This window comes from Canis lupus, chromosome 31, assembly GCF_003254725.2.
Source record: "Canis lupus dingo isolate Sandy chromosome 31, ASM325472v2, whole genome shotgun sequence".
Classification (NCBI taxonomy): Eukaryota; Metazoa; Chordata; class Mammalia; order Carnivora; family Canidae; genus Canis; species Canis lupus.
This window is the reverse complement of record NC_064273.1, coordinates 21,784,558-22,937,990: the sequence shown is the minus strand read 5'-3', so window position 1 is coordinate 22,937,990 and position 1,153,433 is coordinate 21,784,558. Positions and strand designations below refer to the sequence as shown.

The window sequence follows — 1,153,433 nt, the reverse complement described above, 5'->3', positions numbered from 1 at the left end:
GGTCTCTCTTCACTCATGCTGCTATCAACTCCCCACTGACACTGCCAGGTCAGCCTTGCTACTTCCATGCCACGTGCTAACTATAGTTGCTGCTGCCACCCCAGCAGCCTTTACTGCCAGAGCTCCACTGCGGAAAGAATGTTCTCCCTCAGAACGATTTCGAGTCTATACTTAAGCCTGCCCACACTTCCCACATGTCTGTCCAAACAATATGGTTTCTTCAATTTCACAATTTACATTCTCTCTCTCTCTCTCTCTCTCTCTCTCTTTCTCTCTCTCTCTCTCTCTCTCTCACACACACACACACACACACACACACAATGACCAGCTTCTCAGGGAAAAGATCATAGTTTTATTATTGAGTGCCTACCATGTGAATATGTGAATTGTATTTAATCTTCTCAGCAACCCTGTAAGTTATTTTACAGACTAGAGAGTTAGTAAATAAGGGCAAAGTGGAATATTATGTTTATTTTATACTCAACAAGAGCACGCCTCCATTGACTAAAGTCTGGTACTTCCTACTGTGAGTATATATGTTTCAGTTACTGCCTCTCTCAAGGGGAGGCCCTACATTCTTAGGAACTTTGTCCCCTTTAGAAGCTGACACACTTTGTTTTCTCAGGAGTGTAACTCTCAATGTTTTTTTTTTTTTTTAATTTTATTTATTCATGAGAGACACACACAGAGAGAGAGAAAGAGAGGCAGAGACACAAGCAGAGGGAGAAGCAGGCTCCATGCAAGGAGCCTGATGTGGGACTCGATCCTGGGTCTCCAGGATCACACCCTGGGGTTCAGGTAGCACTAAACCACTGCGCCACCGGGGCCGCCTACTCTCAATGTTTTAAGAGCTTCTCTGGATGTTCCTACAAAGTGATCCTATAAAGACTATCCCTTGATAATAGAGGGAAGTCTTATGTATTGTAAAAAATTCATATCTAACTCTATCTACATCTATATATACAGCCATAGTGAGCTGTAACAGGCCAACATTGTTCCAAAGTGGGTTCCTGATTTGTCCAGGACCCCACTGATATGGTTATCAAAACTAGCCAAATCCCTTCACTGTTGGGTCTATGATTACCAGTCAACTTTCCAATTTCCAATTTGGCTTCACAAATCCCTTATCCAGGAAAGAAGTATGCCAAGGATAAATGGGAGCATTTCAATTCCTGAAAAGATCTGGTCTCATTGGAATTCTATTTCAGGATTTCCAAAACCTCAGTTGACTTCATGTTACTTTTACACATTTTGTCAAATCTGTATATGACATGATTCATTATATATTTAACATTTCATTTAGAGTCTCTCTTATGCTTTGAACTTACATAATTTAGGGGAAAAAAACCCAAAACTTTGGGCAACTACCTAAATCATGTTAATGTGCCAGTTACATTTTCAAGTTCATATTTAATGCCTAAATAAAAATGTTTTAAATGTCTATTAACATACACCTGAAATCATCTCAGGACCTACCAGTTGGCTATAAAGTACCTACCGCAAAACACAGTTTAGGCTTATAAATTTGTCATTAGTCCCTGGTGTATTGAATTAGTATCAATATACAATGATCATTTGGTAAATTAGAAATACCAAAAAATCTTGGGATCCCTGGGTGGCGCAGCGGTTTGGCGCCTGCCTTTGGCCCAGGGCGCGATCCTGGAGACCCGGGATCGAATCCCACATCGGGCTCCCGGTGCATGGAGCCTGCTTCTCCCTCTGCCTGTGTCTCTGCCTCTCTCTCTGTGTGTGTGACTATCATAAATAAAAAAATAAAAAAAAAAACATTTAAAAGAAATACCAAAAAATCTAACAAAATCTATATTTCTTAGTTAAATTTATGTTCCTGCTATGTTGCAGACTTTAACATGGACAAACCTAGAATAAACACTCATCCTTCCATCATATTTTTCTTTCTTTTGTCTCAATTTCATTGACTTGTTTGCTTACTTGGGCTCCTAAAATATCCTTTGATGCAGGGAAGAAACATGCAATCTGCTGTCTTTCTTATATCTCTTTTCAAGCTATCAACATTTTATAATCTTCTCTTGTAATTGATTATTGGCCAATTGATTTGCTATTAAATTAAATTCCACATTTTCTCTAATTTCCCTGTAGTTCTTGCATCAAACTTATTTTCAAAACCAATATTTTTTATGATTTTATGCATAATTGAATGGAATACAAGTACGTAGTTTATACTTTGACAAACCAGACCTAAACCTAAAATAGAGCAACCTTATATTTCCCTAGAATTTGTGAGAAGTATGTTCTTTCGATTAAGGCTATGAGAAGTGATGTAAGTCTATTACACTCAATAGCTTTTCTTTCAATTTGAACCATGGGTTTGTAAGTTAATACTAATATCATCCCTAGGAATTTCCTATTTTAAAGCATTTGCAATTAAATTTTCATCCTCTAGCTACCTTTTGATTTTTTAAATAATTGTAATAACCTGTGATGAGTAAACATGTAAATTCTCAGAAGCTTACATATATATATCTAAGCTGCCGGATTGAAAGCTAGAGTTCATGCCATTCTCTTTTGATTTCCCACTATGGTTTGAGGTGATTTAATAATTACTACAAGCTTTTGATTGTCATTAGAATTCAATAAACAAGTATTCTTGGAGCACTTACTGTAAGCGTGGCCTCTGTGCAAGTGAGCATTGATTGGCATGCTATCAGGCAACAACCCAGCTAGATAGATTTTGGAAAGGCAGAACAAAGCAGTGTTAAAAAAAAAATAACAAGATCATCATTTTGCATGTGGAAGGGATTTGAGCCTTTCCTGCTGAGTCACTAAGGCAGGTTAATTGCAGCCAGAGTACACCTGAGGTCAAGAACACATATCAAACTATCAATTCCTGGGAAAAACAAGGATTACCTTGCTGGCCTGGTGTTAGAAACTCTGAAATCATGATGTAATATGAAGTAGGTGCAGTAAGCAGGAATGAAAAGCTGAAACACAGGAGATATAAATCAGATCACCAAATTAAAGTCAATATGGGAGTTCCACAATATCTGATAGGTCCTTTGGCCACTACTTCTTACTTAGTAAGTATATTTTGAAATTTGTCAGAGAACTCTCCACTACCCTCTGCCATTCCTAAGTAGAATGGGTTGAGTTGTGTAATTCAGATCTGTTTGATGGCTCCAAAGGAAACTCCAATGAATACAATATGTCCTGGCTTGTTGGCTGTCTTCTGACCAACTCCACAGCTTAGATCAGTCACAACTGAAAGGCCTATTTTGAAAATGTCTCCTCTCACCCACCGGAGAACAGGGAGTTTCAAATAGTTCTACTTTCAGAGCCTAGAAACAGGTACAATTTCCTTCAAGTATTTCTGGCCTCCAGGCAAAGGTAACTTTGCCAAGGAACAGTCCTTAATTTACCATCATTCCTTGACTGCCAAGGTCAAATATATTGATATTCCCTTGGAAGTCCAAAAGTTTGTTATTCCATCCAGTATCTATTCCCTCTGTAGACTGAATTCCCACACTTAGGCCCCATCCAAGTGATGGAAAACCAATGCCTAAGTACATAATTTTGTTCTTCCTTTCCCTGTGCCACACAGGGACCTAACACGTGCCTGTTCGAGCCTTCTTGTTGGCTTTCTTTTTCTGCTTGGACAGACATCCCAGAATCCTGACCTCATGCATGCTAAACAAACTATCCATACTACCACATACTGAAATGGTTGACCTACCCAGTTCTGACTTTTTTTATTTTCGTAGAATTAAATCCAAAACCTTTGTACCCCCTCTTAAAATGGCTCCACACGTCAATCCTCTTCCATCCCAAACAACACAACATTCACTGGCCAGATCAAGTTTTCCAACCCCCACAACCCATATCAGCATTTTGAAAATTGTTTTTTCTTCCCAGGCAAAGGATCTAGTTTATGCTTGGTGCCAAAAAGAAACACACACACACACACATACACGACACACTAATAGACACATTTTTTTCATATTTTATTTCTAACAAGTTGTCATAGCCTTAAAGTCTCAACCATTTTCTATAAGAAATTCCTCATTTGTTCATTAAAATAAAAATAGCTATTTATATAAATTATAATTATAGAATTTATTTTTATATTCTATAATTTATCTTGTATATTCATATTTATAGTTAACAAATATATTTCAAATCATTCAAGTAAATTATTTTAATGGCTCAAATTATCACTTTATTTTAAGAGTGGAAACAAATTCTGTTAATCTTATTTGAAGGTTACTCTCAGAGTAGATGCAAGGTCACAGCTTGTGGAGGATTCTGCATCACCAGATACAGCCTCCTTTGAAATCCTTCTGGATTCTTCCCAAGAACTGGCAGAGCAAATCTCAACTCAGCACCAGAGATCAGGTGATCTTGGCTATTATTAGAATCTTCTCCAGAGCTTCTCAACAGGCACTGACCCGAGAAATAAATATATAAATAAATACTCATTAATTCCTACTTTCTACAGATGCTTTAAGTGAAAACAGAGCATATTTCTACAATATTAGGAGAATAAAGCGAGATTTCTTTTAAAAAATATATTTTATTTATTTATTCATGAGAGACACAGAGAGAGAGAGAGAGAGAAATATAGGCAGAGGGAGAACCAGGCTCCCTGAGGGGAGCCTGATACAGGACTCAATCCCAGGACCCTGGGATCATGACCTAAGCTGAAGGCAGACACTCAACCACTGAGCGTCCCAGGCATCCCTGAAATGAGATTTCTAAAGCAGCTACTACATGGTAGTTTAAAATATGAGGCCATCATGTATTTATTATAGGTAATATTATATGTTGTATATTACTTTATTTTATGTAACGTAATAGGGGTCAGCAAACTTTTTCTGTAAAGGGACAAAGAGCAAATATTTTAGATTTTGTAGGTCATAAGGTATTATTTGCAACAAATCACCTATGCTGTTGTAGAATGAAAACAGCCATGGACATATGTAACCAAATGTGCATGACAGTGTTCTGATAAAACTTTATTCACAAAAGAGATGTGGCCAGCTAATGGGACATAGACTATAAAATATTTGATTATATGAAGACATACATAGTATGTAATGTAATATACATTTTTACTAGAAAACATCATTTATGTTGTTTTCAATATATTGAATCATATATAATTACCTATGAAGGAATAGGAATTATTCCATTCCAGAAAACACTGTGACCAACCATAATGTTATACACTTTTCTAAGTTGCTGTTATTTTCTACCTCATTGGTAGAGTCAATTAAATTCAAAGTAGTTTCTTTAAAAATAAATAGGCTATTTTATGCAAGATCAGTAAACAATTTGTTACTTTTTTAAACATTTAAATTAACCATATGATCTAATTAGCAAATTAAATAGATAACAATTAAAGGCATTTTTCTAGTTTTAGTTTTTAATGGTCTATTTAACACCTTCATTTTCTTTTCTTCTTTTTAAACAGAGGATAAATTAATTAAACAGCTCAATGGACTGAATATTAACAAGAAACACATCTGTGATCTTCACACAATGCAATTTAATTACCAGTACAACTTGCAATTTCACATTCCTCGCTCAGTGGTTCTCAGTTTTCATGGTACATTTATTCCAGTGTTTGTCTTTTCTTAGGCGATGTCTTAGACAACCGAAGATCAGATTTTATATGCATTCTAGTATTAACTCCCAAAGTATTAAATGAAAGGAATTGGCCCCTTCTCGACAATATACAGGCATATAGCTCATGGATCGTGGAAACATTAATTTTGCAGAATATCAGACAGATATGTTATGTATATCATTTGTTCATGCAAGTCCAGGATCTTTCCAGAATACCCCCTCTCTGATACCTTCAAATATCATATTAAGGGGGCAAATATAGTTCTCTATGTTAAAGTATAAGAAAAACTATCATAATGACTTTCTTTATAAAAAATATAAACTAGTATTCTTATTAGATTTTCTCTAGCGGGAAGGGAAATCACCTTTCAGTATCCCTTCCTGGTCTCAAACTATTATATCATTTTCATCTTCCTTGGATCAAAAGATATTCATATCACCTAGTCTAGATTTCCTTGGGTGAAAAAATTGAAAATCAGTTGAAGACCATTACAAAATTATCTGTTCTGGTTTGGAAAGAAGTTTTTCAGAAACAGGATGGAATTTAATATCATGGATAATAGATTTAGAGTTTATAACTACTTTTTCTCTCCATAAATGGTTTCCAATGATTTATATTTATTTTAAAGCATCATATTTTCAAAAAATGTTATCTCGTATCTCTCCACTAGAGCTTCAAATATCATGTACATATAGGAATTCTTTTTTTTTTCTTTCTGAGATAAGAAAAAGGAGAGATTCAAATATTCCCACCTTTAATTTTCTGCATCACTTTCTATTTGAAACTTACCAGTGATGATCACCAGCCCTCTATGATACCCAAACTCATGACTTGAGGGCTCTGAGAGTATCCAGCTCCTGTTGGGAAGTTCTGGGCAACAGGTCACTTGGTGTCCCATGGTTGGATATTCTGTCTCTATCAGGGCTCAGTAGCATTTCAAAAGCTGCTTTATTAATGATGGGTACCTCCCTTCTGCACACGGCATGAACTTGCCCCACAACACTAGGAATTTTCATTGCAAGGCTCTTTTTAGAGTTTGCCAGAGACTCCACATGAGCTCTTTTTGTTTTGTTTTAAATCACAGATATATCTAGAACAAAGGAGTCTATCGGATCCAACTTTGCATTATGGGCATAACTGCCTAGAGTGGCCACAAAGTCAAATCTCTTTATGCCACTTACAACTAGAGACCTACCATACCACTTAATAAATGGGCTGTGGAGTATAAGTGGATTTGAATAATCCTAGTAGGTTTGTGCTTCTGTTTTAGTAGAAATAAATGTGAAGTTCAGTAACTTGTCCTTGACCTTGAAAAGGAAATCTCAGGCTGCCACAGACAACTGGAGCCTCTAAAATAATACCAATGCAGTAGGATTTTGAATGTTTTAGTTTATTTTCCATCCTCTGCAGTAAATATTTCTTGCCAAAGCATGTGAAATTACTTGTCTATCAGTTCCAGGCAACATAATGTCATCAAATTGTGGACCAATGAAGGGTCTGCAAGATATCCGGATGGACCAAGGCACTTTGGACCGTATATTGTGGTCAAGAGCAGACATAACGTACCTCTGGGACAAGACAATAGATAAACATAATTAAGTGTTATGGGTGAACTATTATTTTCTAATCCTACTTTCTAATGACTTTGAAAAATAATGCATTCACTGGGTCAGTAGCCACACCAGAGGCTATTCATCTGCTTTAATGAAGATACCATAGCTGACACAGAAATTTTTATTTGGGCTACTATTAACTAAGTTTATGGTAGTAGTTATTGTTCTGGTTGTGAGTAGCGTGGGCTAAGGGATGCTAAGGGGGTAAGGAGTTGATGCTGCACATAAGGAGGGCAACATTGTCCAACACATTTGAGGGCTCCCAAATGGAAAGGAAATAGAGTGAAGTTATGTTTCTCTACAAGAGAAGAGCAGGACATTTGTGTAGGCTCAGTGAGTGCAAGGAAATCTGTAAGTGCCAGGTTCTTAAGAGCATCTCCATGCTAAGATTCAGAGCCCCACTCTTTCCTTATCAGAGTCTTTATTTTGGCATCAATTTGATGAGCTGATTATTTATTCACTTCTGAAGCTCTACTACTCTTATCATTGTAAGTCTAGTCTTTAAATTGGCCATTTCTCAGGCTAGTGGAGATGAGACCTTTAAAAACACTGCCGTTGATAGCCTCTGACTTCCACATGTCTTTCTGGATTTGTGTTTGACCTCCCGGAACCTGTAATTTTCACCTTTGAAATCAAGAGCTATAGTCATCCAGTATCACAATTGTCCTAATAACTACCTCCCTATACTTCTCAAACATTAGACACATTGCACAGGCCAGTTCTTCACGTCCAACTGCCTCTTATTCCAGTTCACTCTTATTGCTACAGCATTCCAGGGAATGGTGACACTCAGTGGTGTCACTATCTTCAGTGATGTGGTCCTCATTGTCATACAGCCAGTGGGAGATTTAACTCCAGAATCTCATCTTAGAGACTGCTTCCTAGGGTAGATTCTTGACCAAATCTCTTAGATGAGATTTTTCTAGAAGCAGAGAGTAAAATAGAAATGTGAATGCATGTGCTATATTGATGGTTTAGTCTTTAGGAAAAAAAAAACTCATAAGAAAACAAGAAAAGAAAATGTAAGGAAAAGAAATTGCTGAACAAGGATGTGACTTAAGTAAAGTTCAACCTTGACCTGATCTATGGGGTTCCCTTGAGTAAAAAATCACACCACTGGGTTATCTGACCTTGTGGCAAGAGGATCAGGCTTTGTACATTTGTATTAGTAAGACTTCGCTATGAGCTATCCCTGGTCGTAATAGTGGAATACAACCTTTTCTGATGTGAAATTTTCTAATATTCTACATATATTTATTTCTTGACAGAAGATGTGAAATATAACAACCTTTATCCCTTTATTTAATAAATATTTATTAAGCACCTGCTTATGCCAGCATTACATGCTGATTCTGTCCTATTATAGAGAGCTCTTTTATATGTAGTCGTAGCAGGAACAGTAGATTCTTTGGGCCCAAAATGATTATGCATCACCAAAATATTTTCCAAAGCAAAGTAAGTTTACAGCTACAATGACCTATGCTGAAAAGATTCTATGAGGTGATAGATATATGATATATATACATGAGGTCATATCTCCATACCACAGAAAATGGAAACATTCAGTCAAATCATCAACACAACATACTTTGCAGATTATATACATGACTGAATACAAACAAACTTAAGTAAAATCAGTGTCCTAAAATGTCACAGACTGTCTCCAGGATGAAGTGATTCAAATCCAGACTTGCTGAAAATGATCAACAGGTATGTTTGCAAGACAACTAACACTTAGGGTTATTATACTATACTTTAGAAAACCATACGTCAAAAGAAATACAAATGTGCTGAATGCTGAAAGAGAGAACCCATTGCCATTAGTGAAGAACAGAAATTTAACTATATTAGCCAACTTTAGACTGGGGATTTAAACTAAGAAACAAAGGTGATGTAGCATAGTTTCTCTGTGTGTTTAAAAAAGTGTTTTGTCAGTCCAGATTACACTGTAGAACATATTATTCTAAAAACCTTAGAGGCTTAAACAACAGAGAATTAACTCTCAGGTGTGCAAAATGATAAATATGGATCAATGGGAGTGGCTGTGTTCTCTGGTCACTCAGCTTGTTGAAGGATTCATCACCACATTATGACATTGACTAAACACAAGATTTCTGTTTCTGGTGATGGAGCAGAACGAGGAAAATCACATATTAGCTCTTAAGTGCTCACTTTGGAAAGTGACGTGTCACCTTCAGTAATAACCCTTTTACCCCATCTACCAACTCTGTGTCCCCAAGTCAATAGTAAAGTACTCAGAAATGCATATTCTAGGAACAGGAGGAAAACCAGAAATATTAGCATTCATTAGTATGTTCACAGTAAATATTTCTAAGTTTAAAAATTGTACACGTACTAGCATCTCTACTGTGGTCTCTAATAAATGCCCCTATTAAACAAAATCAGAGGGTTTTTTTTGGAAAATAACTGATTAAGGTCCTAGATTGGAAATGCATAAGAAGGGCCTACAACAGCTTGTCTTACCTGAGAGCAAGGAGACTATCAGAGTGTTCCAGGTTTTAAAAGAGCAAAATTATATTGAGCTTCAATATAGTAAAATCTGCAATTGATTCAAATTCATCAAGTATGCTAAAATCCATGAATTCCTAATGATATTTAGAGGAAAAATAGTCTATCACATTTAGAAGATGCTCACCGACCAGCTCTATCTTCTGCTATTTAATAAAGGGAAAAATAAGTATTTACTATGCCTTTCCTATATAAGTTGTACCTCAGCATAAACAGTCTTGGGAAAACCTCTCCATAAAAATAGTCCAAATTAATAGAAATGGAAAGAATGATTGTATTAGAGAATCACCATTTTGCTAAATTCTAATAAAATAATGTAAGTAGACAATGATTACCATTGGCTTCTAATGTCACAAAATAAGAGACAAACACTATGTCACCTGATAGAAGTCACATGATTACCTATGGAGGGGAGTATTCTTGCCCCAAAATTGGAGCTGGAACTTGATCAGACATCTGCATCCAACTACTTACAAAAAGAAAGAGAAACATATTAAGGACTTCACAAGCTGCAATCAGCAAAATCCAAGACATGGGAAAACTGTACACGTCAAACAATCTTGTTTATCCAACAAGTAATTTGCAAGGATAACAGAATGGAAGAGGAAGCTGATAGAAAAAAAGACTCAAGAGACTCCACCAGATGCAAAGCATGGACTGTTTTTTGGAACTTGTCTCAAACAAGCCATCTAGAGAGAAAAAATATATATGAGTAATTTCTAGAACTAAAACCTAAATTAAAAATCAAGGAATTCTCACTTGACCCAATTCATTGGGTAAATTGATTGACAAAATTATCAGAATGTCTCTATTTTCTAAATGAGCTCAGACTAGATTTTAAAACATACTCCATATTCTATAGTTTATTCTTGTTAACTTTGACTTTGAAAGATCCTTTCCTCTACATAAATATCATACTTTCAAAATCTCATTGCTAATTATTTCAGAAAGAAGTAAAATTGGGGGGGGGGGCGGGCACCTGGATGGTTCAGTGGTTGAGCCTCTGCATTTGGCTGAGGTCGTGATCCCCTGATCCAGGGATCAAGTCCCACAAGCAGCTCCCCACAGCAAGCCTGCTTTCTCCTTCTCCCTATGTCTCTGCCTTTTTCTTTGTGTCTTTCGTGAATAAATAAATCACATCTAAAAAAACAAAAAAAAAAAAGTAAAATTTTTGATTAATTTCCTGAATGGTATCATTTAATTTTATCCACATCTGTGTAGGAGATACTCCTTTGACTGTATACCTCTTTAGCTTAATGACCCTGGCTTATATACCTTCTAATCACAAAAAAGTGCTGACAGTGGCAGCCAGTATAACTCATGTCATGTAGTATCATTTGATAAATAAATGATCAAAAAAATAAATGAAAAAATGGTGTTCACAGAACATCCTCAGGTAACTGCTTGCCATGAAACCTGACTCCTTAATAATCGACTTAAGTTGATTTTAAGTCTTCTCTCCCCACACTTTCACTCCACTCCATCAATATTCTCTATTTAAGGAAGCCAAAAGCTTAATTTAAAAACCACTGCAGGAAATATAACTGATTTATAGTAAATTGAGTCAGAAATGTTGAAGAACAACAAAACCTCTTGGTATTGCCATGTGCATTTAAAATTAATAAAGAATTGTTCTGTCAAATTTAAGAATGATTTTTTTAGAATAAACATTGTACTATTATATATAAAAATTGTGGAAGAAATTGTGAGATGTCAGAAAATTGTCAAATTTTAAGTGGCCTTCTTCAAACACATTTCAGTGCCAAACACATGTGAGGCAAAGGAATTTCTTTTTCTGTTTTAAGGGATAAGTTTCAGGCATGTATTACAATATTATAAAACTGCCTTTTGGGCAAAAGTTGCAGAACGCTTATACTTTCATGACTGTGACAAAGCTGTCATGGTTAAGTTATCTAACCATGAGCAACTAAATCATCAAACTAAGGTAAACAAAAGCCAATGATTCTTTTTTACTCAACCTACCTTCATCAGTTAACTATTCAGGACTATCCCTAACCAAATAACATGAGCATCAAGGGTGAAAAATAGAACCATGAGGATTTCTATTGTTTAATGTTGAAGGATTGTTTCAGATATGAAGAAATAGAAGTACAAATACCTAATTGATGCCTTAAGATCAATGCCATATTTTCTCTCTTTTTCCTAATTAATGAAGTAAACACTGGATATTTTCTTTAGAAATTATGCAATATCGGGCAGCCCGGATGACTCAGCGGTTTAGCGCTGCCTTCGGTCCAGGGCATGATTCTGGAGACCCGGGATCGAGTCCTGTGTCAGGTTCCCTGCATGGAGCCTGCTTTTCCCTCTGCCTGGGTCTCTGCCTCTCTTTCTTTGTGTGTGTCTCTATGAATAAATAAATAAAATCTTTTAAAAATTTTATGTAATACCCACCGAGCCTCATAATGTTCAACCATATGAAGTGTTTATTTCATAATTCAATTGTCATGCTTTTCCTTGTTCAATCAGGAAATTCTAATCCTAATAACTCAAAAGATACTGTTCTGATTACATAGATTACAATGACAGGCAGTCCTACACACAAAAAAACTAAGTTGTTGTCTTGGCACTATATTTGTTCTGTCTTTCTGCAGTAGAAAGAAGTTGCAGAGATTTTCTCTCAGACTAATTACTTAAATGAACTGTTGACTGCAGTTTCATCTGAAAAGATACATTTAAGAGAAGACAGTGACTCTACTTGACACCCTTCACTTAGGGACTTAAACAGGATTAACACACTGAAGGCTTCACGTCTTCTGAAGAAGGAAATGATGTTGGAAAGGTAAAATGAAATGAGAAAGTTCAAGGGAGTGCTTCACTTCACCCTTATGGCATGAAGTAAATATGTATGGAAATCTTTTCCAATGTTAGTATTTTTCACAACAAAAGCAAAGATTGAAACATTGAAGCTATTTTAAACACATAGCTATTTATATCATCATTGGAGTGTTATGTCTGAAGTCATAATAATACTTAACAATAAACTTAGGTAAGCAATTTCTGTGAAAAAAGGAAGAAATATTAGGTAAGAAAGTATAAGTGTTGAAACAAAATTAACCCCAGTATCACATAAAGAAACATACATAAAGGCAGGATATGAGCTTACTAAAGTAATTAAAACAAATATAGAAATGATATACATAAAGGCAGGATATGAGCTTACTAAAGTAATTAAAACAAATATAGAAATGATATATAATAAATATGGAAATGTAATTAAAAAGAAAAGAGGATCTTTGATTTTGCCACTAATGCACGTGTATTTCTTTGAATAAGGGAGTTTAAAATTATAGCCATTTATATAATTTTGCTTGGTTATTAATGTTATTTGGTTAATGTTATTTTTCAAATTTACATTATTACCATCTATAAGAACAGATATCTTTAACAAAGGGATGAGATAGAAAGAAGCTAAAAAAAATGGAGGTCGATTCCTTTTCATTTAAAACTGCAATAAATTTTGTTACACTGTTCACCAACCTGCAGAAAACCTCATACACTTAGTTTTCTAGAGAAAGGTATGAATTAATTTATACCTATATGTATAATTTATAACACATACTTTTAGGTTAAAGTATTTGTCAACTGTGTTTGATAAATTTTATATGCTCTTCTACTCCCTGGTACACACCTAGGTATAGCATTACAGTGAGCCAGTTTTAGATATACTTGAAATTAGGTCCAAATTTTTAACAAGAACATGGATTTAAATGTGTTCCTTAACTAGATAGGAAAAATTAGTCTCTAGGAAGATCATTTGTGCTATTCTCCAATAGGTAAAAACTCTATGGACCAGGGCATTATGGTTAATGTTAAGACTAAAGCATGAGAACTTGGTGCAAGGATGAAGTTTGCAATGAGCATTTGCACATGGATAACACCGAGAAAACCAAGCTCATTTGAAAGTGTTTCCTAGTATAAAGTTCTACATAAGAATGGATTGTAAGCGTCTGGCTTTTGATGGGAAGAGTGTTCAAAGAGGTCATAAAGAGCTAGTGAAAGCTTGAAGATAAGTGAGTTATACAAATAAAAAGAGTGACTGAGATGGTCAGTTCAGAATTACTGCCCTTGGAAATATTAAAGGCAGAGATATGAGGGCAGACCTGTTTCTATAAACCAGCCAAAAACTAATAAAACCTAAACAAGTGAGCTAACAGAAAGAGAACGAAAGAGACTTCTCAGGAGATATTACACAGGAAGTAGAACTACCTACCTGAATCCTAAGCCCATCATAAATCCACTTCACAGGACTCTTCCTACAGAATAACTTTGTTCTTCAGACTATCTCACAGAGTGCTTGTATTAGTTGAGCTTCCTTTGTTCACAAGCAATGGAATTCTAAACATGACCAAAAACTGAATTCATTGATAAGCCTTGGAATAACTCATAGGATCATGGAAGTGGTAAACCATGCTTTCTGATATTACTTTACTGTTATTGCCTATAACAGATCATTTTCCCCCAGAAGTAGATTTTAATATGGAAGAAAAACAAGGAATGAGTCCATGATTCATGAATGGAGAATGCCATAAAGTCCTGGCAAAAGCTCCTAAGGGAAGGAAGATGATAAATAAGGAGAATGATGGCCTATTGGTCAAAGTAACATACTTCAAGAGATTGAGAAATTCAAGATTGTCAAATGTGCCAAAGTAATCTTGCAAATTGGCATGACTTTATTTGTCCACTTCAAAGAGCTGTACTTAATTTGACAGCATCACATTCATTATACTCTTGATAATTTTAATTATAGTATTGTCTATAATTAACATGTAGTTACATGTTTCCTACATGTTACTTTGATTAGGGTTATTTTACAGAAAAAGGACTGGTCTAGACATACAGACATACCTTGAAGATATTGCAAGTTTGGTTCCAGAACCCTGCAATAAAGCAGATATTGCAATAAAATCAGTCAAATGAACTTTTGGTTTTCCAGTATATATTTATAAAAATTATGTTTATACTATATTGTAATCTATTAAGTACGAAATAACATGTCTAAAAAATGTACATAATTTAAAATTACTTTATTGTTAAAGAATGCTACCATTATCTGAGCTCTCGGTGAGTTATAATCACTGATCATAGATCAGCATAACAGATACAATAATAATAAAATGTTTGAAATATTGTAAGAATTACCAAAATGTGATAGAGACCCAAAGTGAGCAAATGCTGTTGGAAAAATGGTGCCAATACACTTGCTAAACTCAGGGTTGCCCCAAACCTTCAATTTGTAAAAAATGCAGTATCTGCAAAATGCAAGAAAGTGACACGCAATCAAATGAGGTATTCCTGGATCTACTCTATGAATATATTATGACTTAAAGATTCAAATGCTGAACTACTCATCCTGAATTCAATAGCTTTCCTGTCATAATCAGTGGCCTTTTACTTATAATGTTTCATAAATTTGCCTTTAATTATCTTAAACATGGAGATCATGCAGTAACTGTTCATTAATGCATACCCCCGAGACATTTAGCAACATACTAGGTCTTATAAATTTTCTGGAAGGCATAATGGAAGCAGTATGTACTCTTAGAATATTTCATTTGGGAGGGAATTTATCCTTCTTATAAAAGAATGAGTCCAAGATACAAAAATGCTCAAGTATAGATAGAAAGATGTTAGAGAAAAAGAGCCACAAAATCCATGAGAAGTACAACAGTATAAAATAATTTGTCATTGATATTTTTAAAAGTTTGCAATGGAGAATTTCTCAGAAGTCTCACAGTGATTGTAAACATTCACGGGAGATAGAAGAATTCTATAAATATACCAAAGCTCCCTAACCTGCATGGAGTGTCTTTGCTGATTCCAACTCAAGGGAATTAAAAAAAAATCAAAATGAGCTTCTTGCACTCAGGGAACTTACTAGTTTAGATGGAGATAAGTCATATTTCAACTGAAATTATGAGACTGAAATAGTCAAATAGCAGCAAAATAAGAAAGTATGTGTTTTATTCATCAGAGAGTGATCAGCAGGAGTTGGAAGGGGTGGGAAAGCGATACAGAGAAGGGTTGTTTAAATTGGATGTTGATAACAGGGTAGCTGTTTCATAGATATTTCATAAGGAGAGCAAAGGAAATGAACTTTTTAAAAATGTACTTTACAATCTTTGACGATGGAAAAGTAATGTAATTGCCCTGCATCTCCATTTCCTGTCCTTTAGACAAGAGTTTAAAACATGGCTTGGCCCAGGTTCCAAAGCGCAGAACCTAATGTAAAGCTTACACACTAAGGCTCTGGGGTGTGGGGGTGAGGAATGGGAAGTGCAATGTTAGGGCAAGGGTGAGGGACAAAGGAAAACAAGGCAGAGAAGGAAGGACACAAATAAAAGGTGGGAAGTAGTTGAACTGGCCACAGCTTTGAAAGGAAAACACATGGTTAGACATGAAGAAGGGTCTCCAGGGAGATCATACCTCCAGATTTCAGAACAGTCTATCAGGTGAAGGGAAGAAGGCGAACAAATATGCTAGCTACTTCCAGTTTCTTGTCTCTCCAGCACAGAAACAGGTAGACAAAGCCCAGCCAATGTGGGCATAGTGGAGTCAGACTGGGATCCCAGCAGCAGGACAGCTCCCTTAAGAACAGCTACAGCCTAGACTGTGGCGAAGGCCAGCCTTGCTCCCAGGGAGGCAGAGATAGGCCCAGAACTAAAAGACTGGTGGTGATAACCTAATGTCTTGCCCATGACAGGGGGAAAGGAACAGGGCCAAAAGGAGCTGGGGGTGGGCTAAAACTGAGTCCAATACAGATGAGATTGTTGTCAGAGGCTTTTACCAATTTTCAGATTTTGAAACCACATGGGTCTCTTCATATGAAATCCCAGAGTGCCCAATACTTCATCAATTGAGATGATTCAGTAATTACAGAAAAGCCCATTAATTTCCCATTGGCACCATTCCAGTGAATAACAAGAGTTCATTATACTTTTTTCCTTTCCGTAGTAATTTCTGAGTTCTATGAAATCAAGTCAAGAAGTGAAATACAGAATCGTGTGCTAAAAACAAGATGTGCTACAGAGGCAAATCTGACCTTAGTCCTGAATTACATAGACAGCCCCTTATTGCTAACAGCTGTGCTGTTTTGGGCTCACCATACAGCCCCACTTTCTCCTAGATGTGGAGTACCAGAAGCAGCTAATGCATAGAGATGACTTCCTTGTATCTGCTAGATATATTTGCAGGTAAACAAGCAACTATGCTCCTTCAAAAAAAAAAAAACAAAACAAAACAAAACAAAAACAAAAACAAAAAATACACACACACACACACACAACACACACAACACACATACACACACACACACACACACACAAAACCCAATCTGTATTTAGATGAAAAAGATTTTTGACAGTGTTTTTAGTTTTATAATCCTGTCCTACACAGTCATATGGCTCCATGTAAATCCTCAATTCTAGGGAATCCACCAAAGCCAGTCCATTTAAAGATTAAGCAGTAAAAACAGAAAGTAAATCCATGAGGTATGGTTAATGACCTCCTTGTTCTCTTGGTTGCTTTTGGAAATGCACACAAATAATTTATGTAATAGGCCACACTTCTTCATGTCAGGGAAGGGATGGCCTGATGACCAAAGCCTTTCACACCTGTTTGCTTAATTCTCTTGTTTTCTCGTGGGTGAAAAGAAGTGGAAGGGATAGTCAGTATTTTTGTGAATCAATGTGAATTTCACCCCTGAGTTGTGCAGGGTCCAATCTGGACCAGCTTTAGGGTAACCTTGGGAAGAGAGTTCACAAGTCCCAGGCAGCAACATTATATCTATGTTAGAGATTACTCTGTTTGCAAGTGAAGTGATTGGTATTCAGAAATGAATGATATGTTCAAGAAAAAGTGAGAAAGTAGAAAATAGCCCAGATCTTCTGACTTATCTTGCAGCATTATTGTGAATAAACCTTCAGAGAAAAGAAGGTTTAATGAAATATCACATATTATAATGATATGCAATAGGTATCAGCATAAATGACTGATTAAAATATAACTTTGAAAAAAAATATAACTTTGAATAAAAAATGATTCTGTCTCACAGTACACTGAATGCTCAGTCCAGACACCCCCAGGAATCATGCCTCCTTCCTCACCTTGGAGAGGGAATTGTCTTTTGAGAAGAGGGAATGTTCTGTGTTTATTCTTCAACTATGCTTTTGCTCTATCACAGCTTTATATCCCTGACCCTTGAGGCTATAGTGCATGCATTAGAGTGTTTTGTTCACATCAGGATTTAACATCAATCCAAATTACAGGAATATGAAGGAATTAACAAAACATTGGACAGAAAATAAGGAAGAGAGAAGGTAACTCAGTCCAATTTGCTCAGTAAAATGGCCCTCTCATTAAAGCATTTACCATAGGAGAGCTTGAAACCATTAATACAGGTAATAATCAGAAAAGCAGTAAGCGTAGCTATTAATAATTTAAAGCCAACATAGATCGAATGCTCATTTATTACCTGGCATGGAGCTAAGTGCTTTACATGGACATTATTAGTCCATTTGAGAAACTGGTGAGGTAGAAACCATTACTCCTCTTTAATAAGTGAGAAGCTAAAACAAAAAGTTGTGTGTGTGTTAGGTGGAGGTGAGGGGGTCATTTCGATTCAATCTACCTTTATTGAATATCAGCTATAATACACAGCAACTTTATGTTCACTGCCGTGTGGGACAAAGATAAATGACACACGGTTCCCAGCTCAAGTGATTTGCAGTCTGGAGGATTAGAGAGGCCTGTGCGTAATTGCGGGACTGCGGATTTAATTTATTCACATTCTCACAATCTCCCATTATTACAGAAAATGGATGATCTGAATATGAAAACTAAATGAACTGTAGTTATGCCTGGTGATGGTTAAAGAAATATGTAAAAGTAATGAACCTATTACAGGCAAATTTTAAAGGAAATTCCACCGGTGCGCCAAATAAAAGCGTATTAATAATTACTCTTTACTCCCCACACAAAAAAATGAAAAAAAGGTAAAATTAAGATGCTAATTTCATTTAAAGTCACCTTCCATTCCATTATCCAACCAAAGATATTAAACAAATGGAAAGCAGACATAAAGAGGGATTTTAGGACACATTAGCTTTAAAAAAACCAGTTCACAGCTGTGTCACATATCCTCAAAAAGGTGTGGGTTTGAGAAGCCAATGGCCGATTATGATCACAGAGCAACATTGTTTGAATGACTTGACACTAAATCTCAAAGAGGTAACTGGGCAGAGCAATGACTCCAGAGTGAATTGCATATTCTATTGGAACACTTAGCCACACGGCTGCCAGCCTAGAGTCCCATTTAAGTGAAGGAGATTGCAGAGTTCTTAAATATCTAGGAAAATCTTGGCATGTGGGCTCAGGGCACTTACAACCCCTTGACAGTCAGATAAGGGTCCGTCCAATGTGAATCGATCATCAACACTCCCAGCAATCTTGTTCCATTACCTCATTGCTCTTGATATTTACTAGAGTGACAAAACTTTACTTCATTTTAAATCAGATTATCTTAAAGGTATTTTACTATTTTGGGAAAAAGCAAAGCATATTGGTAGACAAAATGGAGAACTCTGAAATGAGATTGTGAGATGATCGGTGAAGAGTGGCATAGTTTTCCCTCTAGGAGAGAAAACATTTGCGGATTGACTAATTGCTTCAGTTAATATATGCTATCACAGCTACACTTTCTATTCAATTAGCTTGACTAAAATATATATGCTTTCTTTAGATAATTTTATTCATAACTGATAGGTGATGTGTATTATAGTCAATGGCCAGTGGCACTGGCATCACCTGGGAATTTGTTAAAAATTACCAGGTCCTACCCCAGGCCTACCATAATCAGAAACTCTGGGGATGGGGTTAACAATCTTTCTAAGATGTCCTATAGGTGATTTAGACATATGCTAAAGTTTGGGAACCACTGTGAATGTTCTCCAAGACCAGAAAAGGTAAACCAATTCATATAACTGTCTTATAAAAACTGGCTTATAAAAGACAATCCAATGTTTAGGCCATTGGCTTCTTAGAACTTCAGGCCCCAGTTAAAAGCAATCACATTCACATTTGTAAATCTCTATGCTGGTCAAACATAATTATAGACTTCATTTGACCCACTAGCCAGCCCTTAGTTTGCAACCTCTGTTTTAAAGGCATAGGTATTTAGCAACACAAATTTTGAAAACATTTACAATTTTAAGACAGATTTACCGCAATTTACAGGAAAGAAAATATTTTACTTGTAGCTCATCATCCTGGCACACACCTTGGAAGCTTATCTCATACCTCAAAGCTCAAAATTGTCAATGCCCAACCAACAATTAACCTGGTTACATGGTCTGATGATCATACAGAGATAGAGGAAACTGGCCCCCACAGATTAATGACAATAGGCATGTGTGTGATGGGTCATTCAGGACAGGCTATATAGTTTTTAGAGGTCAAGTGGAAAATGAAAAAAAAAAAAAAAGAAAGAAAGAAAGAAAAGAAAAAAATGCATGCTCCACTGCCCCGTCAAATTTCACTCATAAAACAGAAGGTCAAGGAAAAACTTATTAAGAACTTCAAGATTTTAGCTGAATGGTAGCATTCTGAGCACGGAGCTTTGTGTGACATTTCAGGTCACATACATATGAAGCCAGCCTTGAGTCCAGTGATCTCTTTTGCCTCCTGTCAATACTATTTGCCCATATTGCCTGAAAATGGATAGGCAAAATCTAGGAGATTTGTAGGAAGAGCAGCTAAGGTGCAACAATCTTATATTATAGGATATATGATATAATTGGTTAAAACTTGAAAAAGATTCCAAATATAATAATGAACATCAAACATATATAATCCATCTTACCATTTACTTCCAATAAGACTTTGCTCTTAATTATATCTATATGTGGACTATCTTAGGTTGAAAATTTCACAAGGATAGAAATTTGCTGTTCTTAACATGTCACTTCTGTGACATGATTGGTATTAACCTTTAATTTGTTATACTGAGAATGGCATTTAATAGCCAAATTTTCCAAATGAGTAAATGAAAATTCTTGGAAGCTTATACAAATTTTATCAGGTCACATGGATGCTGAAAACATTATTGATAAAGTCAATGCACCGTCCAGATTTCCCGAATTACTCCCAAAATAAGAAAAAAAGCTTATACCTTTTATTTTTCTAGGGAAAAATAAAAATGTCAATAAACACTTGCCTACTTAATGAGATTTAGGACACTTTCAAGTCTTCCTTTTACCTCAAAATGACACATAGCTCATATTGCCTAAAATTTCTTTCAGTGTAGAACCATTCACTTGATCAAGGCATTACATTGTCAACAAACACATGCTCCTGACTTCATACTGTGTCAGGGCAAAACACTATTTCAGAATTGAGCAAACTATTGATTTCACAATAGTATCTCATTGCTTGTAGAACAAAAACCAAACATCTCATGATGGATTAAGGACATTTTTTCAAAGCAGGCCCCTCCCTACTTTTCCACCCCATTTCACATCATCCTGCCACTTGTAGACCATTCTCTGGACACACTGTCCTGGAACAGGTAGAGTTATGTTCTTCCTATGATTACCCAACTGACTTTTATTTGACCTTCAAGTCTTAGCAGAAAAATATCTCAGAAAGGCTTCCTTCAACATTCCTATATATCATACTATCTCCATCACCTATCCCCTGCCACAAGAACAACTAGAATCCCTCTTCATTATCACCATGGTTACCTCTGTCTTGGCAATCACTGCAATCAGCAATCCTGTCTCATTTTTATTTGGCTCCTTATTATTTAGGTGTTTTCCCTGTAGAATATAAATTCCTTTAAGGCAGTAACCCACTGTCTTGTATATCTCCATATTCTTAATGATTCTAATAGTGTCTGGCTCAGAGAAGACATTATATATAGAGTGACAAGTGCTGAGTAAAATATAGAAAAATATATTTGATTCTTCAGAAGGACAGTTAGTAAAAGTACATACATGTAACAGAAGTCGTGAAGAATAAAAAAAAAACTGTAGAGAAGAAGACTATATACAACCCAAGATTGTGTTGCTAAAGGAGGGATAATGTAGACAAGGACCTTACAAAGAAGGTCATGGTATGGCAAACAGGCAGATAGATGCTGAGACCTTAGAAGAGAAGGAGCAACAGAAAGGAAAATTGAGAGGGAACTAAAATGCCTCGCCATGGTTGTAGTCCTATTGAAACTTGACACTATTTATGAGAAAGCATCTGTAAAATACTTCCTCCTTCTAAGAATGCTGGTAATTGGCTTTCTCGTGAATTTATGCAAATTAAGCAACACCTAGTTTGAAGGCTGGAAACCTAAAAATCTCACTTGTTGACAGAAATCAGCAAATCAATAACAAAATCAGGTTTTAATCAAAGCTCACAGATCTAGAAAGCATTAGCTTTGGGCTTGCAGTTATTTTCAGAAGATACTTCCTCAAGCTTAAATTTCAAAGCCAAATGCTACCTTCATCTACCTCCTTCACACTCAATTGTGACTTTTTAAAGTGCTTTTGAGAAGTTTTCCTTGTTTAGTCACATCGTGGAGGAACTTTATTTTTAGTTTCGACCTAAATCAAATAATGTTGAACCGTAGCCTCTTTGTAAGTGGGAGGGGGTAGGGAGCAATAATTTTCCCTATTTTAAGCAACTTGAACTCTATCTGCACTCAGAAAAACAGCACTCTCAATAACCTGAACATGCAAACTTCAAAACTTGGCAGTGTGAGACCATCTGATGGAGGAAAAAAGCAACCAAAGCCAAATCCCATGAAAAACTGTCTCGTACTTTAGAAGTCACCCAAATTTAAATAGCATGTCTTGACATGAGATGAAGCCCAATTTCCTCTATTAAAAAAAAAATGTTATCTCCATTTACAATGGTTCAATGAGAGGTAGTGCAGCTAGAAGGTTAGCTTTAGGGTAACATAACTATGACCATACAAATCAGAATGCTAAAGCTAGGCTGCCCAGTGGTACCCTCTGAGAAATAGCCTCTAATTACCTCTCCCACAAGTAATAGACAACAATCCAGGTATCATCTTGATGTTGATTTTGAATTCTGAAGTCTGACTTCAACTATCAGCATCCTTAAAGTTATCACTACGTTGATTAGTATTTGGGAAAAAGCTAGCCAAAATATTATGAACTTTATTATCCTCAGGAATGGGACTTGTTCCAGGAGTCAGTGACTGAGTTTTTTACTCCTCTTGGTTTTTATCATAGTTTATAAATTAATACTCTGCATATACCAGTGGGAGCAGCAGAAGAGTGAAAATAATTTATAGTTACACATCATGAGTGTTCCATCCTCAGTAGCTGAGAACAATAGGGTGTTGCAATTTGTTAAACTGAACTGGAGACTGTTTAAGAAATAGCATACAATCAACATGGAGAATATTCTCTCACTAATCAATTGTAGACTTAGTCATGAGTCTCTATAAACTCATCCCAGGGCATTATGATTGTAAGATGATTAAGAGTTCAGATTAGTATCAAGCAACAGAGGGGTTTGAGTTCCAACGCTATCACTTATTTGCTATGTGAGTTTAGGTAGATTAGAAACCTAGATTTTTTTTTTTTAAAGTAAGCTCTATGCCCAACGTGGAGCTTTAACTCATATGACCTTGAGATCAAGAGTCACATGCTGTACTGGCTGAACCAGCCAGATGCCCCTAGAAGTCTGGATTTCTTGATCTTAAAGTTGAAATGAAAAACATCCCAATATCCTAGAATTCTGAGAAATAATGAAAGCCTCAATGTTACAAAGTGCTTGACATAGGTTCTAGCTTTCCACAGAATACTTAAACACTAGTAGAAGTAAAAATGATTGAAGTAGTACAAGTGATAGCAGAAGCAATGTTAGTAACTGTAAGACATTTCATATCCTTCATGTAATTGTAGAATATGTCATGTAATTGTAGAATAACCTGGATTTTCTTCAGAGATCAACTACATAAAAACATTCTCGTTATTGAATATTTCAGGGATGTCATTTGACTCAAGTAAATTAATGCATCCAAAAGATGTTTTAGGTGTTTTGTTGTATTCTGGTCTGTTGACCATATCTCACTATAGGGTTGCTGCTTATGTGATTCACTGGGGAGAATTTCATGAGATATTATGTCAGGAAAACATTTTCTAGGAAAAAAGGACAAGAAATAGGTAAGAGATGCATCATCTCCTATAAGAAATATAAAGATGAATAAAACCTCCCTTGCCATCAAGATACATTCAATTTGTAGCGTATAGGATAAAAAGAAAATAGAAAAAAGTGCAGACCAACATGCATCTAAAAAAAGAAACACAATATACAGTAGGGTTGAGAGGAGGAAAATGTACTTAATTGGTGGAGTTAAGAAAGAAGTCATGAAGGAGTAGAATGTGAGATGGATTCTTAGAGACTGAGCAAGGAAACAAATAGCACGATGGATAGGGGACAATCCTCCACAGTTTGTTGCATTTCTGTAGGTCTTGTGGGCACTGGCCATCCTTGTTCCAGATCATTTTTTCTAGAAGGTGAGTATAAAAACAGCTTTGGGAGCCACAGTCTCTCCCTGTGAAACAGAAGGCAGGTTTATTTGCTCTCCAGTAAAATAAAGGTAATGTCTCCCTCTGGGGCAAAGGTCAGGCAGGTATGCTTACAGCCAGCTATAAATGATCTGGGTGTCCAAAACTTAGAGCCCTTCAGGTATGATGCAAACCTACTGTGTGTGCAGCATCCACTTGCGTCTCTCCAGGACACCTCAATGGATACAAAGGAGAACCAATCTGAACACGTTGCACGATGAGTAATAAAGTCCTTTGTCATATTTTTAGTCTCTGGAATCATATTCCTAGAAGCTAAACACTGCCTAACAATTAAGTCAGTACCTTATATCTTCAGGGTTTTCTATTTTTTAATAGTACCATACTAATTATAGTATCAGTATCTGAATTAATTAATTAAGTTTATACTAAAGTACCCAACAATAGCAAACACGACACAATCTAACTCAACACTTGAACAGTTTATATCCTGTTCATGGAAAGCTGTCAAAAAAACAAACTCTGTGTACCAAATAGAGCAAAACAGAAAGATGAATTTATTTCAGGGGTTTGCACTTGCAAGCCAGAAAATTCAAGGCCATGGGAACAGTGAGTTCTGAGTTGCTCCCAAACTAAGGGATTTTTATGGGATAAATGCAGGAGCTATTTGGCTTCTTCAGCTGATTAGTTGCCTACTGGTGTTCTTTCTCATTTGGATAAGAATAGCTGAATCAGGGGAGCAAGGAAGTCCAGACATGGTGTGAAAAGATTTGGCATTTGAGGATTGGCTGCCATCTTCTGCTGATCTCTGAAAAGAGTGCAAATTCCTGTTAGATGAGGTTAAGTTTCTTTCTACTTCATACCCCTCATTGAGTATCTTCCATTTTTGTCCCTGTCTTAGCAATTCAATTTTGCTTTGGTTCTCTAAGGCTAACTGTGGGTCACAGTGACTATCCAAGACAACTCATCTCTATTTGGTGAGCCAGATATCAAGGCTGCTTCGGTGGTCTTGTGGCACCTCCATTGCAACCTGACCCTTCACAATTCCCCAGAGAATGCTGGAGTCTCATGTGAGCAATCAAATGTCTCATCCTAGAACTCATACAAACAAATATAAACATTCAAGATTATATCTGATGTAAGAACTGATAAATCATAGTATAAGCTTCAAGTTGCATTATTTCTTTCTACATTCTACATGTATAGTCCTAAACAGTATTTAATAGCAGTGACAGATAATTCAGATGTACTTTGAAGATGTCGCTGAATACTAAATGTTGTTTAAAATCCTTTTTCAAGTCATATCTACTAAGAGAATAAATTTATAGAGTATTGTGTGTAGCAAAACATGTTTATTAGGCAAAACAAAAATAAGCCCAGAAATTATCTTTCAAACACTATCTTCCGATGGTTATTTTAATGCTATTCTGAATGCAAAAATCAAAGTTCTGTAGAACTAATAGAAATGGATGACAGACATTTCAATGTAACAAGTGGAAGGGGGCCTTGTAGACAAAAGAGGAGGGGGTAGGGAATGCATGGAATGAAAGGGGAGGCAGTCTTTGACAGCCTCTCCTCCAGACTGAGCAGTTGCCTGAGCAGTTAGTAGAGGAACCTGTCAGATACATTACATCTCTTTCTTTGCAGGAGATTAGGAAACTGTAACAAAGACATAACTGCCAGCAGCTGCCAAATATCTCTTTATTTCCCAAGATATCTAAATCGAACTCTCTTTCATGATTGGTATTCTTTATTGCCAGTCTTTTTTAAGCCATACTGATTATTCAGCATGACTCCGAGACTGTGCCCCATGGTATGTTGGGGGAGAACTTGAAGGAAATGAAAATACTCTTTTTGCATTGAATGGGAAGCCCTTCAGCCAACAGTCACAAAACAAATATAATGACTACAACTGTTCACATCTGCAGACGCCAATACCTTCAATAAATGATCTTTGCATTTTTTCACTCTTTAAAATGAATATTATAGTGATAGTGCCCATCACTATATATGGAATATTGCCCATCGCTATAAATAAAGGTGATCAAGCTAGAGTGTAAAGATGTCTGTGAAAGTCACTAGCCATATTGATGTTGGTAATTGCCTTGGTAAGCCATGGCAAAAATGGTTGCATCATCAAACATGAAATTCACTTTTAAGGTAAATGAGTTACTCATACAGGAGTGATTGGGGAAAACTGACACAAATCAAGAGGAATTGGGGAGTTATATACGTTTTATTTTTCTTGTTGCTTCTTTTGGTGACTGTTAGAGATGGGGAATATAATCCCTATCTTACAGATAGTATTTTATCATTTATCATTATTTTATAGGTTTTAGTTTCAAATGTTAACGGACATTGAAATATTTATGTTTCTTTCCATTACAGGAAAGAGAAATGGGAATATGTTTTAATGTGAGGGTCACATAGTCCTGAGTAAGCAAATCTAATGTTAACAAAATCTTTATTCAGTTTTACGTACAATTATTTACATAATTATTATTTACATAAATAATATTTACAATTATTATTTAAAGAAAATTAAGTTTTAAAACATGCTAATCTACATATCTACCATGATTAGAGCAAAATATAATTTTTGTTTATTTTAGGTGATTTTAATATGCCCTTCCTGCTATCAGAAATCTTCTCCCTTCATAGCCTCGTGGGTCACTCCTTCACTTCCTTCTGGCCTTTCTTCAAACATCACCTTATCAGAGAATCTTGCTAATCACCAATATAAAACATCGTCCAGTCACTTCAGCTCTCTCTCTTTCTTTTTCTTTGTTTAACTTCTTTTCTATGATTCTCACACCATGGAACAAGGTATTTATCCATACCTTTGTTTACTGCCCATCTTTTGACCTCACACCAGAAAGTAAGCATCATGGTATCATGCACTCTGTTTTATTCACTGCCTTATTTCAAACCCTAGAGCAGTGTCAGGCACAGAGATACTCAGAAAGGTTTTACTGAGTAAATAAAGAATTAATCACTATATTGTACACCTGAAATTAATGTAACACTGTGTATCAACTATACTAAAAAAGCAACAATTCTGTAAAAAAAAAAAAAAAAAGATTATATTATTCATAATGGTAACCAATTAAAAACCATTGGAAAAAAAAACCAAAAACAACACACCAAAAATGAATATATAATTTGAGCAAGATTTAGAGACACAAAATTGTAGGATACCCATTTTGGGGGACATCTACTCAGCATCTTTTTCTTTCCAGAAATTGCTTCTCTTCTTCATGTCCCACCTACCTCTTTGCACCCATACATATGGTTTTATGTTAGCTCTGATATGTTCTGTTAGTTCCTAATCCTATAAATGGATTTGTCTAGTGATCATTACCTCACAGAAGATAGACAGTCTCCTCCAAGATTCCACACCTGTACACAGCTGATAAGTCAGGAGTGGATGTCAGTCCTAAGTGAAATATTTAGGAGCTATAGAAGATAGAGTCCATCTCTTCTTGTTTGGTTAAAGTTTAGATAGTTAAGGTTCTAGAATTGTTGACTGGCTTGTTTTATGGAGAAAGATGGTCAGCTGTGAGAAAACAAAATGAAGCCAGCAACCTCGAAAAAATGGTGGAATCTTGAGTCAAAGTCCATATTCCTGATTTCCTCAAGAGTACCTCAAGCAATAAAAATAGTTTTCAAAAAAAAATAATAAAAAATAAAAAATAAAAATAGTTTTCAACAAATTCAGGAAAGGAATAAATTTGTACTTAATTATTGATCCAAAAAAATTAAACCATTATTTCATTTTTAATAGTGTATCCAGTATTTGTTTCTATAGAGGTAAGAGCAATGTATCTATTTTAACATGGGTGTGATTTTTCTACTACTTTGCTGTTCTAGGTCAAAAGAATTAGGTATATTCTCAATTGAGATATCAAGACTGAGTATTTTATTGTTATTGAGTAAGAACTTTTTAAAAAAAGATTTTATTTACTTATTCACGAGAGATACAGAGAGAGAGAGGCAGAGACAGAAGCAGGCTCCATGCAGGGAGCCTGACATGGGACTCGATCCCAGGTCTCCAGGACCACACCCTGGGCTGAAGGTGGTGTTAAACCACTGAGCATCTGATATAACCAACACAATGCTAAATACAGTGAGGTAGATTTCATTTCATAGCGATAAAGTTATTTGTGGAACTTTATTTAATCATACCCTGACTTAACACTAAAAGAAATAGATAAAAATGATCATTATTCTCATTTTGTATAAATAATAATAATAACAATAATAATAATAATATAATAGTGATTATTCTAAAACCTAGTAACCAAGCCCCAGAGAGAATTAATTAATGGGAGAATTTTTAATCAGAGAATTTACAAGCCAAAATGGGCAGTAGAATTCTAAAAAAAAAAGAGAGAAAAATATAATTTTCTAATGCAGCAGGGAAAGATGTCTCAGTGCAAAATTTTTCTGCTCCATAGCTTTGTCAAGCTAATCCATTGTGTACAGACACTGTAAGTCTTATCTTATGGCCATTTCCATCATTTTGTCTTCCTTCGTAACAACCAATTCTACTCAAACATGAGTTAATCACCTCCAACCAATACATGCATTTGCACGGCTTACTCTCTCCTTATCCAATCTTGTATGGATAATCCATGGGTTGAATTGTGTCCCTTGAGTATCCCTATGTTGAAGCCCTTGCTTCTAAGACCCCAGAGTGTAGCCTTTCTAGATGTTAACGATGTTATTCATACACTTTAGTAGTATCTCTTTCAAAGTGTGCAATTATTTTCATTTTTATTCTTTTGAAGGTAATGTGTCTTAATCTGAAGATACCTTTAAAATTTACTCTATCATTGTTTTCAGTAATTTGATAAAAAAGGTTGGATGGTTTGCCCTTCCCTCCTTCCTCCTTTCTCTTCTTCTTTCTTTCTTTCTTTCTTTCTTTCTTTCTTTCTTTCTTCTTTCTTCTTCTTTTCTGTGTACAGGGTACATATATGCAGGCATGCATGCAGAAAAAGTCTTCAGGTTTGTATACTACCTTTTTTTTTTTCCTTTTTTTCTAAGTGCATATATGTTCTCCTGCCTGTTTGTTGAGATTCTTGGAAATGTGACTTGATAGAGTTTTCATCAAATTTAGAAAGGTTTTGGTTATTATTTCTTCAAGTATTTTTTTGGCTGTCTCCCATTTTAGAGACTTCCATTACACAGATGTTAAACCATTTAATACTCTCCCAGAAGTGGCTGAGGCTTTATTTTTATTAGACTTTTTCTCCCTGTATTTTATTGGATAGATTTTTTTTTTACTATTTCCATTTTTAAATATCTGCTTCTCCCTTCTCCTTCCCTCTTGTCTTCTTATTATGTTTATGTGCTCCTTTTAAACAGGGTCCATCAGAAGGCAGAGAGAGTAAGGGGAAATGTGGGCTAGAGTCCTTATTATGGCTACCCTAGACAGAAATTGGATGAGTAAGCAGGTTTCAGATTGACTAATTTGAGTAATTTCACAGGCTCTGAGGCATAGGAGTTGTCACTAGTTGTCTGGTACCTGGACCTCAGGTAATCAGGATAGGGGAAAAGTGGCCCTGAGTAAGAAAACCTAGAAAATGAGGTGGTTGAGGTGTGGGCTCTGGATTGTTTGACTCTCATGTGAAAGACAGGCTTATAGCGAAGTCCTTTACAATCTCTAGAAATTGGCTGACCCTGACAGGGGTTCCAAGATGTCAAAGCATCAAATACAAAAACTAGAAAGCATGGCTGTTATTACAGATATCTCTGCATCTGTTTATATTTATTGATTGATCTTCTTGTTATGGGTAATGTTTCCTTGCTCTTTAGAATGTTTCATATGTTTTGACTGGATGTTAAGTATTATGAATTTAGATTGCTCAGTGTCCAGACTCTGTTGACTTTCTTTAAAGACTGTAGACTTTGTTTTGGTAGACAGTTAAGTTACTAGCATATTAGCATTATACTTTTTGATATGTGTTTTTAAGCTTTGCTAGAATGAGTCTAAATAGACTTCACTCCAAGAAGATTTCAGCCCTACTACCAAGGCAGAAATTTGCTTTACTTTATGAGATAATTTATTTCTCTTTATTAATGAAAATCATGAATGCTGTACTATAAAGAACTATGCCAGAATTGTGCAATAGTACATGAAAAAGGGGAGACCCACACTACTTTCTCACAAAACTATTCAGTGGAGTTAAGCATGTAAACCAAATGCTTGACAAACAATAGTACATGAAAAGTAAAATACTGTACAAAGTTTTGACCAACAATAAAATATGGAAGTAAGAGATTTGAGTTACAATGGATTCAGAATGGTAGAACTCAGAACAGTTTGGTAAGACTTTACAAAGGTGTTCATGCTTTAGAATTTTAAAATCTATTATATTTTGCTAGCCTCGTGTTACATCAAATTGTAGAAATACAAAGACAAAGCAGGGGTACCTGGTGGCTCAGTAGGTTAAGTTACCAACTATTGGTTTCAGCTCAGGTCATGATCTCAGGGTTGTGGGATTGAGCCCCACATCAGGCTTTGCATTCAGTATGGAGTCTGCTTGAGATTCTCTTTCTCTCCCTCTCCTTCTGCCCATCCCCCCACTCTGCTTGCCCCCCTCCTCCATTAAATAGATAAATCTTTAAAAAAAAAGATAAAGGAAACATCCCTGCCTACAAGGAAACTATCATCTTTTGAGGTACAAAGGCAAGTAAATAATGCTGTTAGAAAAATAAATCTTTTGTGCTATGATAGCAGATTTATAAGTCAGTCACTAGGCATCAGGGAAACCTCCCAAGAGGAAGTTGTATTAAATTCAGTCAGATAAAGGTTCAAGAATATTGGAAGATGGGTTATAAGTAACTCATAGCAGAGAAATCAGCAGGTGTAAAAACTTAGAGGAACCAGTGGAACAAATAATATAGTAGCATACGGAGGATAAGAGTTTGGTACTGCTGGAACATGGCAATCAGAATGAATGTTATTTGGCACATAACAACACTAACTAGGCAGGGGCCAGATGATGGATCACTTGCAATATATTATGAATGAGTTTGTATCTTGACCTAAGAATAATGGAATCTCTCAGATAGTTTTCAGAAGTGCCATGCTACGAGGATGGGAAGAAGCATGGTGAGCTCCACAGACATGAAGCTCAAGACGGTCATCTGAGATTGTGGCCCATGCTGATACTTGAAGGAAAAACAGAAGATTCATTGAGTGTATTAATTTTTTAGGGGGCTGCTCACAATTTTGACACCAGTCTCTTTATGGTATATTTCAAACTATGACTAAATGAGTCACCTAAGGTTATATGTTTACTTTATATGTTTACTTAGGTCAACCTGCAGTAGGCTGGTGTCACATAGAGGAATAAGACAATCCTGCCCTAGAGTTGCTTGGCAAGCATTTCAGTGGGGAATAAACTACGTATGAGAACAATGCAGGGAGAAAAATGTGTGCAGTCTCCATGAGAGACTGAAATTGAGGACAGAAGTGTAGATGGTCCAAGTAGAATAACTAGAATTTCTTAGGTAATAAGGTGTCTGCTCCAGACCTTGGTGTAGAAATTGGCAAGCATGGAAAGGCAAGGCCAACCTAGCTCTAACCTACAGGCAATCTCTACTGGAATAGACATCTGTAACCCAGGATGACAGGATTCAGAAAGTAGAAGACTGTCAACTTAGAATCTAATATCCAGTCTTCCATACTCAGAAGTCAGGCCTCCTAACATTACATGGAAGTCAAAGGCAGGGGATCCTGGTCAATAGAATCCTAGTAAATACAGAGTGAGAAAGAGAACAAATCTGAGAGTAAGCCACTAACTTTCAAACAAGGATTTTATATTATATTTCCCAAATATTTTGTAACATCATGATAATTTACAGAAGAAAAGGGTGTATCCCCTTTAGAATATTTGCTAGTCTTTACACAATCAACAAATAGGCCAAAGCATCAATTTTGCACTGTGCTTGAAGATTCCAATTTATCACTGTTTTGCATGTCATCAGTTTTTGTCAGAAAGGTGCCAAGACGTCATAAATCAAGTAACTGGAAAATTAAACAACCCAAAATTCATTAAAGACACTAGGCAAATACTTTGTATGAAAGCCAAATCACATGGATCAAATATTAAATTACAATTTTTTTCTTAGCAAAAAAAAAGAACAGATTGAAAAGTTACTATGCATTTTATTTCTCTCAAAATCATTGCTAAAATAAAGCCTACATATTATTTACATTAGATCCTGTTGCAGCATTCCTCTGCAAATGTAAGTTAAATACATGAAAAATGTATTTCATTCATTACTGAACAGGGTTAAAACAAGGACACCTGTTTTAGGTGAATCAGGCTGCTTGGGTTCTATTTCTGTTCCATCATGTATAGTTCCATGACTTCCATTTCTTTTTCTTAATTTCCTTATATGTAAAATATGAATAATAACAATATATACTTTATACATTTTTTCATAAAGTTTAAACTAATTGAAGCATTTTGTATACTGTAGTGAGTCTATTCTAAGTACACTATTGTCATTTCCTCCGACAATTATTTCGCTGCTGCAACTCCTCTGTAACTACTACTATTGTTACCATTGTTACTATTGCTAAGTGTGGAATTCACTCTCTTCCTTTTTGGAATGCTAGTAAACATTTGCTTTTCTCCAGTTTTCCGGAACCTTCTCAATCTCTACATTTTCATTCAAATCCTGATCAAATTACATACAATTATTCTAAACACAAGACTATTTATAATTTAAAACATCCGAGATGTTTGCTTATTCAGTGTTCTTATATCTTGAGTTTAAATTATGTCCATTCCTATCACTTTCCTTCTGTAGATCATTCAGGCCAGATAATTTACGAGAAAGACAGGGGTTTATTTGTTTTTCTTTTTATCCATCAGTGTTGCATTACCGAACACAGAGAGTTTATCTTTCTCGTTCAGTATATTGTGGTAATGGGGGAAAATATTGTTTGTATGATTCAGCTCAATTGAGAATATTTTTCTGCCTGTCTTTTAACTATATTAGTGTATATAATTTTATAATACTCTTTGTCATCCATTTTCTATAACTTTTCCTTTTAAATAATACCTAGGATTTGTATTTTTGCTACATGCCAAGTGCTAGTAAGTTTGGTAATTTTTTTACATGTATTATTAATTTAACTTTCACAAAAACCTAAAATGTAGGTAAAATTGTATCTTCTACTTCTTAAATGGGAAACTGAAGCATTGAGAGGTTGAGTAATTTGACAGTATCCCTCAGTGGATCAGTACAGTCGTTGGGATTCAAAGCCAGGTAGTCTGGCTCCAAAGCCTAAACTCTTCAGTACTGTATTGTTTTATTTCCACATTTAATGGCAGAGATATCATTTTAAAATCTCATCTCCCATTATTCAGTCTTGATAACATTTGTGATTACAGTTAGAATTATATTAAGTTTATCTCTTCTCCTAAAACATATCATCTTTCATAATTTCAAACAATGGAATTACTTTATCTGAACATTTTAAAACCTGTCTTCCAAAACATGGCAGCTCACACTGCACTCCTTTCTTGCAAATCTTTACTATTACAAACAAACAAAAACGGCATAGTCTCTTGTCCTCAAGTTTCTACCATCCTCTTCTGTCCAGCAACCAATCAATTACTCCCTACTGATGAGAATTATGTAGACTGATGTCTCTATTCCTTTCTTCTGCCTCCTTTCAAATAGGATTGGAAAAAGTCAAGATCTTTTCAATCCCTCTGTATTCAGTTGAAAGAGATTTTGTGCAAACAGGCTGTTAGTTGAAAATCCTCCTCAGAAGACTAATTCATTTTTTCACTAGTTTATTACCTGTGTCAGGAATGCATCACTCATTTATTTTAGCTGCAGGAAACCCAACAGGAAGTTTTATATCACTTCTCTTTCTCTCTCCTTTTCAACTGCACATAGTATATCCTCTTTCTTTAACTCACGTGTTCTGTGCAGTTCTATACTTGAGGGATTGGTAAAGCCCATGCCTCTTCAATAAGCAGGCTTTAAACGAAATCCCTTTACACCCTAGATCATTTCTAGCTTGCAGCCTTCAATAAAGTGCAATCTCTCTGGGTATCAGAGTCAATAGATATTTATCTCCTACAATGATTCAAAACCTTGATCAAAAGGACCAGATGCCCAGAATGGAATCGTTTAGTGAACCTGGGGACTTAGGACCTATCTGTGGGAGCGTACACCAGCCAAAGAATGCAGGCAGTGTAGAAAAATATGTGGCCTGAGTTAATGGGAAAGTAACTAATCTTACCAGCAAGGAAAAACAGTGGCAAAAAGAAAGTGAGAACAGGAAAAGAAAACAGAAAATGTTCGGGTAGAGTGAATAAGTGCTAAGTAAAGAAACTGCAAGAGAGAAAAGGAATTTGAATGGATTTTCAAAGCCTGTGGGAAAGGTCAGTAAAACTCATAATAACTAAGCAATCATTAAACAAGGGGCATTTGATCAAGACAGCAGAAGTGACACATAAAATAATTGTGAGGCTGGGTTTTCTCTCCTAATTGGATTTTCTCCCATGAGAAAACAATTGGCGGTGTAATCTAAATCCCCCTTGTTGTAGAATCCCATTATCAAATGTTTATATATAACAAAAGACTAGATTGCCTTATGTTTTCTGCCAAACCATTATATTTTTCCTTCCTTTCCTTCCTTTCATATTTTCATTTATTGACAATTGTGTTATCTGCAGACCAAATAACTTTGGGGAAGTCAGAATAAGAGATTAAAAATATGCTTTTGAATACGGAGAGCAAATTGATGTTTACCAGAGGGGAGGGGGGAGAATAGATGAAATAGGTGATGGCAAATGGGTGTATTGTTTGTTTGTTTGTTAATTAATTTATTTATTTGAGAAAGAGAGAGCATGTGAGTGGGGGTGGGTAAAGGGAGAAAGAGAGAGAATTCTCAAGCAGGCTCTCCAGTGAGTGTGGAGGCCAACACGAGGCTCAGTCCTAGGAACCTGAGGTCACGACCCGAGTTGAAATCAAGAGTGGGATGCTTGATCGACTGGAGTCACCCCATCATCCTAAGAAGGGCACTTGTGATCAGCACTGGGTAATGGATGGAATTGTTGAATCACTGTATTGTACAGCTAATATAATACTAATATAACATAACACTGTATAACTAACATAATTAACTGGAATTAAAATAAAAACTTAAATAAATCAATTAAAATAAATTAAAAAAAATATGTTTTTGAAAAGTAGATTTATCCAAAAGTTATTAATATGCAAAGTTCAACTTACTATAGTGCTAAAGGACTCTCCCAAACATCTATCTATGCAATTCCATGATTCCAATAAGGAAAGCAACAAAGTGAGCAAGATTGGGGTTCCCTGTTTCCCCTCAGGTGATGTTTAAAGAACACTATATTGTGATCATTGAAAGTAAGAAACAATTCGCATGCAGTATCATCTTATTGTCCTGTCCTATTATCAATCAAACTATATGTTAAAGCATCAGAATTATCAAAAAGGATCAAAACCTCCTGGAAGGAAAGTCCAGAAGGTTTTCATTCTTTTTTTTTACGGCTCTGCTCACAAGTAGAAAGCCAATGCAAAGTCTTATACAAGAGAGTGATGGTGCCTGCAAACAGAGACCTCCTACAAAGGAAGTCCAGGAGTTTTCCACTCAAACTTGAATCCTGGTAGATGTAAGAAGGAAGCAAACAAACAAAAAAAGGCAAAGAGGAAAGACATAAACTTTTGAGGAACGAACTCTGAACTTCAAAGAAAACATTTAAAAATCTGGCTTATTCAAGAGAATGATTAAGAAAAGAAATGGAATGCACTCATAAAACCCAATGTTATTTTAAAACTTTAATATACAAAGAGACATTCAAATAATTTATAGCTTTTGAATTCCCCTAAATCACATGTTTATAATAAAAGAATAAGAATTATGGTTGTTTTCTAAGAAAAATTATGCAATTGCGCTGTCCAGTCTTAGGAAATTTTCTTTCTGTTTTACCACTTCTCATAAATACACAGGTATTACAGTGCACATGCTTTTTATTTGTGACTCTGTTTTGAAATAACAGGTGGTCTTGCCAGTTAAGATAGCAACAAAGGAAAAGATAGGTAGTAACTCTAAAAATCTAATACCTGCATCAGTATTCTAACATCTAATATGGCACATATTATAAAGTGAAGTCAATTTTTCAGTTGACAAAATTACTTATCCAGGCTGACAGAGTGCTAGTAAATAGAAATGTAGAAACACATCAGTCTATGTACTTGTTAAATCATCATCATCATCATCATCATTATCATTATCATCATTATCCTTTCTGTCATTATCATCAGTCTGGAAGGAATGTGGAAAACAGACTTCATCAACTTTCCATATTCATGAAAGACCAGAGTGGAAAGGTGGTTTAGTTTCCTGAGGCTACAAGCAGTTATCCAATATTTGTGAATGTCTCAAATGGAGATGTTGTCTTTTCTGAAGTCCATTTCTAATAACTAAAATTGGTTTTCTAATAGCCAGATATCAGCAAGATTTCAAAAATAGAGTTATTCTACAAAAGCATTGAGGGGAAAATATTAGATGTGTGTGTGTATATATATATATATATATATACACACACATATATATATATATGACATTGATTTCAAATCCAGTTGAATACTGAAATCTCAGGATGGAAATTTTAAGAATTTATATGCCCAGACCCCAATCCTAGAGAATTTACTTAAGTAGGTGTTGAGTGAAGATTTCCCTGGGTGGTTATATTGAAATAGTAGCACTTGGAAAGTTGGAAATTCAAAATTCCAGGCACCATGCCAGATCTACCAAACCAGAACCTCCTGTAGTGGGATTCAGTAATTCATAGTTTAAAAAGCCCTCCAGGTGATCCTTATACACGCTAAAGTTTGAGGTTCAGCACCCTACCCTATCTTATAGAGCTACTTGAACTTGAAAAGATGAAATAAAAAGGCACTTGGATAGCTCAGTGGTTGAGCGTCTGCCTTTGGCTCAGTGTGTGATCCCAGAGTCCTGGGATTGAGTCCCACATCAGGCTCCCTGCAGGGAACCTGCTTCTCCCTCTGCCTATGTCTCTCCTGTCTCTCTGTGTCTTTCGTGAATAAATAAATTTAAAAATCTTTTTAAAAAAAGAAAAGATGAAATAAAACAAAAAACAAAGGAAATATCAATACAAACTATTTTCTATCTTTTTTAGTTTAGCTGACCATGTCTCTGAGCCTCATTTTATTACAGATGGTTTATGTAAATACCTATGTTTTAGCAGCTGTGGAGTAATATCCTGGGTAAAAGAAATTCCCAATTGGCTAAAAATTATTTTTCAGGAACTGATATTTGTTTGATAGTTTACAGTGGTGTGCTCTATAATAACAATTTGTCTTCTTACATTGTTATCTGGGCTACTGAAATGCTTCATTTAAAATGCCTCCATGGGGGAGCACCTGGGTGGCTCAGTTGGTTAAATGCCTTTGCTTCGATCATCCTGGAGTCCCAGAATGGAGTCCCACCTTCCATCCCTGCTTGGTAGGGAATCTTCTTCTCACTATCTCTCTGCTCCTCCCCCCAGTCATGCTTTCTGTCTCTCTCTCTCCTTTACTCACTCTCTCTCTCTCAAATAAAGAAAGAAAATATTTTTTTAAAGATTTTATTTATTTATTCATGAGATACACAGATAGAGGGAGAGAGAGGCAGAGAAACAGGCAGAGGTAGAAGCAGGTTCCATGCAGGAAGCCTGATGTGGGACTTGATCCCAGGACTCCAGGATCATGCCCTGGGCGGAAGGCAGGCGCTAAACTGCTGAGCCACCCAGGGATCCCCAAGAAAGAAAATATTTAAAACAAACAAACTATCCACCATGAAAAAAAAAAAAAAATGCTTCCATCAGGTACCTGGGTGGCTTAGTCAGTTAAGCATCTGACTCTTAAGTTTGGCTCAGGTCATGATCTCAGGGTCCTAGGATAAAGCTCTGAGTCTGCTTGAGATTCTCTCCCTCCCCCCTGCCCCTCCTCCTCCTGCTCACAGGTGCTTATTCTCTCTCTCTTTCTCAAATACATAAATAAATTTTTTAAAAAATGATTCCATGGTCATACCTAGCCATCAGGTACCTCCCAATGTACCCTAGGAATACTCTGCTTGCCTGTTGTCTATGGCTGCTTTTGAGTGACAAAGTTGAGTAGTATGACAGAGACCATATGGCCCACAAAGCCAAAATATTTACTATTGTACCCTTTTGAGAAAAAGTTTGCTGGCCCCATCAAATCTAACATATCCAAGAACAAACTGTATAATTATATTTTCATATTTTTCTTCTTAGGAGGAAAACAAAAGTACATTCCTAGCCTAGAGTAAATTGGTACAAGGTTTGGATTCCAGGAGAATGAGATTAAATTCCCCATGTAAGATCCTGGCTATTTATAACAAACCTGGGTGGATTCTATTGACCATGCCCTGTTCTATTTTAATGACATGAGTAATTTAGGCACCAATGGTTGGTGGTCAGATCCTATTCATTCCTAAGAGGACTGTTGTTTTGATAAAAAGCAGACATTTCCCTCTGAAGAAACTACTCTGCCTATCCAAAACCCAGTTTCCAGCATCACCAAACTGTGTTGATCTGACTATTAAAAAATACTTAATCTTACAAATAGGCAGGGTGGATTTGATGTATATCTGGTTCCATATCCTTCTAAGACCTCACACATATGTCAAAAGAGGATTTTTCCCCCAAACAAAAATCATACACCCACAAAAATAAAAAGAATGAAGGAGAATTAAACAGCAACACAATGCGATAAGTTGAAAAACTTACAGACAAATGCTAACTGAATTAGCAGACCATGGAAAGAAGACCCCTCAGCTGGCAGTGTGACATCCCTCCATAGGCCAGGATCTGGAAAGCCTCAGAAACTGAAGATAGGGGACAGGTGGAAGAGGTCAGGAGGTACTTACCAGCTGGGATTTTATTTTGATTTACCTACCATTTTAGGAACACAGTATCTATTGTTTGTTTTGAAATATATGATTTATAGAAGTCTTAGCTTCATTTATTACCTCAACAAATTTTTGTGTGGACTATAGATGTATCTACCCATATTTCTGATAGTTATTTCTAGATCTATCTCTTTGTAACTTTTTAGATAACAAAATAAGTATTTCTAACACCAAACCAGGGATCCCTGGGTGGCGCAGCGGTTTGGCGCCTGCCTTTGGCCCAGGGCGTGATCCTGGAGACCCGGGATCAAATCCCACGTCGGGCTCCCGGTGCATGGAGCCTGCTTCTCCCTCTGCCTGTGTCTCTGCCTCTCTCTCTCTCTCTGTGACTATCATAAATAAATAAATTAATTAAAAAATTAAAAAAAGTGCATAACACCAAACCAGAAAAATCACACCACTTGAAATTCTGGGACCACACAATGTGATCATTTGACTATGTTATACATCTTTTAAATAAACCTGTAACTTTAAAAAACAAAACACAACCAACTTTTCAATGGCTTAATGTAATTGAAATGTATTATGTTTCACATAATTTACCCAAGCATGTGTTCCTGGGATTGTAGATATCTGCCCCATCTTCTTATTAGGCAGCCAGCTGATTTTGGTTCTGCATTTCTACCTCCTGGCTGCCCAGGTTACCCTCTGCATGAAAACCAGGTGATGGAGTAGAGAAGAAAATGAGAACCTTCAGGCCAGAAGTGACCATACTTATCTCTGCTCACATTCCATTGGTGAGAATTAGTCACATGACCTACCAAACCACAAGAGAGCCTGCAAAGAAATCAAATCCCAGGTGAGAAGCTGTCTCCTACTAGCAGAATGATCTCAGGGGTCAGAAACTATAGTCTGGGGCTAAATCTAGGCTGCTGCCTATTTTTGCATGGCCTATAAGCTAAGAATGCCTCTTACATTTTAAAATAGTTATTAAATACATAGCTCCATTATGTCCTTTGTTTTACCTATTGGCCCTCAAAGCATCAAACGTTTGCCATTCGGAACTTGACCAACATTTTGTTGACTCTTCCCTACACTATGGGGGAAACCTATGACTTGGGTTTTTCAGCCCTTGTAGCCTACAGACTTCTTCCCACATAGAGAAGACTTACATCTCTCTGAGAGAACCACCGTCCAAGGAGAGCATTCAATTCCAAGTCTAGGATCTCTACCCTCCAGTCCAGATACAGCTTCTTATGATCCAGGAAATATTGAAGTGCAAGTTATCATCCCACCTTCACTCTCATTCCCACAGTCAATATAAAATGAGGAAGGAGGGATGGCACAACATTCATCAACTTCCACAACAAGGAAACACAAGAGGCTCAAGAGCAACATACACAGTAATAATTGGAAACCACCAATAGGTATGAATGCCCTAGCACTGGAAGCTTTTCCTTGAGTAGAGTCTGAGGAATGCCTTTATCCATCGTTCTCTTCAGCCCTTGGCTCTGATTTCTGGAAGCTTCTTTCTTAACATTACTCTCCATGGCCACAACTGAAGTAGGCATTTGGAAGTATGCCTTCCTAGTGGGCTTCTCAGATTTCCTAGCTCACTTCCTTCATGCAATTTTGGGGACCCAAGTGATGTGTAAAGACTCCAAAACTCAAGGATGTCTTTTGTTTGAGTTCATGGGTTCTTTGTAATATAGTCCCCTTCAAAATACTGAAGGCATCTGAATTATGGTTAGCGGATAAAATGCGGGATGCCCAGGTAAATTCTAATTTCAGATAAATGAGAAATAATATTTCAGTATAAGAATGTCCCCTGTAATATTTTCTGTAAGTATAATATATAATACCTGAGACATACTTATGCTAAAATGCTGTTTGTTGTTTACCTGAAATTCAAATTTAATTGGGTATTATGTATTTTTATTTGTTAAGTCTGGCAATCTTATCCTGAATCCTTTATGTACATTTTCAATAATAATACCCAAAGTGTTTTCTATATTTTATCATCAAACCTGATTCATGTCTTGAATTCGTAGGTGTAAGTACTCTGTTTCAGGTCTGTGGTGGCTACATTGTTGTGCCAATACGCTGGAGAATAAGATTTATCATTAATATGATCTTTGACACAATGCTGGGTCTTAATGGTTCCTTGAAACTGAAAGCTTTTTAGGCCTTAACTCTTTCCATTTGGGTAATGGAGGCTTTTCCAATCCTGAGAGGCCCCAAATTCCTGCACAGTTATTATTATTTCCATGTATGCTCTCAATCAGGCCAATTATTACCTGACTTCATCTATTTCTTTGTAATAACTTCCTAAATTCATCAAATGATAATCAGTATAAACTTCTCATATCTGACTTTTTCCCACCTTTTTCCTCTATAGGCTTAGTAAACAAGTAGTTGGTGTTCCAAAGCATTACAGGCAATATCTTATCCAATGTTTTTCGCTACAGAATGTGATTCTTTCTATAGCATACATTTTTTCTTTAACTGCTGGCTCACTCAGAAGAAAGAAAGAAAAGAAAGAAAGAAAGAGAAAGAAAGAAAGAAGAAAGAAAGAAAGAAAGAAAGAAAGAAAGAAGAAAAAGAAAGAGAAAGAAAGAAAGAAAGAAAGAAAGAAAGAAAGAAAGAAAGAAGAAAGAAAGAAAAAGACCATAATATAAGTTACTGTCTCTTATTTTCAGAATCAAAAATAATATTAAACAGTATAAACATGTAAAATTTCCCCAGGAAACAAAGTTTGATTTGTCCACATAGAAAAAAAAAATACAATTAAATAATACATTAAAATCATTCCATTTAACAAGACTGATTTCATACTTTTTAGTTTATACTATATGTAAAGACTTTACCTAAGATTTTATCAGAAATGTGTGGATATCTGATGTGTAGAACATCTCTTCATGTTAAACATTTCCGATACCAAAGAGCCTAAGAGATTCCAGATTTTGCAAACTTTCTCTGTGGTCTTGAGTTCCAGGATGTCTATAAGATATGGTGAATACAAAATATCATGAAAATCACTTTTTAAAATTCAAATGGGCTTATAAAGTCTCCATAACCAATATGTGAACAATTTGAAAGCAGAGAAGTCAGAATCAATGATACATTTAAATTTCCCTCAGATCCAATGTAATTTAATTGAAATTAATCATAAAGTCTTTCCAGAAGAGTGATAAAGAATTCTCATGCCAAATAGGAAGAAACATCTGAGAGAGACATGTAAAGGAAAACCCCATGATCTAAAATTAAAATTTAAAAACAACCCTGCTGGCTCTCTTGCATAAATCAACCGTGATTGTCCCACAATAATTAGGGCATTCACCTTGTGCTTCTTTCCAGTCTTGCTAATGAGTCTATCCACTTCCTATCATCTGTTTCCCGTTTACGTCCCTAGCCATCACATCTATATATCTGACCTGACCCTTAGATGTGCATGTCAGATCTGTGGTCATAAAATACCTTCCCCATGGCTGAAGTAATCCTGCCTATGTAAGGAAGAAACTCACAATTTGGGTTCATGTAAAATAATCCCTAGTGTGCAAAGCTATTTGGCTCAATATCTCTGTAATCCACAAGAACAAATTAACAAAAATGACAGAGCAAGCAGTTGACAAGGCCCTCCTTACATGTTACAGCTCTTATTCCAAAATTTTTTAAGAAAACACTACTTTGTACAAGGCATTGTTTCAGCCAATGAAAGTAAGAGAGTGAGATGTTTTCTCTGAGCTAATAGGAAACTGACCCAGAAGTGAACTATAGCAAGAAGCTTGATTTGGCACTTAGGAAAGAAACCTCTGACCACTAAGCCAGAATCCATCTTTTCACTGCTGGACTTAAAAAATAAGGATCGTAAGAATTACACAGGTGCTGCTGGTGGGCTAATTATAGGTGCCAAGTCAAATGAGTCTTTTCTGGCATCAAGTCAGTTCAACTTTATGACACTTTGACTCTGTTATAAAAATACATCCATCCATTAGCCAGAATGTTATGCAAAATGTGCAACTTGGTACTGTACGCAGCTTAATTTGTCTGACGTTTACCAGTTAACTTAGCACCTTTCCAGATTAGGTAGCAATAATATTGTCCAGAGATCCACAGATAAATCTGCCTTTAATAAAACTGCCACCAAACCAAATGAGAGTTTCTCAACCTCAGCACCACTGACATTTATAGACCAGATAATTCTTTGCTGTGAGGGGCTCTAGTGTGGATTAGGGGTGTTTAGCAACATTCCTGGGCTCTACTCAATAGATGCCAGTAGCATGCCCCCAGTTATGGCAATCAAAATTGATCCCAGATATTACCAAGTGTCTGGGGGGGGGGGTGTGCTATCACTCATGTAGCACAACTACTAGATGGTTGACAATTACTCATCTAGCACAAGCATGTTACACGAGATGTCTGCAAAATTTCTGGGGCCCACTCCAAAATAACTATGTGGGCCACTTGTTCAAAAATTTTAAGAATCTCAAACCAAGCATGAGTCTTTCTAAGCATGCAGCTCCTCGTGACTACACAAGTCATAAGTTCACAATGTTGGCCCTGATGTTCTGAGTCCACCCCATTCTTCAACATCACAATGCTAGCAGCACACATTTGTATAGTTTATAGCTTATAGTAGCCAAGCTCACAGCTGTTGACACCCCACATCCTTCCCCCACATACTATATTGTAGTGACTTTCACCACCACCTCAATTCCAAACCATTTATCCACAATTTATCTGGTTTACCTTCTTCCCAGGTTTTCATCTCTACCCTGCTTTCTGATTTCTTCACTTACATGGTCACTGGAACATAACAAGAGCCTCTTACTTAATAGCTAGTTCTTCAATTAAGACTCTGCCACAGACACTCCACTCATTACCAAACAGTTGGGCTGTCTTGGGCAACTTCCCCTCCCCACTTCCTGTCACCTCTCACCTCCCACAAAAGGCTTACATGCATCTCTACATTTCTACCACAGCCTTGCTTCAGAAGACTCCAAAACAATTCATCCCCATCAGCCTAATGAACACAATTCCATTAAGGTAACTTGTTCATTTTGACCAAAAACCACCATTTACTGAGCTTTTTCTACTGTGGTAAACTTTACTGCTTGAAGTGATATTACATCAGCATTTTGCAGACAGAGAAATCAAGGTTCTGAAAGATTTAAAATAAAATCTAAAGCTTGCCCGAAATTACACAGTAAAACTTAGGATTTTGAAGATAATTAACTCTAAAATCTTTAACCATTGCCTCTCCTCCTCCTAACTTTTCTGCCCACAGTGGTGTGAATTTTTTTATTATGATTCCTTCCTATTTCATCCATTAGCTGTGAAGATGCATTTCAAACACAAAGGAACACAATTAGAACATTCTTAGCATGGTATTTGTGAATGAGTATTCAACAGGAAGGAAATATTGTGACAGGCGAGTCTGACATTGATGGTCTAATAGATTATCCTTTCTCAAAATAGAAAACAAAACAAAAAAGAAATCCCAAGATGGGCTTTCGTGAAGATAGAGGCCTTCTTTCACACACACATAAACACACAAATGTATTTGCTTTTATTCCACAATCGATTAGCATTAATAGTCTGTTTCCAAGTATGTTATAATGAACTCACCTAGGAATATAAAAGTAATTTTAGCAGTAAAAGATATTTGATTACATGAGTAATCAAAATTCCTAAGATACTATTTCCCATTTATTTGATTTTAAAATTTTTCTTCCTATATTTTCACTCTCAAATCTTGAACTCTTCTTAGCAACTTTTACCTCAAAATTCTTTTACACTGTCCAATGAGACATTTTCCCTTTTGGGATATATGCATATTAGCTTTCAGCTAAAATTTATGATTCCCCTGTTTCTATGTCAATGGTGTTTTAGAAGTCCATTCAGCTGAAATAAATTTCTATATGCTGGGCTCCTATGCCACCAGTCACTTATGGTAAATGCCAACCACTAAATTTAGCCATTGTAAAACAATCCCACAAGAAGAGAAGGGAAAATGTAGAATAATGTAATAATGAACATCTTTGTATTTTTTCCATGTATTGAATCTGCCACAACCATCTGTAGGTCACAGGCCCTGCACGGGAAAAACACTACATGGTCCAAGAATGTGTGAGAAAGTAAAACCATTCAGCAGCCAACGTCAGAAGAGTCATTTGTTTCCTGCATATGGCCATTCCAAAGTATTGAGCACTTGGAGAAAGTCTAAGAGGGATAGAAATTCTTTTGTCAACTGAAACTCCTAAAATGTGAGGAGTCTAGGGGCATTTGATGGAAAGAAGTCAGCTCATAGATCTCTTCACTAGGACAAAATGCATAGTTATATGTACAAAAATTAAATTTGGGAGACAGCTGACCACAATATAAGATGATTTTTGGATAAATGATTATAAATTATGAAAATGCAGTCATATGTGTATCATCTTTCATATGGTTAAGAATCATGAAAAAGAAAACAAAAGCTAAAATAAAGTGATGAAAAGCTACTGATTATCTTTTTAAGGACTCAAACAGAGTTTGAATACAGAGGAAAAAGTCAATACCACTTTCGTAGTAGATATGTTAAGCCAGTCAGTCACTTTTCCTGTGAATTTCATCTACTTCTATTTTCCAGAAATTGTTAACGTCTCCTTCTGAACCAACTTTCCACTTCTTCAGCATATTCACTTCATCTTAGGTTGCATAGCTCTACTACTCTAAAAAAGTCATAAAAATAAAAGATCTCTCTCTCCTTCCCTCTTCGTACAGTGAAATTTCTACAAAGGGTATTTGAATTATTATTTTTTTAACTCTCATTTTCTCCTTAACCAACTGAAATCTGGCTTTTGGTTCGATTTCTTATGTATCAAATTCCTTCTCAGGTCATAACTTTTTTGTTTGACCTTTAAATTTCTAATCAATGGTCAATCACAAAAGCGTTAGCAGCAGTTTCCTCAAGTTAAAACCCTGGCTCTGATACTTATTTTCTATGCAATCTTAGATGATTATTTAACTCCTTGGAGCCTCAATTAAGAGGTGGTAATAGTAAACTACTAGGGTGTTATGAAGGTTCAGTGAGAAAATGTGAGCAAGATAAAATTGCAATAATTATTGATGGTGTTGTTAATATTATTATAATAAATAGATTACTAATAACCATTACTGTTGAGACTTCCTTGCTTCTCAGTTTCTAGGATAATAAAGCATCCTGTTTTGTTTCCTGCTTCTCTGGTTGTTTCTTCATTGTCTCCTTTGTCGCCTCTCCCCTCTGCTCACTCTTGAAATATTGGGTTGTGCCAGGACTCTCACCTGGAGCATCTTCTATGTCCATACTTTCCCTGGCCTCATGTACTTCCTAAATGCTGTTGACTTTCACAATATGCCAGCCCCAGTCTTTCTTCTGAGATTCTGGATCTACATATTTCACAGAATAAGGGAATCTCCACCTCAGTGTCCATAGACTCCTTAAACTCAACACAGACAGGACTGAGCATATCCTCCTATCCCCTCACCCCAGAGAAGGGTATGCATCATCTTTAGTTGCTATTATAGAGAATGGAAGTCTTATTTCTCTGATCCAGTTACCCCAAATAGAAATATGGTATGGAAGAGGAAGAGTCATCCAGGACTCCTTTCTCTCCTGAAAGCCCTAAATTAATATACCTATCTCAGCCACTCGTTTCTCCTTTTGACATACTCAGCCCTCCTCTTAGTCCTGCTGCCTTAGGTCAGCTTTCCATCAACTTTACCCAGATGACTAGAAGTACCCTCACCTGTCTCCTTGTCTCTGGTCCAATTCCCATCCAATATCCCTCCCTTTTACCGCCAGGATTACTTTTCTAAAACCCAAATGAGATCACATAATTTACATTTTAAAAAGGTTTAGATGTCTTCACATCCACACAAGATGTTGTAAAAATGAAAGCCATTTCTGGCCTGGGCCCTATTAATCTGTCCTCCCTTATTTCTTCTCACCTTCCCAGGTCAAAGATGATCTCATCTGTGAAACTGATTATTAATCTTCATAGCTCCAAACTGCTCCTACGCCCCATATCTTCCAGGTAAAATTAAAATGGCTAAGAGGCTTCAGAATCTTGGCTGTCAGACTTTTCAGATATTTGTCCTTAAATGTTACTTAATCTCTCTATATCTTCTCATTTGTAAAATTGTTATAATAACAACATCTATCTATGTAAAGGTTCTGGTACCAATTCCAAAATGTGATTCTTGGCTTATCAGCTGGCTGTTCTATAATTCAACTCTGCTCTGACACTATACTTGGGGATAGCATCAGATCCCACAAGGTAAGCGTTCATTCCTATAAGAACTGCCAGTAATAAAGCCAGTGCTTCTGACCAACCAGCTACAAATCAGAGGTTCGCAGAACCCCCTCTCCAGGTTTGATTAGTTTGCTAGAATGGCTTACAAAACTTAAAAGAAACACTTTATTTACTACATTACCAATTTATTATAAAAGGATGTAACTCAGGAATAACCAGATGGAAGAGATGCATAATACCAGGTATGGGGGAGGTATATGAATCTTCCATGCTCTCTTCAGGCACAACATTCTCTCTGAATCTCCATGTTTTCCCCAATCCATAAGCTATCTGAACCCTGTCCTTATGGGTATCTAGGAAGGCTTCATTATATAGGCATGATTGATTAAATCATTGGTCATTGGCTATTGATTAAACCTCTAACTCCTCTCTCCTCTGCAGAGATCAAGGGGGTAGGACTGAACAGTCCAACTTCTAATCACATGGTCGTTCCTCTGTCAACCAGCTCCCATCCTTAGATACTTCCCAAAAGTCACTCCATTAGCATAATGAAAGACAGCTTTATTGCTGTCCTCATTTGAGACATTCCAAGGGTTTTGGGAACTCTGTGCCAAAACCTGCATTGAAGACCAAATATCGGGATCCCTGGGTGGCTCAGCAGTTTAGCACCTGCCTTCAGCCCAGGGCGTGATCCTAGAGTCCCGGGATCAAGTCCCACATCGGGCCCCCTGCGTGGAGCCTGCTTCTCCCTCTGCCTGTGTCTCTCCCTCTCTCTCTCTCTTTCTGTGTGTGTCTCTCATGAATGAATAAATAAGTAAAATCCTTAAAAATAAATAAATAAATAAATAAATAAATAAAAAAATAAAATCATTAAAAAAATAAGTGAAGACCAAATATCTATTTATTATTTTAAGTTACAATATCACAATCTCATAATGTCCTTCCTAGATAAAAGCAGTATAATTTATGTAAAAATAATTAGCACAGTGTGCAGCACTCAATGAGAATTCATCAAATAAATGTTAATTGTGATAATTATCATAATGCTTTTTTTTTTTTTTTTTTAGTCTCTCCAACTTTATTATAGGACGTGTGGGGAGGAGAGGGGAGTGCAGACAGATGGCAAGAGGGGGCTGGAGGCCCTCCCCCACCATGAGCTTCAAGGCACAGTGGGGGTCAGGAAAAGGTATGAGATGAAGATCAGAAAGCCAAAGCAATCAGTGCCTTTCGTGAGACAAAGACTGCTCACTGTGGGGTGGGCCCTCCTGGACCTGTACGAGGGGAAGAGCCTGCTGGGTGGCAAAGCAGAGTCTCTGCTGACTCTGTGTGGCTCATGGGACTGGCTGTGGCCACCCATGCCTGGAAGCACAGAGACAGACCTAGGTGCCCTCCCTCTGGTAAGGGGAGTGGAAGCACAGCCTCCCAGAAGGACACGAACTTGGTTGAGCTTGCTGGCTCATGCCTCATTTAGTCTGGTCATACATCTTCCCACTAGAAGATTATTTATGTATCCTCTGCAAGTAGCACACTGTCTGGCACATAATAGTGACTTCAATATTTGTTGAATATATGAGTGAATGGATATATAAATCAATACATGAATTAACAAATTCTGGATTGACAAGTAGAAATCAAATGTTTGTTAGGTGTCCAATAAGTCTTCCACAGACTTCATCATTGACTATTAAGACTTATTTGAGCTCTAGTGTTTACCCAGTTCTCCTTCCTCTCTGACATAAACCAAGAACATAAAAATGAATAATAAAAAAAAAGGTGACCACGATCCTTCTCTCACGTAGGAATATGGTGATAGAATGAGGATGTAATGAAGACCCACCAAATGTCAAGGATCTTACTTTGAAAATCTGTATTAGTCACGGTTCTCCTAAGAAAGAGCTCTCTGTATATGTTTTTATATATTTTTATTGCATTATTGATTTATTTTAAGAAGTTTATTTCTTAATGATTTAAGTAATTGGCTCATGCCATTTTGAAGGTTGTTAAGTCCAAAATCTGCATGGTAGGCTGGCAAGCTTGAGACCCAGGAAAAAACTTACATCGTGCTTGAAGTCTGAAGGCGGTCTCCTGTCAGACACTCAAGGACTATGTTAGGAGGACTTTATTGCCCTCTTGTTACAGATTAGAACATTTAAATGGAGAGCAATCACAAAGCCACTTAGCAGTTGAGCTGGAATTCAGTCCCTCATCTCCCTGATTACCAAACCCAGTCACTGTCCATTAAACCACACAGCAATTCTCTAGTGATTTCCAAAGTCCCCTGAAGAAAAATATAAGCAAATAACTTTACAAAAGTAAAGAGACTGTGAGCTTTCTTCTTTTCTTGTTATTGTTTTTGTTGTTCCGAAAGGAATGACCATAAAGTGCAAACTATTTCTGGCATGCTAACTCCTCCATGGGACTTCAGAAAACAAGGAAAAGCAAAGGGAATTTTATTTTCTCTGAAAGCAGATGGAAGATGTGAAATGAATATCTCTGTGGTTTTGACTTACAAGATATAAAAAAAGTAAATAAAATAGAATTCTGACCAAGAAAGTCCTCAGTTTTGCTCATCTGTCCCCTGAGGTATCTTTTAGCTTAAGATCCCGAAGAAATCTGTTCTTGATCTCCAAAAAAGGTCCAAGAGAATAATATATTAATCCTTTGGGACCTGCAAATTTTAGTATCTCAGTTACAAATCATGGTCCCTTAGTGATAGATATTAGAGATAAGGCAAATCCATTGGCAGAAAAAGTTGAGGAGCACAGGTCACAAAGATCTCTGCTTGAATATTTTGCCCAAAGCTAGCCTTGGTTCTATTTTCCAATCTTTAACAAATTATGCACTTTATTTGCACCAACCTTCTATAATGACTTTAAACCACATTGGGCAAAATGCAGTTTAATCATATTCCCTCAATCTCCCTTTTAGCTAAGTCTAATATTTCTGTCTCCACCAGAGCTTCTATATGATTCAGAAGTGGTGATATAGCAGAATGTTGTGACTTATCTCTTACATAGAATTATTCACCTATCCCTAAGACATTATTGTCTCTTTTTTTAAATTCAAGTACAATTAATATACAGAGTTATATTAATTTACTGTATATTCACTGTCCACAAGTGAACAATATAATGATTCAACAATTTTGTGCATTACTCAGTACTCATCGTGGTAAGTGCATTCTTAATCCTTTTTACCTATTTCACCCTTCCTCCCATCCACCTCCCATCTGGCAACCAATCTGTTTGTTCTCTATATTTAAGAGTCTGTTTTTTGTTGTTGTTGTTGTTGTTGTTGTTCTCTTTTTTTCTTTGTTTTGTTCCACATGTGAGTAAAATCGTATGATTTTATGATCGTATGATCGTAAAATTGTCTTTCTCTTACTGAATTATTTCACTTAACATTATATCCTCTAGGTCCATCCCTGTTGTTGCAAATGGATGTTCTTTTCTATTTCTTTTTTTTTTCCTTTCTATTTTCTTTATATATTTTGTATCCCTGATAGCTGAGGGTTTAATTCTTCCAACCAGGTGATGTTCTTTCAAAAGTCACTCACATCTTTGTTGATTTGGAGGAAGGACTGTGTAAGATTTAATCAGTAAGGTATACACTAGAATTCAGGCTACTGAAGCTAATAGAAAACCAGAAATAACTGCCTATATTAATTCTTAGTCTTTCTATTAAAGAAGAGCCAATATGTAACCCCCAATTATGCCACTTTGGCATATTGATTATTTTGAGTTGAAGGCAATCAAAACCTAGCTGACTTAAAAACTTTTACCACTCCCTTAACTACCTAAAAGAATTTAGATAGGGAGCCTGGCTCAAAGAGAGAACTATTACCAGAGATAACTTTTATCTGAATGGCCTATCTATATGGCAGACAAATGTCTAATTACCAAACATCTGCTCTTCTTTTTTTTTTTTTTTTTTTTTTGTGGATTACCCTCCTCCCCTTTGAAGCCCCAGGCTCCTATTCCATTTCTAAGTTCAGGATGGCTTATAAACCTCAATTAGGATTGGTCCTTGGGTCTCATATTCTTATGGGGCTCCCATACATGCATAAGCAAATTTGTTTTTCTGTTGCTTATCTGTCTTATATCAATTTACCAGCCAAAGAATCTAGAAGAGTAAAGAAAATAATTTTCCTCCCCTACACTAGCAAAATCTTCTTTCCTGGTATTAATGAGTTTTGCAGTTAGAGTTGCTTCTCAGCCACTCAGCATCTGATGAAGACTACAGATTCCAAAATAACTGAAACAAGCATTAAGGTGCAGAAGAGAATAATAAAAACACACAGCAAGCACTGAGCTGCACTTACGAACTTGCAGCCACAATCTGGAAGTTTGTGCTAAAAGTTGGAAACTGGGAGGATATTGACCTAAGCTCCTTTCCTATTTACAGGAAACTAAAGTAACCATATTTACATTGTAGCTGAGAGTAGGAAAACAGAGAGAAAGGGCTACTTGGTAGATGAGTAGACAGGTGCTATATCACTATTGAAATAAAGAGTTAAACATTTCATCAGAGTGAGGTTATTTGTTTGGTTAACCAGTTTTGAATACCTGTCACAGTGAACAGAATGCTTATGCCACTTCATCGTCATGGTGTCAGTGGTCTGTCACCAAATTGCATAATGAAATAGCAAGACCAGAAGGGAGGCAATTACACTGATCTTGATCAGTGTGATGGTAATATTTACTCCTAAATGCATGCTCCTCAGTTTCCCTTTCTGAGTATTGGATAAATATGAATGGATGGATAGATAGAGAGAGAAAGAGAGAGAGAGAGAGAGAGAGAGAGATATTTGAATGTATATTGTCATTCAAAACATTACCACATGAAGCTGCATATATTTTTATGACAATGTCTGCTCACTACACACTAGGTATTCTTTTTGGGGAATTGCCCCCCAAGCAAATTTGTTAGCCATAAATCATGCTTTCTATTGACAAGATAGAAAGATTTATTTGGTAGTTTTTGATCAAATAAATAAATAAATGTCCAAATTAATTATCAATTTAGCTTATCAAGTATCAGTTCAGCTAAATATTAAAGGAAATGCAAATCCTTTCTTGAAATACAAAATATCTGCTGACTGAGATTGTTTAATAGTGATGTGAAAGGTGATGCTAAAATGGAAATTCATATACTTATTAGTATTTTAGCAATGGCAGAAGTATCAATTAAATACACATAACACCCCTCAAAATAATTATTCTGAAAAAAATCATCACTTGTTTAGAGTAATCATTACAGTCCTGGGATTAAAAGTGCACGTAGAACCTTGAGCAAATTATTTTATATCTTATGCTTTAATTTATTCATCAGTGTAGTGAAAATAATTATTCTTACATCTTGTTATATCTCATGAGACTATTGAATGAGGAAATATCGTGGAGTATGACAATGCTTCACATCTACAAAGCATTCAGGAATGCTCCTCATTCCTTGGAAATAGGTGCCTTGCAGCAATCATACTTCACATAGACCATGCACCAAAATTTGTACAAATTACAAAATCTGTGCTAGTTCATGTAAGATACATTCAGTTATTGAAAATGTATTTAAAAAATTGAACACGATGTTTTGGATCCCATCAGCCAAAGGTTTAGGAATTGAATCATGGCTCTCTCTAAAATCTGAGGATGGAGCTTTCTATCACTAACCAAAAGTTGGGACCTTTGATCTGGCCTGCACTAGCACATGCTATGACTTGAACTTAGTCTATAGATTTTGACTGATCTAATTGTGTCTCAATGATTTAACTATGCAGTGTCCCTGCTCATATGCACACATACGTGATGAAGTAATCAAGTTTATTTATGCACATTGTCACTTTTTAATTCTAAGAATTATAGAAGACTGTTTATGAGAAATAAATTAACTGATATTTTCTAGAGGCATGCATATTAAGCTCCTTCAATGGATATTTTTTTATATTTACATCCATGATGGTTAATTTTATGTGTCAACGTGACTAGGTCACAGGGTGCTAGGATGTTTGGTTAAATATTATTTCTGGGTTTGTCTGTGATGCTGTTTCTGGATGAGATTAGCATTTAAATTAATAGACTAAGTTAAATGAATTGCGCTCCCTAATGTGGGTAGAGTAACCATCCAATGCTTTGAGAGTCTAAATAGAACAAGCAGGTGGAGGAATGGAAAATTCGCTTTCTACCTGACTGGCTAAGCTGGAATAGCAGGTCTTCTCCTGCCCTCAAACTGGGATATATACCATCAGGGCTTCTGGTTCTCAAGTCTACAGATTTGGACTAGAACTACACTACCAGCTTTCTTGAATTTCCAACGTGCAGATGGCAGATTATGGAACTTCTCAGCCTCCATAATCATGTGAGCCAACTCCTTATAAAATGCATATATCTTTTATAAATCTCATATTATGTTTATTTTATATTAAATCTAATAAATATATGCTTTATAAGATTTCTCTGGGGAACTGTGATTATTACAAGATTCTATATCCCTGAAGAGCATGTTAAAAAGCTAAGCTTTAGACATTTTCACTTGACTTTCTTCCTGTGAAAAGGGAAGATTTACCTTGTCCACATTCATCCACCCCATAAGCCCAACACACACATACACATAAACTTCAGTCTGTCCATCAATCCATGATAGTTATACTGTTAATTTGTTTAGAACAATAATCGGTGTTATTGATCCTAAGCTCAGCAATGTAGACAAGTTATTTTTTTCCTTCTTGCAAAACATTTATCTTTCCTGAAGTTTATATTTGCTTTGCTTTGTTTTTTATTTAGTTTACTATCCTCTTATCTTTTATTTATTTCCAGATGCTGTGCCAAGCACATAAATCTCTTCTTGGTGTGGTACATTTAAACACACTAAGTATCCTAAAAATGTAATCTTCTTTTTTTTTTTTTTTTTCTAAAAATGTAATCTTAAAAAAAAAAATCTTTCTCGGTTCATTCTGATGTGCTCAAAAATAGAAAGCAGTTGATCAGGCCTACTGCAAAGCCACAGTTTTTAGACTTCTTTCCCACCTTCCTGGGAATTCCTGTTGCCTCCTTCTTGTGCTGAATCTTATGGCTTCTTGTTTCTTGGTTTCCTCCCTGAGTTCAGCAGAAACACCTCTTGAAAACGTTGCATGGTTATGAAAGATAATTTAAGTTCTTGCATATGTTAAATTATCTTATTCCTAACCTCACACTGGATATTTGTCTAAGGTATTACAGATGTTTGGTTTTAGATAATTTTTTGTAAAACATTTTGGAAGTATTTCTCTGGTGTCTTCTGTTTTCCTACATTCTCCTTAAAAATTTGATGACATTCTGGTTGTCATCCCTTGCATAAAACTTTCTTTCTGGAAGCCTCTAGATTTTCTTTACCTCAACTGTTCTAAAATTTCACAATTATGCTTCTTGGTCTGGGTCTATTTTCACTCACTTAGCAAGATCTTTTAAATTAGAAAATGGCTGTTCCTTAAAGTTAAATATATTTTAAATATATCTGTCTTTGATAATTTCCTTCTCTCTCTTTTTTCAATTTTCTTATTATGAAACTCCTCTTTTTGGGATGTTGGAAGTCTTAAATTAATCATCTAATTTTTATCTTTTTTATCCTATTTTGTATCTCTGTCTTTTTGCTCTGATTTCTAGGTTTCTTCAATGTCATCTTCCAACTCTTCAACTGAATTTTTCATTTCCATCAATATATTTTTAACTTCCAAGGGTTCTTTTATATTTTCTGAAATGCTTCAAGTTCTTGCTCTGTGCTTTGATCATCCCTGTTAGAAGACCAACCATATTCAATTCTTACATATTACTCATTTTTATTTTTCTCTATCATTTCCTTTTTTTAATTGTATTGCTGTTATCTTCTACATCTTTCTATTTGTCTTTGTGGGTTTATTGTTTTTCAAATAATGTATTTGCCCGCCATTTCTTTAAGGGTTTGAAGAGATCTCTAGGTCAATTTTTGCATTCATCCCTCCATATTTAACCAACACAAATAACACTTGCCTCAGAAGTTTTTCTCCAGCTCTCATATTTTAGAATTCAAATTCAGATTTATCTCCAACACAAATAAACCGAAAGCAACACATAGACCTCTGGTTCCTCCAAGGGCAACTCGGTCCCCACTACCTAGCTGAGTGCATAATCCAGTTTCCTTTATCTTTTCTCCTTCAGTTTGTATCCCAGTCAAAAATCTAGACCTGTTCTCGAGTCTTCTTTCAAAAACATGTCTCCGTTTGCAAATGCTCTAATATTTTTTTTTTTTTTTTTTTTACTTATTTGAGAGAGATCGAACAAGGGGAGGGGCAGAAGGAGAGGGAGAAAAACATACTCCACTGAGCAGGGAGCCAGACATGACCCTAAGTCATGACCTGAGCCAAAATCAAGTCAGACACTTAACCAACTGAGACACCCAGGCACCCCTGCAAATACTTCTTGATTACCTGTATGCCAGTTCTGTCTAATAGATGCTTTAAAGTGAGCCACAAACACAAACCACATACCTAATCAAGTCTTCTAGAAGCTACATTAAAAGAAAGTAAAAATAACACATGAAATTAATTTTAGCAATAAATTTTATTTAACTTAATGTACCCAAAATGTTATTTTAACATTTAATCAATATAAAATGATTAATGAGACATTTTACACTTTTTTTCATACTAAATATTTAGAATTTCATGTGTATTTTACATTTATAGTGCCTTTCAACATAGACTAACAACATTTCATGTTTTATATGACCAGTGGGTACCACCCATATTGGACACCACAGTTCTAGGCACTTGCCATACAAAATCTAATAAGTATGGTACCAGCCCCCAAATAGCTTATGGCCAAGTAAGTCAGACACACAAGTTTAAAAAAAAAGGAGAGTACTGTATGATAACTGCAGTGATAGAAATTTATCCATTGAACAAACAAACAAAAAATGTTCCTTAAAAAAGGGTGCAGTTCCAGGAAAGCATTCTTGAGAAAAGGCTGCTTAGTTGATATACTTAAAAGTAAGTTCATATTATCAAAGAGTACTTGCAGGACATAATGCTGGAGAGTTAATCAATGACAGATTTTGCCAGCATTGCAAGCTAGCTTAACAGTTTGAATTTTAACTTGAAATTATAGGGAACAAACAAATACTTTTAAACTTGGAAATATTGTGACCAAATTTATGTTTGTAAAAATATTCAAGTTGTAATGGTAGCTAATAGATGGGAAAAGAGCCAGATTGGAAGCAATAGATGAGATAAGAATCTTGGGCTGTTAGCCAGGCACAATGGCATGAGACTGAGCCAACAACAGTAGTTGTTGGAGGAGAGGAAGGTAGAAAAGGTTGGAAACTCTTGAACAGGCTAGACTCACAACTTTGTGGCTGTTTAGGTGGTATGAAGGGAGAGAAGCAAAAGGAAGTGAGTGGGAGACATTATTATGACTTCATTTCTAACGTTGGGAGTGGGGAAGATGGCTTCATACATTGAAATATGAATGACAGGAGCAAGAGCAATGGTTTGAGGTTAACAACAATATACCGCTTTCAGGATATGATTTTCTGTTGGAAAACCCATTAAAAACACCCATTCAGTAGCTACATGTGGGTTCGGAGCTCAGCAGAAATATGGAAAGATAGGTAAGACAGTATAGACACATACAAGAATTTTCAGTGACTTAAAATAAGCTAGGATCTCAGACACAATGTGGATGTTTTTAAAAGAATGAAAAGTGGAATGAAGTGAGAGGACACTATATGAGCCTTTTTAATGCAAACACTAAACATATATGTGCAACAAGATAAAAATGAAACACTTTACCAAAGACTTGCGTGTATATTTTACTTGGCAAGACATTCAATTTTCCATGCTGACAATATAGTAGATAAGTTTCTTAAATAAACTCAAGAGACAGCCAAAGCACTATTATTAAATTTTCTCAAAAGATGATTTAAAAGCTATTTGTACAGTTCACCAACATGTGTTCAAAGCGAGATCATATAGCTGAAGGAGGGAAAGGTTTGTGTGCACCAGTCACCTTGGGTGAAGTTTGTGTCCCTCTGTGCTGTGTTTACTTTTAACAACTTGACGCTAAATGAGAGGGTTTCTTCCTCCTGACAATAAATCCATGGTGTCTTTTCCAGCACCGTCCTCCAACTCTCTGAAGCTAACTACCTCGAGTTAGCCTTAGACTCCACAGATTGAAGGGTTCAGTCCACAGGACTGCCCCCCCACTTCAGCAGCCAAGTGCAAGGCCCACAACTCCCATACTTCAGGCTTACATTTTCTAAATTGAGGGTCCCAAGATGCTTTCCTCAGGCCCAACAGTGCAAAAACAGCTCACAGAACTCAAGGAAGCACTTTCTTTACCATTGTAGTAGTCTGCCCCTTAACCACAGTTTTGATTTTCACAGTTTCAGTTACCTGAGGTCAACAGCATTCCAGAAGCAGGTGATCCTTCTTCTGATGTCTAGTCTAGAAGGTCAATAGCAGCCTAACAAGCTATGTCACAAGGCCTGTGTCATTCACCTCACTTTATCTCATCAGGAAGCCATGTTATCATCTCACATCAAGAAGGGTGAGTGTAGTACAATAAGATATTTTGAGAGAGAGAGTGACCACTTTCACATAGCTTTTGTTTCAGTACATTGTTATAATTGTTCTATTTTATTGTATTGTCAGTTACTGTTACTAATCTCTTACAGTGCCTAATTTATAAATTAAATTTTATGCATAGTCATGAATGTATAGGAAAAAACATAGTATATATAGGGCTCAAGACTCTATGGTTTAAGGAATCCACTGGGGATCCTGGAATGTACACCCAATGAATAAGGGGAGCACTATTATACTGGCTTTTTTTTTTTTTTTTTTTTTTTTTTTTTATACTGGCTTATTTTAAAGGATACAGCTCAAGGGTAGCCAAATGGAAGAGATGCATAGGGCAGGGTATAGGTGAAAGGGCTTAGAGCTCCAATGTCCTCTCCAGGCACACCATCCCTCAGCGTCCGGAAATGTTCACCAACTTAGAAGCTCTCCAAACTGTCTGAGGTGTTAGGAGAGTTTCATTACATAGGTATGATTAATAAAATTATTGGCCATTGGTGATTGAACTCAATATCCAACCCCTCTCCCCTCCCTGGAAGTTGTGTGATAGGGCTAAAATATTCAACGTTCTAATCACATGGTTGGTTCCTTGGGCAATGATCCTGAAGCTATGCAATGAGATGACCAAGAGTCATCAGGTATGGATGAAAGGTACTTATTAAGAATAACAGTTAGATGCACCCCTCCCCACTATCAATCAGGAAAGGGCTAGTGTTTTAGAAGCTCTGTATGATAAACCAAAGAGCAAATATTCCTTATCACCATTCCCCTAATCAAGCTCTCTCTAGAGCATTCTTCAGCATTTTGTTACCTTATAAAGCTCAACACCTTGATATGCTCCCTCCAGAGGAAACAATAATAGATTTGAAAGCATTTAGAATAGTTTGCAATCCTGGATTATGTGAGACATTTAAGCATCACTTTCATTGCTTTAATTATGTAATTAAAGATAAAGCAATAGCCATAGTAATAAACATAAAATGAACACATACCATGTGTGTAGGGCCTGCAGGTGCCATGTAAGTACCTCTCACAGTTAAGATTGCTTAAACCTCACCGGCAAGCCAATAACATAGGGGCTATTTTTATGCCTGTGTGCAGTTCTTTTGCTGCTTGCTCTCGGATCCTGTCTTCCCCCTCCTGCTCTGCTCTGTTGGGCAAGGAGAGAGGCATTTCCCAGGCACTGCTTCATTGGTTTCTGGCTGGGTTCAACCAGTGGGAGGCACTGTGAGATCAGAGGATGGAAGGAAAGTGAAGCCAAGATATTTCTCCCTGGAGTCTTAGGCTGCTGCAACCGCCTTTCAAAAAGCAGCTCTTGTGGGATACAACCAGCAGCACCTTCCCTGGACTGGTTCCCCATCTGCCCAGGATCTGAGACAATCCAGAGACTAGCACAGCAGAAAGTCACCAACACCCCAGGGATGGAAGGGCAACAGGAGAAGGTGGCATTCCCAAACATCAGGGTGTGAAAGAGGACCCAATTATTGCCTGAACTACCTCCATTTTGACTTAAGTGTGTTTCTTCTAACTGATTAAATTCTTCTTTCCAGCTTATCTCTTAACTCAGGCAAAAATCCCTGTGGGAAAAGGGTTTCTTGAAGGCAACCCAAACTAACCCCTCCAGCAACAACTGCCCTGATCTGTGAGGCCCCGTGTGATTGACCCCAAGACAATCACTGACCTGACCTTTACTGCCCAGATGCACGTACACCCCCTGCCTTTGTTTTACACTTTACTTAGATGAACCTAGAAATATTTTCAATACTTGAGAGATAGATTTGGGGACAGTAGTCTGCTATCTTCCTTATGTTGATCTTTCTGAAATAAATTGCTTCCCTCCTTTCACCACCAGTGATCTATCTGCCTTTGGGTTTTGTCGGTGGTAAGTAGCTGAATCTGGTCTGTTAGGGATGCCCAAAGCCAGGTGCTCTTGGACCCTTTGGGTTCCAGTTACAAATATTTCTGCTTTCCTAACCGAACAGTGATATATATGTAACATATGACTTCTATGCTGTCTTACTATTCAAGAGAAGGGAGACTAGTGCTTAGGGAATTTGAGAGCCTAAAACTAGTAAGTTCTCATCGTTAGAAAGTAATTGAACCAGGGTTTGATCTTAAGTTAACGGGCGCAGGGTTCTATACTCTTAGCAATATACTGAAGTGAACTGAGCCACTCGAAACTATACTGCAGGTAAGGACAAATTATTTTCCTCTATCCTTCTACTCCTATAATAAAAAGACAGATTAACAGGAGAAAAACAAACAAAAAAAATTGAATATCAGTATCCCTCTTGTACATAAGGGAGATTTGCAAAAAAGCTGAGTAACTTCTTGAAATGGCCCAAGCCACCACCTTAAATAGCATCTTCAGCTTTAAGACAAAAGAAGAGGTTGGGGAGAAGGTCCCATTATGGGAGATTCCCAGTAAAACATAGTAAACAAGGGTAAAGTTGTTATAAAGATGTAAATCATGGCCTTCTCCATTGATAAGAGTTTCTAGAGATTTAGAGCCCATCCTTCTCTTCCTGGTACAAAGAATGAGGCAACCTTCTACATGGAGATTTTTCTTATAAATGTAAATGTCCTTTACAAAAGGGTAACTTCTACTCTGTTCTCAGAGCTTCTTCTATGTCTGCAGTTTCTTAAAAATAACCAGCTCAGGATAATCTTTATGCCAAAGAGGTGTATTTTGGGGTGGCATATTTTGCTCCTATGCAATGCTAATTGAACTTAAGTGGTTTAACAGAATACACTAAAGTGATGGTCACACTCCACATTCATATGTCACTTCTTATATGTCAGACGTTGTTCCAAGCCCTTTATATGTATAGATTTACTTAATCCTCATTACCGCCTTGTGAGGTAAGTACTATTATTAACCTCTTTTTTGCTATTTTTATTTTTTTTAAGCAGTTAAGAACGGACATTGCATTTCAATAGTGCTTTCAAGTTCAAAAAAGTACTTTCATGCATATTTTCTCTCTCTCTTCTGACTGGTTATAATATAACCCTTCAATGGGCATTAATCATGTGCCCTATATTAGTTTTCCATTGCTGCTGTAACAAATGGCCACAAATTTAGCAGCTTGACATAACACACATTTATTATCCTCTGGTTGTGTAAGTCAGATATCTGACTTGGGCCTCCCTGGACTAAAATCAAGCTGTTGGCAGGACTGCATTCCTCCTGGAGGCCCTTGTACAGAACCTATATCTCCTTGTCTTTTCTAGCATCTAAAGTAGAAAGTTCATGTCCCCTTTCCTCCATCTTCAAAGCCAGCAGCAGCAGGTCAAAATCCTCTCACACTGCTTCACTTTGACTCCTCTTCAGCCTCCCTTTTTCTTTCTTCTTTTTTTTTTTTTTTAAGATTTTATTTATTTATTTATTTGAGAGAGAAACAAAGAGATCACAAATAGGAGGAAGGGCAGAGGCAGTGGCAAACTTCCCACCAAGCAGGGAGCCAGACATGGGACTTGATCCAGATTCCAGGACTCAGGGATCATGACCTGAGTGGAAGGCAGATGCTTAGCCGACTGAGCCACACAGGCATCCCTCCTTTTTTCACTTCTAAGGGCCTTTGTGATTATATTGGTCCCTTCTGGAAAATCCAGGATAATCTCTCTATTTTAAGATCAGGTGATTACATCCTTAATTCCATCTGCAATCTTAATTTTCCTTTGTCAATAATATATTCACAGATTTCAGAGATCTTGACTTGGACATTTGGGAGGAAAGGAGGCATTATTTTGCCTACCATGTGTCTTATATCTTTTTATGATAAGCTGATTATTTCCCTGCTAGATTCTGAGCTCTTCATGAGCGCATCTTATACTCCCCTGCTTTCTTTATAATCCCTTGCATAAAATAGGCAATCAATAAAAGTGAAGTATCTGATTCCTTTATTGATGCTGGTCAATTTATAGGTTCTAATAAAGAACTTGTTCTGTCCTGTGTGATAAGAAACTGCAACATGATACATAGAAAACTCGGTGTAAGCTGTGCTTCTTTTATTTGTTCTATACAGATCAATAAATGTAGGCGGGGGGTGTGGGTGACTAGGTGGTGGGCACTGAGGTGGGCACTTGATGGGATGAGCACTGGGTTGACAAATTGAACACCAATACAAAATAAATTTATTAAAAAAATGTATGTAGACTATAAACTGGTGAGCACCTTGAGCTATTGCTGAAGTATATCAGGAAGAATGTTAGCATCGGCCCATAAAATGAGAGAAATGAAGAAAAGAGCCCCAAAGTGATGCCAAGCTATAGATGACAATGCAAAATGGCAGCAGCTTCCACATGACCTGAGTTGCATCCCAGTCTGAAAGAATTTTAGTAACACATTTTCTGAGATTTCTTTCCTTGCATGCACTCAAAAATTGGGCCTTCTCATCTCTCAGCCCCACAGCTGAGATGTCAAACAATCTGGTTTAGCTCTTTCAGATACAAACACGTTGTGAAAGATTTTAGGACAAGAGTTCATTTGAGGTATAACTCAATAGTTTGTAGTTGAGGAATCTATATTTCCATATCTCTCGTATGCAGTATAATGCATACAATAGGCTTGTCACTCTGAGGAAGAATTAGAAAATCGAATATGACAGCAGAGGATTATCTAAACCTTGTGGGGAAGAAAGAGAAAGGAAGTGAAAGAAACAAAGGAAGCTGGATTTTAGATTCACAAAGTTAACAGGCAAACCAAAGGCCTGCTGGGAAACTCTTAGAACTTTCATGCCTAAGTTATAAGAGCATGGAATTAGCCTAGAAATGGCAACGTGTAAGGTAAGAGGGAGTAAATGGGGTGAAAACTAGCTACCTCCATTCTGCCCCCAGAACTGTGGTTTATGCCAGGCTGAAGAAGAGAGTTCACCATACTTGGCTTCCTTGTTGCCTCATGGGATGTGATCCCAGGGGAAGCCTAAGAGCATTCATCATCTTGGAATCACACGCTAGTGAAATTGGAAAGATTTTAGCCACCTGGTGGCTCCATATTACAGATGAGAAGCTCTAGAAAGCTTATGTTGCCAACATTTACATAGCCTGTTCATGACACTTGCAGGCAAAATACCCAGTGTCCTTAACTTTAGTGCTTCTTTGGGTACTTTCTATTCTGAAATAGATTTCAAGTATGTAAAAAACTGCCAACATCTCAAATGACTTTATTTGTAAAATAGTCTCTGGAAACACCACTCCAAGTTTTAAGAATGTACCTGGTAAAAGGGAAATGGCCAAAATACAACATCCTCTGGGATAAGAGGAACATGAATACAATACCAGGACAAAGTGTTGCCTTAAATGCAAAGAACACACTTAAACTAGTGACTATCCCTCCTTGCTGTAGTGTCTATAGATTTGGTTTTGTCTTATGGGCTGATCTATCCTCTGTTAGTTCTAAAATTAAGAGCAAAAGAATCACTGCCTTTTAAACAAATAGGAACAAAGAGGATCAATCATTACAAAAGACAGCCTATTTTCTTATTGGCAAATGTGTTCTGTAACTTTTGCCACCGTATCTCAGGCACTTTATCCGATCCCTGGCTCCATGGACCTTGATTGCTGCTAAGTTGCCCCAAGAATAGAATTTCCTTCATGTCAATCCAACTGTACTTGGCTCCTGTTCCTGGCATTGGTTCTTGGCCATGAAATTGGACCTTCCTCAAGGTATCAGATGTTGAGAATAGAATCTGACACCTTTGCATTAGCATTTATCCAAACTCTTGGGTCCCAAGAGAGTAAATGACATCATTTTTCTTCTCCTGAAGAAGATTTGACATCTGATCACTGGTATAGGAGGGTGGAGGTGGAGATTTCTGTTTCCCACATACATTTCAGAACTGGCACCTATAAAACATTGTATTTAATTGAGTTTTGGTTGGTCTTGGACAGTACATGGCACAGCAAAATGAGACCATTTGTCTGGTTAAGGTGAAAATCCCAGGCATAAGTTTATAATTTTGACTTCTGGGAAATATATTAGCCATTTTCCCTTAAGTCACCTAATTGCTGCCACCTATATAAGTAATAGTATTATAATAAGTGACCCACATCCACTAGAAAAATAAACCTTCTGAGGTTGGCAAAATGGAAGGCTATAAGGAGCTGTGCTCCTTGGTGATATGGTTTAACTTTCAAAACAATAGTAGGTCTACACCTCTGGACCTATTTTTAGGTGGATAATAATTATCCTTTTACTTTTATCCACTGCCATTATTACTTGGCTTTACCTACAGCTGAAAATATTCTTCATCAATACAGAGTATAATTAATAAATGTAATGTAAGTTTTGGATTTTATATTTATAAATAATTATTTTGTATTTAAAATTTGACATATATTATTCTTATTTTCTGGTATATATATTTAAGCAATAATTTCTATTATACTAAGTAATAATTTCTCTTTTCTATTTTTTAAATAACTTAAATCAGTCTTCATATCCTTGATAAAATATTAAAATATGAATATATAATATATAATAAAATATTAAAATATTTTGGTGAAAAAGACATTAATATGATGGATTTATAGCTAAAAGTGTAGTGATTAGTGACTTATTTACTTCTTTATGGTGTTTTCAGACCTACAAGACAGATCTTTCCTTTTCACCATTCAACTAAGTTCATAGAACTGTCTACTATATTTCATTTTTCTGATCTCTCATGTAAGATTTTCAAAGCTCTATTTTACCTCTAAGTAAACTAGTAGGCATTCCAGAAAGATAGAACAAAGACATGGAGAAAATTATTGAAGAAATAATTCAAGAATTCATTCAGAATTGGAGGATGCAAGTCTTCAGTCTTAAAAGTCCTACTCAATGCCCAGTAAAAGAAATTTTAAAAATCCACACTGAATCGCACCAGGATAAAATTGTATAATATTAGAAGTTAAAATGAAATTTCTAATATTTTACCTCGTCGGGGTATGGGTCACCAGCAGTGGAAGAGCAGTTAGAAGACAATGAGATAATGCCTTGGAAATGGAAGGGAAACTCATTGATAAGCAATGTATGGAATTATGACTACTCACAAATCATCTGATTTCCTTCTTTTTCCAGGCATGTTGTAGGATTGCACTTTTCCCTTTAATATTTGATGGGGTGTTGGCACTTGCTTTGATCAATGAAATATGAATGAAATATTACTTCTGGGTGGAAAGTGTATACCCAGTAATAAAATTATTGGATCGTATGGTAGTTCTATTTTTAACATTTTGAGGAACCCCCATACTGTTTTCCACAGTTGCTGCACCAGTTTACATTCCTACCAACAGTGCAAGAGGGTTCTTTTTCTCTACATCCTCACCAATACGTGTTGTTTCTTGTGTTTTTTATTTTAACCATTCTGACAAGTACAAGGTGATATCTCACTGTGGCTTTGATTTGCATGTCTATGATGAGGAGTGATGTTGAGTGTCTTTTCATGCATCTGTTGGCCATCTGTATATCTTCTGTGGAGAAGTGTCTGTTCACATCTTGTGCCCATTTTTACTTGGATTATTTGTGGGGGCAGGGAGTTGTATAAATTCTTTATATATTTTGGATACCAAACCTTTATCAGATAAATTATTTGTAAATATCTTCTCTCATTCAATCAGTTGTCTTAGTTTTATTGGTTGTTTTCTTTGCTGTGCAGAAGCTTTTTATTTTGACATAGCTCCAATAGTTTGTTTTTGTTTCCTTTGCCTCAGGAGACATATCTAGAAAAATGTTACTATGGCCTATGTCAGAAAAGTTCCTGTCTGTGCTTTTTTTCTGGAATTCTTATGGTTTCAGGTCTCACATTTAAGTCCTTAATCCATTTTGAGTTTATTTTTGTGTATGGTGTAAGAAAGTGGTTAAGTTTTATTATTTTGCATGTAGCTATCCAATTTTCCCAATGCTGTTTGTTGAAGAGACTATTTTTTCCCATTGAATATGCTTTTGAAGATACTTTCTTCCTTTGCTGAAGATTAATTGGCTATAATATTATGGGTTTATTTCTGGGCTCTCTATTCTGTTCTGTTGATCTATGTGTTTATTTTTCTGCCAATACTCTGGTATACTAGGACTCCCAGTTCTCCATAGCTTTTTCAACCAAACCTACTTATAAAATCTATTCACCAACTCAAAACATTTGGACCTTCCACACCAGGGGTATGGGAAGTTGATTGGTTTTGGTTGCTAGATAGATTGTAAATGTTAATGATCTTGAGAGTATAAAAGAAAAGATTTGGTCAATGGAATATGGTAGCAGGAAGAAGAGAGACAAGATACAGTAAAGAATAGGATAAATAGTACTCTTAGCTTAAATTGAGATGTAGAAAGCTAGTGGAAAAAAATAAATTAAAGCTAATAGTAGGAATGCCTGGGTGGCTCAGTGGTTGAGTGTCTGCCTTTGGCTCAGGCCATGATCTTGGGGTCCTGAGATCAAGTCCTGAATCAGGCTCCCCAAAGGGAGCCTGCTTCTCCCTCTGTCTATGTCTCTGCCTCTCTCTTTAGGTCTCTCATGAATAAATAAATAAAATCTTTTTTAAAAATTGAAAAAAAATTTAAAAAGAAAGCTTATAGTAGCTACAAAGCTGACTACTTGAGGAACAAAAATAATAATAAAGGTATCAACATCCAAGTGCAAGACAAGTAAAGATTTTGAACTAAATCATAGTCTTTCATACTGAGAAGCCAATAGGTTTTATCTGGAAAATGGAGAGATCAAATAAGAGATACATAATGACAAAAATTACACTGGAAAATAAAAATACAAACCATTGAAAAGATTTTCTTTATCTTGTGAGGCTGCTGATTGGTTGGAAGGAGGCCATTGCTTTTATTCATAATCTTCTGTGTTATTGGATGACTAAACATGCATATGTATGAATTTGATAAAGCATAACTTTTTTTTTTATAAAGCATAACTTTTAAAAAACAGGCATCAATACTTGCTGAATGAATGAATAGAAATTATTATGTGTTATAACTGTATAAAGTAATCTAAATAAGTTAGAGAAATCTCACCTTTTTAGAGGCAAAGCATTATGAGTCAAAAAATTATCTAAAAACAAGCCAGTGAGAGTAAGAATGGTTATTTAATTTACATATAAAAATCTAGGGGGACACCTGAGTGGCTCAGAGGTTGAGCATCTGCCTTTGGCTCAGGGCGTGATCCCAGGGGTCTGATATCGAGTTCCATATCAGGCTCCCAGCAGGGGAGACTGCTTCTCCTTTTGCCTATGTCTCTGCCTCTCTCTGTGTGTCTCTCATGAATAGATAAAGTCTTTTAAAAAAATCTATTCAAACACATTAGACAAAGACTAATATGAATAATAATAAATAATAATAAAGTTACACAAGATCTTGTGTGAGAATTCCACAGGCTCATTAAATGCATTAACAGTATCATATCTTTGAATTTAAAATTGAGTCTATAGCCTTTTGGAGTCATCTAATCAAATTCTGGAGATAATTGAGAACACATGGTGGTATGGAATGTGCTGATGATCTAAAGTTCTTGTTGGTGGCACAACTCTGTATTCCTCATCTTCTAGAAATTCTGATGAACTGCTGGATGATGGGCCTAATGGAGATGAGGGAGTTGAGACTGGCAAGAGAAACATGGTAAAGAAGGAAAATGGAGTAGCATCTAACTAAGGAATATAGTTCCAAGATTTACTGGTAGATCCTGATCCACTAACTGGATTTTTTTTTTTTTTTTTAAGTATCAAGCTGCTTTCTGAAAAAAAAGAAAATTCCATTGTTTCTGTATTCTCTGCCTTTTTTATTTTAAGACTTATTTATTTATTTCAGAGAAAGCACGGTGGGGGAAAGGGGAGAAAGAATCTCAAATAGAGTCTGTGCAGAGCACGGAGACAGATGTGGGGCTTGATCTCACAAACATGACAACATGACCTGATCCAAAACCAAGATTTGGATACTTAACCAACTGATTCACTCAGGTGCCCCTTCCCTGCCCTTCTAACCAACACTGCACCCTAACACATTTTCTTATTGAACCATTTTCTTGATAAAGATTGGAAATGATAATTGTCAGGGACACAGAGGGAATATACTCATTTGATAAAGTCATGTTGTCTTACCTTAGGTATGGAAAAAAAAATTAGAGTGTGCAAACAACCTCACAGTATTGGGAGTAATAACTGTGAGGCCACTACCTTCCCAGTAGGAGGTGGTGTTGGAAGTCCATCAGTCACAAACTTGCTCCTCACATGATAATTTTGGATTCTTACACAACCAAACAAAAGTAGACTCTGGCACAATTGAGCATCAGTCCTCAGAACATCATCCCAGAACAGTTTTTCTTTATCTTCAAACTGATACAAAATACTGATGATATTCTATTCCATAAAAGTTTATTTTTATTAAGATTAGGCTTTCCCTTTGCTCAAACCTAAAACAGGTCATAAATCTTGTAACAGTGTCTATATCCATGGGGAATGTTGGCTATTGTCACTGAAACAAGGAAAACCTATTTTCCACAAAAGACTGGAAATACAGTCCAAAAAGACTTAATAGAAGAAGGTAACTTTCCTCACTGGATCCCAAGAGTTAAGATTCATGTTAGGAAGGATGGAAATAAAGAACTTCCTTGAAAGCCCTCTGAACCACTTAGAGGGCTATCGTATTCTTTTGTATCTTCAGCAATACCAACAAGAGTGCTGAATTCATAAAATTATTCAAAAAGCACTTCATTGAATGGGATCCATATCTAAAAAATGGTTAATAGCAGTTAAAAATGGCTCAGCAGTTGAGCATATGCCTTTGGCTCAGGGTGTGATCCCAGGATCCGGGATCAAGTCCCACATTGGGATCCTTGCAGGGAGCCTGATTCTCCCTCTGCCTGTGTCTCTGCCTCTCTTTGTGTCTCTCATGAATAAATAAATAAATCTTAAAAAAAGAAAGGCTGATATAATTATATGGTAAATCTTATATAGAATTAATGTGTTATTAATGTTATCATATTTTATGAATACAATTATGTGTTACATGTTAATATATAATGCATATTTTAATATGTCTATCATATATATATAATTTCCTGTCAGCAAAAGGGTGCTAATCAGTCCTATGTCTTTGTACATAATAATGTTCCGAGCAGCATTCTTACCTATGTGAAGTACTCAGTGATGTAACCGTCTGGATATATAACTTCGTCATAAACTCATGAATCTTCTGTGAGTTACTTCTAATTTAATGTGTCAAAACATATGTCCTCTTCCCATACAGCTGAGATTCCTCCCCAGCATGAGCTGAGAATTTGATAGTGTTAACTGAATGCAGTAGCCAAAGGACTAATCATGATGTGATTTCACCTGAAAGGCAGCACTGAGACATGAACTCTCAGGACAGCATTAGAGAAAAAGCTCCAGCATTTGAGTTACTCTTTTATTCTAACATAAATCAAAAATGACCGAACACTGTATTGCAATTTCCCCCAAACGGAATTTATCTTGGAATGGAGACAAAACAAGAATGACTTACAAACTGAAAGACGTTTTCCATTATATTCTCAAGCGATGCAAGCATTCTCTTCAGAATGAGACTGAAAACTCTCTCGGTGCCTTCTTCCCTAGCTTTAGGGAGTTACCTCATAGAGAAATTGTTTGCTACTACATGGAAAATAACCAACATGGATTATCCCCATAGAACAAAGAAGCAACACTATAAACTCAAGGGACAAGCAACAAGATCTCATGAGAGAGCAAATTCCTTAAGAGGAACTTTCAAAATCCCTTTGTTCTAGGTTTATCAGCGTGGGGGAACTTAATTTCATGAAGCTTTAGCAAGCAGGAGAATTGTGGCATACACTTGGCTACATTCAGATCTTAATCCTTCTAAATTGCTCTGTCGTGTTTAGAAAGATCTGCTTACAACCGTCATCGTGCAAGTGTAAACACAAGGGCTCTCAGATCTTTCTTTGTGCTTCAGATCTGCCAGACATCATTCAGGTCTCATTTTACAGGCAAACCCTTAGTACCACCACAAGCTTCTTAAAAAAAAAAAAAAAAAAAAAAAAACCTAACATGAGGTGCATGTACGAATCTGCATGTCTGGGTTTCCCTATAAGGGCATTGGATTTTATTCCCATCACAATTCTTGTTTATAGCTCACTGAATTTATAGCCAACCTCTTAAACATCTGCAGTCGTCATTTTCCCCCTCTTTCTTAAGGAAAAGCACCACTCTCTATGGAACGTTAAGCAGTTATTTTCTCTTAATAAGCCTTAAAGGGAGATGTTCTTCTGTGTTTCTAACCACTGAAGTAAGCAAACATAAGACTTCTATGCCGTCAAGAGAATTAGGATGAGGGACTTGACAGTAGACCTTTAGTATTTCTGGAAATTTCCATTAGCTGTAAGTCAGGAAAACAGGGTTTTAAACCCACAACTTTTATTAATTCTCAGTGTGGCTGTCAGAAGATCTCTTCCTTTTCTTTGTGTTTTATAGAAATACAGACCATTTTACAGCCAGGAGGAACCTTGGAGTTTCATCCAAAACGACACTTTCACTCTAGAGAGAGGGTCCCATATCCCAAGACACTAACTGAACCCCCTACAGCAGAAGAGCTTCTCTTCTGATCTCATTTCACAGGGCACTTACCACTCTCTCCGCTATGTTATGACCCAGTTTCCTCAGCCAAGGCTTAATGATAGGTTTCTCGTCACAAGTGCCTTGGAAGAATCACACAAAATATTTGAGCAGGAAGTACATCGAAAAAAAATATTAAGTGTAACCAGAATGTAAGCTGTTGCATATTTTAAAGTTAAACAATAACCGTTAAGTTCAAATGGTCTCTTTACAGGTAATTTCAGGTGTTTATAACAACACAGTATTATCAAGAAACAGATTGTCTTTCATGTTTTTGTCATGATTTGTCATTGATAAATATGTACTTCATATACGGATTGCTATGAACTCAGTTGTAGCCCCCTTGCCCAATTCATGTTGAAGCCCCAACCCCTGTATTTGGAGACTGGGCCTTTAAGAGGTAATTAAGGTTAAATAAAGTTATAAGGGTAGAGCCCTAATCCAATAGGACAAGTGGCCTTATAAGAAGAGGAGATTTTTTTTTTTCTCTCTCTCCCCCCCCGCCCTTTCTCTCTCCAGGCACAGACACAGTGAAGAGGCCATGTGACCACATAGCAAGATAGCAGCCATCAGCAAGCCAGCAAGAGAGCTTCCACCAGAAACTAAATAGGCTGAACCTTGATCTTTGACTTCTACCTTTCAGAACTATGAGAAAATATGTCTCCATTGCTTAAGCCACCCAGCCTGTGGTGTTATAGCAGAGACAAATACACTACTTCAGAGAACTACAGAAAAACATAATTTAAGAAACATTAGAGCAGAAAATACAAACTTTAAGCTGAAAAGAATTTGGAAGGATCTACAAAGTTAGGAGGGCACATTTGTTTTTAAGAGTTCCTTCCCATATCACTTCCTGACACTCTGGTTTTTAAGGCTTGCCAATATGACCCAGTGACAATAGCAAAAACAACAATCCAATCATTCTTATCATCATGATTATTTTCAAGAGAAAAATGTGGCATGCCTTATTCCAGATCAGTAAAAAATGTTGTTGTGCTGTTGTTCTTGTTGCTAAAAATACAGCAGTCTGGGGGAAATGGGGAGGGAGAGATTTTCTTTCCTTCTTTTTATTTTTTCATCAATAAAGTCAAGAATATCCTTAAAGAGAAAAATTATCTTTTGTGAGTTGCTTCCTCCCTCTGGTGAACTCTGGATGGGTTTCTAACTGAAGCTGGACACCACAATACCAAGCTCTCTCACCCAGTACTAAGTCTTTTAACAGATGAAACAGCCTGAGTACTAATTATGTTCAAGGCATTTTTCCCTCTTCCTCTTAAGCTTTTAGTTTCATAGATAGATAGATAGATAGATAGATAGATAGATAGATAGATAGATTCCAATACTGCATTTCTCTTCTTTGTTGCAGGAAAATCCAAACTCTTTTTCAAAGATTAGGTTATCAGCCAGTGACTTTTCTTTGTTGAAATGACAAGTCTTTCTAATGAGGAGGTGCCTTTCAAGGTGAAACAAGATGCCTTAAAGCATTGGGTCCCAAGGTCTAGATATCAGCAAACTTTATAAAGATAAGCAAACTTGCAACTCTTTCACTACAGATTTTAGTACTTATTTCAATCTTTCTTCCTGAAAAAAAAGAGAGACAGAGAGAGAGAAAGAGAGAAGAGAATAAAATATCCTCTTATCCTACCCCCTCCCCCAAATAAACAATGGTCTCAATAGCAGATTTCCCTATTTTAAAATGCCAGAGTTCTTTACCATGTTATTTTATTGAGGGAAAAAAAATAGAAAATATTTTCATTGTTCATTAAATAAATTAAATAATCTTCATGTTCCTACTCCACTGACTGAGCTCTTGATTATTTTCATCAGTTTGAACTATGAAGCAAAATCTAAAAAACAAATGTGAGCAATTTAGAATTTCCTCAGTACTTTTCTCCAGGTATTTATTGTAACCACAAAAACATTAAAGGATAAGGAAGCACATGTTATTAAAATAATACATATCATAAAAACATTCTTTCTGTACTGTTATTGCTTTGTGTGGACTTGATTTGGAAGAAAACTTTTGAGCACTAAGCAAAAATAAAAGAAGGGGTATGGTATTCATGCCAGTTTCCTTTCCCAGTTCTAGTAGGAAGGGATTCATTCAAAGTCCTCAGAGAAGCAGAGATGCCTACTACAGTGGGGTCTCACCACCTGTAATGGCTTTGATATGATGCATGACTCTTTCTTTCCAGCCCAGGTCAGGACACTTGGTTCCCAGGGCTCCTGCTGCCTCACCTCAGTCCCAAAGCCCTAACCAGTCCTTTGCCCTAACCTCAGAATCCCCTTCTTGCAGCCTTCCCCTAAAAACAATCTAAGACCCTACAGTCTTCCTGAATCACTGTTCCCTAAGTTATCACCTAGGGTCATGCCTGGGCAGCTCCACACCTCCCTAGGCAATTTATTCCTTGATTTCTCCTCCTCAAGATCTCTCTCCTCAACTCCAATGCTCTTCTCTAGACGCACCCTCTATTTCATTGTGTCAGTGAGGCCCATAACTGCCTCAGATCCTCAGTTCCAAACTTTAATCCATTTCCATCTTCATCCCTGGGAGAACTTTCTCTAATTCAAGTTTTCTCCTTTCTTGCAGAACTATGAGAACCCCACTCTCTAGCCCTACCTTCTGTTCATCTCAGTCCTTTGGGGCCAGGTACATGCATCTCTGTTCTTCTCTGGCATTCCTAGACTCCCTCTACCTTTGAATTCCGGGAATAGCTTTTTTGTGTGTAGCATCATGGTCCCTCCTGAATTTTCACTTTTATTTTCTTATGCACTAATTTTCTTTTAAAATAGATGCATCTAAATCAAAGATAGGTTCTTTCCAGAATGATATAAATATCATAATAGGCTTTTTAAAGGTAGAGTACAAATTATAATTGTGTGAAGTCTGAGATACACCAGCATGAAAATTATATTGAAATTAGAGGCAAGAACATGGATCCCATAAAGGATTAGTCTGTATTTGCTGTTTGGGCCTAGACAGTTATTTAACTTTCTTGAGTATGCTTAGATTGTCTCTGGACAAGATGATTTCATTACCCTTGGTTGCTTCTGTGTCCTATCCCAGAGAAGAAACCTGAGACTATATTTCTCAGGACCCTTTTATCTTATTTATTTATTTATTTATTTGGACCCTTTTCTCGAAGGGATGCCTAGTTCCTGCCTGACAATAGCAGGCATTCATAGTGCATTGCTTGGGGATAGCATTTGGGGAATGTTGGGTTAGATTTTGAGGCCAATGTACACAGGAGGTGCTTATCTCATATATGGCAGTATGTTCTAAGCTCTGATTAGGAGGCATCCACTAGCCTGTGAGGCATGACAACTAGTCACTAATGTCAGGTTTATATTGATTTCTAGGTGGGAGTAAATGGATCATTTTCCTGCTGCCTTGAAGTATGGGGTCAAATAACTACTTGTGGCCAATGTGTATGGGTGATGGGTGAAAATAACTTCTACAATCAGCAATGTTCCAGATAGTAAAGGACCCTGAGTGAAAATGCCAATCTCATTGATGATTTAGTGTAAGTGAAGAATAAACCTTTGTTTCATTTTTAATTTTTTTCAGATTTATTGAGGTATAATTGACAGAATTATGTATGCTTAGGATGTACAATGTGATGATTTAGTAGAAGTAGACATTGTAAAATTAATACCATAATCAAGTAATTAACATATGTATCATCTCATATAGTCACCTTTTTCTGTGTGTATGGTGGTGAGAACTCTTATGATCTACTCTCTCGGCAAATCTCAAGTATACTACACAGTATTATTAACTATAGTCACCATGCTTTAAATTGGATTCCCAGAGCTTATCTTATAACTTGATGTTTGCCCAATATCTCACCATTTCCACCACCCACCAGCCCCTGGAAGCCACCATTTTACCCTCTGGTTCTATTAGTTCAGTGTTTCCCAACCCTGGCAAAATTTAGATATTTATATTAGAGAAAACCAGATAAATTTTGGACTCTTGGCCACCAGTCATAGTTGAAGATGGAATAAAATATGGAGAACCAATAGATGAAGTGAAAGTCTGCACCTTGAAAGATAAGACCACACTAGGTCTCCTTACAAACAGCTCCCCAGATGAGCAACCAGGATTATAACTTGTAGACACGAAATAAGATTCCTTTCTGGAGAAAGATGTTACCTAGCAAAACAGTCAATCCAGATTATGCTATAGGAAAATCCAGAGTTTCCTGTTTCTTTTTTTTTTTTTTTAAGATTTTATTTATTTATTCATGAGAGACACAGAGAGAGAGAGAGAGGCAGAGACACAGGCAGAAGGAGAAGCAGGCTCCACGCAGGGAGCTGGACATGGGACTCCATCCCAGGTCCCCAGGATCACACCCTGGGCTGAAGGCGGTGCTAAACCGGTTCTAATCGCATTGTAGATTTATTTATTGTTTAAGAAATAGAAACAATACATGGAGCACAAAGAACTTTCAAGAAACAAAAATTGTGGTGGTGGGGCAGCCCCGGTGGCGCAGCGATTTAGCGCCGCCTGCAGCCCAGGGCCTGATCCTGGAGACCCTGGATCTAGTCCCAGGTCAGGCTCTCTGCATGGAGCCTGTGTCTCTGCCTCTCTCTCTCTCTCTCTCTCTCCCTCTCTCTCTCTCTCTCTGTGTGTGTGTGTGTGTGTGTGTGTGTGTGTGTGTGTGTGTCTATGGATAAATAAATAAAATCTTAAAAAAAATCTTTAAAAAAAATTGTGGTGGAGTTCCACAGACAGACACTTGGAATAAGAAGACAAATCTATAAAAATATTGGAAACATGTAGCAACTTCAAATAACTCTAGAAATAGAAATGAAAAAATACAATAGCAGAAATAAATATTTGAATAGAAGTTGAAGATCAAATTTTAAGAGAAGATGACTTATAATCTGGAATTATCCAGCCAGTTTAATTCTCAATCAAGTATGAAGGCACAACAAAGAAATTTTGGGAAAACAAGATCTCAAAGGCTAAATCCCTTCCCTATCCTCACTTTTTGTGAATCTAAGAATATGCATTCCATTAGTTAAGGAAAGAAACCTAGAAGAGAAAAACATAAAATCCAAGAAGCAGAGGGCCCAACAACAACAAAAAAAGAGTAAGGAAGCACTAGGACCACAGTGAAGGCAAACCTCAGGATGACAACTGTCCAATAGGTCCAAGTGCAGACCATTCTGATTACAGTAGGTAGACAGTAGGTTCAAGGAGACCAATTTTTAAATAAAAAGTATTTTAAAAAGACTCTGGGGTATTATAGAACACAATATTTGGAGATCTGACCCTCTAGTACAAGAATTTGGAGATAATCATTGGCTGTCACATGCAAGCAAAACTAGACAAACAAAAAAGTCAAGAAAAATAAAGAAAAAAATACTAAAGAAAGAAAATAAAACCATGATTCACTTGAAAATAACACTTAGATAAACACACATTATGATCATCAATTCTGAACTTTTCCAATTCTGACACAATTATGGTGGGATGAGAAGTGGGGGTAGATGTGCACATGTTTGAAGGACAGAGGGGTTGATGGGAACTATTTTTCAAATCAGGAAATCAGTAGTACTACTTTAATTAAAATTCAAGCAATAGCAGTACAGCACATTATATAGAAATATGGAGGACAGTATCAGAAAAATATCTAAAAGATGTGAACATGAATTCCTCTAGGGAATGAGAGTAGTTTGTAGTGAGAAATTATTTTCTTTTTGTAGCTTTCAGAGTTTTGCTTAGTTATAAACAGTAGAAAATAATTTGACTTTTGACACCATGTGCATTTTTAAAATTAGATTAAAAGTATATATATTTTTAAAAGACCCTGAGAGGGAAGGGACATGAAGTGTTCCCAGCACTGAGAGAAGCCTCTAGGGAAGACAGCTGGAAGATTGAACGGGGAGAGCCAGAGACACAGAGCTGGACCAGGATGGGCAGTGCCTTGAAGGACATGCTGAAAACTTAGGAATTTGCCTTAACATCGATGAGATGCCTTCCTAAGTTCTCTCTATCTATATATATATTTTTTTTAAATTATTTTAATCAATAGAGATATGTATCAATCATTTTAGAAAAATCTCAGAAATAACTGAAAGCTAGATGTTCTTTAGGAGAGTTTCTGAGATTTTTACCTGGGTCTTAAAACTCATAAACCAAAGAAGAAGGAGAAGGAGAAGGAGAAGGAGAAGGAGAAGGAGAAGGAGAAGGAGAAGGAGAAGGAGAAGGAGAAGGAGAAGGAGAAGGAGAAGGAGAAAAAGAGGAAGGAGAAGCAGAGGAAGAGGAAGAAAAAGAAGAAAAGATGGGTGGTTGAAACTGTAAGATCCTAGTTTCTGTTCAGATAACAATATTCTATCTGATGTAAGTTGACCAAGTAAGCATGTTCATGTAAAAATGAGACTAGAATATAGTATATTTCTTTCTATTTCAACCCCCATGAAGATGCACCTGGGTGGTTAGTCATTTGAGTGTCTGCTTTTGGCTCAGGTCATGATCTCACGGTCCTGAGGGAGCCCTGGGATCCCTGCTCAGTGAGGAGTCTGCTTCTCCCTCTGCCTCTGCCTCTCTTCTCCACTCATGCTCTCTCTCTCAAATAAATAAATACATTCTTAAAAAAAGAAAAGAAAAAAGTAAGCTATTTTTCTTCAGGGAGTGATTATTACCTGTAAATTTTGATGAACACTTTAACTTCATTCCAAGCCAAACAACATTTATTGCTTGACTGATGTTTCACCTCCCTTCCTGGATTTAAATTTTGATTCCTTGTTTTCAAAATAGTCTCTGAGTATCCTAGAGCTGAAACTGTCATAAGATGACTGGTTTAATCCCATCAATTCTCAACTCAAGTCCAGATAGGAAAAGTGACTTGCCAAACACTATATATTAACTTAGTGGCAAAACATGAACCTAATTCTTTTGCTTAGTTCAGATCTCTTTCCAATATATCAACTCAGGGCTATTCTATTTACCTAGGCAAGGTAGTCATAGTATCAGTGGCCCAGTAGTTTTCCAAGGGCATATCATAAAAGTTTGAGACCTGGGATGGGTAATATATTTACTGACAGGGGCCCGTGGGTGGCTCAGTTGGTTAAGCGTCTGACTTTTGATTTTGACTCAGGTCATGATCTCAAGGTCCTGGAATTGAGCCCTGCATCAAGCTTTGTGCTGAATGAAGAGTCTGCTGGAGATTCTCTCTTTGCCCACCCCCAACTCTGTACTTGCTCTCTCTTTCTCTCTTTAAAATAAATAAATAAATCTTTAAAAAGTTACTTACATGATTTGAAAATATTTTTTAAAGTACAAAACTGAAATCCATAAATAAATCATTAAATAGCTAGAAAACATTAATTTTTGTCAACTACCAGTTACAACATGGCTTTTACAGTTTTATATAGTTATATGTTAATTTTATTAAGTGCCTTTCATAAGAATATGTTCATTATTATATAAAATTTGATCCTCTTATTATATAAGTAGATTAAAAAATGATTTTTCAAAATCATTTCAAAATCAAAAATATTCATCTATCTACACATACACAATTTTTTCCCAGGTTAAGAGTGTAGTGATTAGTAAAACTTAATCTAATTCAAGTTTTGATTTGCATCTATATAAAAATCCCAGATATGGGCAGTCCTGGTGGTTTAGCGGTTTGGTGCCGCCTTCGGCCCAGGGTGTAATCCTAGAGACTCAGGATCGAGTCTCATGTCAGGCTCCCTGCATGGAGCCTGCTTCTCCCTCTGCCTGTGTCTCTGCCTCTCTCTCTCTCTCTCTCTCTCTCTCTCTCTCTGTGTGTCTCTGTCTCTCATGAATAAATAAATAAATAATAAAATAAAATCTTAAAAAAAAATCCCATATAATTAAAAATCACCAAGTTTGGAGTTTTTTGCCCTCATTATCTGGATTCTTATCTCTAAACTAGGATACGGAGCATACAAACCACATGATCTCTAAATTCTCTTATGGCTCTGAATTCCCATAATCCTTTTATGATCCTTCCCTTCTGAAGATCTGTCCTGAAGAGAAAAAAAAAATGTTTTTTTTGCTTAATTCCTTTAGAGGACAGAGCAGTGGATTGGGTCAAACACTCCCCGTGTGTATTGTTTGTGATGCCCTGAGTTCCTTCCTCTTTATTGCCTCACATGTTTGCTGATGTCAGGGGTTGGCCTGTGGATCATAAGCTGCCACTGCCACAGCTTTTCCAGATGTTGACATATTAGGCAAATGTATTCTTTGTGGGAGCAGTTACTGCTGTGGGAAGAGAAATCTTGGAAGTACATTCCAGTTGCAGCCTGATTTAATTGAGGTAGTAAACATCATGGGAACAATGGTTGACATTGGCCAGGCTCCACCATAAGGAGGTGCAGAGTCACAGGAGAACCAGAGGGGAAGTGAAGAGAATAAGGCAAAACATATGAAGCAGTGAGAGGAGGAGAAGAAAGAGCGAATGCCAAGAAAGCCAGACACATAAACAAATGAGTAATGCTTTTCATTGGTTGTTCAAATGTGAGTGAGTGAGTGAGTGAGTGTGTGTTAAAAGTTCAGAGAATAAATTATGGAATAAAAGATTCTACAAGTTACTCTCTTTGCGTTTGTAAGACCCCAGCGTCACATTATTCTAAGATGCTTGTCTTTCAATCCACTTTTAAGAGGATTAATTTAGGGGCATCTGGGTGGCTCAGTTGATTAAAAGTCTGCTTTTGGCTCAGATCATGATCTCAGGATCCTGGGATCAAGCCCCTCCAACCCTTGCCTTGGGCTCCCCATTCAGGGAGCCTGCTTCTCCCTCTCTCTGCCCCTCCCCCTTCTCGTGCTCTCTCCCTCTCTCTCTCTTTCTCCTCAAATAAATAATTAAAATCTTTTAAAAAGAGAATTAATTTGCACAATGTAAAAATTACAAAAGCTCTTACACAATTAAATCCTAACATTTTCACCAAGTTAATCTAATTGCCTTCTCTGCGACAAGGTGAGGGGTTTTTTCGCCCCATTAAAGAGCTTCTTTTGCTCTCAAAGCAACAATAAATTATCAGTGGCTGAAAAGGGTTACGATGGTTTCAGTCAAGTTTAAGGCCTACATTTTCCCTCCATGAATAATAAGGCCTTTCACAAGTTAATAATTTTTTAAGAACATGAGTAAAGTTTTTTCTACTTCTCTGTTTTCAAAAATCTCAGTATCTATTAACATTCTTTACACATTCTTATAAACCTATGTTATCAAAGCCCTACTTTTTCCTTTGTTTCGGTGCTTTTATAACAAGCTATTCAGGAATCTTAGAACCTCATATCTTTTTGAAATTATCCACACATTATGAAGCAGTACTGTTCATACAAAGACTTTGACAGTTGCTCTGTCCTATCTATTCAAATTTCCCCAATTTTTCATGTTCCATCTTTCCCGTGTTGCTAAATATATAAATACTTCAACTAACAGATGGCAAATGGAAGCACCAATGGGCACAGAAATCAATCCAAAGGCTTTTAAGCATAAAATGTCCCTGAGGCAAGCAGCAGAAGGAAAAAGAAAAGGAAGCTTGAATGTTTTCAAACGGAAGAAAGGACTAACTGTCCTTTCTTGTAGTTCGGCGAACCATTTGATAAATTGAGCAAATAAAATTGACCGACTGAGAATGATTTCATTTTATAGTTGGAATCACATTAAAAGTGGAACTGGGATTTTGGGTACCCCGTGTGGTAAAAACTAAGTAATGGACTCTTGTCTTGAATGCTATTATGTTTCATTGAAATGGGGTGTAATGCATGGCTCTACTTTTCAGGATTTCTGAATTCCTATATTACAGTCTTCTAGGCTCTGGGTTTTAATGCTTTTGGTATGCCTTTACTCGGTTTGTGGAGTCTTCAAAACTATCAAGGAAAACATGGTAATATAATCCTAAAATATAACCTTTCCCTGATCATTTTTCTTAATATTCATTCATCTCAGATGGCTCTCTGCTTAATATATAACTATGAAGATATTAAGGTAAAACAGTTCATACCAATATATTTTAAATAGTTTCAAGTGTTCTTCAGGCTGGATGTAATGGCTGGTGAAGGAGAAACATACTCGGTTTCTTTATCAGCTAAGAATCTAATTCAATCTTCTGAGGGATTTTAAAAGTTTAATTGTAATCTACATATCACGTTACAAAAAAAAATTAATTCCTAAATTATTTCTTTGCTGTATAATCTTAGAGGATAAAAATAAAAACTTCTACCAAGAAAGCATGAGCAGTAGGTTCTATATAATAAGAAATGGCTAACACCTGACTTAGATTTGGACCTATTCTTTGTTGTAACTCTTTACTGCCCTTTATTCTAAATGCTCTTTGAACTTTTTTTTTTCCTATTCAGATTGCATCCTCTAAAACTACAAAGAAATTTTGATGACAAGTGCATTAACTTCTAGAAGGTTACAGAGGAGCATAGGCTAGTGTTTTGGCAGCAGTGCACAGTGGGGATCCTTGGGTTCCAGGTCAGAATCCTGGCTTAACCAGATCTCAGTAGGAGGGAAGATTAAAAAAGAGAAGCAAAACTGAAATCATGTCCAGTTAGAAAAGTGCTCCGAACCTAACATAGGATTAAGGTATCTAAAAAGAGTGGTTAGAAGAAGTTCAGGGAAGATAAAAGGATGATAATAGACCAGCCGGAGAAGACAGGGCATGAAAACATGCCAGCAGAGAGATCAGCAAGGACAAGTTTCAAGTAAACAAGAGTTTCACTAGCTCCAAGAGCTGAAAGAAACTCAGTCTGGAGCTCTGTAAACAGCCAAGAAGCAGAAGGGGAGGACAGAGCCATAGGCAATGGGCTGTTGATCGTTGACAAAAAGATTTTTTTATTGAAAGTGATTGAAGGGTTTGAAGTAAAGGAGTATGTATTAGTTATCTATTTCTAACAAATGTCCCAAAACTTAGAGTTTCAAGACAACAACTTTTATCACTCCCTATTTCCTACAGGAATCGAAGTGCAGTTGACCTGGGACCTCTGGCTCATGGTTTCTTACAAAGCTGCAAAGTCCTGGCTGAGGATGTAGGCATCTCAAAGCTTCACTGGGGAAAAATCACTTCCGAGCTCACTCATGTAGTTGTTGGCAGGGTTCAGTTTCATGTGAACTGTTGAACTGAGAGCCTTAGTTTCTTGTTGGCTGTTGGCTGGAGGCCACCCTTACTTTCTTGCCCCATGGGTCTCCCCATACGGTAATTCACAGCATGGCAGCTTGATTCTTTGGAGGGTGTGATTGAGAAGAGCCAGAGAGAAAGAGCAAACAAGATAGAAGTCACAGTCTTCTGTAACTTAAGCTCAGAAGTAATGCACCATTACTTTTGCCATATTCTATTCATTAAATGCCAATATGTCCATTCAACTCTTAGGGGGAGGAATTGAACAATGGCATGAATATCAGGAGATGGAAATTATTGTGGGCTATCTTAGAAGTCTGCCTACTACAAAATATCATCATTTTATGATTTTAGAAAGATTACTAGCTCTATGTGGAGAATGGACTGTAGTGATCAAAAGTGGTGCAGATGATGTAGGTACAGCCTATAGAACTTGCTGATGGATTAGATATGGAGGGTTTGAGGAAGAGAGAGAGGATCTAAGGATATCTGGCTTCAGTGAGTGAGTTGATGATGAGGTACTTTTGGATGAAGAAGACATGCATAAAGAAGGTCTAGAGTAGAAACCAATTAGCAATTTATTCATGAAAAATCAAAATACATTTTTAAGAAATGTTTACTGACTGTAATATGTTGCCTAGTTCAAATATACTAGATTATTTTTCGATTTTATTTAGAAGTCTAAAAATATTGCAAAAATTTATTTTTGATTTTTTTTCAAGATTTATTTACTTATTGGAGAGATAGTGCAAGAGCAGAGGGGAGGAGCAGAGGGAGAGGGGGAAGCAGACATTCTGCTGATCAGGGAGTCTGACATGGGGCTCTATCCAAGGACCCTGAGATCATGACCTGAACCTAAGGCAGACGCTTAACCAACTGAGCCGCCCAGGTGCCCCAATACTGTGAAAAATTTAAAAGTGTATGTGACTTTGCCTGAAATTAAACTGTTATTCTACATGGCACCACAGGGAAGAATAAAAACCCATATAAATTACAGGAAAACAGATTTTGGATTAGCATAAGAGTCCTCTAAAAGCACATAGAAGTCTATAAAAAATTAATAAATTGCATCATAAAATAATGAACTTCCTCACCTGGAGGTGTTAAGAGAGCATTTAGAAAAGCACGTATCAGGTAAAGTCTGTGTCAGGTAGAAGCTGAATTATCTCTAAAGATTCACAAATCTTTTGTTCAATGATTCCATGAAGTGCTGTGCAGAATTATAATAAAATTATTAAATTATTATATGCATAGGTTATATTTTATTCCATTTAAGTAAGTTCACATTCATAAATTCTTCTCACCTGAAGCTGCTGTATGCTATGCTCCGACATGGATTTGAGTTGCAAAAGAAAGAGCAAGATAACAGGGTATGTTTAATCCAACTTCCTTTGATGCTGCATCTCATGCGATAGTAAAGTACATTAGGATGATCTCAAGATATTTACACACATGCACATCACTGTGTTCTATAGTCACTGAGAAGACTGCTAACAGTTCCACTATCAAAGAGATATATTTCAGGCCAGTGATCCTTTCCACACCAAGTTCACTTGTAAAATATCGTTGAGGAATGGTAAGGTCATTTCCCAGAATGTCATGGGTATAAAGGTCCAAAACGTTTGCACTCATGCAATTTGAGAAGGTGAGAAATTTGACACAAGGAATGGAATGCATTAGCACCATATCCAGATAGTCATTCATCCTCACCTTCTAAATGTGGTAGAACAAGACTACGGGGCAGCTAGAGCATATTTCTTTTTTTTCTTTTCTTTTTTGGTAGGCAATTACAATTCATTTTGTGTTTTCTTTTTTGTGCTAATTTGTTGTTGAAGTATAACATATACACATTTTGTATAGAAATATAGCAAATCATCTCTTGGTTATGATTGGTTTGCATTTATTATATGAGAATACGGTTGCCATCTTTATAATAATGAGCTTTCCAGCTCACAAAAATGTCACATCATTTATTTTTTCATTCATTCTTGTTCCATTTCTCTCAATAATTTTTATGTTTTAATTATCTGTGTAGAGACTTTTCCATTTTCTATTTAACTTATTCTTAAGCATGTGACACTTTTTGATAGTATTGTAAGTGGCTTTGTAAACATAACTATCACTCTAAGAGATTGCATAAATCCAAGAGATTGAATTTGAATTGTGTACAAATTCACAGAAATTAACCCACCAAGTTCACCACTGTTGTGATTTCCAGCATCGCTGATTAGTTTTACTTACTTTGGGGAGGGAGACTCTATATAAATGGGATTCTAGAGTATAGAAGATACTGTCACAACTGACTTCTCACAAATGTATAAAGCCACTCATGCATGTCATGGCCATGGAAATAATCTCCAGTTTTGGAGAGAAGCTTTAATAATTTACCTTTCAAATTTAGATCTTCAGTTCATCTGGCATCTTAATCCATCTGGAATTAATTTTTATATAGGTGAGACGTGAAAAAAAGTTTAATTCAATTTTTCTTCCACCTGAATATCTAGTTGATTCAGCATCATCTACTGAGAACTTTTTTTTTTCCCATAGAAAGACCCAATTTATCCAGCCTCGTCTACTGAAAATATCCATCTTTCTTCCCTAACATTCCAGTGGCACCTTCCTTATAAATGCTGTGATTGCTGTAGATAGTATGATGCATCATTGTTATAAATGGTAGGGTATCATTATATGATTATAATGTAGGGTATCATTCTGGATCCTTTCTGGGGTTACTGGATTATTTGTCTGTGTCAATATCACACATTTTTACTGTAACTTTATAATAAAACATTGTATCTGGTAGTGTACCTCCCCCAATTTATTTGTCTTTGGTCTTCTTAGCTCTTTGAATTTCCACATACATTTTTGAATCAGTTTTCAATCCACACAGATAGAACCTTGCTGGCATTTTGATTGTTAGTATATGGCATGTACTATTTGTGGGAGGATATAGTTGATATCTTTAAATTATGAGTCTTTCAGTCCATAAACAAGGTACATTTATTTCATTTAATTGCTCTTTTTCTTTTCTTTCTCAGTAATGTCTATTTTCTGTGTAATATAATTTTCTGTGTAAAGGTTTTGCACATATTTCACTAGATTTATTCCAAAAACAGATACTTGCTATGTTTGATGCTATTGTGAAGCATATTATTTGAATATTTCATTACTATAATAATTTTCTGTGTAAAGGTTTTGCACATCTTTTCTGTGTAAAGGTTTTGCACATCTTTCACTAGATTTATTCCAAGAACAGATACTTGCTATGTTTGATGCTATTTTGAAAGATATTATTTGAATATTTCATTACTATTTGTCAATTTCAAACCTATCCTGAATCAGCCAACCAAAAGAGTCAAGAGCAAAATATATATATATATATTTTAATCAATGAGTTTTGACATGATATGTTAAGCAGGAATAAGCAGCTGTATACAGTGTTTCTCAACAGCTCAATGAAATTTCCCTTTAATACTAGTTTGTCCACAAAGTGAAAAATAAAAAAGAAATGGATATTGACTTTATCAATATATTGATAAATATTGTTTAATTTTTAATTTAACAACATTAACAAATGTTTAATTAATTTTTTCAATATATTGTTCCACATCTAATCAGATGATCCTATATTTTCTCCTTTAGTTTATCAATGCAGTAAGTTACAGTGATTTATTACAAATGTTACACTGCTCTTCCATGACTCAAAAAAAAAAAAAAATACTGCTCTATGCACTAAGGCAAGAAGTTTGCTAATGTTTGGGTTTCAAATTTTTTGTCTATGTTCTCAGAATAAATTTGTTTGCAAATTTCCTTCCTTAAAGTGCCCATGCCTTGTTTTGGCATCAACATGCTTGCCATTAAAAAGTTCTGGGAAGGGCAGGCTGGGTGGCTCAGCGGTTGAGCACCTGCCTTTGGCCCAAGGCCTGATCCTGGAGGTCCCAGGATCGAGTCCCACTTTGGGCTCCCTGCATGGAGCCTGCTTCTCCCTCTGCCTGTGTCTCTGCCTCTATGTGTGTGTGTGTTTCTCATGAATAAATAAATAAAATCTTTTTAAAAAAGTTCTGGGAAGGATTCCCTCTGCCTCTGATCCCAAAGGTCTTTTTTTTTTTTTTAAAGATTTTATTTATGATTTTATTTATTTATTCATGAGAGACACACACACACACAAAGAGAGAGAGAGAGAGAGAAGCAGGCTCCATGCAGGGAGCCCGATGCGGGACTCGATCCCGGGACTCCAGGTTCATGCCCTGAGCCGAAGGCAGGCGCTCAACTGCTGAGCCACCCAGGGATACCCCCCAAAGGTCTTTTTATAATAATAACGATATTATCTCCCTAAATTTTTGGAAGGATTCAAATTGAAATCTTTTTGTCTGAGAGTCTTCCTGGTGGAAAGCTTAAATTGTGAATTCAATTTTTGAAAGACACAAAATAATTTACATTCTGTCCTGTGTCAGTTTCAGGAAGTTGTGGTTTTTAAGACATTGGTTCATTTATATTTAATCATTTTATTTATAATCTTAATTGTTAGATCTTGTCCATATCTATTTGATAGAGATATATTCTTTTTATTTTTTTTAAGTTGCACCATCTCTCTTTTCTTGTATTTTTTTTTTATTTTAAAGATTTATTTATTTATTTATTTATGATAGACAGAGAGAGAGAGAGAAGCAGAGACACAGGCAGAGGGAGAAGCAGGCTCCATGCAGGGAGCCTGACGTGGGATTCGATCCCGGGTCTCCAGGATTGCGCCCTGGGCCAAAGGCAGGCGCTAAACCGCTGCGCCACCCAGGGATCCCCTCTTTTAATCAAGAATAGTTTGTTAGGTTACAATTTTAACACTTTTCAACTTTCAAACAACCAAAATTTATCTTTATTTTCTCTGCTATGTATTTGTTTTCTATTTCATTGATTTCTGTCTTTATTTTTTATGAAGTCATTTCTTCTACTTCATTTAGTACTTTTTCTCAGTTTCTTCACACAGAAGTTTACATTGCTGTTAATTTTTCAGACTTTTTCTTTTCTTGTTAATATATATCTACTGTTTTTATGTAACATCCTAAAAAGTTTTCATGTGATATTGTCATTACATCTTAGTTCAAACTATTTTCTCATTTCCATGTGATTTCTTCTTTGGCACATGCATAATTTTAAAATGCATTGCTTAATCTTCAAAGTTGGGGGGGGTTGTTATTTTTGTTTTAGTTTTGTTAATTTCCCTCCCAGCTTAATTATATTTTTGTCAGAACATATTCTCTATGATTTCATTTTCAAACCCTTTGAAATTTATTGGGACTTGCTTTGTGGCCCAGCATGTGGTGACCTATTTTGGAAAATGTTCCAAGGACACTTGAAAAGAACTGAATTTTGCAGTTGTTGAGTGTAGTGTGGTGTGTGTGTGTGTGTGCAGAGAGAGAGAGAATTACATATATTATATAGTATTTATATTATGTATTTATAAACTATAACAAATTGTTTAATTATGTCAAGTTGTTTAATTATTTACGTTTCCAACACTGAATTTTTGTCTGCCTCATCTATTAGTTACTAAATATGGTGTATATAAATCTCAAATTATGACTGAATTCATCTTGCTGTCCCATAAGTCCCAGAGGATTTTTTTTAAAGATTTTATTTGTTTGACAGAGAGAGAGCATAAGTATGGGGAGCAACAGGAGAGAGAGAAGCAAGTTCTCCGCAGAGCAGGGAGCGATATGGGAGCTCAATCTCAGAATCCTGGGATCAGATTCTTAACCAACTGAGCCACCCAGGAGCCCCACAAAATTTTTATAACATAATACATATACAACTATGTATACAAATTTAGACCTTATAAATTTTTCTGTTGAGTATCTCTATGAATAATCATTTCTATAAATACTTGACTCATATTACTAGTTTTACAGCTTTATGTTGGTTACTATTTACAGTATTCATCTTTTCCCTCATTTTTCTTTCAATTATTCTATGCTCCTATAAGATGCATCCCATGTAAGCAATCTACAGATGTTTTATTTTTTAATTCAGTCTTTATAATTAACATTGTCTATGAATTTAGATTAATTTCTACCGTGGGTACTACTTGCATTCTAATTAGTCTCATCAGTGTTTTGTTTTCTTCTCTTCTCATTTCTTCCCTTTTCTGGATAAATCAAGTATCTTTATTTCTACACTCCTCATCCTCTATTAGCTTCGTAGTAATAAATTCTATTATTATTATTCTTGTTTTGTGGTTGTTGTTAAGGTGCTTTTGCTATTGTGGTAAAATATATACAACACAAAATTGATCCTTTTTTCCAGCATAGAGTTCAGTGGCGTTACCACGTTCACATCGCTGTCCAAACATCACCACCATCCATTTCCAGAACTTTTTCTCATTTTCTCAAACTGAAACTCTACACTCACTGAACAGTAACTCCTCATTTCCCTCCCACCCCATGTAGTTTTTGGCACCCACCATTCTACTTCTGTCTGTATGAATCGGTTACTCTTGGTACCCAGGAAAAGAGGCATCATACAGTATCTGACATTTTGTGACTGACTTATCAAGTCATTTAGCATAATGTCTTCAAGATTGATTTATGTTGTAGCACATGTTAGAATTCTCTTGCTGTTTAAGGGTGAATCATATTTTATAATATGTATATATCACGTTGTGTTTAGTCATTCATCCATCAATGAACACTTGGATTGTTTCCACCTTTCGATAACTGTGAATACTGTTGTTATAAACTCAAGTGTACAAATGTCTCAGAGGCCCTACTTTCAAGTTTTTGGGTTATATATTGAGAAACGGAGTTGCTGGATCATATCAAATTTTAGTGTTTAATTTTTTGAGGAATCATGATATTACTTTCTCTGGCAACTGCACCATTTCATTCCCACTCAGCAGTACACAAGGGTTCCAGTTCTTTCACATCTCCATATGTTTAATAAATTTGATTCTCTATGATATCCTCTTTTTTCATTGATTTTTTTTATGTATTGGTGATTTTTTAAAAATTACATGTCTGATAACTTTCATAGCTGAAGTTATATGGTCTGTTTTTATTGTCTGCTTTGATTTCCATTTTTTCTCACCTTCTTCCCCTTCAAATTTAGTAATATATCCGGAAAAGAATTAATCAGATATAAAATATTTTAGAAAGGGCATGTGGTTGTAAAAAAATTTTGCAAATGAACCTGAATTTCCAAAAGACTGTCTCCATTAAACAACGAACAAGGGCAGCCTGGGTGGCTCAGGGGTTTAGTGCCACCTTTAGCCCAGGGCCTGATCCTAGAGACATGGAATCGAGTCCCACTTTGGGCTCCCTGCATGGAGCCTGCTTCACCCTCTGCCTGTGTCTCTGCCTCTCTCTGTGTCTCTCATGAATAAATAAATAAAATCTAAAAAACAAACAAACAAACAAAAATCCACAATGGATATTTAAAGGGACCGGGTGTCAGGAGAACTACGATAGAAAATTAATAAAATCACTAAGTCTACAATGAGTCTTTTCATGGTGAGAAAGAAACAATGTTCTCACAGGATTATCTTACACACAAGAGATCTATCATCAGACCTCACCACTGCAAAAGACAGAGAAAGTTGTTTCTGTTAGGAAGCCAGAAATTATAGCTGAAATCCCAAGTATAACATTCTGGGTTTTTTCTAGAAAACCAATAGGAGATTTTATATAGAGATAGACATAAAGATAGGTAAATGGATTGATAGATCAATAGGTAGGTAGGGAGATAGATGATAGATAGATGATATATAGATAGATAGATAATAGATGATAGATGATTAGATAGATAGATAGATAGATAGATAGATAGATAGATAGAGATGATAGATAGACCTACCTAAAGAAATTTACCATAGGAAATTGGCTTATGTAATTATGGAGGCTGAGAAGTCCCAGGATAGTGGATAGTACAGTTCTAGTCCCCAGTCTGAAGGCCTGAGAGCCAGAAGAGCCAATACTGTAAGTTCTAGACTGAGGCCAAGTCCAAAGGCAGGAGAACAATGTCTCATCTCAAAGACAGGCATAGAGAGAGAATCCTTTCTTATTCAATCCTTTCTTCTACTCAGGCCTTCAGTGGACAAACACCTTCACAGACAAACCCAGAAATAATGTTTAACCAAATATCTGGGCACTCACTGGTGGCCCAATCAAATTGACACGTAAAATTAACCAGTATATTAGAATTTTTTTTACAATCTTTTTCTTTTTTTACTTTTTTTTTTTAATTGAGGTATAATAGCTAAGATTTTACTTATTTTGGGAGGAACCAGATCTGGAAAGCAAACCCTTTCGTACTCATTTGCTTTATCGCGCTTTGTTTTGTTTTTATCTCAGGATATAAAGTTATTTGTTTTCTCTGACTAGAACATGATGAGCACACTGATCGGTAATTCAACATGAAAGGAAAGCTAAGTGTCAGTTTTGCATCCATATACCATTTGTAAGTTCATATCTAGCCCTGGAACAGGGTGCTTCTGTTCACTGCTAATTGGCCCACTTATAGTAGATGGGAAACTTAGACTGTGACATCACTAACATTCTAGCTTATTAGGTTAGAGGTCATGGAGTGCCCAGATTAACCACTATATTGATAGCTACTATATCTATTTTGCCACCAAATCTTCATAACACCTCAAGGTGACACCTGGGTCTCAGCAACACAAACTCTAAAGATCTGTTTTCAAAGATCTAGTTAATCAAAAGATTTACTAAAACAAAAGCAATGTTACAGTAATGAAACATCAGGCTATGATTACCTTCCCTTAATTAAACAGTTAAATAAATTAGGTGAATTTAATTTAAATTAGGTGAAATATAATTGACTCTGGAACAACGCAGTTTTGAACTGCATGGGTCCACTTATATAGGTTTATTCAGTAAATATAGTATAGTATTGTAAATGTGTTTTCCTTAGGATTTTCTTAATAACATTTTCTTTATCTCTATCTTACCTTATTGTAATAATATAATACCTAATACATCTAACATACAAAATATGTCAATCAACTGTTTATGTTATCTAGAAGGCTTCCAGTTAAGTAGGCTAATAGTAGTAGTTAAGCTTTTTAGGACTTACAAGTTATATGCAGATTTTCAACTAGAGGTAGTGGGACTGAGTTGGTGCCCCTAAACCCTGTGCTATTTAAAGAGCCAACTGTAGTTGAACAAATTACTTTTTATAAATTATCCATCTCAAAATTAAAATTTTGTATTTCATATATATAGTATATATATGAAAGTTTCATATATATATTTTATATATATACCATATATTTGTACATATACTATATTATAGTATAGTATATATATACTATGTATACACTTCATATATAGTATATATACAAATATATGAAATATATATAGTTTCATATATATAGTATATATATTTAATTTCATATATATATATAGTATTTCATATATATTTAAACTTTAGAAGATTATTCTAAAGAGAGATGCCTGATGCCTGGGTGGCTCAGTCAATTAAGCATCCAACTCCTGATTTCGGCTCAGGTCATGATCTCAGGGTTGTGAGATCAAGGCCTGCATTGGGCTTTGTGCTGGGCCTGGAGCCTCCATAAGATTCTCTTTTCCATCTGCTCACCACTTTCCAAGAAAGAAAGAAAAAGAAAGAGAGAAAGAAAGAAAGAAAGAAAGAAAGAAAGAAACAAAGAAACAGAGAAAGAAAGAGAGAGAGAAAGAAAGAAAGAAAGAAAGAAAGAAAGAAAGAAAGAAGAAGAAAGAAAGAAAGAAGAAGAAAGAAAGAAAGAAAGAAAGAAAGAGAGAGAGAGAGAGAGAGAGAGAGAGAGAGAGAAAGAAAGAAAGAAAGAAAGAAAGAAAGAAAGAAAGAAAGAAAGAAAGAAAGAAAGAAAAAGAAAAAGAAAATTAAGGAAATTCCTATGCTAGATAATGAGGGTTCTTCATCATATGAAAGAATTTATCTCTCAAGATTATTTCTTAAAAATATATTTGAAAGAACAAAATGTTCCATGATGAAATCATAATAAAATCTGCACATTAGATATGACAACTCCTATGTAAAACATTTCTGCAAGAATTCCAAAGGCTCTACTAAAATGTCTGGCATTTCTGTAAAACCTTAGTAGATATTTTTGGTATAACATAACATTACCTCAAAGAATTCCACAAGCTGTCCCTCCCCACATCTGTTAGCAAAGTTCTTGTCAAATATGGGTCATGAAATGTGGCTGAGGGCTGCAACTCTTTCAGTCAAAACTGGTGATGTAAAGTTGTCATATATTACAATTGTGTCCCACAAGGGAACTAGGAGAGTATTACTTCAATCCCTTTAAAATTCCAGACGAAGAAGTAGATTTAGAGAAAGTGGAAAGATGTTAGGTTTATACAACTAGTTAGTGGCAGAACTAATCCCAAAATAATGCTATTCATTAGCTTTAAAAACTTCCGCACAGACATACATTTAAAACAAGTTTATACCCTGAAAGTCTAGACAGGTAAATAGTAGTGATTCACAAGAAGCAGAACATGTCTGAAGCCATCCGAATTTTTCAGTCTATGTAGAATACAACTATGTTTCTTTTAATGTAAAAATAATGTTTTGTATATCTTACCAATAAAAAAAAAAAACAAAATTCAGGCAGAATAAAGAAAACTAATACAGTATGGTAGACACAGAGTCCAGTTATTTTGGCTTTCTGGTTGTTGGTTTTGTTTTTGGTTTTGTTTTCACCCTTGGCAGATTAACACTCCCTGTAGAGGAGACATTTATTTGAGTTTCAGAAGCAAAGAATGACAATATGTGTCCTATGTCATTAATTTGATCAAGTAGAAGTATATTTGTGGGGTGGGGGTAATTTTTAAGAAGTCTAGGAAACAACAGAAATAACATAAGACATCAAAATAGACATTGACACAATGCCCGCGTCGTTCTGCAGATTGACAACGCCCGGCTTGCTGCTGATGACTTCCGAATCAAGTATGAGATGGAGCTGGCCATGCGCCAGTCTGTGGAGAGTGACATTCATGGGCTCTACAAGGTCATTGATGACACCAATGTCACTCAGCTGAAGTTAGAGACAGAGATCGAGGCTCTCAAGGAGGAGCTGCTCTTCATGAAGAAGAACCATGAGGAGGAAGTAAAGGGTCTACAAAACCAAACCGCCAACTCTGGTTGACAGTGGAGTTGGATGCCCCCAAATCTCAGGACCTCAGCAAGATCATGGCAAATATCCAGGCCCAGTATGACAAGCTGGCTTAGAAGAACTGGAAGGAGCTGGACAAGTACTGGTCCCAGCAGATCAAGGAGAGCACCACAGTGGTCACCACACAGACCGCTGAGATAGGAGAAGCTGAGATGACCCTCATGGAGCTGAGATGGACAGACGGCCCAGTCCTTGGAGATCAACCTGGACTCAATGAGAAACCTGAAGGCCAGCTTGGAGAACAGCCTGAGGGAGGTCGACACCTGCTACATGATGGAAATGGAGCAGCTCAACGGGATCCTGCTGCACCTGGAGTCTGAGTTGTCCCAGACCCGGGCAGAGGGGCAGGTGCCAGGCCCAGGAGTATGAGACCCTGCTGAATGTCAAGGTCAAGCTGGAGGCTGAGATTGCCACCTACCTGTCGCCTGTTGGAAGACAGGGAGGACTTCAGTCTTACTGATGCCCTGGACAACAGCAACTCCTTGCAGACCATCCAGAAGACCATCACCCGCAAGATCGTAGACAGCAAGGTGGTGTCTGACACCAACGACATCAAAATTCTGAGGCATTGAGGCAGCAAAACAGGATACCCTTTGAGGAGCAGGAGGTCAATAAATGGTTCAGAGGTCAAAAAAAAAAAATAGACATTGGCAAATCTAAAATGCCATATATTTTTTATTAAATTCTACTATTTCATGAATAAACTGACTGACTTGGCATATTTTTCTCATAACATAAGCACCAAGATATAAGTTAGGGAAGAATGGAAATGTCAGCCCAAGGCTAGCCCACTAGCCCCATGCAAGACCCTTAATGCCTATCCCTACTATTTTGTATTTCTGTACCCAATTCTTCAGGGTTCAAAACCCATCATTCTATTCTTCTTCTCCCCAGTCAGCTGAGGCCCAAAGCTGCTAAGAGGCATCAGAATTGTCCATATCTAAGTTTGCATGGATAGAAATGAATTGTCTCTCTTTATTCCTTCATTAAAATTCCTTTCTTAAGTCTGAAAATTTCAAGTAGATGTTAGGAAGAAAGCAACCTGATCAAATAAATTCAAATAAAGCATGCATAGCTAAATATTAAATATAAACATATTTTATATTTACCTATATAAATATAGGTAAATAAGTTTATACAGTTATATACAGTCTGGTTAAACTTCCCCAGGATTAGGTGTAATTTGAAAGGAGAACCGAACCTTAGCTCAAATGAATTTGCAATTAGCCGAGAATCTGGAATTTCAAACATAAAAGTAACGGGAAGGGGCTGGGAAGGTTATATGGTGGTCTTCATGCTGTCAACTACTCAGCTGTTCTGAGTTGTCATCACCTGTGGCTTTTGAGGCTGGCTTCTTCTGAGCCAGTTTTCATACCAGGGGAGGGGGAAAGCCAAATAGCAGGGCTGCCTCAATTTCAGAACTCTTCCTTTCTTTCATTAAGACCACATTTATTTATGAGAGACACAGAGAGAGGCAGAGACATAGGCAGAGGGAGAAGCAGGCTCCCTGCAGGACTTGATCCTAGGACACTAGGATCTCAACCTGAGCCAAAGGTAGAGGCTCAACCACTGAGCCACCCAGGTGACACCAGAATTTTTTCTGTCTGAGGTCTTTGTGGCTCCCTATATGATAATGCTCCTGTATGGCCTCAGCGCTCGTGATTCAGAGTTGCCTGCTTCATTGCCCTGTAGAGGTTTCTTATGACACGATTGCTTCTCGTGCCTTCTGGGGAAGAAAGTTCTGAGCCAGCTCTCTTCACGCAGTAGTCTGGCTTTGCCTGCAACTTGTCTGTAGAAAGTTATCAGGGTGCTGTGCCTGGTTTCACTTCTGCAGCCTTTCAACTGCTTACAAGGAATGATAACAATTAATTCCGTTTGTAAGATGGGGGCAGGTGAGAGGGTTCACTTGATATGATAGAAGTTTCCTCTAAGGAGAGGTTATTAATGAAAAGATTGCTGATTTGAGTCCACATGTAGTCCTTGAGGAGTTAAGCAATTTCACCTGCTAACTGGCCAATGTGGATGTGGATAATTAAAAGCAGGCAATTCAAAAAATATTAGCAGCTAGCAATTTGAAACCTATAAGAAGGGTGTTGACCTATCTTCACAGTGTTTCCACCCTTTGGGTTCCCTGGAGAAATTAAGAAATATTGGCTGATACTGATCCTTGCTGTAAAGAGCAACTTTTGTGGGTTATTCTGCCAAGAATCTGTTGTTTTAAGCAATTCATGAAGAAGGCCGGATTGGTATGCATTCTCCCTACTTGACTATTTCTGGTTTGAATTATTCCTTGCAACAATCAGTTCTGGCGGAAGGGTGGATTTACAGTGCACTGGTATTTAGATGGTGGGAGTAGGGGGCTGTTTCCAATTCCAAACTATATTGGGGAGTAATTAGTTGCAGTGGAATAGATCGTTTTAGAGATAAGGCCGATGGCTTCCTCTTTAAAATGCTTTTCATCAGCAAGATTGTTTTCTTTTAAATGTAGTCCATCACCCATCTCTTTTGTGTGCGTGTGTGTTTTTCATTTTCCAAACTCTAACAAACAACACTTTGAAGGTTACACTTAAAATAGATGTTTATTTACATGTGTAAAAGTACATAGATAACATTTGTAATCTGACACACCAATGTACAAAAAAATTTATTCTGCAATTTAGGGGAAAATCTTATTTTTGTCTCTGTATTTGTACAATGAAGAATTTAGAACTTTATTATTCTCTTTATTGTTTTAAAACTCTTTGTTATTCATCTTTCTCTGCAAGATAAATTAGTGGCCTACTAACATTCTTGCACCATTACAGAAGTCTTATTTCAAAAAAGTTCAGATCTTATCCAATTACCAATTACTAGAAATAAAACTGTTAACTAGACATTTTTTTAAGGCTTGGTGTTGTGATAGTATCATTTTCTGGAAATTAAGCCACTTACGTAGAACTGTCAAAGAGAACCAGGTTTATACTATTCTTTTGGAATCTGGGTTTACGAAATCCCTAAGATGGTCTAATAAATACCCTCTGTGAGTTGAAGATTTTGTCATTTTAATCTTGGCCTCCCTTTCACAGACATTTCAGATAAACTGAACTATCAGGATTGGAGATCTAAATTGTCCACTTGAAATTCTTGTTACTGAATTATTTATACTTGAAACATAGGTGTTTTAATTAGTCATGTAAGGAATGTATATATTTTCTCAGTACTTTCTCCAGACACCAAACCAACTGAAATTTTGCTTTTCAACATAGCCTACCATAAGAGCAAAATTTTAAATTTTGTAAGCTTGGGTGCCAAGCTGCCAATTTTATAGTTATCCATTATAGTTACAATCTTTTTTTTAAAGATTTTATTTATTTATCCATGAGAGACACAGAGAGAGAGGCAGAGACATAGGCAGAGAGAGAAGCAGTCTCCTCTCAGGGAGCCCAATGTGGGACTCCATCTCTGGCCCCGGGATCAATCACACCCTGAGCTGAAGGCAGAAGCTCAACTGCTGACCCACTCAGGTGTCCCTATAGTTATAATCGAATAATTTCACAGAAATTACACAGGGATGTGATGAAGTTTAAAATGCAGGCTGAATTTTTCATCCATCTTAGCAATAGTCAAAATGATTCCAATAATAGTAATTTAAAAATAAGGAAAAATATTTATTAAACAAATTTCTACTAGGTCTTATGATAAACATTATATATACATTTAATAATGTGTAATTTATCTCCAAATAACAAAGGAAAAATAAAGGACAATTTTAGTCTTCCTCTAGACTGATAGAGATGTGGAGCATCAGAGAAGTCAGACAATATGTCTGAGGTTTTACAGTGAATAAGAAGAAAGGTAATATTCTGTCTGTATTCCTCACCACCACACCATTGGATTTTGTGAATATCATCAGTGAATCCCAGAAGAAATAATACAGTTGATCCTTGAACACCACAAGGGTTAAGGACACTGCCTACAGTCAAAAATCATGTATGAATTTCAACTCCCTCAAAACCTCTGCTACTAATAGCCTACTGTTGGCTGAAAGCCTTAGCAATAATATAGAAAGTCCATTAACTTGTACTTTGTATGTTGTGTGTGTTACATACTGTATTGTACAATAAAGTAAGCTAGATGAAAAATGTTATTAAGAAAACCATAAGGAAAAGACACATAGGGGTGCCTGGATGGTGCATTCAGTTAAGTGACCAACTCTTGGTTTTAGCTCAGGTTATGATCTCAGGGTCCTCGGATCAAGCCTTTCTCTCTCTCTCTCTCACTCTCTCTCTCAAATAAATAAATGTTTTTTTTAAAGGAAAATGTATTTACAGTACTATAGGTTTATTTACTGAAAAAACAAAACAAAACAAAATAAAACATTTAAGTGGACCTGCACAATCTAAGCCTGCATTGTTCAAGGAAATATCTGTATATTAATCCCCTGAATAAAAGAAGTACTTATACAAGTAGATAGAAGGTAGGCTTTTTAATTTTTTTGGGGGGGTGGATTTTATTTATTTATTCGTGAGGGACACAGAGGGAGAGGGAGAGACATAAGCAGAGGGAGAAGTAGGCTCCCTGCAGGGAGCCGGATGTGGGACTTGATCCCCAGACCTGGGATCATGTCCTGAGCTGAAGGCAGATGCTCGACCCCTGAGACACCCAGGTGTCCCAAGAAGGTAGGTTCTAAGGAGAAAAACAAGGTAGAGGATAAGGATAAGGAGGGTCTGGCTTGGGATGGGACTTCCATTTTAAGGAGAAAGGACTACAGCAGCATTATGGAAAAGGTGTCCTTGTGACTTAAGTCCTGTGGCTTTGGGGGTGGGAGAGAGAAGATATCTGAGGGACAGGAAACTTTCAATGAAAAATCCCTAGGGAAGCAAGATTCCTGGAGTGTTTGAGGAGAAGCAAAAAAAAGCCAATGTGGCTGAGTGGTAATAAATAAAAATTGGGTAGTGGAAGATAAAACTAGAAAGGTAAGGGGTGGCGGTAGGCAGACATTCATAGGCCTTCATAAGTCATTGTTGAATTTTGGCTTTTGTTTGGAATTAAATGTGAAGCCATTGGGAGGATTTGAAAGGAGAAATTATATGATGTAACTTGTATCTTGATAATATCACTTAACACCTGTGCTGCAAATAGGCTAGGAGATGTGGGTTGGTACAAAAAAAAAAAAAAAAAAAGTGATTCAGCTACAGTTGTTCAGTTGAGAGATGTCAATGTCTCAGATCAGAATAGCATCAGTGAAAGTGGAAGAAAGTTATTTTGAAGATGTGCTAGTGGTATTTGTAAGTAGATTGTGCCTGGGATATGACAAAAAGAGGAGGTGAGATGGGGTGGGGTCTGGAGCACAAGTGGAGAGTTTGGTGTTAGGCAAGTCCTTTCTTGGGGGTGAAAGTTTGTTAAATTTCAAATAGAAGTTCATCAGTTCAGTGTGAAAATGTTAAGAAGTTCTAGAAGCTGAAGGAGATACAAGATATAAAATGATCATCTGGGAAAGTGGAAAAAGTAAATGGACCAGCAGATAGTAGGATTCCCCAACAGCTTAAAGTTGAGGATTGTAAATTTAATATGAGATCATATAGCAGAGTTTTGTGTTTGATTCCAGCCCCATTGAGACACAGGTGCAGGTATAAAGTATTTGGAGAGTCAGATTTAACCGGGTTGGGGTTTTGCCAAAGAATTGATTATGGGAAAGAGTGACAAAGCAGTCAAAAAGTATATTCAAAGAAAAGCTTTTAGTTGATTATAGAACTTAGGCTCAGTAAGAAAAAAAGTGAGAACATTAGGTAAAGCAATCATATAATTTATTTTCTAAACTAGGGCACTATTCATTCTTATACTGAGATAACTAACAGGTTTAACCCAACACTCTCTTATGCAAACCAGAGCATATGGTCATTATAACATGAAGGGAAATTGGACAAGGAAAAGACCTTAGGATTGTTGGACTCAGAGCCCTGGAAGGGGCGGGCAAAGTGGGAAGTGAAGGCAGACAGTGATACTTGAAATTGATAGTATAGAAGGTTTGCAGTTGTTAACAACAAAATCATGCCTACGTTTAAAAAAAAAAAAAATATCATGCCTACGTGGATGAGTGGCTGAGCAGATGGAGGGCAAAATAATTGTAAAGGAAGTCAAAAACAGAGAGACTTATCTATGGAAAGGTCCACACAGTTGTTTTCAAGCACAAAAATTAGGAAAGGAGTACTTTGGAGCGAGTGGTATTTACTAGAGGCTAATATTTTCAGAGAATTAAGGGCTTAGTTTTAGGATCAGTAGATACTTGCCCAATATACAGTAGATAATGTTATAATATGAAGACTTGATATTTAAAACTGGGGGAATTTAGAGAGGAGGAAGTAAGATATGTCCCAAAGCTTTAAAGAAGCAAAGAAAGCAAAGAGCATGCCTACTCATCTCTAGGCCCATAAGACCAAGTTTGTTGGAACGACTGAGCTGCCACTTGACCCCACAAGAGAAGCTGTGTGCCAATGAGCCAAGCTTCAGAGCAAAACGGTAGAGAAAACTGTCATAAATCTATTAAGGTTAAAAGGAATTTGGCTGTGTCATCAGAATGATGGGAAGGACGAAAATAATGCTGAGTGGGAGGGATGGAAGTAGGGAGTGGGAAGTGGGCTCAGAATAACAATGTATGCTCTGGAGGGAGATTAGACATAGAGGAAAATGAGACGACCGACATCTCAGAGATAAAAGGGGTGATGATATTGGGCCTTTCAGTCCCAAGGCAGATAATTATGCTCAATCTATTTTCAGCAAAAAGAAGCACAGGGGTAGAGATGTGAAGGATGGGCTGCTGGCAGCCAGTCCTCTTCAGAACAGAGGTATGGTCCTACCACCACCCTAATATATTAATTGATTTCAAAAAACACTTTCAACCTTGTACATTTTCCATATTTTTTATCAATTAATATATTAGGGTAAAGTTTATTACTGTTAATAGATTGATAAATGATGCCCTTGCAGGTAATATTTTTATTTAAAATTCAATTTTATTTCATTTAAAGCCTTCTATTTTGTTTAAACCCAAACATTTTCTGGAAGGACATATCTCTGAATTTAAAATCGTGACGTTGTGTAAAAATCATACAGAAAAGCATCGTACGTTGCTGCATACGCAGACACATAATGCTTTGTAGTAACTAAATCTATTTTGTTTTGTATTGTATTTTAAGGAGTCTTTAAGACTCTCGGTTTTTTAATCTAAGAAAATAGTAATACAATTTTAATTTGGGGCAACATTATTACCTATTTAAATATTTTAGTAAATGTAATGCCATTGGAAAAAAGTCATTTAATTAGCGTATATTTGAATAAATTATTAATTAACAGACACTGCATAATACATTCAATTTTCTAATTAAAAAACTCTGCCAATACTTAATAGTGTGTTACTTATTTTAACATATTGAAAGCTATTTAGACTAAAACCCTAAGTCAAGGGGAACGCAAATATTTGGATGACTAATAACAGCAAAGGAAAAATTCAGTTTGGATACCTCTGCTTTTTCATTCAGACAAACAGAATGACAAAAATAAAGTTGTCTGTGTAAATGTATGGTTATTAACTCATTTTCAGTTACTCCTCAGGACAACTGATATTTTATCTCTGTGTTATTTAGCCTTTGAGGGAGAAAAACAAGAATGAATTCCAGGTTATATAACTTAACAAAGCAAAACAAAGTTCACATAATTTTGTAAAAAAAGAATAACTGGATCCGTACATTTAGTCGATGGCTAAGACCAGTGATTCTGCATTCCTATGGTTTCCACTTTGACATTGTTATTTACTCTTGATTCTACAAAACATTGTGTACATGTTTTTTCTACGTTTGTTATCTTCATAGACCTTGCTAATAACTTAAGAATTGTTCTGCCAATACATTGTCACAAAATTAGTGGGTGATAGTCTAATATCTGTTTCAAAAAAAATGAATATGAAAATAGATTGGTTGTAAATATATGCTTTAACTAGTTAAGTAGAGGGTTATCCCAAAGTACTCACAAATGACTATGCTGTTTGCTGTTTTTAAAATATGTGTTTTATTATACTTTGAAGAGTAGAGGATCTCTTTAGATGCTGTCTTAGTATGAATGCCAACAGGAATTGCTTGTGGCTAAGACATTCCTTCCCACACAAGCCCCAAATGCCAGGGCAGATGTCTTCATAACAGGTTAACATCTCCCTTAAAATGTCCCCTTGCTCTGAATGGCCAGTGTGAAATTTAAAAAGAGTCAGAGTAGGATGTGGGAAAGCAACAGTACAAAAAAATATGTAAATAGCTTCCATTCTTCACCTAATTTCAAATGCCTAACTTTGGTTCACTACTTCTTTCCAATCTTTGATGAAGAGAAGAAAAACTATCAATCGGGTTCTTTCAAGGAATTATGGAAAAATTCCCTCATCAACCACTTCAGATTTGTCATGTGCTTTATTTTTTTATATATATCCTATAGATATGATGTCAAAGACCCATCTATATCATAGGTAATAAATATGGTTCCAGAAATTCACTGTGGAAGCCAATGTAAAAATATTTTACCCTTTATTCTTAGCTTGGGTGTTGGGATGGCGTTTCTGCTGGACGATGAGTCTCCTGAACACTTCCTCAGTTGTGAGTTTCCTAAACAATCTTAGGATTGCCTGCTTATAGCAAAGCATAAAGATAAGACAAAATGTATTCTCAGCAGTTGATATAGCCTGTGTCTTTTAGACAAGATTCAACAGCTAAACTGTTCCCCATTTTTTTTTTTTTTTTACTGTTTTTGGACCTCTAGTCTTAAGAGGGTATGAATGTCTCTGGGTCTCCATTAAATTTACTAAGATTCTTGTTTTAAAGTTAGGGAAGTAGATAAGGGACTAGGAAAAGGTGTCTTGTTACCCATAAGTTAATCATGTGAAAACTTTGAGCAGGAGCTATTAGGCTCAGGCAATTGGTGCCTTCAAAATGGAAACATTTTGTAAACTCACCCAGCTTTCTTAGGAACATATTCTCTTCCAGAATCTTCCCCTACACACACACACACACACACACACACACACACATGCGCGCACACGTGCACACACACACACACTTGGTATTTCAGTAATAAATGATACAGCCATCACTCAGATTTTTCTAATTGCATATCTCAAAAGAGAGTCTCTTCCCACAGTAAGTGGAATCTGAGTATAAAGAGGAGATATTGTGTGAGCTACTGACTTTTGCTTAAGCACTTCTAACAAGTTTTTAAAAGATTAGTATTACTAACTCTATCGGTTTCCAAGGGCTGCCATAGCAAGCATCATAAGCTAAGTGACTTATGCAACAGAAAGTCATGCCTCACAGTTCTAGAAACTAGAAACAAAATCAAGATGTCAGCAACATTAGTTTCTTCTGAGGGCTATGAGGAAGAATACAATCCATGCCGTTCTCTTAGTTCCTAGGGGTTTACCAGAAATCTTTGGCCTTCCTTGGCTGGTGGCAGATTATCTCCAATCTTCATATGGTGTCTCCCTGTGTGCCTGACTGAGACAAAAATCTCCCCTTGTTACAAAGTCACCACCAGTCCTATTGTACTAGGAGCACCCCCTATTCTAATATATCCTCATCTACAATAATTACATCTGCAATGGCTCTATTTTCAAGTAAGGTCACACCATAAAATGCCAAAATTTAAGACTTAACTGTATAAATTTAGGGGAGACAAAATTCAAACTCTAAAACTGACCAATAGATCCTTGGAGGTGGCAACTCTGATTCATCATCTGATGCTGTTTCTAGTCTCCCAAGTTCAAGTTTCTCCATTCCAATTACTTATTTATATTTGGAATACTGCACTCCAATGCATTCTTATCTTCTCTTTGAACCAGAGCATTTACTTATTTATTCAACAAAAATTACATTTATTAAGCATATATTATCTTCTAGGCACAAGAGACAATGTGTAAAACAAACACTGAATGCTTCCAGCTCTGATAGACATTCAAATTTGAAAGTCAAGAGAGCTTAGAGAATTTTGTAATTGAGAAGTTTTAGATATTAAAGAAAATCACATTTGTCTTCTACATACAGAACACTAAGGAAGAAGTCAAGAACTTGTTTACTTGAAATTCCGTGCCTTCCCTAAAGTTTAATTTTTCATTCTTAATCATCAGTTTAGGGGACAATCTGACATTCCAAAGGGAATAGTTCCTAGCAAGAGGAAACAGACTGCAAGAGTGTATTTTTGAGGGCTCACTGAGCATCTGTGGTCCAGCAGCCACAGACAGATTTTTTTTTTTTGCTTGGATTATATCCTTAAGACCTTGAGCAAATGTTGCTCAAAAATGTGAATGGAGAAGTTTCACTCTAGAAATGATTTTCCCTTTTATGCTTTGTTCTTTGCCACAAGCAGTTTAAGAAAACCATTCTTCAAGAGGCACACTGGGATAAGATTCAAATGGACCACAGAGTGAATGGAAATCATGCAAATAAGGAGGAAGAAGAAAAATGCATTAAGTACCAAAATGGCAACAAGGATACAGAGAAGCTGGACAAGACTGGAATCTCTGTCTTCATGGTGACGATGGTCCCAAGGTGAGCAGAAAGATCCAATTCTTAAAATAAGAGTAGATAGCTTAAAATCACTATTTGTCATGGGTTATTAGGAAATATCTGTATGAAAGATATCCTTCATTTTGAATTTTTTATTGTTTACAATAAAAAAATTTGACATTAAAAAAAAATAATGTCAAAAGAAACTAGTTTCATTCAAGAAAGACCTAAAAGTTTTAAGTATCTATTTCATTGGTATTGGAAATTCCAATGCAAGAATATTTTTTTCATTTTCTAGGAGGGTCTAATGCAATAATGAATCATCTAGGACACAAAACTGAGACCCTACAGCATCCCAAGCTGAAAGCAGTTAAGAGATGTTTGTCCCTTGGTCTGAAAGGGAGAAACATTAAAAAGTCATTGATCTTGGGAAGGGAATGGAGCCATAGCTTACCTTGACTAGGTATTGTCATGTTTTTCTGCAAAATGAATACAGCTGTCTTCACGTCCACCAGAAATGCATGAAGGCTCCTTTGATTTCCTGTGGTTGGAGACATACGGCTACTTCTGGCTAATAAATTAGAGGTAGAAGTGCCATATTTAATTTATTTGCCAATCCAAAGGCCCACCCCACCCCATCCCACCTCCAATCCTACCCACACTCTTTGCCCAGAGGGATCTCCTTTTCCCACTAGCATAACCAACAATGTTTAATTTTGGTTGTGCTCTATCAGCCTGGGTCTCTGAGCACAGTGAGCAGAAGACTGCTGTTGACACTACAATATACATATAGCATGAGCAATAAATAAACCTTCAGTGATTTTAGCCACGAAGATTTTGGTGTTATTCATCTTCATAGCTTTTATTAGTCCATCCAGACAGACTCCATAACCATATCAATATTTGACATTAGTTGGATTTGTAATTCTTTCCAGTCTTAGTTGTATAAGTTTACATTCTCATTATTGTTTTAATGTGCATTTCTCAGATGCAAAATATTCTGTGTATCTTACGATATGATTGTGAGATTTTTGTGTTTCCTCTTCAATTTTGTTATTCATTGATACTTCCCATTTTATATTGCTATCATTATATGCATTGATTTTCATGAGTTTTACTCATGTTTTTTGTTTTTTATTAATCTTTCTTAACTTTTAGGCATTTCAAATATTTTCTTTCAGCCTAGTAACTTATCCTTAACTTTGTGCTGTCCTTTTTGGAAAAGAAATCCTTAATGTCTATAGCATCAAATTGTTAATAATTTTGCCATTGGTGTTTTGTTTAAGAAATCCTTTCTGATCTCTAGGCCAAAAAAATAGATTCCTAAAAAAAGAAAGAAAGAAAGAAAGAAAGAAAGAAAGAAAGAAAGAAAGAAAGAAAGACAAATAATGAATTGCTACTTTTTCTTTTAATAACTTTATAGTTTTCTGCTTTCCGTATATACTTCTTTAATCAATCTAAAGTTTTATTTTCTTCCATAGAAAGAGTACTTTTCTCAACACCATGTATTTAAACAATCTCACCTTTTACCATTGATTTATAAAGCCAGGTTTCTTGTGTTCTAAGTTCTCATATATTTGCAATGTGATCATTGACTCAAATTTGTTAAATAGTTTCCCTTGGGGATCTTATTTGGCAAAAGCAAGAACATCTTGCTTTTGTATTTCATGGCTGGCAGTGCCCACCCATAGCAATTGGAGCAATGCAGATGAACACAAACACTTCCATCATTGTATAAAAAACATTAGTTGATAATCTCTTATACTGGATTAAATACATTAGCTGAACATGAAAATTGCATGAATATTCTACACCATGTTAGGAAGAAGTGACATATAGAGTGTTTGGTTTGAGCTCCTAGAAGCAAAGCCAGAGATAAGAATTTATATAGAAGGAACTTATTTTTGGAGGTAAAAAAGCCCTGGTAGCAAAATTGGGAAGACAGAGAAGACAGATAATAAATGGTAGCTACCACTGTTGGGACTGGAGCTTAACTTCACTGGGAAAAACTCTGGGATTCATTGCAGAATACAAGCTTTGCAGTTATACATGAGGGATGAGGGAGCTGGTTATTTTCAAACAACAAAAAACATTGTTTCAGAGCTGTATTCCTGGTCTTCAGTGGGCAGCAAAGGAGTTCCAGCACCAGGAGAAATCTCTTTGGCACAGAAACTCACAGCTGATAGTATATAGGTACATGGTGTGTGTGCACTGAGGAAGCAAGGGTGAACATAGATCATGACCATTTAGCTCTATTTAATAGGAAGGGAAATACAGGACCTTACAGCAGGACTTCTCAAGTTTAATTAATAAATGTACCCTTTGGAAATACTGACAAAAACCCTACAAAGTGAATACTGTTAATATTCCTATTTTATGCATGAAAACACTAAAGTATAGATAGAGGTGTTGGGGATATATCCTAAGATTTCAGAGCCAGGTTTGTTTTTTACCATTTCTTTCAGGAATTCAGATCACTGGGATATTGAGACTTTTGGTATAAGTATTTAATTGCTTGTATTGATCTCTCACTACATTTGCAAAATACTCTGTGTGGAAAAATTTTATATGTGTATATATATATATATACATATATATATATATTTATTTATTTATTTATATGTATAAAATCACATCAATAGTGAAAATGTTTTATTTCTACAAAACGAAAGAAACAAATAGGTAAGATGTGAAATCCAAATGCCAAATTACTTTATGGTTGAAATGTAATAACACAAACAGGAAATATTATCCAAGCAGAGAGCGGACCTCATATTTAATGTTCTCTCTTCTTATTTCCTCACATTACCCACAATGAAAATAGTATTGCAAAGCTCTGACCTAAGAAGCTATTTACCATACTTTGTCCTTAAAATCTCTCAAATCAAATCTTGGGTTTTGACTTTTTAAAATGTATACACAATGACAGCTTTTGAAAACTATTTTCCCCATGCTAGTGTTTAGTTACAGTCATTAGCTGCTCTTTCTTAAAAAGAATAATACAGTGTGGCAGATTATCCTCCTGTTTATAGGACTTTAGATCCATGGCCAGCCTGTTTGCAAAATAGTCTATGTTAGACAGTTATGGATGTTCTCCACCTGTACCTTTTCCCTTGGGTTGATAGTAGGCTCTGAAATTCTTCTCTTGGATCTACTATCTGAAAGCTAATAAAAGAAGACAGGGGCTCCAGGGTGGCCTAGTCAGTTAAGCATCTGACTCTTGATTTCGGCTCAGGTCATGATCCTAAGGTTGTGGGATTGAGCCCCACATTGGCTTCTGTGCTCAGTGGGGAGTTAACTTGTCCCTCTCCCTCCTCTTGCTGGCTCTCTTCTTACTCTCATGATCTCTAAAATAAATAAATAAAATCATTAAAAAATATACACATAATGTTCTTTGTCATAAGAAGCTTTTAAAATGTAACACACTAAAATTTTATAGTTTTTTTTAATTTTTATTTATTTATGATAGTCACAGAGAGAGAGAGGCAGAGACACAGGCAGAGGGAGAAGCAGGCTCCATGCACCGGGAACCTGATGTGGGATTCGATCCCGGGCCTCCGGGATCGCGCCCTGGGCCAAAGGCAGGCGCCAAACCACTGCGCCACCCAGGGATCCCAAATTTTATAGTTTTAAAAAAAAATTCCCCTAGGGAAAGTGATGTTTAATTACCAATATTTCACATATTTCTATCCACATTCACATGACATGAACTCCAACCTGGAATACTATAAATGACATCATTGGTGATGCAATATATCTTTATTTGTGTGTCTTTGTGTATGTGTAAGAAAGATATTTTTACAAAAAGAACCTTATTTCATCACTGAAAAATGTATTCCATGCTGTTGTAGATTGCTAAAAAAAGAGAATTGAGGTAATGCTCCCAGAATAAAACAAAAAAACACCTAGCAATTGCCAGATGTAGAAGTTGAATTCAGGATTACTGATGCTAATGTTAATGTTACATCAGGTTCTTCCCAATAAGCCATGTTTTAGGACCATATTTCCAAGTGAAGTATGGGACACTCTCAATTTAAAATCCAGCCTGCATATATAATCTTATGCGAGTTCTTTCCGATGCCTGTAAGTGATCATTCATTTTTGGGTATTTGCTTCTCAAATATGTCTACCAAGTGGGGCATAAGACAGCATTTAACAAAGATGAGATGTTTGTGTGATAATTGCTACAAAGAATCTCTCTCAGGAATTCTTACCAATGAAGTAGAAAAGGAAAAATATGCCATAAATGTGCCAGCTAGAGAATACGTTGGAAAATAGTTTGTTCTCAGAAAGTAAGTGGTAATGCGGGTGATTGCAGGGACTAGTATTTTTTGTACACTGCTGTTACTTACATATTGCTTTAAGCCATATTCTGCTAGGGAATGGCACACATACAAAAAGCTAAAAGACATCATCTCTGGTTTCAAGAAACATGCACACATACACACACATGTGCAGACATATAATCACTGATGATTAGTGAATAATTAGTGCAGACATGTTTTAGAAATTCAGAAGAGATAATTCTGTGGCCTGATAAACAGTAGTGGTAATTTAACAGATTCCTAAAATGAGATTTCTTAAGAAAGCAGCAGAAATAAAATAGAGGTTCTTGATAAATTTCTCTCCAAAAAAAATCTATTCATGGTTCAGAGAGCCACAGGATTCTCAGTAAGATAAGATGCCAATAAACACTGTTTAATAAACACAACTTGCCAGTAAATATTGTTTAATAACAAGTCTTTATTTCATGCTGGATACTCCCTGAAATCCAAGGACAGAATGCTGGCAGGGCCATTAATGAAGAGGTTTAGCATCATCTAATTATATTGCAGAGACTGTTGTTATGCCACAGACATGTTAAAGGGACAAGATGATCATTTTATGGGGATGGGGTAGGCAACGAAAATATTCTAACCCATATAAAGTTTACCTGTAATTGTCAGATGGCATTCCTTTATTAGCAATTAGAACTCCTCTAAATTTCATTTGGCTTTTTCTCTTCAAGTATCGTTTGGCCATCTGTTATGTCTTCTTTGAAAAATGAAATATCACCTCATATCTGTCAGAATGTCTATTATAAAAAAAGATAAGAAACAACAAGTGCTGGCAAGGATGTGGAGAAAAGAGAACCCTTGTGCACTATTGATAGAAATGTAAATTGACGCAACCACTATAGAAAACAGTATGGGGTTTTCGCAAATAATTAAAGTTACAAATACCAGGACACTTGGGTGGCTCAGTGGTTAGGTGCCTGCCTTTCTGCTCGGGTCGTGATTCCGGGATCCAGGATGGAGTCCCACATTGGGCTCCCTGGGAGGAGCTTGCTTCTCCTTCTGCCTGGGTCTCTGCCTCTGTCTCTCTGTGTCTCTAATGAATAAATAAATAATTTTTAAATCAATCAATCAATCAGTAAATAAAATTAGAAATACCATATGCCCCAGTAATTTTGCTACCAGATACTTACCCAAGGAAAACAAAAACACTAATTCAAAAAAATGTATGCACCCCTATGTTTGTTGCAGCATTATTTACAATAGCCAAACTATGAAAGCACCCCAAATGTCCATTGATAAATGAATGAATACAGAAGATGTGGTATATATACACAATGGAATATTACTCAGCCATAAAAAGAATGAGTTCTTGCCATTTGTGACAACATGGGATGGACCTAGAAGATATTATGTTAAATAAAGTAAGTCAGACAGGAAAACACAAACACAATATCATTTCACTTATATGTGGAATCTGAAAACCAAAACAAATGAACAAACAATCAAAGAAACAAATGAAAAAAACAGACCCTTAAATACAAAGAACAAACTGGTGGTTATCAGAGGGGGAGTGGGAAGGAATATAGACAAAATAGGTGAAGTGGATTTAGAGATACAAACTTCCAATTATAAAATAAATAAGTCACAGAGCTGAAAAGTACAGCATAGAGAATATAGTCAATAGGATTGTAATAATGTTGTTTGGTGACAGATGGTGACCATGCTGATTGTAATAAGCATCGAGTGATGTGCAGAACTGTCAAATGTATAGAATTGTTGAATATGTTGTGCACCTAAAACTAATAATAACATTGTATGCCAATTATATTGTAATAAAAAATAGGTAAAAATAAAAATGATTGGTGTGATTTTTTAACCAAATCAAGGTATTTTCCAAATAGTCATAGTAAGGCCTGTCAAGTGGGAATTCTCTCAATCTAAAACCAAGGAGCACTATTACAATAATAATAATTATTATTAAAGAAGTTTAGTTTTAAAGTCTGATTCTCTTTCAAAATCTTTTGCTACTAAAAAAAAAATATTTTGCTACTGGTGAGAGTTTATATCACCATCCTCACGGGGGCTAATCATTCACTTGAAAAACAACTGAAAATATGTATTTTGAATATCTACATATGAAAGAATTTGGGATTAAAGCAACTGCCTCTTTACCTTGAAAGAGCTGTGTGTTTGAAGTAAAAGTATCACTTTAACTAGAATCATTCAAATAATTTGTTTCCACTCCCCTTCTATTTTGTCAGTGTATGCAGAAAATTTGTAAATAAAACCATTTTATTAAAAAAAAAACATTTTATTCAGATTCCAAACACACACTAACATGCACTCACAAATACACACATTCACATACATCCATAACCCCTACAATTAAAACAAGACTATTCCTTTCCAAATACCAGCCTTTACAGTGAACCAACAGAACATTAATGTGCTTGTGCATGAGTTAGAGATAAAGCAGCTTCTCAAACCCATGTGTGGTGTTTATAAGCCCATGCCATCTGTTTACCACTGAACGTTTCCTAAGGCCACTTCCCACCACTTTTAAGACACACCATCAAAGGCAATAGCCAACTGCCATTCTAAAATGTGAATGTTACAAATCATTCCACATTAGCAAAATATTTTGCTCTTCAAACTCATGTTTGAAAAGCCACATAGCAAGGGCAGAAACAACAACCAAAAAGGCATAATTTCTAAATAGCAAAAGTAACAAGTTCTCATTATTGCTCTCATCTGGCCATTCAGTGTAATTCTTTCTTCAACTTCACAAAAGCTCTGGCCGGCCATTCACCAATAATTGTCAAGATGTCAGCTAATAAACTTTATTTTAACCTTAAGTGCAGTTGGATTTCAGTGTAAGATTCTAAATGAATTAAAATCCCTTAAGACTCACAGAAATAAATATCCTTTGGAGAAATTTCAAGCATCATAATCGTTGGTGAAAGAATATTTGGAGCAGGAACCTTCCCAGAAACCACATTCTGAAAACATTTGCCTGCTTGACTCCATTTCACTGAGCTGGGGGCAGCAGGGTGATGGAGAAAGAGCCTTGTTTTAGCTTCAGAAAGAACGAGATTCCAGTAGCGATTCAGGTATTGATTACAAACATGACTATGGACAAATGATAAAACCTTTCTGATAATCAGCTTAGTTAAATGCATAAGGAGAATAAGAATATTTATGACTTAAGGTTATTGTTACAATTGAATGTTTAAATGCATATGAAGTGTCTAGTGGACAGTAGGTGCTTAATAAATGACAATTAATAGCCATAGCATTCATCCATTTGCATCTTCAAATAAATACCAAAATGTGATCTTTATTGTCATAATTTTGGCTTTTTTTTATCACTACAGTTTAGCATTCCAGTCTTTAATATTTATAAATTTGAAGTGAACTTAAAGAAACTGGCTGCCATTGTCTCTTTGTTTTTGTTTTTTGTTTTTTTTAAGATTTCACCTATTTATTTGGGGGGGATGGCAGAGGAAGAGAGACAGGCAGGCTCCCTGCTGAGTAGTTGCTGAACACTTGTCTCCATCCAGACCCTGAGATCATGAACTGAGCTGAAGGCAGACACTTAGCCACTGAGCCACCCAGATGCCCCCCGTTGTTGCTTTGTTAATGTGGAACTTTTTCTCAGTGATTAAAAACATGTTCATTGCCCTCACACCTGTCAGAATGGCTAAAATCAAAAACACAAGAAACAACAAGTGTTGGCATGGATATGGAGAAAAAGGAACCCTCCTGCCCTGTTGGTGGGATTGCAAACTGGCACAGCCACTGTGGAAAACGGTATGAAGGCTTCCCAGAATTACCCTATGATCCAGTAATCCCACTACTATTTACCAAAAAAATACAAAAACGCTAATTCAAAGGGATGCGTGCTTTCCGATGTTTATTGCAGCATTATTTACAATGGCTAAACTATGGAGCAGCCCAAGTGTCCACTGATAGTTGAAAGGATAAAGAAGATGTGGTGTATATATGAAATGGAATCATGCCATTTGCAACAACACGGATAGAGCTAGAAAGCATAATGCTAAGCAAAATAAGTCAGTCAGAGAAAGGAAAATACCATATGATCCCCCTCATATGTGGAATTTAAGAAACCAAACAAATGAGCAAAGGAAAAAAGAGAGACAAACCAAGGAACAGACTCTTAACTGTAGAAAACAAACTGATGGTTACCACTGGAGAGGCGGGTGGGGGCGGGTTAAATAGGTATTAGGGATCAGAGAGTACACTTATCATGATGAAAAAAATAAAAAAATTTTCAAAAAACATGTTCATTGCTAAGCACTTTTAATTTCTACTCTGTAGTGGCATTTTGGATAGAAATGGAACAATATCATTTGCTTCTTGTATTTGAGTATAATGGTATAGGAATTCTACATGCTTTTGAAATCAGATTTTTTTTGTATAATCTGAGAAGAAAGTGACAGAGGAAATACACACATAGAGGATTTTATGTTGTCAATAAATTCAATATCATAAAAGTACGCCTCTATTTAAAGCACCTTAATGCTTTATTTGTATAACTAGAAAGTCAAAAGCAGGGAAAGATCGAAAAGAAATGATTTTTGTTTGCTATTTAAAATTCTGCTTGGAAGAAGCATTGTTGCCAAAAAAATAAATAAATAAACAATTTTCTATTTCATGAAGGGATAACCTGACAGGAATTGTTTCAGAAACCATTTATCCATGAATTACGGATATCTGACTATGATATCAGGATATGAACCAAATTTAGGTATATATTGTTATACTTCAAAACAATGAAGAAACTAAAATTTTGATATCAAAACTTTGTTTTGTTTTGTTTTGTTTTCCTAGTCTGTTATAAAGTTTCTGAATTTGTGGAAGTCTGGTTGATATAATTTCTGTGAATAAATTTTTTATGGGATTCGGCAAGAATAAAAATTCCTACCATTTCAAGCTTTTTCTATGCTCCAGATACTGTTCTATGCACTTCATTGAATCCTTAGAACAATCTGTAGGATAAGCATTTCTATCTTCATTTTTTAAAAGAGAAAACTTTATTTTTAGAGATGAAAGAGCCATGTTTTTCCATTATCACAAATATAGGGCCAGCACCCAAAGCTAGTGAATCTGATTCCAAAGCTTTTATTCTCCTTAGATGCCCATGAGATGACCTCATTCATCTTCCATATAGGATAGCTTTTAGAGGGTTTTCACCTTCTCTGGGAAGCTGATGGTAGAGCTGCCAGCTGCGGTCATGGTCAAAGTGCCAAAGATTTCTTGACCTACAAAACAGCTCTCATAAAAGTCTGTCACAGCTTAGTGTGTGCAAATCACCAGAAAATTAAGAAACAAAGTAAGAGCTTTACCTAAAAAGGAAAAAGAAAAAGAAAAAAGTCATACGTAACATCTGGGATGAGCTGAGAGTCTGTGTGAACAATTATGTGTGTTTGGTTTACAACAGCGAGACTGGTGTGTATGTGCTGAGGGGAAACTAGATGAACATAATAGATAGATGATGATTTTTTCAATCATTATAGCTTCCATTGGAATCCCATTATGCTTTCCAGGTGTTTCTCACAGTCATCCTATAATGCAGATAGGGCCAGAATGATCCCTTGTGACAAAATAAATATCAAACTTAGATTGACCAATTGACTTACCTAAGATTACATCACCATTTGATAATGTTGATAAGATAGTGTAGAGGTTCTCAAACTTTTGGCGTGAATAAAATTTAATAGGAGATCTGTTAAAATTCAGATTCCTAGGTGCAACCCTAGAGATTCAGATTCCTGGGTGAGACTAGTATCTACACTTTGAACACTACCTCAACTGTTTTTGTGGCAAATGACCCCATCTGTGTTTGAGAAACAGAGCTTGTCGATGAGCTTCTTGGTCTACAAATGTTAAGCTGATTAAGGACAGTCTTTAAGGAAGAATTATGGCCTGGAGTTTCCTAGAAATGTCAGACTTCCCAGTGGAAATATTACTTACAGGATTTAACAAAGTGTTTATAATGGTTTAAATCAAGCCATCTGCCAAGGAAATAGCTACCCAGGACAGTGGGCAAAGAAAGGCGTCTCAGATACCAGGTCCTGGGGACATCACAGGGAAGCTCTGTTCACAGAGAAAAACGGACTTACTGATCACATAGCTAAGTATCCCAGACAGACCAGCCTACCTTCTCAGTCACTATCAGGTAGTGGATATACCTAGGGCCAAATCCATTGTCTGGTTTTCTCCCCCTTTCTTCTCTCTTGGGGATGGCTGACTCAATGAAAATTGTCCTAAGGGAATAATTGTTGGTGGTCATAAAAAACACATAGAGGAGAATTAAATCAAAAACCTTTTTGAAAACGTTTGACATCTTTTCTTATAAAGACTTTCCTGATCCTACCACCTGAAAGCAATAATTTCTTACCCTCATTTCCCATTGCACTGGATTCTCACCTCCAATTGACTCCATGATTGCTCTGTGAGGCATATTAATTTGCATGTCTTTCCCATCCCTGCTTATGACTGTGGGCATGCTATGGGCAAGATCCGTTGTGGATTCACTGTTTATACCCCAAGTGTGTGCAGCACATAACTGGAACTTCCCTGCTATTGTGTTCTGAAGATTTAAGCTAGTGAAGGTTTCATTTGCTAGAGAGTAAGTAACTTTTGCAGAACTGCTATTAACAGCCATGAAAAGATAAATTGAGGATCTTGCCAAGCAGGTGATATTCCAGAACTTATCCCTGCCAAAGAAAGAAATGAGTGAAAATCTCATCTACCAGATATGTTTTTCCTCTGATCTGAGACTTAAGATATCACAACTTGTGAAAACAGTGAATCTAACTTTAAGTACTTAGAAAGAAAATATTATCATTAGGGAAACTAGGATTCTAGGATTTTAACTCTCTTCAGGGGAAGGGAAGCAGAGTTTCCTTGGACATGGACTTGGCAAGAAGAAATTGGTTAAAGGTCTTGGCTTACCTGCCAAACCTTAACCTGAGCTTGGTTTGAGGGGAGGGCAGTGTACAGATCTTTGCAAGGCTAAGTGCATCCACTTAGTCTAAAGGTCAATTGTCCAGTAAAGATGAAGATAAATCTCTTTCAGCTATTGCAATAATAAAGACTGGAGGGTTGCATGTGGTGGTCAGAATGTTCTTAATCCTTTGTGCACTTACTGACGGTTCATGGAGTCTAGTGCTATTTAACAAGCAGTGAGGCCTCTGAGTTCTGTCTGTGGCCTGTTTGGCATAGGAATGGCATGGTCAATGCTAAAAGCTGTGGTTTGGTCTCAGTGACATCTTGGTCCAATAGTGTATCTTGGCCCAATATGATGCATCTTAGACAATTTGGTTAATTCCCTTAGTACGTCTGTTCCAGAGGTAAGAGTTTGTGGTGTCTTAGCAGTGCTTGGAACCTGGTAACATTTTTTCCTTGTACTTTAGTCTGGATAAAGTTTTAGCTAGACAGGTCATGGTAAAAGCTTGTAAAGATCTAACTGAAATGTGTTCTACTATTCCAATTATGATAGCTTTTGGACTGTTGATTTGGGGCAATAAGTAGGATTTAGAAATAACTCAATTATGTGATTTATTTGAGGGTGGGAGCAACATTACCCTTCTGGTCAGTTTTACTATAATTTGTAACCAATGCTCAATTTAGGAGCTCCTCTTGCCCTGCAGGTCATGCCTACCTAGGGAGATCGTGGATCCAATAGCCAAAGTCTAATGCAGCCTCAGTTCTATAGCCCTTACCTTATGAGGTCTCTGCTTGGTAATAGGATAATAGTGCAATGGTGAACTTAGAAGGCCTTCAAGTATATTGATAAAGCCTGTGGAGTCATCAAAAAGAAAAGCCATCAATTCCTAAAGAATTCTCAGCATCTACTACTGTATGCACCTGGATACTTGCATTTGGAATGCAAGAAGAGATACTAAAAACCTTTGCCACTTTTAGAACTTGTGTTCTTTCAAAGGGTGTGACAATGTGTAGTTTGCCACAGTGACGCCATTACTCTCTAATCATTAGTGGTGGCCATTAATAAGGTCATGTGGGTGCCACATTTAGGACCTGGTCATGATATCCAGTGATTATACACCCATATTACTGTGTGGAATGGAGTAATAATGGTATAGCTAAAAAAAAAAGCTAAAAACAAAATAATAATGATATTGCTTGTAGGTTAAGTAGTCAAATATAGCCATACCTGAATCATCTGGGTGGTATAGTTGTACAATTTTAGGGTGAAGATGTAGTATTGGCTACATTTTATATAGATTATAACTTTTTTTTTAGAAGGTGACTAAACATGAGAAACTGATGTTTTTCCTATGTTAAGACTTATCTGGGAGTCCAAATTTCAATTGCTCTATTAAATGACATGCATATTTTGGCTTCTACTCTTTACCTACTCTTCTAAAATATCATATTCCGGGCAGCCCTGGTGACTCAGCAGTTTAGCGCTGCCTTCAGCCCTGGGTGTGATCCTGGAGACCCAGAATCGAGTCCCACATCGGGCTCCCTGCATTGAGCCTGCTTCTCCCTCTGTCTGTGTCTCTCTCTCTCTCTCTCTCTCCCCCTGTGTCTTAAATAAATAAATAAATAAATAAATAAATAAATAAATAAATATCTTATTCCTATTACAGAGTGAAATTTATCTACTTCCCAGAATATACATAACATAAGTTTTTGGTGTCCTGTCCGATTCCTTTTACTGAGTCAGTGTATTTACCCCTCAAAGCTGGAGAAGTTTGCTGTTAACAATTCACACCAGCAACCTTCTCCAGAAAAGCACTATTGGAGAATGGGAGCAGACTCATCTGAAGATGCAAAGGATTGCTCCATAGTTCATAGCCAATGACTAATAGAACAGGGATCTAATATAATCCAGTCCCCCTTGCCTCTGGGCAGGGCAACCTTGGCAATGTGATTCATGCTCCAGAATGTTCCGTGGGTCAGTTCAGACTTTTGCTGAATAATGTGCTTACCTAGCTTCTCCCCTGGTCCATCCTGTTTTCCTCACTCTATCAGTAAATCACTTGCATAGGAATTTCAGTCTTAGTTCTCTTTCTAAACACATGAAATAGGGGTATCTTGATGGCTGAGTGGATTAAGCACCAGACTCTTGCTTTTGGCTCAGGTCATGATCTCAGGGCTTTGAGATCAGCCTGTGAGGCGCTCTCTCCACTCTTAGCAGGGTGTCTGCTTGGGATTTTTTCCCTCTTCCTTACCCTTCCCCTCTGCTCTGCCCCTCCCCTCAACATGAGTGCATGCATGCGGGCTCTCTCTCTGTCTCTCTCTAAAATAAATACAATATTTTAATTTTTTTAAAAAATAAAATAAACACATGAAATAAAACAGGTTAGAAGCAGACAACCTGAGATAGAAATGAAAAAAGAGAAAATTTATTTTATTTATTTTATTTTTATTTATTTATTTTTTTGAGAGAATTTATTTTAAAAAGAGAAAGATGTAATTGTAACCACCAAGGCTCAACCGCCAACTCATCATACATACATTTATCCTTTTTTGGCCTATTAAACAATAACTTCTCCATGGACACAAATCTGTAAGATCTATAGTTAGCAAAAAATTCTGTTTTTTTAGCAAGGGGAATTGCTTATTAAATAAAATCTCACTCATACACTTACTGGAATTCACAATCAGTAAAAAGGAATATTTATTGGTATGAATTGATTGGGTAAGTTAAAATTTATGGCAGAATTGATCAATAAGAAAATGGAACTGTGTTAACTAAAAAAAAAATTAAGTGTGGATAATGCACATCTGTTTCTATTTCATATGAACCAAAGTAAGTATTTTATTTATTTCTTTGTAGCATTTTTTTAAAAGATTTTATTTATTTACTCATGAGAGACACACATAGAGAGGCAGCGGGAGAAGCAGGCTTTGTGCAAGAAGCCGGATGTGGGACTCGATTCCGGATCCTGAGATCACACCCTGAACCGAAGTCTGACGCTTAGCCGCTTAGCCACCCAGGCGTCCCTCGTTGTAGTATTTTTGAGAAAATATGGACACACAACAAGTAAGCAGTTGTAATGACGCTAGTTTTTAGTGCTTCACTTTGTAATCCCAGGACATTCTTAACCAATTCGAAATCTTGAAAAAATTCCTAGTGAAAAATTCCTGTTTCAAAGTTGAATGACTTGAAGCCTAAAATGGCATGCTTTACCTATAACAAATGTTGATGATCATTATCAAATTGTCATGATGAGAGGTTATGAGAATACCCCTTATTTCACAGGTGAAATTAAGCTGTGATTCAATTGTCCATGGAATAAGTGCCCTGATATTTTTTCTCTGGTTATAAATATGGAAGGAGTGTTTCTTCTAATATGTTACCTTACCACTTATGCATTAGACTGTTTTATTCAAAACAGTGCAATACTAAAACTTCTTAATAAATATTACATTTATTAGACATTTAAATTTTCATAAAGATACTACAGAAAAAAATGCCAACACTCCTTCCACAAGAAGAGGTTCTTTTAAGGGATATGCAGGATCAGGTGGTGAATTATGCCTGTAAGAATCAGATCTGAGGATCATGATCCAAAAAAAATTTGATGCAACCCAGTGTAAAATGTGAGTGTATTCTTCGATGGCCATGACCTCCAACAGGATAGTCCTTCTCAGACTTATACTGAGCATTATGTTTCCCATTCTTGATTAGAAACCTGACATTACCCTGGTATTACACATGCCCATTGAACACATACAGTACATGTCAACCAACAATATCTGAGAAACAGCAAAAATAAACGTTGCATGGGTGTTGAACCACCTAGAACCATCCAGCCTCGTAATTATGGTCAATACTGTGTCCTCTTTGTTTCTTCGCTAAACAGGAGTCTTTGATGGCCCTTTCAATATGTCAAATTATTTTCTGCTTATCCTTCCAAATCCATTTCTCAAGCTTTTCCCCTCAGGCTTCTTTCTTTGGAGGCCAGCCTGCATGGATGATATTGGTGGACATCATCGCCCTCTGGTTTCTGTTGGATTTGGCCAATGAGAGGAGGAAAGTAAACTTAAGACATGTAACCTCCACAGCTATTTTCTTGTGCGGTGCCTCAGACTAGCTGCCTTCCTCAACCAAAAGGCAGATTCTTGCAGGTAACCCTCTTTATAGGCTTTTTCATCTGCAGGTTCTAGAAATTAATCCCACTTCTTTTCCTGACATACATGCTCAACTGTTACCACTGTTATTACCCCATTACTATGTTCTTTCTTTTGATTGGCAACATCTTGCCCGTTCATTTGCAAACAGTCCCTTATTAAAGCTTCCTGGAGTGATTATCATTAAAATGTTACTTCTTTCAGGCTGGCTAGCTTGACTGTTTATCAACAATACCATGCTCACTTTCTATGGGATTTTAAAGATAGCTGAAGTTTATCCCTGAGCTCAGTGTCTAGGATTATATTTGTATATTGTCATAGTTAAGTGGATTTGATTTTGTTTATTAGAAACTTGAACATGTATGCATGCTAAAATTGAATAATGATTACTGGATACCAAATATTTTCCTAATCTTATGGGGATTTACATCTACATAACTATCTTTGGAATTAAGGTAATTTAAATGAGGTTCATACAAAGCACCCAACACAATTCTTCACCCTTGCAGGTGGCAGTGTGGAGGCTAGCTGGGGGAGAAGATAGAGGCAGATGGTCACAGGAGTCATGTTAAAAGAGACCTGTTGAGATGATGATGAATATGGCCACAGTGTGGCGATGGTGGTAGAGGTGCACTCAGAGAAGACATACTGGACAAAAATTAATTTGAATGTTGATAGGACAAACTAAGATGAAAGAGGAAAAAAGTCAATACTTAGTACAAGAACTAGTGTCTGTAGACCTCAAGATTGAACTTCAAATGAAAATTTTTAGTTTATGTGGAAAAAAATGAAAAGAATCTGAATGAATTCTACTTGAGGACTAGTATTGTGTTCTTTTCTGGAAAAAAGTTTCTCTTAGGGAGTGGAAAGGGCAGTGAATTCCAAAACAAAGGAGTCTAGCAATTAAGGACATAATATAAAGAATTTGTTCCCCCTTGATTTCTAGCATACTTTACTCATGTGTTACTTGTTAGTTATTTGAACGGATCTAGCTTTTTGTTGAATTAGGCAAAAGAAGCAATATTCATTTCTATTAAGGTTAATAAGACAAATGAAAACTACATTTTGCTAACGTTTCAATTTCTTGGCCCATCTAAGTTTCAAATTTGGTTCAAAATTTTTCACCTAAGTCAAAGTACAAAAGGGGAAATATTTCTGGATTGGCTAAGGCATAGATGTAGAATAGCACACAGATATTGTGAATATAAAATAATTATTCAAATCTATTTTATGAGTTATGTATAAATTAATAAATAAGTAAGTAAGTAAATAAATAAATAAGTAAATAAGAAACATATGAACTGCATTTCCCTGGAAATACACTTGGAATTGAAAATTAAAAAGAAAAAATAACCACTTTGGCAAAAAGCTGACAAGAGTTTGCCAAACCCCAACAGTTGGAAAAATAGCTTGAAACATTTGAGGAACCCAAACATGGATGAGTTTGCCCTAGTTAGAAGGCCTTTTACGGTCAGATGAATGTGGGTAACAGTGGAGGAGGTAGGATGGAAAAATAAATCATGAACAACACATAGTTTGGCATTTTTCCAGCCAATTTAATGGAAATCCAGATTAAAAGATTCCACAGAATGTACCTGACTCAAACTTTCACACCAAACAGCATCAAGAATTTCCTGGGTAGTTGACCCAATTCAAAATTGTAAGTGTTAACAACTTAGTATATTCACATTGCCTGGCATCCTACCCTTTCAAGTATACACTCTGAGACTTAGTGACCAGGATTTCAAAAAGCTCAGCAAAAAGTATATGAATGACCACATGAATAGGCGCTCTGCAGAGAAGGAAGCACTAAGAGGGCAGGTAATATATCAGAAGTGAATTCTAATTTAGTAATTAAAAATTCTGCCCATGGAGAGGAAAGTACTGATGTCCTAAAGGCAATTCACAAATCTGGACAGAGAACCCATAGTTACCTGAATACTTGCCAAGGAGAAACATAGAAGAGAGAAGTGCTGGTTACTAGGAAAAAAAATTACAATGGAAAAAAAAAAGCGAATGAAGAAACAGAGCACAAAACTGAGGCTTTTGAGAAATGCTAAGAATCATAAAAACTTATCATCCCCTCAACAACTATTTATACTCTGAGTAAGAACCAAACAGATGAGATATGTAATCGATTTGTGGAAGTTGAAGAAGTGAGATTCCCAGTCTAGAATAAACTACCATCTTATATTTTGTTTTCATGTTCCCTATCAAAGGAGATAATTATCAAACTCAATCCCTTGAGTGATTTCATTTCATTAAAATTTCAGCCTCAAATTAGCAAAAAAAAAAAAAAAAGCAATGGATATTGACTTTTCGACATGTTACAGTGTCTAGGCCTGGTAAATTGTGTTGTAAGGGCTTGAACAAAACTGCATGACAAGCCAAGCCCCTATATATAACCTTTGGTAATTTGTGGAAAATAGGAAAACTTACAGAGAATAATATATTTATTTTCATTTTCCAAGTGCTTGAGAGTGCAGAGTGAGGATTTCAATGTTGATTGGGTGGTAAACTTATGGGAAGTACTTGCAATATTTTAGAAAATTAGTTCAAAAATAGTTCCTATCATGAGAAATTTAAAAATTTAATTCAGTTTGACTTATTGGAAGTTTTCTAAGAGAACCTGGGAAAACATGTGTAGGAAGTGACAATCACTAGATAATATCTCATATTCATGGTTCTGGGAGGGAGTTGGAAGAAAAGGAACAGACATGGAAAGAGATGTGGAATAATAATTGATAAAACTAATTTCAAATAAAATGAGATGGTATAATTCAAATAAATTTTTAATGAGCAAAAAGTAAAAACAATGTGATGATATTATTTATTAAATTAATCATAAAATTCAAGCTCTACAGAAAGTCAAGTATACCAGAAATATAGCTCATTGAGTGAGACATCATGCATTGTTTATTCAGCATTAGGAAAATGAAAGCCTACTGTTTGTTAGAACCTGTCTAAACTCTAGAGTACTCTGATGCTTTAATTTTATAAAATTAAGGCTATGGTCAACTAAGCTATAGTCCCCAGTTATTCAAACAGTGATCTAGGTATTTCTGTGAAGATATTTTATAGATGTGATTAACATCTATAACCACTGGCTCTAAAGAAAGGAGATCATCTTTGGTAATCTAGGTGGGCCTGATTCAATCAATTGAAGGGCCTGAAGAGTAGAACTGAGCCATTTCTGAAGAGGAGGAACCTGTGGATTTCAGCTTCACACAGTGCTTGGATTTCCAGCCTGCCTTCCTAAAAGCTCACTTTAGGGATTTTTGGAGTGACATAGCCAACCCCTACAATTGCATTAGCTGGTTCCCTGGCAAAAAAAATCTTAATATATATGTCCTATTCATTATGTTTCTCTGGTGGAAGCTTAACTGATACAGATTTTAGTTCCAGCAAGTAAGATGCTGCTGTAACAAATAAGTAAAGCCATTTAAGTGGCTTTGAAATTAGATAATCGAATAGAAGGTGGAAGAATTTTGAGACACATAATAGAAAAAAACCTAGACTGCCTTAACCAAACTGCTGGTAGAAATAAAAATGTTAAAGCACTTCTGGTAAAATTCAGAAGGAAATAGGGAGCACGTTATTGGAAACTAGAGGAAATGTCATTCTTGTTATGTAATGTCAGTAAATTTAGCTAAACTGTGCCCTACAGTTGTGTGGAAAGCAGAACTTATAAGTGATGAACTTGGATATTTACCTGAGGAGATTTCAAGCAAAGTGTTGAAGATGCAACCTGGTTTCTTCTTTCTACTTCTAGTAAAATATGAGTGAAAAGAGGTAAATTGAGGAAAGAACCATTAAACAAAAGGAAGCAAGTACTTAATAACTAGGGATATTCTCAGCCTATCCAGATTGCAAAAGATGCTAAAAGTAGCAGGTTCATTGGTAGGAAAGTATGCTATGAGGAGAAGGCAGAAGCGTGGCCAGACAACTTTCTGCTCATGCAAAAAGATGAGGCATATGACTCATGGGTCTCCTTAGCCTTCTCAGGAGAACATAGGGAAAAGATGGGATTGCCAGGTAAGATCTTTGGAGGACACTTGTCTAAAGGAGTGAATCCCCATGACATATACCAGAGAGTCACAACATTTTTTAAGAATGTTATATCAGCAAAAAAAAACTGTCAGGACAAAATGAAAGAGGGTTGACAGACTTCAAAAATTCTAAAAGCAGGAGATAGGCTGGTAACATGACTCAGTTGCAGACATGTGTTACCATTCTAGAAAAATAAACTATAACTCCAAAAGCAGATCTGTCTCAGAGGCTATAGCCATGGTTGTAAAGCCTGGAACAGTAGACACAGATGCAAGAACCATAGGCCTAGAATAGAGCCATAGACATGGAGGCCAGAGACTCCAAATCCACAGGAGGTTATTCCCAGGCCTTGAAACCCAAGGGAATATGTCCTCCTTCAAAATTGCATAAGACCAGTGACCTTTGTCTTCCTTTCATTTTATCTATTTAGGGATGAGAATTTTTATATCTGTTAGACTATGTCTGGCCCACCATTATATTTTGGGAAGAGATCACTTCTTTTCTGCCTTCACAGGTTAGCAAGTAGAGAGGGATTTTGCCTCAGGGTGGATCATATCCAGGGTCTCATCTATTCCTGATTTAGATGATTGAGGTGATGACATTTGGGACTTCTAATCTGATGGTATTTAAATGAGATTTTGGACTTGAGTTGATGCTGTAATGAGTTGAGACTTTTGGAAATGAGGGGATAATGTGACTGCATTTTGTGTTGAGATGGATATGACACTGGGGGACCAGAACAGAATAGTGAATTGAATAGTGGTCCCTTAATTCTTAGAACCCCTGTTACCTTATCTAAAAAAAAAAAAGGTACTTGCAGATGTGACCACATTAAGAATCTTGAGGTGAGGAAATTATCCTGGTTTATCCAAACGGGTCCCTAAATCCCATCATATATATCCTTATAAGAGGGAGTCAAAGAGATTTGACACAAAGAAGAGAAGGAAAAGTGCCCAAAAAGGCAAGAGATTGGTGTGGTGAAGTCACAAGGCAAAAAAAGCTGAAAACCACCAGAATCAGAGACATGAAAGAGATTCTCCCCTAAAGCCCCCAGAGAAAGCACATTCCTACCGACACTTTGATTTTGGTCTTGTGATACTGATTTTGGACTTCTGGCCTTCAGAACTGTGAGAAAACAAACTTCTGTTGCCTTAAGACAACTGGTGACCATTTGTTGAAGAAGCCACAGGAAATGACTACAGGTACCAACAAAAGGAGAGGATTCCTTCACAGATATTATCACAGTCTCAGGGAGGCCAGACACACATGTTGACCCCTTGCAAGAAGAGCAGGTGTACAAAAGCAAGTGTACAAAAGGTGTACATCCCATCAGGGGTGTAAAGATGGCTTTCTCCTTGAGTCAAGGAGCATATCACAGCAATGTTTTTAGCTGTAATTCCAGGTTAAATGCATCCTCTCCAACTAAATAAGAGAAAGGAGATCATTAACCTAGCAGGGACAAGAAGGAAAAGGGTGTGGGGGCAATGAAAGAGTAAGAGATGTTTGAAAAGTGGAAAAGAATCCTTTTCAACTAAAATATGGACTGGATGAAAGGAATGTTAGCAATGAAGTATAAGAGGCAGTCTGGGTCCTTATTGTTGATGGGCTTTGATTTGGTACTGAAGATTTTAGACTTATTCATGTAAGAAATTCTGACACAGTCAATAGGAGCTTATGAAATATATATATGTGTGTATATATATATATATATATATATATATATATATATATATTTGTATATTTTTAAATGTGTTTGCCCTAGAAGCTAGGCAGAGAAGATACTAGAGTGAAGGCTGATAGAACTGATGAGTTAAAAAACAATTGCAATACTCCAGCTGAGATAATATGACAAAAGTGACAGAGAGGAAGAGATGAATTTCATTATTTTTTGAGGTCAGATTGCCTGGACTTGCTAACCAAATTAAATGTCAGGAATGAGGAGGAATCCAAGGTTTTGCTTTGTTTTGTTTTGTTTTCTGCCACAGATTGAACGGATGCCAATGTTATGAACTGAAAAAGGAACGATGGGGGAGCTTGCGGGCTGTTTACTCAATTCATTCATTCATTTAATAAATATTTACTGTCCACCTACTTTGTCCAGGCTCTGGGCTGCTGATGTTCAACTTGGGCTGATTCCAGGACCTTAAGAAGGTCAAACAGTACAAAAAGGGTAAGGAGAGAAACAAGTCACTCAGGCAGTGTTTAATTTTTTGTGTTTGTTTTATTTCACTTTGGTTTTTGAGTGGGTGGGCAGTGTGGAAAGTAGCAGATAGTAAGTAAAGAGGTTATAGATGGGAAGGTGGTGAATGTGCCAGTAAGGATGTGAAAGAGGTGAATCAGCTGTCAATAAGAATGTTCTCTTATCTTATCTCCTTGAGCACAAATGCAACTTGGTAACTTTTTAATGACTGATTGACTTTGAAATGTTTTGGCTAAAGCCAAATATAAATGACATCCCAGGGGATCCCTTGGTGGCTCGGCGGTTCAGCGCCTGCCTTTGGCCTGGGGCGTGATCCTGGAGTCCCGGGATCAAGTCCCACATTGGGCTCCCTGCATGGAGCCTGCTTCTCCCTCTGCCTGTGTCTCTGCCTCTCTGTGTCTCTCATGAATAAATAAATAAAATTTTTAAAATAAATAAATAAATGACATCCCATATAAATCTCCTCCTCCTCTTATATGAATTTTTTAGACTGCATCATTAATAAAAATATGTAATTATCTATGGATATGAACATTCTAGTATGTTTGCAGCAGCTAGATAATGAGGCACTCTCAGTGTTGCACTTCATTAAAATTCTAGGAGCAAAGATAAAGAAGTTCAAATGAAACTGCATTTGTAATTTAGTAATCCTTACACAGTAAAATGGTCTATATAAAATGATATGCATTTACATACAGTGAGATACTTATTACTTTTATATACTGTCCAAACACATTTAAAAAAATAGCAGTCTAGGAAATAAACCAGAATATTCTACTTTTGATGCCCACTCATGATGATGCAATTGTATAGGATTATAAAGGCAGTATTAGTATGCAATAAACAATGATTATTTTCTTTTTTTGCTTGAAAGCCAGGACCATTCTTAGTCTATGGGCATGGTGATTCTTTTATATTGATAATGAATGAGTATCTAATGCTTCACAGGCCAATGACCACATACAAATGTCTCACAAGTCTGATGTCTTGGTTCAAAAGAAGATAAACCGAAATAATAGAGAAATTGTCCATAGCAATAATTATGTACATGGTACTTGGCATCCTTTTTGCTTTGTAAATGGCTCACTTTCAGGGATGTAAAAAGGGCCATCCATTTCCTGAGTGGAGTTTAAACTTCATCATATTCTCTTGGGAGGTACTCCATTGCATTGCTATTCGTAATTCTGCAGCAGAGAAATTTCTTTAATTTTTTCTTTCTTTTTCTTTTCTTTCTCCTTTTCTTTATTTTATTTTTTCAGAGGGAGAGAGAGTACACAAGCTGGGAGGGGGCAGAAAGAGGGAAAGGGAGAGAATTGCAAGCAGTCTCCATGTCCAGCACCAGCCTAACATGGGACATGATCCCAGGACCCTGAAATCATGACCTAAACTGAAATCAGGAGTCTGACACTTAACCAACTGAGCCACCCAACTGCCTGGAGTAATTTCTAATTATTAAAGGCCTCCAAAGTACCTGGCACTCTATAAAAATAACTTCTATTCCACCCAATAACATTGCTAAAGAGAAATGTTATTGTAATAGATAAGGAAACTGGTAATTTTCTCATTTTAATGGATGAAAAAAATATTATTTGGACATTTTAATAGATGAGGAAATTTACCTGGCAGAACGGAGATTCAAACAAACACATGATTCGTCAACCCCACACCAAGTTATTCCTAGCACAGCAAGCTACTTCATAGACACACTATTTAAAATAGCCAAATAATTAAAATACATATATTTGGTGTGCCTGACTCAGATTTAGTCCTTTGAGAAAAAAATATAATTTTTCTATTACAAACTTCAGCATATTTATGGATGTTGCCTTTAGTTGGTTTAAAGGACATAAATAGAGTACACTCAATTCAACTATAGGTGTCATATCTTTGGACTTCAAAATGTATTGATTTATTCTTAACCAAAAGTATAAAAATTACCATAATGTTTCACCTAAATAAAAACTTAAACAATTCTTTTCATTTAAAAATTATTTTTGTTGTTCTTTAACCATGCAGGACTGACCACATGTATTTATAGCCTCTCTCTTACTTTCTCAAGAACACACTGAAATGAAAAGATTAACCAATTTATTGTCCTACCTTCCTAGACCATCCTGTCCCCTATATTTCTCTCTCCTCAAACCTCTGACACCTCCTCCCCTTTCTTCACTCAGCTAAAAACCTTGCTTCCTACAAATTAAGAAAATAGGACTTTGACAACTAATGATTGTATCCAAACTTTTATTAACTCTTGGGTATGAGTAGGAAGGCTATTTAAGAGATCAATCTTTAGCTACTGTAAGGAGTCCTTGTGTGATTATCAAAATTGGTAAATCATTATTAGCATACCGCCAATCAATATGGAAGTCAATATCAAAATAAATAGCTAAACTTTTTAAATAGTTCCTTCTGAAAAGCAGACCTAGTAGGTGTGAAGGTCAGGGAATACTGTTTTTGACTCTAAGCTCTTTAGTATTTACTTAAAAATCTATATGATAAAAAATAAAATTGATAAAATTACAAAATTAAAGGCTGGAATAAGATACACAAAAATTATAATTGCCTTACTATTAAGATGTTAGTCTGGGTAATAATTTTACCAGGTTTCTCTCAACATTTTTAACTATTATATAATTCATATAAGTTGCCAACAAATCCATATACATAACAAATTCTTTTGTATTTTATTCTACTTTAGAAAACATTTTAAGGGTTTGTAAAAGAACTAACACAGTAGTGGAAGGGGAGAGAATACATAAATTTCTGTTTGTATATATTAAATCGTACTCCTGTAGCCAGGACAAGAGCTTATCCTCTGTTGGGCCCACTACTGGACAGGACACATGATGAGAGGGGATAGAAACACTTTCCAGGATTAATGGAGCTGCTGGCTTTATCAGTAAATGCAATATGCCAAAGAAATTACATATCAAGTAGGGTTTTCAGCACTGCAAAGGGAGTGCACTAGGAGAACGAAAGGCCCAGTTTCTTACCTGCAAAGCTAATGATCTAAACCTGGTCCAGAAAAAAAATAAAAATAAAAAATAAACTTAGACCAGGAAAATTCTCCAAGGTGGTAAGGATCTCCCAAGTTTTCTTGGTAGACAGTAAGCTGATTTCAGAAGACTGTCATTCACACTTCACAATGACAGATAAGCCATCAGAATCATCGAGAATTGTCCTTGACAAGGAGAACCTCAAGGCACAAGGAATTGGCTAGATTTCTGAATCTCTGATTTTAGGTCAATATCACATCATCTATAGCCAAGAATCAAAAATGAAGATAATTTTTTTAATGAAGACGAAATTTGTCTTTCAAAGACTTTGCCTTCTACTCTATTTTTTTTCTAGACCACTATAAGAACAGTCCTTAAATGTACAGCTAATCACCTGGGCCATAAATGAAATGATCCCAGTTGACTGTGGTTTTCCCATGGATGTAACGTTGTAATAAGGGAATATTTCCTAATCAACATCCTGGCGCTCAATTTCTTTTTTCATAAAATGGTAACAGATTCTCTCTTAAAACTGTTTCACATTAAATTATAAATTTCTGTACTGCACAGTGTAAAAGTTGAACAGTATAGAGAAGTTGATATATTTGAATAATGCAGTAACTAGACACACAAGACTACTTAGTTTACTGAAGATATAACTGATAGAAATACTTTGTGGATAAAAATAAGCAAGTAAGGACCTCCTGAGGAGGAACAATATTGTATATTAAGGAACAAGATTTGGAGTCAGGAAACGGATTAGTCTCTGCTCTGCCGCATACCACTCTTTGGCTTTTTCCAAGTAACACATGATTTTCACGTTTTAACATACCTGTAAGCAAAATAAAATTTATAGTGTCCTTGTCATAAGGACGTACCCAAAATGACTGCTATAGTGACTGTCACAAGTAAATGTGACAGTAAATATTTGGATGTTGGGACCACTTGGTAAAAAATTAAAGTATATGTGCACAAAAGTAAGTAGCAGATCTTTACATCATGTGTCCTACATGATTATTATTGATTATTGGTAAGGAATATTTGAGACCAGGAGTCAAAGAACCCAGCAGAGGGAGTTGTATAGGCTCTCAGGAGACCATCTGAAGTCTTAAGTATTGGTTCATGTCAGAAAACAGACATCAATGACGTAACTGTGAGTGGCCTCCTGCCAGAGTTCCCAGTAGTTGGCAGAACATGGAGCATGTGACTTATCATAAGTCAAATCAACATAAGAGAGGAACCACCTGTTGTTTAAAACAAGTGCCTCATTGAACTTGTTAAAGCGTGAGAAAACTCAGGGAAAAAGTGATATCTCTAATGCAAAATGCATAATCCTCTCTCTACTTTCTAAGAATTCCCTTTGCTACTCCTGTATCTGTTCAAAGTATCTCTTCTAAGCTTCCTCTTTAGAGAAGACCAGGAGCTGGGAGCTGGGACTTCCTATGGCAACACTTTACCTAGGCTCTGCCTTCTTTACAACTTTGTGGATATCAAAATAAAATGGGGTGGTATTTCTCTTTAGCTTGGTATATAAACTATACTAGAAGCCCAATGCTACCTACTTAGCCTGAGTGCTGTCCCACGTATTTTAACTTTAATTCAGTTTCCTAAACCAAACACCGTCACCATTCACAAAACCTTTTATATTCTCTTTCCCTTCAGCTTAGCTAAGGGGAAACTCTCTCTCTCTCTCTCTCTCTCTTAAATTTATACTTACATTTCTGTTTCACTAAAAAGCCTTCTGGACTTCCTACGAACTCCCCTTTCCTTCAGTGACTGGGTGAAGGACTCTTAGACCATGCAAACACCCTGATCTTAGACATCCAGTTTGTTGTTTACAAGACATCTGGTCCGTAATATTTTTGTCATAGCAGTCCAAATGGACTCAGACAGAGGCACATTGGATGAATTAAATCTTCGGTACCTTCTTCCAAGTCATTATCTGCAGCTGTATGGAGAGTGTATGATGTATTGCATATAGTTTTATTTTCTGTATATTGTGAGCTCTGGAATCTTGAAGAAGAAGAAGGAAGAAGAAGAAGAAGAAGAAGAAGAAGAAGAAGAAGAAGAAGAAGAAGAAGAAGAAGAAGGAGAAGGAGAAGGAGAAGGAGAAGGAGAAGGAGAAAAGGAGAAGGAGAAGAAAAGATAAAGATAAAACCTTCTGACTATGGAAGCACTGCCCATCCGAGGACCAGCCTTTGATATGCACGCTAACTAAGCCAGAGCCATACCTCCTCTATGTAGCTCATGGTCTACAGGAAACAGTATTCCTCTGCCTTAATCCCCCCATGGCCATATGTCAGGCAACCAGGGACCTCACCTATGGCCCAAAGCCTGATGAAATACAAATTAGATAATCTTACACTCTTTATCCTGCCCTGCCTTGCCTTCCTGTGGAAACTCCAATAAAGGCCTCAGTGCTTGCCATCTCCTGCTTCTGCATCCTAACCAACACCTGCTATTCCCTCTGCCACCCCTGCGAGGCAAGCTGTGCCTGTCATTTCTGGGGTAACTCTATCATTAAACTGTTTTTTAATGACGTAGACCCTTCAGTATCCTCAGTCAGAACCAGGCACAGAATATGAGCTTTATATTTTAACAAAGTATTTTTTTATTTTAAACATTTCTAAATTGTACCTTTTTATACTCACCTCCTCTCTTTTTTTAAATTGTACCTTAATGCTGTCTCATAATATCCTGTTCTTTCAAGTAGAAATTATTCATTTATCTCTCCACGTATCCTCAGAAACTCTATAGTTTTAATCAACTGGTTCCGTGAAATGCATTTCACCTCTGAAATTATATTCCTATTTTGACTGTTGATTGTGTTGGCTGTACATTTTAACATTTGATTTTTAAAAAAGATTTTATTTATTTATTCATGAAATACACATAGAGAGAGAGGCAGAGATATAGGCAGAGGGAGAAGCAGACTCCCCATGGGGAGCCCCATGTGGGACTTGATCCCAGGACCCCAGGATCACAATCTGAGCCACCCAAGTGCCCAACATTTGATTTTTGTGTCTGTGTCTCCCACATATTTAGATAAGGAGGTGTTGTTTGCTCTTCCCTTTACTTCTTCCGTGCTTATGCATCCCTGTTCATGATCATTAGTTGTGACACCCTGATATTGCAGATTTCAGCATTCTTGCTAGTGGAGGCACTGGGGGCATTACAAATATATTCACTAGGTTCCATTTCTGATGTCTGAGCTTAGATCTATAACTAACCTTACAATACAGCTTACTACAAACCATTGCTGCAAGTAGCAGGTACTTGCCATTTTCTTAAACCCAATGTAATGATCTAGGCATGCTAGAAAGAGGATTTAAGTTGAGGCTACAAATAGCGAGGCTGACTCCAGACTTTCTTGCATTGTAGACACTTTGGTTTTACTCCTATTACCCTGCAGAAGCCAATGCCCTAGATGCTACTGCCCACCTGTCCCAGAGTCCAGAAAGCTTATGGCTTTATGACTCTGAAATTATTTCTGATCCAAGGAGACATTCTTTACAAAATACCTATTTCTCTTTTCCTATTTTACCTTATCCATTTTTGTTACATTTTTTAGCAGGATATAAACATGTCTAAGTATAAACCTAGTATAAGTTTATGTACCCATACCAGTAACTCACATAAGCTTTGTGTGCCTTCTTGATCATAAGTCTGAATCCCTTGTTAAAGGTAACACTCTCTAAATCAATAAGAATACAGCTTATTTTTTCAAAGAAAAAGCATAATTCGGTAAATATTAAGTTCTGGACTATCACTTCATCTCCAATAGCAGCAGTGTAAATACTGGACACACATACTGGACTAAGCTTTGTACAGAAGACTCAGCATCTGCTGGGTTTAGAGACATGAGAAGGTTATGAATTATCACAACCATCTCTTTCTGAGCAACCTGAGAAATAGGCCATAGAGCCTGTTAAGGATTAAAATATAATTGGCACACAGGGCCCTTGGGTGGCTCAGTTGGTTAAGCATCCGACTCTTGACTTTGGCTCAGGTCATGATCTCAATGTCATGAGATCAAGTCCTGCATCGGGCTTCATGCTCAGCACGAGATGTGCTTTCGATTCTCTCTCCCTCTACCCCTCCTGCTCATGATCTTTCATTCTCTCTCTCTCTCTCTCTCTCAAATCAATCAATCAATCATATAATTGGCACAGCATAATTGGAACATGGCTTGAACTAGATTCTCCTTCCTTCTGACTTCCTTGTTTAGTCTTTTGGACCTATTTTAGGAAAAATTACAAACAAGATATTTACCAATCTTACTCTACTCAACTTTGAGCACAGAGAACTCTGCCCCTCAAAAAATAAAAATTAAAAAAATTAAAAAGTTCATCTGTGTTTAACGGTCTTCACCATGTTAATTATTCCCAACTGGGAAATCTGACCAATCCAGATTGGTCAAACCAGTTTACTTTTTCATTTACCTATTAGCTGATTCTCTCTTTTTCTCTGGGGAGAAGTTAGCAAGAGATGTACATGAAACAAGAGTGTCCTTCCATTTATATCTTAGAGCAGCACATTTCTTAATTTAATGAATGGGTGACATATGTGCAGAGCTTCTGAAAATGCAGATCCAATGGGTCTGAGGCAAGGCCTGAGATTCTGCATTTCTAAAAGCTCCCAAGTCAGGAAGACCCTGGTTTCAAGTATCAAGTGCCTAGAGCAGTCTTTTTCAAGCCCTTTTGGAAGATCCCCAAGATGAAAATTATTTTTATAATAACATGAAGAAATTACACTGGAGTTTTCCCGAAGGTACATAACATGTGATGCTATAGTGATTGAATATAGAAGCAGATATGAGAATCCAAATATCTTCTACAGAGAGATTTGCAAAAATACAAAACAATACCACTCACACTCACTTTACTAAACATTTTTCATTTTGGAGAATACAGTTATTTTTCAAAAACAATATATTACCTAAACTAGCACTGAATAGGCTTGCTGCTGTTATTAGTAAGTGAATCAACAGATATTTATTTTTAAGGTCTCATTTCTATCATCATAACTATTAGCAGATATAACCAAATATTGAGGACTGCTCATAAACCAAATTTTTGGAGGTTCTCAGTAATTTTTAAAGGGATAGCAGGCTTGAAAATATCTGAGATTCACTGCTATATAGAGGGTGGAAGTTTATTTTCCCTGTTTCAGCAGAAAAATCAAGAAAGAGAAAGCCTCCGACTCTATCCTATCAAAAAGACATTGAGAACCCACACATTTTAAAATACTACCTTAGCACAAAGTCCTTGTGGGCATTTTTGAAGGAAAAAAATAAAAGAATTTGGCCATGCCTTACACTCTTTTTAATGGAATGTCAATAAACATTCAAGGAGTTCTTATTCAAGTCCCTTAAGGTTGGGAAATGACGGAACAGGAAAACAAGTGAGTCTTAATCCCAAAATACGCTACATTGCCACAAAAGTAGATGAGTCAGTTTATCCTTGGCCTCTTTAAATTCCCATGTTTTCTTACCCATCTCGTGGATGAGTATTTGGGGAGGTATTTTCCTTATTGAACATATTATTTCTTCTTACAAGCTTCTCTTCAAAACATTTGCGGGGCAATGAGTCAAATAATGCATTGGTTGACTTCACATATGGCAAAAAATACAAGGATTTTGGAAACTTCAAACCAACATATTTACTCCAGGCATGCTTAATCTAATTGCCTGTGTCTTGCCTTCCCCACACCTGTAGCTTTGTAGAAAAGTTTGCACTCTCTCCTTTCCCTTCAACATCACTTTATCAGCGATTCACTGTGCTGCACTTTTTGTGTGTAACAACACACTTCACCGTCTTGCGACTTTTTTCAAATATCTTTGTCGTTGGTGAGTAAACTCTGCATTGCGCTAACCACCTGGAGGTTCTGTTCCATCTGCCTCCTTTTCTTATACCTCCAGGCAGCATAAGTGGAACTGTTCACATGGTAGATCTGAGCCACCACTGGATTCTCCTTTCAAGTGTTTCCATTTTCTTCTGTCTGAAAGCAGATGCTTATTTATGTCCTTGTCACTCCTACCACCACCAATAACAGCCTCCTTTGAACAAAACCTTGTAGGTTTGTTTGGTTGGTTTTCATTTAAAGCAACAGAAACTTATTTTCTCACACCCTGGAAGCTAGAAGTCCAAAATAAAAGTGTCAAGCAAGGCCACACTCTCTCTGGAGGCACTAGAGGAGAATCCTTCCTTGCCTCTTCCTGGCTTCTAGGGGTTGCCAGCAATCATTGGCCTTCCTTGGCTTGAAGCTGCTGTGTCCCTCTAGCCTCTGTATCACGTCCACATGGCCATCTTCCCTGTGTGTGTGTGTGTGTGTGTGTGTGTGTGTGTCTGTCCATCTGTATCTGAGTTTTTAGGACACCAATCATTGGATTGAAGGCCTCGCCTAACTCCAGTATGACCACATCTTAATTAATTATATCTGCAACAACCCTATTTCCAGATAAGGTCACTTTGTGGGGTTTTGGATGGTTTCTTTGGAAGAAACAAAGAGTTGTGGTTTTAGTTTTTGCTCAATCTCTTTACGTTAGCTGCTTGTTACTCATACGTGAGAATGAGTATTCAACACAAAATAAACAAAACCCAGAACCAGAAATGCCAGACAACTGCATAGGCTGACCACATTTCAAATTATGAATTGCTGTGTACCATATACATCAATTTTTCAGAGAGCCACCCAGTGATTGGAAGCGTGAATAGCATATCCACTAATCCTAAGGATCTGATAAGTTACATTATGTGGTGGGAAAGACAAGCGTCAATGAGTCTTCCCTCAAGTCCTGCCATATTGTTCCTACCTGAATTCTCTTCTGGATATAGGGATCTAGAATGCAGAAGTTTCTATTAAATTGAGTTAGAGTCATGCTTATTTTCATAAACTATAATTCTTTTTCTTTTCCTTCAACTGGGGCCAAGATCCAATATATATATATATATATATATATATATATATATATATATATATATATTTTTTTTTTTTTTATTTGCTTTGTCTCTCCTCATTTAAATCCTGTGGGATTGATTTAGTTGAAATTAGTTAAGTACAGATCTGATGTTGCTGAGGTGTTGGAGGCACATATGGATAAGGGTAGCTGTCCTTATACCCTGTGATGGCAGTATGGCATGTGTCAGGAGGGATAAAAAGACAATCACATAAACAACTTTAATGTTGTAAGGAGTATAAACACCAAAGGACATGAATAAGAAAGATGCATTGGTTGTTTTAGACTCCTCTTTACCGTTCACACAAACAGGGGAGTTAATAAGCAAGAGAAGATGCATCTCTCTAAACCCTTTTGGAGTTTCCACTTTTCTGCATCAGGCTTTTCTTCAAATTTGGCAGCTGGAATGTCTTAAATATCTTTATTCTTCATGGCTTTCATGATTCTCTTCCAAAACCTCCCATCAGGGCAAAATCAGAGATACACTCTTTGAGCCAAAATTTAAATGGATACAAAAGAGTTAAGACCCACAACTACTAATAGTAACAATACTAATTGTAATAATATTGTTTATTTGCTATGCACCAGGCACTTCACACCTATTTAAACTCTCACTCTTCATAAAAGCTTGTTGAGGTATGTGTTACAATAGTCATATTTTTGCAATGAGGAAATAGGTGTACAGAAGTCTAAATAACTTCCCCAGGATCACAGAACAGTGCCTGGGCTGGGATATGAGAGTGGGCATTTGGCTTGTTGCTGTGTTTCTCTTCTTTTCTTATCTTATTTTGAGAAGTGTACAGAAAGTTAGCAAAAGTAAATTTTCCTCACCTTTTGACAGAAGAACTTTGTCATAATGTAGAAAGCTGGTGGTTTGCTCTGACTTCTAAGAGCCACACAATTAGCGTCTATCTACACTGCAGGGTCAGGCATGGAGAAAAGGCAGGTGAGCCAAACATCTCTTCAGAGCACACATTCAGAGAGGTGTTAGGTTAACATTATGCTGCAAGATTTTACAAACATTTGCGGTAACGAACAGGATTAAAGAGACCTAAAATAACAGAAACATAATTAAAGTCTCCATTTTAATCATAAATGTGAAAATTCTGTGTTAGTGTATCCACGAGAGAAAAGGTGTTGGCAATTTTGATGCAGACCAGCATGAGACATGCACAGGTGAGTAACACAGAACCGAATAACAGAAAAAGCACTGATAGAACAAATGTCACACACTTCTTAGTTACCCGAGACTATGATTTTCAGAATAATGGGATAAGCCTGAGAGCTAACATCAGAGTCATAATACTGAATATACATTCTTATCATTTTCAATGCAAAAGTATTTAGACTGTGTACTGTATACAAAGCATCGAGTTAATGACTGGATAGAAGAGGACAAAAGAGCAGTGTGTAAAGTCAGATTCCGCTTTAGGTGACAGAAATCCTAAATAAAGTAGCTTACACAAAAACAAAGATTTTAATGACATTGCTGGATTCAAGGCCTCTAAAGGTATTATCTTCTCTCTCTTTTCTCTCTCTTTTCCCTCTTTCCACTGCTTGGCTTCCTTCTTAGTCTTTTCCCATGTGGTGGCATCTCTGCCTAGATGGGTTTTCCCCCTTTCTTCTTCTTGGGGTCATGCCTGTTTCTATTTCCCAGCTCCAACCATCACCTGACATCTGGGTTGGATTATATGGCTAGTTCTGCCAATGGACTGTAAGCAGAATTGAAGTATCAACTTATAGGCAGAAGCAGATAAAAGGGGCTGCCTTCTTACTCTCTCTTCCTGCCATTTCTAAGTCGGCTTCAGAGGCAATGGGTGGAGGCCTGGATAGGGTCTTAGGATGAGAGAAGCTTAAATTCCTGAATGATTGCATGGAGCAGCACTCCATCAACCCACAATGAAATATAATGATTAAAAATTAAAATTCAATTGGGTAAAACCACTGAGGACCTGAGAGTGTTTATTGCAGCAATTAGAATAAACTGAATAAACTTCAATTGTGAGAAACCATTGAGAATTTATGGGTGTTTATTATACCAATTAGATTTCTCTTTTTAATACAGGGCCCCTATATCTTCTAATCATGGAAAAAAAGTACATTTAGTTAATCACCAGGGCAGATGTCACCAGTGCGACTCCAAAGGGCAGAGCTCTTTCTGGAACCAACCATGATGGCCATGTGTGTGAGGTACTCTGAATTGCCAGGTTTGTTATCAAGTGCCCAGAGCTGTGGGAAGGGGACAAGAAGATCATCATTATTCAAACATGTGGATTGGGTTTCTCTGAAAAGGTGTGCCTTTATTATCACAGGAAGGATGATTAAGAAGGGTGGCAGACAAATTTCAATAAACACATGCACACATACTTCAAAAATAATTAACATACATGTTTTGTATAGTTAACACGTATCTATTCAAGCCTCCAACTGCCAGTTACTGAGCTAGAAACTGGAGTTATAACATTGATAGAGACAAGCAAGGTTCCTGTGTTCACGGAGCATGCATTCCAGTGGAGAAGACAGACACAAAGAAATAGACGGAGGGGGGCACCTGGGTGGTTCAGCTGGTTAAGCACTGGACTCTTGGTTTCAGCTCAGGTCATGATCTTAGGGTCATGGGATTATACTCCACATTGGGCTTCTGGCTCAGCACAGGGACTGCTTGAGATTCTCTCCCCCTCTCTGCCCTTCCCTCCCTCAATACCCACTACACACACACTGTCTCTCTCTTAAATAAATAAATAAATAATAATAATAATAATAATAAGAAGAAGAAGAAGAAGAAGAAGAAGAAGAAGAAGAAGAAGAAGGAAAAGAATTATTAGAGGAAGAAGAAGAATCAGAAGAAGAAGAAAAGAGGAAGGGTGAGGGAAAGGGAAAGAGTATGAAAAGACGGAAGGGAGGATCCCTGGGTGGCTCAGCAGTTTGGCACCTGCCTTTGGCCCAGGGTGTGATCCTGGAGTCCCCGGATCGAGTCCCGCATCAGGCTTCCTGCATGGAGCTTGCTTCTCTCTCTGCCTGTGTCTCTACCTTTCTCTCTCTCTGTGTGTCATAAATAAATAAATAAATAAATAAATAAATAAATAAATAAATAAATAAATAATTTAAAAAAAAAAAAAGAAAGAAAGAAGGAAGGGAGGAAGCCAAGAATAATTCTGAGATACTGAGCTACCTTCAGCATGCCAAAAGTTTACTTGTGCAGGAGGGACCCAACCATGAGACTTGTCAGTGATCAAAGGCAAAACAAACTTTACAATCGAATGGGGAGAGGGAAAGACAGAACCAAAAACACCCTGTAGTCTCAAGACATTGTTGTGCATTTCTTGGAGGGTAAACTGGCTAGAAGCTAACAGAGCGGCTAGAGAGATCCTCTGCTATTTAATCCGCTAGCAATTTTTTAAAGTTCTTTGTAAATTTTCTGAAAGTTCTATAGGATTTACCTGTGGAATATATGTGAGAGGCTTCCTCTGTGCCATATCTGACAGTTTCCTTCTGTGAATACCTCCACCTTATTTAGTTTTAATCTGCACTATTTTCCTCCAACTTTTCTCAAAGAAAGCCACTTTACATGCTAAAATGAAATAATGACAATGCGATTAATACTTTGGCAGAAATAAGTGACAATCTAAAATGCAGAAAACCATGCTAGAAATTATTTAATTACTTGTAAATATGTGTTTAGTGCTCCACATCCAACTACTGGTAATTAATTCTAAAGTTGTGAGGCAAAAGAACGCTTTCAGGTACCCTTCAACAGAGTCACCTAAAACACCTGGCCTTAACTGTCATGGACCATGGAAGAGCTGATAACTTTTGTGGGCAAATCTGTTGAGTGATGTGGGAAACAAAGGAGAAAGAAAAATTAAATTTCCTTACCATTCACAGCCCATTGACAAATCCTTGAAACAGGCAGAGTGACCTTCCTCTAGGGACTCAACTGCCTCCATGTTAATACTTTGCTAAGGGCAAAAGGCAATCTTAGCCCAACCCCTAGGATCCTGTAAGTCTATTTTAATATATAAAAATTCCTTTGGAAACCTCCTTTATCTTTACCCACCCCTAGATATATATTGGCAATCATCTCCCAAGCATATGACCCACCAATATACATCTGGAGGGCTTCATAACTTAGGTTTTATTAGACAGTAATAATGACCTTTCCCCCAACAATAGCTAGCCCCCTTCAAGTCCTAGAAACATTGCTTCCAAAATTTCTCAGAGACTTACCCTATCCTTAACCCCCTCCTAACTTGAAAGTATATAATGGGCCATGAGCCCAGTGAAACTCTTGCTGCCCACGGGTCCTGTCCCCGTGCTTTAATAAAACCACCTTTTGGCACCAAAAACATCTCAAGAATTCTTTCTTGGCTGTCGGCTTTGAACCCAAGTATCTTTCCTACATCAGTGATGACTCCTTCTATGGGATGACTTTGAACACAGATAGAAGTCTTTTTTTTCTTTTAAGATTTTATTTATGAGAGAGAGAGAGAGAGGCAGAGACACAGGCAGAGAGAGAAGCAGGCTTCATACAGGGAGCCCATCGCGGAACCTGATCCCAGGTCTCCAGGATCAGGCCCCGGACCAAAGACGGCGCTAAACCACTGAGCCACCTGGGCTGCCCATAGATATGAGTCTTATGAGTGACAACTTTATCCTTTCCTACCCAGATCTGTTCTCCAAAAATTTGATGTCCCACTTGCCTGAAGGAAAAGGGGAATTTTGGTTTTACCATATACCTGGACTGTAAAGGGTGTTGATGGATCGAGAGAGGATCCAGAAATGAAAAAAATGAAAAAAAAAAAAAAAAAAAAAAGCAGCAAAAGCAAGAGTCTGGCTTTTGGGAAGAATGCAGGAAAATGTGGCCAAAGATTAGTTCCCTGAACTATAAATCAATCAAACTCTACTTCTCTGTCTCTTCCTGCTGGCTTCCTGATTCTTTCAAAGATCAGATGTAGCAATCATGTTGGGACTCTGGGGTGTTCCAGCTACTAGTAAAAGGAAGTTTCCCACAGTCTCAAGTCTGGCTGGCTGCAAAGAGAAAAGGAGGAGGATTTTTTTTTTTTTTTTTTTTTTTTTTTTAAAGGAGGAGGATTGATGGTGATGGACATGGAAGAAGAGTCCTCCCTGGAACTTAGGATCACATCTCCATTCAGGCAGTAAGTAATGGTGGCACTCTTGCTTAGTGCTTCCAAAATGATTCTGGGGACAAGAGAGGGGTATAGGAGGAGAAGCACCTCCAAAGTAAAAGAAGGTAAGTAAAAACTTCAATGCCTTTATCTGAACCCCTATCTTGATAGAGGATCATCTGCTCTTCCATCTGTTAGTGCCTTACTAGGAAAGGTATGTGTTAGAGATATAAATATTAGTCCAGAGACAGTCATTACAAAATGATACTGGGTATCTTTCTTAAACCACCAAGGCAACTTGCAGTGACCCCAGCATCATGGGTGGGAGGTGAGCTTATGATTACTCAGTTCCTGTTTCTATTTCCTGCCTGCCCCAAGGAAGGGGGTGGGGGAAGTTAGGCAGTAACCAATTGGTATTTATTTATCAACTTTGTTTAGCCTAAGGTCAGTGTCTTACTTTACTGACCAGAATAAGGCAAATGCATTTAACATGGAGAGACTGAATAGTGTCCAGGAAGACTGATATTCCAGAGCTTGAGGAAGGTGTTGTTACCATGAAACCTTAACTTAAAAAAGCAAACAATTAACTGTTGCTATGAAACAACAGGTCCTACCTACTGCAATTACTACTCATTAAGGAATTTGAAATCTTTGCTTAACTTTGCCATCATGAAGAAAAAATAAAAACCTCAAGTGTTTCAAATTACTTTAGGCTGGAAATTCCTGATTTTCCATGTGTTTCCAGTAAGGTTTGATTTTGAGATGATTTCCGGAAAATAAAGAGCAAAAAAAAAAGAACTTGGGTAACTCATAAAAGCCAAGTAATATGCGCATAATTGTGTGAGAAAAGCTAAAACAACATTTCACAGCTGGTCAGCATAAAAACTGACTTGTCGGTTTTACTTTACAGATAGCACCTGTATGTCTTAAATAATACACATATACATTATTCATTTGAAGACTTTTATACAGTATAAAATTTCTGTGTATAAGAAAAATAAAAATCTATCTTTCCAAAAATTTTTTTTTCATAAAACTGCCTCTGCAGTGTATGCTATCCATCACAAGAGAGAGTGTTCTATAATACAATATCCTTGGCAGATAGCAGACACAATAGTTTTATCAGGAATTGCAGTAAATTTCGCAAAAGAAACAGAAAACAAAACAAAACAAAAAACTCTATTATGCCTGTCTCCGGAAAGTTTTCTTTGCAAAGGGCAAAGAGAAGTTGGTATAATCTCCTCTCTTATTCCTGCTCTGCTCAGGGCTTCCTATGCACAGGTTAGTGCAGCCTAGACGGGAAACTGAGTTAGGGGTGAGTGTGTGTGCATGCACACACATGCTGATGTGTGTTGTATGACCAATGTGTGTGAGATTGCACATGTGTATTAGCGTGTCCAGATGCCTGATAAACCACTGTGGGATAGAAGGGGATTTGGAGAAGGAAGTAAAGGGCTGGAAAAGTAGAGGAGGTCTAATCAGGTAGTTTCTCCTCTAAAAATTGAGGATTCATATCAAAGCTAGCATGGTAAATACACTCCTTTCCATATTCCCAAAGCGCACTCTTTGGTTTGGTTTTGTGGTAAGAACATTTAACATGGAGGGTACCCTCAATACATTTTTAAGTGTACAATCGAGTATTGTTAACTGCATATAGAAGCTCTCTAGAACTTATTTGTCTGGGAGAACTAAAACTCTGTACTCTTTGAATAGCAACTCCCCATTTCCCCCTCTCCCCGGGCCCTGGCAACCATCACTCTACTCTCCACTTCTAGGAGTTTGACTGTTTTATAGACGACAACATGGATGAACCTGGAGAACATTCGACTAGGAGAAATAAACCCATCACCAAAGGACAAGAGCTGCATAATTGTACTGTATGAGGTGACTAAAATAACCTCTAGTTGTTTGTTTGAGATTTTACTTCTTTATTGGAGAGAGGGCTCTAGTGAGCACAGGTGGGGAAAGGTAAAAGGTAGAGTGAGGGGAAGAAGCAGACCCCCTACTGATCAGGGAGTTCCAGAGAGGGGCTCAATCCCAGGACCCTGGGGTCATGACTCGAGCCAAAGGCAGACACTTAACCGCCTGAACGACCCAGGTGCCCCTATCCTCATTTTGAAGCAAATTTTTGAGAACTAGAACTTGCAAAGCTGAGTGGCACCTGAGGAAAGGGCTGGCCCAGAGTCTTTAAAGCATTCAGAAAGGGCCTTATGCAGCCTGGGGGGCAGGAGCGGGGGCGGGGGGGGGGGGGGGGGGGGGGAGGGAGGAGGTTTCTGTTCCCCGCATCTGCCATCAGGTCACAGGGGAAATGATACTAAGGAAGCTCAAAATCCAGCAATGCCAGGGGTAGGGATCTTGATGCAGGAAAGGAAAATTAGTGCACAGAGTAGAGAGGCTGTGATTCCCCTCCATGGGAGGTAAGGAGCAGGTGTTTGGCTAGAGGGGAATATTTTATTATCAGTTATTTCCTCACCCTTACCAGTAAAATCATGGATGGGGGAGGGGGAGGAAATGACACTTTAGCGAATGGAAATTTGAGAAAATACTACTTAAGGGGATACACAAATCCTATAGACTGAAGCCGTCCTGGAAATACATAGCTCAGAGCACCTGCAGGAGTTCCTCTCTTGCTTTTTTCTCCTTCCTATTTGAATTTTCCAGCTTGGACTCCAAGTATCTTCTGGTATGATTGATTCCATCTCTGAACTGTGAGCTTCTCTGAACATTAATCATGAGTTATCCAGGTTTATACACCTCCAGAGAACTTCACGCAGCACTTGGCAGCCAGCCCTCAACGGATATTTGTTAAACTGGATAGATTTTAAGAGGTATTATAGATTGAACACCAATCATTGAGGGAGTAAAGTCTTTAGGATTTAGGAGAGCTGGCCACTAGTGGACTTTTTATCCACTGGTAATCACTGTGGTCTCTATTCCCATCTTCTCATTAGTAGATGGAGGAAGTTGCCTTACATGATCTCCAAGGTAACTTCCCACTGTAACGGTCTGGCATAGGAAGTCTCACTTCCTTTTGGAAAATGTAAAATTATATATCAGGTGTGATCACATCCTCCATAAATGCAGTAAAAAGGTCTCATGAAAAATGCACAAATAAAGGTGATTTTTTTTTTTTTTTAGAATAATGAAAGACTGAAGTAGCAATGAGTCCACCTAACAGGATTGCTAATATATTTTAGCTTTCTACTGTAAAAAGAAAATAAAACTTTGGACTACTCTCATCCAGTGCAAATTACTTCCTTGGACTGACAAGACATTCATTGTTCTGGAACATAGCACTTCATCTTAATCCACTAGGGTAATATTTGAAAAGTATTACCAAATGAACTTCCTAAAGTAGCCAAGTTACTTTCACAGAAAAACAAAAATTATACCCAAGAAGAAATTTTCTCAATATGTAAGAATTTACTCGTTATATTTATATGCTGTATTAGCACTTTTCTTTGCGAATATGTGTTCTAATAAATATTTAGTACTTGATACTCATGTTTGGAGCTTTATCTGCTTCTGTTCTGGTCTCCAACATATTTCTAAACATTTGAATAATCTGAGTACAAATGTCACTATGTAATTACATTTAAAGGCATAAAACTCAGGGGTGTGATTTACTGAGAAATACAGTTTTTTTTGAAAGAGAAAAACTTTCACAAAGAAGAAAATTCAGCTGGAATTCCCATAAATGCTAAATAAGACCGCTCCTGTCTGTGAATGCAAGTAAGGATAGTTAATGAGTGTAAGCGACTGTCATCCAAAATGCTTATCTCTCAAAATGATCCATTGAGATTAACGATGATGACATGGTTAAAATTACTAAATCAAAGTTGTTTTAGAGATGATGTTTAGTGCCAAAAATTGGACTACTTTTCAGTGAAGTTGGTGTGAAGAAGAAGAAGAAGAAGAAGAAGAAGAAGAAGAGGAGGAGGAGGAAGAAGAAGAAGAAGAAGAAGAAGAAGAAGAAGAAGAAGAAGAAGAAGAAGAAGAAGAAGAAGAAGAAGAAGAAGAAGTTGTTGTTTGCTCTCCATAGACATCAGGACCTCGAGGCTTGAAGGCTGTTGGAGGGACAGAGAAGACTGCTGGAATCTGGGTTCCCCTTTACATCCTGATCCTGAATATCTCTGGTTCCTCACAACATCCAGCTGGTAGGATTGGCTTTGGGCTATTGACCACAGAGAGACTGAAGGGTTGTGGGGAAAAAAGGCCGGGGGGGGGGGGGGGGGGGGGGCTGGGTGGCGAATGATGGCCTTAAGCAATAGCAATTTCCTACCAAGTCTGGAGGTAGGTCGGAATCCACTAGGGGCTGTTGGTTGGCCAGCGGTCCCCAACAATCATTTATACACACACACGGGGGGGGGGGGGGGGGGGGGACACTAATCCTCAGGATATGCTTCACTCTGCCTCCCAGATGCCTGACTCCAGAGGGTGCTCTAGGCACTGGCCAAGGCGCATCACTGCGGCAGGTCTGAGATTCCCACCTGCCCTTCACCACCACTCCCACTCCCAGAACCTCCAGTCACCCCAGGACCCTCTGGTCTTCTCCCTGAAAAAGTGATCAGATCTGGGGGAACCACCTGCAGCCTGGGTTCCACAGAAGCACCCCTGCTCTCCTCCTCATCTCTGTAAATTAAAGGTAAGGAAGACAAGACTGTGCTAATCATACTGAATATTCACTAATTAGCGGGAAGAATGAAGGAGGGTGGCAGGTGCTGCTGCTCTTCAGTCGTAGACCTTCTAACCATTCCCAGATCGCTGGCTAGGACGTCCTGGGATTGTCCTTCCTTCCTTCCTGTTAGAGTTCATAATTAGAGGAAACAAAGGAAAAATCTAGTCTCAGTGACCATGCCACTCACCTACTAATAAGCACCCACCTGCACCCCGCTCTGCCCCAGTCTTTTCTTTCCTTTTTTTTTTTTTTTCTCCTAATAAGGATTTCTGAGAATATTGATGGTAGGTCAGGGCCTGGAGCGATGAGCGGTTTTAGGACAGATCAATACACATCTGGGTATCTAATTCCCATTTAAACAGGAGGAAGAAGAGAAAGTGTGGGCACAATTTTTTTTTTTAATTTTATGACAAAGAAAAGAAAAAGCTCAGTTTTCTGCCACAGTTATTAACTCTTTCTCGCCCTGCCTTCTTAAAGCAAAGCGGAGGAAGTTCCAATGACCCAGGAGCAAAGGGCGCCTTGCGGGCACCGGTGAACGGCGCGCGGGGCCGGGGCAGCCGGGGGCTCGCGCACAGAGGCGCGGAGGGCCCGGGGCGGGGGCGCCCTGCGGGGGCACCGCGCGCTCTCCCGGCCCGGCCCGGCCCCCCTGCTGGTGGCTGCGGGAAGTCAGTCCCCGGAGCCCGAACCCAAAGAGCGTCCCGACGCGAAGGCCAGGGCGTGAGCACCGCGGACACCCGGCCCCCGGGCGGCGGGAGGAGGCGGGAGGAGGCGAGAAGAGCGCGGGCCGAGGGGGGCGCACGGGAAGCCCGAAGCCCTGGGCCGGTGCGCGGAGTCGCCAGGTCCGCGCGCCCCGGGAGCGCACGGGCGCGCGGGGACCGGAGAACTTGGGGCAGGAACTTCCTACCGAGGGAAAGGAAAGCGGGCGAGAAGGAGGCAAGGAGAGGCTAGAAATGTCTCAGTAACTTAAAAAAAAAAAAAAAAAAAAAAAGCACCAAAACACCCCCTTTCGGGAGATGAGGTAAGCCGGGGTTAGCCAACCCCGATTGGTTGTGAAATAATCAGACAACCCCGGAGCCACTGTGGCTTTAAATGAGGCCAAGGAAATCTGTTTTTCTTACCCCAATACTCCCCCCCCCCCTCCAGTCGCCCTTGCTCCCTCCCCTCGTCCCTCCTTCCACCTCGCCGGGTCCTTCCCGGTCTCCCTTTCCTCGATCACCCCCCTCGCCCGCCCTCCCCCGTCTGATTAGGCGCGGACCGGGAAGGGTGGGAGGGGTGGGGGAAGCTCTCCCTTTAAGAGGCAGCTTGCAGTGACGAATTGTTGAAATTGCCATTGCAGGATGGCATGCCGCTATAAATTCATTGTTCCACCTCCTCGCATCTTCACAGCGCTCGCGCTGCTCTCGGCGCTCGCAGCGGCCGACTGGGGATGACGGCGGCAGGAAGACGCTGCATCCGAAGGGACCCGGACGCGCCGCTCCACTGGCTCCCCGCAGGCCGCCTCTTGCGTTTTTTCCTTTAATTTTTATGGCTTTCCCCCCTCTCTTTCCTTTCCTCCTCCTGGTGCTCGTAGAGTCAAGGAAACCCACAAAATAAGAAAGGGAGCGGGCTCCGGAGCTTGGACCCCCGCTGCCGGCGGGTGCAGAGCAGCAGGGGGCGGGAGGCAGCGCGCACCAGTTGCCCGCCGGGTGCGCGGCACCAGCCTTACTTTTTTCTTCGTGCGGCGCTAGCGGCTGCATTTGGGGTTGGATTGGTTGTTGTTCTTGTCCCCCACCCCCTGACCCCCACCACCACCACCACCACCACCACCACCTTCCTCATACTTGCGGAAGCCCCCAGAGCCCGGCTTTTCTTGTCTTAAATTTTCCCCCCCCTCTTCTCGGAGCACCAATCCCAACATTTTGCAAAGCAACAAAGAAAAGTTCGCACGCTGGCACTGAGGCCCGGGACAGGCTGGCGCTGCCGCCGGGTCCCCGTCCTTCCGACACTTGACTCGACCTTGCAAGCCAGTGCGTGTGTGTGTGCGTGTGTGTGTGTGTGTGTGCGCGCCCCCACCTCCCGCCCCGGTGACTTCCAGAGCGAGTAACAGATACCCATCAAGTCCCCGTGGCGCGGCCCCTCCCCGCGGGCAGCGCACTATGCTGCTCGGGTGGGCGTCCCTGCTGCTGGGCGCGCTCCGCCTGCCCCCGGTCGCGGCCGGCCCCGCCGCGGCACCTGCCCAGGATAAAGCCGGGCAGCCTTGGGCTGCAGCAGCGGCCGCCCAGCCCCGCCGGCGGCAGGGGGAGGAGGCGCGGGAGCCGGCCGAGCCTCCGGGCCACCCGCACCCCCTGGCGCCGCAGCGCAGGAGCAGCGGGCTGGTGCAGAACGTCGACCAGATCTACGCGGGCGGCGGCAAGGTGGGCTACCTCGTCTACGCGGGCGGCCGGAGGTTCCTCCTGGACCTGGAGCGAGATGGCTCGGTGGGCGCCGCTGGCTCTGCGCCTGCAGGACGCGGCCCGGGTGCGCCCCGGCGCCACCGGGACCACTGCTTCTACCGCGGCACGGTGGACGGCAGCCCCCGCTCGCTGGCCGTCTTGGACCTCTGCGGTGGGCTCGACGGCTTCTTCGCCGTGAGGCACGCGCGCTACACCCTAAAGCCGCTGCTGCGCGGGCCGTGGGCCGGGGCCGGGGCCGGGGCCGAGGCCGAGCGAGTGTACGGGGACGGGTCCCCGCGCATCCTGCACGTCTACACCCGCGAGGGCTTCAGCTTCGAGGCCCTGCCGCCGCGCACCAGCTGCGAGACTCCCGCGTCCCCGCCGGGGCCTCGCGAGCGCCCCCCCGCGCACAGCAGCCCGGACCCACGCTGGTCGCCGGCCCCGCGGTTCCCGGCCCCGCCGGCGGCCTCCCCGGATGGGGGCCGGGGACCCCAGACGTGGTGGCGGCGGCGGCGCCGCTCCATCTCCCGGGCCCGCCAGGTGGAGCTTCTCCTGGTGGCAGACGCGTCCATGGCGCGGATGTATGGCCGGGGCCTGCAGCATTACCTGCTGACCCTGGCCTCCATCGCCAACAGGCTGTACAGCCACGCCAGCATCGAGAACCACATCCGCCTGGCCGTGGTGAAGGTGGTGGTGCTGGGTGACAAGGACAAGAGCCTGGAGGTGAGCAAGAACGCGGCCACCACTCTCAAGAACTTTTGCAAGTGGCAGCATCAGCACAACCAGCTGGGGGATGACCACGAGGAGCACTACGACGCGGCCATCCTGTTTACGAGAGAGGTAAGTGCAGCCTGCGGGGCGGCCCGGGCGAGCGAGCGAGCAGCGCTGGTGGAAGGAGGCAGGTAGGTCGAGGTTTGGGCCCCCTGAAGGCCTTGCTGCTCCCACACACCTGCTGTCACCAGGGATTTAACTGCTCGTTGGGGAAACCCAGCCAGTCCTCAGCGCAGCTCCTGTAGTCAGTTCCTGGCCCCAAATGACTAGACCTTCCTTGAGTTTCTATCCATCAGGCAGGATACTGAGACCTGGAGTCCTGGATGCATAAATAGGATTAGAAGGGGGCTAGAATGCTTGGGGGAAATGTGCGTAGCTAAATGGGAAGAGGGGGAAAGCAAGTGTGTCTTCGGAATGGGGAATCTTTCTTCTTGACATTTGAGACGAATGTCACTTTTTATCCACGCCCTTCCTTTGTCAAGGATCCATACCTTCTTACTTGAGCCAATTCTGTGACAGAAGTTGAGGAAGGACTTTCCAAAGGAAAAAAATCCAAAGATTTTTTCCGATCTGGCTCCTTAATGGAGTTCTTACATGTTCACCTTGTGGAATCAATCTCGGTTTCCAGAGAAGGACGGAGTTCAGGAGGGCAGGGAGGATACAGAAACCTAACCTCGTCAGGTGCCTTTGCAACTCCTTTGCCTAGTCTTCCAGTCACCCAAGCAGCGCCTGTCCCTCCGGAACTGCCAGCGAAGGGTCACAACCAGATTGCGTGTTTGGGTTTCAGAGGAGTATGTTTCTGAAGCCCCAGTGTGGAAAGATCTGGGCAAAGAGTCAAGACATGAGGAAGGAATGTTTGCCCAGGATTTCCCTCTTTTAAGAAAGATGGTTACAGGAAGGGAAAGAAACTGATCTTCACAGGCCCAGAGGTTCTGGGAAGAACACGGTATCTGTCTGCCCAGTCATTCCCTCACCACGTTGAGCATACTCAGACCCAGAGTCTGGGCTGGTTTGTCAGTCTGGCTTGTTCAGAGCTCTGAAACCCACCTCGTGACTCGCCTCTGATTGGCAGCTTGAAGTCATGCCTCTCAGATGCCTGGTAAGAACTCCCTTCTAAACCTCATTCTTTAAATGTTTGGGATCCATCCAGGGTAGCTGAAGGATTTGAAATTTTGAAATATCATGCAAAAGCATGGTACGAATCGGAGCAACCAGAGCTAGGATAGCAAATGCACTGATGGCTTGCAGAAAGCTTCAGAATCCTGCAGCTCTACTACCTAATTCCCTGTTTTTACTAAGACACCCCTGGTATAAAGGAAGAGTGTTGATAAATTTGGAATGGAGAAACACTTGTGGTCCGTGGGGTAGACATAAATGAAAACCACATGTAAACAAAGGTGCCAGAGGGCAACCGTTTAGGAAGAACCTGGCAGCACATGATGCTATGCACAATGGAAAATCTTTCTTCTCATTAAGTGATCTAAAAACCATCCTTTAATTTCTCCGCGCTACATTAATCTTTGAAACGGAAGGGCATTCATTTTGTAGCCTTCCATATGAAGTGAAGTTCTCCTGTAAAACTAGCCCTGTCTTATTTGGTTTCCAAGTCTTTTTTTTTTTTTTTTTTTTTTTTTTTTTTTGGTAAGCAGTTTTCCACGTCTGGATTTCTTGCTTTGCTGCATCACAAGAAGCTGCCAAGAAGAAGGCTTCAGAGAGTTTGTGGAAGGAAGTTCTCTAAAGACAGAGGAAAAAAATACTTTTGTAGGCACACTACTCCAAAGAGTAGGTCATTTTAATAGTTCACTTTCATTTTTGAATACAGATGCACATTTTTGAATACAAATGCACATTCCATAACTTTTAAGACCAACACAAATTAATAGAAGACCCCATTCCTCCCTACCTCCTGCCCCATCATTTTCCTAACTGCTTCCCAGAAAAAAAGGAAAAGCTAGTCAGTGGTTCTGAATGATCTACCGCTTTTTCTGGGTGTTTGTTTTATCTGGGTAGCTAACAATTCCTATTTTCCAAGCTCTGAAACATATCAGTACATTTTAAGTAGATAAAAGCAAGGAAGAAAGAAATTAGCCTATCTTAATGTTAATAAGTATTATAATAACATACATTTTCCAAACTAGTCTGCACATGGAAAATATTTTACACGGGCCCTCCCTGGCCTCCCTGCCAAGCAGAAGCATACTTTTGGTAAAGCAAATCTCATTTAGCTTGCGGTTGGTCCTCTGGTATATACATCTAACTTGAGGGGAACCAAATATTTGAAAAAGCATGTGTATTGTGAATATATATACTCAATGTAAAAGAATGTTGTTGATTAGGGGGCTGAGAAAATTATTACAAAACCCTTAGTGGCATCCATTAAGAGTGCTTCAAAATGTCAAGTTAAGCTCCATCTAATACTTCAGAATGTGGAAAATAAGAGGACTAGAGCAGAAATCATCTGAGCTCTTCTACCAGAGAAATCAGATATCTTAAGACCTAAGAAAAACGTTCATGGCTACATTTTTTTTTTTTTTTTTCAATGAGAAATACCCTGAGTTGGCACCAGGGTCCTACTTTTACAACTCTGTTTTGAATGTAAGAAGTAACGTTGCTTAGCAGCCAGACGCCAAGCCATCAAATCCATGTTTTGATGGGCTCTGAGCACTGTTCAAATTTTGTGTCCAGATGTCTTCTCTTAAATTGCTTGTTTTTCGGGCATGAAGCAAATGTGTGAGGATATGTTTTCCACCCCTGTTTACTAGCCTAGGCCACCTTGAACGTTGCGTCTGGGAGTGCTAGTAATTCTTTTATCAAACTGACACACTTTACAGTACCCCGGTACTCTAATTAGAGAAACTTAGCACCAGTCAATTTTCTGGCATAGGAGCCGTTTTCATTCTGGAATAGCACTCATGCTGGAATTCACACCACTTCTGCCATCAAACAGTAGAAATCTGATCTCCCCAGGATTTAATTTTGCTTTCCAGAATCCTTTCCTTGTCCCTGGCTTCCTCTTTTATTTTAAAATAGGTTCTTTAAAGACAAACTCTTAAACCCACTTTGGAGACCACGGAGCCTTTTTTTAGAAACCATATCCTTACCTGCCGGATGACAAAATTGGAGGTTGTTTAACCCCCCCTCATCCCAAACTTCACCTGGATCAAAAGTACTGGATTAAAAATGAACCAGCTACAGACTCTGTAACATACAAGGCCCATTCACCTACATTAACTATGATTGTGCCAGTTAATTGGCAATCGTCTCTCGGCTAACACCTCTCTTTTATGTTTTGCCTTGCAGTGCTGGGGAAGGACCCCACAGAGAGCATTCCTCCTCTACCAGCCAGTCCCTTGTTAGGTTGTGACAATAGGGAGCCCTGAGGGGAAACCAGAAGCTAGGAGGAAGCAGCAGCAAGTACTGTCTCTTATTTGCTTGCTGACTGGATTGACTAATCCCATTGCATATTTGAGTTCAAATCCCTTTTAAAGTCTGAAGTGAACTCTTAGCCAGGATTCCTAGCCTATAGATTAATCCCAATCAATAAAAATCTAAATAACTCAGAAATGGGAAGACTGGGAACAGATTAAACAGCTCTAGTTGACATTTTAAAAACAATGTAAATTGCAAATTGCTAAGAGAATAGATCTTAAAGGTTCTCATCACAAGAAAAGAAATTCTAACTATGCATAGTGATGGATATTAACTAGACTTATTGTGGTGATCATTTCACAACATAGACATATATCAAATCGTGTTGTACACCTAAAACTAATATAACAAGTCGATTATATCTCAATGGATAAATAAATAAATAAAGTGAAGGATATTCTGAAAAAAATCTAATGTCGATTAGAGACAACACAGCACAACACTCAGGACTATGTCATTCTCTCTCTCATTCTGAACACCTTCTATGTGGGAGGCACTCATTTGTGCAGCTGAAGGCAGCAAGATGGAATATACCTTCTCCCTGCCCACCTGGGCTTATCACCAGGAGAAAGAAAGCAGATGCAGACATAAATACCTCTACCGTTAGGAAAACTTGAGTAAATGTTGTGGCCGAGTTAGAAACAAAGTCTCTGAAAAGAGACTGGAAGAGTAATCAATTCTGCCTATGGAACTTTATATAGGTTTCACTACAGATGTACAATTGAATCAGCACTCAAAGCATGGATAGATTTATTTGGATTCAGGCAGGTCTTACTGAGCATTTCTTATGTACAACCCATAATCATAAACCATTTTACAATTAATCCTTTCGATAATATGCAACCATACTATCATTGTAATTGGACAAAGACATTCATGAAAAGAGGTAGTTTCCTAAGAGTAATAACTGACAAATGGCAGAGACATAATAGTCCTGTCTAGTACTCTCTTAACAAAATACTGTAACTAATTTATTCAATCAATATGTTTCTAATAAGCAGAGAGGGATTCAGAAATTTGAGATGTGACCCCTTTCCTAAGAATCTGTTCCAGGAAACAGGTAAGGAAATGGATAATTCTTGTATAGCATGATTTTTATGATACGTGTGATCATTAGATATCACGCAAGTACATTAGAAGGTTGCCTAAACCATCTGAGCTCAATTTGGAAGAAGGTCTAGAAGTTAGCCACATCCATGAGGAGGAGATAGGCATTGCAGACTTGCCCAGCTATCCTGTGCAGTGGCCCAGGGGCACCATGTAAAATGTAGGTGGTTAGAAGTGATATTATCGACAATATGAGGGCAGAAGGGTAACAGAATATAGTCTAGAGAAGATGTTAACAACTAGCTCATAGAAGAAACTGTATGTCATGTGTGAGAGAGAGAGAGAGAGAGAGAGATCTCAAGTTCTTTTCTTCTAAGGAGGCTAATCCTATTGGATCAGGACCCCACCCTTATGATCTCATTTAACCTTAATTACCTTCTTAAGGGCCCTGCCTCTAAATATAGTCACATTGGGAATTAAGGCTTCAGCATATGAATTTGAGTTTTGGTAGGAAGACACAGGTTAGGCCAAAGCACCTCACTTAAGAGTTTAAAATATAAATCCAGCGGGAATCTGTGGAAAGAAAACAGTAGTGACCAGAAGCGTATTCTGGAATGAGCCTTCCAACATGAGTAATTGAACTCAACCCCGGGGGATAGCCTTTGCAGGCTATTTCAGTAACCTGGAGGAGACTTGAGATGTTCAAAATTTAAACACTGAACTAGAAATTGAGAAGTAGAGTTCAAATCAAGAAATTTTAAAATGAAGTGGAGGTGAATTAATTAAGCCTTTCCAGCAGAAGGAATGGGCTAAGGTTTGGTAACAAAGTATTGATAAGATACACAAATAGTGGACAAGAGGGGACATAACAGTGCAGAGGAGGCTGACAGGAAGCCTGGTTTGCATTGGGCAAGATTGAATGCATTGTGCAGGCTAATCAGATCTGGGCTCTAGAAGGTAATTGACTAACAGCATACAGGCAGGAGAGTTATGGGAGACAAAGGGACTGGTTAGAGCCTTGGATGATGATGCAGGCAGGAAGGAATAATGGAAGGAAATGAGGAGTAGCCCGTTACCTGAGACATCTGGCTGATGGAATCCATGACTTACAGTGGCCAGTCAGATGCATCAGGAGAGAGAGAGAGAGAGAGAGAGGTGCAAGAAAAAGATGTCCAGGTTTCTTATCCAGTACTTCCATTTCCTTCTTTTCTGGAATATATTTCTCAGGGCATTTTGTAAATTCAGTATGCTTCTAAATTACCGAGTTTTACCAAACACACTGTAAAGATAAAGATCATGCCATAGTGTTTGTCTCAGGAAAGGAATTTACTTGACCAGGCACAGATTATAAATATAAAAGACAACAGTGGTGTCCAGAAAAACACATGTGATGATTTACCAGTACCATGGTGAAGGTGATTCAAGAATTGGGGTGTTCAGATATAGGTTTGAATTTTTACTTCACCAGTCTCAAGTTTGCAACTTTGGATACTTACCGCCCCGAGCTTTAGTTTTTTCCACCTATAAATTGGAGTGTTTTCATTTAATACCATCACAGGTATAGTTGGAAAGATGTAGAGATCACCTGGTCCAAATTCCTTATGTTAATGATGAGGCAACTTTGTCTCAAAGCATATAAACAACTTATGTAATGACTCTCACTAATAGCATTAGAATTAAAAAGTGATCTGCTTTGTATTTACTGTGTCTGATTAGCTTCCATTCCTGATCACCAAAATGACTGTTTCAAGCATCTCCTCCCCACTCAATCCTTAACTTGCTGCCTCCCTCTTCCCCTTTTTTATGTTTACAGACAAAATGTCCCATCTTGGAACTCGGGGCCCAGATGGTCTTTCCAGCTTCCCCTGATTGCCTTCCACACAACAAATCCTATATTCTCCAGTCATGGCAAATTTCCTGTCTTTCCCCAAAATAGAACTTGCCTTTTACCATTCCGTGATGTATTGGCCAGGCTTTCCTAGTTAGGACACCATTCCTGTAAGACCATCAGACTTCTAATCATCCCTCAATATCTAGTTACCTCCTTGGAGACCCTTTTATTGATTCACTCAAGGAGACTTTGTCCGTTCCTCTTCTGCATTCCCTCAAAAATCTGTGCAAAATAGCATGTCGTAATCTGCTTCCCTCTTGGCATATCTGTTTTGCTCACTAGATCATGATGTTTCTTAAGGTCAAGGTCAGATCTTATTTATTTTTCACAGTGTCAGCACTTAGTATAGCATCAGCAGATTGTGGGCGCACAGTCATTGTTTTAGGAATAAACGAACCTGGATCCCTTGGTCCCTAAATCAGCTGGACTCTGTATGTTTGATATTACCTAGTTTTATCCAGAAGCACAGATAGGGATTGTATAACATGGGCAATTATAATGGTCAGACTAACAGGCATGATTAATAGTTTCTCTTGGGATCTAAATCAAGAGCTCTATTATTGGGGATTGCTATAAAGGTAGCCAGAAAGGCAGATGACACCTCAAGAATTGAATGCATAGGATAAATATGAAGTATGGTATGTAAGTGCATGTTTGTATAATACATATGATTAAAATATGTACCACAACAAAATAATTCTTCTATCGCTAATCCCTCTTCATAAAAATTGGGAAGAGAGACAGACATCGAAGGCTAGTTTAACCTTCTTCTGTGCCCTTCTCTTGAGCTCCATGCTTGCCCTTATGAGGTGGTGATGCCAATAGAAACAGAAGTTGCTGTTATTTAATTTCACATTCCACCATACAAGGTATTCTTGGTTAATTTGAACTGCCATTGCTGCAACTGTGATGATTTTTGCTCTTCTCACCTTGTGTTTCTTTTGGCTCCTTCCCTCAGCATATTTATGCTGCTTGAAAGACCAACCTCCCAGTCAAAGCGAGAAATCCTACAGCTCCCATTACTCATTTCACTTTGCATATTCTTATGTCTGCTTGGTTCATTTTCCCCACCCAGTGCTCACCACCGGGATTTGCTAAATTGTACTATCTTCTGGGCATCTACTTCTCAAGTAGATGTTGTTGTTCCCTGCCTCCTACTCCATCCACACGAATAGATGTGGGTGCTACTACTCCTTCTAAATTCCATGACAAATCAGATATTGACATATTCGTAATCCTCTAAATGGCCACACTTGATGAATGGTCTCATGTCAATGACCTCCTTGTCAAGTCTTGTTGACTGTCTCAGCTCTATTTTTGAGTTAGATACAATGTCCCAGCCATATCTCCTGGCCAACACCACAAGCCCACCTGTTAAGTCTCTGCATACTTTTGCAATCCTCCCATTACTAAATCTTCCTTTGCATTGCTACCTACACCATAGTGATAAGATTTTGATCTTGCATGAAAAGAACCATCTTTGACATAAGAAGATATAACTTACTTTCAGATTTTAAATTGACCAAGCAGAAGAAGTTTTGTCAGCACTTGTAATTTATTTTATTTTATTTAGCACTTGTAATTTAATTACCTTTTACGTAGGTAGCATATGTAATGCACACTTTTTTAGTCTCCCTACCTCCAAACCCATAAGATGGTTGGATGGTTGGATGGATGGATGGATGGATGGATAATAGATAGATTAGATAGACAGATGCCATTGCCCCTATAGTATCCTTACTCCTGTTCTGAATTTAAAAAAAAACAAAAAAAAAACAAAAAACAAAAAACAAAAAAACCTACAAACTTCAAATAAGGCTTGCACCTGTAAATGTTGTTATAAATCTCCACCAGCAAATAGATATGAGTGTGATAGCCTGTATTCTTAATAATTTGATGCACAAGACTTAATACATTGAAATGAACATTGGATCACAAAGAAATACAGACATGCACTGTAAATCTTGAGGATTCAAAGAAATACAGACATGCACTGTAAATCTTGAGGATTCAACAATAACGGTGGTGCTAAGGTTTGAAATTGTGTGAATGGAATTGAGAGGTTGCCAGTTTACATAATTACAGTTACAAAAATATATAGAGTATGGCCATGTCGTCAAGGGGTTTAATCAGTGTGGTTAAAAAAATAACAACTGCTTCTGTTCATAATTTTGTCACATGCACACATTTCTATGGCAAAGGGCCAAATGCATTTAATGCAATTCAAGGATAACAAGGAGAATTGATAGCCTCTAATGAGCAATTGCTACCAGCAAACAGAGAGATATTAAGTAAGAATCCAGTTTAAACGCTATTCAGAACAGGAGGGTCATTTCCATTCACTGTGGCTCTTCATCTGAGCTTATTAATGACATATGGAGTAAGAAGGGAAACAATTCTTGCATTTTATTATTTGAGGATAACAAACCCCAAATTGTGAAAATAAACATAAATCTTCTTTTTAAAAAATGTGTGCAGAAATAACCTATGGTGTCTAGCAATGACAACTGAGTCTTTCGTCTTAACGTTACTGAAATGATTGGAGAAAAGCTGGATTAAAAATGTATTGTACTATATTATTATCTCAAAGACTGATTATTATGCAAAAGTGTGTTCCAATTTCAATTTTAAAAACTACTAATTTGTTCTCAACAGCTGTAATTTGAGATCCCACGGGATGACATATGAGGATACACAGGAAACTTGGGGAGGCTATTGCTGGTTTGGTGACTTGATTCACCAAGGCTACTTGGCCGAGATTTCCACTGTCTGAAGCTGTAATAACATGGTGGCAGCAATGTAATTCATCACAGCTGGGATCTCATAATATATGGAATACAATAAGGACCTGAAAATGTACTAGAGAGAAGATCATAGGGTTATCTCTTTTAATATATTTTGCGTTGGGTGGATTTTTTTGCAGCAACACAGGGAAGAATTAGAAGAGTTGACATTGACTAGGTGACATTGGTTATGTAGTCATAACATCTTGTGCTGACTTCCAGGAATCTGTTGAGATCTTGCTAGCATTTGGCATATTGAAGATGCGCGAGGTCTGTATTGCATCTAACTGTGTTACAATTTACCTCGATTAAGTAAATCAATTAAGTACAATTTACCTCAATTCTTTGAGTTTGTAGCCTAAGCCAGACATTGTGGTCATTGGGGACACAAAGATGGTAGCTATCATCACAACCGGTAAATTGTCATCTTTCATAATAACTGATTTTTTTAAAGAATTTATTTATTTATTTGAGAGAGCGAGAACAAGTGAGGAGAGAGACAGAGAGAGGGAGGGAGGGGCCAACACCCCTCTGAGCAGGGAGCCTGACATGGGGTTCAATCTCAGGACCTTGGGATCACGACCTGAGCTGAGGGCAGATGCTTAACTGAATGAGCCACCCAGGTATCCAATAATTGATGTTTTTTTTAAAAAATCCTTTCCTTCTATAATTATTTACTTATGGCTTACTAAGATACTGTCTTGCTTTTTTGGATGTAAACGAACACAATGATAATTAATTGTCATTGAAAACAGTAGTCAAGTGCAAGAAGTTTTAGTGCCTTTTAATACTCAAGTAGCGTATAGGGGAAAGCTTATCATCACAAATCTATCATGTCAGAAAATCTGGGTTATATCTTCTCTTTATAATTCATAACTTAAAATCGTCTTGTGATCTCTCCTTCATCCAAATCAATCATTTTTTAATGATCGTTTTAAGAATGTGTGATCATGTTTTTCGTTGAGAATCTCTTAAGAGCCATACAACTTCTCACCAGAAAAAAAATGCATACACTCACTTACATAAACACAACATATTACATATATTTTCTGCGCGTTGATCAGATGAAGAAATCTGCATGAGGTCTACATCTTCAATCTGCATAAAATGCTAGGAGTTAAAGTGCATACATTTTTGAAGACACAACCTATGAAATTACAGCTCTATTTGGAAATTAAGAGATGATCTTTCAAGGAATTACGCTTTTGGATTACAACGGAGTTTCCCATTCCAATTACTGATACACTAATATTTTGTCACTAATAAGTGGTTGCAGTTTGCTCCTGTGATGGAAAATAAATTATTAGGCCAGGCTTCTGATAAATTTAGCATGAATTTAGGCCAGGATATTAGGGCTTCAGTAAGCCTGACTAGATGTGAAAGTGATCCCTGACATATGTGCCTGCACATATGCGGTACCGCTTTCGGAAAGCTGTGGCTGCTGTTTTAAGGGACAAGCCAAAATCATAGGACATCTTCTGTGCCTCCGGGGCCCAGAGAAGTGTAGAAGAACCGATGCCATTAGTTTGTCTTTGGTGCATTTCAAGAGCTGAACAGGTGCTACCATAGACATATCCCACCCTTGCTGTTTGGAGTGAGCAAGTGGCTCTACAAGGTGGCTCCTTCTGGATGTGAATTGATTTTAACGATTTCTTTCTTTCTCCTGGGCAGGATTTATGTGGGCATCATTCATGTGACACCCTGGGAATGGCAGACGTCGGGACCATATGTTCTCCGGAGCGCAGCTGTGCTGTGATTGAAGATGATGGCCTCCATGCAGCTTTCACCGTGGCTCACGAAATTGGTATGCAGCGCCGTTTCCCTTCCCTCGCCAAATCAAACACTCGTAACAGCTGCAACGGGAACCCAAATACTTGGCAATTAATTCCAGATTTCTCCAGGTTCAGATGGACTGTTGGGGATTAAATTTGTTTATATTTGCACTTTTAGGGTTAACTAGTTGGGGGGGAGGAAGGCAAAGTCAGGCACACGGTAGATGTTTCCTTTCTGACAGTGTCATTTAGAAGTTTAAAAGAAAATTGCTACTGCTCCTGTCTTTTTAAGCATCCAGCAATGACTCTTAGATGGAATTTGTCACAGTTGATTATGGAATGCAGGGATGTCCCTCTTAAAAGTTACTCAGGGCTCTACTGACTCATCCAAGGCGAATCAGTTTGCACAGAAATTTGTCATGTTTATTCCATTGTGAGTGATACGAGCTCCTGTCACAGGTAAACAATAGCTTATGGCAAATAATCCTTTCTCCTTTTTTAATAGCAAAGATAGCGAAACCAAGACCTGCAGGCAACAGGGTTCAAATGTCAAATGTCACCCGATTTGCGAGCCGAAGGAAACACACCTAAATCTTAAAATTAGAGATTTAGCACTGAATTCCTGGTTGAAATATATCCCACCAGTTAATAAATGTACTTCTCAAGCGATGAGCCAGGCTCCTAGGCATATGCACACTTTAGTACTTAGAATTAGACATTAGAATCAGACACATCTGGGCTCACTGCTTGCTAGAGTACTTTCTACTGTGTCACGTGGGTCTTATTATTTAAACTCTCAAAGCTTGTTTTCATATCTGAAATTTAGGAGAAATGGTGCTGATTTCATGGAGTTATTTCAGGGACAAATTAGGTAGGTCATAGATACCAGCTGTTATTTACACTCACACTTCTGTTTTTGCTTTTTAGTTAACTAGCTTATTTCATTTTAAATGTATGTATCACCTTTTAGCATCATCCTTTTTGGAGCAAAATATGGTCTGATGCTTTTTTGCTGCATTTTTATTAAGTGGATTCAGTTTTTAACCTAAAATCATAACTTTTAAATAGAAACGAAAGCTGCTTTTTTCACATTCCTAGTAGTAGGCAGAGACCGTTTCACAAGGGGTAGATTTCTAGCTGCTATATTTTCTTTGGAAAGTTAAAATAACTTCAAAGATGTAATTGTGTAAGGCTGTATATTGCAGCAGTGAAATAGCAATCGGTAGTTAAATTTCAATTCTTAAGTATTAATCACAACCTTAATTTTCTTAACTGACACTCTTCTTACCATCTAAGGAAAAAAAAAAACACACAAACATAAAGCCTTAGCATGAATAACCATCCAACTGATATAATTTAACTTAACACGTTATTAGTTGGACTTCTTTAGCTTGAAGATGGAGTCCCATTCCTGCTTCCACGGTCTCCTCTTTGTCTCATGCAAGAGATTCAGACATCGAATCTCTGTCTCTTGACTAGAAGGGGACTGATAATGACACATGACTCTCTCTTCTGCTGCTCTAAAAGACTTAGCATACCTGAAAAGCTTTTTAAAACACATATGCCAGGGCAGCCCCCGTGGCACAGCAGTTTAGCGCCGCCTGCAGCCCAGGCTGTGATCCTGGAGACCCGGGATCGAGTCCCATGTCGGGCTCCCCGCATGGAGCCTGCTTCTCCCTCTGCCTGTGTCTCTGCCTCTCTCTCTCTCTTTCTGTGTGTGTGTCTCTATGAATAAGTAAATAAAAAAAAAATCTTAAAACACATATGCCATCTGAACTCCTGGCCTGCGAATATGTTTTCAGCTATCTCTCATTCGTACCTATTAGCTGATAAAATAATACAGCTCAGTATAGGTCCTTAGTCACTATTTATTACATATCTATGTAGGTACATGAGTGAGTAAGTGGGAGAAACACAAGAGCTGCCCAAGGCAACATTCAGAATGTGCAGTGGAGGCTAAGAAGAATTAGCCCAAATATCAGGAGGATTGTAATTAAGCAGAGATGGTTTCAAAAGTACACCAGCAATTGTTCAGAGTCATGAAAGTTCCAAAAGAAAGGTTCTAAATCCCTGGGTAGGCAGAGGCGAGTCTGTTTCAGACTGGGTAAACAACATAGTTGAATTGTGGCATCAAGCATCCGTAAGATTACAAACCCTAAATCCTGATCTTCTGCAGAAGGGATTATAGATTTCTTGAGGGAAGGGCTACTTCTTCCTTTAACCTGCAGTGATCTGTGCTCACACATTGATAGCATTTGGGAAGTTTCTCTGTAAGAATACCATCGTGGCAGTAAATGCACCTTCTTTGCACTCACTCTCAAGGCAACTGGGCTGCCATGAAGTACCTTCCACTATCACCTTTCCCAGCCCTCTGGAATTCCTAAACCAAGGATTGACATAGGCAGACCTTACAGTCTGAAAGGTAGGAAGACAGGTGCTGGTGAGAACGAATGTCTTATTTAAGCCATATATGTACAGTAAGAACTTTTCTTAACAGTATTGGACAATTTTACAAGGGAACAGTGCAGGAGAAAATGTAGGCTTCTCTGTGAAAAATCCAGCCTGAATCTTTGATCCATGACTATGCCCTGGGTTCCCTTTAATTTCTTGGTTGGGCCAGCTCTTATTTCCTTCTTTAGAATTCTCTAGGATCCATTCTTCAGTCAAACACTGCCTACTTAATTTGTCTTTCTGCATTACCTATAGCCAAATCAGAGATATTTAAGATTTGGGGTTAATTTCCCTTTCATAAGCGGATCTGGCTTTCATTCGCTTTATTTTCTAATTGCTTTATAATTCTCTAATTTCACTTTTTGCCTAAATATTGTGAGCATGTGTTACAAACTATGAGCCTTAAAGAAATTAGAGACAATAACCTCCCAAAATATTTCCTAATCATCTGTCTGTGATTACAGACACTGTGCCTCTGTAGCCAGTGTGATTTTTGGTAATAATACTGCTCACTGATCTGCTTCCAGTGTTTTATTTTTAGATTGTTGCATGAAACCATGGGTCTGAGCTAACCATGCTCTGGATTCTAATTCCACTCCTTTCTTCTCACGTAATTTCCTCCTGTCCCTTTTATTAGGCACTTACCACTTTCCAGGTTGGGAAGTGACCTCAGTTTTGCTAGAGTGCTTTGAATCTGCTTGAGCCCATTCCCAAACAGGCAGTCTGCTTCATGTACATGGTGTAAATATGTGACTATGCTCAAAATGGAAAGCATGGAGAAAATTCCCAGGCTGTTCCATTATTTTTCTACTTTATTTCTTCTATCCAGAATAAGAGGATATATTTGATGAAGAGTAATGCTTTCACTAATGACTTAAAGTCTCTCATGCAGGGCCCTGCCACTGCTTCTCTCAGCACATAGTGGTTTAAAATTCAAAGTTGTATTTGTTGTTGTTTTTTTTTTTTTTTTTTTTTAGATTTTATTTATTTATTCATGAGAGACACAGAAAGAGAGGCAGAGACCCAGGCAAAGGGAGGAGAAGCAGGCTTCATGCAAGGAGCCCGATGTGGGACTCGATCCCAGGAATCTGGGATCAGGCCCTGAGCCAAAGGCAGATGCTCAACTGCTGAGCCACCCAGGCATCCCTCAAAGTTGTATTTGAATCAAAATTTCCTTTGATCTTTATTCCCCCATCTAAAAAAATTTTCCTAACTTGAAAATTAACATGTAAGATAGAGGCAAGTCTGAAGTACCTATGTTACACCTTCTCTGTCCATCATGAAAAAAAACCGGAATGTCAGTGAACATTTCTGAATGGTGACTCTTTTCCTGGACCACATGTCTATGAACACTTCTCTTTTCCTGCTAACTGTTTCTTTAAAAATTATAAAAATAAAAAGAGCTAGACTTGGGAGGTCTCTAGTCAACTGATGCCAATATTGGCTTTTGGACAATGGATTTGGTAAGTATTGACTGTACACAGGCAGTAATAATTTGTCTTCCCCCTTGCTGTTCTGTATGTGTAAACATTAACCAAATCATTAGGACATTCTAAAAAGTTGCTTTACACTATCGAGAACACAGTCCCCATCCCTATGCCTTGAGTGGAGGCAAAAATCTGGTTATGGCCATTTTACAATCCAAGTGTGAACTGTAGAAAGCTTTCAAATGAATGTAAGTTTGCATTTTGAGTTTATATTTTTTAACTTGTCAAACTTTTATGATTGGCTTGTAATAATAAAAGATTTCACCTGCTGCACACATGGCTCTTCAAAATAATAATTTTATTGATGTTGGGCCAGCTTCTAATATGCTAGGGGGAACAATCTGATTTTATTTAGACTAATGAAAGCCATAATTTGCAAACTTGCTGAAGCTCGGCTTTATAGTAGTTAATCGTAAAATGTGCTAAGTGAATCTCTCCACCATGAAAGACTCCAAACGGCTTCCTAAGCTAAAGTCAGGCGATTTAAAAAGCCAAAGCCAGGAGTGCCTGGGTGGCTCAGTCGGTTAAGCGTCTGCCTTCGGCTGGGGTCAGAATCTCAGGGTCCTGGGATCGAGCCCTGCGTGGGGCTCCCCTCTCAGTGGGGAGTCTGCGTGTCCCTCTCCCTCTGCCCCCAACCCCACCCTCTCGCTTGTGCATGAGAGTGCTCTCTCTCAAATAAATAAATAACATCTTCAAAAAAAAAAAAAAATCAAAGCCAAGTATTCAGCTAGAGGCTAAGGAAGTGGCTGAGAGGCAACAGCATGGCAGCCTGTGTTTTGCTGTGGTTAGAGGAGGTCTCTGGTTGTGCTGATCTGTGTGGGACTGGGCTCCCATGGATGATTAGATTAAACACGGCTGTGTTTTGAAAAGCTGCGGAGGCCCGAGAAACACCATGGACCGAAGCCGATGCCCAGAGTCAGATGTCAGGACTGACTTTGAGATGTGAAGTGAAAGGAAACGAGGATTAAACTTGGTATTTACCCCCAAACCTATAGCTTTAATCAACATGAACTGGGCTTTTTTTTTTTTTTTCCTCTATCTAGCCTGGAGCAATGCCACACTATGTCTTTCTTGGCCCCCAGATGAAAGGTGGGAATGGGCCTTTACTATACGTCCAGCAGCGCTAAGAGATTTAGTGTTTAGTATCACTTCTGTATTTTTTTTCATCCTATCCGAATTTCCATTTCTCTCCAGAAGGCCTAGAGATTGCCTGCCACATGTGTGGAAATTCAAGTTGAAGGTCATATAAAAAAGAAATCTATCATGAATGTCATGCATGGTTTCTTTCCTTCTAACGATTAGCAAATTTCCCCCCTTCTCTCCCAAATCGAGGGGGTCTAGTAGTATCAAAATTTAATAAAGCTACTTGAGATTAGAGTACCTGTAAGTAAAAGCATAACAAAGCCAGGATAATGGTGAGAAGAGTGAAGTTAGCTTACAGTCCCTGGGCCTTTGATATTTGTCAAACAGATTTTCTAAGCACTTCGCATCTCTTATATCATTTAATCCTCACAAAATCCCAGGGGTCAGTACTCTGAGTGAGTCACCCAAGAGAGGAAGAAACTGTCACGCAGAGGTATAAATCTTTTAAGAAATTTCTAAACCTGTCTGAGGTCAACAACTAGTAAACTGCTAGAGTAAGATTTGAACCCAGTTCCCCTGGCTCTAAAGCCCAAGATTGTATTGCTATCCTTTTTTTTTTTTTTTTTAAGATTTTATGGATTTATTCATGAGAGACTTACAGAGAGAGGCAGAGACATAGCAGAGGGAGAAACAGGCTTCCTGCAGGAAGCCTGAGACAGGACTCGATTCCAGGACCCTGGGATCACAACCTGAGCCTAACTAAGGCAGACACTCAACCACTGAGCATGCATCAACCCTGGCGTCCCTGTTGCTATCCTGTAATGGTTTGTTCGTGTTCATTTTCCAGGAGATAATCCTGAAAATTTGATTCAAAAGGATATGGATGTGTAGCTAGTTATAGGTAAAAACATTCAGTTTTCTTCCTCCCAAATTATAGAATGGATACAACATTTACCATTTATGTTTAATGTTTCGAAGTGGGAGTTTAAGAACTTTATGCCTTCTACATAAGGATGTGCATTTGAATAGACATTATGATCCAATTGTTGGAGCTCCTGGTTCTCTCCAAGGATTCTGGATTCTGATCCCATGTGAGCTATTGGCTCACTCTTCAACCCCTGGCAAGACCTTCTTACACCTCAATAATCCCAGCTGGAAAATTAGGTAAAATAAAAACATGACCTCATTAAGAAACAGATGCTTCATCTGAGCAGGGTTTTCTTAAATAAACACATTACGGAGCTTCTTGTGACATTTCTTTTAGGATGTGGTGCTGTGTCCCCTTGTCCATTGGTCAATCTGGGGTCAAGAGACAAGAGTTTGAAATTCTGTTTAATTTTCAGACCAAAGTTTAGAAAAACAAGCAAATTTTCTTCCTGAGGTTAATGTGATAAGTCAGCCTTAGTTGTACAGTGATACGTGAGCTGAATAAGAAGTTGGACCAACATTTTCCTTTATAGTAACCTGTCTTCACCCGATGTACAGGATCTCAGATTTTCTAACATCAGATTCATCTGTGAATTTCAGGAGGCAAGATACTTTTTAAGTCTATATTGTGAATATCAGAGATAAAATTTACCTAATTAAATGTCACCCATTTGTCTTTAAAAAGACAAACTTCATCCTATCCGAACTTGAGAAATTACTGAGTGACTGATTATTTGCTAATTCTGAGATAACAGTGTAATTCAGACTCTTACCCTATAGACTTTGCTTTGACATAATTTACTGTGAAATTCACTTCCTTAAGGTAATCCAAATAAACCCCTTCCTGATGTCACACTGTGTCGTGGGCACCCATTAGCAAGACTGTTGTATTTGTGATAGGGTTTAGTATCTATTAAGAATAGATTAGTATTTTCTCCAAAAGCATTTGCAGTTTACATGTTGAATTTTAATAATGATTCCAAAACGCAAAGATACAGTTCTGAGGTCTGCATCACATGCGAAAACATTGGATTACACAGTTGCACTATTCTTTGGGCTTCCCTCTCACTCCTATAATACCTTTTATTTTCCTATTTCATATATAAATACCAATGCCATTAACAAGTGCACCCACTACTCAAGTGTGTTTGTTCCTTAATTGCCTCAGGATTTGAGGGGAGAGGTTTCCAATTCCATCAATCAAGAATTAAAGATTGACTAAGAAAGATAGCATCGTCAACAAGATTACTTGGCGAAAGCAAACAAACTGTTCTTCAATTGTTTGCTTGTCTACAAAATACAAATACTAATACCTCCAAATACAAATACTAATTCTTCCTTAAAGTGAGACTTTGTGGCCTCTACTTAAAACTCTTGACAGTGAATTGTCGCCTTAAATCTAGTATCTGCATTGTCTCTTCTCAGTAGGGGTTTCCCTGCCAGAACTTGGTTTAGCTTCTTCAAAACTCTTACCTTCGGGGATCCCTGGGTGGCTTGGCAGTTTGGCACCTGCCTTCGGCCCAGGGCGTGATCCTGGAGTCCTGGGATCGAGTCCCGCATCAGGCTCCCTGCATGGAGCCTCCTTCTCCCTCTGCCTGTGTCTCTGCCTCTAGCTCTTTCTGTGTCTCTCATAAATAAATAAATAAATAAAATCTTAAAAAATTCTCACCTTCAAAACTGCCATGACTCCTCTTCACTCTGCTTTTCTACATTGACTTGAGAAAGAAATATCTGAATTGCCTTTCTCTGTGGGTTTCTTGATTCTTTCACCCTGCCCCCCTCCAAGGACTTCACCCCTCAATCAATTCTGCTCTGTACTGCACTAAAAACTCATCGTGAGATATATCTCAATAAAACAACAAATTAGTTTAGGGCTTGCAAGCATTTCTTCCAATGATTCTTTATTGTTCATGTGCTGTCTTCTTCTCTGGGACACATTTGTGTAAATCCCAGCTGTGCTAATCCTGCCAGAGGCTGCTTATTGGAGAAATGCTTAGCCTCCAATCCACATCTGTAATTTTAAACTTCTCTGTGGGTGATTGATGAACAAACTCTCCCTGGAAAAGGCAGATGTTCTAGGAGATCAGTGACATCACGATAAATTCTGATTAAACCTTCCAAAACACCAACTCGAAATGAATTATATTGTCAGCTACAGCATATTTTAAATTTCCTAGATTCTGGATTCTTCTGGTAATGAGCTTTTAGTATCATGGTGTGTTTTCTCTGATGTGAGCATCCTTTTAAAAGAGCATGTGTTAAAAAAAAAAAAGAGCATGTGTTTTTATATGTATCTTGCCATTTCAGGGCTCAAAGATATGGGCTAATGTCAGACTGACATTAGGTGTCTTAGCATAGTGGTTGGGGGATCACATTTGAAAATAACCACATCTTTTGCTGTTCACAGGCCTTAGTATGACTGTCACGTCTCTCCTGAAGAGCATCCAAACATCTCTCACATTGATCTTCCATTTTAATTCCTGTCCAGCTCCTGAAGGGAAGTCACATGGGTCTCTCTCACTGTGCCCTGGTTCCAGCTACTGGAACCAGCTGCTGTTTCTGTGGGTGCTTAAATGTTCTTCACATTGACCATGACTCCTGTTGTCCTTGAGAGAGCATGCCTCTCCCAGCCAGCTGACAGACTTTCTTCATGGAGGACAAAACATTCCTCCAAAGAATCTGTCTCTCAGTTGACCCTCAAGCAGTCCATTCCTGACTCACTTTTGCAGATCTCACAAAACTCACATCTTCATTTAGCTCCTACTGAAGTAGAACTAAGATTTGTTCATGCCCAGAATGGCAATCTTTTCTGGTTGCCATACGAAAATTCCTTATACGTATCTTTGGCAGCAATTAAGTCACGTTGATAAATTAGTAAATTTAGGAAGCATGAAATTCACAATATTATGCCAAGCCACATGCCAAAAGATTCATAAAACGATACCAAAATATTTTTAAATAAACGGCTTTGCTTATATAATTGAAATCTTTTTTAAAAAATTAGATGCCTCACCATTCTGTATGAAAGAAAAAAAATGAGGTACTCTGACAGGTTTCTCAAAGCCAATTTGGTGTTTGCTACACAGCCTGTATTTTAAATCAGAAATCTGAAATTTACTCTCCAAATGAAGTGAGAATCACTTGGATGCTATAAAAAAAATTCATCTGGAAAGTGCCATTTGTTTAGATACATTTGGAGGAAAAGACTGTTGCTTCATTAAATAAGTGTGGATATCTTATGAAATAGAATGCAAAATCACATGCTTTTCTAAAACATAAAAACCTGGATTCAAATAAATGTTATGTGGCATAGAATGCAAAATCACATGTTTTTCTAAGACATAAAAACCTGGATTCAAATAAATGTTATGTGGCAGAGGTCACCTCAGGCCACTTCCCCTCTCTCTCTTCTATGCCAGGGGAAAAAAACTTAAGTGTGAAATTTCCACACAAATCCCACAATGTTAGCTGATAAAGATTCTATGATGGAAAAGTTCAAGAAGCGCAGAGTGCCCTCTCAACGAGTGTTAGAGGTGCTTGGTAACTTTAAGCCATTTTGACCGGGGCATGATGAAAGGCTCTGTTTTCTCTGAGTTGCAGGTGGCATGAAAAAAATCAACATACCACCCCAAAATTGGATGAACTCCTGCCGGTTTTTTGTATGTTATTTGGGACATACTTCACAGACTCTGATGCACATTCACGCTACTGAGCAAATAAAACGTGAGGGCAGGAGGGTTTCCCACAGAAAACTTGCTAGGCTGGCAAATGCTATGGAAGTAAATAACTGCATAAATACCATAAAAATGTGGAGCTTTGGAAGGTCACTGAGCCCTAGCCACTTAATTTCAGCCACAACAGCAAGCAGCTGCTCGGTGGACAATTTTGTTATGAGGTGTTGGTGATTTAACAAGTTGGCCAAAAGTAGTTGGAATGTGGCATGAAAGATTTCATCTCTGTTGGGTTTTACTGTTGCATACTGGACTTTTTTATTTTTTATTTTTTGGCAGAATGGCCAAAGTCCCTGCCTCTGGCATACAGGAACCCAAAGAAAATGCATTAATCACTTTTCTGTAGTATTTTATACACCCTTTTTAATACTTTGTGTATGACTCTATAAAGCTTTACAGAAAGAAAGAAAGAAAGAAAGAAAGAAAGAAAGAAAGAAAGAAAGAAAGAAAGACCCCAAGCAAGCGACAAGGGTCTACTTGTCTGCTGCTTCGAATCTCTACCAACTAACGTCCTATTTTTTTTTAAGCAGCATTAAATAAATTATTTAATTATTTAATTATTTCCATTATTTACTGGAAAATGTCATTTTATCCTTAGACTATGTGAAAATTAATCTTATATAATAAAAAACTTTTGATTATAAGAATATGGTTGGGATACCTAGCTTGGTAGACTAGCCATGCAATGCAATGTGGGATTGCAGATACCCATCTCACTGAGCAGCTTGAACAATACTTATCTTTCTAGCATTTGTTTTCTCTTCAAGCTCTAACATTCCATGATGGGCATCTTGGTATTTTAGACATGTCTTCAATATGCCATTTACTTATGGGAAGAGTAAACATGCAGAACTTTCTAAATAAATAATTGAAAGGGTGAAAGCAAGTGTACCTTTGCCTGAGGTCTGCAAGTTCATAATTTCACTTCTCTTTCTTTTCTCCCCTGGTCATGTTTTGGATAGCTACCTATTAATTCGGCCAAGGAAATAGAAGTCACTGATATTCAAAAACCATCTATTAAGTGTTTGCAACTTGCAGAACATTGAGTTAAATGCAGACATTTCCACAGTGGATGGAGGAGATGCACTCTGATCTCATGGGGCTCATGGTTGATTAGAAAAGGCGGAAAATTAGACAAGTAATCAAAATAATATGCAGTGAGGGCTATGACATAATTCCACAGTTGCCTTGCAAATTCTGGATTCTAAATAAGGCCTATTTCTCCATGTCATTGAGCATGTGTGATCCAGATGGATTATGGGAACGTCCACTCCTCAGTGTAATTTTTTCAGTTTTCCCCTAAATGTTCACCGAAAGTGACTGTTCTGACTACATACAGCTTTAATTTCCCTGGGGGGCCCAGTCTGTGCATGAGAAGGCAGTTAAAATGAACTCATGTACATTTGGGAGGGAGGTGGGAAACCCAGTGCTAGTGTAATTGTCACAGAAATGTAGAAATGCAAAATCATTCATTATTGCACACCTTCTCTTCTCTGCCTTAGGACATCTACTTGGCCTCTCCCATGATGATTCCAAATTCTGTGAAGAGAACTTTGGTTCCACAGAAGATAAGCGCTTAATGTCTTCTATCCTGACCAGCATCGATGCGTCCAAGCCCTGGTCCAAGTGTACTTCAGCCACCATCACAGAATTCCTGGATGATGGCCATGGTATGTGTCATTTAAGACAACATGGGCTCAAGAACAAAACTTAGAGGGGATTCTTACCAGTGTTACTTTATGACATCCTCATGAAACCCACCATGCCCTCTGAGACGATGGTTGTTTAGATAGGGTCAGAAAAGGAGCAGAGGGAGTGTCTGTTGGTGTATGATGCCAACGTCCTTGGTGGCATTATAGCTATGGTATTTTTTGCTTTGGAATTGAAAAGTTCAAAAGAGAAGCAGTGTGGGAGACCACACAGAATGCCTAGCCAGTGCCCTGAAAGCCTGGCTTTTATTCCGTCTTTCACCACTAGCTTCCTGTGAGAATGTTGGCAGACATCTTGTTTCCCTGCTATTAATATATGACTCTCAGAATTATTTGTTACATGCCTATTATAGGGGTGTGGTTAAAACGTAGGTGACAATTCTGTTGGATCCTCTTTACGGCAATGGAAAACAAGGAAAGGAAGCTCTTTAGATTTGCGTTCACTGGAAGGATCTGGCTTCATCCTGACAGCAGATTCTCCAGGAAGTAGAGTGAAAACAGCAGAACAGAAAGAGAAAATCAATCTGAATAGTGGGGAAACACTTTAAGCACTTCAAGAAAAAATCTTTGGCTTTATCCACTAGATAGAGTCCAAGAGCATAACCTACTTTATTAAATTCTATAAATCTAGGATTAGTTTTGTAAATTATGTAAAGATACCAAAGAAGTCACAGTTTCTAGAAATAATAAATTCTGGCCCTTAAGTAATCTTCAAAACAAGATGTTGCTAATTTCCTATCATCCCTATGACTTGAAACGACTAGAAGCATAGGAGGATAGATGCGTTAGAGTTGAAGTAGTTCAAATACAGAAACCATGTAGTTCAAGTTTCTCATACTATAGAAATGGACATATTCTCGTTCCTTTTTTTTTTCCTCTTAAAATGTGTCTCTCTTCCAAAACTGGTGGTTGAACTGAATATGACAGAAATTTTTTATCATAATAATCGTCCATAAAGTTATCTCATGACGTATAGTTTAGAGTTAGCCAAAAAGAGCCTGTGGTAGTAGTTTTTCCTAGTTCCACAAAGTTTATGGCCTGATATTTCATAATATCTTAGTGCGCTAGCCATCGTGAACTTTGGCTATGTAATGTCAAAATAATTGATGTATTCAACTCTTTTCAGACAAAAAAAAACAAATTCTGCCTCACAGATTTTGGTCTCTCACAAGCAAAATCTGTTCACTAACAGTTTTGCCACGTTAGTGGTGGTGTTTTAGCTACTTTAAACTTTTTAAAATAAAACATCTTATTCCTGAGAACAATCCAAGCTTAGCCTGGTTTAAAATTTCCCTCAATACAAACTGTTCTCTGCTCATTGAAAGGACATCCCAGTAGCTCAAAGATTTAGAAAAAAAATACTAAGAATCAGTGTATTAGGCTTTCCCTTTAGACTAATAATAAGTGGTGATTTTCTGCATAGCTAAGTTTACAGTGCTGATTTAATGCTGATAAAGTCCTGCAATGAATGTTTACCTAATTATCTGCCTATCCGCATTGATCAAGTCAATATCTAACAAAGTCCCTCTTGGGTGGAACCCTAGTATCCACTCTTAATATTGCTTTTGTTGCGTTTTTGTCAGGTTTTCTGAAAATGAAATAACATTAATATTTTGTTTCAGAATCACACATTACACATTCCAAAAGTTTGAGCTAAACGTTGAATCCCTAAATGAATGGATTTAGTTGCTAAGGCAGCAAATACTTATGGCTAAAATGGGACCAATTTTTTTTTTCCTGTGCAAGTATTAGGTCAGCTAATTACAATGCTGTGCAGAAGTTTGTTCCTATTGCCATAATTTTGGAGTGATTCATTTATTTCATGTTTGTGGAATTCATGATCTTACTTTTTGTGCAGTAAATATGCTTTCAGTATTGTCTTCATTTCTTAACATGACTTCAGTATTTAAAAGAGTCCACATTTAGATTTTTAACGCTTTTGCAACAAATCTACATATTTTATACGTCTCGCTGTGTCCATCCCAGTGATCCTGATGGCAGATAACAACCAAGAACATACAGTTAGTAGATGTAGATTTTATTCACTTTTATTCACTGGCGCTAGTAAAATCTTATCTGAATTTCCCATGGATATGTTAAATAAATTGAGGAAATTAGCGAAATTCTTGGAACAGCACAGTCTCATAGTCTACTCATTAATTAACTCATTTCATCAAGCTTCGACTCTCTCACTTTTGAATATGTTGGTTAGACAGTCTTGTATTATAACCAAAACACACACACACACACATACACACACCAATTTTATCAGTAGCCTATAATGAATAAAGTCATTTTAGAATATAGAGAGCCAAAGAAGGCAATAGTACAGTGGCAAAGCTCAGTTATGCTCATTTCAAAACAGCACACACAGATACTGAAGCAGGGGGATGCTCTAAGCACTGTCATTTAAATGTGAATTCAAACAATTTAGTAACTTTTACACTGCCACCAAAAAACTGACATAACTCAGTTTAAGTAAAAGTGTGATGGGAATTAGTAAGATGATTTTGAGATGGTCGAGGCTCTGACGTTTCAATTTCAGAGTTTAGGAGAGAACCAGAGAGAACATCAAAGTCCTAGAGGAAAGGAAAACAAACAAACAAACAAACACATCTTTCTTAGAAGACTTGACTGATACCAAGAAACCATATGGTAAAGCCCTTTTACTTTGCTCATAGGATATCACTTGGATTTCCATCCAGAGCCCATTCATTCAGAGTTAATAGAAATGGTTCTACAGTTTTTCAGTATTAATTTTCGAGGCCATAGCAATTTTAAGCAATGAAATAGTCATGGCAGAGGGCTGGGGCAGGGGTACTTTAGACAGGTAGACTGAGAACAAGAAGGGATATCATTTTACAGTAATAGAGAAACCAGAAATGCTGTAAAATGTAGCCCTAAATCATTAAAAGCTCAGAGGCCTGGCACCTTTTTCCCAAAGGTCAAAAACCGGTATCACACCACCATAATCCCTTAAGGTACCTCTGTATTTCCGTATCAATACTCAGAAAGAAGTGATTTGCAATTATCAAGAAATTGTGATACTAATATAAGGGAGAAAAGCCATTGATATTTTTAGGGATATGCTCTCACAAAATGTATGCAATTCTTAGATGGGACCTAAAGAGTTCCTTATCTGGAAAATCCATTTATGGATAATAGCTCATCTGTCTCCCTCTCGCCTCCAGCAGTGCTAGAAAAAATGAGGTCTTAAAGCACAACTAAATTCAAATCATTTGATTTGTTTTTAAAACTATTAACCATAAGTAGCTGGACATTCGTAGTGCTCTCCCACTGCCAAATTTAAATTCGTTAATACTGAGTGCTTCCTGATGATTTGGTTCCAAGCACTATGTAGCAATTCAGTTATGGTTGAAAAGTCAACGTGCACACTCTAAAATAACTATGCCTGCAGATTTGTGATTCAGAAAAGGAGAAGCCATGTCTCAGGGGAACACCCCACCACCAGCCTTGCCAAGATACTTGTAGACATTCTGCAGTGTTTGTACAAGTTAGCTTTAGGCAAGCTGGCAAGGTCTGTGAGCCCCAGAATTGAAGATAAGCCCTGGCAGGGGAAATTGTGCAGTGAAAGCAGGTTATTGAATTTCCTTTCTCAAATGCTAATAACCTTGAAGCCAAGAAAGATAGCCGTGTCCACTGTATCCCTAAGTCCCCGGTGCCAGGTGATGAGAAAGGCCACCTCCCAAACAGGCACAGCTCAAGAACCCCTTTGGCACCGACTGCTAAGGCAAATCTAGAGACAATTTTGAAATATTAACATGCGGTATGTTTAAAGAGCTAAGTTTATAGCCGTCTACTAAACATAGGACTTTGGAGATGAAATGGTGTTAGAAAACCAGTTCTCTGAATCCTTTGTCGGTGTAGACTATAGGCTGGTAATAAATAAGACCTTAACATTCAGTATGTAAAGTAGTACTCCTAAAATTCAAAGTCCATCATGATCATATCTTGATTTACACAATAAACATGTTCTTTGAAAGAATCTGCCAATAAGACATATTTTAAGAACATGGTGACCTGTGTTTTTAAAAAGGAGACTTTTTCATCTAATTTCCTTGGCATTACCTTTGCTCAGCAGGGCACTTAGAGCTTGTGACAGTTTCACAAAGAGACCCTTGGGATTGCTTTTGGTCAGCAACCATGATCTGTACATTTCCATGTCCTTAAGTTTTCTCTGTCAGCTGGTCCATAATGCATCGGTTTCTCTTTTATGTTAGGCATTCAAATGAAGACGTTAAAGAACTTTGAGTTGCCAGGCCAGGGAGATATGCCTGGAAGTAAGAGGGGAGAGTTTGCAATGGACGAGTTTCATTAAGAATATCAATTGATAAAAAAAAAAAAAAAAGAATATCAATTGATCTCTGATACACCATGGATATTTAGGCCAATGCCTAGTTTCATGCTTATGTATTGGAAAGGACTGAAGTAATCATAGTGTTAGAAACAGATAAGACAATATGAAAAAGAATAGAGAAGGACTAACTTGGGTCTGATAATTTTCATTAATCATTAAAATAAAGGACAAACAGTGCTGGCATCAGATACAAAAAAAGCCAACAATTTTTCTGCTCCGTTTCCCGGGGGGGCATGGCATAACTTCCATCACCATTAGCATACTCTGTGGCCAGCAGAGATTACCACTTTCTTTCTTTTGTTTGTCACAAGTCACTGCCTTTTGCTTTTTAATTTTTTTACCTTCAAGCATTTAACTGAACATGGATGGTAAAAACAAATATGCAATACGGACACATTTCTGTTGTCTTTCTTTTGGAAACTACCCATTATTATACTAGGAAATGTTAAAACAAAAGAAAAGAAGGAAGCAGTGGGGGAAAGAAAAAACAGGTTGGCAGTGTGCGGAAAAGGACAAACAGGCAAAATATTGGCAGCAAAGCCCAGATAGGATCTCAGACTAGGATAAAGTGAAAAATATTTGGAGTAGATAGAAAGAAGTGGTTGAGAATAAAAGCCAAGCAGGTTAGGAAAAGTCAGCGGTAGATTGGCTGCCTTTAGGGCTCAATACAAACGATACTGAAAGATTGACAGATTTCCTCTTTCAATCTTCCCCCAAACTGTAACATTAAAAAAAAAGGACAGTGTAAATCCAGTTCTCTATTACTTAGATTTTGAATGTTTTATGTCGTGAGATTCAGAATCAAGATTCTAGATTGATTTTTTTTTTTTATTGTTCCGCAGCACAATGTTGGAAAGCATTCCATTTGGTAGAGGTGTCTGTACCTATTTTATTGCAAAAGGACATAACTTAACATATAGATACAATTGATAGAGGGTATATCTCAGGGTAAACAGGAACTAATGCAGCAACAAATCTGGTAAGAACATTGGAAAAATAAATTAATGGCAATTCTGAAATAAATCATTTGATTATAAGTATGAAGTCATCCCCAGGTGATCTCTGAGGGAAAAACATAGAGCTGAGATCTGGCATTTTTAATAGCAAAGCAAATGTGTTACTCATTTTTAAAACTTACATTTTGGACCTGAAACTAATGTAACATCATGTGTCAGCTATACTCAAATCAACGAAAAACAGAACAAAACCTACACTTTGGTATTAAGCTTTTTAAAAGAGATGTCACATCTTGGAGTCTCCTTGTTCTAGGTTGATTTCAAATTGAATTATACGCTTCTTTCTGCTCATCATGTCCCAGTGAGGTAGAAAGATGTCAGTGACTCCAAGTCCACGAAGAGGTGGTGAGTTATTTTGGCTCAGGAGGAAGGAGGTGGACTCATGCCACATGTGCCCACACGTGTTAAAGACTTCCCAGCTAATCCTGCGTTACGCAGTCTGATGGTTCTGTGCTTTTTAGTAAAATAAAAGTTTCTTAAAACAGCACTTTTGAAGAATTGGAAAGCATTCTTGCTGTCTCAGAGATTTGTTGACAGTCTTGTAACATCAGCAATGTGTCAGGCATTCCCTGGCTTATACAATCTTCTTTTTTTATGTAGCAGTGAAGATAACGCTTCTCTTGGAGTTATCATTGCCTAACCTTACCATTTTCTAAACAAAGCTTAGTGAGGGTTTACTGTCATTCTTTCCTATTGACTTGACGCTGATGTTTTTCTTTTAACTCGATGTTTTTCTCCCAAAGTTCTCTTTGGCTGGATACTTATTTTTAATGCTTTCTCTGGCTTGCCTTCAGAAGCTTTACCTCTTCAAACGTTCTGGCTCAGAAATTAAATAGGAACTCTGCTCTGTATTCATTTTCATATAATGCGCCCATCACAGATTGACAAATTCTAAGGTATTCACTTTGAAGAAACTTGAATGTAGTTGTAAAAACATTTGTAGTATACTTAGAACATGCTGACTCTTCCATATCTGGGCGGAAAGGCAGATTGAAATGTGATTTTCTTTTGTTAAGTAAAAAAGAACAACTCGAAAATATCTAAAATCCTTAAATATGTTGAGCATAGTATCAACTGTCATTGTTTTGTATTTTTCTAGTCACCCTTTATCTCTCAGTGATTTTTACCCTTAGAGTATGACAATGAGAAGAGAAACATTTCACAGAGCTTGAAAATCAGTTAGGGAGAGGTTAACTAATTTGGTCAAAAACACTCAGCCACTTAGTGTTTTGCCAGAATTAGACTTTGGACCAGGTGTTTCTACCATAAGGCATGATATCCACTATTTAAAATATCTCCCCACATGCTTGCCGAGTCAGCAATAAAACAAGGAATCTATCCACGTGCTGAGCAGAGGCGAGATGGTGTATGATGTCTATGACGAGGAAGGCAGGCTCTGAGCATAAACCTCTATTAGCTATGTGACTTTGGCTCAGTGACTTATTTTTTCATTTCTCAGTTTCCTTATGTGTAAAATAAGGAAAATATTAGAAGCTGTTTCGTAGGGTTCTTATGATGATTAAATAAGTGAATATATTTAATGAAGTAGAACGGTGTAAATATGTAACAAATATTTGTTATTTTTAGTACTATTAATAATTGTCTAGCAAATCCCAAAATCCCAAGTAAACCAAAATATGCAGAAGCTGGTAGGTGATGTGCATGCTCCCATGGGCCCAGAGAAAATTCATGGTGTTAAACTGGGTGGGGATTAGGGAAGCTTTTGAGGGGAGGGAAGGCATGTATCAGCTTTTGAATTTGCATTGTCCACGAGTGTACCCACTTCTATTGACCCCCAACCTTTACATCCCCCATATTACTAGATAAGGAGAACACCAACGTATTTGTGCAAAACACTTTGAGCACCCAACAACTACTAGTTGCATTAAAGAATAGACCTAAACAAATAACAAAGAAGAATTAAAAGATGGGCTTCATCCCAAATTATCAAAGATTATGTCTTTTCTTTGCCCTCTGCGCTTTTATTCTGTTTGAAGAATAAAAGAAAGTCTTTTAAGGACTTTATTAAAGTCTTTATTAAAGAAGTCTTGAAGTCTTTATTAAAATCCATGTAAGTCTAGAAGAAATACTTCTTCTATTTTCTCCACTGTATTGGGAGACCCCGGGGGAGGATGAATCTGAGTCATTTTTGTGTTTTCCCAATATCTAGTATGTTTGCTAGAACATTATAAGTGCTGACCACATGCTTGTTGAGTGCAAGAATGAATGAGGTCTCGCCTTGTTATTATTTATGAAATTAATGGAGCAGGGACTTGGGTGGGCACATAAGGAAGAGAAAAGGTGAAAGGAGAAAAGAGTATAAATAGAGTACATATATAAACTGTTTCCTAGAGTTGTAAATGCTTAGGTACTACTACAGCTCTTGTTGTTGTTGTTGTTGTTATGTCTATTCTATTATTTCCTCTAGGTCCACCCCGATTTCTCCTAGACCCTCAGCATAATGGCTATTTTCACAAGTAGTTATTACAAAATAATTGTATTTGATCATGCACTGCCATCCTGACAGATGCCCCAGAGCACACAGCCCATTGACGAGCCTGGAGAGGGGGTTGGTGAATGCAGAGGCACCCGTGTCTGTCCCCTTGGGCTCCCCTCTCCAGGGCGTCGGCCTGCAGATCTGTGGGTGCACGATGCTCCCACGCCAGCTGGCGGGCTGCATCTTCAGATCCATGATTTTAGTTTTTTGACACCTCTACACAGAGCCGTGGCCCATCTCGGTTATTCTTTCAGGTAACTGTCTGCTGGACCTGCCACGCAAGCAGATTCTGGGACCCGAAGAGCTCCCGGGACAGACGTACGACGCCACCCAGCAGTGCAACCTGACATTTGGGCCCGAGTACTCCGTGTGCCCCGGGATGGACGTCTGCGCTCGCCTATGGTGTGCCGTGGTGCGCCAGGGCCAGATGGTGTGTCTGACCAAGAAGCTGCCAGCCGTGGAAGGGACACCATGTGGGAAGGGGAGGATCTGCCTGCAGGGCAAGTGTGTGGACAAAACCAAGAAAAAATATTATTCAGTAAGTGATTTTCTTGTCACGCAATGCCTGGAGAGGCAGGATCTGAAGTACATTCCTGTGACATGTGTGGCTACTATCACCAGAAGCCTTGATTTCCTAGTTAAAATAGTTTTCCTTGAGAGGCCCAAGCAAAGCATTTGCTTGCTCTCCTCTGATTTTCCAAGGTCCAAGGAGAGCACTGACATATGCACGATGCCTCCGTCTTCCAAGACGCTCACACGACCATGCGTTCTCAGATTACCCTGACAGCAGCCAGGAGAAGTTCTTCACCTGGTCCTTCAGCCAAGGAGTTTATGATATTCTTCCTTTTGGGGCTGCTCAGCTTCCTGCTATAAGGTTTCCAGAGTGATAGGCCTAGAGTGTCGTAACAGGGCTCCTTAGTCCCTGCCATGTGAATGCCCGTGGTGTGGGCACATGTGGTATGGATGTCCATGGTGTGGGTGCACGTGGTGTAGGTGTACATGGTGTGAATACCCGTGGTGTGGGCACACGTGGTGTGCATGCCCATGGTGTGGGCACATGTAGTGTGAATGTGTGCAATGTGGGTGCACGTGGTGTGAATGCCCGTGGTGTGAATGCCCGTGGTGTGGGCACACGTGGTGTGAATGCCCATGATGTGGTGCATAGGGTGTGGGTGCACTTCAGTATCTGTCACATTCCCTCTCTACAGAGGACTCCAGTCTAATGAGACATTAAGCCAAATTCAGGTCAGATACATTTATGCATGTGACGGAGGGTCTGGCTCAGGTGGGATGTGTGATGTCAACAAAGGGATGCAGAACTTCAGTGCTAAAGAGGGAGACAAGTGTAAATACAACCAACTATGCCAGGCATCATGCAAAATCTTTATCATCATATATTTTGTTAAAGATGCAGGATCAGAGCTGCCAAGAACTTAGCTATGGTTCAGGTGGTTATTAACAGAAACGTACGGGATCAGAAGGCCCAGAGAAACCAGGAGTGATTCTTGCTGTGCTCAGTACTGCCAGTGAGACATTCAGATCCTAGTGCCAGGGAGTGGCAGGGAGCAGAACAGGTGACTCGCTTAGGATTGGAATTGCACTGTAATTCCAGAATGTCCAAGATCTGTGGCCATGTTCAATGCAGCGAAAGTTTATACCTAGGATGGGGTTTCCACCATGGCATTGAATGCAAGTCATTTCCAAATGTACATTTTGAATATTTTTCTCCTTTCTGAGTTAAAATATCTTCCATTTTCCATTTTAGACATCAAGTCATGGCAACTGGGGATCCTGGGGGTCCTGGGGCCAGTGTTCCCGCTCATGTGGGGGAGGAGTACAGTTTGCCTATCGCCACTGCAATAACCCCGCACCCAGAAACAATGGTCGCTACTGCACAGGGAAGAGGGCCATCTACCGCTCCTGCAACGTCACGCCCTGCCCACCTAACGGTACGCTGCTCCCAAGTGTCAGCAACCACCGTGTGCCACATGTAATTTGTATTCTAGCAGTAATAAATGAAGGAGGCTGGAGGAAATAACCTATTCATCTTGCACTTCACGGTTCCACCAGTGTGCAAATCAATAACAAATACATGAGTGATTTTTTTTAAAGCTATTATTACAAACAACTAAGTGTTTAGAGAGTTAGGAAGAAAATAATCGTTGCTTTCAACTCCCATGTATGGATAAAATCCAACGAGTTTGCATCTTTTCATTAAAATTACTTAAATGCACAAAGACTATATCTAAGTTTCAGAATAGACAAAGGGATAACGTGACATGTTTGTTTTTTAGGTAAATCTTTTCGTCACGAGCAGTGTGAGGCCAAAAATGGGTATCAGTCTGACGCAAAAGGAGTCAAGACATTTGTGGAATGGGTTCCCAAATATGCAGGCGTCCTGCTGGGAGATGTGTGCAAACTGACCTGCAGAGCTAAGGGCACTGGTTACTACGTGGTGTTTTCTCCAAAGGTAACTGCACACTAACTATCCAAAAACAGTAGACGTCCCTGCTGGAAATTATTTGGTAGAATAAAGCCTAGAGATACCAAATACAAACAAACAGTTGTTATTTGGGAGGTAACTAGATTTTGGAGGGATTTATTTTATTTTATTGTATTTTTAAGATTTTATTTATTCATTTGAGAGAGAGAAAGAAAGAGCACCAGCTAGGGGAGAAGCAGAGGGAGAGAGAGAAGCAGACTCCCCGCTGAGCAGGGAGCCCGATGGGGGCTTGATCTCAGGACCCTGAGATCATAACCCGAGCCGAAGGCAGATGCTTAACTCACTGAGGCACCCAGACGCCCCTTTATTTTCATCTCTATATTTCCAAACCCTATATAAAGAACAAAAATTATTCTGTAAACAGAATAAGTAAGACGTGTGAAAAGGTATTTTTGAAAACTCTAACTCGGGATCCCTGGGTGGCGCAGCGGTTTGGCGCCTGCCTTTGGCCCAGGGCACGATCCTGGAGACCTGGGATCGAATCCCACATCGGGCTCCCGGTGCATGGAGCCTGCTTCTCCCTCTGCCTGTGTCTCTGCCTCTCTCTCTCTCTCTCTGTGACTATCATAAATAAATAAAATTAAAAAAAAAAAAAAAGAAAGAAAACTCTAACTCCATCAAGGAAAGTGAGATGTGTTGGGCAACCCGGTGGCTAGCAGTTTAGCTAGCCAGGGTGTGATCCTGGAGTCCCGGGATCAAGTCCCACGTCGGGCTCCCTGCATGGAGCCTGCTTCTCCCTCTGCCTGTCTGCCTGTGTCTCTGCCTCTCTCTCTCTCTGTGTCTCTCATGAATGAATAAATAAAATCTTAAAAAAAAAAAAAAAAAAAAGGAAAGTGAGATGTGATCTTAACTTCCAAATAGTCTTGAAAACAACTAGAATTTCCTAGGTAAGTTTGTACAGGGAACTGAAAGCAAGAAAGCTTTCTACTTTTCTATCATTTAATTAAGAATTCCTTTGGTGATTTGAGAGGTTTCAAGATCATCATCTCTGACCCAGACCTTTCAACGTCTTGCACTCTTAATATGAATCAATGTCCCTGTAGTTATACACGTTATAATATACGCAAGTAAAATTATCCCTTATTTGTCACAGGTGAACATTTTCTAAGTTACTAACAGTTATTTCTCACAATCAGTGTTCTGCAGCAACTTAAAATACTGTTTATCTAATTTGTAAACAGGTGCTGCATTTAAAAAATCACCTCTGAAATTGGCCTTCAGGTTTGTATGAAAAATTACTGAAAATAAATTAATGCCCAACTCAAGTAATTTAAAAAGTGTTTTATCTTTTTATTGCAAGATAATACATTTTCCTTTAAAAAACATGACAAAGAATAAGAGGAAAAATATCACCTGGAAATGCCACCATCTGGGGAGCTGTGAGCCTTTTGCAGTATTCCCTACTTCAATTTACACAGTTGCATACTCACACACATGTGGAAAGAGTTATATATACACAAATATGAAGTACTTCTGTTTATTTACATGAGACTACATATGTTCTTTATATATGCTCACATGCATATATAAAACCGCAAAGTCCATATTATGTACTATTTTATAACTAGCTTTTTAGATATATACTGATTCCTTTGCTCAAAATATATTCAGTGTCTCCCAGTACTTTCCCGACTTTCCCAGACTCTTCCTACACTACTGTGTCTCTATTTCAGCATTTGAGAATTCAGCACGAGATAGGGAATGTTTTTCAACCGTAACAAGGCTTTGCACACCAGTTTAGATTTTCCAGCATATTACTATAATATCAAGTATGCCACAAGGAAGGATCTCAGCGATCTTGAGCTTGCTCATTTTCTGCTGTCCACACAAGTGACAAGTTGCACAGGCTAAGCCAAATGATTATCGTTGTCGACGTAGAAAGGCAAGACCATGTACCGTGGGATCGTGCTCTACATGCAGAAAGGGAGATGAGTACCTTGGGTCTCCAAGCATATTTTAGAATTAAGCTCCAGAGAGAAAGGGCATAACCCAGATTTATTCCAGATCTTCTTTCTGCCGATACATCAAGGATTTGTCAGTGAGGTACTCTGGGGCCCTGTGGCGTTTGGTTGGTTGGTTATTTTTTGATGCGCTATCCCAGTGAAACGCAAAACTCAAATCAGAACTTGCTATTTTGCCTTGGGAACCAGGGACCTGTGCACAAGTATTTCCTGACGCTGACATGATCCTTGTTATTCAGGTGACGGATGGGACAGAGTGCAGACCGTACAGTAACTCTGTCTGTGTCCGGGGGAAGTGTGTACGAACTGGCTGTGATGGCATCATTGGTTCGAAGCTGCAGTATGACAAGTGTGCAGTGTGTGGGGGAGACAACTCCAGCTGCACGAAGGTGGTTGGCACTTTCAATAAAAAAAGGTAAGGGGATTGAATAGTTGCCCTTATGTGCTTTAGACTCGAAAACCTGAAAAAGGGGGACCTGTGTTACCTCACAAGCTATTTGTGGGGGGAGGTCTAGCATGGCTCTTGTAACACATTATACATGTGAGAACCAAGGAGATGGAAGAGGAGATGAAAAAGTTCTGGTTGCAGAGTGCCAACTCCTGGGGCCTCTGGAAGCAGATAAATGACAGTGGCTCTGAGGTCAAGATCTTGCAGAGTGCGAACCTGCAAAGAAAAACTCTGGGACATCCCCGCTAGCAGTCTCTTGCAGACCTCTTATTTCTGAACATAGTTTTAGGGAAGGATGGCCAGTTTCCATCATAATTATTTTGTTTTACAAACAAATTTTCATTAGGCTGTATGTTTTCTTGAAAAGACCTCTCTCATTGCAAAATGGAAGTTAATTGCAGTGATGGAGACAACAATATCATTTTGTAGTGAACTCTCCTGGTTTAGATCTACTCTGTAAAGAAACATATACGGTAATGTCTGCTTCCTCTATGATCCTTGATTATGCTTTCATTTTAAATATGTAAGTTTAGAAAGTACCAATTTCTGGAATTAAAAATTTTTAAGATTTATTTATTTATTTTAGGTAAAGCAAAAGCAGGCACACGTGTAAGAGTAGGAAGGGCAGAAGGAAAGAAGCTTCAAGCAGACTCCCCCCACTGGTCCAGGACTCTACATGGGGGTCAACCCCATGACCCATGAGATCATGACCTGAGCCAAAACCAAGACTGGGTCGCTTAACTGACTGAGCCGCCCAGGCGCTCCAGGCATTAAATATTATGTTATCAGCTAGGATGAGGGAGCTGGCTAAAAAGTCTGCTGGAATGCAGGATTGTTTTTCTTCTTCACCAAACCACTCTTGATGCTAAGTGGTATTGGTCCAGTGCACTTGTATTCCTGGTGTGTGTGGTGTATCATCTGTATCTGGAGGGTAATATGCAAACCAAATTAACAATAAGGATTCATTAAAACAATCTCATGCCATGTTATTGTGGAAAACTGGAAATTATCTTTGATAAAATTTTAAAAATGGCATGGCTGAAGAGTTTATTCTGAGTTTATTTTTTTTATTCTTTTTTTTATTCTGAGTTTAAATACGCATTACTAATCCTATTCGCTAGTGACTTAGTAATTATTCATCCAATTGTATTGAGCCATCTTTGTAAAATACCCTGCGTGTCAATCATATACTGCATTTTTATATTGCAAAGGTACAATACACCTTACACATGATGAAGTTTACCTTTTTGTTTTACAAATGAGGAACTGGGACTCTGAAAGTTTAAAGCTTATCTAATTTTGCATGGTTGATGAATTCCAAAGCGAAGGTTATATCTTAGGTCATAAGATAAAAAAAAAAAAAAAAAAAAAAAAGAAAGAAGGAAGGAAGGAAGAGGAAGAAATTCAGGAATCAAAAGGAAATACCTTATGTACCACATGCTATGTATTCTTTTTACATGAAATTAGCCACTTTTTTAAATACTAAACTTGGCATTTTGTTTTTTGGATTGGCAACCAACATCCACACATTTGTTGTCACATGGAAAGATGAAGAAATTCATGATAGCGACAAGTAGTGGGCAGCCTGACAGCTTGCAAATCGATTTGGCCAAGATTACATTATGTGGTACAAATGATCTGTTTATCCAAATAAATTACCTTGGCCTAGTGTGATGTATAAAAAAGGACATTGAACTTGGGACCGAAATCTTTGTAGTCAAGCTCTGGCTCAGTAATTTACAAAGACTGTGTGCTGTCCCAAGAGTCACTTCATTTTTCTCTTTTTCTTTATTTTTTTTTCTATTAATTCTTGAGAGCAGAATGGAATTAATAGCAATTATCTTGTTAGTTAATATTGCTGTGAGGATCCATTGAGATCATGCATACATGCATATTAAAATATTTCATCAAGCTCAAACCTCCTCACAAATATGACTCTAACCTTAATTCACCCTTCTCAATGTCTTTCGTCTCAGTAAATAGCAACTCAGTCTTTCTATTGCTCAGTACCAGGAGAATAAGAGAATCATCTTTTACTGAGGCAATAAGAAATCAAGACACCAGTCCTCCTACTAACCATTGCCTTGTGAAGCTGAAAATACCAACCAATCCTCATAAATCTGAGACAGACTCTAAGGAATAAGGATTTAAAAAAAAGAAGAAGAAAAAACTCTCCTGCCTGATTCCCTTACCCTTCATTCTTTATTTTCTTTACACCCTGACAGGTATCATTTAAACTCTGAATATAACCAGAATGTATTTTCATGTAACTGGTAGAAAGTATGGCTGGCAGACGTAAGGACTTTCATGCATGATGATATTGTGAAAAGAGGAAACTAGGAGTAAGAAGCCATGGCTTTTGAGCCTAGCATTGCCACCAGCTCTGGAGTGCACTTGTTCAAATACTTTAAAACACCTCCACTTTATATGCTTTCTATATAAGATGAGATATTCTCTCCAACATCCCTACTGGTTTTGTTTGCATATGATCTCTTGGCATTAGATACTTAAAAAAAAGTTCTGTAACAAATTCTAATCTAAAATGTATTACAAAACGAAAATAATGAGTCACGTTGGATGGATAAGCCATTATCAGTAGTGTGTCTTCTGTCTCCCAACACAGTAGGAAGCTATGAAACCTGTGTGGCAGTCCCTGTCCGTCAGATGCCCAATGGACAGCGGGCTTCCCTGGGAAGGAGGGAATGGCTGGGCAGGGAAAATATACTTGGATTTTCAGAGTATGAATCAGTTGCCCCATCACCTCTAAACCTGGATAAGAGTTTAGCAGCAGATGACTAAATTTCACACACATCAAACTTCACAGACAATATATTTAAAACAAAACATATAGAGGCCTTATTATAAAATTACTTATGGAGACAAAGATTTTCTCAAATGACTCCTTCTTGGTAAGCCCCCTGGTGCTTAATTAATATTTCTGTCCTAGCATTTTCAAAAGCTCTGCATATTGGAAATCCTTTGCCCATTTTCCTGAGCAGATGATGAGTTATTAGAGACTGGCTTTATTTGTCATATGATGATTTGGCCCATCATATAGCCTCACTCAATCTATCATGTTTATGGACATGAAGTACCCAAGGAAATTTACTATGGCATTAAAGATTCTTATTTTTTTCTTTTGTTGATACTGGTAGACTATGGTTACCCACTTACAGAATTTTATATTTCATTTGTGTTCTGCTCAAGAAATCCAGAGTTCTAGTGGAAATAGAAGCAGAGCTTCTAATCCGTCTCTAGTTCAACAGTTAAATCCGTGGTTTCCCAACTACTCTGCACATTTGGAACAATTCCCAAAGTCCTGCTGCCACTGCCCCATCCTGACAGATGGGATTTAATTGATCTTGGGTCTGGGGATTTAGATTTTTGAAAGACCTCCATGTGATTTTAATATGCAAACAGTTTGGAGACACATGAATTTAAAGCTTTCTAATGAGATTGAGGGCAGATTTTAGTTTGTCTTTACATATATCTTATTTTGTGCCAGAATGATAGGATTTGATAAGGATGTGTAATGTTTTTATAAATCTTTGAACAAAGTTGGCGGAAACAAAGGCGGATTTTAAAACAAAGGCGGATTGCTAACATCATCCTAATTTTGAACATCATAATAAAAATGCGTACATCATAGTCTGATTACAGTTTTATTTTGTTACAAGAAAACTAATTCTTGAAGCCAATTTTAGGATGATTTGAAAGTTATCTAGTTATCTATTTGAAAGTTATCTTTAGGATGATTTGAAAGTTGGTGGGGACAGGTGACTTGGGGACCCTACTCCTCCACCATCTTGCCCCAAAATCTGAAGCCAATTTTAAACTAATCTCTTAACTACATTAAAACTGTATGAAGATAAGGGGGGACTTTTAGAGAACTTTTATTTGGTTCTTCATGTATTAAGAGTTTATTTATTCTTTCTCTGTGTGTGTGTGTGTGTGTGTGTGTGTTTTTTCTTTCTTTCTCTCCCCCTCTCTCCTCTGTGGACCTTCTTGCTTCCAGTAAGGGTTACACTGACGTGGTGAGGATCCCCGAAGGGGCAACCCACATCAAAGTCCGGCAGTTCAAAGCCAAAGACCAGACTCGATTCACTGCCTACTTAGCCCTGAAGAAGAAAAACGGTGAGTACCTCATCAATGGGAAGTACATGATCTCCACCTCAGAAACCATCATCGACATCAACGGAACAGTCATGAACTACAGCGGCTGGAGCCACAGGGATGACTTCTTGCATGGCATGGGCTACTCAGCCACAAAGGAAATTCTAATAGTGCAGATTCTTGCAACAGATCCAACGAAAGCATTAGATGTCCGTTACAGTTTTTTTGTTCCCAAGAAGTCCACCCAAAAAGTCAACTCAGTCACCAGCCATGCCAGCAATAAAGTGGGGTCGCACACTCCACAGCTGCAGTGGGTGACAGGCCCATGGCTTGCATGTTCTAGGACCTGTGACACGGGCTGGCACACCAGGACGGTGCAGTGCCAGGACGCAAACCGCAAGTTAGCAAAGGGATGTCTTCTCTCTCAGAGGCCTTCCGCATTTAAGCAATGTTTGCTGAAGAAATGTTAGCCTGTGGTTGTGATCTTATGCAGAGATAACTAGATGTTTCATCACGGAGCAGTCATGGCCAATGGTGGTGATCAATCGTGGTGAACAAGAGGTCTCCCTAAAGCACAGAAAGTCACACTTCAATGGCATTGTCAACAGGAGTCTAATTATGGGCAGAATCTGCTCTCGGTGACCAAACGAAGATGTGCACCATTTCATGTGACAGTGGTGACCTTGGAATATAGAAAAATTTGGGAGTTCTGAACATACCCTGGGCTACAAGAATGAAAAAACACTGATAAATGTAGAATCAGGGGACTTTTGAAGATGGAAGAACAACGGTCTCCCCCTTGTCACCTACCTCTTATAGAATGTCTTCGAAGGCATCATAATCATTATCATCCACAATACACAGTAGCTTATTTTTACTGTTTGTAAATACGTTCTCCCTTGGTATGTCACTTTATATCACTTGGTTCTATTAAAAATATGTATATATATATATGCACATATATATACATATATATATTTCTATAAAAAAATGTTTGACCAAAGTAGGTCTGCAGCTATTTCAACTCCTTCTAGTTTCCAGAAAGAGCTGTGGATGTTTTACTGGAAATTAAGAACTTGCTGCTGTTTTAATAAGATTTTGCATACTTTCAGACTACAGGAGATCAAATTTTAGTCAAAAACCATTTTGACAGCAAGCATCTTCTGAGAAATTCTAAAAAGAAAAAGGATCTCAGTGTATCTAGTCATTTAAATACATGCACGGGTCCATTTCCTTAAACTTTTGACTGCCTGGAAGTTTCAGGCACCCAGCCAAATTGACGCATAATTAGGATGCAGAAGTAGTGTTCGCGTGTGTGTATGTTATGAGTATTCAAGAGTCTAAAAACTAGTTTCTACCCTAAAAACTAGTTTCCTTGTGTTAGAATTTAAAAGGAAAAAAAAAAAGGCATACTTCACCATAGTCTTGATTTATACTTTCACACCACTTTCCCGTTCAGAAGCTTTCATCCGATATCTTACATAGTGTAATATTCATTCAAAACACACAGCAGAGAGTTTTCTGTTCACATCCAACACCTTCAACACTGGTATACCTCTTACCAGCAAGCCTTTAAAATGTGTTTGTTTTCGCTTGTATGTTTGTTCAAGGGTTCTGTAAGACCTGCAATGTTTTGTACTTCTTGTTGACTTAGTATAATAGGAGTATTAAAGATCACTCTGTAGTTAGCCACATCTAGAAGTGGTTATCATTAATGTGGCTCATGCAAAAAAAAGAAAATAGTGGTTAATACTAATAAGACTGTTTCCACACCGTACAGGCAATAATTTCTTGCATTTTCTTTTTAAATCCAAGTATACTGATACTGTACTTAAGATTTTTCCCAATTGGAAAGCATTTGGTTGTACCAGTAAGTGTTTGGGTGATGAAATGTGATGATTTTTGAGAAGTTTGTTGCTTCTATTTCTGTAGTCTGTCTTGGTAGGTTATAAGTTTGGATGTTAGAGATGGAAAAGTTTTACAATCATATGCATAAAAGTCTTTTTTTTTTTTTAAACAGTAAACTGCACCTCTCCACCCCATAGCTCAGAAAATCCAAGATGTTCAGTTTCATTGGGATTTCTTTTTCTTTATGAAATATTACAAAGACAATTGTTTGTTATAAAATTTTATAATAACCATACCAAATGTGCCTACTGTTAAAGATTTGCATATAAAGATGTTAAGGGACCATTGTTTGAGTTCCCTTAAGCTCACAAGAGTTTATTTTTATTAGAAGATATTTTTAATATAAAAGAATTATGTAATTGATCTAGCTATATCACATTCATTTCAGGGGGTGAAGATGTCTCACTGTTTTAAATATTTCCTTAAGAAATTATTTGGTAAAGCAAAATAATTGTTTTACAAAACTAATGATCATCCTTTGGCTTTTCATAGACTATCATTGCTTTAGACATGGTCATTTACTCTTAATAAATTATTGATTAGAGAAGTGAAGCCCAACATTTGGCCATATAGAACATTTGGCCTCCATACATTTGATGGAGGTCACCAGATACCAGGGAGAGGGAACAACGCTTTTCAAATCAGTCAGAAAAAAATCAAATCACACTATTTGACTATTCCAAGAGAACTAATAGCGAGGCTGACATTACATTTTCCCAATTTTTGAAATAATTTTAATCAATTAACATAATTCTGACAAAGTTTATTTTTATCTTTTATAGTTACAGTCACAGCAATATTAAGAAATAACTGAAGGGCACAAATGCTTGTCTCCTATTCTGCTTCTCTATACTGTATTCATAGATTTTTTTTAGTATGATTTATCATTTATTTTTCCCCAAAATAATGAAGTTTTATACTTCTCATTGAAACAATCCTAGAGAGCTTAAAAGGAATAAACCACTATTCCATGCTTTTAAGGAGTTTTCTTTAGTGTTTTCATACAAATATCAGTAGATTGACTGAGGAATGTATATCTATCTCAACTCTTGAGAAAAATAATAGACTGGAAACTGAAATTCAGAGAAATGGAGTGTTCAGTAGATGTAGGGAATAAAGGGAAAATCCTCCATAACAAAATCTAATTTAGTCCAGTTGGATGTTGGACAATGCACGTCACCTTTTCAGACTTGCATCATGAATAGAGTCTGGAATTCACGATGCTGAGGCTCCTTCCTTGGGGGGGGAAAAAAAAGGTTTGTCTGTAAATGCTCAGGTTAGTAAGAATCTAATCCCACAGAACTAAACACTCCAGATTAAGTTTCACTGAATAAAGGGAGCCCAGAAGAAAATAGCATTTCTTTCTTCTGGAATAGGAAAGTCCAAATTAAGCCCTGCCTTGTTGTTTGAAGGTTTAAGGGCGTTGTTTTAATCTATTCAGTAAATTCAACTTCCTTTGCCTTCCTGTGGAAACAGTTTTATCCCATTAAACTAAAAATTAAGGGATTAATCACAAACAAAAATAAAGTTGCAGCACTGAAAAAAAAGTAATTTATTGTTTTTGCGACTGGTATGTGAATTTGTGTGATAAAAGTATTTATTCTTATTTAACAAAAATATGTGCAAATTCTATATTTAAAATGTTTTGCTGTTGTCCTACTTTTAATTTATGCTTCATGTTTGTGTATAAAGTACACTTTGTGAGTTTACATAATTACAGCACTGGTTGCTTTTGTATTTTTTTACAGAAGGCTTTCTGCGTGATACAGGCATATATGTATATATTCCTCACATATCCTTATTCTGATATTATAGTTTTCCTTTCTAAGAAAGTTTTCAATTTAATCTGTCTTGACCAGTAGTGTTCACTACTTGTAGTTACATTAATAGGTCTTTGGGTTTCATTAATACTAATTTTTTCAAGTCACAGATAAGAAAAACAATAAAGCAACTAAGGTCTAAGTTCTAAACTTGATATATAAATAGTCTGGAATCTTCCCATAGAAGCTAAGAAATAGTTGAGAATCAGGTCTATTCACTTCACTGATAAACTCGGACAAGGAGCTGTTGATGTTTTATATGAAGTTTGTGTACACACAATATATGATAGACATTGATGTTAATAAAACCAAATATTGTCATTTGCTGCTTTAAGAACACTCCTTAAAAATTAATATCAGTTAGTCTCTAGTATTGGTAGGATTCTATAGTGAGAATAAACAAATTGCATTTAAGTGATTCAAATATTAGTAGTCATGGGTGTTTCCACAAATATGGGGTCTCCATTGATTGAGTGTGACTTTGTACTACTACTAATGAATCTTATGGAGTGAAAATAGGACTTGGGACAAGCAGGGACACCTTTGATCACATCAGCTTGCCTCTGACTAGGATTTCAGTCTGGTCACAGCAATAAGGCAAAGCACCCTTGGATATACAATTGACCAGACCAATCTCTGGTTCTGATGTTTCCCCCATTGACCCCTTCCTTAGTAAAGGTCATTTAAATGGTTTAGGTGAACACAGCAAGCAGATTCAATGAAGTCTAGGACTTGTGTATGGCTTAGAGTTCACTTTTTTGTGAAATAAGATTGAATTTTAATAATGGCTAAATTTTGCTAATAGTTTATGACTGAGGATTGGTGAATATTATTAATCTATTTATAATTAAGCTTAAGGCAATAAAATACCTTATATTTTTTAAGATTTCAAGCTTGATAAATGAATAACTATGAGTACAGAAATGGTCATCCAAAGCTATCATAGAATCAAGGTCAAGGTGATCTATCAGACACACAAAAAAATGAACTCGTATATTTTCTCTATCATTTTTCTCACTTGCCAACAACCTGTAGTTTTAAACTGCCAAAAAATTAGAACAATTTAGCTAATTAATCCACTGGAAAAAAAAAAAAAAAAAAACAATCTTCCCAATAGTCTCCCCGCTAACAACTAGAGAAATACTTCTCAAGTTATATGATCACGAAACACATCAATCTATACTGCATAATTATCTTCTAGTCCATCAACATATGGGAACATGTTGAAATAAGAACCCATTCCATTAGTGAGACAAAAATGGAAATATACATGATGTTCAGATCACAAAAGTATTCAATCTGCCAAATGCCAGTGTGATGATACCATAATTCTCAATCCAGATTTTGTGGGAAAAAAATAAAAGAATATGTTGTTAGAAGTTGTTGGTTTTAAAAGAGACTAAGATTGAAATGTACATATTAGTTAACCCAGTTAATTGCACCTTCCTAATATAGTAGCACTTTAGCAGTAAGTTGGCTACCTGTGGTTCTTATCCTGGAGCTCCACCAGCTGGCCCATGTGGACTGCCAGAGATCAATGAAAAACCAAACAGCCCATCCCATCTTAAGGCATGGCCACATCAGAGTGATCCAAAGTCTAACACTGTGAGGAAAACTGTGATTTGTAAATAAAGCAGCATTCTTTTTGTTTGTTTGTTTTCTTTTAGCACATCCAATGAACAATTGTCATTTTTAATCAAGGTGCTAACATCTTCAGTGAGAACTGTCAAATGTGGTATTTCTGAGTTGCTATCTTATTCTACATGAGTTTTCAATTTGCAAAAGAGAACTCTTAAGTTTTGGTGAAGGCAGGACACAACTTGATACTCAGTGTTTGGGAAATTGCTCCTAGTGGTCAGTCTGATCAGGGCTCAGTGACATAAGCCATAGGTACATCAAGGATGTTTAAGGTGGCATCAGAACTCGAAGGGTATCAGGCTAGAACGGACTTTCAGAGGACTCATGTTTCATCACTTACTAAATCATCAATGTTCCTTTCAAACATGCCTTTCAAATGAACTTGTTTGTTTCCTTACACAAACTTGTATGTGTATTTAGCCTGTTTTTAGCATTACAATATTTTATGTCCATGGCGAATACTTGGCTACTACTTCTTGGTCTTTTCTTTGACAGTCACAGCATATTAGAAGCACTTCAGCCCAGACTGCGAACATAATTAGAATAGGAGATCATGTTGTGTATGACTTTGTGAGACTAGACTTTTCATTAAGAAACATACATTGTCTCTGGATGGTGTTTGCATTACACGCTCAGGCATGACGTAAACGTAGGAGTTGACAAATACTGCTTACATTTTAGTTATGTTGTAGGAAAAGAAATCATGCACATGCTTTATAGATAGACTGCAGGTAACTGAACAGATTGCAGAAATGTATTGAATTTTATGAAACCAGTGGCACAAATATTTGAGTCCTGTATTAGAGTCTGTGAGCAAAGACATGATAAGTGTTAAGTGGGTATAACTGAGATTTTTAAATCTTGAGAGATGCTTTCAGAGTAGAGTGAAATATTGAGGGTGTTGTATATAAGCAGTCAAACGTAAGCTGCTTACTATCTTCAGTTTTCCAGAAGTGATAGCATTTTTCAGTAAATGTGATGCAGTTAAAAAACCAAAAATCTTGGAGAACTAAGACGGGTCTTGTTTAAAATGTCTCTTCAGCTTTGGCAAATTTTGAACCTGAATCAACTATTGAAAGCATTACTGTGTCTTGTAGCCTGCATTCCACGACAGCTCTGTTATTCAGGTAAACCACGTGAACTGACTCGTTTGGGACCTATACTGTAATATTTTTCATTGAGGAACAATATCCTATTTTGTAAAGCATTTCCCTGTGTGTGACTTTAAACTGTAAAATTAAACATTGGCTTTGTGGTTTCAGTGGGCTTAATAAATGTTAATTGTAAACTAGGGTAAAGTATGTACTGCATATAATATGTTTTAGAGTTGGAAACTATTGTCCATTTATTTTTAGTTTTCTCATAACAACAGTAGGACCAAGCCAGGTCTTAAGAAAGCCCAGGCTCTCTAATTTCTGCCATTCTTCTTCCTCACCATAGATCATTCATACATCTTCTATGTTAGTTATGGGACTTTGGAATATTGCTTTAAGTTCATCTTAACAGACTGTCATCCTCTAAAGTCTATGTAGTGTTGAAATTCTGGTGTTAAACTGGTAACAGCAAGCAGCATAATCTACCTGCTTCATTTGTACTTTTTTAAAGATAAACTTCTGCTATATAGAAAAATCAAAGAGTTAATACTAATGCACACATGGAAATTCAAAAAAAATGACATTCATTCACTAGCAAAATCTTATTCATTTGCTAACAAATGAATTAAGGCTTCTAAGGACATTGATTCCTTCTTTTTTTATTTTTATTTTTTTTAGTTTTTATTTATTTATTTTTTTCACATTGATTCCTTCTAAACCTGAAATCAGGGATCCCTGGGTGGCTCAGTGGTTTGGCGCCTGCCTTTGGCCCAGGGTACGATCCTGGAGTCCCAGGATCGAGTCCTGCGTCGGGCTCCCAGCATGGAGCCTGCTTCTCCCTCTGCCTGTGTCTCTGACTCTCTCTCTCTCTCTCTCGTCTATCATGAATAAATAAATAAATAAATAAATAAATAAATAAATAAATAAATAAATCTTTAAAAAAATAAACCTGAAATCATTACTATTTAGTGTACATTGCAAACATTGAATTTCTTCCTCATATCAAATAATATTTCAGAATTCTTGTGCTTGAAATTCCCTTCTTCGTAAGATAATGGAGATTTTAAACAAGTAATTATAAACACCTAAACTTTTAAAAGATGGTGTAGAAACTCAATCATAATATTGCTAAGATCGGTTGAACATGTCTTTGGGTCAGGCCCTATGCTAAACATCTCACAAACTTTCCCCTACATGCTTTCCCCATGACCCATGTGAGATTGGTCTTAAGATTCCAATATTACAGATGATGATCATGTTGTTGTAACTGTTAATGGTCACCTGTAACCTGTAATGTAACTGTTAATGGGTAATGGTGTTACCCAGTGTCAGGGACTGTGATAAGCACTTTAGGTATTTATTATCAATTTTCAGCTTCTTTAAGCACTGAGAATCTTTTTTTTTTTAATTTTTTAAATTTTATTTAAATTCAGTTTGCCAACATATAGTATATATAACACCCAGTGCTCATCTCATCTTGAAGCACTGAAAGTCTTAAACCTGCATCAACTGTGAGTCTGAGAGAGAGACTGTGCGGGGATTTAGAGGATTTTGTGAGATTGGAGAAACGCAGGAAGTGTTTAGATGTACCAATGTGTGTTGTGCCCCCTGGGTAAGTGCAAGAGCAGTCCTGAAATTCCAATGAAAACAGCAAGGAAACTATGAGAATCAGACAAGCAGTGAGAACAGAAGCAAGTGATCAGAGTATACAAAGAACTGTTGTTTAAGGAGAGAGGAGAGAGAATTTGATTTAGAAAACTAGTAAATTGCTGTGAAGAATTAAAAAAAAAAAAAAACAGTGTTTAACTTTGCAAACTCCTTCACGGCTAATAATGAGCTGGTTCAGACAAGGTCAAGGCATAAAAATGGTCCTGAGGGGAGCTTGGAGATTAGAAGTGGAGTGACCAAAGTGGTTAGAAATGACACTACAGACACTGGAAAAGTTCAAATCATCTGTAATTCCTAGATTCTGTGGGTGTCTTTCTTGGTGTATCATTGGTTTAGCTGTTCAATTAAACTCGTGTTTTCCCACAGAATGAATGATTACATGTCCAAATGCAGACACAAGCAAAGAGGTGTAGCTTCTCTTTCTCTGCCCCCCACCATGTCCCTCATATAGGTGAAGAGAATCAAATCTCTGAATGATCAACCATCGGGGCTCTTCCTAGACATGAAGAGAGATACGAAGCAGCCCCAGGACCTCATCTAACATGAATTCATAAATTTTGCTGTAATACTGATTTCTCTTTTCACTTCTAGATGCCCACAGCATTTTGTCTCCCTCTTTCAACATTCATCAGGGTTTGCCTTGAACGGGAGTTACAAACTTTTTGCTGTGGTTACTTATTAGTGAAAGCTTCTCAGTCTTGGGGAGCAGAAAATAGATTTCTTAATCACTTGTAAGTAGGCTCATTCCAAAAACAGTGGCTGAGCTAGTTTTAGGTTAAACAAATTCTTCATCTACAAAAGCGTTGGGAGCTGCTAACCTACTCATCTTCCAGATAAGTCTGATACCCACCAGGCATTGCAAAGAATGTTGCTAGATGGTTTCTTTACTTTTAAGCCCCTTTACTATCTCTTTGCCTCTTCAGAGGTGTTTGTTTTCTTTTGCTCCTTGGATCTTAGTTGTATTGTTTTAGGCAGTTTCAAGATGGGAGCTCCGACTTCAGAGCTGGGTAAAACTGGGCAGATGATTCAACACAAGCGTCTGTGCAGGTGGGATTCTGAGGAGGTTCCTGGAGCAGTGACCATTGTGGGCATGCCAGACAGGATATTAGTGTGCGGGAGCAAGAAATGAAGGTACCTTCCCTCCAGGTTATGCTAACAACAGCTCCTTCTCAGCTGATCCACTGCTATCACCCTAGTCCAAGCCACCAAACTTTTCTACCCTGAACAGCAGCAAATGCCTCCTACCGGTGCTTCCTGCTTCCTGGGTAGCAGCCAAACTGATCACAGAAAACATTAAGTCAGATCAGTTAGCTTCTTTGCTAAAAATTCTCCAACACCTTCTTATCTTATCCAAAGTAAAAAGCAGTATCCTGGGGATCCCCGGGTGGCTCAGCGGTTCAGCGCCTGCCTTTGACCCAGGGCGTGATCCTGGAGTCCGGGGATCGAGTACCGCATCAGGCTCCCTGGATGGAGCCTGCTTCTCTCTCTGCCTGTGTCTCTGCCTCTCTCTCTCTCTCTCTCTCTCTCTCTCTCTCTCTCTCTCTCTCATTCTCTCTGTCTATTATGAATAAATAAACTCTTTGAAAAAAAAAAAAGCAGTATCCTTTGCATGGCCTTCAAAGTCTCCAGGGATCCAGTTCCTACCTTCCACCTGACTTTGTCTCCCAGTTCCCTCAACCCTGGTGCGCTACTCCAGCTGCCATTCCTCACTGTAGCAAGCATGACCCCCAACCAGAACCCTTTGCCTAGAACATTCTACCCCAGATAGATACTTGTTTCTTCTCTCCCTTCAAGTCTCTGCTTAAATGTTATCACTTAGAGAGGCCATCTCTGACCACCGTAAATCAAATAGGACCATTCCTCCTTCATTTCTTCTCATGGCATTTATCAACACTTGAAATTGCAATATGTAATCATTGCATATGCCCAGTATTATTATACACACAAACATATGAGTATATGTGTACGTGCTTTGAGAGAAGTCTGTGATCTTTTCACTGCCAGATCACCAGATGCCTGGCATATAATAAGTATTCAATAAGTATTTGTTGAATGGATGAATGAATAGATGGCAATCCAGGCAAATTATCATCACTGGGGGATGCAGGAAACTTTCAGTGGAATCTAAGTCAGTGGGCAAAATATGGTAATAGAAATATTTTATTCAAGTTACACTGACCTGATAGACAAAAGGCAAGCCAAGGTTAGGCCGGGGATGAAGGGAAGCCAGGGTAGATGGGTGGTAGCAAAAACTAAGCTCCTTGATTCCAAGACAGATCTTCAATTCCTAATATGATAGGTTGTAGAAGGAAGAATACTAAAGATATTCCTCCATAATTCCCATCCCTTGTTTATTCAATCAAACACTAACCCAGGTACTAATGTGAAAGTATTTTATAGATGGAATAACGTTACCAACCCACAAACCTTAAAATAGGACTATTAATCTGGATTCACTGGGGGGCCTGATATAATCACTTGAATTCTTAAAAGCAGAAGAGAAAGGGAAAAGGGGAAGTCAGAGAAGTTTCAAGGATGCGAAAGATTTCATGTGCCAATGCTAGCTTTGAATATAGAGAAAGGTATCAACCAGTCAAGGAATTGCAGAGTCTAGAAGCTGAGAACGAACCCTACCTGACAGCCATCAAGGACACAGGGACCTCAGTTCTACAATGGCAGGACACAGGATTTGAGCAACAACATGAAGAAGCTTGCAATCAGGTTCATCTTCAGAGCCCCCAGAAAGGGGTACATCCTTGTGATGCCTTGATTACAACCTGGTAATCACCAGAGCCATGCTGAGGCTTGACATCTATAAAACTGGGAGATGAGAAACTGGTGTTATTTTAAGCTGCTAAATGTGTGGCAATTTTTATGATACCTACAGAAAATGAAAATGTAGGTCAAAACAAGGAAGGATCCCAATCTAGAATGGAATATCATAAAGGCTATTAGGTCAGACCCTTAAGCAGAATGAGCAAGGGTAAGACCCAGTTATTGGGGCTACAGCACAAGAAGGCAACACAAGACAAACACCGAACCTGAGTTACTAGAACTGGCACAAGGCATGGGATGAGACTCCACATTTAAGCTAATTTTGATATGGAGTCACTTGGCTGCTAGACAACAGATCCATATATATACACCTTGACTTGAGGACAGGATTAGTTAAAAGCTTGGTGTGAAATGAGAATCACAGTGATAAGAACAAGCAAAAACAGTCTGAAAAGGAGTAGGAGTCAATGGATGGGGAAATCCATTGCCTGCAACAATGTTTTCCAAAATGCGGCTACCAAATCCTTTGTTGCAATACATAAATGAAGAGAGGTCTTCATCAAGTAAGTTAAAAATTTAACAAGGATGTTTTGATTATATATTGCTATTCACAAGCCATCCAAAACTTAGTGGCTTAGACAACGGTTTATTGAACTTCATAGTTCTGAGTCAGGGCCCAGTTGAACAAGGTGTCTGCCCCACAGATCAACTAGGGTCATTTGGTGAGATGCATGTGGTGGCTGGATTGGAGTGACCAAGGTAGGCTCACTCACATGCCTTGGGTCTTGGCAGGGATAGTCAGGTCCGTGTCAGCCCACCCTTCCTTTTTTACGTGATCTCAGGCCTTTTCCAAGAGTAGGTATTTCCGGAGAACCAAATGGAATCTACAGGGCCTTTCATGGCTGAGGCTTGGAAGTCGCAGAACATTCCGTTTTAACACAACTAATTGAAAATTTCACCATGTGTGAACTGGTGACCTTCAAAGATCTTTTCTTGATTCTTCCAAAAGTTGGTATTATGCAATATGCCGTTTTTTGTAGTTTGGTTAATCAACCTTTTGAAGTTAATTTTTCTTGCTAACATGTCATTTCTGCACACATAAAAATGGACGTTTTCATTTCAGAAACAACACTGCTTAGAATTGTAAAGGCCTAATAGTTAACAATTAAGTGGAAATCATTACGCTTTATATTTATTTTTGCATAAAACAAGCAAACTACAGGCAATAAGTTACGTAGTCTTTTTTTTAAAGATTTTATTTATTTGTTTGTTTGTTTATTTATTTATGAGAGACACAGAGAGAGGCAAAAATATAGGCAGAGGGAGAAGCAGGCTCCCTGCAGGGAGCCCCATGTGGAATTCAATCCCAGGACCCTAGAATCATGACCTGAGCCAAAGGCAGGCACTCAACCATTGAGCCACCCAGGCATCCCAGTTACACAGTCTTGTAATTAACTTGGTGTACCAGCCCTGACTCTGGGGAATTTCCCTGGTTGGATGGGAAAGATGAGTTGATATTTATTGTTTTTTGTTTTGTTTGATTTTGTTTTCCCACTCTGCATGCCTCTCCCTAAAATAACATTTCAACATGTCTAAAAAGTTGTTGCCATTTTGTGGACCACAAGTGCTTGACTTAAGAAGGCCCCAAACTTAATGTTGTAAAGACAGATTTGGGTATCTATCATAGACGTGGAGTTGAATACATAATAAATCCTTATTTTCCAAAACATATTAAGCCAGATGTATACAATAGCATAATAAGTAATTCAATCACCTGCAAGTCATTTCATGAACAAGTAAAACCGCTCTACCTTAAAAGGATGAGGGCTCAGATAATGTATCATTTAAGAGATACAAAACCTAATAAAACTCTATTTAATGTAATGATCAAGTTCCAATTCCTTTAAAGTGATGGGCCTTGCTACTAATCCTACCATTTCTGCCATTGGTCCTACTGGCAGCCAGTCTGATTATGCATGAATCAATATATAAATCCATCAACACAGATTTGAAAAGGTGTGTACTGCTGAAAATGGGCCAGGAGCTTTTAGAAAGGACTCTTGTATATTGCATCTTTCTCCCACCGAAAGAACAAAACCATTTTAATATTAGAGTAGAGTGTTTCTGGAACCCATTATTTTGCTCCTATAATCCAATAAAGATAGATATCCAAAACTTTTTTTTTAAATTTTAGCATTGATTAGTCTCCAATATGTGAACCCAGTGACATAATCTGACATGAAATCCAGGCCTGTTATTTATATAAATAATAGTGAAAGGGAATATAAGGGAAGGGAGAAGAAATGTGTGGGAAATATCAGAAAGGGAGACAGAACGTAAAGACTGCTAACTCTGGGAAACGAACTAGGGGTGGTAGAAGGGGAGGAGGGCGGGGGGTGGAGGTGAATGGGTGACGGGCACTGGGGGTTATTCTGTATGTTGGTAAATTGAACACCAATAAAAAATAAATTTAAAAAAAAAAAACAGAAAAAAAAAAGAAATCCAGGCCTGTTACTGAAAGTGTCTTTGTTTATTTGTTTGTTTTTTAACTTTAGAATTATAGAAAGAAACGAAATCTCCAATAAAGGCTCCATTCTGGTTGTCCTATTTTCCTGAAAATAATCCTCCTCTCAAAGTACTTTTCCTTTGATCTTCCATTTATCCTCTTTTTGGACAAATCTACATTGTATAAGAAGTTTAAATTTCTTGAACCAAATAGCACTTTAAGAACCTGATTAAATCTGTGGTTCACTTAATAAATGCACATGCACACAAAATATTATGTATAATTTCTAGAAAATTCGTGGACTTTCAAGAGCTAAACAAGCAATTCCAATGTAACAGAAAGAAAAGTAAATATGTTCTAAATGACGATTTTCTTTTTAAAAAATTGTATTTATTTATTTATTTATTTATTTATTTGGCAGAGAGAGAGCAGAAGCAGGGGGAACAGCAGAGGGAGACAGAGAAGCAGGCTCCCCACTAAGCAGGGAGGGTTCGATCCTTGGACCCTGGGATCATTACCTGAGTTGAAGGCAGACACTTAACCAACTGAGCCACCCAAGAGTCCCTAAATGACAATTTTCTAATAAACAATTTGCAAGAGAAAAGTTTGCTCTTAGGTTTAGAGCATATTTTGTACACATTGATAATTTTTAAAAACATATGTACTGATCACTTATGTAGTATGGTCTGTAATAATATTGGAATATGATAGCAACACACAGTTCCAGGATTCAAGGTCCTAAAGCCAGGGAGATGCATATGTAGGTGACAAAGGAATCATATTGCCGTGGAATCATTTCTATAATATAGTTAAAAACGGTGTTGTTCATGTAATATAGTCACCAAGGAAGGAGCCAAACTCTTGAAGCACATTGCCAGAATTCTATCAGTGATCCGCTTCTTCTTCTGCATGTTGCAGACATCGCTAATGCTAACACTCATTCCACCCTTCTTGCTGGGGCCATATTAAAGGGGTGAGGCAGATGGTCAGCTAGAGCCTGGGTCCTTGAGCAGCTCAACAAATGCCAACAGTCAACCACCTGTGAAATTCTTGTTCAGTGGGAACTTTTTTTTAAGTCATTACTTTATTTTCTCTTTCTTGAAGACAAAAACATTTCTACTTGATTCAGGTTATCATTTTGATCCTGGGAATCCTAATTTAGGAGTTATAACAGCAGCCTGAAACTCCATTAGGGAAAAAAAAAATGGGAAAGATGGAGGAACTTAAAACTATGTTCTATTTTGTATGATGAAAAAAGTTGGAAAGGGACTTTAGTACAACATAGCACATATTTTCAAATAGTTGACAGGCTAGCCATGGGGAGGAAAAATTACGATAACTTTATATAACCAGGAGGTTAGATTTAAAACCAATGACGTGGGCAAAATAAGCACCGGTGTAGAAAAAAAATCTCTACACTCTAACTTTTCTTCCAAACACAGTTGCTTCAGAAGTACCATAACTGTGAAGGTTTATTTTTGCCTCTCCCCACCCCCAATGAAAAGTTTTCTAAAAGGGTCAAGGTATGCTGTGTGTGTGCATTATTTTTAAGTATGTTTAATAAGTATTTGTCTTAATCTCTTTCATCCTATAGATTACGCCATGAATCCAGATTAATAGTCCTATTTTAAGGTTTGTGGGTTGGTAACGTTAATTCCATCTTAATCTCTTTCATCCTATAGATTGCAAGAATACACTTCTTGCACTCAGTATGCAATGCTGCCAATTGTGAAAGCTTAATTTTACTTTTTCCTGAGTATAGTGATTCTCATCTGGGGGAAATTTTGCTCCCTATAGGATATTTGGCAATGGTGGGAGATATCTCTGATTGTCAATCTAGGGAGGGGAGATGCTACTGGCTTCTAGTGGATAGAATCAAGGGATGCTGCAATGCACAGGATAGCTGCCCCCCTAATGACAGAGTTACCCCATCCAAAATGTCAGTAGTGTTGAGGTTGAAAAACACCGCTTTAGCGGATCCCTCCTGTCTCATGCTGCCTGCGTGATACGCATTCTCAGGGGAGTACTTCTCACCTTCCAATGAGATATGAGTCAACATGTCTGTGACTTTCTACCTCGGTGCTATAGAAGTTGGAGCATCAGGGGCTGGGGCCAGTGCTTCATTCTTGGAACATTAGCACTTGGTATGCATTTCCTCACATGAGAATCAAATAATCTCAGGTAGGTTAGGAGCCTGGGCATTGTCAGGACAAGCGATGGATTATGCAGGTGAAAATGGCATAGACTGATGACAGACAATTGCTATAAATCCCTGTTAGTTTTACTTCCAGCCACATGCAACTGATTGCAAGAAATCTATGGAAAGCAGCTCTGGCCCGTTCATTTTAGAAAATCAGTCTTGTGCCCAAAGCCAAGTTTGCACATTTTCTGAATGAGCTAAGTGGAATATTTTCCATATAGCTAAATGAAAAGAATTGAGAAGAATGAAAGTTTTGTTCCTTCAAGTGTATTTATACACAATCTTTTATTTTAGGTGTAAATGGTATTTATTTTTAAATAGTAAGAGCTGTAAATGAGCATGGTTTAGTTTCTAGAGAATGTTAGAAGGATGAAAACTTTAGGAAATACAAAAACATGATAATACAACAGACAATCCCAATACAGTTTTCCATGTGAGCCACTAACTATGGATATTGAGATCCTTTAAGAGCTTTTTTTAAGAATAAAAGTTGCATAAAGGCTTATATGTGCAGATTTATGCCGAAATATATACTCTCAAACTTGACTGTTTAGAATAGCCCTTCTAATGCTATTATAATTGACTAAAGAGAGAGAGAGAAATGGGGTTTTGTTTTCTTTTTCTTTCTTAAAAAAAAAAAAAAAAACCCACAATTTCCTAATTTAGAAAGGAAATCACCAGCAATACAAAAGCTGGAAATCTGGTCAAAACCAAAGAGAAACCACAGTACACAGTATCTTAAGGATTAAGGACAATATAAGACAGAGTGAAGGTGGGGTAGAGAGAAGGTCACAGGCATTGTGGTTAAGAGCAGGTAAAATCAGGGGATCAGGAGAGGACACACTATGAAATTCTGCTTACATTTTCATGAGGCTATTATTCATTTTCAGATATATACAGTGTACTTGCCACTGGATTCCATCAGCCAAACCAGAAGGATTCCTGAGGTTCTCGTTTATTTCTGCTGTCTACAGCCATTACCTTCCACCTCCTAAAAGACTCAACACCACAGCTTTCAAGTCAAGGCCAAAGACGCTACATCTCTAGAAGTGAGTGTACAATTTGAAAAATGATTGCGCTTTGATGTGCTTTGTTTTTCTCTAACAGAAATGATTTTCAATCATAAAGGTCAATCTTGGCTGCATTCAAAACCTGATACACAGTGACTGGCATGTTCGCCTAAGTCATCAAAACCGAGAACCATCTCTAAAAACATGTTACCTTGGTTCTGAGTCACTCTGCATGCGATATAGACGGGGAGGAACTAATTCCTTTTGTCAGTTCAAAGCTAAATGCTGGAAGTAGCATGTTTTCCTGGATGTTTAACTAAATCTTCTTGGCAAAGTTTACTAGGCCAGAGCTATAAACTTCCAAAGCGCTGTTGCATTTAGAAACACAGTGGGTTCTCATTTGTGGGGATTCCACACTTTGGAGAGTATTTACAGGTCCACTCCTCACCCTAGAGGGTCTGGCTCCGGAATCTAATGGATGGTGGGTATTCATAGCATTTAAATTCCAACCAACTTTTCCACCCACACGTCCTACTATCATATCCGATCATGCTACTGTCTGTGTATCATTATGTGTATTTGAAGGGAAGCTAAAAAGAGGTATAATATTAAGCATGTCTACTGTGCTGATCCAGAAATCTTACTAACTTCAATAATTAGAAAAAAAATAATAAAGCTAGAATTCTGGTGTTTGGCCTACACACGGTAACATTGGATACGAGTTCAGAAGCTCAACCTGGGTCCCTTCTAGGACCTCTGACCCTGGTGTCTATGCTTTATGCCAGATCTCTGACATTCTTCCACCTTGTCCCTACTGAAGCTTAGGTTTTGTTCACTCAACAAACCTGATTCTGAATGCTCAATCTATAGCTCTTGGCACATTTTCAACCTCTCGGTCCTACTTGCCCTATCTATGTAGTGGGGAGGTTGGCATACTTACGTAATGTGAAGCACAGAAGAATAACTCCATTAGCATTGGTCATTCTTCATTTCTACTTCCTAGTATACTCACTTTCCCTTTCTCCTTAAAATTGTCCATGTCTACCAAGTGCCAATTATTCAAACGAAACTCCTAGTGTTAAAAAAAAAAAAAACCTCCTAGTGTTGGCATTCCAGGGCACAAAAGCCTAATTTTCCCATTTTTTTCTCCCCCTTTGCCTTTGTCCTGCATCATAATGTCACTCTCACTCATCTAATATGAGTTAGCCCTCCACCTGTGTCCTTGCATTTAAGGATCCCATCCCTTTGATATGGGAGGACTCTACTCCATAATTTTGTTGCTGAAATGGCGTTCTTTTTCTAAGGGCCAGTTTAACTGCCACCTCCTCCAGGAAGCTAGGAGAACCTAACTCCAAATGCATTCTCCCAAATTTAGAGACTGAAATCCATCCTTTGCCTTTGAAAATCGAAAGTCAAATAAACCAAGAACACACCAAGACCTTACTTAAATTCTCGATAGAGTCAACAAGTGGAATAGAAAACAAATTTGCCTGAAAAAAAGAGACACCATTTGTTTCATTTCAGCTTAACCTTTTGTCACTCCAAAAGAAGAGACTGTTTACATTAATTCACTGTGTAGATGAAACTCTTAGATCATTGAGGAGTCTGGTATACATCCTGTTTGCAAACTAAGATGTCTTCATGAATGAAGAATAAAATGTGCATATGCAGGCCTGAAACAGAAACCTTGCTTTGGAGCACTGCTATTAGTTCCAATCTTTATAATCGGCATCTCTGAAACGTTCCACTTTTCCAAAGTACAAAGCCGGTTTTCATAGTTCTCTCCTAACTTGTTTTCCTAACACACTCCAATCAGTTTGATGCCAGTGAATTTCTGTTGTGTTTATTATATTTTGTCTTCTCTCCACCCAGGCCCCCCACCCTCAAATCCCACATTGTGAGCAAGCCTTTGAGTAACCAAAAGCTTATTAGCAAATTTTCCAGCAAATAGAATTTTTTTGAATTTTTTCCACCTTTGGTTGATGGGCTTACACCGAAATAAACCAGTCATGTTTGTGCTAGACTTCTATTGGAACTTCGCTTCCAGTCACATTTAATGAATGAATGACAGACTGAATATACCAACAAAATCAAGCCACGAGTAAAAATAGAGAAAGTCAGAGAGACACTGAGTAAAACAGAAAGAATGTGAGAAGGAAACATTGGGAGAGAGAATGAATGTTCACTCTGGACTCCTGGAACAAAAACTTTAAAAATATAGTGTTCCCTACATTTAATGTGAATATGTGAATGCCCAAGAGAACTAATTTAAGTAGTGAAATTTAAACAGATCATGTAGATCTATTCCATAACTATGACATCAAAATATTGATAAATCTACTGATAAAGTAAATATTAAAAATCACACAAAATGAACATGAAATCACAATTAACTGAATTTAAATACTAACTAGACATATCCAGGTAAGTGGAGAGCCATGTGATAACAAAGCCGTATCCAGAACATCAAACAAAATGGGGGGGGTATCTAAACTTCCTTACTTCTGAAAAGTTTCTACCTCTCAATTACATTCACTCCCTTAGTTTGGGGTCACAAGTTAAACCACTTCATTTAATTTTTTTTCGTTTGATTCCTCTGCATTTTTCTTATTACCCTTCAAAATGCACTGAAATGTTAGCTTCAAACTAAGATGAATAAGGTAGTACCTATAGGAAAAATGAGAAGAAGAGAAAAAGCCACCAAAGAAATAACATCTTGTAAGTAGAAACACCTTGAAAATGGTCACATTTCCATCCTCTAAATCACAGTTTTACATCTTGGTTCAACCCACAACCATGTATTGTTTATTTCACTGAATCTTGTCTCAAAGATCTAAGAAGACTTGAGGAGATGATCAGCACGTACATCCTGATCCTAAATCATGCTAACACCTAACACTTTCTAAATACCTCAAAATCCTTCTAAAACCTCAAGTTACTAGATAAATGATAATAATTCCTTATACATAAAACAGTACTGTGTATTGTTTTATAATTGCTTTCAAACACTGCATTCAAATATTTTTACTGATTCCAGATGGGGACTGACTCAATACCTGCTTCACTGGATTAAAATATATAGAAATCATGTGAGAAACTCTTATGAGTATTATGGACCTGGGAAATGAGAAGTCAAAGTAAATGTTAGTCTGGAGACAGAACTAAGCTTGTAGGTAGCCAAATCAGAGCTAGAGGCCAAGCTTGTTGGAAGAGTTAACACACCAGTGCAGCTGGAGTTAGTTTATTTACCTGTGAAAGAAAACACGTACACAGAGAAATGACCAGAAGCTGATGATGCCAAAACTAATTAGGAAATGTGTGATCACCTACCCTTTTGCATTTGTATGGAAGAAATCAATAATTCATGACCAGAAATCAAATTACTGGCCAGCACTGTTAACAACATCCTTTTATCTATTGACCCAAAAGGATTAAGTCTGCATCCATGTCCTCAAACACTTCACATTTCCATGTCACTTCAGGATGCTCTTCTGTGGCAACCATGGTACCATGTCCAACTTCTCTCATTGTTCCCCCACAAACACTGACCCAAACCAACACTTCTTTGAGCTTCAGGGATTCAAGAAGTACACAGGATTTCTGGTCCTCACTAGGAAACCTGGAATTGTCCCACTTAAAAAGCCCTGATGTGTCAGTCTGGTGTAGAGCAAGAGCAGACAGGACTTAATAAAGGAGAATAGATAAAGAGATCAAAGTGAGATCATAACCAGACTTGGAAACATTGGGTAGACATGACTGTGAACGGAAAAGAATCTCTTTAAAGTCCTGTTTGGGAACAGTAAACTATGTAAAACTTCCAAAGAGAAACACTGAAGCTCATCTTTATATATTATATGCCAGGGGGCGCTAAAGTTTACTTGTCCCTTTTGTGAGTGTTCATTTGCACGGCAAAATAATCCAATAAGAGAGCAAAGTAGTTTGCATTCAATACCTGATTTTATGTGTGCATATGCTGATATTCTCATTTTTTCCTTGTCTTTTTGCTTCTTGGCTTTGGAACTTAATGCAAAAATATGACTCTACTATGCAAAATAAGATAAAGGAATGAAAATCTTACAGTAGTACTAATTCATTCTAAAGAACATGGCTTTTTCCTCTGAAAATTATAAATGAAAGCCTGAAAGAAACAAGCACATTTGGCTGCTTTGACACTGCTTTTGGGGACTGGTTTGCTAAAAGGTTTTAGTCTTGGGTGCCGTCATCAAAATTGAAGTCAGATGATTCAGACAGAGATACCTAAGAAATTCCATAATGAAATCTTTGAATACTACTTCCACTGAAGACCAGTATGTATGACAAATGCGGCTTTTGAAAATATACAATCACAAATTATTGTTTTGACACAGATGTATATTTCCAAGAAGAGATTACAATTTCAGTGAAGGGTTGTCACTTCCGCCTGCAGCCCAGTCATAAGAACTGGACTTGCCTTCCCTTTATGAACAAGAAAACTGAAAAAAAAAAAAAAAGATATTCAAACAACTATTTTCAGGTATTGGACAGCTGGCAGTTTAGGACTGTGCTAATGAAGAGACGGGAAACAGGAGATGAGCTATGTCATCACTGACACTTTCCTCCTGGAAGCACTTGCTAAATTTCCAAACAGAGAAGGGGAGCCCAAGCAAAGAATGGCAGTCCCACTGAGTTCATGAGGCAAATGAAGGCACATGGATCCGCGAGGCAGGGTACTGACTACTGACGATGAGGAAGCTCAGAGAAAGAGCTTTAGAAATCTGCATGGGACCCTTGAGACCTTAACTGAACAGTAAGTAATACGCTCACAAGGTAAAACTAAACATGGCATAGAGTAAAACCCAATAAGACTGGGCAAAGATAGAAAGCCACAAGGAAGCTATAAACGGAATAAATTCCAAACTCACAGTGATGGGATATTTTTTGTCTGACTACTCAGTCTGGAGACATCTTGTTGCATGCCTGAGGCATTCAACAAACAGAAAAGGTCTTTATGGTAGGGCTATGCCATGCCACCCCAAACTGAAAGATAGGCTCAAAATAATCCATAAGTATCTACATTTCCTGCCAAAGTATTCTTCAATATTCTTGAAATGAAGGCAGGAAAATCCATACACTTATCATGATAACATGTACAGTATCTATAATCATATTAAAAATCCTGAATAGGAACAGAAGCAGGAAAATGTAGCTCATAATCAAAAGAAAACCTGGTTAATAGAAATAAACTGAGAAATGACGGATGATGGAATTAGCAGAAAAGTGTATGAAAACAGTTATCATAAATATTCTCAAAGATTTAAATGAAAAATACATGACAAAAGAAATGGAAGATTTTTTAAAATGTAATTTATAGAGTTGGCAAGCATAGTATGTGAGAGGAAAAATTAACTGGATGGACTTAGTAGCAGATTAGAGACTGGATAGTAAAAGATTAATGAACTTGAAGTGGGAATGCAAACTAAGTGCTAAGGAGAAAAAAATTGCAAATGAATAAACAGAACCTCAGTTATCGGTGGAACAGTTTAACTGCCAGGAAAAAAAAAGGATGTTAAAAGGCAAATTAAAAGAATAAGAAAAAATGGTCAACTTTTCTCCATAAAGCTGCAGTAACCAAGGCAGGGTTTTATTTCCAAATGGACAAATGTATCCCTCAAGGGAATACAATAAAAATCTTAGAAATAGTTCCACACATACATGATCATTTGATTTTAAACGTATGTGCTAAATATAATGGGTAAAGGAGTTTGTTCAACAAATGGTGTTGGAACAACTGGATATCTATGTAGTGAAAAGGAATGTCAACACTTAATACCATAGAGACTGTTTCCTCAAAATGGATCATCAACGTAAAGGTAAAATCTAAAGCTACAAACCTTTCAAAAGGAAACATAAGGAAAAGCCTTTAAGAAGTTGAAGATGTTTTATTTTTTTTTGTTTGTTTTTGTTTTGTTTTGTTTTTTTGAAGATGTTTTAAGATAGAAACAAATTGTTGTGTGTCTATGCAATGGACTCAGCGACAGAAAGCAGTGAACTTACGTGAAGCACACAACATAGTTGAATGTCAAAAAATATTCCCCTAAGTTTCAGAAGGTACATACTATATATTGGGGGCTGGTGCATGACACATGGATGCACAACCTACATTTGTCCATTCAGGAAAATCCACTAGTCTTCAAATTAGGAGCTTATCATAAAGGGAAACAGAGATGGTAGGGAATCTTTTCTTTAAAAAAAAAAAAAAAAAAAAAGATTTTATTTATTTATTCATGAGAGACACAGAGACATTGGCAGAGAGAGAGGCAGGCTCCATGCAGGGAGCCCGAGCAGGACCCGATCCCGGGACTCCAGGACCACGCCCTGGGCCGAAGCCAGGCACTAAAACGCTGAGCCATCCAGAGATCCCCCTTCTTCTTTTTTTTAATAAATGTTTATTTATTTATGATAGTCACACACACACACAGAGAGAGAGAGAGAGAGGCAGAGACACAGGCAGAGGGAGAAGCAGGCTCCATGCACCGGGAGCCCGACGTGGGATTCGATCCCGGGTCTCCAGGATCACGCCCTGGGCCAAAGGCAGGCGCCAAACCGCTGCACCACCCAGGGATCCCTAAGGAGCCCTTTCTAATGCCGGTTGCAATCACATCTATTTTCCAAAGAACCAGTAGCCGTGGTGCCTATGGTGGTATCCAGAGATCAGACCTGGAAGGGGAGGTTGTATAAGCTGAGACACCACTAAGCTTGTCTATGCAGTTATGGCTGTCTCCCAGCTTCCTTTGCTCATGACAATTTCCTGAGTCTCATTCTTAGCCTTTCTGGCAATTCTGTGAGTTACTCAACAACCATTCAATATTCTTTTTTTCTTGAAGTGATCCCTGTTAGTTTTTGTTGTTTGCTACCATGAACTCTGATTTATACAAATGTGTAAAATACCATGAGTAAAGTGATGATTTGAAATTTATTTCCTTAGCTTTGATTCCATCTGTAGACACATAAACACCCCCTTGAAATCTCCCTTGGATACAAAATGAACATCTATAAAACAGAAACAGAATTCTCGATTTCCTCCTCCCCATGAAGCAGTGACTGGCCAAAGTATAGTATTTTCTTTCTATGGTGCATCAATTAGCAGCAACCAAACAGCTCCATCTTTCTTTTGATTATTCATAGCTATCGAATTATAGAGATGTCATACAATCTAATGCATCCTTTTCCACTTGTTTCCCACTCCAGTTCGCCCTGGGTAAAAATATCAACAGAATCCAACCAGCAGGCCACAGATTATCATCACTCGAAAGAGTGATGATATCACAAACAGAAACATCTGCCATTGCGTGATCCAATTCTTGACTCTCATTCTGAGTCAGCTTCCCAGAACCACTTCCAGTACCTAGGATTACCAGCATAAGGTTGGATTCCCTAAAGCCAAATACCTTAGTATAAGGGTATTTGAGGAAGTGATGCATTTCAAATATGTCTAGCTTATAAGTAAAAGAGTTAGAACGTGGGGCCGAAAGAGGAAGCAGGACAAAAAACAATGGGGTAGCAGCAAATCCCCACAGAGTGTAACTTAAATTCAATAATTCAAAAACATCCTTCACTCCATGGAGGTCTTACCTCAGATTGTCCTCTTTGAGAGACAGAGTATGCATATTCCCTTATACATCAGCCTTTGGCTAAGACCTGTTTCTAAGGGAAAACAAAAGCCTCAGGCACTTCCCCTCTCTGTGCTTGCAGGCAAGGTGGGTTCCAGCAGCCCAGCACAAAACCTGAAAGTGATTGTGCCTCTCCCATGAGTCTGTGGGTCACAGAAGGTCACAAACCAAGTCATCCTGTACAGTGCGGTATCAGTACCTAGCATGGTGTAAAACAGCAACCATATCTTTGCCTCCAGCCTGGCACTGACTGGAGTTGGGGTGTGAAATTGGGAAAATACTACTTAAGAAGCAGTATTCTGAGGAAAGCCATGGAAAGCCATTTAGATCAGGATTAACAAGTGCATCTGGAATGTGACAAGGAGAGAGAGCACAGGTTTAAGGCCAAGTTCAGAAATCTGCAGGAACCAACATATCAGCAGGACTGAAGCAGACAGAATTAAGAGATCCTGTAGGCATTACCAGACCCGACATATAAGCAAAAATATATATATATATAAACAAACAAAAAAAAGCGTTTTTAATGCCATGCTCATGGCTGTTGGCATGCTAGCCTGGAGAATTAAGGGGGCCAAGGAAGAAAGACACTGTGGAATACCAAGTGACTTTGTTTATCTGATAACAGTGCTCAGAAAAGACAAGATACTCTCCACAGACCTGGGAAATCGCATAGAAGAATCAGAGTCATTCCTCTTTAAAATAGCTATTAGATCAACTAATAAAAAACAGATACAGAGCTATCATTTTATGGGAGAAAAACAGGGAGAGATTATGCATTTAAGTAATTTAGACATCTTTGAGCCACTACTGAATACGAGGCAAAACTGGGCTTCCCATAGAAATAATCCAAACCACAAAGTAATTTTAATTTTTTGGTAGTTGCATTAACAGAAAAGTATAAAATAATGAGTAACATTGTTGATATTAATATACTGTATTTAATTCAATATATCATAAAGTGATCATCCTCACATACAGGCGATATAAAAATATTAGTGAGATATTTTATATTCAATTTTTAAATTTAAAGATATTAAAATCCAATTAAATTGAGAATTCAGTTCTTCTCACTAGTTATGTTTCAAGTGTTCAATGATCACATGCAGCTAAAGGCTACTATATTAGAGAAAGTGGTCCTAGAACCAAATATAATGACAATGTGAGACTGTCTGAAAAACACTACATTTCATAATTATCTTTATCTATTGCTTACATCAATGAAACTCTTGTTCCTCTCTCAGGAGGGCAGATTTTTAGAAAATGCACCTATTGAAAGCTTCTTAGGGGCAGATTATCACTGAGGCTACTGCAAAAGCCAAAACAATCATCACTTACTGAAGAGCATTGTGAGTTAAGCTGCTTTTATTTAGAATGTGGGGCTCTCTGAAATGATCCATGACTTTAACTTGACCTTGCCACTCAGTTTCCAGATGTGTTGTATATTGATCATGTGCTCACCGTGATCAACCCATGAGAAGAATGTAGAGAGTTCTAAGTAGTTCTGATGTATCATTGAAAATTTTAGTGTAAACTTAAACTCCAAATAAATATTATTGGTATTATCCTACCCAAATCAAGACACAGCAACATGGGAAACGTAAATTCAAAAATACGGACAAATTTTTAAATTTATCTTATTTTTTTCGAATATTTATTTATTTATATGAGGTGAGGAAAGGGCAGAGGGAAAGAATCAGACTCCCCATTGAGTGGCGAGCCCAATGAAAGGCTCTCTTAGGACTCAAGAGAGCATGACCTGAGCTGAAACCAAGATTTGGACTCTCAACTGACTGAGCCGCCCAAGTGCCCCTAAAAAATCTATTATAATTACTTATTATGATTCCTTCCCCCACTTCCCCTCTCACTCCTCCTTTCACCCCAGGGATATGGGGGAAAGAATCATGCAAAGCCAACTTACTGCATACCGGAACACAGCTGGATCGGAAAACTTTGTAGATGGGAATTTATTTTATATTGTAAAATCAAGGACACCTCCTATCCATGAAAAAATGATCAGGAAATATAATCATGAATGCAATGCAGTTTTGTAGACATTTCTCAGAGAATACAATTTTTTATCTCAATAGACAGCTCAAAATGGCTTCAGGTTGAGTAACTTCCATTTCAAACCTCTCTTGAGATAATCTCCCAAATGAATGGACAGTCTCACAATTTTGTTGCCAATAGTAGTCTAAATTAATTTAGTATGAGGAATTTCTCCAAATAATCACACATGTTTCATCGCTCTCAATAAATGATGACCTGAAAGGAGGGTAGAGATCACTAAGGAAACTCTGGGAAGAATTTGACCAAGATTTACTGGGTTTTCATCACTAACCTGCGCCTCCATATTCCATATCAGAAGCCATCTTTATTGCCACTTATGGGACAATATCTCAACATTCTCATCAATCATACTCTCCCTCCCAGATTGAAAAGGAGCTCACAAGACAAATAAGGATCTATCTTGGATTCCATTTGACCTCTACCTACCTTCATAACTCACCTGTATTATAAAAAAGTAGACTGTGCTAGACAAAGGAGCTGGTGCAAAGTAGTTTAACCCTCCTTTAACCATATTCCACATGAATTGGGTTGGAAAAGCAGTATTACAATAATCAATCAAGTGTTCCTCTTAGGATAGTTTGGTGGTATCAAGATCATTAACTGATCTTCATCAGAGCTGTCAGTTTTTTATTAGTGAAACATATATAAAATTCATTGAATACATATTTACATGAACATATAACATGCATATATGTATACATCATATATCATCATACATATATGTATGCACACAGAAACACTGTGGCACACACTCTCATTTAACTCTCTCCAGAGTAATCAAATGTAAAAGCAACTGATAAGGTGAAATTTCCAGGATTTTCTGCATCAACTATCATGTATAGGTGTAGTTCTACAAAAGGCCACTTGTTTGTAACTTATGGATGGTAGCTGATTCCATAGTCGAGAGCTGACATTCAGATCCAAGCAATCTGGATCACATCCTTGACCATAAGAACAACAAAAATACTCATTTTTGGAATTTAAGGGGCTACCTTGTCCAACTCACAAATCAATGTTTAATGTGTTCACTATCATCCCTGGTAGTGTATTAATAATTCACTAATTTTAGCAGTAAAGATAGGAAAACATTTCTGAGGCAGAAGGGGTATGTCAGTTTGTTTGTTTTTTTGTTTTTCCCTGTGTGACAAATTAAAATAATTTAATTATTCCTTAGGCAGTTCTGCTCTCTGATTTCCAAATTTTGAAGAATTACACCTTCCCCTCTGCTGCTTAATAATCATATTTTTTTATTATGATTTAAAAAAAAGAAAAGAAATCACATCCATGAGAAGTAAAATAAAAAATGTAGGGCAGCCCAGGTGGCTCAGCAGTTTAGTGCCGCCTTCAGTCCAGAGTGTGAACCTGGGGTCCTAGGGTCAAGTCCCACATCGGGGTCTCTGCATGGAGCCTACTTCTCTCTCTGCCTATGTCTCTGCCTCTCTCTCTCTCTCTGTGTCTCTTATGAATAAATAAATAAAATATTTTTTAAAAATGTAAATAAATAAACTACCATTCATTATATATTTTCTAAGACATCTCTGTAGCTTGAGGGAAAACAAAACAAAACAAAACAAAAAGTACTAGAATGAGTTATAACATTAACTATGCAGACTTATTAAGCCCGTCTATATAACATGTCTAATATGGCCACATTGCTCTCAGAATATGCTAATTAGGTTTTCAAAAGTACTTTTCACACATTATGACTCATGTGTCATCTCCATTTTACCCTATAAAGGAATCTGCAGAAAGAGAACAATGGTTGTTATCTAAAAGAATATATTAGAAATGAAAGAAAATACAAACATCATCAAAATTGTGGTTTCAAATACAGACCAACTTGAAATCCTTCCATAGTTTTCAGGACCAACCATAAAAGCAGATCTAGCAACAAAAGAGACGGGGTTAGGCATTTCATAGTGACCTTCAAGCAAAACTTCCAGTGGGACTATGGCCATGCTTCCCACTTTTACATAAACAACCTTCATGGTGGTTCGACGGCAGCACCAGGACTGTCTGGTATACCCAACAAAGCCATAGTTGGCACAGGTAGCTCCCTAGCTCTGGAGTGAGATTAGAGATGGAAGAAATATCAACATCCCCCAAGGCCAGTGGAAGCAAATTTAAACTCTCTTACCACCAAACAACCACAGCCGCGTCTTAAAAGCCACCATCAGGATGATGGTTCGGGCCCCACACCCCTGAAGTGGCTTCTTCCATATCTGAGTCCTGTAATTAGTGGCGGGTGTTTCCTCCAGACACTCAAGAGTTAGAGATTTGGTTTGAATGTTGTTCTTAAGTTTATCCAAATCAGGCTGGATTTTTCTTCTGCGGGAGTCCCTCCCTTCCCTCCCGTGTTTTCTTTCCCACCCCACCCCCTACCTATTCAATTTTCTCCTGAATGATCCATGTATTTCCTTCGAAGTCTAGAATTTTCTATTGTGTCTCATGATTTTAGTGCTTCTATTTTATTTTTCTAAATGTTCTTTTTAATTTTCACAGGCTAAAGAGCAGTTTAGATTTGTTGTCAAAGAGCGTGGCCACATTGAAAAAGCTCCAAGCTCCTTTTAGCCAGAAGAAGAATTACTCATGCCCATATGTCACCAGCTTCATTTTTGTTTTTAAAATTTGTTTCAAAACTGAAAACAATAAAGGTGAGGATCAGCGTTGTCATTATTTGCCTGGCTAACCATCCTCTCTTCTGAAGAACACCATAGTTTCCAAATGTTAGAGGAATTACCCTCTTCTCCTTGTGGGACTATAATTAGGAACCCAAATCTCTTGTAGGTAAGCAATGGAGATGTTCCTCGAGGTGGGCAAAAATTCAGAGCCCTCTGGAATTGGAATCTTGAGCACAGGGACAAAGGGCCTGAATGTCGTTGTGGTTCAACTGTTTTTACGGGGGTTTCCTGACTAGATCCTTCATGTTAGAAAACACTTCCTGGGGTTCTTGCTGGGTTCTCTGCATCTCCTTTTCTTCCTGCCTATTGCACATTAGAGCCTTTCTACTGCCTGTGACCAATGAATCCCAAGTGGTATTCAGTTAAGTCCTGTCACTCATTCTTACATGGATAACACATATACTGGATTCGTTGAATTATGGCCACACTTGGTGTACTCAGGACTGTTCTTAGTGCTGGAAAAATCACAAGAGAAAAGGAAGACACTGACTTACTCTCAGATGGTTTGCTGTATAGTTAAGATTATTCTCCAGGCACAAGTTACCATTCGCAGGCACACACCACACAGACCTCCGGAGGAGTGTGTTCATTATCCCAGCAATGACTTTTCTTGTCACCCACTTAGTTTCACAAGCCTAAACCTGTAATTCATCCTTGACTTCTCCCTCCTCCTCACTCTACACATCTAATTAGTCACCATTCATTCAGTGAGAAAATATTTATTAGCAAACTATGTTGATTGTGCTGATTTTTTATGTCTCCTACTTCTTTCCGTGGGCAAAGCCTCTGCTTTAATTCAACACCTCATTTCCCACGTGACTAACTTCAACTTAGTGGCTCCTCTGCCTCTGTCTTTGTTCCTTACAGTCCCTTCTTTTCTAAAAAGACAGTGTTTTCTTCCTAAAGTGCAAATCTTATGTTGCTCTCCTGAGGCTTGCCATCTTAGGAAAAGCTCCTGGTATTCACAGCCCTTCCAGGCACTTGAAAACTCTCCTGGAACAAAGGGAATTGTAACTAAACACACAATTGAAAAGGAAGGTTATCATGACGTGGCTCTACTTCTCTTTCCAGTTTCATCCTTCATCACTCCCTGCTGCAAGCATATTGAGCTACTTACAAGTCCTTCCAGAACAATCAACTCATCTCCTGGCTTGGGCACCAGCTACTCCTCTCTCTACCTGGAATGCCCTTCCTGCCCTCATGTCACCTAACTGACTCCCACTCTCCCCCCTCCGGGCCTAGGAGAGCTATGCCTCCTTCATTACCACATTTGTCATTCTGTGCACACCTCCTACATACTGTATGTCTCTATAAGATAGTATACACACTAGCGCTCTATATTATAATGTTCTATTCCAGCATGTGTCTTTCTTTCTAGAAGGCAGATTCTATTCTTTGAGTTTGGAAACACTGTCTGATTCATCTTTGTATTCTATGTGCTTAAACACCTAACACATGAAAGCATTTAATAAATGTTTCTTGACTGACTAGATACACATCAACTATTTTCAGAAATGCCTGCAGAACCTTTTTTTATGAACCCAAATAAAAGACCTAGATAGTATACATTTTCAGCATTATATTTATAAACACTAGGAAATATCCTAATACCTAGATGTTGTAGTTTCAAGATTCTCTGAAAATGCCAACCCTGAATTATAACAAATGTATTATCTCAACAAACAAGCTTTCAAGATTTATGTGAAGTTCGCATTGACTTCAGCGCTCCATAAACTCTCACAAACACATCTTAAAAACTATGGATTTTCATAAAGCTCTGGTTTTTGTGGGAGAACACTTTATATAGTGATGCATCGAGAATACTTGGAAGCATAGGCCAGTCCAGCAGAATTGGTTTTATAGAAGAAAACGGATGAATTAAGCCAACCTTTTACAGTCAAAAAGGAAATGTGCAACTTTTTTTTGGCAATACTCTCTGATTAAATGAGTTAAGACAAAAAGAATGGAAAGTGAACAAGAGACAAGAAACAAGAAGGCTGCTATCATGATAGGTACTCTGGTAGGATGAAGTCAAAGAAGTTGCAAAACCTAAACATGGTTTCAGAAGCATTTGTAGCAACAACAAAAAAGGCAACATGCATATGGTAGCACATGGCTATGCTGGTCACAAAAGATACTGGATGTGGTCCTTTAAGAGCTGTCCTCCTCCTTCTACCACGAACAGGTCCAGTCATCAGCCTTTCGCCCATCCTTCAGGAAGATGATCCTCTCTTCCTATAATTACTAGCTCAGGCCATTAATCATCACCACTAAGCATTAATCCCAAATTTGTACTCCTGTTCTGGCTTCTAATTCAGTTCTTACGTACAACTGTCCTTTATTCACCACTGTCCCATGGGCTTGCCCTTATCACAAATAAAATGTATTTAATCATTTTGTACCTGATGTCAGAGCCTCTTTCCATCATCTACTTCTGCAGATACTGCCAATCTTCCAATATCATATCATTTGCAACTCCTTTTTCATCCTTTGTATCAGAACTCTCTCTCCGTGTGTGCATGCATGTGTGTGTATGTGTGTGTGTCTGTCTGTCTCTGTCTGCCATCGAGTGCTCTAGGAAATCAGTTAATGTAGTTGTAAAATATCCTTCACATGCCAAATTTTTCTGACACTAGCTAATTCAGTGGAACATCATCTTATCTACATACTGTGAGCCTCATTGCCTATATCATGTCCCTGAACCCCTGCCTACTGCTTTATCTTGCCACTTCTGCTCCTCGTCTTCCTCAAAGACATTCTATGGATTCCCAGACTGTCTTTTCACTCTAGATTCATCATACCTGTGGAAATTCATTTTGTGTCATGTTAGAATGTAAGCTCTTTTTTCTATCTAAGCCAATTATCCTGTATCATAAACATTTCTTTTCCCACCTTTGGTCAGATCCCCTACTCAATATGCCCTCATGTCTCTCTCAACTTATCCCAAATTCTTTTCTTTTCCTTTTAAAGATTTTATTTATTTATTTGAGATAGAGAGCAAGCGAGAGAGAGAGAGAGAGAGAGAGAGAGTGAGATAATGAGCAGGGGGGAGGGGGGAAGGAGAGGTAGAAGCAGGCTCCCCACTGAGAGAGAGCCCAATGTGGGGCTTGATCCCAGGACTATGGTATCATGGCCCAAGCTGAAGTCAGATGCTTAACTGACTGAGCCACCCGGGTGCCCCTTATCTCAAATTCTATCTGTCTTCTAAAAGCTTGCTCTAATATCATGAAAATTTGCACAATTCCACCACTAAATCCCTTCTGATAATATAATAGTACCTCTAGTGACGCATGCAAAAGAAACTTGGATTCTTTTTATACACAAAAGCTCTGGATAACTGTATTAGTCAAGATAGACTCGTTTATACTGTACTAACAAACAACCCCTGAATTCAGTGACTTAACAGAAGTTTCTCGCTTATACTGTATGTCCCATGAGAGTCATTGGAGAGCTCTACTGAGTGATCATTCAGGTATCCCAGCAAATAGAGAGTCTAATATTTGGGATTGTGTTATCCTCAGTTGCCATGGCAGGGAAAGAAAGAAACTAGAGAATGATGCAGAGGATTTTCTTTGCCTCTGATCAGAAGTGACATAATTCATTTCAGCTCACATGGTCTCACCAAACCGCAAGTGGGCCATGAATGTAGAGGAAGAACAGAATACTCAGTGAGCTTTGCTATTTCCATCACAATAAATTTGTATTCATAATCTCAGCTGAGCTCATGTAGAAAGAGAAGGTCTCAACTCAAGCATTGCCACATTTCACATTGGAACATTACTATCTGCAGGAAAATAATTGAAGACTATGACTATCTTTTCTGGCAGACCCCTTCTGTCTCCTGCTGTCGGAGACTAAACAGAAAGCAGCACAGATAAGAGTATAATCTTAAAATCTTAAGACCAACAGCCCAGGCACATTAGCAGCTTCCTACTCAAAGCAGCTCCCGCAGAGGACTGCTGTTTACTGATGTTGAGCTAAGCTGACCAACAAAGACGATCTTGAACATATCTCATGTGATACAGCCAAATTACCTTGAGCTTACAGAAAAATATGAAAGATGGGAGCTAGCAATTGTTTTGTTTCACTGTTTCACTGCTTCAAGTGTCTATGTGGTCTCCATAACTAGAGACAATTCTGAAACAGCAATTGCTTCAGATAAATTTTCCCTTGTGCTTCAGCACTCTATTATCAAGAAATACTCAGGACCGTTTCATAGTGGACAGGAACTGCTTCATTAGAAAGACCATCTGAGGAGGGGCAGGAAAGTTTCTTCACTCCTAGTCTCTCCTTCTGTGTGGAGAGTGTTCCATGGCTGACATACCTTCAGTTCCCCTTACCCTCCCACTCCTCCCCATATAGCTTATCTAACTGGGCAGTTTGGAAAGAGAACCCAGGCTAGTAAAACCAGCATCTTCTCTTTTTCTTTTGAGAAACAGCTGCCCATATGTTCTACGTTACTTCTCCATGGGCCAGCTGTATTTTTGTAGGTAGTGCCCAGTCAAGCACTCCCGTGACAAGGTAGAATATATATAACTCTATATAGTTCCATATATGGAAGCCTACATCCTCCCAGATGCAAAACACATTCTCCAATTTCAGTTTCAACTCTAATAATGGTGGTATTTTGGTTCTCCATATGTTGGCTCATTTATTGTATTTCTTAATCGATAAAATATTTGAGTGGGAAGTAAGGTACAATTTATTATATCCCCCAAATAACCTCTAAAGGTAGCATATTGTTTTATGTTATTTATTTATTTAAATACATTTATCATCTATATTTATCATAGGCTTTTTTCCACTGTTAACATTCTACAATTACTACTTTGGTATTCAGTGATAATAATGCATTTTTGTCAGTTATTAGAATGTGCAGCTATCACTAATTTTTCATAGAAATGTTTAATTGTATTGTGAGTTAGTTACATAGAAGCAAAAAAAAAGAAGTAAATAATAAAAATCAGCTTTAACAAAACATTTTTACTGGCATTTTCCGTAACCCATAGATGTAAAAATATATTCATTTACACTCAGATAAGAGCATCTATTCATTCAAAGTTTACGGTAGAGGCATAACTTCAGAGAAAAATCAAATATGCTTACAAATGCCAATGTTTTCTGGTGACAAAAAAAAAACAAAAACAAAAAAGCCACTGGTCTTAAAAGCTAAAAGATATTAAACACAGCTACAATTCGAATCAATTTCAAATGCCTCATGTTGGACTGAGATTAGAAATCATTTATTTGATATGTATAGTCTACAAGCTGCTAAGAAGACAATGTATACACTGAAACATAAAATAAAATTGAAGTTTGTCAGCCATCTCTCTCTTTTTTCTTTTCCCCTCATTAAATTACATTTACTGAAAGGTCACATAATGACTATCTGCTTTTTAGTGCCACCTTTTGGGGGGTCTTGTTATTACATAACATCAAAACTGAAAACCTAAACATTCGTGTGTGTTAAACTCTAGCGTATTGTGTTTATACTTTTAATTTTTCTCGTTAATTGTAAAGTTTATCGATATAAGCAGCTATACAGCCTAATGAATGTCTACACACTTACATTCTGTAACAAGATAGGAACTGAAAAGTTCCCTTAAAATTTTCTGACTCATGATATTCAACCCCTATCTATTCCTGAAAACAAACCCCAGCATTCTCATCCTTATACACTCCTTTCTGAACTATGTCTACTCTTCCCTCTGTAGGAAACTTAAAATTCAGTGGACAAGCATGGCCACTGAGAAGGACTGTGTCATTGACACAGCCTGAGAAAACTCTATGGCTTTTCTAACACCTCACAATTTGCAGTCGGTGGAGCTAAAATCAAACCCAAGTCCATCACTATAGTTCTGTGAATTACATTTACTCACTTCAAAGAAAATTTTGGCTCTACCAAACATCTTCTGGTATTCCTGTCCTGGTGGAGTGGGTTGTATTCCAAGGAAGATGAGAAACCTGCTCTCAAAATTTCACAACAAAAGGACAGAATTTTTCTCTCATATCTGGTATTTTTAAAACCATGGTTCTGAATTTGACCAATAACAAAGATTGCTATGCTCCAAGTTGAAGACGGGAAACATCACTGACTGACCCAGCAGCACCTGCCACTGACTCAGAGAATCCTTTCACTAAAGAGTCTATTTGGCATATTGCTCACCCATTCATCTAGACTCTCAGAGTACTATTCCTATAATGAATTAGATCACTGAAAAATAAGAAACCTAAAAGATATTAACTTAGTTGACATAGAAAATATTTCATAGATTTATAGTATGATTTTCAGCTTTCAGGTCAGTAAAAACATCATCTTTTTAGACATGATTTTAAGTGTGTTATAAAATCATAGTCATTTGCCACTGAAATTTAATGTTCCTTACATAAGTACTTCTTTTACATTTGACTCCTGAAAAAAACAAAAACTGTTGCAAGTGAATTTGTATCATTTAAATTATTATGACTAGAAAAACAAAATTAGCCTAAATCTCTTTGCTTCCAGGCAAATCAAACTTTCTGCTCAATTATGGTAATTAGATCATCTCAAGTACTTGATCACATTTACTTTTCCACTCTTTGCTGTTGACCTCTGTTCTCCTTTGTTTTCATTCCAAATTGTTCTACCTTATGCTGTGTTGACTTTTACAAATTTTCTTAAAGTTTGTTGGATGTAGCTCAAGTGCCAAAATGTAAGGTGTTAATTCAGGAATTCCAACAAGGATGTGTGGTTACCAGACTTAGTATCGTATAGGAGCAATATGGAAGAACCAGCTGCTCATGAGCTTTCCAAGATTTCATGGGTCTTAGCTGAGGTCATCGATAATCAATGCCAGGGGAGGGGTAAAGCAAAAGAAAATGACAGCAATTGCAAGCAAGTACAGGAGAGGTAGGGATGAAACATGCTGTATACCATGTTTGGGTATAGGCAAGAATAGGCAAGAAGTCTTGCAATCAGTTTAAACAGAGCTAAAGATTTTTAAGAGAAAGCTTATGAAGCCCCCCTGGGTCTGAAGGAAAAGCTGGGTTGGCAAGAGTTAATTTACCAATAAGAAGTCAGGGTGTTTTACTGGAAGCAACACCGCTGTGGTCAGGTACTTCAGAGTTCAGGACAGTGATCTACAGAAGCAGAAGTAGCATTTGAGAAAGAGTTCAGTGCTCCCTCCTGGACCTATCCATTCAGAAAAACACTGCCTTCATGTGAGAAATGAGGAATACGAGGAAAGGTACAGTACAAATCAATCAATTGTATAAATGAATGCATTCCATACAGGAAAGAGTACAGAAGTGCATCCTGTTCATTGGTTTTACTAATCTTCTATTTTCCGTATGTCACATGGTGTGATGAGACACAAATTTGTGTCTAAGTCTTTGTCCTGTGGAGGTGGAGGTTGTCCACTTCGGGTTTGTACATTGACCAAAATCAAAGCCAATCAATGCTGTACTATACATTTCACTAATGGAGAAAAGCTTCATTTAGGAATCAACATAAATGTCCACAAACATAGGAAAAACTCACCTTTTTAAATTCTTATTTGCTTTAAATTCGAGGTAGTATTTAAAAAATTAACACATTAAACCATGCAAATCTCATTGTCATCTCTTTATTTTGTTAGTATAGCAAGAAACTATTATTTTTATTTTTTTATTATTTTTAATAGTAGAGAATAAATACAGCATCTGTGACAAAGTATTTTTTCTGTTTACAAATTCTACAAATCAGTTAATTATTGTTTACTTACATAGAATTCTCACATAGTACTTAAGCACTCAATTGACTTCTCTTTGTGATATTTGAGAATTTCAATATATTGATTGTTCCTCTTTCACAAATTTCAAGCCTCAGAAATTACTTGATTTTTACCAAGCTCATTCAGACTTGACTTGCTCATTGAACTCTAGGAAATTGCTAATTTAATGCTGCTTTTGTATTTTACATATTTATATGTTAAAGAAGGTCCACAGTTATCTGTTCTGCCTATTTGGCTCCCAGTAGAAGATCTAGTCGATACTTAGAGATCTTTATCTGAAATTTATACCTGTATTCATCTAAAAGAAATGTTTTCTAAGGTGAGTTTATATGTTTTATATTGCTCAAATAAGAAATATTTATGTTATATGACTTCTAATTACAAAATTGTATTAAATGTAACCCAATTATCAGGAAACACAGTTTTATTTTTTATTTTTTTAAAGATTTTATTTATTTATTCATGAAAGACACAGAAAGAGAGAGAGAGGCAGAGACACAGGTAGAGGGAGAAGCAGGCTCCATGGAGGGAGCCCGACGTGGGACTCGATCCCTGATCTCCAGGATCACACCCTGGGCTGAAGGTGGAGCTAAACCGCTGAGCCACCCGGGCTGCCCAGAAACACAGTTTTAAAGCATTAGTTCAAATCTAAAAATAATATTCATTATTGTATACTATATAGGATAAGTTTACATGCTAGAAAACAACTCTAGATAAAGACTACCATTAATATATAAAATCCATAATATTAACTAATACACGTAGAAACTAAATTTATAAGTTCTTTTTCTTAGAGGGAGAGAGGGAGAGGGTGGAGGAAGTGTGGAAAGAGAGAGAGAGAGAAAAAATCTTAAGCAGGCTCCCCTCCCAGTGTGAAGCCTAACCTGGGGCTCCATCTCACATGTCCTGAGCCAACAACAAGAGATAGACACTTAACGGACTGAGCTACCCAGGTTCCCCTAAATTTCTAGGTTCTTATGTAATTTCTCCTTTAAAAAAAAACACTTCTGAAAATTTGGTATATTAATTAAAAGGAATAAATATTTTTCTTAAAAATTACATACATTATTTTCAGAAAACTTTATTTTTAATAATTCCAGATTTAAAGAAAAGTTGCAAAGAAAAAATACAGGGAAGTCCTATATGCTCTACATTCAGATTTTCCTAATGTCACCTCTTACATAACCATGGTTTACTTGTTAAAATTAATTAATTAACATTGAGACATTGATTAATTAAGTTACAAACTTCATTCAGATTTTACCAGTTTTTGCAATAATCCTTTTCCATTTCAGGATCCAACCCGGGATACTACACTGTGTTTCACTACATTATTTCTAATAAAAACATGTTTATATTTATTTTGGATAAAGACAATAAATCTTATTTGAATTTTTAAAATACTGTAGTATGGGTGGCTGGGTGGCTCAGTTGATTAAGTGTCTGCCTTTGGCTCAGGTCGTGATTCCAGGGTCCTGGGATCAAGCCCATGTTGGGCTCCCTGCTCAGCGAGGAGCCTCCTTCTCCCTCTCCCTCTGCAGCTCCTCCTGTTTGACCATTCTCTCTCTCACATATATATATATATATGAATAAAATCTTTAAAATAAAATAAAATAAAATAAAATATTGTAGTATTTAGTATAAATAGAAACACTGTAGTATTGTAGTATAAATAAAAATCTAATACAGTTATTGGCCAGGTTTTTTTTAAACTTAGGAAAAAAATTTAAACTGTATCTCTGATTTTAATTCCTTTAATATCTCTAGTGTGATTATTCTAATTTGTTCTCGATTATTATTAATTTACATGAACCTATTGTAGAAGCATAAAATTATATGAAAATATTGAAATGATAAATTCACATATGCTCTGAAAAAGTGGAATTTATATGTTCACGTGTTTATTATAGTATTATTTGCACAGCACATACAAAGCGGTAGGGGGATGGGGTAACTGGGTGACGGGCATTAAGAAGGGCACTTGATGGAACGAGCTGTGGGTGTTATATGCAACTAATGAATCACTGAACTCTACCTCTGAAACTAATAATACACTAAATGTCCATTAATTAAAATAAAATAAAATAAAATAAAATAAAATAAAATAAAATAAAAAGAGATAGGTTTCCGTGACCACAAACTATCTGGATAAAAAAAAAGGATAATTTACGTAGAGATGATAGATGACATATCTGAGAAAGTAGAGAGAGAGACTTCAGTCATATCAGTCTTGGGTGTAGCTGAAGAATTGTGAATAGAGAGAGGCCTTATTAAAGACTTTTTGGAAATTGAATCTGGAACCACTACATATGGATTTGTGACTGATGTCATAAGGGGCATGGGGGGAATCAAGAGGTCATCAATCCATTGTACTCAGGAGTTGTCAGTTATACTGAAAGAGGTTTTCAAGCCAGAAAAATAAGGAAAACTCAGAGAAGACCAGAAGAATCATGCAAATATGGTTAAATGATTAGAGAACACTATTGTTAAGACATGGAATTATTTACTCTAGAGAAAGAAAGCTAAAATCAATCTTCAATTTGAAGCTTGGCTACTACCCAGAGGACTCAAGTACATCCACTGAACCCAGAACAGATGGAATTAATTGTAACAATGGAAAGATGTATGTGAGATAAAGAAAGAAAAACTCTGCCTGATTGCGGAAGTTATTAAACTGTTGAAAGTTCAACAGTGTTTTTGTTCTTAGCAAATAAAATGAAATAGCAATTTGAACAGAACTGCATGTTTATCATGTCCCTGATTTTCTTTAGATTCTCACCACATACGTTTCTATCCGTCAACAATATCCCCATGTCTGGGTGGTTCTAAACTTCATATAAATAGAGTGATACTGTATATATTCTGCAATATACCTTTGCTTGTTCAAAATTATATTTATATAATTAACCCACGTTAGGGTTGTGGGTTTGGGGGTTTGGGTTTGTTTTTTTTATAAATTTATTTTTTATTGTTGTTCCATTTGCCAACATATATAATAACACCCAGTGCTCATCCCATCAAGTGCCCACCTCAGTGCCCGTCACCCAGTCACCCCCACCCCCCGCCCACCTTCCCTTCCACCACCCCTAGTTCGTTTCCCAGATTTAGGAGTTTTTCATGTTCTGTCTCCCTTACTGATATTTCCCACTAATTTTTTCTCCTTTTCCCTTTATTCCCTTTCACTATTTTTTATATTCCCCAAATGAATGAGACCATATAATGTTTGTCCTTCTCCGATTGACTTATTTCACTCAGCATAATACCCCCCAGTTCCATCCACGTCGAAGCAAATGGTGGTTATTTGTCGTTTCTAATGGCTGAGTAATATTCCATTGTATACATAAACCACATCTTCTTCATCCATCTTTTGATGGACACCGAGAGTCTCTTCAATAAATGGTGCTGGGAAAATTGGACATCCACATGCAGAAGAATGAAACTAGACCACTCTCTTGCATCATACACAAAGATAAACTCAAAATGGATGAAAGATCTAAATGTGAGACAAGATTCCATCAAAATCCTGGAGGAGAACACAGGCAACACCCTTTTTGAACTTGGCCATGGTAACTTCTTGCAAGATACATCCATGAAGTCAAGAGAAACAAAAGCAAAATGAACTATTGGGACTTCATCAAGATAAGAAGCTTTTGCACAGCAAAGGATACAGTCAACAAAACTCAAAGACAACCTACAGAATGGGAGAAAATATTTGCAAATGACGTATCAGATAAAGGGCTAGTTTCCAAGATCTATAAAGAACTTCTTAAACTCAACACCAAAGAAACAAACAATCCAATCATGAAATGGGCAAAAGACATGAACAGAAATCTCACAGAGGAAGACATAGACATGGCCAACAAGCACATGAGGAAATGCTCCACATCATTGCCATCAGGGATATACAAATCAAAACCACAATGAGATCCCACCTCACACCAGTGAAAATGGGGGAAATTAACAAGGCAGGAAACCACAAATGTTGGAGAGGAAGCGGAGAAAGGGGAACCCTCCTGCACTGTTGGTGGGAATGTGAACTGGTGCAGCCACTCTGGAAAACTGTGTGGAGGTTCCTCAAAGAGTTAAAAATAGACCTGCCCTATGACCCAGCAATTGCACTGCTGGGGATTTACCCCAAAGATACAGATGCAGTGAAACGCCGGAACACCTGCACCCTGATGTTTATAGCAGCAATGTCCACAATAGCCAAAGTGTGGAATGGGTTTGGGTTTTGATTTTTTGAGAACTATCTTATTTTCTGACCCCATAAGGTATTCCAAGCGAATCATCTATTTCCTTTTCCCCGCCAACCACTTCATAAGGAGCCCTGGTTCTTTCCAATGAAGAAGGATATTTAGGAATCCACATCTGGACTCCAGGCACACCTGGGTGGCTCAGCCGTTGAGCTTCTGCCTCTAGCTCAGGGCGTGATCCCGTGTTCCAGGATTGAGTCCCCCATCTTTCTCCACTCAAGGAACCTGCTTCTCCCTCTGCCTGTGTCTCTGCCTCTCTCTGTATGTCTCATGAATAAATAAATAAAATATTTCTTAAAAAAGATCTGGGCTCCAAGTGTGCCTATTTCCACTGGGTTGCCATTGCTTTTAGATCTCCTCAGCACGTAGAATGCAAAGATATGTATATATATACTAACCAATGCATATGTACTCATTATATTTATTCCTGTATCTATTTATTTGTGTGTTGAAAACATAAGTAAATATTTTGTAGAAAGTGAGATGCAAGTATATATATATAGAAAATATTAAGCACTAAATATTCAATTATATATCACAAGTTTACACAGATATTCCTTTTTTTTTTAATTTTTATTTATTTATGATAGTCACAGAGAGAGAGAGAGAGAGGCAGAGACACAGGCAGAGGGAGAAGCAGGCTCCATGCACCGGGAGCCCGACGTGGGATTCGATCCTGGGTCTCCAGGATCGCGCCCTGGGCCAAAGGCAGGCGCTAAACCACTGCACCACCCAGGGATCCCTACACAGATATTCCTAACTCCCATCCAATATCATGGGATTCCCTCTTGCCTTTCCCCCTTTGCCTGTTTGTAAGGTTTTCCTCAGACAATAAGAAAAAAAAATGGCTCCCATTTTCTACAATTTATTTATTTATTTTTTATTTATTCAATCATAATGTAAATCATACTACATAAAGTGGTTTCGTGATTACTAACCCATACCTCTACGAGAAACAAATTTACTCACTATAATGCATTATTTGTGCAATACGTTTTTTGTATTTGGCTTTAGATTATCCACTTATTCTTTGTGGTGTACAGTTTTCCTGGTTTAAAAAAAATGCAAAAAGTCATGTATTCACTGTTATTGTTGTGATACCAAACAGTTTCATCTCACCCCAAATCTTCTCATGCTGAACCTTTGTTGGCAACATCTCCCCTCACTTCTTACCCTAGCAACTATGGATCTGTTTTCCATCCCTATAATTTTGCTTTTTCCATAATAGCATGTAAGCAGAATCAAGCAATATATAGTCTTTGTGCAGTTGGTTTCTTCTACTTAACAAAATATGTATTTAAGATTTATCTATATGGTATAAACCGGTAGCTCTTTCCCTTACATTGCTAAATAAATATGCTATTTTATGATTGTACAACAGTGTCTTTATTCATTCACTGGTTAAAGGATACCTGAGTTGCTTCTAGGTTTGAGCAATTAGGAATAAAATTGCTGTAAACATTTGTGGAAAAGTTTTTGTGTTAATATAGGTTTTATTTATTGTATGAAAATACTGAGGAAAAAAGATTGTTGAGTCATGGTAAGTATATGTTTAATTTTAGAAGAATAGAATAAAGAGTTCAGCGATATTCATTTAAATTATTAACATGATGCTAATGTAATTCAATGGGGGAAAGAATGATCTTATCAGTATGATGTTGTGGTAGAGTAAGGATGGCCACAAATTTGTAGATACCCCTTCCACTGAGACATGGTCAGTCTCCCTTCCTTTGAATCAGAGCTTTTTTGTGACTTCTCTTCCCAAAAGTGTATAAAGAAATAAACACAATACCAATTTTAGACATAAGTGGGCTAGCAGCTTCCATCTTGTTCTCTTGACACCATGACTTGCTACGTAAGTAGTCCAAAACTCTGAGATCACCAGACAATGAGAATCCCGAGGCACATTGAGAAGCCCTCATTGAGGATGAGCCATCATGTGAGATAGAGAGCAAGAGAGAATGGTCAAGGAGACTGATCACCACACATTTGAGCAAAGAAGCCATTATGGAAGTAGATTCATCAGCTCCAGGTGCCCCAGCTGATAGCATAGATCAGAAATAAACCATCCTACCAAGTCCTTCCAGAATTCCTGATCCAAAAAGTTATTATAGGAGAAAAATATAAAAGTTCATTTCACATACTCAAACATTGATTTGAAATGAATCATGACTAAGTGTAAAAGGCAAAATTATAAAATATCTAGGTAAGACATTGGAGAAAATCTTTCTGACCTAGGATTAGGCAAAATTTCTTAAACAAGATTTTAAGATTTAAATTAAGCATAAAAGCAAAAATTGATAAATGATACATCATTAAAATTAGGGGTGCCTGGGTGGCTTAATCAGATAAGCATCCACCTTCAGCTCAGGTCATGATCTCGCAGTCCCAGGATCAAGCCCCACATCTGGCTTTCTGTTCAGCAGGGAGCCTGCTTCTCCCATTCTCTTTGCTCCTCCCCCATCACTTGTGTGCACCAAGTTCTCACTCGCTCTCTCTCTCTCAAATAAATAAATAAAATCTTTTTTTTAAAAATTAAAGCTTCTGTTTTTATTTTGGTGTGGTATTTCTGTACCATTTAGAATTTCAAAAAGTTTGTCCACAGGTTGGCACAAGATACTTAGAACACATACATTTCTTCAAAGTTTTCATTGAATATCTTTTTCCAATCTTCATTTTCAATCTCTATATATTTTATGCTTCTTAGTTAAGACATAAAAATTATGGTGGTTCTCTTTATTATTGTTTTAACCTGACAGTCTTTGTCTTTAACTGAAATATTTAGTATACTTGAATTTAACGTATCTACTCATATAGTTCCTTTGTTTTCTATTTCTCCCATGTTGCTATTTGCTTTTTAATATATGAGCTATATATTCATAGCTCTCTAATGTATTTCAAAAAACGTATTATTTTAATTTTTATCCAGATTCTATAGTTAGTATAATGGAAACAATGGTCGGCTTTTACCTTCCGTATCCTATCAGAAGTCCTCCATATTAATTTTTATCAGATAAGATTTCCCTTTGCAGGAATGTGATGTGTCCCTCTCTTCTTTCATTGAAATTTTAGAACCAGTTTGTCAAATCCCCTAAGAAACTTTTGAGGTTTTTCTTTAATTAACTGTACTTTATTTGTTGGTCAATTCAAGTGCTAATTGTTTTCTTTTTTTTTTTAATTGTTTTCTTTAGATATGTTTTTCAATCCATAAATTTATTATATCTCTCCATTTATTTGTCTTCTTTAATGGCTTTCACTAAGGTTTTTATATTCATAGAAGTCTTGTGTATCTCTATTTATTTGGTGGGGGCAGGGGTAGAAACAGAGAGAGAGAGTGACAGGCAGACTGCACTGAGCGTGGAGCACAGAGTTCGATGTGAGGCTCGATCCTAGGACCCTGAGATTATGAACCAAGTGGAACCAAGAGTCCGTAACTTTAACTGATTGAGCCACTCAGGCTCCCAGAGACTTGTGTATCTCTTATGAAATTTATTCCTACATAATCCTACATTTATTCCTACATTTTGTTTCTAATATAATTTAAAAATGGCTTATTTTTATTTTGTTTTCTGTTTATTAGTAAATAAATGCAAATTGGTGTATATTAATTTTATGTACAAAAACTTGATATACTTTCTTATTAATTCCAATTATCTATAAATTATTTTATTAGATTTTCTATAATGACAATCACATAATTTTCATATAATCCTATCTTTTGTTACTCTCCAAAAAGAATGTTTATTAAAAATGGCTATAGCAGGTATCCCTGATTAGTTCACATATGTAATATTTCCAACACTTCTCCATTAAGTATCATTTTTGCTGTAGAATTTTTGTAGAAACCTTTGGTCAAGTCATAAAAGTTCCTTCTATCCTTGATTTCCTAAGAATTTATTTATAGTGAATGGATGCTAAGTTTTACTTACTCTTTTTCTGTACCTTTTTATACATTTGTCAAATTTTCACCTTCAAATTGTTAGTTGTAGTAAATTGCATTCACTGGTTTTCTTGTATTAAACTTCTATTGTACTTGGTCACCTGGCTGAACAGTATTTACCTTATCTCTTATACATTGCTCAGGTTCACTAACATTTGCTAAAGATTTAGGCATCAATGTCACAAAAATCTTCCTTGTTCACTCTTTTTGGAGGCATTTGTCTAAAACTAATGCTATTCTTATATAACTAGCCAGAATGTATTCTCTTGTTATATACTCTGGAATCACTAATGTCAACATTTAAGTTGCTGATTGATCCCCTAGATAAAACTTCCATCTGAGATATGTGCCTTTTTTCAAGTACATATTTTAAGTTTTCTTTAGTAAGAGTGTATCACAGGCAAACTCTTCTAGGTTTTCTTTATCTTAAAATGTCACTATTTTGCTCTCATTCTTGTCACTTTTCTAGAATATTATTCTGCACTGATAGTTATTTTTTCTCAATATATTAAGTATGTGATTGCATTTCCTTCAAGCTTTACTGTTGCTGTTAAGAAATCACGTCAGAATAGGGGTGCCTCGGAGGCCCAGTTGGTTAAGCATCTGCCCTCTGCCTCCATTTGGGGTCATGATCCCAGCTCAGGCTCCCTGCTCAGCAGAGAGTCTGCTTCTGGCTCTCCTTCCCTCCACTTGTGCTCTTTCTCTCTCTCTCTCTCTCACTTTCTCAAATAAATAAATAAATTAATTAATTAAATATTTTTTTTTATAAAAAGAAATCTTCTCAGATTATTTGTCATTACTCTCAATGTTACTGTCTATCCTGCTGGCTGGGGTTTTAAAACTATATCTTCTATTTTTCTTAAGCTATATTCTTCTGTTTTCCATCCTATGGACCCTCTTACATTGATGGAAATTTCTCCATTATTTCTCTGCAGTTCACAGTTTTGTTCTTCATCTTCATCTAATATACTAATAAACCCATTTTATTCAAATTTTATGTGCAGTCATTCTTATGAATCCTTACTTATATTTTGTACCTGATAATTCCAATATCTAATGTTTTTGCAAGTTTGGTTCTGTGATTTGTTCATCTGTTTGTTTGTTTTTTTTTTTTTTTCCCCTGCTGGTTCTCACTCAATATGGCTTGCTTAGTTTGTTTTATTTTGTTTTGCTTTGCATTGTTTTCTGTTTTCACTGTGAGCTCATAATACTGTAGAAATTACCGGAGCCCTGTGTTGAGGTGGGTTTTTCTCGTTTTTTTTTTGTTTGTTTGTTTGTTGTTTTTTGTTTTTATGAAAGGGCTTTTGTCCTGCCAGGTCACAAGGGCACAGCAAACCAGGGACCACTTTACATTGAATACCTGTGTGCTGTGTATTGAGACCACCCAGGAAGTATGAATCCAGTCAGTAATACTAAAGTCAGTTGGCTGTGGCTACTAAGTATAGAAGAAAGCTTTTTATTCACCTCCATTCAGTATCAAACTTCAAGACAGATTAATTTTCTTGTCCTCTTTCAACAGGTGGATGTAGGTTGTACGGAGAGGCAATTCCCTGTGAGCATCCCATCTTGTGTGTACCTAGGGTTTATCTTGTTCCCCACTTCCAAACAGTCCCTGAAAACAAAACTTCATCCATACAGAAAATTCCTTCAAGAGAAACTGACTTCTGAGTTTTGTTTTCCTCTCTTGATTTGGCTTCTAAGAATCACTTACTTTCTTAACTATTTACAGACGCATTTATAAAGATTTTATTTTTAATATTTCCTCTCTTTCTCTTTAGTTGTTTTCAGGAGAAGGGCTCTTAAAGGCAACCTAATTCATAGCAATACCTGAAACAAAAATAAAATCCTGCTCACTTTCAAATACTATATTACACATTGAAATGCCAATTTTCAGTTAATACTCTTGTATTAAAAAGTTCTTGTCTAAACTGAGGGTCACCAGAGGGGAGGTGAGTGGGAGGATGGTTTTAAATAGGTGATGGGGGTTAAGGAATACACTTGTGATGAGCACTGGGTGTTGTATGGAAGTGTTGAATGACTATATTGTACACCTGAAACTAGTATTACCCTGTTTGTTAACTAACTGGAATTTAAATAAAAACTTTTAAAAAAAGAGCAGATCAACCATTCAAAAAATAAAGATTTCTTGTCTATAACAAACAGTAACTAAACAACTGTTGTTTAAAATTATGAAACATAAAAAAAAAATTATGAAACATAAAGGAAAACATTTAAAAATCTGTCTCCCAGTAATTCCCTCATCATAAAAGAATTCATTTAAAATATGCCCTTCTTTGCATCCTATCATGGGCAAGCATCATTTATATATTAGTCTTAATAATTTTCGGTTCAGTTGATCTGAAAGAAACATTTGTTGGCTGAGTGTCTATAATTAAAAAAAAAAAAAAAAAGTTGCAGGTGGAGATAAGCCAATCCCTGCCCTAAAGGACTTGCCCCTCCAGTGGGAGAATTACATAAGCAAGCAGTTACCAAAATTTGGTAGATATAAAAAGTAATAAAAGAACTACGGATACAGCAACAAAAATAGAAGAAAGGTGCTTGTTATTACCTCAGCCTGTCTCTTTGTGTGTGGGGGAGGAACTGGCACCCTCCAGCATTTTTTCACCATGGAGTCGTCAGAGGAGCATACTGAAAGTAAACAAAATTGCTCCAGCACAGAAGAGGCTAAAGGGTGTTCTGGAATTCAGGAGGGGAAAATAGAATAGAGAAGGGTACAGAGATAGAAGGCAGCATTGTGCATGCAGAAAACAACAAATAGTGTTTACGCTGAGGATTCAGATGGCAAGAAGGCCTGTGAGAGGTGAGGTTGTACACATCACCATGGGTCATGGGAAGGAATGTGAATTTTATCTGCCACATGACTAGGAAGCATTGTTTTAAGCAGCAAGGGAGCAAAACAAATTTGTAAAATAGATATGTTATTTAGGAAATTTGTGGAGGTTGGAATATGGGATTTTTTTCTTCATTCTTTATCGTATTTCTTTATTTTTGGTCTAGCATTTTCTACAAATGATTCTTCTTTGTAGATCTGTAACATTTATTTGTTGTTATAATGGAAATATCTCATTTTATCACCAAGAAAAAATTGATTTGATATACAAACACATCCCATCGGAAGCTATACATATCCTGTCTACCCATACATATCTACAGATAGATAAATATGTATTTTGATGTGAAAAAGTCTTTTATGCATATTTACATAATTTTTAAAGCATACAATATGTTACAGATACAATACACAATATCTTGTAAACTCTGAATTAACTTGAGAAAGATACCATGAAAGGGGTACCTGGGTGGTTCAGTGAGTTAAGTGTCAAATCTTGATTTCTGCTCAGGTCATGATCTTGGAGTCATGAGGTTGAGCCCCACATTGGGCTCTGCACTCAGTGTGGAGTCTGCTTGAGATTAGCTCTCTCCCTTTCTCACTGCCTTTCCCCTTACTCTCTTTCCTTCTAAATTAAATAATAAATAAGTAAATAAATAAATAAATGAATAAATAAGTAAAGTTTTTAAAAAACAAAAGGTACCATAAAAGTTTGCCAGACTCTACAGAGCCTTGTAGGCGTCCTTGGATGGGAAATTACCAGGGGTAAGAGGAGATTTGGTCTAACTGGCCTAACAGGATTCTTTGTTGAAGGCAGGCCAGGGTGATCAGACTCCACCTGGGGGATGGTGAGGAATGAAGGATCTGATCAGATATGGAGGGCAATCAGATACAGAGGATGGGGGATTCTAGCTAAACTGACTTAGCAGGATTCCTGCTAAAATTGGATTTTGCAGAGACAGACATGGAAGCCCCAAAGTCAAGGATTAAAGAGAATTAGAATCAAGGATTTAAAGAGTAGAGTTTGGTCAAAGAGAGAACCTTTGTCACATGTTTTATATATTATCTCAACTATGATCAATATAATTTTTTTCTCACACTTTTTGACACATGACAATTTTTTAAAAGATTTTATTTATTTATTTGAGAAAGAGAGCATGCACGCCCATGAGAGCATAAGCAGGAGGAGAGACCTACGGAGGGGAAGAGGCAGATTTCCCATGGGCAGAGAGCCTGACATGAGGCTCGATTCCAGGACCCTGAGATCATGGCTTCAGTGAAGGCACATGCTTAACCGACTGACCCCCCACCAGGTACCCCAAGACATGATGACTCTTAAGGTTAATCTATCAATGGTTTCCTTTTAATAGTTTATATGCTCTTATGCTTTTTCCTTTCCCAACAATAAATCAGATATATACTTTATTCTATGTTCTTGTTCTCTTATTACTTCAATTTTTAACATTAGTTGTTAAAATTCAACTAGGATGTATTTGGTATTTGGTGTGAGAAAACCAACTTATTTCTCAAAAATTTAGCAAACTTACTGAAGTGCAATAGTAATATAGTCTCTACTAGATCAAAACATCATTTTTGTAATAAACTGATTTTGCAAATCATAAGTTGTTCATAGACTTCCATTTTGTGGTATTCATGAACTAGTTGTTTGAACAAGAGTAGCTTTATGACCTTGTACAAACTTTCAAGTGAAAAGTCTTTGAAAGTCTGTACATTCTCCTTTATTGTTTTTATCAAAGATTACTTGCTCTTCTTATCTATTGATTCTTGTATAAGAAATTCAAAATGGGGGCCCGGGTGGCTCAGCTGTTTAGCACCGCCTTTGGCCCAGGGCCTGATCCTAGAGACACAGGATCAAGTCCCACATCAGGCTCCCTGCATGAAGCCTACTTCTCCCTCTGCCTGTGTCTCTGTCTCTGTCTCTGTGTGACTCACATAAATAAATAGATAATAAAAATCTAAAAAAAAAAAAAAAAAGAAAAAGAAAAATGATTTTGTCATATTACAAAAGAAAGATCATTTAACTTCTTCCAAGTGTCAAAATTTTATTACATTTTTTGTCCACATGGTTAAACAGTAAAAGAGAGGGGCATCTGGGTGGCTTAGTCTGTGAAGCATCTGCTTCAGCTCAGGTCAGGATCTCAGCTCAGCAATGACTCTGCTTCTCCCTCTTCCTCTATCTCTTCCAGCCCCCAACTCATGCTTTCTCTTGTGCCCTCTCTCTCTCTCAAATAAATAAATAAAATATTTAAAATAAATAAATAAAATGAAAAATGAAAGGGAACAAAAGGCTATAGAGTGAAATGTGTCTCCCATACACTCTCAAATGCTGAATTCTCATCTGCAGAGACAATCAGTATTAATTACTGTATATCTTTAAGATATATTTCATGCATATACATGAAAATTCTAATTTATTTACTTTTCTAGTGATGTGGGAAACAAAGACAAAAGAAAAATTAGATTTCTGGGGCACCTGGGTGGCTCAGGCAGTTAAGCATCTGCCTTCAGCTCAGGTCATGATCTTGGGGTACTGGGATGGAGTCCCTCATAGGCTCTCTGCTCAATAGGGTGTCTAATCTGCTTCTCCCTCTCCCTCTGCTCTCCCCCCAGCTCCCTGGCCATGCTCTCTCTCTCTCTCTTTCTCTCTCAAATAAATAAAATCTTAAAGAAAAATTAAATTTCCTTACCACTTACAGCCCACTGACAAGTCCTTGAAACAGGAAGAGTGACATTCCTCTAGTTGCTCAGGTGCCTCAATGTTAATACTTTACTAAGGGTAAAAGGCAGGATCCTAATTATAGGATCCTGGGGGTTAGGCTAAGTTTCCTTTGGAAACTTTATTTATCTATACCCCCCAAGATACTTGTTGGCAGTCATCCTTGAAGTATCTGAAGGGTCTCATGACTAAAGTTTATTAAACAGTATAAATGACCTTTCCCCAACCATATCTAGCCCCTTCAAGGCCCTGGAAACCTTGCTTCCAAAATTCCTTAGAGACTTATGCTCTCCCTAACCCCCTCCCAACTTGTAAATGTATAATGGGCCCCTCCTTATGACTCTTCTTTCTGCCCACAGGTTCTGTCCCCAGTGCTTTAATAAAACCACATTTTTGCACCAAAGACGTCTCAAGAATTCTTTCTTGGCTGTTGGCTTTTAATCCCAACATTTTTCCTACATCATTAGCATCCAGGTTATTTTCCTGCTTCTTAAAAAAAGTATGGATTTTTGGATTTTTAGGTTGAAAATTTTATTTCCTTTTTTAGTACAATAAACATTGTCTTCTGGGTTGCATAGTTGCTGATAAGAATTCTGCTGTAACTTTTATACTCATTGCTCTGTATGTAACATTTCTTTTTCACTGTGTGCCTGCAAGATTTTCTCTGTTTTTTTGGCAGTTTAATAACCACGTATCTAGGAATTATTCGTATTCTTATTATTTATCACTCTGGGGGTTTTCTGTGTTTCCTACATCCATTATTTTTTGTCTTTCATTAATTTTGGGAAATTCTTCACTGTTTTTTCTTCAAAGATGTCTTCTGCTTTATTCTCCCTCTTTTCTCTAGCTGCAAGTCCCCGTACTTGTATGTTAACAATTCGAATATTGTCCCACAGATCTTAGATGTAGTGGGGTTTTTTGTTGTTTTAAAATATTTTCTTCCTACTTAAGTATGAATAATTTTTATTGGCCTATTTTCAATTTTATAGACTCTTTCCTCAGCTATGTCCAGTTTCTGATAAGTCCATTAAAGGGATTCTTTATATCTGATGGTGTGTTTTTATTCTCACATTTTACTATTACTTTTTTTAAAAAGTTTCCATCTCTCTTTTGATATGACACATACACTCATGCATTCTGCCTACATTTAGTTATAGCTATTTTAAAGTCCTAGATACTTTAAATGATTGTGTCATTCTGGGTCTGGGTCTGTTGACTACTTTACCTCTTGATCTTTTTCCCCTTGCTTTTTTGGGGTGTATTTTCATTTTTTGTTGAATGATGGTCATTGTGCATAGAAGAGTAGAAACCAAGATAATTAGAATTTATTCCCAGAAATAGGTACACCCTCTCTTGGTTCAGTCATTATATTGGGGATGGTGAGAGTCAAGCTACCTAGTAGTTGAACTGAATTAGCTTCTGTTACCTTCAGGATACCATAGACTTCTACCTTGTGCTCAGGGTAGTGTGTAGGGTACCAAAGAGTTTTTATGAGGCTGTGTCTTCCATAGACACAGATATGACATTATTTGACCAAATCATTTTGCGTCTCTCAAAGGTTATTTTAAATTTGTTATGTTCCTGGTTTTGTTTGTTGTTTTTTTTTTTTTTTTTTTTTTTTGTCATGTTCCTGTCTAGGCTGTTGGTTTATGGTTGTAAAGGAGGATTTTCTTACTTTATATCTTTAATACTTGCTTCTATATGTATGAATATAATGACCATGCTAAATTATGTTATATAATAGTTTTTAGTTGATTTTCCTTTATATTTACTTTTCTGCTTTTATTACATTAATACACTGCAATAACCTGCTATAAGGGGTAGATGAGCAAAACCAACTTATTTTTCATCAACCAGGAAAATGCTTCCTTCATCGATATTCTCCAAACCCTTTGACACATAATAATGATAAACTCCAGAGACATGCCTATCTCTTGGCATCAAATTCCACTGATACGTATAATAGGCAACCGTTTGTTCCCTGCCTCAGTTACTGAACCTGTAAATGTGCTTGGTGGTGATGGCTGGATGACCAAGCACACCGCCATGATGCCTGCCAATTGGGGCAGAATGTCTAACCACATTGCACGGTGGTTGCCAGAGCCGAAACTTTCCTTCTTGGTGCCCCATTTTCTCAGTTTTAAGTAAAACATCAAATTGTTGAATGTGAAATATGCTACTCTGCATTCCCAAATTTTCTTGTGATTTATTCCTCATGCCTACTATCATTGGCTGGTTCTTACAGAGAAGTGTTAGATGATATTGGTAATAGTGGAATTCTTACGTTGCTACTTCTATTGTTTGCTCACTTGAAAAGATGTTAACATTTGGATAGGAATGACAGAATAAATATTTTTAAAGTATCCAAATTTTTTATTTTATTAAGAGCCTTTATGATTGATGGATATTATATTTATTAAATGCTTTTGCCCTGTATCTAAGGAGTTCAGAACATAAAATTTTCCCTTAGATGTATTAATAATAAACTGTCAATAATTCACAATAATGAATTATCTTTGCTTTTCTGGACTCAAACACACTTGTTTATGATCTTGTTCATAATCTAAGTAAAAGTGATCTAAATATTATTTGTGTGTGAAAACTTTGTGATGCTTAAATATTAATTATATGGGTTTTCTTTTTCCCGGTTATACATTTTAGGTGAATAAAAATGAATTCGGTTTTATTTTTATTTTTTCTTCTTTTTTTAATTTACAATTCAATTAACCAACATATATTAGACTCTTGCCTCAGCTATGTTCAGTTTGCTGATAAGCTCAACAAAGGGATTTTTTTCAAAGATTTTATGTATTTATTCATTAGAGAGAGGCAGAGACACACGCAGAGGGAGAAGCAGGCTCCATGCAGGGACCCTGACATGGGACTCGATTCCAGGTCTCCAGGATCATGCCCTGGGCCGAAGGCAGGCGCTAAACCACTGAGTCACCCAGGGATCCCAAAGGGATTTTTTATATCTGATGATGTGTTTATAATTTTATAGAGAATAAAAACACACCAACTACACATCATTACTTTCGGATATAGAGTTCAATAATTCATCAGTTGCATATAACGCCCAGCGCTCATCATATCAAGTGCTCTCCTTAATCCCCATCAGCCAGTTACCCCATCCCTCCACCCACTTCCCCTCCAGTAACCCTTAGTTTGTTTCCTAGAGTTAAGAGCATCTCATGGTTTGTCTCCCTCTCTGATTTGGTTTTATCCTTTTTTCATAGGAGTTTTGTTTTGTTTAGATTCCACATATAAGTGAGATCACACAGTCTTTGTCTTTCACTGTCTGACTTATTCACTTAGCATAACGCCCTCAAGTACCATTTATATTGAAAATGACAGAATTTCTTTTTTATAGGTTAATAGTATCCCACTGTGTGTGTGTGTGTGTGTGTGTGTGTGTGTTCATTTTCTTTGTGGATTCATGCATTGATGGACTCTTAGGCTGTTTCCATGTCTTGGCTTTTGTAAATAGTGTTACAATGCAGCTATTTCTTCAACACAGTGATTTTGTGTGTGTGTGTGTGTGTGTGTGTGTGTGTGTTTCAGATATATAGCCGAGAGTGGAATCGCTGGATCATAATGAAGTTCTATTTTTAATTTTTTGAGGAAGTTCCATGCTGTTTTCCATAGTGGATGTACCAATTTACATTCTTCCCCACAGTGCATAAGCATTCCCTTTTCTCCACATTCTTCCTGGCATTTGTTATCTCTTGTCTTTCTAATGCTAGCCATTCCAATAGTCATGAGGTGATGCCTCACTATGAATATGAATTACATTTCCCAAATAAGTGGTGTTGGGCACCTAACTGTGTACTTGTTGGCCATTTAGAAAAATGTCTCTTCAGGTTCTCAGCCCATTTTTTAATTAGGCTATTTAAGGTTTTGTTATTGAGTGGGATAAGGATTTTTAAGATATTTTGGATATTAACTCCTATCAGATATAGCTTGCAAATATCTTTTCCCATTCCTTAGATTGCATAGATTTTTAGTTTGATCTATTCCCAATTGCTTTTTTTTTTTAATTTTTTTTGCTTGTGCTTTAAATGTCATATTCAAACAGTCATTGCCAATATCCATGTCAAGGAGCTTACCCTGTGTTTTCTTCTAGGAATTTTATGACTTCAGGTTTTGCATTTAAGTCTTTAATACACTTAAGTTAATTTTTGTGAGTAGTGTCTGACAGGCATCCAGTTTCATTCTTTTACACATGACTATCCAATTTTCCCAGCACCTATTGAGGAGGTCATCTCTTCTTTGAGCATCTTAACTCTGTTGTCAGATGTCAGATGTTGGTTGGCTAATTTTATGAGTTTTTTATAAAAAGAATTTAGTGTATTTGCTTCTGTTTCAATGGCTATGGGATAGCTTAAGCAACATTAGGATGATCTGGTTTTAAGGGTTTGTTGTTTTGTGGGTCCTTTTTAATCACAGTTGTTCATTTCTTTTGTGGTAACCAACATTCGATTTTTCTATTTCTTCTCTAGTCACCTTTGGTAACTTATATTTTCTATGATTTTGTCAGATTTCCATGTATTTTCCATAAATTTTAGAAAACTTGATTAGCTTTTAATTTTTGTACTTATGATTATTCCCACTCTTATTATTTGTTATTTTATGTGCACTCCTTTCTCCTTAGGTTAGTTAATGATACATCTATTTTATCATTTTCTTTTCAGTGAACCAGCTTTTGTGTTTATTAGTTTTATTTTATTTTATTATTTTTTAAATTTATTTATCTTTATTTTTATTTATTAGTTTTAAATGTTTTCCTTTTTTCCTATTAATCTCTTCTAAAATGTACTCTTGCATCTGCTGTCTTTTGGGTTATTTTGTTCTTTTCAAAAAAAAATTATCAAGCAGCCCAGGTGGCTCAGTTGTTCAGTGCTGCCTTCAGCCCAGGGCCTGATCCTGGAGACCCGGGATCTAGTCCCACGTTGGGCTCCCTGCATGGAGCCTGCCTCTCCCTCTGCCTCTCTCTCCTCTCTGTGTATTCTCATGAATAAATGAATAAAATCTTTAAAAAAATTACTCACAGATTTTCAATCACTCATAGAAATTCTGCTAACATAGTCTTTTCATCATCAATATGTTCTAGATATCCTATAATTGCACTTTGTGTATCCTCTCTGACCCCAACATTGTTTATATTTCTTTCCATTTTCATAGGTATATGTTTGAGGATTTACATTATGTGCCACTTCAGAAATTTGACTGGAATTATAACTAACGTATTTGGAAAGTATTTTTGTGATTATAATATTGAATTATTCTATCCTAGACTGCTGCTTTTTAACTTGGTATTAATGTTTTAGTTTATATCCCTAAATAAAAGCTTATAGGTATTTATTTATTTGTGATTTTATATTTGTATAAAATGATTTATATTTTTATTATGATTATTATATTTTAAGCTGCTTATTTTTTGTTACTATTGAGAATAATTTTTCCATTATATTTTATGCTTGGGAGTTACATAAAAATTCTTGATGATTTTGTAATCATTGTATTATTCTAAATCTTTTCATGGAACTATCTTGATAATCATAGTATTTTTCACTTTGTTCTCTTGAGTTTTCTAAGTACTATATCATATTGTGACTGTCACAGTGGAGCAGAGATATAATTTACAGAAAATTATTCACACTCCCAGCATAGGATACAATTTATTTTAATATAAGAAAATGTCATGACTTATTATACACAGGCAAGTTTCTGTAATGTGGCCAGCAGCAGATGATACAATATAATTTGGTAAGATTATCCTACAAGTCCTTTGAGAAGTTCCTTTGGCTATTCTCATTAACAATCAGTGGGTGCCAGGGTACCAAATGAACTCTCCTGCCTCCTCTCAACTGTTAGAGACTGTGTTATTTGTATGCCTGCTTATCAGATGCAACTTCTGTTAAAAGCCCCAGAACATTCCTACCAAGATATTAGAGGAATTTAAGATTAATTTTTCAGAGTAAATTATCCAGGCATACTACAGAAGTGGAAAACCTAGACTTAAGATTATATGAAGTCTTTTCCAGAACATTTAAATAAAATATACATCATATGGTATTTCTATTTAATTTTTTTGAGGAACCTCCATACTGGTCTTCACAGTGGCTGCAGCAATTTACATTCCCACCAACACTGCATGAGGGTTCCTTTTTCCCCACATCTTTATCAAATTTGTTATTTCTTGTCTTTTTTATTTTAGCACTCTGACAGATAAAAGATGAACCCCACTGTGGTTTTGATTGGCATTTCCCTGATGACGAGTGATGTTGAGCACCTTTTCACATGTCTATTGGCCATTTATGGCTTTTTTGGAAAAATGTCCATTCCATCTGCCCATTTTTAAATCTGATTATTTGCTTTTTTGGTGTTGATTTTATACTCTTTTAAAATGCATTTTGGATATCCTCCTCTTATCAGATATATCATTTACAAATATCTTCTCCCATTCAGTACTGTTGTACATCTAAAACTAATGTTATATTGTGTGTCTGCTGTACTCAAATTAAAAAAAAGTTTATATAAATAGATAAAACATATTTTCTCCTCTCTTCCACATTCTTCTTCTAATATTTTCTTTTTTAAGGCATTTGCTAAAATTTCCATAACAATGTTGAACAATAATGCTAAGAAGTATCTTTGTTTGTCTTTATTTTGATGGGAATAACTCTTGAACTTTTCAAATAAATTTGATATACACTGTGCAGTTATTCTTTATCACACTAGGAGAGCTTTATTTTGCTTCTAGAGAGTAAGAGGATTTAATTTTATTTCAATTCAAGAATGGTTGATTGAAATTTCAAATTAATTTTAAGTACTTATGAAGATTATTTTATGATTTTGATTTATTAATACAGTTAGTTATATTAGTAGATACCTATAATAAACCATTCTTTTACTTCCCAGAATAAAAATAGTTATTATTTTAAATATTTTTCTCAACTTCTAAGATATAAACTAATGAATCAGCTTAGCTTAGTACCTTGTATTAAAAAAGATCATGAAGGGCAGTGGTTAATAATTCTAATAGGGCTTCCCAGAGTAATAATTTGCTGCTTTATTTTTGGTCATTCATTTCAAGGTCACCTTGGTTCTACCATTTTATCTGTCTAGATGGTTTAGATTATAAGGCTATATATCTCCAAATCTTAGAAACTGAAATCAAGGAGTTATTTCTTATTTATACCAAATGTCGATTACAGTTGACTGCCTCACCGTCATATCACTTTTCCAGGACCCAGGTTGACAGAGCAGCCATTTATTCAATATAACCACTATCATTACGGAAGAGAAAGAAAGAGAACATGGCAAATCATTCAGTGGCTCTGAGAGTTTTCAACTGCAAGTAACACTCTGCTCTCGTATCATTGGCCAAAGCAAGTCACTCTGCTCACAATATATTAAAGGAAGTCACACAGACACACCTAACTTTGAGTGGGTAGGGAAATACAATATTAACATGTGCTTAGAAAGGACCAGAAATATTTGATGGACAATACCAATGACTACATAAGCTCTGTCATAGCTACAGGACATTGAGCAGGTCAGTTAATCTCTCTCTAAGCTTCTGATAATAATAGAATATACCTCATAGGGGTATTTTGAAGGCAAAAAAGCTAATATATAGAAAGTATTTAATGTAGTGCCTGGCAATCAAAAAGTTGTCAATACCATTTGAGTTATCTTCTATCACCACCACCATCATCACTATCATCATCATCACATATCCAAGTCAATTTTATTCAAGCATTTAAAAATATTTTACATGGGTTTATCTTGGATTATCCCATATTTTGAAAATTTATGTCTGACTCCATCAGTCAGAAAAACCTATCTTTGACTATGATTATTTTCTTAATTCTTTTTGAGTACTTGGTGACCATTTGGGGCCTATACATGAATGTCTACTTCAGCACCTACCAGAGAATGAATGAGAAAAAAGGAATCATGTTGAGTGTTTCACTTAAATGGCACTTTCAATTCGAGTTAAGGGTTTGTTTTGTTTTGTTTTATAATGTCCAGTCTTTCTTTACACCAAATAATAAATAACATTTTACTATTTTAGTTTTATAGGCATCCATAATCTTTAAAAACAAAAAACAAAAAACAAAGAAAAATTGATAATATTCCTAAATGATACTAAAGAAAAGTTTGTAGAAATGCAGAAAGAGTTTAACAGTACAGGCCATTTATTAGACTTTCAAAATTAGATTTTAGCATAATTTTCTGTCTCATTTCCCAATGCTGTTAAATGGATTTAAACTTAATTTCTCAGTAACTAATCCCTTTCATCTGTGAATATCTGCAAGCTATCATACCAGCTCTACACTGTTTCCATAAAGAATAATTAATTAATAAGGATAATTTAGAAGAAAAAATTTAAAAAATAAAAAATAAGGATAATTTAGTAGAACATAGAAACTAAGCCATACAGAACAAAATATGCTAAGACAAATGACAAAAAATTAAATTGAAAAATTATTTCTAAAGTATATGATCCTCTTCATAAGAAGAGGATTTTTCCATATTCTTACCTTTTTAGAAAAGGAACAGAAATGGTGGTACTATTCACATACGATGTATTTTTACAAAGTTTCAAAAAGATAAAAAGAAGAAAATCAGATTGAAGAACTCCTCTTTTGTGAAACCTTCACTGCTGCCCCCTGCCTGCCCTTGGATGAGCTTGATGTCTCCAACTTTATGCCATCTCTTCCACCTTATTTGTATCCCCTGTGTAGCCCTCAGTATACTGGAGAGCAACTATCTAAATATATTTGTATAAGATTCTCAAGTGCAATTATTTAAATAATTCTGTATAAGACTGTGAAATTTCAGGGTGCAGGGTAAATATCATTAAAGCCCAGTACTGCAACTGACACACAAGTAGATATGTAATAAACATCAGAAATGAAAAAGGAAAGATGGGAAAGAGGGAGAGAGAGAGGTTTGACAAACCCACAGAGGAAAACTTGATACAATTGTTAAAAAGTCATCTGAATTGAAAATAAGCCTTCTTCTCCTCCTTTTTTTTTTTTTTAAAGAATGGATTTTATGCCTACAGTGAATGACTTGAAGCTTTCAACAGCCAACTGAAGCAACTAATATTCCTGGAAATAGTAAGATGGCTATATATGTTGTAACAGAATCAAATATCAAATGTAAAGAGGGAAAGAAAAAAACAGCAATATAAAAATCCTAAATCTTAGGAAAGAAATGACTAAAGTGTCACATGATCTACTTAAGGGAGGTTTTCACATTGTGCACTCATTTTTTTTTTTTTTTGTGCACTCATTTTTGATGAGCAAAGTAAACAGACATCTCTAATTTGACATACTGCTGATGGGGAAAAAAACTAACTTTTTTTCTACTTTTCTGATTTCATGATATGACTTTTTTACTGCCCCTAAAATCATCAAGTCTATCCTTAAACTTTAAGTAAGAATTGCTTTACCTCACAGCACCTGGGCTCAAGACAAGAAATGGGTGACAGACAGTCTCAGAGTTCTGTCAAAAGCCATATCCAAAGATCCCACTACTCGGAAATGACATCTGGATTAGAAGTCTAATTCATTAACTTCTTTAAGACTATATGGTTTTGTTTTATACTTTCGGCTTATTCCATGTAATGTCACTAATCTCCTTTTGTTTTAATTTCTAACTTTGCCAAAATAGGAACAAATGCTCAACTCTCGCCTTCTCCCTAGCTGTAGCATTTCTCAGCATCACCCAGCATGTATTCTTGACCTACAGTTGCTGCACAGGTGCTCTAACCAGGGCGCTGTGCCTAACAGGTGTGTTTCTGCAGCTCTCTTGCAACGTTCTTTTGGGTTTCATCTGCTTCCTTTCATTTGATCTCTAATTTCGAATCAGAAGTATATATAGCTTGTGCAGTTGCCTTGAGTTTGGATGAACGTCAGTTGCTGAGCAAGTCTGAGCAAGTGTCACATTCTTCTTTTAGGTAGAAAAGTTGATTTATCCTAATGTAAAATGTGTAGATAGATAGATATAGATAGATGATATAGATAGATATAGATATAGATATAGATATAGATAGATATATAGATATAGATAGATACAGATAGAGATAGAGATAGAGATAGAGATAGAGATAGAGATAGATAGAGATAGAGATAGAGAGATATAGATATAGATGTAGATATATCTCCTTTCTTAGTTGAAACCTTCTCATGTAAATTTAGGAACGGCTTTTTGGCAAAGTTGTAATACATGTGAGATACATAGATGAGTCTCTGTGCCTAAGTATTCAGTATATATTAGAGATGAGGATGGCACTGATGAAGCCTAGAAAACATTGCATTTACCTACTCAGAGTCCAGTGTACTTACTTAAGAGCTATAAAGTCATAAAACTAAACTCTTTGTTTTATATTTCTTGCCTCAAGAATACAATATGGTAATCTGGAATCTATTTCTTCTTCTTGATATATTAATATATATACATACATACTTATATTTCTACTTATGTAATGCACATATACATATATATGACTTTTCAATTAAGTCATAGAATATACAAAATGTAACATTGAATCCTTTGGAAACTAAATACCTTTATGCCACCATATTCTCCATTTCTTTATATAGGTTTAATTATGTACGACAAAATAGTCTTATTCAATGTTTTAATTCATTGTTTCCTGACACTGGTGACAATAATGCCATTAGTCACAGTGGCTTCATAGAAAAAGAAAAACGTGTGTCTGATTTTCTGATATAAACAACATTCTAATTACGCAAAGATTTTATTGAGGAATAAGTACTTCATCAAGGACATAGCCTATAATAAATTGCTTACACAGCAGACCTATACCATTAAAACAAATATATATCAATTTGCATATCCATTGTCATACAAAGTGCTAAAATTGTCTTAAAGGTTATAGGATATTTGAGCTGACGCTGTCCAACCTGAACATTTCATAGATTTAGAAACTAAGTTCCAGAGAGTCTGTGATTAAGGTAATTGGAACAGGTGGTTGCACATCTGAAATGAGTTGCCCTGACTCCTTACCCTTTCCTGTATACTCCCACCACCCTTAAAAGTTTTAACTAGAGTTGTATACATATTGTGCTTGATTGCATTAAAGGTTAAAAGCACAGACTACCGGACTCTATCAAGTATTAGCTGTGTGAGCTTGGCCAAATTTCTTAACTTCTCTGTACCTCAATTACCTCATCTGTGAAACAGGTAATACTAACAATGAAACTGCATGTAAGGATTAATTAGCTTAAATATGTAAAGTATTCATGACACACAGTGAACATTAAAGAAATGCCACAAGCTATTGTCACGAGAACATGAATTCAGATATACTTTCGCTCACAACTGGCTCTTTTCCCCTGCCTAGTTTTCTTGAGTGTACCAGAATTCTTCATTGAGGAGCGGCATGAAAAAGAAGGCACAGTTTAGCAGGCAGCCACTGCTCAGAAAACAGGAAATTGGAAATGGAACAGGAGTTAGCCAGGGGTGCCTGGGTGGCTCAGTGGGCTATGGGTCTGACTCTTGACTTCAGCTCAGGTTATGATCTCGGGGTGGTGTGATGAAGCCCCGATGTGGGGCTCTATGCTGGATGTAGAGCCTGCTTAAGATTCTCTCTCCCTCGCCCTGGCCCCTTCTCCCCTCTAAAAAAGAAAAAAGAGTAGGAATTCCCTGTCTACACACACACACCCTCAGTGTTCTCCTAGCCCACTCTCCCTAGATCAGAGGGGCAAACAGAAGGATCCTTAGAATCATTGCTACTAGCCTAGCCTAGAAATCTCAGACAGTCACCAGACAAGAACCATCCCCACTGATATTAATCCATAGTGAACAACCACCACTAATTCCCATAGAGCAGGTGGGGCTACTCTGTCTTTGGCCATCACTTTTAGACGCCCAGAATTTCTTGCTAACTGCGTATACTCCAACAGGCATATCATTAACCTTAAAATAATACAATTCTGCATTTCCATGGTGGAATTTTTGTGCACGGTGGAAAAATTTTCACAACAGTACAATAGACTCTTCTATAATGTCATATGTGTAGCCAGATTGTCTTATAATTGTCTTAACCAAATATAATTTGATAGTATTGCTATTACTAATGCAGTGCTTTTGACTAACGTTTTCTTCCACCCTTAGACTTCAGAAAAGATTTGGAGACCATAATTTGTTTGGCCAATATTTCTTCAAAAAATTTCTCCAGGAAATAAGAGGCTGGAAGTACAGGAGTTGGGGCAGACATTCTCTTTCAGAGAAGCACTGTCCTTGCCCCTGCTGAGAACTTTAGGGTCTCTTGGCAATGGGAGGCTGCTGCCATCCCAAAGAGGTGATATCCGCCTCTGACAATCTAGAGGGCCCAGGAGAATGTGGAGGTTCAAGATTCTCAGGCTAATCCACCCAAATGCCTCCAACTTGTGTCTTAGGGTCTGATGTTTTCCTATTAGGACCCTGACTTTGGCATAAGGCAGTTGCCTTAAGATGATGCATTTTTAAATTTTCAGCACCATCTGCTCTCTGGCTACAGGAGATAAAGATGACTTTCACAACATGCCTTGAAATTAAGAATCAAAAAAAAAAAAACCCCTATCTTCTTAAAAATGTTTTTCAAGGCTTATAAAGCAGGGATGAACAGACTTTCTCATAAGGGGCCAGATAATGACTATTTTGGACCTGTGGGCCACGTGGCCCCTTTTGCACTTGTTCAATGCCATCTTCTTGGACAAAAGCAATCCACGATTGTGACTTTGTTCCAGTAAAACTTTATTTACAAAAATAGTTGGCCAGCCCACAGGCTGTACTTTGCCAACCCGGGCTCTGAAGCAACTATCAAAAGCCATCTGACCACACACTCTTTTTAGTTACTCTTTTCCTCATCCCGTTTCAGTAGTACACTGCTGCCCCCTCATCCCACGGTGAGAATCTCTGCCATTACAATGTCACTGCCTGCTGCAGGCCGTGCCACGCCACTTACCAGCAGCAAAGGAGGTTTATCACTGTCTGAACAGTGGGCAGTCCCATCTAAAGCATCTGCTGATACTCATCGTTTGACACTCAGTTGAGTGCAGAAAGCAGCCTCAGAGAAGGGCTTGGGCATCTGTAGTTCTTGAGGAGGTCAGAGGGCAAGGAGCGGAGAAGCTGTCTTAGGAAGCAGGAGAGGGAGACAAGCATAAATAAGATGGAGAAGGGATGAAGCCGATTCGAGGGTGCATTAGGGACAACTGGAACTTGGTTCTATCAGGATTCTTTGAAGAGACATGTATACAGTGGTTCTCTATACCATCCGCAAGGAGAAGAGGACTACAGAGAGCAAGATGGAGTCACTCCTGTCAAGCAGTGGTCTAGGTCAAGCAGTGACTCACGCAGCAAAGGCCCGTATAACCAAGATCAGATATTGCTGAGGCCAGCACTGGGGGGATAACACAGTTCAGAACTGATAACCAGCAGAAACAGAGGAGGGAGGTCTGCAAAGGCCCCAGACTGATTAAATCCCTTTAAAAAGGGAGGATTTTTTTTTTCAGCAAACATCAGACTCTCCAGACACTGACTCCTCTACGTCTGACCACTTCAAAAAGGCATCTGCTGCCAAAGGCTCCCCCAGACTGACCTCCAAACAGAACAGAGATCCTCCACTGCTTGAACATAACAAGCCGTAAGTGCCACGAGCTGCCCCAGGACAGACGGAGGCTTCACCTCAGCTGTGCACCCACAGACTGACTTTGCATTTGGTTCATTAACTTCCTATCCCGTTCTTTCTTGTTGCATGACTTGTTTTGTGCTTTGATTTGTGCGATGTGTCAGTATTTAAACACATGGTAAAATGTTCTTGAGTTTGGGATCCTGAAACTGCTTTATAATTATGTTAACCTTGCTTTATGGCTGCACAAAGCTGACATTGTGGAAAGACACAACTCATGTGTGTGCCTTCATAGTGTGCTCACAAGGACCCATTTGCCATTGGCTCCTATTCTGGTCAAGGGCTACTGCCTGGCTATTAATTCGGATGAGTTCCCCAGTTGCATTGCAGGACCATGAGTCTGTAGCTTTGATGGGCTTCAGGTGAGAAACATTCAAGACATAGGGTGCAGCTGAGAAATACTGCCAGGTTACACCCGCCCAAAATTGTTTAGTACAGCAATGGCTAGAGTTGAGGGCTCAGAATGAGAGCCAGGAGAATGTGAGGTAGACAGCAATCCTTGGACTTTGCAGATACTCAAATATCAGTAATTCAAATGAATTACTCATTCTATTTGCCCTAGTGAACTGCCAATAAATCACAGGACTTCATAATTCAGTCATTGGTTATCAATAAAACACAAAGGAGCGTTGTAAAGTCACAAATCGGGGATCCCTGGGTGACGCAGCGGTTTGGCGCCTGCCTTTGGCCCAGGGCGCGATCCCGGAGACCCGGGATCGAATCCCACGTTGGGCTCTCTGTGCATGGAGCCTGCTTCTCCCTCTGTCTCTGCCCCTCTCTCTCTCTCTCTCTGTATGACTATCATAAATAAATTAAAAAATAAATAAAATAAAGTCACAAATCTTTTTATAGGAAGGAAGCTTAGAAATCATCAAATTTGCTCTTTGGAATCTCAAAAATCACTTCCAAAATATTTGGGCAATTGATTTCCAGCCTCTGCTTAAATAACTGGGGGGCGGAGGGAGAGGAGGGAAAATGAAGGGGGAGGACCAATAAAAGCTTCTGTCTCAATCAGCTAATCAATAAATGATAAGCTGGGTAGGAATAAACTTCTTAAACTGGCCTAAAATAGATGTTTTCTATCTATCACTATTTTCACAGTGTCATGTGCCTCCCGCTGACTTAAATTGTCTACTTCTAATTCCAGGATTTGTTAAACTGGAGATTATGTTAATACTACTTTTAAGCAAAAAAACGTCCTCACAATACAATTTTAAATTCATGTGACATTTGGAAGTCACTTGTATTTGGGGTAGTCCAACAGTTGCATGAAGTACTGAGGCTTAAGAGTGATCTTAAATTTTATCATTTGTCGCCACCTGGTGGTAGAATGTTTTCTCATTTTCTTAGACTTTTGCACTTGAAGTTCTTTTTTGTTGCCAAGGAAAATCTCTACACCAAGAAAATGAGTTAAGTTTAGCAAGTATGAAACTTTAGCCTTGATAGTCAAGTATTAATGTATATTAATCATACTTAGGCACTTAATAGTATCATTTGTTTAATGAATGAATGAATTTTTTGTCTTAGCAAATTGCAATGTCTATGATCTTTTCATTTGAATTGCAAAAAGCCCTCAACTGTGATGAATGAACATGATCCACAGTATTACCTTATCAGAGGTAGTTTCCTTTTTTTTAAGCTTAATTGATTTTTGATTTAAGCTAATGGAGCTAAATGATTAAGAAGTAGTGGCTAAAGCATTTTATTATTGTTTTAAAGATGTAAATACATTTAGAGTTACAATACTGAAATATATATTTTCCACAGCACTGAAAGGTAAGAGAAAATGGTGTGAAAATGTATCAAATAAGATTGCAAAGATAATAAAAACTCCCAAGTTCCAGCCTTGAACTATTGGAGAAAAAAAACAAAAAAACAAAACAAAACAAAACAAAAAAAACCAGCTGAACATCATTTGTTGTAGGACGTCGCCACCCCGTGGACCAAAAAAGAAGTGAAGGTTTTAAGGTGGAAATTTTTTTATTCCCAGAAAATGCCTACTTAGAATTTAAATAAAATTTAATCATTGGAAACAAGAGCAGTAACGGATCTGACAACACAATTACCTACCAAAGCAAATTAGTTGGTTAAAATTCCAAAAGGCATTTGATGAAAAATTATGAGCCAGAGTTATTTCTAAGTCCCCAATTTGGCTACATCGTATGGCAAGTCATTTAACCTTTCTGAGGCTCAATTCCACATCTGCCAAACAAGGGGAGTGGATTACACAGATCCTACTCTTCTCAGTTCTTGCAAATGCACGACTTTGAGACCATGGCTATTTTAAATCCAAATGCAATTTACAGCACTTTTTCTGTTTTCATTATTTGTATTTCTGGGTATGTAACTGGCCTAAAATAGATGTTTTCTATCTATTTTCTCATTTATGATCAAATAAAATATCCATTTGTCCAGTATTACATTAGACCATATGTTTCTCCCAAAAGCACTAATGCTAAACAGCTTTCCTCTTCTAGTTGGTAAATCCTCTGGTTTGAAAATATGAATAACATTGCATGTTTATGAAATCTGTACAGTAATTGTTTCTGTAGACACTGTTTACACTAAAACAATGCTCACAGATCATGTATTTTACCAGATTCCTTCATTCCATGGCTACTTGCATACTTAATTTGGTATAGACTTCTTGAGAATCATGAAATAGAGTCTTCCGTCTGTAGTCTATGAATAAATGAAACACATACAAACCTGTAAAGCATAAATACAAATGAATACTTGTTTATTTCTTGTACTTTAGAATACATGAAACTATTTTTTTCTCCGTTAATAGAGGACACGAATGCTTTTAAAAGGTCAAACTGTTAATTGTAAAAATATTTTTATGTCAAGTATTTTAACTTTTATTAGGTCATCTCTACAAGTAATAAAAACTGGTCAACGTCTCTAAATTAGAACACAACAAGGTTTATGTTTCTAAAAGCACGTATGTATTCCATAAAAAGAAAACCAGAAATATGGTAGGGGCGAATTCAGCATGCGAGCTTCAGGTGCATGTCCAAATCAAGAAGCAAATATTTTATGAGTGAGAGTACAAAACTTACAAGGATCGCATGTCACATGTCGCTTTTACTAGGGCCATGTACAAACTTGATTCCTTTGCTCTTGTTTCTATGCTAAAGTATTTCTGTCAATTCACAATTTTGTTTATAAATACACTTATACATACATATTTACACACCCACAAACGCCTGAACAGAGTGCCGGTCTTTAAAAACAAAACAAAAATAAGTAGATTAAATGTTCTTCTGAGCATGGATGGAGTTTTTCAAGCTTAGTAATTGGCAACTTCTACATCCATGCCTCTGTTGAAGCGATTAAAAAAGAATCATTTCCCAGAACTACAGGTGCACAACAGATTGGAGTCATTATGCAAAAGAACAGAAATCTGGAGAGAAACCCAGTGAATAAAAAAGCCATGTTCCTGGCCATTCTTTTGCCGTTAGCTCTCTGTTTTTTCAGCTCTATTTGTATATACAACATGAAATCTGCAAAAATTATAATGGATTTGAAGTAAACCATTCAAGATTAGAAATGTATGCCTTGAATTAAACAAACTTCCAATAAGAATCCCACCGAAGGCAGAAAGAGACCAAAGGCCCAACTTGTTCCAATATATTTTAAAAGCTAAATATTATGTCGGGGAGTTCAAAGTTGGGAATGCATTACATGATTTTTTTTTTCTTTAAAACTACACATTTTCTGCTGGTTTTCTGCATTTTCCATCCTGTCCCAGTTCAAGGGAATCACATTGAACCTTATTGATCTGGTAAGGCTTTCTGCCCCTGGGCCACCTCAAGTATCTGAAATCTTCATCTCCAAACCAGCCTGATCACCGCCTTCTGGTCACCATCTATTGTTTCTGGAACCCTCCTCTAAGCAAGGGGTTTGAAAACTTACTGATGGTTTTGCTGATGGAATCATGTTTTCGTGATCCCACAGTCAATATCTTTTAAGTGTAAAATGACTTTTCCCTCAAATGCTCTCCCAAGTATCTCACCTTTCTTCTCGGTAGAATGAAAGAACAAATAAATTGAAATCACTAAAAGGTAGCACATTTAAAAACTACTGTAACAGAGGACAGAAATGTAGAAATGAAGAAGAGGAGGAGGAGGAGGGGTGGAAGGAGGAGGAGGAAAAAGAAGGAGAAGGAGAAGAGGAGGAAGAAGAAAGTCTAGAAACCAAAAGGGGGGAGGAACAGGGATGTTTGAATGGGAAATGACACTTTGCAGCAGAGTGAAGTGAATCTGAATCACTCAGTTTCAAGATGAACAGAAACTTAGGCTAGACACCACCGTAGAAATGAATGAGGCCGCTCCTGAGCGTAGGTCAAAACGAAATTTGAAGGAGAAATGAAATGGAGTTAGTGGGCTGGGAAGGGAGGCTGGGGCAAGGAGGCAGGCAGAAGCAGTGTCCAAATGTTAGATGGTGTGAAGGTGGAGTGATGAGACAAACTGGTCATTGACATACTTTAAGCTGCTATTAAGACGGACTTAATTCTCGGGGTGACCATTCAGCGCTTAACTCTGACGCTGACCTTAGCAAGGAAACTCGCATTCAAGTATGCACGCATTCCTCCGCCGGTGGGGCCAGGAGTCGCTGCCCTAGCAAGGGTAAAGCGCCTGTGCTGCTCTGTGCAATTCTTTCTCCTTGGATCTTCCCTAAAGGGTGGCAAGCCAGGCTTTTGCGTTTGCTTTTTGTTGTGTTGTGTTGTGTTTTTTTGTTTGTTTGTTTGTTTCCAGCAGGCAATCTAGAACTCCGAGAGGAGAGGAAGCTGCAAAGTATTCTGAAAGCAAAAGCTGGAAGGGGGGCGGGCGGGAGGACTGGAGGGGCTGCTTCTGGCTGGGGCAGAATGAAGTTGGGAAGGTCTGGGTGGAGAGTGACCAAAAGGCGGACACAAAACTTGGTGAAAACTGCGGTGCTGGGGCGGCGAGACAGGACCCCAGGCAAGGATGTGGGAGCCCGTGCGAGGGGGGCACAGGTCTGCCCCGAGATCGAGGCGGCGTGTTCTCACCATTGTCCCCTGCTTTTCCGCCTGTGGAAGCATTATGCAACATTTCCTTCCTCTGTGTCATTGAGCCCCTCCCTCCCTCTTCTTCGATGGAAGAGCTGTTCAGCTTTAACTTAGGGACCTACGGAGGTGGAGAGGCTCAGCTCTGCAGGATTTCATAACACAGATGCAGATTTTTCCCTTCCTGGTGGGAAGAGGAGGGAGGGGTCAAGGAAGGAAGCCAACTTCCCAATTTCCCCCACTGCACACTTTCTAGCCTCTGCGATCCCGCTAGTTCCTGGGTGGAAAAGTGGGGTTCCTTGACGTTTCTGCCAGCCTGGCCTACGTTCTGCGGCAGCTATTAGGGAGAAGTAGGCGGACCGGGCGGGAGTTGATTATTTCTGGAATGAAGAAGAGAAAGTGCAAGTGCCCCCCCCCACCCCCCACCCCCCCGCGTAGGCTCTAAGGAATTGAACGCGTTCCAGATCACCTATTCCGGAAGTATGAGCCTGGTCCCCAAAGACAAGTCTCTGAGTCAGGGGGATGGGAGGGGTCGAGGGAAAGGTCAATGTGAACGCATTTTAAAACCTAGAGCCTGGGCAGTGTCCCCCACCCCCACCCCCACCCCAGACCCAGACATGCTTTCTAGGGAGGCACTGACCCAGACTCTCCCTGAGAGATATAGGGACGACGAGAGGGCAAGAGGCACTAACCGGCCGTGGCAGGCTGGGGAGATGGAGAGGTGGGGTGGGGGTATTTTTCTAGAAAGGGCAGTCCTGGCTTATCTCACAAACTGGGGAGTTAGGGGCTGCAGGACAGGGGTGACAAGGGGAGGAGGCACGGTGACCGCCCCCGGGCAGGGGAATCTTGGAGAGGGGACTCGGCTCTCCATCACCCTCCCCCGCCCCCCACCCCCCTCCACGTCCCCCTGGGAACTGCAGCCCAGCGCGCGAACTGCGCTCCCCACGGGGGCGGCGAGAAGGGAGGGTGGTCCGGGAAGCCCGCGGAGGGGAGGGCGCAGCGCAAGGGAGTCGCTTGTCCCCGCACCAGCCCCAGACACTCAAAGTGCGGCCGCAGCGCCCCTCCCGCGCCCGCCGCCCCCAGATGGACAAGCCCGGGGCGCCCCGCCAGCGCGTAGGCCGTCCCCTCCCCTCCCCCGCCCGGGCCCGCGGCGCTGAGCGCGGTTTAGCACCGAGGAGTTTAGGGGGCGGTGTCTGGGTGGAAAGGCGGCCCGGAGGGAGGAAGAAGGGGGGCGGGGGGGAGGGCGGGGGGGGTGGGGACTCGCTGGAGACTATAAAAGGGCGGCCCGGGCTGCCCGCTTCTTGCACTCGCTGGAGAGCGGCTCCACGCCAGGGGCCACTGCAAAGCCAGGGCGCACGCTAGGGCCGGGAGGACCGGGTCTTGCGCAAAGCCAGCAGCCCCGTGGCCAAAGCGGAGACCGACGAGGGGCTCCAGGCGCCGATCCTCGCGTTGCCCGTTGCCCCCTGCCCCGGGGGCGTCCCAGGGCCCTCCTGCCCCCGCGGCAGCCTCCCCGCCGGCCCCGCGCCGCGCGCTGCCTCCAGCTCTGCGCTCGAAGAAAAACTTCCCCGCGCGCCCGCAGGAGCGCGGCGCCTCCGTCCAGTGACTCCGGGAGGCCCGGCCGCGGCCGGCTCTGCGCGCGCTTTCAAAGAATCATAGTAACCGTAGCGACCCCGGGCGAGGCCGGCGAGGCTCCTCCACGCTCCCGGCCCGAACAATAGCCCCCTCGCTCCGTGCACGGCGGCGCGCGGTGCCTCCCGGGACCGGTCCCCGCGGGGCTTGGAAGGCGCACGGGAGGCGGCGACATGGGGCGCGCGGCGGCGGCGGCGGCGGCGGCGGCGGGGGCGGGGGCGCGGCGGCCTCGGGGCTCCCCGGCTGCGCCCGCGCCGCTCCTGCTCGCGGCGGCTGCGGCGCTGCTGCTCCTGCCGGGGGCGCGCGGGCGCCCCGCCGAGGAGGACGAGGAGCTGGTGCTGCCCGCCTTGGAGCGCGCGCCGGGGCAGCCGACCGCGCACCTCCGCCTGGACGCCTTCGGCCGCCAGCTGCACCTGGAGCTGCAGCCCGACCGCGGCTTCCTGGCGCCGGGCTTCACGCTGCAGACGGTGGGGCGCAGGCCCGGGCCCGACGCGCTGCGCCCCGAGCCAGCCGGCGACCTGGGGCACTGCTTCTTCTCCGGCACCGTGAACGGCGACTCGGCCTCCGCCGCCGCTCTCAGCCTGTGCGAGGGCGTGCGCGGCGCCTTCTACCTGCAGGGCGAGGAGTACTTCATCCAGCCCGCGCCCGCGCCCGCCGCCGCCGGGGAGGAGCCGCCCCACTTCCATCTCCTGCGGCGCAGGCGGCGCGGCGGCGGCGGCGCCAAGTGCGGGGTCACGGACGAGGACGCCCAGCTCGCCGGGGCCGCGGGGGCGGGGGCCGAGGACGCCGGGGAGCCGTGGCCGCCGCGGGACCCCGCGCCGCAGCGGGCGCGCCAGCCCACAGGTACGGACCCCGCAGGCGTCGCTCCCCTGGCCTCGCCACTCACCCCCCACCCCCGCTCCCCGCTTTCTCCGTGCGGCGCGTGTGGACGGGGGACCCCGGGTTCGCGGGCTCGAACGCGCGTCTGCGGACTGCACGGAGGCCCGGGGTCGCCGAACGAACCCCATCCTGCTGGAAGCCGAATGACGAGTGATGGAGAGGGGACGGGCAGGCCAACGAGCCTCCGTGCTGACCAGGCGCAGCGTCGGGACAGGGAAGGGGCACGGTGGGGACCCGGCCCCGGGCCTGAGCGCGCGCGACGTCTTTCCGTCCCCTTGCTTTCTTTCCAACGACCGTGCAAGTGTTCTTAGGTCGGGCTTGCAACTTTGCCGCGCTTCGTTTTGCAACTGCTGCCCGTGCGCGCACCCTGCGCCCCGGGGAGGGCGGGGGAGCGACGGGGACCCCTGAAGGGGACCCCCCTCCCCGCCCCCCCGGCCGCCGAGGATGCCGACCCCGGGGCCGCAGCGCCGAACCTGCTTGGGAGGTCCCTGCCCGGCTGGCCCCGCCTCCGCGCCTCCCAGCTTGCGCTCCCTCTCGCGGCCAAGTTGGGCTCCTCGGCCCTGCGGCGGCGCGTTAGTCCTGCCGGGGTCCTGCTGCGCCTGCCCGGCTCTTGCAGGGGTGCGCGGGGCCCGCTGTCCTCATCCCCTCACTCCTATCACTTTGGTGCTTTTTTTTTTTTTCCTCCCTTGACTCTCTCGCGTGTCTCGTTTTCAAGTTTTCCTCTACCCCCCCCCCCTTACATCTGCTCCTTGAAGCAGTTACATGATCAGCGCCCCAGTGTAGGACTTCCCCAGGGGGGTGGTTTTTCAGTCCAGAGTCAAAGGGCCCTTTTCTGAATAAGCTAACGTGGTCCCCGCGGCTGGAGGCGGGAACTTACTTCCCTGGGGCGGTGGGAGCAGGGCAATAGCCTGCCGGGCAGAGTGTGTGGTCCTTGTGCCCGGATTTGGCAAGAGCAGAGCACCCCGAGGGACCCCTGGAATGAGAGCAGAGCAGGCTGAGATTCCTTCAAGCCCGGCCCCTTGGCAGAGGTCCCAGCCCTGCCCTGGGCCTTCCACGTGGAGTCGGATGATCTCATTCAAGGATTTTAGTCCTGGCCTGTGAAAGAGTGACTCAGGGGCTCTGCTCTGCCTGCTGCCCTGGCTCCAGATTTTTACTACGGCCGGGTAGGCTGATGTGCGTGCTGCCTTGTTCAGGCTCTAGGATTTCTAAGAGGACAAAAGAAATCCTGTTCAAAAAAAAAAAAAACAAAAAAAAAACCCACATATACAACAACCACCACAAAAATCCCTGAACCCTCAGTGGCCCACGTGTCCTTTTTTATTTACAATAAAGGAGAGAGAAATAATAAAGGAGAAGTCTTTAAGAATGACATTTTCAGTGAGAAGAGATGCAAATATTTTTGTGACTATTGTTCCACGTGTATTTTTGTCTTATTTGCTTTGACTGGTTAGGCTTTCCTTATATACTCTGGGAAGGTAACTATTCCTGGCCAGAAGGCCCCTGAGCAAATGATCTCTTCTGTCTCTTTACAGGAACTGCAAGTGTAAGAAAGAAGCGATTTGTGTCCAGCCACCGCTATGTGGAAACTATGCTTGTGGCCGACCAGTCGATGGCAGAGTTTCACGGTAGTGGTCTGAAGCATTACCTTCTCACCTTGTTCTCGGTGGCGGCCAGGCTCTACAAACACCCCAGCATTCGGAATTCGGTGAGCCTGGTGGTAGTGAAGATCCTGGTCATCTATGAGGAACAGAAGGGGCCAGAAGTCACTTCCAACGCTGCCCTCACTCTGCGGAACTTCTGCAACTGGCAGAAACAACACAACCCGCCCAGTGACCGGGACGGAGAGCACTATGACACCGCGATTCTCTTCACCAGACAGGTGAGAGGGAGCCCTTGCCAATAGGACTGTCTCTCCTCTTGGGGGAGTCACCTTTGGCACAAGCAAAGGGGTATAAGGCATTTCACCAGTGCTCTTGCACTTACATTTTTTTTCTTTTTTAATTGGACAAGCGTGGTCCCTTTGGCTTATGTCTTCCTTGATTTTAATATGTCCAGTCTCACAGCCCTATTTGAATAGCACTAGAGACATCTTCAAGTCACCCAAAGTAGTCCCAAAGGGACAGCCAAGCAACAGTGAATGCAAATGCCCCAGAACAAATGTGGCGATACATTGTGGCCGAAAAGTTAGGTCCCAAGGTTCCGTGCTGTGCTCCCGGCCCCTATGAGTAAAGGACCCACCTTTGTTCCTTTTAGGACCTGTGTGGGTCCCAGACATGTGACACTCTTGGGATGGCTGACGTTGGAACTATATGTGACCCCAGCCGAAGCTGCTCAGTCATAGAGGACGATGGCTTGCAAGCTGCCTTCACTACAGCTCACGAACTAGGTGAGTCCATTTCAGAGGAGACCTTAAGTCCGCTTCATGATTTCAAACCGATAAACTGTATGTTAATTTCAGGGGGGAGAGTTGAGGGTTACATTGCTATTTTAGGTTCCAGAACTTTCTAGAAACTGCAGGAAAGATTTTTTCCACTATTCTAAATGTGCCAGCCTTCTAAGAATTCAAAGTAACATCATCATAGGAGCTCTGGACATTTGGAAATTTACATATTGGTTTGCATCTTATAAAAAAAAAAAAATAGGCACATTGTGTCCAAACTAGATCTGTTCCTCAAATACATTTCTTCTTCTAGAACTATCACTTTGAAACAAATAAATCCCAGTTGGGAAACAGAGGGAAAGTGCTGCAAATGACCTATGTTTTGATGTGGGTTTTGGATTGCTTCTCAGGCCACGTGTTTAACATGCCACACGATGATGCAAAGCAGTGTACCAGCATTAATGGTGTCGACCAGAATTCCCACATGATGGCATCAATGCTTTCCAACTTGAACCACAGCCAGCCTTGGTCTCCCTGCAGCGCCTACATGATTACTTCATTTCTGGATAATGGTCACGGTGAGATGCTTGAGCTACTCTTCCTAGATGTTATCCGGCCTTCCACACGTAAAGTTCTAGTTAAACCAACTTTCTCTTTTTTGTTCCTTTTATTTCTCCTCCTTCCAAATTACTTTCATTGTCAAGAGCATACATTTTTAGATCTTAATTCCCAAGAACAGATCATTTTTCTGGCTGAGTAGCTCCTATAATGTACATTAATTGGAGTTTTTTAGCGAAACAATAATTTCCCATCATTGTTAATGCAGAAATGCCCCCTTGAGGACAGTATCTTACAAGTCCTGTAAATCTCTCTGGCATTTGTCCCAGAAACTCTAGTTTTCAAATCCCTCTGCTATTCTATTATGTCTTATGATAAATATCTTCTGAAGCTGATCTACGTTTTGAGTGTTTTCATTCACTGTTTTTTAATACTAGTTGCCATTTCCTTCGCAGGGGAATGTTTGATGGACAAGCCCCAGAGCCCTATCCAGCTCCCCACAGATCTCCCCGGGACCCTGTATGATGCCAACCGGCAGTGCCAATTTACATTTGGGGAGGAGTCCAAACACTGTCTGGATGCAGCCAGCACCTGCATGACCCTCTGGTGCACGGGCACCTCTGGCGGATTGCTGGTGTGCCAAACCAAACACTTCCCTTGGGCAGACGGCACCAGCTGTGGAGAAGGAAGATGGTGTATCAACGGCAAGTGTGTGAACAAGACAGACAAGATGCACTTTCATGTGAGTCTTGCTATCGCCACATGTGCATACTCCTTTAAAATTCAGAATGGGGAGGAACAAAGTGATGCTAAGGCATCTGATGCCACAGTAAACACCCCGTCTGGGGCTGTGATGGGGACACAAGAGAGATTATTTTTACAAATGATTCTCGATCTCTTATTTTTCTCATTTGTTCCCCAAAAAGACCTCTGCAGGGAGTTCTAATGCTGATCTCTTGTCTCCCCTTTTAGACTCCTGTGCATGGAAGCTGGGGGCCATGGGGACCCTGGGGAGACTGCTCAAGAACCTGTGGTGGTGGAGTTCAGTACACAATGAGAGAATGTGACAACCCAGTCCCCAAAAACGGAGGGAAATACTGTGAAGGCAAGCGCGTGCGCTACAGGTCATGTAACATTGAGGACTGTCCAGATAACAATGGTGAGTAGAAATAGGGCGGAAACCTTGTGGCCACAAGCCAGCAGGTAAGGGTTGAAAACTGATGATGTCATTATATCTTTTTCTTTCCAGGGAAAACCTTTAGAGAGGAGCAGTGTGAGGCGCACAATGAGTTTTCTAAAGTTTCCTTTGGGAGCGGGCCCGCGGTGGAGTGGACTCCCAAGTATGCTGGAGTGTCCCCCAAGGACAGGTGCAAGCTTATCTGTCAAGCCAAAGGCATTGGCTTTTTCTTCGTTTTGCAGCCCAAGGTACTTTCATTCATACTTTTGCCTAAGAAACAGAGGGCTTGAATTGTGACTTTCGCACACAACCTGTGATACAGCTTCGCTAATTAATATATTAACATGTTCCATTTCAAGTCAGATCTCCTTGTCTTCTAGATACATTGGCAACTGCCCCCTTTGAGTGTGGTGGTGTTTTCAGTGGGAATAAAGCTTGAATCCAGCACTCAGGATTCTTATCATTGCTTGTTCTTAAAAAGAATCGCTTTGTATCTGATATACAAAGAAAAGCTCTTTACGGCTAGATAAATTTGTGTGGCAGCCAGCCAGTGGTTTTGGAAAATAGCTTAGGCATGATCGGCAGTACTTACTGGTGATGACCAGTGGCATGTGCAAATAGACTTATTAAAATGAAGTCTGAGCGTTGATCACTCTTGTGTTTGAGAACATGTGTTGAACTAGTAGAAGCATCATTTTGGTGTTTTGCTGAGGGGATAGATCTGGTTCTGAGTTTAAAAAAAAGAGAAAGAGAGACTGAATTTTGGTTGAGATTATCCTGTACCCTTATTATCACTGTTGGCTATGAAGATACTTCCCAGGTGCAGATTCAACATATAGCTTATTTCCTTACTTACTCGGTGTCTATGATTGCTGGGTATTATTCTCGGCACTGAGCATACCACAGTAAACAAGTTGACAAGCTTTGCTCCCATTGACTTCACCTAGAAGTGAGATAGGTCAATAAATAATCAAAAAAATTTATAATTTTTTCAGATGTCCCTACTGTAGGGCACACGCCACTCAGAAGGGTAGTACGTGGCATGCGCAGAAAGCAGAGATGTTACGTTAACGAGGAAAACTTTCCTAACTGTCAGAGCATCACTTCTTTCCCATGTTGGCGTGTGACACCAGACACATGTTCTTCCTTCCTCAGGTGGTTGATGGTACCCCGTGTAGCCCGGATTCCACCTCTGTCTGTGTGCAAGGACAGTGTGTAAAAGCTGGTTGCGATCGAATCATAGACTCCAAAAAGAAGTTTGATAAGTGTGGTATCTGTGGAGGAAACGGATCGACGTGCAAGAAAACATCAGGATCGGTTACTAGTGCAAAGTGAGTCTTAAAAAAATGTCAGACTGCCAAAGATCTTACTGACCACACGTGTAACTGTATGGATCTGGTAAAAATGACCTGCTGAATGAGGAGCACGGTTTCAAGCTATGTAAGAGAATGAGCCAGGGACTGAGAGATTCTTTTTTTTTTTTTTTTTTTTTAAGATTTTATTTATTTATTCATGAGACACAGTGAGAGAGAGAGAGAGAGGCAGAGGGAGAAGCAGGCTCTATGCAGGGACCCCGATGTGGGACTTGATCCCGGGTCTCCAGGATCACGTCCTGGGCCAAAGGCAGGCACTAAACCACTGAGCCACCCAGGGATCCCCAACTGAGAGATTCTTACATCTGTTTTCCTCGCCTGCAGACCTGGATATCACGATATCGTCACAATTCCAGCTGGAGCCACAAACATCGAGGTGAAACAACGGAATCACAGGGGATCCAGAAATAACGGAAGCTACCTTGCCATCAAAGCTGCTGATGGCACATACATCCTGAACGGAGACTTCACTCTGTCCACTTTGGAGCAAGACATTACCTACAAAGGTACTGTCCTGAGGTACAGCGGCTCCTCCGCGGCGTTGGAGAGAATCCGCAGCTTCAGCCCTCTCAAGGAGCCCATAACCATCCAGGTCCTCACGGTGGGCAACGCCCTGCGCCCTAAAATTAAATACACCTATTTCGTGAAGAAGAAGAAGGAATCTTTCAACGCCATCCCCACGTTCTCCGAGTGGGTCATCGAAGAGTGGGGCGAGTGCTCCAAGTCCTGCGGCCTGGGCTTGCAGAGGAGGCTGGTGGAGTGCCGAGACCTCAACGGGCAGCCGGCCTCCGAGTGCGCGAAGGAGGTGAAGCCGGCCAGCACCAGGCCCTGCGCCGACCTGCCTTGCCCCCGCTGGCAGCTGGGGGACTGGTCACCATGTTCCAAGACCTGCGGGAAGGGTTACAAAAAGAGAACCTTGCAGTGTCTGTCCCACGACGGGGGGGTGTTGTCTCACGAGAGCTGTGATCCTTTGAAGAAACCTAAGCATTACATAGATTTTTGTACGATGGCAGGATGCAGTTAAGCAGCGTCAGTGTGGAGGGAAGGACGAGTGTGGAAGGGCTGATGCATTGCAATCATGAAGGCTGGAGGGGTCCAGTGCACCTTGCCGGTGATCAACAGGGAGTGTGTCAGGAAGCTGGGAGCGTAGAGGTAGGTAGAAAAGAAGTTAGGTCGTCAGAATATCCTGCCAGTTACGAATCGGATAGGGTAGTTAATGAGGGTTATTAATCTCTGAGCAATGATATAGCATGATAAAGCCCCAGGGCATTATTATTATTATTATTCTTTGCGTTACATCTATGATGAGTTTAAAAAGAAAATAGAAACCATTGTCACAATGAGTTTAAGGAGCACGCAATCCCTGTTTTGTGGTACCAATTCATTACTTTGTATCAGGCGTGTTGGGGAATGAAAAGCAGAAGAAAGAGGTTTTTTTTTTTGGTTTTTTTTTTTTTTTTTTTTTTTAGTTTCAGACAGGGCTTACTTTACCTCAGTAACAAAGGAGGGAGAAAGGGGTACAAATAGCATCTTGACCCAGCACAGATTACGGCTGCTACAATTTCAGAGAAGTTTCCATCATCTTGTCCACACAGAGGTAAGAATTCAGGACTTTCCACCTCGAGAGAAATGCGTAACGATATCACATGACTCCAGTGAACTCCTCTTTGCTTTCTTGCGCCATTGTTGTGTCTTTATTCATGATTTCATTTTGACAAAGAGACGATTGCACATGTTTGTAAAAAATGCAGTAAGTCTACAAAGGGTAAAAAAGCAGCAATAAATCATATGCTCGTGAAAGCCAGAGGAGGCAGGATGGGGCTCAGTACCCCCTACTTTCTCTCCTCCTGATGTAAGCCTCCTTTAGGAATATGGATGTGAAACAGCAGTTCATGTCTCAAGAAAGACCGGGTGATCACACAAAAAGGATGTAATGCCAATCTAAGAATGGGGTGTATAGGATGGGATCCCCAGTGTTTGGGGACACGAAGATCACTCGTCTCACAGTGGGGAGGCTACTGAGGGGTAGCAGGTCCATCCCCAGCAGCTGGTCCAACAGTCATATCCTGGTGAATGTCTGTTCAGCTCTTCTACTATGAAAGAGAATATGACTTTTTTTTTCCGTATGTATATAGTAAAATATGTTACTATAAATTCTACGTACTTTATAAGTATTTGTTTGTGTATTCCTTCCAAGAAGGACTATAGTTTGTAATAAATCCCTATAATAACATATTTATTTTTATACATTTCTTTCTAATGATAAAACTTTTAAGTTATATCACTTTTGTAAAAGGGCATATAAAGATAGAGTATTTATACAATATATGTTACTAGAAATAATAAAAGAACACTTTTTGAATATGTGTGTCTCTTTTTTTTAATGGGAGTTAATTCCTGGGAAGGATATAGACACAAATATTGAATTTGAAGGCCGAGTAATTTTCTTAAATTTTGTAGGAATAAGATTTCATTCTAATGAAATGTATTTTATGTATCCTTAGTGTATGTGATTGCTACCCTAAAAAAAGAAGTCTATTATATCTTCGGTGATAGGTAGATTTTGTTATTAATGCAATAACGTATGCCAGTGGTTGGCAAATGTGTTCTGTGAAGAGCCAGATACTAAATATTTTCAGTTTTATGGGCCAGATCATCTCTGTCACAATGACTTACCTGTGCTGTGGTAGCATGAAAATAGCCACAGACAATACATAAATGAATGGGCATGGTGGTGTTCTAATAAAACTTTATTTACTAAAACTGGGCCAAATCTGTTCTGTGGGCAGTTTGCCAACCTCGGATATATAACATAAGTGAGAAAAGGTGCGATTCTGGACACATTTTGAATTTGTGTCTCTTCAATTATGTCATGTGAGTGAGATTTGTGAAAGCGGTTAAGCTACTGAGTAGAAAATGATTCCTTATAAATTACATTTGGGATAGACCTTGGCATGGTGAGCCAAGCCGTCCAGACATTCCACTTGCTCTTCAGGAACACATGAGGTGTTTTGGAGAAACCCTGGTTCCAGGCCGCTCTGGGTGGCCTTGCGTAAATCACTGTAATTTAAATACTAAATGGTACATCAATGATTTTAAAAGTTGAGACCGCTTCCAAAGTAACTACATTTGTCTCAGGAAATAGCTTATTTACTAGAAGACTTGGATTATGTGGTTAACCACAGACAACCCCAATGTTACATTTTCATCCTTTTTTTTTCACCCTCCTTAGTTTTCTCAAGTAGTTCTATATAACATGTTAATTTGAGATTCAGATGATCATTTCCAATTTGCCTTCAGAATTGCCCAAAGCGTTCTTCCCCTGAACAGTGGAATATCAACATTCTCAGGAGCCAGGTGCATGGGTCAGAAAGTGGAGTGGGTGTGGGGAAAAGCCATGTTTCTTCTTCTTTTTTTTTTTTTCCCCACCTACTGGCCACTGAACTGAAAGGTTAAAGTCAAGTAAGCCTCCTTACCCTGGGAGCTAGTCCTGGTCCTATAGAACTCAGTTACACATAGAATTTGGCCATGCAATTCAGCGGACTAGACTAACATGCTTTTTGTACCAACTACCATCAGTATTTACTTTTCTAGATTACTGTGTACAAATCCCCATAGCAAATGACATTGAGAATGCACACAAGAAATGCCCTTACTCTCAGTTACTATATAAGCTATTTGATAAAATAAGATAAATATGCCTAAAATAATAATCCATTTGCACATCTTGTCTAATTCACCAATGAGGGTTTTTTTTTTTTTTTCCTTTTTAAGAGGCTTACACTAAAAAGATAAAATAAGGTTTACACTGATTGGATGTGTTAAGCAGGAGGCTGAAATTCAGAGCACAAAGATAAAAGCAGCCAAAAGACTTTCCACCATCCTCTTTATTCTCAATCCAAGGTAATACCAAACAATTTTCTAAGTTGTCGTATTATTTTTTTCAGCCCTCTGTTGGTAAGATTTTCTTTTTATCAATAAACTGAGCAGTTAAAATACTCCATTTGGGCAGCAAAGAGAGTTTAGGTCAAAACACATCTAGTTCTGTGAGCTTTGCCTGGGCATCTGCTTCAAAGGAGGAAAAGCTGTGTTCACTCATGTTGCAGATATCAGTGATGAGTGGGCATAATGTTGAGTACTAAACCAGACACTTAATTTTCAAAGCATTTCATGGGCATTCTTTCTCCAGCATTTCAATAACCACCATGTAAGCACAACTTCTGGACCAGAGCTTTCCCTTAAAAACTGGCAAAAATTGTTTCCAACTTTTGCTCTTTAATTTGTCTTCTGGAAGAGGCCACTAAAGCTCACGATGTGACTAAGAAGCAATAGACAACAGCACCATTTGCTAATCTCATTGGTTTTCCAAAAGGAAGGAAAACAAAAATTGTTAATGTAAGGGTGGGTGGTACTAGACTTACCAAGGAAACTGACCAAAGCTACCTCATTATAGACGTGTGGCCATATATATACTTCTGTGACATGAATGAGCTTGTATGACATTGGCAGAAATCGAAACAGGAAAACATGGATGATACTTTGGTTCCTCAACAAGTCTTCCCAGCTAATAAATGTTTTGTACCTTCTCGTAAGAGGAACAGAACAGAAAATATACTAAGTCATAAACATGGCAAGTCACAGAGGAATCCAGAACTACATACAATGCACAGTCACCCTACTTGTCTCCATTTGATCTGTCTTGGAATTTCCTAATGCAGTCTTTGTTTAGTTTGCTCTTGGCTCCATAACTGAGAAGGCTGAACCCTTCCTTACGGCTGCCTCCTATTAATCATATTGCCCTTATTTAAGGGTAAGTTTCTAGAGTTTGTACACAATTGTTTCTAATTTAGCATATTTTGTTAGCTAAGGTTATTTCTTAGTCTCTAGGATTACTATCATTTTATATTCTGCTCTTAAGAGAAGGCATAAAACATTTACTTGCTGAGGTGGGAAGGAGATAGAGTGCAATTTTATGTCAACTAATCTAGGAAACCTTTCTCAGTAAGAAGATATGTGGGAGGAAACCAGAGGGATGTGAAAGGACAATTCTCTAAGAGATAAGATTACACCATGGAGAGGTGGTCACCACAGGTGAGAATGAGCTCAGCTTCTTGGAGGGAATAGCAAGAGGCCATTGTGACTAGAACAATGAACAAAGGGGAGGGTGAAGGGGTCAGTGGAAGGCAGATATGTGATAAAAAGAGGTCAAATTCTGTACAAGACTTTGATATTTACAGATGGATATAGATAGCAAAAAATCTCACTGCGGATGAGTCCAAGGTTTTTTTTTTCTGTTTCTTTTGGGGGGGGGGCGGAGGTAATGGGTGTTCTGTGCAACACAGATCTGTATTATATTCTAAAGATAAACAAAAAAACTTTTAGTTAAGTGTTGAGGCTAGTTTTAAATATATAGCTAAGTCTAAATAATTGTTGAAATATGGTTTCAAAATTAACTGAAAATATAAAAACAATAGTTAAAACAGATGGTATATAATGTAGAATATGTTAATAATAATAACTCACGGAGATCCCTGGGTGGCTCAGTGGTTTAGCGCCTGCCTTCAGCCCAGGGCGTGATCCTGGAGTCCGGGGATCAAGTCCCACATCGGGGTCCCTGCATAGAGCCTGCTTCTCCCTCTGCCTCTCTCTCTCTGTGTCTCTCATGAATAAATAAGTAAAACCTTTAAAATAATAATAATAATAATAATAATAATAATAATAATAATAACTCACATCTAAAACCATATGTTATATTGACCAAATCATAACAGCTGGATAGAATTTCATATATGAGAGTTATAAAAGGAAGTCATTTTATGTTTGAATTTTATAATTAGACAAATACAGATGAATAATATTTCCTGAAAAGAAATTTCCAAAAATGTCTCTGTGGAAAGAGGATGTATATAAAACATAACACATAAAGAAAAGAATGGAAAACAAAAAATAAAGTATCAGAATACCAACAACATTACTATGACAATACATTGTTTAGATTGTCCTATTAAAAGACAGACATCTTAAGAATGTGTCTAAAAATAATATCCAATGACATGATAACGATAAGGGAATTAAGTCAAAATGGCATTTCTTCAAAGAAGTCCAAAGATTATCAGGCAAACAGAAGGGGAAAAAAACAGAATAAAATATAATGTCTGCCAAAATTACATTTAAGATGGAGAAAAACAGTAAGCAAAATAAAGAAGAATATTTCTTATGGATTAAAAGTAGACCTACAATAAAATATGTGTCCCAAATAATTATATGTCCTAATTATATAGAACATCTATATGTCAATTAAAAACTGCTGAAAGTGCAAAAGATAATGAACGTGTAAGAACTATTCTGTCTTTAAAACCTCTGTAGGAAAAAGCAAACATTTTTTCTAGGTAAGAAAAAACTACAAAACTTTAGAAAGACATAGAAGAATACTTGAATACAGCAAGACATAAACATTTCTTTTATTCTAAATCATAAACCTTTTATTTTTTCCCAAAATAATGAGTAGATTTAATAATATTCCAATCACTAGCCATTCATCAATTTTTGGAAATTGACTAACATGATTCTAAAGTTCATCTGAAGAAATAAACTTGATGAAAACAAAGAGAAACACAACTGAGAAAACAAAGTGTAATATAAGATACTTATTAGACTTGACTTGAACACGCTCCATATATTTTAATAGAATTGTATAGGGATAGGTGATAGATAACCTTGTGAGCATGGCATAACTTACAGATTTGTAGAATCACTATTTTATACACCTGAAACTAATTTAACATTGTATGTCAACCGTCCTTCAAAAAATTATTACAGCATAAAACTATAGTTAGAAAAACGTGGTACTTGTGGAATTATTGACAAGCATATCCATGGGCAAGAAAGATAGCTCAGAAATAAACCTCAGTAACCATAACCACAAGACAGCATTAGTATCTGATGAAGTCAGCAACATAAATCTGAGAGCAAAAAAGAATCATTCCAAATGTAGCCTTAAAAAAAAAAATAGAAAACAAAGAAAGAAAGAAAAAAGGAAAACAAAAAACCCAACCACACTCATAGAGAGAATACACTGGTGATTACCAGAGGGGAGAGGGATGGGAGGATGGGTGAAATAGGTGAGGGGGAAAATAAGTAGAAATTCACTTGAGAAAAAAAAAGTTTACACTCTTCTTTCAGAGCATTCATCAACTGAAATTCCATATATATAAAAAAGTTAAAACATTTAGATGCAACCAATATAGAGAAATATTTATCTGTTATCTCAACATAGAAATAATGAGAGACATTACACAGCCGAGACACACACACACACACACACACACACACACACACACACTGGTTGATGTGATTGGCTTAAAAACTTTAAATTGTGTTTCAGAAGAATCCTTGAAAAAAATGTAAGTGTATTTTCATTAAACCCAAAAGACAACCAAGCTTGCATAGAAGCTTTCCCACAGGCCATTAGTTTCTCCCCATGATTCCAAATGGCCACCCAATTAAGAGCTAATCATGCTTTAGATATCAAAGTAAATGTGACTTTTCCAGGGAAACCCTCCTAGAACCCTTAGGCTGGATGACACTATATAAAATCACCCTGCACTTTCCTTTCTTGTCACTTTTCACAAAAATCCTCTACTTTTCTAGCTCTGGGTCTGCTTTGCTCACTCTTTTTTCCCCGTTCTTGGAATTTTGCCTGTGTGATATTTTTATTCAGTGAGTAAAGCTTAAAAATAGTCAAACTACTGGACACCAAATTTCTACTCCTAGGAAACTATGCTAAATATTTAAAAAATCACAAAGATTTATATAGGAATGTTATATAAATCTGAGATCAAAGAAGTCTGCTGAGGACTATTTATGACATACAAAACATAAATAACAGATAGTAATAATGATAGTCAACATCCCTGAAAGTTAACTATGTGTTTTACATAAGTTAATTGTGTTAATAACCCCCTAAAAACTCTGATGTAGATATTATTACTACTTCTATCTTATAGATAGGGAAACAAGCAAAGAGAGATTGAACTACTTGATTAAGATAGAACAGTTAGCAGGATTCCAATGGAGGCAGCCAACCTTAAGATCCTGTAACCTCTCCTCTTTTAAGCATTAAACCATATTAGGGGTGCCCAGGTGGCTCAGTCAGTTAGGTGGCCAACTTTTGATTTTGGCTCAGGTCATGATCTCAGGGTCCTAGAATAAAGCCCCACATCAGGCTTGTGCTCAGTGTGGAGTCGGTTTGAGGATTCTCTCTCTCACTTTTCCTCTGCCCCTCCCCCCAATTCATGCCTTCTCTCTCTCTCCCTCTCTCTCTCTCTAAAATGAATAAATAAATCTTTAAAAAAATATTATTGCTACCAAGCTGTATATACAAACACACACACACACTCACTCACACTTAAGAATGCATATACACAAAAATAACATATCTGGCTCTCTTTATTTTCTTCTTTGTACTTTTCGGTATTTTCCAAATTTTCTAACATAACACAACTGTATCTTTTTATAATCAGAAAAAAAAGCTATTTTTGAAGGGTGGGAAAACCCTAAGTAAAGTGGTTTTCATTGTGTGAGTTCATTCTAGCCAGTAATTTAGAGACACTGTAAATGTTATATGTTTTTGGTTTTTTGGCCCCCAATAAGAATCCTTTAAAAGTTGAAGCATTTTTGCAATACCATAACATAAAGAAAAGTCAGTTTTGTGATATGTATGGTGATGGCCTCAGTATGGAGGCAAAAATCAAGGTAGATAAATTGGTCAACTTATTCCTGATTTCATATTATAATTTCAGTATATACATTACTTTCCAAAGAGATGTATACTATATATCACTGAAAATTATTTAAAATTAGATTTCAGATTCAAACGTGATTGGGTTTTCCACCATTTATATATTTTTCTACCTCTTTGTCCCTATTTGTCAGTGAAGAGGATGAATGAGTAGTAAATCTCCAAGAATTTAGAATTACTGACACTTGAATTTAAAGAAAAATGTGTACCTCACATCCAGAAGAGATCAAGGAGAATCAAACTCATAAATTCCTATCAGGCATAAAATCCACATGGCTCGTGTATTTATGTGTGTGCGCTTCATTGTGTTAGGAAGAAGTGCTTTACTTCCAAAGCTATGCAGGGTGCAAAAGTAGCCAAATGTTAGCATTAAGGGAAAAGCTGGGCTCAAGATCCACACTGACATTCTCAATTATCCTAGATTATCTATGAAACAGAATTCACCAAAAGCTAAGAGCAAAGGAATAAACTACAATTTTCCATATAGACATATGCATAAAAAATAAAGCCAAGACGTGACAACGATATCCCTCTGTATTTACAAAAATTTATGAAAATAACTTTCACATTGCTTAAATTGTCCTTTTCAGTTGTCCTTATTTTCCTTATGGAAACTGTCAGAGGGGCAGAGAATTTTTTTTCCTTTTAGCCATAAACAAAAAGGATATCCAAGAAGTGCTGACAGTAACATATTAAGAAGGGAATAATGGCCTTTTAATTCAGTGGTGTTTATTGCCTTGACCAACACATCAGTGGAAAGGTCCTATCATCTCATAACTGGTGAGATATTTTCAAATTGTCTCTCGTTTCAAAAACTAAAGCTAGATCCTGAAGTAAAATGAAATGTCTGGAATTTTCTTTAAAATTCTCAAGCAGAAACAGAAAGGACAGGGATAGATGAAACAACATCAGCGAAGTGATAATTGTTAATACCGAGTGATGGATAGAGACTCATTATACTTTGTTCTCTACTTTTGTGTAATTCATTTTTCTTCTAGGAGAAAAAGTAAAAAAAAAAAATAAGAAGAAGAAGAAAGGAAAAATCTAAAAACTAAGGAGAAGTCATACTTTTTAGTTCAATATACAAATCAAATCAGGCTTGAAGTAATTTAGGATAAAACATATATTGGTTCATTTTCTACTCTTCCACATGCTTTGGGGGGAGAATAAATGTATTTAAAGTACACACCCTTACAAACACAGAAACTCTCCCAAACAGCTTGGTGTAGAGGGCAAGAGGAAATCCCGTGGTAGCTGAGAGAAAGAAGGGAAAGAAAGGAGGGAGAAAGACATCCTTCTGACTTACAGCACTGCAAAATGTAGAGCTATTTATTCAGTGAGTTCTCTGTTCTAATAAGCTGAGAACTTTTTTTTTTAAGATTTTATTTATTTATTCATGATAGTCAGAGAGAGAGAGAGAGAGAGAGGCAGAGACACAGGCAGAGGGAGAAGCAGGCTCCATGCAGAGAGCCCGACGTGGGATTCCGTGGGATTCGATCCCGGGTCTCCCGGGCCAAAGGCAGGCGCTAAACCGCTGCGCCACCCAGGGATCCACCCCCCCTTTTTATTTTTAAAGATTTAATAAGCTGAGAACTTATCACTTTCCTCCTGAGACCTGATTTACATATTATCAGAGTCTGTAAAAAACAGTTCCCTTTTATATATTATAGGTTTGCATCAAGAGAAAGAACAGCAAGTAAAGAGGATGAAAATGGAAAGTCCCTTTTGTTTCTAAACATATAGGAAAGGCAAGCTGAGTCCAGGGAAGGGAGTTAATGTGAAGAGACTCAGAGGGATTCTCCTTTGGGAAGCTGAGGGAGGCCAGGCCTGAGCATCATGCTGGGCACAGACAACCAGTTGCAGATGAGGGATCTCAGCTGAAAGATTTAAGAAATGGGCAAGGATCAAAGATCTCTGATTTCTAGCTGAAGCTCTTCACCAGATGTATTAAATTAGTTGTCTGCTGAATTTCTTTCTTGTTTTCTTCTTTAAAGTGGCTGTACCAGGTCCGTGCTGCATCTTGCATAAAGCAGGGAAGGGCACCAAATAAAGAACACAAGAGCCGAGCAGCCGCCTGCAATGAGGGGCATTATTATACTGTCCTGGCTTTTCACTTATTTCAAGTTGGTTTACTCAGTTCTGAATGTTCCAGAACCTTTCACCTTCAAAATTTTCACCAAAGTTGTTAACTAGAGTAGAAGCAACAGGCTTGGCTTCCGTCCTCTCTCTTCTCAGAGCATGCCAGAGGTAATGAATAAAATGGGACTCACTCCAAAGGATACTGGAGAGGAAAGGGAAGAAGAGCAGGAGCATATACCATCCATCGGCAGATCAATTCTGAATAAATGGAAGTTGGCTGAAGGCCTTCATCTCAAGCAGTAAGGTCACAGAATCTCAAATGCTAGATCTTCAAGTCTATGGGCAGGGTCCTCTCCTCTTAAAGATCCAAAGAGATGACACCTAGTTATTAAACTACAAGATATTCTGGAATGTTCCCCAAAATACTGGGATAATTTCTTTTAGAAGTTGAACAACAGTTAACCCTGTGTTTTTCTATTTAAAATACTCTTTTTTAAAGATTGATTTATTTATTCATGAGAGACACCACAGAGAGAGGCAGAGATATAGGCAGAGGGACAAACAGGCTCTTTGCAGGGAGCCCAATGCGGGACTCGATCCTGGGATCATGCCCTGAGCTGAAGGCAGATGCTCAACCACTGAGCCACTCTATTTAAGAGTGAGAGTCTATTAAGTCTATTTAAGACTCTCTCAAGAGTGAGAGAGCCACTCACTCTATTTAAAATGCTCTTACACTAATACTGACATTCTAATACCATACCTTGTTAGTATCCCCTATGTAGGTAGTAGTAATACTAGAATGTTCTTATATAGACCTTGAGCATGACCTAAGATTGGAGCTCCACAATTAAGAAACAAGTGTGCAAGATTGCTAAAGAAATTTGGTTTCAGTCTAGGCTCTCTCTTTTCTTTTCTTAAAGCAAAGGCCGTTGGTTTTTCTACCAGAAGTCATAATAGCATTGCATTTTATTTTCTTTCACAGCTATGTGCCTGTATGAGACATTTAAAAGATCAAAATGTAAACAAAGTTGAACACCTGGAAAAGCTTTGATCCCATACAGTAGTAAGCATGTTTAAAAACCTCACTTTGGATCATGCTAAAAATTGCAGACACAGTTGAAACACATGAATAGTCAGTTATTAGCATGACTGGAACAAGGCAGAAGGTATAATTTTACAAAAAAAAAAAAAAAAGGCACTACTGAGAGTCCAAAATCAGAGAACTGAGCATTTATTTTTCTAAGGGATTTTGCCATCCACAATTGTGGAACTTTAGAGGTGAAAAGTACCATACCATTAAGTCTTTCTAACATATCTGACCTAAGTTATCAATAACCACCAAAAAAGATACAATCTAAAATGTGAAGTTTTGTTAATTACAATACAGAGCATCAGTAACAATAAAGTTGCTTGTCTGCAGATTGCTAGATGTCGTACTTATTTTATTTAGAACCCAAAGGAGATAGGAAACTAACACTGCCAAAATAAATGCTTACTTTTAAGTAATATTTTGGCAGAGAGTGCTGAAAAATCAAATTGTCGACCCCAAAGGTTTAATGGAGCAAGAAGAGTCATTCCATTTAATGATCTGTGTTAAAGAAAAACATCACTTGTTAAGAAGGGCTGTCTTTTCCTAAAATATAATTACACATGTTTCAAGAAGTATATGCTCAAGACACACAAGAAGAAGAAGAAGAAGAAGAAGAAGAAGAAGAAGAAGAAGAAGAAGAAGAAGAAGAAAAGGAAGAAGAAAAAAACAAAAAAGGAAGAAAGAAAGCAAGAAAGCAAGAAAGCAAGAAAGCAAGAAAGCAAGAAAGCAAGAAAGAAAGAAAGAAAGAAAGAAAGAAAGAAAGAAATTTAACATTTTCTTAAGAAAATTATAAAAAAGAGGATAAATCTGTAGGGTGGGCCATTAGATCGTCATCTCACTGACATAACAAATATGGGTAAGAATCAGTAAGTATCACAGAGCCTTTATTGTGTACAAAGCACTTTCCTAGGAACTGAGGAGCCCACAAGAAAAAAAAAAAGTGAGTGAGAAAGATAAGATGATAGAAGAGAGAGAGGAAAGGGGAAAGACAATCTTGCTTTCAGTCTTACAATATAGCTGGATAAATAAAAGTATACAAATGAAAAGCTAATCAACAATACAAGGAAGTAGTCTGATGAGTTGTATGCGTAATGTGAGCTCAGAGGTACAGAAGGGAGAAATCACTGCAGGTCAAAGGGTCAAGAAGAATTTCAGGGAAGCAGTGGAGATGTAAATGTGACACTTCACACTGAATGGAATTGAAAAATAAGCAGGCGGCGATGTCTTAGTTCAGGCTGATTATAAAGCACACAGACTAGGCGGCTTATAACCACCAGGAATTCATTTTCCACAGTTCTGGAGGCTAGAAATCTGAGATCGGGGTGCCAGAATGGTTCAATGCTGGTGAAAGCTCTCTTCCAGGTTGCAGACTGCTGACCTCTTGTGTATCCTCAAATGGCACAAAGAAGACAAGTGTCCTGTCTAGGATCTCTTTCATACAGGCACTAACCCCATTCCTGAGGATACCAGCTTTATGACCTAATGAGGCCTCCACCTCTTAATATCACCTTGAGGTCTGGATTTCAACTTAGGAATTCTGTGAAGATACAAACATTCAGTCCATTGCAGACATGATCTAGATATTTGGAGAGGACTGTGAATCTCTCCAGCATGGACCCAAGAATAAAAGCTATGCATAAGAGAGCCAGAAAGATGTTTTCCCCCTTGTTGGCATCATTCCAATTCGCTCCCCTAGATAGGCCAACTTAATTTGCTGAAAAGTTACCTAGAGGAAATATTAAATACTTGGATATTGTAATTAAAAAAAATAAACAGAAGTTACAGAAGCAAGTAATGTGCCCTTTGAAGATAAATATGCCAAAATTCACATATCTGAATTAACGACTCCCTCCCCCCAGATTCATCCATTTGGGCTGTAAGTCATGAAGCCAAGAGCAGCCAGTCAGGGAAGCAACCTGTTTCATTGCCTCCCAGTCCTGTTTCATTTTTGACCAAAAATGGCATCACCCAGCTTAGATACCCACCTTAGTCATCATACTTGGCTGCAAAGACCCTAGTTGCATCCAAAATAAAATCCTCCTCCAAAGTGCAATTTGCCACCACAGGGGATATTCAAAGAATGAGCTGTAGGCTCCAAAGGCAATTCCAATGGATCCATTCCAAAAATATTGAAGCCATGGCAGCATTACCAGGAAAGGTGTATGTACTTCCCAAATAACATCCTTAAAAGGGCCAGTGTTTTTGAATATGGGTTTTGGTGTGCCCATTGTAATTAATTCTATCTTGATATTAGAATTCAACTCACAAAGTTGCACACAGAGGCAGACATCACACAGGCAATTTCCTTCAAACCCTCCACTCCCTGTTATACTGTCATTTTAATTGTTGGTTAAAAAAGAAATACCAGATTTGGTTTAAATGACCTTATTATTATTTTTTTTTTAGCCCAGAATCCTTGAAGGTTTTCACTTTTAACTGTATCGTTTTTCATGTGCTAAGTCCTCCAGCAGGCATGCATTTCCCATAAAAGTGTTCATCTAAATTTTACACTCTTTTGCTATCTCTCTGTGAGTGGATTTTATGTTTCTTGATAATAAAATCACATTTTGTTTAACTGGAGCTCCCCCTCCGGTTGAGTTTCTAGAATTGTACTTCACACCTAGTAGAAACTCGGTAAAAGTTTTACTTATCAACAAACATGGACTTCCCACAAAGAGCAACCATGACTTCAAACATTCACCAGTTACTACGGATGAAGTGTCTTTGTAGGGGAATCTGCACTCTTGCAACTCTTGAAGCAGACAAATTTCTGCTTGCAAATTTCTTTGGAAGCTCACAAAAAGACTTAATCTTTTTTGAGTTTCAGGATCCTCTTTCGTAAATAAAGATCTACCTAAAAGATTGTTCTAAACTAAATGGCATCTCAGGTAAAGCTTATGACACACCAGAGTAATGTTACTACTGTTACAGAGATTAATACCCGGCACACATGGCCCTCAATCCCAGCGTGATATATGGACTCCCCAACTCAGTTACTTTAGAAGGTTTCTCAGTAACAAGAACTGATCTGAATTAAATTAGCCTTCAGAAACTTCTAGAAGCTGACAGGTTTAACAGCTCCAACAAAAATATGGACAAACTAGAGTTATCATGCCCTGGTTGGTGCTGCAATAGAACAAGCCATCTGAGTGGTAAATTCTACTCCACAAGATAAATCTATTTTTCCAAATATTGTGTTAAGAGTAAAAATATTTTTTTAACAATGAAACCAAGTCAATTCCCAACTTTATGGATGTCCTTTTGAGAAATTTTATTTTCATTGTAATTGAGACCAGTTGATGTTGGAAATGGCTACCCTAGATGACCAAAGTCCTGGACTACTTTTACTGTTTAAGAGATTGAAATCAAAATTCCATTTTTCCTCTTTCCTTGGTTCACATTTCAGAATAAATTAAAAAATGAATGGCATACACTTCTGATCAGTTTACTGATGGAAAGTCAAAGCTCCTAGAAATATCAAATCATAATTATAAGAAAGGTCAAGCCTGTGAGTGTTTTTTTTAAGTTCATGAGAAATGACCCAAACTATATTTATCATTTATTGTGATCTTTTTGTCACATAAAGAAACACTTGTCATCTCTATTCAGATATAAAGGGTATCGTGACTTCTTAAAAAAAAGATTTTCTTAAATGACAAACATTACTGTGAGAGGAATTGTACAACAAAAGTTTAAACATTGAGAAAAGGTACTAATACTTGTTTTTATTTACAGCGGGTTCTAATAAGTAATGTTATTCTCATGGTGATTGCTCTTTTTTAGCAATGTTTGTTATCAGAGAATCCACAATAGCAATATCTTAACTTTCCTGGAAAAAAAAGTAATAGAAACTGAGACCTCTAGTGGGACAAAGTGGGAATGTTCCATTGTCCCTTGTTTTAACCTCACACAGCAACAGATGCTCCCCTGAAATATGAAGGGGTTTCAATAGCTTTTATAACCTATCTTTTTACCTCTTGAATGGCTAGTAACATTTTACTATATCTTTAAATAGTTAAGAGTGAAAATTAATATATATATATAACTTTATATATATATAAAGTTCAAAAAACCAGTTGTGGGGCACCTGGGTGGCTCAGTCAATTAAGTGTCTGACTCTTGGTTTCCACTCAGGTAATGATCTCAAGGTCATGAAATTGAGCTTTGCATCAGGCTCTGTGCTCAGCACGGACTCTGCTGGAGATGCTGTCTCTCCCTCTCCCCCCATGCACACTCAATAACTAACAAATAAATAAAATACTTTTTAAAAAATCAAACCAGTTACGATTGTAAATGCTTCTGGGAATTTAACATACAGGCTGAAAACTGAAACATCATTTGGATGGAAAGCTCTTTTATTCCCTAGTGAAATGACTCACTGCGATTTTGTGCTTTGGGAATGAAATGCACACTGGGAGTCTGGAATCCTGTCGCAATGATGATGCAGAGACTAAAAATACTTGACATTTCTACACTGTTTGACATAGTGTTACATGAAAGCAGTGTTGCAGTGCTGTGCCACTACCCTAAGCCCAAACCAAATGATAAAAACTGCAGTGTACCTCCTGAAATATAAGACCAACTTGAGAAGGAGAAATGGCAAAAGGGAGGTTATACAAAATATTAATAATGGGACTGTGAACAGAACCTAAATGTCTGCACAGATTTAAACAGCTGTACACGAGTTTGCTGAAAAAGCAGTTTAAATCATATGTTTTCCATGTACTTTAATTTATGGTTTTATTTATTTGTAATTATAAAACAAAAACCAGATTGAGTCTGAAAAGAATATCCCTGAGGTATCATTTATAGATAACTCTGGTTGGAGATTGTCCAAGAGGAATGAGACTATTCAGCTTAGTAAACACTGCTCAAATGAAACAGCTCTGAATTTGGTAGGGGAAAAATGCTCAAAAGATAAGGTTTTGACATGACCATTAAAATGTCAGTAATTCAAAGTGAAAAATATTATTCCCAAACTCATACATAAACATAATGTCAAAAACACTTGCCCAACGCACATACACTTACTACAAAACCAAGGTAAAGTTTAAAAATGCACAGGATTGATCTTATACAGAGTAGGATCATGGCATGTTTTATTTAATTATTTTTTTAAAATACTTACTAATTATCTCTCTGTAGAGACAAGGATAAGGCAGATAAAAGAATGGATTTCTCCATGCTTGCACTCTCCTTTGGGAAGTCAACATCAGATAAAGCTACTAAACAACAACCATGTGTAGGATATATGCTTTGCTATCAATGGTTAAGTTACAGATAAAATGGGCAATAGAGTGAGCAGAGAGTACTATAGATTTGGGTGCTTGGAAAAGATTTTGTGGAAGAAAAGCAATATGAACTATTCCTTAAACAATGGATGGGATTGGGATGGGTGAAGAAAGGCATTATGATTGGAACTGAAGCAAAATCTTAGAGGTAGAAATGAGCTTAGGACAGGAGTTTCTTTTAGGGAAATCATGAAGAGAAAAGATCTATAAAAAAAAGGCCCATGAGCCATTCTGGACTTGGTATAGAATGGAGATAATAACTATAAGCCACAAGGATTCCACGAAAACCTGATGGGTGCTATGGGAGGGATGCTGGTGCTGCCAGGAAGGAAGTTAACAATATCCTGAAGGCTTCAGAGGCTCCATAACAGTGTTTACTAACAGAGACTTTCCTCTGAGTGCTTTAATAGGCAGTATTGGCAGGATATTAAAAAATATAAATCTTGACCCAAGCTTTAAGGAGAATATAAGTCAATTGTCAAGATAAAATTTGTGCTCAAAAATATTTGGAAACACTTACAAATAACTTATGATTAATATGGAACCTGATGACTGGCTGAGATAAGTCAGAAGCTAAGCAATGATGAACCAATGAAGTTTCAGACTTTAAACTTCTTTATAAACTCATTCTGTTTTTAAAGGGATTACATTATTATGATTTTATGTGTCAACTTGGGTTAGGCCGCCATACTCAGATAGTGGATCAAACATGCTCAGATGTTGCTGTGAAGCTACTTTTTATAAGAGAATAGCATTTGAATCAATGAACTCTGAGTAAAGCAGATTACTCTCTAATATATGGTGAGCCTCATCCAATCAGTTGAAGGCCTTAAGAAAAAGACTGACCTCCCCCAAGGAGGAAGGTAGTTTGCTTACAGACTGCCTTTAGACTTGAACTACAAAATCAGCTCTTCCTTGGGTCTCTAGCCTGCTGGCCTACCCTGCAGATTTTGGACTTTCCAGCCTTCACAATCACATGAACCAATTCCTTAAAATAAATTTTTGTCTTCCTCTGTGAGATTTCTGTTCATGTCTTTTGCCCATTTCATGATTGGATTGTTTGTTTCTTTGGTGTTGAGTTTAATAAGTTCTTTATAGATCTTGGAAACTAGCCCTTTATCTGATATGTCATTTGCAAATATCTTCTCCCATTCTGTAGGTTGTCTTTGAGTTTTGTTGACTGTATCCTTTGCTGTGCATAAGCTTCTTATCTTGATGAACAGAAATCTCACAGAGGAAGACATAGACATGGCCAACACGCACATGAGAAAATGCTCCGCATCACTGGCCATCAGGGAAATACAAATCAAAACCACAATGAGATACCACCTCACACCAGTGAGAATGGGGAAAATTAACAAGGCAGGAAACCACAAATGTTGGAGAGGATGTGGAGAAAAGGGAACCCTCTTACACTGTTGGTGGGAATGTGAACTGGTGCAGCCACTCGGGAAAACTGTGTGGAGGTTCCTCAAAGAGTTAAAAATAGATCTGCCCTATGAACCAGCAATTGCACTGTTGGGGATTTACCCCAAAGATACAGATGCAATGAAATGCCGGGACACCTGCACCCCGATGTTTCTAGCAGCAATGTCCACAATAGCCAAACTGTGGAAGGAGCCTTGGTGTCCATCGAAAGATAAATGGATAAAGAAGATGTGGTTTATGTATACAATGGAATATTACTCAGCCATTAGAAATGACAAATACCACCATTTGCTTCAACGTGGATGGAACTGGAGGGTATTATGCTGAGTGAAATAAGTCAATCGGAGAAGGACAACCATTATATGTTCTCATTCATTTGGGGAATATAAATAATAGTGAAAGGGAATAGAAGGGAAGGGAGAAGAAATGGGTAGGAAATATCAGAAAGGGAGACAGAACATAAAGACTCCTAACTCTGGGAAAGGAGGAGGGCGGGGGGTGGGGGTGACTGGGTGACGGGCACTGAGGGGGGCACTTGATGGGATGAGCACCGGTGTTATTCTGCATGTTGGCAAATTGAACACCAATAAAAAATAAATTTATTATTAAAAAAATAATAATAATAAATTTTTGTCTTTGTCTCTCTTTACACACACACACAAAGATGAGAGCATCAAACAAATTCCCACGTGTAGAGAACTTCATCAGACATTCAAACGTGTTTTGTTGGACTGTTTTCTGTTTTGTCTTCCCTGGAATGAAAGATACATTTCAAAATAAGCATGATAAAAAATAAGGTTAATTAGAGGTGGAAACCAGTGAGAAAAATGGTCTACCCTAACACAGGTAGTAGTGAATTAGTCTAGACTCATATAATTAATGTTAAGCTTAACATAACATGAATGAAATGCAACCATTAGGAAAAATGAAAAACTGGATAATTTTTTAAATAACCAAATAATATTTTTACTAGGAGGATGCTTCTCTCTCAAAGTACCACTTTTCCAGTATAGCAGCTCCTCAAAACACTAAACATAGAATTGTCATATGGTCCAATAATTCTGAGTATAGACACAAAAGAATTGAAAGCGGGACTCAAAAAGATATATGTATACTAATATTCACAGCAGCATTACTCACAATAGCCAAAAAGAGGAAATGACCCAAATGTCCATCAGTGAATGAACGAATGAAAAAAAGGGGTACATATGTATGATAGAATATTACTCAATCACAAGAAGAAATGAAATACTGATGTAAGCTGCAACACGGGGGAACTTTAGAAACATTATACTAAGAGGGGCACCCAGGTAGCTCAGTTGGTTAAGTGTCTGACTCTTGATTTTGGCTCAAGTCATGATCTCAAGGTTGTGAGAAGGAGCCCCGAATCAGTCTCTGTGCTGGGCATGGAGCCTGCTTAAGATTCTCTATCTCTCTCTCCCTCTCCACCTGCCTGGGCCCCTCCCTTGCCCTTCTTCTGCTCCTACCCCCCACAAACCAAACAAACATTATACTAAGAGAAATAAACCAGAGACAAAAGATCAAGTGTTGAAGGATTCCACTTACATGAGTTACTTAGAATGGTCAAGTTCGTAGAGAGAGAAAGTAGAATGGTCATTACTAAGGGTTGAAGGAAGGAGCGAATGGGGAGTTCCTGTTTCATGAGTAAAGAGTTTCAGTTTGAGATGATGAAAAAGTTCTGGAGATGGATGATGGCGATGGTTGCTGAACAATGTTAATGCCTGTGAACTGTATACTTAAAAATGGCTAAAGTCATAAATTTCATGTCATATATTTCACCACAATAAAAAAGGTACCTCTTTTCTGGGCAGGCAAGTGAGCCTGCAAAAGGGACTGAAAAAAATTAGTAGCTATTGGAGTTTGGCAGATGCATCCTGAGCTTAGGAAGAGAAAGATAATTAGACTGAGACTAACACTGGAAAGAGATAAAGAAATCTGCTGTATGTGAACTTGGGGGTCTCAAGACAATGATAGTGTCTGTATCCTGAGCCAGTAAGAATTGAATGAGCCAAAGTACACATAGTAGTGAGTAGCATAAGCCCCTCAGAGGATACACCCCCACACAAAAACACACACAAGAACTTTCCATCTAAATATTTATTCATGAATAATAGTGGTGATTGCAAACAATCCTGAACTTGTTCTTGAAACAGCCATGTAATTAAAGTAAAAAAAAAAAAAAATACTAAGCTCCAACTGGACACAGAAAGAACACGGGCTAAATGGGTTTCTCATTTGTGTACACTTCTCATTTCATATGGACGCATTTAATTTAATATAATAATTTCTTACTTCTCTACTAGCGGAGTTTGAATTCATTAGAAATATTCAAAATGCAAATTTTCCAGACAGCTGATATAGCAAGTCATGTTGGTGGTCTATTGCTACAAATAAAACACCTAAAAAATGTAGTGACTTAAAATAACAATCATTGACTCAGCTCACAAAATCTATAGTTCGAACATGACTTTGAAGAATAGACTCATCTCTGCTCTGTGAAGCATCAGCTAGAACAGCTCAGCACAGAACTTGAGGAGCCACTTGCAAAAGGTTCATCCATGACAGGAAGGTTGATGCTTGCTGATAGCTAGGAGTTTATCCAATTCCTCTCCACATGTGTGCCTCCCGTGTGCCCCTAATCCCAAACTGCTTGCGCTTCTTCACAATGTGATAATTGGATTCCAAAAGCAATAGTCCCAAGAGAATGACTTTTTAGACAATGACCTTGAAAGTCATGTTGGCTGTAGTGTAAACTGGCTCTAGTCTTAGGTTTACCTAAATCAGATTCAAAGAAGGAGGAGGGGACATGACTCCCTCCTCACCTCTCAATAGGGTGAGAGTCAACATCACAGTGTAAGCACAGCATGTGGAATAGATATCATTGCAGTCCCTTTGGGAAAATACCAACTACCACCCTGGAAATGACAAAGGAGAAAAACAGCCAAATACTAATTTTAAAATTTTAGTTTAGTTAAATTTAAGATGAATATCATACTTAAATACATGAGATCTCTTAAAAGTGATATGATGAAGTCGAGTTTACTTCTGGTACCTTGTCAATTTACCAGTCTCTCCTTCTACTCCACCTATTCCCCTTGGAGCATTGAATCTTCTACAGGTCAATTCTAGAAGCTTCATTACCTCTGCCCCTGAAGGTGGTCATCTGATAATCATGACTGAAGTATTATGTTATTCTTCCCTTATCTTTAGCTCCTTGCTTATTTTGAACCTATCAAATAATTGTTATAGTAAATTAATATCCCATACAAAAAACTGATAGGTTATGATTTATATATGTATATGCTGTATGATATATATGATATACATATATATCCTATATATATATATATATCTTTCGATAGGCAAGTTTTTAGATAAGATCATGATTCCCATGTATGTTTTATACAAATATAAAATGGATATGTGTCAAAGGTTTTCTTTAACTCATTAATTAGTGAGTGAACTATTGAGATGTTATGACAGGTTCAAAGAACTCAAAGGACTGCACATTTATGTTAGAAATGTCAAGATGAATTTACAAATGCATAAGAAACTGGCAAAACTGATCAATACCCACAGGGTGATGATCATCAGTTATGATTTCCAAGAGACACAATTTATACTTGCACAGACAGGAACTATTTCCATTTCTATTGGTTTTTACCAATTAGCTTGTGTCTCTATGCAGATGTAAAAGAACCTAACAGAAGATAAAGAGACACCCTCTTGTAGGATAACTCAATCTCCAAAGCTTCCTGCCTGCCTTTCCCTAAAAGGATATTCAATAATCTCTTCTACTCAGTTCAAAATGTAACATGAGCTTACCTAAATCTTAAAGTATCATCATTAATGACTTCACTGATTAGGCCCCATTAGTTTTCTAATATTCTAGTGGTAAAAGTAATAAGACCATAAAATCAGACAGAAGGAATAGAAGAAGCAGGCTACAAGGTGTAAATTGGTAGATTGTTCATTTCCAGATCCTTTCATCTCAACTTCCTGATTCATATGCACATTTACTTTCCTGACATACACATTCTTTTCCACCAAGGCAGTATTCTAGAAAGTGCATGCCCAGCACAGTACAGTCCAATGGATGCAGTGGGAAGAAGAGAATTCCCAACAGATGAACTTCCAGATGCTTATTAGGCCTTATAGATGACCATATTTCCACCCGTGCCCAGAGACAAACAGGAGACCATTGTGGAATTCCCAACTCGGCTGTTCAGGACTTAGGCTGAACTTCTCTGCAGAAGCCAAGTCCTACATAAACAGGATTTCTGGGTGGTCATCCTGGCAGCATGAAGTATGATTCATTGAAGTAGGGAGTTTTAGAGATGATAGAGGCACAGATGACCCATACAAGGTTCAAATTCGAGAGAATCCAGGAGCAATAATGAATCCAAAGAGAAATTGAAGCTGAATATTATTTTGTCCAAATTCAAACTACTCTCTCAGCAGGGAACATAGCCCATCAACAAACATCTCTTCATTTTATTGGGCTTAACACCAAACCAGATTTCCTCATTCAATTCTCTGTAATGCTCAGGCTCCATGCCGGAATTCACATGCAGTGTTTGTCTTATTTACTCCTGACTCTTTCACTGGGAACTAAAATATTTGGATTACATTACCCATGACAATGAGAGTGGTAAAAACATCGCCACAATTAGGGGCCAACCTCATCGGATGTAATGCTGCATGCCATGCATACACATTTGCTTAATGCTTTGCTCTTCGTGTTTCAAGTTTTCTCCACACGTTTCCTTTTTTAAAAAAATTTCCAATTACTCTCATAATAAGTACTAAGATAATTAAAGCAAGTGCTGTCATCATATATAATAGAAAAAGAGGCTGAGATACAGCAACTTTGAATTTATTTTTCATATCCTACAAGATTATGGTGATGAATTCTTGGGCAAATATCACATGCACAAGACACCAAACTCTGCTCTCCATTTATCTGAATAACAAATGACAAGTTTAGAGCACAGCCAGGGAGAAGAGATCGTGTCAGCCAGATGTATTTTGACACAAATTTCAGGCTCTTGAAATGGTTTATTTAGGTCGGTTTGGCATTTTGGGTCATTAGTTTTGGAGTTTCAAAGGGGCTCTGACCTTGGACATAAAGGTAAGTGGAGATGAAAGGCAATTTCTAGAGCATAAAATAACTCTGATGAGTTTGCTGACTTCTCACCATATTTTGCCTTTTAAAGAATTTAGAAATGGAAGAGTAGTCTGTGAGTATTTGAGGAATGCATTTGAGGAGTGAAGGAAATACTTGTATGCTGAATGTTTGTCATAGAAAGTTCCTTATGACTTCCAAAGCAAAGCACAATTATTAGAGCTTATCAACCTAGACGTTTGTAGAGAGCAAAATGGAGTCTCTCATGTCAAGCAGGGGCCTGTGTCAAGCAAAGATGCAAGCAGTTAAGGTATTGCAGCTAGGAGATGTCCCCTGGACCAAGGTCAGCTGATACCCCACAACTGATAAGGAGCAGAACCGGAGGAGGTCTGCGGGGACCCGAAACCAGATAAATCCCTTTAAAAAGGTGAGGATTTTGGCAACAAACTATCAGACTCTTCAGACATGACCCCTCTATGTCTGATGACTTAAAAAAAAAGGCAGCTGCCACCAAAAGCTCTGCCCGATTGATCTCTGAACAGAACCAAGATCCTTCACTACTTGAACAATAAGCAGTAAGTGCCAATTGCTGTCCCCGGACCAGACCCAGGCCTGATCTCAACTTTGCGTTTGGTTCCTTAACTTCCTACACCCCTCTGCTGTCTTGTTTGTTGTGTAGTTTGTCTTATGTCCACTCTGTGTGCTGTGCAGGAAGCCAAGTTTAATCACATGGGGACACATCACTGAGTTTGGAATCCTGAACCTGTTTTATTATTGTGATTTAACTTTGCTTTATGATTGAATAAAGCTGACATTGTGGAAACACACAACTCATGTGTGTGTCTTCATAGCATGCTCATGATAGATGTAAAAGCAACTGCTCCATGTTTTTTTTTTTAATTTTTTATTTATTTATGATAGTCACACACAGAGAGAGAGAGAGAGGCAGAGACACAGGCAGAGGGAGAAGCAGGCTCCATGCACCGGGAGCCCGACGTGGGATTCGATTCCGGGTCTCCAGGATCGCGCCCTGGGCCAAAGGCAGGCGCCAAACCGCTGCGCCACCCAGGGATCCCGCAACTGCTCCATCTAATAAATATTTCTTGTGGACCTATCTCAAATTATGTCACCATAGCATGCCTGAGTAAATATAAAATCAGGTGTCTTTGTCACTCACTCATCTTACATCATGGAGTGAGCAAGTGATTCTCAGTACTTTGGAGGATTGAACAGCTCAAAGAAATACTGCTCCCTCTATGTGTACTTTTAACTTCGGTTTAGAAAGTCAAAGTGTCTAAAAGTAAATTTGTTTTCCAAATTAAAATCCAATTTAACATCGAATACATACAGGCACAAAATATCAACACAAAGTTGGTGGTTTTTTGCTAGTTTGTTTGACTTTTGAATGAAGTGGGACTTTCCAATAGGCTCATAGGTACCTAGGCTCAGATCCTGAATGGTTATGGCCAGAACAACACCGTCCTTGTAACCAACCTAATGACAAATGAATTTCGGGCACTGTTTTCATCACTTAAAAAAAAAATACTATTGTAATTTTCCTCTTAGTTTTAAAATCTAGAGATTAATGAGTCTTTCATAAATAGATTTGGACAGGAAAAGCCTGTCGGGACAGCATCATCTAGGTAATCTCAAGAAAGTTTTATTTCTGAGGTAGATGATGTATTTTTCCATCCTATTTTGATTGTTTCAAAATTGAATATTGAAAAAAAAAGTGAAAGAAGTTTCTAGTCAAAAGCAGGGATTGTAACCCAGCTGTTTAGAATTCTGCAGTAGTTTTGCAAAGTAAGAATATTCTCTACTACCAAATCAGGAATTGACAATCCCTCCAAATGCATAAAAGCCCTTTGATGATGAAAGCAAACTCCCAGGACAATTTGAGTCCTTTTTTCCAAAGTGAGCCTCCACCCTAAATTTCCAACCATAATACTTAATTTGGCGAGGGGACAGTCGCATAAAAATGCATTTTGTTCATGAATTATATTTTTTCCCGTTCTCCATGACATTTATGCACGCCAAATATAAATGACCACACATGTATTAAGTAACAAAGGTGTCTTTCCTTTCCAGTAGCACACATTTTATTAATAAGGATTTGACCCAATAGTCAGAGTAAAGAAAAACTTTAAACTGGTTTCTGGAAATAAATAGCATAGCCCATCTGAGGTAAATTATCTATTTCAAAGTTCCAGTTCCTTTTAGCATCTCAGAAGGTTACTTGCCAGAAAAATAAAAGTCATTTCTTGGAAGAAATAATTTATCTCAGGTGGAAAGGAGCAAAGGTATAGCTCTCGACTTAGCAAGATCTCCAATCAACACTTGGGATCTCAATTATTGAATGGATCTCAACAGTCCAATACTGAAATCACATTATAAGGCCTAAAGCCATTGTTTTCTATTATAATGTTTTCTTTGAAGGTTTTTCCAATTTTAAAAAGTCTACTTAAAAAAGTGTTACCACAAAACCCACGCCCTCACAAAACTCAATACTGGCACATTTTACCAGATTACATACATTTTCCAATCTTTCTGGAGGCAATTGCTCACAGAGATAAGACACTCAGCTTGGTCAGGGGTATTTATTGGTATGGTGAGTGTAAAAATATTATCCCATTAATTCCCATTCTAGGTATACATTCTTCCCAAGCAGCTCCCTTTATGCCAGGAAACCTGAAAATCTGATTTATGCATGGATGTGGGTACCTTCTGAATACTGTGTTCATAACTGCCCTTATCTCTTGTATTCAGTTTGTTCCATATGTGTATTTTAACTTCATGTTACATTTTCATACCTGGATTTAATGAGCTCTAAGGCATTCGTTGTTCAGCATTAATCTTCACCACCTGTTTTATAGTTAAGCTCTAGGTGGCCTTCGATATGGTGGTGCTCTAGTTTCTCCTTGACTTTCTTTCTCATCTCTGAAGGCCACACTTCGGTTCTACAAGCACTGGCAGCTTTATCCCCACCCCACACAGAATCTCATCTGGAACTTCAGATTCCAGATTGAGGGATAGGAGGAGAAACAAAGATGTAGTTTCTCTTTGTCACAAATATTCCCTAGTGAGAGTTCCTTAGGCTGGCTTGAGGTAGATTTTCAAAAATGAAGATGATCTATCTATGGAGCTCATCAAATTTCTTCTTCACACAGAGAGGCATACACAGATCGAAAACAATAAATTGTGATTTCCTGTGTAGGTCAACATTCTGTGACTTGTCAGGCTCATAATTTCAGGAATGTAAGTAAAGTGATTTGAGTGCATATGAAACCTGAAAAGAGTAAAATCATCCCGACAACCCGAAATAGGCACAGATGTGGATGGCTACAGACAATGAAGTCAAGATAAGGAAAGATGTGCACTTAGCACTTACTAAATGGCAATAATTTTTTTCATAATTAAAAATTATTTGTTAAAGGTAATAAATCCCAGCTTGACAACCTAAGCTGAATTCACCCCCTCGATTTGGGTAAATCCGAGGGTACTCACTATCTGCAGGCAGTTTGCATGAAGCGTGTGAAATCTCCCTAAGATGAAAACTCACATGTGGAGAAAAAGTTAAGGTGTATGATGTTGGACCAAGGAAATCATCCTGAGACTGGAAAGGAGAATAAATATGAATTTGGCAGGGTCTCTGCTACTTGTTTGGTTCCAGGGCCAATCTTATGCAATTTTACTTAAGCTCTATGGAAGGAACCAAATTAGAAACAGAAAGGACTTTTCCAACTAAAACTCCATGGGGAATTAGGAGCCTAAAGGAGGGGATCCCTGGGTGGCGCAGCGGTTTGGTGCCTGCCTTTGGCCCAGGGCGCAATCCTGGAGACCCAGGATCGAATCCCACATCGGGCTCTCGGTGCATGGAGTCTGCTTCTCCCTCTGCCTATGTCTCTGCCTCTCTCTCTCTCTCTCTCTCTCTGTGACTATCATAAATAAATAAAAATTAAAAAACAAAAATAAAATGCTTATCTTTAAAAAAAAAAAAAGGTGCCTAAAGGAGGATGACATGATGCAGGAAACCCACAGGTGATGAGAGATATACTCGTCACTTCTTAGGTAGGTCTGTCCTCCCCACCATGGCTTCTCAAGAAAAACAGCCACGGTTAACTGGATTATGGGTTTGAATGCTAGGGGATAGTCTCTGTGGAGAAGCTGCACAGGGCAATCTTGTCAATGACATCAGCGATAAGAAACAGTAGGATCCAGTGGCATTGACACTGGCTTGTGGCACTTTTAGAAACATCAACCCCTCAACAACTGATTACTCTGTGAAGCCAGTGCAAGACAAGATGTTCCCCGGAGATGTCCAGAAATATTTAGGAGGAACAACAATGCAGACTCCTGTAGGTCTGGAATAGCATGTGGGAGAAAAGTCACAGAACACTCAGCGAGACTTAGAATGACACATACTTTTGCCCAAAAACCTGTGCAGTCTGAAGAAACATGTTATACCCATAAAGAGCTGCCCATCTTGGTCAGAAGAATATGCAGCAGATATTATGAGCTGGTTTATTCACCTTCCGTTCATTCCTGCCTACCAAAATTTAAAATAAAATTCTCTTTCTTGCTTGCTGTTATGGAGTGACAGTGCAAAATGGTTTGGGCCAATGAGACTCAAAGAATTCCTCTCAAATGATATTGCCAAGACCTTGTGAGAAGAAAGCTTTGGCTATTTACAATTGCCCTCTTCTTTCTGTCTGGAACGAGGATTGTGATGACTGGAGCTGTGAGAATCACTTTGCCACCATGAGGTCAAATGCAGTACAAGACAAATGAGGGAGCCTGATTCCTCAGTGGCATTGTTGACATCTGCAAACTGGACTGTCTGTTCCCGGACTTTCTGGCATATGAGAAAATAAACCATTTATTTAAGCCACTATTTGGTTGCCTGTTCACATGTAGCCTCATGACTTCTAAATCGTTTTGTTTGCTACATATTCTATTATTCTAAGTAAGTTGTTCCTTAGCTGATAACAAACTTAAATTTACTGTTTTCCAGTTAGAATGACATATAAAAGAGCCCCCACATTTGTCTGATCATCATTGTTTGATCATTGTTCTGTACCCCCAACATTTGTTGGTACAGAACAAAGATCAAATACTCATTAATTACTTGGGATCCTTTGAAAGTGTTCATTTGAGGGACAGATCACCATGTCTGCATTTATTGTCTTTTGTGTCTTTTCATTTCTATAGCAGGGCAATAGAAATGGAGATAAAAATATCCTAATATATTACCGATTGACAATTGAAAATGTTAGCTTTCATCTTTTATCTAAGTTATAAATAAGAGAGTCAAAATTCCAGGGCTTTAGTGATATTAAATTAAAAACACCAAAAAGGAAGTATTTTAATACCCTAGTTCCTAGTTCCTGTTTGCCAGCAACTTTGTACTTTCACATTTATTATACTGTATTGTTAATCAAAGTTGTTCATCCCATACAAACACAAAAATCTGTAGGTATCTGGGTAACAATTATTGGAAATCAAGCCTAGAGAAAGGTTGTAGGGTAAATTTGGGAGCCTGCTCTGCATTTTGGCAAATAGGCTTGAGCTGAAGCTTTTCCAAATTATAGAATTATCTCCGAAAGGGAAGGTTTGAGTAGTAAGCTTTAGTCTCACCTCCTCCTCAGGCCTAATGTGCGTCAATAGGGGCAGCAGTTTTCAGCAGGATGTGTTGTGCAGAGAAAATAAAATTTATTGCATTTTTCTTTTTTTAATTTCAGTAAAACCATCAAATGCCCATTCAGAAGAGATAAAAGAAAGAGAGAGGTAAGAGAAAAGGAAAAGGCACATCCAAGAATCAGTGAGTCTGACTCTCCAGTGGAAATAGTGTCTGCACCTTGTATGCTCCACACACTCTGATTAGGATAATAGGATCCAGATGGCCACTCCAAGAAGATTCCTTTCATGAGGAAAGTTCTGGGTGGGGTGGATTATTGTGATCAATGGAATAAACTGCAGCTGGATGAACTCTGAGTTACCTTTGAGAATTGCTAAATTAATGATGATTACATAGATTCTGACAAATTCCCCCAGAATTTTTCTAAGATGTTTGGATAAAAAAGAAGGAGAAGGAGAAGGAGAAAGAGAAGGAGAAGGAGAAGGAGAAGAAGGAGAAGGAGAAGGAGAAAGAGAAGAAGAAAAGAACATGTGTTTAGAGGCTAGGTCTTCTTGTGGCAAGCAAAGGCAGGCTCCTAGACTGGAGACTGCTGAGCCTCCAGGATTTGAGATGGCGGGACTTGTGGGCATGGCTGAGTTTAGTGGGCAAGCCCCCTATGGTTCTGCATGTTGTTCATAGCCAGCACCAATGCTGACTGGTTGGGGCACTCCTTGTACCAACCGATAAATATTTTGAATATTGCCCCTCCTTTTTGGCAGGAGTTACTAGATTCAATTTCTGGAGCAAACCAAAGGTGAGTCAAGTCAAAAGACCAAAAACATTTAAGATGCGGTGGGAGTGGAAATGAGATTCATCCATCAAATGCTCATGGAGCATTCACCGTACACACAGCTTTGTAGAAGATGCTAGATATTCAGTTAATATTTCATTTTGTGTCACCCAACAGCTTAGGCTCCCTAGGGCCAGAACCACTTAGATGTACCCCAAAATTATTTCTCTGAGTGATTCTGAATCAGTTCATTCATCTGTTATTTATGTGTTAAGTCCTCCCTACTGGTTTGATATTAAACCAGGGACTAAAGTTGGATGAATTAGGTGGGTCATGACTGGATATGTTAATTGTTTTAAACCATTATATTTCAGATTACTTAGCAGTAATTTGCTTAACTAAATAGGCATCCTAACTGTGTGACCTAGGAGCTCAGCTTCCTACCACAAGGAAGGAAGCCAAAGAGTTGGAGGCACAATTTCCCACCTTAGGGTCTGTGAAGAGACTCTTGAGCAGCATCAGATGTCCACAGGGTTACTCCTGATTTGGTCATTTTGGAAAAAAAAAAGTGCAAAGATGCCATATTTGAAATAAAAGAATGGATTCTAAAATTTGGAAGATCTCAGAACTAATGTTTACAGATAAAAAGAGTATTTGACAGAGTATACCCCTCCAAAACTCATTATTCTCCTCTGCCTTTATGTTTTTTTTCCTCATGAAATATTCTTTGCTAAGTTAGGGAAAGACTTTTTGTGGGAAAACATGAAATAGTAAGATAAGGCAAGGTGGGAAAAGAAATGAAAAAGAGGTCATGCACTATTACAAAAGCAACTTTTCAAATACATTCACAGATAAGTAAGGGCAGGTGCACAATACTTTCTACTGCTACTAGGCCCTGTTAAATTAAGAAGTGTTAATTGGCTCCAGAAGAAAACTAAAATTTTTCCCAATTCACAAAGCCATGAAGGAGCAGGTTTGCTAAAACTGGATGGAAGAAAAGAGGGATAAGGAGAGAAGAGAAGAATAAAGGAAGAAGGAGTAGTAGAGGTGGGGCAGAGCTAGGGACAGTTTTTTATATTTTTTTTTGTTTTATTTGTATTTTTGTATTATTGCTAATGTAATTGTTGAATCTTAGAAATATTCTAAGAAATTACTTGAATTCCAGAATTAAAGCTGTGCTATGCCAAATAGAGAACTGTATATTTTACAATTGAGCACATATTAGTTTGATTTAACATGAATAACACTATTAATACTAAATATAAAAATCACCTGACTCGACTTATCATGGTGAGCATTGAGTAATACGGAGAACTGTTGAATCAGTATGTTGTACATGTGAAACTAATACAACAATGTATGTTAATTCAATAATTAAAATATTAAACTAAATAAAATAGGAAAAATAATAGCAACACACACAATCATAAAACTAAAACTCAAATCCCATTGCCAATTATATGTTAAATGATACTTTGTTTCTACAAGGAAATGATAACCTCTCAAGAAAAATCTTCAAACTTAATGGCTTCAGAGCCACAAATCTCTAGTCTGTTTCCCACAAAAACATGCCTTCAATCTATAGGAATGTGGGATTGGATCTTCATGATACCCGAAATCTGACAGATTGGTAATTGATTCAATTTTTCAGTGTTCATTCTAATAGTTAGCATGTTAAGTATAGTCTAATTTGGGGAAAAAAAGTCAAACATACATGAAAGATTAAAATCTTTGGCATATTCACCAAAGATAACTCTGTGTGTCCACCACATGGTTCTGACTCTCAATCTGGCATGCATCCAGTGGTAGCAGATGAATTCTTATTGGAGATATTGGCATTTTAAGAAATTCAGTTGTTGGATAAATATCAATGAACAAATAAAATGTTTGTAATGATGATTATCTGCAAGAAGTGATTATTAAAGATCCTGATGAAATCATCATAAAACCAAAGTTTCTATGATTCCGTAATACTAACTGCCTGGATATGGAAAGGACTGAAGAACAGAAACAAAAATATAAGCAAACCAAAACAAAAACAGTCTTTAAGGTATTCATCCAGCTACTTAGAAACATAAATGTGGTGAAGATACTTAACAATGTCATTTGAAATAGAATCCTTTTTCTCACCCACTTAAGTAAGCCCAGATCCCCCACTTAATACCTATAAATTTGCATATATTGATCTTTTTCCTCATTTACTACTGGGACAATGGACACAAATAAGAAAAACCATAGAGTTGAGTGTAACTCTCTTCTCGTGTAACTTTTTTTTTTTTTTTTTTTTTTTTTTAGTATTTCTAGCCTAGGAATTTATTATTCATTTGTTTGATTTAAGCTAGTCTTCGACTTCTTAGATTTAGCTAACCAGCATGAAATCTACAGCATACACCCAGCAAATGAAGACAGATGTGAGTGAAGGGAAAGCCCCTTCATGGTTCTCATAAAACCTCTCAAGTTGCAGGCTGATGGTATTTTCTCCTTAAAAGGTATCAAAAGTTACAATTATAAAAGTTTGCATGGTGGGAAGTTGCATAATTCTCCCCAACAGCGCCTGTAAAAATTCTCATCGTTTTCTCTCTCTCTTTTGATAATCGCTGGTTTGCCAAGGCATTTAGTTTCACTTGAGATTTTTTTCTTTTTACTTTTAGTATTTCAAATCAAGAATTGAACATGTAGGAAAAAGGATTTTAAAATTTAAGACCATAGCATTTTTTTTGAGAAGTTTTGTCTCTCCAATGGAACATGTGAATGGTAATGAATCACTGGAGCTTTCCATGATGTCCTGAGGCTGTGATGCGCAGGACACTAAATTAATCATTGTAACTGCTTTTAATTTGAGATAATTGCAACCTTGCTTCCCAGTAGTTTTCTCCTGAAGTCTCTCTCTGGCTCATAGCAGATGTTGTGATGTTTGAAACTTGCTCAAATGCATTTCTTCTCCAGGGCTCTGTCATGAGAAGGCCACTAATGAGAAAACAGAATTTGAACAGAGCGTGGGACCCTGACCTGCTTGTGTATTTATCTGACCATTTGCGCAGATCCATTTTCTATGAATTATAAAACTAGATGATGTTGAGCAAACTCCCAAATTAGCATTTTTTTCTTTCTCAGTCTTCTGAAAACTCTCCAGATCAGCTAAAATGAAAGTAACATCATATGTGGCCATGTGATCTTGGTGGCAGAGGAAGATAGGAAGGAGAGATCACAGAGTGGGTCCCAAGTCCTTTATAAAAGTGATTTCATCCAATAAAGACTCTCAATTCCTAATTTAAAAATGCAGGTTATGGACGCCTGGGGGACTTAGACAGTTAACGGTCTGACTCTTAATTTCAGCTCAGGTCTTGATCTCAGGATCATGAGATAGAGTCCTGCATCAGGCTCTGTGCCTGGCATGGAGCCTGTTTAAGATTATTTCTCTTCCTCTCCCTCTGCCCCTCCCCATCCTCCCCCCCACCCAAAATGCAGGATATAACCCATCCTTTTCCTTTTGTCACACTGTAAAGTCATGGTTATTCTACAAATTGATCGTGTTCATCCTCTTCAACTAGCTCACTTAGAGACTAAGCTCTAGCCTGACAATATAGTCATCTAACTTTCCTATCTCTCACATTCTGTCTGTATCTGATACCAGCCCAGTGAAGCTTAAGCCATAAAATAAACAAAGAACATGGCATCTGCTCAGGACATGTTCAGGAAATGCAAGTAGACGGGGTTGGGTTTAAGGGGAGAGGTGTGATGAACAATAGAGTAAAGCCTGAGACGGGGAAGCGGAGACAAGGGAACTCAAGTGAAGCAGCAAAAAATACATACCAACGCTATAAATGGGCTCAGCTCATAACTTCTGTATAACGTGTATGAGCACACGCACCTGCACGTCTCCATACAATACATCACATGCCGCACCTCCTTCTGGACTTCCGTGGGGTAAGCGCCCCAAGAGCCAGACAGGCTCTTACAAAGCAGTAAGCTCTGGAGTCTTGGTTTCAGCTCATGATCCCATGATCTCATGAGTTGGTCATGGGATCAAGCCCCTCATCAGGCTCTGTTCAGCTGGGAGTCTGAATGAGAATCTCTTCCTCTGCTCCTTCCCCCACTTGCATTCTCTCTCTCTCTCTCTCCTCTCTCTGTCTCTCTCTGTCTCTTTCTGTCTCTCTCTCTCTCTCCCTTTCTCTCAAATAAATAAATCTTAAAAAGAAAAGAAAAGGAAAGGAAAGGAAAGGAAAGGAAAGGAAAGGAAAGGAAAGGAAAGGAAAGGAAAGGAAAGAAAGAAAAGAAAAGAAAAGAAAAGAAAAGAAAAAAGAAAAAAGGCAGTCAGGTCTGCTGCCACTCCTGCTCTCTGATGGGGGAAGGAAGGGCTGCCCAGAATGGGCAACAGCACTTTCCATATAGGACAACTGAAATATCCAGAAAGGGGACTGCATGTTCTATTCTCACGCTTTTCTCAGAAACAGAGGGAAGGAGCGGGGCATACGTAACTCGGGCAGTATGTCTGGAGAGTCTGGATTAGAGGCATTCCTAAATGTGAGCCCAGAACAAACCACCCACATCTGGCCTCGACCTACAGGAATCAAGTGTATTCTCTGAAAGAAGCAATGCTTGTCTCTATCTGCAGCTTTGAAAGGGGGCAGTTGAAAGGAGTGATTTTTACCCAATCTATGCAGAAGAATAGAATTTCACTTACGTCTCTTTTCAGTTGCTGTTGTTGTTGTTGTTGTTGTTGTTGTTGTTTTTAACGTGGGACACATAGGTGCTTACTTTGGATGTAGTCTCTTTTCTGATCACTTCTTTTCATGCATGCTTTATAATACATAATGGGATTTCGATAATGACAGTGTAGGACTTTCATGCAGGCCCTTTTCCGGGGTCAGAAAAGCAAAGGAGCCTCCAGAGCTCCTCTTCAAGTTCTCCCTGTCTACCTCTGACTCTTCCTTCGTCACGTGGTAGGTGGTTAGGCTGAGGTGGTGGTGCTTGTTCACACTGTAATAGTGAAGGAGACAGAAGGGAATTCATCAGACAAGGAGGGAGTGTGATGCTGTCACAGTAACACCAAGAGGTGTTAACAAGCACCATTCACCCGGTCCCGTGGAGAAGCTATCTGTGCCAGATGCGGAAACAAAGCAGGAAGATCTCTGACACCCTGAACTCATACACTGGAGGCGTCATGCTTAACCTTCGATGGAATGTGGACTCCTCCTTGAACTGGATCCAAACAGTGACCCCTCTCCCCTGCCCTGCTTCCAAACACACAGACACACAGACATGTCCGAGTTGGCATGCACTTGCCAGGAAGTCCCAGACTCCTGGAGCCACTGCATATGCCCTAGGTTAAGAACTCTTGTCTAGAAAAGCCTTTATAAAGCCTCTTCTGGGATGTTTATAATGGCTGGTTTGTTTGAGAGAGGATGATGTCATAGCTCATAGCTTTGAAAGCTTGTCAGAAATCAAGATTTCCTTTTGTGGAGTGGCCTTTTCATGCTAAGCACTTGATAAATATTTGCTGAGTGATTGAAAAAACAAGTAAGTGAATGTGCAGTATCTGGATCTTATAATTGTATATCTCTATCTACTCTATAGCAAAGGCTAGTTTACAATAATTTGCTGCACCTTTTTGGCTGTGACGGTGGCACAGCTCTATGGGGCTGCCAACCCCATGAGGACCCAGACACAGTCACCATAGGGCCTGGCCTATTATAGCACAATGTTTAATGGAGCAATGAATGGATAGAAAGATATGAGACAGTGTGCTAAAGATACATTTTCCATTTAGATTTATAATCAGTTCTACCTCCCACGGTGGTAAGCAGAATAATGCCCTGCCTTCCAAAGCTGCCCGTGTCCTAAACTATGAATCTGTCACCTTACAAGGAAAAGGCGACTTTGTAGATGTGATTAGGGTTATGGGCCTTGAGGTTATTCTGGATTATTCAAGCAGATTCAATGAAATCACGTGAGTCCTCATAAAACCAAGAACCTCCCCTGGCTCTGGTCAGATAAGGATGGAGAAGAGGCCAGAGAGATGCAGCGTTGCTGGCTTAGAGGATGGAGGAAGGGAGCTGTGAGCCACAGAATGTGGGTGGTCTCTTGAGCTGAAAAAGGCAAGGAACTGGATTTTCCCTAGAGCTTTCGGGAGGGAAAGCAGCGCTGCTAACACCTTTACATTAGTCCATTGAGATCCACGTCAGAGTCCTGACCTGCGAAAATGGAAGATAACAATCTTTGTGTTGTCTTAAGCACATAAGTTTATAGTGACCTGTTACAGCGACAATATGAAGCCACTACACTCTCCAGTGACGGTGAGTGATATTTCTCGAGCACTGGCACTGTTCTGGACATTCTACATGGACTGAACCAATTCTTGTAGATTCTTTTGGGTACATACTAGTATTAATAAATAGCAGAAAAGCAAAAGGAAGCAGCCTTGAGTGACCCAGTCTGACCCTGGAGATGACATACTTTCCCAGGGATACTTTAGGGGAAAAACAATGATCACTTAGGCCAGAGAGCTAGATGGGAGTTTTTGAAACCTTACTGTGGAGGATGTGTGTGTGTGTGTGAGCACATGTGATGAGTGCATGAATCTGTGTTGGGGTGAACTGTGTGTTTACTTGTGTAGCTGTCTTAGCATCTGTGGGCAAGTCTATGTCAGCTAATTAGGTTGATGCTAACTAAGCACACACGCACACAAATAAGTGACAACTTATAAAACTTAAGAAAATGACTGTTGATTCCCAGGTCCCTCTTTATTGGAAGCGTGTATATCTCTTTTAGGCAATGGAGATAGCACATCTTGGTAGCAGCTGACCTACAAGAATAAAAAAGGAGTAAAAAGAAAGAAAGAAAGAAAGAAAGAAAGAAAGAAAGAAAGAAAGAAAGAAAGAAAGAAAGAAAGTTTTCAAGCTTTTCGAAGTTTAAAATTACCCCCTGCTCTTTACATTTTTAACACGATCTGTAAGGTGGAATTTCAAACTTCAGTTTATAGTTGGAGTAGGAAGAGGCCATAGCAGGCACTCCGTGTTTATAGACTCATCTTGCAACTCTGGACGAAGTCAGAGCGGAATGCATCGCCAGTATTTGCTGTGCTTCTTTCCTGGAAGAGGAGCTCTGCCTCCAGCCACTGGAGCCCTTTCTTGAACTGCTGTGTAAGGTCCGATTTCCAGACTCGGCCAAAGGAAGGCAAGTACTGCCCTAGCAGCCCTAAATCAGTACATCAATGAGTGCTCAGCCACACACATTTGTGACTTTTTTCTTCTCAAAATCTGGTATTGTTCTAAGGAGGGATTTAGAGAAAAGAAAGGACATCTTTTGATTAGCTTGCTAGAAGGAAAGCTCTCATTTTTAAATGTTATGCCATGAAAGCACTGGATAAATGTCAATAGAAGAAAGCATTCGCAATTCTTGATTTGATTCCTTATTTGTGCAAATTCCAAGATCTACTTCTGGCATAGTTTCATAGAGATACTCTCCAACAAATGGAAATATATGCTGTATTTATTTTTACAGAAAATTTTCAAAATATTCTCTAATCTTTGACATATATGCTCGGAAAGAGAGAGAGTGAGAGAGTGAAAGAGATAGAATATGCCAAAGATGATTTTATTAAAAACACAATGTCCATTAGGATATAGTTTGCATATGATTTATTTGGGCGAATAAGAGACATATGTCCTCATTCAGAGATCTTCAATTAGGAACACCATGTGTTTTGCAGATTTAGGAATTGGTTTGATAAACATTTCCTTGAAAAGTTAAATGCCAGCTTCTGGATATTGCCCATCATTTCATATTAGTTTCTGTCTGTCCTAAGAGTATGTTGTTTTCTTTTTAAAGTTTCCCAAAGAAAATAAAACTGACAACCTTTAGGGACTGATAATCTGAGCCAAATTAAGGGTTCGATCCAATAGCTTTTCTACGTTTTCAAAACAACCAGAGTCATCATAGGCCCCTCTCCTACGTAAATAAGGCCTGCTGGACAAGGTTTACAGCATCACAAAGAATGAATCACTGTTGTATTTATTTATGTTCTCTTTCTAGCTATCTCTAGAGAAAGAATTCTTTTGGCAGCTTTCCCACTACTTCTTCATAACCCCTCTCCATCAGCCTCCTCCAACTACGCACACTCACACGCAAGGACATTATGCTAAGTGCGATGTCAGACAAAGACAAATACTGTATAATATCACTTACATGTTGAATCTAAGGAAACTGAACTTGTAAAAACAGAGAGCAGAATGACGATTACCAGGGGATGGGGGAACAGGAAAGATGTTGTTCAAGGATCCAAACTTGCAACTAGTAATAAATTAGTCATGGAGCTCTAATGCACAGCAGAGTGATTATGGACAATAATACTGTGTTATAAACATCAAATGTGCTAAGACACTAGCTCTTAATTATTCCTCCCACCAAAAAAGAAATAATAAATATGGGACATGATAGAGGCATTAACTAAGGCTACAATGGCAATCATATTGCAATATATAAATATATCAAATCAACGTGCCCTACCCCTTAAACTTACACAATGTCATATGTCAAATAAATTTTAAAAGACAAACAAACAGCAATAAAAAAAAACCCAGCTGCTTCTTTATATCCCTGCCTAGCCTTGTTCCCTTCAAATACTGTGACAGCAGCTTGGTCATTACCCAGTCAGTCTCCATTGTTGTTGTGGCTATCCCTTCATAAAGAGGTGGCTTTCAGTCTGGAACTACTTTTTAGCCACTTTTTAAATGCTTTAAAAATGTTAACAACAGCTATAAAAATAACCCTTTCTCTGATGAAAAAGTTTTTATCTCCCCAAAGTCCTGAGGTCCGCTGTGGTGGTTGAGAAGTTGTATAGAAGCCCTGGAAGAGATCCTATCCCTCACAGTCATGAAACACTAATGGAGAATCATATATCCCCAGAGGACAGTTCTTTCTAGGAGAAAGCCATCCACCTGAACTGACATTTGGAAGGCCCCTCATGGAATTGTGATGGAGAGAGGAGATCCCCATGCAGCTTCACATAGTCTTATGAGGCGAATTTACACCCCAGAAGAAGAGACAGATGCATAGCCAAATTATCCTCATCTCTCAAGTCTCTGGCCCTTAATTAAGCATTCCTAGAGATGTGACTCAAAAGACAAGCCAAAAATCACCTCACAGTCCCTATTTTCTTACCCATCAGGAACATTTGAGACATTTAATCCAGTCCTCTGTCCTTGAAAGAATGTCTTCACTTGGCTTCCAGGAAACCACACTCCTGATGTTTCTCCTACCTAATGGCTGCCATTTCTCAATCTCCTATCTCTAACCTATAAAAGTTGCACCTTTCCTCTTTTGTGTCTTGACTAACTCTCTTTCTGGTTTTATTCTGTCTTTAAATGCCATCATTATGCTGAGGACTCTCAAATTTATATCTGCAAGTTAGAGCTGTCCTCTGAACTCCAGATTCCTATATCCAATTACCATTTGGATACTTCCATTTGAATGTCTAAAAATATTCCAAATTTAATATGTCCAAAACTGAGCTCCTTATCTCCTTTCCCTTGTCACCACTATCCTTACATTAAAAAAAAAAAAAAAGACAAATATGGGGCACATGGGTGGCTCCATCAGTTGAGCATCTGACTCCTGATTTCAGCTCAGGTCATGATCTCAGGGTCCTGGGATGGAGCCCTGTCAGGCTCTGTGCTCAGTCAGTACCAAGTCTGTCTATCCCTCTCCCTACCCCTGCTTGTGCTCTTTCACTCACTCTCACTCTCTTAAATAAATAAATAAATAAAATCTTTTAAAAAACAAAAAGACAAAGACTGCTAGCTCTATAGTCTCCCCCACCTCAGAAAAATAGCAGTCCCACCTTCCACGTCTTTAGTCTAAAATCAATGGAGCCAACTTTCACTTCTCACTTCTTTCACACACTCCACACATGATTGATCATCAGCAAATTTTATGTTCTCTGCCTTCAGAGTTTTCCATTCCCAACCACGGTTACAACTTATACAGACACCATTCTGGTCCAAGCCAGCATGGATTATGGCAATAGCCTCCAAATGGATTTCTCAGCCTCTATCTCTGTTCTCCCCACTGTTGACTCCACTCAATTTTCAGTCTTGAAATCAGAATGATCCTGTTAAAGTGTAAGTAGAATCCTGTCACTCCTTTGCTCAAAATCCTCCTTTCTAATTCATTACAAGTAAAAGCCAAAGTTCTTACCATATCTAATGAGGATTCATGTGATTTGACCACACTTCTCATTACTCTTCTGACCTCACCTTCTATATTTTCTCTCCTTAATCACTCAGCTACAGCTACAGTTGCTATAGGAAGCATTTAAAAAGCCAAGCATGTTCCTCCCTCAGGTCTTTTGCCCCTGCTTCTTCCTCTGTCTCCCCCAGATGTCTGCATCACTAACTTCTCATCTTCTTTAGTTCTGTTTTCATACATCATCTTCTCAGTTATTTTAATTTCCATTATGAAAGCCCCCCTTGATGCTCCCCTTCATGTTTTGTATTTTTTTAGCAATTATTGCCATTAATATATTATATGCTCAAGCTCCTTTAAAATGTGAGCCTCATTAAAGAATACATTTCTTACTCTTGAATCATTGCCATACTCCCAATTTTGTCCTAGTTCCATTGCCTGGTCCATGGTAGGAACTCAAAAATATTTATTGAACATTGAGAAAAACAGATGTATGTGGAAACAAGATTAGCACACACATACTACTTTTAGATAGAATGTATGATCTTCCTCCTGACATTTTTCCTTCTCAACCTGGTGAACAAGCTAGAAAAGACAATACCTAAGTATAAAAATATCCTTGTTAAAGGCTAAATGATATTCAAACATGGACAACCAGTTATTGTACCCCTTACCCCAGATCCCACCATGCCCTAAAGACTTCTGTTAAGACAAGAATCCTCTTGTGCCCAAAGCAAACATAGCTCTACCTTACCATATCTGCAATAGAACAGAGAGGAAGAACACATCTTTATCTTGCCTGTCCTTCTAATACAACACTCGAAGCTTTGAACCTAACTATGTACATTATTTCCTTTATATCTCTTTTTAATTTCTGATTCTTATGAGAGATCTTCTTCCTCATTATATACTGGAACATGTGTAAGGTTATGTCAATAGGAAACTCAACACTAGTGACCTTGGGTAGAGCAAAGGAAGCAGTGGATGGATGAGAGACCTGAAAGTTAAGAGAAAGAAAAAGAAATGGGCCTGCCAGTATAAATGGCTTGAAAATGTAGTGCTTTTGCTTCAAAACTCAAGCAATCAATTTCAAAGTCAAGAGATAATTTGAGAGTGTCGCTTCAAAACCCAAAGCAATCAATTTCAAAGTCACGAGATAATTTGAGAGTGTTGTAACTTTCATTTTTCTGCAATCCTAAAAATTAACTTTAGACAAAATCATCCCAAATGATCAAGTAATTCTTTTTATTCTCCGGCAAAATTTCTAACAAAAAGAAATGTAACTCTGATGTCCTTGTTCTTACCAGCCCATGGCTGGAAAGTGAAATTACATTTTGATTTTGTGCAATGAGCAGAATAGTGACAGTGAGGCATATCCTAGATTTGAGAAAGGATGAGATCAAGAACTAAATAAAATGGCTGTGATCTAAGTCTCCTAAGTTTGGGATGGTTTGTTACAAAGGAGAGCTTGCTGATGCAAGGATCATGCCTAAGTGGGGTCTATTATTAAATGTAACATCAGGACAGTTGGAAGAAACCATTATTAAAATTGGGAGTTTGAAGCCAAGGAGTGATAAAATGAGCAATACTTGCATCACATTGAGGGGGCTGCGCAAAGTGGACCCACAAAGCAAGAGAAGTTCAAATAGATCAAAAGATTGGTTTGGGATGGAAGAGAAGTAGGAAGGAGTAGAATTGTAACAAGATTAGTAATGAGTCCATAATTGTTAAAGCTGAGTAATGGGCACATTGAATTCTTTAAATTATTTTGTATACATTACATGGTTTGAAATTCTTCAAATTAAACAGTTTAAAAACTAGCAAAAGAGTGAGGTTTGCAAGGCAAATCCTTACAAATGACCATTAGTTTCTTCAAGGTAATAAGCTTGTAATTCATATTCCTGTACCAGATAATGGGTCTGTTAGAAAGTGAAGGTTCCTATCATGGTCTTTTTATTCATAACATTTTCAGGACCTTTAGCAAACAATACATTTAACATACTCTTTCCCTTTAAGAAATGTCCAAATGAAACTTTATAATTAGCTTCTCTGAAGAAAAGAAAATACTGATATCTTTCAACAAAACAAAGAAGAGTGGTTTGGAAACTAACCACACAGTCATTTTTTATATCCTAAATACTAGGCCTAGGTGTGTGGTTATATGGCTACATATGAAGGGTGGAAGTGGATTAAAGATGAAGGGACAAATGTAAGAGCTTTAGAGAAATCCAGGATTGGAGATGTATTTTCTTGAGGGACCTCCCCCTTCCAGAGTGTTTTCTGGTGGAATAAAAATGGAATTGTGAGGGTCAATGAAACTGTCATGATAATGGAAAAGACAAACAGTATTTCTGAGGACTGAGAGTTGCATTTCATCTTACTTGAGGAAGCAAGAAGAAAAAGAAGCAGTGGAAAGAAGAGAAAAAGCACTGTGGCCGAGAGGTAGGAGACAACCTTGTGAACTTGGTGTCCTAGAAGTGATTTCAACAAGAAGGGGCCAGTCAACATCATGGATGTTGCTCGAGGGTGATCAGTGGGGGAAAAGGACAAAACAGGAGAAAAATGTTTTTTTCTTAGCTGCACTGAACTTAATTCTGATGACCTAAAACTTTTTTATATGATTATTCTGAAACCGTTATGCTTTTCCTGTGAAGTGAATCATCCCGCCTTTTTATCTGTACTCCCAGTTTTAGCAAGAACCATCAGTGTATCTATTGTGATAGATACAATCTATCTTGGCTGTATATAATCGCCCAATTTGCTCTAAATTAGGAAGTCACTGGTAACCACACAGAATTAAATTTCCAAATATTGCTATTCCAAAACAGATTCAAGAAAAATAAACTTACTTCAAGGAAATAGACTTAACTTGTAAGAAAGACAAGAGAAATAAAACTGGAACGAAAGAGGGCAAAATGTTATTTTTTATTTATTTATTTATTTATTTATTTATTTATTTATTTATTTATTTAAATGTTATTTTCTTTTAGCTGGAATAGTTGTGACCAGTGTCTTGACAGGCCATATTGGAGCCTGAAACAAAAGGTAAAACCAATAAAACATTCTGATATTTTGTTCACCACAGATTTTTAGCATTAATTTTGATTTAATATTATTGCATTAAAACATGATTTCTCTTGGATACTGAATTTTTTGATGCCCCCTTAAATTTTGATCTCAAGCTGAATGTGGCACTGGTTAGAAATGTGTACATTTGGGGCACCTGAGTGGCTCAGCAGTTGAGCGTCTGCCTTCGGCTCAGGGCGTGATCCTAGAGACCCGGGATCGAGTCCCACATCAGGCTCCCTGCATGGAGCCTGCTTCTCCCTCTGCCTATATCTCTGCCTCTCTCTCTATGTCTCTCATGAATAAACAAATAAAATCTTTTTTTTAATTTTTATTTATTAATGATAGTCACAGAGAGAGAGAGAGAGAGAGAGAGGCAGAGACACAGGCAGAGGGAGAAACAGGCTCCATGCAACTAGAGCCTGATGTGGGATTTGATCCTGGGTCTCCAGGATTGCACCCTGGGCCAAAGGCAGGCGCTAACCTGCTGCGCCACCCAGGGATCCCAACAAATAAAATCTCAAAAAAAAAAAAAAGAAGCACAGAAAGAGTAAGTGAAGGAAGATGATGGTGGAACACTAGACAAAGGCAGATTCATGGCCTCTTGCCTCTCAAGTCAATGGTGCGGACTCACAGCAGTTCTGCTCTCACATAAACATAAACACATAAAGCCTCTGCTTCCTCTACTTTCATATTATTATGGGCTACGTTACTTTTTCTTGAGCTATCCTCATTAATCTTTGTTTCTAGCAGTCAAAATCTTAATTAAAATCCAAAGACAAAGCAAAAGGGAAGAAGATTTTAAAAAGAAAAGGACAAGGATAAAGAGGACAGCTACAGCCTAGAAGATTGGGGACAGAACACAAGCAGAGAGCCAACAAGTGGTGAGCCCTGCTGAAGAAGAGAGACACTTTCACATTCTGCAGTAGAAAGGAAAATAAAAGCTCAGGACAGTTTGTGAGCAAGAGAGAAGCGAATGAGAGAATTTCCATTGGATGAAATCCATCATTTGCTGATGGTGGAGTTGGAAGGGAATCTAGGAAGACCTCGAATAGGTTTAAGGCAATGCTGAAAACACATAAGAAATGTATAAAATTGTTGATTTGCTGGCCTTCGTCTCTGGTAGTGTTTCGTCTTAAGCAACTTCATTTGTCATGTAGACTTTCTGTGTTTTAATAGAATATCACAGTATCTCCTTTAATACATTCATTTGTTTTATACACAAGGATCCAAGCTTTTTGTTCTGTCAGGCAACCCAAAACTAGGCAGACGTTTCCTTTCTTTATTTTCTCCCTCCTCCTTCCTTTCCTTTAAATGAGGCACTCCATTTAAACAAATCCTGAGCCCAGTTCTGTTTTCGGTGATTGCCAGGCCAAACCCTCCCCTGGGCACTCAGGCTCAGTTGCAGTTGCATCAATGCTGATTTCCACGGCAATTGTGCGTAAGAAAACAAGGCAGGAGCTGACACTAGAGTTGTGTGCAGCAGAAACTGACGGCCAGAATTTGGCCCAAACTGAGCACGTCTACTTCTAGCAGAGTAATTTGTTGATAATATCCTTTGCCAACTTGACTGCTAAGGCCAAGGCGACTCAGGTTGGGAACTATTATGTAAATCATGGGCTAATTACAAACGTGAAACAAAATATAAACAAGCGTAATGTTCAGGCTATGACCCTATGACCGTTATCAATCGACGTTAGGGAACTCGTAAAAAACAAGTGAAGGAAATATAAAGATAAGTTTGTGTAAGATAGAAAAGGATTTTCAAGGAAAATCAAAATAAAAGAAGAAAAAGACGTGGGTTCAACGCTCTAGATCAATTCAAACAGCCCATCTGCTATCAAGTTTGCTAACAATGTAAATAATACATTACTCAAATTAGTGTTAATCACTTAAATTAGTGTTAATGACTTAAATCAGTGTTAATATGAGACCAGTACATTTCAAAGCCAGGGAAAAACATTAATTTTTCTCATAATATTACCTCATTGGAAGGAAATGATCTAAGGGGCCCACCCTTTAAAAATAAAAGATACAAAAATTACATTTCTAGATTACTGCCTGTCAGGGGATACTTTTATGTATAATTACCTGTCAAGTAGGATAATTCATAAGAAAGTAGTGACAAAATCAAAACAAAGCTATGAGAACCTGCCACACAGAAGACTAAACTCTAAATTCATTAATGTCATGAGAGCCATCCTTATCTGTTAAGGACACATCTCATTAACTTTATGTTTTGTTCAGTAATAACAATGTACATCCTTAGTAATTTATTGTTCCATTTGTTTTAGCAAAGCCAATAGAATAATCTATTATATTCTTTAAGATTAGCTTTGTTATTTTTAAACTCAAACAAATCCTCGCATCTCAAAAAGAAATCATTTTCACAGAACAATGGATGAGCCATTCGTGTCTCATGTAACATCAATAAAGATAAAAATAATAATGGAAGATGTTTTACTTTGAATAAAGCCTATCGCTGGATGTTTTTAAAAGGGGAAGTATTAAAAACCATGTAGATTATATTAATATTATAGTGAAGCTCTTAAGTTATAAAATATTGGACTTAGGTATGTGAGGTACTTCGAATATCAATTAGGAAATTCACCCTTAAAAACAAATATGCATTTTATTTTCTTCTAATGTTTTCCTATCTCTGACCTTTAGTTTAATTTTTCTTCTCAATATGTGAAATATAATTTAGAGATACAATGTGTCTGAAGAAAGCATAAGTCTTTAGTTTTCATAGTTTGCATTTTTTTTTAATATCTATATTTTTGGTTCTCTGGCGCAAGATATTCTGCACCTGGGTGCTTTCAGGCCTCGACCAAATAGCCTGAATAGTAGGGAATGAGAACTTTCCCTCTGTTAGATCTTCACAAAAGCTTTTGTTTTCACTGTATTCTTTGGAGTGTAGATTAGCATAATCATCCCTAATTTGGAAAAAGAGCCCAAGTGTATTAAGTAGTGGCTTCAGATCTTCTTTGTAATCAGAGAACAACTGCATGAGACCTACTGCTAATCCAAATAGTCCACCTGTCTTTTGCAGCACCATAGCTTTATATTCTTCTTCAGAGGGACAAGTGTAATTATCCCTCCAATAAATGTCTAGACCTTGTCCCTGATGGAGTTCCAAAAGCTGGAGGGTAAAAAGCTTCACTGCATCTGGGTGGTCAAGGGTTAAGACTTTCTGTAGGCCAAGAAGATATACATAATTGGCAGAATTGATGACAGATGGAATTCCATAGATGCTGTGTGCCACTGGAAAGCCACGTCGAAGTTTTGAGTTGTCTTCACTATCATCGATGAGCAACCTGGCATTATGCAACATTTCTGTCCCTTCAATGATAATCTGTGGCTTATCTTCTGGAACTTTTAGCCAATGATTAAATGCCTGTGAAAGTTTGGTCCTCACTTGTTTACCTGATAACTGAAGTAAATATTTATAGGGTTCTAGAAGAACTCTTTGGACTGTTTCTTGAGTCATCTCCATTGGTTTTAAATTTCAAAGCTGATGGTTCAACGGTGATATCACAACTTTTCACGTTGCCGGTCCGGGAGTAGTAGTACCCAGCATCAGCTTCCCACTTTATAGTTCTGACCAAGGCTCCGCCTGACGCCCACATGGGTCCCTCCCCTTGCTTCACCACAGAACTCTCCACCCTCCTCAGCCACCAGGGACACTGCATTACTCTATCCATAGTTTGCATTTATTAGGACTTCAGTAAAGGGGAATTTTATAGAGTATAGAATATATATGAGGAATTATCTTGTAAAAAATTACTAGGATTATTCTGGGTTGGCTAAGAGAGCAGAATATAGACTAAATAGAGAAATTTAGCGGTCAGTCCTGTGAAAAGGCTTGCCGACTAGAACTGTTTTGTGAAGTAGTGAGGTTCTGGAAATATTCCAGAAGAAGCCATGTGATCTTTGGTCAAAATGTGCAAGAGGCAATTTCTACAGTAATTTAACTTTTATTTTATTTTATTTTGTAATTTAACTTTTAAATGTTTCTTCAAACACTAGAATTCTTTCTTTTATAGCCTCTGCATTCACAATATTAAAATATTCTATTATATTGAGAATATTGATATACATTTAGAAACTGGTGTGTTCAGAGAGGTATGTTACTACTCAAGCCTTGATTATAATTATTTGATTCTGAATTTGATGTCTATAAAACCAAAATTCTATGAATCATGCTTCTAAAGGGGAAATTAGGTGAAATTATATTTGAAAATAAAAATCTGCAGCAATTTCAAATAGAACTATTGAAAATTTCAAATTTTAAGTCAAGATCACATAGTATGTAAATAAATAAAAGAAATTGAGGTGTGGCTCAATCAGTTTAGCATCTGCCTTCAGCTCAGGTCATGATCCCAGGGTCCTGGGATTGAGCTGCCACATAGGGCAGCATTGGGCTTCCTGCTCAGCAGGAAGCCTGCTTCTCCCTCTCCCTCTGCCTGCTGCTCTCCCTGCTTGTGCTCTCTTTCTCTCTTCCTCTCTCTATCAAACAAATAAAATCTTTAAAAAAAGAGAAGAAGAAGAAGAAGAAGAAGAAGAAGAAGAAGAAGAAGAAGAAGAAAAGAAAGAAAGAAGAAAGAAAGAAAGAAAGAAAGAAAGAAAGAAAGAAAGAAAGAAAGAAAAGAAATTGAGGTGTTAAGTGGGTGAAGTCTAATTCCTTTAGAAATTTTATTTTGTGCTCCTACAAAACACAGAAGTTGAACTCCATCCAATTTTAAGCTTCCTATGGATTGAGAAAGAAATTCTAAATGTCAGTACTTATTGTTTTGCACATAAAATGGAATTTTGTAGCTATGTTTTCCTAAGAAAATGTTCATTGAGCCATAAAAAATTGAGTTACTCAGGTGTCTGAGTTGCCTGAGTGCCTATAGTTGCACACATAAATCACAAATCATCCAAGCGAATAAATTTTTCTCTTTTCATATGTATATTTTCTTCAAATGTAAGCTCATCGTTATCACTCTGACATCTAATAAGTCCTGGTAAACTAGAATGATCTGATTCCAGTTGGAATGGCTGCTAATTTTGCAATTAGGTGGTGGAAATCTCAAAGGCTGAAGAAATTCTCCAAATACAGTTATAAAACATGTGGTTCTTTAGAATTACGTATCAAATGTTGTAGAAGCTGAAGAAAAAAAATCTCTGTGTAGACAAAAGACAAAATTCCTAGGAAAGAAATCTGAATAGATACCTTAAGGCTTAGAGCAGCATGCTAACAAAGAGAGCAATGCATAGTTCTCCCAGGGAGCTTTCCAAACACCTCTCCCACTAACAGTTGTTTTCTGACAGAATTATTCTTTGAAATTATACCCTAAGTGTGTATCCAAATGGCTGTGATTGATGAGAAATTACCAAGCTTGTCACGTGGCTGAGATGTATGTGCTTTGCATTGAACTTTCCTAATATAAAGTTATGTCTAGAAAGCTTAATTTATTTATGTTTGCTTTTTGATTACTGAATTTGTTACCTGAATGTTGGTGGATAAACTGTTTTTCAGAATCCCTCTCTCAAGCAAAACTCCAAGTTCTAAGTTCTGAAGGTGGGATATAGACAGAAGTGGGGGACCAGCAGAGGAAGCAGTCACGGAAAGAATAGGGTTAAAAATCATCATCATAATTGCAAAGGGAAATGCTATGAGGAAAAGAGACAAGCTCGGGACACTTTCTTCTGACTTGTCTCCCTCCCACAGTTCCAATGTGGAAAAGCACATCTAATAATATTTTTTAGCAATAGGTCCAAGGAGAGAAGGACTTTGGAAAGAAAGAGAATTGGAAAGACACAAACCATCTTGAAGAGAAGAGAAAGGAGAAAAATAGAAGAGAATGATAAAAAGTATAACAAAATGATGGATGGGTTCAGAAAGCTCTAATTTTAATCTGGAGTTTCCTTTCTGGATTCTTGTTGGTGACGTAGGGAAGCTTGGGCAAGATTCGGAAGAGGTTTTGTATGCGGTAGGTCACGTCTCAAAGGGCTATTCATTCTGAGCTAATGAAGTTCATATGACATGGATTGTCTGGATTTCCACTGCAGTGACACCAGTTTTGGCTTGGTGGGAACGTCCAGTTCTTCCTGGTTTCTTCCTGTCTTCATCACTGCAGGATCTGTCCAGAATTGTAAGTGGCTCTGTGGCGTGATGCGGAGTCCATCAGTCCTCTGCTGGGAACAGGTGTTTCCAAAGATGTGTTCTCAATTCCATCACTTGCGATATTATCTCAGAGGCAGGATAGTGCAGTGGATGGGAGGAAAATATTTGGAGAAATAATGCTCATGTTCAAGTGAAATGGCTGCATTACATTGACTCTGTCTTAACATGGGCAGTATTACCCGACCTCCGTTCTCAGTTTCCTAATCTGTGCAAGGGAGATGATAAGAGTACTCCAAGGATGTATTATTTTTTTTCAAGGATGTATTAAATTTGTACATGCATGGGCATAATATGGTGTTTGGATTATAACATGTTTCACGGAAGTGTTAGTTAATGATCTTACTATCCTAAGGTAGAACAAAGACTTATCTCTCTCTGAAATCACATACATTCCTGGCTCCACGAGCCCTGCTGGTGTTCCATTATGTGCCCTGTAGAGTCTTTTCTAAACCCAGAGTCTGAAGCTCTGGGTCTCATATGTTTGATAGGGTAAGAAATTGATGGACTCCAAAATCAAAGTGCTTTCTTGAGGGTTACTGCTTCTGTTCTAGGAATCTGAGATAGGAGGAAGATTTGTCAAACAACAAACAAAACAAATACAGGTTCCAGATGCACTTTATTTTGCTCTCTTTCCAAAGGGACAGTTTAGTTTTTGAAAACACCTTTGTAAAATTTGATGGGCGGTGTTTCAGATTATGGCCAATTCACTCATAATTTTTTCTGGCTAAATCAAAATGTATTTCCCCCTGCTCAAGTTCCCACTAACCAACTTCTAGGATAAGACATGACAGACATAGTTAGGAAACAAAGAAATAAACCATAGCAGCATATCTCTATAATACTTTAGATAAAATTCCATCGAATAAAGTTAAATTCATCTCCAAGTTAGTGTGTATGTTCTTAATATTTATTAGAATATTTTTGAGAAAGTCTCCATGATTCATTTTGGAATCTTTTCTTAGGCATTTTCTGACAGGTCCAGTCTTCTTACAAACTGCCTTGAAAAGGAAGTTTTCTGAGTGGTGTTTTCTATAAATTCTCCTCAAAATTTTCCTACTGAGAAAATTCCCTAAGACAATGTTCCTGTGAATAAAATCATACTCTGACTGCCAAGAATCATCATTTTGGAAAAATAAAATAAAATCTTAGCAACAATCTTCTTCTAAGTCTTAGAATCTAAAGGAACATTCCAGAATATAGTCAGTATAACATATTTAAGTGGCTTCATTGTAGTTATGGCACATGATTAAAGTATTAAATAATACTGTTTGGAAGGTTATAAAGTCATTAAGGGGGTAATGTTTTTTCTAAGTTTAAAAATTTCCAAATATAATCTCTGTGTGTATATGTGTTCATGTGTTATTATCTGTTATATATATGAGTATAGTGACTATTTTAAATCATGTTTGGTTTCTTGAGTCAGACAGAACTGAATTCCAATCTGATCTTGCTACTTTTCAGTATGTTCTTGATTAAGCCACTAAAACTCTGTAACTCTTTGCTTTTTCATCTGCAAAGTGGTACCTCTGAGCAAAGTTGTTTGATTTATGGTTACGGTTATAGTAAAATATACGAAGTCCTCTATGTCATGCCTTTCCCATAAGAAGTACAAATGTGAGCTAGCCATTTATTTCTTACTAAATAATTTACCTCAAACAGAACCAGAATGCTCTTTTGAAAGATTTTAGCAAAGAATGTTGTGTAAAACAAATGTCATTTAGATGAGAAAAGTTTTATTTCATCCTTTAAATTTATTGAGGTCTTAACTGACAGACCAGTTTTGATTAAATACAAATAGCTTTTCAATGGTGTGTCTTTACTTTGGATGTTAAATTATACATTATATTATCTGTGGTGTTTGTGGATAGCATGAAAGCCTTTCTATCAAAAATTCATTGCAAAATGTTGATCTTTAAAAATATTATAAGCGTTTTTTTCACTTAAAGGAATGGGGCTATATTCAAAATAATTCTATCAGGCATGAAATTGTTGAATTAGCTGTAAAAGGCAGGCCAGATGAATGCGGGAAGAAGGTGATCAGATTGAGCAGTTCATTAGCTCATGAGAAAGAGCAGTTAGTGTTGTCATGTCTGGGCCGAGACAGAGTTGGTCAGATTGTCCTGCCAAGGAAATGTCGTGGGGAGGAATTATATTGTCCGGGAAAGAGTCCTAAGAGGAATGTTCCTTTAAAGTCCATGCTAAAATCTGCTATTTTGGGTATTAAGACTGTACTCCACTAAAAAGAAACTGTTACAGCTGTGACATTTTACCAATAAAAGCCATAACATTCTCCTATGAGTGACATGCCCTGGTTTGATCATAGCTAGCCTGAAAATGTCAAGGGGAATGAGTGTTAGGCATCAATTATTTCTAATTTCCATGTAATTAGTCTCCCTAAACTTAGAATTTGGGATCTGAATTGGTCTGTCCTAGAATTTTCCCTAAAGTATTCTTCACCAGCTGCCCAAGAAGCCCTGGATAAGCGCTTGGAAAGTAATGGAGTTGGACTCCCAGATATGGGATTGGTCTGGGATTTGGCTGCTCTTTAGTGGACTGAGTCCAGAGAGTTTCAACCTCTTGGGTGTGACAGTGACTGCAGTTTGTCAGTGGATATAGACACTTTGAGTCTCTGGAGCTGAAGTTGATGGAGGTCCATTCTTGGATTGCCTAAGGAGTCATCTCTCAAATCCCTGAGAAGTTACAGCTGTTTCATTGCAAACTCACACACCAAGGGTGAAGGAGGAAATCAGAAAACCCCAATGGTTGGTCCAGTACATACAGCTCTGTGAGAGACACCAGATCTGAAGTTGAGAATTCGCTTTTGGAAAATGGCAAGAATCTTATCCGGTGGTGACTGGAAAGGAACTGGGATAGAAGCTCATTATGGAATGCATCATGCATCTGCTTGGATGGGAGGAGGGCAAGTCATAAGCTTTGCACAACTTTCTAAGACAAAAGATAGACGTTTGGGAAGTGTAGCAGATTGATTCCTTTCATGGTCATAATTAATGACTATCTAAGCCCATGTCAGTGAGATCTTGCAGTCACTCCATAAAGAGATGGAGTCTATATTCTCTTGTCTTGATGCTTTGAACTCATTTTGGTGAGTACACTGTCAAAAGTTGAATGTATGCCAATTCCTAGCCTAGTGTTCAAGAGGCCTTTCAAATTTCCACTTGCCTTCTTGGAACTTTAGCATTAACTGGGGAACAAGCCTGGGACAGTTTCCAGAAAAAAGTTAGCATAGCGGGTCTGAAGTTACTATCCTTGGAAAGACTTGCTTGCAAGATGGGCCCTAAACTGGCATCTGAAAACTTGGATTTCTCAAATATTCCTCCCACTGAAACTATTAAGAGTGGCTCACTGTGCTTAAAATATTTGTTTAAGCAATATGGTTTATGTTGAACTCCTGCTTTTGTTCTGAGAGTGTGGAATTTTGGTATGTGCCAGGTAGAGGGTACGTAATTACATGACCAGCCCCTACCACAAATCCTGGGCATTGAGTCTCCAGTGAAATTCCCTGGTAGACAACATTTCAGATGTGTTGTCACAGTTCATTGCTGGAGGAATTAAGCACAGTCCTATGTGATTCGACTAAGAGAGGACTCTGAAACTTGTACCTTGTCTCCTGAGGACTTTGCCCCACAGGCCTTTGCTTTTGCTGATTTTACTTTGTATCCTTTTGCATAATAAACCACAGCCACGAGTTTGACTATTTGCTGAGGCTTTTGTGAGTTCTCCTAGTGAATCACTGAATCTCTGGAGTCGTCTTGGGAATCCCTGGCATGGATAGACTGCTGAGGAATGAAAGACAACATGAATCAGAGAAAATTTTCCCACTTGAGGTTATCTTAAATCAGCTAACAGTCAGCTAACTGCCAGATGTGAGTGAGCCCCAGATGAGCATCCAGAGATGGGAGCAAGTTTGGATTATTTTCAGGGTTAAGGTAAGAGTTTACTGTTGAGACAAAATCAAAGAGGGAGACAAACCATAAGAGACTCTTAATCATAGGAAACAAACTGAGGGTCGCTGGAGGGGAGGGAGTGGGGGGACGGGATAACTGGATGATGAATGTTAAGGAGAGCATGTGATGTAATGAGCATTGGGTGTTATATAAGACTAATGAATCACTGAACTCTACTTCTGAAACCAGTAATACATTATATATCAATTAATTGAATTTAAGTAAATTTTTTTTAAAAAAAGAGTTTAGTGTTGACCAGAAAACCCTAGGCAAGGTCAATAGACCTTACCAGCCAACCTGCAAATCTGTGAGAAATAATAAATTGTTTTTAGGACACTAGATTTTGTAGTAATTTGCTTTTCAGCAAAAACTGTTATATGAAGCCTATGAATTAAGTAAAAGATAACTGAAAGTTACCTTTAGAACAGAGATTAAAATTTGACTGGCAAGGGAGAGAGTAGAAGGGGTTCTCAGACTGAAAAATTCAAATCCTTTGCACATTAGTCAGTATGTTGAGTGACTGAGATATTTCAAGCCAAAGAAATAGAATTGCTTTTCAATATCAGAAAAATGTGCTCTGCAACTTGACATGGCATATGTGGAATTACTTCCAGTCAGGGCATAGGTGTAAATAAGACCTTCCTTTGGCCAATTTTTAAATTTTAATGGTCATCAGTTTTGACTGAAACCTAACTCTAAGGATAGGCTGGGTGTTTCTTGGGTGGCTCTAATAGGCACTATCTTTGGCTCTGTTTTGTTGAGACATTATCAGATTAAAACATATCTAAACTATAGTCTCTTCATTTTGTACCAATGGATTTGTGTAGTGGGAAATACTGGATCCTAACACTTCAGTGATTTCTAACATTACCCTGAAGATAGAATGTGTGCATTCTTATGAAATTATTCTGCCAAAATTTAGAATAAATAAAAAGAATAGTAACATTCTCTCATTTGTTATTTTGAACCTGACCAAAAATGTGTATGATATAAATACATCATTTTTAAATTACTCTAAAATGGAAACAAAGTGGCTAATCACTGTCAATAAAGAGCACTTATGAAATATACTATGAACTGCAAAACAGTATCGCTACTGCAAATCAAAATGAGGAAAACAATATCAATTTTCCACAGAAGATACATTTGCTGTATATTGAAATCTGGGAAAAGCTATTAAATTCACAGTGTATCATAAATTTTATAAAAAGCACTCTTGACATTAAATTAAGAAAAATAAATAGTAAACTTCCTGGATTCACCCAAATGTGCTTTCTCATAATTTAATTATTGCTTGTGGATTAATTATACTTAACTTCATTAATTTCAACAGTTCAATTTGACCTAGGCCATTAAACACATTTTTTCCCAACAAATATATAAGAAATGAATCAGCAACATTGAAAAACACATTGGTGAGTCTGTTCTGTTAGGGAGTACTTTTCAAATTAATGGAGCAGAAATAAATTACGATGGCCGTCAAATAGATAGGATATTCTATATTTTAATAGATGATTTTTTCCCAGATCTGTATCACATAAACTGGATAAAACTCAACTAAGTTTTTTTTTGTTTTGTTTTTGTTGTTCATTTTAGTTTTTTTTTTTTTTTTTAGGTTGATTATCTTATTCTCCTTTCCCCTGGCACACAACGGGTGCTTAGTTGGGCATTAAATATGTGGCTGATTGGCTTAGCTATTTAGTAATGTGTGCTAACATCAGTGCTGATTACCAGAATTTCTTTCTTCAAAATAAAATAGCCAGGAAGAATTGCTTCACAGAGCATCTTGAGGAATCATCACAGCAAAACTAGGGGTAAGAAAATAGTCCTCCTTTAGCTGAATCAGTCCAGTGCCATAACGTAGGTGAGAACAGGCAATGTTAGGTAGATAGGCAGCACTTAATTAAGATAAAGTTCAGAATGAGCCTTAAGCTACTATTCCCCCAGGACCCCTGTTCCATCACCTCATGCAACTTAGGCACCCATACATGTGGGAAGGGAATGGAAATTGCAGAAAATGAATCAAAATGATGAAGATGAGGATGGTTACAATTAAATAAATGTGCACATTGGTAAACTGCTCCTGTCATTTGAATCAATACTTCCTTCTTGATCTCAGAGTGCTGCTATTCTTCATTATAGGACAATAATGTATAAGAATTAGGTAAGAAGAACTGATATATAATTATATGTCTTTTTGGAGGATCTTAAAAAGAAGACATTTGAATTTTTCACATAAATCAATACATATACAAAAAATGTCTTAAAATGATTCAAATTTAGTGAAAGAAGTACATGATTACATAGCTCTTTTATAAAATATGAAAAATCTGGAGGGTGTTTAAGATATAATAACATTATTACATATTAATTTGAGCTTATTCTTCAAGAAAAAAATCGTAATTACTATCATATGAATTTGTAACCATAAAATGTTATATCACAAGTTTTTATTCATTAGCCCAGGTTAAATACATAATTTGAACAAATTGAAGAGGAATTATAGGGTCCCTGGGTGGCCCAATGGGTAAAGCTTCCAACTCTTGATTTTGGCTCTTGTCATGATCTCAGGATCCTGGCATCAAGCCCCAGTGCAGGCTCTGCACTTGGGAGTGGAGTCTGCTTGTCCCTCTCACTCTGCTTTCCTCTCCCTGGAATAAAAAATAAAATCTTAAAAAAAAAAAACAAACAGGAATTACAAGGAGGGTAGAGGGGTTTGAGGAGCACTCTTGGCTCACTGTCTTTTGATTTTCTATCTCTCTATGTAAGTGACTCAATTGTAAATGAAAGACAAATTACTCTTGAACATAGAATCGTGATTTTTTTTTTTGTTTTGGTTTGTTAATTCCCTAGTTAGGTACTGGGGAGAAGGCCCAGTCTAAAAATTTAATCTAGCTCAAGGTAAATGTGATGGTTAATTTTATGTGTCAATCTAGATGGTGTTTTGGATGAGCTTAACATTTTAATTGATAAATTTTGAAAAAGCAGATTGCTTTCCACAAGGTGAGTGGGCTTATCCAATTAATTGAAGGCCTGAATAGAACAAAAAGACCAGCCTCTATGAGCCAGAGGCATATTCTCTAGCAGACTGCTTTTGGGCTTTATCTTCACCATTGGCTTTCTGGGGTCTTTAGCCTGCTGACCCACACTACAGATTGGGATTTGCTAGCCTTCATAATTGTGGAAGACAGTTTCTTGTAATAAATTTCCTTTTACTTACATACATCTGATTGGCTCTGTTTCTATGGAGAACCCTAACTAATATAAACTTTGGTACTGAGGGGTTCTAGAAAGACTTAAACATCAAGAATGGAGAAACCTGACCAATACAGTAGTAAATATAAATGGAATTTTGAAAGCTTGAGCCAATTAACTAAAAGATGCAATTAACTAAAAGATGGCCTTGAAAATTTGGAAGGTCTGTAACAGACTCCATGGATGTCACAAAGTAGGTCCCAGGCTTACGCTGAAGACATAAATAGGAACAATTAAGCTGACACTGCTCCACATAATGGGACGTTTAATGTCAGAAGGCCTGGCGTGTTGAGTCTATTATTATGAGTCCTTGTTAACAAGGGCCACTGGCTGTCCCCATAGGGAAGCATAAGGCCAATCTACCCTTTTATATCTTTCTAAAACTAAAGAAATGAGTCAAGTGCAGCATGGATCTTCAGCCATTTTCACCAAAACCTTTTTAAATGAGCTTGGAAGTCTACATATTATCCCTACTTAATCTCTCATCTTAAATTACCCCAGTCCTGCCACCTGGGTGGCTCAGTCAGTTAAGCATCCAACTCTTGATTTCAGCTCAGGTTATGATCTCAGGGTAGTGAGATGGAACACACCAAAGGGCTCCACAGTGGGCTCCATGCTGAGTGTGGAACCTAGTTGGGATTCTTCCTCTCTCCTTCTGCCCCTTCACTCTTGCTTAAGTGTACAGACTCTACATAAATAATGAAAATTGAATTACTCCTGTTGTTCTGTCCATTTTTGCTCACCAGGAAAACCCATATAATCCAAATAATTAAAGTTTAGCAAAATTAAAATGCTCACAATGTAAATTTGAACCACTTTCTATGATTACATTCCTGCAAAAAATTAAAATCCCATTAACAAATTCTCCCTTTCCCTTGAAAAAGTTAAAGACCCATGACACTAGGCAGCTGGTAGCATTGGTAGGGGCATAGTTTGTGACTCTCCAGGAATCTCCATGTAAAACTAAACAGAGAGACTAGATTGCATCTAAAATCCCATGTACAACCCTTTCAAAAAATATTAAGATAACCCTAAAATTTAAGCAAGTGAAAACAAATCTTTCACGTGAACATGACTTCAGGGTTTCAGCATTTGTGTAGAAAGAAGAAGAGGTAAGAGATAGTGTCTACTTTACCTGAGAAGAGAAAAATGTGAAAATAGCCAGTAAGCATTTACAGAAAGGCAGGGAGGGTCCATTTGCAAACAAAAGCTGAAATCAGAAAGGATTTTTGTTAGTTGGAATAGCTTTGAGTACTAGGAGTCCACCATACAAAGATGAAGGATCTGCCCCCATGTGGCCCCTGAGAACTGTTTTGGTTTCATTTTTTAAGATTTTATTTATTTATTTTTGAGAGAGAGCAAGAGAGCAGGAGCACAGGAGTAGGGAGGAGGGGGAGGGGCAGAGGGAGAAGGAGACTTCCCACTGAACTGGGAGCCCAACAGGGGGCTAGATCCCAGGACCCCAGGATCGCGACCTGAGTCCAAGGTAGCCACTTAACCGAATGAGCCACCGTCGGTTGTTTTTTTTTTTTTTTATGAAAATTAATTGAGATATTTAATAGTGAAAACCATAATTTCATCTGAATATAAATGTATGCACATGTTTCCAATGAGTTATCTATCAGTTATCACAAACAGCAACAAGGACCTTAGAGCTATGTTAGAAAAATGTATAGCTGGGTTTTAACTCTACAATCTCACTTGCTCTGAAGAGAACACCATCCATTTCAAATTAGTGTCACAAACTCCAAGGCACCTTTTGAAACACACCAACTGAGGGCCCCCTTCCAGGCCAGGGTCCTGCATTGAAGACAAACTGATGGAAGCGGAATCAAAATTGAGTGGCACATTGAGAATGTGGGAGTTACAAGGCCCAGATCAAAGCAGGAAGGAGACAAAAACAAGAATCTGCATAAAGCAAGTGGCTGTATAATTAAATGAAGAAGCTTGGGAGGTTAGAAAGCTCCCTGAAACCCTGCCTCCTATAAAAAGTTCAGAAAAATTAATTTCACATAAAAATGAGTAACAGAAAGTGATTTTGAAGTCAAATCCCATACAAAGATATTTTGAGAAAATGAGGGGGCGGGCACTAAGGACGCTGACATCCTTGAGCAAACACTATGAAATATATGTGAGACATACATCCCCCAAGCTGATCAAAACCATAACTTATTCATTCAAAATAAGCCAGAAAACTTAAAGAAAATGATACAAGTTTGAAGGATGATGTAAATCAGAACTCAGGAAAATATTAGAAATAAAAGAAAAAATATTTCAGCATTCAAGGCAAAGTTTGAAGAACTTTGAAGGAATATAAGAACAAACTTAACAGTTAATGACTTAAGAGAGTGCAAAAAATTTAAAATCAAAAATAAAGAAATAGGTAAAAAGAATTTGAAAGAAAGTGACAAACATTGAACCTAGACAAAGATTGTAATATGGATAACCTTAGTTTCGGAAGAAGAACCAAACCATATGTTTGTACACATAGTTATAAACATAGATATGATGAAAATAGTTTTTACTTTGATGTTTTCATTCCTTAACTATTAACATCATTAATTTAATTTTATCACCAATGTATTTGCTAAATTTTATCATCAATTTGATAATTTTTTGACAGTCCACTTGGGCATTCTAAATCAACAGCCTTGAGAAGTGCTAATACGGACAACTTTATGTTTTCATTGCTAATACTTATGACTTTTATTACACATACATTTTTCTGGGTTTATTACTGGTATTAATACATTACAGTTTTAAATGGATGAGGCTGTAGTGGGTTTTTTTCAAATTAAAAAAAATGCTTTTAATATTTCATGGTTAATGTTTGTAATATTTTAGATGCTCTTTAAAAAGTTAAATAAATTCTCTTCTACCCATGTTTATTATTATTGTACTTTTATCATAAATGAATGTTAAATTATTAAAAACTTTTTTCTGTATCTATGGAAGCATCACATACTTTTCCTTCGTTAATCTGCTAATAAGGTAAAATACACAATTTAATTTTCTGATGGTAAACCAATCCTGAATTTCTAGGTTACACCCAACACTGTTATGTTTTCCTTGTTTATTTTACTAGTTTGGTTGACTAACTTTCTGTTTAGGATTTTTGCTTTGATCATCATGAGTAAACTGGCCTATAATTTAATTTTCTTACATGATTCTTTTCTGATTTTACTACTGAGGTGATGCCAGGTCCAAAAAATAAATTGAAGAGATTTCCTGATTGTTCCTTTGAGATATTACCCCCAGTTGAGAACCATTGAGTTAGATAAAGAACAGAAGATTAAACCAAAAGAAAGTAGAAATATGATATAACAACAAAAATAGGAGCAAGATTAGAGTAAAATGTAATGCATAAAAATGATAAAGTTTTTGAAAATACTAATAAAACTAGTATGGCCAGTTTGGTCAAGAAAATAGTAGAAAATATGCCAAAAAAAAAAAAACCCCAGTATGTGAAATCAAAGAAATATACATAAGTATATACTCGGCAGAGACTAAAATAATCAAAAAAATATTTTGTGAATAATTTTATGTTAATAAATTTGACCAATATGACACATTTATACCACTGATCACTTTGTCTTCCTAGAACCTTTTATCACTTGAAATCTAGAATTTTTCTTTCTTTTTTTCTTCTCCACCTAATTCAGTGATCATTCATTCTTAGCTTCCTTTGTAAGAGTCTCTGAATTTTCCAAGACTAGGGCCCCTAATTTATCTTGAAATCCCAGAAGGATTTATCTAATCCAAACACTTTTCAGTTTAATTTTTCTACAATTGATTCATGCTCAAAGTCCTAACTAATATATTCATTTGCCTACTTAATACATCCACTTGTGTACCTAATAAGCAGTTCAGAAAACCCAAATGCCTTATCTTCTGATTGAAAGCTGTTTCTTCCAGTCTTCCATATGTCTGTCTAGGGCAGTCCGATTTGTCCAATTTCCTGGGCCAAGTGCATTACAGTCACTTTTGACTCCTTCATTTCTTTCACTTTCTACATCTAATCCCTCAACAGATCCTTGGACAGTATCCAGAATCTAACCATTTCTCATTATCTCCTCTGCTACTAACCTGGTCTAACCCACCATCAATTCTCACCTGCAACACTAGGACGGTCCCCTAAGAGATATTTTTCATCTTCCTGTCATCAATCTGCTGCACATGATCTAAAGTAATCTTTAAAAAGAAAATGTCAGATCAGCTCACTTATCTCCTCAAAATCTTCCATTGGTTCCTCCCTTAAAAAAAAAATACAGAATAAAAGCCAACTCCTCGTAAGGAACAACAAGGCTCTGCCTAATTTGTTCCCTGATACTTCTCTAATTTCATATCCTACCAGGGTTCTGCTCGTTCATTTTGCTTTAGCTACATTGGCATCTTTATGTATCTTCAGGGATATCAAATATGCTGTAACTTCTGTACCTTATATTTCTGCTCTCTTAAATACTATCACAGAGTTCTTTGCAATACATTTTATCAGAAAGGTCTTCTTCAACAATCTGCCCAAAATAGCAACTCCTTATCACACTGTCTCATATCTTAGCACTTGCCACCACTGACATTACACATGGCAAACACATACACACACACACACAACACGCACAGTCTATATTTCCCTATTAAAATACGCAGGCATAATTTGAAGATATTGTGAGTTTTGTTCCAACTCACTTCAATAAAGCAAGTCAAAAATTGTTTTGGTTTCCCAGTGCATATAAAAGTTATGTTTACATTACACTGTAGTCTATTAGGTATGCAACAGTAATATGCCAAAAATGTACATTCCTTAATTTAAGAATACTTTATTACTAAAAAATGCTAACCATCATGTGAGCATCCAGTGAGCCATAATCTTTTTACTAGTGGATGATCTTGCTGCCATATTGATGGCTGCTGATTGATGAGAGTGGTGGTTGCAAAGGTTGGAGAGGCTGTGGCAACTTCTTAAGATAAGACAACAATAGGGGCACCTGGGTAGTGCAGTCACTTAAGCATCCAACTCGTGGTTTCAGCTCAGGTCATGATCAAGTTCCTGGGATCAAACCCTGTGAGTCTCTGAGCTTACCATGGAGTCTGCTTGGGGTTCTCTCTCCCTTTCCCTCTGCCCCTCCCACTCATTCTCTTTCTCTCTCTTTCCAATAAATAAATAAATCTAAAAAAAGTACAACAATAGAGTTTGCCACATGGATTGACTCTTTTTTCATGAACAATTTCTCTGTAGCATGCGATGGCATTTGATAGCATTTTATCCACAAAACTTCTTTAAAAATTGGAGCAAATTCTCTCAAAACTTGCTGCTGTTTTATCACCTCTGTTCATGTAGTATTCTAAATCCTTAGTTGTCATTTCAACAATCCTCAGAGTAGCTTCAGGATATAGGAGTAGATTCCATCTCAAGAGAACACTTTCTTTGCTCATCCTTAAGAAGCAACTGCTCATCTATTCAAGTTTTATCATGATATGGGAGCAATTCAGTCCCATCTTTAGGATCCATTTCTAAATCTAGTTCTCTTGCTATTTCCACTATGTCTGGAGTTACTTCCTCCACTAATCTTGAACCCCTCAAAGTCACCCATGAGGGTTGGAATCAACTTCTTTCAAAATCTTGTTAATGTTGGTACTTTGATCTCTTCTCATGAATCACAAATGTTCTTTCCTGGTGGATTCTTTCAAGAAGGTTTTCAATTTACTTTGCCCAGCTCCATCAAAGGAATCATCATCTATGGCAGCAATAGCCTTATGAAAAGTATTTCTTAAATAATGAGACTTGAAGATCATAATTACTCCCTGATTCACGGGCTGCAGAATGTATGTCATATTAACAGGTATAAAAATAGCATTGATCTCATTGTACATCTTCATCTGAGCTCTTGGATAAACAGGTGCATTGTCAATGAGCAGTATTAAAAGTAATCTTTTTTGCTTTTTAAAATATTTTATCTATCTATCTATCTATCTATCTATCTATCTATCTATCTATTTATAGAGCATGAGCAGGAGGAGGGGCAAAAGGAGAGGGAGAGAGAGAATCTCCAGCAAACTCTGTGCTGAGTACAGAGACTGACACAGGGCTTGATCCAAAGACCTGAGATCAAGACCTGAGCTGAAATCAGGAGTCAGACACTTAACCAACTGAGCCACTCAGGTACCCCAAAAGTAATCTTTTTTTCAAAGTAATAGATCTCAATAGTGGGCTTAAAATACTCAGTAAACTCAGTTATAAACAAATATGCTATCAACCAGGTTTTGTTGTTCCATTTAGAGGCCATAGGCAGAGTAGATTTTGCATAATTCTTAAGGATCCTAGCATTTTTGGAATGGTCAATGAGCACTGGATTCAACTTAGAGTCACCAGCTGCATGAGCTCCTAGTTAAGAGTCATCCTGTCCTTTGAATCTTTGGAACCAGGTGTTCATTTCTCCTTTCTAGCTATGAAAGTCCTAGATGGCATCTTCTTCTAATAGAAGATGGTTTCATCTACATTGAAAGTCTGTTATTGTTGGTATAACCACATTAATTAATTATCTTAGCAAGATCTGGATAATTTGCTATAGCTTCTACAACAGCAGTTACTGCTTAACCTTATACTTTTATGTTGTTGAGATGCTTTCTTTCCTTAAATCTCATGAAACAACCTCTGCTAGCTTCAAACTTTTCTTCTGCAACTCCTCTCCTCTTTTTTTTTTTTTTTAGATTTCATTTATTTATTCATGACAGACAGAGAGAGAGAGACAGAGACAGAGACACAAGCAGAGGGAGAAGCAGGCTCCATGCAGGGAGCCCAATGTGGGACTCGATCCCAGGTCTCCAGGATCACGCCCTGGGCCGAAGGCAGTGCTAAACCACTGAGCCACCGGGCTGCCCAGCTCCTCTCCTCTTTCAGCCTTCTTAGATTTGAAGAGAGTCAGGCCCTTGCTCTTGTCTGGATTAGGCTTTGATTTCAGGGAATGTTGTGGCTAGTTTGATCTTCTTTCCAAACCACTAAAACTTTCCCCATACCAGCAATAAGGCTGTTTCACTTTTCTATCATTGGTATGTCCACTGGAGTAACACTTTTAATCTCCAGAACTTTTCCTTCACATACACAACTAGGCTGTCTATTTAATGCAAAAGGCCTACATTTTGTGCTATCCTGACTTTTGATATGCTTTCCTCACTAAATTTGATCGTTTCTAGCTTATGATTTAAAGTGAGAAATGTGCGACTCTTCACTTGAATATTTAGAGACCATGGTAGGGTTATTAATTGGCTATATTTCAATATCACTTTGTTTTAAGGAGTAGGGAGGCCCTAGGAAAGGGAAAGAGATGGAGATTGGAAGAATATACACACATTTATTGATTAAGTTTGCGGTCTTATGTGGGTGTGGGTGTGGCTCTCCAAAGCAGTTATAATAGTACCGCCAGAGATCACTGATCACAGATCACCATACCAAATATAGTAATAATGAAAACATTTGAAATAATATGAGAATTACCAAACTGACACGGAGACATGAAGTGAGCAAATGCTGTTGGAAAAATGATGCTGACAGACTTGCTCAACACAGGCTGCCTCAAACCTTAGATTCATAAAAAACACAGTATGTGTGAAGTGCAATAAAGCAAACACAATAAAATAAGGTATGCCTGAATACTCCTGTACATTCCAAAGTTCTGTTCCAGATAGAGGGTGGAGAGTAAGCTTTCTGTGTTTTTTTATTCTAACTCGACTTATGTATAATTTCTATTAACTTGCTCCTCACATACCTCAGACCTGGGAAGATTTTGACTACAGATCCCCTCCTTAGGGACCTTAGATCAAACTGCATTGCCTCTAGACCTGTTGACAGAATTGGGGTTTGCGTAATAGCTGAGCAGAATGGGAAGAAGGGATCAGCACAAAAAAGAGATTTGAGAGCTTTGGGTTGGTTTATCTTTTTTTTTTTTTTTTTTGATTTTTTTTTTTTTATTGGTGTTCAATTTACTAACATACAGAATAACACCCAGTGCCCGTCACCCATTCACTCCCACCCCCCGCCCTCCTCCCCTTCTACCACCCCTAGTTCGTTTCCCAGAGTTAGCAGTCTTTACGTTCTGTCTCCCTTTCTGATATTTCCCACACATTTCTTCTCCCTTCCCTTATTTTCCCTTTCACTATTATTTATATTCCCCAAATGAATGAGAACATATAATGTTTGTCCTTCTCCGACTGACTTACTTCACTCAGCATAATACCCTCCAGTTCCATCCACGTTGAAGCAAATGGTGGGTATTTGTCATTTCTAATAGCTGAGTAATATTCCATTGTATACATAAACCACATCTTCTTTATCCATTCATCTTTCGTTGGACACCGAGGCTCCTTCCACAGTTTGGCTATAGTGGCCATTGCTGCTAGAAACATCGGGGTGCAGGTGTCCCGGCGTTTCATTGCATTTGTATCTTTGGGGTAAATCCCCAACAGTGCAATTGCTGGTTTATCTTTTATAGCTTTAAAATTCAGAGTCTTTATGTCCTGTGCAATACACATTAGTCTCCATTAGATTTTTCTAACTTTAAGTCACTAAGTATGTTGAAATTATTTTTAAGCCAAAAAAGGAGTTACAGCCTCATGAGGGAGAGTATTTTATGGATAGTATGTGAAGATCATTATGTGAAAAGACTATGATATTTGGGACTAATAAATTTTAGGAAGCATGCTCTGTTTCAGGCATATAAGGAGCTATTAGATCAAATGAAAAACACATATGAGGTATATGAAATCCATTTGGGGGAATCTTTTTAGACAAATGTAGGGATGCCCTCTTGTGTTTGATTTTCCATGGTAAAAAACATTTAAGAAAACTGTCTTCATTTCTTAACCTAATTTTAGCTATGGTCTTATTTTGTGAAAGTTGAAAAATACCTAACATTTATTAGGTGTCTCTAAATATTATTATGTTTAAAATACAATTTCTGTCTTCTAAGAAATCATTTTCCTATAATTAGAATGACTCTTTTACTTTTTGCCTTCTTTGATTTCACATTAACAGTTTATGTTAGAATTCAACCACTTTCTTTTTCTCAAAATAATAGATATTGCCATGGGTTAAAAAATTGTGAAATATTTTATAGATTCAAAAGTGCTTTCACATAAAACTTTTCCCTTGTTTCTCAAAAATAATCCTGTGAAGTGTGTAAATAAAGAAGTGTACACTTCTGTCTTTGAGATGAGAAAACCAAAGCCGTGATCTTCAGCAACTACTAGGAGCCTTCCAGCAAGTCAGATAGAGAAGTTGGACCTGCACCTTGCCCCAGACCTTTACACACTAAAGACTGAGTTTGACCAGTCTTGATGATGAATATTTTCCGAATCTATTTTTGTGACCTATGACCTGACACATGATCTTCATCTATAGAACAGAATACTTGAACTAGTAACCAACCTAGAAAACTCTAAACGTTATATGGAACATACATATCGCATATATATATACATCATGTATGTATTGCAATATACGTGTGCATATATATATGTGAACACAAGCCTGAATGTATATTACCTTATCACCGTAAGTTGCCATTTATTTAAACTATCGTTTTCCTAAGACAAGTTCTGATAAGGAGAAAAATCTCAAAATATTTACTTAAATACAACTAAATACTAACAATACTTAGCAGGACACCTGGGTGGCTCAGTAAATTTTTTGAGAAAAATCTCAAAATATTTACTTAAATACAACTAAATGCTAACAATACTTAGCAGGACACCTGGTTGAGCATCGGTCTTTGGCCCAGGTCATGATCCCAGGGTCCTGGGATTGAGTCCTGCATCAGACTCACCACAGGGAGTCTGCTTCTCCCTCTGCCTATGTCTCTGCCTCTCTCTGTGTTATCTCTCATGAATAAATAAATAAAATCTTCACAAAATAAATAAGTAATAAAGATAAAAATACTTAGCTATTTCAGCTTTCCTGAATTAAGAAACATCTAAAATCCAAATATCAACAACTTTTGGCATCTTCATATCCTAGCGAATACTAGCAAGACTTACAGAAAAAGGAATATTGCTATGAAGACATTGCTCATTGCTATATTATGAAAATCTTCATTTTATTTGGTTCTACATCAAAGGATGTTTGTAATTCAACAGAATGTTTCCAAGTGCTATCTTATGTCTGAAAGGAATGAATGCCCTTTTTTTCTTTTGTGAAATGGCATTTTTTTATCCTATGAAATGGATGTCCTTTCCATGTTTTTAAATATGATGACTTTTGTGATTTTGGAATAATAGGGCTGGCCAACTCGTCAGTCTCTGAGTCTAAGACCAAACTGGTTACAGGTAAGAGAAGAAAATATAAAATAACCTGCAAACAGAGAAGGGAGAACAAAAATGTTGACAGCTATGGTGAGATGACATTTGAAAAGCTACTTTGCGGCCATTTGGAGAGTATTCAAGATCTTTTAGTTGATGACTGAGCACAGATTTCACTTCATAGGAAACAGTTTTAATAGACTCTTTACGTCAAGAAACAGATTAAAAATCTCATTTTTCACCAACTATAGCTTTGTGGGTTGTCTGCCTGCTTCTATGATGACTCAGAAACACCTGCACTGTGAGGGCTGCTGCTCCTTCTGGCTGCGGAGGGCTCATCCCCCAGAGGGGGCGGAGGATGGTGGACAGCATCCACATACTCTCCAGAAAAGTCAGGGCGCTACCTTTGTAGCTTTCTGGCTGTAATAGCTACTGTGTTTTCTGTTGTATATCTGGTTGGAACACGTTGCCTGTGGCCTTCGTTTTGTGTTGGTGGTTGGGATAGACTTTTAATCTCCTCTCAATGAACCCTTTGTCTCTTTTCTGCTAGACAGCGTAATAGGTAAAATATTTACTTGTTGATTTTTTTAAAAAATAATTAGGTGAGGTCATGAGATTCATTAAGCTTGTGCTTATCAAGGCATGAAATATGCCCACATAGATAATCCACCCTTGTTCTGTCCCACAAGGCTAATTCAGGTCACCTCACTGGGTGGGATCATTAGAGGTAAGAAAGTACGCATCGTGACATGCTGCATTCCAAGCAACCCACCTCCACCCACTGGAATGATAGGAGAGCATCGCCTAGGGGATGTGCTATAATATAGCAAGTCTCATGCTACTTCTCAACCCCAAATGAAAAACGTAAATTTATCTTTATGGACTCTTGCTACAGGGCCACTTTTTTCTATTATTTTTTCCATTGATGGCTCAGGCTATTAAACAGGGGTGATGAGAGAAGAAAGATGAACTATAAATATGTGTGTGTGAAGCTATGAGAGTGTGTGTATGCCTGTGTGTTGTGTGTGTAGGACAGAAAAAGAGAACAACCTAGAAAAAAACTCCTGTCAGAAGACTAATGCTGACATTACTTACGACTTTTCAGAATAGATTGTATATAGCTGTGAAGAAACCATCTAATAATAAAAGAATAAATAAATAAGCCTGTTTATTTCATTTGTATTTATTCTTGCTGCCTAGATACTGTTTTACACTGTTTTTAATCGGCCATGTCAATGCCTTTGGAAACCATGTCTAAAAATATACCTAAATAGCAAGTTTGGGTTTCACAAAACATTGCACAAATATATACAGAGTGATGGTTTACATATTATTAAGCCTTCATTTGTATATTATATGGAAAGTAACAGAATTCTATTTTTGGATATTAACACAGGGTGTGTGTGTGTGTGTGTGTGTGTATTTGTATAACACTGATTTCCCCGTAAAATGCTCATAGCTCTTCCCATTAATTTAATCACTCTGGCAGGCTGATAAGGAGACTAATAAATAGAGTCACAAATAACTTCTGGAAGGTCAGAGAAGGGGAACCATTAAGAATCTTTTGAAGAACTATCTAAGTAGTAGCAATACTTTAAAAAAATGAATAAAGTACAGGTACAAATCTTTGAGAATTTTCCAATTGATAAACTCTGGACCTTGAACATTGAATAGTAGTTTGCTCAAGATGAATTGTAGCGTTTACCTATTTTCAATGTCCACATGGCCATCCTGCCAGGAGACTTGATCTTTTGTCCATCATCTTTATCAAAGGTCTGGACCCTGGATATAGGATTGGCTACTAAATTTGAAGAGTCCAGTGCAAAGTGAAAATGAGAGGCCCCTTATTGAAAAATTATGAAGTTCAAGATGACAGTGGCAGATCATTACACCAAGCACAGAATCTTTATTAGTGTGAGGCCATGTATGACTATGTGGATCACATGCCCATGAAGCTGGCCTTGCCTGGAAGGTTTTACTCTTTTTCCAATGGATTGTGTTCTAGTTAACTTCTTGATTCCTTTCTCGGTCGTTGGTGACAATCCATACCTCGTACTTGTTAGTATCCCTTGAACAGTACTCTGATTCACCTTTTGTGGGTGGCTTTAGGTCACTGTCCACAGTAAGTCTATTTGGTCTCCCAAAATCTTATCCTAATTCAGGCCAGCCCACCAGCACTCTCTCCCTTATCCACTTCAACAGGAAAAGGCAAAACATACGCCTTTGTTTATGTATGTTTTGACATATCTGTCAATCAAATTCTAGCTACATGCAAATTATGAAGGAAGTAGAAGAGCTTAGAGTCCAAAAAAACCCATAAAACTGAATAGATTTCTTTAGCTGTCTGTATTTATGGAAATCTTACCTTAAGTAAAAATATTTTAGTCAATTCAATGATCTCAGTCTCATAAAGGGTTATCAGTTTGGATGTTTCTTTTTATTGATTGGAAATGAAAATGGTATATACTGAGTATTTAATATACGCTGGAAACTTTTATATTCTATCTTGTTGAATCCTCATAACAATCCTGTGAGGGAAATTTTCATATTTTCCATCGGTTCGGAGCAGTATAATACAGAATTTATGGATCATTCCACTGTTGGCAACAAAACCGAATTTCTGGGGAAGGCCCTATTGGAAAGTGCTAGGTGAATGGTTACACTCTTCTAAACCCCATTCTCTCCTTAGTGATGGAAATTTTGCCGCCACTCTCAGTGACACTAGGTTTGCTGCCCCTTTTGTCATGTTAGCACCTTCTGTTCTTGCTATCTTGACCTCCGTGCCCCAGGTGAGGCACCTTGAGATGGGCCACTTCATAGTATAGTCTGAGTCTGCCCTGGAATCACACTGCCAGGGGTAGACTCTCTTACTTCTGAGGCTGTGTAGGATCAAATTCCATAATCCTTAAAAGCTGGCAACATCTGTAGGATTCACTCTCCTCCCTATCCTATGACTGAATCTCCTTTGGCCTCTTAAAATCTCTGTATTCTGAAACATGAAGGTACTAATGGCACCATCCCTTCTAGCTGGAAAGGTAGGTCACTCTTCCTACTTCTTTCCTCCTCTCTTTTCCAGGGGAGAGATTCACTCCATCCCCACACTATGTTGTCCACAACTCCAACTATAAATTCCTGCATTTCCATAGCTAATAGCCAGATCACCCTCGTTGGGGCAGCATATTTGGTTCCTCTCTTTTGGAGATTCCTTTGCCATGCTGACAAATGCTCAAGGTGATGTAGATCTTAAGCTGAGAACCTAGAATATGTCTGTGGCTTTGCCCAATGTTCAGTTACTCCACACTGTTTTTCAGTTAAGGGTATACAGGATGTGGCAGACAGACTTGAAACTAGTGTTTATTGCTATTAGTCCACAAAATATGGTAAAGGTGATGGGAAATCACCCTCTTGATTACCAAACATTGTACATTTTATAAGAATTCATCTTGGTAGCTGACTGGCTCTGAGGTTTCTATTAATCAGGACTCTTATGGGGATAAATAGGATATATAAAAATATATACAAATATATTTATATTTTATTAAATTAAAAATTTTAAAAATTACAAAATTATATACAATTATATATAAAATTATTAAAATCTCCTTATTATAAGGAATTGGCTTATAATTGGCTTAAGAAATTGGCTCATTAAAAAAAAAGAAATTGGCTCATATAATTATGGAAGCTAGTGAGTCTGAATCTGCAGTGTGGGCCAGCAGGCTGGAGGCCCAGGAGACCCTTTGATACATGTAAAGTTAGAAGGCAATCTGTTGGAAAATTTAATCTTTCTCCAGGAGGCCAGTCTTCTTGTTCTTTTCAGGCCTTTCTCTGATTGGGTGAGGCCCACTCACATTATGGAGGACCATCTGCCTTACCCAAAGATCACAGATTTAAATGTTAAAGTCATCCAAAAACACTATCCAAATTGAAACATGAAGTTAACCATCACCCTCTTCTATGCTCACTTTGAAGAAGATGCTATGAGTCCCACAGCCACAAGAAAATTAGTTCTGCCAACAATCTCAGTGACTTTCAAGTGGATCCTTTCCTAGTTGAGCCTCCAGATAAGAACCTAAACCTGGTGAACACCTTCACTCTGGCCTTGGAGGGGACCTGGTTAAGCCATGCCTGCCCTTCTGGCCTACAGAAATAGATAATAGATATGTGTTGTTCTAAGAAACTAAATTTGTGGTAAATTGCTCCACAGCACAGAAAATATATACAGAATACAATTTAGTAGTCAAAGGATCCACTGTCTCCTCCAGAAATGATCTTAATATTCTGTTTGTCAAAATTGTATGTCCATTGGTCTCATATGTCCTATAGTACAATATTGCTATTAGTACAACCAGGACATTTCTTTTGTCAGTTTTGTAGATCTGAAAATATGACCTTTATGTATGGTTCTCAACGGTACATTAATAAAACCCACACATCAGTGTTTGATTGTGCATTTTCTACTTTTCCCAATGGCAATATGGAGCAAAAAATGAGGAAAACTCATATACGGTAGTATAGTAATCAATCCAGTGATTGGGAAAGCTTTCTCATCTCTGTACCAGGAAACAGAAGGCTGAACCAGATAATAACCCCTGCATACCTATCTCTAGAATACTCCTTGAACAAACATTCTATTTAATATCATCCTGCACCAAAGAAAGTCAACTCATTCTGAAAGTTATGCCAAGCAAGTGCAATATGCGATATTATATATCCTCTCCGTGTTAAAAGGGTGGGGGTAGACCAAGTGATGCTATAGAAACTTGTGACGCTACCATGCAGAAGTACACCATCACCCTTGGGAAATACTATTCTCTGATCCTTGGCTCAACAGAGTTGTTTGAGGTATTTTGAAGCCTTATGTCTTTGTGCTCTGTGCCAAATTTGCCAACTAAGAGCATCAGATTACCCTGATGATAAGACATGTAGATCTTATTTGGTTGCTATGATCCTAAAACTCTGGGCACCTACCTGCATGGTAACTTATAGGCTTTCATTATCTTAGATAAGTCCAATCTAGCAGCTTGTTTATGCATTCAACCCATGGACCGGTTCTATTGCTTTTGAAATAGAACTTGTCTGTGAGTCTGCCTTTCCTCCTTAAGTTTTGCCAAATTCAGGTTATAGAAGAGGCCTGATGTCCTCCAGTCTGTGCCTTTAGCTATGCTGACTCATTCACTCACCAAGAAGCAAACAAAAATGAGCTACGAGCACTCCAATACTTTCAAAATCATCAGTGAGGGACTGTTCACTTTATCTTAACTGTGTATATCTCTGTCTCTCAAAATCATAGGTTAGCAAGTATATGGCTGGAACTGTAAATGTCTACCTCGAAGAGGGATCTTGTCATTGAATTGGGGTCAAGGTTTCCAGTGGAAATCAGTCTAGAAGTGAGAGAGGTCATGCAACAATATGCAACTACCATAGACAGGGTGGCTGCTGTTTGTTACTGTGGTTAGCAGCAAGCCACAGTGGTAGCCACAATGCTTTAACCATAGGGATCTGTGGCAGTGGATATATAACTATAGATTTTTAAGACCAAATTGGACAGGAGATATCCTAAGGTCCCATTTCATCTAAGTAATTGAAAATATAAAACCTCTAGATCTGAATGGAGATAAGATGTGAATTGTAATGATAGAGAAGCCCAGCTCATTACCCCTTTCCAAACCTAGAAACAAACCTAGAAGCCCTTGAATTAAAAGGAATCTGGATACCTTCAAAGATCCTGTGACACTGCCATGAGTATGTACTGTTGATCTTCCTTTTGGCCTTTCCAAAGAGTCCAGCAATTATGTATCAGCGTGAACATACAGCAGTGAAGGGAAATACCCATACCTTTTGGTCATTGTTAGACCTGAGTTAATGCCAATCTCTATAGACCCAGACACCATCATAAGTCCACACATTAGAGTTGGAGTTTATACATATACTCGCCTATATTGTAGTTTATATACATATATATGTATATATAGTTTATATATATGTATATATAGTTATATAGTATATATAGTTTATATACATATATATAATAAACTATAAATATATATATAAGCTATAAATAAACTTGCAGCTTATAGGTATACCCAAGTCTATATTACAGTGGGGTGAGGAACTCCATTAATTTGTTCATTGCATCCCCCAGGATGAAGAACCCAGATTCTATATATATAATATATATAATAATATATATAATATAGAACCCAGATTTGTTACGGTTCTATATATATATAGAATCTGGGTTCTATATTATATATTTATAGTTTATTATATATATATTATATATATATTATAAACCAAGATTCTAAATGCATAGCTGAAAATAAAATCCCTAGATCTCATTGTCTCCCAGAAACATGAATCAAGAGCCATCACAGTGGGAGAGCTCACAGAATGCTGTTCCTCCCCACAAGGTGAATAAAGCAAAACACTACTACATTCTTTACAGACTTGAGAGATGAAATTGTGGTAATTCCTATATATACTTATTTAACTTTCCTTGATGGCATGCAAAGCTGGAAGATGTGACTTGGAGATTGAAAGTAGATTTACCCCAAATGAAATTAGATAGTGACATTAGTGGCAATGGAAGCCCAGATTTGATCCATTTACTGCAGTAAGTCAACACAGTTACAAATTGCTGCCAATGTAATCATTGTTTCTTGTATCCTAAGTGAAGACCAAAAGAATTTCTTGTCATTTGTCGGTGACAGCAATGCATCTTCACTATTCTGGTTAGAACCACATTCATTCTCTGACTCTCTGTTGCTGTTTCCTTCTCAAGGACCTATTGTTTCATCATCCCATGGGATACAGGCTGGCTCAAGCTACCAGTGAAGGTGAGCCAATAGTACCAGGTGAGCAAGAATAGTAGGCATCACAAATGTGAGTCAGCATAGAATTTAACAACAACAACAACAAAGTCAGATATCTGTCATGTCAGGGAAGTTTTAGAAGGTCCTGAGGGCTAGAGATGACAAACAATACAATGTGAAATAAAATTTATTCCATCTTGTGCCTCTTTCCTCTAAGAAAGAAACATAAAGCTTTTTATGCTTCTTTAGATTTTGGAGAGAAAGTAATTTTGTGTGAGCTGTTTTGACCCATTTACCAAACATCCTGTGAGAATGACAGCTTTGAATGGGAGTTCAGATCAAGAAAAAAAACTTTCCAGCTGGTCCAGGCTACAGTGCAAGCTGTTCTGCCATTTGGGCTTCATAACCAAGCAAATAAATTCTATTCAAAGTATCTGTAGCATCTGAGAAGTCTTTATGGATCCTGGATAGGAGACTCACTGTGCAGAACCCCAGGGATTTGGGGGAATTGATGCTGTTTTCTGCAAACAAATTCTTCCCCCACCCTTGATTTCTCTCTCTCTCTCTCTCTCTCTCTCTCTCTCTCTCTCTCTCTCACACACACACACACACACACACACACACAGATCAGAAACAATTCCTGACTACTGAACCCTGGAACAATCTGAATTCCTGACCATGGGATAGTACATGATCATGTGACTATCATGAACTAGCTCTCATCCCATCCTCCGAGACATAAATTTGAGTGTGAATATAGCAGTACTACATCATCAAGAACAGTTATAAACAAGATCAGGATAAAGCAGTTCTAAAGGCACGAGTAATTATTTTTTTCTTTTAGAAAGAGAAAGCATGCATGTGGCTAAGTGGTGGCAGAGGTTGAGTTAGAGGAAGAGAGAGCATCTTAAGCAGGTTCCATGCCTGGGCCTCGATATCAGGTCCCTGAGATCATGACCTGAGCCTAAATCAAGAGTTGGACCCTTAACTGACTGAGCCACCCAGGCGCCCCAAGGCACTAGTAATTTTTATGAGCACCAGGCTTGTACTTCCGGGGCTCCTACATCTACTGCTATACCATGTCTCCCTTACTCCACATATATGGCTTAATGATGAGTTCTCCATGACCAACTGAGAGGAAGAAAAAAACTGAATCTGGTTTATATAGAGTTCAAAACTAAGGACGACGTGGAGTCCTATAGGGTCATAGATATTCTTGAGGAGGGAGGGTGAATAGAACAAAACTTTTATCTGTCTGAATATTTTAAATGAAGGAAAGATGGCCACAATTATGTACCTGATATGGACGTGCATAACAGTTTAACATGTATACTGATCCATGGACGTGAGTAACAGTTTGACTGGATTGTTAGGGATTTGGAAGGAAAGAATGACTATTTGTGACAAGACTTCTGACACATAGATGGATATAGACTTTTAAGAACACACCTCAGGAAGAATATTGTATCTCACGTAGACACTCCCCATAGTGCTGACTGCATAGGATCTTCTCAGTGAAGTGTGGTACAAGATGATCTGTTCTGAGGATGTACATTAGTCCCTTTGAAGCCCACCAGTACCTGCTCAATGGGCTTATGAACAAAATGGCAGTGATGCCAGAGCTAGAGGCTATGCATACAATAACGTGAATTTCTCCTTCACAAAGCAGATCTAACTACCACCAGTTCTGACTGCCCAAATGGCTGATAACAAAGACCAATGTTGATTTTTTAAATTGGCACCGTAACAGATTGAGGGCAGCCAGATAAGTAATGGAAGCTTGATTACACTGGATCTTTTCCATTATGGAAAGAGCTTCAGTTTGTTCTCTGGAGAGACAGAGACTCCCTCTGGACAGGGATTTACCTCTCCCTTCTTTCATTGCCACCATCCGTTGACTTAGTCAATGCTTCATTTATCAACATATTGGCTCAGCTCAACTAACAATGCACCTGATTGACATTGTTTTTACAGCAAAGGACCAAGTCAATGGACTTATACATGTGGGATTTATGTACCCACCACTGAGAAGCAACTGACTGGAATGAAATTGAATGACATTGCAAAGCTCAATATAAAACACATATAAAGTAACTCTATTAATAGAAATCCCATCCCTATACAGGTGCCAAGAGAATCTCCTCCCCATCATCAAACTCCAAAACAAACATTTAAGTTTAAATATCATTCTTCCCTATTAAAACATGAGAATAGTAAAATCCGAAGTCAAATGTCTTTAATTTCACAAGTGAAATTTCAGAGTTCAAAAATTTCAATTTAAAGACCAATCATTATTCCCTCAAATTTATTATTTTCTTCAGTGTCAGGGAGGACAGTTCTATTAGCCTGAGTGGTGGTGAAGTACTCTCAGTAGCCTGAACTCTTTCTCACTGGAATGTGTGCAATCATTTCCAGAGCCTCACAGCTTGGCTTAATTTGATGCCATGTACCACATAGGCCTTATTTATAAAGCATTTAATGATCTAATAAGAAATGCAATATTATCTCATCACTAATCCCACATCAACAATGTTTAGAGAACAAGCCACCCCTCACCTCTCAGTTATCATTCTAGCCAAATTATCTTCATAGGATTCAACGCTTAGCGTTGTCAAAAACCATAGCAGCACACAACATGTCAAATGGAAGGAGAAAATTATATTGACTTCAGCCACAATGGGATGCCAGCTGGTCAAGAATATAAAACCTGAGAACTTACATTCAAGAGGGAAAAAATTCTCCTAGCTTGAAATTAATTCATGGAACATTTACCAGTTTTGTGTAATTTTGTGCACATTTGCCATGTCTTGGGGGGAAAGCTCTTGCTGCATCTTGCACCTCTCAGAGTCACATTTGATCCATTGCTCTCTTGGGCCAAGAATAGATATATGCCACGGTGGCCACTTTTGTCATCAGCTCCACATATTCTCTCCAGCATGCATGTTCAGCCCTGGACCCTATGTCTGATTCCACTGCCTCTTTACAAGAAATTGTTTAGGCCTGAGAAATCCAACTCCTAAGGAAGTTTTCTCCTGCAGGTGCATTGGTTAATTCCAAGTCCATCCTAGACCACGTAACTAGAGCTGTGGACGAACCACATGAATCAAAGGAGAATCCTCTCGATCACTGATACAAATCCAGACTTTGAGGCAGCAAATGTACTACTGCCTACCCAGGCCTGGCTTAACAATATAAAACTAGCATATTGCCTGAACACTATAACCCAGTGAAATTATGTACCTTTCAATTTTAAAGATCCAACTATTATTCCATTCAATAACATCTAAAAAGCTTATAGAGTCTTTTCTACTTACAATTAAATTTGTGCTGTAGCTGTCCTGTGAAATGAATCCAGCAACCAGCAGCTGTACTTTGAAGCAAATCATACTTGCTAAAGGCTCACCTTACTTTTTCCAGACCCTGAGTAGGGGAGAGCACTGAAGCCTTTCTCAGGCCTACATTTGCTCATCAGAGCATTTGTTTCCTTGCTGAGGCCTAAACTATGTAGAAGTTTCAGCCTTTATAGAAATAGTCACTTCAGGGGCAGCCCCAGTGGCTCAGCGGTTTAACACCGCCTTCAGCCCGGGGCCTGATCCTGGAGGCCCGGGATCGAGTCCCATGTCGGGCTCCCTGCGCAGAGCCTGCTTCTCCCTCTGCCTGTGTCTCTGCCTCTCTCTCTCTGTCTGTCATGAATGAATAAATAAAATCTTTAAAAAAAAAAAAAAGAAATAGTCACTTCATTATTTTCTTTACATGCATGCATACATACACATGCCCCACAACCAGCACCATCTCCACCATCACCCCCACCACTGCTATCACCCCAGCACCTCCACTATCACTACCACCACCACCACCTCTATTACCACCACCATCTCCATCCTCTCTCCACCTCCACCATCTCCATCACGTCCACCACCATTTACCTCTACCTCCCCCACATCCCCTCTATTGCCACTAACAGCTTTGAAAAACTATAATGAACAACTCATAGAATTCAAGGCAGGATCTTTATCTTCTAAATTGCTAAATAAAACAACAATAAACAAAAGAGTTTACATAGTAAAAGCAAATGGACCAAAGCAACAAGAATAAATAAAACAAAGTATAAAACAAGGAATTATAAGACAAAATGGCAGAAGTAAAGTCAGCCATACTGTTTTGATAGTAAATTTTGACTATGAACTATATTGCCCATTAAAAGGAGTAAAATTTGATAATTAAATTAAATGCTTTAAAAGTAATGTTTATTATAAATTACACACATAATTTAGAAATAAAATAAGAAACAAAACCTCTATCAAGAAAACACTAACAAAGGAAAGCACAAGTGGAAATTATAATATCAGACAAAATATTTTAAGTTAAGAATCATTAAAGAAATAAAGTAAATCATTTCATATTGTCAAAAAGGATAAATCTGTAATAAAAGTATTATTGTAAAAAATCTTTTATGTACCAACTAATAAAACATAATATGATATGCAAATAATACTTGATAATATTTTCTTTGCCTAGGACATCTAGTCCTAGCAAAACTTCTGCTTCTTGTTCTCATGACTCTATGTTCTGCTGACCTAGTGGTTAGGCCTACTGGTTAGCTCCAGAGTAAGGAATGCTTCCACCAGAAGACAGCAGTGACTCCATTGAACTGGAAGTTAAGTGACATCTGGCCACTTTGGACTCCTCATTTCTCTGAATCAACGGGCAAAGAAGAGAGTTATGGTGCTGGCTAGGGTGATTGACCCAGACTGCTCAGAGAAAATTGAACTGCTACTTCATAATTGAGGTAAGGTCAGGAATACAAGAGACCCTTTCTTTTCTTTCTTTCTTTCTTTCTTTCTTTCTTTCTTTCTTTCTTTCTTTCTTTCTTTCTTTTTTCTTTCTTTCTTCTTTCATTTTTTTTTCAGGAGACCCTTTAGGACTTATTTTACTGTTATCATGACTTGTGATTAAAGTCAATGGAAAACCACAACAACCAATACAGGCAGAACCACTAATGACCTGGACCCTTCAGGGATGAAGGTTTAAAACACCCCACCAGGTAAAGAACCAGGACCAGCTGAGTTGCTTGCTGAAAGTAAAGGGAATACAAAATGGATGGTGGAAGAAGATAGTTATAAATACCCGCTACTACCACATAGAAATGAGGACTGCAATTATCATGAGTATTTCCTCATTCTTTTCTATGTTTATGTATGTTTTGTTTGCCTGTGTGTGTGTGTGTGTGTGTGTGTGCAGCACAATGGACTAAATGTTTGTTTCTCCTCCACCCCCCCAAAATTCATATGTTGAAACTTGAATTTCTAATATAAGGGCGCCTGGGTGGCTCAGTTGGTTAAGTGTCTGCCTTTCTCTCAGGTCATGATCTCAGAGTCCTGGAATTGAGCCCTGTGTCTGGCTCTCTGCTCAGTGGGGAGTTTGCTTATCCCTCTCCGCCACTCATTCTCTCTCTCTCTCTCTCTCTCTCTCTCTCTCCCTCCCTCCTTCCCTCTCTCAAATAAATAAATAAAATCTTAAAAAAAAAAAAAAAGAATCCCCAGTGTATTTGGAGATGTGGCCTGTGAGAGGTAATTAGGTCATGAGGATAAAGCCCTCACAAAAGGAATTTGTGTCTTTAGAAGAAGCCAGAGACCCAGCTACCTGTTTCTTTATTTTTTTTAATTTTATTTATTTATTCAAAGAGACACAGAGAGAGAATGAGAGGCAGAGACACAGGCAAAGGGAGATACAGGCTCCACCTAGAGAGCCTGACGTGGGACTCGATCCAGGGCCTCTAGGATCAAGCCCTGGCTGCAGGCAGTGCTAAACCGCTGCGCCACCAGGGCTGCCCCTACCTGTTTCTATCACTTGAAAAATATAAGAAATCAGCAATCTGCAGCCCAGAAGTGATCTCTCACCAAACCTCATCATGCAGGTCCCCTGATCTCAGATTTCCAGCCTCCAGAACTATGAGAAATAAATGTCTTTTGTTTCACTCAGTCTGTGGTACTTTGTTATAGCAGCCTGAGCTGACTAACATGTAGACTCACCAATATTTTAATTTTTCTCTCTCTCTTATTCTTTTATCATGTAACATAAAATGTTTTATTTTAATCATGGTATCTAAGTATTGTTGGTTTTACACCATAGCATTTAAGTTGTAGGATATCAAGGAGCAGAGTAACATTAGTCAAGGACATTACCTTCTCTTCTGGGAAAGACCCTGTGTTTTTGGTTGTACAGGAGATTTGTATCACCACAGACAGAATTATGACTTTGTGATTACCTTCATTTGGAGACTGAGTATTGTTTAAGGAGACATGTTTGAGTGCCTATGGGTAAGGAGTGGGCTTGTGGTGATGAATTTTAGGTGTCAACTTGTCTTGGCCATAGGATGCCCAAATATTTGATCACACATCATTCTGGGTGTATCTGTGAGGGCATTTCTGGATAAGATTAACATTTAAGTCAGTAGACTAAGTAAAACTAATCGCCTTCCCCAAGGTGAATGGGTCTCATCCAATCCTTTGAAGGCCTGACTAGAACAAAACAGACTTGAGTGAGGAAGAATTCATTGTCTCTGTCTGGCTGTCTTCAAGCAGGGACATGGGTCCTGTTCTGCTTCCTGACCCAGACACAGACTGGAACTTACGCCATCCGCTCTTCCAGGTCTCTGGCTTGCTCACTGCAGATCTTGGATTTCTCAGACCCCATAATCCTGTAAACCATTCCTATAATAAATGTATATCATATATGTATGTCTCCTACTGGTCTGTTTCTCTAGAGAACTCTAATACAAAAGTATATATGAAATAGTATATGTACCTTCTAAGGAAACATAGTCATTCAAAATCTTCATACTTTCTACCCAGAACAAGAAACTGAATGTTACCATTACCTTAGTGGCTTCTCATTTGTCTCTTTCAAGAACTTCCTGGGCTTGAAAGTGACACATATCACTTTTACTTATAGCCTATTTATCAGAACTAGTCACATAGCTTCAGTCTAAGCGACAGAGTGAGAGAAATGTGGGGAAGCACATAGAAACATAGTGAATCTGAACATTTCCTACCCTACTACCACCATCAAATATTTATCTGTACATAGCTGGGTTTCTGAATTCCTTACTTGTTCTATTAGTCTATGTGTCTATCTCCATTCTATGACTATACTGTATTTATTACCATAGCTTTAAAATAAATCTTCATGTTTGGCAAAATATTTCTTTCCAATTTGTTAATTGTTCAAATTTAAGAAGTCTTTCACCCATCTTGTTCATTTCCACCTTCTATAGATAACTACTTTTATTTTTTTCTTCGGTGTTCTTTCAGTGTTTCTTTACGCAATTATAAAGAAGAACAACATACATGGTTCTTAATTTTTCCTTTCCTTGCACAAAATTGGTTTGTTTTATATATATACATATTTTATATGATTTATATATTTTATAATATACATATATGCTGTTCCGCATCTTGGCTTATTAACTTAGCAGTATATATCCAGTATATATACCCTGGATATAATGTTATCAGAGAGTATTCTCATTCTTTTCAATAATAGTAATTATATTTCAATGCACATTTTCAAGATGTGACTATTACAAACAATATCATAATGTCATTTGTTGAGTATAGGCATATCCACAAGATAGATTCCCAGAGGCAAAAATGCTAGGTCAATTTTTAATGAACTTGTGTGTGTATGTGTGCATGTACCATTCAGAAGATTTTCATTGTGGTGCAGTTGAAGTTATTAATTTATTTGTTGCCATTGACATAGTTTTAAGAAAACCTCCTTCACCCTGGTATCAAAAAGAAATTATCTCAAAAAAAAATAAAGAAATTATCTCATGATTTTCCAGATTTTTATATTTTTGATTAGATATTTAAGTATTTGATTCATTTAGTTTATTTAAATATAGGGAATAAACTATGAATAACTTTATATATTTTTAACTTGTTATGATTGGCATTTGTTGCTATTGTTGTACCAGCTTGTCTAGAATAGTATGAATAGGAATGCTAGTTGTCAGTCTAGTTTTCTTGCTGATCTGAAAAGAATACTTTTTTAAAAAAGATTTTATTTATTTATTTATTTATTTATTTATTTATTTATTTATTTATGAGAGAGACAGAGAGAATGCACACACCAGGGAGAGGAGCAGAGGCAGAGGGAGAGAGAGAATCCCAGACTCCAAGCTAAGTGCAGAGCCAGAAAAGAGACCTGATCCCACAACCCTGAGATCATGACCTGAGCCAAAAGCAAATGTAAACTGAATGAGCCATCCAAGTGCTCTGAAGAAAATACTTTGAACATTTCACCATTAACTATAATATCTGCAGAATGATATCTTATAGATATGATTTTTGAAGTTAAGAATGTTTATAATTTCATTTTGTCTTGTTTTATTTTATATCCATGAATTGATATTAAATTTTATTAAACACTTCCTTTGCATTTATTTATTAAAGTGACAATATACTTGAAGTCAATTTGAGGTTTCTTTATTTTTTGCATACCACCAGAAGCATAACTTTTAATTGAATGTCTGAAAATTAATAAGCTAAACATCTCTACTAAATGTTAGAAAAAAGAACAGAAAAAACAAACTAAAGAAAGATAAAGAAGTTAGCAAAAATTAATTGTCCCCCAAACATAATAATAGCAAAGATCAACAATAGCAGCCAAGGCAAAAGTTGGTTCTTTCATTTCTTTTTATTGTAGTGTAATTAACATACAATATTATATTAGTTCCAAGTGTTGTTCTTTTCTATTATCCCATGTATACTAAGAAATTTGCACAAAATACAGCTATAAAAGACAAATGAAAATAGAAAGACACTTAGAGATAGAATAGAAGTACCTTACTACTGAATATATGGAACAGTATAAAAGCACAAGTTAAAGAAAGAAAGGGTTCCTGGAAATTCAAAGAATGTGATGGCAAAAATAAAAATAATAATTGAACAATAAAATTGAGGGAATTTCTCAGAAAATTAGATGATCAGTCCAGGAAGTCAAATGTCCCATTCAAGACAAGGAGAAGGGGGGGGAGAGGAAATATTAGAAAATAATATGACAAAATTCTTCAGAACCAAAGGACTTAGAACTCTAGATTTTAAAGAGGTCATCAAAAAACTAAGTGTATTAAGTTAAAGAGTAATCCCATGAAGGCATTGACTAAAATTTCAGAACCCTAACATAAGGTTATATACAAAGGATGAGAAACTATAATGGCAAAGGACTTTCCAAAGGTAACATTGGGCACTGGAAGTCAACAGCATGATGCATTCAAAACTTGAACTGAAAATGTCTATCAAACTGATTCAATATCCAATCAGATCACTAAGTGAAAGTATAGATTGAAGCTATTTTTCAGTAGCACAAAATACTTTTTGAAATAACTTTGTTTGCTTCCTTTCTCTGCATCTTTTTTCAAGAAGCTATTTGCTTCAGCAAAACAAGAGTAAAACCAAAAAACAGAACATAGGATTCAGGAACTAAGTAATCTCATTGAAAAAGTAGGGAAGGGAGTTCCCCCAGATGATGCATGTACTTGTTTTTTTATCATTGCATTTTGGCGTTGTTTGCAAATTTCATGAATTATTAAGAATTCTACAATGGTATCTTTTGTATCTAGTTTTTATATAAATTCCAGAAACAGAACCATTCTGTGTAAAAACTCTCGCTACATGTTGTCTGATTGTTTCATGTCTTCTCATTACAGTTTACAAATCTGAGTGGGAATGGCTAGAGGGTGTCCACTTTTCCTCTTTTAATATTCTACAAGCTCCTGAAATTGACTGCTCAGTGGAAGAAGGTGAACTTTCTGGATAAGACAGGATAATTTTATCAGGGAGGTCACAAGATGTTACACTTCTAAGCAAGAACTTTCTGCAAGCTGTCAGGCTTGTTCAGTGACAAGCTCAAGAGCAAGGGGAACCCTCAGTTCCAACCATTTATTTTGGTCCACTTGTTCTTTTCATGTCTATGGTATTTTGGGAATATGCCCTACTTGGCGCCCCCAAAAATTTAAACAAATTAAACTCAGGTGTGGTTCAAAATCAGGTGTGCCATGTATCTCAAATTCACATACAACAGTTGGGAACTAGAAATGGCATGTTCATTTTTCTAACTGAAATTAAATATAGCTTTACACTCGAATAACAACATTTTAAAAGAAATCCAAACACCTAGTATCAAGGCCTGTGGCAATCACAAAGAAAATTTTATAAAGAAAATCTCTGCCTTTCTATTTAAAAAAAAATCTCACCACCTGGCAACTAGCTCCTCTGTTGAGAGGGCTCAACATTCATCCATAGGATTCATCACAGAGAGTAAGTGTTCAAAGATAACATAAGCAAAAGGCCGAATAGAGATGTCCAGTTGAGAAAAAGTGCATAGTGTGGCTCTTGGTCATATGAGCCTGTGGTCTTCTGAGTAATCTCACACCCTTTGCTTTATATCGAATATTCTACAAATCTCAACGCTAATGAAAATGTCAATATGGGGATGCCCCATGTTGTGTTGCCCCGAGTTCAAGAAAAACAATTCTGACCTATCATTCATATACTTTCTCCTTCAGCATTTTGGACATATGGGGAAAATGTCAAATGAGTAGATAAAGATGACAAGCTGTAAAAATACATCTTTATTAGACCAACTCTACTGAATGAGGCAAATCATTGTAAATCGGTAAAAAAGAAAAAGGGGAGGGGGAAGTCTATATTTACAAATTTACAAAATAGTCCTAGCTCAATTCCTTTTTTTTTGCATGAAGCTGACATTTTATTTCTTTTTTATCCAAAATTAAATATATCAAATATATTAAAATTTCATAATATTGTAAAGAGTATGTGTGAGCCTGGCAATCTTTAATCTATCTTAGTATGTAAAGTTTAGATGAAATAGCAAGCCAGAATTTTCCATGCCCTACTCATAAGTCCACAGAAATAGGATCAAGGTGTATGATAAAGCTTCGAGCACACTTGAGTACAACCTAGTAATCCCTTGTGTTGGCAGTTTTTGGACAGTTATAACTCCCTTTAGATTTCATGAAGTGTTACATACTTTTGAGAGAAAGAAGGAGGCCATAATCATTTTTTGTCTCTTATCAGCAGATTCTCAGGTAATGCCTGCTCTATTGTCAGTGTGAGGAGGATTGGGGTGGCCCACCTTATACCGTCAGCATGGATGGGTACTGAATTCTCTTTTTCTTGAGAGGAATCTGTGGGATTAAACCTTTAGGATATAATGAATCAATTTAACTTTATACAGTTCTTATTTTGAACATTAATTTTTAAAACCAAATTATCACATATTTCTACTTTTCCATTATAGAGAAAAATAAAAATTTGAAGAGAGTTATTGAGGGAAAGGAACACAATAAAAATAGCAACACAGAAAAGGAACAAAAGAGAATTAAAATGAGAAAAACAGGGGGATCCCTGGGTGGCTCAGGGGTTTAGCGCCTGCCTTTGGCCCAGGGCGTGGTCCTGGAGTCCCAGGATTGAGTCCCACATTGGGCCCCCGGCATGGAGCCTGCTTCTCTCTGCCTGTGTCTCTGCCCCTCTCTCTCTCTCTCTCTCTCATTCTCTCTCTCTCTGTGTCTCTCGTGAATAAATAAAATCTTTTTAAAAAATGAGAAAAACAAATATACCACACCTTAGCTTAGTATCAAGACAAGTTCTAACTACACAGCCTAGAATCCAAAGTGAACAGGAAAATGTGACATATCATAACTCTCTCAGCTTTTTTTTTTTCTTTTTTTTTTTACTCTCTCAGCTCTTATGGTGAATTCAGTTCCTGGATCTCTGTGGCTTTACCAGGAAGTCCAAAGCTGCCATTAGAATATAGTCCAGTGAAGGTAGATATGTTATACACTCAGGCACTGTAATGAAATATGCAGCCATAACATGATATTTTGATCCAAAGGATTCACTTAAATTACTTAGAAAAATGGCCATACAGCTTGTCTCCTAAATTACCTTCTGGAAATGTCTTTTCTTTCCACCAGGACTTTGATAGAAGCTTTATGCCAGACCAAGCAGCAGGATAATTTCATCCAGGACTTGGATAATAGGTATGCTCTACTGTTAATTAGAGACAACAGTTTATATTTCTTGGGCTTGGAAAATGAGCCCTGTGTGAAATGCCAGGACAGGTGGACTGCCAGCATTCTGATAGGTACAGCCAGCTTCTCAGGAAGTAAATTATATCTCCTCCAGCTCCTGCATGCATGCTTGGGTAAGGACTTAAAGTTCCTCACCATGGAGCATGACAAACATGGTTTCACTCTGAAAAGGTTCACAGAATCCGTTGCCAGAAGCACATCAGCACAGCTGAAAAACGTCAGTAATACAACAGAGCAAGAATCAAGTTCTAAGAACGTGATCTACCCGTGTGCCTGCCAGACTAATTTACTACAAAAGGCAGTTTTATGAAGCCTGATCAAATAAATCATATAGAAAGAGTGATTTATACTGACTGCTTAAATGAATGCAGTGTGATAACACACACAAAAATATTTTTCCAAGACAGATTTTCAAAAGTAATGCTAATTAATGTTTTGGATACGAAAAAATAGCAAAGTCATTGTTTCTTCAGGTCGTTCCTATTTTATCGTAATGAAAACAAGCGGACAGCATACAGGAAAATACTATTCCTCATCCCTATTTTTAAGAGAATCAAATGATTGATTAAAACTGGTTTCAAGCGATTAGGATAGAAAATTTATATAAAATATCTTAATAAGGAGAGACCAAGGCACACACTTGCTTTTGGTTGTGGAATTTTACAAAATCTACAGACACACTAATTACATTGGTTATTTCATAGGAGTAACAGTTTTTACTGTTTTATTTTCCTACCAAAGTTCCACTACTTAAAACGTCTTTTTAAAAGATTTTATTTATTTATTCATAAAAGATACAGAGAGAGAGAGAGAGAGAGAGAGAGAGGCAGAGGGAGAATCCAGCTCCCCACAAGGAGCCAGATGTGGGACTCGATGTGAGACTCAATCCTGGACCTCAGGATCACGCCTTGAGCCAAAGGCAGATGCTCAACTGCTGAGCCACCCAGATGTCCCTAAAATGTCTTAAAACATAAGTTCTTTAAGGGGCAATGGAGACAGTCAATTGTATAAGTCAGTTTGGGCTGCCATAACAAAATACCATATACTAGGTGTCTTACACAAAAGAAATTGATTTCTCACAGTTCTGAAAGCAGAAAGTCAGAGACCAAGGTACCAGCATGATTGGGTTTGGGGAAGACTCTTATCCTGCCTTGCCACGTTGCCACCTTCTGGCTGTGTCCTCACATGGCAGAGAGAAAGAGAAAGACAGAGAGAGAGAGAGAGAGAGAGAGAGAGAGAGATAAAGCAAGCTCTCCAGACTCTTCTTATGAGGGCACTAATCCCATCATGAAGCCCCCACCCTCCTGACCTATTCTTGCTCTGATTACCTTCTGAAAGCCCCATGTCCAAGGGCTTTAACATAGGAATTTTAGGGGGACACAATCATTCAGTCCATAACACCTACCGAACTGAGATTCTAGGCAGAATTAGAATCAAAACCAAGTGATGGGAAGCAGGGAACCAGAAACAGAGGTGACTAGACAGGGAGAAGTACTTAAGAAGACTTCTGAAAAGAGAACTGATGAATTAAGACAGCTTGGTCAGTTAAGATTCTCTTCTGAGAGTAAAATCTATTTCTGGGTTTGGAGGAGACTTTAAGTCCTTTATGTCCAGGATACACTCCTAATCTAACTACCTGATTTGCAGGAGCTGAATGCCAGGGCTACTTCCCACTCTTTCGCTATGTATTCTTAATGTCTATGCATAGTCATGTGAATTTACTATTGACATGTATTATTCCAGAAACATCCTTATGTATTTTTTAATCTTGTTTGGTATCCCCAACTAATATGAAGCTTCTTTAGGGCAGACTGTGCTGCTCATTTCCTATGTATATTTCTGATGAGGACATTAGTAGCCAGTTGCATCCTGTAACATAATATTACTTTTTAAATTATTTACCAAAATTCTTGCTCCCCTTTCATATTCTTTCTCATACTAGACCTCATTTTTCCCCAGCTTCACCTTCTTTAATAAATTCATCTTCCCTTTCTTCTACACGTCATTATAGCTTTCAAAATTCTCTCTACAAAACTCATATGTAGTTTACATTTAGCATCTGTATATACCACTTGAGATTTTCTTATACAGTGTTTTAAAGAAGAGTTTGGATTTTTTAAGATCAGAACTTTTTCTTTCATTTCTGGGAAGTCATAAATGGAATGACAAGCATTTTAATGCTGCCTTCTTTAGGACATACTATTCTTATGATGTGTTATGAAAAATTAAAATTTTGCCTTTGACTTTGTGGGTAATTTTGCCTTAATTATCATCACTAAATGTCATGAGAAAGTGTTAATTCCTGGCAGGCCATTCTCTTGAGAAAGTGATCGTTATGTGTCAAAAACAACAACAACAACAACAAAAAACAAAAAACACCGTTTTCATGTGTATATATTTCCTGTGTCCTCTCTGAGGCCTGGTTACCTTGAAAGAAACCAAAGCTTTTTTTTTTCTCTATTTTGCAATAGAGCTATGTCAAGACAAAAATCATAGTATTTTAGCCAAATATTTCTGTAATATTGTTCTGATTATAAGTAATATCTTCTCATTATGGAATATTTGGAAAATATGAAAACTATGCAATGAAAACTAAAAATCACTTGAAGCATAGATATAAATAGCATTAACCTTTTAGGGCATTTCCTTTTATTTTGTGTGTATAAATATATTTTACAAAATAATGTGTATTTATTTCCGTGTCTTGCCATTCTGCATAGCATTGTATTAATAGTGTGTTTCCATGTCATTAAAAATCTCAAGAGTATCATCTCTAATAAGTAGAAAATACTCTATTGATGGTCTTTTTTTTTTTTTTTTGGTAAGAGCTTTATGGAGATATAATTTATATAATTATATTCATATAATTTGCCCATTTAGATAATTGAGTGTATCATACAAATATAAGTAAGTATATAAATTATATCTCAAGCTTCATTCATGCTATAGTGTATTATCAGTACTTCCTCCCTTTTTATGACTAAATAATATCCCATTGTTGTGACTCTGTTTTTAAGGTAGGTCTTTATAAGATAAGGACGTTCATTCTATGCTTGTCATGCTTGGTGAAATTTGCTTATGGAGTTTTACAAAGTAAAAAGAATCTTTTTTTTTTCAACTTTTTCAAGTCAAATATATTGATTTTTTTATATTCTCAGATTTACTTTCTTCTCCATTCATTCAACAAGTATTTATTAACAGAATACAAAATATCAGGCTTTGTACAGCCCTTGTGAATACGATGTAAATAAAATCGATACAATTCTTGCCTTTACATTTCTGTGTTTATCCTACAAGTAAAGATATCATCAAAATTTAAAAACTGATCAGAACTATCAGCGCCCTCTAGCTGTAGTCCACCAGGAACAACCTGTAGTCAAAGCTGGGTTTACTGGTGCATTGGTTATGAGGGAGAAATACACGCCTGGTGAGTCATGGAACCTCTCAATGAAAGCGTGTCACGCGGGTTGTAGAATTGGGGGCTTATGTTTCATGATTTTGGAGAAGTTTCAAGAAAACATAGTTTTGCTCTGAATTAAGTGCTGTCAGAAAGTAAGTTACCTCAACATTTTTTTATGTAAAGGTAGGAGAATGAAGGTAAAGTTACAATTGGTAAAGAAATGCCAGTCTCTCAAGTAGCTAAAGGAGGAGGGTGTCTGGTCATTTTGTGATTTGGACAATGGTCTTGAGTTTTGGCTGTGCTCAGTCAGACATGATTCCATAAAATTCCATAAAAACAAGTAGCCTTGTTTTCCCTTTGCCCCATCACAGTCACAGAGTGGCCTTGTCTGATATGTTCTGTGACATTCTTTATATTCATCAGAACATCATGGCCCAACTGTTAGAGCCAGGCCAGCTCTGCTGAAGCCATCAAGGCTACTTTTGTCTTCTTAGTACCCTCTTTTGGCCAAGGGGAGACAAAATTAGCCTGCAGGACATGGATATACAATATTATTGTTATGATTGCCTGAATTTTCCCTATTAGGGGATTTTCTGGAGCAGATTGTCTATAGCTGGACTTGGGTTAGTCCTTTTTGCTCCCTTTGCTAGAGGAGGTGGAGGCGAACCATCTGATGTGACAATGACTGTCCAATAACTCTTAAGATTCTGGAAAGGATCCACTGGCTAACTGTAACTCCCTTAATCACCAGTGGGAAAAGTGCTGATTAGTCTTTGTAAGACAACCTGAAACAAGAGTCTAAATTACCAAACCCAGGAAATGAAAATATGTCCCCACATTCATCTGGGTCTTTTCTACAGATCTGGTTGGCTTTTTTCCCCTAGTTATAGATTTTTTTACATGATATATAATATTTATGTAGGCATAACCAGATGTGTTTATCCTAAGCATAAACTGCCCTTTGGCTTAATAAAAGGAAATAAAATGCTATATAATTGAGCATGATAATGCGGGTTACTGAATTCAAGCTGTTTTGTTGGACCTACAGAGCAGAAGTTGCGTTCTCATAAACAACAGTCATTTACAGGGGTATAGAATCCAGTGGAAATTTAAGTATTAAATATCTCAACAGAAGTGAGCTGATGATTGGTCTCTTAAAATGGGAAACTTTTCAGAGTGGAGTGAAACAGCTGCTAAAAAGCTTTCTGGAATATCTCTGAAGAGAACAAACAATATTTCAGCCAAAAAGCCCCAGTGTTTTTCACTCCTGATGGACTACGTTTCTCTCGTAGGGTTGACAGGTCTGGCTATATAATTTGCCGGATCTAATGAAAATTGAAATAGCAACCCATTTGTTCAAAAAGTATTAAGAATTTCAAGATGGCAACAGCAAAACATTAAACCATCCTGAAATTCTCAAGGCAGTGCTACGTGAGACTACAAAAGTCACATGCCCATGAACTTTTGTAATAACTTCAGTAGAAATGTTTTATTGATGTTGGGTTAAGGTTCAATTTTTACAAGACTGAAATATAGGTTAATTTCATAAGATATTCACCAGGAGGAACCTATATAAGTGTATTTTGTGGGGTGCCTGGGTGGCTCAGTTGGTCAAGTGTCTGACTCTTGATCACAGGTCTTGATGTCAGGGTCATGAGTTCAAGTCCTGTGTCAGGCTCCACACCTTAAAAAAGCGGGAGGGTATTTTGGTGGCCATGAGAGTGCATGTTGCAGAACTCCAACTAGAGGGGGTAGAAGTGACCCAGGCTCCAGCTTCTGCTTTCCAAAATCTACCACCATGTTTGAATGGACACCATGCTTCCCATAGGTTGTTGCCAGCAAGTGAGTAAGCTCTTCAATGATACTAAGACAGTGCCAAACCTGGGGTGCAGAAAACTTCTATAGTGAGCAACTGTGCATTGTGGACACCCCAGTGGCTTTGCTGACTTCCTAGATTGCACAGTGGTCCAGGATGCTTTCATCCAACATTCTTATCTTCTCCTTCACTCAGGTTCAGAATTACCTGAGTGCTGATGGCTCTCCCAGGCTGTCCCTGCTTTCTCACCATTTTTTCTCACAGGTGTTTTTTGTTTTTGTTTTTTTTTTAATCATTTGAACCTGCTTCTTCTTGGACTAACACAAATGGTACCAGATATAATCTGATAAAATAGTCAGTAAGAACAGGACTTGAGAATGGCTCACTCATTGCTCAGCAGAGCCACTTAGGAGGTCCCATGATCAGGGACGTGCAAGACTAAAATTAAACAACAAATTGCTGCCTCTTACATCCTCTATCAAAAGAAGGAAGCATAAAGTGTGGCAGGCCTCTTTGGGTTCTGTAGGTTATGTCCTGCATAACAAAGAAGGCTGCCAGCATTGAGTTAGGCCCAGAGCAGAAAAGGACACTAAAGCAGTCCTATGGTGTTGGAGGTATGGATGGGTGGTAGGAGAAGATGCAATATGGAACGTGTGATAAGCTCCAGGGGGAGAGTCACAACATAGGTTCCTGGGATCCTGAAACAAGGCCATTCCACCTATAGTAGGAATTATAGTGTTTGAGAAACGGCCTTTGGCATATCTCTGAGTCCTAGTAGAGATGGGACACTCAACTGTAGGATACCAGTATCTGTGTATTCAAAAATGCTCATGATGAGCTGAATCTGCTGGACTCACATCATAAATTCAGAGGATTCCAGCAGCAATCCATCATGAGATGAAAATAGTACATGTGGATTGAGTCCCAACAGGGTAGAATAGGCTGCAGGTAGCTCAGAACCGCCATGTTACCCAATGTCCTTCCCTTGACCTGCATGCATGGCCATATGAAGGGACCCATACAACCAGCTGAAAGACGAGGAAAAAGTCTAAGTTGATTTATAGATGGACTTTCTCAGTTCATGGGTACAAGCCAAAAATGGATGGTAGCTGCCTTACAGATACATGTAGTGGTAGCCTTGAAAAATAGTAGAAAAAGAAATTCTTCCCAATAGAGCTATGAGCAGCATATTTAGTGATTCACTTTGTGTGCAAGGAAAAGTAGCCCAAAGTGAGACCAGGCATAGAGTTCCCTGCAGTGGCCAATAGTGCAGATGTCAGGTCAAGGACCTGGGAAGCAAAGGACTGGGAAAGTAGAGTCAAGCAAGTCTATGGTAGAGGCCTGTGGATGACCTATGAGGGTGAGTACTAAATGGGAATTAAATGCTAATGCCCACCACTGGAAAAGCACTAAAACAACCTAAAAGACAAAATGACTTGGCCACGTTGTCAGTCCTTGTCGTTGACCACCGCAGTACTGCATGATGGCCAGAGCGGTCACAGTGGCAAAGATAGAGCCCAACAGCATGGAGTCTCACTAAAGTAGGTCAAGCTACTCCTGCCTCTGAATGCCCTACTCGTCAGCAAAGGAAACCAACACTAAGACCCTGATATATTAGCTTGCTAAAGGTACTATAGCAAAGTACCTCAAACTGAGTAGTTCAACCAACAGAAATTTATTGTCTCACAGTTCTGGAGGCTAAAAGACTGGGATCAAGATGTCAGCAGGGTTGGTTCCTTCTGAGGGCTGTGAGGAAAAATCTATTCCAAGACTCTCTCCCAACTCCTGGTGCTTTTATGGGCAATCTTTGGTGTTTCTTAGCTTATAGAAGCACTCACTGCTTTCCGCCTTCATCTTCACATAATTTTCTCTGCATTTCGTGTATCTATGTCCAATTTCTCCTTTTTATAAGGACACTGGGCATATTGGATTAAGAGCTCACCCTATTCAAGTATGACCCTATTCAACTAATTACATCTATAATGATCCTATTTCCAAAGATCACACACATCCTGATATACTAGGTAATAGGAATTAAACACATTAAACTTTCGGGGATACAATTTAACCCATAACACCCCAATATAGATTGGATCCCTTCCACCTTGGAGGCCAGTGGTTTGTCCTTATTAGGACAGGCACTACACTATTCAAATATGGATTTTCCTTTCCTGAGCAGAACCTTAGCTAGCATTCTTATCAGGGGGTGCTTATAGGATGCCTTTTTTCACAGCCAGGGAATTGCACATGGCATAGCCAATAAACCAGAGTATGGGAGTGCCTCATGACAACCCCCTGTGCCATCCAGAGACAGCTGGCCTCATAGAATACTGGAATAGCTCCTAAAGGTACAACTAAAGCTCTCCAGTTCTCAGAAATCACACTGAATAATGGAATGCCATTCTTTAGGACAGAGTATATCTATTATATCAGAGACTCCAAGAAGACTCAATCCATTCTGAGAATAAACAATTACCAGAATATCTCACAGTCCATTTGGTTCCTATCCATTTCTTATTTTAATAGTCTTATCAGAATTATGATGTGGCTGGGTAGGACCTGCCTTGCAAACATCCTCAGAAATGCTCTTAAAATTACCTCACCAATATTGAGTCAATATCACTGCTAGTTGAGCTGTGCTATTATGGATAATACCCCAAAGCATTTTTGCTACACTCCACTATTATTACGTCTAACTCCTTAGGTAATAGAAAAGCATATTGTTTTTTTAAACTTGTTTTCATAAGATTTTCTGCAGAAGTTAAGAAAAACTATAGCATTTGAAGTCATGGACTAGCCCCAAATCATACTTACTTTTAGTGTAAATAATTGCTCTTTTATCTTTTGCTAGCTGGCAGATCTGGGCATGGAAAATTAATTTCACCATTTGAACTGAGTTATTTTGGGGGAGTGACTTATATTTCAAGAGTAAATTCAGATCTGTTATAACATAACTTGCATGGCAATTTTCAGGTTTTCTTTTGAAGTTAAGCCATCACAAAACAAAACTAAATGAAGGATATTCAGGGGAGTCTCTACCGGGTCTCTGCAGGGCTTGGAGACTTTCCTAACAGGTGAGCAATCATGGCATTCTCCTTCTTCTGGTAAGAGAAAGGGAGTGGCTGGGCTTAGAGTTTTGTAGCAACGGGAAAGAAGGTGGCCAGCAGAGAAATTCTGAGTGTGCTTTGTCTGTGTAGGAAGTCCTTCATTTTAACGGAAAACCTAGAACTAAATCAGCTGAAGCTTTCACAAGATTTGTAACTGTTCTAAGATGAAGTGCACATGACTTGGCTATTGCATCTAATGAAGACTGAAATGGGCAAGTGGCTTTTGATGACTTCTGCGTGTTGACTCAATACCCTGTTACGGACTGAATGTCTATGCCCCTCCCAAAGTTTGTATGTTAAAGTCCTAACTGCCAGTGTGGCTGTATTCAGAATAGGGAAGTAGTCATGATTAAATGAGCTCATGGTGGGGGGACCCTAATCCAATAGGATTAATGTCCTTATAAAAAGAGACACTAGAGAGTTCCACTCTCTTTCTGTGCACAGGAACCAACAGAAGTCCATGAAAATACAGACTAGGATGGGGGCTCTCACCACAAACAGACCATGATAATTTCTTGATCTCAAACTTCCATCCTCCAGAACTGTGAGGAAATAAATTTCTATATTTTCAACCATCCAGTCTGTAGTATTTGTTATAGCAGCCGAAGCTGACTAACACAGTAGCCACCAACCTGCCTAGGTTTCTCATGACTAAAAATGAAAAGGATTTGTAAGTAAATAATCCTAACAACAAAGCATTTCCATAATCATTTATTGTACCACTCTTGCACTTAAACATGTTAAGAGTATTTGAGGAACATAAGTTACCTTTGCCAATCTGGGCATAAAGTAACTTAGTCATTTCACAGAAAAAAAAGACCCCAATTTTAATTTTAATTTAATTTGTTGCTTTTCTACATTATTTATTTAACAACTTGTGGTTAAAGATCTGTTTATATACTCTGTATGTATAAAGTATGCACAAATATAAATATGCATGAAAGTGATCAATTTAAAACATTCAACTTTATCTTTATTTTTTTAATTTTATTTTATTTTATTTATGATAGGCACACAGTGAGAGAGGGAAAGAGGCAGAGACACAGGCAGAGGGAGAAGCAGGCTCCATGCACCTGGAGCCCGACGTGGGATTCGATTCTCGGTCTCCGGGATCGCGCCCTGGGCCAAAGGCAGGCGCCAAACCGCTGCGCCACCCAGGGATCCCTCAACTTTATCTTTAAAATATAATTAGCCAGGGTGCCTGGGCGGCTCAGGGGTTGAGCATCTGCCTTCAGCTCAGGGCGTGATCCTGGGTTCGAGTCCCACATCGGGCTCCCTGCAGGTAGCCTGCTTCTCCCTCTGCCTGTGTCTCTGCCTCTCTCTTTCTCTGTGTCTCTCACGAATAAATAAATAAAATCTTTAAAAATATATATAATTAACCCATCGTTATGTTGAGCAATACAAAATATATATCATATTCAATTTACCTTCCTGATAAATTATAACTTTTTTAATAAAAAAGAGAAAATCACATTCACTATTATGTACACATAATTCTACTTTTCCAGAGTGCCATTTATATTATATTTTTTGACTAAAGTATCAATGTTTTTTTTTTTTTTCTCCAGAAACAACAGAAAACTGGAGGATTGGAGAAAAAAGAACAAGAATTATTTTGTCCTTTTTCTCCGTAAACAGACAAATCATGTCATTTGAATAATTTGAAGTACAACATATAAGTATACACATGAGTAAAATATGTTTCAGGGGCACCAGGGAGGCTCAGTGGTTGGGCATCTGCCTTTAGCTCAAGGCATGATCCCGGGGTCCTGGGATTGGGTTCCCCCAGGGAGCCTACTTCTCCCTCTGCCTATGTCTCTGCCTCTCTCTGTGTCTCTCATGAATAAATAAATAAAATATTTTAAAAATATATGTTTCAGAGGAATTTTCATACATTGTTAATTTATAGACCTTGGAAAAATAAGGATGAATTACAATTCCAACCAGTGTTTTGTATCTGTTTCTTACTTAGAAATTCTGCAGTCATCCAAAGATTATTTATTAATTAACTTAAGCATTCTTTGAAGACATCTCCAATAGAAACATATTTCAACCAAATATGTCCAAAATATTATCATTTGAACATGTAATCAATATAAAAATTATTAATGAAATAGTTTACATTCTCTTCATTCTTCTGTGCTAAGTCTTCAAAATCTGATGTATGTCTTACACTTACAGATTATATATGATCTAGCCACACTGCAAGTGTTCACTTAGGTAGCTTGAGGCTACCATACTGCACAGTGTAAGCCTTAAAGTTAGTAAGGATCTAGAAACTATATGTAGCTAATACATTAAGTGGTTAGGATTGGGAGCATTTCAATAATTTCATAAAATTAAATATTTTCAAAGGACATCTGCTATGATCATTTCATTTAGTTGAATACATTTTGATATATTTTTAAAATTTTAAAATCGAGAAGTGATGCATGGGTTAGGATCTTGAAGATCTATAAGAGGAAGTGGGTGTCACCAACCAGTGAAGGGAGAGAAGCAGACCCCAGGTGTGGAGAAAAAGCAAATGCAAAAAGCCTGCTGCAGCACTGACAAAGAGGTACGGAGATTGGAAAAGAAATTTGAGTGGAAGCAGCAGTATGGCCTGAAGCGAAAGTAAGGCAGGCGTGAAGCCATGCAGCACGAGGAGGTAAAATGGGCACAGAGGAACAGGCGGGTTTATGGACGGGCCATGCCTGTGAACTACATTTTTTATGTAAGTGTAATTTAAAACAAATCATACTGGAGAAGAGGAGAGAGTCAGGAAAAGCAATAGTGACTTGACCACATTTATACTTTGAAAACCTCATGCTGGGTGCATTAAGAAGGGCAGAGAGGGGATTGTAGCAATTTAGTGTAGGAGGCAGGGCAATAGCTTTAAGCAAGACTTGGTGATCACATAAGGGTTGGCTAAAATTAACAGTCAGGAAACAACAAATGTTGGTGAGGATTCAGCAACCCTCATACACTGTTGGTGGGAATGCAAGCTTGTACAGCCATTCTGAAAAACGGTGTAGAGTTTCCTCAAAAAGTTGAAAATAGAGCTACCTTATGATCCAGCAATTGCATTACTAGGGATTTACCCGAAAGATACAAATGAAGTGATCTGAAGGGGCATCTGCACCCCAATGTTTATAGCAGCCATGTCCACAATATCTAAACTATGCCAAGAGTGGAGATATCCATTGACAGATGAATGGATAAAGGAGATGTGGTGTATACACACACACACACAATGGAACACTACTCAGCCATCCAAAAAAATGAAATCTTGCCATTTACAACAACGTGGATAGAACTAGAGGGTAGGGATCCCTGGGTGGCGCAGCGGTTTGGCGCCTGCCTTTGGCTCAGGGCGCGATCCTGGAGACCCAGGATCGAATCCCACGTCGGGCTCCCGGTGCATGGAGCCTGCTTCTCCCTCTGCCTATGTCTCTGCGCCTCTCTCTCTCTCTGTGTAACTATCATAAATGAATAAAAATTAAAAAAAAAAAAAAGAACTAGAGGGTATTAGGCTAAGCAAAATAAGTCAGTCAGAGAAAGACAATTATTATATGATTTCACTCATATGTGGAATTCAAGAAACAAAACGGGACCACAGGGGAAGAGAAGAAAAAATAAAACAAAACAAAATCAGAGAGGGAGACATTAAGGAGGGCCGTGATGGAATGAGCACTGGGTGTTATATAAGAGTGATAAATCACTGACCTCTACCTCTGAAACCAATAATACATTGTATGTCAATTAATCGAATTTAAATAAAAAATAAAATAATATAAAATTGTCTTCTTTAATCTTTTTAACAGTTGTTTCTGGGCTTGTCATAATTTGTGAAGGACCAGAAAAAAGCTTCATTTTTGTGTAAGCCAAAAAGAATTTAAGGCAGCTCCCCTCAGCCTGCCTCAGCATCATGTAAGACCTATATACATCCCAAATCTCTACTGTAAGCCTACCAGTGGGAATCCTAGAAAGTAGGGCCCAGATGATTCCATTTTAATAAGTTTCTCTGGTGATTCTTTGCCCATTAAATATGAGATACAATCTCTGTATGGGATGAAGGGATGGGGAAATGCAGGAGTAACAGGTCAAGAGAAACTGAAGGAAGGATTTCAATGCAGATAAAAAGACTGTGACCAGAAAGACTAATTTTTAATGGGACTATTTCAAGTGCTTTATTAGTAGGCCTGTAGGCTAGATATTAAGAGGGAATTCCTCAACATCCCTCAAAGCCCACCACAGAGTTGCCATCTCTAGTTGACATCCCTAATAAATGACCCCTAAAATAAACTCCAGCAGCCAAGACTTAAGTAGATAGGATTCCACTGAAAAAAAAAAAAAACAAAAAAACCACAAAGGAAAACAAAACAAAAAACCCTAAATCTTGTGGAAACTTCTATATGAATAAACCAGAAAATATCAAAGGAAGTGGGAGATTTCATTGAAATTCTTACTATTGGCTTGAATGATTACAAGTTTAGCAAAAAAACTGAGCATGAATTGAAATATAAGACAGAGGCAGCAGATGTTTTATTCATTGGAACCCAAATATTGGTTTGGTATTCTTTACCATCTTTTTGAAAGAATCACAATCCAAGATGGTGAGATTATATTTGTATTTGTCAAAAACAGATATACTCAGGGAAAGACAACATGAAATGTGGGGTTAAGTCAGGCTTCTAGAGGTAACATTGTAGCCCATGCCAAAGACACCTGAAGTGGTTCTGCCAATATGCATTATGCCATATTGATGATCATTAATAAGAGATGGTGGCTGAGAGAACACACTTCTTTCCACATCAGCGCTGGGCTGAAGGTGGCCTGTGGACAGGACTGCATTATGACTTCTGTGAACCCTGAAAACTTCTGCCCTCATGGTCTTCTTTCTCCATAAAAATATTTAAAAATGTTGGTAGGTAGATGAATATAATCCAGGCTTCTTTTATATATATATATAATATAATATAATATAATATAATATAATATAATATAATATAATATAATCCATGTATTATTACTATGTTCATATTGCTTACCTGACTGAAAAGAAACTAAACTTTTCCTGGGCCTCTAAGAGTATCACGGGCCCTAGGCACCACGTTGTCTTCTGCCTTTTGGATGAGTCGGCCTTGAGTGGAGGAAATAGCAGTGTCAGGACAAGAAACCACAGAGAGTAGATCCAAAGTCCCTGACTGAATAGTGTCACTGCTCAGGGAAAACATAAGATTTTTGTTTTTTATTTTTGAGAGACTCTGTGATGAGGGCTTGGGGAGGGAGAGAAAAAATCCTAAGCAGGTTCCACATCCAGCACAGAACCCAGAGCCAGACACAGGGCTCAATCCCATGACCCTGAGATCATGACCTGAGCCGAAATCAAGATCCAGACACTCAACCAACTGAACCACTCAGGTGTCCCAGAAGAAAGCTGATTTTTAAGAAATGAGGGAAATAAACAGTGATGAATAGGTAAACCAGTTCTCTAAGGACAGGGCTAACACAAACCCTGATTTGTAGCTTTTGCTAATTTTTGTGGTGTAAGTACTCTCCTATGGCTAATGTTAAGCTCCTGGTGATTTAACGATCAGTTTTAAGAATTCCTCGATATTTATCTATCAGCTCTTGCTAGCCTATATGAGCTATATGGGCTCTTACCAGGGTTTAGAACATTTTAGCTTTCTAAGTGAACCCACCAAGGCACCTGAAGATGAGGTAAGCAGGCTTCAAAACCAGACTCATGCATGCCTTGATCACAAGAAAGCCTCCAGCTTTCCCCCCACCCATTGCTAATCATCACCTAAAAATTACTCCAAAACCAAGGACATCTACAAATGCAAATGAAAGCTTAACTGATTCTGTAGTTAGTATCAGTTCTTTCCTGCCAAAAAAATTAATTTGAACATCATATCCTTTTCCTCTTAATAAGAGTTGGGTATTAGAACCCAGAAATACGATGGCCTTGTTCTCTGAAAACACACAGTAGAAAAATGTCTGGGAAGGCCTGGAAGTTGAACTTTCTCAACCTGTAATTTGCCACAAGAGCTGCCTATCCTTCTTTTCTGCACTGGCCAAGAGAAACCAAGGCCCAAGTCACTTTACATTGAATAGTATTAGTCTTCTTGGAGTAACATTGGTGTCTGTGCTCTTTCACATTAATACACTATTTCAAATAAACAAGCTTCCTTTCTCCCAGTGAACAGCATTTCCGGATGGTCTGTAAAGAATATTAATGATAGAAGTTTCAATAAATAATAATGCTCCTGAGGAGGAAAGCTGCCCCTGTTTTATTTTTTTTTATAGAGAACACACCATAGTGGGTAAAGTGTCTTAAAAACAAGAAGTGTGTATGTGTGTGTGTGTGTGTGTGTGTATATATATATATATGTCTACACACACTTATATATACATATACATATACACACATATATAGAATTTTGTATATATAATCGATATGTAATTATATACAATTATATTAATATATTATATTATATTATTAATTACATAAAATTATAAAATCATATTATATATTAATATGTTGCCATCATATAATATATATGCCATACACACAAGAATTATATATAGTTAATATAGATAATTATTATATGTAGTTATATTACATACACGCACATACACACATACATATATATACACACAATATTGGTTTTCTGTGGCTTCTGTAACAAAATACCAGTCTTTACTGGCTTCACATAACACAAATCTGATACCTCACGTCTGGAGGTCAGAAATCCAAAATTGATCCCCCAAGGTGCCTGTTGGTCTAGTTCCTCCCGGACGCTCTCAGGAGGAATCAGTTTCCCTTTTTCAGCTTCTAGTGCTGGCTCATGCGTCCTTCCTTCCAATACTCAGTCTCTTGCTTCCACAGTCATGTCTATTATTGACTAACCCTCCTGCCTCCCTTTTGTCAGGACTGTGATAGCTACTTTCATGTGTCAGCTTGACCCAGTCACAGGGTAGCCAGATGTTTGGTTAAACATGATTTCTGAGTGTGTCTATGAGGGTGTTTGGGGATAAGATTAGTATTTGAATCAATAGACTAACTAAAACAGACTGCTTTCCCCAAACTGAGTGGGCCTCATCCAATCAGTTGAAGGTCTGAATAGAATAACATCTGAAAAAGGATTCTCTTTGCCTCTCTTCAAATTAGGATGGCAGTTTTCTCCTGATTTTTGACTTATACTTGAACTGGACCTTACACCACCAGCTCTCCTGGTTCTTGGGCTTTTGAATTCAGCCTAGAATTATACCATTGGCTCTCCTGGGTCTACATGGGTCAGTTGCCATTATCAAATAAGCCAATTCTTTATTTTATATATATATACATATATATATATTTTTTAAATAATATATAAATATATACTATATAGTAAATATCTGATATATTAAAATATATAATATATAAACAATATAATATTTATAATATTTTAAAATATTTATAATTATTTATTGTATGTTATACATTATTTATATTATACTTCATACATTATATTATAAATAATAAACTATGTAACTACATATTGTGTTATAATATATGATATATTATAATTATATTGTAATAATATATAAAATATATAATTATATAATATATATACTAATACAAGGACCCTTGTGATTACCCAAATAATCCAGCCCAATTTCCTCATCTCAAGATCTCTGACTTAATCACGTTTGCGAAATCCCTTTTGTCAAATAAGGTAACATCGTTTGTCTTAACGCACACCCAAACATTAGCAAATAAGTTTAATTTGTCTCTGACTTTTGTGTGTTTAATCTAAGTATCTCAACTATAATAGAAACAAAATAGCTTTCAGATTTCCACAATTAAAAAATAAATTTTGTGGGGTTTTAGTAGATTGCTGTAGCTTCTTCTAATTACAGTGAAACGTTTCTCTAAACTCTTTGTAACAAGGCTCTTAAGAGACTTAATATTATTTTAATTTTATTCTTGCAATAACCAAATGAGACAGAATAGTTATCAGGTATTTTGTGATAACAAATACATTGCAAAGGACAAGCTATTGAAATAAAGAAAAGTGATTTATAAAAATGTTCTCAATATCTCTGATTTACTGATAACTTTTGATATGGAAGAAAATGAATAGCTACTGGTGCTCAACTTACATTTTAATTGCAAATAAATATATTAAATCAGCAATTGTTATTGGCTCCTAACTACAAAAAATGCAGAGCATAAAATATACATATTATTTTTGTATTTACATCTCATTAGTTTCACATTTGTATGTGTATTATTTTTTTTGTGTGTATTATTTTTTAAAGTCCTACTCAAATCATCACAGATCACACCAGAAATGCATGTTTCATGCAATTATAGGATTAAAATTCGATATCAGTTGTTATACATTTCAGAGAAAATTAACATCAGTTCATGTGAAAATGGATATTTTTCCACTAAAACTTTGAACATTTCCCAGCTTTTCAATTATTTCCCTGTTCCAATATACTGTAAAGTTTTAGAATCAGGTGACTTCCTCTCATTCCTCTTGGTGTTCTAGAATATTCCTGCCTACATACAATGTTGGATGAACTCTGCTGATGCTCTATTTTCCCTTTAATATTTTCTTAGTCTCAGCTAACCAACCCTTAAATGGTAAATGAGATGAAGTTTCTTATATTTTTATTCCTAATTCGTGTCTATCCAAGTGAAATGCCACTATCAGAAGTCTCGCCCAAAAGCATCTCTTAATCCCTAGAGAAAGCCACAGCTTCTACCATGATTATTGAGTGTGTATGCGTGCATGTGTGTGCGTGAATTACCTTTTTCTTTAGCAGGTTCATGGGTGTATATTTGCATATATTTTCAGACTCTCATTTTGGAGGCTCTCCCGTTTGCTTTAGAGATTAGGGAACTCCCTTTCTAAAAGTGGCCAACTTCTTGGTACATCCCAGGATGGTCTCTTGCCTACCTGTGTTTGTTTGCCAGCCATCCCCGCCTATGCTGTGCTGCAGGCTTCATCATACTTTCTTCTGCTCACTGTGCCAGAGCTCCATGGGTGGCCTGCTGTCATCACCCTCTGCACCTGTCCCAATTAGCAAGCCCAAGACGCCGCCGACTCAGCCCCTGTGCTGGTGACTGGCTGCGCTGTGTGACCTCACTGCTGGCAAGGCAGCAGCTCGGTGGTATGTGGTGTCTAGACACCATTTGTTGGGATTGCTCGGTGGGTGGAAGCTATGTTGCTAGAAGTTTCTCACAGCTGCGTTCAAAGGTCGAAAAAAAATCTCATTAGAGGCTTGACGGCTAGGACTAGGTCACCAATCTCTACACCATCAGTGCTCATCACAAAGCCAGACACTTAGTCAGAATTCACAAATATTTGCTGATTTAAAGCAGTTGGAAGCAATACTGATTTTCTGCTATTATTAAATTGAGGATAGCGTTGGGATGAAGAGCCTGTATGCTAGAGGCAGAAGGACACTGGGTTCAAATACTGACTCCACCATTTTCCAACTGTATAACATTAGACAAGTTTTACCACAATCCTATACCTCATTTTCCTCATCTGTTAAATGGGCACAACAGCAGTCCCAACTTAGGTCGTAATTATCAGAAGAGCTCACACTCAGAAAGCTCTTAACAAATCACCTGGCACATAGTTAAAGCTCCAACAAAGCTATATTTTTATCACCATTTTTCATCTGCAATCTCCCAGCCCGACTACCAGCTGTCCTAAATTTCTTCACCTGATATACATACTAGTATGTTAAACATCACTTATAAAATATTACAGGTAAAGAAATTGAGTAAAAATATCTCTTCCTTTCCTGGTGTTGAGGAAATTAAGCTGAGTTGCTGGAATGTCCTTCCCCATGCAAGAACATCGGGCATCCACAGTCCCCAGTCCTTCTTGCAAGGAAGGGTGTGGGAGAGCCTGGGAGGTCTGTGTCTTTCTTCTCAGTCTTACATTATAAAGGAAAAGACAACAAGATATACAAATCGAAACAACTCCCTCCTTAAGGGAGCCTATTGTGACTCACTTTGTTGTCAGAAGCCATCTTATTAAAGGTAGAAAAATAACAAAGGAGGCAATGAAAACAGATACCTTTCAAGGCAATAAATATCAGTTGACATTTAGCATGCCCAAGAAAATAGACGTCTGGAAAAAAAAAAACTAAAAAAAAAAAAAAAAAAAAAAAAGGAAATAGACGTCTGAAATTTTTGGGGCCAAGCTGAGACCAAAGCTCCTGGAAGTTGGACAAGGCATGGGGTGCCTAACTTTCTCCAGAAAGGTGGCATCTGCAGGGATGACTATGGTGAAAGACCTTTGCCACATTGAGATGCCCTGCGTGCCTGAGGAAGCTGGTGAGGTTTGATGGCAAATACTAGTGAGCTTTCCCTGGGTATTGATGGGACCCACCCCCTCCTTCCTGACTTCTCCAAGAAAAGGGCATCCATTGGCATGTGTTGAGCCATTCTGGGAGTAAGGCCCTGGGCCATTTCTTCAGCTAAACAAGTTTTACCTTCAAGGCTGTAATTTCTTATCCCCCCCCCATCCCCGTCCCCTACCTCACCTGTGCACACACATACACAAACACACTTCCATTTTATTATTTTTTAAAGCTTTATTTATTTTAGAGCACATGCGAACAGGGGGAGGGGAAGAGGGAGAGAAACAATCTTGAACAGGCTCCATGTTCAGCGCTAAGCCTGATGTTGGGCTCAATCTCACCACTCTGAGATCATGACCTGAGTCAAAATTAAGAGTCAAATGCTCAACTGAGCCACCTAGGTGCCCCATACCTCCATTTTATTTATATCTGAACAGTATGCACTGGCATTAGTTGTATAGCATAATTTGCTATGTAGAATTACTTAGGAAAGTTCTCTGAACAGATTAAGCTCTTGTTCATTTTGGTCACATTTGACCAGCTGGCAGCCACTTGTCATCTGCTGAGTCTCCTGCATTCCCCAAAATATGGCTTCTGTAACATCGTATCATGGCATCCTTGTGAATATATATACACATTAAGAATGATTTTGCCACCAGCAACCATCTCTTCTGATATAGAAGGACACAAGGAAAAGATAAATTTCCTGTTATTGTTAAATTATGTTTTAAAAATGAACTTCCTGATGTAACCACGAGGTGGCACCTTTGACTTAGAATCAACTACCACTAAATCTTAGTAATATTTTACTTTTATGCAGGCATTTTTACTGTTTGGGGAAGGAGTCGATAGCTGAAATAAAAGAGAAGACTGGGCCTTAAAAATCTTAATTTTAAATAAAATCCCATAAACTATAGTAGAGTATAATTTCTTAAAACACGAGCTGCATTAAAAAAAAAGTTTTAATGGCCAAATTATAATCGTAAGCTACTTAATGCACCGAATGACAGATTTATGTAAACCTACATTTTGAAATGATAGATTTGTAAAATGTAGCAGTTGTAAATAAAATAGCAAACCTGGATTTTCTTTGCACTCGACTCATAAGGAATTTAATTCATGTGTCTTAAACTTATGCTTTCACAGTTATATTAATCCCAACTGATTTTCATTATTTAATTTGCTTGAAGACTGCCACTAAAAGGCAAGATATTGCCTTTAGCACAAAGGACAAAACCACTTCTAAACCAAAGGTCTTTAAAGAGGACTGATTTCACTTGAGTTATTATGTTGAAGACATGAAAACAAATGATAAGGCATTTTGAGTGTGCCTCAAGCACAGGTAGTAGCTGACCTATTCCCTCACCTATAAAAGGAAATGATTGATTTAAGTAAGAGCTGCTGGCTTCTTCCATGAATTCTAGTATGAAGCTTTGATAATAGGGAGCAACATTAAGTCACAAGACCGGTCATATCAAAGCCAACGTATAATCCACATGTTCTCAGCAACCAGGGCAGGATGAGTGTTGTAAACCCTGCATTTTGTGCATGAGCTGGGGCAAATCACCCTAGGTGCCTCTTGATGAATTCTAACTAACTCAAATGTCAAAACCATCCTCAGAAGGACAACCAGCACCCTAAATAGACTTTGTGGAGAAGCATTCTATTGAATAAATGGAAAGGAGAGGATGAAGGAGTAACACCACTGTCTTATCTGGGAGAGAGTGTTGGGACATCATGAAGTGACTCAAAACACAAGTGTTGGGGGCTTTCTTTTCTACTGTATCAACATACCATCCAGGTGTTGCCTTCTGCTTCAGCCGGATTATGATTTCTCAGAGTTAGGAGCCCTATCTAAGGCTGAATACTGCCAACTTTTGGTAGTTGAGAGAGGTGCAGACCACTGATAGCAAGTTACACCCCAGTGAAGGAGTGCTCATCTAACTCTTCAGCACAGGGACAGTTGGCACTCTTGAGAGGAAACTCTTGAGAGGTGTTGCAGGCTCTGCCATGGTGCCATCTAGTGCTGGCAAACGTTATTGCAGTTTCTTGGTGGTACTGTTTCCAATGATGAGCGCAGGGGGGTGCTAGACCTGAGGCTTCCAACTGCTCTCCCATGTTCCCCAGTCTTGAGTCTGAGACAGAGCAATGACCCAAACTCGTGGGCAGTAGAGAAGATCACAAGTATCTAGCAGGAAAGTGAGACAGGGTTTGTGGTGGAAGGGAGCAGATGCATTGTTTAGTTTTTCAAGCTTAGTTCCCTACAAAGGCTTTGTACAACAGCCAGCCTTATGACCAATTCTACACCCCTCCACCACCACCATCAAATAACGTGGGGGGAGGAGACACTTAGGTTTTTAATCCACTGTATTTGAGACGTTTAAATCAGTTATTGGTTGCACCACATCCCCAGAAACATTCCAAGGGCCTAAACCCACACTGGGCAGGCCTCAGGTTATGCTTCTGGCTTTGGTCATTGGCTCCATGGGAGGGAGTCTCCTCTCAACCCTATGAGAAACAAACAAGAAACAACTAAGGGACATCTTCCCCTTTTCTATATTTGACATACAGCCATCTGTATTAGTTTCCTAGGGTTACTGTAACAAAGTACCACAAATAGAAGGATTAAAACAATAGACATTGGCTCTTTCACAGTTCTAGAGACCAGAAGTCCTAAACTCAAGGTGTTCAGACCATTTTTCCTGAGGCACAGGGCAGACTCCTTCCTAGCCTCTTCCTAATTTCCTGTGCGGCCATCATGCCTTGTAGCTACATCATCTAATCTCTGCCTCCATTGTCTCCAGGCGGTCTGTTTCTATTTCTGTCTCTGATTCAATCTTCCCTCTTCTTAAAAGGTATCAGTCATGCCGGGGTGGGCTCACTCTGTCTTAATTTGTTTATATCTGCAAAGACCCTATTTCCGTGTAAGGTCACAGTCACAGATACAGGTTAAAGACTTCAACATATAATCTTAGAGATTACAATTCAACCTATAAAACCATTCAAGTATTTCGGCTGAGTGATGTCCAGGGCAAAATCAGATTTATTTTTTCACAATGCTCTGTAGCACTTATATTGTTTTTCAAAGTATTTTCACTCCAGTTAACTAATTTTGTTCTCTCTAGAGTCCTCTGAGAGACATAAGTCAATACAGTTATCCCACACCTGCCAGCCAAGGAGCCTATAAGACATTTAGGAATTTTTCAGACTGTATCAAATTAAGAACAAAATTAGCTCTCTTACCACACTCCCCTCCAAAAAACAAACAAGCCAAACAAAAAACTTCGGGACAGCTCTATGACTCAAATTATGACTAAGTAATGTTTCTAAACAATTATTTCAAAAGTCACATTATGAATTTGGATTTATCAAAGTGATACCTTGAGCAGTTTTGGTAAAAGAAGGAACAGATATGTACCACTCACTTGAACTCTACCTTAACACTTGATTCAGTTTCAGACTATCCTTCCTTAATGCTAAAGTATGATGTTTATATACTTATGACATTTTATATAGGTCTAGGTGAAGAAGGATTATCTCACATAACACTTATAGATAACAGATTATTTTTAAAATATAATCAGCTTAGTGCTAGAAATCAAGATTTGCACAAAAATTGAAATGAAATGCATGGTGCTATCATCAAAAAGGGAATAGATTTTTTTTTGATCTACTCTTTTAGTTAGTACTAAGTTGTTGCAAAGCATCAACATAGTTCACTAAAACACATTAAATTAATTAATTCAAAATTGGAAGCACCTCATGTAGATGGTCCAATTATCCATGGAGACAAGACAGCCGTAATTCCTTTTTAATTTAATAATCAGTAAGGGAGGTTATATTTAACTCTGACTCTAAATTCCACAAAACAAAATCAGAAAAAGCTCAAATTGCCCAATAATTAATTATAACCCATGTAGTTGAAACAAATAATTAGTTTCCATCTGATTTATGAACAGTCAAAATCATTTGCTTGGAAGTCAATGACAGAGAAAATTAAAAAGGCAAGAGATAGGTATGTTGCTTTATTTTTAGAAAAATACACAAGTGATCACTCAATTTCTGAAAGAAATCCATCCATGTTTTCCCTATTGGCTAGACTGTGATACAAGCAAAGTGCACAAGTAACATGGACTTGTCCGAAGTCTAGGTAGGGGGCAGTATTGTTGCAGTGAGTAAGGGCGTGGCCTGAGTTAGCCGCTCAGCTCAACAATTTACTACTCTGAGCAAGTCATTTTATCCCTCTAATCCTTGCCTTTCTCAACTATAAAGTGGGAATGATAAGAATAATGGCACCTAATTGTGGCAGAGAAAATTCTATGGGTTTTCCAAACAATTTCACTTTCTGTGGCCACACAGGTAGACTTCTCACAGCCCCTTCAAACAAAATGATGCGGTTAACTAATTCCAGCTAGTGGCATGTGAGCAGAACAGGTATATACCATCATTTCCAGTCCTGGCACCTGAAAATGTGCCAGGAGCCTTTCCACATGATTTATTTACCGGCTGGCTAGCTGTATGTAGATGACTCAGTAGAGAAAGTGGAGGTTCAGGGTAGGGATGGTGGAGATACTAGTTTGAAGACACCCAGAATCACTAGATTCTAGAATCACCATTTGAAGAACAGGGATTGTAAAATTAGCAATAAGTAAAACTCTTTTTGTTCAATCACTGAGATTTTGAAGTGCTTGGTTAAGGCAATTCACATACTCCAATAATACACCACCTCAGAAGGTTGTCATAAGATTGAAAGATTGAATGACAACATGGTGATCATAATGCCTAGCATCTAGTATATTTTTAATAATTGAGGGATTACTATTACTATTTACTATTTACTATTTAAAGGCCAAAGAAATGTATATGCCTGGTTGAACATTATGGCCTTGATAATAGTTAAAATATCTTGAGAAAAATATAGATATTGGTTATATATATAGTCTATAAGGCACAAAATTATATTATTTAATGTAATGTAATATCATTCCTTATCTCTTGGCATAGTACGTGGTAGAGCATTAGTATTCAGTAAGGGCTGAATGAATGATGGCTTCAGTGAATAAATTAATTTATGAATTCAGTATAATCAAGGAAATTTCTCCTGCTTAGTTGTCCTGGGCAGATACTATGTACCCAATAGAGATTTTTGAAGACTCAAGAATGACAAAGGTGTTTAACACTAAGAAGAAGAAGGAACACAAAAGTGTTCAATCCATTTAATTAAATGGATCATGTGCTAGTTCTTACATGACATGGTGAATGCATGAGTATTTGAACAATTCTTACCTATATAACTTACATATATGCTTCCTTATATTCTGTTTTCGGATAAATATAATAAATGGCTTAATAAAACAAAAATAATATTCAATATAGATGATTCTGATTTTACAGAAGGTTTGAAAGGGATGTGTCAGAGTTTATTAAATGAACCATCATGGCGACTAAGCACCTAGATGAAAGATCTAGATATGAAAGTGTGTCTGACATTCAAAAACCACAGAGATAGCTTTTGGCTGTAACTGAGGAAATGACAACTGAGAATAACTGAGAATAGAAAAACATTTTTGGAGGAAAGGAATTGCAGGCAAGGCATGCAATATTGAATACGCTGGCAAGAGTACCAGAACTCCAGTCCCAGACCCGCCACTCGCCATGGACTTGGGGGCAGATAATCTCTCAGAGGCTCCATTCTCTGGTGCATAAAAACATGGGAATAGATTAATTGGCTAATTTTGCAATGACTCATGGTCATTATTTGTTCAATATCATCATTATAAACATTAGTTTTCATGTGCTATGCGTGTGGGAGAAACAATCAGTTAGAAGAGCTCCAGCTGATTGCATGCTAGATAAATCTCCTTTTAACTGCGTAATTTTTTTCTTAATACATAAATAGTTGCTTACCACAGAAGCCAAGTGATGTCAAATAATAAATTGAAAGACAAATGGAAACTAGAATATTTTATTCATACTTAATCGGCCATACGTAGTTTGTACCTATTGCAAACAAACAAATGCAAAATAGAGCACATATTCTAATGAACCTTCATAACAATAGAAGCAGTGTGGGGAAAAAAAAATTGATCCAGCAAGAAAAAGATGATTTGAAGATGTATTTATGGCATACCTATCACTCCAGTTCCTAGGCAACGAGGTCTTGTTCAAACAGAAAGAAAGGTAGATAATTATAGACCACAGTATATTTGGTCTTCCATGCTTAAGGAAGGGTATCTGCAAGAAATAAAAGGATACATGAATCCTAAAGGGTCGTTTCATGTGTCTAATTTTAAATGGAATTTCTTGATTGAATCACAAGACCTTTCACGTAAGGTACGATCTACTGATGGTTTCTTCCCCTGAGCCAGACCTGCATCCCAGCCCTCCCTCATGCATCCCCCTCTGCTTTGCATCAGTGGCCTCTGTTCTGCAGTGCTCTGCTTTAGCCGCAGTCGGCAACTATTTTTAGGAGACACTGCTGAGAAGAGGATTCGTGGAAATGGGTAAGGAAAATAGGATTTCCTGGCAATTTATTGAAATGAGCCTTTTTTTTTTCCAATCCAAAAAATCCCTTTATATTCAAAGACAGCTCCAGATTTTGTCTGGTTTTGGTTTGCTTTCTATCGGTATCGAATCCAACTGTTCAGGAGAAACACCCAAGCAAAAACGGAGCACACAGTTTAGGCAAACGTGGAGACAAATAAGAGCCTGTCTCAGGTCTGTGAGAGAAATGCCAACGAATATGGGCAAAATCATGAACTATTCCTAAACATGTTCAATGTCAAATCCAAACTAATTATTTATCAACTTGAAAAATAAAATTGAAGGGTTTTGAAAAAATACTGAAAAAAAACCTTTAAGAATCCCTCTCTTTACACATTTAAACACATTCACAAGCACTTATTAAGCATCTTGCCTGTGTCAGATGTTACTTAGGGCTCTGAGGAACTGGTGGTGGACAGACCAGATACATCATAAGTCCACGTTCATGGAAAATCTAGCCTGTGGAAGAAAGTGGAGAAAGATACTGAACCAATGAATTTATAAGTGACTAACTAAATACAAATTGTGATCACACCCGAACAAGAAAAAAAATGCTATTTCTCTAAAAACCAGTAACAAGAGAGTGTGCTTTGGTCTGTGTGGTCAGAGAAGTTCTGTGAGAAGAGGGCTTAAACTGAATCCTGAAAGATGAAACACCTTCAGCCAAGGGTCACAGAGGGGAACAGCATTTCATGTAGAGGGAACAGCACATATCAAGGCTCTGAAGCCAAAAAAAAAAAAAAAGTCTTGTCATTTTCCATTAGAAGAAAAAGGACCACCAGGGCTACAGAACATTGATTGAGGGGCCAGGTGAGGTGGGGAGTGTGTGTGGTACAGGCTGAGATTGAAATGCTCGTTGGCTGAGAATGCAACTCTTGCTAAGCAGTTCATATTTCATCCCAAGCGTGGTGAAAAGCCAACGTACGGTTTATATAAGCCAGTGATCTAGTCTACTTCACTGTGAAAAGAATGGACTGGGGAGTTAAGAATGAAAGCAAAGATACAAGTTGGAAGATTCCATGGCAAATAATCCAGGGAAAAATATTCTGTGACATTCAAAGTCTAATCAGAAAAGCAGAATCCACTCAAAATATCTTAAAGGAATTTAATGCAAGGAATTGGTTGTCCCTATAATAGAATTGATGAGAAGCAAAACAAGTGATGACAGTGAGACAGACACTCCATGGATGAGCAGTGTCAAGAAGCCACTACCACCCCAAGGCTGGAGGATCAGTGGGAGGAGGTGGTATTAATAGAATCCAAGGTTGCATCATTGGGTAGAAACAGGAACCATAGTGGACCAGCTCAGAAGAAGCTGACGCCAGGAAGGGGATGAGGTAATTCAGGGGATGGCCCCCAAGACAAGAGGCACTGCCTCCCACTGTCATTCACCCCGCAGTGCTTCCCATTGACAAAGTCCAGCTGGAAGCCAGCTTACGTTGGTGGCTGGGAAATTCAGACCACAGGAAACAGCCACTTTCGATGAAGAACAGAGCAACGGAAGAACAAACAGACCAGGAACCAGCATGTGCACTTTGAAGATAGAATCTAGAACAACTGTAAGATTAAGTGTAGAGAGAAGCAGAAACAGAATTAGAAAGACCTTCATGTCTCTGGCTTAAACAACAAGGTAGATGGTGATGAAAGTGACTTCCAAATGACAGAGAAAGAGAAGCAAGTTATAATGGCTAAGGGACCCAATTTTTGATGTGTCAAATGTGACAAGCTGGTGGAACATCTAAATGGAGATGTCAAATAGGATTGAAAAGAGAAAACTAGCTGGGAAGAAGGTAGTGATAGACATGAATTCAGAACAGCATCAATACCTTTGTAAGGGGAGTGGATTGGGATTTGGAAAGTATAAGGAAGGTTCATCTCTACTGAATTATTTCACGTTAAAAAGTTGTGAAGCAAGCTGGTAGCTACACTTGTGGAGAACATAGCTTATGGTATATGGCTGTCAGATACCCATGTTGTACACCTAAAACTAATGTAACATTGTGTGTCAACCCTATGTCAATAAAAAAGTAATCAAAATGAAGTTAGGGAGTAAATTTTTCAAAATGTTGAGACTTTACATTAGATGGGAAGTACATGAATGTCCATTGTATTATTCCCTATATTTTTCTTATTGCCTAACATATGTACGACTAGCAAAAAAGAAAGACTGAATGGGACAAAGGGGTAGAGACAGTGCGTGCAGACAACCCATAGATAGTATTCGGCTATAAAGGAGTGAAGAGAATTTGCGTCATGAAGATAGGCATCAAAGAGAGGTTTGTTTGCTTTTATTTTATTTTATTTATTTACTTATTTATTTTAATATCAGTGACACCACAGGGTATTCTCTGCTGAAGGAAATTATTTTGCAGAGCAGGAGAGTTAAGGATGCCAGGTCAAGATATGATAAAACAAGGGGTGTGGTCTTGAGGATGTAAGGCGGGGCTGGAGCCCAGAGTACAGGTGAAAGAGTGGCCTTTATAGAAGGAGAGAAACTAAGTTAATTAACCCAAGTTGGCTCCAATAATAATTACTTAAATCTATAAAGATATCTTTGCAACTCAGGTCAAGAATGAAAGATTTCAAATCAGCTGTTTTAATACAAAATGGAAACATGAGAACTATTTTCTTATTCTAAAACTAGATCTTATTTTAAATGGTTTTCACTAGAACACGGAATTGGGGGACTATGTATAGGTTTATGTACTGATTTCTCTCTTTCATAAAACCAGTCTTAAGTAGATAACTTCATTATATTGTTGGTTTGGTTACCCTGAAGGCACAGACATGAGTACTTAGAATTTCATTACTGTGAAATGTCAGCATAGAGATAATAATAGAAAATGAGACTCAGGAAAAGATCCTAAGTAATTTTCTGCTTTGTTCTTTCCCTCAAAAGAGGAGTAAACCCACCATGTCTCTCTCAAAATTAAAGCACAGTATCCTGTAAGGTGGTTGGCAAGATGGGAAAGATACCACCCCGCCATGATTCTCTATAAAACCCACTGGATGACCTTTCCCCCTGAAGATAGTTCCATAATGGTCATCCCATTTTTTATTAAATAAGGGTATATTCTCCCTCAGTAATCATAGTTTTATTATCTTGCAACCAATTCTCCAACTACCTTTCCTCTCTCGCTGCTGAAATCTCCCCATTTCACAGCTCATTTGCACCTTTGCAAGAAACAACCATGTTGAAATTGAGCAGAAAAGGTAATTAAAATCGAATCCTTTTATATTGGAATCAATTTTGCTATAGGTTAAATATGTTGAGAAAAGGTTTGTGTGGATGGAGTTTGAAGATCTTGGTAAAATGACTTCATTTCTGTTTCTTGCATATCCAGTAATGGAGAGGGCTCACTCCCCTCTCTCCCAATATTGAAAGGGGGCATTTCAAAGCAACAGATGATAAAGATCCACTAGAGATAGAGAGTAGGGCCAGCAACTATACATTTCTACAATATCTACAATTTGCCTACCATGTGTCATAGGCAAAACAATGGTCCCCAAAGAGATCCACATCACATTGCCCAGCCCAGGGGGTATGTTGCCTTGCATAGAAAAAGGAACTTTGCAGATGTGCAGATGTGATTAAGAATTTTGAGATGTGAAAGTAGCCGGGATTGTCTGGGTCGGCCCAGTGTAATTGTAAGGGTCAATCAGGACAATAGTGAGACAAGGGGGTCAAATTCAGAGGCATTATAACACCAAGAGCAGAGGTCAGAATGATATGGAGGGCCATGCGCTAAGGAATCGGGTCAGCCTCTTGAAGTTAGACAAGGCAAGGAAAGAAGGAAAGAGATTCCCCCCTTGAGCCTCCAAAAGGAACACAGCCCTATGACCCATTTCAGACTTCTGACTTCAAGAACTGTAAGATAATACACTTGTATTGTTCGAACCACCACATTTGAGTGATTTATTATGGCAGCAATGGGAAATTAATAGAACATATACAAAGTTCTTAACACAATGCCTGCCACATAGCATCATTTGCATTATTATTACCATTCAATATTTTTCTTATTCTACCTTGGGCTTGCTTTATATATTTTGTTAGCTTGCTATTGTTAAGTTATAGATATTGTGCGGAAATAAACTTTCTATTCTATTGGTATCACTTTCAGTTAGGGAATCTGAAACAAAACAAAACAAAAACAATAACAAATCTCAGGAAACTCAACCCTATTTTAGAAATTATTAGAAACAGAAAGCAACTGCACTGTTTTGATAATTGCCCTCGTGTTGGAAGAGAAGGTTTTTTACTAACCTACTAAAAAATGCTGTTATTATATCCATTCATATAGAAAGTTGGATTGCTAATTTTGTGCTGTATTTGGAAGCATAGAGGATATCGTACTTCTCAGGGGCTGAGCTGGTAATATATATTTGAAATCCTCCTTCCTTTCCTTTTGACCCCTAAAAATACCTGGATACTATAATGAATTTTGGCTTAAATGAATTTTTGTTTAAACCTATCCCAGGCTTTCTTTCATCATGTTTTTCTGAAGAATGCTAACTGAAACTGGCATTGTAAAGACTGTAATATTGCCTTTTTAATTGCAACAGCCTATTCAGAACACAGACCTATCTTTTCCGTGGAGACTCCCTAACGTTTTCAACCAGAAGTAAATCCATGGAAAAAAAAAAAAAAAAACTGAAACTAGTCCCTTCAAAGAGAATTTAGCTTTGAAAATGGCCAAGCCAACTCTCAGATATGGTTTTTATAACCCACACTGACCGTTTCCGGGTCAACTTAAGCCACAGGGGCTCCTGCTCTCATGTAATGCAGATTCTCCACCCACGTCAGAATGTCCTGACTGTCCTACATGAAAGTCTGGATATAAAACTCTGGGGCTTGTAAAATCCCAAAGAGCCTTCTCTATGGATGATCATGTTTGTAGAGCAACATGTTGAACAATCAAACCAAATTTAACTCCAGTGGTGAAGAGATAAAAACTTTGTACAGCTAAACATTTTATATTATGAACTTTTTAGACAATTTCCCAGGAAGAGCCTGAAACTCATCTGAAAGCTACATTCTCAAAAAAAAAAACCTACATTCTCAGCTGTATTTATCTAACAGGCTGCTTTTTGCTCTCTACCTATACATGCATGCTGCTTATATTGAGAAAAGAAAACCTGCTTTCTGTGAATATAAAACAAGGCATGTAATAAAAGATTCATAACGCCAAACTTGCAGGCTTCAATATGCGCACTTTCTAGAACAGCAAATATAATGAAGACTCCAATTAGAATTGAGTTTGGTTCTTTTTTATCCATCCATATTTTACATTACCTGTGTGTGTGCATGCTATATATAGCTGCCCTTTCTTCATGTAACCTTCAGCTGTCTTGGATGAATTTTAAAACTCCCTTTGCAAATTCTTATAGCCTGTTAGTGTTAAATAAGTCCTCACTGACATTTACAAGTCATACCATTTACAAGTTTGTACTGTGGTCTTCGTGTTTATTCCCCATTCATTGCAATAAACTGTGACGTTTAATGCTCTATTGATTATGGCTGCAGTAACAAGTGACACTTTTAATGAGTGATTTTCTTCTGGAGGCTTCATCCTAGAGGCATGTTACACAGATGTATTCTATGTTTAAAAAACTGTTTACTTGCATGCAGTAATAAGCTTAAGCAAGCCACTCTCTGCCATTTATGAAAAAGGTAGAACAGTGCAAATAATGTTATTAATATGGAGATATAAAATAGATTGTTTTTCCAATGACATCAGTTTTATGGTGGCTAAGACATTTCCTCTCTAGTGTTGAAATCATTAAAAGTTTATCATTTTTTACTTGGTGAATCTGTAAGTTGAAAGTTGATATACATTCTTATTTATATGCAGGGTATAGGAGCTGTGGAGGTGGTATTTTGTGTTGAGTTTTAAATAACTCCTTACAGCAGGGAATGAAGGGGAAAAGAAACAGAAATATTTTAATGTTAATTTAGAAGTTTGGAAATTGGATATGTGTCCTTTATAAGTTTTTATGCTTATTTTTTGCTAGAAGATTATCCTTATTTTAATGATAGAAGAGGGAAAGAGAAAAAAAAAAAAAGAAGAGGGAAAGAGACCCTTATAAGATAAAGGTCTTTTTGGCTTTTTGCATTCATGTTTAATTAAATTCAGAATTCCCAAGAAGTAATTAAAACTGTATCTACATGTACAACTCATGTGCCTATGGTTGTTCAGTCACTCAAAAAGAAATTGAGTCAAATAATATTTTTTAATGTTTCCTCATTTTTAGTTTTTTTTTTTCTTTTTGACTGGAGCATCATAAAAATTCATGGATGGTCCTAAATAGTAAAGCAATTTAGATGTGGCTTTGTTGACATCAGGAAGCTCCATTTGTTCCCCAAATCATTACTATCCTCTACCTTAGACCATAAATATTATCATTCTTCTTAAAATTTTTATTTGTCAAATAATCGTTCCCAGAGGAAAAGGCAAGCACTGCTGTGAAAATTGGCAGATAAGGCCTTATCAGATATTTACTCTTCAGCTAATGATTCATGATTTGCTTTTCTAACTTGACAGCTACCCGAGAGCAGCTTCCTGCAGATGAGGGCCTCTGGAGAGCAGCAAGCAGCACGCAGTACAAGAGCTCCAGCCATGGATGCCAACTATTAGAGGAATGTCAACGTTGAGGGCTCTGCATAGCCAAAGGATGTGGGTATCCGTAGCCATAAGTCAACAGCATATGGATAAATACTTGACATAGTAAGAAGATGAGGAAGATGATGAAAGAAAGTGTTGGGGGCAGAGGTCAGCATGAAGGCACCCCATCAGCACACATCACATACTTCACAGTTGGTCCTCGTGCTGGTGTCAGACACAGGAAAGCTTAGTGCCACAGGCTAAGAAATGAGTAAAGAGGAAAAAGTCATTATGTCACAGATACGAGGCGATGACTATGTTGGAAAAAAAGATTTAATGACGTGGTTAATCTGAATGGCTCTTGTTCTACCTTTTTCACTCACTTCCTCTAAATCATCCAAACAAATTCAAGCAAAGTTTATACAGCCCATTACTAATGTGCTGGCATCCTTGATCTGGAGGCTGCAAGTAACATACAGGAATATGGAAGTGTCCTTAAAACTCTTTTTTGAGTGAGTTATGGTCCAAAATATGCTAGGTTCTGACTTGAGAATTCACTCAATTTTCCTATTTAAATGCAAAGTTCCTGTGTTGCGTATAAAATGAACAATGTGAAAAACAGTTGCTTATCATCGTGCCTTTTTTTAAGGAAAATTATCAATCAGTATGTGTTCTTTGCCATCCTATGGCTCTCCGAGATGGTATGAATATATTCATATAATAGGTGGGCATGTGAATCTGACTCCAGAAGGGTATTGAATACATTTTCAGAAACAAAAACACATAATGGAAAATTAGATCTGCTCTATACCATATGAATGCCTGTCTTAACTATGTATTTCATCGTTTCTTCAATCTGCTGTAAGTAGGGTGGTGCCTATAGACAATGGTATTGTGCATTTGTTTGATCAAACATGTACTGAATGCACAGTATGCACCAGGAATTGTGCCGGGTACTATATACAACAGTCAGCTGGACACACAATTCCTGACCTCAAAGAGACTATGGTCCAGTGGGACATAAACACAGTCAAGGGCATAATATCAACTAGGCATGGAGCCCCCACTGGAAGAAAGCAAGAGAACTACAGGCTTAAGAAATGAACAGAAACTAGCTAAGCAAGTCAATTGTAGCTAATGACAAAGACCTTTGGCAAATCCATATCCCTTTAGAAGAAGTGCTACCAAGAAAGATTTCAGCCAGTGGGAGTTTGGGCTAATAATATTCCCATAAAATTATCAGTTCAATTTCTAGCCTGAAATCTTTTTTTTAATAAGCATTTTTCTTAAATTTATTTATTCAGAGAGAGAGAGACGGAGAGGCAGAGACACAGGCAGAGGGAGAAGCAGGCTCCATGCAGGGAGCCTGATGCGGGACTCGATCCTGGGTCTCCAGGATCAGACCCCGGGCTGCAGGCGGTGCTAAACCGCTGCGCCACCCGGAGTGCCCTCTAGCCAGAAATCTTATATCATAAAAGAGAGACATATAAAACATTCTGTTATTTGAATTATGATTTGCTATTGCTAAGAAGGATGTACTTTCTCTAGAAACATGAGTAGTTCAAGAAATATTTATTGAAGCTACACTTTTAGTCATGGATAAAATCCTGAGGGGGATAGAGATGACACCCAACTCTAGTAGACTTTTGTCAGGTATTTTGACTACCCAACAATTGAATATATTTGTTTCTTTGAAGAATTCTCCTTTTTTTTTTTTTTTTTTTTTTCAAGTTTGAAATCCTGGAAACTTTATTCTGGCCACAAAGGCTTCCAGAGGACCTGATGGGGTAAGACCTGCAGGTGCTGAATTCTCCAATTTTATGAGTCTTGATAGTGCACAGGCTCTCACCTTAGACGTGCTGAGAATTTTCAGTATGTCCCAGCCTCCCTTGCATCTTGTTAAAGGCCTCTGAGTTAGGCTCTGCCAATTAGCACTAATAATATTAAAAAAAAAAAAAAAAAGAAGAAGAAGAGAAGAGAAAGAGAGAAAGGTCCCCTTTCTCCCTGGAAATAAAAGTAGTAGCAGTGGCTATAGAATTGGACTCCATGAAGAAGAAAACACTCCATGCTCAGTGGCTGCAGTGGTAACAGTAACATCCAGTGCCCCATGGCAAATGGAGTAGTTTCTCAGCAGAGTAGCAAAGTTTAAGGGACCTTGAGCCTGACTTTCCAACTCATTGATTGAGTTTGGTGAGTGACTCCAAATCTTTGTAATAAATGTGTTTTGTTTTTGCTTTTGCTTTGCTTTTTCTGACACACCTAGCTTCTGTTGGTTCCACCAAAGAACCACAAATGACAGACCAACTTCAGAGCCAACCAGCCATCAGGAAGAGTAACAATTAGAACAGAGAACATAGCAAGACCTAAGGAACTTGGCAGCTTTCAGCATGTGATTTCTCAAAAGCATTTCACTATAAAACTAAAAAACTAAGAAAGTTCATTCATTTTGGCTTCGAGCTCTCTCTATTAAATATTTGTATCAGTCTGCTCAGGCTGCAATAACAAAATGCCATAGACTGGGTGACTTACACAGCAGGTATTTATTTCTCACAGTTCTGGAGGCTTTGATCTCCAAGATCAAAGTGCTAGCAGATTAGATTCCTGGTGAAAGACTGCTTCATGGCTTGTAGACAGGCTGCCTTCTCATTGTATCATCACATGGCAAGGAAATATATCTCTCTTTCTGCTCTTATAAAGCCACTAATCCTTTCATGGGAGTCCCACACTCATAACCTCATCTAATCCTGATCACTTCCCAAAGTCTCCATCCCCAAGTAGCATCACATTAGAGATGAAGCTTCAACACATGAGTTGTGAGGGTGGACACAATTCAGTCCATAGCAATGTTACACTTATATATGTTTTTAGTCTTGAATGATGAATATGATGTGTCTTCATCAAGCTGTCTAATTCACTGTAAGCCCTTTCTCCAGAATCTTCAGATAGTCCACTTAATGAAGAACCACACAACAACTCCCAGGATCTGTATTCAACTTTCAAGCTTCCTCTGGGGCCTACTACTTTTACTCAAATAAACCCTCTCCTCATATTGGCTACATATGCAGCAGCCCTGATGCTGCCTTTCATCCACAGACACTGATACCCACGGCATTTCTTGAGACTATGTTGTGATGTCCACACAGCACCTCTTTTATGATAATGCACTTGTATTGTTTATGTAGCTATCCCAAGATTGTTCTCCCAGCTTTATGCTGCCGGGAGTCTAGCTGACCAAGGTCTCCAGCTATTGTGAATCCATCACATGTTTGCACTTAACACTTACCACCAGCTGCTCCCAGCCAATGACTGAGCACAACAGCTCTGCTGAGGTAGGACCATTTCCAGTAAACAGAGGACTCTTCTGATGGTGACTTTGGCTCAAGGACTCTGTAGAATTCTGTGTGGTCTAAGAGGCTTTCATACAACTTTTCGTTTTCTTCCCTCTCTCTTTTGCTGGAGGTCAGACCTGCATTTTGATTGAACAGCTCTCTCAGCCTCTCCCTGTTGCCTCCCCATCTTCCCCCACTGGCATTTACTTTAGCACATTCCTTGCACCTTTAATCCCTTCTTGGTATCTGCTTCTAAGAAGACCCCAACAAATATACCTTGTATCATAATGCCATTGCTCAAGGTACTGGCCATGATCACCCACATATTTCATTTAGTTAGGCAGAAAACCAACTAAGATTGGGTTGTTTCTCATTTCAGGTTAAATAGTCCCTGTCCCTGCTTGCCTTATCTTCCCAAATGTTTGCTGAAAATCCTGTCTGTAATCTCACCACTACACTGGTCCACACCACTCTTATAAATCAAAACAGAATAAAGGTCTGAAATATTTTAAGTCACCATCTTAGGTCATCATATTTAACGTGAAATATGTTTAAGTCATATATCATTATCTTTGTTAGGCTGTGCTCTAAAAGAACTGGGCCCTGAGCACAAGCTCCCTCCCCAATATCATTCTGATGGCAAGACACCATGCAGAAATGCACCATATCCCCCAATCACAGGATACATATACTTGGCCTCACTGGGCTCCACATGTGTTCGATTTTAGAGAACTAAGCTTCTGGTTTAATCTTCACTCCAAATCCCTTTTCAAATAATATTCAGTCCCAGCATTTCCTCAAGAAGATGGAGCCCATTGTTTTTCTTTCCAATCTTTCCCTAAATCCATGGCCCTGCTTCTGGAAAGATGAGGTCCTTCAACCCTCAGAAAAACCTTCTAGATATAACTTACCATCTATGTAGACATTTGAATACTGCCTCTCCAACCCTATCTGTTGGGAGATCTTCTCCTTAACCTTGTATTAAACACTGGTCTAATAAAACATTGATCAGAGCTATAACAATGGAGATTAGTTTTGTCATGTGGACCTACCTCCATCTGGTGGACTAGTCTATGCCTCACACTTGCCCAATTCTAGAAAATAATGAAAATGTTAGGCCTTTTTCTTCCTTCTACCTGCTTTAGCAATACCTCACAAACAAATTCCAATATGTAAAACAGGAAAATGGAGTAAAGAAGCCAATTTTCTTTCTGTAAAATCTTTCTTCATAAAATAAGTGGTAAACTCAATATCAGGCAGAGCAAAATGTTTGAGACATAAACTCTGAAAGTCCATAGAAGCAGATGATAGAACATAAAGGAATACTACCCACAGTATTTTTATACAAAAAGCCTGAGAATAGACAAATTCACAGTAACAATTTTGGAATAAGCAGTTTCAGATTTCAAATAAATGAATCCCTAAGTATCTCTTTAGTACCAGCCTGGTTGTATATCTAAATGGCATGAGGCACCAGAAATATAAAGCATGATGCTACCTCCAAGGCACTTATAATATCCTTAGGGAAAAAATCCAACACTAAGGAAAAATTGAAGAACATCACCAAATAATTCAATAATGGCACACATTTGGTATATAACAGGTAACTTTCTGAATGCAATAGTGTTCCAAAAAGGCCCCACAGAGAAAAAACTTGAGACTGAATCTTAATGAGGCCAAATTTGATGAAGATTTTCCAAAAAAAAAAAAAATAGGTGTTCATAAAGATAAGAGAATTTTCCCAAGTTCTAAAAAGCCTATATATGGCAGAGCTGGTTCACACCTCTGACAAGACGATGCCGCTCTGTTGATTCTGATTTTTAGCTGCCTAACAATGCACCATTACACAAAGTGCCTACGCATGTTCAAAGCTTCTCCGCAGAGATCATAAGTGTTTCCAGGCAGCAGCCTTGAATGAAAGGCTTCCCAGAATGTGAACATTTTTCATAAATGCATTAAATAGAAGCTTCAAGGCATTATCCTCATATATATTTATGAGTGAGGATCGTATAAGCCCAAATAGATCATGGGTCATTTTCTATAAAATGTAGATGAAGATGCATTGCAATATGACCACCTGGTTTTCCATCTTAGATACATTCCTGCAAAGCTGAACATAATGTGAAAATTTTTTATAGCAAAGCATATCGAATTTTATATCAAAGCATCTTTCATATATGGGTTCAAAAAACCCTGACTAAAAGGAAAAAACCAATCTTGTTTCTAAGACAAATCCATCAAGTCACAGGCTAGTTTACAAACAAGTCAATTTCTAAATACCTTTATCAAACTTCTGCACTTATGATATTATGTCAGAACACAGTAACCTCAATTTTAGAGTATATCCATCACTAAATCACAAGGTACTCCCTCTTTCAAGGAGATACATATGAGCTTTTACTCCTAAAGATTCTACTCATGGATCACTTTCAAAGTTTTTGTTTGTTTTATAGTTTTGTGTCCCTTTGGCATTGCCAGCTCCATTATCTCTCATCTGGAGACCTGCAACCAGCTTCTCTGACCAATCTCTTTATCAGAAGTATATCATAAATGTCTCCAATTTCCTTCCTTCTAGTTCATCCTTTCACCACTACCAAGTCAATCCCTGCTTAAAATCCCCCATTGGTTACCACCAATCTTCAGAAGTACACATTTCTTATTAATAGCTTAAGGGATATTAAAGTCCCTTCCTGATATGGTTCCAGTTTGGCTGTCCTAAGCATCCCTCCATTTCCAAGTGTGGCTTTTCCTTCCCTCTGGTCATGTATTCACAATTTAAGGATTCCTTTCTTTGTTTATCTGCTTCTGTAAATCAAACTCTTGAATCAAAATCCAGTTTTCGGGAGTCCTGAATAGTGAATAATTGTTTTCCAGACATATGTTCCCACTCCACTGTTTTTCAGCTTGGGCTGGTGCAGAAGGGCCAGCACCCACCCAACAACAACCACAACAAAAAGTAAATAAATAAATGAAAAAGAGCTTCTCATCGCCGAACTGTTAAAGAAGAGTTACCTCTAAGGAGTGGATTCAGAGGGGAAGGAGAGAGGGCAGTTATACTTCGCATTGTATTTTTCCTCCTTGTAATTAAAATTTTTGACAACAATAACAAAAATGTGTAAAATAAAATTTTGAAAATAAAATAAAACCTAGCATTTGGTTTACTCCTCCAATACAGCACATTATGTCAATTAATTGTAATTTATCTTATATATCTTTTCACATCATGAGATCTCCAGTTTCTTGAAGTCAGAAATTGAATGTGATTGAGTCTTGTGTTCTCAGCTCTTCAGGCTGGTCTGAGATGTGGTAAGTATGAAATAAAGGACTGTTTTGTGGATAAACAAATAAATGGAGGTGATGAATCGCCATAATCCAGATTCTCTTGTAAAAAAATGACATATTCTTATAAAACAGCCAACTGACTTAGAGAGGTTGAGTCGATTTTTTGGTACAGCCCAATCTGGCACATAACATTAGGGGAAAAAAGCATTCCTTTCCTGAATTTCATTTTTAATTCACCATCTCATCATCTAGTTTTTGAAGGTACAGCATACATCTTTATTGAATAAATAATGAATGAATACTTTTTCATCTTATAATTCAAAATTTCAGAGTTGAAGGTAAAATTCTTATGAGGATAGTCAGAGCTAATAATATTCACGGAGAATTCATATGTGCCTGGCACTGTGCTAGGCATTTTCTATGGATTTATCTCATTTAAATCTCACCACAGAATTCAACTTAGATACTAGTCTTATTCCCATCATACAGATGAAAAGAATAGTGAGCAAGAGAAATAACAGACCCAGGAACTAAACACAGGCTGTGTCATGCCAACTGCCCGATTCCCAATTATTGTGCCACCTTGTTCTCTGAGGAGCAACACACTGACTGGAAACATTTCAGATTCCTTCTCCTAGTTGCAGGGTTTGCCTCTGTAAATCCCTGAAGTTTGTGGTAGCAAATGTCAACCATAAAGTTTATGCAATATGTAGCCTTCTGCAACTGAAGTCTTACTGGCAAGTTTCAGGATCCCAGTCCATTAAGCCAAGTTTAGTTATTCCTACATCAAATCCATCTGTTGCTTTTCTTCCTGCAGCCCCATATCTGAAAAAGAAAAAGAATTGCAAGACCAAGATAAAATATTTCTTTTCTCTCTACTGAACAAATCAATTGGGACATAGCTTACTTCGTGGACGTGTGTGTGTGCGTGTAGAAAAACAATTATTTTCTAGAGCAATGTCAGATCTCGTTTTAAAGCAATTTGTTCGTAACAACAAATGAATGCTTTCTTATAGCAATCTGGGTAAAATACCTCATTGGAAGAAGAGAGATTGGCAAGGCCAGGAACACTAAGACAGCCTTTTGCCAAGTGAAGCATGTTGGTTCTTTTAATCTATAATTCAATTGCTCTCCTGGCTCAGCAAAACACTTGAGAAGTCTCTGAGACCCTTCCGTTAAGTGTATTTTATGAGTGTGGTCTAAAATGTGGTGAGCCGCACTGAAAAAAAAATCATTGAGTGACGCCATTCAATGACTTGTCTCAACAACACACACAAGTAGATTTAAAGGAAATTTGGAATCAACAATAAGATGATTCATTCGTATGCAACTGTATTTTCATTCCTGACTTGCTTAGCAAAGGAAAAGATTTTAGATGAATACATTTGCCTTAAAAAGAATAATTCATAAGTCCCTATTTCACAGGTTAGGAGCATGAGATAATGGGGAGAACACATGCAATTTCTGCTTAGAATGGCAATTTAGAGTTAATCTATTATAACTCTAAATATCATAGGTAGTGGGTGCATGAGAAAGAACAAACTTGCCTGTATCAGATCTTCGAAGGCTTTCAATTTGCCCTTAATTTTATAAGCATGTCTACAATAAGCATATATGCCAAACCATGTAAGTGAATATGGTGAAATATTATGAATCATTAAATTATAGTCGATGAAACTATAGAAATGAACATGAAAGCTTTTAGCAAGAACTCAGATGACTTCCAAGGATCATAAATAAAAGGGAGGAAATATAAAAGAATTTTAATCACAAAGTTAAGGTTATATAAAAGTACTTTAAAAAATTATTGTACCTCTCTAGTTTCTAAAATATAATTTGGATTAACCCATAATTTGGATTCTGAACTGGGCTTCAAAATTTGGATATGCTATACAAGATAAGATGGTATTAGATAGAATTTATAAAACTCTGATCAGCTTTGAGGAAAGGAAGATTAGTTTGCATAGAAGTGTAACTAAGATTATAAGTTGTTTCCCCCCAAACATATTAATTTACTGTGTACGTTATGGGAGCTTATCATGTTTAAGAAATAAGATTATAATATTAAATATGCCAGAAATGCAATGTCTTTGGTAAGCTTTCTCATTTTTATATCAACAAATTCATGCAATATTAAAAAATTAGCTCATTAGCAAAACCATTTTAGCAAAGCATGCCAAGGAGCATAACACTCTATAGCTTCGTTTGCAAATTATCCCAACTGTATAATGGAACAAGTCATGGTGCTCTTAAATAAATGAGATTTTTAGTCCCAATAGTGGAGTGAAGGCTTCTGAATCTGAAAAATATCCCACTATGCTTTATCACAAAATTATTCTGCTTTGACACTGTTTCTGTTGAGAAATGTTATTAATTCTTCTCAAAAATAAGACTACAACTATTGAGAAGACATGTGACATGAACAGTTATACTACTACCTTAAATTTTTCTAAAAACTTTGTTACTTTAATATTTAGAATGAAATTCTTATTGGTAAAATATGCAACTGGCTCATTAAGTCGTTTATATCAAATGCAGTTTATGAAAGTGGCTTATTATTAGGAAGGTAGTAAGAAAGAAATTGGTTGTTATTTAACACAGGATTGATTTGGGAACAAATTGAGAATTGGTTCTTTCTAAAAGAAAAAATGTGGGGTGCCTGGGTGGCTCAGTCAGTTAAGTGTCTGACTCGGTTTCAGCTCAGGTCGTGAGCTCAGGGTCTTGGATCCAGCCCAGCATAGGGCTCTGCTCTCAGTAGAGTCTGCTTGTCCCTCCTTGTCCGCTCCTCCCCCCACTCATGAGCTCTCGCTCTCTCTCTCTCTCTCTCTCTTTCTCGCTCTCTCACTCTTGCTCTCCCTCTAAAATAAATAAATAAGGGGTGCCTGGGTGGCTTAGTCAGTTTCCTGGCTGCCTTTGATCCTGTCATGATTTCAGGGTCCTGGGATCCAGTCCCCACATTGGATGCTCTGCTCAACAGGGAGGCTGCTTCTCCCACTCCCTCTGCCTACAGCTCCCCCTGTTTGTGTGCTCTCTCTCTCTCTCTCTCTCTGTCAAATAAATAAAATCTTTAAAAAATAAATAAATAAAAATCTTTAAAAATCTACTTGATTAAAAAAGAAAAAAAGTAGTAAAGACAGTAACAGTTGAGAAAAATCTTTTAAGGTTGGGAAGAAGTTTTTACAGAGAACTATGCTGAAATGAAAATGTCCTAAGCAACTACATTTTATTGGGGTTTTTTTTATTTGTTTCTTTTAGAACGGGCTACATTACGCCTTGAAGGTACTGAAACCTTCATAAATATCTTCAGCTTTGGACAAACAAAAAAACTAAACAAAAGCAGCCATATCCTAGAGCTACCTTAGAATCATCCAGAATGTTTTAAAAGCCCTCAGTGTTCCTGAACAGCCTTCTTACCTCATTGCTGCTCATTGTAGTCCTAGCTCCTGTAATTATCAGAGCCTATATGGAGAAGAAAAAGTTCAATATGAATCAAAGGACCTTAGTAGGTATTCTTGAATTCAGGATGTCTAGAAGATCGTCTAGTACCATGATTTATTCTGTTCAAATCTGACTTGAAACAAACAAACATTGGCGACCGTGTTATACATCAGTCCTGGTCAAAATTTCTTCATTCTCCTCTCAAATTTCTTCATTCTCCTCTCCTTTTTCCACATCCTCCTCACTGATTAGCAAAACTACTTATATGCTATCATAAACTAGAAAAACACACTTTTTTTCTGATACTCTACACTGTACAACACCATTAACTAATTAATTTTAGATGCAGACATTTCCCACCCTGATTTTAAATGCAAATAATGCTTCAAAGATTTTGTATTGGCTCAATTTTGTTCATGAGCTAGGAAAATTAGATTTCTATCATTGAACAATGAAACAATGTAGATAAGAAAATTGCAGATATAATAGTCTAAGGCAATTTACTGGGAATAAAAGGAACTCTATGAATTTGATAAGATAGCCAAAGTGGTGAATTCATACTGGTCATAGTTCATCTCAATGTATTCCAATTTCTAGTGTTATTTTACTTATATATTCAAGCAGGATAAAGCCTTTGAGAACACACAAATATACACATGGACACACATGCGTGCATGCACACACACATACAAACACACAGATTATCCCTTATGAATAAAAAGGAAATAAGGGGGCGGGGAAGAAGAGACTTTGCTTTATTAAGATTAGCTAAGAACACATCCCACTTCTCATTAAGTAGCTTGAAGTTTACTTCAAAAGGAGGCCGGGATACAGCCACAGCATGAGGTTCCATCAGTTTGCAAACCACTTTGTTCTATCAAGGTGACACCCTGAGACCCAGTTCTATTCTTTTAGATGTGGTATTTGGCAGAAACCCAGTTCAACCCTGACACAATTTTAGATGAGCTATTATCATCATTTTTTTGCCAGTCATGTTTTCTTTGATGGAGAACCTATAAACCTTGAGAATGTCCTAGAACCAAGAATTGGGTAATATGATTTTGGGGAGAATGAGCATTTGGCACCATTGACTTTTATTTTATTCACTGCACATGGTAAGTCAGGCCTATTTCTTTTTTTAAGAGTTTGTGTCTGAGGACTCAGTTTTGTTTGCCCCCATGTATAAATTTGTAAAGATGGAGATAAACCCTCCCCACCTCCACCCCTACCCCCACCCCCAGCCTTGTCCTTATTACTCCACTTTTACATAAAAGCCACCTCACAGCAGGTTCAGATCTGGCCTAGAAGACTGAAGCCACATGATCCCTTGTCACTACAGGAAATAATTTTGTGACATTTTACACTCTTAAGGGGGCCATTTTATCTGTATGTGTACTTGCCCAACATCCCAGTCACGCTGCATTCACTCCCAAGGTGCCATCTGAGCCCTGAGCTATGCCACAGGTTCTTCACATCTAACTACTACAAAGAAGCAATTTGTATCAGTTTGAGAAATTCTGCATGTCAAGTCCCACTTCATAACCACCTCAATCCCATCCATCATGCCAGGATATTCGCCATATACATTAGTGTATTAAAGGCTTTTAGGCATTTGGGCCAAGATGGCTAATTGTCTTCCAGTACCCATGTTCCCCTCGCTTGCTGTAAATATAGAATCCCTTATTCCACAAAACCTGGGTTTTGTGAGGCCTCTTACCCCCACAGCTCTGTCCATCAACTACCCTTCCTAGCCTCCCTTCCACCTGGTTGTGTTCATGTGACTCAAGCAACATGAGTGGAAGTAATGTGTGCAATTTCTGGATCACAACTTTACATTGTATACCTAATTTATTTTTTTAATAATAAATTTATTTTTTATTGGTGTTCAATTTGCCAACATACAGAATAACACCCAGTGCTCATCCCATCAAGTGCCCACCTCAGTGCCCGCCACCCAGTAACCCCCTCCCCCCGCCTTCCTCCCCTTCCACCACCCCTAGTTCGTTTCCCAGAGTTAGGAGTCTTCCACGTTCTGTCTCCCTTTCTGATATTTCCCACTTATTTTTTCTCCTTTCCCCTTTATTCCATTTCACTATTATTTATATTCCCCAAATGAATGAGACCTTGTCCTTCTCTGATTGACTTATTTCACTCAGCATAATACCCTCCAGTTCCATCCACGTTGAAGCAAATGGTGGGTATTTGTCGTTTCTAATGGCTGAGGAATATTCCATTGTATACATAGACCACATCTTCTTTATCCATTCATCTTTCGATGGACACCAAGGCTCCTTCCACAGTTTGGCTATTGTGGACATTGCTGCTAGAAACATCGGGGTGCAGGTGTCCCGGCGTTTCATTGCATCTGTATCTTTGGGGTAAATCCCCAGCAGTGCAATTGCTGGGTCGTAGGGCAGGTCTATTTTTAATTCTTTGAGGAACCTCCACACAGTTTTCCAGAGTGGCTGCACCAGTTCACATTCCCACCAACAGCGCAAGAGGGTTCCCTTTTCTCCGCATCCTCTCCAACATTTGTGGTTTCCTGCCTTGTTAATTTTCCCCATTCTCACTGGTGTGAGGTGGTATCTCATTGTGGTTTTGATTTGTATTTCCCTGATGGCAAGTGATGGGGAGCATTTTCTCATGTGCTTGTTGGCCATGTCTATGTCTTCCTCTCTGAGATTTCTGTTCATGTCTTTTGCCCATTTCATGATTGGGTTGTTTGTGTCTTTGCTGTTGAGTTTAATAAGTTCTTTATAGATCTTGGAAACTAGTCTTTTATCTGAGGTAAAGGATCTATACCCTAAAAACTATAGAACACTTCTGAAAGAAATTGAGGAAGACACAAAGAGATGGAAAAATATTCCATGCTCATGGATTGGCAGAATTAATATTGTGAAAATGTCAATGTTACCCAGGGCAATTTACACGTTTAATGCAATCCCTATCAAAATACCATGGACTTTCTTCAGAGAGTTAGAACAAATGATTTTAAGATTTGTGTGGAATCAGAAAAGACCCCGAATAGCCAGGGGAATTTTAAAAAAGAAAACCATAGATGGGGGCATCACAATGCCAGATTTCAGGTTGTACTACAAAACTGTGGTCATCAAGACAGTGTGGTACTGGCACAAAAACAGACACACAGATCAATGGAACAGAATAGAGAACCCAGAAGTGGACCCTCAACTTTATGGTCAACTAATATTCGACAAAGGAGGAAAGACTATCCACTGGAAGAAAGACAGTCTCTTCAACAAATGGATCACTTCTTTAGAAAGAGGCTACTTCCTTTCCCCTCACTTAGCTCTTTCCTGAAGTCAGGGTGAAGGTAACAAGCAGCTAAATCTAGATTCAGTGATAAAATTCATAACCTCTATCTGCTCTGGCTCCTCTGGCCAACTCCGAACCAAATATGAGAGAGAAATACATTCATATCTTATTTAAACCACTGTAGTTCTGCAGGTTAGCCTGCACTTTAAATAATATATCAAGCTGTAAAGAAAACTGTTTAACTATTAATAACTTAGTGCAACCAAAATTTATGATGATTGAGCTAAAAGTTCCAGTGAAAAACTAGCATTCCAACAACATGGTGATTTAAGGAATGGGAGAAAGGAACTCAATTGTATTTCAGAATTTGTATAATTTTCAAATACATTCTAAGTTATCAACCACATTTACTGTTTACCCAGGCCTTTAAACAGGAATTTTATATTGTTTTGTTTTATCTATTTTCATTGATATATATATACACAAATATATAAAGTAATTTATATATATAATGAGTAATATAAGTGTTGATTATAAAGGACAACAAGAACATGAACACACATGAGAATTTAATCAAAGCTAATAACTAGAACCTAATTAATAACTTCCACATACTTAAGTGTTCCTGATCTTCTAATACCTTCTATCACCAGCCCAGAGGTACTCAGAATCCTACTATTTAAGAAAATAAATCAGAAGTATGTTAGCATCACTTGTAAATCACACATAGAAATTAACCACGATTCAGATTTTGGGGCTAGTTCTAAACCTTCAAACATTCTAAGCCTTGTTCTGTAAAACACTGTATGAATTCCTCCCTCATAGATCTACTTCAAATTTTATATGTGATAAAGAAGGTGAAAGTCCACCACTCAAAGCTTCACACATAGTGGGTGTGTTGTCCATTGACTGGAAAAGAAGAGAACTGGAAGAAAAAGGAAGTAAGGGGTCAGGTCTTCCCAGTCCAGCCAAAGCAGAACAAATGTTGAGCAGATAACCAGGGCTTTGGCTGGCATCCTTGTCTGTGAGAAAGTAAGAAACTGAGCTGTGCATGATGGGGCTGGTGAAGACAGATTACCCCCTTTTGTGATCTTGGATTCTGCTCTAATGTGATGTAATTACTGATGCATATAAAATGCTTAGAATAGGGCTGGGCATAGAGTCAGCATAATTCAAATGTTTGTTGAAACTGCTATACTCGGGTAAGGATGTAGAAACGCTACCCTGCCATACATACAAGTTGTTCCTTTCAATAAAGGTCACTAAAACGTAGAGTTAGCCCTTTATTTATTTACACCAAATTGTTAGGATTTAAACTACTATAATCTGCTTATGTTATAGTAATTTATACCCTAGTGACTCACTCTAAGTAAAGGGATCAGTGTTACTTATATTTATCTAGTTTGGTGATGCATCCCCAGTGCTCACCAACATGTCTGGCATACAGTGGATGCTCAACAATATTTACTGAATAAATCTCTAAGAAATCAAAAATTTCCAGAAAGTTTCCCTAGTAAAAGCATCCAAGGTGCTCTCTGCCTTTGGAATAACAAATATACAAGTAGGTAAGACGACAGCATATTCCTAAATAAATTATTGTGAGTCAGAAACTGTTATGTTTGACTAATGGTACTAAAACCTGGCCGCTGAACAGAATTGTCTGGAAGTTTATAAATACAGACTCCTGGGTACGACACAGGAGAAACTCAGTCAGTAGATCTATATTTTTGTTTATATTCCTTAGTTGAAGTCAAATTTTATCTGCAACTTAATAATCTTCTGTATAAATTAAGTCAAAAGCAATTGTTAAACTATCAATTGCACAATCATACTTTTTCATAAAAGAATAATACTTCATTGAATGAATATACCATAATTTACATTACTTTTTATTTACACTGAACACTTAGGTGGCTCACATTCTTTCTATCACAATAATATATTTAGAAGTTAATTGGAAAAAAATTAGTTGGTACATCTAAAGAAGGTGTATGTGTTGACAAAGTATTTTAAAGTATATTTTTGTAAGGCACCTAGGTGGCTCAGTCAGTTAAGTGTTTGCCTTCAGCTCAGGTTATGATCTCAGGTCCTGGGACTGAGCCCTGCATCCTGCCCCCTGCTCAGTGGGGAGTCTGCTTCTCCTTCTGCCTCTCCCCTTGCTCACGCTTGCTATCCCTGTCTCTCTCAAATAAATAAATAAAATGTTTTTTTTAATTAAAAAAAATAAAGTATCTTTTTGCTCGAGTTTTTCCCCTGCTTTGCTTTGCCTGAGGTTTTTTCTAGGTTTATTAAAATCTATCACCTTATTTGTAAACTATCCAAGCAACTGTCAAGACCTGGGCCATATTTCTCCCCCACAATGCGATGGGAGGAATGTTACCAGAGTAAAGAGATGAGCAAAATGAGTTACTTCTATTTCCATTTTATAGGGTATCATTTAGCTCTTCCATAAACATACCATCAAATCCTGTTCTACTTTTCAAAATATCTCAAATTATTCTGCTCTTTTGCAAAATACTGTGGTTACCCAAATCTAGAACCTCAACCTCAGACCTGGAGTACTGAGGAGAATAATTCTTTATATCAATCTTGACTAATCTCTAGACTTTGAATTTCTACCCCAAACTAATTCATCCTGCTACTAATGTAAAATTTTCAAAAAGGCAAAATTGGAGCACCTGGGTAGATCAGTCCATTAAGCGTCTGCCTTCAGCTAAGGTCATGACCTCAGAGTCCTGGGATAGAGCCACACATTGAGCTCTCTGCTCTATGGGGAGCCTCCTTCTCCCTCTCCCTCTGCCTGTCACTCCCCCTGCTTGTGCTTGCTCTCTCTCCCCCGCAACCATCAAATAAATAAAAAAAATCTTTAAAAGAATCAAAAAGGCAAAATTATGACCCATTCAAATATAAGATGAACAAGCATCAAAGTGAGGGAATTAATGACTGAGGGAATCAATGGTAAAAGTAGTTCAAAGAACAGAATAGAAATACACATATATATGTATAAGTAGGCACATGTATACATGCATATGTGTGTATAAAAAGTCAGGAATGCTAAACTGGAGTTGCTAGTAGATGCAAAACTGATTAACATCCTACAAGGTGACAAAATGTTGTGTTTGGGTTCATTTTTTGCTAGAGAGCTGAAATCAATTTTATCAAAATTTATTTGCATCACCATCAGATTTCTACAACCTAAGTTCTTTCCTTACAGAGTTACAATATAGCTTAGCCGAAAGTTAACATGCACAATCAAAGGTGCATATTCCTATGCAAACAGAGAAGCCCACCATTTCACTGAAAAAACACGCAGTGATCACTTCTATAGTAAGTTGTTTATAATTACTATTTATTTCTGTTTCAGCTTTTAAAATACAGTCTATGTCATTCCTCTCCCCCTGCATCCAAACTAATTATCCCAGAATACATCCCCCCTCAATCCAGGTCAATTTTTGCCATGTCCTAGACACTCCATAAATTTCTGCCTCCACTAACTCAAACTTTCTTTAAAGTAATTCAGTCTACCTGTGTGGTAGGTCCTCAGCACACAATAGTGAGTGGATGTATTTTCTACCGTCATGGGGATTTACAGTCTAAAATTCTTTTCTCTTTTCTCTATGAACTTAACTACTCTTAATCCTCAGTATGCAGAATTCCTCTACTCCCTTCTCCAACTGCACTGGCCAACACTAAGCCACACAATAACTAACTCTGGCACAGTTGGAATGTGTCATGGGGGTTTTGAATTCCTGATCGGTCTACAAAAACATTTAGGACAGGGACCCTGCTTTAGCCTTTTATTTTGAAGGATGTCTATAACATCTACTGCTTTTTTAGTTTAAAACTGATAGCTGTTCCTTAAGATGTAAGGATGATATGTAAGGACTCAATGATTTTTCCAGTCTCTCTGTCTAAGAGTTTTTGGAGCACTTTTGCTATCAAACCTTTTTGATGTAGCTAATTGAGTTTAATCCCAATTTGTGATTCAAGAAACTTTGATTTCAGAGTGATAGCTGTCATGTAAATATAGATTAAAATGAGCATAAATATGCAGGTGCTGATCTATAAAAAACATCTGTACTGGGAAGCCAACCACTTATAAAACATCAATGAAGGAAATTTTCTGAAGTGAGAGGTAGAGCTGGTGACAATCCAAGTGTTTGATAGAGAGACAGCTATTCCCCTAATCCCTTAATTTATTAAGAGCTTCCCCTCACAGTGGCAATCTTATTCTCTTTTGTTAAGAATAAGTAGGTAAAAGTTACACATCTCTATGAGGCTGTGCATTTCAAAATGAAAGTAAGAGAAAATATAGTTCCACAGGGTTAAAATATTAGCATAAAGCAATTTCAAGTCCTTGGCATATTATTATGGGTCTCTATTTCGAACAGTCACAGTCTCATAAACCAGATCCTAAATGGTTCAAATATTTTCAATGGAAATAAAAGCTATGACCTGAATGCAAAATCAAATGAGCATCTACCATTGCCCGTATATGTTGATAGTTGTATCATCTTGTTAATAACTCTTGAAAATGAACATGGTGCAAGCTTCGGCAAGAAAACTATTTTTTAATTTAAAATCTGGTGCTCTAACGTGAAAGTTTCATAGAAGGCATATGCATCCCATTACTTTCCAGTAGAAGCGTAATACTAAGTTTAGGTAGAGTCAAATTGCTTTCCTCATCAGTTAAAGGTAGATTATTGGGAGTAAAATGACAATGAATTTGCACTTAGGACTTGAAGGTATGAGATAATCACCTAATGACTACATTAGAGTAAGGAAGAGCTTCATTTCCATCTGTCCTTAGTCACCTAATCTAGTTGACTGAACACCATAAAGGCTGAATCATGAAGGCCAAATAGGCTAAAATAGAACATATATGCAAAATGAATTTTTAAAAATTATCTTGCTTTCTTCCTGAGCTCTCTTCTTATGTCTCTCCTTGTCCTCACTGTGAGAATTGGAAACAAATTCAGTCATCAAACAATACAATTTGAAGTGATGGGAATTGAAGTTGTTTCATTTTCTGCAGTTTTTAAAATCCAGGCTAGTAGTGCTTTAACACCTCCTATGCAAATGAAAGACCAATACATTGGAGTAAATTCCTGAAAGTAAAGTAAAATTACAGCTGCTGAAAACAATTCCCGAAACTAAAGATTTTATGACTGGCTGACCCAGCTAACCAAAGCATTAGAAGATTTATCACCAAGAAGAAGAATTAAAAGGCTACCTATTTTCTGTAAAGATTGGAACAGCAGAAATCTGACTGAAAATAACAGCAAGAGCTTGGAAGAACATGTCAAACTAGAAAAATAATAAATATGCTTTTATTTATTTATTAAATAAATATGCTTTTAATAGAATCTATGAACAAAGTATATTCAGGAGACAATAAGGGAGCTATTTTTATGGAATTTACTCCACATAAGGAGGAGCGATCACTTTAGAGTTGATATTAAACCATTTGTTTCTCAGCACCATTTCAATGGGAAAAAATAGCTGTTGTAACTACTAATATTTAATATTCACTATATATGTTGCAATCCCTAAGGCAAAAGTGTAGCTCTATATGCGATCACAGTCAATGTACCTTCTTTTTTTTAAGATTTTATTTATTTACTCATGAGAGGCACAAAGAGGAAAGCAGAGAGACAGGCAGAGGGAGAAACAGCCTACATGTGGGGAGCCCGATGCAGGACTCGATCCTAGGACCCTGGGATCATGACCTGACCTCAACTACTGAGCCACACAGATGCCCAGTCAATGTCCCTTCTAATGCATAAATAAAATACAAATTAACAAGTTTGGTGCCCATTGAGGTTCATATGTTCCACGAATGTTTAGTTCTTTATATGGCTACTTAGCAGTTACATGCTTGACTAAAATTAATCTAAAGTCTTTAAATACCTCTCGTGTCTACTTAATAGAATTGCAGGATTGGTGACCAGGAGGTATCTTAAAAGCACCCAAGATCATTCTGATGTTGGTGGTCCAAGATCTTCCTTTAAGAAAAAGTGCTTTAAAGAATCACCACCTCATGTTGATTCTTTTTCTAAATGTATCTTTTGGTGTAATCATGATGGCATTCATCTCTCAACAATCCATGGTACTTGAAGGAAGAGACATGACATAGCTTATCTAAAAGAGTAGAAAACATAAGCATTGATCATTGACTTTCCAAGGGATTATTGACTTTCCTGACTCTGCCTATATAATTTTAAAGTGAAGCCATGTCCCTAGCCACATTCCAGGAAGGTTGTGAAAAGATGGCCCAGTGATAAGCTGAATCATTGAGAAGAGATCAGATTGATGATCCTCCATTACAAGCTTTTGAAATATGGTAGAGTACTATAATATCATAAAATCTTGGGATAGGACTCTGGGCCCCATTATGCCAGTGTTGGATGGTGCCATATTGACCAGAATTTTCCAAACAGTAGAGAGATTCAAAATGACAGTGGAGGGAAATACAAGTGATTTTATAATTGACTAAAACCTCAGCCAGCTATGATGCTCAATCCACTGTCCAAACACAAGAATGCAACAAAAAGCACAAAAACATGGACTGGACTTGGACAAGAAATGCTCAGTGCATGTGAAAGTATTTCAGAACCACTGCTGGTTGCATGCCTATGTTGCTCTATCAGCAGAGTTGTGACTTTTTCAAAAAAAAAAAAAAAAAAAAAAGGCTCCAAGACCAGAAGCTTTTTTTTTTGCAGTGGAAACTACTCACCCTTTAATTATCAAACAAGTGATTTCTTCCACTTGAACTTCTTCTAGGCCCTAAATAGACACTGCTAATGTACATTAAAAAAAAAAAGAAGTCGGAATTTTAAAGAAGTAGTGCATAAAGCTGTAAGACCAGTTCATTAAATGTGCATCACTGATGTTGGTTTTCAATCTTAGCTCTCTTCTCCCCTCATTGGGCATACACCACTTCCATTAACATTCAGAGAGTTGCATACGTGCATTAAGGAAAAGAAAGTTCCTCCAGAGTAATGAGGCCAGAAGTGTATGACAACATCATCGCTTCTCCCTCTTGCTTTGTACTTACATTTAATACCACTCTGCTATCCCTAGATAAGCCTTCTCAGCCTTACTTTCTAAACACAGATAGAGAAAGCCACTCTTTGTTATTTCATAACCGCTGTGACTGTAATTTTACAGAAAGCTAAGCATACTGGAATGTGTATTTTCATAATGAGAGGAATGATTTAAATGATTTCCTTTAACATCTGCTAGCTTCCATGACTGGAAATTGGTTGAATTCTATGAATTTGCTAGGGGCTATTAAGGAACTAACACAAAAAAGTCCCTGCTGTGTCTGTGCTTACAATTTAAAGAAATAAAGCAAATAATAAAATAAGCATACTAACTTGCATTTGTATAGCTTTTATGATTAACAAATGGCTTTCTACGTCTTATTTCAATGCTCCAAACTACCTTACAGGATGAGAATTTTGACATTATTATTCCAACACTATGTATAGACTAGCTGAAATTTATAGAAGCTTTAAGTCACTTAGGGTCACAGGTCAGGAGTATAACAGTTGGAGCTATGTTTATGCCTGCCAACTCCTACACCAATGTTCTTTTTGATAGTTATTCTATAGGTGGGAAGATTGGATTGCAGTCCCATTGAGAAGAACAGTAAAAGCCTTTCTTATACTATTTGCATGGTTTTCTGACTGCTGTTAATGGAGTTGAGTTGAGCCTTCTGTGGGGAAAGGGACGGAGAGAAACATAAAGACCTATAATGAACAGAAACTAAGGAAAATAGAGGATTGGAAAGAAAGAACAAGCAGAGACTATATTCCCTTGGAAGAATACAAAATACTGTAGGGAAGACAGAATCTGAAGGTGATTCTCCATGAAATAAAGTCACACCAAATGGTTTAGAGAGGATGATGTTTGCCATTTCTAAATTGTAAGGCCAGGTACTTCGGAGTTCTCCTCCCAGCTATGGCTGAGAAGTTAAAGGAAAAAGAAAATCCATGGCTCAAAGTTAAAATTGACCAAATCCTCTTTGTATCTAAACCAAATCTAAAATGATCTGGGAGTAGAGGGTGCCTAGGTCACTCAATTGGTTAAGCATCTGCCTTTGGCTCAGGTGCTAATCCTGGGGTCCTGAGTTGGAGTCCTGCATGGGCTCAGCAGGGAGCCTGCTTCTCCCCTTCCCTCCCTCTCCCTCTACACCTCCCCATCCACTCCCATACCCTTCATGCTCTCTCTCTCTTGCTCTATTTCAAATAAATAAATAAAATCTTATAAAATAAAATGATCTGGGAAGGCAATTGAGAAATACAAGTTAATTACTAGGAAGGAGGGATGCCTGGGTGGCTCAGCGGTTAAGCATCTGCCTTCAGCTCAGGGTGTGATACTAGAGTCCTGGGACTGAGTCCCACATTGGGCTTCCTGCGTGGAGCCTGCTTCTCCCTCTGCCTGTGTCTCCGCCTCTCTCTCTCCATGTCTCTTATGAATAAATAAATAAAATATTTTTAAAAAATTACTAGGAAGTAATTTTTTACTAGGAAAGAAAAAAGTGCTAAAACCAGAACCACAGTGAGAACATGGAGAGGTGAGCTAAGGAGCTAAGACATCAAACAACAAAGGATCAAATATTTTACCTCTTAAAGTCTGAGCACTGGGGTACACAGCACAATTTATCCCCCTTTACCTGTGTCTCTGCCTCTCTCTCTCTCTCTCTCTCTCTCTTGCTCTCATGAATAAACAAATAAAATATTTTTTTAAAAAAAGAACTTATTAAAGTCAACGCTGAAGAAGCAAACAATCCAATCATGAAATGGGCAAAAGACATGAACAGAAATTTCACCAGAGAAGACATAGACATGGCCAATAGGCACATGAGAAAATGCTCCGCATCACTGGCCATCAGGGAAATAACAAATCAAAACCACAATGAGACACCACCTCACACCAGTGAGAATGGGGAAAATTAACAAGGCAGGAAACCACAAATGTTGGAGAAGATGCAGAGAAAAGGGTGGGAATGTGAACTGGTGCAGCCACTCTGGAAAACTGTGTGGAGGTTCCTCAAAGAGTTAAAAATAGACCTGCCCTACGACCCAGCAATTGCACTGCTGGGGATTTACCCCAAAGATACAGATGCAGTGAAACGCCGGGACACCTGCACCCCGATGTTTCTAGCAGCAATGTCCACAATAGCCAAACTGTGGAGGGAGTCTTGGTATCCATCAACAGGTGAATGAATAAAGAAGCTGTGGTTTATGTATACAATGGAATATTCCTCAGCCATTAGAAACGAAGAATACCCACAATTTGCTTCAACGTGGACGGAACTGGAGGGTATTATGCTGAGTGAAATAAGTCAATCAGAGAAGGACAATCGTCATATGGTTTCACTCATATGGGGAATATAAGAAATACTGGAAGGGATTATAGGGGAAAGAAGAGAAAATGAGTGGGAAAAATCAGAGAGGGTGACGAAACATGAGAGACTCCTAACTCTGGGAAACGAACAAGGGGTAGTGGAAGGGGTAGTGGGCGGGGAGATGGGTGACTGGTGACTGGCACTGAAGGGGGCATTTGACGGGATGAGCACTGGGTGTTATACTATATGTTGGCAAATCGAACTCCAATAAAAATATATGTATATATATATTTACATATATAAATATATAATTATATTTATATATAATTATATAATTATATTATAATTATATTATTATATTATATATAATTACATATATATATAAATTTATCCCATGAGTTAGGAAAGTGGGGGAAAAGAAAGCAAGAAGTTTAGTGTTCCCTGAAATTCTACAATTCTGAAGATTAGGGTTGGAAATTGCTGAAGATAAAAACACAGAGGGTAGTTAATCCTCATTAGTTAAATTAAGACATGGTCAAGGGTAATTCGTTCAGCCTATACGTTGATGAACTTCTGCCTCTCTTGACTAGTCAATACCAAACAGGACACCATTAGCTGCCTTACATTAATGGTTAAATTTCATTGATGTTTGGATAATGATTTACTGAAATATCTTCAGGTGCTTAAAACACAAAGAATGTCTACATTCTGATGGGCAGATGGCTGATTTTTCAAAATTATATAGAATGCTTGTTTCACCTTTTCTCAGATTTTGCTTTTTCATTCAAGCTTATGATACAGGGGAAAAATATTGAAATTCATATTCTCTTAATTATGTTGGTCTTCAGGCCAGAAGTGACTAATCAAGCTCCTGTGCTGATTGAACTTCTAAGCCTGGTTATGCTCAAGTGGCTGACTTTTAAGATTAGTGAAGCAGCACCCTGGCTCATTTTTATTTCTTTTTATTTAATTTAATTGGATGTGTAATTTTATATTACACAAGGAAAAGGGTTTTAAAACAGGTTACTTTTGGGTTTAATTTGAGAAAACCTTTCTATTTCACCTTTCAGGTTATCAAGGCAATCTTTAAACAATGTTTCCAATTATTTCAGATTCTTCTTAAACACAAAATAGATTAATTATTGTAGTTACATAGATTGTAGTTTTATTTTGTGTCAAACCAACCTTCTAGGTTCTGAACACTTCTCTCAGCATCTGCAGCAGAGAAATTTTGAAAATACTTCACAAAAATGGTTAATACAAATGAAACAAAACAAATTTGAGAGTTTTCTTTGAGAGATTTACATTCTTTTAGTAAAATATATGCTGACAATTTTAAAGAAAAATTTCCACAGACCTAAAGTTCTCCTTCTACATAAATTAGGTATTTGTGTAAATAATATCTACCTTAATCCTTTTGAGTTCCAGGGTCAGAAAGAGGATGGTTTTTAAAAACATAGTATTTCAATGGAATATTACTCAGCAATTAGAAACGACAAATACCCACCATTTGCTTCGACGTGGATGGAGCTGGAGGGTATTATGCTGAGTGAAGTAAGTCAATCGGAGAAGGACAATCATCATATGGTCTCATTCATTTGGGGAATATAAAAATTAGTGAAAGGGAATAAAGGGAAAGGAGAGAAAATGAGTGAAAATACCAGTGAGGGTGACAAAACATGAGAGACACCTAACTCTGGGAAATGAACAAGGGGCAGTGGAAAGGGAGGTAGGCGAGGGGTTGGGGTGACTGGGTGATGGGCACTGAGGGGCGCACTTGGCGGGATGAGCACTGGGTGTTATGCTAAATGTTGGCAAATTGAACTCCAATAAAAAAAAATTTCTTTAATTAAAAAAAAATAAAAACATACTATTTGTGGCCAAGGTTTCTTCCCTTTTATGGCATGATCTAGGAATATCAAAAGGATACCTTTACTGATATTTTGGTTCTATTTACTATGGGAAGAGAAAACATATTCTGACCTTTATAGTGATATGGTTTATGTTCACAGCTATTAAATCTCATTTCCTACTGAATCATGTGTTTCTCTGCTCCATTTGCAATGCAAAGTGAAGTTTTCTCACTGCCTCATTAATTTAAATTATCAGTCAAATATGTTTATGAGAACTAAGTAAAGAAATATAATTTTCATCCTGACATGAGCTTCACTGGGCTTTTCTCCCCTAAGGGAGGATGTACTCAGCTTTATCATCAATGTTGTAAAACATGAAGGTCTTGCAGTTTAGGGTTGAATGAGTCCTCTATACTTTCATGCTCTCATTTTGGTGGGTTTTGAACTGCTTGAAACTGCTTTTATTTGTGCCATTTTTAATATGTAGAGATAACAGAGTTGTCAGTGCCTTCTTTAAGCAGGAGGAGAAAAACTATACTCCTTACACAGATTGCAGCAAAAATAGACTTGAGTATCTGGATAGCTGTACACTCGCCCAGGTAATTCTTCAACAAAATGCTGTTGAGTGCTTGTGTGCTTGGAATGGTTCTTACCTTGGCCACCCTGTGACTGGGAAGAATAATGCTCCATCACCTTCTGAACACCCAGCTGTGACAGTGTGAATGTTTTTGTGACATTTACTGGCATAACAGGAGCACCGAAACAGTAAACAATAAAACCAGCAGTAGTGTATAGTAGCCACGCTTCCTGGGCATTGGGGTCTAACAAGTTGAAGTCCAGAACAAATGTGCAGTGGTTGTAAGGTCAGTAATTACTTAAAGTGTATTGTAGATGGAGTCTGCTGGAGGCATGTTAGGTTGAAAATGGTCTTAAATAGAAGTTTGTGGGATCTAGTGAGGATTATGATGAAGGAAGGAAGGAAGGAAGGAAGGAAGGAAGGAAGGAAGGAAGGAAGGAAGGAAGGAAGGAAGGGAGGGAGGGAGGGAGGGAGGGAGGGAGGGAGGGAGGGAGGGAGGGGAAGGAAGGAAGAAAGAAGAAAGAAAGAAGAAAGAAAGAAAGAAAGAAAGAAAGAAAGAAAGAAAGAAAGAAAGAAAGAAGAAAGAAAGAAAGAAGAAAGAAAGAAAGAAAGAAAGAAAGAAAGAAAGAAAGAAAGAAAGAAAGAAAGAAAGAAAGAAAGAAAGAAAGAAAGAAAGAAAAGAAGGAAAGAAGGAAGGGGAAGGAATAATAACTAACACATATATCGCCTTCTTCTGCCAGGCAAGGGTTTTATATATTCTATCTTAATTAATCATTGCATCAACCCTATGAGATGCCCTATTATCTTCATTTTTCAGGTGGGAAAATGAGGAACAGAAAGTTTAAATACGTTTTCTAGTTAGTAAGTAGAGCTAGTAATAGAACCTCTGTACTTGGTCAAAAAAAATGTGTAATGCTAACCTTGTTTGTCACTGACACAGGTGAATATGGTTTACTAAATAATTACTAAATGGGATATTAGGGATCCCTGGGTGGCGCAGCGGTTTGGCGCCTGCCTTTGGCCCAGGGCGCGATCCTGGAGACCCAGGATCGAATCCCACGTCGGGCTCCCGGTGCATGGAGCCTGCTTCTCCCTCTGCCTATGTCTCTGCCTCTCTCTCTCTCTCTCTGTGACTATCATAAATAATAAATAAAAAAAAATTTAAATGGGATATTAGAAATTTGATAAACTTAACCCCTTCTCTCCTCATTCTGTTTAAAAGAGTATAAAGTCCTTGGTGACCTAAAAATTTATTGCACGTCAGAAAGAAAAATATGGCTGAGGAGAAATGGATCCAAAAATTGACTAATAAACTTGACAGACAAATTACACAAACTATCAGCATTGCACAAACTACCAGCATTGCTATAATTTAACATTTATTCCTTCGTTTGTACAGAACATCAGTTTCTAAAGAAACTGACACCAAATGAAATAATTTTACATATATCTCCTTAAGATTTTCAATATTATTTCACTTTATCACATCAGTAGTGAAGAATGCATTCTATCAAATTAAGACAATTCTCAGACAGGTACAGCTGTGGGCTGATAGTAGCCAACAGATCTGGGTGCACCAGTTCCTTAAAATAAAACCCATCTTTAGGGAGTGTCCTGTGCTAAAGTGGCCTTGGAAGCCTTGGCCTAAGAATTTACAGAGGAGAACATGTATGAGGTAAGGGTACCTGCTGGCATCTATGAATCCCTCAGTCTTGAAGTTTCAACATCTCTAATAAAAGAGTGTGTGGGTGGAGAACCCCACCAAATTTCAGGAAAACTTTAAATATGGAAATACTTACATTAAAATAAACATTTGCATATTAAAAATGGGTGGCTTGTGGAAAACCAGTCAAAACTTTCATTAAAAAAAAAAGTCTATACAGATAATTAGTTGTTTCTAAGCTTCTTCCTATCATTTCTGTTAGATTTTACCATTGATTGGCCACAATCCTTTCATACCCAGAGAAGCTTAAAGTCAGTCTCAACTTCACCATTAGTCTCATGTCTTTGATAAGACCATTCAAGACTAGTGTTCTCAACTTCTACAAGGCACTCCTGAAGCTCTTCTGATAACTCTCCCCTCTCCCTAAGAAAATTTCATTGTATAAGAAAATACACTACATTTTACATGATAGTGATTATCAATGGCATGCTTTTGCATTCGAACTTTCTACAAGCTTTTGCTGGTGCTATTATTTCAATCCCATATACTGTATTATGAAAGTTGGAATGGATTTTACACATGCACTTTCCTTAGTGACATATAAGAACATTAGTGATTATTGAGATGTAATGACTTCTCCAAATATCAGGGCTAGTTCAGGGCTACACAGGAACCATACATCAGTAGTCCAGTGATAGAGTGTAGTACTCTTTCCCTGCACCACACGTATTTGCAGTTGTGGTTTTTAATGCAGACTGGATTCTTTTTTTTTTAAAGATTTTATTTATTTATTCATGATAGTCACACACAGAGAGATAGAGAGAGGGCAGAGACATGGGCAAAGGGAGAAGCAGGCTCCATGCAGGGAGCCTGACGTGGGATTCGATCCCGGGTTTCCAGGATCGTGCCCTGGGCCAAAGGCAGGCGCTAAACCGCTGCGCCACCCAGGGATCCCTGCAGACTGAATTCTAAGTTATCTATTACCTATCTGGTTACCATCGATCATCTATCTATTTTTATATCAGCTTGATTCAGAAACAATATTGAGCTGGCCTACAAAAATAAACACAGATACAACACAATGAGATTTTAAATATTTAATGTCTGATGTGAAAGGAACATAAATTTGGGAAATATAGCTGAAACCCTGAGTGAGGATAATAGACAAATGGCTATTGTGGGGATTTTCCCCTGGCTAAAGATGAGACATTAATTAGGATCTGAGATTTCTACTCCTCAAACAAACCAATAGTGATCCCATGACCATGTCAATGTAGATCAGATAAGTGGATCATTGGTTACAATGGATCACGGGCCACAGAATACAAATCAGCCAGTTTAAGAGAGCAGTCAATGCTTTCTGACAAAATTGACAAACTGTATTCTTGAAGAAAATGGCACCTCTCCAAAGAAATAAATTGCAAATAAAATCAGCTTGATGCCATTGCTCCTTTACTACCATGTGTTCTGTTAACACATAAAAAGAACAAAATGCAACATTTTTCATGATGGCTTTGCAAAAATCGTAATTAGATCTCTTATAATATTATAACTTAAAACATAGATGTAATTAAACTCCTGCCTTACTGTAATTATACCAATCTATTTAAGAATAATTTTTTAAAAAAAGAATACTTTTATGTAAAGTCACAGTAGGTAGACAAATTGCTGGCCCACAATATAATTTTACTACTGATGCTTGAAAGCCTGTCATTTTAAGGAAGAAGTCTGCAGTATGTGGGATGTCCTCAAAGGACATCAAAGTCCTCAAGATGAGTGATTAGGTCGGTGGTCACAGATAGCAGCCATCTAAAGATTATACACTTTAGGAATAAGCTCAATTCACTCATTTAAACTCTATTTAGTTTCTTTAAGCATTCTTTGAATATAGTTTATTACGCCTTCTAGAATGATTAAGAAATTTGTACAAAGGGAACTCCTGCTCCTTACATCCATACCATTTCTAGGCCAAGCTCACTAATGTTATGTAGGTGGAAAGAAGGTTGCCTAATTATTTTTGTGAAAACATCCCTGGTTGATGAAAGCAAAAAACCTTTATCTTTGATCTCTCAGAAGCCCAACACTATCGTTCTACCAAGAGATTGATCCAAATCAGCCATATTATTATTTTGTGTGTGTGTATTACCTGTGGTGTTCCATACGATCCAGATTCATGTTTGGGTTTTTCTAATGTTGTTTATTTTGTCCCATACTTCATTTCAATAGCCCCTTTGGTCAGGTAAGCAAATTTTCTGTCAAACACATTCTTTCCAGAACTCATGAGATGGACTACTCCATTCAAAAGACATGTTGGAATCATAAATCATATGCCAGAAAGCCAAAATACATTTTCATATCAACTTTGAGGAAAATTTTTCATTTTGCACAACAGATAAAGGTAAAAGATTTCCATGAGGCCTCAGTCATCAATTGTCTTCCAAGATTTCAATTGCCTTAATATTTCTAGTTTATTCTTGTAATAGAATTTGTTTCTGCATAAATCAGTAGACATGGGAGTTTCAATGGGTTTATTTGTTCTCAGAAGTTTCTTTGGTGCTTATCCAATACTTTAAGTGAGAGTATGGGTCATCTGTTAAATATGCTTTGCTATTTCTTCACCATTTCTCAGAAAATCATCAGTAAGCATCGTCTTCTCTTTCTTGAGAGACCAAAATCATCCTTCCTTAAACTATCAAATTACCCCTTTGGTCCCTGTGGCATTGGGTACTACTGCTTAAGCTGCTCTGGAATCATCCTTCTTGAAAAGTTTTACCTTTTGCCTTACTTGCAGTGGTATAGAACATGTAGTAATTGCCCTAAGCATCATATTTTTCTTATTGACTTCTTGATAACACTTTTGATATAGCTTTACTTTTAAAAAATGCCTTTTTGACATTTTCTTGGATTATTTTTTTCTATCTATAGCAACTTGTCATCTTTACTAATGAGTTACAAAGAAAGGAGGTGATACTTATACCCTTCACCTTATGCTCAAATGGTCCAATCTGTTCTTGGAGTACCAGTAATTGGGAAATATTTTGGGTCGAGATGTCAAATAACACAACATATATCTACATGTTACTAAAATAGTTCTTTATGTTTCCATACCAACACTGGGACTCAGGTAAACGATAGCCGTCTCTGCTTACCCTGTGCAAGTACACACACACACACACACACACACACACAAACACACACTTATCTATTTTTAAAGCCCAGAAAATTATTATAAGTTTATATAGCAAACCATCTGTTTTTAACACTTATTTTACTGTGATTGCATAAATCAGAAAGTATTTCCAGAAATCTAGCCATGAAGTTAGCCTGTCATTCCCAATCTCTTTTCCAGTGGATCTCTACTAATTATGAAAACTGTGAGCAATGTCAACCTACTTCCTTTCTGCATCTTCTTTATTGTGAAATCTTTGGCTTTATAATAATACAAGTCTACTAACTTGAAAGTATGGGCTTTGTAGACATTTACCCAAACTGTAAATTTAGTTGTTTTATCAGCAAGTGTCTTGGTAAGAAAAGAATCCACACTCAAACTGAAAATTTTAGAGAGTTTAAATTATATTTAATTTAATTAATATAAAGGAGGGGTCCTCAAGAGGGATCCTGAAGAATATACAGCCTAATCTCACTCTCCTAATTATGCTTCCCATTGGTTGTACCCAACCTGAATCCAGAGAACAGGAGACCTATGGTCCAGATCAGCATCCTGGGGCATGAGTAGGGTGGAAAGTGGAACTAGGGGGTGCAAATGGAAAACAGCAGATAGGAGACTGAAAATGATAACCCTGTGAGGTCACACAGCAGGCACAAGAAGACACATCTCCCAATCCAAAGCAGAAAATCTGAGCTCGAGAAGGGCATTCCAGAAGTGGGATTCTACAAGTATTCTCTTTAGGATTCACCTGGCACAATCTATCATCATACCCTTCCATCAATTTCTGAAATAATTTGTCTTAGTATCTCCCTCTATGTCCATATAAAGTTTCATGAATAGTAAATTCTCAGTAAACTCTTGTAGGGTCATTGACTAACCCTCCTCTCATGTCCCCTACCACTGCTGTTAGCCTTTTATCTTGCATCAGTTTCCATAAGCAATGTTTCAAAGTTCCAAGAATAGTCACTGTCTCCACATGCAATGACATGCCAGATTTGGACAAATAATACAGAATACTGTATTTTAAAAGTTGTGATAAAAAAAAAAAGTTGTGATCAAGGCAGAGTGATTGCTGCACTACCTGAAGGAAGTGAGGTCAGCAGCAAAGTGCCTCTGTCAAATGAATTCATTTAGAAAAGCCTCATGAAACAGTTTTCAGTCTTACTGTGATGATGTCTCACAGAGTTAAAATGATATGGATGGATATGTTCAGAAGAAATTCTGAAACTCCTCCTCTTCTCAATCTCACTATGAAAAAAAAAGGAGCACCAGCCAGTTTCAGGGTGAAATAGATGCAAGAGTATCTTTTTCTGCCCACAAAGATGGATTGCCTATAATGACAGCCATTTGAAGACTGTTGTGTCAAATTTTAAGCATCAATGTGGTATATTTTAAAAAGCAGGTAAGTCCTATTCTGATGGAAATGTGCATGGTTCACTCTACTGCAGAATACATTGCACCCAAGAAAAGAATTTTTTTCTCCCCTGAAATTTCAGTATCATGTGTGACCAACCAGGGAGATAACTGTATTAGGTAGCACAATAAAGGCTACACATGAGTATGTAGATGTATTACGTTTTAGGCACAGAAGCAAACTTTTTATGTTCTCGCAGCTAATTAAGATAAAGATTTGCTTGGCATGCAATTTTGCTTCCTTAACATTCTTTTATATCGAAGTCACTCTGACTTGCAGAGCATCCTACATTTTAGTCGCTGACCCATAAAATACAAATGAAAGTTAGTAAAAGGATAACAACATGCATTCTGAACAACTCGCTAGGAAATGCCTCAGACTTGAAAGACATTTTAATAATAATTCGCCAGCCAATTCCATTAGTCTTAAAGACTAGAGAAGCACAAAAAGAAAATTTGAATTACATAGCTCCACTTGCTATAATTTAAAGATATTTCAAGCTAAATTTAAACCTTTTGGATGTGGTATCTTGCTGGTTTTGAGCTAGCAAAATGCAAGATCCTAATAGTAAAACCCAATTAATGATAAACCATATTTCTGTACTTCACACTCTGCTCCCAGTGAGTGTCATTTTTATCTCAGCATTGTATTTTACAGACCTTCTTCATTTAAAGAAACATACCAAGCAAAGGTGATCTGAATGGGCCTTATGATATAATTATGACAGCAATTTTTAAAAATAGAGCATTCTTCCCATGCATCAACTTCAGTCTTTTTTGTCAATACCTCCTGTAGCATACATGTTCATTCTATCTGTGCTACATACATGATGTTAGCATGCTCTGTGAATGAATCTACTTGTTTCTGACCACTTTTTCAAATCAAAAATTTTTTTGGTTTTTCATTTTCATTGTTTTTTTGCAAGTATATTAACCTCCTGGGGCTGACATAACAAAGTACCCTAAACTGGGCAGCTTAAACAATAGAAATTTATTGCCTCACAATAAATTCTGGAAGCTGGCAGTCCTAGATCAAAGTTGGTTCCTTCTGAAAACTATGAGGAAGAATCTTTTTCATTCCTCTCTCTGGACTTTTGGTGGTCTGCTCCCAATCTGGCGTTCCTTGGATTGTAGATCCATCATCATGATCTTGGCCTTTGTCCACATGTGGTGTCCTCTTTGAGTGCCTGTATCCAAACTTCTCATTTTTTATAAGGACATTGGTAGAGGGGCCTCCCTAACTCCAGTATGACCTAATCTTAACTGATTACACCTGCAAAGACCCTATTTCCAAAGAACGTCACATTCTTAGATACTGGAGGTTAGTACTTCAACATATGAATGGGAGAGGGGTGGGCAGTGCACAGTTCATTTTATGACAGCATATCAAGTCATTAATTTCCGTCTTTTTGTGTATGTGCCTAAGTTCCTAGAGTTTCAATTACTTCCTTTTTAAGTCTACTAACAAACTTCTAGACTTCAATGTCTATTCTGCTTTTAAGTCCAATGAGTTATTTCCTGTTCTTTGTTCTATATGTTCTTTGTGTTATCTTGTTTCTTTTCTTTTTTTAATTTTTTTTTATTTATTTATGATAGTCACACAGAGAGAGAGAGAGAAAGGCAGAGACACAGGCTGTTATCTTGTTTCTATTCTCATTCTGTTCCTTTCCCTTTAAATACTTGAACACATTGAGCATAATTATATAAGTTCTTTTAATGTCCTTGTCTACTGATTCCATAATTTTTGCCCTTTATAACTTTTTCTATTGCCTAACTTTTTCTATAGCCTAAAAATGTAAGAAAAACTTACATTTTTCTTCTTCTTCTTCACCTATCTTTGCATGTCTAATAATTTAGAACATGGTGAGTTTATGTTCATGAGAACTAAATTTTGTAAATTTCCTTCCAAGAGTATTAAAGTTTGTTCGGCCAAGTATTTAAGTTAATTGCAAAGCAGCTTGATTGGTTCAGAGTTTGGTTTTCAACTTTGTTATGGTGGGTCTAGACTAGCCATTATCTAGGGCTTAGCCATACTACAAAGGCATGGCCATTCTGTTGGTCTCACTGGGTGCCGCAGGTATTGAATGATGACGTGCACTCTGTCTAATTGAAACACAGTGTCTTCTAGCCTTAGGTGAGGCCTTAGATGTTCAGAGTACATCTTCCTGGCTGTTCTTTTCCCAATCTCATGACATTTCACCCTATACATCGGAGGCTTGGTAATTATCAATTCAATCAAGGGCATCCCTATACAGATTTCTAGAGCTTTCTTGACACCGTTCTCTCCTGCCTGGTACCCTTCCTTGCAAATTGCAGCTACCTCATTCTTCCAAAGCTGGATTCCATCCTTTCAAATCCAAGGGACCACCATGCTCTTCTTACAATTTTACCCCCTGCATCACGATCCAGAAAGTACTTCCACAAGAATTATGAAAGTGTTCTTTCACTCCTTTCCTGTTCCCCTTGTCTCATGGACCACAGTTCTGTGTTCTGTTTTCTAATACCTAAAAATCACTACAAATTTCATCCAGTATTCTAATTGTTTATGGCAGAATCCAGTTAGTCTTCCATGACCATAGCAAAAGACTTAATATGCATTTTGATAAATAATTCCTTTAACGGAATTTCTTAATCATTAATCATTAGTGGGGTGTTTTTGTCCTACTTAATTAATATTGTAAAGACAACCACTTAAGTTTTTCTCTAATATCTTATTGTTTTACTTTTAGCAATTAGATCCACGGTTCATCTGGAAAAATGTTTTTCCTGTACGGTGAGTTAGGGTCAAAATTATTTTTTCCACATTAAATGTCCAAATAGCCTAGTCTATTTTTTCTTTCTTTCTTTCTTTCTTTCTTTCTTTCTTTCTTTCTTTCTTTCTTTCTTTTTTTTTAAATTGGAGTTCGATTTGCCAACATATAGTATAACACCCAGTGCTCATCCCGCCAAGTGCCTCCCCTCAGTGCCCGCCACCCAGTCACCCCAACCCCCCACCCACCTCCCCTTCCACTACCCCTTGTTCATTTCCCAGTTAGGAGTCTCTCATGTTTTGTCTCCCTCTCTGATTTTTCCCACTCATTTTCTCTCCTTTCCCCTATAATCCCTTTCATTATTTTTTATATTCCCCATATGAGTGAACCCATATAATAATTGTCCTCTGATTGACTTACTTCACTCAGCATAATAACCTCTAGTTCCATCCACATCGAAACAAATGGTGGGTATTCATTGTTTCTAATGGCTGAGTATATATATATACAATGGAATATTTCCTAGCCTAGTCTATTTATTAAAAACATTCACCTTTTGTTAATGAACTGTTATGTTTATGTTTACAAATAATGTAACTGTATATATGTTGGCTTATTCTGGTACTTGATTCTGGTCCACAGATCTATTTGTCTATTTTTGCATCACTACCACACTCTTGATTACTATAGCTCTGTAATAATCTAGACAGATAGTGTAAGTTGTTAAGCTTTGTTTTTACAAGATTGCCTTGGACATCCTTGGCTGTTTACATTTCCTAATGCATTTTAAATTCAGCTTAGTGAGGGGTGCCTGGGTAACTCGGTTAAATGTATCTGACTTGATTTCTGCTCAGGTCATGATCTCAGGGGCATGAGATCAGAGTCCAAGCTGAGCATGGAGGCTGTTTTTGATTCTCTTTCCCTCTCCCTCTACCCCTCACACTGTGCATGCATGCATGCATGCTCTCTTTCTAAATGCATAGATAGATAGATAGATAGATAGATAGATGATAGATAGATAGATATTCAGCTTGGTAATTCCAGAAGGAAATTAACAAATACATAGATACGCAAATCCTGATTTTTTTATTTGCTCTTATTGAATCCAAGGTTAGTATGAGAATAATTTAAAACTTTATCATGGTGAGTCTTCTGAAGCCTCATGAAATACCTTTCCATTTATATAAGCTTCATTTAATTTCTGTCAGTTAGTCCTTAGATTTTAGTAAAGAAGTTCTTCCCATCACTATTTAGATTTATTCCCGTATATCTGATGGTTTTGATGCTATTATAAGTAATATCCTTCTTGCAACTGTTTTTATTAATTTGTTGCTGGTACCATAAACATACAATCATTTTTTGTTTTAATCATCAATATGATGACATTGCTCAGTTCATTTTCAATTTAATAGCTTTTTAATTATTTTAGAATGTCCGTGTACACGATCACCCTATTTTACAACTAATGACATCTTTATTTCCCTCTTAATTATCCTTACACTTTTCTTTTTTCCTTATTTTACTTTATTGGCTAGGGATCTAATTAAAATGTTGACTAAAAGAGGTGTCATCATCTTGCTTTTAATCGTCAGAGGATATTTTCACTTTAGTATATGACTTTTCCTCTAGGCTATTTACTGATATCCTTTGTCCATTAAGAAAATTCATATTTCTAATTTGTAAAAAAGTTTTTGTTTGTTCCTTTAATCCTGAGTACTGAATTTAGCCAAATGTTTTCTTCTGTATCTATTAATATAATCATATAACCTTTATTTTTTATTCAATAATGTAGCAAATTATGTTAATTTTTTAGATCTGTATTTATCTACCTGGAATAAGCCCACTCAATCTGGTCAATAGAATTGTCTAAAATGTCTCTTAAAGCATCTTCTCAGGCAAACTGGCTGTGAATACATGTTGGAGTTTTTCTTGAAATTTGTTACAAAGGAGGGAGCTATGAACATGACAGTTCAGACAATTCCTCTAGGAGGAATATTTTATGGAGGAAAATGACTGTATAATAGTCTTAGATAGTGTAAAATAGTCTTAGATAGGGGTTAACAGCTTAACAGCTGGTTAAACATTGTAGACTCTGTGAGGTTGGTTTAATGACACTAGGTTTTCCTAAGGTTGAACACTGTTAGAAATTTAGGAGCGGTTCTTAAGTTTATCAATGTCTATCACAGAACTGCTAGAGAATTTTATCAGAAAGATAAAAGCACTTCCAGAAGGAACGTCAACTCACATTAGACAATAAAAATCATCCAGGTTTTGGACAGTTCTTTTTAATGCCAACAAAGGATCTGTTCATTAACTAAGAGGGTTGTGAAAAGCTGTGACACCCACTTACTATTCCATCCAGTTGTAGAACAAAAGAATCAGTTCACAACGGAAGTTTAAAGGATAGTGGTGGGAAGAATAAAGATGCTGTTTGCTGCTGTCCTATTGAGTCCAGCTGATCTCTATATCATGGCACGTACCTCTGATTCATTATTTATATTTTATTTGACATAAGGGATAATCATGTATGAATCATATACATAGCTAAGATTTTCATTGTAAGATGGCTTGCACAAAAAATAACTAAGAAAACAAGGGAAGATGCATTAAGGAAAAAAAAAAACCTTCAATGCTTGTCACCAAAGAAATAATCACAGAATTAGGATCCATCAGTAGAACTAAATAATTCTCAGAAACCACTCAGATGACTATGATAAAATATTTTCTTTAACACTGATATTAACCATGCATTGTTAAATGAAAAACAAAAGAGCAGATCCCAATACAGTATATTCTCATTAAAAATAATGTACATACAAATAATATACACAGAAATCACATAGTGATGTGGAAGAGCTATGTTAAATTATTTCTGGGATGATATATTCCTTTTTCTTTTTGATGTTTAATATCTTTCTTATGTAGGTTTTTCTTTTATAATAAGAAAAAATAAATTTTAGAATAATGTATTTTGTTGTAGTTAGAAACAATTCAACCTCCCCACATATTATCTTATAAAAGCCTCAAAAAAAGTCTCTAAAACCACTTTGAAAAGAACCTTTCCTTACCTGTGAAACAATTCTTTAACATGCTTTACTGAATGTATAATAAAAGGCCAAGAGAGGTACTCCATTTACTCTTCTCTTTTTTTCCTACATTGTCTTCTTGAGAATACAGCATTCGTGTGTTTTTATTCTGTCTTCCACAAGTAGAACACATTACTTTACCGTAGCCTATGGCATCATTTGTGCTTATCAGTTGTCAAGTAACCCAACAAATACAATTTATCCACTTCCCCTTCCATGGATCCTGGAATTAAGGCCATTTTCCGCACAATACTTTGTTACCCCATTAAGCATTAGAATTTGCCTGTACAAAAAGGACAGGCATAAGATGCAGTGAACCCAAGTGTCATCTAGTCAATGATGGCAACAGTATGAAAGCAGGTTAATAATGAGTAGGCAAGTGCTTGAGTGCATCAATCAGATCCCATTATATGTTTGAAGAATGTGGCGCCAAATCACAGTAGCCAGCTGCCCATCTGCAGGCCACAGCTTCTACAGAAGCCAGCAATGAGTACAGGGTGCTGGATATCATCAGCTTCTTTCATTTGGGAAGGATTCTGATTGGAAAAATTACTGCCGAATTTTTTCAAGTCCAGTATGTATCTTATGGGTTCTTATTATCACTGTATATAATGTCCCAGAGATAACAGACCAGAAAAAGAGTAAATAATGTTACCATATGCATAGTGGAGATCAGTTTCCAATTGCCAGTATGTCTTTTTTTCATAAGTGACTTATTAAATTTGGTGGTAATACATCTCCTGATTGTTAGCCATTATTATTTGCAATGAAATTAATTCACATAAATTTTTTTCCAGATATTCCATACTTCAATACCATACACAAATATTTCTCACAAAATATTTATTGAATGCATTGATAAAACCACAAATACCCAGTTCTCTAAAAGAATTCAATATTCTAGACAAGTTAATTATCCAAATGATTGGGATATCACCCTTTTTTTAAGACTTTATTTATTTATTCATGAGACACACACACACAGAGAGAGAGAGAGAGAGAGAGAGAGAGCGACAGAGACACAGGCAGAAGGAGAAGCAGGTTCCATGCAGGGAGCCCGACGTGGGACTTGATCCCCGGGTCTCCAAGATCATGCCCTGGGCCAAAGGAGGTGCTAAACCGCTAAGCCACCCGGGTTCCCCAAGATACCACCCTTTTTGTACTGGATTTTTCTTTGGTAGATTTAAAAAAGTGATTATGCATTTCTGAAACTCAGCACCCCAAAAATAAATTATCCAGCTAAGAAATGGGCAGAAAACATCAACCTACATTTTTTCCAAAGAAGACGTACAGATGACCCAACAGACACATGAAAAGATATGCAACATCACTCATCATCAGGGAAATACAAATCAAAACCGTGATGAGATACCACTTCATACCTTCAGAATGGCTACAATTAATATAGAAAACATATAGAAAACCACAGATGTTGGTGAGGATGTAGAGAAAGGAGAACCCTCCTACACTATTGATGGGAATGCAAACTGGTGCAGCCACTCTGGAAAACAGTATGGAAGTTCCTCAAAAAGTTAAAAACAGAACTACCCTATGACCCAGCAATCGCACTACCAGGTATTCACCCAATGGATACAAACATACTGATTCAAAAGGGCACATGCACTCTGATGTTTATAACAGCATTATCAGCAATAGCCAAATTATGGAAAGAGTCCAAATATCCATCAACTGATGAATGGATAAAGAAAACGCGGTGTATACACACACACACACACACACACACACACACACACACACACGGATATAAGTCAGCCATCAAAGAGAATGAAATCTTGCCATTTGCAACCACATGGATGGAGCTAGAGTGTATAATGCTAAATGAAATAAAGCAGTCAGAGAAATATAAACACCATATGATTTCATTTCAGAAACAAAATGGGGGAACATAGGGAGAGAGGGGAAAAAAGGGGGAAGCAAACCAGAAGAGACTCTAACTATAGAGAATAAACTGAGGGTTGCTGGAGGGAGGTGTGTGGGGAATGGGCTAAATAGGTGATGGTGATTAAGGAGGGCACTTGTTGTGATGAGCACTAGGTGCTGTATGTAAGTGATGAATCACTGAATTTTACACCTGAAACCAATTTTCCTACATATGTTAAACTAGTTAAATAAAGATTTGAAATAAAAAAATAAAAAATAAAAATGATTATGTCTTTGTCTAGTTTTTAAAGCCATTATATGAAATGTAATGTAACATTATACAGTATATGTATAATGTAAACATTATTAGTATATAGCCCCAACCTTTGTGAAAACCTATAGATGTAGAAATTTAGGCCATTGGATAGAATATATATTCACCTAGATATCTGCTTTATTGGGAAAAAAGTTATGATTTCATTGATCCTATTTCTTATTTGTAACTTTTCTTTTAAATGTGCAAAAATAAATCTAAAAAATATCCATAGCACAGATAGTTATCTTCATATACATAAATTTAGAAAATTATCTTCTTGGCTATTGCCAATAATAATCTTTGCAGTACTCCAGTCTTCATATATGATTTACAAAATATTTATCATTGAAACAATGTACTATAGCCTCTTCTTTATTTTGATCTCATCTGTTTTCTTATTGTACTGCATTTTTGGATAGGATGCATGAAGGGCACTTAATTATTAGTACTTTTGAATTATTTAGTGAATGGCTCATAATTTTTTCAACTAAAACATAGCATATTGTTACATATTTTTCCCAATTTCTTTTATGTTTAGCTTTTAACAGATCTTTAGCTGGTAGCAAGGGCCTTTAAGTAACAATATGAAAACTTCATGTTCTCTTCAAACAATAGAAGACTAGCTTATTTCTGGTCAATATTTCCATTGAGAACAAGTAGAAAAATTAAGGACACTTAGATAGAAGCATATATACCTGAAGACATTAGAAGTCTACTAAATCACTAAGGATTTGTGAGGCTGAGAGGATGTCAAAAGGGGTGAGCCTAATATTTAGTGTACCTTTGCCCCTTGAGCATTTACTTTTTGAAAATAGTAGAAAGGAATGGGTTGAGCAGCCTCATCAAAATAGATTTGCCAATGAAAAGAGACCCTGGTAGACCTCTAAGCTAGAACACCAAAGGACCAGCAGTAGGTATACCAGAAATAGAGTAACACTTATGAAGACTGACACCCAGATTCTAACCTGTTCAACCCCTCATTAAATTGATATAGTAACCAGCCAATAGCTCAAGAGCTTGCCAATAGCAAAACTAAATTCACTGTAGAGGAAAACAATAATTCAGAGACACAAATTATGTTTACATTGTTTATATACTATATCTGGAATCAATCAAAAATAACTAGGCCTACAGAGAGACAAAATATTTCAGAAAAGAAAATAAGGAAAAATAGAATTAAAATTCTAAGAGAAATATACTTCAAAAATGAAGGCAAGAGACTTTCACTGCTGGCCATGACTGAATAATATTGTATATGCCAAAAAATCCAATATGACATACAGATAAACAGAATTAATATGGGAATAGTAAGACCACTGTATATAATGTTAATATACAAAAAGTATTTATGTTCTTATCTATCAACAACAAATAATTAGAAAAAGGAACTCTTAAAATGTATTATTAATGATAGCATCAAAACTGCTAATATGTAGGAATAAATCTTTTTAAAGTAAGAACTCTGGGGCATCTGGGTGGCTCAGTGGTTGAGCATCTATCTTTGGCTCAGGTCCTGATCCCGGGGTTCTGGGATTGAGTCCTGCATTGGGCTCCTTGAGAGGAGCCTGCTTCTTCCTCTGCCTATGTCTCTGCCTCTCTCTGTGTGTCTCTCATGAGTAAATAAAATCTTTAAAAAAATAATAAACTAAGAACGCTACAAAAATCTATGAAGCACTATTAACAAAATTAAAGGGGGATCTAAGCAAATAGAGGGACATACTGTGTTCATGGAAAGAAAGACTAAATGCACTTATAACCAAATAAATGCAGTTTATATTAAGTGCATTTTATAATAAAAATGCATTCTATAATAAAAATGCAGTTATAACCAAATGTCTTATCATTCAGTACAATTCCAATCAAAATAACAACAGATAAATTTTGGAAAATGACAAGCTAATTTAAAAATGTGTATGGAATTGAAAACAACTAAAAATTATCCAAGAAAATCTTGAAAGAACAAAGCTAAAGAGATTTGTACTCCCAGTTACAAAAATTTTTAAATCTCTAATAATCACACATGAGATATTGGCACAATGAGATATAAATAAACAAGTAAATCAGAATAAAAGATCTAGAAACAAACCCGCATGTACATGGACATTTGGATATGACAAAGACAGCATTGAAGAGCCCTGGGGGAACATACTGCCTTTTCAGTAAATTGTGTTAGATCAATAGCATATCAGCAGGGAAAGAAATAATCTTTCTTACCACATTGCATGCAAAAACCAATACCAGGTGGATTATAGATCCACCTAAGTATAAATGGTAAAACAATGAAGTGTCTGATTAAAATATAGGAGGGTTTTTTGTTTTTTTTTTTACCTTGGGCTAGCAAAGATTTCTTATTGAGTTAGCATAAACCATTAAAGTTTAATAAAAATGGACTAAATGAGGGACATATGCTAACCAAAAAGCATCATTAACAGTGAAAATACAAATGGCAGAAAGGCAAAAAGGCATTTCTAATATCTACAACCAACAGAGGGCTTGTATCTGGGTTAATTTCTTAAAAACCTTAAAAATCAGTAAGAGAAAGATTGTGACAATAGAAAATAAATGAGCAAAAGATTCGAGCAGAGACTTCTCAAATGACCATAGACCTATAAAAAGTTTCTTAGCCTCACAAATAATAAGGGAATGGATATTAAGTACATGCTGTGACCACCACAATTAAAAAGACTAGCAATACGGTGTTGGCTAGGATATGAAGCAACAACAATCATCATATCCTGCTGATCAAAATGAAAATTTATGTAACCACTTTGGAAAGTTGGTAGTGGCTACTAAAGCTTAACAAATGAGCCTCATGACCTAGCAATTACACAGCTCAGTATATAACCAACAGAATTCTGCATTTATGCATACCACAAGACCTGTGTAGGCATGTTCATCATAGCACCATCAAAGTGCCTATTCTCATTCCTACAGAATTTTGCAGCACCATTTGCAACAGCCCAAACTCAAAACAAGGCAAATGTTCATCAATCCAAATGTCTATGAATTTTGGTATATTCATGGAACAGAATGAGATTCAGTAATGAAATATAGACAAATGACTGCAATATTCATCAACAAGGATGAATCTCACAATGTGGTATAAAAAAAAAAAAGCCAAGCAAAAAATGACATAGAGTAGGATTCCACTTTTACACAATTATAAAACAAGCAATAGTAGCAATAGTAAATTGTGGTGTAAGAAGTAAGGATGGTAGGCATCCTCTGGTTGGGAGAAGAATTTCTGGAAGGAGGCATGAGGTGGCATCTAGGGTGTTTTCCCATGGAGTTAGTCACTTTATGAAAGTTTTTGATTTGTGAACTTTTCTGAACACATGTATTCAGCCAATGGAAGTTTATTTAAAACATTTTTAAATATGCAAAATTAATCCATGGTATTAAAAATCAAAATAGTAATTACCTTCGGGCAGGGATCTGGGCAGTGCTCGGGGGCAGGTCTGAAAGTGGCATCGAGGATGTTGGAAAGGTTAACACTGTTTCAGAACTTGAATCATGCTTACATTAGTGTTTTTACCATGATTTGTGAAATTTTTCCATATCTATTTCAGTAAAAACACTATTAATAATTGTTCAAGATATACATTTCTGGAATTTTTCATTATTTTTAAAGTGTTTCAAAACAGGGCACCTGAGTGGCTCAGTTGGTTAAGCATCTGCCTTTGGTTTGGGTCATGATTCCAGGGTTCTGGGTTGAGTCCCGCATCAGACTCCTTGCTGGGTAGGGAGCTTGCTTCTCCCTCTCCCTCTGCCTGCTGTTGCTCCTGCTTGTGCTCTCTCTCTGTCACTTTCTCTCTGTCAAATAAATAAATAAAATATTTAAAAAAATAAAATCAAGTGTGTGAAAACAATATCTCCTTCATCCATTTTTTTTACTGATAGGCATGTCAGCTATATAATCAATATTAAAAACCATTTCTGTTAGGCTAGCTCTAAATACATATAGCAGTACAATGAGGTTCTCCGTGATAAAATCTATGTGCCTTTATGCAAATAGCATTGCAGATGTGATCTGATCTAGCAATCTCTGGCATCTGAAATAAAAGTTGAAATTGGCACAAGCAACTGAACTATTTAAATTTCAATGGCTTGAAAATAAGTTTTGCACTCTACATCTCTGGAGGAAGGGACAGAATTTTAATTTTTAAAACAATATGTATGTAATAGGCTAGGGGTAATTCACAGCCTAAGTTGAAATCATGGTTGCTTCTGAAATTTAATTATCTCTTGGTTGGCCTAGCATCCTGGATGTGAGGCCATCAGAGGGCCCTCCCCTCCACTCAGGGAAAAACCATCTAACTGAAGAGATCATTAACAAAAATACCACAGATAATTCAAATTCAAACTTTCTTCCAGTCTAGTGTCTCCCATCTTTCAGATGACTAGTTGAGTCCTAGGAGAAAGGGGACAGAAGCAAAAACAAAAAAGCTTTCATGCAGGTGCATGAAAATGCAACAGAGGCTCAAGACTGCCCTTTTCCTGGACATTCCCTAATGTCTGTGGGAAGAAATTTCTCTGGCTTTGGGACAAAGGCACAGGCACACTCCTACACTGTCAAATGAAGACAGAAAAGACAGCCCATGACGGCATTCCTGGTGGCCCTTCACTGGTGCTGCAGGTGATAGCACCAGCCCAGGCTGGACACTGCTCTGCTTTCACATCTCTGGTGACCCTGGAGGGAGGTCACAGCTTCAGCCACCACTGCAGACAGTAGAAGGCACCAAAAGTAACTGAACCATTGACCTTTGGGTCCTGGGTGAAGCTCTTGTGTTGTATGGCAGACTGAGAGGCTCATGCAATTTTATAGGGACGGAGAAGACTTGAGTATACAAAGCCCGCATGGGTCAATTGGGAAAAGAAAAATTGAAAGAAAGTATCTTATGAAGGTAACTCTAGAGTCTCTCAGAAGTAGGTGGGGGAGGCTGGAGTTCAGAGAGGGTTTCGGGGATTTCTTCATTGTGGAGAATTGGAAAGAAGTCCAGATTATTAACACAAATGTAACCTTATTGAATCCTAAGGCCGATACTAAAAAGCATAGATCATATTACTATTGAAAATGCTCAACTTGGGGCACCTGAGTGGCTCTGTCAGTTAGGCATCTGTCTTTGGCTCAGGTCATGATCCTGGAGTTCTGGGATTGAGCCCCACATTGGGCTTTCTGCTCAGCAGAAAGTTGCTTCACCCTCTCCATCTGCTGCTCCCCCTGCTTGTGGCCTCTGGCTCTCTCTCTCCCTTTCTCTGTCAAATAAATAAAATCTTAAAAAAACAAAGAAAAATAAAATTCTCAACTTGATTTTAAAGATTTCTTCCCAATATCTAAATTTTGCCTATTTTTTAATTACCTAAATAAAGGTAATGACCGTATTACCTATTACTCACAGGTAATAGTGAATGACTATTACAAAGTGACTCATCATTCTCTTACATATTACACACACTAAAGTAGAATTCCTAAGCTGAAGTTTTTTAGATCTTTCCTCATTAAAATTCTAGTCAACTTTTTAAAGCCTAACACCACAAAATAATATCAAATGCCATATGCAAAGCATGACATAGCAAAGGAAGGGACTGTGTAATCCCTTCTCAAGCGTATTGCTCAAATTCAACCAGAGTCAGAAACCACATTGGCGGAAATCTAACGTAGTGGCATTTTGGAACACGGCTATTATTCCAGAATTTGAAACACATAAACTCTAATTACTGTCTTGACTCTTTTGCCTTCGTTCTTTGTTCACTTGGAAATACTGATGCCTAAATTCTAAACTTCTAAGGAAATACTAAGGGAAAAATAAAATTCTGAATAAAGAGTTCATCTGGGTAAAGTCCACATCTACAATATTGGCATCCAATGCTTTGCTCCCTGAACCTGGATGAAAAAAATGTAAAAGAATGTAAAAATAAGAGAAAAGCTACCATAGCATCTGAGATATCAGAAGTGTCTCAATAACATGCTGTGAAAATAATGTTATTTCTAACTTAACTAAGCAAGTTGGGGCTAGAATAGAAGATGTGCTTAGGAGCCTACTCCTAACTCTCTTTCTCAAGAAAGCAAGGGAGGGAGAAAATTCTGGCAGAACTGCAGCAGTGTCCTAAAACATGGAGAAAGGGCTGGAGACGAGGGTGGCCAACAACTTCTCTTGTTCATGCAAGAGAAGGCCGCCAGGAGCTCTGCCGTGATGTGAGTGGGTCAATGCAATTGAACGTGGATGCCATGGGAGGAGTGGAGTCACCGGCACTGGAGCTGCCTCCCCGGGCAGCAGGGCCTCACCTGCCAGAGCAGGGGTCCCCTCTGGTTGTCCCAGGAGGGAAGAAGGTGGAGCATGAGTGGAAGGTTACAATGGTCCCTGGCGTCCTACCAGATGTCCAGCTGCCTGCACTTCCAGCTTCCTCCCTACTTCCTTTGGGTTATAGACTCACACAACTGGTCAGATAAATTTACATTAATGCATGTCCACCAAAGACTCCCACCAAATAGAGCAGTGTATTCAAAGTAGTCCCAAACAGGGAGCCACCTAAAATGCTCATGAAAAGAAAATGGATAAACAAATGATGTTCAAATTGTGTTTGCAGCCTCTGCCCTTTGCTCACAACGCCAGCACCTCCTCTAGCTCCCCAGAGGTCCAGCTGAAGGAGAAGGGGGCTAGTAAGGATGTCTCTGCACTGCTGCTGGGATGGAGCTGACTGCCCACCAACCCACCAAGGAAGGAACCGGCTGCAGGAGCCGCTGGCAAGAGTGCGCCTTCTGCTGGAAGGTGAAGAAACTTCCTCCTTACAGGCCTGGAGCCCTGGACACTCGGTGACATTTAGACGTGATCAGAAAAGACCTCAGATTAACCTTAAATGGCCAGTTAACAGAATTCTGAGACCGTTCCTCCACCACTGATTAAGAATTTATGGAGTGGCAGGTGTTGGGGACAATATTCATTTAGCCGTCTGAGACTTCTGGGCAGACTTGGGAGACGTGGCCAGCTCCAGCTGCCTTCTTGTCCACTGCTTGGATGACACCCACAGCAACCGTCTGTCTCATGTCGCAAACAGCAAAATGGCCCAGAGGAGGACAGAAGCTCTCAACACACATAGGTTTGCCAGGAACCATATCAACAAAGGCAGCATCCCCAGATTTCAAGAACTTGGACCATCTTCCAGCTTTTTTCCAGAATGACAATCTATCTTCTCCATCAGCTCAGCAAACTTGCAAGCAACGTGAGCTGTGTGACCATCCAGCACAGGTGCACGTCCAGCACTGATTTGACCTGGATGGTTCAGGATAATCAGATGGTTCAGCATAATCACCTAAGCCGTGAAGCCAGTTGCTTCCATTGGTGGGTCATTTTGCTGGTTAATGATAACAAAGCATCGTAAAACCTTCAGAAGGAAAGGAGAATGTTTTGTGGACCATTTGTGTGTGTGTGTGTGTGTGTGTGTGTGTGTGGCAGTTTTATTGGTTTTTAAAATCAGTACTTTTTAATGGAAACAACCAAAAATCTGTCACAGAATTTTGAGACCTATTAAAACAAAAGTTTAATAAGAAAAAAGCCCGCTAAACTTCTGATTTGCAAACTTCCTTTCCAGCGCTTGGTGGAGAAATTGCTCAGGACTTCAAAACAGATCTGCGCTTCTGGAGTGCAGCTATTGATGCTTTGCAAGAGGCAAGCGAGGCCTATCTGGGGAGCCTTTTTGAAGGCGCCAACCTGTGTCCTCTCCACGTCAAACGTGTAACAATTATCCAAAAGGACATCCAGCTAGAATCTCGCATACATGGAGAACATGTTTAAGAGTCCACTATGAGGGTAAACATTTCATTCCTTAAATTTTTTTTTTCTTCTTCTTATTGGTCATTCTGAACGTTAGATGTTTTCCCCCACAGAGTCGAAAGGTCCCTAAGTATATGATTGCAAGTGGAAAAATAGGGGACAGAAATCAGATATTGACAGTTTTTCCATTTTCATTTGTGTATGAGTCTTTAACATAGGTGCAGGGACATAAAGCATTAATGCAAGTCAAAATGTCTCCTATTTTATTCTGGGGTGTGTGTGTGTATAAGTATGTAGAAGAAAAGGGATGATTCTGGATCCACTGCATGATGAGAGACTTTCTTGTTCCTTTTGTTTTTCCAAAAGTAACTCTTTTATCCCTTGATCTCAGCTAAAACACACTACAGGGAAATTACCAAACATGAACAAAACTAGCTTTTCTGTTGACTGCACCCATCGAAAATGAAGCTTCTTCCTTTGGGCTAGACTAAAATTACAAGATAAGAATTGTTAATTTAACTGCTCCAGTGACTTTCTTTGAACTGAATTCTTAATAAACTTAGGAGGAAAAAGAACTTCTATTTTATCTTGTTATTATCTTTTCCTTGGTATTCTAAGAGATCCATTTATATGGTGACTGTATGTAAAAAAAAAAAAAGAAAAATAGTAAGGTAATCATTTCAGCTCTATCAACCTCAAGATAAATGAGGGGGAAATATTCCTTATTCCTTGTTCTTGTTTTATATTAAAAGTTTTACCCACCCTGATATTGCTCTGTTAACAAGTTCTGCAATATATACAGCTTCCAAAAGTCGATATCAAAAGAAAAAATTATGAAAAGAAGAAACATGAGTCATGCTTATTGAGTTTTTTATGTTTAAAGAAAATATGTCAATGGAAAGTGATGAGACCTAACAACTTATGACAGTAAAATAAATTGCATGGGAGCTATTTTGACCCTCGTTCAGCCTTGGTAGGTCCATTTCTAAAGTATCTATATGGTGCCCCTCTCTGTCACCCCCAACTTCAGTACGCTTTGTATCCTATAACCATATTTTTGACACCTTCCAGGATTCATTCTCTTCTGTCCATTCCCCTACTTCAGGTACATTTTTTATTTCCTTTGGATTACTTTTAAAACCTTCTCTCTGGTCTCCACAGTTCTAGTGCTCCTGAGCTACAGCATTAATCTTGCTGAATGCTATGTCTTAGTCAAGTGGGACAGAGATAACAAAATAACAGATGCGGTGGCTTCAAAACAACAGAAATCTATTTCTTACAGTTCTGGAGGCTGCAAGTCCAAATTCAAGGCTCTAGCAAATTCCTTTTTGGGTGAGGGCCCACTTCTTGGTTCACAGAACGCCATCTTTTTGCTGTGATCTTAGGTAGCAAAGGGGTGAGAGGTCTCTCTAGGATCTTTTTTACAAGGGCACCAGCCCCATTCATTAGGGTTCTGCTCCTTACCAAAGGCCCCATCTCCACAATACCATCACAGCGGGACTAGATTTCAACCTATGAATTTTGGAGGGATGCGAACATTCAATCTATAGCACACCAACACAATATTCCCACTCTTCCTGCATTTCCACACTAATTTTCTGCTCAAAAGCCTTCAGCTGTTCTACTGCTCAACAATCTCCACCTGGTCTCCTAGATAGAGCAGCTGCATATTTGGCCAAAACCCACCCAACAGGTTTGCTTTGCCTTAATCCTCCTTACATCCACACTTTTAAAACTTGTCATTAGGAAAGTAATCTAATCTGGCCACAAAAAAAAAAAAAAAAAAAAAAAAAATCAAACTGTAGAGCTGTATAAAATAAAAGATGCTAGGGGAGCCTGGCTCGCTTAGTTGGTAGAGTGTGCAACTCCTGATCTCAGGGTTGTGATTTTGAACCCCACATGGAGATTACTGAAATATAAAGTCTTAATAAATAAATAAACCTTAAAAAAAAAAGAAGGTAAAGGACTGTTTTCCCCTCTCTCAACCCATTTCTAAACTAGTAACTGCTTTTAATATTTCACTGTATTCTTTCTCTCATTAACAAAATATACTTGCATATTGTATAGGGACAGAAAAGTGAAAGTAGAATCGTGTTTGAAGACTTACCCTTTTTCCATGTAATTTTTAGATATGAGTATTTTCCAAAGTCATGAATGATTTATTATTTTTATTAGGTCTTTATTCATAAGATATCCCATAATTTATTTAATTGATCCCTATTAATGGATACTAAGGCTACTTCCATTTTTAACACTTTTATACAAAACTTGAGTATTTTTGTATCTATATCTTAGATGCACCTGTGCAAATGCTGTGATTTTTCTCAAAATGAAATGAAACAAGTGCCATGTTCATATTTATTTTGAAAAATATTACCTAATTTTTTTCGAAAAAGCCTGCACTAATGTATGCTCATTTCCCACTTTCCTTCTTGACAAGAGTAGGTAATATAAACCACTTTAAGCTCTCTGCTTTAATAGGTAAGGAATGGTATGTCCTTTTTAACTTTTTATTTAAAAAATCATTTGAACATCTTTGCTAATGTCTATAGGTTCACATAGGTCTTTGTATTGAACAGTTTATTCTGTGCCAGAATTTATGGAGTTGCTGGCCTTTTTCATATTGATTTCTATGAGCTCCTTGTGAGATAATCAATTTCATCATTTCTCTATCATGTTAGATGCAAATAACTTCCTTATTTCATTGCTCGCATTTACACCCTTAAATGATTTTTGCCTGTTTTTGCCATAAATAATGATTTTTTATGTAATCCAACATATCAATCTACAGTTCATAGACGTGGTTCTCAATCTAATGTGCACAAGAAGCACATAAAGTGACAATAATAAATGTAGATTCCAGGAAAAGAGGAAACTGATTAAATGAAAGAATTGAGAAGATTCTCTTCTTTTTGTATGCTCTGGATAGTTTAACTAGATTTAGAAAGATCTTTTCCTTAATGCTAAGAAACAATATAGTCCTGTGAAACTATCTGGTCTTATTCTTTTCTTGTGATGTGTATTAGCTCCTTGACAAGTACCTCATTTTTTTTTTCATTTCCTTAGTTATTTTTCCCCTTCTGTTCTCAATATTGGTAACTTGCATTTCTCTTTAAAAGCATATATTTCATATGAGTTTTACATTTATTTTTAAAGATTTGTTTTAATTAATTTGTTTTATGTTAGCTTTTATATTTGCATCTATGTATGTATGTATTTTATTTGTTTTCATGTCTAATCTGAACATAACAAGAACATGACAGTATTTATATATTCAAGATTCATATCTCCACACTTAGAGGATAAAGTCCCGAAGTTAGATATGAAATTAGACCCATATTATAGAGATGAAAATGGCCTCACAAAGGGAGTTTTCAGAATTAAAACAGCAGAAGGTATTTGCATTATTCATTAAAAAAGGTACAGATAACAAAACTTATTATTTTAAGCCAGATATACAATTTAAAAATTTAAAACTTACTCCAAAAATTTAGAAATGTATATAAGTTCCAACCCATAAAAATAAGAAAAGGAATAAAGAAATTTGACCAATCCAATGGAAGGGTAGAAAAAATTTAAAAAATATGAAGAACCAAGGTAAATATAAAGAACAAAGTAAAATGGTAGAAATAAATCCAAATATATGAATCATTACAATAATATAAATGGGCTAAATAGGTTTTTAAAGATAGATGTTTATAAATATAAACACTCAACTGTATACTATTTATGAAGTCCACATTTAAAATTTAATAACACAGAAAAGTTAGAACGAATCATGATTCACCTATAACATCAGACGCTAGAGTATGCAACAAAAATAAATCAATAGAGTAGAAAAAGTTACTTCACAACAATAAAAATAACATATCCAAGAACAAATAGGAGCTATAAAGTTATATACACATACTAAAGAAGCCTTTAAAATGTAGCAAACAAATTTTTACAGAATGGGCAAGAAAATGACAATTCACATAATGACAGTTTTACACAATCTCCCAGAAATCAATAAATCAAGCAAACAAGGTACTAGTAAAGACACAGAAGATTTGAACAACACAACTAACAATCTTTATCTATTGGTCATATATAGATGGTTGCATCTTATAATTACAGAATATATGTGAAATTCTGAAACTGGCCCCATTTTAGAACTCAAAACTTATTTTAAAAAAGGAAAAATATTGCCATCGCATAGAAGATGAAATTAAATTAAAATTAATAACATCCAAAGATAATGTGAGAAAATGCAAATTTGAAATTACTAAATACCTACATATGTAACTTTATTTTTTTAAAGATTTATTTATATATTTGAAAGAGAGAAAGAGCTAGAGGGAGGGGGCAGCAGACGAAGGACAGGGAGAGAATCTCAAGCAGATTCCCCACTGAGCAGGAAGCCTGACGTGGGCCTTGATACCATGATCCTGAGTTCATGGCCTGAGCCAAAATCAAAAGTCAGAGGCTTAACACACTGAGCCACCCAGGTGCCCCCATATGTATGTAACTTTAGAGGTGAATAATTATTGCAGCAATTATAAAACACAACACTGAAAATGATGAAAAAAGTCACATATTAGTTAATAATCAATAAAAAATGTAAAGGTATCTTTTACAATTGCAACAAATAAAGTCTTCTATAACTACATACCAAAATCTGTAGTAAAACTATATGGGAAATAATATAAAACTTTATTAAAAACATTTTTAAAGCCTAGAAAATTCAATGGAAATATAAAATCATAGATAAGAAGATATAATAGCATAAAGATATTAAATTATGGATAAGCTGAATGTAATTGCAATAAAAATTTGAACAGAATTTTAGATGAATTTTACTGATTTAAAAACATATTCAAAAGAATAAAGGATCAAAAAATCCAAGACAATTTTGAAGAAATACTTTAATTTAGATTGGTGGAGAGCATGTTTCTCTAGGAATACCAAGGATCATTCTGAAACTATACTAATAAAGACAATACAGTCTTGATGTAGGATAAACAAATGGACCAACTTCACCAAGTAGAGATCCCAGGGGAAAAAAGAGACTGGCATAAATATTATAATTTGATGCAAACCAGAGATGGTATTAAAATTACAAATGAGAAAGAAATAATAGGACCACCCAATAAATGACAATAGGACAACTGATTATTCAAATTGAACAAAATAAATCCCTGTAACACTTTACACAAATGTATGCCTGTGCACATGTGCATGTACACTTACCATGAAAAAGCAGAAATGTATCAAAAGCTTAAAAGAAAATATGAAAGAATATATATACTTGAAATCGAGGTATGGTAAATTTTTCTACCAAAAAAAACAAAAAAAAAAAAAGGAAAGTATAAACCAGAAAAGAATTAATCAGAGTACATTAAAATATGTCAGAAGATACCATTTAAAAAGCAAAACTGCAGGAGAGCCTCGGTGACCCAGTTAAGCATCCTACTCTTGATTTGGGCTCAGGTTATGATCTCAGGATTGTGGGATTGAGCCCTGCGTCCAGCTCCATGCTCAGCAGGGAGCCTACTTGGAATTCTCTCTGTGTCCCTCTCTCTCTGCCCCTTCCCCCATTTCTTTCTTTCTCTTAAAAAAAAAAGAAAAAAGCAAAACTGCAGGCCCCTGGCCTAAAGATGATCTTTGCAGTGCATATGATTCATAAAAACATTTAAAGACAAAAAAATTCAAAAATAGGATGTGTCAAAAAGTTAGATAAATCAATAAGAAAAGTACAAAGGACCCAACAGAAGCATAGCTAATGAGTATGAAAAAAAATTCTAAAGTGTGTATGTGAGAATATACCCAGTTTTATAAAATTGAGAAAAACAAAACTGAGCAACACTGAAGTAACATTAAACCTAGTCAGGTAACAAAAATTAAAAAGATATAAAGCTAACCATCACGACTAGATGAGACTGAGGAGCAACCGGAACCCTCAAACACCACTGATGGTAGTATAAATAGCCTCAAGCAACTTGGAAAAACAATTTGGCAATATCTTGTAATATTTGAACATACATATACCCTACCCTTTGACCTACCAATTCTTTAATGTATGTGACCTAGAGGAGCTGTGACATTTATGTGCAAAGATTATGATGAGATTGTTCATTGCAATATTGTTTCTAGCAAAGAAAACAAAACAAAACAACAACCCTAAACATTTCACCAGCAGGTAAAGGAATTAAGAAGTAACGCTATGTTCACACATCGAAGTAATGTAAAACAACAGCTAAAAACGTGAACTAGACGTATACATATCAATATGGACAATTGTCATACTTAATCAGATTCTCCTAAAGTTCATAATTATCATTGCAAAGTTAGTATTTTGTGAGATAAAACCTTTTGATTTTATCTTACCACTCGAGGACAGCATGACGCATGGGCAGCCATTAACCAAGTTTATTGGACTGGCGACTCATCTCTAGGACTGAGGTAGAAAGGAAATTTTCACATGCATACATTTTACTTTTCAATTTTATTTTGAAGTCTTAAAAAATCAAAGTCCCCAAACATAGAGCATTACCAAAATTTGATATTCAGTTGAATGCTTACTGATAAAATTTTAATAGGATATGATCTGAATTACTTCCATGTCATTAGCTTTTCGTTTGCTTCTATAATTATTTCTGCATCATTTTCTATGTAGTCGTACAGTTGCATAGAATATAAATACAAAATTGATAAGAAAAATGCACTATAGGAAATGTCTGTTATTTCCAATAGACAGGACTATGATTATTTTTCAGAATGAAAATACACATTTTGCAAGAGTAGCATATAAAATAATGATTATTCTTTTCTATTATGCATTATGCTATAGAGAGACAATGAAAAATTAAAATATTTACTCTAAGATAGAAAGAGCAGGATAATTGGCACATTATCTTCTTCTTTCTAGAGGTTTCTAAACCTGCCAGGTTTTTGAGAGGGCTTTAACAAGCATGAAAGGTCATTAATCCAAGGTCATTATAGTAAACTTCCATGGGAGAATAATCAGTCATGTAGAAATTATTTAAATGACCACAGAAGCACATGCCAATTTAGCTTGGTGTTTTGCATAATCCCTGATGACCACTTTTCTACACATTATGGCAATTCTTCAGAAAGTACACCTTTGGAGGAGGAGAGAAACATTTTAACTTTCAAACTCTGTTAGGTAAAGAAATAGGAGAGTCAGAATGATGAGCACAAGCCACACACACACACACACACAACTTCTGGAAAATGCATCCCTACCTTAGCTTAAAGCTTGAACACAGGAGTCTCTTTCCCTACCTAAGAGCATATTCATGAGAATTTATCTCTGTATAAATTTCAAAGTTGCCCCTTATTAGGTGTGTGATATTACACTTTTTCCTCCTCAGCTTCAAAATGGTAGCAATGACTATCTCTCCCAGGTTTGTGGTGGAAATAAAAGCTTAATTAACATTTTATATGGGGCACCTAGGGGAGTGGCAAGCAGTAATACGCATCCCAAGATGGTAGCCTTTTTTTGTTAGAATATTGCACAAAACTCTAACAGATAATGATAAATATTAACAAAACATTTTTTCCTTCTTTAAATCCAGTCCAGTTTAACAACATTTGTTTAACTCCTACCATGTGTTAGGCACTGTGGTAATTAAATAAGAAATAGTGTGGGGCAAGAAATCCAATGTCTAGTAGGAAAACACAAGTAAAATAGAATTGTAATATTATATAATAAATAAGATATAAGAATGAATAAGTCAAATATAAGATACAAGAATTCCGGAGAGAATGGAAACTTAATCCAACAGAGTGGTAAGTGGGAAATCTCATAAAGAAAGCCACACCTTAGTTAAGTGTTGAAGGATAAATAATAAACCAGATTTTTTTTAAAATAGAAAAAGACATTTCAGGCAGAGGGAACAGGCTGAGCATGTACGTTCGAGAAATATAAACTCTTTATTTGGGTAACAGGTGCAGGGAGCAAAATGTCAGGCACAAATTAAGGCAATGAAGCTCCTGAGATGGGTGAGAGCCAGGTCATGGAGACTTCATATGACTGGGGCAGAGAAAGAGCATCTTTAGATGGAGTTTTTAAAAGGGCAGATTTATTTGGTATACCGTTTTCTGGTTGGTGGATGGATTTCGAAAAGGTCAAGCCTGAAAAATGGGAGACCAATTAAGGAATTATTATAAAAGTTCAGGTGAGAGAGACAATGAGAGTCTCAATGAAATGGAGAGTCAGGGCAAGATTGTAGGACTATTTAGGATGTTATGTTGGGAGGACTTGGATGAGGGAAAAGGCTAAGGCTAAGATGATTCTTGGATTTCATGCTTGGGTGGGTTGAGAGCTGCACATCTGCAGTGCAGATAAAAGAGAGAGAGAGGAAGACATTTGGGGCAAAGAAGATGATGAGTTAAGTTTGAGGAGCCTTGGGAGAATCAGGATGACAGATTCTGAGGATATCAGTGTGTGTGCAGTAAAAACAAAAACAAGGCAAAAAGAAAAAAAAAGAACAGAAACATGGAGGCAGAGAATTCAGGGTTACAGGGAAATGTATTTGAGCAGAACTTTGGGGAAAATCTGTGCTGGGAAGAAACAGAACGTGGAAATGCATGAAGAAAAAGCTGAAAGAGAAGAAAAGCCCTCTTACAAATTCTGAGGAAGAGGAACAAAGACATCCGCAGCCCTATATTGAATGAAGCTTCACTGGAAAAAAAAATGTACAGCCTCCCCAACTTTTTTATAAAAATTTTTCTGGTAATTTTAATATATCTGAAGGTAAACAGTACTTATACTTTAATGCATCTTTCCCAGAGCATGTGCAGTCATATAAAAGTCATTTAAATTTTCTGTACCTCCAACATAGGTCTTTGCTTGTTTGTTTTGATTTTTTCCTACTTTTACATCCCTTGTTGAAGTAATACTTAAGTGAAATGTTCTCCTAATATCTACTCAATCCCTGAAATCTTGTAGGAAATGATGTGCAGTCTCCCCCAGAATGTAAATCCATTCTCTGAATAGGGAAAGAATCTGAAGAGTTTAGAATTTATATTCCACTGAACACCAGAAACAAACATTTTAAAGAGACCTTTCAAAAAAAAAAAAAAAAAAACTCGAGAAGAATCCCCCAAGTATTTGGCAGGGATTTGATTTGTGTTTGTTCAATAAAGAGTGCCTCCCAGTATCCAGGGACAGTGCAGCGAGCTGGAGACAGGACAACTGAGCTCACAGATTCAGCATCGGTCATCTTACAGGCTGCAGAAGACAGAGGTAAAAGAGCAAACATTTACCCTCATGTGCCAGCATTACAAGAAGGATACAGAATTTCCACATAAAATGCTTCCAGAACTTAGAGGAGAAAATGCTCAAAGTGCTATTTTTTATATTAATCAAATTGCCACCTGTAAAACGGACCATGTATTTAAAAATTAACACTTCATAAATTAAAGTAGAACCCTAGATTAAAGTCCTAATTGTGGAAAAATATTTTGTTCTTTCTCAGCCTGGTCATTAGTGTCTTCCAGGTTTTCATTCTGGTTTGGTTTTGGGTAGGTTCCGTTTTGAGTTTTGCTCTCATCTTCCTAAATAATACAACCCGGGTTATAATCACATTTAGAAAGAGAAGTTGGTGTTTGTTTATGGAAGCAAATGACAGGACATCTGTTATTATTGTAAAATTTAAAGAAAAAATGTTATTAAGAAAGCTTACTTCAGTGTATTTTATGTCTTTTGTAAATCAACAGATAAAATTAGCATGTTTAGATATTATTTATACCGAATTTCCACATAAAATGCTGTAAAAAAAAAAAACACAGAAAAATAGTTTTTTAACTTCTTAGTATTTTTTTTTCCTTTTACCCTGTGTACCAAGCAAGTACAAAAAGCTATTTTTACGTACGTTTTCAATACCAGGTATAAGTGCACCCTTTTCCTTGAAAATGCCAATATCTTATCTCTGCATTTCCTACTTTGTTATGGAAAAAGATGACTGTCCTACAGATTTACATGCCTTGCTCTCCTGCCCTAGAGATGCATATTTAACAAAGAATAAAATGGTTTAGAGAACGAGAAGCAGCCTTAACTCATGGGCAGTCAAAATCAGATGAATGTTGCTCACATCAATTTCATTAGGATTCGTAAAGTGAGTCTCCATAGCAACATCATTTTCACAAAGCACTGAAATGCTGCATTTTATTTTATTTTTTAATGGAAAAGCCGAGGGTCAGATTATTTTTTTTTCCAATATTGCATTCACACAGGTCGAATAGCATTCAAAAGGAGCTTTATGGACATCAAAGATGGCTCCATATTTAAGTGGAATAATACTCTTAGCCAAGTTTCTTTTCTTTTCTTTTTCTTTTTTCTTTTTTTTTTTTTTTTGGTGCCAAGTTTCTTATAGAAATATATAGTGTTAGTAGATTTGGGATAAATCTGAGGGGAACTAATCCTGAAATTAGAAATGTATTGCTTGACCCTCATTCTGAGAACTTGGGAGCTAGATATTTAAACATGACTGTGTAAATCCAACAAAAGGGCTCCTTTAAGCGTCAAATAAAATCCAATTTGTGTGACCAAAGAGCTTAGGGTAACATTTGGCTTCTTTCCGTTTTTCCACTTGCTTTGAGGATTAAGTTTAGAAAGAGTATAGTTATAGTTTTAATAATTCCTCATTAATAAAAATGTGTATTATCCCTTGAAGTAGTGTTGCTTTTTTAGAGAGAGAGAGAGAGAGAGTGTGTGTGAGTGGGGAGAGAGAGAAAGAGAATCTTAAGCTGGCTCCATGCACCAGCTCAGAGCCTCACATAGGGCTCCCCTAGATCTCACAACTCTGAGATCATGACCTGAGCCAAAATCAAGAGTCTGATTCCCAACCAACTGAACTACCCAAGGGTCCTGAAGTATTGTTGCTTTTAAAATGTGTTCTCATTCCTTCATGAAAGATAATGGTGGAAGAAGAAATGTAAGGAACAATTAGTAATAATTCTTTACTCACTAATTTATTTAAGGGATTATCTCTAGAAAAAGTAAAATTCCTTATTAATTTAAAATTATCTCTTTTCAGTATTCAAATACTGAATCTCTAACATCTTTTTGGTTTTAATGCTAAACTGCCTCTTAAGATCATAACTTTATTTCAATTATGTAAGTGTATTTAATTGTTTTTTTTTGGAAAAATTCAAAAATAGACTTTCATGCAGGAGACTGAAATAATTCCATCATGAATTAATGCCTATTTACTCAATAAACTAGAATGAGTTGGAGCTCTCATGGTCCATTGACTAAATACATAATTAGGTGAGAAGTTTGCTAATGTTTTTATATCCATCAGTCCATGCATCAGGCAAACCAGAGTGATGCTGATGAGAATATTTTATGTGATTAGTTAAACAAGTAATTGTTTTGTATATAAAAGATTTCTAAAATTAATTTGTATCAATCACAATTACAAAAATGCAGAGGAAAGTATGAAATCCAAGTATATAGATAATATGCATCTTAACAGGCCCTCCAGTACAATACCTTTCACTTTTGTTATTTGCTTGAAAATAATGGAACTATGCAATAGTATGCATAGTATGCAAGAGCAAAAGATTCACCTTTGTCCATTTTACTAAAATGTACAATGTCAATTATAGAAGCTGCATTTCTAGACCTTCTAGAAGTAAAAAGTAGCATTTTAGGTTAGGATTTGCATTTTCTGAGAAAAGTAAAATTTACTTGTCCATAAAGAATATTGGGATGATGAAAAAATGAAATAATAGGAAAAGCTTATTATGAAGAAACTACTTTTTTCTTTTTAAGAGAGAAAGAGAGTCGGGGGAGGGACAGAGGGAGAGAGAATCCTAAGTGGGCTCCACACCCAGGGCAGAATCCAAGGCGGGGTTCAATCTCACGACCTTGAGATCGTGACCTGAGCTAAAATCAAGAGTCAGACATTTAACCGGCTGTGCCACCCAGGTGCCCCAAAATTGTCAACTCTAATGAAATACAGAAAAATTGACAAACAACTAAAAATTCTAAACAGATACAAAGCCAGTAAAGTAAATTGGGTTTCTGAAGACAAACCAGTTTTAAAGATTGTAAAACTATGTTAAACATCAAGATCTAACTTTGATGTTATCCTTATTTGAATATGGAATATTTACACGTGGCAACACTTTTTATTATATGAAGGGATCAAAAGAATCAAATGTTATTTATCTTAATTTACACATTGAATAAATATAGTCTGTCTATTGCTTATATCATTGCAGTATAAATTTACCAATATATGGTTCTAGAATATTCTGTTAGCATAGTAATTCTAATTTTTCTTTTACTTTAATATGTTTGCTGTTTAAAACCCTCAAGGCACTTTCTTATTATTTATATCATTGAGTCAAATAGAAACTTCTTTTGTATCAAACAGAAAGTTATTATCACATGTACTCATCTCTGCCAATATTTCTCACTTTACCCATCTGTTCTGATATCTACCATATTTCTAACCCCAAAACACCTTCCTTGCCAGCCCAACCTGTTGTGGGTCCTCTGCACATATTTCTCACTCTTCTACCTATCCACCAGAGCCTTCCTCTAATCCTGGACTACTTGAAACAGCTTTTTCCATCCTATTTGCATCCCTCGATTCCTTTTAAAAGTGGTGCGAATATTCTGTCTTCTGAAAAACTTTTCCCAACTCACCTCACTTTCTTAAACCTTCCAGCACAATATCCATCTATGGAGTTTCTGTAATTATTGCAGTTCTATATTTCTTTAGGTTTCATGCATACTTCCTCTTTCCCTCCGTGTTGTCAGTTCCAAAGGATAGGGAGAGTATATAACATATAATCTTATCTAATGTTTAACATACAATAAATATGTAAATTAATAAAAAATAAGTATATATCTTGAACAAGACATGACTTCTGATGTATCTGATGTATTTGAGTCATGGTGGAACTTCTAATTTCTAAAGTGTTTTCAATTTTCACCCAAATGGTTAAATACTGTGATTTATATATGATGTAATGGTATAAATCAATTTTAGCTTGAGGGTATATCCACTAAAGAATGTGATTATGCAGAAATTACCTCTGGTAAAAGTTTATATTTATGTTTAACTACCACCTGTTCCTTCACCACATCTTGTCCAGTGAAGACCCCAGGTAGGCTCAAGAGGCCATGATCACTGAGCATTCTTCAGCCTAATAACCATTCTGATGCTTTGCAGCAAATTTGTTCCTAATTTATTGGCCAAAACTGTAACTTCCATGAAAATCTATGGGTCAGAGCTATCATTTTTCCTAAGGCTAAACATTTGATGGATACATGGGACACTGCAATCTTTGTGGAGTTTAAGGACAGTTTTCTTTTGATATTCTTTGATATATGGCCTAAATTAAATTTCAACACAAATGTTGGGGAGGTATAAATAAAATAATATATATCTTACATAATAAGCAAATAAATATAAATGCCTATCTCATTTCCCATTGATAGGATAAATCACCCCCCCAAAATACCACAATTTCTTTCCTTTTCTTTTCTTTCTTTTCTTTTTCTTTCTTTCTTTTTCTTTCTTTCTTTCTTTTTCTTTCTTTCTTTCTTTCTTTCTTTCTTTCTTTCTTTCTTTCTTTCTCTCTCTCTCTCTTTCTTTCTTTCTTTCTTTCTTTCTTTCTTTCTCTCTTCCTTTCTTTCTTTCTTCTTTCCAAGATACAAGCTTGGAAGGGAATTTGACTTTTTCTTGCCCTTGGTGGCAAGAAAAGCAGAAAGAAAGGGCAGGTATTTCTTTCTTTCTATGTTCATCCAGTGGCTGAAAAGCCTGACATGACCAGTCTCAACTTGAAGAAATTACTGGGTCTCATGATGAGGGCATTTATTCCTTAGGCTCTAAAATCTCCAAACCAATATATCCCAGAGTTAGGGAACAGAAACAACATTTTGCATGCATGTGCAAATATGAGAATTGCTGCCTTTAACTCTATACCCTACTCTCAGAATTAATATATTCTGGCAAGGGTAAAATCAGCAATACATATTAGTTTCTGGTTCATACTAAATATTGCAAAAATAATCTCTCAGCTGGATTATAACTAGGTCACAATAATCCTTTTCTTCATTCTGTAAGACTTGAAGCTTGTAACTTACAGAGGACATAAGAAGACTAGTGAATCCAATAGTCTCAGACTTCATCTCTTCTTTTTCTCCTCCTCCTCCTCCTCCTCCTCCTCCTCCTCCTCCTCCTTCTTCTTCTCATTATAAAATGAGTTCTTTTGTCAGAAACAATGTTGTATTTGGTGCTATAATGCTTTCAAGCATTCAGTAATTTCAAGGATAGAAAGATAGAAAATCCAAATCTAAGATGAGAGTGTAAGTCCATGATAGAAGGAGCCCGAAGTAATCAACTTGGAACCTAGAAAATTCCTATTATCCCCCATGTATGGTTCTATATGAAAGAGGATATCCATTAGAAAACTTTCAGATACAAGTGAGAATGAATATCCAATAGGGTAGGCTGAATAATGGCTCCCAGTGACATTCAGGTCCTAATCCCTAGAACCTATAAATGTTACTTTACATGGCAAAAAGGGACCTTGCAGATGTGATTAAGTTTAGGATCTTGATGTGGAAGAGTATTCTGGATTGTCCAACTGAACTCTATCAAGTATCCTTATAAGAGGGAGGAAGAGGGAAATGTGGCCTCAAAGACAGAATGCAATATGAGGAAAAAGAGAGAAATTTGAAAATGCTACACTGTTGGCTTTGAAGATGGAGGGAGGGGCACAAGCCAAGGAATGAAGGGGGAAAAAAAGGTAGCACTAAAATCTAGAAAAAGAAACTAATTCTCCCCATCAGCATCTGGAGGAAGTACGACCTTGCCTAGACCTTGATTTCAGCCAAGTAACATTGTTTTTAGACTTCTGACCTCTAGAACTGTAAGTGAATAAGTGTTTTGTTTTGTTTTGTTTTGTTTTGTTTTTTGTTTTAAGACACCAAGTTTGTGGTTATTTGTTACAGCAGCCCCAGGACACTAATACACCCAATAAAAATAATAAAGCTTAAATAAGAAAGATTTATCTTCTCATGACACAGTCATCCAGAGTTAATTCAGCAGCTCAAGGACGTCCGGGTGTCTGGGTCAAATTTTTCTATGAATCTCTTGGCCTACCTCTCCATGTGGTAAAATTGCTACAACAGTTCTGAGCTTCATGCTTTGCTGTGATGGTATCCAAAAGCAGAAAGAAAGGGCATATATATATTTATTTCATATATTTTTTTTCCTCAGGATATAACTATGGAGTAAGCCATCAATAACATCTGCCACATGGGCTCAGGTTTTATTTTTGGCGATGGCAAATTGAGCCTCCAATGGTCAGATAAGACTTGGTAAGGAGAGTTCATGTTATTAAGCCCATGCATTTTTGTCTTGGCCCCTTTAACCTCACTGAGCAAGGATTGGGATTGTTGGAGAATGAGACTGGCTGACATCTACAGAGCATGCACCATCGTTTACCTGATTATTAAGAGCTGTCTCTTTACAAAGGGCCCTTGTGAGTGTCATCTATAGTTTGGGCTGCCACCACAAATTACCACAGAGTAGGGGGTGTAAACAACAGCAATTTCTCATGGTTCTGGAGGATACGAAGTCCAAGATCGAGGTGTCAGCAGATTGTATGTCTAGTGAGGTAACTCTTCCTGACTTACAGATGGCTGTCTTCTTGCTGTGTTCTTACATAGCGAAGAGCAGACAGTACTCTCCTTCTTCGAAGGACACTAATTCCATCATGAGGGCTCCATCTTCATGACATAATTATTTTCCAAAGTCCTCGCCGCCAAATACCATCACACGAGGGTTTCAACAATGAACTGGGCTGGAGGGGAGGGGTGGACATAAACATTCAGTCCATAAACAGTGAACTTTCACATGGAACACAAATAACCTCATCCTTGAGTCTCATCCATATAGCTGTTCCCCAACCTTCTTTCTCCCCCAATTTCCATAATCCAGACCAAACAAAAAGCTAAGGAAATAATGTTGACTTTTACTTTAGACTCTTCTTCCAGGCAACATGAACAATCCAGTGGAAAGCTCTGCCTACTTTCCTTTCCCTGGAAAGAATTTCATTCTACACTGTCCATCAAAGTCATACCTCATAGGGTTGTAATGCTGCACATCTACTTAGAGCCAGTTCTAGAATTTGGGAAGGAGCCATCTGTAAAGTGGGATTTATTCTCTTTTTGTCCTCAGCCAACAGCTCATATGGAACTCCCCATGAGACTCTAGCTGTGGATTGTGGAACAGGTGGTAGCTGTGCAGCAAGTTGTATGCTAGGAGTGGGAACAATCTATTCTGATGGTTTAGTGGTGTGCTCTGGATCAGGCAGTCCCTGATCCCATATATGCCATTCTCATTTGATAACACAGTGGAGTGGGCAGGCCTTCCTCTATGAGCTGGTGCATCAGAAAATATCCAGTTTAGCAAGAGCACTGTGGTCCTCAAGGGTTACCATCAGGGACTTAGTCTCTCCAGTTCCCAGTACCACGCCAAGAGCTATTTCTTGAAAGAAAACAAGTTATTTGACCAAGCAGGCATGACTTTTCAAATATCCTAAAGAAGTGGCTTTCAAAAATTGTGGCCTCAGGACTCTGTAAGAAATGCATTTTAATTTGTAATCCAGTACAACACGCTCAGAAGATCTTGAGCAAAATAAACACGTTTTAATAAATATTGCCCTTACTACAGGCAATGTGCTATGGTATTTTCCTTCCTATTCTATCATATTTCATATTTTTAAAAAATGCTGCTCAAGACCTGTTAAATGAATTTCACAACTCGCTAATGGGTCACAACACACAGTTTGAAACATGCTGCCCTAGAGGTCTCATAGTAATTCTACTGGGATTTGCTAGAAGAACCACAGAACAATCCAATCAGCTACAGAAAGTTCAAGCAAAATTGATTCTGCTGGTTCAAAAGGTCCCAGTGGCAGAACTACTTGCCCTGCATGACCTGCAGAAGAAGCTTCTCTGGGCCACACTTAAACTTAGCAGCCCTCAGGGTCTCCCAGTAAATGGTTTAGGGCAGCACCCCCCCCCCCCAGTGTGATAAACATAGCCATCAAAATTAAAGGGACCAATGAAGCATTTTTTTTTCTTCTCCTAACACAAGATGCAGCAACTTATCTTTCACTTGGAAGGGATTTAACTACATTCTTTAGTAGTGGAAATGATATGTTTCAAATACTACCCCAAATATCTTTCTTACCGATAGGGAAGGTGGAAGAGGAATCCCACTGTGTTGAGGCTTATGAAATGGGTGACTTTGCTAAAATCAGCCAGATAAGTTGAGGGAAGCTCAGAACAGTGAGGTTTTTTTTCCCCTTAACGTATCCTGGGGTATTTTTATGACATTTTAGATGAGGGACACATATGACAATGTGCCAATAAGGCTGGAAATGCCAACCAGCTGGTAGTCAAAATGTGTTGGAAAAAGATAAAGATTATCAAGCTGATTGCTCTTCGATCTGAAACCAATATGGTGGAAATTCCTAGTTTCACATGTGCCAAGAGAAGGAAGCAGATTGCTCAAACATGGGCCAACTCTCCAAAAAATCACCCAGGAATACCAAAGGTGCAATGTTGAGGATCCTTTGCAAATGGTTGGAAGGAAGAGGTAGCAATCAGAACTCCACTGGGTCCTCAGCTCCAGGAAGCGGTGGACAAGATGCCCAGCTAGCGATTACCAGAGGATTGTCAGTTATGCCTCACAAGAAACCAGCAGCCAGAAGTCAGAGCTCCAGAGACCAGAAGAACAGAGCCCACAGAGAAGTTTTACAATCCCCAGACATCAGCAGGGGAAAATACAGAGAGTGCAAGATAACCAGAGCAGCCAGGTATACCACACAAGATACCAGAGCCAGTGCCCAGCTAGACAAAAGACCCATTACAGTCTTGGGGATACACAGTCCACATATAAACCTATGACTGTTTCCATTGTCCTCCTGGAAACATGTAAACTCTCTTTTCATTTGGGACATAGGATGGGGAACAGAGATATGAGCTTAGAAGGGAGTTTGACTTTTTCTTGCCCTTGGTGGCAATGGAAAGTTTTTATGAGTTCTTGATTAATTATGGAAAATAACAAAACTATTAAACTTCATCATATAGTGACTATAAAGTCATATAGTGTGCATAACTGATCCTACTACAGCTTTGAACTAGATTTAAGTTTACGAAACCAAGTGAAGGTTTAATGTTTGAAAGGTATTGTACACCAAGTCTGTGTGTGTTGAGCTATAGTGAATAAGGAGAGATTCATTTTCTTTGAAAAAATGAATATTGTAAATTGATAGAAAGCTTCTCTGTTCATTCAACAGTCAGTGGGATGGTGGCTGGGCAGTGTCATTATAAAGCATGCAATCCAAAACTGCACTTTTCAAATAATGAATGAGACCAAGAGACATCAAGCTGCTTGGTCAATGTCCCACACAAATTTAATAACAAAGCCAGGACCAAAATCCAACCTAGTACACTGTTTATTCAAAAAATTAATGCTTTTAAACTCTCTTTTACATATGCCTAACCTAGATTTTGCAATTGGGACATAAAAGCGTGAGAAACATCTGTATATTAAATTTCTACTCACTACACATCAGCTGAAAAGGTGATGCAGGAGATAAGTAAAATACTTCAATAACCTACTTCTGCAGTATTCATGTATTATGTATGAGCAAGAAGGATATATAATTGCCATTATAACCTCCAGGAAGAGATTAGAGGGTAAAGAGAAATTTTCATTAAGAACCTGGTGGTATACAAGTAAAACATGCATCAGGGAGATAGATAATTATCAAGACAATAACAAATATTAGCTGCAAAAAAAAATATTAGCTGCCGGTCTGAAGGCAGAAAGTTACAGAAAAGTAATAGATTTTATATAAAATGGTATTTGCTTCAAAAATGATGACAAGTTGTGTTCATAACACATACTGAGCCACAGTTAGGAAAACCAAAGCTCTAGATTGACAACTTTAAATACAGATACATGTGTAAACTCTCATTTGAGCAAAGTTCTTTTTTGGACTCAGTAGTCTTTTTTTTTAATAAATTTATTTTTTATTGGTGCTCAATTTGCCAACATACAGAATAACACCCAGTGCTCATCCCATCAAGTGCCCCCCTCAGTGCCCGTCACCCACTCACCCCCACTCCCCGCCCTCCTCCCCTTCCACCACCCCTAGTTCGTTTCCCAGTTAGGAGTCTTTATGTTCTGTCTCCCTTTCTGATATTTCCCATACATTTCTTCTCCCTTCCCTTCTATTCCCTTTCACTATTATTTATATTCCCCAAATGAATGAGAATATACACTGTTTGTCCTTCTCCGATTGACTTACTTCACTCGCATAATACCCTCCAGTACCATCCACGTTGAAGCAAATGGTGGGTATTTGTCGTTTCTAATGGCTGAGGAATATTCCATTGTATACATAAACCACAGCTTCTTTATCCATTCATCTTTCGATGGACACCGAGGCTCCTTCCACAGTTTGGCTACTGTGGACATTGCTGCTAGAAACATCGGGGTGCAGGTGTCCCGGCATTTCACTGCATCTGTATCTTTGGGGTAAATCTCCAGCAGTGCAATTGCTGGGTCGTAGGGCAGGTCTATTTTTAACTCTTTGAGGAACCTCCACAGTTTTCCAGAGTGGCTGCACCAGTTCACATTCCCACCAACAGTGTAAGAGGGTTCCCTTTTCTCCGCATCCTCTCCAACATTTGTGGTTTCCTGCCTTGTTAATTTGCCCCATTCTCACTGGTGTGAGGTGGTATCTCATCGTGGTTTTGATTTGTATTTCCCTGATGGCCAGTGATGCGGAGCATTTTCTCATGTGGACTCAGAAATAGTCTTAGATTCCAACCCACATCTTTGTTATTCAAAGGGACAATGTTACTACCAGTCTCCCACCTATCCATTGGGCCATTCTTATCTCATTCTCTACATCCCGCTAAAATCTGAATAGCCTGACCTCACTCCTCTCAACTTCAGCAGGTAGACATTCTGGCTTGGCTCACGGATCCCCCTTCCTGACTGATAGGCTCTTACTCCAGTACTGAGTGCTCTCCTTCCTCCATGTGGTTACTCTCCACAGAAGAAAGCCACCTTAGTCAAAGTCATGTCCCCTTCTCAGGGGCTGTGGGCATTTGGTGACTGGTGGATGTGAGGGTACTGACGCCTGAACCCCTGATATTATTTAGGACAACTCTGAAGGATCATCCAGCCCCAGCTGCCTGCCAACCTAGGCCTGACTGTGGTTGCAGTAGAGGTTTCTCTCCTTCTCCAGTTCTCCTTTCTTCACTCTCATGTACAACTGATGCCAAAAGCACTCCCCAGGGGGAGCTTCCTGAACTCCAAAGTCTGCCGCAGAGTTAGCCTCATGGGGAACCTGCCCATAACATAGCCTGCTTTCCCTGAAATCCCAAACTCTCCATGAAGGCACCCATGTTAAATGGAGCTGTTTTGCTTCCTCACAGCTACTGAAACTCATGTAAACAACTACTTAAAAATAATGAACATGAAATCATATTTATTGTATATATTTAAGCATTTCTTTGAAGATTTTATTTATTTATTCATGAAAGACACATAGAGAAAGGCAGAGACACAGGCAGAGGGAGAAGCAGGCTCCATGCCAGGAGCCCGACACGGAACTCGATCCCAGGACCCCAGGATCACACCCAGGCCAAAGGCAGGCACCAAACCACTGAGCCACCCAGGGATCCCCCCATGAAACAAAATTTTTAAAAGTTTTCTTTATGAGGGAATATGAAGTGAGCTGGTGGAGATCAGGTGAGTGGTGTTCTTATGCCCTTGAGCATCACTCATGGATGTATGTATGACTCAAATGAACCTGAGGGAGCACCAAGGTAGTTTTGAGAGGCAAGAAGGTTTAATATTGTTTTTACTACTTTTAATTTTATCCATGCCCTGTATAATGTGTTCCCCTATTAGACCAATTAGACCACTCATTAAAAGCAGAAAGCATAAAAGAACAATGATTTTGAATGAAATATAATGAAAGCCATACAAAGGACAAGAATCTAAAATTGCATTTAATGATAATCCTTACTAGATCTAGCTGATCAAAATTCTTAGCTGGTGGGGGCACCTGGGGTGGTGCAGTCAATTCGGTGTCCAGCTCTTGGTTTCAGTTCAGGTGTGATCTTGGGTTCATGAGATGGAGCCCCCCATTGGGCTCCACACTCAGTGCAGACTCTGCTTGAGTTTCTGTCTCCCTCTTCTCTGCCTCACCCCTGAGTTCTGTCTCACTGAAATAAATAAATATATCTTTAAAAAAATCTTTAACTATCATTTTTTTAAAAAGATTTCACTTATTTTTTTTTTAGAGAGAGAGCACTAGTGGGGGCTGGGAGGGGGCAGAGAGAGAAGCAGACTCCTCACTGAGCAGAGAGCTCAATGCAGGGCTCAATCCCAGGACCCTGAGATCCTGACCTTAGCTGAAGGCAGACACTTAACTGACTGAGCCACTCAAGTGCCCCCTTAGTTAGAATTTTAAAAGTATTCTTTGGGCTTAAAAGTCAAAGTTAAAAAGACAAAACAGCCGAAAGGAATACTTCTAACTTGACCTTCACCTTTTTGGAAATAATGATTACTTATACTCCCAAAGCATTTTATAAAGTATGACTGAAGTAATTTTAAATGGCCTCTCCTATTTGTTCAGCTAAAAACAAACACAAAATTAAGGGAAAAAATTACAAATTTCAAGATTTCCCAACCAATAGTAGATAATGAAAGTTGCTTCCATATGCATTTAACACCATAATACGGGGGATCCCTGGTGGCGCAGCGGTTTGGCGCCTGCCTTTGGCCCAGGGCGCGATCCTGGAGACCCGGGATAGAGTCCCACGTCGGGCTCCCGGTGCATGGAGCCTGCTTCTCCCTCTGCCTGTGTCTCTGCCTCTCTCTCTCTCTCTGTGTGACTATCATAAACAAACAAACAAAAAAAAAAACACCATAATACTTAATATTCCATATACACTTGATTTCCAAAATAAAATGCAGCATTTAATTTTCTGCTTATTTCTAAATCACACTTTTCTTATATAATTAATTTAAAATAAATTAACCGGTAGACGTCATCCATCATTTGCAAAAAAAGCCTGAAACTGATATGTCTTAAGAATAGTCAAAAATATGTACTAAAATGTAACATATAATACCAGTGTGTCTCAGGAGACACTGTTCCTGGGTCTATCTCAGCAGAGAGGATACATTTAGATGAAGCACCAGTGCAACATCCAAGAGAAATTGGAAGGCAATTTAAATTTTTACTGCTGCTTTTGGAAAGCATTAAAGAGGGACTATATTTTTAACTCTGTGCAAGATGTGTTTAAAATCTCTTTATCTGAGACTCTCTTTCGATATCTCACACAACGTGGCAAGGCAGTTGCTTCTCATCTCCCTTCTCTTTTCCACCTCGCTCCTCCAAATTCCTTTTCCCTAAATCCTTGTAATTGCTTCCATGCTTCTGATTAACTTATATATGTAAAATAATAAAAAGTGAAAAGACACCCCTGGACGCTGCTCAAAGCAATAAAGGACTCTTTCTTTTAATGGGGAAGTGGGGGAAAAGGCCACAAATATTCATTTCAATATTTGATTATTTTCTTCTAATATTCTTTTTTAAATTGATTTATGACTTATAGTCTATAAAATGTACAAATCTTAAATGTACAGTTTGGTGAGTTTTGACAAATACCTACACTTGTGTTCACAGTATTCAAACTATGTAGAATATTTTCATTAGCCCAGAAAACCCCTTTTCACCCATCAGTCAGTTCTCCACAATCAACAGAGCCAAGCAGTGTGATAATTTCTATAATAATTTTTTTTATTTATCCATATTTTTCATGTAGCGGTACTTTGTTCCTTTTTAGCACTAAGTGGTATTCTGCTGTACAAGCATACCATTATTTGTTTATCCATTCTCTTGTTGAGGTGCATTTGGGCTTTTTTAGTTTTGGGGTCTTTTGCTACTTTGTGTTTAGTAATATGTTGATCTACGATGTTTTAGTTAAAACTACTGTTAATTTTTTTTAAAAATGATTTATTTATTATTTGAGAAAGACAGAGTGAGCATGAGTTAGGGCGAAGGGTAAAGGAAGAAGGAGAGGGAGAGGGAGAGAGAGAAGCAGACTGTGCTGAATGCAAAGCCTGACATGGGGCTCAAATTCATGATCCTGAGATCATGGCCTGAGTCAAAATCAAGAGTTGGATGCCCAACTGTCTGAGCTACCCAGGTACCCCTTAAACCACTTTGTTAATTTCTTATCCATCATAACAGCCAAAATTTGAGTCTAACAGTAGCATATTTAGGGCAGATTATGTAGCAACCAGAACCCCTATATTCTGTTGGATGGGATGTAAATTATTGTAATCACCGTGGAGAGCAATTTGGTGATAGTTAAGAAAGTTGTAGGGGCACAATCACCACTATCCAGTAATTCCACTCCTATTTATATATGCATCTCAGATACATGCATAAGGAGACATCTATGAAAATGCTCATAGCAGTCTTTTTTTTATAAAAACAAAAAAAAAGTCAAAAGAGCATAAATGTGTTGTCAACAGAATGGATAGATTGTTATATATGTATCCTTAAATGGGTTATAACAAAAATGTCTAAATATGAGCTATTCATATCTACTTGAAGAATTCTCATAAATATAATATTAAAAGCAAGTTTAAAAATGTTATGATACTTTTTATTTAGACATTTAAAGGGATTAAGAGAATAGCACATATTCTGTAGAGAATGTATCAAGAAATTTATAGAAATGGTAACCATCATGTATAGGATAACGCTAACTCCACAGAAATGAAAAGAGGATAAAAGGAAGCTTTACTTATTTTTTTTAAACTGGGCTGTGGATACATGAGCGATCATCATAGTATCTCTTGTGTTTTATATTATATAAGTCTAAAATATTTAATAATAACAAATTTTCTTTGATGGTACTAATCCACTCAGAAGTGAACCCATAATTCAGCAAGTTCCTAAGAGGATCTTTCAGAAAGTATGCTAAAGTAAAAAGAATTTAAACCAGAGTGTTTGGGAGACACCAAAGCAGCTTAACTTTCAGATTCCTGATTCTATGATTCAGCATTGCAAAGTTAAGTATGATGAGTGAGAAAGTGGGTAACTTTAAAAAATATCTGATCTTTTCTCAAAACTGGAGAGTACCTTTGAAAAGACATTTTCTATTTGATCCTTTTTCTATTTGTGCTCAAATATTTAATTAGATCAGAATATGAACATATAGATAATTTGGGGACAGTGATATGCTGGTAAATGTTTAGCAACTTGCTTAGAAACAGGAGGGCAATAAAAGCCGGATTTATAGCCATGGCCAATTCCAATGGTGTAAACACTCCCATCGTTATTGATTTATGCTACCAGCTTGCCTTTGATGAGTGCAAAGTTGGGAAGAGATGTGCACAGTTGGCTAGTACGAGCAGGCTCTGGCATATTAATGTAAGAGAGAATTTTTCACAGAAAACTTATGGAGATTAGAGAGGTCTGACACGGTAGAAGTCACCCATTGCCTGAGATGATACCAGATTTTCCCAATGATCAAATGAATACAGAGTGCCTCAATAAATGCACGGGATAAAAGGGGACAAGAACAGGACCTTAATAGAGAAAGTTAATAGTATTTCCCATTTTTGACCTAAAAGTACATGTTTATAACATATCTTGCATTTTACAGGATAAATCTTATCCTTCTCAAAAGCAGATCTGTTTCCAATAAAATGCTCTAATATTTCAAATACTCTAAATTGGAGGGAGTATGGTGTTATACAATGAAATGATGATGTCTTTGATAGAATGAGGTCAACAAATACTGTTAAAAGGGAGAAGCTAAAAAAAAAGGGGAGAAGCTGATAACAAAAGATATAGAAATGTATGGACTTGGTTACATATGGGAGAGATTACACACAGGTACAGTTTCTCAATTTCCAGGACTCTCATAAAAGATTAAGGCTGCACAACCATGCATGATTCCTTCTGTGAAGAGAAAGAATGCAACCGTGTGAGAGAAGTTCCTCACCCATCTACATGGAGATTTTATTTAGGCCCTCTTGCACCTCCTTCTCATCACTGAATTATTGGAAAGGTTCAAAATGTGTCTCTCGCTGCTCAGCAGGTGCATGAACCCAATGTAAAGCAACCCCAAACACTTAGTTAAATGTTTTTTTTTTTGTAAGATTTCTATTTATTTATGCATGAGAGACATAGAGAGAGAGACAGACTGACAGACACAGGCAGAGGGAGAAGAGGCTCCACGCAGGAAGCCCGATGTGGGACTCAATCCCAGGACTCCGGGACAATGCCCTGAGCCAAAGGCCACTCAGGCCTCCGACTAAATGTTTCTTAAAAGACAAAAGGCAAAAAAAAAAAAAAAAAAAGACAAAAGGCAATTTGTCAGGCTCTTTTCTAAACCCAGCCAGGCTTCCTGAAGGCGAATTAAGAAATATTTATAAGTAAAAAAAAAAAAAAAAAAAAAAAAAAAAAAAAAAATATATATATATATATATATATATATATGGTAAGATGAAAAATCTCAAATGTGGGAAATACTATAATTAGAAAAAGAATTTTTGTCTTGTGTCTCATTAACTTCAGCTCTGCACCCCAGACATCAATGGCATTCAATATGCAAACTTTTTCTTTAGCCTTAGATCAAAACTAGAAAGATGATCTAACCTAGGAAGCTTCCTTTTTAAGGTAAAATAAGATGAAAGCCTGAACAAGATGATTTTCCTAGGAGGACTTAATGTTACTATGTCAGCTTCTTTGTTAAAAGATTTAACACCAGATAAAATTTCTAAAATTTTCATTTGGGAATGATCTGTACATGTAGCTGGTTTATAGTAAATATTGCTATACATATAGCTTTAAAAAAACACTTCTATTATTTCCAGGGAGCCATAAAAATAAATTTTGCTGTTCTCACTGTTTAATAATAGATTTTTAATTACTGCTTATTTTTTCCTCGGGATTTGGGAGGATTGTTTCATTTTATGTCTACTTTCTGAAGAAATAACACACGCAATTTATTTTTCAAGAATTTATGAACACTTTCGAGAACCTGTTTCTTATGTTGGTTTCAGGGTCTCTCCAGCTACCAAGGCCTTAAGGAATAGGGAATGCAAATAGTCATTCAAAAGAGAGCTTCTGGGCAGCCTGGGTGGCTCAAGGGTTTAGCGCTGCCTTAAGCTCAGGGCATGATCCTGGAGACCCGGGATCAAGTCCCAGATTGGGCTCCCTGCATGGAGGGAGGGAGCCTCTCTCTCTTTCTCTCTCTCTCTCTGTCTCCCATGAATAAATAAATAAATAAATAATCTTAAAAGAGAGAGAGAGCTGCTTTTCAAAAATCTCACACAGTTGGCTACCAGATTATTTTCCTAACCCCTTTATGCCCTCAACTGCAATGCTTTTAAAAATGTATTTTTTTCATAAATTAAACTGATACTTAGAAATTCGGGGGGAAAGATTTTTTGCCCTAATCTTTGGGAATATGAACAAATGTCTTAGAAATGCCACCTAAGTTAATCAATTAAAAGGTAGCACCAACGTAAAATATACTGACTTTGTTGGAAAAAGATGTATTCCTTCATATGATTTTTTTTATTCACTCAGTTGTTTATCTTCCGTAGGTATTTTTTGGTTAGTATCATAATAGCTGCTAGACTCAGAGAGGAGCAGGTTATCTGAATTGACCCAGATTAATCAGATTAGATTGGAGACGCTCTTCTATCCCTAAGACTCAGCCTGAAATTTCAATCAAGATTTATTTCTTCATAGTCCAAAAGTTGTTTGGGGCTTTTAGGCTCCACTTAAAAGAACCCACTCTTTCTTTGTACCTGTCTGGATCGTTTTTTTCTTGCAGCAAAGAGAATGCATTCCTTTCAGAGTATGAAAAAAATATATGCACTGTTGCTAGGTAGGCTAATTCTTTAAGCTGTTATCAACTAATGTCTTGATAGAGATGAATTGACAGCTGGTTGAGAACTTTATAGGTACCTTTCAAGGCATAAGTGAGATGGAAATAGGAGAAAGATGTAGAGAGGAAGGCGAAGAGCAAAGACATATTTCCCCCTCATTCCAAATACTGTCTCAGAGACATCTGTTTAAGAATGGCAGATTGCACAGATGCATTTTCTTATGCTGCCTTCAGGAATCTAACCAAAATGACAGTACAGAAATTTAAAATAAAAAAAGGTAAAAGCCATAATCCCACAAGGATAAAGAGAGTAGTAGATGTGACAAGAGCAGACAGGTCAAAAAAAAAAATCTAGAAGTAGAAAAAGAGAGAGATGAATGATGAGCATTTAGGTGGCTGGAGAAAGCTGAAGGTTACCTGCCTTCCCAGAAAGCAAATCTGTTGGCCCCACAGAACTATAAAGAGGCTGAGGAACTGGATGTGGTTTTGAGATGGGTATCAAAACAGGAGGGATGGTTAAGATTCCCTATAAGAAGCAGTTTGGACAATGATCCTTCCCTACTCAATGCCCCAGAATTGAGCACACTCTTGCGAAGAGGGGTGCACACTGGGTTGAGAATAGTGGGGGTCATGCTCTCACCATACTCTATCCCCACACCTGGACAAGAAAAAAGGACCAGGAGGGGCAGTGTGAGTTTCTTTTACACCATCCCATGGTATACTAATGAAATACTGAGGGCAGTACTTGGATTTAAACAGACATCTCTCTTGGGAAGCTGTGGCATGTAACTCAAGTGAGCATATAATTAAAAAATCATTTCTATTTAGCTTTGAATTGCATTATAAAAATTGCAGCTTTTTAATTTTTTACACATTTTCTTAATTATGTTTTGCTTTGTGTAATATTAAAATTAGTTTTAATTCCCCATTCACTGGCAGAGTGAGAGGAGGAGAGGTAGGCCAAAAGCAGAGTGGGTGTTTAAAAATGTAGTAACCACAAAAATGGATACCTGGTAAACCCATTCTTGCATAATAGGTCAATTAAGTTAAATTTGTACCGGATCTCTAAGACTAATAAAATTCCAGCCATTTTAAGAATCAGTAGCAATCAGTAATGATTCCAGGAATCAAGATGATCATTCAGGGTATATTTATTCCAAATGAATAAAAGGCAGATGACTTGAATCTACAGCAAAATAGTCACAAAATTAAATGTAAGGAATGACATCATCTAAACAGATTTCGTCTCCCAGAATAGTGGCAAAACTCAAGTATAGTCAGCAATGTACACAAGATGCTTTATCCCCAGTCTTGTTACTTGATAGATGAAAGATGCCCAACCCTACACGTTAAAGTTGCATGTTAAAAAACAAAACAAAACAAAACCAAAAAGGCAGGCCACAAAACTTTTACATAATTAGCAGTAATGGTTATTAATCCCAAGTGAATTTTTCGTCTGATCTTGTGCACTACTGAATATAGTTGGTCATCTACATATTTCCATAAGGTATATTCACACAAAGATTTTTTCAATGTATGATACCACAAAATGTTTTTTATCCCAAACCAGCCTGTGTCCAAAGAGAAATCACATCTCCCTCTCTTATGTTCTCTTTCATTTTCTTTTCTTTTTCCCTTTTTCATTTCTTGTTAGTTAGCGAGATATTCATACTACCATGGAAATAGATAAGTCTTCCATAACACAGTGTTGCACCATACATCCTCTCTCAGAGATCTTCCTTTCAAAGATGATTCTTTAAGTTATATGTAACTATAGGAAGAATAAAATATTTTATGAAGCAAATGGAATGAAATTTTTCAAATAAAACAAAGTTAATACACTTTTCTTGACATCATCTTAATGTTCAATAGGTCAATGATTTAGAGTGCAATCATTATTTCTTCATTGCATATTCTCAGGGTTAAAGGAAAGACATTTTTTCTTATGAGACAGGAAAGTAAATGAAGAACTATTGAAGATAATAATGTATTCACTAGGCTTGAAGGTCATGTGTTTCTAAATGCCCCAATGTGCCACACCTCTGAGCCCATATTTATCCTACTGGAGACTTAATAATATTCTAATTATATCTATGAGTTTTCCATGATACTTTTCTTAAGGATTTTTAAAAGATTTACTTATTTATTTTAAAGAGAGAGAGAGCATGCACAAGGTGGGGGAGGGGCTGAGGAAGAGAGAAAGAGAGAGAGAGAGAGAGAGAGAATCCTCAAGCAGACTCTCCAGTGAGTGAGGAGCCTGAGGTTGGCCTCACTCCCAGGACTCTGAGATCATGACCTGAGCTGAAATCAAGAGTCAAACACTCAACCAACTGAGCTACCTAGGCGCCCCTTCCATGATTCTTTCTAAATACGCTGTCTTTCCTGTGGGATTGGCCTCTGCTACATGGCATAAGATTGCCACTTTGCCAGGCTCAGCCATCCTGGACTGATAATGAAGAAATTACAACATAGAAAATAAGCATCAGTGTCTGCTGTGTATTCATGCCCATTCCCAGAGTCGAATAGCATTCTTTTTTTTTAAGATTTTATTTATTTATTCATGAGAGACAGAGAGAGAGAGAGAGAGAGAGGCAGAGACACAGGCAGAGGGAGAAGCAGGCTCCATGCAGGAAGCCCAATGTGGGACTCGATCCCAGGACTCCAGGATCACGCCCTGGGCCGAAGGCAGGTGCTAAACCGCTGAGCACCATAGGGATCCCTCCAATAGCATTCCTAACTGCTGGCCACACTCAACAAGGAAGTGCCAACTCACATATCTAACAAAGTGTCTGGACTATCATCATACCTCTGGGTATAGTCCCTCAGGTCCCAAAACTCCAACTGAAAGAACACTCTCCTTCTAACCCTACTGTGGACTTGGCCTTTTTGTCACAGTTCTCCGTTTTTCCTAATTGATTATCTAGAAACTAGTTTTCTTGGTTGATTAACTCAAGGAGAGACATTCCACACACACACACACACACACACACACACACAAACACACACACTCCTCACAAAGATCTAGAGCCTTTTCCTCCGGCCCCAATAGGAAAATCATATCTGAAAACAGTAGCCCTGCAGGAAGTCATTTCTCAGCATCTAGGTCAATAAGTCTTAGACCACCCCATTGCTAAGAAATCAGAGGTCCACAAAAATGTTCACAACAAAAACAAATGCCCTTCCTTTTCTGGTTTCTTTCCAGTTCTTTCAAGTTTAAAATTATGTCTGTATCTCTTTCCTGAAGTCCTCTTCATCTGAGATTCTCATTCCAGAAAACAGCTGCTCAAGCAAGAATACATGCAATCTCAAAGAATAAATTATAGTATACAAGCAGCCTACATTATAAATATATTCATAAAGCAGAAACACATCTCTCAAAGAAGCAACAAAATCTGTAGAGACATAGCTTTGCCAAAACTTATGCACAACAGTTAAAATTACCAAAGAGACTACATAGTTTCTCAGTTTATAACATCTGCAGTCATGTTTACATACTGAGGAAAAAAGCCAAAGAGGAAAGAGATGCTAAAATGCAGAATAAGAGATACGCACAGGAAAAAAAAAATTCTCTTAGGAGGACTATAATTAGGGAATTGAACGAGATGGAAGTCAGAACACAAGTGGATGAAATACAATTGGAAAGAAGGTAAAGCTGGTTGAGGTTTGGGAATAGAAGTCTGGGAAAAGAATCCAACCCGAAATGGAAACTTCTAACATATTCCAGGGAATAGATAGGATACAACAGCAGATTCATTTCCATTTCACAATTAACTCTTAGTAAATAAGCCTCTTTACCCTCTTGAGTTTGAACTCACTTCATAAAAGAGAATTATCACTGCATTCCTGTTTATTTGTCACATTAAGACATAGAAATAGCAAATGCTTGGCCATGGTGAAAATGAAGATGGCAAACTTGCGTTTGGGTATATAATATCTTGTCCACGATCAAGAAGAAATATATAAGAGAAACTTTGTACGCTTGCTGGATAATTAGAGCAGAGACACTAATTGCAGGAGACAGAAGGTAAGATTCTTTCCTTGTTACTTTGGATGTTTCATACTGAGGGGGGTTAATCATTAGGTCTATGATATTGAACATGGATTGCATCAGATATGATCAAGGAGATTCCAGAATATCACCATGTTCATCATGTAGGAAAGACTACCTGCTCTCAGAAGTAGCACAAATTATGATGGAAAAAGAATAAGTTTTGAAGTTCTGTTATCTTAATAGTTTGGCTCCATTGTTTGTTACCTGTGAATAGATACGTCTATAAACTCCTTGAACAACACAGTAATAAAAGTGGTACCTCACAAGTTTGTCAGCTTTTCTCTCTCCCTCATCTTAGTGAGGCCGTACTGGCTGGAGTCACTGAGTCACTGAGAAGTGCAAGGACAACACCAGGGAACAGGATGATAAAAATGTCTGGAGAGTTTAGGTAGGATAACATAGCTTGTCAATGTGAGAATAAGTGCTTAGATACAAAGACACCTGGGTGGCTCAGTGGTTGAGCGTCTGCCTTCAGTTCAGGTCATGATCCCAGGGTCCCGGGATCAAGTCCTACATCAGGCTCCCCATGGGGAGTCTGTTCTCCCTCTGCCTGTGTCTCTGCCTTTCTTTCTGTGTCTCTCATGAATAAAAAAATAAAATCTAAAAAAAAAGGGGGGGGCTTAGATACAGCCTGGGATCAGAAACCAGTCAGAAACTGAGGCAACACCATAGACTCTCCCAGATGGAGTCCCTCATGGCTCAGTTCTTATATATTATATCTGTATATATTCCATATACATTCTTCCACTGAATGTTTTCATCTGGGTCCTTGCCTTTAAATACCAACTTACTAGTTTCCTGGCATTGCCATAGCCTGATGGCTACCATAAACTAGGTGGCTTAAACCCACAGAAAGTTACAGTCTCACAATTCTGGAGGATAGAGATCCAAAACTAAGGCATCAATCAACAGGTGAAGTTCCCTTCTCCCCTGTACAGGAGAGCCCATTCCTGCCTCTTCTAGCTTCTGGTGGTTTGTTGGCAATCCTCGGCTTTCTTTGGTTTGTCGCTGCATCATTCCCATCTCAGCTTCCATCAACATCATGTGGCATTCCCCCAACGTATCTGTTATCTCTGTGTCTGTTCTCCACTCCCTATAAGGACACCCATCAGTCATATTATACTTAAGGCCCATCCTATTCCAGTATGACCTCATCTTACCTTGAATAATTACCTCTGCAGTGGCTACATTTCCAAAGAAGTTTACATTCTAAGGTACTAAGGGTTAGGACTTCAACATATCTCTTTGGAAGGCACAATTCAATCCATAATAACATCCATATACTCATGATTCCCAAATTTATATCTTTAATATTGATCTTCAGTGATTTCCCAATTGCTTACTTAGCATCTCCACTTGGATATCTAAATAGGCATTTTGATATGTGTGAAACTTATCAGCTGTTCAACTCCTCCAAGCCTTTCCTTTCTCAGCCTTCTTCATCTCAGTGTATGGGGATAACATCTGCCTCACCATTCAATTTAAAAATCCATGAGTCATCTGTTGTTCCTCCTTTACCCTCATCTCCTACATATATCCCATTAACATCTTTTTCTTATTCTTTAACCTCCATGATGGGAACAGATTCATCCATTTCTCTCATCTGTTCTGCCACCATAGAGCTCCAAATCAGCATAGAACATAAAAAATGGCCTCCAAATTTATCTCCTTGCTTATATCATCATTACTCTATAGTCCATTCCCCGTGTGGCACATTTTTTTAAAGATAAATCAAATCACAACATTCCTTTTCTTGAAACTCTCAAGGTCTCCCTGCCATATTTAGAATGAATTTTGAACTTCTCACCATGGTCTACCAAAACTAATGAGGCTTGAGACCAACACCACCATCTCATACCACTAACCATCCCCTTCCTTCTGTTAGCTCAGCCGTGCTTGAAGTCCAGAAACTCTCTCATTCAAATTGTCCAGAATTCAAAATGAGATGCTCATGAGAGTAGGGAGCAAGGAGTGGGGGAGGAGAGAGAGAAGGAAAACATAGCAACTGCCATTTCATGGTTGCAAGGAGATGTAGAGTGCACCTACTTTTTAATATCCTCTTTCATCCAATCCTTCTTGTTTCACTCCTCCTTCCCACTGCTGCTTTCCAGTCTACCTGATAACCTCCAAGCTCTGGCATTTGGGTTACTATTTGCAGATACTCCAGTTGAGGTGTCTTTTCTCTTTGCTAGGTCAGGTGCTTTTATAATTAATGTTCTAGCTTCCAAAATTCAAAGCAATATCTTCCATAGATGTCTTCTCTCTCATTCTGTTTGACTTTATGAGTTGATACACTTTTAATGCTTAATTTTTCCTTAAAGAAGTTTGGGAGTGAGTGTAGATACATGCATGTGATCAATCTACCTGATTAATGGGAAACATCCCCACCATTTACTGGATTTCTCTAGTCCAACTCTTCCATTAGAGGTAGCAGAGAACCCCTGGATTTGGAGCAAAGCAAGCATGATGTCACCCATATAAGAACAATGAATGGAGTGATAGATTAGAGTCATATTTCTCAACTACAGCAGTATTGACATTTGGGGCTGGATAACTGTGTAGTGGGGAGCCATCTTGGACACTCACTGTAGGAAGCTTAGCAGCATCTCTGGTCACTGCTCACCCTCCTAGTCATGAGAAACAAAATATCTCCAGGTATTATTAGATTTCTCCTGGAGGAGTGGGGGGGGGGAGCTTTCTCCTGATTGAGAACCACTGATTTAGAGAAAAATTAGAGCACTGTTAGCAGGGTAAGAAAGAGAGAGTGACAAACAAGAAAAATCTTCTACTCCTTGATTTAATCAACAAAAAGCTGACTTGGAAGACCTAGCAGCAAGATATTTCCTCATATTTTTCAACCTATCAAAAGGAGATAAACTTCTAATTATAAAATAAATGAGTCACAGGGGTATATTATTGTACAGTCTGTGCAACATACAGGGTGACTATAATTAATAATAATGTGTTGTATATTGAAAATTGTTAAGAGAGTAGATCTTAAAAGTTCTCATCACAAGAAAAACCTTTTTTTGTAATTATGTATGATGATGGATGTCACTAAGCACAGTGGTGATCGTTTTGCAATGTCTGCGAATATCGAATCATTGTGTCATACACCAGAAGCTAATACAATGTTATATGTCAATTATACCTCAATAAAAATGTTATTTTGACTCTTAATTATCATATTGTCTTAGGAAAAAGATCTCAAACCCCAGGAAAAATAGGAATGGAAAGTGCCTAGGTGGCTCTGAGGAACTCAGCAGTAGAATCCTTCAATATTCACACAAATGTTTCACTATTTAGAGCATTCAGCATCTCTGTAGCACAAACTGTTTCTTTTCTACCAACCTTCCAATATATGTCATATATAAATTTATATTTATCACATATTCTTTTAATTATATTTATTTCCCACCCTCAGTATGTCAGAGACCACTGGAGGCATTGCACATATGGCAGTGTATGTGATACTCAGAGCCCCTACCTTCATGGTGCTTATATTCATGCCAGGCAACTGATAGTAAATAGTAAACTGATCAATAAAAAATTTAATTCAGTGGTGATAAATGCTACATGGAAGATAAGAGAGCATAATGTGTTAGAAATGAATGGCAGTGGGAGAAAAAGCAGAGATGGCAAGATTAGAATGGTAAGTTGGGGAAGACTCTCAAAAGAGATGACATCTCATTCCAAATTCAAAAGACAATTACAGGAGATAATTAAAGATTTCCTGTATGAAGACCTAGAAAGATAATCTAGAAGCAAACAGTCAGTGCCATATGAATGTGTGTGTAGGGACACCTGGGTGGCTCAGCAGTTGAGCGCCTCCCTTTGGCCCAGGGTGTGATCCTGGAGTCCCGGGATCAAGTCCCACATCAGGTTCCCTGCATGGAGCTTGCTCCTCTCTCTGCCTCTGTCTCTGCCTCTCTCTCTCTGTGGCTCCTTGAATAAATAAATAAAACCTTTAAAAAAAGAATGTGTGTATATATGTGTATGTGTGTGCATTGCATGTGCTGTGACCTGAATGTCTGTGTCCCCCCAATATTCATATGTTAAAATCCTAACCCCCAAAAGGCAATGGTATTAGGAGGAGGGGCTTTGGGGAGGTGATAGAGTCATGAGGATGGAACCTTCATGAATGGGATTAATTTTCTAACAAAAGAGATCCCACAGAGCTCCCCAGCCCCTTCCATGATGTGAGGACACAGTAAAAAGACAGCCAGCTGGGAAGCACGTTCTCACCAGACACTGAATCTGTCAGCATCTCTCTTGGACTTCCTAGCCTCCAGAACATGAGAAATAAATTTCTATTGTTAATAAACCACCCAGTCTATGGTAGTTTTTTGCAGCAGCCAAAGCAGATGAAGACCATATGCATACATATATACAGTTAAATTAGCTACTTCCTCCCTTCTGTTCATTTATAGTAGCCCCTCCCTCATTGACATAGACCAGCAAATGGTCATCAGAGTTGCCTGCTCTCTCCTCTTATCACCTCCTCCATCTTCAGCTCCCACTATTACCTGCCTCCTTATTATGGTATTTCCTAATTTGAAATCATCTGATGGGCTGAATTTATCTTTTTGTTCCAAGTAATGCCATAAACTGCTTGCCAGTCCAGGGATTTACTTGTAGATCAGATACCCTTTCCTTAATTTCATCAAGTTTATGACCAAAAAAGATCAGTTAGCATCCAAATACCTACCTGCAGTTCCCCAAGAGCAGGAATGCAGTCAAGTCAGTTTCTCTTTAAAGAGCCTGTGGGTAAGCAAGCTTCCTGACTGACATATCTCCTGAAATCACCAGCTGAACCACCCTTTGCTGTGTACCCAAGGTCATTCTACCCTTCAGCTATGCTATCATTCATGCTCCATTTTTAATTTATCATCTGGAGAAATCCTTGGAAGATATCAGGAAAATCGTCCTGGCAGGAGCAGAGGTTAAAAGCAAATAGATAAGTATATGTCTTCCTCACAACAGTGCAAGATTGAAACTGATTTTCCTTGGACGCTGAAATGAACATATATTTTTTTTTTTATTTCTCAGTTCACATTCTCTGGTGTGAATCATAAACTCATGTATTAAATCAAAAATTGTTGCACAGCTATTTGAGCCAAACTATGGTTCACAAACAGAATAGATACAATTTCTACCTTTAAGAGTTGACATTGTAGTGGGGACATGCAGTGGCTATTTACCACACCTCTGTGATTGCCCAGAACTCTTTGAGTATCCTTCTAGTGTTTTTCAAATTTTCCACATAAGCTGGTCTGGCTCCCCAAAGAAGATGGCAAAAACTCAACATCCCAGCCTCTCTTGCAATTAAGCACAAAGATATGAGAGTGTGCCCATCTGGTCAAGTACGTTGTTTAGACACAAAATACAAAAGAAGGTACCATGATGATGAAGGCACCTATTTTTTTGTGAGGGTGGCATGGCTTTGCAAAGTCATTCAGGACAGAGAGGGATGATTCATAGAGATTCTTATAATAGCATTTATTGTCCAAGATGTGGAGTCCTCAGTTAAGCCACCTTATGGTCTAGTTTGCCATTTCCTAGATTTGTACCATTCAATATGGCAGCTAATACCCAGATGTCTCTATTGGGTTCTCAGAATGTGGCTCATATAACTGATGAACTAAATTTTAAAATTAATTTAGGGGATCCCTGGGTGTCTCAGTGGTTTAGCGCCGCCTTCAGCCCGGGGTGTGATCCTGGAGTCCCGGGATCGAGTCCCACGTTGGAGTCCCTGCATGGAGCCTGCTTCTCCCTCTGCCTGTGTCTCTGCCTCTCTCTCTCTCTCTCTCTCTGTATCTCTCATGAATAAATAAGTAAAATCTTTAAAATAATAATAATAATTTAATTAAATTAATTTAAATTAGTCTTTTAAAATAGCTGCTTCACTTAGTTATCAGAAGACTTTTAAGTATATTTGGAACAACTTTGGTATGTGTACCTATTTTTCAACTATAAATTTTATGAAACCAAAATCTAGCAGATTTTCTGATGGAAATTTAGCAACCAAATTGAAATGAAGCTGTTAATAAAATACAGGATTTTAAGGGCTTCAAAAAAAATGTAAAATATCCCATTCATACTATAATTAATGATTCGTTATACATTAATACTGTGCATTGATGACATATTATAATAATATTTTGGGTTGATCAAGGTTAATAATGTATATCTTTAAATTAATTTCACCTCTTTCATTTTACTTTCTTAAATTTTCAATTACATATGTGGCTCATGTTATGTTTTTATTGGACAGCAATTTCCTAGATCAATGGTTCTCAAATTTTAATATGCATGAGAATTACCTGGAAGGCGTGGTGTTTTAATTGATTATGACAAGAGGAGGTAAAGGAGAGAATCTGAAGAAGTGACCTTTCAGGAGAGGTCTGAAGGTGAAGATTTGGGAAGAGGACTGCTACAAAGAGACAGAACAGCATCAAGTGGGATCTGAGGCAAGAAAATGATTGATATTTCTAACAAGCTCCTAGAGGCCCTTGTGTCCAGATCATAGTACAGAAAGACACTGCAACATGGCAAGAAATCAGAAAGGCACATGGGAACCAAATTGTGCATGGCTCTGTAGGTCTTGGTGAGGAGTCTGAATTTTATTCAATGTGCAAAGGAAACACTTGAAAGAATTTCAATCAGGTTCTGATAACATTTCTAAAAGACTCCTCAAGCCAATACTTGGAACACGGGTTGAATATGGGCAAATTGGGAATGGACAGAACACGAAGAAGGCTATTGCAGCGATAAAGGGAGGGCTAACTTAAATATGCTAAAACAATCTAATGGAATTCTAAGCAGCTACTGACAATAATGATTATGAAGATTGTCCAAATACCAAAAATGTTCAGAATTCAAGGTTAACTGGCACAGGCGCAGAACATAAAGTTGAGTAGACACTATGCTTTGACTATGTGATGTTATGTATGTATACAAAGACTAAATGAGAATACAGCCCACCTACTTCAAAAAGAAAAAACTAGTAGGAACATGGATGATACTTTTCCTTTTCCAAAAAATAATTTAATGGAATATTACTTTAGAACAACATAAATTGGGAAACTATCTTTAGTTACTTGAAAGATTTCTCTTGCCTATCCTCTTAGTAAAGTGAGATCTTATCAGCCCAGAAGATAAAATGTGTTGTTGATACGAGCCACACCTGCATTTGTGTTTAACCCTCCAGAGTGAGTTTCCTTTTACATTTTACCACAGAGACATTGCATTAGCTTTTCTATATCAGTCTCTGCACTACACCACAAAGAAGATATTATCCATTTGAAGAATTCCTAATTCTGCTAAAAATAAATGCATCAGGTCTCCAACTGCGAGACATTGGTGGCCATCTGATTTCAAATCCCCACATATAACCTCACACCAACAAAGACAAGCATAATATTTTCTAACTAGTTATGATTTGTGTGCTTAAATGCTTAATGATTGTCACATGCTGGTTTTATATCCTGCTACCCTACTGAATTATGCATCTAACAACAAAGAGACCTAAATGTGTGAAATGAAAGCACACAAGGATGGTTACTGAAATTGTTTTCCTCAGTAACCTGGCAGGAGGAAAAGGCTTTCTAATGACGTCAAAAGCCAGATACCAAAAAAATAAAAATTAAAAAAATTTGACCTCTTAAAAATGAAAATGATTTGCATGGCATAAGCCCCGGCCACAAGCAAAATCAAAAGACAAAAGAAAAACTGGCAGAAAAAAATGCCAAATATGTCACTTTAAAAGATCTAACATATAAATAATTTTTCAATCGAGGAAAAATCCCACCAAACTCCTATAGAAAAATGGGCAAAGATGTGAATATATCATTCGCAGAATGATTAAAAACAGGCTCATGGAAAGATGTTCATTTTCACTCATGACAACACAAATGCAAGAGAGACCACCTATCCCCATCAAATTGACAAAACAGAAAAACTTGAAAGCTTAACAATGGATTATATTGACAGAGCTGGGGAGAAACGGACACTCACATGCTCTTCTGGTAGAAATGGAAGAAACGGGACCTCCTCTCTGTAAGAGAATTTAACAATATTTAACAAAAGCAACGTATGCATTTACCCTTCAACCCAACAATTCCGCTTGTGTGAGTTTACCCTGCAAACACAGCAATAAGAAAGCACATATTTTCAAGTGTTATTTATTGCAGCATTATTTGTAATTGTAAAATATTGGACACTAACATGCCCCAGCATATTAGAAAACTATGGTACACATCTACAGTAGACTACTATAGAGCAATAAAAAATGATGGAGGGTATTCATGCTGGTTGCTGTGGGCATCCACATATCTAGGCTGAGGGGTAGGGAGGAATGGTACCAGCTCTTTTGTTCTTGGAGAAGTTTCCTAAGGATCCCCACTCCTACAGCACTTGTTCTTAATGTAGTAAATATATCCTTCTCTGTATCCCAGGCACCTTTCAAACTGCTGTCTCAATGCTGTTCCTGGCAGGTTGTCTGTTACACAGGATCTTTAAAGGCAGGGACTGTTTTCTACCGCCCTCCCTCTCTCCCAGCTTTTTCCCACCCACTGATTTCTAAAGTTCATGATGACAAGACTCACTGGTTATAAAAACTTGTAAAGTTAAGCCCCACTGGTTTTCAAAGCCAAATGTTACTTGGACTTATCTTCCGGTGTGGGTCCCCAGTAGCTGGGGTATCCTCTCCCTTCCCTGTGATTGTGGGGTTCCTCCCAGTGGTGGCTAATTTCCCTAGGAATTTAGTTCCTGACCATGTCTCCACCCCTCCCATCCCTTTGATGTGGCCTCCTCTCTGTGAGGAGAGGAGCAATCAATATTTTTCCTATGTGCTGAATGCCATTAACTGGGGAGGATCTGTTCTGCCAGCCTTTGGGTCATTTTTGGAATTGGGTGCACTGATGTGCCTGTTGTCGAGGTGCACCTATGGGATGAAATGAGCTTACAATCCCTCTACTTTGCCATCTTCCCAGAAATCCTGGAGCAATAAAAAATGAATGAAGACAATCACTATGAACCGATATGGAGTGATTTCCAAGATGTATTATTCAGTGAACTTACTTCCCTGTAGACAGACTTTTTAAACTAAATTAATATTTCAAAGCATATGGTTATTACATGAACTCTCTCTCAAATTTCCTTTGACAAACTAATATGGCCATATTGAGTGGGTACCCCCACAAACTCAAAGCCCACTTTTAATTTTGAGATGCTCATCAAATAACCTTGGGAGATATACAAATGAGAACTTTAAAAGGGTGATTTGCCTAAACCTTGTGAATCAGGAACAGGTCTAGAGATCTGTGTTTTGTTTTTTTTGTTTTTTTTTTTTTAAGATTTTATTTATTTATTCTTGGGAGATGGGGCGGGGGGCAAAGACACAGGCAGAGGGAGGAGCAGGCTCCATGCAGGAAGCCCGATGTGGGACTCCATCCTGGGACCCCAGGATCATACCGTGGGCCAAAGGCAGGGGCTAAACCGCTAAGCCACCCAGGCTGCCCTAGAGAACTGTGTTTTAACAGACTTCGCAGGTGTTCCTGAAGCCCAAGAAACTTTCAGAATGTATACTTCTAAACTGTAACACAATGATAGTAATACAAAGCAAAAAAAAAAAAAATTCCTAATAGTAATACAATCCATTTTAGGATTGTTAGTTTGATTAAATGAGATACTACACATGAGGGGATGATTTTCCAAAATGTAAGGAACATTTCATCATAACATAGATTATTATCATGTGACATAGAATCGAGGGAGAAAGAAAGTCCTATAACCAAGAACTTTTATCAAAACTGCTCTTCTAAAAGGTTTAAAGAAGGCTCTTTCTTTAAGCCTTCTCACAGTTGGTACCAGGTCTGGCACAGGAGAGATGCTGATTAAACTAAATAATTGTTGTTGCAAAAGCTCATCCTCAAGTTCTTTGTCTCATGTTTCTGATACGGCCAAACCAAGAATCTTAAACTTCACCAAAACCAAATAGGCTATTAGTTTTGAAAGACAACTTAACGTCTATGGTTAACAGTAAAAGCTCTGCTCTGAAGTTACATTATCAGGACACCACTCATTGCTGTGTGACCTTGGGCAAAGTTATTTATTCATGCTGGGTCTCAATGACTGTTCACACAACAAGGGTGACAATGATAGTATCCACTTCATTAGGATGTTGAAAGTATTAATTAGGGATCCCTGGGTGGCGCAACGGTTTGGCGCCTGCCTTTGGCCCAGGGCGCGATCCTGGAGACCCGGGATCGAATCCCACGTCGGGCTCCCGGTGCACGGAGCCTGCTTCTCCCTCTGCCTGTGTCTCTGAGCCTCTCTCTCTCTCTCTCTGTGACTATCATGAATAAATAAATAAAATCTTTAAAAAAAAAAAAAAAAGAAAGTATTAATTAAAAATTTAAAGAACCTAGAAATGGTTCTGGCACTAAATAAGCAATCAATATTTTTTCTATGTGCTGAATGCCATACTTTAGGTCATTTCCCTTTTTCTTCCTCGTTTTGTTGTTGTTGTTGTTGTTCCGCTTGCATTCTTCCAGATTTTTTTTCTTTTGTATGAGCCTTGCTTTTCTTGGCATCCACACATCTTCTAATGAACATAAAGACCAGACACAAGTAGAAGACTTCCATGTATACAAAAGGGTTTGGTTTTCTTTTTTTTTTTTTTTTTTGCTTATTAATGAGTAACTAATTGCAATGAGTTATATTAATCAGACTATGTGATGAAATAAGTCATTTGAAGAAAAATAAACTTAAAGGGAATCATCACCACTCAGGCACACTCTATTATATCACAGCAAAATCTGATATGCGATCTTTCCACACCAGAACTTGCAGAGCCTCTAGCTGACTTGATAATTTACCCTTAGTTTTTTCATCTATGAAACAGGGAACTTCACCTGGACAATCCATGAAATCCTGTTCTGTTCTAACTCTCTGGCTCTAAATAAGACTGTATGTTAAAATTAATCATATCTCATATATCCCCTAGAGCTTTTTAATCATCTACATACACTTAAAATGATGGTTTATACATCATCCAAAGGCAGAACTATAATGTAAATGCAACACCAAATTACACATGAAATACTAATATATGCTCATTGATGAATATATCTTAAAGTTTCAGAACTATGGCAGGACTTTTTTTTAAAGATTATATTTATTTATTTATTCATGAGAGACACACAGAGAGAGGCAGAGACACAGACAGAGGGAGAAGCAGGCTCCATGCAAGGAGCCTGATTCAGGACTTGATTCCAGAACCCCGGGATCATGACCTGCGCCGAAGGCAGACGCTCAACCACTGAGCCACCCAGGCATCCCTATGACAGGAATTAAAGTATCTTCAAGAGATAAAGCGGTTCAATTTTCAAAATGCAATAGTAGTTACTTTCATATTAATTGTTAGGAAACACCTAATTGACATGATCAGACTAAAAGATTTTATTTAAAAACCCATTTTGTCATTATCAGAGAATACATGTTTTTTGCTAAATATTTGCAAAACATATAAATGAGAATAAAGAAGTACATATCCATGTATTCACTAGGTTAGGATCTCAAAGGAAATGCAGTTTTGTTTCTTCCTTAGAGAGACCATGAGATTTTTCTGTGTTATTCAATATTCTCCACAGACATGAGTTTAATGACAAAACAATATTGCAAAAGATGCATGCATCTTTTTAAAGCTAGCATTTATTATATGTTAAGAGCTATGTATAGCTATAGTGAAAATTTGGGGAAACTGTTAAATAACAATTAGAATTCCAGCAGTCAAAAAATAGCTAATTTTTTTTTACAAATTTGTGTGTATTCTTATCTCCCATGTATATATTAGACACAGCTTTTGAAAAAACTTCTTTGGACTGCTTGGGTGGCTCAGTCAGTTGAGCAGCTGACTCTTGATTTCAGCTTAGGTCATGGTCTCAGGGCTCTGGGATCAAGCCCCATGTTGGGCTCTATGCTCAGCAGGGAATCTGCTTTGGGATTCATTCTCCCTCTGCCCCTCCCCCAGCTCTCTATTTCTCTAAAATAAATCTTTAAGACAAAATATAAATTTCCTTGAGGTATAATTTACATACACTAAAACATACATATTTTAAGTGTTCTGTTATTGTATATTTCCATGACTTCAGCACATGCATACACCTGGGTGATGGCCACTATTATCAGGATACAGAACCTTATAATCATCCCCAAAAAGTTTGCTCATGACCCTCTGTAATCAAATTTATATTCCTACCCCCATTTCCAGGCAACCACTGATCTGCTTTCTGTCATTATAAATTAATTTTGCCTTTTCTAGAGTTTCATGTAAACAATATTATACAGTGATTTGTTTGCATCTGGCTTCTTTGCTCAACATATTCTTCCAGAGATTCATTCACGTTGTTGCATATTCTTCAAACTTGTTTTTACTGCCAAGCAGTGTCTCACAGTATAAATATATAGCACAATCATCCATGGATTATTTCCCTTGGATATTTTCCTTTTCCATTTATCCTCATAACTATACATCATAAGGACTTACCGCAGTATTTTAAAGTATTGGATATTAATCCATAATATGCACATATCCTAATTCACAGAACTGTTCTGCTGGATATGTAAGCTTTTTATCATGTCTTAACATTTTAATTAATACTGTTATAAGCATATTAATGGACTCAAATATTGGTGGAATCTGGTTTGGAAATATGATAAAGGTACTGAAATATTTTCACTAAGGTTGCAAATGAGAAGTCCAAAGTCTGATTCCCTTTCAAAGCAGACCTTTTTTTATTACATAGAAAATTGTGTATGACTTTAAATTTATATTAATTTAAATGGGTCTCTAGGATATGTATATACGCATGTCTCTTTTTAAATTTTTTATTTATTTTTTACTTAAATTTTACTCAGTTAACATACAGTACAATATAGGTTTCTGGAGTAGAATTCAATGACTCATCACTTACATACAATACTCAGCACTCATCACAAAAAGTTTAATATCCTTAATATCCTTAATATCCTTCACCCATCTAGTTCATTCCTCTTGCATGCTTCTTCTTGACAAATGTTTTCTTGGAACTCATTTGCCATCTTAAATTTGAAAATCCAAACTTTATTATAGCTTGGAATTTTAAAAAATAATCTTTTAATGTTTGCTTCTTCATATTTTGTTTCTTTTATAACCACTCCTAGCCTGCACACTATTTCCATATGTGGTCTCTTTTATGTGCCTTAGCATTTCTCATATTTTTATTCATGGTCTATTTCATTGCATTTTTCTGTGTTATGAAATATACCCTTTATTTGATCTAACAGCCTAACTTGGTTTTTTTTAAATCTGTGACAATTTTATAATTTTTTCTATGATATTTTTAAAATCTCAAATCAAGTTTTATTCTAACTTCCAGAAATTCTTTTCTGCCCTCAAGTGCTGTTTTAAGGCTTTTCATTTCATATATATTTGTGTATTCATGTCCATCCATATATACGTACATATTTTTTCTTTTCTTAAATCCTTTTTTTAAGCTACCACATTTCCTTAAGTGGCTTGATATCTCTCTTTGTCTTTGGATATCAATTGAGCTAGATCTCCTAAGCACATGAGTACTTGAAGGTAAATTTCTTTTGCAATGGTGAACTAGCAGGAAAGCTTGCTTTGGCCATTCCATTGAAGTGTATGAGGAGAAGGCTCATCAAACTTCTCAAAAGTAAGCCTGGAGAGGCTACTCTGATCAATACTTCAACTTCCTACTGGATTCAATGGCAACAAGCAGAGCTTGAGTGCAAGAACTGGGCCAGTGTAGTCTTGTCCTTCATCATTAGATGCCTGCTGCTCCATCCCATGTCTAGAGTTCTGCACCCAGTTTCATATGCAGAGGCAAGCATCTTTCCATTCTGAAAACCTTCAGTTTTATTCTCCAGCTCTGCAAACACTGACTTACACCTGTATGTTCTTCTTTTAGGACTCAAAATCTTGTATATCTGAGACTTCCTCCAGTTATTCTCCCAGTTATTTAGAAATTCTCCCAGTTATTTAGAAATTGTGCTCCCCAGCAGAATGTTGAGATCAGGTTAAAAGCAACGGGACCTAGTGATAAAGTTTCTCAAAAACCATGGATTAAATGTCTGGATTTAAACCAAGAACAAGAGGAATGCCCTGGGTTTTAAATAGGTGAGTGAATGTGATAAAATCTATAGTTTAAGAAGAAATACTTGAGCTTCAGTCTGGAGAATATCCTTGGAGGCAGGGAGACTGGTTGTAATGGAGTCTCTAAGAGCCTGGATTAGAGCAGAGATAGAAGTTAATATACAAATACATTTGAGTGTTGTTTAGGTGCACAATCAGTAAAATCTGGTGATAGATCAGCTGTTGGGACTGCAAAAGAGGAGTGACCAGGTTTCTTATTGGACTGCTAGATAGTTAGGCCTTCATTGAGGCATAGAACACACTAGAAATCTCAGGTTATATTTATTTTGAAGGCAATTTTTCCTTCTATCCTCTTAAACTCTCTCAGCAGCATATTTATAGGACTAAATTCCTAGAGGAGGACTGATTACATTAAATTGCATGCACATTTGAATCTTGATACATGTTGCTACATTGCTCTCTTTAAAAGTTAGGTGGGCTTTTTTTTTTTTTTGGTTGATCTGATATATGAAAAAATGATGTCTCACTGTCAATTTGAATTTTACCTTTTCTTTTGGGGGAGTAAAGATGTTTAGAAAACTAGAGACAGATAGGTGATAGATAGATAGATAGAGAGATAATCTATTAATGTCTTTGCTAAGTTTTCTATTGGTTTTCTTTTCCTTATTGATTTTTTAAGTTTCTTTTTTTTAACATAATAAGGATATCAGGACGTTGTCTATCCCACGCATTGTAAATATTTTGCCAGTTAAATATGGGGCTTCTCATATACAGAAATTTTTCATTCTTGAGTCAGATTGGTCAATTTGTTTCTTTTATGACTTCTGAGTTTTTTATAATACTTAGAGAAGACTTCCAGAATTATACCATAATTATTTACATGTCATTCTCCCATTCTTTTATCTAATATTTTTAAAATTGCATCTTTAAGCTTAAATATTTAATTCATATGAAATTGGATTGAGAAAAGGAGATAAGAACCCACATATGCCTACTTAGGTTCCCAACACAATTCTCTGCATAACCCATTATTTCCTCTCTTGCTTTAAAACTACCTTTTAAAAAAAATCTATAAATTTCTATACAAATGTATCTCTTTTTTTTATATTCTCCATTCTGTTCTAATGAATCTATCTATTCTTGTGTTAATCAAAACTGTTTCATTTATTGTGATGGTATAATATGTTTATTTTCCATTGATGCTTTTCCCATTCATCACTCATTTCTTAATAGATATTCTTACAGATTTATTTTCTATATAAACTTTAGACTCAGATTGGTTTGAAAAAAAGCTCATATTGGTATTTTTATTAAGATTGATTTAATTCTCAGATTTTTTTTATTAATTTAGAGAAATCTGTTATCCTAATGATGTTGGTTGGATTCCCTTTAATAAAGAGAATTATCCTATTCACTTTTTCATTTCTCTCTTTTTTTCATGCATAAAACTGAGAACTTTCTGATTTTTTTTCCATGAAAGAAAATGATTGATTCTTTAGTCACTTAGCTCTAGCTAAGATTTTCCACATATACAAGCATATCATTTGCAAATGATAATTTTCCTTCCAATTTTTATAGCTTTTTTTTCTTTCTCTTGTCTAATTGCATAGGCCTGTAACTCCAAAACAGTGTCCAAAAATAGGGATGACAGTGTGCATTCTTGTTTTGTTTCCCAAGACTTCACTGGCAATGCTTCAGATGGTTAACAAACATTTTATCAGCTTTCAGCGAAGATACCTTATACAGTTTCTGTACTTTCCAATTCTCCCCGGGCTTTTTACTTGGTTTCTTGGTCCAGTACCTTCAACCCTGAAAATTCTCTACACTTGTTTAGAGACCTAAACTAAAAAAACAAAACAAAACAAACTAAACTCGTCTTCACCCATTGCTTCTAAAGCAACAACTGGAGTGGAGGCGGGCGGGATGAAAAAGCGTCTTGCTAAACTGCTTGGCGACGGCCAAAACGCAGGGTTAGAAAAAGTCCCACTTAGTTGAGGGAGTCGCGGTCCAGAAGCAAGAACCGGAGGGTGGGGAGGAGTCGGGGGGCCCCCACCCCCCCACCCCCCCGCCCCCCGCCCCTGCCCCCGCCCCACGTCGGTGCCACCCGCGGAGATGAAATGTGAGCCCGGGTGGCCCGGGACGGAGCTGCCGCCCCTCCTGCCGCCGGAGCGCCGCGGGCGGAGACAAAGAGGCCTCGGTCCCCGCGCTCCCCGCGCTCCCCCTCCAAGGCTCCCCCGAGGCGCCCAGGGCGATGGCCCGGGCTCCCCGCGACCCCCCCTCCCGGGAGCTCGGCCGGCTCCCTCTGAGCCCCCCCCGCCCCGGCTCTCCCCTCGCTCCCGCCCTGTCTGCGGTCCGTCCGTCCGTCCGTCCGTGCGTCCTGGCGCGCGCCCTCCGGCCACCGGCGTGGATGGACGCGCGGAGGCTGCCCGGGTGCCCAGGGATCTTGCTGCCGAAGCTGGTCCTGCTCTTTGTCTGCGCAGGTCGGTGGCGGGGGCGGCGGGAGAGGGGAGGGGACGGGGACGGGGACCGAGCCCGGGGCGCCGGGGCCTCGGGGGGAGCCGGGCTGTGGGGTCCCCGCCGGGGCCCGCGCTCCACCTCCGCGCGCTTCCCTTCTGTCCCTTCTCCTTAGCTTTCCCTTTTCCCCTTTTCGCTTCGTTTCTCTCCCTCCGCAAGCAACTTGAACACCCCAGTCCCGCATTTAGGGGATTTTACTCTCTGGATAGGGTAAAACGTATCCACTCCCATCCAGGACTCAGGAACCTGGGGGTTGAGGGCAGAGGCAGGGGGGTGGGAGGAAAAAAAGTGCCTCTGAACACCTGAGATTGGAGGTATTTGGTGAATTTGCTCAAGTTTTCCAATAAACGAATGTGGTGACTTTTCCATTTCAGGGTGGGCTACCCACTGCCCCTGCCATCCATCCCCACACTCTGAGTATTTAGAACTTAAAAATCTGTAGACCTTTGGGATTTTTTTTTTTTTTTTTTTTTTTTTTTTTTTTTTTTTTTGCCCTTTAGGTCATTCTCAAGTGTGGCAGCCTGGGTAACTGGATGTTTTGGTATCAATTATAAGGTTTTGGAGGGGCGAAAATTCACCCAGAGACTAATCCGTTTTCATTGATTTCGTTAAGCACTGTTTATAGGTGAAAGGGATTTCACGTCCCTCCTCCTAATTATTCTTCCTGAGAATTTGCTAATAATTGATGGAGCAAAGCGGTTTTCCTGTTTTGTGAGGGAGGGAGCTCAGAATGGCCTTTCATTGGTTATTCATATATAAACTTAATTACACGTGTGGCTTTGCATCTGCTTCCTATTGAACAAGCTACCAGCAAAGTTGCTTGTAAAATGTTTTCATGTCTCTCACTCCCCAGGACAAAAATCACAGGCTTACCTGTGACCTTGCAATAGTAAATCTGTGCAGCGCTGTGATGTGGCTTTTTGATGTTTACAAAGATAATTGCAACTGAGATGAAGATGTTCTTGAGCATTGTTAAACATCAAGAGAACTGAACTTCTCATTCAACCTTGCCACAAGTGACTCCCCGAACTTCTATAGATATTTTCAGTTTGTGCACTAAAATGCAAATTAGTGGCTGTCCACAAGCTACTTTAAAAATACCATATGGCAAGGGAAAGGCTGGCTTTCAAATACAAAAGTTTACAAAAGTAGGAAAAGTACTTCCTATTTAATGAGGAGAAAAGACTTTCTAGCCCGTTCACGATGCTTATTTCTTTTACTCACGGTGTGTAAGGTGTTCACAATTTGAGAGACTGGAAGAAACGATCGCATTCATGTTTGTTTTGTATTAAAATTGTATCAGTTCATTTGGAGCAATAATTCTTTTCCGTCTCTTGTGTTTATCCAAAGAAAACAAAAAGAAGAAAATAGAACACCACCTCACGCCTCTTACCCAGTTACCCCCTTGAACAAAAACTCACTCTTTTGTCTCTTGTATTCCCTGTGGTAAACTGAAAGCTTCTAATGTGCACACTTTTCCTTCCTTGACTCCTCTGCCCCCAGTAATAGGTGCACAGTCCCCAGTGGGGCCTCAGGAAATCTGCAGAGCTGGCCGCTGGCAACAAGTTTGGTTAGTTTAGAAAGTTTCCTTCCATTCATTTCTGCTCTCCTTCTGCATCCCTCCTTAGTAAGCCGCAAAGTGATCACAAGCCAATAATACCAAATTGACTCACTGACTTTGATAAGAAACGTTGAGCTAATGCGCTCTTTAGTGTTAATTCCTGAATTCTTTGCTTCAGAAGTCTTTTATGCTTACCTTACCAATTTACCCCGTATTTATTGAGGGAAGTATGTTGAGTGATATATAGGACAGAGGCCATGCTCTAAGTCTTGTCTGGGAGGTAAGGCATGCCTACTTTGATGTATAAAAGGCTGTGCATAGGAGAAGTACAGTCGTGTGCCACAGGTGTTCACAGGAGGGGACCTCATTGCTGGCCTGGAAGTGTAAGCTCTATGAAGGTGATGTGTGCTTTGTTCCGCGTAATATCCAGAGACTAGCAAAATACCTGACCCGTAAGAAGAACTCAATGTTTGCTCAGATAAATTGAATTAAGAGGGAAATTTTAGGAACTAGACCTTTGATGGGGAAGCCTTGGACATAAGGGAATGAAGTAGGATATAATGTGAACAAAGGCAAAAACCATGAGATACGTATTTGCAAGAAAGACATAAATTCATTTTAATTGGAACTAGGAGAGGTGGCTGGAGGTGAGAACTGGAGTGAGTTGGGGAGACAACGCAGCTCTGCAAGTTGAGACACCCTGTTAAATGAATTGCCAGCTTTCATGCGACAAAAGCCTGGCAGATGCATTGCCCATAACCCGAATTATTTTCCCCCAAAGCAAATGCTAAATTAAAATCATGCTCCACTTGTTAAGGAGGTAAGAGCAAAGTTTCTCTACTTAAAGCATCATGTTTTGCTGTGGAACCTCCTTTGGAAAGAGAGCCGGTGAGTTTATATTATCACCCAACTCCCGCCGCAGGCAGGCGACAAAGACAGGATTTGGCCCAGGTTTTACCTTCCCAGCCTTAGCCAGGGATTGGTGTCTCCTCCCTTTCCTTCCTCTCTTATCCTCAGCTGTAGCTTACAAGAATCATTTCTGAACCAGTGCTTGCAGCCAGATGTAGCTTTTCCTGTGCTACACATTCCTTATGGTGGGGTGAGGGCTGGAGAACCTCCTTCCAGATCATGCCTTTAATTAAAGTCACTGAAGAAAGTTTCAGCTGGCTATTTTTCAAGGATATTAACTTGGATATTAGAAGGAACATCATTTATCTGCTGAAACAATTGGAATGTTCTATTCTTTATGGGTGAGAAAATGCTTCGGTGTTTTCCAGATCTGATCTTCACAGAATTATTCTTTTTTTTTTTTTTTTTTTGACCATTGGATGCTTTATTCCAGTGACCCAAGAATGAGCAAATCATAGTATAAAAGATAATTGAAACCAGTCAAACATAGGAAGAAGCCAAATATTTATAGTAAAATGAGTTTTTAAATTAAATACAAATTTCAAATTTTTTTCTTGAAAGAGAAAATGTGTAGTCTTACAATTTTATTAACAATAATTTGGACCAAAGATGATCTTCATAGAATTATTCTTAAATAAACTGGAGAAAGCGACTAACATATTAAAATAAGATGTGAGGTGTGGTCACAACCTCAGTTTGGAAATGTGATTGTGAATGTGTTTGCCGTACTATTAAATCTGCCCTTTTTGGTGGTTTAATTCTGGGAAGTTGACAGGAGTGCTGGAAAAGGCCATAAAAAAATAATGAACAATGTGTGACATGATCTTGATGTTTGGTGCAGGTAGAGTCCAGCTTCTTGGCTACAAGATAATGGGCTTGGTTTCCTGTAACACTGGTTCAAAATATTTTGATAACACCATGTCCTTCTAATAGTAGTAATTGGAATACAACTATAGTAATTGGATCTTTGATATTCATAGAGAGCTGAATAAGATGTCATCGTGGGCACCATTCAAAAGGCACCCCATGCTGCTACTTACCTATGGGTTGTCCCTCTCAGACAGAAGTGGGGGCCTCAGCTCTCCCACTGTCTGAATAGCTTTAAAGAACATGAAGCAAAACATCTCTGAGAAGCTTCTTGAGACAGCTAACTAGTCTAAATATTTGAATTAACTAAACAGCACTAAAAATGAGAGCTGTAGAAATTCACTGAGAAAATGATAAATAATCTTAAAAAGTGTGATATACTCTGCAAAAAAAGTGTACACTGCCAATAAATCATTAGATTGTGTTTCTGTCTTCAAAATTTAACAGTGGTTTTAAGTAGTGTTACTGAATCTTACAAGGGTAATTATTTTTTTTCCTCTCATTTCTTCTTACCACATCTCAGAAATAAAAAAAGACACATTAAGGTGGAAATAAAATTGAGGGGGAGAAATACACATGTTTTCACTTGCTCTACAAAGGCCATGCAGTTTTGACAAAGGTGAATGAACCTTGCTACCTTTTGATCACATCCATTTTTCAGAAATCATCCTGCCAGAGAGGTGATTTAAAAACAAAATCTGAATTTTCCTCTCTAGATAAATCAGTTACATGGACATACAGACATAAGGTAACATCTTGCACTTTTCGTTATGATTTGACAGGAAAGCAAAAGTGTTATATAATTTAGATCATAATTGATGTTACATTTAGAGATTGAGTTGGAAAGGACTTATTTTGTGATTCGTAAACACATAAATTATCAGCCTGTAACTTAATGTTTTCCTAATCATGTATCTGAAACTCACATGTCCATAATAATTTATACCACTGATTATAACTAAATGATAATAACATAAATCATTTAGGTGGCACAAAGAATTTTTAAAATCCAGGGTAGCTTTTATCCAGCATTTTGGGTATAATTTTCTTTATCAAAACATACGGGGAAAAAACAGTGATTTGGTTTTATCAGCTCCAACATGTCTTTTTAAGTCAGATAATACCTTCCCCCTTCCCACAGTGCTGTTTCAAAACTTACTGATTCTTAAATCTGACATTAAATAAATTCTTAATCATTTACACGTTAGTTATCTACAGGAACCTGTTTCTACAACTAACTCATTATCTTCCAATCCAGATGGATTGACAGGATATGCAGACTCATTTGTGTTACCATATGTGTGCAAACTATAATTATTAAGACTTTAAAAATGTAGAAAAAAAGAATGACATATAATGCACTCTCATGAAAATATACATTATTTTTAAATTATCTCCAGTTGACTTTATACATGTCAATAATACTTTCCATAAAATGAATTTAATTGGGAGTAGTACCTTCAAGTCAAGACTTTATCATTTAAAACTTTATAAGAATTCTATTGGGGCAGGCTGGGTGGCTCAGCGGTTTAGCACCTGCCTTCAGCCCAGGGCATGATCCTGGAGACCCGGGATCGAGTCCCACATCGGGCTCCCTGTATGGAGCCTGCTTCTCCCTCTGTGTATATTCCCCCTGCCCCACCTCTCTCTCTCTCTCTCTCTGTCTCTCTCTCGTAAATAAATAAAATCTTTTAAAAAAAGAATTCTATTGAAAAATTGAATGACTGATTCATTGGATCATTCATTTCTCCTTTCATTGTCTCATTCAACAAGTCTGACTCCAATTATGGTGCTTGATCAAGAAATTAAGAAAAGAATGATCTTTGCCTCTTTTAGATTTATGTCCAGGAGGGAAGGGAGACTAGTTTAGATGCTTACACATGTCTTGGAATTCTGAGTATGTAAAATAAATATCTAAATGCACAGAAGAGTGGTCGTTGACAGGGTGAGATAATTAAATAGAATACTTTTTCACGAACCTGTGATTTCAGGACTGTAAAGGACATATGTGGTGTTTATTTTGCAGAGGATTGCCTTGCTCAGTGTGGCAAAGACTGCAGATCTTACTGCTGTGATGGGACCACTCCCTACTGCTGCTCCTACTACGCTTATATTGGGAATATCCTCTCGTGAGTACTGGTCAGATTTGGCAATATTGATGCTTTTTCCATTGCTCAGCTGTGTTTTCACAAAGTGCTTTTTTATAGATGGGGCAAGAAATTTTGAGAATCGTTATTGACATAAAATCTTCACTGGAGATACTAAACACTCATCACTATCTAGTGTTATATTATTTGACAAAATGTGCAAATTGATATGCAAAATAAGCTACTTTTATTAGAAGGAACTTAAGTATTCTTTTACTGCCTAATTTGTGTTCTATAATAATGTTTTTAGTTAACCGCATTCATATTATTAATCACTTTTTAACGTTTTAAACTGTATGTTTTTGTCTGCTTTGTTGAAGGATTTGTAAGCTATAATGTGTCATTTAATTATGGCTAGTTTATTTTGCCATGTATTTGTCTAACCCATTCAGTTGATATCAGGGAAAAGAGGCATTATGAATTAAAAACAGTTGAGATATGAAATGTCAATGTTCTACCTCATGTGTATCAAGCAACTTCAGGAAATAAGTTTATGGCCCAAGAAAGGCCATCAATAATGTAAAATGGTAACCAACTACAAACATCAACGAAAGATGCACATGTGTATGTGTTGAGCATTTCCCTATAACAAATTAAGAATTTATTTTGGAGGGGTGTCTGGGTGGCTCACTTGGTTAAGTGTCTGATTCTTGATCTCAGCTCAGGTCTTGCTCTCGGGGTCATGAGTTCAAGCCACCTCAAAAAAAAAAAAAAAGAATTTGTTTTGGAGAGGCTTCTCGGCAAAGGGAAATGGAAAAACAAGAACTGCTTTCAGGGTCGTATGTCTGAAAGGTGTACAAATCTCAGTTCCACATAGATTTTGAAGTTGAGAAGTTAGAAAATTAGGAATGTAAGAATTTTCAGAGTCGAAAATCACCCATGGCTTTCAAATAATAGCAAGAGTCTAGCCTCTTAGGTTAGATTCTTAGTTTTTATTTTTCAAGTGACTATCAGGATGATTTGGGAGCTGTTCTGTTGTGGCTTAACTCCTGCCCTGGGAAGGCTTTAGTAGAAACAGGAAAGATTAGGCATGAAGGGAAATGTGCCTGGCTATTTTGGGAATATGTCCACTGATATGGCTTATAACATCTTCCACTCCGAAGATAGAAAAGCTGGCACCACATGAACTTGACAGAATCAAAGTTGGAGCTGATGTCAGAGATCATGTCTCTCTGAATAAGGCCAAAAAGAATCATTTTGGGGGATACTCTTTAAGTCTATCATGGCTATATAAGAAATGTCAGGCTGTAATAAAGATTGACGAATGGAATTTAAGCATTCTTTGAAATGCAAAATAAACTCTAAATAAAATGTTTGAGTCTTGTTGAAAAAGTGATTAAGTTTCCCTCTTACATTAAAAATTAGTCAGAATGATATTTACAGGAATCAATCAGCTCAGAATACCCTAACTATGAATATATAATGATATTTTACATTTGTATATCACTTTAAACAAAAAACTTAAAATACGTTATTACTAAATTCCAATTTTATTTTCTAGTGGATTCCACATATGAGCTATTGCTGTTTCAGGTAGATGTGTAAGTGGGCCCAGTGGTGGTATAGATTTGAGGAAACTGGCTTCAGATTAATTCTGTGATTCTTTGGTCCCCTGCTCCTGGTCCTATATATTAATGTCCACCATCGTTTGTGTTGTGTGCCCTTATTTCTCACCTCATAGCTACCTCTTCCTTGGTAAATATATAGAGAAGACAAAATTACTTAATTAGAACTTAAAACATTTAAATGTATAGATGTCCTTTGTATATTTTATATTTGCATTCACACTTACATTTTTAATGGCACATATTCTAACTTTTAAATTTTATCCTTGGTTAAAGAATTAGTTGAATTAATATATTTATCTGGGTTATTTAGGCCATGTACTTGTTATGTTTGAAAAAGAGGAATTGTGTTGTGAGTGGGGGGAGAAGGAGAAACACAGATGGCATTATATTTCAGGCCGTTAAAACTGAATTTTCTATTCAAAATAGAAGCCACTAAGTAAATCCTTTGCTAAATAATTCTCAGGAGAAAAAGAGAGAGAGAGAGAGAGAAACCTTAAAGTGTTTTCCCCACTGAATAAAGGAGAATACATTTTCAGGATTTCCACTTATTGTTTAAGATTTGAAAAGAGTTCTTAACTCCACCCAAGCCTTTTTTTTTTAAGTTGGGGGTGGGGGGCAAGGGGGGGAGTATTTAGGAAAAAGAGTCATTCCAAGAATGCTTACAAAAGTTCTTTCATGCACATGTTTTCAAATATTGCTATTTTGGAACTCATAAACTACACTTCCTCTCTTCCAAGTATCCAGGCACATTCTTACTAAAATCATTTTAATCATCTTAACAGAAAATTAAATCTTTGTAGTTATTAGAAAAGTAATAAGGAAAAAAGCAATAAACATAATGGAATGTTATATATCCTAAATGACTAATTTTATAAATCGGTGAAATATCCTAAATGACTAATTTTATAAATTGGTTATAATTTGGTTTCTATTTTCGTTTGTTTTCAAAATAGAAAGTATCTTGGCTCAGTTTAAAATGGACTAAAAAGAGTGCAAAATATAATTTGGGTCATTCTAGACTGTTCACAAATTGGTAAGGTAAGGTACACTTCATCGTCATTGTTGAGACCCCTCTAAAATAATGAGAATAGAGATGTTTAGCTCTTAACTCTGTTTACTTCAACTCTCCTTTCTGTTTTGCAAATTAACCACGAAGGCTCATTTTTAAAGAGATTACAAGAACTAACTTTCAATTTACCTTTTAGTTGAAAAATCTTATTTTACTCATCTCTCTCCTTTTTAGACATTTTATACTCTAAATAAGAATTTATTTTGACAAATAAATTCAGATTCTACATCCCCACTTTTTTTTTCCTTTTTTTCAGTTAGGAATTCTTAATTTTACTTACATCTCATGAAAAGCTTTTAAACTTCAACTTTAACAATCGCATATCTACTTTTTAATTGAAATATAGTTGGCAGGGATCCCTGGGTGGCGCAGTGGTTTGGCGCCTGCCTTTGGCCCAGGGCGCGATCCTGGAGACCCGGGATCGAATCCCATGTCGGGCTCCCGGTGCATGGAGCCTGCTTCTCCCTCTGCCTCTCTCTCTCTCTCTCTCTGTGACTATCATAAATAAAAATTAAAATTTAAAAAAAAAAAAAAAAAAAAAAAAAAAGAAATATAGTTGGCAGATAACATTAGTTTCAGGTGTACAACATAATGATTCAGTATTTGTACATATTGCAAACTGATCACCACAACAAATCTTCTTAAGTTGGTTTAAAATGGCATGTTTACTTTTGGTCATTATGGTTACAGGTAATAAGCTCAAGACAGAGAAATAGTATCATTTTCCAGAATTTAAGAATGCTTTTACAAAGTCAGCATATAATATGCCATCAGTTATTTACAAATACATATTGAGTGCCTATTAATTACCATAGCAGTACTGAGCTAGATTCTGAGATCCAAAGATGAATAAATGATATACCTTGACCTCTAGGATTTCACCATCTAATAAGAAAAAAAGTGTAGACAAATAATTTTAATTCAATGAATTAATCCATAAAGTGTAATTGGAGAGCCAGGAAGAGAGAAAACAGCTATGTCTTTGTGTGTGTATGTTTAGAAAGAAATGTTTAGGGAAAGTCTCATAAACATGAAATTGGATCAGAGTATTGAAGAAGAGTAGGTATTTACATAAATGGACAGTGAAGAAAGAAGGTACATTCCAAAGAGAGAGACTTTCAATTGCAAAGGAAAATATAAGAAATGATCAGTTTGAGAAAAACCAAGTCATTCGATGCTGCTAGAGAGCAAAGGTTAAACTTTGAATATAGCATATGAATGAGTAGAGAAGACAAACATTGGTCCTGGCTTTCACATGCTTTTATTGGTAGATTACATACCTTTATTGGCCATGCCTAACAAAACTGAAACAAAATAATTCATTATTTTTCTGGAAATATGATGTAGAAATGGTTTTATATAGAAATGACACGTTCCTATACACCACTGTGACAAGGGACACAGGTGAGAAGGTGCCAAATGGACATTATTTTCTTTATGCAATAGAGAAGGATTTGGAATAAACACTACATGTTGTACTATTTAGAACAACTTATGACAGGATATATGATCTTGGAATTATTTCTCCATTTTTGACATTTTCATCTCAAGGGTAACTACCTGCAGATTAAAAAGCTTCACTATGCTTGAAAGTGAGGATTGGGCCAATTGAAGAAGTAAACAATTTCTCATCAAATGGATTCTCAAACATTTCTTTCAGTCACCCTTCCTCATGAAAAATAAACATCTGTGAGGAATATGGAAAGGGATATTTCAATTTTTGCTGCAGATGAAGCTTAATTGGCAATTCCCGAGAGAGAGAGAGAGAGAGAGAGAGAGAGAGAACCCAGCATAAAGATGTAGTTGTAGAGTACTCTTTAGAATTGGAAGAATTCAAGGGGATAGAGGGAGTAATTGAGTAGTTAATTACTGTTGGTAACGGAACAAAGTAAAAACAGGACTTTACTGGAAATGAAGGGAAACTGCTATGTGAGGAAAAAAAGAATTGCCCAATATTGAATATGAACCCAGTAATGCCCAGGTTGGATTTACTGAGCCAGATAACAAGATATAAGATTTAATCTTTTTACTCAAAAATAGATTTCTGCTCTTCCAGTTTGCCTCTGCAAAATGCAGCTCCATCTAGGGATTTCAGAGCACCATCCGGCCAATGCAAAATCCCCAGGGGGAAAAAAATTCAAGAGGAAGAACTAATAATGGAGATCCTGGTGGGATTAAGTTTCTTTTCTTCTCAATGAAATGTGAAAGATGTATTGCTCACGGTTTTGTAAGGACAGCTAATAAATATCACCACTGTGATTTTAGAGCGATGTTATGCATGGAAGCAAAACCAAGTTAAAAGATAAAGGTTTCATATTTTCAAATGGCATTTGAAGTTGTATGCTCATTAAGTAGCTGCTCATTCTGAATAAAACACGGGAGACTGCAGCATAATGCATTTTGAAAGGCCTTTGGTATTGGTAAAAAACATCATTTAAATTAATTAAATTAAAATATTCTTAGTACTGAGATATTAAAAAAAAACAACTCTGAAAGGTGCTTACTGAGCAAATAGAAGTTTTTAGGGGGTCTTATCCTTAACCATGACACAAAGAAATAATATTTTAAAACAAATATGAATTTGATTTCAAATGTAGTTATAAATTACTTTCAAGAATTAAGTCAGTTTTTCTCAGAAGCCATTTATATTTTATGGGTTATTTTATTAAGAACAAATATAAATATCTAGAAATCTAAAACTCCTCTCAAATTTATATTCTATTTCATCATAATTTGCCTTTGTAAATTAAGCTTAAATGTCAGAAACGTAATTTGGTTTTAGGAAGAAGCAGATGAAGCTTCTAGAACATGTTCTCAGGCATTTATATCTATAAATATGTAGAGATATTCTGTGTTCTACACCAGGTTCAGGGGGATATAGCCTTGAGTCAAACATGGTTTTTGCCCTTGGATGGTGTATATGCTACTGGGGAGCATAGACATATAAGAGATAGTTTATTCTACTGGGAAAAGCACAGAATGCAGTGGAATTAGGGAGGAGGAGGTTTTAGTCCAACTTTAGGGTTCTAGGAAGCGTCTTGAAGGAGAATAATTTAAGATTAACCTTGAGAAGAAAATCAATTGATAAAAAAGTCATTGTTTACTTAGAGTTAAAAGAAAACATTTAGCAATCTAGGAATATAGAGGAAAACCTCTTAACCTTATAAATATCTCAAAAAACCTCACAAAAAAACAAAAAACAAACCACTCGTACTTCAAACACCAGACTTAGTGGCACAATATTATAACCTTTCCCTTTAAAGGCAACTATGATGGGGTGCCTGAGTGGCTCAGTCAGTTAAGCATCTGCCTTCAGCTTGGGTCATGATCCCGGGGTCCTGAGATTGAGCTCCACATCAGGTTTCCTGCTCAACGGGGAGTCTCCTTCTCCCTCTGTCCTTCACCTCCCTCATGCTCTCTCTGTCTCTCTCTCTCTCTCAGATAAATAAAATCTTTAAAAAACAAAATAAAGGCAACTATGAGGCAATTTAGCCTCTAGCACTCCTATTCAGTATCCTACTGTTCTGGTCAGTGTAACAAACATGGTAAGTTAAAAAGAAGTGATAAGAATTAGAAAAGAAGGAGCTAAGTTATTATTATTATTATTAAATATATGATTGCCTGTACTTCTCAGACTATAAAAATGAATGAGAATTCACCAGGATTGCAGTATATAAGATAAGCTCAGTCTACGAAAATCAGTGCATTCCTCTATATCAGCAAGGTTCAGACAATGTAATCTGTATGTGTGCACACAAATCTCATTTACAACATCCAAAACTATAAGATACCTAGTAAGAAATCCTGTAATAATATATGTATGGCATTTATGGAGTAATATAAATATATAAAAAATTTCAAGGGATGAAAGAGACACCTGCAGAAATTAAGAGATCAATCAAACTCTAGATGGGAATACGGTAAGGATGTCAATTCTGGGATATGTCAGTTCTTCCTGAACTTTATGTAAATTCCGCGGAATTCTAATCAAACCCACAGGACTGTTTTTTTGTTGACTTTGACAGACTGAGCCTAATGTTTATGTGGGAAGTAAAGAGTGTACGGAAAAAAAACACAGATATGAAAATGAAGAAAGTGAGGAGACATGCCTTGGAGACATCAAGATTTATTATAGTTATAGAAAATAAATTGTGTGATATTGGTTTACAGATAAACCAATAGAATACAGAACTTAGAAATTGACTCATGTATATATGGGAATTTGATAGATAACAGATGGCATTACAAACCAGTGGAGGTGGATGGATTATTTAATAGATGGTGCATTAGCTATCCATATGGGTAAACATTAAACGAGATCACTCCATCACACCACACCCAAAAGTCTATTCCTATTGGATTAATTACATAAACAAGAAGCAAACACTCCCAGCTTTTTATAAAGGGAGAGAATGACATTATGGTATCAGGATAGGAAAGATTTCTAAAATAAAAGATAAAAGCACAAATAAAATTACTAAAACTAAAAATCAATGAACTATATACTTTTTAAAGAAGGATTTTCATCTCCATGACTTCACTTATTTTATCAGTGGAAATTTTTACCTCTTAATCCCCTGTATCAATTTCATCCACCCTCACCCCCATGAACTATATGCTTTTAAATGGCGAGTTTTATGGCATATGACTTACACGTCCATTAAAAAATTGCTTTAAACTATAAGGCAACGATTCCATAGACAAAGCATAAGGTAAATCGCTCACTTAGAGAAGATACTTGCAATTCATATGACTCACAAAAGATTAATATCCAGAATGCTCAATAGGGAAATGGGTAATGTGTGTATACAAAAAAGGTAATAGAGCAGAAAAGTGGAAGGGCAATAAACATATGGAAGATGCTCCACCTGGCTAGCTAAAGCAGGGAACTGAAATACCATCTCCCACCTGTCAGGCTGGCAGTGCTCGTATGTCAGATAGTACTGAGCCATGTGATCCAAGGTGAAGGGAACTCATACTGCTGGTGGAAGAACATAAACTATTATCAACACTTGGGGAGCAGTTTGACCATGTGCAGTCAAGATGAAGATGGACATACTTCGGGATTGAGCAATTCCTCTGACACATATTTTCCCTACAAAATCCCCAAATCTGCAAAGGGTGATATTTGTATTATTGGCAAATATGTTAAATTAGCAAAACATTGGAAGCAACCTAAATTTCCATCAGAAGAAAATGGATACATAGAATATATTCATACAATGGAATGGGATACAGCTATTACAATAAATTGGTGCATGTTAATGTCTTATTATAGTAAATCTCAAAACTAGTAATGCTGTGTGAGAAAGAGCTAACAGAAACAGAACGTGCAAAACGTGCAATTCATGTAAAGTTAAACATATAAGATAATTCTGTGCATTACTCTAAACCACATGGGTATGTGGTAAATGTGTAATTATCTGAGGCAGAGAAGGGTATACATGAATTTTATGGTTCCCCAGGACTGAGGGTTTTTGTAGAATGCAGGATTTTCACTACCACAATGGGAACGGTCCTTGGCAAGCTGGGACAAGTTGGTCACCTAGGGAGAAGAACAGGGAGGAGGCCTTCAACTCTAGCATGTTATTACTAAAAAAAATAAAAACTGAAGCAAATATACATTATTAATATGAAGTGAGTCTGGGTGGGGAGTATGTGGGTGTTTTATATTATTATCTGTCATTCTTATATATTTGAAAATATTTCATTAAAAAAGAAGGAAGCAATGGAAATCTGATGATGGTTGTAATGGAATTATCTGGATACCTATGATTCTGAGATCAACTCCATTGTGTGGGTTTTCCAACACTACTAAGCGATTATCTGAATTCTGACCCTATGTGGAAACACCATCAGATCCCATAGGTTAAAGCCTTAGTCCTCTAAGACCCCTTTCCACTTCAGCCATCAATGGCAAGTTCAGGTTGTTACCTGTGCTTCTGACCAAGGTATAGACTGGAGGTTCCAAGACCTCTTCCTTGGTTTGATTAATTTGCTGGAGTGGCTCACAGAACAGAGATACATTTTACTTATTTTATTATAAAAAGATATAACTCAGGAACAGCCAGATAGAAGAGATGCATAGGGCAAGGCAGGGGGAAAGGACTCAGAGCTTCCTTTTCCCCCCTAGCACTCCACTCTCCCAAATCTCTGCATGTTCTCCAACCTGGGAGCTCTCCAAACTGTCCTTTTGGGGTTTTATGGGAGCTTCATTGCATAGGGATGATTGAACTCAATCTCCAGCTCCACCCCTCTCCCCAGAGGTTGTTGGGTGGTACCGAAAGTTCTAAACTTCTAATCACATGATTGATTCCCCTGGCAACCAGCCCCTATCCTCAAGTGTTTTTTGAAAGTCACCTCATCAATGTAACAAAAGACACCTTTAGGAAAGTTTAAGGATTTTAGGAACTCTGTGCCAGAAATAAAATGAAGACCAAATGCATATTCCTTATTATAAGTATCACAGCATCTTGTTAACATTCACATTCTGGTTCAGTAAGTGTGGGGTGGGACCTGAAATTCTGCAATTTTAACAAACTCCCAGTGGATGGCTATGTGGCCCATCCTCAGAGCACACCTGGGTAGAGGAGGCTGGTTGCTATGTGACAGTGTCCTATTCTACAGGATGAAATGGTAGGAGAGATGGAATGTGGGGCTAAGATTGGGGCTAAAAGAAAGGAACAAGCCCAAATTTAATTCTGGAGCTTCCACTTTGGATGATTGGGGTGGATGATGTGCTGGGAACTAATAGGAAATATTCAAGAAGGTACAGAAAGGGGAATTAATTCCATTTTTAATTTTGTTGAGTGGCGGAGGAGCGGTGGAGCAGTGGTAATAGGCTTTATAGCCTATAGGCTAGATTCAGTGGGCCTTCAACTGGTGAAATGTACTAATCTGAACTCGGTGGGAAGCCTGGAGCACTCACATATAGATTTGAGAGTACAAAGCCTAGAGGTGTCTGTTGAAAAAGGTGTAGAAGAGAGGTGTATGAAAGAGAACAGCAAGCCAACCGTGGAGCCTCAGGGAAATTTGGAAAGACACTGTGATTCCTTCCCTTTCTATATTTAATCAGCCTTTTGAAAAGCGTTCTACATGTATTTCAGCCTCTCTTAAAGTATTTTCTATCCCTTCAAAATTTCTGCGCCTCTGTGAAAATTGATCTGTTCTTCACTAATCAGCCTGAATATACCTCCTGTGGTGGTGACAGTAAATGCCTTTATTTTCTTCTATGTGCTTTTTGTGTTTTATATCATCTAAAAAGACAGGATTCGTGATATTTCAGTTCATTCTGAATGGAATGTGTTGTCATCAGAAAGCAATTTATATGCCGATCCGTCTTTATTTACTCGAATTGTGCCAAGCCAAACCGACTCAATCTCATCATATATCCCAGGTTTCACGGGTTATCTTAATTAGATAGAAACCCAAGTTTGGTATTGTAAGAGAGACTGTGCTTGGTGGTGACAAGTATTATCAGAATGAAAGGAATTACCGTTTATTTAATGTTCTCTGTTCCACATGCTTAAAAATATATTAGTTTATCAATCTTCAGAATAGCCGTCATGACCAAGGTATTATTATTCCTGTCTGTACAGATGAGGAAGTTAGGGCTCAGAGCTAAGTAATTTGTCTAATTTTATACAGCTACCATGTAATGAGCTGGCACTTAAAACTGTGTGCTTGACCTCTTTCTGCCTCTCCCCACTGGCTCCTGATCTGAAGATTTTAAAAGGGATGAATAGAAACTATTCATTGCTGTCAGGCCTTATGAAGACCTAATCATCATATTTGGGGGGAAGCCCTTTTTTTACATTTATTATTGTTTTTATTTACTTTTTAAATTTTGTTTATTCACGAGACACAGACAGAGAGGCAGAGATGTAGGCAGAGGGAGGAGAAGCAGGCTCCATGCAGGGAGCCCGATGCGGGACTTGATCCCAGCACTCTGAGATCACACCCTAAGCCAAAGGCAGACACCCAACCACTGAGCCACCCAGGCGTCCTCTTATTTTACTTTCAATATCTGGATTAAATTCCCTCCCTTATGCTGCCATAACATTATTCTTTCTCGACTCTGTTATTATTTATCACTTTATTCAAGCTTCTAAATTATTTGCCCAGCCACCCTCCCATACCCTGAGAGGACAAGAAGCCAGTGTAACAATTTGGCATTGAAGGCATAGGGCAGAACCAACCGTCTGATCCATAATGGATTAATTCAGGGCAGGTCAATCCTCCATTTACTCATGAAAAACCTGAGCTTTTGTGGGTTCTACCTAAATTTGTATCACCTGGATAAATATTTGCTTACACAAATCAAATCATAATTGGAAAATGTTGATTTCAGAGAAATCTCTTTTCATGGAGTATGAATCAGGTATTACTTATGTCGTGGTCTCGATGTAGCCAGTCATCACTTTCCAGTCACCCTGTTTAGGATAAATTATAATCAGATCAGAGGAATTCGACTTCAAAGACCGATTTGATTATAATGATTTAACCTCTTGTCACATTTCTGCAGTGAACATGCTCCTTCAGTGATGCTGTGTGATCTGCCAGCCTATGATTATTAAGGGAACGGCCTCCTGTGCAGCTGTATTCACTTGCATAATTTTTGGAAATAAAACATTTTGTTGATAAAATTGAGGAAAGAAGAATTATGCACACACAGTGATTTTTATTGCACTATATTGGGAGAATTCTGGGGGATTGGGGGACAGCTACCGGCCAGAACAGTGTCTTTCAGCTATCTCCCAACTACAAAATGTTAGGATGAACACACCCATAACTAATGAAAATTTCAGAGGACAATAATAACCTCATAAAGTGTAATAGGATTCCATCTGAAAGTGCCACGGTTGAAAGCCTTAACTATTTAACCCATAGTAACTCAGAGACAAAAGGAATTTGGAGTTTCAATATTCACTTTTAAGGAAAGAGGAAGAAGAAATCTCTTACAGGTAACAGGAAGAGTGCTTTTTCATACTGCTGCACAAATCTGCCAAAAATAGAGAAAATCAGGACAAATTACCTTAAACATACTCTGTATGAATTCATGCTGTTAAAAAGGTGAGCAGAACCCTATCTCCTTTACTGCATTTTGCAAAAAGTAAGTGCTGTCTCGGGTTGCAAATAACCACCTGCACAGCACTGATACATTTTTTTTCTGTCAGACACCAGGAATAATATAAGATCAACCTCTAAAGTGTTACACTCACCGAAGTACTTGAATTTAAATTTATCCAGTAAATGGTGAAAACTCCACTTGGTGATTGCAATCTCAAGCAGTACCCACCCTTACATTAAGTAAATAGACTTCTTTGCCCTTTGCCAGGTAGAATTAAAGAAAAAAAAACCCAATTCTTTGTGATTCTATTATTAACTAATAGTAGTCTTAGTGATAGGAAATCATAGAGGAAAGACCGAGAGTGTTTGGATTCACAAAAAGTACATTTGAGTTTTTCTTTTATGCTGTGTCAACTTTATCTTCTAATACCACTGAGCCCTCAATTCATCAGTTGTAAAAAGGGAATAGTAGTAACAACCTGCCCACTTCTCAAAATTTGGCTAAAGAATATATTTGTTCATAAAAGCATTTACAAGAGCGCTGCACATTTTCCTTGGCACTAATGAAAACACTGGGTTTTGGAAATGTCTGGAGTTCTAGAAAAGAGGAAACAGATGGGGAGCAAAGTGACTTCTCCAAGGTTATTCAGAAATCCATGATGGACCTAAAGAGCAAGTGACACTTTGGGTGCAAGATCCTCCCTGGTCCTCTGGCCAAAACATGGGCTTCTCTCTTCAGGAGAGTACCTTCAGCCTTGAGTAAAAGAAATGATCTTTTTAATCAAATGTGACTGCAGTCTAATAACTGCAGAAGCAGCTAATTAAGTACTGTGTTCTGCTGCCCAACAATTGCTAAAAGCATAATACAGCCCAGAAAGTCATGGACATTAAATAGACAAATCTGCCATGTTGCCCTAGGCTGACCTATGGATTAGAGAAGCCAATTCAAAAATGAGATAAACAAGTCTAAGTAAAACTATATAAACTGGATTTATTTTTAAAAAATTACACGTGTAAGAACAAATATCAAAGAGGCAATGATTCCATTTACTAAACAATTCGTTATAGAACTCCAATGAGTTCCCCTTTCAAAATGTATTTGATTCTCAATTTTGTGGAAATACATATTGTACATAAGGCTGGTTCATCTCCATTGATGATATGTCAGTAATTAATGCACAAAACCACTTTCTAACCACTGGCCATTTCAACAGAGTGATCACAGTATTCTATAGACTCGAGTGTGCCATTGCACGTAAAAATTTAGAAATGCCCTGATTAGGTCTTTTAAAAACTGTCTTAATCAGCAGTTTTCTCAGTGTAAGTCAGTGCTTATAAGAATAAAAAAGGCAATGATTTGCCTCTGATGATATTATACATAACCTACATTTTGCAACAATCGCCAGATTGAAAATATTTTCAGTGGTAGCAAAAAAATGGCAGATGGCATGCTGAATAAAAAGTCATTGATCATAGCAAGAATCAGCTGAGGTCTATCAATTCTAAAATAAATTTCTTTTCACTCAGTTTGTTGGCTTTAAACAGCCAGTTTATTGTACATGCTGTATATTTTGTTCAGTGTTTGTGGTAAAATCGTTTTTGTCTCATTACCTTTCATTGCGAGGATTGGCTCCAGTTCTGGATAAGACAGAGAAAGCATGCTCCACTCTCTACCTCCTACTGAATGCAGCTATAGAATCGAGTGGATTGCTCGAGGCAGCTATTTCAGGTATACAGAAAATAAACAGTAGCAAGCATATTGGGGAAAAGACCAAAATTCAAAGTACTGCCTAACTAGCCAAGAGCTTATCCATTTTTTCGCCCTCTGTTTACTCTACTCTGGACTTCACATAGCCCAGAACACATAAGTAGGCTTCGGGATATGGACACAGAGAGATATAGGAGAATCTCTCTAGCTCTAGCTAAGTAAACAAGGTCTCTTCATCCTGGAAGACAGTGGGGAAAATACTCCAGATATTTTTTCTTTTCTCTGTTCTCTTGGATAGCTCTCAAGTGATCTTTTGGTTGCTATAGCAGTGGCAGTGACAATGTCAGAAGCCTAAAATTCTGAGTGAGGAATCTTCTTTTCTGATCAGAATGATATAATGCCAGGATGGGGTGAATCCTCACTGTTGCTTTTTTCTGTCTTTATCCTCCTTGTTATTGTTTAACTCCGGATATGAGCCCATTTTTGAAGTATGCAAAAAACAAAGTAAATAAAGTCCATTTTTCTGAACAAAGAATGAAAAGTGTTATTCCAAGGAACCAGAAAGTATTAGTGAGATCTTGGTGCTCACTTTGGCAGCACAAATGCAGAAATTGGAATGATACAGAGAAGATTAGCATGGCCTCTGAACAAGGATGACATGCAAATTCATGAAGCATTACATATAAAGAATGGAAAAGAGAAAGAGAGAGGGAGAGAAAGAGAAAGAAAGAATAACTAGTGTGATCTTCATGATAGAAGAGCTCAAGATGGTGACCTATAAGGTTCTTTGTGACTTCCTGGGCTCATCTCAAGTTGCATATGCATGGCCCGACACTAAAGAGTATACAAAGAACTCGAGAAGTGAATACAGGATAGGCAGCTATCTAGTTCCCAGATTGGCAGTTGGGTGGTACACACATGGCTCAGCTCCAAACCTGATTGCAAAGGCTCTGAAAATGGAACTGACATTAAAACCACAACCACCGGTCTGACTGGAGCTTGTGGTCTAAATTGAACCTGGTTGATTGCCTGCTAAAACAAAAATTTCAAAATTCCCCATCCACTTAAACAAAACTCAAAAACCTCATAACATAATACTCAAAGCCCAGGATACAATTCAAAATCACCCAGCATACAAAAAAAAACAAGGTATCTCAACTCAAAGGCAAACACAATCATCAAGCAACAGAGATGTTAGAATTAACTGACAGTGCTTCTAAAGCAGCTATTAGGAAAAATGACCTCAAAAGTAAAGGCAGACACCACTTGAAATTAGTGAAAAGACCAAAACAAAATATGAAGAACTGAAATTTCAGAAGGAGAAATATAGTAACTAAGGTTTAAAAAACATTCACTGGATGGGCTCAATAGCAGAATAGACATAAAGAATGAATGAACTTGGGGACACAGCAATAGAGATTATTCAGTCTGAACAACAGAGAAAAAAATATTGAAGAGAAGAAAAGAAGAAAAGAAAGAAAGAAAGAAAGAAAGAAAGAAAGAAAGAAAGGAAGGAAGGAAGGAAGGAAGGAAGGAAGGAAGAAAGAAAGAAAGAAAGAAAGAAAGAAAGAAAGAAAGAAAGAAAGAAAAAGAAAGAAAGAAAAAAGAAAGAGAAAAAAGAGGAAGGAAGGAAGGAAGGAAGGAAGGAAAGAAAGAAGGAGTAAGCCTCAGGGAAAAGTCTAGCTTTGATGTCACCAAGACCCATAAGAGAGGAGAAACCACTTAAAACTTCACAAGTTTGGCAGAGAGAAACTAAATGCAAGAAGTTCAATAAACTCCCCAAAGGATCGACTTAAAGATTTCCATACCCAGACACATCATAATCAACTACTGGGAACGAAAGAAAAACATCTTGGAAGCAGCTAAAAATAAGCAACAGATCACCCACTGAAAAGCTATGACTTGAATGAGCCCACATTTGTCATCAGAAACTGGACAGAGGCGTGGCACATTGTTTTTGTGGTGAAAGAAAAGAATGGGTAGTCCAGACTTCTATAACCAGCAAGAATATCCTTCAGGAATAACAGTGGAAAAAAAGACATTCTCAAACCAAAAAAAAAAAAAAAAAACTAAGAAAATATTTAGCAAGCAGGCTTGATCTATTGATCTAAAGGATTGCTAAAGAAATTTTTCAGAAAGAAGGCAAATGATGCCAAAAAGAGATCTGTAATATCAGGAAGGAAAGAAGAGTACAAAATTGGCATATATTTGTGTAAATATAATAGCCCCCTTTCCCCCTTTGAGTTCTTTAAAATATGTTAGACTGTTGGGTGTAGAAACATATAAATTATGTTAGTGTTTTCAGTTGAGGTTGATGTGATACATACCTCCATAAAGAAGAAAAAGTAAAGAGATCTCTAAGATGGTATAAAAGTGATTCTCTGTAATGATGAGATGTATGTGTTCTGTGATCCTTAGAGCATTCACTAAAAAGAAAAATAAAAAACAAATACACAACCACAAAAAAAAAAAAATCCTGAAAAACCTACAGTACAATGTAGCTAAAGGCAGGCAGGGAAGGGGAATGATGAGGGGAATGAAACACAAAGAAATCAAACAGAAAGTAAATAATAAATGACAGACCAAACATATTAATGATTATATTAGCGGTCAAGACTCATCAACTAAAGGACAGAGAATGGATTGTTCTTAACCGACAGAAATTTTTCCTATCCACATGATACTCACTTCAACTACAAGGATATAAATAGGTTAAAAGGGTGGGAGGAGGGAAAAATGGGGAGATGTTGGTTAAGAGGTACAAAGTTTTAGTTACGTAAGATGAATAAGTTCTGGAGATTTAAAGTAAAACAATGCGACTATAGTTAGCTGTACTACATTGTGTAATTGAAATTTGCTAAGAGCAGAGATATTAAATTTTTCTTAACACACAATGGGGGAAAATAGGTAACTGTGAGGTGATGAGTATGCTAACTACCTTGATTGTCATGATTATTTTACAATGTATGCGTGCAATGAATAATCAAGTCGTATACTCTATATATACAAAATTTTAAATTAATTATACCTTAATAAAGCTGGGGAGGGAGGAAAAAAATGAGCTATCAAGCCATGAAAAGAAAAAAAATAGTAAAGGGATAGGAAAAAAATACACCATGCAAACATTAACCAAAAAGAAAGCTAGAGTAGCTATGTTAATATAAGACAAAGTCCAGAGCAGAAAATGTTACCAGAGATAAAAAGTGATATTGAATAAGAAGAAAACTGTCAATCAAGAAGATGAAGCAATTAAAAGGAGAAATTCAAAATTTTGACATTTGGTGTCTATAAAGAGCAAATAAAAAGCTAATTTTATTTGTTGAAATATATCTTACAACAGGAGAATGTGTGCATGTTGATTTACATAGAGGGTTAAATGAAATTACTTGCATTTTCCCATTCTTTTTCTTCTTTATTTTTAATTATGAGTCATGTCAGTGAATTGCAGATAATACCATGGAAGCTTAGATTTATTTTCCTTCTAAACCAATCTAAAACTTGACAATCGTGGCATTTTTATATGTAAATACCTCAACTGGGAAATGAGATATTTAAGGAGATAGCCTACACATGCTTTTTTGTAGTGCACCAAAAACCCGTTGCAGTGATGGTAGAAATATTAACGTACTGGATGGAGAGTGTGTCCTGAAAGTGACACAGAATGAAGACAAAGACACAAGCAACAGAAAATTAAGAGTGTTGATATTTAACTTTTGTCATAAAAATGACTAAAATAGTTAATTTCAACTTAGGTTTATTTTTTGAAAGATTTTCATTTATTTTTTCATGAGAGACACAGAGAGAGGCAGAGAAACAGGCAGAGGGAGAAGCAGGCTCCATGCAGAGAGCTCCACGTGGGACTCGATCCTGGGACTCCCAGATCACAACCTGAGTTAAAGGCAGACACTTGACCGCTGAGCCAACTAGGCGTCCCTCAACTTAAGTTTATTAAGAGAAATATATTATTTCATGAAATGTGGGAGAGAATTTTGGAAGAGAAAAGAATATAATATTAAAACCAAGAATCTAATCACTGGCAGACTTTCCTAACTAGGTGCATACATTTAAAAAAATCCATTAAACTATTTAGAAGAATGATCTTTTTTTCTTCTAATCTAAATATTTGTGAGAAAGGCGATTTCACAAAGAACTGCAATATCCCAAAATTCATTCCTTTCTTGGTGCAGAAAGTAGTTCATGAGGGAAAAGAGCTTATCCTGAAATGATTTCTCCAAAGCCAGCAAAATCTGTTCTGCTTTTCAAATTATGCTATTAGGAAGACTAACCTCCAGGTGTTTCAATTAATCGATGGTATGATTTAAAGATCTGCAAAACTTTGTAGGGCTTTTTTTTTTTTTTTTTTTTTTTTGCTGTACTGCATCATTTCAAATAATACTTTTAAGCCTATATACTAGCATACAGGAATCTAAAATATATTTATTTTGTTTCTTATATCACATCCAAGCTTTTAAATGTCTTACAGTTGTAAATACCAGACATTAATTATGTCTCTTCATAGGAAAGTAGAAGTTTCACAGTGTTTACATTAGTTTAAATCAAAGGTTCCTAGACTTCAGTATGCATGAGAATCACCTAAGAGTGCTTGCTAAAAATACATTTCCCCAGGACCTAATCAAGAAATTCGGGTTCAGTAGGTCCAAAATGAAGCCAGAAATCTATATTTTTATTGAGCAATGAATAGCCTTTGGGCTACCCTGGTCTAAATTAACTATACCAAAACACATTTCATTTTGGACTCCCTATTATCCTGTTTAATTATCAAATTAAGAAATAGAATCAAACTATCATATAATGAACTATAGCTTCTTTACCTTTCTATAAACTTACATAAAGACTGATTTCAAATTACTATGGTAAATGTATTCAGGAGGAGTGAAAATAAAGGGCTACAAAAATTTATTTATGTTTGATCAAAGTAACTGAATAGAAGGGGGCGACCCATGACTTCTTGGTAAGTCCACAACCATCATATTTGCAAAGCATTTACCTACACCAAAAGTAGGGTTGTAAAATGGTGATCACATTAGAATCTGTCTCATGGGTGGCTACGAAGAATAAATTAGTATTAATTTATGAATCACTGAGAACAACAGCTAGTGCTCAGTAATTTTTAGCTACCATCTATTCTTCTCCATTATTCTAAGTTATCTCACAGATAATGGGCCAAGCAGGGAATGGTATTAGTATAATAGGGAAGCTGTGTTGGTTGAAACATTTTTCCTTGGCAAAGAGAATCAAAAAGGTAGGAATATAAATACAATCTTCACCAGGAAAGGATAAAAGCCCTTAGTTTAATTGTTGCACAGGCCGGACCCTTTCTTGCTCAGTTTTAAGGAACATAAAAATGAGTGCTTGTACATGGGGCTCCCTACCAGAAAAATGTACCCTCAGCCTTGCTCAGCTCTTGACTTCTGGCAGATAGCACTTCCATCTGCATTGTTTCAGTGCTGGGAAGCTGGCATTTCCTCCTGATTATTTTTGTGCCTTTTTAATATCCTCTGAGGCAGCCTTAGGCCACAGTGAACTTCGTCCCTGAGCTGGGCAACTTATTTCCTGAGCATCCATTATTGTTGCCACTCTAAACTCAGTAGAATCCATTTGGCATTAATGAAGCTATCCTTTTATTCTATGGGCCCCTTCATTTCATCTAAGAGAGTACATTTTTGTAACAACGGCAAAGTAAGATATTCTGACTGTTTCTTTGAAGACTACAATCTCTTTTCATTTCAATTACTTCTCCCCCAGGGGATTTGGAATGGCTGCACCATTTTAGGGATCCAGCTGGGGATAAGTGGAATTGGGGCTATATTTTGTCTAAGGTTAGTATATATATTTATGTGGTTCATAGTCACTTCCATATATAATTAAGCTATTGATAGTTATTCCTACATAAGAATGGCTCCCCCAAATGATCAAACAGCCCCTTTCGTTATGCTAGAGGAAAGACTGAATTATCTTTCTCTTTGTGTAGGAAAATATATTGCAAAATTGTTGTCATGTGAAGAGGAACTCAAAGAATTATCAGACAGAAAATGTAGTAAAACATATAGGATAGGAATTTATTCTGCTGAGTTGTGTCAGGCAGTTAATCAAATGTCTTTTCTTTAAACGGATCTTCAAAATTTTGCAAGCTTCAGACTCTAGAAAACACTGACCTACTACTGGTTTTGATTAACTAGTCTGTCTGTACTCCGTTTTTCCCATAAGTCCTATTATTTTTAATTTTTAATTCATGGTATTGTAGAAATTGGTTTTTCCCCCAGGAATTCATGTCATGTTATAGCAGAAACATCAGTTGCTATTGTATTATTATTATTATTATTATTATTATTATTATCAATACAATTATTGGACTTTGGGATAGAGGGGGGAATATATTTAACCAGACCTGTTCAATAATATGAAGTGGTATTTTTTAGGTATTTATTTATTTATTTATTTATTTATTTATTTATTTATTTTAGGGGGGTGCTGAGGGTGCAGAAGGAGAGAGAGAACTTCAAGCAGACTCCCCACTGAGCACAGAGCCTGACTCAGGCTGATCCCAGAACTCTGAGGTCATGACCTGAGCCAAAAGACCTAGAGTCTGATGCTCAACTGACTGAGCCACCCAGGCACCCCAGGAAGTGATTTCTTAAAGTGATTTTTTTATTTTTTATTTTATTTCAAAAATGTTGTATTATATTTTTAAAACTACATTTTAAGAAAAATCAAGAGAACTAAAGCCCATAGAAAAAATATCCTTTTCCTGAAGTTAAGAACTAAGTAGATCACAATTTTCTTAATATATTTACTGAACTTGCATGTTGTTTTAATAGTTACAATTTCTTGCTGGTTTGTTTTGTTTTCTGTTTTAGAAATCTCTAATATCTGAGAGTAGCAAGGGCCATGTCACACCTAAGAAAACACCTAATGCCTGCACTTATGTAAATTACTTGATATTATCTGTTTAAACTTCCATTATTGAAAAGTGAATAAGGTAAACCATCTTTAACTTCATTAGGAATATCGAGTTAACCAGAAGGTAGAAACTTCACCATGTAACTGTTCACTTGTGCTATATCATTCATTAACTTTGCTATCTTGGAATTAGACTTCCATTTGCTTCTTGATATCTTTCTATGAATCAATCAATCAGCATGACAGAGAGTGATGTGGGTGATACTTTACACTAGATAGTTGGGGATAAACAGATAAGGGGCCCAAAGGATGTGATATTCAAGCAGAGAAATAAAACCAAGTGAAGAAGGCAGCTATGTGAATTTTTTATTGTAATTTTAAAAAATAGTTTCTTTATTTATTGGAGAGAGAGAGCAAGAGAGAGCACAAGTACAGGGAAACATAGAGGAAGAGGGACAAGCAGACTCTGAGCTGAGTGTACTGCCGTGGGGCTCAGTCTCAAGACCCCAAAGATCAGAAGATCATGACCTGAGAGATATTAAGACTTAGAGCCTTAACCACTTCTCTAAGGTGCTCCACCTATGTGACTACCTTGAATATCATTTTACCAGGTAGAAGGCAAATTTGGAAACCCCAAACAGGATATGATAAATGAGGAAACAGAACTTTAAAAGTAAAATATTTGGAAATAGTACAAATATCTTATATCTGTAATAAAATATATAATTTTAACATAGAATTATTTGCCGAATTAGGAATTAAACACAGACTAGGATTTATAGTACAGAACTTTTGTTTTATTTTTTTTTTTAAGATTTTATTTATTTGCTCATGAGAGACACACACAGAGAGAGAGAGAGAGAGAGAGAGAGAGACACAGGCAGAGGGAGAAGCAGGCTCCATGCAAGGAACCCGATGTGGGACTCGATCCCAGGGCTCCAGGATCACGCCTTGGGCCAAAGGCAGGCACTCAACCGCTGAGCCACCCAGGCGTCCCAGAACTTTTGTTTTAAATGTTTTTCTGGGGATCCCTGGGTGGCACAGCGGTTTGGCGCCTGCCTTTGGCCCAGAGCGTGATCCTGGAGATCCGGGATCGAATCCCACGTCGGGCTCCCGGTGCATGGAGCCTGCTTCTCTCTCTGCCTGTGTCTCTGCCTCTCTCTCTCTCTGTGTGTGTGTGACTATCATAAATAAATAAATAAAAAAGAAATTTAAAAAAATAAAAAATAAAAAAAAATAAATGTTTTTCTGAAACATCTAACTTGTTCTGAAATGGCTTTGCCATTTAGCTAAATTATTCTTTTCATGTCATTTTGTATTCAAATTATAATTTATTTTATTCTTTGAATATTTAAACTCCTATCTATAATATTAAAAATGTATAAATAGATGCTGCGTTTTAATTATAAAGCTAACCGTCAAAATTTATTTAAATGTTAAGCAATTTTAATAAAATTATCTTTCCTTCTGATACTGTCATTAATCAATGTCTCCTAAGTATTGCCAGCATACATCACAATATATACCCATCAGAAGTGTCATTAGAGAAGGACCCTGACTACAAAGAGCTTATAAATTTAGTTTTGTAAGTCAAGAGAGATTTATAAACATTGCATTCTTATGATAGACATTCAGCTAATAAATCCTAAATAAGTTTTGATTTATAAATCCTTTTATTGCCCTTGGGATTCAAGGGACTGATTTATGAGTCAGTATGCTAAAATCTATAATTTGATCAGACATAAATCTTATTCAGTGATTTCTGTTTTAACCTGTAATTCATAAATCCTGGTCAGTGTTGGCTTTTAGTTTTCAAAGTGTTCTCCATTTACCAGTTGGTCTCATAAGTCCATACTTTAGGATGTTGATGATTAAAAGTGATAATTTGCACGTAACTCAGTTAAATAAATATAGCAGCTGAATAGAATTTTCTCTTTGTTCTAGGGAGTGAGTTACTAGAAATGAATTCTAAATGCATTGATGATTTCAAAATGTTTTAGCTGAAAGAACAATAAAATATTGTCATTAAAATCATTGTTGACTGTATCTCCCAAGTTAGGACTGGTGTGCCAGAAACCACTAATTGTCTTCTGATAGTCTTCTGATAGCCAATCTCTCCATATCTGTCCAGGATAAAGACTACTTCTCCTAGCCTTCCTGGCAGCTATGTGTGACCATGGGCCTAGCTTACAGCCAATGGTATATGAGCAGGGGTCATAAGTACAACTTTAGTACACACACTTAGGCTGGAAGGCAAAAGCAGTTCAGTTCAGCAGTTTTTTGGAAGGCAAAAAAAAGTTCAGTTCAGTTCCTTCCAAGTGGGGAAGGAAGAGAGTGTAGACCCTGACATGAGGATGCTGTTCTTTGAGATCTGGTACTCTTATTCCATAGCAGTTAGATGAGGGGGAAGACAATCTCTAATATTTTAAGACATTAACTTAAATGTCTGCTACAGCAAATATTTAGTAAATATTAAATTTTATTTTATTGAATATATTATTTCTATATTATAATTTTTTAAAATATTATTTGCCAAGAACCCTGCTAATCACTGTGGAAATACAGGTAAGCATGATTCAGTCCTTGCCTTTGTAAATATATTCCTAAGTAGTAACTTTTTTCTTAACACTCAAATACATAGAATTGTTTTTAAATTTGTTTTCTGTTTGCCGGTAGAAAATAAAACTATAATTAGTGTATGTATATAAATCCTGTCTATGTCATTAAATTCACTTAATACCTCTAGTAATTACTTTGTACAGTAAGATTTTATCTTTTTCTCTTTTTTTAAGATTTTATTATTTTATTTATTTATTAGAGAGAGCATGAGTGGGGGGGAGCACAGGACAGAAGGAGAGAGAGAAGTAGGCTCCCCGTTGAGCAGAAAGCCCCACATGGGGCTTGATTCCAGGAACCTGGGATCATGACCTGGGCCAAAGGCAGATGCTTAACTGACTGAGCCACCCAGGCACCCCAGTAGTTAGAATTTTTTATCTAAAAGATTATCATATGCAAACAGAGAAGTTCTGCTTCTTCCTTTATGATCTATATATACCTATTTTTTCTTACCTTATTGCCCAGGAAATATCAAATAGAAATTATTACATCTTTGCCTTCTTCCAGTACTTAGAGTGAAGCATCCATTAAATATGACATCTGAAATTCTTTTCATTCATCTCTGTCAGATTGAAGAAACTCTTCTGTTCCTAATGATTGTGGGTTGAATTTCATCAAATACTTCTTGCATCTATTGAAATGATTGTATGTTCAGTTTTCTTGTAATGATACTGATTTTCAAATTTTAAACCACCCTTATTTTCCTGGGAGAATCTCTACTTAGTTACAATTTTTTTTAATCCTTTGTATGCATTTCCGACTTTAATCTGGTAAAGATTTCGTTACACGTTTTTGCATCTATACTCGTGAGGGAAATTGGACTGTAATTTCATTCCCTTGAATGTCTAGTTTTGTGCTCAGGGTTATCCTAGTCACTTAAACAGCTGAGGACATGTTCTTTCCATCTTTATTTTCTGAAAGAATTTGTGTGAGATTGCTTTATTTCTTCTTTAAAGGCTACATGGAATTCATCAGTGAAGACCTCTGAATCTGGAGTTCTATTTTGGGGAATGTTTTTAATGATGACTTTAATTTTAATTTTTAATAATTATGGGACTATTTAAATTTTCTATTTTCACTTATATATTTTAAAAAATTCATTTCACCCAAGTCTTCAAATTTAATTTTATTAAATTCATAATATTCCCTTCTTATCCTTTAATATCTGTAGGATTTTTAGTGAAAAACCTTCTTTTATTCTAAGTATTGCTAATTTGTATTGCTAATTTGTATTCTTGTTCTCTTTCTTTTTTGAAAACAGTCTAGGGCAGCCCCAATGGCTCAGTGGTTTAGCGCCGCCTTCAGCTCAGGGCATGATCCAGGAGACCCAGGATCGAGTCCCACGTTGGGCTCCCTCCATGGGTCCTGCTTCTCCTGCGGCCTGTGCCTCTCTCTCTCTCTCTCTCTCTGTGTGTGTGTGTGTGTGTCTCATGAATAAATAAATAAAATATTTAAAAAATAAAAATAAAAAAATGAAATCAGTCTAGCTCATCTAGGAGTTTTTCAATGTTACTGACATTTTCAAAGAAAAAAAAATTCTTGAAGACAGATTTGCAGGGGTGATCTTTCCACATATTTATTGAGCAGCCACATCTGCCAGGTCCTGAGAGCCACACAGTCCCAGCCCTCGTGGGCTTAGATCCTGGTAGAGACCCCGCAGAAAGGCTTTGGTTGGGGAACTGAGCCAGCAGGAAGTGCAGAAGGCAGCTCCTTCTTCTGGGGCAGCATGGTCCAGGGACATGAGGAACAGTGGCCTGAATCTCAGTCATGTCCTCTCGGTTGGAGAGGACTTAAAGTCTCCTTGCCCAGAGTTCGTGTAGCCCTTCATGCCTTGGGCTTTTAACTTTGGGCTTTGTTGACATTCAATGTTGTTTTCTAACTCATTGATTTCTAGTCTTAGTTATCTTTTCCTATTTATTTTATGTTGCACTGTTGTTTTTTCCCTAGCTTCTTAAGTCGTCGGAAGCATAGATCATTGATGTTAAAGTTTGCTTCTTCTCATAAAACCATTTTAAAGATGTCAGTTTTCCTCTAAGCATTGTATAGTTACATCCCATAAATGATATGAGCTTTCATAATCACTGGCATGAAAATCTATTCTACTTTCCTTTATCTCTTCTTCTTCTTCCTTGTCTCCTCCCCCTCCTCCTCCTCCTCCTCCTCCTCCTCCTTCTTGGCTCATCAGTTACATAGAAGTGTGTTTCTTGAATTCCAGATACTTGGAGGTTTTCTTAATATGCTTTTATTATTGATTTATAACTTAGTTCTGTTTGGGTTGGAGAGCATTCTCTGGAATATTTCAAATTGTGAAGTTTATTAAGATTTGAGTTTGGCCCAGAATATGGCCTATTTTGGTGAACGGTCCATTTGTGCTTGAGAAGAAGGTGTATTCCATGCTTGTTAGGTATCACGTTCCATAAATGCCAATTATTCAAGGTAGTTGATAGTGCTGTTCAGGTGCTCTGTATCCTTTATGACTTTTTGCTGTTGTGGTTCTATTAATTGCTGATAATGGTTATTAAAATCCTAACCATAATTGTGAATTTGTCTATTCCTCCCTTTAACTGCTGGTTTTTGCCTCATTTGAAGCTTTTTGTTTGTAAGTGCAAATGCATTTCTGATTATTAAGTCTTCCTGATGAATTGACCTTTTAGCATTTCAAAATATATATTTTCTTCCCTGCTTTTAAGTGAATCTTAGAATTTAGGGTACATCTAACTGAATTTTTGTATTTAAAGTATCTTCCAGGTAGACAACATATACTTCATGCTTTTTAAGCTATTCTGACAATTCCTGTCTTTTCATTGGAGTACTTAATTTCTAATTAATGGAACTGTTGACGTGATTACATTTGGGTCTCTCTACTTACTATTTGTTATCTGTTTGTCCCATTTGTTTTGTGTTCCTCTATTCCTTCTTTCCTATTATTTTTGAGTTCATTGAAATTGCTTTTAGAATTCTATTTTAAGGGCAGCCCCAGTGGCTCAGCGGTTTAGCGCCACCTTCAGACCAGGGCCTGATCCTGGAGACCTGGGATCGAGTCCCACGTCAGGCTCCCTGCATGGAGCCTGCTTCTCCCTCTGCCTGTGTCTCTCTGCCTCTCTCTCTGTCTCTCTCTCTGTCTCTCATGAATAAATAAATAAATAATCTTTAAAAAAAAGAATTCTATTTTAATTATCTCTTTGGCTTTTTTGCTTACCTCTTTGTATTGTTACTTAGTGATGCTCTGCAGATTACAAAAAACATTTAATTTTTCAATCTACTGAAAGTTAATGTTGTTATAAAATTTAATTCCTTTGCAATTTTTTTGTTTTGTTTTGTTTTGTTTTAGTGCAATCTTCTAGGTCTTTTTAGTCTCTGTAATTTATGCTGTAGTTTTCACGTTTAATACATAAGCTATACTTGCTATGATTTTCACTTTAAATAGTCATGAATTTTCCTTTTTCTTTTTTGAGAAAGATTGAGAGAGAGAGAGCAGGGCATGAAGGGGCAGAGGGAGAGAGAGAGAGAGAGAGAGAATGAATCTGAAGCAGGCACTATGCCCAGCACAGTACCTGATACAAGGCTTGATCTCATGACCCTGAGATCATGACCAGAGCTGAAATCAAGAGTTAGATGCTTAACCAGCTGAACCACCCAGGCACCCCCATACATATATTTTTAAAATTAGGATCTGAGTTTTTATCTGGAATCATTTCCCGTGGATTTGAAGAGCTTTCTTTATCTTTTCTTAAAGGGAAAGTCTGCTGGAGAATTATCTTTGGTTTTATGCATCTGAAAATGCCTCCATTTCACCTTTATTTCTGAAAGTTATTTTTGCTCCATGTAGAATGCTGGGTTAGCAATTTGTTGTGTTCATTTGATACTTTAAAGAAGCCATTCTACTATACTTTGGCCTTCAGTGTTTCTGCTGAGAAGTCATTGGAAACTTGTATTTCTGTCCTGTATACGTAATGTCTCTTTTTTCTCTGGAAATGTTTAAGATTCTTTTTATCTTTTGTTTTAATTAGTTTAACTGTCACTTTTCCATGTTTTTTTTTTTTTTTTCTACGTATATCACATAGGGTTCTCTGCACTTTTTAAAATCTGTGAAATCTTGGACACTTTTCTCCATTCTTTCTTCAAATGTTGGGTTTGCCCAGTTCTGTCCTCATCTTCTACAGCTCCGTATGTATTTGCTTTTTTGATAAGTCCCACTAATAACTGAGACTGTATTTTTTTCTATCATTTTTCCCTCCTTTTCTCCATATTGTATAATTTTGATTGCATGATCAAGTCACTGACTCTTCTTTTATTTCCAACATGGTGTTAAGCTTATCCAATGACATTTTGTTTTAGATACTGTATTTTTCATTTCTAGAATTTCCATTCGACTATTTTATAGTTACTATTTTATAGTTACTATTTCTCTGTTGAGATTTTTTGTTTACCCACTCATCACAAATATATTTTCCTTTATATCCTTGAGCATGCTTATAATGGCTAAATTAAAATTCTTGTTCTCTGTTTTTATAGTTACTATTTCTCTGTTGAGATTTTTTGTTTTATAGTTACTATAGTAACTATAGTTACTAGTTATAGTTACTATTTTATAGTTACTATTTCTCTGTTGAGATTTTTTGTTTACCCACTCATCACAAATATATTTTCCTTTATATCCTTGAGCATGCTTATAATAGCTAAATTAAAATTCTTGTTCTCTAATTCTGGCATCTTGATCACCTCAGGATCAGTTTCTTCAATTGCCTTTCCTCTTGATTATGTATCTAATAACTTGCGATGTGTCCTGAACATTGTGAAAAATACATAGTAGAAATTGAATTCTGTTATTTCCTCAAGTGTTTATTTGTTCTCTCAAGTCCCAGTCTTTATCCCTTCTGCAGTAGGTAGATGCTAAAATCTCTCTTCAATTCTTTTAGCCTCAGGGCTGCTCACAGTTACATGCACACATAGTTCACATGCCATCCTGAGATTTTCTTAGAATTTATGTGCACAATTTGACGTTCCCCCTCCCCCTTGCCCCAGAGTTTCTCCTTTCCTTGATTTTCTCCCTCATTTTCCATCTACTTTGACAGTCCTAAACTCTGTCCTCTTATTCTTAAAACTAGCACACTGAAAGGATTTCTATCCAAGATTTAGTAAATCTAATTAATCAGACTGGGACAAAAGTCTGATCAACAGGAAACTCACCCAGTCCCATCTTCTTCCTCCGAGTCATGGCTCTCTTCCAGTTTATCCCTGCTTTTGGTTTCTCTCCAGTGACTTTGGGGAGTTGTTTTTTACATTGACCACGAATTCAGTTGTTACCTGCGGTAGGGTTGTACCCATAGGAACTACTCCACTTTTACCATTGCAACAGAAGAAAAAAGTGTCCACATCACTGGTTGTTGACTTTGAGAAACTTAGTCTAGTATTCTAAGCAGAGATGCTAAAAACAATTAGGGAGAGTCTAAGAAACTTTCTTTTAAGAAATGATTTCCTTAAAACACAAAGTAGATGTCTCTCTTAAAGTGGCATTGCATATCAACCTTGTTGTCTCACTTTTATATTAAATCAGAGAGAAGGAGATTTGCTATTATGAACAGAAAGAAAAAATGTGAATCCCAGACATAATAAAATGCTACTTATGAATTTATGAATGCATCAAAGCTCTGTTTAAACAGCATAGGCTGAATGCAAATGTCTATCTGAACTTCCTCCTGAAGCCTCACAAAGCAATGACAGTAAAGGAATTAAGAGAAAAAAATCGCAAGGACAAAAAGAAGACAGCACACAACAAAGTAACTTTTTGAAATCTGGGAAATAGTTTAACCACTATTAACTCCTTTAGACTGGAGAATGCAGTGATCTGAGTCTGTTGAAGCAGCAAGCCAGAAAGCCAGTCATTTTCCCATAAAACTATGAGAATCCTCAGATACTGTAGGATCTGTTGTTTGCCAGGTAAGTGTGCAAAAAGATGAGGCTGAAAACTGGAGTGTGGACTGAACATCTTTAAAAGAGAAGTTAGACTTCCCATCTTCCCTCTCCACCCTGGCTCCATCAAGAGAAAACCTAGGGTCTGTTTTTAGAGAGGTTTTATCAGATAGCCTCTGGTTATGGAGACAGCAAGAATAGTTGAGGTTGGAGGGTGAGTTACTATGCTGAAATCAGAGGGATTATGGGAAAATCTTCCCACTGAAGAGAGATTTATTCCCTGCATGGCTCTGGAAAGGCCTGCAGCCAGGCATACATACTTGAGGTTGGAGATTGGTGAACTGTCTTCTGAAAGAAAATTGATCCATGCAAAAGTATAGACCTATGATAGGATTTTTAACCAGAGGGTCTGTGAACTTGAATGAGAATAATAATTCATTTTTTGTTTCCCCTAACCTCTGAAAATTAGCATCTCTATCATTTTTGAATGTAGGTAACAAACCATTATAATATTAGCAGTACCTATGACTTTGTCACCAATAAGAATCATGGTAATTTCTTTTATCACATTACTCATTGCTTATATCTTGAAATAGTATTTGCACCCATTATTATTTCAATAGTTATTAGATACAACACTAAAGCTTATGATATGATGCATTACTATTACTGTGTCCCATATTACAATAAGCACATTTTATTGTTTCACAAATTTAATTTTTAATACTTTGCTATAATTTTTTTCATGCATTTAAAAATCTAAAATAGGGTCTACAAGACTTCACCAGACTGCCGTGGCACAAAATAAGTCAAGAACCTCCAAACTGTGGATACAGGCCTGTGGAGATTCCCCCAACTGGATGACTGATCTCATAGTAGCAACACGACAGTGAGACTCACAGATTGAGAAGTTATACTCATGCTCCTCAGTCTGGTTCATTTGGGGCCTCACTTTTAAATATGATTTAATAGCTAAGGAAGACCAGACATTAGAGGACAGCCTCTACTATGAAAGATAGAGCCAGAACAAAACAAAATAGAGTCAAATAAGAAACAGAGAAGGGAGAGGAACTCAGTGATGAGAAAGTAAACACATGAAAACAACATCATAATTAACATTTAAAAGAACTAAGAGACCATTTGCATCTATAAAAACAAGACCAGATACTACACATGCCAAGAAACAAAGAATGGGAAGGAGTTCTTGGCAACTCAATTAAGATAGCTTTGGGGCACCTGAGTGGTTCAGTCAGTGAAGCCTCCAACTTGGGCTCAGGTCATGCAGGGTCCTGGGATCAGGCCACTTCCAGGCTCCGGCTCACCAGGGAATCTGCTTGTCCCTCTCCCTCTTCCTCTGCCCCTTCCTCTTGCCTCCCTGCCCCCCACCTCGCGCTGGCTCACACTTGCTCTCTTTCTCTCACAAATAAATAAAGGCTTTAGAAAAAGATAGCTTCACTCAAAGTTCAACATATATTTGAAAATATATGTTGAAAATAATATTAAGGACAACATTACTCTTTTCTTTCTTCCAGGAAGTAGAAGAACAAGTCAAAGAAATGAAAATGGTATTTTATCTCTCTACCTATTCTCCATTTACAAATCATTGCACTGTTTAGTGAACACCTTCTGACCTCCCCTTTGGCACACACACCCCACTACAATGCCCTCACCCACATCCATTCTCCGGTTTAGTGACAGCTGGTTGAACGTGAGAGGGCAGACAACGGGTTGGTTTGAGGCAGAGCACCAGTAATTTGCTTTTTCCATAGCCTGTGGTATCTGATAAACAGAGGCTCATCTCTGTGGTGATCACTACTCTAGCTTACCAGATATTTCTAGTTTTCTACCTACCAGCCTCATGGTGGTAGGCTGTTGCCTCTCCTGTAGTTTGAGGTTAAGCATTGCTCTGTGGCTTACTTTGGCCAGTGAAATGTTCAGCGGTTCTGGGAAGCTCTCAAAGGGTTCAGTTACTTGGTACATGCTCTTCTCTCTGTTGCAATGAAATGTCCTCTCGCCTGGATCACTGAGTGCTGATACAAGACAAAGACCCCTTCCTGCCAGCCCAAGTTGGATTTAAAGCTGGAGCACTTAGATAAACCTTGCTTGGGCCAAACACTGACTGCTTAAGGTCATTTGTATGGTAATTTAAACTAGAATCTCTCCTGTCTACATCCCTGCATTTGTTCTTTACGTGTTCTGAGTTGTGAACTAAAGGGGAATGCCAGGGGCACCTGGGTGGCTGCTCACTGGTTGAGTGTCTGTCTTTAGCTCAGATCATGATCTCAGGGTCCCAGGATCAAGTCCCGCATCAGGCTCCCCGCAGGAAGTCTGCTTCTCCCTCTGCTTATGTCTCTGCCTCTCTCTGTGTGTCTCTCATGAATAAATAAAAATCTTTAAAAAATAAAATAAATATATAAAGGGGGATGCCACACAGAAGAATAGTATAGGGAAGCCACCTCGCACCTTTTAATAGCTGAGCCTTGATTTCATGAATAGGTTAGCTGGAGCTCAGTAGTTTTAAGTCAAGTGCTTACTGCATATAGTCATACCTGATTCCAGCCCCATACAGTCTCTGAGTCCCTCCATATACTATTCTTTCTGATAAACTGCCCCTAGACTTTTTCCTGTACTCTTCAATTAATCAATTAATGTGCTCATCCATCACATCATTTCCCTAGGAAAATTTCTCTGAATCCACACAGGTAAGGTTCCCTGGCTTTCTGCTCCTACATTTGTATTTTTCCATCACAAGTGTTTACAATGATCAGTGTTTACAAATTCTTGGCTCTTTTGCTTGACTCTTTGAGTGTAGGATCTTTGGCTGGGCCACAGTAGGTGCTCAATAAATATTCATTGAACAAAGAAACAAGCAAATGTAGCATCAAGAAAGCCGAGAATAAGTCTGGAGAACATAGAAATGATATACCGGGGGAATGCAGAAATAAAGATAAAAGCACAGATGAGAACAGAGCCGGTTAAAGGGCTGTAGTTTTAGTGGTGCTCAGGTAACATCAGGAAGCAGGTACATTTCCATTCCCATGTCTCAGGGCTGCTAGTGTTATAAAAATAGCGACTAAAAATCAAAGGGGAAAAGTTATCATTTTCTTTCTACCTAAGTATTGAATTTTAAAAGCAAAGCTTCAGGCCTTTTCTAATCACATTAGGGCAACTCCTGCCATGCTTTTCTAAAAGGAAAGCCTCTGAAGTGTGGGGGAAACGGTGTTTAAAATATACTAAGTAAGGTGACTTACACCTTCCAAAAAAAGTCTGAGGTTCCTGCCATCCCTTACTTTGAAATGCTATAATTTGATATTGCCTTCCTTTGGTAATGTACACTATTTCTGAATTCATATAGATCATACACACACACGTTTGTTAAGAGTATAATGAAGCATCTCATAGAAAAGTAGACCTTAGTGCCTGTGTAGCTTTCAACAATATATCTTCCCTTCTCTCTCATGCTTCTCTGGAAACTTAAGTCTTAAGTGACCTTTCTTAATGAGACCTACAAACTCACTGGTGGTCTATTAGATAGACAAGCTACAAATACCTTCCAGCGGGAGTACTTCAGGATTCACTTAACTCTAGAGCTTAATAGAGAAACTGAGGCAACCCTCGGGGAGTGGGATGTGAGAGTGCCCACTGATCTATCATGGTAGTACATGCAAGAAGAACCCTCAGAATGCTGACACTGTGTATAAAACAAATGAAATTAGAGAGCCTTTTAAATTTTAGAGGGTGCTATAACAAAACCTGATTTAAAAGTCATTGACTTCCCTCTATAGCCATAGTAAAAGTCTCATAAGCCTGCCTCTCTCCACCCAAATGAATAGAATGAACAAACCTTCCATGGTACAGTTCGTTATAAAGGCAAAAGTATTCTGAGCTGAGCCTCCTTCGTTTATCCTTTTATAACTTTCCTCCTTCCTCCCCCCTTTTTTTTGCCCACACTCAGCAAAAAGCTCCTTTACACTAGTTTATTCTTTTATCCAAAAGAGATACTCCTTTTGAGTCATGTTGTCTCTGTGCCACTCTGCTTTCAGCAGGAATTGCATCTAGCAATTGCAATGTCAATAGACAAAATTTCCAATGACTTATGGGAAACAAAATGAACAAAGGATGAATGAGTGAATGAAAACAGCAGAAGTTTCAGGTAAGGTGTATTTCTATCACAGCCATTCTGTAGAATGGGAACAGTCCTATTTTCCTTGCAAATGTAAAGAGTAAAATTAATTACTTAAGATTTATGCAAATGGTTATCATGGTACCAAAAGTCCCAGCTGGAAACAGCATACTCAAACCAGCAATCGAAGAGCATTTAATAAAAGGAGCCTTTGTAAAGGTGCAGATAGGGACTAGAGAAACCAACAAAAGATGGTGCAGTGTTCCAGGCTATCAACAGCTGAGAGCATCCCTAACACTGAGGGATAAGGAGCAGGAGCAGTGACCCAAATCCAGAGAGAGTAGCTGTATGCGGCAGCCTGGTAGCAACTGACTGGAAGCAGAGCCAAAGTATCATAGAGCTCATTCTCCCTTTCCTTCCAACCTCCAGTCTCCTGCACTCGGCTTTTGGTGCCCAAACCCAGGGTCACCGAAGTCAGAAGGCAAGTTGGTCTGTTGATGCAGTTGTTATGGGTCAACATTCCTGACTACTGAGCCAGATGGGGGAGGGTGGAAGGTGGGTCAAGAGGGGTAAGACAATATCTAGTGCATTAACACATAGTAGAGATGCAGTGAATGGCCACCGACTGAAGACTCTGAAGCTGAGTGTAATGGAATGAGAAAGCTGTAACTCATATTCATTGATTTACTCATTTAACATTAGCCCTTTATTAAGCCCCTGTCATGTAAAAGAATTCTGCTAGTGCCTGAGCATACAAAGAAATAACACACGATTGCTGCCTTCAAAGAGTTGTAATGGAGAAATCAGACAACCAATAAGCAGATGACAATACATCATAGTGATATTAGTGGAATATTGACAAAGTATTTTGCAAGGTCATTATTTTGAGATTCTGGTTGACAAATTCCTTAAACTGATTTGAGACAAATGCTGACATAGTGCTACAAATACTGGTGACTAGCCTAACATAGGTACTTAAAGCTACGTGTATTTAGAATTTGATACAGAATTTTATATTACTTGAATCAGTCTTAAAGCAATTACATTTGAGCCCTGAATTCTTAACAAAATCTTCTAGACCTTTTGCCTTGAAAGAGTAAGTGGCTTTGGCTGGTTATGTTACATAAACTAGTGTTTGCTAACTTTCACTTTTGCAGTTGTTCTGCTCTCAGAACCATTCCAAGAATTCCACAGAAAACACACAAAATAACAGGACACTCAACTTCTAGATACGAGTAAAATTTCTCCATTAATAAAACATAACTTTATTATGGCAAAAAGCAGTCATGCAGGCTGATTGTGAACAGCTTGAATTCCATAAGTGTTTCTCAGCTCTGATGAGTTTCATAACACACAAAAACAAGCAAGGCTGACAAACCTAAGCTTCACAGTGTACCTCGTATGATATAGAGTGGGTTTGTTCTAGTCTTCAATGGAAGAACTGTTCATTTATTTACCATCATTGTGGAGCTGCCATAAGTACTTACGTGTCAGTATTCCTGAGAATATTTATGAGTGTTGCTCCACAATTTATCAGTTATCGCTAGAAAAGATGGATTTGGTACAATAACATAAAATTATCCAGAAAGGAGCCATCATGGGTATTTGCCCAAAGAAAATGAAAGCACTTATTTGAAAAGATATATTCACCCTTATGTTTATTGCAGCATTATTTACAATAGCCAAGATATGTAAGCAACCTAAGTGTCCATAGATAGATGAATGGATAAAGATGTGGTACATACATGCAGTGGAATATTACTCAGCCATAAAAATGAATGAGATCTTGCCACTTGCAACAACATGGATGGACCTAGGGTATTAAGCTAAGTAAAACAGGTCAGACAAAGAAGACAAACACCATATGATATCACTCATATGTGGACTCTATGAAAATGAATAAACAAACCAACAAATGAACAAATGAACAAAGAAACCAAAAGCAAAAACAGGCCCATATCTACGGACAACAAACTGGTGGTTGCCAGAGGGGAAGCAGTGGGGGATGGGCAAAATGGCTGAAGGGCAGTGGGAGATACAGACTTCTAGTTATGGAATGAATAAGTCAAAAAGATGAATGGTACAACACAGGGAATATAGTCAATGGTTTTGTGATATCATTGCATGGTGACAGTGGGTAGCTACCCTCTTGGTGAGCTCAGCCTAACATATATAGAGAGAAATTGAATCACTATGTTGTACACTTGAAACTGATGTAACATTGTGTGTCAACTATACTTTTATAAAAAATAATTTTAAAAAAGGAAAGGAGCTTTCAAAGATCCTTTGTTTCCTCTATTTTTTATAAAGATTTTACTTTGGGGGTCGCTTGGGTGGCTCAGTGGGTTAAGCATCTGCCTTCAGCTCAGGTCATGATCTCAGGGTCCTTGGACTGTGTCCTGCAATGGGCTCCCTGCTCAGCGGGGAACCTGCTCCTCCCTCTAGTCCTCCCCACTGCTTGTGTGCTCTCTCTCTCTCTCACTCTCAAGAAAGGAAAATCTTTAAATATTTTTTTATTTTTTTGTGTAATCTCTACCTCCAGTGTGGGAATCAAACCCACAACTCCGAGATCAAGAATCACACACCCTACCCACCAAGCCAGCCAGGCACCCCTCCTATAGCTTGAAGATCCGTTATTACCGAAGGCCTAAGAGCTAACTCCTTCATAAGGACTCCACATATACTTCTGTTCCTCAATCATTCTTGCAAGCAACCTAAGGGCTTAATAAGATAAAATCCAACAAACATTGAACCACAGTGACCTCTGTCAAAAAACAACATTACCTGCAGCTGATAATTTTAAATTAGGTAAAATAGAGACTGGTGATATTGTTCCTAACTGTTGCAAACTGTGTTTTCCTGAGCCTTCAGGATCTGGGTCTCTGTGTACCATATTCTTTCTTGGTCTAGCCAGCCTCCAACTCTGCAATAGTGTGCACTTATTCCTAACCCATGCTATGGCTGCTGCTGGATCAGCAAAACCATGTTTTGTTAGGTTTAATCCATTTTAGGCAAAGCCAAGAGCCATCATTTGTATTTTAAGGTTTAAATAAAAATTGTGGTTACCTATTTTCTTCATAAACGCTATGCTTTACAAATGTAATGCATGACACTCATTAATTCCATATGTGAAACATATGTAACAAAATCTGATGTGATAGACAAAGAATGGGCTTTGAACTAAGCATACTTCTATTCAAATCACCTCCTCTGCACCTACTAACCTGGGGATCTTAAGCAAGTTGGTAAACACCTCTGAGCCATACTTTCTTCATATGTTAAGTGGCAATGACAATATACAACTATCAGATTGTTGTGCGAAATAAATATGTAAAGTATCTTTGTAGAGTACAGAGAGGAAGGACTCAATACTTATTTTATTTTACTATGTCCCTTTGTTTGCTGTCAGTAATGGACTGGGTATCTGAAATAGATACAAACCAAAAAAACTTTATGGTGTTAGCTTGCCTGTCCCAGAAAACCTTTGTTGAAAAGGCTCAGAAGAGATTTACTTGAATGCTCTTCCTTCTCTTGAACACTTTCTTTGTCTGATGGCCACAGATCATCAGTAACCAAGCTCCTCAATAACAGGTCAAATTGATTTCCAATTAGGAAATTGCTTCTCTCTTATTAAATGGTACCATCCCAGTAGATTGAACTGAATCGTAGATTTTATGTTCATTTTTTCCTCATTTTAGAGTCTTTCCAAAGTTGCATCAACAGATTTCTGGAAAATATTTAACAGGAATTTCGAAAAAGAAACCAAAGGCTTTCAATGCAAACCTTTTGAGCTAAAAGCAGAAAGTTAGTTACTAACAGAATGATATTTTGGCATAAAATAGATATATTTCTATTCTACCAAAATAGCTACTTTTTGACTGATAGTTAACTAGATTTCTTTCAGAACATTTTCAGATTTTTAAGTTTTTCCTTTACCTCTTTTTAAGTAGCATTTCTAGAATTTATTTCTTGAAGTTTCCATGTGATATTTTCAGGAAACAGTTCATTCCTTTGAGCTTTTTTTAAAAGGGTAATAATAATGTCTTAACCCTCATTATCTCAGATTTTGTAGAATACCATATTTCTGGAGAACACAACAGGTGAACAGAACCTCTGATCGCTGAGCTGTTTTATTTGAAAAAAATATTCTCCTGGGACCTATAAAAAGATTCTGATACCTAAAACCTGAATTTAGCTTTGAATTTGGCAGCAGAGCTCTTTGTAAAATAGCAGTGTTCTGGAGGAGCTGAGCTTTCTTTATGTATGATTCATCTGGCCATATTCATGCAAAATAAAAGAAATGTACAGAAGCAGCGATGAAATGGAATTTCAACGTAGGCCAGTTTTACTTGATGAAAACAGAACTATTCAACAATCAAGTAACTGTCCATAAAAGGAAAGATTTCTAGATTCGTGGCTGATATAAAGAGCTCTGTACTAGGTACTCCTTTTTGGTTGACTTTCTGACCTTCGAGGTTTATACAACATGCATTGAGAAAAAATAAAAGTGGTTTGACTTTAATTGGTTATGTAAATTGGGTTATTTTACATAATTAAAATATACTGAGCTCACACAACTTCATGCCTGAAAAAACAAAATAAAACACCATAATATTTTAGAAATTGTGCTTGCTAATTTCAAATTCCAAGCCCCAGTTTATTGACAGGCCTACTTAGTTTGGTAATGTTTTGGCCTGTGGACAAAGGAAAGTAGGAAACTGGCCATGCTTTTGGCCTTTGCTCTGGCTCTAATTTGCTTCAAATGTCCAAATAACCTTTTATATGTTTCCTGGGCAGAATAAAGTTACAGGAGGGCAGCCTTTCCCCTACTTCATTCATGTCATAAACACAATATTTGCAAGAAAGAAAAATAGAAGAGTCCAGAGCTTCTTTACTGAAGGGGTCAACTTACTTCATTACCTAATTCATTATGACTGACGGACTTGAACTTTTGGCTTATTTTGTGGACAGAGAGGAATGCCTTCACTCAGGCAGATTTAAAAAATAAACCGGGCTATAGCGTTTGGAGGACATATGATTGTCTCTAAGTGGAGTTCCTGAATCTTAGGATGACTTCATCTTTCTCTGATATCTGGAATCCTGAAGCAAGCTCAAGGGTTAATATACCACTTTAAAGATGAAAACGAAACAAATAAAACCAAGAATCAAAGAAGCAAAGTGCCTTCCATTGGACTCACACAGTCACCTAGCCAATAAAATGTTGTAGTAGGACTCAAAAATAAGACCTGTATCTCCAAGGACAAAAACAGAATAGAAATACACAGACGCTAGTCAGGGCTGAGGCCTCTGAAGAATGATTTGATTTGTATTTTATTTTAAAAGGTCACTCACTTTCATGTGGAGAACAGATTGTGAGGAGCAAGAGAGAAAGCAGGGACTCCACTTTAGAGCCATCCTGGGGAGCCTGAGAGAGGATTGGGACTTTTCCTTGAGTAATGGCCTGGGAAGAAAGGTCAGATTCAGAGTATGTTTTGCAGGAAGAAACAATAGTACCTGTAGATAGATTAGATGGATGAAGTTAGGGAAAGAAAACTTCCAGACTTGAAGTGTTCTAGACTTCTACAATGAAAGTGAATATCCCTCAATCTGAAATAACCATGGAAGGATGGCAGTGAAGTGAGTCTTGCCCATTCTGCTACTACTCAGCCTTTCTCTCCAGACCATGGAATTGTTTTGAAAGCTGGTTGTGATCCCTCTATAAGCTACAATAAAGAAGAAATGTGTATAAATAAATAAACAAACATAAAATAGAGGCAAGACTAGCTATATTCTGTTATTAATTCAAGCATATCTTTTTTTCAATAGCTTCTGGTGTTGTCAGTCAACCTCATCTAATCCACCAGAGTTCGATTTCTAAAATAATATGATTATATCTCTTCTCTACCTGATACTTTCAGTACTTCTTCATCCCCTGACAACACAAGTCCAGATTCTTAGGATGGTCCCAAGGTGCTTTGCAGTCTGGCCTTACCTTACCAGACTTCCTTTCAGCTGAAGTCCCCATGCCAGCCCCCCCCACCAGCTTGCCCCCACCTCTGTGTTCTCACAAAACTGAATATTTCTCTTTCTTTCTTTCTTTCTTTCTTTCTTTCTTTCTTTCTTTCTTTCTTTCTTTCTTTCTTTCTCTTTCTTTCTTTCTTTCTTTCTTTCTTTCTTCCTTCCTTCCTTCCTTCCTTCCTTCCTTCCTTCCTTCCTTCCTTCTTTCTTTCTCTTCTTTCTTTCTTTCTTTCTTTCTTTCTTTCTTTCTTTCTTTCTTTCTCTTTCTTTCTTTCTTAAGATTCTATTTATTTATTCATGAGAGACACACAGAGAGAAGCAGAGACATAGGCAGAGGGAAAAACAGGCTCCCTGCAGGGAGCCTGATGTGGGACTCAGTCCCAGGATCCTGGGATCATGACTTGAGCCAAAGGCAGATGCTCAACCACCAAGACACCCAGGTGCCCTGTTCTTGTCTTCATACTTCTTGTGCTTTGTGCCCAGAATATTCTAGCTTTCTTCCTGGGCCTGGAAAAACTTATTCATCTTTCCTGTACCAATAACCAAACTCCTTCCAGGGAATTCAGTTATCCCAAGGATAAAACCACCCTTGAATTCATTTTCCTGATCGTGTTTTTCACAATTTATGACCAATAGCTGTATCTCCATCTTTCTTAATTCACAATGAGATTCTCAAGGACAAGAACCAGGCCTTTTAATTTTTTTTTTCATCATCATATCCCCCAGTGTATGGTAGGTGCTCATCAATGCTGACTGAAATAAATTAAAGTCTATCACATCATAAAAAATGATAGCAGGTAAAATAAAATATTTTCTCTAGAAAATCAAGCTGTGAAAGCAAAAGGTCCATTTTGATAAAAAAACAAAACTAAATTTTGTGAGCAGTTAAACCATTCATAAATTGGGAGAGTATTCTTCTGCTATATAAATAACCCTTAAAAATACCATCTGTGCATTTTTCTAAGTGTTTTTAAGTTCTTTTTATCCCCCAAAGAGGGGTGCTGTTACAGGTGCCTTCAAAATTGTGATAAAAACTGTTGGATCATTTAACAGATTCATATGGATACAAAACTTTGCAAATAATTTTGGAGGCTTTCAAGTCCACTAAAATCCCTTCATAGAATAGATCAAGACTAGTTTAAAGTAACTTCTGTAAGCTTTTAAAAATAATATAAATCTTCTCTGTCGTTGGAGTAATGCTCACATAGCCAATTGTTACTATTCTCATAGTGTAAGTCCCCAATACTGTGGTTGATCTAAATGTGCTAATAAATAAAGGTGAAATATTTGTAGTAGACAGCATACAGTTTTGACAAATTACCACATAGAACAAGACAACATCAATGTAAAACTATGTGAATTTTCATTCCAGATAGAATTCATTTGCAAATAATGACAGTGTAACCTTTTCAATCCATACCACCACATATCCTTTCCTGAAGGACAAAACAGCTAACAAGGAGCTCCAGAGAGAGAGAGAAAGAGAGAGAGAAACATTATAAATCCTACTCTCATCTGCTAAAGAAGTGACCTGAATTTCTTTCCAAATATGAACAAATATTTTTTTCTTTCTCTTCCTGTTTTTTTCTTTGCCTTTAATTCAGAAGTTATGTCACAGATGAGCTATAAGTAGGTTTTATCAGAATATATAGCATGTGTCCAGGACCCAGTGAAACAGTATTTTGTTAATCATTCTCTTTGGAATGAGATATATTCAAGAGTTCAACAGAGTTAGCAGTCCATCAGGAATTCTTTTTTAAAAAAATAGATGGAAATATTATTACTTGGTCAAAATTAGAACAAATTCAAGGAGGCCATTATTAGCTATTACTGATTGATATGAATTTGAATGTTACTTTCAGATAAGTTGGTCCTGATGGTTTTTATTGGAATTTGTTTGAATTTAGTGTCCACTCACTCCTGCTTACAAAATATAAGAATTTAAAAAATACTTGAGCATATCTCAGTATGAAAATGTATTGGCAGAACTAGATCTATTTGACTAGATTTCTTTAGTATACATATAAAGTAATTTCAGTTGGCTAGATATCATTGATAGGTGAATTCATTGAGAAACAAGGTTGCTGACTTCATCTCTTAAAAATACCGCTTCCCTGGATTATTGCAATTGTCTCCTGCTTTATTTTCTCCTGGCAGTCTCTCTTCTCATTCCCCAACCAGAGGGATTCTTTTCAATACCCAATGTTGGATCATGTCAGTCCTCTGCTCATAATTCTTTAGTAGTTCTCTATGTCCATGGAGGATTAGAGCCAAACTTCTTAAATAGTCTACAAGTCCCTTTAGACTTGACCTCTTAACCTGACTTTATCTCCTACCATTATCCCTCTGAGGCACTCTCCTTCAGCCACAATGACTTCCTTACTTGGATGTATGAGACACAATTTATGCTACTGCACTGGCTGTGCTGCCTGCCTGGAATGTCCTTTTCCAGGTGTCTGCTTGGCCAATGCCTTCACCACCTTCAAGTCTTTGCATCTCAACTCACTTGCATCCCTATCCCTTCCTTTGATCCTCCTTATCCTGCTGTGACCTACTCTTTTATTCCTTGTAGAATTTAATATCTTCTGACAATATTTATACTTTATTATGTTTACTGCCTGTCCTCCTTACTCCTTCCAAAATGTAATCTCTTCAAGGACAAGTATCATAATAATGTATTCCAAACATTTGAAATAGTTAGTACTTGGCACATGGTAGGTTCTCAGTAAATATTTGTGAAATCAAGTGAGTGAATAGATTGACTATACAGCCTAAGATTTACATAATAATTCATTCTGAGGGTACGGCAATGAATAAGAAGACATGATCGTGTACAAAAACTGATGGTGCCTCTGACGTTAGGATCTATATTAAAATGTTTGCCACAAATCACAGACAGCCCTGAGTAAAGGAACAGGGATGGTTCTACCAAATCTATTCAGTTTGGGAAGAAAAGACATCTGTGGTAAGGATTTTAATGATACTTCAAGAATGTAAATTACTGCCTAATTTTTGAACTCAGAGTGGCACCTGATCCTGAGCCCTTTCTCTTTCTTAAGCTAATCATTTGGTGAGGAACTAAATTGAACCATTTGTTGGTGTGTCAGAAGGCTGAACATTAGGAGGATGATAGTGCAAGAACATCATAAAGTATGGAGCTACAAAGAGTAAAGTAGCATAATTTCTTCTTTTCACAAATAAGATTAAAACATTAGCTTTATGGGCAGCCTGAGTGGCTAAGTGGTTTAGTACCGCCTTCAGCCCAGGGTGTGGTTCTGGAGATCCAGGATCGAGCCACGTCGGGCTCCCTGCATGGAATGGAGCCTGCTTCTCCCTCTGCCTGTGTCTGTGCGTCTGTGTGTGTGTGTGTGTGTGTGTGTGTCTCATGAATAAGTAAATAAAATCTTTTTAAAAAATTAGCTTTAAGAAGTTAATGCCCTAGACAACCATGTCAAGTGTCCAAGTTTGGATCTCAGATGGGTGCAGATAATTAGGACCTGATTTGATAGCACCAGACGCTGTCTTAGCATTGCCCTCACAAATGCACAGAGTGGCCCCACCCACAGAGTTAAAGATCCAATGTCTTTAGCAGAGCTGTGTGCAGTCATCATAGGTGCTGTGCCACACACAAAGATTCATTGATGTTGTTGGCCAAGACTCAGAGCTATGTGAGACGAACACTGACATGCCCTCAGGTTATGGTCTGTACAGTCTGCTATAACAGAATACCATATTGAGTAGCTTAAACAGTTAACATTTATTTCTCATAGTTGTAGGAACTGGGAAGTCTAAGATCAGTCAGCATGGTTGGGTGTTTGGTCAGGTCCCTCTTCCTGATTTACAGACAGCAGCTTTCGTGCTAAGCAAGATGGGAGACAAGATGGAGAGAGACCAAAGCTCTCTGGTCTCTTTTTATAAAGGGACTAATCCCTTTGCGGAGGCTCTACCTTCATGACCCTATCTAAATCTAATTGCTTTTCAAAGGCCCCACCTTCAAATATATTGCATTGGGATTAGGCCTTCAACATATGAATTTTTAAAATATTTTATTTATTTATTCATGAGAGACAGAGAGAGGCAGAGACATAGGCAGAGAGAGAAGCAGGCTCCTCACAGGGAGCCTGATCCGGGACTCGAGCCCCAGACTAGGATCACATCCTGAGCCAAAGGCAGATGCTCAACCACTGAGCCTCCCAGGTGCCCCTCAACATATGAATCTTGAGGGGACATAAATATTCAGTCCATAGCAGTTCCCAGGAAATATCTGTATGTGCCTGTGTGGAAATTTTCTGGAGTGTCTTAAAGGTTTAATGAAGAATTTTCTAGGCTATCTCAAATGTGAGGATTCCCTCCTCTGTCCCCTCTGCATCCTTACTCTTACCTTTGCCAATATGTCTGATTCCTCATCTACCTGAGTCCTTTCCTTTTAGAGAAAGAATAAAGACGAAAATATTTTAACGTAAACTAAATGTATCTAAATGGGTGAATAAGTTTTCTGCTGCATTTTTCTTTCAGTAGCAAGCCACTTCTAGGAAATAATTAGGTTTATCTGACAGCAGTACTTGAAAGATTAGAAGTAATACCATATTAAAACTGCATATAATAACATGAAAAGTAAAAAATGGATTCTAGAAAGAATTGGCTCAGATAATCCCATACAGGGTGTTCTATTCCTATTCTTGTAATTCACCTTATTGATAGGTACATTATTTTTAGCCTCAATCATAGTCAAAGTTATAATTGGATAGATTATCCTAGTGAATTCTTAAATCCTGGCTAAACATTTCTTTTATTATTTCCTAGAATCCCTTCATTACTTGGTAGCTTGTAGAATAATCTTAATATTAAGTTAAGCAAGGAATTTTAAAGCAATATCCCTTGAAATATTTAACACATTCTAGAGGCCAATTTTAGCGGCTCTAAGTTTGACCATTATCATACCACTATTGTCTATTTACACAGATAATTAAAAATTGATTACATTTTGGGAAGCCTCTATAAACATATCAAAACTAGGGAACTTATCATCCAGCAAAAGCCATCAGTTAAATATTGTCATTAATATTTTTGAGGTGCAATTTCCAGAAGAATATATTTCATATTTTTAGCTTTAATGGTAGTTAATTTTCTTATGATCACTGCAAACTCAAGATTATTTTTTCATAATTTAGGAAACTTTGTCCATTAAAAATTCATTAATATTTTCAAATGAGAAAAAAGTCCCTTTTAATGTGCTTTTAAAATGTCTTAAGTATGTCTTGTCCTGTAATCCAAACTGGCTTTCAAGGAGCCCCCTGTGAACTATCAGACTGTCACAATGATATAAATTATATAACAAAAGACATTTTACAGTTATTTAAATAGCACTTTAGAAAGAATATATGATCATAGGACCAAATCAGTATTTTTGTTAAAGACTTGAAAAACAGATTGTATGTCAATAAGCCTGCGCATCCTAATGGTAGTAAAAAGTACTTTTAGACTGAGATCCTCACATTGGCTTTGCAGGTGATATAAAACAAAGAGCCATAGTCTACCTTCAATATGCCATCTTCTTCCATTTCATACAACTGCTTCATTCTAAAGAATTCCAGTGACCAGAAGGAACTGTATTAACTGAAAAAAACCAAGTAAAAAATGAGTGTGAGAACAAACCTTCGAAGGAAAAAACGCCCATGTAGAGGATCTAAGAAAGTGAAATTTCATGTATACATTGTTCCTTAAGATTTCAATTTTTAAACACTTTTTGTATGAATGCCATTCTAAGGCATTGTAGGGGGTGAGTAAAAGATGTACACAAACTCTAACATTCTTGGAGTTTATAGTATCGATGTAGGTATTATTTCAGATCAAGTATAGAGCCACATAAATGGTATAGAAAGACATGGTGTCAGAGTAGAAGAAAGAAAGAGACAGCATTTCTGAATAAAGAGATCAAGGAGGATTTTATTGAGGAGGTAACATTTAACGAGTTGGGAACAAGGTGTACACGGGTTAATTGGAAGACAGTTGTTAACCCAGGAGGACTGAGCAAACTAAAATAAGTATGGAAATGAAATTTGGAATATTTGAAAGGCTTGGAAGGCTAGAAATCCAAAGCAACTGACTAGAGCAACCAATATGTTCTTAGATTTTTTTCATGTACTTTTTGGCTTGTGGGACAGAGAGTATCCACGAGTGAGTTGTGAGTTCAATGGTCCCATGATAAGAGAGACAACAGCCATCTGTGCTATCACATTTACCATGTTGAATTATAAAAAGATAGTCCATTTATAATTTCTCTTTCTATATCTAATATATTTCTATTATTCATTTAATAGCTATCTCTTGAAGAAGTGTGGTGTGTAGTGGTTGGGAGCAGGGAGATTTGGTTTGGGTTCTTTTATATTTGCCTTTAAACCTCAGCTCCACTAATTATTTATAATCTCTCTAAGCCATAATTTCCTCTTCTGTAAAATGGGGATATGCTGCTTCCTTGCAGAGTTCCTGTGCATGTCAAACGAGATATTGTAAGTGAAAGCCTTATCACTGGATTGAAGGTGGTTAATGCTCGTTTAGCTCCCTCCTACCCTGATCTTTCCCAGGCTCTGTTCTGTCCCTCCTTCCGGGTCTCTTTTCTTCACCCACTACTAGGGCTTCTTTATCGGTTTCTCTACTCTCTAGATTCTGAAATAAATCTTTTTTAAAAGATTTTATTTATTTATTTATTTATTTATTTATTTATTTATTTAACAGTGAGAGAGAAAAAGAGAGAAAGCAGAAGGAGAGGGGGTGGGATAGGGAGAAGTAGGCTCCTTGCTGAGCAGGGAGACTGGTGCAGGGTTTGATCCCAGGACCTTGAGACCATGACCTGAGCAAAAAGCAGACACTTAACTAAGCCACCCAGGTGCCCAGATTGTGAATTAAATCTGAACCTAAATAGGAATAATTTAAGGAGGCCCTACCCAATACTTGAGACTCCAGTCACTGCCTTGGTAGTAGCTTAGCTCTGACCTTGAGTGTGTTTCTCTCTTTGGACTTTTGCCCAGTCACCTCTTTAGAGCCCTGGTCTTTCTAAGACCTGGCTTCTGTTTTCTCTTGGCTAAACTCCACTACCTTACTTTATCCCTTTTTTTATTGGCTCTGTTGCCCTGGACCCTGGTCTGGGGAATGGAATCTTGCCACTTCTATTGAACTTGAATGTCACCGATGTATAAGGCCTGTCTGTTTATTCAGTGCATTCCCTGATTCTGGATTGGGTCCTGGGCTTATGCCCTTCAAAGATTTTGTTTGTTTTTATGGAACTGAGCCACCCTCCCCACAGCAGCTTTATTAGAACACTAACTTGGGTCTTTTTCCATGCCACTGGCATTTCCTTGCACCCTGCAACTAAGGAAGTATGTAATTGTGTGTGTGCAGAGGCCTGGCATGGTTCCTGGCACTAGTCCCTCAGTCTGCAGGGATTTGAACCAAGCCTGTCCACACCCACACCATTCTTAGGTGATACAAAGGTAACTAAGGCAAGTCCTCACACTTAAGGGTTGTATGACAAAGTAGGGGAAATGACACAAGTGCATGACTAAGTATAGTGCAAAGCAGGATATGGGTAAGTGTGCCAGAGAACATCAAACATGGCGCAAATTCATCGTAGCAAGAAATCAGATTAGGTAGGCACATTTCTGAGCTGCCATGTTCAAAGTGACATCTGAGTTGGGCTTTCAATATTGGATATCAACCAACAAATAAAGGAGAGCACACAGCTAGAACACAGAAGCAACATAAACAGACAAAGGGTACCGAGAAAAGAGTAATAAGTAGTGGGTGGGAAGGCTGGAGAAAATCTGGTCCAGGCCTAACTTATGGAAAATATTGAATGTCTGGCTAGGGAAAAAGCACTTACCATGATGAATATTAGAGATCAGAACTTAGTATATAGCTGCACAGGCAAGGCGCTATCCAACCCCAGGAGGTCCATTCTCAGACCCTGGGAGTTGGCAAACTTCTGTTTTATTTGGCCAGATAGCCAATATTTTCAGCTTTGCAGGCCATGTGCTCTTTGTTGCAACTACTCAGCTCTACCTTTGTAACTCAAAAGAAGGCACAGACAGTATGTAAACAAATGAGTATGGATGTGTTCCAATAAAACATTTATGGACACTGAAAGTTGAATTTCACAATATATCACTTTTTAAATTTTTTCCAACCATTTAAAAACATGAAAATATATAAAATATATATGTGTGTGTGTGTGTGTGTTTAGCTAATAGGCATACAGAAATAGGCAGCAGATCAGATTTGGCCATCAGGTTATTGTTTGCAGACCCCAATCTAGACTCAATGTGAATGGTACATAGGCCGTGGTGGAAAACCACTGACGGGGTTTATTAAAGACAGGCATGATACTGTCAAATCTGAATAAGAAATAGATTAGTGGGAAGAGAGATGTGAGATAAGAGACCTCCGTTCAAGCTGTGTGTCTCCGTGTCTGTGTGTGCATGTGTGCTATTTTTGACACAGTTTGTAACTGCCATGTAGACAGAGGCGTTTGACCTGGACCATTTATTCCTCTACACTCTCTATTTCAAAACATCCACACAATGCATGATCATCAGCTTGACACTGTGGCCAGCTCTCCGAGTGTCTTTTATGAAAGAGAATGGCGGAAGTGTTGAAAGAGAATAAAAGAAGAAAAACAGTCATTCTCAAGGTTGTAATCTTTGTGGGGGGTGGGAAGTAACCCAAACCCTGGGGTCGAGGCAGTCAGTAGTAGTTTCCTTGTTGGCAAAAGGAAACAAAGGAGCATTCACTTTGCAATAACCTGGTCCTATTTTATCATAACATCGGATAAAACATCCTATAAAATCCACTGTGCTCTCTATTACTCTCCATTTTAAAAGCCAGCACTTGGACATGTGTCAGAAATCTTGGTTCAGTGACCTTCTGCTTCAGAAAGCTTTATCTCATTGTTGATATGCTGTCTGCATTCCAGCACGTGGCTGTGGGTATCTATTTGCAGCTGGCTTTATTGGATCCATTTCTTTTGTTCGTCAGAGTAGAGTTATGTGGGCCAATGACTCGGCAGAAAAATTCCATGACAAAGTTCAATTAGAAGATTCTTATATGGACTTTGGTGTCTTGGTTACCATAGTACTGATGGGTTTCTGGACTCTAACATCGTAGGCTGTCAATCTGTGACCTTTAAATGACATGACGTTTCTAATGTTTAGTGTGTGTATAGTACTGTTCCTAGCGGCAAGAAACATCTAGAATAATGGATAGAGGTTCTACAGAGGCAAATCTGCTTACTAAAGGAAATACTTTTCTGTCAGATATAGATACAGATGAGCAGAATGAGCTTTCTCAGAAAATAAATGGCAGGCTGAGTCAAAAAGAAGTTCTCTAGGACAGTTTGTTAATTTGGGACAGGTGACTTGGACTCTTTCTGTTCTAATGCTATAGATTCCACTGAATCTCTTTTTCTGGAGAACTCAAAGCATATTTTAATAGTATAATTCACACCTTCAGTATTTCACATTACATATACTTAAAAGATTAGGCTTGCTTTTTATAAGATTTTTTTTGCAAATAGAAAACTTATAAATAGAATACCATTATTACCATCATTACCATTAATATTTTACCAACATCAACAATCTGACGTAAAAAATAATGACATATAAATTCAATATCTTTTTGAAGTCTGACAACAAATATACTCATTAATTACCCAAATCTATAAAAAGTAATGTTTTTTAAAAGACTTTGATATATCTTTAAATATAGTCTAATGAAATTTTTCAAATAGTGTATAGTTGATCAGCATTATACCTTGTCCTAACTATGCATCAATCCTTGGAATATAGGGTTGGCTTTGTTGTTCAATAGCTGATCCAGGAGGACGCCCTCCCGCAACAGAGCATAGGAGACCATGTGGGCTGCCAATATTGGATGCATTCACTCTTGAAGGTAGTGATAACATAAAAGTGTTTTCAGAGACTGCAAACATGGGCTTTGGGTGATTGTTAATGTTTATCATATATCATATAATGTTTATCACATATCATAATTTCCTTTGCATTTTTCTTCATACTCATACATAGAAAATACACTAGTGCTAATAAATAAACAACTCCTTACTTCACTGCTTAGGTGTCACAGCTGTTAAGCAAGCAAGACTGGAAATGGTACCATTATTCTCTACGGCTCTCACAGCATTGATGTAAAATAGTATAATTCATTGTATCTCATCTAGGCAGGCTTTCTAGGTTTCTTACTGAATTATTTATGTACTTGCATTTGAATACCAGCCTAAATTCGGTAATTCTGCTTGCAAACTTTTATAGTTAAAACTAAAAAATCCCTCCAAGCAGGCTATGTATTATTTTCCCCACTTTATGGATTTGAAAACAAAGACTAGAGAGGTAAAAATTGACTTACTCAAGGCAACATAGGTAGAATCCTATTTAACCAGATCTATGCTCAGCTCTGCTGGATCCTACTTGTGCTCTCTCCATTGCTTTGTGCCACATCTTAGGAAAATCATTCCAAAACTGGCTGCTGTGTGAAACCTAAGGAGTGCCTGCCAGTGTTCAAGTTCCCTGTCCTTGAAGGGCTCTTAGGAGACTATACTTCCCAACCAGCCCTCTCATAGTTAAGTGGGACCATGGGAGTAGCTGATCATCGGACCATGAGCAGAAGTGATGTATGTCACTTCTGGCCTGAGTTAGGTAAAAGGCTCTGTGGGTCCTTTCAACACAACCCCTTTGGGGGCAAGCATGGAGGCCATATGTTAAGAGAGTGGAGCCAAAAGATGGAAAGAGCCTGGATCGCTGAGTCACTGCAGGGAGGAGAGCCGGCACCGTGAGTCACTTGACTTAAGCAGACTTTGAGGAAAAAATAAGCTTTCTCAGTTAAGCCATTGAGATCTGGGGCTTGTTAGTCATGGCAGCACAAGCTCAGCCTATTCTAATACAACCATCTCGATTCTGTCTACAGCTTACTATCAACACTTTAGCATTACCTCATGGAAAGTGTGTAGTGACATGGTTTAATTTATATTTTTAAAGGATTGTTTTCTAAAAGCCTATTTATGACACTAAGCAGTTATTTATGATGGATGATGTTACAATATAAGCTTGACTTCAGGATGTGTGGTTTTGATCCCTGACTAATTCTCACCAAACCAACACTAGTGGTGTTAACTCACACTGCAAATTATGTTGATGACAATCAGACTTCTATCAAGGTTCCCAGTGATATCTCGGCTGCATTGCCCTTATTTGAAACACTTGCCATAAAGCTATCAAAGAAATCCTTGCAAGAGTCTTTATTCTCATGAACCACCACTGTAAATCATCAAAAATCTTTGCATATAATTTCACAGCAAATGAAACCAGCACTTGGAGTGTCCTAGGTAATGACAGAATGAATACATTAATCTTACAAACTCTGCTTTGTCATTTCCTTCTGGATACTCAAAGACACCTTTTGCCTCAGTGTCTCCAAAAATAGAAGCATCCCCAACCTGCATCAGCCGATTCCAGAATTTATGCCCATTGTATTCCTGTTCTCAGCTCAGAAAACACTCATTACCCCAGTAGCTCAAGTCAGAACCCCCTGAGACTGGTAACCATTTCTAAAAAGTTCTTGGTCCAAAACAAATCCACCCTTTCCCCTCTCTCCCTCCAATGGGACCTCATGTCCAGCCCTCATTCCCTGTCATACGAATTGCAGGAACAGCCCCTCAGGAATCTCTCAAGCCCCATTCTCTCACTGAACACAGCTACAGGAAGTATCTTTCTAAAACGGGAATCTGGTTGTGCCATTCCCCTCCCTGCAAAGGAGGAGCTAACCTCTTTGGACTTAAAGATCCCTTACCATCAAGTTCCTGTCTGCATTTGTAGCCACATCTCTTGTCACTTCTAGACTGCAATTTTTGCAGCAGACACGCAACACTGCTTGTTGTTTTCCAAACATCTGAAGCTACTTCACACATCTATGCCTTTGCACGTGACCTCTGCTGGAATATTTTTCCACCTTGTCTAACTGGCAAATTCCTACTGCTTTCTGCCTCTGCTTATATGTCATGCCATCTGTGAAGTCTTTCCTGACTCTGCCTCCGGGGCCCCTCAGATGTTACTTTATTCCAGTGGTGACTTGGAACTTACACTTGTCACCCCCACCGTACAACCTTTTGTATGCCAAGCCCCTCCAACGGGGGAATAGAAGATATATGGTAGGTGCTCAATCCATGTTGAACGAATTCATAACTCTCCCATGTTGGCTCTATTGCCTGACATTAACATAATTAAGAGGATGTCATGTTTGTATGTTGACATTCATCCTATGTCATCCTGTGATGTTCAATGGGTAGAAAATGGTATTGTGTCATTTCCTTCTTGAGGGAAAATGTAATTTCTTTCAGCAGTTTGTTAGGTGAACTGAAAATAAACACTTTAATTTTGAACCTGTTTTTACTTGGATTTTGGGTTTTTTTTTTTTTTTTTTTGGCTTTTTGTTGCACCAGATTGACTTATTTTTGTAATTCTTCTTTGGCTTACAGCAATGTTATTAAATGATTACCATTTTTCTTAGGGCTGACCTCATTTTCTTTTGCAATGGATGCTTTGGCTCTGAAGGGGAAACCTGTTGAGAAAAGTCAGCCTCTGGTCTCTTGGTTCATATGGGCATCTGAATCCTGATTTTGCATAAAAATAGATTTAAGAGAACAGCTATTCTAAAATTAATAATCAAACAATGGGAAAAGTAAAGATGCCTGTTTTTTTTAAGGGATTACATTTCAATGATACTACATTGTTTAGTATTTATATTTGGTTCTCTTTTTTTTTCCATATTACAGGACAGCATATGTTCCATCAGGACATTGCTGTTTTTGCCTCATTAACTTGAAAGCCCTCTCTAGTCAGCATAAGGCATGTTTGGATGAATACTGCAATAATCTGCTGTTATAACTGGTGGCTGAGTCATCTGTTTTTACAGGATCGGTACCGTAAAGAACTGAGTCATACGTCTCGTGTCAAAATTGAGTGTGAATTTTAAAGTCGAAAGTAAAATGAGCCCTTGAGTATACTCAAGTGAAAATCACAGCAACCTGTGGGCTGAGGGTTTTTGTAGCAAATATTTGATTTTTTTCTCCAGTCGTATTATTATAGTCTTTGTATTTTCATACAGCAAGTGGAAAAATCCAAGCTCAGAGCTCACTAGCACTGTCATGAAAAGGATGATATTAGAAATGATTCTGGTTTCTCTGTGATTAGCCATACACCTTGATTCTTTGTTCATTATGGGCTTCATTGGCCTGTAGAGTTATCAGTGGTCAAGTGTTTAAATGAGAGGCCAGAGGCATTTTAGCAAGTGGGCACCTGTCTAGATGGGGTAGGGAGCCTACAAAGGTTAATGCACCTCTTGTGCCTATTTCTCCTCCCTAAAATGGAAGGATTCTGAGCATGGGTGCCTGGGTCAGGTATCCGAGGTGAGATTCAGAGCACAGAACACCTGATGATAGAAATGGGTAGAGAGCTGCTTCAGATCAAGAGCACCAAGTTGGTGCTGTTACATTCAGCTGTTACATCATGATTTAACTCTGAAACTAGGATCAGAAAATCTGCTTTGGGGAAGTTGAGTTTGCAAATGTAGCTGCCCCTACAGTTCACCTTCAAGTCTTTTTAAAACTGATTTTCTTTGTCTCCTTACTTAGCTTTGGCCCAGGATGCTATGGAAAACACAATGCAACAATGGTTGAGAATAATATTTATAGAGTTTGTGAATCAAAAATTGAAGTGAAACATCATTAATACAACAGTGGAGGGAAAGCCCCCTAAATGTCAGAAGAATGTCACAGTTCATAAGCCGCTCATGCCTGGAGAATACTTAACATAGTGCAGATTAATTAGATTAAGGGCATGTTGATGATAGGGTGACGGTCGGTTAGAGGCAAGGTGACATTGATTGTGAGCAAAGTAAAGACAATGGATTAGGAGTCCAGTCTAGTTAGGGTAGAGAATGAGGGCCTTGAATTTTTCATAAGCTCTTTTTCTTGATTAGGAAGAGAATCTGAAGCCTCATATCATCAGCAGAAGAGTGACTGCCAGTGGGGAGTAGGTGGTGTATTGTATTGACTGTGAATGGGTACAAGGGAGCTTATTGAGACAGCAGATAAATTCTATAGTTGGTGGGTGATGGTTTATATGACATGCACAAAATCATCAAATTCATCAGGCAACGTTTTTAATATTTATGTACTTATGTCAGTTACACTTCCACAAAACCCAAGCAAAACAGAGATCGAATAGAACCATGGCGGACCTCGATTCTGTATTTCTCCCAAGAATAACTAGTTCCCAATGTAGCATTACCTCCATTTCTTCTCTCACATCTACAAAAAAGCATTAAAAAACATTTTTGTTTGGTTTTTGTCCATCTTAACCTAGTTTCTTCAGAATGTACTCTTTTTTTTTTAAAGATTTTATTTATTTATTAATGAGAGACACAGAGAGAGAGAAGTAGAGACACAGGCAGAGGGAGAAGCAGGCTCCATGCAGTAAGCCTGATGTGGGACTCAATCCTGGGACTCTGGGATCACGCTCTGGGCCGTAGGCAGACGCTCAACTGCTGAGCCACCCAGGTGTCCCCAGAATGTACTCTTTGTACGGTGCTAAGTAGACAATAACTTTTATTTTCTTAAACAGCAGTTCATGATTAGCTATGTGACTCTGTGCCCTCAAACTCAGTCTCAGAACCTTATGATCACATTGGCTTTAGTATAACTTCGTAGGAATGATAATGATAACAGCTCTTGTTTATTAAGCACTTCTAATGTTCCAGGGACTCTGGTTACATACCTACTTATTTCATACTCACAGCAACCTTAGGAGTTAGGCACAATAAATACGTGCATTTTTCTTGCAAAAAGAAAAAAAAATGAACTTCAGTGAAGTTGAATAGCCAATGCATGGTCATATCGTGAAATGTAGCAGAAATTTAGTTAATCTAGTTCTATCTGTTATCAAAGCACAACCTGAAGTTCTCTGGACTCTACCACCTTCCAGCAGCTCCCAAATTCTCATGGAAAAGAACATCTTAATTGCAACTCACACTTGTATTGCTTTGTACATGCTTGGGGATAAAGATTTTTGGAAGAAATATTATTCTAAATAATTCACCATACCTTGGTGGCCATGAAAAACAAAGTGTAATTAATAGCATCAAAACTATAAATGTTGGGGCGCCTGGGTGGCTCAGTCTGTTAAGCATGTGTCTTTGGCTCAGGTACTCAGAGTACTAGGATTGAGCCCTGTGTCCAGTTCCAGGCTCAGGGGGAGCCTGCTTTTCCCTCTCCCCCTGTGCCCCGCCCCCACTCATGCTATCTCAAATAAATAAATAATCTTTAAAAAAAAATTAACATTTAGCAAGGAAAGGCCATTTTTTCCTTTGTAACTTTGTCCCTGAGCTATGTTTTAATTCATGTTATATTTCCAGTTTACAGTTTTTTTCCTTTGAGTGTAAACATCTTAAAAACATTTTAACTATCTTTCAAAAAATGCAAAATATGACTCAAATACATCCTAACTTTTTAAACAGGGCATACCTTCCACCATATATTAATCTGTTCTTGATTCTCAGATATCAATAATATGTGCTGGACTCTAGGACCTTATTAAGAATGCCCAAGGGGCTCCTGGGTGGCTCAGTCGATTGGGCTTCTGACTCTTGATTTCAATTCAGGTCATGATCTCAGGGGTGGTGAGATTGAGCCCACATTGTCCTCTGCACTCAGCAGGGAATCTGCATGAGATTCTCTCCCTCTCCTTCTGCTCCTCTCCCACTGTCTCTCTCTCATTCTAAAAATATGAATAAATAAAATCTTAAAAGAATGTTTCAAGTTGATATAGGTTCTTTTAGGATTTTTTACTGTTTATCTGTATTATTTTATTATATTCCAAAATTATAATACCACTGTTCTTTAACATCTGTGACCTCATATAGTTACCAAAAGATTATTTTTCCTTGTAATGAGAACTTTTAGGACTTACTCTGTTACAACTTTCAAAAATACCATCCAGCATTAATTATAGTTGTTTCATTTCTTTTGTGTATATACTCAAAAGTAAAATTGCTGGATCATATGATAGTCTACTTTTAATTTTTTGAGGATCTTACGTACTGTTTTCCATAGTGGTTGTACTAATTTACATTTCCACCAGCAGTGCATAAGGTTTCCCTTTATTCGACATCCATGCCAGAATTTATCTGTTATCATGTTGATAATGACCATTCTGACAAGCATAAGGTGATACATCACCATGGTTTTGACGTGTTTCTGTGATAATCAGTGATGTTGAGTACCTTTTCACATAACCTGTTGACCATCTGAATATCCTCTTTGGAAAAATGTCTATTCAGGTCCTCTGCCCATTTTTAATTGGATTATTTCCCTTTTTACTAATAAGCTATTATGTAATTCTTTACATATTTTGGATATTAACCTCTTATCTGATATATGATTTGCAAATATTTTCTCCCATTCTGTAGGCTGCCTTTTCATTTTGTTGGTTTTGCAATATGCAGTTCTCATAGCTGCGTTTTTATCTCCTTTATCATTGATTTTTTTTTTCACAGTTGACCTTATGTCATTTTATTGAATTTGCTGCTTCAAAATTCCTTTGGGCTAAAGAGAATGTTAATAGACAAATAACATAGCTAAAAATACAGCTAGAAACAGAGCCTTTTAGAATAGTTTTAAAAATTAGAATAGATAAGCAATGGGGGGGGGTACTGAAAGGTTCTTCCATTTTATAAAAAGTACATAAAAGTACATTTAGGTTTTTTTGTCCCACCTTTTTTTTTGCATGAATTTATCAAATTTAGATTTTTCCAAAGGTACTTTTTTTCTTTTCTATCCTATGCTTTAGTTGTACCAATTACCTGCAATACGTAATATCCAGATAAGTGCTTTATTGTGACTTTTTAAAAAATGCTACTTTCTCAGGAGCGAGCTGATGATTTCTGACAGCTTCTTATTAGATGCCTTAAATCTCCAAGAGGCCACGGCAGTGGATGTTCTTCAAGAGCGGTCTCCAGGCAACGGGATTCCTGGCAGTTACTGTGGAGGACGCTAAAGTGAACAGAAATGAGATGAGATGGTTAGTTTGAAGAAAGGAAGAATGCAGAAGAAATGTAGATGTATTTGAGATATATGTATGTCAGAATGTTCTAGTGTCAGAGAAATTAGAAGGAAACATCTTAATCTATAATTTCTTAAATTAGACTATGAAATGTTTAGTTATTTATTTGGGATTTGTTTAATAACATTTGAATTTTTATCAATGAAATGCAAAATACTCTTAAAATTTAATTTTGATTCCATTTGCTCAAATGCTCTGGTGACTTTTTTAAAGACTAAAATAAGCAGTTTTGGAAGGCAGGACTTAAATATTTGAATGTATGTCCCACCACACAAGAACAGACACTTAATTGTCTCACTAGTATCCTAAATAATTGAGGTGCCTGAATATTCTCTCCATTATTAGACTATTTCCAAGTGTTTTTAATGGTGATAAAATTACCCTACTGAAATTAAAATCTCCCAACTCCTAATTTTATTTTCCTTGTCCACTTACCTCCAGAATCCAGTATAAAATAAACACTTTAACCACAGTGAATACACTCAAACTATATTTATTAGGAAAAATATAGACATTTGAGGAAAAAAACTAGCACATGTGAATAAAGAATAGAAAAAATTATCATAAAAAATATTAATCTACAAGGGTTCCACATCATATTCAAGATGAGAATTTAAATTAAATGCCTTGGGGATCCCTGGGTGGCGCAGCGGTTTAGCGCCTGCCTTTGGCCCAGGGCGCGATCCTGGAGACCCGGGATCGATCCCACGTCGGGCTCCCGGTGCATGGAGCCTGCTTCTCCCTCTGCCTATGTCTCTGCCTCTCTCTCTCTCTCACTGTGTGCCTATCATAAATAAGTAAAATAAAAAAAATTAAATTAAATGCCTTAGCTTTAACATTAGCTGTAGCTCACTGGTGTATTACAACATAAAGACAAACAATATGGAAAAGAAAATAAACTCGGAATTAAAATATTATGAATGGGACAGTGTTTTATGTATACAAAAAAATCAGAGCAGCTTAAAAAATCTAATCCTTTTAGGTACAAAGACCAAGAGAAATTGTAAGGGCCAGAATAATTGAACCCTTTGCTATTTGCTGGAGGGTTTACAGCCTGGAGTAATTAGTGTACAGGAAGGAAACAGTGACTTTAACTTTCTTTTAAAATACTCAAATTCATAAGTAACATACCCCTTTCTCGTTGCTCTATAAATGTAACTTACTCCTGTCAAACTTGCTAGGCGTTTTCATCTGCTCCCTGACTATCCTCCAAAGCAAGCAATATTCATATCTTCATTTCATCTCTTTTTGCAAGACCAATAACAAAAAAAAAGCAGCTATCAAATTTATACATAGCAAATGATTTCTGCCCATGCTACATTCTGAATTGGGGAGGAAAGTATCTTTGATCGCTTTGCCTTGGTTTTATTTCTGGACATCTCTGTCTTTGGTCCCTTGCCTTCCTGTGCAGACTATTCTAAAATCTCAAGGCATATTTTACATCCTGACTGTATAAACCAGTACTTTATTTTTAAAATGCAGCTAGATTTTTTTAAGATGCAAAGAATATTTCACTATTAATGTGTTTATGGTCTTGGATTATTGGGTGGTTTTATTGCTTTTATTTTTCTACTTAGCTGTTATGCATATTTCTTTCTACTCTGATGCATTGAGGTACTAGAGCAAGCAAGCCAAGATCCTTTGCTGTATGATTTATCCACATTTGTTAAAATATACTTATTCATTGATATGTTTAAATAATACTCATCAAGGGCAGCCCCGGTGGCCCAGTGGTTTAGCGCTGTCTTCAGCCCAGGGTGTGATCCTGGAGATCCAGGATCGAGTCCCGCATCAGGCTCCCTGCATGGAGCCTGCTTCTCCCTCTGCCTGTGTCTCTGCCTCTCTCTCTATGTGTCTCTCATGAATAAATAAATAAAATCTTAAAAAATAATAATACTCATCAACTCCCTCATGGTGTGCTCTTCGTCTTCTGTACATTTTGAAGATCATCATTAATTCTTACAGTACTTCAGAAAGGTAGATAAGTGGGCACTACTGGTTAGATTTTCATTTGGTCTAACTGAGAATCCGTCCATTGAGAAAACAAAATGAAATTGAAACCCATTACCGCCACTGTATAGATGAAGGAAAGGAGACCAAAAGATTAAGTGGTGAACCAAGGGGAAAAAGAGAATCTGTGTGAATGGAGTGGAGAATCTTTTTCAACTCCACCTCTTAGTCCTTTTGAATTTAGCTGGTTACAGACCTTTCTCTTGGCCAGGGAAAACAAATGGAACCTGTATGTGATGCAGTCTGTACAAAAGTTTCTCTAAGAATTACAAGATGCGATAAAATTAAAAAATAACATTGTTTAATAATCACACCATGATTTGTGTATACTAAATTTAGCACTAGGGAATAGGGGAAACATCTATTCAGAATGGTCATTTGCCACCTTATTGATTGTATTCTGAGGAAATGCATTCATTACCAGGATTTCTGAGAGGAAATATTTGTCCTTTTCTTTGGATGTCTAAATGGTACATTGAACAAGCATGATGTTTCATAGATAAGCAAAATTCAACTCTATCCCACTGCCTTTTTACAGGAAGCTTTTCCCTTGCAATGGCTGAAAATTTGGCAGATCTGTGGCTTTCCTGTTCACTCTTAGTCCTTAAGTCTTCTAAGGTTCAAAGCACCTCATTTGCAAATTTTAAATGTCCAATCTAAGGTATAAACATTTCAGATTTCAGGACAGGCTTCTCCCCATCTTCTAGTTGAGGACAGTATTTCGTAGGTCACCTGTATTCAGACAGAGAAATGTGGCCAGTTGATCTCTTTTCCCACTCATTTCCCACCCAGCAGGTTCCCCTGTCTCCAATGCTTGGCCCACCAGTGTGAAAGCTGCAGGAGGGAAGAGTGAAGAGAAGGGTGCAGGAAAGTTCTGTCAGTTGCTGATACTTAGCTGGTTTCTTACCCTGTGTCAGGCCCCTCTGACAGCAGTCTCCAGGAGTTAGAGCTTCTCCTTCTCCCCTGCTGGTTTGTGGAGATCTCTTTCAGGCACCTGGCATCTCATTCAGGTGGCCTCTGTCCCTTCCTCTCTACACTGCCTCCTGGCCTCTGTCATCCACTCTACACACAGACTTACCAGCCTCCTTTATTATAGCCCTGTTGCCCCCGTGTGGTTTTCTTAGGACCTAAAATCGGTCCCAGCTGACTCCATCCCACATGGCCCACATCTGGTCCACTGAGAGTCAATTCCTTAACTGTCATGGACTGAATGTTTGTGCCCTGCCCCCAACACACACAAAATCCATAGGTTGACGTCCTAACCTCCAATGTAAGGACTTTAGGAGGTGGGGCTTTTAGGAGGGATTAGGTTTAGATGAGGTCATGAGGGTGAAGACCCCATGATGGGATTAGTGTCATCCTAAGAAGAGGAAGAGGCCCTGGCACTTTCTTTCCCGGTCATGTGAGAACACGGTGAGAGGAAAAACAGGACCAAGATAGAAGGAGGATCCTCACCAAAAACTAAATCTGCCAGCACCTTGATCTTTGACTTCCCACTGTCCAGAATGGTCTATTAAGGAAATAGATGTCTGTGATTTAAGTCCCCCAGTCTGTGGTTTTTGTTACAGCAGCCTGAGCTGACTAATCCACTGCTCTGTATTTACAGTCTGCTTTACCATGGCTTTCAAAGTTCTTCATGATCTCATCCCAGTTTAGTTCACCAAACTCATCTGCACTAGTCAGATACCTTCCTAGCTGAGGTCCAAATTCCCTATACCCAACCCTTTTCCCCTCCTTCCATGCACTGCCATAGACCCCTCCTCTGCCAAGAGCATTTTGCATTCCTTTCCTTTTTCCTCCCTTTCCAATTTCTCTTCCCATTCCTCAAGACCACGATTCTTCTCCTCCTACTAGTCTACATGTCCACTCACTGATATTTTGGCATTCCACATGCATTCAGACCCAGCAGCTTTTCACTAATATAACCTCCCGCTTGACTTTTCAACCTCATTTCTGGCCTCTCGCTCATGAACGCCTTTGGATCCTGCTCTGCTGGCCTTTTGCAATGTCCCAAGTGCAGTGTGTCTTTTTCCCTCTTCATGTGTCTTTCTTTGCCTTGTTGTATTAGTTACTTGTGGATACTATAATGAATTACCAAAAACTGTTGCCTAAAACTAACAAGTTTGTTTTCATATTTCTGGGGGCTGAAGTCCAAAATCAAAGTGCCAGCAGGGCCATGCTTCTTCTGGAGGCTATAAAGGAGAATCTTTCCTTGCCTCTTCCAGTTTCTTGTGGCTGTTGACATTCCTTGGGCTCATGCTCAAACTTCTGCCTCCATGGTCACATTGCCTTCTCTTCTGTCTGTCAAATCTCCCCTATCTCCCCTCTTACAAAGATATTTGTCACTGTATTTGGAATCCATCCAGATAATCCACAGTAATCTTTTGATCTCAAGATCCTTAGCTTAATTACATCTGCAAAGACTCTTTCCAAATAAGGTAATGTTCATAGGTTCTAGGAATTGGGACATGAACCTGTCTATTTGGGACCACCATTCCATCCCTACATATGCCAGTGACTTCCCTCATCTCTTTTGCAACCTCCCAATTGGTGTCCCTGTCTTCATTATGGCCTCTTGTGATTGATTTGTTATTCTCTGACATACCTTCTGAAACATTATTCCTGCTACTGACCCTTCTGCTTTACAGTCCCTCCCTTACCATGGCTTTCAAAGTCCTTTATGATCTTATCCCGGTTTAATTCACGAAACTCATCTGCCCTAGTCAGATACCTTCCTGCCATCAAAACTGTATACAGTGCTTGCTCTACTGAACTTTTCTCTCATAAAATATGTCCTTTCTCTATCTTGCTTTCCCAAGAGTTGATTCTTCTTCCTGAGTACTTTTTTTTTTCTTCCTTGGCTAACTCACCTTTCAAATATCATTTTAACTACCACTTCTTTAGTATTTCTTACTATCTTGTTTAGCTGTCTTTCTTCCATGTCACAAAGGCCAGTCATACACCTTCCAGGTCACTGTTGTGTCCGCAGCTCCTAGACACACAAATAGATACTTCATCCATACGTGATCAATACACGAAGAGATGTGTCTCTCACTTTTTTTCAAGAACTTATCAAGTATAAAAGATGGAAATCTTGTAAAGCTGATGACAAATTTAGCTGCTTGAAATTTCCAACCAAATGAAAAATATATGACACAAATGAAATAAGGGAAGTCACTGTGAGATTCAATTCAGACTTTCTAATTCAGTGGAGAGCATAAAATCAATATTTACACCTGAGTCTGCTGAAAGGCCCATGTTTCGTTTGTCTTTCAGTGTAGAAAAGAATGTGTGTTTCTTATGTTTTGAAACATAACATTTAGGCACTTGATCTTAAATTTATTGATTCCCCCCAAAAAAGCAATTATTAGTTTCACATTGTCATAATGTTGTTGTCAGGGGCAATATGTGTGACTCCTTCTCAGGATGATCATATGACACAAGCCACACTTCACTGAGTCTATGGCATTTTAATAACTTGAACTTAAAATAGTAAAAGGCCAAATTATATTTGTTAGCCTCATGTGGTGCTAGAACTTCCCTTAGGGAATGATACGAGAAGCAAACTACCCTCTAGTAGCAGAAGGGAAAAAAGAGGTCAGGATTTATGGAATGGAGCCGAAAGGCCCTATGCCTATTTATCTCTGTTGGCATGCTTCTCATAGCACTCCCACTAGCTGATTTGCTTTAAAAAATGACCTTGTCTGTCTTATAGAATAAAACCCAAATTCTTGTTAAAAGGTTTATTTTATGTTCTATGACTTGAGTGACAGAAGATTGATGAAACAAGCTTTGAAATCATGAAATGGTAAATTGATTGGCATAATCCCAAACTGTTTACATGAAATCAGTTATTGGTGTTCTTCTCTAAAAATTTTTATGATTTGGATTTCCTCATGAGGGTATATTGATGGCAAAAGGATCATTTTCAAATTAAATATGAGCAGATATGTGAATATTTTAAGGACCACTCAAAATTATTAAGATTCTTGACTTTGATTTCAAGTAAAGAAGAAAAAACAGAAAGCTTTGGTAGCAATGCAACTTAGTGTACCTAACCTGAGTATTCTTTAGTCACCTTTCTACAGCATCAAAACCAAGTAATTAATGTTACTGTCAACCAATACCTGTCATTACCAGCAGATATTTTCAAGTTTTTCATCTCACTGAACCTTAGCAATCCAAAAACAGGAAAAATTTGAGTAACAGTTATAAATGACGAAAGGAAATTAAGGGACATCTTCCATTAAGATTCATTCATGTCTAGTAGGAAACTGACCTTCCTTCCCAAATGTGGTTAGAGCATAAATAGAATAGGGCATTGGATAAACAATGGGTCAGAATCAATCTGGCAGTTTTTAGGTTGCTGGGCCAAATTTTCTTCCCATTTGGGAAGCACCGATCTGCCTATTTTCATGATCAAACATATCTTTTTAGGAGAAAAGGTTGCAAGCATTTTTTAGTTTCTGTGTTTCTATAATACTTTATTAATATTTTACTAATTTGTATATTACCAATCAGAAATATTTTTCCATGTTAAGTATTAATTTTGTGATTTCTTTCACACTTGAAGTGCATTTAGTGGATTTGGGAATATGAAATAGAATGCAGACTGAAAGGAAAATAATAATAGGATTCATAACAATATTCCTTCCATGTAATCTCCATAAATGGAAATGTTTTGACTTAAACTGCTTTCTCTTTTTTGTTGAGAAATTGCTGCTAAAATCACCTTTTTCCCATTCCACATAACTGAGTCCACCTGACTCTTTCCCCCTGGGCTCTGACCTTCACCTTCTGAACCAATTTCAAGTGAGACAGAAAGCCCTTAAGCAGCATTAGACTCTCTTTGTTACTCTTAGTCATTGATTCTCCACTTTGGCTCATATTAACACCACTAGGGTAACTTAAAAAATATAATGCTATCTGGATCTCATCCCCAGAGATTCTGATTTAATTGATTTGGGTTAGGGCTCAGGCCTCAGTATTTTTGTGATTTAATTTAAATTTAATGTGAATCCAGAGTTGAGGACTACAGCCTTCATTCCAAGACAAAATGAGATTGGCTTTCATATTCTATACAAATCAGGTGCCCTGTGGGCCTATTCAGCTCTATAAGTCTGGGATCTTGATAACCACACCTGGGTCCTTGGAAGTTTCACCTCTCTTGGGATATTGTATTTCCAGGGCCCACCAATGGACTTCATTTTGTTTTCTGAGTTGAAACTCCTTACAGTGTCTCATTCTAATACCAAGAATCTTGCCCCAAAACTCAATTTCAAAGAGGTCATGTCACAGAGCCCATTAATAATAATGGAAACTGGATTTAAACACTGGTATCTGAATTCATATCCTGTGCTTTGAATCACACTGATGCATTAATCAGGATAGTTAGGCTATGCAGAAACTGATAAAACCTGAAATCTCAGTGGGTTGGCCCAACACCATTTTATTTCTTGATCACTTCAACATCTCACCTGTGTGGCTCCCTCAAGGCCATGACTCAGTGACTCAGCCTCCTTCAATATTGAGGGCTTACCATCCCAGAATCCTTTGCTTTCAGTCACACAGACGGCCTGGGGTGGTAGAAGCTGAGGAAGAAACACCAAATCTTAACTAACCTTGACAGGAAGTGACACATCACTTCCTTTAATATTCTTTTGGGAAGAATTTTCCCACAGCTCCTCCCCTCAAAGCTGCAGGAGAAGCTGGGAAATGTAGAGGAGCACATGGCTTTACTGTTTGTACAGCACCCCTGCTGCCCACACTTGCCTGCCTTAGGTGGATCCGCAGAACTAAAGATTATTGCTCCCTTAATTCCCTATGACTGTGTTGTTCCTTATTAAATCTGCTTCCTTCTGCCCAATCAGCATTAATTTGTCAGAAGAATCTTTAATCTATAGTAATGACTGACACTATAATTTGTTATTCCTCCTGTGTGCACAGGCAATATAAGCTACTTGAACTAGTTTTCCTTATTCTCCCAAGCTGCACAGTTTATATTGGCTAATTTTCTTCTCTCCAATAGGAGAATTATTATCTCTCCAGCTGTTCCTCCTCCCTTTACTCTATCCTAATAGATGGGACAGGATGAACTTTGTCTTCTGAGGCATGCAAAAGAGACAAAACTATGGTATGACAACACTCGGAGGGTTCAAACCAGGCATAATTCCCTCCCTGGAAGTTGCATGGTTGAAAGAGTGAGTAGTCCCATGGCCTATTGGAATTTCAAAGAATGCAGTGAAACAGTCAAGCACATTATAACAGCTACCCCTAAAAATGCACAGAATCTACTTGATTTTTGGATCTTTTATTCTTTTTATAAAAAAATATCATGTGAGCTATCTTCCAAACTAACTATTGCATCATGGTATAGGCATTTTTGTCAAGATCCTTAAGACAAAACTGTATCTGTCTAAAGTGGAAATTAAGAGCTGACTAGATAATGTGAATGAATACATGCAGTTATAATTATGTAAAATATTTAATACTCCTTGATCATTAATTGCATCCCCACAGACTTGAGATTGTGGCTTATATTGGCAATAAGTGAGATAAGAAATACTGAAAAGAGATATTCTCTTTTTACCTCAGAATTGGAGGTGATGTTGGAGGAGAGATTTGTGTGAATAAATCTAGCTTAAATTACAATTAGCCAATATTCATAAAATTCTGTTCTTGTTGGACTGTAATAAATTATCACACTGAAATTCAACTCTCTTCTAATCTTTTCTCAATGTTCATTAGGCTGAGATTTCCACCTCTGGTTTGCTTTCTTGCTTGACCTGCAGCAGCTGTATTATTAAAGTGGAATTTCTGCTAATTGGTTGTGGTGGTGGAGAGCTAGAAGGGACCTCTGGCATCATCTGATCCAATTAAATTCTAACTGCAAAAAGACCTGAATGAGAAGATCAGACTTCATGAGGCAATCTAAAAATAACTCAAAGATTATTATTTTTAGTATACATTTTACAGAGCTTTAAAGACAGTTGTTTCAGAGAGGGACAATTAAGAGTTCATTAGTTATACAAATAAGGCAGACCTCCTATTCATGCATGCTCATTATGCTAAAACTGTACATAATACAATATTAAAGAGTAGATAAGCCTTTGTAAACATATTTACCTGTGGAAAACACATTTGGTTAAAGTCAGACTAGTAGTCAACAAGGATAAGGAAAGTTTATACCCTGTGCTCTATATGACACCCTCTGGGCCAGACCCTACCTTTCTTCCCTCTGACAGATCTCTTCTTTGGGAGAGATAAGAGTTTTGGTGAACTAAATCCCACTGAAGTGTCTAACACTTACAGGGTATTACTCCACAATGGAATAAGCTGCTTATAGATTCAATGACTTTTAAGTCCTGGGAATGTCCAAAAGCTTTGGGGACTAGTGGGTAGCACAGAATTATAATGATCCTTTTGGAGTTTGAGGTTGATGACTATAAGGTACTGCTAACTCTAACTTATATGCTGTTCTTGAAGTCTTTCCTTTCCACCTTCTGCCTTATCCCACTACCATGGTCAGGTTCAGTCTCTCATCATCTTTAGCCCAGATAATTAAAATGGTCTCATAACAGGAATGCCCAGCCACAACCTGTGACTCAGCAAGTCCACTCCACATGACTCTTAGACCAACTTGTGTTTATAGCTTTTCATTTGTTTTCCATTAATTTCAATAGAAAGGCCAAGTTCTTGAGAGCATCATTGAAGGTCCTCTCAATTTGTCCCCTAAACCTCAGCTTACCGTCCAGCTTCACCTCTTTTCTATTCCAGTAGCCCTTGACTTTTCATTGTCCCTTAAACATAGATGATATGTTACATTTCTATGGCATTTATATGTTCTTCTTTTGATCTTAAATGTGCTTCTGCTCTAATCTCAATTCTTTTCTTTTTTCTGTTTTTTTTTAAGCCTCAATTCTTTTCAACTAAATCCTAATCTTCCTTTATTTTTTAGAGATTTATTTATTTATTTGAGAGAGAGAGTGGGAGTGGGGGAGAGAGAGTTCCAAGCAGACTCCGAACTGAGCCTGGAGCCCAACATAGGGCTTGATCTCACAACCCTGAGATCACAACTGAGCCAAAATCAAGAGTCACATGTCCAACTGACTGTGCCATTCAGGCTCCCTGAGTCCTAATCTTCTTTTAAAACTCAGAAGGGGGCAGCCTGGGTGGCTCAGTGGTTTAGTGCTGCCTTCGGCTCAGGGCATGATCTTGGAGACTCAGGATCATGTCCCACATCGGGCTCCCTGCATGGAGCCTGCTTCTCCCTCTGCCTGTGTCTCTGCCTCTCTCTCTCTCTCTCTCTCTCTCTCTCTCAATCTGTGTCTCTCATGAATAAATAAATAAAATAGTTTTAAAAAATTAAAAAAAATAAAATTCAGAAGGGGTTTACCTCCTTCAGGAATCTACTCCCCAAACACACTTAAACACCCAATCTCCACTTACACAAGCCAGCACACATACTATCACATTTGGATTAGACACTGCCCCCTGCTCTCACCTGGTCTGTGCTTCCCTATTTGCACTTAATCCATGCATTACAGTTATATGCATGTATGTCCGTGTCTTCCTCAGTTTTAGTCTTGAATCTCCAACATCATATCTAAGCTAGAAGAGATACTAAAAAGTGTTTGATATTGCATAATTTATGATTCTTTCCAACCTGGAGATTACATGAATTTTTTGAAGTAAGATCTGCTAGAACAGCTGGTCACTAAAAATCCTCATAGTTCTATACCTACAAACTTGCCTGAAGTTACCTCTTTGAGTTTGTGTCACCAATTTATATTAGGTAGAGGAGAGACAGAACAGATTCGGGAGCATTTTATGTCTTCTTTATAATTGTAGCTCATATCCACAAATTCAAACTTGGACCTGGAATCCTAACAACGTCAACTACACAAAGTTATGGTATATATCAATATCTTTGTCATCTTATGCCAAACCACTTGCCTCTGCTCCTGAGACTATTTCCTCCATGTCTTTCCTCATTGGTTACATATCACAGGTCTGGGAACAAGCATTTGACACAAGGTAGGCCAATTGTGGTATTCCTGGCTGTGAATCCAGCTACAGATGGGTCCCCAGTTGTAGCTGGGCCAATCACTTTCCTTCACTGGGATTGTATGTATTGAAATGAGACATGGTTGAAATCACTTTTTCTCTCGTGGGTAATTGCAAGGCATTAAAAAAACCTCAGAAACTGTTTGAAGCTATATAGAGGCAGAAGGAATGATATTGATGCAATGATAAGGATGTATTGTTTGTGGATGACTTTAAGAATCATTGAAATAAGTATGAGGCTAGATCCAATGAGGAAGCCAAGGTATAACTCTTCTGATAGCCACATCAGACTGGCACCAGTAGGATTGTGAGTAAGGCCTTCAGAAAGGTGTGATCCAACAGAAGCTCTTGGGTCAGGGTAATCCCGGGGTCCTGGGAGTGTTGGCAGATAATAAATGTCGGAACCAAGCAAATCACTGGTAGGCCTTAAACTGGAAATGGCCCCAGCAGACAGTGACCAATTGCAGGCTTGTCTCAGCTGAGGGTGGGGACTTGCTAAGGTCCAGGAAGAGGATGACAGTTGTTTGGGTGGGAAGGCCTGCTGATAATATAGTCTGGCAGTTGATAGAACCACATGGAGAAACACCAGGTTGGGCAGTATGTGGGCTCACTGCCAAGGACCCATTATATTATCAAGGTCTGTTACCTGCTTCAGCAGTTAATTTGGAAGGGTTTACAGCCTCCAACATCCACCCACGTCCTATGGAATTTTAAATGTTAAATATCTAGGCTTGTAGGGTAGTCACTATTTTGCCTGGTTAGTAACTGTGTTAGCTTCCATATTTATTTGGAACTCTCCATGCTGGAGTCAATGGAAAGGAAAGGAAAGGAAAGGAAAGGAAAGCAAAGTACTCTGAGAGTTCTGAATATTCAAAATCAGATTCAATCTTTTATATCTTATGTGCTCTCAGGACTTAAATCTCAGCAAATAGATTTTCAGCAGAAATCCTTACTGTCACTGTTAAAAAACTGGTTTATGATTTTTCCCAATTAAAATATGATTTAAAAAAAAAAAGGTACAGAAAGAAAAAGGTAGTCCTGCCCAAAGTAATTATCATAAGCAAGTTAAGGTAATAAGCTCAGTTTGAAGTTTCAGCAAAGGTTACTTCAAAAGGGTTAGCTGTGCCAAAGCATTATAAATGAGAGTGTTATATCTAGAAGCAATTGGAAATTTTTTAGGTTTGAAAGGCAAAAGGCAGGAAAACCTGTGTGCAGTGGCTGTATCTATTTAAATCTAGCTTATGATTGCATATCTTATATAGTCTTGATTTCAGCATATTTTTATGTACTGCATATGGCCCAGCAAGGGGCCAACGCCCACACGGAAGACATTCTGCACCCTGGCCGCTCCCTCCCTAATTCAATCAGCCATAGGATCTTAGAGCTTCAATTTCCCCTACATTCCAGGAATCCTCTCTCCTCTCCTTCTCTGCTTTCCATCGAGACATTGTTCATCTTTATATGCCTAGTGCTTAGCAGAGTGAAGAGACTTCATAAACATTTGTTGATTGGATGAGAGAATGAGAGCAGGCTGTCCGCTGGAATATAACCAGCTCTGTGATGGGAATTAGGACCACTGAGCTCTATTCTTTACCATGAAACTGGCTAAAAGATCTTTATTTTAACCTCTCACACACTTGGTTTTCTTACCTACAAAACAAGTGGGTCAGTTTCTATTTCACAACAGTACCCTGCAGATCAAAAACCTTTTATATGCAACTAAGAGGTATTAAAAAATCATTACTGCTCTCTTTAGTGTATGACGTTCATAATTTTTTAAAAAAAATTCTCTTTTGCTGAGTATGATCGAATTCTGAAATTATTTTCTTTTCTTAGTCTTCTATGGTTAGAGATTGGCTCTAAAATTCTTGAAGGCAGGTACCACGTATCATTCAACTTTTATCTCAGCACCCAGAATTGTGGTTAGCACATGCTAGATGCACAGTACATATTTCATGAATGAAATAATGAATGTTGCTATCTAGTGACAGCCATTCAGAATTGCAGGCATAATGACAGAACTAAATCAAACACCTCAAGAGCATGACTGGAAAATAAACTGATCTAAGCGTGAGTCAGTACTACTTTTCTAAATATCAGTATTTAATAAACAATGAAATGAAACATGTTATATTTGTGCAAAAAAGGCTTTAGAAACTTTTGTAACCAAGAATTACTGCACTTAAGACTTTGACTGACAGTACATTATGTTGTGCTATCCCAAGGCTATATTGACAGCTAACCGGATAATGACACCTAGAATCCATGCAGTATACAGAACATAGCAAGTAATATAGTTCAGGAAATCTTCAATCAGATTGCTGTTGAGTGGGTGACGGGCACTGAGGGGGGCACTTGACGGGGTGAGCACTGGGTGTTGTTCTGTATGTTGGCAAATTGAACACCAATAAAAAATAAATTTATTATTAAAAAAATAAAAAAATAAAAAATATTGCTGTTTTCATAAATAAAAATCAAATATATTCATATTTATAAATTATTATTACTATTATTTTATTATATTAATTTGATCTTCATTGAATTCACTTTATAAATCTAATGTAGGAATTGGACACTTGTTCAGAAAATTTGGTCTGTGGAGATAACTAGAAACCAACCAATTCTCAAAGGGTACCTTCTGGTTTGAATTATTCTTGCTTTCTTCATCAATCAAATCATTTACCATTGAACTCCAGTGACAAAATGTTATTGTGGAGATCACCTACCAGTCACAACACATTCAAGACCATTTGTTATTCTTATTTTGTATCCTCTTTGACATCCAGGCAACGTAGAGATTTCTTGAAGATCTCTCACTGAATCATAAAAATTTAGTTCTACATAAGATGTAAGATTGAATGATTCCAATTTAGTTCAAATCGGATGCAGTCTCATGCTTTCATAGTTCTGCTATGCTTTTTGGAACCTTTTCATGGAGATCTCAGATTACCTGTATGCTCCTTAACTGGTATTCAGTATTAAAGATTTCTTTTTGTTTCTACTGCATGCTAAGCTTGGCAAAGCAACTGTACTAGGTAAGCTTAGGTCAAGCATCGTATCACACACACATACACATAATCTCTCTCTCTCTCTCTCTCTCTCTGAAATAATAAAGGTTTTAATGAAATTTTTCAAAAGTAGTTTATTTCTCTCTCATGTAAAGGAAATCCAGAGATAGGCAACTCAAGGCTGATCCAGCATCTCCATCAAGCTCATACTGCCTCCCTCCCTAGGAAGGCTGCCTTTGCTTCAGAAAGCAGGATGGATGGAAGGTAGGATGAAGGGACAAAAAGCCCATTCAAGCAGTCTTTTAAGGAGGTTTCTTGAGAGATGTCACAAGATATTTTACTTAAAACTTACCTTCCAGAACTTTATCACATAAGAAAGATGAGCTTTAAAAGTATCTGGAAGATAATAGCATTTATTTCAGGTAGACATGTGCCCAGTTAATCATCAAGAGTTCTTTTATCAAGGGGTGGGCACCAGGATGGTGCAGTGGTTGAGCATCCGACTCCTGATTTTGGCTCAGGTCATGATCTCAAGGTTGTAAGATCAAGCCCTGTGACAGGCTCCCTTGCTCAGTGCAGAGTCTGCTTACGAGTCTGTCTTCCTCTGCCCCTGCCACTCATGCACTTTCTCTCTAAAATAAATTAATTAATTTTAAAAAGTTATTTTTATAAGGGAAATCTAGAGATCAGATAGTGAGGTAGACAACTACCTACCACAGGGATTGAGTCAGCAAGTCAGGTAAATTTATTCATTTAGAGAAAAATTGTGCTTATTTCAGCAGCACATATACTGGAGAAATATTAGTTTCTATTTTTATTATTCTGAGGATAACAGAGAAATTACTTGTAAAGCACCCACCCCCAGGATACATTGAATGAAGTTATTTAAAAGGAGTGGTATAAAAAGGGCAAAATAAATATCTTAGGTATATCTTAATTTTGCAGGATTCTTTTTTTTTTAAGAGTTCATTTATTTATTCATGAGAGAGAGAGAGAGAGAGAGGCAGAGACACAGGCAGAGGGAGAAGCAGTCTCCACGCAGGGAGCCCGATGCAGGACTCGATCCCGGGACCCTAGGATCACCCCCGGGCCGAAGGCAGGTGCCAAACCACTGAGCCACCCAGGGATCTCCTTGCAGGATTCTTTATGCAAGTAGTATAGACTTATTGGGATAATCTTATGGACTGATATTTCTACCAAATAAGCATTTTAGGGATTTTAACAATATTTGGCCATTATTTAACCACTTGATATTATAGTAGCCTTATTTGATTTATACATAGACATATATGTAGCTATCTGGAGAAAGACGGATGTACACATAGATACAGGTAGTTCTGAGGTCCTGCTGTTATTAATGGAAGTTATAGAAGTAAATACTTTTATATTGAAAACCATACTCCATTGAGTTTGTTTTCCTCTTCTTCCCATTCTGTAATAATTTATTAAAGCAACAGAGAGCAAAATGCATTTTTAAATTAAGCAATTCAGAGCTTTACTAAATTATATACCTTATCAATTGCCAGTAGGTTTAGAATAAAATATTGGTTTTAAAGACTTCTGAATATGAAACTATTGTACTACAATATTTTAATGCATTGGCAAAAAAGAACAATTATTGAGCAAATGGAATGAACTGAAGAAAAAATTTTGCTGAGTTTTATTCTATTCATGTGTGCATTTTACTTTCAGCACTATAGTTGGAATAATTTTTCATAGCTTTAATTCATTGCATATGGATTATCATAAATAAATGGGATTTTTAGTATTCCCTTCTTTAATAAAAACATAAAAATGCTTTAGTTTCACTAACAAATTTTCATTATAAAAGGAGATGAACTCATTTTAAGTTTATTCTTTTGAAATTCTGGTCATTTTGTTCCCCAGAAAATTCTCTCTTCTAAAAATTTTACCTCAAAAAAAAAAAAATAAATAAAAATTTTACCTCTCACTTATATTTTATGTACTTCTTAAAAATTCTTTTGTCCACATGAAAAGTTTCTGCTAGTTGAAATATTCTGTAATTGTGCCTGAATCTTTTATAGGCATCAAATATCACAGTGGCCCTTTTTTTATTTTCCTACTTTATTAGGACTGGTGTTATTAAATTATTGCATAGAATATTCATAAATCCTTTGTATTATGCTGTTTTATAAAATGCATTTGTAAGTTGGTCACATCAGTAAAGTAGGGAAATATTGCAGTGGTATTCTTTTCATAGCTCTTATTTACCTCAAACATTATTTAATTGTGAAACCAGGCAAGATATCTGTAATAAGTTCCTGTATAGCAGTGCTGAGCCTAAAAATGTGTTGTAAATATTACTGTACCAATTACAATATTATGAGAATCTTTTTTTGCTTATGAAAAGCTATTTATGGAATGAAACATATTATCTCTGAGCCTGTTATAAACAACAGATTCATAGTATCATTAGGGCCACTACAAATACATTTAATATCTTAATTACAGAGTCTCATTTTGGTACAAATTTTCAGTCCATAATTTCGTTAAAAACTTTTTCCTTATCAGCAAGTGGTCAATATCTACCCATGGAGCCAAACTATAGACACTAATAGGCATTTACAAAGATTTGGGGAGAACAGAAAAACAGAGAAGGAAGCATGTCCTCCAGACAGGAAGCAATTCTCTTACCATTGGAGAGTCTTCTAATTCAATTCAATTCTGACACTAAATCCCTGGAGTTAGCCTCGAACTCCCAGGTTTAAGGGCTCAGTCCCACAAGACTGCCTTCACTTCAGATGCCAGTCACTAGTACCAGTTCCCTGAGTTATCCACACTTCCATCCAACTTGGGTGCAAAGTCAGGGATTCCCACAACCCCTTCCTTCAGGTTTAAATAAATGCTAGAGGTCTTAGAACTCAGGAAAACACTTAAGTTGCTATTACTAGTTTATCATAATTCAGGAACAGGGAAAGAGATGCATACAGCAAGGTTTTGGGGGAAGGACATGGAGCTTCCAGAACTTCCAAGCCCTCTTCAAGTGCTCCCCCGACCGACCAAAGTACAACAGTGTGTTCATCAACCCAGAAGCTCTCTGAACCCCATCATGTAGGGATTTTTCATGGAGGTTTCCTTGTGTATGTATGATTAAATCACTGGCCATTGGTGATTAATCTCCAGCTCCAGTCCTTTCTTGGAGGTTCTAAGTGGGGCTGAAAAACTGAAACCCATTAATAGTGTTTAGGTCTTTCTGTGGACCAGCCCCCTTCTAAAAGCTATCTAGGTGCCCTCCAGCCACCAATCATCTCATTAGCATACAAAAGACACTCCAGAGATTCTAAAGGTTTTAAGAGCTGTGCAGAACCTGGGACAAAGACCAAGTATTTATTTTTTATTATACCACAAAGCATGAGTGATTTTTGTATTGAAGTAGCACCAGAAATGTACTACAGTAAATATCAGTAGGGGTAATTAAAAAGAATATTTAAAGCTTGCAATTCTTGTGAGTTTCTAATTCATAGAATTAAAAGGTCTTTCAAAAACCATAGGCTGTTAGATTTTCAGTACAAATTGCCCTGCCTATGCAACCACTTGCTTTGTTACAATATTATTAGTGGGGTAACTTTTTAGAAAAAAGTCATGTAGGGAAAGGCAACATTAATTTATTCACAAGTGAATAAAATCAGAGATCAATTCAATATACTTTTTCTACAACACATGAGAGACTAAATACTTTAGACTTTATAAACCATGTGGTCTCAACTACTCAACTTTGACATTACAGAACCAAACCAGTCAGACAACATGTAAACAAATGGGCTGGGCTTTATTCCAATAAAACTTTATTTACTAAAACAACTACGGGGCCCCCTGTGGTCCATGGCCTTAGTTTGAATACTCCTGGACTAAACTGCGTAAAAAAGCATTCATCATAATATATTATTACGATGAATAATTTAAAAAATAATTTGCTTTAACAACCTTGGATTTTTGCCTATTGATTGTTGTATATAACAAGAAAACTGAATGTTTTTGTTTAGTATGAAGCTTACAGACAATTATTAAATACCATGAGAAGATAATTACTTCTGAAATTTTTTAGAATTTGTGAAAAGTTCTGCAGTAGCTTCCTGAAAACAGAAAATTCTCTTTGCATACATATTTACCCAAATTGTGCTTTATAATCCAAAAATCAGCAGCTAAAATTAAAAAAAATTAACAGCATCAAAAATAAGTTATATTTATTTCTTTTCTTAAGAAAAATGCCCTTACAGCTTTAATTTAATAATGAAGAGGTGCTAATAAGAAATACTTCCATTATATTACAGATGGCCAATAGTCATATGAAAACATCCACTAATAAGCCACTTATAAGCCACTGTGAGATACCTGTCAGAATTGCCAGTATCAAAATAGTATGATAGTACTATTGTGGAAAATAGTATGAAGATTCCTTAAAATATACATTTTTTTTGTTTTTATAGATTTTATATATAATATGTATATTGCATATTTATGTATATTTTGTGTATATATATGTATATGTATATATATATGATGGAATATTACTCAGCTATAGGAAAGATTAAGATCTTGTCATTTGTGGGACGTCTGGGTGGCTCGAGGGTCTGGGGATCAAGTCTTGCATGAGGCTTCCTTCCGGGACCCTGCTTCTCCCTCTGCCTATGTCTCTGTTCTCTCTTTCTCTGTCTTTCATGAATAAATAAATAAAATCTTAAAAAAAAGAGAGAGAGATCTTGTAATTTGCAACAACATGGATGGAACTAGAGAGTATAATGCTAGGTAGAAGAAGTCTCAGAGAGAAAAACAAATACCATGTGACTTCACTTACATGTGGAATCTAAAAAGCAAAACAAATCAACAGACCAAAAAAAGCATAAACAGACCCATAAATACAGAGAACAGACTGATGATTGCCAGAGAAGAGGGAGATGGGGAGATGGGCAAGATAGATGAAAGGGAGTGGGAGGTACAGGCTTCCAGTTAGGGCATGAATAAGCCACGGGGATAAAAGGTACAGCATGGGAATACAGTCAGTGCTGTTACAATATGGTGACAGGTGGTAGCCACATTTGTGAGTATAGCATAACTAAAGAGTCATCTAATCACTATGTTGTACACCTGAAACTAATGTCACATTGTACATCAACTATATTTCAATTAAACAATGAAATACTTTCATTACAGAGGAAGAATTTTGTGGGTGATATTTCCATAATAGTTCAACAAATGTGAGTGAGATAGCTTAATTCATTGATTTATTAAAGACTTTTTGAACCTCTTCAATATGAATAGGAAAAGATTTGGAATTATATAACTATGCATGTCAATGACATATTATTTTTGCCCTGAAAATCTAAGTAATATTAACAGCTGTGTCTTTATAAAGATATTGATCACAGTTTTCATCTCTTCTGAAAAGGTGTTTCTATATTTTATTTTAAAAAATCACTTCACAAGTGCCTGGGTAGCTCAGTCAGTTAAATATCTGACTCTTGATTTTGGCTTAGGTCATGATCTCAGGGTCGTGAGATCAAGCTCTGCATTGGGCTCTTCACTCAACAGAGATTCTGCTTGAGATTCTCTCTCTCTCTCTCTCTCTTTCCCCACACATTCTTTCTATTTCTCTCTCTCTCTCAAATAAATCTTTAAAAAAAATGACTTCACAATTTTAAATACCTTTTTTGCAGTATTTTATTTTTCAAAAATACATTATCAGAGTAGACCTACTTTTTTCTTATTCTTCCCTCTAAGTAAAATTTTAAAACCATAGATATTTTTTAAAAATCCTAGATATTATATATAAAACAAGAAAAGTCTGAAATGTGAAGAGAAGATGATAGTTCAGCTAGGATCTAATGGCCTGAAGAACCTAAGAGTGAGTTCCCTAGGTTTTCTTTTTGCCTTATGTATCCCAGACTTGGAGGTAACTGGCAGCCCAGAAACCCCAATGGGAACATACAATAAAAGCCCCACCACAAGCCTAATCTCTCCATCAGCAGCACCCAGAAAGAGGCAGCCTAGAAAGACAGAAAACTTTTAGACAATAACAATTTGACTACATCCAAATACCAAAGAAAAAAATATGACCCTATCCTTGCACCTGCCAGCAAAGGTCAAGTGGAAGCCCGGACAAAACAGAAGAGCTGCAAAATATGTGGATCAAAACTATGGAAATGAAAGGAGAAATAGACAAATCCTCAATTATAGCTGGAGGCTCCAACATCCCTCCCATATCAATTATGGAGCAAGTAAACAGAAAGATCAACAAGGATACCGAACTGAACAACCAACTGAATCTAATCAACATTTCTTGAACATCTCATTCAACAACAGGAGAATATATAAAACCCCAAAATACTCCCCAATAAGCATGGCCAACTAATGTTTTACAAAGGTGTGAAAGCAATGCAGTGGAGGAAGGATAGTGTTTTCAATAAAGTAGTACTGAAGCAGTTGGATATCCATGGGCAAAGATATCAGCCTTAACCCCAACCTGACACCGTATCCAAAAATTAAGCCAAAATGGATCACAGGTTTAAATATCAAACATAAAACTAATAAATCTTTTAGAAGGAAATATAGGAGAAGTCTTCAGACTCTAGGGCTTGGAGAAGAGTTTGTAGGCATGACAGCAAAAGCAAAATCTGTAAGAAAAAAATAAAAAAATTGGACTCTGTTAAAATTTAAAAACTTTTTTCTCAGCTAAAAGACTCTGGTAAGAGGATGAAAAGACAAACTACAGGCTGAGAAAATATTTGCAACCTATATTTGATAAAGGATTTCAATCTAGAATACTATTGAATTCTTTATAGAATTCAATAGTAAAAACACAAACCATCCAATTAGAACATGAATAAAATAAACAAAAGAGACATTTCACTAAGGAAGATACACAAATGGCAACTAAGCCCATGAAAAGGTGTGTTTCCCTGGCCATTAGGTAATGTATGTTAAGATCACAATGAGATACCACTACTCACCTACTGAAACAACTAAAATAAAAAATAAGGACACCACCAAATGCTGACAAGGAGGGAGAGAAACTCTCCTACTCTGCTGGTGGGAATGTAATATAGTACAGCCATTCTGCAAAATACTTTGGCAGTATCTTTAAAAGTTGAACATATACTTATCAAATAACCCAGCATTCCCACTTGTGGGCATTTATCCCAGAGACATGAATACTAATGTCCACACAAAAGCCTGTATATAATTGTTCATAGCAGCTCTATCTGCAAAAGCCCAAACTGGAAATATACAAAATGACCTACAATAATAGGTCATGGGTAAACAAACTGTGGTATATCCACACTGTGAAATATTACTTAATAATAAAAAAAGGAATGTATTAGTATGCACAGAAGCCAGAATAGATTCCAAGGGCATTGTGCTGAGTAAAAAAAGTCCATCTCGAAAGGTCACATACTATACGATTCCATTTATATGACACTCTTGAAATGACAAAATTACAAAAATGGAGAACAGATTAGTGATTTCAGTAGCTATTAATGTGGGGATGAGGGCGGTGGGTGTGACTCTAAAGTAGTAGCACAAGGGAAATCTTTGTGATGATGGAGTAGTCTTGTACCTTGCTTGCCATACTGATTACATGATCCCTGCATGTGTTCAAATGACACAGAACTATACACACATTTTATACTAATGTCAATTTCCTGATTTTGATGTTGTATTATAGTCACCTAAGATGTAACCATGAGGGGGCAGGGGAAGTCTGGATGGAGGATACAGAAGACCTTTCTGTACTAGTTTTATGACTTTCTGTGAATCTCTAAATATTTCAAAATAAAAGTTTAAAGAGGAAAATATGTATACAGTGCAGTCCATTTTTTCAAAAAAAAGTACATTCCTTGCATTTTTTCAAGACTTTTATGACTCCAAATTTCTCAAATTAATAGCTTTTCTCTTCTCAACAGTTGACAAAACCAAATTATTTATATGCCAAAAGGTTACTGTTTGTTTATTGTTTCTTTCAATTAATAATAGAGTAAATAATGCTATAAATGTTATACTTGCCATGTCTTTAATAACTAATTTACAGTTGCTAATGGGTATCAAAAGATCAAGGACACCAAAATCATGATTTAATCAGAAACCTCATTTAACACATTAGTTGCAACCTCATTACTGACCTCACAAGCAGGCACTTTTGCTGGAGCTGCCAACAGGAAAACAAAATGTGACTAATTTTCTACTTTCTTCTATTTAAAAAATGAATTTTTTTTAATATTTTTATTTTTTTTTTTTTAATTTTTATTTATTTATGATAGTTACAGAGAGAGAGAGAGGCAGAGACACAGGCAGAGGGAGAAGCAGGCTCCATGCACCGGGAGCCTGACGTGGGATTCGATCCCGGGTCTCCAGGATCGCGCCCTGGGCCAAAGGCAGGCACCAAACCGCTGCGCCACCCAGGGATCCCTATTTAAAAAATGAATTAATGAATATAAATATGTCCCAATTTGATATCTTAACAGCTTCCATAACACTTTGGAAACTCTATGCTTGAATAATTGGGCCATTGATTATTTCTGGAACATAAATTAAGCCCTCCAAATTAATCTTACTTGGACTTCGGAATTACAATAAAAAGGTTTCCAGATTACTTTTGGTTTACTTATTTCAAATTATCTCCTTTCCTAAATCTTTCTTTTTTGAAAGGCTTATTTATTAAGCTTCTGGACTCTGCCATTCTTTAATTATTAATAGCAGGACACCCAAATATGTCTCACATTCTGCTTTCATAATTTACTAAAACATAGTTAAAATGCAGATAGGGATATTTTAAAAGAGTTTCTTGAACTTCTTAGCAGTATTGTTTTTTTAAGAGTGGGAAAAGTCATAAAAAGAAAATCTCTTCCAAAAAGTATAAATACAGGTTTGTACCTGTTATTTGTAATTTTGAAATCCTAAACAAACAAACAAAAAACCAACTCTGGAAAGTGAAATGTTTTATATAACTGACTTGGTGGCAAGACTGAACTTCACTAAGGAAACCTGGGGCTTTTTTCTAGTCTGTATATAATCCATGACTGTTAATATTCACACCTTTACTGCAGAAATGTAAATGTACGTGTGCTCAGGATGCTGTCTATGGAAGTATCTTACAATATATGGTATACGTACAATATTCTCTCTCCAAAATCTTAATATTTTGACTTACGATATGGATGTGGCCCCAAGGGCTTGGGATGAGAATTATAGACCTGTCTTAGAAAAGTATACGGTAGATAGTTATATGGCACAAAAATAAAAAAATTATTTATCTGGCAAATGAGTCCAAAAGTACGATATTTCATGATACAAAATTTGAGAGGAGAACCAGAGAAGCACCAAGCTGACCTTCATTTAATTAATAAGAGAATTAGGGGGATGGGAGGCATTCAACAACTTGCCCAAGGTTACCCAGCTACAGTTGGAACCCAGGCAGTCTGACTTTAGAAATCATGCTTTTGAACCACAAAAATTTTGTTACCAAAAATCTATTCTGAATGGTTCCACTGTCACAGCAGAGTGAGACTGTGTCTCTGAGCTAAAAGCACCACATTTTGCAAAAGTTCATACCTTACAGGTAAAACTTTAGGCTCTAGCAAAGGGTCTCGCTGGCTCATACGTGAAATTGGAAGATCCTTTTTTTAAAGATTTTATTTTATTTTTTGAGAGAGAGAGAATGAGCAGGGAGAGCGGCAGAGGGAGAGGGAGAAGCAGAACCCCCACTGAGCAGGGAGCCTGATACGGGTCTCAATCCCAGGACCTGAGACCATGACCCGAACCAAAGGCAGACGCTTAACTGCCTGAGCCCCCTAGGCACCCCTGGAGGATCCTTTTAAGGGGAGAAAATGAACAGCCCCAATGAAAACACTATAGGAACTCATCTGTGGATTTCATGTGTGCCACAGTGAACTTCCAAGCAGCTATTCTGTGCCTTTTGAAAGAGCAGAAGATTAAGGATGACCAGATATTTAAGGAAAATGTCAAACATGAAACAGATATTCAATACAAAGGAATCTAAACAGGACCGAAGAAATGCAAAAAATAGAGAAAGTTATAACACACATATCATTAGTATCTTCGGTGATCAAGAGGAGAAAAACTATAGGAAAGCAAAATAGGACACTAAAATAGGGAGGTGGATGTGCTTTGGAGGGTAAGATAGAGCACCCAGAAATTAAAAATATGATAACTGAAAGTGAAAAGTGCAATAAATCTGAGGAAGGTGTAGTCAATGAAATTCCCCAGAGAGTAGTTCAAGAAAACAGAGATCAGAAAAACTGGAGATGTTATCCCAGAAGTTATTTCAGAATAGGCTTCCAGAAAGAGAAACAGATAAAATGGTGGAAAGGAAATGATCCATTTATGGCACAGTTTCAAGAAGTGATGAATGAGTCTCCAGATATGAAATAGCCTAAGGAGATGGAAAAACAATTTTTAAAAAATCCATGCACATTATGCAATTTTAGAATAGTAGTAGTAAAAAGAAAGTGGTAAGAACTTCTGATAATTATATGAAGATTTTCTAAGCATTTGAGGGGGGGTGTATAATGACAACACACATATGGAAAGATGGGAACTCATGGAAATTCCTAACACAAGTAAGTGTAAGAGAAACAAAAGGTGATCTTGCTTAACTCCACAGTAAGCAATGTCATGGTAATATAAATACTGATGACTGATTTAACCACCAATAAAGTTTGTCTATGGGATCCAAATTCCCAAATACTATAAGAGGAGCCCATAGATAATATGTAAATGTAATTTTTTTTAAAAAATAAAGGAATGTAATTGTATTACAGAGAAAGAGAAAGAAAGTTACTAAAACAGAGGTGCCTGAGTGATTCAGTAGGTTAAGGGTCTGACCAGCTCAAGTCATGATCTCAGGTTCCTGGGATCGAGTCCTACATTGGGCTCCAAGTACATCAGGGAGTCTGCTGGCCCCTCCCCCTCCCCCTGCCTGTGCTCTCTTTCTCTCTCAAATAAGTAAATAAAATCTTTTTTAAATAAAAAAGGTAATAAAATGGGACACCTGGGTGGCTCAGTGGTTAAGCATCTGCCTTCGGCTCAGGCATGATCTTGGGGTCCGGGATCAAGTCCTGCATCGGGCTCCTTGCAGGGACCCTGCTTCTCCCTCTGCCCATGTCTCTACCTCTCTCTCTCTCTCTCTCTCTCTCTGTGTCTCTCATGAATGAGTAAATAAAATCATTTTTTAAAAAATGTAATAAAACAATGTTTGAAGGAGCTGAAATGGTTACTTCTGGGAGTTAGCCAAATTAGAAAGTGAAAATTTTCTTCATTGTCCCATATATATAAGATAATCACTATATATACATTCAAAATTTTAAAATATAAAAATACAGTTTTCTCCTTGCAATCATTCTACTGGTATTGTTAATATTTGTCTTTTCATTTGTAGTATTATTATTAAGTTGACCATATATCATGAACATTTCACCTCACTCCATATGGACTTCTTCACACCTTTCAATCACTGTATCAGATTCATTCTCTGGGGTAACATTTTTTTGTCATTTGGATATTACGGTGCTTCTGATATTTTGCTATTAGCAACAATATATTGATAAACATCGTTATTGCATTTTTGTGCCCACATGTGCTGTATTTCTTCCGAGAGCATTGCTAGAAATATTGCTAGTTGAAAATTACATCTTTTCACAAAGGATTTCTCCATTTTCCAAAATGTGAACAAATGTAGACTCCTACAAATCATTCTATCTACACATAATGATAATATTGACTCTTTTGTGCAGTATTCTTTCTTTCTATGATTTTGTTGTGAGAGATGAAACCTGGAGAAAACATAATGTTAATAGAATAGAGGTTTTGCTTGCATTGTTCCTGAATTTAATGAGAACACCATGTTTTCTGAATAATTTTTTAAAAATGTTTATTTTGCTTCTCTCTGTTTTGTTAAGAAAAAGAAATATGCCAGTTCTACTTTGTGAAGAGTTTTAATAAAAATAAATGTTAAATTTTATTTAATATTTTGGCATTTATCAAGTTGTTTTCAGTAAACGTGTACTCACAGACAATAGATAAATTCTTTGCTGTTTAAACAGCAGAATAGTTCTTTATTTTTTTATTTTTTTAGTTTTTTAATTATGATTTTAGAGAGCATATCTGAATAATTGTGTTTTGTATAAATACATGGATTTCTAAAGTCAGAATCTGAATGATAGGTTTATCGTACTGGAAGAGGATTCCCTGAAGGTTTATAACTTTTTCTTATCTATTGAAATACACAAGACTACTTACTTGACTGATTCAGGGAATTATCTTTTTTTTTAAACATTATCCTTAAGAAGATTTGCAAAAAAGCATTTGTCATATAGTCATGGAGTTGTATTTGAAAGGTTTATAAGCCTTTTTCAATAAATGTACTTTTGTTTTTCTTTTTTAGAGGCACAGCAATTGCTGGCATAGTGTTTGGAATTGTCTTCATCATGGGAGTCATTGCTGGAATTGCCATATGTATCTGCATGTGTATGAAAAACAACCGTGGGACCCGGGTGGGTGTCATAAGGACCACCCACATCAATGCCATCTCTTCCTATCCTGGTAAGTAAGCACAATTGCTCACTCCTTCTGAAGAAAGAGTCAGATTCCTTAGTTATGCTTTACTCCTTGGAGAGAGGAAACATTAAAGACTTTCACTGCAATCATCTCCAAGAATGTAGGGCATTTCTAAATTAACGTAGATTGAAGCTCTACATTAGAGCTTTTGATGGAGATTACTTAAATCTAAGTAATAAAATCTACTCACATTTGAAGGTATTCATATTTTTAATGCTTGTCTTACTGACTAAAATTCCCAATCAGCCAAAGAGAAATAAATAGTTCATACCCACTGTGTCTACCTGCCAGAGTTCTGAGAAATAATTATAGAGAAAGTGTAAGTGACATGTCTTAACAAACTGGCATCTGATTTAGTAGGTATGTACGTCTTAAGAAAAATGATTGAATAAGGTTTTTATGTGTCCTCTTTATGCAAAGAAAACAGTTTTAACATAATCTGAAAATTCTCAACAAAAAGCAAAGGTAATGCATTAATAATTTGACAGATAATTGTTGAGAATCTACTAGTTCTACATATAAATATATTGAATACATATGACTTCATAAACAAAATACTGCATTTTGTATTATGTCATTACTCAGTAGTGCTTTCTAAGTCAGTACCATTTGACGTCTAAAAAGAGGTCAAGTTTTAAATCTAACGCATTCTTAGAAAGATAATTTCTTATCCACGGTCATGTCCTTTCTCAGCTCCTATTATAAAGAGCACAACTTCCACATGCAATCTGCCCTGTGTATCAATTCCTTAATAACTTCCTTTCCCTTTTAACTTTTCCCCTATCATCTTCAACTTGAGGGAGCAAATTTCAGATGAATGTGAATATGGTCATTTCTCCTGTTCCTCTTTTGTCAGCTATTTTCTCCAATATCATCATGTTGGAGTGCCTCGAGGCTCAGTCTTATGTCTTTTTCTAGCCTGTATCTACACTTATTCCTTTGGTTATATCATTTGGCCTCCTGGTAAAAAATAGTATTTATATGCTATTACCTCCTAAAGTTATGAATCTCCATTCCAAACCTCCTTCCAGAATTTCGGATTCATTTGATCCCACCACCTACTGGACATTTTGGCTTGGATGTCTCATAGCCATCTCAAGTTGAACACGTTCAATGTTGTACTTCTGATCATCCCTCGCAAACCTCCTCTGCTCACAGCCCACAGCCTTTATCCTTTCAACTGATGGCATCTCTGGACTTGCAGAAGCTCAGGCCAAAAACCTTTGAGTCATCCTTGACTCCTGCCTCTATCAAACCTACATGCAACCTACTAGGAAAACTTCCAGTTCCATCTTCAAAATATATGCAGTGTCTGACTGCTCACAGTCCCCACTGCTCCTTCCCTGGTAGGAGCCATCCTCAGCTCTCACGTGCATTGCTGTGATAACATCCTAGCTGTTTTTCCAGCATTCACTTTTGGCCCCCAGGGGTCTATTCTAAATCCAGTGGCCAACTTGAACCTTTTAAAGTAGATGTCAAATTATATCATTCTTCTGTTCAAAATCTCCCAGTGGTTTTCCATTTTCTCCAAAGAAGAGTCAAAGCTAGTGGTTCCTCATTTAATCCAGAGTAAAAGGCAAATTCCTGACCAGGGCCTGCAAGGCAATGCATGATTAGCCTCTCTTTTTATTTATCTGACCTTATTCCCTTGTCTACTCTCTCTTTCCACTCTGGCTCCAGTCACACTCTTCCATGAACACAGAAATACTCCATGTGCTGGTGAACACAACAGGGCACCCTCTCATCTTAGGGCTTTGCCTAGAACATGGACTCTCTCACTTAATTCAACTTTTTGATCAAAGATCACCTCCTGAATGAGGACTGCTCTGTTCTATTTAAGATTGTCTTATGTCCCTCCCCATTGTGGCCTCCTTATTCTGTTCTGTTTTTCTTTCCAGAGTGCTTTTAATCTTCTAAGATACCATATTGTTTATCTAATTGTGATATTTATTGTTTATTGCCCATCTTCTAGAATATTAGCTCCAGAAGGCAGGGATCATTGTCTATTCTGTTCATCACTCAATCCCAAGTGTAATACCAGGACTGGTACATAATGGGCACTCAGCAGACATAGCTGAACAAGTGAAGAACACAACTCATGACAAGATCTCATTTAGTTATGTATCAAAACCTAGAGAATTTACCTTAAATTCCACCCGGAATATATAGTTTTTACTCACTACAAAAGCAATTTACAATTTTCAATCTTTCCAACTTACTAAAAATATTGTTGGGGTTAGTGTAATGATGTTAGAACTAGAGCATAAGGAAAAAATAGGGGGAATTATTTTTTATCCTTATTTTTTATCCTTTTTTTATCCTCCCCATTTTAACCTGGTTAACCCCTAACTCAAGAGAACAGAGAGTCAGATAGAGACATTAATTGGAGAGAAGGCAAGGAGAAGCCCTCTGTAGTTAATATTCCAGTTATACTTTTGCTCGATCAAAAAAGTTTAGTTAAAATTAAACATTAAACATTTTAAAACATTAAAAAATATTTTTTCTAAAATTAGAATAGAAGATATAAAATATTTTAATGTGAGAGCTTGTGTTTTCCTGGGCTTGGAGTTTCTATTTCATGCATGGAAGCATGTTTTTAAAACTTTAACGTGGCATCATTTATACTGGCAGATCACAGCAGCATGTTGCATTTTCAGTAAATGCATTGTTCTGGGAACTGAATAATGTGAGAAACATAATAAACCTTATGGTGGAAGCATTTTTACTACAAAAAGGCTAGCTCTTCAAAGAGCATAATGTGCTTGATTACTTCCATTTCCTTCTCAAAGTTACTAATTAAACTTTTACTTAAAAGATAGGAAAAAAACACAGAGTAGTATTGAATGCTTTACCAAAGTCTTTCATCTGTAGAAATATAAAATATTTTTACCTACATTAATTAATTAACCTTGTGATAAATGAGATAGCAACCCAATTTATTGTATAGTCCTTCAGCCTTGGGGCCACATACGTGAGTAGAAAATAATTTAGCCAAGGTCATCTTATTCCTTGGTGAAAGCCTTGGTGAAATTGCTCAGTGGGGATGCCTACAATGAATATTATTACTGTGCACTGGGGAGGAGATTACCGAGAAAAGGTGATTTGCTACACATGATCATTTGTTGGACAGTGACTTTCCAAAATAGTTTTTTTCCCTGCCATGCTGGTAGAATGAACAGTGTCTTGTTTAATTACAATTGTTTTAAAAACTGTTAGTGTGAAAATAAAAATTATTTGTCAAGTCTTATACTTCCACTACTTTCCAGAATTTCACTGTAAACAAAGGAAACTGAATATGTTAACCCTTTTTTTAAAAATAGGTTTGGTTGATACACACTTGAAAGAAAAACAATACAGAAAGAGTATAACAGAAGACTTGGCCAAAAAAAAAAAAAAAAAAAAATCAAATGACAACAAAAGGAAAACAAGAGATTTCAATGCTATCAGGACATTTGTAACCTAAAGTACATTATTGAACCCCCTGGTGATTGATAGATAGATAGATAGATAGATAGATAGATAGATAGATAGATAGATTGATTTAGGTAAACCAAGGAGAAAGAGGGGAGGATCTTGGGAACAGAAAAATGAGAAAGGATGCATGTAGAAAGGAGTTGTGAAATTGGAAAAATTATCTTTTTAAAACATAAGAAAAGTTTGGGACAAGTGTCATTAATGGATGCTAAATCTGGGGGGAGAGGCTGTAGTGGAGCAAGACATTTGCATGGTCTTAAAGTGTCTACCCTCAGGCTTGTTGCTCGTTAGAAGGGGAAAAATAGTAACTACACAGTGGAAAAACCAGACATCTTGACCAGGCAGTAAAGATTAATATCACCAAAAAAGGACAGGTAGACATTTTGCACCTTTCGGCATTAATTACTCTGAGGATGGCACAACTTCATGTGTGGAGGATTCTGACTGAAAATTCACACCCTGAATCTAAACATGAGAAAGTCTGACATGGGACACCTGGGTGGCTCAAGGTTGGGTGCCTGCCTTCAGCTCAGGTCATAATCCCAGGATCCAGGATCGAGTCCTGAATCAGGCTCCCTGTGGGGAGCTTGCTTTTCCCTCTGCCTGTGTCTCTCTGCCTCTCTCAGTCTGTGTCTCTCATGAATAAATAAATAAATAAATAAATAAATAAATAAATAAATAAATCGAAAGAAAGAAGAAAGAAAGAAAGAAAGAAAGAAAGAAAGAAAGAAAGAAAGAAAGAAAGAAAGAAAGAAAAGAAAGAAAGAAAAGGTCTGACAAATCCAGGTTAAGGAACATTTTATAAAATAACTGACTTGTAGTCTTTAAAATCTCATGGAAATATTTCATCAGGAAATCAAAACTGTAGGGGCACCTGGGTGGCTCAGTCAGTTGAACATCCAACTCTTGATTTTTGGCTCTGGTCATGATCTCATGGATTGTGGGGCCTCAATGAGGAGTCTGCTCAAAGATTCTCTTTCTCCTTCCCCCCACCCACTCATGCACATATGTGCAATCTCTGTCATTATTTACTTTCTGAATAAGTAAATCTTTAAAAAAAGAAATAAAAACTCTGCATCATTTAATTCACCTTATTATTCACTGCCTCATTAGTATATGTACTGAACATGGAAAGCCTTCATGTACTCATCAAAGGATTTGATGATATGAGGACATGCTCTTCTGATTGTGCCTATATTTTTAGTGAAATTAGAAGCAAGTCTTCTGCTGAAAGTGGGTTGAGGAGATTCTCGTAAGTAAGGAATCTCAGAGAATGGATGGGTGGTAGAATACCTAAAGGAATGCATAATTTCCAAGCAACGCCAGGACTCTCCACACTTAAGAATATAGTCATTCATTGAAAGTGAGATCAATCAATATGATTGTGCATTTTTCTCTAGCCACATGAAGCTCCTAGATACAAATCTGAGAGAGCCAAAATGTTGAATTTAATCAAGATTGGAGTTTTGTCAGGCAATGGAGGGAAAAGGAGATAAGAAAGTTGATGATAAATGCACAGAAATTATTTTAGTGATGGACCATAAATCTAAGCTGAATAAAGAAAGACATGAAGAGGTGACATCAGTTTAAATTAACTTTTTAAAATGTCATCAGTAAAATTGGAAATCTAGGTGAGATTCAAGATACATTTGAATGTGTATTCTAGAGAGATAGAGTGGTAGTCAGATTTACATAGGTACAAGGGTAAGAAAAAAATTTTTGAAGGCAAAAAAGCTCCAGGTGTTCAAAAAATGATTAAAGAAAACAATTTAGGTGATACAGACAAACTGTTTAACGCTTCACAGAGCAGATGGTCTTTGTGCAGAGAACTGCAAAATAGGTGGAAGGCAAAGAGCTTTTATAGGATAAAGAATAAAAAAAAAAAGAGAAAAATAGAAAGTACCTGATTTGCTGGGGCCACATAGATAACCTTGTTTGGGGGGAGAAGAAACAGGTAAGCATAGAGCTCAGAGTTGGCTTGACGTTTGGGGATTAGATGACTGGATATTGTTTCCCATCAAGTGGAACTTCCCAGGGAAATGAAAGATTTGTTTTTTTTTTAAAGATTTATTTATTTATTAATTAGAGCACACACACAGAGAGAGAGAGAGAGAGAGAGAGAGAGAGGTGGAGATATAGGCAGGAGAAGTAGGCCTCCCACAGGGAGCCCGATGCAGGACTCGATTTCATATCCCAGGATCATGTCCTGAGCCAGAGGCAGATGCTCAACCATGTCCTGAGCCAGAGGCAGATGCTCAACCACTGAGCCACCTAGGCATCCCGTGGGACATGAAAGTTATCTAAGTTTTGATTTGCTTCTGTGGCACCCTGGCTAGGAGCAAGCTCCATCTTGAGGCTAGACACTCCAACATATGAATGCTGAAATCATCAAGAATGCTAATAGAAATCGTGTTGCAGAGAAAGACAATGGGCCTCATGCTAAATCGTCAATGAATGAGAGTCTAGGGCAGAGTGGACCACAGGTATTAATAAGAAGTAGAAAGTAGGATAATCTCATGGTGTGTGCTACAGAACAGCTCAGGTTTTTAAGGAGAGAACATGGACCATGGTTTAAAAAGTGAGAATCCCAGAGAATACCCAGTGTACCTTCTGGCCCTATAGGATGTAGAGTGTGGGAGAAAATGAATACCTGTGATTTAATACTGCTAGAGGGGAAGCTGCCCTCTCTGGGAAAGTCTGACTTTAATTAAAATAGAAAAGTGTGGTGAATGTCCACTTCTGTTCCCTGACACAACTATCTCATGCATTCTTCTCTCTTCTCAAAGCTCAAAAAACCCCTTATTTTTCTCACTTTCAGCAGATCTCATTTCTCTGGAAAACAGACACAATTAGAAGAGGATTTCCTCATATTCTGAGCTAGACTCACATGTAAAGGGATGGAAAGGTGAGATTACAAAGAGCTCTCCTAACAGTGGACTTTGTGGTCTCCTGAGCACAGTGAAAGGAGGTGGGGAAAGTTTAGATAATTAATTAGATTTGATGTGTAAAGCCCTCCAGAATTAGAGGTCATGATGAAAGATGTTCTAGGAGCTTGTCTTTCTCATGGTAACAGAGGAATGTAAAATATGACACTACTTCTCTTGAAGCTCTCTGAGAGGAAGGGGAATGATAGCTTCTAATAATATCATCCTTTTGAGAACACGTTAGGCCACTGTTGAGAAATGTGCAGGATTGGGTCTGTCTGGTGGGGATGGAGGCAGTGGAGGTCCAGCTGGGAGCTCTGTGGGCTTCTGCTCTGAGTAAGGTTCGGGCAAATTGTGAGTAGTGAGGTTTGTGAGAGGGTGGAGAAGGTTTGTTCATAGCAATAACATTAGGAGTTGTCTTTAAAAATGTCATATACTATATTTGCCTGGATGGCTTAGAAAGTTGAGCATGTGACTCTTGGTTTCAGCTCAAGGTACAATCTCATGGGTCATGGGATCAAGCCCCATGTGGGCCTCCACCTTTTTCATGGAGTCGGCTTGAAGATTCTCTCCCTCTGCCCCTTCTCCCACTTATTCTCTCTCTCTCTCTCTAAAATAAATAAATCTTTTAAAATGTCATAAGTGAATGCTAAGATGTATTAAAAGATAAATTGAGGTATACTAGAAATTTTAAGTGTTTATTTGAGCAAAAATTGATTTGAATCAGACAGCACCAAACTGGAAGTGGTTAGGAGTACCCCTCCTTATATAGCGAAAATGTGGAAGCAAAGAAAGGAAATTATTTCACTGGCTATAGCTTAAAACCTAGTTGGCTGTTTTGATTGATTGTCCTTAGTGTTTTGATTTCATGTTTGAAGCATTTACAGACTTACATTTTAGTTTGCTTACCATGACAACATGTTGTGCACTTTGAACTTACACTATGTTATAGGTCAATTATTTCTCAGTTAAAAAATATTTTTAAAGCATGTTTTTAAAAATGTCATGAGATTCACGTGTCCTAGTATATACTAAAACCATTTAAAATAAAAAATAATTAAAATGAGGTGTTAATGGTACAAAAAGATGTAGCTTGGTCATTGGAACAGAACAAGTTCATTAAAATTTTACAAACTTAAGGAGAGATAACAAAACAATGTGAAAAATGAGGATTAAGAAGCCATATGGATAATTTGGCTTGACCAAAATTTAAAACTTAGGAAAAATAAACTTTGACACAAAAATATATCAAGTAAAATAATATACATAAGGAAGCTATAAATATATAATTTAAATGGAAAAACTCAGAAATAGTTTGGTTATATATCAGATATCCAAAAGAGAAGGCAAATTTTTAAGTTTAACAACAGAGAAGAGATCAAAAAGATGAAGAAGCATATATTTTGTTATATACAAGTTTTAAGTTTTGGTATGTCAATAAGGTAAAAATAATATAATTAACCATTTTGACACTTATTTTTAGAAAGATACCTAGAAAAGATACATAGATTTGTATACTTGTTTATATCTTATCTTAATTATACCTTGATTCTAATTAAGATTTCAGTTTTTAGATTACCAGTCCAAAACAAGCAACAATCACCCAGTATAAACTACAAACAGTAGGGGGACCTGGTGGTTCAGCCAGTTAAGCATCTGACTCTTGGTTTTGGCTCAGATCATGATCCCAGGGTTGTGAGATCAAGCCCCGAGTCAGTTCCATGCTCAGTGCAATCTGCTTGACCCTCTCCCCTATTCAACTCTCTCTTTCAAATAAACAAAATAAATCTTTAAAAGAAATATAAACTACAGACAGTAAACAAGTTGTAGATCAATGTCAAATCTAGCTACTACCAAAGAAATGTAAAATAAAGAGCTATTTTTTCTATTAAATTACCAAAATGTTAAATGATGATAACCACTTAGTTGATTCCTGGAATTTTAATCAAAAGGAATAATTCAAAATAATTTTTAAAAGTCTATGTGTAGAAGGATATTCATCTCTCCCTTATTTATGATAAAAAAATTGTTAATCTCAAAATAAGTGAACAATCAGTAGAATAATATGCAGCCATTAACAATAAAGTTTATGAAGAATATGTAGCAGAAAAAGAAAAACTATAATACAAAGTATAAAAACATATAGTCATTTTACATGACTACAAGATATAAAAATCACAAATGATTAGAAGAGACTATATATATTATTTATTAAAGTATAATGACAGAATTATGGATGATTTTTCTCTGTTTCCAAATTTTTAAAAATAATGTGGTAGGGGGATCCCTGGGTGGCTCAGTGGTTTGGCGCCTACCTTTGGCCCAGGGCGCGATCCTGGAGTCCCAGGATCGAGTCCCACGTCGGGCTCCCAGCATGGAGCCTGCTTCTCTCTCCTCCTGTGTCTCTGCCTCTCTCTGTGTGTGTATCTATCATAAATAAATCTTAAAAAAATAAAAAAATAAATAAAATAAGTGTTAAAAAAAATAATGTGGTAGGTTTTGATAATGCTGTGCATCTCCCCCTTTGATTCGGAGATGTTGACCTGAGCGAGTGAAAAACATTAAATTTCTTCTATGGAATTTCATACCATCCATAAATTCTGAAATATTGTAGAAAACTATGACATTGAAGATGAATGGCATATTTGCTGTACTTAAATCAGAGAGTTGGAATATTGATGATGAAAGATTTCAAAGGCACCATATCTCCAGCTGCATCCATACATCTTTGAAAGATGATTTGACCTTTAAGAAAGAACAAAACCTCTTAGAGTTAATCAGGAATTTTCTAAAATTGATACCTTGAAAAGTTTACTTCCTAGTGAAACCTTATTATCTGCAGGAAAGAAGGACAGCACAGTCCACAGCTACACAAGTCTTATTTCAAAATGTCTTCCAGTAGCTGCTATGATAAAGGGTGTGCTATGTTTATTTCATGATGGATAGTCCTCAAAATATTGTTCTTCTGCATTATATTATCACTTTATCAAACTTCAAAGGCTATATAAGAAGGTTATATGAATGTAATCATATCTTAAATTTGCATGTTCACCATGCAGCTGTATAAACCATAGGGAATCTCACTGAAGTGTCCTCTAGCAGTTTTAATGCAGAAAGCAAAATATAAACGCTTTGTTACCGAAGCATAAAGAGACTCCACGGCTTCATGACAGAGAATGGTGCAGAGTCAATCTGATTCTACAGAATTCTACAGAATCATTCAGTGTGTGCTCCACAAGTAGGAGGTAGGGAAAACCTTCAACATAAAAACAGCTTAGAACCACACGATTACAAGAAACAGTTCAATGGGTATCCAGCTGTAACTTTCTATTTTACATGGAGCCTGTATTTGTTGGCTTGGATGAAGTATATTATAAATCTTAGTTCTCCTGGATATAATGAAGCAGAGGAGTGGGTGTAATGCAGAGGGAATGTGTGTTTAGACTCCACAGGAGTTGTTCCATTTTGTTACAGAAAACAAAGCTTTTGATAGTCCAGCCTCCAAGTGTAGAAAGCAGCCTTAGAGAAGCTGGAAGCTGTATACAGCTGTGTCCTGTGCCATGAGCCCTTGGCCTGTAGAGCCCACTGGAGACTTGTGAAGCCTTGGCTCAGTAGAGCAGTCCTCAGAGGACATCCTACTCGGTTCTCTCTCTACATTTTCCTTTTTCTTAGATGACCCACTTCTGTGTCCTCACATCCCTGAGTACAGGCTCAGGGATGATCAGTAAGTGGTTTAAATCATCAAGCTCCTGATAAAGCAAGCCAAGTTAAAGGGATCCAGAAGAAACATTGTTAGTGTTTGCATATAGGGTGAAGCCCTATGTTTGTACCTACATATTGATCAGAACACTACCATAATCTTATGGGTAAGAGCAAAATTTAGAAGACATTTTGTTTATATTTTATTTTTTTAGAACTTTATTTTTAAATGATCTCTGCACCCAATGTGGGGCTCAAATCCACAACCCAGAGATCAAGAGTTGCATGCCCCACCAACTGAGCCAGCCAGGCGTCCCTAGAAGACATTTTAGAAATATGTTTATTGAAATGTTGCTTGTTCTTTTCTGCCATTCTAATGTTAAAAAAGCTTTCCCATTTATTTGCATTATTATGACACTAGTCTTGTGATTTAGACTACATTCATAGCAAGCAATTACAGGATGTCAATTTCCAACTAGAATCATGATCTTGATGATAATTCAACTATTGGAAAATCATCAGAGGGGTTGCTCAGTTGTTGCAGAATGATTGGTTCTTGAAGACATGGAATACTCAGGGGGTACCTCTCTCCAATCCTTGACATGGGATTGAGATCACTACAGAATCCATAAAAAGTCACAATAAAGTGTATTAAATGTGATTTAAAACACACTAATATATATTACAGTAAAATAATTTTTAAAAATTTATCAAATAATATTTAGAAAACTAAGTTCTTCATTCCCATTCACAAACATGCTTACCAACACTTTTTTTTTCTTATTCCTATAATGGCTCCATGGCCCTCTGGGTTACAGAAGCCCAATAAAGGGTGCCCAATACCTGGACACATTCTTTCACTCTCCACCTGTCTGTACCTACCTGGTCATCACCTAAGAACTCAGCTGCCCAAGGTGTCATGATTTTTCCCCTCAATGCCATATGTCCTGCATAATCCTTCACATATACTATTACATCATCTCTCCTTTTATTCTACTTCAATCCATACTGATGAGAAAATCACCTTCCCAAAGCATATTTGTTTGCATATTCAAAAAATCTCTGGTAACTGCACATCACACACTCTTTATGTGATATTCAAAGCCCACCAGGATGATGATACAATCAGATTCCTCAACACTTTTTCCCATCCCCCCACCCCCGCCATGTACTTTTTGCTTTCAACAAAAGTGCTCTCTTGCTTCTATGCTTTTGCTCAATCTGGAATCAGTCCCTAGTCTTTCCTTTATCTGCCCAAGAAACTTTCCCTAAGCAACCAATTCTAAACATTTTGGCCAATGGCACCATGTTTTGTAGCACTTGACCTTTCATATATATGTGCCTTCAACCTATAGGCAAAAATCATGACCCATCCTGAAGTACTCAGCCCAATGGTTTAAACATAGTAGACACTCAAATATTTGCTAAATGCCTGATGCCTTTTACCTTGTGTTTTTCAGTGGCACCACCCCCCTATAGTTATGACCATGAGATGGAATACTGTGCCGACTTGCCACCTCCCTACTCCCCGACCCCACAGGCTTCAGCACAGCGTTCTCCACCCCCTCCTTACCCTGGAAATTCGAGGAAACAGTCCTTCTCCCAGAACAGAATATGTGCCAATCAGAGATCTTGCATGGAATAAAAAGCCTCTACTCAGAAACAAGAGAGAATTGCTCTAAGGAATACTTTTTTGGGGTCAAACAATATGTCAAATGAAATATCCAGGCTGAGATACTGACACTTCTCTGAGCTGACCCCATCTGGAGTACTGATCAATGCAAGAATATGCAGAAAAGAGTAACGAGATAGACAAAACATCTGAAACTCATATCGCTTAAGGAAATTGCAATTGCAATACTGATCCAGGAAAAGAGAAGAATGTTGTAAGAGAAGAGAACAGCCTGGACTGCATAAGGAAACAACTATATTCTGTGTAGCTTTAAAAGTCAGAACTAGAATCATCCATTCTTTTGTTAATCAATAAATACTGTTCAAGTATGTGAGAGCCTACTCTGTGCCTTTCACTGTTTGAAGCACTGGATGGAAGCTACAGGAACTTTGATTTCTGGTTAAGAACAAGGAGCTTTGGTTTCAGGATAAGAAAGAGGAGTTGGAGCTTCCTTATTAGATTGTTTTGTGAAGTTCCCTATTACTAAGACTTCAAACGGAATCTATCTGGTAGAGAAATGTTCTAGAAAGGACAGCTAAATCAAATGGTAGATAGGTCCCAAACATTCTACTCATGGTTTAGGTAAGTGTGAAGTAAATTTCTATGCCTCCAATAATGAAAACAACTGGAATAGTTGAATCTTTTCTATTTAATTTGACAGTTAAAACAGGACCAGAGGGATTCAACAGCTGCCTGAAGCCAAGAACTCTTTAGTGCTAGCTACTGCTACCTAAAAATCATCTGACTTTAATTAGTGTTTTATTATAACAAAGGTTATTCCAACTGCGGGGGAAAAAAATTGTATTAAATTCCACAAGCAACAAATACTTCTTTTCAGATCAAAAGATTAGAAGCCAAATAGTTCGAAGGGATTTTACATCAGGGAGTAAAACTGTAGAACTTGTCCATGAAGATATATAATAGTTTATGCAAAGAAGAAGGAAAAATGAAATTTGGATTCTGGTCTGTGGAATTCCATTCATATATGGTCTAGGCAAATTTGTTTCTCTTCTGTAATATTTTGGAAATCTATTCCCTTATAAAAGTTATATAGTTAATAGAAAGGTTAAGATATTGACATCAAACTGTTGCCTTTTGCCAAAACCCAAATGTTACCAAGTGCCTACCTTCAAGTATAAAACTTTTTACTAAATAATTCTAATGTGCCGTATTTTGCTGCAAGTGACCTTAACATTTATATTTTTATGTGGGTCCTTTTGTGTATTTAAAATTTACATTGACAAAATATTGGGGGAAAGTGATGTTACTAAGATGGTGACATACATCATGCCTTAATTTGCTCCCCCTCACAAGAACAACCAACAATTATCCAAAAACAAGACACCACAGAGAGAATCCTAGAACACAGGAATGAGGCTGAAGCACCCCCTTCCCGCACTTCAGAGACCAAGATAGACTGCATTAGAGGGGTAAAAGAAGTGTCTACATGTTGACTGTATTGCTCCTCCCCCCAGGACAGTATAGCACCATAGGGAGAGGTGTCTCCTAAGCTTCCACTTCTTCCAGTGGAAAAGAGAACCCAAGAGGGAGCAATCAGGCACTGGCCCCCCAGCATTGTGGGTCACTCTGTGGGCATCCATACCCTCATCACATACTGCTGGAATTGTAGGGCTCAGCCAACAGAAATATAACTGTGACAGAGAATGAGGAAGGGGCTTGCAACAACTAGCACATGTTTGTTGGCAGACCAGGTTCATATTGGCAGTGTCTAAATAGTAATTAGACCTATTTACTCAGTGGCCTTACTCATCTGCTGAACCAAACTGGGAAGAGTGAACTTGGAAGAGGTGCATATCTGCTTGATTCAGATTCTCAAACAAAAATTTTGCCAGCCCCACAGCCCAGCTTGCTCGTACCCAGGCAGGGCACTGAGTAACAGCCCCATCTACCATGGAGAGTGCCTTCAGCCCCATCTGAGCAGAAGGGCTCGAGACAACTCCTGAAAGCTCCATGGCCTAGAGCTGAGAGAAGGGAGAGCCAGTAGTTTGCAAAGTCAGTGGCCTCATTTGGCCAGGGATCATAAAAGGCATGGGTCTGCTTGAGTTAAGACAACAAAGAGCTTTACCAGTTTTAGAGCTGCTTTTCCTGTTGCACACAGGCAGGGAAACTAATGTATGGCCTTGCTCATTCCTGAATATAGCATTCAGCTATCTGACCAGGGAACTTAACCAGAACACACAGGAACTGCATAGTCCCTCTAACAGCCCTACATACAGTGACACTTGAACAGAGAGCACAGCCCATGGCTTCCTCCATCTGTAGAGCATCACCTGATCAGGGAATTCATTGGACACTCAGACCTGATTTGGAATCCCCGAATAATGATCTTTAATGGGCTCTGAACATTGGCTGCTGTCCTGCCAGAGCAGAGAAGCAGGAAACATAGCTCCATCTACTACTGAATATAGACCCAATCCCAATCATCTAATAAGTCTTAGAAGAGAATAAGTCAACTGAAGACCCGGTCCTACAGCCTCATTTGGATTGGGAACCAAGCCAGCAGTCATATCCAATTATTTTCAGCCAGTGGCACAACACTCCATCCTTGTCCTCAGGACTTGAATAGTTGCCTTGCCCAAAGCAGTCCATAATAGCAGGCCCAACCTGCCCAAAGACATTACCAACAGACACACCCAGGAAAACAAAATGATCTGACCAGTGAAGTTACCTCTGCCAAAGCAAAACTGTAAAGTCTGGAAGTGAAGATTAATTACTCAAATGCTCAGATACCTATGCAAGAAATCAAGGATCATGGAAAATCAGGAAATATGAATGAACCACCAAAAGAAACTAAAAGGCTCCAACAACTGACCTTAAAGAAATGGAAATTTATAAACTATCAGACAAAGAATTCAGAATAATTCCCTTAAAGAGGTTTAGTGAACTTTGAGAGAACAGAGACAAACAATGAAACAAAATTAGGAAAACAATGCATGAACAGAAAGAGACATCTGACTAGGAAATAGCAACCATCAAAAAAAAAAAACAAAAAACAAAAACAAAAACAAATCCCAGAGTTGAAAAATACAATAAATGAACTAAAAAATTTAGTAGAGAGTTTCAAAAGTAGATTCAAACAAGCAGAAAAAAAATCAGCAGCCTAAAGGGTAGGACATTGGAAATTATCCAGTCAAAAAAGAAAAAAATTAAAAACAGCAAAGATAGCCTATGGAAATTATATGACAATGAAAAGAAATAACATTTGCATCATAGGAATTCCAGAAGGAGAAAAGGGACAGAAAATCTATTTAAAACAATAATGGCTGAAAACTTCTTGAACCTGGGGAGAAAGATGGATATCTAGATCCATGAGGCCCAAAGGATCCCAAACAGGCTGAACCTTAGAGGGCTACACTGAAACACATTATAATTATATTGTCAAGACTCAAAGACAAAATATTTTTAATAGCACCAAGAGAAAAGAGAGAACTTACATACAAGGAACCCCTTATAAGACTATTGGATTTCTCCACAGAAACTCTTCAGGCCAGGAGAAAATGGGATGACATAGTCAAAATATTAAAAGAAAACTGTCAACCAAAATTCTATAGCTGGCAAAGCTGTCCATCAGAAATGAAGGAAGGCTAAAGACTGTCCTGAACAAACAAAAGCTAAGGGGGTTAATTACAACCAGACCTGCCTTACAAGAAATTCCAAAGGGAGTTCTTTAACTACCTTTATAAATAATATTACAAAAACACAGAAAGGTAACATGAATCTCACTGGCAATAGCATATATGTAGTCATAATGGGATTCTGCAATATGGTAATAGTGATATATCACTCACTTACAACTCTAGTTTAAAATTCTCTTAAGAGGAATGTAGCAAGAAAAACCATAAATACAATAATCTGTTATTAGTTACACCATATAAAAAATATAAGTTGTAACAGCAATAATCTAAAATGAGAGGGGCAGAAGTAAAAGTGTAAAGTATAAAAATTCTATTTAAGTTATTAATATGTTTAAAATAGAGTGTTATAAGTTTAAGATATGTTGTGCACATCTCATGGTAACCACAAGGGAAGATCTAGTAATCACACAAAAGAACACAATAAATAAATCCAAGTATACTGACACCAAAAAGATCAAAACAATAAAGGACAGCAGGATATGATCAAGGAATGATGGCTCTACAAAAGAATGAGAAAAAAATTAACAAAATGGCAATAGTAAGCCTTTACCTACAGACAATTATGTTAAATGTAAATGCACTAAATTCTTCAATCAAAAGACATAGAATGGCTGAGTGGATTTAAAAAAACAAGATCCAACAATATCAGCCTAAAAGAGGTTCACTTTAGCCCTAAAGACACTGAGAGACTGAGAGTGAACATGAACAGACAGGAAAAAGACATTTCAAGCAAATGGTGACCAGGAAAAAAAAAAAAGGCAAGGATAGCTATACTTATATCAGACAAAATAGAATTTAAACTAAAAATAGTAAAAAAGAGTCAAAGGTCATTATGTGATGATAAAAGTGTGAATACATCAATAAGATATAACAATTATAAATATTTAAGTGCCCAAGAGAGGACTTAAATATATAAAGCAAAAACTAACAGAGTTAAAAGAAAAAATAAACAGTATTATAATAATAGTTGAGGACTTTAACACCCCACTTTCAAAAATAGATCATCCAGACAGAGAATCAATAAGGAAACAGTGAATTTGAACAACACTATAGACCAAATGGACCTAACAGTTGTATACAGAACATTCTACTCAACAACAGCAGAATACATATTCTTCCCAAGGGTACATGAAACATTTTCCAGGATAGACCATACGTTGGGACACAAAATTAGTCTTAGCAAATTTAGGAAGCCTGAACTCCTACCAAGTATCTTCTCTGATCACAATAGTGTGACACTAGAAATCAGTAATGAGGAAAACTGGAAAATTCACAAATATATAACAATTAACACTGTCCTCAACAACCAGTGGATCAAATAAGAAATTAAAATTTAAAAAGTTTATTGAGACAAATTAAAAATGGAAATACAACACATCAGAACTCATGGGAAGTAGCAAAAGCAGTTGTAAGAGAGAAGCTCATAGTAATAAATATCTACATTAAGAAGCAAGAAAGATCCCAAATATGCTACCTAACTCAATGCCTTAAGGAACTAGGAAAAGAAGAACTAATTGAGCCCAAAGTTAGCAAAAGAAAGAAAATAATGAAGATTAGAGCAGAAATAGAAAACATAAAAATAATAGAAAAGATAAACCAAACTAAGAGTTGGTTATCGTTGGAAAGATAAAATTGACAAAATCCTAGCCAGACCAACCGAGGGAAAAAAGACCCAAATCTACACAATTACAAATAGAAAAGGAGACATTACAGATGATACTTCAGAAATTCAAAGGATCATAAGAGATTCTGCTGGTGAGTATGTAAATTGGTGCAGCTACTATGGAAAATAGTATGGAGGAAATCTTTAAAAAATTAAAAATAGAACTATCAAATGATCTAGCAATTCCACTTCTGAGAATATGTCCAAAGAACATGGAAATACTACCTCAAAAAGATATCTTGTACCCCCATATTCATAGCAGCATTAGACAAGACATGGAAACAAACCAAGTGTCCATCAATGGATGAATGGATAAGGAAGATGTGTGTGTGTGTGTGTGTGTATGTGTGTGTGTGTGTTTACACAATGAAATGTAATTCAACTATTAAAAATGAGGAACACCTTGGAACACCAAGGATGGACCTTAAAAGTGATATGCTAAGCAAAATAAATCAGACAAAAAAAAAAGACCATATCCTCTATGATCTCACTTGCATGTGTGTTATCTTAAAAGGAAACAACAACTCATAGATAAAGAGATCAAACTTGTGGTTACCAGAGATGGTGGGTGGGAGGAATGGTGAATTAGAAGAAGGTGATCAAAAGTTATAAACTTCCAGTTGTAAGATAAATATGCATTAGGGAGGTAACATACAACATAATGACTAGAGCTAACATTGCTGTATGATATATAAGAAAGGTGTTAAGAGAGTAAATCCTAAGAGTTCTCATCATAAGAACATTTTTTTGTTATATCTTCTTTACTTTCATTTTATTGTATCTATATGAGAAGGTGGATGTTATCTAACTTACAATGATAATCATTTTACAACATATGTAAAGCAAACCATCATGCTGTATGCCTTAAACTTATACAGTGATGCATGTCAGCTATTTCTCAATAAAACTGAACAACAATAAATAAATAAATAAATAAATAAATAAATAAATCTGAACAACAACAAAACTGTATCACTTTTATTCACCAGAAGTACACCATGATGAACACAACTTGCTAGTAGCTGGTTAGAAAGATCTTTCTTACAAGTCTGCTTAAATACACTGCACTGCATGCATAAAAGAATACTGGGAAAAGATGTTCAAATTTTTATGTCACTTTGTAGTTAAATCTAAAATGTTTAATCTAACATCATCATCATAATTCAGTGAAGTCCCAAAATGATTCTAAGAATTTTGCTGAATAAAATAATCAAAAGAAGTATCTTAAGGTATAAAATTATAGTTCCTGTCCTTGTAGTTAGGAAACTTAGTACTTCATAGAAGTATCATATTTTCTTTCAGATACATTGATCTGACTGAAATGAAGTCTAGCTGATCAGATCTAAAAGCTAGATTTGTTTTGAATGACTTACTTGATTTGTAGGCACTCATGATTTTCTGACTTAAAAGGACACAAAGCACTCAAGAGTTCCAGCCTATTCTAAGGACTGGAATTTTAGCACAGTTTTAACAGTACATATGCTTTCTCTCTCTTCTGCAAGTGTGACCAGATCCAATTACACAGCAGCTCTGCAACTCAAAGTGTGGGGGTCTCTGTGACATTTACAATGTTGGTTGCAAATGAGCCATAAATTCCTTAAGAAAAATGGAAGGAAAAGACCAGATTGCAAATTGAATTCTCATCATCTTTGTCATCAATAAACATTTATTGTGTACCTCCTATGTTCTGCAAACACTACCCGCATAGGAGCCATCTGAATCCACGAATCCACCTCATCCCCCCTTTGGGTTGTTTTATGGCTACCCTTACGGCACAGCACAGACCCAAAGACCTACACTGATGACTATTTTTACTGTTTGTTTTTAGTGTCACAATAGGATAAATGTGCACATTATCCATATAGACTTTTGGAGTTACTGGTATTTTCATAGATGATACATCTTGAAGGAAAATAGTATATAATGTGACAGCTTTGAATTACAGTTATTTAAAAACTAATGTGTGTGCTATGGCCAGAGTGTTTACAATAAGCAATAAAATGAAATAACTCATTATAGTAAAGGTTGTATTTTAATCGTCTTGTGTCCATTTTGTTTCACCCTTCATTTCCGCTGATTTAGTCTCATTCTTTTGTACAGAAACAAGGGACTGAAGCCAGATAGACTTTATTTTGAATCCTGTCTCCTGCCTGTATGATTTGAAACAGGCTTCTTCGTCTCTATAAAATTTAACTTTCTGCTCTGGAAAACGTAAATAATATAATGAGGTTCATTAGGTTTTGTGAAAATTGGATGAATACATGCAAAATTCTAAGTATAGTGCTAGGCACATAAAAGATGTTCTATAAATATTAGCCCAAACTAAATTAACAAAAGAGTAACATAAGGAGGCCAGCCTCTGGAATGGTGCTATCCAACACATTAGCCACCAGCTACATATGGTTATTTGAATTCAAATAAATTGAAATTAAATTACATGAAAAATCCGCCTCTTCAGTCTCACTAATCACATTTCAAAGCTGCATAGATAGCCTCATGTAACTAGCAGCTGGCTTCCTGGGCAGTGCTGCTCTAGAAAAAAATCTATGCAAAATGTAATGAGGTACCAGAGAGGTAAAGAAGTAGCATTACAGTCATCTTGTCTAGACAGACTGTGCACTTTGTCATTAATTGCAGTGTCTTCCACAAACAGGTGTGATGAGGCCATTGTGGAAGTAAGGCTGTGATCTGCAAGAAGAAGCCCACTCAGTCCCTTCTCAGGGCCAGAAGCAGGGAGGCTATTGCAAGAGCTGTAGGGCTGAATGTAGAAGAGGGAACCTGGACCTGGCCAAGGAGCTGGTGAGACAGCTCAGAGTCTACTCTGTTCTGCTGAGCTGCCCTGCTCAGCAATAGAAGTTACTATAGGAGCATCCAAGGCCAAACATATCTTCCTAAGGTACAGCACTGAGGTGTGCTCTTCCATTATTTTATTATCTGGTTCCTGTCACCAAATGAAAACAGCGCTTACCATTCATCCATTCTACTCTCAACCGATCCTTGTTTAGCCAAACCCATTTTGCCAACTTTTGGCTCTAAGTGAGGTAGAGTTCTGGATGCATCAGACTATGTGAAGCCGGTCAAATAGCAGAACTCTGGATGCTATTGTTTTATTTGTAACTTAATTAAAACAACCTAACAGCAAGAGTGCCCCAGTCACATGATCATCTTCCTAATCACCACGCAAGCTGCTAAGGACTTCCAGATCCCCAGTCAGAATGTGGCTTAAATGTCCAATTTATATTTTCTAATTATAGGCCCAAGCTGCAAGGGTGATAGCTGAATTTAGAAGTCCAATGCTTTTCTGCTGCAGCCCCACTGGGTGATATGCTTCATTTCAAACCGTGTCAGGACCTCCAGAAAGGAAAGCACCATCACAAGCTTTAGAAAGATCTACAGGTGATTCTTATTTGTACCCTAAACCCCACCCAAACCTTTCCACCTATGATGGTAAAGGCAGAGGAAAGATCCAGGGCCTCAGAGTTAGACTTTGTTTCTCTCTTATCTCAGTCACCTCCTAGCTATGTTGTTCTGTGCCAAGTAACTTAGTTACCATTACTTAAGTCTTATCCAAAATATGTGAATAACACCACCCTTGCCAGGTTGTTGCAATGATTATAAACAGTATACTGAAAACATCTGTCACAAAGATTCTATCTGGGTTGGTGACTCAGGCAGACACAAATATACATACCTATCCTCTTTCCAACTTTTGTACTCCCACTTCTGAGCCTTACCACTTCTGTAAGCAGATAGACACCACTGCTGTGGAATGAACGAGCTTAGAACTTAGATGCTTAAAACATTAATGATGTCGGTTTCTATAGGCCTGGAACCTGGGTGTGGCTTAGCTGGGTTACCTGGCTCAGGGATTCCCACAGGGCCACGGTCATCTCAGTGTGCCTCCAAGCTCATTCACATGCATAGAGGATTCTGTTGACAGGATTCTATTCCTTATAGGCTTATGGACTGAGGGCCTCCTTTACCCACTGACTATTGGCCAGAGACCACTTGCATCTTGAAATATGTCAGCTCGCTCCCCCAGTGCAAGCAAGCAACAAGAGCCATAAAGTGAGAGCGCATGCTAGCAAAATATACTGCCAGCAAGAGGGGAGTCACAGACTTAAAACCCAATCTTGGAAGTGACATGCCATCACTTTTGCCATGTTCAGTTCCTTAGAATCAGGTCACTAGGTCAAGTCTGCACAAAAGAGGAGGAGATTACATGAGACCACAAATACCAGGAGGTGAGAGCATTAGCTATCTTAGTAGTCAGCCAACCAGAGCAGGGATATTTCATCTCATTCTCTGTTAAGTCCATTATTTGGAGTTTAGGCGATCTTCCCTCTAATGGGAATATACCAGCTCAACAGCTCAAAGAATCTCAGGGCCAAGCTTGGCTGTGATCAAATTGCTTTCAGTGAATTGACGAGGGTAGAAGAGAGCCAGCGACAGTCCCGGGGCCGTGTTAATTGGGGGAGTGCTGCTCAGAAATACTAAACAGAGACGCACATTTGTGTTTCTCATGAGCTTCATTTATGAGCTTCACTAAAGCACATCACATTTTGGCACGGAATGGAGTAAACCACATACCGCATACCTTATGGACAAGTCTTAACGTGGCCCCAGTTCTAACCTTTGTTTCAACTTTGTTCCAAGATATTTAATCTCCATCAAGAAAAGAATTCCAAGACAAGTTTCCAGATGAGTGTTCAGTGGATCAAGTTGCCACCTAACCTATTCTTGAATACCTTCACTAAAAAGTGGAAAACAAATCTAAGGAAATGTCTGGAACTGCAGAAACATGTGCTGGGAATTTTGCCTTCTCCGGATGCCTTAAGGAATATATGATTTTAAAAAATTCAGTGAGTTTCTTTTATTCCCATTTCAGCTCTGCTTCCCCTCTTCCGACCCAACTTTGGGCAGCTTTTGAGTGTGCGTTGCCTGACACATCATAGTGTGAAGAAGAGGCAGGGGAATCGCTTTCTGAATCACATTTGATTATAGGCAGTAAGTAAATAAGAGATCTCATATTGTTTCCATGACCTGAGGGATGGATAGAGCCAAGTGATTCAGCTTTACTATTCGGGATCTTATTGTAAGTTAGAGTCTTCATTATCACACATCTTGTGTATTATTTTCTCTGTTGACTGGAAGAGCTTGAAAGCAGTTCAGAAGAATTATAGTAGTTAAAAGACCAGTTCTTTCTGCTCTGTCTATAAAAATGCATTTTACAGACAAAGAGACCCACTCCCTGGGTCTCTTGCCACCACCTGAACACATGAGACAAACTTCCTTCTTCAAAAAGTCTCTGACTTCTTCTGTGGAATCCCTGCTCATCTTTCCAGATGTAGCTAGATGGCTTATACTCTGAGAGGTGTGATGGTTTCTGTGTCAGAATTCATGGATTCTCACCTCTGGTCTTTAGGGTACCTATTCTGTACCCTTCTTATATACCTTGCCCAGATTTCTTAACTGTTTTTAAGAATTCGAGGAAGAGATTTTATAGTGAGCAGCATATCCTCCATGGGGTCCGTTATCCAAGATAGAGGTCAAAGAACTGGATAAAAGCTTATAGTTTCATAGTTTTTAATTGATGATACATGTCAATCCAGATACACTGTCATTAAGCACAGTATTAACACATGTCCATTCAAGTAAATGAACAGGCTCGTCTTGACTGATTCAGTGAGAACAAGACAACATGTCAGTTTGGGAGTGGCTCTCTTCAGATTAAAATTGAGCTCATTTTTTACATAAAAAAAAATACCAACCAAATATCAGAAAAGAATTGCCTCATAAATCACATTTCCCATAGAACAGAATACAATGTAATTTAAACTTTAGAAGCAATGTCCAAAGGGATTAACTAAAGGCATTTTTACCAAAATAAGATATCATAGTTTTCACATTGCCGTTTCCTTGGTGTATGTTAAAACAACAACAACAACAATGAATATTCAGAAATGAAGTAAAAAAGAAAACAAAACTGCTGGAAATAGGATTTAAAATGGCTACCAACTTTTGTGCTATTATTATTTGATATGTAGAGAAAGCCATAGTGATTTTTTTTTTTTTTTAGCAATAGTGATTAATCTAAATTCTGAAAAGCAGTACTGCTTTACCACTGTAAAAAAGATTCTCAATGGTTCTTAGGAATGTATTACTTTACATCATCGTAATTTTTTCTGGTGCCAGGCACTGTTATAAGCACTTTACTTTTAAGTATCCCAGAGTATACAGAATCTTCCAATCCCAGGGTATACGTGTTATTCTTCCCATTTTGCAGATCTAGAAACTGTAAATGTAGCACTTTATAGTCCTTAAAAAAAGTCTTTCAGTGAGAATACATTTCTAATGATGCAAAGAAATATCTCCATATTTACTCTCTGTAAAAGCTACCCATGGTGATTCTCTGGCTGATTACAGAAGCTGTCTTTCCATGGTTTAAGTTCAAAGTGGATGATTATACGTGTTTGAACAATCTTAATGACTCATATCCTTTCCTTTGGCCTTCTGTTGCAATTCATCACTTGGTCTTCTTCAGTCCCAGTTTTTATGTACATTGTGGAAGAGATGGAGAGTAAAGGACCCTTTTATATCTGATACAGCACCTGTTCCCAGCAGACACCTCACCCAATTATCTCCCAGGGCATGACTTTTGCCAATACAGAAACCACTCCGAATTTTCTGTGGATGCTCTGTATTTCCTTTTGACCAGGACAAAAGGATGAGTCAATACTTATAAAAAAAAAAAAAGAGAGAGAGAGAGAGATAAAGGAAGGGGACATCTGCAAAATGATGTGAACTTTTAACTAATTTGAAGGGACAGTCACAACTGTTGGTAGCACGAATGAAAACTGTAAAAACAGCATCTACTTTCTTCATATCTCCATATTCCTATGGAACTGGTTGTTGGCTTTCTGTTATACATTTAAAAAAAAATCTCAAGATGTTGGCAGAATTTTAAAAGAAAAAATACATAGAAACAATAAAATATTAAATTAGTCAATAGCAATATCTTAGGATAGTTAGGGGAAATGTTTAAAAAAGAAAAAGGCAGTCTTTCTTAGTCTTCTAGATAATTCTGCATAAACAGCAGAGTCCTACAGTAATCCAGGAATAAAGTAGTTTTTCCCATCATAAAGCTATATATGAATGAATGTCAAAAATTAAAATATTTATGAGGTCTGTATTTCTCCAGGTCATAGCTATCTAGTAACGATACTTCCATATCGGGGGCCTCATTTGCTATTGTAAGACTTCCAGATTCCTGCAACATAGAGCCTATAATTATATTTGGGAGACCCCAGAAAGTATATCTGGGGCTTCCCATTTATCAGGTTGTACCTTCCATATCTTTCTCTCTAGCTCCCCTTTACTGATGCTATTGAAGAGACAGATGCCAATCACTAGATTGCATGTAGGTCATGTGGTACTGCCATGCTGCTAAAGAGCACCGTTAAGATGGTTTGGTGGCCCAGCCACCAATACTGTTGTTACTGCAGGAAATTCTGTATTGCAATGTCACTGCCCACTGTTGCAGTAGCAGAGCTATCCAGGAGAATGACTGGGGTGCGGTGTCTGCCTCTGGCTGTTGTTGAAACCTATTGGCCACATATGCCAACAGAGCTAGGACACATACATCTTGAGGCCTGGGTCACTGAAGGGGTGGACTCTCCAATATACCAGAGTTTCCTATGTTCTCTCCCTTAACAAATGAAGAAAATGCTGCACTTTGAGCTCAATGGGAAAGTAGCTCTTAAAAAAAAAAAAAAAAAAAAAAAAAGGAAAGTAGCTCTTTCTCAGAAGATGCTAAGCTCAAAGCAGCAATACTGCATGTTCTCAAGATCTCAGGACCTACCTTGTGAAAATATTTCTTTCATTTTTGACCTAACATCCTCTCTTCTACCTTAAGCGTAGACATAGATCTATAAGGAAAGAACTTTAGGACAAATTCTAGTGTTAGATATTGTGCTATTATTATTTTTTAAAATCCACTCTTCTCTGAAACCTGGGATATTTTATGGGAACAATTCTTCCCCTTTCCTCCCCGAAGATGAACCTTGCCCAGATTTCATCATCTCTCATACAAATAAAATCTCAGTGGATCTGCTCCAGATGTCCATTCAGTCATTTGGACATTCTAGGAGTGAACAATTGAAGTTTAGTATGGGCAACTGCCTTCTGCATAAACAAAATACAAAGGTTTAAATAACTAGCCCATATCTCCCAGTAAAGAATAAATAAGGGGGCAGCCCGGGTGGCTCAGTGGTTTAGCGCTGCCTTCAGCCCAGAGCCTGATCCTGGAGACCTGGGTTTGAGTCCCATGTTGGGCTCCATGCATGGATCCTGCTTCTCCCTCTGCCTATATCTCTGCTTCTCTCTCTCTCTCTCAATTTCTCTCTCTCTCTCTCTGTCTGTCTCTCATGAATAAACAAATAAAATCTTTTAAAAGAATAATAAATAGGTATACAGTAGAACTTAACTGAAACTAGTGCTTGGTCAAATTCAAATGAACAGAGAAAAATAATTTTATCAAACTATTTAGATGGATTCATTATTTCTTTCATTTTTTAATGTGATTTGACTGTAATTTTGGCAATTGGTAGACAAGTTCTTAAAGACAGCTCAGTAGAAATAAAAATAAAGGCCAAATGTTTACTCATTATATAATAATTTTTGAGCAAATATACGGCGTGATACAAGATACCCAAAATGTTGGATGAACAAAATGCTGAACAGAAATTTAAAAAGTACTCTTTGCATTAACCCTTTCTGTACCACATACTTCACATCTTGTCCTTCTAGATTCACTCTCCATCCCTCTTCCCTGTGTCTCTTCCCAGGGAGTCTATACTGCATGGACTGTATCAATAAGTTCCCTTGCCTACTGGGTTTCCTACTGAGTTTGGTCAACTGGGAGCCTCCCCAAAAAATCAGAAGGAAAATGCAGAATAGGAAAGGGTATTTACTTGGAGTATTTATTTGGGCTATGCCTCTCAAACAAAAGCTGTTTCTGCTGGCTCCCACCTCTGCCCCATTCAGCCCCAGGGCTAGTAACATTCCCCACTGATACTAGCTTGGGGATACTGCACTACCCCTTGTAATTTCTCTTAACTCTACTTCCACGTTTCATTAAATCCTCTTCACAATTATCCAGTTTGAGTGTGCCATTTGTTTCTTGCCCTCATTGAAATACTCATTTTTTTTCTTTTAAAAATTTATTTATTTATTTGAGAAAGAGAGAGGAACAAGCACAAACAGGGGTGGGGCAGAAGGAGAGGGGGAGAAGCAAATTCATCACTGATCTCAGAGCCCGACTCAGGGCTCAATATCATGACCCTGAAATCATGAACCCAGCCAAACTCAAGAGTAAGATGCCCAACTGACTGAGCCTCCTAGGTTCCCCTGAAACACTCATTCTTAAAAAAAATATATCTGAATATGAATCATTTAGTATATTAAATAGACCAGAGACTCTTCTCGACTGCTCTGGATTTCATTACCTATTATTTAAGAAAGTAGGCAGGAGTCCCAGCTCTACCACTAACCAGCTTCAGGAGAATGAAGAATTCTCCAGGGCCACACTGATTTCTTAAAAACAAATTAAAGGTGTTAGATTAAACGATTTCTAAGATAATTTCTAGCTCTGTGAGCCTATAAGGGACTAATAAATTGCTTTGTGGCAGCTTTCAAGGATGAACAAGCCAATAGAAACAACTGCACAGACAGAGCTGTAAGATACCATAGGAATATTTTTTTTTTCCATAGGAATATTTTTATGTAACATCCTTATTTCTTAGGTGAGGAAACAGACACAGAAGAGAAAGGAGACTTTTTCAAAGTCACTGGTGAAAAGCACACTTCTTTTTTTTTTTTAAATATTTTATTTATTTATTCATGAAAGACACAGAGACACAGGCAGAGGGAGAAGCAGGCTCCCTGCAGGGAGCCCAACATGGGACTCAATCCCGGGTCTCCAGGATCAGGCCCTGGGCTGAAGGTGGCGCTAAACCGCTGAGCCACTCAAGCTGCCCGAAAAGCACACTTCTTAAAGGCAACCAGCAGGACCTTGAATTCCTTGCTTTTATCCACTGCACTACTTCACTTCTCTTCACACTTGTTGGCTCAGGTTGTTATTTCCACACTCTTTCCTGCTCTTTGCACATACTGATACCCTGTCTTTCTCATTTTCAGGTCTCAGTTGAAATACCAAATGATAAAAATAAGGTTTTCCTAAAAACCCAATCTAAGTAAGTCTCCAACAGCCCCTTAGCATTGCTCTGTATCACAATTTCCTGTGTGCTGCCTTCACAGCACTTATCCCAGGATGTAATTAAATATTTTGTTTATTTGTTTCTGTTCTGTCCCCTTTCTCCACTAGACTGTAAACTCCCTGGGACCAGGGGCATATGTTTCATGCATCTCTATACCTAAGACCCAGTAAAATGTCTGGAGCAATATAGGCACTCAGGAAAAGTATATATTGAATTCATTATTGAATGTGTTTTACAGAACTACAAACTCGGGTAGAGGATGTAGTCGTCCAAATGTTGTAATAAGAGAAAAAGTTAGATTTAAGTCCAAAGTTCTTAAAATTTGAAGTGATCATCTCAAGAAACTATCTCCTTCTTTCTCTACTCCTTTTCTATACAGCCCTCCCTAATGGGCATGATTCACAGTGAGGGGTGATATTATCACCACTACCAAGAACCTGGGAGTCTTTGGAATAATGTGATAGCATTTCAACTGACACTATGTCTAAGGAGATGCTACTGGAATGTAATTACCACGAATGGCAATCATGTAAAACAACGAATTGCCCTTCCCTAAATGCCACAGAGGTCAATATTTTCTCTAAGATTTTGCTTCCTCGGGTACCTCAGAGTCACCTAAAAGATACAAACCCATGATAACATGAAATACCATTAATTTTGAATGTTTCAGATAGTTAGTAACCCTAACACATGCCATTGGCAATAACTGCTCAGCTGACTGGCTGGTCTGAGGAACAAAGGATTATTAATAAATGTTCTATCTCTATTCTCTTCTTCCAACTTCAGGGACTGGTGGTTACACAGCAAGAATATCTCAAGTCGTGTTTTGGCTTCCCTTACTGCAGTTTTGCTTTGACAGCTATGTTTCACCCATATAATGGCCACATGTTGCTGCCTCCAAGGGATGGATGCAAATATCCATTGTTCAAGCCAGGATATATTTTTACCTGACAGCAACCTGCGTTCTATTCAAAGCAGAGCTTCATTTTATTGTTGGTGAAAAAGCAAGGAATAACTAGTGAATGTACAAGTTGTTGTGAATATGAATAACTCATATTGAACATAAGTCCTTTTTATGGTCTCCATTCATTAGGGAGAGATCCAATCAGGCAGCACTGTTTTCATGTCACCAGGCTTAAAGTAAGTCTTTGGAAATAAAAACATCCGCTTTTACATGTCCAGAGCATGGATTTAAGTTTTAGGGCCTGACTTAGAGATAATAAGATAGCATTAAAGTTAAAATAGTAGGCAGTATTTCTCCTTAATACTAGGGAAAACAAAACAGAAACATCCGTCAGGTTACCAAAAAGTGAGCCTGGTACATTTGTGGACATCCACTTTAGAATCACTTTCATTCACTTATTCATGCATTCAGGCATTTATTTAATCAACATTTTTATTGAGGACCTATTTTGTGTCAGACACTAAATCCTGGGTTGATAGCAATGAAGCAAATGGACCTGATACCTTGACTTTAGAGATTACAGCAATCTCTATGTTCTGTACCAGGAAAAAAAAAACAGTCAATACAAAACTAATTTATTAAATTCAATTATAGGAATTTATCAAATGCAACTGTCAAGTCACATCAGACCAAGGAGAAACCCTTACAGGTCATTAAGCTTGAATGCATTATCTCAAAGGTAGGAATGCTGAAATCATGGGAGGTGAAGTGGCTTGGCTGAGTTGAGTATACAGAGTAAGCTGCAGGCCTGGGGCTTAGACCAGTTAACACAGAGGAAGTTACAGAGGCTCTTCATCAACACATAAGGCTGACAAGGACCACTAAAAGACAAAATAAACTGTGTGCACTTAAGCTAAAGTTAAGCTCATAGCTTGTGTCACCCAAAGATTCTTCCTTAAAAACAACTGTCTTCTAAACCTGAGAGTTTTCCTTTTGTATTGTTTTAATGTGTTAACGTTGGCTATTTTCATTCAGTTTTATGAAGTCTATCGGTTATACATCTACAGTTCGTTTGCTTGTTGGTTGGTTTTAGCAAGGCTCAAAAACATTACGGTTATAAAAGCCCTTTTTAGAAGCCAATCTGAAAATGCTGCATGATGTATGAGCCCAACCATATGACATTATGAGAAAGGGCAAACTATGGAAATAATAAAACATTCGGTAGTTACCAGAGGCTAGGAAGGATGGAATAATGCATAGATGAAACATAGAGGATTGTCAAGGCAGTAAAATTACTGTCTGTCATAACAATGGTGGATCCATGTCATTATACATCTGTCCAAACGCACAGACTGTACAGCACCAAGAGGGAATCCTAATGTGAACTATGAACTCTGGGCGATGATGATGTGTCAACAGAGGCTCACCGAGCACAACCAGTGTGCCACTGTGGTGCAAGATTTTGCTAGTAGGAGAGACTGTACAGAAGTCAGGTCAGAGAGTATATGAAAAATCTTTGTATCTTCCCCTTAATTTCAGTATAAACCTAAAACTGCTCAAAAAAATTAAGTACAAATCATCAGATCAATAAACAAGGAGGGATGAGTAGGCCTACGTTTTCTAATTAATATTCCTTTATTCATTCAACAAACATTGCAAACGCCCTATATGTCAGTCACGATGGTAGGTGCTGGGGCTTTACCAGGGAACAGAAACTCTCTGGAGCTTCATTCGCATGGGGACAGAAAATAAAAATAACAAAAAGAGCATTGATTGTAGAAACAATCTGAAAAAAAAAATAAAGTAAAAGGAGCCAGGGAACAAAATCCTGTGTTTGTTTGTTTGTTTTTTAAGATTTTATTTATTTATTCATGCGAGACACAGACATAAGCAGAGGGAGAAGCAGGCTCCCTACAGGGAGCCTAATGGTCCAATCCCAGGACCCCAGGATCAGAACCTGAGCCAAAGGCAAATATTCAACTACTGAGCCACTCATATGGCTTTGGGGCATCTGATAGGGAGATCTGGGACTCTTGATTCAGTGCCATTTTAGCAGAAAACATAAAACGGTGAGGGAGTGAAGCTTGCAAATATCTAGGGCAAGAGTGTACCAGGGAAAGGGTGGAACAAAAGCTAAGAGCCTGAGATAGGAGAACATGGGACCTACTTGAGGAAGAGCAAGGAGCCCACTGTGTGGCTGGAGCACAATGAGCAAAGGGGGATCAGGTCACATAAGTAATGGAATAGTTTGGGGCAAAGGCTTTATGCCATGGTAAGAATTCTAGATTTCCTTCGGAGTGAAATAGGAACTCGCTGAAAGGTATATATATCTTACTACACTACACATATATATGGTGTTACTGCAATGTGTTTAATTCAAATAGTAAAATTGTGCAATATATATCCTTTTGCTGTAATATTTAACACTTGTATATTGCTCTTCAAATTTCGAGTGCTTTCATCTACATAACTGCATTTTTATCCTCACAAGGGAGGGCGATGGTGGAGTGTGAGGGAAAACTATGAAAAAGAGATATATGGGTTAAGGCAAATATGCAAATATGCAGCATGTGACCACATCAAATTAGGTCTGGTTATCTGTCCCATCATAACAAGCATTAATTTATCAGCACAGAGCTTCATCTAGCACATTCCTAATGGATATTTGCAGACCATACATGAAAAAGAAAATTTTGGAAATTGGGTCACTGCCATGGATCTTGAAGGGACTAGGGCATACTTGGGTTGTTGAGTAGCAGTGAGGAGTGGTTTGCAGAGAAGTGGTAGTGGAATAAAATTAAGAAGACTTCCACATGAGGATTTATGGTTCCCTGAAGCTTTTCGGTTTTGTGTTTTACTTCAAAAATGTCCCCCACCTTATGCCTGGAAAATACTGGTCAAGTTCGGCCCAGCCTTTCTTAGCCAGCCTCTCAGAAACACTGAGAAATAAAATTTCACAGCATAAAATGAGGTCTCAAACATTTATTTTCATTTTTAAAAGTCCTTAGGTCTTCTTTCTGAAATGTTCTATCACCCTATTTATTGTTTTCTGGGCTGGAGAATCAACTTCTATGTGTGGTTCTGTCTTTGCTTCTGAATGTTTATAATCTCTATGATGCCACAAAAATACACAGATGATCTTATCCATTTTATGGCTGGTGAGTAGAGATAAGAAGGGTAATGACAGATAACTAAAAGTACAGGAGAACTGGTAAGGCCTTGGTTCTTGTGAATGTTCTTATGGAATGTTTTACTAGCTTTCTGCCAGAACTGACATGCAGCATGGGACCTTTCACTTCCTTATGGTATTGTAATTTGTGGTATATATTTAATATTCTTTGTTCATGCTTTTGGGCAGATAGAAAGTAAAAATGGGAAATATTGTCTCACTATCCTTCCCCTTTAAATTGAATTTAAGGGGTGTGTGCACCTCCAAAGTAGAAGTTTCTAGTTTATTACTATAAATTTTCAATAGTCTCTACATTTCCAAAGATGAGTAATTTGGTGTGTATATGTCTAATGTTCCTTTAAGCATTTATAGCAGATGGATATGGAGGTAATGTCAAAACCTAGAGAATTCATCTTATATTTATGAATATAAATCATTGTTTGTCCCCAATTAGTAAGTTACTAAATAAAATTTATAAACCAACCAAATGTCTCCTATGTCAATTACCAGATTTTAATTGCTCACCTACCTAAACCATTCAAAGAAGAATCTCCAATTTGAAAACAGCTACACGGTTTTACATTATATGATTAGTATTTTCCTTGAGTCAATGGTTCATAGCATTCTCCAGCTTTCTCTCAAAGCTATCCTCATAAAATGAGTCAAAGTATAAAAGAAAAACGTGGACATTTTCAAAAAAATCTTGTTTCTGCAATCAAACTTCTTTTTTTCTGAAATAACAATGCCATCTCCTAACTCAGAGCCAAAACATGATTTAGAGGTTGAGTGATTATATTCTAATGAAGTAATGCCATTTGATTTCTAACTTTTTAAAATTTTACATTTTATATTTCTGAGTGGCATAAAAGAACACACAACTTTTCAATATATATGGAATGAAAATTAATCGAATCCAATATCGAAATCATCAAATCACTCAATACCCTCAGATATAGCTGATAAAAAATAAAATATTCTAATTGCACTGAAAAGAGGGAAAGGGAGAGAAAGGAGTCTAAAAGTTCTAAAATGTTCCAGAAATATGTAGATTGCTGCTTCCAAATATGTATTTTAGAATATTTCAAATAATTGACAGGGTTATTAACTTTCCTCTTAAGTTCTGTGCATGGAAGACTCAGCCTCAACTACAGATCCCTGAACAATTTTCATTCATCTAACAACAGTGGAATATTTCTTAAAATATAGCATGAACAAGATCATAAAGTTTTGGTTTGTTATTGTGACAGCTGCCTTCCTTTCTGATTCAATTTATGCCCACCCTATGGTAATTCCTCCCCCTTTTAATATCAATGATTATAAAAAATGATCTGCATTAGTTTCCCTTTTTCAGTGACATGGATTTTCCAGGCATCAGGCTAAAAAGGTAAGAGAGGTTAAAGTGTGAGGGCACAGGGGATCCATGCATATGACTGGGTGTGTTGCATGAGTATGAACACTTGGGTGTGTGCATCAATGTGAATGCATGTGAGTGTGTGTGTGAGGCACCTACAGTGAACTAATTGGACTTGGGAGTTGGTCAGAGTGAGATTTAAGTCCCAGTTCCGCCGCTTATGAGCTGTAGGAACTTGTTGAAGTTACATAATTTCTGTAAGCCTTGGTTTCTTCACCTGTAAATGGTAAACCATTTAGTAGGGACTATTGCTTTGTCCAAACTTCTAAAAATTATCTGTGTTGGTTAATTCTTTGTGGTAACTTGCCTCGGCTTGGATGAATGCTGGTCTAGATGTTGCTATGAAGGGATTTGTGGATTTGATTAACAATTGCAATCAACTGACTTAAAATAGATTACCCTCCAAATTATGGATGGTCCTAAGAACAAAAACTGAGATTTCCCAAGGAGGAAGCAATTGTGCCTCAAGACTGCAACATAGAAACCTTGCCTGAGTTTGCAGCCTACTGGTCTGCCTTACAGATTTGGGGCTTGCCAGCCCCCACAGTCACATGAATTGATTCCTTAAAATAAAACCTCTCTCTCTGTAAGCACACATACACACACACACACACGCACACACACACACAATGTCCACATACACACATCATGGTTCTGTTTTCTGAAGAACCCTGACTAACCATAGTACCTCATGTTGTTATAATAGAAATGAAAAAAGTCCCATATGGGGTTAGAAAATTGTATATATTCAATACATTTTGGTCCCTTTTGACACTACACCTTTTCCCCCAAAAGTTACAGAGAATCCACTCATAAGGCAAGTTCTGAAAGAAAATTGGTTTTGTCCTTTGGGATTTGCAGGATAGCTAGGGAAAAGTGCAGAAGGAGAGAAAGTCACATGGGGTAGACTATCTCATAGGAGATGCCTGGAACAAAAAAAAAAAAAAAAAATTAAAGACCAGTGTGTCATTTGCTTTCTTTCAGCCCAATCCAGCTTAGGTTGGGTCTCATTCTGCCAGAGAAGAGGGCTCTAAGCCTGGTTGGAGTCATTATCTTTTAAATGAGAGCTACTGACCTGATTTCTGGAAACCGTTTCACATCAAACCCAGACCCAAACTGTGTTTCACTTAGGCTCTGGCCTCTCAAAAGAAATTGGAGAAAAGGGGCGCAAAAATAACTCCATCAGAAGAAGCACTAGAAAGTGAGGCTGAGGCTTTTCTTTGTCACTGGATGTGATAAAAATAGTGCAAGTTTTTAAGTACTGTCACTGCTCCTGATCAGAATTTATAAAGCAGAAACTTAAACAAAAGTCAGCTCAGCTACAGAGCTGACACTATTCTCATAAGGTATATTGATATGATCTTATTTCTCAATAAACATATAATTAATTCTCACCTCTCTCTGGACTCCCTGAAACCTCCTAATGTAGGTTAACCTGATTTCACTTGGGAAGATGTTCAATTCTATTATGATCGTTACCTAAGAAAACACAATTGCAAACTTCCATAGTCAACCTAAATCAATTCATGGTTTCAAAATTTGGGTGGCTTTCTTAGTGTATTGAAAAATCTATTTCCAAAGATATGTGTCTAGTAAAGATGTGGATTGTGGGGATACTCATGCCCTATTAGAATGGAAATTGGGTAGATCTTCCTGAAGAGCAGTTTGACAACACACACCAAAATGCAAAATGTGCATATCTCTTGACTCTGTTTTCACTTCAAGGAAATAAAAGAAGATAAATATGCAAAGATGTACAGAATTATATGAGAACCAGAATTACAATGTTGAGTGCAACATAAAATAAAATCTGTATAATTAGCCAAAAGGCTAAACACATAATGATCATCCATACAATGAAATAGTCTGCAGCAACCACAGGTGAATTATGCAAAAGTATTTTATGTCCACATTATATTAAGATGGAAAAGGAGGATTTAGAGCATACCCCAATTTTGCTTTAACAAAAATATTACCTATATGTAAAATCCAGAAGAAGAAAAACAACAAATTCTTATCTCTGGGATGTTAGATGAAAGAGTACTATTATTTCTTTTTTCTATTACTTTTTTAGGATATATGGTCCATTTCAGGAGAAAAAAAATAATCATTTAAAACTCTAGCTATAGATAAACTAATATGGAATATTTGTTTTCACATATTTTAAGGAGATTTTTAAAGTTTCAGAAAACTGGTCAATAATTCTTAATGTAAAGCATAAGCAGAAGTGGATTTTTTATTTTTTTAAGATTCAAACAACTCTCTGAATTCTCTGAAATCCAAGGAGTCCACAAGAAACTATTCAAATGCTCAATAATTCTGCAGGTAAGAGTATAGGCTGAAAGCCATGGTAACTATTAAATAAATGTTTGTCACTGTTTCTAACTCTGTGGAGATGCATAAGCAGTTTGTCAATGAATGACTTACATACCTGCAGATGGATTCCAAGCACTGTCTACTATTGAGTCCATTATGTGCAAGTTGACAGAGATTTTTTATCATCTCAGCTGGAACTATTTTCTACATTGTAAGTTTGTGTAGCAATTTCTCTCTGGATATTTTTCCATTAATTCTCAAAACAAGCCCATCTTAAAACTAAACTCCAGCCAGAATATGGTTTAATATGAGATCAGAGGTAAGGTCAGCTCAGTCATTTTTGAAGAGGAATTATGTGTACAACAGGGAAATGTGTAGTATTTGTCTATCAAGACAACAAACTAAAGGCAGCAATCTGACTTTCCGTTCCTGGACTCAACTGTAAATTGAGAGGTACAGTGAGCCTAGCTGCTTCTAAGTTGTAGTAAAGGAATGACAACCAAATAAATAGAAAAAATAAAATTAGTAAATAATAATAGATAGTAAAATTTAACAATAGATAAGGCAGATCCTGGAGTCCGCTTGTTATGCCAGTTTTAACCGTTGAGTTTCTGCCTAGCGGAAAGGTGGGAAGTGGATTATGCGGAGGAGACAGAGCAGAGTAGAAGTAGAATTTGGAGGACTCAGAAAAGAACCATTTAGCGACTGGTATAATATTGTTTCCATACATTAACAATGCTACCACCTTATGCATCTTTGATTTACATACTTGGCATTAAGAGTAGCTCTAAGGGCACCTGGGGGGCTCAGTTGATTATGTCTGACTCTTGACTTCGGCTCAGGTCTGAGATATCTTAGGGTCCCAAGATAGAGCCTCACATTGGGCTCTGTGCTTAGCAGGGAGTCTGCTTGAGATTCTCTTTCTCCTTCTCCTTTTGCCCCTCCTTCTTTTTTTTTTTTAAGACTTTATTTATTATTCATGAGAGACACAGAGAGAGAGAGAGAGAGAGGAGAGAGAGAGAGGCAGAGAGACACAGACAGAGGGAGAAGCAGGCTCCATGCAGGGAGCCTGATGTGGGACTCGATCCCGGGAGTCCAGGATCATGCCTTCGGCCAAAGGCAAGCACTAAATCGCTGAGCTACCCAGGGATCCCCTCCTCCCTCTGTATTCTCTCTCACTTGCTCGCTCTCTTTCTCTAAAATAAATAAACAAATCTTTAAGGAGAGAGAAAGAGAGACTAATTCTAGAAACCATTCCCTACATCAGGATTCCCTTAAGCCAGCGATTCTAAAATGTGAGCATTCCCCTCTCCCCAACCACAAGGACACTTGGCAACATCTGGAGACATTTTTGGTTGTCACATTTTTGGAGCTACCAGCATCTAGAGGTTAGAGAGCAGGAATCCTGCTAAACATCATACAGCCTCCACAATAAAGAGTAATCTGTTCAACCGAAAAAAAAAAAAAAAGAAAGAATTATCTGGCCCATAATGACAGTAGTGCCAAAGCTAGGAAATACCGCCTTCATCATTGTATAAAAGTTATAATAAAATCTTCTGATAATATTCTTTTACAGAATTAATTGATATTTCAATGGTCAAAATAATCCAAGAGGACATAACACAGAAAAAACTTCAAAGCTGCTAATATCTGTGCTCCTCGTAATGTGAAGCATATTTCTCTTGGTCTCTGATAAAACAGGAAACCTCAGACACAGTAACATCCTCAGAGAAGTCCAGAATACCAAAGCATTGAACAATTTACTTATGTTCCATTTGCCAAGTCAAAAATACCAAGCAGAGATTCTTTAAGAAAGGCCGTACGTTCAGAAAAAATAATAAAAAATAAATAAATAAATAAATAAATAAATAAATAAATAGACAGCAAGTTATTTTCCCAAAGAGCTCTGATTAAACTATTAACATGAGCATGAGACAATTAAAATTTTGTCATATGTAAATTTCTCAAGACAAGATGCTTTAAGAACTACCATAAACTGAAAGTCTGTGTCCCCCCAAAATTCCTGTATAAACCTAATCCCTTGGGTGCCTGGGTGGCTCAGTTGGTTAAGAGTCTGTCTTTGGCACAGGTCATGATCTCATGGGTCTTGGGGATAAAGTTCCGAGCATTGGGCTTCCTGCTCAGCGGGGAGTCTGCTGCTCCCTATCCCTCTGCCTCTCCCCCAGCTTCTGCTCGCTGTCTCTCAAATAGCTAAATAAAATCTTTTTCTTTTTTTTTTAAAGGCACACAAAAAACTTAATCCCCAATGTAATGGTATTTGGGGGTGGGGCCGTTGGGAGGGTATCAGGTCAGGAGAGATGAAATCTCATGCATGGGATTAGTACTCTTATAAAAGGAACCCCAGAGAGCTCCCTTGCTCTTTCCAACAAGTGAGGACTCAGCAAAAATACAGCCATCTATGACCCAGGAAGCAAGTTCTCATCAGGCACCAAATCTGTCAGTGCCTTGATCTCGGACTCCCCAGCATCCAGAACTGTAAGAAATAAATTTCTGTTGTTTAAAAGTCATTCAATCTATGGTATTTGTTACAGCAGCCTAAATAGATGAAGACAGCATCTAGCAACATTAACCCCAATTCTTATAAATTCTTGTGCATGTAAGATGGAGGTGACTCTGATTTGCCTTATTTATAATTAGAAAAGATAGTGACAAATATTTTGTCAAGATCCTTGACCAGTGGCTTATATGCATGAATGTGTGTGTACATGCTTGTGTGCATATATGTCTACCAACTATCATAGACTTGACAGTGCTGAAGTAGGAGTTTACAAATGTCCAGTGTGACACCATTAGAGAGAAGCTTCATCCATCCTAGAGAAAGGAATGCTCAAATGCTTCTTGAGAGGAAAATGCTTTATGTTCTTGGAACTTAGTATTCTAGTGTTTAGTATTCATACCATTAGAAATAGCTGATTACTGAAAACTAGGTATTTTCCCAAGGCACATATTTTAAAAGATTTTATTTATTAGAGAGAGTGTGTGTGTGCGAGTTGGGGAGGGGCAAAGGGAGAGGCAGAAGGAACCGAAATCAAGAGTCAAGTGTTTAACTGTCTGAGCCACCCTGGCACCCCTCCCAAGGCATGTTTCAAGGAATTGCAGACTTCAAGGAGAAAAATCGTGTCTATGCCAACCAGTACACAAACCCACTAAAAGCAGAAAGATATACTGTTTCCTAAGAATTATATAATCAAGAGACACATCCTATCAATTGTCATCAACATAATCTAAAGTTGATGTGGTACTTCATAGTTTATCCAAGAACAACTCCTATCATGAATCAACAACCTTCGTTCTTCTCACTTAGGAGAAAGATCTTTGCACAATTTGATGTTTGCCCAGACTTATAAACAGCATCAATAATGTCCAGATACTTCAAAAAGTGGCATTTCTCAAAACAATAAATAAAATACTGGCTATTTTAAATTATTTTTGCCCCTGGAATTTTTCAGCCTTTTGTGGAGTTCTACAATTCCAGACATTACACTATTCTTTTAATGATCTTCATGGTATGGGATATGAAAAAGGTGAGTTCATGGAAGACTTCAAAACCATACATTTTTTTAAATATATCAAGGGTCTAAGTGAAAAAATAGGCATAAAATAGCAACTTTCAACATGAGCAAAAATTTGAAAATTTCTACCATGCACCATTTCTAAAAAGCCTACTAGGTTGCACAGCAATGTAAATGTACTTGATGCTAATAAATTGTACACTTAAAAATGGTTAAAATTGTAAATGCTATGTATATTTTGCAAAAAAAAAAAAAAAAAAAAAAACCTACTAGGAACGTTTAGTAGGAAACACCAATCCATGAACTGAAAATTCTTAAGATGAGTCTCTTTCTAGAATTAGAGTTTATTAAACTCTGAGTTTGTGCAATAATCTCAATATCAACAACTATTTCTTGCCCTCTCTATAACTTTGATGAGCTGGCTGTGCATACTCACACCAGAATGTCCTATGTATTGGATATTCTTGTGCCTTTTCATGTCCTCTTGGCTCAACCTTTTTTTCAAGATTTTTTTATTTGTTTGTTTGTTTGTGTATTTATTTATTTATTTATTTATTTATTTATTTATTTATTTATTGGAGACAGCATGAGTAGGGGGAAGGACCGAGGGAGAGGGAATCTCAAGACTCTGTGCTGAGTGCAGAGCCCAATGTGGGGCTCTATCCCATGACCCTGAGATCATTATCTGAGCCAAAATCAAGAGTTGGACACTTAACCAACTGAGCCACCCAGGTGCCTCTTGCCTCAACTTTTTACTGCAAGCTGTCACTGAGGATCCACTGCAATGCAAGTGTAGCTTCATGGCACCTCTTATCTGCACACTGACCCACCACTTTCTGCCCCAGGGCTCTGTTGCTAGGCCGGTACACCTGTGGACACTCTGATGCTTGCACAGTTTGAAAGTATGAGGGAGTTAACACCACACAGGAAATCAGGCAACTCTGAGGCACATTCTACATAGCTCATTAGGAGCTCCCCACCATATAATATATTTATATGTATAGATGTATATGTTTATGTATGCAGCCTAGAATCTCTCTGGAAGGATACTCAAGAAATTGGTGACATTGTTATCTCCAGGAAATAAAACTGGGTGGCTGAAAGGGGTGAAGAGAATCTTCAATGAATATTCCTTTATACCTTTTGAATTTTGAACCACGTGAATATATTGCCTATTTAAAAATTAAATAAAACTAAAATTGAAATACATAAAATTATCCTTCATTAATGTTAGGACATCTTATTTGATGTGAGAACACCTAAATATTCAGGTTGATTCCTGTCATATAGACTGGGGGGAAAATAAATTAGATATGAAGAGGCTGTCACTTTGAGAAATTACCTTAAAAAGTCAAGCTTGTCACAGATTATCTGCCCATAAAGATACTTTTTTATAGAGGAAATAGCATTAGAAGTTCAAAAAAGCAATCCTCACACTATCTTGGTCACATTATAGACAGTATATGTTTGAAACGTTGGAATGAAACTTGATTAGAAGCTGTATCTGGTGACCTCAAATTGATTATGTATCAAGAGTAGTAGAAAGTATGTTATGTATCATACATCAGACTACTAAACTAACCAAGAAGCTTTGGTCTAGAAGCACACTCAGGTGAATCCAGACAAATTTTGTGAGATCATTTCAGAGGAATTCCTTGATTTGGGTAGACCTCTCAAAATGGCCCCAGAAGCTTCCAGTGTTAACTTTGGCCACAAAACAGATTTCCATATCACAAAATATTGAAACTCGGTATACGAGTTATTAAGTCTGTTAGAGACACAGGGGCTAACTTTACTGATAGTTTCTGCCATGATTTAAGCAAGCATGAGAATGAAAATCTGTTTTACAGGAAGATTAATTAATGACATTTCAAATAACCAGTCCCCGTAAACTTAGTGAATTTAATTTTCTATTCATGTAGTCTAGATATACAATGAAAACATTCAGGAATCTTTTGTGCATAAAACATGGGTATAATGTTTTATAATGTTTGAGGAAATTTTCTTGCTACTTCATTTGCAGCATTCTTCTAAAGTAGCACTGACTCCAATTTTTCCAGGTTTATCCATGGGAAAATAGACTAGAAGATGGTTTTGGCTTGCCTTTCTTACAAAGTGTATCAGTACAGGAAAATATGTACAGGTTTTCACTTCCATTGTGAGCCCAAAAAGAAGGTACTGCTTATTTGCATATGATTACCATAGGATGTGTTCTCTCTACTTTCCTTCTGTGTTTTGCTAATCAGATAGGGATTTATTCTTGATAAAATTACAAAATCAAATACGAGTTAAATCAGATTAAAGAAAATGATGAAAGTAGACATTCTTAAGCACAATAGAAAAGCAAAGGAACCACCACATATCTAAGCTCCTCTAAAAATTACACTAGAGGTGGCTGTCCCAAGTGTTTGTCCATAATAATTCATACGAAATACTATCACATGCTGGAAGAAAGCATAATTAAGATTGCCTGTTGGCATTGCCCTACATAATATAATCTATTTATTCAGAAGCTCCACTTTGTCTTCCGAAAGTTGATTCAAGAGCTTCTTAATCCGACAAGATATGTTTTATTATGTTTTCCTTTGTAATGAATATTGGAATAGCTAATGTAGGAACTGATGCTTTTATTGAAAACAATATATTACACGGAAAAACTCTTACTCTGTCTGAGAAAGCAATCTCCCAGTTTCAGTGTGGGTTTATTAACCATTTAAATTTGATCTTCTCATGAAGCTAATTTTTAATTGTCCAACAAGTACATGCAAGGTCTTTTATACCAGGAAAAAAAGTGACTATTTTAAGCTAAACACTTATTAAGTATCAAAAGCAATGAAGCTCACTTAGTTTGTACTTAATAGGCCTTATATTTACTGAAGCCTGAAACTCTTGGTTATTACCACTTATATAACATTAAACTTAGTGCTTATGCAAGAGCATGATACAGGTGACATTAGCCAAATTTATAAACTCTTCATTAGAAATTGCCTACTGGTCAAGGGACATTTTAGAACTACCTGGAGATTTGCAATACTAAAATATGTTTCTGGGGTGGTTTAGAAAATATTCCCTGCAATTCTAGGGATGAAACATTTAATTCAGAAACATCAATTTCCCTTCTCCTAAGTCGATGCTACTATGCAGGAACACATTTTCTATCTCAGATATGTTGTTTCTGGACTTTTAGTAACAACTTGCATTTACTTTCTTCACCATTCCAAAAATCCGTAATTTCTCTGGAAACAATGAGTAGTGTTTTTTTTTTTTCCATAAAAATAGTGTCTATTAAATTCCAAGATAGTCAAGGCACTGTTTAAGCAAATAAATCAGCTTATTCAACCAATTAAATCCATGATGTATGTTAACAGCAACAACATCATTGGTGGTGATATTCAATTATTTAACCTGCATTTGGAAATTTTATAGGTTCAAGAGCCAAAATATGAGTCTATGTTTTTAACTCCTAACCCAGATCAAATCTATTCTCAGTCCAACCTTGAAGGGGGGCAGGTGAAACACGGAGTAATTTTCAGGATCGTCTTCTAGGATAAATTGTAAGGAATGAAGAATCTGGATGATTTTTCTCCAGAACTCATCTGGAATACCTTTAAAGTATGAACACATCTTATCCATAGACTTGTTCAAAACATTCCTTTATTTGTGAGTCTCAGTAGCAGACAATCCCCCCAGGAGCTACTCTGGGCATGTTGGACATGATGGACCTGACAATATATGGAATGAAAAATGACAGGCTGACCCTCCAGTTGAGATCGATCTGTTCCTTTAAACTTTGAAGCATAAAGAGTTATTTGTCATTTTCACTCACTCTGCAGATATGGAATTTTCTTGTAACAGTTTACAGGGTCGAAGCTTTGGTCACTGTGTAGTATTCTATTTCTTTTCCTACTGCAGGGATGCAAGACCCAAATATGACTTATAGCCCAGGCAGTAACCAAAATGACAACATGTAGGAAAAAATAAATTGACTGACCCCAGAGCTAAGCATCCATCTTAGAGATTTACAGTAGGGACCATGAAGAGATATCTAGCAGCCAAGAAGTACTCCTAGAGTCCTTGAATTTATGGTGTTCTTCATTTCAACCCTCTAAGAAATTGGGGTTGAAACAGACATTGTTTTATATTCCTCACATACTACAGTAATTGTGATAATGGTAGTCATGCTATTAGTAATAATAGCAATAACTATTATAGAAACATTGCAACCTAATATTCTTAGGGTTCTACAGTAGATTTTACTATAATTTTCTGAAGAAGGCTGATGAATCTAACTGAAAAAAGACCAATCAGCATATGTATTTTAAGGCCTCATCCCCCAACCCCGCATTTTACTGAGATATAATTGACATACAGCACAGTATAAGTTTAAGGTATACAACATAGTAACTTTCATATATTATGAAGGGATTACAATAAGTTCCGGTAACATCCATTATCTCATACAGGTACAATCAATCAATAAATAAAGTTTTTATCCCCCCATGATGAGAATTCTTAGGATCTATTCTCTTAAAGTATCTTACCAAGAGGAAAAAGAGAAAACCTTTAGGTGCTGCAGAAAAAATTAATGAGGCCAAGCAAAGAATTTGGATGCAAAAAAATGTATGCCCTTAATTAACTATCCAAACTTGACTTATTTATCAAATCTCCCTGGCTCTAAATTTTATCATTCTCACAGTGAAGTTAAATGACATCTAATTTCCATCTCAATTCAGAACTTGTAAGATTCTATGATTAAATATGTCAGCAAAAATAGGTGAATAGAAGTTTCTCACCAAAACTACTACCAAGCCCACATTTCACATTTTGAATAATCATAAGCAGCTATTTTTTTCATATTTAACCCTGAGCAATACTTAAAGCACTTGACCAAGACAATTAAATACAATTATTTCCTCTTAGGGTGGCCAGAAGTAAAAACAGGACTGTCTTAATCTTACAACTCAAAGGCCTGTGTCCCAGAAATCTCCCAGTCCTGGGCATACCAGGAAGGCTAGTCATCCTATGTCATGACAGCACTTACTACTGTCACTCCGACCCATAGCCTCCATAGCTCCTCTCTCTCTCAATCAGAAGATTCAGTTCCATCCAGCTACTGATTTTATCTCAACCAAGAAAGATTTTATATAAGGAACTGCAATCTAGATTTGTGGTTCTATTTCTCAGCTTCTATCTAATGGGTCTGAAGAGACCCTTGGCCAGATGTTTGCCCACTGATAATGTACTGGATCTGAAATCTTGCTATAACCCCCACACATCTTATCTATTACCCTGACCACCTGCCACACCCTCCCCCATTCTCATGAAAGGGTTGTGCCTGCCGTTTGTACTCCCTGATGAAGGCCAAAGTCATCTTTTGAACGAGTTCAACTTCCCATCTGATAGTGAGTTCCACTACTCCTTTCACTTCTGTACAATGACCCCCAAACTGGGCTCTCCTCTCACTATTCTGAACCTCCCATTCAACCTTAAAAGAGAATCTAGGCCAGCTCAGATCAAGCTGAGATGAACCTATTCCTTTGGGCATCATAATGCAGGCAAACATCCACTTCTGCAACCATCCCTGGTTCCTCTCAGTGCTGGCTTCTCCATTTTCCCACTGGATTGCATTGTCAGAGATGCTAGGTCAACTTATATCACCTACATTGGGATATGGCCCTGTCATCTTAAACATGACATATCTCGTATTTGACTCCTTCAGCTTTAATTTATGGCTGAAATCTGCTGTAGGTGGTACTAGTGTTTCAGGCTTTGCTTCTCTCCCATGTTGGTATCAGCAATGTCTCAATGTTGTTGGAACATGGCTACAGAAAGGATTAAGTCAGTATGAGAACAAGATTGCTAACTCTCATTTGAGTCTCTAGATCCTTGATGGACAACTAGAATTTCATGCAATTTTTAAAAATATTTTATTTAAATTCAATTTTCCAACATATAGCATATCACCCAGTGCTCATCCCATCAAGTGCCCTCCTTAGTGCCTGTCACCCAGTTACCCATCCCCCCATCCTCCTCCCCTTCTCCAACCCTTTGTTTGTTTCCCAGAGTTAGGAGTCTCTCATGGTTTGTCTCCCTCTCTATTTTTTCCCCACTCAGTTTCCCTCCTTTCCCTTATAGTCCCATTCATTATTTCTTATATTATGCATATGAATAAAACTATATGATGCAATTTGAATATACATGTATTATATTATTTTAACATGGAAAAAGTGTTCTAGATGAGACATCATCATCTTCAGCTTCAAATGATATCTTCAGAGGAGACTAGGGAGGAATCAGATCTGCTGTCTGTTAGTCACTAATGCAACCAAGAATATTGCTGAATCTGTCACACTTCTGAGTGGAGTTCTTCAATCCTTAAGAACAAGCCCCAGAAATAACAGCACAAGCCCCCACCCAGAAGGTCAAAATGGTGGCCAGGCTGCTATCTTTAGGAAAGTAGATCCTCACTCTAAGCTAAGACAGACACCTCATTCAAGGTACAATCAGATGTTAGAGGAGAGGAAAAGCACCATAATAAGTACTGTCTTCTAGCCCTTTTCCCAAGAGTGATTTCAGAAGACAGGATTCAAATGACTCAAAAAAGTGGCAAATCTTGGAGACAAAACACCTGTGCTTTGTCCCTGCTGGACAAGGAATGTCATATGGCTTGGGAAATCTGCAGTAGAACAGAAGACAGAGGCAAATTAAGTAGCAATGGAGAGGTGAGTGATCAGGAGGCAGGAAGCCAAGAGCTGCTGGAGCTAGAAACTGCTGAAGAAGCAGGTTGGCAGCAACTCTCAGAGAGACAATGGGAACCAACCAAGTCAGAGCAGCAGCCAGCTGAGTAAGAGCAACTCTACGCTCTGTCTGCACAAGACAAAGCCAGACTGGGACCCAAAGAGGTGTCTTAGAGGTGACTCATTAATGCAACAGGTGGGGAACCACGGAGATGGGGAGTGAGTGGGTCTGCTTTCCCTTTATGACTTCATTCTTTAAACTTCTGGCACACACTGTTCAGTTCTTGCTGAAGGTTTTCTTCACTTTTCTTGTGTCAGAAGAATCAAGTGTGTGAAACCACTTCAGTGACCAACTAGATATGTAAATAGTAAACTACCACATATCTAAGACCATACAGTCAAAGGCGGTGAATCAAAGCAATAGTGACAGTGACTAGCACCTACTGAAAATTATGCAGAGTCTGAGGGTGATTAAGTTTGGCCAAACTCACTTTGCAGAGAGCTATCACCACTGATATTAAATTTCACGTGAGATGGAATACAGGAAGGACAATGGCTTAGAAAAGGACAGTGTCTTGGGATGCCTGGGTGACTCAGTCATTGAGCATCTGCCTTTGGCTCAGGTCGTGATCCTCATGGGATCGAGCCCCACATCAGGATCCCTGCATGGAGCTTGTTTCACCTTCTGCCTATGTCTCTGCCTCTCTTTCTCTCTGTGTCTCTAGTGAATAAATAAATAAAAATATTTTTAAAACCCCAAAAAATAAGCAAAAAAAAAAAAAAAAACAAACCCACAAAAAAACCTGAAGAAAAGGGCAGTGTCTTTCTCTGCTAATCCTCTAATTATTTCTGCTACACTCGCTGCCCCCCCCCATCAAAAAACCCTAAAAACAAACAAACAAAAAACACATTGGAATAAGAAACCTGAATAAAGAGTTAAGGAACCAAAAGTCAAAATAAGGATGTGCCACTCATAAATTATAGAATATTAGACATTGCCTAAATGTTCAGGGACTCGGTTCCTTTATCTCTGAATTGAGGAGGAGGTGATGTTGCTTTTTCAATCTTATAAATGTAAAATAAGAAAGTGAAATGTAAAGAATGTTAAGTGCTACAAATACACACTACAATTATGACTGTACAAGAATAATGCGAGACATTTTTAATTTCCATTTTATTTCTCTTTTACTGCATTTCTTCCTTATTTCTCTTTTTACTTCTCTATCTAAGCCATACAGGGAACATGCTATTTTCAGATGGAACAGCTTTCCAATAGTAGTAAAATATGATGAAGTACAGAGAAGCCAAAAAGAATGTGGAATGTCAGGCTCATCAGAAATGCTATTTATTAAGAGCTGTTGTTAGATAATGTCTGCATACTAATCACTGACAGAAGATAGCATTAGCTCAAAAGCATTAAGACATTACCAACAGCCTTTCCTCTATGTTTTGCTTCCTATCCTTCCCACATCATATGTTTTACTTTGTTCTCCCTTCAAAATGGTGTCATTTTCCTGATTTTCAGCCAAGTAAGTCTTCTGTCCTTATGTATAAAATTTAAAGTCACTTGATTATACATAAAAACACTACTAAAATAGACTTCATTTTAAAATGCCTACATAATACAATGACTATGTCTATTGTTTGTCAGAGACTCCATCTGATGGAGACAAATTCTGAAGCTACTGTTTTGGTCTTATGGATTTCTTTACCTCTAAGGAAAAAAAAAAGAGAACAGGGGAAAGCAAAGTGGAGAGGAATTGGGGGTGCCTGGCTGGCTTGGTCAGTGGAGTGTGCAACTTTTGATTTTAGGGTATAGGTTTGAGTGCCACATTGAGTATAGAGATAATTTAAAAATAAAATCTATAAGTAAATAAAATCGAGAGGAATTGGAGCATTGAAAATATTACCAATATTTTAATTTAAAAATCAAAGCTGTCTTGGGGTATGCACTGAATATTTGTGTCCCCACAAAATTCATATATTCAAATCTCATCCCCAATGTAAGGGCATTTGGAACTGGGTCCTATGGGGGTAATTAGGTCATGAGGGTAGAGACCTCATGAACAGGATTTGTGCCCTTATAAAAGAGGCCATTGGGACATCCTTTACCCTTCCACCATGTGGGGACACATGTAAGAAGAAGCTATCTATGAACCAGGAATCAGGCACTCACCAGACACCAAGTATACTAGCATGTTAATCTTGGACTTTACACCCTCCAGAACTGTGAGAAATAAATTTCTGTTGTTTATAAATCACCTAGTCTATGGTATTTTGTTGTAGGAACGAACCTGAACAGACTAAGCCATTCTGGAATCCCTCCCCATTCTACCCCTATATCCAATTGGTCAATGAGCCTGTCTTTTAAATATATGTCCATTCTAACTCCTCCTGTTATTGCCTCTTCCAAATCCTCATAATTACACTATCATCTCTGATGGTATAGTATTGCATGATTCTCAAATCCTCATAATCTTAAATCTTACAATATTCTTGTAATTGCTTCCTGCTCTTAATCCCTCATTCTTTCATTCTAGCCTACAACTATCCTTGGGCTTCTCTCCTTAATATTCCCCAATGGTTCTCTGACATCAAATATCTAGAGCTCACTCTGAGATCACACATCCAGTAGACCATGTCTTAACACTTTTCCACCACGCATCCTTCTCTTCAAAGTGGACTATTTGTACATTATCACCAGAGTATGATTTTTAAAAATGAAAAAAAATAATTTTAGAATGATTATATAGTTTGAACCCTAAAGATTAGCCTTTCATGTAAAAGATCTTTATGTTCAGGAAATTACCATTGTCCTCATAGAACTTAAGAGTTGGGGAGAAAAACATAACCAAGTTGAAACTGTATCATACTGATGTGCTTGCTGATTTCTTTCATTCTTTCAACAGATATTTACAGTTCCATCATGTATTCTTCACAGTGCTTGGTACAGTAGACCAAGTGAATTTTCACTACTAAATGGGACTATTAAGGAATGCTTTGTAGAAGAAAATGAAATCCATTTAAGGCTCTGTAGATGGCAGAGGAAAAGAATATTCCAAATGAAATGTCACAGGTATGAGGGACAGGTTGAAGAATGACATGATTATAATGTGCATAATATGTTGGAAAATGTAAAATCAACATATAATGCCAAGGTCTAGTACCACATAAATGTTAAGGAATTTTTATAGCAACTTTTGGAGATAAGAGTCATTATTATCTGAATGGAGGTGGCTAAAAGTTAAGGATAAACTTCATGATATATCAGAAATATTTAATGGATCACTTTCTGCATCTATACATGACAGGGTTCATTGTGTAGAGGATTTTCAGGAAGCACATGTAAGGAGAAAGAGGGAGAAAAAGGAAGGAATAGCCACAAATTAGAGTATATGTCAATATTTTCAAGTATTTGGACCACACACAATAGGCAAAATGGTACCACTGAATGGCCTCTTTGATGGTATTTGCTATCTCTACAATAAGATGTGTTGATAACATTAATCTTTTGTGACTGACTGACTTACCGGGTTAAATAATTTCTTTTAGGATTGGAGTTGAGTTTCAGAAATAATTTATTTTGATAGCATACCAATTGTTTATTTTCATATTACTCAGGGTAGCAGAAAATACAAAATAGTGTTTCAAAATAGTTGAGGAACAGAGCAGAGAATTCAGAAACAGACTCATACATTTATGATCAGTTGAGTTGCAACACTCACAAAGAGTATAAAACACTTGACAATAAAAAAGGAATGAACTGACTGGCTCAAAAACATGGATAGATCTCAAAAATAATATGCTGAGTGAAAGAAACCAGGCACAAAAAAGGACATACTGCATAATCCTATTTATGTGAAGTAGAGAACAGTCAAAGCTAATATATAGTGATAGAAATCAGATCAGTGTTTTGCCTGGGGTAGAAAGTAACAATCGACTACCTGGAGATACCAGAGAAATTTCTGGGATTATGGGAATATTCTATATCTTATTTGGAGTCATGGTTACACTGTATATACTAGTTTCCTAGGCCCACCATCACTAAGTGTTAGAAACTGAGTTGCTTAGACAGCAGAAACTACTGTTTCACAATGCTGGCAGCTGGAAATCTAAGATCAAGGTGTCAGCAGAGCCATGTTTCCTCTGAAGGCACTAAAAGTTCTGACCAAGGCCTTTCTCCAAGCTTGTGGTAGTCTCTTGGCTTCTGGAAGTGTAACTCCAGTCTTCGTATGCCATTTTTCCTGTGTGCATGTCTCTGTGTCCAAATTTACTCTTTTTATAAGGATAATAGTAACATCAAATTAGGGCCTGCCCTTCTGACCCTATTTTAACTTGACCACTTCTATAAAGACTCTTTGTCCAAATATGGTCACATTCTGAGGCACTAGGGTTCAGGATTCCAATATATCTTTTGGGGGGCAGGGGGACGGGGACTAAATTCAACCCATAGCCCATGGTTTATACATTTGACACAACTTACAGAACTGTACATTTAAAATGTGTGCATTAGAACCACATAAATTATACTTCCATAAAGTTGATTTTAGAAAAATTGGACATCTATGTAAATTTTGACATGTAAAATGCATATTGGAACTTATGCTATTCTCTTAGTACAAAAGCGTGCTAAAAAGACAAGCTCTGATTTTGTCCTGCATTCTTTAACTATATTAGAACCAGCATATTAAACTCAGCCAAAAGACACCATTTGTCCCATTCATCTTGGTATGTATCATTAACCAACTCTTGTTGAATGCTACTTATATTTTGCACAGACCAAGTGATTTCCTGATTAAAAAGCTGACTTTTTAAAAATACAAGAATATGATCAAGTTAATGCTGAAGTAATATAAAGAGTGGCCAAAATTTAAAATCCCAAATGATTCTAAACCACTTTACTTGGGTCTCATCCATGGAGCTCAATACTGAAGAGGGGTACACTTCAGTGGGAGGAAACCTCACCCTGAAATGGATTGTGGGGAACTCCATAAATTCAGAGACTTGCAGAATGAAAAGCCCTCTTAGAGTCCAACAAGAATGACTTCTTTTTAGAGAGGTTAGGTGCTTTGCCCAAGGTCACACGGCTAATGAGAGGTAAACAGGGACTGGAAACCACATTTCCCGACAACTTAACTGATGCTAATTCCAAACCTCTGCTCTGTCCACACTCAGTTCTTGTTATGCTCCGTGTGAAATGCAAAGAAGAAAGGGAAGCATTTAACATGATCAGCATAGAAAGAAGGGGAGAGAATTTCATGTCCAAGAATGTCAAACACTAATTTCTTTGTGTGATATAAATGCAAGAGGGGCACCTAGGTGGTGCAGTTGGTTGAGCGTCTGACTCTGGGTTTCAGCTCAGGTCATGATCTCGGGGTCCTGAGATGGAACCCCACATCAGGCTCCATGTTCAGTGAGAGCTTGAGATTCTCTCTCCCTATCCCTCTGCCCCTCCCAGTTGCACTCGATCTCTCTCTCTCTCTCTCTCTCAAATAAATAAATATTTTAAATGCAAGAATGGAAGAAAACAATACTCCAAAATTGAATAAATTATATTGCTAATATTTGGATATGTCTTTACTGCAGATTCGTAGTTTTGCAAGAAATTTGTCATGTAAAGTTACTTGATGAGTGAAATTTTCAAAACACAGATAATTTTTGTCTCAAATGGTTCTCAAACTACAATTTAAGTATATTTTTAAGAGTTTATCTCATTAGCGAATTAAGAAACATTCACGTTTTTCTTTCACTTAAACAATGTTCCTTCCCTTGAAACCCAACTAAGCCATCGAAAGATGAATGGATAAAGAAGATGTGGTTTATGTATACAATGGAATATTCCTCAGCCATTAGAAATGACAAATACCCACCATTTGCTTCAACGTGGATGGAACTGGAGGGTATTATGCTGAGTGAAGTAAGTCAGTCGGAGAAGGACAAACATTATATGTTCTCATTCATTTGGGGAATATAAATAATAGTGAAAGGGAATATAAGGGAAGGGAGAAGAAATGTGTGGGAAATATCAGAAAGGGAGACAGAACGTAAAGACTGCTAACTCTGGGAAACGAACTAGGGGTGGTAGAAGGGGAAGAGGGCGGGGGTGGGAGTGACTGGGTGACGGGCACTGAGGGGGGCACTTGACGGGATGAGCACTAGGTGTTATTCTGTATGTTGGCAAATTGAACACCAATAAAAAATAAATTTATTATTAAGAAAAAGAAAAAAGAAAAACCCAACTAAGCCATAGAGAATGAATGTAACAATCATTCTGATACTCACATAAAGCTAAGGGAAATGTTTTTTGTTTTTTTTTTTTACTTTTTTTAAATAACATTTTTAACATTAGAGGCATAGTTGTTGCAAAATAAATTATCTGAAGATCTTGTAATTTGTAACATGATCTCTGTGTATCTCATGTATATATATACATATACTTGCATTCATTCTTTAATTTATTAAACAAATATTTGTTAAGCCCTTATGGGTCTGGTTCGTCACCATAAAAATATAAAATACCACTATTAAGACATAAAAATATAGAATGTTTAAAATGTTCTATTTCCTGATCAGAAATAGTCACCTAGGCCATACCAACTGTTAGAAGAAGATAACTCTAGGCGCTCTGTCAAATGTTTACCATTTTCAAAACTCTCCCTGGAGGGAGATGCAACTCTGTCTCATCTTACCAGCAGTAATTCAGTTTTTCCTAAGCTAAAAGTGTTCTAGGTATCCCAGACACAGCAGAGAAATAAAATAAAATCCTGACTCTAGGAAGCTTACATTCCATCGGAAGAAACAAAAATAAACAAATAAATACATAATTGAATGTCAGGCAGTAAAAAGTTCAAAAAGACGGTAATAGGTGGGGAGTTAGTATTCAATTACAGTGGCCTAGGAAGTCTTCTCTGAGTAGACAACATTTGCAAAGAGGCTTGAATAAAATAATAAAGTAAGTCTGTGCAGATCTTGGCAGAAGGCATTGTAGCCAAAGGACACGGCAAGGGCAAAGATCTAGGCAGAAACGTACGGAGTGTTCAAAGGATAGTGAGACCAGTTTGGCTGAGGTGCATGGGAGAGGGGGAGCATGACAGAAATGTAGGTCCTCGTCTTTGTATTTTGTAGTCAATGTCATGCAAAGTCTTTGGAAAATTCTGAGATAAGAAGGGACATAATCTGGCTTTTCTAAAAGGTCACTTTGTCTTCAGTATGCAAATTAGACTCTAGGAGAACAATAAGAATGGAAGATAAGTTATAAGGCCTTCTTTAGGGCTCCAGCTAAAGGCTTTGGATCTGGCCAATTATGATGAGGAGCTTAGAATTAGTTCAATTTTAGACATAGTTCAGAGATAGAGCCAGAGGATTTACAAACATATTTTGGATATAAGAGAAAGAACCGTGACAGTTGGGCCTGAGCAACCAGGTAAGTGGCCGTGTCATTTACTAAAATGGGATGAATGGAGAGAGGAGGAAATCAGGGTTCAGTTTGGGGGCCTTGGAAGTTTGAGATGTTCATCTAGGCATCTAAGCAGAGATATTCTGCAGTTGAATACTTGATCTAGAGTTCAGGGAGAGCTCATAGCTAAAAAGAAAGATTGGAGAAACACCATTCTATTGATAAGTTTTAAAACCACAGGATTGATAAGAGCACCTACGACATGAGTGTCTATTCAGAAAAAAAGAGAGCCAGAGACACTGCTGAGTTTTTAGCAGCTTCTTACAGACTTGCAAGACCAGGGAGAGCCAGCAAAGGAGTCTGATAAGGAATTTCTAGGGAAGAAGCAGGAAATTTAGAGAATGTGTGAGATCCAACAGCAGTATTTCAAGATGGAAAAAAATTCTCAATTGAGTCAAACATGGTGAGAGAATAAGATGAGGGCCAAACATTCATTGCATATAAACCAGGCTGGAGTCTAAAAAAATGACAACCCAAAGACCATTAATGATCTCCATGAATAATATAGGACCAATGCCCAAACAGAATAGATGCCAGAGAGCATAGAAGGTTATGGTAATGCAGCTAACAAGGATAACAACATTTTCCAGGGGCACGCCTGGGTGGCTCAGTGGGTTGAGCATCCAACTCTTGGTTTTGGCTCAGGTCATGGGATCAAACCTTGCGTGGGGCTCCACACTCAGCATGGAGTCCTTGCTTGTCCTTCTCCCTCTGCTCCTCTCTCTCTCTCTCTCTCTCTCTCTCTCTCCCTCTTACTCTCTCTTTCTCTCTCTCTCTCTCAAAAATAAATAAATAAAATTTAAAAAAACCCAAAACATTTTCCAGGAATTTTGCTATAAAGAACAGAGCTATGTGGCAGTAGCTGAAGGAAAAGCCTGTTCAAGTGTCCTAGATTTTCTGGTTACAGCTATAAAATAGCTTCTGCCCTATAATCAATTCAATGTTCATAAGTGGGGGTTTCTAAATATGCAGGCCTTCTCTTAAATTATAAATTTTAATTTTAATAATAGCCATACTAAAACAAATTGAAGCTCAGGGTGCACTTTCAATATTATCTGGAAATGTTCAGCAGGAAAAAATGCTGAGAAATGCAAAGCAACATTCAGTTTCATTTAAGCCACCCAGCATCTTAAAGTTCTTCTGCAGCTCCCAGAGGACACAACCAATTACTGTGCATACCAAAACTCAATAAATTCCAGTTGGAATGAATTTTATGCCACCAAACCCCGAGAAATTAAAGGAACACCAAAACAAAACATCTGAGATTGCCTACAGATTGAGGTTCTGCCAAGAAATCATAATGGCCTTGCTCTGAAAGTGTAGTACAAAGCCAAAGCAACGCCTTGGGCAATTTGGATAAGAAACATCCAAAACAAACTCTGTAAAAGTTAGAAAAATGAAACCAAATTAACCAACAAAGAGATGGATTGGTGGTGGGAATTCTCCTCCATTTTTATGTCACTGCTTATAGATTTCTTTACCAGAAATAAGGGGTGAACCCTTTCCAAAATATTGCATCATTTTTCCATGTAATCATTTGAGTTCCTTTTCTCTGAATCTGGCAGCATTTACAAGATCATTTCCTTTAATTAAAATAATTTTGGCTGGGCACTCGGAGTAAACATCCCCTCTCCATACACTCAAAACTCCATCTTCAGGAGACAAGAGAAAGCCTCACATACTCAGAGTAACACCATCCCTCTCTGGCTTCCATACATCACTCAGAAGCCATGAACGAGGGTATCCCAGGCCCCCACCCCTCACTACCTCTCTATAGTTGAAAACTTGACACCCCTCTCTGCCTTGAGGTCACGAGGATTCATCACATCATAGCTCTTTGCACTATTTATATGCATCATCCCCAGAGGCAACCCTTCACCTCCTCTAATCCTCCACATCTTTCCATATCCCTGACTGTCCCAGTCTCTGACTCTTCCTCAACTCCTGAAACTCTTGCATGTGCCCTCGGGTTCTCGAGCCACATATCCCCCCAACACCCAACCACCTCAACCTCTCTCTGGAGCTTTACTGCCCTTCTTACTTTAATAGGTATCTGGATCTTCATGAGGGCATGCCGGCCTGCAAGCCCTCTCAAGAGATGGTTGTCCTCTCCTACAACCCCATTCCCTAAGTGGGGAGATTGAACGGCGTTCAATGCTTCTCATTATCACTTCCACACCATTGTATGTTTCCTACAAACCCCAGCATCGAATTCCTCTTTTTTCCCAAAAACCCTCAGCATCCAGCTTACTGTTAGTCTCTTTCCAAAACTACTTCTACCTTTCATCCTACTGATTTCAATATTCATATGATTGATTTTTTTTAACACCATGGGCTCTCAGCTCATTAAATTCTCCTCCATAATCACAATCCCAACAATTCCTCAACCACACACTCCCGTGGTCATCAGCCAGGCCTTGTCATAATACATAAATGCAACTTCCCCTTAATCTCAATTTCAAATACTCTACTACCTGACATACAACAATCCTTCTGCTCCAATGACTCTTCATTCCTTGTCTCCTTTCTACTCATTCTCCTAGTGTCTTTGTCTTCCCCCTTACCCAAATTTCAATTCCATCTCAATTATTATAGATCCTTCTATATTCAAGAGTGTGAACACTCTTGAATCTCAGCTCCCCTCTTACTTTATTGCACTCTTTTAGCAAACCTTGGTCAAATGCATCCCTCTACCTTATCTACACTTCCATCTATGCAACTAAGTATGGCTAGAGTGAAATGCACAAACATGCTGGTTGGTCTCATTTTAAACTTATAACTTCCAACTTCAAGTGGGCTCTTATTGATCCCCCCAAAATTGCTCCAAAATTCTATTACAGTTCCTTAGACCACTCACACTCCCATCTACTAAATGATTATAAAATATCTTCTCCTCTCTCCTTGAATCTTCCACACCTTCCTACCCTTCCACACTTCCAAATGATGAACTTTCTCTTCACTTCACTAAGAATATTTAAATAAAAAGAGAACTTCCTCAAGTTCCCATCACCAGTACATTAACCTACCCACCAGCATTGGTCCCCACACACCATAACTTTGCTCCTATTACTACACATCAGCGATCCTTAAAAAGTTGTCTCCAGCCCAGCAGCATCAGTGTCACCAGGGATTCAGAAATGCAAATTCTCAGACGGACTCAGACCTACTGAATCAGAAATGCTAGGAGTAAGGGCAACAATCAAAGTCTCCCAAGTGATCTGATACATGCTAAAACTTGAAAGCCATCTGGGAAACATTTTTTTTTAATTATGCTGGGTCTTCTCCCAGATACTGTTTTAATTTTTACGGAATGAGATGTAGATCTCAGGAGTTTTTAAAGCTCCCCAGGTGATTCTAACATGAAAGTTTGGACACCACTGCTATGAATAAAATATCCATACTCATATCTAAGACGATCTGTCAATTTCATCAGTAGCTTCCATTCCTTCTTGCCTTCTCAAGGACATTGTTTCAGCAATTTTCTTCTCTATTCTTTCTTTTGCATCTTCAATTTGTCTTTTCCACTAGCTCATTCCTAGTTTCCTATAACATGCTGCTCTAGCTCTTGTTTTAAAAAAAATCTCCTTTGACTCTCCAGTTGCTGCCCTATTTTCCTCTCCAGTTACTGCCCTATTTTTCTGCTCACCTTTACAGCAAAATTCTGTTAAGAGAAATCTATACTAATTATTTTCAGTGCATTTCTTTCCATCCTCATTCTCAGTAAACCCACTCCTCCCACTACTCTATGAAATCTGGATTTAGGAAGAAACTAATGACCTCTATGCTACTAAACCCAATGGTTAAGTAGCATCTCCATCTTCATTGTACTTGATTTATCACCAGTGATTGATCATTGATCATCACTGTTGATCATTTCCTCCTCCTGGAAACACTTTCTTCACTTCCTTTTTAGGAAATCACCTTCCCTTTTTAATTTTTTTCTCAATGCTACATGGGAAGCTCCTCCTGTCCTATCTGTTGGCTTCTCCAAATCCAAGTTCTGCACCACATTTCTTTTCTCTCCATGCTCACTCCTTAGGTGATCTCATCTCATCTAATGGTTAAATACCTTCTAATACTAACATCTACAAAATATCTATCTCCCAGTAAGGTCTTCCTCTTAAACTCAAGAATCATATAAAGCTAACTGCCTACTCACTGTGTCCTAACAGACACCTCAAATGCAACATGCCCAACTGATTGCTGAGCTTTCCTCAAAAACAATGATTCTTCCATAGTCTCCCCAACTCAATCAATGGCAACTCTGTCTTTCCTACTTAAAGTCATCCTTGATTCCTTGCTTCCTCTGTTTCTCTCTCTATCACACACACTCACACACCCTGTTCACTGTAACCACCTATAAACTACCATTTCTCTTGCCTGAATTAGACAACAGTATCCTCATTGGTCTCATGAGTCCACCCTTGTCTCACCAAAGTCTATTTTTAACTCAGCATCCAGCTCCTGTCACCTTTCAGAAGAACACTCCAATACCTCCCTATTTAACTCCTAGTAAGAGCTAAGGGCTTTACAATCGCTGGCAATGTCCATCAAATTCTAGTCTGCTAGTTCTCTGACCTCATTCCCTGGTATTCCTCTATGAATCCCTCTTCTATAATTACAATGGCATCCTTGCTATTCCTCCTCATGTCAGCCATAATCTCACACCAAAGCTTGGAAAATAAACTTTCCATTCACTCCTTGATACCTAGTCTCCATCCTTCTCATCCCTGCTCTGTGCCCTGGAAGGATAAACTTTATGACCTACCCAGTGATCTCTCTGGCCCTCTGCTTCCAGATGGATTTGGCTATTAACCTAAAAAAATCAGTCTGTTATTTTACCAGCAAAAAGAGGTTTATTTGGGAATAACAGATAATTGCAATTTGGAACATGCAAGCTATGGCAAAAATCATAGCCAAGTCGAGCAAACAAAAGAGAGGAATGTTATTTTATGGAGAAGAAGGAGGAAGTTGAGAGGGATTTTTTTGAATGAAAGTCCATCAGAGAAAAGCAAGAGTTAGGGTGGTGATATTTTGTCATCTGCTGAGTTGCAGGGATAGACAATTTTTCCAGGACATGCAATATATGTCTTTCCATTGAGGTTCTTCCATTGGGGTCCAATTCTATCTCTAATTGACAGATGGCACACCTCCCCTGTTCAGCCTCCCCTTCTGGCCCCTGGAGTCCATGTTAGTGAGGTTTCTCTTTATTAATTTTCACGTGTCCAATGTGGAGCCCAGCAGAAGATCTGAAGGGGGGATGAGAGTGAGATCAGTCTTTCATTTTCCCTCCTTCCCTTGCTTCCTTCCTGCAGTGTTGCAGATGCTACATCCCTCAACCTTAGGTCACACAGCTCTTGTGAAGCAGACTTTCAGCACAGTTCTTTGCCACTCCAAGTTCCAATAACCACTTACCAGCCACCCACAAGGCTTAGTGATGATCAAAGGGCCCCACTGTCTCTAGTTCCTCAACACCATGCTGTCCTTTGTCACTTCTCCTACAACCTGTGAAGATCTCTGCAAATAATCACTTTTTCAACACTCCTCAAAGTATCCCATTTGATTACATTGGTCTCCTGCTAGACGAATGCAGGGCCTTTGCACATACTATTTCCTCTATCTACAGCATTCTTCCAAGAGAGACACATCACTCACTCGCGAGGCTCTTTCAAGTCTTTGCTCAACTGTCACCTTCTCAGTGAGGCTCTTCCTGTTCTGTGGATTTAGAACTGCATTTCTCCTCACCTTCTTTTCCCTGTACATTTTTCCTCCTTTGTTCTTTTTCACAGCACTTATCATCCTTTACTATGTCAACTTATTCACTTCTTTATTTTATTGATGGCTTTCCCCCTCTCCCCACTAGGAGCTAAACTCCCCAAGGTCAGAAACATTTGTTTGGTTTTATTCACTGCTATATCATGGACACTTGGAACACTGCCTATCATGAAATAAACAATTTTTTGAATGTATGCAAAATAAAAACAGAAACAGAACAAACCAAAACCCTCCTAAAAACCCCTGTAAAGTTAAGAGAACTTGAAAATCTTGCCAAATTTTGGTAAATTACTCTGTAATCAGTTTAGCCTTATCCAAACTCAGGAGAGTCATTTAACTGGAGATTTTATTGGGTCTCATCACTGGTGACTTAAGATTCCTATTTGAACAAGTAAAATTTAGAAAGACAGATTTGCCCTTCAAATTCTACTTTTAAAGTAAATGTTAAAGTCCATAAATCATTTCAGTTGCTTAATTAGACATAAAACCAGGTCTCAGAAGTGTACAGCAGGAACAGTTTTAGTTTGATATGTGTGATTACTCAGTATTTTCTATCTCATGGCAGTATAATGATCCTCTATTTTGTGAGTTTGTAGGAAAAAGTAATTTTTTACTCAAGTAATTTTGCATGGATGAATTCCCAATACTTCAATGCAGTTATTCCTGACAGATGTAGAAAAACCAACAGCCCTGAATTTCTCTCAGCCTTTGGATTTATAATTCTCTCTACAATTTTCTTGCTCCCTTAGTTCATCTTCCTTTCATTGAAATTAGGGAATTTTTATTCTTTTGTGAACGAAGCCCTCTTGACACTAGCCTACCCAAGATGCAGGTACATGACCCATAAATAATTTAAAGTTAAAAGAGCTGTCACTGTGATGATTTCACTTACATCTTCTTCTTAGAAGTTTCCTTTCATGTGAGGATCTGACAACTTTTTTTAACAGCATTATTGGATGACCATACCTGGCTGTCTTCCTGCATCTACATTCACCTGCTTTGGAAGTCTCCATCACTGCTTTAAGCCTGTTGTCATAACTTTATTTTTTCAACAGAAATAAAATGATACTTTTCAAGGCTTGTGTATTGTGGTTAATATTTTTGCCCTAATCCATCTGAATGTCTTCTATACTCTGGTAGGATAAAAGTAAAGTAGACAATAGCTAAACTGATGCTCATTTCACATGCCAATATCAAATTGACAAATATCAACCAATATGGTAGAACAGTTTCTTTCAGCTTCACAGGAGAATTCATAATTCCTTGATTTATTAGGATGGAATGTGTTTGCTTACATGGCAGAGGTCTGCACATAATAATCTGAAATGGATATTTAATAACTAACTAATCGCCCAACAGTTAAGTTTACTGGTTGCCGTATATTATAATAATTTTCATTTATTTTTATTAAAAAGTAATTTTTATTCTTTGTTAGAAATGTGGATACAAAGAAATGCAAACTGAAGGAAGATAAAATGCAAATCTTACTTCCATGTGGCAGACATGGAGATCTGTCACTCAGATCCCTTTTCAGAGAAGAAATCACTGCCCAGCTTCAAGGAGTGTGCCTGACAGCCTCTGACTGTTAACTCCTTCAGCATCTGCCAGCTTTTAAGCACAGGTCCTTCTCATCTCAGGGCAGTTCCCAACATTCCAATGATGGAATAAGGCCTGGTGGCCAAATTCATGATAACCAAAGTCAAGAGGTGATGCAAAGGCTTGACCGTATCTATCCAATGTCACCCCGTCTAACAGGCAACTTCACTCCAGAATCCCTACTGGCCTCCTAGACACTGTCTAGTCTATCTAATGCTGTCTAGAGTCTATCACTGTCTAACTCTCCTCCCTCCCCTTTACCTTAACAGGTGTTACTCCCCACTAATCTTTTTTAAGTTGGGGTAAAATACACATAGCATACAATTTACCTTATAAGCCATTTTTAAGTTATACAGTTCAGTAGTGTTAAGTATATTCATTGTTGAGCAACCAACCTTCAGAGCTTCCCTCTTGCAAAATTAAAACTCTGTACCCATTAAGCAACAATCACCCATCACTCCTTCCCCCAGGCCCTGAGAACCACAATTTTTTCTGTTTCTGTGAATTTGACTACTGCAGATGCCTCATGCAAGTGGAATCATATAGTATTTGTCTTTTTGTTACTAGCTTATTTCACTTAATATAAGTCATGGTATATGCCAAAATTTCCTTCCCTTCTTAGGCTAAACATTATTACAGGCATGTATATAGACATTTTGTTTACCCATCCATTGTCCATGGACACTTGAGTTGCTTCCACCTTTTGGCTATTTTGAATAATGGTGCTATAGACATGGAAAAGCAAATACTGCTTTGAGACTCTGTTTCTGATTCTCTTGGAAATATACCTGATATGGAATGGCTGTATCATACAGTAAAAATATGTTTCGGCTTTATATATATAAAGTTTTCCATACAGTTTTCCATAGTAGCTGCCCTATTTTGCATTCCCCAGCAACACTGCACAAGGATTTTCTTTTCTCCACATCCTTATCGACATTTGTTATTGATTGATTGATTGATAGCAGCCATCCTAATGAGTATAAGGCTGTATCTCATTGTGGATTTGATTTGCATTTCCCTAATGATTAGTGATGTTGAGTATCTTTCAATATGCTTGTTAGGGATTTGTATATGCTTTTTTGAAAATTGTCTATTCAAATCCTTTGCTCATTTTTTAATTGGATTAGTTGTTTGTTGAGTTGTAGTAGTTATTTATATATTCTAGATGCTTACTTCATATCAAATATATAATTTGCAGGTTTTTTCCCTCCTGTTCCATGGGTTGCAGTTTTGCAATGTTGTGTCCTTTGATGCACAGGTTTTTAATTTTGATGAAGTCCAATTTATCTATTTTTTTTGTTCCTGTGCTTTTGGTATCATATCTAATAACCATTATCAAATCCAACACTATCAAGCTTTCTTCTGTTTTCTTCTAAGAGTTTTATAAGTTTTAAGTCTTATGTTCAAGTGGTTGATCCATTTTGAATTAGTTTTTGTATATAGTAAGGGTACAACTTCTTTCCTTTTTATGGGAGGAGCTCCACCTCCTTTCTTTTGATGTGGATATTCAGTTTTCCCAACACCATTTGTGAATCCCTAATAATCCTTTTGCAATCCTAACTGTGTCATCATGTCTACTTGCTTCCCAGATAACCCAACCAGCACATCCCTGAGCCAGAGGTAGCAACCGGCTAAGCACTTGTATGTATCCTTCCAGTCCTGTGTCTATTTCTCCCTCTCTCTCTAGATACACATACACATACACTCATATTGCTGTATATTTTTTTTAAAATAACACCACATTGTGTAGGTGTTTCTGTTTCATTAGTATTTTCAGCAGCATCAAGTTTAAAGACTCAGTAGTGACTGAATGTGTGGATGCACCATTACTCAACCAATACATTATTTTTAATGAACCATATATTTAAAAATTACTTCATTTTAGAAACATCTGTTTCCTTTAGAAGACTGGATTATGAAAAAACTATGCTTGAATTATTTTTTAAAAAGTTTATTGGTAACTTGTTGATTGTGTTCCAATTATTCTTATTTTCCTTTACTTGCTTTTGTGGAAAATATGCAAAAATACATACTGAGGCTCCCATGCCTTACATAAAAATAGAATATTCTAGACTCTTCTTCATGTGATGCTTCATGAGACCTAAGATCATTCTTCATCCAAGTCTGGTTAGAGGTGATGGGGTTTTAATTTCTCAAGGGCAAGGCTATTCAGCACTACTAATATTGAATTTGACCTCAAGGCCGACCAAAGCTAAGAAACTCATTCTCCAGAACCTCCATGCTCTCTTTGCCCTGGAACTCCTAACCCCAGGAACCTACTGGTTTTACTGGCTGCTCTAACTCTGAAAGATTTCCGCCACCAGGGTAGAGCAATCTTGGGCAGAGAAAAGCCATGGAAGATAGAAAACCAAGTTCCCCTTGGCCTTTTACTGGCTCTGTGACTTTAGCTATAACACTTACATATGCTGAGCTTTGTTTTTCCCATCTCTAAATTAGCAATAGTAATTACCTTCTCCTCAACATTGTTATGAGTTTCAAATAAGGTAACATGTGGGAAAATAAAAATAGAAAGCATAATAGAAAGTTTAATTATTATTCTTAATAATTAGTGAGCACAATGCTACTGTGCAAGTAACCAGTGACTTCAGCACTGTGAGCTTCTTAGGAAAACAGGAGGGCAGCCAAACTTCAATTCTTAAATATAACAAACAACTCACCACAGTTGGTCACACTTTTGCCAAGTTGTGCTATGGCTCTCAAACACTCCTCATTGATTGCTTAACTTTTAGGTTTCAGCTTAGACAGTGCCAGCTTTTATTTATTTATTTTTATTTTTTTTCAGTGCCAGCTTTTAAACTACCACTGAGTGTCCACAGCACCCAGTGTGAAGATTTTGTTGAGTTTCTAGACTTTCAATGAGCCCAGCTAGAGCACCAAAATCCTCCTTGCCAGAACAACTATAGATTTCAGGTAGGGTTGGCATAAGCCCCTAGCAGAACAAGCAAATGTCACTGGTTCCAGGCCACTTGATACTGCCTATAAGTGAAGCCACTGGCACTCAGATGTGAAGAAAGTGCAGATTACCACACTTATCCTTGGGAAAAGTTAAAGTCTACATACAAGTACCAAAGGACAGAACCAACCTGGTTTTCTACATCTTCCAGCACCCCCAGTCTCTCAGATATAAAAACACAACTCTATCTGAGGAAGTTTCCCCATCCATCGTACCCCTATTATCTCCACTTTCTCCTCATCCATCCTCATTGAAACTTGAATGCTTCAATGAACTCCAACTTATTTAAAGTCTTTACTTCTGAACATGAAGATGACAATAATGTTCACGAAGGTCCTTGAATGTGATTGCAAGTTCCCATGTCCCTACTCTAGTTAAGAGAAGGAGAAGCTATTTCCTGATCCTTGTATGGACACACCTAAACTAGGACATTCACTCAAGAGAATGAAAGCTGGAATCAAGAACACAGACTGCTTCAAAGGGAGGGATCAAGACCTACGGAAATAGTCAGTATGATGGTGTTGATAACTCTGGATACTGTACTATGTCAAACAGGTATCCTAGCCCAGCTCAAAATCTTCCCCTGACAGCACTGGGGTAGAAACTGCTAATACTAACTTACTGAAAGAAAAAAATGTACTGGTAGTGAATTAAAATCAGAACTTCTATTCTCCAAGTTCCTGTGCTTCAGTTCATAGGGAAGAAAAGGGTAAAGAAGGAGGAAAGAAAGAAAAAAGTCTATTTTGTACTTAAAGAGGTAGCAATATTTGTGCAGGCTGCAAGCTACTTGCAAGTAGCAAGGGCTACTACAATCCCTTACTTTCCACTATTCCTCCATCTGCCACATGGGTCCAACTTTCTTACCAAGTAGATTTCTTTGGATAAATTGAACGATGAGCCTGATACCATCAAATAAAATGGACATATTTCTGTTCTTACCTTACTTGTCCTTGGTGTTTTCCATTGTTGCCCATCTCCTGAATCTGGACTTCCTCCTGGGTCTGGGATCTCTCTCTCCTCACTTTATTCCTATTCTTCTTCTGTTCCCTCTCAGACTCTTTTTACAGGCTTTCTTCCCCTTGTATCCTACTAAATATTGAGTTTCCATGGCTCTATCTTAAGCCCTCTTCTCTAATTATGCTACCAAACATCTCTTTGCCAATTATTCGTATTCATGTGCTGACAATTGTCCTCTGGCTCATAGCCCTCTATGGGGCTTCCATCCTGTATATTCCAACTGCCCATGCTCTACAAACTCAACACTTCTGAACCTTACCAGGCCTGACCTACTTGTATTTCTGTGAATGGCCCCACCTTCCACCCACTTAGCATGACCATAAATCTCACATACGTTCTTTTACTAGTTAGTCACCATCCTATAACTTATATCTCCTTCCTTTGTCTCAAAATCATCTTTTCCCTCATCTCCACTGCCATTGTTACAGTTCTCACTCTTATCATTTTCCTCCAGATTTAGTGAAATAATGTGCTAACTCATCTCCCCATGCAGACCATGCCACTCTCTCCCTCTCTTCTAGGTGTAACTATAATAGCGGTGTTTAAGAATTTTAGACTTTTGAGTTAGAGGTCTGAGAATTCTGAGAATTCCCATCTCCCTATAGGAAGTTTATAAATTTCTGTCTCCCTAACGTTAGAATGAGCCTAATAATACATTTCCAGGCGTTTGTTAGAGGAACTAAATAAATGAGTAAATAAATAAATGAGCTCTTAAGCATTGCCTGACACAAAAATTCTCAAAACAGAAACTCTCCCTTTTTAAATTTCACCTTACTACAATACAAATCCGATTAGTTATTTTACTTTCCTGATTTTAATCCTAAAATTACTTCCTGGAGCACCCAGAATAAGTTCAGACTCTTCATTTTAGATTCTATGAACTTGATAATTTGGTTTCTTCCTGCCTTTAGCTTCATCTCCTTAATCGCCCCCACATGCCATCTCTTTCCTAGACACATGGAACCAATGTAGTTTCCAAAATATAGCCTGTTGTACTCTCAGCATATTAACATTGCTATCACCTCTATCCCGAATGCCTTTCTCCTTTCTATCAGTTAGAAGTTTCCTATTCATTCTTTAAAATTCAGAGCAAATCTTAAAAATTTCCTAGGAAATATACTCTTTCTAAATAGTATCATTTAGAGACTCCTCCACATATATGGGAATGGCACCTTGGGTGTATCTACATCTTCTTGTAACCACATTAAAGCTTTTATCACCTTATTCTGTTTGTACTTCTCAGTATGTCTCCTCTTGCCCCCCCCCCACCCAATCCAGTGCCATTCACTCTATAGATACAAGAATCTTGTCTGTCTCTTCACCTCATCTTATGTCTGACACATCACAAAATGCTCAATACAAGTAGATGAATGAAGGAAAGAAAAATGGAATAGAGCAAACAAAGTTAAGAATGAATGGATAAAAGAAGGGAAAACAGCTATTTTTCACTATGCTAAAGTCTCAGGGTATTTTTTTCTCAGCTTCTGAAAACTCAGAGACCCCATTATCCTGCTGCAAGAGGTGTTTTAACTTCCCACGTAGAGTCTGTGACTTCATCTCCCTGTAAATAATCCCCTAGGCAGCTCTGTTCTGGTGCTCCTATTGAATCAAATCCCTGCCTCCAGCCTTTTTTATCCACTGTGATCTGCAGATCTTCATCCTAACAAATGATCCTTTATTAATTCTGGAGAGATTTATCCCTTTGACTTTTTATAGTGCCTTTACAATGAAGGGAACAAAAGACAACCTGTAAAAGGAGCTAGAGAGGAATTTGTGCCTGCTTGTATTACTCTCCAGTAACTCAAAGATTCATTGAACAAATATATTTTGAGCACCTGCTCTTTGCCTTCAATGCATTATGCACAAGAAATACAAAAGTTGATATGTCAAGGTCCTCATGTGATAAGGAGCTCAAGTTTGCAGATCTTTCAATTTACATTGCTTTGAGTGCCTGCTATATGCTAGGCACAGCCCTGGGTACTAGGAAAATAGCAGTGAACAAAAGAGAAAAAGGTTCCTGTTTTCATGGTAGTGACACTCTAGTAAGGAAAGCAGACAATAAATACTCAGGCTGCTCTAAAGGATAAAAGAAATGAAGAAGAGCAGAGGTGGACACTGGGAGGTCAGCCATCCACTTGAGGTTGCCCTGTCAACAGGTAATTGGACATTTCTTGGTATAGGGTGGTAACCGTGGTGAAAATTACTGCATTCTGTAAAACCAGCTGGATCTGCTGATAGATTAGACATGAGTTATAATAAGAAAAATGGGTCAATCCTGACACCAAGTATTTTGATCTATGTACCTGGGAGAAAAGAATTGCCTTCATTTGAGTTGGAAAAGTCAGCTTGAGGAATAGTTTTTTTTCAGTGAAATAAGAAGCAAGGTCATGATCTAAGAGTAAAATGGGGAGGATATTTGGAGGTTGAGAAGAAAGGAGAACTAAGTTGGAAAGTATTTATCTATGTTTTCTGTGGTTTGATGATGAGAAGAAGATGAACACTAAAATGTTTAATTTTAGATGTGTGGTATGTTTGAGATGCCTAGAAACAATAACAGCAAACATTTATACAGCAACCACTATAAGATGTAATCACTAAAAGATGTATGGTGTGAATTTAAATCAGGATGTGTTGTGTTGGCGGACCTATAACAGTGATGCAACATCGTAAAGTAGGTGTTCAGGACATTTTTCTGCATTAGGTTTAAGAGGGGGGACATCCTGTATTTTAGAAAAGAGCTGTTTTATTTTTTGTGGATTAGGCTAAAGGATCCAGTCCTTTAAGAGTATGATGCTTCGGGATCCCTGGGTGGCGCAGCGGTTTGGCGCCTGCCTTTGGCCCAGGGCGTGATCCTGGAGACCCGGGATCGAATCCCACGTCGGGCTCCCGGTGCATGGAGCCTGCTTCTCCCTCTGCCTATGTCTCTGCCTCTCTCTCTCTCTCTGTGACTATCATAAATAAATAAAAAAATAAAAATTAAAAAAAAAAAGAGTATGATGCTTCTTTATGGAAGTAGGTGTTATAGATCTTGAGTGATGGTTTATGTAGTAAAAATAAATGAACATTCTCAGCAGAGAAAAATTAACTCTGCTCTGAAGGGACATCCAGATTTATTAAATATTTAGCCTCAGTTTTAAAAACTGTGGAAGGCACAACTTTCAGTTCATTTATCAGCAGAACAAGAATATATCTCAAATGTTTATCATCTATATTTTGACCAAGGAATATTCCATGGATTTTAGTTGTGCTTTGTGTAGAATATGTGTTGAGTTCTAATATTTTAATTAACCAAATTAATTCCCTATTTATATGGTTTTAAAAATGAAGGAAGGATCAACAGTGACAAATGCTGCTAATGGCTAAAATAAAATAAAGACTGATATTTACCTTTGAATTTAACAACTTTTAGTCATTGGTAACCAGGACAAGAATAGTTTTTGAGAAATAGTGGGAAAGAAAGCCTAACAGGAGGCGGTTCAAGAATAAGGAAAGGAGATTAACTGAAAACACAGAACATGGCTAACTCTTCTAGGGGAGGTTTCCAAGAGGAGTAGAGAAATGGCATCACAGCTGGAGGAAAAGTGAGTCAAGGGAGGCTTTTTTTTTTTTTTTTTTAGATTTTATTTATTTATTCATGACACACACACACACACACACACACACACACACAGGCAGAGACACAGGCAGAGGGAGGAGCAGGCTCCATGCAGGGAGCCTGATGTGGGTCTTGATCCCAGATCTCCAGGATCACGCCCTGGGCTGAAGGCAGCGTCAAACCGCTGAGCCACCCGGGCTGCCCCAAGGGAGGATTTTTTAAACGGAAGATTTTATGGTTCATTTGTAAGCTGATGGAAATGAGACAGTGAGAGGGAAAACTGATGATGCAGGAGGAGAGAAGCCCTGAGGTAACAGAGAGAAAATGGAAACTAATGATAAAGTAAACAAAATGGCTTTAGACAGAATGAGGGGGGATCAACCATGGTTATCGGAGTTAAGGCAAAGAAAAGAAGTATTCAATTTACTAACAGAACATACCAAATTCTCTTTTTAAATTGCTTTTATGTTTCATTGAAATAAAAAGCAAGGCTGAGAATGAGAAATGGGAAGATGATGTTGGAGGCTCCAGAAGACAGCAAAAGGGGAGTGCCTGGGTGGCTCAGTTGATTAAGCATCTGACTCTTGATTTCAGCTCAGATCATGATCCCAGGGTCATGAGATCCAGCCTGGCGCCAGGTTTCACACTTAAAGAGGAGTCTGCCTGAGATTCTCTCTCCCTCTCCCTTTGTTCCTCCTCCCAGCTCACAGTTGTGCTCTCGCTCTCTCGAATAAATAAAATTGAAGAAGAAAAAGAAGGAGGAGGAGGAGAGGAAAAAGGGGATAGGAAAAGGTAGGAATAGTTGCCTGGGAGATATTTTAATTCTCTGCCCTCTCTGTGGAATGTGTACTGCAGAAGCTCCCCTATCAAAACCTAAATTTGTTTAATCCCATCTTCCCTAAGACCTAAATCTTGTGGATAGGTCAGGAAGTGAGGACCTCACATACGATAGGTGGATACTAATTCCTTCCATGGGAATTTTGGACCTGGAAATGAGAATTAAACTCTCTTGAAAGGCTTGATTTGTGGAAACACAGATCCTTGTTTCGTGACATGAGAAAATAATGAGCATGTCTGTGGGGGTCTTTTGAATAGACAGAAGAGGCACTAACGGTATGATGTTAGGGATCCAGGTAAGTGAGCCCTTCTGAGCAAAACATCTTCCCTGATTCACCAGCTGTGGTTTATCAAAGTCTACAAGGAAAGGTTATCACCATTTATTTACAGAGTGCCTTCTAGAAGTCTAATTCCAAGCTAGGTGTCTTTAAAAATATTCTTTCATTTAGTCCATCAGCGCTGGAAAACAGCTTATTCTTCCAGAACCCATGGAAGAAATATGTCTTCCCAGAATATAGATACACATGTCCAAGATAGTATTGCATATATCTTTGTTCCAGCACTAGGTAGAAATGACATTAATTGTAAAGATCACATCTAGAAATGTTAAAATTGTAATTTAATGACTGAAAACAAATCAGCGAGCAAGATAATGAATACCTGAACTGGAAACCGAGACACTGGAAATAGGATTAGGGACAGAGGATAGAGAGCTTGGAGTGAAGTAAAAGTCACAAGGGGTACAACAGATGGAAGTGAATCAGGTAAGGGGAGGGGGGAATGCTTGAAAGCTGTAGACAGCTATTGAAAGAAACTTATCCAGACAGATAAAAAATGTCTGGGAAAGAGAGACTGGTTCATGGAAATGCCCATTAAGGGAATCAATTACTGCTCAATATGTGAGATGGGCATTCTTAACTGGATTATAAGGTTTGAAGAGATTATACAGAAAGGCACAAATGTCCTTAGTTATCAGAAATTCAAAAAAGAAAGATCTGCTTGGCCTCAGCTGAGAAGTCAGTGTAGAAAAAAAATGTGACATGAAAAATAAATGTCTATGAAAGCCAATTCTCTATTCCATGAAAAGCTTTTTATTTCCAGCTAGCATAAATAACAGGATGTTGTATTTATTGTAATTTAGCTACCAAAACAGAGAGATACCTAATGCAAATATAGTCATATAAAATATCTATCTAGGATATATGGGATTTCGCTCTGATTTGGTAGATAAATTATAAACATAAATATATTTATTATATATATTATATATATAAAGTGTTTTGCCAAATATATTACTGAGGAAGAATAAGAGAAGGATTCAAAATCAAGATGACAAAGTTGTTGGGGTAGAGAAATCTTAGCAATAAGTTCACTGCAGTGGAAAGGATTAATAGTACACTCCTTACTCAACACTTACCACACTTTTGGAACCAGAAAATCTACCCAATATTTAGTTTAAATCTTTGTTCTACATTTTTTCCCTTTCCCAGCATTCAGGGTCCTCTGGAAGATAGCTGTTTACAAACTATGAAGTCCTCATTTAATTCTTGAAACTCAAATCTCTCTTCCCCTTTTCTTCCCCCATTTGAGTCTCCATTGAGAGATCTCCAATGAGTGTGGGAAAAAAATATTTCTAAACAAAAGGAAGTGTAATGCTTTTCAAAATGGCATATTCAAATGTAATTTGGAATGTCTCACTCAAAACGTCAAAATGCTGATCATTATAATAGGCACATAGAATACTAGATCTGGAAGGGAATTTAGAGGTCATCTGGTACAAAATAATCATTTTGTTCATAAATAAACTAAGGCTTACATAGCCAAAGGAGGCAGAGGGGGCCAAAGGCACAACTGATTGGATCACACAGCTGAAAGGAAATGAGAAGTTGCCACTTCCAGCCCTAACTTCCGAAATACACCTTTGGGTTTGTTTGTTTGTTTTTAAGAACTTGCCTAAAATCCTGACATTAATAGTTAATGAATTGAATCCAGACATTAATAGTTAACATAAAGGAAATCACTAAAAAGACAATTTACTAATTGAAAAATCTCGGTACCACATACCCTCTTCGTGAATGAAACTAAGCAGTTCAGTAAAAAAAAAAAAAAAAAAAAAAAAAAAGGAAGGGGGAGTTATAAATAATAAAAGTAATCCTCTACACTTAAAGTTTTATGATCTAATTATTCATGTACCACATAGATGATTACTATAAAATTACCCAAAAAAAAACATTAATTATAAGTCACCAAAAATGACTCTGAAAAAAAAAAGTAGAAACCTGGAGGGGATGGTTATAGGTGGAAGGTTTCCAGTTCAAGGTATCCTGGTCTTTTTCCATCAAAACATGTTGGTAAAAGAGCACAGCAAGTCTTCATCCAAGAGGACAACTGAGAAAATACTAGGCTAGCTGGACAGGCAGGCACACCAGAATTGTGAATATTTCTATTAAATTCTGGAATTATTTTAAACAGAAAAGAGGGTTTTTAAACTTTCAGAATGGAGGCATTGATTAAACAGTGAAACAAAATAGACTTCAGTGAAATCACTAAAGATTCAGGGGGATACTCACACCGTCCAGCCTTGGCCCCTCCCTGCCCTAAACTGGAAGTACTCAGAAATGGAAGATGTCAGCTAACAAGTGTGAGATCTTTTCCAGGGCAGTTAAGGAAGAGTGGAAAGACAGGAAACTCAATGTAGGAAGAAAAGTAAGGGACATACCCTGTGGGAATATGGAAGAAATGGGAATAAAGTTCACTCAGGCACCAAGAGAGACTGGGACCTGGAAGCCAGCAATAACACAAGTTGGATGAGTAGGCTAATGGGCCATCAGCAGTCCCAGTGGGCAAGAGACCCAGTAGGACTGAGGTAGCCAGCTTGGTTCTGTCTTAAAGGGATCTTGGACGAGGCAACATGGGGTTTTAGCTTAACCCATGCCATCAATGACTATGAATCATGTGTTTTAACACTGAGCCATCTTAATATAATGCCAAATGAAACTAAAGAAAATAGGCTGCCTGCCCAAAAGGAGCAGAAATGATGGGCCTGCTCTCCCCTCAGGGTATTAACCTTCAGGGGAAAAAAATGGCTTTAAGGACATTGGAAGCAGCAGCTTCTCAGGCATTAAGAAGATTAAGGGAAATAGTACTGGACTGGCGCAGAAAGGAAATTATTTGCCTGTCTCAGACAGAACAGTTCGGTTGTTATTGCCCCTATAAACCATCTTTACCCTTGGTTCCAAATCGGGCAGGGCTGATGGGATTTGTTGAGGCAATATATCAAATTAGTCCTGCTGAGGAAACTCCAGAGGGAGGTTTGGGGCCAAGAGTGCCCCGAAATTCATCTAAGTGACAGGGAACGTATAGGAGCAAATGGTGCCCCAAGCTCGCCACTGCGGACATCACAGCCAAAATGATGCTACTTAGAAGGCCTGTGCCTTTGGCTCCAGGGAAGAAAGGAAGATTAAGAGAGTAAACCAATGACCACCTCAAGTCTTTATTCCCAGGCTTGAACTTGGGTGGAAATGAAAGAAGATGTCACGAACTCAATCAAAAGTTCAGGGGTTACTAGCAACGTTAGGGGGAGAACAGGAGGGCCATCATGATGCACACATGCTCCATTCACTGGATCAAGAATGATCCAGATCATGCAAATATTATAAAAGCAAATAAACTGTCTACTTAGCTTTAAAGGAAGAGGACCTGGAAAGATATTCCACAGCTGAACGAACCCTGAGGGGCTGCAAGGAGCTGTAAGGAGCCCTCTCCAGCCTGTGCAACTTCCTTTTTATCACCCTAAGGGTACGGGAGGCATAAATGGTGTGTAGCAATGCCACAAGACATATCCAGGCATTCTCCATGTAATGTAGTCACTGTAACAGGCCACAGCCGAACACACTCTACTTATTTATGTTCTTGAGGGTTCATGCGGTGTTCATCTTCTTCACATGAACCAACTAAGCCCTTTCTTCTCCCCACACCTCCACTCCCCACCAATCTTCTGTTTCAAGCTGGTTTCTGCAGGAAGCAGACTCTAAGACAGAGTTTAAATTGCAAAATGTCTATGTAGGAAAGTGCTAAGATTCACCACCTGAGGAAGGAAAGAAAAGAAGGCAGGATTTGGCCTCTGTTCAGTCATAATCCTGACTCATGACAGCCTCAACAACTTAATGAACAGCTCTGATGCATGTGGCCCCTTCATCATTGTCCTGAGTTGGACCAAGATGGCCAGGACTTCAAACCTTCCCTGATCAATCACTGGGTGTAAACCATTCCAGGAAAGGGTGCCACCCTTGGGCAGGGCAGCTCACTGTAGCTCAGGAAGTTCCAGAATGGGCTGACAGGTGAAGGCCGGTGACAAGAGCACCTCAACAGCTGGAGCAACAAGTCCTTCCTCAAAGGAGGATTTGGACAGCACATCACAGTCTCTTACCACATGCTCCTCCAGTCTATTTTTAATATGCACCAAATCCCAGGAAGTGAACATGGAATTGAAGTTTGAACCTCCCAACAGTTTCCAGTGCAGAAACTATAACAGAAAAGGGAAAACTGTGGCAGGAAAAATTCTTTGCAGCCAAACACCCTAAAGAATGAATACTCTAATCCTATAGCCTCTGGTCCTGCAACAGTGACACAAAGGCAGAAAAGTTTCCCTGCTTTGAAACATCTATCCTTTGTCTGTCTCTGAGAAATGTTAAAGAGTTTCATTCTGTCAGTGACTTCTTACCGAGGGTCTGCTATGTGCTCCGCATGACATTAGACCTAGCTCTGGGGGATGCCAGAGAAATACATAGCACGATCTCCAACTCTGAGGATGCTATGGTCTAGATGGGAAGGAGAACACACACACACACACACACACACACATACGCATACACAAGAACAATAGGAGAGCATGGTTTTTGCTCAACTGCAGGGAGCAGGCTTCTGGGAGGCTGCAGTAGCACAGGAGAGCAAAAAGATAGAGGAACCTGGGTTCAGGTCTGGACTTTTTTATTTAATTACTCTACGCAGTTGGTCACACTATTGATATTAAGGTTGGTAGGCACACCAACACCTCTGAGGACCTCATTTTTAAAATGGGCCTACCATACCTCACCAGTAGGTGTGAATGTGCATTGAGCAAGGCAAGTTAACAGGCTTTGTAAGTCATAAGAAACACTACAGATGTTTGCTATTCTTTTCATAGCTTACTCTTCCTGTGTCAGCGAAGCATGAGAAAAACAGATAAGACCTGAAGAAGTCAAAGATCTCAGAGTAGGAGTCTTGAACCTTTGAACAAGGGTGGTGAGCTGGCAATATTCTGCTGGCCCAGTACGCCCACAGCTTGTGTGATGCGACATGCGTTATGTTCCTCTTATTTATTTTGAATATCTTTAGAAGTGGCACATCATTCTAAACCCATGCAAACCCATTCTCATGTTAGAGCCAAGCACATCATTTCTCTTGTCCCTAAAGCCCAGTAATGAAGGAGCACTGGGAACAGAGCTGGATCAGAGTTCCTGTTATTGAACTTGCATGGCACCAGAGAAGCACATTCCCGAAGAATCACATCCATTTTGGGGCAGTTGGGAGGAGCTCGGAGAGATTTCTTATGGGATGTGGACCTGTGTTGGAGGATTCTGAAGAGGATTTAAGAAAGATGGAAACTAGGTGTGGACTGGAAGCTGTCAGGAGGTGAGGTTTTTCATGACTGATTAGTTTATTAATTTTTATGTAGGAAGCAGGAGGGTTAAATTGAGGTTTAGAGTTATGGGTAAAAGCAGCAGACAGAAGGGCGTGGTGGTTAGTCATTTTTGTGTTTGCAGTGTGACAGTGTCTGAATGGTAACTGTGTCCCAATATGGTCCCTGTGCAGCCCAGTCTGAACAGTGTATATATTCTGTGAAGATGTTTATGATCCATCGCGAAGCGGCCAGCATGACCACTTTGCATTTCTAATGGCTTCCATCTCACCAAATGCATATATTTCATAATTGCCTGGGCACCTGTAGGTATCTGAGTTTGCTACCTTTCTGGGGCTGAACTGTGTCCCCCTAAATTCTTATGCTGAACCTCTAACCCTTCATTCCTCAGAATGTGACTGCATTGGGAGACAGGGCCTTTACAGATGTGATCAAGTTTAAATGAGGCCATTAGGATGGGTTCCAATCCAATCTGTGTCCTTACAAGAAGAGGAAATTCAGGACACACAGGGAGACATCACAGAGGCAAGACCATGTAAGGACAGCAAGAAGATGGCCATCAGCAAGGCGAGAGGCCTCAGAAGAAACCAGCCATGCTGACTCCTTCACCTGGGATTTCCAGAAAATACCACCCAGCCTGCGGTATTCTGTTTCAGCAGCTCTAGGAAACTAACACAACTACCCTGCTTTCACCAATGTAGGACAACTTGTGAGTGAGAAGGTAGGCTGAGAGAAGCCTAACTCTGCCAGGGGAAGATTTCACAGAGGAGATGATATGGAGAAGAGCTTTGAAAAATGAATTCGAGGGGTGCCTGGGTGGCTCAGTTGGGTACACATCTGCCTTTGGCTCAGGTCATGATCGAGTCACACATCGAGCTTCCTGCTCAGTGAGGAGTCTGCTTCTCTCTCTTCCCCTCCCTCCCACTCGTGCTCTCTCTCTTCTCTTTCTCTCTCTCTCTTTCAAATAAATAATCTTTAAAAAAAGAAAAATGAGTTCGAATGCAGCAGTGGATGAAGAAGGATAAAAAGGCCATCCTCACAGCAGAAGTTCTCGAATTGTGGTCCCTGGACCATGTCGGCCTCCCCTGAGAACTTGCTAGAAGTGCAAATTCTCGGGGCCCCTTCTCACCCCTACAGAATCAGAAACTGTGGGCTGAGGCCTGGACATCTGTGTTTAACAAGCCCTCCAGGTGATGCTGGTGCAGGCTGGGTGTGGGAACCCCAGCCCTACAGTGGCAAGAAGGCTTACTGGTGTAGTCATGAGTTGTTCAATGTGGCTAATAAATATTAGAGGGCCAGGGAAGGTTGCTTTTTTTTTTTTCAATTTTATTTATTTGTTTGAGAGAGAAAGAGAGAGCATGAGTTGAGGGGAAGGACAGAGGGAGCCCAATGGAGGGCTCAGTCCTAGGACCCTAGGATCATGGCCTGAGCAGAAGGCAGAGTCAGACTTTAAAGGGAGAAATGAGAGTTGAGTTAGGCCCTGAAAGATGTGGAAAGGCGAATGGAGAGGAGAGGAGAGGCAGTCGGAGATACGGAAATAACATGAATGGAAGCTTCTGCCACTGGCTTAATCCCTTGCTTGGAACATGAGGTCAAATACTTGCAGTGCTCTAAGTTCAAAATGACCCAAAAAATAAGATGCTTAACACCAAGAATAAAGACTCAATAAAATTTAAAAAATACTTTCTCAATATTAATTGGAAGTGGTGAAAATGCATAAAATGGTCCATCTGGAAAAGTTGTCAGAGAATTATGGTCATTGAAAGAGACACTTTAGAGCCAAATTGAAGAGGATGTGAAAGTTGCATTAATCGTCCAACAGGCATCCTCTGTGTTGAATATAGAAAGCAACCTCTGCTGTAGGCTTTTAGTGAAATTGAATCTCTTCACACCTGCCAAACTGTGACTTTCCCGTATGAAGGACTGAACCCCCACCTCCCGGAAAAGGATTGCTACGAAGCTCTCATCGGCCAATGTCTCCCAACAAAGGGAGGTGATGCTACAGACTGAGAACAAAAATGATCCCTGTGAAGAAAAGACAATCCTCCGTCATGACACTTTGGACTTAATGAAATTCTGTGTCAATAAACCGAGTCATTCAAATCTAAGACTGGAAAGTTTTTTCATTAGTCTTTTGTTCATGCTGGGTTGGTTTGGTTTTTGGCTCGTTGAGTTGCTTTTGCCTTTCCACACCACGTGAATACATCTGACGAATTATTCTTCCTTTCTACCCCTTTGACAGGGATGAGTTTGTGTTCTGTAAAACATTGTCTCATTCAGCTTATTTGCCTGAAACTGGGACTTCTGTGTTGACAGTGTGTGACTAATGTGCATGCTTTACCTCCTCCCTGTCTCCACACCTTGCACAGATGTTATCATTTATGCATTAGCTTTTCCAGATCCCTTTATAGGATGAACGAGTTTCTTCATGTTCATTTAACTGCACCCTGAGAAATTATCCATCCACGTACTCAGTGGCAAAAGACAATAGCAGATGGCTCTAAGACTGAAGCAGGAGTTCCTCTGGAAACCTCAAGGGAAAGATTGTGTTCAGGGGCTGGATTATGTGAATTTCACATTTTTAGTTCCCATAAAAAAGTTGACTTCTTCAAATCAGATATAGATTTGATAAAACCATTTACTCAGCAATGGCTGACTTGCTTTTCTTCTACAGTGACATAAAATGTATGGCTTTAGGAAAACAGAGCATTTTCTTTCCTCACGGATAGGAAAACTATTCAAATGCACTGCCATAATATTTATTTAATTAGGTTGCAGAACTCTTTCCATGGAGAAATAAATGCAAATCTTTCTTTTTTTTCTCTTTACGCTTATAAAATAAAGCCAACTTCCAGTACTACAATACTTTAGTGTGATTTCAGTCTTCCAAAAGATGAAATTCGGAAAATACAAATTTAAAAGGAGCCTCATATAAACTGTACTGTTATTTTAATCAGCATTTCTATTCACTTTCCCTTTTCTTATTTGCCAGCTTTCCTTTTGATTGTATCATAATAACTGTCTAGACTCTGTTCTCAACTGTGATGGATTTTAGGAGACTTTGTACAAATGATGCAGGAAAAAAAAATAAATTAGCAGTACCATGCATTAAAGTGCCACAGTTTAAAAAGTTATGAATAGAAAAATCATTGGCTGCAGACATACCAGCTAAGATAGCCTGATATCCATTCATTTCCTCAAGGTTATAACTTGTGATTGGAAAGTTCTTATCCACCTGCTGTCAAAATGTGGAATAAATAATGACCTAAAAATAACAGTAGGTTTCTATGTTCCTATTTAACTTTCTGCTTTCTACTATATGCAAACGTTTCATGATAATCTTGACTTGGGGTTAAGTTAGAACTATGATTATAATTGTAATGGGGATGGGTTTCTGACTTCTGTTATCTGAGGGACTGCCATAGGTTCATAGCTATTCAGGTTTAACCCACACCCATTGTGTTGTCACAATGACAACAAATAATGTCAGAAATAATTCTCCCTGGTTGATATTTAGTCAGAGATGAGCTGATTTACTGTGTTCTGCAATGTAGTAAAAGGCATACTCAGCCCCTGAAGCTAGAATTTGGGAACACTTGTGAGTAAGCTGGGTTCTGCCTAAGAGCTTACAGGTATGTAGCAGATGTGACCCACCCAGATCTTTTCTAGATCAATGCACCCATCCCTTGGCGCTACTGTTGGTTTCTAGTGGCTCATAGAAGCACCCTCATCTAGAAATTTGCCAGTCAGCCAAGGAGAGCCCCTGGGAGGAATGTTTCCACCACCACCAGAGTAGTCTGCGCCTAATGACCCATTCTATGCGTAGCATCCTTGCAGGACAGTCGTGTGGTACCAATTCTTCCTCCAGAGCTCCCCCTGGACTCTGACTGATGGGAGCGAGCAGTAACCACACTTCTGTTTAACTTCTTTCCCCTGCACTTTCTGCTTTCTTCATATCCTTGAAGATGTGTCCTGAAAGCACTCCCTTAAAGGATCTCAGTACAGACTCCATTTTTAAAGAACCCAATGCATTTTTGGGACGTCTGGGTGGCTCAGCGGTTGAGCGGCTGTCTTTGGCTCAGGACGTGATCCCGGATTTCTGGGATCAAGTCCCACATCGGGCTCCTGCTTGGAGCCTGTTTCTCCTCCTTCTGCCTATGTCTCTGCTTCTCTCTTCTCTCATGAATAAATATATAAAATATTTAAAGAAAAAAAAGAACCCAATGCATTTTTTAAAGACAGAATTGAAGACTTTTTTCTTTTTAATACCAAGGGTAAAAAAAGTGGACAACTTTTAGCCCTTTCATCAAACAAATCTGAGGGATATTAATGCTGTTTAACTTTGGTTTTTCAACAGATTACACCATTAGGAATCTAAAATAGACAAATTCTGTTCTTCTTTCCTAATGCAATGCTTTTCTTTCTTTTTTGTTTGACCTTCATTGTTGACACACATTTTTCCTACTTCTGATTACCCTGCACATATAGATATGGAGGAAAGTGTCAATAGTTTGTAGACCACCACGTCAGCTAATTAAAGGAGGCACCTGGATAGTTTTGTTTGCTCCTCCAGATTCACTCTCCACTCCTCTCCACTCTGCTCTAAGCCCCAAAACTAACCTCTAGTAACTACACCAACAGGTTTCCTTGTCCTCTGGTTTCCAGTCCAGCCAATGGAAGATATGTGCCAAGAAATTTCAAGATTAGTGGAGAATGAGGCAAGAACTTTTATTACACTAGTAACCTTCTCCTGCGTCATCACAAATCAGCTCTGACACTCTACTTAAGGCCACAATTTCTACTGAGCGAATGTTTCCACCTGGTTACTCTATGTTCTAGTAACTATTTCCCATGCAGCCCCTCAGAATTCCTGCTTTCACTGGCTCCAAGGTACTACACTATCCTTTGTTGTGCTACTACACGTACTCCTGCCCGCATCACTATACATAATCTCTCCATTAAACTCTTTTCGACAGTGCATTAGAGTATGTTGTTTCCTGCTTGGACACTGGGTAAAACAATAGGATATCCTAAGTTGTTTAATATTAGAACTGAAGATATTTCTTACTTGGAAAAAATGCAATCTGGTAAAAATATTTAAGTAATTCTTATGGTATCCTATTACTCAGCAACTCCTATACTCATTTTTACCCATTGATTTTTGGTTATAGTCATTCAATCATTCCTTTATTCACTTACTCTGAAACCAGTTATTAATTACAGCTCTGATTGATAGGTGAGCTATAGCAACCATACACGGTATAGGACGATAGTCTCATACAGTGCATCATAAATATCTCCCTGTGAACAATTTCCAGGTTACCTTTGAATAGTAATTGTAGGTGAACAAAAATATTAGAGTGGAAGGAAAACACTCTGCCCTCCGATTGGGACTGAAAGGAGAAAACCTATGTAATAAAGGAGTAAAAGTGACTTTTAGAACCAGTTCTCTTAAATCTGTGCCCTAGAAGATATCCGGTAGCTAAGTGATTGGTCTAGACACTCTGCTGATAATTGGGGTGCAAAAACTGTGAGAACAACTTGGCAGGCTGTCCTACCTATGGGGCACATCATCCCACAAGACTAAACAGTCACTCTAGGAAAAATCAGTCAAACTGCTTGATATTCTCAAGACTAAAAAAACCAATTGTGTGACTGAATTTTTCATCTTTCAACGCAGTCATTGTAGAGAGAATCTGAATTTTGCAGATGATTGCTTTTAGAATAACACTGATGTTTAATCTCCAAGTTGTTCTTTCTGCTATAGACAGCCTGAACCAGAGGAAATAAATGCTGTAGAAAGAGAGGGAAAAAAGAAAAAGATTCTTCAGGACAAGAGTCTGGTTTAGAGTACCACTTACAAAATATCTCTAAACTTTACCTCACTTTCTAGACTGCTGAATCATAACTCAATATTTTCTCCAAAAAAATGTATTTCCTCAAATTAAGAGAGCTGAGAAAATGCTAATCTAATCAATAAAAGTATTGAGTTTAACCAAAGAAGCAAGGGCGCCCTAACCCTCAACCACCATTCCCTGATCCAGTTCCTGACACTTCTGTTGTGTCATATAGATTGTTGAATGACTAAAAAAAAAAGAGAAGATATTTGTAGGTGGTGATAATCCCATCTAAGACAATGAAGAGACATTTGATAAAGATATTGACTAGTGTAGCAAAGTGTTTAGGAGTTGGCCGATCCATATAATGTAAATTTACTTGAACTCACATTATATGAAGATCTGTAAGCCCATGTTGAAATATAAAGATTTTCTGATATTTTGGTGAAATACAGTCTTATTTCTAGCATATGCTCATAGTCATCACTCCTGCCATATGCATCCTACAACACGATGGGGAATGGGAAGCCTTATCTGCTTTAGATACAAAATTATCTTCTAGAAGAGTGGGGCTGATGAACAGTCCTTGGCAAAACATCCAAAAGTGGGATACTGTTGGTTGGTCGATCTCTGTTAAAAACAAGGGTTCCCTCAGAGGGTAAGAAATCTGAGAGTAAAGTAGATTTTCAACACAGGGACTCAGTGGCTTGGGAGCTGGATGGTATGTCATTTATTTTCACATTCCCAAACCTAGGTCAGTGTTTGGTATCTGGTAGACATGGTGTATGATGAACACTAGTTGCAAATATTTGTGAAGTGAATCTGTGTATTTTGAGCTTACCAAAAAGTAACATTTACTACACCTGTCTAGAGGATGAAGGTGTTAAAACAATAAGTGGCCCCATTTGGCAGGTAACATGTTTTATGTGAACAATTTGACATGAAGTAACTGTGAGAGATAAACATAATAAGTATGATGTATTTATCTTCCTAGAAAACAAATAGGTTCCATTTATATTTAAGCTTAAAGGTTTGGTTCTTTATGTATAATCCTCAATGGTCATCTGGGTAGATTTGAATTTAGAATACATTAAATAAGAGAAATATCACATCTTCATTTCCTTAAATCAACTTATTTCAATTGTGACCATACTGTTGGAATTCCCACATATGCTTAGCCCCATCCTCCAACCTCTCCACCCCCGTGTGTGTCCAAGCGCGCGCGTGCGCACACACACACACACACACACACTCATGGATAAAGCATTGGTTAGGATAAAATAAAGTTACAGTTTTTGGAAAGGTCCTTTTAAGACCCTTCAATTTTCACTCTAGTTCTGAGAATACTTATGTTCTCCTTGCATCCTGTAACATGGCCCCTGGGTCACATTTAGGGCCTGGGGATTTGGGCAAGTCTAGGAACACAGAGCCATTCTTTCTGAGGACTCCTAATTCTCTCTGGTGCTGCCAGATGGCTCAACTCCACAGCACAAACAGCTTGCAAAATCTCTCCTCCATTCCTCACCAACTGGAGGACTCCACCTCCTCTAAAGGGCTGAGGCTTGTATATAAAACAAAAAAGAAGCCTTGGATTTAAGATCGCTTATATTTTCTGCCAGGCTCACATCCATGCAGCAAGGAATTTTTGAAGCTTGAATTCTGCCTTGAAATAGAGCAAGGAAAAAGCAGAGGAGCAGAGGTAGAACAAATATAATGTCTTAAACTGTCTGCTGCAAGACAAAATCCAAGTGCTTTTGGTGAAATTCCAAGGTTGGGGGGGCAGTGTATAAATGGGTATCTGTAATGCTCAAATAGGCTAAAAATACAGGTCATGAAAGAGGAATTTTAAAACCCTATTTTAGGACTTGTTTATTGGTTAATCATTATGATTTTGAAAGAATCACTTTAATTCCATATTTCCATTCATCTCATCTGGAATTCTAGTAGACTATCGAGTGGTGGATGTGAGGGGGGATTGCATCCACTGTCATTTGTGAGGGGATATTTGTGTGTGTTTCCTTATAAACTCTTACCTTGCAGTATAATTTATCTCCTGGAAGCTTAGCTGCTTTAAGAAATAAATTTAGAACTCAGGTGGAATGTCTGTTAAATAAAACCATAGAAAGCCTGGAAAAAAACTTTTTCTAATATTGGAATCTACCTCTAATTGGTACAATTTAACACCTACAATGTTATTTTGAGCTTGACCCAACCTCTCTATACATATTTTTCATATATGGCATATTTTATCAAATATTTTATTTTAAATACAATGAAAACTTTATTTGTGAAAAAATATATGAATTCTGTTTTTTTTCTAACTGAAATATGGTATAAAGCAATTTTTAAACTAATATAAAATTCTTTATTCTTTTTTATAATATCACTGAAATTACTCTTTGCCTAAGAAAGAAAAAAGGAATATCTGCAGTAAGTAGTAAGAAATGATGAGTGGATAGATGAGTTTTCTATGAGGAAAGAGTAATAAATATTCAAGACCCATAGGCATATCACTTGAGCTATGTTCTATGAGTTTGTGTGAAGTATAGTTTCTTAAAATGTTGACCGCCTCCAATTTCTTGAGAAAAAAGGCCCAAGTTATATAGTCACTAAACAATTAGACACCTGCTTTCAAGGACAATTACACATATAGTGTGTTCGCACATGTTTACCAATTGTTTCTAAAATGTTTTAGAACCCAAACACACTCTGGGAATTACACTACTCTCAAATATGTCAAGGGTTCTATAGTTCCTAGTAATAACCTGGATCAGAAGCCATATTGCATCCCCAATGGGCTCAACATCTGTTCTGAATATATAGTTACTGGTGAACACTGTAAGAATTGAGAATCTAATCTAGAAGGACCAGATCAACTTAACTTGTATTTGAATGATCCTCATGCTTCATGTGATCTGTATTTAAAGATTTTGCTTATTTATTCTTATTTATTCACTTATTTGAGAGAGAGAGAATCTGAAGCTGACTCCACACTAAGCACAGAGTCTGATGTGGGGCTCGATCTCACAACCACGAGATCATGACCTGAGCTGAAACCAAGAGTCAGACACTTAACCAAGTGAGCCACCCAGGTGTCCAGTAATGCAATCTGAATGTAAACATTTTGCTGAATCTTTATACTTTTGCCTTGAAATGCCTGTCTACTGTTAAAAAGAAAAGGCAAGGGAGAATTACTATTATTGTCGTTGTTGTTATTATTATTGTTATCATTATTTTATTTGGCTAAAGATACAGTTTGATAAAAAGTAAGAAGCCTTCTCACCTGTGAAAGGTCTCAAATGTAGGCTCTTTCCTTGGTTCTATAAACTTTAGTACTGCTTCTGAAATGGACTCTTAACCTGTTAGGACAAATCTATTGTACTACATGACTTATAAGAGTGTTGATTGTTTTCAGGGCTTATGTTTGTCTGGCATATATGGTTACTAAAGTACTAAAATCCTTGGGTTACCTTAGAATTATCCTAGAACTCCTTCCCCCACCATCTCTGGTTCCTCTGAACTCCCCATGATCTGGCAAATACTCCAGATCTACAACTGTGTTTATTCTGATTATTAGGCATTCCATCTAGTTGTTAAATATTTTTCGTAATGGGACACCTGGGTGGCTCAGTGGTTGAGTGTCTGCCTTTGGCCCAGGGCGTGATCCCAGGATCGAGTCCCACATCAGGCTCCTTGCAGGGAGCCTGCTTTTCCCTCTGCCTGTGTCTCTGCCTCTCTCTCCCTCTGTCTCTCATGAATAAATAAATAAAAATCTTAAAAAAATTAATCATTTTTCATAGTACCTAAATTCTCTTAATTATTCTTCCTTTTCTATGCTTGGCAATAGGAAGCTAGATTTAATGGTAAGGTTACCAGAATATTCTTCGCTTAGTGAGCTGTTTTCCATTATGGAGTAAACCATTTAATTCAAGCAGTGCATTAATTTGGAGACCTTACTAACATTATCAGCAGGGCAAGAAGGATTGAAAATTAGATACCCCATGGCCCTCTACCCCTAGGTTCTCATAATGACCCATGGAGCTGGCTCTGATGCTTTGTTATGCAATGTGTATGTCTTTTTCCCCATCCCACTCCTCCCCACCCCACACATATATTTCGCGCTCAAAATGGTTTTTGTCATTCAACTTGCCCTACCTGGGACATCTGATGTTCACCTACACAAGTTTCTCCAGCATTTTTACTTACTCCCTCCATAGAGTCCTATGCTCTCATCCTCAGAATGCTGCTTCTGGCATTCAGAGGAATCAATTAGCTAAATGTCACTCCTTTGTGATCATTACTACTACCTTGGGAAGGAGAGACTTGTACTCAGTAAACTGTGTCTTAACTGTGACTTTCTGGAAGCAGGGTCCTCACCCATCCTTAGTTAGCCAACAAAAGTACACTCTCAGTCAGTGAGTCCTACAGACTTGGAGAAGCATGATGAGTCATAAGAGGCTGGCTGAATCTTGTGGGGCCACCATTACTCATGTCTCCTTCCCATCTGTGCAGTCCTTTCCAGGAGAATGAGCATTTTCCAAAATTGTATTTATATAGCTCGAGTGAAGCAGAGGTTTTTACACCATTATTTAGCAAGTTAAGAGACTATTCACATTGCCTGCCTGCATGGGGCAAACAAGAAAGAATAAATCAGTCTGCTTTAATTTTTCAGAATGGCTGGATTGAGTCCCAGATCATCAAGTTGTTATGGCACCTTCATTCTGCTTTGGCTCTGGAGTCACTGCTGGGTAATATTCTCTAACCCAATTACACTCGCCCTTCTCTCAAGTCCTCTTGTGTTCAATAAGGAAAAACATTACTCAATGGTATATTACTCTTAAAAAAGGTTTCAAACATCATGAATATTAGACCCTATTTCTTTTAGTACAACCCATCAGCCACATCTCACTGGTTGATACTTCGTACCTAAAATATTTAAAATCTACTCACTATTTGCTCAGTCTAATTCATCTAAAAACCCATCATGCCAAACAAAAATTTATCTCAGCTTACAGGTTCTTTTTTTAATGTGTGTGGAAGAGTCCTAAAATTCTTCCTCTGTCTATATTCTGCAAGGGTATTTATGTGTTACACTTCTCTTAATCTGATATTTATAAAAAAAAAATCAGATTATACAGGTTTGCTAAAAATGACCCAAAGCACTTGAAGGAGAAACAGTAGCCAAGAGGGTGGAGGTGGAAATGGCAAACATGTTGCTGGTTTTCAGAAATATCAAGACCATCTGCTATGTCAACAACATTTCTGCCACAGTCAAAACCAGTTGAAACCAGCTGGTTGAGAATAAAGGCTCTGCAGGATGGCAGCCCCTGAGATGAGAGAAGATGGCAAAGCTTGTTTTGGAAGAGGTTTGACAATTAAGCGGAGAGAGCCAGTGGGGAGCTGCAGGCCACAAGGTCCATGTTTGCAAATAAAGCATAAATCATACCACTGATGAGGGCTGCTTTGTCCTGGACAGGTCTCAAGAATGCATTAGTCATACATATGGCATTTATAGAAGTGAGCCACTAAATTAGTCATTTGAACTCCATGTCCATACCTTGACTAGAAATGTTATGGAGCATTAATATATCTGATTCTCTACTCTTCTTCTTATAGTTGTCCTGGGAGAGCAAGAGAAAGCAATACAAGGAAGCTAGACATGGTGGGATGGGGGTATATCTTAAGAATATTCTGGCCGAGGGCACATTAGCCTACATGAACAAGTAGGGAGTCAGATGACTTGCTAGAGGGAGTAGAGAGGGCTCTCCCAGTAAAACATTCCTCTAAGTTGTGTTTACTCAGAAAACAAGTCATTCTTGTCACCATTTTTTTTTCTTCCTGGCCCCAAATATCCATCTACACCAAAAGCTCATGATCTGGGTTAATCTAATGGCCTTATAAAGAATGTCATCATCATTTCAAGGCAGACAGAATATAATTTGATAAAAAGTATAATAATGGCCTGCAGTAGATCAAATGTATCCTTAAGGCCTGATAATTTGAGTGGAAAAAAATGTGATTCAATTGTACTTAGGTCTCAACCCTGTGGAATGCTAGAATTGGTATGACCTTGCCACTAATAGGTCCAATCTTTTACATTATAATAGTAGTTCCTTTAGCCTCTCTCAAATTTCTATAAATATAATAATTAAGAATATGTTGTGAAACCTGTGTGTGTTTCTGCACGTGTGTGCCTCTGACTTTAAACCCAATTATTGACCAGTACTGTTCTGTTGTACTGTACTACGACAATAGTTTTTCAAGAAAATAAGCAAGTGATAAAACTATTTTAATACATGCTGGATACTCTCCTAAAAAGTAAAATAACTCCTATGTAAAGACAGAATAATCTACCCTCCCAATTTGACTTTCTATAGGTAATCCTCAGAATCACTGCAGTCGCTGGTTCCCAAGACAGTTCTCTTGAATAATCCATAAGATCACCTGTATCTCACTGTAGTCCAAATGTGAATCTTGCAGAGATTTTTTTTTTTCATGGCAGTTCATAAACATACCATTTCCTTTCTAGCCAGATGTGTCACTAACAAAGCATTCACAGCCAACATTTTTGAGGTGGCTATCAAGGCTAAATTCTGTTTCTCCATACTAGACATATTTGTGAGGATACTTACAAAAGTAACTACTCAAATTCATTAAGTACAGCTATAAATCTTCTTCCTGAAATGGTGATTCTGCTAGTCTCTTCAAGTCTCTGTGGTAAGCACAGTGCTAACTATGCTAACTAGATGAGTTTAGCCTGCAGGTAGGCTGCTACTGAGAGACATCACAGTCTGGTGGACAAAGTGAACATAATTCACTCCCTCATTCTGCTCTAAGGTCCCAAGCGACCTTGACCAAGTCACCTGGCCTTTTCTTTGTATTTCGGAGTTTCTTTTTACAACAATGGAAAAATGTGTGCATCTTTTCTCTTTGTAGGGATCATTCTAATCACCTTAATTTCTTCCTATTTTTATACATTCTCTTTATTTTTTTTTACTTACTACCCCTTATGATGTGACCATCCACCATTCCTGGGTAACTGTGTAATTATATCAGAGAGTCAGAGGAAATATTTTTTTGGACTGGAAGATAACTTAGAATGATAAGGGAACTAACTGTAAAGGCCTGTAATTCTCTTTCATTTCTCATTCTTCACTGAAAATTTATCCACCATGAGCTGTATTTTCTTTCTTTTTTAAAATATTTTATCTATTTATGAGACACAGAGAGAGAGAGAGGCAGAGACACAAGCAGAGGGAGAAGCAGGCTCCATGCAGGGAGCCCGACGTGGGACTCAATCCCAGATCTCCAGGATCGCACCCTGGGCTGAAGGCAGTGCTAAACCACTGGGCCACTGGGGCTGCCCTATTTTCTTTCTTTTTAAGATTTATTTATTTGAGAGAAAAAAAAAAAAAGAAAGAATGTGCATGAGCAGGGGGAAGAGGAGAGAGTGGTGGGCTGGGGTGGGGGGAGAATCTTAAGCAGACTCCCCAGTGAGCTCAAAGCCTGACATGGAGCTTGATCCCAGGATCCTGAGGTCACGATGTGAGTCAAAATTGAACTGATGCTCAAGCAATTGAGCCACCCGGGTGCCCCTGAACTGTGTTTTCTTAATTGCCTCATTTCTTTCATATCTGCTCCGTGCCCTTCCCCAGTCTTCTTTTATATAGTCCTCATTGTCTTAACATTATATAGTCCAACAGTCTTAACATTCCAAACTTCCTAAATAAAGGAAAGCGCCCCATATTACTGAGTTCTGGTACATGGCAGATGCTTTATTCATCCAGCAAGCACATAATCAACAAAAAAGGGAAAGGACTGTCAGACAAAAACAGGACAATATTGGGAGAGTATCAAAGAGATAAGTTTTGACTCAACATAAATGTTTTTTTTCCCCACACAGACTTGTTCGGGAGACATGGGAGGAGACTATTGTACTACTAGAAGAAAAAAAAGAAGGGAATTCTGATCACTACCATCAGCTGTGTGTCTACCCCAGATACACAGTCTGGGTAGCAGAATCAATGGGCTGTCCAGTGAATTTTCAGAATGGGTCTGATAGAAGCAAGAAGTAATACTGGTGGGTCCAGTTCAGTAATTGGGAAGGAGATTTGACAAGGCAGGCTATGATATGAAGTCAGATTTTAGGGTTTCAGAACATTATCCCATCCTTAGCAGTCCCCTAACCAGTGGTAGAGAGGCACCACTATCACCGCCATTCTCGGTAAAAGGGACTGCCTAGAAATGGACACAGCATTAGCCCTAACATACCTGGGCTGTGGCAATGTCCTAGTTTTAGAAAGAACCTGAGCACTATTACCATCCAGACTATTGATGGAGAAAAAAGGAAAAACAGCCCTTGATATCCAGAAGGTGGCCTTGCACGAACGGCTAAAACATGTTATTCTCCCATTGGATATAAACAATCTCAGGAATACCAACGTCAGACAGGTTACTCAGAGACCATAATAAAGTAAGACAAACAACTCTACTTCATAATGTTGTGTAGGCACGGATAAAACCAAGGTCGCCATATCACCCATAAAACACCAAACACTCCATCTCTTGGAACAAATAGGTGTCTGCTACTTCTTTCCTAGACTGCCCTCTCTAGAGATAAGACATTGATCGCCAATCATTGACCCTGCTTTTTTTTTTTTTCTTTTGCCCCTGCTTTTTTTAAAAATATTTTATTTATTCATTAGAGAGAGAGAGAGGGAGAAGCAGGCTCCATGCAGGAGCCCAATATGGGACTCGATCCCAGAACTCCAGGATCACGCCCTGGGCCAAAGGCAGGTGCTAAACCATTGAGCCACCCAGGGATCCCCAGAGAATCCAGTTCTAAGGAATGGGCCAACATTCAGCAGATGAGCACTTATTAAAACTACAAGTTAGGAGCTACTGAGCAGCTGAGGCTTGTCCCAAGGCTTAGGGTTTGGAACTAGTTCTTACCACAATCTAATTCCAAACCACACCAGAAAGTAGGGCTGATGTCACATTTCAACTGAAAGTGAGCTCCTTACGGTGACATGTAACACCTGCAGTAGGGAATTAGAGAAAAGCAATAAGGAGAGAAGGAAGCACTAATTAGTGCACTGAGCTTTTTTATAATACTGTTATTAAAGCTCTGAAATATTATAAACAAAGATCTTTGTGATCAGAATTGTTAAATCTGCCAATCATCCAGAGACACACTATTAAAGAAAACTAAAAATAATAATAATATTGTTGCTAGAATATAGGAAAAACTTAAGGAAGTCTAGCTTTGAGGCCACTTACACCATAACCTTTTGAGTTTATTCTCTCTCTCTCTCTCTCTCTCTCTCTCTCTCTCTCACACACACACACACACACACACACACACACACCCCTTAGCAATATATTTTTTATGTTTTTCTTTTTTCAGGCCTTGTATACTTTTCCCAAGGCAGATGTTCCAACTTGTTTTATTCTTTGCTTAAAGCAGTGGTTCTCAAATTTGACTACACATTAAAATTCCTAGGGGAGCATTAAAAAAAGTTCAGTGTCCAGAACATACCCCAGATCAGCTGAATTAAAATCTCTGGAGTAAGACTGATAACATTTTTGGGTTTTGTTTTCTTTGTTTTGTTTTTGGTTTTTGTTTTCTTCCTTTTTTAAGATTTTATTTATTTATTTGAGAGACAGTGAGCAAGAAAGAGAAAGAGCACAAGTCAGGGGAATGGCAGAGGGAGAGGGAGAATCAGATTCCCTAAGCAGGGAGCCTGATGCAGGGCTCCATCCCAGGACCCTGGGATAATGTCCTGCACTGAAGGCAGAAGTTTAACCAACTGAGCCACCTAGGTGCCCCTTTTGTCTTCTTCCTTATGTGCAGGTGACTCCAATATACAAACAAAATAGAGACCCATCTGGCTTAGAATTTCTTCCTTAGCTTTGACAAGAATCTCATAGTTTAACTGATGAGTTCCTTTCCAAATAACGGGACACACCTTTGGGCTATGTTCCTCTACTTCTTAACCTGCCTATAGATCCCACCTGGGGGCTTTAATCTGAGAGTTCCAGGGTAGGCGCATTCACCTGTATTAATTGATTCTAAGAAATAATGGAAGTTCGAATAAAGAAGTTAAAGCATAATGGAAACTCTTTTACCAGCTGTGCAGGGGTGATATTTAAAATCACTAAGAACAAGTTGATACCAAGCAATCAATATGTGGTAGCAGGGTTTGAGGGTGGGAGGTCGGAGAGATCTTTAACTGGGCTGTCAAATCTTAATTGCTGGATGAAGTGAGGCCCTGAGAATCCCAAGAAGGAGTCTGGGAAGCCAGGGCAGTGAAGGGTCATTTGGGGAACCTGAAACAGTGACCATGAATCAGCAAGGAATTATTTTAATGTCTAACAACTCATGACACTTCTCCTGCCAGTACTACCAGAGTATCAGCCCTTCACAAGCCTGTATCTAGGGTAGCACCTATCATTCTTAGATTGCAATTCTATATTTGCATATGTGCTTTTTGAGAACACATATCACGTGTTCAACAAATGCCTGATGAATAAATGAATGAACATTATCTAATGCAGAGAGCCCTTTTATTCTTTCTCATAATCTGTAAAACTAATTTATTCTTCTAGACCACAACTACCATTTTAGTGTCTTTATAATTATAAAGACTGTGAAGAGTTTCATAATTGCATTTTTTCAGCATTAAGTATACTGTTCACTTACCATGGTGTTAGATATTTCAAAGAACAGAAGTGTTAGATATTACAAAGAACAGAAGAAAGAATTACTGAGATTTCTGAGTTCCAGGTGCTACCGACACCTATGGCTCCAGGTTAGACCCTGGTGCCATTTCATCTCATGGTGCTACCAGGCACCTAGAGGAAGCATCTACAATGATAGCACTGCAGGTCCCATGGCTGGCTATTGGGGAAGGTCATTTTGGCACATGAAGACTTTTCCATTATCCTGTTCCTCATAAATAACTTCCTATTCATAGGCACAAGAAATGAAATTTCCTGATCCATATCAAACTATATGTTCCTTGATGTATATTATTTTAAAGGAGGACTCTTGGTCCAATTACTTAAAATTACAGTAGAAACTAAGTTCAAAACATTTAACTGTCCTAAATCCAGTGTGTCACTATTCACATTATTTTTCATGTTTCCTTCTCGAAGAAAATTAAACCACACACCATCAGTAGGTAATAAAGCAGAAAGTAAAACTATATTTGATTCCCTAGAGGGAGCCCACAGTGGAAAATGAGCAAATATTTTAGCATTTTGAAAGTCTTAAAGTGTTTATTGATTCCAAAAGTGTCCCAATTTTAAGGAATCTGGACAAATAAATTTATTTATATTTGTAAATATATGTGTATATATTTGATTTGGTTTAAATATTTATATTCCCACAATGATTCAATAGGATACATGCAATTAATCAGTCTTTAGAATTAATAATGATTATGCTTGTTATCATGAAATATCCACCCAAAGGTGCTCTCATAGGCATACAGTGTAAGAAACAAGTGTGTCCCTTTGACTAGGACTCTAAGGACTACCGTCTTGGTCTTTCTCTAAATGGTTCCTCCATAAATAGAGTAACTATCTTAATTTTTGGTACAGTACACCATTTGAGCCCTGCTACTTTAATGCCGATCTGGCTATGGGTTTTCTCCTCTCTTTCTCTTAGAATGTTTCTTTGCTACAGTGTCATTAATAATTTTCACAATTAGTTAATATTTAATACAGCATCATGAAGATAAATATTGGTAGATTCTATTAATGACAAAAATAGATTATTCAATTTTCCACTATACAAGAAAAACCTATGTTCATGTTGGTATCAGAAAACAGATTGAATGGCCATAATTTAATCATATCACTACAGAGCATTATGGTATATAGCTTTTATTATTCAGGGACTTAATTTGATGGTTGGTGTTCTTTACATTAAATGCCTGCATAATATTAGGTTTTACTCCAGTTATTTGAATACACACCCAATGGAAGGTTAACATCCTATTAAGATCCACCTTCTGAAAATAAGCTGTGAGTTTAAAACCTTTTAATATATTCCCTATTTGGTATCTCTTTGCTTTTGATTTTTATGAACATGTGTTTCTATAGAGATGGCTGGATGAATTTGCAGCTGGAATAATGCATAAGCAGGAAAATATGCTTGGAACTCCTATGAAGAGATGAAGCTTTGAATAAAAGGCTCAGCTAACACCAAATTAGGTGAAGTTGAGAAATACTAACTCACAGAAGGCGAACTGGCTCCATGTAGAAGGAGAAAAACATTTATGTAAAAAGGATGGGAGTAAACTTAAGCTGAGCCCTGGCCAGCCCCATTCTTGAAAGGGTCTGAACTGAGGAACAGGGATGGAATGAGGTGCTGGGAGTTGTCTGCAATGCCAGCTGTCAACTTGTCATGTGAGACAATGGGATCTGCAATTGGACGCAAGCATACAGAGCAAATACCCAGAAACCTGGGGCGTGGGTGAGAAGGAAATGGCAATAGTAAACTTCCTAGTCCACCAGCTGAGACATCAGCACTGCAGCCCCCCCACCCCCACCCAGACCCACAACTGGATCACACAGGAAGGGCAGTCACTGATGGGGTTGCAGTGACATGCTCTTGTCTAGCACATAAGGTTCCATTTACCTCTGGGCACTGGAACATTAGGAGTGGCCTGAAGAGTATTTCCAGATCCTCTTGGCTACTGGCTACTGACTGAGGGGACAGTCGCAAGATACGCGTGAGAAATAAGTTAGAAAGGAGAAAGGAAAGGATGGTAACAGTAGTAGTACAAGGTCTAGGACTTACTGATTTGGGGTACCATTAGTAAATCAGATCAGTTCTAGAGCATATCGGCACTCCATCAAGACCAAGTTTTCAAATGCTAATTAGCCTTCATTAAATTAAATTAGATGCAAAAGGAATCGGATTTAAGAAGACAAATTTTTTTAATTAAAAAACTTGAACGATAAAACCAGATGCAACACCACTGCAGCTCACTGCTCACAGACACATTAACTCATTAACTTCTTTCTTGAGCAAACATTTGTTGTGAAAATAACATACGGTAGACATTGTTCTAAGTACCAAAGGACAAGACATGCAGAATTATTCTAATGGGGTGAGGGCCACAGAATTAGTAAGAAAAATACAAAATGATTCCAGGTATTGATTGTCATGGGAGGATAATAAAGCAGAGCCATATTATAGAGATTGACTGTGGAGGGGAAGTGCGGTGACTTCTTTAAACAGAGTGATCAGAAAAGGCCTTTCCCAGAAGGGGTAGTTTCTGACTTCCACCTGAATGGTGGGAAGGGGCTAGCAGGGGAAGAGAATTCCAAGCTGAGAGCTAAGTAACATCCGCTGCTAGGGCTCAGGCATGTCTGGGCATGTTTGATGAACAGGCTTTCAGGTCCAAGAGTTCCTAGTTTCTATGATTTAATTTGCCCATAGCTCTTGGTGTTTAGCTAAAAGAGAAAGGAATAATGACCCCCCAAAAAAGACAGAAGCATTGAGGAAGGCCAGTGAAGTATCTTATCCAGCCTGAATCCAGAGACCACCATCTGAGATGAATGAAAAGATCTGCTACAGGCCAAAGATGGAGGATTGTGCTGTTTTCACAAGGGGCTCACGAGACACAAAAGAACAATGGTGTAGGTGTTAGGAGTTAGTTAGGCAGTTAGGTAGTCAGGGCCAGGGTCCCCAACAAGAAATATGGAGTCAGGACAGCTAAAATAAAACAGTGCTAGCATTCTGCTTTGCAACCTTTGCAGAAATGACTTCTGCAAAATGTCCTAAAACAAGGCAACTAACCACAAAGCATAAGTCCGTATAACAGGCAAGGGGCATAAGGCAGAAACCCCCAGATGTCAGTAAAATAAGACCATCAGCCCAGAGACATTAACCTAATGGGTAGACAGATATGTGACCACAGCCCTGATTGGCACGACTCAGCACACTCTGATTGCTTAAGATAATTCCACAAACAAGCTCATAAAAACCCTCTCAGGCCCCTTTCCCTTTCTGGGAGCTTTATATTTTTGCTCAATAAAATTTGCTTTGCTGCATGTGGTTTACCTCTTCACTCTTCAAAGCGGCATGACCAAAAACCAAGGGCAGTAAAGGCAGAGAAATCCTGCAACAGAGGGGACAAAGCACATTCCAGAGCACAGGAGGGGCATATCCCCTATTTCTTTAAGAAGCTCAGTGTGGTTCAGGCCCATTGTGGATAAAAGGGAAAAGAACACCATTTTGACACTTTGAGGGTTGCAGAAAGTGCAGGTAAGCAGTACATTCATTGAGGGTACCACCATTGAGATGGTGGGAATTGCAAGTCTCCAAGAACCTTTGGAAAGAGGAGGCTCCTCAAATGAGCTAAGATGGAAGAACATGAGAAGAATGCTCATAAACATGTATTTGATACCCTACTCTTAGAAGGACTGGGGGTCTACAAGAGAAAAAGGGATTTAAGTTAGAAAAGAATGAGATATATTTCTAGCCATATTTCTAGCCATAAACCTCCTAGAACTTCACTTTCTTCTCTGAATCTTCCTTTCACGTTTTTGTGAAAATGTGTCTACCCAAGGGTACAGTTTTTCCTGCTGCCCTCTCTTGGAGTGGCTTTGACAACACTAGGTCTGGAGGTGGAGTAGGTGACCTCACTGTTCTTTGCTTCCCGTTTCAGACAATTCTCAAACAATTTTCTATTAACCTCCCTCTCTGCTCATAACAATAATCATCAGTGTTATGGACTGAATCATGTCCCCATCCCCCTCCCCCAAATATTCATGTGTTGAAGTTCTAACCTCCAGTAGCTCAGAATGTGACTGGATTTGGAGATAGGGTAATGAGTTCACTGGAGTGGGGCCTAATCCAATAGACTGATGTCCTTATAAGAAGAGCACATTGGACACAGACACACACAGAGGAATGACCGTATGAAGACAAAGGGAAAAGGCAGCCGTACACAAGCCAAGCAGAAAAGCTTCAGAAGAAACCAATTCTGTGGACATTTTTATTTCAGATGTCTGGAAAAATGTTGTTTAAGCCATCCAGCCTATGGTATGTGTTATGGCAGCCCTGGATGACTAATACAATCAGATACCCATCTTCCTTGCTGCTATTATCTACAGCCCTCTTTGATGATTTTAGTACTTGATTTAGTCCTGTTCTTCTCTCCTATGCAACCTCTGTCTTAATCCTTGGTGACTTCTACAACTACATGTGTGACCTTTCCAACACCTTGGCCTTACTCTGGCCCAGCCACCCACTCTCACAGTCACATCACAGATCAAGACTCCTGCATTGTAAGCTATTCTGTCTTTAGGGAGGCAAAGATGGATAAGAGCCTCCAAAGTCCTCAGCCAGTCACTCCTGTCCTCAGGCAATCTCCTGAGATTACTGTGGAGATATGCTGTAAACTACATGGCCTGCCACAGAAAAAATGCTAGGAGGCACTGCCCTAGATATTATCATTGCCAGTGCACCATTTACAACCTCACTTCAACAGTGACTTTTTCCCCATTCCATTCTCCCATTGTTGCAGCTCTCTTTCTCTAGTTATCTAAATCCAGAATATTTTTATCCCATTGCAAACTATGTATCATTGAACCTTCCAGAATAAGTATTTGTTGAATAAACAAATGGATTAATGAATTTTCTTTAGTATCTTCCTACTCCCCCCTTAAACCTTCCCTTCTCTCAAACTTATAAGATTGGATGAGACTATTTGTATTTCACTGAGGAAAATGTGACTTTCCTGATATAGAAAACACAAAGAAACTAATTTCTAATTTAAATCAAGAGTCTGAGACACAGCCTGAGAGCTAGGAAACCCTTGATAGCACCCCTTTACCCCAGTCCCCCAAACACACATACACAGACCTCTTCTCACTCTCCACATCGTGGTTACTAAGAAGGCATGGCAACTTTATTTTTAGGGTTCTGTTTTTTTATTTTGTTTTGTTTTTTAGTTATCGTTCATCACAGCTGTCAACGAAAACATGCATACACTTGTCTTCAAGGACAGTGTGAAGCAACTGCTGATATTCTGCAGAGGGTCATCCATATGCTTTTCAAGGATTAGATGTGACAGTATATTTTGAAAAAAAAATCCCACTCAATGTGGATAGGGAAAAGTTCAATAGTCTACAGAAAACATTACAATCTGCTCAGATGTCCTATTGTTACTCACCTACTATCTTCAAAAATGTATAACTTCCTCTCTTCTAAAGATTTATATATGTATCTTCAAACTCTCCTGCTCAACTAATTCCACTGAGGCATGAAATTGCAACTCTTGGCAAGCCTATCAGACATCACAATGACTGCGGTCTCCCTGCCAAGACCAATACTCTCAGTCCTCCACTTGCTGTTGACCAGAAGATTTCACCCACATGTCCACTTAAAAATCTGTCTCTTTAGCTCCCCTCATCTTACCTCCCACCTCTTCACAGTTACAAACTTATCTATTATTCTCATTGCTCTATTCCATTAACTCTTTTACTTTTAATTATTTGAAGTCAAGATAATATATGCCTTGTGAAGAGTATGTTCCCAAAATATCAAAAAGCATTATTGTATATCATTGTTCAGCCTACTGGGATTTTTTCTAAAGAATTTAATGTATGTTCTTGCCTCAGGGCTCTATGTATGTATCACTAAAACTATACATGGATTTATGGCTGTTATTAGCAGTTTGTTCATACTTTATAACACTTATTATTGTATATTATAGTCAACCACTTAGGTGTCTGTTCCCCCAACTGTTTAGTTTAGAACTTATTGTTTAATAAGTTCTTCAAGGGCAAGTACCAGGTCTTATTCATATTTATATCCCCAGAATCTGGCCAAGAGACAAGTGCCTAGAATAAGTTGAATAACGATTCGTTGAGTGGAAAAAGATGACAGGAAGTCATTTAATTTTGTGTGTATGTTTATGCAAAAAATAAACTGGCTGTTGAGTTCTACCCTCGAGAAAATAAATAAATAAATAGGATAAAATTCTATTTCAGGAATATTTGAAAGAGACCTATAACCAAAAATATGTCATTGCAGAAGTAGAGAAGCAATCACATGGCAAAACTGCAAGGCCACCAAGAATAGAACAAGAAATATCAACTTGCCAAAAGAACACAATACGTAATTCACATTCAAATCACTATTCTTGAGGTCAAAACATTTCTCTTCTAGTTTATTTTCATGCTCTCTCTTTCTCTCTCTCTCTCTCTCTCTCTCTCTATATATATATATATATATATATACACACACTATATATAGTATACTAAATAAATATACTAAATATAGTAGGAAGATACCATATATATGTATATATATACATATATATATATGCTTCACACATACACACATGTGCATGCATATGTACTCTCCTAATTTCAAGCCCATCCTTCATTTGAGTTATAAAATTATATCCAACTATCTCAAGTCATTATGGGAAGAAAAATAATTGATTTCATTAGTTAAGCAATGGATTATTTTATTTTTTTAAAGATTTATTTATTTTAGAGAGAGAAAGTGTGCAAGCAGGGGTAAGGGCAGAGGGAAAGGAGCAGACTCCACACTGAGCACGGAGCCCAACACTGGCTCCATCTCAGGATCCTGAGATCATGACTTGAGCCAAAATCGAGTTGCACACTTAACCAACTGAGCCACCCAGGCACCCTGTAACTATTTTAATAGCCAACCCTATCTAGTCAATTTGTTAAGAAGCAGTTACCAATTATAATGAATTGTTTAGATCAGTTTAATCATTCAGTCATTATTTTATTTTTCTGTAGTTTATCTGGGAAGAGTTTTATTTATCCCTCCCCCCAATCATAACTGATTCTTTCCTGTGCATTACTGCTCATTCACCACCCACTATCTGAGAGAATTGAAAACTGACAATAATGCAAACCTTATAGTGACTATGTAGGAAAAAGACTTGCTGAAAAGACACAATCTCCTATGTGAAAAAAAAAAAAACAGTAATAATTGAAGTGAAGGTGGTTATTTCCAATTTTGATGGTCTAGGCATGCACATAAGCCCACAAAGAGCTTTCATTAGTAATCACCACATATTGAGACACCTTGGTAAGAAATGGAAAAATCTATTGTGAAGCTGCCCAAATGTAACATTATGGGTAAAGAATGTTTAGGTTCTTTGTTTTGAATAAGAACATACATACTCTGGTATAAGGTCTGCATGGAAAAGCAAATCTTTAAATTGCCCAAAACCAATGAAGAAATCAGGTACAATGAATGGAATTTGGGGAAAGAAACTAAACTATTTTATAGTGTATTGTTCAGACAGTCCTTTTCATTATTTCCAAAATGTAATTAAAATTTACTTATATTTAAAAAATAAATAAATAAATACATTTACATTTATTAGAGCTTGAAATGGATTGAGGTTGGGATCCCTGGGTGGCGCAGCGGTTTGGCGCCTGCCTTTGGCCCAGGGCGCGATCCTGGAGACCCAGGATCGAATCCCACGTCGGGCTCCCGGTGCATGGAGCCTGCTTCTCCCTCTGCCTGTGTCTCTGCCTCTCTCTCTCTCTGTGTGTGACTATCATAAATAAATAAAAATTAAAAAAAAAATTAAAAAAAAAAGAAATGGATTGAGGTGACTTTAACTAAAAATGACATAACTTATTCAATTCATATACAGTGATTTAGAGTAAAGAAAGATTTATGAATATTACTATTTTAAGAGACAAGATGTGTTTTAAAAATGTAAGCCAGGAAATAAGATGTGATTTGACATTTTATTACTAAATGGGATAGATTGTTTATGGAAAATATTGGTGGAGATGACCCAGTTAAATATATTCTCCTATAAAGCCCAGCTACATATCCTAGTATGACACACTCTAAGAAGTCCATATATACTTAATCCAAAAATAAGCACTACCATGCCAAAAAAATTTACTTTATCCAAAAGCAACCCAGTATAAAATTATTCATATCTTAGGAAAGGGTCACTTCATGCCAGTCAGACTTTATATATATAATGTAAAAGCAGATTTTTTTTAGGCAGAACTCAAGAGAGTTTGGAATACACATTCTAAAAAGAAAACACTCTTCTCCAGACTTAAGAAGTGAGTTGAGTCACACGCTGGCTTTCCCTATTCCCAAAGAAGCACTGGAATCCATTTTGGGTCAACATGTAAGATTTCCATCTTGAACTTATTTGTCTTTTACAGTCTACTTAGTGAAACTGGAGCTGGGGGAAGTGCCACCTCCAGACATGTCTTTTCCCCCACATCTCTTGTTAGAATAAATCATTGAGACTGGAAAATTAGCAAGAACGTTTTCTTTTGGTGTTCACATGATTATGGCTGGTTCCATTGCTTTTTAACTGATATTCTTGCTTCTCTATTTCCTAAGAGGGGAATATATTCAATGCATTCATTTTGTGACAAAACTTCCCTCCCCCAGAACATTTTTCTCTGCTGGCAACCTTCCTGGAAGCTGGAGAATTCACAAGAAGTAGGTTTTCTTAGTAGCCTAATCACAGCCTGGAAAGACGTATGCTAATGTTTTCACCATGCTTCATCTACCTCACACAACATTATACAGATTGATTTTAGTAGGAAAATCACTCCAAAACTGGAGTTGGAAATGGAGTTATGAAAACAAATAGGATTTTTTCTTCACTCTTTAATGTCTTCATTGATATGACCTCTAAAAAAAGAAGGTGTAGGAGAAACACGAAATTCCACCTTCATATATACAAAATACCCTGATTTGAAACAATGCTGGCATTCATCCTTTGGAATTTTTATTAATAGTTAATAACATTATAGTTTGCATTTATGTAGTACATTGTATTATTCCAATCTATTGTTCCAATTTATTCTCACAACGAGCTATTGAAGAGACTAAGTCAAATGTTTTTATTTATAAATCAGAAGCTTAAATCTCCCAAATTCACTCAAGTTCTCACTAGAATAAAACTAGAACCTGGAGCCATGGTTTCTGAAATGCTTATTCTCTATCACCAAGATTCATTGTTATTTGGACAAATACTAACTTGTCATCTCCAGAGAAAACAACAGACAATGCATTTGCTATGCACACAAAGTATTTTGAAAATATACATGTTCATTTATTTATTCATATTTCTGTGAGACTTTTTAAAAAATATTTTATTTAAATTCAATTTACCAACATACAGTATACTACCTAGTGCTCATCCCATCAAGTGCCCTCCTTAGTGTTCCTCACCCAGTTACCCCATCCCCCCACCACTGTCCTCCCCTTCTGCAACCCTTTGTTTGTTTCCCAGAATTAGGAATCTCTCATGGTTTGTCTTCCTCTCCAATTTTTCCCCACTCAGTTTCTCTCCTTTCATTCTGAGACACTTTTAACTAAGCTCTTGGAGATTCATTTTTCCAATATTACATATAATCAACTATCAAGCCATACAGATAATAAACATATTTTTGAAGATTATATAAGGCTTTATGAAAATATTATCATACACACTTATAGACATCTTTTAAAATATATAACACATATTCAAGAGAAGAAATTCAGATACATTTATTATATTAAGTTCTAATCACAGTACTAATATTAAAATCTGTAGTGGAAGGAAGAGAGGGAGTGAGGGAGGGTGGAAGGGAGGGATAGCCTAAGCCTGCTGAACCCACTAGGCTTTTTCCAACACCCTAAACTTAGAGAAAGTTGAATTCTGAATTCAATACAGTCTGGAATGGATGTGTTGAAGAGCCTATCAGCTAAATCAGTATTAGACTGTGAGTGGTAAAGAATACAGCATGCAGTTGTGCAAATAATTTATTTTTATCTCACAGAAAAGAAAAACAGAAGATGATTCAGGGCTGGTGTACTTGTATAAATATTAACAAGGGGCAAGACTCTGTCTATGTGTCAGCTCTACTATCTTTAGTGTGTGGCTACTGTCCTCAGAGTCACAAATTGGCTCCTTGGCCTACTAGTATCATTTGTTCATTCCAAGTAAGAAGAAAGAGGGGGAAGAAAAGGCAAATAGCTTCTTCTAGTGAGATTTCTATATCTCATCAGTCCTCACTCTCAATGCAAGGGAAACTGGCTATCTAAATATTCCCCTTTGAGGCCTTTATAATACAAAAAGGCAATGAAAACAGGTGTAGGTGAATGAATAGTAATCTCCCATAGAATACTATACTGAAGGCCTTTGTCAAAGAGGAAAGATGGAAACAAATCCTCAAAAATAAGTCTAGAATATAGTGAGAGAAGGGAAATGAATACAGAAGCACACAATGAAAATTTTACAGGGTGACTGTTGTTTTTTCTCTTTGACATTGTAAAACCTTATAAATTAAAATAGATTCAAGTAATATTCAAAGTGAGGAAATCTCCAGCAAGCCCATATAAGTGCATATTATGTTCTTGATAAATATTTATTGACCAACTGAATGGATGGATCATAGTCTTTTTTCTTCCTTTGCAAATGTCAATTGCTTATTTAAGTTAAAGTTTTTATTATGTTATTCATGTTTGAAAGTGAATTCCTTGAGTTTAGCTCTTTCTGGTGAAAGGTAAAAGCTTGATAGCATACTTTCAATACTGATCACTAGAATTAAATCTGAAACCTACTCTTACATAAGCCATTAGTTTTAGCATTTGAAGTCTAGAGAGAAACACATTATTCCTTTGTCTTATTCCTTGATGAAACATTTCTAGAAAATAGATGGTCACAAAATCTCCATTGCCTGCATCACTCTTCACTTTACTTTTAATTTCCTTTAAAATAAATGAAGCAGTAACTTTATAATATATCAAGTAAAAAAGTAATGTTGAGCTTTTGAAATTCATTGGACAGAACATTTTTTTTTTTTTTTTGTGGGAAGGACTTCATCCAACTGATCTCACTTGAGCTGTAGAAAATTAAAGTAGACAATTTAAAGTACTGGACAGAGATTCACTCTTTTTTACAGGAAAAGAAAATTATAGGCTGGGCTCAAGTAATAATCTAAACAAGATGGAAAATTTTTTGCTAAAAAAATAAAAAAGAGAAATTGTGAGTACATAATATGATTTAATTCTCAAGAAAACAATACGAACTACATAATATTCTCCATTTCAGGAAATTGTTGTCCTAGAAGATAGATTTTTGAATGCTGAACAGGGCTATGTAATGATTCAATTCCATGTAGTCTGCATCTATTGCATTCCCACTTTATGGGTACAAATTGTCACAGGCCCTGGAGAAACAGACATGAAACTGCATGACCTCTGCCTTTACATTATTTATAACTTCATGAGAAAGAAAGGCAGATATAAACAACAACAACAACAAAAACCTGCAGAATGCTGTAAGGACTCTCATGGAGGCATCAAAAAGATAAATATAAATTAATATGCCCGTAGGACAAAGGAAGAGATCACAAAAAAGTTGATGGCCCCAACAATCTGGATCCTGGCACTGTACTTTTGTATAGTTCCGTCCCACACTGACTGATGATTGGCCTTGGTAACCAATAGACTACTGAAAAAGTGACAAGGTATGAGGTCCGAGAGTACATTATAAAAGATATTTCTATTTCTGCTATTGTTTCTCTTCAGTCACGTACTTTGGAGGAAGTCAACTTCTGTGTTGCAGAAGTTCTATGTTGGTTGTAGACTACTCCTTATGGAGTAACTAAGGAGTAACTAAGGCCTTCTACCAAAAGCCAACATCAATTTGTTAACCATGTGGTCAAGCAATCCTCAGAGCAGAACTTCCAATGCCAAGCCTTCAAATTGACTACATCTTGACTTCAGTTGCATGAGAGACCCCGAGTTAGAATCACATAGCTAACCCGATCCCAAATTCTTGAACTATATGTAAGATAGGTGTTTATCATTGTTCTATGTCATTAATTTAGGGGTTAATCTGTTATGTGGCAATAGCACAACTAACTAGGTGTTAATGGATCAACTGGAAAGAGCTAGATAGAGTAGTAAAATTCATTCCAAGAATAGGAAACAGAGGGGTGCCTCGGTGGCTCAGCTGGTTAAGCATCTGCCTTTGGCTCAGATCATGATCCTGGGCTCCTGGGATCAAGCCCCATGTAGGGAATCCTTACTCTTCAGGGAGGCTGCTTCTTCCTCTCCCTCTTGCTTGCTCTCTCCCTGCTTGCTCTCTCTCTCTCTCTCAGAAAAATAAACAAAATCTATATAAGAAACAGAATTTGCAAAGGCACAGAGATGTGAAACAACACGATATATTTAGGAAATGAAGAGAGACTCAAAATGCAGTAGTAGGGGTATGTGGAGTGGCAGGTTAGAAGATGAGGCTAGGAAAGAAGAGGCATTTGTTGAGGTTATGAATACCAAGATGAGGAGCTGGGAGGTTTTGAAACTTCTAAGTGGTAGCAATCATCATCATCATCATCATCATCATCAACATGATTAGCACATATAGAGGGCTGACTGTATGCCAGGCACTCTTTTAAGCATTTTGCATAAATTCATTTAATCCTCATCACAATCCCATAAAATAGGCACTTACATCTTACAGATGTAGGTCCCTATCTTACAGAGTGGGAACCAAAGAACAGGAAAAGAGGGATGGAAGTTGAGAATTTTTCAAGGTAATGATTAACTTGATAGATGATGAAGAGAATGGCATTAGAGATAGACAGGAGGTACTAATGAGAAATGAGAGCACCTATCCACTGGAAGTCACAGTGAAGCTGAAGTAAAAGTATGGAGCCAGCGGACTAAAATGGAGGAAGTTATAGTTTCAGAAAGGAATCCAAAGAAAAGAGGGCGATTAGCATTGTGAAAAAGAGAGGAAACTATGAAGATATATATATAAACTATGAAGAGATTATATATATCAGGGAGATACAGAAGATTAAACCCAAGGCACAATGGAAGGAAAAGGAATCTCATAAACAAAAGGAAGAAGAGAAGGATATTCAAAGGAAGGAGGAGGGTAAGTTTAAAAGAGTAAAAGGACAGGGTTGCCTGGGTGGCTCAGTTGCTTAAGCATCTGACTCTTGATTTCAGTTTAAGTCATATTCTCAGAATCATGAGATAGAGCCCAGCATCAGGCTCCATGCCCAGATTCTCTTACTCCCATCCTGCTTGTGTTCTCTCTCTCTCTCTCTTTCTCGAACAAAAACAAAAAGAAACCAAAAAAACCTTTTTGAATGCAGCAAAAACAGTCCTTTGAGGGAAGTTTATAGTGACAATCTACATTTAAAAAGATGAAAGATCTCAAAAACCTAACTTCACACCTTAGGGAATTAGAAAAAGAAGGACAAACTCAGCCCATAATTATCCAGAGAAAATGAATAATGAATATTAGGGTATAAATAAATCAAATGAGAATAGGAAAAACAACAACAAAATTAAGAATTGGATTTTTGAAAAAAATAATGCAAACCTTTAGCTACACTAAGAAAAAGAGGTCTTAAATAAATGAAATCACAAATCAAAGAGGAAACATTACAACAGACGTAAAAAGAAATAAAAGGATTCAGAAAGGCTGAATCCTTCAGCTTCAGAAATAAAAAGGATCATAAGAGACTATTGTGAATAATTATATGCCAATGAAATGGATAACCTAGTAGGAATGGTTACATTCCTAGAAACATACATTTCTATAAACCTATCAAAACAGAAGTAAGAAAAAATAGAAAGCACGAACAGATCAATAACAAATAAGGAGACTGAATCAGTAATGAGAAACCTCTCAACAACAACAACAAAAAAAACCCAGGATCAGATATCTTTACCAGTAAATTGTACCAAAGAATACCAATCCTTCTTAAATGCTTCCAAAAAATAAAAGAGGGAACACTTCCAAACTTATTTTATAAATCCAGATTACCCTGATACCAAAGCCAAAGAAACCACAAGAAGACTACAGGTCAATATCCCTAATGAAAATGCAAAAATCTTCAATAAAATACTAGCAAACCAAATTCAATATTGCATTAAAAGGACTACACACCAAGACTAAGTGGGATATAACCCTAGGATGCAAGCATGGTTCAACATATGCAAATCAATCAATGTGATACACCACATTAACAAAATGAAAGATAAAGACCACATGATCTAGATGCAGAAAAAGTATTTGACTACATTTAACATCCATTCATGATAAAAATCTCTGAATAAAATAGATATAGGTGGAACTTCACTCAACACAATAAAAGTCACATAGAAAAAGTCCACAGCTAATATCATAATCAATGGGAAAAATCGAAAACTTTTTCCTCTCATATTTGGTACAAGGTAAGGATGCTCACTCTCATCATTTCTATTCAACATAATTCTGGAAGTCCTAGCCAGAGCAATTAGACAAGAAAAAGAAATAAAAGTTATCCAAGTTAATAAAAGAAGTAAAATTACCTGTTGCAGTCAACATGATCTTGAATATAGAAAACTCTAAAGACTAAACGACAAAAAACTATTAGGACTATGAATAAATTAATTGATGAAGAACATTTAAAAAGACATACATAAGTGTGAAAATGTATTGGAAGAATTAATTTGTTAAAAAGTCCATACAAAATTATACAAAATTATCTACAGATTCAATGCAACTCTTACCAAAATCCCATGGCATTCTTTATCAAACAAATAGCCAAAGCAATCTTGAGTAAGAAGAACAAAGCTGGAAGTGTCACACTCCTGGATTCCAAAATATATTACAGAAGTCAAAATAGTGTGGTACTGGCATAAAAATATATAGATTAATAAAACACAACAGAAAGCCCAGAAATAAATCCACACATTTCTGGTCAACAAGAGTTCCAAGAACACACAATAGGGAAAGGATAGTCTCTTCAATAAATGGTGTTTGGAAAGTGGATATCTACATGCAGAAGAATTAAACTGGACCTTTATTGCACATTATATACAAAAATCAATACATAGTGAATTAAAGAATTAAATGTAAGACATTAAATAATAAAATTAGTAGAAAGAAACATAGGGGGAAATCTTCTTGATATTGATCTTGGCAACCATATTATGGTTATGACACCAAAAGCACAGACAACAAAAACAAAAATAAACAAATGGGATTATACCAAACTAGAAAGCTTCTTCACGACAAAGGAAACAATCAACAAAATAAAAAGGTGGCATATGGAATGAGAGAAAATATTTGCAACCATATATCTAATAAGAGGTTAATATGCAAAATATATAAGTTGGACAACTCAATAAAAAATGCAAATACTCTAATTAAAAAGTGGGCAATTGATCTTAACAGACATTTCTCAAAATAGTACAAATGGCCAAAAGTACATGGAAAGGTGCTCAATACCAGTAATGAGAGAAATGCAAGTCAAAACCACAATGAGATATCACCTCTCACCTATTAGATGGCTATTACCAAAAAGACAAAAAAATAACAAGTATTGGTGAAGATATGGATAAAAAGGAACACTTGTGCACTGCTCGTAGGAATTTGAAGTGGTGTGGCGGCCACTGTAAAGAATAGTATGGAAGCTCCTTAGAAAATTAAAAATAGAACTACCATATGATCCAGCAATTCCATTTCTGGGTACATATCCAAAGGAATTAAATCTGGGTTTCAAAAAGATATCTGTACTCCCATGTCCATTGGAACATTAATCAGAATAGCCAAGCTATGGAAACCATCTAAATGTCCAGAGTGAGATAAATGTTTAAAGAAAACATGATAATACAGCAGAATATTATTCAGTCATAAAAAAGAAGGAAAATTCTGCCATTTACAACCTGGATGAATCTGAAGAACATTATGTTTTTTTTTGTTTTTTTTTTTAATTTATTTATTTATGATAGTCATACAGAGAGAGAGAGAGAGGCAGAGACACAGGCAGAGGGAGAAGCAGGCTCCATGCACCGGGAGCCCGACGTGGGATTCGATCCCGGGTCTTCAGGATCGCGCCCTGGGCCAAAGGCAGGCGCAAAACCGCTGCGCCACCCAGGGATCCCTGAAGAACATTATGTTAAATGAAATAAGCCAGATACTGAAAGACAAAAACTACATGCTCTCTCTTATGTAAAATCTAAAACAGTTGAACTCATAAAAGCAGAGAGTAGAATGGTGATTGCCAGGGGCAGGGAGTAGGGAGCAATGACAGATGTTTATCAAAGGGTACAAAGTTTCAATCACACAAGATGAATAAGTTCTGGAGATCTATTGTACAACACGGTGACTATAACTAACAATACTATTGTATACTTGAAGTTTGCTAAATGGGTAAATCTGAAGTGTTTACCCTCAAAAGAAACACCAAAAAAAAAAAAAAAAAAGCACAAAAAGAAAGAAAGTTAAAGAAAGAAAATGCTAACTATATGAGGTGATGGATATATTAATTAGCTTGAATTTCGTGATATTTCACAATGTATACATATACTAGAATATCAAGTTGTACACGTTAAATATATATACAATTCCTGTGTGTCATTATGCCTCAATAAAGGTGAAAAAAAGTACCACATTCTTAAGACCAAGCTTAGTATTAGGATAGGGTTACCTGCCCACGTCAATCTTATAGTTAATTTGATAAGGTAAAATCAGAGTGATAGAATAATAGAATCAAATATGAAATACAGGGACATCTGGGTGGCACAATCGGTTAAGCATCAGACTCTTGGTTTTGACTCAGGTTGTGATCTCAGGGTGGTGAGACTGAGCCCTGCATTGGGCCCTACACTCAGCATGGAGTCTGTTTAAGACTCTCTCTCACTTTCCCTCTGCCCCTCCTTCCCACATGCTCTCTCTCTCTTTTAAATAAATAAATAAATAAATAAATAAATAAATAAATCTTTTTAAAAAAAAAAACAATAAATATTAAATACAGAATTACTCCTTGTAAGATGGGTAAACCTTTCAATATGCATAGTTAATATTCAATCTAGAGGTTTATCACTTAATGCTGAATGATACCAATAATAGCAAATATTTATTATAAGGCTTACTGTTGTTATAATAAGTAAGGAATATGTCCATAACCAATAGTCAATGTGTAGAAGATTTGGTTTTTCACAAGAAGACTCTTCACTTAAGGATATTTTTAGGGTAGCTATAAAATGATCATATCACCTCACTTTTTGACAGGTTCTCAGGGAAAACTCCCTCTCTGAATGGAAGCTAGGATTTTTGTCACCTTTCCCCTGGGAATTCTCAGTAACTTTGTTTGTATTTTACAAGATGCTTTAAATTCCCAGAAGGAAAAGGTGTTGTGAAATCACTATTATTATCCAGCTCATGTTTTCATCTGTGTTTATTTCTCTAAGTCCTAATGATAGTTTCTATAAAAGTCAACCACAGAATGTTACCTTCAAGTGTTAACAAACCATTAAAAGTCACCCTGAATTGCTGCTGAAGTGAAAGAAAAGTTCAGCAAAAAGAAAAGGTCATCTGGAAAGAAAATCAGAATGAATACACTTATTAAAGACAAGCATGCTCAAGATGTTGTTAAGTAATCATCCATTGACCTAATTTGTCACCTTTATAGGGAGGTTCATCAAAAGTCATGCATCTTGATTGCATAATCTTATAGAATCAGTATGAATGGGGCCAGCACTAGTTCCCTGAGGTACCCTGAATCTCAACAAAGTTCATCAACAACAAAGTTTCAAGTTCTTCACTTCATCCTCCATCCACCCACACAGTTTGCATATCTTACTATAGTACTTATAATTTTGCATTGCAATTGATCACGTTCTTTTCTGTTTTACCTACTTTTCCTTAAACTCATCCAAGGAACTATAAGGTATAAGGACTATACCTTAGTCATTTTGAATCATACTTAGTACCTAGCAGAGTTCACAATGAAAGAGAAAAAATATTCTAATACTAAATTACTCAATTGATCACTTTTACCCAAAGATCGGTAATTGCCTAACATATGTCAGCTCTAACTTTAATTTGAAACTACCTTTCTGGGGATGGCTGGGTGGCTCAGCGGTTGAGCGCCTGCCTTCAGCCCAGGACGTGATCTTGGAGTTCAGGATCGAGTCCCACATTCGGGCTCCCTGCATGGAGCCTGCTTCTCCCTTTGCCTATGTCTCTACCTATCTCTCTGTCTCTCATGAATAAATAAATAAAATCTTTAAAAAAAAAAACTACCTTTCTAAATGTGAAAGACAAAAGTCAAAATTAAGATGGAAAGTAGTGCTAAACAAAAAACAAACTAAATGAGTAGCCCCTGGAATATGCTAAGGGGTGCCTGAAACCCACTGATGGGTCAAGAGCTCCTTCCTATCATGGCCTCTAGGTTAACATGTTCCATATTATATCAAATATGTTAATTTACACAGCACTGGATTCAGTTTCATGTGCCTTACTCAATCTTTGTATCCCCAGTGCTTACCATAACTGTCCAAATTAGTAAGCTACTGAAATTTCCAGTCCTAAGACTTAATTTTCTAAGAAAGATAAAGGTCTTTTTTTTTAAAAAAAAAGATTTTATTTATTTATTCATGAGAGACACAGAGAGAGGCAGAGACACAGGCAGAAGGAGAAGCAGGCACCATGCAGGGAGCCTGATGTGGGACTCGATCCTGGAACCCCAGGATCACGCCCTGGGCCAAAGGCAGATGCTCAACCACTGAGCCACCCAGGGATCCCAAGAAAGATAAAGGTCTTAAGAAAATGGATGAATCTTACATATTATGAGCCATATTTAAAGAAATATCTTCCTTCTCTTCCTCTTCTCTCAGGCATAATAAGCTCATTCAAGTTTCTGTTCAATTCCCATCTCCTCCAAGAGGGCTTCCCAGATCACTTTCTTTAGAGCAGCTTCCTCTCGGTACCTCTTTATCCTTTCTTCTATTTTTAGCCTCTCTGCTGAACTTTGCACTGTATGAATTCATCTTATCCATCTGTTTATGGTTATCCTCCTTTTTCACACCAGAACGTAAGTTTTCTGTGAGCAAGGCCTTCATCTGCATGGTGTGCCATCGTATACAGCATCTAGAACAAACATGCTCAAATCTGGCTCATATTGGAAACACAGATAGATGTCCAGGCCCGACTGAGAACAATTAAATCAGACTCTTTGGTGCAAGACACTCAAGCATCACTGCTTCATCTTGTTGTAAATTTGTAGCCACGTTTGAGAACCACTGACTTAGAACATAATAGAAGATTAAGAGGTATAAGAACAATTGACTAGAGCTCACTGCTCCTCACTCAGTATCTAATTTTTATATAGGAAACATCCCTTCGTTTTAAAGCCACAGCTGTAACCCTAGATAGCTGTCTTGGAGACGATGGCATCCTTTTACTGCTTGCTACTGGAAAAGCTACTCTTATTGGTCAGTAGTAGATTCTCTGTTTATTAAGGACAGTGCATTGTGGAACCAGAATGAGTAAAGGCAATCCTTGGAAAATTTTGAAGATAAAGAGTCCTATACATGAAAATGGATGGATGTGACAAGGGAACCAGTCAACACAAACCAGCCATACACAGATTTTGAAAAATGAGAGATGTCAGATATCCAGACAAAGCAAATACACAATATCCCAAATCACCATAAAGTGAAATATTTTGAAAATATTCTTGAAAATATTTGTTTTACTCTGCCTTCTCTCAATCTATAAACTCCTCATGCAGCTCTCAGAGGAGGAAATTTTCAGAATGATTCTATCTTGCCCTTCAGTGAGCTTCTTGGGTTGGATGGATTTATTCCTGCATTTTGTATGTTACTTCATCACCCATTCACACTCTCAGCCAGTTGTAGAAAAAACATTAAAAATTCTATCAATTTTGACACTAAGAGACAGTCGTGTTCTCCCTTTGGGCAATCCACATTTTTCTTTAACCTTCCTATCAGCCATGGAATAGCCAAAACAATAAGCTGGTTGAAAAGATTCACTCAATTTATTGGAAGGGAGACTTTTCTTTTCTTCACAAAATTGTGTTCCCTCCATCCTAGCCTGATGCCAGGCCATATGGATTTTGGTTAAGTATCATTTTATCTGACTTCTAGTCACTAACATGCCAGAAGTAACAACTAGGAATAATAGTTATTTAATAGGACCAACAACACTTCAGGGCCAATACATACATAGAATCAACTTTGGGTTAAATATTATTGGCGAAACTTTTTTTCTAAGGTAAGGATGATGTATTTGACTCTACATAATACTCAAGAAAATAAGAGATAGAAAGGAATCCTATAGTTTAAGAGAGATACCAACCAATCGATCTTATTTAGAAACCAATTCAAATAAACTGAAAAATAATTTTTAAATTCTATAAGACAACTGGGAAAATGTGAACACTGACAAGATATCTGATGATGTTAATGAAATATGTTTTTGTGATAATGGTATGGTTGCATCATATTTGAGTCCTTTTCTTATAAAAATACATACTGAAATATTTACAATAAGAAGATACATCTGAAAAAAAAAAAAAAAAAAAAAGAAGATACATCTGGGAATTGCTTCCAAACAATCTAGAAGTGGGAATGGATAGGGGACTGATAAAACAAGAATGACCATATATTAGTAAGTACAGAACTAGATAATTAGCAAATGGGATTTAATTTACTCCTCTGCATGTGTATATGCAGATAATAGATATGTATATGTCTCTATACTTTTACTTTTTTATTATGGTAATTTTAAAGTAATATATGTATATATTTCAATGCATATGTATATTTCAAAATCCCCACGATATACACGAATATACCGTACAATGTGTATAATATATAATGTATATGCTGTATATATAATGTATAATACATACATATATGTATATTTTCAAATATATGTGTCTTATTTATTTATTCATTTGAAATGCCCATAATAAAAGTTAGCTTTAGGATAATTTTTTTATTATGGGAATTTTTATGAACATTTTCAAATGTGTATATATGTATATAAAATTCCCATAAGAAAAAGGGGAACAACCAAAAAAAAAACCTCCAAAAAATAGTAAAGCCAAAGATTAGAACAATTAGATATTGCTTGGTATAGTAATGCCAGAAGAAGAGAGTACATACATAATGTATATAATAAACGTTGATATTTTTATGCCCCACTATAATATCATTGAATGAAAAATAGACTTCAGTCCAGAACAATTCTAATATCTTATCAAAGGACATTTAATTCTGAAGAGCAACAAAGAGTCTTACTATAAAATACTCTGCCACATTGAGTAAGAGTGTAAGGCATTCTATTTAAATATTATGCTGTTCTTTTTTAAAAAAAGATTTTTTTAATTTATTTACTTGAAAGAGACAGAGCATGAGTGGGGGAGGGGAGAAGCAGACTCCCCGCTAAGCGGGGAGTGGGACTCAATCCCAGGACCCTGGGACCATGACCTGAGCAGAAGGCAGATGCTTAACCAACTGAGCCACCCAGGCACCCCTATGCTGTTCTTTTAAAATAAATGTCCCTTTACCATTCATTCCTTCAATAAATATCCTTCAGAGTCCATTACATCCCAGAGAGTGGTCTAGGTGTTGGGAGGCACCAATAAATTGTATGGTCTCTGTTATGAGGTTGCTTATAGACCATGGGATAAAAACTATTGAAAAGATAAACAAATACATAATTGAATTTGTGAAAAGTGCTATAAAATAAAAATAACAATATATTTATTATATAGGGATATCTGTTGTATGGGAACATATCACAAGACCACTTTATCTCTTTTGAATGATGGTGATGGTGGCAAATAGGTCACAGAAGAAGACTTCTCCGAGTCTTGCTCTTAATAGGAATGGGAAGTCAATGCAGACTTTTAAATAGATAAGACTTGATCAGTTTTTATTTTTATAAACTAACGTATGCCAGTAGAACATAGGGGATAAGTACATGATAAATCCCAGTTTTGCCTCTTAGTAGTTGTGTCACCTCTGGTGTCCACATCCTTAAAGTAGTATAACAATAATTTCTTCTCTGAGGATTATATCACGGATTAAATCAAATTATCCAGAGCAAGTGCTCAAAAATATTACCAATTTTTAGCACATGAGAAAGAAATAAGATGGGAACTTGGACCAGTTTGTCAAATTCCAAGGGTCTGATTTGATGATGCAAGAAAAAAACCACATTTCCTTTCCATTAAGTATGCCTTTTTAAAACCAATAATTGACTTTTGAAAGTCTGTAAAACTATAACCCATTTTTCAAAATAAAAATAGTCAATTTTCAAATTGATGATGAATGTAGAATATTCCCATGTTAAAAGATTAATAACACTTTTAAAGAATCTATTTTATGTTCATATGCTATGCTCAGTGCTCATTTACAAGGATATCAATTCATCTAAAGTGCATTAATAACATCAAAGTATTCAACGATAGCAATATTTTTCTAATTTCAACATCAAGTTCTGTCATGTCCAAAGTATGAAAATTACAGCTTTGCTAAGTTAGGAATTAGCTTGATTTTGAGTCCTACTTAAATATTTCATTCTGCATCATTCAAACAATTCCAGATTTTTATAAATCCCCAAATTTTTCATTTATTCTATCTCCATTACCAATGTTTAAAAAAAAAAAGACCCATATTATTCACCAATTTTAGTTGCTGTGAACTTCATGACAAGACCAAGAACTGTTATTCCTTTGTTTCTTAAAAAAAAAAAAAAAAGGTTTGGCAAATGTTAAAATTGCTCTTCCAATAAGTTAGCTATGTGTAGAACTTAGTTTCCTTATTTTTGTTTTTCCTGTGTACTACGTTCCAGTGTTGGCCAGTCATATATACCTAAAAATGAAGAGCAAAGATGAACTATTCTGGTCACTACTGCCTGGGGCTTTCACCAGTAGTACAGTGTTGTGCCCATGGCAGAGGCTGCTTAGAGACAAAAGAACACTATCCTGAAAGTGACTTTGAAATTGGTAGTTGTGTGATAGAGCATATTATCTGCAAGATAAAGGATGGTTGACCAGACTAAGGGCTACAAATTGAGTGTCTATGGACCAGGTTTCACTGCAAGCCAAATCCATTGTTTTTTTTCCAGCCGACAAAATGCAGTATCGGCATTCACTGCACTTCCTAGTATATCATAGTCCTACTCCTTGCCTTTAACCTTTTAAAAATTAATAGACTTCATTTTTTGAATAGTTTTAGATCTACAGAAAAACTGACCAGATAGTACAGAGTTCCCATATATCTCCTGCACTCAGCCTCCCCTGTTATTACCATTTTATATTAGTCATGGTACATTTGTTACAAGTAATGAACCAATATTGACAGACGATTATTAACTAAAATCCTTAGTTTATTTGAATTTGCTTATTTGTTGCTTAATGTCCTTTTTCTGTGCCAAGATACATCCATGTATTAGATCACATTTTGTCATGATGTCACCTTAGGCTCCTGTGGGCTATTGACAGTGTCTTAGACTTTTCTTTGTTTTGATGACTTTGACAGTTTTGAGGAGTACTGGTCAGGTACCTTGTAGGATGTTTATCTATTGGAATCTGTCTGATGTTCTTCTCACAAATAAACTTGAGTTATGGGCTTTGGGAAGGAAAATCACAGAATATAGTGCCATTTTCATCGAATCATATCAAGGGTACCTACTATCAACCTGATTTATGACTCTTGATATCGACCTCATTACCTGGCTGAAGTTGTGTTTGTTAGGCTTTTCCACTATAAAGTTACTTTTTCCTCCTTTCTAACTTGAATACACTAGAGGGAAGTAACCGTGCAGCCTACACTTAATGAGTAGGTAGTTATGCTCCTGGTCCTCAAAGCAGGATACCCACATAAATTATTTGGAATTCTTCTGCGTGGGAGATTCATCTCTTCCTCACTTTTCAAATTTATTCAGTCACTTACTTATATCAATATGGACTCATGCAAATTTATTTTATAATTTGGATTATAATCCAATACTACTTTATTTTATTGCTCAAATTATTCTTGTGTTTGCTGTTTGAAGCTTTTTCAGTTGAATCCTGTCTTCCTTTGAGATAGCCCTCACAATAAGGTTTTTGGAATTTTCTTTAGCACTTTCTTACTTTCTAAGATGCTCATGACTCATGCTTTGTATTTCCTGTCCCAGTCCTAGAATCATCCATTTCTCCAACTGCCCTCATTCCCGTTATTGGATAATGGAATTAGAAACCAAGATCTAGTTGGTAGGTATGCTCATTGCTCCTAGGGTGTTGTTTCTTTTAGGTCCTGTCAGCTTATGGGGTCTCTTTTGGACTTTACATCTGACATGAGTCACACAGTCTGGCCACTGAAGGCATCAGAGTTTCCTTGACCTGGGATCTAGATTGTTTCTAAGGATCTTTTTTTTTTTAAGATTTTATTTACATATTCATGAGAGACACACACAGAGAGAGAGAGGCAGAGACACAGGCAGAGGGAGAAGCAGGCTCCATGCAAGGAGCCTGACATGGGACTTGATCCTGGGATTCCAGGATCAGGCCTTGTGCTGAAGGCAGCGCTAACCGCCGAGCTACCTGGGCTGCCCTCTAAGGTTCTTTCCAACTCTAATAGACTTGTTAGTATTCTCTCAAGGAAAGGATGGCCAAGGAGTTCTTTTTTTGTTTTGTTTTGTTTTTGTTTTTTATATTTTATTTATTTATTTATGAGAGACATAGAGAGAGAGGCAAAGAGAGAAGCGGGCTCCATGCTGGGAGCCTGATGTGGGACTCAATCCAGGACTCCAGGATCACTAAAGGAATGATCTTTCCCTGGACTGAAGGCAGACGCTTAACTGCTGAGCCATCCAGGCGTCCCCAAGGATTTCTTCTATTTATATTTTACCCCAGTCCATATCTGTCTCATCTCCACACAACTTCTAATGCAAAGTTTTCTAAGCTTAACACTACTGATATTTTGGACTGGATCATTCTTTGTTGTGAAGGGCTGTCCAGTGCATGGTAGGATGTGTACCCAAAGTGTCTACCCACCAGATACCAGTGGCACCACTATCCATTTTGGTGGAACAACCATAATTATCTCTGGACATTGTCAAATGTTCCCTGGGTTAAGAAACAATATCCTAGTGTGAAACATTCAGAACTTGTTGCCAAGGCTTTCTGACACCACAGCCTACCTGCCTGCCTAGACAGACATGTTCCCTGGGAACAGAGCCTGTACCACAATGAGTACTATACTAAACCATCCCCAATTTCCCACTTACCCCTATGATCCCAGGATTCTCATTTTCCTACTCTACCTTGGCCAATGACGGAAACAGCCTTGGCTGTCAAAGGCTCATTGTCTCTAACCTTTTGGCATTTGTCAGAGAGAACTTTGTGCTATTATCTCATCACGTAAATGCTTCCCTCTCCACATCTAACCTGCAAACTCTTCAAAGTCAATGACCGTAATCTGAGCTCCTCTTTATCTCCGACATGTCTAGAAATGGCTATAATATATAACTTGGTCCACTGATCTTTTTTCAACTCTTTACATTAAGGTATCTCAGGACATCAAAAGAGCTTCTGAAAAAAAATCAATAATAACTGGGAACAAAAGTAAAGCAAGATTGTCTTCTTTGTCAGTTAACACTATTACTTTAATGGAGTAATAAGGTTTTATCGTCCTGGATCCCTACTTGAAGGTTTATAAGGAGGATTTGGGGAATTATTTTTCCCCCAGCTGATGTTTGAGCTCTTCTGCAACATTTTTCTCTTGACTAGGGTAAACATTTTGTGCAACTATGAGATGAAAGGAACAAAAACTTAAATAAAGAGGGAAAATTCATTATTTTATATTGTCTCTGTGCTCTAGCCTACATTTCAGTGATGTCATCCCCATACACAGTAGATATATTTCCAGTCTTTCCAGTACCTTTACCTGCTTCTGGCAACAGCATCCCCTGTCCTCCTTTAGGGAAACACTCTTCACTCAAGATATGATTATAGATGGGTTGAAATCTCAGGAAACACTCTTCACTCAAGATATGATTATAGATGGGTTGAAATCTCAGTGTTCTTCCTTCAACCACAGAGAGGACACATGTGCATGGCCAATCAAGTCATCTTACTATAAGGCAAGAACTCATTCTCACAAATTGGCCCATCAGGGATGTTCAAAATTAAGCCCTGGAGAGAAGTCCCTCTGCTTTTTTGTTGCTAATTAGGGGAATGTATTGCTGTTGACTTCCTCCTACTTTCCAAAGTTATTGCAGCTAAAACAAAGAGAGACAGAGATGGTCATAATTGTGCCTCCAATTCTCTCTGTCCCCATCTTCAGTGATCCATCTCAGCATCTGTGGTAGATTCTACTATTGCTCACGATGATCTCTTGCTCTCTCTCTAAAAAAAGGCTTATGTCTCCCTTATGGTAATGTCATGCCCAATATCTCCTTGTGGGAGGACTGGCCATGTGGCTTGCTTTAACTGATAGAATACAAGCAAAAGTGATTTATGATACATATACATAGAAATATTAAAAGCCACCACCAGGTTGTATGATTTTTTTTTTCTTCTTACACAAGACTGAGATAGGGGCTGTTCCTTCAACCCAGGTCCCAGAATGAGAAGGTTCATATAACACAGCCACACCAGAATGCAACATGAATAAAATAAACCTTTGCTATCATACAACAAAAATCTCCTAATAAATTTCTTTCTTTTGTGTCTCTATCTTTATCTCTCTGTCTCTCTATCTCTCCCAGAAGATGGTTCCTTCAGGTTTCCATCCCTGTGACTAGAAACATTCTAATTACCCTGTGACTAATATTCTTTATTCCATGACTAATCCATACAATTCAGCAACACATTTATACAGCAAGTTACCAAAGTCAAAAAGTGTGAACAGGTATACACTGAACTAGTCTATCCCAGAAATGATTATTTAAATGTCTAATAAAAATTTATTTTCATCATTAAACATCTGCTCATAGATGCTAGATAAGTTTTCACAACCACATCAATTTGTTCTAACACTCATATTTACATTATAGCTAATGTTTGTTTTAAGCCCCTCATCATCCAATACAATACTTATAATTTCAACTTCCTTTAATAATTTTTTCAATGCATTTCCACTATAAATGCTTCTTTTTCCAGCTTAGGAAATTTAATTAGTTCTTAAAATTGTTAAATTTACTTTGGACATGCAATATTGTTTGTTTTATGTTAAAATTAAAACACATCAACATTTTCATATATGTTTAGGTATATAGTATATAGTAAAGGTATATAGTAAAAGGATGAAATCTCTATTTCCATTAGCTAATGTATTACATACTACTAGTACATATCCATATATGGTTCTGCTCCTTCCTCTAACCACAAAAGGACTTTTTCTCCCCAGTTGTCTTACAATTACAGTTAAATTATTAGTTCCAGTTCAATAGTTTTCAACCAAGACAATTTTCTCCCCCTCTTCCCTCAACCACCAGGAAACATTTAGTAATGTCTAGAGATATCTTTGGTTACCACAGCTGCAGGCAGTGCTACTGACATCTAGTGTGAGGAGCCCAGGGATATTGCTAAACATCCTACCAAAGCACAGGACAGTTTACCCCCAACAAAGAACTATTTGGCCCCAAATGCCAATAGTCAAAGTTGAGAAACTCTGTTTGAAGCAGTGAAATTTAAATGTAAGTAATGCAAGTCACTTTCAAACTGTGGCCTTCCAGAGCATATCTTCCCTTTAAGAAGCAACCATGGAAGTCATATGTTGACATGGAAGTCCTACAAGAAGCAAATTGCCTGGCTTTCTGAGTCATCACATAGAAAAGAGTTACCCTGGAGAGTTGCTTGAGCCTTAACAGTCTCTGTGTAATTATTACATAAATCCCTTTTCGTCTTTAACCTATGTTGCATGTCTTAAACTGGATTTTGGGGCTAATTTGTTACTGCAGCATAATCCATCTTAGCCTTACTAATAAATCTAGTTTCACAAATTTTCGCTTACGTGCATATAAATGTACTACATTTTTTAAATGCCAACTCATCTCACATGCACAGAATCAAGCACCTTTCAAATATAACTTATTTTTAAAGCAAATATCTTTTATTATTCCAGTCATTGATATATGCTGAAGATAGAAATGACATTATTCAAGCAAAAATGGGATTTGAAGAATGTATATTAAAGACCAATTGGCAGTATACTCAATAATCTTCAGAACATAGAACATAATTTTGTGTGTAGGAAGGAGCACCCAAGTCTGAAACCGAAACTGAGAAACTATAACTCCCAGAAAGTGTAGAATGTTTTTGTCCAAAAGTCATAAGAATGTAAAATAAGAGGTTTGAAAATGTGGGGTTTTTTTTTTTAATCTTTAGCAGAGTAGATACTATGCTGCATTTCACAGCCGCCTATCTACAGCAAGTTGATGTATGTTCATAACACAGTGGATGGTGGCTTATGAAGGGGATCCAATAAAATCAGTGTTGGAGCCAAGAATAAAATCCAAGGAAAATGTCTCTAGTTAATCACTCCCCTTACTCCCCCTGTGTGCCAGAGAAGGGCTCACATTCTCAATCTTTGTATTCATGCTTCAAAGTTTTTAATGCCCATCTTATTATGAGACCTAAAGTTGTTTGAAAAAGGAAAAAAAGAAAAAAGAAATGTGAGTTCTACTATAATGATACCAGTGTGCAAAATATCAACAAGCTCCAAAGTGGTGATACCTGTAGCAACTGTACATTGACTTCAGATTTTCCCAGTGGAAAAATTTTATTGCCAAGGAGGCACTTAAAACCAGAAGTCACAGATGCTGTTTTTAAAAATCTGAAATAAAAAAAAATAAAAATCTGAAATTAATTCTATAGGAGCATATCCCACGGCTAGAGACCATTTTGGTATAAGCAAAGGAGAAGATGCCTGACCAAACAATTTTGGCCTTGTGATACTGCTCATTTCTTTAATACAATCCTGCAGAAGTGAGACTGTGTGATGTTCTGGGAGTGACACTTGACCAGTAGTTCTGGGGTTCAAACTCTAATACTAAAGAACTTTAAAAACTCCAGACTGGTTATGCAAATATTGCTGAATCTCAGGCTCTACCACAAAACACGAGGACCTCATTATGATCTGGAGAGGGGAAGAGGAAAAGTCCACAGTTGAGAATATTAGATACTCAATTCTGTTGTAAAGCAACAAATGGATCAATGTATTTTGTTCATGGTCATCACGTAGAGAAGTCAGCCTGGTTCACACAAGCATGACTGGTCAAGAAGGTCCAAACCAAAGGATGGAATGGACAAACAGGAGCATCGTTGACAACATTGGTTCCCAATAATGCTCAGAGAGGGATGAAAATTGAGTAGCTAGTAGTAAAGGAAGGCTGATATGGCATCATGAATGAAACATCAGGGCCTTAGCCTCATAGATTAAAATTTGGGGTTGGGTTCCAAGCACCACAGGAAACAGAAGTGCTAAAGATGCAGAGGTACAAATCCCACCCCATGACCTGGACTGCCTCAAAGAGGGATGCACAGGTTATCTAAGGACAAAGATTACCAGGATAACATCTGTAATAATTATATCACACTACATCACTCTGGTGGAACTAAAGCTACCAATTTACTCCCCACAGTAGTTAGAACTGGTTTCAAGACCAGAAATAAGAGATGTTTGTTGCTACTCACTTCAGAGTCAGGGAAAGGCAATGACTGAAGAAAAAAAAATACAAAGAATGAGCAAATTTAGCCCCTGAAATATTTTTGTTTCTCTTACCCTAAAAAAGTGCTTCTAATACTTTCCATGAAAGTATTAATGCAATGTCCTTCTAATCTAAATGTTTTTCAGTAAGTAAGCATTCCAGCACTGTGCATAAATGGAGTATTATAATTTCACATTGACAGTACATAAGAAATTAGAAATTCAAGAGTTAAAATTAAGAGAATGGCTCTGAGTTCCAGCCCCACACTGTGATCCATGCTGGGCATAAAGTCTACTTTTAAAAAATGTTCTGGGTACACCTGGGTGGCTCTGCGGTTGAGCATCTGCCTTCAGTTCAGGTCCTGATCAAGTCCCACATAGGGCTCTCTGCAGGGAGCCTGCTTTTCCCTCTGCCTAAGTCTCTGCCTCTCTCTGTGTCTCTCATGAATAAATAAATAAAACCTTTAAAAACAATCCAGGAAAAAAAAAAACAAAAAAAACAATCCAGGAATGAAATGGGCAAAAGACATGAACAGAAATTTCACAGAGGAAGACATACATATGGCCAACAAGCACATGAGGAAATGCTCCGCATCACTGGCCATCAGGGAAATACAAATCAAAACCACAATGAGATACCACCTCACACCAGTGAGAATGGGGAAAATTAACAAGACAGGAAACCACAAATGTTGGAGAGGATGCGGAGAAAGGGGAACCCTCTTGCACTGTTGGTGGGAATGTGAACTGGTGCAGCCACTCTGGGAAACTGTGTGGAGGTTCCTCAGAGTTAAAAATAGAGCTACCCTACGACCCAGCAATTTCACTGCTGGGGATTTACCCCAAAGATACAGATGCAATGAAATGCCGGGACACCTGCACCCCGATGTTTATAGCAGCAGTGTCCACAATAGCCAAAGTGTGGAAGGAGCCTTGGTGTCCATCAAAAGATGAATGGGTAAAGAAGATGTGGTCTATGTATACAATGGAATATTACTCAGCCATTAAAAACAACAAATACTCAAAAAAAAAAAACCAACAACAACAAATACTCACTATTTGCTTCAACATGGATGGAACTGGAGGGTATTATGCTGAGTGAATGGGCTACAGTATGAAGCCCAATGCTGGCCTTGAACTCACAGCTTGGGAATCAAGACCTGAACTGAGATCGAGAAGGAGCTTCGGTGTCCATCGAAAGATGAATAGATAAAGATGTGGTCTATGTATACAATGGAATATTCCTCAGCCATTAGAAACGACAAATACCCACCATTTGCTTCGACGTGGATGGAGCTGGAGCTGGAGGTTATTATGCTGAGTGAAGTAAGTCAATCGGAGAAGGACAAATATTATATGGTCTCACTCATGTGGGGAATATAAAAAATAGTGAAGGGGAATAAAGGGGAAAGGAGAAAAAATGAGTGGGAAATATCAGAGAGGGAGACAGAACATGAGAGACTCCTAACTCTGGGAAAGGAACAAGGGGTGATGGAAAGGGAGGTTGGCGGGGGGTGGGGTGACTGGATGACGGGCACTGAGGGGGCAATTGATGGGATGAGCACTGGGTGTTATGCTATATGTTGGCAAATTGAACTACAATAAGAAAAGAGAGATTAAAAAATTAAGAGAAAATACTCAGTTTCAAATTGTTGCATTGTTAGAAACCAAGATAAATACTGAAATCAGTTTGTTCAAAGTATAGAACAATGTATCATTGTACAAAACATGCTATATTACATAACCTTTATTTTCTGACTACATTTAAATCGTATCCACCAGTGCTTCTGCAACACTGTGAAGATGGATAATGGATATCATCCTTCTTTATAACTCTTCCAGTTACGTGACTCAGAGCAGGTACTCCTTCGATAAGTGTCTGCCAAAGGAATACATTCAAACCAAGGCTGTGATGTTGATGAAAAACATTATTAGCTTTATGATCTCAAGTTTGACAGTAAGTTTACTGCACTAAAAACTGTGGCTATTTTACCCATATGAGCAATCAATAAAGCAATAACATTTTTAACAAGAACAAATCCCCCCCCCCAGGGTTTCATGAATTCATTCCTAATTTCGTCTATAAGGAAAGTCATGGTGATTACAGCTCTAAAATACAACAATCAAAATGTGACTGAGTTGGGTAATAGCTGCCCCTTTAATGAAGCATGAGCTCCGTGGTTTTTTCATAGCCACAACTACTTCTTAACTCTGAGGTCTGTTATTTGCTTTCTGTCACTAAGTTGTTAGTGAGTTGTTAAATTCAGCCTGCCCAGTCCCTGCAGACTTGTGAGATTCCCCATGCTGTGTAGCCTTGACCAAAGAAAGATCCTGCTTTATCCTCTCATCGCTCTGGATACTTCTAGCATCTTCTGCAAAGTTCTGGAAAGGACACATGGAGCTGCAATGAAGGGAGAGCATAGCCAGCCAGACCAACTCTCTTCAGCTCATATCAGTGGACCCACTACTGCACTTGAGATCATCCTGTTTTCATGCTTCATGTGCAAATATTCATGAGGTCAATATGTTACTTTTGAATGCCTAGAGTAATTCCCACTATGTATTCTTAAAAATGCCAAACATATCAAGAACCACTTATTCTGTTGTTTTATATTCCAACATTTTTAAGGGCAAAAATTAGGGCAATTTTCTTGGTATCATGTTGTTCTCATTATTTATCGTAACTTCACTGGCTACACGTGTAGTTGTCCAACAAGACTCGAAGATGAGGTCCTTATTCAAAAAAGAGAGATAACAGGCCATTGAGGATATACTGTTCTGTTGAAGGTCTTTAGTCCTCCACTAGGTTCATTTTTCTGAATGCCCACTTTTCTCCTTCAGTGGCTTTGACTAAAATTCTGGAAATAGATGCAACTTGCTGATAATATAGCAGGCAAAATGTAAAGCAGACCATATTAATCTGTTACTAAGATTTAAATATTCCTTCTCCTTTCTCATACAAAAGAAGCCTCACCCACCGTGTATTTTCATTCCTCCAGTTCCTTTCAGGATATTGATCTTTGTGTTATTTCTGCAAGCACATGGAAAGGTTTTATGTGTATGAATTAAATCTATGATGCATTGAGGCTGCTTTATTCAGCTGAATATGTCTTCAATACGCTTCAAAGTGAATCTTTAAAAAAAAAATCCTCATTAAGAGCTGTTTCCCATTATAACTTCTAAAGTTACTTGATAGCCTTATGCAGTTTTACAACATGCACTAAATATAAATGAAGAGCAAATAAAAATAAATATTACACATCAGGAGTGCTCATAAAACCACTGTGGAATTGTTCCATCCTCTAACCAAGCCCAAAAAGTAGCACCTAAAATCCTATTTTTAATGTTCTATACTTTCTATTAAAATCTTATGACTAAAAAAAAATAAAAAAAAAATAAAAAATAATAAAACCTTATGACTGTTCCTAAAATAAGGCCATATGCTGAAGCCAGCATTAGGCAATTTCTCTTTTTCTTCCTATTAAAACAACAAAACAACACAAAAAAATCCAGGAGCTAAGCAAATCTTAGCTTTAGGTTTTTAGAATCAACCTGTTTAATTAGAAAGATAAAGTGTTTTAATACTAAAAGCAAATTATTTATTCACCAGGGATTTATTTTTCAAAATATATAAATGTTGTGAACACATTATTTTACATAGGAGACAGGTCTCTAGGCCCAGGGCATAAATACACACAATGATATTCTAACAACCAAAGAACAGTTTATTCTCTTACTACTTACAATGGTTTTATTCTGTAATAGCATTTATGATGTGCTAATAAAATAAATCAAGAACAACTTGAAAGAAAAAATATGGAACAGTCTCTAAAAAGATCACAAAATAAAATTGAATGAAAAATACGAATCTGAGTAGTTGGGAAGTTCCAACAATAATCTTAGGTGTCCAATTTCATATATATCATTTATTCTCCCATGGGTCACTATTATGAATATCATTACTATACATATTAATCAATTAAGTTATATATTAATATGTCACTATTGATATTGCTAGAATATTAATAATATAGTAATTGTATTAATGTGAATTGATATTTAATAAACAATCAGTCAATAGGGATATCTAATTATATATGTATTTAAAATATTTTACATTCTTATACCGGACAATATAACAATACGTTTATATTCAAAAATTATTTTGGAGACTACAATTAAGATAGAAAAACTGAAGAACCAGAGTCAAAATCTACAATGTACATACAGAGGAACACAAAATGCATCGAGGTTGAAAGCTCTCTGAGAGGGACACCTGGGTGGTTCAGTGGTTAGGGTCTGCCTATGGCTCAGGTTGTGATCCTGGGGTCCTGGGATCAAGTCCCGCATCAGGCTCCCTGCATGGAGCCTGCTTCTCCCTCTGCCTATGTCTCTGCCTCTCTCTCTATGTCTCTCATAAATAAATAAATAAATAAGATATATTTTTAAAAATTTTTAAATGAAGTTGAGAATAAATCAATGCACAGAAAAATTAAATTCTATGAAGGAGTGACTATTTCTGCCCCTTATTTGCCTAAGTAAAAATAAAAAGGTTTTTTCAGTTTAATAAAAGGAAAAATAAATTAATGAACAAAAGACTTAAAAAGGCATTTTATTAAAGAAGTTATTGAAATAGCCCATAAGCACATGAAAGATGTTCAACATCATTACTCAATAGGGAAGTGCAAATTAAAACCCAAAATAAAATGACACTTACTGCCTACCTAAATGGTTAAAACTAAAAAGACTAACAATTCTAAGTATTGGGAAGGATGTAGACAAGTGAAACTTTCATACATTATTGGTGGGATTATAAATTGATATGATAACTTTGGAATAGTACTTGATAGTAAACTATTAAAACTAAATATCTGCCTACTAAGACCAATAATTCCATTCTTACATATATACCCCAGAGAAATGAATGAATATGTCCACTAAAAAACAAAACAAGAATTCTTAGCAACTTTCTTCATAATCACCAATAACTAACAACCCAAAGGTCCATTAATGATAGAATAAATCAATATTTTGTGGACTATTTGCTTGTCTAGGAGTTAAAAAGAAAAAGAACCATTGCTTAATACAATTGACATAAATTATTTTTAAGGACATAATCCTGAGCAAAATAACTCAAAGAAAGGACAATCTGTGTTTTTTATAAAAATTTTTTAATGAAACCCTTCTATAAAATATAATAACTCCTAAAGTAATCAGTCTAGAAAAAAGTCAGAATATTTGTTTTAGGAGGGAATTGTAGATAGGTTGGTTTTAATAGGATAGGTGCAAAAAGGAGCCTTCTGGTATTCTAGGAATGTTCTGTGTTCTCCTCTGGTAGTAGTTACAGTTATACAATATGTGGTGTGTGTGTGTGTGTGTGTGTGTGTGTGTGTGTGTGTGTGTGTGTAGAAACTCAAAACACATTAACACATAAACATACATTTAAAAATTGATCACTTGAAAAAAAAATTGATCACTTGAGTTTTGTGTACTTATAAAGTGTGTGCTAAGTGTGTGCTATCCATCAATAAAAAATGAGTAACTAAAGGAGTGCCTGGGTGGCTCCATTGGTTAGGCATCTGACTCTTGATTTCTTTTTTTTTTTTTTTATTGGTGTTCAATTTACTAACATACAGAATAACACCCAGTGCCCGTCACCCATTCACTCCCACCCCCCGCCCTCCTCCCCTTCTACCACCCCTAGTTCGTTTCCCAGAGTTAGCAGTCTTTACGTTCTGTCTCCCTTTCTGATATTTCCCACACATTTCTTCTCCCTTCCCTTATTTTCCTTTCACTATTATTTATATTCCCCAAATGAATGAGAACATATAATGTTTGTCCTTCTCCGACTGACTTACTTCACTCAGCATAATACCCTCCAGTTCCATCCACGTTGAAGCAAATGGTGGGTATTTTGAACTCGGCCATAGTAACTTCTTGCAAGATACATCCACGAAGGCAAAAGAAACAAAAGCAAAAATGAACTATTGGGACTTCATCAAGATAAGAAGCTTTTGCACAGCAAAAGATACAGTCAACAAAACTCAAAGACAACCTACAGAATGGGAGAAGATATTTGCAAATGACATATCAGATAAAGGGCTAGTTTCCAAGATCTATAAAGAACTTATTAAACTCAACACCAAAGAAACAAACAATCTAATCATGAAATGGGCAAAAGACATGAACAGAAATCTCACAGAGGAAGACATAGACATGGCCAACATGCATATGAGAAAATGCTCTGCATCACTTGACTCTTGATTTCAATTCAGGTCATGATCTCAGGGTCATGAGATCGAGTCCCACATCAACTCCACACTAGGTGTGGGGCCTACTTAAGATTCTCTCTCTTCCTCTCCCTGTACCCATCTCCCCTTCACACAGGGGTGCACACACACTCTCTAAAACCATAACTAAAGATTTTACATCTTGTTAGTAGAAGTAGGTGAAAGACTGATTTATCAGAATTCTTCTTTCAGTGGAGAGCACAAGATGAACATTTCCGATGGCTTGTTTTCTTCCTTCTTACTCAGCATGACGAACCACCAACAAGGGGTCATTTGTTTTCTTTAGCATATTGTTCTCTGCCTGTATGATATGTGTATTGGTTTCTTGGGGTTGTCATCATAAAGTACCACAAACTTGATGACTTAAAACAACAGAAATTTATTCTTTCACAGTTCTGGAGACCAGGGGTCCAAAATCAAGATGTCAGTAGGGCTGGACTCTCTCAGAAGTCTCCAAGAGAGAATTCTTACTTGTTTCTTCTTGCTTCCCATGGCTGCAAATGGTCCCTGACTTGTGGCCTGCATCACTCTCATCTCTGCCTCTGTCTTCATTTGGCCTTCTCTGCATCTCTCTTCTGCTACAAAGACACTTGTCATTGGACTTAGGCTTACCCAGATAATTCAAGATGACCTCTTTTGAACTTAATTATACCTACAAAGACTCTTTTTCCAAATAAGGTCATATTCAATGGGTTCTGTATATTAGGATATGAATGTGTCTTTTGGGGGGCCTCCATTCCACTAAAATGAGTCTGGATTAAAATGAATGCAACTTCCCATTATAATAAAATTAATATAATGTGGAACCTCTAGCCAGTTAAAAACAATAAACATGTAGGTTTGCTTTGTGTTTGCCAGATGTAGAAGTTTTAAATTTTTTATCTGATTTGACCTTTATAACCAGACTCCACATAAAAATTTAAAAAGAGAGATTTATTATGGTAACCAGAACAGGTTTACTCATCAATTCTTCATTTACGTAACCAATGGGAACCTGACTACTAGCAGGATATTCAAAGTTTTGGTTTTAATTCATAAGAGAAAAATGGTTTTCCATTTGAAAGGAGAGTATGACACTTAACTTTTAGTTCACTAGGGCAAGGGTTTGAAATTACTTCAACAGTAACACCTAGGCAATAGGACAGCATACGACAGAGGGCAAAATTCTTCAGGTAAAACTTCCTAAGAAACAAGTTGAACAATGGGGTGCCTGAATGGCTCAGTCAGGTAAGCCTCTAACTTCACTTCAGGTCATAACCTCAGGATCCTGGGATCAAGCTCCACATGGAGCCCCACATCAAGGTCCACACTTAGCAGGAGTCTGCTTAAGGATTCTCTCTCTCTCCCTCTGCTCCTTCCCCTGTGCTCCCCCCTTGTGCTCATATGTGCTCTCATTCTCTCTCAAATAAAAAATTCTTAAAAAAAAAAAAGGAACAAGCAGGACATGGAAATGTTGCACTAAAAGTATAAAATTTAGTCCTTAACTAAAACTAAGAAGCTGTTTTCTGCTTTCTTCTTTTATGGTTGCTAACATTTGCCTATGTTAAGCCAGAATGATATATTATTTCCTATCATTTAATACTTTTATTTTTCAAATATCAAACATTATATTTACAACTTTAGAAATATAAATGTCTTTTATAAAAACACAGCCTCTTTTCTTTCTGAAACTTTTATAAATATGTATACTTTATATGTGTGTACTATATATGTTCTTTTAAAAACAAATTCACCACCATAATTAAGTAGCTGAATTCATATTAGTGAAATTTGAGCAATTATTTATTCAAAACAAACATTCTACTATAAAATATCCTATAAGTAATTCATGGAAATTATATCTTTAAAATGTAATCTCATTTAAAAATTTCTGATTTTCATACAACTATTTATTTATGCATAGAATGAGACTTATCTGTGTTACTTATTTAAAATGCAGTGGTTATTGCATTATAAGAAACAACTTTGGCTTTCACCAACAGTGTAAGTGATTATCTCAAAGCAAATATCCTTAACTACTCTTTTGTCCTCTCAAACTTGAGAAGAGAATTATAATTTGCTAAATAGCTGCACAGAAATGGAGAATTGCCTTTTATTGTTGTGCAAAAGACAAGATTCTATGAAAACTGCTAAGAAGCATTTTCCTGCAATAGCATATTATGAGGTGTGAACTTTAAAAGGCTTTTCTATTACCAATATTGAAACTGGGCAGATGTCTGCTGCTTATACCATGTCTGCATTAAGAGGCAGATTTTCCTAACAGTTGACTATTGGAGGCATTTTAGATTATAGCACAAAATACCCATTGATTATTTTGCAAATGAAAATTTTAGTCCCCTTGATAATTTTGTAGGTGTTTTGGATAATGGCCTTTAAAATGGAAAGCACAGGCAGTAGCACAAGATGTAGCAAATCAGATTCAAGAACTTAATGGAGAATAGCAAAAGCTGAAGGCTAGACATTTTTATAAGAGCTGGTAGCTGTGTGCTATCATGAAGGTGTTTTCCTCAGGACATGTTGGGATTCCAAATGGTCTGACGAGATCAGGAAAGATGCCAGAAACTAGCCTACCTGAGTTAGGAGAGACCAGTTGGTAGAAGAAACAAGCTAGGGGAGAACAGCTAACAGTGTGCTTAAATTCCAGGCACACCTAAATTCAAATACTATGTCAGCTGTTTACTAGTTGTGTAACTGATAAATAATCCACTGTTACGTCGTAAGACTTGGTTTTCTTATCTGAAAAACAGGGATAGAAGTAGTGTCTACCTTACAGAGTTATGAGTGACATTTAGTGAATACTGAACAAATGGTATTACCATTATTATTATTATTTTATTATTGCACAGAGAGTTGATGAAGTAAGACCTCATGAGTTGTTAGTATTTAATTAGCATCTGAGCAGTGACATTGTTGTACAAACAGCAGTTTTTGGAAGGCGGTGCTGTTTGTTACCACATTGGTTTTAGGGCTGGTTATTCTTCTTGGTGTGAGGCCTCAGACAACATTTGGGAGTAGTAGAGACATTGGTATGTAATGAAAGATGTGTATTAAAATTTAATAAAAATACACCTTTTCTTTTTCCATTTCTCTGAATTAGTTTTATAATGATTCTGGTGCTTAACCTAAGGTGAGAGTCTCCATCACAAAGAGAGAAGTTTGTTAAGAGCTAATCAGAATATGCAGTCACCACCATGCAGATTAAGATATAGGGAAGCTGGAACATACATTCAGAAGTCAGTGGAAAAGACAAAATAGGCAGATTTGAGAAACTCAATAGGGATTTGGGAAGATCTCATTTCTATGGATGTGTGAGTCTCAGCCCAGGCCCACTAGCTTAGGAAAATCCCTCATGCTGATGGGTCATGGCCCTTATTCTACTACAAGGCTTGTTTAGGATTTGGTTACACAAGATCAAGAGGGACAGACTCTGCTGGAGACAGGTTGGTATGGAATGAATTGCTCCCCCTGCCAAATTCATATAATTGAATCCTAACCCTATCACCTCATAAGACTATATTTGTAGATAGAGGCTTTAAAGAGGTCTTTAAGTTAAAATGAGGTCATTAGGGGTAGGTCCATCTGACTAGTGGCTAGTGTCCTTACAAGAAGAGGAATTTGGATACAGACACATACAGACAGAAGATGATGTAAAGACACAGGGAGAGGATGGCCATCTACAAGTCAAGGAGAGAGGCTTGGAATAGAACCTTGCCTCAAAGCCCTCCAAAGAAGCCAAACCTACAGACACCATGATCAAACATCTAGACTCCAGAACTGTGAGAAAGTAATTTCTCTGTATTAGCCATCCAGCTTGTGGCAGCTTTTTTGGGCAGCCCTAGCAAACTAAAGCAGGGCCCAGGAGGTTCTGACAGGAAGAGAAAATGAAAGTGTTTCTGGATGGAAGTCAGTGTATTCAGTTCATGACTTCTGGGCCGAAATAAAAATTAGGACCAAAAGAGAAATATTCATTCAAAAAGTGGAAATTCAAGAAAAAAAATGGGCAGAACAACAGTGTCAGTATGCCAAGGCTGTTGGGCAGACCTCTTTCCAACCCTCCTGTGGGGTGTCTCTGAACCCTCACCAAGCACCTGCCATTATTTGGGTAGAGCTAACTAGAAAATTTCAGCAATCTCCATAAAATTAAGACTAAGAAAAGCTGCTTCTTGACACTTATCTGCCTTCTTAAGTAAGAGTCATTAGGACCCAAATAGATTAGCTTTGAACAATGGTAAGGTATTTTTTAATGGGTTTTTCTTTTTCTCCTTGAGTAAAAAGGATGACTGGGTTTTTCTACTGTCTTTTTATTGTGACCTTTTCATCTGTCTTCACTTCATCCTGATGATGCAAATACACCCACACAAACACCTCCCCACAAGTTAGCCCATACAATGAAGCAATATTTTATTGAGTAGATTTCAAGTCACAGATTTTCCTCAGAATGAGGAAAGTCTTCTGTGCCTGAACACCAATGACCATGAGTCCCAGACAGTCATTCTACCGTGAATGTTTTAGACTCATGTGCACATGGGACGCTGACCCTATAACCCCCATCACCACCAAAAAGTTGGTGTTCATTCTAATTAACCAGGTGTATATTGAAGGCACTTTTGCACAGGGCCCCTGGCAGAGATGCAACAAATGTCTATTTCTAGCAGGAAAGAAAAAATGGTGTTGCTTGTTTCTTTTATCTTACCACCCAAAGATTTTTTAAAAATTAGGAGTTGGGTAAAAATTAGTCATAATTTTAAATGTAAATTTTAAATTATGATGGTTCTTCCTTCATCTAATACACATCATTCCAATTATTGTGCTGAGCATTAGGAGAGCCACTACGAAGAAGACAGGTATGGTCCTGCTGTTAAGCTTACATTCTGGTGAAGTAGCAAGGAAAATAAACAAACAGTCAAACACCCAAAGAGTCAAACACAGCTACCACCAGGAACAGTGGTAGCTGTGTGAAAGAAACTAACAAGACAGTGAGCCAGGGAATAACAGTAGAGAGTAGCTATTTCACAGGGTAGTCTAGAAAGACCTCTCTGATGAGGTGGCATTTCTTTCAAACTTGACAACTGAACCATAATCATGGTAAATCCTGTTCCTTGGCCAAAATCTGAACATTTTAGCTATAAGGTGCAGTGCAAAAATGACAAACTTCTTCAACCAAATCAGAGTTACATGCTTAATATTCCTCTAAGAGCACAAAGATCACCTGGACACTAAAAAAAATTCATGTAAAAAAAGATAAATGAGCAGACTCTGGTGCATTGTCTTCTAGTTTTATGAAATTCCAAACTCACTGTAAATAGCTTACAGAAATACACAGTTCATTGGGTTCACTGCTTGGCAAGGCAGGACACAGCACTGAATCCCAGCCAGAGCACTACTTGTACATTCCAGTCTACAAGAGAAATAAATTTCAGCATTCAATTATCGGCTCCAGTCACAGTGAAGAGAAAAAGGAAAGATATCCTTACCCAGTATGAGAATAATCTGAGTCTCAAACAGGTTAGCTGCTTTATTAAGTTTTTGTAAAGTGCTACCTACTTTAGCCAATGGTAGAGACAAATGTATTTATTACATAAAGTGATTTCTAAGTTTCTAATGATCTTAATCTTCTCTAGTTTGGAAATTTTCATTTTTTAAACAAGCTATAGGTATTTATCATAGAATGACCATAAAATGCAGAAAAGTAAAAAAAAAAAAAATATGGGGCAGCCCCGGTGGCACAGCAGTTTAGCGCTGCCTGCAGCCCGGGGTGTGATCCTGGAGACCTGGGATCGAGTCCCACATCGGGCTTCCTGCATGGAGCCTGCTTCTCCCTCTGCCTGTGTCTCTACCTCTCTCTTGCTCTCTCTGAATGAATAAATAAATAAAAATCTTTAAAAAAAAATATGGAAAAACAATTACCCCAGTGGTAGATCAAAGGTAATAATGGCCCCAGCTTTTCACTCCTCCATATGTCTATAACCTTTGTTTATATCTCTATAGCGCTCTTTCATTCTGTGCTAGATCATTTGACTTACTTTAGGCCAATGAAATTATGACAAGTATGACACAAGCAAAGCCATGAAAGGCACTTGCATGATTGAATTTACCTTTTTTCCCTAAGATTTTATTTATTTACTTACTTACTTATTTATTTTAATTAATTAATTAATATATTTTAATGTATTTATTGAGAAAGAAACAGAGAACATGCTCACGAGCAGGGGGGATGGGCAGAGGGAGAAGGAGAGAGAGAATCTCAAGCACACTCTGTTCTGAGCACAGAGCCCAATATCGGTCTCAATTCATGACCCTGAGATCATGACTTGAGCCAAAAGCATGATTGAATTTACTTGCTCAGATTCTCGCCACTGCCATAAGAAGGACATTTTCACGCTAGCCATTTTTTGCCAGAAGGAAGAGAAACAAAAGACCAGAGCTGAGTTACCCCAGTTATCTTAGTCAAGGCCATTCTAGAAGCCACCCACATTTGTAAGAGAGCCTAGCCAAGATCAGCAGAACCACCTACCCAGCCTACAGCTGACAGTAAACTCATGAGATAAGCCCTATCCAGGGCTGATCAGCTGAACCCTGACTCAGAAGCTAAATAAGCACTTGGTGTTGTATCCTGTTGAGACTGTAACAATCTTTATTAGAAAGAATTATTGTGACAATCATTTTCTATTATACTCACCACCCTGAAACAGAATTATTTAACATTATTTCAATTTTGCTTTAGTTTTCTGTCCAGTTTATGGAGTTTTTAAAGGTTAAAGATAGCTATCTACATCAGCATAGAGCACTGTGAGTTCTAATTTCCCCGGATTTAGCCATTATATTGAGATAGAAGAGGTATTAGCAGAGAAAAACCCAACTATAGTTCTGACAGTAAAGTTTACTAGGGTAAAACAGAGCAATTTCTGATTTGCCATTCAGGCAATTAGCAAAAAAATCTTCAGGAAAGTAAAGTAAGCTAGAAGTAGGGAGGAGACCTGGAAGTAGGGTGGGCTTGGGGGAAGGTATTCCAAATGGAAGTGACACTTATGTCTCTTACCATGAAAGCAACTATGGCCAACTGAGATAAACAAAAAATCTTATTGGAAAGACTCTGGGTAGCTCACAGAATAAAAAAGAAAAGAAAAAGGCTAACGCATCAAGCTTAAATAATGATAGGAAAGGGTACCTTTCAAGAACTTAGTAACACTAATATGTCTCTTCTAAATGCTTCCTCTAAACAAGTCAGCTTTAACCACCTTTAGCTTAAGTTGTCACTCTGCTCATAGTCAAAAACCTGGCAAAGATTATCCAAATGGGCTCAGGTTATATACACCCTGCCCCTACTTAGTGAGCACGGTAAGGGGAGCTAGACACTGACAGGGTTAAAAAGGAAAAAAGAAAAGGAGTCATTTGCCCCCCATTACAGCAAACTAAGACTTAATTAGAGTTTCAGTCTACCCTAGGAATATAACCTTTTATTTTATTTTTTTAAGATTTTATTTATTTATTCATGAGAGACACAGGGAGAGAGAGGGAGAGAAAGACAGAGAGAGAGAGAGAGGCAGAGACACAGGCAGAGGGAGAAGCAGGCTCCATGCAGGGAGCCCAAAGTGGGACTTGATCCCAGGTCTCCAGGATCAGGCCTGGGGCTGAAGGCGGCGCTAAACTGCTGAGCCACCCAGGCTGCCCTGCAATATAACCTTTTAACAATCAATCTGAATTTGTTTGAATTTTATTGTTTAACAATGGCTACACCAAATCCTTGGAATGAGTAGTAGGAATATTCATAAACTCAGGGGGAAAGTGTTTCAGGACAGGCAAGAGCAATAAATGTCTACTAGAAACAAGAAGAGTAAGTACAAATGTTCTAGTTTATATGAGACAATAAAGAGGAATTATTTACTTACTTTGGACTGGCTCCCAGTTGAGAAGGGAAATGGTCTGTTTGCATCAAGAGACACATGTCTCCAGAAAGGTCTCGCCATCTAAGCAAGGCCTGGTCCTCTATTGCCCTAAAGGAGCTTAGCAGCTGGGAAGTGTCCTTGCCATGAAACTGTGATTGCTTCCCAGCATGGCTCGCATTGGCCCACAGAATACTGGAGAACAATCCAGTAAAAATAGTTACTCCAATGCATGTAGATCTGAGAACAAAGGCAATGGGGGCCATATGACTGACTGGGATGGGTAGAAGTGAATCTGACCATAATTCCTAACCAGAAATTCTGTATACCCCCATTTTCTTTTACTAAACAAGGTAGAATAAAATACAATATGAAAAAAATAATTTTTAGGACTTCAGTTGGAAAAATTATACTTCACAAAGTGTGCTAAATTGCTTTTGTCATGCAAATTTCTGCTGCAGAATTGATTCCCAAGTGATCCAACAGGGGTAGGTGATCAGCGAAACCCCCTACCACATTTGCAGGGCTGAGGGCAAAAGTATAAAACAAGACTTATCTTCCATCTTTCTAAAGATATAAAAAGATTTAAAGTAAGCTGTTAAAAAAAAAAATTAGGTTCTACTCTTCTACCTTGACAAATACTCCTGTATAACAACCTGAGAAGTCAAGTTCAAATTTAGAATTCTCTGGCTATTTGGGGTTCTGGGCCAGAATACAGAGTGTAGGGAGAGCCAGCCCCCAGCCTTTGGCCTGAGGCCTATTCCAATTTTCTTCCAACCCCAGCTCTATCTGTCACCTCAAAGGTCTTCATGAACATACATGTAGAAATGCCAGCTCACAAATATAAGCTCACCCGCAATGCCCCAGACCTTACAATCAGCCCTCCATTGGCGCACTTGGGAGTAGGGGTATATGCATGGGTGCAGTTGTCTTCTCTTATAATGACAATCCTTAGGAAAGAGTCTAATGCGACTAATGCGAGCCCTGTGTTGTAACACCAAGATTTCTCCTCAATGAAAGACTTGTCCATTTCATGGGAGTACAGTAGGCAGACAGTTTCTAATTTATTAGCCCTTTAAGGGTTGCTTCAACTGCAGAAAACTGTATCACCAAGGTCATGCTCATTCTAGGGGCAACTCACATTCAGTGACTGATGGATGTGAAACTATAAGGCCTACGCACTCTGGGCCAGCTCGGGCCAACTGAGAAAGGTCATTCTAGCTCCGGAGCTCCCGTGTAGTTAGTCAAGGCATTTGCTGGACCTGTGACACAACTTGACTTCTCCCTCTGTCCAATCTTGCTTCCTTCCATGAGTTTCCCTAGATGTCCATCTCAAAGCCATTCCTTTCTATATATGTTACATGCTAAACTCCTCAGAGTCAGCTTCCTGGAGAATCTAATCTGAGCTTCCACAGAGACACTGAAAACAGGTTTGGTGCTGTTTGAGCAGGAAGTCTAAGATACTGTGGTCCAAAAAAGGTGGAACATGGGCTCAGATGGGCAACATTCCCTTCATCCCATGGACCCTTCATCCTATAGTGGGAGGTCTTCTTTAAAGAATGGGACCTCGGTTAGGGATCCTCTCGCTTGGATCTAAGGTCAACACTTATCCTCTATACTACTTTTTAAAGGTCCTCAATGGTTTCCCCCTTATGCCACCTTCATTGGTTTCTTACAGCTACTATAACAAATTGCCACAAATTTAATGGCTGAAAACAGCACAAATTTATTATGTTACATTTTTGAAGGTCAGAAGTCTAAAATTAGGTCTTACGGTGCTAAAATCAAAGTGTCAGCAGGGCTGCACTCCTTCTGGAAGCTCTAGGGGAGAATCATTTCCTTGTCTTTTACAGTTTCTATGAGGTGTCAGCTTCATTGGCTCATAGTTCCTTCCTCCAACTTCCAAACCAGCAATGTAAGATCTTCAAATCTCTCTTTGACTCCTGCCTCTCTCTTAGAAGGACACTTGTGATTACATTTAAATATGAATGCCCAAATAACCCAAGATAATCTCATTTCAAGATCCTTAATTTCATCACATCTGTAAGGTCCCTTTTGCCACGTAAGGTAACAAAGTCACAGGTTTTGGGGATTAGGACATGGACATTTGAGGGAGGACATTATTCTGCCTACCACATCATCTTAGAGTGGGAAGTCTAAATTTTAGTTAATTTTATAAGGTTTACTCCAAATTCGAGTACATCAATGAATCCATCAATATTATGCTCGTCTCCATTTATTTGCAAAGCCTAAGGTTAAGACCACAACATGATATTTTTAAAAATCCTTCAAGGAGTTATCTTTATTCCCACCCTCTGACTTCCCTGTCTCTAATTCTTCTTGAACCCACCTGGTTCTCAACCTCATCACTCTACCACTACTAATTGTACAAAGGTAACCAATGATCCTCACATATCTAAATTCAATATTCATCCTCAGTCCTTATGGTCCTTGACCTTTCGACAGCCTCTTACACAACTGACCACTTTCTCCTCTTTCTTTCTGTCTCTTCCTACTGTCTTTACTTCACACAGTATCTTCCAGTTTTTGTCTTACCATTCTGTCCTCTCCATCTCAGTTTTGACTATCCTTTCTTATCTTCCCATCATCCTAACTTCAGAATGTTCCTGACAGCTACATGTTTAGGGCTGAACTGCATCCCCCTAAAATTTTCATGCTAACCCTAACCCCCAGTACCTTAGAATGTGACTGTTTGAGGAGGCTAGGGTCTTTTAAGAGGTAATTAAGACAAATGAGGTCATAAGGAAAGAGACATCAGAGATGCAAACACACCAAGAAAAGGCCATGTGAGGACACAGAGAAAAGGTGCCATCTATACACCTCGGGAGAAACTGCTAATGTGGGCAACTTGATCTCGGACCTCCAGCCTCCATAGCTATGAAAAATAAAATTCTGTTTAAGTCACCCAGTCTGTGGTATTTTGTTATGGCAGTCCTGGCAGACTAATATACCATATTTGGATCTCTTCTCTTTTCTATCCACACATACTCCCTTGGAAATCTCATCCAAGAAGTTTCAAAATGTCATCTATATACTAGTAACTCCCTAATTTATACCTCCAGCTCTGACCTTTCTTAAATCCAGACTCATAATTGCAACCACCCACTTTCCTTGACAGTCCCCATGGGGAATAATAAATAGGTTTATTTATTATGTGGTTTATTTAATGTTAATATTTAATATGTGGAAAGTCTGGCTCCTGATAGACCTCCTCAAACCTTCCCTTCTTTCATTCACTTTGCCAACCCAGTAAATGGCAGACACAGTTCTTGCAGTCCATGATTCCTCACCTCTCTCACACACCCCAAATTCCATCCATCCATCAGCAAATTCTCTCAAATCCAGCTTTGGAATATATCCAAAATCGAACACTTCTCATCACCTCCACTGCTAAAACTCAAGTCCAAGCCACAATCATCTTTATCCTGGATTCCTGCCATAACCTCCAACCTGGTCTCTGTTTCTGCCCTTGTCATCCTAATGGCTACTCTCAGTACAGCAGCCAGAATCATTTTATCTTATTTTTTTTTTACCATGAGATTCTTACCTGTTAGCTCCCTAACCATTATCTTCTGCCACCTTGCATAGCCTCAATGGCCTTCCCCATACTTCTACATGCTCCAGAAATGCTTCCACTCTAGGGCCCATGTAATTGCTATCTTCTCAGATGGAATATTTTTCCTGTAGTAGTGACATGGCTCACTCCTTCACCATCTTCAGATCTTTATTCAAACAAGACCTTCTCGGTTAAGGTCTCCTCTATCCATACTGTGTGAAATTATAAGCGCAGACATTTCCTATCTCCCTTACTTTTTTCTCCTTGGTACTTATGAACTTTAGTATCTTATTTATTAATTATGCACATTTTCTGCCTGCTGCACTAGGATGTAGCTCTCTGATGGCCAGAATTTGAGTCTGTCTCCCTGTGCCTCACAGTAATACTGCCTGGCACCTGGTCAGCACTCAATACATAATGGTTGAGTTAAGTGAATGTTCTACAGGGGAAGGAGAAGAACTCAGCACTATTGGAAAAGAAGGGAAAGGATGATGTCTTAGTTTAGGGTTCCCCTAGAGGAGAGCATAAACTAAGGATTTGGTTATAGTTTGTTTATTTGGAAGCTGATCCTAACAAAGAGGGATCAGGGAGGAAAGAGGGTCAGAACACAGAAGCAGGAAGGCCATTACATGGTACGTTATCAGGGTCTCTACTACTGGCAGCAAGAGTGGGATTCTGCTAGAAATCCTGAGAAGCATATATAGAATGCCTCCCAAAACTGATCACCTAAAAGATGGGCAACTGGAACATTTTTCTACTGATTCCCATCTCCCTTTGGTTCAGGGTTCTCCATGATGTTACTCCCTCCCTGATTCACGTACCTTTGGGCTGCCCAATGCCAGCCAGAGAGGAGACTCCTGTGTTGGAGAAGGCCCAGGGACAGAATACAAAGAGGCAGCTGCAAGTGCTTGTAGCAAGGGTCTGGCAGGGAGAGAAGAGTCTGAGTTTTCATGATCTATCTACCACAGCTGGGGTTGAAATCAGAAGAGAACTGAATAAATGCAACTCCGGTGCCAAGGGCCACTGTTTCAGATGAGGACAAGCATCAGGAATGCTAATATTTGCAGCTGGCTGTCACTGAATGAAGATGTCTCATTCTTGCCATAATGGCTTCACAACAATAATGCTTCCTAATATTCAGATAGCACTTTCACGCCTATTTGTTTTTTCTCAATTTCTCCACAAAACAACTATGATGGTTATTTCTCAAGGCTAAAAAGGAGAAAGGAAAAATAATATTTCTTACAAAGTTACCAATGTAGCCACCAGAGATAAAAAGATAAAAATTTAAAGTAAAACAATCAGGGACAGTTTTGCTCAGCAAACTAGCAAAGTTATTGTTAACCTTGTATTCCCCAATGTCAATGAGAATACAATGACATGGCACTCTTGTCTAAATATGAAGAAGGGAAAAACTCACACATCTCTTCCAGAGGAGAATTTGAAAATATGCACCAAATATCATTTAAAAATTGCCATTTATGACCCTTGTCCCAGTGATTCCACCAAAACTAAGCAGAAAATTCATATATAAAAATGTTCAGTGTAGTCTTATTTTTAATAATAAATAATTAGAAACAACTGAAATGCCCAACAACAAAGGATAGTAAAATAAAATAAATAAAATAAAATATGGTGCATCCATATGCTCTATCCTCTGGACACTTTAAAATTCATGTTTTTGAAGAATACTCAAAGACTGATTGTTAGGTGACAAAGCATCACTTAAAACTATTTACCTGGGGAGCCCAGGTGGCTCAGCGGTTTAGCGCTGCCTTCATCCCAGGGCGTGATTCTGGAGACCTGAGATCGAGTCCCACATTGGGCTCCCTGCATGGAGCCTGCTTCTCCCTCTGCCTGTGTCTCTGCCCCTCTCTCTCTGTCTCTCATGAATAAATAAATAAAATCTTTTAAATAAATAAATTTAAAAAAACTATTTACCTAACATACTATAAATTTGGTTTAGTTATAAACATATATACATATACACCTGTACCAACGCAAGTATGGTACTCTGGATATTTAAATTTATATATATATATATATAAACATATATATATTTATATATGTGCTAATACATCTAAATAGAAAAAAAGAGACAAGAAGGAAGTAAAACAAAACATTAATAGTGGAAAACTTGGAGTAGTTAATTCAAAGTACAAAATAATAATTCAAAATATTTCAAAATAATTCAAAGTACATTTATTTTGTTTTATACTTATCAGTTTTTAAATTTTCAGACATAAATTGAGAAATGATTTTTTTACTATATAAAAAAATCAGTATCGGCTTTCCCAAACTGTATAATGCAAAGGGAAAATCAAGGTAGAACTACCATAACTTTAAAAATTCAGAAAGTGGTATCAGAAATTTATCATAAAAAAAGAAATTTATACATAAACTATTACACCTTAATCTTGATGATTAAGGGTTCTTTGTTTAAGGAAAGAGGATTGTTAAATGTTTGAAAATAAATAAAATACCAAATAATTCATATTCCTTTAATTTGGACCCCTTACATTTTTAATAAGCTGTTTTTGCTGTATTTGTAAAGACTAAGGACTAGCCTCCCTCTGCTAAAACTAGAATTTTAAATAAATCAATATCAAGGAGGTAAAGTGATCTGAGTTCTTTTGGAGGAAAAACCTATAGATTATATTGATTGTGAAAATTCTTAAGAGCAAATGAAGAGCAAGGCAGCAAACTTTATATTTAGTACAGATTCTTGCCTCTAGCTATTATATAGTTATCCAAGCTACTTTACTTCGGCAAGATCACAAGGGAGTCTGTCTGCAATATTCCTCTGATGTCAGGCAGGGTCACTGAATCTGTCTGGGTTATAGGATGGGAACCAGCCTGAAGCAAAATTGAGAAGCCAACAAATTTTGTCTTCTGCACTGTATGTGCCACACACATGTGCACAGACCGATCCTTCTTTAGAGTTCTTCTTCCCATTCTGTACCTGCAAAGCCCCCTTGTCCAGGATCCAGGCACACTGTCACTCTCTCCCCAGGTATCAGGACCGACCTATCATAGATCATGCTGCCTTCCCAGTAGTAGCTCAAGCCACAAAGCCATGTGACTTATTTTACTCCTCCCCTCGTCCATCCTCAATCTCCAGCCATTCTGGAGAATCATTTTGCCCCTTAAAAACATTTTAATGGCTTGGGGATCCCTGGGTGGCTCAGCGGTTTAGCATCTGCCTTCAGCCCAGGGAGTGATCCTGGAGTCCTGGGATCGAGTCCCACATCAGGCTCCCGCATGGAGCATGCTTCTCCCTTTGCCTGTGTCTCTGCCTCTCTTTCTCTCTGTGTTTCTCATGAATAAATAAAATCTTTTAAAAATAAACATTTTAATGGCTGATTGGGTACAAAAACTGGTTATAAGGTTTCCTTCTTCAGGCAGTAGACTCAGATTAACAAGGGTCTTCCAGAGGTCAGAGTAAGTCGGAGGTGTGGCTATTGCCATGAGAACTGCAGATACTGCTCTCTGATCAGTGGTGGAAATCCTCCAGGAAGGGCAAGCCTATTGAGTCACCCATACCAACAGCCAGCCATTCTGATGATCAATGGAGTAAATGTTAGTTAACTATAAGAATAGTTAAACAGCATTTTGTTGGAGTTTCTGGGAACAGTAAAAAGGGAAGAAGAGGCAAGAAGTGGGACAAAAGCCTAGAATCTAAGATGAAGGATATATCCATAGCACTGCAGAGAAACAAAAGGTAGGATACACAACTCAACTCTTCATCTGCGGTCCCTTTCCATTATACCATGTCTTCAGTAGAGTCCGTGACTCCCACAAAAGTTTGTGTGCTCGAGGGTCCTCACAGGGAGCAACTTACCGAGGAAAAGGATTAGAATTCTCAAAGTGAGCCATTTCCTGAACTTCATCACCTAATTGAGAGTCTCTGAGACAAAGGAAAAAAAAAAAAGAAAAAGAAAACATGACAGATCCCTTGGGAGCCCTGTGCTACTTGGTCTCCCACTACCATTGGGAAGGGGTTCTAGTCAGCTTCATACGATTTCCAAAGGTACAAGACATGTGACCTACTAAAGCCAAGCTGCAATATGACACATCACTGACACCCCTTAATCTCAAAACATGGTCAGGATAATGGGTTCCCATTGAGTTAGGTATTTCCTATGAAAGCTACTGAATAAAAGCTATCAGGTCATGAGTTTCTTTGCTCCCTGTCATTTCTCTTGAGACTTCCAGGATCAGAGGCTCTACCATGATGTATCCAAGCAAAAGTCTCCCAGAAATAGTGAACCCAGGGCACGCTCATCAGTACTTGTTGCCAGGGATACTTTAGATAATTTGCACATAGAAAGGGTCATTATGTTGCCTCTTTCTGTTTACCGTGAAACTACAGAACACAATCACTCAACCTGCCTACTTGCTGGCTGGCTCAAGCAAACATCACCTGGTAGCACACCAATATTTTAACTCTTTCTTCTGTCTCTCCTCTCCAGTCAACTCAAATAAAATTCATCATTTTCCTGAATATCACCATCCAAATGTCACCCTCTTTAACTCACCAGTGATTCACTTGCACATAAGTAACAGCATTTATGTTTGTGTTTTTTTACTTCTCCCAAATGCCTTCCTTGTTATATCAAGGAAATGACGTTACATTTGACAGTGAGCTTGGTGTTGAGAGAATGTTCAGTGTTACCTGTTGAATAAAAGAAAGGTCTCTTTCCCCCAAGAGAGGCTTTGTCTTTCCCCCGGAATTCTTTTCCCACAGCTTTTTGGATGTCTAGCTCTATCTTATCCCTAGGTCTTTGACTCAACAGTAACTTTTTATTAATATTTCTTTTCTCTAAAGAAAGCCTCTGCCCCAGTCACTTTCTTAGGCTTCATCTTATTGATTTTCTTCATAGCAAAGGTCACATCTGTATTCATCTTCTTTCTTTCTGTACTTTTTCATTAATGTCTGCCTCATAAATTATCTGAAAGCAGGAGCCTTGCAAGTGCTATTTACAGTTTCCTCCTTAACATCTAGAACATAGAAGGCATCAAATTTTTGTTGAAATGATGATTACCAGGTCTGAGTTGACAGCAGAGTTCTGTGTCAAACTTTCTGCCCAGGTTACAAACTAAGAAATACCAGATACCCAGCCAGTAGTCTCTCAGGGTGAATGTTTTTGCTTACATCCTAGGTTTGCACTTACTTATTAGGCCTGTGAGGTGTGACACTTGATACAATGGCATAAATCTTATTAGCCTATCTGTGCAAGTATCTACACAGTGAACCATGGCAAACCCATTGGCAGAGGTCCAAATTCTTGTTAGAACTGTTTACCAGCCAAGCAGTACACAGCTGCACAAGAATGCTGAAGATTTCCCTTTTAAAAGATTTTCCACACATATAATTCCTTGTGGCCCTTGTTTTATTTTATTCTGATATATCCAACTTTTTTTTGGCGGAAACATTTGGTTGTTCCATCAAAAATGTTTGTAAGTCTTGGGGCACATGGGTAGCTCAGTGGTTGAGCATCTGCCTTTGGCTCAGGTCATGATCCTGGAGTCCTGGGATTGACTCCCACATTGGGCTCCCAGTAGGGAGCCTGCTTCTCCCTCTGTGTATGTCTCTGTCTCTCTATGTGTCTCTCATAAATAAATAAAATATTCAAAAAGAAAAATGTTTGTAACTCTTAAAATTGATTTAATCTTGTTCTAAACTTCCACAAAAGTAATGATATTTTTAGAAATGAAATTTATATCCACATGTTAGGATTACTTACCACATGAAATATTTGAAAAAATTTGCTTGTAAAGCTCTGCATGTGCACAGAGGAGCCTTTGAAAATCTAGAGAAGTGCACATCTTTTTTTTCCTTTTGGAAATTTCAATTTATCTTGTTCTTTTTTTTTTTCTTAAAATGTATTTATGCATGAGAGGCACAGGCAGAGAGAGAAGCAGGCTCCTTGCGGGGAGGCCGGTGTGGGACTCAATCCCAGGACTCCAGGATCACACCCTGAGCTGAAGGCAGACGCTCAACCGCTGAGCCACCCAGGTGTCCCAATTTATCTTGTTCTAAATGCTTTGATGCTTCCTAATAATGGCAGATCTTGTTTTAACGACACAAGAAAAACTCTAGATAATGTCATCATGGAAAACTGACATTCTTCAAATTATCTTTAGGACCAAGTTATGGCTTTGGAACATACGCTTATTTCCCTTAAGAACATAGCATTTCTTGATAAAGAGACATTTTTTTCTCATGAAAATATCCTGCTGCTTCAATTTTGTATATAGTTGTAGAATAGTCCATTTCAATTTTCTGTCAAAAGCTAATGTGGAAAACATATTTTGTTGTGGTCAAACAATATTTTATTTCACTTAGTTCATTTTAATTTTTGTATACAGATGTCACAAAGTTGCTCAGTCAGAAGTAAACTTGTATTTTTATTATTTTTTAAGGATTGTTATTTATTTATTTGAGACAGAAAGAGAGAACATGAGCAGGGGGAGAGTGGCAGAGGGAGAGAAGAAGCAAGTAGACTCCTCACTGAGCGGGGAGTCCGATGCAGGGCTTGATCCAGGACCCTGGGATTAAAACCTAAGACGAAGGCAGATGCTGAACCGACTGAGGCACCCAGAAGCCCCATGTGAGTATTTTTAAATAAAGCATTATCTGCTTAAAAGTAAAATGCAAATTATTTTGCAGGGGTAGGAAGATGAAAAGCCATGTAATCTAATATAAAATAAGATTTTATGTAAAATTGGTCAATAAACATTCCAAATCGAGTAGGTGTTTTTTATCAATATATTTAACCAATCAAATTCAGTACTTCTATCAAAACCAGTTTATAGGTCTACTCACCAATGAGAAAGAGACCATCAGTGATAAAGTCTGTCAACTACCCTCTGGCCACAACCTCATCCTTTCCAATAAAGCAGAGTCTCCTCAGCCTGGCATCCAAGGTCTTCACAGAAGAGAACCTGGCTCCTCTCTCCTTACTCCTTCCCACACTGTATTTTTTAGACCCAAAAGATTATTCTCCAACCTTGGATCACTGGCACAAACATTCAGAATTCTGTGCTTTTCTGCATTATGTTTGCTCTTCATAATTCCTAACTATCCAGCCTAGATAAACAATTAATTCCTTTGTGTTCCCATACAGCTTGATATACCTAGTTATCACATCATTATTGTTCACATGTCTGTCTCCCCATCTCCCACCTTCCCAACTCCTCTGGACCAGCAAACATTTCATATTCATTTTTGTATTCCTTGTAGAGAGCATCATGCTAGCATATTCTGACCTATGTGAGCACTCAAAGGTTGTCTGAACTTTGTTAACTGTTTAAATCTGAATTATATGTTTCTGATTTGGTCTGATTTTGCCAACTATTGCCAAAAATATGTTACAACTAATAAAAATACTATTAGTTAATTCTTGGAAGACTTAAATAATGGTCAAAGAAAATTACAGAATTTATATTGCCATGTATTTAATTTAAAAAAAAATCCTGTTGACTGACTGGCATGTCCTATTATCTGGGTGAATTGTTCAGCTGAATATCTACATCTTTCATCTTCTCCTTAACAGAGGAGAAATTATGTGTATTCTTCTTAGAACTAGGGAAAATATCAAAATTGCTTACTCCTTAATAATTCTTACTAATTTAAATAATTCATATTATGTGATTAATTCACTGAACCAGGAGTATACTAGGAAATCAAGTGAAAAAAAAAAGAAAATAAAGGAAATCGAGTGAAGAAGAGTATGTTTGCTGAAAGATATGATGAAAATATTAGAAAGGAGGGATGCCTGGCTGGGTCAGTGATTGAGTGTCTGCCTTTGGCTCAGGGCATGATCCCAGGGTCTAGGGATCAAGTCCCACATCGGGCTCCCTGTGAGGAGCTTGCTTCTCTCTGCCTATGTCTCAGCTTATTTCTGTGTGTCTCTCATGAATAAATAAATAAAATCTTAAAAAAAAAAAACATTAGAAAGGATAAATTCAGGGGAACCTGGGTAGCTCAGTTGGTAATCATCTGCCTTCAGCTCAGGTCATGATCTCTAAGTCCTTGGATAGAGCCCTGAGCCCCATAGCCCCAAGCAGGGCTCCCTGCTCACTGGGGAGTCTGCTTCTCCCTCTGCCCCTTCCCCTTGCTTATGCACTGTCTCTCTCTTTCTCTAATAAATAAATAAAATCTTTTTTAAAAGGGTAAATCTACATCATGAAATGATGCCTCTATTATTAGCAATCTGTGATTTATATCAAAGCAAACTCATAGATCAGATTAGTTGTCTCTGTCAATCTCCTAATATAAATTACATTTCCACCTTGGTTCAGAATGAAATTTTTGTCTCTCCAGTACAAACAGAAAATTGCAGAAAATCCAGCTCTTTTTGCTATAGCCAGATCTATTAATATAGAGAGAAGTAATTCTTTTATTTACATACCTTCATCTTCAATTGGATTATAATGACACTGGTGGGAACTCTGGGGTTCAGGGTTTAGCAGTGGTGTAGTAAGTGAGGCTCTCTGAGGCCAGGTGGACTGTCTTTGCAGCGAGTGTAGTTATAACGAAAAGTCCTTCTAAGTAGGACTACCATTGCTCTGTATTTTCCACATTTACTGAACAGAAAATATTAGAACTTCTATTTTAAATCCATATGAATGTGAACTAAGATTTCTTTTTCTAAATGTCTATTAACAGAATAAGTTGGGGTACCTAGGTGGCTCAGTCGATCCAGCATCTGCCTTCTGCTCCGGTCATGATCTCAGGTTCCTGAAATGGAGTCCCTCAGCATGGATCCTGCTTCTCTCTCTCTCTGCCCCTCCCTCCTACTCATGCTCTCTCTCTCTCTCTCTCAAATAAATAAATAAAATCTTAAAAAAAAGAAGTTGCATGATTTCACCAACCTTTGACAACTCTCCTACTGTGACACTAAATTAAAATCAGTCTTTAAAATTCCAACAAATACTAGAATGAAATCATTTAAAGTAGAGTTAGCAGAAGAATAGGTAAGAAGTAAAAACTAAAGTTTGGATGATGGAAAAAATTTTGTCTCAGAAATCTTACTAAATCACTATCATGTAAGAAGAAAAATAAAACTTCAAAGCATTGCAAATGCTGCACAGGAATCATCTATTTTTTTCTGTCAATATGTAGAAAGGGACAGAGATCCTATAAGGGATGGAAGATAGAAAACTAACATCTCTGGACATGTTTTCTCCAAAAGATTTATCAATTCAAAATTTTGATTCCTCATTAATACATCCCACATCATGCACTGAAAGAATAAGATTTTCAAATTACTTGATGAATGAAACAGCCAATATATTTCAATTTTTCCACTGCAAAATAAGAGTATATTTTCTCTAATGGGATACCAGCAGGGATTATTTTGATTTTCAGAACATTGCTCAGCCATAAAAAAAAAGAATGAAATCTTCCCATTTGCAATGACGTGGATGGAGCTAGAGTGTATTACACTAAGCAAAGTAAGTCAGAGAAAGACAAATACCATATGATTTCACTCATGTGGAATTTAAGAAACAAAACAAAAGTGCAAAGAGGAAAAAGAGAGAGAGAGAAAGGCAAACCAAGAAACAGATTTAACTAGACAACAGACTGATGGCTGCCAGAGGGAATGTGGGGAGATGGGTGAAACAGGTGATGGAAATTAAGGAGTGCACCTGTTGTGATAAGCACCAGGTATTGTATGACAGTGCTGAATCACTATATTGTACACCTGAAACTAATACTACACTGTATGTTAACTAACTGGAATTTAAATTTAAAATTTTTAAATAAAAAGTTTAAAATAAGTAACCACATAAAGTTAAAAAAAACTAAAACCAAACAAACAAACAAAAAAAAACCATTGCAATATTCAATAATTTGATTAGCCTAACCTTTTTTAGATCATATTTTACAGGAAACAACATTTGAGAAGAGTGGTAAAGAAATAAGTCATGAAAGAATAAAATAACAGTTTTTACTGTTAGTGAATAGTAGTCCTTAAACTCTCAAGAAAAATGCTAAAGGCATAAGAGAAATCTACTTTAGAGAGAGGTCATAATGACATGCAGAATGTTACCAAATTGGATCCTACTCATTAAGTTTTAAAATATAATCTTGTGGCCTTTCTCAAAAACAGAATTCAACATTTGATGGCTGTTTCATGTTATTTGTATATACATAAATGTGTAAAGACATCAAAGTGAAACCTGAAAATAAATAGCAAAGCATAAGAATACACTGATGGCTGACAGGATCTTTTTTCTGTTATGGAACCTACACAATATCCGTAACCAAATTAGGGAGTTACTTTGAGCAAAAATTATACATATTTGTGGCTATACATAAACATACTGACACTTCTACACACATACACAATAACATACCACCTTTCTTTCTCAAAATTGTTTTTATATTCTAGGGGTGCCAGTCTGACTCAGTCAGTAGAGATGCAACTCTTAATCTCAGGGGTTATGAGTTCAAGTCCCACCTTGTGTTAGAGATTACTTAAAAATAAAATCTTTAATTTTCTTTTAATTTTTAAAAAATAAAAATTGTTTTATATTCTAAAGTTTCTCAAGATGGTACTACTACAACGCTACTGCTCTCTCCTCTAGAGACTAGATAATAAGACAGTTCAGAGTGTGGACTCTGAAGCCAAAATACTCAAGTTTAAAGCACACTTATTCAGTGTGTATGAACTTGGGAAATTTACTTAACTTCTCTATTTTTCAGTTTTCTCATATGTAAAATGAGGATATTCTCTATCCACATAATTGTTAAGAAGTGGTCCTTGAAATATGAGAAAAACAGCTCATAAACATGAGTATTGTTGTAGTAAAGTAGCCCCTTTAGTTCCTGCTCTAAAATACTGTTAGAAATTTAAAAGCAGACAAAATTTTCATTAGTAATATAAAAAGGACCACAACTGTATTCTGTTCTTAAAAGAAAAAAAGAGATTTATTTATTTATTTGAGAGACAGAGTATGTAAGCAGGGGTTGGGTCAGAAGGAGAGTGAGAGAGAATCCTCAAGCAGAATCCCCACTGAGCACAGAGCCTCAGGATCCTCAGATCATGACTTGAGCCAAAATCAAGAGCCAGTTGCTTAAAAGACTGAGGCACAGGCACCTCGGGGTTATTTTCTTTTTCCAGATACTAGTTATAAGTAGTATCACAAATGACAGGTTTTCTATGAGCAAGCTTTGATTTGCCACTTATTTCTTATGTTCAATGTTGGCAAATTCATTTAATTAGTTATTTAGAGGGGGAAAAAATTCCAGCAAATAAAATTCAAATGTGTTTAATATTAATAAATTTCTACTATTCACACATCAATCGAATTATTTTAAAACAATTTATTTCTAAAATAGTTACATTATAATTGAATAAACTTTAGAATAAAATATTTTATCTTTCCTTCATAACTTATTAGTTATTTGTATACTGCATAATGTCTTCCTAAGACATAGAAAGAGTGATAGGATGGATTTGGATTACATTGTTAATCAATCTCTAGTTTTTTAATTTTTAATCAACCATTTTAGGATATGATGATAAATTATCTAAATTCCATCTGAAGTAAAAAGTATTGGTTTTAAGTAGACAGTGAAAAGTTAAGTATACATAATGCAACCCCTAGACAACCACTTTATAAATTGTATAAATAAATATAATTGAAACTAGAAATCAGCAACAGGCGAAAGGCTGAAAAATTTGTAAGTATGTACAAACTAAACCAACACACTCCCGATCAACTAATGAGTCAGAGAAGAAATTAAAATGGCAGTCAAAAAATATCTCAAAATAAATGAAAATAGAAAGCACACCCAAATAGTATACTACAAAAACAGTTCTGAAAGTTTATAGTGATAAATGCATATATTAGGAAATAGAAAGATTTCAAAAAAACAAGATAATTTTACACCGCAAGGAACTCAGGATAAAAGAACAAAATCAGACCAAAGTTAGCAAAAGAAAGGAAAATAAAGATTACAACATAAATAAATGAAATAAAGATCAGGAAAAACAATAGAAAAAAATCAACAAAACTAAGAGCTAGTTTTTTGAAAAGATAAACAAAATTGACAAACTTTCAGCTAGACTGAGAATAAGAGAGGACTCAAAAGAAAAAAAAAATAAAAATGACAATTACCCACCATTTGCTTCAACGTGGATGGACCTGGAGGGTATTATGCTGAGTGAAATAAGTCAGTCGGGGAAGGACAAACATTATATGTTCTCATTCATTTGGAAATATAAATAATAGTGAAAGGGAATATAAGGGAAGGGAGAAGAAATGTGTGGGAAATATCAGAAAGGGAGACAGAACATAAGGACTCCTAACTCTGGGAAACGAACTAGGGGTGGTGGAAGGGGAGGAAGGCGGGGGGTGGGGGTGAATGGGTGATGGGCACTGAGGGGGGCACTTGACGGGATGAGCACTGGGTGTTATTCTGTATGTTGGCAAATTTAACACCAATAAAAAATAAATTTATTATTAAAAAAATAGAACTACCATGTGATCTAGCAGTTCTACTTGTAGATATTTATTTGAAGGAAAATAAATCACTGTCCAAAAAAAAAAGAAAGAGGAGACAATAAAACTGACACCAGAGAAATACACAGTATCGGGGTGCCTGGGTGGTTCAGTCAGTTAAATGTCTGACTCTTGATTTTGGCTCAGGTTATGATCTCAGGGTCATGCTGTCACATTGAGTGGTGTGGAGCCTGCTGAAGATTCTTCCTCTGCCCCTCCACCTACGTCTCTCCCTCTGTAAGAAGGAAGGAAGGAAGGAAGGAAGGAAGGAAGGAAGGAAGGAAGGAAGGAAAGAAAGAAGGAAGGAAAGAAGAGAGAGAGAGAGAAAGAAATAGGGGCACCTGGGTGGCTTAGTTGGTTAAGCATTTGCCTTCAGCTCAAGTCATGATCCCAGGGTCCTGGGTTAGAGCTCTGCATCAGACTCCCTGCTCAGCGGAGAGCATGCTTCTTCCTGTCCCTCTGCCCCTCCCCCGACTCTTATTCTCTCCTGCTCACTTTGCTCTCTTTCCCTCTTCCTTTCTCTCAAATAAAGAAAATCTTTTTTTTTTTAAATAAAGAAAATCTTAAAAAAATACAGAGCATCTTAAGAGAATATTTATTATGAACAATCAGTCAAATTGGACAACCTACAAGAAATGGATAAATTCCTAGAAACATACAACATACCAAGAGTGAATCATGAAGAAATAAAAATCTGATCAGACCAATAATGATCAAAGAGATTGAATCAGTTATCAAACACCTCCCAAAATAGAAAAGCTCAGGACCAGATGGCTTCACCAATAAATTCTACCAAATATCAAAAGAATTAATGTAAATTATTCTCAAACTCTTCCAAAAAATTAAAGAAGAAACATTTCCAAACTCATTTTATGAGATGAGCATAGCCCTGATGCCAAAGCCAGACAAGTACATTATAAGAAAACTATAGATGAATATATTTGATAAGTTATAGATGCAAAACTTCTCAACAAAATATTAGCAAACTGAATTCAGCAGTACATTAAAAAGATTATACACCATGATCAGATGGGATTTATTCTTGGGATGTAAGAAGGTTCAACATATGTAAATCAATAAATATGATGCACCATATTCATAAAATGAAAGATAAAAATCATATATCATCTAAATAGATGCAAAAAAATTGAAAGTATTTAACATCCTTTTACAATGAAATTGGGTATAGAAGAAATACACCTCAAAATAATAAAGACCATACATGACAAACTCACTTCTAATATCACACTAAGTGGTGAAAGATGCAAAGCTTTGCCTTAAAGATTAAAAACAAGACAAGTATGTCTGCTTTCACTGCTCTTATTCAACATAGCACTGGAAGTCCTAGCTACAGCAATTAGGCAAGACAAAGAAACAAAAGACATCCAGATTAGAAAGGAAGAAGTAAAATTGCCATTATTTGCAGATGATATAATCCTACACATAGAAAATCCTAAAAATTCAACCAAAAAACTGTTAGAATTAATCAATGAATTCAGTAAAGTTGCAAGATAAAAAGTTAACATACAGAAATCAATTGCATTTTCATATACTAACAAAAAAATCTGAAAACGAAATAAAGACAAATATCTCATTCACAATAGCATCAGAAACAAAATACCTAGGAGGAAGCGGAAAATTAAAGTGAAAACTATAAGACATTGACAAAAGAAAGTTAAAATACAACTACCATTTGATTCAAAAACCCCACATCTCTGTCTATATCCAAAGGAAATGAAAACAGGATATCAAAAAGATATCTGCATTCCCATGGTTCACTTCAGAATAATTCACAATAGCCAAAATATGAAAAAACCTAAGTACCAACAAATTAATGGAGAAGTGGTATATGTATAGTGGAATATTATTCGGCCATGAAGAAGAAGGAAATCCTGTTACTTGTGACAACATAGATGGATTCTGAGGCATTATGCTTAGTGAGATAAACCAGACAAAGTAAAATATTATATCACTTATTTGTGATATATAAAAAAGCCAAACTCGTAGAAACAGAGCAGTATAGTGGTTATCAGGGGCAGGAGGATGGGGGAATTGGGGCGATGTTGTGAAATGGTGCAAATTTGAAAGTAGAATACAAATAAGCTTGGGAGATATAATGCACAACATGGTGCTTATAGTCAACAATACTGTATTATATAACGGCTAAGAGACTAGATCTTAAATATTCTTACTACAAAAAAAAAGAAATAATTATCTGGTGTGCTAAAGAGTTAGTTAAAGCTACAGTGGTAATCACACTGCAATATATAAATATACCAAATCAACACATTGTATACCTGCAACTCAAGCGATGTTATATATAAATTATATCTCAATTTTAAAAAGAAATATACTAAAGAATACAACAGATAAGCTAAAATGAAATATTAAAAATATTGAAACAAAACAAAGCAGGAAAGAGAAACAAGGGAATACAAAATAGAAGAAACAAAAATTTTAAAAAATAATAAATAGGAGAGCTAAACCCAAATATATCAATCAGTATTTACATAAAATACAAATGGTCTGAATGCACCAATTAAAAGACAGAAAGTGTCAGAATGGATTTTTTTAAATGATTCAAATATATGCTATCTATAGGAAACTCATTCAAATGTAATAAACTATGCAGTTTAGGGACGCCTGGGTGGCTCAGCGGTTGGGGGTCTGCCTTCAGCTCAGGTTGTGGTCTCCGAATCCCAGGATCAAGTCCTGCATGGGAAGCCTGCTTCTCCCTCTCTCTATGTCTCTGCCTCTCTCTGTGTGTCTCTCTCATGAATAAATAAATAAAATCTTAAAAAAAAAACCCTATGCAGTTTAAAAGTAAAATGGATAAAGTTATAACAAGTAAACAATAATCAAAATGAAGCAGGAATGGTGAACCTCATACCAGACAAACTAGGCAAGAGAGCAAAATAATAATAATAATAATCAGAGATAAAGAGGCAGCTTGCATAATGATAAAATGGCCAATTTACTAGGAATACTAAACAATTACAAATGTGTATGCACCTAAGAACAGAGCTTCTAAATATAAGCAAAAAATGACAGAACTGAAAGAAAAGAAAAAAGACAAATCCACAGCTATAATGTATACTTTATACTTCCCTTTTTTTTATTATTTATGATAATCACAGAGAGAGGGAGAGAGAGAGAGAGAGGCAGAGGGAAAAGCAGGCTCCATGCACCGGGAGCCCGACGTGGGATTCGATCCCGGGTCTCCAGGATCACGCCCTGGGCCAAAAGCAGGTGCTAAACCACTGCGCCACCCAGGGATCCCCTATACTTTCCTTTTAAATAGAATGTTGGTTTTCAGAGGCTGGTAACGGGGGCTAAGGGGTTTGGGGAGGTGTTGATCAAAAGATACAGACTTGAGTAAGTTCTGGGGCTTTAATAAACAACATACTGGCTATAGTTAACAACATTGTATTATATACTTGAAAGTTGCAAAGATAGTAAATGTTCTCACAGCACACACACAAAAATGTTAGTTATGTAAAGAGATGGTGGTATTGACTAACCCTATTTGTGGCAATCATTTCCCAATATATAAGTGTATCAAATCAGCACATTGTATACTTTAAATTTGCAAAATGTTATATATCAATTATATCTCAGTAAAGCTGGGGGGGGATCTCTTCTTAGTAAGCAAAAGAAATAGTTGACAGAAAGTGAGCAAGTTCATAAAAGAATTGCCCAATGACTTCAAAAACTGTAATTAAGTGACATTTATAAAACATTCCACTGAACAACAGAATAGACAGTTTTTCAAGTGCAATTGTACAGAAATGTACAGTCAAAAAAGAAAAGTGGCCTACAAAGATGAATGTGCAGGAAAAAAATAAAAGTAAAATTTGAATCCAACATAAATGGAGTTATAGAAAAAATAGCTGACCATGGAAAGGTTGACAGTGCTGCCATTCAAAAGGCTCTACATATGCAGCCAGAGGAACTCAGTAAATGTGTATGTATTAACAGAAATGAGAAAAGTGGTAGTATAGTGAAAAAAGGCTTTAAATGTCCCAGAAGAAGTGACAATGACAAAACTTCACATTAAAGGAACATTTGGAAATATTTCACAATATTTAAGATACAAAAGACAAACTGTTAGAAACTAATTCAAACTTAGAAAGCAATCAGACAAACTGACAAGGCACAGACAAGATGCTTGCTCTCATTTAATTTATTGCAATGAGAAGTTCAAAGTACATTTTTTGCATTTTTATAAACAAAACACTTCTCAAAATTCAAAATGTCTTAAATTACAATCTATTAAATAAGTATTAATTTCACCTTGTTTTCATTTGCCAAACACTTATAATCCACAGTAAGAAAGTGGTCAATCTATTCATAAAAAATATTAGTGGTATGGAAAAATAAAAATTTTTCCCATTGATTATTAAGATTACTTTGAACAGTTTGACCTTACAGGGTCATTTTTATAGTCCAGAACTACCAGGCAAAGAAAGGAAAAAAGGGAAGTCATAATTCAATAATGCAAGCTCCCACCTTAAATTGAAAAAAAAAAATCAAAGCAAACCAAAAACAAAGCAATCAGAGGAAATAAATAATAAAAATCAGAGAAGAAATAAATGAAACAAAAAAAAGGAAAAAGAAAAAAAAACAATGAAGCCAAAAGCTGATTTCTTTTTTAAAAAATCAATAAAATTGATAAACCTCTATCAAGTGTGACAAAGCAAAAAAGAAAGGAGATAAAAATTACCAATATAAAGAATAAAGAATATATTATTACAGACCTTGCAGACATTAAAAGAATCCTAAGATTACACTGCAAACAACTCTGTGCACATAAATAAAACAACTTAAATGAAATAAGCAATTCCTGAAAAAACTTATGCAACATGAAAGACACCTGAATAGTCTGTACCTCTTACATTTAATTTCTTTTTTTAAATATTTATTTGTTTGTTTTAGAGATAGAGAGAGACTGAGATAGGAGTAGGGGCAGAGGGAGAGGGAGAGAAAGAATCTCAAGCAGACTCCCCACTAAGTGCAGAGCACTGCACAGGCTCAATCCCATGACCCTGAGATCATGACCTGAGCTGAAATCTAGAGTTGGACACTTAACTGACTAAACCACCCTGGGGCCCTTTAAATTTAATTTCTGGATAAAATCCTTTTGAAAATGAAATATACAAGCATAGACAACTTCACTACTGATTTCCATCAAACATCTCAAGAAGAAATCACCAATTTAATATAATCTCTTCCAGAAAACAGGAAAGGAGAGGACATATCCTGACTCATTCTGTGAGGCAATATTATCCTGATATCAAAACCATAGACAGTAGGCAAAGAAAACTACAGACCAATATCCCTCATGAAGTAGATGCAAAAATATGCCCCCCCCCAAAAAAATTAGCAAATCAAATATAGTAACATATAAAACAAACAAATCGAGTTTGTCCCAGGAAAGCAAAGCTAGTTCAATATTTGAAAATTAACCAGTGTAGTCTATTATCAACAAACTATACTAAAAAATGATCATATCAATTGATGCAAAAAATATTTGACAAAATTCAATATTAATTCATGATTAAAAAAAACAAACAAGAGACTAGGAAGAGAATGAAATTTCCACAACATGACAAAGGGCATTGGTGAAAAACCTACACCTGTATTATATTTAATGGTGTAAGACTGAATGCTTTCATCCTACTACCAGAAACAAGGCAAGGCTGTCCACTCTTAACCACTTCTATTTGATACACTGGAAGTCCTAAACAAAACAATAAGGGATGTGGGGGGTGGGTGGTCAAACAGATTATAAAGAAAAAACTGTCTCTACTCACAGGCAACGTAATTTTCTATGCAGACAGTCTCAAGGAATCTACAAAAAAAAAGTTAACATGTAAAACTCAATCATATATTCCCACTAACAATAGACGATAGGCAATAAAAAACAATTTTTAAACTTACGCATAACACATACACATCATAATAACTGAAAAAATTAAAATCTACGTTCATAGATTGCAAACCCAACATAGTAAGGATGCCAACTCTACCCCAGTGAATCTACAGATAAAACACAGTCACAATCAAATCCCCAGCAGGATTTTTTTTGTTTTTTGTAGATATAGACTAGATTCCAAAATTCACTTAGACAAAGCCAAAGCATTTTGAAAAAGAATAACAAATTGGAAGAATCACAATTTTTAGGCCAAATATAAAATTATTGGGTGGTGTTGGTGAAAAGATAAATATACATACAAATCAATGAAACAGAATGGAGTTTAGAAACAGATCTCCACATATATGGCCAATTGATTATCTCTTTTTTTCCCCAAAAATTGTCTGTGTTCTACCCATTCATCCCTTTCTCCTCATTATGCCTGGCAATCACTGATATTTTTACTGTCCTACAGTTTTGCTTTTGTTGAAGAATGTCATATAATTAGATTCATACAGTAGGTACCATTTTCAGATTAGTTACTTTCATTTAGTAATATGCATTTAAAATTCATCCATATCTTTTCATGGCTTGATAGCTCATTTCCTTTTAGCACTGAATAATTTTCCATTTTTCAGATGTACAACAGTTTATGTATCCATTCACCTACTGAAGAACATCCTGGCTCCATGTTTCAGCAAATATGAATATTTTTATATTCATAAAATATGGCTCAATCAGTAAAGTACCTGCCTTGGGCTCAGGTCATGATCCCGGGGTCCTAGGATCGAGCTCTGTGTTGGCCTCCCTGCTCAGCTGGGAGTTGGTTTCTCCCTCTCCTTCTGCCCCTCCACCCACTTGTTCTCTCACTCTCTCTCTCTCTCTCTCAAATAAATAGATAAAATATTTTTAAAAATTAAAAAAATAAACATCTGTATACATGTATTTATATGGACGTAAGTTTTCAACTCACTTAGGTAAATATGAAGGAACATAGCTGCTGGATTATAGGGTAAAAATATGTTTGGTTTTGTAAGAAAGTGCCAAACTGTCTTCCAAAGTGTCTGTACCATTTTGTATTCTCACCAGACATGAATGATAGCTCAACATCCTTACCAAGGTTGTTTTCAGTGTTTTGGATTTTGGTGTGTACTGGTATCACATTGTTTTCAATTTACAATTCCCTAATGACATATGATGTTAAACATTTTTCATATTGTTATTTGTTGTCCATATATCTTCTTTGTGTGTTTGGGTCTTTTAATTATTTTTTAAAAATCAGATTATTCATTGTTTAATTGCTAGTTTTAAGAGTTCCTTGTATATTTTGCATAAGAGTCCTTTATCACATATATATATTTTGGAAACATTTATTCCCAGACTATGGCTTTCTTTCTCATTCCTTTGAGCCAATTGGTTTTTACAAAAGTACAAAGACAATTAAATATGTAAAATATAGTATATTCCAGAAATGGTTAGGACAAAGCAAATAAGACATAAGGGGAACCTCCCCCCCAAAAGAACCTTAAAAACCCACAAAAAATTAGAAATTATATAACATCTTACAAAAATTAGCTCAAAATTAATTACAGATCTGCTTATATGTGTGAGACTACAATATTTCATTATTTCAATTAGGCAAAGAATTCTTAGATTATCAAAAGCATGATCCTTACAAAAGAAATCATAAATAAGACTTCATCAAAATTAAAAATTTTCGGGACGCCTGGGTGGCTTAGTTGGCCAGGTACCTGACTCTTGATTTCTGCTCAGGACATCATTTAAGGGTTGTGAGATTGAGCCTCACACTGGGCTTGGCAGTGAGAACAGATCCTGCTTAAGATTCTGTCTCTCCCTCTGTCCCTCCTCTGCTCTCTCTCTCAAAATAAAAATAAATAAATAAATAAAATTTTTTCTTCTGTGAAAGACACTGTTAAGACAATAAAAACATAAGCTACAGACCAGAAACAGTTATTTGCAAATCCCATATCTGGCAAGTATTTGTATTTACTAATCTCTAAACTCACCAGTAAGAAAACAAACAATTCACTTTAAAAATAGTCAAAAGAGAGGCACCTGGGTGGCTTAGTTGGTTAAGTGTCAGACTCTTCATTTTCAGCTCAGGTCCTGATCTGAGTACGGGCTCCATACTCCATGAGAGTCGGCTTGGGTATTCTTTCTCTCTCTCTCTCTCTCTCTCTCTCTCTCTCTCTCTCTCACACACACACACACACACACACACACACATAAATAAATCTTTTAAAAAATAAAAACAGTCAAAAGACGTGAATGGACTTTTCATCAAAAAGGACATAGAGATGGCTAGTAAGCACAACAAACATGTTCAACAATACTGAAGAGCCACTAGGGAAATGTAAATTAAAACCACTAGAAGATATCATCACATACCTATTAGAAAGGCTAAAATAAACAATACTGATAGTAACAAGTGCTAACAAGGATACAGAACGTCTGTAACACTTGCATATTGTTGGTAAGAATGCAAATGATAAAGCCACTCTTAAAAATAGCTTGATAGTTTCTAATAAAGTGACACATACTTATCAGATCCTCATATGATCAAGCAACCCCATTTTTGAGGATTTACCCTCAGAGAAATAAAAACATATGTTCACACAAAAATCTGTACATGGATATTTATGGCAGTTCTATTGGTAATCACCAAAAGGTGGAAGCAATCCAAATGTTCTTCAACAGGTAAATGAAGAAGAGACTGTGATAGTTCCATAGAATGCAGTACTACTCATAATAAGAAGGAATGAACTATTTCTACATCAAACAACTTGGATGAATCTCAACGGCATTATGCGTAGTGAAAAAAAGTCAGTTTCAAGTTTACATACTGTATGATTCTATTTATGTGACATTCTTTAAGAGACAAAACTAGAATGACAGAAAACACATTAGTATTTGTTAAGGATTGGGAGGAGGGAAGGTATGATTTTGTACAAAGGGAAACCAAGAGGGAGTTTTTTAGGGTGGTGAAATTGTTCTTATCCTGATCATACAAATTCATTCATGTGTTAAAATGTATAGAACTGTACACCAAAAATAGTCAATTTACTGTATGCTAATTTTAAATTTTTAAAGTTAATTCCTAGAAAAAGCGATATGTTTGGGTAGACTCATTTTAAGATAATTTTATCTTGGGATGCTTCTTTGAATAATTTTTGTATATCTTTTATCTTCCCATACACTTCTTTTCTGGTTTTATCACAAACTATCTCTTTTTCCTCTTTGCTTTTTCCTGCTATTAGTACTTGGAGCATCATTCATTCTTGAATTGCTTTAGGACACTACCCTTATACTTTAAGGATACTTTATATATGGCACCACAGCAGCATTCTTCAACTTTTATGCCCATGCGAATCTGATGTGTGTCAAAATGGAAGATTTCTTACTCCTACCCATCAGAAGTCACTTAGGAGATCTAGATTAGGTCCTTGAAAATCACCATATGATATCAATGTGGGTGTTCCACTGACCACTATTCGAAAAACACTGTATTTAAAAAATGAGAACTCCCTTAGTTCGTTGAGAGGCTCTCCATGAAAGGACTTGATCAGCCTAGAAATTGGTAGAACACAGGATCAGTCTGAAAAATTTCAGTTAATGTAATCTAGAAGGCACTCACAGATTTGATTTGTCTATGAGGTAGAGACATCATGGCTAGTGTTTAAGTAATGCACGATCTCTTTGCTAGAAATTTGATTTTTGAATCCAATATATTGAGTGTTAATCTGATATAAGCATCTCCCACAACTTTCACAAAAATGGATCAAGTTTTTTTTCACAAGAAATATATAATCAAATTGTATTTTCTCCAAGGATGTAACCATAAGCTACAGATGTATTTAGCAACATGTCAGAACAACAAAGCTATACCTATTAACAATATATTTAAATATTTAAATAATACCCTGAGCCCTAAAAATTGATATATTTGTGCATGTATTTCCATACATATACATATCTACACACAATATATAAATGTGTATATACATACATAGTATTGTATATATGTGTTGTTGATAATAATTCCAGGTAAGTACGAACCATTGAGCTAACTGCTTTGCATTCATTTTCTTGTTTCAACTTGAAAGGAATGCATTATTGTAGTGTCCCTTTACAGATGACAAAATCAAGGGCTAATTTGAAAATGCTTACTTGTCCTACTAAATTATGTCAATTTTCTTGTTTTGATATTGTACTAACAGTCATATTATATCATTCATTATGGGAAGCTGGATGATGGGCTTAAGGGATTCTGTAAATATAAATAAAGAGTTCAAATAAACTTTGGTGCATTCAAGTATTTGAAGGCTTTCTAAAGCTAAAATAGGAAAGTATGGAGGCCTTGCCTTACCTTTAATCCTCCCTATATCTCAAACCAAAACTGAGAAATGGCTTTAGTAGAGAAAATAAGTCTCATATGAATGTTGTCTCAGGGAAGGGCAGGGCAGGGGATAGTAGACTGAAGATCTATAAGAGTCCTTGACCTTGGTGCTGTTGAGTCCTTGGATCTCTTTGGATGATTTCATTTGCAAGGAATAGAGGATCCAACACAAACTCACTTAAAAAGTAATGCACTGGCTTATGCAGACTAGGGGATATTACAGCTTCTGACAGGTTTGATAAGGACCTCAGTCTATTTCTCTGAGTTTCACTGAGTTCTACCCACCCTGATGCATCAGCTTTTTCCTGAGGCTGGCTTTCCTCATGATAATAAAGTATTTGTAGCAGTTCTTGGTCTCACATCAAGACACCATACCATCCAGGAGAGATGATGTTTCCTCTCCCAAGCTCTGAATAACTGCCATGGCTTTCACTTTGGCTAGTGAGTTATTACTCATGTCACGTGACACTCTTGAAGCAATTATTATGACAAGGAAGATGGCATTGTGCTACAGGCTCAGCTAATTAGTGTCTACTTTGGAAGTTGGATATCACATCAGTTACCTAGAGAGTTCAAAAAGAGAAGTGATTCAAAGAGAATTTTGTATTGACTTACTCCTGTTTTACATGGAGCTGACTGTATTTTCCAAATATGGCTGCAACAATAGCATTCATCTACTTGTTTTTCCTAACATGTGATCCTCACCTCCCTTCCATCAAGTTGTAGTGCCTATGTCACCCTTTCTTTGATAATTGTTGGACCCTTGTGACGGTCTTATCCAAGACGGTGGCAGAAATGAGGCAATGTGCCTTTCAAGACCAGATCCCAAATGCCATGCACTTCAGCCCTGATGTCTTGGGGTTTGGGTTCTTGACACCTAGCTGCCATGCTGTAAGGAAGCCCAAGCAACTGAGCAAAGGCATCCCTTCATCAGAGAAAACTTTCTCTGAAGGCCAAAATGCCATTAGGATCTCCCTTATACACATTCCCAATGCTGTGTACTTGTCTTACCCTGAAAACAACAGTGCTTACTTAATTGCTTGAATATTTTATTCATTCACAGACATCTCCCACTAGAATTTAATTGCAGGAGAACATCAACGGAGACTGTCTTATTCTTGTCACCCTCACAGCTAGAATGCCTGCCATATAATGGGCAGTCAACAAATGTCACTTGAATTCAAGGGGGAATAAAACTGCCAAGCAATTGGTAATACTCCCTTCAGGCATTTGATCTTAAGGATGAGGTAAAGCTCTTTCAGATGATCTGAAAGCCTACAGAAAGACCCCAGCTATTGTACTAAACATTAAATGCTCATAAAGCTCAAATCTACAAAAGCTGGGCACCCAAGAGATACTGATTTGCACTCCAAATTACAGTTATCTGGCACCATGCCCTTTTTTGTTGGCAGGAGTATCTTCCCTTTGAAGCCATCTCAGAAAGCTCTGGAATCCCCATCAGGATGTGTCACAGGTGCTGGATCATCTCATTTGCTCAGAGACACCTCTATGTCCTGCTTTCTTTATCAAAATCACAATAGTGATACAGTCATAGATGTGAGTTAGTCATTGATGTTAGCAATACTGACATTTTGGACTAACTAATTCCTTATATTATGGGAGAGAAATAGATTGCCCCAAATATTGTGGGATGTATGGAAATATCCCTGGCCTCCACCCTCCAGATAAAGAAGGAACGGTACTAATGTTGGAGAAGCATCAACAATGTAGTGTAGGGGCACCGGGGTGGCTCAGTTGGTTAAGTGTCCAACTCTTGGTTTCAGCTCCGGTCATAATCTCAGGGTTGTGAGATGGAGCCCCACACTGGGCTCTGTGCTCAGCGTGGAGTCTGCTTGAGATTCTCTTTCTCCCTTCTACTTCTGCACTTCCTGATCACGCTCTCTCACACTTTCTAAAAATAACTAAATAAATCTTTTTTAAAAAGTCTCTACTGTAGATAAACTCACATTTATTTTTTAAGATTATTTATTTATTTGAAAGAGAGAGTACAAGTGGGGGGAAGGACAGAGGAAGAGGGAGAGAGAGAATCTGAAGCAGACCCCATGCTCAGCGTGGAGCCCGACACAGGGCTTCATCTCACAACCCTGAGATCACTACCTGAGTCGAAATCAAGAGTCAGACACTTTACTGACTGAAACACCCAGGCACTTCATTTTGTTTTTTAATAATGAGAGAACTGAATCATTATTTCATTACTTTAGCAAGATGCCTTGATGGAATGGGTATCCAAATATTGGATAAATGTTATTAGTGTGTATTCAGATTGTGTTTACATAGGTCTAGTGTTTTTCAAGGATTTTACTGCCAATTTAAAAAATGAATCAAGTAAAGCGTCAAGTAACTTAACTCTTTCTAAGAGGATTAATCAATAACCAAATGCTAACACAAATTACAGTCTGTCTGCACAATGTAAATTCAACCAGTTGAAAAGGTGGGGAGAGTTGGAGAAGAGGCAAGCATTTTCTTTCTTCTGCAAGTTAACATATAACTGATTTATTACTCCTTTCTCCTCCACTCCCAAATTCACTTGTAATTTTATCAGATCAACTGGGTGTCTTGGCACCATAAAGCCTCAATATATATTCAAGCTGTTTGCCCAGTAAATTAACTGCAATATTATGGGAGCATTTTTCATATGCAAATGTGCACTATGAAGTGCACCAAACTGAAAACCAACAGCAGTTTCCTCTGAAACTTGAAAATCAGCTCCTAAAATTTATCTTCTTTAACCATCTGGTCATGATGCTAAATGACTTGGTAGAAAAACTGTCTCACATTTTTACTGGCTTGAGACAGGGTAAATTTTTGTTTTTAATATATTCCATGAATCTTGTATTCAAAGAAACCAGTAGAGAGGCGCTGATATCAGTATAAATTTGTATAAAGCTCAGATACCTACTGTGCATGTATACCATTCTTGATCTTCTGGATTTGTTCTTTTCTACATACTCCCGCTTAATGTTTCACTGTTATTCTCCTCTAGCCACACAGTTCTTCTTTTAAAAAAATGATTTATACATAGAGATCTTTTCATTCCTTTATTCTTTTATCTTCCTATCCTGAGGAGTTCATGGTCATTCCCTGTTTTAATTATACTATGTCATCTTCAATCTGATTTTCTTTAGCCTGTTAGGTACAAAGGTCTGTGCATATCCACTAGGTTGCTTTTATTTTTAAAACCCCAAATAGGGACACCTGGGTGGCTCAGTGGTTGAGTATCTGCCTTTGACTCATGGGATAGACTCTCGAATTTGGCTCCCTACAGGGAGCCTGCTTCTCCCTATGTCTATGTCTCTGCTTCTCTCTCTGTGTCTCGAATGAATGAGTGAATGAATGAATGAATGAATGAACTAAAAAAATAAAATAAAATAAAACCCAAATAAACTGTATTTGTTTCATGATTCCTAGACCGGTATATTTTTAAATAATTGGATACCCTTCCTGACGAATTTGCAGAAAGAAATTTTGCTCTTCTGTTTCTCTTAAGATTTTGACATCAGGAAGAGCTCTGAGACTTCCTGGAACAGAAGAAAAGAGTGCAAGCCATTTTACTTATAGAAAAGGAAAGTATGTCAACTGAGCAACTGTAAGAACTGTCTAAAAGTAAGATTTTAGAATTTGAAAACCACATCTTTAGCTTTTTCTCTCTGACCTAAATATAGTCCTATTCTAAATTATAATTTTTAAAAATGCAAAACTAATTTCCTGAATCAACATAATATTTTGCAGCAGAAAAGATTAGGAAACAGGTCTTTTTTTAAGAGGACAATTTTCACCACCACAGCGACTTCCTTTAGCTGTTTGCTCTTCTTTCTCCAAATATCCTTGAGAGAGCTACAATACAAGGTGTCTTGAAACAAAAATATATTGATTTCCAGTGGCCTCTGGCAAATATTAACATTTTTTCTTATTTATGTAACTTAATCCTTAACCAGAAAAGGAAAGCAAAGAGAAGAGAAGAGAGAAAAGGAAAGAAAACCACTGTTTTGCAATGATAGGTTTGTCTTATATTCTTGGGGAGCAATTAGTATTTACATGACTAAGGGAACTTTCATGCTTTTCATTCTACTGGAATAAGTTACTAACTAACCCAAAGACAGTGGTCCCAGAGAAAGCAGTTAGTGGTTCTGCTGTCATGAACTCCCCTCAGAAGAAACACCTGTGCAGCTGGTCACAGTGTAGAAGGGCCCTCAGCCCTTTGTATTCTGCACATACATCATCCAACCTGAACTGCAATTGAGTAAGCCAGCACCCCCCTCCACACCTGCCCAAGCCATACAATGGCATCACCCTGACTTGTTATCAGATCCTAAACTCTGCTCCAGCTTCTATTCATAACCTCTTCTCTCATTTTCCTCCATCAGTAAGAAGGAGAAAATTACAATCCAAATCTCATAAGGTTGCTGTAAAGGTTAAATGAGATAATATATCAAAGATGTATAACACAGGTTTTTCTTGAAAATAAATTCCCAAATCTCCCCTTTTTCATCAAAAATTTAAAATAAGGGTGTTATTATTTTAAGTCTTTTTCTGACCCATATGAAGAAAGTTGAGGGAAATCTTCAAATGTCAACTTTAATCTAATCATTCAAAGATACTGACTCATTAACAATCAAGCATTATTTGATTTTTCCATATAGCAAAAAGTATACCTCCAGCACCAAAAATGGTGCAATAATTTAGTGCAGAGAAAGCTGGTTCTTATATTTTTCTTTAAAAAAAGAAACCATAACTGAACATTATAAGAGTAAACACCTACAAATCGCTTACTCTCTACCATACACACAGGTTAGTCATTTAATCTTTAAAACCCTAGTATAATTACGTTCAGTTTAGAGCTGAGAAAATGAGATAACAGAGAATTTAATTTTCCCAGGGGCACCAAGCAAACAAATAGTATAGCTATGCTCTAAACCACATAGAATCTATGCTTCTAAACTACTGTGTGCTGTTTCCCCATGGATGAGATTTTATAATTGGGTCATTCTGATATCATTAATGCCTAGCATTTGGTTCCTACAAGATGTGAACCAGCTCTTGCCTAGGAGATATCTGTGATGCCCCTCTTGAGATAGCAAGATGCAATTTTCTTTTCTTTTTTTTTTAAAGATTTTATTTATTCAGTGGTGAGGGGGAAACATGAGTGAGGGGAGGGGCAGAGAAAGAAGGAGAAGACGACTCCATGCTGAGCAGGGAGCCTGATGCGGGGCTCAATCCCAGGACCCTGGGTCATGACCTGAGCTGAAGGCAGATACTTAACCAACTGCACCCAGGCACCCTAAGATGCAATTTTCTATCCAGTGGTAAAACAGTACATTTACAACTCATCCATACAACTCTACCCACTAACAGTTTGGCCTTGAGCAACAGGACAACGGGCCTTGAAAACAAATGTCTTTGATGATTTAAACTATTTTTATGGTTATTAACAAAAATCATTCACAATGTGTTCATTTTCCTCTTGCTTTCACAATTAAGTATGAGAATTGTTGCAAATCTGTGGAACCTTGAGGCATCTAACACAGAAACTTCTGGAAATGATACAAACCTGACATTTCACAGCCTGTAATTAATCAATATTACCTGGTGATGAGAATGAGTATGACAGATCTTGGGCTTGATTCTGATGGGTTTTAAATCACAATGTATTTCCTCAATAGAAAACTTCCTGTATCATCTACATTTGATAACCTAGGTTCTATGGTGATCATGGTATGTCCCTCGATAGCTCAAAAAAAACATTGTGTGGTGGATTCTGTGACGCGTCTCCCTCAGAACTGAGACACTAGTGCTGTTTGTGTCTAAAAAGAGTCATTTCACCCAAAATTCTGTCCCCTCCTCTGTCACCCCATATCCAATTATGGTTAATATCAGAATAGAAGGACCTAGTCCCTTTGCCTCTAATTGCTACACTCTAGGACCATATAAGTTTCACAACATCCCACAAAATCATTCCATTCTCCCAGAGGTGTTGACATCAAGAGCACTCCTTGATAAACCTCCTGCCACAAGCCTGTTTTAGAGTCCTTTCTGGGGACCTGACCTGCAACAACTGTTTAACAAGAGGAGTCTGCAGATCTTCTGGAACAAATATTTCCTACCTTCTGCAGATGACACTGGACTTGTCCTCCGCTTTTATATGATGAACAACATTTGTATTCTGTGATATACTGGCATAGTCCTTCGGGCAAGGACATTTTCTCAGGTCAATATAATTATGAAAATTGCTTCAGTCAAGGACTGTCATTGAAGGACTTCGTTGTAAACTCAAGACACAAGTTAATCCTATAATATCATCTAAGAAATCCTTAAAATTTAATGTTGAAACAGTACAGTCTACAAAATAAGCAGTAATAACTTTACTGGACCATTGGCTCTACCTGTAAAAGTCAAATCTAACAGTGGCCAACAGTCCAATTGAAAATTATGATTTCAGTGATCATAAAATTTCATGAACTATTCATTTCAGGTAAGACAGGAAGAATATTTTTCTGCAAAATGCAGTTTTTCTCCCAATTTTTCAGGAGTAAACATTCACCTCTTCAGATTTTTCCATTTAGTTTGCTCCAGATGGAGAAGTTTTCATTGTAACAAATGGAGAAAAACAACATCAAAACAAGGTGTGCTCCATCACAGGGAGCTTTTTACAGTTACTAACAAATACCAGAGTGTTTTTCTTTACATATATCAATCTTGCCCAGCTTTTTTCTCAACAAAAATAGAATCTCATAAACAGAGGGGGAAAAAGTTCTGTAGGACTACAACTTAAAAACAAGCAAAAAAAAAAAAAAAGCAGAGGTGAGGGGGCACATCTGGGTGGCACAGTTGGTTAAGTGTCCAACTCGGTTTTCACTCAGGTCATGATCTCAGAGTTGTGGAATCGAGCCCCATGTAGGGTTCTGCACTGAGCACATAGTCTGTTTGGGTCTCTCTCTCTCTCTCTCTCTGTCTCTCTCCCCTTTGCCCCCACCCCCATCTCTACCCCTGCTCTCAGGTGTCCACTCTCTCTCTCTCTCTCTCTCCCTAAAAATAAATAAATCTTAAAACAAAAAACACCCCCCCCCCCAAAAAATAGCATGTCACTAACAACAAACACTTGTTTTTGCAAAAACCATTCTGGACTTATAGCACCTGTTGGCAACTGTGAACTCTTAAATGAACCTAAACAATTTTCCAAAGAATCAAAAATCTGACCATAAGACTAAAATTCATAAGTTACTATTGTATTCACCAGTCTAGTAACTATTCATTCACTGATTACTTTTTATTGATTTTACATTATCTCTTTATTTAGAGACATCATTATATTATCTCTGTATTTCCAGATAAAACCAGAGTTTTATCTCCAGCTCAAAATAAGTGATTTTAAAAAAAATTGTATTGAATTATTCTTGTTTTACTTGGAGCTGACTGTATTTTCCAAATATGGCTGCAACAATAGCATTCATCTTACTTGTTTTTCCTAACATGTGATCCTCACCTCCCTTCCATCAAGTTGTAGTGCCTATGTCACCCTTTCTTTGATAATTGTTGGACCCTTGTGACGGTCTTATCCAAGACGGTGGCAGAAATGAGGTAATGTGCCTTTCAAGACCAGATCCCAAATGCCATGCACTTCAGCCCTGATGTCTTGGGGTTTGGGTTCTTGACACCTAGCTGCCATGCTGTAAGGAAGCCCAAGCAACTGAGCAAAGGCATCCCTTCATCAGAGAAAACTTTCTATGAAGGCCAAAATGCCATTAGGATCTCCCTTATACACATTCCCAATGCTGTGTACTTGCCTTACAAACCCTGAAAACAACAGTGCTTACTTAATTGCTTGAATATTTTATTCATTCACAGACATCTCCCACTAGAATTTAATTGCAGGAGAACATCAACAGAGACTGTCCTATTCTTGTCACCCTCACAGCTAGAATGCCTGCCATATAATGGGCAGTCAACAAATGTCACCTGAATTCAAGGGGGAATAAAACTGCCAAGCAATTGGTAATACTCCCTTCAGGCATTTGATCTTAAGGATGAGGTAAAGCTCTTTCAGATGATCTGAAAGCCTACAGAAAGACCCCGGCTATTGTACTAAACATTAAATGCTCATAAAGCTCAAATCTACAAAAGCTGGGCACCCAAGAGATACTGATTTGCACTCCAAATTACAGTTATCTGGCACCATGCCCTTTTTTGTTGGCAGGAGTATCTTCCCTTTGAAGCCATCTCAGAAAGCTCTGGAATCCCCATCAGGATGTGTCACAGGTGCTGGATCATCTCATTTGCTCAGAGACACCTCTATGTCCTGCTTTCTTTATCAAAACCACAATAGTGATACAGTCATAGATGTGAGTCAGTCATTGATATTAGCAATACTGACATTTTGGACAAGATAATACCTTTTTTTTGTAGGGGAGGGGGAAACTCTTCTGAGCATGTTGTGACGTAGTAACATCCCTGGCTTACACTCATCATACAGCAGTAGTAACATCCCCCATCCCTACCACACATATCCCACTGAACTGTAATCACTAAAAACTTCTCTGGACATTGCCATATACCCCCTGGCAGGAAAAACTGCCAGTAGTTGAGAACCATAGGCCATAGAGAAAACACAGACAGGATGCTAGGTCCATCAGAAAAGCTGACAGCATAGTAACATACTTCTAGATATGTCTTTGAAGGCAAAGGAAACAAAAGCAAAAATAAATTATTTGGGCTACAGCAAAATAAAAAGGTTTTACACAGTAAAGGGAACCATCAGTAAAACAAAAAGGCAACCTAGTGAATGGGAGAAAAAATTTGCGTGTGTTATATCCAAAAAGGCGTTAATATCCAAAATATATAAAGAACTTATACAACTCAACGCCAAAAACTGAACAATCTGATTAAAAAATGGGCAGAGGACCTGAGTAGACATTTTTCCAGAAAAAACATACAGATGGTCAACAGACACATGAAAAGATGATCAATATTACCAGTCATCAGGGAAATGCAGATCAAAACTACAGTGAGACATCACCTTATATGTCAGAATGGCTAAAATAAAAAATACAAGAAATAACAAGTGTTGGTGAGAATGTGGAGAAAAAGGAACACTCATGCCCTGCTGGTGGGAATGCAAACTGGTACATCAACTATGGAAAACCGTATGAAGATTCCTCAAAAAATAAAAGATAGAAATACCATATGAACTGGTAATTCCACTACTGGGTATTTACCCAAAAGAAATGAAAACACTAATTCAAAAAGATATATATGCACACCTATGATTATTGCAGCATTATCCACAGTAGCCAGGTTAAGGAAACAACTTAAGTGTCCATCAATAAACAAATAGGTAAGGATTATGTGATATATATGGAATAATATATATAATGGAATATTACATCGCCATTAAAAGGAGGAGAACTTGTAATTTGCAACAACCATAGATGGACCTAGAGAGTAGAAGAAGTCAGATTGAGAAAGTCAAATATCATAGGATTTCACTCATATGTGGAATCATAAAATGAAACAAAACAAATGAATAAACATACAAAAAAGAGAATCAGAGCTATGAATACAGAAAACAAACTGATGGATTGCCAGAGGGAAGGAGGGTGAGGGAGGTGGGCAAAAATGCACGAAGAGAAGTGGGAGATGCAGGCTTCCAGTTATAGAATGAATAAGTCAAGGGAATAAAAGGCACAGCAAGGGAATACAGTCCGTGGTATTGCAATAATAATGTTGGAAGATGACAGATGGTAGTTATACTTGTAGTGAGCATAGCATAACAAATAGAGAAGTTGAATCACTGTGCTGTACACCTGAGACTAATGAGACATTGTGTATCAGTTACACTCTAAAAAATTTAAGAAATTTAAGAAAGGAAGGAAGAAAAGGAGAGGGAGTGTAGGACGAATGGACCAGGGAAAGAAGGAAGGAAAGGAAAGGGAAGGGAAAAGAAAAAGCAAAGCTTCCAGGCAGCCATCAAGCCTCTGCCTAAGGGCCACAGTGCTATCTGTGTTGATATCAAGGGTGTCTGTGCTTACACAGTGTGGCTGGTGGCCTCCCCAGCTTCCCTTCAGAGTCAGTTCCAGGCAGGTCTGGCCTGATGATACATCATTTCATTTTGTCTCAAACAGAATGCACGTGCCTACAGGCCCTCAACAGGCAAGGACTCTTCACCCTCCTCTATGGCTGTACTCTGCAATTAAAGCCACAAAGCTCTGCTTTCATGCATTCAATATCTTCCAGAGGTCTTAGACAAACAACTCTTTTACATCTATTTTATCTTTTATTGTAATCTCTCTTCATAGGATCTGGAATAATATCTAATGGCCTATCCAATGTGCAAGTGATACACACATGCTTCACTCAGGACCCCCAGTACCCTCTCAAGAGGCCCCTTCAGGACTCAGGACATTCCTTAATATATAGGAATCCAAAGATGAGCATAGCCTAGACTCATCCTGGCACCTTTACCTTAATTGCATATGAAATAAGTAATGCTCATAGCAGGACAGAGCAGTAAGTAATTACAATGAGCTTCTGTTCATATTTCTATTCCCAAATCTGGCTAGAAAAAATTAGCTAAAAACTATTAGCTAACATTTGCTTTGTAACAGTGATTTCACTTATGGGGATACCAGGCAAGCAAGCATCATGAAATGAGCATCTCTCCACAATCCTTAAAGTAGCCCAGGCTTTTCCAATGGTCATATTCCAAATGAGATTCCCTCAAACACAGTTCTACATTTCAATACATTAAAAGTGATGTTGTCTCCTGAGTCCCAGGCAGCAGAGATGCAATAACTCATATGGCTTTCTGCTTTCCTGCTGGTCTGTTTATAGAGGAGGCGGCCTGCTTACAAATTATTGAAACACAAAAGCCAGATAATGATGTGTTCTGAGAAGAGCCCCAGAAATATTGCTCATCCCCACTCCCTCTTGTGTTTCAGGGCTGTCTATACTATCTGACTGTGAGACTTCTAGCTTAATGGGAGTGATGCAGCTGTGGCCCAGCACTCACATGTCTCTATAAATCAGGGATTCCTGTACAGAGTATAGATGCCCAGGAAACACATGATAGCTATTGTCTGTGATTTTAAAGATTATGTGCGCAAATATTCTCACCTAGGATTAAAAAAAGAGAATGAAGGGAATTTGTCTTCCTTCTCAGTATTACCCAATACTCCATAGGTGAATTGAACGGCATCTTTCAAGACTGAATCACCCATCACTTCTTGCTTCATTTGTTATGTGGAATTTTTGAAAATTATTTTATGTTGTTTATAAGTCCAGAGAATTCTTTATCTATGATGGAGTGAACTAGCATTGGAAATCTTTTTTATTTATTTATGTTTTTTGGTGACTGGAATACTAAGAGTGAGATCTGATATTATATTCCACTACAACAAAATAGGTACGTGTGTTATTCTTATTATCTCTGTAAACAGGAAGTTTCTAGAATCTCAAATAGTCTAGGACATGAATATTCAGGTGATTTATGATGAAACAGAACTCATCATTCACATAGATGTCAATGACTCTCACCTACCTGCCCTGTATAATAGGGGACTTGTCAGTAAAGCATTCAGGATGCAGAGTATGTGCAGCTGAGCAGAGCAAAGCCCCAAGCAAGAACAACCTGTACCTTCCCAAAGGGGACAAATAAATAGGGACTCACAGGACACCAGCCAATAGTCTTTAACAATTGCCTGTATCATAAATACTACCAGGCGTATCATCTTTGAGTGGCAAAAGAATGTTCTTCCATTTTAGGCAATTATTTCCATCAGCCATTTAAAATCGCAATCCAATGAGAAAACGATTCCAAGCAATAGTGTTACTGGATTCATTAAAAACAAATTAAAAGTTTATAAGAGACCTTAGCAAAAAGTTTACGACCTTAGCATAATTTCGAAGGGAGGAAAAAATAATAAAATAATAAACTGCATCACCAACCTGCAGAGCAGATTCCAAGCCAGCTCAACTATAGCTTTCATTTGAGGCAAAGCTTAACAGCTTCTCTGTCTTATTCATTAGACTTTCTACCTGCTTGATGGTAGATATTAGCTTTTGCTTCAAGACTCTAGGGAAAGAATTGCTACAGTTCTCCACCTAACCTCTTTCCTGAGAACCAAAGCAGGTAAGCCTCATTAGGAATATAAATGAGAGGGCAGCCTGGTGGCTCAGTGGTTTAGCGCTGCCTTCAGCCCAGGGCGTGATCCTGGAGACCTGGGATCTAGTCCCACATCAGGCTCCCTGTATGGAGCCTGCTTCTCCCACTGCCTGTGTCTCTGCCTCTCTCTCCTCCGTGTCTTTCATGAATAAATAAATAAAATCTTAAAAAAATAAAAGGAATGATTTTGGAATTATTTGCCCTAGATTTGAATTCTGTTCCTGCAATTTTACTTGTGTAAGCAAGCTCAGCTTCAGTTTTCTCATCTGTTAAGTTGGGAAAAGCTACTTCTCTCTAAGTATTTATTCTGTGTTCTCCATTCATCCTCTTGTCCCACTCCCATATCCATTGCTAGGGTTCCCTGCATGGAACCTACTTCTCCCTCTGCCTGTGTCTCTGTCTCTCTCATGAATAAATAAATAAAATCTTTTTTTAAAAAAGGAATATAAGTGAGAAATGGCACTGATTTCTGGGCATTGATTTTGTATCCTGCCACATTGCCAAATTGCTGTATGAGTTCTAGCTCTAGCAATCTTGGGGTTTCCTATAGACAACCCTTTTGGGTTTCCTATAGACAATATCATGTCATCTGTAAAAAGGGAGAGTTTGCCCTCTTTGCCAATTTGTCTTTCATTTCTTTTTGTCTTCTGATTGCTGAGGCTAGGACTTCTAGTACTATGTTGAATAGCAGTGGTGAGAGTGGACATCCCTGTTGTATTCCTGATCTTAGAGGAAAGGCTCTCAGTTTTTCCCCATTGAGAATGATATTTGCTGTGGCATTTCTATACACTAACAATGAGACTGAAGAAAGAGAAATTAAGGAGTCGATCCCATTTACAATTGCACCCAAAAGGATAAGATACCTAGGAATAAACCTAACCAAAGAGGTAAAGGATCTATACCCTAAAAATTACAGAACACTTCTGAAAGAAATGGAGGAAGACACAAAGACATGGAAAAATATTCCATGCTCATGGATTGGAAGAATTAATATTGTGAAAATGTCAATGCTACCCAGGGCAATTTACACAATTAATGCAATCCCTATCAAAATACCAAGGACTTTCTTCAGAGAGTTGGAACAAATCATCTTAAGATTTGTACGGAATCAGAAAAGATCCCAAATAGCCAGGGGAATATTAAAAAAGAAAACCAGAGCTGGGGGCATCACAATGCCGGATTTCAGGTTGTACTACAAAGCTGTGGTCATCAAGACAGTGTGGTACTGGCACAAAAACAGACACATAGATCAATGGAACAGAGTAGAGAATCCAGAAATGGCCCCTCAACTCTATGGTCAACTAGTATTCGACAAAGCAGGAAAGACTATCCACCGGAAAAAAGACAGTCTCTTCAATAAATGGTGCTGGGAAAATTGGACAGCCACATGCAGAAGAATGAAACTGGACCATTCTCTTTCACCATACACAAAGATAAACTCAAAATGGATGAAAGATCTAAATGTGAGACAAGAATCCATCAAAATCCTAGAGGAGAAGACAGGCAACACCCTTTTTGAACTTGGCCACAGCAACTTCTTACAAGAAATATCTATGCAGACAAGGGAAACAAAAGCAAAAATGAACTATTAGGACTTCATCAAGATAAGAAGCTTTTGCACAGTAAAAGAAACAGTCAACAAAACTGAAAGCCTACAGAATGAGAATTGGAGAAGATATTTGCAAATGACATATCAGATAAAGGGCTAGTATCCAAAATCTATAAAAAATTTATCAAACTCAACAGCAAAGAAATAAACAATCCAATCATGAAATGGGCAAAGGACACGAACAGAAATTTCACCAAAGACATGGCCAACAAGCACATGAGAAAATGTTCCGCATCACTGGCCATCAGGGAAATACAAATCAAAACCACAATGAGATACCACCTCACACCAGTGAGAATGGGAAAAATTAACAAGACAGGAAACAACAAATGTTGGAGAGGATGTGGAGAAAGGGGAACCCTCTTGCACCGTTGGTGGGAATGTGAACTGGTGCAGCCACTCTGGAAAACTGTGTGGAGGTTCCTCAAAGAGTTAAAAATAGAGCTACCCTAAGGCCCAGCAATTGCACTGCTGGGGATTTACCTGAAAGATACAGATGCAATGAAACGCCGGGACACCTGCACCCCAATGTTTATAGCAGCAATGTTCACAATAGCCAAACTGTGGAAAGAGCCTCGGTGTCCATCGAAAGATAAATGGATAAAGAAGATGTGGTCTATGTATACAATGGAATATTACTCAGCCATCAGAAGAGATGAATACCCACCATTTGCTTCGACGTGGATGGAGCTGGAGGGTATTATGCGAGTGAAGTAAGTCAATCGGAGAAGGACAATCATCATATGGGTTCACTCATATGAAATAGTGAAAGAGATTATAGGGCAAAGGAGAGAAAACGAATAGGAAAAATCAGAGAGGGTGACAAAACATAAGAGTCACCTAACTCTGGGAAACAAACAAGGGGTAGTGGAAGGGGAGGTGGGCGGGGGATGGGGTGACTGGGTGACGGGCACTGAGGGGGGCACTTGACGGGATGAGCACTGGATGTTATACTATATGTTGGCAAATAGAACTCCAATAAAAAATATACCAAAAAAAGGAATATAAGTGAGAGAAAATGTAATGCAGAAGTCATGGTATTTGAGATCACTAGCCCATGCGTGGGGTAGCATTTGGGGTAGATTTCTGAGCTCTTCTGCTTCTATTTACATTGTCAGCTAACTGCAGAAAAGTAAATGTGGTGGAACAAATGAACTAAAAATGGCAGAGAAAGAAAATTAAATAAGCATATTCTGAAATATGATCCAGCACAACAAGAGCTATGCCAAATAATATGCATAAACAAAATGTGAAACTGAATATAGCTAAAACTGTCAAAATTTTCAATATTTACTTAAATGCCCAATTTTGCCATTGCTGTGACCACTGTTGGAATGTCTTTGTGGCTACATTGGAAATATCTAGTCTTAGGCAGCCCGGGTGGCTCAGCGGTTTAGTGCCGCCTTCAGCCAGGCCCTGATCCTGGAGACCCAGGATTGAGTCCCACTTCGGACTCCCTGCATGGAGCCTGCTTCTCCCTCTGCCTGTATCTCTGCCTCTCTCTCTCTCTCTCTCTCTCTCTCTCTCTCTGTCTGTCTCTCATGAATTAATAAATAAAATCTTTTAAAGATATATAAATAAAATAATAAAAAAGGAAATATCTAGTCTGTGAACTGAAAATTGACATTCAGGAGAAGAAAATGTGTTCAAATTCATGTTCAAATTCATGTTCAGATGTGTCTATTCTAGTTCATCATATACCTTCTCAATAGGACATTATTATTTACACTGCAATTTGGCTATAGTGCTGTGGTGCTCTGTCTAGATCCTTTTTTTGAGGGTGAATGTGCCCATCTTCCATTTGCTGAGGGCTAACAGCAGCATCTCACATGGGAATTGCCTCTGCCACAGAGAACCATGCAGAGAACTGCAGAGAACTGTGCCCCAGGTTACTCTTCTGGGGAAGGTGGTCCCACAACCAGCTGCTATAGAGATATAAAGGCCAACCCCCTTGCCTCAATTTGGGAGATCGTGGATGATCATCCCAGCTCTAGAACCTCCCTCGGGATTAGTTGAAGGCTCACTTATAACTGTATTGGAGATCAGCTTCTTGGTCCGAACCAGATTCACTTCTGAACCAAAACCTCTTTCCCAAAACGTCTCTCCCAAAACCTTCTTTTTCTGCTTGCAACTCCTTATCTCAGAATCTGTTCCCAAGGAACCTAATCTAAGTGAGCTGATGTTAGGAGTGGTACCAGGAAGAAGATACTAAATTGGAATTTGGGAACTAGATCACCTGCCAGTTGGCTGGCAGTGAGAAATCCACTACTAATGGAAGGTGGGGTGTGGAGAGTATCTGGCATGCTAGGGCAGTACACCTGCTCAAACTTTCACTAGTGGTACAGTGAATGTGATACCAGTGGAAGGGGACACTAGCTAATGCAATATACCTTGTAGTTCAAAAAATATGAGGAGGGGGCACACCTGAGTGGCTCAGTTGATTAAATGTCTGCCTTCATCTCAGGTCATGATCCCAGGGACCAGGGCAGTCTGCTTCTCCTTCTCCCTCTGCCCCTGCTCCTGTACTCTCTCTCTCTCTCTCTCTCTCTCTCTCTCTCAAATAAATAAGAAATATGAGGAAAAAGACAAGCATAAGAATGGAATTTAGTGGCTGCTAAGGGTCATTGATTCAGGAAAAAAAGACTGACTAGGCATTTTTAGGCAAAAGAACCTATGGCGCTGCAGGGTCTGGCTGACATACACTACTGGGAATTTGGAATGGATGCATGTGAGTATAGATTTTAAAAGAATGTGAGATCCAGGGGGAAAAGAAAAGAATGTGATGTTGGAATAGGGAGAGTTTATTTACATGGGCACACTCTCAGAATGCAGGTATAACACTCCGGCAAGGACCTTGGAAAATGATGCTTATACACTGCTAGGATGGTTTTTGGAAGCTTATACAAAACAGTAGCCCAAACCAAGTAAAAGAGAAATGCCAAAATCAATATTATAGAGGATAGGAGAGGAATCAAAAGTCTTAGAAAGGTAGGCATGGTTAAGTGGATAATCTTCATAAAGTCTACTGTTTTCTGGAAAAAGGGACACAGAACACTCCCTTTGCTGATGCAGTAAGAATGCCCTGAAAAGCACCAGCCCCACCGAGAAGCTCAGCAGTGGCTGTCCTCTGAAGAGCAGGACCAGGATTGGCAGCATAGTTTTCAAGGCCTAGTGCAAAATGAAAATGCGGAGTCCCTTGTGAAAAAGAATTTCAGGACTGTAACAGCAGGGCACTAAACAAAGTATGGGGCCTTCTACGTGTAGGGCTCTGTGCAAATGCACAGGACACATGTCCATGAAGCCAGTCATGAGTAGGGATAATGGTAAAACTTGTTACAGAACTGAGCTCCCTCATGAAAATAGAGATGAGGGGATCCTGAAAAAGTAGACTAAGAGGCAGCACTTGCCCCCAGAAACAAATGAGCACAAGTATTACAATAAGAAGCAAGTTTGGAATAGTAGCCAGGGAGGCCTGACTTTCACAGAGCTTTGGAGAGATCAATAGAAGTCAATAGAAGACAGTGTGTCTAGAGGCAAAATAGATGGGTAGTAAGTGAGAGTAGTCCTTAACTTAAATAATCAAGATGATCCAGAAGCTGACAGCAGCCACCTCAATAAAAATTGAGTATCCTTTGTCCAATTTCCACATAAGCCTTTTTTCAGACCCAGAACCACTAACTAAAGGGGAGATCAGATCCTTTGAAGAAAGATTCTGAAATGCCACAGTGGATATATTCAGTAGCAAGTTCCCAAGTCCTTTCCTAAAAGGGGCCAAAGGCCAGTTACTTAAGTAACCACGTACTAAGAACAAGGGAATGCTCAGACCTTTCAAGAATTGAAAGAATCTAAATTGGCACTGATAACCTCAGCACCCAAAGCCTCACCATGGTCCCCCATGTTGGGTCACACAGAAACCAGTAATAAATGGAGTCCTAGTTTAGGTCCTTGTCACAGTCCATTCATTGGACTCATGAACCTACTCAGTGGTCATTTCTTCCAGACTCCAAATACATCATTGAATTAGACATACCTGGTAATTGCGGAAAAGAAAATGTTAACATTGTAAACATTAAATAAATAAATAAATAAACAAACAAACATTAAATTAAAAAATGTTAATATCCTTAATATTGGTTCCTTAATTTGGTAGTACAAGACCTATATAATGAAGAAATCCAAGTCCCTCCTTGACCAAAATAGTAAACCAAAATAAATATACATGCTTGGAGGGAGTGGAAAATAGTGCCACCTTCACAAAGGAAAGGAAAGATAGTGGTCTCCATGATTTCCCCATTTAATCACCAGTCAGGTCCTTCAAAAGCCAAACGGATCATGGTAGAGGACAATGAACTGCCATCAAGTTAATGAATCATTAGCCCAATTAGAGTTGCTGTGTTAGATATGATAGCTTTGCTAGAACAGGTTTACACAGCTTCTAGCATAAGGTATGATAACATTAGTCTGGAAATTCTGCATTGTTTTCTATCCCTATCATAAAGAGAATCAGAAGCATTTTCCATTTACACAGAACAGAAAATAGTATACATCTATGCTTTTACCCCAGGGCTATGCATAACTCTCTCACTCTTGTCATAATATGGTCTGAAGGGACCTAAACCATCTTTTTACAGATTATCACATTGGCCCACCATATTAATGACATATTAATCAAACCAGACAAACAGAAAGGGTACATACAATTGAGCCCTTAGTAAGACATGTGTGTACCAGAACATGTGTCATAAATGCTATGGAGTTTCAGAAGGCCACCATATCAGTGATATTTGAAGTCTAGTATTCCAGTTGCCTGAGGTTTGTCAGAACATCTCGAAAATTAAGGGCAAATTATGCATAGTGAACCTCCTCAGACAAAATTATGTTGCTTTCACAAGCCTTTTTGGGTTCTAGAGGCAATACATTTCTCCCCTTGAAAATACTACTTTGACCCACTTGGCAAATGACAAGGTAGGCTGGTAGCTCTGAGAGAAGCCAGGAACAGGTCCAGTCTGTAGTTCACACAGCCCTATCTCTTAGGACCATACTTCGCAGGCCATATGGTCCTAGTGGTATATGTGGGAGGAAAAGATACCATGTGGAGTTCATAGCAAGTCCCAACAGAAGAATCACGATGTAGACCCCCATCACAATCTAAGCAAGTCCATGTGGTCTATAGTAAACAACTATATACCATTCAAAATGCAGCTTCCAAAATAGAAAAACTGAACAAGCCAATAACCAGCGAGGAAATTGAAGAAGTCATCAAAAACCTCCCAAAACACAAAAGTCCAGGGTCAGATGGCTTCCCAGGGGAATTCTATCAAATTTTTAAAGAAGAAATAATACCTATTCTACTAAAGCAGTTTTGAAGGATAGAGAAGGAGGGAATATTCCAAACTCGTTTTATCAGGCCAGTATTACCTTGATCCTAAAACCAGACAAAGACCCCACCAAGAAGGAGAATTATAGACCAATATCCCTGATGAACATGGATGCAAAAATTCTCACCAAGATACTAGCCAATAGGATCCAACAGTACAGTAAGAAGATTATTCACTATGACCAAATGGGATTTATCCCTGGGATACAAGGATGATTCAACCCTTGTAAAACAATCAACATGATAGATCACATCAATAAGAGAAAAACCAAGAACCATATGATCCTCTCAATAGATGCAAAGAAAGCATTTGACAAAATACAGCATCCATTCCTGATTAAAACTCTTCAGAGTGTAGGGATAGAGGGAACATTCCTCAATATCCTAAAAGCCATTTATGAAAAGCCCACAGCAAATATTATTCTCAATGGGGAAAAACTGAGGCCCTTTCCCCTAAGATCAGAAACGTGACAGGATGTCCACTCTCACCACTGCTATTCAACATAGTACTAGAAGTCCTAGCCTCAGCAATCAGGCAACAAAAAGAAATAAAAGGCATTCAAATTGGCAAAGAAGAAGTCAAAGTTTCTCTCTTCGCAGAGGACATGATACTGTATATAGAAAACCCAAAAGACTTCACTCCAAGATTGCTAAAACTCATACAGCAGTTCAAGCAATGTGGCAGGATATAAAATCAATGCCCAGAAGCCAGTGGCATTTCTATACACTAACAATGAGACTGAAGAAAGAGAAATTGAGGAGTTTACATTACATTTACAATTGCACCCAAAAGCATAAGATATCTAGGAATAAACCTAACGAAAGAGGTAAAGGATCTATACCCTAAAAACTACAGAACACTTCTGAAAGAAATTGCGGAAGATGTAACAAGATGGAAAAATATTCCATGTTCATGGATTGGAAAAATAAATACTGTGAAAATGTCTATGCTACCCAGGACAATTTACATGTTCAATGCAATCCCTATCAAAATACCATGGACTTTCTTTACAGAGTTGGAACAAATAATTTTAAGATTGGTGTGGAATCAGAAAGACCCTGAATAGCCAGAGGAATATTGACAAAGAAAACCAGAGCTGGGGGCATCACAATGCCGGATTTCAAGCTGTATTACAAAGCTGTGATAATGAAGACAGTGTGGTACTGGCAAAAAAACAGACACATAGATCAATGAAACAGAATAGAGAACCCAGAAATGGATCCTCAACTCTATGATCAACTAATATTCTACAGAGCAGGAAAGACTATGCACTGGAAAAAAGACAGCCTCTTCAATAAATGGTGTTGGGAAAATTGGACAGTCACATGTAGAAGTATGAAACTGGACCATTTTCTTACACCATACACAAAGATAAACTCAAAATGGTTGAAAGATCTAAATGTGAGACAAGAATCCATCAAAATCCTAGAGGAGAACACAGAATTAGATTTGGAAATATTAAGCCAGGACCATTAACAGAAGCTATAGTTGAGGGACCCAACTATTTCATGAAATATGGCCCAGAGTAGAGAGTCTAGAAGAAATACCTGAACTCTCTCTTCCCCCACCCCTCCAATCTCTAGCAGGGTCTCTCTTTGGCAACACCTGGAAGCTGACTAACTGAGAAGGAAGCCCTGGTGATGTAAACTGTAGGATCTGCCACCAGAGAATGAATCAGAGCAGAGATGAATCAATGGATATGGGAGTGGGACAAGAGGATGAATGGAGAATACAGAATAAATACTTAGAGAGAAGTAGCTTTTCCCAACTTAACAGATGAGAAAACTGAAGCTGAGCTTGCTTACACAAGTAAAATTGCAGGAACAGAATTCAAATCTAGGGCAAATAATTCCAAAATCATTCCTTTTATTTTTTTAAGATTTTATTTATTTATTCATGAAAGACACGGAGGAGAGAGAGGCAGAGACACAGGCAGTGGGAGAAGCAGGCTCCATACAGGGAGCCTGATGTGGGACTCGATCCCAGGACTCCAGGATCACGCCCTGGGCCAAAGGCAGGCACTAAACCACTGAGCCACCCAGGGATTCCCCAAAATTATTCCTTTTAATCAACACTTTATTCTGCCTCTAGGCATTCTGATTTCTGGAAAAGTTGAATGTGCAGAGATTGCATAAATTATATTTTCTATTCTGAGAAGCACCTATAGATTAGTCTCAGAAATGGTAGCTGATAAGGTAACAATATCCTAATGAGAGAGCCTGTGAATTTGATCATAAAAGTCATGTAATGGGCAATTCACTTCAAAAGAGAAGTATGCACCACATTTGGGGGTTGCAGACCTTTACAAAAGACAGTCCTTGTGGTACTGGACCTATTGATAGGATAAAGTAACAATGGCAAGTGTCATATGCCTGCCCCTCCTCTGTGCACCTGCATTGTATATTCCTTAGTAGGGGCACATGAAGACTTTCCAGCAGATACGCAACATGGTGGTTTTCAGTGAATCCATTCCCAGAACCCTCAGTTTCCAAAATGTATCCTTTTGGAAATAAATTTGCCTGATGACATGCCTGTGGGCCTCTCATTCTTTATCACCACTCAGCTCATAATCACTGTTCTCCCCCTTTACAAAGGAAAAGCATTCCTCTCACTCACGCTGAGACCTACTGTGGTACCTTACCCCCTAGTTTTCTGGCCTCTGTGGCACCAAACTAAAGAACACACTGGAGAACACATTATTCTAGAGGGCCAGTCCTTTAAGTACAAATTAGGAAACACTCATGGCAAGGCTCCCTATTGAAGCTACCTAGCTAACTCATTTTCCGAGTATCTAGTTAGTTAATTATCCTAGAATCAGTATTCCAAAATGAGGTTGTCACTAGGATGCATGATGACAAGTTTATATGAATGAAAAAATTAAGTCAGATTCTCTTCTGATGGAAAACAAGTGATCTGACTGAATGACTTGACAATTAGAACTGGCTTTGTTAATGAGATGCTATTGTAGCATGTACCATACGCTGAATGAGCTAAATCCACAGCTTCAGTTTTGATAAAAATATATTAAAAACTCTTATGCAATATACAATATGGTGAAAATTACATCCTTTGTAACTAATTAAACTTATGACATGTGGACTTAAAAATGTGGGGGCACATACCTTTTTAAAATTCTTTTTGAGAGTGCATGAACAAAACAGTTGGGAGGATACTATTCTAGATCCTGTAGTAGAACACATTTTAGATCTGGAAGGGATACGGTTACTTGGTACAACTTTTTTTTATAGAGAAACAAACAAACACCAAGAAATTAAAGGACCTGCAACCGATTTGTGACAGAGCCAGGATTAGAACCTGATCATCATGGCCCCTAAGGCACATTTCCATTTGATATACTTCACACCTAGAATGTTCCCCTCTATCCCACACCGCCAGGCCATCAAAGAGCCCTTAATGCAGAAAGCAGACATTAGTTAAATAAATGAGCAATTCTCTTCAGAACAGAAGTGCCAAAGAAGGCAAAACCTACACAGCTGCTTATCTTTAATGGACCCTGGCTATGACACCAATTGGACTAAATGAGGTAAAATCCTTGGAGTCAGAAGAGTTAACATGAGTCACAAAAATATCTTGATTGGCCACAGGTTACTTCCCAGTCCCAGGTCAGCCATTGAACTGGAAGATCAATTTCACCTCAGCCTCACACTGATCACATCTGTCTTCTGAAATGTGTTCCTTGAACATACCCAACTCCTCTCATTCTACTGCCAGACTCCAGCCTGACCCCTGGTAGTTTCCCGGTATGTCTCCCTTTCAGATTTAATTAGCATGGTGCTCTAGGGGAGCCCTTCACAGAGGTACAGTGGCCTGTGTCCCAAGGACACTTTGATCACAATTTTGCCTCACAGGTAGTGAAATTATATCCCTTGTTGACAGTCATAACTTCCCTATGACATAGCTCATGTTCTCTGCTTTATTTTTCTGGGTTTTTGTTGTTGTTGTTTCTATTCCACAGAATTTCTATTTTTCTGTTCAGCTTAACTGAAGATGTTTACCTGCTTTGGGCTCAGAGGAATGAAGGCATATAAATTATCTCTGGGAGCAGGTGAGGGAAGGCATTGGAGTTTGTAAGATTCCACTGACTTTCATTTGCAATGATTAGTTGTGCTAACTAGACTAAAATCGAAAACTGTATGTTAATGGCGAAAGAATCATCCATGTTAATTGGGCATACGATTACAGTGAAACATTTAATAAGCAAAATACTAGGGCCGAGAGGACTCAGAATAAAAATCATTGAAAGAAGTTCAGTGACTATTGATTTGGAGACGTTGGCATTAATTTATGACCAATCAATACTCTTTTAATTGGAATTTTGCTGTCTCTGGGTACATACATAGCACAGTCTATTAAGGCAAATGATAAGTCCCCTTTGTTTTAGAGCACATGGCAGGGAATTAGAGATGAGATCTTGGAATGAGTCCTTTATTTCACTCACTAGTAGCATTTAACTATGAAGTAAAATCAAAGAAGCGGCTATTTACACCAGAGGCTCCAAATCTAAAGAGGCACTCTCTCCCTCTGTGTATATAAATAATGCTGCCGCTCACCCCAACCCTGCCGCCTTGCTATCCACTATTTCAGAGAAAGCAAGGCCATGTACTTTAGAGATGGAAATTTTTTCTCCTGCCTGGGAGATTAGATACTAGAAAAATCTATAGAACATAGTGAGAGCTTCAGATTTCATCCAGATGCCATCACTTATCCCATGTGTGACTTTTCTGAGCTTCAGTGGCATCATCTATAGAATAAGGAAATAGTATTTACTTCCTCAAAAATGTGGTAAGGATCAAATGGCAGAAGAACTATATAATGTAAGTCAGTATTTTGACCTTTGCAAATGGACTCTCTTGGGTGAATATTTCATTTGCTAGTCTTAAATACTCACCCCCGATTCCAAACAGAAAAGTTCCCAAGATTCTAGAAGGCCAGGCATTTCTATGGACAGTGTCATAATTATTTCCATATTACATTTTCCTGCCCTCTCTGTACCCTCAAAATTCACATCATTCCACAGGCCATTCCCAGAAAAAAAAAAAAAAGCCAACTGTCCTCTGAGCTAGTCAGACCCAAGTATGTTGAATAATATCAAACCCTCTTCCAATCATAGACAAACTGCCCTGAAATCAAGAGACGGGAGCCAGGGCAGATGCTGGAGGGGTTTGCTGTCTGGCTAGCCTGATTCTAAGCAAATCAGTCCTGAGTGGATTTTTAAACATCATCTCTCATCTCTCAGGACTAACATTCAACAGAGAACTATGTGACGGGGAAAGCCCCTTAAAAGGATAAGTTGCAGCAAAATTCTGAAAGCCTTGAAAATGAGGGAGAAAACTGCCAGAAGAAGAAACTGGGAGAGTGTTATGCTCAAATGCATCATCTGTTCTGACAGGCAAATTTCACAAGGAGCCAAACCTTGACAATCCTCCTCCCCTGTTTTTTTTTTAAATTGCTTCCCTGGCAACCTCTCACCATGCTGCAGCAGTCACACTACATTGCAGGTGCACGCTCTGCTTTCATCTCCCTCTTCGTGAGACTAATGTATTCAGGTGAACGGTGCAGGTGGAGGGTGAAAGGGTGTGCAGAAGATGGGAGTCAGTGCCTACCTCCACCGTCCCCCAAGGGTAAGTCCCTGGTAAGATAGCACATCTTCCTCTTATGCTCAGCTCTTATAATTCATAAATTTTCCATCTCCAAAACGCTACTGAAGGGTAATGAGTTAGATTATTTGCTTGGGGGCGTTTGTTTTATTTCTTTGATAGCAAGTTGGATAGCAAAACAATGCCAATTCACTATAGGGTGTTGACATATTTTATAAACATCATAGAAGAGCTAGCAACATAAAATGACCAAATCTCACGCAGTGAGAGTTTTGTATATAGAAGTTGTGATAGTGGAAGGGAATAAAAAGGAAGCTTGAAAATAAACAAAAACTACATGTGTTGCCAAGATGATTGTGTAAGGTGTGAAGCACACATACACACACACACACACACACACACAAAACTAAGTTTAGCAAATATTAGACTGCCATAAAAAGGGGGGGATCCTGTGGGCACCTGGGAGGCTCAGTCTGTTGAGTGATGACTCTTGATTTCGGCTCAGGGTTATGATCTTTGGGTCCTGAGATTGAGCCTGGAGCCTCCCCAGCGTGGAGCCTGCTAGTCTCTCTCCCTCTGCCCCTCCCCCCACATCTGCACACATACACACTCTCTCTCTCCCTAAAAAGTTTTAAAAATCGAGGTGGGGGCAGGAGGTGATGAACACTGTCTTCAAAATCTACCATATTAGGGACACTTGGGTGGCTCAGTGGTTGAGCATCTGCCTTTGACTCAGGGTGTGATCCTGGAGTCCCGGGTTCAGTCCCACATCGGGCTCCCTCTGGCTCTGCCTCTCTCTCTCTCTGGGTCTCTCATGAATAAATAAAATCTTAAAAAAAAAAATCTAGGGACGCCTGGGTGGCTCAGTGGTTGAGTGACTGCCTTCAGCCCAGGGCGTGATCCTGGAGTCCCAGGATCGAGTCCCACATCAGGCTCCCTGCATGGAGTCTGCTTTTCTCTCTGCCTGTGTCTCTGCCTCTCTCTGTGTGTCTTTCATGAATAAATAAATGAAATCTTTAAAAAAAAATCTACCATTTTAGCAGATGAAGAGATACAGCTCTGAGATATTTTAATAAATATTAACTTAATATGGCTATCTGAAATCAAGAGGTTAAAGCAACAGGAAGTTTGCCTTAGGCAAACTACAGGCAGATGCTACATTTGCAGCAGTAATAGAAGGTAGACCTCTCCACTGATCTATGTGTTTCTACTTGAAGCTTTACACCATCTGTACTGTCCTGACTCAGGTGATTTGGAAGTTGAACAAGAATATCCCACAGAAATGTATCAGTTTTTTCACCTCTTCAGCATCTCGCTATTTGTCTCAAATGGTAACTCTTGTCCTAAAAGGACAAATGCTAGATTGATATGTCTTCCCAATAAATTGAAGGAAGTTATATCTTCCAGTCCAGAGCTCAATTCTTGTCCCCAGTATAGCTCACTTCATCAAAAAACATTTATTTACTATTCCAGAACAAATGGTGACATAGGAGCCTCCTGAATTTCCCTCCTCCTACATACGTACCAAATGTATAACTATCCATGAAACAATTCCCTCAGAGAAATTCAGAAACTGAGTGACTCCCACATATGAGACTAATGAAAAAATTCCCGCATCAAAATAGGTGGGAAAGGCTAAGAAACCTTGCCATTAAATCCCAAGCCCAGCACAATGACATACAATGGGAAGGAACTCCCAACTCCCAGCTTCTCCCTGAGGAGAAAGGGGTTTGGATGGACCCTACTATATCTACTTCCCAACTTTGAAGACTTTCACCCAACAGAAGGCCCCAAATCACTTGGCTCTGGGAGTCAGTAGGGCTTTCAATAAGGGGTTCCAAGGGACTTTGGCCAACAAAGCAGCATGGTTACTTGCTGTAGGCTCAACAGAGAGCAGACAAAAATGCTCATTTCCCAGTCTCTCCCACTTTCCTTTTGAGGGTTTGACTGCATACTTCACAAGCTGCTGTGGAAGAATCCAGCTTCTAACCAGCGTGCACCAAGGTGATGATTGGATCATCCCCAGAGCCTGAGTCAGCTTGGGAGCACTTGTACTCCTCCCCACTCTGGTGCACTCCGACAATAAAACTAAGTCTCCAGTTTTTCCCTGGAAGGAGCTTGTCCACATATCTAGGGCTCCGACTTTTACAGCAGCCACCTGACCTGGCTTGGAGAGCCAACTTGACTTGCATGGAATCTCACAGGACTACAGCAAGCAAATAAGCAGTTTTTAAACCATGTAGGAGCCTATCCATCCCCTGCAGCCATAATGCCTGGCCCAAGCAGGCAAATGCCTAACTCTCAGTTTCTCCCAGGAAGAAGATTGACTGCATACTGTTCCAGCTGCTGCCTGAGGGTCCAGCTTCTTCTAATCAGCCTGCATCATCAGGGAAAGGCAAATCAAAACCACAATAAAATATCACCTCACACCTACAGCATTTCTATTATCAAAAAGACAAGAGTAAACAAGTGTTGGTGAAGATGTGGAGCAAAGTAAAGCCTCTTGCACTGTTACTGGAAATGTAAATTGGTACAGCTACCCTGGAAAACAGCATAGAGGTTCCTCAAGAAATTAAAAATAGTTGGAGTAACTCAAAGCATAAATGGCAATTTCTTACACATAAATAGACACACTTAAACACAGAACCATGGTAGGGTGGAGGTAGGTATTGACATGACAAAGTCACAATTTGCTTTCAGGAAGAAATAGTTAGCTTTCCTTTGGTGGGGTTGATCAGAGTGGCAAGGGGATCACAGACAAGCAGTTGAATAATTGTGCCACTTTCCACTGCCTGATGGGAACAGACACTTGGTCCAACTACTTGAAACACATTTTGGTAAAAAGCCTGCTAAAATTTCATAAAATGAGATAACATTATTTCTCTTCTAGGAACATAGCCTAAGTAAATAATCCAAATATGGGGAAGCTTCTTATAGGTGTTTATCATTCCGTTATTAAAATGAGTCAAGTAAGTATTCTATATCTGGTTGGGATCACAGTTACTTGGATGTAAGCATTTATCTAAACTCATTAAATTATTCACTTAGGATATGTACATTTCACTGTAACTTTTATGTCAAAAAAATAAATAATAAATGTATATAAATAAAATCTCCTTTCTTTCCTTTTTAAGAATAAAATAGCAAAATACCAATGGACCCAAAAGGCCCTACACAGGAAAATACTACCCTTGGATGATCCATTTGATCATATCTTTTTTTTTTTAAGATTTTATTTATTTATTCATGAGAGACACAGTGAAAGAGGCAGAGACATAGGCAGAGGGAGAAGCAGACTTCCTGCAGGGAGCCCGATGCAGGATTCAGACTCCATCCCGGAACCTTCGCCCTGAGCCAAAGGCAGATGCTCAATCACTAAGCTACTCAGGCATCCCTTGATCATATTTTATGACATTATTAAAGTATGAATTTAATCATGATTGTTTCTATTAGTATAAGAAATTTGTAGTAAGATGTTAATTGAAAATAAATACAAAATACTATAGAAAATGTAATCACAAGAATGGTAAAATATGTATAAGACTAAAAGTTAATGTATCTAAATATTAACAGTAATTATAATAGAATTATGAGTGATTCTTTTCTTCCTTCTATTTTTCTGTCTTTTCAATGTGTTATATAATAAGCCTAATTAAAGCAAGAAAAAACCAATCTAAAAAAAAAAAATAGTAAAGTGCTGCTAGCAATCACTCCCCACCCCCTCTCCACTTGGTTCTAGAGCAAATTAGCAGGCCTGGATGACACTACCTAATCAGGAATAAGAATTAATCAAAAAGGATCCAACATGAAGTCTGTGCATAAATACAGTGCAACATCCCCTTCAAAAAGGAAATAAGTTAGCAAATTCATAATAACATTGGAAACAGGGTTTGCTAGCTGACGAGAAAAGTGTAGGGCTTCTAGAAGTGATAGAGCAATAGCAAACAGATGGGCAACATATACCAAAAGAGCTGAGGAACCCCTCTTAGTAGACAAATAAAACATTACAAAAGGTGGTTTTTCCCAGAGGAACTACAGAATAATACCACAGTCAGAGGCAGTGGAGGCAGGAAGAAGCACATGACAGTGTTTTAGGTAATTAACTGAAGAGTGGCACAGATCCAACAGCTACTCCCCTCCCCCATTTCTCTGCCTACTGCATTTGTCCCCAGATGAGTTATGAGTACCCCCTTCTAATGACTCTGGCATAGGAGACTACCAGAGGGGCTACTGCGCAAAAGAAAGAAAGAGTTTCTGTCTGCCAAGAGATACTGGGAGCCTCATTCCCAAACATCAAGCCTCCTTTATACCTTCCTAGCCACGCGTTTGTCCTCTTCTCCTGTAGACTCACCAAAGGTCATTAGCTTGCATCAACTGCCAGACAAACAAGGATCCTCATTTAGCTTGAGAAAATACATTCTAACAGCAAGGAACTGTTCAATCTAGAATCTCAACCACAAGTAAGAGCATATAAGAAACACTGAGTAATTAAGGAATCTAACACTATAAAAGAGACACTCTGAACTTAGTACAGAGGGAAAAATTTTTAACTGAAAAGATTTTTAAATATTAGAAGAAAAAATAGGGATATATGTCGGAAAGAAAAAGACAACACTAGTATTATCTAACAATGTGAATGTCCACCTAGGACACACAAGACAGTCTACTAATAAACTTTTAGAACAAACAGAGAATTTAGTTAGATGGATACAAGATCAACATATAGAATTAATAGTTTTTCTAGACCTGAAATAACTAAATAGCATGTATATAAATATCCCATAATAGCAAACAATATATTCATAATTAAGTTTAACAAAACATGCACATTTATGAAGAATGCTGTAAAATTGTATTGAAGAAAGTAAAAGAAGCTCCATAGTAACAGGACAAACTGTTTCTAGATGGAAAAAATTCCAATATTGAAAGATATCAGAGCTCTCTAAATTTATATATAAATTTTAATCAATTCTCAATTAAAATCATAAGAGGAGGGATCCCTGGTAGCTCAGCAGTTTAGTTCCTGCTTTTGTCCCAGGGCATGATCCTGGGGTCTCGGGATCGAGTCCTGTATCGGGCTCCCTGTATGGAGCCTGCTTGTCCCTCTGCCTGGTCTCTGCCTCTCTCTCTCTCTTTCTCTCTCTCTCTCTCTCTCTGTCTCTCATGAATAAATGAAATCTTTAAAAATAAAAAAAAAATAAAATGAAATTATAAGATGATGTTTTAAATGAAATGAAATAAATTACAACAAAATGAAATGCGATAAATAGTACAATTTTAAAAGGAATAAGGAGGAGGGACTTTCTGGACCAATCTAAATTTGAAAAATAGTGTGGCATTGTTCCAAGAATCGATAAATAGACCAATATGAGAAGATAAAGCATGTGATATTTCAAATCAGGAAAGAAAAGACCAACAATTCAATAAATGATGTTGGAATAACAAGCTAGATGTTTACAGACAGACTAAAAATTAGGCTTGGGACGCCTGGGTGGCTCAGCGGTTGTGCATCTGCCTTTGATCCTGGAGACCAGGGATCGAGTCCCACATTGGGCTCCCTGAATGAAGCCTGCTTCCCCCTCTGCCTGTGTCTCTGCCTCTTTTTATGTGTCTGTCATGAATAAGTAAATGAAATCTTAAAAAAATAAATAAAATAAAAATTAAGCTCAATGAAGCATTAAAGGTATTAAAAATCATAAATATTAGAAAAAAAACAGAACTTTATTTCTTAATCTTAAAATAGGGAATACTTTCATAAGCAAAGACATGAAAGCCATAAAATAAAAAGATTTTTAAAACCCAAATATTTTAAATAATGTAAAGATTATAAATAAAATTCAAAGATGAAATACTAATCAAGAGAAAATATTTCTGACATCTATGACAGATAGATATTAATAACCAATATAAAGTGCCCCTAGAAGGGGCACCTGGGTTGTTCAGTTGGTTAAGCATCTGGTTCTTGATTTCAGCTCCACTCATGATTTCAGGGTTGTGAGATTAAGTCCTTGAGGGGGGCTCCACACTGAGCATGGAGCCCATTTATGATTCTCTCTCTCCCTCTGCTCCTGTACCCTCTCCCCTCCTCCCTTCTCCTCCCCCCTCCCTCACCCCTCACCTCAAGCACATTCACTGTTACTAAAAAAAAAAAAAAAAAAAAAAAAAAAGAAGAAAAGAAAAAAATGCCCCTAGAAATCAATAAAGACTGAAAAAAAAGCCTAACAAAAACAGACAAATAAATTCAAAGGAGAAATATGTATCTAATGAGTATTTTTTAAATATGCCAAACTTCTGCTATAATTTGGAATGTGCAAAATTTTAAAATAATGAGTTAAAAAACTTATCTAATGGGCAAAAATGAAAAAGCAGGATAATATTGTATTCTGACAAGTGTGTGTGTAAGGAAATAGACTCTCATTAGTGAGAAAAACTGGAACAGACTTGTTGAAGTATAATTTTTCAGTACTTATCAAAATTCTACTTGTGCATTTTCTTATACCTACAAAATCCACAACTAGGATTGCAGGCAATAGATACACTCAGTATCCACATAAAAGACTGTTTATTGTAGCATTTTAGGGTATATATATGGACAATAATAGTAAATGGTTAAATAAGTAATAATACAGCCATAGTGTACTATGCCATGAAAGTCATTTTTGTAGTAGAAAATGGGTACTGGCATAAAAAGATTACCAAGGTACATTAGTAAAAAAAGAAAATTCTTCAGTGTAAGTATACACAGGAAAAGGTCAAGTGAATATTTCAATGCATTAAATAAACAGTAATTACTTCTTAGTCAGGAAGGGGGTGAAACGGCAGAAAGTAAAAAGGAGCTTTCATTTTTACTATTTATATTTTTATTGTTTGATTTTTTTAAATGAGCATATATAGAGAACAGTGGAAATGATACATTCAGAAAAGTTTTTACTGTGGTGACAAGGGTTTACTTAACTAAGGTAAAATACTTTGGCCACCTAAAGCAAAAGTATACTTGACGGTTCTGTGAACATGGCTCCCTAGAGTTCCACTTGCATGGGTGGACCTCATTCAAGTAAGCTACCAGGGGTCTTGCTACTTAGACCAGCCCTGCCCCTCTCTTCACACTCAGGTGCTTTCTCCTGCCATTCTGGGGAGTCATATGCTAGCACCATTCCCTGCCTTCTAGAACAGTGCACAGTCCTGTGTCTCCCCTACCACCTAAATCCAATCTTCCTCTTATCCATGTCAGATTTCTAGTTCTCCCATCTAGGGATTACTCTCAGTATCACATAAAGACTTTCCATGCAACAGAACTGGCAATGGTAAACAGCAGCATGTAAAGCTGACCGTTTGGGGGCGCCTGGGTGGCTCACTCAGTTAAGTATCTGACTCGATTTCTGTTGAGCTCATAATCTCAGAGTCCTGAGATCAACCCCCACAACTTGCTCAATGCCGGTCACGGAGCCTGCTTAAGATTCTCCCTCTCCCTCTGCCCCTCCCTGCTTGTGCTTGCTCTCTCAATAAATAAATAAATAGAGCAGCCCAGGTGGCTCAGGGGTTTAGCACCTGCCTTAGGCTCAGGACCTGATCCTGGAGACTGGGGATCAAGTCCCGTGTCAGGCTCCCTGCACGGAGCCCGCTTCTCCCTCTGCCTGTGTCTCTGCCTCCCTCTCTCTGTGTCTCTCTCTGTGTCATGAATAAATGAATAAAATCTTAAATAAATAAATAAATAAATAAATAAATAAATAAACGAATGAGTTTATTGCTTGTGTAATTCTTTTGAACAAAGGGGGGAAACATTTAAATATATATACAATCAGAATATACATCAGAAGGATTACCACAAGAAACAGAAAAAAAAATTAGACAAAAAGTTCTCTACACTCTCAAAGAAATTAAAGAGGTAGACAGAAACTACATGCAAAGATTTTTATGAGAAGGGATATGAAATTAAAGAGGAAATAAGAAAGGTGGTGGAAAAAAAAGAAAAAAAAGAAAGGTGGTGAACATAAACTGCTAGAGTTCACAAAAGAAATCAAAATTAACAAAATAAACATCAAAGAGATAAAAAAGATATAGAAACATAAAATATAATAACCAATTTTTGAAAAGTATTGGGAACATGAAAGAAAGCCTTATAAAAATCCAGAAACTTCAATGGTAAAGGACAAAGAAATAAAGGTAATTAGAAAGACAGATATGGAAGAGAGATCACATAAATGCAAGCTTGACCAATGAAGGAAGTCAAATAAATGGATCCAAAGATAATGTTCAAATATTAAATAGAACACATTTCTGAAATAAAGGGAGATTGGAATCTGGGGCTCAAAGGGGCATACCATTTTCCAGGGAAAAATAATTCACCGCAGTCATCAACATGACACATCATTGTGAGGCTGCTTACCTTTAAGAATAAAAATAGAATTATATGAGCATTCAGTCAGAAAAAGCAATTCACCTACCAAGGAGAAAAATCACAATGGCCTCAGATTTCTTCACAGCCACACTTAGTACCAAAAAAATTTTGAGGCAAGAAGTTTATAAATAGCCCTTCTTGAAGAAAACTACTTGATGATAAATTCTCATCAAACAAGTACTGTAATCAAAAGAATTGAGAAAGAAAGAATTAATGGCATAAAAGTATTTGTAATTTGCACTGAACTGATTAAAATATAGAAGGCTGAAAATTATGCTAATGCATAAACATTGAAACATATAAGTAAGCATATAGCCTAGAAAAAATGGGCAAGGGCGAGGAAAGGGGATCCAGAGAAATATGCTGACTTCCTAATCTTTCACATCAGGAGTTAAAAGGTATTATTTATTCCTGATATTCCAAGTTTCCTTCTGATATTTCCCTTCTGTCTGAAGAGATTCCTTTAGCAATTCTTTAGCAGTAATGTAAGGTTGGTTTAATAATAGGAAAAAAAATATATGAGCCATCATATATTAAAAGACCAAAAATAGATCAAGTCAAAAATGAATGACATGATCATTTCAACAGATGCAGGGAAAAAGTATTTTACAAACTTTGACATCCAATTGTGATGTAAATATGACAAACTAGAAATAAAATGGAGGTATCCCTGGGTGGCTCAGCGGTTTAGTGCCTGCCTTCGGCCCAGGGTGTGATCCTGGAGTCCCGGGATCGAGTCCCACATCGGGCTCCCTGCATGAAACCTGCTTCTCCCTCTGCCTGTATCTCTGCCTCTCTCTCTTTCTCTGTGTGTGTCTCTCATGAATAAATAAATAAAATCTTTAAAAAAAAAAAGAAATAAGATGGAACCTCTTCAATCTGATAAAAGTCTATCTATATAAACCCTGGAGACAGAAAACTACTAAGTAGGAATTTTAAAAGACTATAGAAATAGAGAAATATGCTGTGTTAATCAAAATGCAACACTGTTAAAATAAGATACCAATTCTCCTCAAATTGATCTATACATTTGACATAATTCCAAAATGTGGGGTTTTTTTGTAGAAACTATAAGCAGATTCTAAAATTCATATAGAAATGCAAAACACCTAAAAAGCCAAAGAAAATAAAAGGTTGGAAGTCTTTCAAAAAAGAAAAACAAAATTAGAAGTCTTTGTTTTTAAAGATTTAACTTTCTTTATTTTAGAGAGAGAGAAAGAACGCAAGTGTAAGGGGCAGAGGGAGAGGAGAGAGAATCTCAAGTAGACTCTGTGCTGGGCAGAGCCTGGTATTAGGCTCAATCTCACCATCCAATCCAAAACCATGAGTCAGATGCTTAACCAACTGTGGCACCAGGTACCCTAAAATTGGAAGTCTCAACTCCTGATTAGTACGGCGTATACACTTAGACTCAGTATAAATCTATAGTAATCCAGTGAGTCTGGTATTGACATACAAATCTATGGAACAAAGTAGTGAGTCCAGAAATGGACCTACACATATGTAGCTACTTACCAAAAAAGGTACCAACATGTTTCAGGCTGGAACGGATATTCTTTTTGAAAAATTGTGCCAGAAATTTGGATATTCACATACAAAAACAAAGGAGGGAATGTCAACTTCCTCTTTACACCATATCCAAAATGTATCTCAAAAAGACCTAAATGTAAGAGTTAATTTTTTTTTAACTTGGAGAAGAAACATGGGAGAAAAAAATTTTACCTCTAGTTACACTAAATTTCTAGAAAAACATAAGCCATTAAAACAAAAAAAGTGATAAATTGGACTTCAAAAATTAAAAAGCTTATTCTTCAAAATATACTGTTAAAAAGATAAAAAGGCAAGTCATAGACTGGGATAAAATATTTGCAAAACATATAGCTGATAAAGTGTTTGGAGAACATATAAAGGACTCTTATGACTCAGTAAGACAAACAATCCAATTAAAAAATTAGGAAATTTTTTTGAAAAGACACTCCATCAAATAAAATAGATAAATGTAAGTGAGCATATACAAAGATGCTCAATATCATCAGTCACTAGGGAAATGCATATTAAAACCACAAACCACAAACGTGCCTAAGAATAAAAAAAAAAAAAAAACTAATTTACAATACCAAATCCTGGTGAGAATGTGGAGCAAGTGTTTCACTTATATGCTGTGGGTAGAAATATAAAGTGGTACAACCACATGAGAAACAGTTTAGCAGTTTCTTATTAAGTGAAATATATTCTTACCATAGAACTCAGCAATCTCACTCCTAATTTACCCAAGAGAAATGGTAACATATGCCCAAAGATATGCGTTTGAAAGTTCACAACTAATTTTTCTCATTAACAACCAAAAATTTGCAAACAACCTAAATGTCCATCAAATGGTGAATATCAACAAATTTGTTGTATGTCCATATAATAGAATACCAAATGGAAAAGTTCAAACACAAAAAGACTGCATATTATATGGCTCTATTTATACAGAATTCTAGAAAGGGCAAAACCACAATGACAGAAAAGCCATTTAGTGGTTGACAGGGGCTAGACATAGGAAGAAGCAAGAAAGGAGGCAGAAGGGAACTTTCTGGAGTGATAAGTTCTATGTCATGATTGTACGGCTAATTACCCAATACTAATATAAACTAAGTTCTTGTGTCATTATACAAAAATACAACTTACAAAACTGCATTTTTATGTAACTACACAAAATATAACTGTATACATTTGTCGAAACTCAGAATTGCCAACTTAAAATTGTCAAATCTGTTGTATACACATTTACTTCATTAAAAGTGATATTTTTTAAAGCAGGAAACTAGAAAGAAGGTCATATATCCTAGAGCAAAAATTCCATAATAAAAGTCTAATCTCATAGGTAGGATGCTTTTTATTCTTCATAGGTGATTACTATAAACTTGAGAAACCCATAGGAATCATCCAAAAACTAGCAGAAATAATATGAGACTTCAGTAGGTGACAGATTATGAAAGTAATACATAAGGATATGGAGCTTTACTATATATGTAAATAGTGTAGAAAACTCATAACAGAGGAAAACTTGACCTTTAAAAATTCAGAAATATACAAATTGATGGTTGCCAGAGGGGAGGCGGATCAGAGGGTGGGCATAATGTGGGAACAGGAATAGGAGATGCAGGCTTCCAGTGATGGAATGAGTAAGCTACAAGGATAAAAGGTACAGCACAGGGAATATAGTCAATGATATTGCAATAACATTGTATGCTGACAGATGGTAGTTATGTTTGTGGTGAGTATAGTATAACAACATAAGGAAGTTGAATCATTATGTGATTCACCTGAAACTACTGTAACATTGTGTGTCAACTATCTTCAATAAAAATTACTTTTAATTCACAAATTTATAAAACACATATGCAACACCTTTGGAGAAAGTTCAAGTCACTCCTAAGGAAAAAAGGGGGAAAAGAAAGAAAAAGAAAATGGGTAACTATAAAGGTATATTCTGTTCTTCGTTAGGAAAATTTTGAACTGAAAGTCTTTTTTTCCTCCTAAATTGAACTATAAGTTAATTACAGTTTCAATCAATAGAATATACTCTAGAAATAGTACCAAATAGGCATTCTCACTTTGAATATGATCAATAAGTTACTTTAAAATCACTGGAGAAAAGACAAAGTATTTAATAAATGATATTGGGATAACTTTTAAGCTTTTGGAAAATATGTTTACATGCAGACTTTACTCCCTAAGTACAATAAATTCTATTTACATCAAAGATTTATATGCTAAAAATAAAACCATAAAGTCTAGAAAAAAATATGAGGGTTTTTTTTTTTATTATTATCCTACAGTTGGGAAGATCTACTTAAGATTACATAAAATTCAAAATTCAGGAAGATAAAAACTAATAAATCTGACTACATAAAACTTTAAACTATCTTCAATGCAAAAATTTACTGTAACTAAATTCAAATGATAAATTACAAACTGGATAAAAACAAATGGGCAACACAAATGACAAAGGGCTGCTTTCCTTAAAATTAAAATTGCTCTTATAAATTAATAAATAGATAGCCAACCAATATAAAATATGGCAAAGAACACAGAGAATAAAGGTAAAAAGAAGTGCTAATGGCCTATAAAGTGAAAAGATGCTCAACTTCACTTATAATTAAAGAAATTAGTATTAAATAGGAATGAGGTGCTATTTTTCAGGTAGACAAAAAGTCAAAATTGTGTTACTATTCGCCATGTCCACTGTAGCTTCCTAATGTGGTGAGAACTGGGACATAGAGCTTTATAACTATAGGGCAGCAGAGGTTGCCTTTTATGAGAATGATTAGTCACTGAGTGCCAGTTTGGCTCCTGTCCCACCCAAATGGTATGAGATACAGAGAGTATGTAGCCCTGGGCACTTTCAACCAGAGAACTCCAGGTTCAACTCCAAGAGGCATAAAAGAGGCACTGGGAAACTCAATCCTCCCCCCCCCCTTTTTTTATTTTTGATCCTCACTTTAATCAAGCTCTGCTGTGGTCGTCCTCAAACTTTGGTGATTATCAGAATCACTTGGAGGGCCTGTTTAAACACAGAAGAGTGCTGGACACTGCCATGAGAATTCATGATTCAGTAAGTCTAGGGTGAGACCCAAAACCTTGCATTTGTTACAAGTTCCTAGGTAGCAATGCTGCTTCTGGGCCAGGGACCACACTTTGGAACCTGTGGTCTAGGCTCTGCCTACTTCTTGCCTTGTTTGCTGTTTCAGCAGCTAACTGAAATAAAAGCAAAATCGATTAGAGTCCTATTGCCAATCTTCAAAGCCAGACCAGCCTTCTGTGGTTTGGCTTAGCTTACCTATTGGTAAAGACATGGATAATAAAATCCTTTCCAACAGTGCCAGTGAGAGAATAAACATATGCAACCCTTCTCCACTTGGCAATATTTCTCAAAATTCACATGCATAGATTTTTGGCCCAGGAATCCCATTTCTAGGTATTTATCCTGCATATATGCTCTCCTCAAAATGCACACAGATTATACACATACAAGGAAAGATGTTTATTGTAGTATATTGATAACAGCTGAAACAAATGTCAGTCAGTTGGGAATTGTTGAAATAAATGAGGATACACCTCAAGGGAATGCTTTGCAGCCATTGGGATGAATGTGGTAGACTCATCATACTGAGATGGAAATATGCCTAATATAGTGTATAATTAAGTGCAAAAATAGCAAAATAGTACATGGAGTGTGATCCATTTTTTGTCAAAGTTAAAAAGATATATCATATATAAGATATGACAAACGGTATGAGTAATGTGACCCATATGAAGAAGATATATTTGATATGTATGCACAGTATATGCACGAGTGTGTGTTTGTGTGTGTGCATGTGTGTGTGTGTATGTGTAAGCAAGGTTTCTGAAAAGCCTCTTATAGACTTAACCTAGGGAAAGGGAGCCTCACAGACAATGATACTGCCTGGCTAGGGGGAAAACATGTATGAGATTGAAAGACATTAATTTTAAAATTTTCCCATTTGAGTTATTTTATAATAAGCACATATCCCCTCTTTAATTTATTTAAAACCCAGTTTTAAAAAGTCAATGCAAGAGCAATAACTTAACACCTCTAATGCCTTGGTATTAATTTTTATCTATCCATTATAGGTGGTTTCTAGGGCCTCTATTGGGGAACAGGATTTTTGGCCATGGTTTTAATCACTGTGGATAACTGAAAGTAATAAAACAATGCCTCACGGAAAAACTTTAAAAATAAGATAGGAATCAAATAAGGTATATACTACAAATACTGAAACAGGCCTGTACTGCTGTCATGCCCTGTCCTTTGCCCTCATTTTAATTTACTCTCCAATGTCTTGAAGAAAATTTGCCATCATTATATGATTGAAATTACAAATGTTTGTATCAAGTTATCTGCAATTTCTCTGTTGACTTAAAAGCTGCTTCAGCAACCATGAACTGAGTTGGTATGACCCTGGCCTACTTTCTGTGGCCACCATTTCTATGAATACTGGAAATGGCACAACAATGACAGTATATGAGGCCAGTATATGATGACAATACATATGCCAGGATATGCAAAAAAAAAAAAAAAACAGAGGACCTAAAATCCTCTCATGGCAAGGGTGTAGCTGAAATTAGCTTTACTTAGGAGAGTAACAGGAAATTACCAACTTGTAAGAGAAATTAATTAATTCTGTTGTGGGCCTGACATTCAAGACTTTCAGGCAGCTAGGTCAAGCTGGCATTTCAATATGCAAACCTACTTGCTCCCAGGGGAGAGAGAGCAGGGCTAGAGGTACAATCCAATCTTGAACTTCTCTTTAGAGTCATGAAAGCTTAAGCCATGACATAAATATTTATATGTTCTGGATTTAAAAAAATCTGAAAAGCCATAAGGGAGCAAATATCCCACATTATTTCTCAACCTGAAAGAATAAAATAAGACTTAGAATGCCAATGAATCACACATTTTCTCATTGCCCCAAAGTCATATGAGAGGCCCTAACTGCAATCTCTTGGTTACTCCATAAAGAGGCGCTGACAGTCTCCATAAACTTTGTATCCTTTGGTGGAAAATTCTGTAAATGTGGATCATTGACATCAAAACAGACACCAAATGTTACGTATTAAACAATATGAACTAAGAGGTTTCTTTCATCCTGGAGCCAGCTGTCCTTTCTTTCTCCTTGGCAGGCTAAGAACATCATGTCTTACAGGTCATAGATCAAGGGTCATGAGACATAACATTTTGGTAGGTTCCTGTCTGATTTTGGTCACTCACTCACTATCCTTCTCTACTCAAGCCGCTTTATGTGTTTTCTTTAGTTGCCTTAAGACAGGCTTAAAATCCTCTAACTTTCCTTTTTTTTTTCTTTTTTAATATTCATCCAAGGAGTTAATTTGATTACAGCTCTGTCATTGGGGATGATATTGCATGATATTGCACCTGCAGTTGTGTAAAGAGAACTAGGGTAGGGATCCCTGGGTGGCGCAGCGGTTTGGCATCTGCCTTTGGCCCGGGGCGCGATCCTGGAGACCCAGTATCGAATCCCACATCAGGCTCCCGGTGCATGGAGCTGTTTCTCCCTCTGCCTGTGTCTCTGCCTCTCTCTCTCTCTCTCTCTCTCTGTGTGTGTGACTATCATAAATAAATAAAAAAATTAAAAAAAAAAGAGAACTAGGGTAGAATTGGGAAAGCCACAAAAAAGTTGAACTAAAACAATTTAATAAATAAATAAGTAAGTAAAGGGGGAATCAGAGACTCAAGGAATGCAGTAAGACTTTCTAACGAATCGTACCACTTAAACTTTTGTGTTTCTGGTCTGGAAGCTGAAAGCTCTTCACAGAAATTATCAAATGAATCACCCAAAGATTCTTGCACATCAGCAGGCAGAAGGTCCTGTAATAGTCACGTAATGGAGTGGAAAAACTATACCTCAGAAAAGTTAAGTGATTTACCAAATATTCCAGAATGAGTCACAATTAGAACAGATAATAGTTCTCAATGACACTGATCCAGTCAACATTCCTGGCTGAATAAAGCACCTTTGTTTGTGGGTTTTAACATTGTCACGTTAAGAGATTTATTCGTCTCCCTATTGACTGCTGTCTTGGTTCTCTTGTTCCTCCTTATTTGTACTCCACAATAATGGAAGTGATGCTTGTAATATTTGAATAGAGTCATATCTGACAGAAAGCTTCTACATTCACAATCTCCTCTAGTTAAGCAAGCCCGTCTCTGCTATCTGCATTCCTTCCATCCTCAAATCAAGCTGACTTGAAGTTGTCAAGATACCATACATGAAATGCTGCAAAAAGAGTGAGATTTCCTTTTAGCCACTGTTTCTACTGAAGATACTCAAGATGCCCCTGCCATCTTTTGTCGTTTTATTCAGCAAACATTCATTGGGCACCAATCTGTGTATGGCAATCCGAAGTGCAAAGGATATGAAGATAATTAAGGTCGTCCTTACATGAAGGAGCTTATGGTCTAAATGTGGAAATGATTCACAAATATAATATGGCAGGTGTCTCCGTCGAGGTTATGAATAAAATGTTTATGGTGCATCAATGAGAAAGAAATGAGTTCTGCTTGGAGGAATCAGAAGAAGCTACTGGCCTGAATTATCTTAATTCCCCTCCCCACCCCACCCCATAACCTCTCTCCACCTACTCTGTACTCCAGGGAGCTACCTGCTGTGGAGCGCACCACCAAGCTCCCTTGCTTGCCTTCTAGGTTGTTGGTAGGGTTTGGCAGCGGACATTCCCAGCAGGAGAGCAGAGGGTATGCAGAGACAGCCTGGAGTACTTACTTTCCCAGATCCTCCCCTGCCCAGTTACAGTTTGGCAATCACTATATTCTTCTATCAAAGGCAGCAGTCTGATCCTAAGTCCCTTACTTGCTTCCTCAAGCCTGGGGGTGGTATGCTGCCATTCTGGACCCAGAGAGCTTCACCAGCTTTGTTTTATCATCACCTTTTGTAAATAATTTCTCCATTAGGTCTTTTCAGCAGGTGAGTGACCACATGAGTTTAGAATGAGGAGTTATTTAGGAACACCCTAGAAGCAGGGGTCCTAATTAGAAAGCTGCTGGGATCTTGAATTCATGCTAGAACATGCATGAAGATGATGGTAGCTCAGGGTGGAGAGGAGATAACTGACTTGCAAGATAATTATGAAGGCCGAATGGCTAGGCCAGGCTACTAACTGAGCAGTGGGGAAAGTGGGGAGGAGTCAAGGTGAAGATAACTTTCAGACTTGCAGAAAAATTTACGTTCCTTAAAAAAATCTTTAAGACTATGTGGTGTAATTTGTGATATATTTTTAAAGATAATTTGGCAAAAACACTGTTGTTTATTGTGTCCAGTCCTGGCATCTGGCATGAAACTGATAGTCACCTTCAGGAGGGCCTGCCCAGCAGACTGCAACCTGAGCACACAGGTCGATCTCAGGCGCACTCGTCCCACTACTGCACATGCGTGCTAGCACTGGGGCCTCTCAGGGAGGATGTGGAGCCATGCAAAGCCACGTCGGAGAGCAGAGAAGATCACATACCTCTAGAGCCCACTCTTTTCATGTACAGTGAAGTCAATATCTTTTGACAGGCTGGATACTGAAATTATCCCTCAGTCTAAATATACTGGAATGTGGACAAAAGCATACCACAGTCTAGCATTCATCTGAATGGTGATAAATCCAGTGTTATAATATTTCAGGGAAGTAAGTCAGACTGAAAAAGATAAATATCACATGATCTCATATGTGGAATTTGAAAAAAAAATTATTAGGGCACTGGGTGGCTAAGTGGGTTAAGCATCTGATTTCAGCTCAGGTCATGATCTCAGGGTCCTGGGATCAAGTCCCAGCTGAGGCTTCTTCCTCTCTCTCGGACCCTCCCTCTGACTCCTGCTCTCTCTCTCTCAAATAAATAAATACAATCTTTAAAAAAAAATTAAAAATAAAAAAAAATAGGAACAGATTAGATTTGCAGGCAGGGGGGTGGGTATTGAACAAAGGGGATCAAAAGGTACAAATTTCCAGTTATAACATAAATAAGGTCTGGGGACCAACATGATGACTATAATGAATAATACTATATTGCATATTTGAAAGTTACTAAGATAATAGATCCTAAAAGGATCCCTCTCATGACAAGGAAAAAAAATTTTAACTCTGTGTGGTGGTGGACATTGGCTAAAGTTACTGTGATGATCATTTCACAATATACATATACATCAAATCCTTAGGTTGTACAACTTAAACTTGTATGAAGTTATATGTCAATTATATCTCAATAAAACCAGGGGGAAAAAAAAACTCATGTTTATTGTTGCTTTTTTTCTAGGGCTATGCTGCTGTTAGGGGAGGTCATCAAGAGGATATGACTACTGGTTGACCCATCAGCTGGACCCAGGCATCAGTGGCTCCTTGTCCCCTTCCCTGTCCTTGGAATGTTCATTCTGCACATTGTTCCCACAGTGGGGACCATTTCAAGGACATGGCCTTGAGAGAGTAATGTGTTATTGAGACCATCTGGATGGAATAGGTGAATAAACCTCGTTAAGACCTCCATATAAACTTTTTAAGATTTTGGCAGGCAGGTGCAGAGATTTACTTATCTTGCAGATGCCCTGAACAAGTAAGTTCCCTTGCATATTAACCTGCTACCCACTAACCTGGAGTGGCCGGCCTCTTTCTCTTCTTTCTCCTTCACCCTCTAGGGTATATGGGGGCCAGTTTCAGCTTCACATGGGAAACTGCCAAGGGTGCAAACCAGCAGCAGCCTACTCACACTTCAAATTTCCATTAATTTTAAAAGCACAAAGTGAAAACAAAGGCTTTTTTAAATTTATCATCAGACTACTTCCATATGGTCGAATTTCCTAGGAAAATGCTTGTAAAACATATACCTATAAATCAGTATAGACCTGGGCAAGGATGAAATCTCAGAGGTCATTAAAAAATACATTATTCTTCCCAGAATATTAATAATCAGATACTATAACCATACTGTAAATGCATTCTAATTTTCTCAAAGATAGAAACTGAACCTTAACAAACATTCATACTTAAATAAAAACAGAGGTTCAAATGACCTTAATATTTCTTTCATGTACAAAATTGGAAACATTTGTTAAAGGGTCTTTATAAGCAAATCCTTTTCTTCAAATAAAATCATGCTAAGTTCAAGGCAGCAGCAACTTTTCTGGAAGTACTCCGGCACAATGAGCCATGTAAAATGTGCATGGAGAAAAAATGAATAATATAGGCAAAAATGTATGTACGAGGATATTGATGACATTACTCATAAAGGCTAAAAACCACATGCAGTGATATGCAGCAATAGAGAACTGATTCGGTGCATCTCCTCGGGCGCTGACGGGATAGTTCTTTTGTTCAGCCTCATGCAGCCAATCCTGATTTCAGCAGCATAAGTAAAACCCTGGGTCAGTGGTACAGTCTACTCTCTTCTCAAGGTGAACGTCTTTCTGGGTTTTTTTTGTGTTCTTTCCCATCGGCAGCCCTTGATCATGGCCAAGGTTTCCGAACATGGAATTTTGAAAAGAAAAAATTGGTGTCTCTTCCAGAAGGCACTGGACTTTTTATGCAAATTCTCCTCCACCACTACCATCTAATCCTGCATACAAAGAGAAAGGGCAGACTTGAAAAGTGACACAGCCCTTTAAAAGTGACTCAGATTGAAAACATGTGTTTACATTTTCTGTTCTCTCTCAAAATATGGCTAAAATGATGATTAAAACAAAATTCACCTGCAAAAATAAGAGGAGGAAAGGAAACGACAGCAATTGAGCTCAGATGCCAAAAAGCAGACGCCACAGCTGTAACGGAGAGAAAAATAGGTTGTAACCACAGGTCAGGAATCAGAAGGACATCTACCTTCTTAACAGAAGCATCGGACACCAGAAGACAATAAAGTAATGCCTCCCAAACCCTGAGGAAAAAATGACTCCCAACTGGAAACTCTATATTAAGCTACACTCTTACTAGAATATGAAAGTAAAATGAAGATTTTTCCAGAAAGGCAAAATTCTAAAGAATGTTTATTCCCATTAGAGCTTTACTCAGGAAGTCAGAGTAGGTGCTCCCCAAAACCAAGAGAATTTACCAAGATACCAAAACCTGGAAACCTTGGGATCTGTTTAGGATCAGCTACATCATTTGCAGGGTGCAGTGCAAAGTGAAAACACAGGGCCCCCTGTTCAAAAATTAATAAGAATTTCAAGATGGTGACAGCAGAGCACTAAACCAAACTGCAGAGCCTTTCTAAGTGTGATTGCACAGGACACAGACCTTATAAAACTGGCCTTGGATCCAATCCAGAAGAGGGAAAGAGAATTCCCAAGATGATGGTGAAGAGAGACCCTAGGACAGTGGCCGTACAAGTCCAGACAATCACCAGTCCACACTGGAGCCAGAAAGTGGAGTGTGCTTGATATCTTCAAGGAAAAGAATGAAATATAGAGATTACCCGATGCATTTTAATGGACTGAGGGGACATTTGCACTTCGGGGGGACAGTATGTAAAAGAATTAGTGATGGGTACATTTAAAGCAATGTTCCAGACAAATCAGTTACTGGTCAGTGTCAATATTTTATGACAAGCTTGCTACAAGAGCAAAAGCACTGTGCTCTAGAAATTACGAAGACAGACAAACAAGAAACTGAACTCCAAGCAGTTACATAAGCTTTGGGATATACAATCATGAATCGAAGCCAGCCTTGGTACTACAGTAGGACTTGTCTAGGAATTCAAGATGGAGAGTGACCTTCTGGCCAAAAACGGAATAAGGACAAAGGCATTACAGAGTACAAACAATTCTGAATTAGCCTAAGCTTGGACAAACTGAACCCTCTTGGCCAATGATGAGTGCCAGATTTCTCTCTCATTGTCCCCCATAAATTGCCATTCAACACAGATGTGCTAGAAATATATGCTAGTAAACAGTTTCTCTTGGGGATCCTACTAGGACCTGTAAAACAAGCACATTTTGCTTTGTATATATTGATTCCAGGGCATTGATTTTAATTTATTTGCTGTAATTAAACTTGTGTAATTATTGCAAGAAACTTTAATGAAAATGAGCTCAGATATTTCTTTTATGCCAGTGCTCCATGTTGCTCTGGTGTATTGGCAATCTCCTGTAGCTTGATGTTAGGAATTCAGGGTCAAAGTGGCATGCAGGCACAGTTACGAGCATTTATTTTTCCTTTGAAATTAGCTTGATTACTGTTCTTATGCTACATGCTGATTTTCTGAAAGTTCTAACAGTAAAGAAAATCTCAAGGGAGAAACAAAAAATGATCCCAAATCCCACCACTTAGAGGTAAGCACTGGTCACTTTTACCAGTCATCCTGCTGGACATCTCCCTACGTATATGAATACGAAGAGAAGGTGAACATTTTCACACGCATGGTAAAATGGCATTTTACTCTTTGATCTGCTTTGTTCACCCAGTGATACAGTAGTCCCTCCATTATGTACGGTTTTGCTTTTCAAGGTTTCAGTAACCTATGGTCAACCAAGATCAGGAAGCAGATGATCCTCCTGACTTATCATCAGAAGGTTAACAGTAGACTAACATCATGTCACAATGCCTATGTCATTCACCTCACTTCATCTCAGCACGTAGGCATTTTATCATTTCACATCAACACAAGCAGAAGAAGGGTGGGTACAGTACAATAAGATATTTAGACCTCATTCACATAACTTTTATTGTATTGTTCTAATTGTTCTATCATTAGTTATTGTTGTTGATTTCTTACTGTGCCTAATTTACAAATCAAACTTTACAGGCATGAATGTATGGGGAAAACATAGTATATAGGGTTCAGTACCATCTGTGGTTTTGGGCACCCGCTGGGGGTCTTGGATATACCTGTGGATAAAAGGGGATTACTGCATATCATGGGTACTTTACATATCAAAATATTTATTTCCATATTATCATTTTTAATAGCTATATAGTATACCATCTTATGTATACAATAATTAATTTTAAAAACTGAGGGGCACCGGGGTGATTGCTGATCATATTTCCAATTTTGCTTTACTATAAGAAAAAGCTGCAATCACTTGAGCACATATCATCTCATACTTCTCTAATTATCTCCTTAAGATAAATGCCTATGAGTGAGTTTGTTGGCTCAAAAAGAACAACTCGCCAAACTATTCTCCAGAGAATTTTTTAATTCAATTTACACTTCCACTAACAGCCTAAGAATATACAAATGACCAAGAAGCACATGAAAAGATACTCATCATCATTAGCCATCAGGGAAATGCAAATCAAAATCACAATCAGGTACCACCTCACACTCACTAGTATGGCTATAATCAAAGCAACAGACAATAATAATTGTTGCTGAGACCATGAAGAATTTGGCGCCCTCATACATTACTGGTGGGAATGTAAAATGGTGCAGCCACTTTGGAAAGCAATCCGGCAGTTCCTCAAACAGAGTCATCATAGAACCCAGCAATTTCACTCCTAGGTATGTACCCACAGAACTGAAATCAAGGACTCAAAACAAATACTTGCATGCTAATGTTCATTGCAGCATTATTTGCAAGAGTCCTAAAGTAGAAACAACCCACATATCCATCCACAGGTGAATGGATAAACAAAATGTGGTCTATCCACTCAATGGAATGTTCTTCATTCATAAAAAGGAACAAAGTTCTGATATATGGTGAAACACAGATGACCCTTGAAAACATTATAAGAATAAGCCAAACACATACTTACCTGGCAGGGGAGATACCATGATCAAGAATAAGCCAAACACAAAAGGGCAAGTATTGTAGGATTGCATTTACATGAAATATCTAATGGGCAAATTCATAGAGACAGGAAGGAAAGTAGAGAGGCTCAGGAGAGGGGGAATGGGGACTTTCCGCTCAATGATTACAATTTCTGTTTGGGGTGATGAAAACATTATAAATAGTGGGGATAGTTGCAAACACTGTAAATGTAATTAATGCCACCAAATTGTGCATTTACGAATGGCCAATATGGGGACACCTGGGTGGCTCAGTAGTTGAGCATCTGCCTTTGGCTCAGGTCGTGATCCTGGGGTCCAGGGATCAAGTCCTGCATTAGGCTCCCTGCAGGGAGCCTGCTTCTTCCTCTGCCTGTGTCTCTGTCTCTCTGTCTCTCATGAATAAATAAAGAAAATTCTTAAAAAATGGCCACAATGGCAAATTTTACATCATGATATATATTTTACCACAATAAAAAAAGGTGAAAAAAAAGTTCTTGAGTTAAAAAAAAAAAAAAAGGAATGCAGTATGGATACATGCTACAATATGGGTAAACCTTGAAAACTTTTCACTAAATAAAACAGGCCAGTCACAAAAGACAATATATTGTATGATTCTATGTAAAATGTCCAGAACTGGTAAATTTATAGAGACAGGAAGTAGATTAGTAGTTGCCTAGAGCTAGAGGCCAGGGGTGGTGGTAAGAAGGGGTGAAGAGAGGAGTAACTACCACAGGATATGGAGTTTTTTATGAGGGGGTGAAAATGTTCTAAAATTAATCATGGTAATGGTTGTACAACTCTGTGACTATGTTAAAAAAACATCAAAATGTGTACTATTAATAGGTAAATTGTATGGTATGTGGATTATACCTCTAGAAACCAAGAAAATTATTTTTTGTGTATTTTTCTGATGATGAGTTGGACATTTTTTTCATATTTATTGGACATTTGTGTTTATTCTGTTGTAAATGACTTGCTCGTCTTCTTTGCTCTGTTTTGTTTTTGTTTTTAGTAACGTAAAGATTCAGTTGTAGTCCACATTGACAAGTATTTTTTGTAAGTACATTATGTTTTTGAAGTTCGTGCAAAATACTGCGGATGGCATGCCTCAAGCCAAAAGAGAAGGCCGGTCAGTTCTGAAGGTGCTGACAGCCTAACAGGTTGAATTAATTTCATTTGTAACAGAGTAAACACAACATGGAAGAGTAACACAAAGAGAAGACTCCTTGATTTTTCAGTGCTGTAACTGGTGCTTTACAAATATTATCTCATATAATCCATCACACCCATTTACAAAGAAAGGGGATCAACTTGCTCAGGGTTACACAGCCAGCTGTTGCAACTAGAATTTGAACAGAGTTCTCTCTGCCTACAAAGTGCTACTCCGTCTTAAGTGCCCCCTGAAGAGTATTGATCGCATACACATGACCAATAATAGGAAGCTATGACAATGCCCTTTGTATTTTCTGAGCTCCAGACACCTGGGACTGGAATAATGCTGAGCAGCCACTGGCATTATGAAGTTGGAGCTGTCTGAATATACATTTTGTTCATTGCTCCCTGGGAGGCCATGCGGAGAGATTTATCAACAGAAGCATAAATTCTTCAAGGTCCCTCAAATGTCCCTGTGAGGAATGATGCATCTCCTTGGGTCATAAGAATTGCACTTGGACATCTCTGCTCAGCCAAAGTCCTGATTCAGAAGGCAGCAGTAAAAGGTCAGATGTCACAGAAACCTGTAAATGACGAAGTTACAAAAAAAAAAAAAAAAAATGACACAGCCATCGAAAGAGCTCACGAATATCATCTTTGGCAAATTTGAAGATTCCAGAGGCTTATATTACACACCTGTGTCATGATGGATAGTGTCATGCAAGGATCAAATTTTCAAAAGACCTCAGAGTTTATCTAGTCAAACCTTTCGCTTTAGAGATGCAGCAGCTGAGATCCTAAGATTTTAATTAACTACTGTACTTAGAAAAATCTCAGTGAGGGGAAGATAGAACAATTTCTGCTGACTCCAAACTCCTGCTAGATTTGTTGCCCTTCCTCCTCACTCTGAAAAACCTCCAAAGTCAGTTTTCAATGGCAAAACCTCAGTCTCTGAATTTAATATTTTTCGGCTGTCTACGCTGTACTGGGAATTGTTCAACTCTAACTCCCTTTAGCCATGAAGGCTGGGAAAGAATATAATTCTCAGCACTGCTCATGTTTTCAAGTCACATGTCCCCAGGTTGCTAAAAATTTCTAGTCTGTGAAACATGAAATGAAATGCCAGGATGCTATTTTTGATTGACAACGAAAGCAAGGGAGCAGATTTATATCCATTGGCAAAATCTTATGATGACAGTGAGAAATTGCCAGTGATGAGACATAAATGTTACCACATCACATTGACGAAGGTTCCACCTTTCCTATTGATTGAGAGGACAATGCTTCCCTCTGGCCTCCGGTCTCTAATATTCCAAAATCAGACATTTAATTTTATTTTTAAATTAATCATAAACAAAATGGTATTGTTAAGTGTGATTCAGCAAGGAAGAGTAAAAAGAACCACAAAATGGGAAGGAAACACATACTTTTTTTTCCCAATCGTTTTCCATTTATAAGCATAAACGGAAATTTTTCACTTGGAATTTAATCGTTTTAACACAATTTAATTAAAAAAATACTTCTATGATTGAGACTGCTTAGAAAATGTATATGAATTGTTTCAAGTAGAGAAGATATTACAAAGGATAAAACCTAGTTCAAAAACTATTAATGTGTTTTTTGATCCTTATATACATTCTAGGACAATAGAATGGATTGCTCTAAAAGAAGAAAGTGTTCATTTAACTTAAAAAATAATACCTCATGCATTTTTATATCAGCCAATCCAGTGCCCCAGTAGCAGACAATTTAAGACAAGTATACTTAAAAAATCAGGAGGGTACTCAAAATGCCGAAGTGTGTGGCATATTCACATAGCAATACAGAATTTTGCTCCACTCTTTGATTAATGAAAGTAATGGTCAGACTTAAAAATACTTAATATATAATATGTAACATATTTATATTTTGCATATAATATGTATTTGTTATATTATTATTAAGTAATATATATTTACATTTAATGATTATTAAATAAGTGAGTATGTAATGCAATTGGAAACCATTGGAAAATTCCAAATATACTTCTGCATATATACAGATAGACATATATATCCTAAATTAAATATATATTTTGTATACAAATATATATCAAAATAAAATTCACGTATACTGACATTAAGCAAAAAAAGCTGACACCTTCTCTTTTTCCAATTAATTCATTAATTGGTCATTTGTTTCCACAATCACGTAGATACAAATACAAACAAGATTCTGCACTTAGATGGGCAAGAAATAACCTGCAGTATCATCTTTTAATTTTAACTCCTCTTTTATTGCCCCTCATTTTCTAAGGGATTAGACTCCTTCTGGACTTCAGTGTTTTTATGTTGATTTTTTTCCCCAGGTTGATTTTATTTTCCTCTTTTAAGTTGATGCCATTGTTTGCTGACATTAGTGAAATGTGATTTACGGCACCATAACCAGCCAACTGAAGAACGTATTAACTGGAAACTGGGAATGCCAGCAGTAAAAAAATGTCAGGATTCACTAAAAATAAAAGTTTTCATACTTGCAGTTTAGTCACCTTTGTTTGGTATAAAAATCTCTTACTTCAGCTCATTGTGAGTTTATTTTCTAGGGATTTGTTTTGTTTTTGTCTTTGTTCTTAAAGCATAGTGGAGAGAACAATTAGATGCAAAAGTTATTTTTTAAGAACTTTTTTTTTTTGTAGCCCATCAAATTTCAGTATACATGGTTAATAACCACTTGAAATTGCTATGCCAGGAGAAACTTTTACCTAATTGCCTGCCAAGGCTCATAAAGCACCTCTATGTCATTGACAATTCATTGGTCTACTGATGCCATAACTCACATTGATATTTTCTGGCTCTCATTTCTCACTCATACTGATGCTCACTTACTTTGATTTTTTTTTTTACATTTATAAAATTAAGAGCTATGCCTCAGCTATACAGATTTTAGTAGATTCTATACATTTTCTCCTGAGTGTATTTTCCCTTTTCCTACAACACACATGCATGCACACACATACGCTTTAGATAGTTGAATATATTCTCCTCCGAGTGGAAATTTTTCATTAAACTGAAACATTTTGGGACACCTGCTTGGCTCAGCTTGTTAAGTGTCTGCCTTCAGCTCAGGTCATGATCTCTGGGTCCTGGGATTGAGTCCTGCATTAGGCTTCCTGTTCAGCAAGGAGTCTGCTTTTCTCTCTCCCTCTCTCTCTCTCTCTCTCTCTCCCTCTATCCCTCCCCACCACTCATTTTCTCTCTCTCTCTCCCTCTCTCTTAAATGAATAAAATCTTTTTAAAAAATTAAAAATAAACTGAAACATTTCATTTTCATATTGATCTACAGGTTCTTTTAAAGCTACTCCAAAGTCCCTCTTCATGTGACATAATAGCGACCAAACCACTTTATCTCAGAATGCCTGAATTTTTACAAGATCCCAGGTAATGAGTTACTTTCCAGTATTGTGTCATGAGGATTAGTGGCCAGAACCAAATCACACATCAGTTCTTTCCACAGGAGCACACATCTCTGTTGGTACAGAGTGCTCTGCAGTACCCAACATCATGCAAAAGGAGACAGCTCAGATCAGGACATCTCTGTCGCTTTCCCCTAGATGATGGTGAGGTGTGAAGAAAGTATGTTCACACCTGCCAATCCTGCCAAACGTCATGCTCTCCTGCCGCACACCAATTAGTTTTACATTCTCTTGAGGAAGGCACGAGTGTGAAAAGCTGTCTTTTGCTAGTGACATAACTGTCCTCTACTACCTCAGAGGAGAGTAGCATTCATCTTCACTAGTGGGATAGAGAAAAGTTTGAGGTGCAATGGGAAATCATTCTTGTAAGGAGAAAAGTTTCCTTGGATGTGTCAATACGTTATTAACTCAGTAAACATGGCACCCCATATCCAAGGGGATCAAACTCTTCATTCCTCAAACTCCTAATTCCTCTCAACAGTACTTTCTGCACTTTCTGAGACATTTAAAGACTCAAGAAAAGGGTGGGTACTTGGTCAATGAGGGCTATGTAACCTCAGGCTGGTCAGGTTAAATGGCAAAAAAGAAATTAGTCATTGTACAAAAACTGGTCACCTTCATATAGCTATAGTGGTGCCACACAGCTTACAATTCTGACTGAAAAATGTACACTTGGGTCATTTTCCAGAAAGTGACTAAAATGTTACATAGCAATGGCAATTAGTCTAATCTTTTCTTTTTGTTGTTTTTAAACCATACAGCTTACGATGATAAGCTATTGAAGTTACAGCCTTCACTGACCTCACAGATCTTGAAGTAACTCAACAGCCATCTGAATGACTAAATAGCCATCAAAGAACTGTTTGTAAAATCATTTTCTCCATCAGAGATGATCTCACTAACCTCCTCAGGAGAACCAGTGCCTCCCCAAGTTTTTCATCCAGGACTGCTACTACTTCTGTCACTTTTTTCAGTCATATGAACTTTAAAAAAATTTTTTTTAGTTGTTGCTTCATTAAGAGTCATGTTCTCAAAAATTTCAAAAGAAATTTTATGCTGTCAAGTCATCACTCAGCATTCATACAGGTGATACTGTGATTTACAGGAAGAAATATATATATTTAGACTGTCTCATTTCTGGGACAGTCTCCTAAAACTTTCAGAATTTCCTAAAGGTTTATATTTTTAAGATTTTTAAAAAAGATTTTATTTATTTATTCATGAGAGAGACACACAGAGAGAGAGGGAGAGAGGCAGAGACAGAGGGAGAAGCAGGCTCCATGCAGGGAGCCCGAAGCGAGACTTGATCCTGGGACTCCAGGATCACGCCCTGGGCAGAAAGGCAGGCGCTAAACCGCTGAGCCACCCAAGGATCCTGAAGATTTTTGTCAAGTAATCTCTATACTCAACATGTGGCTCAAACTTACAACCTAAAAATCAAGAGTTGCAAGTTCTACTGACTGAGTCATCCAGGTGCTCCAAAAAAGATGGCTCTGGTTATGTTGATGAGGAGACTTTTGTAAAGCACCTAATGAAGAGGGCTGGATGTCAACTGGGAACCAATCCAGTGATGATTATACTATTGGAACTTTCAATCCCACCCCTCTGATCTCAGAGGAGGGGAGGAGGCTGAAGATTGACTTACTGCCAATGGTCAATGATTTAACCAATCATGCCTATGTAACGAGCATCCATAAAACAATGTTTCTCTGAGTTCTGTGAGCTGCTGCAGCAAAATCAAACCCAAGGTGGGAGTCATTGGAACTTCCAACCCGTAGCTATTCAGTCAGAACCACAACTGGACTCTCAATTGGTGTCTATGGTGGGGAAGGAGGAGGGGGTCTTGTAGAATTGAGCCCCCAACCTGTGGAATCTGACACAATCTCCTGGTAGATAGTGTCAGAGTTAACTTGAACTATAGGACACCCGGGAGATTTGTTTGGTGGTTTGGAAAAACACATATACATACACCTTGGACTTGGATACAGAGTTGCATATGTGCCTTTAAGGGGATAAGAATCTGAGCCCTAAAAGTTGTGAGCTTTTCTGTGATATGAATAGTGAGGATGGATATAAGGGGAAAAAAGAAAACATCAGTGGGCATAGAAACAATCTGTGATGAAGGGCTAATCTTCAATTAGTATTTAAAAATAAAAACAAAAGAACATCTTCGAAGTCCAAGATACACATAATATAAGTCCACTGAGTCCACACTTGGATGTCATGCAGTGTCAACTTGCTATCAAGTTCTCTTGATGTTCACTCTCAATCACTCTCCCAGGACCTGAGAAGCAATTCCCAGGTGACTGCCTCACCTCACCAGTGAAACCAGCAGCCGTTTCTCATGGGCCTGCTGGTGTGTGAGACCTGGCCGAGTCTTAGGATCCAAGTTGCCAGTCTTTTCCCAGGAGGTGGCCCCCAGAGTGTGATTTCTTGGCTCTAGGTCACTGTGCTTCAGCCTTCCAGGGGAGCCTGGAATGCTGATTCCCAGAAGAGAACAGCCTCTCCCAATCTCTGCCAACCTCTGTCTCACTCATCTAGAGATTTCTCTGGTCCTGAGGACTGGGGTTGTGCTCTCACCTCCCAGCTAATGCAGCTTCCCGAAACATTTGCTTTTCTCTGTTAATAGCTCGTTTCACTGCTTGGAGAAGCTCAACTGCTTTCTCTACGCTTTTGGAAATGATGAGATGGCCATTTTAGGTAGAGTAAGATGATAGGCTCCATGATCTTAATTTCTCTCTCTCCTCTTATGGCTCAGATGTATTCCAGAGCCTGTTCCCTGGCCCACTTTGATCCTCCTGCTCATTGTAGGTGCTCAGTCTGAGAAATGCAACCTATACACAGCTCATTTAAAGAGCTTAGGTGATTTCCATACGCCAGACATATCAATACTTCCTTTACCAGTCCAAATCCAATTTCGCTCCTAACTGCAGGATGCTAACTCTTGCCACCTGCGATCTTGGCACAAAAATTTGACATCAAAAGCCACACGTTCAAGAATGCTGTCATATATAAAGACAGGAGAGCTGTTCTCTCACATCCCTTTAGGAGGGAAGAAAGAAGATTTATGGACTTTCAGTGGCATTTTTCCTGACTCCTCGTGACTGTCTGGACAGAAATAGGGAAGATTTATTTTCTGACTAGCCCTCATATGTGCAAGCTCAGTCATCTGCAACCCAGCTAATTAGAAAGGTCAGTGGTACCTTCTGAGCAAAGTAGAGAAACAGACCTGAGCCAAACTGCAAATGTACATATTACTGATGACGATGCCACACTGAAGCAGTGGAAGGACTAAGAATAATGCTCATGCCTGCTGGAGAACCTTTGTGAGACATTTTTTAAGTCAAAGGAGTGAATGCTACTTCTTGGAAGGGTCACTGTCAGCAGGCTTTATGCAAAATTAATAACAGAGTGTGGTTGGTACTATGCTTCATTGTTCTCATGGAAGGAGATGGCGGCGTTATGAATAAAGGACAATTATAAGGATAAGAAAGAAGAGATGAAATATGAAATATTCCCAGCTCAATAGCAGACTATAGCTGAGCATACAGAAGCTACAAAATGCCACCTCTTTCCTCTAGCGTAATAAAGGGTATCATATTTCTTGAGCATTTGATATGTTCTAGACATTGGATTAAGGTGATTTTCTATATTATAAAAGCAATATACGATTGTCCTCTTTTTGTATTTGAGAAAGCAGAGATTCAGAGAAATTAAATAATGTTTAAAGCCATACAATCAGCAATGAGAAAAGCTGGGACTAATGTCTGTCTGAATCCAAAGCTTATTCTCTGTGTACCAATTACCCCTGCAAAGCAGTGGAAGGACTACGGATAATGCTCACGCCTGCCAGAGAACTTTTGTGAGACATTTTTTAAGGCAAAGAAGCTTTGATATTAGATCACTATATATATCACTGCTACTTCAGTTCTACTTTGCTATCAAAATTAAATAAGTATGAATTAATATTACATGAGATTATAATAAAAGCACTAGGACAGTGCATAGCCTGTGTTTGTTAAATCGTACAGCACAGAAATAATATATGAAACTTAAATATATGGTATATAAATACAGACAAAAATCCATTTATCCTTCTATATTATCCAAACAGATGTTCTCTAAAGAGCTGCATGACATTTTATTCTATTAGATTACATTCCAATGTAAGTATTGTAAGTACACTCAGAACTTCAATACGTTTATTTATCTGAGAGAACTTGATGGAAAAAAAAAATGCAACTTCTCTAGAACATATCAGGATTTAAGAACAATAGGAAATTATGCTACCCGTGTAGATTGGAATATTTTATGAAGCCTGTTGCTACTGATGTGATTGTTATTTTATCTATAATAGGAAGCTCTACTGAAAATAACCCAGGCCATCTGAGCTGCAAGTTCAAAGTTCTACCTTCATTCCCAAGTGATGGGTTTGACATGTCTCCAGGCATAGGCATCTGTCTTAGCTGTAAATAAGAACCTTCTCAGAACCTATGTTTGTGAATATGTAGATTCTTAGACCTTACCCCATAGAGCTTTTGCTCCAATAGGCCTCAGGTAAGCCCCATGGATCTGCTTTTCAACATACATCAGTTTCTGACACCAGGTGGTCTAATGCCTATTGACTGAGGATTGCTAGACTAGAGGATCCTTCCCTCTAGTTTGGAATGAATTCCTCAAATTCTTGCTTATACTTAAGGAAGGGCTGCCACAAGGCTTTCCAACTGACGTTTTCCCAGCTTCTCAAACTGCTGGAGTATTGCTTAAACTGAATCAAGCCTATACGTGATAAATCCCAAGGACATAGCTGGCAGGAGATTGGCCTTTACAAGCAGGACTGTTGAAGTTCTGTTCAGATAGGAAGTTGTTTCCTCTTACTTGCTTTCCTTCCTACTCTAGGCTGTCCTAAAAATAAAGCTGTGAACTAGAAGAATTTGGTCTTTATATCTTACTTCCTATGTCTTTACCACTTCTAAGTTCAATATCCAAACCACACGCTGGAAACTAAAGCTTCTTAGCTACTCAGGATCATCAGCTGAGGCATCCAACTAAAGCAGTCTGGTCTTCTGTATCATGCCCTGGATTTCTATTTCCTCCACTAACACGTATTTCACCCATTTCCCAACTGGTCAGGATCTTAGCATCAGAATAATGACAAGACTTTCATACGATACATTAAAATAAACTAACAGACTAATATTTTATTTGTGAGCCAAACAAGAGTGAAGAGAGGCAGATTTCATCATGGGTCTAACACATTGCAAAATAAAGTTCATAAAAAAGTTTGAATGATGGCATCAGGTGATGTGGAAATGCAAAGATATTCCTTCCTCCACTTTCTTGCTGGAAACAATAAATACCTACTTAATTCATCAGCAATTCACTGTCTTTGTTGACAATTCAACAAGGTCATGGAAAGACTTAGCCAGCTAGCAGGACTTGGAATTCAATGTGACAAAACATAGACTTTAAATATACTTTAATTTCTTAAAGGGAAATTCAGAATAATTTATTAGAATACAAAATATAAACAAAAAACTACTTTGTTAAAAATGAGGTTCCATGGCAACATGCAAAATCACAGTTCCAAGCTGAGACCACCTACTGTAGCATTAGGACAGACACAACAGCCAAGCAAAATTCTCAAGAAAGAACAAAGAAGAAAACCAATTCTCCCATAAAGCTCTAAAAAGGAAGCACATGGGGATCCTTGGGTGGCTCAGTTGTTTAGCACCTGCCTTCGGCCCAGGGTGTGATCATGGAGACCCAGGATAGAGTCCCATGTCAGGCTCCCTGCATGGAGCCTGCTTCTCCCCCTGCCTGTGTCTCTGCCTCTCACTCTCTCTGTGTCTATCATGAAGAAAAAGAAGAAAGAGAAAAGAAAAGAAAAGAAAAGAAAAGAAAAGAAAAGAAAAGAAGCACATTTACTGTATTTTAGACAATCTTCAATGACCTCACAGTATCTAGCATGATTAATGCTAATATATCACAAAATAATAGCAGTTTGGGAAGAAATAAAGGGTAGGCAGAAAAGATCCTGTAACTCGTTGCTTTTTCTTTTTCCTTTTTTTCCTTTTTTTTTTTTTTTTTTTGCATCATTAGAATCCTTCAAACTTTGGCTTTGTCCTTGGACCCAGACACATCTAGAAGCTTTTGGCTTCTTAGTAATAAATCATTTAGCCATAACTTTCAAACTTCATGATTAAAATGAACACTTAAGCCTTAATAGATTCTAATTGTGGGAGAGCAAGATCTCAGTCAGTAAAAGAAACAATAAGAACAGGGACACCTGGGATGCCTGGGTGGCTCAGTGGTTAAGCATCTGCCTTCAGCCCAGGGCGTGATCCTGGAGACCTGGGATCGAGTCTCACGTCAGGCTCCCTGCATGGAGCCTGCTTCTCCCTCTGCTTCGGTCTCGGCTTCTCTCTCTGTGTCTCTCATGAATAAATAAATAAAAATCTTAAAACAAACAAACAGGGACACACATAAATGGCAACAGCTTTATGTGTGTGGCAAAAGCTAATTATTCCTGCCATTGGTCCCTACGGAAAACAGCAGTGATGGTACTGTAAGGTTCTTTTCTGTAAGGTACAGAGAAGGTTCTTATTTTACTCAGAGAAAAGGCCTGCTGAGGTCAGTTATCCCATCTCCTGGAGCTTCCTACTTAACACTCCTCCAAGATCTGTGCAGATAGTCATGGACACAGTTCACACGATTGGTTTCTTGAGTTGTTCTTTCTTCCTTGTTTCCACATACTGTACATAATAAAACCTAGAGCCAACCCTGAGTCGGCTTCACCTTGGCACCTGCACTTCTCCACAATGCCTGACACTGGAGCCCCTTTGGGCCTCTCTTTATTCCAAGATAATCTCAGTAATCATTTAGTCTCTCATCCCAATGCATCATGTGGCAGCTAATGAGTTGCTTTTTTTAAGTACCATGTTATTTTAACAGGGGCTTTTTATATACAAGGCCTTATAAGTTCCAAGGAATGACTCTTAGAGATAGAGGCTTCAGGCACTATAATAAAAGAGGAGGAAAGATTTCAGGGAGGGGAGTAAGAGGTCTTGTAACCTCTGAAATAATTCTACATTTTCACCTATTGCCTTCAATATATAGGGAAAAAAACCCACAAAAACCTTGCTTTATTACAGGGCCTACCAAATGGCACAATTTCAGCTGGAGAACATAAAATAAGGTGGAGAGCACAAATATGGTTCATATTGAAAAAGATATCCATCAGGAGATAAAACATAATTTCAACTCAAATGGGAAGAATTCTTAGTATCAGAAATATCTTTAGGACAATTCATTTTGCTTTGCCTCAGAAATCTCTCCTTTGGGCTGAGCTGTAGATTTCTGAAGAGACCTTAGTTGGCTTTGGAGAGAGGGAAAAAAAACACAGGGAGTCCTCTGCAGGACCTCACTTTCGGAAGTAAGCTCCTGGGAAGTTGGTATGTTAGGATCATATATCTTCTATAGATGAGCACATACTGGGTGCTCAAAATAGACACACCAATATGTAATAATGGTCCTAGCTGACAGTGACCATTTCTTTATAGCAAACCACTGCACTTGGTTCTGCACTGTGTCATGTGGTGTAGCTCCGCACTTCTCTGCCATTGTTTTCACACCTGTGCAACAGCCATAATAATACATAATCTATAAGGCCATGGTGAAGTTGAAATGAGAATGCCAGTAGTAACGTGTGACCAATGCACAAGTACCAACCATTCTTAAGTAGCTGTGATCCGAAGTCAGATATTTTTTTTCTTCTACGTGTCTCTTTCAGTACATCAACTGGCCCTACCCAAATATAGAGAAGACTTTAGAATCACAAACAACTAAAATTCTAACGCTTTTCAAGGGAGGCCTGTTTACAACCTGATTGAGCTTCTGATATATATAATCGGCAGAATTATTAAACAAGTTTTAGAGACTTGTAAGAAATGTTACTGCAATTGAATAGAAGGATGGCTGGAGAGCCAGTGCCCCAGCTGTTCATCTGCAGCAGGACAGATACTAGGGGATGAATTCCCCAATCATTCCCAGTGTTCTAAATTATATGAACCTTGTGTGCACTGGTGGCAGATGTCCTGGCCTCACTTCACAGTTCAAGGTCTTTTACTCAGAGAAAAGCAAACCACTGACCCTATTCCAGATTAAGTCAAACCCTTCTGCTACACTCTCTCATAACATTTTCTATTTTCTTCTTAACACCTAGCATAATTGATGGATAGTAACATTGATTTCTGAGATTTTTTGATTAATGTCTGCCTCCTCTCGAGTATAAGCTCATTAGGGTTGAAAGTGTGACTGTTGAACTCACCATTATATCAACCCAGAGCCTAGCCTAGGGTCTGGCACAAAGAAGGACCCAAATAAATATCTAGTGCTTTAATGAATAGTAAAAGCTTAAAACCGAATCCTCTGACACCAAAGCCAGGATTCATTTTACTACAAAAGAAATGGCTCTACAAAAATATTACCTAGGGAGCCCAGGAAATACAGATTTCCAGGTCTCGTACTGACCCTGTAGAATTAGAAACTCCCAGGGCTAAAAGAATCTGTATTTTCAAAGCACTGCCCATTTGTGGACCAGCTGTATGAACCACTGTACTACACATACATATGCATCAGCTATAACCCCAATGTGCTTATAAAGATTGCATCCAGAAGCCTGTTATTTTCACTTCCTACTGTCTGCTGAGAGGAAAATCCCTCCAAGGAAGGGATGAATTGTCCTTGAAGTGGTTGAGAATCCAAAGCAGTTCCCATGACTTCATATAGAACAGGCACTGTGTAATGCTTTGCATTATCTATACATTTTTTTTAAAAAAATGGAACTTTAAAGCATATTGCTCAATGGAAGAAGTCAGTCTGAAAATGCTACGTATTATATGATTCCAAGTATATGACATTTTGTAAAAGGCAAAACTATGGAGATAGAAAAATGACTTTTGGCTGCCAGGGGTGGGGGGGAGGGGGAGTGGTAGGGATGAATGGATGGAGCATAGGGGATTTTTAGGGTGGTGAAATCGTTCTGTTTGAAACCATAACAATGGATAGATGACACCATGCATTTATCAAAACCCAGAGAACTATACAAAACAAAGAACGAGCCCTAATGGAAACTAGGGAGTACTGTTAATAATAATGTATCAGTATTGGTTCATTAATTGTAACAAAGGAACCACACTAATGCAAGATGTTAACATAGGAAATAATAAAGGAAATGGGAGAGTGGGCATGGAGCAGGTATAGGGAACTATATGTACTATCTGCTCAATTATTCTGTAAATCTAAAACTTTTCCAATTTAAAATTTTTAAATTTTAAAAACCTAAAATATCAAAATATATCCCTATATATATATATCAAATATAATATATATACATCTATATAGATAGATATATAGACTTAAAAAAAAGACAAAAAGTAACTGGGAATGGAGCACACATTACCTTCACATTTACTGATGTTCACTGTGTGGGGAGCAGAAAGCAAAGAATTTTCAAACACCTCATTTAATCTGACCACACTGCTCGAAGATAGCTGATATCAATACTGTCATATGCACAGAAGGAATGAAGGAAATGAAAGCTAAGTGCAGTGAAGGCCTTGCCTAAAGAGACACAGCCAGCCAGTGTTCCCAGGTTCCCAACTCAGGTCCCAGCCTTGCACAAAGCCTGCATGTATACCACTGTGGCAATCCTCTTTGATTTATTGCTTTTTCCCATATACAAAATGAGAGGGTTACTACAAAATTTAATCAATAACTATAAGCCAAAATAATTAGAATAGTATAATGCAGAGTCAGATGAAAAGATTTTCACAATCAAGCCACGCCTACTGATAAGCCAGGGATACCCATGAAGTAAAGCAAACACTGCCTTCCAGGAGCATGGGATGGTGGAAAGGCACAGGATGGCTTCAGCACAAAATCATGTGTCAAGTAAACCAATCATAGGACATTGATGTATGAACTTAAATGTCAATATTTTGCTTTAAAACGAAACTGTTTTTTAAAAAGATTATTTTATAAAGAGAGAAAGAACATGGGGTGGGGGAGGAGCAGAGGGAAGGAGATAATCCCAAGAAGGCTCCATGCTAAGCCTGATGCAGGGCTTGATCCTATGGCCATGAGATCATGACCTGAGCCAAAATCAAGAGTCGATGTTCAACCAACTGAGCCATGCAGGTTCACCTGAACTATTTTTTAATAAAAACAATGACAGAAAGTCCAGAAAAAAAGAGAGTTTGAGAACCACCACAACTAAAAGAGACTTTACAGGCCATATTATCCTAATGCAATGGGTGAGTCTCATATGGATCTCCATTCAAGCACACTGACTGTGGAAATTAATAAACTTTGAACAGATTGAACATTATATAATGCTAAGGAGTTAAGTTTGAGATGTAGCAATTTTATTAAAATTAGGGGTTCTTTTTTTAAAGATCAAAACTATTAAAAGATAAACCCAATAGAGATTTGCTTCAAAACCATTTGAGGATGAATGAGAGTGGGTACAGGTCAAATAACATTATGTCTGGACTTTGCTTCAAAACAATTTGAAGAGGAATGGAGCATGGGTATAGGTCAAATAAAATTGGCTGTGAACTGATAATTGTATAATTGTTGGAGCAGAATGATGGGAACATGGGATTCATTACACTATTCTCTCTCCCTTTGAATACATCTGAAATTTTCCATTATGAGAGGGGTTTTTTAAGTTTCTTACTCACCATTAGTTCTCATACTTATCTAACTGTGTGCATTGTTTTCGTGCAATAAATATAGATATGAGTATTAAGTTTTAAAAAATGATAATTGAAATTAAAACATAAGAGTACCCTACTCAAGCATTTTCACTCTGATTGTTCTAGTAACCGTTAACCTTTCTAAGAAACAGCCCACATCAATCTTCACCGCGTCTGTTGTCCCTCTGTCCTCTTATTACTCATTTCCTTCAAGCACTTATGGCCAGAAGAGGGCATCCATAGTAGAGGGAAAGAATCCAAGGGGTGCTGTTACCTGTTGATGTTTTCCCTCGAGTAAAGGCCAGAATGAAGTCAGAGCTGCGTGCGGCTGCACTGAATACGATAGCAGGTCTCCTTCACCCCTAGGCATGGCCCACTGCCACAGATACCCATCCTTGGACCTCGGGGATCCAGAGCATCTAAAAAGAGCCTGTATCAGCCACCTGAGTTTAGGTTCTTCACTTGCCATACCCAACAAGGATTAATCTGAGAACTCTGAGTGAGAGTTCTTTATACCTAAGATGTATAAAGAAAAATCAGGTTCTACCTCCTTCCCAAATGAAGCAGGAAAAGCCCTTGACTAGCCACAGGAAGATGTTAGGGGATGTCGGGGCTGGTGCCAAACACTGACAATTCCATTTCCCCAGCAACAAAAATATAAGCCAAAGTCATGAAACACCTTCACAGAATTCCACTTCAGAAGCTGGTACATTATTTTGTTGCAGAAATTTCTCTGACAATAATGCCCTAGGTTTGCCCAGACAAGATGACCATAGCACTGTGGACTCCATACCACAGGCCTTCTTGGATTAAAAAATTTGGTTTTGTGTTATATGTAATGCATATTAATAAACACATAGCAGGCACCTAGGTGGCTCAGTCAGTTGAGCATATGACTCTTAGTTTCAGATCCGGTCATGATCTCAGGGTCTTGGAATTGAGCCCCACGTAGGGCATATGACTCTTAGTTTCAGATCTGGTCATGATCTCAGGGTCTTGGAATTGAGCCCCACGTAGGGCTCTGTGCTCAGTGGGGAGCCTGGTTGGGATTCTCTCTTCTGCCCCTCTCTCCACTCACACACATGCTTGCGCTGTCTCTCTCTATCTCTCTCAAATAAATATAAAAATATTTTTTAAAAATAAATGAATATGCAGAACATTCTGTCTTCAGAGGTGGCAAGAGGTAAATGCCCTTACCTGTTACCTTCTTTCCCCTAAAGAGACCCTTATTTGGAGGAAGAAAATTCTACAGACAAGTAAAATGAACATTTCGACTTTAGTTGATTTACTCAGCCAATTGTTAAGGCATTCTTTTAAAACTCTTGTCATTTACTTGTGCAGTTTTGGCTTCTGGTATTCAAAATATTCTAAATGCCTGCCTTCACATGCCTTTCACAAGTTTTTAAAGGTGTCTGGGGAATTTCACTAAGCCCAGCGATTTAAAATTCTAAAGGTCAGGAAGTGTATCACTGCGTACTTAAACAATGACCCTGCAATAATACAAAAGTGAAATATTGATTATGCAAATTGACAAGTACATGTTATCCACTATGCTATTGCAAAATATTGAACTGAATTCCAGGAGGGGCAGGCTCTAGTCCTAGCCTGTCCACTCAGAAACTATTTGATATTAAGTAAATTATCACAGTCTCATGAGCCTCTATTACATAAGAGACAGATTTGATGAATGTTGATGGTCATTCAAAATCTCAGATTCAGTGAAATATTTATTACTCTAGTGACCCTTCAATTTACAACTATTTGGTTTTCTTTGGGATGGTAAGAATCTGAAACATGATAATAAGCCTCTAAGAGATTGCCTCAAATCACAGCTCTGATATGCTGTATCACATATTGGGAGCTTTATCTGAAAACTGGCCATTTGCACACTCTCTTCTGAGGGTAGGTCCATCTGGAACACCAAATTACAGACCAGACATGACTTAATGAATTTAGGATCAGAACATATGATATTGTGTTTTTGAAAACCTGCTTCCTTCAAACTAAAATAGCTTGTTAGACTTCAGCCATTACAGAAATATATCAATTTAGATATTCAACATCAATCATGAGAATCACAGTATTCTCTCTTCTGATGAATCCTAGAGAAATACCTTTAATGCTCATTTTCCACTCCATGTAGCCTCGTGACCCTACAACTACATTACCTCACCTCTATTATAAATAATTAGATAATGATTTTTTGTTACAGTATTTGTTTTCTCTTCCTTCAAGCAGGCACTCATAGTGCCCTCAGCCACATCCCTTGGCCCCCAGGATTTTAACACACCTATGAAGGACAATTCCATGCAAGTGGCCAGTGTAGGGGAGCAGAATTTACCACCCAAAATATGTCTCTTTGGCATAAGGGTTATTTTAGGCTGGTTATTTTTGAGAAACTGAAGAGAATTTCTGGAAACTGAAAAGAAGTGATCCTTTTGTTAGAGACATTTATATTTATAAGGGAGATCTTACTTGGAGGGATATCTCCTTCATTGTACCGTGAAAGGAGGATGACTCTAAATCTCTAGAAACTGTTATTAACAAAGAAGGCATAGAAGTGAAATCTGCATAACAACCTTAGCTCTTGTTTATTATGTTTGTTGAGTAATATCCCATAACTGACTTGGAATCAGCTGTTCAATTCATTTTGAATAAGTCTTAACATCTCTCCTTACATTAATACTCTTTCTTTTTAGAGAGGGCAGAGGGCTGGGAGAGGGGCAGAGAGAGAGAATCCCAAGCAGGCTTCACTTTCAGAGCAGTCACTTGTGGGGCTCAATCTCACCACCCTGAGATTATGATCTGAGTTGAAATCAAGAGTTAAACACTTAATGGACTGAGCCATCCAGGTGCCCTACATTAATAAACTGTTAAGATTTATTGCTTAGGATGATTTGGGGATTGAACAGGCATATTGTTCTTGAAGTTAAACCTTTTAAAACAAGGCAAAGACTTTTTGAATTAATACTTTTGAAACTTTTTGGAATTTACAATAAGTACCTAAACATGAAAGGAATAAATATATTTGCATTCATTAAATCCAAACACAAATTTACATTTGTGAAACCAAAATTCTGTCAACAGTTCTTAAAATGATTTTATGTTATTACTTCACTTTCATTTGATTTTTTCTTAATGAAGTTTTACCTTTAAATAAATGACTTTTTTTACAAAATACTAATAGAGCCCTACATTTTGCACAGCACCTTCAAGTATTGAAATAACTTTGACTTTATTCTTTTTAACTGAGTCTCAGAAGAAAACATTATGAGATAATGATAATGCCCCATTTTACAAACTGCAGTCACACTGTTGGTAAGTAAATGTGTCCATATTCAAATCTAAGTCTCCCCGTTATTCCAAAGAAGATGGACAGATGGCCAATAGACACATGAAAAGATGCTCAACATCACTCATCATGAGGGAAATACAAAGTACAGAAGTACAATGAGATATCACCTTACACCAGTCAGAATGGTTAAAATTAAAAATGGGAAACAACAGGTTTCAGTGAGGATGTGGAGAAAGGGGAGCCCTCTTATACATTTAAGTTAAACAGCCAACTCTTGATTTTGGCTCAGGTCATGATAGTGGGAATGCAAACTGGTGCAGCCACTCTGGAAAACAGTATGGAGGTTCCTCAAAAAGTTAAAAAGTTAAAAATAGAACTCCCCTATGACCCAGCAGTTGCTCTACTAGGGATTTACCCAAAGGATACAAAAATACTGATTCTAAGGGACATATACACCCAATGTTTATAGCAGCACTATCAACAATAGCCAAATTATGGAAAGAGCCCAGATGTCCATCAACTGATGACTGGATAAAGAAGTTGTAGTGTGTACATGTGTGTGTATATGTGTGTATAATAGAATATATGTACACATATACACATATGTGTGTAATGGAATATTATTCAGTCATCAAAAAGAATCTTGCCATTTGCAACAACATGGATGGAGTGAGAGAGTATTATGCTAAGCAGAATAAGTCAGTCAGAAAAAGCCAAATACCATATGATTTCACTCATGTGTGGAATTTAAGAAACATAATAGATGAGGGGTTCCTGGGTGGCTCAGTTGGTTGAGCTAACTCTTGATTTTGGCTCAGATCTTGATCTCAAGGTCCTGGGATCAAGCCCCATGTTGGAGACTGTGGAGTCTGCTTGAAGATTCTCTCTCTCCCTCTCCTTCTGCCCTTCCCTCTGCTTGCATGCAATCTCTCACAGATAAATAAATATTTTTAAAAAATAAAGAAATGAACATGGAGGGGGGAAGAAAGGAGCAAACCCTAAAACAGACTCTTAACTATAAATAACACATTGAGGGTTGCTGGAAGGGAGGTTAGTGGGTGGGGGGGGGGCGGTAAACGAGTGATGGGCATTAAGAAGGGCACCTGTTGTGATGAGTACTGGGTGTTATATGCAAGTGATGAATCACTAAGTCCTATGCCTGAAACTAAAAACAAAAACTAAGCAAAACAAGACAAAAACAAATCTATGTTTCCCAGTTCCAATCACAGTAATAAGCCATTCATCCTTTAAGTATTAACATTTCCTTGGAGAATGCCTTAAAAATCACCACAAGCTTTCCACAGAGTGAGACAGAAGCAGTTTTTCGCAGGAGTATTCAATAAAAAGTCAAAAAATGGTCTCTCCTTCATGGAACAAACATCAGAAACAAGTAGCCATACCAGTTCATCAAGAAGAAACATTGATCACCTCTCAGGTGTCTGGACTTCAGGAAAGATGGCTTCATTGAGCATGCAAGGCAATTGCAGCAAGCTGCTAAAACACAAGCGCTTTGAGGGACTCATTTTGATATATCAAATCAATGATCCATCAAGTCAAAAATCTCTCTAAGGTAGAATTTGACATGATAGACTGTAACAATTGCGTGGGACCTGTTCAGGTTTATTACATTAACGGTATTCTGCATTTAGCCAATAGGTTAGAGCAAATCTTAGAGGCATGCTAAAGCTCTGAAAAGAAGTGACCATTGATCAATAAGATGACCTGGTAGTGTGTGAATGCTAGAGTCCTAGCCAAATGCCCTCTGTAATTCCACAGAGTTCCACCATGACCGGCTTCTGTGTGGTGATAACTTCACTATGCTCCTGTTTACTTGCTAGCAATTATATTTTGAGGAAGCAAATTCCTATCTCTCATACAAAATGTGTTTGGTACTCTGTAACCTAGTAAAGTAACAAAGGACTTAAAATGACTTAATGCCCCCAGAAAAATATTAAGAGCATTAATATTGACACTATAGAAAGGTAAGTCCCTTGCAGTCACAAAATCTAGGATCAGTTCTTGGTACCAAAATAATGAAAAAGGGACTATAACAAAAAAAGACTGAAGGAGGAAAAATTGGCCTGAAAACCTTCTTGAAATCATGTTGGTTTCTCACCTCCACCACCTTTAAGCCAGTGATCAAGGCTTTCTCTTCCATGGTGTTGCAAGCAACCTGCAAGCAAAGTTATCCTTTATCCAGCATTGTTTTTATAAACTAATAGCAAAAAAACAAATCAAAAACAAAAACAAAAACTTCAAAACAAACCAAAAAAACCCTTCACCTTTCCAGAAATGCACCCCATCACTCTCTGATGAGTGATCAGAGCATACTGTTTAGTAACAGCACACTAAATTAAAATAATAATACATTAAATTATTTAAATATTTTAGAAGTTTGGTGTTAATTTTAAACCTAACAAGTGGTGGTTCCCTTTCCCTTCCTGAATAATTTAATCATGAACCCATTAAGTAGGGCACAGCAAAGTAGGTAAACAGGCCAGCAGAGGTGTGGGTGTGGGGAGCCGAATGGCCCAGCTCTGGCTACCAGGAACTGAAGGAAGTGAGGACATCTGTATAGGAAGGCTATCCAGGGTGGTGTGTCACAGCCTTGTAGAGTGAGGAGAGCCTGCTGCAGGGCAGAGAGTAGCATGGGTGATGGTGACTTGGTTACGTACAGGCATGTGATCAAATAAGAAAACATATCCCGTATAATTGGAGCTGGGTTCCTCACTGTCAGAGAAGAAAGATATAAATATTGAAATGGAAAAAAAAGAAAGAATTCCATGGTGGTGGATTGAAATTGACAGTATTGGGGATCCCTGGGTGACGCAGCAGTTTGGCGCCTGCCTTTGGCCCAGGGCGCCATCCTGGAGACCCGGGATCGAATCCCACATCGGGGTCCTGGTGCATGGAGCCTGCTTCTCCCTCTGCCTATGTCACTGCCTCTCTCTCTCTCTCTGTGTGACTTTCATAAATAAATAAAAATTTTTAAAAAATGAAATTGACAGTATTGGCATGAATGTATAGATTTCAAACTGTCTAGATCAAGTAAGAAATAAATATATATGTGCATGTGTATTTATTATTTATATATTCCTTAGTTTTGCCCTCTGAGAGTCTGGAAGCAGTGACATTCCAACAACAATGAGCACCTTTAGAAACCAAATCTTGGCTTCTACATACTCTTCTCTAAGGAATAAGATTCCTTAGAATAATGACCAATACGAAGATGGGGCAGGGAAAGTATGAGATGAGAATGTTATTTTTTGCTGGAAAGTAGAGAAATGCTCAAAGAATAATGGAGCTACATCAAAAGAATATAGAAACAATCAAAGTGGCTCCCACAACAATTTTAGCATCAAACTAAATCCACTGGTAGATTTTAGTCCATTAAATAAAATAGTAGACCATGAGACAATAAAGACATCAAAAGGTAAGTGAATAACTTGAAATTTGAAGAGGAATGAGGTGTTTGCATTGTCATAAAGCACCATGAAGGGTTCCTGGGGGTCTCAGTCTGTTAAGCATCCAACTCCTGGTTTCAGCTCAGGTCATGATCTCAGGGTCATGAGATTAAGCCCCGTGTTGGAATCCACACTCAGCAGGGAGTCTGCTTTTCTCTTCCTCTCTGTCTGCTCCTTCCCCTCCCCACTCATGCATGCACACTCTCTATTTTTGTAAAATAAATACATAAATTGAAAAAATAAAGTACCTCACCATGAAATACTTCTCATTTACAAAGGAAGAAAGGGTAACTGCAATGTGAAGAAACCTGGGTATCAAGGTGCACATTAACCTGGGTATCAAGGTGCACATTAACAGTAGCTGGACAGGTCAAAATCCTGCACCCGAGACATGGTGCAATGAGGAGAAAGCAGCATCTCTTTTGTGATGTTCCTGCCCAAGATGCATTAATTTTATCACAAGGTAAAATAAGACATATCCAAATTGAAGGACAATCCACAAAATAATTGGTCCATAAGCTGTAATAGTGTCCAGTTGATGAGATTCAAGGAAAAAGACTGAAGACTTTCCTAAACCTACAGGGGCTAAAGAGACAGGCCAGTTAAATGCAGTGCATTATTCTAAGCTGGATCTTTCTACTGTGAAGGACATTGCTGGAACAACTGGGAAAGTTTGAATCAGGATGGAAGAATGGATGATAGTAATGTATCAGTGTTAGTTTCCTGATTTTGATGTTTCTGTGGTAGAGCATCTTGGTTTGTTGTCTTTTGGGGCCTCCTGGGGTCCTGGAGTATCATGATGTTGGCAACTTGTTTCCAAATGGATTCAGGGCTCCAAATTCCTTACAAATTATTCCAACTTCTTGTAATGTCATTATTGTTTCTAAAAAAATTTTAAAGCCTAATGAGTTGTTACAAATACCTGGTATATATTAATGAGGGCATAAAATACATAAAATAAAATAACTTATTTCCCACAAAACAAAACAAACATGTATAACCTGCAAGAGACCCCCACACCTTAAATGATGTTCTTATTCTAAATCCTATCCTAAGTTTAGATTAAAATAAACTGGTTAAAACAAATTAAGAATAGATTCATTTACTGTATGATATAAATAGTAAAGAGACTGGGGAGGAATTAAACCAATTAAATTTTACTCAGCTATTACCCATCCCTCACCCACATCTAAAGAGAAGTTGAGAAAATCATTCAATAAGATAGGGTGCTATTTAGCTTCATACTATTGCCAAATGAAATCTGTTAGTCCTTGTTTTTCCCTCTCTGGGTTATTTTCATACAGATTTGACTATGAAACAAGCTAGTCTCAACATCAAAAGGAAGAAGGAGAGAATTTTGTGGCTGAAAAAATACAACTCCTTTCCTTCTTTGTACAAGATTTAAACATGTCTATAATTTTTAAAAATTTGATTCAATAATTAAATTTCACTGGTAGCATTTGCCTTATTAAACTAGTGATTGATAACTGTTAAAAATAAAGTTGCAGATTGTGATGCCAGCTTGCCAAGTCCAAGATGGATGTTCCAGAATGGTGTTTCCTCTCCCCAATAGTCTTGAATACACTAATGTTATTTCAGCCCATATGTGATTACAGTTCACCATTTTTTCAATCGGTTTTTCTTAAGCAATTACAATTAACTGGCATGTGTCCACGTCTGTCTTTCTATCACAGGAGGCAGTGCCATGAAATGAAAAGGGGACTGGATTAGTCTGGAGTGGGCTTTGCTACAATTTAACCTTGGGCAAATCACTAACCTCAGTATGTTTCAGTTTCCATTTCTATAAAATTAAAGGACCATGAAAGACAATTTCTAATGTTCCTCTGAATTTGTCTTTTGTCTTCATTTGCATTCAAGATATTTTCTTAATTAAATGGCAAATGACCAACTTTAATTTCTGTCTCATTTTCTCATAGTACCTCATATAGTTTTTTGTTGTCAGTGTTGGGTTTTTTTTTTTGTTTGTTTTTTGGCTTATCATAGGGCCTCAGACTATCAAATTCTGATAATTAATAAAATTATCAGTATCTTGTCTTAAACATACAGAAATGTTTTACAAGTAGTGCAGAAATTGGGGTTCCTGAGTGGCTCAGTTGATCAAGCACCTGACTCCTAGTTTTGGCTTGGGTCACAATCTCAGGGTTGTGAGATTGAGCCCTGAGTCAGGCTCTGCAACTCAGCACAAAGTCTGCTTAAGAGTCTCTCTCTTCCTCTTCTTCTGTCCCTTCCCTGCCTGCTTGTGTGCTCATTCTCTCTTAAAAAAATAATAGTGTGGAAATTATCCACTAAGCAAATGTGTTATTTTACTGTTGTTTCAATTTATAGTTCCAGTTTTGCTCCTGCTAAGAAAATGTATTCTTTTTTCAGAGTGATAAAAGCCTGCTAATTTTCAGCCATTTCTGTTTGTCTTCTGATATGCACACCTGAGGACCAACCCTAGTAATATTAATCCTATTAAAAGTTCAAGCTATTTAGAGGCTACCAGTGAATCAGTAAATACAGTAAAAATGTATGTACTGCAGAAACAGTGAATGTAATCCATAAAATGTAACATATTTTTGCTACTTTAAGATACTCCTAAATTATTTTACTAAGGCTTTTCTTAAAAATTAGTAATTCATTTCAAAATAATTTTCTTAGAAGTTATAACAAATCAGGTTATAACTATTTGAATTCTTAATGTTTCTTAAGGTATACAATTTATTTCCATTGTTTCATTATGTGAATTATTTGCAGAATATAAGCTTTTAACACTGTGGTAAAAATGAATAGAAGTTGCTAAGTAATATAATTTATTCCTCATTTAACCTTCTCAGAGATTGAATGTTGCAAATGAAGAGTCCTTGGTAACTTCAGATAAAATATCTCTTTTCTTTTCAATTAGGTATCTACTTGATCCAAACAGATTTTTAAAAATCCAACAACCCATAAATCCCAAGAGTGTCTCTGAGCATTAAGCTGACACAGGCACAAACACTCTGCTAAGAGTCTAGTGATGAAGATAATTTATATAAAGAATTTGTTTACACACTAAATTAAGTCACAACAGTGTGAGACTTCTTCTCAGACAGTGTGGTTTTATAAAAAGGGAGACACTTATAGAAATGCAAAGTGGTTCCCTAAGTCCAAATTTCATTTACATACTTCTATTTAAAAATTAAGATACAAAATCCTCACATCATTAAGAGAAAAATAACACTCTTCCACTGACAGATGAAAGAACCATCATAAATAATTTTCTTTAAAATTCTTGAGGAGCACCTGGTGGCTCAGGGGCACCTGGGTGGTGGTTGAGTGTCTGCCTTTGGCTCAGATCATGATCCCAGGGTCCTGGGATCGAGTCCTGCATCAGGCTCCCTGCAGAGAGCCTGCTTCTCCCTCGCCTATGTCTCTGTCTCTCTATCTCTCACAAATAAATTTAAAAAATATTTTTTAAAAAACAAACAAACAAAAAAAAACAACCAAAATAAACACTTGAGAAATTTATTCCTATCAATTTATCGCAAAATTTAGTCAAAATATTCATCAAAATGTAATGAGTTGTATTAGTACACTAGAACAAACTCCTGTTCTCTAGAAGGTTAATTTCTAGCTACTTATTCTGAATCTGAATTGCTGTACTCAGCAAAACTACACACACTATTAATACATTGGATTTACTAGGATAAAATTCTCAAAGTTGTGACAAATCAGTTATCATGAAGGATATTCACAAATATTAGTCACTACAATTACTTAAATACAGATGGGTTAGGGACTGAACAGAATAAATAAATCAAGACACTAAACTCTAATGCATGGCCCAAGATGGACTAATCTCTCAAACATGGGACTTCTTATATCAAAAAATCTTGAAGAACTTTGCAACTTGGATGTTAACATTTAGCATCAGACTCCCAGAGATTACAGAAGCACTTTCATTTTTCTTTTTTTTTTTAAGATTTTATTTATTTATTCATGACAGGCAGAGAGAGAGAGACAGGAAGAGGGAGAAGCAGGCTCTGTGAAGAGAGCCCGATGTGGGACTCGATCCCAGGTCTCCAGGATCACACCCCGGGGCTGAAGGCAGTGCCAAACCGCTGGGCCACCAGGGCTGCCCAGCACTTTCATTTTTCAAGGAAAAACTATAAGATACAGAATATTTAATGACAAATATTCATACATTAAATTATCATTACTGTAGGATTGTTTAGGGGAGGGGTAAAGAAAATACCCCATGACCCAGCAATTGCACTGTTGGGGATTTACCCCAAAGATTCAGATGCAATGAAACGCCAGGACACCTGCACCCCAATGTTTATAGTAGCAATGTCCACAATAGCCAAACTGTGGAAGGAGCCTCAGTGTCCATCGAAAGATGAATGGATAAAGAAGATGTGGTTTATGTATACAATGGAATATTCCTCAGCCATTAGAAACGACAAATACCCACCATTTGCTTCAACGTGGATGGAACTGGAGGGTATTATGCTGAGTGAAGTAAGTCAATCGGAGAAGGACAAACATTATATGTTTTCATTCATGTGGGGAATATAAATAATAGTGAAAGGGAATATAAGGGAAGGGAGAAGAAATGTGTGGGAAATATCAGAAAGGGAGACAGAACATAAAGACTCCTAACTCTGGGAAACGAACTGGGGGTGGTGGAAGGGGAGGAGGGCGGGGGTTGGGGGTGAATGGGTGACGGGCACTGAGGGAGGCACTTGACGGGATGAGCACTGGGTGTTATTCTGTATGTTGGTAAATTGAGCACCAATAAAAAATCAATTTATTAAAAAAAAGAAAATAAATCCAATTTTTTTCCCTGTGACAATTCTGGAATATGAATTAACTGAAGAGATTATGGCAATCGGGAAAAGTTTAGACAGTGTTAAATATTTCAAAGCCCTAGGAAACCACACAAATGTAGACAGAGCTTATAAACTCCAGAAATCATTTGCAAAAAAAAGCAGGAAAGTCAGACAAGGAATGATTACAACAGCAAATTTGGCTTGGGAGCTCATTTCTGCCTTCTCATGTCTGTAACCATAGCAACAAGCAGGGGACCCCAGAACAGAAGAGGTGCTCTTTAAATATGAGCTGAATCAATAAATGAATGAGCCTGAATTTCAAATCTGTTGTCTTTTTCTTTTGAAAAATCAGAACAGGACTTCTCATCCAGTGTCTGACTCAGCATTTGGCATTTCCCCTTCTGCTCATTCCTGAGTTTTGTGCTTTTCTGGACTTACATAAACTCTTCTGGGCAGATGGAGTCCAGAGAGATGACAATATGACAGACAGATCTGCATTCCATCCCTTGATCATTTAGAGAAAAAGATGATTCTTTCAATTTCATTGTCCTTTGAGAGCCCAATTTAAAACATTTGTAATCTTTGTCCTCTCCAAACCGACAGTTTTTAGTCAACACTTAATAAAATGTATTAAAGATTCTGTTTTCACATGATTCATAATGTTAATGAATTCATCAATCCATTATCACATATCTTTCTGTAAATGTCAAACAGGATGTAGCTGACAAGGTCATGATCATTAAATGTAAGTTCATGGATGTACACATTTGTTCTTGATGGGAGTCATCTATGGCCAACTTTTGACTTTCTGTGCTTCTATTACTTCAATGTCAATAATTGTATACAATATTCATATTACCCAGTCACTACATGCCAAAATTTCCAAATATCTATGCATATTTTTATATATGTAAATGGATTTCTTTTTTTTCTGTAAATAAAGACTTTTTATTTCTTCAAAAACAAAAAACAAATTAGAAACAACACAAATGTCAATTTAAACTTTGTTTTTGGGGGAAATTAGCATATCATTGGCTGTATTTTCTCAAATAATTTTGATCATTTTTTTTAAATTTCAAGTTTTTACTTAAATTCTAGTTATTAGGTATGGTAAAATTGGTTTCAGGTGTAGAATTTAGTGATTCATCACTTAAATATAACACCCAGTGCTCATCACAAGTACCCTCCTTAATACCCGTCACCCATTTAGCCCACCCCTCACCCACCCTTCTCAACTCTCAATTTGTTCTCTATAGTTAAAAATCTCTTAACATTTGCTTCTCTCTTTTTCTCCCCTCCCTCTATGTTCATCTGTTTTGTTTCTTAAATTCCACATGAGTGAAATCGTATGGTATTTGTCTTTCTCTGACTTCTTTTTTTTTTTTGTATATTTTTTATTGGAGTTTGATTTGCCAACATATAGTATAACACCCAGTGCTCATCCCATCAAGTGCCCCCTCAGTGCCCCTCACCCAGTCACCCAGTTTAGGGGAGGGGTAAGACCCTCTAGGTCTATCCACGTTGAAGCAAATGGTGGGTGTTTGTCATTTCTAATGGCTGAGGAATATTCGATTGTATATATAGACCACATCTTCTTTATCCATCCATCTTTTGATGGACACCAAGGCTCCTTCCACCGTTTGGCTATTGTGGACTGTAAATGGATTTCTTTTGTTACTTTGTAAAAGTCATTTTTCTAAGATATTGTTTTATTTTTATATTTTTTGATATTTATCCTTGGTTGGTACTAATGAGTGTTTCCATGTATGGTCTCAAATAGGGTTTCTTGAGGTGAGCTTGAGATAAAGATCCTTAGGCAAGTGATTTACTGAGAGTGTTTCAGAAGAAACATGTACAGATGTGAAGGAATACGGTGGGGATGAAGCAAAGCAAGGATGTGGTTACAGCTGAAATCTAGGCACATTCTGGTCCCACAGGGAGTCTTCCAAGAGTAACAGCACAAAAATTAACCCACCTTGAGATGAAGGGGCTAGTTGGGAAGCTGTAGCCATCAGCAGCTAACACAGCAGCAGGGAGGAGAGCACATAGGCCTCCCAGAGGGTTTCTCTTCTGATATGTAATTTTACAAAAGAAAAATTGAACTTCCTATAGCTTGATGGTCTAGTTTTATTGTCTTAGTAATATACCTATGAATCATGTTTTCCATATGTAAACATTTTATGTGAAACAATAAAACTGCAGCAATTTGGTAACCCACCATTGGACAACTAAAGAGTTATGAAGCAGATGAAAATAAAATGCTTAAGTGGTGCCTGTAAGAAAACCTTAAATTCTAAATACAGCCTTATCCTGGGAATTCAATTCTGGAAATTGCATTCCATGAATGACTACCACTATGCAAATTCCAGGATGTTATTCAACTTCCAAATTTTGAGGTCACAAATGGGATTAATTCAGGAAATTTCTATGACTCATAAGTGAACAGCAGCTCACCAGCACTGACGGCAGTTTTGCTTTCACCAGGGTAGGGTTTCCCTTCAGTAATGGCAATGGACCCAGTGCAGCAGTGGCTCTTCCAAAGCAGCACAGTATTGGTCGTATACTATTAAATGATCCTACAGCAGCTGGAGAACACAGTCCTTCATTACTTCATTTAAACCTGTTCTCTAATGTTAGCCTTCATTTGTTCTTTCTGTGCCCTTTATATTTAGTGTCTTACAAGTTCCGTCATGAATTCTTCCCTGTTCAAGTTCAATGTCATAGATTGCTTGTTCCTCTTTCAAGGGGTTAACTACTAAATATCCATCCTCTCAGTATTTGGTTAACTACTAAATATCCATCCTCGATCCATTCTGATCGAAAGAATCAGAAATTTTTCCCTCTTGTGCTTGATGGATACATTTATGACTGAGCCCCTCATTTGGGGACAGTTAGCTTTGGGCATCAAGACCACCTCCTGGTCTTCCTTATAGCTTTGTCCATATGGGGTGATGGATGAGAGCAAAAGGCTCTGGAAGGAGGCACATGCCAACTTAAAGGGCTGCTATGGATCTTCTTAGTCTCTTTGCTTATACAGCTGCTCTGAGCTAGGGGCAGTAAATGAAGATTAAAAATGAAGCTGTATAGCTTTCAAAAGGGGAGAGAGGAACCACTGAGCACTGCTAGCATACATCTAAGGATAAAATGTGATGCAGCCCCTACAGAACCTCTTATATGATCTTAAAGATGTGGAAATACCAAAATTTTACAGGAGAACATAGCCATCACTTTATGAAGAGATGAGTGCTGAGTTCTATGGGATAGCTACATAGGCTCACAAACCACAATCCACAGAGATGAATCGAGTGTACCAAAAACAAATACTAGGGGAGGATTTGAGGTCAGATAAAAGGTGTGCCCTCTTCCTATATGATAAAAGGTGGAGCTGAGGAAGGGAAAGTGCAGACTGGAAACTGGGGTTTGAGAATTTTCTTCTCTAGGCTGTCAGCATCACCAGGGCAACAAGCCAGGATTGAAATTCATCTGCTTCCTTATTTCTGAGTCCTTTACTTCAACCTGTTTAATCTGGAATTGAATCTATGACATATCTCCTCCATTTTATATAGCTTTATCTGGCCAAGACTTGGCTATACTTGGGACAATATTAGAAAGTCCTTCAGGATCTTAATTTTTTTTTTTTTTAGCAATTTATGTGTCACTTTAGAAAGGAGATATCGATGAAGTCTATTTCCCACTCAACATTTGATAACAAATGAGACACAGAGAAGTTAATGAGTTATCTGATGTCACACAGCAATCTAGTGGGCAGGTGTAAATCACTGCACAATCTTTCTTCTCTTAATGATTAATTCCAACTGGTAAGCTACATATTAAGCAATTATATTTTCTCTCTGAAGACTCTTTATGTGAGAAGCACTATATAAGCCAGAAATACTAAACTATTCGTACCACAGTATTTCTTTCTTCTATGTCTGTTTATACCATTCTCTCTTCCTGGAAAGTTACCCAACCTATTTTTATACCCATGTTCTACATCCCTACCTTTCAGTAAGCCTTTTGCAGTAACCCCAAGATGGATTACGAATCTCATCAATACTATATTGTATTATAACAACCTATTTATGGATATTTCTCTCCAACAAGAAGTACATGTCTTAAATATCTTTATATCCATCAAGTCTAGTACAGTGATTGACAGAGTGTAGGTGTTTAATAAATTTGTATTGAATAAATGGATGAGCACTTTAATGAATATAAATATGAGCACATAAATAAGCGGTGAACAGAAGTATCTTCTATGAGAGGTTATAGACAGTGTTTATAGAGAAGCTAAGAAATGATGATAGCTTATTTAGATAACCAAGAAAGATGCAGGTTAAGTGCTATTTTTGCTTTCCTGTATAATGTAGTCTACAATTATTTCTGCTGCAGAAAAAACTAGTTACCCTACTGTCAGGTTCTGTCTAGATCCTTAAGAGTCCAGAACCTCAAGTGCCCTCCAAAGCTGCCCAGAATCTGTAATAGTATTTGATATGCAGTAATTGCTCATTGATCATTAACTGGATAAACAGATATCCAGAAATTTTATGATTATCACATAAAGTATTTTAAGGAGATAAGATTAGAATCACCAACTATTTACCATCCCAAAGATAGGAGCACAAAAGAAGGCTTCAATCCAGCAATTCTGTCCCTAGGTATATACCCAACAGAAAGAAAAACATATGTCCACACAAAAGATCATTATTCATAAAGACAAAAAGGGAGAAGACAACCCAAATGTCTACCAACTGACAAATGGATAAACAAAATATAGTACATCTATACAATGAAATTATTTGGTCATAAAAAGGAATAGAGTACTAATACATGCTACCACATGGTTGAACCTTGAAAACATTATGTGAAGTGAAAGAAGCCAATTACAAAAGACTATGCATTATATGATTTAATTCATATGAAATATCCAGAAAAGGGAAATCTATAAAGAAAGAAAGTAGATTAGGATCTGCTTATGGCTGGTGGGGTTTGAGCGTGACAGCTAAAGGACATGAGGTTTTCTTTTAGAGGTGATGAAAATGTATAAGATTGTGGTAGTGGTTGCATATCTGTGATTATACTAATAACCACTGAAGTGTACACTTTAACTGGTGAATTGTATCATGTGTGAATTATACCTCAATAAAGCTGTTAAAAAATGACAAGAGGGAGAGAGAGAGAGAGAAAAAAAAATTGAAAACATCTCAGACTGAAGGCTCCCCATCAGAATCTTCCCAGTGTGTTCACAAGATTCATTCCCGGTATTGGCTGAAGACGGCCCAGTGTGTGCCCTTATTTCTACCTTGTCCATTTCCAAGGCTCCAACCACAGCTCACTAACACTCAGTCTGTCTCAGCCAACTACCACATTGTGAATTTTTCCTTCGTGTGTGTGTGTGTGTGTGTGTATAATAACCAGTTGAACCAGATATAAAGTCCTTGTTCAAGCCACATCCATAGTTTCACAACCAAACTAGCATTTATTGAATGCCCATTATGTGCCAAGCACTCAGCATATGTTATTTTTAAGCCTCTCTATAACCCCAGGAAGTAGGCTGCATTACTTCATTTCACAGAGGAAGACCTAAGACCAAATGCAGCCAATTACATGGTATCACTATGTGGGAAATGATAGATTGAGGTTAAGATATGTGTGTGATTCACAACATCTGTGCTCCATTCACAATTTGTGTCCTCAAAGTCTACCACAGTACACAAATAAAACCAGTACGAGTGAGTATGGAATGTCTAATAAAGACAAACAACCTGGTCACTGTTTCAGAGTGAAACAGTGATGTGAGGATTCTGTTTTAAAATCCTGCCTTAATGGCCCAGACAATGGCAAAGGGTTCTCCTGGGTCTGGGACTATTCAAGCTGTCTGCTTGAAGAGGGAGATTTTACATCTTGTTCTAGCTGAGCAAGCAATAGCATACTCTCAAGGCAGTTTCTTTTGTAGAATACCTACATTCTTGTTCCAAATTCTAGATGACAGTTCTACTCCAGAAAGACTTGGTGCATCTCTAAGGCCATATTAACTTCATATTAAAATATCAGATTGTGAGAGTGGAGTGGTCACTGAAGATGTCTGATGGTCTGTTCTGAGGAGTGGCCAGCAGCGCTGTGGAATAGGCCAGTGACCACTCACAGCTGGGACGGGCTACAGAACAGCACGTAGCAGAGGTGGAAGTCCAAGTCAAACACAGAAGGCCAGCCTTACTGAGCCACCAAGAGTGTCATCTGTATCCATGGTGATCTCAACAACAGCAAATACCTATGGTGAATTTCCAGGCTGAACTTAGACAGGCGTTCTAAGGTGAGACACCAAGAGGGTGTTAAAGCAGTATTGGAATATCCAAGAAGCTGATTTCCCAGTGAAAACCTGGCTGACAATGTATCAATGTATTTGATTCAGTTTACAATGTAATAAAAATATTATTCATGGAAAATAAATAAATCAGATTGCTTACACCTTACGCTATGAACACTAGTATGCAGACATCCGAGGCACCACTTAAGTTTTATTCCTTAATCTATATCCTGCTACTTTCATGTGAGGATGTCTGAGGATGCTCTTTTTCCCTGATTCTTTGTCATATTCCTTTCTTGTCTTTCTTGCTGCACTTTTATCTAGACGTTGTCCCCCATCCCGTTCTCTTTGGCAATTTTGAAAGTACACTGGCCAATTTCTTGTCATGTGATTCTTCATGAAATGCAAGTTCCTTCTTGCTTGTAATACTCCAAAATAATAAGTTCCGGTCTAATAAATCAAATCCAGCTTTGCTACCACCTATACGGCAAGTGAATGTTCGCTCTTCCTCCTCCAAAGTCAGTAACTTCAACTAGCAGAAAATATGATAACATTCCCTCCACATAAATCAGAGTAAGCATGTAGATTAGAATATTAAAAGAATAGCATAAGGACACAAGGAAAGGAAGAAGGGATCTCTAGAAGCTTAAGTTGGCACAGATTCACCAGGAAATGTATGCTAGACTAACCTCTATTAGATAACTGGTTGGCATGGCACTTTTGGACTTGAACAGAGTGTATGTAGGACTCTCGTGACACTTTTATGGACAAGCTATATTGGGTTAGATAAGAACCTAATGAGATATAGTCATACCTGGCTGGACGATCATATAAAAACATAACTGACGGGTACTTTGTAGCTTTGACTTTACAAACTTACATAAAGATGCCCAAGGCAAGCATATCAAATTTGGGAGTGACTGCAAAGAATATTGGACATGAAGTATGACTTAAAAATAATCTCAGTAGAGTGGATAATCTCACAATGTCATCAAAATAACTTTTAAATTGTGTATACTCCATATGCCAAGTTAACAAAGGGTTACAAATAGAGGCTCCTGGGTGGTACGGTCAGTTAAGTATCTGATGCTTGGTTTCAGCTCTAAGAGTGACTCTTACTGGAGTGATACGTCATCCCCCATGTATAAATGGGTTTGCAGAAGTCAAATTTCAACCCACTATAGGTCATAATCCCAGGGTCATGAGATTGAGCCCCACATTGGGCTCCATGCTTAGTGTGGAGTCTGCTTGGGATTCCCTTTCCCTCTGCCTCTCTTGCTTGTGTTCTCTCTCAAAAAAAAGTCTTTAAAAAAAGGGTTATAAATATATATATGATTTAATATATTTCAGTATGTTCTTACTCTGAAAAAATATCCCATAGAAGTGGGTGATGGGCATTAAGGAGCACATGTGATGTGATGAGTACTGGGTGTCACACGCAATGATGAATTACTGAACACTACATCTGAAACTAATGATGTACTATATGTTGGTAATTGAATCTAAATTTTTTTTATAGATCTTGGAAACTAGCCCTTTATCTGATATGTCATTTGCAAATATCTTCTCCCATTCTGTAGGTTGTCTTTGAGTTTTGTTGACTGTATCCTTTGCTGTGCAAAAGCTTCTTATCTTGATGAAGTCCCAATAGTTCATTTTTGCTTTTGTTTCTTTTGCCTTCGTGGATGTATCTTGCAAGAAGTTACTGTGGCTGAGTTCAAAACGGGTGTTGCCTGTGTTCTCTAGGATTTTGATGGAATCTCGTCTCACATTTAGATCTTTCATCCATTTTGAGTTTATCTTTGTGTCTGGTGCAAGAGAGTGGTCTAGTTTCATTCTTCTGCATGTAGATGTCCAATTTTCCCAGCACCATTTATTGAAGAGACTGTCTTTCTTCCAATGGATAGTCTTTCCTCCTTTATCGAATATTAGTTGACCATAAGGTTCAGGGTCCACTTCTGGGTTCTCTATTCTGTTCCACTGATCTATGTGTCTGTTTTTGTGCCAGTACCACACTGTCTTGATGACCACAGCTTTGTAGTACAACCTGAAATCTGGCATTGTGATGCCCCCAGATATGGTTTTCTTTTTTAAAATTCCCCTGGCTATTCGGGGTCTTTTCTGATTCCACACAAATCTTAAAATCATTTGTTCTAACTCTCTGAAGAAAGTCCATGGTATTTTGATAGGGATTGCATTAAACATGTATATATTGCCCTGGGTAACATTGACATTTTCACAATATTAATTCTGCCAATCCATGAGCATGGAATATTTTTCCATCTCTTTGTGTCTTCCTCAATTTCTTTCAGAAGTGTTCTGTAGTTTTTAGGGTATAGATCCTTTACCTCTTTCGTTAGGTTTATTCCTAGGTATCTTATGCTTTTGGGTGCAATTGTAAATGGGATTGACTCCTTAATTTCTCTTTCTTCAGTCTCATTGTTAGTGTATAGAAATGCCACTGATTTCTGGGCATTGATTTTGTATCCTGCCACGCTACCGAATTGCTGTATGAGTTCTAGCAATCTTGGGGTGGAGACTTTTGGGTTTTCTATGTAGAGTATCATGTCATCGGCGAAGAGGGAGAGTTTGACTTCTTCTTTGCCAATTTGAATGCCTTTAATGTCTTTTTGTTGTCTGATTGCTCAGGCTAGGACTTCCAGTACTATGTTGAATAGCAGTGGTGAGAGTGGACATCCCTGTCTTGTTCCTTATTAAACTCAACACAAAAGAAACAAACAATCCAATCATGAAATGGGCAAAAGACATTAAGAGAAATCTCACAGAGGAAGACATAGACATGGCCAACATGCATATGAGAAAATGCTCTGCATCACTTGCCATCAGGGAAATACAAATCAAAACCACAATGAGATACCACCTCACACCAGTGAGAATGGGGCAAATTAACAAGGCAGGAAACAACAAATGTTGGAGAGGATGCGGAGAAAAGGGAACCCTCTTACACTGTTGGTGGGAATGTGAACTGGTGCAGCCACTCTGGAAAACTGTGTGGAGGTTCCTCAAAGAGTTAAAAATAGACCTGCCCTACGACCCAGCAATTGCACTGTTGGGGATTTACCCCAAAGATACAAATGCAATGAAACGCCGGGACACCTGCACCCCGATGTTTATAGCAGCAATGGCCACGATAGCCAAACTGTGGAAGGAGCCTCGGTGTCCAACGAAAGATGAATGGATAAAGAAGATGTGGTTTATGTATACAATGGAATATTACTCAGCCATTAGAAATGACAAATACCCACCATTTGCTTCAACGTGGATGGAACTGGAGGGCATTATGCTGAGTGAAGTAAGTCAGTCGGAGAAGGACAAACATTATATGTTCTCATTCATTTGGGGAATAGAAATAATAGTGAAAGGGAATATAAGGGAAGGGAGAAGAAATGTGTGGGAAATATCAGAAAGGGAGACAGAACGTAAAGACTGCTAACTCTGGGAAATGAACTAGGGGTGGTAGAAGGGGAGGAGGGCGGGGGGTGGGAGTGAATGGGTGACAGGCACTGGGGGTTATTCTGTATGTTAGTAAATTGAACACCAATAAAAAATGAATTAAAAAATAATAAAATAAAATTAAATTAAATTTAAAAATAAATAATTTTTTTTTAAAAAAAGGAGAAAGAAAAAAAAAGCAATCATGCAACATTCCCATTCTCATCCCCATGACCTAGACCATCCTGTCCACGATGGTACCCACCAGCTACCTGTGGCTACTGAGCACTTGAAATATGTGCTCTGAGTTGAGATGTGCTGTAAGTGTAATATCCACAGCAAACTTCGAAGACAAAGCATGAAAAAGGATGTCAAATATCTCGTTAATAATTTTTATACTGATTGCATATTGAAATGATAATATTTTGCATATATTAACAGAAAATATATTATTAAAATTAAGTTCACTTGTATTTTTTTCCTTTACTTCAATATGGCTATACAAAAGTTTACAATTATCTATGTAGTTTGCATTATATTTCTGCTGACTGCACCAATTTAGACCAGCACAGCAAATTTCATTGTGCCCTTTTCCTGGTTTTATCAGTCACCCCAAAAGCCCTAGATTCCTAGCTCAGCCCTCAGCATCCATCAGCCTTGAACACCCTCCACAAGTCCTGAATCTCTTTCATTGCACCTCATGGAACCCATGGCCCATCTACCTTTAGCCAAGTTTCCTTTCTCCCTCACCTCTTCTCATTTCCTTCCCCTTCTTGCTCTAATTCAGTGATTCTAAAACATGTCTGTGCTTTGGAATCATGTTGAGAATTTTAAATAAATAAATACCCAGGCCTCTTTTTCAGAATGTTCAATCAGAACCTCTGCTGTAGGGATAAAGTTTCTGAATATTTTAATAGCTCATCCAAATGATTCAAATGTGCAGCTGGGATTAAGAACCACCCATTAAGCCAATGTCAACTTTCCACCTACTACAGCCCTGCATCCATGCTAGAGAAAATGGGTGGAGAAAAACACAGAGTGTGATGACTTGGTCCCCGTGAAAACTAACCTAAAGTGAATTTAAAGCTGTCCAGGGATGCCTGAGCGGCCCAGTGGTTGGGCATCTGCCTTCGGCTTAGGTCATGATCCCAGGGTCCTAGGATGGAGTCCCACATTAGCTTCCCCACAGGGAGCCTGCTTCTCCTTTTGCCTATGCCTCTGGCTTTCTCTCTGTGTCTCTCATGAATAAATAAAATCTTAAGAAAAATAATAAAGCTGTCCAGCAATCCTACCATCTTTCCCGTGTCCATGCACTATCTTTATTTCCTTAGAGACATACTCTTCCCCTCCATCCTTACTCTCAGCCCATGACATCGCTGCCTAGTTAAGCAAAAACATAGTATAAATTAGTATCAGCCTTCCATAAATGCTCTCCACTGCATCTACCCAGGAGATGTCCAGGAATCTACCCATTACTGTCCTGTAATGTAATCACTAGTTACCCAAGGGGATCTGGCAACTATAACCTATAGGCCACAGTTCAGAATATCAGATGTTAGGTTTGAAGAGAAAAGAGAGGCATAGGGGAACATTGGATAAGTGTTTTAAAGCTTCTGAAGGGGTGTCTTGGAGATGAAAGTGGAGTCACTCTTGGTGTTTAGCTTTACTCCACAGGGCAGAATTGGGACTAAACACTAGAGGTAAAGAGAAGGTAAGTTTTATTGATTGATTGATTGATTGATGTAAAACTAAAATGCAGCATTCTATTAGTTTCAGGTACAACATAATGATTCAACATTCAACATTCCTATACATTTCTCAGTGCTCATCACAATAAAGGTACTCTGAATCCCCTTTATCTTTTTTACCCATCCCCCCACCCACTTCCCCTCTGGCAATCATCAGTTTGTTCTCTGTATTTAAGAGTCTTCTCTACTTCTTTATCCATTCATCTATGGATGGACACTTGGGTTGTTTTCATATCTTGGCTATTGTAAATAATGCTGCATAAACATAAGAGTGCACACATCTTTTTGAGTTAAGTGTTTTCATTTCCTTTGGGTAAATACCCAGTAGTAGAATCACTGGATCATATGGTATTCTGTTTTTAAGTTTTTAAGGAACCTCTAATACTGTTGTCCACATGGCTGTACCAATTTATAGTCCCACAAAAGTACACAAGGGTTCCTTCTTCTCTACATCCTTGCCAACACTTATTTGTCTTTATTTTGGCTATTCTGAAAGGTGTAAGGTGGTATCTCATTGTGGTTTTGAGCTGCATTTCCCGGATGATGAGTGATGTTGAGCATCTTTTCATGTGTCTATTGGCCATCTGTATGTCTTCTTTGAAAAAGTATCTATTTGGGTCCTCTTCCCATTTTTAATTGGATTACTTGTGCTTTTTGGTGTTGAGCTATATAAGATCTTTATATATTTGGGATATATATCCTTTATTGGATATATCACTTGCAGTATCTTCTCTCATTCTGTAGGTTGCCTTGACATTTTGTGGATGGTTTCCTTCACTGTGCAAAATCTTTTTATTTTGGTGTAATCCCAATTGTTTATTTTTGCTTTTGTTTCTCTTGCCTGAGGAGACAGATCTAGAAGAATGTTTCTACTGCCAACGTCAAAAAAAAATATTGCCTAAGTTCTCTTCTAGAATGTATATGGTTTCAAGTCTCACATTTAGGTCTTTAATTCATTCTCAGTTTATTTTTGTGTATAATGTAAGAAAGTGGTCCAGTTTCATTCTTCTGTATGTAGCTGTCCAGTTTTCCCAGCACCATTTGTTAAAGACTGTCTTTTTCCCATTGTAGATTCTTGCCTTCTTTGTCACAGAAAAGGTAACTTTTAGCTTGCTATAACAACAAAAGCATTCTAGTGAAATTTTTATGTTTCCACAAGATAGCTCCTGATAACAAAAATAAGAAAGCAGGAACCAAATAATTGTCTCAAGAATATTGCAGGGGAGAAACGTGTGTTCGTGGGAGGATCAAACTGGTGATTTCCAAGTTGGGTTCCTAACCCCAAGTTTTTAGAAAGATAAGCCAAGTTTAGATGAAAAATACCACCACTGCATAAAGCATGGCTGGCCTCTGTGCCTGTTTTCATGACTCAAGTCTGGTGAGATGTCCAGATATGATGAAATGAGCATGAGAAGTCAGGGTGTCTAGGGCCAAATTTTGCCCATAAAGAGTCAGAGGTGTGGATGCAAATCACCCCACTTCTTTGAGTTGTCAATGAGTCCTCATCACAGAAAGGCTTGGCCTAGACGCACATTGCATCTGCTTCAGTTCTAAACACTATAATTCTGTGTTTTCAACTCATAGGAACTGGAAAGGAGTTGGAGATGAATGGGTGGAGGCAATCACAGGATATTACCAGGTGGGGGAGGGGCGCCTAGCATGTTTAGAGTGAAGGAAAACCATGTTAAATCAGATTCTTCCTTACCAAAGCAATGAAAGATAAGGTTCCTCAGGGCCAGGCATCTAACATCTCTCTTCAAGTGTGTGGAAGGTGAGAGAGCTCCAAGCTTGAAAAATCAGGATGAAATTGCTACTTACACACAGAACTGGTTCTCAATCCCAAGGGACAGATAAAGCCTGAGGTTGTGCTGAGCTTTGGTTCATGGAGACTAAAGCTTACACTGAATGATCATCGCTGAAGACAAATCCCAAAAAGGAGTGAGCCTATGAGGGAATGCACATCACTGTGTATGCTGGAGCTCCTTCATCTTGGCTGAAAAGATGTCTCTCATGTAGGTTGTCTAGGAGTTGAATTATTGAGACTAATGCAACAGCATTAAAGACTTGAGTTACTCCAACTGTTTCTAGTATCTTGAGCTAGCTTCTAGGTATCACCTGCACATGGCTGTTGGGGTTATCTAGAGATTTTGGTGGAAAAGCACCAAACAATGTTGATATAATCTGAGTAAAAAAAAAATAACATTTCCCAGTAGCTCCCAAATAATTGAGGCTAAAATGCGACAATGAAGTTTCAGCAAGTCTGTGACTTGTTTTCTTATGTAGGCCAAAATTAGTACTGAATTTAATATTTTCTAAGATTTAAGCCACAGTTGAAGTTAGAGCTCTAGAATCATCTGAAAACCAAGACTTGTGTTTTCACCATTTTCCCTGTCGATTTCCATCTTATTTTATTCTTCCTCTCCAAAAGGCAATTGCCTGCCTGATTCCCCTTCTTATTTAGTATAAATCTCTTATCAGGCTTCACAAACTCACCATAACAAGGTGGTTACTGGACTCTTAGCTCTGTGAAGTTTAGATAACAGAATCTGTTTTCACTAGATAGTTGGAAAACAGAAATGGCAACATTCCTTTTCAGACAAGGCTCCCTAAACCTTTTCTTTATTTTACTTTTTGGTACAATAACAAGGGCTGACAGGACCCCTTGACACCATTAGCAGTAAATGAATTTTTCAATAAAGACTAACAGAGAAAAACCATGGGAATTTAGAGGTGATTTTTTTTTTGACCCATAGAGCTATATCTCCTTATGTCTTTCCTTTCCATGTATTCTTTATGAGAAATTTCAGCAAAAGCTTCTTAAAATTAATCCAATACCTGTCTCCTTCAATTCTTTTTCCTGGAAGTCTTTGCTCATTGATGGAAAGGTCTTGGCCACTTCTTAAGGGCCCCTATCCGGGAAGATGAAAGGCAGTGCAGTGAACTCAAGCTTTATCCTGAGGTGTATCTTTGTAAATTTAGCAATACTTCTTCCTTTTTACATGAGGAAATTTAAGGAGAAGCAGGCTCAAATGTGAATTGGATTCTGTCCATTTCTCCCTCAAACTGGGAGGGCGCTGGTCATATACTCACATATGTGTATTATAAATATTCAACGACTCTAATCCAGTCTCTTCCATATAATGCACATTATAACTCCTATTTAAACTTTCAGGATGCTCTTTATGTCATCTGTTATGCTCTACTTTAAAATGTCTGTCAGCCTAATATTCCTACTTTCTTCCTTTATTAATCTGTCTTCAAGGTCATGTGTGGAAACACCTTTCAGTGGAAAGAACCCATCTGCTTTGACAAAAACGTATGCTATGAACCTTCATTATTGCAAGGGTCTTAAAAAAAAAAAAGTCCAAGAGTCCATTAAGATGCCTTCAAAGCAGAGTTCCCTAAAGCTTGCTTGGGGAGACACTAGTCCTAGGAGTTGCTGCCATAAACAAAAACAAAAACATGTGATAGTGAGGGATGCTATGTCAAGAGCTACAAGATGCAAAGAGTTCTACAATTCAAAGCACACGACAGCATTTTAAAGGGTGGTAGGCATTCCAAAATAAAGATACATATTTAATTTTATTTAACGATGTATTTCTCAACCTTATTTGATTAGAGAACTATTTTTGTGTACGTATTTAACACTTAGTAACATACTGCTGTTCGAGAGTTCCCCTGTACACAGTTTGGAAATTGTGCTAAATGATGTTCTTTTTTCCATTTTTCAAGAATCATTATTCTAGCTCATCAATGTGTTGGAAAATAACCTTAGGATAGAAATATAACCACGTCCTTGTCACACTATTTACAGGAGTACTTCACACTATTTACAGGAGTACTTATGGTTCCTCTCCCAGGTACCACGTCTCTAAATGACGAGTCGGTTGTTACAAGTAAACAAGAAACATCTCTGCTTTTTTGTGATATCATGGTAACTTCATCTGAATAGTTCTGGGCTCGTGTGCTGGGGACAGGCTGCCAATCATCAGAGATGACTGCCACATTCCATGGCTGGCGTTTATCTCTCATTCATGACCCTTAGGTCTTTGCATACGATATGCAAGTTCCTTCCTGTTGTATTTCTGATCCCTACATCCAAACAAACTAAAAAATCAAATTTATCATTTCCCTCACTAAAAAAAAAAATAAAATAAAATGTGATTAATGGTGTCCGGGTGAGACAGAACAGGGTACAAATCCTTCCTCCTCCACCCCTTCCTGGTTTCGTTACCCTTGGTCACCTCCTCATTTGTGACATGGGAGGTTAACCCAACACAACTCACGAGCATCCAGTGAGATGCTGCGTGTAAGTTCCTCAGCCTGGCACACAGTAGTCCTTTGGGTCTCATTAGTAATGAAGTGTCCTACCATGACTTTTCACACTTTTTACAAATCCCATCCATGGTCATATCTGAAACTTCTGGCAATTCTCCCTATTTTTCCCAATCGAATTCAACTTTTTCACCCTCCAAGTTGCCCCACTTTCCCCACTGACAGACCTTTTTCTAGAAATGTCACAGTATGTCAGACTGATTAGGAACCTGTAGTGAGCAGTATTAGCCCACTGCCCCCCATTCTATCTGACCTAAATTCCTCATCTCCTCAAACACTAACTGTGCCCCCCACAGCTAACTCCCAATTACCAGCTCCATCATGAACACTCTGGATGTATTTACATGGTCCTTCCTTAGAATATCCTCCTTCTTGCTCCCTATTCTTTTCCTTTTATTGTTACTATCAAATCCACTGCAAAAACAAAAACAAAAACAAAAACAAAAACAAAAACAAAAACAAAAAACAAAACCCTTCTTCCTGATGTCCCTGACTAACCTAGTGCTATAGGATTATGATTCTAATTTTTTTCTGATGCATTCATATACATACACACAAATACTTTATATCAAGTTGTACTTACTGATGTAAGTTTTCCACCATGTCTGTATTTAAAAAAAAAAAACAATTTAGGGCAGCCTGGGTGGCTGAGCAGTTTAGCGTCACCTTCAGCCCAGGGCATGATCCTAGAGTGCCAGGATCGAGTCCCGTATCGGGCTCCCTGCATGGAGCCTGCTTCTCCCTCTGCCTATGTCTCTACTTCTCTCTCTGTATCTCTCATGAATATATAAATAAAATCTTTTAAAAAAATTTTAAGTTGAGAAGTAATTAACATGTAACAATATTAGTTGTAGGAGATGACCATTTATTTATAAATATATATATAAATTTCACTATGTATATGTACATATATGCACATATATATTCACATATTCATATTTACTATGCATATATACATATAGGTGTGTGTATGTGTGTGTATGTGTGTATATATATATATATATATATAGTGAAATATATATAGTGAAACATTACCACAGTAAGTTTGGTTAACATCTGTCATCACCATAATGACATTTTTTTTATGTAGGCTCCATGCCCAGTGTGAGTTTATGACCCAGAGATCAAGACCTGAGCCGATATCAAGAGTCAGAAGCTTAACCAACTGAACCACCCAGGCTCCCCTTTGTGATGAGAACTTTTAAGATCTACTCTCAGCAACTTTCAAGTATACAATACGGTATTGTTAGCTACAGTCACCATTCACTATGCTTTTTTTCTCCCCAGATATTTTTCTCACATAAGCATATGCTCTTTAAGGGGAGTGAACATATCAGGTTTTTATCCTTCCCACAGTGGAGGTGTACAAATATTTGATTGATCCACCAATGCTAAACACTTGCATTCCCAGGACTTATGTTTACTTTAATGGGAATAAATATCACATGGGACATTTAGGGGATACAGCAAAGTCAGGTGTTTGCTTATGGACAAAAGTTATATACTGAATGCCTATGAAGCTTTTATTTGTTAGTTGGTTTGTGTGCTTTGTCATTCAGGATGCTGTTTACTTACAGAAGGTGTTCATGAATACTTAAAGCATATCTGCCTGGAATCTTCTCTATCATTTTAGGGTTAGGTAACACACATTTCTGGCTATAGTCTTTGCTAGGATTTTGAAAGTTGAGCTACTTACCAAAGAGTAAGACTTCTCTCTCTTTAAAGAGGTGAACTGAAAGGACAATCCTAAGTATGATATGTGTGTAGACAAAGTCTTCAATATCTTGCAGCAGAACATCCCTCAGCCTCAAAGTCTGTCACCTTGTGGAATGCTGGCAGTGGCCCCAAGCCATGGCAAGCTGTGGCTTCTGGCAGCTGCTCTGGGGAATGACTCCTCTTCTCCACATGATGTAGTCTTCCATCCTGCAGGAGGGGCCAGCCCTGTGAAACCCTCTCAGCACCTCTGGCAAGCATCTTTTCCAGTTCTTTCCATCTGCAAATGGGATGTATATCTTTCACATATCTGCCACCTGTCCTTGGGAGTGGTCAAGTTTTTGCCTAATTCTTAGCCTATCACTTAATTCTACAGCTCCATCCATTTCTCTCCCACTCAAGAAAGCATATTGGAATACAAATGAGTAGACTGATAAAAAATTGTCACCTTGAATCTGCTCTCATGTGTTTTTGTAAAAGTAAATCACTCACGAATTTGGGACTTTTACTGGTAATGTATTACTTAGGGACCCACCTAAGTAACACTGGGTCGGCAGCTACTGTGCTGACAGCCACTGGCAAGGTCGATGCAAGGTCAAAGTAGGACTATCCTGGCCACTGAGTGACAGCTAATGTGAATTCCTGTTCTCTCAAGAAAAGAGAACTGATTTCTATTTGTCAGTCAGGCACTGTGTTAGGCACCTTCTGAGTTTGGCACCACACCACCTGATGAGGGGGTGGGATTGTCAGTAAAGGAAGCTCTGGTGGCTTCCATAACTATTTCCAAAACTGATGTGTAGTCGTCAAGATTTCTCATAGCCCGAGTCTTTTTCCACCATCGCATAGGGCTGCCCTATTAAAATTCTCTGAAGAAACAAATCGGTGTAATTTTCTTACAGTCTCCATTAAAGTCTTCCTGCTGCTGGATTGATTTTTACAATTCCTACCTCTTGGGCTGGCATGTATGGCCCATTTTCTTCTTTCTTGTTTTTTTTTTTTTTTTCCTTTTTATTCAATAAGATAAGGGAATATTCTGTTAAATTAGTCCTTGTGGGCACGTTGGAATTACCACCATTCTTCAAACCAGTTGTGTAAGTCAGCTGCCAATAACAGTGCCTGGTTAAACACTTGATTTTGTTGTTCCATAGAGTTACTACTGAATTACGCTAAGACCATTTGTAAAGCATTACTTACCTGAATCCAATGCCCGTCTCTGAAGTAGTTTTGTGTAACTGATTGCAGAGGAGAGCTAATTTTTAAAAGTACTGTATTGCTTGAAGATACATGAACACTTCATGGGTGCCATAGTGAAGTAAGGACCCGTGAATGAAGCAGTTAACCGAGGAAAAAGGGCAGGTGAAAAGTCTCATCCTCTGTCAACATCCAGGTCTGTTACACAGGCTTAGTCAAATGTACATATGTTCAGCCTTAATTATTCACTTAAAATTTTCTTTACGCCCATTTGTTAGAAAGAAAAGAAAATCTTACCATGTGAAAACCTGCACTCGTCATTGGGAGAAAATATTTTATGATGAAAAGCTGAAATGCTATTTACAGTTTAGAGTTCTATAGATATTGAAGGCTAGAGTCAAGACAAGGAAGTAATAATGCCCTTTTGTCTTTGAGAAGGTAGAGAGAGATGAGAGTGAAACAATGCAAGATCTATTCTTGCTCTACAAAGAGGAATCAGCATGAAGCTCTAGAAGGGAAGATAGGTTAGGAGGCGTGTGGAATTCTCAAAATATGTTACAGTGCCATCACAGAGGAAACCAACCCTACCGACAGCTTGATCATGGCCTTTTAGACCCCAGAACTGTGAAAAAATAAATTTCTGTTGTTTAAGCCACCCTGGCTGTGCTACTTTATTATGGCAGCCCTAGCGAACCATAGAGAGACCATCTTCTGGCTTCTACTAAGATTGCTTTTGATGATATTTGCAGGGCACAGATAACACCCTCAGCACAAGACGACAGAGCTGTGGCTCAGCAGCACTCCTCATAGAATATATTTGGGAGCTTTGGTAGTGAACGTGACCACTGTGAGTCCATAAAATCAAATGCGACATTAGCCTGCAGCCTGAGGTAGCAATGGACTGGCCCACTCTGCAGTGCTCACCACGCCCCTGGAGCAGTAGGGAAAGACACTGACAAACCAGAACACGTTTGAGGAGAATGGTCAGAGTAGGGAAGGGTCCAGAAACCAAGCAATTTGCACAACTGTTAAAGGAAGTGCTTCGGTTACTTTGTGAGGGGAGCACGCTGGAGGCAGAAGCAGCACTAAAATTGCTGGCAAATACTTGAAGCTCTGTGGTGTGGAAAAGGCTACTTTTGCTTGGGCACAGGGGTACAAAAGGGCATCTAAGTGGGAGGTTAGGGAAAAGGAATGTGGGCTTTCAATGAGGCAAGAACTTCCTAGTAACCCTACAGCCCAAAGACAGAATGCATTGTCTGATGAGCTAGCGAACCCCTCACAACTGACGTACTGAAGCCTTGCTTGGAATGCTGGTGTGGACTTGCCTGCCAGTGGGTGGTCAGTCCCCTCCAGAGTTCTCCAGTGTTCTGGCTGGTGATGTTCTTGCACTTCCTGCCCAGGGGATCCAGAAGACACCTCAGGGCAGGACATGGCATTAAATGTAGAACAGAGATACTGGTTGAAAAGTAAATCTCGGAGTGGTGACAGAACGGGAGAAAACGTAAAGGATGTCCATCATCCTGACAGAGTCAGGAGCTAATCATCTTTCCCAGGGGAACATCTTGTCCCAGGGATGTGTTGAATGTGGTGAATTTCAACAGTGGAAAGAGAAAATGCTAAACCTAAGAACTTTCATTTTTAGAGATTATAACTTCACCATATTTTTGAATTTGTGCTTAATAAAGGTCTCTTATTAAGCCTCCCCAGCCCCAGGACTGGCTTCCAGGGCATGCAATCAGCATGACACAGGGCCCTGCGCTCAAAAGGGGCCCTGTGATTGGTTTAACCCTCTGCTGTCACCACCTTAAAATACTTAATTTTGGAACAAAGGGTCCCACCTTTTCATTTTGCAGTGGATCCTGCACAACTTGTAGCTGGCCTTGCTCCCTCCCCATCTTGGAGTTACACTCCTTTTTGCATTCAGATGCTTTCCACTGTCCATACAAGCCTAGGACAGGCAGGCAATTGGCAAGGTGGGTAAATGTGTGTTATTTGCTGTTGGGATTTGCTAAGCTTCAGCTTCCCATCTTATGCTTGGGAATGATAGTAAAGGCCTCAATGACTTTTGTAATTGTAAGTATAGGACACAAAGCTTGTGCACAAATATTGCACTATAACATATATTTGTTGTTATTTGTTGAGGACATTCAAAGAATGGGGGAAAAAGTAATCCAGGGGTCAGGATTGGATGCCTTAAGGGGAGAATGATGGAAGACGAGATTTAGGGGAGGGGCAGATAAATGGTGAGTTCTCAGGAGGGAAGTTGGCATCCTCCTGGCTGAGCCCTGATCCCAATCGCCAGAGTCTGTGGTTTCATCCCCTCCCACTAGCACCACAGTGGACCGTCCCTTAGTCACTTCTGTTCCTTCTGGTCATGAGCAGGAGATACAGCTGAGCAGTTCTAGAACATTCTAGCCTAGCTAAACACTAACCGGACATCGGATGGTTTGTGTTTAATCTAGGAGAAAGAGGCTTCCCAGCAGGTTCATTTCTGTAATTTAGGACAGCCACAAAGAAGTACAAGGACAGAGTTTGAGGTCAAGAGTTCTTAGTTACGAGGGTGGAACAGGAATCCTCCTTCCAAATCCCTTCCCTCTAAACTTTCATTTCACCCTCCCTCTCACATGGATGTTACATCCCAGCTTGATTAAAAAAAAAAAAAGAAGAAAAAGAAAAAGAAAATCCCTGACCATCTCCTTCCCAAAACCAAAAACACCCAACAAATAAGCAAAACTTTTTTTTTTTTTTTTTTTTTTTTTTAACAAAATCCTTCCTTCAAGGAGAAGTAAATAGGTCGCCCCCTTGTTCTCCAGGTCCGGTGCCTTTCCTCTTTCGGTTCGTTCTAAAGATAGATATTCCTTCCAGGTTGTTCCTGGCTGCTTTTGACAGGGGTGGGGGGGTGGGGGGGTGGGGATGAGTTTTTTTTTTCCCTTTTTTTTTCCCCTCTCTCAACAAGCAAAGAAATTCTAATTTCCTTTAAGCTTGTCCTGTTCCTATTCTCTTCCAGAAACGCTCCCCCCGCCCCGACCCACACACCACCAAATGCGGCTTCAACGCACCCCGGCGGCAGCAGCCCTTTATCCGGCATCCCCGAGAGGCCCGCGGGGTCGGATGAGTCAAGCTCACGGGGACGAGGACGAGCGGAGACGGCGTCCTACGACTCACCTTGCCCTGATCCCGCTCGGTCCCTCGCGCCGCCCCAGCCTCTCCCGCAGGCCCGCGGAGCCCCGGGGCGGGGGCGCGCGGGGCGCGGAGCAGCCGCGGAGCAGCCGCGGACGCCGCACCTGTGCGCGCGGGGGGCGCGGGCCCCTCCCGGCCGCTCCCGCCCCTCCCGGCCGAGCGCGCGCAGCTCCGCGGCGGCTCCGCTAGGGGTCTCTCTCGGGTGCCGAGCGGGGTGGGCTGGATCAGCTGACTCCCCGGGCTCCGAGCCCAGCCGCCGCGCTCCAGCGCCGTCAGTTTCCTCGGCAGCGGCAGGAGAGAGCAGCAGCCGGAGCGGCGCGAGCGCGGGGCCCCCGAGACGGCGGCGGCGGCGGCGGCGGCACCGGCAGAGCCAGGGCGCGGCGGACCCCACTCGCACAGCAGCGCGCTCCGTGCCCCGCGCAGGGTCGCGATGCTGCCCGCTTTGGCGCTGGTCCTGCTGGCCTCCTGGACGGCTCGGGCGTTGGAGGTGGGTGCCGCGCCTCGGAGTTGGGGGCGGGGAGGGCGGGGGGTACGGTGGGAACCCGATTCCCTCCCTCCGAGCCTTGAATCTGGAGGAAGCCGGGGCGGGGGCAGTCCCGGGGACCCCGCTCTCCTCCACGTCCCACGCCCCCGCTTTGCAGGCGCCCTGCGCATCTGCGCCTCCGCGCCTCCGGCCCGGCCCTGCCCTGCCCTGCCCTGCCCCGGGGACGCGCTCGGGCGGGCGGACGGCGAGCTGGAGGCGATCCTGAGCTGGGACCCGGACTCGGTCCCTGCCTGGCGGGGCAGAGCACGTGCGGGGGCGGGGGCGGGGGCGGGGGCGGGGGGGACCGAAGACGCAGCGCCCCTGGATCCTGTCCTCCGCGCGCGGTCGCTGCGCTTCCCTCCCTGGGGCCCCGCGGAGGAGGAGTCGGGACGGCTCGAGAGGCACCCCCTTTCCGCCCGCCGCGTCCCACCTCCCCCGCGCATCCCCGCGCCCCTTCGCGGCCCGACCTCCCGCTCCTTCCCGGTGGCGGCGGCTCCGTGCGACCCCGGCGGGCTCGCGCACCGCCTTCCGCGGGCAAACTTTGTACGGTTTGCGCCTTCCCTTTTGTGCAAGTTGCGAGAGCCGGGGGGGGGGGGTGATGGGAGACCGCGGCTCCCTCGCACCCTCCGCGAGCCTGGACGGCCCCGGCGTCCGCTCGGCCCTGGAGCTGCGTGGGGAGACGGAGAAGGTTCCCGGGAACAAAAGCGGCGCCACCGCGCCCTCCCCGGCCCGGGGTCTGTGCGCCGCCGCCGCCGCCGCCTCCCTTGCCCGCGCCGCGCGTCTGTCCCGGAGGGGGCTGGGGCTCTGCCGGGACCCGCTCCCGCCGCGCCCCCCCCCCCCCAGGCTGGCTGATTCGGGGCGGGGCTCGGAGCCCTTGGGGAGCCCTGCGGACCGCGGGGGGTCGTCTGGCCGGGGCAGCGGGGCCCGGGAGGCACGATCCGCCTTCCTGGGCATCAAAGGAGGCGTTTGTCCGCTTAAGGCGCGGCCTCCCCGCTGGCGACGCGGGGCCGGCTGGAGGAGCCCCCTGCGGCCGCGAGCTGCCGGGGAGGGTCCTCGGGGTCTCTTTTTTTAGGGTGCAGGTAAAAGGATTGAATTGAGTGAAGATTAAGACGGAGAAGATGGCGCCTCTGCAGTGCAGCAAAGAAAAGCGGTGTGGAGGCTGCAGCCTGGTGAAATCCACCCACCGCTAGGTGTAGAGCGAGTCTTCCCCATTCATCCAACTCTCGAACATTCAGCTAACGCCTGTGCAAAACGACTATTTTTCTTTTCTACCCAGAGATGCAAAGAAGTTGTTTGGGTGACAGTCGGGGCAGAAGAGCTTGTATTTGTATCCCGCATCGTTCGGGGTCCCGTATATAGGTATCTTAACCATTTGCAGTCTCTCCCAATTTTTCCAGTTTTTTTTTTTCCCCCTCCTTTTCCAAAAAGGCAATTCCCAGATCAGTGTTTTTCTGTCGTTACACTGAGGCTCTGCGAATTATCACACCAGGACAGTTTTGGAGTCCCTGACTGACAAGGTCATTGAACTTTTTCTCCCTTCTTTTTACCTGTAAGTGGCTCAGAAACGACCATAGGGCTAGAATGATTCAAGAGGAGAAGCATTTGGTTTTCCGTGTTTTTAAAAGATGCATTTAATTAAGGGCATCCCTTTCTTTCCTCCAATTTATTTATTCCTACAAGTTTTTCTGTTATTTTCCTGGTTGTCTTCCGACACACCAAAAACATACACACACTCACACACACGCACACACACACAAATTAAGTAAGGAAGGAGCATATCATAACCTTTATATTTGAAGTTTTTGCCAAAATGTAAATATTTAATTTATTTGAGCGCTATTTTTTTTTTCTGTATAAACAGGTAACATGCAGGCAAATATGATTCAGATTTATTTTTTTGGCCAGGGTGCATCTCTTGGCTCTTTCTGCCATTCTTTTGGACATTTTTACTTGTTACACTTCCTTCAAAGAGTGGAGGTGAAATGCACATTAATCCATTTTGCAAAGCATTGGCGAAAGGGTAGGCAATTCACTCTAATGAGGTTTGAGGGGGATTAATTCAACTATATCTGTGTCCACTGAAAGATGTAATTATGAGTTGAGTGTCTTTTGTAGGGCTTAGAAAATAGGTCTACTGCAGGTGGCTCTAAAAAAAGAAATGAATAAGGGCAGTGATAATGGGGCCTCCACTTCTGGGGTTATTCTGAGTTGATGAATTTGCCTGGTATATTGATAAGAATATGAAATTTAAAGGTTCTAACATTTATTTGTTTAAACTTGCTTCTTTAATTTTTAGTTTACTGTATTGAGGGGTTTAACCTGAAAACAGTGATTTACTTTGACGATGATGCTAATTCACAGATGATAGATTCCGACTCTTCCTGACCAGTACTGCCCTAAAAGACATCTGTACCCAGAATCGTGAAGCTCAGATTCGATCCTGATCTATAGGCAGTCACTGGTTCTTGCTAATCGACGGGTTAGACGGGTGATAACCGGCAGGGCACAGAAGCTTCTCCTCTTTTGTCACCCTAACCAGCAGAGGCGCCTGATGGCACTTGGGAGGCTCTTAGTACTGCAGAGAAGTATTCCAGATAGAATAATGACGCCTGGTTCCGATTGGGGAAGGCAAAAGGAACGTGCAGCTGAATAGATGACAAGGTTAAGTTAGGAATGACTGATTGAAAGCAATACAAAAGAAGGAAAACAGAGAGGTTTCCTTGTGGTTGAGGCTTTCTCCTTGTTACTAGAGGCTCCTTATTTTTATGTTACTGTTGATGGCATACTGGAGACTTCTCTACAGATGTTTATATGAAGCTGACAGTTGTCAGTCATTCCAGAAATATGCATAGCTGTTAGATGCCCTTCACGTGGACTAAATTGTCACTGAAGAAGTGCAATAAAATTCAGTAGAAATGTACATTCTGTTTCTGCAAACGATCTGGGTGGGGACACATAATGCCTTAAGAGGCTTACAAATTATCTTTAATGTTTTCCTTCTTTAATCTCTGCTTCATTATATCAATTACAAATGCAAAAATAAACCTTAATGAATGTACTTTAAATGTAAAGCTCCAGGTCGGAAGGTTTAATTTGACTGCGTTCCCCTGCTTACAGGAAGTTCGCAGACTAGGAAATAGAAAGTGTTAAATACCAAGAGGAAAGTACAGATTAAGTGGTTTACTGAGCAAAAGCCTTACAGTGTAAACATCTATATTTAAGGAATAAAGGAACAATGAGATGAGATAATCCTAGAGAATTTCCTGGTAGTTCATTGCCAGCCAGGGTTGTACCCCAAGTCTCGGAGAAGGGAGTGTAAACCTTTGCATTTATAATATTTACATACCTCACCAGCCTTTCCCCTCCTAGACACAGACACATGGGTGTGCACACACACACCACACACACACACAACATACACACATGCCTGGAGGCAGGGTGGAGCAAAGGCAGGGCTTGATTCCCTGAAACCCTCCATCTATTCATTTGGGACAGTTCTGTTGATTCTCCTTGTGGGCCAAACCCTGGCCACAGCTCTGAAGAGATTGTGTTGTCACAAAAAATCACAAAACACAATGTTTTCCTTCTCAAAGCTTCCAGTCTAGTGGAGAAGATAGACGATAAACAAATCATTATCAGTGTATGTTCATGAACTGTCACAGAAGCCAAGTCAAAGGAAGGGGCAGGGTACACTCTAGAGAGGAGGGGGGGTGGGGAACCTCGAAGTAAGGGGTCAAGGGGGGAAGGGGCTGAAAGCAAGATCTCACAGCTCTCTTACCACATCTTCAGTAAGCGCTTGACCAAGGGAGTGAGTACATGACAAAAAAAAAGTGATTCACTGGGCCACGGACGGGGGAATAGAATAAAAAGTTATGTTTGTGTTTTGGTATTTGCTGGTAGTTTCCACTTCTCTGTGTTCCACATTATTGTGAAATGGTTTCCTTCTCATAGTGGGTTCCCATACGTACAGAGTGGGGATTGACGCAAAATACCACCTCCTGCAAATCTTTGGAAATGCTGTCACCCTGTGTCTCAGAGCCAGTATAGAGACACTCTTAGGAGGGGCTGGAGGGAGCTGGAGGGGTGGCAGACAGAGGAAGTTAACATGAAGGAGGCAGTGTGCCCTCTGACTGAGTAGCAAGTTTAATCAAAATGTCTATTTCTCAATTTGTTGTTATTAAAAAAAAAAAAAAAAACAGAGCCAACAATACCTAAATCCTCAAACTGAATTTGCAAATGAAAATCATAGTGAAGGGGAACACGTTATGTAACTAATTCTTCGGTATAATGTGGATCACCTAAGAAATAACCATTTCCATGAGGGCACTAGTATTTGTCTTTGAAAAAAAAAATCTGTGAATTTTCTTCTTCAGAGTAATCCTGATTAATGGATAGGCATGGCTGATACTTCTTTTTTTAGAAGAAGTCCCCCAAAAATTGGGTTAGAATGACTGCTCTAGAAATAAGGTAGAGTACTAATAGCCTACCATGGAAGCCCTACCTATAGTATAGTTGGTCAACGCGTAGTTGGTACTTACACACATTATGTACTGTATTCTTAAATAAAGGAAGCCAGAGAAAAGAAGGTGTTATTAGGCAAATCATAAGGAAGAGAAAGCACATTTACAGTACTTTGCTATATGTAACAGGAAAACGTCTGCATATAAGTGGACCCACACAGTTCAAACCCTCGTTCAAAGGTCAACTGTAATTCATTTAAAAAAAAAAAAAAGGCTTGGACATATTCATCAATTAATATACTTCTATGAAAATGTGATGCTTGATAGATTAGTTAGCTGACTGTTGAAAGTAGGGTGGAGACAGAGGACTCAGGTTCACATGCATGAAATTTTAGCTGCAGTAAGGAGCTTAGATTTAGTTCGGCTACATTTTTGAAGAAACCAGTACAGATTTAGCTTGAACTTTGCTAGGATTATAATACTTTATGAAAGAAGGTAGTGCTTGAAATGTGGAAGAAGAGAGATTTTTTAACAGCCCTGCTCTGTGGAAAGTAGTGGAATTGTACTCGCATTTATCATCTTAATTTCCATACCAGTGTGATGGTAGGCAGGCAACACGCGATCCTTGAGATTCTCATAAGGTCAGGGAAGGTCACATCTCACTGATTAAGATCCTGGATGAGGGCAGGATTGCCTGGGCTTAAACTATGGCTCTGTCCCTTTTGAGCTATTGACTGGATTGGCTCTGTACCTGTTTTCTCCTTCATAAAATGGTGATATACACACGTCTATAAACATATATATGTAAAATGCTTGGAACAGTATGAATTAATATATAATATATATAATATGATATATAATATGATGACTCCTTGTAGGCACTGTGTGTTAGATACTACTGTATGTGATGATGACGATGTAAAATGAATATATTTAAGTCACACATGGTTGAAAGGTTAAAAAAAACAAGAAAAAAATACCTCTATAATGTTTTACTTATTGACTACTGCACTTAACTGAGCAGCTAAGATTATTGCAGGAAATTGGCAGTTCTCTAAAAAAAATGAATTTGATTTAAATTTTAAAATGACATATTACAGATAAAATTTCATCCATGTTTTAAAATTTCACTAAAATATTTAAAATATTATATTTGAAATACTCACTAAATATATCTATTTTATGTTTCAATTGGCTTTTTTTTTTTAAAGCATTAAGATAATTTGGGCAGCCCCGGTGGCCCAGCGGTTTAGTGCCACCTTGGCCCAGGGTGTGATCCTGGATACCTGGGATCGAGTCCCACATTGGGCTCCCTGCATGGAGCCTGCTTGTGTCTCTGTCTCTTTCTGTGTGTCTGTTATGAATAAATAAATAAAATCTTAAAAAAAAACTCTCATATTCTAATATGTGTCACTTAAAAAAAACATTAAGATAATTTGGGTTTACTGAAAATTTTTTTTTTTTTTTTGGTTTACTGAAAATTTTAAACAGTACAGAAATGTGTAAAAAGTATAAACCGTTTTTTCACCAATGGAAAGACCTATTTTGAATATATGCATATGGGCAGCTTGCCACATTTATCTGATAATTGAGCAGGTTTGTATACCGGCTCGATTATTAACTGTGCTATTAATTGACTATCAGCTATGCACAAGCACCTTTGAACAAGCTTGTTTTAGTTCTTAGCAAAATCTCCTTTTTTAAAAAAATGAATAAACCAGTTTGTCCATCAAAGCCAAAATGGAAGATTTCAAATGCCAGCAAAAGATTTTTGGTTTTAAAATGGAAGTGTGAAATGATCTTCACCAGAATACAAGGAAACCAAAAAGCAGACTGCTTGAGAACGCAGCATTTCTATACGAAGCAGTTTTTAAAATAAAATGAATTACAGTATCAGATGATGGCTATCAAATCTTCAAAACTTTATAGTAATCTGCCTAATTAAAAGCATACTCTTAAACAGCATATTTTGTTTGTTATAGAGTAAGAGGTTTTCAGTCTTAATTTCAAAATTAGGCTAAGGTATTTGAGAGTAGACAAAATTGGTGTTCCTGAGATTGAGGAATGATTTTTTTTTTAAAGATTTTTATTTATTTATTCATGAGACACAGAGAGAGAGAGGCAGAGACACAGGCAGAGGAAGAAGGAAGCTTCATGCAGGGAGCCCGATGCAGGACTCGATCCCGGGACTCCAGGATCATGCCCTGGGCCAAAGGCAGGCACTAAACCACTGAGTCACCCAGGAATTCTCAGAGGAATGATTAACACATGAAGAATCCATAAGCAAAGTCTGAAGGAATCTGTGTGGGTTTTTGTTAACACTAATTTTGTATTTACCTTTGTCCTACTCAATCAAAAAATGAGGTAAAGTAGGAGAATGTTGTTATGTAGCCATGTTTGGAATAAACATCTTGCTCAGAGTAGATCTAGTGAGGATGAATGAGATGGCACCACAACCCTATGTATAGGGTCGATGAGCAAGGACAAGGAGTGAGCAAGATAAACGTCTCAGAAAAGGGAAAAGAACAATAATCATGTTTTGTAGATGAACAAATTCTAGAATTCTTAAGGTCTTAGTAGTGATGGACCCCAAGCAGTGTTCATATCTTTGAATTTCCAGATGGTCTTTCTCTTTTTTTTTCTTTTTGGGTTCAGATGATTCTTAGCTGAGAAGTTTGATTGAACAAGGGAAGTTCCTTTTTTGGCTGGGGTGGGGGGGATATTTATTCTATTGATAAATTGTTTTTGGCCTAATATTTTTCTTAGAAAATCTAGCAACTTGTCTGGTGCTCTCAGATTGCTTCCATAAAAAGCCACATTGTGTCTTCATTGAAGAATGTTAAGAAGTCATCCTAGATGATGGAGACTGTGATACATTACTTTTCAGCCTTAAATTAAAACTACTTAATGAGAGTAAGAGATACGGTATATTAACTCTTAGTCTTTGTTAAATTTTCAAACCTTTAGTGACTGTAATATATTTTGACCATGTGAACAGATTTTGCAGGAAGGAACACAAGAGATTTAATCTTACCCTTGGGGTATATTTGTGCACCTTAGATCTGACCCCTCACCCCCAGTTACCAAAAACTCATTTGTTCAATGTTTCCATGTCTGCATGTGCTTAATTACTATATAATTAATGAGGCAACATAATTTTTAGCTTTAATAAAAAATAAAATAGTTATTATCTATTATGGCTTGATGAGTCCAAAAAGAAACTTTTTATATCCGCCTTTACTATTGGATGAATTTTCATAAGCATAATTACTGTTTTTATAAATAACACTCAATTATTTTAAAATGGAATTTATAGGCACATGTGATAAAGGTAGATAATGTGCTAGTTAACTATATTTATTGATTTTTTTTTAATTTTTATTTATTTATGATAGGCACACAGAGAGAGAGGCAGAGACACAGGCAGAGGGAGAAGCAGGCTCCATGCACCGGGAGCCCGACGTGGGATTCGATCCTGGGTCTCCAGGATCGCGCCCTGGGCCAAAGGCAGGCGCCAAACCGCTGCGCCACCCAGGGATCCCCCTATTTATTGATTTTTTTAAGTCTTTCAAAAAAGGAGTATCCTCATTTACTTTGAAGGTTGAACCTTTATTATTATTATTTTTTATATTTACTTTTTGAGAGACAGAGTACACAAGCAGGGAGAGACAACGGAAGACAGATCTTAAGCAGGCTCCACACCCAACACAGAGCGCAACACGGCTTGATCTCATGACGTTGAGATCATGACTTGAGCAGAAATCAAATCATGACCAGAGTCAGACACTCAACCCACTGAGCCACCTGGGAGCCCTGATGTCTGAACCTTTAAAACTGATGCACATTTTTTGAAATCTTAGCAAACTCTTCCCAACACTAACATTAAAATGTATCATGAAAATTGATATCTGAGAGCAAATCTTTCCCATACTGATGCTCTTAATTGCTTATTATGGTTTGTTTAAACAAATACAGTTTTGTCAGCGCAGCATATTGATTTGAAAATGCAAGTGATGAGTTCTTCAGAGATTCCCATAGAAACTTGAAAATATGCAGACTGATCATTCTAAGAATAGTATTCACAGATACTTACATATTAGATTAATTAGTAATTTCAAATTAAGAGAAAATTTTTATAGAAAAGCCAATAATTTTTTTTCAGATACACAGAGAAACAGATTTTTAAGGGCACAGCCAGCAAAGGGAAATGCAGTTTTTCATTTAACAAATATTTCTGAATCTCCTGCCCTTAAGGAAGCTTGAAGAATAGCAAGAAGTTGACAGGATAAAAAGGACACAGTAGGGAACTAGGAAAAAATTTAGTTAGGGTAGGGGCTTAGGGGAATGCTATGTGGAAGTCTGTTGTGGGTGTAATCTTTTATGTGATATTATCAGGAAAGGTCTCTGATCTCTTCACTATGCAAATATAAACTCGGATATGGAGGAGAGAACTGTATATTCTGCATGATGTAAAAAAAAATAGGGACAGGGGATCTACTTGAGAGCGGTTAAATAATGAAAAACAATAATGGTTGGGTAGAAAAATCGCAGTTTCCTGTACCCGTTTCATCACTATCACTGCATTTCGTATTTACTAAATACTTGATAAATATCTTCTGTGAGCTAGCAATTTTATATTGTGATAAGTAAAGAATTATGTGATTGATTCTTGAATTAACTTGTGTTTAAAAAGTTGTGAATGACCCTTACCTACAAGTGTAGAGAGAAAATTAAAGCCTTCTAGGGGCGCCTGGGTGGCTCAGTCAGTTAAGCGTCTGCCTTCAGCTCAGGTCATGATCTCGGGGTCCTGGGATGGAGCCCCACATCATCCTCGGGCTCCCTGCTTGGTGGGGCGTCTGCTTCTCCCTCCCACTCAGCCTCCCCGCCTCCCCCCGTTTCTTGCTTGTGCTCTCTTCTCTCTCTCTCTAATATATAAAAAATAAAGTCTTTAAAAAAAATTAAAACTTTAAATAAGATTTATTTTTTCAGCCTTTTCTGTAACATTTTATTGTGGAAAGGTTCCATAAATGGCTGTCAATAACTTAATGTTCAGTCATTTGCAACTTTTTATTTCAGAAATTCAGTTGACTTAGCAAAAGTTGTCTCATTCTTGAAAGGTTTCATCAATCCTCAGATTGTTTGGGACAGTTTCAATTGAGGGTGCCAAGAAATGATTTTGTTTGAATAAGATTTGTGTATTGGGACTAAATTGAGTAGACATCAAAATGAAAATTTCATTATCGTTGTCCTTTTTCAGTTTGCTGCTTTTTTGCTTTTTTTACAGCTAGTATTTACTTCTTACTCGTGAGCCAGGATCAGAATTGGTCCTTTAAGATAAAAAACTTGAGTTCTGTTATTTCTCCAAAAGAATTGTACTATTCAAGTTCACAGGCTTTAAGTCAGTGCCACTATATGCTATTCCCTTGACAGGCATTGAAAATCTAATCGAGGTCATTATGATTAGCTTTGTGTCTTGCTAGTGTTTTTTCTCAGGCTTATTTTTAATGTTATATGTCAAGTGTTAAATCCTCTTACACCCCAGAGTCCAGAAAATTTAAATCCAATGAAAGTAAACTAAATTTTGAAATCTTACAATTGTTTTGTGTGGGGGTAACATTCCCAGCTAACTGATGGGCCCTTTGAAGGTGAAGGCAGCTTACATATTGCTGCTGGTTTGAGGAATGTGAAGGGCTCCACTTGGCAAGAGTACATTTGTGACAAAATTGCAGTTTTGAACTTACTGCATACTTGTTCAGTGAAGTATGAGAGGGAGGGAGTCCTCTGAGGGTAGCCATGTGACTGGAAGGCCAAAATAGTAGGAGCTAGGCTACTGGTGGCTGGATAGAGATGTCCTTAAGACCGTGCAAGTCCTGGGAAGTAGGGACTGAGTAATTTGTCAGCATGGCCATTCAAGATAGCTGATACAAAGATAATGAAGATCGAGGGGGCAGGGAGGTCAAACCTCAGTGAGCAAGCTAGGAAGCACTCTGTTTCCAGGCAGTTCCTTCCCCTTGTCTGTATTTACAGTTTGAATACTTCACCTCATTTTGTGGGCTGGACTCAAAGATTAAGTTGTTATCATTGTGAATTTTCTTATGGGAAATTTTTGTCATGTTGTAAGGGCACTGGTGGGAGTATTCAGTTTTGGGGGAGTTCTTTCTTACATGTATGTGTTTTTAGTTGTATTTGTTGATTTCATGCACAGCCAATGAGGAGATTTGAAAGAAATTTTCACATAATTTCCCCCCCGGAGGAAAAAAAAAAAAAAAAACATTGGTTAAAATATTATTCTGCAGGCTTCTTACCATTGTTAAATTATTTATGCTTCTTAAAAATTCTGACACATGAACTCATTGCTTGCTTGCTCATTCATCTCAGAAGGGGAACACTGAACACAAACCCAAGCCTATTGATCGATTCTTCTAGCAGATGAGGGGAAGGTTTAAGGCAGGATATTTAATTGGGTATTTGAATTATGTTTTCATGTGTTTTGTCTCTATTCCAGATTTTCTCCAGGCGTTTGTGATTGACTTCTGTGATATTGACACTGATTTGGAGTTCTGTTTGTTTTTTTTATCCTTATTAATTTATTGCCTTACTGCATTTTTCTGCCCTTTTTCTTGAAAATTTGAAAGCATCATTCATTTTATGGACATGTACTGGATGCCTTCTGTGTTTCAGTGGTCACATGAGCACTAGAATCTTTGTGGGGTTATGAGTAAACAAAGAAATAACTCACTTTGTACCTTGAAGGATTTTGCAGCCTGATAGGGTAAGAAACCCAGTATGCCCAGTATGCCCAAGGCTCCAAGGGAGGAATGTACAAAAAGTCTTCAGAGTAGAGGCAGGCAGAATTTAAACTGGGTTTTAAGGATGAGTAGGGGTTAACTCTGGGGCATAGTAGAGATTTCCAGACAGAAGGAATAGTGAAGGTGTAGAGGTTCAAAAGAGGAAGCCTTAGGAATGTGGGTGGGAGAGATGGTGTGGGGATGGAGGAGATTAACAGCTTTGGATGCTTTGATGAGTTTGAACTCCATTTTCTTAGCAAATGGGGGTATTTTTAGATGTTCCTAAAATGGGAATAGACATTAATGACTACAGTTCAGGTACATTTAGGAGCCTTTGCTGAAGTTCTTGTCAATGTCTGCTTAATCCCATTAGCCAGATGGTAGCACCTAACTGCAAGGGAGGCTGGTAGATGTAGTGCATTAACTGGAGTATTGTCACCAGGAATGAATTCTAGATTCTTTTCTTAGGGAATAAGGAGAGAGTAGGATATTGGGTGACAAACACCTGGCATTCTGGAATTTGCAGGGAATACAGTTCAAAGAGGTAGAGGAAAATGGGTAGATTCATAAACATTCATAAACATCCATATGGAACCAAAGGGTAGATTCTCTGTAAGGGTAGGTTTTTGGAATTTGACCATTTATCACAGGAAGCACATCTCTAAGAATAGAGGAGATGAGGAATGCTTTTTTATTTTTATGGCAGGAATACCCAAGAGCTGAGCCTTCACTCTGGCCATTGGTACCCAAGATGGTTACACTTGTGTTCCTGGGAAACCCTTCCAAACGGTGATGGAAAAACACCTAATTCTTGTGGCTCTGTAGACAGTCTTGGCAGGGTCAGTTTACTCTCCCTGTCGGTAAACTATCTTTCATTGGTTTAGAGACTTTCCTAAAGCAACCTTGTGCTTGTTCTTTAAAAGGAAGAGCACATAAAATAAGCTTTGAGGTTTTTAGAAAAGCATGATGCTCAGAACCTTTTGAGCTAGTTTTGTCTACCATGTTCAACTTCTTTTCATTGGTCTACAGCCTTTCTTTTCTTTTTCTCTTTTTTTTTTTTTTTTCAAGATTTTATTTATTCATGAGAGACAGAGAGAGAGAGAGAGGCAGAGGGAGAAGGAGGCTCCATGCAAGGAGCCCGATGTGGGACTCGATCCTGGGACTCCAGGCCCAGGCCCTGGGCCGAAGGCAGGCGCTAAACCGCTGAGCCACCTGGGGAATCCTGCTCTACAGCCTTTCAAATTTGTTAAGGTGCACCTGTGTTATTCAAACAGAATGGAACAATCTGTGGAAAAGAGAAAAAATAAACCTTAATATAGTCGAGTAAAAATGGGACTGCCATTTTAATATTCGTCTTAATTACTCACCTCTTTTTTTTTTAAGATTTTATTTATTTATTCATGACAGAGAGAGAGAGAGAGGCAGAGGGAGAAGCAGGCTCCGTGCAGGAAGCCGACGTGGGACTCAGTCCCGGGACTCCAGGATCACACCCTGGGCCGAAGGCAGCGCTAAAACCGCTGGGCCACTGGGGCTGTCCTCACCTCTTTTTTTTTTTTTTTTTTTTTTAATTCAATTAATCTAAAAGTGGTCAAATGAAGAAACTTACCAGAAAGTGTGTGATGAAATAAAGATGTGGAGAAACCCTAGAATCTTGGGCAGGCTAGATATAATCATTCACATTAGGGAGTGTTTGAAGTTTCATAGTACATATTTAACAGCACCTAAAGATATATTTAATATATGTTCTAAGAATTTGATGTATTGTACATGGTTCCATCTTAAGGAAATGTCTAAATATCAAGGTTCCTCTACAACTAGTCTTGGTTTTATTTTCTGATTATTACTTTTTGAACCCTTGGTTCTCTTTAAGAGAATTCAAAAGCATAGTTCAAGTTTGATCATTTAAAATCTGGGCATTGATTTTTGTTTTGTTTTTATTTTGAAGTATCTGTCAAGGAAATATTCTATCTCGTCAGTTATAGAGAATGTATTCAGAAAAACATGATAATTTGTATGTGTCTGGAATAGCTGTTGATGATAATGAGAATCAGAAAGAGTAGCCATTGTGTGTTTGAATGTATATTTCTCTCATGTTAACTTGACCATATTTTGAAATTAATACTTTTTCTTTCCCCCTAAAAAGGGTAGGTGGTAATTGTATACATTTGAAACTGTTTCAAAATTATGGTAGATAGAAATTGAAAATAAAAGAAAATCATGTTCTTTAATTGCAGCATAATTATAACGGTCATATATAGTTTGTAGAATTTGAAAAACTAATTTCACCAAAGGCCGTGCATTTTATGCTGAATTCTGTATTTAAGCCCAGTCTGAAATGGGTTTGCATTTAGTTGGCTCTGGATTGCACAGTTAGGGACTATTGCTGGTTTTATTGACTTTAAATAGTTGGTAGTTTATTTTTCAGGCAATTAGATGTATATCTTTAAGATCACCTCATTGAAGAAGCGTACGGTTCAGGCATATGTTCTGAGAAGAATACTTGAGTTTTCTTGATTGAGGTTCTTAGTTTACCTGAATCATAAATATTTTATTAGGTTTGTTCACAGCCTGTTGTATCTCTAAGTAAACTAGCTCTCTGGAAATAACTCTACTTTTCTGATCATTTAAAATACATTAAACAAATTGATATGATCACAAAAATTGGTGGAAGAGTTTCTAGTTAGGTACCAATAAAATGTACATGTTCATTTTAGTGCGTATAAATTCAAGTGAAAGTTTTAAAAAAAGATCATAATCATCTTTATGAAGTAGAATAATCATCATTTTATATATTTAATTCAAAGGAAACTGCAAAGACAGGCTCTAAGTTCCAGTGGAGACAGTAAGCTCCAAGTCCTAATGACGAAGAAGCACGGAATGGCAGTGTTCTGTTCCGATGCTCTCCTGGTGTCATTGCATCTCACAATTCCCCTAGCCTCCACGTAATGCTCAGAGCTGACCCTCAAGAAGAGCTGTCTAATAAAAGTATAATGGGATCACAGATGTAATTCAGAATTTTCTAGTAGCCATGTAAGAGAGTTAAAAGAAATGGGATACTAATGTTAATGTGTTGTACTGAACATGGTAAGTCCAAAATATTATTTCAACATATGGTCAGTTTAAAAATTATTAATGAAATATATTACGTTCTTTTCTTCACTATATGTCTTCCGAGTTTTATCCATAGAGCATATTTCAACTTGGATTAGCCACATTTGAAGTCCACAATAGCTACACATGGCTAGTGCCCACCATATTGAATAGTCAATATGTAGAAGGGCCAGTTCAACCTACTGCTATTCAGAAAAAAAATCAGGTTTGGGGGCAAGTAGTATCTACAAGCTGTTTCTAAGTTCCCTCACTCTACAAATGAAGAAACTGGAATCTAGAAACCTTAGGTTACCCAGCATCAAAGCCCAGTCCCTGTCTTCTGACTTCTGGTCTCTTTCTTCATCACCCTCATTCTCCCTTTCTCTGTTGCCTGTTGCTGTGACTACTTTACTATGTCTCCCAAATGTTAGGTGGTTGGTATCAGTTCAGTACTGAGCCAGGACACTTAAAATCTTGCCCACTCAAGAAGATATGCTTTGATCTGGACAAAACTGTGGTTTTTTGGGCAGGGTAAATAAAATTACGAGGTATATCTAGAACCTTTTTTGATATGTGCACTGTTGGAGTAGGAACTTGAGGGGGGGATCCTTTGGGATCCAGGGCAGGGTATGTGATTCTGAACACTGAACTCTCAGCTGCCCACTGAAGGGAAAGGTCGACAAGGCATTGTTATAAATGTTCTATTGTGTAGATGAGATCTATTCCTGGAAACAACAGGGTTAAGCCTTCCTTTTTCTTTTCTTCTTTTATTTTTTGGAAGGCCGCCCATATGTGTGCCCACAGTTCTTACCCATTTATAAAGTATATTTTTTGACAACTTAAGCCCGGTGCACTCCTGACGTGTTATTTTCAGAATGTAAGCAAATGTGGAAAGCTTTCTGCATGGCAGGATGGGTTGGCGAAGGCAGGAGATCAGTGTGCTCCTGGGATCGTTTACAAATGCTGTAAAGTATTTGTTTTACAATATGAAAATGCATGATGGGTAACCTTTTAGAGTTAAGAGGTTATTTTTCTAAAATATGTACAGCCTGGATTTTACAGACTGTGTAAGAGTGCTTTGGAAACAGTTAAGTTTATTATGTGTTTAGGTTTAGCGATTTTAGGTGAAGAGTTAACCATTTTTCTATTTGAACCTTAGGACTTCTCATCTGTGGCTAACCTTTACCCACAAAGGCATTATTGATCTTTAAGTTAAGTAGGCACTGTATTTTTGTCACATTCTATGAAGAAAATAATTGAATTTCACGAATGCTGATGTATGGGACAATACAGAAAAGATTCAGGTCTTGTAGGAATGACCTAAAAGTACAGAGATAACTGTGTTTCCTGTGGCAATTGTCTATTGAGCTTTAAAAAATGGTCTTTAGGGCAGCCTGGGTGGCTCAGCGGTTTAGCGCCACCTTCAGCCCAGGGCATGATCCTGGAGACCCCGGGATTGAGTCCCACATGAGGCTTCCTGCATGGAGCCTGCCTCTCCCTCTGCCTATGTCTCTGCCTCTCTCTCTCTCTCTCTGTGTCTCTCATGAATAAATAAATAAAATCCTTAAAAAAATAAATAAAAAATTGTCTTTAAACTTAAAATATTCATGATACTTTTTAGCAATTTTTCATACATTTGCATAGTAAATATAACCAAGAGGAACAGAAGTTTAGAGCTTGTTGATGTTTGGAGGGGGGTCTTTTTAAAAAAAATATTATCATTATGAAGTTTAAGTTAGAGTTTTTTAAATAGAAGAGTATTGCAGGCACACTGTAGGTAACTTGGAGAAAGTATAGAAGCATGCATAAGCCTACCACCCCCAAATACCTGTTTTATGTAATTTTTTTAAGCATTTTTGAGATCATGCTGTTAAGTTCCATCTTATATCCTGCATTTTACTTCTTAACATTAAATCTTAGGCTATTAAAAACTCTTTGTAAATATATTATCCAGTGGATCTATGAGTCTGTTTATGGCAAAAGGAACTGTATAGTTTTGGGGCATGTGCTTTTTAATTTGGCATTTCCAACACAAACTTAGGTTGGAAGTAGTGATGTAGGGAAGAATTATGCACCAAATACCTGTTAATATTTTAAGTTTTTTTTTTCAATTTATTTGAGACAGAGAGAGAGAACATGGGTGGGGAGAGAGGGGCAAAGGGAGAGGAAGAGCGAGAAACAGACTCCCCACTGAGCAGGGAGCCCAACACGGGGCTTGATCTCAGGACCTTGGGATCACAACCTGAGCTGAAGGCAGATGCCCAACTGACTGAGCCATGCAGGTGTCCCAATATTTTAAGTTGTTGTTGAATGATCAAAATCACTGCCCTCAAGGACTGTTCAGTGTGATGATCCTTCAACTATAAAGTAGTACTTAAAGTGAGATGAACAGAAACCATTAGAGGTTAACAGAGAAATAAGGAAAACCTGACCTAGAGATTCCATCAAGCAATCATCTTATTTAATAATTCCACGATCACTTCTGTAGGAAGAAGTTTTGATAGTAAGAAGTTGTGAGATTTGACAGGCAGACATAGCCAGGCTTCAACGTAGACATCACTGAAATTGTGATTTCAGTTTACTGGAGCCATCCAATGAGAGCATTAATTTTGTTATGGGATTACATAGATGTAAATAAAGCATCCTCTTTCCCATTTCCCTGCTTTTAAAGTCTCTCCTGACTTCATGTGGCTAAAAAGTATCAGAAACATTTACTCTATAAAGTTCCCAAAGGGGGATCCCTGGGCGGCGCAGCGGTTTGGCGCCTGCCTTTGGCCCAGGGCGCGATCCTGGAGACCCGGGATCGAATCCCACGTCGGGCTCCCAGTGCATGGAGCCTGCTTCTCCCTCTGCCTGTGTCTCTGCCCCCCTCTCTCTCTTTCTCTCTTGCTGTGACTATCATAAATAAATTAAAAAAAAAAAAAGTTCCCAAAGGTTAAGAATATTTAGCCACAAAGAAAGAACTTTAACTATGTGTGATGAGATGCCTCCTCTACAGACCCTTTTCTGAGGTTATGGACATGGTCAATAGACCAGTCTTCTATTTCCTATTCTAGATTTTTGGAGCAGGGACTATGTTGTTTATTTATTCTTTACTTACTGCGAATAAATATAATACTGTAAGATCTAGTGAATACATGCTACCCTCAGAAGCCTAAACCTTTTTCTTAGTCTTGTCATGCCTCCACAATCTACTGCTCTTTGTTAAAATGGAATATAACCTTGTTAAAATGGAATATAACCTCTCAGAACTACCTGCTTCTTTTGGGCTTTCATTTTTTTTTTCAATAATAAAGCTTCCCTTCCCTTTCCACTACCCCCCCATCCCATGTAAAAAAAAAAAAATATATATATATATATATATATCAAATAAAATTTATATGGCTTTTCTCCTGTTGATCTGTCTTGTCAGTTTAATTTGCATGGCTCCAGTTACTGAACTGATGAGGCTAGAGGAAAAACTTTCTCCTCTCCTTTAAGTATTCAAGCTGGAAGGAACAATTAATGCAAAAGCTGTGAGGTGGGACGGTGCTGGGGCATGCTGTCTGAAGAAGTATGTGAACTGTCACTAATGTCCCACCAATTATGTATACATAATTTATCAGTAGCAGTTCGCATTGATGAATCACTTGTAAAAACTAATATTGCCTTCCATATTGAATTTACTCAGTCTCGGGGAAGAATATTTTTTCAATAAAAAGGAATTTATGGAAGACATTTTGTATTCTAAACATTTAAAACAGCTCTCCCAGGATATAATAATTCACCTTTGCCTCTGTATTTAAAGATACTCTCTTACAGTTATTTTAGGTTTGTTGTGTGGCTTTTTTTTTTCTTTGTTCCAACTAAAAGAACTTCCATTAGAAACTTGGCAGTCAATCATGTCATATTGTTGGGATTCATAAGTTCTGAGATAAACACCTTTATTTTTAGCATATGTAAAAATAGATGCTTCCTTGGCTTTTGCTAGAAGATGAAGAAGAAACTTATATAGCTCTCTCTATGACTGAGCACTGTCAGAAGTACTTTTCGTGTATCCTCAACAGCATCCTGGAAGTAGCTACTTCCATCACCATTTTGTATATCAAGCTGGTCAAGTATCCTCAGCTGGGAGGGAGTTCACAAACCAGGTTAGAACTTTGTCTTTACTGTCTGTCCTCCTAACCACTCACATCTCCTTCCTCTAGCAGAATGGAATGATGGGTGGAGTTCAGCCAGTCCTTCTTGGACAAGGCAATTAGTTCCTTGAGGAAGCAAGCTGTTACAGCCACCGCTTGATAAGGCATAAGAAATATGCCTTCAGGTCTGTGCTCCCCTCCCTCCAGCCTCACCTATATGAACTTCTGAGCCCTGATGTCTTCACATGGCGTCTTCCCCCTCCTCTGCAACCACTCCTTCTGTCCCAATCTTACTCCTTCCCTTTCTCTCACCCCAAATAGAATAATCCAGACTATAGCTGTTGGAGGCATTTAGACCTTGCACTGGAGTCCATAAACTCCTTCAGTTATTAATGAGCACCACGACCACAGGACAATGACTTAACTTACCTAAACCTAAATTTCCACATCTACAAAGTATCTGTAAATAGGTTGGTTGGGAGAAAAACTGAATTAAGAAGAAGAAGGTAGGCAGTCCAGAGCCTGGCCAGTAGCAGGCTCTGAATAATGGCTCAGATTTTTACTGCAAGCCTCTTTGTAACATCTCTTCCTTGACCCTTTGGGGCTGTCCCTGTTCCAGTTGGCAATGCTTTACTCCTGTGAATGCAGAGGCTGGGACAGAGGTCCAGTTACGGTGGCACTGCACCGCCTTGCTTCACGTTTCAGGGCTATCAAATAGCTGGAAGGCTGGAGCATCTCCACATTTCATTGACAACATTCTTAACGTCTGAAAACACCAATGACTTTAAAATTCTGCAAAGACTTTGTGGTCAAATTGCTAGAGACTGAAATGTCTGTGAACCCAGAAGAAAAGCCACTTGGAAAGGAACGTAAAGAATGCTTGTCCAGGATGCGGCCCTCCTGCCTGGCCCCTTTCCTGCCACTCCTCCTTGTGCCCCTCCTTGGCATTTTCAGCAGTGACCCTGCACAAGTGATAGCCCTGGCTGCTTAGACCAGCTGGAGACAGCTCCAGAATTCCTGATGGCTGTCTCTCAAAGATCTCTGCTAACTCCTTTGAAAACAAAGGGATTGTTTACCACATGTCACAGGGGACTGGAAAGGAGGTAATTGAGAGCTCTTGCTGAGGGGATCTGTTGGCTTCTAGCACCTGCAGAAGATTCCTGAAATGGTAGTAGCAGGACTTTAGCTCCTGGACCTGCTTGTTTGTGCATTGACTCTGTATTAGAGATGTGCATTTCTATTCACATCTTATCTGTGTATTTCTCTACTTGTGTCAGTCGGACATTAGATTCAGGAGAAAAATCACCATGTGCCTTTAGTGGTTTCAGGTGACTCGTAAATTTCATTAATCCACAAAATGTGAGTTGAATGTAGTGGTATGCTTTTTAGTTTGGGGCGGTTTTATTTTAGGGCACGGTCTTATTTTGGATGGGGGAGGGATTTTTTTTTTTTTTTCAACACAAACCCATGAGACTGCTGGGGGTTTTGATGTTTTAATTCTAGAAGGATGTACTCTCTCCCTGTACCCCCCTACCCAGCCCCCAATCTTCCTTCTGACCCGGCATATGTAAGGCCCCATCAGATGTTAGTCTTTGCGATCCTGTTACACCCACATCCTGTGGCAGCATCCAAGTGCTTTGAGGCTGACTTAATATGGATTAATTTAACAGTTGCTCTGTGAAAACAGATGCTCTCGGCTGCTTATTTCTAATAAATTAATCAAGCTATATAAATGGTGTTTTTCCCTTTAAGAAGCCACATCTTCCTTGAAACTGTAGACCGAAAAAGTAAAACTAAAATGCTTCTGACTAAAATTAGTGTATTATATTTAAAACCCTTCGCCTGAGACTGGTTATGACATGCTCCTTTATTACATTTCTAGTCAGGTGCTTATTCATAAAAATAAGGCTTATATAAGTGGTTGTGTTCAAATGTTATACCAGTCTGTTTTGGCAGTTTGACCTTTCACAATAGCCAAATAAATATATATATATTTTTTTACCCTGAGAAGAGAATTATTTAACATTTGTGTGCTAGCAGTATGTCAAGTGAATTCAGAGCCTGAATGCAACCGATGAGACTTTGGGTGGAACTATGAAAATATACTGATGTAAAAGGAAAGACCAAACTATACTGGGTTAAAGAGGCATCTGTATAGGGAGGGAAGTTTATAACAGACACTTAGGAAAATCAACACAATTATTTAAAAAGTCATATGGGAAAATCATTGGGTGAGAAGAGCCAGAAAAATCTAAAGAAAAATGTAAAAAGTACAGAAATTGAAACTGCATAGCACATGTAAAGACAAATCCATAGGACAAAATGGAAGTGTAGAAATAAACTTGTATGAATATTACATTCCTATGTAATTAATGCAGGATATGCAATTAATGCAGGATAAAGGTGGTTTTCCACATCAGGAGGAGAAAAGATTATTCATTAAGTGGTATTGGGATATCTGTCCGCAGAAAGAAGCTGGCTGATTATAATATTTAGAGAGTCTATAACAAAGGGCAAATTTCTTTAATCCACAAAGGGCTCTTACAAATCAATTAGAAATACTAAATATGAACATCTTAAGAGTAAAATGAGCAAAACACTTTAAAAACTTTTATTATGAAAAAAATTAAAGCATACAAAAGAGAAGAGAATCCTTTGGTGCCTGTCACCCAGCCTCAGAAATCATAAACTTATTAGTAACCTTATTATCTATCATTATTTTAGGTAAACAACTCCCAAACTCCTTTTCCTCACTGGGCTCTTTTGAAATAAATTCAGTGAGATAATTTTAGCCATACATATTTCATTATGAGCCTCTGAGAGAATTGAAATAAACAAAGGAAATATATTTAATAGACAGTACTCAGGAAAAAATATACATAGCCACTAAACCTATGCAGTTGTGTTCAATTTCATTAGTAATCTGGGAAATTCAAATTAAAACAACACATTTTTTAACCATCGAGTTGGCAGAGACTGAGGAGTCTTGCCAGAGCTGGCAAGAATGTGAAGAAACACATTTTTTTCTACTGTCAATGGTACAGAAGTTTTCTTTTTCTTCTTTTTTTTTTTTTTTAAAGATTTTATTTATTCATGAGAGACATAGGCAGAGGGAGAAAAGGCTCCGAGGAGCCTGATACAGGACTTGATCCTAGGTTCATGACCTGAGACAAAGGCCAGATGCTCAACCACTGAGCCATTCAGGCATCCCGGTACAGTCAAGAACAATTGTTCAGAACTTTATGAGCATACCCCTCAATTTAGCAGTTCTAGGAATTAGTAGCATAATGTATTGTATGACTGTCCACAAAAGAGGACATTATTAGGGGCACCTGGGTGGCTCAGCCAGTTGAGCATATGCCTTCAGCACAGGTCATGATCCCAGGGTCATGGGATCAAGCCCCATGTCCCGATCCCTGCTCAGTTTCTTCCTCTCCCCCTCTGCCCTTCCTCTCCTCTGCTCCTGCTCTCTCTCTCTCTCTCTCTCTCTCAAAAATAAATAAAATCTTAAAAAGAAGAGGACACTATTAGAGCATTAATTGTATCCTTTAAACAAATGTATTTTTTACTATTGTACCAAACTGGAATAGAATTCCACCATACATTTAAAATAGTGTTAAGTGAAAAAAGGAATTTGCAGAAAGCAAGCATAATAAGTTACATTGAGGAGCATCTTATATATAGAACAAAATTTATGTGCATAGAACATATCTTGATAGTTGGGGATATTCACATCTATACTAATAAGGATGGTGGCTGCATAGACCATCTCTGAAAGATCAAGTGTATCTAACAAAATGCCTCTTGATAACGAGACAGTGGAATGGAGAAGAAGGTAGTACATACTTACTTTTTACATTATCACCTTCTATATTTTTTATTCTTTGTCACAATGCAGACACTTTAGAAAGGTGCCCTACTACGATGTGCCACCTCATCTTGGCTGTGTAATTCCCTTGTTCTTCGATTCCTGGTAGGTGGTAGTCAGCCAGCTTGGAACAGTTGACCTCAGGAACTTCTTTCCACAACAAGCCATCCTGTTCATTATTTAAAACATGTCTAATTTTAGGAAGACATGTATTTTGATACAATATCTATTATCTTCCCAGTTGACTAAGGAACGTTACTTTTATAAAGTTGAGAATAGCAAATTTAATTGTATCATAAAACTAGCTCATTTCAGTGAATTTCATCTGTTTCATGGGTAACTGCTACATCAAAACTTGCTGTTGAAAGTAAATATTTCATTCTCATTTGCTCTATATTGAACATCACAAAGCAACTCCTTCAACTCAAAATTTCTATTGTTGGCACTTGTAATATCATTTCGGAAGTTGATACTGATGCAAGCTATGGAGTTCTCATCAATTGAATGGAAATGTTCTGTCTCTTACTGAATTTACACTGGGCATTTTAACACAGAAAGTGAAAAGAATGGACCATGATAAAATACTTGTTTTATTATTATTTTTAAGATTTATTTATTTTGGAGAAAGAGAGCACATGCAAGGAGGGGGGTGGGAAGGGGGGGGAGGGTGGGAGAAAGGGGGACAAGGGGGACAAGGAGACTCTCCATACTCAGCATGGAGGCCAATGCAGGGCTCAGTCTCACAACCCTGAGATCATGATCTGAGCTGAAACCAAGAGTTGGACACTTAACTCAATGAACCACCCAAGCACTGCAATAAAATACTTGTTTTTAAACTTATTTTAGATTTTCTTAACAAATGGAAACTATAACTGACTTTATTAATTAAATGTTGAAGGTAGACCCTACTAAATTAGTAGCAAATTGTTTTTAATAACTATTTGGGTGTGGGAAATTATAATAAAACATACATTGCCTAAGATGCAAAATATTTGCACAGTGTGCTAAATTAAAGCAGTAAATTGAGATTGTATCGGGGTATAATGTAAACTAAATATGAAATATGGAGAACATTCTTTCCTTGGTGACAGAGGCAGGGCAAATACTATCTCAAAATAGGAACAAAGTTAGATTTGGTGAGGCTGCGGTAATCTGCTCCCAAATCATAGTAAACAGCACAGCTGAGGTTGGGTCTCAGGCTCCTGGCACTTAATGTGGAAGTGACTTGACCTATGGTGCCTCTTTAACTCCTGTGGGACAGTAACCCAAAAACTTTTGATTTTGAAAACTTCATTATTTTTGAAGACATCTTTGTACTTACCTTTTAAAGTTTTTTTGGCTTAAATGTGAAAGATTTAAACATTAAAGATTTTCTTTTCTTTTTTCTTTCCTTTCCTTTCCTTTCCTTTCCTTTCCTTTCCTTTCCTTTCCTTTCCTTTCCTTTCCTTTTCTTTTCTAAGATTTTATTTATTCATGAGAGACACAGAGAGAGGAGAGGCAGGGATACAGACAGAGGGAGAAGCAGGTTCCATGCAGGGAGCCCGATGCGGGACTCAGTCCTGGGACTCCAGGATCACGCCCTGGGCCAAAGACAGGCACCAAACCGCTGAGCCACCCAGGGATCCCCCATTAAAGATTTCTTTATGGATGAAAACCTTATCAAAATCTATTCCCATTCCACATTGGTTATAAAAGTTGGAGGTTGTGGCCAGTAAAGTAATACTGAATTTTTCTAAAGCTGTCTTTGACCTTGAATAAAGATTTTAAATTTCTGAGTAACTTAAGTGTTTAAGTGGCTTCTTTTTATATACATACAGTATTGACTGTTTCCCCATAGGTTTGCTGATTATTGAAATACAGGCAAGATATATTTCTATTTATTTTCTTAAGTAATACTGAGGGATGGTCTCTTAATTTTTTAAAGATTTTATTTGTTTATTCATTCATTCATTCATTCATTTGAACACATGAGCAGGGTGGGGAGGGGTGCAGAGGGAGAGAGAGAAAGGAGAAGCAGACTCCCCACCAAGCAGGGAACCTGATGCAGGGCTCAATCCCAGGATTCCAAGATCCTGATCTGAGCCGAAGGCAGATAGATGCTCAACCAACTGAGCCACCTAGGTGCCCCAGTATCTTAATTTTGAGTAGGGGACCATCTAACAGGATTGAACTGGTTCTACAGAAAGGTGTGAATCTTGGTGAAAATGAACACGTGATATATCCATTTAGAGACGTGTTGCTGCAGCAAACCAGCCACAACTTTATTAGTAAAGCCCATGTGAAGAAGCATCAGGCTAGGGAAAAGTCTGGTGGTGCAGCTTTCTTAAATTATCCAACATGCCCCACTTGGCAGCCAAAAAAAAAAAGTTCACCTGTTCAGAATGGATCCTGCTAGCTTTAAAGAAGCCCCTGTTGCTACTTATCAAGCCACTTAAACCACCAAGCATGTTCCACTGAAATGCCAGCATAATCACCTTAATGGTTGCAAAAATTCCTTTTGTGTACCCTGTCATCCGGACCTGACATGTGTATGCTATTCTTACCCGTCCCCATGCAGTGTTTTCCATAGGTTACATAGTGTGACCTGGTATCACACATGTGCCCCTTGACGGTTGCTTATCTTTGAGGGAGTGGCCTTCCGTGCAGGTCAGAGACCATCCCTGATCTGGCACAATAGTTCATTGCTTTCCCGAATTCTTTTTTATTTTCCTTAAGATTTTATTTATTTAGGGGCACCTGGGTGGCTCACTGCTTGAGCATCTGCCTTTGGCTCATGTCTTGATCCCAGGGTCCTGGGATCAAGTCCCACATCAGGCTCGCAGCAGGGAGCCTGCTTCTCCTGCCTGTGTCTCTGCTTCTCTCTCTCTCTCTCTGTGTCTCTCATGAATAAATAAATGAAATATTTTTAAAAAATATTTTATTTATTTGAGAGAATGGTGGGGACAGGCAGAGAGGGAGAGGGAGAGAGAGAAGCAGACTCCCTGCAGAGCTGGAAGCCAGCTGGTCAGGTGCTCGATCCCAGGACCCAGAGATCATGACCTGAGTGGAATGGCACATGCTTAACCAGCTGAGCCACTCAGGCACCCTGCCTTTCTGAGTTCTTGAAAGCTTTATTTGTGAAACTCTTCATGGAATAACTTTATATTGTTTATTTTTTAAAACTCCCCTTAATCTTCAGTTTCTTGACCTGTAAAATGGGACTAATTAGAAAAGTACCTTAACTTCTAGGGGTGTTAGGATTAAAAGAAATAACACAGCCCAGAGGACATAGTGTACACACAGTAAATATTTATTATTACCACCGCTGCCGTGAGCCAACATTGATGATTGGCTCATAACATTTGCAAGACATTTTTAATGGCTCTGCTCACGTACACACCCATGTTTATAAGTGACAACACGTAACCTTAGTCCCCTGCTATGTCCCCAAAAGTAAAAGAACTTAGTCATCCACAACCCTGCCCTGTAGATACAGATTTTCTTTCTTTCTTTTTTTTTTAATTCATGAGAGAGACACAGAGATAGGCAGAGACGCAACACCGGCAGAGGGAGAAGCAGGCTCCCTGCAGGGAGCCCTATGTGGGACTTGATCCCAGAACCCCGGGATCACAACCTGAGCCAAAGGCAGATGCCCAACCACTGAACCACCCAGGTACCTCGCGGATAAAGATTCTCATTAGAAAATTAAAAGCAGCCTAATATTTTTCCTTTGGTTTTGTTGCTTGTTTTCCTCTTCTAATGTGGCCATGCCTAAAATGTAGGCAAAATCAGGAAATTGTAAAATACACTGTCAGCCTATTCATAAAGCATTAAGTAACATTCAAGTTGATTTGTGGTTTTTGCAAACTTCTGAGGCTCATACAGTGGACAAATGACATGTAATTTTCTAAAAGTTGTAATTAGACTCTTGGTGTTGGTATTTGCAACTTCAGATTTACATGTCATCATGAGCATTCCTATTTTTGCTTGTTAAGCAATTTTCATGCTCTTTTAATTCCCACAGCGTTCTATGAGGTAGGTACAATTTTATTCCCTAATTTACAGATGAGGAGCCCAAATCATGGTCCTTTTGTTCCTGATCACAGTTTGGGGTTAGAATTTAAGCATATGCTGTCTGATTCCAAATTTGTTCTCTTTTCTACTCTAGAATGTCTACATAAATGAATTTTCTTTTGGTGTTAAAGCTAGAAAGGAGCTTAACCTTACTTTAAACCCAACCACACACCATGATGTTTGTTGCCATCCTTTCAATAGATAATTTGTTTGAATTGAGTTAAAAGTATGAATTGATACCAGCACCAAACAGCCCCCCACTACGAGATTACTATTTTTTTTTTATATATATAAACCAGATTTTTTAAAGGTGTTAATGCCAGTGAGGTTTCCTATCTCGATTAACTTAAATTATTCTCATTCTGGTCCAGATGGCACAGATAAGACTTTGCATTTGTTGAAATCCAAACTGTCATTTTGACTGCAGCTGGTTTTTAGAGGTCTGATTTGGAAGAAGCAGTTAGTGAGAATTAACTCACTGGTAAACCTCAGATGGAATTTCAGCCAGCAGCCGTTTTCCATTTTGTTCTTCCTGCCCCATGCTGACACTTTCATTTAAGAAATTTACAAAAGGAAATTGATTTACTTTATCCAGGCTGTGGTTGTCCCTTGTTGGCTCTACATCGCCTCTCCACTTCGTCCCAGTGTCTGTGATCCACGCCTGAAGAGCATGGCCTTCTTCCGTCCAGTGGGAATTGGGTTAGTTCTGATGCCCTGATGATTCACACTGCCAAGGATGGAAAGCTCTGATGCGTACTGGGTCAGTTGTGGTCACTGCAGCAACAGTTTGTTGATCTTAGGGAGCATTCCATAGTTGCTGATGTAATTGAAGATGATTGGAGCAAGAGCTCTCCCCCCCACCCCCGCTTCAAACTGGTCCTCTGATGCCAGGTCCTCTTAGCTGTGTGAGCTCTCTGAAGGAAGCATTGTTTTAAGTCTGCATTTGGGTAAGGTAAAGATCTGTTCTCAGACATTAGTACCTTTTTGTAAGTTGCAACATTAGAAAAATTTTAACTACGATGTAGGGATGAAATTTATAAATTTTTCAGTACCAATTTAATTTGTTAGCCCTTGAAATGCAATTCTCTTTGTGATAACTCTTTGTAAAACTCTCTTGCTCTGCCTGAAAATTCTGTTCAGTGAGATGCTTCTCTTAGACTGTGTATTGGATTTTTAAGAATTGTAGCTCCTTTTAAAAAATCTGGTACTTTGCAGGAATGAATTATGGAATAAGCCCATAGTTCTTAAAAGTGTGGTCTGGGGGTGGGCCAGTGACTTAATAATCACTTCAGTGGATTCTGATGGAAGCTAAATCTGAAAGCCACTAATGTAAATTTCTTTTACAAAATGTTGACCAGATTCTGAGCTTTTAGATCAAGCAGCCTTTTGCATCCTTCATAAGGTAAAGGATGGTTTTATGCACAATTATTTGATAATGAGTTACCTTTGAATTTAAGGTGTGTCTGCATGATAAAATGCATTCTTCTCAGGGCAAGAGGGTAGCACCATTAGTTCTTCTGTCCTTTCCAGTTACTTGATTTTGTGCATTAACATACCTTCTTCCCTACTTATTTCTGATCTTTTATGTACATTGCATTATGGTGTTTTTTTGTAGTTCAGGATATTGATCAGCCTTTCCTACCATACTAAAATGTACAGACTCAATCTAAAATCATGGTTCAAAGTAATATGACATCTACAGAAGTACAATTGACTTTTTCGTTTTTTGAGAGAGAGAGAGCATGGACGGGCAGAGGTAAAGGGAGAGGGAGTGAATCTCAAGGAGGTTCCAAGCTGGCCTGTGTGGAACTTGATCCCGGGACCTGAGATCATGGCCTAAGCCAATATCAAGAGTCAAATGCTCAACCAACTGAAAATACAGGTGCCCCTAAAAATACAGTTGACTTTTGAACAAAGGGGTTATGGTCACTGACCACCCTCCTAACCACCATGTAGTTGAAAATCTATATATAATGTTTGAGTCCCCAAAAACTAAACTACCAATAGTCTATTGTTGACTGGAAGCCTTGTCAATAACGTAAAAAGCCAACACATAGTTGGTATGCTCTAATATATACTGTATTTTAATAAGGTAAGCTAGAGAAAATGTTATTAAGAAAACTATAAGAAAAATACATTTACAGTACTGTACTGTGTTAATTGAAACAGAATTTTTGTATGAGTGGACCCATGAAATTCAGACTTGTGTCCAGTGGTCAACTGTATAAGAATGTCCTAATATTTCCCCACAGTCTGCATAAAGTTGCAAACACTCATTGCTTGCCAAGAAGGTAAACGATATAGTTGAAGAAAGTCTTCCTTTTCCCTTTCCTTGGATGAAATAGTAAGCAACCAAACCTCAGTTTGCTTTCTGAGTCATTTAGTCTTCCATTTTGTATTTGTAGTTGGTAAATATTGAGCAAGAGATACTGTAATGTATCCATTGGAAACTGTCTACTGACAAATTATTTATGAAATTGGGAGAATGTTTTTTTTTGGGGGGGGGAGAACGTTTTATACTCTTTTAATCCTTTGGTTTAATCCTATATTTTGATCCTTATAGCAAGCATAATAGTATTTGTGGTAGTTTACATAATCTGACAACCTTTCAAAGGGATTTAAATTTTTTTTTTTAAATTTCAAAGAAATGTGTCATCCAGATTCAACAATTGATCACATTTTGTTCTTGTTTCAGCACACACACATAAACATTTTTTTTTTCTGTCGTGAATTTCAAGCATCATATCATTTTACCTGTATATACTTCTGGCCATAGGTTTCTAAATGGATTTGATGCAAGATTTTATAATTAGAGCAATGTAGACTAAGAAAAAGACCACTAGGTATTAGAAGTTTTACAAAATATATTATAGTTCTTATAAATTTCCAAAATATTCACTAGAGCCACAAGAAATACTTGGCCAACTCTCATTAAAGAGGAAAATAAGTTCCCTAGTAAGCCCTTTGTTTACAGAAAAAATGTGTATTTTGTTTCATCAATAAAATCCTAGGGAAGGCCATGACTCATATCCACTAAATGAAAGACCAGAAATAGGATCTCTCCTGTCTTTTTATTTATCCCTGGGGTGGGTGACCAGAATATTTTTATATTACTGCTAAGTAATGTTTTAAGAACTATGACTTATTTAGAGTTTAGGATTATATTCTTTTTTTTTTCCTTTTGTAATTCTATCTATTGCTTCTAAGTAAGAGGTTATAGCTCCTAAAATTTATCTGGTTTTGCTCTCTTGTTTTCCTTTTTCACCCTCTGCAATTCTGTGATTCCTGGCAGGGAAAGGGTCCTGCTGGGAGTGTTTTCTTGTTATGATGACAAGCTGCCTCTCCCCAGGCCACGTCTCACCTACTTGTTTTGTGATAGTGAAAATTATCTTATAGCAACTTGAAACTGCTTCGAGTGTGATCTCTACTAAAAATTTTAGGTAGTATGATTGATATATAACATAAATTTCAGGTGTACAACATAACAATTCCATATTTTATATATTGCAAACGATCACCACACTAAGTCTGGTTAACACCTATCACCATACATAGTTGCAAATTTCTTCTTCTAATTATAACATTAGTCCAATTATAATACAGGGCATGGGTTTTCACTTGCAATAAAAAATAAAGTAACATAACCAATTTTTTTCAAACAAAAATATAGATTAAGTGGGACCTTAAGCTATAAAATTGGTTTTAAAAAGCTTGTTTGTTTTCATTGAAACTTTAAAAACCAGTGCCTTTGTTTTAGCTTCCTTTCAAATACTAAAGCACCTCTATGGAACCCCAGGGTTCCATAGGGGACAGTTTGAAAACCAGTTGTCTAAGGGGGCCAGTTTGTGGTTAATTGGGCGAAGATCATTGTAATCTCTTCATAGATCTAACAGTGAAAGACAGTGCCTTGAAGTCAGGACCAACACTTAACTTCTAGGTTAGAAATAAGCTAACCAGTCTGTGTTCTAGTTCATTATCTATCTTTAGGTTGTTCAAGGTTTAGATAAAAGGAAGTAATCAGCACAAATTATTGCAACAGCATTTCTTTAAAAAAAAAAAAAAGATTTTATTTACTTCAGAGAAAGAGCAAGTGAAAGAGAGAGAGAGCACGCACTAGTAGAGGGGGCAGAGGGAGAAGCAGACTCCCCGCTGAGCAGGGAGCCCACTGCAGGGCTCAGTTCCAGGACCCTGGGATCATGACCTGAGACAAAGGCAAATGCTTAACTGACTGAGCCACCCAGGCGCCTTCCAACAGCATTTCTGAAAATAGATTAGGTGGACTGAGGTAAACTCACTGCTCATTAAAAATACACATTTTGAAATTATTTATGAATCAGATTGTTGTAGATGTTGAAGAGAAATCATGGAGTTCAGACTTTTGCCTTATTCAAATGTCAGTTTTTCTTAGGGGGCCAGACATTGCAAAACCCTAACTTAGAACCTAAATAATTTTGTACACATTAAAAAATAGCATTCCTTAGAGCCTGATGGCATCAGGATAGAGTAGAATCATTAGAGTATATATTTGTTAAAGATCGATTGTGATTGGTGATTGCGTATCGTGTGTGTCGTGTGTGTGTGTGGTGAGGGGGTTGTGTGGGGGGTATGGGGGGTAGTATATGGGACGTGTGCATGTGTGGGGTGGGTGAGTTTGGTGCGTGGAAGTGCATTAGATATGTGGAGGCATGTGTGTACATGTGTGTTTCTCATTCAGACATAGTGGGGGAGTGCAGGATGAGAGGAGCACAGACATGCATATGACAAAAGGGTTTTTTTTTAAGATTTATTTATTTTTAATTTATTATTATTTTTTTTTTTTGAGAATGAGAGACAGCACAAGTGGGAGGGAAAGAGAATCTCTAATCGACTCCATACTGAGTGTCAAGCCTGACAGGGCTCAATCTCATAACCCTGAGATCATGACCTGAGCTGAAATCAAGAGTTGGATGCTCAACCTCATGCAGCACCCAGGCACCCCAACGAAACTTTTAAAAGAATTCCAGAACAATTCCAGAAATTCCTACCTCTTGTTTCCTCTATTGCTTCTTCCTAGTACGTATACAAAACACTCTTGGTTTTGTGAAATTGGGAAGATAGAAGCCTAGGATAAGGAGGTAAAGGCAGGCAAAGGCTCTTAGACCTCCAGTGTCTTCCAGGGAAGGCTTGCACTTAAAATCTGATGGAAGACTCTCCATTTGGCAAATGAAGATACTTCAGAATGAATTTGAGACGATAGCGGGTATGTTGGCTTCTCCAAGTAGTTTGTATTTTTCTTCATGTATTAGTGTGGAAATTGAAAATGAAAATTTGGGGTGGTTTAAAACAAGGGGGTGGTTGGAGTTTGGAGTGGTTGGATTGAATTTGCATTGAATTCAGGAGAAAACTCTTCTGGTTTTGAATATTTTTTTCATGGTTCTATGGTTACTAGTTAGGAAGCGGTAGAAAATTAAATGATTTCCACTGATACGTACTTGAATGTCCTTGAGTTAACAGGAAGTCTTGCATCCCAGGAGACTGCTTTCAGCCCCTGTAAGTTTTCTGATAGATTGGAGAAGTCTTGAATCCTGGCTAAGAAAGTCTGGTGCTGCTCCTGCAGAGATAGTAGTAATATTCATGAGTTTTACCTTCTTGATGAGCTAAGAATTTAAGAAGGTAATTCTAATCCTGGTTTTATCTTTGGCTTGCTATCTGATTATGCACAAAGCATAATTATAAGGGATGGTATCCCTCGCCACCTATTCAGTAGCAATTGTGTGAGTTCTTTAAAAATACTGGGGGAGAGGTGCCTGGATGGCACAGTCATTTAAGCATCCTTTCGGCTCAGGTCATGATCACAGGGTTATGAGCATCTGATTCCACGCTGAATGTGGAGTCTGCTCGAGATTCTCTCTCTCTCTCCCTCTCCCTCCCTCTCTTGTAAAGAAATAAATAAAAATATTTTTAAAAATACTGGAGAATGGGCACTGTCATACATTCAGAGAGACCTGAGAAAATGTCAAGATGGGGGATGATTTTGACTGAGAATCCTATTGAGAGTGGAGTGGTGAAATTTATTAGTCTTACTTTAGATATTTGGCAACGCTTAGGTTCTAAGAAATACCAGATAGCTTTACTTCAAGAAAATAATCAGTTATGCTTTTTTAGGGAATCATTCTAAATCGTGTGTTAAAGACATAGCCTCATTCTGAATCTTACAAGATTTTTATTTATATATTCATGAGAGAGAGACGCAGAGACATAGGCAGAGGGAGAAACAGGTCTCTATGGGGGCCGATGCAGACTCGATCCCAGGATCCTGGGATCACAACCTGAGCCAAAGGCAGACCTTATTCTGAATTTTGACTTATTCACAGTAAATTCTACAGTGTAATCATGGGAAATTATTATTATTACCATTCTGAGACAAAGGGGTGGAAACTGAAGCCAACAAATGGGTGGCTCTGCACTGTCTCCTGGAATCACACTTAGAAAATTGCTGTGAAAAGCAAATTGTTTTTAAAAGAAAAGTGTTCACACGTTGTGTTAACTAACAAGAGCTGAAAATTCCCATTGGAACAATTTCAAGAGTGGATTTTTTCTTTTTTAATTTTGCTTCAGAAAATAGCCTCCATCCTGTTCCTCCCCCATGTCACTTGATTACCTGTTTGAGTTAATTCTCTGCTTTGTTAAGCTGACTTTTAAATGATTAAAGCATCTAAGGCTGTCGTATTTGCAGATATTAATAATACTAATGATTTTATATTCTCAGTACTTTTTTATGTTTAGGATGTTGCTTAGAGTATGTAAAATAATGGGTGAGAATTTGAAACAGATATATGTAAATAATCATAGACGGGAAAACATCACTTTTCCTTTAAATAATATTCTTCAACACCTTGGAAATTCCTGCAAAGAAATTCCAGCATCAGAGAAGTTAGTATGGAAGCTTGAATGTCATTTTGCAGATGTTTGAAATCAGTCATTAACCAAGTTAAGTTCCAGATCAAAGCCAGGCAGAGAGATTTATTTATTATCTAGGCAGCCAAAACATCTCTATCTTGATGCAGGAAAATCTTCTTGTATTAGTTCTGATTGGTTTGATACTGAAAAGGGAGCATTTTCCTTTATTCTAATTGTTAATCAGCTCTAATGGCCAAAAAGCTGTGGAACAAGATTGTACATGTAATCCATGATTTAATGATTAATTTCCCCAGTAATTGTAATGAATAATTAAGACACTCAGACTTCATCTAGCATCACACAAACATTAGGTGAGTCCTAAAATCAAAATGTCATGACAAGTGTGTTAATAAAAATTGCATATGCAATATTAATAGTTTCCTTCTGATTACTCAGGAGCTGTCAGATTTATCTTTTTGATGTCGAGCTTTACCAGTGAAGTGTATGTATATAGTGAACTTCTAGTGTAGAATACATGAACTCAGAAATCACGCATTTCTTTACTATCTTGTATCAAATAAATCCAGTTTTTAATGCATTTTTGCTTTTGGGGGTCTTTGCACTTAGATTTTAATATAGGCACTCAAGGGGTTCTTTTGAGAGTGAACACAAATGATTTTCCTTAGAAATCACTTTAATGGGCAACTGGCTGGCTCAATCGGAAGAGCATGAGACTTTTGATCTTGGTGTCTTAAGTTCCAGCCCCATATTGAGTGTGGATATTACTTGAAAATAAATACACTTTTAAAAATTACTTTAAAACTAAAAATACCGTATTTGGTAACACAATTTCTTGGGTTTTTTAAAACTCAGTTGAAGTAACCAAATATTTGTGTGTTCTTTGGGCAAGCACTATACCAGTGAATTTAAGGACTTACGGAGATAAATATTTGCTGTGGATGCTAAACCAATATCCAGGTAATAAGGCAGGTATCTTATACTGCATAATAGAAAATATATAAAGTTCTGCCGTTAGATAAGGAGTAAGAGAGATTTTTATTTTAATGTGGGGGCAGACTAAAATTAATTACTTAAAGAGGGATGACTTTTATATCTTGGACTTTTAAAGTCTTAATCCAGTGCACTGGGGCCTTGTAGATTTTAGTTTAATGAGTTTTAGTTTGCTGAATTATGTAATGGGTGCAAGGTGCAGGTTTCATTATGAGGCTGAGCTAAAATCAGAATTAAGGCATATGGCATATATAATATTACTTAAACATTTTTTTCCCATTACATGGAGTCCTTTCTGGTGAGCCTCAAATGCCATATATGAAGCAGGGACTTCTTACCATGACAAGGCAGTTTTTTTCTTGAGTTTGTTTTAACTGTCCCTATTTACAAGATTAATTCTTTATCTAGTGGCAGAGCTTGACTGATCAGTTGTCATCAAAAGACTAGATGGATATTTTGTTTATTGGTAGCTGTATAATATATTGAGGGGTTTGTTTTAGTAATTTTCCTTGTTTTAGAAAACGACATCTGGGTGAAAAAAAAAACCCTTATTAATTCACACTAACTGTGTAATGTAGAGCCTCATCTGTAATAAATTGAGTGTCAAATTTGAGTTTTGTGATTCATGATTCTGAAGATTTGAGATGCCAAACTATGCTTTCAACCATATCATGTTATATATAACTGTTATATAATCTCACTGATGAGATCAGTTAGGTGGATCTCTTAGATAGTTTGAATTAGATATTCAAATCAGTTGTCAATAAATTAGGCTTTGTAATTTAGAGCAGCTTGTTATAATTGGGTGTTTTTCTGTTATTACTGAGTAGCCTGTTTTGGCTATAAAATATTATCCCTCAATGCTTGAATTTTACATAGCACAGTAAACATTTTCTTTTTTCCTTTACGATTTAAGCATGCCTCCATTGCACAATTGATGTCTCTGCAAAAGTTTAATAATTTGTTTTGGCTTCGTAAAAGGAGCCAACAAATATTTTGAGTGACTGGTTGAATCTGTGGTTCTAGACCCAATTGTCTTTAAGAGGAAAAAAAAGTTTATAGAATCACAGTGGGGGAAGCCCTGGTGGCTCAGCAGTTTAGCGCTGCCTTCAGCCCAGGGTGTGATCCTGGAGACCCGGGATCGAGTCCCAAGTTGGGCTCCCTGCGTGGAGCCTGCTTCTCCCTCTGCCTGTGTCTCTGCTTCTCTCTCTCTCTCTCTCTCTCTCTCTCTCTCTCTGTATGTCTTTCATGGATAAATAAATAAAATCTTTAAAGAAAAAAAAAAGAATCACAGTGAACTATAAAATGGTTTACATTTTGCTAGAAAACCTTGGTGTTCCTTGAGTAAATAATGAAGTGTTTTACTTTATGGGCCTTTTCACTACTTTATTGATAACATAAATTTATATTACCCAGGAATAGGTGTGCTCAAAGGAAAAGAATAGAATTTATCTTAGTAGGGAACTCGCATCTCAAAGATGGTTTGGGCTGTTTTAAGTAGATTTTGTTTTTCCCTGCTTTTCTGTGGTGGCGAGGGAGGAAGGAAGGGAACACTTACTACTAAAAATATGAATTGCTAAGTAGAAGTAAAGTCTTTTTGTTTGGGTGTTAAAGCACACATATTTGTGCTGTCCAGACCTGACACATTTAGAAACAGGAATTTGCCTGTAGCATAATCTTAGCCAAACAGTTTAGTCATTCCTCAATATTTTAATGTTACAGAATGCCCTGTAGAATATTCTGAATACCCGAAGCAGCTTTTTTCTGAGGATTTTGGGTATTGTAAAACATGGAGAGATGTAGGATTTGCAGAGCCTGTACCTAAAATTCAATGAGAATTGTTAGTTGGTCTGTTTCAGCTTCACTATTGTCATGGGCAAGCCTGTCTCCTTGTGAAGAGAGTCTTTGTTCTTTCCTGCAGAAGTTTTGTCATTCCTTGAAACATCAATGCAGTGCCACCTCCAGAGAAACAACACTGCCAGTCTTCAAACAGAAACTCAAAACGAGAAGGTCTTCTTTCATAGATGTTTTAAGCTTTAAATCAAATTTGTGAATAACCAGAGGACCTAATTAGAGCATTTTATTAAAAAAATTCTTCTGTGTTTTAAACATAACAGATAAGGCTAGTTATTTGTTATTATAATGTCTGGTTTTGCTTCTGAATGTAACCTTCATAGGAATTACAGTCTCTGTTCATTTCTAATGGGAAGTATCATCAGTCTGGCTTTCATGTGACATCGAACACTTTATTGCCTCTTTAATTTTATTTTTTGTTTTTTAAGATTTTTATTTGTTTGATTGAGAGAGAGAGCATGAAAACAGGGACAAGAGTCCCCGATGAGCAGGGAGCCCAATGAGGGGCTCAATCCCAGGACTCTGGGATCATGACCCAAGCTGAAGACAGACTGAGCCACCCAGGCAGCCCCACCCTCCCTTTTTAAATTATTACTTCTTTATAGTGAAAATGAGTACAACCATTCAATGTGATATTTAATTAAGGAAAACAGTATTTAAGAAACAGTTAAGTTCTGGGTATTATGTTAATTAATTTTTTACTTACTGGTGCTTTTTGTATTCATCACCATAGTTGAACTCCCCAATATCATAAGACAATGTATAAAGATCTCTAACGGTCTTCTAAAGACCTTTCCTTTATGGAAAAGAAAATCTAATTCAGGAATCAGGCTGAGTTCTCTTTCACTTGTGTGAAAATAAGAAAATCAAGGGTTATTTGTATTCTCTATTGTGATGTCAGTAGTTCATGCTCCGTGTTGTGGAAACAAAAGCATTAATTTTTTCAACTCTTGGTTATGTGCTTTTAGTTTAAGTTAGGGCATGGAGAACTTCTGCCTTTTCGAGATTTTTACCCCTCATTATTTTTACTTAGTATCACATTGTTGAATTTTACAAATGTGATATTGGAATCCAGGGATGTGATTTCAGGGTTTGCAGTCGTCATCAGCCATCTCACATTCATTTCATTAAATGAAAATCCAATTTTACTTGTAATAAGCCACATTGATTAAGTTTACCTGTATAGTTTAAAAGACTAAAGTCCTAGAATTTCACACTATATTGGAACCTTATGAACTTCTTGATTTTTATTTTTTTGTGCATTTCTAAATGCCCGTGATTTGCTTTTGAAATATTCTGGTGGGGGGCACAGTTATTCTTATCATCTGTTTTCTTGCTCTGCATGCTGCATGTCATGTAATTATTGTGCCTAGAGCCAGAACTGATGCTTTTATTATCCTAAGTTCTGTGGGCACTTGGTGACACTCCCTGCCCTGATTCCTCCCCTCCCCTTTTTTATAAATGATTTTATTATTTGGAGAGGGAGAGAAAGCATGAGTGGGCGTAGGGCAGAGGGAGAGCAAGAATCTCAAGCTGACTCCACACTGAGCATGGAGCCCAGTGAGGGGCTCAATCCCCTGACCCTGAGATCATGACCTAAGCTGAAAATCAAGAATAGGACCCTTAACCAATGGACCACCCCCTGCCTCGGGCACCCCACTGTTGTTCCCTGTGAGACTTCTTTTTGGTTTTATTTATTTTGATTTACTCAAAATGACCTGGTTACATTTTGCTTGGCCATTCATTTCAAATATCTTAGCCTGTTTTTCAAATTCCGTTCCAAAAATGTTAAATGTGCTACATTAGAAGACTTCCATGGCCAAATGCATTTGGGAAACTTGATAGAAAAAAAATTTAAACTGGCTTCGTTATTATAGGATTTTCACAAAGCCTTTCAGATACATCTCAAAGGGTCCATTTCCCACATGTGTTTGACAAAAGAATCACCCCTTCCCCTTTGCCGCAGGGAATAACTGTTAACATCTCTTGGAAACTGGTTTTGAGAACACTGATTTAGGAATTAAATGAGGCATGTTTTAAACATGTCTTAAACTCCACCAAGCCCTTTGGAGTCTATATTACTTAGTGATTAATAACACTGGTATGAGCTTGCAACAAAAAAAATGTCTCATGTAAGAGAAGTTCTCCTTAAAGAAATGTATTGAATACATTGTGACTAAGCAAATCAAAAATTATTGACATCTTGCAATGCGCTCTAGCTCCTTCACTCAGTTTAGAATCCTTGTCAATCACTAATGGTAAACTATCAGAGTGGACTTCATGAACCTTACAATACACACTTTAAACCTGCATTATTTAAAATATCTTAGATGGCTCAAAAATACTGTGTCAACTTGGTGAGTCAGATCTGCCTCACTGAGCTTGCAGGTTGTGACTGGGAATGATGGCACTGTGTCCTTACTAGTGTATCTCTCTTAGAAACAACTTGGCAGGCAGATATCTTGCAGATAAATGAGGAAAGATGGTCTATTTCAAGTGGCATAAGACAGTCTTTAAACCAAGTATGTCATAATCTGGTTATACAGTCAGTGTTTTCTTTAGAGCAGAAAATCCTCTCTGAGGATTCCTGAATAAGGAGCAGACGTCTTTGTGGGGTTAGCTCTCAGGGGATATCAAGTGCTGTATTTTCATGAGTTCAGTTTCTCAGGATGTCTCTGGAAGCTCCCACACCGGAATTCCTTCTTTCTTCCTGCTAAATCCAAGCAGAGTCAATTTGATTAGCTCTTTTTTTTTTTTTTACAACAAATGACCTGCTATCCATTTTATGTATATTGTTGAATTTTAATCTCATAATAAACCTATGTGAGGAGGTGTTATTATATCTATTTTAGAGATGAAGGAAATCAAGAGTTAAAGAGTTTCCCTCCAAGCAGCTGGTTAATAATAAAAGAATTTGACCTCTCGGGCAGCCCTGGTGGCTCAGCGGTTTAGCGCCACCTTCGGCCCAGGGTGTGATCCTGGGGACCCAGGATCGAGTCCCACGTCGGGCTCCCTGCATGGAGCCTGCTTCTCCCTCTGCCTGTGTCTCTGCCCCTCTCTCTCTGTGTGTGTCTCTCTGAATGAATGAATGAATGAATAAATAAATAAATAAATAAATAAATAAATAAATAAATAAATAAAAAAGAATTTGACCTCTCCCTTTTGATTTCAAGGTTCATATTGGTACCTTCAGGTGTGGGCTCCCTCATCTGAACCATCTGTGAGCTCCTTGAAGTCTTTAGAGATAGAGATGGAGATTTATGGGTACAGATACAGTACATGAAGAAGTTTCTGGAAACTTTTTTTTTAGTCATGTATTTTCTTAGGACTTTTGATTTATGTAAACTGCTAGCATCTCAGGAACAGATGATCTAGTTGGATTTCTTGGTCTTGGAACCCTTGTAATGAGTGCATGATCCTGCAGCCTTGTTAGTTTGACTTACCACCTCTTTTGTGTTTGTTTGTAGGTTGGATAAAACTTTCAAGACTCTTAATTGTTAGGTTACTGTTATAGATTGACCCATGGGGAGTTAATACATTATTTTTAAATTATTGTAAATAAAACAATACTGGGCCCATCTTGAGTGGTATGTTTTATCATGCATTATGTTAATAACTTTTGGTATTCTAAGTATCTTTTAGAAATTACAGAGATCTCTTTTTGTATTTGTGGAAGGCAGGTGTATTTTGTAGAACTTAACATAGTTGTGCTTTTTTACATTTTCAGTTGAATTAGTTATTTCAGTGTTCTGGGAGATAACCTATTTGGTTCAACCAATAGTTGAGCACCAGTATTATTTTACCTTTTATCCCAGAAATGTAGAGATGAGGAAGGCATGACTCTTTCACCCTGAGGAAGAGGCTAGGTTAAGTGTTTTCAATCTAGGTGCACTATTGACATTTTGAGCCAGGTAATTCTCAGCTGTGGGAGGCTGGGAGAGGCTACCAGGTGCATGGTGGTGTGTTTAGTATTAGTAACAGAAGCAACACCAAAATTGTGACAGTTGGCTTTCCCGAGACCCATAAACCTCTACCTAGAAATACTTCATGGAGCTCAAAATGCAAGGTGACTCATGATCCATGTGGGTTAAAAAAGCTTTACCTGGTGGAGATCACTGCATAACTGAACAGCACTGGCAAGACTAGTGCCAAGTTAAAGCAGCTTTTTACTAAAGATTGGCTGTGCTTATAAAAGAAAGAGACTGCATGTGGATATTTGAGAGTTTACCTTTATTAGGCCAGAGTAGTCTCATGTTAGGTGTTCCTCATGTCATTCCCTCTTTAGAAAAAAGCCACGCCTAAAGAACACGTTCTAGCAAATCTGAAAAGGTACCTCCATTCTAATTACTTAAAATTCTTATTATTTAGAGTTATATACCATGAACAACTGCAGTAATGTAGGAAGCCTGAGTCTACATGCTATCATGTATGTGTGTGTGTGATCACAGCTGTGTACTTCTCTTGGTTTATTTGAACAAATTTGTTTTTAAAGCTCAGCCTATGTAAACAGCTCATGGTTAGATTTCTTGGTAGAACTTAAATCTTTGCCACACAGTATAACACTTCTCTTCCGCAAGGGCAGGGTATGGTCTGTATTGCACATTTTCCCTCTATTTTAGGGCTTATCCCTCTATACAATGTCAGAAAGATTTCCCTGTGGCTCAGGAATGGGTTAGTGATGCAAGATTCTAGATCATTCTTTACCCAGGTTACATAGACACAATATGCCATGACATAACAGCAGTCCTGTACAGATCTATTAAACATCTGCTAGTTTTGAAAATGAAAAGAATTCCCCATCACTCAAAGTAATGAAATGCAGATAGATTGATCAACTATATGGTTACAACAACTCCTGGTATGATGTGGGGCCCCTGGAGATGATGGCAGACTGGGATGTGTGCTGATAAATCAGGGAAGTGGTGACTAGAGTGACTCTTTTCTTTCCATTCCATTGTAATGAACTCAAAATCTCTAGCAGGATGCATTCTGAGACTTGTTGCTGTCAGCTGGCCAGGTCCTGCAGATTCCTTCCCCTGCCACCAGCACCCTACGTGGTCCCATCATTAAAATTCACAGGCCTCAGGGCTCTCCGCTTCTATTTTTATTTTCTCCCTTCGCTGCTCATTTTTCTGCTGGTGCTTAAGCTCATGCTGTGTTCTTGGCCATCCATTTCTCCCCTTTTCCTGCACCCCAGGTTCGGTTTCTCCATTATGCATGGTAGGCACAGTGCTTTGGGCCTATGATGCTTTTAGGGGCCCATGAAAATGTTTCCATTTTAATTTCTTTTAAAATCAGAAGAAAAAGACTATAATAATGAATATATGCTAATGAATCTAGCCTGAATTACAGTCCCCTTTATACCACCACAACTTTAACATATTAATTCTAATTTTTTTAGAGAGCAAAGGATCCACAAAAGAAGGTCAAGTGCCCATGCGATCCCTTCATACACAGATGGGATATTGCTCTCTGTGAAATATGGCCATAGCTCCCCTTGGCTTTGAACATTTTTACAAACTCAAGGTCATTTATACTTAACCCTGTCTTCTTCCTTTCACATGTACTCTCCCCACACTCATGCCATGTACATTTTCTATTCTGGTCTTTGGTCTGCCTCTTCCCTGCCAACTTTCATCCATCTCTTCCTCCTCCAAATCAAACCAGTCACTGCTTTGTCACTTTAGTGGGGCCTCCTGAGTTTTTGTCTCCATCATTCTGTGTCCATGAAGTGAGTGATGTTTGGGTCACCCCTGTGCCCCCAGGCTTGAATGTGTTCTATACCTGGGAAATGTTTATCTTCATATAAGGGATCAAGCCAGAACTTTGCTGAAACTTAACCCAGGAATCAAACTCTGAAATCTTCTCTGTTAGACGTGAGAAGGACAAGTGTTTGATAGCTATCAGCATGTGCTGTTTAGCTTAGCTGTTCAACAAAATAGTTTCTGTCTCTTCCTTGTAATATTTTCAGGTGTATTTTTTTACACTAGCCTTCACTTTAGGTGTCTGGTTACCCTGAAATCTCTGAGAATCAGTTTCTTACTGCTGAGGGCTCTCAGCTGCAGGAATGTTTTAAATAGTTGGTTGAATGTTTTATTAAAGGAGTCTGGCCGCCCACACTGCTTCTGCAAATCTTGGAGTCTGGTAAGACAATCCGATTTTTTTTAAACACTGCCTGAATTGCAAAATAATGGTCCTCTCAGGAATGTATTACCAAAAGTCAGGAAATTAATAGTGAAGGTTATTCAGTCATGTAGATCACAAGCCACCTTGCTTTTTGCACCATGTTGTTTTTTTTTGTTTTTGTTTTTGTTTTTGTTTCCTCAGAAGAGCCTGAGGCCTTCAAACAAGTCAGGCTATAGCTGGTATTTGGAAGTTGGTATAGACAGGGTTGTGGGTGCTGTATTTTCTTTTCTCTGCATTAGGAAATAACTCTCTTGGTGCCACAGTAAAAGAAAGTCCCACAGGTATGTAAGTTGGAATTTATTTTGTATTGTTCCATGCCTTTGTCAATGATTATATTTTGTATGTGTTGGTTATTATCGTTACTGTTTCTCATGCCAGGCATTCCCTAATGCTTTCTATAAATGTTTGTTGACTGCTTGCAGTGGAAGAAAGAGAGGCAAGTACAAATGACCATGCAAGGTCTCAAGTAGACAGTGAAGTACTGATGGTTCAGCTTATGTCTTTGAAACTTCAGGATTGAAAGAAATGAAAAAACAGTACTTTTGAATTTGGATCTTTTCCTAGGCTAGCAATCTGTGGTACAGTCTTGTCTTATGGTGCTGGGTGGCTGTAGCCAGCCACAGCTCCCGGAGTAAACAATGCGATCACCAGCGTAAACAACCAATATCCTGACAACCATTCTGTTTTTTTTGCTTTTAGTACCATGTTTAAGCAATTACATGAGGTATTCAACACTTTTTTTTATAAAGTTGGCCTTCTGTTAGATGATTTTGCCCAACTGTGGGCTACTGTGTTAGCACATTCAAGGTAGGCTAGGCTAAGCTATGATGTTCAGTAGGTTAGGTATATTGAATGCATTTCTGACTTAAGATATTTCCAGTTAATTATGGATTGAACAGGATGTAACCCCATTGTAAGTCTGAGAAGATCTTTAACTCATCTTGTTTGCAAAGACTGGGAATCCTTGTTCATACTCTTGAAGTGTGTAGACATTATGTTTTCTTCTAGCCTAACAAGATAAAACTTAGATGAATACCTACAGGTGGTACCATCAACTGCATCCTCATAGTAATAGCACCCCACATACTTTTACCGTTGTCACTTTTCAGATTGCCTTCATTTAGATCATATCTGTGCCCCTTAATGACCAGTTGGTTCTCTTCTTACTTAAAGATAAAGAAGCTAAGATTCAGCTTTTATGTCACTGAAATTGACATTAGAACTAAGTGAAAATGAGGGACACCTGGGTGGCTCCAATGGTTGAGCGTCTGCCTTCAGCCCAGGGCATGATCCCAGAGTCCCAGGATCGAGTCCCACCTGGCACCTGCTTCTCCTCCCTCTGCCTATGTCTCTGCCTCTCTCTGTGTCTCTCATCAATAAATAAAATATTTTTTTAAAAAAGTGAAAATGTAAGACCCACAAATATAAATATTCTTTTATTCTTGGTCTTCTATTGTTTCTGGAACTTTTTTTTTTTTTTTTTTTTTTTTTAATGTAGCCAAGAAAAAGGAAATAGCTTCTTCACTGCTACCTCCCTTCAGAATTTTTTTTCTTCTAGTATTATAGTCTGTAATAGTCTTTATTCTCATAGGAAAGGCAATTTGAACTATTCTTATTGTGAGTCTATAGCTTCAGAAAGGGAAAGCTTCTTTGAGAAATGGCTTGGTGCCTTATTGAAGAAGGATAATCTGCTTCTGCTTATCAAGCCTATAGCCTGAAACTTAAACCTTGAGTACTCTTCAGTGTTGTAACCCTGAAGGAAAAGAAACAATCTTGGCTTACACTAAAAGTGATAAGTTAACAGAATACAATTTGAACAATGAGCAGGAATGCTGTTTGAATGTTATCATAGATTCTTCACATCAACATAATACTCACTCTGAATTTCTACTACATTTGCAAAGCAGTTTTCTCCTATACCAAAAGTCCTAGTACTAAAAACAAAATAGCATGAGAGTTTCAAGCAGACAAGAAAAGTAGATGACAGGTAAATATTATGTGACTTTGAAAGGAAATAAACCAAAGAACACAATGTAAATATCCTGTCTGCATATTAAAAATAATGCACTTCAAAAAAATAAAAATAAAAAAAAATAAAAATAATGCACTTCATGTTCCCTTCTGAAATAGTTCTACAGTTATTCTAAAAATAGAAAGTAAAGTTTTAAGATCGTGAATTCTTTGATGCCACTTGACGTATAGATACTTGAACCCCATATAACATGCTCATTTATAGTATTTTTTGGTCCAACAGACTATAGGTGGTTTCTTACCTATGGGTAAATAGAAAGTGTATGCATATGTGTGTATATATGAAGAGACATAAACGGTAGTAAATAGTAAATATCTGAATTCCTTTGTCTCGATTAACTTTCGTGAATTCTTCTATTCCCTCTTCTTTCCCTTCCTGCTTGCCTAGTGTCCTCTGAACGTGACTTGCTTTAAAATTTGTTCAAAAACTTTTTCATAAAATTTGTTAATTATCATTCTTCTAGTTATGATCTTCCTTGTTCATTGGAAACAATCTATTAATGGCAAGGGTCAGTTGGTACCATTTTATAAGACACAAACTCATGGACCCATGCTAAAACATACAAGTCCCTTAAATCTGGCTACTAGCTTAAACTGCTCCACCTCAAGCTAGTAGGAAATCAAATGGAAATGACTTCCTAGAGAGGTTAACAGGGCTCTGAAGTTGATGTGTACATCCCTGCCCCCCTCAGAGCTGCTCTGAGATCTTAAGGTACATTGAAGGGACAGTATTATATCCTAACAGCAAAATGTGTATTTTTGTAAAGGTGTCTAATCTTGGAAGCATTTTCATGCCATTTTAGTACTAGAAATTATAAAGCTATTAAAGGATATGGATAGTCTGTAAGGTACTAGGCCCCAAAATGCATATTTTTCTAAGGGTGTCTAACCTTGGAAGCATTTTGTACCATTTTAGTACTAGAAATTGAAAGCTATTAAATTAAAGGATGTGGATAGTCCATAAGATACCAGGGCCAAATATGTATACTGGCACCTTCACTGCGGACAGTCTAAGACTAGGGAATCCCATTACCCATCTCTCCCCATTTTAGCTCTACTTGTCTGTCCGCCTGTGTTGAGTTCATAGTGCCCTGGTAGAGGCTGTCAAAGAAAGTAGGGATGAATTTCTGGGATGACAAAGGATAGAGGAATATGCCCATTTTTCCCCCTAGTCCAAGTCATATGGGTAAATCTAGGGTGCCGATGTGTGGGTATGGCCCTCCTGTACATATCTTCTAATTAAATGATAAACTGGCTCCATTTATAAACCCACTATCTCTTCTGGAAGCTTGTATTCCATTTTATCACCCCAGCTACAGTTTGTTCAAAAACTTCTTGTTGTCTTCTCCCCATCTAATGATCCCTTGGGACTGTTTCTCCTATTCCTGACATGAATGGGTCAATATTACAGTGGTAAAAAGAAAAACAAATAAAGAGAAAAGGAGGAACTAAACTTTTAAATATGCACTTACTTGTATCTTAAGCATATTAGCCTTAAGTTCTAGAATACCTGTTGCAGTGCTACAGATAAAGTTCTAATGGTAAAGCCCATTTTAGAGCTGTGTCTTGATAATATTTTTTGAAGATTTTGTTTAAAGATTGAGAGTGAGAATAGAGCACACAAGGGGAAGGAAGAACAGAGGGAGAGAGAATCTTGAGTAGACTCCGTGTTGAGCTCAGAGCCCGATATGGAACTCCATCCCACAACCCTGAGCCAAAATCAAGAGTCAGACACCCAACCAAATGAGCCACCCAGGCACCTCATGATGAATATGATACTGAATAAAAGTTAAACATAAGTGCATTTGCCAGGTGATGAATGAGATATCTCAAATACCATGTCAACATCAGAGTCTCATATTAAAAAGAGAAATGACCCTAGGAACAATCCTGACAATGTAGCTTGCAAATTATGAGGGGATAGTATATTCCAAAGCAATAAGATGAATGTTATCTATGGCTCATAAGCATTCTACTTACTTGTCTATGTCTGCCCACTAAACCCAGGTGATAGGAGGCTTTAACTTCAGGACTTGTTTGGTGCCTTGTGGGAGAGGGCATGATCTTAACGTGAGGTATCAAATGACAGGCGTACTTGTCCCAACATTCCAGAACTCCGTGCATCCCCTTTTCTCACCCCACCCTCTTCTGCACATATCTCTACCTCCTACAGAGGGCTGAACCAGGCTATGTGTGGCCAGTATGCTCACTGCTTATGTTCAACAAAGACATGCTGCCTGGTGGGATATGATCTTAGCATGAGTATTTAGTGGTGAAATGGGAGGAATGTAATTAGAATAAGATTTTGCATTTGCACAGCCACATGTAAAATGTGAGCCAGGAACATTGTCTATTTAATAGCATTAGACTGTTTTCATTAAAATATTTCCTTTTAAAAACCTACTGAGTGAAAACAAAATACGTTTGATTTAATTTTTAAAAAACCTGACCACAAATTGTCATTTACAGAGACCTAAAGAAAAAGAAAGAAAAATTTAGAAGCCCACAAAATCAGTCATATTTAAAGATAGCAGCAACTGATTGCCATTTTCCTAAAAGCTTCAGGGCATGTGTTTAGAGCATCATGTTATTTACCTCTAACTCAGATATTTGTTTTTAGTTCAGGATATAAAACCAATAGAATATGGCTCATATGCCCCAGCTATGCCATTGTTTTCTCTGATCCCTGCTTCATATCTAATATTTATCAGGTTTCTGGATACAAATGTGCTGGTCTGTGCCAGCTGAACTAATTGAAGTCCTCACTTCCAAGAGATCATAAAAAAGACTGAGAGGAAGTGATGTGAGTACAATAAGATTGATGAGAAACAAATGAGTAATATGTTGACATGGGCATTTATTACTGTGTTTTAAATTGGCTTGTGTCTGATGTGTTTAAGGTAGCACTGTCAATTAGAAATATAATGTAGGTCACCTATATAATTAAAAATTTTCTAGGAGCCACATTTTTAAAAAGTAAAGAAACAATTGGAATTAATTTTACTAACGTATTTTAAATTTAACTTATTTATTTGGCGTGTAAAAATTATTGAAGTGTTTTACACTATCATTTTGCATACTGTCATCAGGATCTCAACTGGGACACTAAATTTTCATCAGAAAATTTTGATAAGAGTCTATAAAATTTAGTCAAAAGTGGATTTGCTTATTCAAGTGTTATAAACTTGCTTAAATGTTTTTTCAATATAGGACTAATTTTTTAAAATTTAAATTTATGTTAATTACAGTAAAATCAAATGAAAAATTCAGTTCCTCAGTTCAAGCAGCTAATATTCACCCTTAATAGACAGCACAGGTTTAGGACACTCATCAGCATAGTCGTTTTCTTGAGAACTATATTAAGAATGCAGTAACAGAAGGGAACAAAGGTATTTGAGGGTATAAAGTAGTAGCCCACAGGCCAATAATAATAGAAGAGCAAATTTTGGGAGAGACCAGTGTTTCCTTCACAAGCTTTGTGGGGCTGAAATCTAGGCTTCAAGGATGAAGTGCCAAGCTGTGAGGGGTTCACACAAAATTTTATTAGAGCAGAAGATCCTAAACTTTCAAAAACTTTTCATCGCTTCCAACTTCCCATCCAATTGAGCAGCCTCCTCTGAAACTGAGAGATGATCATCCATCCACGTAAGTTGCTCCTTGGTGAGGTGCTCACTATCTCCATGATATGCCTTCTCAGCCACTCCATCACTATTTTCACATTTAGAGACTTACGTGTGATTTTCCTTCAGATGTCATCTTCTACCTTTATTTTTTCTTATTTCCATTAAAGTTACCTGATAAAATTTTGTTCCCTTTGTTGATTCTTAAGAAGTAAAAGAGCCAGTTATTTTACCAATACCTGGGTTTTTGGGGGAAGAGAGGAATTGCAACTTGGGACACACAAGCTTTGGCAAACCAAAGGAGATCAAAGGACTGGAATGTTACTCAATAGAGAAAAGGAAGAAGTCGGGAGGGACTTCTTTGAATACAAGTCCGTTGAAGGAAAGCAAGAGTTCAGAGTGGTGAAGTTTCTCATTGGCTGCGTTGTAGAATTTTCCTATTGGCTGAGCTTGTTGCTGGGCTAAGAGAAATAACTACTCCCTCCTCCTGGAGTAGCAAAGAAGGCTTCTTCGTGTTGGGAATGCAATTGAAGAGTAGTGGTAGGATATTAGGGCTCCCCCTTATAGCCTTACGATTCTGTTTTCATTTATTGAGTTTCACACACTCCAAGGTGACCTTTTCTTTAAATTTTTTAAGTGTTTATCTAAATCTATGAAAAACAGGGCCTCCTGCCTGGCTTAGTCAGTAGAGCATGTAGCTCTTAATGTCTGGGTTGTAAGTTGGAGCCTCATATTGGATATAGAGATTACTTAAAAATGAAAAACTTGGGGTGCCTGGGTGTCTCAGTTGTTGAGCATTTGCCTTTGGCTCAGGGCGTGATTCGAGTCCAGCATCAGGCTCCCTCCAGGACACCTGCCTTTCCCTCTGCCTACGTTTCTGCCTCTCTCTGTGTGTCTCTCATGAATAAATAAATAAAATCTTTAAAAAAGAAAATGAAAAACTCTTTTAAAAGTATAAAGATATGAATACATCCTTGTTTTGTGGATGTGATTTGTCACAGCAAGATTTCCTATGCTCATCTGGGGCCCTGTGTTCATGAAACATAAGAGTACATTAGTTAGTAGTTAGTTTTGTTGTTTTTTTTCCCCCCTTTCATTTTCATCTCTTAAAACCTTTGGAAGTTTTTCTTACAGAACTGCTACCCAGCTGTGCCTTTCCTGTCCTGTACTGCTTCAAAGAATTATTTCAAGCAAAATATAGGATATTGTATATACTTTTACAAAGTCAATTTGAAAAAGTTTCCACCTTCTGAAATAACTTTGAGCCCTGATTCTGTTACTATTTTAGTATTCCTATCAAATACATGGCCTGTATTAGTTCTCTTGCTACAGTAATGTGCAAAGCCACAACCCACCCCAAAATTCAGTGGCTTAAACTAGTAACCATTTACTGTAGCTCCCAGGCCCATGGGTTCACTGATCTTGGCTGAAGTTGGCCGAATTTGATAAAAAATTGTAAAACTTCAAACACTGAACATGTATCGAATTGTTCTTGTGTCTAAAATGGAGAGGAGTGATAGAATTTGAATTTTTCTGTGTTGCATTATGTACTGAATGCTAATCTGCCCTAGCTGTCAGAACTAGCAGAAATTATACTGGAAAATTGTTCATTTGTTATCATCAAATTTCTTCACAATGCATTCAAACCAGCATGTCTGAGAAGCCCAATTTCTGGATCCTCCAGCTTGTTATTGTTAGCACATGACTTAAATGCATTAACTCTAGAATGAGTTTTTTTTTTTTTTTTTTAAGATTTTATTTATTTATTCATGAGAGACACACAGAGAGAGAGAGAGAGAGAGAGGCAGAGACATAAGCAGAGGGAGAGGTAGGCTCCATGCAGGGAGCCCGATGTAGAACTCGATCCCAGGACTCCAAGATCACGCCCTAGGCCAAAGGCAGGCGCTAAACCACTGAGCCACCCATTCATTCTGATCTGCTAGAATGAGATTTTAAGAAAACTCTGTCACTTGAAATTTCCTTTACTTGATCTCTACGAGTAAAGTACATGTGTGTGCATGCGTGTTTATGACCATTATTAACTAGCTGCATAGTGTGTATATATTACAGGGCTGTGCACATAGATGAGGTAAGGACATGCGTTAGCAGTTGGAATGTTGGGAATTCTGGATCCCTGCTTCACAGATTCAACTTGCTCCTTCTGATGTAAGGAAAGAACAAATTTAGAAGAAAGTTTCATTTGCATTTCAGGGGAGATTTCTTAAAGAGGAAGTCACCACATGTTACTAGGTGTTCACACCTAGTGATTTAAATTTAAGAAATGCAGATTTAAGATTTAAACTGTGGATTTGCTTCCCCTTTTACTTCTCTAAAAATATTTTTAAAAGCTAGGAACAAAGAACTGCAAAATATTACTACGGTAGTAGGAAAAATTTATTTGAAAACAATACTCAAGATTGAAAAATAAAAAAGCTTAAGAACTAGTAGGAGGAATACCAGCTGGCTTAGTAAGAAAAAAGCAAGTATAGGTTTTAGAGTAACAGCCTTGATTAGACTCCTAGGCAGGTTTTGAGCCTTTCTGATTATTGAAGTAGATGTGGAAGTGACTTACCTTGGTTTTTCTCAGAGTCAAATGAGATCATGGAAGGAAAGGCCTAAGTAACTTGATGCTTTGGTTTTTGCCCCTTACCTCTTTTCCTATCTCCCTCTCCACAAAGTCAAGGCTGGTGAGCTAGCAGTGCTGAGGCTCTCAAAATAGTATAAAGACATGATACCTGTAAGTTTTATTGGACAACCATATGAAACATACCAATAAAACTTAAAATTAAAGATCGAATTAAAGGGTTAAGCTAGGGGCAGCCTGGGTGGCTTAGCGGTTTAGTGTCACCTTCAGCCCAGGGCCTGATCCTGGAGACCCCGGATCGAGTCCCACGTCGAGTTCCCTGCATAGAGCCTGCTTCTCCCTCTGCCTGTGTCTCTGCCTCTCTCTCTCTCTCCTCTCTGTGTATTCTAATGAATAAATAAATAAAATCTTTAAAAAAAAAAAAGGGTTAAGCTATTTCTATGTCAAAATGACCTTGAAAAGAATTTGTTGACTATTACCAGTGTAAGCACGCTAGACAAAATTATACATGGTATAATATATATGATATAAATGGTATATATATGCATGCAGTTTAAACATACTACATATAAAATATAAAACATTGACTCGTACTAAGTGGGCACTAATTGGATAGATTTTTTTTTTAAGATTTTATCTGTTTATTCATGAGAGACACACCAAGAGAGAGGATCTCTCTGGCTGAGCCACCCAAGTGGCTCTGGATAGGTCTTTTTTTTAGACATATAATTTGGTTACCTTCTATGAGGCTCTATTTTTTAAGTTCCAGTTTTATATTTTATATCTGTTTTAGGCAGTAGACATCACTCCTTCTTAGGCCTGCCTAAAATTCATGCTGTAAACGTTGTTAATTTAATTTTGCGAGTGTTGAATAACAAAATTTTCTATTGAGAGAGCTCTTGATATCCTATTGGCCACCGGCAGCAAGAGTTATATTTACTGGACTTGTTATGAAATGGAAGGAGCTTGGGGTCTGCTTTAGAATATCTGTCTTTTGAGTGGGAAGAGAGGTTGGTATTGTCAAATTATGAAACTAAACCTATGAATTTGATGTTCTCAACTCAAGAGAAAATAGCCCATGAATTAGGGGGAGCACAGTGCCTGCCCCATAAGCAGTGGTATAGTGTTCCCCAGGGAGTTGGGGCAAGAAAGAATTTTAAAGAGCTTTAAAAGAAGCAATCCAGAAACTGGGCATAATTGGCTAAGAAGTGGGACCTTTCCTTTTAAAGCCAGCAGGTCCTATTTTCTAGGGTCAGGTAAACTAGCTGAAGCTCAGTTGGCACCTTGTGAATGGTATATGTTAAAATTTTTTGACAGGTGTTTCCCTTAAGTGAAGGCTGATTTAGGTTTAAGATTTGTGCTGTGGGCCCTGGCCACTGGGGTGGTCCCCCATTTTCTGGGTCCCAATATAAGAGTTCACTTTATCAATATCAACAGAGACCATGTATTCAGGGAGACCTAACCTGTCATTTGAAGCCAGGTCAACAGTGCTCCAACAAAAAGAATGTCCGATTTCAAGGAGTGAAATATATGGATTAGTTCTCAAAAAGGAATCTTTTCTCTTTACTCACTCTTGTGGCAAATCTTGTGATAGTTTAGCCTGAAACTCGAGATCTGAAATAACTGTGCCCCAAACAGTGGCTGTAACGAATGAGGCCAACTCTCCAGGCAGGTAAGTTGAAACTGTGTGCAGTTTCTATAATCACATTTCGTTTTCTGTGTGCTTTAACTAAGCCTCTCCATTCTTTCCCTCCACAAATGCATGCACCAACACACAGGGAGCAAAACCTAGGAAAATTGCAATTTTCTGTTTTAATTTGATCGTCTTCCTAGTCACATAAACAAAACCCTTGATATATGTAGTAGGTCTGCCTCCCACCTCTGCCTCTTACCACTGTGGCCTTGGACGAATCCTTACCAGAGCCTTTGCCTTCTCCTTAGAATGGATGATTTTCCAGATTCTTTCAGTTCTGGGATTCTAATTTTAATGTATTGCCCTCTTTTAGACACAAAATGGGCAATAGCAGATGTTTCGGTTCTGCTTATGATTTGGGGGGATAGACGTGTCAAAGGAAACCTTCGAGGCAGTCTTTTCCTTTGGAGGAAGAAAATGTGTTTGTGTTAAGCATTAATGTACTGCATTTCCCCCTCAAAAGGGGTTCACCCTCAGATCTTCTAGGTAGTGATTCTAGCGAACAGCTAATTACATCGAAAATGGAAAATCGGAATGTTTTGAAAATAAACGTAAAAGCATTTTCGGGGTATAATCAAGTTATGCTCAGGTGAAGGGAAAACTGTATTTAGGTGAGAAAATCTTGGGTGTGATAGAAATAGTATCACTGTGCGCTCTTAGGAAGATGCTAGATAGAAATCCGGCCCTGCCCTCGGGAAATTGTGAACTGATGAAGTAGCACCAAATACTCCACTGTAAGAGGCCAGCCGTTGAGACCAGTGAGAAGCCCATTTACAGCAGAAGCCAGATGGTTTTCATTAGCCACAAACCTTAAAATTACATAAATTCACAGATGCAGCTAAGCTATAGATCCCTGCTCTCTCCTTGCCAACCAAGACTTTTCAGCCAGGGAAACAGAGCGTTCCTTGTTCCTTTTCCCTTTTAGTCGGGACCGTGTGGGAGGAATGCTGCCAAGCCTGCTCTATAAGGAATTTTGATCTCCTTGATGATAATAAAGAGAGAAACTTTTTTGGGAAAGGGAACACCCAGTGTGAAAGACCGCAGGGGAGCTTGCTGGAGAAGCTGGTTTTGCCCTTGTAAAGTGTATCCTTTCTCGGGATAGGTTTCCAGGTTCAGCTCCATGGATGGGTCTGAATTTAGGTATATATGTTTATTTTTGTTGATTTTAATTTCCCCTTAAGCCCTTTTAAGGCTGTTTTCCAGCTCACTTGCTTTGGAAAGACTTTTCATTTCGGGACTCTGTATATGCTGGCCTTAAAATATTTTTCTGGCAGCAGAGGATTGTTTCTAAAAGATTTAGAGCATTTGTAGGTGTAATATTTAGGTCTCTGTAGCTTGGGATTTTTAGCATTCAGTAAAAAATTGACTGTTGCTTTTGAGGCAATGTGTGGACGCTCCATTGTTTTAGGCAGTTATTTTGTTCATTGTCACTGAACACTGTTTTCCCATGGGAAAGCATCTCTGGTCTTATGATGTCAGTGGAAAGTCATTCCATTTACAAGAATTATCTTCATTTTCAGTCTTTCAGAAATGCACGCACCATGAATGGCCAGTTATGCCAGGCTTCCAATCTTTTAGGTGTTGTCTTGCATTCCTGCAGGGTAACCTTATGTCACCTTAGATAGTGTTAGGATGAAAACAAAATTAAAATATAATCGTTACTTAAGTGGCTCTGTTTCCCATCTAGTAGAGTTTTGCATTTCATTTCTGTTAAAAGGAGAAGTCCTTTAAAAAGTTAGGAATAATTATCTTTAGGAATGCTTTACTGAGTACATGCATTTTCACTGGCAGCAAATAACTTACTCTGGGACCCAAAGATTTCAGTTTCATTAATAGATCTTGAATCAGACCCTGTGTATGATTTATTAAGCCATTTTTTTAAGGCTTCAGTCAGAAAAAGGAATTTGAGTAAAATTTGTCAGGCCCTTGAAGGATGGCTCCGAATTCTCTCCCCAGTGACCACCTTGGCTGGGATATCTTCCTTCTGGCTCTGTGCCTCAAGAGCAGGCTGCTTGAAGCAACCAGGCTTTTCTTAAACCAGTTATTTGATGCAGGTGGGGAGTGGATCCTTGTGGGTTGCTTGTCTTTTTTTTTCTTTTCTTTTTTTTTTTTAGTTCACTGGGCCGGGAATATGGTACTTAAACATGGAATTCTTTACAAGTGGGAGAAAAAAGAAGAGAAAAGCTTCTTGTTCACTTTGCATCTCTCAGCTAATTGCTGTGATCTTGTTCACAGCTGGTGTTGGTTTGGGAAAGAATTTTTGCCCGAGAAACAGGTTTCTGTGAATTAAGTATTAATTTATAAAGGGGCTCTTGTAATGTCAAATGTAATAGATGTATACATACATACACTTTTATAATTTCTAGTGTAATAATTGGCCCTAATTATTGAGGAATCAGAGTTTGAACTGTTAAAACAATCTCCACTGTCAGAAAATGGAGCATGTAAATGATCATGATTCTTTATAGTTATTTTTTAAATAAGTTAATATTAGATCTCGTCTGGTGAAAAGTCCAAAAGGAACTAAAGTATGTATTTTCTGGTCGTAACTACCGTTGTTAAAAGGAAGAGATCACAAGGCAAAAATCTTTTCCAGTAAGGGCACCCAGGGGTGCAGGCAGGGGAGCTCAGTCGGTTAAGTGTCTCAGGTCTCCATCGCAGGGTCATAGTTCAAGCCCCAAGCTGGGGCTTCCATGCTGGATGTGGAGCTTACCTAAAAAAAAAAAAAATTTCTAGTAATATAATAGGACCAAAATCCATTCATTCGAGATGTGAGAAAGATTGCCAAGATTTGGGTAGTGGGCTTTACAAACATACACGCAGGTGACCTCAAAAGGACCATTAAGTCAGGGAAAAGGAAGGATAACAGAATGCAGAATGGAAGAAATAAAAAGAAGTCGAGGTAGGAACAAAAGAAAAACATTTACTTGCTGTGTTTGTCAGCTGGTTGTCTCAGGTCGCCAGGGACTTTCCCCACTTGCAGTGCTCAAAGTCTCACATCCTGGAAACCCCTCAGGCCCAGGCAATCTGGGATGGTTGGTCATCCGGTGGTCAAGGCAAGGACAAGGCTTGATTCACTGCTTTGTCCCCAAAACTAGTTTGGTGCTTAGCACGTGTTGTATCAGTAAGTTTTTACTGATTAAAGAAATGTTGATTTGCTGCCATCTTATTATTATCATTTCATTTGGAATTGCCTGTCTGCAGCTAGAAGTTGAAAGAGTGAGATCACGAAGGAACACTCTTTAAAGAAAGTAAAAGAGAAGGGTCTGGGTGGCTCAATGGGTTAAGTGGCTGCCTTTGGCACAGGTCATGACCCTGGGGCCCTGGTATGGAGCCTCACAAGCTGAGGCTTTCGCTCAGCGGGGAGTCGCTTCTCCCTCTCCCTCTGTGCTTGCTCTCCATCCAGTAAATCAATAAAATGTTTTAAAAAAAGTAAAAGGGAAGCAACCCCTTGCCCCCAATCTTTAGGAATGTCTTATGCTGTGAAATTGAAGGATTGGGAGTTACGAATGGGATAAAGGAGTAAAGACTTCAGGTAGTTCATTGCAACAGAGTCCAAGGGCAGAGACTCCCAAGGAAGTATTCATGTATGGCCGAGAATATGAAAAGCAACAGATCCTGAAGAAAAAGCCTGTTTGGCTTCTCCAGAGGCCATTATGTGACCTTTGAGGAAGTGAGCCAAGTTGATGGGTGGAATGTAAACCAGATGGCAGGGGGCTTCAGAGGCAGATGAGAAGGTAGTATCTGTGAGTGTTGAAATCCCCAGCTAATGTAATTTGTTGTAAGAAATGGGATAGGCAGGGGCACCTGGGTGGTGGTTAAGCGGTGAAGTGTCTGCCTTCAGCTCAGGTCATGATCCCAGGACCCTGGGATCCAGCCCCACGTCAGGCTCTCTGAGCCTGCTTCTCCCTCTCCCTCTGCCTGCCACTCCCCCTACTTGGGCTCTCTCTCTCTCTCTCTCTTTCTCTCTCAAATAAATAAATAAAATCTTACAAAAAAAAAAAAAACTAAAGAAAGAAATGGGATAGGCAGACAACGGCCCATTGGCCAGATGTGGCCCACCACCTGCTTTGTCAGTACAATTTTCTTCTAAAACAGCCACACCCATCGTGCATGCTGTCTCAAGCTGCTTTTTTACTCTAGCAGCAGAGTTGAATAGTCCCAGCAGAGACTATTCACTTACAAAACGTAAAATATTCACTGTCTAGCCCTTTACAGGAGAAATTTCCTGACCCCCCTGTGCTGGCAGAGAAGAGAAAGGAGGAAGGTTTTTTGTTTTGTTTTTTGTTTTTTTGTTTTTTTTTTTCTAATATTGCTTGCTTTCAGTAGAGGTGATCAAAGGCTATTTGTGGATGTCTTAGGGAGCTGGAGAAGGAAGAACGGATTTGGTATCTGTTGCTATGTAGCAGGTTACCCCAAACATAATGATTTGAAACAATAAACATTTAGTGTCTCAGTTTCTGTGGGTCAGGAATTTGGGAATATCTTTCTGGGTGGTTCTCTCCTGCAGGCCATGGCTGCAGTCCTGAAGGCCTGGGGCAGCAGTAGGGTATTTCCACACTCACACATCTGTCGACAGGAAGCCTTGGTCCCTCATCTCATTATGTGGCCCTCCCCCGTAGAGCTACCCAAATGTCTGCACAACATGTTGGCTGACCTCCCCCAGCACGAGGGATCCCAGAGAGCAAGGAAGAAGCTGTGGTGCCTTTTATGGCCTTTCCTAGGAAGTCCCATATCATTTTGCCCTATTTTATTTGTTGCACAGACAGACCTTTATGTATTACAGGATAGCACTGACAAGAACTGAAATAAAGGAGGCAGGGATCCTTGGGGGCCTTCATGGAGGCTGGCTGCCACAGAGAGAGAGATTGGCACCTACCCGTTCTTTGAGGGAAAGGTATGGGATAAAAGGTCTTTTGACCGACAAGGGGGTAGAAACTGTAGTGAACAGATTAGGGAGTATCTGAGGTATAGAGAAATTTTGAGCTACCAAGGAGGGAATTCATTCCATAAAATAATTACCAACTATGGTAGGGGACCATCAGTCTCTGCTCACTTAGAAATAAGTTACCAAGATCCTGTTAAGACTAGACATCTTTGGGGCAAGGGATGCGTTTGAGCAGAATGAAGCATCCTGGAGAATCCAGTAGTGATTTCTTGACTAAATTGTAAATTCCTTGAAGGCAAGGCTCAAATTTTTACATATAAATAAATAAATGTTGTATATTAAAAATACTTTTATATCCTCCATAGCAGCTCATACAGAGCCTTGTCTACAGGCATCTGATTATCATTTGCCTTTCTTGCAGTGTCATTATCTTACTACTTATTTCAGTAATAAAATTGATAAAATTTGTATTCTGATTTTTAGGATCAAGGCATTGAATTTCCTCCTCTTCCCTCAGGAAAGCTGTGAACCTTAAGTTTGTGGAACATTCTGCTTAGGCTGCTTTTCGCATCTGTTGGAAAATGAGATGCCAGGTTCTGGCTTGGAAATTGTAGGAGGTGGCAAGGGGCCCAGACTGGGGAGTCGAGGGGTCCCAGCTATTCTTGTTGATTCTTGCTGACAGCCCGATACGCTGGCCTCAAGCTGCTCTTTGTTACATTTGGTTATGTAGGGGCAGAATTTTGTTCAGTATACCTTAACAAAGTAGAATTAGGGAGAAGATGTTAACCTGAAATATGATTTAGGAGATCTTGCCAGGAGTTTTTGCACTCGTGTCTGTGATGGGTCTCAGCTGGGTTCGGTGCAAGATATTTTTTTTCTAAATGACATAAATCTGCTTGTGGTTGGACAAAATATATACGAAGATGACTAGAATGGACAGATGTTTGATCTATTTTTACATTTCTGTGGGAAGAAATGTCAAGAAGCTATTTCTTAACTGAAATCTCTCAGTGCAATTTTAGTGTTTTGTTTTTTATTCCCTCCTGTGAACAATTTTTAGAAACGATATACTTTATTATAGAATCATCCAGTTCTCGACTATATGAATGGCCTCTGGTGGAAGTTTACTCTTTTTGACATGGACATCACACATTTCCTCAGCAGCTGGCTTTAACAATGGAGGAATTACTGTGCTTAATGTCTTTTGATTCCCTGGTTTCAAATAACGCTTTTACTCTCATGGATTTGTTTTTTATTTCTTGCTGATTTTTTTTTTCTTTTGACATCAGAACCCATTAAGTAAGGTAGTACAGATTCTTCAGAATTTCCATTTTCTCTTTTAAAACTATATGAAAAATAAATTTTAAAAAAATACTTCTAGAAAGGTAGTATCTATTCACAGAAGGGTTGGAAGTACAGAAGGGCAACCTTTTCAGTTATTTTGGTGAAATGGTGTACTGCTTGCAATGATCACAGTTAAGACCTCTTAACTTACACAGCAGGTGCTCTGCTGGACTCTTGAGAAGGAGACCTTGCTGAATCTCTGCAGCGTGCTTCGTGTGCTCAGGGAGGTGACTTCAGCACCCTTAACCTATTCTTAAGAGCTGAGAGAGTAATGAGGTACCTGGGAGGCTCAGTCAGTGAAGTGTCTGCCTTTGGCTCAGGTCATGATCCCATGATTCTGGGGTCCCGAGGCTGGCTCCTGCTCTCCTTGCTCAGTAGGGTTCTGCTTTCTCCCTCTCCCTCTGTCCTTCTCCTGTGCCCCTAAGCACCCCCAACCCCACCTCATGCTCTTTTGCATCCTCTCTCTCAAATAAGTAAAATTAAAAAAAAAAAAAGAGAGAGAGAGAGCTGAGAGAGTGATAACCAGAGAATATTCTGAGGGAAAACCAGTGGAATGGCCAACATACTTGTCACATTTGTGCATGGTAAATTCTACAGTAATTTTATGTTCAGCAAAACCTAATGTCACTTGCTCCCTAAGAGAGCACACTACCGCCACGCCTCCAGCTCAGGGAGCTCACCTTACTCTTGGACCTGGTCATCAGGCAGGGGGTTGGCATTGTTCTTTGTGTGAATCAGTTGGAGATTATTATGAGAATATGGTTTCCTCCAGAATGATTATATTTATTTCAGAAAAACACCTTATTTTATTTTCAGAACCTTTCAGTAGGCACCGCAAAATCTGCTATGGGGAATTGTATAAACTTTTCAATGAATAAATTCTTCTCAATATTGTTAATGCCTGTATTTCAACATAAAAAAAAAAGGCACTGTATTATGGTTGGAGATGTATATAGCAGACAGAATGCTCCACTCAAGGAACGTTGAAGGCAGGGCTAATTCCTACCTGTAAGAATTTCTGGAAGTGAGAATGAACTCTTTCTGGTATTGTTCCATTGTCAAGTTCCTCTTTACAGCCCTTTCCCACTCTCTTCCCCAGAGCCGTGGATTTGTATAACTAACCCCAGCTTATTTTCTTAGGTGCCCACTGACGGCAATGCTGGCCTGCTTGCAGAACCTCAGGTGGCCATGTTGTGTGGCAAACTACGGATGCACATGAACGTGCAGAATGGAAAATGGGAGTCAGACCCTCTGGGGACGAAAACCTGCATCGGCTCCAAGGAGGACATCCTGCAGTACTGCCAAGAAGTAAGTCCCTTCCAGCAGCCAGGACTCGCGTGTGGACACATGCCCGTAAAGCATGTGCCTGTCATTTTTTGAAAACTTCACTTCTGAAGTATTTATCTTTTATCTCTGGCTGTGAAAATCTTGGCTCCTTTTGTTTTGTTTTGTTTTTCATCCCAATTTTCTTATTGTGGTACAAATACACAAAGACAAAATTGATCATCATTACCATTGTACAGTTCAGTGATGGCAAATACATCTACAGTGTGCTATGATCCATCCTCGGAACTCTCATGCTCACTTTTTTTTTTTTTAAGATTTAAAAAAATGTTTTTATGAACTTTTAAATTTAAATTCAATTAATGAGCATATAGTATATTAGTAGTTTCAGAGGGAGAGTTCAGCAATCCATCAGTTGCATATAACACCCAGTGCTCATCACATCATGTGCCCTCCTTAATGCCCATCGTCGAGTCACCCCATCCTCCCACTCCCCTCCCCTCCAGAAACCCTCAGTTTGTTTCCTATGGTTAAGAGTCTCTCATGGTTTGTCTCCCTCTCTGATTTCATCTCACTCATATGTGGAATTTAAGAAGCAAAACAGAGGATCATAGGAGAAGGAAGAAGAATCTTGGTTCCAAATAATTCACTATATTATTAATATATTTACTTGCTTCACCATATATAATATACATATATTTTTTAAAAAATTATGATGTCATGTTGGAATCATCAGTAAACCAACTGAGTAAAGTTTAAGATCTCTTGGCACATCATTTACCTTTAGAATATATCCCACGTGGTTTCACAGTCAAGATAATGTATTTAAAATTTCTTAGAATTAATTTTCCCTATTTATGTTACCAATTTGATAGATTTTCCTTGTTTATGTTCAATTTTAGTCTCTCTTTTTTTTTTAAGAGTTTATTTCATTCATGAGAGACAGAGAGACAGAGACAGAGACAGAGACACAGGCAGAGGGAGAAGCAGGCTCCACGTAGGGAGCCAGCCTGATGTAGGATTTGATCCTGGAACTCTAGGATCACGCCCTGGGGCCAAAGGCAGGCACTAAACCGCTGAGCCACCCGGGCTGCCCCAATTATAGTCTTTCATTCCTTATTAAATTTTTTTTTTTTGAAAATGTAAGACATTTACATTGTTAAAACTTATGAACTCTATAAAAAGTTGCACTCAGAAATCTCACTTGGCACCCATCTTCTATTGATCAACATTTTCATTGTTCTGATTTATCCTCCTAATAAAAGAAAATAAATGGTTTTCCTTCTTTTTCTTATTAAAAAATGCTCACAGGAGGCACCTTTCTGTACTTTGCTTTTTTCTTTTTTAACTTTTATATCCTGAAAATTATGGCCCTCACCATTCATAAAGATCTTCATCCTTTTGTAATTTTTCTGGTTTCCGTGCTATATTGTATACTATATTGTATAGGTATTCTTTCCTTATTACTTCAGTTTGAAATAACTGGAGTTCAAGACATCTTATGCCACACTTTCAGACAATTACCAGTCTAGGATATGTGACTGTTTGTGTTTTAAGAACATTTAAATAAATTAATCTTAGGCGTCTTGGCATAACTTCCTTATCCTTCATATAAACAGCAAACAACCTGGCAACATTTTCTTTGTTGTAGTCTTTAATGTACTAGAAAATTTCCTTTTTAAAATGTTTTCTTTTTTTTTTGCATATATACACAGAATATTTTTGGTGACACTCTAAGGAAGGACAGTCTCTACATATTAACTCTTGTGTTTCGAGAAGCAAAGAAGCATCCATTATCACAGTATATTACATATCAAGTAATTTTTATCTTGAAGGATCATGAACCATGATGTAAGAAGATAATTCTTCATATTTAAGTAAAAATCACTAATATTTAAGTCTATTATTATTTCTTATTAAAAGCATTTATTAAATAGGGATTGAAAGTGGGGCTCCTGAGTGGCTCAGTCAGTTAAGTATATGACCCTTGATTTTAGCTCAGGTCATGATTTCAGGGCCCTGGGATCCTGAGAGTGGAGGGATTCTGCTTGAGGATTCTCTCTCTCCCTCTGCCCCTTGCCCCCTAAAATAAATAAATCTTTAAAAAAAAATAGAGATTGATAAGAAATTACCTTTTGTCCAGATGCAACATTTCTAAAATATGTATTTTGGAAATAATACATTCTGTGCAAGAGTTCCTTTGGTACAGTTTTGTAATGAGTTGTAAGTTTGATAAATTGGAACTCTGCATGCATGCTCTTAGGGTTTTTTATACCATTTCACTTTTCTGAATATACATACAGATTATGCATTCTGAATATTATTTTTTTAAAGGCTAGAACTAAGTTCAGTTTATGATGTTGACCACATCATCGTTTTCTGTTTGAATGGCTAATTTGATGCATGTATCTTAGTTTGCATCTAAATTTTTCTTCCTGTAGTGCTGCTTATGAATAATCAGATGCTTTTACATTTGTATGACAACTATATAAAAATTACTTTTCAGGATCCTGAGAACAACCCTTATTCCCACACCACTTAGAGATCCCACTAATGTCTGGGTAGCTTCACTTCCTGGCTTTGTCTGTTGTTTGTTCCAGGGCTAAGCCACAGGGTGGTTCTTCTGGGTCCCAGACTTTCCCAGATTGTCAGTGGCCATGGGACAGGAGAGTAAGCTTCTTGTTTTTCTTTTGTCTTGCAATTCTGGTATTTCATGCCTCTTGCAGCCCACTACCCACTAGGATGATGTGCACAGGCAAGAGTCTTGAGTCTTGAGTCTTGAGATGGTTTAGACAAACATTATACAACAGAGGTAGAAAAGGGCCAGGACGTCAGACTTGTGAGCCCTTTTCATGAGTTTGTTTTTTCTATAACAGCAGGAAGTCATGGAAGTGTTATTTTATTTTATTTTATTTTAATTTAATTTTATTATTTTATTTTAAGAAGGGGAAGAAATTTAGCTTTGCATTTCAAAAAGTCATCCTTTTGCTTTATCATTCTGACTCCGAATCTAGCTTCTGGGTTCTCTGTAGGAGCCTCCATGCCATTTGGTGAGGAAGACACTAGGTACATGTGGCTGTTGAGCATTTGTAGTGCAGCTAGTGCAAATGAATGTGTGCTGGAACTGTAGATAAATACTATATTGTAAAGATTTATATGAAAAAAGAATATAAAATATCACATTAGTAATTTCATACTTCATATTGAAATATTTTGTATATGGTGATTTAAACTTATATATGTTATTAAATTGTAAATACTATGTTATTAGTATGAATTTTATCTTTACAATGACATAGGTGATATATCTCCATTGTATTTCTGTTGGACTGTGTTGCTTTTGCCCTCTGTCCCATACCACTAGTGACTCTGGGCTATAAGGGTCTCAGATCCCATTACCTGGCAAGTGAGAGAAGGAAGCAGATATAAGGAATCCCCCCAGACCTTCAACCAGAACTTTACTGGTGATTGGGAATCAGGGTGGAAGGCTTGTTTGGGTCCTTTTGAATATATCTTTCATTAAAAAAATTTTAGTATAAGGGTATTACATGAATACTTTTCAAGAGCCCAGGGGTTCTCTCCCTCCTTCAAACGTATATCCCTGGGTGCTAAAGAGGCAGTGATGATTGTAACACAGAACCTGTTCCTAAAGGGGAATCTAGGAAGAGAGAAAGGCTGTAGAATACTTTTAGCAGTATAAAAACTGACCAGTTTGATGATGCTAATACGAGCTAACTTTATTGAACGTGAACAGAGTCCTACGCTACCTTGCTAAGTGCTTACTTTCATTTTACCTTCGTGATGCTTCTGGGAAAGAATCTTGATAAATTGCAACGTTGAAGGGGAACGAGTGAAATAATGCTATTAGTGGAGGAGGAGTAGGACCAGAGCTAGGAGGCATCAGGTGCTGAAAGTCAAGCCGGATTAACTTCTAAGTGAAGGAAGTGATGAGTTTAAGTGTGACGTAGACTGAAAGGTGAAAGTATAATTGTTAGCAATGCAAAAACTTGACTCTTGCAAAATGAACACACATCAAAGATTTTCGTCAGTTCATTAATGAATGAGGTGACCTAGAAGATGTGAAAGCTGGTTCAGATTGACTAGAAGAGATTTAAATACCTTTCCCAACAAATTTTATATACAGGACTAAGAAATGCGATCCCTCTCATCTGCATTGTGTGGGACTGGAAATACTTGCACTGCTATCAGATTTCTACATTATCTACACTTACAGGGGTGTAAAGTAGCTCAGGCTGTAGCAAGTCAGTCAGAAGAATACACTCTATAGAATCAGGTCATCTTTTCCCTCCTGTTGCCCCCCGGGCCCTGGAAAACAACACCTGCATGTCCCTACTGAGGACACCAGTAATCCCCATTTCTCAGTCATGGGCATTGTTTTGTAACAAAACATTCTTCTAATTTGGCATATAAAAGGGCATTGTCGTTCTTTAGGGTAGCAATTTCAGTGGAAGAGCATGGGACAAGTCAATTTGCAGTAGGTTTTAGGAATAATAACATGAATGGATGGTGAAGACATCTATGAACTCTTTGGGGAAAGATCTAGGGGCAGAGAGCTTGAGGACAATTCAAGGAAAAGGGAAAGGCTTTGTCTTTTGTTGTGTGTGTTACGTTGTATGTGTTTTCAGGGGGATGAATTTAAGCTAAAGGAAGCTTACGCTAAACTGTGGGGAAGGTAGGTGTCCATCATGAGAAAACCAGGCTTAGGTATCTGTGAGAGCTGAGTTGGAATGAGATCCAGGGGATAAAGCTGAGTCTTGGAAAGAAGAAAAGAGGGGAAAATTATAAGGGTGGGTTGATTAGGCAGTTTCTGTTGCTAGGTGACAAACTCACTAAACCCTTTACACATGGAGAATATTTTCTGCCACAGATGGGAAGGATCTTGGGATGTGGTGAGCTCACAGAATTTTTTAAAAAGGCCTGAAAAACTGGGTCGTTAGATACTGGCCCTGAGACTCAGGACTGCCTGGGATTTCTCTCCTGGGGCCTCTACTGTTCCCTGCTTTTACCCTTTCTCCTATGTATTTACCTCGTTTTTTCCTGCTAAGATGGGCTTCCTCCAGGAGGCCAGAGAAGATGGCAGCAGTAGCTCTGAGAGTGTATGTCTAAGCTTGGTATTCCAACTTGGTTCTGCCATTGTGCATTATCATTCCAGGGAGGGGGGCGGGGGCGGGGATTCTGCTTGGCCCTGCTTTTTTGGTCACACACCTGCCTTTCGCTCAGTTACCATACCCATAAGGACTCTGTACTGGGACTGGTCTACCTTGGCCTTGAAGTTGTGTGGTCTGTTGGACAGCCCAACCAGAGCCACATTGTATGGGGAGAGGGGCTTTTGCCAGAAAAGAGACGAAGACTGAGTGGCATGGGGCTGAAATAGAGTAATGACCATAGCCTGACACAGTGGGCTTAGAAGCACACAAGGCATTAGAAAACTCAGCCATTAGAAATGACAAATACCCACCATTTGCTTTGACATGGAGGGACCTGGAAGGTGTTATGCTGAGTGAAATAAGTCAATCGGAAAAGGACAAACATTATATGGCCTCATTCATTTGGGGAATATAAAAACTAGTGAAAGAGAATAAAGGGAAAGTAGAGAAAATGAGTGAAAATATCAGTGAGGGTGACAAAACATGAGAGACACCTAACTCTGGGAAATGAACAAGGGGTAGTGGAAGGAGGTGGGCGGGGGGTTGGGGTGACTGGGTGATAGGCACTGAAGGGGGCACTTGGTGGGATGAACACTGAGTGTTATGCTATATGTTGGCATATTGAGCTCCAATAAAAAATTTTTAAAAATAAAAAAAAACAGAAAAAAAAAGAAAAGTCATAGGTTGGAGAGAGGGTAGCTGAAGGAATTCATAGTGTGTCATAACTAACCAGCTTTTGAGACACTGGTAAGGTGGAGCGATGGTCACTTAGAACTTTTAAACAGTGTTTGGCATTTTCTGTTGAATCCTGAACTATCTGGAATATTCCTTATTGATATTTTAAGGTCCTCCTGCCACTTCCACTTTGTAAGTATTTTTATATTTATCTTTTATAATTAGAGATAGTTTTTCTTTTGTAGGATTGAATTTTTAGCGTGTTGTTTAAGAATGTTTCTTTGCCTTTATTCCTTTTTTGACTCCATGATCTCATTTTAGACAGAATTGAATGATTTTTCTGCTAAGAAAGCCAAGGAAAATAATATTCACAGTTTTTCTATCTCCTCTTTTCACAGGTTTTGCAAGTTATAGTAATTTTATATTTTCAAAATGGTAATATTACAATCTGTTCCATTATAATTGCCGTAATAATCATAGTGGCAGGTTCTGTCTTTAACTGAGTTCATTGTTTACAACAAATCCTTCCACCAAAGCATCTCTATTCCTATATTATTTATTTTGATTCTTTTGCTTGGTTGGCTCTCATCTTACTTCTTTCTCAATTCTTTTTTTTTTTTTCTTTCTCAATTCTTATTGAACAATGTCTTTTTTAAAAGATTTTATTTATAATTTTTTCATGAGAGACACAGAGAGAGGCAGAGACACAGGCAGAGGGAAAGGGAGAGAAGCAGGCTCCATGCAGGGAGCCCGACACAGGACTCGATCCCAGGTCTCCAGGATCACACCCTGGGCCAAAGGCAGCGCTAAACCTCTGAGCCACCCAGGCTGCCCTGAACGATGTTTTAATGAAGTAGAGAGTTCCAGGTTGATGGGCATTTTTGTTCAGCACCTTGAAAATATTTACCCATTGTATTTTGGTGTCTGTCATTGTGCAAAAATTAAAAAAAAAAAAAAAAAAACACAACAAAAAACAAAAAACGAAGACACCAGTTCTGTTAGTTCCCATTTACAGTGCTACTCATTTACTGATTATTTTTCTCCCAATAGTGATGGATAATTTTTTTCTTTATGTTCTCAGTCCCTCTTGTGACCAAACACAGATGTTTTAGAGACAGCTGGCTGAGTCAGAGAGGCAGCTGTTAGCAGTCTGTGCTCCTAGGACAAAACGAAACTGACTGAACTCATGACCGTGACCTCATTTCGACCTTTTGCTAACCAATTTAACTCACTTGTTAAATTTATTTTTTCCAAAAGAGTGCCCGTATAGCTGCACATTGTATCTATGAATGCTTAGCTTAATATGATGTATCAAATATTATTATTGTGATGATAAATTATCTAGCCCATGTCCTTCATAGTCTCTCGTTCCTCTCAATTTGTGTTCCTGTTCTTGGTTGTTTTGTTACTAATATTGTCATTTTTGCCTCCTGATTTGATTGGGAAGATCGTTTGAGACTTAGGGTTTAAATAGAATATTTGTTTAATCTGCATTTTATTCAGAGCACCCATTCTTAGAACCCAGAAATACCCTGTTTTCCCTAATCATAATAGTTATGCTTCTGCCCAGCCATCATTCAAATACTTGCATTTCCTTACTTTTTTGTTGCTGTTGTTTTTTATTAGCATAGTCAGTCCTATTTGAGGATTTTCTTTCATTTTTTCATCATATATGTATTGAGGACTGCTGTGGGCTGAATATTTGTGTCTCCCCCCAACTTCATATGTTGAAGCTCCATGTCCAAGATGGTGGTTTTTGGAGTGGAGACTTTGGGAGGTAATTAGGGTGAGATGAAGTCATGAGAGTGGTGCCCCATGATGGCACCAGTGCCCCATATAAGAAGAGACACTAGAGAGCGGTAGCAGCTACAGCCATGTGCATAATGCCCAGTTGGAGCTTGCAACCTTCCTTGCAGTACACAGCTGGCAACACCATGTAGAGAATTGCCCAAACCACAGAATAGTGGGAAATTCTAAATTATTATGTGGTAGCTAACTAGGCTCCAGGATGGCTTCTAGTGGAACTTGCCTTCCTCTTGCATTCACACCTGCGAGGAGCCTCCCACACTGTGCATGACTGGCCTCTGTAACCCATAGGCTATTACAGAAATGATGGTGCGAAGCTGGGTCATCAAGACATGTGGCTTCAACTTTACATATATTGGCTATAGCAAAGCCACCTGTCATGTTGTAAGGACACTTAAACGGCACTGTGACTTGGATGTGAGGGCTGTCTTGTGGTATACGTGGGATGGGGTGAGCTTAGGGTCCTCCACTCCATCATCTTCCCGGCACCCCCTCCAGCAGCACTAGCTTGTCAGGCATGAGAATGAACTGCTTAGAAGTGCATCTTATAACTAGGGGAAGCCTTCATGTAACCATAGCCAACATCTTGACAGGGCCCTTGTAAGAGTTAAGCGTCACTCCCACATACCAGACCCACAGAAACTGAGAGAACACAATTTATTGCTTATTATTTGAATGAAGCTACTAAGTTTTGGGATAGGTTGTATGCTATAATCGATGACCACAACAACTACTCACTCAATTACTATTTTCCTCTGTGGCCCTGTGGTAGAAAACAGTTCCTTTCCTCTGTTAGACACTAGACTCAGAAAGTGCTGCTGTCACGGAAGCAACTTGAAAATAACTGTTTGAATTATTCATCAGTTAACAGCCTAAAGTGGCCACTTACCTTAATGAACTGTTAGATTACCCAAACTGTTATATTTTTCTAAAGAACTAGGATAGAACAGAAATAGAATAATACTCGCCTTGAAACATATAGTGAAGCTTATATCAAAAGTTACATTTTGTAGGGTTTTTTGGCCCCTCTTTTTTTTGAATGAAATGAGATTTTTAAAACAATAACAACATTGTTTTATTTAAACCAAAGGCTTCGGGATGGGAGAATAAAAAATTGGAAGTGTAATAAAGAATCTTATTCTTTCCCAGATTTAATTCAGGCAAATTTAGCAAGTACTTATTGAATGCTGTTCAGAGTAGGATTTGTGTCATGTGTTTCTGAGTGGCGAGACATCATTCTTGGCTCATAAGTAGCTTATAAATATACAATTGGATAAATTGAGAATTCAGAGAATTGGAAAGTCGAAGGTTTTGATTATAAATCTGGGGATTTCAGGTTTAATTCTGGAAATAAGAGCTGTGGGATTTTTTTTTTTTTTTTTTTTTTTTTTTTTTTTTTTTTTTTAGCATGAGTGTTTTGTGGTCAAGACACTTTTGGAAAAATTAGCCTGTATCCAACAGGAAGTTAGATCAGGAAAAGAAGGAGATTCAGATCTCCAGATGTCAGCCTGAGAGGGAATGCAAAGGATCATTTTGCTCATCTGCCTTGTTGTATATAAGATGATATGATAAGGAGGAGCCCTTGGGGTCAGGTGCCATAAAGGAGAACAGGGGCTTCACTGGACAGACCTTTCAAATCCAGCCTTTGCTATCTTGACACCTGAGCAATCCCATGAAAGCTGCCTCACCAGTCTTAGACTGTTTCCTCTCTGTATGATAGGAATACACAGGTGTGCTGAAGTTAAATACTGTCAGTTGTAAACAAGCAATTGTAAAGTCCCAACACTATTCTTCCTCTTTTAAGGAGAGAAATGAAAACTCCCTCTGGATTCTTACCATTCAGAGCACCTTTTGTAGGTTAGGGCCTGGCACAGGTGTTGACTCACCTGGGGAGCAGGTCTCTGGAGGGAATTTGAAACAGGTTAAGTCACAGCACTGACAGATTCCCAGCTGGGAAAGTCAGACAGGTGAATGTGGCTTTGCTTGTAATCTTCAGTTAGATTATGGGCATATTCTCTTTTTCTGAAGTTTTTACAGCAGCTAACAATATGTGTTCCTTGCTTTTTAAATTTTCTTTCTCTAAATGAACAGTTGTTTCATCTACAAATTAACAGAATCACCAAACAAAACATACCAATGCCTGAACAAAACAAAATCTGCCTGTTTGATAAGTTGAACAAAACCATTTCCTTTGCCCAACTTCCTACTGTAAAATATATCACCAAACATGGGATTTCCAAACAAGAAATATTTCTCAACCTTGATTCTGCAATAATGTGGAATTAAAACTAAGTTAAAACAAACATCACATGTGATTCATTTAACCGATTTTGAGGGCATTCTGTATACAATGAAAACAGGAGAAGCCGTGGTGCATTTTTGGCCATTATTATTATTTTGCTGTGTGTTCCGACCACCTTTTTGTATACTTAAAATTGACCCAAAAATTACAGGCACATATGCGTGTGATTTCAGGATTTGAAAGATCCAAAAATTCATGTTGGGTGAAATAATTTGCTAAATAAAGGTGTCTGGATGCCTGTGAATGACAACAGATATATTTTATGTATTAATGATCTGTATACTTAAAAGGATTGCTTGCACAAACTATAGGATTTAGAGCTAAATAAGAGATGCAACTAAGTTTGGATTTTTTTTTTTACACATTTATCATTTAATCAAGTTAATATTTGATTTAACATTTGTCCTTACCATCTAGCATTGTCTTTTTAAAAAATTTGTATTTATTTATTCATGAGAGACACAGAGAGAGAGGCAGAGACATAGGCAGAGGGAGAAGCAGGCTCCTTGTGGGGAGCCTGATGCAGGACTCAATCCCAGTACCCAGGTATCATGACCTGAACCAAAGGCAGATGCTCAACCACTGAGCCACCCAAGTGCCCCTCATCTAACACTGTCTTAAATGGATACTCAATTATTACATATTTACAGGAACACTAGGTAGTTTTTTTTTTTTAACACTAGGTACTTTTGTACTATAATGACACGTAGTATAATATTAGAATACTGTGTACTTTTAGGTACATAGTTATACCATGGACTTTTATATTTCTCATTTGATTAATTTACTGTCAGTTTTTTCCTTTAATATATTTTTTCTCTCTTCTTTTTTGAAGTAGAGCTGACTAGTAAAACTGTACAGTTTGTATATTTTTAAATATAGCCGTGAACTGACCGAGAATGAGAATTTAGATCATACATGTACACATCTGATTATGTTTTCACATTCATACCCTGTCCTGTTTATTTTAGTGATTCTCCCCATCTCACACCCACCCTGCACACCACCTTCCCATTTGTTTCTACATTCAGCACTTCTGGAGTAAGAGTGCCTTATGCATTGAACAGGGTTCTCAGACAATATTGTCCGAATCTGAACATGAGTGCACATATGTAGCAATTTATGCATATACAGTGTTGGAAACAGATCTGGGCCAAATTATTGGGAAATAGACTGTTGCCCTCTAGCATTTCACGTCCTTGCTTTGGCATAAGGGCATCATTGTGAAAACCTAGAACTCCTCACACGTCCCACATTGCAGTAATGTTTCATCAGCTGCGCGTTGCCCCTCAGCACCCCATGACATCGTAAGCAGAGACCGTTGTTTTTGGTTTGCCATGCTCTTTCACAATGAAATTCGTTATTCTGTTCCCTATATCCCTAATACTACTAAAAGAATTTTTGCTGAAAGCAGTTTGATATGATTTTTCTTTGTATTACAGGGAATTTTGAAGAAGAAAGTAAGTCATTTTAATCCAGAAACAGAAATTGTATTGTCTGGGGCATATTTTGTTTTTGTTTATACACTGAAGTCTAAAACTTATTTAAAACTTGAAATCCATGCCCTCTGAGTGAGTGCTCAGGAATGGCCCTGGTATGTTCTGGCTGCATCAGTTTGATCTTCTTTGAAATGGAGCGATTGCTAACTGAGGATTGTGTGCCGTGCTACACATAAAACATTTGCAGTGATTCTGGCACGTAGGAAATCCTCATTATTTTATTTTCCTTATTCTCTTCTTGGATGTGTCCTTTGAAAAGGAAATTGGTACGTTGGGGTTTCAGATGAAAATATCTCATGATTACTTCTGTACCTCTTTGCTACAGAGTTTCTGATTCTGTGTTTCATCTATATATGTGCTAACTGCAATCAAGCATTGCAGTTTGGATCTTTGTTTTTTATATTTGCCTTTTCACTTGTAAATATAGAAATTTGACTCTTTTTCTACTGGACAATTTTTTTTGTTTTTTTACTTTTTATTTAAGTTCAGTTAACATATAACGTATTATTAGTTTCAGATGTAGAGCTCAGTGACTCATCAGTCTTAATATAACACCCAGCACTCATTACATCACGTGCTCTCCTTAATGCCCATCACCCAGTTATCCCATCCACCCCCTTCCAGCAACCCTCAGTTTGTTTCCTATGATTAAGAGTGTCTTATGGTTTGTCTCCTCCTCTGATTTCATCTTGTTTTATTTTTTCCTCTCTTCCCCTATGATCCTCTGTTTTGTTTCTTAAATTCCACATGTGAGTGAGATTATATGATAATTATCTTTCTCTGATTGACTTGTTTCATTTAGCATAATACCTGCTGGTTCCACCCATATTGTTGCAAATGGCAACATTTCTGGGGTTTTTTTGATGGCTAAGTAGTATTCTATTATATATATCACCTCTTGTTTATCCATTCATCTGTCAATGGCCATCTGGGCTCTTCCCAGGGTTTTGTCATTGTGGACATTACTGCTATAACAGTGGGGTACAGGTACCTTTTCAGATCACTACATTTTAACTTTGGGGTAAATCTCTAGTCCACTGGACTAGTCTTTTGTTGTTACTTTTAATTTTTTCTAATTCAAAATTTCAAGCACACATAAAAGTAGAAAGAATAACATAATGAATGCCCCAGGTACCTCTCACTCAGCTTCAGTAGTTATAAAACGTAGTCACTCTTGTTCCTGGATGGGTCTGGAATGTATGTGCTCTATCTTGCCTCCTTCACGGTCTGCATGATTTTTGGCAAGCACCTTATGCAGATGTGTTGCTTGTCTCCTTTCCAGAGCTATAAATTGATTTAAGACAAACCAAAGCAACACGTTATTTATTTTCATACTTACTTGTTTAAGACATAATTTTATTACCATTACATAATTGCTAGCATTTTTTTTTCCCAAAAAGAAGTATCCTTGAGATTTGGTTAAAAATTTATTTCAAAAGTTAACAGACTAGAAAGAACAGTAAGCAATTTATTTTCAGAATTTGTAGCAATTCTTTTTACCATGACATTAACTCTGTTTTCAGCCTTTTCCTAACTGCATTTGATTATGTGGTCTTAAATATCCATGGTTATGTGGAATTTAGTTATATATAAATAGGACTTTTGGCATTAATCACTTGTCCCAGGTGGCCTGTTTGCAAAAAAGAGACATGGAAGATTCCCCTATTTGCTTTAATTATTGGGAATAGGGGAAAGTTCTGTAGGGCTCTAACAAATATTTTTATATATTTAAGCTGCATGCTCTTGGTTTTCTTAAATATCATCAGCTGCATGCTCTTGGTTTTCTTAAATATCATCAGTGTCTTTTCTTGCTTTGTATATTTAACAAATTAAAAGTTACCTTGTCTGAGATTAATATATTTCCAGTTTGGATAGAGAGATTTTAGACTGTTGAAATTTTTAATAAAAATCTGCCGATGGTGATCAGGTTTTAAGGTACTTTTTTGTAGTGAGGGAAAACCACTTAGGTTACCAACTATAACATTCTAATGTGGATTCTAGATTGGTTTTACTCTTCTCTCCTAGCTGTCAATATTTTTAATTGCTTCAACTCTGTCTTTTCTTTAAAGTTTAATTTATGAACTGATACATTTATTTTCAAAGATAAAACATATTTCTATGGCCAGGAGAGTAGACAGCCTTTCAGGTTCCTGGACCACACTAGTTGGGCCTCCTTACTCTAAGCAAGAGCCTGACTTTTCTTTTTTTTTTTTTTTTTTTTAAGAGCCTGACTTTTCATTATTCCTGAGCATCTTCTTATTAACATTAATCTACTGTCTCTTGTATGAGGCTATTATTGCTTTAATTGCTTTAAGTTGCCATATCATACTTGGAAGAACAATATTGGAAGGCATTGAAATGCTTATTTTTCTCAAATGCTCATAGTCCAAGAATAGTATTATCCTACTTAGATTATTTTGTTTAAGAGGTACATTGATAATCTCTGGTGGAAGATTAATGTATCCTGAGTTTCCCTACAATTCATGGATGCTGAACTTAAACAGAAATGTCCATGAATTATTTATGAGGCACTCAAATGTGCTGTCCCAGTGTGGGCCATGGTTAAGGGAACACAAAAATGAATCCATTTGTCCCTGCCTTCAAGAAGTGTGTATTCTAATATGGCAGAAAGGCACGTGGCTGTAATGGCAAGACCAAAAGTGGTAGGTGATCAGATAAAAGTGATTGGATAAAATGCCTCGGATTCGGAGTTTGAGGGGCTCAAAGAGGGGGTGTTCATGAACCAACATTTGTTCCCCTTCACCCACAGGTTTTTGAGAGAGGCACTGCCTCCAATGATGACTTCTGCCTACCAGCCTGGTGCTGTCTACCTAGCTAGAGCCTGTGTCTTGAGGAAGAGAATGCGATTTACAGTTTGCTTCCCTAGGACTCTACTTAGCCACAGGGACCGAGCTGCAGAATTAAAACTGCGGCCTCTGATGAATGCTCCTTCAGAAGGCCAGGGGCTGGAGCGCCACAGAGAGGGGAAGGGTGCTGGCAGCCTGCAGATAGCCTTAAACCAGAGGTAATGAAGGTGGAGAACCATAGGGAGGCTCCTGGGTGCCAAACTGTGTTTCCTGCCTTTCGAGAAAGTGCATTTTCCTTGGGAAGGCTGGATATATGTGTCCTTAATGCGAATGAGAGGTACACTGTAATAAATACCATAAAGCATTCCCACAGTGGGAGAGCGGGATTAGCACTGCATTACACAGTGAGTCGGGAGGTCTGCGACCCCGCAGGGGGACCCTAATAGGCTTGGGCATCTGCAATGTGCTGGAAGGGTCTTAAGTAGGAGTGTGTGTGGAGCACCCCAGGTGCTCTGCATGGCTGTAATTCAGGAGGAGTTGTTGGCAGGGTGTAGGGTTCAGGGAACCGATGCAGACCTAGATTTGCTTCTGTTTTAAGGATTTATTAAGATAGCTATAGTTCCCTACATTTTTTTGTTGATCTGGAAAATAGTTGCTCATGTTTGGGGTTCACAGAGGAAACATTTTAGAAAAGGAGGCCAGGGGAAAGTTCATTTGCTAATTCTCCACTAGCAGATTATTAGTAAAGCTTTTGTTGCGTTAGCAGTACAATGTGTTGCATGTGTTGGCAAGTTGCACGTTGCCAAAGGAACTCAGAAATCTTTATTTGTTGATGTTGAGATGCCACAAAGAAAATGTAAAATATCGGACCGATGCTTATAATTCAATGATGGTGAGAAGTCAGGGGCTTAAGTGGCCATGAACATCTTTGCATGTCTAATTATCTTAATTTTCATTCGTGCCTAAACCTATGAGGTAGGCTAGTTTTTCAACATACAGTGCTTGTCTCATAACATAAAAATGGTGATCTCTTGTCACCTACTGGAACTGCTTTATAAAGAACTAGGTGTATGGCATTTGACTTTTTAGTCAGAAACTTGTGTTTTTTTCATTGTGTCTTTTTTTTTTTTTTTTTTCGAGTTGGGGCTTGCATGCACATGAGGTAGTCACTTGGACTCCCTAGGACTTCCTGTGTGCTTGCAAAGAAATTTTGTTACCTGTCTTGTTGATGTTCCTCCCTCTACTAAAATAAACCTGATTTTAGGACAGCAAAATTGTACGATCTTTGGCCGATCCAAATCCATAACTCCTTGTCTCTGAAAAATAGGTGAATCAGGTTCAAGTTACTGCCACAAACTGTGTGTGGGATTTCTGCAGTTCGCATTTTATAATCTCCTCATCCACCTGCGTGCTAACAGCTGTCATTGTCAGCATTCTGGAGAGAGAAACTTGAGGTGCTGGGAAGAACACAGATGCTCTAAATTTCATGCCTGGAACTGGAAGTAAATTCTGTGCTTGGCCAATGTCTCTCTGAAGCTCTGGTGATCTTGGGGAGAAGCCTTGCTTTCACTGATTTTAATTTGTCAGTATGCAATTCTGTCTAATAAAAAAGTCCCAAAGGAGTGAGTTATTGCTCTGTTGCCCAAATATTACTATCGGAAACCGAAGGTGGTACACAACACTAATAAGAGAGTCTTCCTTTCCTGCTCATCAGTTTGCACCCTGCAAATGATGTGTTTTGTTTGGTTTCGTTTGGAACTAGAAAGAAAAAAATGTGACTTGTCTGTGCCTGCCACAGGGCTTTTAGAAAACTGAAAGCTCCTCTGAGAACATTCTCAGCTGGGTAGTATTTCCGTGAAGAGGCAGCTAGAACCCCTTAAGAAAAATGCAGTAACTCACACTTTAAAGCACATAAAGTCGTGTCCCTCAGGACAAACTCTCCAGTGTCATGAAGTTTATGACTCATGAGCGTGGTACTTTTGTGATCTAATAAACAAGGAAAGGTGGCGGGAGAATTGTATTTCTGTACAAAGAGCCACTTCACCTTTCATTATATGGAAGAAAGCCATGGGGATATTAAATTTTTAGTGGCATTTTCAAGTTGAGCATCATCCGTGACTAAAATGCATGCGTTGCAAGGTGTTAAGATACTTAAGAACAAAATAAAATAACGGGAAGGTAGCTCTTTCCATTTGGAGCTAAGGTAACTGGCCATGGTTTTGAAGAGTAACTTTCTCAGTACCCACCCTAGGATTCTGATTTAAATATTCTTTTTTGTATATTCTTATCTTATAGCATATGCCTCCACCACTGGTTTTATCCCACAGTACACTGATCAGTGCCTTACTGTTTGTTTGTTTTTTTTTTAATTTTTAAAAAACAGACTTTATGGGGCTCCTAGGTGGCTTAGTTAAAGCATTTGCCTTCGTTCAGGTCATGCTCTCCAGGTCCTGGGATCAGGTCCTGCATCAGGCTCCCTGCTCAGTGGGGAGCTGCTTCTCCCTCTTCTCCCCCCAATACCCCCACTTGTGTGCTCTTTCTCAAATAAATAAATAAAAATATTTAAATAAAAAAATGGACTATTTTTTAGAGCAATTTTAAGTTCACAGCAAAACTAAGGAAATGGCACAGGGATTTCTTACATATCACTCCACCCCTCACCGAGCCTCCTTCATCGTCAGTACCCCCCACCACAACAGTACCTTTGTTCTACTTGATGGATTTACACATAATTACTCAGTCTGTAGTTTACATCAGAGTTAGCTCTTATTGTTGTATATGCTATAGGCTTGGACAAATGTATAGTGACACAGTATTATAATATCATATAGAATGATTTCATAGCATTAAAAATCCTCTGTGCTCCTCCTGTTCATCCCTCCCTCCCACCTACTCCTGCTAACCACTAATCATTTTACTGTCTCCATAGTTTTGCCTTTTCTAGAATGTCATGTAGTTGGAATTGTAGAGTATGGAGCCTTTTCAGTTTGGCCCCTTTCGCTTAGTAAAGTGCATTTACAGGCCTGCCCTGTCTCTTCATGGCTTGGTGGTTCATTTCTTTCTGACACTCTATCAGCCACTGCGTGGTTGTACTGCAGTTTATATCTATTCTTGGTGCTTTATTTTTTTTTTTTAACTGATTTATCTCAGGGCTGGGACTAGGGTGAGGTGCATGAGGCACTCAGGAATCAAATAATATTTTAATGCAGTATTTAAAAAAACAAAATTAATGCCCCTCCAAGCCCACAATGAATAAAACATTGACAGTTTAAACAAGGACAGGATGGTGGCAAGCCCTCTCTGTCATTGACAACCCTAAGTGAAATTCCCCCTCCACAGCCTACACTGCGGATGCTGTTTCCTTGCTCAGGAACCGGTCCCCCCCCCCCCCCCCCCCCACACACACACACACAGCACTGCTTCCCCTGGAGCCTCCGCAGGGAGTTCTTTCTTCACAGTCCTGCGAGCATCACAGTCCTGCTAGCATTGTGCCAGGAGATGGGGGTGGCCTCCTTCCTTCTCATTCTCACTTCCCAGCCATTCTTCCCATCTCCTCCCTAAAATGTTCCTTGCCCCAGCTGTGAGCTTATAGGCTCACGAACTAGGGCACCTTTCTTTTCTGGCTACTGGAATCCAGATACCTCTTTCCACCTCAGTAGCATTGCGCCTTAGTCTTTGAAGTGTCTTGTTCTTGGCTTTCTGTCACCCAAACAATGTCAACCTCGAAGATCCTTCCAAGAATCCAATTTCCCATTCCACCAGTGATCTTGCTGTGATCATCATTCTTCATCAGCCATTCCCTTGCATGGTGCAATGCATTCTACTCTGTGCAGTTACCAATGATGTGACTCCTCCAAAATCTTTATTTCCACTCTCTGATGCTCCGAGTACCACTTGTTACCCCCTCTTGGTCTTCAGTGCCTCTGTGCCAAAATTCTCTAGCCCTCAGCAAGTCTCATTGATACTATGACCTCATAACCATGTAGCCCATCTTCATAGTCCCACCTTAGGTTTTATGGTCCCTCACCATAACCATTCTCTCGCTTACAGCTTCTGTTCTCTTAGGCTTGTCTCTCTTTATTGTCTTTATCTGGTGCAATAGAAACTCTAGTGAAATGCAAGATTTATGCAAAGGAAAGCCTGGTTTAGAAATAACATTTTTATGTTTATTTTTTTCTTTCAAATCCCTACTCATTATTATCAAAAGATGTAATTTGGTATTTGACAAATATATTTTAGTTGATCAAGTTTCACATTTTATTCCAAATAAGCACTGTGATTTACTGAGATCAGTAATCAAAGCAAAGGGCTGTAGTTAGTTATCAAGGGAAGAGATGCATGAATGCTGTTCTGTATCTAAATGACACTCATGATAACTGTGAAGTTATTCTTATATATTCTTATATAAATTACTTTGAATACAGAGAAGATTTTTATATAGAAAGCTATATGTTGGGGCAGCCCCCGTGGCACAGCAGTTTAGCACCGCCTGCAGCCCAGGGTGTGATCCTGGAGATCCTGGATCTAGTCCCATATCAGACTCTCTGTATGATGCCTGCTTCTCCCTCTGCCTGTGTCTCTGCCTCTCTCTCTGTCTCTAAGAATAAACAAATACAATCTAAAAAAAAAAAAAAAGAAATTTTTTTAAAAAAAAGAAAGCTATGTGTCATATCCTATATGTAAAATGTTTGCTTAATTAGTAAAATAGGGGTGGTTTAAGTTTAAGTAATGATAATGTTCCCAGGGGTGTCTACTATAACATGTATTTAGGACATCAAAGAATATCATCTCCACACCAGTTTATTTTGCAGCGAAATGATCCTGTACCTATAAGAGGGTCCCCTCTCATTTCTGTTTTATCTCCCCTGGAGAAAGAATAATATTTTAAGCCTGAGTGGGTGCAATAAAATAAAAGTCACACCACTTAGTATTTTGAATGGAGTGATTAGATTTTTGTCACCTGCATCTTTTCTTTACCCTGATTTCTAAGCTGGATCCGAATTAGAGTAGCATGGGTGCTGGATGATAGCAGTGCCTTAGAATAAGAGCAGTGGTTGATCAGCTGCGTGTGTGTGACAGCCTCTGTCACTAATAACAATTTTCCTTTTTGTGTGCTTTCCCAGGTCTACCCCGAACTGCAGATCACCAATGTGGTGGAAGCCAACCAACCAGTGACCATCCAGAACTGGTGCAAGAAGGGCCGCAAGCAGTGCAAGACCCACGCCCACATTGTGATTCCCTACCGCTGCTTAGGTGAGCTGGCCAGCCACGTAACTGACACAAATTGCTCTGCTCTTTGGGGATGGAAAAGAAGGATGCTCTAATTAGATCGGGATATGAATGAATGAATTTACCTAAAATGTTTATTAAAACTTGAAATTCTTAGATCGATTCTCTAACTGCTGAATGAAAAGGCCTGGTGGTGGGGTCCAGGAATCCTCATTTTACTGAATCCCATAGGTGATTCTCATGCACACTAATTGTCCAGACTTGGAGCATTAGAGCTTTGTGTATTTTCTCAGGTAGACTTCATACAAGAGAGAACCTAATGTGAAGCTCCTCCATTCTGCTAATTTCTTAAAAATCTCTTGCCTGAAACAACCGATTCATCATCCTGGCAATAGTTGGGACACTAGGGTTGGGGAATTTTTTTTTTTCTGCTTATATCAAACCAAGGGAACCAGTTAGATCCCCAAGGTTTAAATGTGTGTTTCTCTCACCAACCTCAAATTTTACTTCTACTGTTTATTTGAAAAACTGAGCTGTTTAATGTGATGTCATCCTTTTTTCCTCTGGAAACACTGTCTTACTCCATATTTAATCTGATTTGATCATCAGTCCCTTTCTAGTTGATATTTTATATAACCAGGCAATATGAAATCAACATTTGGTGTGATAGCTTGCATGGTTGTAAATAAGGAGATAGAGATCGATCTTGGGGAGCTGTAGGCAAATGTTGACAATGCATTCCAGTGACTTCTTGTAAAAAGTCCCAATAGCAAACTTAGGAAAACTGTTGAAGATTCTGGAGCCGGGTATAATATTTGCTCAAACGTGAATGTTATAAGAGCATATGTGCTGATTACTTTACGTGCATGTGCATAATTTGAGGCATTAATGGAAAACATTGGCCATTAGAATGAAGTTTTCTTCTGAAGGATTTACTACTCACAATGGAATTTTATGAAGAGGGTGAAAAACCAGATTCTTAAACATTTGATAATTTAAGAGTTCCCTTGTTCCTCCTTCTTCATTATTCTTAAATACTTTGTGAAGCCTCTAACCCTTTTCTGTCTGACTGGTTGAGAACTAAAGATTTAATCAGATGAAAATAAGTAATGTTTATTTTTTTTAAAGATTTCATTTATTTATTCATGATAGACATAGAAAGAGAGAGAGGTAGGGGCAGAGGGAGAAGCAGGCTCCATGCTGGGAGCCTGACGTGGGACTCAATCCCAGGACTCCAGGATCACGCCCGGGACCAAAGTCAGGCGCTAAACTGCTGAGCCACCCAGTGATCCCCATAAGTAATGATTAAATGTAGAAGTCAGCTGTCTCCAGAAACAGTGTATTTCAAACTAATTTAGTTATTATGCCAAGATACCATTTAATTCAGTGTAAGTTAGGAAGTAGATCATGAACTAGTTAATTAGGTGGGCCAGGTCTTGTTAATGATCTGTTTCTTTTGGGTGTTGCCCATTCTGTGAAATGTTTGAGATACATTTTGTTTAGGATGTAAGCTCACCAGGTAGTAGATCTTTGGATGAGCTTGTTCACTATTGACACTCGATGGGTCACTCCCAACTGTACCTGTTTCAAAACTGAACGCATATCACTTTGCTTAAGATCTTTCCAATTCCTAACTACTCAGTGATTGACTTTGACTAAAAGTGATTGACTAAAGTGATTGACTAAACAGTGGATTGACTAAACAGTGGAATCCACAGTAAGTTTATAGAATATGGTTCACCACGATCATGCCCCTTCATTGTGGCATATTCCCTTTGACCCCAAATTTCCTGTGACCCTAAATTGTCTCACCACTCCCCTTGCCCCTACTCCATGCCTGTCCCCATAACAAAAGTGATTTGAAACTCCAAGGGAAAAAATACCATGAAAAGGAAGAAAAGATGTATGAAATGTCTTCAGATCTAAATATAAGGTCAAAAGGTTTCATGATAATGCTGAGATGATGAACTGTCAATGTTTTTATTGTGATAAAGCGTCTTATATACTATGGAGGAAGGTTCATTCTACATGGCCTCACTTCACAGGCACATATATTGAGAGTCTGTGAGGGAGAATGTCTTGCTGTATCCAGCACGGGTATTTGTGGCAGAATGAGGACCAAAGCCCACGACCTTTCAGTTCATAATCCAGTGTTCCTTACAGTATTAACAAAAGTTGTGCTGGAGCTTATAACCACCTGATTTACAAAATCAGATCACAGAGGAAAGGCTATGAAGTGGAGGCAATAAATAACAGTTTTTTTATAAAAGTCATAACACGTGTTATGTTCATAAAGGAGGCGGTTGTGACTCTCGCACAGGATCCATCTCTACATGATGATCTTCCACTTTATGGCAGTAATAAGCAACACTCTTATATATTACTTGCTGCTTAAATAAAGCATTAATATTTAACATTAGTGTAAGTTCTTTCCGAACTCTGTGGCTATATCTTAACATAGCCTTAGACAAAAGAAATGATTTTATTGAACCTAGTTCTCAAAAAGGCACTACCAAGAAATCAGAGTACAATTGTCTTAAACAATAAACATCTTAAAACCCAAAACAGAGCTTGAGGAGAGAAAGATGCCTGTTATGCCTAGCATGCACCCTCCCTGACCTTTCTATCAGATAGAAAGGTGTTGTACTGCGTTATTTTTCTTCAGATCGTGTATTTGTCTTAGGCATACTTGCTCAGCACTATCTTGCATCCCTTGTCTAGATGGAGAAAGTATATGAGGTTGCTGTTGACGCTTTTCCTTCTACAGAGTATGTGATTTCCCTTGAGAGTGAACTGGCTTTCTCTTTTTGCCCTTTGCATTTGATCATGCTTCTAGAGCCAGAATGTAAGATGGCTCTTAATCATCTGAACATTTCATTAATTATCTCACGTGGAATTAATAAGTACACTGTTATCATTACTCAAGGAGAATATTTTCTTTGTAAAGCCTTCAGCCCCTTTCCACTTGAACGACTACCCTTCATGGTGTAATAGATCCACCACGGAAACTAACACTGGTCTGCACGTGGCTCTGTCCGGTATAGGCAAGACTGGGCTAATAGCTTAATCCAAAAGAATTAGAAATTAAAGAATTGCTACCTTACATGTCATTCTATTTAATTTCGTATTCAAGAGTTTCCAAACACATAAGTAGTAATGGCCAAGAAACTATTCAGACATGGTCAGATGAAAAATTGAAGGTATTTGATGCATCTTGATTTTGAATTTTATTGCTTTAGTGAAGTTTTAAGACAGTCGTACCTTGTCTTTTGGTGGCTATCGTTGTGTGAATTATCTACAACCGTATTACTCTTCTTTAGTGTGAAAAGCTTGTATTTGGATTTCCTTGGCAGATAATATACCAGAGTAGTTTTTTGGATTTATGGTGAACAGCAGTTCCCTCGAGACAAATCGTACAGCAGAACCATATCCAAGAATGTTACATGAGACTTCACCTAATTTTAAGAATGAGGCTGGGCTTGGGAGAACATTTTTATTATAGATTCTAGGATCTTGTAAATGCCCAGATGTCCCAGCACAGTAATCCAGTATGATGCTGCTCAGTACCTGTGGCTCTTCCCATGTTCATTGAGCTTTCTATGCTATCAATAAAACAGTTTGTGAAGTCCTGGGAGATTGCGTGCTGGGTTATACATACGTACTATGGGAATGATGCTTGATGAGCCCAGCTTTTGCACATCAGAGGAATGCAAATTCTTAAATGTCCTGTATCTTTAAGGATTGTCTTTATCACGTTATCATAGGAATTCCAGAATCCCTGGACAGAATCTCTGATGAAGATCAGGGAAGGCTAATCACTGTTCCTGGAGAGATAGCAGACTCCTTTTTATGTGCCCTCCATATGGGACCAATGCATGTTCCAAGTTAGTCATACTTCAGAACCAGTGTATAGGGTTTGAGTCTCAAAAATACAAAGGAAAATATGCGTGGAAAAGAAATCTTACCAGTGTTTATCTACAAATAGTGGGATTACAGGCAATTTTGATATTATTTGTTTGTTAATTTCTATAATAAACAAGTAACTTTTATCAGAAAAAGTTAGACAGTGGAATCAGTACATAAAATGTATCCACCAACCGTAGTGATAACTGAAAAAGAAGTCAAAGGCTTGAAATACCACACAGAATTGTCGTTATGTCTCCTGGTTGTTGTGCCTTATAAGCCTTATACAGTAGTAGTAATTTCTTTTGGGAAAATATATTTTAGTTTTAAAACTACCATGCTGCCAAATTAAAAGAAAACATCGCCATTCTTATCCTCAACCACACATAAGCAACATTCATTACTGCTTAAGCACACATTACTAATTCTCCAGATGGGTCCTTGATTTTTTTTTTTTTTTTTTTTTTTGCTTGTTTCCCCTCATATGGCAGCTATATTTCTTTCACGGCAGATTGTTGAATGGGAAGAATTACATTTTCCCTGTAGATTGCTTCTGGTTGGGGAAGGACTTTTGGGTAAGTGGGAGAAGCCATAGAAATGACCTCCTCCTGGGTAGGTTATCCACCAAAACCAATGATTAAACCTCCCTCCCCAGTCTGCCAGCCCCCACTGGCCCTAATTATATTGGCTCCAGATTGATTTTTGCTCTCTAAAACTGAAAACATTGATTATTTTTTAACATATCAAATTTTGAAAAGAAAAATTTAGTGGTCTTTGTTGGCTCCAGCTCCAATTTAGTTTCATCTTTTTTTGTTTTAATTATCGTACCTGCTGTTCTGTCTCCTTTCTGGAACTTTTAACAACTTGTGTTTTGTCTAGGGTGAGAACTAGGATAGCATGAATGATTTACTTATATATTTATTTTTTTAATTGAAGATAATATTCAAGAGTCATTAAGTAACATTAGTTATTATAAAGAAAAACACAGGACGCCTGGATGGCTCAGCAGTTGAGCGCCTGCCTTCGGCCCAGGGCGTGATCCTGGAGTCCCAGAATCGAGTCCTGCATCAGGTTCCCTGCATGGAGCCTGCTTCTCCCCCTGCCTGTGTCTCTGCCTCTCTCTCTGTGTCTCTCATGAATAAATAAATAAAATCTTTAAAAAAAAACAACTGATTTTTGAAAATCTCCTGCTATGCCCTCGAGGTGTGCTCTGCTGTCAGTGCTTTATTAAAATGCAAAATTCATTGAAGCAGGTCCCAGGTGATAGGCATAGAAGAGAAATCTCAATTTGAGATGGTACTGTTCCAGGGCTTCTCAGTAATACACTGAAAAGTGAATAGTATGGGGTTAATGGGTGTTGTCCTTTGTAGAACATGCTAAGAATTACAACTAAAATTTAGTTTTAAAACTACCATGTGTACTTAAATTTCTCTGATGACAAAACTAATGCATGTTCACTGTACCAAGTTTAGAAAATGCAACCGCTAACAAGAAATAACAGCTTGCTTTCAATCTGGTTTTTGTATAGTTTGCTTTTAGTATTTTTCACAGTTATAGAATTCTTGTTTTTGTTTTGTGAACTTTTTTTCACCTAGCATTTTTATATTACTTTATTCATTAAATTAAATAATCTTGGGAAGCACAGCTTTTAAGCTAACCTTACACCAGACCCTGTAGTGTGTTTATTCCTTACTTTTGGTGATTTAGTTGTTTCCTTTATTTTGTGGTAGTGGTGGTTATAAATGGTGCTGTGATAAACATGATAGTAAATACTTTGCTGATCATTTGTTTTCTTTTAGTAATCAGTTATATTGGCTGAATGTCTTGCAAATTTTGTAGTTGCTTTAGTAAAATATATTTCTATTTAATTATACATGAAAATATGAAGGAAAAATTTAAGACTAAAATATGATTCTGAATTTAAAGATACTCCTACATTAAGCAATTTTTTATTGATAGTTAAAAAATCTAAATTTCTGTTATTTGTCATTAATAAAGGGAGTATTTAAAATCATGTTTTCTCTAAATTCCACCTTGGGAAATAGTCAATGGATTATTCACAGAGACATAAATCCTACAAACATGACTAATAAAAGGTATACTTTGTATATTCATTGTGTGAGAATCGACTTTGCACGTGTGTGTGGCCAAGAAGATAGTTAAAATGTGGTCCCTCCACTCTCACAGGCTATAGTTTAGGAGTGAATATGGGGAATTCCAGCTGAGGAATTTAAGGAAGACTTAGCAGGAAGTAGCATTTGAGCCAAAATTTCAAGGACTGGAACAAGAATGAAGGATATCTTAATTTTAGGTATTTAGACAAAGGGGGGAGTAAAAGTCCTGAAGGTAGGACTGTATAGGGTGTATAGAGGATGGTTCACTCTTCAGGAAGAATGGTAATTGATCATAATTAAAGGTAGTGGTTTTTAAAACGCATTGCTATTTTTATTCACTTTTAAATAGATACTATCATGATATTTTTAATTTAAATTTATATCTAAAGAGTTATTTTCAGGTTGGTATTGAATATCTACCTGTTTTATATACCCCTGATATTTCTGCTTTTTGGCAACTAAGGTTGGAGTTTTTGAGAATAGGTCTTTTTTTTTTTTTTTTTTTTAAAGCTAAAATAAGTCAATCGAGAAGAGGTGAATAGTTCCTCAGGCATATCCTGCTCCTCTGGTTATTCCTGTTTTGCCATTTTTTGTATGAAATACCAGCACTGTTTGAGTTGGACTATTAGCTGTAATATGTACATTGTAGCTTTCTCCAAGAGGTAGTGGAATGTGAAAATCAAAAAATTGAGATTACTATGGTTTATCCATACACATGAGGTATGCCCCTATATCTCTTGTCACCTTTTATAATGAACAGCTAACTTTGTGAAAAGCGTATTCTGTGTTTGATTTCTGTTAGATATTGCCTGTTCATTGTTTTTCCTATATGGAGACAGACACTGGCATCCAAAAAGTAAAAAAGTTACATGTAACTTAAATTTCACATACTCTTATTATCGCCTACTTTAAAAAAAAAAAAAAAAGACAAAAATGCTGTTAGATTTAATAATACATCAGCTGAATACAACGGATGTGTTATTTAAAGTTTCTCAGTTTCTCTCTCTGAATATTTGGAATTGCTACTGTCCCACCAGATGTGACAGTCTGAACATTTACTTTCCTGTGCCAACCAGAAAACAGCTGCTTCCTAGTTATGTCTGCACAATTCAGTCTTGGAAATCATCAGCTGATTGTTTTAACATAAATTTAATATGAAGAACCATAATGTTTCTAGCTAACCTCAAGCCGTGCCTTTTGTCATGGAATTTGCTCTCTTCCTGATGTAAATAGTTACCAGGGATTATGGTGGGGAATGGAGAAAGAAATGGACTTTCATCTAACAGCTCTCTATTGACCTTTCTCAGGTGGTGTGGCTTGGGTCACTCTCTGCAGAGAAAGGAAACTGACTTTCCCTTTTGCCTTTACAACTCTTTTTTCATCATTGTAGTTTCCAAGAGAGATACCATGCTTGAGATCGTCCTGTCTTGATTTTGTTTACTGTTCTTTCCAAAATGCTACAGTAGAAAAATACAATTTGTATACAACAAAACTTGTGCAAGATTTTGGGGGACTTACGGCTCCGTGTTCTATGCTGTGCAAATAATTGTAAAACAAAGCAAATATAAAACCTAAGGGAAAAGTTTAGAGTGACAGACAACTGTGATTATGGTTTTTGGGGCAGGAGAGTGGCTTAAACCCAACATAAAAAATGGAATTCACTGAATTAACTTAGGCCCTCACCATGAAACCCTAGTTTCCGTTATGTTTTAATTAGTGAACTGCAATTAAAAAATGATATAAATAATATGTAAACCATATTAGACATGGACCTAATACCATCACAAATAGGAAATGCTTTTTTAAAAAAAAAAAAAGATTTGTTTACTTATTTTAGAGAGAGAGTGTGTGCTCAAGAGAGAGAGGTGGGGTAGGTGGAGAGGAAGAGAGCCAATCCGCAAGCCGACTCCCCACTGAGCACAGAGCAGGGCTTGATCTCAGGACCTTTGAGATCATGACCTGAGCAGAAATCAAGACTTGGTTGCTTAAATGACTGAGCCACCCAGGTGCCCCAATGATAGGAAATTTTTTACTTATTTCTTCCCCAGGAAAAGAACTAAAAACTGCTTTTCTGTGGACTTAAGGTTTTTTAATTTTAATACTGTGTGTATTACTGTGTGTAATAAGGTACAGCTTATTTTTGCAATACCTCTAAATAGTTTCCACTAAAGTATAACTAGTTACTGTGAGGGAAAGAGTTAGTTCTGTCAAGAATACTGAAATAAAATAAAGGAAAATGATTCCTCTCGAGTATTTCAAAACATTTTTTAAAAGGTAATTTCATGTTTGTACTCAATGAAAGGATTGACTAAAAAGCATTGAGGGAAAAAGTATACTCTGTTACACAAAACAAGCATCATGAATGTAAGACGTGACATAAAGATGACAGTGCAGTACATCTAAAGCCTGACTTAAGAAGTAATTCAGTTTCAGTATCAAAGGATCTTATGAGGGACGCCTGGGTGGCTCAGTGGTTGAGCATCTGCCTTCAGCTCAGGACATGATCCCGGGGTCCTGGGATTGAGTCCCACATCGAGCTCCCTGTGGAGCCTGCTTCTCCCTCTGCCTATGTCTCTGGATCTCTCTGTGTGTCTTTCATGAGTAAATAAATAAAATCTTAAAAAAGAAAAACAAAGGATCTAATGAAATATTTAAATGTTAGTACTTGACCCAGAAAGCTTGCAGTATTTGTTTTACTCTAGAGTCTAAGGATAAATTCTCTTAATCTTAGTGGCTTCATTAAACGTTCCCTCTTTTCCACATCCCTTGGTAAATGTTAGTTCATACTGGTGATAATGTCCCAGGAGTCTTTTTTGCCTCTGTTCCTTCCTCTCCATCCCTACCCCCATCTTTCCTGTCTGTGAGTCTCAGGCTTTCGCTTTGAAACCTGATGGTGAAGGCAAGTCCCATGCAACATCTGTGTGGCAGTGGGAGAGCAGCCAGTCCAGACTGGAGGAGGAGGGAGGGTCCCTGGGAAGGTCTCCACTTGATGGGCTTGGCCTGTGCTTAGAGTACTGCTGGAGAATTTGGATGAGGTGTAAGCCTGAAGGATGCACAGAAAATCAAGCAAATTTTAAAATGGGGCAGGTATTAACTTCAGAAAAAGAAAACTGAAAAGAGTAAAAGTTACAAAGTTGGTAACATAAGAAGAAAGAATACATCATTGCCCAGGTCTGAACAGTGTTGGCACAGTGATAATGCAGATTCCTTCTGCAGGATAAAACTGTATCAGGCAGTTGGGGGTCAGGGAAGGAGGTGGGCTCAGGTGTGAAATCTCACTGACACGTGAGAAGACCTACAGTGGAAAAATCAAGAAAAACAGCTATTTTAGAACAATTCAGAAATGAGTGGCGGGAAGGGAGGGTGCAGCTGGGTGGCTCAGCAGTTGAGCATCTGACTTCGGCTCAGGTCGTGATCCCAGGGTCCTGGGATTGAGTCCCACATCAGGCTCCTCACAGGGAGCCTGTTTCTCCTTCTGCCTATGTCTCTGCCTCTCTCTTGGGGTCTCTCATGAATAAATAAATGAAAATTTTTTTAAAAAGGAGACGGGAAGTGTATGTAGCAGAAGTGACCCCTCAATGAGATATCAGTCAGTGATTTTTATTACTTCTTCCTGCTACAGAGAAATTTATTAAGTAGGTCTATGGCAGGAAAAAAGTGAGTTTAAAGACTTCCAGGCAGTTTTTTCTAATCTAGACAATTTCTTTTAAAATTAGAAGTTGCAAGTCAAGTTACTGTTAGAGGCATGTCCTTATTAGCTCTGTAAACTTTGAGGTGGATGATAAAACTGAACTCTGATTTTTTCGCTGAGCTTGTTGTGTGGTATAGATCAACTTCATGTCACAAGTTTGCTTTTCCTTGGGTATGATTCGTGACTATGTACAATTACCTTTACACCTGTTTGGCAGAATGTTGGGCAGAACGTTGGGTCATGAGAAATTGTACAGGTTTGTATTTGTGATCAGTTTTGCTCTGGAGACACGCCAAACACAGAACCTTCAGTGACAGATTTTGATCATGTTGAGGGAACCAAACTCTGCATGATCAAAACTAGCCTCCTCTTCCCTGGAAGTTCGCCCCCTAATCACAAACGTGTTTAAATTTCCAGTCCTAATTAACCAGCCACTTTATGACCAGATAGTATGAACACTCTACCTAAGTAGGATGAAGGGTTGGTGTAAAAGCAGGTGTTAGGGAGATGGTGGTAGTGTGAGCTGGAGCATATGATAGAAGCTTCTCTAGAGGGAGGCATGATATGCATCCTGAGGCATATGTAGAGAAAATGAGGAGACATGAGTGAGAAAACATGTATGGGATGAGGCCTCTGGGTGGCTCAGTCAGTTAAGCATCTGTCTCTGGTTTTCGGCTCAGATCATGATCTCAGGGTCATGAGATCCAGCCCCAAGACAGACTCTGTGCACAGCCGGAGTCCTCTTCAAATCCTGCCTCTCCCTCTCCTGCCCTTCTCTGCTCTCACGCACGTGCTCGCACTCTCTCTTTCTCCAAAATAAATAAGTAAATCTAAAACAGAAAGAAAAGAAAAGAAAGAAAAGAAAAAAAGAAAAGAAAAGAAAAAAAGAGAAGAAAAAAGAAAAGAAAAGAAAAGATGTATGGGAGTGTCCCAAGAACAGTAGTTACGTTGGTAGTGTTGTTGTGTAATGTTGGAAAATTAGAACACAACTAAGAATGTTGACTATTTAAATGTTAAATAGTACAGAAATCACCTTTTTTATCTGGGAGGACATGGAATCTATTTGATTATTTTATGTGGTGTCCAGAAACCTATCATTCAGTGTGGTTATATTTATCTTGCACATGTCATTATTGTGCTAAAATCATCCATGCGCTATACTCACTCTCTTAGCTTGTACAGTATACATTCGTGCATCAAGATAAATCCTTTTATTACATCAGTTCTTTTCAAAGACGATTCAGTAGGTGTAGAAAAAAAAAACCTGCTGCTACCCTGGGGTAATATTTCCATAAACTGTAGTAACCTGGCAATATAGCTCCTCATTATCTTTCAGATTTTACTGGCAAACCCACAGGTGGGTAATAGGTTGGGAGAAAGTATTGCAACCAGTGGAATTGACGGCCTGATGGGGCAAAGAATAATTGAAGAGCCCAGAATAACTGTAGAGGTTAACTGTAAACAGTATGTGGAGCTGAAGACTAGGAATGTTTTCCCTTAGTGCTTATAAATTTGGAAAAAAATTGTTCTTTTGCCTGAAATGTGAACTTCACAGCAGTTGGGACTTTTGCTTCATTCACTGAAATATCCCCAAGGCTTTGAGGTTGTCAAGGCACATAGTAGGTACTTGGTAGGTGCATACAGAATGAACTGAAGATTTAGTGTGAATATTGAGAAAAGGAAAGAAAAGTAAAAGAAGAAGTAACCCAAACACTAGGCGAGCAAAGGGCATAAAGCACCTGCCTAGAAGAATCTCTGAGGTTACAGTAAATGCCAGTTACTTTACCCAGTATTGCTCAACAGGGGAAAGGCATGTTTAGTAAAAGTAAAAAGTACATTAAAAAGTAAACATAGGAATCTCTGATTAGGAAGAAACCAAGTTTTTTGGATCCAGATTTAAAAACAAACAAACAAACATAAAATGCCTATTTCTAGGAGATAGAGTCTAACATGTTCTATACAAGTCTAGTTTAAAGCCATCGCATGCCAGAGGCATCTGCATTCAGAGAGCAAACGTACCATTTAGGTTAGTTCATGATAGTTCTATTATCCTTAGCTTTTAATGCTAATGATAAAGGAATGTTTTAGCAGAAACCCCCTTCTAAATATCATGTATAATGGTGAGGGAGTTTAGAAACTTCTTTCAGATTCTCAAGTGGTACCTTAAGAGTTAGGGTAATATTGTCGAATACTAATCATTAATACTATCATATTTAAATGCCTTCAAACAATGAGATGTATTTGATGCTTAGTAGGCTCTCGATGTGTAGATGTAAGCACCCCCTCCTCGAGAGATTTAAATCTTTATATGACATTAAAATTCGGGGTCATCCTATTGGCTTAGTGATTAGTACATACATTTTCAAGAATGTGTCTCCTAGCTCAGATTCCCCTAAACCACACCCTTCAGTATTAACTAGTTAGCTAAGAATATGGTGTACAGCTTTGGGTGTGTTTATATCCTAAAGGTTTGGCTGTCACTGAAGATCCCTTTCTTGTGTGGTGTCTTTATCAACTCAAGAGTTGCTAGATTCCTGTGAGTGGGTCATGTAGCTCCATCTTCTTATTTTACTGAGAATTTAGAATTGTCATTCAGGAGCTATGATATTCTGTATTCTCGGAGTGTATTTAATACACGAGGGTTTTGTGTTCAGTGTGCGAAGAGGTTGTGCCATTTAAATAATTTGAGCTTATTTCTCTTTTTCCACCTTTTATCTCATTTTAAGTTCTTAGAATTCTCAACTGAGTCTAAAGCTATAGGAACCAGTGCAGATATGTTCTTTAGAAGATTTTTTTTTTTTTTTTTTTACTGTGTTGTCTACAGTTTTTGACCTTGTAAGTACCTTTGGTCAATAGATCCTTCATTTCACTTCATACATTAGTGACTTTTAGACTCCTTGTATTTTCGTGTTCATTGGAGTCTCCTGGGCCCTCATATTAGTTACTTGACCTCACATCTTTTTTCTTTTTAAGATTTTATTTATTTTTTTGAGGGGGTGGGGGAGGGGAGGAACAGAGGCAGAGAGGGAGAGAGGGAGAAAGAGAGAGAGAGAATAGAGGAGAATCTCAAGCAGATTCCCTGCTAAGCATGGAGCCAGATATGGGGCTCGATCCCAGGACCTTGCGATCATGACCTGAGCCAAAACTATGGGTCAGACACTTAACTGTCTGAGCGAGCCAGGTGCCCCTTGACCCGACATCTTTAACTTCCACTGTTGCTCTCCCCACTCACAGCTGTGCTTCTTCATTTGACATGGTAGTCCACCATTCCTGTTTTGTCTTCCTAACCCCCCTCTCCCTCCACAGCCAGCTGTTAATCAGGCATCCCTCCCTTCAATTCCGTGGAATGAGCTCTGTGCTGCCTTTCTCATCAAATCCATCAGACACTTCTCTGTCCTGTTTAGCCTCTCGGTGGTATCTAACCCTGTGGGTCATTGCCTTCCCCCCACACCATTATTATGCTGCTGCTTCTGGTTTTCTATCTGCTGATTCATTCTCCTTCTCTGACTCATTTTTATGTAGCCCACTCAAAAAATCTTCCATCTGGCGTTTTATAGGAGTCCTCTTGGGTGGTTCATTCTCTTAAAATACATATAACTTACTCGGGAAGCTCATCAATACAGTGGCTTCCAAAGGGCTGGCTTGAGGATTCTTGAGCGATTAATCTAGGCCAGACCTCTAAGTATTCACTTGTCATCAGACTCAGTGTGACTCCCAGAGTATTGATAATCCTTGTCCCTTTTATTGGTTCTTAGCTGACATGGGCATTTCATCTACGATGTATGTGAGCTTCCTTGTCAGTAATCAATAAATGATAAATATGGGCTGATTTTCAGATTAAATGAAGAATAATATATGAGCATGGTCTGTGCCTATTCCATTTTTCTCTGTTGGTTTATTGTCCCATTTGGGATACAAATCTGTTTTAGGCGAAGGATTGGATTGTTTTCAGCTTCTATTAAAAGTTCTCTGGACCCTGGATTTCATGCAGAAGAATTAATTGGATTTGAATGAGCTTAAAATGGAAACTCTAACATTGATGGAGAAATACACCCCATACTTGGCGGTAATTCTCAATACACCAGAATCAAGGGTTGTTGGGTTGTTTGGTTGTTTTGCTTTTTCTGCCAGTCAGCGACAACTAGTAGCAAGAATAAAATGAATCAAGCTTAAATCTCTAGGGACTATTTATGTATTCACTTTTCACCTTTTTTTTTTTTTTTTAAGAAATGAGGCTGTAATTATAGAAATAAATGGATGACAGACTAAATCTCAAAAAAATGAGGATAGACATGTAAGCAAAATCCTGCCTTAATTATATTTTAGATAGGATTTCTTGCTTTATATATATAGATGTGACCTCAGTGTTGGAATTAATGTCCTCCATTGTGAGGGTATCTTAAATTTGTGTTATTACTAGAAAGAGAATTAGCTGTTCTGAAAGTAAAACATGGAAAACTGTCCAAATGTAGAAATGTCAATTAAACAGCTGCCTAATGCATAAAGTTCCCTGTTGTTTTTTGTTGGGAGTGAATGCATGTTCATTTGTACATGAGAACTATTATCAGAGATGTCTTTTATACTTACTTGGTTGTGAGATAGTTAGCTTTTCATGCCATTAGCCCTGTTTTTTTCAAAAAGGTGGCCTCTGATATATAGTCATAAAAGCACAGATATTTAAGGATTTGTGTAAATAGCTAGCTTTACGGACAGTTTGAACATCAACCGAAAATGAAACATCTGGAATTACCATATAATGAATGGCATGAGTGGGAGGGGTGTCAGGCCAAGAGAGGGAATTGCCCTTTTGTTTCTTTTGACTGGGAGAAAGGCAGACATGCCTTCCTTGTGGTGTGACCTTGAATAAACAGTGCATTAAACCATGAAATGGGTCACTTTAAACATAGATAATGGAGATTCTGTGTCCTGTTAGCCTTGTGCATTACTAGAAAGTCTACGTTTGCCCAGAAGAAAATGGCAAATCTTAGAAGATTCTGATAATAGTATTCTTACCAAAAATCAAAAGTCTGCCCTCAGCTTTTTTCTAAAACCACAGTGTTTCCGGGTTAAAACAACTGAGACCCCAAGTATAATTTTCCTCTAATCTACTTTTTAGTCATCTTTATAATTTTCAGCAAAAGACAGAAACTGTCTTTCGGAATGAGAAATACCCTAGAATTACCCCTCTGTAACTCTAAGCCTTAATCATACACAGATTTCCTCATTTAAAAATGTGAAAGCTAAATGCAAGATTTGCCTACCTCAAACACTTTTATGTGCCTTCTATGTGCAACAGGGCCTTCCTTTGAAAAACTAGTTAAGATTTAGTTTGATTTAAAGGCTGAGCTTCTGCATGCCTGGAATGCTTGCTCTTCAAAATATTTGCTCCCTGGAGAGGTCAACTGAAGACGGAGTTTTCATGTGACTTTGGATTGTTGACCTGGAAGACCATTTGGGTCATGGAGTGGGCTTTGGCACAGTTCCACTGCTTTCTGGTTGACAAGGGCCAGGAAAGGAGGGCGGGGCCGGCTGTGTTGAGATGGGAAGAACTAGTCTGAGAATGTTTGAAGCCTGACTGCACCTACCTCTGATGCTTTTTGCTTTGCTTGAGAGAATGTTAAACTGCAGCATCTATCAATGGGTACTGCAGCTTGTAGTGACGCACAGTTAAATGATTTTGCATCTAAAAAAATGCATTCACTCTTTGCCTGGTGTGTAAAATTTGAATGACACTTGTGCTCTGTTGGAAAAGAACAGACGTTTTCATTATAAAAGTCATTCAAGCAGAAAAGTAGCAAAGTGAGCAGAAATTTTAATTTACATCCATGATTGAAGTTGTGGTGATAAAAGAAAATTACTAGGTTTAAGAATAGCCTTGTTCTCATTCTCTCACACGACATGAGGAATTTTGTCAATACAGAAATAATACGTTATTGAGGAAGGCTCTGATCAGTAGTCTCAAATTTTGCATATCCTTTAACTGACCTTAGATTTCTTTAAGGTTTTTTGAATTATCTTTAAACAGATTACGATATGGCCTTTTTTTTTTCTTTTAAGTCAGGTCCATGATTTGTTGTAAGGTAGGCTTTATGTTTCATTATCACAGAGCTTCATGGTAATTTCTTAGCTTTTATTTGTCAGTATTAGTGGGTGAAGACAGATAACTTGGTTGGGCCAGCCCAAGAAGCCATAAGATACTGGATTAGAGACGTGGGATCTGAATTTTCCAGGGAGAGTTTTCTGCTAAATAGTGTACGATAGACCTCTTAGAAGCCTTATTGTGATAATTTCCTGTCCCAAACCCTCTTCCTTAGAAGTTCAGGAATTCAATTATTTCAGTTCTCTCAGGAGTGGTAAACCCTGGCAGATTGATTTACAATAATGAAACTAAGCCTTGTTTACAAATCTGAGTTGCAATTTCTAAGTCCACAGAGGAGTAATAAGACAGGCAGGCGAGGAGGCTATCATTTAGCGAGGCTCCACCCTCATTGAAAAAAAAAATCATGATTTTGACACACATCTCCTTGGAGCTGAGTAAATCTCTAAAACATATTTTTATTGAAGACCTTGATGGATCATGTATTATCCTTATTATATTTATTCTAGTGGATATTGTGTCCTCTTTCCAACATAGTGTTGCAGGTACAGCAACAGAACTCTAATCCTTTCTTCTATGTTTTAACAAAGCTTTGAGGACTTAGCAATATGCTGATACCAGTAGAGGGTTGTGCTAATTCCAAATACCATATCCTAACTAGCTCTTTTGTTAACTGCTGTAATGTCTTCTTTCTCCCTCTGTCTCTCTCTGTCTCTCTCGGTCTCTCTCTAATTTTCTCTTTTTCTAGTTCCTTTTGCCCTAAATAGCTTTGCAGCTTTTAAGATATATATTTTTTCTTTTTCTGAGAAGTTTTAAATTGGAAAACCCCTGAAATATAAAGCAATATTTATTCCTCCAATCTTCAAGATACAATTCCATTGTCTCCTAAAGCTAGACATTTCAAGTCTAGGCTGTTACAAGAGAATCCAGAAGGGACACTTAATAAACACTCCAGGAGCACAATATGGCAGTTGGGTATTTAGGGATCTCACGCTTACAAGAGAGAGAGAAAAGCTAGAATAATTAGTTTGGAAACTATCTAGTTTGGACATAATGAGCACATGGGGAGGGAGCCAGCCTGTTATAAGAGCTCGTGATAAATTTATATGCCACGTGTCCAGGCCAAACTGGCAGAGAAATGGAAAGAAGGCAGTGGAACCTCCTCTGCTGACCTTAGTGAATGATAAAGAGTCCAGGGATGCAGAACCATGATAAGTAGTTGTAGCATGTGAAAAGGAGTGGGGAGAGCTAGAAAGTGGTTTACTGGAGTTGAGAATTTCAGAACATTTCTACGTGTGACATGATCTGAGGTCCAGCTTCAGGAATATGGACAGTTTGAGTGGAGTAGAGGTACAACCCATAGCGATTGGGACATGAGTTAGTGGCAAGCAAATATTCATTGAGAAAGCAGAAGCACAGTTAAGTGAGAAAGGCGATCTGGGTTTTATAACCAAGTAGAATTTGTTTAGCATCCCCACCATGTTTGGCTTCCCCAGAATGTTAACTGTTGTTTTATTCCCTTCTCTCGCTTTCACATAAGATAGATGTTTGACCCAATGAGGAATTGCTTATTGTTCTTTGGGTACAGTCCTAAACTTTGATGCTCAAGTGTACATTTGCTAAAAGCAATACCTTCTTAAATAGATGTCCAGCTAGGGACTGGAAATGTCAACTGAAAGGTCAGCATTGAAAGAGTAGAGAAAGTTGTTGAATTCCTAGACGTGTGTGACGTACAGTTAGTTCATTCTTGAATGACACGGGGGTAAAGGGTGTTAAGCCCCTACGTAGTCAGAAATTCACAAATAACTTCTGACCCCCCCAAAAAAACATAACTGTTAGTCGGCTACACTTGATAGGAAGTTTTACTGATAACATAAACAGTCAGTTAACACATCCTTCATCCTTCGTGTGTGATATGTATTATTCATACTGTATTCCTACCATAAAGTAAGCTAGAGAGAAGAAAATGTTATTAAAATCATAAGGAAGACAAAAGACATTTACAGTACTGTACTGTATTTGTTGGAAAAACTGCGAACAAGGAGACCTGCTCACTTCAAACCCGTGTTGCTCAAAGGCTGACTGTATGTGAGTGAGAGAGTAGGAGTAGAGTAGAGGGTAGAGGGCAGTGTCTTAACTTTAAAAAGCAGAGTTATTAAAAGGTGAATCAGGGAAAGGGAAAGAACAAGTAGCTTAAGATAGAACTTGGATGAACAAATGTTGTGTCCATAGTTGGAAAGCTAGAGAAGACTGTGTTTAGGGAGCAAAATGCTGTGGTAGAGAAAATGGACCTCAGACTTGAAAGCAGACTAATGTGCTTGCTGCCATAAACCTTGAGAGAAGACTTGAGGAAGATTGTTTGAGCAAGGCCAGGTGGTAATGGGTTGGAAAGAAGCCTAGTCAGGGGCTTGGAAGGGACAGTCCCTGGCTCCACAGAGAAGTTTATCTGTGAAAATCCCTCTTCCTGTCTTGATGATGGCCTACCTCACATGATGGCCTCTGAGTATGGTATGTAGAAAAAAACAGGACGTGTATTTTTACCTCTCTGTATAATTTAAGGTTTGGGTAATAACTGGTGGTTCTCTGGCCTCACGACACATCAGCCTGATTGGTATTTTGTTAGCAATTATGTGGCTTTTTAAAAGCCTCATATATAACCCTAATTAATTGCATCTTTAAAATCTATCGGGCTATGAATATTTTAATAAGGTAGAAAGAAAGTATTAGGAGAAAGCAGCCAGTGAGGATACTTGTATTTTCAAGAGACAAAATAAAGAATATAGGAGGCTATCCATACACTATCTGTTTTTGTTTTTGTTTTTTTTAAGATTTTATCTATTCACTTGAAAGAGTGTGCATGTGAGCTGGGGGTGGGGTGGAGGGAGAGGGAGAAGCAGACTGTGATGAAGAGGCAGCCAGATGTGGAACTTGAGCCCAGGATGCCAGGATTGCGACCTAAGCTGAAGGCAGACACTTACTGAGCCACCCAGGTGCCCCACACTACCTGCTTTTTAGTTCACTTCTCAATATCCAGCACTGAGAGCTAGGCTAAAGAGGAGTAGGTTTTGGAGTACAGGAAATCTGCCTTAAATTTCCACCTCTAAATTCACACTCTATAGATAAAAACTAAATTATGAGAACTGCAAAAAGAGACATGAGGGGAAAGGCTGTTTGCTGGTAAATACCATTAATGGTGGTAACAAATTGAATTCTAGTGATATTCCTCTCAGTGATTAAAATGTATGGTATTCTGATAGCATATGGAATGGTGAATACAGTCTTTTTAGTGTTTTGAAACATATGATTCATTTCTCTGTTGAGGCCTGTATCTTTGGATTCAGATTTTAACCCATAACCTCAACCTGTCCACATTCAACTCATCACTCCTTGAAAGATACTCCTGATCTCTCTAAGATTTGACCCTAAGCAAGTACTGCTCAGTGGTGGCTGTTGAGTATTTGGCATGTGGCTAGTCCCGACTAATGCGTGCTGGTAAGTGTAAAACAGACACCAGATATTGAAGAGTTGGTCTGGGGAGTGGCAAGGAAAATGTAGACTGCCTTAGTAATAATTCTTTACATTGATTGCATGTTAAAATGAAAAAGTTTAGGAGATGCTGGGTTAAATAAAGTCTGTTAACTATAATTCCTTTAGCGAGGATGTGGAGAAAGGGGAACCCTCTTGCACTGTTGGTGGGAATGTGAACTGGTACAACCACTCTGGAAAACAGCGTGGAGGTTCCTCAAGAAGTTAAAAATGGATCTACCCTAGGACCCAGCAATTGCACTACTGGGTATTTACCCCAAATATGCAGATGTAGTGAAATGATGGGACACCTGCGTTCCAATGTTCATAGCAGCAATGTCCGTGATAGCCAAACTATGGAAGGAGCCAAGATGCCCTTTGACAGATGAATGGATAAAGAAGAGGTGGTATATATATACAATGGAATATTACACAGCCATCAGAAAGGATGAATAGCTACCATTTACATCAACATGGATGGAACGGGAGGGTATTATGCTGACTGTATGGTATTCTGATAGCAAATGGAACTGTGAATACAGTCTTTTTAGTGTCTTTCTCTTTGGAAAAAAGACAATTATCATATGATTTCACTCACTTATGGAATATAAGAAATAGTGAAAGGGACCATAATGGAAGGAGAGGAAACTGAGTGAGGAAAAATTAAAGAGAAAGACAGACCATGAGAGACTCCTAACTAGGAAACAAAGGGTTGAGGAAGGGGAGGTGGGTGGGGGGATGGGTAAGCGGGTGATGGGCACTAAGAAGGACACGTGATAAAATGAGCAGTGGGTATTACACTCTATGTTGGTAAACTAAATTTAAATAAAATATAAAATAAATAAAAATAAATTAAACCTTCCTAATATGGCTACTAAAAATTTAAAACTGTCCACATGGCTTGTGTCACATTCGGACAGTGCTGCTCCGTACTCTTTTGTGTAGGACTGTCTCTCCGTTCTTTTGTATCCTTCATGGAACTGGGTACACAGTGGTATCCAGCAGTACTGAGTGGTAACAGAGACGATCTCTTAAAATTAAACCAAAGCATTTTAGGCGCTAGTGCCTATCCTTGTCCTGCATCCTATTTGATCTTCTGTGGCCAAGAGGTATGCTTAGCCTCACCTTTTCGTACATGGAAATCACTAAATCCTCCTGAGTCACCGTGTCATTTTCTGCCCCTTCTACTTTCAAATACAGAATTCTTTCTACCCTCATCTGTATCTTCTGTGATTAAAGAAACAAAGGACAAAACAGGAGTGACTTGACTCTCAGAGCTGGTGAAAAGGCATCCCATTCTTAAAAGTGTGCCAGAATGAGAAATCTATGAGACAAGACCCAAGCTTATGGAAAGAAGGCATGAACAATTGGAGTATATTTTTTTAAAAGGACAAACCAAGGATGCCTGGGTGGCTCAGTGGTTGAGCGTCTGCCTTTTTGGGCTCAGGTCATGATCCTGGGGTCCTGGGATCGAGTCCCGCATTAGGCTCCCCATGGGGAGCCTGCTTCTCTCTCTGCCCACCCCCCTGCCTCTCTCTCTCTCTCTCTGTCTCTCATGAATGAAAAAAAAATCTTTAAAAAAAAAAAAAAAAGACCAATCAAGCCAGTCACAAAAAAGACCAGTACTGTACAATTCCAGTCACATGAAGTACCTAGATTCTTCAGTTCATAAAGACAGTACAGTGCTGGTTACCAGGGGGTTGGGGGAAGAGGAAAAGAGGAATTGTGTAATTCATATAGTTTCAGTTCTGCAAGATGAAAAGAGATAGGTTGCACAATAATGTGAATATATTTAACACTCTCAAACTGTACACTTAAGAATGGCAAAAGTGGTAAATTTTATGTCATGTATATTCTAAGATGATTAAAAGAAAAAGGAAAAGACAAGCCAGGGGTGCCTGGCCAACTCAGTTGGTGGAACGTGCGACTCAGTCTTGAGGTTGTGAGTTCAAGCCCCACATTAGGCATGGAGCGTACTTAAATTTTTTTTTTAATATTTTATTTATTTATTTGTGAGAGACACAGAGAGAGGCAGAGACATAGAGGGAGAAGCAGGTTTCTCGCAGGGAGCCTGAAGCAGGACTTGATACCCGGACCGGGATCACGCCCTGAACTGAATGAAGGCAGATGCTCAACCATTGAGCCACCCAGGCATCCCCTCCCTCAAAAAAAATAAAAAAATAAAAAAATAAAAGACAAGCCATCCTAACAAGTATTTCATAATAACCTGTAACTTTAAAAACAACAGAACAAAAAAACCTTAATAAGATTAGTTATAATGGATTACCTTAAGTAGACCCTTGCTACCTGAAGGAACAGCTGAGTTGACTCACTTGGGAGCTTGTTACACAAGCAGACTAGGTCCTACCTTGGGCTCGTCCAATCAGAAATTTCATTTTAATAAGATCCCCAGATGATTTGTGTCTGTGTTGAAGCTTAAGAAGCCCAGCTGTATGCACCATTTTTCAGTGTGGTTCATGAACTACCTGACTCAGAATCTGTCACTGGGGAGGTCTGTTTTTCGGGTACATCCCCCACGCCTAGGTCAGGTGCTGGGATCCTAGTGCTGGGATGAGAGGGAAGAAAGATGAGTCTCTATGCTGACCCAGCACACCAGGTGCTTCTGAAGCTTTTTAGAGTTTGCACACCCCTGATCTGGAAAGATTTAACAACCATCATTTTCATAATTCCATCTTTTAACTGATGTTGGAATTACTATAAATGTAAGTAACAAAGAAGGCCCATGATTGATAAAACCAAGAATATTAGTAATACAATAAAAGAGAGGCAACAGGAAAGCACACATAGCTTAACTACTCTAGGGTCGGTTGATGAGGAAGCCGTGATGCACATTTTGTGGAATGTTATGACATATTCCTGGGGTGTAGTGAGCGTTACAGTTGAGCTAGACCTGGAGTCCAGCTTGGTTCTGTTATGAGCTGCACAGAAATTAGTCTCCAAGCCTGAGATTCTTCATCTATAAAGGGTAATTGAATTCTATTATATTATGTTTACATTTCTAAGACAAGATTAACCAATTTGGAAAGCAAAGCATCTCCTTTCTTATTGATCTGTGTAATTATTCTGAAATAGAATTTATTTTTAAGGATTTTATTTATTTAACAGAGCAAGAGAGGGAGAGAGAGAAAGAGAGAGAACGAAGGTGGGGGGCAGAGGGAGAAGCAAACTCCCTGCAGAGCAAGAAGCCTGATGCAGGGCTCGATCCTAGGACCCTGAGATGATGACCTGAGCCAAAGGCAGACACTTAAGCAACTGAGCCACCCAGGTGCTCCTGAAATAGAATTTAAGTACTGCACATCACACAAATGATTCGGGGAGAGATTTCCCTAGTTTCTTTTCAGCCATAGTAATCTCACAGACACGCTTTTGAAGGGCAGTGTTGATGCAGAGGTGAATAGGTATGAAATCTTATATGAAGACTTCCAAAAAAAAAATTCTTAAATAAATCTTAAGCTTTAGACTTACAGAAAAATTGAGAGGATAGCCCAGAGAGTCCCCATATGCCCCCTCAACTGACTTCCCTTATTATCAACATCTTCCATTAATATGGTTCATTTGTTGGAATGAATGAACCAGTCGTGAGACATTATTAATAATAAAGTCCATACTTTGCTCAGATTTTCTTAGTTTTCAAGATCCTGTTCAGGAAAACCATTGTATTTAGTTGTCAGATATGAGGAGTTAGCCTCCTTCTGGCTGTGACTGCTTCTCATACTTTCCCTGTTTTTAATGACCTTGGCAGTTTTCAGGAGCACCAGTTAGGTATTTTGTTGGATGCTCCTGTTGAGATTTTCTCCTGGTTAGACTGGTATTATGGGTTTTTGGAAAGAAGACCATAGAAGTAAAGTGCCCTTTTCATCATCCATTAAGTACATCTCGCATCAACTCGATATGCCACTGTTGATATTGACCGTGATGGCTGGGGGAGTGTTTGTCAGGTTTCTCCAACAATGTGAAGTTACTGCCTGTTGCCCCACCAGGTGCTGGACTCAGGGAGGAAGTCCCCTCACATAGCCAACAATCAAGGAGTGGAGATTTATGCTTCACCTCTTCAGGGCAGAGTATCTATGTGGATTATCTGCAGTTCTTCGCCACACATTTGTCTCATTCCACCTATTTATTTGTTTATTCAGTTATTTGGACTTACAAATACATTGAACTACAATCTAATGCTACTTTATAGATTTTATGGCTCATATCATTTCCACGCTAGCCAGTGGGAGCTTTTTTTAGTTGGCTCTTGTGCTTCTTTCACATACTTTTTTTTTTCCCCTAAACAAGATGCTCCAGACTCATCTTGTGTATATTTCCTGCTCCAGTCCTAGAATCAGCCATTTCCACAAGGAGCCCTGGTTCCTTTATTGGAGAATGGCATTAGAAACCAAGATGTGAGTCTACGGCCATACCCACCCCCACCCCCACCCCCCCAACACACCTGATCCCATCTGATCTCTGATGCGAAGTATACTTATTTCTACCAGACTGCCTTCACCCTTGGGTCCCCTCAGCTGACAGAGGGAGCAGTAGGCTGGAGTACATTCATCCTTATATTAATACATATCTGTAAATACTCTTAAAGCCAAGCATCTGTGTCTATATTAAGCCAAATATGAGTTCATCTTAACATCTCCAGCTCTCCCCTATTATTGCCACATGGATCTTTCCACCTCTTCCCCTTGCTAATCTGTAAATTCCCAACCATGGAAAGCCTGCTGCCACTCACCCTCCATTTACTTAATTATTCAGTTTCAGCACACTTGCATAGCCATTTCGAACTTGCTAGTTCATTCCTATGTGAGGCTTTTGGAGAGCTGCAAAATTGCTAACCAGTGTTCATTGTGACCCTCTTCCCCATCCCCCTTTCCTGAATCGTCTTTCTCTCTTGAGAGACCAGGAAGGAAGGACAGCCCTTGGGCAGAAAGAAATCCCTAGACCTCAGACATTCCCACCATTTCCATTTCTGTGATTCTGGCCAACACCAGAATCTTGTCTTTGGAAGTTCACAGAACACACTGTTTTTTAAATCTGAGATCTCTGTACCTTGAGGTTCTTATGTGTGGTTCTGGAATCTTTTAATCGATCTATGCACTCCCACTCTGAACAATTTAGCTGTGCACAAATTTGCTCTTTCCTCTGACCATCCATTTGTCCCCTCTCCCCATTTCTCCCTGTGCTGTGAATTCAGAGTCCTGGTGGTTTTAGTTGTAACACTTCATACCTCAGTTCTGTCTTCTTCTGGGAATTATCTGCCTTTTGAAAAGGCAGCGTAAAGAAATTAAAAAATATATTCCTATATTTGAATTCCATGACACAAGAGATCCTCCACTTGCCAATTTAATATTTATTTGTGACTCTTCCTTTTTAAAAAAAATCCCACATTTTTTCATTCATGGTGACAGTGTGCTCTGCTGAAAATACTCTCACAGATTCCCTTGCAGCTGAGTGCAGCCAGATAACAGTAATCTGAGGATGTAGAAAACAGGGAGGGTATCCATCCCATGGGAAATGGCAAAGCTGTGTGAGGGCAAAAAAAAACAAAACAAAACAAAACAGAAAACCATCATCCCTTGGCCTGCTTCCTGTATGCAATTGTGACCCTTTTTGAAAAGATTTTATTTACTTATTTATTTGAGAGACAGAGCATGAGAGTGGGGTGGGGGCAGAGGGAAAGGGACAAGCAGGCTCCCCACTGAGCAGGGAACCCGATGTGGGGCTTCATGCCAGGACCCCAGGATCATGACCTGAGCCAAAGGCAGATGCTTAACCACCTGAGCTACCCAGGCACCCCAACTGTAGCCATTTTTGACCATAGAACATGAAGACAAAAGCCACCATGCTAAGGATGGCAGTACAGAAAGAGGGGATAGCATGGACCATGAGGGTGACATTGAAAACCTGCACCAGCCCCAGCCTCAGCACTAGACTTGACATGTGAGAAAAAAGCACCCCATCATGTCTTAAAGCCATGGCTTTTTACACATCCTGTTCTGTGCTGTGCAACGCATTCCCTGCTGTTTCATATGGTTTGTTTGCTAGGTGTTTTAAATCTAGTTTTGTTGTCAAATAGACTGCATTGTACATTATTACATTGAAGCATTTTACTAAAAATGAATCTACTTTTATGAAAGTCAGAATTTAGCAAGTAACTTATTTCGACCAGAGTTTAAATGACGATAAAAGTTGAGTTACCATTCTTGGTTGGAGAGCGCAGAGGCACAGATTTTTAGACCATGTCCACCGCCATTTGGCTCTGTGAGCAAGCCACTTGACCTGGGCTCTTTGCCTCCCATCTGCAAAATGAGGTAATTTGAGCTTAGATGATCCTCTCAAAGACCACCAAAAGAGCCAGTAGATTAAGGCCTGCAGAGTCCCAGTTGAACTGGGCATTATTGTTCATCTTGCCAAGACTTTTTGGCCAACACATCTTGTTCATTAGCTTTGAAAATCCCCTTTCAGCTGGAGTGTGTGTATGTGCGTGAGTGCGTGACATAAATTGTAATTTTTTTTAAATAAGAGACCAGATTGTATGCTTATCGATAAATTTGCACAGTATATACTGATGAATTTATCCACTAAGATCAAATGGTGCCAGATGTCCCAGAGGTCAGCATAAATAGGAACATGGTTTTTCATTATGGCACTTAATTCATTTTGATCTCTTTCACTTGAATTATGTTAAAAATTGTGTGTGTGTGTGTTTGTGTGTGTGTTTTATGTGAAGGATCAGACCAAGGAAACCAGAAGGTTTATTTTAAAAATAAAAGCATACATACTTTTAGATGGAACCTCCAGGTATGTACTATCAGGGTTTTTGTTTTTTGTTTTTTGTTTTTTTTTAATTAAAAAACTGTTTTTTTAGAGCAGTTTTAGATTCACAGCAACATTGAGTGAATAGTACAGAGAGTTGCCATATGTCTCCTCTTGTATCATAGATTTTTAAGAATAATTCTTTTAGAATTAAAAAGGGGAGAGACTATAAACCATGTTAAACTAAACTAGATTGTGAGAAAGGATATTCTTACCACTCCTCTTTAATTCTTTATTAAAAATTTTTAACAGATTTTTGTGATTTAATTGCTTAAAATTTCTGATGTGTAACATTCTGGTTTGTTTCATCAATTTTGAAAGTAATTTAAGCAGGGCTGTAAAACCACAAAGTCATTGCCAAATTTTATTCTAATGTTAGAGTATAATGAGTTTCCTATTTTGCCATTAGTCCTGAGGGCTTATTAAATAACCAGTATTTATCCTTAAAAAAAAAAAAGTCTCATTCGGGAGGCATATATTTCTTGGCTGTATACATTATTAGAAACCTAAGAGCATCTTTACAATGCTAAATGAAATGTCCTTTTGCAAATTAAAAAAGAATTCTAATATCTTTTTACAAATGAATGCAATACATGTTCTTTTGATGAACATGAGGTTTCACCAAGGCAAATACCTTTCAGTGACTTTGGCTTTGCAGTAAAATTGTGTCCTCAGCAGACTGGCCTCCAGCAAAGTAAAACCAGACACACTATTAGCCAGTTTATGCTGCAAAAACTCTTTCAGTTCAAGGTTGAAAGTATCTGACACCTGTCCCTGATTGTCTCATTATCTGACTTAATAGCCTTGGGCCAGGCATTTAATCTTTCCAATAATTGCAAAAAAAATTCTTTTAAAGTCACTTAGTGTGTTGGACATTTGTAGATATGGTTTGACTCACCAAACAGTAAATGAAGCAGCATCTTCAAGCCTTCGATCACTTCTTGCTCCCTCTGTGGCCTTGAAAATCGGAATGCTGAGGTGTCAAGGATTCTTACTGACAGCTACACTTGATTGCCTAATCCTGAGAAACCATGAAGAATCCTCCTGTATTGACTTTGTTTTTTTTTTTTTCCTTTTTTATTTGTGATAGGCACACAGTGAGAGAGAGAGGCAGAGACATAGGCAGAGGGAGAAGCAGGCTCCATGCGCCGGGAGCCCGACGTGGGATTTGATCCCGGGTCTCCAGGATCGCGCCCTGGGCCAAAGGCAGGCGCCAAACCGCTGCGCCACCCAGGGATCCCCTTGTATTGACTTTGGATGAGATTACTTTTATTTTCAATCCTCCAACTCATCCAGGATTTAGTTTGGTTGTTGGTTGTTTTGGTTTGTTTTTTAGTATTCTGTGTAAGAGTAAAGGGGGGAAAATGTGTCACTTGCATTATTATTATTTCTTTCCCTATACTGTGTATATATCTTAATGTTCATCTCTGAGGCGAGGTTATAATCTCCTAAGGGCGGGTGGCCTTAGACACGTTTCTTGGCAGGCATTTCTCCCCTGGGAAGTGAGGTTGATATTATTAGAGATGTGTCACACAGCTGTTGCAGAGCTGAGGCCCAGTGTTTCCCATGAAGCCCCAGCCACTGCTATGGCAAAAGGTCCCAGGACCTGTGGGTTCCTTGGCCACAAGTACCACCCACATCCTTTGGGAGCACCATGTCTCATTTGTGCATTCTCTTAACTCACAATACAATACTGTAGGCATCAAAGGTTGTCTTAAAGATTTAAGGAAGGACAAGATGAAAGGTCCGTCATCCCCTATGATTTGCTTAGGTTTTTTATCTAAATACTGTTCCTTAAAATGAGTACTTAAATACCATGAAACATCTTGCCTGTTTGAGCTAGAAACAGACCAAATTTAAACACTTTTACGGGGGCACTTGGGTGGCTCAGTAGTTGAGCGTCTGCCTTTGGCCCAGGTCGTGATCCCCGGAGGGAGCCTGCCTCACCCTCTGCCTATGTCTCTGCCTCTCTCTCATGAATAAATAAAAACAATCTTCAAAAAAAAAAAAAAAAAACCTTACAGATAGAAAGTTTTAAAGAACACTTTTCTGTAACAAGAATAAAAAAGTTTTTTCTCTTTTCCCTCTCAGAGGCTTCATCACTCTTTATGGTCCATTTCAGAAAAATTTGTGTTAACATACTGTGTAAGGAAACAGTTCATTTTCTTCGTTGGAGTATGGACAACTGGTATTCCCGCTTACTTGTCTTTGGCTTAAATCTGTTCTTACCTGTCATGCCTGAAGGATGGCAGTGCCCTTGTCTCCCTGCTCTTGTGGTCACCCTACCATCACTTGATTAAAGAGTCTATCAGAAAAACACACCTGAGCCTGTCATTCCTGTTTAAAGTATCTTTTGGCCTAGGTTGCCTCCAAAATGGTATCCAGAACTTTAGATTCTGCAATCAGGAGTCTAGCATCTTCCTCCAGTCTCATTTATTTCTGCCCCCTTTTATACACTTACCTCATGTTCCAGCCATGTTGGATTTTTGTCTCCTCTACACATATGCCTCGCCCTTTCTTTTCTCTCTCTTTGGCACAGATGCCTTTTGCCATCCATCCATCTATCCAGGATGGTCATATCTGCCACAACTGGGCAGGGATCAGGAGTGCAAGGCTAATAAACAAGATAGACATTCTACTTACATCTCAGGACTTCATTCATTTTCTGCGCGGCATCCTCTTACTCATCCATGTGGACTCATCTGTGATGTAACTTCCACTTTGAGTTCTTTCCCAGTGCATCCAAGCAGATGTGTTCACTCTGTAGGCCCAGCACCTTCTTCATCTCCATTACATTTAACATCTTCATTCATCAGGATATCTGTTGCCTGCTGTGTGCAAGCTGGGATTACTCTAGGAACAAAACAAATGAAAATTAAGTTCATAGCTTACATTCTATAATTATCCAATTATTATACTCATAACAATGTAAGCGTTCTTGCAGGACTTTATGTAATATCTTTGTATCTGCAGTACCGATTATGCTAGAAATAATTTGCAGGTTATACATTTTCTTTAAAAATACAGCAAAAATCTAAGGAACAGTGTTTACATTTTAATTGAATTAAGCCGTGTGTGTGAGACCTTTAAACATATACATATATAGATTTTGTTTTTTTAGGGAGTAGAAAAATACTAAATTTTCTACTAGCTTCCAGATGGAGGAAATGTCCAAGAAGTAGGGGTGGACAATTATACATGTTGATTGCACTCAAATGATTGCCTAGGCAGTGTCAATCTGTATTTCCCCCCATGTTGTAATTGAATGGCAGCTTTTTACATAATTAACTTTGCAGTCAGAGCCTCACGTTAATTAAATAAAAATTTCACTTAAAACATGTGGGAAGTACTTTAACCATCAAGGTTGAATGTGGCAAGGAACTGGGCTTAGGACACAGGATTGAACATTCTAATGGCACCAGTCTTTCTTGTATTGTTTGCTTCATCATTGAAAAAGCTGTATAACTTCTGAAGTACTTTAGCCCATCTTTCCTTGATACCAACCCAGTAACAAGCCCCCCATGATGTGGACGGAATGACATGAAGCGTTTTCCCTTTCTTGCAGTTGGTGAGTTTGTCAGTGATGCCCTCCTTGTTCCTGACAAGTGCAAATTCTTACACCAGGAGAGGATGGATGTTTGTGAAACCCACCTTCACTGGCACACCGTCGCCAAAGAGGTACCGACCTAGACAATCTTTCTTCTCCTAAGGGGAAGATTCCCTAGGAGCATATGTAATGGCATTTTAGAAGAGATTTTCAAGTAGTAGCCACATTGATAAAGAAGTTATATTTATTATTTAGAAAAGAAAAAACTATCCATGAGCAATTTTCAGGAGTCAAAACCAGGTTGGCTTAGTTAGATTTATTATGTGTCTATGCTGTGTTTTATAAATTGGAAACTATAATCTTTACACTTCCATAAACCTTACAAGGTACCTTTTTTCCCAAATTATTTTTCATTTGCCTCTTGTTTTCTTTTGTCATATACAGAGTTTTTCTAACATGACCTTTTCTCCTGTCATCTATTGGGGAATGTAGTGCGAGAACAGGAAGTAACTTGTCCAATGCCACCAGTTTCTAAGTTATGCCATCCAATTTCTCCTTGACCATGCCACACTGCCACTTCCACTTTTCCATGGTGGTTGAACCATTCCTAACTTTTGTTAACTCCTTGCTTTTGGCAAAGTGGATTAATAACGTGAAACAGCATAAGCGGTTACATTTTATTATCAACTTCAAAACTGCTTTGTCCCTTTCATATATTATGAAATTTTTCTAATAAATACATGTAGATTTTGTGGAAGATCAGTCTCCTAGAATTAGGCTCCTCTGTCAGGAGGTTCTCAAGTGAGGTCAGTTTTGTTCCCTCACCCTTCCCCAGATACATGTGGCAATGTCTGGAGACAATTTTGGTTGTCCTAATTGACAGGGGTGGTGCTTCTAGCATTCGGGGGCTAGAAGGCAGAGATTCTACTAACCATTCTTCACTGAACAGATGGCCTCTCTTCCATCTCCTCCATTATCTGATCCAAAATATCAATAGTACTGATGGTTAGAAATCCTGATCTAGCTCAGATAGCTTTGAAGTTGTTAGGCAGGAAACACCCCTTAAGAATTAGCATTAATTTTGCCTTTTATAAAATAATATGCTCCGATTTACTGCAAAACAAAAAATTTTTTATAGAAAAATGTGTTTTGGAGGTTTAAGAGCTTTCTAGATCTTAAGAAAACAGACCAGACAATTTGAAGCTCAGTTACCCATCTGATAACTTCATTTTCATTTGTTCTTGAGTTAGAAAACAAAACATATTTTGTTACTAAGAAACAAAAATGACTTTAATTCTTTGAAGTCAAAATATACACTGTAATATTTTCATTGTTTATCTGTATGTGTTGAATTATTAATCTTTCCCCTGTCACCAGTGAACGCTTTCAAAGCTTTATGCTAATTTTGATTTGCACAAATGTAGCAAAAATCCCAGGAAAGCAAGAGTGTTGAAGGAGAAATCTCTAATTTAGACTATAAGTTTTGATCCATGGCAGAGGATAATTTCTTTTCTTCTTTGTCATCCTGGAAGTGAGCCAAGAGAGTTTGAATGTCTAGAATAAGATATGTCCGTGTGAGACAAACCTCCATCTCAAGTGGACGTGGAAGTATGCTGGGGATGTTCATGGAGCTATATGTCTTCCTGATAGACCAATGACACCACAGAGCATTGGTTCTCTCCATGCACAATGCATTCTATATCTTATTTCCCAAAGTTTCCATTCCAGTTGTTTTTATTAATTTCTATAGTATAACAACATATCCTTATTAAATAAGTTACAAAATAAGAATACTGAAGTAGTCTGTGCTAAAGAAATTTGTAAACCCACTCAAAACAGCAAATGGCCCTTTCCATTGTTAGACTGGTTCTTGATATACTGAGTCTCTGTGTTGAATATTATATTTGGGATTTTCTTACAATGAAGCAAATCTACTCTGCCTCCCTCACTATTTTTTTTTTCTCCTTCCCTTCTGTAGACCTGTAGTGAGAAGAGTACCAACTTGCACGACTATGGCATGTTGCTGCCCTGTGGAATTGACAAATTCCGAGGGGTGGAATTTGTATGTTGCCCGCTGGCCGAAGAAAGTGACAATATTGACTCAGCAGACGCAGAGGAGGATGACTCAGATGTCTGGTGGGGTGGAGCAGATACAGACTATGCAGATGGGAGGTAAGGTGGCCTTTGTTCTCTCGTAGTCACTAGAACATCTAGCACACACTTTTGTTTCTTCTATACACGTATCTTTGCATTTCTCATTTCAAGGCATATCTGCCCACCCTTGTTAATGTTTGCTGTTATGAGAAAAAAAAAATCCTAACATGAACTCCTGTTATGGTTATGGCCAACGGTTTAATTTTTAATCTAATTAAATAGCCATCACTGAGTTAATTTTAACTATTTTATTTGTATCTCCAAAGTTGGCATCAAAATTCCACTGATTGTATAAGATGTATTTCTATGGAGAATTGAAATCTAAGTGAGTTGACTGGCCTTCTCTTTTGGTCTACACCTTAGAAATGTTTTTTAGACAAGATTTTAGGATTATCTAATCAGTCATTAGCAAAATCTGAATTTTTGTTAAGAAGGGTTGCTTTGGGCTTTTTTTGTTTGTCTTTGTGGGTTTTTTGGTCTTTAATCATCTTTTCCTTAGTGAATGAAGTCAGAGGCATTCAGAAGTGTTTGCTTAAAATTCTTTCACTGTCCCTGGTTTCACGATGGTTAAGAATTATATTTTCATCTCTTTTTCTTTGGGATCTTAATCCCATAACTTCTGGATTCTTATTTTTTATTAAAAGCAAACATCTTATTCAGTTCATAAAATTATAAAACTAGAATTTGGGGATTAGAAAGACCATCTGGTTCCATCTTCAGTTTCATGTTCTGTTGTTCCCCAGTGGCAATGATCCCACTTTCCTTCAGGATTCCCTCAGATATTCCCTGGTGTCACAGATGTTCCAAAAGAACATTAAGTATGAATTAAGACTAATGGTTATTAATATCAAGTTTTCTGACTTACAGAATCAGGTAGGAATATTTTTATAATGTATTATGTAGAATTTTTAAAAAAAATTTTACAGATACAACTGCATTTTACAAATATATGTGTCTATACACTGAGGAACTCATTTTTTTTTTTTTTTTAAGATTTATTTCAGAGAAAGAGAGATGAGGGGGAAGGTCAGAGAGGGAGAGGGAATCTCCAGCAGATTCCTCACTGAGTGTGGAAACCACCTCAGGCCTCAACCTCACAACCCTGAGATCATGACCTGAGCCCAAACCAAGAGTCAAATGTTTGACTGACTAAGCCACTCAGGCTTCTTTTTGGTGGCTGTTATCCAATTTTACCATAACTTTTTTTGTGAGTTAAGCTCCTTTGTTTTTTGCTAGATTTAGAAAAATTGTGTTCAGGGTAGCGGGACATAAAGCTAAACAAACAAGTAAATTACAAAGAACAAGAGAAAAAAGGATGGCCTGGGTGGCTCAGTGGTTGAGTATCTGCCTTTGGCTCAGGTCATCATCCCGGGGTCCTGGGGTTGAGTCGCATATCAGGCTCCCCACAGGGAGCCTGCTATTCTCTCTATGTCTCTGCCTCTCTCTCTGTGTCTCTCATGAATAAATAAATAAAATCTTTAAAAAAAAATAGAAGAAGAGAAAGAAATAAGGGGACAGTCAGCTGTATGCTTCACAATATTTCTCTCCATACAAGTTGATAGTTCAGTGAATAAACTTCTCCGAGGTCAGGAAACATCAGGGAGAACAGGTTTTGCAACTGGGAAAGCATCTGAGCTTTTTTTCCCTGGGATTGTTTGATTGAGTTCTGGGCTATGGCTGGTCCCCTACCTGTTCCATGAGGCAGGTGTAGAAGTGTCCATTGGTTTAATTGCCGCTTTGCCTAAAAGTTGGAATTGCCTAGTTCTTACTGCTTTTATGATAGTTTTTGCATATCTTTTCCTTAGTTATTTCTAGATTTGAAAGCTTCAGAATGAATCCTTGAAAAATTCTTGTCATCAGGGTTATTAATACCTTATGCCAGTGCACCCAGTATTAGAAAGGGAATTTGAAGTTTTTCTTTTGTCATAGTCTGATGCTTGCTCATTTCCCGTCACTGAATTGACTCTGTGTTTAAGAAACAACCCAAATAATGGCGAGTAAACCAAGAGAGTTCCATGACCGCTGTTAAAATTAGAATTAGCTGTGCACCTATAACCCTGTATCAAGGTTGGTAATCCACCATTTGTGACCATTTGTGTAGAAGGAACTTTTATAATTAAGAATATATATTTTTGTTGTATCCTGAGAGTGACAGGCTTTTGCCAGGCCCCCTTTTCTTTCTCAGCTAATACATTTCTTAATGTCTTATAAAACCTACTTTTTTAAAAAAAGATTTATTTCTTTATTTGAGAGAGCATGCACATGCACAGTCATGCACACAAGTGGCAGGAGGGGCAGAAGGGGACGGAGAGAATCCTCAAGCAGACTCCCCTCTCAGTGTGGAGCCCAGTATGGGGCTGGATCCCTGGACCCTGAGGTCATGACCTGAGCTGAAACCAATAGTCAGACACTCAACTCACTGAGCCCCCCAGGCGCCCCGACTGTCCTCTTTTTCTTTTTTCTTTTCATTTCTTCTCTTCTTTTTCCTTTTCTTTTTTGATTGGGAGGAAAGGTCCTTTATAACTTGGATGGATCCAGTGGATAATCACTTTTACATATTCATTTGAATATCCTAGACTTGTTGATAACCCTTCACATTTTCTCACCATATTTTTGGCAGTCTTTCATATTGCGGAAAAAAGAAATTTCTCCCTTTAACTGCTTCTCAGTTTTGTAAGGTTGATATACCATGTCTTGTAATTAATTACTAGTTAATCCCATTTTTCATTCATGCTGTAATATCAGCTCGGATCTTAGTGTTAGGAGATGTGCCTAATTATCACTATTTGATGACTTATCACCTTCCACATAGCTGCTGATCCAAGCTACCTTCATTCCTGTTGGTTCACAGCATCACTCTCCATGCTCCACAGAGGACCCCTTCACAGCCCTTTATCGTGAATTCCTACATCATGGTACCTGGGAGTTGGTGGGCTCTCCTACATCTTAATCAAGTGAACTAATAAATTTTCTCTCTCTCAACATCTCTCTGTACCTTCTTCCATTTCTTTGTTTTTCATTTTCCCTCTTATAATTATGTTCTATCTGAATACTACTTGATTACCTCTACTCCCTTTCTTGGATTTTTAAAATTTAATCAAGATTTTTTTTTTTTTAAAGTATTCTTAGGTTTACAGTGAAACTGAGCAGGAGGCACAGAGAGCTCCCATTGCCCTTCCCCTCTCATCCATCCGTACCCTCTCCCAACATCCACAGCTCCCACCAGAGTGGTACATCCCAAATCCCTACTTTACACATAGGGCTCGGCTCGCTCTTGGTGTGTTGATTCTGTGGGTTAGGACAAATGTGTAATGACATGTAGCTATCATTATGGTACCATACAGAGTATTTTCACTAAAAATCCTTTGTACTCCACCCCCACATCCCTCTCAGCCTCTCAACTCTGGCAACCACTGATCTTTTTATTGTCTTCGTAGTTTTACCTTTTCCAGAATGTCACGTAGTTGGAATCAGACAGTATGTAGGCTTTTTCAGATGCGGTTCTTTCACTTAGTAACGTGCATTTAAGGTTCTTTCATGTCTTTTCATGGCTTTATAGCTTGTTTCTGTTTAGCGCTCAATAACATTCCCTTGTCTGGATGTATACAGTTTGTTTATCAGCTCACCTACTGAAGGACAGCTTGATTGCTTCCAAGTTTGGGCACTGAATAAAGCTGCCATAGACATCCATGTGCAGGCTTTTGAGTGAATCTAATTTTTTTGCTCCTTTGGTTAAATACCAAGGAGCCCAGTTGCTGGATCGTATGGTAAGAGTATATTGGGGGTTTTTTTGTTTGTTTTGTTATGTTGTGGTTGTTGTTTTTAAGGATTTAGAGCATCTTAAGCAGTCTCCATGCCCAGCGCAGAGTCTGATGCGTGGCTCAATCTCAGGACCCGGAGATCACGACCTGAGCCAAAGTCAAGAGTCAGATGCTCAATTGACTGAGCCATCCAGGTGCCCCAGAGTATGTTTAGTTTTATGGGCAAACTGGCACACTCTCTTCCACAGTCGTCCTATTTTGCATGCCCACCAGCAATGAGTGACACTTGCTGTTGCTCCACTTTCTCAGCAGCATTTGGAGTCATCAGTGTTCTGGATTTGGGCCATTCTAGTAGGTGCATAGTGGTATCTCATTGTTTTAATTTGCATTTCCCTGATGATGTGATGTGGAGCATCTCTTCCAATGCTTATACACTATTCACAGATCCATTCTGTTAATGCTCGGCTGCCGGACATTGGCTCCTTCACCTCTACCTACAGATCTTTCCTGAATGGCTGGCCACTGCCTGAGTTTGGATGATCCTTTACCTGCTGCTGAACTAACTCCTCTGATTACTCCTTACCACATCAGTGTCTCTCTGGCACCTGTTACCCTTGTACTTTCTTTCTTACAGGGCTCATCATACCTTGACTTCTCATTACTTGGTGTTCATACTACCTGACCCATGAATCTCTTTATTCTCTTCCCAGATAATTCTCCACGCCTTGGTAACATTCCTATTTTGCATTTCTGATCCTGTTGATACTTGATAGGAAATATTTGATGGTTCCTATAGCCTACAGCCCAGTTCAAATTCCCTTACAGGTCATCCAGAACTCATTACTTGGCCCCAGCCTGCATTTCAGCATTATGCATGGGCCTCACCTTATCTACAGACACCCCCAAACACATGGCCTTTTCTTTGGGCTGTTGTTCCCACCTTTCTGCCCTACTGAAAAAGCATTTCCTTTTTCATCAGATAGTGTTAATATGCCATAAAAATATTTGTCAATTCTGAAGTGCTACCTCTTAGCATGACCTGTAAGATCGTGTGTGTGTGTGTGTGTGTGTGTATTTATTTATTTATTCATGGGAGGCACAGAGAGAGAGACAGGCAGAGGGAGAAGCAGGCTCCCTGCAGGGATCCTGATACAGGACTCAATCCCAGAACCCTGGGATCACAACCTGAGTCAAAGGCAGACACTCCACCATTGAGCCACCCAGGTGCCCAAAATCCTATATATTTTTTAACATTCACTTAAAAAGACACCTCCTTTACAAGTCTTCTCTGATTATCCCTTCAAATACTCTGCTTCATTCTCCCATTCTTGCTTTGTATTATTTTACTGATACTGGCTTTTCTCCTAATTAATTATAGCCATTTCTCTTTTTTATCTGACAGAGTCTAAACTATAATTTAGACACCAAAAATATCTGGCACACTAGTCTTCAAGAAATATCAGCCAAATTCAATTATTTATTTAAAAAAAATTTCATAGCTTTTGGAAAGGACTTCATAGTCCAAGAATAGATGTTATAGAATTGCCTTGTGTTTTAGTGCAGATGTGTCCTGTAGAAATATAACGTGTGCTACATAGTGCACGTTTATACTCTTTTTTTTTTTAAGTTTATTTATTTATAATCTCTGTGACTCATTGTGGGCCTTCGAACTCACAACCCTGAGATCAAGAGTCACATGCTCCACTGACTGAGCCAGCCAGATACCCCGGTTTATACTTCCTGAGAGTTATTTTTAAAATAGCAAGCAGAAGCTGGGGAATCAATTTTAATAACATTTTCTTTAATCCAGTGTATTCAAAATACTATCACTTCAACACATAAACAGAATGAAAAGGTTACTAATGAGGTTATATTTTTTGTTTCTTTCACACAGAGTCTTTAATCTAGCATGTATTTTATGCTTACACTCCGTCTCATTCTGATTTGCTGCATTCCAGGTGCTTACACCTGGTTAGTGGTTACTGAACAGGACATTGCAGCTCCAGATACTTCAAATTTCTAATCACTCTTTGTTTTCCATTAAGACAGTGGTTTATATAGATAAACTAGTGATGTATTTTAAGGTTGAATTCTTAATTTTTTATTACTTTTTAACTGTCCCATGTTTTTAAAATTTAAAAGAATTGTTTTGAGCTTAATATAATTAAGATATCAAATCCCTTATATCACTTTATTTTTCAGTCTGTTTTTTGGTTACTCTCCAGGTATGGAGATACCCTCTCATCTGGCAAAGCAAGTAGGCCAAGTAAGAGGTGTTATATCACTGACCTGCATACATACTGGGCTCCTGCCAGCTGGCACTTCCTAGTTCCAGGAGGTAGGCCTCCTATGACACTGGAAATGCAGAATCAGAACAGAAATTTAACACATCTTACTTAAAACATCCTTGGGGGACACTCTATGACAGTTCTTGAAGAGGAAAAAATGAAGTATCACTATCATCTTCCCCAGAAACAAAATTTGATCCACAGTTTAATATACTCTGTTTGTTGGTAGTTAATGAGATTTGTTTTGGTAGAAGGCGAGTGTGTTCCAATTGGTGATGCAGCGTTTAGGAAAGCATTCTTTGTGGGATGAGCTGTTTTGTGACTGTATTGGAAAAGAAGTAAGTGTTTCAAATGATTGAATGCAGACAAGTCCGTTATTGTTCCCAGAGTCTTTTGTAAATATTAGCTCAGTATTTATTTCCCCAGGGTTACAGTGATTAAGTTCTCAGACCACCTCAAAATACCTATTTAAGGGTTCAGTAATGTAACTTGTTTATGGTAATAGTGCACCTGTTCCAGTCATCATGGGTAAGGATTTTTCTATGGGAAAATTCATTAGGAGACTAATGTATGCACGCAGGCTGGCCTTGGCAGTGCAGATCTGGAGAGCCAGTTTGCTCCCATCTGGAACTGTAGAATCTGACCGAAAAACCATATCATCCACAGGGCTTGTTTAATTTGTACAGCAAGTAACATAAGGGAAGACCCTCTCTTTCTTTTATAATAGCACATTTCCTCTCGGAAGTAAGCTCTTACATTCTTACCCCCCAAAAAAGAATCTCAAATGACATAGTTTCTTGCTTTCAGGGTTGCAAAATTGGTGAGACTGTAATGAGAGGTAATGTAATATATCTTCTTAGATAATGAGATGATATATATATATATATATATATATATATATATATATGTTTTTTTTTTTTTAATTAGGAAAAAAAGCCACTTAAAACACATCTGGTTGACTGACTACTTTTGACTGCATCTCACCATGCCCATCTTTGAGCTGTATTTTGTAGCTCAGGAGAGTTTTCTTTGGCACAGCTGTGTGTGTGTGTATGTGTGTGTGCACATGTGCACACCTGGGAACACCATACCTTATGATGCCCAGTGAGCCCAGTCAGCTGAATTGCTTCTGACTGCCTTGCCCTGCACTTTATCATAAGAGCCAGCCCAGGCAACTCTTGATCTCAGGGTTCTGGGTTCAAGCCCCATGCTGGGTGTAGAGATTCCTTAAAAATAAAATCCATTTTAAAAACCAGCCCAGGGGATCCTGAGTGTCACAGTTGGTTACGCATCTAACTCTTGTTTTTGGCTCAGGTCATGATCTTAGGGTCATGAAATCGAGCCTCCTATCAGGCTCTGTCCTGCTGAGCATGGAGCCTGCTTAAGATTCTCTCTCCCTCTGCCATCCCTCTCCTCTCTCTCAAAAAAATGCAAACAGCCAGCCCAGCAGCACTGACTTATCTGGGTACTGAGAACCCTTTATATTAGTATAATTTCCTATATTTTAAATTATTTTACAAAAGTAAGACAAAAGGGAGAGTGAAAAATAACTTCATTTAGAAATTTTAATAAGAGTTAATATAGTAAATCTTAATTTGAATTAAAATTTAAATATAATAAACCCAGATTTTTATTCCATATTTTCCTGATTTTGAAGGTAGAGATTTCTGAAGTGGGCAGTATTCTTTGAATGCAACTAGCTGCTAATCCATCACCTGCTGTGTATTAACCTGAAATATATTCATCTTATAAATACTGACTGCAGATTTAAAATAACATCTCTATTAGGTTACAGCCTATTGTACTTCTTGGGTTTTTTCTTGCATTTTCACTTGATAACTGTAAAAAAATCAATACTTTTAAGATTTGGAGAATTCATAATTTTGTTGAAGAGTGAACAGCTACTTTCTATACATAATTACAAAATATTTCTAAGTTTGGATTTATGAACACCTATTAGAATCATTAATCCTTTTTATTTCCTTTTCATTTCTACATTAGTTCTTTACTGCTGATCACCTTTGTTGGCACTCCCATCTTTGATATTTGTCTACTTCCAAACTGTACCCAAAAGTTTTTTTGGCCTAAACATGATAGAATCTTCTGTGCAAGCATACAAAAGAGGAGAAAATACTGTCACACATCTCCTTAGCAAATACAGTGAATGGTGCCATCTTTCTGTTAATGACTACATAGATGAGAACGCTTTCCTTTTTGTTCTTAGAACTCTGACAGTGCTCGCTTTCAGTTGTTGAGCCTGAGAAAATCCATCTTGGATATTGTCATCTGAAGACTCATGGTCTGAGATCTTGCTTCTGTGATCAATGTCACTCATAGTCTGATATATTTAATATTTGTGAAGTACCTCCTGTCACTTTCGTCCGATTTGCTTATGTGGAAAATGAACATTTGTGAATTTTGGTTGTGTTCGATGGAAGTCTACTGACTTCTTTATACCTTCTGGAAAGGTGATGTAATATTTGGGTAACACAGGAATAAACTTGTGATTTCTCTGTCGCCTCATTCTTGTGAGCAGTCCCTCATCCTTTCATTTTCGTATTATTTGGTCTGATTCAGCATGGTTGGAAATAGTTCATGCATAGTGGTGAAATAATTGTTGGTATATTAAAAATAGGAAAATGCTGCAAAAAATTTTAGGTGTATGAAAGGTTGCAGTGGACTGATAAATATAATTACAAGATAAAGAGTGATTTATTCGAATGAATAAGTAAATTAATAAGAAAATTATTAAATTTTTCATTTATTTTTAAAAATAAAATCTCTCTAAAAATGGAAAAAAAAAGTCAGAAATATTGACCCTTACAAGCAACCATTGCTCAAAATGAAATTCAGAAGGTAAGATTATGTCTAGTGGACCCTGCTGGCAACCTGAGTGTTAATAGCCTATTGTACTTAACCAGGGGTTTACATTTGTTAGGAGACCTGTGTGACTTTACACATTAAACATTTGGCCTAGTTTTTGCAAACTAGGGGCTCACCAAGTATTTGAGTAAATTGAATCGGCATTCATGTCAAAATACATATCCAGAAATAGTTGCTAAACTCAGGGTTAAACTAATGGGGCTTTAAAGCAAAAACTTAAGAAGAAATAACATTCCAGACATGCAATAATTAACTGAAATTGCATCAGAAGTCTCTAAATATTTTTAAGCTTGAAATACTGAGGAAAAAAAGTGCTGGGACCTCAGAATATTTGCAACAACTGCTTAGCACCATTAGTGTAGTTACTTCTTGACTATCTTCTCATTGCTTCAAAAAAATGAAATAAAATAGAATAAAATGAAATGAAATTGGGATTCTAAATGAAGTTAAGATCCATCTCTACTTGAGCTTTTGAATAAAAGTCCATTCTTAGACTAGCTTTCCTATTTGAACCAAGCAAGCATTTTTTGTTCTTTGATGTCAAATTGGAGCTTGTTACTAAAAAAAAAAAAGAAAGAACAGTAGGCAAAAATTTCGGGAAGTACAAGTTATAGTCGTGAGATCTGCTCAGTCCATTAGCTGTTGGCAAGCATTGTGTGATTTTAAAAATGAATAAACATCATTTTAGAACAGTGGTTCTCAACTGGGGGTGATTTTGCTGCCCAAGGGACGTTTGGAATTATCCACAGACATTTTTAGTTGCTACAACTGGGGGTGGGGTGAGGTGCCCCTGGCATTTGGTGATTAGGGATACTGCAAGCCTCCCACAACACACAGCCCCACCTCAGAGAAATGTCAATAGACAACAAGGTTGAGTAACTGGTTTAGAGGTTTCTTCAGTACTGGAAAGCTTGGAAAATCATACTTTAAAACCCCTGATCTCTTGTGGACAGAAAAGCAAACACCCCAGGAGAATGCCTCGAGTGCAGCTTTTGTACAGATGGAAATGTTTGAGATGAAAACAAACCTTCCAAATGTCTGCATCCATAGCTTAAAAGACCATCATCAAAATGCACTCAAATATGATAGATGATTGAGGCTTCTTATTTGTACCCAGTTACTTCCTTAATTCTAATCACTATGTCAAATATTTTTCCCTTTCTTAGGATTAATACTTTCCATTTTGACTACAATAAATAATCAGCATATTTTCTAGGGCAAAATGATCATGTTTGGAAATTTTCAATATATTTAGAGGCATGGGAGACTATCTTCACTGAAAATATTTTTCCATTACATGTATCATACTTTTTCTAAAGGTTTTGAGTTATGGAAAATCGCCTGTAATTTGCCCTCATTGTAAATTTTGTGTTCCTGTTTGGTTTTGTTCATATGGATATGTTTTTATTTAGTTGTGGCTAAAATACCAAATTTTTATTTGTAAATATTTTAATATTCAGAAAATATTTATAATCTTTATATCTATTCCTTCAGAGTTTGTGCATCCATGTGACCATTGTCAGACTTTTTTTTTTTTTTATTTGAAGGAAAGAACATGAGCGAGGCAGAGCAAAGGGAGAGGAAGAGAGAGAATTCTAAGCAGACTCCCCCACTGAGCGTGGAGCTGTCCTTAGGACTCAGTCTCACGACCCTGAGATCATGACCTGAACTGAAATCAAGAGTCAGACACTTAACTGACTGAGCCACTCAGGCGCCCGATCAGACATTTCTTTTTTTTTTTTTTATGTTACAAAGGCCACACTTTCCTAGAAGGCCTAGATTTCTTCCCATATTATATAATAATGGCTTGAAGGTGTATTTCCAAAATTTGGATTATTGGATTAAAAGATAAGAATGTTTTGACAGTACTTAAAAGGTATCTCAATAACGTTTAATACTATTTACAGTAAGGTATCAACAGCGAATGAATTTATTTTATCGTTGCATATTCCCCAGCACTGGATTTTTATTGTTGTTATTAATAACATGGCCCCTGCCTCATACTGGCAGGCTTTCAGGGTCTTCTAAACTGAGTTCATGAGGGTATGGACTAGGTTTTAGTGACTTCTTATACCTTCATCTGTGTATGATTAGAAATAACCATAGTAGATGTTATGTAGTCTTGCTATGTGCAAACCATCATTCTGAATACCTTGCAAATGTTCACCCTTTTAATGTTCACAGCCCTTTAGTGTCTATAGTTATTTGTTGAATGATTTAATGAGTTAGAGAGTAGGGCTTTTCCAAAGTTCAGAATAGATATGTGCTGATTTATCTATAGTTGGAGATTTTGATATTTTTTGTCTATGCCAGGCAAGTAATATAGGTATTTCAAATATAAACTTCACCAGAACCCTCTTACTCCATTAATTCTACATTAATGAAATAAAATTAATAATCTGTATGTTTCTCATTCAACTACATTTCTTCCATTCCACCTAAGGAGCACATTTAAATCCTAATTTAGAAAGTGATTAATTCATCCAGCTTCAATCATGTTTCAGATCATAAAAAGTTTCAAACCAATAAATAATTTTGACAGAACAATTCATATATATTTGAGGGAAGTAAAAAAATCCTTGATTTTGACTGATAATATCATATATGTTGATTCCATAAACAACAGTTTAATCTGGCCTAGTTAGAAGCCTTAGTTAGAATCTAAAGCTTTAGATTAGTTTAATGCAGATGGGAAGTAGGAAGGAAAATGTATTTGTGACACATGCCTAGAAAAAGACCAGAAACTGCAGAAGTCTCACTTTTTCCACTTAAAAACATCACTTTGACCGAAACTGAGTGAGCTATTTCAAGTTCTTGCCTTTAATAGAGGGACTGAGGAATTATATATAGATCCTACTTCTGCATTAGTAGAGGTCTGATCAATTTAATCCTCTTAAAAAGGAAAGAAAGAGGGAGATCCCTGGGTGGCTCAGCGGTTTAGCGCCTGCCTTTGGCCCAGGGCATGATTCTGGAGTCCCGGGATTGAGTCCCACATCAGGCTCCCTGCATGGAGCCTGCTTCTCCCTCTGCCTATGTCTCTGGCTCGCTCTCTCTCTCTCTCTCTCTCTTTCTCTCATGAATAAATTTTAAAAATCTTAAAAAAAAAAAAAAAAGGAAAGAAAGACCTCTTACTCAATATTCTATGTAGAATGTTTCACAAAGATAACATCTTTTTTGTAGAGAATGGGTTCATGAATGTAGACAAATATACATAAAAATTATATCTCCACTTGATCAATAGCTAAGCCATCTTCATGTGACTGTTATTTTTAGGTGAGTTGGTTGTCATTAGAATCAAGTAGGCTAGAGATGGAGCTAATATTGCAGTAAGTCCATCATGGTAACACTATTCATGGAGGGGAAATGATAATCCAGTAAACTCCAACCCAAGGTAACATGTCAAAATATAAAAGATGGGAATGCTAAGCTTACTCTAATTTGACGATAGCCATGTCCATGGCTTCATTTGAAACTGTTGATGGAGCTCCAGCATAAAGCCAAGGAATATGATTGTACTGTGTCTTCATCTGTCTTCCCTTTAAGAACTCATGGCACAATAAAATGTACCAACATATCCCACACTGTTGAGAGCATTTTTTTATACCCTAACATGAGCACAGTTATATATTTTAAATCCGTAATGGATTTATGACTTTCCTCTTCCAGAAAGATGGAAGATGCTAATAATGCTGGGTGCTGCCCATTTCTGGTCATTTCCCAGAAACTTGAACAAAGATGGCAGCAGATACCCAACATAAGGAGGGAAATCTTGATCTTGGTCATTATTGCATAAATGCATAAAAAAGCATCTGTTCAGACTTTATTTGTGGTGGCACAGTACTAGGTATAGTTGAAGGCTAATTTAGCTGGTCTCTGTGCTCCAAGAACTTTTCTCAGAAAATAATCAGCAGATGGTAGTATGGAGGGAGTTCCCGTCACCCATAGATTATTGGTGACTTATAAGAACTTCTCATTGAATCTTGTAGTATGTTATGCACACATTGTTAGCTTGGGATGTGGAAGCTTTAGTGACGCCACCTGAAAATGCACATCTATTAGCAGGTCAGTACTTTTCTCTATCTTTAAGGTTGGTTTTGAGAAAGAATGAGAGAGGCTTTATTTGACTAAATCTTACTTGGATCTTTGGAGTTAAAAGTCTTTGAATATGTAATCTTTCAGCTGCTTTTCTGCTTTGCATTTTGAGAAAGTGGTATTAAATGCTCAAAGAGGGGAAACTTTGGAGGAGAGTCACAAAGTGAATCATAGAAATGATAAATTACAGCCTTAAATCGTTGCCAGTGGTTGAGTCAAGGAGAATGGATTTGATGAAACAGTTTGTGGCTTTAAGACATAACTGTCACCGTGCTGGTTGGCAGCTTCCAGTGCTGTTTGAGGCTCTAACTGTATCACTGTGTCTTGCACTAAAATAAGGGAACTAATTTGAAAATGATGAATAGGAGAGTGGCAGGAGCTTGCATTTTCTCTTGAGGCAACTGGCCACCTGCTTGGAGGTCTTATTAAAAATGCTGTATTTCTGTACTTAATAAGCTTGGATCTCATGTATATCAAGAAGAAAAACAAAAACACTTTAATAGTTTTAACCAGAGTTCAGTTGTGTGGCCAAACCAGTGGGGTTTGTTCTGATTTCCAAACAGGTGATGGCTGGAAAAGGAGATGTGAGATTCCTTTGAAGTAAGTGTTGGGTTGCTGCCATCAGAGTCACATCTGGCAGTGATCACTGTGCTCGCTGGGACCTAATGGTGCAAAGCTGCCCCAGTAACTGGATATGGCTGAGCGAAAAGTACCAGGGAACCATTTATTTTGTAGTAGTTACTTAGAGGGTTGGAATTTTCACTGCCAAGGATTTTACACCATTGAGGAAGGGCAGATATTTTTTAATCCTCCTAATGTCTTTTCATTGAACTGTTCAAAAATTTCCTGAATTACAAAATAGCGAAAGAGGAAGAAAGTAGAGAGCCTCATGATGTTAACAGGTTTCCGGCAGTGGTATCCCCAAGATTTCTTCTGGATATTGTTATTCTCATTGTAAAACCCCAAGTTTAGGTGGGATTCACTATTTTTCCATGTAAAGGTGGCCCTTAAATGTATGGTACTCACTTTTGTTGTTGTTTTTCCGTGGCCTGAGGATCTACATTAGCATATTATGCCCAAAGAGGTTTCTTTTCATTAAATCCTCTTGCATACCGGAACATTATTTGGAAGTTAGTAATAATAAATTGGCCTCCAAGAGCCCTAAAATGGGAAATCAAGCTGTAATATATGATGTCATTGTCTCTCCATCTAAATCTAAATTGGTACCAAGAACTTAACCACAAAAAGACTCAGCAAAATTTTAAGAAGCCTGGATTTGTTTTATTTTTTATTTTATTTTATTTTTTTTTTAATTTGTTTTAGAAGGAAGCCATTCTTACAGAAAATAATTGAGTTACTCAAAACTGTTTCCTTTCAGGAGAGATCAAGAGTAAAGAGTAAACAAAATCTTTCCCAAGGAAGAAAGAACTATAGCTTCCTTATTCACCCTCCATATTTAGGAAGTAGCACTTTCTGTGCTTACATGTAAAGTTGGGGGGTGGATTATTCCACTTGACTGAAGCTGGTGGTCACCTGAAGTGTGTGTCTGTCTGTCTCCCTCCTGTCTACATGATCTATTGATGCTTCATTTGCTTTTAAATAGTCCTAAAGGAGTAATATCCTTTCCAACGAAATTGTTTCCTCACTTAATCTGTAGCAAATTTTCCTGTAAGGAGTGAGACATGAGAACAGTAATCTTATTAATTAGTTAAAATTCTAGAATGTACAACATTTTTAAAGAAACTGGTTTATCACTATCAGATAAATACAGTAGCTCAAACTAAGGATTTTGTATTCAAGTTATTGGTAATATTTTATCTACCATTTGTATATTATTTTGCATATATAGATTTTATATGCACATTTATTTATATGAATAAATTGTTATTTATTTGCTATTGAGCAAAACAGTATGAGCACATCAAACAGACCTTTGGTGTTGATGACATTATTTACTTAACCCCCTCTACCTGTCCCCCACACATATGTAAATATAAGCATATTTTTGCCTTTTGTAAAACTGTGTCACTGATCATATATAAGCAGCTTTAAATGGGTATGATTTTACTTGCATCAGATGTTATGCTTATCTTTAATAAGATTCCTGTAGGAAATTTATTTCCTATCATAACATATGTAATATTTTATTGACCCTGACATCTTACCTAAATTCTTAATTGCATATGTAAACCAGTATTTGTTTAAAAGCATGCATCTTCGTAAACTTTTTGAAGATATCTGAAATACAAACTATGGATATTTCTATATTTTTAAATAATCCTAGAAATAGTGGTTCTTTCAGCTCTGTTTTATTCATCTCTATTCATTTATCATCAATTTCAAAAAAAAAGTAAAGGACACTCAGACCATCTATCTGATCATGTTATCTTTACACATTTGAAGACACAGCAGATGGATGTTCATTGTTATAATTTATGTCCTGTCTTCTAAACACATTTTGTCCTATGAATCACTCCAAAGAGAACTGAATATTGAGCATATAATAGGCTACAGTGCTTGTGTATTGACTAAATTATTTTAGTAAGGTATAATGTCTAATTCTTGGAAAATCTGTCCAAAGATATTTAAAAAGTACAGTATAGTGTTTGAAGTTACTTGAAAATATAGTTATAGGAGAACATCTTATTGAGAACAATGGTAGTTAGACTATATAAATGATTTGCTCTTCTATTGTCCTTTTGTCCTATAATTGAAATTTTACTTTTCATATGAAACCATTGTACTGTTGTTTAAACTTGGTCTTCCTAAGTTTTCTGCTCAGCAACCTTTTGCCAGCCTGGTATGGAAAGCCATAGCTGTGTCATTGAAACATGCAGTAATTTGCTACCTCTTTCGTCAGCTGCTCCAATACCAGGAGTTAGGAGCTTAATGTTGTTGGGTACTAAAAATGTTAACATAATGCTAGCTATCAGACTGGAAAAGAGATTGGCGTCATGATGGAGAGGACGCTATTACATTTATAGTCATTAAATGATGGTAGGGCTAATCTGCATAAAAAGACATGGTGGGGAAACAGAACTCCAGTGTAATAGACACACCCAAAGAGTTCTGGGAAAGAACAGACTTGCTCCTTAAGATGATTTTTGCTTCAGAAGTGTCTTCAAAGGTTTTAAAGTATGCTTTGAACCTAGTAAAATTTTCTTGAGCTGGTTTCTTTACATCTAACATGGGGGAAATTGCTATCACCTGTTATCCTGGTACTTGCTTTTAGAACAGAGTTAAAGCTTAGATACGGAAGTGTGTTAAAAACTAAAATGTTCAGTGGGCTTGTTTGTGGTGCATTGAGTGGAGTCATAGGGAGGGAGGGCAGGCCAGGGTGGGGCTGCTGGTTCCTAAGTCAGCCTACTCTGCCATAGTCAACTAGAAAAGCTCTCCTTAGGGTATAATGACTCATCTCCCACCTCTGGTTTTGGTAATCATGGCTGTTGTAACATGTTCCTTCTTAATTGGGTCTTTAAAAAGTATTGTGGGTCTTGTAATAATTATAACCAATACTAATAGATAATGACTTCAGCACTTTCCATACTTGATGGAGTTGAAAATTATTAAAATAGGTTTTGGTAGCAAACAATCATATTACGATTTTATTAAATTAAATACATATGTAGGAGTCCTTTTTATTTTAGGGAAGCAAAACTTTAGGAAATGTGATATTTTTTTCCCCTACGATTAGAAAATGGCTGTAGAACTTCATGTGGAGGGGCACCTGGGTGGCTCAGTGGTTGAGCATCTGCCTTCGGTGCAGGTCATGATCCCGAAGTCCTGGGATCATTGAGTCCTGCATTGGACTCCCTGAGGGACCCTGCTTCTCCCTCTGCCTGTCTCTCTGCCTCTCTCTCTTATGCCTCTCATGAATAAATAAGTAAACTATTCAAAAAAAAAAATCATGTGGAATTGGTTTAGGTTCTTTTGGACATTTTAAATAGAAATTCAGTAAGCACTCAAATAGCAGTAAAGTCATTCTATTCTCAACTTCTGTGTATCTGAAGACCTTCAATGTTATACGTAAATTGTATTCAGAAGTAGTTCTAAAAGAATGATGACATCTTAAACTTTACAAATAAGGAAGGGAAGCTATATCAGCGTTTTAATCTTTTACCTCTTGGAACATGCCATTCATTTGTTGTTCCCCTTTAATGTTTATACATCCCTTGAGTAGTAATAGGTTAGCCTCAAGTGGTTCTCAGGAGAGAATTTTATAGTGTCTGATATTGGAAAATTGGAGCCGAAAAGTCCTACACATGTCGACATGGTAATGAAGCACTTAGGTTTTATACAAATGTTTACAAGGAAGTCACAGAACGGCAACATTGCATTTAAAGTAATTTAATGAGGGGTGCCTGGGTTGCTAGTTAAGCATCTGCCTTCAGCTCAGGTCATGATCCCTCCCTGCTTGGAGGGAACCTGCTTCTCTCCCTCCCTCTCCCTGCTATTCCCTCTGTTTGTGCTCTCTCTGTCAAATAAATGAGTAAATAAAATCTTTTTTTTAAAAAAGTGATTTGATGATAGCACCAGTCACAGAGAGCAGGATGCTGAGACCACACTTCATTGCATGTCTCTGTGTTGTCTAGCATCATGTCCAACTCACTATTAGCACAGCAGCACTTACATGCACAGACCTTTCATAACGAGGTGGCCTTTCTCATCTCTTCCCATTTGGAGAATGTTCTTTCGCAGCATGCACACTGGTAAATTGACTCTATATGTCGCATCTTTGTTTGGAATGGTATTTAGTACATCCGTAGCCTTTGGCTGTGACCTGTTAGTAGGGCTGAATATGCTCTTGCTCTGTCATTGGTATTAGTTGACAGATGAATAACATAGTTTGTTTCCTCAAAACCTCTTTATCTGCCTAATCAAAGTATCAGTGCAGGCAGACCCAGATGCTTCTGGGCTCAGGAACCTAAATAGCCATAGGATAGAAATTTCTATATAAAGCACCTTAATGTTAATAAGCCCTTAGAACCGATTATCTTCACTTTTTCTCAGAAGCCCTTTTTCTTTTATAACTGGTTTGTCTTCGTTTCCAGTCTGTCTTTCCTATATATTCTTTGCACCAGGCTTTAGATTTTTTGTTTGTTTGTTTGCTTCATTGTAGCTATCCTGACATCACTGTTGTTTTGTTTTGCTTTGCTTTTAAATTCCCAACTCTGCTTCTCTCTCTTGGATTATTATAGTATTTCCTTTACTGGCCCTTTCTTGGTTGCTGTAATCTATACCCTTGACTTTATAATACTAGTTATATTTAGTTAGCCCTGGCTAGCTAGGCTTAGTCCTGCAGGTGGGAAGCTAAGGATCTATATGGCAAGATTAAAGAACTAAGGCTAGATAGATGCATTAATCTCCTACAGTGTCCAAGAGAGAGTTCTTAATTTCCACCCCCATCTCCACCTTGGTTCTCTCAATATGCACTCTCTTAGAAATTACAGCTAAAGAACCTGGACTCGTGTCACCTTTGCCACAAATCCTGCCCATTCTGGATTCATGCACTTGTCTCCGTTTTTTCTAGTATAATCCTAGTACCGTTATTTCTTGCTGCAGTTACTGCAGTATTCCGCTGATTTCTGCTCCCATTGTCTTTCCACCATATATATATGTATCTGACCCAGCTTCTCTGCATCTCCCCAAGGTCACTTTGTACCTCTTTCTTTTCCCACTGCCCTGTATCATCCAAAACATGGCAGGTTTGCCCCACCCGACAATCAATGAATCTCCCCACAGTGGTTTCCCCAGTTTTCTGGGTGTCTTTTTAAATCTTTATAGCCTCATCTTCATCATGTTCTCAAGATGAATTCCCCTAACCGCTTTGCAAACACCCTCCTCCCGATCTTGGCAGCCTGTGTACTTCATCCTGACGTGAACTATACCTGTTAGTATTGTATCTGTTGACTGTCTTTCTCTCCCCTAATAGAATGTAGGCTCCCTGAAGGCAGAGATCATATCCTTTTCTCTTCTAGAGCCTCAGCTCTGATAGAATGCCTGGTGCATAGTTGATATCCACTAGCATTTGTTGAATGAATGAATGACTCTTCGTATGCTCTTGTTTTCAATGTAGTAGGCTGTTCCCGATTAGGCTCTTTAAACGATACAGAAAACATCTCCTTGGGGAACGTTTCACGTAGATCACTGAATTGGAAAGCAGCTTGAGTTATCCTTGTGGGGAAAGAGGAGAAGCAGGAAAGAACAGCGTAATTAGACCTCAGAAGGCGAGCTGCTGTTTCTAGTTACGTAGGATATCAGAGCAGGACATGTGAGCAGCACAGAAAATGAGTGGCTGTTCTGGTGCATTACCTGTGGTCTCAGAAACGATAGCTCTTTTTTTTTTAATATAAATTTATTTTTTATTTGTGTTCAATTTGCCAACATATAGAATAACACCCAGTGCTCATCCCATCAAGTGCCCCCCTCAGTGCCCATCACCCAGTCACTCCCACCCCCCGCCCACCTCCCCTTCCACCACCCCTAGTTCGTTTCCCAGAGTTAGGAGTTTCTCATGTTCTGTCTCCCTTTCTGATATTTCCCACTCATTTTTTCTCCTTTCCCCTTTATTCCCTTTCACTATTTTTTATATTCCCCAAATGAATGAGACCATATAATGTTTGTCCTTCTCTTATTGACTTATTTCACTCAGCATAATACCCTCCAGTTCCATCCACGTCGAAGAGAAACGATAGCTCTTGAGTGTTAAGGAAACAACAACAAAAGTGGGCATTGCTGTTTACCTAATGGAGATAGAAAAACCACGCCTACCAGGTCTATATATTTTTGGCCCAAATTTCTAGTCATTTATTTCTAGCTGGAGGCTGAAGGCCTCTACAACACCATCTTGCATCATGGTCCAGGCTGGCCCTGTGCATCTCCTTTCTGCGCTGTCCCGTTCTTTCTCCCGTATCCCCCATCACCCTCAGTAAGCTGTCAACCCCCCTCGTCCTCCTTGGTCAGGCTTCTGGAAAGCCTTCCCCCACACCCGCCTGGGACTCCCCCCACCTCTCTGCCCGCCAGCTCCTGCTTACGAAATACAACTCATTTTGCAGCTCCTTTATTCGAGTTCCTCTGCCAGGCTCTGCATCACTAGTAGAATGAGGCCAAGCTCCGTAGCCTTTTCAGATGTGGTCCTTTGTAGTGGGTCTGCATTCTCCTCCCTTCCCACCACCCGTTCCTTTCCCCTGACCACACTGAGCTGCTTGTGCTTCCTGCAGACACTCCCTGTAGGTTTTTTTTCCCCCTGAAACAATAAACCCCAAGGAAAATACTACATAAGAAGAACAAATGATAACTTTTATTTACACCATTTTCAAAACTTTATAATATTAAAAGGGGGAAAAAAACCTATATTTGTCATGCATAAATTTAAGCCATAGTCTAATCACAGCAGTTAGGTATGACCTTTAGCATTTGTAGTGTGCTTCTCAGTGCTTGGCATACATTAACTGCTCACGGCATCTCCTGGGGTCGGTAATGTTATCATCCCATTTTAAAGATACAGAAACTGGAGCACCTGGGTGGCTCAGTGGTGGAGCATCTGCTTTTGGCTCAGGTCGTGATCCCGGGGTCCTGGGATCGAGTTCTGAATCAGGCTCCCTGCAGGGAACCTGCTTCTCCCTCTATCTATGTCTCTGCCTCTCTCTGTGTCTGTCTCATGAATAAATAAATAAAATACTTTTTAAATAAATAAATAAAGATACAGAAGCTTAAGTCACAGCAGGATAAGTCACTGGTCATGGTCACACCATAGCTGGTAGGTGGCTTCCAAAAACATGCCTTTAATTCTCACTGTTCCCCTCCTCTGTCAGTCCCAGAGAACCAGAACGAGGAGTGAACTGCAGTGTACTGCAGGGTATTTTTTCCTTAGGAAAAAGGGCATTTTCAAAACAGCTGTTATCAGTGACTTAACCTAAAAAGTAATGCTTCCACATTCCTTTTACTGCCCTGTACCTTCTCCATTTGTTACATTGGGCACACAGTGTTAGCATTTGTTATTTTGACTCTACAGATTTCAAGATAGCAACTACAAATACTTAAAAAAAAAATAATATATCAGGCCTCCTAAATATCAGTTCCACATACCTTATCCAGCCTTCCTGCTTTCATATTTCCCTATAGTACTTGTCACCTGTGACATGCTATAACATCTCTGCCGTGGTCCTTACATTGTCACCTCTCTCCCCTAACAGACTAAAAGTGCCAAGAAGGCAGGAAATTGTGTCTGTTTCATTACCAGAGATAATCTCCAAGTGTGGAACAGACCCTTTTGGAACCTGGTTCACACTCAAATATGTTAAAATGGCTAAAGAGCATATAACTCCAGCTCTTCACCCCAAACGTATGCAGATCAACCGTACTTAGCAACAGTCAAGTCTTTAGGTATGAGGAGTGTGCTTCAAGTTTACTGGCATAGCGTCTGATTAACCAAGGCTAGGTTTCACTATCAAGAGTTTTAAATGACCCTGAAACTTTTTATCACCTGAGGTGCTTCTCCCTCATCCTCGTTGGTTCATAAAGCTGTCAGGAAAAAAGTGTGCTTTTGATTATATATGGCTTTTCATGCCTCCAAGATAGTCTTTAAAAAAGCAATTTAGCTTTTTAGTATAATTATATGCTAAACTTAATATTTCTTAAGTCTTGCCAGAATATCATTTTTCCCCTTTCAGCAGACTTTTTTATGACTTAAAGTTCGAGCAGCAAATATACTACTTCTACATCTCTCAAATCTAAGAACATTTTTCTGCAGAGCTCAAGTGATACCATCTCACCCACAAAATTAGCAATGATTTTTTAATGTTATCAGATATTGAGTCCATCATCAGATTTTCCCTGAGCCCCAGAAATGGCCTGCATGCCTCATTTTTCTACCAGATTCTATTCAGTACCAGCCCCAGCATCTTACATCCTTAACACTTAGGATTTGGAACAGCCTTTTTTATATCCTGACACCAGCATGCCGAAGAAGCTATGGCAATTTTCTATGAGCTCTTCTCCAGCCTTTGATTTGCCTCATGACTTAGGGGTATTACTTAGATTGCTTTGCTCTGTTGCTGGAATATTCTTAGGAGTATGTAGTAGGATAGCGGAGAAAAGACAAATTGTTTGTCACACATTCTACCCAGGTGCTACTAGTTTACACCAGTGCTTGGATTGCGTCTCTTATCTCTGCTGATTTCAGCCTCATACTTTAAAAGTTCACTAAATCAGGCTAGGCTGAAGAGAAGTTGATTTTACACTAAACCACCCTTTTTGTAATCTTGCTTCAATTTTCTTTCCTGCCTGGCACCTTTTAGTGAATGCGGTTGGTTTTATTCTTAGTATTGGCAAAGACCTTAGGAGCCAATATATACGTGAATTTAATACTGGATTTCAGTAGTGGTATTCTATTAATATCATTGTGCCAGGTGGTACTAGAATTCCAAAAATACAGTCTATAACAGGATTTTTTTTTTACGTTAAAGATCAAGTATTCTCTTAAAATCTTTTCTAGGATTACCTAACATCTGACCTTTTTATGTTTTTTTTTTTAAGATTTTATTTATTTATTCATGAGAGACACAGAGAGAAAGAGACAGAGACACAGGCAGAGGGAGAAGCAGGCTCCATACAGAGAGCCTGAGACTTGATCCTGGGTCTCCAGGATCAGGCCCTGGGCTGAAGGCAGCGCTAAACTGCTGAGCCACCGGGCTGCCCCCTTTTATGCTTTCTAATAAAGAAGAAATCAAACTATGCAACTGTCATAGAATACACCAACTCAGAGGGTTCTGGAAGACTGTCTCAGTGGTATTTAGTCCTATCATTCATTCATTTAACACGTATTATTTTGTTTTGTTGTTGTTATTTTAAAATTTATTTATTTATTTATTTGTTTGTTTGTTTATGAGAGACACACAGAGAGAGGTAGAAACACAGGTCGAGGGAGAAGCAGGCTATATGTAGGGAACCCAATGTGGGACTTGATCCTGGGACTCCAGGATCACTCCCTGAGCCTAAAGCAGGCACTCAACCACTGAGCCACCCAGGCATCCCTAACACGTATTATTTTGGACTATTTTTCAGTTGCTGTAATGTGAGATATTCTGTGTGTCACATACTGTGTGTGTTACTGTGTGTGACCTTTGCTTTGTTATATATTACCTGCTACTCATGCTGGGTCAGGTGCTATTCTTAGTGCATTTCAAATACTAACCCAGTTAATTTCTCAGCATACCCCTGTGAGTGGAAGTAGCTCCTATAAAGTTTGCCATTTCATAGCTGAAGACCAGAAGGCACAGGAAGGTTAACTTGCTCAAGGTCACAAAGCCAGGATTCCAGTCCAGGCAGGCTGGCCCCAGAGTTCATAAGTGCTGCAAGGTTTCCTGTCTCCTCGGATGCTGTGTTCTGTTGGCTCCTAAGATGGCAAGAAGCCGGGACCACTGTTGTTTCTGCTCCAGAATTTTAGAACTGAGGACATCCTAGATGCTGTTCACTTGGTTTTATTCTATCTCATTTCAAATCAGGACAAAACATAGTTGTACATTCTTTCCATACCCACCTCACCCCATAGACCACCTCCTATGCAAGGGGTCAGCACACTTTCTGAAAAGGGCCAGGTAATGTGTAAAAAGAAGGCATGAGCCATATTCTCCATGCCATTGACCATTTGTCCTTCTTTGGTTTCTCATTGCTCTTGTAAGCCGACTCTTTCAGAATCAGGTTTTCCTCCCTCCTACCATGGTGTCTTTGCATATGTTTTGCCTACCCTGTCTTGTGGAGAGTGGTCTTTACCCCCCAGACCTCATTAACCTTGGCCTCCTATAGATCACACTTCAGTCATCTCTTCCTCATGGTACCTTGCTGTACACCCCAGGTCTGATCAGATCCTAACTCTTTTGGGTCTCCTAGCTATTCATAATTGTTATCACCATAGTTATGTCACATTTATATGAATGATGATGTCATTGTCTGTGCTTTTGGCTGTTAGCCCCATGAGTAACCCTTGCTCCCCAGCGTTTCTCCCAAAGCAATGTCCCCGCTTCTCCTCTTGTCTCCTTAGAGTCTCCTGTCCACTCAGCAACCAGAGCCATCTTTAAAACTTAAATTTGATTGAGTCATTTCTGTTGCACATGAATAAACTTGCTGTTTCTTAACATAACCAGCATGTCCTTACTGTGTCACACCCTTCCTGTCTGTCTCCATCACCTTAACTCACACTTCCCCCCTCATCCACTGCCCCCTAAGCTCACCAGCTTTCTCTACATAATACTAAGCCTGCCCACATGCCAGGGCCTTTGGCACTTGTTCTTTCTCCTGTCCCATCCTGACCCTTTCAGCCTTCTGTGGCTATATGAGTAAGACTGTGTCTGTGTCTTGATGGCCTTCTGTGTCTTGATGGCCTTCCCCTGACCATCCTATCTGAAATGCTGCCCCCATTCCCTGCCCCACACATGTACTATAGTCCCTGGTTATAGCTCCCTTAACTTTCCCTGTATACTTCTATTTTTTTTTCCTATTTATTGTGGATGTGCCTCACCCACTAAAATGTATTCCAGGAAAGTAGAGTCTTTGTCCTGCTCACAAGTCCACCATCAGTGTCTGGAATAGCATTTGGCACTTGGCAAAAGCCCCATAAACATTGTTAATTGAATGGCTAGTATGTGGCATAGAGAAGCATCTAATAGATTGGCTCAGTGATGGATGAATTAATGCATGACCCTTTTTTTGCTCGTTAACAATGGGTGCGCATTTGTTTCAACTCAAATACTTAACTCTCCATTGACTAAAGAACAAGTACCTGAATGCTTGATTTCTGCAATTTAGTATACCTCACTATTAAGATTCAGTACCACGTTGTATTCTGTTACAGTGAAGCTTACGTGTTCATTATTTCTGATTGTGCATTATATGGATATCCTTCCCACATCCTCACACCCACTCTTCACATCCTACCAGCTCACACGATTCTAGCTCACCAGAGTCACTTTCCCCTTTGAATTTCTAAAGCATTTAGTAGGCAGTATGTCTTACTCATATAGTACTAAGTGTAGATTCTCTTGCCTAGAAGAGACATTGCGGTTAAATGTGTAAAATAATAACACATTCTCATTTCAGAGTAAGGTTGTCTGTATCTCACCCTTAATACCTGAGTCATGGGATCCCTGGGTGGTGCAGCGGTTTGGCGCCTGCCTTTGGCCCAGGGCGCGATCCTGGAGACCCAGGATCGAATCCCACATCAGGCTCCCGGTGCATGGAGCCTGCTTCTCCCTCTGCCTGTGTCTCTGCCTCTCTCTCTCTCTCTCTGTGACTATCATAAATAAATAAAAATTAAAAAAAAAAAATAAATAAAAAAAAAAAATACCTGAGTCATGAACCTTTGGTGTCTCAGTTTTGTCCTTCTCTCCCTTAAACAACAGTCCATAACCTGGAGTCTGGGGGAAGCATTTGAACCATCTGCAAGGAATGCTTTTAACTGCAAATAACTGAAAACCCAGTCATTAGTGGTAGGGAACCATGGGCCGGTGCAGGGATGCCCAGATGTGACCTTTTTGTATCTCTCCAGGCCACTGTCCTTATCAGCTTCTCCATCTGAATGCTTATCAACTAACCGTTGATGGACGGCTGTTGCTCTTCCAGGGTGAAAGTAGAAAGGAGGTCAAAGGAACAAAAGCACCCCGACTACTCAGTATGCTGAGCTTTCTCATCTGGAAAATGAAACCTTCACAGAAACCCCAACTAGAGGCCCAAGCAGATGTCCTCTGGCATCTGATTATCCAGAGACATGGCAGTCACATGGCCTTCGCTATCTGCAAGGAGGATAGGGCATGGAATGTTCACTTTCTTATTTCCTCTGGTCGAAGAAAGGATGGGAGAGAGGAGTTAGATATGGCTTCAGGGTAGCTGACCAGCAATTTCTGCCACAATGCATTTCTTCAGGAGAAAAGGCTAATCAAATTCTCAGATCTTTTAAATGGAAAATTAACAATACATACTGAGGAATGTCATCAAAACAACTATACTGAAACTCAGTGGACTACTAAAGAGAAATCTGTAGGGGATATTTTTACATGATATCACCTATAGGCAGGAAAGATTTGAGTAGTACATTAAAGTTGGTAATCATCAACATATGGTGGATTGAATCCTATGTGAGCCTCAAATTCATTTACAAAATATCTGTATCAATGAATTAATTAATTTGTAGAATTAATTACTTAACCAATTCAACCTATTTAGGGAGGCCGTGGTTGAAGGAGCATACATATGTATATACATGTATAGGTATATATTTATGCATATGTACATCTATATGTATATATACATAATTATTTATATTCCCTTCATATAGTGAAAGATTTTCAGTAGTGATACGATTGATATATGTGTTGTTATATGTAATTCTTAAGTATATACTTTATATCCACATACCATTAACATTATCACCATCATCGTCATACTTACTATTATTATTTGCCTCCTACCTTCATAATTTGTGCCCTAATGGGATTAAGGGTTTGTAGTGGAGTGTATTTTTTTCAGATTTGGAGGCCCTGAAAATACAATTTTATCAACTTACAGAGCTTTTATTCTAGCTCATTCGTGAGAATATTCAAGAAGAGTGGGGCAATACAGTAGAAGTATCCTTTCCCTTGTACCCCTTTTTGCTGAGCTATAACTTACATAAAGAGAAGTGCACATAACACAGGTACCCAGCTCCATGGCTTTTCAAAACTGAACACGCATCGGAGACCTGACCCTCAGGTCCCTGCACAGCCTGGCCGATCACCCCCTTCTGTCCCATTCCTGCCAAAATGCAGCATGTCCTCTGAACCCTGGCAGCAGCATGGAGGGGTGCCTGTTTTCACAGTTTACATGGATGTAATCAGGCTGGGTGTCCAGTTGGGTTTGCCTTCTAACAGCGCCTTTAGATGGGAGAGATACTGGCTTTTTCTTACCCAGAGCTGCCCCTCTCGAATCATTTATTCAGAACCATGAAGAATAAGCTTCCATTCTTTCATCTTTTCTCATGTTTTCTTGGCAACTTCTAATTTTCCTTTTTCTTTTTTTATAAGATTTTATTTATTCATGAAAGACACACAGAGAGGCAGAGACATAGGCAGCAGAGAGGAGAAGCAGGCTGCCTGTGGGGAGCCTGACGTGGGACTCGATCCTAGGGCCCTGGGATCACGACCCCATGAGCCAAAGGCAGACAGATGTTCAACCATGGAGCCACCCAGGTGCCCCGTAATTTTCCTGACTTTCAAAGCAGTGTTTCAGAGAGTGCATTCTCCTGGAACACGTTGACTCTTCTGGCCATGGAACCCTCCAGGGTAAATTCTGGGAGGACCAAGGACTGGAACAGAGAGAAGAAAACAGCTTGTTCACCTTTTGAAAAATTCACTTTGTCTTCTGTCTCTATTCCTGACTCTGGGAGATAGATGCTTTCTTCCCCTTTCTAGTTCAATAAAGATGCCTGTATGTGAACATCTTCCTGGGGAGGCCAGGCCCTGTGGTCCTGGTTTGGTGCTCCATTTTGGGAATTGGAATTGAATTCAAATCCCCCTCCCCACCTTGGGGTTCAAGTCCCAGGTTCCTCCAAGTCACATAACCCCCAGCAATCACCACTTTCTTCGTGTTGCTTCCTCTCCTTTGCCCTAGAAATGGCAGCAGAAAGTCAGTCTTAGTAGACATTATGGAAGAGTAAGTATAGCTCTTTTAGAGAAGGCAGATAGTGAATTGTTTTGCATGATTCAAAAGGAATTAAAACTGGTATGCAAATTGAAATCTTTTCCCTATCTGAAGGGAACTTCGGGAGGCGACCACTTTAAAGTAGAATCTGTCAAGGTCAGCTTTTATTTAGAAGAATAAGGAGAGTCACCTTTGTGATGGAGCATATCCTTCATCAGGGTAAACTCTTGCATGCGGACACATAAAATTTCATTATCAGAGATTTATTTCCTCATAGACCTGTCCCTCCGATCCTTTAACCTTCTTATTAAAGTCAGATGCTCCTGAGATGATCAGCATTTCTCCCTCATTCTTTAGAAGTGTTTCTCATGATTGGACTTTAAAAGCCTTAAAAGCTGTCTACTGTAAATTGACAGACGCTAAGATGTGTGAATGTGATATGAATATTCCACTGCGTTACCAATGAATTATTTTCTTGTGAGTTCTTTGATTTATTTACAAGGAAATTACAACGCCCAGCCTCACACTTCCATCCACTGGTCCCTCCTTGGCGTTTCCTTGCACTGCGAGCAGCTTTCCCAAAACCAGCTCGCCTCAATCACACCACAGAACAAAGCCGTCGGGTGGTCGCAGGGTTGGTGGAAAAGTAAATCTTTCTCCCCTTTCTGTGTTCCCTGCTATCTGTGGAATCTGGGGTTGGCAGCGTCATGCTGGTGCATTTGACATTCTTTGGGAAGATCCAGCATCGTTCCAACATAACTGCATGCTGCTGTTTTAATAGCGTCCAAATAGATAATTGAATTCATGGACATCTAAATTTAATTCCAGAAATCAAAGCCATGGTAATAAGAACTGGACCTGAGTTCTCTTAGGCCGAGTAATTTAATTCCTCAGCCAGTTGAACTATTATGTATCTCTGTTCCTTGTTACTATGCCACTAAATTGCTCAGGCAGATGCAGTGATGGATGATGGGTGTGTATTTCACCGTGTGTGTGTGTGTGTGTGTGTGTGTGTGTGTGTGTGTGTGGCTAGACACCTGCTAGAACGCAGATCACTTGAAACCTAGCTCTCTGCATAAGCACGTTTTCTGTCTGGAGCCTTGGGTCATAACAGGGGAGGTTGAGGGAGGTTCCCAGGGGTACCCACAGTCCTAATGGTACTGGCCCACCTGGAAGCACACTGCTGTCTACTCCCCAGATCACATACTGGGGCCCTGTCATTCCAGTCGTGCTGCAAGACAGCATGCACACTTCATGGTTTAAGGAGAATACTGGTTTGGTTCGGTTTTTCTGCCTGGCTTTACCTCAATTTTCTACTTAATTTAGAGAACTAAGTAATAATATTGGGGCCTGTAATTTGATTGAATACGGAAGAGAAGAAGCAGGCTGGTGGCACACAGCAGATCATTATTCTGTGCACAGTAGTAAAACATTGAGATTCTGTAGAAAAATGAGGAGGCAGTATGTTGGGTAAAATTTGGAGCATGTGAGCAACAGTTAAGTTCAGAATTCTTTGGAAATGTTGCCTCGATTAGACTTTTATGCAGGAATCCAGGCAATCAGGAAATTAGATTGTACCCCATTTGTCTTTAAGCAGATGAAGGCCTATACCTACCTATCTGATTATCAGTGCCAACATTTTCCCTTTTTTACCTTTTTCTTCTTGGTCTTAAATGTTAAAATAACTGGTTAGGGTCTTCTCTGTATTACACTTCATTTATTAACACACTAATAAATTATTTATTCTGCTTAGTAAGTTTCTCTTTTTTCTCTAGCCACATGCATCAACGTTGGATGTGTTGATTTATTATCCCTGCATCATATTTAATCAAAATTAGAAAGGTGTTCCCCTTGGCACACTGGATACATTTTTATACAATGTCTATAAAAGTTCCTTAAATTATGGGTCAGTTGATTAAAGGAATTCCTTCTAGTACGATATTCATCTCCTTACCTATCTTTTTCTTTTTTTATCCTCAGCACAGTTACTTGTGGCTGTCCTTCTGGTTCAATTTATGGAAGCCTTTTGCCATCTTCCTTTCTGTCTTCCCACACCATGGAATCCTACTGTTCTTGATCCTTAACATGTTTGAAATTTGACTTCCTATCCACTGCCCAGCTCACTTGGAGCGTACCAAGGCTCCAAGTGGGACTCACACAAACTCTCCAGGTTCTCGAGCTTCTGGGCGAGAGTCAGCCGTGGGGTAATAATCAGCACCTCCTCCACTTCTTTTTTTCTGGGAAAACTTGTCAGCATGGCAGCCCTCAGTGCTGTTCCTGTGGTGCTTCTTGTCTAATGAGACCTATGGCAGATGCTCTGGTAGGTTGAAGCCTTCCACCACATCTCGATCTTTTGTCTCTCTTGTTTCTGTGATCTGAGCAAGGATGAAACCTGTATTTCTTCTATCGGGCCAGATGGCATATGATACATACTTTTACTGTTGAACACTTAGTTCCTGTCTTCATTTATCATCTTTCAAATGCTCTCCACCATGTCTGCACTGCAGGTACACAATCTCCACAAGGATATCTTACTAGGGCTTTCTAATTTGTTCCAGACATACCCTTCTTTCTTCCTTCCATCAAAGTGTGCTGATTTATTACTCACCACTGTGCATCAGTATATACATATTTAATGTCCTACATATTATTGCTGATCCCCTTCCCTACCATTCTTCGCAGGATTGCATATTCCATTGGTTCTCAGAATATCATCCTCTGACTTTGAGCATCAGTGTCACCCAGGGAGTTGTTAGAAATGCATATTCTCAGGCCTCATCTTAGACCCACTGATTGAGAAACCCTGGGGATTGATGCTCTGTGTTTCAGTAAGCCTTCCAAGTGATCCTGGTCATCACTGATATTTGAGAACCACTGAAATACTTGATATCCTACAGCATTTACATAATAAGCAAAGGTAGGAAGCACTACTGTATAGTTTCAGTAGGTGTCTCTGACCACTGGACATTACAGATTCATCTACACCAGTTTCTTCTTCCTCGTCCATATCCAGCTAAAACTCTTGAGCAGCAATATTTGAACCTGTTTCCACCTTAAGTACTACTTACTTAAGTAATTGAGTATCTACCATGCAGATGCTATGTGGTATTTTCATATTACATTATGAGAAGTCATCCCCATACAGCAAATTCAGTTTGGGTATCCTCCTTCCTCGATCCTGTTTGATAGGCTTTCTTATTTTGTTTTAGAGCAGTTTTAGGTTTACAGAAAATCTGAGCAGGAAGTACAGAGAATTCCCTTCTCCCCCATCTCTGCCCACCCCCACATTTCCCCTGTTGTGAACATTTTCGTGAGTGTGGTACATCTGACCCAATATTGATACATAAATTATTAGAGTTCACTTTTTGTGTTGTACAGTCCTGTTGGTTTCGACCAATGTATGTGTCCTGTGTTCACTGTTATAGTATCATACAGAGTAATTTCTCTGCTCTACAAATCCACTGTTCTTCCTTCCCTTTTTCACCCTGACCCCACCTCCCCCAAGAACCACTGAGATCCTTTTACAGTCTCCATAATTTTTGCCTCTTCCAGAATATCATATAATTGGAATCATGGTATTCCAATTTGCAACTATATAAACTAAGAAGAGCTGTGCCCAGGGGTAAAACATTGTAGACTTGGGGCACCTGGGCTCAGAGGGTCAAGTGTCTGACTTCAACTCAGGTCATGACCCCAGGGTCCTGGGATCAAGCCCCATGTTGGGCTCCTTGCTCACCAGGGATTCTGCTTCGCCCTCTCCCTCTCTCCTCCCCCTCGCTCGTGCTCTAATTCTCTCTTTCTCTCTGCAATAGAGGAATAAAATATTTTTTTAAGATTTTTATGTATTTATTCATGAGAGACACAGAGAGAGGCAGAGGGAGAAGCAGGCTCCTTGCAGGGAACCCAGTGCGGGACTTGATCCCGGAACCCCGGGATCACATCCTGAGCCAAAGGCAAAGGCTCAACCACTGAGCCACCCAGGTGCCCCAAGGAATAAAATCTTTAACCAAACAAACAAACAAACAAACAAAAACAAAGACAGAGCCCGTAATCTTCTGAGCCTGGGATTCGTACTTGGATCTGCTGGCTTCGGGCCTTGTGTGTTTCTTCGATACCACATTCCCTCTCAAATTACCAAAATCCTCTAATATTGATTTCCTCCCCCTTTCGGAAATTTGTTTGATTGACTGTTCCTGTTATTTTTATTTCCTGCTCCAGTGAAGACAAAGTAGTGGAAGTAGCGGAGGAAGAAGAAGTAGCTGATGTTGAGGAAGAGGAAGCCGAGGATGATGAGGATGACGAAGATGGCGATGAGGTAGAGGAAGAGGCAGAAGAACCCTACGAAGAGGCCACGGAGAGAACCACCAGCATCGCCACGACTACCACCACCACCACTGAGTCAGTGGAAGAGGTGGTCCGAGGTAATTCGCTGTGTGCTTGGATCTCCTCTGTTGGGGACGTGGTTTGAAATCTCCATCCAGCCCACCACCACAGGCTTCCCCAACCAGAAGTAAGAGTCAAAGTAACAAGCCGTATGCTTGTTAGACTCTCTTCAGCCTGACAAGCAGTCCAACAGTTCATTTCCAATAATGTGAAATCCTGATTGGCAGCCTGTTCCATGCCTTGTATATGCTGCTTGGCACCCCCCAGTCTGTTCTGCAAAACTACCCCTAACCAGGTGCCATCTCTTCTGGAAGAGGCTGAGTTAGGTGACCTCCTGGGTATTCCCCTGGCAGTGGGTATTCATTCCACTCTTACTACCTGTTCCCTCTTTCACCACCTGGCCTCTGAGCTCCTCCAGGGCAAGGACTAGCTTTTATGTAGTATCATGCAGAAGCATCCCTAAATTTTAGTGGAGTGAGTAGTTGGAATTAAAGTTCATTAAAGAAGAAGAACATTTGGTAAATTATCACATTATTTTTTTGCTGTGAAATTTACCTTGGATGATTTTTGTATTGTCTTTACTTACACTGTTCTATTGCGGGGGTAGTGACAGTGCTTTCTTTGAAAGGTAGGTACAGTGTTAACATCTTAGCACTTTTTCTCTTCTGTTTAATTAATACTCCTATTAAGAATGTTGTGGCATGAATGAACTAACAGACTTCCCTTTTTTGTCTCCATGAAACAAAAGCGAGCATTGAGTTTACATCAAACAACCAAATGTTATTATAGCAACTAATGAGTTGGCGGGTTACATTTCTTAACGATTTATGCATTTGTTTTGCAAAAGATGAAAGTTGATCATAGAGTAAGGCTGGGTGAACACAGATGGATGGAGTTTTAATGTGTTTAAGTACTTTCAAAGCCTGTCCACAAATGTTAGAACTCGTAAGTCTTCCTCACTTTTTATTAAGGTTAAAATGAGTTCAGCTCTGTTGTTAAATTGGAGCTTAAAATGGGTTACTTTCTCTCTGCCTTAAGTAGATATCTAATGATCACTGTAATATCTTCTTCCATTCACTGCATTCTTTATACCTTCATTCAGGTATAATTTGCATATAAAATTCACTCATTTTCAGCATATAAGTGTATAAATCAGAGGCTTTAATAAATTTACCAAATTATGCAACCATCATCATAATCCAGTCTTAGAACATTCTCATCATCCTGATAAGATTCCTCACAACCATTCAGTTAATTCTTGTTCTCACTGCCAGCCCTAAGCAACAATCAATCAATTTTATGTCTCTACAGATTTGCCATTTCTAGACATTTAATATAAGCGTGGTCGTACATGGTCTTACATGTCTGGCTTCTTTCACTTAAAATAATGTTTTTGAGGTTCTGTGTTTCTTTAACCCATAGTTTTCAAAACAGAGATCATTCTGAGTTGAACACTCAGAGTTAACTTAAAACTCATTGAAAGAGTCGCATATTCTTAAAAGAATATAGTAAAAGATAGTTTAATTTTATCATTCCCTACTTAATGATCACTTCTTGCATTTAGCACACAAGGGCTCGTATAAGCAGGTATACGTTTAAGTACATGCCCCTTTTGTTTGAGCCATGGTTTTTTTCAATCCCTGAAGCATCCCTTCCCAAAGTGAGTTTCATGTGACTCTTAGGACCATCTGTGGCAGAGCTGGCTAAAATGAACTTGTTAGCTTCTATTTTCCTAGGAGGGAAAGGACAGATTTTTCAGAACCTCTCTTCTTGAAACCTAAATGATGTGTGACTACGAATTACAGCAGCTAGTGTTCTGTAGTGGCTCTGAAGTTCTTGTGATCTCCATCAGGAGAGCTGTTTACATAATAAATGCCCACTTACTCAGCATTAGTTTTCAGATCACTTTTTGGGTATAAGCCATTTTGATGGGCTTGGTGGATCCACTGATGAGAACACAGCCGACCCTCATGTTTGTTAAAGTCTGGTAGGAAATTTAAATCAAAGAAACACACAGTCATGTTTAAAAAACACAGTCTGTGTTTAAAAGTATGTGCCCAGAGCCTACTTCAAAGAGTAAGAGATTGATCAGAGAAGGGTCTATAGAGGAGGTGGCATTTGAACCAGAAGTAGAAGGGCTTGTAGCAGGCCTACCGATGGATTTTATTCTAGTGTACCTTAGAGTCAGTCAAGACAGCAAGACAGGTTTGCCATGGGAAGGTACATGGCATATTTGGGAGACAAGGTCAGTCCAATTTAAATAAAAGCAGATGTCTTACATAAGAGAGTTACAGGAAAATCAGGTTGGGGCTAAAATGTGGAGGCTTTTAATGCCAGGCTGGCAAGTATGAGCATCAGCTGAGGGTGATGATCACTTTAGGACCTGCCATGTGCTGAGGATTTTTGGGAGAAACAATGAAGAGATTTTGTTATGATGTTACTGCTGTGAGGGCATAGGTGAACAGGGAATAACATAATTTATGCAGTATAATGAGAAAATGCCACATAAACTTATGCCAATATTCCAAACCCAGACACAGTTCTCTTGAGATAATATGGTCTTGTTATGTTCTAAATAAGTCCAGTTCTTTGGCTTGTGGCGTTATTAGCTAAGATAAGACACAGAGGGGCACAGGTTACAGTATTTTCTATAGGAAGATGAAGGCATTTAAAAGATAATTTTTTATAAAGATCTCTAAGCTAGGGAGTTTGTTTGCTTTTTTTTTTTTTTTTAAGAAGCTAGCCCTAAAAGATAACAAGTTTTAATAATGTTTATGGCAAAAAGAGCAGTAACAGTGACCTTCTACAACACACAATGTGGTCATTTTCAGTAACAGCTGTTAAGGCTAGAAAGAGAAGAGGATTTAATAGGAATCCATAGGAATCCATTCGTCCCATGTAAGACTCCTGAATGGACAGAAGTATAATTGAGGCAAGTCTTTCTGGGAAAGCAACATGTTACAGTATATCGGTTCCATGTCAGAGTGTTTTCTCTATTCCCAGCTAACTCTTCCCTGATGAAGACAACAGCAGTGCCATACCCAATTGCTGACTTCATAAAACTCTACTTATAAGTAGCCTGCTCTCGTGCTGCAAATAATAATCAGAAGCGACTTGCAAAGATGAGATACTGAAAAGAGGCTTACAATCTAGTTTTCAATGTTAATGTTTCAGTATCTGAGAGAAAATGTGATTTACAACCATACTTAATAAGAAAATTGTTTCTTCATTACCAACATATTGCTACTAATACAATTCCTAATGTGCTTCATAACAAAAGCTCGATCATTCTGTAACCTGTTTAAATTTGAAAGAAATAGGTGGAGAGAAGGAAAGTATAGGTCATTTTGGCGTGGTCATAAAATTTTCAGTTGTATTATATTAGAATCAATGATGCTGAAGTAGAAGATGTCAGTTCTAACTTTGTTATCAATTCCAGAGGAAAAAGTGAACAACACAGTGCTATATCCATCTGGCTTTAGGATTTATTGGTTTTGGTACTTCAGAAAAACTTGGATATTGATCCAGTGGAATAAGCCAATACCAATTTGAGTAAAACAACAGTATATTAGATTCTTGCTCCTAATTCTCTGTGATTCAAAAAGGGGTAACACTTCATAATCCAAGATGTCAGGGCAATTTCTGATTCAATCATGGATTCTAAACTCTGATTAAACATTGGTATTATAATAAGTGACAATCTTTGATTTATTCTAGCCTGTTTTGTCCATCTAGAATTAATTTGTTTTTTTGCATGTGCACATTTATTCAGCAAATATTCTTTGTCCTCATTCTGGTCGCCAGGCACCCTGCTACCCTGGAAGGTGTAGTGGGGAGTTGGTTATGTTGTAAGATGGAGTTGCTAACCACTCTAGAGCAGTCACTTCTATCTTTTAATCCTTGTAATTGTGCCATGTGAGAGAAATTTTATTTCTCCATTTACAGCTAAGGCCTAGAGATTTTTTTTTTTTTTAATTATCCATGGTCACGAAGGTGGGAGGTGGTAAAGCTAGCATTTAGATCCACATGGGCCAGTGTATTTCTACTTCATTAATGTCAATTTTTTTTCCTTTTCCTTTTATTTATAATACCTACTAGCTCAGTTAACTTGTGCCCCCTGTTAGATGTGTATCCCTTTGCTATAGTCATATATTCATTATATTATTTCACACTGAGCATTTCCTAAATTTCAGAATTGTTATTTAAATAATAATGATGATGATCAGGGGTCAGCAAACTATGATCATGGGCTGTATATGGCCAATCGCCTGTTTTCTAATATAAAAGTTTTATTAGGACACAGCCAATCCCATTTGTTTACATACCATCTGTAGCTGCTCTCATGCTACAGAGGCAGAGTGGAATAGTTGTAAGAGATACTATATGGCCTGCAAAGCTGGAAGTATTTACTAACTTGATCCTTATACAAAACCCCTGATATATGGGTCATGCGAGAACTATTAGAAGGGGCACCTGAGTGTCTCAGTTAAGCATCCAACTCGTGGTTGTGGTTTAGATCATGATCTCAGGGTCACGAGATCGAGCCCGGTGTTGGGCTCCACACACTCAGCAGGGAGCCTGTTTGAGATTCTCTCTCTCTCCCTCTCCCCCTGCCCACGTTTGTTCTCTCTCTCTCTCTCTCTCTCTCTCAAATAATCTTTTAAAAAATATATTAGAAAGTTTTTATGTTTCAGATACTACCATACCAAGGTAATTTCATTAAGGTAGTTTTATTTTGGTTAAGAGGCAGACTAATATAGGGTTCAAGGGAGAATTTTTAGTGATTTTATGGCCTTGTGCTAGTTAAGTAACCATGGTAAGTCTTATTTCATGTGTACAATATAGATGCTGATAGAATGATTCATGTTTGTTGAACAAATTATGTTATCTGATCCTTGTTAAGCATTTACAATAATGCCTGGCACATTGTGTTTGGTTTGTTTTAAAAGCACAGGTTGCCCAGAATCAAATCCCAGCTCTTGTCACCTAACCATCTAAATTTGTATCAGTCAAATAACCTTCAAGTCCCACTGCTTTCCCTCTGTAAAGTGGGGTTTAACAATACCTACCTTATTTTAATCATTTTGTAAAGATTCATGAAGTGTAATCTGTGAGAAACAGGTAACACATTTCCTGGTAGACCGTAAGTGTTCAATTAACCTAAACTTCTATAGTTTTCACAATTATAAGCATAATTCTGATTTTTCAGAGAACTAACATTTATTACTAATTAGAAATGCCAAAGGTAATCCAATAGATTGGGGTTTTGTAACTATAAAAAGCATAAATATGTATCCATCTATGTTGGTATAAAAGAGGGGATATTTATAGACGTATATTAAGAATAACAACTTAAACTCGGTTTCTTGGTTAAAATATTTTTTATGAATATATATTGTATATTAAAATGCCTACAGTTAAAAAAAATAAAAAATAAAATGCCTACAGTTAAATTTTATGTCTAGCTGAAAATTAAACCCAGATACGATTAAATGCTACTGCATTTCAAGATAGTGTTTCATTTCTTGCGGGTATTTTGAACCTGCTGGAAGTTCATCTATTAAATGGACAGAGACACCGTGATGCAGGTAGCTCTTTAAGCATCGCATATGATGATGAAGTTAAAAAGTTTGGTCTAATGTTGCTTGCCTTGAGCTAGATAACTGAACTCTGCAGAATTAAATTATTTCTCTTCTCCCTCTGGGAGTCATTAATCTGGGAACAAGCACCACGTGATTTACCGCTGTATGATCCACCAGCATCAACCAGACACTCTGAGATGCTGGGCACTGTCCCGGTGAGTGGGGACACAGGAGTAGGAATACGGTAGCCCACTCGTGTTGCTTCTGGCCATTCCTGCACACTCCCTGCTGGGGAGAGACACAAGTCTCTTGGACCTGGCTGGTAAGGAACTTCTGGCCCCACAGAGGAAGGAGACCACTCAGCCTGGAGACAGAAGTTTTAACAAAGACCTTGATGAGAAGTTGACATGGGATTGATTTTACAAGAAGCACTGAGATTTGCCAGTGTGTGGAATACCAAACAGAAAGAACTCAAGAACTGTCATCAGTAAATCAGAGTGGCTTGCACTGATCTCCAAGGTAGAGGATCCAGACCTTCGCCTGATGCTCCTAACTCCATCGTTACCTGCCTGTACTGGATGTGACACTTAAACAAGCTGTCCCGTAATTTACAAATAGGAGTCTTGCTTTTCATTCATCTTTAACTTTTTACAAAGTTTGGGGGAAAACTGAGCTTGACTTAGGAATGTGAAAATGTGCTCACAAACTCTTTGTTGGAGGCCTCAGAGCAGCATGCTGTCCAAAAATGAAAATAAATCTGTTTGTATTTGGGAACAAGGCAAAGGGAAGAAGAAGAAGCCTTTACCTCAGTGTTATGACTAAGGCCAAGTAAGATACACCCCTGTTCAGGATCAGAATGTAGCATCCTTCCTAATGATGTTGAGCAAACTCATCTTGGCACTGGGCATAGATGTGACAGGTGGTAGCCTGTTACTTTGTGTCCCTGGCATGACAGCCATTAATTTTGAGGTGTTTGGTATACACTTTGATAGAGACCTAGCGGGACACTGACAGCTTCTTTTTGTATAGCTGGATGGTCCCAGTTCAGAAAGTTTGCTTACCAAACTCCTTGTCAGGTAGTTTGCTTAGCATGTCAGAATGAGGAAGAGAGCCATATAAAAAACTGTGTGTGTATACATATATAATTTCCTATTTTTTCAGTAACAAATTTATTGAGATATAATTTGCATACCATAAAATATGGTTTAGGATATTCCTAAAGATCTTTGTACCCAGATAGGAAATTATGCTTTTGATCCTCATTTTGTTTGATATTTTACGTGACTAGTCATGCTCATGGCTTGTACTTTTCATGTTCCATTCCTACACTGTTTATATCAAGGCTCAATGTTAGAATGGACCTAATCAGCCAAAGGTGTTTTAATGCAATCTATTAAAAATAAAAAGAATTTCATTCCAATTCAAGTCCAGAAACCAGATTTTAAAAAAAAAATGCTAGTCTTTCTCATGTTTTTCCCCGAATCAGTTGCTGTTCAAAAAATATACAAATGCCCCAGACACAACAATTGCATGTATCTACACAACATGGAGTTTGCAATAAAAAATATCAAACCTAATAAAAGAATCCCACAAGTGAGAGAACAATTCATTTAAACATCATGTCATTTTCAGAAACATGGCTTTTTAGCCAATCTATATGCTTCACTGAGTAGAGGCTCAGATTTCCACAAGCAGGTTATAGATTCATGGGTTTTAATGGAAATCTGTAGTTCCCTTTTAGAAAAAAATGCTTTCTGGAGATTTTAAGCAGGGTGAAATACAGCCTTAAACACCTCTTTTCACTTGGCTGTCAACCACTTTGCCCTTCTCAAAAGTCATCACCGGTTTCCAGCCACTTCAATATCTGACCTGTTAGGGTTTTGTTAGAAGTGCAAGAGATCCAGGTGAGGTGAGGCTGACTGAATCTCACATCAAAGAGATGCTTAATAAAACCCTTCAGTCTTTGAGACAGCAAAAGCCCAAACTTTAGAAATTAAGAGACTCTGAGGGCACCTACTGGCTCAATCAGAAGAACATGTGACTCTTGATCTCAGGGTCATGATTTTGAGCCTCGTGTTGGGTGTAGAGATTATTAAAAAAGAAAATATAAGTAATATAAAGTAAACTTTTAAAAATAAATAAGTAAATAAAATTTAAGAGACCCTGGAGATGGTTAAAGGGGTTTAGAACCAAAGATTTGTTAAAGGTGCACTGTGTTTAGTTTATAATGGTAAGATGGTTTGAGTATTTAACTGAGAATAGGGTTGTCTCTCTTTTTTCTTAAATTTACCTATATTCTTCTTGGATATAATTTCTGAGACAGAATATGAACGTATCACAGAATATGGACAGAAATTTTGTGTTCCCTGCATGTCTGTCTGAATTCCTAATGTTTCATGATAGAAAAATAGAAAGCCCTCCTTAGACAATCTCATCACTAAATCTGTTCTAGAATTTAATAATGGTGGTTACTCAAGATTTCTGAGATGTCAGCAACTGTTGCTTATTAGTCCCCAGTCTCAGGATTGGGCAAAACCACTAAAATGCAGCATGAATCCTTCTGGTGTTTCCTTGGACGACGGCAGGGTTTCTCAGTCCCGCCATGAACGGTATTTTGGACTGGACGGTTCTTTGTTGGAACTCTTCCATTCCTTTCAGAATATTTAGTAGTACCATCCCTCCCACCAGGTTCCAGGAACACCCCCCAGTTATGATAACAAAAAAGTGTCTCTTCTCATTGCTGGATGTCCCCTGGGTGGAAATGGGGGCAACATCTCTCTGGTTGCTAACTACTGGACTGTGATACTGGGATCTCCAGTGATGTCCAGTTTTAAATATGTGAACAGGGAAACACCCCTGCAAGACTGTGCCTTATCATAATGTCAGCTGTAACACTTAATCCAGCACTTTGTACAATGTAGGTAGCCAGTGAACTTTTTTCTTTTTTTTTTTTCTTTTTTGCCTGAGATAAATAAACAAAACATATGCTAAAACAAAGATAATAAGTACTCATTTATCAGGTGAAAACAGATATCTGGTAAGGTATGAAATGTAGTACCTTAGAAGCAATCAGCACAATTTTTTTTTAAATATTGCAAATGCATATTTGCCATATAGATAGAGATGGAGAAAAGCTGCCTTCCTAGCTTTGTTTTGTATTCCAAAAGCAATTCACTCTCTCCTGGTACACTGTTTTAAAATAGCAAATGGTGGTTAGCGTCCATATAGCAATCAAGGACACATGTTCTCAGCTGGAGGCTGCCCATCCTTTCCTGCTGGGTACTGTGACAAGAGACCAGCTAAAATGGCAAGGTGAACATGCTCAGTCTCCCCCAGAAAAAAAATCATGAAACAGCAGGACTGCCCTCCCACCTGGATTCCCATCCAGGAAGCATCCTTTTGATGCAAGAAAAGGAACTCCATGTAATTCTTTTCTTTGTGGAGAGATGATACAAAGAAACTAAATTTCAAGCCTCCTTCATTGTTTCTTTGTTTTTCTAAGTAAAAATAACTTGATTTCTGGTATTCTGGCATATTATAAGAACATTATCACTTGAATTCAGATTTCTGAGAAATCTGAGTTTTCCTAGACATATATGTAAATAAAAAAATTATTATCTTGTTATTGGATTTAAGGCACCAGCATTGAAACACTGTCAAAGAAATGTGTATAGCTAACTTAAGTTTTTGAGATACAGCATATTTGAGTCTTAACAGCTCTACTAAAATATGTTGTATTCCTCTTTTCCTAAATATATGTGGGCTTCTTTTTATAAGCCAAAAATCTATGCTTCTTTTTACTAATCCCCTCTAGTCATTTTGGAAAGTGATTGAATCTTACATATCTGGTTTTGACATTTCAACTGCACATAAAAGATAGGGTTGATCACACTGCTTTCTCAAACACTAATGTCCATTTAAGCCACTGGAGCGCTTGCTAAGCATAGATTCAGAGGTAGAGATCTGGAGTGGGTCTTGAGTCCCAGGTATGCTGGCTCTGCTAATTCATGGACTCTACTTTGGGAGTAGTTTCTGGTAGCATTGCATACTCCTCATATCTTTTTTTTTTTTTTAAGATTTTATTTATTTATTCATGAGAGACACAGAGAGAGAGAGAGGCAGAGACACAGGCAGAGGGAGAAGCAGGCTCCATGCAGGGAGCCCAACATGGGATTCGATCCCAGGTCTCCAGGATCAGGCCCTGGGCTGAAGGCAGCGCTAAACCACTGAGCCACCCGGGCTGCCCAGCATACCCCTCATATCTTACAGATGTAGGAGATTAAGATAGGGAGTAAGAAACTGACAGGGAAAACCATCCTTACCTATGGTGGTGGTATTCCTAATATATTATCAAATGTCACCAAGTGCGAAAGAACCCTGTCTTCCCACTGAGCAATTTTGTAAAAATCCAGCTCTCAATACCAAGCAAATTAGAAAACTTACTAATCTTCCTACATATATAAGTATTACTAGCTTCATTTGTGCCCTTGAAATTCCTCTCATTGGTGCAGTGTAGACAAGTCCAGCTAGCCTGTAAAGATTATTAAAGTACACAGGAATTTTGTGAGCCACAACCACTGATAGCTTGACATACCAATGGTGGGAGTATTTACACCATGGAAGTCACTGAACATAATAAATCACACTTTTTCCCCCCCTGGAGATAATCCATTTCCCAGCATACCCTGCCTCTCAGTCACTAAGAAAAATCACTTCACATTATTTCCAGCAGAGGACTTGACCTCTTATCTTATTCAGTTTGGAGCTTCTTATGATCCGGTGCTGCTCTTCAGACTAACCACACAGCTTCATGAAAAACAAGTTTATTCCCATAACAGGAAACAAAGGAAAAGGCGTAGTAGTGCCCTTTTAAAGTGAATGCTGGCCAGCACCGCCACCTAGAAAGGACCGATGTGTCTAAATACTTACAAGTGAATCTCCTTCAGGTGGCATTTTATAAATACTCTTTCATCATGGGGAGATGTGAGAATTGGGTCAGGTATAATTGGAGTGACAGATGTATCGGATAGCCTCAGAGAATCAACACAATTCAGTAACAGGTTCACCAGCTACAGATATCTTGTAGAGACTTCCGCAACACCCTTCTTTTCTTGCTGCGTCAGTGATTTCATGACTACACACAGCTGTTCCCATAACTTGTTTATACAGTCCAACCCACATTTAGGGCTTAAGTGAGATTTGTTATCCAGTTTTTACATGCCTTTATTTAATAAAATATAAATGCTAGGTAATATGTAGTCATTTATTGCCCTGATCAGAATTATTTTTCTGTTGCACAGTTTTTCTGATGACTACTTACTAATATTTGCAAGCATATTATACAAACCTTTTAATTAAAAGTACATAATATCTATTGTTGCAAAAAATACACTCTTAAAAAATCCTTTTTCTAGCATGTTGCCTTTAAAAAATTTTTCTTCTGAATTAAACACAAAGTCTACTTTATTCTTCAACAGAATATGAGATGTGTTCTAATAACTTAGGCTGAGAAAGTTTACCCTATAGTAGTATTTAGAATTGCAGAAATAATTAGAGTGAAAGAAGTTATTATAAACTGTATTGAAGCTGGCCATATTCATTATTAACAGATTGATTAGGCAAATCAGTCAACTCCTATTGGAAATATTTAAAGATAAGCATATTTAGTAGCTTTTAATATTTCTGTCATTGTTTTTATTTTACTGTTAATGTTAAGTGATTTATTACACAGACTATTTATCTTCTTATATTTGCCCTTTGTACCCTACTTTGAAATTTCAAGATATGGAGGAGGCTGAGTAAGTAGTTCAGTTGCTTAAGTGCCCAGCTCTTGATCTCGGCTCAGGTCTTGATATCAGGGTTGTGAGTTGAAGCCCTGTGTTGGGCTCTGTGCTGGGTGTAGAGACTACTTAAAAAAAAATTTCAAGATATGTAATTTTTAACTCAAAGAAAATAGATATATTTGTACTACGTATGAACTTTAATTCTGCATATATTCTTATAGCATATGGAGAAATTCTCCATATTTTTATTTCTTTTGCAATATCAGAATATTGATACAGCTTTCTATAAAAAAATTCCTAGCTTTCTATTAAAAAAACCCTTCTAGGATTATTCAAGTGATTGCTTTCTCAAAATTTATAAATTTAAACCTTATACATTCCATAAAATGCTGGTTTTATTTTACACATATTCTTGTAGTCAGAATAATTGAAATTTAGTTATTAAAAATAAATAATGAAAATTGGCTTTACATTATTCTAAAATTATTCTTTAGTTAGTGCTTTATTTAAAACTTATTATTTGTTATCTATTAATTTTGCTTTGTATTTTTTTTAAACTTTTTACATTATTTATTAATTTTTTTAAAATAGACTCCATGCCCAATGTGGCACTCGAACCCCCAACCCCGAGATCAAGAGTTGCATGCTCTACCAACCGAGCTAGCCAGGCACCCTATTAATCTTACTTTTTAAGAAGGCATTATAATTACTGTACATTTGAAAATGGTGATTTCCCCCTCATCCTAGCTGTCACGTAACAACTCTTCTTCATGCTGATATTTTTTTAAAGTATAACATTTTCTAATTTTGGTTGTCCACAATAAAGTTTACTTTAATTTGACATCTATTTTTAGAATTAATGTTTTGTGGTTAAGTGTTGTGTTTTTTGGACAGTGAACTGCCTAATCATTTCATACATTGTAGGGAGCTCCAGCTTTGCTCCTATAGAGTGTATTTATATAATATTGATTTTTAGAAAATGGAATTTAGTGCTGAAACCAACTCAGATCTTGGCAAGGCCTACCTTACAAAGATCTAAAACGCATAGAGATGCTTAAAGCACATAAACTCATATGCTTTGTGTACACTAGCATTTTGGTTTGAGTGGTCTCTCGGCTTGAAGGGTGGATAAAGTTCTTGTAAAAGAAGAGAGTAAGCCTTCCCTGCCCGCAGAATTCAGCTGGATGTATAGTAAAATACCTATTTGTGATCTTCAAAGTTTAAGAATTAAATAGGAATAAACAAAGATCACCATTCCTTTAGATGCCCATGCAAATCTGTGCCAGTATTTCTGTCTGACTTTAAACATCCTCAGATCCCTGTTTCTATTTATTCTGGGCAACTTTCCTTCATTATGATATGTAAGCCTGAATAGAAACCAAGGTGGATTGGAATTTGAATGACTTTAGAATGTGAGTCTTTTTACTTAGCATTTTACATGTTGAGAAGAAAATGAAGGTGCAGAAACGAAAACTGCACTTCTAATTTTCTGGTGAATTCTGTTCTAGAGGTCACAGTCCTAGAAGGCCTAAATGCTCTGCATATGGTAAATGATACTGTAAATAATTTTCCACTGTGTCCCCTCTGAAATGAGCTTTACTACTCTAGGAAGTTAATGATCTAGTCCTAGCCAGCAGGCAAGTGATGGGAAATGGTACCTCGATGGTAGAATGGTGGTGCTGAAAATTGGAGGGATTAACGAGCTACCTTCTCTCTCCTGCCATGCTTGTTCTGGTTCAGGGAGCTGGAATGAATTCTCCATGTCAGCAGATCAGAACCAGCCAGACAAAGCTTGTCTTTGAGAGGTCTCAAAGTGACAGAGACCCATTCATACCCCTATTCTTCTAGGCTCACGTATGGGTACCCCCCCATACATAATTTACTGGACATTAGATTATCACACACTCTTATACCAACTCTGACCACATTATCACATGTTATATGTGAGTACTGTGGGATTGATGGTGGCTACGCCTCACCATGTCCATGTACGCCAATGTCATGCAACTATTTGGGGCCATTTAATGGACGTCAGGAATGCAGCAGCCCTGATGATGTCAGGAGAGCCACCAAAACACTCCCCAAAGGTTGTGTCACTCTCTTCTTTGCCTTTTTTTTTCAGATTCATGGGTCAATCTGAAAGACTCTTAAAACTAGAGACCCTAGCAAGGATTGTGAGCCCATCGGGTAGTTCATTCCATTCATTTAGTTGACATATAAATGGATTTTTAGTCCTGAATGCTTTTTTTAGTTGATTGGGACTCTACAAATCAGGTGTAACAAAGGGGTTTCATAGCCATTTTGAACGAGGCCAGAAGAAAAATTAAATGAATGCTATAAAATAAAAAATGTTTCACTTATGGTATAGAAAAACAATAATATATTAAAATGCCATATGAGTTCTAGACTGGGAGGTTTTGCCTTTATCAGAAGAAATGACTAGGTGACACACAAAGGCAGATGTCTTTCATGGATCATGTCCTTTGATCATCATTCTTTTCTCCCATTACTGCACTTTCACCCACCCAGAATTCTAGCACTTTTATTTAGTGCACAGGAGATATAAAGACAAGTTTCCTTCCCCTGCACAGCTGTGTTGTATACCGTTCGGTCTGCGGCAGACAAGTACAAGAAGACATGTATTTGTTACTCTACAAGGTACAAAATGTGAGGATTGTTGTGAGTTATTGAGGCACAATGGGTTTTGTTGCCTATGGTCCCGTGACTTCGGGTCATGCCATGGGGTGAAGGCATCCTGTGCCTTTCTTTCAACCCCAGGGCCAGCTTCAACCACAGTGTAGGTACAGAAGACACCGTTGCTTGGCAGTCTTGTTGGAATTAGTGCAGCCTGAGGAAGGAATTATTGATGGATATTCTCACATCTCAGAAACAAGAAAGAGCATGTCACATAAACATGTACAGATTGGTGAGAGAAGTACAAAGGAGAGAACCTGTAGGTGTTTCTTACAACAGAGAGAGAGACTAATTAAGGTCCCGGAGTGGAGACAGCTGATGGCTGTGGTTTGCAGGGAGCCCACATCTGGAGCATGTGACTTTTAGCTCGAGAGCCCACGAGCTGCGTTGTCAGTAACTCAGAGGTGATCAGACTCTCCCCCACTCCCAAAACTGTTTGACCCTTTATAAGTATAAATACCGGTCCTTTAGTTTGCGGGGATAAATCAAACCGTCAAGTGGATGGGAAGCCTGCGTGACCGGGTTGGCAGATTCTCATCGTATAGGAGAGCTCTATGCAGAAGGCAAACTAAAAACACGTCATGGCTTGGCAAGGATGGACTTTGAAAGCAGCAGTACCAAAGGAGAAGACTTGAGAGATGGGTGACATTGAGCCTGATGCTCCTGGCGCCAGGTATTTTCATCTGAAAACCATCTAAAGAGCCAGAATCACCTTGGATATCCATTACACCAGCTTTTCTCCTGCACAGTGTTTGACATCTACCTTTTGAGCTCCTTGCTGACTGTCCTTCCCTATTCTGTTGACATCAGCATGATGGTGGTTGCTTCTGGTTTTGCCACCACCTCTTTGTCTCAGTTGGAAAGGGCAATAAGTGGTGTGTTTGGGGAAGTTAAGCAGCAGTTCTCATTTACGTAGACAGTGTGTGGATCTTTGTCTTTGAGTGAATGACTAAAGGACTGAATAGAGGAATATTGTTGAATATTCCTAATTTGGAAACTCTGAGTTTTGCGTGACATTTCTCTTTTAGAAGGATGCTTTCCCTTGGTGTGATAGTAAAACTAATAATAATAAGCAAGACGTCTATCTGTGTGTGCTAAGGCATCAGCGAGCTCTTTCTAAGCCTAGCTAGGGCAAGACACAAACTCAGAGGGAGAATTGTCTTACATATAACAAAAAGGGAATATACATGGGAGGAAGAGTTCCTGTTCTAATCACCGTGACTTTACAAATGGAAACAGTTTGGTCATTACACTTGGATCAATCAGGGATTATGGCACTGATCTTGGGGAGGGTGACAAAGCATGTTGACAGGTAAGATGTGCTTTGCTGTAAAATGGTAGGTACATGATATGAACAAATTCGAGTTTGGTTGACTCTGTTTTATTGTTTGTGCCTTATTCCCCGCAGGACAGATTAATGAAAAATCAAAAATCGTATTTAACCAGAGTTAACATAATCTGCTGTAAGTCCCATTTGCAGGTGTTCCATATGCTTTTCGAATAGGGTCAGTGGACAGGCTGGCCCTCTGAAAACCAGATCCCCTTCAAAATAGGTGTAATTATTTTACACTCCGAGGCAAGGCTGTCCTTCGTGAAGGACAACAATCAGATGTTTGTGAGAGGAGACGATTTTTGCACCATAAGCAGGCATAGCCCTTTTACCTCTGCAAGCCCACCTGAGCCTCTCCTAGAAGAGAAGTTTATTCCTCGTAGCGAAGGAGTGTTTCGGTGTGCAGACACTTCGGGGCACTTAGGATTCACCTAAAAGCAGCTAAGAGATCTGTTCCCCTCGAGCCCGAGTCCCCTTCCAACTACGGAGCTACGCTCCTTGAACCAGACGAGATGCACTGCTCTGTTTCAGAGGGAACTCCAGAGTCCTGGGAGGCGATTAAAATGTTTGGCCGACTCTGCCTCCGGAGGGGCGGGGGGGGCCCAGCCCAGGTCCCCACCCCGGGGAGGCCTAGCGCCTAAGACAGACAGGTGCGTGCGTGAACAGCGAGCCGGTGACCTTTTCATGCTAAATGTGGTTCCCCACGTCTCCTCTGATTAGAGGTGTGCTCTGAACAAGCCGAGACGGGGCCATGCCGAGCAATGATCTCCCGCTGGTACTTTGATGTGACCGAAGGCAAGTGCGCCCCGTTCTTTTACGGCGGATGTGGCGGCAACCGAAACAACTTTGACACAGAGGAGTACTGCATGGCCGTGTGTGGCAGCGTCAGTAAGTGGACCTTCCTCGGGCCTGGCCGCCTTTCATCTCTCGCCACTGATCTGCCCTCTGTCGCAGACTGGCCTCCCCGGTCCCCGGGAACGGGTCTGTTGCTACACTAACCGCGTCTCTGTGCGCTCCTCTAACTGCCCGGCGTCTCCTCCCATCTGTTCGGCTCCCGAGCGCCCGTCTCCGTCTCCCTCCACTAGAGCATGGCCCTGGATGTGTCCTTTCCCTCGCTGTCCCGGAGGGACTTCTTCCGAGTGCCTCCCTGTCATCCAGGCTGGAGTCACCGTCTTGTCCTTCTCACGTGTTTCTGCACATGTGTACCTCCGTGTGTGTCCGTGCACCTGTGTGTCCGGGTCTGTGCATGAGCGGTGCGTGTGCAAGCGAGGCTTACCCCCCGCTGGAAGCCTGCCTGGTGCCGCCTCGCTTTGTCATCGTGGGGGTCTTTGAGTGATTTTTGTGACACGTGACTCTTATGGTGGCAGCAGAGAATGGGATTGAATTGAGCGTGTGCCCTTCAGATGCCCGAGGACAGAAAGGCCCCAGGGCCCCCCACTTGCAGTATCCATTTGTCAGTGTCTTCCCTTGGAAACCGAAGAAAACTCTTCACTTAGCACTAGAAACTTTGAATGGCCAGAGACCCCGGGACTGGAATTTTTCAAAGCCTTCTCTCCCCAAACTTTCAGCTTTTCCTAAGTCCGGGGCATAAATGCATGAAGTGACAGTGACTTAAATGTGAGATGAAACTTCTTCCCACAGAGGTAGTACTTAGGAGGTAACGGACCGGACATATGGGACTTCTTTCTGTTCTTCTTAGCAGCCTTCCATGTTCCTGGAAGTCCCAATTTTATTTATTGACTCTTGCTCATCAGTAGGAGATTTGAACCTACTGAAGAAATTAATGACTCAGCTCGAGAAATTAAAGATTAAGCTCAGGAGCTGTGCATTTCTTCTTTGAGAGACTCCTGCCTTTTCTCCCTTGTTTTCGTGAGGGTGACAACTACCATTTCCTGCCTGGGATTCCTAGGGATTATATAAAATTTTCCGCTGTGATCATAGGCTTACGCTAAACAACAAAAGGACCTGCCCCATGAAGACCTTCTATTGTGAAGGCCAGTATCTAAGTGGAATCAAATGGAACAGTTCCTATTGGTCTCCTGTGTAAGGGATGACTCCATTTCTATCATGTGTGAGAACAGGTGTAGGAACTGGTAACCCCAAGGGCTTCTTCTCTGGCTGCCATTGGAAGATTGTAGCTTCTAGCTCAAAAGACTCCTTTCTTCGGTTTCAAACAAAGAAGTTAATTAGGTCAGGTAATGTGGAACACAATAGGGGATTCTGTTGCCTGGAGCCTCTTGAACAAAGGACTTTTGTTACCGAGATTCTAACTGGCTTAGCTGCTGAGGAGGTTTCTTGGCAGATTTCCAACTTTTTTCTCCATTTCCCTAAGGTGGATTTACTCTTTGGAATATAAATGGTGTGTGTGTATGCATGCACATGTAATAAGAGAGAGGGTTTTTTTTTTTTTTAATTACCAGCACTGAGGAATTTGCCTTGAGTTAGAAATTATCCCCCCCCGCCCCCCAAAACACTACCACAGCCCATACGCACACCCTCTCCATTCCATCAGTCTGATTTGACTCAGACTGGGAGTGAGCTGTGGGCACCACCACCACAGGTGAGTCGGAGCCTCTGGAGGTGCCCTGGACAGCACACCTTTTGCCAAGAGCTTTGCAAAAGGTAGAGACTCCCAACAAAGGTGTCATGGGTCAGCCAGGCAGTCCATATTCGTTTCAGGGGAGGCAGGTTATAGGATAATTACCAAGAAAGCAAACATGAGAAGCTAAATGTCGGTCAGGAGGGTGGACAGTAAAGCAACAAATGGCCGGAGCTGCAAGCTGGAGGTGCCCTGTGAATGGGTGAATGGAGTGGATCCCTGGGAGTTGGTGATGCTTGGCGCTAAGGAGAGAGAATGGCAGCTGGAAATGCTCAACAGGTTACTTGGAAGTGCTATTGGAAACAAAATACACCCAGCACGCTAAGGTATCCCTGCAGAAATAGATCTCCTATGTTGACGTTTACTTTGGTCCCCTGCTAGGGCCCAGCCTCACTGTATTTGTTTAGTTATGTTTTTAATCCAATGTTTCTGTTTTTGTTTTTGTTTTTCCCTTTGGTCAATGGAATCATGTAAGTTGCAACCATCATTCCCATGTTTCTATTTTTATTTTTAGTTATGTTCTCTTATTTTCTCCATAGTGTCCCAAAGTTTACTCAAGACAACCCAGGAACCTCTTCCCCAAGATGCTGTCAAACGTATGTTGTCATTCACGGGAGGGGGTTGGGGGGTGGAGGAAGTAGTCCAGTGCATGGCTGGATTATAACTCCAGCATCATCTTTGCATGGTTTTGTGTTTCTCGAACACCTGTCTTTCCATAAAATGTTTATTTCTGTTGCTTTGCTTTGTAATTATGTCCAATCCTGCCACACAACTTCAGACACTGGGCAAAGAGCATTGACTCAACTTCTGTTTCTGATCAGTTTTTTCCTGAAATTCAGTATGGTTCTATTATGTATAGTATATATGATTGTGTTTTATTTGGCATCACCGTTTTATTTCCTAAAGCTGTCAAGATTTAACAGTTTAACAAGAGGCCACATACATAAAAATGACTCGTTTCCCAGAAAAATAGATAATATGCATGCATTGTACTAACTCCATGGATTAATGTGTTTGCACAGGCTTCAGCTATGTGTTGTAAGGCACATGTTAAGCCTTAGGAAGTGAAAGACCACCTCTAGATTTCCTAACCACCTCTTCTTCCTCTCCCTGAATGTTCTGCTGGGACAGAAATGTCTGACTTCAGGCTTTATCATAAGGTTGTAGAAAAAAGATTCATCTAAAGAAATCTTGCATCAACCAATCTTAGAGTGTCTGGGTTTTGAGATGATTCCACTTGGCATATCAGTCTCGCTTGGTTTTCAGATGTAATGTTAAACACACAGTACTATTTTAAAATGCGGATTATATCCAAAAATAGATTTCTGCATCGTTAAGTTAGGGATGATATACACACACTATTGAGGCTGATGGTTGTTGGAAAAAGAGATAACAATTTCAGTTGTAGCTCAGTTATAATGAAATTAGCATATATGTACATTATCCTGAAAAAAACCTGGTCTCCAAATTGGTTTCTTTAAAAAATAAAAATAAGAAGTATGTGGCACCTGGGTGGCTTAGTCAGTTAAGCATTTGATTCTAGATTTTGGCTCAGGTCATGATCTATCTCATGGGTCATGGGATCAAGCCTCTCGTGGGGCTCCACGCTCAGCAAAGAGTCTGCTTCTCTCCTTCTCCCTCTATCTCTGCCCGTCTACGTGCATCCATTCTCTCTCTAAAATAAATAAATCTTAAAAAAATAAATAGGATAAGTAATAGAGAATTATGTAATTTACAAACAATTTCTCCATCAACCATAAAGTTTTTTCTTTTTTATAGTCACCATAAGATTCTAATTCATTCACTTTATATCCAACTTTTGAAGGATGTGGGGGTTTCACTACTACAGTCAACATATTTTCTCTGATTGTGACAGCATTTTTTTTCCAACATCGAAAGCATGACAAGTGAGTAGACACAGAGGATTAGAGAAAACTGGGTATTACACTGTAGGATTAATAATATATTGATCTTTGTGGCAGGTTGCAATTTACCAGGCATTTTCTCGGATCACTTATTTTTCTCAGAAGCACTTTGTGGGCATTTTCTTCATGTCCTTTATACATAGGATAAAATGAGGCCATGAGAGCCATCAAACGTGGCAGGACCAGCTTTAAAACATAAAAAATCTTGTGGCTTTACACTGTACTCCATATGGCCAAGGATTTGGTTCTGTTTCTTAGGTTAGAAAAATTACATTTGAAAAAAAAATTACATTTGAAGTTCACAGCACGTTTTAGGAATACAGAAAATAACAGAGGGTTCACAGCACGTTTTAGGAATACAGAAAATAACAGAGGAAGAATATGAAAAACTTTTTTCTAAATGCCTCAATAAATGAAATATCTTTCCCCTATTTGTAAAAAAATTCATTTTATTAATTAGCAGAAATGAATGTTATTTGATGAACTTATTTTCATGTGGGGTGCCTGGGTGGCTCAGTTGGTTAAGTGTCCGACTCAATTTCGACTCAGGTGATGATCTCAGTGTTGTGAGATCGAGCCCCACATCGGGTTCTGTGCTCCCTCTCCCTCTGTGCTTGCCCCCACTCCTACGTGGGCTCTCTCTCTCAAATAAATAAAATCTTTAAGAAATATATTTTTTAAAGCTGTTTTTATTTTCATGAAGTTCTTAAGTCCTCAGCTTTTTCAAACAGACCTTGAAAATCTCTCATAATTTTCTCTTTCCCAGTAATATCATCCAACTACTTGTAGTGTATTTGGGATCATGACACCTTTCCATTCTAGGAGGGTGAAATGATTTTGGCAGCTCTATTTTCTTGTCTACCTACAGAGACTATTCATCACAGCAAGTGTAGGGTTCTGCAGTACTGGTACAAACAGACTAGAGAAAGCATATAATTTCTAGTTATTTATAGCCTGTGTAGTGATGCTCTCTTATTTATAGCAGAGTAACACATATGAATTAAAAGAAGTCACGGTCATCTGGAGGTCAAATGCACATAGCAGGATGTAGTCAGAAATGAACCCAAGGAGAAGGTGAACAAGACCATATGATTTGGTAAGCTGGGCTTGCACTTGGCTCCTTCACCAACCTAGGGCTTCATTGGAGGGTCCCTCTTCACCAGAGTGATCGGTTTTATGGGTTTCTCAGTTTGAGTTACATCTAGTCAAATAATAAATATGAAATGAAAAGGCTCCTCAGTTAAACTATGTAACATTGCACATGTGGAGAAAATCTCTGATGGTCTACATTATAAATACAGTAATTTTCCCATCAAAATGTATTATAATCATGTATTTCTAGATTTTAAATCTTTGTCATAAAAACCAATTTTGAGTATTGCAGTGTTAAGGAACACTGATTTTTTGTTTATATTTAGTTGTAGATAAGCATCTAAACCGTGGATAAAGAGGATAGAGATAAGAGGCTCTAGAGCTTTCATTTTACTCATAAACTTGTGGATTTGAATCCTTTATAAAATCTCTTTGCTGTTTGAGATAAAGTATCTGATGGGACCCGAATTGTTTCTGACATTAATTTTGTATTGTCCATTTGGATTTGTGAATAGTAAGATTAGTACATAAATATTTATTGCTTAGTTTATATTTCAAATATGAGAGAATGACTGTGTTTTTATCTAGCGTCTTCCTGTCAGATTGCATCTCAAAAGGCAAACAGACTGAGTCTTCATGGCATTTAATGTCACAAAGAGCCATCGTGCCAGGAGTTAGTCAGCTGACTGTACCAAAGATGTGGCCCTAGGGAACGACAAATGACCCCTCTTTGGCTCTCTTCTTGCAGTGGCACAGACAGTATTAAAACCCAGGTCACTCAACCTTGACACTATTGATGCTTGGGACTAGGTAATTCGTTCTTGGGATGCTGTCCTGTATATGGAGGATGTTCAGCAGCGTGTTTAGCCTCTACCCACTAGATGCCAGTGATACCACCTCAACTGTGCTAACTTCAGCTGTCTCCAGACTTTGCCAAATTGTGTCCTGAGGCAAGGAAGGGCAAAATCACCCCCCGTTGAGAGCCTCTGATCTAGACTTCTGGTGAGCCCACATCGGATTCAAAGATAGAACCGGACTGGTATAAACAGGCACACTTTCCAGGAACTTGAGGGCCTGTCGACATGTTGAAGTTCAGAAGCCTCCAGTTCTTGACAGATGTTAATGAAATTGAATTTGTTAGGCCACCCTCCTAGTTCTCAATGTGTACAAGATAGGGTAGAAACTGCTGTGCCAACTGTACGGTAGTTAGAGGTCTCCTAGCTGTTCTACTCTAATGTGAGTGCTACTGGGCACACAGACTAAACCAGCAAACCCCCGGGTTGGAAGTTGCATGTTCCCCCGTGTACTACCACCTCCTTCTCTGTTTCCTCTTAGTTTCACGGAATCCCAGCATATGCTAGAGAACAGCCATCTGTAGTGATGCCACCTGGCCTTGCCACACAGATCGCTTGGCATCTAAGCTGTACCTTGGAATCGTGTTTATGGCCTTAGGGTTTCTGCAAAGGCTAGATCTGGCCTCATGCAGGATCCAGAAGGGGAAAAGACTTCTACTCACATCAAAGTGGTCGAAATACCAGGAGAATAGACTAATACACTTCCAGAGAATCTAAAAATAATGAGGACATATCAAATCAGGCCAAATCACCATCCCCAAGTCCTGAGGCTGCTACCTGAGAGGCTCACAATTTGCAAACTCACTGTGCAGCCTTTGAATGGAATGTGCCACCTTCACCCCAGAGTTGTCTTATCTGGTCCGAGGCAGTCTTTGGCCAGACTTGACCCATTGTTCTCAATCACACCGTACTTCTTCTTTTTGATTACAAAGTAGCAAATATTAGTTCCCATTAGCACATTCTCGAATACTAACGGAACTATGATATTTTTATAAAACTGCCAAGTATTATTAATAGTAATTAAAATCATTAAAAAGATGTGGGAGTGCATTAAATTACATGTCACATCAGTGACAGTAAAATCTATTAGATTGACATGTATGAGAAGCCACATCTCCGTTATTGAGAAATGATCAGAATGAAAAATGGCTTTTTCCTTGAAGCTCTCATAGGGACAAATCCTAAGATGGACAGGAATTGATTCACTCAGGAAACCAACATTTAAATAAATAAATAAATACTCATTTACTCAGAATAATAAAAAAACTCATTATATTTTTATTAATTATGAACATTATTTGATCAGTTTATTTTCATGAGGGTTGCCTGGGTTGCTCAGTCAGTTAAGTGTCCTACTCTTGATTTCCACTCAGGTTGTGATTTCAGTGTTGTGAGATCGAGCCCCACATCAGGCTTTGTGCCCCCTCTGCCTCTCCCTCTGCCTCTGCCTCTGCCTCTGCCTCTACCCCTGCCCTTGCCCCTGCCCCTACGTGTGCCCTTTCTCTCTCAGATAAATAAGTAAATAAAATCTTCAAGAAATAGATAATTTTTTTTCATATTCATGAAGTTCTTGTGTCCTCACTTTTCCAAACAGACCTTGAAAATCTCTCCTAATTTTCTCTTTCCCAGTAATATCCTCCAACTACTTGTAGTGTATTTGGGATCATGACACCTTTCTATTCTAGGAGGATGAAGTGATTCCATAAGAGATGAGAGGGTCAATATTTTAGGTTTTGCGGGCCATATGGTCTCTGTTATGCATACTCAACTTGGCAATCATAGCATGAAGGCAGCCACAGACAATAGATCAACAAACATACAGCTGTGCTCCATAAAAAAGACACTATTTATGGGCAGCTGGGTGGCTCAGTGGTTGAGCATCTGCCTTCAGCTCAGGTCGTGATCCCTGAGTCCCGGGATCAAGTACTGCATCAGGATCCCCACAGGGAACCTGCTTCTCCCTCTGCCTGTGTCTCTGCCTCTCTCTGTGTGTCTCTCATGAATAAATAAATAAAATCTTTAAAAAAAAAAAAAAAGAAACAACAACAACAACAAAAAACTACTATGTACAAGAAGAGACTGGCACGTCAACCTCTGATTTAATAAAGCTGTAACTTCTGAGCTCAAGATATGCTGGTGCTAAGCTGTGTATTTTGAGGGACACCAGCCAAGTAAACCAAGTTCCCTGCTTCCAATAACTTGACAGTTCTATTGATGAGATGAGACCCAGGCATGGGATAGGATTAAGTAACAATATAAAGTAAAATATACAAGTGTAGGGAAAGACTGGTATGGAAGGCCAGAGGAAAATGAAATTGTGTGTGTGTGTGTGTGTGTGTGTGTGTGTGTTTAATGAAATTGGTTTTATCCTTAATACCTCCATAGAGGTTAACAGCTCTCTCTGGCTTTTCCTGTTACAATTTCTTTGAAAGTAGATAATATTGCAGATTTTGACTTTTTGAACAACTCTGACAGATCATCTGTTTCTGAGCCACCATTAATGAAGTTGAGAATAGCTCTTGACACATGGACAGGAAACAGTAACAAGGGTAAGACATTCTGGATGCCAATTATTATTGCTGTTGCTTCACATGTGGTTTTTAGATTCAGACTTGAGGTTGCTCTTAAATTTTGGTGCATTGTGCTGAATCGGATATAGATATAAATAAAAATAACGCCAGCACTCATTCTTTCACACTCCTTTCACATATTTGACAAAATTCCCACATCCAGTTCGTGTCCATAAGACATAAAAAAGAAATGCAGCTTGAGAAGAGTAAACACAGCATAGATTACATTTTTATTACCTTATGTCTGTACGGCGCATTTGATAGTCTGCCAACTATGATCGCACCAACTGTAAAACAAGCGTGAAGCAAAGCAAGGGCATGGTTGGAATGGAAAGGGCCTTTGTTCTTTTTTCTTTTCTGTTTTTAGAGAGTCTGGAACAATATTTAAGGGTCACATGCTATTTTCACATTACAGGTGGCTCCTCTAACTTGGACTTGGGTGTGATGAATATTTGAGTTTATTTATTTATTTTTTTAATATATGAGTTTAGAACGTGTTAGGGATTTTAGTAATTTTGGAATTAGAGAAATGAAAAGACTTTTTTTTTTTTACCTTTTCATTAAAATCAGGATCTCCGTCTGCAAGCTCTGCCTTGTTTTGAAATTAAATTTGCACTTAAAATCCTTCTTTATAGGTTTATATTTTACCTGTTTGTGACTTATCCTCATTACCACCTCTCATATAAATCATAACCATTTGAAGTCACACTGTTGCCAGCTGTGTATAAAATAGCATTTTCAATGATAAAGCAATTACTGGTATAGGTCTTAATTTACTTTCATCTTCATTGATAAATTGCCTGACTCCGGATGAAAGGAGACTAAGCAGATTTTCTTGTTAGCATTAGTATATGGACTAAATGCCATTCATGGGCTTCTGTTTGGGGAAACATTCAGCCTTGTGGTCTGATGTAGATAGTCGGGGTTGTTACTGTTTGAAGGTGGGGTTCTTGCTCCTTTTGTATCCTGAGCCCTTCTTGTCTATAAAATTATGTGTCTCCTAGAAATTAAGGAAATAAGCCAATATCAGGATGACAGGGGCAGTTTTTCATGATGTCTGTAGTGTTTCGACTCCACATTATTGCATCTGGTATGAAAGTATCACTCTGTAGTGATTCTACAGTCAGAACTGAAATGGTCTAAAAATGTGGCATAAGCTTTGATTTATTAGCTGAATTTGATCATGTCTCAGATAGAGAGGTCCTCCAAAAGGGCAAGGGGAGCAGTTTCTACTGCATTCTGATGATACCAGTTCTCACCTTGTTTTGAAGTAACTTTTCCTAAAATTTAGAAAGTTTTCTCAGGGAAATGCTGAATGGAAATGTTGTGTTGGCATCATGTCCCCAGTAATGGTGGTGTACTTTGTGTACAGGAACATTGGGTGCAGCACCAGGGGTCATTAATAAACTGAAAGCAGTGGGGTGCCTGGGTGGCTCAGTCCGTTGTGTGTCTGACTCTTGATTTTTGGCTCGGGTCGAGATCTCAGGGTTATGAGATCAAGCCCCCACATGGGGCTCCGAGCTGGGTGTGGAGCCTGCTTGGGATTCTCCCTCTCTCCCCCTCACCACCCCCCCCCCACAGTGCCATCTGTCTACCCCCCAAAATAAAATAAATAAAAATTAAAATACACCGAAACAAAGATGTGTGCCCCATCCACCCACCAAAAAAAGGGGCGGGGGGCAGGCTATGACAGGTACTAAGATTGCAACATGAGGTGGAAATGTTGCAACATACATTAGTGCCAAATTGTTAAAACTGAAATGGGCCCTCACACACTTGAAAAGAATTTCTCCCTTGGTATCTGGTTTAGGTAATAAGCATTTTGTGGATGAGAGAGAAGCGAATCTGTGATTTGTCTGAAGTCTGGGGAGAAGGGAAGGGAGCCTTCCACCATCACCCCTCACCCTCTTCTTCCCCATTGTCCCTTAGCAGACAGTGACCCTTTTATTTTATTTATTTTTTTTAATATTTTATTTATTTATCTATGAGAGACACACACAGAGAGAGGCAGAGACATAGGCAGAAGGAGAAGCAGGCTCCCTGCAGGGCGCCCGATGTGGGACTCAATCCCTGATCTCTGTACTCTGGGATCAAGCCCCGAGTTGAAGGCAGACGCTCAACTGCTAAGCCACCCAGGCATCCCATTTAAAAAAAAAAAAAAAAACGGACTTTAAGATTTTTTTTTTTAAGATTTTATTTATTCATGAGAGAGAGAGAGAGACAGAGACACAGGCAGAGGGAGAAGCAGGCCCCATGCAGGGAGCCCAATGTGGGACTCAATCCCGGGTCTCCAGGATCAGGCCCTGGCCTGAAGGCGGCACTAAACCACTGAGCCACCCAGGCTGCCCGACAGTGACCCTTTTAAAGCATCCTATCAGATCTTTCCTTTCCTCAAAACAACTTGCATTGCTTCTTACAGCCTTTACCTGATCTGTCCTTTATTTCCTTCCTCTCTCCCTTGCTCCTTCGGCTCTGGCCACCCTGACCTTGCTTGTCCTAGAATTTTCCACGCACACTCCCCTCTCAGTGCCTTTGTGCTTGTTTCTGAGGCTACCTGCTACATTCCTCCAGCAGGTGACAGGGAAGTGGGGCTTCATCTCTTTGTGTTACACACCTTCTCAGTTAGACCAGCCTGGCCTCTCGCCTGCGCTCCTAACTCTTCCCAGCCCTGCTCTAGTTTTCTTTTTCTCCATAATACAGATCACATTCTAACAATGTGACTTTTTTTTTTTTTTTTGAGGTGATTGCTTCTCTCACTAGAATATAATGCCACAGGGGTCTTTGTTCTACTCATTGGTTTCTCCCATGTGTCTTACTTTTGGTATGGGTTGTAATACCTGTTAAACAGAGGAATAAAGGAATATACGGGCACATGGTACATCCAAGCTCAGCTTTTCAGATACCTCTGACCTCCCCGGGTTGCAGAAAAGCAAGGATGAAGCTTCTGTGAAAAATATTAGTTGTCCAGAATAGCACTGAATTTTTGGAACTGGAATGTTCACCTTGAGGCAGTAATGTGCTAGGAGTTGGAGCTGCTCTTCTGTAGCATTTGTTTTTGTTCGGTATTACACTTTGATACCCATTCTCAGTTTTGAAAGGTATGTCCTACCATATTTTACAGCTGTTATGTTAACTAAACAAAGACAACCAATATGAAGGTCATTTGGAAAGTTAAAAGCCCACGCATGTGATGCTGCTGTGCTGCTAATGACGAGAGGTTAAAACCCAGAGCTAGAGGTGTTTAATCTTGAATTTTGAGTCTGGTTTTCTGAAAGGGGCATGTATCCGGTAAGCTTCCTTGCAGAAGGCGTAAATGAGGGCATCTGAGCGGGGGCCAAAGGCCAAACGATCATCTAGGTCCATGCTCCGTGCGATCTTTTGCCTGACCCCTGTCTCATAACCCTCCGCCTTCTGAACACTGGGTAGAGGTCACTTGCCAGATAGCATTCAGGGCAGGGACAGCTGTTTGATAGAAAATAGGTTGACAGTATCATAGCAAAGCATGTTTTTTTGCCAGTTCATGTTGTTCATTAACAAAAGCAAATACTTTGCGAGGGATTAGCCCTTTTCTGCTCTAAATATTAAACTTCATAAGCCTTTTCATGGTTTACCTAATCCCAAATTCAGATTTGTTTGTGGGTTAGGGATATGAGGAATTATGTCAAATGCACAATAAATGTAATGGGGCAATTTTTCCCTCTCCCTTCATCTTACACGAGGATGCAAGGGAAGCACCTAGTACAGTGGAGGCTGATAAATTTATTTGGCCAACTTAGAAATGTGAGCCGAGATCACAGCTTCTAAGGAGCCTCAGACGTCTCTGGACAGGATGAACTGTCATATGCTAGCTTAAAAAAAGCACAACAAAGTAAACCCTCCTGAGGCCAGCTTGTTTCTAGACTTTGTTGTTAAAATGACCTGTGTTTTAAATGACCCACGATAAACAGCTTCCCATTCCCTTGTGCTCTGGAACATACCCACTCCCTTCTCACAGGAAGCACCTTGAAAGGGTACAGACAGAGGGCCACAGGTGTCCTACCACTGCCACTATCCTCGTTATCATGCGTCCTGCCGACCATGGACTTCATCACAGCATAGCAGCTGTTCCTGGTACAGTCATATCTTTAAGAGGCAGAAATATTAGAGAAACAGAAGCCGAGCTTTCTGTACATAATTCCTCCTTAAAAGGTTCTTCCCTTCCTCCCTACCAGCTGCAGGGGAGTGATAATGAAATATTAAATTCCTTTTCAGATATCAAGATGTACCATCATTCTTCTATCTTTGACTGGACAGTGATCTGATTTGCTTGGTCGGTACGAATGCAGGAAAATTTCATGCTAATTGAGATGGAGCGTTAGTATGAACAGCTAAAATGCTTGAATTAAAGATTAAAAGAGAGACGGCTTCCTTTAAAGTCTTCGACGAAAGGCAATAACAAGGCCGCTTACAAGGATTTACTCGAAGAGAAATATTGGATTAAATGGAATAAATCAGTAATACAGTATTTGTATTTATTTCCACGTACCTAAAAAGTTTTAATACTTGGAATATTCTTAATCCTATTAAATATACCTTGCATGCTCATTTCTCTGATATTCTTTTATTCTTAATATTACAAAGCTACATTTTAACAAAGACTAATGAGATTTTATGACTCAGATTTCAGTGTTTATCTCCTTTCCATAAAACAGTACGCAGTGTCTGCATATCATAAGAGTTGGAGAAAACCATACAATTTGCCAACCATAAAAGTTGGGTGGAGAGCTTTCCTACTTATTTGGTAGCTTTTGTAATTCCAGTTTTCAAAGAGGATGCTGTGTCATGGCTATGACACTTAACAGCTGGATGGCCATCTCCATCAATGAAAAGAACCCCAAACATCTCTACATTTTCATTTGTTCAAAATATAAAATATGGTCTGCCTAATTTTGTCATCCTGCCAGATTTCACTACACCAAAAGAACTTTTAACCAAGAGAACTTTTAACTTGTTCTCCTTTAAGCTGTACCAGCAAAGATGAAAAAATGATGAAAACCACAGGAAACAAATTTAAAATGCTAAACATCACTTCCATTTCAAGTGGGGAACATTGATGAAGTTAAATATACTTGCATATTGATTTGCTTGAATTTATGCAGAAAAATACTAGGCTTTGATTCCCTTTTTTTACAAAAAAGGATTTTAAATTGAAAATTATTTCTTGGTCTTAAAAATTAAGGACTCATTTCCAATCATTTGTGGGCCTTTATGTGTGTTATATACCGAAGATCTTATAGAAAAACATCTATTACTTCTCCTGTAGGTGGTATTTCATAGTCCAGTTCTAAATAAAAGTAGCTAATTTTTTCAGTGGCTGCATAAGCTCCAAGATTGGAATGACATGTGACAAGCAAAGGAAAAGAGAAGAGCAGTAACGTGGAGGACCATATGTACCACCCTAACGCATGGAGTAGCCTCTCTTTTTCCCAGGGTGCCTGGTATGCTGGCCTGATACATAAAGAAACAGGGACACAGATGGCTCATGTTATGCCGCTTTTCCAACCTTTTTGCTGCTCAAATACATTGTCACTCATCTGCCACACAGAAGATGGGGGCAGATGCTTTTTAATGTCTGCCCTGTGCCAGTCCCAGTCCTGTTGACTTGGTGGAGGCAGAGGGGTGAACACACAAGTATTCTGAAAAATAATCCCAGGAATACGCTCTACCTCCTTCCTTCCACTTGAAGCAACATCTGTGTAGATACCTAAACTGCTCATATATTTTTTAAATAACCATTAAACAGATTAAAGAAGGGAAGAAATCTGAACAAATATTTCTCTTTAAAATTAAAGATAAAATTAAAGATATTATTTAATTACATAACACAAAAGGCTCTGGCTTTGGTTCTAATCTTGAAGCCTTTGGAGTGTGAAGATTCCAGGCGATTTTTTTCCTCAAAGCATGTACAAAAGACATCTTAGAATTTAATTTCAAAATGATTTATCCATAAATACTTCTCATTTAAGTCCTCTTTGGGATATTCTATCTCAAATATAGTAGTCCATAATTAGATAAATATAGTAGTCCATAGTTAGATAAAATCAGTAGGAAAAATACTTAGAACGTTGGTGATATTTGAATAAGGTTTTGAGTAAAACGCTTAATTTGATTTGCCCTGAAAACATAGTGAAAACACCTAATTTCACAGTTTGGGCTGAATGTAATCTACTCTACATCAAAATCTTTTTTCTTTTCCTGTCTTTCTTTTTTTCTTGTAAGCTCAGAAATGCTCTGAATTCTCACTAATCATTATTAATCTTTTGGAAAACTGCTTATATAGGCCATTACAATTCACTTGGCTCAGGAGTAAAAATATTTTTGTTTTATAGTACACTTCAATTTTATGGATATTTATGTTTCCACATAATTTAGCAGTATATGTTGCAACTCAGTCATATTGCTTAGCAGTTTTAGTTGAATTCAAAATAGAAATCACTTTCTTTTTGACAACTAGTGTAATGAAATGGGCCGACTATTGTCAAATTTTGTGATGGCAGAAAGGTGTGATTTCAGAAATGTATTTATTGATATTTACACGGTTTTGGGTAGTATTTCAAACACTTTCTCACAAAAGGTGGCTCTGAAATCAAGCTATCAGAAATACATAGCGTAGAATTTACCTTTACTTTGTTGTGTGGTTATTCAGCAGTATACTGATTTTGAGATTTCTTTGGTTTAAGAATCACAGGATGCGATATTGATAACATATCTTACTTTCAAGATTATAAAAGTTAGTTTAGCAAGGCATAGGGATTTGGGATAAAATGTCTCTATTAAGCACTGCTCTGTGCATGCTTGTTTTGTAAAGAATTTTAAATATAATCACAAAATGGACTGTTCTATAGATTTTCTTTCATCCTCAACTTGGAAGGGGTGAAACATTTGTACCGTGCTGTGAAATGTCTCATGGTGTTCTTAAACAGCATTAACCTGTATGTGCTGCTCTACTAAATTCTTTGTTCTGTAGTAAATGGAAAATATGGCTTTCTTTGAAATGATTAGATGTTGTTTCTCTTCTCAAACCTCCTTCTTTTTACTTTATAGTTCCTACAACAGCAGCCAGCACCCCCGATGCCGTTGACAAGTATCTTGAGACACCTGGAGATGAGAATGAACATGCCCATTTCCAGAAAGCCAAAGAGAGGCTGGAAGCCAAGCACCGCGAGCGAATGTCCCAGGTAATGGGACTTCTTCATCCCTTAAATTATTAACAATAAAGGGGAAATCTGAACTTGGCCTCTGCCTCTGAGTCTGCCTAGGAGCCCTATGATTGATGAATGCCTAGGGATGGGAGGGCTCTTTAATTTTATCCAGATCCTTAAAGACGTAAGGTCTTAGTTTAAAACATTTGCTCCATGTTTATCAGCCTGGGGTTTTTAGAGTCCTCCTTGAGCATACCACCTAGGAGAGATCCAATTACACTAAGTATAGCAGGATTTTATAAGCACAAATTATATCTGCAACATTCTCTCTGGTTTTATTATTCTGTGTATAATATTTTTATTACAGGTAGCCCTGTAACCATGATGTTGTAAATTAAAATTCCATAAAATGATCTGCAGTAGAGATGAATATTTTTTATTAGGTGCCAAATTATTATGACTTTGAACCTCACATTTCTTCCAAAGCTAATTCATGGGGCCATAGGAACTTAAAAGCAATATTGAATCATAATGATCACATTATCTTTTTCATAAACGATCAATAATACAACAGTGGTTTGAGACTGTGGCTTCCCACTCTAGAACAAAGCAATATAAGAAACGCAAAAGATGGCATTTGTAACTAGAAGCTTTCTCGCTCTTGGTACAATGCATGAAAAAACCCTGGCTTTTGTTTTGGGTTCGGGTTGTTTTGTTTTGTTTTTGGGGTTGTTTTCTTTTTTAGCAGATTTCTTTATGAAACAATTTGAAAAATTTGTTCAAAACCTGGCTAATTTATATCTAATAATATCAACTACAATTTCTGATATGTCTATACCAGGTGCTGGGTATTATATTTATTAAAAATAAATAATACTGATTTTAGCCCTTTTTTCAGATCCTTCCTTCCTTCCTTCCTTCCACAAATATATATCAACACTTCCTTACCAGTCACTGCCTAACTTGTAGACTACAATTCAGAGTGAAAAAACAAAAGGAAAAGTTTAAGGAAACATAAATGAGTGAATGAGGAAAACTCTCGGGTCAAAGTCAACCATTCCTTTTTTTAGTGTTAATATTCTGTGGTAAATATCAAAGCATTGCTGATTTCGTAATTTTTAGCACAAATGCAAGTTTTTGTAATAGACCTTAAATAGGATTCATGGATTAGTCTGCCATATATTCTCTAAGCTCACAGAAAGTCTTTAAAAGATCACATTAATTATGGGTTTTAATTTTTTATATTTTCTGTTGTTTTGACAACTGAGGCCTTAACCAACTCTAGAAAGACAGCCCCTCCCAAAATTAGCCAGTTCCTAGAGGTTTCAAATGACTGGCCTTCAGGCACACCTTTCATAGTCAAACCAACCTCTCCAAAGCCCCAAACCCCCAAATATGGTCTTTATCTGTCTCTTACACTCTGACCCACTATCCACCTGCTCTGCTCACTTCAGGGCTAGGTACCAGATATCTAGGGACAGCCCCTATACCCCAGAGCCTACCAGAATTGTTCAAACTAGCCAAATTTAGCTGTCTCTCTTCTTGAGAACTATGTGTGAATAATAATCTTTTCAATGCCATCTATCTCCTATTGATATGTCTATATCCTATTGACCTCCCCATAGCTAAATATACTAAAACCGGTTTATTTATTTTTATTTTTTTATTTTTTAATAAAACCTGTATTTTAAAACAGAACTCAGAACTGCTAATGTATCTAGAAAGATACAACACAATTACTTTTTATTTTTTAAGATGAGTGACCATAATGCTTGAATCTATTTTGGAGTAATAACAAGTGGGGGTACAGGGAAGTTAAAATACTTTGGCTCTGGAATAAAATGTGCAGTTATAGTTGTTGGCCATGAGGAAAACCTAAAAAAGCAAGTTGAACTAGAAAGCTTGGGAGAGTGGAATAGTGAGGTTTCACCTGAAGGCAATTCTTCTGAAAAACAGGATCTTTCATTAGGAAAAACACATGCTGTATATAATCACTGTTAGGGAAGCATAGGATGACTTTGAGTCATATTTATTGCCACCGAAACAGCATCTTTTAAACTTAAATCCTATCTCACTGTTTGCTTCTGAAGCTTTTTGAGCCTTCTCACTGGCTGCAAATTCCATTTCAGAGGCAATTAATTCCATTAAAATAATAATAATAATAATAATAATAATAAAACACTGAAAGGTCCACCTGGCATCTCCAGTGCCAAGTGACTTATTAGTGATTTTTTTGATATACGTGTCAGTTTCAGATAGTCTAGATCTCTCCAGAATAGCAATTTAGTGTTAGTTTAGCACATCTACTTAACCCATGACTTAGTTCATACATATCTTTACGAGGTTTCTTCATCTTTTTATTCACTGTATCTGAGATAACTTAAGAGATGTTATCCTAGAGCAGAGAATGCGGTCTGCTAATTCTAGTGGTCACAGGAAAGAGATGCCTGAGATTAACATTTATCTTCATAATCTGTGGTACTGGATTCTGAAGACTATTTGCCTTTGAACTTGCCTGCCTGCCTCTTAAATCTCTATGTATTAGTTGTCATTTTCTCTACATGAAATAGCCAAGTCTTTGAAGATCTATAAATTCAATGATACTGATAGTTTTGTTCATGCAATAGGAGATTGCTTTACAAGAATATCTGGAGCAACCTGAGCATTTTAATTGACTTTTATTGTAATTTTTGTTACTATTTGTTTTCTTATAAATGCAGAGATTTGGGTTTTGGGGTTTGTTAGTTCTGGCATTTGGGGGTTTTGGTATTTGGTTGTTGGGTGTCATGATAACTAATCTTGTAGATTTCTGTTGCCATGTTTTGAATAGTGTCTAGCAAATATACAATTCTGAATAGTCTTTAATAATATATTTCTATGTCCTATAATAATTATATATATATTAGTTATGAATTTAACAGTTGTAATATATCCATAATTTTCATTTTACAGTTGAAAAGTCAAATGAAAAAAAATTATTAAATTTGTTATTTTCAAGATAAGCATCAACATCTTAGGAACTGTCCTTATCCTGTTACCAAATATAAAGAAACTTAGCTCACCTATTGATTTTCCATTGAATAATTGTATATGATTATATATGGCTTATATAAAATTATATACAGAATTATATATTTATAGATAAATATGAGTACATATTCATATAATTATTTACATGGATATATAAGCATATAAATTATATATAATGTATATGTGATTTTTATATTTTATAATAGCAAATTGGGCCATAGGACATAAAAGCATGGTCTTTAAAGCCACAAAGATCTTGGTTTATATCCTTCCTTCTCCATTTTTTTTTTCCTCCATGACCTTGAGCAGATAACTTAACCTGGTCCATAAAATGAAGATCCCTATGACTAATCTCACAGATTTTGTAAAGCACTTAATACAGGGTCTGCTACCTAGGATATCTGCTGTAATGTTATCTATTATGGGGCCATTGTGGCTAATTGGTAGCCATTGTTCAGAGAGATGTTGAGCCTATAGTGTGGTATGTGTTTATCTTGCATTAAATAGGCCTAGTGTGATGGTATCAGTGAATTGTTTTATTTGTGAGGCTAGAGGATATTGTTGAATTGCTCTGAAAATCACATTTGATTTCCTATTATAATCATGTTTATTTTCAAGTCATTAGACAAAAAAATCTCTCTAAGTGTTCCATGTGTCTCCCCAGCTCAAAGTTTATAGGCCAGGTTCTGAATGTGCAAGGTGGGATGGTAAAATGCAAAGATAATAAGGAAATCAGTTTTCACATTCCAGTAAGACATTTGGCTTCTTTCTCAAACTAATTTTGAGATTCCTTGCCTGAAGAGTTCATGGTAAAGTACTGCCACTGTGAACATTCTCAGAGCAGGAAATTGAAATATTTTTATTGCAAGCCTTATCTCATCCATAAGGCAGCGGTAGTCTTCAGTGACCCCCTCCATACAGGTGCCCTTCATGAACTCCTGCAGACACTAAAGCGTCCAGGATACTATGTTTCGTTTCTTTTGTATTCTGTTCTTATTCACAGCAGTGGGGCTTTGTTACAATTTTGTTGTGACCTTTTTTGGTTTTTATGTGCTCTTCAAGTATGGTAGAAAATACACTCCATTCTTTACTCTCCATAATTAAAAAAAAAAAAAACAAAAAAAAACACAAAAAAACCAGCACGAGGAAGCTAGTCTTGTATTCTATGTATCCTGTACAGCAAATTAATGCTAGTAGATAATAAAATACCTAAATAAAAACCCACATGGTGATTTTCTGTGATTATTATCCCATTGAAATTATCTATCAATAGTTTTTTATTCCAAGTCCCTTTTTTTTTTATTTTGAAGAATGTCAGAAAAATCGATTCCTTACAAATAAATATCTATAAATAATATACTCTTGTAGTACAGAAATCAGGTTCTCTTATGCCTTGGATGTCTCAAAGTGTGCAAGTACACATCTGCCAGTAGACCATTACACTGCTCACTTCATCTGTCATTTCTTTATTTTATCTGGCTCAGTTATGAGTTGCACTTAAAAAGCTCAGCTTGATAGCAAGGAGTACACAGGAAAGGGAAAGCAGCCATAGGTGGTTAAGAATCTAGTATCATTTCATTTCAACAACATGCACAGCTGCAGACTTTGCATTCAGGTCAGTGAATGAACCTGTCTCAGGGTAATCCTGGGTAAACTGCAAGGATGAGAAGAGGAAACTTTCTTCTCCTACCACACAGATTAGCCTGGTTACTAAATTAGCATAACTTGCCAAAAATATGTTTTGCTACACTCAGAACATTATCATGTGTATTGTCTTGGAATTTCTAGAGGTACTTAGGGTATTCTTTGCTGTTCATGATGGGGACTGGTGAGCAAAAGTCCCTCATTACCCATCAGTGGGGTGGATCTGAGGATTTCTGACGAAGGAAATCTTTTTTCCTTCCTCCATTATATACTACTTTTTTGATAGTATGTTCATGGCATGTGTACACATGTATAAAATGTTCTTGCCTTCCCTCGCTTTACTGTTTGAAAAATACGCAGTTTGAGGGGCACCTGGTTGGCTTAGTGGTTGAGCATCTGCCTTTGGCTCAGGTTGTGATCCCAAGGTCCTGGGATTGAGTCCCATATCAGGCTCCCTATGAGGAGCCTGCTTCCCCCTCTGCTTGTGTTTCTGCCACTCTCTGTTTCTCATGAATAAATAAAATCTTAAAAAAAAAAATACACAGTTTGAAATTTTATAACTTTCACAAAAGATTAAAACTAATGTGTTCAATTTAATGGTGGAAATCCTTGTTCTATATATATATATGTACATATACGTGTGTGTGTGGCTCTGAATCGTTGACATTTGTGCACATCAAACAAAATGGCTTTCAGCCATTTCTGAGGAATAGAAAAAAGGACCAACTTTGTTTCAAAGCGCCACATTCTTCCAATAAGTGTGAGCATTTATGTTTAATATGCTGTTATGATAGATGATTTCCATCTAAGGGAGGTCAAATAAAAATAGTTTGGAGATAGGACTGGAATGTGATCAGCTTTTGAAATGTTTAAAATGTCAAATACAGAAAGAAAATAATCTCTCATTAAATATAAATTGGAAAAAAAGAACTGACTGTATTAAATTCCAGTGTTTTCTCATTTTATAGGTCATGCGAGAATGGGAAGAGGCAGAACGACAAGCCAAGAACTTGCCTAAGGCCGACAAGAAAGCAGTTATTCAGGTAAAACCCAGGCCGGTTCTCTGCCAGGCAGCATAGGCCTACAAATTTTCCAGCATCTCTGGAACCTTCTGGGTGATTGTTCATATTCCAGTCAATCTGGACTATGGCTTATCATTGTCCAGTAATTCCATTTCTTAAACCTTTCCTTGTATTTGCTTTTAATTAGCTCAAGTTATAATTCATTTCCATAAAACGTACATTGTTCCATGCACTCTGTTCTTTATCAAAAATATGTCTTTTTGGTTGTCAAAATCTGCTGCTACTTCTTCCCCAGGCAAAAATTACATCATGATTAGAATTTGTGCTGGGAACTCTTTTCTCAAAACTACCTAAAAGTAAACAGTGAGATTCTCATGGTCATTTTCTGAAATTCAAGGACTTTGAGTAAAAGAGAATTTTTTTTTTCAATTTGTAATGGAATTTAGAGTTTTAAGAGCACAGAAATTTATCCTATGTTATGGCTAGTCAAATCGGTCTTCGGGGGCCATATAAAATCATGATTTACAGTGAGCAATCAGGTTTAGGATGGAGTACAAGAAAGGGAGGAAACCCATAAAACATGCTGAATTACTCAAAATGTTGGAAAGACTATAAATCTTTTAGTAAAATGAAATATGATGCCCTTTGGAAATCCTTGAATTAGCCCATCCTATTCGTTGGGCTCCCGATTGACACGTGTTTGTATTTGCCATGGCAGCATTTCCAGGAGAAGGTGGAGTCTCTGGAACAAGAAGCAGCCAATGAGAGGCAGCAGCTGGTGGAGACGCACATGGCCCGAGTGGAAGCCATGCTCAATGACCGCCGCCGCCTGGCTCTGGAGAATTACATCACTGCTCTGCAAGCGGTCCCACCCCGGGTAGGTCACCCCCAGGCTTCCTTCCACAACTCCCTTTTAGACACAGCACAGACAGGAGGCCATGAGAAAGAAATCTAAGTATTATGAGCCCCTCAGCTCATCTTGTCTTGAAGGTTAGGGGGTCATGGGGTGGCTGCCTGCATGAGGTCATCTGAGCATCAATGACACTCACACCCTTCCACAGAGCAGTCAGACAGGCTCCCCAGTGACTCAGAATGCGAGACCTGACCCAAGTTGACACACCTGGGATGGTGACATTTCATGGGACAGCTGAAGTCAGGAAACTATGAAAGCTGGCAGGACTCACTTAGAACCAAAGCCCCATTTCCCTATCTAATGAACTATAACTGAGAGTCATGAAAAGTTGAGATGTGACCAAGTTCTAAGGATTTTTAATGTAATAATAGGAACTAGAACTCAAGTTTCCTGCTCAGAGCAGCAGCCATATCCTCTGGAGGGAAGCCCTCGTCAGTCATGGTGTCAGCTTATGTCAGGAGGGATCAAGAGGCTTTATTTGAGACTTTCAGCAGTGAATGCCCAGAAAGGCTTACCAAGCAATGCAAGCAGATCTCCTCAATGAGGTTTCATGGGAGATTTTACTTTGGACATAAGAAACCTGCTGAGCACGAGTGTGTGTGTGTGTTACGTCCATTCGTTCTATCCGTTATTGAGCAAAAGATATTAAAATCTCTGACATTTTCTAATGTGGTGCTATCAGGTTTTGCTTTTTGTATTTTGAGGCTTTGTTTTTAAGCACACAAACATTGGGAGCGGTTGTGTCCTCCTTTACCCTCATACCTCCTCATATCATTATGAAATGCCTCCTTCTTCCTGGTAATATTTTTTGCTCTGAAGTTACTGTGTCTAATATTAAAGCTATTTCAGCTTTGTTTTGATTAATATTACCATAGCATATCATTTTTCATCCTTATACTTATGCTTAACCTATCTGTCTTTATATTTGAGGTGCATTTCTTATAGGCGTCATATGGTTGAATCTTGCCTTTTAATCGAGAAGACCATTGCATGAAGTTATTGATATAGTTATACCTAAGTCTGTCATCTGGCTGTGTTTCCTATTTGTTCCATCTGTTCTTTGTCCCCTTTTGCTGCTGCTTTTTTTTTTTTTTTTTTTTTTTACAACTTTTGCACCAACAGAATGTTTTTTAGGATTTTCTTCTGTGCCCTTTGTAAGGTTTTTAGTGTTAACTCTTTTTTTGCTATTTTAGTGTTTTCCTTAGGATTTTAGAAAATTTTTCTAACACTTCACAATATTATACCAGTACAAGTGATACTATGCCACTTCACATATATTACAAGAACCTCATACTCAAACTCTTCCATTTCTTCTTTCCCAGTCTGGGCTGTTGTTGTCATACTTTTTGCATTCTACAATATTGTTAATTTTCTTTTAAATAGTTTTTTACAGAGTTTTACATAGTAAGAAAAATATTTACCATTTCCCCTGGTGTTCTTTATTCTTCGTGTAGATCCATATGGAATCCTTTTCCTTCTACCCAGAGGACTTCTTTAAAAAGTTTTTTTTTTAATGCATGTAGATTGGTGAAGAATTCTTTTGCTTGGGTGGTGTTACCTGAAAAGATCTTTATTTCACCTTTGTTTTTGAAAGACATTTTTGCTGGGTATAGAATTTTCAGATGAAATTTTCTTCTTCAGCTACTTTAATGATGTTCCATTGCCTTATTTTTGTTGTTTCCCACATGAATGCTTATATCCTTTATCTCTGTAAATAATATATCCTATTATTATTATTATTGTTATTATTATTATTATTATTATTGACAGGGGCGAGTGAACAGAGGGAGAGAGAGAATCTTAAGCAACCTCCACACCCAGCACAGAGCCCAATACAGGGCTTGATCTCATGACCCTGAGATCATGACCTGAGTAGAAATCAAGAGTCAGTTGCTTAACCAGCTGAACCACCCAGGCAGCCCTCCCCTTTTTTGTTTAATCTAACTGCTCTGAAGATTTTCTCTTTATCACCAGTTTCAAGTAATTTGATTATGATGTATATCAATCAGCCATTAATCACATCATGCTTATTTTTCATCTCATACATTTCATATCTAGAAGTTTAGTCTGGTTTTTGTTTGTTGTTTTCATTTACTCTGTTTCTTAAGTTTTTGAACCTATGGAATGCATTATGTATAGTAACTTTTACTATCTTGGGTTGCCACCTCTAAGATCTGCATCAGCTTTGGATCAATTTTGATTTTTTTTCATTATATATGCTCCTTCATCATTTCATACCTAGTACTTTTTTATTGGCTGTCAGACATCATGAACTTTACCTTGTTGAGTGCTAGATACTTTTGTATACCTCTGTTCTTACCTTTGTTCTGCAGTGTTTTTGAATTACTCAGAAATAGTTTGATCCTTTTTGGGTTTTGCTTTTAAGACTTGTTAGGTGGGAAAAAAAAAAAAAAAAAAAAAAAGACTTGTTAGGTGGGATCAGAGCAGTTATCAGTTGATGGCTCCTGGTTCTCCAGTAGGAGGTTAGGATCCTCTTGAGTAATCCAGAATACTGTTTTCCCATCTGGATAGTGGAAACAAGTCCTCTTTCTGACCTGTATAAATACCAGGCACGGTTGCCTCTAATCCTTTTGAATGTATTTTTTCTCCCCATGGCCTCATTTGGATTATTTTACTTGCATACCCTGATAATTACTCAGCTACTATCTCAACAGGGGCATTACATGCAAATCTGGGCAACTCTGTCCTTCCCAACACTCTCCTGTGACTGCTGGCAGCTCTCATCCCCCTAGATTCTGACTTGACCGTCTTAACTGTGACAGTCCACCAGGCTCCAGCTGGGCTCCTGCACCTGGAGCAACAGCCTAGAAACTCAAAATGACAAGCTTGAAGAGTTGTAGGGTTCGTCTCATTCGTTTCCTCTTTCACAGTGTTCACCACCCATCATCCAAAACATAGTTCTTACAGACAGGTTATGACAAGCAGTCGAGTAAATCTGATTCTCATTACTCCCATCTTGCTAAAAAGGAGCAGTTTGCATATATTACGTAACTAAACCAAAAAGCCACCCAATTACATTGATTCCTCACATTTTGATTTTTCTTTTTATGCTGACATTACAGCACAGGAAGCTCCGAGGAACCCTAAGAGCTTCCGGTACTCTCATAGATGGTGAAACAGGATTGACCCTGTTCCACCAATGACATCACTGAGATCGAGTGTCTGGTCCAGGGTGACACTGCTATGCTGGTTAATGGACACAGTGGAGCTGCGAATCACAGTTGACCACCACAGTGCCCTCTTACTAGACCACGCTTCCTCTCTGAACAAAAAGCTTTTGAAAAAGAATATCACATTAACATTTTCATTTTCTATTCAGAAAAAAAAAAATCTCTGTTTTAGCACTGCACAGTAAAAATTCTGTTTACATGCATTTGGAGAAAAAGTTCCTTGGTTACTCTCTTTTTCTAGAGGACTCGATTTTGGGGTCAGGACCATTGGGATCGTTTGCCAGGGCAGGGCAGAGGGGTGTAGGTGTTGAGCCCAGAATCTTAATTGGTGACATTTAGTGGATTATCACATGTGAAAGTTCAATCTCCAAAGTAGGGTCTTTGCTATGTGGACATCGATAGAGCTAAATAGAAGATGAGAACTGAAAGAATTCCTTCACAAACAAATACACATTCAGAACCTTCAATTCCACCCCATCTGCCGTCATAGGAAAGAGTGATGAAAAGAATGTTTCCCAGAGCTTCCTGTGTTCCCAAAGGAGATCGATTCAGACTGGTCATAATTGTGCTTGTTCTGGGCCTGTCAGTGTCTTCATGTAGAATTAAACATCATGCCTATTTGAAATAAAAATTAAAGACTGGATTAGGGAGAACTATTTTGCCATAAAAAAGAAAATCAGGGCACCTGGGTGGCTTAGAGGTTGAGCGTCTGCCTTTGGCTCAGGTCGTGATTCTGATCGAGTCCCACATCAGGCTCCCTGCAGCTTCTCCCTCTGCCTGTGTCTCTGCCTCTGTGCGTGTGTCTCTCATGAATAAATAAATAAAATCTTAAAAAAAAAAAATCAGGGACATCAGGGTAGCTTGGTAAGTTAAGTGTCTGCCTTCAGCTCAGGTCATGATCCCAGGGTCCTGGGATCAAGCAAGCAAGCAAGCCCCACATTGGGCTCCCTGCTCAGCAGGGAGTCTGCTTCTCTCTCTGCCTCTCTCCCCACTTGTTCTCTGTCTCTCTCTCTCTGTCTCTCTCAAATAAAAAAATAAAATCTTAAAAAAAGTCAGATTGTTGTTGATTGATCCAAGAAGTCTATCACATTTTTACCTAGAAATGCATAAACCTCTCCCATGTAATAAAAACTGGGGCTGGATAATCATGAGCCTACACTCCTGGCATTACCTGCCATTTTTGTGAAGTTAATAATAAGTGTTTTATTTAAATTTTATTTTGAGTGTTTATTTTAACACATAGCTTGACATGGCCTTAGCTCTGAACTTTGGAAAAACACAAGAAAATTCTAAGTCCCTTTTTAAGAACTTTTCTGTATTGCTGAAAAATCAAAAACAAAAATCATTTGTGCCAGTTACTGTCTGAGGAATATTGGAGCCACAAACAAATTTTTCGGAGATCTCCATCATACTTAACACAGCGCGTGTAAAATGTGAAATATTCAGTAAATGTTAGTCAAATATGAGGAAATGATGTAGTCAAGTTTTTTCCTGTGGTTTCTACAGCTGATAGCACCTTTAAAATAGCTATCCCATTAACCCTGACCATATTCTACTAACCCCAGCCTTTGCCACATAGGAGTCTGAAACAACATGGATTATTTCCAGTCTTTCTGGGCTCAGATTTAATCCATAATTTTATCTGCATTTTTCAACCTGAGCATGGATGTATTATGTGATGGTGTTTTTGTGCAGCTAGAATTCTTTGCTGTACTATGAATTTCATTTGTGAGTCCCTGTGTCTGTCCTTTATGTTCTAAAATTCCTCTTTCAAGAATTATGTGCCTGCTGGCTGGCTGATCCAGTAAATAGCCTATCTAAAATGCATTGTTTGAATTATACTTAGAATTTTACAATATCCAAAAACTTCCAGTATTATGACAAATAAAACAGTTGTTTCTTCCTCAGGAATAGTTTGGTCTTTGCACTCAGGATAAACTCTTAATCTGTGGAGGGCTAATGACTCTTCTAAGGACCAGCCCTTTTAACTTTTTCACTTTCCTTAAAGTTTCCTTTAAGGAAAGTTATCCTTCCCCCACCCAGAAATGTGAAATTCCTCTCCAGAGTTGCATCACACATGATTACTCTTCCATCACACTTGGCTCACTACCAAACCAAGTACAACCTAAAACAAAATTGTCATTATTTAACAATCAGGCATCTACCTATGCTTTTGACTTCTTACTTTCTCGGAGCTCCTATCAGGTAACTTGTGGCCTCATGAAAGATGAGGTAAATCTGATCTGAGCCTTCCTTTTTGTAACTGTCAGGATTCTACTTCTTAGATGGAGAGAAGACAATGATATTGCCTGACTCTGCAAAATTATCTGCAATCTGAAGAGCAGTTAGCCTTAAGCAAGCTCTTGTACAGTTGAACTAAAGGCTAGATAGGAATTTCTGTTTAAAATAAAGCTTCCCATGGTAGGCGTAGGTCTGAAAAAACTCAGGAGCTCCTAATTAGAACTGAAATGTGTTAAAAGATGAGAGATGAGTAACAAAAGCTTTCTTTGTAATTCTGAGATTTTTGGTGTCTTTACAGATACTTATTCTATTTCTTTTTAAGATTTTATTTATTTATTCATGACAGACACAGACACACACACACACAGAGAGAGAGAGAGGGGCAGAGACACAGGCAGAGGGAGAAGCAGGCTCCATGCAGGGAGCCTGACGTGGGACTCGATCCCGGGTCTCCAGGATCAGGCCCTTGGCTGAAGGCGGCGCTAAACCACTGAGCCACCCGGGCCACCCCAACAGATACTTATTCTAAATCTCCCATTAGACAACATCTTTATTATCCTGACTGCGACTTTTTTTTTATATATATATTTATTTTTGAGAGAGAGAGAGAGAGAGAGAGACTCAAGCAGGCTGGTTAACTGACTGAGCCACCCGGGTGCCCCCAACCATAATAACTCCAGCATTTTCTATGTGGTAATGAGAATTAGGAAATGTTTTCAAGTCTGTCTGTCTTGTTCATATGCCAGTGGTATTGTGTTGTTTTTTTCACCAGCGTCTCGTGATTGCAGCCATCTTTTCCACACTGAAATTAGTTTTCATGCTTAATATCTGATGCCTCACATTCAGATTCTCAACATTCAGTTGAGGAGGAAGAAAAAAATGGGCACTTTCTTTAACACCAGCACTCTTTCCTTTCTCATTTCTGATTAGTTTGGCCAAATGTTAAGTTTTTTCTGAGATTCTGGAAAATTGCCACATAGCTTTCTTTGGTAGAACATTAAAGTAATGATTTGTGAGATTTCTTATCACACATGACTTCTTACTTTCTTAGAGCTCAGAACATGATTTTGTCCCTAGGTGGAGATTTGGTGCATACATTCTAATGGCAAGGCAAGAAATGTTCAATAAGCAGCAGCAAAATCATTGGAGAAATAAAGGACGGAAATTAATGGATGTGGGCACCTGGGTGGCTCAGTGAGTTAAGCGTCTGCCTTCAGCTCAGGCCATGATCCCAGAGTCCTGGGATCAAGTTCTGCAAAAGGCTCCCTGCTCTACACAGAGGCTTCTCCCTCTGCCCCTCCCCCACCTTCTGCTTGTCTCTTTCACACAAAAATAAAAAAATAAAAATCTTTTAAAAAAACTAATGGGTGGGATCCCTGGGTGGCGCAGCGGTTTGGCGCCTGCCTTTGGCCCAGGGCGCGATCCTGGAGACCCGGGATCGAGTCCCACGTCAGGCTCCCGGTGCATGGAGCCTGCTTCTCCCTCTGCCTGTGTCTCTGCCTCTCTCTCTCTCTGTGACTATCATAAATAAATAAAATTAAAAAAAAAAATTAAAAAAAAAAAAAAAAAAAACTAATGGGTGCAGAATTGAGGTGGTTAACTTGGCCATTGTATAAGTTTTCATGTGATATTGAAAACTGCCCATCTCCTTCAAGTCTTCATTTTCTACTGATGACTTCGGGCCAACAAAGAATTGTGAACATTTAGAGAACATATGTAGAGAGCATGTATCTACATGCCAAGGTAAATACGGTACATCTGTACCTCAATATAGTGGATGGTAAATAAGTTAAAAAGTACTTACCTAGTTTTTAATATTGAAAGCACTGAGACAGATGAGTCCCAGGATGTTTAATACATTCTTCCCTCAAACTTTTAATATAACAAAAATTTTGTAGACCTGACCCGAGTGTACTTAAATGCTAAAAGACTGCAAGGTTGAAAATCACCTTGAAGAAATGTAAATAGTCATCTTATACCTTATATATTTACTACTCATGCATTCATCATTCATTTATTTATTTTTAGATGAGATCTATAAAAATTGGTGAGTGAAAAAAGACATTGACTTGAGAGCTTTTAAGGACAGACCCAGTAACAAATGGGTGGAAAGGAAAACAGGAGAATTAGCATTCAGTGAACAAAATTCTATAGACTATGCTGAGTGGTTTGTATGCTGTTTCAGTAAAGCCTCTCAATATGACCTCCTTACCTTGCTTTGACTCTTTACCAGGCTCAATAGACAGATCTTCTAAAGACCCAATGGGAAGTATATAACTAGAGATACTAGCACTTCTCATTTTTAATTGAATTAAAGTAAATAGAAAATTATGAAGTATGGGGGTGCCTGGGTGGCTCAGTCAGTTAAGCATCCAACTCTTGATTTTGGCTCAGGTCATGAAGTCAAGCCCTGCATCAGGCTTTGCACTCAGTGGAGAGTCTGCTTGAGATTCTCTCTTTCCCTCTGCCTCTCCCATCCCATGCTCTCTTGCATGCTCTTTCTCTCTCTAAAAATAAAAAATAGGGTACCTGGGTGGCTCAGTGGTTGAGTGCCTGCCTTTGGCTCAGGTCGTGATCCCAGGATGCTGGGATCAAGTCCTGCATCAGGCTCCTCGCAAAGAGCCTGCTTCTCCCCCTGCTATGTCTCTGCCTCTCTCTTGTGTATGTCTCTCATGAATAAATAAAGTCTTCTTAACAAAAATCTTTTTTTATAAAAGGAAGAAAATTATGAAATATGTAGGAAAGGCATTATCTTGAAAGCTGTCCTGAGCCTCTGAGTCCACATTCATCACCAGATTCCCTCCACAGCAGAGCCCTGCTTCATCACAGCCTTTGAAGTCAAAACAGCTCTTCATCAGATTCATAGTCAAAACATACAGCACTGGGATGTCCTTTCTCATTCCAACATAGGTTGCATTTACAGATTTATATGTGGATATCTGTTTTCCTTTTATCCTTCAAAATCAAAACCCATTATGAAAACATAAATATTTTATTTTTTAGACAAATGCATAAAAGCACATTATTTAAGGATCCAGAGGTCATTACCTGTACCCGCCCTTTAACCTGCTGGGCATTTTAGGCATTATATGTAGAACAGATAGCAACGAGGGATCTTCTTCTAGAAACACGTATGCACACACACAGAATTACACATGGTTTTCAGAGAGTTCACTCATTTTGTGAAGCTCATCCACTGATTAGTTCAAAGATCCTAAGTTGCATTATTTATATAAGCTTTGTCTCCAGTTTCTTCACATTAAAGTTTCCCCTAGGTCAAGGTGCTGTGGTTGGCGAGAGTATGAGGAAAGGATGAAATTTAAATGTAAATATACATATGTTTGAGCATGGTGTAACCAGTTAGAGGATGTGGGAAGTAAAAATGCCAAAATGCAAGTATGAATATGCAAAATTAGAACATATTGTAACTCTCTTCTAAAAAGTCAAGACTGTATCACAGTTGGCATTTGTCAGGTGATGAGACCATTTGACAAATCTTTGCAAAGGTCTGTGGTATACTTCTAAGCATCCCTTGTTTATGGTTTCTTCTGTACTTCTGTGGGGTTTGCCTTCTGGGTTTTCTTAATCTGTTCATCATTAAGAGCTTCGATGTGATTCACTGCTTGACTGAGCAAGAGTTGAAGACCTGCCATGCAAGTCCAGAGAATTTCTGGCCCTTTGCCCTCAGTTTGGTTGATCTAAGTTCTGTATCCAGTACATGCTGTAGTTGGTCCAGAAGTGTTGATCCTGGGGTTTGGGTCAGGTCCTGAACTTCAGTTCTGTATGCGCTCTCCACTGATTTTCAGCTGTTGTCTGTGTGACTCTGCTCTCGGTATTCTGACACCAAAGGGGTGAGGCTTTTCCCAAACTTTGACTGCTTCTGACACTAACAACCATCGTTGTAATAGGCCCTACTGGTAAAGGGCTTGGGTGTCCTATTTCAGACTCCAATCCCACGTGTCAGATATTTTCACTCACATTTTTCCTTCTGACCAACCAGCCATGAATCAGAGGTTCCCACGACCCTCTCCTTGGGTTTGATAATTTACTAGTACAACTCACAGAACTCAGGTTAGTGCTTTATTTATCATTAGCAACTTACTGTAAGGGACACAACCAGGAATAGCCAGATGGGAGCAATACATGGGGCCAGGTATGAGGGAAGGGGTGTGGAGCTTGCCGGCCCTCTTTGTGACCTCGTTGTGTTCACCAGCTGGGAAGCTGTCCTGAACCCCATGGTAAGGGGTTTTTTTATGGGAGTTTCATTAGGTAGGCATGACTGATTAAATCCCTGGTCACTAGTGACTGAATTCAATCTCTAGTCCCTCTCCCCTCCCTGGAGGACAGAGGATGAGGCTGAAAGTTCCAGCCACCACCCTCTCAGAGTCACTGGGCTAGCCTACCAGAGACAACTCTTTATCACTTCAAGTGTCCAAAGGCTCTTGTGACAGGAACCAGGGGTGAAAGGATGAAGACTGAATATTCTGACAAAAGGCTCCTGTCACCCGTGTCACTCAGGAAATGACAAGAGTTTTAGGAGCTCTGTGTCAAAGGATTGGGAAAAAGAGACCAAGTATATATTCCTTATGAAGTCACGGTACCCCAAATCAGTTCTTTCTGAGAGCTAACAAAATATCCTGGAAAAAAAAAAAAAAAACTATACGAAGCCCACCAGATTTGACAGCAGGTCACTAAACTGTGAGTGACAATAAAAAGCACCCTTAGTTCCTATATTTTATAGTAGATTTCAGCACCTGTCTTTAATTCCCAGGTTTGTCATCTACATAACCTAACACACGGAATAAGCGACTTAATTAAAAAGGATTTCTTCCTCCTTCATTTGCAAATTGGGGTTACTTATTCGACTCTTTCACAATTAGGATTGTTCTAGCTTTTGTTAGCCACATTAGAAAAAAAGGATTAAGCAAAGGTTGAAATGAGATTGTGAAGTAGTAACATACCTTCCTCCCTAAGAAAAGACAGTCTAGAAGATGCCCTTAGGATGGAATTCAATGGAGGTTCTGTTGCCAAGTCCATATTAGGAAGTTGTCTGTTTCCCTATGGAGGAGGGAAGGAATGGGATGATGATTTCTGTTTTCCTGGGAGCCATCATGTTCTATTACAGCACAAGGCCAGAGCCAAAGCCATTACCTGGTTGGTTGAGAAGGGGTGTCATCTAACGGCTCTTTGTTATCAGACCTTGAGAGACCCTGAATGCGGGCAGACACAAGAATAAATGCTCTTTCCTCAGTCACTTCGTCAAGACTCTACTGTTCTACTTGGCATAGAATTGTCATTTGCCTTCTTATACTCTCTTTAAGCTACAGAAACCATGTATGTGCTCTTCTGAAGAAAGAAATGTCGATGAATTTTGCAGTGAACTTTAAAAATTTAGTTCAACTACCAGCTTTAAAGACAAACACTGCTATGATCCAAAGATTCCTTTAGACACTTAGGTGAATGTCTTTTTTCCCCTCTAGATTCTTCTTAAAACTGGGGGTACATGTGAAATGCTGAAATTCTGAGGGCCCAAGTGGCAAAATAAACCTGACACCATCTCAAGCAGAAAAAGGTTTAACTCTTAAGAGTGTTTCCTTAAAACCTGCATGGAAACTGTATACATTTTACATTTACATGCTTAAGATTTCTTGAAATCTGGGGCACCTGTGTGGCTCAGTCTGTTAAGTGGTTGCTTTTGGCTCAGGTCATGATCCCAGGGTCCTGGCATCCAGCCCCTGCATGGAGCTCCCTTTTCAGTGGGGAGTCTGCTTCTCCCTTTCCCTCTGCCCCCCATCCCCCACTCATGCTCTTTCTCATGCTCTCTGTCTCTCAAATAAATTAAAGCTTAAGAAAATAACAACAAGATCTCTTGAAATCCAAGATGTAGAACTGTAAAAATAATGGTTTGTTTGTGAATACAGGAGATATTTGTATTTTCTTGATAGATGATTAACTTTCCTGGTTATAGGATTGGAAACCACTGGGATACAATTTAATGCTCCAAAAGAAGGCTTTTTGAATAAGTCCCTAGTGACTTGGAAAGGTTAGGGCGCTCCTCATAAAGTCACTCATTTATTTCCTCCTCTTTGGTGGGAGTACACTCAGGGCTGTTAAGGGCTCATGACATATCATTCCCTCTCATCAGGAAATGGTTTAAGACGCAAGTGTCTATTATGATAAGATGCAGGATTTCCAAATCAAGCATAAAGCCACAGAATGGAACAGTAGGGCCAATTAGTTGTTTTTATATACCTTCCACTGTGGAATAAAAACCTACACATTCAGACATGAATGGCATTGATATCTGTTAAAAGTATGTGATTGACCCCAAGTCCAGGAACACAAAATGTGAAATTGTATTTAAAAAACAAACAAACAGGGTACCTGGGTGGCTCAGTTGGTTAAGTATTTACACGTGTGCTTTCTGCTCAGGTCATGATCCCAGGGTCCCAGAGTCCTGGGATCGAAGCCCACATTGGGCTCCCTGCTCAACAGGGAATCTGCTTCTCCCTCTCTCTCTGCCTGTCACTCCCCTGCTTGTGTCAACCAAATAAATAAAATCACTTTAAAAAAATCACTTAAAAAAATAAAATAAATAAAATCTTAAAAAAAAAAAAAGTGAAAAGCAATACATTTGAGAACAGGGTAAATTAATTTACCCTGATTTAAAAAAATCACTTAAAAAAATAAAATAAATAAAATCTTAAAAAAAAGTGAAAAGCAATACATTTGAGAACAGGGTAAATTAATTTTTTTAAATATCATCTTTTATAGGGAAAGGCCATGAAATATCCTTCAAAATTTACATCAACATGACATCAAAACCCAAGCCATAAGAAAACAAGCGATGTCCTCTTTTGAAATTAATGAAATGAATTCTTGTTGATAATAGTTTGAATATGCTTCCTAGAGGAATCCAGCACTCTGGATGGATAGATCAAGTGGGGCTGTAAAATCAATGTTTCATGAAAATTGGGATTGAATCTTAGCGGAGAGATGCTTATTTTCAACTCAGATACCACAAAGGATAGATTTTGCTACTGCAGCTACTTGTGAAATCACATTCGGCTCTAGATTATTCATTAATTTAATTAACAAACATTTTTAGCAAGCAAATTGTGCCAGGAACTGTGCCAGCAGCTAGAGATATCTTAACACTTTCCTTCCAAGAAAGGAAAATGGTTAATGTTCCACAAGGTAAACCTTCTATTTTAGGTTAAGTCTAATCCATTTTAGTAAGAAGTCTAATCATTTTAGTAATGCCCAGTCTTAATCCTTTGAAAAATTCCTTTTGAAATGATTTTTTAAACTGCCGTATGGATAGTGAATCGGATAGTGAATCGATTTTAGTGCCAAATGAAAAGTGTCAGATCAGATGCAAATAGATACTTTGTTATTAGAAACAATAGTGACAATAAAAAAGGATTGGATGTAATTAGTCCCTCTGGGGCAGGGTTTTTCCTTTTATTTTCTCTGTTCTTTGCTATAAATTTTAATAATAAGATTAGCCATCCAATGCCAGTAGTATAATCAGATTGTAGTATAAATACATATGCTATCTAAATTATGAAGTAGGGGAAATTTGCCTGGTCAAAAAAAAAAATGTTACTAGTTACAGAAGATTTAAAGACTTAAGAATGATTGAAAGCATATGCATAGAGATTGAAACATGTTTCTTAAACTCTGCTTACTACCAATATGCCTGAGCTACCAAATTTTTATGCTCATTTTTCTAATCACATGAACAGTCTTAACTGTAACTGTTGTGACAATAGTAACACCATTTACTTTAAGAGAATACATTCCTAATTTTTCTCTTATTCTTGTGTGAATATTACTGTTTTTAATTAAAATTTTAAGAAACTTATCTTTATCCTAGCATAATGAAATAAAACACCCTAAGAGATTCCCTGTTATTCTACAATATGGTAAATATGATATACATCTAGAAATAACTAGTTTTAAGCCTTGGTAATTCTGTATCCTGACTAAAAGTAGTAAAAGCAATTACTTCTTTATTTGATTGAAATATGCATGTATCATATACCAAAGGCAGGACCCTTTTTCCTGTTTTTTTTTTCTTTTTAACATAAAGCAAATGAAAAATATAAAAGTATAGGGAGATGTTATCTGTTTTTCTTTGTTACCTAAAAGTAGTATTTGTTTCTGAGGTGTAGACATAACTGCTATTTTATTTGGTATGATTTATCTACCTACTTCAGCATAAGAGCTAATCTGATTTTTTTTTTCCATTTCTAAGCATGATTCTTAGAAATGTGTTTGCATGAATAAATCAACCAAGCAGAACCATGTAATTCATTTATTGAGAGGCATGGTAATGTGTTCCTGAATTATCTCATGCCCTGAGGCATAGGCATTAGGAAGAAAAAAGCTTATGTTTGTATTAGACACACACACAGTGTGTATTTGAGCTCATATAAACAATGATGAGGTCATAGCTTACAATGGGCTCTTAGGGCTCATTATCCTTGCAGGAGCTTTGTTCCCTGGTAGAGAGATGTGGAAGCCTAGGGAGTCATGAGATCCTGGTGTGTTATCGTTTCATTGTCAAGCTCTAGGGATTTGGTGCGGGAAGTTAGGAAGATATTTCTGAAATGAAGAAATACTGGTATTAAATAAGATAAGCAAATTTAAACACGCGAACACATTCACCATTTAATTATTCATCTTAGCACATGAGAAGGATTTAGAACTAAAATCCATGCGTGTCACAAAAGCCTAACTTTTAACTATAATACCTTTAATTATTTTCTAGTAATCCTCAACAGATTGACAAAGACAGTCCCCCTGTCTTGCTCTTTCACCTCCCACTTCTGACACAGTAGCTAAAGCAAAGTGGAGTGCCAAAAACCAGGGACGGCAGCTGAGAGATTGAATAAGCTAAATCTGGATGGTCTTCTACATAATGAAAAGAGCGGATATTATCATGTCCCTGAAGAATATTATCTGAACTTATAAGCACTAGATACTCAGGCAAGGACTCCTAGAACAGACCCGTTTCTAGCCACTCAGTTATTTCTTTCTGTTTTCAACTGTGTAAGTTACTTTTTGGAGTTGTCTTCAGTTGATCCATGTTAGAGTCTCTCTGAAATGCAGGATCACATAGCAATGGAAACAACGGGTTTGGGAGCCAGGGTTAGATTAGCTGTTCTCAGTGTACCCAGGGACTAGCTTTCTTAACTAGCTGTGTAACTAGCCACATAGTCCTCAAGCTTTGTGCTTTGTTTTATCTAAGATAAAACCCCAGTTGTAGGATTGATGGGAAGATTTGGTGAGTTACTATGCATAAAGCACATGGTCTCTCTCATTCTATAAGGACTAAGTGTGGGACTGCTATTGCTTAGAGGAAAGAAGACGGGTAGGCGTTGGAGGCGAGGTCTGCGTGGGAGAAATGTGTATCATGTTCCTGCTGTGAACTAATAAGCATGACCCTGGGTAGCTAACACAGAACTTTTTTTCTTTTTAATTTTATTCATTTATGAGAGAGAGTGTGTGTGAGTGCACACTTGAGCATGGTGGGGGGGATGGGAGGGAAACAAAGAAGCAGACTCCCCACTGAGCGCTGACTCCCACACAGGGCTCCATCCCAGGACCTCGAGATCATGACCTGAGCTGAAGTCTGGACACTTCAACCTATTGAGCCACCCAGACACCCCAACACAGAATATTTTTAATACTCACTATGCTCAATATGAAAAATACATTCTCTAAATGGCACAGAAGAGAAAATTGGAGCCTAGATAATTTGGGGACTCTCCTATTTGTTTTAAAATTGATGTTAACAGTAATAATTGGCAAGTGGGAATGCTGTTTTTGGTGATAGTAGAAGAAAAAAGGGGAGACCCAGATGTTAGTTATCAGAAGTTACTTCCCCATTCTCTAGTTCGAGATTGAGATTTAATGCAGGAATGCCAAGACCACTGGGAGCCTTTACATTCCAGTGTACACACTCATCCCTGACCATCATTTTGGGACAGAATGCCTTCGAGGAACATTCCTAGGTGTCTGGGCTGCAGATAAATAGGTAGATAGATTGATCGATTAGTAGATATGATGAAAGCAATCCTTATGTTTAATTGAAGTATTTTTGCTTACTTGAGCTCTTTAAAGAAAAAAATTCAATTTTCCTCAAAACAATGAAGCCTTTTCAAGGGAAAAAATGAAATAGAGCAACTAAGAAAGTATATGAAGCCAATCAAAGGCAGGGACAGGGGGATCCCTGGGTGGCGCAGCGGTTTGGCGCCTGCCTTTGGCCCAGGGCGCGATCCTGGAGACCCGGGATCGAGTCCCACGTCGGGCTCCCGGTGCATGGAGCCTGTTTCTCCCTCTGCCTGTGTCTCTGCCTCTCTCTCTCTCTCTCTCTCTCTCTCTCTCTCTCTCTGTGACTATCATAAATAAATAAAAATTAAAAAAAAAAAAACAAAGGCAGGGACATCATGAATAGATACAATTAATGGTCACCCTTTTCTGTCTCCAGTCTTGGAGGCATCATTGTAATAGTAAACTAGAGGGAGAATCCTGTAGGGCTCCATGTCGAATAATAAGCCAAGGATCAAGGGTATGTGATTTTCTGACTGCATAATCCTACATACAAAATATCTGTCCCGTTCAATAATAGCCTGTGCCTTTAAACCAGTCATCCAGTTATAATCAATGTAGCTCATCAATTGTTCTCTTTTACTACTTTTCTTCTCTTAGGATTTAAAAGCTCATTCTCTGATTTGTAGATTCAACTAGATTTCAGAGTACAAATGAGAAGTATAATGATGTGCTACCAAAAGCTGTGTTTCCAGCTGTGATGTATACCTTTTTTGGAGTTATGGGGAAGCACATTTCTTGTAGGGTGAAAGAAATAGGGCAGATGAGCACAGGTTTATTTTCTCTTTATTGTGTTTATTTCCTTTCTTAAGTATAGGAATGTGACCTGTGGAAAGCATAAAGCAAGCAAGTCACCCTCTCTGAGTCAGGCACTGGGTACTGTGATTCCTGATAAAGAAAGACCAGATCTGGCCCTAAAGGGTCTCACAGTTGAACAAAGCAACAAAAACAAATAATTCAATAGATTGTGTGAAGTGCAATAGTGGGGATGTACGTAGTATTTCATGGGAGCACAAAGAAAGGATACCACTTGTACCTGGGATGTCAGGGAGGTGACCTCTAAGTTAACCAAAAGAAAAAGGGAGGGACATCCCACAAAATATTACAACTTTGATCCTATACCTCCAACATACCACCTCTAGAAATAAATTCCATAACTTCCAGCTGGCTTTCACGGTGTCCATGACCTAGTTGATGATAATCGGGTTTGCCCAAATGACCAAAATTCTTTTCCTGACATGAACTTTCATAGGATTTTGTTTGTTTGTTTGTTTGTTTGTTTGTCTGTTTTAATAACCAAGAAATATATATCTTTGGAAATCATTTTATAAAATCACATAGTAGGATACATATAGCAATAGAATCATTTAAGACAGAGGAGCTTTTGTTCTTTCTTATTGGGATGAATGTTTTCAAGTAAGACTGGAATAAAAATGAAGTAGAACCAATTAGAAAAAAGTAGAAGCACTTAAACTTAATTGTTGGTGAAAGAATTAGAATCTGATGGCGTAGAAAGAATTTAATTAAATTTCAAAGTAAAATAACTACAGTTCCACATTGGCCTTACTCCTGGGAAAGTATACTGTGTCTTAAAGCTTATCAGTTATTCCTTGGCCTACAAATCATTAGTGGTTATCTATTATTTTTCTCATTTTGATTATTATATTTTATATGCTTACTGACGATGGGATTATTTATACAGTATCACCATTGATATAACCATTAAGATTGTGCATATAGAAATGTAGTCTTGTATATGCCCCTATATATTTTGGTGGGAAAAGAGGAAGGATCTAACTTAAATATGACATCCCAAAACCATCTCTCTGTAACAGAATACCGCCATTTAAAAAGAAAATGTTGATTAAGGACGGTCATCATATATGTCAAATGCTAAATGCTCTTGTTGAAATGAAGAGTGGCCAATCAACTAAGTAATTACCCATTAAGACAGAGGTGAGAAAATTGCAAAAAGATGACTCACAGTCCTTTCACATTAGAGAATGAGTTAGGGGGACCTCTGACCCACCGCCCCGGGAATAAGCAATATTTTGCACAAACCTGAAAGTTGTTGTTTTTCTTTTTTTGTTTTTCATTTTTTTCCATAACAGCCTCGTCATGTGTTCAACATGCTAAAGAAGTATGTCCGTGCTGAACAGAAAGACAGGCAGCACACCCTAAAACATTTTGAACATGTACGCATGGTGGATCCAAAGAAAGCTGCTCAGATCCGGTCCCAGGTAAACACAGAATGTGGTCTTCGTATGCAGCCTTGACAATCCAATAGGCTTGCTCTTTGAGTTAGATCTTTAGGTATTTCCAGAGTACCTGTGGGTACTTTACCTTTATAGCAAGAGTTGTTTAATATCTGGTAAATTCTAAAGGCTCTTCTTAGACCATCATGTGACTTGACATTTTCTGTGGCTTGACATTTTCTGATCTATGAAAATAACAAGAAATATAAAAATCTCAAGTGTTGACTGCCAGTTCTTAAGGAACCATTTCAAACTAATGACTAAAATGAAGACAACAGAAGTTATATTAGCCAAAACCTCTAAAATTGGTTCTATTAACTTGTGACAGGCAATCATAAACTCCACTGCTACCACAGTGCTAGGATATAATGTGAGCCTAAATGAAGCCCTGTAATAATATGTTTTATTTCCATTCCCAAAGGTTGACAAATGAGATCTACCCCTGGCCATCTGAAATTTTACATTTCTGTAAATAGAAGAATTTTAAATAACTAGATGGATGGATGAATAGAATGAAAGAAATAACCGGTCAAATTGAAATATGTTCCTATCTTTTGAAAAATTTGCACAGAAATAGATTTAGGGCATTAGGGGTTATTTAGGGACCCTAAATATTAGGAATCAGAGTTGGACAGAAATGCTCTTTTCACTTGGCTTTGTAATTATGGCTACAAGCATGTGATACAGTGGGAAGTTTAAAGTAGCTCTAACGTTACAGAATAAAGGATGGAAGAACAAAAAAAATCATGATGACCTTTCAGGTCACAAGTTCCAGCAGCGTATTGTCAGTTTTATTTTGGAAGTTTGTATCTGTCTGTGGTGCTTGGTAAGGAAAACAACTTCTCCCTGCTCCAAAGATGCCTCACCTGGAGCTGTTGCCCTTTATTGCAGGTTATGACACATCTCCGTGTGATTTACGAGCGCATGAACCAGTCCCTCTCTCTGCTCTACAATGTGCCGGCAGTGGCTGAGGAGATTCAGGATGAAGTCGGTAAGTAAGGTCTTCTCTTGACGCCAAGCATTTAAATGTATTCTTCTCCTGTCGGAGAGAAAAATCAGCCACCTAAGTGTGTCTGCAGCAAGAACCACCAGTTTTCTGATCTGTGGGAGGAGAAACAGATTTCCTTCTTGGGCGGGGGGGTGGTGTGGAAATCATCATCACCTCATGAGTGGCATGGTATCCTCATTTCATAGGTGAAGGAGCTCAGGCTTAGAATTTAAGAAATGCACTTGCCTGTGGCACACATATCCTAAGGAGCAGAGCAAAAGCTCAAAACCATCTGTGTTCCAACTTCGAAGTTATTGTTGTATTCAGTAATGCATCTTTCTCTGGTGCCCCTCCCCTAATAGCCATGAGTGTTCTCTGAGCCATGTGGTTGTTTAAAGTCATGATATATTTGCCCCCCATCTTTCATTAAGCTTCTATTTTGAAATAATCATAGATTCATGGAAAAATAGTACACAGAGGTCCAGTATGCACATCACCCCCCTTCCTCAAGAGTAACATCTTCCATAACTATGATAGTTCTCAAAACCAGGAAATGGACATTGTGTACCCACTCTTTTATGTCCCGACATTTCCTAATGCCATGTTTAATAGTTCAGATGAGTAAGTTCTCTCATTTTTGTTTTTCTTGGAAAGGGAGTAGAGTATCGCATAAAATAAGTCTCTACAAACCCCACCCTCCAATGCCCATATTTGTTTAATTTGACCTCTTAAAAGTACATGGGTGGCAGTTATGCTAGTGAATCTTTCAACATAAAAGAACTGAATGTATCCTCGAGATTTGGTACAGAAGCTGTCAAGAAATAAACAACCTGTCTTTCTCCGTAAGCAGGCTTGCCCTTTGTTAATTGAGTTGGAAATGGGTGCATGTTATCTGAATTGAGAACACCCAGGATGTTGTAGATGGGTACACCCTTCACAGGAATTCCTCCTTTGAAGTGCCTGAAACACTCCTTGGCTTGCTTTTTACGTTTCATGCCAGTGCTATTGTACTCGCTCTTTTCTAACCCAGCACTGCTCTATAAATGTTGCTTGTATTGCTATCAAATATTTGGCATGCATCAGACAATGAGGATCTGCTCATGATGTGTATTAACACACGGAATCAAGTACACTTCAAGCCACATGCTTGAAAAAAAAACTTCATAATAATGCTATCTAAACTTCTGTTCAGAAGGAATTCAGTGTTGAATGAGATCTCTCTTTTTTTTTTTTTAAGATTTTATTTATTTATTCATGAGAGACACAGGGAGAGAAAGAGACACAGGCAGAGGGAGAAGCAGACTCCCTGTGGGGAGCCTGATGTGGGACTCGATCCCAGGACCATGGGATCACGACCTGAGCCAAAGGCAGATGCTCTCAACTGCTGAGCTACCCAGGCATCCCCCTTGAGCAATATCTTAAGAGGATAGTCAGGAGAGTTTTTAGTCTATACCATGGATTAAAGAGAAGCTTTCCTGTTAATCTTCCACTCTATTACATTTCTGTAAGAAATGAATATTCTTGTTACATATATTTGGGGGCAGAAATTTGCAAAGAACTTTTAAAACACTATCTCAAGTAAGTATAAGAAAATTCCCCATTCAGGTATAGAAAGGACAAAAATCAAAGAAATCATCACTCTTAATGAACTGGAGCACAAGTCTCCTACATGAATGTATTTTTGCCTGATACCTGTCTTAACAAGCTTATTTTCACGTATGTCTTCAATTGAGATACTGTTAGTAATACCGAACTATAGAGAAATAAGCCATTGTGAAGGACTAGAAAGTTAATGACCAATATACCACTCTCACCCAGTAATTATGGTTGGCTCTTTATCACTAAATTATCAGAGCTTTTTATTCAGCAAAATACTACTGAAAACAGTGGCCACCAATGAGTCACACTTCCACAGAACAGATGGTGAATCAGATATCTTGTGTGTTGCAAAATGCCCAAGAATAGGACAATACAATGAACTTCAGATCTCAGTGACAGGGAGGATATTCAGATAAATTAGAGTCATGGAAATTTTTTCTTACAAAAAAAAGAAAACCTCAACTATGAAGTTGAATTGAGAACATGGTACTTTTTTTTTTTAATTTTTGTCATTCTAAATGTACTGATACAAAATCCTGAAAGATAATCAATCTTTTGAAAAATCTTTCTTGCCTCCATTTTTAAATGGCCATTTCCTGTAGAAAGAGAAGTTTGCCTTAATGAACTTCCATTAAGTAGACCTATTTACCTACCATTCGAGCTCCCAAGTACTATACCTAATAACATTTTACAGTATTGTCCTATATAATTTCCATGACCCTCTGCTATTTGGTTATCTGTCCAATTCACATACTTTGACACTCATTTTATTAAATAATGTTGCCTACTTTCACTTTCTTTCCTATCAGAGTCTGAGACTATTTATTTGATTTGCTTCACCAGTAAGTGTGAATAACCAAAACTGCTCTATTAGTTTTGTGAAAGCTTGTGTTTTTTATTATTTTATAATAATTTTTTAGTTTGGTTTGAATTATTATGTGCAAGTTCCCAGGCACAGCCCATATATTACTTCATGTTTTCCGTTTAAGAAAAAGAGTAATTTGCATGCAAATTATGAAGTTTCCTTGCAAGAAAAGGCTTAAGGCATTGTTTGTAGAGGGGGAAAAAGTTCCCTTATTCATTTAAAATAGCTGTTTAGGACTTTGCTTTTTATTCAGCAAATGATAGAATCAATATATTCATGAAAATATACATCTTCAATGTCCATATGCTGTTTTAATTGTCTTTTAACCCTTGCAAAAGGCAGTATTCCTTCGTCTCTGCTCTTCAGCTCAGCCTTTCCTTTGTGAGATTGCTATTTCAAAATGATTAGGGTTTTATGTCCTTTGTAATCTTTCTTACATCTTTGCTAAAAGGATTCTTTTCTATCCTTTCTATCAGCACTGAGTTATTTATCAAAGTGCTTCATTTTGCAGCTACCTCAAGGCTAAAAATATTGGCGCTCCCAATTCGGAGATGGCTGTCTCACAGAAGGCTATAATGACCAATTTATGAGAAAAGCAGTAGGAAGGAAAGGGGAAGGAAGGAATCATTGTTTCGTACCCTGGGCTTTTTTTCTTTTAGTATTCAAAATTAATAAAAACACGCATTATTATAAACCAGATGTTGGAGGGATCTCTGGCTGAATAAATCCACAATGAATGGGGTAGGAGTGAAAAATGTGGCAGGAGATCAAGGAACTCGTGCTCATGACAGAATGCTTATAATTTATTATTACAATTTTACTATGGCCTCTTGATAGAACTCTTTGGGAAAAATTCAGCATGCTTATTTCAAAGACAGTGTTTCCATTCTCTGCCCCTCACAAACCTACTGATTTGGGGATTTGATGGATCCAAAGTACTTTAAGTTGAAAATAGAATATTTATAGCAGTTGCCAAACCAACAAAATGGAACATTGATTTCTACCGAGAATTTTAAGTATCCTTGTATGTAATTGTTAGTCAAGGAAGAGCAGCAAGGAGAAAATAAATTATAAGAGGAGGTGAGACAGCTATCAACTAATTGGACTCATGCTCTTCGTTTTTCATAAGGAATGCCTTTTAAATGTATATACATTTATTATTTTATAGATGATTCAGGTATTTGGAAATGAGAACATTTGGTTCATAAGTTACCAAAGATATACTCCTTCTTTAGTTTTACCAACAGTCTCCGAGCTCCTTTTCACATTTTCCCCAGCATAGGCACCTGAATTATAGGTACGGCCAACATTTGTTTGCCTACTTCTCAAGGTATTATCTTTGTCCCCCTCTTTTTTTTTTTAAGATTTTATTTATTTATTCATGAGAGACACAGGCAGAGGGAGAAGCAGGCTCCTTGCAGGAAGCTCGGATGTGGGATTCAATCCCGGGACTCCAGGATCACCCCCTGTGCCAAAGGCAGATGCTCAACCACTGAGCCACCCAGGTGTCCCTCTTCATCCCCTTCTTGACAAGACAGTTCCTTTTCCAGAATAGACCCACTTATTTCATTGATTTATTTATTTTTAAATTGAAGTATAACTGACATAAAACATTATAGTTTATGGTTTCAGGTGTACTGTATATGATTTCATATACAGTATCTGAATACGTTGCAAAATGATCGCCATAATAAGTCTACTTAACAACTGTCCCCATACAGAGTTAAATTTTTTTCTTGTCATGAGAACTTTTAAGATCTGCTCACTTAGCAGCTTTTAAATATGCGGTAGAGTCACATTAATTACAGCAGCATGCTGTACATTACATCACCATGACTTATTTTCCAGCTGAAAGTGTGTACCTTTTGCCCCCCCATTATCCATTTTGCCCACCTCCCAGCCCTTGCTCCTGGCAACCACCAATTTGTTCTTATGAGTATGGGTTTTTTTAGATTCTACACTTATATTTGTCCTTCTCTGATTGACTTACTTCACTTAGCGTAATGCCCTCATGGCCCATCCATGTTATCACAAATGGCAAGAATCCTTTCTTTTTTATGGCTAAATAATATGCCATTGTATGTATATGAATATGTGTGTGTGCGCATGTATGTACATTGCATCTTCTATATCCATTCACCCATTGGTGGACATTAGGTTATTTACATGTTTTGGTCATTATAAGTAGTGCTGCAATGAACACGGGGTGCATACATCTTTTCAAATTTGTGTTCCCATTTTCCTTGGATACATACCCAGAAGGGAAATTGTTGGATTATATGGTATTTCATTTTTAATCTTTGAGGAACCTCCATATTGTTTAACATGGAAGTTGCACCAGTTAACATTTCTGCCAACAGTGCACACAGGTTCCCTTTTCTCCACATCTTCACCAACACTTGTTATTTCTTGTCTTTTTGATAATAGCTTCGAAGAGTTGTGGTTCGAAACACTGTGGTGTGGTTTTTTGATGTACATTTCCCTGATAGTGATGTTGAGCATCTTTTCATTTGTCTTTTGGCCATTTGTATGTCTTCATTGGAAGAGTATCTGTTCAAATCCTCTGCCCATTTTTAAATTAGATTGTTTTTGTATTTTTTTTTTTGTTTTTGCTTTTGAGTTGTATGAATTCTTTATATCTTTTGCATATTAACCTCTTTTTTTAAGATTTTATTTATTCATGAGAGACAGAGAGAGAGGAAGAGACATAGGCAGAGGGAGAAGCAGGTTCCCTGCGGAGAGCCTGTTGTGGAACTTGATCCCGGACCCTGAGATCACGACCTGAGCCAAAGGCAGATGCTCAACCACTGAGCCATCCAGATGCTCTGGTTATTAACCTCTTATTAGATATATGATTTGCAAATATTCTTCTCTCAGTAGGTTGCCTTATTTTGTTGATGATTTACTTTGTTGTGTAGAAGCTTTTTAGTTTCTTATCTTTGCTTTTGTTACTTTTGCTTTTAGAATCAGACCAACACTGATGTCAAGGAGCCTACTACCTGTGTTTTCTTCCAGGGGTTTTATGGTTTCAGATCTTACATTCAGGTCTTTAATCCATTTTTTAATTCATTTTCATATGTGGTATAAGATAGGGGTCTAGTTTCATTCCTTCGCATGTAGCTGTTCAGTTTTCCCAGCACCATTTGTTGAAGAGATTGTCCTTTCCCACTTGTATATTTTTGATTCTTTGGTTAGAAATTAATCGACCATATGTATGTGGGGTTTTTTTCTGGGCTCTGTTCTGCTCCATTGATCTATATGTCTATTTGTATGCCAGTACCATGCTCTTTTGATTACTATAGCTTTATAATCTAGTTTGAAATCAGGGAGCATGATGCCTCCCACTTGTTCTTCTTTCTCAAGATGGCTTTGGCTATTTAGAGTTTTTTGCATAGAACCACTTATTTTTTAAATGAGAAAATGATAATACATTGTCAAGTGAACTTGCATACAAACAAACATTTTAATCTCCAAAATGGGAAAGTATATGACAGTAGCACCCCAGTTTCTTGATGTTTTGCCGTGTTGATGTATCTCTAGCCAGCAAAATAGAGCCCTGCCACACCAGTGAAGTCATAGCCCCCACTCAAATGGTCTGTAAACAGTCTTAGGAGGTTACAACCCTTAAGTGTTTATTTAACTTGTCCATAGTGGCTAGTTTCGTGCTTTGTATTTAGCTCTCTATACTTTTTTTTGGATGAGATATGTAAGCTGTCTTTTTCTTCCTTAGAAGTTTAGTTATTGAATCTAAAATTACAATGTATGTATCATCCAGATGATCTGTGGACATCTTTGCTAAAGTCCTTTTAGAAGTTGACATGTAACAGGTACCTGGGTGGCTTCAAAAGGGATTGCATTAGATCTGTAGATCAATGTGAGTAGTATTGCTATTGTAATTCTTTAATGAAGTTTAAAAAACACTGTAGCTACTTGAAAAGATATCCACTATGAAATGATTCCACTCTGACCCCGTTTGGGAGGGTTACTGTTTAGAAGTAGAAGGAAAATTAATTTAGCAAACTGGCACCTTTTACTCCAAATGTTGCTTTTCCTTAAATCATGATGACTGTGACACATCTGTGGTTTTTGTCTGTTCTCATGCCATTTCTCTTTTGCCACCCACTTGGTCGAGGGTGAAGCTTAAAGCAGTGCCTCCCACATCAAGTTCTGCTGATTCCTGTGATGATCCAGTACAGGTCTCAAGTTTTTTCTTAACTCACCAGCTCTTTATGTTTGGCCCTGTAATTTGAATTAAAACCCAAAAGGAAATCTTTAGTAGCTAAATCTTTAGTAACTCAGAACGATTGAGGAGTGAAGTCTGACCACAGTGGTGGCTGCTAGACTACTTCTTGGCATAGAATCCTACAGCAGATGTGTCCTGATTTTTTTTTTTTTTTTTTTTTTTTTTTTTTTTTGTAGAATCTTGGGAAAAACTAGTGATTTTAGACTGGAAGAGGAGCTGGTTATTTTGTTTTTCACAAGCAGCTGCCTCCAAGGTTCATATTTTAAAAGGAGGGAAAAAATTGCAGTATACCTGCCACTCTAAATATAGAGATGCATTGAAATTGAGATTAATTTTGAAATATATTTCCACAAAGACTAACTGGGAATGAGATGAATGTGTTTGCATGTGCGATAGAGTATGGAAGGAATGTTAATTTGCCTCTTGCTGTTTAACTCAGAAACAAATTTTGCAATGTATTCCCCGAGTAAGCCCCATTACTTTTTGTTAACTGTTCTCCTGTCATATATAATATGGGCTGCTTGAGAAAGTAGGTCGTAGACAGTAGGGTAGCGTACCTGATAAATAACAAGAGATCAATCCATTAACTTATTTCAGATTATGAGGCAGTTGTACAGAGGAATGTTGACTGGGTATGAATTAAAACACTGTTCAGAAAAAACTCTTTGGCCTTCAAGTCAGAAACACATGGTCAAAGGGCCAAGGCCAGGCTGTTACTTAATTTCAACTAGTGTTGACAGATTTATTAACCTAAGATAGTGGGTTTAAAGTAGCCTATTTAATGTGTTGGGTTTTTTATAAATATTGTTCACTTATTAAAACATGAGTTAAAGCTGACTATTTCTTTGAAAAAGTAAATGATGACTCCTTGTATTGACCTGTGCATTGCTCTGTCTTTGCTTTTGGTTTTGGTGGCACTAAGGGGAGCCTCCCATCTCTTGAGAGCAGATGTTTGGCTTCCTCTTTAACACTGAACTTGGTAAACCTGGTCCTAAGGCCATAGAGACCATAGATACTGTCGTCTTAGAGAAGGAAGAGGGGCAGTTGCAAGTCTCATGCCTTGGAGAAGCAATAGCCCGAGCCAGCTTGGCCTTGGCAAACTATTCATCTTCTTTTTCAGAGGCTGTAACAGTGAAGTGGTAGCTCTGAGGCTATAGAGATTTGTTCTGAAGCTTTGCCAAGTTATGAAGGAACTTCCTGGGATGTGAGCAGTGGAGGGCTGGAAACACAAGAGGGAACATATCCTATTAATATGATTACACTTATTAGCATTTCATACTGTTTTTATTTAGTAAGCTCTAGAAGCAACCAGATTTCACGTTCTGGGTTTGGGGTAGGGGTTGGTCGAAAGATTACTGTTCAAAATTCTAAATTAGTCACTCTTCTACCAAAACCCTACCTTCACTTTATTGATTATTAAGACTTGGAGGAATTAAAATGGATTTACTCTCAAATGATAGTCAACATATGTGGTAGAAGGGAAAGTTCCAGACATCCTCTTTTTGATATAACATACAGCATAAAAAAAGTATTGTGTATGTAACTGGATGTGAAAGCATTGATCATTCATAATGTGACCTTCCTGTATTATATTAAAACTGTTTTCTTTACCTAAGGAAGGACTGTGACCAAGTAACATATGCTTCTGTTTCTCTCTGTTTATGTTTCCAATGATACCAGAAAGCAGTTTTCTAAACTTTTCATATATGAAACTTTGTTATTCTAGTTAATAGTTACAATTTTTAAATTGTTACTGTTTTCTATTATCAAACAGATTTTATAAACAGATTTTATCATGTCAAAGGGAAGCTAACATTATCATTGCCACTGAGAGCTCACTAATAAACATCTTCATTCTCAGTGACCTCACAAAGTGGTCTTAGAAGGTTTCAGAGGTATATCTATGGTGCTCACTTCAGCACATCTCCTTAAATTGAAACAATACAGAAAAGATTAACATGGTTCCTACTCAAGTATGAGATGCAAATTTATGAAGCATCCCCTATTTTTCCTTATTTCACTTATATCTAGAGGATGACTTAGAGGCATCTAGAGTAATAAATTCACAGAGACTGAAAGTAGAATAGTAATTGTCAGGTCCTGGGGGAAGGAAGGAATGAGGAGTTCGGGTTTAATGGTGCAGAGTTTCAGTTCAGGAAGATAAAAAAAAGCTCTGGAAAAAGACAGTAGTGATGATTTCACAACACTGTGAATTCATTTAATGTCAATGAGCCATACACTTAAAAATGGTTAAAATAGTAAGCTTTATGTTTATGTATACTTTATCACGATAGAAGATAGGTCCATATGCACATCATTTGCTATCGTGAATAGCAAGGGGATCTAAGAATTAACCAGGGATGTTGGAACTTAATGAGTATTTATTAAACACCTACCATATTCCAGATTCTGTTCTTAGATGTATTGAAGGTGTGGGGCACAATCTTTCCTACTTAGAATCTGCCTGGGGAGACTTTAAGTAAATCGAGTTGGGAAGGAGGCTGCCCTCATTAAGCTGAGGGATGTTGATTGCCATGTCTCTTGGTATTAGGTAGTGACATCTGACAGCCATTCCTTTTCTTGCACCATCACTCACTGAAGATTATCGAGAAGGGAGCTTGGCGTTTTCAGCTGGCTCAGCTACATCATTTCCTAGGCTCAGAACAACTGGGATATGCCTCATCACATGTCTTGTCAGTAAAACTGAAGACTGGCTCCACTCTAATGTCCCATATCCACTGGTATTTGTTCTGTGTCCCTGCTGATGCCAAGCTAAATGAAACTGGGCTCAGGGAGCTATTTATTCAGGTTCCACAACTGTGTTTTTAATGATTTTATTTACTTATTTGACAGAGAGAGAGAGAGCACAAGCTGGGGGGAACAGCGGGCAGAGGAAGAGGGAAAAGCAGCCCCCCCTAACCCCTGAGCAGGGAGCCTACCTCAGGGCTCGATCCCAGGACCCTGGGATCATAACCTGAGCTGAAGGCAAATGCATAACTGACTGAGCCACACCCAAGCACCCCTTCCACAACTTTTCTTTGAAAATGTACCCCCTTTAGCAGATACAACTCAGTAGATGTGCTTCCGAAGCTCAAAGACTCAACACCGTTGAAGACCTGAGTCAATATTGAGGTGTTTATAAAAGACATAAACAGCTGCGTTGTTCATTTTGCAGGATTTTTTATCACATTTGTATTCTCTATTTGCTTAGAAATCATACACCAACACATGAAAAATGGCAACTGCCATGCCTTCTCGTATATGATTGCCATTAGATTGTTTTCTGTGCAGGACAAGCACAGATTTCTCTGAAAGCATAAGGTAATAATCCTTAGCCAGAGCCTAATCGTTTGTGAGGGATCCGACATAAAGGTTTTAGCTCTGTGAGTGTTAGCTGCTAAAGCCCTTCAAATCATACACATCATTAGGCTGTCTCCTAAACCAGGGCATGGATCATTCTCACGACATTGTGAGCACAGTTCATTGGTTGCCACTCAGATGTCTTTAGAAAAAGGAATAGAAGAGGAAAGAAAAAGATTTTATGGGTATTTTTGTACGTTTATCTTCTGTACTTGGTTGTCTTCTTTTTGATGACTGATTTACTTTTTGCTTTCTTTTCTTAAGACTCACTTGGTCCTCAAAATAACCATGGACAGCCAAAGCGGATACTAACTCCTGTTCTGCATGAGCCTGACTTTCCAGTAAAGCTGATATTATGCCTACAGTCCTAGACACATTTATTTATCCTGTTCCATCTGTCTGCAGCACCCACACCCAATCATGGCCTATTGAGATCCTATTGCGCTTTCAAAACCCCAACTCTCATGTCATCTCCCTTTGAAATCACAAAGCATCCACCCTCTGGTCATCTATTTTACATATTACATGTGTCTATTATTGCTTTGATGTGTACATATCAACTAACAGCCACATCCTGAGTATAAGCTTTTTGAAGGTATGAATCAAATTTTATGCATCTGTGTCTCCTCAAGGAGATTTTTAAGTATAAGTAATTACAAATGCCTGTCTTCAAGGAATTGTTTGATTAAAAGCAGTCCTTGGACCAGCAGTATCTGCATCCCCGCAGTCTTGGTAGAAATGCACATTTTCTGGTCCCACCCCTGATCTTTTGAACCAGCAACACCAGGATGGGGATCAGTGATCTCTTTTTTAGCAAGCTATCCAAGTGACTCTGACACACACTAAATTTGAGAACTACTGGTTTAGAGTATCTTTAACTTAACGAGCAGTGAATAAACAGTAAGGATCTATTCTCGCACCCCACTGAGCCAGTCATATTACCTATATAGTTACATCCTAAATCCACATGATAAAAACTAGGTGCCACAAAAAAATATTTAAGATGAAAACATAAATGAATTATTCTATTTGATTAATTCGTGGAATACAACAGCTCCAATTCACAGGAACAGAAACATAATTGCTAAGCAGTCACATGATATATATATCCCTGCAGATATACCGACTGGCACCCTGGTGGAGAGAGGTATCACTGCTTAAAACTTTGACACCCCTTACAGCTGTTTATACATTTTTTAAAAATGGATTTTATTTATTTATTTAGAGAGTGAGTGTGAATGGTGGAGAGAGGGAGAGGGAGAGAGAGAATCTCAAGCAGACTCCACACTGAGTACAGAGCCTGGCATGCGCTTTGTCTCACAACTCGGGGATCATGACTTGAGCCGAAACCAAGAGTCAGACACCCAACCAAACTGAGCCACCCAAGCGCCCCTGTTTATATTTTTTTGCTAAGTGTTACTACCTTTAAAATAACTATATAGAAAGGAGCAATGATAGACGACTCAATTTCGCCTTGTCGGACACCTCTAATTTATACTTTTCTCTTTTGGGAGTTCAATGCCCCTAAAGTTACGAGGAGATTGCAATATGTGATGTTGGCGGGAAGTGCAAACATTCCAAGAAACTTAGGAGGAAAGGGTCTAAGCCACCAATCTAAATAATTAGTGACTGTGCTGTTAGGTCATCTCTGTTTTCTTCTGGATTTTATATAAAATCAGTGATCACTATAGAGCTCTTAGTTTCCCTGTAATTCAAGTAAAAGAAAGGAAATACTTCTAATACAGTTTTGCTTTCCTCTCTTTCAATTTATTGAGGTAATTGATGTCAGTCAAAATGAATTCTAGAAGTACTTAGCAATTTTTTTTTAATACTGGGAACATGGGGAACCCTGGGTGGCTCAGTGGTTTAGCACCCCCTTTAGCCCAGGGCGTGATCCTGGAGACCTGAGATTGAGTCCTGCATCGGGCTCCCTGCTTGTGTAGCCTGCTTCTCCCTCTGCCTGTGTCTCTGCCTCTCTCTCTCTCTCTCTCTCTGTCTCTCATGGATAAATAAAATCTTAAAAAAAAAATAAATAAATACTGGGAACAGACACTTGGAACAAACCAACCAAATTTGAATGTTTTGAAGATATAACAATGAAAGGAACAGCCCCTCAATTTTCTAAGAATCAAACTGAACAGTTTCCAAACTCTTTTTGGCAATGCCAGTTACCATGAGGGAAAGAGAAAAAAAAGCTGTTTCAAGAAATATCTAAATTTTGTTTAGATATGAGAGAAATTAAGGCAAGACTGTGAATTTACTAAAACACAGTTATCAAAAAAGGGGAGGGTTTCCTAACCAGCCTCTCTGTTGATTATCATGGAGTCTGTGTGTAAGTCAGATGTTCTATGACAATGTAAGAGAGACTTTGCTTTCTAGATCTCTTTGATGGTATGGACCTGCATCCACCCTGCTGTCTAGACCTCTTCAAAGGAACAGAAAAGTGGAGCCAAATCTTTCCATTTTCAGACTACGGATTCTGGGTGATTTAGTGGCTTGATCAAAATTAGAGTCTGTGAATGTGCTGTAAAAACAGCCAAGGCCCAGGAGGTTCAGTATGTCTGGCCAGATCCCTTCGGAAATCAAAGAATGTCTTCACATACTTGGGTGTAAACAAATATGATGCTTTAAAAAAAAATAAATAGGCACATTAGAACAGAATTGGGAGCCCTCTGGGAGATTGGGTCTGAGTGTTCTGGTTTTATATAAGGCCTTGATCATCTGGGCTTTACGTCCTTGGAATGACCCACTAATAGAGCAGGCTAACGTGATGAGCTGAATGACCCATGGCTCATAACTTGAGCCTTTCCTCATTGTTTTGCATGATTGCTGCAGCTTTGTGCCATCAGCTAGTAAACAGAAAAGAGTATCTGGCATTTGCTGATGTCCTCAGTCCGGTTGCTGTAAGCCTCTAAAGGGCATACACACTCCCCATGGAAGCTGTTACTCTGAAAATTATAGGTTTTTAATGTGTTCCTGGGGCCAATCAAAGCTCAATTATATGGAGGAAGTCTTGTTAAAAATTCACATTCCTGGGCCCCTACCTCTGACCTATAGAAAGCTGCATTTTCCTTACCTCCCCAGAGGATTCTTTTTTTTTTTTTTTAAGATTTTATTTATTTATTCATGAGAGACAGAGAGATAGAGAGAGAGAGGCAGAGACACAGGCAGAGGGAGAAGCAGGCTCCATGCAGGGAGCCTGACATGGGACTCGATCCCAGGTCTCCAGGATCACACCCTGGGCTGAAGGCGGCGCTAGACCACTGAGCCACCCGGGCTGCCCTCCCCAGGGGATTCTTAAATATTCAGAAGTCTTGCTTATATGAAATAGCAGAAATCTAAGGATTCTTACAGCCTCGGATTACAATTTATATTAGTCTTGAACATGGAGGAATTGCCATTGTTGTCATTGAAAATGAATATATCCCAGTAAATAGGCCATGTGGATTTCTAATGCTGTGACTCTATAAAATGTGAACGTGAAGCATTAGTAACCTTGAAGTTCGGATTCACTGAGGATTTGTTTAGGTGTGACAGGGCTGATGGTCTTATTTATCCAAGACTTCTTATTAGCTATGAAAAAGGACCGGCATAAACTGCTTATTAATGTTGATTAACCATATCTAAAAGGAGTAAATAATAAAAGCAATAGAGCAGGCTTCGGTGAGAAAATGTCACCTTTTATAACATGTTCCACCACTTACTTCTTTTTGTGCTCCTTCAGAAATTGTGAATCCGCTGCTCTACCAAAACCTTTCCTTCCCACTGTAGATTCTTCATTTGCTATCACTGATACTGACATTCTACTTAAAGAAATTATCCGTTTAGGCTCCCTTCAAATTCAAAGTGATATTTTTTTAATAAGGAGTGAAAGGGAAAATTGACAAAATACGCTCGGAGTTGTCAGCATTGGAAATGACAAATGGTAAAAGCTTAATCGTGAAGGATCATCAGAGAGCTTAATGTTAGCTCAGATTGTCAGAGAGCTTAATGTGTCTCTCTCTGGGAATTGACAAAAAAATCAGCAAGAAAAGGCGTGCTGAGAACCACCTCCAGGTGCCAAACCTGAGAGGTGACTCACTCTGTTAAGCAGTGGTATACATATTCTGCAGGTTACACAGGAAAGCAAATTGTATTCCTTTGTTTCTTTTTTTTTGTTTGTTTGAGATTTTATTTATTTATTCATCAGAGACAGAGAGGCAGAAACATAGGCAGGGGGAGAAGCATGCTCCTTGGGGAGCCTGATGCAGGACTCGATCCCAGGACCCTGAGATCACGCCCTGAGCCGAAGGCAAACGCTCAACCACTGAGCTCCCCAGGTGCCCCTGTATTCCTTTGTTTCTTAAAGTATCTTGTGTGGTGCCTTGGCCTAGAAATCACAAAGCATCTCCTCATTTCCCCCAAAGCGAAGGGATCACATGACTACAAATGTCCCAGACACATAGGGAAATTGTCATTTGTCATTTGGCCTTTTTCCCCCACCTGCAGTGAAGAAAGGTAACAGAGGGGGAGCATTTGAGAACTTTCTTGGCAAAATGGCCGTAAAAATTTTTTTAAAATTGAAAAGCCCCAAAGGTCAAATGTACTTTCAAACCCTGAACTGAGTCATATCTGAAATAAATCACTTCCATGTCATCTCTGTGAAAGGTGTGTGTAGTGCAAGAAATTCACCTGGTGAGCCCTTGATAATTTATACTTCCTGCTCTCATCTTTAGCTTTCTTTCTTAAAAACCACAAAAAAGAAAAAGAAAGAAGCAAAAATGCCTTAGAGAAAGTTGTTTTGACCTTTGCTTTTTCGCTTATCTGGCTATGATGAGATGAGTGTCTTAGTGAGTTCAGGATGCCGTAACAAAACTCCACAGACCAGGTAGCTTAAAGCAGAAATGGGTTTGGATTTTTTTTTTTCATAGTTCTGGAAACTGGCAATCCAAGATCAGGTCTTAACTAGTTTAGTGTCTCCTGAAATCTCTCTCCTTGGCTTGTGGATAACTGTTTTTTTGCTGTGTCCCCACGTGGCCTTTTCACCCACAGAGCAGGAGAGAGCTTTCATGTCTCTTCCTCTTACAAAGTTCACCAATCCTATTAGAGCAGGGCCCCACCCTCAGGACCTCTTTTAACTTTAATTACTTTCTCAATGGCCCTGTCTCCAAATATAGTCACATTAGAGGTTATGGCTTCAACATAGGATTTGGGGGAAAACATGGTCCGTCCTGTACACTTGACTAAATTGTACTTTTGGATATATCCAGTGTACCCTTGCCTCTTCAGCATTCCTCAACCATCATCATCTTAGTTCACATGGGTTCTTTATCTTAAGAAAGTCAGGGGAGACCATGCAAGGTATTTTTCCTGCTTCTGTACCTTAAATCATTGGAACTAGGTTCCCTTTGACAGCCTACAGTCTGCCGTTATGAACTTCAAATATAAGATCTTTTTGATGTGTAAGAAGCAAACACTTGACATGGAAAGATTCAGTGAGTTTTTAACATTTGTTTTTCACTAATTTATCTACATACTCTTAAGTTGGTCTCTGAGTGACCTAAAGCCAAGCATTGCCAGTGTGAAAGCAAAAGAAAGGACAGGCCAGGTAATGTAAGTATGTAGCATGATATAGTCCATACCTGGGTATTGGAAGCCCTATTTTCCTCCTATCTTTTTCAACAGGAAAGGCACTGGGGACTGGCCTGTAGTCTAGTGCTCTCTTGGGCCAAAGAGTCACAGATAACCTAGAAGTTGCTGTTAAACACGCTACTTTATAAAATATTCTATTCTAATCATCTATATGTCATACAAGAATGAAGAAAAACTTTTAGGCTACAGAACCTTTTTTTTCCCCAAGATCCAGCTGGTCGAATGTGAATTTTATTTTTATTTTCTTAAAGATTTTTATTTATTCATGAGAGACAGAGAGAGAGAGAGGCAGAGACAGGGGCAGAGGGAGAAGCAGGCTCCAAGCAGGAAGCCCGATGTGGGACTTGATCCCGGGTCTCCAGGATCATGCCCTGGGCTGAAGGCCGTGCTAAACCGCTGAGCCACCAGGCTGCCCCTCAAATGTGAATTTTAAATGCAAACTGATCAGCTCAGTGCTGTAGATGGACTCCACCTGCCCCAACTCCTTTCAGTTCAGTTGCCGAATGGAGGTATGGTGACAGATTCTGTTGTGGCGTTTGAGATGGTGGTGTTTTCATCACCCTGGACTTAGTAAAACCTGAAACCTGCCAGGCATTTGCCACACATTATGTGGCCAGGGACAGCTCAGCTTCTGGCTGCTTAGAGAGGATGTGGCATGACCTTTGTGTTTATAAAGTATTTGAAACTGAAGCCCTTCTACTTCCTTGTTGAGCTTAAGAGTTGACACCAGTGTCCAAAGTTCCTTTGGCCTTATCTGGGTCAGGCATGCAGCCATCGATGGCCAAGAAAGGGATGTGGGTGATACGCTCTGTAGTTGGGAAGAGTCGCTGAAATGAGGGAGGCATCTAGTCTCCCCTGAAACACTTATGGTATTCAGGGGGAAACATCTCTGCACTAATGAGTTTAGAATAGTAGATGATAGAGCTCCTGATTCTTCTCCTCGGTCTACCCATCCCTGCCTGGAGTCAAGGGCTCAGGAAGAAACCACATTCTAGTCCAATGTGATTACTACAGCCAGAAATGCTTATCTTATTTACAGACGGTTAATACTCACGTATGTGGGTGGTGTTTGTGTCTCCTAGGGTTGCCATGAGTAACTACTACAACTGGGTGGCCTAAAACAACAGAAACTTACTCTCTCGTGATTCTAGAGGCCAGAAATCCAAAATCAAACTGTCTACAAGGTCATGCTCCCTCTGAAGGCTCTAGGGTAGAACCTCTTCCATTCCTTTAGCTTGCTTCTGGTGCTGCTGACAATCCTGGACATTCTTTGGCTCACGGATACTCCCGTGTCTGCTTCTGCCTTCACCTAGTATTCTCCCCTTTGTCTCTGTCTTGGTGTGTCTTCGAAACGATCAAGAGTCACCTGAATTCCATATTGGATTAAGGGCCTGTCTTATTCCAGTACGATCTCCTCTTTATCTGAATGTACCTGCAAAGACCCTCTATCCACATCAGGTCATTTTCATAGGTACTGAGGATGAGGACGTCAATCTGACTTTTAGGGGAACATATTTCAACCCATACCAAGCAATTTTATTTTTTCTTTCCTTGAATATTATGAATCCAAAGAAAATTTCTTTCTAAAACACTATCAAATTTAAGTCAAAGGGCCACGTGTCTTGAATTCTATGACCTCTTCATTAAAAAGATAATTTCCATTTATAATTGGTTCAAATTATGAAAATGCTTTGCATTTGCTTGAGGCTGATTAATGGATAAATTTGTAAACCATGGTTGTTTTAATTAGCCAGGGTTAATTAATGTTTACTCTACTTGGAAGATGAAAAGACATGTATAAATTCACCATAATGTGAATCATTTTTTAATTTGTTGTTGAAGCTTAAAATATATTCAAATAAAGATTGCTTATATCACACTGAAAAAAAAGAAAAAGCTCTTGGAGCACTGTGGGAGTTAATCTAGAGAGTCCTAAATTTTAAAAGTGAATGAATTACATACATATTATTGAAGATGTCCATGTATAATATTACATATTCAGAGAAAAGTGGTTACATTTTTAAATGTGATTACATAAAAAGAGTAGCGATCTCACACCAAGCTGATAACTTCATAAAATGTGTCATAATTTGAGGTGAAGTCCAGTTTTTTGTTTTTGTTTTTGTTTTGCTTCTGAGTTGAGACTTCCAGAGCACAGTGGAGGACAGGAAAGTTTTAACTATGCTCAGATGAAAATAATTTTTTTTTTAAGAGAGGGAGAAGTTAGGGAAGAGAGGAGCAGAGGGAAAGGGAGAGAGAGAATCTTAAGCAGGCTCCCAACCCAGTGCGAAGCCCAGTGTGGGGCTTAGTCTCACAACCCTGAGATCATGACCTGAGCCAAAATCAAGAGTTGGACGTTTACCCAACTGAGCCACCCCAGTGCCCTGAAAGTAACATCTTTTTAAAGATTTTATTTATTTATTCATGAGAGACACAGCGAGAGAGAGAGGCAGAAACATAGGTGGAGGGAGAAGCAGGCCCCATGCAGGGAGCCCAATGCAGGACTCGATCCCAGGATTCCAGGATCACACCCTGAGCCAAAGGCAGTTGCTTAACCGCTGAGCCACCCAGGCGTCCCCTGAAAATAACATTTTTAAGCAATTTTTTGAAGAAAGGAAATTAAGAATTCCATGTAAATTTTCAACAGGAAACGCATCAGGGACTTGCCTGCAGTCTAGTGCTGAGGCTAGGAAGTGTGGAGATGAGAAATTGTTGCAGAAGGAAATAGCGGGCAAGGTTTCCCATGTGAGGCTGCAAGCTATACGTCATGGAAGGCGGTTGTCTCAGGTAGTGAAAAAGGTTATCCATTCTTGGTGAGAAAGCGGCCATCTGGGGTAATTTTGTAACATGCTCAATAGAGCACACCTTCTGGCACCAGGATTCATGGTTCACTAGGTAACTTGAAAGCAGAGCTGGCCTCAGTGATACCACTTCCATTTCACTTCATTGTCTAAAAGGAGAGCTTATCCAAAGATTAATTGGTTGGGCCTACTTTATTTTTCATCTTCTACACCATTTTCTCCTTGTTCTTTGCAGAGTAAAAAAAAATAAGGTTGATTTTTTTTTTTAAACATCTCATGGATATTGATATTGAAGTGACATAAGGGGGGAAAAAGATCCATAACCCTTTATTTGGATAAGAAATAGCTTGCTCCTTGCAGTTCTTAACAATAAGTTATTGTCAAGCACCATGTTTAGACACTGTAAAGAATGTTTAGCTGGGACGTGGCACTTCATTGTAGGTGGCACTGTTTATTATCCAACAGAATTCAGCATATGATAAATCCCTTCTGGGGAATCTAGTATCAACTTTTCCCCAGAACACCTGCAAAAATTCTGCTAGAATCTGGAAAACTCTCATTTTCATCAGTGCTTCCCCTTGGACTGTTTCACATGAGCTCTTGAGGCCTGTATTTCCAGTGGCTACGGGACATCTCCACCATGATATGTTGGAATATCGCAACATGTCTGAGGACAACGTGTCTTTCGTGCCCATAATTGCTCTTCTGGTAGACACAACTCCAGTCAAGAACAAAAGTATTATCTCCCCACTAACTCCTCTGCCCTGTCCCAGCCACAACCTCCCCCATCTGCACCACCATCAGCATAGCGCCAGTCTTCCCCCTGTCGCTTCCTTAAATGTCTTTCTGGTTTTATCATTCTAATGTTCTATCTCAAATATCTTATAACCCCCAGGTGTCCCTTCCATGCCTTTCTTTTCTTTACAGTTTACCTGTAATGGAACTGCAGGTATCAGCAGAGCCTATATTCTGGATTTTATAAATTGTAAACACCTAGTCAGCGTGTTCCTTTCCCCTTTTCATTCCACAAACCAAAGCTTCTGGCTTCTATCTAAGCTGCTTCCTTTATACCTCCCTTGTGCCAGAAAAGCCCCAGCCTTTGGGTACCCCATTCTCTATATCTTGGTGTGTGCACTTGTATCTCCCAGGATAACAGTCTCTCTTCCAGAGCACCATCACTCACTGTATCCAGCCAGAAACTCCACGCTTGTTTCTTTCTCGCTCAATCCGAACCCCTTCCCATATCATTTGTAGAGAATTACCCTTGTGCCCATCTTTCCTCGAATCATGAGCTCTGAGTAAAAAGAAATTGCCTTAGTTATTTCCTACACTGGCCTAGAAGATGATAGGATTGCTAAACAGATAGATAAATGAAGGAGCTCACGTATTAATGATAAATTTTTTTTATTTTTCTTTGACTTCAGATTATTTTCCTTAAAGTGAATTCTCTGAGCTTCTCCACTCCTCTGCACTGTTCATGCTTCCCTAAGACACTTACTTTCCATCTGTCTCCAAGTCCCACATGTCAAGCATTTTCCATCTCTAGGCTTGGTTTCCCCTTACACTGTTGAGGGATCATATATGAGTCAGGTAATCAGAGGAGGAAGGACCACTGCCGTTCTAGAAATGTTTAGTACAGAAAGCGTTTTGTGTTAAGGAAAATAGGTCAGTGTGCCGAAGAACATATAGGATTGTTGTGGGCTTTTTTTGATCTGCAAAAACATACATTTCACATGAGCTGTCGTGCATACAGACATGGTGTGCTGTCTGCAGGAACAGGCTCTCTTCCTCCCTTGTGATGAGATGAATATATATATATTTGCACTGATCTTATCCACTCTTGCCTGTTACCCTTAAAATTGTCAACATAAATCTTTAAGCTCTTTGAGTGAAATTAACTATTTATAAATGTTGAAAACCTTACTTCCTACCATGAGCTAACCTGCTTTGCTAACCAGTACCTTTACATCCTGTAAATACAGAATTCCATCAATGAAGCATTTATCAGGTATGGTCCATTAGAATGCACTTTCTTCAGTGTGTAGCAGAGGAATCAATAGCTCTTCAGAGGGGCACTGTGTCCCATTCCCTTGGTCTGCCCCCAGGATATCTATCACCCAGGTAAGAAAGGCTTCTCTCCCAAGTCTGAGAAAGGGTGCTATCAGACAGGATCACCACTTAGACCATACAGGCTAGACAGGACACGGTGTAGGGGCAACACTGAGTCTCCCTCTTGTCGTATGCGGCTGAGGGTACAGGTCGACAAGCCGTGTGCCCTGTGTGTGCTCACTCCCCAAAGAAAGCACCATGTAGGTTAATAAGGGCCTGGCTTTTATTGGAAGTAAAGGTGATGTTTTCCTCTCTACTTGTTCTCTCTTAATTGGTTCCAAGCTCAGGTGGAAAGAAGGGAGTTGTTATGGGTGGATACCCAGAACACCCCAACACTAGCAGTGAAGACTCCAGGCAGGAGTGAGCTCAGAATTGTATGCAGTTGCCAGGATGACTTGGCCTTTATAAAAATTCAAGAGCAGTAAAACTGCTATTTCAGTATTATAAAAAATAATAATAATAACCTTTCTCAGTTTACTTACTTGTACTCACCGTAAGCATTAGCAGTTTTTAAAAAATGAAATGTGATACTAACCCCGATAGAGTGAGCCTCAGGTTTCATTTCATTTTTCCAATTTGCTCTACATCTAAGAACTTAGAAGCGAAAACAAAAGCCTGCCCCAATATGCAGAAGAGTGTACCAGAAAAATTAACTACATACTGGAGAATGAAAGTGGAGGGAAATCCATCCCCATGACTCCATGTCTGTGTCCTCAGACCTGATGATTCGATTGCAAGGGCCTCCCAGCCCACTTTACCCTCACAAAATGCATTCTCATTGACCCCAGTCATAGAATTTAGATAATAGAGTGATGGTTAAAGATTTGAAATAATACTGTAAAAACAATGCTGTTTAAAAAAAGAAAACTGGGCAACCTGGGTGGCTCAGCAGTTTAGCGCCGCGTTCAGCCCAGGGCCTGATCCTGGAGTCCAGGGATCGAGTCCCATATTGGGCTCCCTGCATGGAGCCTGCTTCTCCCTCTGCCTCTTTGCCTCTCTCTCTCTCTCTCTCTCTCTCTCTCTCTCTGTGTGTGTGTGTGTGTCTCTCATGAATAAATAAAATCTTTAAAAAAAATAAAAAGAAAAGAAAAAAGAAAACATTACTCTTGGCTATCTCGGTGGTGGGATTGCAAGTGAGGTTATCATTGTTACTTTTGTTTTCTGTGGTGTTTTTTGCACCGAATTTGTTATTCTAATTACTACCGAATGTCACATTTTTATATAAAAGAGGGAACACAGTGAAGTCCTCACTTATGCTGCAGGGGTTAGGCTCTTTTTAAAGACAAGTTTTTGTTTGTTTGTTTTTTTAAGACAAGTTTGAAGAGAACATTCCTCATAATCATAATTACTTTGAAACTCCTTAATGGTAAAAGTACCCATCTCTCAACTAGCCGGGACAGCCAGTGCTTCCTCTAGTGTGTGAAGAGGCAAGTGTTTCCTGCCTTGAAAATCACACGCGATAATTGACTTATGTTTAAGGGAGAGGAGTGGTCAAAATTTTTATTCATTTCTATTTTACTTTGCGGAGGATGTGTAGTCGTATCTATGTAACCTAAGTGTGCTTACGTTAATGGTCAGGTGTGCATTTTCCCTGTATTATATCAACCAGAAGAATACTTCCAGACAGACAGATACAGGTTAAAGCTGGCATTACAGTGTTAGTGCCATAGGGCTGAACTTTTAATCTTAATATAATTCCAGACTTAAAGGAAAGCTTTGAAAATATTACATAAAACTGCTTTTTTTTTTTTAGAGCAACTTGCAGACATATTGGCCCTTTACACCTAAATTCTTCACTGTTTCCTTAAAGACACTCACTTGCAGGTAGAGATTATAACCTCAGCACAGCATACTTACAGAGCTTCTCTCTGTAATATGTAAACTTGGTTTGTGACCTAAACTCTAGTAGAAGATTTTTTTTCCCCTCAAAATTGCTTAGACTGTCAACCACCCGGCCTGGGCCAAAATTCCTAAGGTCGTTGGAAATAGGATCACAACACTGACACAGATCTCCACGTGAGCATGAAGTAGAAATTCTTTAATTTGGGGTGCCTGGGTGGCTAAGCAGCGAAGTGTCTGCTTTCAGCTTAAGTCATGATCCCAGGGTCATGGGATCAAGTCCCACCTCGAGCTCCTGCTCTGCAGGGAGCCTGCCTCCCGCCCATGAATAAATATCTAAAATCTTTTTTTTTAAATGTATTTAATCTGTTTTTAGATGCCAGGGAGACAGACTGACTGGATTCCCCAATTTCTAACTGATGCCATTGGTAGATCTAAGCTGTTTGATCTCTGTTGTTTGAAAGTCGAAAGGAAATTTGTCTTCAATGAAAAGGGACTTCCATCATTCTTTCAGTCTTCAGCTGGACAAGTGATACTCCAGGATATGTCACTTGTGATAGGGAACGTTCTCACAAGTGATGTGTAGCCGTGTTTGCGTCCCCTCCAGGGACTGTTTGCTGCCATGAATGGACAGTGTGCTTCATTTAAAACCTGTGTCCAAGAAACTACCCAAGAAACCAGATTCAGAGGTGAAGTCTGAATTTAGAGACTGTGAGAGAGTCTCAAGATTGATAGTGTGGCTAGAAATGAGGAGACTGACCCAGTTTTCTGGAATCCAAAATAAAAATTAGATTTGTGGGACAGCATTTCTTTGCAATAATGTCTGTAACTTCTTTTCCAAGTTGGAAACATGGCAGCATTGTGTCCACGGCTTTTTCTCTCTTGACCCCTGAAGTATTTTAGGCCCCACACCGTTGATGAGAAAGGAGTATTTGGGATGACGGAGTACGCAGTCAGTCTGCTGTTCAACCATTTACGTAGCTCAGAACCCAAAGGCTGAGTCAGTTTGACTCAATTGGTGAAACCGAATGACAGTTCACATAGCTATCATATTTATGCCAGTCTTCTGGAGAACTGAAAACCTAAAGAAGTGGGAAATGAGTGTTCAGAGGATAAACTGCTTTGAGGATGGGCTGTCAAAATGGAAGTGACACCTAAGGCCCCCCTTAGAGTATGGAGCAGTGCATGGTTGTGCAGCTGGGAACCACCTGGCTTTTCAGGCCTGCTTCTCTGCTATCAAAAAGCTCTGTGACCTTGGCCCATGGTGAAAGTCTCTTACCTTGGTTCCTTCATATGGAAAAAAGAATTTTAAAAGAGAACCACTGAGTTCATCACTTCACATCTGTCAAAAATTATGAGAAACATGATGCTTGTGATGATCGATGTGTATATATTTTTATAATATTAGTCGCCAATCAAATAGCCATGTCAGACACAAAATAGAATTTTTCATGGAATACTAGAAACTTTTGGACTCAGAATCCACATAGTTGGGTTCACCTCCCAGTTCTGCCACTTGATAACTATAATTCTCAAAAGGGATGTCACACAGTCCGCTCAACTGTCAGTGGAGTAGTAATCCCACGATAAAGATGGTTGTGGGTATCTAATGAGCTAATGGATCTGAAAGGCCATAGAAGTGGAAGGTGTCTTTGTACAGTTGGTCTCATGCTCTCAAGATGTCATAGCGTGACACGGGTCTGCCACACGATGGCTGTCCGATGAGTCGCACACAGATCTAGACATCCCAGCCATGTGCAGTAATCAAGACATCCCAGCCATGTGCAAGTAATCACTTGAGGACCGCATAGGTTCTCCCCCAGTCAGCATTTTAAACAGCTTCTGCTCCATTGATAGAGGGGCACCTGGGTGGCTCAGTCGGTTAAGCATCCCACCCTTCTCTCTCTTTTTTTTTTTCAATTCTGTATTTAAAATCAATTTAGTTAACATGTAGTATATTATTAGTTCCAGAGATAGAATTTAGTGATTCATCACTTGCATATAGTACCCAGTGCTCATCACATCAAGTGCCCTCCTCAATGCTCATTGCCCAGTTACCCCATCCCACTTCCCTCCACCAACCGTGTTTGTTTCCAGAGTTCAGCATCTCTTATGGTTTGCCTGCCTCTGTATTTTCATCTTCTTTTACTTTTCCTTCCCTCCCCCATGTTCATCTGTTTTATTTCTTAAATTCCACATGACTGAGGTCATATGGTATTTGTCTTTCTTTAACTGACTTATTTCACTTAGCATAATACCCTCTATTCCCATCCATATCATTGCAGATGGCATGATTGCATTCTTTTTGATGGTTGAGTAATGTTCCTGTGTGTCTGTGAGTGTGTGTGTGTGTGTGTGTGTGTGTTGCACGCGCACATCTTTATCCATTAGTCAGTGGACATCTGGGCTTTTTTCATTTTTTGGCTGTTGTGGACATTGCTGCTATAAACATTGGGGTGCGTGTGCCCCTTTAATCACTATGTTTGTATCCTTGGATAAATACCTAGTAGTGCAGTTGCTGGGTTGGAGGGTAGCACTAATTTTAACTTTTTGAGGAACCTCCATACTGTTTTCCAGAGTGACTGAACCAGTTTGTATTCCCACCAACAGTTTACAAGAGTTCCCCTTTTTTTTAAATCCTCACCAACACGTGTTGTTTGCCGAGTTACTCATTTTAGCCATTCTGATCAGTGTGAGGTGGGATCTCATCATGGCTTTGATTTGTATTTCCCTGATGCTGAAAGATACGGAGTGTTTTTTCATGTGTCTCTTGGCCATTGATATGTCTTCTTTGGAGAAATGTCTGTTCATGCATGTCTTCTGCCCATTTCTTAACTGTACTTTTTGGGTTTTGGGTGTTGAGTTTGGTAAGTTCTTTATAGATCTTGGATACTAGCTCCTTGTCCGGTGTGTCATTTGCAAATATCTTCTCCCTCTCTGTCGGTTGTCTTTCAGTTTTGTCAACAGTTTCCTTTGCTGTGCAAAAGTTTTTATCCTGATGAAGTCCCAGTGGTTCATTTTTGCCTTTATTTCCTTTGCCTTTGGAAACATGTCTAGCAAGAAGTTGCTGCGGCTGAGGTCGTAAAGGTTGCTGCCTATGTTCTCCTCTAGGATTATGATGGCTCCTGTCTCACACTTAAGTTTTTCATCCATTTTGAGTCTATTTTTGTGCATTGTGTGAAGAAATGGTCCAGTTTCATTCTTCTACATGTGGCTGTCCAGTTTTCTCAACACCATTTGTTAAAGAGATTGGCTTTTTTCCATTGGATATTCTTTTCTGCTTTGTTGAAGACTAGTTGACCATAAAGTTGAAGGTCCGTTTCTGGGTTCTGTATTCTGTTCCACTGATGTGTGTGTTTGTTTCTGTGCCCGTACCATGCTGTCTTGACGATTACAGCTTTGTAATCTAGCTTGAGGATCCGACTTTTGATTTCAGCTCAGGTCATAATCTCAGGGTCCTGGGATGGAGCCCCACATTAGGTCAGGATTCACACTTCAATCCTCATACTTGAGGATTCTCTCTCCCTCTGCCCCCTAAACCCCCCCCCCCCCGCTTGTGCTATTTCTCTCTCTCTCCCTCTAGAATAAATAAGTCTTAAAAAATGTTTTCTCTCTGCCCCTCCCTCCTTTTCCTTTCTCTACCCCCTCCCCCCAAAAATAAACAGCTTCTACTCAATTGAACTATAGTTAAGTCCATGCTTAGAAGTTAAACAGTCTCCAGCTAGGGCTGATCTTTAGGAGTGGGGAACACAGCAATGAAATGTTCTAGTGCCCTCTACACTTTTAAGTGCTTAGTCTTTTTCCCAGAGTCTAAACAACACTGACCTGTTTCCTGAACACTTCCCTGCTCTGGCTCCTGTGTAATTTCCTGCCTGACAAATGTTCTGGCAAAAAAAGGAAATTCATAACTAGTCTTTTCTTTCCTGTGGCTTTCTGATGCAAAAGCGTTGCTGTGCATGCTAGCTTCAAGGCCGCAGAGAGAGTTGGGTTCTGAGAATGTGACTTAAAGGTGTTTTTGAGTCAGGTTCCTTCTGGCAGTGCTATATGTTGGCCGTGCTCACCTTTCCAGATACCTTGTTTTGAGGCTTGTTTTGTCTGTTACGAAGGTGATAACCGCGATGCCTGTGTAGTGATACCTGGGTCCAGCTGTGGCAGTGGCTCATCTGTAATGTGCTTAAGAATCACCTGGGGACCACAATAGCAAGCAGATCCTGATTCCCTAGCTCTGGATGGGACATCTCCATACAAGAGTACAGATAACAGGATTCATCGTGGAGGCACTGTTAAGACCATCCATCCAGCCTCCTCTAATTTTATGGATGAGGAATGCAAGCCTTAGGGAGTTGCAGAGGCCATGGCAGCATTCAGTATAATGAACAAGCATGGCAGTTATATGCTGAGCCATGAATCAGACATGCACAGAGCTGTGATTGGAAAATTAAATCTGATCTCATAGGCCTGGTGTGGGCAAAATGCCTAGAATGGATGACAGCGGATTCATAGTATAGCTTCTGGAGAGGGGGAAATTACATCCCTTTTATAGATACTCCCAATGCAGCTGTGGTGGTTGCAGGGAACAGGGAGGGTTGCATTGCCCAGAGGTGTAACACTGAGTCCTTTCAGAATCAGAAGCAAATATTTATTAAAGATAAGAACGGTATGGCAACAGAAATGGACAGATCACCATAGAAAAACATATAAATTATTATTTCCTTTCATTATTTAAAAAAAGAGGGCAGGATGGGTCATATGAGAATCTCCTGTTAGAGTTGAAAGGAAATTTCCATTTTGGGGAGAGGCTACAGATAAATACATATTCTTCTAGCAGGAAGCAGAAGAATCAGAAAATAGGGGAAAAAATCATTAAAGCAGTGCAGTTTCAATCCTATAAAGAGAACATGCAGCCAGCCTAGGACACCTCAGTTTATGCCATTCTCCACATCAGACCTTTATTAGCTGTTTGTTACAGGGGAAGAGACTGACCATGAAGATTTAACTCCCCACCCCAAATATTTGAAAGGTGGAAGAGAGAGCTCAGTGATTGCAACGAAAGCTTGTAAAACAGAACTGGTTTAACGTTTACAAACCATATCTTCTCGAAACCTAAAACACAGGAGTTAAAACTTCAGAAGGAGTCTGGCTAATGGGTAAATAATTTAAAGAAGCACGTTAGATTTATCTAGAATTCATCTGTTCCCCGTTCAACAGTCCTTTCATGGGGCCACTTCTCTCAAACTATCATAGAAGTCTGTTGCTTCCACAAAAATATATATATAATTTTTGGTCATTTGAGGACGATATTACTATTGGAGGACTCTTGATGCTGCTTTCTTTCTTCAAAATATTTTTTGAGTTTTTATTTAAATTCCGGTTAGTTAGCACATGGCTTTATATTAGCTTCAGGTATATGATACAGTGATTCCACACTTGCATACAGCACCCAGTGCTCATCACAAGTGCCCTCCTTCATCCCCAGCACCTCAAAAAATTTTATGTATTTTCTGTGATAACTAAATGGTGAAGTGTTTAGTTTGGTTTGGTTTTTCTCTTAATTAGTGAGTATCCTAAGTACAGATCCTCAACACACTTTAAAAGGGCAAGGTGACAAGGTTTGCTGTACATTTCATATTTGGAATTGAATATCTGTTTTGTTTAAGCTGTAGGTTAAGCATTACCATCAATGAACTCAGTTAAATAGTTCCCCTTTTTTTTTTTTTTTTGAGATTTTATTTATTTGAGAGACCGAGGGAGAGCACAAACAGGAGAAGGTACAGAGGGAGAGGGAGAAGAGAAGCAGACTCCTTGCTAAGCAGGGACCCCGACTTGGGGCCCCAAGATCACCACCAGAGCCAAAGGCACTTTGGCTTAACCGACTGAGCCACCCAAGCACCCACATATTTCCACTTCTGACTACAAAGCCCATGTATGCTGGGTGTTACAGGAAAAAAAATAAATTTAACTCCAGAGATAGCTGCTATAATTATGAGCAATAAGTAGCTTTTAGAGAGGAAAAAAAGGAGAGTCTTAGGGGAGAAATAAACCCTGTGTCTTGGTTTTAATACAGCAGCTGGCCAACTTAGATGCTTAAAAGCTTTGGAAATCACCAATATATGTCATCAAAGCATTACAATAAAATATTAAATTAATTTAGATAAACAGGTAATCCATCAGGGCCACCACCATACTAGACGTGTGGTTTCTGTGTGTTGAGTCTTAACCACAGAATTCAAAGATAAAGCCCCACTCAGAATGAGCACTGAAATAATTATATGTGGCTCGTTGTTGCTTTATTTTTTTTTTTTTTTTAATCACAGACAGAATTGCTCGGTGCCAGTTGTGTTAGCCCTTGGTAAAATTCTGAACCCTTAATAATGCCAAGAAGTAGCTAGCTGCCTTCAACATTTTATGATCACAAAATAGAATGCTAGCTACCCCCACGAATGATAATGTCATTTCCACCTTCTTTTTATCCCTTAAAAACCACACAGACTTCTTTGTTCCAAATGAGACACCCAGAGGTGGTTGTTTCTAAATCTCCTGCTTTAAACTGAAGTAAAAACTTGGGTTTCTGCTATTTTGTCCCCCCGTCCCCCGCCGCCAAAAAAAGCCTAAGTGCTTTTCACTCTGCCAAAAATGTAACATTTCTTGAATGTTTCATTCTCTCGTTTTCTGAACATGAGTATAATAAACCAGGAAAATTAACTACCATGGGGCCCAACATTTTAGTGGCCATTTGGAGGACGTTTTCTGCCAGCAGTGTAAGAGATAAAAGAGAAAAGGAGGAGGCAGCATGATTTGCTGCAACTCAAAATGTCCTGGATATTTTATGAAGTATAGATGTAAGATTTTCCACTGTGACTGTTTCCTGCTGTACCCTTTTTACTGCCATGTGCTGAGATGGGTACAAGATTCCCTTCAGCCTGTGCCTGGGAAATGCCTATTCAAAGGCACAAAAGCAATAATCATTGCATAGGGCTGGTAGTGTTTGAGTCTGCAGGCAGCCCTTTAAGTGTGGAAAATCTTCTGGAACAGTTAAACTTACAATCACTCTGCAAACGAGCAATGCAGTACTGAGACCATAAATGAGCCTTCCTTTGGTACCGTGGAGGCTGGGTAGTTGGGGGTTACAGGCAGGGAGGTAGGTGTTCTGCAGCCCAGAACTGGCACTTCAGCACTGATGCTTACTGGCCATGGGATCTTAAAAGGATTTGGTCATCCCTCCCAGCCTCAGTTTCCTGTCCCAGAAAAATACTAATGCCCATACCCCTCATAAAGTTGTTAAGAGGAGACTTATAGAGGAGAGGGCATTTGAGCTGGGTTTTCGAAAGTTCATATAATTTAGATAAGCAGAGGTGGTCTTCCTGTGTAGCAGGAACAGAGAGCAAAGGTGTCCTGATGGGAATGCCTGGTCCCATCTGGGGATAATCCAAGCCACTCAGCCTGACAGAGCTGTGGGCCCAATTCCAATATGTGGGTTCTCCCCTTACAACCATGCAATTCCCCAGCATCACTTGAAGATTCAGTCACTTCAACCCAATCCAATGCTATCCACCTAGAGATAGTGCAGGTCCCACAAGAGTTATAGGTTGGTCCTACAAGACTCCTCTCCCTGGCTCCCACCAGCCTATTGAAAGTCCAGGTTATCACCTGTGCTTCTGATGACCAACTATACATCAGAATTTCCAACCACCTCTGCCACAGACTCTGTTAACTTGCTAGAACAGAGGGAAACATTTTACTTACTAGATTACTGGTTTATTATAAACAGATATAACCCAGCAATAACCCAGGGTTAGAGACACATAGCACAAAGTATGTGGGAAAGGACTCAGAACTTCCAGCATGTTCCTTTCCCCACATCTCCACATATTCACCTACCTCAAAGCTCCCAGTACCCTGTCCTTTTAGGTTTTTATGGAGGCTTCATTACATGGACTTCATTGATGAAATCAATGGCCATTGGCAATTGAGCTCAATTCATTATTCAACTGAAAGTTCTAACCTCTGATTACATGGTTAGTTCCTCTGGTGACCAGCTCCCATCCTTAAGTGATCTACAGGCTTTTCAAAAGTCACTTCATAACATAACGAAAGATACCTTATTCCTCTCATCTCCTACAAAATATTCCAAGGGTTTTAGGAACCCTGTGCCTATGAAGACCAAATATATATTTCTTATTAAAAATCACTGTATAACACCTGTTATACACACACAGCAAAAAGCTTGAGCCTCATAGCTAGAACGATGAGTTGTGGGCCCAGATCACAGAGGACCTTTACCATCTGCGAAAAGCAGTGTTTGGGATTCATTGAGTAAGGAATGAGGAGTTACTGAAATGAGGCAGAGCCATTCCTCGGTATCATGAAAAGATATGGGGAACAGAGGGATAAAAAGGTAGGGCAGGGACAACAATAGGAGACTTCACAGTTATCAAGGCAGAAAGTAATGATGGCTCAAGGGAGAGAGGAGGACAATAGAAAGGAGGAGTGACAAATGAATAAGAGAATGCAGAAATTGAATTTTAAAAGGAGTTGTCAGTAATATAAATAGGCAGCACAAATGCAGAGAGCCACAGATGGTTATGAAGGTTTCAGACCTGTGGCTGGGATCATAGCTCTGCCATGATTACAAGAGGGAAAGCAAAAGGCCTTGAGCTCAGTGTTGTATATATTAAGCTAATGTAAACTAATAGACCCAGCAAACTGTATATATATGTATATAACTAGAGTGGGAGGAGTGGAAGGGATAGGTGAAAGCTGAGGAAATATATTTCTGATGCATCCTTTGGGTTTCAAGAGTGGATGGGATTTCCAGATGAAAAATTGCGGAAAGAGATGGATGGAGATACAAAAGGAAAATGGAGGGATGAAGAGATCAGAAAAAAAGAACAAGAGGAGTTACACAGAGAACTCAGAGGAAACCAGCTTGATACTGAGTATGCAAGACAAAGAGAAACAGTTTCCAGATGGAGAGGTTATGTGACAGTAAATGCCACAAAGGTACAAATACGGCGTCAGATGGGGCCAAGAGTGGATCATGCTGGCGAAGGTTATTCCCTCTCCAAATGAATGTGTGAACACCAATAATTATTCTAGAAGATCATCTCTTTAGTATCATAAGTGCTCAACAGTCAGAAGCATAAGATTTATATAAAAGAAATGCCCGTTTAATTTATTAAAGCAGACATTGGCTAAGTTATTAGCCGTTACCCATGACTCTGTAAGACATGAAAAAGTTAGAGTAGATCTAATGGGGCCCTTTCATCTACATGGAAAAGGTCATCACAAGCATCAAATACTGAATTTTAGAATGGCGCTGTAGCAAATAGCCATATATTATAAGTCAAATTAGACTTCAGAAGGACCGATTGTCTTGGGATTTCATCATTTAAAATGATATCTCGCAACAAAACTGACTCCAAAGAAGGATATTAATCTCATACTTTAATGCTATTCTACCAAATTGTTTTAATTGACAATAATACTTGAGCAGAATTTTTTCAGGTAAAATGTGTTTTCAATTTAAAAGAGAACGTGTGGGGGACACCTGGGTGGCTCAGTGGTTGAGCATCTACCTTTGGCTCAGGGTATGATCCTGGAGTCCTGGGATCGAGTCCTGCATCAGGATTCCCACAGGGAGCCTGCTTCTCCCTCTGCCTGTGTCTCTGCCTTTTTCTCTGTGTCTGTCATAAATAAAATCTTTTTAAAAGAGAGAGAGAGGGATCCCTGGGTGGCTCAGTGGTTCAGCACCTGCCTTCGGCCCAGGGCATGATCCTGGAGTCCCAGGATCGAGGTCCACATTGGGCTCCCTGCAAGGAGCCTGCTTCTGCCTCTCTCTCTCTCTCACTCTCTCTCTCTCTGTTTATCATGAATAAATAAATGAAATCAAAAAAAAGAGAGAAAGAGAGAATGTGAAGGATGATAGTAAAATGTTACAAATCAAATTTAAATCCCGATTTTATTTTCTTCCACTTTCTGCAGCAACAATACTAACCAGTAATTTGTTTGAGATATGTAATACAATAAACTCTCGATGGAGGTGTGATTGGAGGATGAGATATCCTGGTTCATAGCCATTTGTAATAACACATGCTATTCATGAGTGTCTAATTTTAAAAACTAGATCACATGGTAAAACCTGGTGAACTGTGGCAGCATGATAGGAGATTCACAAATCTTGTGATAACCCTGTATTTAAAGCAATGATTGCAATCAGCACAGGGTTATATTCCCAACTCTCTTTTCCAGTAAAAATGCATTGCAATAATGGAATGTAGAACTTAGGGATTTTCACTAGTCTATAAGAACTTCAGGTAAGTCTGTTCTGTTCCATAAAGTTGATTTTGTTTAGTCCATTCTTTGTAAGAGGGGAATAATTGATAGCATTTTTTGAAAAGAGAAGCAGCAGCGGGAAGAGGCAGGAAATTTGGTTTGAGATGGCATAGCACCTGCTGGGAGGCAGGGAGGTTTCGCCCACAGCAGAGCAACAGCCTGGAGCAGAGCTTCATGTCTGCAAGGCCACGACTGGGAAGGCAAGGGGACTGCTTCTCTGTTGCCTCAGAACATAAATCATGCAGCACCTAGGGGGCCATTGGGGAAGACAGATTTGTTCAAGGACAAACAATGAGAACTGTTCAAGAATGAAACAGGAAGGCAGCCCCGGTGGCGCAGAGGTTTAGCGCCGCCTGCAGTCCAGGGCGTGATCCTGGAGACCCTGGATCGAGTCCCACGTCAGGCTCTGCATGGAGCCTGCTTCTCCCTCTGCCTGTGTCTCTGCCTCTCTTTCTCTCTGTGTGTCTCTATGAATAAGTAAATAAAATCTTTAAAAAATAAAAATAAAAAAATAAAAAATGTCTAAGAATGAAATAGGAACCAAACTGAGGGTTGCTGGAGGGGAGAGGGAGGGAGGGACGGGTTAACTAGGTGGTGGGCATTAAGGAGGGCACACAATGTAATGAACATTGGGTGTTCCATAAGACTGAATCCTTGCCCTCTGCCTCTGAAAATAATAATTGACTATATGTTAATTAATTGAATATAAATTAATTTTTTTAAAAAAGAATGGAGCAGACCACCACCAGTTTTACTTCTTTTGTCCTAACACATTTTCAAGGAAAGACTAGGGATTCGCTGGATTATATCCTTCAGTTTGAAAGTAATTGTACCTCACGTGCTGCCACATGTCCCGGCAAACACCTCAGCGGAGCACACTGTTGACTGCTCTGTGATCACAGGATACCAGAATCTGTGTCAGAGGAGGGAATGGAGATTTAGCTCTCGAGATCTTTCATCATCAAAAGGAGGGTTATAGCCATTCAGCCCTGGGCACTTGGCTATAATTTTTCATAAGTGGCTCAACTGCCATGGGCCTCAGTTGTCACATCTGTCAGATGGAGACATAAGATCCTGCTTGTAGAGCTTTTCAAATCATGTCTGGCAGGCAGCAGATGGTAGCCACTGCTGCAGTTCCACTTGTTGCTGTGACTCACCAAACACATGGCTTTGTTTTGTTTAGATGAGCTGCTTCAGAAAGAGCAAAACTACTCGGATGACGTCTTGGCCAACATGATCAGTGAACCAAGAATCAGTTATGGAAACGATGCCCTCATGCCATCTTTGACAGAAACGAAAACCACCGTGGAGCTTCTTCCCGTGAATGGAGAGTTCAGCCTGGATGATCTCCAGCCCTGGCATCCTTTTGGGGTCGACTCAGTGCCGGCCAACACAGAAAATGAAGGTAAGAGGCCCCAGAGAGAGCAAGAATATTCCAGTATATATATGTATATATACATCTTTCAGATATTCTTGAGTGGTGACTTTCTACACATTTGAAAAAATACTTTCTTACCTAGAGGTATTTTGTTGCTTCTGGAAAAAAAGAACAATATTCAATGTATGTTTAGGTAGCGGTGGCCATTCTAGGCTCACCTTCAAAGCAAACAGAGGATGAAATTATATAAATTTTTCTCCCCCTCGTGGGGAGAAGTTTTCATGGGGCCTACAGAAATGGAGATTTGAAAAGCATCAAAATAATCTCTCCTGGTTATTTATTCCAGTGCATTAAATTTCAGACTGCATTGAATGTTTAAAAAAAAAAGAAAGATAAAGAACCAGCTACAAATAAATTGTAATTTTGCTAAATATTTAAACAACTTTGTGTTTAGAAAGTTAAATTTAAGGCAACTTTCAAAATTAAGTGTATCAGTCAACATATTTTTTTCCTATGATAACTCAGAGAAAATTCTGAGTTATCATAGATTTGCACATTGGATGATGTACTTTCTTTCACAGGGATTTCTTAGCAGAAAGTTCCAAATGATATCTCTCAATGAGAGAACATCTTTTAATTCCTTTTAACCCATAAACATTTTTACATGTTCAGAGGTATAAAATTTCAAACACAGGAACACCTTGATTTCTGAATTCTAATAGCATTTTTTTTAAGAACACAAAATTTTAGAAGAGTTTCTTTGTGAAGGTGGCAAGTTTGGATAGTGGTAATAATTTTAACATGATTATTTTATAGTATGGATTCCTCGAAGTGCAGTCAGTATACACCTCGGACTAAATTTTTTTTTAAAGATTTTTTATTTATTTATTCATAGAGACACAGAGAGAGAATGAGAGACACAAGCAGAGGTAGAAGCAGGCTCCATGCAGAGAGCCTGACGTGGGACTCGATCCAGGGTCTCCAGAATCACGCCCTGGGCTGCAGGCGGCCCTAAACCGCTGCGCCACCGGGGCTGCCCTCGAACTAAATTTAAACTTGGTATCAGACCTTAAGTGTATTATAGAAGCTTTTTTTTTTTTTTTTTAAAGAACCATTACAGAAAATCTTTCTATAGACAGTTTGCAGGTGAATAATCACCCCAGATATGTTTCATTAATTTGAAAAGGGGCACCGTATAGTAGTAATACCAGCTACAAACAGCAGTGTCATTTATAACGTAAAAGTAATTAAGACTTTACCATTTGTAAAAATAATTCTGACATAGAGGAAAAAAATGTAAAGACTTCTAAAACTTTAAAAACTTCAGTTACAAGGGTAACTTCCTTATTAAATTATAAGAGTGCTGACTATATCATTTTTTTTAATAAGCGGATACATTTTGGTCTTTTAAAATCCTCATCATTCAGTCACTAATGAGAATTCTTTGTGGAAAATGTCCAGTCTCATTTGTAAATTGAATGCACACTCTTTTCCTTTCACACATTAAGCTGTTTAATTCAGGGAGAAACAGGTCCGACATCTGAAGTCTGACAAACTTCCTTTGATAGAAAATTAATACCCTTAATGCCCTTGATTCCAACTCTTAACTTTTTATGAAAAAAAAATTTAAATTACATAGATTAGACTGTGTTCTTTGTTAAAAATTACCCTTGCCTTTGAAAATTTATTCAACTGCAATGATTCTAAAACTATAATTTACAAAGAGCTTCCTGTCCTTTTCCTGTGATCTTTTCACATCTTTCAAATACGTAGTTTCTAGAAATCAAATGTTCCCATTTAATGTTTTCCATTACTTGTTGATTTTGGAAAAATAAGATACAACTTATTTCAGAGCCTACCCGACTTGTTATGATCACACACACACAAAAATAATAGAAACTAGAAATTATAACTTACTTATGGTAAAGTTTATGGAAAGTTTCAGAAGGCCAAAGCAAGCTGCATTAGCAGGGTAAAAATTAATTTACAGAAATTACTGTGTATGTTTGATGTAATACTTGGTATTTCTCTTAAATGTGGTAAATCCTTTACAAATGTAGAATATACAGAGTTTTTTAAGAACAACAGCAAAGACACTCGAGCCCTATTTATGTTCGCTCTTCAAAGTTAATGAATATAGCGAAATGCAATGATCTTGGTGCCACATAGAACAGCAAAAGAGTGTATACTATTCTAGAAAGTGTTGCATTTCCTGAATTTCAGCTTTTCTCTTTACTTTCTCACTCTATTAGATATTGAGAGCTTAACTGCCTAGTATGCATACCGCATTTCCTTGGTAACTTTAATGAGGTAAATTTAACTTTGCGATTATCATATTAGGAGTATAAATAATTTCAGCAGTTAAATAAATCTTTCTTTATGTCCTAACAAGTATTTCATCTTGATTTTGTATATATTCATGCATATGTGATCTCCATTAAAAATTGTATGCATTCTAGTAAGCATTCTGTTTATATTAAAATTCTTAAATAGTAGCCAAACTGACCCACTCTGTTCAGGGAAAAGAAATGCAAGGATATCGGTTGTTCTTTTTAAGTAGAAATACAGGGAGGAACTATTTTACTTAAAGCAGCTTCCTAAATTCCAAACCGTGGTGCCCCTGCCAACATATCCATTATTTTCCTGGTCTTCTGCCCCTTGACAATCCTCCCAAATCAAATAAGAAAGAAGTCTATGTCCAGGTTAGGAGGTAAGCAGTGATCCTCACTGCCAGTGATACACTGCCAGGTAACCCAAAGAAAGAAGATTGGGCTAACCACTGGGTTTCTCCAAAGTGATCAGTTTTTGGAAGGCTAAGAACAATAGATTTTGGAGATACCCCAGAGTAGCAATGGACTACCAATGGACTACTCTGGTAGCAATACCTCCACTGAGAAAAGTGGGCTCTGAGAGTGGCCTATGGCCATTGGTCCAGGGAGACAGTCTACACTCCTGCACATAGACACACTCTTGGGTGTTGCCAAGATGCCCACTTGGGCGAAGTCCTTGATTGAGTCCCTCTAGGTCTTTGACCAGGACACAGCTGTTAACATTGCCCAGGCCTCATCGAAAGAGCTGATACTCTTGTTATATAAAGATCTGTCGATGATAAATAGAAAAATCTTAAATAAAAGTATTACAAAGCAATAATATTGAGGATCTCAGAGCTTGAGTTCTGGTTCTTGCTATTATCAGACCCAACACTCTTTTTACAACATTTTGAAAAGCCTCCTTAACGGTGAATCTTGAAATAAAACGGACTGACAGTGTTTCACGGGGAAAACTCAATGAACACATAAGTATGCAGGCTAGCCTACTAGCGGAAACAGTGGCGCATAATCAGGTGTTTGTCCTGTATGGATGTGACAGATACAGTTGCAGATGGATACGAGGGCTGATTCCATGATTCATGTTCTGTGAGCAACGGTGGATGATTTCCTAAAATAGTGAAGAACTCCTGGGAAGGCTCTAAATAAAACAACCTTCCCTCATTTTACCCGGTGGTGAGCTCTTAGCAGTCCAGGTTACAGTAAGAACTATGCAAAAAACCACTTTGTGCTTATATATCCAACCAAGTTACATTCTAGTCCCACATGATCATAGATAAATGAACGTCCAGATGGAATTTAGGAAATCATAGAAATGCAGAGCTAGTTTTATTTGCATGGGATTGCCCTGTGCCTAGCATCTAGCATCTTTGGACCCCATCCTCTAGAAGCCAGTAGTGTTCTTTCCCCAGTAGTCGTGGTGACAACCAAAAACACCTCCACATTCCCACCATCCCACAGAATGGTAGCTGCCTCACGTTCCTGAATGGTGTGGGTCATCAGAGTTTAAATTTCAGCAGTGCTGTGTGTTGTGGGCAAGTGAGAGAGCCTCTGTGGCTCTTTCCTGGTCTACAAAACAAAGGTGATAATAATTCCTAATTCAGAGATAAGCTATGAGCATTGATGGAGATGGCAGGAAAAGGTCTTAAAGTATCTACAACACAGTAAATGTTTAGCGTAGCTCATTCTTTCTCCTTCCTTCCTTCCTTCCTTCCTTCCTTCTTTCATTCCTTTCCTTTATCTTCCTTCCTATCTTCCTTCCCTCCTGTCTTTTCTTTCTTTTCTTTCTTTTGTCTGTTTGTTCATTTGTTCATTCTTTCTATAGGACCAAGATCTTATTAGAGAGGTTTTACCAGCTGATCCCAGGGAGAATCACCCTATGACCCAAACAGTGTATCCTTAAAAATTAATTACGAGGGCAGCCCAGGTGGCTCAGCGGTTTACTGCCGCCTTCAGCCCAGGGCCTGATCCTGGAGACCTGGGATCAAGTCCCATGTCAGGCTCCCTGGATGGAGCCTGCTTCTCCCTCTACCTGTGTCTCTGCCACACTCTCTCTCTCTTTCTCTCTCTATCTCTCATTAATAAGTAAATAAGATCTTTTAAAAAATTAATTACTATAATAAACCATATAATGACACAGTCTTAAAACTGTGTGTAACTGTGTCTCCTGTCTGCCCTCCCCATCTCCTCCCCTTGTTCCCTCTCCCCGGGACCTTACCACCTGTGAATATCTCACACACAGAATATTGAAAATACCTAAAATTCTGAAAGGATTCCCTTTCATTTCATGCAATCCTCATCATCATAGCTTCAAACACACTCACCAACAATTTATTGGTTTTTCTTAAGAAGAGCCCACCGAGTCCAGAGAGAGAGTCAGATACCAAGGATTCTTTTAATTTTTATTGAAAAACTAAGCGTATCGCAGTTTTCCCATATTTTAGGCTATTTGGCCAGCTACATTTTGCCTTGGGGGATTTTCTGTGGTTTTTTTCAGATCCACAAAGCTTAACTGACTAAACTGAAGTGAAGCTGTTATTTATCAAACTGCTGTTCTCTTGGATTGTGAAGTCATCTTGCTAAAGGCATTTGTGTTTGTTCTGCTTTGTCATGATTGCTAAGCAGGCCAGCCAAAAGGTGGCCAACAGTCAGCTTCTTTGTATAGAATACATGCATGGAAATACTATAATATTCTCAAAGAGGCATAACAGGTCTTATAATATGTATATAATTGTGAGGGGAAGATGTCCTCTGGTATATTTCTAATTAGCCTACTAAAGAAGCAATGACCAAATCACTTTAAATGCTGAAAATGAAGGATGCTTGGGTGGCAGAGTTGGCTAAGCATCCAACTCTTGGTTTTCGCTCAGGTAATGATCTCAAGGTCATGAGATCGAGCCCCATGTCAGGCTCCATGCTCAGTGATTCTCTCTTCCTCTCCCTCTGCCCCTCCCCCTGCTTGCATGCTCTCTCTATCTCTCTCTAAAACAAATGAATTTGGGACTCCTAGGAGGCTCAGTGCTTGAACGTCTGCCTTCAACTCAGGTCTTGATCCTGGGGTCCTGGGATCTAGTCCCACATCGGGCTCCCCACAGGGAGTCTGCTTCTCCCTCTGTCTGTGTCTCTGCCTCTCTCTCTGTGTCTCATGAATAAATAAATAAAATCCTTTAAAAAAATAAATAAATTTAAAAAATAAATAAATAAATAAATAAATAAATAAATAAATAAATAAATTTTTAAGGCCTTTTTAAAAATAAATGAATGCTGAAATAAATGCTGAAATTGAAATTAAATAATGTCCTCTTCAGGCCTGTTTTCTGCATGTGTAAAACTGTTTTCCTGCTGATTCCTCCATTGCCTTGAGCCTGGTAGCAGGCTGTGCTAAGCAGCATTTAGCTTAGAATTGGTGTGTTATAAGGAACAACAGAACAAACTCAGAAGCCCCAGAATTTGGATCAGTTTGTCTCCTCTCCTAAGGAGACATTTGAGTCAAAGCTATTGAAGGCATGGGAATAACACATTTCTACTTAAGTTTTAACTCTTTAAGATGACCTCCTATTTTTAATTTGCTAAACAGCTAGAGTAAAATGTTTCGAACACTATACTTAAGTTACTTTCTGGTTCAACGAGTAATAGTTCATTTGGAAAATTGGGAAGTATTTGTGTTGGACTGGGAAATAATGCACCTCTCTGTCTTGTCAATGTATATTCATTTTTGGCAATGATGTCATAATTTTTTTAAAAAATTGATTGATGTCTCCTCACTGAACACAAGACTTACTTATTTTTTGAATATTAATTCATACTGAATCAGCCTCCAACTGTTAAAGCAGGCTAGGGTTTAAGTCAATAAAACTATTAATTGTTTCATCTTCCTAAAAAGGAAAAGCTGTTATTATTATTTTCGAATTTCAAATGAACATGCACACTGGGAAGAAAAGGCAGAGAAGCTTCTAGAAACGATCTCCTCACCTAGAGATAACTACTGATAGCTTTTTGTGGTAATATCTTTCGGACTTTTTTTTTGTCTGTACATTTGATGCTTTTTCTGTATTTTAAGTAACTGTGGAATAGTACTTTATCATTTGTAAGGTTCTTGTGCATATGTGTGCACGTTTGAGCCCTGGAAAAACCCTGTTTACTTATGACAAAGTTGAGGATTGGAAAGAATGTGATGGCTTGCCCAAGATCACAGAGTAAATCAGTAATGGCATTAAAGTGGACCCTGGGACCAACGGCCAGCTCTTCAGCCTGCATTTAAACCACAGATTACCTACTGATTCCTTCATGAGTCAAATTTGGTTTCTGATAGGTTAGCCATTGATAGATAGGATCCCCACTTAGAGTTACTTTTTTGCTCCATGAGAGTGCTTCTCCATGCTCATCTTCAACTGAAGCACCATTGGAGCTCTGGTGAAGAAATTCTTGAAAAATAAAATAATCCCCCTGTTAACTCTATTTTACATGGAATAAGGAAGGTCTCTCACTAAGTACTGTTGCAGGTGGGAAGAAAGGTAGAACACAGAGAAACTATATCATTCAAATGTATTCATGAGTTACAGAAGGAAGTATGTCTTAATCTGTCATGCCAGTAAAGTACTAGCAATCAGTCCTCTTCTCAGCGATAGTTAGGGAATACTTAGTAAGTGCAGTTTCATAGTATTTGAGCATTTCCAAAACAGTTCTTAATTTTTTTTTTTTTTTGTTTCTCACTGCAATTAGAAGATACTATTTTACATATGCAGAAACAGCCTCAGAAGTGGTCATTCAGCCAAGGTTGCTTACATTGCCAATGTTGGGTACAGAGGCCTCCACCCTCTTCTCTCCGCCATGCTGCCAGTCTGCATGGTAAAGGACTAAACCTTGCTCTTTCAATGCATCCAAATGTCTTAGTATTCTCAGAAGCCTGATTTTTCCATACTTTGAAGGCTTGACTTCCTGCCACTCTCTTCTCCACTTTTCTGCCAACGTGTGACATTCAGGATCGACGTGGGTTTGTAATCCCACCTTGCAGTGCCTGAGCTGTGTACATCAGTAAGCTGTCTGGTTTTATTGAAACTGGTGTTCCAGAAACCATCCCATCGAGCACACCTTTCTTCCCACCAACATCTTTGCTCACCTTTGCTTACCTTCTTATCTTTTATTTCCCAGGCCTTACGCAAGGGGCTTCTCCCCTTCCTCGGCTTCATTTGCCTCTTGCCCATTTTTTAATCCTGAAAGCTTTGGTTCTCTCCCTTGCCTGTTTCTTCAAATACCAGTCTAAGTTCAAGTTCTAGTTTCTGAGACTCAGAAGCACTTTGGAAATACCAGCTAATGATAAGCAAAGGCGGGCACCCTATGCCACCTGCACGGGTTCCTTTGGGTCTAGCCCAGAATATTCACAAAGGAAAAATTGTGGAAGGTGAGACATATGAAAAGAAATACTCACATTTCACATGTTTTCAACTCTAAGTCATCTACTAAAATAGTAACTACCAGCCTTTAAAACTAGAGAGAGAAAGACTGACTTTCTAGCTGACTTCTTTCACCCTCAAAATGGGAGCAAAATTTTATGCACTAAATGGCAGATTGTGTGGTGAAACTTTTCTCTCCCAATGAACTCATGTTTACATTCTCCCAGGGGATTTAATGGAGTCCTTTTGTAGTTAATTAACTGTAAAATAAGATAAGATTGGACAGTTGTAAAGGGAGGTATCGTCAAGACTTTCCACCAGGCTGGGTATAATGTATTTTATTTCTAATCAAAGCCAAGAAACCATCTCTAAACTCAAGGAGCAGCAAATCCACACTCCCCTCTCCCCTCTTTGATGTTGCTGCATGTCCTGGTGAGTGCTTTTATTAGAAAACTTTTATTAGTAAGGTTGGCCCATCAATAGTGGTAAGCCTTTTGAAGTGGTACCGCTCCTATTCCTTGATACTCAGGATTAACTCACTGGTGGTTCTCTTCCAGCTGCCTTTTTTTTTTTTTTTCCAATAACCTATGTATTTCACATGCTTTTCCCTGCTCTGTGTTCAGGAGCCACAACTCACCATCTTGATTTGTCTTGTTTGCTTTCCCTGTGCCCAGTTGAGCCTGTTGATGCCCGCCCTGCCGCCGACCGAGGACTCACCACCCGACCAGGTATAATAACCCGGTTACTTTCTACCTCTCAGCATCTTGCGCTTGAGCCTGAGCCAACGCCACCCCCCTGCTCTTCGTGATTAGCCTGTCTACACTGCAGTTAGGGAGAGAGGATTTGAAAGGACCTGGAAACCAGACTTCTCAAAGATTCCCCTTGCTTTTTCCTTACACTTGATTTTCCAAGTTCCTATTTAGGTTATCTATTTTCTTTCTGAGCTTTCCTTTTCAAATAATAAGAGAGCCCTTCCAGCTTATGGGGTGGTTTTTTTTTTTTTTTTTTTTTTTTTTTTTCCTTTTTTAAGTGGAGAAGAGTATTTAGACCTCTGTGTCCTCAAAAATGGAAAGCCACACAGATGCAGATTCTATCCGGTGACAACTTGGTCTCTGCTTTGAATACCTCTTCCTTCCTTTCTTGTTTGGTATGCAGACGGGTCCTCTTCTGACTGAATTGGGCTCAAACTTCAATCAGTTCCTCACATAGATGTGAATTCCTAAAAATATCAGAATGGGCCTACCTCTAGAACCCAGAAATATTTGCATTTTCTCTTTCATGGGTTGTATGGACGTATTCTCCATGAGTGACTACAGTGACAGAAAGGATATATGTGCATAGTTTTGTATACCAGTCTTCTATTTTTTGTAATCACCTAAAATTCTCATTAACACTATAATAGACACTTCTTTTTTTTTTTTACAGTTTCCCCAGCATTAAGAAGTACACTTTGATCCTTTTTTCTGTATCTAGTCTATATCTCAAACTGTTTTTAAAATAATGTCACACCACAACAGAAGCACACATGAACCTGGTTTTGACTTTATGCACAATTTTGACCAACTAATGGTAGCCATTGGTTTCCATGAAACAAAGACAGCAGTTACAGAGTTGACCCAGCTGTGTATTCTAGAGAAACTTAGCTCCACAAACAAGTAAACCTTCCGGAATTTATTTCCTTCCTTACCCTCATAATGGCCTTGTGCAATAATCAAGGGATAGGGACTTCACCATGTTTGAAGATATTAACACATGGAGGTAGGTCCCTGGCTCAGGTAACAGTTGGTAGCCTGCCAAGAACAGACCCTGCGCCTCACACTGCCAGTGTTGGCTCAGACCCCTTCTATCTCCAACCACAGTCATTGATGAGAACTCTGAATCTGCCCTATGGCATCTTCATGACTCTGTGTGACACATCTTGACAGCTGCTCTGGTTGGTTCTGCCTTTAGGGCTTTTCAGAGGAACTTGAATTATAGTAAGTCAGACATGGTGTGGGCTCTCCTAATGTCTTCCTTATTGCCATTGTCATGCAAGTGAATTTTAAGGAACCAGCAAATGACATCCCCATCCTGCTCAGCCCATGGTGGAGCTCAAGGCTAAGGGGTCAGTTCTGTTCTAACAGTTACTGAGACCAGCTCAGGATGATCATTTGCCTTGGGCCTTTTTTTATGCCACTTTCTATTTTACTTTTAAGGAAGAGATGCTCTTCACCTACAAGAATAAAAAGTGAATTAGAAGCACTCTTAGCACTCTTACAACCAATTTTATAAAGTCCCTTCTTTGGGCCCTCTAGGCTAATATGTTCTATTTGGAATATGAGGGGGGGAGGGTTTGACAACCACCAAAGTTGATTTTTTTCCCCTTTTTTTAAAAAACTCTAACATGAAAATAACTTTTCCGTTCATTTCCCCCCAAAACAATCTATTTTAAGAGAAGAGCTAGAAAGTAGTTAGAGTTGTTATGTGGGGGGAAGAAGCCATCCAAGGTCTTTATTATAACAATAATAATGTTTCTATAACAGCAATATTTCATTTTGGTATTTCACAGAGAACAATGCATTAAATGCTGTGGTGGGTGGAAAGAAATAAAATGATAAGTTCCCCATTCTCAGGAGCTTGAAGTATATATAATAGAAGGAACACACTTAGCATATTTAAGAGGAGATGGAATTAGAAAGGCAGGGGAATACAAACCAACGTAAAGTACAAACCAGGGTGTCTGTGAGGTAAGCAGATGGGCCACTCACTGAGGGTGTGCTAATCCAGGCACATATAGGAGGTGAACTTCAGGGAAGCATTTCAAAAATTTTGAGACTCATCCATTGGCAAAGAAGAGGGGAAGGATTCAAAGACGGGAGCGTGGCCTGGGCTTAGCTTGCTTTCTTGTACTTTTTCTCCAATAAAAGAAGGCCATACGTAAGCAAGAATGATCAGATCCAAAGTGAGGAAGACTCTACTTTACGAATAGCTCTTACTTGCCAGATATATAGTAGTAGGACATGTGCTCTTTTTCTGTGCTTACCGGCCATATCCCAAACATTTGGACCAATTCCCTGCTACGTTCATAGAACTAGTTGTGGTTCTTCCAACATCACTCTTTAGGAGACTGCACGCTTGAGTTCAGTGTGCCAAACTATATCTTTAGACTTCTGAAAAACCAGGGCACTGTAACTTAGAATGTAATGTCAAGTAGGGAAAACAGTGGTAGCAGTGGGGATTTCTGGGCATGGCGGTCATTACAGCTACTCCCCCTGCTTGCTTCCAGGGAAGAAGGGGTTCTGGAGGTCAAGTTACACATTTGACCAGAATAAAGAAGAAAAATACATTAGCAAGCTCTTCACAGGGGGAGGAAAGCTACCCTTCCCACTATAAGTTATTATCACCCTTCTGCAGTCCTCATAAAGGAGACCAAATCCTTGACTCCAAGCCATGTAAAAGGTTTCATGAGGGACACGCCTCCCTCCCCCCTCAAAAGAAAGCAGATTCTGCTCGCTTACCATGACATAGAGAACTAGAGTTACACCAGGGCTTGGAATGGAATCAGTACAATTGAGAAAACATGTCTGACGAGCCTGTACGCAAAGGTCCCTGCGATATATTTCAATCTACATGTCACATTTCATCACATGCAATATGAGCCTATTACTGATGATGTTTTGCTATGTGCAAGCTTATTTTTCTTCCCTTTTAGTGAGATTTGCTTCATGTATAGAAAGTCCTTTCACTAAGTGCTTATACATGCTACACACAAATGAACTAGGAAGATCTTTCTTCTGAAAGTCTTACAAACTATTGCACTATGATTAATCATCTGTTGTTCTGACTTGTTACATGAATTTGAATATGGTTTTTGTTTTGTTTTGTTTTTTTGAATTTGAATTTTGAGTACCAAAAGTATTTCACTCTCCTTTCTGAAATTATGGGCTTTTATAATTTTGAATGGAGAGCTCCTATTTTTTGAAGTAATCATTGGTCCCACAAATCTAAAAGAAAAGACTATTCAAAGAGACTTTGATTAAAATCTCGAAATATAATTTTAACTGTTGCATTGCTAGATCCTGATGACAGCAAAAGGGTGAGCTATAAAGAAATTACTGTGGTTATACAACCCCTTCTCAGATTGAAAAGGGCCTATAGAAAGATTAATATATACATATTAAATAAATAAACTATATTTTTATAAATAAATATTATTTATATTTATAAATAAAACCAATGACAAATAGCATTAGTATCACAGCTCAATAAACATAGTGACATAGTGTTAGGAAATTAGAGGTCAGAGTGAGTTGAAAATGATGAGAAAATGCAAATAATTTCAAAGCAAGAACATAAAAAAGAAGAGGTCTTGGGACAGGGTCAGGGGGTGAGGGACAGCCAGTGAGAGGACCCAGCAAAAGATGAGAGACAAGGGGAGACTGTCCCATTTGTGCTTCTGCCTTTGTGTCTATATATTAAAGAGAGTGATCTTTTGAAAGAAAGAAATGAAAGCCCAAAATAGATCAAGATGAAAAAAGAAAGCACTAGCTAGCTCCTTGTACTGGTTTTCTATTGCTAATGCAACAAATAATTCCGTAACTAAGTGACTTAAAACAACAAGCATTTAGTTGCTTATAACTACTGGAACGATCAGTATTTCAGGCATGGATTATCTGGGTGCTTCTGGCCCCAGGTCCCTCAGGAGGTTGCAGTCAAGACACCCTCTAGAGCTGCAACCATCTGAAGACTTGAAGCTTGACTGTGGTGGGTCCATTTCCAAGATGGCTCACTGACATGGCTGTAGGCAGGACACCACACCTCATCGTGGGAACCTTTTTGTAGGGCTGCTTGAGTGTCCTCATGGTAAGGCAGCTGGCTTTCCCAGGGCAAGTGACCCGAGAGAGAGAACAAGAAGGAAGCTGCAGTGCCTTTTTTGATCTAGACTCAGAAGTCCCCCAGGACCACTTTCTCTGTTGTCTGTTCATTAGAAGCAAGACACTCCATCCAGTCCACACTCGAGGGAAAGGAATTCAGTCCCACCTCTGGAAAGGAGGAGCATTAATAAATTTGTGGATATATTTTAAATCTACAACCCTTCTCTACCACATCCAAGTCCTTGTGACCCAGGCAAATTGGAGGCTAGGAGAACTTGAGGGTGAAATTGTTGAACTGCCCTCCGTGATCTTTGTGGACCTTGGAGAGCGGGAGAGCTGGGAAGATAGGGAGAAGAAACTCATTCTGCCAGATGGACAGGAGAGAAGACAGGGTGACAGTCCACAGACTAGGTGTGGATTGACATTGGTCTCGGCTCTGTTTTCGGATGAGTTATCAAATGGAAGCTTTGTGAACAATTGGACAAGGAATCAGGGATGTGTCAAAACCAGCACAGGCGCCCACGGTCTTGTCAACTTCTCCTTTTCTTTTTGTATGAGCTGTGCTCTTAGACTGGCACATGGTTACGCTGTGGACATTGTGCTTTTCAGTTTCAGCCAGATGTGTGACCAGTTTCACAGCACCTTGTGGACCAGGCTGTAAGAGTGACTAGACAAGATGCAAGAAATTAGGTCCAATGGGAGCTAAGGACCTGGTGTTACATGTAGCCTGAGCAAGAACCATCAGGAACACAATGCCTCTCCTTGACTGTCTGGTCTGCTCAAGGCTATCATGCAGAAGGGAGGTGTTGGCTCGCCCTGAGTGGAACAGGCTCAAAGAGCGGATGCTGTAGGGGGTCTGAGGTGGGCTTGCAGGAAGACCATCATTCTTGTAGGCAGAGGCAGAGCTGTCCAAAACAGAGGCAAGCGGAGAGATTCTTCTCCAGTTAGGAGCTGAGTGAGGGTCTGGCCCTGGGTGGGAATACCATAGAGATGGGATCTTAGCCTTTCTCATCCTAAAACAACGACTTTTGATATATAAATGCTCCAACACGTGGAACCTGATAATTTGTATATTGTGCTTTCAGGTTTTGTTTCAAAAATGGCCTTGCCACTTTGTGTTTCAGCTTCCAATTGTTATTTGAAAAATGAAATTTATTGTAACAATTAGTGTAAGACTCCTGTAGCAATTTATAGAGAAGGAAGAGTTAGTAAATTATAAGTTCTCTTAGTCCCACAGAAACATTTTCTAGAATTATGGACTGCAAGTCTTTATTCAGTGGATGAACCAATTAATTCTGTATCTCTAACTAAATCACTTAACTAAATAAATATGATTTTTATAATGCTTCACTGCATAGATACACAAACATAATTTATTTGTAATTGGAACAAAGCCCTAAAGTAGCAGTTTGATTCTACCAGGTAGTTAATGCTCTTTTTTAAAGACTTTTTTTTTTTTTTTTTTTTCTGAAAGAATGAGAACATATGGGAAAAGACCTAGAATAGGCTAGACAATAAGCCCCTAAAACAAGCCAGTATACTCTGGGAACACATCCTTGCCAACTTCCCAACTAGCATTTAACTTCTGGTTCTCCCCATTAAAAAAAAAAAAAAAAAAAATTACAACATGTGTCTAAAGGCAGTAGAAGCTTTAACTTCGGATTTCTTTAATCTTTAATTTCTTTTTCTTTAAAATAGATAGTGGTTAAGGGTTTAAATACAGGGTGTCAGTTTTCTTTTTTTTTTTAAGATTTTATTTATTTAATCATGAGAGACACAGAGAGCAAGGCAGAGACACAGGCAGAGGGAGAAGCAGGCTCCATGCAGGGAGCCTGACGTGGGACTCGATCCCTGGATTCTGGGATCACGCTCTGGGCCAAAGGCAGAAGCTCAACCGCTGAGCCACCCAGGTGTCCCTGGTGTCAGTTTTCTCAAAGAAAGTCACTAATCTGTTTCCTCTCACTCCAGACTTAGAAAGTAAGTTTTGGTAGCCTTTGTGTTACAGCGTTAGTGTTTACAGATAAAATGAATTGACTGTCCTGCATCATTTACTCATGGTGTGATGCTTATGGATTAATGCAGGTTCAGGCTTGACAAATATCAAGACGGAAGAGATCTCCGAGGTGAAGATGGATGCCGAGTTCCGACATGACTCAGGATATGAAGTTCATCATCAAAAATTGGTATGTAAAGTAGTTCACCTCTTCCTGCCACTCTGCTTGCCTTGCCAGATGACCTGTTAACGCTTGTTCACGCTGTGCCAGAAATCCAGTGAAGGAAAAGATAAAAACAAGAATAAAACACTTTTGCCTATTATAGGGTTCATCATGGAAACACAGAAAAGAAAAAGGGGGGTCCTTATAGAATAGTTCTTTATGTCTGGAAGGCAGCAAAGCCCACCCAGGGCTCAGAGTGGAATTAATTTATATTATAATATCCGCTCTAATTAACTTCCACGCTATTTTCTAGGAAGTCAGGCTTCTAAGAGGTGGATTTGGAGTTGGCATTTATAACTGTCTCTCTGTGCCCCTTCGTCTCTCCCTCTTCCCTTCCTTCCTGAGTTCTTTCCCCAGCACCCATGTTTTAAGTTTCTCCCGTGAGGGTAGGATCTCTGGGTTTCTACCAAGGTAGGTGGAGGCAGGAGGTGCACAGGACTCCATGTTCCGAGCAGGGTTGCTCTTTGAAAGATTTGGGCAAGGAAGACAGCAGCCTCCTTATTGGACAGAATCTCCTCCTGCCCCCTGTGTGTTCCCCCAAATGTTAGAATCAGAACAAATCAAAGAGCACCCATCCCCTTTGCAGGCAGCTCCGGTAGTTCTATGAAATCTTTTACCAGATGCTTCAGATAAATCAAATCCTGCATCATGCTAGGGTTTCTTTCGTCTTATCAGTAAGCATAATAAGTGGGTTAAATTAATAAAGAAGACAATTTTACTGCATATTCAGTAGTCAACCAAAAAATGGTAATAAATTCTCTTAGCAATAATAATATTTGAGAAGTACCTGCTGTCAGATGTTTATCATGCACTGGGGGTGGGGTGAGGGGAACATTCATGCTCTTTTTCAAGGGAGAGAATATCTTTCCAATATTCATAAATATAATTTCTAAATCCAAGTAGCAAATTACAGAAGAAATGTCTGTGAAATATTGTGCAATTGTGCATGTGTCTTTTCACTCTCAATAATTGGAGCAAATCCAAAACTGGCCTGTGATTCAGATTTGCATTTCAACTCCCATAATCTTTTTTGTACAAGAACATTTCGGGTTTTTGAAGCATGATTTTCACTGGCAGGTTAATCCGGTCTCAGTTAATATAAAATCAGGGGCACCCTTGATCTGACCGATGCTGAAGAGGTTAAAAAAAAACTCTGGGGTAGCTGTTCCAGAGTTAGGGGCTGGTGGGGCACGGAGCTGAAGATTAACATGCGGATTTGCGTTTTCTGGAGCCTGTGTCATAAAAGCTCATCTCCACAATTATGCTAACTCCTATAATGCGACAGTGACTAATGGCAGGGCAGCAATTAGGAGAATCAGCTCCCTCTACTGAGCTAGTTGATAAGATAATGTACTATAATTAGTGCAATGAATATTACAAAATTACAGTATTTTCTTAAAGACACAGGAAGATGTCCAGACTTGCATTTATTCCTGATTACCTCACATTTTTATCATTAGCTAATTAATGATTTGCTTTTTATAAATATGTTGAGCTAGCATATTTGTTGAGAAAGGGGAATAATTATGAAAAGTTTCTCGTTTTGCTGCAGATACACCCTGAGTAAGACTCTTAGAAATTGGCCCTATTTGCTGTATTTTATATTGCCTTTTCAGATCACTAGGATGTTCATTGTCACTGTGGAAAATCCAGTCATTTTACTGTGTTGAGATTAGACCGAAAGAATTTCTTTAGGGAGCTGTTTTTATTAATTTATACAATAAATGTGGTATATGTTTAGTAGTAGTTAAGCCAGGTGGTCTGGCATAAGATCATCTCCTTAGATAACAGGATTATAAAAAGTACAGCATGCTTTTATAATTCCAGTTAGGTATGTAAAGTTGAAAAATAGTGACTTGCTTTTATAAACAACATGAAGGAATGCTGCGCAGCCAAGTTATCAGATTGAACAAATATCTCTGACATTGTTTCCAAAATTGTTTATGTGCAATTCAAACAAAGAGCAAGAGTAAAACAAAAGGTTTAGTTGGGTTTCTGGAGAAAGGTGTAAGCAAGCCGGAGTTCTGTATGGCTATTAAAATTCTTATCTTGTCACCTACTACTTCTTCCCTTTGAAAAAACTCTTTTTTAAGCATTACACTTCTGGAGGCTCATTCAGTACTGTCCTCTTGAAGGATCGTGGCTAAAAGTAGGTAACAAGATGTCTGTATTCTTCAGATGAACTCCTTTGTCTCAGATGCTTTATTCTATGTATTAATGTCCATCTCAGGAAATTAGGACATCTCTGGGTTTGCACCTAAGGTGGAGTGGTCATGCATCAGGTACCTCAGTGGGCCTCTTTTCAAAAGCACAGTCCGTGCCTTTACAGCCTTTGGTAGATCCCCACTCCACCTCTCACCAAATGTTCCACCTGTCAGAGGGTTTCAGGTTCCTCTTGGCTACTGTTTAGCCTTTCTAGGAACATGAGGGAGTGGGGTGGAAAGCAGACTTCCCAGAACTGGGGAAGCATTCTGTAGACTGCAGGTGTCATTGTTAGTAGGTGGAATGTGTGGGTTTTTTTTTTTCCCCAAGTAATGCACCGAAGAATGGAGTGACCACCAGCTGAAACTTACTGCATAAGATCCACACTGAAACTTTTCACATTCCTCATCCAGTTGTTCTCGTGCAATTGCAAACCTTTTTTTTTTTTTTGTTTTGTTTTGTTTTGTTGTTTTGTTTTCAAGGTGTTCTTTGCAGAAGATGTGGGCTCAAACAAAGGTGCCATCATTGGACTCATGGTGGGCGGTGTTGTCATAGCAACAGTGATTGTCATCACCTTGGTGATGCTGAAGAAGAAGCAGTACACGTCCATTCATCACGGTGTGGTGGAGGTAAGTGACTATGGCTGTGTGTTTGCAAGCGAGAGGGCAAGAAAGACTACATGAGAGATTTTGCTTGGCATTAAACTAAGAATCATCCCTAAGTAGCTATTCTTTGAAAAAAAAAATCAAGATTCCTGCATGGTGCTCAAGTTTGGCAGCTGTTTTCTTGTGTTGGTCTTCATTCATCCTGACTTAAAAATGCTATAATCAAGGCATTGGATTGTGTGCTGCTCCCTCAGCTTATCTTAGAACTTGTATCAAAATGTCAAAATAATAACTAATGAAGATGCCTGGCTTAAAGATGTTGTGATTACCCTCAACCATTTAAAAGAAAAGGAAAAAACAACAATAGAAGCTGGAAGTCTGCTTCAAAAAAAAAAAAAAAGAAAGAAAGAAAAAAACCATAAGCGCATTCATTCCCTAATTTTTTTTTTGTCTTAAAGAGTCTGACTTCTGACTTCTTAGTAAAACCAGGGAGTAGTAATTAATACTCATTTTCAGTGAAGAGTCTTACCTTTTAAAGTTTCTTGGAAAATCACATGATAGTAGTTGAGCAGAACCTGCAGGGTTGTTCAAGCTGTTCAGCCTGTTACCTGCATTTCTGCCTGAAATATCTTCGTTTCCAGGGGTTAGTATAGTTGCCCTGGAGCTGGAGAGAAGATTCACCAAGTGACAGTCACCATTACCACATGATTACGTTCAAGACTTTGTCCACACAGGCCAGCATATGACTAATGAGTGTGTACAGCATGGAAGTCATGAGTTACACCAACAAAATAGAATAGCTACAAGGTTCAAATGTGACTTCTTAAACCCATGACACAAAATATTGAAATATAAAATTTACAAATAAGTTCTTCTTAGGCATTTATGTTTTTTAAGATTTTATTTTTAAGTAATCGCAACACCACCCAGCATGGGGCTTGAACTCACAATCCCGTGATCAAGGGTTGCATGTCCCACCGACTGAGCCAGCCAGGCGCCCTTCATGTATTTTAAAATGCAGTTCTGGTGTTGGGGAGTGGGTGGGTAATCCTCATAGTATGTGTAATTTTTTTTTTAAGATCTTACTGATTTATTTGAGAGAGTACCAGTGGGGCGGCGTTGGGGGTGGGGACAACAAAGGGAGAAGCAGGCGCCCCTATGATTTTTTAGGAAACTCTTAGAGAAAGTGAGTTAATATGTCTTAAGAAGTATTAGAATTTTCTAGAACCGAAAGAGATCTCTGTGATCAGTCAAATTGATCTTTTCATTTGGTAGATGAGAAAATAGCTGGCAGCTGCTCACCTGTTGTTGAACCAGGTAGGGCCAAGGTCCAAATACAGATTGTCCCATATCTGACCATGTGTCTTCTGCCAGAGAAAAGTCCAGATATTTCCAGTGAGTCAAACTTCTCACTACCCGCCGTCCCCTGGAAGAAATGTCCTCCAAACCATTCTCGATCAGAGAAAGGCAGGAAACGTTTAAATAAATGTATGGCAAAGCCAGAAACCTCATTGCGTTCAGCTCTTAACATTCTCCAGGCTGCTTGTTGATGGGATCTGCTGATGGAATTGGTTTTGAGTCTTCTTTTCCCTGTCCGTACTGGTGTGGACGTGCTGGGGGCAGCAAGATGTAAAAGAACAGAACGATTGACAGCCTAGACTGTCAGCACATCAAGTAGGCAATGACAGCATCACCGACTCTGGGGTGTTGCTCTTATAATCGTTATTTCTGAGCTCGTGTCCTTTGAAAAAGATGTATCATTGTTAGCATCAGTTTACTTCTCAATCACTCAAAACATTTTTTTCCCATTGCATATTTGGGCAAAAAAAAAAAAAATGTTTTCATACTTGAATAGTTAAAAAGCCCCTTTCATTTCTTTAATATATTTTATGGGAGTTGTTTGTTTTTAGTTGAAGCTTAGTTGACCTACAATGTTCGTTAGTTTCAGGTGTGCAACCAAGTGATTTGACAGTTCTGTACATTCCACGGCACTCAGCACAATGAGTGTAGTCACCATCTGTCACCAGTAATTGTAGGTTTTAATGGCCTTGGACTGGCAAATCCTCCCAAGAGGCATCTTCCTTTTTATCAATTCAAGTGCCTGTTTGGGATGCCAAAGTCCAAAGAGCCTATATTGGTTTGCTAGAGCTGCCACAGCAACGTCACAAATGGGGTGGCTGAAACAACAGAAATTTATTTCCTTACAATTCTAGAAGCTACAGGTCTGCGATTGATTAGTCTGTAGGTTTGATTTTTCTTCTGAGGCCTCCTTCCTTGGCTTGTAGGTGGCCTACTTGGGCCTTCACGTCGTCCTTTCTCTGTGCATGTCTGTGTCCTGATCTCTTCCTGTAGAGACACCAGTGTTATTGGATTTAACCTTAATTACTGTAATTAATGATCTCATTTAACCTTAATTACTACTTTAAAGACCTTGTCTTCAAATACAGTCCTGTTGTGAGGCACAGGGGGGTTAGGACTTCACCATGAATTTGGGGAGGACACACTTGAGCCTGTAACAGAGCTCAGAGATGCTGGGCAGAAAAGCAAGGTTTCTCTAGTAGACTCGCTGCCATGGTTGTGCGTGAGACTTACCAGCTACTTATTTAAAAGGACACATCCCCACGTCCCACCTCAGACCTAAGGAGACAGTTCCCAAATAGGCTTAGAACCTGAGTGTTGAAAACGTTCCCAACTGAATCAGGCATACAGTCACTTTTGAGAGTCACAGATCACTCTCCTTCTTCTCAGTCACCGGTCTGAGCCAGCTGTAAAGTGTAGAAAATGGTACCCCTTGTCTGCAAGAGAACTAGTTACCTTTTAAAGCCTTGTCAGAGAATAAGTTGACACTTTAATGCAGCTCCTAGAAAAAAAAAAAAAAAAAAGAAAGAAAGAAAAAATTTCATTTTGAAGCCAGAAGGCATCCTGAAAGGAGCAGAATTGTTGGGAGGACGGTTATCAGCTCTTCTCTTGATACTCACTCCACTCACTATTTGAGAACATCTAGAAACTTCTCCAGAGTGAATGCCCTCCTTGTATTATGTTTCTTTTCCTCATTTCTTCTCACCTCCTTCTTGAAAGTGCAGATGTTGTTGGGAGCCTGGAAACCACCCCCTTCTCCCTCTCCAGGCCTTCCTTTCTCTCCTTTCTGGAAGCATCGCTTTGTGCAGTTGTGTGTTGAGCACATAGGGTGGCACAGGACCAGAACTTCCTCCAAGGTGCTGTTCACCGTCCCCGCCCTTGGGAAGGCTGCAGTCTAGCAGATTCTGTTATGTAGCAGATGGGACTCTTCTACACTGATGTCAATTGACACTGAATATTCAACAACACGTGCTATAGCTCTTTCCACCACTTCTCCTAAATGGAGACCTCACCTTTGAAAAGGGGCCAAGAGGGGACAGGACAGATGTTTAAGGGTACAAGCTGGCAACAAGCAGTCAGTGAGGCCCAGAGAGCTAGTGCACAAAAGATAGACCCCAATACTGTATTATAATCATCACCTTGCCAAGAGGCTAGAACTTTATTATTCCAAATACTAATAAGAAAGCCTAAGAACAGGGGCACCTGTGGGTCTCAGTGGTTGAGCATCTGCCTTCGGCTCAGCGTAATCCAGGGGTCCTGGGAACGAGTCCCGCCTCAGGCTCCCCACAGGGGAGCTTTTCCCTCTGTCTATGTCTCTGCCTCTCTGTGTGTCTCTCATGAATAAATAAAATCTTTAAAAAAAGAAAAGGAAAGAAAGAAAAAGAAAGAAAGAAAGAAAGAAAGAAAGAAAGAAAGAAAGAAAGAAAGAAAGAAAGAAAGAAAGCCTAAGAACGGATAATTCTCTGACCTGATAGAGGTACTAATTATCACTACCCTGACAAGCGTATTACAAAGTATAAATGTATCAAGTTAACGTGTTGTACACCCTAATTTACATATTGTTATATGTCAAATATATCTCAGTAATAAAAAATTGGGGGGAGGGGTGGCACAAATTCTCTTTACTATAGAGTATAAAAAACGTTTCCATTCACAGGTCTGATAACTGGAACATCAGGAATCTTCCATCCTTCACTCCCCATCCATCAGGTTAATGATCTAAATGAGAAGAGACTTGCTAGTTAGCTCTTCACAGCGTTGTAGCATGTGACTTTCCCTGATGAATGGGCCGTCATACTGGTAGCATTATACAAATGCGTCCTTAGGGGTCCTTTCTTCCTGCTGGGAAGTTGACCCGCAGGGATGGAGGCACCTAGCAACCACTAACAGGTGTTGTGGGACAGTCGGACAGGAGGGTCAGGTTAAATGGGAAGCAGGGGGTACAGAAGAGTGTGGCTGGACCTGGAATCTCTCGTGGCTGGAAGCAAACAGCAAATGTTGCAAGGTCAGAGGCCAGTGTCAGGGATCGCTGATGATGAAGGCACAGCAGAGGAGTCCATTGGCTGCCTGAAAGGTCACTGACCGTGGGCAGCAAACACAAGTGAACCACTTATAAGGAGGGGGAATCACAGTTTAAAAAAAGGAATGTAGGGGCACCTGGGTGTCGCAGTGGTTGAGCGTCTGACTTCGGCTCAGGGTGTGATCCTGGAGTCCTGGGATCGAGTCCCACATCGGGCTTCCCACAGGGAGCCTGCTTCTCCCTCTGCCTGTGTCTCTGCCTCTCGCTCTCTCTGTGTCTCATGAATAAGTAAGTAAAATCTAAAAAAAAAAAAAACAAAATGAATATATACAGGACTGAACACAAAACCCAACCCTGGGGGGTTAGAGGTGGGGTGAATAACTAGCCCAAACACCTGGTTAGTGTTCGCTTTGTTTTCCTTCCCGTTGTACGAGCTCCCTTGTTGGTCGTACTATCATCCATTTGTGAGCACGTATTAAGTCAGTGTGGTTTATCTTCTTCTCCTTTCCCTGACCACCTAGATGCCCTGAAGTGGAATATTTTAGGGGCCAGGACTCTATGGTTCAGCCTATCTCAGCGTCGTGCACTAAAGAGACACCCAGTAGCACACATCCTGCCAGTTATTCTACATAAGAATATTAAAACATGGGCTTCTGCCCCCACACCAGGAGACGATGTGATTCAGAGGAACTAGAAACTAAGGAGACTCACAATTTCATCTCTGCAGTCTTGACAGTTAAGCTGTAAATTCCTCTGGATATAGTGAGGGGAACAAAGGCTGCAGCCAAGCCGGAGTGCCGTGCGGAGGGCCCTGGGGTCTCCTGTGAAGACACAGCGCACAGTACCTAGAGCCTGATGAAGACTCAGGACCACTTATGGATGAGATCTCATCCAGAAATTCGGGACACAGGGTGTGTGCAGAGGGCGTGTGTGCATGTGTGTTTTCACCTCAGCCAGTGATCAGTGTTCCTGCCTGGAACTGTTCCTGTGGGCAGATGAGGATTCATTCTTCCCTCATTCCTTCCAGAACAGGCATCACTGGCTCCAACTTCTCCTGGCTCTGCTCGAAAGGAAATGATATTGAGGTGTTCATGCCAGAGCCCTGCATGCACCATAGTGGCCCGGCCCTCGCACGGTGGCCCACACCAGTGCAGTAGCTTATCCAAGAAGGACCTATCCCTGCGCCCCACTGGGGAGGAAGCCTCCCTCTTACCTGATGCTCTTGTTTAGTGGTAGGTTTATCCATGGTTGTGAATACTCAGTGCTTCACCTTGAGCTTTCAAGGGGCTCAGGATAAAGGGATACAACCCAAGCTCCTTGGGCACCATTTTGTAAAAATAATCCCTCCTCCTGCAGCTCCTGAGCCCTCCGGTCTGAGGGCTAAGCCTCCCCACTGCAGGAACGGTGAGGCTTGAGCTGCCCTCCCAGCAGCAAAAGATAATGAGGATTAGCAGGTGGAAAAGGGCCAGGAAGACAGGAAAAGTTAGATGCCTGGTTTCCGCCTCTGCCTCACATTTCTGCAGGGTTGTGTGAAGCATTTGGCTTTGGCCTTTGAAGAGGAGATAAACCATTAAGTTGCCAGGTGTTCCCCTGACCTTGATGAACGCAGATGACAGTTGACAGCCAGTGCGAGGGTTGATGGGGTTCCAGGGGGACATGCAGGCACAACGCCCTGACGGTCACGCAGCACTTTGTGCTCACAAACGGAGCAGCTTTGCGCTGGATCTCCTCAGCAAGACTTTTTTTTTTTTTTTCTCCCCATCTTGACACTATTTGAAATATCAGTTAAAAGGTGGCACAGAAACAAAAAGATGCCCAGGGTGGCGTGGCGTCGTGCCCCAGACGGGCCGCTTCCTGGCTAGCAGCTTGGGAGAGTTGAATGAAATCTTGCATTATTGGTGCTGATCTTTAGTGATGGCGTTTGAACTTACAGGTCCGTGGCTAATGACACAACTGCCAATTAAAGGACAGTGACCTCATTTGTTGACAACACAGTGGGTCAGAGGAAGAGCGGGGATAGGAAAACATCTGTGATTAGCCCCATAAGGACGATGGTGCCAAGTGTCCGCTGGCGCAGTGTCCTCTGGGGACCGCTTGGCAGCAGCTCGTCGGTGGCTTTGTTCTAAGGGGAAGTGCCAGGGGGATCCCTGGGTGGCTCAGCGGTTTAGCACCTGCCTTTGGTCCAGGGAGTGATCCTGGGGTCCTGGGATCAAGTCCCACGTCAGGCTCCCTGCATGGAGCCTGCTTCTCCCTCTGCCTGTGTCTTTGCCTCTCTCTCTCTCTCTCTCTCTCTCTCTCTCTGTCTTTCATGAATAAATAAAAATCTTAAAAAAAAAAAAAAAAAAAGAATGTAAGGGGAAGTGCCCCTGCCTGGTACTGGGAGCAGCTTGGTGCAGGCGGCTTGGGCAAGGCCGCGGAGTGGGATCGGTCTGGGGATGGGAACCTAAGAATCCTGCACTTAGTGGGGGGCTGTACATCCTCCTCTCCTGGCTGGCCTGGGCTTAGCTTTGGAAAGTGGTGATTCCAGCTCCTGCGCATGAGGCGGAGTGACCACGGGGGAGCCAGATCATTCCAGTTTTACTGAAATGCAGCTGACATGGAGCACTGCGGTAATTTTAGGTACACAACCTGGTGATTTGATACCTGTATGTATTGTGAAACGATCACCGCAGTAAGTGTAGTTGACACCTTCCACCTCGCATAGAGCTATTTTCCTTGTGATGAGAACTTCTAAGATATACTCTTTTTTTTTTTTTTAAGTAGGCACCCACCCAACATGGGGCTTGAACTCACCACCCGGGAATCAAGAGTCACATGTTCCACTGACTGAGCCAACCAGGCGCCCCAAGATCTACTCTTTTAGTAACTTTCAAATACGCAGTACAGTATTACCGTTAACTTATAGTCGCCATGCCGTCCATACACCCCCAGAACTTATTTACCTTATAATTGGAAGTTTGTGTCTTCTGACCACCTTCACCCTTTCTGCCCCCCTCCCACCCCACCGCTCCACCACTGCCCCCTGCCTCCTCTGGCAACCACCAGTCTGTTCTCTATCAGAGTTTGATTTTTTTCAGATTCCACATATAAGTGAGACCATATAATACTTGTCTTTCTCTGTCCGGCCTGTTTCATTTAGCATAATGAGCATTATGCCCTCAGGCCCATCCATTCACAAATGGCAGAAATTAACTTTTTTTCATGGCTGAATAATATCCCAGTGAATGATACTCTGCTCACCTGTGGGTGGACGCGTAGGTGGTTTCCGTGCTGCGGCTGTTGGAAATACTGCTGCAGTGAACATGAGGTTGCAGGTAGCCTTTCGAGATCGTGATTTCATTTCCTTCCGATAAATACCCAGCAGTGGAATTGCTGGATGCTCTGGTAGTTTTAGGTGTCGTTTATTCAGGAACCGCCACACTGTTTTCCACAGTGATTGTACCAATCTTTCAGTCTGAATTATTCATTAGCCAGCTGGGGTCTAGTCCTGTCGGGCTCCATCCCCAGACCTGGTGTCTTAGCTCCAACACACCTGTTCTCTGGTGTTTTTACTTCATGGGGTTCAGGGGTGATGCATCAAAGAGACAGCTGTGTGGGTCCAGAACCATGCCAGGCTGGCTCTCAGGGGAAAGCTGTATGAAGAGCTGAATGTGACCTTGCAGCACTCATCCGGGGGGAATGACCCAGCAGTGTTCTGGAAATGGTGGGAGGACCCCGGTTTCATTATGTGCAGCATAGACATACAGTATCCTTGAGAGGGAAAAACCATCCTCTGTACCGTACGTCCTAACTTCTCTGTGGAAAACAGGCTTCATTCTGATGACATTTGTGTCGATTCTCTTCATCTTCCAATGCCTTATGTTAAAAATAACAAAGCTCAGCTTTCATTCATTCAGCATAGAGGTCAGTAGTTTCTTCTGTGCAGTGTGAGTGGTACAGTAAATACCCTAGATACTAGATGTGACACTCCCCACATCACAGGGCCTGTCTAGGCACCTGGCACGTTTACAGCCGTCAGCCTGATCCTAGAGATAGAACACATCAGCACAGAGGATCTGTTTTTAAATCTTCAGCTGGACATACACTCTACAGTCTTAGTACCAGTTAAAAAAAAAAAAAATACATGGGACGCCTGGGTGGCTCAGCGGTTGAGTGCCTGCCTTCGGCTCAGGGCATGATCCTAGAGACCTGGGATCGAGTCCTGCGTTGAGCTCCCTGCATGGAGCCTGCTTTCTCTCTGCCTGTGTCTCTGCTTCTCTCTGCCTCTGTGTCTCTCATGAGTAAATAAATAAAATATTTCTTAAAAATACGTGTGTGTATATATATACACACATAATCTAGAACAGTATATTTGAATATATTTCCTTTTTTTCCTTGCCACATGGCCTCTTTGATATATGTAGATTATCATTTACGTTAAAAGACTCATATTAAGTTTAGTGAAAGCAGGGAGAAAATTAAAATGAGTGTGGAAAAGATGATCAGCTGTCGAGATTTATTTGCCTGTATACTTTGCTGACTGTCTCTCCATGATGCTCTTGGATTTTTTTTTTCCAGCTCACCACCACCCTTTCAAGTAAAACAGTTTTCCATTGTGGCCTTTTTGTCATTTCTTGAGCCAAGAGGGAGGAAAAAAAAAAAAAAAAAACCATATTGCTCTGCAAGTATCCAGTTGCTGTTAAGGCTTAGGGAAGCGACCAGCGAGCACTTTGCAGGCAGAGCCAGCTCGACAAGGTTTCAGGCTCCCCCTGGTGGCCAGATGGAGCATCCCTGTAACTGGAGGGTCACAGGCGTCCTGCTGGGAGGCGGCGCAGTGGGAGGGAAAGAAGAGTCCTGCGCTCCTTATCCCTTACCTGTTCAATGTTTGCACTTTTAAAAGATGGATATTTTTTTTTTACTCACTTGTCCTCGCCCTTGCATCTCAGGTTGACGCTGCTGTGACCCCAGAGGAGCGCCACCTCTCCAAGATGCAGCAGAATGGCTATGAAAACCCAACTTACAAGTTCTTCGAGCAGATGCAGAACTAGACCACCGCCACAGCAGCCTCCGGAGTTGGACAGCAAAACCATTGCTTCACTACCCATCGGTGTTCATTTATAGAATAATGTGGAAAGAAACAAACCCTTCTGTTTTATTATTTACTCATTATCGCCTTTCGACAGCTGTGCTGTAACACAAGTAGATGCCTGAACTTGAATTAATATACAAATCAGTAATGTATTCTCTCTCTTTACATTTTGGTCTCTACATTATTAATGGGTTTTGTGTACTGTAAAGAATTTAGCTGTATCAAACTAGTGCATGAATAGATTCTCTCCTGATTATTTATCACGTAGCCCCTAGCCAGTTGTATATTATTCTTGTGGCTTGTGACCCAATTAAACTCCTACTTGAAATATGCTTTAAGAATCGATGGGGGATGCTTCGTGTGAACATGGGAGTGTAGCTGCTTCTCTTGCCTAAGTATTCTTTTCCTGATCACTATGCATTTTAAAGTTAAAGAGCATTTTTAAGTATTCCAAATGATCTAGAGAATTTTTTTCCATGATTGCATTTTACTGTACAGAATGCTGCTTCTGCTATATTTGTGATAGAGGAATTACAAGGATACACATTTATTTCTTTGTGCCTGTTTTATGTGCACACATTAGGCATTGAGAATTGAAACTTTTTTGTCCATGTATCTTTGGATCTTTGATAAAGAATCCCTGTTCATTGTAAGCACTTTTACGGGTGGGGTAGGGGTGGGGGGGAGGGAGTGCTCTGCTGGTCTCAAATTACCAAGAATTCGCCCAAGAAATTTTCCGCAGGATGATTGTACAGAATCATTGCTTATGACCATGATAGCTTTCTACACTGTATTACATAAATAAATTAAATAAAATCACCCTGGGCAAGAGTTTTCTTTAAGGGATAAGTAGGACGTTAAATATTCAAAGTAATCTGGGAGTGGGGAGAAAAGAGGCAGATTCAGCTTCTTTTAACCAGCCTAAAACGTTTTATTTATGACAGCGAAAGAAAGTAAAAGGGGCAAAATCAGGGAATGGGGAAAGCCTATCTAGGCAAACCCTTTAAGATTTTCTTCAATTTGTATAAAACGGTGTTTTCATGTAAATAAATACATTCTTGGAGGAGCGCCGTTGTGCTGGTGTGAATGATTCCATGGTAACTACCTGCTGAGCATGTAGTCTTCTAAAGGCTGGTGAGAGGTCTTCTAACATAATCGAACACTGGACATCCACACCTTTGTATCTTAACTGCAAGGCCGGGTAGGAAATTGGGGCCAACGTGCATCTTCCAGTGCTAGTAAAGTACTTCGTTGACCTAATTCAGCTTTAAACTTGGTCCAAAGTATTTTGCCACCACATCCTGGTCCTCAAGCTTGCCCCTGTCCTAACCTGTTCAGACTGCTGTATCAAGATACACAGACCCGATAAGCCAAGAAATAACAGAAATTTACTTTTCATGGTCCTGGAGATTGGAAGTCCACGGTCAAGGTGCCAGCATGGTCTCTCGAGGACCTTCCAGGTCGCAGCTTTCACATTGTACAAGGGCACTAATCCCGTTTTAAGGCTCCTCCTGACCTTAGTCACCTCCTAAAGGCCCCGCCTCCTCATGACCATCACGTTGGGCATTACACTTTCAACACAAGAATTGTGAGGAGGCACAGACATCCAGGCAGACCATCACCATCTCAAATAAGAGATGAAGAGACAACTTCTGGGGAAGCTAAAAAACCAAGACGAGCTCGTGGCTATCTCTAGAGCAGGTTTCCTGAACTGTGGCACAACTGGCATTTTGTAGGGATTCCTTCCTGGTTCTGGGGCGCTGTCCTGAGCAGTGAATGATGTTTAGCAGCATTTCTGGTCTCTACTCGTGAGATGCCAGGAGCACTCCCCAGTTGTGACCATCAAAAATGTCTCCAGACGTTTCTGGGGGGCTGAATTGCCCCCACTTAGGGACTCCTGTAGCTATTTTAACACAGTGTCCTATGTGTATGATTTTCAATCAGAGCAGTCTATCCAGTTGCTACCTCAGAGTTCTAAGAACACACTGACCTGGTGTCTCTGCTGTATTATGCTTGAGATCCGTGAACATGCGCACCAGCCTTCTCGTTTCAGCTTTAGATTCGACCTCTTAACCTAAAACACAGAAAATCAGTTGTTTCATCATGCACTATGCTCGATGAACAGACTGCATTAAACTCGTCTGTGTGTCCTGTTCTCATGAGAACAAAATCGCTCTCTCCTTCCTTCTGTTAAGGGTGCTTAGACCTGACAGCTGTGGGAAGGTGCGTTAGGTGTGACAGTTTGGGTATAAGCTGAGTTCCTTTTTGCTGGGATAGAAGGCAGCCAGTGGGGGATAGTTAGTCCTAGTAGGACAGTACATTGTCTCATGACGCTGGTAAATTGAGACTGAACTTGCTCAAAGGTTTAGGATGTTCCTCCCAGACTAGCTTCAACCCCAGTAACAGCAAATTTTAACTGTGATCATTTCAGAGCTAATGAGGACATTTTTAAAGCATATAATAGATTTTATAGATCTGTAGATAGAATTTATGAAAAGAAATGATCATGCTTTCTAATCTTGGTTTTCAAGTTGGAAATAATTCTCCAGATAGTTTGGAGATTAATTGGGATTAATCGATAGGCAATTTGTCCAGCCCAGAAATCAGTGAGATTTGAGAGGAGTTCGGCATGGCCAACCTGATAGGTGACAAATGGCACCTCAACATAGTTTTCATTTGCATTTATCTTCCTATGAAGAAAGTTCAATATTCTTTGATCTTCCCAAGGGCTATTTTGTGCTTCCGAATTTTCTGTTCCTGTCTTTTGTTTTGGGCTTGAAATCTATTTTGCCCTCGGGATTGCAAACCCTGCTGTCTTACTGTGTCCATTTGCCTGATAAATCTTTGTTCATCCCCTTTATTTTTAGCTTTTTCAGCTGCTGCGTTTTAAAGTGCATGACTTGTACACAGCGCAGAGTTGGTTTTTGCTAGAGGAGCCAATTTGGAAGTCTTTTTGGCTTAATAGGCAAGTTAAGCCCATTTAGTTTTATGATATGACTGCTCTGTTTGCTCTCAGTTCTATCGTCTGCTGTAATTACTGAGTGTATTATATATCCTGTGTCTCCGGGAAGGAGGGCTCTTGGCGAACGCATACGTGCATGTGTGCGTGCATACATATGTGCATGCGTGTTCGCAGTTTATAGGAAGCTTTGTATTTTCATTCTAGTGGTTACTTTTTTACTAATGATTTTCATAGTGTTCTCCTTTTTTCCTTAACTTTTACAAGCATATCGTTTGTCTTTTCCAAATGGTATTCTTTGACCCCTTCCTACCACCTACACAATAGTGAATGGTCTCTCCCTGCTTTCCCCCTTTTCTCTGCCTTCTCCCATTTGTTCTATTTATTCAGACCTAAGTGTTTATATATTTTTCTTCAACCCCCGACCCCACCCTATTTTAGTTTCAGCTCTATAGTGGAATATGTGAAATGCTCAATCGGTTTTTTGTCCCTAGACATCTTTTGGTGGATGAAGCCCACCCTCCAGTTAGAAACTAGAATTCCTCAGCAAGAGCATGTGTGGCGCCTGTTAGGGTCAGAGGAGCATGAGACTCTTAATCTCAGGGTTGTGAGTTCCAGCCCCATGTTGGGTATAGAGATTACTAAAAAATAATAAATTTCAAAAAAAAGAAGAAGAAAGAGAATATGTGGATTCTAAAAGTTTCTGACACATTCAAAACTGATTTTTCTATGACCTTGAAACTTGAAGGGCAGCTTCTCTTTCCTTAAGTGTCTAGAAAATGCTGCTCCACTATTGCCTTGCTTCATATATTATTGTTGAGAAATCTGAAGCCAATCTACTTCTCTTTGCTTTTGTTAAGTGTTTTCATTTTTTACCTAGAGGCTCTGAGAATTTTTTTTCTTTATCTTTAAAGTCGAATATTTCTGAGTTGATTATTCATGCAGTTTTCCTAGGTAACCCCTGGGGGCCCTTTCAGTGTGTCGATTCAGTTCTTTATTTCTGGAACTTTTTCTTGGATTACAGTCTTAAGTACTCTGTTCCATTATTTTCTTTGTCAGCGACACCCAGGAGTACACACATTCGGCCTCTTTTTGCTCATTTCCATTTCCACCTCATTCTGATCCTTTTTGTAAAATTATTTTCTCATTTTCTTTTCTTTTAATATTTTATTTATTTATTCATGAAAGACACAGAGAGAAGCAGAGACATAGGCAGGAGGAGAAGCAGGCTCCCTGTGGGGAGCCTGATGCCCAGGACCCCAGGATGACCACCTGAGCCAAAGGCAGAGAGGCTCAACCACTGAGCCACCCAAGTGCCCCATTCTGATCCTTTTTAAAACGTATTTTCTTGGGCAGCCCTGGTGGCTCAGCGGTTTAGCGCCACCTTCAGCCCAGGGCGTGATCCTGGAGACCTGGTATCGAGTCCCACGTCAGGCTCTCTGCATGGAGCCTGCTTCCCTCTGCCTCTGTGTGTGTGTGTGTGTGTGTGTGTGTGTGTATCTTTCATGAATAAATAAATAAAATCTTAAAAAAAACAAACCTTATTTTCTTGGGCAGCCCTGGTGGCCCAGTAGTTTAGCGCCACCTTCAGCCCAGGGCGTGATCCTGGAGACCCCGGATCGAGTCCCACGTTGGGCTCCCTGCATGGAGCCTGCTTCTCTCTCTCTCTCTCTCTCTCTCTCTCTTTCTGTTTCTCAAGAATAAATTTTAAAAATCTTTAAAAATAAAACTTATTTTCTCATTTTCATTCTCTTGGTTTTCCTTCTTCTACTCAGTTCCCTTTATTAAGTTTTTACGTGAACCCATTCTCCTGTGGGCCCCTCACAGCCTGCTCTTTATTACAGATGCAGTCCTGTGATTTTCTCCTCCATCCTTCCCTAAATTCAATCAGCTCTCGTTGCCTTTCTTCCTGATTTTTGTCTTGATTTCTCTCCTTAGCTTTTGTTATTTCTGATTCCTGGGTATTTTCCAGATGCACGTTGGAGGCTGTTCAATCCAGTGTTGGTTGCAGTCGTTGTCAACTTCATGGTGCTTTTGAGGGGGAGTCTTGCCCAGCCGAGGAGCTTTTCTTCCTAACTTCGGATGTTTCACAGTCGTTCTCTCTAGAAACATCTGCGCTTTTCCATTTACAGTAACAGGGTGGGCAGGTGCCTAGGTAAGAGCACGTTCTTCCGTGGGTTCTGCTCTGTTCTGCAGTTTCCCCATGGGCGGCGTTGGGAGGCAGCACCAGGTGTGCCTTGCTCCTGTTCTCTGTAGGATTCTTCATGCTGCTCACTTTCTTCTTTCCCTTCCCCGCCGGCCTCCCAAGAACACCCCCTCTCCTCCCACAGAACCGTGGGCTTCTCCAAGTCCCCCTCTCTGGTCCCACCCACTCACAGAGCCCCCCCCCCTTTGCAACCAGGGATCTCCACTACCAACTCCCCATCTGCCTTCATTATTTTTGTATATATTATTTCATTTTTCTCTTTTGAGGGTGATTTTATCTTTTTTCTCCCTCAAAGTCCCTGGCTCCCCTCAGGCTTTGCAGACCTCCTTCCCCCTCATTTCTGCACCCACCCATTGGTGTGTCCTGGCTGCCACAGGCCAGCTATGGCCATGCTGTTGGAACTTGTTTTCTTTTTTTTTTTTTTTCCTCTACCTACAGATAATTTGAAAATTGCAGTTCCTTTTCCTCTTAGTAATGCTGAAGAGGGAGATTTAACCACCATTATGGGGAAATCCCTACGCTAGTATGTTTTCAAAGCTCCCCCAGGTGATTCCTATATGCAACCCCGTGGAGAGCCTCTTGTTGTATCACTATGTGCTTTCAACTTGTTTCACAGATATCGCCTCAAAAATCCTTTGGCTTCCTGGCCATGACTGTCTAATCGTCTTTCTACCTGAGTCCTCCATGGAGTTCTGGTCTTCAGATCCGTGTTCCTCAATGCCTCTCTCATTCTCCTGTATCAGAATTACCTGGAAGCCTGGCCCCAAAAAAATGCAATTTCCTGGATCCCATCTTGGATCTACTTAGATAATCCCTGGAGACCCACAACTCTTCATTTTGAATCAGTACGTCCTCCTGTAATTATATAAACCATGAGAGGTCATAAGAATTGCAGCTTCAGATGCTAGTGGCCTCAAGGCTCTGCCCTCAGGGTTTCTCTACTATACACTGTTCTAAGTAACCTCAGCCACATGGGAAATATTCATAATAACTCATGTGCAAAGCTTAAACCTAGATCTTCTCCCTGAGTTTCAAGCCCAGATTCTTATTTTTGTTTTAATAATATACATGGTGATTATAAATGCTATTGTAGATAATCCAGAATGTAGGAAGAAAAAGGATTCACCCATAATCCACCCCCATCCTGACAGAAGTATTGCCAATACTTTTGCATATATACTTTCAGTAGTTTTAAGTCACGTGGATTTACCTCGCTTGCTTTTTTTTCATATCTAGTAACCTATTTCCTGCTTTTCCACTCACTTTAATATGTGCATATTCTTGTGTCACCGAAAAATTTCTCAACTATTTTTAAAGACCACATAAAGATATTCAATCTACCCTCTTGGGAAATTTTTTTGCTATTACTCTGTTTAAGCCAATATCTTTGACCACAAACCAATGTGTTCTTTAGTTTTTGCTTTTTAATAAAAGATAGTTTAACATCTGCTGCAAGAATGCACATGAGTCAGGCTCGGCCTCGGTCTCCTGATTTGTAAAATAAGATAATAATAGTTCTTCATACAGTGGTCATGAGGGTTAAATCTGTTAATATATATGAAGTGTTCAGAACATTTTCTGACATGGAGTAAGTGGTATGTAAGTGTTAGCTACTCGGGAGCGTGTCCGAGAACTAGAAGGGTATTTTTAATTCTTATCTCTTTATTCGTAATACCTAACTGATGTTCAAAAAAGGAAGTTCTACCCTCATCAGTAGTATATGTGAGTGTCCTCTCAAAGCACCAACAGGACTGAGGAGGACTTAGGTAATGTCACATATTGCCAAGTTGAAATGAAAAGAGGCTAATTTTGCCTTCATTGTACATAGCATTTTCCTATTAGGCTGGTTATTCAGGGATAATTCTCTTGTAGAAGATTCTAGAAAGTTCCCTGCAGCCATCTTCTTCTCTTTCTTCTTCCCTATGTATAGATATAAGGACACTGCAGTGGTGTGATTTTGTGTGCATAGGAAAAACCAGAGCACAAACCACTATGTAATTCCCTTGCTTTGATTTTATATATATTTTTAACTATCTTATTCATTTATTTGGCAGAGAGAAAGCACGCGCACAAGCAGGGGGAATGGCAGAGGGAGAGTTGGAGAAGCAGACTCCCCACTGAGCGGAGTCTGACTCGACTTGGGGCTTTATCCCAGGACCCTGAGATCACGACCTGAGCCAAAGGCAGATGCTTAACCAACTTAGCCACCGGGCACCCCTGACTATATATATTTACTTGTGGAATACACTTGCAGATCAAATCAGAATATGAAGATCCATTATGGTTATTAAAGCACCACCTCTTCTGGCAACTTAGAGGCCCTGAGGCCAACCAGCAGGCAATGTCTCATTTCTAACGTTGCTCTGTTTGAAAAGATTTTAGAGTAATTTCCAGCGTAAATCATTTTAATTGTCATTAAGTCGTCTTGGATAACTAAGTGTTCTTGGAAAACCTGTTTGACACACCTCAGAGCATACTGCAATTTTTAACTGCTCTAAATTTAGTTTTTCTCAAGCTGAACTGTTTCTCCAAACTAGGAATCTTTCTTAAGAACCTCAAACTTTCCTCCTTCAGTTTGTGAGGTGGCCACAGTTGCTTCACCTTGGCTCATTCATTCACATCACACTGTTACTGAATGCCTACTGTATACACGCAGACAGTGCCAGGGATGGGGGATACAGTGGCTAAAAAACAAACATGTGGTTCCACTCGCAAGACCTTACAAGTCTCCAAGTTACCACAACTATGCACACAGTGACTTTACACTAACAATTTTTATTTTGCCACAAGTCAGCAATTTGAACAGGGCTCAATGGAGAAGGCATGTGTCCACATAGTATCAATGGGGGCAGCTCATCTAAAGGCTGCAGGATCTGTTTCCAAGATGGCGCACTCACAGGGCTGGCAAGTTGACGCGGGCTGTCAGCTTGGGAGTTTGGCCACAAGCCTCAGTTCCTTTCCACGTGTGCTTGGCCCTTCTGATAGCACAGTGGCAGAGTTCCAAGGGTGAATGTCCCAGAAAGGAAGGCAAAAACTGTATTGCCTTTTCTGCCCTCAGTCTCAGAATTTCCATGACATCACCTCTGTCATACCCAGTTCATGCAGGGAGTCACAAGGACCTGCCTCAGATCAAGGAGAGGGCACATAGACTTTATCTCTTGATGAAACCATATCAGAAAATTGTGAGCATGTTTTAAAACCACATTAAGGAAAAAAAATATATATATATATTCCATTAGAATAAGTAGAGGTGACAGCCAGTCCTCTTTCTTGATTGGCCTAGCATAATTAACTGGTAATGAAAGACTGTTTGGGGCACAGAAGGACGTAGCTCAGTTCCCTTGGGTAGGACAATTTCTTTTTTGTTTTCCATTCTGGACCTGTCCCCTGAACTTCAGATTCCCTTCGCCTGCTGATTTGCCCATTTGAATGTTTAACAGACATCTCATACTTAACATGTTCAACATCAAACTCCAGATGTCTTGCTCCTCTTGTTGTCCTTCCAGTCTCATGAAATGACAACTCCACTCTTAGTCCAAAAATCACAACCCACTGGTTGTCCATTCACCTTATTTCCTTATCTCCATTAGGTCTTTGATCAAATGTCATCATTTTGATGATGTTGTTTCTGACCATTCTGGTTTAAACTAAATTCTCTTCCTCCCCCAGCCTTCTACACCCCTGTCCCCCATCATTTTCTCCTTTCCACCATCTTACTTTTATTTGCCTACTACCCTCCTTTCGTGACAATATATAAACTCCATAAAGGCAAGTCTTTGTTTCTATCTTGTTCACTAATGAATCCTTAGTGCCTAGAGCAGTGCCTCACACATGATGAGTGCTCAGTGAGCATTTGTTCGAATAAGTGCATACATTTGGGTTGTCACACTTTGATAATTAGCACAGGAAAAGGATGAGGAGAGGCAAAATGGGAGGAAGGGGACTGATTTACCCAAATATAAAAACTGGAGCGAACCAAAAGAGCTGAATATCTTCTTTTGCTTTCTCAAGATCCAGTCACAGCCTAAAAAGTCTTAAACGTTCTTCATCATACGTAGTTTGGGCCTGAATAAAATGTCTTTGCTTATGTCAGTTTCCTATTGTAGTTTCCTCCACGTGGGTGTGGACGAATGGCCCAGCAGAGGTAGTAGGCTTCTGATAAGCTTCCGTGGCAAAAAAAAAAAAAAAAAATCTAAATAGCCTGCATCATTTTTATTCATCCTTCCAAACCAGAGGGGTTTATCTACGGCCAGCAACCCTTTCACATCAAGGGACAGAGCTCTAACAATAAGAAAAGGAAAACGATCATTTAATGAAAATTACACCTATTACTGAAGAATTGTACTTCAGCTTAGAAATTATGATAAAAGCTTTGGCGAATTGCACCATGAAATACAGATACTTAATAGGGCAGAGAAAAATGACAAACTCAGAGAAATAAACACTTCAGGGGCACTCAACCAAAGGCATGTACAGAATAGAATCTCCAATAAGCTTCAGGAATTGAGGAAGCAAAGTTGTCTGCTAGGAAATAGGTCTAAGAGAGATGAGTTTCTGGAAGCTACACCTTGCCAATTTCAGTGTATATTTATAATCCCATGTCTAGTCTCTCCTGGCTCATTTTAAACTTTGGCTACTCATAAAAGCTCTGCATATTTGGAAGAAGATTCGTCTTCAAACCAAAAGTTGATCCCCTAAGCACTGGACTCCCAGCACACACCTCAGCTTTGTCCTCTCTGAGCGTTCCCTGACTGAGACCCATGGGTATGCAGGGCCTGGCCCACAGAATCTCCTGAGACTCTAAAGATGTTTCTGGCTAAAGATTGTGTATCTTTTTTTTTTTTTTCTTTTTTAAGATTTTGAGAGAGAGAAAGCACAAGTGAGTGGAAGGGCAGAGGGAGAGGGAAAAGCAGACTCCCCTGAGATCATGACCTCAGCCAAAGGCAGACACTTAACCAACTGAGCCATCCAGGTGTCCCAAGACCTTGTATCTTTATCTCCAAGAGAATAAAAGCATATTATACTTGATTTTATGACTTTAAAAAAAATAAATGAAATAGTCCTCAGGTCTCTAAGCTACCTCTCATTCTAGTTACCAAAATTTTGCCCAAAATGTTTAAGATCAAAGAAATATTAAAGGTGAAGGGACGCTAAAGATTACTCAGATAGGTCCCTTATTTTATTGAGGAGGAAACTAAGCCCAGTGTTGTGAAAGGACTCACCCACAGCTCTGGTGGATATAACCAGGACTCTGGTCTATTCCTCTTACCTCCAGCTCTCACTGAGACCTTTTGTTTTGTTTTGTTTGTTTTCCTTAACACTCCATATCAGAGCTTGTAATGCCCTTTGTAAAACAAAGTCTTGGCTCCCCCAAATCTCTCCCTTGTCTCCCCAACATCCTCTCCAGCAGCTGCTTCCCCACCCCCACTCAGTGATAGGGTGAAGAGAGCCCCCCAGTGAATTCAGGGATTTTTCCCAACCTCATTTAGGTTAATCTCATCAGAGGAGATGACCCATGTGGGAGAGGGTGACAAATAGTATCATTTGGTCTTTCTCCCAGGTATTTCATAGCAGATAAGGAATGTGCCACTTTTCACAATGGTAAATGTTGGACTGCCAAAATCAAATTCATCTTAAATACCACAGCCAAGTTGTATAAACACATTGTGTATTGTCTTCAAATTATGTCAGAAAAAAAGAGTAACTTTAAGGTGCTAATATGGTAAAGGAGAAAGTCACAGCTCTAGGAGACCACAGGGATCTGTATCTCTGTGGGTAGAGTTGAGGATTTTCCTACAATATCTTCATGCTCTGAAAGGCTCCCCACCCCATCACCAACAGCATTGACTGTGTGACTATGATTTTGTTGGGTCAAGAGGATGAGTTACGTCTCCAGTTGTCACTATGGTGAAGAGTAGGGCACGAGATTGGTGAAGGAGCCAAGGAGGCCAGGGGAGGACAGAAAATTCACCAGGAAAAAATGTCAAAAGTCCTCTGCTTCTAATGATTTTATCTCCAGCAGACAAAATCTCAGGAGCAAATAGATGAGAAGGAAAATACGTATCGTGGTGGTGTTCTCCTTCTCTTCTTTCCAGAAGAGGGTTAAAGGAAGAATTTGGATGTCTTGGTTAAAATAAATCTGCAGGTGCCCCTGCAGGGCTGTGGGCAGGACCCGGAGGCTGTCCTCCCCCTGCTGAGAGGTGAGGACAGTCTGGGTTTTGCCTTTTGGAAGGCAAGACGGGCAGAGAAAGCTTCTCAGCAGCTACCTAGACGGATGCAGGAGCACCCAGCGCCAGGCTGCCCATCACCTTGGCGGGCTGGTCATTTTCACGGCAGCAGGTGCTTCTGTAGAGGAGAAACAATCAGAACCTTCTCACTCAAAGGACAGCTGGAGGGAATTTTTTCTTTTTCCTGTCCCAGACAGTAGGCAGGATCCTAACATCAGAAAACTTTGAGGAAAAGAGAAAAAGGAAAAACAAACAAAGACAAAAAAGTAATAGAACACAGATGTTTTATTTTAAAAAAGGAAAAGCGCACTAGCCAGCTAGAAAGGAACCTAGAATGAATGTCCAAAGATGGTTTAGCTTGTTATGATGTGAACTGCTTTGACAAACGACATTCTCATTGTATCTACACTCTACTAAACTGATTGCAAAGCCAGCCCTGTGTCGTCTGACCACTCGATTTCATTGTTTCTGCTAATGGGTTTTGTGGAGAGTGGATTAGTTTCATTTTCATGCCCCGAGGCAAAAAGATGAAAATATTCTGATGATAGTAATGGCTGGAAAAGCACCCTGCTGCTTGCAGTTCCAGACCCAGAACTACGTGAGTTTTTATTTTAATGTATGTTGCTTGTGCTGATTCAACCCTTTTGACAACATCCACAGAGGCATGTCCCAAACAATCCAATGTTTCCTGCATATTATTTTTCTCTCTACCATGCTCTAAATCATTCCTTAAAATTTCCTAAAATTGGGGCAGCCCAGGTGGCTCAGCAGTTTAGTGCCACCTTCAGCCCAGGGCATGATCCTGGAGACCCGGGATCGAGTCCCACGTCAGGCTCCCTGCATGGAGTCTGCTTCTCTCTCTGCCTCTCTCTCTCTCTGTCTCTCATGAATAAATAAACAAAATCTTTAAAAAAATAAAAATAAATAAAATTTCCTAAAATTATAGGTAAGTCTGGCAAGTGTATATGGCTCACTACACACAGATCTATTTAATTTTCATATGTAAAAGTGGAGCAACCTAAGGGAAAGAAAATAACATGACTCTAATTAAAAAAAAAAAAAAAACTGTTGGTTAAAAGTGGCAAAGTTTTGAGGGGGATGGAGCAAAGGTTCTGGGCTTGTAGACCAGCCAAGGCTTGGAGAATATTTATTCTGGCTGCCCAGCGGGTGGGTCTCCCTATCTTAGCATGATAAAATACTGGATCTTACCCACAACCAGTATAATGTTTCCTGTCTTGAAGCTTGGCAGGCACAAATGGCCTCATTTTCTTTCAGAAAGCAACACAAGTGCTGTGAACATTCCAAAACTTAATGCAGTAATTATCTCTTCTCAACTACCAGTGTGGAGCCCTTTTAGATTAAATTCAGATGGGCCAGAGGCACATGGTGCCCCTTCCAGACACAACCCAGTGATTTCTAATCATTTCATTGGCAGTGAGGCTCCAATGGGTATTTAAAGAACCCAGACAACAGACCGCAAAGGGTTTCTTTCCCTTCTTTTCTGGAGTGAGGAGTGAGAAGTACAGTAAGGTAAGTAGAGAGCTCTTAGAGATGTCACAAATGACTCTTGCAACTAAATCTTTTCGAATCTGAATAGCAAATTGATCCTTGAACTTTTCACGTTTGGCCTTTTCCTTCATCTCATCAATCAAGCACATAAAAAAATCGTTGGATCACTGTGTTGTAATGAATCATCTGAAAAGGATATAACATGTGTCAAGTATATTTCAAAAGAAAAAAAGAAAGGAAAAGGAAACCAAGGCACTTACTTCCTGCCAACAAACTTCTATAAGCAAAACAGGTCAATGTGAAACTTTTAATGGATTTTTCTTGAACTTTCCAATGAAGAATATCCCAGGAGGGGTTTGTCTATTGTTGTGGAGACCACAAAGCCACTATTGGGTTTGCCATTGATTTGGGAGACAGCAGGGATGGATGACACTGACCCCAAACCCACAGCTCCCCATGTTCCTCACATTCCCAGGATGCACATGTGCACACACACACAAAAAAACTAGGCCAGAGAAGCACACCACAAATCCATGAGCTAGAAATGTGACCCTACAAATAAACCTTTTTGGCTTTAATAATTGTTATAAAGAAATATTTGGGGATCCCTGGGTGGCTCAGCAGTTTAGCGTCTGCCTTTGGCCCAGGGCGTGATCCTGGAGTCCCGGGATGGAGTCCTGCATCGGGCTCCCTGCATGGAGCCTGCTTCTCCCTCTGCCTGTGTCTCTGCCTTTCTCTCTTTCTCTCTCTCTCTCTCTCTCTGTCCCTCATGAATAAATGAATAAATAAAAATCTTTTTAAAAAAGAAATATTTGCATTTCCTCTGGGCCTTCAGTTTGAAATAGTCACCATATTGAAGCATTATGAAAATCACTAAATCCAGAGGCTAGAATTTGGAATCACCTTGAAACAAATGACTAGGCTGAGCATATTATCTCCAAGATATATATTTAGTTTATTGTTACAAAGAAATGGTATTCACTGAAAAGGAGATGAACCTCTTATTAACTAGATAGTATGCATGCGTATGAGGTGGAGATTTGGGTTACTAACACAAGCGCCTGATAAGAATATTCTGAGAGTTCTTAATACAGAAGCAGCAAGTCACTATTTTGAAGCCTGAGCTTCAAATATTGACATTTGGCATTGCAGAGCCCAGTACTATTAAGAAAGAAGAATCCAGCTAAAAAAAAAAAAAAAAAAGCACAGGACTGGGGAATGAATCTATTCCTTAGGGCTACCTGTTATGAGTGGATCCCTTTCCGGAATTTAGTTTTATCTTTTCTGGAGTGGAGAAGTAGAGATCTAATGAGATGAGAAAGAAAAGTATAGCAATGGCAGCATCAGCTAGGACATATTATTTTAAATTTGCAACAACACAGTATTCATGATTTTGATAATGCTGCAATGATTATATGTAAGATGTTAACATTAGGGGAGGCTGGGTGAAGGGTATATGGAGTGCTCTGTACCATTTTTGAGACTTTTTTGTAAGACTAAAATTATTTCAAAGCAAAAGATTAAGACAGTACTATATGGTACAAGGTTATTAAAACAAGTTAGCAGAGATGTATAAAAGTCCAGAGTCTATGTGACTTTGTCTCTTTTTTGGATCATTATCAAGTCAATTCTTGTGAGCACTGCCATTATTTATAAGAAGTTAAATACTTTCGGGATCCCTGGGTGGCGCAGCGGTTTAGCGCCTGCCTTTGGCCCAGGGCATGATCCTGGAGACCCGGGATCAAATCCCACGTCGGGCTCCCGGTGCGTGGAGCCTGCTTCTCCCTCTGCCTGTGTCTCCGCCTCTCTCTCTCTCTCTCTCTCTGTGACTATCATAAATAAATAAAAATTTAAAAAAAAAAAAAAAGAAATTAAATACTTTCATGGGGACACAATAGCTCTTGACAATATGCACCAATTCGGATCAATTTAGATTGAAATGACACAAAACATAAACCAAGGTAGAACTAGTTCATCAAGAACCAGGAAATTCACCAGATAACCCAGAGGCTGTGAAAGACAAATATTTTATTAGCAGTCTTATAAGGGGAAATAAATTTGGCCCCAGATGGAAGCAATGGATACGTTTGGGTCCCTGAACTTTTCACATCGTCTTTGTAATTTGCTTCTGACCAGTTTGCTTACTTCTAACCACCCTCTGTTTCCTCAATACACTGATTTTGGACTTTCATTAGTGTTCACCATCTCTATGGAATGGCAATAACGGCAAACAATTTGCATGGAGTACTTTAACGTTTACTTTTAAATTTTCTATACTATTACTCTTTTATCATCTATACTATTATATCCTTTACCATTTGATTTTTATTTTTGGAGTTATTTTTAAGATTTTATTTATATGTGAGAGATAACACATGAGAGAGACAGCACAAGCAGTGGGGAGGGGTAGAGGGAGAAGCAGGCTCTCCAATTGAGCAGGGAGCCCAACATGGAGCTTGATCCCAGGACCCGGGGATCATGACCTTAACCGAAAGCAGACACTTAACTGACTGAGCCACCCAGGCTCCCCTATAATTAGATTTTTAAAATAAAAAAATCAAGAATTGTATTTGTTAATAAAATGAATACATTTTATTTTAAAATATTCTTATACAGACATATCATGTTCCTTGGCAGTCTCAATCTTCTAATTATTAAAAGCATATGTTGGGGCATCTGGGTGGGGTAGTCAGTTAAGCATCTGACTCTTGGTTTTGGCTCAGGTCATGATCTCAGGGTCATAAGGTCAAGCCCCACGTTGGGCTCCACACTGAGCACAGAGTCTGCTTAAAACTCTCCCTTTCTCCCTTTCCTTCTATCCCTACTCCCGCTCTTGCTTGTGCTCTCTCTCTCTCTAAAACAAATAAATAAATCTTAAAAAAAAAAAAAAAAAAACAAGTACATGTTCTGTTGCCTGAAATTGTGGCACCAAATAGGAAAAGAGGTGAGTGAAGTTAAAGGAAAAACAAAACTGTGCTTAAACCCTTGAACAGCAAAGGGATCATTACATGCCTGTTGAAATATATGTAGGCAATTAACAAGTTAAGTGGATAAATGAATGAAATTTCAAAAGGTTTGCCACCAGGAGGCACTCAGAAGGCAATGGGAAGAGGATGGGCTCACTAAACCACTTGGTGTTGTCCAGACTTGCAAACAATTGACAAATAAGCATGTAATTACTAGATAGATAAAGCAAAAACCACAGATCTTCTGGGACAACATGAGCCAATGGACGAAATTAAAAGTGGAGAAACCACCTGTCAGCCAAATGTTTGCAAAATTAGCATTTTCTGCCTCATGAATACTCTGCTTAATTAACCTGAATCAGATTTGAGTTACTAGTTTAAAAAAATCAACATTTAATGAGTAATATTTGATCTTTGTTTAGCTAATTAATAAAACACTGAGATCTTGCAATGCTTTTTTATGACTCATTTCTTCATGTAACAAGTATTTATTGAGTACTTAAAAAGTTCCACGTACTGGGAAGAGAGAAGTCAACAAAATGGACAAAACTCCTGCCCTCGTGGACTTTACATTCAGTGTCAGTACGGCAAATGTCAGAGAGGTGGCTCTTAATTTCTTTTAGTTCATGGACCACTGAGAATGTGTTGGAACTGTGGGTCTTCTCCCTGTAATTCATTAACTAGTAGAAAAATTTATGAATATATATATAACTTGGTATAACTCAATATCAACTGTGACAATTGTTGCCACATGACTTCAGAGTTTCTGCTCTAGCTTTTGAGCCCTGAAACTATAATTCATAGATCTATTTGAACAAAAAACAGATAAAACTTGGTCTATATTAGCTAATTACAGATTATTTTATTTTAAAAATGTTTTAAAGATTTATCTACTTATTTTAGAGAGACAGTGTGTGTGCACATACACACACACACGCACGCACACGAAAGTATGCCAAAGGGGCAGGGGCAGAGAGAGAATCTTAAGCAGATGCCCAGCTGAGTGCAGAACCTGATGGCAGGCTCAATTCCAGGACCCTGAGATCATGACCTGAGCTGAAACCAAGAGTTGGATGCCTTACCAACTGAGCCACTCAGGTGCCCCATAATTCCATATTATTTTAAAGAACCACTAAGCTGCCTTCTGGAATGATAATATTTATATATGACGTATGACAGAAATACCCTGGCCTTTTTCCCTTTGAGTTGTAGAGTTGGAACATTGGGTATATCCTGTTACTGTTCATGCCTTGGGTTAAATTGTTAGATTATTAAATTAGGTTAAATTCAATTCTGATAGACAAAGTAATACTTTTAAACAAAAAGAGATTATGAATTGCACCAAGAGAATACTGGCTTCTGCCAAAAGAATAAAATGCATCTTTAAGTTATTTAGTTTTAGAGGAGCCATGGTTAGAAGGCATATCTTTAGGTTACTAAATATATCCTTTTTTTGCATAAAAAATTAGGATAGGCAACATTCAGATGAAAGGATAATTAAGAAACACCCTTGGTTGCTGAGTTGTTTTGTCATGAAATTAGTCATTCAGATTATCATAACCCAGGAAAGAGAAATTTATTTACCACTAAATCAAATTTATTCACTACTAAAATTTATTTGCATTTTAAAGTGATATAAAAACAAAAAAATAAAAAATAAAACCTGGTGATTTTTCCATAGACTATGTAACTTAATCCTCAACCAGGCTCCACCCTGACAAGAATATAAGTCAGTCCTAGAGGCCAAGGGAAGGTGGCGAGAGGAATGGAGGGGGTAAAAGATCTAACTTAAGGAATTTTAAACTAATCTCCAAATCACCTCTTACCTCAGCAATTGCAAGCAAGTATTTTGTTGTGCTCAACACAAAATGGTGCTGCAAAATAGTTAACCACCTCAGCCTCCATTTCTCTGTGGGATCACAAACAGACAAGCTCCTGTTACGTGGATCAGGTTTTGAACAGGGTAGATCAGGCAATGTTGACTCCTCTTGGTACGTCTCTGACACCACGGACTGTCTGAACTGTGGTGTCACGAAAAGAATGTAAAGAAGAAAACTCAGAAGAAAGGAAGGAAAGAAGGAGGAAAGGAAGGCTATAGAAGGCTTCCTGATCTGTATATACTGTAGATTATAACTCATTCCCTCCTGAATAAGGAAAGCAAGTGACTGGCCCAACTAAGTTGGGAATTCCATTACTTTTATGAAAATTGTCACTTTATGATCCCTATAACCCAAACGAAGTTCGTTCGTTCGTTCGTTCGTTCGTTCCTTCCTTCCTTCCTTCTTCTTCCTTCTTTCTTCTTTCTTTCTTTCTTTCTTTCTTTCTTTCTTTCTTTCTTTCTTCTTTCTTTCTTTCTTTCTTTCTTCTTTTCTTTCTTCTTTCTTTCTTCTTTCTTTTTCAGATTTTATTTATTTATTCATGAGAGACACAGAAAGGCAGAGACATAGGCAGAGGGAGAAGGAGGCTCCCCGTAGCAAACCCAGTGTGGGACTCAATCCCAGGACCCCAGGATCACGCCCTCAGCCAAAGGCAGATGCTCAACCACTGAGCCACCCAAGTGCCCCAAAACCAAGTCCTTTCATATCCTCTTTTAGAACCTTCCCGACAGTTGCTCTATTACATTCCTCATCTTGGCGTTTTGGTAACCCAGTTTTTTTGACTTGGATCGATCATTCGACTTGGAGGAGATTCCTCACAAATGCAATGCCAAACTCTTTTGTTTGATCAAACTGTGAGGAGTTAATGACTTCACTAAAATCTATTCTTGACCCAAGCTTCCCGGAGCACACAGACTTTTTAAATGAATAATATTTGCATACTTGGAGAAAAATACATGTTTTTAAAACATTCATTTTCCTTCCTCGTTGTCCTAGCTCTCTTAATCCTTCACAACGATTTTAAAAGGGATACGCAAGTATAAATCACCCACTTGGCTGAATTTAACCTTCACACACTTAGGTGGACTCTAGGTGATGGGCTTTTCTGATTTATATTGTACATATTGGCTAGTGAATGATGAGCCAGTTCAGGAGGGGCCGAAAGCCCACGCACAAGCCCTTCTGAGTGACCTCGATTAAGCCAAAGCCTCTGAAGTAGGGAAAGTAAACTCCCAGAACTTTCCAGAGAAAGAGGCAGAGAGGTGAATGCACAGAATGTCCTCTGAGGCCATTTAGACCAAAAGGGGTGGCCTGCTCCCAAGCTAGAGTCAGGCCCAATGCTTAGACTCCAGAACACTTTTTTTTTTCCAGCATCAGACATGATAAGTGAAAGGCTGTCAAGAAAATAAAGTTCTATAGTCAAGGTAAATGTAAATTCTAATGATGACTTATTGTTCATGGGAAATGTAAATTATGAACTCAGTGAGTATAGTATTGTTTTTCAAAACAGAGTTATCCATCTTGATTTAAAATAGGAAAAAAAAAGAGCTGTTATGGCTGCATTGGTTAAAAACAGGGTTTCGGGTGTCTGGGTGGCATAGTCGGTCAAGTATCCATTCTTGGTTTGGACTCAGGTCATGATCTCATGAGACTGAGCCCAGTGTTGGGTTCTGCACTCAGCCTGGGGTCTGCTTGGAAATCTTTCTTCCTCTGCTCCTCCCCCAACTCATGTTCATTCTCTCTCTCTCTCTTTCTCTCTCTCTCTCTCAAATAAATAAATAAACCTTTAGGAAAAACTAAAAACAGAATTTCTCAAACAGCACTACTGATATTTGGGGCCAGATAAGTCTTTGTTGGAGGCACTGTTCTGTGTAGCATGTTTAGCAGCATCCTTGGTCTCTACCCACCAGGTGCTAATAACACCTCCTCCCCAGTCATAACAATAAAAAAATGTCTCCATACCTTGGAATATGTCTCCTGGTTGAAACCACTGATTTTGATTTTGACTTAAAGATGAAGATTAGGGTTTTGTTGTTGTTTAAAGATTTTATTTATTTATTCATGACACACACACACACACACGCACACACACACGCACACACACAGGCAGAGACACAGGCAGAGGGAGAAGCAGGCTCCACTCAGGGAGCCCAACGTGGGACTCGATTCCAGTTCTCCAGGATCATGCCCTGGGCCAAAGGTGGCGCTAAACTGCTGAGCCCCCCGGGCTGCCCAGATGAAGATAAGGTGTATGATATTTTAAAAGCACCTTTAGTTTTTGTGTGAAACTCTCTGGTCCAAATTTTTGAAACTTGGGGTGAGTTCATGAAGGGTATCTAAAGCTTCTCATTTGGGAGCTATCACTTTAAGAGAGCCTTCCAAACATCTGAGAGTGTGGTAATGACCTGAGGCTGGAATGTTTGCTGAAGCAAGGCTGTTCCTTGGGGGCAGAGAGTATATATTTCCTACTTATGCTACATACCAGCTTCTGGTTTAGTGCTAGCCCTTTGTATGCACTCAGTATACAAAGAGGATACAGGATGGATGGATGGATGGATGGATGGATGGATGGATGGAAAAGTAAAATAAGAAAGAAATTGAGCTAGGGAGACAAGGATTTATTTTCTTTGGTTGTCTCTGGGTGTATATCAGATCTCCTTAAACTACACTAGGGTACTGCAAAGAACAGCTTAGTCATGAAGAGTAGACAGTAAATGTGTCTGATTCTCAAAGAAATCCCACTGAGCTTTCAAAGGAAAGGACCAGAGACCCACTGTAACACTTTGGGTCTCTTATCCATTCTGCAATAAATAATGCTGGTAGGTTGAGAATTAAATGAGTCATGGCCCTGACCTGGGGAAGCAAGGCACACCAGTAGGCACGTAAATACACCAATGCCCGAAACCCTCCTCCATGACCTGCGTTACTCTGTTCCTTCCTTCTACCCTTTTGGGGACAAAGAGCGTAAAGTGGGTCAGCAGTTGGTCGAATAAAGACGCAAGCTTCTCAGGGAGAGCTCTCAGTTCAAGCTACTCTTGAGGTTCCAGGGCTGCCTGAGGTCTATGAATGCAAATTCCTTTTCCACAGCAGTAATTCAATATGCCATTCTTTGTTGTGGCTGGCCAAGTTTGCCTAAATTATCCCTTCTGTGATGCTGAAACTTGACCTTGTACATTTGTTTTTGGAAAATTCTTTTTGTAGTCTAAAATCAGTTGGTTTCCAGCTTGAAGATACTGCCTTTGTATTATATAAATATACAAACTTTTAACAAAATAACCCCAGTCTCAGTGGGCTCTGACTTTTCTAAAAGAACAAAGTTGGGGCCTGTGGGAGGCTGGAGGTGGACAGTACCGAATGTTTCAATTTTGTGGAAGGAGTTTTTACTGCTACAGAAGGAAGCAGAATATCCCCGCTGGTCCCAATTACCATGGCCCCTTCATTAATGGATCCTGCCAGTATCCCGTCTCTTTAGTGGAGAAATTGACTTGTTCACAAAGACATTCACAGCAAGACTATTTGGCTCCCATGGATAGATGTACCACAGGGATCTTCTGCTTCTTGGAAATCACTCTTTCTAACTCAGGACAGAGATTGCTCTTGACTGTTTTAAATGGCACCCTGTGCTCAGCAGGCCAAACCAGGAGTTAATCACCCCTTTTAAGGATCAAAATTGAGCACTAAGACGGAGATGTTAAAAAAAAAAAAAGAAGAAGAAGAAGAAGAAAGCAATGAGAATGTAAAGAAAAAGAATTTGAACATCTAGTAGTGTTTTGTTAACTTTTTAATTATTTTTTATTTTTTAAAGATTTTATTTATTCATGAGAGAGAGAGAGAGAGAGAGGCAGAGACACAGGCAGAGGGAGAAGCAGGCTCCACGCAGGGAGCCTGACGTGGGACTCAATCCCAGGACTCCAAGATCAGGCCCTGGGCTGAAGGCAGACATTCAACCACTGAGCCACCCAGGTGTTCTTAAACATCTAACAGTGGTGCCTATCACCTCTGTGCAGAAAGCCCAGGGCTTTATGACCTGCTATGTGTCCAATTGTCTCTATGCATAGTGCCCCAAAACTCTGGATTATGTAAGTGGAAAGGCTGTGCTGTGCTGAGCCAGACTGACACCTCTGGCAAAAGGAAAAACTGTACACCTCTTATTTTATATTATGTATTCTTTAAATACCAAATTCTTCCAGAACATTAAAGTAGTTGAAAATCTATTGAAAACTCAAAAGTTAGATGTATTAAAATTCATAATGTGAATTTTAATTTAAATATTTAATTATACCAAAAGGTAATTTCTATAATTTTACATTAGCTTCGGCTAATTCAAAATTATTCAAGATCATCCCTTGGAGGGACGTCTGGGCGACTCAGTTGTTCAGTGTCTGCCTTTGGCTCAGGGCATGATCCCAGATCCCAGAATCGATTCCTACATCAGGCTCTCTGTGGGGATCCTGCTTCCCCTTTGCCTGTGTCTCTGACTCTCTCTCGCTCTGTGTCTCTCATGAATAAATAAATAAATAAATCTTAAAAAAAAAAGATCATCCCTTGGACAGGAGAAATGGCCAAATATGGTAATTATTACAACTGAAAATGAAATAAGCAAAGAAGTAATCTTTGAAAACACTATTGAAGAGTTCATCTCTATTGAAGCCAGTGGAGCACATTTTTCTTTTTGCCTCAGGGTATAATGTACCTCACCATAGCACTGGTCTATAGAATTTTGAATTTTCTTCATCATGTTTTTTTGTATTTAATTTTTATTTTCCAAAACATTGCATTGAGGTCTAATTTATCTGGATCCCTGCGTATTTTGGTGATCCCTTGAATTTTGTACCTAAGGCAAATGCCTCATTGACCTCACCTTAGTCCCTGTCCTGTGAAAAGGTACAATAAGAATCCTAAGAAAACACAGCCAAAGTAAAGAGTGTTGCTGGCTTACTGGAGCAAACAGCCAGAGGGAAGCACCTAGAAAACATAGAAGGAGCAGTCCCTTCTTTCTTTCTCTAGCACTGCAATCTCTATCACCCCCTATAGGTAAAGTCTAACAAGGAGCCTGGCATCAAAGTAAAATACAGGTTGTTGAATCTTGACCCCCAGCATCACAAAGCCAACTATTCAAGGGTAAGTTTGGGGGGCACTTGGGTGGCTCAGTCAATTAAGTGTCTGACTCTTCATTTTGACTCAGATCATGATTTTAGGGTCATGGGATTGAGCCCTGCATCAGACTCCACGCTTAGTGGGAAGTCCACTGGAGAATCTCTCCCTCTCCCTCTGACCTTCCCTCTCCCTCTAAAATAATAAACAAATAAAATCTTATTTTAAAAAAAGAGGAATAAGTTTGGAGCTAAAAGGTAATAGATTAATAACTGGCAAATAGGTGATTCCTCCTGAGTTAGATATTGAAGGATACATGAGATAATCATTTTTCAAACACCGCACTAAGCTCTTTACAATGCTATACAGTCAAAAGATGTCCTGAATCCAAACCCAGTTCAGTCTCACCGCAAAGCCCATGCTCTCAACTACTATACCATAACTGAAGAAGGAAAAGACATTCCAGGCAAAGGAAAACAGAATAGAGCAAGACAAAGAGTTGAAAACTGACATGGCATATGATGGAAACAAGTAGTCTGATGTCACTATAACTAATGTTATAGAGTATCTATTATGTGCTAAACACTTTACTAAGTGTTTTATAACTATTGTTTTATTTTTTATTTTAGGTGCTTTTTTAAATTTCCACTTTAGAGATGGGGAAAGTTATAGGCTATTAATTAAATGTGCCAGGATTATTTAGCTCATAGATGAAACAAACAGAATACAAATACAGACACTAAGATTCCAGAGCCCTTGCTCTAGTCACTAGCCATACTGCCTCTCACAGAACAGAACATAAACATGAGTCCAGAGATATGTAAGAGCCAGCTCATGGAAGCCATCCTAAGATTCATGGAGTTTATTCTCTGAAGGAAGAGAGATTGCTAAAAGATTTTAAATAGCATCAGTATATGTGGGGTTTTTTGTTTGTTTCAGTAGGCTTCACACCCAGTGTGGAGCCTAATGCAGGACTTGAACTCATGATCCCAAGATCAAGACTTGAGCAATTTCAGCTGGAAGAGATCTTAAAGAGTCAGACACTCAAGTGACTGAGCCACCCAGGCACCCCAAATAGCATCAGTTTTATATTTGGGATGGATCACACTGGTCTGAGCCCAGTTTGGAGGATGCATTTAAAATACAGACACAGAAATTGGATAAACCAATTAGGAAGCTATTGCAATGATTCTTTGAGCAACTCAGAGTTTTGATTGTAAAAGTTGAGAATAGGGAACATAGGTAAGAGGCTGCAGATATTTATGACATTAATGATTCAGTATGAATGATGAAGAACAGGGGAAAATAATGAATTAGGAGGCTTTTCTTTGGATGCCCAATACATGAGCATGCCATCCACTGATAGAAATACTAAAAAAGGACCGTCTAGTGGAGTAGATTAGTTACTTTCAACATTTGAGTTTTCTGGAGCTTTGAGCCTATGTTAAAGTAGAAGGTAAGCCAAGTCCATATTTTCTTGGCTACTAAATGCCAACTAAGGAATTTTAACTCAATTTTATTGGAAATGAAGAGTTCAATTTTTTTTTTCTTAATAAAATGCTATAAACATAACTGCACTGAAGGAACTCCAGATTTGCTCCTCCCTTGGTAGAAGCTCATGTGGTTAACTCCGGTCTCTAAAACACTTCCCTTAAAAGAAATATATCCATTTCCAAATGTGTTTCAACACATATATACTGAGCTAGTGAGTATCAAGCTACTAAGAATCTGATTAGTACTGTAAAATATCTGATATTTTACCTGACTTTCCAGCCAACACATTATCCTACCACAAATTCATAAATGCAGGCAGAAGCCACGAGACTCCGAGTCAGAGACTAAGTATTCTATTACTTATAGCAACAGCAATAGCCAGAAAGTCAACATTCATACAGTTTCCTGAGCCCAAATTCCTATAGGACAAGGTGAAGAGAGACAGAAAATGCCTACTTAAGCAATGGAATGTGTTAAAGGAGAACCCCAAACAAACAAACAAACAAAAAAACCCTTATACTTTGCAATGAGCATTAAACAACCTTACTCCTTTGCTCCAGAGGGAGATATTAGTTTTATCTTCCCAGGCTAAGCAGACATTCCCTTTGTTCTGGAGGGAGACACTATCTCTAGCTTCCAAGATAAATATTCTTAAAAAGATAGCCTGGAGAAAAGGTGGCTCTGATCATAAGACATGTATAAATGTGAGATCTATGAAGATTAATCTTTCAACAGTTAAATGTTTATACAGTTTTCAGGTAACTATATAGAACTCTTGACATTGGCTTGGCAAGTGTATGCCACAAAAATTTCAAAAGCATAAAACATAAAGAGAAAAGGTTAAGGTGCCTCAACAAGTAGAATGTGTAGTAATAGCTAACATAAACTAGCTAGCTAGATAAAACTTACTGGGAAATGGAGGGGCAGCCACAAATACAGATTCCAGTAAATCAGCTTTGTAGTGCTTTGGGAAGTGAGGCACAGGGAGCCAAGAACAGGCTACAAAACAGATGCCACTCATCTCTAGAAGAAAGAACAAAAGAATTTGGGGGGTAGTTCGGTTCACTTGCTTGCTGGGGCTGACATTTGCAGTTCTGTCTGCAGCAGAAGAATATACCAGAAATTGGAGACCAATGATTCATCTCCTGGCTTTACTACAGTAAAGAGTCAGGGATTAGAATGGGTTTTAATGAGAGGTAATAATCTCATCTTGTGTTCATACTTGACTGTCTGAAAGAGTTTTTACGGATGTCATTTTATATGCTTTCAATCAGCCAGAGATTGACATAATAAGAGAATACAAGAGGCTTACAGGAAGCTGAGAGTGAAAAGAAGTCCCTCCCCCACCCTGCTTAGAGAGCTGCAAACTTGTACTGGGAATGACGTTGCTAGGCAACCTCAAATTCTATAGGCTTTGGGACTAGATGTTCTTGCTCTCTAGTAGAAAAAAATATCAGATTGAAGGCACAGGACATAGAAGAATGATTTACTTGTTGGTCGTGGTGAACTTGCCTATACCATGAGGGTCATTGATCATTGGGTTAACTCCAAGGAAAGTCATGGATCCAAGGCAGGCCTCACACAAATCAAATTTTGGAGATTTTTCTTAAAGCTTATCTAGACAGCTGTAAAATTTATTTTGCCTTTCAGAAATTATCAACCAGTCAAATATAATTACACACAGCCTCTGGAGAAACTCGTGTGGCAGTGTCAAAGTAGTATAAGACAAAAGAGTTCAGCTCCCTTTTATGCTGCCTAAGTTTTTTTTTTTTTTTTTTTTTTATTACCAGAGAGAAGAACGGGAGAGAGAAAAAACAAAAGGTCAAGTCTCTCTATGCATTATTTAAGAAAATAAGAAGAGTGAATATTAAAACAACTCAAAACTCCATCCACAAATTAGCCCAGCTACATGATTTTTTTCCAGTAATATTCACCAACATATATACGGTCAAGGAAAAAGGGGATAGTTTTCTAGGAGTGTTGATTTACTAAATTAGCTGTACTGGATAGAGAGAGGGATAAGTCATTTGGGTGTAGATTCAAAAGAAGGGTTATAATAATGAATTCAAACATCTAAATTGGGTAAGGAGGAAAGTGAAACCAGAAAGTATTAAAGAGAGAGAAAAGAGGCAGTGAATTGAAGCTCCTTCTAGTATATAGCAAAATTGGTCTCAATACTTTGCATCTCCTTCTAAAAGAGGTGGAATTTATTTTCTCACTCCTTAGATCTGAGCTAGTGTTATGACTTGCTTTGATCTATAGAGTACAGCGGAAGTGATGTGCAAATGAGTCCCAAGTCTAGACCTCAAGAGCCTTAAATGTTTCTGCTTTTGCTGCTTTTGGAATTCTTCAAATTGCACATGAAGAAGCCCGCTCTGGCCTGTTTCTGGAGGAAAGAACATATAGAGAGACTTTAATCATCCCACTAGTCCCAGCCATCCCAGTTGAGACCATCATCAACCAGGCAGGTCTAGCCACTCTAACTGCTGACCACAGATGCATGAGAAAGAATGGCCAAGAGATTCGCTGAGGCTGGCCAAAAATTGAAGAAGTTCTCAGCTGAGTGCAGCCCAAGTTGTCAATATAGAGACTCTTGAGCTGAACTAATGGGTTCTTGTTTTAATCTATGAAGTTTTGGGATAGTTGGTTATGTAGCAAAAGCTAACTTTTACATCCTGATGAGAGAAAAGAATTGTCTTTATGGGGTATTTTAAGCAAGTAAACTATAAAGATAAGGTATTGTCATTGGAGAATAAGATGCTCAAACTTGTAGTGTTCACAGGAATATTTCTTTTGAAGACAAAGATGAAAACTTATTTGGAAGAGAGAGGGTAAAGAAACTTAGAAGTAAGAGTAATTGATGGCATGTTGACCACCTTACCAAGGATGATAACAGGAGTAGGATTAGAAAAGAAGTGATGGTGTCAAGTGCAAAAAATAATGAACAACCAAAGTGAGAGCAAAGGGAGGTTAGGTGATGAGAAAGCCAGATGCCACAGCTGTATAGGGGCTGGTGTTTTATAAATAGGCAAAGGAGTAACAGTCTGAGATGGGCACTGGAAAGCAAGAGGATGCTGACTTGGCACTTAGCTGGAGGCATGGGGTGGGAATAATTAAATATCTTGTACTTGGGAGGGGTACAGATAAAGTAATATCTTCAGAAGCAAAGTCTACGTTGGGGAGAGGAAATGAAGAGTATGAGGTAGATCAGAATGAAGGAGATAAGAAGGGAAAGAAGATGGAGGTGGGAAGAGATTCTTATCCAGAGAAAGATTGAGGAGTGAACCATGAAACCTCTCCCCAGGATCTCAATCTACAAGAGACACTAACACATACCTGGGGAACTGGACACCCTACCAGACATGAACTGAGTTTAAAGGAGTTATTAGTTCACATCTTAGAGGATGCTCCATGTGATGGCAAAGAACCCTTTGAGGAGATGCTGTTGATGTGCTGAGGGATAAAACAAGGTCCAGACACTGCCTCCCAAGGGTTGGGGGAGTGTTAACCTGACTGTGCTTAGCAATGTGGGTTTCACAAGTCTGAACCACTAGCAAAGAAACAGAGCAGAGGTCCCCATGTCCCTTTTCCTTTTCTTTCTCCAGCACAGCACTTGGCCTCTTCTCTTTACCAATATTGGAGGATTTTGAAAGAATTTTTGCTTGAAAAGGTGCCAGATTTATTATTCTGCCTTAGTACCCACATTTCCATCTGGCTCTGGCTTGTAATAGCTTGTTTTCTTAGCCAAATGGCATGTTTAAGTCCATTAAGGGCTACTTCAAATGCTGAGCTCCAAACTCTCTAGAGTTTATCTCTTTCTAGGCCCTTTATGGTCTGAAACAGAGATCATGTATGCACTGCATTTAGAAAATGTAAAATGACTCTAGGAGGAAACATGTATAACATCACAGAGGCATAGGCCACAGATAACTTTTTACATTATGTCTATCTCGCCCAAGAACAGATTCTGACAGTGTTCCCCCAAGCTGAAGAGCAAGGAAATAATCCCTGATCTACTTAAATAGATTAGCTGGTGGATCTAAATCAGTATTGTCATGACTAATCTCATCAGAGGGATCCTCAGCTAACCTGAGGATACAGAAAGGAGATACAAGCACAGTGCTGAGGGGTGCCTGGGTGGCTCAGTTGGTTGTGTCCAACTCTTGATTTCAGCTCAGGTCATGATCTCAGGATTGTGAGATGGAGCCTCATGTTGGGCTCCGAGCTTAGCAGAAGTCTGCTTGAGATTCTCTCTCCCTTTCTGTGCTTCACTGCCCCCTCTCTCTCTTCCTCTCTAAAAAAAAAATTAAAAAACAGGTGCAGCACTGAAAAATTCTCTTGAAGAACTGAGAGTGGTTAACCAATTAGTTTAAAGCAGGTCTCATTGCCTGTCATCCTCTATATTGAAATAAAGATGCTTACATTCCAGAACAAGAATTTTGAGATGATAATATTAGGAGCATATTTCTTAATAGTATATGATGATGAGGTTATATAAATAGATAAGTGCAAACAAAAGCCCATTAAATAATACAGATTTGACCACCACCAGCCCCAGCCACAGGAAGCTAGGAGTTTCAGCTGCCCACCTACAGCATCTATACACCAAAGCAAATGTTGAGAAATAAAACACATGGGAAGATTCAGTTATAATTTTTCCCCTAGGAGGGGCATTTGTGTATATACACATAGATCTATAAATCTTCTTTTTTATTTATTTATTTATGATAGTCACAGAGAGAGAGAGAGGCAGAGACACAGGCAGAGGGAGAAGCAGGCCCCATGCACCGGGAGCCCGACGTGGGACTCGATCCCGGGTCTCCAGGATCGCGCCCTGGGCCAAAGGCAGGCGCTAAACCGCTGCGCCACCCAGGGATCCCTGATCTATAAATCTTCTATTGGTGATTTTGTCACTCAGTGCTATGTGCACTAGATTCTGGGGATGAATAAAATGAAAAAAATAAAAGATGACCTCACCCAAGGAAGACAGAGAACAATGAAGGAGAGAGTTATATAAAAAATCATTGCAGTATCAAAGGTTAATTGCTATGATAGAGGTACTAGGTCCAGGCAAGACCTGAAGGAAGTAGGGCAGTTTCCCAGAGAAGAAAACACTCGATGATGGCTTACATCAATGGACTGAACCTGGGAAACCTCCAAGCAAGTCTTCTGTGAAGACATGAAGTGGGTACCTCAAATTACAATTCTTGATAAATGTGCCATAGGCATATAGATTTCAGAAAAAAATAGTCATCCGGGCACTCAGACGATAGAGAAGGAGTGTTTCCTTGAGCCAAACCAGACCTTGAGATCAGGTAAAGCCATCAAGATTAAAACCTGATCATCAGCTCAGAGATTTGCTTCTGTTTGGCCCACCAGCCAATGAATACATCTACTTATGGTCCATTTCCTCTGTCAGAATGCAGGTTCTATGAGGGCAGAGACCATTGTGGTGTCCTCCAAAATTAAACCAGCGCCTGGCATTTAAGAGGAACTCAATAAATACTTGTTGACAGAGTATACATACAAATGGATACAACATTAAGTGAATTTTTGAGTCTCTATCTGTAAGATATCTCACAAACAAGTTTAATGAAGACACTGAGGGGACTCACATAAAACCAGTTCTGTCTAGCTAGCACTGTGACTACTACCTAGAAATCACTCAACATTAGTTGTCATTTTCCTGGGGACTATCCTCATCAATACTTTCATTTCCAACAAGGCAGTGACTAAGTTAGATGCTTTATAGACATTATACCTTATTCTATCCCAAATCCTTTCAACAACCCTAGAAAAAATAAGTAGGTAATATTCTTTTCATTTTGCAGATCAGAAATTGAAATTTAGGGCAGCCCCAGTGGCTCAGCAGTTTAGTGCCACCTTCAGCCCAGGGCATGATCCTGGAGACCCAGGATCAAGTCCCACATCGGGCTTCCTGCACGAAACCTGCTTCTCCCTCTGCCTGTGTGTCTGCCTCTGTGTGTGTGTGTGTGTGTGTCTCATGAATAAATAAATAAAATCTAAAAAAAAAAAAGAAGAAGAAGAAATTGAGATTTAGAGAGATTCATTCATTTGCCCAAGGTCACAGAGAGAATTGAAGAACCAGGATTGTGACCTTATCTCCAGTGCCCACTGTCTCACTCGCCATATTGTGCTGCTCCCCCACTCTCTACTTTTACTACTATTAAAGCAACTGTTATGTTATGTGATAGTTGGTTGTGTGTTAAGCACATAACAAGTTCCCTACTCAATTGTGAGTTCCCAAACAGAAGGGGCTGCATCTGTACATCTTTGTAGTGACTTGCAGTGTGGGTTTCCAACTAAATCCTGCAAGCCCAAGAGGCTATCTAGATATCCCTGAGAGACATGGAATACTCTGACCTTTTTTTTTTTTTAAGATTTTATTTATTTATTTGAGATATATAGAGAGAGCATGAGCGCATGAGCTGGGGGTGGGGGAGAGGCAGAGGGAAAAGCATGCTCCCCACTGAGCAGGAATCCCAATGCAGGGCTCAATCCCAGGACCCTAGGATCATGAACTGAGTCAAAGGCAGACTTTTAACCAACTGAGCCATCCAGGTACCCCTGCTCTGAGCCTTTTTTCCCCACCTCAATTATCTGCTTTCCCGAATAGTTTTACCATCTCCATTGAAGAGAGGACTCCGAGTGGGGAGTGAAGGGGAAGCCAAGCTCTACAATCCATCAATGCCCAAGCAGTTAATGCTGCTAAATAAAGCCTAGTTAGAAGCAGAGGACAACCTCTAGGAGTATGGGAGGAACTAGTATCTTCCCATATTAGTCATTTCTGAGTTACTTACATGAATAAATCTAAAATTTGAGTGCTATCTTCCCACGTAAGAAGCAGCAGAATCTATGTAATATGGCCGCAGGAGAGAAATCCGGTTTTCTACCTCAACTGCTTATGGTATGAAGCCACCTGTTACACTGGACAACAACAAGGGAACATGAAAACTGAGTAGAAGAAAAAAAGAAGACCAAAAGAAAAAAAAGCATAACTAAAGCTTGCTTATATAACTGAGACACAACAGATCTGAGAGGGGGTATAAATTTAGTGTCACCCCCAGAGTTGAGCCTAGGAACATGCCCAAATAGAATAGAGCAAGGAGAAGACACACTTTCTCCATAGCAACGACCTGGAAATGCAGCGCCACCCTTGTTACCAGAGAACATTTGACAGAGAAATCTTGAGAGGCAGATTTCCCCCAGAGATTTATCAGGTGGCAGAAGGGGAATGTGGAGGAGAAACTGAAGAAGAATGAGTGCCAGGAGACGGAGTTACCAAGGTGTAGGAGGTGCTAAATGGGGGAGAAGCAGAGTGGAATCCACAAAAATTATTTCAAAAATTCAAAAACATTGATGCCACGTAGAATGGTTGATTAGCCAAGCGCTGAATCACTCACCCACAAACCCTAATCTCTCTGTACCGAAGCAGGGAAGCTGAAAAGCAAGCTACTCACTCTGGACAAGGAGGCAATGCCTGTCCCTCAAAAAGAGGCAGTGATGTCAGATGAGCCTGTCCCCTGGATAGGCCAAACGCTGACTCTACAGACGGTCCCTTGCCCCAGAGGATCCAACTCACAGAGCTACTTACAGCACTGGGCTAAGACACATTCACCTTCCAGAAGCACCTCCAGCACGTGAAGGGACACGGCAATGCCCAGATGGCTAACTTTTTATGCCACTCTGAGCGACTCAGTCAAAGCTGGGGTTGAAATTCACTCATTCAATTCATTTAAGAAGCAGTTATTATTTTTTTTTAAAGATTTGTTTATTTGAGGGGGAAGGGGAGGGGCAGAGGGAGAGAAAGAAGAAAATCTCAAGCAGACTTCCCACTGAACGCAGAGCCTGACTCAGGGCTTGATCTCACATCCCTGAGATCATGACCTGAGCCAAAACCAAGAGTCAGCCGCTTAACCAACTGAGCCACCCAGGGCCCCTTAAGAAGCATTTATTGAGCAGTTAGGCGCTGAGATAGATATTACAGACACAAAGATGAATTAACATGGCCTAGGTGCTCAAGGACCCTAAGAGAAGGCATTTGGTTCATAACTTGGTGGACAGTTGAGCAAAGTACAGTCACTGCGTCCCTGTAGTCAGAAAGACCTGGGTTCGAGTTCTAGGTTAGCAACCTCCCAGGTGTACACACAGTGCTTTAATCTCCCTTGCCTCCTTGTGGAAAGCAATCATTCATCTCCTTTGCAGGGCTGTTTTCAGAACTTTCTTTTTTTTTTTTAAGATTTTATTTATTTATTTGAGAAAGAGACAAAAAGAGCATGAGCAGGGCGGGGGGTGGGCAGAAGAAAGGAGAAGCAGACTCCATGCCAAGCAGGGTGCCTGATGTGGAGCTGGATCCCAGGACTCTGAGATCATGACCTGAGCCAGAGGCAGAGGCTTAACTGACTGAGCCACCCAGGTGCCCCATGTTTTCAGGACTTTTGTGCCAGTGTATGGAAGGTTCTTAGCACTGACCTGAAAGCATTATCATTGCTTAACAAAGGGGAGAGGGAGAGGATTTTCTTCCTTACTATTTACTATCATGTACAGCACATTGAGAACACAGAAAATGGTCATATAACTTCATTCTCTCTCTCTCCCCTTAGAGATTCTGTTCTTAATCTATAGTTAGCAACTGCCACAATACACATACTGAAAAGGGATGAAATTACCTTCATGGATTGGACCGGCAAATACACAGTGGCCATCACTAGAGATAGCCTCACGGCAGAAAACAACACACCACCCAGGGTAGCGCCAGAATAATTGGCCAACCCTCACCGTGTGCATCCTTTCTAACAAGTTTCTGACCTATGTTAACGTGTCTTTTACCACATTGCCCAATTGTACCCTCACTCCGGGGCTTACAGAACCTCCAGCTGAACACTGCTCAAATTAATGCTGTTCACTTCCTTTGCCACATCAAAGTGTGAAGGAAACTTCCCAGAGGGAAAGTTTCAAAAATACCCTCATTGCAAATCACTCCAGTGGAAGGCAAGAGAGGGTCTCAATAAACAACTGTAATGAACAGCGGCCTCTGGACATACTGTCAAAAATGTCATCTTCTGATGACATCTTCCCTTGCTCACTCTCAGTTCATTATTTCTCAGTCTCCAAGGGTGACAGATTTGAATTTCAAGGGATTTCTGAATGAGTAATATGGGTAGGGAATTAGTAATGAGATCCCAAGGCACTGGCTCTCTCAGGAGGCGCCAACCCTTCTCAGGAGAGGGTGAAGAAACCCCTGGCCTGAGTCAGAGCAACAGGCTCTGTCTGAGGTCACCACGCTCTGCTGAGTGCCTTGAGCAAGTCCCCACTGTGCTTTCTGCCTTAGATGTGCTCCCCTCCCACTGCCCTCTCTCCTCCTCACAAGGGGATACGGTGTCTGCTGGCTGCTTGGTTCCAGCAAACTAACTTGAACTAACACAGGCAAGTTGTTGGTAACATTCACACATATCAAAGGTGGGCTTCACAGAAGAATAAAACAGAACTGGAAAGAGAGGAGCTCATGGCTTTTCTCCATGTCTAGGTGTTGCTTACCTCTGCCTCTGTGTTTACGCTATTCGGTGCTCCCACTGAAGACCTGCTTTCTTTGCCTCAGCACGCACAAGCCAAGGTAGACGTATCGTCAAGTTAATGAAGCTTAAGCTTCAGGATCTCTCACTTGCAGAGCCTCTTGCAAATACATATTCTATTTCATACTCTATTTTGCTGTGTGCACGTGTGTGTGTCTGTGTACATGTGTGCATGCATGTGTGTGTATGTGTGTGTGTTCCTCAAGAGGACTGCTATGTTGTGTATGCCTCCAAAATGTGAATCTGCTCCTGCCCATGAAGCATGTGCTACCCTAGCTTACACATTTCATGCTCACATACCTATCGTTTATGCCAAATAGTCCCAAATTTAAATGGCCTCCATACCTGGAGTCTTGAAGAAGTTGGCTAGTGGGTTTTTTTTTTTTTAATGAATGGATTTTATATTTTTAGAGCAGATTTAGATTTACAGAGATATTGAATGGTAAGTACAGAGAGTTCCCATATACCCCTTTTCCTGCCACACCCGGTTTCTCGTCTTATTGACACCTTGCATTGCTGTGGTGCATTTATTACAACTGATGAACCAGTATTAGTATGTTCTTATTAACTCAAGTTCAAGTTTACATGAAGGCTCACTCTGTGTTGGATAGACAGAGCTTTTGAGTCTCAAATCCAAGTTCCTAGATGAGAAAGTCTAATGGGTTTCGTTGAATAGGTGTTTACCACAGCCAAGGGGGTGAGACGGCAGGGTCTGCTATGAGGTGCGAGTGTGGCCATGGCTGTGTCAGGGATAAGCAGGGTGTGTGCTGGGCAGGCATTTCTACAGAGGAAAAGAAATATTACATATATAAAAAAACATTACATAAATAAAAGGTGTTACTCCTTCAGTGCACTCTTCTTCCATTATCCATTTCTGTCTGAATGGGTCAAAACTATTTCTAAGACTTAATCAGATTTCTGCTTGATGCCCTTCTTAAAAATCTTGAGGTTTACTATTTCAAATAAAATATTGGCCAGCTAAAGGTAAACAATACTACAACTCCATGCTCCAGTTTGGGTGGTGGGATAGTGGAGATAATAAAGCAAAATCTGGGCATAGTTTGAAGGTTTGAGATTTGAGACTTGAACTGTCTCTCACTCCACCCAGTGCCAGAATGGCTCAGTAAAGTGTATTTACCAGGCAGAACAGTTTCAGACAAAGCCTTCTACCTTTTTGAGCAGAAGAGGACATGTAACTGACCTTTGACATCTATTTGCCCCCCTGTGGTAAACTGAAGAATGGTCCCCCCAGGACCTAGACAACAATATCCTTGTCTTAATCCCCAGGCCCCATGGATATGTCAAGTAAATGGCAAGGGGAATTAAATTGCCAGTCAGTTGGATTAAAATAAAATTATCCTGGATTTCCTGGGTGGGCCCAATGTAATCACAAGAATCATTAGAAGAAAGAGGCAGAAGTCAGTGTCAGAAGAATGAGACATGAGAGACGTGACCTGCCATTGCAGGCTTTGCAGATGGAAGGGGACATGAGCAGGAATGCAGGCAGAAGCTGGAAAAGGCAAGAAAGCAGATTCTCCTCTAGAACCTCCGGAAAGAATCATCCTCGCCAACCCTGGTGTAAACCTGGTGAGACCCACCTCAGACTTCTCACCTCCAGAATTGCAACATGATACATTTGTGTTATTTGTGTTATTTTCATTCACTAAATTTGCGGTAAAAGAAACTAACACACTCAACATTCTGCTGTTCCTGCAATTGGTTTATTCTTGGGAATTGAGGTCAGGGATGCTTTGAGCCTAGACTCTCTATCAGGTCCACAGTTTCCAATGTATTGCCCTGCATACACCAAGTCTTTAAGATAAGATATAGGGACTGGGTCCTAACTTCTATTTAAATGCAGATCCACATGAAACAAGAAAGCACTATCTAATTCTGTTACTTACCAGTTTTATCTGCTTCTCAAAACATTTTAATTGGAATTTCTAACCACTGATATAAGGGGGGAAAGATTGATGTTGAAAATTCTCCTTTCAAGGGACTGCTTACCCATTCTGCTAATGTATTCGAATTTAGCAGACTGAATTATTTGTGACAGCTGGTACAATGAAAATTATTAGGCCTAGCCAGCTCCAAAACATGCAGGTCCCCAGTGACAGAAAGTCAGTGCAGGAAAGAGCTCTATCTGTTATGACATCCTTGAGCCCAAGGAAAATAATAGCACAGATGCACAATAACACAAGAACTTTAAAAATTCTAAAACAAAATGAAGCCAAAGGAAACTGGATGTAATGCCTAACTCAGAGAAAAATCATTCTAATTGTAAGGTGAGAAATATTTGATTTATTTTGAAAGACCTTAATACTCAGAGTACTATTCATCATGTAAGTCACTCAAATACAAAAGGCCAAGGTCTGCCAAATTCCCTAAAAGAACCTATACAAATTTTGATAAGTTCTAGGAACTCTGGGAGATCATCAGGAGAATGCCTTTCTAGCCTCAAGCCACATCAAAGGGCACTCTGAGAGTTGAATATTCTGATTAAGGAGATGTTACTCTCCCAAGGTATAGTGTATTGAAAATGACTACAATTTTGACTAATTTTAAGTGGTTTGTGTCATTCTAAGAGTGGTTTCCACTGAGCTTTCCAGTTTGTGTCACACTTGCCCACTTTGAAAAGAGGCCTTGATGCTAGACCAGGGAGCAGGGGGTGGTGGTTAATCTGTTTTCCACTACCCAAAGTTTCATGGTATAAACAAATCTGTGGAATTTTTAATTTTCCCAGAGAGATTCCAGCTGTGATCAAAGCTTGAGTACACAAAAGTCGTAACTTGTTCCTCAACAGAGCAAGTTCATTCCTTGCATGCTAAGTATTGACTCTTCTGTTAAGGCTTATCTAAATACCTATTTCCCAAAAAAAAAAAAATAAATAAATAAATAAATAAATAAATAAATAAATACCTATTTCCCAATAGCCTTCTATTGTTGAATTGACCCCCCTGAAAAGATATGTTGAAGTTCTTAAAAAAATAATAAAAAGATATGTTGAAGTCCTAACCTTTGGTACAAGTGGATGAAAATCTATTTGGAAAATGGGGTTTTGCAGATGTGATCAAGTTAAGATGAGGGCATACTGGATTTCGGGTGACTTATAAGACTTCCTGTGACTTATAAGAAGCCCATGTGAGGACAGAGGGACACAGAGATCCACAGGGAGAACAGCCTGAAGTGATGGAGGCAGACAAAGGAAGGATCCAGTTGCAAGCCAAAGAGCCACAAGGATCACTGACAACCACTGGAAGCCACAGTGGATTCTCCCTCCGAGCCTCCTGAGGAGCCAACCTGTTGACACCTTGATTTTGAACTTGTGGCCTTCACTACTGTAGAGAATACATTTCTGTTGTTTTAAGCCACCCAGTTTGTCATAGTGTTAAAGCAGCCCTAGGAAACAAATATGTCTACTAGGGATCATTTCAAACTTAGGTGTGTTTTTGGCTTCAACTTGGTTTTCACTCCCACCAAGGTCCTCAGGAGGAATTATTATTGTTATTAGTTTCAGGAAAAGTCGAGCCCTCTTATGTAATTTCTGACAAACGAGTAAGATCGTGGATCATACTGTCTGTTCTCCTGCCAACACACACAGGGTAAGGTTGGTTGCTAGAACCCAAAGGAAAAAGTGGGGGCCGACCACTCCAGCTGATTTTCACCACATTTACAAGCCCTCCTGCCTAAAATCACCAGTGCACAATATATACTACAGAAACATTTCTCACCACCACAGATTTGTGAAATTATTATACTCTCAATGGTATACTATGTATCATGCATATCATTGATATTCACAAAAAATGATTAAGATGGTTACCAAGGCTCAAATTGGGTAAGAGTATTCAGCATTCAAAAACAAACCAGGGCACCTGGGTGGCTCAGTGGATGAGCATCTGCCTTCGGCTCAGGTCATGATCCCAGGGTCCTGGGTTCTAGTCCCACATCAGGCTCCCTATGCTTCAGGGAGCCTGCCTCCCTCTCTCTCTTTCTCTCTGTCTCTTTCTTATGAATAAATTAAAACTTTAAAACAATAACAACAACAAACAAAAACCAACCAAAGTCCACTCCTTTAAATTTATTAATCTCCACTCTATTAATTGTTCAAACTCAGTTTGCATATTTATTTTGGGGGACCCTAGGTCTTATAGCAATCTATCTATGCCAGAATCTGTGAATATGTGGCCTGAAGCTTGTAGGAAAGACATAAAAAGAGATATCTATGAGTCTTTGCAAGTTCTTTAGATACCAGACCTGCAACACTGGAGACGGGGATGAGCTCCACTCAGCAACAGGGGTCCTCCACCTAGGAGAACAGCAGGAGGGGCTGAAGGCTCTTCGAACAAATGTCTCAAAAAAACACTTCCTCAAAAGACTTTCCTATTATCACTGGTGCCAAAGACTCAGCAAAGACACCTCAGTTGGACCCCAATTTCTTCAATAAATGATCCTGGAAATTGTCCCAGTGTAGAGAGCAGAGTCTTCTCGAATAGACCCTGACCTCTACCCTCAGAGACAGTTGTTCATTTCCAGCGCTGTGTGGCATGTCCAAATATTTCTCATCTTAAAAAAAAAAAAAAGGCTCAATCTCTTTTTTTTTACTTAGGAAATCTCACTCCTTCTTTCAAAAAATTCTTAAAAGAGAAACCTATACTTCCCCATTTCTTGTCTACTCCTCAACCCATGGCAAGCTGGCTTTCCAAAAACTCATATCCAATCATTTCACAAAAGAACCTCACCAGCATTGACGAAAACTCTTTTGGTTTTGGGATCTCTTCTGACCTCACTGAAGATTAAATGCTTTTCCGGGACAATATGTCCTCCTTTGGCTTCTGAGGAACCAGTGCCCTCTGTTCTGATGGTTACTTGCAATTTTCTTGCAAAGCCTGTCTTATATCTCTCTTTGATATTTGTGTCTGATACAATTTCATCCTGACTTTCTTCTCCTGTCAAGTCTTCCTGGATGTTCTTATCTAAACCCATGGCTTTAATCAAGTCTAATTCAACAAACAACACCTCTCCCTTTAGTTCCAGACTCACATGTGCCCAGCTGTCACTGGCTATGCCCACAGGAATATCCAACAGGCAACTCAGAAATCATCATACTCAAAACTGGTATCATCTCCCTCTACTTCCCACCTGAGCCTCTTCCTATGATTCCAACCTTAGGAGCTGTTCCAGGTAATGGGGATAAGACAATGAATGGAGGAGCCAAGGCGTCTACTCTTGTAAAGTTTTATTCTAGTTGGAAGAGATGAATAATAAACTACTGAACATATAAAACATCAGGGGAGAAAATACTGGAGCAGGGCAAGCAAATAGAGAGGTGTGCTTCACGTGGGTGCTGAGGGAAGTCCTCAGTGATGAGATGATGTCTGAGCAGAGAGCTGAAGCAAGTGAGGGATAGAACCAGGGGACTACTTAGGAGAAGGCAATTCCAGATGGAGAAAGAAGCCAGCGCGGGGTTCCTGAGGACAGAGCACATCAGGTTGACCAAGAAGTTCTTTCCACTAAGAACTAAGGAGTTGTGGGTGGCTGGGACAGAGTGAACCAGAGGAGGTAGCTGGAAAGGCCAGAGAGTAGCACAGAGCATATGATGCAGGACCTTGTGGGCTAGAGCAGGAACTTGGATTGTATTTTTATTGACACCAGAAGCCACTGTAGATACGACCTGACATATTTTAAAAACTATTATTTTGCCTGCCACAGTGGAGAAGAGACAGCAGGAAGGTTATACATTAAGATCCAGTCAGGAGACAGAAATTACCCTGGGTATTTCAGGATGATCCTGGTTGGAGCCAAAAAGGAAAAAGGGAGTCTTTTCTGCTTTCTCTTACTTTCCATTATCTCTCTACTGCCCCCCAACCCCATTGTGAGGACCAGCAGGAAGCCAGAAGGCAAAGGAGAAGCAAAGCAGAATCCAAAAAGCAGTTTATATCACTAGGGATGAAAGAAAATGCAAATCAAATAGAAATTCACCGACAGTGGCTCAAATAAATAAGGATATTTTTCAATAGAAAGAAATGTGAGCATACGTGGGGGTGAGTACAGTTTCAGCTATTTAAGGTGTCAGAGCACTCCTCTTGGAAATTCTCTGGTATCACATTCAGAGCATCTAGAATGAAGAAGCGTGGCATCAGCTCCCAGAGACCCTTGATCATAATTCTTCCCATCTTTCGTTGACCAGAACAGTGTCACATGACCATCCCTAGCTGCAAAGAAGACTTGAAGTGAATGCTCATTTTCTCACTTCTCTAGGGGACATGTGCAAGGGAGAAGGGCATGGGCTCCCATGTTGATATGGACAGTAGTGACCACCATATGATCCAAGGGGTCTAGCTTTTGAATCTATTTGAGCAAGAGTAGAGAATGCTATGAATGACTCAATGGACAGGGTTATTAAAAGATGCTCCGGAAGTAAAAGAAGCTTTTATCTAGCTCTGTCGAAGCAGTAGACTCTTAACAGCCACACACAGCTGTGAGTAACTGAAATGTGTGAATTCAGGTATGCTGTGAGTGTGAAGTCCATGCCAGATCCCAAATTTGTACCAAAAAAAAAAAAAGTATTTAAAATATCTCATCAGGAGCACCTGGGTGGCTCAGTCGGTCAAGCATCTGCCTTCGGCTCAGGTCATGATCCTGGGGTCCTGGAATCGAACCTCGCATCAGGCTCCCTGCTCAGCGGAGAGTCTGCTTTTCCTTCTCCCCAAGCTCCTCCCTCCCCTCGTGCTCTCTCTCTCTCTCTCTCAAATAAATAAATAAAATCTTTACAATAAAATAAATAAAATACCCCATCAGTGATATGTTATGTTGATTACATATTGCAGTGATATTTGAGATATATTCTAAAAATTGATTTTCCGTGCTTCTTTTTACTTTGCTTAATGTGGCGGTCAGGTCATTTTTAATTACATATGTGTTTGTATTATATTTCTATTTGATAGCATTGCTATCAAAATAGCTAGGTTATTGAATGACCCTTTCCTCCTCTAGGGCAAGTCTCTAATTTCCAGTCTCTAAGGTAAACATTTCCCTCTCCTGAGGCTGCCAGTTGTCAAATTTGGGAAGATGTGAGCAGAAGTGCATCTTCCATGGTCTTTGTTGGTCTGATAGTTCAAAAAGGTATTTTCTAGTGATGGCTTAACAACCACCAACAACAAATCTTTTTCGTAAGAAACAAACAGTGGAAAAAAAAAAAAAAAAAAAAGAAACAAACAGTGACCATTGTATATATTTCAACCTGAAGTAGATAAGATACATTATAAAAATGATTAATTCAAGGGAAGAATCAAATAATTCAACATCAGTAACACCCTGAGGCTATCAAATGAGCTGATTTGAATAACCACTGGGAGCAGGATTGCAATTTAATTTAGTCATTTACTTAATCCTTAACTTTTTTTTTTCATTAAATGCAAGGAATCATAAAATTCTAATTTGCTACAAGCTTCTCCACTACTTCCCATTAAGAAATGTCTTCAGTCACTCTGGTGAAAAATGGATGAGTTGGAACATGAAATCTATAGCCAACCTGCAGTAAACAGAATAATGTCCCCCGAAGATGTTCATGAAATTGACATCTTTCCCCACTGGAATCAGAGGGAGTTGTAACTACAGAGAAAGGGACCAAATGATGCAATATTGACAGCTGTGGAGATGGGGGAAGAAGGATTGAGACAAAATGTGTATGTGAAATCTTTAATTTGGAAAAATGCAAGGGAAGAGATTCTCCCTGAGAGCCTCCAGAATGGAGGCTTGCACCTTGATTTTAGCCCAATGTGACCCATGTCACACTTCTAACCTTCAGAACTGTAGAATAATAAATCTGTGTCATTTTAAGACACTATTTATCTTAGTAATTTGTTCTGGCAGCAATAAGAAACTAGTGGGCAATCCAGAAAAATAATCATAAACAAAAATGAGAATATTGATTTTTTAAAATACTGCTATCCAGAAAACTTTTTACCCTTGTAAAATTCTCACCAGCCTCCATGCCAGCTATCAGAAGAAAGAAGTACTAGAATAACCAGTTTATGAGAAGTTATTTTACTGTGAATTTTGTACAGCTCCTTGGAGCTCTTTTCTATCTGCTAGATTGGATGTTACCCCATTTGAATCGATTTTTGCTCAAAAAAAAAAAAAAACCAAACCTCTTAAAATTTTTAATATGCTTCAGAGTATTTTTTTTATCAGTTCAAAAGAGAGTAATTTGCAACAGGCAGAATCAAACAGCACTGCTTTTAAAGTTGATCCACCATTCCGTGCCCCAGGGAGTCTCTTGCTCACTCTCTCCTCTAACCATCTCCATGATGTTACTTCAGCCCATTTCCCTCTGTCTTCTCCAAGTTCTAGGGATCTGAAATCAACTCTTTCTGGAGCCTGGTCAAAGGGAACCCACATAGCAGTTGCCATGTTAGGTCATTCTTTCCATCTCCAGGGAAGATGGCCATTTTTGTGGGCCATGAAGAGCAGTTGAGTGTCCTTTGATATTTCCTTTCTAATCCAGACTGGTTTTATGACCAAAGGGCTCACTAAATAGTTTTTCTAAACAAAAGCATAATATTTTCCATGAATTCTGCTATCCCTACAGAATAAAAATGTGGCTAGTCAATTGAGGGTTTTTAAAATAATAATATTTTCCTTCCCACTGCAATATAGGATATATTTCTTCATCTGATTTTGTCATGTAAGCCCACAAAGAGTTGCATTAACATGCAATGTTGGTTTTAACAAAATGCTATCACAGCACATTGGAAAGTGGCCCTGCCTCTCCAGTGAGAGGTATGAAAGTGCTTTGAAAAGGGGAAAAGCATTGGGTTAGATACTAATTGCATATTATGCCCCAAAATAATGCCAAAAAGGACAACTCAGAAAGAAATTTTCCCTCACTCTAGCATCATTTAAATGGAAATGACAATTTCTGGGTGTATCCAGAATTTCTCCTAATTCCCCTTTATAGTTTAGGTCTGTTTTCTCAACATGTATATAGTCGAGACCACTGGATTAGAATAACCTGTTAAAAGTATGGATTCCTTCCAGGATCTCCCTATGCAAATGAATCAGAGTCTACAAGGGTTGGCACCCAGGAAACTACATTTTTAAAACTACAGTGTGACTTTTATGGTTGGCCAGGCTTACAAACCATATCTAGAGTGAAATAGCTTCAATACATAGGCTAAACCATTGAGCATTCCAGTAAACATATGGTATCCCTTGCATTCATAGCTCCCCAGAATAAAAAAGGCAGGTCAAAATAAAGCATAACTTTACAGTAGAGAAACCCGACAAATACTTCCTCAATCAGGTGATCAAGGTTGACATCAACAGTGACAAATTGTGTTGATAATATGAACCTGGATATGATGTGAAATGGCACTTTACTTCTGTGGTCCTTCTTTTTTTTTTTTTTTTTAAACTTCTGTGGTTTTTACCATGTTTTGTCTAATCATGACAAAAACAGCAGACAAATCTCAATTGAGGAACATTCTACAAAATCCTGATTACTTCTCAAAACCGTCAAGGTCATCAAAAGTCAGGAAAATTTGAGAAGAGAAATTTTGGGAAGCATGATGACTAAATGTGATTTCTTGGATGGGATCTTGGAACAGAAAAGACTAGGGAAAAACTAAAGAAATCTAAAGAAAATATGGACTTTAGTTAATAACAATATATTAATATTGGTTCACCAATTGTGACAGTGAACAGTAGAAGGTAGGTATAAGATATATGGAAACTCTCTGTACTACCTTCACAACTTCTTTATAAATCTAAACCTGCTCTAAAATTAAAAATTCATTTAAAATATTTTTTTAATGGGAGTCAAGACAAAGAAAATTGAGGTATGCTGGTGTTCTTCACATTCCCTCTAAAAACCAACTACCTATCCATTGATCAAAACTTCACTCCAGGGACACCTGGGTGGCTCAGTCAGCAGAGCATTTGACTCTTGATTTTGGTTCAGACCATGATCTCAGGGTCATGAGATGGAGTGCCACAATCAGGCTCCACACTCAGCAGGGAGTCTGCTTGAGATTCCCTCTCTCCCTTTACCACTCCCCTCTGTGTGTCTCTCTCAAATAAATAAATAAATAAATAAATAAATAAAATCTTTTCAAAAAACAAAAACCTTCATCCTATACATATTAATATCATCAAGATGAGAAAATTGATCAAATGAATGACATTAAGGTGTATATAATGAATAGGTTTAATTCTTCTACATTGTTTGCCCACAGGGGTCCCGTGTTATACACTTCCAGGGAATTTTATTCCCACTAAGTATGAGTGAGGGAAAATCATTGCTATAGATTGGTAGAAAGGAAAGGCTTTCCCTCTACACTCCTAGATCCAATAGTTGGGTCTATGAAATTAACTGAAAATAGGTTAACAGGAGATCAGTTTTACAAATTTATTAACTGTCAGTATTATGTGTATGAAGGCATTACGGGGGGTGACTATTCCAAAGAAAAGTGATATTTGAGAACTTATATGTATAGTGCCTTACTGGGAGGAGGATAGGCCACATAAAGGAGAGAAAATGATTTTTAGGAAAGATGAAATGGCTTTTAGAAGACTAGATGGGAGGGAGATAGGATAGTTTGTGACAAAGTTTACCTGGGAGGTGGTGCCTAACTTCTATTAATTTCCTGTGATAAAAGCCAATCTTCCCTGGTTAATGAAACTCCCAGAAAGACAATTCATGACAATTGAGTTCCTTTTGGAAGACCTGTCAGTTAAGGAGATAAAGGGTGTTCCGGAGAAAGCCTCTCCTTGCATTTGCTGTTTTTCAAATGCTTTCAGCTCAAAGTAATCAGTTATACCAAAGTGGCATATTTTGAGGTGGCATGTCCTGTACTTCAGAACACAATGTATCTCTAGAATTATTCTAACTGCTAGTTCCTTACACACTTCAAGCAGAAATTATCAATCCTGATGAAGCTTCTAGATGGTAAAATGTAGGGGGGGAAGGAGGATAGATACATTTAAGGAGAGGGCCACTGGTGTACCATATTTATTTCTCAAGTGACTCTACCAAGAATAAAATAAAAGCCATCTCTGTATCTGCTCCTACACCACTAATCTTTACTTATGAATGCTCTACTTATGTTTTCAACTGACAGGATGATGCTCCTTTCCATCAGTAGCTACTTGCTGTTCTCTTTCCTTCTCACAGCTTTTTAGATAACTCAGTCTCCTCCAACCAAGATCCACTCACCATTCAGATCAAAATGAGAAGAGAGTAACAGGAAACAAATCCTTGAAGTTCTGTTTCTCCCTGCTCCATCTGTGGTTCACTAGGGCAAGCTGTTTAGTGACTTGCTTACAAGAAACTGTTGTTAAATTTACAGGAATTTTATAAATTGGTTGTTAAACTATTAGTAGTTTTAAGTCATCACAGTTGAAGTATTAATACCAATTGGGACTTCTTTTCCCTAGCAGTCTCCACTACATCTAATTTCATAAATGTAGCTACAGACCTCAGAGCCCTGCAATCCTCCTCAGTTCCTGTAAAGGCTTGTGGAGTTTTCCTTTGAAAAGCAGAAGATAGATTTTTCTGGTCCTCAAAGACCTAGCTCCATTGTCTTGGTCAGAGTGTTTTATTCTCAAGAAACTGAGTTCTCATTATGATAGCTAAAAAAAGAAAAAAAAGAAAGGAAGGAAGGAAGGAAGGAAGGAAGGAAGGAAGGAAGGAAGGAAGGAAGGAAGAAAGAAAGAAAAGAAAGAAAGAAAGAAAGAAAGAAAGAAAGAAAGAAAGAAAGAAAGAAAGAAAGAAAGAAAGAAAAGAGTTGGGATAGGAACTGAAAAGACACAAAAGAATGTCAGATAAACAAGGCAGAAAGTGCACAGTCTCATGTTAAGACACTGGAAACCCAACAAATTTCCACCAGTAGGAATCACCTGACTGGCTGTCTATATGGTACAATCAATGACGGGCTGGAGAATCTCTTGATTGGTTTGGCTGAGCCTCCCCATGTGGCACCAAGGTTCACACAGGATAACGCAGTGAAACATGGCCAGTGTATCTTCCTATAAGATTTATTGCTTGTTGTCTTTCCTTATAAGACCTGGATTGAAATAGATGCCCTATTTTTATTTAACTGTTTGCAATGAAATCCACAACATGCGTCAAAAAAATTGGAGTTCTTACCTGAGTGACAGGAGAGGTAGGGGAGAAACTGTCAAACTATGTACAATTCTCCTTGAAACAGACGAAGAATGGTTAGAAATTGGAGGGATTTCATTTCAACAGTTATATAGCCCCTAGAATGAGACAATGTGGTTGTAACGGAATGACGTTAGGGTTCAAAGCCAACAGCCAAGAAAGAATTCCTGAGATGTCTTTGGTGCAAAAAAGAGGTTTTATTAAAGCAAGGGGACAGGACTTGTGGGCAGGAAGAACTGCACTGGGGTCATGAGGAGTGGCCCATTATATACTTTCAAGTTGGGAGGGGGTTAAAGATAGCATAAGCCTCCCAAGTATTCTGGAAACAAGGTTTCCAGGATCCTGAGGGGGCTAGCTATTGTTGGGAAAGATCATTTATTATTGTTTAGTAAACCCTCAGTCATGAGACCCTTCAGATGAAGTCAGTGGGTCCTATGCTTGGAGGATGATTGCCAACATGCATCTTAGGGGGTAGAGATAAAGGAAGCTTCCAAAGGAATTTTTCTATGTTAAAATAGACTTACAGGATCCTGATGTTGGGCTAATATTGCCTTTTGCCCTTAGCAAAGTCTTAACATGGAGGCAGCTTGAGTCGCTAAAGGAAGGTCACTCTGTCTGTTTCAAGGATTTGTCAGTGGGCTGTAGGTAGTAAGAGAATTTAATACTAATTTTTCCTCTGCCTTTGTTTTCAGTTAGACTGTCATGATAAAGGCCTTAGCAAGGGTCAATCTTCTAGGAACTCATTGCATAATAAGAAGCTCATGATCTAACTGGAAATAAGGAAAATAACAATAGAGTTTGTGGCATGCCACAGATTAGCCCTGGAAGCACCAAAAAAGCCAGGTAAGGGCAGCCTGGGTGGCTCAGCGGTTTAGGGACGCCTTCAGCCCAAGGCAAGGTTCCAGAAACCCAAGATCGAGTCCCATGAGGGGGCTCCCTACATGGAGCCTGCTTCTCCCTCTGCCTGTGTCTCTGCCTGTCTGTCTGTCTGTCTCTCTCTCTCTCTCTCTCTCTCTCTCTGTGTGTGCCTCTCATTAGTAAATAAATAAAATCTTTAAAAAAAAATCCAATTAAGTTCAGAGGTTACCCTGCAGATAGTTTTTGCCTTCAAGGCTCTTGTTTCCCCCTTGCCTCCTCATTCTCAAGAGGGGCCACTTCCTGCTAAGATGGAGGCTGGAAGCATCATTATTTTCAAAGACAGCAAGGGGAGGGTGGAGAGAAGTGTGGTCCCTAATTTCACTTTTAAGAAAGATGCATTTCTGGCTCCCTAAGTGGAGAGCATAAAAATATCCGATATAAAGATCATTACACATGGTGGCTGGATTATCAAGTACTACTCAAATTGCATTATCTTTCATCGATAATGAGATTAATAGGATTCCTGAGGCTAGTTGTAGAACCTAATGCCTAATCTCCCTACTCTGGAAAAATACACTTCAAGTTACACCACCAGATCACATGTGCTGGGCTTGATCAGGGCATAAGCTCAACTCTACCAGCCTCTCATCCCTTACCTTTCAAGTATGCTTGGAATTCAGGAGAACCAGAAAGGGAACACTGGGAATGGAATCATAAGTTATTTTTGCGAATTAATTGAATTCTTGACTGGAGACTTCCCAAATGGAGAGAGCTTCCTATACACATATAGATATATTTCTGGTTTTATTTTTATTCTTTGGTTGCAAGAGTAAAAGAAATGTTGAAGAGCATGACTGGGAAAATTATGGATTCACAGTCAATCTTTTCAATGTCTAACACTCCAAAAATAATGTTCTAAGCACTTTTCATAGATGAAAACAGCTAATGTGGAAATACGCTTCCATCGTCTAAGCTTTGGTTGTTACAAGACTTTGCTGTCTTCCTCTAGGACGTGCTGAGCTCTTTTTGTGTTTGGGTTATGAACACAAGCAGCCAGCTGCTCCTAATTCCTAAATTACAGAGTCTAGGGAAAACAAGAAATAAGCAAGGCAAGAAGGCAAGATGAGAGCCTTGTCAGTCACTCCATGTATTTATTCAATTGCTATTAAGTCACTCTCAAACATTTATTGAGCACCACTATTTGCCAGGCACTGTAATTTGGCACTGGAGATATACTGGTACACAAAAAAAAGTATAGGTTCCCTGCTAAAAGCCCTAAAGAAGAAGGCATAGCTAGCATTTATATAGTGTTTGCCAGTGTCAGACTTGTTCTAAGCATTTTCTTATATTCACTAATTCAATTAATTCTATCGAGTAAGTACTATTATCTCCATTTTAAAGATAATAAAAATGAAACAGAGCGAGTTTAAAATGGCAATCACATAATCTCACTAGTGAATATGTAATTTCAAACCAATCTAAGGTCTCTGAAGGAGAGTGATACCAGTGATTCACTTCAAGCCGTGAACTCTGGGATCGTGGATGATTCTCTGAATAGCTCTGCGGTGAAGGACAGATCCAAAAGATGTGTTATTATGCGTGTGGCTTTAGTCCTTGAAAAAGAAGTCCTTTAGCAATAGGGGAATTGTCTCCCAGACTTAGAATGTCAAAACTCCATTCTGTATCTCTTTCTCTTTCTCTTTTTTAAAGGTTTTATTTACTTATTTAACACAGAGAGAGAGCACAAGTAGGCAGAGTGGAAGGCAGAGGGAGAGGGAGAAGAAGCTCTCCATTGAGAAGAAAGCCTGACTTGGGACTGATCCCAGGACCCTGGGATCACGACCACAGCCAAAGGCAGATGCCCAATGGACTGAGCCACCCAGGTGCCCCTCTGTATCTCTTTCTATATCACCCTGTAATAAAATGCCTTAAGTCTTGGTCTTTCTGTTTTGGGGGAAAACATCTCTTACAAGATTGATGTCTGAATCAAGTTTGAGCCATTTTCAGATATGACTGTAAAAAACGTTCTCTGTAGGATAATGAATTTCATATTGGCAGAGAGGCCAACCAACACATTTGAGTTTTCTGCTATAGCAAGGATGGGTACACCTCCACCTGGTGACCAAATGACATCCATTGGTACTATGTGAAGTGAATCATGAGTTCTAATCTTGCCACGGGGGAGACAGTTTTCTCCTTCTTAGAGCTGGCACCTTTGTATCTTCAGCTCTGTGTGCTCACCACCCAGGCTTACTGGTTCTACTCAAGTGCTGTCAGTCATAATGGCAGAGTCTACCTCTCCAAGGAAATGTGCAGTGTTAGATTACAATTAACATCACTTTGCTGGGTTTTTGTGCTTTCAAAGAATGGAAGCAAGGGAAGTGTTCAAAGTAGGGAAATGGCTGATTAGGGCACAATCATTAGAAATTTATGCATCCATTAAAAAGGATACTAGGAGACTACATAGAAACATTAACGTGAAAATGATAATATAAGGACTACATAGAAACATAATTTGTGATTTGAATTAATTAGGAAAAATAGAATTTAAAACTGTGTGAACTATGGGATGCCTTAGTGATTGAGCATCTACCTTTGGTTCAGGTCGTGATCCCTGGGTCATGGGATTGAGTCCCATCTCGCATTGGGCTCCCTGAGGGGAGCCTGCTTCTCCCTCTTCCTGTGTCTCTGCCTCTTTCTCTCTCTCTCTCTCTGTGTCTTTCATGAATAAATAAATAAAATCTTTTAAAAAATGGAACAAAACTGCATAAGCCTATATTTATAGCTAAATGATGTATGGGAGTACCAAACACTAGAAAGTCACAAAAAATAAAAAGAAGTCAAGATTGCATCAGAGCGAAGAAATTATAACACTTCCTGTATCTTTGTAGTTTTCTGTAATGGGTTTTGTCTTTTTAAATTGAAAGGAAAAATGTAATATTTATTTGATATTTTAAAATATCAAAGCCCGAAGTATCTGAGTGGCTCCGTCACTTAAAGCATCTGCCTTCAGCTCAGGTCATGATCTCAGGGTCCTGGAATCAAGCCTGGGTCAGATTCCCTGCTCGGCAGGAAGTCTGTTTCACCCTCTTTCTCTGGCCCCTACTTGTGCTCATTCTCTCTCAAATAAATAAAGTCTAAATAAATAAATAAATAAATAAATAAATAAATAAATAAATAGTCAAAGGCCTTGGTTTACTGCTAACTGTTCTTGTCAAAGTTCAGAAATGCAAGCCATATCTCCACTAGAGGTATAAATCCTCAGCATGTTCTCCATCACCAAAATAGAAATCCTCAAAAAAAAAAAAAAAAAAAAAAAGAATCATCTGCACAGCTTCAGAGCACAGAAAATCACATGGTAATTTTGCCTAATAAGACAAAGATGGCCATTTTTTAAAAAGATTTTTTTAATTTATTTATTCATAGAGACACACACACAGAGAGAGAAAGAGAGGAGGCAGACAGGCAGAGGAAGAAGCAGGCTCCATGCAGGGAGCCTGACACGGGACTCAATCCTGGGTCTCTGGGATCATGCCCTGGACTGAAGGTGGTGCTAAACCACTGAGCCACCAGGGCTGCCCAAACATGGCCATTTTTTAAGCAGGTTCTAGAATACTGCATATTTGTCTCCAGATCTTAAATTCACGTGATGCTCTCTTTTTAAAGAAATTAAGACTTTGTTGGGGTGTCTCTGTTCTCCCAGGCAGCTTCCACTGGTCAAGCCCTGTAGTAGAGGGTTATCTGCTACTCCACTTGTTCATCCAGTGAATATCTCATCTGCCTCAGAAGGGTCTGAAGTAATTGACAATTTTGAGACTTTGTCACACCCATATTTATTCACTTGATACAGATAGATAATGCTATTCCAGTGATTCCCAAATTGTGGTCCTCTGAGCAGCAGCAGCACCTGGAATCTCCTTAGAAATGCACCTTTATCAGATCCTGCCCCAGATCTACTGAATCAGAACCTCTGGGTGAAGCCCCCGTTGTCTGTGTTTAAACAAGACCTCTGGGTGGTTCTGAGGCACACTATTGAGAACCACTGTGCTGTTCTATAAAATGAATCATGATACATTTCTACTTAGATTCAAACACAACAGCAAAAATGCATCATTTTAATTTCTAATTTGCCATTATAATCACAGACTTTCCTAACATTTTTTTGAAATAATTATAGCATTGTAGAATTGCAAAAAAAAAAAAAAATGGTAGAGACTTTCTATATGTCCTCCACCTTTCTTCTTCTATTGCTAACAGCTCACATAATGATGATGTAAGGTAGAAACTAGACTGGAGCCGTGGAAGAAATGCCCTGAGGCAGAGTCCCAAGTCCTTGAAGGGGAATGATAGAGGCCAGAGCTGGAGGCAAGGATGATGATAAATAGGTTACACATTAGAAGCCTGGAGGCACAACATTCTGACCTTGTGCTTTCCAAGACCTTAGGCCTAACAGATCAAGAGCCCCAGGTGCAGAGCAGGTGCTCTCCTATTCCATCTCTGCCCCAGGGTAACCTCTAGACTCACTAAATGCATTTGCATTATGCTTATAGCTTCTCCACCACCGTGGAGAAAGGCTGCCTTGAGGTTTTCCTGTTCAGACTTCATACGGTCAAAAACTCTTGCTCTCAGCCTGTGAGAGGAGTTTCCCAAAACACTGGAAGGAGCCTCCATTAGAGACCACCCCATGTAAGTCGTAAGTCACAGGTCCTCTCAGCCCAGAGGGATGCAACAAATATCCAATCCCAAAACAAAGCTGTAAACTTTGCAAAGATGCAACAAAGCTCCACTTCAAGGAATCTGCCCGGTGTCCCATCTTGAGAGTGTACTTTGACTTTAATGAACCACTTGGTGCTCGCTACCTTCCTTCAGGCTGTCCTTATTTGAGCAGGGATCCTCACCTAAATCTTTTCCTGGGGAATCCAAGGACCCAGACCTCCATTCACACAATGTGCTCTCCCATCAGTAGCGGTGGGACATGAATCAACACCAGGAAATTAACTTTGGCCCAAGACTGTTAGTTAAACTACCGGTCCCTTTTGGATCTCATCAGTTTTCCCACCAATGTTCCTTTACCGATCTGGGATCCATTTCAGGGTTCTGCTTTGCACTTAATCGCCATGTCTCCATGGTGTCCTTCAAACTGTGACAATTCCGTGGTCCTCCCTTGCTTTCATGACCTTGACATTTTTGAAGAGTACTAGTCAGTTACCTGTAGACTCTCCCTCCATTTGAGTTGGTCTGATATTTTCTCACGATGAGATTGAGGTCATGCATTTTGGAGAAGTACCACAGTTGGTGACACACCATCCTCATTGCATCGCATTAGATGGTATAGCAATCCATATATGTTATTGCTGGTGATGTTACCTTGAGCACTTAGTTACGATGGTATTTGCCAGGTGTCTCTACTATAAAGTTACTATTTTTCTCATTATAATTAATGAATACTTGGAGGAAGACACTTTAGGACTATGCACATATCCAGTTTCTCTTGAAACTTTCATCCACTAACTTTAGGATTCGTTGGAAAATCACATATTTTTTTAAAAAGATTTTATTTATTCACTCATGAGAGAGAGAGAGAGGCAGAGGGAGAAGCAGGCTCCATGCAGGGAGCCCGATGTGGGACTCGATCCCAGGAATCCAGGATCACATCCTGGGCCAAAGGCAGGCGCTAAACCGCTGAGCCACCCGGGAATCCCGGAAAATCACATATTTTAAAAATACTTCCCTAAATCCACATCACCAGAGTCTAGGTGGTTCTGGCTGTGACAGGCTGAATGGTATGCACAGGCCTCGTCTGTGACAGTGTGACAATGACATTTGGGGCAGAGTTGCTTAGATAAGAAGAAGACCAAAGGAGACAGGAGAACAGAATCATGGTTCTTAGTGCCAGTTCCAGGAATACACTGGATCCCCTGTAGAATGCTCCTAAGGGGAATGATTTCCCACAGAGATTTTAAGAGGTGTGTGCTGTAAGCCATTCTGCAATGGAGTTCAGATGATAAAATGGAGCCCTGAACTGGGCGGAGAGGCATATTCTTTTCTGCATGGACACAGAGAAAGAGTGGTAACTGAAAAGCAAACACAAGGAAATTTCTAGGAAGAAAGCATGTCTTTGTCAGGGCATGAGTGAGGTAAATGCTATCTGGGGACTGGGCATCCACCTTCAGTGAGGATGTCAGAGCTGAAAAAAGAGTGGCCCTGTTTCCAAGTGGGGGGTAATTGTGTGAGCAGGAGTGAGAAGGGTGGAGGCAGGAGTGTGAGGCGGTGAGTTGCCAGGTGAATGAATAAGCCAGAAAACGGGGGTGATGATATAATGTCACTCTCTTGGTACCCAAAGATGATGGTGAAGGCAGAGAGGAAGTATCTGGGCATATGACAATGCAATCATACATTCAAGTCATCAATTCATCACATGACCCAAGAGACTCTATTTTGAAAAAGCTGGTTATTTTATCATGGGTCTGGCTTGTCATCTCAGCTACAGCAGATTCCTAAAACCTAATATGCAGGTTTGTGTGAATTCCATCTGATCACTGGCCTTCAGATGTAGCCTGAGTTCTATGCCCATCCCCATCACAGCACAGTGGAATTCTCAAACTGGATTTTCTTGATTTTTATCCCTTCTTATCATAGGCCACCATTATGCTGATACCCACTGTCTAGTTCTTCACCTTAGACCAGTTCTGTAGCACCATCCTCTAAAGTTTGTTGCTTCTGAATATTTTTTAATGCCAGTCATTGCAAATACACTAGAATATTCTTAGGTGTTGAGACTGCATGTGCCCACAAGGCCATGAGGGAATATCAGTCATCCAATTAGGTGTCATTTTATTTATTTATTTTTTTTTAAATTTTTTTAATTTTTTTTTTTTAGGTGTCATTTTAGTATCTACTAAGAGTTGTGAACTTACAAGATAAGGAAATAATGCAGAGGATGCAGAATGCTCTCAAATTCAAAATGTTTAGGCCTATCTGTGAAAATATTTGAATATATTAAACACACACACACACACACACACACACACACACACACACAGTAAAATCTAATCAAGTGAAGTAGCATCCTGGGTATTAGGTTGCAATTTTTTATTAGATGAAAGAAAGAGGTCATGCTATCAGGCAAACTCAGATTTGATGGTTAACGTTATGTGTCAACTTGACTGAAGCAGGGGTGGCCAGATATTTGGTTAAACATGATTTCTGGGTGTTAACTGTGAGGTTTTTCCAGATGAGATTAGCGTTTGAATCTGTGGACTCAGTGAAGCAGATGGCACTCCCCAGTGTGGGTGGGCATCATCTAATCCATCGAGGACCTGAAAGGACAAAATGCAGAGGAAGGAGAATTCACCTTTTTCTGTCTTACTGTTTGAACTGAGACATGGATCTTCTCCACCCTTGGGCTGGGACTTACGCCATCAGTTCCCCTAGTATCTAGGCCTTCAGACTTGAACTTAACTATAGCACTGAATTTCCTGGATATCCAGCTTGCAGGTGGCAGATTGGGGAGACTTCTCAGCCTCCATAATCATGTGATTGATATATATATATATAAATATATATTTAGAGAGAGAGAGAGAACTGTGACTAATACACAAGGAAAATGACAACCACCTTCTCTAAATATGGAAACCATGATACAGTAACTGAAAATCTTGGCTTAGTAATTGGGATTGAAAAAAAACCCAATGTAGTCAGCATCCTAGCCAATATTTCTGTTTGTTAGGCCACCCCAACCAGTTGTTTTCTTGAAAATTTTAGAATTAAGTCCAGAAATGTTTAAGAGAATCAGTCTCACAGTTTAAATATTTTCTTGGTACTGTGCTGAAGAATAATACCTATCGTGTATGGTACTTACAAACTTGGCACACTTAAAAGAATGGGGTCTATTGCAGAAACAGTTCAGTCTTGTGATTCCAACTTAAAACATGTACATCTTAATTGATCTGAACTCATTGTTTTAGTGGAAAGGAATGAGAAAAATTCTTACTGAGTTTATGACATTGAAGTTTTAAGAGGATTTAGGACATACTACATTAAAACATTTTACTTATCAGAGATAAAAGGATTTAGGTTCCTTGGAAAGATTATTTGTCAGATCATTGAAGTTTTAAAAAGGTAATTAATCATTTAAACTGCAGTTTAAATTGCTTAAGGGAGTTTATGTGTAAAAATGAAACTAAGGATCAAACCTCTCCATACTAAGTGTCTAAGCTGCTGTAACAAATCACCACAAACTAGGAGGCTTAAAACAACTGAAATATATTTTCTCCCAGTTCTGGAGGCTAAGAGCCTGAAATAAAGGTGTCAGCAGGGCCACGTTCCCTCTGAAGTTTCTAGGACAGAATCCTTCCTTGTGTGGCTCCTCTCTGGCTCTTGGTTCTTCTTGACTTGTGTCAGCATATGTGTAATCTTCACCTCCACCTTCACCTGGCCTTCTTCTCTGCTTCTTTTTGGTCTCTATATAGACACTGTCACTTAATACAGTGCAATGTCATCTTTATCCTTACCTAAATCTCATCTGCAAAGATCCTATTTCCAAGTTAGGTCACATTCTGAGGTTCTGGGTGGACGTGAATGTGAGAACACTGTGCTACCCACTTAGGAGTGATCATCATAATTTGCTAGACTCATAAGTAGAAAAATATTTTTAATTTTAAGATTACTGAGACCAAGGCCTTTGGAAGTGTTTCTTTAACAAACTGATCATTAATTTGGCAACCAAGGTAACCTCTGAGTAATCTAATTCTGTACTCAATTACTTTCAAGGTCACCAAACAATGCATATTAAAACAGAAAATTCTTTTATGACAAAAAGGCTCTGGCAAGATAGCTTTTCTTATTCTTACTCTACTTTTGTCTTTGAAGAGGCCAGAGTTTCTGCCTGAGATTCACCTAAACTAAGAAGTCTTGGGCATAATGAACACCTGTCAGGATAGGTAGCTGTAGCTTAAGAATAGGATCCCTTAGGGTACCTGGGTGGCTCAGTCAGTTAAGCATTTTCCTCAGGCTCAGATCATGATCCAGGGTCCTGGGATCCAGCCCCGTGTCCAGCTTCACACTCAGCTGGGAATCTGCTTCTCCCTCTGTGTTCCAACCCCTGTGCTCTCTTTTGCAAATTAAAAAAAAAAAAAAAACCTTTAAAGAATAAAATTCCCTATCAAAGGCCCAAAGAACAGTGAAAACACCAAGAAGAAGCAGCACTAAAGAATACAGCTGCAAAGATCTAGTCTCATGTCAAGCCAAAAATATCTTTTAGCCAATTAAAGGAAAGTAGAGCACAACAAAAACATAATTCGTTAGCTTTTGCTATTTTTAGAGCTTTCAGAAAGCAGAATTCTAGGACAGAAGTGATTTTTTATATAAAACCATCTTGGTTAGCTCCAGTCTATTTTCCCGAAGTCAAATGATCCTGAGTAGAGATGAACTCATTCCAGACTTCTTAGATGATGGCTTTTACTACACTGACAGCTGCTGGGGGCTCAAGTCAGGGCGCTGCAGGTCTGAGTCTTGCCCACGAGAACATTCTGGATCTTCATTACATCCTAGAGACAACCCATGGCAAGATCCTAGAGGAAATGGTGCACCACATGGTCGTCTCCAGGCTCTGGCCTGCAACAAGGAATGATAAATAATAAGGAAGCTTCTATTTGAAAGAGAGATTAGAGGCTTCTCAAGATGCTCTCCACTTAACCTAGCTGTACAAACAGCAAGCGAAGCAAAGGTACCAAGAGCAATGATTCCTGGAGGTTGATTTCCTGAAAGAAGCCTACATAAAACTCTATTCAGTTGTAAGAAATAGGCCTCTTTTAACATTCACTATATGTGGCTTTACAAATGTACCTCCTTTTCAAACAGTCGTGATATTTCTTGAGTAGTATCCCCTCTCTTTAAGGAGATTGGATGTCAAATCCTTTGATTTACAAGTATAGTTCAACTTATCCTTTAAGAAACATTATTGTTACTTATTCAACAGCCCCCAAACTGAATAAGGAACACTCTTGAGACAGGTACTCTCCCCCAAAGACCTCAAAACACTTTATATTAGTTGTCAAAATATTTCAGATTGGGGGTGATGGGGAGAAAAAATGCAGAAAATAGAAACATTAACTGATATAATAATGGGAAAGAATTTTCTAGGTGTAAAAGAAAAAACATAAGATGCTAGAAATAAATTAAAGACAAATAATAGGCTAAGAAGATGTTTTCAAATAATAAAATAAAGTATAATGGAAACATTTAATAGGCTTTGTTCATAAAGAGCTCTAATATCAATGAGAAAATATTAATGGACCATTTCAATGCAGCAAGGGACTTGAACAAGCACTTTACAAAAGAAAAAAATGACTCCAAACCTGAATATTCAACATTATTAATCAACAAAGACATTCACAACAGAAGCCATTTTCACCTATTGACTGGCTCAGATTTAATGTGTATGTAGAACTTGCTGAGCACTATTATATAGCACTATTCTGTGTGTTTTACAGCTGCCAGTCACTTAATTCTTGCAAGTCCCTCAACATTAGTAGGGACTATTATTACTCCCATTTTATAGACAAGGAGATTGAACACAGAAATGTAAGTAATTTAACCGAGTCCATGTGACTTTAAACTCAATAGTCTGGCTCCCTACTCGTGCTCTTTAAAAAAAATTAAAAAAGATTTACTTCTTTATTTTAGATAGATCGTGTTTGTGCACAGGAGTAGGGGGAACAGAGGGAGAGAGAGAATCCTCAAGCAAACTCCCCGCTGAGTGCAGAGCCCATCATGGGGCTAGAGGTGGGGTTCAATCCCAGGACCCTGAGATTATGACCTGAGCCAAAATCAAGAGTTGGCCTCCTAACTGACTGAGCCACCCAGGTGCCCCACCCCCAGGCTTTTAACTGCTGTGTGTGACTTCCTCTCTGAGTGCTTGCAACGGACTGAATGTTTGTGTCCACCCAAAATTCATATGTCGAAATCTTTGCCCCCAATATGATGGTATTAGAAATGAGATTTTTGAGAGATAAATAGACCCTGACGGTGGAGTTCTCACAAAGAGGATTAGTACCCATATAAAAGGGACCCAGAGAGAAAGCTCTCATTAGATGAGAAGTCAGCAGTCTGAAACCCAGGAGAGGGCTCTCACCATAGCCGGGCTACGCTGCTTTTGAACTTCCTGCCTCTAGAACTGTAAGACATTAATTTCTGATCTTGAACTTCCAGCCTCTAGAAGTGGAGAAATAAATCTCTGTTGTTTATAAACCACCATGTCTACGGTATTTTATGATAGTAGCCTGAAAAAATATACAGTAGTGTTGGGTGCAGTGAAACTCCCTTTCACATATTGTTGAAGGGACAGGCAAATTGGTACAGTTGTTATAATGAGTATAAATGGTAAGTGGAAGAGTAACTTGTGTAAAAGTTCTGAAATATCTGTATGGAATAAGATACATTTTTTAAAAGGGATGAAAACCTTGATGACAATGAATAGTCTATATGTGGAATGGCCCCCACTGACAACTATGGCACCAGGAATGAACACTGAAAAAGGGGTCTCTCCTCAGGGCTAAGTTGCTGGCAAAGCTGCAACCACAAAAATACAAAGAAGTAAAGGGTTAAACACGTGTGACTGTGGAGGTCACATTTGGTGCCTCATCTTTCTAACAAAGTCACTGGCAGAAAGAGGAGTCATAGGAAGGAGGAGAGAGACAATACCAGGCATAATCACCCTATGGATCATGGTGAGGAATCAGAAGGGATAAATTAAAATGTTTTCTGAGATGCAGAAAGATGGCCTTTACACCAGGCAATGGGGATTTTCAACAGATTGGGACTTGGTGGTGAGCCATGTTAGTCTAGACTCAGGAGTCTAAAGGATTCTTAAAAAAAAAAAAAAAGAATTAAGACAGAGTCAGGGATCCAAGGATCGGGGCTGATGGAATGTCAAGAAAAAAAAAAGCAAAGAAGAAGAAAAAAAAAAGATACAAGGATCATGTTGGACCATTACGTGATGCAAGGTAAATGTCAGGAAACAGTACCCAGGAATACCACGCACAGACCCTGCAGTTCTTGCATTTGTGAATCGAGTCAGTGGGAGTTCTTCAAATCATCCAACTGAAAATGTCAGGGAACAAATCGATACTCTTCCAGAAAACCAAGCATTTAGAAAAAGAAAATGGAAGAAAATTTCTGTCTCTCATGGCCTTCCTTTATCAGAATCTGGGAAAACTGGCTTTCACTTACTTGATAAAGACTATCACTTGCTTCCTTCCGTACTAGCTGTGGATATGGCCACTGACACAATGAAGATACAGAATATGGCCATCACCCTACATAGTTTCCTTGTGTTCTTCTGCAGACAATTTCCTGTGCCCCCTCTCCTGACCAAATCTGCTTCCACCATTAGAGTAGTTTTGCCTGGTCTAGAAATTCATGTAAATGGAATATAGTAAGTACTCTTTTGTTCTGGCTTCTTTTACTCAATGTAATGTTTTAAAAAGTCATCCTTTGTTGTGCATCAATAGTTTGCTCCTTTATATTGCTAAAAAAGTATTCCATTGGGTGACTATCTCAATTTGTCGATCCATTTCCTTGATGGATGACCTGGACCTTTTCCAGTTTGGGGCTTAATTAAAAGCAGCTGTGAACATTCATGTACAAGTCATTTTGAGGATATGTTTTCATTTCTCTTGGGCAAAACTGTAGCAGTGGAATTGGGGTCTTATGCAAAGCATGTGTTTTACTTTATAGGAAAGTGTCAAATTGTTTTCTAAAGTGGTTATACCATTTTTCCATTTTTTTCTTTACTTTTAATTGTGGCAAAATACAGCTCAGTAATGTTAGTACATTCATATTGTTGTGCAACTAATCTCCGGAACTCTTTTCACTGTGCAAAACTGAAACTTTTTATCCATTAAACAACTCCCCATGCCTCTCTCCCCTTCCACAAGTCCCTGGCAAGTCATTTTACTCTCTGTCTCTGAATTTGACTACTCTGGGTACTCATATAAATTGAATCATGCAGTATTTGTTTTTTTGTGACTGACTTATTTCACTTAGCTTCATCCATGTGCTCTTCATTTTCAAGGCTGAATCATATTCTGTTGTATGCATATGCCACATTTTGTTTTTATCTATTCATCTGTTGATGAACATTTGGGTTGCTTCTAATTTTTTGGCTATTATAAATATTACTGCTAAGAACATGAATATACGAATATCTCTTTAAGATCTTTATTTGAGTTCTTTTGGCAATGTATTCAGAAATGGAATTGCCTGATCATATGGTAAAAATATTTTTTATTTTTTTGAGGAAGCTCCATAGTGTTTTCCACAGTGGCTGCACCATTTTACAATCCCACCAGGAGTGCACAAAAGTTTCAATTTCTCCATATCTTCATCAATACTTGTTATTTTCTGTGTTTTTTTTTAAGATTTTATTGATTTATTCATGAGAGACAGACAAAGAAAAGCAGAGACATAGGCGGTGGGAGAAGCAGGCTCCCTTCAGGGAGCCCAATGTGGGACTTGATCCCAGGACCCTGGGATCATGACTGGAGCCAAAGGCAGATAGATGCTCAACCACTGCGCCACCCAGGCATCCCATTTTCTGTTTTTTGTTTTGTTTTGTTTTGTTTTTTTAATGATTTTCCTACTGGGTAAAGACTTGATTGTAGTTTGATGTGCACTTTTCCTAATGATTAGTGATGTTGAGCCTCTTTGTATGTGCTTTTTTGGCCATTTGTGTATCTTCTTGGGGCCAATGTCTATTCAAGTCCTTGGCCTATTTTTAAATTAGGCTATCTTTGTTGTTGCTAGGTCGAAGGAGTTCTTTATATATTCTGGATATTAACTTCTTATCAGATATATGATTTGCAGATATTTTCTTCCAACCTGGAGGTTGCTTTGCCACTCATTTTAATGAGACCTCCCAATGATTTACACATAAATTTCACTTTGAGAAGTGCTAGCCTGGATCTTGTTTCTCCATTGATTGGGACTCGTGATCATTCTTCTTTTATCATTGCAAGAAAATCCATACACCCCATCTTTATATTTGTGAATGTATTAGAATGCCTCTGTAAAAGACAAGGATTCTTAAAAAAAATATTCACTACTATTTTATTCACACTATTTTTATCGACAATAACTGCATAATATTATGAAATATATAACAGTCATGCTGATGGTTGAAGTTGCCAGTTATTGTGACAGGAATTGATGCAAATACAAAGGTGGACAGCCAGGAGATGATGCCCAAGGCACGAGGGGGAGTGACAGATGTCACAAGATGATAAAGAGGGAGGAAGTTTTCAAGTCAGGCAGTCTCAACCTCAAAGGTGTGGGTGGAATCCCAACACCCCTCACCCCCACCTCCAAGAAAGGCAGAGATATGTTTTGGAAATGACAATGGGAAGCAAAGAGGAAAACTTTGAGTCAGGTACAAGGTGTATAAAAGCAAAAATAGCCACTACTTGAGCAATTTGAAGTAAGAAGAGTAGTCACGGGGAGAACCAGGTTTCAGGTGAATTCGGGAGGTGTAAGAAACATTCATCAAAGAGAATAAATGTATGAGGGTCATCTGATCGCAGACCTGGGAGGCACAGTGAAAAATATGGATATGGGTGAGGATGAGGAGGGGGTAGAGAATCAAGTTAGATTTATGAGGGAGATGTTCTGGACAGTGTGGGTCATGATTAGGTGACAATACATCCCCAGTTTTCCCAAGATGGTCCTAGTTTTTATCTGTCATCCTGACATGCAATTTAGTATATGCCCAGGTTCAGACAATAAATTATGTGGTCTCCCTAGACATAAAGCTTGATTGAAAAAGTTTGTTCTCCAGGCAGTGGCTTAGTGAATAAGGAGGTGCAGCATGGTGGGATCGGTCCTGAGAGCCAACCTGTTCTGGTTCCATGTAACTTTGGAGTGACTACCCCACTGCATGTGGGCAGCCAGTGTCTAGGATGGTCTTTTCTCCATCAGTAAGTCCACTGGAGGTGAAGAATTTTAGACTTTTAACCCAGAAATTCTGCAGCATAGTGTCTCTCGCAAGGAAGGTAATCAATACTGCAAAGATTATTTAGGGGAAAAAAAGCTGTTTCAGTATTACTCATAACAAGCTGGATTCCCTAAGATAAATTAGAAAATAATTAACCATCTTTGAATGAACTAGCTCTACCTCTCTCCCGGGGAGCAAGCTACACAGAAGTATCCAGGCATGACATGTCTGAGTCTCAAATAACTACCTTCAACCACAGCATCTGCCATTGTGACCTTTGATTTCGAGACTCATATTTGATACCATTTAAATATATATTTGTGAAGTTTTGATAATATCAGTGAATTTAAAATGCATATTAATTGTTGAATTTTTCTATTTTTTGAGTTACTTTAATGCGTATTTTCTAGATAATTATAAATGTTGCAGTTTTCCAAGAGTTAATGATATAAAATTGCTCAGAATGCCCACTTATGATTTCTGAATTCCTTATATTTTTATTTGTAATAAAATAAAAATAAAAATTTTTATCTGTAATATTTTTATTTGTAATTTAATCCAGATCTAGTTTTTTGACTTCATTATTTCTTGTTTTATATCTCATTCATTTCTATTCCTACCTTTGTTTCTGTCCCTATACTTACCTTATTTGTTTATCTAGCTCTTGAGATAACTTCTTAATTCATTTCTTTTTAATACTTCTTGCTTTTAAAAGAAAAAAGAAGGCATTTAAGGTTATAAATTTACTTCTAAATATGGATATTTGGATTCCACAAGTTTTGATACACCATACTTTAGTATTGAGTTTTAAGTCAATTTTATAATCCTCTTCCATGAATTCTTTTAGAGTAAGTTTTCAGGACTGAAGCCATATGGTATTTTCAAAAGTGATTTTATTCCTGACTTCCCATTTAATTGGATTATGGTGAAAGCACATGGTCTGTATAATATTGAATCTTTGACAATTGCTGAAATTTCTTAGTAATCTAGAGTGTGGTTAATTTTTGAATGTCCTATATACTTTTTTGTGAATGTACTTTAACACCATATAATATCTATTTGTTGGAGGCAGAGTTCTAAATATCTATTAGATAAAGCTAGATTATTTTGTAAATAATTTTTTAAGATTTTATTTATTTTTATGACAGAATGAGCATATAAGCAGAGGGAGTGGCAGAGGGAGAGGGAGAAGCAGGCTCCCCACTGAGCAGGGAGCCTGATGCAGGGTCTCCATCTCACGACCCCAGGATCTTGACCTGAGCCAAAGGCAGATGCTTAACCAACTGAGCCACCCAAGTGCCCTGTTTTGTAAATCTTCTGATCCTTTACTAATTTTTGCTCTAATTCATTGGATTCTGATTGAGATATATTAAAGTCTACTACTATGGTTGTGGTTTTGTCCATCTCTTTTCCTCCTCCTCCTCCTCTTCTTCCTCTTCTTCCTCCTCCTCCTTTCTTCTTCTCCTTCCTTCTTCTTCTTCTTCTTCTTCTTCTTCTTCTTCTTCTTCTTCTTCTTCTTCTTCTTCTTCTTCTTCTTCTTCTTCTTCTTTTCCTGTAATCTCTATGCCCAACATGGGGCTCAAACTCATAACCCTGAGATTGAGAATCATGTGCTCTACTGACTGAACCAGCCAGGCACTCTTCACTCCTTTCTTTTGGTTCCTTGAATGGTATATCTTTTCCCGAGCCCTCTTTTTAAATACACTTCTTTATTTTGTAATAATGACATACTCAAGAAATTTGCAAAAACACAAAAAAATGCACAAGGAGTTTTGTGCACACTTCAGCTCCCTTCAATGTTCACATCTTGAAGAACTATGCATCCCTTTATTTTAAATGTCTAAAGTATGCTTCTTGCAAGGAAGAACAACTAGATTTTGTTTCTTCGTCCAATTTGATACTTTCAGTCATTTTACTTTTTAAAATTTTAATTCCAGTATCATTAATATACCATGTTAAATTAAATTCAGGTGTACAATATAGTGATTCAAGACTTCTATATATTACTCAGTGCCCATCATGATAATTGTACTCTGAATCCTCTTTGTCTATTTCACCCGTCCCCCTACCCATCTCCCCCCCTGATAATCATCAGTTTGTTCTCTATGGTTAAGAGTCTGTTTTTTCTTTATCTCATTTTTCTTTATGTTATTTGTTTTTTTTTGTTTCTTAAACTCAACATGAGTGAAATCGTATGGTATTTGTCTTTCTCTGACTTCTTTTGCTTAGCATTATACTCTCTAGTTCCATCCATGTCATTGCAAATGGCAAGATTTTATTCTTTTTATGCTTGAATAATATTCCCATATATATGTATATACTGATATACATATCATATCTTCTTTTTCCATTCATCTATTGATGGACACGGGCTGATTCCATAATTTGGCTCTTGCAAATACTGCAATAAACGTAGGGGTCCATGTATCCTTTTGAATTAAGGTTTTCATATTATTTTTTAAAGATTTTATTTATTTATTCATGAGGACACAAAGAGAGAGAGAGAGAGAGGCAGAGACACAGGCAGAGGCAGAAGCAGGCTCCATGCAGGAAGCCTGATGTGGGACTTGATCCTGGGACTCCAGGATCATGCCCTGAGCTGAAGCAGGTGCATAACCACTGAGCCACCAAGGTGTCGCAAGGTTTTCATATTCTTTGGGTAAATACTCAGGAGGACAATTACTGGATCATATGGTAATTCTATTTTTAATCTTTTGAGGAACCTCCATATTATTTTCCAAGTGGCTGCACCAATTTGCATTCCCACCGACAGTGCACAAGGGTTCCTTTTCCTCCACATCCTCACCAACATATTTCTTGGTTTTTTAACTTTATCCATTCCGACAGGTATATGGTGATATCTCATTGTGGTTTTGATTTGCATTTTCCTAATGATTACTGATGTTGAGCATCTTTTCATGAGTCTGTAGCCATCTGTATGTCTTCTTTAGAGAAATGTCTTTCTGCCATTCTTAATTGGATTATTTGGCGAAGGTGTTGGTATTGACTTGTATCTGTTCTTTATGTATTTTGGATACTAACTTTTTATTGGATATGTCATTTGCAAATATATTATGCCATTCTACAGGTTGTCTTTTAGTTTTATTGATTGTTTCCTTCACTGTGCAGAAGCTTTTTATCTTCATGTAATCTCAATAGTTTATTTTTGCTTTTGTTTCCCTTGCCTCAGGAGACATATCTAGCAAGAAGTAGTTGCAGCTGATGTCAAAGGGGTTACTGCCTGTGCTGTCTTCTAGGAATTTTATCATTTCAGGTCTCACATTTAGGTCCTTAATCCATTTTGAGTTTATTTTTGTGTTTGGTATAAGAAAGTGGTCTAGTTTTATTTTTTTGCATATACCTGTCCAGTTTTCCCAACACGATCTGTTGAAGAAACTTTTTCCCATTGGATATTCATGCCTCCTACGTCTAAGATGAATTGACCATATAATTGTAGGTCCATTTTGGGGCTTTCTATTCTGTTCCATTGATCAAGGTGTCTATCTTTGTGCCATTACCATACGTACCATACGTACTATCTTTATAGCATATTCTGAAATCTGGAAGTATGTTGCCTCCAGTTTTTTTTTTCCTTTTTCAAGATTTCTTTGGCTGTGTGGGGTCTTTGTGGTTTCAAATAAATTTTAGGACTGTTTATTCTAGTTCTGTGAAAAATGCTGTTGATGTTTTGATAAGGATTACATTAAATCTGCAGATTGTTTTGGGTGGTATGAATATTCTAACAATATTTGTTCTCTTCTATTTGTTCGTGTTATCTTTCTTTCACCAGTGTTTTATAGTTTTCAGAGTACAGATCTTTCACCTCCTTGGTTAAGTTTATTCCTAGGCATTTTATTATTTCTGGTGCAATGATAATTTTAATCATTTTAAAAGGTGCGTTTAATCTGTTTACCTTGAGAGCTGTTACTGATACAGCTGGAATTGTTTCTACTTTCTTATTTTCTTTCTTTGCTTTTTCATTTTCTGCTCATCCTCCTTGTTATTGGTTTTCTGATTTCTTTTTTTTCTGATCTTTGATTTTCTTGTTGTTTAAAGGTGTAAGTTTATTTTTTATAGTCAGTACTACTCTCACTAGAATATTATATCTATTTCCATATTTCAGTTATTTCTTGTATCCCAGTTCCTTTTCTCTGAGTTCAGCTTTCTCCTTGCTGATATGCATTCTTTAATAATTTTTATTATTTTTTTAATTGAGAAAATGTGTGTGGTAAATTCTAGTCTTAGTATATCCATCATTCTCTGAGTTTAAAAGTCTAGGTGGATAATTGTTTGCCTTTAGGACATTTGAGATACATCTCTATGCATCTATCTTTGCTGATGATACTTCCATAGTCATCATTCATGTGGAAATCTTTCTGCCTGATAACTTTTAAATTTTCCCAGGGAGTTTTGCGGTAATACATCTTGTTTGTATTTATTTTTATTTTCTTCCTTAGCGCTTTGACTAACTATCCTTTTCACTTAAAGACTATGTTTGGATTCAATTATGGAAAAGCCTTTACTAATCTCTTTAAGAATAATTTGTCCACTATCCCCTCATTTTCTTTCTCTGTGCCTTCCAACAGGAATACAGGGAGGCTTTTCAATGTAATCACTATTTCTGGGTGAATATTTCCATTAACTAACTTTTCCCTTCCATTAGGTGCAATAGTTTATTCCATTTCTCTTAAGAATAATTTTCATTTCTAATATTTATAGTTCATTATATTTCATGTCCATCCATTCTTGGTTCATCTATGCCTATTTTGTTTCAGAATACTTTCTCTCCCATTTACTTTTTTTTGAGGAAGATATTTCCTTTTATATTCTCTTTAAGTAACTTAAAATATTTGTTTTAAAGTCTTTTCAGATATTCCCATTATTTTTAATTCTTTTGAATTGTGTTTACTTCGTGATTTTGCCAGTTGTCTTTCTCGGCATTATAATTCTATATGCATTATGAGTGTTTGATTTGTAGTCTCTTTAGGGGTTGTTTCTGTTTTTGTTTTCAATCTCCCCGGTTGGGCGGTTGCTGACACCCACTCCCTGGGACCCGGTGCAGAGCCATCCATCCCTTGCAGGGAGGTACCACGGGAGGTGCTGCAGTTCAGTCACTGAGCCGCTAGGCGGCCTGCTTCGCGCAGCTCTTGCGAGTTCATGCCCTTCCTCTTGAGGGCGGCAGAGTCACAGAAACCCCCCTGGCAAGCAATGAGCACAGCAGAAATTCCGAATTTTGTTTCAGAGGCAGAAGATCCACACCTGTCTTTGCTTTCACAGCCAGCTAACTCTGGCTCAGTCTTTGCTGGAGTAATTTACCCTCCAGGGCCAACCTCCCAGTTCTCTCTGCCCCGTTCCAGAAGCTTGGTTCTGGTCTTCGACTTGCTCACTCACTTCTCGTTGGTTCCTAGTCTATATTGATCTTTATTTTGTTTTTGAATATAACTAGGTGCTTTTATTTTTCCGTATTATACTTTGCCCACCGCTGTTGTGCTCGGAACAGCAGGAATGTCCCATTAGAATGGAGATTCTGTATTAATTCCAGCTCAAAGGGTTTAAAAAGAAAAATATGATTTTAAGGCTTAGAATATTTTACTGTGGCTTCTCAAAAATGTTGCAAGGCATAGTAACTATGTGCACTGATAAGAGCTTGTAACAGCCCTGTCTTCAGTGGCTAATAGGTAGTATTTTTAAAGACTATAAAGCAACAGCCCACTAAGCATTTGTTGTGTCTTGTGATTTCTTTTCTTTTTGAAAACTGGGACTTTTCCCAAATTTATGTTCAGACTCATAGTCCTTTCTCTTTCTTGAAAATTGCAACAATTAATGAGGAAAATTAAAACCTCGAAGGGCAAAAAATACTGCCAAACTAGTAATGGCAGGCACAGAAAACAGAAGAAAAATAGAATATCAGAATGCAAAGAGTGACTTTACCTTCCTGGTTCTGTTCCTTGATGGAAAGATGATCTTATTCCTCTGGGGTTGCTAAGAGAGTGGAAGAGAAGCTAATTTCCAAATAGCAGTTGGTTATGGGGAGGAAAAAAAAAATCTATGCCACAGGGAATAATTTTTTTCCAAAAATACATTTTTAGTTTTAGTTTCATGCTGTTTTTAATTCTCTCTGGGTATGATGCCCCTGACATTTTCTTCAACAAAACTCATGCCAGAATGGAAGCTCCTCTTAAAGTATGCGTTTCTTACCGTA

General features: G+C 38.3%; 5 protein-coding genes, 6 long non-coding RNA genes, 2 other non-coding genes and 3 pseudogenes across 28 annotated transcripts; 10 read left to right on the top strand and 6 right to left on the bottom strand.

Annotated features, from left to right (window-relative positions):
* Positions 1-24,842: 24,842 nt before the first annotated feature.
* Positions 24,843-78,772, bottom strand: LOC125754131 (uncharacterized). 2 transcript variants are annotated; one of them, XR_007407596.1, is made up of 5 exons: positions 78,621-78,772; positions 42,117-42,249; positions 39,853-40,086; positions 39,128-39,225; positions 24,843-25,116 (listed from the first exon to the last, which is right to left on the bottom strand). It is a non-coding gene; the product is annotated as an uncharacterized LOC125754131 (long non-coding RNA). The 2 variants fall into 2 exon arrangements; XR_007407595.1 differs by lacking the exon at positions 39,128-39,225.
* A 13,917-nt stretch (positions 78,773-92,689) lies between these two features.
* Positions 92,690-93,552, top strand: LOC112661642 (keratin, type I cytoskeletal 18-like; annotated as a pseudogene).
* Positions 93,553-97,489: 3,937 nt separating this feature from the next.
* Positions 97,490-108,566, bottom strand: LOC112661850 (uncharacterized). Its single transcript, XR_004811087.2, has 3 exons — positions 108,431-108,566; positions 103,952-104,068; positions 97,490-103,559 (listed from the first exon to the last, which is right to left on the bottom strand). It is a non-coding gene; the product is annotated as an uncharacterized LOC112661850 (long non-coding RNA).
* Positions 108,567-146,338: 37,772 nt separating this feature from the next.
* ADAMTS5 (ADAM metallopeptidase with thrombospondin type 1 motif 5) lies at positions 146,339-193,977 on the top strand. The gene is made up of 8 exons (XM_025449653.3): positions 146,339-148,163; positions 158,916-159,048; positions 170,198-170,365; positions 178,550-178,833; positions 180,061-180,244; positions 180,590-180,765; positions 182,999-183,174; positions 187,223-193,977. Exons 1-8 carry the CDS (start codon positions 147,048-147,050, stop codon positions 187,788-187,790), a joined length of 2,805 nt encoding a protein of 934 aa, XP_025305438.1. The 5' UTR covers positions 146,339-147,047; the 3' UTR covers positions 187,791-193,977.
* A 45,730-nt stretch (positions 193,978-239,707) lies between these two features.
* On the bottom strand, positions 239,708-239,952 carry LOC112661643 (NADH dehydrogenase [ubiquinone] 1 alpha subcomplex subunit 1-like; annotated as a pseudogene).
* Positions 239,953-258,395: 18,443 nt separating this feature from the next.
* ADAMTS1 (ADAM metallopeptidase with thrombospondin type 1 motif 1) lies at positions 258,396-266,966 on the top strand. The gene is made up of 9 exons (XM_025449794.3): positions 258,396-259,080; positions 260,649-260,995; positions 261,370-261,502; positions 261,907-262,074; positions 262,510-262,796; positions 263,027-263,213; positions 263,304-263,479; positions 264,387-264,562; positions 264,929-266,966. The coding sequence occupies exons 1-9, from the start codon at positions 258,411-258,413 to the stop codon at positions 265,626-265,628; spliced, it is 2,844 nt and encodes a 947-aa protein (XP_025305579.3). The 5' UTR covers positions 258,396-258,410; the 3' UTR covers positions 265,629-266,966.
* Positions 266,967-310,839: 43,873 nt separating this feature from the next.
* On the bottom strand, positions 310,840-311,768 carry LOC112661644 (geranylgeranyl pyrophosphate synthase-like). Its single transcript, XM_035709196.2, has one exon. It carries the CDS (start codon positions 311,587-311,589, stop codon positions 310,840-310,842), a length of 750 nt encoding a protein of 249 aa, XP_035565089.1. The 5' UTR covers positions 311,590-311,768.
* A 4,188-nt stretch (positions 311,769-315,956) lies between these two features.
* LOC112661757 (uncharacterized) lies at positions 315,957-359,808 on the top strand. Of its 2 annotated transcripts, XR_003137941.3 has the most exons (6): positions 315,957-318,212; positions 319,846-320,044; positions 343,172-343,379; positions 350,592-350,657; positions 358,898-358,998; positions 359,122-359,808. It is a non-coding gene; the product is annotated as an uncharacterized LOC112661757 (long non-coding RNA). The 2 variants fall into 2 exon arrangements; XR_007407642.1 differs by lacking the exon at positions 350,592-350,657.
* LOC112661756 (uncharacterized) lies at positions 319,822-350,781 on the bottom strand. Its single transcript, XR_007407641.1, has 2 exons — positions 350,563-350,781; positions 319,822-320,881 (listed from the first exon to the last, which is right to left on the bottom strand). It is a non-coding gene; the product is annotated as an uncharacterized LOC112661756 (long non-coding RNA).
* A 1,747-nt stretch (positions 359,809-361,555) lies between the features above and the next one.
* On the top strand, positions 361,556-429,847 carry LOC125754104 (histone H3.3A-like; annotated as a pseudogene).
* A 6,394-nt stretch (positions 429,848-436,241) lies between these two features.
* LOC112661805 (uncharacterized) lies at positions 436,242-851,144 on the bottom strand. 4 transcript variants are annotated; one of them, XR_007407640.1, is made up of 9 exons: positions 850,872-851,144; positions 846,215-846,401; positions 818,998-819,294; positions 722,543-722,580; positions 538,820-539,009; positions 527,434-527,512; positions 468,749-468,788; positions 445,360-445,526; positions 436,242-438,927 (listed from the first exon to the last, which is right to left on the bottom strand). It is a non-coding gene; the product is annotated as an uncharacterized LOC112661805 (long non-coding RNA). The 4 variants fall into 4 exon arrangements; XR_007407639.1 differs by lacking the exons at positions 436,242-438,927; positions 445,360-445,526; positions 846,215-846,401; positions 850,872-851,144 and adding exons at positions 457,815-458,452; positions 823,371-823,513; XR_003137985.3 differs by lacking the exons at positions 436,242-438,927; positions 445,360-445,526; positions 468,749-468,788 and adding an exon at positions 521,178-521,339 and having other exon boundaries at positions 850,872-851,142.
* CYYR1 (cysteine and tyrosine rich 1) lies at positions 477,002-583,809 on the top strand. Its single transcript, XM_025449934.3, has 4 exons — positions 477,002-477,373; positions 482,771-482,873; positions 565,582-565,739; positions 577,312-583,809. The coding sequence occupies exons 1-4, from the start codon at positions 477,145-477,147 to the stop codon at positions 577,494-577,496; spliced, it is 675 nt and encodes a 224-aa protein (XP_025305719.2). The 5' UTR covers positions 477,002-477,144; the 3' UTR covers positions 577,497-583,809.
* Positions 496,887-496,993, top strand: LOC112661941 (U6 spliceosomal RNA). Its single transcript, XR_003138099.1, has one exon. It is a non-coding gene; the product is annotated as a U6 spliceosomal RNA (small nuclear RNA).
* Positions 647,546-657,993, top strand: LOC112661806 (uncharacterized). Its single transcript, XR_007407643.1, has 3 exons — positions 647,546-647,658; positions 650,632-650,707; positions 653,863-657,993. It is a non-coding gene; the product is annotated as an uncharacterized LOC112661806 (long non-coding RNA).
* On the top strand, positions 823,717-1,086,360 carry LOC112661802 (amyloid beta precursor protein). Of its 11 annotated transcripts, none has more exons than XM_025449927.3 (18): positions 823,717-823,872; positions 883,516-883,683; positions 903,040-903,169; positions 932,869-932,981; positions 934,829-935,022; positions 966,917-967,119; positions 983,191-983,358; positions 985,609-985,665; positions 998,594-998,727; positions 1,004,334-1,004,408; positions 1,005,106-1,005,264; positions 1,022,963-1,023,091; positions 1,023,998-1,024,097; positions 1,058,057-1,058,278; positions 1,066,646-1,066,699; positions 1,072,907-1,073,007; positions 1,075,725-1,075,871; positions 1,085,151-1,086,360. In XM_025449927.3, exons 1-18 carry the CDS (start codon positions 823,816-823,818, stop codon positions 1,085,250-1,085,252), a joined length of 2,313 nt encoding a protein of 770 aa, XP_025305712.1. In that variant the 5' UTR covers positions 823,717-823,815; the 3' UTR covers positions 1,085,253-1,086,360. The 11 variants fall into 11 exon arrangements, with proteins under 11 accessions (XP_025305712.1, XP_048960670.1, XP_025305716.1 ...); XM_049104713.1 differs by having other exon boundaries at positions 983,191-983,451; XM_049104716.1 differs by lacking the exon at positions 823,717-823,872 and adding an exon at positions 851,190-851,237.
* On the top strand, positions 1,032,708-1,032,811 carry LOC112661944 (U6 spliceosomal RNA). Its single transcript, XR_003138102.1, has one exon. It is a non-coding gene; the product is annotated as a U6 spliceosomal RNA (small nuclear RNA).
* Positions 1,086,361-1,153,433: the final 67,073 nt, after the last annotated feature.

Bases quoted from the DNA above. Each gene is read 5' to 3' on its own strand.
- LOC112661644 (XM_035709196.2), bottom strand. From the start codon at position 311,589: ATGGAGATGACTCAAGAAACAGTCCAAAGAGTTCTTCTAGAACCCTAT.
- LOC112661802 (XM_049104713.1), top strand. From the start codon at position 823,816: ATGCTGCCCGCTTTGGCGCTGGTCCTGCTGGCCTCCTGGACGGCTCGG. The intron at 935,023-966,916 runs GTAAGGTGGCCT...TTCCTGCTCCAG, and splicing joins ACAGACTATGCAGATGGGAG to TGAAGACAAAGTAGTGGAAG. The intron at 1,066,700-1,072,906 runs GTATAATAACCC...GGATTAATGCAG, and splicing joins AGGACTCACCACCCGACCAG to GTTCAGGCTTGACAAATATC.
- ADAMTS1 (XM_025449794.3), top strand. From the start codon at position 258,411: ATGGGGCGCGCGGCGGCGGCGGCGGCGGCGGCGGCGGGGGCGGGGGCG. The intron at 262,075-262,509 runs GTGAGATGCTTG...TTTCCTTCGCAG, and splicing joins ATTTCTGGATAATGGTCACG to GGGAATGTTTGATGGACAAG. The intron at 263,214-263,303 runs GTGAGTAGAAAT...TTTTCTTTCCAG, and splicing joins GGACTGTCCAGATAACAATG to GGAAAACCTTTAGAGAGGAG.
- ADAMTS5 (XM_025449653.3), top strand. From the start codon at position 147,048: ATGCTGCTCGGGTGGGCGTCCCTGCTGCTGGGCGCGCTCCGCCTGCCC. The intron at 159,049-170,197 runs GTATGCAGCGCC...TCTCTGCCTTAG, and splicing joins CACCGTGGCTCACGAAATTG to GACATCTACTTGGCCTCTCC. The intron at 170,366-178,549 runs GTATGTGTCATT...TTATTCTTTCAG, and splicing joins ATTCCTGGATGATGGCCATG to GTAACTGTCTGCTGGACCTG.
- CYYR1 (XM_025449934.3), top strand. From the start codon at position 477,145: ATGGCCCGGGCTCCCCGCGACCCCCCCTCCCGGGAGCTCGGCCGGCTC. The intron at 477,374-482,770 runs GTCGGTGGCGGG...TTTATTTTGCAG, and splicing joins CCTGCTCTTTGTCTGCGCAG to AGGATTGCCTTGCTCAGTGT. The intron at 482,874-565,581 runs GTGAGTACTGGT...TTTCTTTTTTAG, and splicing joins TATATTGGGAATATCCTCTC to AGGCACAGCAATTGCTGGCA.